Here is a 946,529-nt window from a genome sequence, read left to right on the forward strand (position 1 = left end):
AAGGGCAAAAACAAAGCGAAGCAACAATCAGCAACCCATTTTGATAGTTGAATCAACTCACACACACACACACTTACACACACGCTCACATATATATACATGCGCAAAGCAATCTCACACGCCCCAAATGGCACCCCAGTCGGGCTGTGGTATGTCTGTTTGTGTGTATGCAGATCTTGATAATTCCGAGGTTTTTTTTTTCAAAAATGGTGAAGGAAATTCTAACGATAACAATGCCAACGCTAATGTGTATGAGTGTGAGGCAATTACAACACACACATATACACGCGCGCGCGCTCAACGCTAATGAGCGCAAGTGAGCCAGCGTGCGAGAGAGCGAGAGCGCACTAAACTAAATTGTATTCAGTGGAAAAAAGCACGCGCAAAGCAATTTACGCTGATTATACATTTGTCATTTTTGTACAAAATATACAAAAGCGCACAGCACACACACATAACCACTAACACTGACACACGTTCATGCTGACACGTTGGACACACACTCGTGCGCTCGCTCACACTGCGGCGCCAACGACAACGACCCCCCAACCAGCGCCAACAACAATAGCAACACCAACTACAGTCAGACCCAACGAGTTTGAGTTCATAATTCGAAACGTATCAAAAAAAAAGAGCGCATGCTCCGCATGGCTTTTTGTACAGTTGAATAAGACACAAGAAGAAGAGGCGCGCCACTAATAAGAAAAAACTACATACGTACAGAAAAATACAACAACAAAAAAATACAAAAAGTCCAACCATAAAAAAATCCAATACACACAAACTGCCCAGCCAAAGATGAAGCCGGATCAGCGCGCACACACACACACACACACACACACACACGAATAAACGGGCCGCAATCAAAAACCAAATAAAAGGCATAATAGAGAAGAGAGAAACAGCAGGCAAAAACACTTAACAAGCGTAAAAATAATATGGCGGCAGCAGCAGCAACAAAAACGAAGCAAACGAACGAAACACCAAAATGTTTCGTGCCATCGTTCGTTTCAAGCAACGAGCCTCACATCACACAACATCAACGTTGCCTGTCATTGCCAGCAGTGGCCCAAAAGCAAAAACAACAGCAACGGGAGTCGAACACACAGGCATACATATATCGATGAACATTTGTGAACGTCGACTACAAGAACAGCCCAAAGCGGCGTACACAGATACAAACAGTTATACGGGGCAGCACACACAGTCAAACAACAAAATGAAAAATGGAATGCTAAAGCGTCGGCCAAGGCACACTGGTGCAAGACTGATATATTTGTGCGTTTGCAATTTATTAAGTATACGGTGGGGTTTTTGTTATGAATATGTATTTTTATAAACTATATAAATATCAATTTAAAGATACTGATAGAAAATTATTGAATTGTTTTTTGAAAAAAATTTAATTTGTTTTAATTAAATTTTAACTAACTAGAAACAAATGTTTTTATTTTTGGGAGTGCATGACAAATCATGTTGGTTCCCTCAAAGCAGACATATTAATTGTTGATATTTGTTACTTACTAATAATAAGTGTTTATAATTATATATAAAATGTTTATAATATGGTTAACATGTGGACAAAATATTTGTTAGTTTTTTTCTCTTTTTGTTTCTGTATATTACATCTAGATGTAGATTTGTGCATACGGCAAGAACTGCTCACCACTGTGCAAACGCTGCTTGAATATCAACAACAACACAAAACCATGGTAACTGCAACAAAAAAATCCGCAAGAGTGCTAAAACAACGGGTGCCATCAGTCACAATCATATCCAAGCAAAACGCGTAGCATTACAAATGAAAATGTCGAAACGACAAAAGCAGCAGAAACAACAACAACAAAGAAAAATGAAACGAAAAAAAAATGCAATTCAAATAATCATATTGCAACGCAGACCACTGTACGACCGAGCGAGCAAGCGAAAGCGAACGATTGCCTCTTTGCGCTATACCCGTGGAACCCCACCATCCCGATGCCATCAACGGTCCCGGCTGAGGCCGACAAGCAAAACTAATAATAAAATAAAGCCGCTGTCGTTTGCTAGTCAGCTCAGGTATGTATGTATGCATGTATGTATGAGTGTATGCGATGGTGGTGGTGGTGGCAAATGCGAAATCGAAAAAAGAAGATGAAGTATAGCAAGCAAGCCAGCAGTAGTAGCAACAACGGCAACGGCAACAGCAACAACAACCACGACGAAGCGACATTCAAGTATACAGACACAGAAAACTGGTCTTACGTTCAACGACGAGGGCGGCAGTGCCAAGGCAGCGGGCAGGGTGGTTGACAGCGCTCATACACACGCACACAAGTACTGACACACATATATAAATACATACACATGTATGGATGGATGAATGCGACACAACGGGCGCGAAAGCAAAAGCAAATACAATACACATGCCCGCCAGCTGTGTAGCCTCGTTTTTTTCTTTTTTTTTGTTCGCGTACATTTTTTCTTTCGTTCGCACACACCCCCAAAGCGCACACAACAAAACGCTACGAACAGCGAGTTGTCGGGCTATTGCTGTTGCACTCGCACTCGACGGTCACGGCATGTTACTGGCTATTGGCATTGCACTCGCACGCCCGCATTTGTTATAGAGAAATGTTATGATGTGCTTGTGTGCATATGTGTTTGTGTGTGTGAGGAAACTCGTTTTCCTCATTCAGCTGCCTGCCAACCCTCCTAAGCTAACACACACGCACACACACATTTACCAATACACATGCGCGCTGCTGCTTCATTTTGTTTCGGCAGAGTTGCCGCCGCCTGCGCGCGTTTCAGTCTGAATTTCAACTTGGGAGCGTACGGTTTGTGTTTTGTCGACCTCAAAAACGTTCGCTCGCTCGCGCCGATCTGCCCAAACACCAGTCGAGATACAAGATACAACGCGACGCGCTGCGCACACATATACACATACACGCATGTGTGAATAAAGACAAATCGAAAAATTAACAGCTGGATTTTTTAATATTTTTTTGTGTTAAAAGTTTGCAAGTTAAACAAACAACAAACAAATCCAACAACAAATACACAAGATACATGCTGCAAAGTGAAAAGTTATGCTGCTGCCGTCGCAGTCGCAGTCGCTGCCGACGCGCGCAGTGAATTTGTGTGCCGCCTAACAAAAATTATGTTGCTAGAGTTGTCGCCGCGTTTTATGTAAGCCGAAAGCAGACCCAAAGCAAAAACCCCGCCAATCTACCGCCCCCTAGCCCTCCACGCCCCTTAAGCGCCCACGCTAATCACGTGTACAGGTGCTTGGCCAATGCAGCATTAAAATACAGCTGAAAAATTGAAAAATTAAAGAAAACAAGAATGAATTAAAAGTGAAATAAAGCAGGCACTGCATTAATTGTGAGCCATCGTCGACGCAGCCGCTGCAGCGAGTGGAGTATGTACTAATTATTGCTCTCGTGCACGAAACGCTCATTTACACGCCTCAGTCGCAGTCGCAGTCTCAGACAGCGAACACACACAGACATACAATATATGTATATATATATACATAATCACACGTACACGCACACACACAACGACGCTGACACTGAGACTGACGCTCGGCGAGACATTTTTTTGTGTACATTTTTGTATGTTTTCATATTGTTGTTGTTTGCAACAAAGTTTTACGTTTACGTTTTTTGCCTGTTTATTGTATATAAATGTAAATGTATATGTTTATTGCCTGTCTCGTATACGTTTGTGTGTGTGTTCTTACCTCGTATTTGTTATATCTACCAAACTACCAGTAACAACAAAAAAAAGGAAAGAAAAAAGCAACAAAATAAAACAAAATAACAAAAACGCAGCAGCAGCAGCAATATGCTGCCAACAACAATAAAAACAATCAGCAGTCGCAACAGCAGCCGCAGAGCAGCCGCAGTCGCAGTCGTCGTCGCAGTAACAGCAAACAACAGAACATCGCTGCCGTCGTCGTCGTCGTCGCTGCTGCCGTCGCCGCCGCTGACGTCGCCGCATGCATACTATTAATTTATTATACAAATTGTTTTTATTTTGAATAATGGATCGTCGTGCATTGAAGTTTATGCAAAAAAGGTATTTTGTTTGTTTTTGTTTTTTGTTTGTTTTGTTTCGTTATCTTTTAGTTTTTAAAATACAACATTTCATTTGCAAACTGACCGAAGCCACTGTTAACAGCATACAACATATACATACGCGTGTGTATGTGTATTTGCATATGTGTGTCAATGCACTCGCGTTTATTATTACTAATGTTATTTCTCCTTTTTTCTGCCGCTGTCACACACGCACACTAACTTCTTGATCTCTCTCTCTCTCTCTCTCACTTTGCGCTTCTACTTCTATATTTGTTATTATTACATCGTAACCGCGTCTCAGGTTCGCTTCAAGTGTGACCCTCGCAGCGCAAGAAATATTCTTATGCTGTGCACACACTGGATTTGTTTTCCATTCGTTTTTCAGGCTACATTGTTTTTGTTCTGACTATTTCTCTTGAATTTAATTTTTCCGTTTTTCGTTTTTAATAGATGTTCATAATTGCAGCGTTGCCTTTGGCGCGCAGTTCAACTGAGCAGCGTTTTACAACACTGCTGCAGATGACAAATGTGTACAAATTCAATACAAATGCATGTGTGTGTTTATGTGTATATATGTATATATATCTGCGTGCCGTTTCTGTTTGACGTACCATCATAATCATACTTGTACTTGAAACGCTCTCCTTTAGTTGAAACAAGCAAAAATCCCAAAACGAGTTTTTTGTTGCCCCATCTGCTCAGCTCTTGCAGTGTTGATAAAACACTGCAGGCTCAGGCAAACACATACATATATACACTCGCAGCAAATTTCGCAATGTATACACACCGCGTATGTGTGTGTGCGTGTGCGTGTGTTTGTAAATTTGTTGGTGGTTGATTTTCTTTTACTTTTCGCAGCATTGAAAAGCAAAAGTTCTAAGCCAAAAGTAACATTTTTTTGCCGAAACCGAAACTGCAGTCGGCATTAAGCAGCGGGAGCACCGCACCAGAAGAAGACGAAGAAGAAGAACAAGAAACAGCCAACACTAGCAACACAACAACAGTCCGTGGAGCGCATTAGCTCTCTCTGTCGCGCGCGCGTGGGCTCCCATAGCCCGAAGTAAACAAAATTTGAGGCGCGTTGTAGTGTTGCCATCAGGCCAAAAAGTTTTCTCTACTAAATATAAACAATGTACTTTAATTTGTTGTATTTTAACATTGCTTCTCTATGAAATTTAATCGGCTATGAAAAAAATATTTGCATGCCTTTGAACTCATAGTTTTCAAATAAAAGTTTAATTTGGCTTTTTTTTTTTACATATTTGCTTATGATTTGATATACATATGTGTTTGTGCATTCAATTTGCTGTCTGTTGGCAACTCTACACTGACACCAACTTATGCTCATTCTCTCATGCATTTGGCACATTCGTGTGTGTTTTCAGCTACGCTCGTCATTTGACCAAGCAACCAGTGCCATCTCGCTCACACTTACTCATTTGCCATACAGCAGCAACAAGGGCGACATTACCGTGCACTCAATTGTATCTTTATATTCGCATTCGTATTTTAATGTGTGTGTGTGTTGCTGTTGGTAGCTGCGGCCTGGCATGCAGAAATGAAACCCGTTCGTATAATCAATATGTACTCATCTATTTTCGTCTTGTACCCGCCACCCCCTACCGCGTGTACAGGTTTAATGCCCCATCAACCACCAAACGTAATTTTGCACGCATGTTTCTCGCAAGAATTTTAATTTTATGTTCTATTTTGTTGCTGTTGTTGTTTTTGTCGCTCTCACCTGCATGCTAGCTGCGCGCGTTCTCCCTAGCTCTGTCTCTCTCTTACCCACTCACACATAAATTTTTTTTCTTACTTTTTGCTAGCTCATTTGAGCGCATGCTCGTTCTGTTTGCGTCGTCGGCATTGTTATCAATCTTCGTGCAACTCAATTTGGTTAGAAGCGAACATAAAATTGGTGATGGCTGTGCGGCATTATTATTACTGCTTTTGTTATTGTTGGGTTGTTAATGGCACTGACGCTCCCCACAGGCTGTCTCAGCAGCGACCTGGCAAAACCACTCAACGATTCAGGCTCTCACTCTCTCTTCCTCTCCCATACACAATCACTCACACACGCACACACATACACACACACACACACAGGCACGCACACACGAAATCAAGCATCAAACCAGTCTTGAGCTGCAAGTTTTTTCTTTTCTCTTCTGACAATGAGAAGGATGATTCTGCTGCTGCTGGTCTGCTGCGTCTGGCACAGCGTCTAGTCGTCAGTTTTTTTTTTCCTTTTTATGTATTCCGTTCCACCAGCTTTCGCTTACTCTTTGCCGTTTGCGGTGCGCTTCGGTGGGGGCGTGCGACCTTAGCATACCCAGCAGCAACCCTGACGCATGCATGAAACACCCCTGACCGATTTCATGGCTTGCCAAAACCGCCCACTGCTGCGGCCACCTTCAACTCCACCAGTTCGCCCCTGTCCCTCCCTCATTGCTTGTGCAGTCCTGTTGCCAGGGGTAACCCTAATGCTGTGCCGGCTCTAATAACCTCTGCACAGTTTCGCTTGTAGCTTTTTCTTTTATATGTTTTATATGCCTCACGGGCATTACGGGGGCGGCTGTGGGGTATTTGGTGAGACTGTGGCAGCGTCAGGAATTGGTCTTGCTGCTGTTAGCTTGTGAAATTTAAAACTAAACATTGCGGGTTTTTATGTCTCGTTTTGTTTTTTTTTTTTTTTTTTTTGTAGTGGCAACTGTCAGTTTTCGACAGTTTTTATTTTCGGGTCTCTGAACTGAAGTTTGGCAACGTCGGATAAAGTTAGTTAATAACTTTTTCTTTTAGCTGCCTTGATTTGTACACTCAGAAGTACTTCCAATTTTGATTATGTGCATATATAAATTATTTTTAAATTGTTTTTTAATTCTAACTGACTACCACATTGTCTATTTTAACCAAAATATCAATTTTGCGTATGCACCTGAAGAGAATTATCTTTTAGTTCTTGGGACTTCGCTTAACAACAGTTGAATTGCCCTTCCTTTACTTTAACTGGCTGCTAGGTTGCCAATCTTCACACTGACACAATTGCATTTATGTACTTTGTTTAATTTTTTCCAGTTGGTAACTTGCATATGTATTGAGCTGCATGAGTCCTAAACAACGGTAACTGCACAATGCAGCTCTCTCACTCTCGCTTTCTCTCTTTCCCTCACTCTCTCCCGGTAAGCTTGTTCAGCTGTACGCCACTCCCACGCAGCTCGTCTAACTGCATCTCTCGTTCGCCTGCAACTCCTTCTGAATGTTTATAGTTTACAATTGACGTCAATAGAGAAGCACATGCACACACATGCGAAAAAGGAAGATGTATATGGATGTGTATGAGTGCATTTACATGCATATGTGTATGTGTTGTCTGGGACTTTTTAGTGCAGCCTCCACATAATTTTTAAATGACCTCCTTCGTTAGCATTAGTTACTCGCGCGCGTGTGTATGTGTGTGTGCACATTGATATAAATGAGCCACATTTACGGTTATGTGGGTCAATGATAGCTGCTTTAACGACCCCAAAAAACTTCACATGCTGCATAATAAGGCACCAGATCGAAGTTGAGGTCTATCGAAGCGGGGTTCGTGTTGAAAGCTAGTCGCAAGAAAGGACGTTTATTGATTGAAATTTAATACCAGGCAGGTTGAAGTCAACATATGTTTATCGGAACTGTTTTCGATATTAAAAATAATTGAAAAAAAAATGAAAAACTTAAAAAAAAAACTTGTTAAAAATCATCTCAAGTTAAAATCTGTTTGCCCGAACCGTCGTTTTGCAATCTTTAAACTTTAATAAAATATTTACTTAAATTTTCGAACTATGATTTATGTGATTTAAATGTAGATCCGAAAAGCATTGAAATATAACAGCTGAAAGATTAAGAAACATGTAATTAAAGTTTAGTTTTTTTAAATTTGTTAAGTTTTTTTTTTTTTTTACGTTTATCAGTAAAATATATGACACTTCGTGCATATCATGCATATTATTATTGGTTAGTATTTTGTATTAAAAATAATTCATAAATTTAAAACTGTTTAAAAATATTCGTTTACAAAAGCTTAAAACGGTTTCTTTTTCTTCCATATGTAAACACTTGCACATGAGATTGTGAATGATCTTTGCATTTGACTCTCGCTGCAGGCTCAGCACAGAGCGAGCTTTTTCTTTTCTTTTACTGTGTGAGAGAGAGAGAGAGAGAGAGAGAGCATGCATCGCCCACGCTTTGAGCTTTTTTTTTTATATTTATTTTTTTGCACTTCTTTCTGGTCTTTTGCATGCAAATGGCGGGTGCTGCCAACCTGTTTGTGCATTTCGCAGTGCTTTTGCTCTGCTCTTTGGCATTGCTTTTGCTCGTTGCTTTGCGTGCTTTATTTATTTATTATTATTTTTTTTTTTCGTTTCGCTGTGCAAATGTTTGGCCAAAATGTTGCATGCCGCACGCCGTCGCAAATATTCCAAGTGTGTGTGTGTGTATGTGTGTGTATATGTGTGTGTTTGTGTGTGTGTGTTGTGCGCCTTTTGATTTGTTTTAACTAATTCATTTGCCCAATTTCTCTTTCCAATGCAGAGCGGACACTGAAAGCGATACAACAACAACAACAACAAACACATTAACAGCAACATCAACAGCAACAACATTAGCAGCAGCATCAGCAGCAGCAACAACAATTTTAACAACAGCAACAACGACAACAACAACAACTGCGCTTCCATTAAAAGACAACTCGAATATACGAGGCAGCAGCAGCAGCAGCGGCAGCGACAAGTTGCAAACAGCAACGCAGCAGCTACAACAGCAACACAAGCAGCAGCAGCAACAACAACAGCAGCAACAGCAGCAGCAGCAGCAACAGCAGCAACAACAACATATTGTCAGCGTTGAGCGGCCCTTGAAGTGCCTGGAGACGTTGGCCCAAAAGGCGGGCATTACCTTTGACGAGAAATACGATTTTGCCAGTCCGCCGCATCCGGGCATTGGCGCCCATACGCCCACGCACAACAACAACAACAACAACAACAATAATAATAATAATAATAACAATAATAACAACAATAATAACAATAATAACAACAACAACACGCAGTTGAACAACAACAATCACGTTAAAAACGTTACGCCCACATCAATTGCAACAAGCACTGCGCAGACGCCGCCCTCAGCGCGACGCACAGCAGCAGCAACAACAGCACCAACAACAGCAGCAGCAGCAGCAGCAACCACTCCCAACAGCTCAGCGCGTTCACGTAGCGTCTCACGTTCGCGCTCGCGGTCGAGCACGCCCACCTCACGCACAGCAGCAGCTACAGCAGCAGCCGTAGCAGCAGCAGCAGCAGCAGCAGCAGCAGTTGTTGGCGGCACGCTGGAGAAATCACAGAGCCCCGCCCAACAGGTGGCATCCGCTGCGGCGGTGCCACTGCAAATCTCACCGGAGCAACTGCAGCAATTCTATGCGAGCAATCCGTATGCGGCCATCCAGGTCAAGCAGGAGTTTCCCACACATAATGCTGGCAACAGCGGCGGCGGCGCTGGCGGCAACAACAGCAACACCAACGAGCTGAAGCATGCAACCGGCCTGCTGGACGCCAACCAAACGACACAGCTGCAACAGTTGCAGCTGCAACAGCTGACCGCCGGCGATGGCAGCGCAGCGGCTGCTGCTGCCGCCGTTGCCGCCGCCGCTGCAGCCGGCAGTCCAGCGGCAGCGCAACAGAATGCGCTCCAACAGCAGGCGGCAGTAGTCGCGGCCCAGCAGCAGCAACAGCAGCAGCAGCAGCAACATCAGCAACAACAGCAGCAACAGCAGGCCGCACAGCAGCAACACTCGACAGCAATTAGCACCATGTCGCCGATGCAACTGGCCGCTGCCACCGGCGGAGTGCCCGCCGACTGGGCCAATGGACGCACCGTGCAGCTGATGCAGCCATCGACCGGCTTCATATATCCACATCTGTCCATTGTCTCCGGAAATCTGCTGCCCGCCGCGCTGGGCCAGCAGCCCATACAGGTGATTGCCGCCGGCAAGCACTTCCAGGGCAGCGCGCCGCAAATGATAACGACGACCACGCAGAACACCAAGCAAATGATTGGCGGGCAGGCGGGCTTCGCCAGCGGCACCTATACGATACCCTCGAGCCAGTCGCCGCAGACGCTGCTCATATCGCCGGTAAATGTGATATCGCATTCGCCGCAGCAGCAGAGTCTTCTGCACTCGATGGCGGCGGCGGCGGCGCAGCAGCAGCAGCAACAACAGCAGCAACAACAACAACAACAGCAACAACAGCAGCAGCAGCAGCAACAGCAGCAACAGCAATTGACACAGCAGCAACAGCAACTGACGGCTGCAGCTGCGGCCCAACAAGCGCTGGCTGTCAGCGCCTCCAAGGTGGGCGTCGGCGTCGGCGATGGGCAGGCCAAGCTGCAGCAGAAGGTCGTCCAGAAGGTGACAACCACAACGAACACGGTGCAGGCGGCGAGCGGTGCTGCTGCTGGCGGCGGCGTTGTCGCCCAGGCTCAACAGCAGCAGCAACAGCAGACGACCACACAGCAGTGCGTCCAGGTCTCGCAGTCAACCCTGCCGAGCGTGACGGCCGCCCAGGCGGCCCAGTTGATTAGCCCGCTGCAGGGCACCGCCACCGGGCAGCCGCAGCAGATGCAGCTCGCTCCCTGGTTTTGGCAAAATTTCGGAGGCAGTCCGATCATCTTGCGTGGCCAGCCGGATCATACGTCCGGCATGTTCATCCAGCAGCCGACCCATCAGGCCCTGCAAACCCAACAGAATCGTGAGTAAATGCAGTTCAAAGGCCGAGCTCACGACACGAACTAGTTGCTAGCAGCTCACTGAACCAGTTCCAAGCTGTTTTCCACTTGAAGAAAACTAAAGCAAGAAAAAAAAACATATATTATATGATACGCAGGTCTGATCGGAAGGGAAGACGAACCTATGAAAAGTTTTATGAGTTTAGTCGTAGAATTGAGTGAGAAATAGACAGACAGCAGGGATGTTAGGTTGGTAGCAGGGTATCTCTCAGTCGGATACTCCCGACTAGAACCTTTGCTTTGCTTTGTTTGTTTTATGTTATACAGACAATATTGAATAACTTTAGAGGTTTATCTAGAAACCACTGCCGTGAACGACTCTGCATCATTCTGGTTCATTTAGTTCCAGGCGTGAACTAGTTACTTTATAAAAGTAATTCAAATAGCTAAGCAATTTTAAAAAGAAAGTTCTTAAGGTTGAGAGATTTATTCAGGTTGATTTAGTTCCAGCCGTGAACTAGTTACTTTATAAAGGTAATTTAAATAGCTAAGCAATTTTTAAAAGAATGTCCTTAAGGTTGAGAGATTCATTCTGGTTCAGTTAGTTCCAGGCGTGATCTAGTTACTTTATAAAGAAAGTTCTAATAGCGAAGCAAATTTTTAAGGTAAAGATTCATTATGGTTCATTTACTTCCAGGCGAGAACTAGTTACTTTATAAAGGAAATTCAAACAGCAAAGCAATTTTAAAAAGAATGTTCTTAAGGTTGAGAGATTCATTCTGGTTCATTAAGTGCCGGGCGTGAACTAGTTACTGTTAAATAGAAAGAAAGAGCTGCGACTTTTGAGTGTTGTTCAGCACTAGCAACAGTTCGTGTCGTGTCACGCGCCCATCTCTAGCAGCAACAAACTTATCGTTTGTTTTTTTTTTATTCGCCTGCATCCACAGAAATCATTCAGTGCAATGTGACGCAGACGCCGACCAAGGCGCGCGCTCAGCTGGACGCGCTGGCGCCGAAGCAACAGACGCAGCAACAGGCGAATGCACAGCAGCAGCAACAGCAGCAGCAGCAGCAGCAGCAACAGGCGCAGCAGCAGCAGGCGGTGGCGGTGGCAACCGCGCAGCTGCAGCAGCAGCAACAACAGCTGACGGCACAGCTGCAGCGCACCGGTGCTCCCATCTTGCCGCACAATGGGGCTCAGGTGCGGCCCGCCAGCTCCGTGTCCACACAGACGGCGCAGAACCAGAGCCTGCTTAAGGCGAAGATGCGCAACAAACAGCAGCCAGTGCGGCCGGCGCTGCCAACGCTCAAAATGGAGAATGGACAGGCGGGCGGTGGCAAGGCCACGGGCAATGCGGCAACGACGCTCAGTCAACATATCGCCGTGCAGCAGCAGCAGCAACAGCAACAGCAGCAACAGCAACAGCAGGCGGCGGCAGCAGCGGCTGCGGCAAATCTGCACCAGGTGGTCACCACGGCGGGCAACAAGTAGGTGGTGAAATTGTGCGTGTGGCTCCAGATACTTACAATTGCTTCTCTCCCTCTCTCTCTTTCTCTCTCGCGCTTGCAGAATGGTGGTCATGAGCACCTCGGGCACGCCGATAACGCTGCAGAATGGGCAAACGTTGCAGACGGGCGGCGTGGATAAGCAGCAGCAGCAGCAACAGCAACAGCAGCAGCAGCAACAGTTGCAGCTAATGAAGAGCCAACAATTGCTGCAACAGCAAATGCTGCAGCATCATTTATTGCAATTGCAACAGCAACAACAGCAGCAGCAGCAGCAGCAACAGCAACAGCCGCAGCAAGCGCAACAGCAGCAGACGCTGACAAATGCGACCGCTCAGCAAATATTGCAGGTAGCGCCGAATACGTTTATAGCCTCGCAGCAGCAGCAACAAGCGCAGCAGCAGCAGATGCATAATCAATTGCTGCAGCATCAGTTGCAGCAACAGCAGCAACAGGCACAGCAGCAACAGCAGCGCGAACAACAGAATATTATACAGCAAATTGTGGTGCAACAAACGGCCACGCAACAGCACCAGCAGCAGCAGCATCATCAGCAGCAGCAACAGCAGCAGCAACAGCAACAACAGCAGCAGCAGCAGCAGCAGCAACAACAACAGGCACAGCAGCAGCAGGCGCAACAGCAACAATTGCAGCTGAGCAGCGTGCCCTTCTCAGTTAGCTCGACAACAACGCCCGCTGGCATTGCCACCTCCAGCGCACTGCAGGCCGCATTGTCCGCCTCTGGTGCTGTCTTCCAGACAACCACCAAGACGAGCACCTCGCTGCCCAGCAGCAGCGTGGTGACCATCAGCAATCAAAGCGCCGGGCCGCTGGTCACGAGCAGCACTGTAGCCAGTCTGCAGCAGCAGGCGCAACAATTGCAGCAGCAGCAGCAACAGCAGCTTATAACGGCCAGCATAGCGGCTGCCACACAGCAGCAGCAACAGCAACAGCAGCAACAGCAGCAACAACAGCAGCAACAACAGCAGCAACAACAGCAGCAGGCGCAGCAACAGGCGCAGCAACAGGCGCAGCAGCAGGCGCAGCAGCAGCAGGCGCAGCAACAGGCACAGCAACAGCAGGCGCAGCAACAGGCACAGCAACAGGCGCAGCAGCAGGCACAGCAGCAGCACGCACAGCAGCAGCAGCAACAGGCGCAACAGCAATTGTCCAGCAGCACGTTAACTGCTGCGTCGCCCACACAGAATCCCATATTGGCCATGACGTCCATGATGAATGCGACGGTTGGCTTGCCGGCAACAACGCCGCCCGTGAGCAGCGCTGTGGTTAGCACGGCGCTTGTGACGCTCAGCAATAGCATAAGCTCGCTGCCAGCCACGCCTACCAAGGCAATTACCATGAGTACGGCCAGCAGCCAGGAGACGCCCAAACAGCAGCAGCATCAGCAGCAGCAGACGGCGACGGCGGCGACAACGACTACGACAACAGCATCTTTAGTGACAATTGAGTCGGCCGCTTTGCAGGATGCCAGCAAGGCCAACGCGGAGGCAAGCAGCTCCACGGCAGGCGCAGCAGAGACGCTGCACAACGGTGATGTGGGTGAGGCAACGCCCACAAAGCTGACAGCAACGGCAACACCAACAGTTGCAGCTGCTGCAGTCAAGCAAAGCAATGCTGTGTTGCCTAGCAGCAGCAGCGGCGGCAGCGGCGGCAAAGATGACAACAGCAATGTGAAGAACAGCAGCAGCAGCGTTAGCAGCACAGCGTCCACCAATGGCATTGCGAGCAGCGCGTTGCGTAACAGCAGCAGCAGCAGCAGTGCAACAACGACTACAACAACAACAACCACCAGCAGCAACAACAACAGCAGCAGCAACACCAGCAGCAGCAATGGCAAGGATCTGCCCAAGGCCATGATCAAGCCAAATGTGCTGACCCATGTCATCGATGGCTTCATTATACAGGAGGCCAACGAACCATTTCCGGTGACACGGCAACGCTATGCGGACAAGGATGCCAACGATGAGCCGCCCAGTAAGTGCACACAGCCAAATGAAGGCAAATCCAAAACTTATGCTAAATCATATTTTGCAGAGAAAAAAGCAGCCATGCAGGAGTCGGATCTCAAGGCGGGCGCAACAGCAAGCACGTCGACAACAACAACAACACCAACAGCGAGCTCTGCAACAGCAACTGCTGCTGGCATGGCTGGCGGGGCGCTGGTCAGCGTGGCCACACTGCCGGCGGATATGGTTGCCTGCGAGCAATGCGGCAAGCCGGAGCATCGCAGCAAGCTGAAGCGCAAGCGTTATTGTTCGCCGGGCTGTGCACGTCTGGCGAAGATGGGCGGCAGCAACAGCAGCAACGGCAGCGCCGTGGGCATGGTCGCCGCTGATGCATTAGCACTGGCGGACAAGCTGGACGAATCGCTGGCCGAGGAGAAAATGCAAACGGACGCCCTGAGCCCCGAGCCGGCCATGATTATAGCTGAGCTGCCGTCGGCCGTGCTGGCAGCGGCAACAGCCACGGCAACAATTGCAGCTGCAGTGACAGCAGTGCCAGCAGCCACGCCCACCAGTAGCAGCAACAGCAACAGCAGCAATGTCAGCGCCGCTGTCGTTGCTGTGGAGCGTCCCTCGATCTGCAGCTGGAGCGTGGATGAGGTCAGCGAGTTTATACGCAAGCTGCCCGGCTGTCAGGATTATGTGGATGATTTTGTGCAGCAGGAGATCGATGGACAGGCGCTGCTGCTGCTCAAGGAGAATCATTTGGTGAATGCGATGGGCATGAAGCTGGGACCGGCGCTCAAAATTGTCGCCAAAGTCGAGTCCATGAAGGAGGTGAATCTGGCCCCGGCGGCAGTTAACGATGGTGCCAAGGAAACGGCCAATGCCGCGCAATAGTGCATAACCAGAGCAAGGGATAGTTGCGTTAGCCGCCCCCGCCGCCGCCGCAGCAGCAGCAGCAGCAGCAGAAGCAGCAGCAGCTCCTCCTCTGGCAGCCGTAGCGCGCCTCTGTCGCCCGCCTATTCCATAACCCCGCCGCTGTACTCGCCCGTGCTGCGCAGCAAATAGGCGCCACAAAATGCTGGTCTAACCAGCTTCAAGTGGAGTGGCGTTCATTGTGAATGTGATTCACAGCAGCTAATGTTAACCGCCCGCTACACACCTAGGAGCACCGCATCCTGCCCCAACACTCACACACTCACACAAACACACACACCACCCAACCCCTTGCTAGCCATTCCCTAAACCCAACCCCAAGCTCGCAGCTGTAGTTGTAGTCTGTACGTAATTTTAATGTAGCTTAAAATTTGTAAGGCCAATTGTATGATAATGATTGAAAACTCCATCTAATGTTAGCAACCCCAAAGCCTACACCCGCTTAACTCTCGAAACCCCCTGCCCCTGACCCTGCCCCTGACCCTGCCCCTGACCCCTCTAGTGTTAGGTCTATATAAACCTTATATAGTATATTTGTAAGGCCTCCATCAATTGTACAATTTGAAGCATAAACTTTCTAAACGTTTACAGTGCTCTACATATACATATATTCACTCACATTTAAATATTAAACGAAACGGCCCTTCCCCGCCCTTCCAAGGAAAAAGGACAGCAAAATACTAATTAAATAATGCTACTATTAAATACTAAGGCAAATTTTAGTGTTTAAGTCTTAACTGAATTGAAAATAACGAAATACAATTAGTTTTTGCATATAGTATTTTTTTTTTGTCAATCATCAACAGCAATATGCAAATGCAATATGCAAATTTTAAAGAAGTGAAAAAGAACTAGTTAATATCTAAATATAACTATTATATACATACTTACATTTATATATATACATTAACTATGATTATATCCAAATTTTTTTTTTTGCTATGCGTAATTTTTATATATTACACATATAAAATACGAATTGGTTCTTGAGCCATGCTATTTTCCATCACGCTAGAGAGAGTTAAACCGGTTGAAATCTGTCGAACCAACTACTGAAACTATATATATATGCTATATATAACTGATTTATGTAGCTGATTACAACAACTACCACACACACACACACACACAATCTTTTTGCTAACGAAATGATTAATGAAACTAATTGATTATATATTATATAGTATAGCATATATACATATTTTTTTTTATAATGCTTAGTTTTAAGCGTCGAACATATATATATTATATATTTTTTTTTTCGGAATTGATTTTTTTTTTATCGCTATGGCTGAACAAAAACAAAACTTCACTGTATAGTGTTTAATAAATGTGAATATGGAAAGTTTTTGCTGTATCTTTTTTTCCCCTAGTTGGATGAAAATAAAAACAAATGGACATACTTTATAGCAGGCGCGAGAAGCGCAGAGAAAGGCGACCAGATAGACCGAAAGTCGGCAGTGTAATATATATAATGCATATATAGTACGAACAAGTGTAGACAAAACGGAGAAGCGATTTGCTCCGGGCAATGCTACGTGGTAGGTGCAAGAAACTGAGAGAGAAGCTGCTATTGGTACTATTTCATATCAGAGTGGACGTGAGAAGCGAAGAGAGAAGCACCAGACGTGAGAAGCAATGCTACAATTTTACGTGAGATGTAAGCCGAGAACTGTAAGCTAACAATATGAGAGACAATGAGAGAGAGAGAGAGAGGGAGAGAGAGAGAGAAGGAGAGAGAGAGAGAAGGAGAGAGAGAGAGAAGGAGAGAGAGAGAGGGAGAGAGAGAGAGAGGGAGAGAGAGAGAGGGAGAGAGAGGGAGAGAGAGAGAGAGAGGGAGAGAGAGAGAGAGGGAGAGAGAGAGAGAGGGAGAGAGAGAAAATGACCGAGCGAGTGGGAGAGTGGGAGAGAGCGAGAGAGTGACAGACAGTGAGAGTGGGAGAAGAAGAGTGACGTAGAGAGGAGAAGGTGGGTAGAATAGAGAAGTTACATATATTAGATGTAAAAGAGAAAGAGAGAGTGTAGTGGGAGCGAGAGATTGGAAGAGTGAGAGTAAGAGAGAGAGAGAGAGTGAGAGTGAGAGCGAAAGAGAGAGAGAGAGAGAGAGAGAGTTAGGTATAGTGAGAGGGATAGTGAGAGCGAGAGAGTGCGATAGTGAGCGCGAGAGAGAAAAGAGTGTGAGTGACAGAGAGAGAGAGGAGAAAGGTGGGTAAAATAGACAAGTTGAAAAAATGTCTTTATAGAGCAAAATGCAATGCTACAGGACAATACACTTACAAGGGCAGATAGCGAGAGAAAGTGAGAAAGAGAGAGAGAGAGAGAGAGTGCGAGAAATAAATTGTAGGCCACGCAGTGCAATCGAAGACACGGGTTTCTTCTTTGTTTCCGCTAAGAACCTCGCAGAACTTTGTAAAGGAGTTCCCTAAGGACAGGTATTCCTGTTAATATATATATGAATATAAGTATATGTTTATATTCCGGTTAATATATTATTAACAGCTGAAAAATAAGGATAATACACTTACAAATTTGGAACATTCAACACATTTGTAACGCCCTCTCATAGTTGATGAGCTTTTCCCGTTTTCTGCTTCTCGCACATGCGAATAGGGTTGCCACCATGCAAATGAAAGTCAGTGTTGTTTAAGCTATTGTGAAAATATTGTTTTATTTTTATGTTAAAATTCTCTGGTACTTTATATATTTTTGAAATATGCATACATGTTTTGAAATCCCCTTTGATACATAATGAGTTTATAATTATAATAAATTCAATGAGGGATTCTTTGAACTTTAATGACATTTTTAATAGATTTTTAAATGGTCTTTTTTGTCTTTTCTTTTTGTATTTATATCTTTTGTTTTGTTTTAAGGAAGTTCAAGAACTTTAAAGAGTTTATCAAGTGCGGCTGTTGAAACAAAATACATTATATCGTTCATTTTTGAAATGTACTAATTTCATACAGAATAAGTAATAGTAGGTAATGCCCATGGCATTATGCCCTAAGTGGGCTAACGGTTCATCCAGATATTCACGGTATTCTCTGGATCTACGGCTTATATAAAAACTTTTATCGAGGTTTCTAGTGGCAAAGCTTTTTTCGACTGGCTCTGGATTATATTGTTGACAATGTTTACCATTCAAATATATGTCATATGTCGGTCTCTTTACATTTTCAAGGGATCTATCTAAGAACTGAAACAGTTTAATACCGACACGCATCATTTTACAAATGAGCGTGACGTAACGTCCTCAAGGTAAATCATTTGAAAAATGTTTTTATTTATTTTTTATTAATAAGTTTTTAAAGCCAATTTTGCGTTTTCTTATTAAGAGTGTATAAATGGAAATTGGTATTTGTTTGGTATTTTATTTGTTGGTATTTAGTAGTATCTTTAAAGCGCTTTATCTTTGGATAGTATTTATTAGTTTTCTGGATTCTATTTAAATTTTTCGATTTATCATCTTAAAAATACCCATTATTTAGATTTATGAATTCCTATGAATTCTTTGTTTTTTTTTTTTTAAATTTTATTTTGTTTATATTTAATGCATAAATATACTATATATGTTTGCATATTGGTCAGATATTGTGGCATTCGAATTGTACATTCAGTTAAGATCATTGTTTATTGTTTCTGCTTCATTTCATACCCCTGCAGTAGATAGTTTGTTGGGGAGCCGAGGAACCGCGCATTATCTATTTCAAAGGTGTTTAAACACATTAAATACTAAAAAGAAGTTATAGCAGGAGAGAACCATTTCAAAAGACTTTAAATACATTAAATACTAGAAGGTTTTATCATATAAGAAACTAGAAAGCAATCATTTGAAACGATTTTAAAGACATTTAACACTAAACATAAACAACTAAGAAACTTGGAAGGAAACATTTTGAAAGACTTTAAAAATATGATATACAAAATATATGGCCGTATTTTAAAGAGGTTATATCATTTGAGGAACCATTTTAATAGGCTTTAAATACATTAAATACTTAATAGAAGGCTTTAATTGGAAGAAGTTGTATTATGTGGTAAACCAGGAAGAACCGTTTTTCAGATTTAAAATACTTTAAATACTAAATTGAAGGCTATAATTTAAAGGTGTTTTAAAATACTGTAAATACTATAATTACTAAATATGTGGGTATAATTTGAAGAAGTTTTATTAGAAAAGGAACCAGGAAGGAAGCATTAAAAAGGCTTTTAAGACATGAAATAAGTAGTAAAAAGAAGGCTATAATTTCAAATACTAAATACTAAATATATGACTTTAATTTAAAGAATTTACATCATATAAGCAACCAGACAGAAAGTATTTTCAAAGATTTTATACACAATATATGGCTATAATTTGAGAAAGTTATATTTCGGACTAAATCTTAAATAAGCAAGGGAAATAAACATTGGCTTTTTTTTGCAAATCTTCTTAAATCGGAATGCCTGGAAACCATTGAAATTTTAATATTGATTTTCCTCGGGAAATATCATCCATATATATATATATATATATATAGAGCTTGTTCTCTTCAGATCCATATACCCTATATGAACTGCAGGGGCATTTTATACGACATAGCCGTAAATGAGTTTTATCCTTCAGTTTTTAAAATACTTTTCTTGGTTATTCATATAATAGAGAATGCTTGTTTACGTTTGAGCCTCATTCTCGAGGCCTTTATCCCTTCTTTTTTGTTGTTGTTGTTGTTGTTGTCATTTTTATTATTACATATTGCAATTAATATTGATTTGTTGTGTTTTCATAACGTGTTTATTATTTACAGTTGTGTGAGGCAAACAAAAAATTGTCACAGCCGTACTCCTTATATATATATATATCGTATATTGCCGTTAGTTGTGGCGTTTACTGTAGCTATCGATAATTTCTTGAATCTTATCATTTTGTTAATAACACTTTTTGCTTTGTATTTGCTTAATTATGTGGTTTGTTTATTGGATGCTTGTTTAGTTAGACGTTTGCTTTGGCTGGTCCTGCAATATGCCTAGAAATCAAAGAAAGTTGACCTATTTATATCGAAAGAGACGCTTCAAATGCTTAAGTTCTACAATTCGGAGAGAAATGAAAACGAAACTCAACTCTAGGTAGAGGTTTTTCTTTTTTTTTTTTTTTCGTTTTAGAAATTTTATGCAGCTATTAAAATTGTGTTATTAAGGATTTAAGTTATAGTTTCTTGTTTATTAAAATACTTTTACTGAGTTTTATTAAAGATTTTGATTAGTTGTTAAAGTTTGTTATTGGCTGGCAAACGAAATAAAAACTTCTTTATTTTTGAGGTTAGTTTTTCGTTTTTAAGGTTAGGGTTTCTTAAAGATGTTATCTGTGTATACTATTTGAGAGTTCTTTTGATGCTTGCGAAGCCAGTTGATATGGCCTTTGATTTCGAATCAATAGAATGATGTGTGCGATTGTGTGTGTCTGTCTGCCTGTGTGTGTGTGTGTGTGTGTGTGTGTGTTTGGATCGTGTTTAACCTACAATAAAATTAGCACCAATGCAAAATATATACGATTTTGGGCATATATACTATAACTATATAAGTGTATGTGTGTGTGTGTGTGTGTGTGTGTGTGTGTCATATGATATGTGTAATTTACTACAGTTATTAAATTGCAATTACAAGATCTTAAGATCTAAATCAAGAATGAAAAAAAGAAAAGAAGAGCTTGGAAAAACAAATTGTCACTAGGTGTTTGAACTGGGGGCGAGATTTGTTGGGCTATATATGTATATATATATTATATATATATATATTAAAAAGTGCGTGTACATTGGCTGAATGCACATTTTAGTTCATACTATATCATTAATTATCTATTCTCGTACTTGATTCATTTAGCTAAACACTAATTAACAAGTTTTTGATCCGAATTATATAAAGCTAGGCAGCTATACGCGTATGTACAAATTGAGTATAAACTCGTATATATGTATATATATATATATATTTTTTTTTAATATCTGCTATATTCTATATAGACTTAGGAGCTAGTTAAAGACTGTCTTTACGTTCGCTTCATGAGTGTGATTTGGTTTGTTTTTTTTTTTTTTTTTTGGTTTTTTAAAGTATCTTTCTAGTATTTTTATGTGTGCCGACTCTACCAAATCTGAAGTCGGTTGGCTTGGACTGTATTAAATATATATGTTTTATATGCTTGCTTTATTGTACCTACATAAGACTAGGGACATACATATATAACTTGAGAACCTATGTTTTGTTCTGTATTACTCCAAATCATATAATTTATATAAATATATATATATGTATATACATATATCCATACATATATACATGCATCTTTTTTATTTGAAATCTTTTGAATGCACCTATATAAATCTTGTAAGTTGCAGTTATTACATTGTAATAAGTATCCATTTGGGGTTTAGCTTTTTTGGGTGCTGGGCTCCGTGGTATAGTTAACAAAAACCAACTTTCCCACTATCTACTTAAGATCTGGGTGGCGAGTTGGGGGGTAGGGGGGGGGGGGCTGACTTATTGCTAAACGCCGTTACTCAAGCGATTTCTGCTCAAGTTATAAATTGAGAAAACTGTTGCCCAGAAAGCTGAACATTATGGTGGACACGGCCAAGGGTGCGACCTGCACTTGGCAGGCGGTGCTATTCCCGGCCAGAATCTCGGCACGTTTACGCATACGTTCCTGAAAGTATAAGAATTATATTATCCATAATATCTATATGAACTGATGGGTGTATAATAGTATATCTAGTGTATCTAGTATCTATATTTACGATTTTTATGGCAGCTTAAGTATCTAGAGTATTCGAAGTACTAAAGTACTTATTGTATCTATTAATCTATCTATCTCTGTCATTTCTATTATATCCGTAGTATCGACTTTGTTTATAGCTTCCATAGTATCTAACGTTTTTATACTATTTATAGAATACATCTTTCCCATTATTGTCAATTGTCTATTGTATCTACAGCGTCTATTGTATCTATAGTATTTATTGTACCTGCTGTAATTATAGTTGCTATGTTATCCCTAGTTTTTATATCTATATTAACTGCTGCTCTAATACCTATAGTATCTGTCGCATCTATAGACAGTCCAATAAGATCGATTGTATTTTATTACCAAAATTTTTTTGAATAAAAATATTCGCTGATTCTTCTATCAGTGGTAGTATAGTTTATCGTTAATCCGTGGTATTTAAATCAATTTACCTAAGTATCTATAATACCAATTTTATTTCTATTTATTTCTATAGTATCTACAGTATCAATAATATCTTTTGTATCTATAAAATAAGTATTTGAAGTATTTACATGATAAATCCTATCTATTGTATCCATAACATAAGTATCTACAGTATCAAAATTATGGCTTGTATCTGTAAGATAAATATCTAAAGTATTTACGTTGTGAATATTATCTATTGTATGTATAAGATAAGTATCTAAAGTACCTGCTGTATGAATACTACCTATTGTATTTATAACAAGAGTAGCTACAGTTACAATATTATCTATTGTATCTATAACACAAGTATCTCAGGTTTCTTTATTATCTATTGTATCTAAAGCATCTTTGGCATCTATGCTACCTTTAAAATTCGTAGTATATGTATATAGTGTATTTATCTATATTACATATAGCGTTAAATACCATTTGACTTACCTGATAAAGCTTGTCCTCGCCAGGCGGATCCAGGCACTCGAATTCGCAGCAACGTTCGCCTACTCTGAAGTTTTTACAGAACTGAAAACGAAATTAAAGATAATATTTGGATCTGTTTAATTGAAGGCATTTTCGAATCACTCACGTAGGGCGGATCACAGTAAATGGCCTTGCACCACAGCGGCTCGGAATGATAGCAAACGCATAGACTACAAACACCAGGTCCGGGCACATAGAGCATGCCATGGTTCACCTTGTTACCCTGAAAGTCCACGCAGTCCTCCTCCAGCGCAACTGTTGAGGCAGACACACACACAGAGAGAGAAAGTGAGAGTGAGCGAGACCGAGAGAGTTATAAAGATAGAGAGAGAGAGAGAGAGAGAGAGAAGGAGAGAGAGAGAATGAGAGAGTGGTCTTTAATTCATATGTGAGATTGATATTGCATAGCCTTAAACGTAAGATGTTGAAAAAGTTTAACGCTAGCTTTGTGAATTCCAGTCCCTAGTGTGGAAAATGGGTGAAAAATGTATTGAATGATTTTAGTAATTCAATAATTTAATAATCAATCAACATGGTTAATGATTGCAAATGTTTCACACTTGTTTCGAGAATTCAGACAGAATGTGTGGAATATGGGTGAAATTCCTCTACCCTTGTAGAGGGTATTATAGCTTTGTCATGAAATGTGTAACGCATTGAAGGAGACCTCTCCGACCCCATAAACTATATATGTACATATATATTCTATATCAGCATAAACAGCCGAGCTGATATAGCAATGCTCATGTCTGTCCTTTCGTCTGTCCGTCTGTTTATTTGACCGTCTGTTTATCTGTCCGCCTGTTTCTATGCGAACTAGTCTCCCAGCTAAAAAGCTATCGTCTTGAAACTTTACATAGTTCCGTTTTTCGGTTGCAGTCAGTACATATGTCGGAACGGGCCGGATCGGACTACTATATCGTATAGCTGCCATAGGGACTATCGGCCGAAAAATATTCGGTGTTCCAAGATATTTGTATCAAACTTAGCATAACGAGCTTCACTATACTCACATATCTGCAAAAGGGGAATTGTGTACAAGGGCACGCCGAAGATAATCAGCTTCAGCTTCAGCTTCTCGTTTTTTTTTTGCTTTCAATTTGTTGAAACTGTTTTCAGTAGGCGTCGAAATACGCATCAATCAAAATATGAGGAAGCAGAAAGCATCGAAAATTCTATTTAGTTTGTTCAAGTGCCTAAAGCGGAGCACTTCCTTTTGAAATTAAATTAAGTAAAAAGTTGCGAATGAAAAATTGAAGTGAAATCAAATAACTAAATCACACTCTTTGGACTGGTAAAGTTAATGCAAATGAAATATGAAAGATAGTCAAATCTCTGCGTATATAAATGCCAGGCTACACTTCTTGAAGCTGTAAGTTAGATCTGCGGGGAATGATATCATAGACAAGATTTTTCTTTTGATTTGCTTATTTTCATTTTATTTTGCGTTGATAAAGAATTGTTTAATGCTAACTTGAGCCCAACACATATTTTAGTTAAAACAGATAAAAAAGATGAAGTATGTAATTTAAATATTTAGCATAAGAAACTAGACATATAAAAATTGTAAGCAGCACGTTCTGGCCGAGTGAAGCTTGTTTTTGAATATTTTAAATAATATTTTAAAATGAGAAATAACTCTAATATGAAATGACAAATTGGGTAAGCCCTTTCGACAACATTCAAGACTAACTACAATTTGGGATTAATTATAAAACAACAAATGCTATGCGCCGAAAGAAAATGAAGAGTTCTTTTCAAACCTAGAACTTATGTAAGTCTATTAATAAATAAATGGGACCTTTTTAATTGGAGCAGCTATTGCAGCTACATTGATGCAGATTTGTGGCGACGTGTCGTAGGGCAGCTTTTCGGTCAGCAGCTTTCAACATTGTGGTCAAAGGTCGTGAAGGTTGGGACAGGCGAGCAGCAGCCATGGCACAGCGTTGCCGCCGACCATTCTCCATCACTAAAAGCTGGGTAAGCGTGGGAAGGGAGCTGAGGTAGGGCACTGGCGGCGCCAGCTCCTGGCATCTGGCGATCGATGATCGCATCGTAGAACAGCAGCTGCAATCCCAGTGTGCGCACTCTGCAGATCCATCTGTGCACTGAGAGAAACGCATGCTTGCACCTCAAAATGCTGCAGTTGTTGCGACTTGTGCTCGGCCAGCCATGTGAGCGACCTTTTCACAGCTGCCCAGGGCATATTTTAATATATACATCTTCATACTTAAAGATTATTGTGGATAGACGCGCTCCGGGAGCTCGAACCTACAGCAGTTTGTCGCAAGTGAAAAGAAACCTTCGCGACATACTGAAGCCTCAGCTTCAAGATGCGACAGCGCTTTACACTATTTCGGCCAGTAAATGGCATCAGCAGGTATATACTGAACAAGCATATATATATATATACATATATATCTTAATCTGAACCACTTCATTTAGCAATCGAGCAATGCTGAAGCCCAGTAACTTGCACGGGGTGCAAGCGCCTTGGACGTTAAAGCTTGTTTATTTCCAAGTAGTTGCCCACAAGGTAAGTTTCTTTCAGCTAGATAAGTTAAGCTAGTTAGCTAAGTACAATATTCGGCGAGCCGAAGATAAAATACTCTAATGGCTTGAAAATACTTTTATGCGAAAGCTTCAAATAAATAATCCGATTTGATACGGCTTTGCAGCTTGATTAGAAAAATAATAGAGCTCCTAGTTCTCGAGTTTGGTCAAGATAACTTATAAAGAAAAGACAACCGATGCATTCTACAGGATATGAAAATAGTATAAAAAAGCAACTGATACTTCCTATAGAATATGAAAGTATTATAAGAAAAAACCAACGATAGTTCCTATAGGATAATAAAATATATAAAATAAATGTATTGATAAGATTTTGTCCGTATGTAGGAATAGGCAGACGAAAAAACTCGACTATTTATTTGTAAATGTTTGAAAATCAAAGTTTGGTAAAATATCTAAGAAAACAAACTTATCTTTCGACTGATTGATAAAGACGGATATGTAAGGGGTAACCGATTTTTCCTAGCTATACGTTTTCTATTAGAATTATGAAGCGCTTCCCACGGGCTTAATAAAATTGAGTAGATGGAAAAAGATGACTGAAGCCCTATTTGCAGCTTGATATAATCTATAAAAGACTGATCTAAAAATAATAATAATAATAGACCTATTATCTAAGAATAATTATATTTTCATATAATCTATAAAAGACTTTAATTTCGTGATCATATCTATATTAGACTTGTCTTAACATAATTTCCTGATATAATCTATAATAAACCTATCTTAAAATAATATCATTTCCTGATTATAATCTATAAAAAACATATCCAAAAATAATATCAATTTCTTACAGAGACTACAAACGACTGCAGACTGTGCTGCTGCTTCCACTTGCTGACCCAAATGTGAAAAGCGCTGTTGCATCTTGAAGGGCTAAGAAAAAATGTATAGATAGTTGAATCCATCCCCCCCGCCCCTACCTTCCACCCCATCAGGAGCAGAACTCGACAAGCAGCCAAAACCCAACCGTATTTAAAGTATGACGACAATTTGGGCATTTTGACCGCTTGCCTCGTCGAGCACATGTGGCAATGAGTGCAGCATTTTGAGGGCCAACCATACGATTCTCTCAATGTTCAGATGGTTCGGCAGATTGCGCACACTGGCGTCGCCGCTGCAGTTCGACGACGCTATGGCCGATCGATCGAGATGGAGGAGTCTGGAGGAGTCTGCTGGAGGGTAAATGCTTCAAATGGATGGATTCAATCTGCCATGTTGATCCGTGAAGAAATGCCATCCGAAATGCTGTGCCTCGACTGCTGCTCGTCTGTCCAGACCGACACGTCCTATGACTGGAATGTTGCAGGCTGCTTACCGAACAGCTGCTCCACGACGCTTTCTATAGGTCTACTACGTCATGCCCTGTTCTCCAGTGGAGGGGAAAAATGCGAGACAAAATGCTGTTCAGCCTGTTTAAATTGCGCTCCAATAAAATTCGATTAGGCGTAAAATATATTTGACTTTTTTTATCCCATATTCTCGCTTGACTTCTCTTCGCGCTTACGTTCTTACTCTTATACTCGCTCTTAAGTTTATCCCGAGATATTTAACGAAAAGCATCAAAAAAGTTTTGATTTTCGAACCGACCCCGATTTTAGGATTTTCATTTTGTTAATGCCAATCGATAGTACTGATTCTTACGAGTCCAAGCTGGTATAAAATTTCAAAATCGGACATTTGGCCGAGATATTCCGAAAAATCTTCAAAAAAGGTTGACTTTAGAAACGAATTGTTTTTTGGTCAACAACTTTTTTAACCCAACGATTTTTAATTTGTTTGAATACGAATTCAGAAATGTATAACATTTCAAAATCAGACGATATTTACCCGAGATTTTAAAAAAAATCATCAAAAAAGTTTTGATTTTCGAACCGACCCCGATTGTAGGAAAAAATGTGATGTAACCCCTTGATTTTTTGGCGATTAGGGTCAAAATTTAGATTTTCTTTTTGTGAATGCCAATCGATAGTACTGACCCTTACGAGTCCAAACTGGCATAAAATTTCAAAATCGGACATTATTTGGCCGAGATATTCCAAAAATACATCAAAAAGCGTTGACTTTACGAACGAATCGTTGTTTGGTCAACAACTTTTTTAAACCAACGATTTTTAATTTATTTGAATGCCAATTGTTGACTTTTACTCGCGCATATCTTTTGCAAGTTGATTATTACTCGCTATCCACTTATACTCGCACTTGAGCTTATTCACTTTGATCCTCAACTCGCTTCTTCTACTTGCGTTTGAATTTCACAACTTATTTTTCTTTTTATACCCTTAACCCATTAAAAATAGGTAAAAAGGGTATAATGTATTTCTGCAAATGTATGTAACAGGCAGAAGAAAGCATCTCCGATCCCATAAAGTATATATATTCTTGTTCAGCATCAACATCCGAGTCGATCTAGCCATGTCCGTCTGTCTGTCCATCCGTCCGTCTGTCCGTACGTCCGTCTGTCCGTATGTATGAACGCAAGGATCTCAGAACCTATAAGAGCTAGAGACTTTTAGCGCAGATCGAGTTTGTTTCCGATATTCGATAACTTGCCCCGTTTCCAAGTAATCGATAAAAATCGATATCGAAATCCTGTTTTTGGGCAATTTCGGGAAATAATATGAACTAGAGTCACCAAACTTGACATGTAGCTTCTAGAACAGTATATATGTACATATATATCAAGTATCTTTCATTTAATACCTATCGCCTGTCGGAAGAAGAGGGTTCAGGGTAACCCCTAGTCGGGAGCTCCCGACTATAAGCTCTTACTTGTTTTCTTTAAAACTTTGTATTGAATTAAAAGAAGCATAAAGCCCTCAACTTCTAGTCGTCTTTTACTACCCCGATCTGCTTGCCTATGATTATTGTACCAAAATAAATAATTCGATTTTCAAAACCTGGCGGTAAGTGCAGTTTCTTTAAATTTCTAAAATTATTTATCTCCCAATAAAGAGCGAATTCTTAACTAATGGTTAAATTTTTTGTATAGAAAGTGCAGACAAATATCAACAAACATTTGCAAGAACAATTTTTCCAGATCACAAACTGTGATGGAAATGAAAATTAGTCAAATTTTGGTCAACAATTTTTGTTTACAATTAAAAACAAAATATTTGTAAATATTTATGATTATTCAATTTGTATACACGATGCGCAATAGATCAAAATGAGGTTGGGCCGTGTTCGATCGCGTTTCGTGCAGGTTAGTTCAGTTCATCTCTGTGTTCTAGTGCTGCAGCAGCAGCAGACATGTTGCATGCTTGTCGCAGGTTCGTTGCAATGAGCTTTTTGCTAAAGAGCTTTTAGCATAGAACTTGGCGCATGTTTGAGACGCGATTGAAGCCATGAAGCTCGTGACGCTGGCATTACGAATGGGTCTCGACCCTACCCCACCAACCAGCACTGCTCGCCCCTCGCTGTTTGACCGCTGCCACTTACCACTTTTACCGTCAGGTGCATAGCTAAGTGAGTTTACAGTTACAGTAGCAGTCGCAGTCGCAGTCGCTGCACACTTGAAACGCGGTTCGAAGTTGTAAGCAACTTCCGGGCGACTGAACGGACTTTGGCAACCAGCGAAGCGTCAGGCGTCGACGGCAGCAGCGACGGCAGCAGCGACGGCGACCGCGACAGCGATGGCGGCAAAAGTGCCGCAAACTTTTTGCTATTCAACTTTTTGGCATGCTTTTTTTTTTTGTTTTTTTTTCTTTTTCTAGCTTTGCTTTCGCTCTCTTTCTGCTGGCCAGCGGGCTTTGGCAAACGGATAAAGGGTGATTGGGTGGGAGGGGGGGGGGGGGTGAGGTGGCGTCGACATTTGGTCGGCTGCTGCATTTCGCTGCAGTTGTTTGTGCGTTTGTTTTGTCTGTGCTTTTGTTTGGTTAGCCTGCCTATGTTTGAGTGCTACCTCTGCCGCTGCCGCTGCCGCTGCCGACGCTGCTGTCAACGTCTTGAGTGTGTGTTGGGTGGCCCTTATGAGATCGCTGAATAATTAAAGGCGAGCGCCCGACTTTTGCGCCAGCTGTCGGCCAAGCAATTTAGCTGCTCTGGGTCAAAGTTGGTCCAAAGTGTCGTATACGCCACGCGCCTTTACATTCAATTCCCCTCTCAGCCAGCCTCCCTCTCACAGCCTCCACCCTTTCTGCCACTGTCTGTCTTTCTCTGTTTGCATTTCATGAATGTCATTCGCTCGCTCTCTCTCTCTCTCTCTCTCTTGCTGCTGCTCTTGCTCTTGCTGCTTTCTTGTCGTGCTTCTATGGCGACATTCCATAATTATGCTTATTACTTTTTAATGTCCGTTGGCTTGCGTGAGCCGTCGCCTGGCTGCCTTTCACAGCCACCTGACCCGCTTGTCACCCCGCCTGTAACTTGCACCCGGACCCGGGACTTGGACTCGGACTCGGACTCGGACTTGCTATCTCAGGCGGTGGGCAATTGTTCAGGTGGGCAGATGCCGTTTATGTGCAACCATGCGGCTCACTTATAAATAGCTTTTGTTATGACATTTAGCTGGTGACCTCCTCGAGGCTTAAACACCAGCTGCAGCACCCCACAGCAGCCCCTTCGTGGAAGGGCGCAGCGTAAATCCTATTAAATGTAAAGTTCAGTGTTCTATTTTCATAGAAAATCAATTTCGCTGCTCATCTCATTTGACATGGACAATAAAAATGGATGATTACAAATTTGTAGTAAAATTTGTATCAATTTTTACCATTTTTTCTTAAGCTCTTCGAGGTTTTAAGACCCATAAATATTGTGCTCATTAAAAGGCGACTTTATGTTTGTTCAGCTTAAGAGCTAGAATCTTAAGAAATAGGGAAGTTTTGCTGTACTATATATAATATAGAAAATTTAAGTTTGAAGCTTAGGAGCATTTACTTAGAAACTAAATAAAAACTTTTCTCGAATAACTTATGTATATATATATATTATAGACAATTCAAGTTGGTTTAAAGCTTAAACAACTTTTATCGTTGAATAAGCTCAAGAAATTATAATATAACAACTATATACAAGGCCAATTAGTTAGGCACAGGAATTTGTTTTGCCATGCATGTCAATGCCATTTCAATAACAATATCACAATGATTGTTGGCTAAATTGAAATTGTAATTAAATACTTGCGTCACATGAATTGCGTTTATTCAAAGTCAATCAATCAATAATACAATGCTCATGTGATTGCAGTTTAACTCTGATATGCAAATTGAAGTTGCACTCAAATCAAATTATTTTGAAATACGTTTCGTTATTTATGCTAACTTGCATACAAATTGTGCACATTAATTACAAATTTCGAACCGATAAAAGGCTTAAAGTCAATTGATTATTTATACAAATGTTGGGAAGGGATGACTGCGGATTCTCGGCCCAAAAACTTGGCCTCAATGGGTTGTATATGAATTTCCACTTGTGTTCGGTTCAAATTTTTAATTCAATCACAATTTTAATTTCTACTAAGTTACTTCATAATAATCTTAAATTTTTATTTACTTGTATGCAAATATTTGAATTGATTTTAACTTTAGTTTGGTCCAAGTTGGTCTTTTTCATTTCGTGTTCGAATTAGTTTCAATATTAGTCAATTGTTGTTTCAATTTCAACTTCAGCCAGGTTGATGTTGTTTCAATTTCAACTCTCATATGATATCCTTGCTCTTTCGCCTTTTTGGTTTAATTTCAATTTTAGTTCAGCTGCTCGTTCAATATCAATTTCAATATGAATTGCTGTTTCGATTTGAACTTCAACTTCAATTCGCTTGCCGCTGTTTCAATGTCAGCTTCAATTTCAACAGTAATTTGCGCAATGGCCCATTAAACTGGTCGCCAGCAAACTTATGTATTCCGAAACAGTTCATAAATGATTAGAACTGTGGTAAGCACATACAACAATACAAAACAAAACACAGCACAGCACAACACAACAAAACACACACGCAATGGCAAAAAGTTGGGCGTTGGGCGGCATGGGTCAGGGGGCGTGTCAGGCAGTGTCACGGCGCCGACGTTGAGTGAGTGCAGCCATCAACTTTTCAACTTGTGCCTTTCGCCGAGGAGCACAGCGTGTGTGTGTGCGTTAGTGTACGTGTGTGTGTGTGTGTGTGTGTGTGTGTGTGTGCTGGTAATCATCGGTCGACACTAATGAGATTTTGTGGGTGTGCGGGAAAATGGCTTGGGCTAAGCAGAAGGAAACCTTCTTGTTGTAGTTGTTGCCGGTGGTGAATTGTTAACGGAAGCAAAGATTATAAAACCATTTTGAATACTATATGCAATGCAATTAGTGGAACGCGAAACGTGCCCCCTGCCACATGCAATGCAAATTTTGTACGCTTTACATCCTTGCTGTCAACGTGTCGTATGCGCGTTGAGGCATGCGAGTTGAGCTGTCGTCAGACTGGCCGCAACTACCAATAATATTGCGTGAGAAAAGTCAAGCCCAAATATGCCAAAGCGACAACAAGAGGCGTTCGCTACATCTACATTTGTTCTACATTATAAGCTTCTGTTTATGTGCCCGATAACGCTAGAACTCGTTACGGATACTCACTTGGATCACTTGATTTGATATGGCAACTCGCTGTTGCTGGATGGGGCTACTCACTATTTTTTCTCGTTGAGTCTACTCACTATGACAACTTGATGCCTCTCGCTAGGACGACTCGCTAGGACGACTCGCTAGGACGACTCGCTCTGGCTACTCGCTATGGATACTTGCTATTTCCGATTGCTATGGGTACTCGTTATTGCTATTCGCTATAGCTATGGCGATGGCCACTCGCTTTCTTCACGCTATAGCGACTCTCTATGGTTACTAGCTATGGCTACTCGTTATGGCTACTCGCTTCGCTCTCTTGCTAAGACTATTTGCTATGGCTACTCGCTGTTTTAGCTTCCCGTTATAGCTACTAGTTATGGCTACTCTCTCTCGGTCTCTCGCTAGAATGACTACTCGCTGTAGCTACTCGCTATGGTTATTCGCTATTGCTTCTTGCCATGGCTACTCGTTACGGCTACTCGCTATGACTTCTCGTTATGGCTACCTCCTTATGTCTCTTGATAGGACCACTCGCATTGGCTACTTACCTCGGCTTCTTGCTTGGACTCTTTGCAATACCTACTTGCCATGGCTACTCTTAGATGTATGTTTAACGAGAAGTTTTGTGAGTGTCCCGATGCGAACTCGCCAACTCAGTGATTAACAACGAACAAATAACTGTAAGCGGATCGCGTTCGTCAACAGCAAACACTTGCATTATGCATGCGTTTGTGCACAGGCTGTGAAAAGGTTCTGATTGCCCGTCCATCAACGCAATTATCGTTGTCAATTGCTATTTGGAATTGTTGTGAGGGTGTGTGTTGGTGTGTCTGTCGTTTGCCCCTTTGACAGTTTGGCTGTGTAATTTGCTGTTGCTGTAAGCCCAACTATCGATCCGAATTGACTCGACGCCCCATCGTCTCTTCGTCGTCCGCTCTCGAATGCTTGATGTGCGGCTATTGTTTCGCCTTCGGGGCCAGATGAGCAAAGCTATATGTAGGCTGTAGTTAAATGTTGGCCAAAATCCAACTAATTAGTAAGTCATAAGCGGGCGTAAGTGTCTAAATGGCTAAGCATAAGCCAGCGACAGCGGCGAGAACTTCTCGACCCTAGTGCCTTGACAACCTCGCCTCATGATTCTATCGCCGAATAACTCAATAACTGGACAATAAAACTTGGCATTGTGCAACTGGAGCTGTGACAGTGAAGAATTCTGAAGAGCTGCAAAAGAATTTGAGGCCGCCTCGTGCGAGCGACGACAACTCGTTGTGCCACACCACAAAAGAGTTTGCCAAAAAACTTTGCCATGTGCGTCAATAACAACAGGAGGCACAGAAAAGTTTTTGATATTTGCACGAGTCGAAAGCTATATACCCTTTTAATGTTCGCATTAGACTTGTGGGAACTTATCGAGTAACTGTTAAATTTACAAGCCATAATATTTTCAAGTTCTTGCATACGAGTTTTAAGAGTCAATTTAAGAGCTTTAAAGTTGTGACAGGAGCTTTAAACGCTTTAAAAGCTTTAATAAGCTGTTGTTAAAAAAAATTAATAAATATTTTATTTTTAACAATTAATTACCTTGCGAATTTAAAAAATAAACCAACTGCTCTGCTTTTTAGGGAGCTTTCAAATTTTTAATATGAATCAAGGAAGCTTTGTAAAAAACTTAAAGCTCTTAAGATTTTGAAATGTTTCTTAAGCTGTAGAGCTAAAGAAACAAATACTGTTTTGTCATTTAAGTTTGTTTAAGAATATGCGAAACGTTTTCGAATTGTAAAATAATTTGTCTATAGAGTGGAAAATGAATTAGTTTAAAATTGAACCAAATTGACTACTCAATGTTCTAAAACTTTTGCATTTGAATGAAACGATTAAGATATATCTAATAAAATGTGGAATATGTACTTGAAAAATCGGAAAAGGGAAGTGGAGAAATTGGTCTTTCTTATTGCCAAGTAAAACGAAAACTTAATTTCAGACAAGAATATCTGATTCTTGAAAGCTTTCTATGGAAGTGCACCGTTTGTTCCCTCAATACATGAACCCTAAAAGAAAGGGTATAAATAAGGTATTTTACTATTTCATTCCATTGGGTTTCTGTTCTCTAGAAGCTCTCATCTATGTGCATCCGATGCTCTAATAAAAAGTTTCTTATTGTTTCTTGTTTTTATACCGCCTGCAAAAAAACATGGTCGCAGTTTTGCCGCACAGCCAGCTTGCAACTTTAATGTCGTTCGCTGCTGTTGCACAAGTGTTTGGATTTAAGTGCAGCACCTTGTGCCACGCCTCCAGCTGACGCTGTCAGGTACTTTAGGGCGGCGACATGGCAACCAAACGGGCACCAAAAACAAAATAAAAAAAAAACCCAACGAGCCAACGAGTCGACTTTGCATGTGCAATGTCAAGGCTAAAGTCTATAGTGTTTTTTCCGGGCCCAAGCACATTTTCCCTTTGACCCCAACCGCTTCGCATTCTAATGCCATTTTCATATTTTTCGATCAATTGTTTTCGTCGTTGTTTATTATTCGGCCTGTGCCCCTTGGAAGCGAACTATCAAGGCTGAGTCCTTAATCGCAGCTGACAATCGGTGCGATAACGATAAAAGCCCCTTGGCAATATAAATAGTTGGCCATTGAATTTATCGGCTCTGCTAAGTAGCAGTTGCCTTCATTCAGTCTTTCGGCTTGAAGAGGCAATTTGTTGGCAAGCAAATATTTATAGCCTATTCTCTATTGAAGATGGCTGGACGGGCTATAAGAGCTTACTGCAAACGCAGCTAGCAGGCAGAGGAAAGCATGTTCGGCTTTTTTAGATATATATATATATATATTCTTGATCAGCACGACTAGCAAGAACTGTCGATCTGTATGAGCTTTTCGATCTGGGAAACTACAAAAGATACATTCTGCTTATACTTATGTATATAATGGGAGTAACATTAGTTATCGATATCTCGCTCCATTTCTAAAATATCGATCAAATGAAATTTGACGAACATATGTTATGCAACTTTAAATCATATATTCACTGAGGGTTACTGGGTATTTTGAAGTCGAGCAGACTCGCTTGCTTTTGGCTTTCTGCAATGAACCGATTAAAGCTCTTGCAATATATATCGATAACTACACTTAAGGGCAACGCATGCTGATCAGCAATGTGAGCATAATATATCGATTGCTTTACTATGGAGGGGTGGGGCGGTGGGTAATGGTACTGGTACTGGTACTGAGTGGGCGTGGCAGTGGCATGCCAATCAAGTGTCAAGCGGCTGGCGTGTTGATAATTACCTGTGTAACAGCAGAGGCAGCTAAGCAGACACAGGACGAACAGCAGCCACGATATGCCGCAGGCCGGCAGCGAGGCGTACAACGAGGCGCGGCTCATTCGCATTGTTGTTGTTGCTGCAGTTGTTCTTGTTCTTGTTGTTGCTGTTGTTGTTGTTGTTGTTGTGCAGCGTCGACGCCAGCTCGTGCTGCGCCCATTGATTGTTGTAATTGCTAGCGTTGCTGTCGTTGCTGCTGTTGCTGCTGTTGCTGATGTTGCTTTGATTGCTGCTGCTGCTGGCGGGTGCCACGTTTCTGCTCTTGGCCGCCCAGTGGAGCCCTTTGTCATTGTCAGGCGTTAATTTTGAACTTGGCGAGTGCTGCTGCTGCTGCTGCTGCTGGTGCCGCTACTGCAGCGCCTCCTTCTTAGCGGGCTGGGCTTTCAGCTGGTCCTACTCGTCCTTGCAGCTGTTGTTGTGTTTTGTTGTTGTTGTTATTGTTCCGTCACACTGTGCGAGTAGCTGCAGAAAGTTAAACATAGTTAAGTTGATTGGCATAGAGACAGGCTGCGCTCAGCCATCGTTTGGCCCTCAAATTGTTTACACTCAACGAAAAAATCAGGGCAAAAAGAAGAACATTTACAAAAAAGTGAAAAGCAAAATGATTCATATGCAGCCAGAGCCTCTCTTGTGTAAGCCAAACTATTTTTAGCTACTTTTCGATTTAAACATTCAGTTCAGCTTTTTCACAGAATTAACCGCAATTACTCTTTTCGCTGAGTGTAATAAGCGGCTCACAGTGACTGCACTAAGTATCTCAAAGATGCTTAAATGGAGTGCATGCCAAAGAAATATGTTTGCTCTAAATGGCAGACAACATGGCGTGTACGTAATATGCCGGCTGAATTGAAGCTTAGCATGTAAGTGAGTTTATTCATGAGCGTGAAGTATGCGTGATATATTCAAAGTACGTGGTTGTTAGTCAGTTATATCGTAAAAGATTCAAGCTATGCTCGCAGACAGCGGTCGCTGCTGGACATTTAACTGCCCAGCGGTGAGTGAGTGTATTCATGAGTCTGATTGAAATGTTTATTAGCTTTACTTGCTAGAACATTTCTGATTAAAACTAAAATCAAAAGTTACCAGACAATATTTTTGGTTTAATAGCTACACGTGAATCAATCGCTGCTAAAATATGAGTGTATTCATGAGTCCGCATGAAGCTTTCAATTTTTATGGACCATTATATGCTGAATAAGGATTATATATACTGTGTATATAACCAATTCATTCAAGGACACTCGCTCGTCAATTTTTGACTGTCAAAGGAGCGTGAATAATATTTGGCATCCTGAAATATTTATAGACTCTCGTTGTTAGTCAACTTTTTGATAAATAATAAGCTGCATATATAGAAATAATGCCCGAAGGACACTCGCTATTGAGTGAGTGTAAGTGAGTGCAGTTAAATTCGTCACTCAGCTAGTTGATGAATAAGAATCAGAGCATAATGAATGTATTATTAAATACGTATGCATTCATTCAAGCATTCGTTGGCACACTCGTTATTTCGCTTAAGTCAAAATCTCTCGTTATAAAGTAAACATTTTCTTTGGTAATAATTAAGCGTGCAAATTTCGAGAGATACAATTCAATTGAATTCGATTGTTTATTTACTCGCTGGAGTGGCACTCGCTACTTGTTTACTCGTTGCTTTCTGCATTTTGCCGCAGTGTGTCGACAGTTGACAGAAGAGTATTGCCGATTCTCACACTCATTTGGCTTTCGGTCTCGCTCTCGCCTTAGGCCTCTTGGACTGTGCTTGTGTGGTGTGTTTGTGTGTGTTACATGCATTTTGCAGCGCGTGCCAATGTGGCCCAAAGGCGAATCAGCTGTTCCGTGTGCTGCTGCTGCCAGCGCTTTTGGCAGCGGCGTCCGCGTCAGCATCGGCCTCGCATGTTTACAACATTTTTGCAGCGCCCCAAAGGGGTGCCTGTGCAAGGGGCGGCAAGTATTGTGGTTGGGGGATGGGGAATGGGGAATGGGGATGGGGATGGGTGCGAAATGCGGGTGCGGGTGCGGCTGTGGCTGCGGGCCAAGCATTTCGGCATTTCGCTTGTCCCATGCAGTCGGCAGTTGGGGCAGCTGCCAAGAAATTGTTTGCGCTGTCTTCTTTTTGGCTCTTGCGGCTGCTTTCTAGGCATGCGAGACACACACACACACACACACACACACAGACAGGCATACAGTTACACGTACATACACATAGAAAGCGCTTTTTGGTGTCTTTAATTTCAATCTTATAAATTATTCGCATAGCTCGACTGCGACGAGTTTCACAGCGCGCTTTATGGATTTTCTTTGGCTCTGGCCACACACACACACACACACACACACATACACACACACACACAGACACACACATACACGCACATACACTCGGCACGCGCATTGATTTTCTCTTATTTCCCATTTTTTATTTGTTGTTGTTGTTTTCTTGGCCTGTTTTAGGACATTTCAAGGCCTCTCTTCTACTTACATCTCACGTAAATGTTTTTCACTTTGACACCAAATTTCGCACGCGAGCACTAAAAATACTTTAAGCAACAGCAATAATAACAACATGAACTAAGAGCGACAGCAACAACAACAACAACAAGAATACAAAAACAAAAAAAAGAAACGCCGAAAAACATATATATATATATATACATATATATATAGATGTTTACACACACACAGACACACACAGACACGCACACATGAAAACAAAACAAAAAGCACACAACACAAATTTCGCTTCCACCTTCCACACACGCGCCCCACAACGCACGTTGCCGACAAAATGGCGAGTGGAACGGAATGAAGCGAATGGAGCGAGAATGTGAGCGCGGCCAACGCAGCAGCAACAATAGCAGCAACTGGCGTTAAATGACAACAACAACAATGACTGGCACAGCAACTGTTGTAAGCACAACAACAACAACAACAACAACAACCACAACAACAGCAACAACAAGCCTTGGCGCCTCACACTGCAGCGCGTCCTTTTTAACGACTTTTGTTGCTTTTGTTTGGGCGTATTGCTTTCGATTTTATTGTTGCTGCCGCTACAAATACTGCTACTGCTACTGCTACTGGTACTGCTGCTGCTACTGCTACTGCGAAATGTAAACTTAGCGTCCACAACGAACCGAGCTGAGTGCCGAGTCGAGCGTCGCCAGCAACTGCAGCGTCGCGTTTGTAAATGTCAACTGAAATGGCGTTTGCGGCTGCGATGCCAACGCCAACTTGTGCGTTGCGACTGTCAAACATGTTCGCCTGCGACATGTTGCAATGGCGCGTGAGCGAATGCATTTGCCATATAAAAAATGGTATCAATTTGAACATATTACTCATCGATCGCATATTTTGTTACCTTTTCATATTTTCTTTTAGATATTTGGGCACATATTTATTTGAAGTTAGTTATTTTTTAGCAACATAAGTATCAAATGTCGTGTCACGCACGCGGCTCGAACACACAAATTCTTCAAACCGGAAGTGCAACATGTTGCAAGAGCTTGACGAACAAAGCCTAGAAAACTATGGCTGATGGGTTGTGGAGCTGGCAAAGCTGCTGCCGCTTTCGGCTCTAAGAAATAGCTAAGAGCCTAGAAGGTTTCATAGAACGGCAATTGTAAGCTTCCAAATCATTTGAGCGATTTGAGTAAAAGTCTTTAAAGCTTTTAGCTTGTGCTACGACAAAAAGCTTTCGTTTGTCCTGGTTATGTTTCGTGTTGCTTAAGATGAAAACCTTTGAAAAGCTCTAAAATAGCATATGATAGATCGAAGGCAAGGACAATTATTAAGCTTACAAAAAAATGCGTTCTCTTACGTCTTAACAGGGGCTCGAACCGAAAACTTTACGCATGGAAATTGAAATTTAAATTTAAGTTTAAAGTAATCTTTGTTTTTTATTTTTAGTAAAAAGGATAAGAAAGTTAAATAAACTAATCTTAAAATTGATAGTTGCTGCTGTGCTTGAACTGGCGACTTCACATTTGTTAGTTCGACGCTCAGATAAATCAGTTAAAAATTGTTTTATAAATATTGTAGAATAGAATAATGATTCCAACAAGTTTTGTAAATTGAAGGGTCTGAATCCTTTTGGCCACGTTAAAACCTGTAAAGCAAATATACCTTTATAAAAAAGAACTATAGATATAGCCATAGCTTTTGGAATTAGTTTGGAAATTATTTTATTTCAATATATTTCATATTTATCAATAGTTCATATTTTCTGCTCTTCATGTTTTAAACTTTTACACAAAAATACGTGTATGTGTTTGTGTGTGTGTGTGTGTGTTAGTGTGTGTGTGTGTGTGTGTGTGTGTGAATGTGTTCTGTCTGTGTAAGTGAATGAGTGCTGCGAGTACTCGTTTGCAATTTGAATATGCCATAGAGTGTGACAGTTTGTACTCGTACTCGGACTCGTACTCGCTTGCACTTGCCCAAATATCTGTGTTGGACATAACTTGAATGTAAAATGCAATTTTTCATTTTGAATATTTTCATTTAAATGCATTTCAGAAAAGTTTCAGTATTATTTTAGTATGTTTCTTGTTGTTGTTGCTTTGTTTTTTGTTTGCTTTTGTTTTTCAATATTCATTTGTTTGGTTGTTAGTTTTTCACTCTGGTGTATTTTTTAGTTTTGCTGCTTGTTGGTAGGAGTTTTTGTTATTTGTATCAAGGATATCAAGTAAATATTTTGCATACTATGATCATTTTTGTGCTCTTCTTCTTTTTGCTGGTATATACCAGCGCTTGCGAATCGCTCTCAAAATGGTGGACACAACTTGTCCACCCCACAGTGTGTCTCGTTCGAATTCGTACATAGATACATACATATACATATATATTTATTTAATGGTTGCGCAAAGTACTTAAACATTTTTGTGAATGCATTTAACTTTATTCATTGTACACATAGATTTCATTTTTATCTTTGGTATTTGATCATCATAATAATATATACTTGTGTTCATTTTGAATGATTCTTTGGGTTCGATTTTGTAACAAGTCATACTTGTTGTGTGTGTGTGTGTGTGTGTGTTTGTGTGTGAGTTTCTTTCTTTTCGAAGGTTTCTTTTATGTTGCTTATCTCCGGCTTTCACTTCCTCTTATACTTCTTCTTCTTCGCCTTCTGCTTTTCTTTCTATCTTTGTGGGTGCTGTACTCATGCCGCTTGTAAATAGTTTCCAACTGCATTTATGTTCTTAGTATTTTTTTCTTTGCTTAGTAAATGTATTTTTTGTATTTTTCTTTATGGTAAATTGGGGGAAAAAAAAGATGTATGCATATACATATACATACATATACACATATATATATTTGTATTATTTTGGTATTTTTTGATATTTGATATTTTACACTTAATCTTTGCTGCTGCTAATATATTTGCCACTTATACAACACATTGTGCACAAAGAGTTTTAGTATTTTTCTTGTATATATGCTGAATTAAGTATTTATTTATATGTACGTATGTCTGTGTCTGTCTGTCTGTCTGTGTGTGTGTGTGTGTGTTTGTATATGTGTGTGTGTGTGTGTGTGTGTTGAATAGTCGTTTATATTTTATGTAGTAATAGTAGTTTTCCTACCAGTCGCGCTAGTTGCTGCCACTTTTGTATAAGTATTCCATATAATTGATTTCATATCATTTTCTTTTTCTTTTTTTTTTATATATTTTATATATATATATATATATACATATATATATATTTATATATATATATATATATATATATATTTTTTTTTTTTCAACAATTTCTTAAGTTTTGCTTAGCGAATCTCAATGTATTTTTTTGGTTTGCTTTCATAAATTTTGCTTAAAAATAACAACTATTTTTCTTTTAGTATATATATATTTATTTACTTTGCTCTTTTCTTTAATATATGGTTTATAGATTTGTTTCATTGACATCAATTTTTGAAAATACTAAGAGCATTTGAGTTCTTCTGACACTCTTTCGAAAACAACATTTAGCTTTTGAGTTTGGTTTCTGCCAAGTAGTTCGTTATCCATTGAAGGAAGCGGCTTGCAGTACTCCGATTTCAATATTTTTAGTTACAGTCCTACATAATGTTTAAGGACTCATAATATATTTAATTTGTTTTCATTTTGTTCGAACTTCTTAACTGGTTATGTGTTTGTGTGTGGGCCTTGAAAGTGAGAGAGATAGATAGAGAGAGAGAGAGAGAGAGAGAGAGAGAGAGAGAGAGAGAGAGAGAGGGAGAGAGAACAGCTAAGCTTCGGCCTGCCGAAGAATGCTTTGCTAACATGAGTACTTATGAGTAGTACTCACTTAAGTACTCATACTCATACTCTATTTAAAATTTGCATTAAAGTTTCGGTTCATCCTTTGTCCCCATTGTATAATAAAATGTAGTCTTCGTTTTTGTTTTTGAATTAAAGGCTTTTGGTTTTAAAGTTCAGGAGGGTCTCTAGTATTTAGTATATACATATATGTATGTATAAATATATGGTATAGTATGTATGTATGTATAGTATGTATATAGTACTTACTATATAGTCTATGCACTTAAACGTACTTCGCTAAGAGCTCTTAAGCCGTTGAGTGCAGTGTGTGTGAGAAAGATAGAGAGAGAGAGAGAGAGAGAGAGAGAGAGAGAGAGCGAGAGAGATAGCGGGAGATAAGTCAAAGGAAGGGCATTTTTAATTCGGCATATCGAATGTAAGTATTCGATTGTGTCTCAGGCAATAATTGTTACAATTCTCTAGCTGAATTTCTATGTCTCGATAACAATGAATAAGCTTGGAAAAAGCGCTCTGATGCACTACTGTGGTCCGTTATCGGTGGTTGTTGAGACGCCTTGAGGTTTTTCATTGAGAGGGGGGATTATATTTTGTCAATTTGCCCGATATTTGAACTGGTGTGTAGTATCTATAGGGAGAGCGGGGCCTGTTGGAGCTGTGTTTGTGGCATGGAAACCGTTTTGAAAGTTCTTTATGCTACCGCTTCTGTTGTAAGATACGTAGAAAAGTATAAAGTAGGTGCCTGGGCCTTCTGCTCGATACACGATAAACGATATATATACGATAACGATAAACGATATACGCTCGTTAGCATTGGGCTTCAGCTAGCTGTGCTGTAAATAGTCGACAGGTAGTTGTGGTTCAGATCGTGGTTTATCGTGTTCAACTTTCTCATAGGATTCTTTTTTTAATAATTTGTTTTGTTTTTTTTTTTTTTTCATTTCCTTCGTAGGTAACATTTAACTATTTTATTTATCGTATAAGTATCGGAAACAATTAATATATCTATGTATATATGATGCATGCTGCTATTTCGGTATATTTTCTGTGTGTTTGTGAGTGTGGTTTTCAGAGAATTTTTGTTTGGTCCAAATTGCTAATGCTTTAACATCTTGCTGCTTAACATTTCGTAACCGTCTATAAACAAACATTTGTTCAGACCGGAATCTTTAACGCAAGGCCTGAGCCCACGTATAATATTCAACTTTCTTTACTTCTCCTTTTCCACTGATATTTAAAACATTTTTGCACTTTGTTGGGTTTTGCCTGTTAAATAACAATCGTATTTTTTAGTTCTTTTGTTTTTTTTTTTTTTTGCTGAGGGGTAGCTTCTAAAGGGGAAGCGTGTTGTTCTTTAATTGACTGCCAAAATGTAGACTAATATTTAAATTGTACATCGAAAAGAATTTTTTTGTTTTGTTTTTCATAGTTTTTGTCGTCTAGACTAATTAAATTATGCTTAAAATTGTTTCAATTAGTTGGTTTGTTTTTGTTTTTCTCAATAAATTTTTATACATTTGTAAAACACCTAGAACTTTTGTTGTTTAGTTTACTTTTAAATACATAGTTTTAGCTTTAGCTTTAGTTTTGTTTTGTTTCATTCTTTTTTTTTAGTTGGTTTTGTTGGAAAGGTTTGTAAATTCAAGTATTAGTCTTTATGTTATTCATTAAACAAGGGAAGTTGTGGCATTTGCAATGGGCACGAACAAAATACACAAATACATACATAACTATATACACATGGCGAGAGTTTTCACACGCACACGCCTCACGTACGACCAAGCGCGTGCTGCAACGCATTGGCTGCCCGAGGGCTGCACCAATACATATGCAAGCTATGTGCTGTGTTAGTCGTTAGGCAACAGCTGCAAAATATTCCATGTGCTGGCTTTTGTAAGCGATTTGAATAGTTATATTTCTTTTAGATTTGACTTATTTAACTAAATACGCCTAAGAGTTAGGACATTATAGTATTTATAACTGTGTCTCTTTGCACGTAGTTTCAATCGTATGCACATACATCTGCACATATATACATATATATATATATATAAGTTATATGTGTGTGGGCGTAACTTTAGTTAGAATCCTAGTCTAACTACAAAAAAAATGGACATCGACATCAAATTTTTGTTTTCTTTGATTTTTTAGATGATGTTGTTGTGTAGTTATTTGACAGACATATTTGTGTTAGCCCAATTGAGTTTTGGTCTCAGTTTTTGTTTTTGTTTTCAGAGTTGTTTAAGCCAATTTTTAAATTTGTTTTTTTTATTTTTTTTTTTGGTTTTCGTCTTTCAACAACAACAAAAACAACAGCAACAACGACAACGATGACGACACTTAACTAACTTTAATAAAAAAAAAAGACTATTTCAATTACATTAAACATACACAAATACATACATATGGTTTATTTCTGATTATATATATTTGCATATTCTGTTAGACATTTAAAACTTTTAAATTTTTGCACAGATTTTCATACATTTTTCCAGCTCATTTCTTCAAACTGCTTTTTTCTTCTTTTGCTTTCGCATATATTTAATTTTGTAGTACTTTATTCATATTTGGTTTGTTTAATATTTAACTATTAAAAAGGAATAGTTTCAAGTTGAAAAAAAAAAAATATGTAGGATATTTCTATAGAATAGCAATTACACTTACGGTTATTTTTACTTTCTGTATGTATGTGTGTGTGTGTGTGTGTGGGCCAAGTACCAGCTTGGTTTTAAAAACATTCCCTTCATTTTTTTAAATATGTTTTTTATTTTTATTTTATCTTTCTACAATCCCCTGGCCGTTTGCCACTGCGTGACGCGGGCGCTAAAAAGTATGCAACGCTTTTTAATTGTCCTTTACATATGCACACATGCGTGTGTCTGGCTGTGTGTGTGTGTGTGTGTGTGTGTGTTGGATTGTGTGTGGTACATTTAACATAATTACATACAGCAATTTACATTGATATTTGGTTTTTTTTCATTGATTTTTATTTATGTTTTTTCTTTTTTGGACTTGAATGCAACAATTTTGTTTTTTTCACGTTTTTCATTTGCTTTTTCATCCTGTTCGGGATATGTTGTCATATTTTCTTTGTCAATTTCCGTTAGTTTTCCTTGCTTTCCATTGAAATGTTTATTTAGCTGCCCTTTTGAGTTGTTTCACTTGCTTTTCTTATGTCTGGGTTAGTAAGAGCTCGCGGCTTCATTGCCATCGTACCGGAAATGCACATCTCACAGCGCCAAAAGCTATGCGTGCGAGTGTGTGCGTGTGTGTGTGTCTGTGTGCAAGAGGCATCTTTTGCTTTACATTTGATTACTAGGAATGTAACTGTGTGTCGATATATGGAAAAGCAAGCCTTTGGCTTATGTTCTCGGAAGTCATGTCTATCAATCGCTTGAAAAGGTATTCTTTAATTTCAGAATTTAAAATATGAGGATGAAAATTTGCATGACACCGTCTCTTAGAATCACTTCAATCGCATACATGAGTGCTCGAAAGATTTTAACTTCATTTGTATAATTCTAGACACAAAATGTATTTCCCTATAATATTTTCGAAGAGCATGTGACCATGGAGGAACATATAAATGTGACTATGGAGGAACTGATAAGAGAGGAAAATTGTAAAAAAAAAGATCGAAAACTCATAGAAAATAAAAAGAAAAATATATAAATACTAATTCATAAAACATACACAAAGAACCTGTTTGTTGTCCAATTGGTTGTCCCAAAGTCTTTTGATATCCAAGATATCGACCCAAAATCAATATTTATCGATTTCAGAGTTAGATTTATGATTTGAAGTAAGCTGGATCGGAGCATGCAATACCTACATTCTAGATCGACCTGTCTGTATTTATATGTATATATATATACATACTTTTAATGTGTGAAGAGTCGAAGCTTAAATGAAGAAAACATTGTTAAGAGAACAACAACTCGAACTAAGACCCCGCCCCATTAGGCATTCAGCATAGAATAGCTGAACAAAGTTCTACGAATGCCATAATTAGTATCGATATCGATATACAATCGATATTTGCACGCAGCTCGGCAATCAGGGGATATCCGTAACTGATAATTGAGTCACAGCAAGAGGTCAACATTATTATATAATTGGCCCATGGGCTGCTGGCCATTGCCGTTGCGCTGGCAACCTGTGCGAGCGGCCAGCTGCTATTGGGTTTCCATTTCAAAATTTGCTGATAAACAAACATGTGGCAAATAAGCACTAGAGCCTGCGGCCAGGCACGAGCAGCAGTTGCGGCTATTCGATTGTCGAGCGATTCGCTGAAGTATAATTGCGTGCCACAAGCAGCAACAGCAACAGCAGCTGCAGCCAAATCGAATTTTGCCACACGATGACTTTCAATACCGTCGCAGCCAAAATCAGCAGCAATTGCTGGTGCTGCAAATGGAACTGCAGCGGCAACTGCAGTGGCAGTTCACTGGGGCGCGCGACACAGTGCACCACAATATACCCACATGGTGCGCCCGAAAAACCACGTACAGGCAAATGGAATTAGGCGGACACGGACGATGGTTGGCCAAATGGGTGGCATGCAACTTGTGGAATGGACGAGTCGACATATGTAGATATGCGAACGGACTTTGTTCGTTGCGCAGTTGCGTATGCAAATTGCAAACTGAAATTTTTTTGTTTTGTGCAATTGAACGCGAACGCAGCCAACTGGGCCGTGGCATGCAACCTGGCCAAAATGTGCAGCGGACAACGTGTGCAGCCAGGGGTGAGCATGGTCACGGCCATTTGTCGTAGAAGACTTTGTTAATCAGTTTGCCAAATGCCCAGCTGCAGCTGGACACACGCTTGTGGCATATTGCAGTCATGTGGCAACTGAATGAAAACCCTGAAAACAGGTAGAAAACAGTATTAGAGCTTCATATTCGTATTAGGTACACACAACAGGTATATATATATATATATGTATGTATGTATATATAAATACGAGAAAAGTAAGAAATAAAAATACGCAAGCGTTTAAATAAACATATTGTATATAATATTATATAATATTTAATAGGTATATATTTTTAAAACATAAGCATAATCAAATAATTAATTATAATTATTATATTGTCAAAATAAATTGAGTTTTGCGTGTGTGTGCGTGTATGTTTGTGATTTTTGTAATTGTTTTAAAATAGTTGACAGACCAAAAAATGATAAAAAAAAAAATATATTTAACTTGCATTAGAATTGTTAAAATTTAAAACATTGGGCGCGCATCGGATGTGATTGGAGTTTTGTGATTATTGACGTGTTATCGATAACAGCTTGGTTGATAAATGATAATTGCTTAACGAATATCGGTATATTGTTATCGATATCGATGGGCGTTAGATGGAAGGGCTGTTGATAAACAATTATTGATCGACCATTACTGGTGTACTATCGATACTTAAAGTGTTATCGATAATATATTATCGAGCAACTACAATCAATAAATTATGTATGTTTTTGCGATAGGCAGCTAGCAACCCTCTAACGATGAATGATTGTCGATAAATGATTATGTCGTGATGTCGTCAAAAGACGATAAATTGTTGTTGCTGGATTATCGATGGATGTCAAACGTTAATGTAATTATGCTGACGATAAGCAATAGATGATGCATGCTATTGGCCAACAATTACCGATAAACTAAACTCAATAAATTATTACTCATGTGGGTTGAGATGGGCGATTAGTGGCATGGTATCGATAAACGATTATTGATAGCAATGGCAATGTGTGTGATTCGTTTTCGTTTCTGTTTCCGTTTCCGTTTCCGTTTCAGCTAACTATATTTGGCGTTTCCTTCTTACACATTCTCCGGCTCGGGCAACTTCCGCTCACAGCAATGGCAGACGAGCGCATTGAGCCGATGGCCAATGGCCGACCACACGGTCATCGTCATCGATGATACCTCGCAACTGGAGCTGTCCTGGTGCAGTGCATCCGCCTCACTGCTGCCGTCCGCGTCATCGCTATCATTGGCAATCGCCTCCGCTTCGGCCGTGTGGAATGCCGCCTGATTGCAGAGCGAATTATTTGTATTTGAGTTTGTCGTATCGGAGCTCCCCTGTTGTCAAATCTTTGGCACCGCCTCCGACGAGGAGCCACTGGCCAAGCCCAGCTCACAGCTAATGCTAGGCGGCAAAAGTCTTGGCGGCTCGATGACTACGCTACCAGCATCACCAGCACCACCAGCACCACCACCACCAGCAGCATAAACAGCACCAGCTGCATACTCAATGCCGCCATCCTCAGCGCCGCCAATCTGTATGCGTACGCCGGACAGTTCGCCGATGATGCCGCTGCTGCTGTGGAGCGTGTTGTTGCTGTTGTTGCTGTTGTTGTGCTCGTCGTGACGCGACGATATGCGGCTGCTGCTGTCAGCGGATGAGTAGCGTGTTGCGGCATGACGGCTGCAGGGCACGTCCAAGCTGTAGGCCCGATGCCTGGTGAGGCCAACCGCCATGCCTGGAACGACAACCTGGACGCCTGGCGACGGCAGGCTATTCGAAATGGTGCAACAGGTGGCCGCCACTTGCACTTTGTCGGCGCTGTTGTTGTCGGTGCTGTTGCTGCTGCTGTCGTTGGCCGGCGCATTGTTGTTGCCGCGCACGGCGCAAGGGCTGCTGCGTGTGCTGCCAAAGCGCTTGTTGCCCTTGTCAAAGCTGAAGGTGAAGTAATCCGAGAACTGACGCAAACGCGACTTCCACGAGCTGCTGCTGTTGCTGCCCCCGGGCTGCTGCTGCTGTTGTTGCTGCTGCTGCTGCTGCTGCTGCTGTTGCTGCTGTTGCTGCTGCTCGTCGGCAACAGTTGCAGTTGCGGCGCTACCATTGCTGGGTAGCGTTTGGTTGAGCGTCGGCGATATGTTGCCATTAGTGGTAGCTGCAGCAACAGTAGCTGCTGTTGCAGCTGCTGTAGCTGGCAACTTATCCTTCTCCTTCTTCTTCTCCTGCTGCTGCTGCTGCTGCTGCTGCTGCTGCAGCTGCTGTGCAGTGGGCAGCAACGACTGCTGCAAGAGGGGCTGCTGCATCACTGGTGCAACTGGCGCCTGGTTGTTGCTAGTGTTCATGTTGAGGTCCTCGCTGGCACGTCCAGCGCCCCGCTGAGCCAGCTGCTGCTCCAGGCTGTTGCGATTGTGGCGCCCATAAAATACATTGCTGTCAGAGATGACCTGGGGCAGGCCATCGGACAGACGACGATTATTGGTGCTGTACTGGTCGAGGCTGACGGCGCGATTGCTGCCAAATTGACAGCGATTGCCATGATAGCCATGGATGTTGCCATAGGAGTTGCGCATGCGCTGGCCACCGCCGCTGCTGCACAGTTCGCCAATCATCGAGGGACGCTTCTCGCGCGAGGATTTGCGCGAGGTGGAGTGCGAGGATTTGCTGCGATTGCTGCAGCCCTCAGTGTCCACTTTGAATTTGGAGGTCTTCTCGGCCACCTGCATTAGGTGAAATGTTTGATTAGACTGAGGCTCGGCCTTTCGCCAGCTCGTTGGCCCACTTACATCCACCTCGGTGGCCGTTTCAGAGTCGCCACTTTCGCTGCCCTCGGGCAGATCGTGCAGCTCGGCGGCCATGCCGCCTGGCTCATCCACAGATGTGCGCGATGCGGACTTCTGTGAGGGTATGCTGCGGCGCGACTTGACGCTGATTCCGGACCCGGATCGTGGCATTTGGGGGGAGCTGCTACCGCCTCCACCTCCGCCTCCACCGCCAGCGGCGCCAGAACCAGCACCACCCACGCCAGAAGCTGGGCCTGTCCCCTGTTTGTCCATCAATAATTTATCGGCCGTGCTGTTGCCCGGCGTGCTGACCATGGCCGCATTCGAGTCCATGTTGCCGCTGTTGCTATCGGATGTGGCCGAGGCGTTGCTGTCTGCCACGGATTTGCGCGTCTTAGTCTGCGCATCGTTGAGTCGCCTGGGTGCGTATTTGGTGGCCACAGAATAAGGTTTAACTAGCTCTACTACTATGGAGATCTACCCCAGCTCCATTCCCAACTCACCTGTAATACTCCAGTGCAATGCGCACGGGTATGATAATCAGCTCTGTGAGCTCCGGCACCAGTTCGCCTAGCGCCTCAAAGAGCGGCAATAGGACGAGCCCAATGAAGCGCACCTGGGAGCCGGGCTTGCTCACCTTATCGGGATCCATGAACGGCGTCACCGGCAGACCCTCGGACTTTTCGGCGGCGCTCTGTGCAAAGAACTCTTGGAGCAAGCGATCCAGCCAGGGCTCAGCCACGTCCATGGGCCGTGCCTCGTTCGAGATGTCCGCCACCTTGATGAGTATCATGCACAGCTGCAAAAGATCAAGAATAAGACGTACCTAAAGCTTACGGGCCTCCTCTCCCGCTTACCAGATTGATGTGCGCACGATTGTTGTAGTCGAAGATGGGCGTTATCTCCATAAACTGCGTGAGGATCTCGTTGTGGCGCGCCATATCGGTGGCCAGGATGCAGCGGATGATGCCCTCCCGTATGGTGCTGTAGTTGAAGGCGAAATTTACATTTAAATTGAGATAACGTGCCAATCGAAATTGTTTCCCCATCAACTGGCAAAGACTAACTGGGTGGCGCTTTTACTGAACGCTTCCAAAAAAAAAATAATAAAGAAGAGCTTGCAATTTGACATTCTGAGTAATTTCTTTCTCTCTTCCGAGCTGCCCAGCATTCAGATTTGGTGTCTCTAGCTCTCATAAGCTTCACGATATGCTCTAAACACCTTGTCTCAAAATCAATATTTACTCTTCTGGGATTTTAATTTCAATTCCAATTTCCAATTTCATAAAATTGTGAACTTGAATTGAAATGCATTCAGTTTAAACTAAGAAGTTTTGAGATATGCTTATACCTTGTTTAAATATTAACATATATCGATATACAAAGCGTTGGGGAAGAGATTTTAGTTTTAGTTTTAGATTTAATTTTAGTTTAATTTAAATGCAAACATTATTATAGCGTAAACTAAGAAGCTACAAGATATCCATAAAACACCTTGCCACACAATCGATATTAATCGATACCTCCAAAAATTACCGACGCAGACAATTTAGTTCCAATTTTAAATGTTTATTTAAGTTCATAATATTCTGATTTTGTATTGAAATACAGATATGTTTTTAAAATCGATATCTATCGATAGACAAATGAAAAAACGGTTGGTGAACAGATTTAGGTTCAAACGTAAAGTTTTTTTGCCAATGTTCATTGAATCGTTAAGCTGTATTTAAATACAGTCCGACTACCAATTTGGCCTTAAAATTGATCACTTTAATTGAAGCTACCTAGAACCGTTTCACAGGCATTAAACACCGAACTCTGGCGAATTGCGGGGCTTATTGAAAGCAAACACAAGTTGTCTGAGTTGTCTGCAGCAGCGGCCAGCAAAGCTTTAAGCCTCCCCAAACGCACCACCAAGGTCGCATTCCAAGGGGATGGCGTCTGTTTTCGGAGCGCATTGCGTATATGTCACGTTTTGCATGTTGTTTACGGCTGTTGTTTCTTTTGAAAACGCTTGAAGCCGGCATTACAGTTTTATCATGAATAGTGCAACGCATTGAATGGTATATTTCTGAAACCATAAAAACATATATTCTTGATCGATAAACCCAACACCGCTCTCCGTCTCTCTACCGGCCAGATTCGACAACTATATCATACAGATGTTATAGGTTTGATTGGTTGAAAATTAAAATCTTGCATGAAAGTATAAAAGAGCAAAACCTTTTTACTAATGGATTACTATATCATATATGTATATATGGAAAGAATTGGTGGAAAAATTGGTTTTTGCATGGTAAACTTAACTGTTTTTTAAGATTTATTAACCAAACTCAGCAATTACGAGCAAAGGTATAAAAGCTATACGAAGGTTATCAGACTGCTATAATTTAAGGCTTCTCTGGGAAGAATCTGTCGCATATAAAGTTTCTTTCAAAGCCATATACCTAAGAGAGTATTTAATCTTCATCGAGCCGATTTGTTTATTGTTTATTTTTGATTTATTGGGTCACGTGCGATTTGAGACGCGCTGATTACAAGAAGAAAAAGCGTAACTATATTTTGACATTCAAAGCGATAATAAGAGAGCGCGAGGATAAGAGGATAGTTAAAGACTAAGCAGCATGCGGCGCGTAAATATTAAATTGCATTTCGTTTTATTTTCATTTCAAAGAAAATGAAAAATACGCAAAAGTCGCATCAGATACGAGCAGAAAATTGAATTTTGTCGTGTCAAGTGGCATTGACGCTGCACACAGACCCAGACGCAGACGCAGACCAAGCCAGATCCAACGTACTGGGGCACGCACGGTAGGGTGCTGTTAAGGAGGGGGATGGGGGGAGGGGGGGGGGGGTCACGAGTAAGGGCAGGGGGCGTGCCACTTTAGTTACTACATTGGAAATTCACCACCTGCCACGCTTCAACTGCAAATAGAGCGAAGCGAATTTTATGCACTCGACTTGACGCCAAGCTCGTCAAGCTGCAGATTTCACAATATCCAGCGAGCATGTCTTGTTTGTCATTATCCAGCGATTTTCTTGTGATTTTCCAGTAATAATTATAGTGGCTTTTAGAAAATGTTGTCACAACATCTCAGCCTCGATGCTGCTCTCAAGTGCAACTCGAAGCAGTCTCTTCAATTTTATTATTTTCCATTGACATCTTTGACATATTTCGATGTCGATTATACCCTTTGTTACAAATTGATGGAGCTGAGGTAATTTTCATTCTTTTTTTTTGTTAAATTAATTTTGTGCATTGCCGTTCCATTTATGGGACTAAATTGGACTATTGAGCGGTAGAATGACTTGCCATATTTGAGGGTAGCCATATTTTTGGTTCTCATCGGTGCAATTAGAAGCTTTACAGCTATTCCAATTCTCATGCAAAACTTAATTTATTATGCTGCGCTTTCGCAAAATGGATTACAGGGACAATGTATGAATAGCTGGTTTTATATAAGTTAAAACTGCATTGGATTTTCGTGGTTAAGTCGGTCAAGCAATGATTAGTCAGCCATTAATCAATATTCAATCAGGAAATCAGCCAGTAAACTGGTCAATCATTTTGTTAGTCGTTCCAACAATCATTAGTCAGTTCTTATCAATATTCAGCCAGTAATTCTGTCAGTAATTCAGTCAGTGAATCATCAGTCAGCTTGCAATCAGTATTCATCCAGTAAATAAGTCAGTCAGTCAATCAGCCAGGAAGCTGGTCAATCACTCTGTAAGTGTGCCAGTCAATCATCAGTCAGCTATCAATCAATATTCAGTCAGTTAGTCACTCAGTCAATCAGCCAGCAAACTGGTCAATCATTTTGTAAGTCGGTCAAACAATCATTAGTCAGCTATTTATCAATAGTCAGTAATTCAGTCAGTGAATCATCAGTCAGCATGCAATCAGTATTCATCCAGTAAATAAGTCAGTCAGTCAATCAGCCAGGAAGCTGGTCAATCACTTTGTAAGTCGGCCAGTCGATCATCAGTCAGCTATCAATCAATATTCAGTTAGTTAGTCACTCAGTCAATCAGTCAGCAAACTGATCAATCACTTTGTCATTCAGGAAGTCAATCATCAGTCAGCTATCAATCAATATTCAGTCAGTTAGTCACTCAGTCAATCAGCCAGGAAGCTGGTCAATCACTTTGTAAGTCGGCCAGTCAATCATCAGTCAGATATCAACCAATATTCAGTTAGTTAGTCACTCAGTCAATCAGTCAATCTGTCAGCAAACTGATCAATCACTTTGTCATTCAGTTAGTCAATCATCAGTCAGCTATCAATCAATATACAGTCAAATAGTCACCCAGTAAATTAGCCAGCAAACTGGTCAATCATTTTGTAAGTCGGTCAAACAATCATTAGTTAGCTATTTATCAAGAGTCAGTAATTCAGTCAGTGAATCATCAGTCAGCATGCAATCAGTATTCATCCAGTAAATAAGTCAGTCAGTCAATCAGCCAGGAAGCTGGTCAATCACTTTGTAAGTCGGCCAGTCGATCATCAGTCAGCTATCAATCAATATTCAGTTAGTTAGTCACTCAGTCAATCCGTCAGCAAACTGATCCATCACTTTGTCATTCAGTTTTTTAATTGTGCAGTCGATCAGCCTGTTAATCTTTTATCTTTAATTTGTGAATCCATTAGACATCTGTCAATCACTTAGTTAGCCCATCAATCGGTCAATCAATATCATCAATAAGTTAATCAGTCTTTTAGTTCAGCAGAAGAATATAGCCTGAAATTGCTGAGTTTACAAGCTTCACTTTTCTCACATAGCTGCAGAACAGTAAGGCGAATGCCTTATTGATTGATTTTGTCAAAACATCTACAAGTCTTGTGCCTGCTATCGCTGGGGGCAATCAGCGCTTCGGCGTTTCTAACCCAATCGCCAGACTTTGGCATTGCGTAAATCTCAATGTCAGAGCTTATCAGCGGCGCGACAGCTGCTTATCAGCTGCTGCTGGCGTCAGCTGCTGCTCAGCTCAGGCCAGCTTCGCTCAGCTTAGGTTTGGGCAGTCAATTTGTAAACACGGGAGAGAAAGCCACGTTCTTTATGTGTGGCAAACAAGTGAATCAGCTCCAACTGCTGGTGCAGCTGCAGCTGCTGCTGCTGCTGCTGCTATACCTGGGCAGCCCGTGCATTTCGGGTCATGTTGTTGGCTGCGCGACTGAGGCAGCGTCGGATGCGATGGACGTGAGCAAATCGCCGTGCGAGAATTTCCATGAGCACGCCTGCGGCAACTGGCACGCCCCGTATGGACTGCGTGCGCTGGGCGCACATGATATGCGGTCAAAGCTGCGCGCGCTGAACAAGCAGCTGCTTGTGCGGCATCTGGAGGCCAGCGGTGGGAATCAGGATCAGCTGTACTCATTCTATGGCAGCTGTATGAGCGGCCGGCAGTCGCTGCACGTCTATATGGATGCAGTGCAGCAGCTGGTGCCGGATTGGCCGCTGCTCAACAATGCGACGCGCTTCGATTGGTCACGTGGCGGCGCTGCAGTGCGTCGCTTTGGCGCCCAGGGCTTGTGGCGTCTGCTGGTGCAGCCCAATTGGCAGGCGGCGGAGCAGCTAATCTTCTATCTGCTGCCGCCCAGCTTCGAGCTGTTGGGCAGCAGCGAGCAGAGCGAGTTTCTCTACCAGCGCTATCTCAAGTATCTGCTGCTCGAGCTGAGACTGCGCGTCCGACGCGCTGCCACGCTGGCCGAGCAGCTGGTGAGCTTTGAGCGGCAGCTGCGCGAACTGACGCCGCCGCCGCTGGACGAAGCCCAGACGCTGGTGCTGCATGAGCCGCAAACGTTGCAGCAGCTGGCGGCCCAGCTGCCGCAGCTACAGCTGCTCGACTACTTCCGGCTGCTGCTGGGCGAACGCTATACGCCGCAGCTGCTGCTGGTGGCGGACACGGGCTACTTGCAACGCCTGCAGCGCGTGCTGCACGCCGCGGACCCGCTCGTCCTGTCCAGCTGGCTGCTGCTGCAGCTGCCGGCACACTTTGAGCTCCATCTGCACGAGGACACCACGCTGGCTGCGCAGCGCGAGCATTGCCTGCAGCAGTTGAATCAGTTGCTGCCACGTCAGCTGACGCAGCTGCAGCAGCGTCTGTTGCACGGCAGCGATGCGGCGGCGTCTGCCTTTCGCAGTCGCACGCAGCGCCAGCTGCAGCAGGTCTTCGAGTCGCTGAAGGCACAGTTCGAGCTTTTGCTGAACGCCACGCCCATTTTTGAACAGGACGCCGCCACACAAACTCTGGCGCTGCAAAAGCTGCGCGCAATGCGGCTGCTGCTACCGCCGCCGCCGTCGCCAGAGCAGTTGGAGCAGCGACAAGAAGGGAAGGCACAACGCGAGCTTCAATCGAACAACTACGATGCGAATCTGTTGCATTTGTCGCAGGCGGAGTCGGATGCGCAGTTTCAGCTGGCGCTGGGCTGCCTGCAGTTGCCCTGCGAGTCGTACGCAACATGGGCGGGCCACGCCCTCGGTCCACTGGATGTGAACGTGTACTATAGGCTGAAGCTAAATGCGATTGAGCTGCCGCTGGGGCTGCTGCGCCCGCCCCTCCTGCCCAGCAGCAGTAGCCGCAGCTGCGAGGTAAATGCTGGTCGAGATGATTCCGGGCAAACGCAGACGCAGCCGGATGCGGATGCGGATGCGAAATCGCAGGCCCGCCTGCTGGGCGGCCTGGGCTATATGCTCGGCCACGAGCTAATCCACGGCTTCGACTATGATGGCATCAATTATGATGCAGCCGGACGTGTGGCCGGCGGGCAGTGGCCAGCGCGTGCCATCATTCGCTTCGGCCTGCGTGCCGGCTGCTATTTGGGGTCGCGCTACAGCAATGCGACGTTGACCATCAATGAGAATATTGCGGACAGCGAGGGATTGCGCTTGGCCTACGAGGCGTATCGGCAGCAGCAGCCGGCCAATGCCTCGATGCGTCAGTTCTTTGTGGCCTTTGCGCAAAACTGGTGTGGACAGGCGGTGGCACCCTCTGCCGGTGCACAGCAGCATGCCTCGCACCGGGAGCGTGTCAACAATGTGCTGGGCAACTTCCCGGAATTCGCTGAGACCTTTGACTGCAAGGTGGGCAGCCTGATGCATCCGCCGGACAAGTGTCGCATTTGGTAACCAGCGACAGACCTGGGCAGGGGCGACAGGGACAGGGACAGGGACATGGGCAAAGCTGAGGTAACGTCAATGGGATGTGTTTCAAATCTGAGTAAAGCAATGAAATTGAAATTGAAATGAAAGCTCTTGAGTGTACTCGATTGGCGCGGCATCTCATTACAGCGCATTCACGACTTGTTGTGCCACAAAGTGCGGTAAACACACACACACACACACACACACGCACATAAACACGGATTACAGCAATGTGTGTGGAGCGTCCATTACCTGTCTTTTACTTTCAGAACTATGGTTACAGGTAGAGGTAAATCCCTCGGTAGGCACATAGTGCAGTGTTGAAAAGAATCGAAATATATAATTGGCATTTTCCAGTCCTAAGCAACACTGGAATATGCATGCATGACCTAATTCTTGAATCTCAAATGAAGAGGCACAACTAAATATCTAAATTCATAGAGCTGACAATGGGAAATGACATTTCACACTCTTTTCCAACACTGATAAGCGTAGCATCAAAAACTCAGGCTCAAGTAATTGTTCACCTAATGATGGTTTATATGGCAGCTATATAAGATAGTCATTCCCTCGGACGGATCGAACCAGTATATTATATAGCTGCCAGAGGAATAATTGGTCATGAAATCAGTTTTTGTATGCAAAGTTATTCTCTTATTCAATAAATCATAATTATGCGCTACACAACATTTCTCACATATGTATCTGCAGAGCCGGCAGGCATGTGATAAGAGTATTTAATGCTTGGCGTGCCTTGTTTCACCCATTCTGATGGCTTATGTCCTTTAAGCTGAGAAGTCTTGATAAGAGCAACAGCTTTCTCAGCCACAAGTCATTTGGTGTTGGAAATCCCGCAATTGTGTCATTGTTTACAAATGACATTTAAGTGCATTTGAATGACGCACAAGTCTGAAGACTGAGAAAAGCAACACGATTCGTCAAGCGTTTCTCAACTCCTGATATTTTATGGCAACATGGTAATAAGAGCAATAGCACCACAAGCACACACAGAGAGAGAGAGAGAGAGAGAGGGAGAGGGAGAGAAGTATATAACAGAATCCACATATATGACGTTGACTACATGCATGTTTATGCACGCTTAGACAAGTACAAGAAGGCAAAAAGTATCGTGTGGCATCGTGTGGCAACTTCTTGGCACTCTTGGCGGGGGCTGCTTCATGGCATTTACAAGCATATTGTGCATGTGCATTTCTGGCAAGTTTTGCCATCAAAAACTCCCAAAAGCATGCAGCAGTTTATGCACGCAAACTTGGCAGCAAAACATCGCGAAGGCGCCCAACGTGAGACTCTCCTGATGGCGCCCAACGTGCCAAAGTCGGAGTTGATGAGGGGCCACGCAGTGCGGTGTTTGTCTTCAGGGCATTCCAGCTACTCCAGCTTCTCTGCCCGGTCTTGTTGATGATGATGATGATGATTATGATCATAATGAGGAGGAGGAGGCGGAGGATGATGATGCTGATGGGCATAATGTTGGAAATAATGATGGCCCTCGCGTTACCTATTTTAGCTTTCACAACGCCGCCGCCTACGTGAGCGCGCAATTCAAAGTTAAAAACATTTTCCCCCAGCTAATCCACTTAATTAATGTTTGCGGAATTTTGCAATATAAATGCGTTGCAATGAGTACAGAAACTACGCTTTATATATCCACCGCAAGAATAACGCAAATTAATCACAAGCAAAGCAACTGGGACTGCTCTAATTGGGTGTGCCCGACCAAAAGATACTCCGCAGCCAGCGTCGTGCTGCCGTTACAAGCATTCCAACTTTCCTCTTAACACTAACAATCTGAAGCGATTGGGCTTCTGCTTCATCAAGCTGTCATTCTATACGAACAGTTTCGGTGCTAAAAGTCCGATTTCCTTCCAATTTTTAGGTTCTAAATAAGACCAAAGAAGCAAAAGTATATCTTTAATTTTTTTTGGAATCAATTCCTGGGGAATTATCCAAAAAGTGATATAATGTCTATGTCTTTGTCTATGTCAAGCAGTTGCGTATTCAATTTGGAGTGCCTAGCTCCTTACCCTCTGAGCTAAGCCTTAGACTAATAGACTAGACTAATAAAGACGATAGTTATTGATATTAATGAAATGGGTAAAAATATCGCAAAGTATAAACTTGTTCGGTGTTTGACACACGAGAATATATGTTCTTTAAGTTTCAAGCCTCTTGTTTTGTAGTTTCAGGCATCATATAGGCAAACAGAGGAATATGACTTAATCGATTCAACGCGTAGACCTTATCCAGAAATTACACAATTAATTTAGGAAAAGCCTCCTGCTGCCTGTTTTCTACACTTGCAATGTTCTCTATGAATAAAGGGTAAAGAAATAAAAGCAAATCCTTAGTTTGAAGGCGTGTAAGAAAATGCCTCAGTAGAGTTCTAATTTCACTTCATGGAACAAAAACAATGCATACTGAGTTGATATATTGGAAATTTGGATGAAATTTCCCAGAAAGCAAACTCTGTACGTTTGTGAAAATATTTCAAGGGAATTATTTGCTGGGGATTTGTATTTCCTAGAATTTACTGTCAACCATTGAATGCAATTTGCATTTCGAATGCGACAGGGAACTTATATGGGATTAATATTCAGTTCGAATGTGAGAATTAAGCCCTTATGCATAAAGCAATTAGTATTTATCGATAAGGAAACAACGCGTGGGACTAAATAGTGAGATATCTTTTTTGCGTGGGAGATGTGTATGCGTGTGTGTGCGTGTGTGTTTGTGTGGTTGAATTCTTGACTCAAAGTGAAATATTTGTAGGCATTCATATTTCAAAGAATTATATGTTCAATGCTATTCGCATTTCAAAGGCGACACAGACTGGCGAGCAATAAGTAATATGATTTACAATGGGTTTGAAGAAATTATTAGACAGAGGGAGAGAAAGAGAGAGAGAGAGAGTGGGAGAGAGAGAATCCTAGTCGCAAATCATGAATCGGAGCCTATGGCGAAAGGGCCTATCTCAATGGAAAAGCTTCAAAACTGTATCAATTGGTATCAGTCATACTCAAACAGTATCTGTGGCATTTGATTGTGTAAATTAAAAAAACGCGTTTTAATCAATTTGAGGAAGATCCCTTCTCCCTGAAACTAAAATATTTCTGATCTGTTTACACAATACGAGAAATGGTTGTTCCTTGATTTTATAAGTTTCTAATCTTCGAATCGATACTTATCGAAACAGGGCGTGGTATCGATCAATTGAGATAAACTTGATTTAAACAATCAACAGCAGAAGCTGTGTACCAAATTGCAAGTCTCTAGCCCTTATAGTCTCTGAGATCGAGAAACAGGCAGACAGACAGACGGATTTAGTTAGATTGCGTATATGTATATTTATATATATGTTTATTTCTCTTTACAGACCGCCTGCCGCCGCCTGTTACATGAATGCACTTGCACAAGATAACAATGCCAGCTTTTACTCATATTCAATAGGTTCAGGTTATGAAAGAGCTTCATATTATTTGCTTGAATTTTCTTCTATTTTCAAAACATTTTCGCAATTTATTTTTGTATCAAATGACATTTCTTGTCATGCGCTTAGCAATTGACAATCGAAAAATGTTTCAGTATATTGTTTGTAAAAGCAGTTTGACTTCAATTTGTGGGCGTTAGGGCTTTGTTTGTTGTTTGTGTTTTGATTCCCACGCGACTTGGGTCGTTACGAGTGCAAGAATAGCCGAAGAAGGGTCCTGCGTACAATTGCACAGTGCAATAAGCAAGGACAGCCGTCGAGAGTTGCCTGCACCAAATCGATACGCTCGCGGACCAGGCGGCAGACTTGCCCCACGCGGCTGCAGCTGTTGCCCCATGTTGGGTGTTAATTAGTGCCCCGGCAAACGGGGCCGACGTTTAATGCAACATCATTTTGTACGTGCCGCGCATAAAATAGAGTCAAGCAAAGTTGGCAATTAAATGGCTAGCAGCCCGAATCGACCCAGCCCGGCCCCAGCCCGGCCCCAGCCCTTACACTCACCTCACCCGACCGCTCCCGGCCGCATGGTGTGACCCAAATAGCAGGGCTTAAAGTGCTACCAATTTGCAGGTGTTACTCACTTGAATGTGTCCCGGCTAAAGTTCTTGAATATATTGCACTCGGGATGCTCCAGCAGGCGGAATGCAATCGAGCAATGATGATTCTCCAACGGCGAGATGTCATTATATCTGTAAAAACAAAACGAAAAACATATATATATATATATATACATATATATATATATATATATATATATTTATAGCAGATTCAGGACAAGGTCTTACCTGAGCGCCAGTTCGGTGCGTGCATTGATCTGATATATGTTGTTATACCCAGGATGATCGAGGTCATGGCAAATGCAGGACACGAGCAATATGAGGCATTCCAGATCGCCCAGACGGTTCAGTAAATTCGCTTGACGTGTAATCGCGTACATCTGCATTAAATAAAGAAAATACATACATTTATGAACTTATTATAAGGCTACAAAATTATACTTTTATTCACAATATTTGATTATTACCAGCAAGTTTTACTCGACCTTGCCCAGGCAAAGTTATGAAGAGCTTTGGTATTGAGTTTATAATAAAACGAATTTAAATGAAACATTCATTAAACAGACCTGGAGTTCCATTTACCGTCCAGGACGGCAAAATATAAATTTGACTTCAAAAAATCTTTACAAATACCTTTAAAATTGATCTTAAAGCCGATCATATAAAGCACACAATAAATTTTTACAATATTTTAAAAAATTGTAAAATTAAAAAAGGTAGCAAGAAGCTTTCTAGCTCTGAAGGTTTGCGCTGTATTAAGATCAATAAGCAGTCAGGCAGTTAATCAATCAGTCAATCAGTTGGGACTAACGGACAGTAAATTACTTAGTCAATCAGTCAGGATGAATAGTCAGGGCGAATAGTTAATCAGTCAATCAGTCAGGACTAGCAGTAATCAGTTAGTTAGTTAGTCAATCAATTTGTCGGCCAGTTAGTCGATTAGTGTATAAGTTATTGGCTAGTCAATCAGTCAGCCAATAAGTGAGTCAGTTAATCAGTCAGTTAATCGTTCGGGACGAGGAGACAGTCAATTAGTTAATTTATCGGTTCGTCAATCACTCAATCAGTCAGTCAATCGGTCAGTTAGTAGATAAGTTGATCAATCAATCAATCCTTAACTCAGTCAGTCCTTTAGTTAGTCAAACAGTCGGTAAGAACAATCAGTCAATTAGTTAGTCAATCAGCAAGTCAGTCAGTTAATCAGTCAGTCAGTCAATCAGTGGGTTAGTTATTCAGTCAGCAAATTAGCGAAGACTAGCAGCCATTCAATTAGTTTGTTTGTCAATCAGTCAGTCACGCAATCAGGATGAACAGTCAGTCAATTAGCTTGGGAATCAGTCAGTCTGTGAATCTATCAGTCAATCAAACTGGACGAACAGTAAATTAGGTATAGAATTATGGAAAACGAATATGTACGTACACAGCGAGTATTACATGGCTTTGCCCGTGGTTAGCTTTGTGCTCAAAATTTTAGATATTTTTTTTTTACCCATGGACAATCAAATTATAGGCGTACTATTATCAACCGGCATTTGTCATCCAAGAGGGAGGAGTTTTCCGAAAATCGTGAAACATGTCACAAATTAATTTTCACAAATATCGTTGAAAATGATTTTGAAGCCGAACGGATGGTAAAGCCGCCGTCTTCTCCATAGTTAAAGTCGCTTCCTCCAATATTGCTGCCGGCGCCTCCTCTACATGAAGTGAAGCCTAAGGCTGGGGCTTACTTCAATTCATGAGAATCGAGTAGTAGAGCATCAGTTAAGAATATGTTTTTTTCTTAAAATTGGGAGTGCAGCTGGAGCTCTAACTTCTTATGTAGGTCCTTGAAAATAAGTTTTAAATCGATCGGACGAAACTTAAAACTTCGCCCAAAAAATCTTCGACCGGCATTATCCACCGAGAACGCCTTAATTTTTCGAAAATTGTAAAACACGTCTCAACTGAATTTTCTTCACAATCCTTGCGAATGGGCTTACGCCCTAAACTTTGCCCAATTAAACGTTGGCCCGCATTTTGAATACAATAGCGGTGGATTTTTCGAAAAACGTATTATAGCAAAAGAATTGCTTGCAAGAGTTTTCCTCTAAATTTTCACAGTGGAACTTCTTTGAAAGTAAATTTAAGACCGATTGGACGAAACTTAGAGATTCCCTCAAAAAATCGTAGACCCTAGGGCGCATTTTCCATCGAAACTTAGATTTTCCGAAAAGTGCCTCCAATGATTTCTCTTATGGCTCTTTGCGAATGAGCTTACTCGGGAAGCATCGCCCATTCCATCTTTGAAGGGCAGATTTGGCGAAAAGTGTGAAACACGTCTCAAATGAATTTTCAGAAAAACAAAAAACTTTCAACGAACATTTTTTATGGAATTGCCAAAACCGCTGAAACACGTATTCATTAAATTGAAATTAGGTTTCAAGCAAATCGGACATAATTGAAAATTTCACCAAAAAAACGTTGATCCGAATTTTTTACCGAAGAAGCTTGAATTCTGCAAAAAGGGTGAGGTACGTCTCGAATGAATTTTCTTAAGATTCTTAGGAATGAGTTTAAGCCCATTACATTACCCAGCAAATCCTTGACCGCCATTTCCACCATGGAGGCATGAATTCACCTAAAACTGTGAGACACTCCTCAAATGAACTTAAGCAATGATCTTAAAAAATGAGTTTAAGGCCGATCGGATTGTAAACAAAAAAGTTTCATAAGTTTTTTACGATTTTTCCACACTTGCGGGTGGACTTCCCTAAACCGCATCTTAGCGTGAACCCTCTCACATAAACAAAATTTCCGCTTCCTAGCTCTTACGGTTTTGGGCTGTGCATTGAATACCAATCAGTAAGTTAGTCAGTCAGTCAGGCAGAACAAATAGCTTTATATATAGAGATACACCACGGGCATTGTCTATGAAATGGTAAGAGATATCTTATAGTCCTGTCCATGTCACGATTGTTTCTGCCTGCTGCTGCTTTCAACTGAAATTCCATGGCCATTAACTGCTTACACGTAGGTGGCCTTTGGCCAATCGCTAAACATGTCGCACTGTTAACTATTCTCTTTCCCCAAGCTCTCTCTGTCTCTCTCTCTCTCTCTCTTTTTCTCTCGTCCAAACTCTCTCGCTCTCCCTTAGATTGTCTCTCAATTTGGCTAATTAAATGAAGTGTCTGAGCTGCTTGTTGCCGCCTGTTGCTGTTGTTGGGTGCTTTACAGAATATATCTTAAATAATGGCTGAGAGACAGAGAGAGAGAGAAAGAGAGAGAGCACTTTTAATGTTGCAAACCATTAAGCCAAATCGCATTTGATGCTTAAACGTGGCCAACAGCAGTGGCAGCAGCTAGCAAAAATGATCTGCCCGATGCTGGGCATAGGGCGGTCGGTTTAAGCCAATGGCAAAGGCAAAGCTAAAGGTAAAGTTGAAGGCAACTTAATTTGTCTGCTGCAAACGGCTGCGAAACCTTTGCAATTACTAGCAGCTACTAAAGCAGGCCCCGCACCCACAGCCGGTTTACCCACAGCCAGCCCCGCACCGCACCGCACCCTGGCCAGCAAATGAAAATGACTTGGCCAAGTGGGGAGCGACAGAGGAACATAGAGATAGAGAGACAGGGAAAATGAGCAAAGTGGGGGAGAGACCCTTAAGGAATTTCAACAGCGTTCAATTTAAGCTTTTTGAAATACAAAAGCAGCGTAAAGTTTGCTTTGCGCTTTGCTGCGCTCCCAAAGTTGCACTGCGGGGCAATTGGGAAGTGGGCGTGGCCGGGGTTTGGGGTTGACGGGCGTGCGGGGGTGCGGGGGTGCGCGGGTGTTCGCGCTTGTTGGGGACAGGGGCTGGAGGGCTCGTTAAAGTTGCTGCACAAGTTTGGTCGTCATCTTTGTCGCCGCTGCGTTTACTCTGGCATTAAGCGGCGTTGTGTGAATGCATAAGCTTCTGGGGTTGGCCCGATCCAAAGCGGGCCAGAGGGGCTGAAGCAGAGATGGATTGGCAACGCGGAGGCGGCGGGTCGTTTAAGGGAGACGGCGGAGAGGGGGAGGGGGGGTGTTGGCTAGTGCTATAAATTTATGCAAATGCGAATGCTGTTTGCATTTCGAATTTCGCAAGTTTATCTAAATTCATTGTCAACAAACAGACGAAGCAACGACAATGTGCAAAGCGCCAACTCGCAGCTCGCAACTCGCAGCTCGCAGCTCGCAACAAACCCCATCATCGCCTACAGCCCCACAATGCCCGGCAACCCATTCACAACACTGGCAAAAGTTTTGCAGCGTCAACACCCCGAGGAAATCAACTTCAGCTTGCAACTGGCAACTGGCAACTGGCAAACTGCACTTTGTTAATGAAAAGCTGAGATGATGCGTCGCTTATTTGGTAACAAAAAATAAAAACCAAAAAAAAGGCTCACACACTTTTTATCAACGTGGCTGTGTGGTTCTGCGGGCGCGCCAACTGGGCCGCTGTCAGCTGAATGGTGCAGCCAGACATTTATTGGTATTACCCTGTAATCGTAAAATGCCTTAAAAGAGGGTATCTGCAGGTACTGCATGGTTTCTTTAAATTTGCCATTTTCCATGCTTTTTATTTGCCATTTTGACAAGAAGTTTCAGCAGCCGAACATAAACTTCTTCTACGTGGAGCATTTTATTCCACCCATATCCACCCATTTCCCACGCTTCTGTTTGTGAAATTTTCGCCGACAGCTTGCCATGATAACCAAGCATAATGCCAATCCGAACGTACAGATTTTTATGTAGACATAGCTGACGGTATAAATAGGTATACATATGGTATATATAAATATGTTTATATTCTGCATCCATTGAAAATGGGTAAGAGATGAACTTGGTTTGCATGTAAGTGTTTGTAAGACACATTGTGTGTCTGTTTGTGTGTACGAATGCATAGAAGGAAGCTAGAATGTTGGATATCTCCTAGTCTGTCCCCCCTTATATATCTATGATATCTTGATAGCTATATGTGTAAAAAAAACAGTTAAATTCTTAACATAAACTATTCTGCTTCTTAGCGCGGATGAAATATGCATTTAATGACTGACTACAGGGTATTTTTCCGGTTGCGCCTTTTGATTTGTTTTTGTTGTCGTTTTGTTTAAGTTTTTTTTGCATTATTGCATTGTTTTTTGTCGATGGCAGGAAGGCAAAAGCGAAAGCCGCTTAACGGCTGTTGTGTCCTGTCACACACACACACACACACACAGATAGAGAGAGAGGAAATTACATGGGCTATACATACATGAGTGCCTATGCAAATGGCAAATGGCCGCCCATTGAATTGCAAAATACGCACCATCGCATATGCAGACTAGTCTAGCGGCCATTTTGCAGCTTAGAGTGCCCGCACTGACATCTGCTGCGAGGGTTGCTCAACTAGTTCAGGCTAAGGACAGAGCCCTTCAATGGGCCAATGCTTGAATGGAGCTAGTGTTTCCCACTCATGATCTTGATCATCATAAATATCACAGTTTAATTGTGCTACGAACTGCACAAAGATCGGACTATAAACGCCGAAGGTAATCAAGCATGCATTTCATGCATATATTATACACAGTGTGGAGGGGAACAAGGAAGGCACAAGAATAGCACTTGGAGTTTCTTTTCCCCAATTTATCGCAGAGTTTTGTATGCTTTTCCATTATGATATTAAAACATTTTATGGTCTTTAGATTTTCGCTTGCATAAATGCTTCTTAAATTATTGATTGGTTCTGCCTATCGATAGCATCGGATGTTAAATGCATTCTATTGATGTTACAGCTGTGGCCCGTGTGGCAGCGTCTGATTGCATCTGTTGTTGCTGCTGTTGCAGTTGATTATAAAACGGCAGCAACAATGACAGCAGCAACAACAACCGCAACAACAACAACGACGAGAATCGCTGTAGTTGTTGCACGCATTGTGTTGCTTTATAAAGAGTTCAAGCCCACAAATGTGAATAGATTCGAGTGTGTTTTAGTTGTATTTACTTTAAACGATTCGCCAAAAGCCAGAAACTGCAAACTGCTTTCAACTTGTCTCTGCCTTGTGCTCTCAGAAAACAAACCACTTTGCGGGCGGCCCTTGCGGCATGCCACATGCCACATGTGAAACAATTGCTGTTGCCGCTCGTGCCCCATTCATGCTTTCATCTCCGTTTCTCCTTCAGCTTTTCCCTTTTCCGCTGTGCATACTATAAATTTGGACTCTTTATTTGGTTGCACTTCTATTTGTCACACGGCCACGCCCATCGGCGCCAACTTGGCTTTTGTTGTCAAGTTGAAATAATCTTTTAAAGTTTCGTTTCCTCTCCCGAAAGTCAAAAGCCATATGGCACAGCTACAGTGAAGCTGGTTCAATAGTGAAAAAATGCAAGTGCTTAAAGCTTAAGCTTAACTTCTTCCATTAAGGATTTTTCAAAAATCACCATGCGTTATGATTTAAAATACCGGATTACTCTAGAGCATTGCATTGACTGGGCGTTAGGCAACACTTTTACCAAGAAACGATATATCTGCATAGTGGTGTTGAGCCGCAGCTGTATCTCCACAACCGATAGTTATATAATAAAATATATAATACTAGCGGGTATAACCCGGCACGTATGCTAAAAATCAACGTTCTCAAAAAGCTTTGAAACTGTTGCGGGTGGAATTTCCCAAATCGCTGAGATACGTATTCATTAAGTTCTTATGTAGAGCTTTGAAAATAAGTTTGAAGCAAATCGGACACAACTTAAAACTTCTCACAAAAATCGTTGAGTCGCACTCCACCCGAAAAAGTTTGGATTCTGCGAAAAGTGTGAAACACGTCTCAAATGATTTTTCTTATAGATCTTTGGAAACGAATTTGAGCGCGAAACGTCACCCACCAAATTTTTGACGTCCATTTCCACCAAGGAGGAACGGATTTTTCGAAAAGTGTTAAACACCCCTCAAATGAATTTGAACAAAGATCTTTGAAAATAAGTTTGGGGCCGATCGGATGGTAAACAAAAAAGTTACATACAAACGTTTTTCGCGATGTTTCCACACTTGCGGGTGGAATTTCCCGAAACCCCGTCTTAACGTGCACCTACATCACATAAGCTAACTACAGTGAATTTCAGCTTCCTAGCTCTTACGGTTTGGGCTGTGCGTTGATCACCAATCAGTCAGTCAGTCAGGACAAACTGTTTTATATATAGAGACATGTAACATAAGTCCGATTTGATATTGCCTTTTAAGTATGCTAATGAATTCTTATCAATGATCGATTTTTTTTATCATGATAATCCAATGTTGTTAAGACTTTGCACATATATTAAAATCCTTCAGATGCATAGTTATTATGACACCCATTTTGCTATAATTACTTGTTGGGCACTGAACTCTTCTTCAAAATTCCCAAAAAAAGTTTCAATACTTGCATTAATTAGGCGTCTAACAACACTGTTTTCATTAGCAGTTATGCTGAATAAAATGTTGCTTATCAAAACTACTTTCAGCTTACGAACCGCATCATTATATGCTCACTTAATATACTTATTCATTAAACGTTTCCCAAAACTGTTGAGGCGTTTAATCAACGTTGACATATTATACAGTAAATAGGAATATGAGTAGGTTCAACTGAGCCAAATAATTAGAATAATTCGTTTGCAGCTTGTTTCCACATGCATTATTTGTTGTTCTTTTCGCTGTTGGCTCAAGTTCCTTTTTATTCCGATTTATCGATAAATTCGGGCAACGATTACTTTAGTAGCTGCCCCTCTGCAATGCTACTTAGCGTTGAAGTCTTGTGCGAGCTGAGCTCTTAATTTATTTTTCGGAGCACTGTGGCCTACAACTTAAGATGCCAACTAACAGCGCATTAATATTTCATCTAAATGTTGAGCAGACACGCCGCTGCCCCAAAACAACAACTATAACAACAACAAGAACATAAAATATATGTACTATATAGAGGCTGCATAAAAAAGCAAGTTTCATTTGCCAAAAATGTAGGTTAAAAACTCGGTTCGCAAAATGCTTCGTTGGCCCTTGAGCATCTAAGTGGGTCGCTGTCGTTGGGTTTTTTGGGAGGTTCTGAATTTTGGGTGGGTTTTTTTGTGTTGGTTTGTTCGTTTGTTGTGCGCCTGGACAGCAGCTGGCCGCTTGTTGGGCACAATTTGCATTCGCCAGCCGTTGAATTTCCTTTTGCATACCCTTGTGGTGCAGGGTATTATAAGCTGGTTGTGATATTAGCTACGTGTCTTAATAGCCATAAACTATGCAATTACACAATATGTTTAATATACTTAGCTCTTTTGACTGACTTGCTATAGATTATGCTTCTGTTAATGCATCAAGCCTTAACTTAGCAAATATTTTGTTTTACAGATAGGCTTATCAATTTTATGTATATTACGTTCTGTTATATACACTCAATACTGTACGTTCTATTATATATATTAAATACAGATCGTATTCCCGCATTTAATCTTTGCCTTAGCATTTAAAGTTTGCTCAAAAACAGCTTTTATGTATGTAAGACGTAATCAAACTCTGGCTTTAAAAGTTCCCTAAAGATGAAATTAAATGAAATTTCCTAAGCTGTTATATTTATAAGCTTTCATTCCAGTTATCGGACGAAAATTTTGTCATATTTTGAGCAAACTCATCAAGTTTATATATGTTTAAATATATTTTTTGTTTGTTTGGTAAAAGTGGAGTTTGGTATTGCTTGCTTTGCTGTTTTTCGTTGCTTGGCGGTTATAATTCTCAACAAGTTAAAGCCTCGAACTCGATAGTAAAATAAGTTGATGATGGAATCGAATTGAATGCAAAACGAATGACTATATCTTTTATGTATATGTGAAGGCATTATATTTTGAGAAAACTTCCGTCAAATAAGTTGATTGAAAAGTGACTAGTATAGATTATATTTAAATTATTATTCGAACAGGAATATGCGCATTAAAGACTTTTTTGGTAATTGATATTTGCTTTGCGGGTCGATAAAATGGTGCCTAAGTGACAAACAGAACAGAAGAAGGGTATTCAAATGTCAGCTACGCACGTTTAACTTTTTGTTTTCTGTTTTAAATTTTGTTCCTTTTTTTTTCTATTCTATTTTCTTGATCTTGGTCCAAATGCCTGACGAGTTTATTTTCTTTTTTTTTTGTTTTGTCTTTCGGTGAGTGGCCAGTCAGTTTGTCCGTCTGTCAGTGCCAATGTCTGTCTGCCCGTTGTTGTTGTTGTTGTTGTTGTTGTTGTTGCAGTTGTTGCTCATGTTCTTGTTGCTGTTTTATTGCAGTGAGCAGTGAGCGACATTTTGCGCGTCCATTTCTTTGCCTCTTCAGTTGTTGCTATTTTAAATTGTCGTGTATGTGAGTGCCTGTGTATGTGTTTGTTCTGCTAGCTATAAATAGGCATTTTCTTACACTCACACATACACACACCTAGACCTACATGTGTGCGACTTGCTGCTTTGTCTGTCTTGAGCGCCCTTTGGCGTTTCTGTTGCATACAACGTGGCGTCTATTGTTCAGCTGCACACACACACACACACGCACACATACACACATAAGGAAAGGGACTGAATATATTGATTGTATGCAGCCTGGTCATCTTTTATTCTTTAAGGCTATATGTACACATATAAATATATATAAATACATATACACACATCTATAAACTGTCCATATTTGGATTTACCCTAGCTACGCCGCATTGCAAGCGTCTCTTGAACAATTTCAATTGAATTCAATTCGAGGCCCAGCTGCAGTCTCGCTGTAGTCCTGAAAGGACCCCCAAAGGACACTACAGCTTGTTGCAGGTCTGTATTCATAAAGAGTTTGGCTCAATTGCACAATTTATGCTCAAATAAATTAACAATGAATTAAAGTACCTGTTCGAGAACGATTCAAGCATGTGTGACAGACAGGGAGAAGGTTTTTAGCAGCCTTCGAAAATTTGTTTCATGCTTCTCATATTAAAAAAACAAGAATAGCAATTTACATAGAAATAGATGACGACACTTGGTTTACTTGAAACAATTGAATTTGTAGGTATTTACGCTTCGGGATTCAAATAATTTGCTTGTTCTGAATAAGAATTTGATATTAAGGAATGAATGCACTTCATTTGGTTAGATAATTGTCTGTGCGTTTCTTGGCTTAAGTCCAAATGCTCTCAAATAAATGTCCGAGATGAGTGTGCATATGACATATGTATGCATAGATAGCAGAAATCTGAATTAGAACTAAATAAAATTAACCAACACTTGCGGAGCTGTCAGCGTCTAGCTAGGCAGATAGTTGAATGCATATCGTTTAAATAAATGGAAACTTGTCGTATAGTAATAACTGCTATGCTATTTCGCTGTGATTGCACTCGATTCAATGATATTTCATAATCGCTGTCGATAAAGTTGACAGTTTTCACTTACCATTTGGGCGACACAGAAACAATGCCGGAAATTGTGAAATGGCACCTCATTGTAGTGCTTGTAGACCTCATAGAGCCACTCGCGCAGCGTATCGACGGGTATGCTAAACTTCTCAACGAAGCCAAGCTCGAGGAACATGGTCTGCATTAGGTGGATGACATCGGCATCGCCCCATTCATACGAATCGAAGGCCGGCAGACGTAGGGCCGCCTTCACCTCATTCGAAAAGTTGGTATCACAAATTTGCAGGAAGCGACGCTTCACCTCCTGATGCTTTGGTAGACTGCTCTTGCGATGTGGCGGGCCCAATGGCCGATTGGAGAGACCTGAGGATGACAAAATGTTCGGAGCTCAAATTAGATAAGTATAGCATACAGCTACATTTCGGTGCAGCTACAGATACGGTTAACACAACAAAAAAATAAAAACATTCAAGAGGCGGAAATCAGTCAAGTGGGTGTGTTTGCTGCTGCTGTTGTTGCTGCTGCTGCTGTTGTTGTTGCCGGCAGAGGCAATAAATAAATCAGCAAATTGAAACAGGAAATACAGCTGGGAAGTCGGACTGGTGGTAGTCATGGCAATTTGGATTATTGCAAATGAAGAGCCATAAACAAGACGCAACGACAGACAAACTGAGCTACAACAGAAAGAGAGAGCGAGAGGGAGAGAGAGAAATATATACATATATATATATATATATATATAGAGAGAGAGAGAGAGAGAGAGAGAGAGACCAGCAAGTGAGCTGAAGCCAAAATGAAACCAAATCGAAGTCCAGTGAAAAGTGAAAATGAAACGGAACAGCAAACGCTAAAATGGCGGAAATACACTGGCCGTACCAGGAGGCGGTAGGCGGGGCAGCCGTCCAGTTACAGTTTTGTAGTTTGCCTCGTTTTTTGTGCCATGGGCGGGAAATTAAATTTTCAATCGGCAACACGCTTCACTGACCAGATGAAACAACAACAAAAACAAAACATCAACAGCAGCAGATTTCTCTGTGTGTGTGTGTGTGTGTGTGTGTATGGCACAGGTGCATTTCAGGTACGACAACTGAGCTGAGCTGTTGATCTGTGGCCAACGGCCCCGAAAAACCAGACTGAGTTCCCCAAATGCCCAGCGTTGCCCATAGAATATCGATGACAACTGCCAAAAATGGACATCGGAGCCGCAACACACGTTGCAACACTGGAGGCGCCACCCTGCAACCTTTGCGGTTGGTAACGCTATGCAGCTATGCAACACTGGCTCGCATTGTTAGTTAATTCACAAAAGTGCATATTCGTCGGAATTCGCTGTGCTTCGATTCGTTCCGTTTTGTTGGTCCTTTACCAATTGACTTTAAATTTTAGGGCAATGTTTTTTAAGCGTAGGCCCTTAATCTGCATTAACTGTGTTCATGAGCTGTTTATATTTTTGAGACACATAGCTTTAGTAAGCGCAAGGCTCTCAATGTGTAATATTTTCTTCAGATATTCAGTTGAGAAGTTCCCGTACTATTTTTAATATATTTAGTCTATTGGTTGGTTATTTTTTAGCCTTAGCTTGGCATATAAATTGTTCTTCGTCTTCAACATCAAGTTTAAACAAGCACAAGCGTCTGTAATTTTAGTTTAACCCTAATCTTACTTTCTATGTGTTCTCCTTGTTCACTTTATGAGCAACGAGGTTAAAGCAGGCTGTTAAGTCCCGCTTTTTGTAGGGGAGACTGAACACAAAGATATTCTTCTCCCCAGCTACTTGCCTTTGCCTAACAGTTATTTTTCACTTTTCTTATGAGTTACATGTCGAAATATATATATACGAAAAATATATATATTGTTTTCTTGATGAGTAACATCTAACCCAGCTATTTTCTATTTATTTTAATTTAATTACACGCCTAAATGTTCACTTAATGAGCAATAGCTCTGTTTGATGGCTATTCACTTATTTGACTCAATAAGTTTTCTGCATGCAATTGGAAAATTGGTAAATTTTGCATCTATTTGGCCTACATGTTCACTTTACGTGCAGTTAAGCCGTTAATTGGCCAGATAGCTGTTTGTTTTGCATATCAGCAGGTAATTAGTGGCTAGGCCCTCCGTTTTTATTAGCCTTATTTATAGGAGAGCAATTGCTTTTAGTTCTCCATGTTCACTTAATTGCTATCAATATTGATTTCAAATGTGTGCCTTCTTAATTTCCTTGAGCGTTTGCTCGCTTTGCAGCTTTGCAGCTTTGCAGTGTGTCAGTTGCATTTGGCGATTGATTTATTATGCACCGTCCTCCACGTTCACTTAGTTTTGGCTAGCAAGTTAAGCAAAAGCATGGCATTAAAACAGTTTTTGCCCTTCACATGAAATTCTCACAGATGTGTGAGCGAGTGTTTGTGTGTAATTTATTAACCTCCAGTGTCACTTGCACAGTTTGACAAGCACATTTTGGATATGGATGGTTCTATTGTTAATTTACTGCGTGACCCATTTTGGCCCGAGGCAGCTCGATCAAAATAGTTGCGCGGCTTGTGTAAATTGCAAAATTCCCTGCTCACACTTGCCCACGCTCCCTTTGCCTTTCACATTCACTTTCACCTTTGCCTTTGCCTTTGCCTTTGCCTTTGCTGCCCACCGCAGCCACTTGTTAACCTGCCACGCCCCATCCCCTAGAGCATGGGCAAATAGGCGCACACATAATCAAGAATGGAAATTTGATTAAAATTGCTGCTTTTGATGCACAAAGAAATTAAAATGCTGACAGCCAGCAAAAGCAGAAAGAGTTAAAAGAGTGTGTGTGGGCGCGTCTGTGCGTGTTTGTGTGTGCGCAAGTGTGCGCAAGTGTGCGTGAGTGTGTGCTACCCCACCAGAGGAATTTACCTGGGCTAGCCACGCCTTGTGGTCGACGCACACATGTGGAGCTGCTGCAAGCCAAACACTTTGCGGGCTGCGTTTATAATTAATTTACTGCCACTTACAATTTTTAATTAAGCACAGTTCTCAGCGCATTTCTATTTGGCGCGGAACCGCGCACCTATCAGCCAGTCACATACCCCCCTTCCCCCACATAGGCTGTATGCCCCCCCCCCCTCCCCCCTTAGTCCCTTCTCTAGACTACTTTGTGGAGTTGTGCCAACAATGTTGGGGGCCATTTGGCAGTTATGTTGCCGCTGTAACTTTTTAAATGTTCACGCATTCAAGCTACGAATGAAGTGGGTCAGGGGTTCGAACTCCGCCACCCGCATAAGTGTTGTAATATCTTCATAAAAAAACAGTGGCCAAATACAAATTACACTCTTGAATGAGAATAGTCACAGAAAGTTTTATAATAATAATCAAGGCTGCAAATCCAAAAAGAATGTTTATGAACCCAGTTTTTGGTTTGAGCCTTTATTGCCATATTTTGTAAATTTCAGCACATAACATATTTTGCTTATCCAACAAATCTTTTGTATGTACCTCTCATAATAAATAAAAATAAATAAATGGTTCAAAACCAGTTGGCGGCCTTTTTAATAGCAATGAAATAGCTGAATCCCGTATTGATTAATATTAACATTAACATTTAAAGTTTAACACGAATGTTAAAGGAGTTGCATAAGTAATAAATATTATTTTTAGCATAGGATATGGTTGTAATCGATCTACCCAGTGCGGTCTATACTCACAGGAATCCTCGCGGTTTAGTTGTCTGATTCTTCTCTTCTTCTGAGAATATCTATCCATCCCTTTAAATATATTTTTATGATGGAATTCAAGTGACAGGCCATTCCTTGAGTTAAAGATCAGCTATCTTCAGTTAAGTTTTAATGACTTATATATATATTCTATATGGACTATATGACAGCGACATGATCTAAGAAAATAGTCGAAGGCAAACTACTGCAGACAATGGAAACTATCTATATTATCATTGGCATTGCCAGACAAGTTTATGATATACTAATTTGATCCACCTGAATCAGAAATTTATTTGGAATATACCCAAAAGAATCATTTAAAGCTACTTCTATTAACATGAACTCAAAACTAAGAGGACTCCGATTAACTTTATCATCCTGATCGAAAATTGTGCAGTATGTAAGCATTTCGTGAGATAAGAACAATACTTCATAACGTGAACAAATGGACAAAGCGTCTATAATTCCCAACAGGTTTTTGCTGTAATTTGTAATTTGTAATAACTATGCAATAATAGGGATTTTAGGGTATTACAAAATTTGCATTGCACTTGAATATAAGAATGAAAAAAAATCAATATCGCAATTATTATGCGTGCCACCAGGCACATGACATACGCATGCTGAAAAAGTGAATGCCAGCGAATGCATTCATGAATATTACGAATACTTTATGCAGCGGCACAGCGATTCGTTGGCTACGTATGCTGCGCATATGTTTTTTTTTTCTCCCTTTCTGTCGCTCTTGCAACGCAGGTGAACTTGGGCCCATTCGCCCGTTTTTTGCTTCTGCTGCTTCTTTTTTTTTTTTTTTTGGTTGTGCGTTTCGCTCAGCCCTTTTCGCACCTTTTGCTCACCCTTTTTCCTACCTTTTTCTCACTTGGCTCGTCTCAATGTTAAATTGAATTAAACTTTTCTTCTTCTCCCTTATTTTTTTTGTTTTTGTTTGCGCGAACTTTTCCCCGACTCCACCCGCTGGCCGCACTTGCCGCGTGACAATTTGATCGATGAGTTTCGAATGCCCTCAACAGAACTTCACAACCGCCCCCCCCCCCCCCCTCTCACCCCTTCCTGAAACTCTGCTGCATTCCTCTTGCGGCAGCTGCAAAATATTAACTGTCAATTATGTTTCGTTAGGGTTGGCTCTGTGGTTGTGTGCGTGTGTGTGGTCTTGGGACTTCAAATTTACATACTGCATTCACATGTGTGGCATGCATTGATGCATCATTTGTGTTTGCAGCATGCGGTATGTGGCATGAAAAATTCCAATTGCCACCCAAAATGACAGCTGTCATAATGGCAGCAACAGGCACTTCCGCGGAACGGGCTGTGCGTGGGTGTGCGAGGGTGTGTGTGGGGTGTGGAAGGAGGGGGGCGTTGTGTAGTGGTCCTTTTACACCAAAATGTCTCAATTACTTGCACTCCTTCGCGTTAATGAGGCGCAACTCAAGACACAAACGATTATAAGCAATCAAGTTAATTGAGGCAGAACGGCGATTGGCCACAGCAACAAGATATGCCACATGAGAGACGCTTTGACATACACAAACACACACACACACACACACTGACAAACTTACATACACACTCGACAGTTTGTGGCCAAGACAGCGAAAACCCAAGCAATTGCCAATTATGCATTTGCTTATCATATAGTTTCCCTTTATTAATTCTTAATGGTGTAGTCTTTCCTAGTTCCCATTTCTGTGCAGTTTGTTTTAATCTTTCTTGTTCTTATACTTTATGCTTTCCACTGTCTTCCGCTGTCTCATTATGCTCTCTATTCTCTTTCTCTCTCTCTATACTCTTTTCTGCACTTTCATTCTTCCCATTCTTCATCTCTTTATGCATTGTATTCTCTTATTATTCTTCTGACTGTTGTATTTCGTATACACTCCTAGTTTTTTATACTCTCCTTTATCTTGAATCTAAACCTTTATTCTTCCTATACTTTTCTACAGCTTTCTTATATTTGGAACTTCTTCTTGCTCTTATACTTATACACAATACGCTTCTTTCCCCCACCTCTAATTACTCTTAAACTTTACACTTCCCATACCACCTTTATTTTTATGCTCCACCTTATTTTCATGTTCTGCATACACCACTTCATTTCTTGAACCCAGTTTCATTATTTTCCCCCACTTCTCATTATTTTCTCGTGTTTAACTGTTTAATCCCCATGTTTCTCTTATTTTATTTACATCTCCTCATCCTTTAACTTAATATGCTCCTTTGCTTTGCACTCATCTTTATACTAATGCTTTCTATACTCCCATCCTTTTTTCATTATGATTTTCTTGCCCATCTGCTCCTCATCCTTTTATTCGTTGTACTTCATTTCAGTCTCCTCCTTACCTTTTGATCGGTATGCCTCACATCATTCTTAACTCATCATAATTTGTTGTATTCGGTCTTATACTAATACGCTCTGTATTCCTTCTAATCCTTATTCGGACTATGCCCAGCTTCGTACTTACACCATCTTTTTTCTGATACCCTCACTAATTCCTTAACTCCTTCTGCAATCCCTACTCTCTATTCCCAACTGGCACATTAATCAGTTTCTGGCTTAGGGCACCGCAGCAGCCGCTGCCCATATTGGCCACGCCCACGTGCAGTATTTGGTCAAGTGACGCCCATATTTATAGCCATAATACGATTGTATCTGGCGGCGTCTTTTTCCATTTGATTAGTCGTGACTTGTTGGGGACATTTTGCTTGACCTTTGAGCAAATTCATTCGGCAACATTTCGAATAATATTCCAAACGCTTTTGTTGTTTTATTTGCAACACCTGAAATTATGAGGCATGGAAATATCTCCCATTCACATTCAGAATGAAAATCTCACAATCCGAATTAAATACTAAGAGCTCGTATTAATTCAAAGATTGACTAATTTGATTGATGGACTAAGCGGTATATTTGACATTTAGTTTGAATGACCTTTTCATTTGTCTTTGGACTAATTAGTACTTTTATTTAGTCCAGATTTACTTTTCTATCTTTGGTTATTTATTCGATCTACATTTATACGGTATATTGTAATTATAATTTTCTAAATGACAACAACATTGACCTGTGCAATGGGATTCCATTTGTAAGCATGCAACTTCGATTTTGATTCATGCAACATTATTTCGAATGATACGAACTGCATTCGTCTGCGGTACACAATGTAGCCATCATTCATTCAAGTTATTTGATTAAAACGATTTATGTAAATACGTGAAATCTGAGGAACTGGTCAGCGTCTCTGACATTCACATATTCGTTCTAGATGACAACTACATTTAACCGATAGTTAAATACAAGCAATCCAATTTAATTGTCTGTCATTCATTTCAGATGACACTCACTTGCAACATTCGTTTACCATTTTATGCAGCTGTCTTTCTTATAGAAGATTGACAGGGTATTCGAAGTCGTGCAGCCGAAGGATGTTTTTCTGCCAAAGATTTTTGTTCTGTTCGTTGTTGTTGTTGTTCGTGTTCTGTTTTGTTAAACATGCATATTAAATGTGTCTGTGTGAGTCCAAATAAGACACTCTCATACACACACACACACACACTGATAAAAGGGCAAAGACTGTAAAAAGACGACGAATAACATTGCGTTAAATAATTAATTACAATCAATTAATTAATTAGAGAGCGCAAAGGGGGGTCATTAGGGCAAGCAGGCGGCAACAGCCAGCAGCAACAGGCCAAAAACAACAACAGCGACAAAAAAAAAAAGACATTTGTACGACGACAACAACAACAACAAGAACAACAAGAACAACAATATCAACAACAACAACAACTGATATAAGCAACTTGTATACATAATGTGGTCGTAATCAACATCAGCGCATGTTTTGTTGGCCCTTTTTTTCGGCAGCTTCTCTGCTGCTTCGTTTATTTTTTGTGCTTTTTTATACCCTGTAATTGTTGAGCAACTGTGTGTGACAGGCAGATAAAGGCATTTCCGAGCGATGACCAGCTGCCATCTGTGTCTGCTTGTCCTTCTTCTTCTTCTGTTTGCATTATTTGTATAAATATCGATTTGGCGACCTAATCATAGTTCATGTTTATCATATTTAATATTCAAGAATGCATTTCCTAAACACAGTGTGGGGCAAAGTAAAGAAGAAGCACAGCCGCAGCATGAACTGTGAGTTTTGTTTTGTTAGCAACTGCAGCTAGGCGCTGAGTTTAGGGTATCTTCTAGTCGGGCACTGCCGACTACAGCACGCTGACTTGTTTTTTGTGATGCTCTTTCTTTGGCCATTGCTTCAAGTGTCACATACATACAAACTCACACACACACACACACACAGACGCAGGCGCACACTCATATTTTATTGCATATTGTTAGGCGTGAAATGATGTTTTATACACTCGCATAATTAATGGCCATTTTAGCCAACAGCAAGCCTTTGCTTCGCCCCCCTCGCCTAACCTTGGCTCCAGCCTCGTTTGCCATTTGCATTGATTTATGAAACTTTTGCCAGCCCCCTGACCCCCGCCTCAAGTTTTTCTATTGCTGTTTTGGCGTTTTGATGTGGTCAAAGGCAACCACATAGCTAATTGTTTAATTTATGGACTAGCATTGGGACTCTTTGACCGGCTGCCCACGTTCTGTTTGTAGTTAAGATTCTGGCCGGCACACTTGTTGCCAATTAGCCATTGGGCCCATGGGCCACTGGGCTCTCGGCATGCCCACCTAGCAGCACTTGACCGCTTTGTTGGCCCCATTTGGCCCCAAAACAATTAGCAGGAACAACCACAAAAGTCAATCTGCTGATTAAATGATAACATCTAAGATTTTTCGATATTTAACGTAGCGTATTCCCTTATGGCTAAAGTTTATTTGTTTTTCAATATATCTTGATCAAACTCGGCAATCACAAGCTTCACTATTCTCCTAATATATATTTGCATAATCGCATTAAATCGGACTACCATATCAGAGGAATAATTGGTCGAAGAAAAAATGCATGCCTATATCTACAAGAATATTTGCTCTTCGGCTTTCTTTCTGTTTGTTTTTAAATCAATTCAAAATTGACAAAAATTGTGCTCTTGAAAGCCTCGAAGCTTTAATGAAACCCAATTCAAGTTCAAAAAAAATGAATTTTATGTCTGTCTTGAGTTTTTGACATACTATCATTTCGAATCGACACATATTAAAATATGTGTGCATTTATTGCTCTCATGTTAATTGCTTGCAGAAAACAAATAAATGATACAAATAAATGTCAAAAAAAGGAAACAAGAATTAATATTGCAATCCGTGACAAGCAAACGTTTGAGCTTTGTTATGAACAACATATGATCCGCTTTGTATGTCATATGATTTTGGAGTATTTGTTATTCCATTGTCTATGCATAGAGACATTCAAAGTTTGTGTTGTCTGTTTCCGAATTTGTTGCTAATTCCATTGCCATTGCTCTGTGCTGGAATATTAATGCACTCGTGTTTGTGGGTAACAGCTTTTATTCTAATAAAATAATTCAAAAATTTATTTAAAGGCGCGCACAAAAGTAGGCAACACATGAGGGAAAAGCACAAACGTTGCGCATACGCCGCGTGTCACAAATTAATTATTGCACAGCACGTTATGCATTGTTGTTTGTTGTTTATTGTTTGCTGCTGTTATTGTTAATAGTTGTTATTGTTGCCGCTTGTTTTGCATTGAGTATTTTGGCCAGATGAAACTCATTTCAACAGCGGTTGCAGTCAGGGCTGAAGCTGTGGCTGGGGCCGAAAGTGGCAAGGGCAAACCACAGAAACGCTTGCGGTCAATGCAAATAAAGCAAAAGTAAAAACACTGCAGCCGCAGGTGAGCTGGGCAACGTACACGCACTAACACACATCTACACACACGCACACATACATACATCATGTTAGTGGCAGGCAGGCAGGTGAAAAATTTGCAAATTGATGGCCAAGAACCAGCATATAACAACAATAACAGCACTAACAGCAGGAAAGAGACAGAGAAAATGCGAAAGAGACGGCGCGACTGAGAGACAGAGAGAGAGAGAGAGATAGAGGGAGGGAGTAGCGAAAAGGAAAGAGGAAGCGGAAGAGGTAGTATGTGCAGGACCAGGCAGCTGAGGCAAATGAAAATGAATCAACGAGGCTCCAACACAGCGATGGCAGCGACCACACACACATGTGTGTGTGTGTGTGTGTGCGTGTGTGTGTGAGTATGTGGCTTGCGTGCGTGTGTAAACGTGTGTGTCTCTCTGCACTTAATTGAAACTTGTCTTTGGCATTTTGGGCGCCATAACACCAAGCACTCGCCGCCTGCACGTCTATCTTTGCGTCATTTCCGTCATTCGTTTGGTTTTTCTATTTGCCGTTTTCCACTTTCGATTGTGAATTGCGAGCATTTGCAAGCAATTTGTTTTTTCTGCAACTATGCAGACCTGGGCGCATGGTTTTCCTTTCGAGTACCTTAAAAGATCCTCTTCTATTTAAATTTGCTTATCAAATGCACAAAATTCGTTGCAGTTGTTGGTCAAACTTTCAATTCATCAAAATAGTATTGGTGCAATGCGTACTTTAATCTGAGTTCCAAAAAGTATGCACGATATAAGTACTTTTGATATATTATATAGCCTCGATTAAGGGTCGAGCTGAGCTAACCTTGTTCGTGTCTCTGTCTATTAATGGAATTTTGAAGATGTTAAATCGCTTAGAGTTAAATTGTTGTATCGTGACTCTCACATATCACGCTTACAGAGATAACTTGAAGCAAGAAGAATAACGATCCCTTCCGATCCATTTAGGAGTCAAAGTTCTTAAACCAGTCGCAACATTTGACAAACACTTAATATTCATCGACCATATTCGATAACGAACACACATCAAATAACATTAAGTAAAGTTACAGGGTATATCGCCTGGTCATGTATAGCTGCATGTTCTGTGGGTCTCTTGTTATTTTATCATTTTGCCTAATTTATTTTAAATGTGAGTAATTATTTACAAGTACCCAATATACAAACACACCAACACAAACATACATACACATACCTACACATACATACACAAGCACAGAAAAATTAGAACATCTGAGCACCTCGGTCAGGCTCATCATGAACTCTATTATAACAGATTAAATTTACAAGCTGCACAATGGGCCAAATTACATTTTAATGTGGCAAAAATTCAAAATTGAAGATGTTCACAAAATACAATGTCAAACTGTAAAGTTGTGCAACATAGGTATGTGGCTGTTAAGTTAACAGCTGTTAAGGACAGCTGTTACAGAAGAACAGCAGGTATTTATTATTTGAGATATTGAGCTGACAGTTTTGAGAAGAGACACAAAATAACGAATACTAAATACCCTTGTGAATGAGGAGCTAATTCCAAGACCGATAACTGGTGCAAAAAAAAGAAGACCAACAAAAGTATTCACTTATTTCACAGAATGTATCGATTTGTCCCATCGTGCGCTGGCAGCACGTCCACACACACGCACACAAATTTGATTGATACGCGCGTAATCACGTTCTTTACTCGCCGCTGCCTCGTAGCGTGTGTGTCTGCGTGTGTGTGTGTGTGTGTGTGTGTATGTGCCTTGTGTGTTGTGTGTGTCTGCCATACATTTTGCGAGATTAAACGCTTTGTATTGATTAAATGAGTTTAGAGAGTTTGCAGCTGGCCAACTCTCGTTCACCTTCCCAGTCTAACCGATGCGCACACACACTCAAGCACACACACACTCAAGCACACACACACTCAAGCACACACACACGCACACACACGCACACATATTGCTGGGTTGACATTATTCGGGCAGCTGCTCTTTCGTTCGCTTCCTCGCTTTTTCGTTTCCTCTTGTGTTCCCAACAAATTAAAAGCTTTGCATAAATAAATTTTCTATGAACGTCGCTTGAGCCGTCCTCTTGCCAAAACACAACACAGCACACACGCACACACATAATTGAGTTGTGCTGCAGAAATTGTGCAACTCAATTTCGCCAATCGGTAGATGATCTAAGCTGATGGCTTAAGTTGATAAATTCTATATAGACGAACTATAGAACTTTAACGAACTTTAGATTGTTTTTCCTTTGCTCACGTTTCTAAAATATTTTAACCAAATATACGCAAAAGCCCACTACGATTGTACAAGTAGTAAAATAAAGAAATTGAATTAGAATAAAAGAGTTTTGCTTTTCATAAAATATTTATACATTCATATTTATACAAATGGCAGCTGTAATTGAGATTCGTAGTTATTGAAGCAAAATATGATTGGAAAATTCATATCTTCAAATTAAAACTCTCTTGAGTTTTGATGCTGCGCTGTATTTGTTTGTTTTTGTTTCAGTTTAGGTGAATGAATTGATTGCCAGATCTTTGAATTAAAATAATAAATAAATACCTGATTTATGGCAGAAAAACATTTCAAACTATTTTTACTCTAACAGATTTCTTTAGTTTTCATCAATTTATAAATGAAGAAAAACCCGCTTTTGGACACATTTAAAGTATTTTCTGAATTTATTTTTAAAGTTTTTGCTGCTTTTCTGCTGCTGTTGTTGTTGTTGTTGTTGTTGCTGCTGCTGCTGCTGCTGTTGCGAAGGTAGTTTAAGCCCAATTTTCGACTTGGGTACGTGAAATGCAAACGCAACCAAATGGGATTAACAAGGCTCAGGTTCAGACACTGGCGAGCTCTGCAGAAGGGCTGTCGGCTGTCTGGCAGTGTCCCTTTTTTTTTTAGGGCCAGGGCCAAATTTAATGCCGCAATGAAAGTATTATGAAGAAAAGGGAGGGGCGGGTGCTGGGGTGCCGGGGTGGGCACACTTTAATTGCTCCCAATGTCAATAAATGATTTAAAAGTGGGCGGAATTTTGACAGCTGTCAAATGCGTCAGAGGGAATAAGATAAAGAGAGGGATCAAAGGGAGGGGGGGGGGGGTGGGCGAGCAGTGGGGCTGGGGAGCGGGTGGAAACAATTGACGGTATGTGAGTATGTGTGTGTGTTGGGTCGTAGGAAAAGATCGCAGTCTGGCAAAAAAAAAATTAAATTAACACCAAATAAATAACTCATCAAATATGCGAGATGTGTGTAGGGAGGGGAGGGGGCGTGGCTAGGCATTTATGTGTGTGTGTGTGTGTGTGTGTGTGTGTGTGTGCGTGTGCGTGTGTGTGTGTGTTGTCTGGCGTTGTCGTCTCTCATCAAAGTCAATTTCCTTGTTGATTTTTGCTTATTTGCGCATCTAAATGGATTTTTATCGCAATGTTTTGCAATGTCCTTCCGGCATCGGAAGGCATCGATACAGCAACAACTGTGAGGCCACAAATTGTGCCTGTCACACACACAAACACACACACACACACAGCGCATTTATTTCTCATGCTTTTTTTTTGGCGTGCACAAATTTGCAAATTTGCGGTAATTTGTGTGTTTATACGCTGCCTGCCCAGCCGAGGACGATGAAGCAGGACAAGCTACAAGCTTGGCGGGAGGGGGTTGAGGTGGACAACAAAAGGGCGTGGAACGTAGAACGCAGCACGCTGAGCCAGTGAACTGATTCTGATTGGCAAATCCTGCATCAGCAGTTAACTGAAAGCCAAACAGTTAATGAAAACAGGACTTAGGATGCCAGCACAAGGGCGCAGGCAGCACGCCAAGGGAATATAGCAGGGGTTTATTGGTAGAGGGGGGGGGGGGTGGGAGGGGCTGCTACAGGTTGTGTAAGGGGCTTAGCATTAAAATGCCAGCATAACAGGATATAACCAGCCACAGCTAGAGGATAACTGACAAGACAAAGCCCCGCGAGCTGCAATGCAATTAGAACCTGTTCAGCGATTCAGTCCAATGAATTTACGGTGTGCTCTGGCCACGCTCCAAATGCAGTCGACTGTGGGGTTTGGGGGGGGGGGGTGTGTATGCTCGACTATGTGATATCCTGGAAACGATTAAGTTGAGTTGCATTTAAGTTAGCTCAAGAAATATTAAAGCGAAACCGTAAACAACCAAAAGCGTGCGAAGCAAGCGAAGCAGCTCGACTAGATAGATACTCTGCAGTCGGGCTAAAGTTAAGTTAGGATAAGCACCATGGGCCTATGGAATATTAAATAAATATATAAATGAAGCCAAGTAAGGGTGCCGGGAGTGTCGACTAGCAGATACGCTGGTCCCAACGTTGCGCTAAATATTCAATCCTTCTTGTTCACACACACACACACACACATAAGGGCCCATACACACATGCCGCTTGCTGCGCACCTATTGCTGCAGCTGTGCTTCTTCTTCTTCTTCCCGTAGCCACACTCTATAGGAAATGCGTTCTCGACCAACTTCGGTGTTTATTGGCCGATAATTATGAAATTTTAAGGGTACAAATATGGCGTGCAAATGTATGTAGACCCCAAAGCCCAAGATTATACAGGGCATAATGAGTTGCCTATCATCTAAGGGGGATACTAGCCAGAATGTTAAATATTCTGTAAAGTACAGGGTATAGACACAATTTGCTGTCACTTTAGCATTTCCTTTTATGCCCTTGTATTCGACACAAATTCATAGATACAGGCTAGATGGTAATATTGTAAATATAAAGATGGTAAAGTCAAGATAATACAATTGAAATGTGTGTGTGTGTGTCAGTTTGTGTGTGTGTGTGTGTGTGTGTGCATGTTAATGTGTGAAATATTCTGAGAACTGGCAATTTGATGGGTTGAAATGATTTGCATATATTCACGAGTGAAAATTATTGGCAGCTTGTTGGTTTCAGCTATATGGAATGCGTGGGATGGGAGGGTTCTGCAGTTAAAGGGCAGAGGTACAGCTGAGAGAGAGAAAGCAGTTTTAAGGGAGCGCCACGACGCTGGAGGCGTGGCATGCACAGTGAATTAAAAAAGCGTCGCATATGGAAGGTTGTGTGTGTTTAGGTGTGTGTGTGTGTGTGTGTGCAGAAGGTGTGTATGTGTGTGTTTTGTATGCAAAGTGAATTGAAAGCAAATGCCACTAACAGAAGCTAAAAAGTAAAAACACAATACATACACACACACACACACACACACACTCACAGGAAAAAACAGCTGAAGGCGAAAATGCAAAATTTGATTTTCTTTTTTTTTGCTGAGTTTGCCGCAACAGGAATTGAATTTTTCGAGATTTCTCAACGATTTTTCCCTTAACTCTTCCGCTGCTCCTTGGTTCTCGTAGCATAAATAGTTACAATGGCGCACTCACGACCGCCCCGCCCCCAAATCACTTGGAAAATCCAACTATAAAACGAAAAGAAACACGTAAAATTAACAGTTTTCTTATACTATACACACACACACACACACAAATTTGTTTCTTTCTTCATTTTAGTTCGCTGGCAAAGAGCTCAGTTTAAGTTTCAGTTGGGCCATAAAGCCAAATAGGCTGGCCTGCTATACACATGACAGGCGGTTCGGTGGGCGGATTGCGGGGCGTGGCAGAAATAGGGACAACACGTTTGGGAATCGTCGGCTGTGCAAACGTGCCAAAAGTTTATATTTTTAGAACGCTCGCTCAAAAGTGAAACTCATGATAAATTTTTATGATATTAAAATTATGAATATGAAATTCGTAAAGAGGATATCTAGCTAGAAGAAGCAGAAGCAGATGGAGGCCTCAGTAAAAGTTGTATTATACAGATGATACGTTATCTAATAACAAATTGAAAACAAGAGAACACTTTAAAGATCAGACTCTCACTTTAAAGTTTCTTCTATAATCAAACACTGAAGGACTTTTGCCTTTAGATATTTGAAATAAACATAAATCTTAAAATAAATCAATTGAAAGTCAACAGAGCCAAACCTTAAACCTAAAACGAATTGCTCTTGTGATTTAAGATTACATAGAGAAAACGAAGAAAATGGCTAGAAAAGAAAATAAGTAAAAGAATTTTCCTAAATTGCTGCAATTTTTTTTTTGTTAGTCATACTTTCAATGCAAAAGAACGGCTCAGAATACTTTCGCTCGAATCATAGGGGAAAAAATTGGCTTTAATTGAGAGACCATCGAATGAATTATGAGCAAATTGATTAATCGCAGAGCCGAAACCAAAACGTGTCGTTTCGCGCCGGTCAAAGTTTGAAGCGTTTTTTGTGGGTCGTTTAAGCCGAAACGCGCAGCTCTTGTATCCCATGAAAAAAACATTACGAAAATTGCGTGAGCCACACGAGAGGCACATAACGTAAATATGTAGGTGTGCAGGTGTGCGTGTGTATGTGTGTGTGTGTGTGTGTGTGTGTGTGTGTCTCATTCGCAATTAATGCAAATGGCGCAATCGGAGCGTCCAACGCGCGTTGGCGTCGATCTTGAAAGCAGCGTTTGGGGAATTGACTATTGAACTTTTTGCCTTGATAATTTTGCCGGTAAACATCCCGACGGCGCCCAGACAAGGACAGGCCAGAGCATCCCGTTTCCACAGCTGGCAGGTGGTGCGGATGCGGATGCGGGCGCGGGTGCGGACGCGGACACGGGCTCTGCCACAGCAATCCAATTTGCTTAGCAGCATCCACTTTGGGGCCGACGCTTTGGGTCCTGGACGCGACATCTGCGCGCATTTGGGACACCGCCACGGCGAGAACTCTGCCCGGCGTATTTACTGAGTGCTTTTAATTAATATACTCAAATGATTTCATTGGCAGGCCAGAAGAAAAAACAAAAAGCAAAAACAAAAAACAAGAGAGCGCGGCGGGAGAGCTGCCGCAAAAGGTGTCAACTTCCTTTTTGGGGCACGGGGCCGAAAAATTTGGAAATTTGAAAGCGACAGCCGCAACCGCACACCATTTTGTACCCTGGACCGAGAATAGCTTCAAAATGTCATGTCATGGGATCTCCACATAATACCCGAGAACCTACAGCAGCCGCCCCTTAGTCACCCTCTTTGCACAAGGCTGTGGGCGTGTCGCCCACTGCTCTGCATAGTCCCAGTTGGGAATGTCATATTTTTGTCCACTTTGTGCTTAGCTTTGTTCTCATTTGCTCTTTACAGATTCATAATCCTTTTTGCTGTCAAACTCACACACACACACACACACACAGCAGGTGGGCAGAGCACACACAGGCAAGAACACCAACAAGAACAACAAGAGCAGCGGCAACAGCATGAGTTTTTAATTATTTACGTTTTTGCTAGGCAACTGAAAAACCAGAAGCAAGTTTCGCCAATACTTCCGATACCCTGTACAAAACAAAGCTGTCCGCTATGGGGTATGATGCATGTTATGTGCTTAACAGTCGAAGGCAGGCTTATCTTGAAGTTTGGCAAACGTGCAGCTAAAGTGGCAGACATAGATGTCTTTGGCAAGGTTTTTATACAAATTGCGCTGGCTGACAGGCCTAAGAGATTGACTGCACGGGGTAAGTGTAGAGGAGGCTTGACACGTCGCCAAGCGCGTCATGAATGCCCAAAATGTCCATTCCATTCTGCGGATAAAACACAGAATTGCTTTTTTTTCCTATTGCATTCACCATTCAAGGTGTATCCCCCTAATGAGATCAAATTGACAGCTTTATAAACACAGTGGTAGCGGTTGGGAATATCTGTTTACAGGGTATGCGCCGGGCTGTCAAATACCGTCCAGCGCATTTCTATGGCTTTAATAATGCCCTTTGTGCCTTACTTTGATTTTTTGTTTCCTATTCAAATTTTCATACAAAATTTTGATTTTAATTTTCCTTTTCATTTTGCATTTTTACTTTCATTATTTGTTTGAAACTTGTTTCTGCTGTACAATTCCATTCGCAAAGGACAATTTTTGCATGGACATGAAGTCAGAGTTGACTTTCTCTGCGGCATGCGGTAGTTGGCACGTGGCGCATGTATGACTGACAGCTAAAAATACAGTTGATTGAGCGCATCTAATGAATAGCAACCGCCCATGCTCTATGCTTTAAGCTCAATGCTCCATGCCCCATGCTCCATGCCACACGCACCGTGCCCCATCGTTCATGGTCCATGGCCCACGCTTCATGCTCAATGCCAATGCCAAGGGCAACGGCAACGGCAACGGCAACGGCAACGACAATTCAGACTGTAAAATTGCTTTTAAAACTTTTATATCAAAGTGAAAATATAAAGGTCATAAAAAAAGGCGGTAAAATAAATTAAAATATGACGCAGTTGCCAGTTGTCAAACAGCAGGCAGCTTTTGTCTAGCAACAGTCATATAAGGACTTCCAGGAACCCCAACCTAGAGTCCATAGAATAAGTGCAGCTAGCTAATTAGCCGCAATGCAAGCCGACAAATGAAACGTAATCCATGCTGCTGTCAACGTTAACAGCCACATTTAAGGAGCTGTCTAATTAAATTCCCATTTCTCAGGTGTTTATTGGCTGTGTTGTCTTTAAGCAGGCCTTTTCAGCCACCTGTTGAATACTTTACAGACAGTGAGCTCGAGCAGAGTTGCCACCATAAATTGCAGCCAATCAATTTGTAATTGACAGCTTAATATTAATTTAACAGTTTCACAAGTCGAAGTTATTGACAAGGAGTTGCCTTAAATGCCAAAAGTTTGGCTCGACGTTGACAAAAGGTTAACAAAAGAAGCAAACAACGGTTTTTCAATTAACTGGATTCTTGTCAGCATCCAAAATTAATCCGAAAAATTGAAAAGTTTTTAAGTTTACTCCAGCTTTTATGCCCTGAACCCATTGGCAATGAGTAAAAATGGGTATATATTGATTAAATGCAACAGGCAAAAGGATTTACCTCTCCGACCATATAAAATATATCTTAATGTGGGGGTCCATCAACTGCCAAGACGATCCATGTTAATTTGCCTGTCTGTCTGTGTAAGAGCTAGGCTCTTTTATGGCATGCACTGATCATGTTTGCTTCAAATCATCGATAACTTGTGCTACATGAATTCGATAAATCGATAAATATCGATGCTTAGATAGATACACAAAAGTTTGTTTTATCCGGAATATTCTTCCCGTTTCTTAATTTTATTCTTAGGTTTAGCCTCGAGCTATTGGCCTTGGTATTTATAGCCATATTTATACTCATAAAATGCCAGTAAGATCGGACAATAAGCACCCAAGTTAATCAATAACTTATTTCCTGTATTGCTTACAGGGTATTTCTCAGTATTCCATTGCAATTAATTTCTTTTATTTGTTCTTTTGGTATTCGATTGTTGCTTTTCAGTCTCGAACTTATTCTGTTTCACTTCATTATGAATGTGAACGTGACAATATGTCAAATATTTCATGTCACCCACACACGCACACATGCACCTAAACACACACACACACACACACACACGCACATACCCGCACACGCATACAGGAGCAGAAATCGTTAGTCAAATCGCGGCTCGTTCGTTTTTTTTTTTGCTTGCGGCTATATATGTTAGCATGTGTGTGCGTATGTGTGTGTGTGTGTGGGTTTGGAAGTTGCATTAAATTGGCATAAAATAAACAACACGTATAAATTACAGCGACAACAACAATGAGTGAAACAAAATGCGGCACGAAGAAAACGAGGCGAGCGGCACGCGTCATGAGAAATGTGGCAGGTGGACAGGAGTTGTCGGCAATGGGCGTAGTGCTGTCGATTGTAGATTGTGGGCGTGGGCACGGATACGGACATGCTACCACCCATACACACACACACACACACACACACGCAGACACACACAGACACGCGTACAGAAATTCAAGGCGCACTGACAAATATTCAAAATAATATTCAATGAAGCCTGACTGTCACAGCACGTGCCAGCAAAAACAAACAAACAAAACAAAACAAAACATATCCTAACATAGATACTCAATTTAGATATTAAAAACAAAAATATATATTAAAGATGCACAAACAACAGGAAATGAGCTAAAATAAGTACAACCTCTGACATTACACATATTCGACGACTCCGAGCGAGGCAACAGAATTGTAATTACGTACGTTAATAAATTCTCAGTTTGATCAACGCAATAATAAGCGATTGCTGAGTGCATGCCCTGTAACTAAAATAGTTTTAAAAGGCTCAACAACAAAAATAAAGTAAATTAATAAATTTATATGCATTGACATTTTAGACTTTTATATAGATATTCTGTAAAATTGCTAATGGTGAAGTAAGTTTTACAACTTTTTTTCTGGATTGCGCTGTTCTCATAGCTTTGCTACAGGGTATCTCTTGGTTGAGCCTAGGCTAGCTTTTTTGATAGTGCGCTCCATTAAAATCGATGTTTATCAGTGTCCCAATACGCATAGCTGATAAGTGTGGTCATTTGTATAAGCGATGCAAAGCTATCGATAAAAGTATCGTTGAGTATCGATAGTCCTTATTGGAGCGAAGCTCATTGTCTTTGGCTCTAAATCAATCTGCCACCCATTTTCCACCTGTTCCAATTGCAAAACGCGCGGCAAAAAAATGTTTTTGCAGCCCTTGGCTAGTAACAACTATCGAATATATCGAAATATACAAACATATCGCCACACAGGGCATTTTTTAGTCCGTCAGCTGACTGAATGAAGGTGCGCACTTTGAGATTTGAAGCAAAATAATTAGAATTGAAAGAAAATGCCTTTTGAGGCTGAGTTGTACGTCTAATGACAAATAATTTACAATATGGCAAATGTAATTCAATATGTGTTCGCCATTTGATTTTTAGAAAGGTAAAAACTAATTGGAGCCGCTGTTTGAGAATTAATTTCGAAATTAAGTATACGCACCGTGGCGCGTCTCACATGACACAGCGCGACACACGCACACACATACAAACACACAGTGGCCGCGGGGGCGGGCCAGAGGCCTGTTTAAATGTTATAGAAATGGCAAGCATTTCATGTGCTCTCAACTGTCGCTCTGTCTCTGTCCTTGCCACACCCACCCAAAACTGTCGCTTTGTGCTTGGGTATCTATGCTTGCATAAAAAATGTGGCAGGTCACACGCGTCCTTCTGGAGCGAACAAAGGACTGAAGCGTGCTCCGTTTGCATGGCAGGTGTAGACTTTCACTTGCCACGGGACACCTTTTCACATAAAACACACACCCCACACACACACACACACACACACACACACACACACCGGCACAAAGACACACACACACAAATGCACAGAGAGCGCCTTAATTGAGTGAAATGCCTGCCTCGAAAATTATAATAATTATTTTGATGAACATTTGTTCGTCGTCTTCCACTGAAAATGCGAAACAAAATCAAAATCCATGCCCGTCGTTTTGCAGCTCAGTTGACCGTAGATTTAATGAAGCATCCGTTAAATTAATAAAAATTATATAAAGTTGAAAGTAATACGTTCGAAAGAAAAATTATATATGTTGTTATATAAAGCTGAAAGTAATACGTTCGAAAGAAAAATTATATATGTTGTTATATAAAGTTGAAAGTAATACGTTCAAAAGAAAAATTATATTTGCTGTTATATAAAGCTGCGAGTTATACGTTCGAAAGAAAACGATAGGGAGAGCAGCTAGAATGACATTGAACATAACAGGAAAATAAACAAGGTCGTGGGCTGCAGTTGCATCGACATTGGCATTGGCATTGACTTTGACACTGTGCGCAGTGATGATATAACATTGCATGTGCGCGTTTAATAAGCAGGGAAAGTCACATTGCACGTAACTGCGAATGTAACACAAGAAGCAACAGGGGCAGCACAAGCAAAGTTAACTCTAGATGCAGCAGGAGAATAACAAGAGTTACACAAGTCCTTAAAGTGAAGAGATAACATGGGCCATCTAGCTTAAAGAGATAGCTGTCCCTGTAGCAGTGACAGTAGCAATAAATATTGCAGTGGAAGTAGCGTTGAGAGTGGCTGTGGGCTAACAGAAGAAGTAACAGCACAAAGCTAACAGATTAAAGTACATGTAAAGATTAAACAGTAGAGAGATAACAGTGGTCGGTACAGAGATCGTAACATTTGCAGTGAACGCCAAACCGAAAGAAATACTAAAGAGTATAAAGTGGAGCTTACTGTAACTATAATAAGGAAATGTGTGTCGTATCGCTTCCACTGTTAAGTTTCATTAACAGTCCGATGTTAAAAGATAACAGTTGTAATAACAGTAAATACCCAACTGGAAAGCGGTGAAATACCTGTTGCACTGGCAGTGAAGCTATGAGTAAAGACATTCCAATATAAGTAGTAAAATGAACTGACAGCAGTAAAAAATAATCAAATACATATAGTCGTAAAAGAAGCAACGGCAGCAGTGAAAAATCGCAAAAAATAACATCAGGTCAAAGAGTAACAGAGCTCCAGTTACTGTAACAGATGCAGTAACAGTGGCAGTCCCAGCATCAAAAGCTGTTATAGAAGCACGAGCAGTTACAGTATTAATGATACTACTTTTATCTTAAGCATTTACATTAACAGAATGCTTGGCAGATGTCAAATGAAGGCAATTTGACTGTAACAGCAACAGTAGCACTTACTGTAATATTAATATTAGTGCTATCATTGAGTATGTTAAAATTTCCTTAAAATAACAGCAGCAGTAACTGTAACCAACATGACTTAACTTAATTTTACCTTAACAAGAGAAACAATAACATAAACGTCAAATTAACGATAAAATTAGGTTAGCATTAACAGTAACAGTAACAGCAGCAGTGAAAGCCACGCGAAAGTATGAATATAAAAAAGTTGTAAGCTCCAATAATGCAAAAATGAAATGGAAATGAAAACCAGCAAAAGTTGAACGCAAAATATAATAATAATAATAATAATGGCAATAATAGGAATAATGATAATAACATCAGCAGTATAATAAACATTTCCGCGCACAACTTTGACATACATATACATATATATACATATATATACATTTTTTTTTTTTAGGTAAAATCGAATAAAAAACTCTGCCTTGCCAAATCGACGTAGAAAAGTTTGCAAAATAATTTACGTTAAATGCCCGCTTTACAACAGTCAAACAATGAAATAGGCAGGGTATTTGTAGCACACACACACACGCACACATGAGCACACACACACACACACACACAGGCAGTGAAGGTGTTGCGGCAACTTTTGCGTTTTGTTGCATTTGTCAGAACTTTTTGAAAAGTGCGCTCAAAAGTCGTACGAAAAGGTGTCAAAAGCGGTTAGCGAGTGGTTGTGTGCTATATGTATATGAGCACACACACACACACACACACACACACACACACACACACACACACACCCGCAAGTACACCACACACTGAGAGAGCTAAGCTCATAATTTACAGGCGTTGCTGCGGCTTGCTGCGGCGCTCTTAAGTATGCAACACTTTATTGCTCATTAAAATTGTTGCAAACATAAATGTATTTACGAGTATTGGCCACAACCCCATAACCTCCTTGCAGCCACAGAGCAACAACAACAACAACAACAACAACAGCAACAACAGCAACAACAACATCAACATCCGCTTCTAATGCTGCAGCTCGCGATTTATGGCCCGAAACGCAAGTCAATAACAAATTTATTAGTAGCCCAAAATTCGATTTGGAATTTCGCATCGCAAAAACCAAAACAAATCCGTTTTTTGGCTGGCGCCCAATATTGCAACGAGCTGGCAACGCTGATTGAGCACAATGACATTGACAAAACGAGAGAAAGGCGGCGCAAGTGGGTTGTGCAGGGAGGGGTGGGAGAGGGGAGGGTTGTTCTTCCGAGGCGTCAGTTGAAAAACACTTTGATTATGCTTGGCGCAACATCATGAAATTAACATATACATAATATATACACTATGCGTGTGTTGTGTGTGTGTGTGCGTGTGTGTGTGCGCGTGTCTGTGTTTCTGTGCCTGTTAAAGCTTTTGTTGCTGCTGTTGTTTGCCGGCGCACAAATTCAACATTTTTTATTGATTGTTTAACTTTATTAGAGGTGTGTGCGTGTGTGCGTGTATGTGTGTGTCTATTTGTGACTGTTAGCGACACTACTGAGCGAAAGCCAGCCTGGTGGAGGGTGGATTTATGTTGCTGGTGGTGAAAGCAAAACAAAGATGGGCATAAAAAATCAGCCTAAAAAAACTATAGCATACTTAAGAGCGCGGCCAAGTGAAGTGCCAAAATTAACAGTAACTAGCAGCTTTTATCGTTTTAATGAAGAAGAGTGAGAGACGGGGGATATGAGAAGGAGATGGAAGTCACCTTAACCTGAGTCCATATGAGTTCAGATATTGTTGAATGTTCAAATAAGTTCCATAGTTTGTGCTCAGAATATATTCTTATTCAACACTCTCTTTTCTCTATCGCTCTCTTTCCCTCTCTCTATCTTCCTTTCTAGGGAAAAACAGCAGTGTTTGAAGAAAGTCTGAAAACGATTTCGATACGAGAAAGACTCGTTGGCAATTAAAGAATTAATTTGCTTTGCACAACAATCACAATTTCTCATAAAAAAGCCGCTTTGTCAAATTCATGTTAAACTTAACAGCAAACCCAAATATTTTAACAGAATTGCCTTAATAATGATCTTTAATATGATCATCTTTTAAACTCTTTTGATATAAGAGTAAATCAACCATCAAGAGTCAACAGCTGAATCAGAAAGCAGACTCCTTTGCTTTAGGCTGTGAGCACAGAGAGCATTGCGCAGTCGGCTTGAATTGATTGAAACTGTTTTCTTATCAAAAGTGTTTGAAATGTGCTACCCCAACTTGAGGCTCTCAAGCTCTTAACGAGTGTTTTCTATATTTTGCTTAGCTTTATCTGCAGCTGGTTTGGCAGCAGCTCCACATTGATGATGATGTTGATGTCGAACGCGCCAACAACAACATCTTTATCACGTTTCGCCTGTCAGTTAGACCGTAAACAATTTACCCGTTTTCCAGCTAATGCGTTCAATATGGGAGCTGGCAATCGGTGTGTCTGAAAAGTCAATGAATCGTGCAAGCTGTTGCAGCGCGACACAATGCCGGTCCCCGATCCCCGGTCCTCGGTTCCCGCTCCTCGGTCCTTGGCGGTTGGCAATGCAGCAAGAACGGCAAAAAACTGGCAAAACGAATCCCCACTCAAGTCACTGGCAGCAATGCAACAATCTTGCAGCTGTTGCCAAAAACAAACTTTGCTTTTTATTTGACTGGTCTGGTCGTAACTTTGCTGCGGCAGGCAACAAAACTGGGCGCAAACAGCTTCCCGCCTGCCAAAAAAAAAAATATAAACAGAATGTGGGAAATGTCCTATAAAACGTCGTCAGTTCATGACTATGTTCTCTTACAAATTCGGGGCGTGGCAGCACATATTCAAAATATGCAACAATTTATTATTGTGTTTATAGCTAGGGGTGTCCATATATCAAATTTTGTTTAGTTAGCTTTTGGCATCCCTGACTTATTTCGGCCCTGTGCGCAAAATTTAAAGTTCCAGTTTGGCTTCTTAAAAATCTTACTTAAAAATACTCGTGTAAGTCCCCACTTCGTCCCTCTCCCACCCATTCTCTTTCCTTCTCTCTCATTCGCTGCCTGCTGGAAACTTATGCTGCATGTTTCGGCTGCCTAACATGCGAGTGCAACAGGCAATTAGCTACCCCGCCGCTCGACCATCAAACCCCTTCCTATGCCTTGCAGGTCTCACATCTGACATGGCTCTGTTGAGGCAGCAGCTGGCTGGCTGGCTGGCTGGCTGCTTGGCCCAGGAATTTTGTTGGCATTTTATTTTTTGGCCATAAGCAGCAAACTGTTAAGATACGGCGGCAAGTAAACGGGGGTTGGGTCTGCATGGTTCGGAGTACCCTATAGCAAGGACTCTACCCAAAAAAACTTCTTCTTGGTAACCTGCTGTGCTCCCTGAAGATAAGTCTAAGGCAGAACTTAATAGGATAGGTCTATTAAGACACTGTGGCTGGGATCCCAGAATCCTATAACAACTGCTTGATTGGATCTCAGCATGGACACTCAGTAGCTATAGTCTCGGCTGACAGTCCTGTCGCGACATAGAATCTGTATAACTGTCGCGACATAGAATCTGTATAACAAATTTAGTATCTGAGATCTGTTAGGAGGTTTGAAGGAGTTGGATAGCTGTTAGGATCAAATACCTAACACGTTCTTTAATGGGCCACACATCACTCATTTTCTCAGCCACATACATATGACGAACTCTTTTATAAGCAAGCATCTGCATGTATTAGTAACAGTCTATGATAGGCAATGGGCCTATTGACAGAGGTTACCAATTCTATCCAATAAAAGGGATTCTCTTTGTAAGCGCATTCTGCGAAATTTTATTTCATATTAAATTCACACAATTATGTATACCTAAATTTCTCTCTATAAAACATTAAAACTTTAAAACTTTGCAGAGAAAGCCTCTGTTATGCTGTACATTTTTAAGCGGTTAGACCATTAAAAATAGGTTAATCTCGATCTAAATCGATTATATGTGCAGATGCAGGGCATCTTTTAGGCGAACACATTCTTAAAGAGGCTCCGCACTGCTTTATTTTCTTTTTTATATTTAATACTTATTTGATTGCAGTAAGCACTCAATAAGTTCATCGAAAATTTTGCCCTGGCAATGTGTATTCTGGAGAACTGCACAGTAAGCCTTGGTAAAAGAATGCAAAATAAACAGAAACAGGAAGTGTAGACAGTTAAAAGCGCAAAGCTGCAACTTCTCGAGAACTTATTTAAATCTGTTATAATTTTAAAGAATTGAATTTTCTTTTCTTTTCTTTGACTTTTTTTATGTTTCGCTGTTTATTGTTATGTTATGCTACGCTTAACAGAAAATAAATGACATATTCATGTTATATCAAGGAGCTGTAGGCAAAGCCGTTCAAACTGTTTTAGGCATGTCCGAAAATAGAGAGCTGTTACAGAAAATAGAGAACTTGCATGCTAAGTTGAAGTGCTGTGATTCAGTGAGAAGCTTTTTCTAACATTTGTATTTTAAGTGTTATGTAAATCAGCTGTAAGTGAGAAACTGCTAGTTAAATGCTGACGAAGTGTTAAGCCGCTGTCAGTTGTTCTGTTACTTTCAGTTGTATGTTAAGTTTAAGTATTTTTTGCAATTAATGAAATTGTTCTTTTAAGTAAAAAACGCTGTATGAGCGCACAGTTAACAGTGCGCCTATGCCATTAACAGTAGAGGCTAACATCGCGTATGTGTAATACAAAAGCTGTTTGCAAGTGAGCCCATAGCTGGAGTTGTTCGCATAAGGCAAATTAAGACAGACTTTTGTTGAGTTTTTTACTTCCTGGTTTTCACTTCACACAACTGAGACTCATTCACATGATTAATTTGTGGCTGTTGAATCAACACTCACTTGCAACACTATGGATACTCATTTCTAATGAAGTAAATGGACACTCTAGGATTTAGTCTAGCTAGCTCAAGCTCCTGTTCTCTGCTCTCCTGCTTTCTCTCTCTCTCTCTCTCTCTCTCTCTCTCTCTCTCTCTCTCTCTTCCTCGCACTCTTTCACCCCTTCTCATGGTGCCTTGTCAGTCATTCAAGTCATTCGTTTTGATTTGACAAACACTTTATCACTTAATGTTGTTTTGTGGCAATTTATTTTTTATTTCTCCATTTCATTTGCCCCGTCTCTATCTCTCTCTCTCGCTCTCCCGCTCTCTCGCTCTCTCTTCTGCTTGCTGGCTATGTCCGTCTCTGTCGCTGTTGAGTCGAGTCTTGTTAAGTGAAACAATTGAAATGTTAACCGAACAATAAAGTATTTTATTATTATTAGATTTTTGGTTGCCGTTCACCATTTGGCCATTGCCTTTGTCGCAGCCAACGAGAGCCTGACCCTAGCCCCAAACCCCTGGCCCCGCCTCTGCCCCAGCCACAGCTCGGCGTCTTAAGTGCCTTACTCTCTGCCACTCGTGCCCTCTCTTTCATTCTCGACTGGCATTTGGTTAGCGTTTGGCATTTGGCGGTTTGCGACGCTCTTGAGTAGATTTCCGACATATTTCTTGCCTCTTAGTATTTGTCATTCGTATTTTGTGACCTGTTCTTTTCATTTTTGTTCCTTGCTCCTCTCCTCTTTGCATCCAGCTTTGTTGCTCTTTCATTGTTGGATTCCATCTTTTTTTTCTTTTTTTTTTTTGTTGAAATTCTTGCGGCTGCCATGTTGTAAGTATTGCCAAGCCATTTAGGCTTTTTGAATTTATGACCATTTTGCGTTTTGTGACTACCCTACCCCCCACCAACCATCCTCCCAATAATGCCCCACTGCCGCGGGGCGATTTCGGTTTTGCGACCTTTGGCACATACTCCGCACAATGCGACAGACAGGCAGACAGACAGACAGGCGTGTAGGCAGTACGTGTGGCACTGTGTTTTGATTTACGACCCAACGCTGCATGGCCCACAGTGCGATGTGTTTGACCCACTTTAAGTGAACAGCCCCCAATTTCGTGCCCAGCCCACTGTGCAGCTTGACTTAGTCTTTGGCTTATATTAAATTCGACACTGAAATTAACTTGACAACAGGTGCTATCGTAGAGGCTTAGTCAAGATTGATAAAGAAGAGGAGTGCTTGATGCGTCAGGCTCCACAAGAGCTTAGGGCAGTCTAGGCGAAAACAATTCGAGTTCTAGAATCAACTTAAGAAAAAACTATCTTTTAAAATGTATATAAACAAGGGTTGCCACCTATGCTGTGTGTTACACTGAGTGTGACCAGCTGCGATTTGACATTTGCATTCGAGCATTTTGACATTTTCCAGCACTTCGATGCTTACCTTGATTCGATAAATGCATCATGGCTGCAAAACTGAAATTTATTTTCAAAACATTGTCAATTGTCGCTTTATTACGTTACGTGAAACAATCAACGTCTTTAAGCCATAAAATTGCGTAGTTTTTTAATTTGAACAAACGAATTGGCTTTGAATTTCTACTTCTTAATACATTTACCACACATAAAATTTAGATCCCAAACCGAACTAAGATTTATAATGTCTTTGCCTTAACATATGAGAGCCCACATACCTAAAATGTGCTTTACCTAGACATACAAATTTTTGAGGTTGAATATGTACAGCAAAGTTTGGAAACAGTTGTCACCTGTTTCCCCCTCTCTCTCTCTCTCTCTCTCTCTCTCTCTTACTCTCTCTCTCTCTCTTACTCTCTCTCTCTCTTCTCTCTCTCTCTCTCTCCCTCTCTCTCTCTCTCTCCCTCTCTCTTAAGTTGTGATAAAACAGTATACTTCTATCTGATTCCATTTTAATTGCATGCAGTGTTGCCAAGCAACACTGAGCAAAATCGGCCAGTGTTGCGAAAATACTTAGTATGCAGACAAAAGGCAGCTAAATTTATGACTCTACGTTCTTCAATTAACGAGAGACCGCAAACTTTTGCTGCTGTTAGCCGTATCCACGAATGCATGGCGGCTTATGTGGCCCTGGGCGTCTGGTGGCCTTAATTGTTAGTTGCAAAAGCTGCTTTTGGCCTGTAAATGCATGCCAAGACGGGATTGTGTGGGTGGAAAACAGTTAAAAGCCGAGCCATAAAATTATGCAAGGCCAATAGAAGGGACGGAGCGGCAGCAAGTAGAAAATGAAGTAACGGTCTCAATGATTGCTCCGACAGCTTATGCCACACAAACACACACTCACACGCACACACACATATGCATAAGGGGTGTGTGTGAGAGAGAGAAGAGAGAGCTATTCGCTTGAGCGCGTAATCAACTTAAGAGATTAAGAATTACAATAAAAATCAAAGCGGTCAAACGACTAAGTGAGATTCTGGCGAACGGGCTAAAGAGAAAAGGCAGAAAGGGTGAAAAAAAGGAGGAAGATAGAAAGAGATACAGCTATGGAGATAGAGTGTGTAAATATTAGGTGTCACAAGCCACAGAAAATGGATGAAAAGGCAATCAACAGGCGCCAAAAAGCAGGCAACAAAATGCTCAGCTGCAAGGCAAATAAAAGGCGAATTAATTAAGGGTGAATTGAAGGCGCATTAAAGGCGAATTGAAAGACGAATTGAAGGCGAATCGAAGGCAAGCAACGGGGCAATTTAATTGAAATGTTTTAAATGCGACACAGTGGAAAAGTGACAGCACACATACACACACACACACACACACGCACATGTACACGTACACATGTGCCAGCGAAGTGCAAGGACAAAAATGGAAGCAAAATAAAAAAAAAGACCATGGCAAACGGCAAACGTCTCGCGTCGATACAAAGACAACTTTTAATGCCATTCAACAAAGTTGTTGTCGTCCTCTCCGTCCGTTGTCCTTCGACACACAGACACATGCACCCCGGACACATAAAAGGCGTAAAAAGGGCCAGCCACAAGAAGCAGAGCCAGACCAAAGTAGGCGAAGAGAGGGAGAGAGAGAGAGAGAAAGGGAGAGCGCATGAAATCAAGCGCCAGACACAGACACAGACCGTGTGCTGCATACAGTCAAGGCAAGAATATGGGGCACACTGTGCCTAGTCACAGCTAAAGATATGCAGACGCCAAATGTCGCGCAACTTTTTGATGAGCATCACAAGTTACATGCTCGGATTGCTGTCTCTGCTGCCTGTTGTTGTTGTTTTTGTTGATGTGTTATCCATAAGCCACTTCCTTGAGTCGAATCAAGATTTTAATTCGTTGTGTGATTTTGCCCAGCTTGTTGTATGTTAGACAGTAAGACAGACACGACATTTCCACAATAATCTACATATTCTAACAAGTCAGCTTTTTGCGGTTATCTCGAAGACAGAAGAGCTAGGAACGGTTTATCAAGAATATACCACTATATGTTAATTATAAACTTAAGAATATCATTAATATTGCAGTAACGCATTTTTGGAAAATTGCAGGGTATCTACTAGTCGCCCGCAAGCTGGAAAGCTTGTGATAATAGCCCTTCGTGTACAACCAAATATTGAACCGATTGTTGCTATAATATAGTAATTCGATCTACTTTGTATACTTGAATACGCCTTAGCTACGCTTTTGCTTGCAGAGGGCACTCGTAGGACTTCTGGGTAAACCAAAAGAATCAGATATAGCATTTCGCATTTGCATACACAGTGCAAGTTATGCATTCAGGGCTTAACATTTGATATTTGCCAAGAATGTTGTCAGCATTCAAAGCATGCCGCTAACAAATGACCGGTCAAGTTTGATGTGTAAATGCCTCAAATGAGCCGTAAGCGAAGGCAACAAGAGGCAAATGCGAATGCGAATGCGAATGCAAAAAAGTAAATGGAACTACAATGAAATGTAAAAATCATTTCAAATGGCGTTCACAATTGCTAAAGGGGTCGCCCATTCGCATTTGTTCGGTTCGCTGCATTCGCTGCCCTCGCCCATTCGAAACGATTTGCCTCAAGAGTTGAACTCCCATAAAAGTCCGTTTCCGAAATCGTAGCTGGAAACTAGAAGTTAGCGAGTTGAGTAGCAAACCTAATATGCCATATTTTCTCAACTTTGTACATCAAGATACGATTATATACTGTAACATTTTCGATCAAGCGATTTGTACATGCAGCACGATTAATTAACTGTAATTTATGATAGGCATTCAAAATGGTAATAAGCGTGTCGATATTGCTTTAAGTGTTCAATGTAACTTGCCAAAATTGATTAAATAATAAACGCTTGTAAAAGTTTGTTTGTGACCAAAAACTAGAGGGGAAAAATTATTGCATTTTTTACGGCGCCCGAGCAGGGACCCAAATTTATTCAACGAAACGATTTAAGTGCCAAATGAACGAAAAGTGTAATATGCATTTAAATGATTCCATTTACTTGACAAAGCCACCGAATAATGAGAGCGAGCAGGGACCGAGAACTGTACCGTGTATACTGTATACTGTATATGAGTGTACTCTATAATGTATGAATGTGCTTGGTGTGGACATGGAATAATCAGCGTTTGTAATCAAATCCGATTATGAGGGACTCGAAAACTATGATTTTACATTGGCGACCGAGCAGGGACTGAGAGTACAAACTGTCATTGTGAGTTGCATCGAATTTAGAGGGTGAAGGATTATCAAAGCAGCGAATTTACTGAATCAGCTTGGACCACTCACAAAAAAAAAATTATCGAGGACAACGCTAATTATTAGTTGGCGCCCGAGCAGGAACTGAGAGTACATGCTGTACTTTTAAGTTAAATTGAATTCGGGGGATTAAGGATTATCAAAGCAGCGAATTTACTGAATCAGCTTGGACGAAAGTACATTCTGTACTTAAAAGCAACATAATGGACGATTCGCATTTTAAATATAATTTAAGGGACCACGGATTATCGTAGCGGCAAAAAAAGTGAATCAGCTTGGATAAGTCATCAAAAGTTGAATAAATAAAAATATATCTGGGTACATCGCTCATTATTCACTGGCGCCCGAGCAGGGACCGAGAGTACATTGTGTACAAATTAACTATACAGTCAATGATTCGTGTTGGTATAATAAAATGTTAAGCTTATGAAAATAAAATTACTACTTACATAGCCAATTCATGCGCTCCGTGTACTCAACCTTGCGCTTGAGATCCTTGACAAGGGCGCGAAAATCATCATCATTGAAATGACACTGAATGATCGTATTGTTCAGCTGGAGAATGCTGTACTCATTGTTGCCATTGTTAGATGCCGCATCGGCAATGGCCTTCATAGCGTCAGTGCGGCCACCGTTAAGCGCATTCGAGTTGCTCTCAATGTCGGTGGCGCTGGCGCGCAGCTTGTTGCCGACGGTTGTCGTCAGGCTAACATCGCCGTCCACATTGCTGCAGGACTTGCTCAGAATGATGGTGGCGCGATTTGCAATCGAATTGGCGGCCAGCAGATGCTCGCCGGCGGCGCCGCAGCTTCCGCGATGAAAGGGCAGCTTGCCTCCTGTTGCCGCTGCCGCTGTGCAATTGTTGTTCTTCAGCGTGATGCGGTGCAGCTGATTGGAGAATGCGGCTGCGGCCTGCACCGCTGAGCAGTCGCTGGCGCGACGCCGACGCGGATTGTCGGCATCCCCCGAGGGCTGCAGATAGGCGCGTGCCTGGTGCTGACTAGGAACGCCGACGCCGACACCGACGCCGGTGCTGCTGCTACTGGTGGGCAGCACAACAGCAATATCGCCGGCAACAGTTGCTGCCGCGCTGGCAGCTGTTGTTGGTGCTGCATCGACCATGTTCGACATGGATGTGGACATGGTCAGGCTGTGGCCGTTGCTGAAGCTGCTGCTGCTGTTGCTGTTGCTGTTGTGGCCAATGCTGCTGCTGTTGTTGTTTTGGTTGTTGATGCTGTTACTGTTACTGTTACTGTTGTTGTTGTTGCTGCTGCTGCTGTTATTGTTGTTGTTGTTAAGGTTGTTTAGGTTGTCAGAGCAGGCGATTCGTCTGCGTATAACAGTTAGCTTGCTGCCACACTGATCCTGATCCTCGTACAACTGCACAAGCAGCTCCTCCAGCAGCGCTATGGGCGTGGCTGCCGTCAAGAGCGATGCAGATGTGCTGCTCGATCCGCTCGCGGATGCGCTTGCTGTTGCCGTTGCGGTAGCGGTTGCCGTTGCTGCACCACTAGCTGTGCTGCTTGCCGAGGACTTGCGTCGCACTGTTGCTGTTGCTGTTGTTGTTGTTGTGGTTGCTGTTGCTGTTGTTGTTGTTGTTGTTGTCGCGGTGGCAATGGCCAGCTCCTCGTCCTCCTCAGCAAAATCTGGTTCTAGCTCCGATTCGTATGCCTGCTGCAGCTGTAGCTGTAGCTGTAGCTGTAACTGCTCTGCCTCGTCCTGTTGCTCCGGCTCAAAGCAGCTGCTGCTGCAGCTCTGACTGCGACTCAAAATTGCCGCTGTTGCAGTTGCTGTTGCTGTTGCAGTTGCAGTTGCTGCTGTGGCTGCGCCAACGGCCGCCGTCGCCGCGGCCAGCACCAGCGCCCGTTCGCGCTCGCGTCCCGGATCGAATATCGAGTGCTTTAGCAATATCTCCTGCAGCTGGCGTCGCTGCCGCTGTGCACTGTATGGATTGACCAGGTGAAAGTCGCCGTAATACTTGGCCAGGCAGCGCACCCGGGATGCAATGTATCCAATTTGGCACAGCAGCCGCACATCGGCGTTTAGGGCAGCGGCGGCGCGTTGCGTTTGTTGCAGCTGCAACTGTTGCTGCCGTTGCTGTTGCTGCTGCTGTTGCTGCTGCTGCTGCTGTTGCTGTTGCTGCTTTTGTTGTCGTTGTGCGTCGCTGAACAGCGCGGCATGTCCGCAGCTGCTGCTGCTGCTGTTGCTTAGGTTCGAGGATGGCAGGCGGGAGCCGTGCGCGGTGGTACACTCAATATCTAAGTCGGCGTCGGTGTAGATGTCGTCGTCGTCGTCGTCGCTGTTGTTGCTGCTGGCTGCGCTCGTTGCTGTTGTTGCTGTTGCTGCTGTTGTTGCTGCTGTTATCAGTGTGGTGGTGGTTGTTGTTGTTGTTATTGCCTCGGCAGCGCCTACTTTGGCATCAGCTGTCGTTGTTATGGTTGTAGTTGTTATTATTGCCAGCGCCTCGAACGTGTCCTCGTCCCCAGTTGCTGCCGTCGCTGCTGCTGCTGCTGCTCCCGCTGCTGCTGTTGCTGTTGCTGCACTGCCACGTCGACTACTGCTGCTGCAGCTGCTGTCCTGGTACATTTATAGGCAAACTTTGCGGCCTTGTTGTTGTTGTTGTTGGTGTTGTACCGCTTGTTGTTTTTGGTTTTGTTTTGTAGCGTTTCACGCGCGTTACACTCGCGTTTTGCGCGCGTTTTCGTTGGCTGAGACGTATTATTTGCGTATTTATTTTTTTTTTTTTTAACTTTTGAATGAATTTTGAGTACCGTTGCTTACATTGTTTGTTTTATTTATTTTTTTCTTCTTTTGAATTTATTTATTTAGTTTTATTTTTATTGCTTTGGCGCCTTTTTATGCCCTTAGCTGCTGCTTGCTGCTTATGTTGCTGGCGTGTCCGCTGCTGAAAATTATGTAAATTGTTGCTGCTATCTACACCGAGTGTCCTGTGACTTCTGCTCGAATCAATTCAGTGGAAAAGTTGCCGCCACTTCGCGCGCTTCACATTTCCATTTGGCATGATTTCAACCACAGTATTCACACCCACACCCACGCACACTCGCTTTTCGCACCCTCCTCTCTCTCTCTCTCTCTCTCTCTCTCTCTCTGTCTCACTCTCTCTTACGCTCTTGCCCTCGCTCTTTCTCTTTTTAGCTAGATTTGTTTCCCAGCTGCTGCTGCCGTCGTCTGTGTTGTTGTTGCTGTTGCTGTCGCTGTTGTTGCTGTTGCTGTTGCTGCCGTGTTTTACATTTTATTGTATTTTAATTTGCATTGTTTTCAACTGCCGACTGACGACTATTTTTGTTTCTTCTCCCGGCTCCCGACTCTCGAGTCTCGACTCCCGCAGCTGCTGCAGATGACTGTTCTTCTCTTTGGCGTTAGCCAGCACTTGATTTCCGTTTCCGTTTTGAAATAATCACGAGCTCTTTGAGTTGCTACTGCTGCTAGTTGCTAGTTTTTTAGCTGCAATAAGAGCAAATGCATTCACAATGGATTAGAATAGTCTTAAATATTAATCAGCTACAGTTCTTTAATTCAATAATCATCCTTATAAATATGACCATAATTATTTTTAATTAACATGTGCATTGGATTGCATTAGTCTTTAGACAATTCCGAATAAACCACAAACTTCTTAGTTGGAATTCCCAGTCTCGGGAATTTTATGCAATTAAGTTTTCTTATGAAACTGAGACGTTCTTGGTGTTTCGACGAATTGACTTAAGATAAATGGTACTTTCAGAAATGGCATTTCACAGAAAATAAAATCTTGAGTGAGAAATATCCATTTTCTGGGAATTTTATTTGCATTTTATTTTGTCTTCAAGCATTTGAGTTACTCGTGTTTTCTATATTACATTCCCTATTTTCTATATACAATCACATTTTAACACCAATGGAAATAAAGGACTTACAGGAATTGCATTTTGCAAATTATATTAAACCGGGCTATGAACGACCTTTTAACTGAATATATCCTTCATATAATACTATTTTTATCATAATCAAATTGTAAGAGTTTCAGTTGTATTTTTACAGAATATTTTTACAAAATATGGAAAAAGTAGGAAAAACTAAAACTATATCGATGTCTCTTAAAGAATAAAAGGCTTGAAATCGATTTTGATTGACTTTTAGCACACGTCCAAATAGTCCACTTGCAAAAATGAAACATTTAATTTGCACAGTCCTCGTTTATTTGAAAAGACTTGGTCGTCATGGCTTGATCTCCAGATTAAGAGGATAAATACATGATCGCATTATCTTTTTATGCCTGTTACATATTGTTAAATGAAAACTTTGCAAGAATATCTGAAAGTATTGCAGGCAGCTTTTAACAATTGAAACCCTGCAGAAGTTATCCAGTAATGCAAAATGAATAAAACGGCAAAATGCAAATCGAGCTGTCAAGTCAATAAATTCGATGCTAGACAGTTATCACATTGATGGATTGACAGGCTGATCAAATTGCCTAATCCGTAAAATGAGCCAAGAAAATCAACGAATCAAACGAGGCAAATTCCGTTAGACAAAGCGAGTACATTATAAGAACGTATTTCACAACACTGTATTTCCTTTTCTTTTTGTTCTGTTCTGTTTTGTAGTAGTGCTGTACAACGTGTTATAGGTTGTGGTTGTGGTCTTCGCCAGAGCCTCAATTGAAACTTGAGCACACAAAGCGGCACACACAACTGCGCCGGGCAGCTACGTTTCCATATACGAGTATATTGGACTGGCTAGCGAAGACAAAGGCGCTGCTGGCCAAGGGCTCTGGACAAACAACGGCAATTGCACAAAGGCAACGCAGGCGGTGGCAACAACAGCAACAACAACAACAGCAACAACAATAAAAACAATAACAAGAACAACAACAACAATAAAAACAATAACAAGAACAACAACAACATCAAATGTCGAGGACATTCACAATGACAGCAAATGTCAAACAGTAACTTCCCCATGGCGCATGGATCCAGTCTGTTAAGTGCAACTTACAAGCACACATATACGCACACACACATGTGCATGGTCAGCAGGCAACTGCAGCATGGGTGAGGGGAGTGTTGGGTTCCAGCTGCTGTCCGTCGGACCGTCCACCCGACTGCCATCTTTGTTAGCAGCTCGTTTGTCGACAAGACAAAGCGATTTGGTGCAAGAATTTGCAGTTGGCACCAAAGCAAATACATGAGCGTTTAGTGTTGCATGCTAGGGTATGCACGACTGCCAGATGCCCTTTAGTTAGTAGGTGGGTCAAATTTTTATAAAATTTCTTTAAGAGGCATTGCCAGAGGCATTTAAGAAATATGCCTGACTCATAGATACCGCCTGTTATTGCAAGAGCTCAGAATGTGAAACATTTGAATATTTCTATTGCAGGCATTATATAATCATATTTAGCTAATGCTTTGGAGGCGTAAGCTCAACTGATAGATACCCTGTGGCTGGCATCAAAACAATCTAAAACCACATTTAAGGTTTTTGCTTTAAGCACTTCAAAGTCATTTTCTAGCTCAAACTAAATCCTATACATAAGCTCCTTCAACCGCTTGACTTCACTTAACCAATTGATTAAATAGAATGTGTTTTGAATGGAAAACCAGTTTATTGATTAAAGTTAATCTCCAATGCTTGCTTTGCCTTCAATATAACAGAATTCGAGCTATTTAATGAAGAAATGTGTCTGCTGGCATATTTAAGAGTCGACACCCTCGTTTGTGTGCTCTTGAATCAATTCATTTACTCATTCAATCAATCATTCATTAGAATCAGGCTCGTTATCACAATTCCTCAGGCACACTCAACTATCCGAGTGAAGAAATATTTGGATTGGCTTGAAATTCCGAACGCATTGCGAGCAGTCAACGTGGCATATTTTGCGGGAAACAGGGCTGATAAGTGGCAGAGGGGAGTGCCTGATTCCAATCCCTGTGCACATTGCGCTGACATCCCAACAATGTTGGGCACAACGCGCGGTAGGCGACTGGCCGAGAGCATAAAAAAAATGGGCCAATCAGCAGGTGAGTGGTGGGCTGTGTAGGGCAGGGCAGGGCAGCGGCAGGGCAGCGGTGGCCAGACAGATGAACAGACAGATAAATAGATAGATAGATGGATGGATGGCTCGATGGATGGATGAAAGGTTGGCAGGATACAAAGCAGGGAGCAGCCAGCAGGCAGCAGGGTGTCGCACATTTTGCCGTCATGTTTTCTTGTTGTTTATTTGCCGCTGGAAACTTGTTACATTTAATTATGGGCTATTTGTATAAAGCTCTTGAACAAATACGTTCCAAATAGCAACAGCACACACACACACAGACACAGAGAGAGACAAGCGACAAAAGTGTCAATATTGAGCCGCAGGTGGCGCTGCTGTGCTGCCCGCCGCTGTCATATGGCTGACAAAACGCAAATGCAAACAGAAACCGACGAGAACGCAAATGCGGCTTCGCATCCAAAAGCACGCTAGCAACGACGCCAGCCCAGTCCAGCCCCCTGCCAGCCAGCCACATGCCCCATGCCCCTGTCAAAAACCAACTTATGCCCAGCTCCAGCGACCCCTCCTGCCGGCCCCTCTGTCAGCCTCCCTTCACCTTGGCAGACCAGACAACCTCAACGAATGTGGCCAACTGTTGAATGGCAGCAATTTTGGGCGCTTGCCAAATTTTTGCTGCTGCTGTCTTTGTCGTACTTTGTATTTTATTTATTATGCCCTTGAATCCATTAAAAAACGGCATTATGGACTTGAGCAAACGTATGTAACAGGCAGGCAGAGCCATCTCCGACCCCACAAAGTAAAGTCGATTAAGTCGAATATTCCATGTCCGTTCGTCGACCTCAGACGCTCCTCGTGCTTTGCAGATCGAGTTTATATCCAAGGATCGTTTCCTTGCCCTCGATAAGAATCGATATCGAAATCCTCTCATCAAATTCAGCATGTGGCTGCTCGTACAGGCCTTGGAGAGAGAGTTAATGTGTTTTTGCAATTATTTTTTAATGATGCCGTTTATCCGTTTACTCAACAAATAAAGAAAAAAAATAAAGGAAAGGTATTTGCTTGGCTAAAGCCTGTAAATTTATGTACGCATCAATGTTTGTGTGCATGTATTATTGCCTCGGTTTGCATGCATTAATGAGCATAAAAGCACATATACATTTTCTAGTTAAATCAACTTAATGCGCATATCTGTGCAGCATCAGATGGCATAATTGATGGTTTTCTCGTCAAAACCATTGCAAACTCCATTAAAAATGGTTAGAAGGGGCTTCTGTAGGTTTCTTTGTCTTCGCTCCGGGTTGCTTGTGTTTTTGTTAGAAGAAGTTTCTAATGCAGCTCCTTGGGACCGACCGTTTAGACGATATCTAGTACCCAACGCCGAGCTGTCGTAATAAACATTTTAGCTTTCTTACACGCACACACGCAGCAGGCTGCGCAAGAGGCAGTGCTTCTTCCTCTTCTTCTTCTAGCTTTATAATATGGGAAATACGTTGCTCATTATCTTTGGGCTTGAAAATGGCGTTCAAATGTTGTGTAAGCCGAAAAGTTTTAGTCATTGCCACTAAAATTGAGTTTCTTGTAGTTTAAGGGGAAACGGGGAGAGGTATCCAAAACGTGCAATTTTGTAAATTTTGTACTACCAAAACTGATTATCTAGCTCTTATAATATTGAGAGTTTGTCATAAAAACCATGTCTCAAAATTGATATTTATCGATATTGAAATAAAACAGGGTATAAAAATGAATTTATATTTTACATTCCGATTTATAAGTCTTTTCCATTTGTAGTTTCCAAGGTCGCCGAGTTCATAAGGACAAACAGACAGTCAGACATGACAAGATAGACTCAGCTCGTCACCTGATATATGGGGCGAATATAGATATAAAATACTATGCCAAATACAGAAAGTGTATTATTTTCTTATTTTTTATTAAAATTATTATTATTTTTATTTTTGTAGTACATAGGTCAGCCTCATTTCATATTTTATACTTATTTCATACTCATTTCATACTTAAGTAATGCGTTCAAATTAACATAAGAAGTAAAAAAACGGAAGTCGCAGTTCCAATTAACAAATTTTGCCAGCTGCCTTTCAAGATAAGCCCAAAGCTTGTTCAAAATTAGCGATAATTTGTGACTGAGCAGCTCGAGGGCGTGGCGTTTAAAGTGACAGAATGCCGCACGCATTGATTGTTCAAAACTACACAGCATATGTTGAAAGCGTCAATTTCGCTTAAGGGTGACGGCTGGAGGGCGAGGGCGAGGGCGAGGGCGAGGGCGAGGGCGAGGGCGAGGGCGAGGGCGTGTCGGCCCTGGCAATGTGCAGGTGATTTAAATGCATCAATTGTGCAGCCTACTTTTAGGCAAAGCACCCGCATGAACTAAACGCCTATAAAAGCAACACTTTTGGCACTTTTAGACGAAAACGACTATGGTATACCCTTAACTAAATATTATCGAAGCGTTGATGTTGAGATCGAAAGCGCAGAGAAAATTTCGATGATGATATCCATTCAAGGAGAGGGAGAGAAAGGGAGAGAGAAACAGAGATAGAGAGAGAGAGAAAGAGAGAGAGAGAGAGAGAGAGAGAGAGAGAGAGAGAGAGTGAGGACAGAAGGTTGTGAGTAAGAAGGAAAAAAAGTCAGAGAAGAGATTGAGTAGGACGAAAGGAAAGAGAGAAAGTGAGATAATAAAAAGCCCAACAAATTGAATGTGGCTAAACGGTGTGAAAAGCGTTTAAAGCGTTACACAGTAAGCCATTTAATTAAATTGCCTGATTTAAGGGTATTCTTTTTTAAAAATTAGAACAGAAAAAAAACTTGAATTGCGGCTGCGGCAGCGACGTCGACACACATTTTGCGGTTGATATGAATATCGATTCGGCCCGTTTAACTGTGCCAGCCCATAGCTGAGAGTGTGTGTGTGTGTGTGTGTGTGTCTGTGTGTGTTTATGTGTTAGTATGTAAGCTAGAACTTTGTATAAATTTATGTGCACAACAATGTTTATGTTGTTGAATAAACGAGCAGTTTTGCATATGCGGCCAGAGAAACCGTGAAACCGGCTACTGTGCGAGTGTGTGTGTCTCTGTGTGTGAGTGCATGTGTGTGTGTGTGTGTGTGTGTGTGTGTGTGTGTGTGTGTGTGTGTGTGTGTGTGTGTGTGTGTGTGTAATGTGTGTAATGGCAGGATGCAACATGAAAATGGCGTGCGGTTGGCAACGTTTTATTTGCTAGCTGCGAATGTGTTTGTGTGTGCGTGTACGTGTGAGCTTGGGCTCTGACTGGCTACGCTAATACCCTACCAGGGCGACCTCATTAGACACATACATACATATATTTCGTTCTATCAGAGAGTACACATCTATATGCTAGTTGCCCGGACGTATAGAGCATATAGTAGTAGAAATTATTTATATTATCATTTTCGTAGCATCAGAATTATCTAATTCGTTTAGTATTCATACAATATAACTTATCATTAAATTTAAAATACGAAATAGCTTCATATGGTCAAGTATAACCTGTAAGGGTATTTAAGCCTCGGTAATTCGCACCTTGCCGTTACTTTCTAGTTTTCTTTTTCCATACTTTGCAGCTCGTGTGTGTCTGTGTGTGTCTGTGTGAGGGCTGCATTGTGCATTTGCTTAAAATAGAAATATGCCAGACACTCACGCAGAACACACCCTCACCCAAAGCCACACCCACACTCACAGAAACACACACACATGCACACTGCAAAAATATTGAATTCAAGAGCGGAAATCGCTTAAGCGCCACCCCGTCGCATCCTGGCCTCAGCTATTCTTAGTCCTGGCTAACCTGCAACTAATTAAATGCATTTTTCGGCACTTTTATGGCACTTGTTAACACACAGTGCTGTGCATATGTATGACAACAGTGCTTGAGCGTTGCAACAGAATGAAGAAAAACAACAACAACGACAACAACAACACATTTGGCTATTTCTATTCAAATGGTTGCAAAACGGTCCTGAATGGAATTTGAATGGCTCAAAGGAGAGAACTTTAATGCATGAGCTTTGCAATTGGCTCCCAAATTGGTTTTCATTTTGTCGAGGGCATCGTATATCTATAGGAATAAGTGTAATTCCTTTAAATAGCCTTGAAGTGCATACTCTACAATCCATTTGTGCTTCTGTCAGCCATGTGCACTCTCTCTACGTTATAACAATATAGTTCTGTTTTATCAGCTTTGTTCCAAGAAAACTAGTTGTTTCCATTCGAATAGTCCTTGATAATGAGCGAAATATGGGGCACAGTAAATTTCTTTCAAGTGTGCTGAGTTGCCATAGACATGTCCGTCTTTTAATCGGTCTACAGGAACAGGTCGAAGTCGGAAACTATAGATGCTAGAGACTTCAAGTCTGTATCAAATCATCGATAACTCGCCTTGATTGAATAGAAAAATATAAAACTTGTCAATTTCTCAAAATCGATTAATATCAAGATATAACCCAGTCATTTTTTTGATTGTGTGACACTCGGTGTATAAGTTCTCGTACAGTGTACAAATATATCGCAAACTCTCAGAAACTTCCGCACTCCACGGAGATTACACAATTTGTCTAAAAAGGTTGCCTTGATTTCTGACACGTACTTCACATCCTATTCGGTTCTTGTTACAGGATATCTTCCCATCGAGCACTTTTATGGATAATGGATAAATCCAATTGTTTTCTTTTACATGGAATAAATATACAAGTGTTGGAGAAGTGCCAAATCAAAACAACGTACATATTTCTTCATCTAGTGCTTTGTTGTGGCTGTACATAAATAATAGAATGTGAACAGTAACGTCAGGAGCTTTAAAACTAAAATCGAAAGCAAATAAAATTTAAGCTCGAACTTGTAAATTGCAACAACAAAATGGGTCGAAATTTACGCGCTTTTGGATGAGTGTTTGAAGTGTTTTTGATTTTTAACCATCTAAGCAACACTGAACACTAGTGTTGTCTGATGCTTTGACACTGCGCTAATGCGACATACGCACAATCACACACCCACATACACACACTCAATAGAGACATTGGCGTTCAATCAAACTAAACGCAAACAAGCCCAGAGACAGAGAAAAAAAAAAAAAAGACCGAGGAACAGAGAGGGAGTGAGGGCAAGACAGAGCGAGAAAAAGAGCGAAAGCGCGTGGTTAAAAGAAAAGCCAACGAGCCGTATAAAATAAACACAAACGAATGGACGAGGCAAGCAGGATGTGAGCGGGAAGTCGATTGGACGTAGGGGCAAGAGGCGCGGTACCGGATGCAGGACACGGAGATGTCAAACGGACGACGCCCGAGCGAAGTTACTTAAGCAACTGATTTTCAGATTTGCCAATCTGTGCGCGAGTGTGTGTGTGGGTTTTTAATTTCTATTTCATGTCCATAATGTGCTGCTGATGATGCTATTGCTGAAGTCAGTGTGTGTGTGTGTGTGTGTGTGTGGTGCGTGCGTGTGTGTGTCTTGGGGTATTCTTTGCCTTTTGCCTTTGTTTGCCAGTGTGTGTGGGTCACCTGTCTCAGCTGGCTGCAGATGTGGCAAGGGTGCGTAGCGGAGGGTGGCATCATTCATCATTCAAGCTAGTTGTAAGTAATGTTACCCACAGGATCCTTTGCCGTTTATTAAGGTGATAAATCAAAAGTCCTCGCTGGCACCTCCAAGCTCCTGCCATGCAGCTCTTAACCGCTTCTGCTTCTTCGCCAAGCAGCGACAGGAGCGACAGGAGCGACAGACAGCGAGCGCCAGTGTAAAGGAGCGAAAGAGCGTCGCCCCTTTTGCTTGCTTTGCATTTGTCAGACACACGTTTTCCATTTTCCATTTTCCATTTGCCATTTTCCATTTTCCACCTATGCAGCGCATTAGTTTTAGTTTCTAATGTGCCTGGCAAAGGGTATTCTAATTTTGCCCCCAAACTTGTAATGTACATAACATACATATATATTCACGAGCAGCAAGTGATTCAGAAATGTCCAACTGTCTTATTTCTGTTTTGAGTAAACTTGGCTGCAGCCAGTATAAATGTCGGATCGGAACGCTATGTCCTTAGAAAACTGTGCAAGTTTTTTGCATTATTTGAACGAGTTTTTATGCGTACACCGTTGTATGATCAAAAAATATATTGCAAGGGTATTTGATTTCCGGCAAGACGTACATAACTTCAGCTAGTGATATTTTTTCTCGCCTTTTTCACCACCTTTTTGTTTGTTTTGTTGCCCTCATGTGGCTTCAATATGGAAAATACAGCCAGGGAGGTGTGATTTGGGGCTCTCCACGCAATGTCAAGCTTGTGGCGCAATCCCTGACAATCTATAAATAAGTCGAGTAAACAAGCAACGCCTGTGGCTGCTCCACATGGATATTAAGCTTCGCCCACACACACACATACACACGTGTGTGTTTTCTATCCTGTTCCGATTCCCGGGTTACAATTCGCACTAAAGTCGTGAACATTGTTAATTAGCAACAGTGGTGGCTGCAGCCCAACACGCAATTAGCAGCAATAGTTCCGGCCTCTTCGGGCGTTATGATAACTGCTCGGTGTCCACTGTCCGCTAGATGGCGCTGTCTGTAAAATAGGTGCATGCAACTTTTTGCACTTCTTCCCCGTCTCTCACACTCTCTCACTTACTCCCTCTCTCTCTGTCCTTATCGTTTTCTCACCATCTCTTATCTCGCTTCTGTGCGTCAAGGGAAAGCGTGTAGAAACTTATGCAATTTTACGAACTATAAACTAGTGTTGGGAAATGTGTTTGATAATTGCGCTAAAGTTGCGGTAAACATTAATCAAGCTACAAACTTTATTTTTTTTCGCTGTAATGCGATCGAATTGGATAAGTTTCGAATGAAATATGTATTGCGCTCGGCAACATTTAATTGTATGCAGTTTTTTTACAGCAAACAAACATTGACATCTAATTGGACGCTTTTAAACACTGTTTTCGCCCATCTATGCGGTTCTCAAGTTTTGCTGTTAAGCTCTGGCCTCATTTTGGAGCATTTTCATTGTCGCTTTAACAAATGAAATGCATTTACAGTTAATCCAAGTAAATGGGCAACTAAACTTTCAATTAAATAAAACGAAAATTAATCAAAAAGACAAAGTGAGGGTCGTTGATGGATACAACGGTTACATAAGCTGAGCGAAAAGGTGGCTACGAAAGGGGCTGCACAAATAAACATAAGATACGAACACACACACACATACACAGAGAAATGGTATGTGGTCAACGTGTCAACGTGGCAAAACAAATGATGATAGCTGTGAGTCAAATGAAATGTCCGCAAGATAAACAACAGCAACAACAAAAATATAAAAAAAATATATATAGACAAGCGGCAAAAGAAAACGTATAAAAATAAAAATAACAGTTGACAATTTTGTTGTTTGTGTGCAAAGAAAAAATTGAGCTGCTGCCTGGAAATGAAGACAATATTTGCTAGCAGATAAGCACACACACGCACACACACACACACACATACACACCCACACGCATATGTATGCCAAGCACAAGTCTTGTCCCCATTCAAAAATAAGAAACTAACCTGAAGGTTAAACAACAAGGCACATATGTAATTCCAATATTTGTCTGCAGTAAGTCAAATATCTCAAATTTGATATGCTACTTAGTAAAATTAGCTCGCATATACTTTAACAAGTTTTTCAACACTTTTGTGTTATTAACTGGTAATTAATACACTTTTCTTGTCCCACTTCAATGAAAGTCAGAGAAGAAAAATTTGTAATTTTTTTTTGGCGCAAAGGAAAAAACTTTTTAGGTTGGACATTTACAGTACAGTGTTGCAAAACAACCAAAAGTTGCGTCAACAGCTCACTTCAATGGCCGGCAAATGGTCCTCCAGCAAGACTTTCAACTAAACAACCAGACAGAGCAGTCATATATTTAAATTTAAAAGCGAAAAGTATAATTATATTAAATACAGTTTAAGAGCAAGAGTAACTTAACATGAAATGGAGACTAGCTCCAAAGATTTGATTGATCAAAATAAATAAATAAATAAAAATGTAGGAAGGCTGCCTTTGAAGATAAATTTAGTGGATATATAGTTTGAAAGCTCTAATTGGACTATGATTGAGCATTACAATTGTTTAACTTGAGCAAGTTTAACAAGATGTAGATTTTGGGAACATAAAATATTAAGTATACGTAAGGTTAAATATGCTTTACTTTAATTCGCTTGTAACACTTTGTGCTCATTGAGTGGTAACTATAAAATTTGCACACAAACTAACGCAGTTAGAAGCTGCATATATTGCAATTTACTGGCCGTGTGCAGCCATGTCCGCTATTGGGCCACAGTGCCACCGCAGTGCGCTCCTGTAGACAGCAGCTGGCGTCCTGTCGCTCAGCTAGGTCAAAATGTATTTACCAAGGACGCAGGGTCGGACGTTGTGACCACCATGCAAACATTCGGCCTAATCAAAGTCACAAACAGTCACACGCACACACATACACACACGCATGCAAACACACACATACACAGACATACATACAGGAAGGCAAATGGGCAACTTCTTGGCCAAAAAGCAAGCCGAGTAAACAAAACGCAAACTATTTGTTTGACAGCCTCGCTTTGTGTATGTGAGTGTGTGTGTGTGTGTGTGTGTGTGTGTGTGGAGTCCAAGTGGAAGTGTGTGTTAGAATGTGTGTGCTTTCTGGCATTTCAGACCCATAATCAGCTTCCATTTGCAAGCCCATTCTCTGAGTGACTTTATGCCTGCTGCTCTGTCAGCCAATTTGACAGTTACCAGTTACAACATTGTTACAGTTGCACACGAAAATACACCCACACACATGCCCACGCACTCGCAAACGCACACGCACAGGCAGACAAACATGTAAATTTGCACAAATTGCGTATGTGGGAACGTACAACATGGATTATTGTTTGAATTCCTTTTAAATGCTGCCTGATTTCTTGTTGGCCCAATTGCAGCAACATACGGCAAAGTGTGTTGGGAAACATCATTTTTTGTGGTGTTTATGGCATTATACGCATAAATGCGTTGGCGTCGACGCCTTACAACACTTATTACAATGAATTAAGCGGAAGAAGATCTGGGACTGGGTTTTGTGAATACAACGTTGTGTCAAGACGCTTTACAACACTAAGGCAATTGAAATGTTGAAGACGCACATGTATTCAGCATGAATTTGAATCGAAACCCTTCTGTAAAGGCAACAAAAAGGCGAGTGTAACAGTACTGAACATCTGTTATTTGCTGCCGGTTTAAGAATTGGTAGAGTAGGATATGCAAATTTGAAACTATCTCCACATTCTAACATATGATAGTCATAACCATTAACAGCTTTTTTTTTGGTAATGAACTAAATGAGTTTTGTTACGTTGTCTAAATCTGAAAGTCTTGAAAACATAAGGAAACTGTGGGACTTGCAAGTAAACCATTTGGTTAAACATTGAAGTTAGTTTTGAGTAATATCGACACACTTTACAACACTTTTAGTGCTTGTAAATTGGCTGCATGCTTAAGAAGAAAGCTGATTCGACGACGTAACTGCACAGTTATATGTAGAGCAAGAGATCCATCAGAAACCTTTTAAGTAAAGATATGGCATGCATAAATAGCAGACACATGGATAATGCTTAAATCAAAACTTTGAGTTCAAGCATAAATCATGTTTTCTGGCCAATTTGTTCTGAGACAACACAGAATTCTGACCACACACAGAAACAGGACGGAAGTGCAAAAAACATTAAAAGGAAAACCAAACACATACACACACAGACGCAGACGCAGACACAGACAGTCCGTGCTGGGGCTGCTGTGTGAGACTGGGCGCTCAGGAGTGCGGATTTCATGTCCATGCAGTTGACAGTTAATGGTCTAATGAAATGTCGTTGAGTTATCGCAGCTGCTTACCTGCTTCATCCAAGTCACTCACAATGCCTCTCCGGGCCATACAATTAATGGCCGTACCAGAGAGTGTGTGTGTCTGTGTGTGTCTGTGTGTGTGTGTGTGTGTGTGTGTGTGTATGTGGCAGTTGCCGCACATGTCATGCATATTGCAGGAGCAGCGCCAGACGAACTGACAGCACCCAGTTGCAGTGCGAGCTAGCAGGGAGGCACAGACACAGATAGAGATACAAGACACAAATTTAGATACAAATACAGATACAGATACATATATATATATATCTATATATTTACATATATATATCCATTAGTGTGGCAGATAGTCATCCAATGTTGATATCACAATTGTGCGGGTCGCCAGTGTTAAAACAACTTTTGCTGGCGCGGAAATCACAGACAATCGACGACTGGCCCATCGGCTGGCGCAACACAGGAAGGGGTGGAATGAAGGAGAGAGGGGAGCGGGGAACGGACGGGGACCAGCAAGGTGGTTTAGAAAGCATTCAGTCAAGCGGAAACGCGTGGCGATTTAAATAACCTTTTTAGCTGCGTTGAGTGATGGATTATATTACAGGACTTAAGTTGAAAATTTACAAATCCAGCAGCAAAGTCAAAGCTTAAATCAAGTGCGAGTTAATGCGCTTTAAGTGGCGGACCAGCAATTAGTAGCACAGGATTACAGGCATAAATTTGATGAATAAAAATAAAACTCTTAACCGTTTTCCACAATTTCTGTTATAGTTACGCATACAAGGGCGTCAGAAGTGTGTTCTCAGAACACAACTCTTGAGTATGCGGCAAAGAGTTGGCTAATATCAAGTTGCAACTGAACGAAGCTTAGGATTTCAAGATTTTCGCAAATTAAGCTTGCATAATAGGATTAAATTAAATTGCTTAGATATTCAAATTGTGCACAAATTTTGTGTGTGCCCTGTTAAAAAGTCAACAATTACTAATAGCAGAGCTATAACATGATATGATAACTGAGTGCTAACTAAACAATTAACAGTCTAATAACTTAGTTAAATTGCTATGTGAAGCTTTTATAAGTGAAGTGCAATTCATAACATGTGTGTGCCATGTTAAGTAGAGCAACATTGATTAATAACAGATCGTAATCATAATGATAGCAGAGGTTAAATAAACAATTTACAGTCGAAAAGTTTTATCTCAAAGATAATGAGAAGCAATTGCTGCTCGATCGCAACTAAAAACATTTGCTACCATAAGCGAGATGATTTATAAAAATTCTAAGATAAATAAATTTATTTTATTTAATTTAATTACTTTCCAGTAACTTTTGTTGATTATCAAAAAGCTGTAAGCGATAAATGCTAAGAGCGGCAGACCAATATTTGTTCTGTTATTAACTGTCACTAAAATATTTATTTCATTTGCCATGTACACAGAGAGGCCCGCTAGGCTTGACATATTCAATTAAAAATTGCATTTCCTTGCCACATTTTAATGCAAATATTATATTCGTTATTTAGCAGGGCAAACAATAAATAAATGTATATAAAAAAATGTTTAAAAAATTGAAGAGGTGAAAAAACAAAAGGCAAAGGCAAAGGCAATGCAAATAAATCAGTTTGGCTGCCATTTGCAGACCGAAATATTTTAAATAAGAGAACGAAAATGGGAAACGCTTATCGTGTAAGACCCGTCAGATATATTTTCGATATATAAATACATAAAATAAAAGCCAATTAAATATTGCGCTGAGGCGACTTTGACAGCTCGACAAAGTTTGAGGCCAACAAATTTACATAACTGATTAAAAACTTTTGCTTTCATTGCCTCCATTTGCTATTTGAAGAGGACGAACCTGCCCAAATGCTAAGAACACCTACACAGCCGCACACACACCCACACACCCGTACATCCACCACACATACACGGAAGCCAAAGGTATAAAGAGAGAAAATGTCAATGTGGAAAGTGTGAAAACACAAATCTCAACTTTCAGTTTAACTAGTTTGGCCGGAATGGATTTTATTGGGGCTCAGAATTGAATTATTATTTTTAAATATTCGCATGGCATTTGTCTAGTATCGATTTCCAATCAGTGTCAACTAGTATATCCGTTAAAGTTTCTGACACTTGTGTGGGCAACAGTTCCTGGAATGGAATCAATAGAATTGAGTGCTGAAAAATGCCCTTGAACTTTGCATATCTATATAGGCATATCTATATAGACTAAGAAGACTGATTTACATGAGCAACAAAAACTATATCAATCCGTTTTGAGAGTAACCTTGCTACGTTTAAGTACGACGCACATAGAGGACCTAAAGAAAGAAGACAGATTACAGTTGCCGCGCAACGTTTAGGGACGGTGCACAAATAAGGAAGCTAGGCTGATTAACTTATATAATACCAACATTAACGGTTCGATTTGACAGCTACCGCGCAACGTTTAAGTACGACGCTCAAAAAAGAATCAAAGAAAGAAGCTAGATGAACGAGTCATAATAAACCGTTATTTTCTATTTTACATTTACCGAGATACGTTTAAGAACGGCGCACAAAGAAGAATTGAATTTGCCTATGCTAGATTTTTTCTAAACATCGCTAATACATCAGGCTAAAAATGTTTAAGAGTTACACCCCAAAGAGTACATTTTAAGCTAAAAAACATTATATATTAAAAAAATTTATTATTTATTTATTTTGGTTAAGTCAAGCTTAATTATTAATAAATTAAACTGACAGAAGTCCAGAGTTCAAGCGGAAGCAAGATGTCGACCGAGCGTGGCCGAGCATAGTTGACTAAACAGCGAGAAAATTCCATAATTACGAACATAAGAAGAATAAGCGAAATAATTTGCAGTAAATCAAGAAAAGAGCTTATTAAAAGTCAGCTATTCCAATTAAATTAAATAAAAGCGTTCATGAATCAATGAACGAATAAATTAATGAATATTCCGTTCAGCTGCTGTTGATTGTGAGAGGACGAATTCCGTTCGCATAGCTGAAAATGGAATGTTGACTGATTTTTCAGCAGCTATTTTACAGCTTGACATTACACTTTATGCTCTAAGCACACACACACACACACACACACACAGAGACACACAGAAGGACATTAACTCTATAATCAGCCCGGAAAGCAATATCCGAATTTAAAGCTGAATTAGTTAAGGAACGATGTTGCTTTCCCCATTTTTGGCCTGAGACACTTTCCATTGGCCTCGTTGTCATGCTTTCAATTCAGTTCCGAGCACAAGAACCCGCTAAGAAGATATTGTTAATAATGCTAAGAGCACTGCTAGTCGAAATATGCGCAGCTGAAGGACAGGTTCGTATCGGTTTCCGCTTTTTGGGGCTATCAAATGGCATTGTAGAGGGGACTAAATGAGAGCACGGCATAAATCAATCGCTGGTTAACTAATTTTGGAATAGATTGAACTCCACCTGCGTCAATGGGGCAGTGTGCTCGAATAGCAGATACCGTAGACAGTAGCTTTCTCAACTTGAATAGGGTATATCAGCAGCTAGTCATGTTTCAAATCAATCCACATCAATCAAAACTGTTTTCTCAAGGGAGCAGAATTTAGTCACGGGGCATGCAACCAATATACCCAACAGCCAACAGCTGCCTCGTACTGCTCCCCACGAGTGGCATTCATTGGCAGCATATGCAAGAGTCTCAGTTGCCAAGTTGTCGCCTCGAGGAGATGCCGGAACGTGCTCCAAGAATGCAGCTTCGCTCAGCTGAATCAATGGCTCAATCCCGTTTAGCGGCTGCAGCCGTTATAAGCCCAGACGAGAGGGAAAAGAGAAAGTACAAAAAAAAAAACAAAATGGGATGCGAAGCGGAAATAAGAAGAGAAACTGCAGCCATAAAAAAAAGGCAGTTGTATTGGTGTTGGAACAGTTGTAAGCTGATGACAGCGACAAAGAGGAACGCGGCAGGCAGGCAGGCAGGGGGGGGGGGGGGGGTGGAAGTGGGGGCGGACTGGATGAAGCGTGTAGCAAGTAGTGTTGAGACGATGCTTGAGGCAGTCGGATTGAGGCTGGGGCTTGGTTCCCGCACCCTGGTCCTTGGGGCTGGGACTGGGGGCGGGGCTCCCTCACCCGACGAGTAACGCAAAATGTAATTGAATTTCTGTTGACAGATTTTAACGCACAATATCCTGCAGCGACATTGTCACTGCAAAAGGGCAGCAACGAGCCGAGGAACAGCAAATAGGAAGACAAAAGAAAACGTAGAATAAAAATTCTAAGGCAGATAATCAGCGATAACAAAAAAATAAAAATAAAATTGTACAAAAAATTAAAAACAAAACATAATGATAAGAATAAACGATTAGCTGAGGCACGCCGAAGATCAAATGCCCTTGACGACAGATGGCGGAAAAAGGCTGTTGAACGAAAGCTATATTTCCGTTCAATTGTTCCTATATAATGTTGTAGCCCGATTTGTCATGGTTTTGCAGATATGGGAATAGCAAAGTGAAGCTCGTAATAGCTTAATTCGATCAAGATATACGAAAAGGGGGGTTAACATTGTTCGATGGATAATAGTTCCAATAAAGCTATATGATTTAGTAGCCCGAATGGCAGAATGCGTATATGTATATATATATATATATATCTGAATATATATATATATCTGTATGAAGCCGGTAAATTGTCTTTCTATGCGTTACATATTTCACAACAAAATTTGTATACCCTCTAGAAGTATATTAAAAGGAAACAAAAACAAAACAGCTTAAGAGCAGGGCAAAAGCAGCGTCTGTAGCCGCAAAAAACAATTTAGCTCAAGACTGGGACATGTTGTAGGCGTGGCAGCAGCTAGTTTTGCAATTCAATTAAAGCCCAAACACGCACACGAACACACACATACACACGAAAAAACACGCGCACACACACACACGCACAGTGGGCGCTGTTACCTCAGCCTTGGGTCAAATAAAGCGATTTTTCTTGTAACCTCAAATGGGCTGCTCTCGACTGCTGCTCTTATGATGTGCGTACAGCTCTTTATGATGCAGCAATAACTGACTGATTGACTGACTGACTGCCTGACTGACTGACTGATTGACGGATGTACACCCAACACACTCACACACACACACACACATACGCCAATTGTGCTGTGCGTTTAACGCACTTACACGAAAAACCAATTCGCCCAGCAGCTGCAAAAATAAATACCCCAAGCGAGCGTGCTCAACTAAAAGATACCCTGTAATTAAAACTTAAGTACCTTCGCACACGCGCTTCCAGCTGAGAATTTTATTTTCTTCGCGCCTTAAGCAATCTACTTGCCAGTTAAATTGTCACTGCTTTGATTTATCAAGAATTTACACGTATAGCCTATTAAATGGCTAGAAAACATGTGGGGAAATCTTGTGTACCTCAACTGAAAAGCAAACCCATTTAAGCTATCTGCATACCCTGCAAAAACTAGCTGAAATATTCATTCAAAATCTACTGTAAATTATAAATAATAATACAAAAGCTATTGTTAAAATATTGCTGCGACAATTGGACAAGTGGAATTCACTCCAAACTAAACTAAACTAAGCTAAATAAAACCCTAAGTTCTAACTAAATATATATCATCTTCATGTATACCTATGCATGTATGGCTAAGTGGGCGGGGCAAAGCGACGCCCGATAAATACATCACTTTCACGGCTTCAAATCAGTCAACGGCTTCTCGTCGAATCTGTTATCCTGCAGCCCAAAGTCCACCAGCTTCTGCAGCCGCTCATCCTTCAGCGATGGCAGCTCATCCTTCAGCGCTTTGGCCGGTGGCGGATTGGTGGTCGGGGCGGAGCAGTAGGGACAACGATTGCGAGCGCCATTGAGCGCGACATTCGAACCAGTTGGCGTCAGAGGGGGCGTTGCAGCTGCATCTTCAATTGCTGCGGCATCGGCATCGGCTTTTAATTGGCATAGCCAACGATAGGTGGCATAGCTGAACAGCATGATGGCCAGGAGGAGGCGACCGTTGCCCGACCACCGGCATAGGGTGCAATCGAGCAGCCAAACAGAGTTGTCCCAGAGGCGCAATAGTGCCACATGTTGCAGCAGCATCAAGGCCAGGGTCATCTTCAATGAATTGGGCCAAATGGCATGCCAGAAACTTAACGATTTCCCCTCCAGCGTACGCTGGCGACTCGAGGGCCGCATCAACAGCAATAGCACTGCACAGATATACAAGCCCGAGCTCAGATCCGGCTGATGTGTGTTCAACGGATGCCATATAAAGCCACCAAAGTGCAGCACCATAGCCAGACTCAGTGTGGCCATAAAATCAACTGTATCCACACGCAACAGCTGTAGGATCAATTTGATCAGCTCCATTCTGACGCGGCTCAAATGCGTTTGGTGTAGCCCACGAAAGTTCAGTATGTTAAGAAATATGAGCTACTACCAAAAATGATTAAAACGAAACAAATTTAAGATAAGTCTAATTGTTTTGAACTGTAAACTGGGATTTCGAGTATTTTAATGCTCTAAAAGCAACCTGAGATGCCAAGCTGTGTATGCTGAGAGTTTTGAGAGCCTATTCTGATCGCCAAAGTGTGTGTGCGGGTGTGTGTGAAGAGTTGTCTTCTTTTTGACTAGAACAGATTTTAATTGTTCGAAGCTCATCATCGATAGCCTCACAAAATCGATAATAATCGTTATCGATATGCTGCTTTTTGACATCTCGGCGCTTCTGTGAGCTAGAGACACAAAATTTAGCTACGGACTCTAGTGTAGTATGCACAAATATAATTGTAAGGTACACATTTGTAAAGTTTTTGCCTTGGGCATTGGTCTTCGCACACCATATTTGCGCGCTGCAAATTTTATTGGCATCGGACTCGAAACAACATAGTTATTCAAGAACGAATTTCCCAAAGCGTGGGGCCAAGTATAAGCAGATCCCAATTCAGGTTAGGCTTCAACTTGTTGAAAAATCTTTTGTGATTTCAGAGCAGCTTCAATCTCTTTTGCAATCAATATTACAGTACAAGTTCAGGATACCCCATTTCTCTTATGCAGGGCATCAGCCTAGGGCTGTGATGCTCTGTTGCCGATGGTCTATTGAATCTGTGGCTCAAAGGCAAAGGTCATCGAGGCAAACAAAAGTTATAAAATCAAGCTGCATTTGGCATATGATGGGCGAACGCGTGTGTGTGTGTGTGTGTTTGTGTGTGTGAGTGTGGGTGCAGCAATTTCCCTTTTAAGAGATGCGGAAATGCGACGTTGAAATCTATGGGGAAAAGGCAGCTAGGAGCGAGGAGAATGGCTAAGATGAAGATAAAGCCAGCAATAAGCGAGGGGCGATTGAACGCAGCGGGTCAACTCGATTCGAAATCAGTCTCCCGCTGTGCAGCCAGGCTACAAAATGGCGAATTTACTGCAACCACAAAAGAGTGGGTGGCTGGCTGGTTGGGTGGGTGGTAGTTGTTGGCAGAGAGTTAAGAGGTTTGCGGTGCGACCGACATGGCCCTAAATGAACCACCAAATGATGTGCAGCAAGTCGGCAGCGGCTTTTACACCACTCCAGCTGTGCGCTGCCGCTCAACGAGAAAAACCACACCAGAGATACATGGAACAACAAACAAAAAAAACAAAAAGACAAATAAATAGTTTTAGTCGGAAGTGCTTGACTAGTTTATACTCTGCACTCAGAAACGAGCTGTCGTTAAGAACGTTTATACGAAAAGAGGGATTTTGGGTATACTTTGTCCAGTTTATCTAGCTTTTAAAAGCTCCGAGATGCAGAATTTCGATTTCAATATCGATTATTATCGATTGGCAAGTTATCGATGTTGTGGGAAAAAAACTTTAACTTGTTGTGCAAAAACTTCCGTTTCTAGCATACATATGCGCAGACAGCCGGACAGGCAGTCGAACATGGCCAGATTGCCTCGACTGTTGATGGTGATCAAGAATATATATATATATATATAAGGGGTCGGAGGTTTCTCTACCTCTGTCTGTTACACAGATTTTGCACAAAGCCCGCTCTAACCATTTTTGATGGACTTTATATTTCTAAAATATTCAATAATTTCGTCATGTTTATAGATATTAAGCTATAATAAGCTTTCTATGACAATCCTGTGCATTGATTCGCAATAAAATAATTGCTGTTGAATTTCAATTGTTCAGAATTGAAAGGACCACGTTGTGTGCCATACCTATACATAATTTATTTCAAGACCAAGAGAAAATGAACACAAAAATTGTGTAAAAAAGTTGTTCAGAGTTAATTGGGCGAAGCTAATGTTAAAATAACAACAGGCCAAGCTTTTTGAGAGGTTTTTTTCATTTTTGTTTGTTTTGTGAACAACTTTTTGTTCTACTAGAGGTTTTTTCTGCTTCTTTATTTAGGGCACTTTTCAGATTTTGTTTTTGTTTTTTTTTTTTGGAAAACTCTAGCATAATATCTGAGCGAAATAAAAAATGAAACAATATATAGAGAAAGGGGCTAAGGAAAAAGTTGAGTACGAATTGTTGAACTCTGAATACACTTTTTTAGTATATTCAAAGCTATTTAAAGACAGTTGCAGGTTAAAGTTTGAGCTGGCAAATATGTTAAGTATTAATCAAATTATTGAATTCAAATTTATTTTCTGTGCCAGCTAATGCCATGATAAATTGATTCGATTTATGCACCAAGATGAAAATCTATTAAATGAAAGCTTTTATCTATGTGAGATACAATTTTTCAGTTTAATATAAAACTGCTCTCTGTTAGGGTATTCAACTACAAAAGACACCTCCGAGTTGTGGTTTCATATGAGAACCTGTGTGGTGCTCCGCCTGCCGTGTGGTGCTCTTCGCTTTTGTAGCTGTGTGTGTCTCCATTTCTTCATGCCCCATAGCGATGTGTCCCGCGTGTGTGTGTGTGTGTGTGTGTGTGAGGCACTTGAGAAAGGTCAGTTTTAGTGCCATGGGAAATTGTTATCCTTATTACACACTTAAGCGCTTTACTGTGTGGTTGTGTGTGTGTGTGTGTGTGTGTGTGTGTGTGTGTGTGTGTGTGTGTGTGTGTGTGTGTGTGTGTGTGTGTGTGTGTGTGTGTGTGTGTGTGTGTGTGTGTATGCGCGTATTTGCGTGTGTGAGGGTTGCGGTCAAAGAGTTCAAGAAACAAGGCAAATTATACAGCAGAGCATTTCATTTCATTTCATTTCAGCAGAAATTATCATTTTCACATACTCAAGCAAGAAGAAGAAGAAGAACTACACCAACAACAGCAACAATGCCCACTAGTGGGTCCTTAGTATTTAAGAGCAACTCTTATAAACGATTTGAATAAATGAAATCTCTAAAGCAATCTTACATAAACTTTGTTAGCTGAAGGCCAAAGCAAAGCTTTAAATGTTATTTGATTGCCCTGTTACACTTAAAGCGACAGACAAATATTATAAATAAGTTTGGCAAAGTTTACCACGGATTACAATTATTGGGTAATTATAGGACTACTATTTAAGAGTGGGAAATTATAAAGATATTATCGGACTACTTTTTAAAGGAGGGCAATCATTGAGTAATTATCAGAAACTATCAGACTACTATTTAATATCAGAGTTATGGGTTTATTATATATCTATATATCTGAGAGCTATTCAAAAGTAGGAAAATATTAAGTAATTATTGGTAACTATCGGATTGACATTTAATATTGGGAAATAATGGAGTAACTATCGAACAACTATTTGATAATGGAATAGACTACTTCTTACTAGTGGGAAATTATTGAGTAATCATCGGGAACTATGGAACTTCTATTTAATAGTGGAAAATTATTGAGCGATAATCGGGAACTATCGAACTACTATTTAATAATGGGGAATTATGAAGTTATTATCGGGAGAAATGGAAATATTTTTTAATAGTGGGAAACTATTGAGTAATTATCGGAAATCATCGGACTACTTTTTAATATCGGGATATTATTGAGTTACTATCGGACTACTATTAAATATTGTTAAATTATAGAGTACTTACCAAGAACTTTTATTTAATAGTGGAAAATTATTTAGTAATTATTGGGAATCATCGCACTACGGGAACTATCAAACAGTTATTCAATGGTGGGAAATTATTGAGAAATTATCGAGATAATAACAGACTTATTATTATTATTAATATTATGATCATGAATGTAACATTTATTATTATTAAGATCATTTAGTGTTCTTTTATGCGGTAATACGGCTAGTTTTAAATGTTGCCCACCTCTTATGGATACTTTAAACTCTCGACAGATGGGCTTTAAGTAAAATCCATATGGCATATGCAAATACAGTGCCATAATTGGCTGCTTTTTGTCGTTTCTTTGTGCGGTGCAGTCTTTAGTTTTTCACTTCTTTTCCCAACCTAAGCCATTATAAATATTTTTATTATTTATATTATTTTGCAGAAAACTCAAATGAGAGCTGCGCAAATTGCTTTTTGCCAAACGAACTGATGGAATAAAAAACTGCACTCAGATGCACACACACACAACACACACACTGGCAAAATTGGTATTAAAATATTGAATAAAAAAATGGCAACCGCAGTTTTATAAAATAAATGCGAGTTGCAATCGCAAATGCCATTTTTTGTACCATAATAATAATAGCTTTCTGTGCCTTTTTGTTCGCAGCCAGATTCATTTTCTCCACGTAATTGCCATTTAAATTCAAGGTAAGGGTGCTGTAGAGAAGAATGCTAGACTAGCAGCTACCCTATATGTGTGTGACAACTACCCAAAGTCAAATGTGGCTCACACCTTGTACTTAAATCTTTGTGGAACTTGCATTGGTATATGCATCTTATATATTTATTCGATTGATAACGCATCCATATACTATAAACATACAAATATATATATCTTTACTTCCACATATACTTAAGCATAAGCTTTGAAGTAAGCTCTAGACGGCACTGGATGGAAATCTCAGCTATTTAAATTTGGCGAATTATTAATATCTATTTACATCAGCTTAAGAGAAAGCATAACCATTTGCCATATAAAGCATAAAAAGACAAAAATACTTGAATAAAGAAAAGCGTTTTGCCTGCAAAACAAGAAAGTTACACTTTGAAGATAAATTTCCTGTAGCTATTCAGCATTATGTGGGAAAAACTGATAATCAGATGCTTTCCTTTCTAAATGGCTTTGCATTGGGAGCTCAAAAGGCGATGCGAAAGCAGCTTGTTTTTGTCTCTCTATGCTGGACTATCGCCAAATCATCTACCTAGCGATATGCACTCACAATGTTCACAGGGCATTCATAAATGGTGTGTCAACTGTGTGCAAAGTTCTTTCGTTGTGGAACTGCAAAACCAATTCGAAATAATATTTTGTGAATTTTATAATATCAAATATCATATAGCGAAATGTGCGAATGTTTTTTTGTTTATATCCTAGATAAACTGGGCCACTAGATAGCTCTTGGATATATATATATATATGTATATATGTATATATATAGAGGGTTATATATATCTGGCCGCAATCAAGAGCAGGCAGCGGCTTTCAAAAGCCACAAGACACTGAAAGAGGGCAAGCTAAAAAAAAGGGAAATAAAAATCCCTGAGAACGCTTCAACTTGGCCAAAAGACATACGAAAGAGTGTGTGTGTGTGTGTGTGTGTGTGTAGGTGTGTGTGTGTCTTGTACATATGTATTAAGGCTTTTGTATATGTCCGTTTGAATTAATATTACAATGTCCTTAAGGTTTATTTGGCTTGATATTCCTTTTTATCTTTATATGTATTTATATAAAATATATATAAATATATATATATATATATTTTGTTGGTCTGTCATTTCTTTGTTGCCCCCGCCGGCGCCGTGCCCTGCACCTATAAACGCCCTTGCTTTGCCCGTTGCTGTTGCTGATTTTGATTTTGATTCCGATTCGGGGTTTCGCTTTTGGCTGTTTGCTATTTATGCTGTACGCATTGTTGCTGTTTTTATTTTTTGCCATATTAAAAATTCATATAAAATGTAAAACGAAAATCCTCAAGACAATCATAAAAACTCACGCACACCAGTCAAAAAAAAAAAAAATAAAAGAAAAAAAGGATTTTTCTTTCCCCCTTGTATACACATGCATGTACGTGTATGTATCTATACATATATATATGTATATATATAAATATTTATACCCTGAACTTACAGAATATGGGTGAAAAGGGTATACTGGACTTGTGCTAATGCAGGTAACATCGCAGATGAAGGCATCTTCGATTATATATATAATGCTTCAACTGTTGATCAACATCAACAGACTAGGCTAATTATAAGATCTATAAACTTTTTATTTTGATCGCAGCTCGAGCTTGTTGTAAATCTTCGCTAACTTGTGCAGTTTTCTCGGCATCGATAAGATTAGATATCGAAATCCTCTGGATGGAACACCAAATTTGCTAAATAGACTCTAGTATAAATTCCAAATGAGGATGCCCTGTCATATTCATGCCCTCAAAACTTTCATACAGATCGGACAATAAACACCGACGTTAATCAAGAATGCATATCCCATGCATAGTGAAGAATCACAGACACGCACGCCCGACTAGTAAAAGTGAACTTGTTTTATATTTTATTTCTTTGCTTTTGCATACAGCTTTGCCATAATAGAGTTGAGGCGTAAAACGTTTGCAAATAAATATCAAATATGAATTTAGCTTGAAATCCACTCACAACTTTTGGTTCCTGGCTCTTGTTTCACTTGAATTCGATTTAAATTTTGTGCTACGCATTCATTTATTTATTTATTTATTCATTTATTTATACGACTTGTGCACAAATCAAAGCTCGTTACAAATGCTTGACTGCCTCCGATGCTCAAACATGTCAAAAACACATTACGCATTTCACGTATTTGTACTTCTTTAAAGTCTTCAATCTTGAAATTACCAAATGCCCCAGCAAAGAGTCAAACATTTTTTATTTGATTTCCACGCAAGTCTTATCACAGACAATAAAAATGCAAATAAATAGAGGCGAGATTATAAAAAAATATTTAAAAATTAGGATTATACTTATTTAATAAAGCTGCATATCTGAGAAATAAAAAGACATACATATATAGAGATAACTATATAAGTAAATATTAATGATATTTCATTTTTTCCTGGAACTTCTTTAAATATTTTGTATTGTAATTACAATTTTGAACACAAATTCATTTTTTAATTGCGCAAATAGAATTAAATGCAATATCGCCTTAATCTTGACCCACATACCAAATATCATTCGTATATATTGCATAGTCTTCCATTTCAAGCGAAATCTAGCTCCAATAAAAAAGATCTATATATTGTAAAATGCTGTATCATCTCTTGATTCTGACTTTATTCGAGCTGTTTTGATTCACTTTCAACTGTCTTTTCTCCGCTTGCTTTAGTTTGACTTGATTTAAGTGCTGGCCCAGTTAAGTAGGCTACGAATTTGAATGCGCGAGGTTGGTGAGAAGGGGGCAGTTGATTTCGAGGGTGGCGATGCTTAAAACAAGTGAAATCAATTAGCACCTGTGTGTTTTTGGCCAAAGCAGACTTCTGGCGTTTGCCTTGCTGTATTGTCAACGGCCACTCGAGCTCATAAAAATTCTAAAAACAATAAATGTCAATTTTGCAGCGCAACTAATTCGCCAAAATTGCCTGCTGTCGCCTGTTGTCGTCGTTGCTGTTGTTGCTGTTGTTGTTGTCGCTGCCTGTGGCAAGCATGAAACAACGCCGCAGGCGACAACAGCCACACACACACACACACACACACAGCCACACACACACACACACACACAGACAGGGCAAGTGAGACAGCAGGAATTAGAGAAAGGCAAGCGAAAAAGTAAAAACAAGTAAAAGAAAATGTAGCTACGAAATGCCGAAGACTAAATACCCTTGCAGACATATGGCTATATCTTGAAAGAGACACTTTCGACTGATCCTTCCAATAGAGCTATATGATTGTATATAGTAGTAGGGTGTGGATACGCGTTTGCCTATGTGTGTTAGGTTCAGATAAGCTACCTTCAAACAAGAAACGAACTCTTGGCTGATCGTTCCTATGGCAGCTATATACGTATAGCAGTCCGATCCGACATATATACTCTCGGCAATAGCAAGACGAAACTATGCAAAGTTTCTTCGGGATTTCTTCAAAACCTAGAGACTAGCTTACACAGACACAGACAGGCGCACAGATGAACTTGGCTACATCGACTCGACTGTCGATACTGATCCGGAATATATGTATAAACTTTATGTGCTCCTGTGCCGTAGCACATTTGATGACCAAATGAAAGGGCCCTCTGCTTGGGCATAACCATAAACAAGTAGCTGACAGTGCGACGACAACAATGATCCAACCTGGCAACCCTGCTTCTCCTTGGGCTGTTCTGCTGGCCAGCGGCAAGGACATGACTTAACGATATTTAATGTCAATTTGTAGGCGAACGATTTTAATTTGTAGCCCCCTAAAACTTGTTTATAAGATTTACATACCATTAATCCATAAAATTGTTTCCGTTCTACGCAACGTAACGCAACGAAACGAAACGTTTCGCAACCCTGTCCGCTTGAAGCAAACCGTTATTTGCATAACTGTACTGACACTTTGGTTCAAGTTCAAGTGTTGGACAGCTCCCGTTCCCATTGAGTAACCGAGTCGCAAATTACATTTGCACTTCTGGTGTGGGAAATGGCATTAGAATGTAATTTTCTAGCACCGAAAATCGAGTTTCAGTTTTGGGCTCTGGCATCGGCTCACCACACATGTTTGCCAGGTCCGGCTTTTGGGCCTCGTCAATTCAATTTGGCATTTCATCTGCACTGCTGCATGTGAAGCTTAGCCCAGTGCATTTCTAAATGACCCAACAATGAGTGGCAAGCTCTAGAGACCTTTGCAGCTTGCCAAGCTGTACGCATCCTCCATGTTCAGTTTATTTACAATTGGGTGCTCTGTTTGTTGTTGAAGCGCAACTCCATGGTTACTTTTTACTTAGCACACATTTTGTTGGTTAAAACAAGGTATTTTCTGTTCTCCTTGTTTACATCAAGATCCTTCCACACTTTCAATCCGTTTTCAAATTAGCTGAAATAATTATTTTTTGACGATTTTAGTTACTTGGGGAGAAAAACTTTCCAGTTTGAGGTGAACTTTATCAAGAAAGGCATGCTGCCCAACTCCAGGTCATCTCCATGGTAGCTCCATGTTCACTTTAAGTTATACCAACTTCTACCTACCGAACCACCTCCATGGTCACTTTTTGACAAGGTTACACATGTACTTTGTGGGTTACCTCCATTGTTACTTAGTTTCACATAGGCACATAGCGAAACATTTCCTCACTAAGTTTTCTTGTTCTTTAACTTTATGGACTCAGAAATTATTTGCGATATTTGTATAAGAGGTCTAATACATCTTCATGGTAACTTTATTGCTTAGTTTTTTTATATTTTATTATCGCTTGCATTTATTTCCATGTTCACTTTAGTTAAAACGATATGCTGACTCACCAAATATTCCTCCGCTTTGTAGAGCACCTCCATTGCCACTTGTTTACACATTGTAACATCGCCTCACTAGTTTTTTGTGTTTGTTCTTCAACTCTGAAGCTTTTCGAAGCTTTCTTGCTTTGTTTTAGTTTTCGAGCGCTTTCATAAGTTTTTCTCTTCACTTTCACATCTCCAGGGTCACTTTTTGACATGGTTCAACATGTTTGTTGGCTCGCAAAACATTCCTTTGCTTTGTAGAGCACCAAAGTGAAACATTTCTTCAATTATTATTCGTGCTTTCTTGTGCTTCAACTTCATGGACTCAGAAGCTATTCGAGATATTGGGATAACATCCATGTTTTGTAAATATTGTCATTAAAATATTCACATTTTGCTTTCTTTCCGCTTGGTCTACAGTGGCAAGAGCTCCATGATCACTTTATAAGCGCAGTCAACCGTGCATTCATTCTTATTTACCCCACAATTTCTGTGCAAGTGCCTTCTGCTTGGAGCTGCGACAAGACTTTTGCGGCATGTGGCACACATGTCCTTCATGAAATTTCCAGTTGGATATTTCACAGTTGGTTGAAACGCTTGTTAACTGTGCTTCTGCTCTTGCTTCGTTCTTGTGGTTTTTGTGTGTAATTAATTACGTTTGAAGCACAATTTGCAGTAAACGAGACCCGGCCTTGCTCGGTTAATGCATGCAGTTTATGCCGCTTCCAAATTGACGGTTAGATAATGGGCAACGGCCACGCAATCATGATCATAATAAAATTGGATGCACAAATTCCGACAATGGGTGGAAAATATGAAACGGCAGCAATAACGAAGAGTGCTCTGGTAGGGAGTGCCCGACTCAGAGATGCCCTTATTCTTTCTTTGCCCCAAACTATCCATGGGAATTGTGTTCTTTATTAACTACGGTGCTTATAGTTCGATCTTTGTGAAAGTTTAAGGGGGGGGGGGAGGTATTCAAAAAATGATAGGTTTCCTATCTGCTAGTGTAGACGGAAGCCTACATAACAAGTTTGGAGAATTAAGCTCTGATAATTTTCTAGTTCAGCTTAAGACAAATTTGTCTCAAAATCGATTTCTATCAATAAACGTAAGAAGAAGATAAGAAACAAGAGCTGATTAAATAAGTAAATAAATATTTCACATTTCAAATGCCAATCTTTTGGCACAATGACGGACATTTATTAATTTAGTTATAAGTTCTCGGCGAGGCTCCTGTTTGCCAGTTGTAGACAGTCTGGACATTTTACGCATTCCCAAAGGGTTCAGGGTATACAAAAAACAAACACACATACCATATAAGCACACACTTACAACAAGTGCAACAACAACAAGAACAAATTGCGAGAACAAGCTGTGACATAAATTAATTTATGTGCGGCAATTACAGCAATTATCAGAGCCAAGCAGAGACAGATGCACGGGCCAAAGGCATTTTATTTACTTGCCACAGAGAAACACACACACGCACACCCACACACACTAATCGATGAATTAAGCATAAATAAATCAATTAAAATAAAAAAAGAAATAAAATAAAAATTAATAAAATACATGTTTAAGGTAAGCAGTCGTAAGTGCGCGACCAGCAGATACCCTGTACAGAAATCAACATGTTGCTCTTCCCAGCACTGCGCGCTTTCGATTTCTGCCTTTTTCCCAGCTTCTGTCTTTATTTTGATACACTTTTGAGATCTTAACGATGGGTTATCTTCAAATATACACGATCGCCGATGGGAAAGGCAAAAAGTGTTGACTCTAGACTTTATACTCTAGACTTTATACGCTATGCTAAAAGAAACACGAATTGGCCATCGATATTTATCGATTTATGAGGAAATCTAAACAAAGAAATCATAGTCTAAACATGAAATAATGAAAACTAACAGTATTTATACAGACAGACGTGAGTACACAAGCATACTGTATACAATTAAATCAATTTATTTATTTATTTGGAATGCAATTGCGGCTCTTGCGCATGGACTTCCAGCATTAATAATTAAGCAACCGAGGAATTTTGGAATTTGTTGCATACATTTCGGTGATGCGGGGCGTTGGGGCAAGTTCGGCAATATTAAGTATACGCCACAGCCTGAGCAGCTGAAGCAACAATTGTAGCTCATGAATAAACCAAGGACAGTTAACAGAGAGAGAGGGAGAGAGAAAGAGAGAGAGAGAGACAAGTATCTGCTGCCGCCACATGAGGTTGCCACAACAATGAGAATGACAACAACAACAATCCCGCTCGGCCCCTCGCCAGGCCAATCAGACAGTCAGCGGTTGTCAATTAAACTTAATTATGTTGTCCAGCCAGAGAGGTTGCAAGATGCTGCTGCCCAGGCACAACACAGCACGATAGCAGCAACAACCATAACAACAACAACAACAACCACAACAACAGCATCGCATTAAAAATCATGCTCATGTGTGTGCTTGTGTGTGAGTGTGTGTGTGTGTCATAAATTGAAAGCTTGAACAAAAGTAATTGAGCATAAAAGCTGTAAAGCGAATTGTGAATACGACTTGCCTCTCACAAGGATAGACAATGAACTGTGTGTTAGACGACAGCGGGGATTGTGCAAAAAAAAGGGGGCGCAGGGGGAGGCGATGTGAAGGGCGAATAGGTCGTTGAGTAAGTAACTTAATTACATCACATGTGCCACAGGCCTGACTTTAAGGCCCATCAACATGCCTTTGACTCCATTGTCTCAATTTATAGATACGAACCATGACCTCGATAGTCTGATCTATTATTATCTATTATCAATCACATTTCCTTGGCCCTCTCTTGTATTTCCGTGCCTAGCTATGTTTTATTCAAAACGTTTGCCTTTTGCAACATTTAAGAAATTTTACTCAAGCTGTAACTCGCTTGCTCGCCGTATTTCTCTACATATTCGCTAAATTTCACTTAATCACAGAAGAAGCTCTTTTCGATATCAAATCCTTGCTCAGTATCTACAGCCAAATTGATCTAGCCATATCCCTCAGTCCGTCTATCCGTGTGTACGAACACGTCGATCTCAGATATTTTAAGAGCTAGAGACCTGAAAAGTAGGTCGTCCTATTATCCGAGCAGAACAAGTTTCTTTCAAATAATCGATAGGATGCCCATTCAACATGAAATCGATGCTAATCGATATCGAAATCCTGTTTTTTAAAGCATATCTCAGAGCAGTGAGGAGCTAGAGACAGCTAGACTCTCCTTTACTACGCATATCCAGAAATTTTCACTTTTTGGTTAGCTTCGCCCGTGCCTATAGTCATGGTAAAATCGATAAAAATCGATATCAAGATCCCATTTTTTGAGCAAATCTTAGGGCAGGGTATGGAATCTAGGGAAGAAACAAAGCCAGGCGTAATCCTTCAGTGCAGAAGGAAGTTATAAGTTTGTAACGGCAGCTAGGCGCTAAACTCAGGTTATCTCCTAGTCGGGCACTCCTGACCTGAGCATCTTTCATCTTTTCTTATCTAGAGAGCAATGTGAATGAATCTTATTTGGCGATATCGATCTTTAAATATATCGGAAACGATCAACTTATGAAAGCGAATTCCACTTTGTGTCAACTAGAAAGCGATTAAAAAACTGTTACGTTTCAGTTTCATATTATTCAGCCTCTATCTTTCTTTCCAAGGCGCGTCTATAAGTCTCTCCGTCTCTCGGCATATGTGTCGTGAAATGGATATGACAAATTGACTTTCCCCTCACCAAATGGGACACACATGAGGGCATTGGAATAAAATCAAGGGAATAGCACTCAAAAATGTTGAATGAAATTTATCAAATGACGGAAACCGAAAGGAATATAACATAACAATGAAGATGAGAAAGGAGAAGTGAATATATAGGGATATGCAAGAGAGTTGGGCAGTTGAGAGGGGTCACTGGCACCAGAGCACAGTTCAATGGACGCAGAATTTTTCTTTCATTTTACCTAGCTTTTCGTCTTATTTGGTTTTTCTTTTATGGGAGAAAGTATGAAATGACAGGGGAGGAGAGGGATTGACTCGTGCTTTATTGTGCGGAGCCCCACCGAAAAGCGTAAACTCTTGGGGTCCATAAGTTTTGGGACTGGAACTATTGCAGCCCTGTGGCCAGTGTTGTGCAAGCTGCTATATATTACCGTTAACGACATATACCAACTGCTAAATTGCAGTAAATGACTGAAAATGACGGCCGAAAACGAAAAGGAAAACGAAAAGAAGCAAAATAAAAGACGAAAAAAAGAAGAGAGAAAGAAAACGGCAACAAAAATTGTTGTCTACAAGTTTCGTGTAGATTTTCATTAGCAATGGCAACGGCCAGCAATGAAATGAAATCAAATAAGTGAAACGCTTCGCACAAACGTACCAGACCATGTAGCTGAGCGAGCTGGGTTGTGGTGAAGAGGGTGCAGCTTTTACCTGTTGCGAGGGACACAGCCAAAAAGCAATCGAAGTCGATTTGGCGCCGTGCTCAGCGGGCCAAATAAATTTATAACATTTAAGGCGCTCACGCGACGCTACGCGACGCGACGCGACTGTCAAGAAACTTGGCGGGCCTCACAGCCCCTACCTCAAAAAGGCCATCTAGAAACGGAGCCAAAGCAACCCCCTTGAAAGCCACAATACTAATCCTCACCTCAGTGCACCCCTCTAGCTGGCAATGGTTTGTGCGCGTTGCGGTGTGCGTGTTACAAAAATAAAAATGGTTACACACACACATACACACACACACACATACATACACGCACACCCCTATACAACTCTTTCTGAAACTGGGTGTGTATGTGCCATAGCTACTCATTATGACTACGTCGTTACGTACATTATTTTTCGTATTTTTAGTTACGACCAACTCGACCAGGTCCTTGAACTTCACACCGGTGCGACAAAGATGGCACTACCGAGCGGGAAGCGGAAAGGGAGAATCGGAGGGCGCGACTGTGACTGTTACTTTAACTGTGACTGTGACGTTGCGCCGCGTTTAGATGTTGTGCGTGTGTGAGTGTAAATGCCAAAAAAAAAAGTACAATTTTACCCTAGAGACGCTGAAAACTGACTTAACTCAATTTCAAGCAAACAATAAGTAATTGCTACAAAAAGTCGTAAAACCGGCTTCATCTCAAATTTAAATCGCCAAAGGAATATTAAGAATAGTATTTATTTATGTACTATACAATAAATGAGAAGACGTTTAAATGCAGCTGAAATGCGGCTCATATTCAGTGGGTTCTCACAGAAGAAGATGGCGCCCAACGTGGGCCAGTCCCAAAAAACAATTGCTACAAAAAGTCAGAAAACCGGCTTAATTGTAAATTTAAATCGCCAGAGGAATATATTGTAGGTATTTATTTACAAACAATAAAATATGCATATGTAGGAGGCATTCAAATTCAGTTCACATGAAGCTCATATGCTTTGACAACTGCATCTAAGCGCTCACACATGAAAATGGCGCCCAACGTGTGTCACCAACTTAATCCTGTCCTCATAGCTATAACATTGCTCAAAATATTATAAGCTTGTTTGCATTTAAATAGTTACAAATAAATACATTTCTATTGCAATTTAGTTGTCGACAAAACGTTGTCAACTCTGTTGGAACAAAAATTTTGTTGACCTAACATTAAGGCCACAATACGTACAATACGCTTAGCCAGAGGTGAGCAGAGGGTTGTGTATTCGCAGCCATTTAGCTCACCAAACTAACGAAGCCAACTTTGTTATTGTACATACACACACACACAATGTTGGACAATTAAGCGATAAAATATGCAACAAGCCAATTATGCGCACATTAAGTACTTCGTCTTGTGACTAGCAAGCAATACCGGCAAAAAAAAATAAAATACAGAAAAGGAGAAAACATCCGAAAAAATATCATTTACGTGAAGCTCGGCGCACAGGTAACCACGCCTACTATTTGCAAGTTGTCCGTACCACACGGAGGAGGAATGAAGGGGGGCACAGTTTGATTTCTTAAACAAAGTTTCCGACAAGCTATTTGGCTAGCGCAAAGGTCATGGCGCATACATTGTTGATGCCATTGCCGCGAATTTCAAGTTTTTGAGTGACTTTGCGAGGGCTTCGGTCAATAGGTCTTCAACTTGTGTCTCGTGTGGGGCAATGGACCATGGCGAGTCGTGACTTCAAGCGATCAAGCTGTCTGGGCTATTCCATGCACAGAGAAACTTGGAAAACCGGCTCATCCTGTTGCCGTAATCCTTATTTTCTATCAAACAAAAGTTAGGACTTTCCACTTTTGTATCTGACATTATGCTTAAGGTTGACCATACAACCGTGCCCCCATCCATATTACACTTTTGCGACAGGAATGTTTCAATGCACAAAAGTTGGGAATTGAGGTAAATTAAGCTAGCCAGTCAGTCAGTCAGTCAGTCAATCATATGGTTTTACTGTGGGCCACGGAGATTCATCGTTTCATCCACATAAAAATGGGGCGCCAAAATGGAGCTTAACACTCAGCAAAAAGCAAATATAATAAGCGAGAGCTAAAAAAAAATTATTATTATTATTATGATTATTATTGATAGCTTCGCTTTAGCTCTTGTACACGACGCTGCCAAGCACTAGGGTGTGTCTAGTCTGAAATCTTTGTCTAGAGGTTGGGGGAAAAGTGATACCCATTATTTGATGCCCAAGTTTGGAATGACCCTTAATTGATAGTGTTCAAGGTGTGTGCGACAGCTATACAAAAATATACACATACACGTGCACACACACACACGCAAGCACAAACACAAGCACATATAAATATAAATATATGTATGTATACATAGACATGCACATACATTCATATAGAAATATATATATATTGAAATATTTGTTGAGAGTGCGACAAGGGGAAATACAACGTTTCGGCTATTTCAATTCATTGGGCAATCACTCTCGACAGTTGTTGCAAGAAAATGTGGCAGCACATTGTTGCCATTCGTTGTTGTTGTTGTTGTTGTTGTTGGTTGCTGCGTGCCAGCAGCAGCTGGGGGCATGTTCAACGGAACGTGCGTCTGGGTCTCCAGACCCTGCAGTTCGCTGAGCGTCCGAGAGATGTGCTGCATGCAGATGCGCTCCGCATTGTTGCGCTGCTCGATTAGCTCAATGAAATAGAGCATGGCATGCTCCACCAGCGGATAGATGCCCAAACAGTTGGCCGCCAGAAGCAGTTGCAGCACCGAGTCCAGATCGGAGCCGAGGAAACGTTCATCCCATGTGCAATTATCGCTGCTGGCATTGGCCAGCGATGGCAGCGACTTTTGCAGCTGTTTGATATTATCGTGACGATGCTGTTGCATCCACAAAATCAAACGCAGCAGCGTCACCGAGCTAATCGTGTCCAGCTGTATCGGCTGACTGAAGCAAAACTCTGGCTCCTTTTGGCGCTCGCACATGAGCGGCGAGAAGCGATTGATCAGCTGGCTGGGCACATGGATCTGATTGCGATCGTCGCAGCACTGGAAGCGAAGCAGCTGTCCGCCACCGGCCAAATACTTGAGTGGATCACCCAGTTTGGACAACGAACGCGGCAGCCGCATCAGCGGCTCTGTTAGGCATTTGCGCTTGGAGGCATTGAAGCGTGGCCGCTCTTGGTCCACTGTCTCCTCACGCTTGCGCCGCACCGGACTGCGACTGGGACTGGGGCTGGGCGTTGGTGTGGCATCCGTGGATAGCCAATCCGGGTGGGCCAACTGAATGCGGCAACGTGAGGTTCTGGTGCTGCGCACCACAGGCGCAGCTGTGCCGGCGTTCACTTCTCCGGCTGCAGCTGCTGCGCCTGCACCAGCTGGCCCAACGAGCGTTCCCGTTCCTAGAGCTCCTGTTCCGAATCCCGCTGCTCCAGTTCCAATTGCTCCAGTTCGGATCGCTCCAAACGAAACTCCTTTAGTTACAAATCTTCCGACTGCTTTGGCTCCGATTCCAGCTGTACCCATTTCTGCAGATGAAAATCCTCCAACTTCCAATCCTGCTGATCTAACTCGTTCCACTCCTGCTCCTAGTCCGGCGCCTGCTAAACCAATTTTTTTTGTTCCGTTTCCACCGGCTCCCGCTGTTGATGCCGCTCCACCTGCTGCTTTTATTTCGGCTGACCCTACTTTCCCGACACCCAATCCCATGGCCCAAGCAGTAGTTCCGTCCTTTTGTGTTTTTGCTTCTGCATCCTTTTTCTTTCGTCCGTCCGCTGTGTGATGCTCAAACTCGACTTGTGTCCTTATCATTCTGGGTATCCTGGAGCCCATGCGCTTGACGCTATCGCTGGCCAGCTTGGGTTCCCGTGGCGGCGCCTCGGCCACACTCTCCTCATATCCCTTGAGCGGTATATGAATGGACGCGGCGGTAGCGGTGCCTGTACCCAACTGCATCCACGGACGCGGCAACTTCGACTGGGTGATTAAAGCTAACATTGTTGTCAAAACTCAAGAATTGTGTATGCAAATCGCCACTCGAAGCTTGCAATGTGTATTATTTTTGGTTGGTTTGTTTGTTTGTTTGTTTTGTTGTTTTTGTGCTTCTGTTTACAGCTTGAGAATATTTTTGTGTCTTTCTCTCAATCGCCCCTTCGGTGACACGCATACTCTCCAAATAAAGTCTAAGGCAGAGTCTACTACCATATTTTAAGTGAAACAGCAAAACGATCGATCTTAAAGACAAAAGCAAAAATAGAGAGAAGACATGCTCAACTGTACACTTGAAAAGTGAAAATATGAAAATATATCTGACAGCCGTATAAAAAACCATACGCTGCAAATTTTCTTTATTTCTCTCAACCCTTAAATCAAATTGATAGATCAATAGTCACCTTTCCATCCTTTCATAATTCCCTTCACTGCCGGGCAATAAGAACTGCAGAGCTGTGAGTTCCACACTGAGTAAGACACAGGAATAAGCTGAGGATAAAATTTGCAAGCGGCTTTAATAGTTTCAGAATGCGTTTGACTGCGGTTTAACCCCGCTTCCATTTGCTCAGTGATATTTGACTGGGTTTATTAAAGATTTTGCGGGGTGAAAAGGTCTTCGGCCTCAATGTAATGCAATTTCAAGGAATTAATCGAGTCAGCAGCAACAGGAGAAGCAGCGCAGGAGGCAAATTAAAAAGCAATTTAAATTCAATTTCTGAGTGCGCTTCATAGCGATTGCAGTCGGCGAATGGCAAATGGCAAACTGCTATATTGTAATTAGAGTGAAACTATAATAAATCTTTATAAGAGACAAGGACGATGCTGAGACTGTAACTGTAACTGTAACTGTAACTGTAAATGGGACTGGGACTGAGACTGAGACAGAGATTGTGGTCTGAGAGCTGAGAGCGCTGCCAGGACAACGCATAAATCTCAAAATCGAGCAATTTTTAAGGACAGCTGCGGATCCAACGACTGCCGCGACGGTGGTCGGGCCAGATAAACAAACCAAGAGGGTGACGAAGCAGCAGCCGGAGCAGCGTGAGGCAGCACACACAAAAGGCGCAGGAATTAGCTTAAAATTGCAAACTTAAACCAAATGGCAAAAGTGGAACGCAAAAAAAAAAAAAGCAGAATAGAACGTAAGCACATGCCGCTTTGTCAATACTCTACTGTAAGTGCTGGCATTAGGGGTTATCGTTTTAAACTTAGCTCTACCAAAATGATATGCTTCCTAATGTTAAACTTTTTTTTATGATTAAGTTTAATCTGTACGTTAAAATTCACATAAGCTTATGGCAAAGATTTGAACTTTACTTTAAGTAACAGTAATATAAGCCTACAATTTACAAGTAACTTTACAAGTAGCTTTACAATTTACGTTTTCACTTTAGGTGACCGTAACCTTAGCCTACAATATACAAATTACTTAACAAGTAGCTTTCCTATTGACCTTGTAAGTTACTTTACAAGGAACTTTATAATATATCAATTATTTAATTTTAAAATGTAACTTGGTTTTAACCGTATTAATTTACAAGTTACTTTACAAGTGGCTTTTCAAGCAACTTCACAATGCGCTGTGTAATTAACAAGGAGCTTTGCAGGTAACAGTTTCGTAACAGTTTTAAGAGACTCGCCGTGAAGTAGAGAACAAAGTGGCAAGCAAAACGCGCAGGGGCAATGAAGAAAATCGAAACAATTTCAAGAAGGACACTATGGAGGACGTTAGAAAGTAGCGAGCGGTGAAAGTGATTCGTATTTTATGCGATGTACATAAAAAAATGGAGAGAGCACAGGTAGTAGAAGAAGAAAACGCAAAAAAACGGAAACAAGTCAATTTGCATTGCGGCTTAAACGAGTGCAGAACGCAAAAGCAGAGCCAGGAACAGGAACAGAAACGGGCCAAAGGATACATGACAAGCTCTGCGTGTTGTATGTGTGTGCGAGAGTGTGTGTCTGCGCCTGAGTGTGCAGTGTGTGTTAGTGTCTGTGTGTGTGTGTATGTGTGTATTTGTAGGTATCTGAGTATGTGTGAGTGTCTGTGTATGTGTGTGGAAACTAAAGCCATCTAACAAAAGGGCAACAGCTAAAAAACAAACCGAAAATGCAAAAAGGAAAAAAAAGCTCTACAATACCTTCCTGTGTGTAAATGTGTATATGTGTATGCCAATAAGTGTGTGTGAATGCGCAGTAAAAAATAGCTGGAAAGGCCAGAAGCTAATCATAAATGATGCATTTGGTCCCTCAGCGCCCGTTCGCCGCTATAAAATCCATTTTATCAAGCTTAGCCCAACTAATCAATCAACTTAGACTGCAAGTTATCAGCTTATAACTAGCCCCAAATCAAAGAAGCTAAAATAAAAGAACAAAGCTTCACGAAACAGTGAAAACTAATTTTGTTCCTTCGTTTCAGGTTTAATGCATTGTTCAAACTTTTTCCTTTTGTTGTTGCCCAGCGTCTGATTTCAGTGTTGGTAAACGAACTTTCTCCCAGTTATATTGGTGTTTGATCTAAGGATCAGTGAAGTTAATTGCGTGCCTTCTCTTTGATTTAGTTTTTAATTATGTATAACAAAATAAAAAATTATCACAATAAAAACCTACTTTTCAACTAATCGTTCCAATGGCACCTATATAATATAGTGGTCCGATCCGTTCTAGTTTCGACATATGTACTGTCTGCAACAGAAATACGGACCTATGCAAAGTTTCAAGAGGATAGCTTTAAAACTGAGAAACTAGTTGGCATAGATACAGGCAGGCGGACAGATAAACAGACGGAAGGCCAGACGGACAATGCTATGTCAACTCGGCTGTTGATGGTGACCTGGAATTATGGGCTCACATTTCGTGATAAAATTTTAATACCCTCTACAGGGCTATAATAATGAGTCTTTGGTTTTTAGGATAATACATCAAATATGCGAGTCGTGTGCCCACGACTTGGTAGCCTGTTAACTTATTATATAGTTCAGTTCCGTTTTCAGTTGGGTTTATTGTGGGGCAACTGGTTTGGTTTGGATTCGAAATGGTTTACACCAAAAACATTTCTTTTACCTTCATTCAAAGTGTATTTCAATAGCCGAATTTTTGTATGGGCATTTTGCAGCACTGCAAATACAGAACACAGCAGTGGCTAAGGCTAAGCTAAAGGATACGTTCAAGTCGAGCACAGTGGACTTCGCAACGCATTGACACAGCTAGGTTGAGAAATTATAATAATTCCATCTCTGGTTGGCAAACAAGAGCTTTCTCCTTGGGGCTATGATTTGGTAATTAACAATCTAATCGAGTTCATGAAATATTTTGCGCATTATTTTGTTTATATTACGCAAATCGCAAACACAATAAGGACAATAAACAGAATGTTGGCTCATAAATAAGCAAATGTTTTGCGTTCATGCATTGTGCATCGCATTTTTGGCGACGCTGGCTATTAAAAAAGCATTAATTGAATCGTAATACACACACAAGCACACACGAGCACGCGCATCACCAACACACACACACGTACATGGTTCGCAAATGCAATTATAGACCGTCATTTGCATATATGGTATATAGCGCACGCACATGTATGTACCATAAATATGGCAAGGCAAAGTGCGTTTTAAATAGCTTTACCAAATGCTCTAGATATACACTCCTTCACGCAGATCATGTGAGCTGTGTGCAAGCTTTTGTAACATGCAACGAAAGGGATATGTCAAAATCAAAAACGGTTGCAATTCGCAAGTAGTTTAAGCAGAGTTCCCGCTCACATTTCTATTTAAAAGAATTGTCTTTTATTTCAATTATCCTTGTTTACATTTGTATGTTACTACATGTTATTCCTGTTAACCAATTAGAGCAGAGTTTGTACTTTTTAAGCAATTTCTAAGCATGACCATACTTTCCGCTTATAATTCGCATAAGGTTTACGCATTGATCACAACAGATAGTTGGACAAAGTTAGCAGTTAGCTATGATATATTTTGTTGCCTGCTAAACCTGCTAAAAAATAAGGGAATCTGAACGCCGTTCATTGGCATTGAGTGCATGTTTTTTGTGTGTATATTCGTATTGTATTGTCCATGTCAGCGCTAATTGAGCGATGACATGCATAGAATGCAGCTCTATGGAATATAAATCAAATCATCGGCTTCAAACGAAAATGCGAATTTGCAATTTGTACAACGCGCACAATTCAACCATATAAACAGATTGTACGCTTTAACTGTATTATTATATTATATACATATATATTTATTATTATTATAAAATCATCAGAACAAACTATAGTATACTAGCGCGGGTTCCAATAATAATGCGTGCCGTAATCCAATTGAAATTTTATAGCTGAAAGCTGCGAGCCGTGCGAAAATGCAGATTCGATTAGATTTGCAATTGGCTTCCGATTAAGTGCGCCAGCATTAAGTGAAATGGAATTCCATTTCGCATATAAAAATGAATACAAATGACAAGGCATTGTTTATATTCAAATTAGTTCCAGCTAATTTTCTGTCATTTCTGTTTGTCGAGATATAACTAATTTAAATTATGTATTAATAACTGTTTATCCTGTCGAACTTATTGGTTGAACACGGCATCTTTTTAGATGTAGATGGTCGTAAAGAGAAGGTTTTCAAGGGTTTCACCCGCAAATGTCAAAAATAGGTGAAATTCAATTTGTTTAATCTGTTCTCTACCAAGCGAAAGACTATGAAAAAAGAGTATATGTAGAATGTTTTGTAGCTTATATGAAACGTTTTTTGTTAATTATACGAAAGGACTGAAACTCATGTTCATTTGTTTCACACTGAATGAAAATTGAGACCGTATGTTTAAATTTCGTCTCGATTTCGTTTTAAAGTAGAAATATTTTATATAATTAGAGACGTGGAGCTCAAAGTAGTAGAGGAAATTTGAATTTCGAGAAATAGGCAGAAAAGTGATGTCTACTATTTAATGCACAAAACTTCGCCAAAGCTGGGTAATATTCGCTAGTAGCAAATTTTTGCTGAAAAAGTTCACAAATATTGCGCTGTTTTTTCACCTATTAGGTTTAGCTTAGCTTATTTCCTATATAAGCTCAGCCATTTAATAAAAGCCAAAGTGAATCAATCTCGTGCTTTTTGCTGACTATCTGACTACATAAGAGGTCGAGTTAGAAATTGTATGTGTAGGTAATCGAAGTGAATTTTGTTATACAATAACATATGTACAATATGTATATTAGGCGTTAATCTTCAAGTCCCATAAGATTCAAGCGATTGGCAAATAAACTAAACATTCTATCCTTATGCGCTTACCGAATAGTTTTATTTTAGTATTTGTGCTAAGATTTAAATGAAGTTTCTATTATTAACTATATACATCTCTTCATATGCCAAATTCCCTAAATTAAGCTGCAATAGATCCCGAATTAAACGCATTCACAGCACCAACTATTTATGTACGTATGTGGGCGCAATTGCTTTTTTAATTTTGGCCACAAATACTTAATGAATTTAGTTAATCAATTGGATTTGTGTATGCTGTTTTCATTAACTTGCAAGCTTAACCCACTTGGCAGGCCGACGACACACACCAACAAGCACACACACACACACAGGCACATTAAGCTCTCGTCGAAGGAAGCTACAATCCTTAATGGTAACCAATCCGTAGAGGAAATTTCATTAGCCCGAAGGCAAATGGCCGTGCGTAATAGCGTGAAAAGAAAAGAAAAAAACAAGAAAAAAACAAGAAAAAACAAAAAAAAAAAACGTAAAATGCTAACGTAAACAGACGTAAATAAATAATGAACATTGATTGTTTATTTGCACAAGATGAAGGACGGACACCGACTCACAATAAGGGACACAGACGGGAATAGGGACAGCAACAAGAATAGGAACAGGAACAGAAACAAGCTTACGATTCCGATGCGTGCACATAATAATCAACGAACACACACACACACACACACACACACACACAGAAGGTGCATATGTGCGCACAGAGAAAAAAATATTTGCTTATTATCCCATAAAATAAAAACATAAAGTTGGATTTATCAAAAAAACGTATTAAAAAGCAACTAAATTTTTATGACAACAGAAGTTTTACAGAAATGTATTAAACATATGTTATGCTGTACATCAACTGTAACTATGCTGAAAATGTTAAATCATGCTGTACAGCAAATGTTTCAACGATGCTGGAAATGTTAAATATTTTCACAAATGAAACGTGAAACGTCCACCCCATGCAGCAAATGTGTCAGCAAAACAAAAATTCACAAAAAGTGCACGAGTTTGCATAAGCAACAGCTCTTTTTAACAGCTGTTAGCTTAACAGCTCTCTAATATACTATCATTATTAAAGCACAGCAGTTGTATGCTTTGCGAATAAAGTGCGTCTTAATGCTTTTCATTAACTTCTTTTGTCTTTCTGCAACAAATTCTATGATTTTGTTCCACAGTAGAGGAAGAAAAAGGCGAGCGCCGTGTAGAAATGCCTTGACGAGGTTAATTGATGTTGTTGGTTGAGCCGCCGTTTCACTTGGCCAAAGTGCTTGGGCTGGCCAAGACAAACACGCACACACACACGTATGTATTCGTGTATTTTTATTTGTGGTTGTGTTTGTGTGTATATTTGGTCATGGACGATAATGTTTCAGTGTTAATTGGCGGGTCAGCGATGGTGCACGTCGCATAAACGAGCGAGTGAGCAGGCGGCATCTGTGCCAGTCGCGAGACAATATGTAGATTAAAGGCCAGACCAGACAAAGGGCTTGGGGCACAGCTGGTTGCCATAAGGAGGGCACGAATAATTCGTATATTGCAATTGAGTTGACGCTTCGTGCGAAGTAATACGATACACTTACTTAAAGCCATCAAGTGCTCAATTGAAACGTTTTGCTGCAATTGCTTTCATTTTATTCGGAGAGCACCAGACAAAATCTGGGCTTAAGAGTCGCAAATAAAAAAAAAACCTCTTGAGATGCTAAACTTAAAGCAGAGTTCACGTAGTAGTTTAATAGATAAATAGATCTATAAAACTGCTGGGAAAAATTGCGATTAAGTCAGCGCTTTTTGAGGCTCGAAAACATTTTGAATTGGAATAAGAACTTTCAAGTTCTATTCAAGCAATTATGATTTCGCAGTAGAAAAATAAAACTTGAACCCAAAGCACATTTAAAGCAGTTTCTGACGAGCCTCTGAAAATCCATTCTAAATTCATTATTTTAATTATTCGACAGTTTTTATTTCTTTTAGCGACTGTCTAAGATTTAATTATTGTCTTTCTTGCAAAATTTCTTGCAGTTTTTTTTTTAATTTTTTTTCTTTTGCTTCCTTCAATTACGCAATTTGCGTTCTCAGCACTTACCGTGGGCACTTAAATGTGGAATTTAGTTATTTATGGTTTAGTAATGTCATTTACCTGTAAATATAAGACGAGAGTTTCAGGTTAAATATAAGTAAAATGCATACAATGTAACTAAGATAGAGTAATGGAAATTTAAAACTTGTACAGATAAACTCTATAGAATATGCATTAATTATTTTGAAATCATCGAATTAATTATTTTGAACTTAAGCTACAGCAGCTTAAGCTTATTGTGTAGATTTTAGTGAAATTTAACTAAATTGTTATATATTTATGCATATTATTGTCCACTTGTCTATCTATTTGCAGGCGTATATCCTTATATGTAGAACTTCCGTGTGTACTTCCATATATATTTATATGTATACATATATTTTGAGAGCACCCGAGTGAGACTTCACATATACAAGGTATTCACATTAACATAAATGTGGAAAATAACAGTTAAGCAGTTAAGCGTCTCTCTGTGATTCTCAAATTAAACAATTGACAAAATAGGATTGGGCTGTTTCTTTGTCAACGCTAAAATTAGGTCATTATGCCCAAATCATATTTGTTCTATGAATCCAGTTTACTCACTGTCTTTCTCTCTCTCTCTCTCCCTCTCTTTCCCTGTCTGTATTTCTTTCTTTCTCGCTTTCTCTCTGTGCATTTGGCTTATGTGTTTCAATTTGACAACTACTTGAGGATTGCCATTGCCATGCGGCCAATGTGTTTAAATAATTGAGGCAGCTGCGTCCTTGCCAAAGGCTCTCAACTATGTGTGTGTGTGTGTGTGTGTGTGTAAACAGGTGTTTGAGTTTGTGTATTGCGTGTGCAGTTGGGCCTTCATTGAATGCGATTTTAATGCTCTCCTTGTGCAGCTGTGCATAAGAAATCATCCAAGAAAAATCCGCACTTACATTTTCATAGATTTTTCATACCCGCATTATAACATATGCCACGCGAGGCTGGCCGCTTGAGGGGTGTATAGGGATTGAGCTCATCATGTCTGTGCATCTGTTTATGCCTCTTATAAGTCGCCGTGTCTTGTCAGGCTTATAATACGCACATAATGGCGAGCCCTTCTTCTTTTTTATATAGGATTTACAGCAGCCACTGTGAAGACATCTTTTTCTCTCGTTCTTTTTCTCTGCCTTGAAATAGGCAATGGCACACAGCTAACGCTCATCTTTTACTCCCGATGTGCATTTGCACGGCTGTGTTTGGGTTTGGGTGTGTGTGTGTGTGTGTGTGTGTGGGTGGGTGTGTATGCCACGCCCATAGAGATCCCATTACGTGCGCTGCGAACGTTGACAGCTGGCAAATGAAAATGCGGTTTTAACATTTGCATTTGACGCGTTTTGCTGCGCTTATTTAGAAAATGGCGAAAAATGCAACATGGCTGCCATTCACAGCTGATGACGCCCACACACACACATACACAACCGCGTACTAGCACACACAGCTACACACATAGCATGTTGCTCATTTTGTGTGTAATTCAGCATTTGCTTTCCCAGCACTGTCTTTAGTTTTTATTTTCTTTATTTATTAACATACCCTCCACTATATTTTTGTATACCCTTACTTAAAGATATATACATTTGGTCACGAAATGTGTTACACTTTGTGGACGACAGCCAAAGTTTTGAGACGAGCGAACGCAATAATAAGAGAATTGAGAATCGAGTACTTGATTAAAATAGGAAATATATATATCAAGCATTGCATTTGCCTAAACTCAAATCACATTTTTGCGGTTTCTTTTAAAGCCTTAAGATCACAGTTTTTTCTTAAAATTTCTGCATTGTAGTGTTGCAACAACAACTATAATGCATGCATATAACACAACTATATGCTCTCATAACGACTTTGGACGTCTCACACTCCACACACAATGGAGGACGCCCACAGCATAAAATAAAATCAAATAAAATCAAAATAAATAACAAGTGCCACTGCAAATGAAAAATACCTTCACATTATTTTAAAGGAGTTAAACATAATAAAAATGAAATAAAAGCAAATAAATCACAAGAATATATCTATATCTGAATGAGAATAGAATATGAAAAATATAACCTAAGATAATTAAATTGCATTTATTTGAATGGTATTAAAAATAAATTGAATTTATTTGAATGTTATTCAATTTTTTAAATGTCACGTTGATCAGATTGCTGCAGAGAACATAGAAATACGGATCTAAATACACGATATATTTTGCGTGTTAGGAAATTAAATTAATTTGATATAATTAAAAAATATATGAAAAAATTTCTAAGCGATTTTAAGAAAAGAAAAGATAAAGTTCCATTGACATATAAAGCCCAAAGAGAAGCCGTTCACATAGAAATGGGGATAATATTTAAGAGTGAGAATATTTAAAATATATATGGTATACTTGAATATAAATATATCTCTAGATGTATTTAATAGCCAGAGAAAAACATTGCTGACCTAATAACACATATATATTCTTGATCAGGACACCGAACCGACTCAACTATCCATGCCAGTCGGTTTGCCTGCCTACCCATCTGCCAGAGTCTGTCGATCTCGGTCTGTCAGACTTTAAAAACATATTCTCGTTTACCATACGCAAAATGAGTTTCTCCTTATTTTTCAGTATTTGTTTCTATTTGAAGTCTTGGTCTTGGTCGAATATTATAGCCGCTGCATACACAAAGCTTGGTATGTAGGTTCTCGTTTAGCATAGACCGATTGTGAATATATTATTCTTAAGCTAGAACCCTGCGATTTGGTATATGCAGACTCTTGTATGGCATATCAAAGTTTCATAAACATCGGCTTATTTTTCCCTTAGCATAAGCCTAGCTCGGCGCTGAGTTCAGGATATCTCCCGGTCGGGCATACCCAACTAGAGCACTCTTTTATTTTTTCTTATGCCGCCTAATGCTAAAATGTTATTAGCATTAAGAGCACATTCTTGTACAGGCACACACACGCACCTATACATCTCTATGTATTTATATGTATATATTTATCAAGAATATAAGTGTATATACATATATTTATATATTCAATATTTAGTGGCCACTTAGCAAACGCCGCTAAGTACACAACGCCATTTGCCGCTGCGCTGCTGCGGCAATCTTCATTTTTAAAATAAAATATTAAAGAAAATACTATATATAGAAATCGTAAAATGCTATGCAGCTAGGGAAATGCGAGAGTAAGTGTCCCATTGGCGACTCTGCGTTTGGCTAATTATGTTTCTGGTTACCAGCATCGAGTGCCAACAGCAGCTCAAGCGGCAGAGAGAGAATAGCCATAAGAGCAGCTGGGAAGCCCATAAAAATAGAGCTCGCAAGAAAAAAAAGGAAATCGCAAAAAATTTAATATAATACTCTCGGGGTGCCAGAGGTAAGCTAGTCCACGCAGACACTCCGATATTTAACCTTATGCAAACAAATTTATTTTTCTTATGATTAAATCTTTGGCTGATTGTTATTATTGTAGCCATTATTTAAAGTGGTCGGATATAAGTTCCCAAGCTATTAGAAGCACAATTAAGTCCGTTGCTTTTAAGTATTATAATAGCTTTTACAAAGCTGCGCTGATCAGATTGCCGAAAGGAAGCCTTCCACATAGAAATATCGATACTAATAATTTCTAGACGAAAGGAACGGAAGTTATATTGAGAAATGAAGGCTAAAGAGAAGTCGTCCACATATAAATATTGATAATATTTTAAAAGTTGGATATTAAAATTTAAAAAATATATAAATATTAAAAAACAAGTATATTTTAAGACCTTGCAAAGGACGAAGTTCCATTGAGATTTAAATTAAATATATATATACATCTTAGGATGGCAAGTATAAAAAGAAATAAGTATAAGCCATCGCCGAGAAGCAATTTGAGCAAAAGATACGCTGATTAAAGTTGCTAGGCAAGAGTAACAGAAGATTAGCTGTAAATAAAAGAATTTAACACAAAAAAAACAAAAAAAAAGGGCAATAGCTAATGATTTTGTTCATGCTTCTTTGGGAATATTCAGTAAATAATGCAACACCAGACTAAATCGAGTGATTTTCTGATACAACCAAAAAAATATTGATGATAAGGAAAGAAAGCCTCAAAAAATCAGGAAATAAAGGAACAAAAATTGAGTTAAAAGAAAGAAGAGCACGTAACTCGATGAGCTCAAAGAGGAAACTGAACCAACGACTGCCTAAAGGCTTGCACTTTAGATTCTGCTTACAGCTATCTGTTAGCATAGCAGAGTTGCAATTACAGCGATAGGAACTAGAGTTGGTTAGCCAAAAAGTGTTAGTAAACGATAGTTTTTAAGTTATCGCTTGATAAAAGATTATATTATTATGCACGAAGTGATATGATAGTGAGATATATTTAAGAAATTCTTGGTATATAGCATGCCTTTAAGATACAAATCCCATCAAGAAATAATCCATATTGAAAAACGAATACTAGACCTACTTGCAATTAATTAAACACAGTTTGCTCCATTGATTATTAAGTGAAAAGAGTTTAGTTAAGTTGTGCTTAAAGTAACAGTTGACGTAAAACAGGGTCAACAAGGTTCTTACTACAGTACGACCTCGCTCAAAGCAACCTATTAAAATTTGGCCAATTGCGAAAACTGAGGTGTTTGCAAAAACCGAAGGAAAATTTCCCGTTGGCCACGAGACCTATTTCTAAAAAGAGACGCCTTTGCTAACCATTAAAATTAAAGTAAATCGAATAGTTTTGTGTTCAAAGCAAGGATTTCATTTTACTTTATTTATATTTTGAAAAATTGAGAAATTGTGGTCTGTACTTTTTTACAATTTATACTTTTCTGAACAGCTGTTTCTACAATGTTAAGAAATCGGGTGTTGCAATTATCGAGGAGTTGCGTGTAACGAGGGTTGCGTTGAGCGAGGTTGTACTGTATATTGCAATATGACAGTAGTCCGACATGGACCCACATATACCCACATGTTGATTAAAATGGTTTCTTTTTATTTCTTTATCTAGATATCTTTACCCAAAACCCTAATTACTAAGTCTAGAAGGTCTAGAAGGGTAGAAGGGTATTCAATCTTCGGCTCACCGAACATAGCCATTCTCTCCCGTTTTAAATTCAAATTAAGAAACACTCGTGTCTTTAAATAAATAAAAATTAAGGCTTAATTTAGGGGCGAATGCACAGACGCGTGCATGGAAATTCTTTTGGCCCCAGCATATGCCTGAAGTAGGCGCGAATTACACATAAAGTGTGATCCGGACAATGTCGGGTAACATTTAGTCATTTATATAAATGCATATGATTTATGTGTAGCATGTTTTAATGTTGCAAAGTGCCAGATTTTGGGCTCGATGCGGAACTCTTCGTTTTTGAGTACAGCAATGCAAAGAGAATTCGCGCAGCTTTGTTGTGCGGCCAAATTGTTGTTTTTTTTCTTCCTACAAACAATGGCGGCAGTTAATTGGCGCATAACTTGGCCCCACACACACACACACACACACTCACTCACACACACAAAAGGAAAACAAACTGAACGCCTAATCTACAATTGACACACATATGCGCAAACAATGAGGGAAACTCTTTGCACAGCCTTAGCCCCAAACACTGTCGACAAACCCCTCTGCCGCCATTGCAGCTCCGCCCGACCGAAGAGCCACCACCCCCCTCCTCGTGCCTTTCCTGTACATCTCGGCTCACAGAGGTGCACAAACAGTGCTCCAATCGACCCACCAAAGCGAACAGCTCGCGCTCTTTTCTCATTATTTATGTGCGACCTTGTTTTGCGCCATTTTTATTATTTTGCTAATTTCGAGCGCATTAAAAAAAAAAACAAAAAAACAACATCAACAATAAGACACACACATGCATAAATTTCCAGCACACACACACGCACATAACCTCAAATATAGCGGTAGTAAAAATAATTTCCACGCAGTTTCACAATGAATTTACGCTTAGCAAAATCGTGCTTATAATATTATCTCCAAAATTTGCAATAATCAATTTATCCTTCTTATTTTTTATTGAAATTTTAAGCCCTTCCTCTTTAACAACATTCATTTAAATTCATGCAAGAGAGCGAGATTGAGTTAAAGATTGAAGCCATCCCAAGCTGAAGTAATTAACAATCTAGAACTGTTTATTTTAATTGGAAGGAAACGTTAACACGTTTTTACAGGGTATATGAAAGTTAAGCAGTCTCAAGTGAACTTTAACACTGCAAATGTTAGCAGGTTTTCTTTTTTCATCTGATCTAAATTGTACGATGCATTTTCGCAAGCTACAAAAACATTCACAAGCAATTTACTGGGTAACACGCGGTCGAGCAGACTTCGTAAAAAAGTTTCTTAGCTCGTATTTATTTCTTGCGCTCTCTATAATAGTTGCTGTTACCAACTGAGGATGGATTTGTTGGTAATCTTTTTTTACAGGGTATGTGCAAGTCGAGCAGTGTCTAGTAACTTCTTAGTTCTTCTTCCTTATTTTCTTCTTATTATTATTTGTTGTATACGTCTAATCAATTGACATTGTATTTATATATGATGTTTTTGCATAGGGTATGTGGTAGTCGAGCAGCGTCTACCTCTGATTTTCTTAGCTCTTCTTTAGTCTCTTTTATTATTTTAGCTAAACGTCTTACCAATTGTGGTTCCATTTAATAGTAATCTTATTTTTGATAGGGTATGTATGTAGCCGAGCAGCATCTAGTAATGAGTTTCTTAGCTCTTCATCATTCTTTATAATTTTTTTCGTCTCACAGCTGTTAAGTGCTTTTAACCTATTTTCCTATTTTTGCGCAATTTATCAACAAATTAATGTAAGCACGGCTTACAATTTTTTTGCCTCCACTTGACATACACACACACACACACACACTCACTCACTCACTCACACACATACACACACACACACTCGTACACATGCGGTTTCTGATGAAATTTGCATGTTACTTGGAACCCTCTTTACAGTTCTTGTGTTTCATTTTCATGCTGTTGTTTTTTTTTTCTCTCGCTTTTTTTCCGTATTCGGTGCATATAATTAACTTGAAGCGGGTCTCTGTCTCCATGTGAAAGTCGGAAAATGCATGCAATTATGTCACAGCCTGTCACATACATGCGCGCACACACACACAAACAACCACTTACACACACATACATATATATAAATACAAATATATAAATATATAAATATATATATGTATATATGTATATACATTTATGGAAAAAGTTTTGGCCAAGTTTCTGATATCTAAAAGCTTTTCAAGCACAACCTTTCAATTTCACTGGCATGCATATAAATGCTGGCATTCAATTGTGCTTAAGAAAACATTAATATTAAGTGACACTGGAGGACAGGCAGCTGTTAGCATAGATTACGCATGAACAATACCAAGGAAAAATAATGCAATTAGCTTTCTAGAGAGCCTGGAGACGGGCTATTCGACATTGAGCCCGAATGGGAGAACGATTTTAATGCAAATAAAGTGAGCATGGAGGTTATCAAACAACGCACATCCATTGCAGGTAGTTGTGGATCATGCTAGCCAAGTCTCTTGCTTGGGCTTGAAAGTGAATATGGAGAAGAAGTCGCTGTTATCACCAAATAAAGTGAACATGGAGGTGCCAACTTGTTAGACATTGAATAATACCCCTGTCCGGGCTGCAAAAATATGTTCTAAATTGAACAGGAAGGTTTCTTTTAATAATAAACTAAACTGTTAATAAACTAAATGTTAAAATATAAATTGGGCAACTTTCCAGCACTGTCTCTTCCTCTCACTCTCCCTGTCTGCCTCTCTGTGTCTCATCACAGGTCTTTGTCTCTGCTTTATTTGTCTGTCATCATCTTTGCCGATTGCTTTGTCGTTATTATCAATGACATATAAATATTCACGCTTGACGGGCGATGTCTGACGACAGCGGCGCTTTGTTGCTTGCATTGAAACGATGAAAGTTGACGACAATGCTAGCGAACGCCCACAAATGAACAACGCCCCTTGTCGACTCGGTTCCGCGTCTGTGTTGGACAACTGTCAGCGACTGTTAACTGTTTTTCCCCCATATCTGCACACATATACTATATACAAATAGTAGACTCTGACTAACTGTGGCTGTTATTAAGCCTGCAGTTACATATTGTCCTAGATGTGGGCGGTACGATATGCTCAAGTATTGTAGACCGAAAGACGTAACGAAAACCGACACAAACTTTTGATTGGCAGCTGCCTTTGTTTCCACGCAGGTGAAGGGGAAATGCTTCGCAAAACTTTGGCAAGCCGCAACATAGACAGGTGCAAAAAGGCCACCCAAATGGCAACTACATGCCATACACACACACCCACACACACACACACACACCCACCCACACATCTTGAAGATTCCAAAATCGCCATCTCGCTTATCTACTGTGTGGTATTTGCCGACCGGGTGATAAAAGAGCGATATATGGCGATACACATAATGACCCGGGGCGGAGACGGTGGGGCTTGGCCAAGAATAAAAAGGGCGAAGGGAAAATTTCCATAATTTTACGACTGCTTGACAGGCGACACAGACAGCCGCACGGTCAGTAGTAAAGTGGAATTTTCAAGCATACTTGAAACCGCATCCCAACACCACAATATACCCAATCGCCCCCCAAAAAGAACCTGAACCCGAACCCGAACCCGAACCCGATGCCACTTCATGTGCCAGTTGACAGGCATTTGTATCCAGCACCATTTTAATATGTATGCATAAAAATTTATAGGTGCTAAAGTACGACATGCGGACATGTATATGCATATACTTACTTAAGATGCACAGCTCAGCCAGATGAACATCCCAGCCTGAACCCCAATCTAACACTCGATATGTATGTGTTTGTGTATGCTTTGCCATTTGCAGACATCTTCAGCCAGGGAATACACCTGTTCGCAGGGAAGAGAATGGGGCAAAAAAAAGAAGAAACTATCTGAGTAGTTGGAGTGCCTTAAAAATTTACGAGTCGAGTTAATGAGGGAGCAACGACACTTAGCTGATCCAAATTGTTGATTGAATCATAAACTTGTCTGTTTTCACCAAGTTCCCAACATCCATAATGTCACCGAATTTCATCAATAAGTGAAACTTGAACTATAAATTTCTTTGTATGTATACATATCAAGGGATACAATTCAAAACGTTTATCAAGATCTAGAAATGGACTTCGTATTTAAAGTATCGAAGGTATTGAAGTATATGCAAACTATAATTTTGCTTTTGCGTAACTGGTTTTCTATATCGATAACATCTCAAATATCGATAATGACACATCACTATATTTAGTTTCTATCGATGTAGCTGCAAGCGTGCTTTGCTCAGAGAAATGTTCCAGTAAAATTCAAGTCCCAAACCTAAAGGTAGTCGGCTCCTCAGTTTCCCCTGGGATCTCATCAAGTTAAGAACTCGTTTCTCCTAATTCAATGTTTGGATATTCCTAATTTTTTAAAACAAATAATTGCGATTTTTTTTCTGAGTTACAATCAGACCTGACTTTTTTTCTTTATAATAATAACTGGCCTACTGTTATTAAAAGGCAACAGTAGGTCTTTTTTATTACAAGGAAACGAGATGCAGATTCTTTGTTTTAAACTTGGTGAATAACAAAAATCTTTAGTTTCGAAATTACGACTTGAATATCCTATCAATCTGCGTTTCCATGCAAATAATCAAATACAACCAGTCGGCCGGATTGGACTGCGATATCAATTAGACCTTTTGGTCGAAAAACGAATATGACAAACTTGTTCTGTTATCATATTAACCTTATTTGGCACTACTTCACTATTTTTCTAACATATCTGCAAAATTATATCAAGTAATACTATTTTATATGCCTTTTCTGGATAATCGGTCGAAAATAAATTATGCTTTTCATGTTTGCAAGAATATTTAATCTCCAGACAGCCACTTCTTCTTGAGACTGGAAATGTTAAACGCAAGTCCTTCTAGTTCACCAGGAGATAGTTTTTGGGGGATAATTCACACTGTTTTCACGAAATCGATAAAGATCGATATCGACATTCTGTTTAATTTTGATATCACAGAGCTTCTAAGAGCTAGAGACGCCAAATTTGGGATCTATATGCATGGAGTATATCAAGTGTCAAGAATAATTCACTTCTCAGATACATGTGTCCGTCCCCAAAATTGGGGGAAAAAACCGTATTTTTAGATTATTTCAAACAACAGGCAGCCAAGATCATTACGAAAGCGTTTACCATAGTATGGGGCTAATGATAGAAAAAGAACAATCGTTAAATGTACAGATAGGCTCTTGTTAGTTTGTGTGCCTGTGTATATTTGTGTATTTATGTAACGAAGGAAGTTCGAATATTTGTAACTCTGAATAAAGGGTATCTTCTAGTCGCGCACCCACGACTAGAGTCCTCCTCTTTGTGTAATAAAAGCAACTTGTGCATTATGACTCGACGGGCCCTCAAATTGTTGTGATTCATTTGTGAAGCACAGTCGAGTGTGTGTCTGTGTGTGTGTGTGTGCTCTCAAGAAAAAAAAAGGAAAAATAAAGCATACTTCTAGGCTAGCCCATGGCTTTAAAAGCAACGTAAATATGCATTTTCAAACAAATGAAATTTTTATGCACGACTGTGTGTGTATTCGCAGGTGTAATTGTGTGCTGTCAATGTGTGTGCACAGAAAATCATAACTTGAAATGCGTTAAAATGCATATAAAAAATTTATAGCCTACACTTAGGCGCACATTAAATGACATGCCAGTCAAAGGCTTGCTCGAAGGAGTGCAGAATTGGCCGAGCCGTCGAGTCCCTTGCCCGTTGGTAGCTTATCGTGCTGGCTCGTCATCCTTTTGCGTCCTGCCTGATTGCTGTTGACAATGACGCGCGCGCGCTGTGTGACCCGTCGCGTTGACCCCAAAACGTATAATGATGAATTGTGTTTCTGTGCGCGCACATACGCACACACACACACACACACACGCAAGCAGAAAAACACAAACATAGCTCCCATATGATAAACAATTTTTGTGCTGCCTACTTTAAGGCGCAGCGCAATCAGAGAAACTCATATGCGTGAAATTGTTTCGAAGAACTTGATGCCAGCATCCCGCACTGCGCACACTTCGGTTGCCCTTTGTCCCGATATCAGTTGAAACATAATTATAGCATGCTCTGCTTAATTGTCGCATGCGAGCGCAAAGTTTTATTAAAGGGCTGATGCAAGTTGAATACCATCAATTATGTAAGTTTTTATTTACAAGGAAATTAAGCCAAAAAAGCGAATTACAAGCTGGTCTTAATATATATGTAGGTTTTTGCATAGATTATGTTTAAGGACGTGTACATTAAATAGGTTCGAGCACTTTGTGACGTTGCGTCCCACGTTGGGCGCCACAAAACCACATTAGCACGTACGGCTGCTTTCTGACGTCAAAACTTTGACCCGGTAGCAGTTAAAAATATTTACAACATGCGCTACTTATTTGTCGCCCAATGCCAGCAACGACTTGTATAATATGTACATTAAGAAAAAATCCCAACAAATCTTTGGCAAAAGAGACATGCAAAAAAGTGTAGAACTTTTTTTCATAATTAAAATGTCATTTTTTGTGCCAGCTGCCTTAAACCGTTTAAGTACTTTGCCCGAATTGGGATGAAAACAAAACTGTGGGCGCCTAATATGCTTTGAGGAAATTTCCATACACGTTCAAAGTGGGAATAGGGTATATTGGCTTTGCGCAATTATGTTAGCTGTGCGTCTGATGTATCAAATATATATTTCATAAATGCTCGTCACAATAATGTACACTACTAAAGGGATGCTCAAAGATCAATGCAAAATATAAATATATACATATATATGTATATATCATATATTAGCCAATAAATTTGCCTGATTAAAGCCTGATTTAAGCCGTTTTTATCGTTTAAACGACCTTAACGCAGTTGGTTGCAAACGACGGCAACATTTTCTAAGCGCAAGCTTAGAGAGCTTTTTAAATAATGCAACGTTTTTTATTGATAATAATAAGATTTACTATTAAATATATTATACTATATATATTTTTAAAGCTTGCGATAGAAGTGCTTGGATTTCGTAAAAATTATTTTGAATAGCGCACAGTTTTTCAACATCTGTGTGTCTAAAGCGTTTAGCTCCGACAATGGGGAATCCTTTGTGTTCATTTATCTGGCTTCATTATGCAACAAATTGAGACATTTTTTTTTGGGCTAAGCAAGCTGAATTTTTTTTCGATCAATTTATTGGAAGCGCAGGCAGCTGACATTAGGTAACTATAGAAACAATCGGCTTGTCTCTTATATGTAGAATGTATGCATGTATGTGTATGTGAACATATAAATATATCTCAAATATATGCACATGTTAGGGCAATTCGGCTAAGCACTTACATAGCCTCAGTGCCTAAGAGAAAGATAGGAACTTGAGCATTTGCCGCAACACTTGACTTGAATTTCTCGTGCTGTGTGTGTGTGTGCGTGTGTGTATGTGTGTGTTTTGCTTTTGTTAATTTCTGTTGTTTGCGCTAACCCCAACAATGGCAAAACAGGCACACACACACACACACAGAGCACTTGTGCCAGACAGACAAATGAACACAGTTTGAATGGAAGGATAAGATGGCTGAGATGTGCAGAAGACATTGCGACACACACACACTCACGCCAGCCACATAAAAAGCAAAAGGCAACACGAATAAAATTGATGTGTGTGAAAGCTGTGTGTGTGTGCGTGTGTGCGTGTTTGCGTGTGCGTGTGTGTGTGTAGATTACTCATACGCAGCTTAGCCGCCGCTCAGTTAGGCTTTTACTTAGACTTGCCTGAGTTACTGCTGATGCAGTTGTTGTTGCCGCCAGATGTTGTTGTTGTTGTAGCTGCTGTCTTTCGGCAGCTTTCTATTGTATTTTATCATAAATAATTAACATTTTGTTGCATTTGTTGTTGTAATCATCATAAGCATGCATCAATTGGCACTGCTCTTCCAAATATTACACATACGCACTGGACACCAAAAAACAATTTACAAAAAAAATTACTTATTATTAGATTTATTAAAACAGAAAGGTAAATGAACATATAAAACTGTAAACAAAACTTGGAAATGAACGCGAGAAGCGCTCATCGCATTCGATATGTTCTTTTTTTGTTTTTCTTTTTTTAATATATTTTAAATTTATTAATAATTTTTTTAAATATAAATTTTTGTTTTTTTTTTTTTAACACGCTGTGTTTTGTTTGCTTTACGCGACTCGCTAGTGTGTGTGTGTGTGTGTGTGTGTGTGTCTAAATGCTGTGGCACTTTGGTGCGTGTTTCGGTTACCGTGTTTGTGTGGAGTGTGTGTGTGGCTATTTTGTAATCCGCACAAATCCGCTGGTAAATTTGAACTGAATGAGTTCAAAAGCTAAAATGAGTTTGCATACCCAAACGCTTCAGTTCATTGGCGACGCGCTCGCAACTTGCGTTTGCCGAGCGACAAACGAAGGCAGCCGAACGCCAGAGCCGAACAATGCCGCCACATAAGACGAGGCAAGTTCAGACAGCGCAAGAGCGCAAGAGACCGCGAGAGAGGGACAGAGCGAGAGCGAGAGCGAGAGAGAGAGAGAGAAAAAGCTTTCGCTTTAGCCACAGTTGTCAAAAAGTTGCCCAATTACAAGGAATACCCGTTATCAAAAAATTAGCTGCATTCTATGATATATGGTGCACACAGCTGATCTACAGCGCGTATAACAGTTGCAACTGTGCGAAAGATCATCGGCTGCGAAAATTTGAAAACTTACACTAACATCTTAATTTTGCTAACACGATCTCTTCTGATATTTTTTTAATTTTTCTTTAATATAAACAAATGTTCTATTCAAATTCAAAAAAATTTCAAAATTTGCTTTCAATTTTTATACCAAATATTTCAGTTTGTATAACACTTTCTAACTTTTTTTGAGTTTATCAACAATATTTTCCAGACACAAATTCAAGTTCATAAATTGATTAGAAATGGCATGCAAGTATTTGTCTGCGTTTGCTCAATGCATTTTTTTTTTTTTGACATATCGAATACATATTTTTCTGACCTCGAATCATATTCAAATATTTGTAGACTAGAGTTTTTTAAGTATAGTTTTATTACTGCTCTAATATAATTGAAATTTATCTTTCTTTGACTTCAATACAAATTTAAAAACTTTAAGAAATTGCATTTGAATTTTGTTTTCTTATTTCTGTCTGATTTTAACACATGGAAATACTTGTCTAATATAACAAACACTTTTAAGTTCTGCTTAGTTCTGTTCTTAATTTAATATTTTTGAATTCTTATAGTTTAAAACTTGAACTTCCAAAAACTGAAAGTTATTTCTCAATTTTTAAGCATCGTTTAAATAGTTAAGAATTTTTTTAAATATTTTAATATACATACACAGACACCAATAAACACACACACACGGCCAGTCAATGGAATATGAAAATAAAACAAAATATATTTCACTTTTTAAAAAATACTTTTTTTCAGACTCTAAAGCACAGCTCAGCTACTGGAGTGAACTGTACGGAACTGAAGTGAAGCAACAACTGACTGCTCGAATGCTATGCAAAGCCGACAAATGCAGTTGAATGAAGCAGAGGAAAGAGCGCGAGCTTTTCGAGCTTTCAAGGCTAGAAAATGGGGGGGGGGGGGGGGAGAGAGAGAGGTAGAGGAGAAGAGGGAGAGCAAAAGCACATAATTCAACAAATGTTGAAGGCAAACTAAACGTTGGTAGCGTTATCCTGGCGCAGCTTTAACGCTCACAGCGGCTGCGCTGCGCAGCCAGAAAGAGAGACAATGTTAATCAGAAAGAGAAAGATAGAGTGTGAGCGGGAGGGCGAGAGCGAGAGGGAGCGAGCGGAAGCGAGAGATTCGAACGCAGGACGAGGTTGCTTATATTTCGCACGTCCTTTTGTTGTTGCTGCTGGCGCACACCTGTGATTTAGCGAGGACGTGCGACGAGGACGAGGACGAGGACGAGGCCGAGCCCGAGTCCACGTTGTCCTCGTGCCTGCCTGCCAGCTGATATTTACCTTATTCCCCACAGCCAGCTAAAGCGGACAAGAAAAAAATATTTTAAAAAAAGCGAACCCAAAACCAACAACAACAACAACAGCAACAACAAGAACAGCGAAAAAAGCAGGCGAAACACTAGACACAACAACAATAACCTGGGGGGAAAGGCGCTTTATTCACAAACGCACTTAGGAATGATAGCCCTGGTTTATGCTAATGTTTGCCATTGTCTAAAGTAGTCCGTCAGCCAGTCAGCCAGTCAGTCAGTCAGTCAGTCACTGACTGACTAGTGAGTTTGTCAATCAGCCAGTCAGTCTGTGTGTCAGGCAGTCGCTCTTTCTTTTTTTTGTTTGAGCCCAGTTGCTCGAAAGAAGTTATTTTTATTTCAAATAGCTCGTGAGTCCAATTTGAGGCTGTCATCGATACGTCTCGTAATTATTTGGAAATTTATAAGGTTAACTTAATTACCTAAAATTAGCTGTGCCTTTTTCATAAATCACAGAATTCAAACAATTGTCTTAATTCATTATAAGTTCCCTTAAAAACAAACAAAATGAACTTTAAAATGGAAAAAGTAAAAATTTTATAAAAAAATAAGTAAGGATATCTACGGAATGCCGAAAATTGAATACCCTTGTAGACATTTGCCTTACGATTTGGCAGATATGTGCGAATGGTTAAGCTCGTGAATGTTGAGTTAGACGCGACAAGAACCTACATTTCCACCGATCGTCACTTTGTCAGCTATATGATATAGCAAACCGATGTTGATAAGATATATGATATAGTGGTCCGATCCGGTCTGGATCCGACATATGTCGGTCTGCAACAGAAAGACGAACCAATGCAAAGTTTTAAGAGGATAGCTTTAAAACTGAGAAACTAGATGGCATAAAAAACAGGCAGACGGACATGGCTATATCAACTCGACTATTGATGCAGATATAGAATATATATACTTTATGGAATAGAATATAGATACTCATGAAATAATTATAATTAGAGTGAATTTTTTGTTGCCAATATTGGCTTGCTGTATTTTGCTCAGTAAATGCAGTTAAATTTTTAATTTATTCATTCTTTTTAAGCTGTCATATTTGACAGGCTTGCTCAGGCCATGTTTTTAGTTTCTTCAAATTTAAGACATGACTTTTTCACCCATTTCAGGCAGTTGGAAAATTAAATGTTCTCGTGCTACTTTAAGCCACACGACTTTGGTGACAATTTACAAACATTTGTATTGTGAAAATGAGTTTTAAGTCGTTCGTATGAAAAACAAAAATTTGTGGCTGCAATTTTCTAAATTGCGGACATACAATTTAGTTGAGCTTTAAGAATAAGCCGAAAGTCAATAGCTCTTGAACTTTAGCCCATTCACCGTTTGTTTTCCCGACTTTCCAGCTTAGAGCGGTGGATTTTACGAGTATTTTTCCAATATATTTCGGCTTAGACTCGACAACCGTCTTCAGGGCACAAAAACAAAAAACAATTAATATTAAAAAAAATCGAATTAAACAAAATTAAGCAATCAACGCTGTTTGACTGTTTGGTTAGAAAAAATCCTGATATTCAACAAGCGGATGCCAAATTAGCCGACTCTCATATCCAGCTAATATACCCTTTCCCGGCTTAAGCAATAGAGTTTATCATATTTTCAGCACGTCAAAAGCTGAGGGCTTGTTAATTGCAACAGAGTCAACCATGTGGAAAGATGCAATAGCAAGCCGGAGTAACCAGGGTAGAACGTTTAACGACAAATCAATGCGAACTGGGACAACATGCAAATCGAATTATTTGTGCGGCACATCAAATACTTGCGAGAAGATTATGTGTAGTACCTCCTCCTCCATTGATTAGGACGGGTCGAAATCGGTCTTGAGGCGCCGTCAGTGGCGGCATTTTTGCTTTGGTTCTTTGCATTTGACTTTAATAATCTTTGATGGTATCAGTTTCGGTCAGCCAACTTATTTATGGCCAGATAACAATCGGCAGCCAATCGACCAGCCATCGGACTGGACAGCTGACAACCGGACAACCGACAACTGACCGACAACTGACCGACAACTGACGGTTGACGGTTGACAGTTGACAGTTGATACTTAGCCCAGAGCAGTTTTTTTGGTATTTGCGGAAAAGCCCTTCAGGCTATATGCATGCTACTCATACTCTTTTAGAAGGTATTATAACTTCGTTACGAAACCAAAAAACTTTATAAGCAATCGACAACCGATTCGATATGCATGTCAGAGTTTCAGCTTTAAAGCTAACTCTGCTTAGGCTCGGAGCAAGATGGGGTCACTATATCATATAGTCGATTGTAGGTTTAATTCCTACATGAAGAACTTTGATGATTTACTAAATACATTGCCCCAATGCAACCTTGACGAGGTTCGCAGCTCCTATGTATGTGCTCCTAACGTATATGCAAACCGGAACAATCGTTTGGAATTTAGCTTACGTATAAAAGCAGTTTTTCGCCATATGTCTGCAAGGGTATTTAATTTTCAACCTGCCGAAAGTAGTTTTTAATTTCATTTTATACCTCTGTAGAGGGTATTTAAAGTTTGTCGTGCAATGTGCAACGCATAGAAGAAGACATCTTCGACCCCATAAAGTATATATATTATAAATCAGCATCGACAGCCGAGTTAATATGGCCATGTCCATGTCCGTCTGTCCATCCGTCCGTCTGTGTTCGCATAGAAAGAGCTAGTATCTCATTTTTAAAGCTTTCGTCTTCAAATTTTGCATAGTTCCGTTATACATACAGTACATATGTCGTATCCAGACCGGATCGGACAACTATATAGAAACGATCAATTGAAACGATCAGTTGAAAATTAGGTTCTTGAATGGTAAACTTTTTTGCTTATCAAGATATCTTGTGCTTCTCATGGATATACGAAATCTTATCAACATCGGACTACTATATCATATAGCTGAAAAAGTAACGATCGGTGGAAATGTAGGTTCTTGTATGGCGAACATTCTGTTATCCAAGATATTTTCATCAAACTCAGCATTTACGAGCTTCTCCATGCTCACATATCTGCAAAATCGTAAGGCAAATGTCTATAAGGGTATTCAATTTTCGGCATGCCGAAGAACCTTTTCGTTTTTTACAAATTTATAGATAGAGTTTATTTTTTAGATTGTGACTGAAAGCCAGCATTGGGAAAAGTAAGAACTGGGGCTAATTAATAGCCCTTCAGTTAACAATCGAAATTTAGATATTGCCAAAGAAATAATAATGTCAATCAGAATTCAATAATAATGCTTGGCTCAAAGATACCCCATAAAGTAAGGGTAGCAGAAAACAGCAAGTACTCTAGAAATAATTTAATTCGCGACATTTGATTTCAGTTGTGTATCGCTCTTCTATCGGCTTTGTATCTTCCACAGGTAAGTAATGAACAAAAATGCTTGACTAAGAGCTACCCGGTCAAATAAGTACTATACAATGCAATAAATACTCTACAAATAATTTGATTCGCAGCACTTGTTTGCTGCTGCGTATCGTTTTTCTATCGTCATTTTATCTTCTGGGGTATACGAAAACGTATCGCCGAGGGGATACAAAAGCGTTTCGCCTGGAAGACACATTTACGATAGTGCAGCTATGGGACTTTACTATATTAAGCCATTTGAATTTTCCTCCTGACTGCTTTATTTTTCTTGTTGTTGAAGAAATATTGTGTTATCGCCAAATATTCGCTTTGGAGGTTATAAGGCGATACTGATTGTGAAACGTACACACCATTAGCCAGAGTTAAAGTGTTTGAAGAGGAATTGAGCTGCATTAAACGTATTTATCTCGAGCTGTAAATATAATTTTATTATTTAATTTACTCCAAATATATTAAGGCTCGACTATAATTTAGACTTCTGCGACTGGCAATGTAGATAAAAGCACTTCAAAATGTTTGCTGAGCATAACAAATACAAATACATTTACAGTCTGTAATTTCAGGCCTTTGTGCTTGCTAAAAAATACTTGAAGAGTATTTAAAGTACACTTGATTTAATGTTTGTGCAAATTATTAAGGCTTTTCGAATTAACGAGAAGACAAGGATAAAATTGAATCGAGTGCGACAAAAGATATGAAATGCTTATGTGAAGTCCTTGACATGATGTCCTTTCACAGTTCTCAACTAATTTCGATATCTATTGTAAAGCCGTAAAGCAATTTAACGACGACCAAACGATTGCATTTGTTGTTGCTGCTGCTGTTGCTGCTGATGCTGCTGTGGATTTGCATGTGTCCATTGAAATTGTAGTTAAAAGTCTATTAAATTTTACGGCTTCGCAACGCTTGGGCCAATAATGAAGGCTCTCTGGGTCCTATTTCCTGGCCAGCGTCCTGTCGGTCCAGGCATTTCATTTGCAGACGCAACACAAAATAAACCTAATTACACTTTACTTTCACTTTCACTTTGCAAGCGCGACGAGCGGGCTGGGGCTTGAAGGCGGTTTGCGGTATGCCTGAAAAACTTCAAAAGCATCGGCCGAAGCAAACTTTTTTGTTCGAGATTCTGGCTGGTCGCAATATAATTTTACTTTATGTACAATATATATTTTGTGTACTGTTCTGTTCGGCCTGTTGCCAATTTGAGAGCCAATAAAAGCGTTTAAAGACCCGTTTCAAAGATGCCCCCAAATACGGTTCAGTTCGGTTCGGCTTTGGCTCGCCTCGGCTCATCAAGTCAAATGCGTGACAGATTTTAGTGGACAACTTTTGAAAGCACACCAGAAAAACAAAAAAAAAACGAACAACAAATTTATCAAATAAAAGTCACACACTAAGCAATACCCTGTTGCCAGTGCCAGGGCATGAAATACTCTGTTTTTTACATGAAAATTGTAATTGTTTCTTTTTTTGTAATTTTTAATTAAGTAACAAGAATATCCAAGCTAGAGCATATATTTGAACTGTGCTCTATTTATTATTGTACCAAATTTTCTAAATGTCCAAAGATAGAAATACAAAGAAACACAAATAATTATATTAGCTGAACTGTCTTTTTTTCTGTCGAAACATAAAAAACAAAAAGAAACCATATCCTGCGGAATAGTATTAATAAAAAAGCTAGCTTACTTATTTTAAGTTTTAAGAAATGTTTCCAACATTCTGAAACAGTTTTTTTGACTGCCATGTATTTTTCATGCTTCTTCCATTAATCACAGGGTATACGAAATGTTAGTCAGCCGAACAAACCGTTACAAAATGTTTACTCAAATGATTTAAAGACTTTGATTACGATTTCCTTTGCTCTGTTGCAAATAAGAAACGTTAAGCAATATTCGTTAAGTAAATACAGGGTATAAAAGTGCCCAAAATGCCGCATGTTTATCTTCCTGTCAGTACTAGAGCTCATCAGTGCTGTAAAAAGGTTTTCGCTATACACTCGCGCAACTCAATTATAGGGTATGAAAAAGTCGGAAATAAAACTCCATTTTGCAGCTGTAACAGCGTACTTAGGGACTTGAAATGCAAGTTACCTTGGCTGTGCCATAGCAAATAGTTATGTGAAAAGTCACTTCACACATTTCCAAAGCTTACAGGGTATATAAATGCCAGTGAGCAGCAAATTTTTCGGTTGCTTACAACATAATGAACACTTTTTATATGCAAATAATCATAATAAGTGCCTGTGTGTGTGCGCCAGTGTGTGCGCTCTGCGCGTCTCTGCGCGTCTCTGTGTGTGTGTGTGTGTGTGTGTGTGTGTTGTTAAAGTGTTGTAAAACGCTTTTGAAGCGCTTATTTGTATGTGATTATTTAAATAATAAATGGGCGCGGGGCCTGGGTCGACTCGATCATCAACGGCGCTCATAAGTAGGCAATAACTTTTGCTTTGTTGTGGCTTGCGAGATGCCATAGTGCCCCCCCCCCCCCCCCCTCCACACTCTCTCCGGTGGAAAGTCTCAGCAAGTAGCCCGTAATGAGCATGTCATTTAACGTAATTTCAGTTGATTGTTATGGCATTACAGCCAGCAAACAATATGTAGAATGTGGGCGTAAGGGCGTGGTGTCGAGGAAAAGCGGCAAGAGCCTGGACAATGCAATATACTTTCCAGCAAGGACGAGGCCTCAGTTGGAGTTTATCTTATCAAGAGCCAAGCAGAGCAGCTGCCAAAAAGCCAAATAGAGAAACTAACCTATCTGCCAGTGTGTGTGCGTGTGCATAAATAAGAGCTAGCTGCTGTTTTGTGGCTTTTGTTGATTTTTGTTGCTTTTGAATGGTTTACTTACTGTTAACACAGTTCCAGGGCCAGGGTTAACTAGACGCTCGCAAATAGCTCGAATTATGGTCAATGGCTTACCTGTAAAGACACGTGTTTGTTCGATTAGAAGTGAGGCATCAAATCAAAGCGATGAAAGTGCACAAAATGGGTAAATGCTGAGTACTTGCCATTGTTATTGCCCCAGACAAAAAACCCATCTCATTTATGACTCTTCAACTCGCTTATGTGTATTCATGCAGCGTACTTAGTCAATACCTACGTTTTATGCATATTTATTGGTGAGCTAAATTCATCTTTATTTGATTAATATGTGATTATCGCCAAACTATCTCCCAACTGTCCTCAGCCCGTCTTCCTACCTGTCTTCCTGCCTGACTTCCTGACTATCTGCCTGCCTGTCTTTTGCCATACTATAAACAGAAACATACAAATCGAAACAGACTGGCAGGATTTATATAACTGAAGATGCAAAATATTTCTTTTATAAATTTGATTAATTTTTTATTTTATTTATTTTTATTTATTTGAGCTGTGTATTAAATTATTGCCGCCAAATATGCGAACTATATTTTTTCCTATATTTGTTATCATTTTGAGTTTTATCGTTCTTAAAGGCACTCAAATTAAACTTATATGAAAAAATACAAATAGAACTTATTCTACAGTTAAGTCTCACATGATAAAATTATCAAAAAGGTTGGTTATACTTATAAGCCGATCTGAGAGATCGATCGGATAAGACCTACGCAATCTCCTCCGCAAGCGGACTCGTCTATATCTACGTCTGCCTAGAAGACTTAGCCAGTCGATTGTAAAGATTTTCAACAAGACCAAGTCTAGGAATATTTTGCAATTCAGAAGTACCTAAGACTAGGTCAAAGTATGTTGATTTAAACAAAACAAATCTATTTCGAAATTTGAAAATACCTAAGACCGAGCACAGTATAATGAACTCGGGGAAAACAAATCTAGGAATATTTTGAAATCTCTTTAAAGTAACCAAGCAAAAGTTGGAGAAACATATTAAAATTGATTATCAAATGCACTTCTAAAATGGAGTAAAGCAAAATAAGTAAGTAAATTAATGAATGTTGCCATTGTTTTTAGCTCGCAGCACTGACCCCATTTATATTTATTATTTAGTTATTTAAACCTAACTGCACCGTGTGCCACAGCCAAGTGAAATGAATTTTCAACAACACTTCGAAGAGCTCGTTGTAATTAATTTAATTTGAATGCGCTTGCCAGTACTTGCAGTTAATAATTAAATTCATTTAAATTACATGTTAAGCGCACTCACAAAAAGCAAATGATATAAAATTTCAAATGCTATTCGAACTGCGACAAGTCATAAACGACTCGGGGAATACTGCGTGAAATGTAATTAGAATGAAATCGAATGCTGCAGCAACCCTTAGCACTTGGAGTAGTGAATGCTTCTTTAAGGGAATCAATCGAAACATATTATTTAACACACTTGCAGCTACGTGTGACCAAACAAGATACTCTAAGTTGACTAATTGCAAGATGCTCAGACAGTCTTTATACATGGCCAAATAATCCAAAAAGTCAGACAGCATCTATATAGAAATTAGAGCACACACAGAGAGAGTGAGGGCGAGACAGAGAGAGAGAGAGAGAGAGAGAGAAGCAGGGACCATCCAGGGGGGATGACGGGCGGGCGAGCGCCCAAAAGTGAAGCCTGGCCAGGCTCGTATTAGGCCATCAATGGATACAAGCAATTTCGTTTAATTAAAACATGCCAATACATTTTGGCTAGCAGCAGCAACAATAACAACAACCATCAACTTCAGCAGGCCGAACACTGAATACCCTTGCAGGCATACTAGACGCAAGTCTGACTAACTTTCGCTCCTGTGCAGAAAGCAGAAGTGGAGCTTGTAAAAGCTGAGCTTAGACGTATATATTTCCTTATAATATTTATATTATATTTTAGAATATTTTCAAATTCATTCAAATAGCTGTTCATATAGAACTATATAGTAGAGGAGTTCCAATTAAGGAAGATGTTGTTTCTAAATAAGAAACATTGTTGATTATATTCTGAAAAGCAAGGAATCATATGTTGTTTACATAGAAACTAAGTTTCTGGACTATCCTTGATATAAAGTGGGACTTAGCCTAAAAGCAGTTGTTCTTATAGAAAAAAATATATATGTATATTCCTTTTCAGACAATCGTTTTTATGAAGCTATATTAAAGAGTGGGACGAAGTTCACAAGCTTTTCTTCTTATAAAAGAAAAAAACGAATTCTCTGGACAATCATTTAACCATAGCTATATTAAAGAGTGGGCCAAAGTTCACAAGCTTCTCTTCCTATAAAAATAAACTCATTTTTTGGACTATCGTTCATATGCAGCTATAACATAGAGTTGACAGATGCTCACGAGCTTCTGCTCCTATTAAAAACTAATTTTTTGGATGATCTTTTATCTCTATCTTGATTAAAAAGAGGGCCGATGTCAAAGAGCTTTAGTTCCTATCAAAATGGAAAACTAATTTTTTGGAAGATCGTTCATATATAGCTATTTTATAAAGTGAACCGATGCTCTCAAGCTTTTGTTCAAGGAGCAAAGTAAAACAAAAAAATGCAATTTCGCTTAAGAACATAACTTTACTTACAAGAACTTAAGCACCGATCTTTCCTATGGCAGCTATACCATATAGTATACCGATCTGTCCAAGTTCGACATATGTACAGGCCGCAATAGCTTTTGAGCTGAGACTTTAGTTTTATGCTTGTAACTGAGCAGGCATATATATCTATAGCTGCTGCGGTTGTCGGGCTCACCTTTCATGTGTTACACCTTTCGTGAGAAAGAGGATAATGCCAGCTGACCGAGACAATGAATGCTACAAGAACAACAGGAACAACAACGGCAACAAAGATCAAACACATTCGAAATGCTGGCCAAAAGGCGAGCGACAAAATGCACACTTAAATTTTATGGACGAGTTGCAGCAAATGGAGCATTGTGCCGCATGCCAAAAGCCGTTACCCAAATCGCTCCCAATGCCAAAGCGGCCCTGACGTTGGGGCTAAAGAACACGATGATGATGATGATGATACTGATGCTGATGCTGATGATGATGATAATGATAATGATGTTGATGTGGGCGCCCGTCAAGTGGGACAACCCGTCGTCCTGCCCACTTGATGCTCATTACAGTCAATTGAAGTTAATGCAGCTGCCAGCTGTTTTGGCCCGTTTGCCTTCGGCTGCCTTCTGCCTTCTGCCTTCTGTTTATCTATCTGGCCGTTTATTCGGCTCTGCGCTTTCCACTTTGTTTGCAGCGTGCCAAAAAGGTAAAAAACAAAGGAAAGCAACACAAAAATAAAAAACCAAAATGGAATGAACATTTTCGCGCAGCCTGTCATTATGGCAATTTAATCGAGCGGAAATAAAGTGCTTAAACATCATAAACAAGATTTAATGTGACAAAAAAGCAAATCACAGCGAGACAAACAGCAGGGGGGCGCTCTCTGGCTGCAGCGGGGGGGTGTCCGGGTGTCCGGGTGTGTGGTGGCGCTTTGACGGGACCAACATAAATGTCAAATGGCATTTGGCTAAAGATGACAGGCAAATCCTTTTTGTCTTTTACACTCAGCGCCCCCCAAAATGAAAATGAAAACAAAAAAAAAAAACAATAATCTGACAACTACGCATGTATGCGTGCTGCCCGAAGGGGGGGAAAAGCAGGGTAACTGCTTCGTACTGTCCAGTGGGCGTGGGCGTGGGCGTCAGAATGGTTATGGGCGTGTCATAATATATCGCGCTCTAAACACATCTTCAAGCGCTCCATTTGGATTATAAAACCGTTTACATGACAGCAGCAGTTGCAACAGGACCCAGCCTAATTTTGAGAGCGGCAATGTGTGTGTGTGTGTGTTTGTGTGTGTATGTATAGGATATGCTCTAGGATACGCCATCTACCGACCTAAGTGTTGTTCTTGTTGCTTTATACCCTGTAATCGAAATGGGCTAAAAGGGTATATCGAAGTGATGTAAATGTATGGAACGGTAAGAAAGGGTATATATGCATATATATTTGTTATATATAACGACCGAGCCGATATAACCATATTTGCCTATCTAACCATGTCGCCATCTCTCCGTCTGTCCATCCGGCATGTTTGCATATCATGCATAGAACGAATCTTTCTCGTCACAAATATCGATAAATATCGGTTCTTAAACCAAAGTCACAGCTGTTTAAAACACCATAGAAGAAGTTCGGTATATTTATTGAGCAAAAAATATCACATTTTGGTTACTTCCCCCAGCCTTAGATGCCATAAAATGTCCCTCATTTATCAAGCAATTAACACAGAAGTTATTCAAAGACAAATGTTTTCAGCGTGTGGGGTCAAGGAGAGAAATATCACAGCCGCTGTCCAAAGTGTGGAGCGCAGATTCCGACAACTCAGAAGTGTGGTTACAGGGCATCTCCCAGTCGGGATACTAGTCCCTCCGACTAGCCCACTCTTAGTTATTGTTTCCTTTTTATTTTTTTGCGAACGACACCTTTCGGCTTATCTAAATATTTGAGCTGGTGCTTCCAATGTCAATAAAACGAAACGAAACTGTAAGCCGAAAGAGAGGGCAGGAGCAGAAAGGGGAGGGGTGGACAGGGACAAAGGTATGAGTATGATACAAAAAGGGTGCTCAAAAATACAGCACTCTACGGCATAAAAGTGGGCAGAGTAACAAGTTCGAGTTAAATTCTTATTTATGCACAATTTTTTTTTTAATACGATAAGGGTCAAGTTGTATATGACCTAACCACTTGACTTAGATTTATGTTAAAATAAAAAAGAAATAAACAAAAAAAATGGATATAATCGAAAACTGTGCATATTGTGGAAGAATACTATGAATTAAATTTAATTTAATAATTAAATATTCGAAATTGATCCGAATAAATCGCTTTAATGAGCGGGTATTTGATTATTGAGTAAATAACTCTAAGACTGCACAGTGACTCTCAAACCATGACTGAAGCAGAAATTAATTTGTATGATTTGTGGGGGAGTGTCGAGGAATAAAAAGGCTTCAAGTGAAATAAAACCATATTTTAATCCATCAAAATGAAACAAATCAAGTAATTGATTTGACCCGGTTAAGATTTCTTTTCGGTTTATTTAACGACAATCCAAACGTGCATATTTCGCAATCAATCATTCAATCAATCAGGCAAACGACGGTCACTTGACGCGCTTCACACATCGATCATCGAGAAATTCCAAATATGTTGCGTTTATCACTGGAGGTGATAGCATATAATTTGGGGCAACAACAACAAATCAAGCACTTGAATAGCTATCAAGGTAATGCCCCATCAATAAGTGTCTTTGTCTGGCACCAGACACTTAATCAGAGTCCTTATCAAAAAACTAAAAACATATAATAACAAAAAAAAAAAGAAGCAAAGAATATAACTAACTTGACCAGAAACAAAGAAGCTCGACTAATTTTCAAGTTTATTATTGAAGAAACGCGCTTTTTGACTATTCACGACAAGTAGATGCTCTTTACCCATATCTCAAGTGTACACCAAATACATATGGACATATTTATTGCAAATTCAATTGTTACATTTTATTCAAAAACATCAGAGAGTGTTGCCACTTCGTCGAGTTGGCAACGCTGTCAAATGTGAAGAGTGTTGGTAAATAAAGTTGACAAGGAACGAGATTATAAAAACTTGGGACTGTTACAATAATTAGGAAATACATATAATATATATAATACATGCATGTATACCTGCATTTATTTCACAGATACAGCACACAGACACACACACAGATACTCCTTAATATTCCCTTAATATTCCTTCCTATTCTTCCCAACCAACAACGGATACAACACCAGCCAGCAAAAATATGTAAAAAAAAAAACTAACTTAACTAAAATCATTCAGTTGCCCACTAAACCTATCGATACGCCTTTTACCTCAGTTCAATTTGCTTACAGGGCAGCCAAATCGAGCAAATAAATACGCGAATAAATATAAATAAAATTGAGTCTGCGGTTCGCAGTGTCAAGCGTTTCAGTTGTCAAGCGATGACAGTCACATTAACAGCAGAAGCAACGCTGAGAAAGAGCTTATCAAAAATGCAATCAAATCGAAACTAAGGCACACTCGACTAACAACAGTAAAAAAGTGTGTGTTATCTTTGAGGGGAATTCGTTGAATCAATCAAATCAAAACAAATCAAATCGAACCGTAACGAAATAATAACATATTTAATCAAAATATATCAAGCAATTTGTAAACAATAATTAAAGTTGAGTTAGGCAACGAAAACGTATATCAATCAGGCAACCTTAAAATAAGAAGTAGCCAGTGTTGGTAAATGCAAATCGTAGACAAAAGTGCTGTGTAGTTGCTTTTATGTTTAACGACTGCCTTGCATTTATCCAAATTAATTTTGTGTTATAGCAGTGCTGTTAAGTGAACATTGCAGTCAACAGTGTTGTCAGTGGCTCAAACTTCGGTGGCAGTGTTGGAAAATGTTTTCATCAAGCGTAAATTACTTAGATTTTATATTTTTACACTTCCCGCTAATCAGCAATTGGTATTTGACTGGCATGTTTTTGAGCATAGTATTGGTAAACGCCAAGCGCTGCCAGTATTGTCAGAATTGTCAAGAGGCTCAAACTCCGATGCCAATGTTAGAAAATGTTTTCGTCAAGCTTAAATGACTTCGGTTTTATATTTTTTTACACTTTTCGCTAATCAACAATTGGGATTTGTCTGGCGTGTTTCTTAGCACAGTGTTGATAAACGTCAAATGCTGACAGTTGGTCATTCAAATGTGAACACTCTCTGCCAGCGTACTCTCAAGAAGCTTATCTATAAAACTTTAATTATTATTCTAGCTAATACGCAAGTATCAATAAAATTCAAATGATGGCAAGCAAAACAATATAAGCTAATAAATCAAATTGCATTCAAAGCAAATCAGTTTCAGATGCGACGTAATCGCATATAGCTCAATTAGTTGGCCAATTGCCTCCACGTTGATTTAACATAAATCGCTCTCTCAATATGCAAAAACGAATATGCAGTCACTCACCCAACCCCAAGCCATCCCCATCCCCATCCCCAACCCCATACTCATCCCTAACCCCAACACCAGCCCCAGCCTCGACCGCAACCGCCTTCAAACTCCAGCAGCTATAAGCTGTCCATTCTCAGCTATTTACAGTTGATTGATATCAGCAATGGTGGCAACATGGCGCAGAGAAGGGGGGGGGGGGGTGTGTGGATGCCATATGGGTTTTCAACTGCCGCAGACTAAAGCTGGCATTAGATGCCAATGTAAAGCACGAGGCAAAGTAGAATACGGAATACAGACATCTACATGACAACCATGTTGTCAGACACACGCACACAAGCAAGCAGTCACACACACACACACACACACACACACACACACACACACACACACACACACACACACACACACACCCACACCCACACCCACACACAGCCTAGACAATCTTTCAAGCATATGAAGTGGCTCGGTGTATGTGTTTTGATATTTGCATTTGCGCTGCTGACAGCGCCTAAGCGGCCATTTTATCATGTCTACTTAACAGCAAACACACGCACACACACGCACACACACACACCACCGCCTACACTCTGGTATGTATGATATGACAAATGATATGACACAACAAACAAAATATGAAAGCAACTCACCTAAGCAAACAATATCATACGCAGTTTCAGATTTATCGATAGAATGGGATTTGAAGGGATGCTCTTAATTACAATAATACATACTTGGAAACACCTTAAACGTACACTGTTATACACACACAGATCTAAGAGCTATTATTATGTAGTTAATATTATCATGTTTCTATTAGGGCCTTCGGCTAAGATAATGCGACAGGGGTACGGCAGTCTGGAGTTTGAGTCAGCATCATGGTACCAACTGGTCGAACAACTGTGTGTGGACAACTCATTTAGCGAGCGCTGCATTTAACTGTATATAACTGTTAGTCTTAATAAACTGACTGACTGATTGACTGATTGATGACCAATCCACAGCACAAACCGTAAGAGAAAGGAACTGCAAATCATACTGCAAATACTTTATTAGTGCATGTATATTGAGACACATATTCAATTTTAATTTTTTTCTTTAATAAATAATCCGCGTATAATCTCAAACTCTCTAACATTATGTAAAAAAGATATAATGTACTTGATTTGCGAAGAGGCATGCACAAAAACAGAATGTTGATATCGATATTTATCGATTAAATGGAAAAGGAACAATGTGTCGAAATATCTTTGCACACTCCAAATGAATATTGACAAAGATCTTTGTTAAGAAGATGATTTGATGAAAAAACACATAAATAACTTTGTCTCTTCAGAAAGCCGAAGAGTTAAAACCCTTGATATCGATATTTATCGATTAGGTGGAAAAGGAGGCATTCTTTAATTCATTAAAATACCTTAATAAATATTAAAAGAAAAGAGATATTTAATAAGTAGAAACACATACATAATAATTTGCCTTTTCAGAAAACCGAAGAGCTAACCCTTGAAGGTACATTGTTGAAAAACGATTGTTTTCGCCGTTTCGGAGGGTTGTTCCTGTTGATTTTTGGAGCATAGCAAGAAGCGTAGACATTGAGCTGGTTAAATATATATTTCGTAATCACATCATAATAGCCTTTGCGTGGTTACGAGTTAAATTAAGATCAGCCCTGCTTTTGATTACTCGTGAAGCAGGCCTGGCAAAATGCTTTTAGCAATGAGTTGTACAAATATTTTAGTTTGTGCGAGACTTCAAATTAAAGTAAAAATATAAAAATTTGAAAAAAATTGTAAAAAAAACCTACAAATAGTTCGGTTCAAGCTGTTTGCCGCCTTCCGCTAAAACCAACTCCTAACAAAGAAAATAACAAGAAAAGGAAAAAAGAAAAACGACCACCACATTCCATATGAAATAAGAAAAAGCATATAGGCAAAACCGGAAAAAAAAACAACACACAATTTTTGGATATAACCCTCTTCCCAAAGAAAAGAAACAAATTGCAAAAGAGCCAAATGTAAGCCAAAATAAGTTACTCAAGGGACATAGCTAGAACAGAGAGCGTGAGAGAGTGAAAGAGAGAGAGTGAGAGAGAAAAATAGTGAGCGAAAGACAAAAAGAGAGCGAGCAAGAGAGCGTGAAGATAATAAAGCATGGCATCCAAATATATATTGCCCTGTTTCCGTCTGAAGAACAATCGCACGAAAAAGGAAAAGGATAACGAATGCCTGGCCTATCGGAATGAACTGGTCGAGGCGCTCGATCGTACCAAAGGTAAGCTTGAGGCCAGCTGGAAGGCATTGGACAATATCGTCTCCAAGCCGGACTATCAACGTTTGAGCGGACAACTCTACGATGTGCTGTATACGGGCGGCCTGCTAACCAGCGATGGCAAACTGCCCACGCGCGGCGATCTGAAGCTCCGGACCAGCTACTGTGTGTTCAAGACACACGATGAGCTCAATGCGCTGCGTGTTTACGAGCAGCTTGTGAAGCGTTTGCGGCGTCGCCACAAGCATCTGGATGTGGCTTTCGAGTCGCATGCCCAGCGTCTGTTAACGCTGCTCGGCGGCTTTGAGATGGGCGCACGCCGGCGTCTGGCTCTCCTGATGGCATTGTATCTAATCGATGGGCAAATCAATCCGAGAACGCTGCTCGCATTGGGCCAGCAACAGGCGAGCATTGATGAGGGTCTGGCCCTGGAATTTATGCTGGTGGTGTGCAGCACATTGAAGCGCGAACGTGGCGCCAATTACATGCTGCAAATGCTCAAGAAATCTGGTCTCGATGGCAAAATTATAAGCTTCATGCCGCCAATGCTACGCAGCGATCTATATTTTCAGCAGGTCTATCAGGAGAGCGATTTGAATGAGGTAATAAAGCTGCACGAGACACGGGCCGGACAGGAATTGCGCACACGTTTGCAACAGCGGCTGCTCGACGATTTTCACGAAAAGCTGCCCCATGTGGAGGTGGTGCGAAATGTGCGTCAATTCCAGCGTGAGCATCACATGTCCGATTCGGAGGTGATCGGCATTGTCTGGCAGACGGTCAATAGTAATGCCAGTTGCGGCAGCTCGGCCAATTCCAGTCCGGAGCAGACCATACGCAAGCTGCAAATTTATGCACCGCTGTTGAATGCACTTTGCAGCACGGATAGCGCACAGATTGCTTTGCTGATGCGGCTCCAGGAATGGTGTTATGAGCACCATGCGCTCTTCAAATCCTTTGAACGTTTTGCGGTACATCTGTATCGGGCGGGCGTTATCAATGAGGATGCCATCGTACGCTGGTATGAGGTGGATCACATTGATAAGGGCAAGGTTGCATTTCTGGATCAGATGCGTCGCTTTGTCCACTGGCTGCACAGCGATAGCGATGCCAATGCCCGTGTCGATTATAATACCTATTTGACAAATCGCCGACAGACACAGCAGCGCAGCCAGACCATATATAGCGATGTCATCGGGCCGAGCCTAAATGCCAATATTAACTTTGCCAAATACTCATAGATTCACATTCAACACATATCTAACATATACTAACACATGCATATTCGCACTATTAGCCATTGGCCTTCACATTTTCAAATTTTTCGCCCATTCAATCGCACTTTTAGCCGCAATGTACTAGCGTATGGTTGCATCCAGAGATCCAATTGTAACACTAGCAACATCAATAAACAATAGAATCGACAACAACACCAATTGTTTTTTAATTATTTATGGTTGATAATCAGAAATTTACAAAATGGCACCACAAGGCACAGTCAAGTTCGATATCAGGTGGAAGCAGGCATCTCCCAAGCCATTAAATACATTTATGTATATGTATATATATATATTTGTATATTAGAAGCCGTGCCGCTCTAGCCATGTCCCTCCATCTTAGAGAACGTGCATCCTTCTAGTGCACAAAAAAACTGAGTTATCGATCATCGATAGCTCGTCCAGCTTCCAGAAAATCAATACCAATCGATATCGGAATTCTGTTCCTCAAGAGTTGCCAGATATCTTGGTGCATATCTCACATTTCCAGAATATTTAATTTCTTTGTACCTTCCTGCGTTTTCCTCTGTAATACACACATTTCAAAGGCAAAGCCTAAGGAATTGGTATTTACCCCTATTTGCATGCCATTTTTATGCCCTGTAAATTTCATAAAGATCGGACAACAAGAACCGAAGTCAATCAAAAAAACATTTCTCTTAGTGTGGAGAAAAAGAAGCAGAACACCTTGTGGGTTTTTTCGTATATTTCTTTCGTATATATGTAAATCTATATATCTTCTATTCAAGTTTCCCGACTAGAGCACTTTTATTATGTTTTGGGTTAGTTCTTAGTTTCTAAGCCCAGCACTAAATTTCATCTAAAAATAAGCTTCTGTTTTTAGCATAAGCATCCTATCTCATTAAAAACGGTACATTTTTCTTATGCCAAAAAGACAAAGAACGATTAACTCTATCTACCCCGTACCAACTTGATCAGGAGGATATGCTGAGCAGATTGTCCGACTGTTTATCTGTCCATTCGTCTGTTGAAAGTAAAAACTTGTCCATCTCGAAAACATATAGAAACTGGAGTCTGATAACTAAAAACATATTGTCGTATATCATAAGGTGATCGGAGTTATCCCTGCACATTCTATAGTATCGATAAATATCGATTTGCAAGGTTTTAGTATGGCCAGCTCGGATCATTTAATCTGCAATTTTTGTACACAGATTTGTATTAAATAATATATTAGCTTTAAAAGAATTCTTTCCATTACATATGTGTGCATAAAAGGCATGTTTTTGTCGCAGGGTATTTTCTCGTCGTGCACTTCAGAGAGTTGGGCACTCTTTCCTATTTAAGGCTGCCAGCAACCTTCTGACAGCGAATTTCTGAAGTCCTGTAATATTGTTAAGAGTAGGCTTAAAAGGGGTCTTTTTTATATTAGTTTCAGATTTTCTATTCTTCGGCTGCAGTTAATGCCGACCGACCTTTTGGCCTTGAATGAAAATCACAAGCATTCCTTTGATCAAACGCAACAAACAGCTGACAACACGCCGCCATCCACACTGCCAACAATCACCACAAAATGCTGCGGGATGAACTGCTGCAAATCCACCCGCCCGCCCCTTCACGTACGACCATGCAACAGCTTGCAACTCAAATGGCGATTTAATTGAGTTAGCGAGCGGAAATTATTGAATTTTACATGAGTGCATTCTCGATTCAATTAAAACGCGATATGCCACACAAAAATTTCAACTAAAAAGATAAAAAGAAAAAATGCACAGTATGCTCTAGTCGGAGAGTAACCGACTAGAAGATACCCAGCACATAGCGACAGGCCTCCGTTACAAATATTCTAGCTTCCTTCTTTGTATTCTATTTTTATTTACTTTTTAAAGTCGACAAAATCTTTTAACATCCCCGAGACGTTGGGGCTCTTTTATTTGCCCATCCGGCCAGCGATTCACAACGAATTTTGAGTTTGCAGCTACAAATGAAAATACTTGATATATATATATACTCTTCTAGAAGCTACATGTCAAGTTTGGTGACTCTAGCTCATATTATTTGCCGAAATTGCTCAAAAAACAGGATTTCGATATCGATTTGTATCGATGACAGACGGACATGGCTAGATCAACTCGGCTATTGATGCTGATCAAGAATATATATACTTTATGGGGTCGGAGATGCTTCCCTCTGCCTGTTACATACATTTGCACAAATACATTATACCCCTTTTACCCATTTTTAATGGGTTCAGGGTATAAAAAGGGAGATAAACGTTATTAAACAGATTGAAGAAATTTGTAATAGAATATAGAAAATATATGGGGGGTAAAGAGATAGTGAAGGGAAATTATAAGTACACACACATATACACACGTAGTTTACGCTACGGCTGTGCTTCTGCATTTTTGAATAACTTCGGTGCTTATAGTCCGATCATTATAAAATTTGAAAGGCATAAAGCGTAAGACTCTGCCTTTAAAAATGCGTGCTTTTTCAGTTTTGAGTAGAATGGCAGGAGCTATTCAACAAGGAAAGACATTCTTCATCTGTTTATACCATACGAAAGATGGAATCTTTACACCAACTTTGGTCTATCTAGCTCTTATCATTTTCGATATGTGCCACTCAAAACCATGTTTAAAGCTGATTTTTATCGAAATTATATATCGATCGACGTAGCTCGTCGCCCTGATCAAAAATATATATACCTTATGGGTTCGAGTATGTTACCTTACCACTGTTACACACATTTACCGATTATACGCTCTATTTACCCATTCTCAATGTGTTAAGGATTTAAAAATGCACTTAGTTGCAAATATGTGAAAAGACAGCAGCGTAAACAAGTTCATGCCACAGATTGTCGATCATTTGTGGTATGCTTGGTGCCACGCACGTGCCTAAGCCAGAGGGCTGTCGACAACAGAAAACTCTAGCCACATCCCGAGGCGCTGCCTGGAAAAAAAAAGTTGCTGGTTCATTGCCAGCCTTGGCAATGAAAAGTGTTCACGGAGGCATCCAGTTAAGCGACCAAACTTAAATCCAAGCAAATAACATTTTTGCGGTCGGGTGCAACCGACTACCCGATACTCGTCAAAGAAAAGCTTAAAGCTGGCTGACTGGTAACATTTTTAAATGTGTGTAAGATATATGTTTGGATCGATATTTATCAGCAGTTATCTTTCTTTCACGTCACAATAGCTACAAGAGATTTTACAAACTTGCCGCCAAGCACCTAGCAGGCGCAGTTTCAAGCTTTTCATTTAAATCTGAATTGCATTTAAATGGACAGAGGAAAGGGCAGCAAGACGGGCACAAAACGAATATACCCGATTCATGAACGAGTATAAATGCAACCAAGATAAGAGCGCACAGCTACACAGGCACGGATATATATGTATATATGTATCTTATATACCCTACCTTTCGCAAACAGATGTTAAATCCTATTAAAATCAGAAATAATTGAAAAGTAAAGATAAGCACATGCTTTCACATAAAAGCTGGACTGAAACCATACCCTATAAAGCTATTTAGCTTACCCCTGTAGACCTCAGGGGCTTAACTGACAGCACAATCAGGTTCTCTCTTTAACTTTCTATTATATTTTAATTTTTTCAGATATTTTACACCGTTTCACTGGCTCTGCGACCATTTTGCTTCATTTCTATGACAGCCTATTTGAAGTTGATTTTCTCTGATACTTACTCTCTCTTTTGTCTCCTCTCACCCACACACTTCTCTTGCCGCACATAATCATCATGTCTAAATTGTCCCATTCCCGTTTATCTAGCATACTCAAACGTCTCACTGGCATTTTGCTCTGCGACTCTCTCACAGCGCTCTTCAGCGCAATTAATTTGTTTGTCCAATTTTCTTGGTGTCGCATTCTTAAACGTCTCACTGGCTGCGCTGGCCTTTGCTCATTTTGTTATTAAGAAATGCTCACAAACATATAAACGCACGTTGGATTCCTTTTGCCTCGGCTGTGCGTCCTTCGCGGAGGACGCCCGGCAAATATTATAGGAAAAATGATTGCGCTCGTTGCTCAGAGCCATTCGCAACATAAGCTGCAATAACAACAGCAGCGACAACTTGGCCAAAAGGCAGCCAAGACAACAACCAGGACGACCTCCAATTAGAAATGGTTTGCTATTTGGCCGCCTGCATGTTCTTGTGTGTGTGTGTGTGTGTATGCCTGTGTGTGTGTGTATGTGCGCGTGTGTAGTTATGCTTGTGTGAAATTTAGCGCGCAATACTGCCACACACACACACACACACACGCATACCCACGCATACACACACAGGCACCGATTTATGCCCGACAGTCAGCAAGGAGCAGCAGCAACGGCAGCCAGCAACAGTTTCACCTTTACGCCATATTTATGTTTGACACCGCACACACACACACACACCCTGTCCTCTCTCTCTCCCTTTCTCTCTGTCTCTCTCTCCATCTCTCTCTCTCTCATTCGCACGCTTTCGACTGGCTCGCAACCTTTGCTGGCGGTGACGTTGCTTTTGACCTAGTAAAATGCAACAGCGTTAAAGTCAAAGTGCGATGTTTTTGCAGTTGTTGTTTGTGAGCTGTTGTTGTTGTTGCTGTTGTTGTAGCTGTTGTTGTTGCTGTAATTGTTGTTGCTGTGGCCGTAACAAATGCAATCGCTCGTGGCAGCAAAAGCAACACCATCAGCCGCACAGTGATTCCAATTTCTGTGCAACAGTATGAAACTAGAAGCTCTTTTCAGTTGCGACTGACCGACCTGCAAATACCCTGTAGCCAGTTATAGCATGTACAAAATAGCTTACTTTTTAAAAAGTTAATAATATTTTTGTGCAAAGGTTGGTAGCTGGCAACAGAAGGCTTTACCGATTACATAATGTATATACATATATAAGTATATATATTTTCTGGATCAATCGACTTAATGAAGACTGACTGTCTGTCCTTCTGTCCAATATGTATGAACGCGTCAGTCTATGAGAACTTTAGCGACAGAGACTTTATCGCAAATCGAAATCAATCGTTATCTACTATACAAACTACACAAAGTTTCGATATCTACAGCTCTTACAAATACTTGAGATACTTGATATACATATACTATTCAAGAAGCTACATGTCAAATTTTGTAGACTCTAGCTCTTGTAACTTACGAGATTTGTTGCAAAAACAGGATTCCGATATTGATTTTTATCTTGGATTACTTGGAAACGGGACAAGTTAGATCGACTCGGCTATTGATGCTGATCAAGAATATACATATATACTTGATGGGGTCGGAGCTGCTTCCCTCTGCCTGTTACATACATTTGCACAAATACATTATACCCTTTTTACCCATTTTTAATAGGTTCATAGGTATACATAATAACTGTTTTTTCTACATGACAAAGATAGAGCTATGAATATTAAGTCCCGAAAATATGTAGCTACCTTTGCAGCTTGATTGGGATGGCTTGTTATCGATAACAGAAATCGATAGGCAAATTAACTGGAAAGCCGCTAGCTTACGAAAAACTCATCAGCAAATCTCACACCCATTGGGCCCCATTAAGTTTTAAGCGTAGCAACGTCAAATTGTACCACTGTGCGACAGTGAAACGAAGCAATTTTGTGCAGCTTGCGAGCGTTTGATGGAGTCAATTCGCGTGTTTTGCCTGTCTGTGACAGCAAACGCAGCGCCCATCTGGGCAGCAACTGCACCACCTGCTCCACCTGGGCACTAACTAACTAGTTAAGCACCTGCAGCTGCCATTGTTGCTAGAAGCACATGCAAATTTTAAATATGTCTTACGTTTGAGTGTTTGACTGTTTGCCGGCCTATAAAGAAAATGCTACGAATGTGTCTAGGATATGTACATAAATATATGTATGAATATATACATATATGTATATGCATGTAAATGAAAAAAGCGAAAGCATTTGGACATGGAAATTAAAGTGCTGCTCCATACGTTTCGGGCTTTTATTTTGGTTGCAAGTGATTCAGTGCGGCTACTAAAAACAAGGCCAGGCGGTGCTTGGTAAATAATGTATGAATCCGTTGTCCAAACCCACTATATTTAGGGCTAGTTCATATATATATATATATATATATATATATATGTGTGTGTGTGTGTGTGTGCAATGAACTTTCACACTGCAGCGTATTGGGAACAAAATATTTATAAATATAAAACAAATGGCTTAAATGAGCCCAGTAAGAAATATTCATGTAGAAAACTCAAAAAAGATATGAAAGTGCAGAGTACCTTTCGGGCAGCCAAAACTTTAAAAGCCACGTAGATATATGTCAGATTTACGATATAAGATACACGATATTCGATATACTAAGCCGTAAAACGATATACGATAGGCTAAGCCCCAAAATCGATTTATGATATAACAAGTGCTGAGCCGCAAAATGATATACGATATACCATATACTAAGCCCCAAAACGATATTCGATAACCAATATGCTAAGCCCCAAAGCGATAGACGATATACGATATACGATATGTTAAGCCGCAAAATGAAGTACGATATATAATAAACGATATTCCAAGCCGCTAAAAGATATACGATACAAAATACGATATGCTTCGCCGCCAAAAACAATACACGATGTACCATATGCTAAGCCGAAAAAAAATAAAAAAAAACGATTTTCATACAAAAACGCATAATCAGCCGATTGTTCCTATAGGTGATTTATCATACACTACAGGACATTATATATTACCCGATTTGCCAGGACCAAGTTTTTTTTTTTTAAAGTTTATGCATTACTTTTCCACACTCTTGTTTTCAGATAGTCAGATAGTCAACCGGTCAGGAGCACACATAGTCAAAGCTTGTAATTGTTGAACTTAATTGGGACACCATACAAAAATAAATATTTGAAACAAAATCGTTATTGTTCTACAGCCGAATTTTGTTGTCAAAATTTATTTAACACACACGAGCGAGTCTGTTGCAAATATTGCCAAAATGTATTGTTAAAAGCCGCAACAGGACAAAGCTTTGATAACGTAAGTCAATTAACACGCATTGTCAATGCACGCATACAGGCAAAAACATGCGCACACCCACACACACATACGCATGCCCATGCATAAAGCTAGAGATACACAGATACAATAAAAGTCCTGTGGCAACAACTGCAATTAACTAAACCATGTATGACTTTCTCCCTCTCTCCCTCTCTCTCTCTCTCTCTTTTTATCTCACGCTTTTCATCTGTCTCTTTTTTTCTCACTCACTCTGTCCCGCTTTCTCTTGCTCGCTTAGCAATGTGTTTGATCTAAAGCTTTTTTGTTTGGCTAATTGTAGATAAAGCAATAGGACAGTGTACGAAAAAAAAAACTATTTGCGCCAGAGATCGGATAAGCCAAAATAAATGTGCTACAACGATTAGTTTTAAATAAATTCAAGACTGTATTTTGCAGCTGTAGTAGTCGCTCGCAAATCAGAATCTATATCCAAAGCTGATTCTAATTGATTGCATATATTACAAATTAAATACCTTTTATGCACACTAGAAAATAAACTACTCTCATGTAAGAACTTCGACGCGTAGTTTTGAATATGTTCAAGTATTTCAAGTATTTCTTTATCAACATGTTTTACTAAAGAATTTCTCTTAAAATTTAATTTTTCATGTTTCATTTCCAAACGTTTCGCCGTTTCAGTTCCAAATGTAGCAGGCAAAGCACAGTAAACCCTTTGCTTCCGCCTTAAATAGCCCATTTTCAAAAGTCACCCAACTTAGTTGTAAAATTTTCTGCTAGTATCAATCTGTTTACCAAACTGTTACGGAAAATATATATGTACATACTATGGGTTAAATAAATTCCACCCACAAGCGTGGAATATCAGTGAAACCCCGTTTCATGCTAATTTGTTATTTTGCTCTACATTATTGAAAGTTGTGTGGAAAAAAGTTATTTGAGCTTTGGAGTGTAACTTTTGAGCCCCAAAAAGCCGTATGGTGCCAGCTCGTAAAAAATGTACATATTATTTGCTTAATTTATTTACAGTGTAAAATTTGCACTTGGCAAAGTTTTAATTAAAATTTGAGGAGTTGCGCTTCATTTGATGAATTTCGAAAATTCAAGCGAAAACGATATCAATTGAAGCCAAATCAAAGCCAAAAGGGAAAGGCCAATTAAACTGGCCACAAAGGAATGCAGGCATAAAAGGATAACAGACAGGCAGCGGCAGCAGAAGAAGGCGGAGCCAAATGAAAGGGTTGTTGGGATGGGCCACAGGTGCGCAGGTGCACGGGTGCACAGGTGCAGGAACTGTGCATTAGGATATGGTAGACAAGTGCACTGTGCTCTGGCATTGTCTTATTGCTATTCAACTGAAATTTTGTGCTCTACTGATTCCGCTTATCGGGCAAAATGCATCGAATAAGTGGGCGAAGCCAGTCACCCACACACACACACACACACACACACACACACACACACACTTCACACATTTATCTAAACCAAAGTCAAAGCAAAGCGAGTCCGGCTTTTGGGCTTGTTTGGCTTTATATAGCTCTGGTCTCAACTAACATCAACCCTTCCTCCACAACCTCCACCCCCCCTCCCCCCTCCCCCTCACAACAGAAATGATGTCGACTTATTGCTTATAAGACAACAGCTAGCCACGCCCCTCGTCGCATACACTCCCACACACACACACAAACACAGTCACTTATTGTTAACTCTTTGGTTGTCTCAGACTGAGGCTGCCATTCACAATCAGCAGGAGGGAAAGACCGTAATTGAAATGCCATGCGGCAAGCGGCAATGTGGCATGCGGCTCTGGAATTGCAAATACGCCGTGCTGCCTCCAACTGCCCGCAACAAAGTATTTGTCAGTCGAAATGAACAGCAACAAATGCAACGCAAATGCAGGTAAAAAACTTTCGTGGAAAAACCAAAAAAAAAAAAAAAAACAAAGAGGGTCAACGCGAACAAGAGGGGCGGCAGAGGCGGGAACATATTAAATAATATTGTTCAAAAAGACAAACAGCCGATTGCCGTATTTAAAAATAAAAAATCACACAGAAAGATAAACAAGCTGAATGGATTGACAAGCGCGTAGAAGAGTGGAACATGCTATACCCTATAGCTGTTACATATGGGGAAGCTTGCCTATGAAGTTGAACTTTTTGACAATAATGTTCGAAATGTTTCATGCACAGTTTTCAGTTTCTTTTTCTTTCGTTCTGAGTTTCATTGCCAAATGTTTCATATTTCATTTTCAAAAATTTCTATCTGAACCAGGCTCACGAACTGAGCACTAAGACAGGGAGTTGGAACCGGGAACCGAACTGAACAAGAAAATATAGACTTGATGGGGTCGAAGATGCTTCCCACTGCCTGGTTTACACATTTGCACAAAAGCATTTTACTTTTTTACCCCATTTCCAAATGGTTCAGGGCATAAATATTGTATTGCTTGCTCAAATCTAACCATATTACAGGACATTTGATAAACGTCAACAAAATCAAAGCACAAAATGCAAAACGTGACTTTAACAGCAAACGTCGACTGAGCCATCAACTGTCTTAACTGAATAGCTGATTGACCAGCGAACCGACTGACTGACTGACTGACTGACTGACTGACTGACATTTGGTAAATTTGTAAATTCGTTTATCCCGGCGCGCGACAAGTGTCAACAAGACAAAGTTCTTTAAATATCAATAGACGCCAGGCCGGAACGACTGGGGGGTTGTTGGTGGGAGGTGAAAATACACGAGGTGAAATCTGAAGGTTATTATTGAATCAATGGGCGCATTCACATATACATATATATATATATATATATATTTATGACTCTTTGGCTGAGCTTTACTTGGCCCATTTGCATATTTGGTTAATTGAAATTGATTTTTGTGTCGAAAACAAAAGTCGAAGCGCTGCATGCAAACGAATGTTGGTCACACTGAGCAGCGGAACAGCGGAATGAAACAGAGCGAGAGCTGGCCGTGACAGCTGGTGGATTCAAACGGGCCAAAACGAAGAAAGTACAGTCACCTTGCGGTTGCACTTAAAAAAAAAATCAATTTCAATTTGAACTAACGAAAATTATTATGCAACTCGTGGACCGGCGGTACAGCGCGGGTAGCAGGGCGCAGGGGCGCGGGGCATAGCTCTGAAATTCGCGACTTGGCTGGAAACGGACTGAAAGAGACTGTAGACTGCCAGAATAACTTGCAAGTTAACCACAAAAGCCGACCGAGTTGTTCTTGCTACACTTCTTGTTCAGCTAGCAGAGGCACAGGGTTGGTTCAAGGGGGATGCGGGACGCGGGAATTGGGGGGCTAGGACAACCGCAGTAACCGCTCGCCAGGCGCACTCAGCGAACTGCGGCCTGACCTGCTTATACTAGAGAGCTAAGCGCAGTGGGTTGAAATCTAGAGTGCTCGCTAGGGGGAATGGAAGGGGTTAGGGGGACGGTTGGACGTTGCATGGGACAATGTGGCAAACAGTTTGTGTTTGACTATTTTGTGTGTTGCGTGCAACATGCACACACAGTGGGTGGCTAGTTGGTTGCTTGGGTGGTTGCTTGTGACGTCAATGAACACACGCACCACCAAGTTGACAACAATGCAACAGACAGACAGACACACAGAAACAGAGCGAGGGAGCACTGTGTGTGTGTGTGTGCGGTGCGGGGCGGTGCGGAAGCACAAACTGCAGTCCAACTTTAGTGCAATGCAATGACAAATGATTAATCACAAGAAGAAGAAAAAACGGCACAAAAAACAAATGCGAAAAAAAAAGTGGAAACAAAACGCGACCGGTGGGAAAATTGCAGAGCATGACAAATGTTTTGACCCAAACTCGGCTAACAGCACGCCCGAGGAACCTAAATATACATGAAAAATGCAAAAATAAACGAAATTAATTCGCAATATGCCAAAAATATATTAAAAGTATATAAATAAATTACTTGAAATATACAAAGTATAAAAACGAAGAGTTTGACTTCGATTTTTCTCGCGACGCTTTTCCTTTTCCTTCGACGCTTCGATGCGTTGCAATTCTCAACTACTTTAAGCTTCCAGTTGTTTGAGTTGATAGCAAAGTCTGCTTTGGATAGAACCAGAAGGTTCTTGAAATTGCTTTCAAGACACGACCTGCTCACACTTTGTCGAATTTTCGTTAGAAGCATATTTAAGTTATAATGCAAAAAATAAAAATATATTGACAATTAAATAACTTAAATAGCGTGGCACAAGCTCTCACAGTCCGAAAATAGAAAAATCTCGGACAAAAGATTTTCATAAAATTTACAAAATACTAACTTGAAATTCGTAAATTAGCAAAACCTTTTAGTTATCCCGTCGTTTCATTCACTTTAAAAACGTTTTCTCGCGTAACTATCATTGTTTTTAGCTAACTGTGAGCAGGAGCAAAGCTGTACAAACGGGCAAATATAAAATATCGCCATCGTGCTATTAAAAACTTTTGTAATATCTCTGAGCTTTTAATATTAATGTTTTATTTAACAACGCTCGCTCAGTGGTTGATGCAAAAACAAACAAGAAAGCGGCACGCCGCAAATTTAATATCTTTGCCTTGCGGTTTTGCAGATATGTGAAAATAGTGAAGCTAATAAATGCCGAGTTTGATGAAAATATCTTGAAAAACTGAATATCCTTTTTTGACCGATTCTTCCCATAGAGCTGTATAATATAGTAGTGCGATCTTGATAAGATTTCGATTCTTTATAAACAGCATATCTTGATAAACAAAAGACTTTTCCATATAAGAACATACTTTTTGAGCGACTACCTTGGCAGCTCGCTTTGCCTCGCTTGTAAACGGTTATACGCGGCTTTAGAGATCTGGTGCCAATCTGGAAGCAATCGAAAGAGAGTCAAATCTCTTCAAATCACGATTCTGCGTAGGACCTATATACTACGTGCGCAACAGCGTTCTTCACAGAGACCTGAAGATCCTCTGGGTCGAAGAACGAGTTCTAACCCAATTCTAACAAATTACAATCAACCTATGACAATGGAAAGTTGAATCAATAATCTGTAAGCGTATAAGGAAACTGTTCGTAATTAATTAAGTTCAGCTGATGCATATTGGCTTAGATACGTTTGTATCTATGAGTATAAACAAAAGACGATATGAACAGCACACAGTACCATTATCGCCATTCGCTGACATCTGGGAGGGGCTTTGCTCGACTAATGCGCCTTAATACACCCATTGATCAATGCGTTGTCGTGGCGCCTTACTATTTTTGAATACGACCCATGGAACCCCCCGTATTACGGGGCCCCGCTGACAGTGAGAGATGAGACGCGAGTTGAGCGCGGATAATGAATAATGAGAACATAAATAAATATTCATATACACACGTCGAAAAACAAAACAACATTTTAATTCAGTTTTCACAAAACAGGCCACGTTTTCAAGAGTTCCACAATTATGTTCCATGAAGAACCGCTCAATCACTCAGATTTTGAGGCCAAATTTAATACATTTTATCAGGCAAAAATAAATCAAAATAAATTGTAAAATTTAAATGAATAGTTAAAATTTTTATCGAAATCATTATTTTTAATATTATTTTTATTATTATGCTAAGTATTATAAACGTAAATCAGAGGTAAGTATTTGTATTTAATATTTTAATATCAATATTTATTTGGGCTATTAAAAAGTCTTCCAAAGGATCTAAGCTTCATTCCATATAAGTGCTAATGAGAAAAATATTGATCGTTTTTAAACAGCAATATATCTTCCATGACGTATCGGCAGACAAACGGGTCGAGCCAAAGAAGAATTATATATGATTTTTATTATAATTACATTCTATATGTCTAAAAAATCATGAACAACATCGAAGCTTCATTGCCATATAAAGGCTAAAGAGAATCCGTCCACATAGAAATATGATTATCAATTTATAAAATACATAACATTCATATTATATTAATCGTATTCATATTAATCAACATTCATGCAATAGTAATAAATCATTTGGATTTGCTGATGATCAAAGTAAAAACACAAGAACTAAAAATAATAATATAATAAACAATTACATTTTCGGCAATTATCTTAAAAAAGAACAAAGTTTCATAGCCAAATTATGGCTGAAGAGAAGCCGTCCACATAAAAAGATTCATATCAATTAATTAATAAACTAAACCATTTCCAGCACATTCAATTAAATATATATAAATCAAGCAAATAAAGATAAAATCTCTCTCAGTAATAGTGTATGTGCAATAAATAAAGAAAAAAACTGCAGCGCAATATTTGTTTTTTGTATAACAATCAAATAAATGAAAAAACATGCATTAGGCATCAGAAAAATGCAAACTTTATTTGCCAAGCTAGATAAACTCATAAAATAACAATATACTTAATATGAAAATTCTTTTAAAGGGCCAGAAAATCGCATAAAAATATTAAGACAAGTTTAATAAAAGGCCGAAGAGAAGCCGTCCACATAGAAATATTGATGCATAGCTTGAGAGATAACTTGGATTTAACATTGTGAAATATACGTAAAAGAAAATAATTAAAAAATAAATTAATAAACAAAAGAAAATCCAACTCGAGCAAAAATATTGCTCAGACAGATTAAACCACCCGCAAAAAAAACGCAGTAATTCCAGAAAAAGAGCAGTAAAGCTTAAAAACAAAAATTTAGTTAAGAGCAAGAAGAGTTCTTAACTCGTTGGGCTGCAGAAGGAAACTGAGCAATCAACTGTCTGAAGGTTTACAGTTTGTATTCTGTTAACAGAATTCTGTTAGCATTGCAGAGTTGCAATTGCAGTGATGGAAAAAAAACTAGAGCTGGTAATTAAGATGTGGAACTAAGCTAATGTTAACAGAAAACAGCCATACAGTATATTAATGATAAAAGAATATTTAAAGAAAGATGCTGGGAAAACATTTATTTACATTAATTTTAAAATAAATATTCAGCTTACCTTTAATGTTAAAAACACATTCAGTTCTCAGCTCATGTTGCATGCTGCAAATAAAAAAAAAATGTAAATAAATTGTAGCAGATTGTTGCGGATGCGAATGTAAAATTGAATAAAGGAATAGAGCTTAAATTAGTTAATTAATTATTGCTATTGAGTGCATAATAAAATTTCAACAGATCTATTATCGTGCCTTGATAGGGGCCAATGGCTCTCTAGCTGTAGCTGGCATTGTATCTATGTGCCTTTAAGTACATCTATGTGCGTTCCTGTACATATGTGTCGTAATACAAAATTTCAATGCTGGCCCGCACCAAAAGATAAACAACAAAAAATGGGAAAAAACTGAAAGAAAATAAATAAAAATATAAAGGAAAAAAAATATAAAGCCGGCGCCGTAATTAAAAACTGTTATCAATTTCAATGGCTAATTGTTGTAGCCAGAGCAAGTAACTACAACAGCGCACGTGCATTTGTATCTGTATCTGTAGCGGTATCTATGTGTGTATCTGTGTTGGGAACTGTTTGAAAAAGTTTTACGAGTTCAGCGACTGGTCAACTATATGTATGTATGGCGCTTCATAGATTAGAGAGCTGCCCGGCTATAAACTCAAATGCTAACGATATTTTGTTTTTTTTTTTTTTTACACATAACAGAGACGCATAATGCTCCACGCAAATTGTTCCTACAAGTACAGTGGTTACACTCTAAAATGAACAGCTGTCTAAACTTGAAAATATCAAAATATATCATGAAAAAAGATATCAATATAAGAATATACTACTGCAAATATATTCATGCTTCAGATTCATATTTAAATATCATGGTTTACGACCCACATTAAAAATGGTTTGGAAACAGGTTTCAAACAGCTTTGAAGAGGTTTAAGACGGTTTTTAAACATCTTCAAAACGGGTTTTAAAAATATCTCAATACGGATTTTAAACAGTTTACAAAACGGGCTAAAATATCAATTAAAATTTCTAGTTTTTAGCCAATAAAACATGCCCTACTACGAGATACCCTAAGCCCCGTTCTAGCTGCCTTCTATGCATAATAACACACACACACAGGCACGTTGTACGAGTGCTTCTTCTTCCCCCAGCCCTACATTATGGTGAAAATGGTTTCTTGATTAACTTCGGTGTTTATTGTCCAATCTTTATGAAATATCCAGGACATTAATACGAAAACGAAATGGATGTAAATACCAATCTCGCTTCAATGTTGCCTTTAGTTTTTATTCTATTCTATTAGTTTCTAATATGGGATATATATATTGATATATATGCGGAATGTGCTCTAAGATATTCCACGTCCCAAATTTGATGCCTTTAGCTACGAAATATGGTCCATAAACTGGATATAGATATTGATTTTACCAATTTCGCCAAAGCGAATCGAATCTTCTATGATGTGAAATAAACTTGATCTTTTCGTGCACGTTCAAAATTTCAAGACTCCAGCTTTTCAGTCTCTAAGATCGACGAGACAGACAGACATACCTAGATCGAGTTGGCTGTTGTTACTGATCAAGAATATATTTACTTTATAGGCTCAGAGAAGCCTCCTTCTGCCTGTTACATTTACACAAAGGGATATCATCTTTATACCTATTTTTAATGGGTTCAGGTTATAATAATGAAAGGCATATTTAAATAAATATGCGGAGCGATAAAGTTTTGACTGTTGCTCAATTAGATATATATATATATAAAACTAGCGGATATACCTCGGCTTTGCCCGTGATTTGGTTTGAAACCGATCGGATCACTGTTGTGGGCGAAATTTCCCGAAATTTATGATATCTGAGGGTACCATTTATATATGAATTTTCACGACGAATAGTGTTGCCAGACTAAGATGCCAAATTGATTTAAGGGCCAAACCATTAACAAAGAGCCAAACCTTTAGAAAATCGGTTTAGTTTTGACCGAATTATGGGGGTGGGAAATTTTGACCTATGTCCATAGGGGGTTTCTGAGGGTACCATTTTCATTTGAATTTTGACCAAGAATAATGCTGTCAGGTTTAGATGCTAAATTGATCTAGAGGCCAAACCATGAACAAAGAGCCAAGCCTTATGAAAATCGGTTGAGTTTTGGCCGAGTTATGGGTGTAGGAAATTTTGACCTATTTTGTAGGGTACGATTTTTACATGAATTTTGACCAAGAATAATGTTGCCAGATTTAGATGCCAAATTGATTAAGAGGCCAAAATCGGTTTAGTTTTGACCGAGTTATAGGGGTGGGAAATTTTGACCTATGTCCACATAGGGTTTCTGAGGGTACCATTTTCACATGAATTTGGACCAAGAATAATGTTGCCAGATTAAGATGCTAAATTGATCTAGAGGCCAAACCATGAACAAAGAGCCAAGCCTTATGAAAATCGGTTGAGTTTTGACCGAGTTATAGGGGTGGGAAATTTTGACCTATGTCTATATAGGATATTGTAGGGTACCATTTTCACATGAATTTTGACCAAGAAAATTGTTGCCAGATTTAGATGCCAAATTGATTTAAGGGCCAAACCATTAACAAAGAGCCAAACCTTTTGAAAATCGGTTTAGTTTTGACCGAGTTATGGGAGTAGGAAATTTTGACCTATTTCTATATAGGATATTGAAGGGTACCATTTTTACATGAATTTTGACCAAGAATGCCAAGAATTTTTCCAAATTTAGATGCCGATTTCAAACTTAGATGAAGCAAATCGGATAAAACTTAAAACTTCACCAAAATCTTAGAATCGCACTTTCCTCCGAAGAAAGCTTCGATTTTGCGAAGAATATGAAACACATCTCAAATGTTTTCATATATATCCTCGGAAATGAATTTCAGCGTAGTTTAAGGCCGATCGGATGGTATTTTTTTCCACATATGCGGGTGGAATTTCCCGAAACCCCGTCTTAACGAGCACCTTCATGGAGCACCTTCAGCTTCTTAATTATGCAAGAAGGCAGTTACAACTAGTCAGTAAGTACTATAGCTTAAGGCACGTGTGTGCGTGTGTGTGTGTGTATGTGTGTATGTGTGTATTTTTGTACATACAAGAGATTCAATTAAATTTTTGTTTAGTGTTGCAAACTGTTAAATTGTCTGCAAAATGTGTGGGGAGAGACGAGGCTTGAGAGAGAACTAAAATTATTGTCTCTGCTTCATTCAAAATACATAAGGTGCTACACCTACACAAACACACACACACACACACAAACACACACACACACACACGCTGTAACTGTTGGGCTTAGCCTCCACTTGAAGCTCTATCGGGCAAATTGAGCTGCAGATTTTCCAACGTCCATTTCCGGCCTGCAACGAGCTGCCATTTTGTGGTCCCAACGACGCACACAAATACACGCACGCACGCACTCACGCACGCACACACACACACACGCACACACTCACACTTACAGAGACACATGATTGCGTGCGCCCTGCAAACAAGATGAAAGCCCGGATTGAATCATTTTTCTGTATGTTTTGTTTTTGGTTTTTCCTTCAAAGATTAGACACGACCATCGCTCAATTTCAATCAACTAGCATCGGTTAGAGATTGATTTTGCGTTCATAAACTTGGCCTAATATAATTACGTAATACTTTAGAAAATATTTACAAGTTTTGGACTTTCTAATGCATTTTTGAGTGCGCTCAAAGCCTCCACCAACTTGAGCTGCTAACTTTTTAAATCAATTCATCTGGCAAATTAAGTTGCCTTCAACCAACTGACACTTGCGCTTATTAGGGAGAAAAACTTGCATATACCATATGCATAAATGTAGTTTTTATTTAATTATGAAACACATGCGCACATCTTTGTATATTCGAGCCGCAGAAGCTCAACAATATTACTTTAAAGTCTCTGCTTAAAGTCTTAAGGTCCATGTTAAATGGTCATGTGAGGCGATTTTTTTCTATTTATCAAACATGATTTGGCAACTATTTTTGCAAAAAGACTGACCTATGCGATGTTTCAAGGCGAATGTCTGAGAATGTCCGAGAGAAAAGATTGCATAGTAACACACGGATGGACAGACGGAGATTAGCTATGTGGCCAGATAAAACTTAAAACTTGCCTGTTGATTGCTAATCAAGAATTTTAATTGGGAACGAAGAAGGTTATCATCATTATTAATGGGATCGAAGCGGCAATCCCAGAGGCTATTAAGTACTAGTTATATCTGCGCAATTCGTGTTTATTTCGAATCATTCAAAACTCGCCGCGATTCTAAATCGATAAGTATTGCTATTCAGTTGAGGCCTTTGGAGCATATCTCAGAACTTATATGAGCTGAAAACCGCAAATCAGGTGTTTTGGCTCTCATCCACTCTAGGAATAGTTTTGAGGGTATTGACTTGGGCTTCAGCTTAACTATTGAACGACAAGCCCCTCAATTAAACTTCTTGGCAATTGCGAAAACCTTCGCAAGGTGTCACACTGTGAGACAAAAGGACATGACAATATCGATTTGGCTGTTGAAGCTAGTCAAGAATGTTTGCATTCCTTATGAGGTCGGTTATGTGTTATGAAATTCCAATATTAAAATTATTATTGGCCATTTTACACGTTGTTATTAAATGTAAATGCGTGTGGTTTTGCGTGCGGTCACATATTACATTAAATGGCAGAAAATGCGAAATTATCGCACGAGAATTTAATAAGAACCCACTGAAACATTAATCAGTATATTATATGAATTAAATACAGCCAATTAATGTCGTCCCATAACAACGTCAGTAACTATCTTTAGCGATTGCAGTAAATTATTTGTTGCACATCAGTTTCTATCGATGTATTTGCGAATTGTTTCAGCAAAATTCGTGTCCAAAGCTTACAGTCGATTCCTCAGTTCCTTCTGGGATCTAATCGAATTAAGATCTCCTTTCAATTTTTGGATATTCGGAATATCCTTAGACAAATAATTACTTTTGGTACTTTTTTGTTTTGGTGATTTTTTTTAAGTTGTTGATTTTAATGATTATTCGTTAAAGTTAAATCGAATATTACTAGTCCTACACGCATTTATAAAAGGGGACGTTTTCCTAATTCTAACTTCGCAGGGAACCGACAGTTGTTGGTTAACCCGCTGCGTATCCGTGCGAAGAATCTGACCAAGCAACCACCTGTCAGCCAGCCGACGTACGAATCCAGAATCTGCCGGACGTACTGGACATCGTGGGGTCTAGAGGAGTCAACCATGATCACTGCGCTGTGTTGGACCTGCTCTGGAATAACCCGAATATCGCAATGTACCAATCAAGGCTGGAACATTAAATATACTCCACAATCGCACTGGATTCTGGCGAGCACATTCAGAAAACGGTCGAGACCCTGGCACAAAGCATCCACGAGGCAAATCTCCCCGCAGAGTACAAACCGTCAATCCCAAGGAGTGACATGCACGTCCAGCCGGGTGACCGATATACTAAGGGCTAACTGGTGCTTACAAGTTTACCCGCAATCCATGTGAATATTCCCACTGCTAGAAACCCAGCGGCATTAGCCTTTGGAATCAACTGAAAGCCCCTAAGCCCTGCCGTAGGATCATGCAACGGGAGCTCAACAGGGGAAGGGATATTTTTGGGCACAGAATCACGTATAGGCATTGTCAATGCTGAAGTCTCCGTGTGGCGTACTGAGCCTTACTTTATATTCACTGATCTCCCAGCTCTAGAAAGTGATCTGTTTATTGAGACCCCATTTTACGAACGGGGCTCACCCAAACGTACATTCCGTCTCCGCTCAGCCAAGTAATCGAGAGCACAACCACAGCAACCATCCCGGGCTGCACTTGCCTGACATGCCCCCGACTCAAGTCTGGCAACAACTGGCATTATTGAAATGCAATTCAAATTAACTTGGGTATCAACAAATATTCCATATTCTTCCACATCAACAACTGGGTTGATTTGGCCACGACTGTCCGTGCTTTGGTATTGGTTTAATGGCACCCATAACAGTTCTGACCTTTTACACCACGGTCTTCACAGAAGAATCAAATTCAGATTTGTGATCCAGAATGACATTGAGGTTAATTACTCGATAACCGGAATTGTTGACACGTTCGAGAGGTAGGTTGTCAAGTGAAGAGATATTCTATAGAAATTTTATACCTTGCATTTAAAGCAGCTGAAACTTAAAAGCTGACAGCAACTGAAAGGCATCAAAATCAAAAATCATCCATATACGCTATCCACAACCTTACATCAAGATAAACCCGAGGGAAGGTCGTAGATAACAAGAGTAGAGGGTAGCGGGCTGACATGACTGCCTTGGGCAACCTATGAAGCCACCCGAGTGCAAAATATATTCCCGAAATTCATCTTTTGGGTTTTGTTCTTTTGATACTCTTACATCCAGCTTAGTAGATTAACTGCACAGCCGAGAATGCCTAACTGCAGGTGCAGTAACAAGAAGTTATTAACTAAATCGAAAGGCCAACTAAAATAGATCTGAATTTTATTCTGAAATATACCAATTACTAGGGAAGCTAAGTAGGTTAGGGTTAGGGTTATCACCTAGTTGCGCATACCCGACTAGAGCGCCCTTTCTGTTATTTGAGCAATTTCGGCAAAAAATATGAGCTAGAGTCACCAAACCTGACATGTAGCTTCTAGAATAGTATATATATATGAAGTATTTTTTATTTTATACCTATCGCCTGTCGGAAGAAGAGGGTTCAGGGTATCCCCTAGTCGGGTCGGTCCCGACTAGAAACTCTTACTTGTTTTAAAATGCATTTTTCTCTCGGGTTTCATCACCAAGACAGTATGAACGCCTTGGATTAAATCCAATCTCACCTTAATATACTGTCGTCAAGCAATCTCGTCGCCCACACTCTTGCATATGAATTGCTCTTGGAGTGATCCCTTTTCGATTTCAGTCCTAACAAAAGCTTCACCAAATCGACGTTCAAGTTTCTGTTAACCTCGAGAAGAGGTTGAGTTCTGTGTATGCCCTTACAATTGGATCGATTGGCATGTCGACGAGCGTAGGCGATTGCGAATAATGCCAAGGCAGCTACCAGCGCCAGGTTGTGCATTATAAGCGCCGCCCTGTAAGTGATTGACAGACAGATTGACAGTCCACTGAACCGACTGAAGTCCAGTTTAAATTTCAGTTTCGGTTTCGCTGCGACATTCTTTGGGCTCCGGCACGCGACTCTCAGAGTCAACACAAAGAAAAAATGGAAAAATAAAACTCAAATAAAAATTGTATCTCGTAAATTGCGAGTCATGTCGCGTCGCTTTGTTGGCTTTGACAATTTTTATTTTTTGCTTTTGGTCCGCAATAATAGGGCGCTAAGCGTTAAGGTGTTAGATGCCGGCCGCAAACAAATCGCAGTTGAATAGAAAACACAATTTCAGATCTGTTTCATGTTAAACAACTCAATTGGTTGCCAATTTATAAGCGCTAATTAGCCCGATATATTTACAAAATTGAGCATATACAATCTGCAGAAATAGATAAAGACGATTAAATGTGTAGAACGCTTGGAATTCGTAATAATTTCCCTTAGAAAAAAGAGTATTGGAATGTTAATGTTAAGTTAATTAAAGCAGGAAACGATACGTCGAATATTAAACAAGTAAGAGTTTCTCGTCGGGAGCTCCCGACTAGGGGATACCCTGAACCCTCTTCTTCCGACAGGCGATAGGTATAAAATTAAAAATACTTGATATATTTATACTATTCTAGAAGCTACATGTCAAGTTTGGTGACTCTAGCTCATATTATTTGCCGAAATTGCTCAAAACACAGGATTTCGATATCGATTTTTATCGATTACTTGGAAACGGGGCAAGCTATCGACTATCGCACAAACAAACTCGATCTGCGCGGGGACTAGGAGGATCTACAGCTAAAGTTTCAAGTCTCTAGCTCTTAAAGGTTCTGAGATCCTTGCGTTCATACATACGGACAGACGGACGGACGGACGGACGGACAGACGGACAGACGGACATGGCTAGATCGACTCGGCTATTGATGCTGATCAAGAATATATCTACTTTATGGGGTCGGAGATGCTTGCTTCTGCCTATTACATACATTTGCACAAATACATAATACCCCTTTTACCCATTTTCAATGGGTTCAGGGTATAATGAACTTGTAGACTATGGCAGGAAAATGTGTTATTTTCTACCAATTGCTCCTATTGAATCTATGTGATATAACAATCAGATGTGGCTAAGCGGAAAGTACTCTATTTTGACCGATTACTCAGTAGCTCATTAAATAATCAGATGTGACTTTGCGGATATGTTAGGAGAAGAGTCAAGCTCAAGATTACTTGAGTAGCAAAAAAGTTGTCCATACAAAAGTTTGGTTCTTTACCGATTACAGACCTTTACTATATAGTATATTTCGATGTTCATTATAAGACTGTATTTTTGACTGCGTTACACACAAAAAATTCTATATATTGGCGAGCTGAAAGAGCTCTGATAGAGGCTAGGCAAAATAGATAAAGGTTTTACCGAAAATAAGCGCGGCTCTAGTGTAGATATTTTCAGACAGAATCCGATCCGACTTATGACATGAAAATTGGTAAGATATGTGTGAATCCCATATTACCCCCGACAGGGCTATGATAAACCAAAGAGTTCGCTTAACCAGTTCATAAAGTACAGATCAAAGACCTTTAATGGATTAGTCAAAAATACTTGAGTAGGAACTCCCAGTTAAGTAATAACTTACCCAAACTTAACATTTTGATAACAGCAACAAAAGTTGTTGTCGTTGTTGTTGCTGCTGTTATCAGCTATGGTAGTTCATGTTAAACTTAACGAAATGGAACTGAAAGTAGGTATGGGGTCTGGGCATGGGAATTAAACGATATTTGCGGCAACATTTGTGGTAAAAGGCGTTCTAAATTTAGAGCCGCACAATTTTTTGACAGTTCATCGAAGCGTTACCCTGATAATTATTTGCGCACACACCCACACACCCACACACAAACACACTAGCAGACATATGTATGTACATGGGTTTTACCAGTTTTGCAGTTGGAGTTCGAGTTTGGACTTTTTGTAATTTATGTTGCTTCTGCTTTTTGAAGAGTTCCGATTCTTTGCCGCATGGCAAAGCTCTCCCTTTCGCCCCTTTTGCTGCAGGCTTGAGCAAGTGCAAGCAGCACGCACGCTCTCTCTCTCTCTCTCTCGCGCTCTCTCTGTATCTCTCTCTCTCTCTCGCGCTCTCTCTGTATCTCCATCTATCTCTCTCGCTCTCGCTCTTGCTCTTGCTTTTTCTCTCTCTCTCTCTCTCTCTCTCTCTCTCTCTCTCTCTCTCTCTCTCTCTCTCTCTCTCTCTCTCTTTCTCCCTCTCTCTATATCTCCCGCTTTCGTTCTCGCTCTCTTTTTCTCTCTCGCTCTCTCTGTATCTCTCTTTATCTCTCGCACTGTTGCTCTTTCTCTTTCTCTCTCTCACTCTCTCTCTCTCACATATTTTTCAACATATTCTGACCGAACTAAATATGCTTCTCAGCCTACTGAATCATTTAGCTCTATAGAAATAACTATTAACAATTATTACAACAATTAATCGATCACACAATCATATTTCGTATGTAAAACCTTGCTGTTTATTATGATTTCTTGACGAAACTGACAGCAACTACGAGCCTAGCCTTTTTCTTCACATAGCTGCAAAATCGTATCAAGTCGGTATACAATATCATTTGGCTCCGATAAGAAGAGTAGGTCAAAAATAAAAGCATTTCTAACTCATATATCTACAAGGGCATTTAGTCTTCGGCGTGCCGATCGTTCTTGTGTGATTGTCATTTGGGATTTTAATTGAAACTTTGCTAAATAGCTTTATAAAATGATTCAGTTACACATCTTTCTAATTGGACCAACTCTCCGCTACAATTTTACTTAATAATTAAATAATATATTTATAATAATTACAGCTCAAAAATTGACTCATAGCAACAACAGCTGATCAAAGGTGAGTCCAAAAAATAATGAAAATAATAAAAAAGTAAAGAAAATACGTCTCCCTCCCACGCGGGGTTTGCTCTGTCGCACATGAATAGCTATTACTACATATGGGCATTACAATTGCCGATCTCTCGTACTTTCCACTCATTTCAGCTGCTTCGTCTCTTTGGGCTCTTATCAACCGCTGGCGACAGTTTGAGCATTGTTATTGTTGTTTTTCTCATTACGTAGCATTGATAGGGCACATATGTAGCAAATGAGCCAGCGATCCGGCCGTAATCAAAAGTCAAAGTCACCAGGCACACACACACACACAGATACCCCCGCCGCACCACCCAGTCGACTGCACCCGCCAGCTGAATTCCCCGTGGATCGAGCAGGTTCCAGTTCCGAGTCTATGCAGCTCTGCGGTAACTGAACTTTCGTTAAATTGCTTTATAGGGTATTTATACACATACATAAATATAAATATATATGTATACATATATGTGTGTAGTATATGTATATCGATATGCAACGGGGTATGCTCGTACTTTCGTTAATTACGTAGCCCAAGCACTTGACCATATAATCGGCGTATAATGAAAATGCGTTGCTTGCATCTTATCATTTCTTTTGCGTTTTATTATTATTTTTCCCTTTTGTTTCTTTTCATTTTGTTGTTGTGATTTTTTTGTAAATTTGTTTTATTTTTTCTTTTTGTCGAGACACAAAAATAGCAACTCAAGAGAGAGAGAGAGAGAGAGAGAGATGCGAGAGAGAGGCTGCGCGAGAGAGAGAGAGAGAAGGGGGGCGGCGAGGCGAACCGGTTGTAAAAACTTGGCTGTGGGCAAGACAGGGAAAATATTGAGTAGCAGGCGACTCTGAACTATGCGGCAACAGGTCCACATTGTTGCGATCTTAACAACAACAACAACAAAAAGTGGTTTGCTCCAGTCCCCAACTTTGGTGGTGCCAGTTCTCTGCCCCGCTTAAGGTCGTCTGTAGAACGGAACCCAAAGACAAACTCGGGGAAAAAAAAACAGCAGAACAGCGTGCCAATACCAAATGATCATCATGGCGATCATGATGATCCAGCATGATCATCATCAACGGCTAACATTGATGACGCCGGCCAAAGAATGTGCCAGTCCAGCCTCTGCCCTCCCCACCTCAGCCCACCCCACCGTATTTGCCCCCCCCCCCCTCCCACCCCTACCCCCCAGCAAACACGCCTCCAACATTCTGAACACAGTCCCACACATCAGGCCAAACAAGTTTCGCTCAGCTTGCGCGATCTACGAGCCGCATCGTGTACTGTCAAGATCGTTCATAAACAGACCAAAGATCGGATCGCATGGCATGGCAAGGGGCAGCGGCTGGGTGGATGGTGGTGCAACAGCCAGCCTGGGCATTGCACATGCACCAACTGGCAACTGGCAATCGGCAACTGGCAACTGGCAATCGGCAACTGGCAACACTGGCTTACAGGTTGTTGTTTGCTTAGTACATGCTGTGCCAAAAGGTACTGAAGATCAGGTTTCGTTTAGGGATTATCATGAATATCATAAGCAAAGTTAACCAACTACTCACCGACTACTAACCAACTTATTCAGTCACAGGCAAACCATCTCTGAGGATCTACTTACTCTTTTTCGAGCTGTACAAAATGTAAACTAAACAGTTTTGATCGCATATATAGAACAAATTGAAGATCGGTGAAAAGTCGAGGCAAATGTTACTCTATTCTCAAACAATATCTAAGCACATATAAAATATAAGTTATACAGATTTGTGTCTTGATATTTTATACAAAACACGTTAGATCTTTTGATCGATTGATCAGTACCAAACCAAGGCCAACAGGATCCTCTTAAAGTAATAGACATTCCCACAGAATTCTTTTTGATTAGTTGATATAATCAGAGATAATTTTATTTAACTACAATTATACAGAATTGTGTCTAGATAATTAACATGTTTGAAGATCGGCAGAGATCGGTGATAGACAATCCCTAAGGCTGACCTCAGAGAGTTCCTTTTAAGTAGTTGATAAAACCTGAGATCGTTTATACTTATACAGAATCATGTGTAGATATTTTACTCAAAACCGATTTAAAGATCAAAGTCGAGATCAGTTCCAAATCAAAGCCAGAATCCTATTTAAGTAAAAGACAATCTCTAAATTCACAGATTTCTCTTCGATTAGTTCAAATAACATAAGATCATTTGGTTTGACTACACTTAACTAGTTCCAACCCCATATCATAGCCAATCGATCTTATCTGTTGCTCTGTTAATGCCAACTAATCTTATGATACCCTTACAAAATATTTCGATTCTCAATTCCAGATAATTTTCAAAGTTCAGTTGCCTTCTCAGATAAGAAAATAAGTAACATTTTATTTGGGCATTGAAACAAATAACTTTTAACAGTGTTCGACTTTGACAGCTTCATTAAACCCCATAATGAACTGATCGATCATATGAAAGTTGAATAATCTTCGTATATCTTATAAAAGCCACTAAAGATAAATTTATGTATAAAACAAAATTACATGAACGTCAGCCAAGCTAAATGCTAGTCGATCAACAATTGACCAGTTTTTTTTTCTTGTTTAATTGAAGATCACAGAATATGAGTTAAGCCCCTTCAGAATGTTTAGACCTTTAATTTAATGCCCCATCACGAATTTATTTTCTTTCGATTTATTCGAGCGTACATTTCTACTGTGAATCCTTCCTATGTGAGTGGACCAGCGTCCAAATCAAAATAGAATGTGAAATCCAAAAACCAAAAACCTAAAAATGCTCGACTATTCGCTTATGAAAGCACAAAGAACGCCCGCACAATGCGCTTCAATGCTTAAGTGTTTCATTGTTTAAACAATTTTTGTATTTAGCCAAACATTCGAGAAAAAAAATAATAAAATAAAACAATACAAAAAAATATGCCAGAAAACCAAATTTGAATATAACCAAAGCAACAACAAAACAAACCGAAATAAAAACTAAACAAGTAAGAGTGTGCAGGTCGGGAATGCACGAGTAGGCGATACCCTCTACATAACTTGCTTGCTGCGCAGCATCTGTGCTTCTTCTTCCTTCAGCCACATACCATGAAGCATGTGTTATTGGATAACTCCGCTGTTTCTTGCCCGATCCTTATCAAATTTTCAGGGCTTTGAGCTGGCATAGAAATTTATGTATGCACAAGAGCCAAAGGCTTGTACTCCAAAAATTATTATGATTATTCCAATATAATCGGAACGGAAATAGGTTTCTAAAAAGTCTTTCGCTTGTCTCTCATTGTCTCTGAGAGCGATGCGTTAATAGATACGGACAGAACGACGGATAGATAGACGGACATATCTAGATCGACTCGACATTTGATGCTAAGCAAGAATATATCCTCCATCTTGGATCGGAGATGTGTTACATACACTTGCACAGGCCAATATACCTCGTTTTGAACATTTTCAATGGGTTAAGGGTATAAACAGAACGAAAAAGAGTACACAAACAATTTATCGTTATTATTAGTATTACTAAGTAATATTTCCACAATTTTTGTTTGCTTTATGTTTGTTGTTGGCTTTATACCCTCGCTACGCATTGAGATTGTGTGAAAAGGGGTATCATGAAGTTGTGCATGTGCATGTAACAAAATAGGGTAGATATATACGTATATATATATATATATATATATATATGCAAACTGAGTTGTGGCAGCCTGTCAGTCCTGAAAGTTAGGAAGGTAGCTTTACGAGCAGAACAAGATTATTTTTATCGTTAGCTCCAGGCGCTTCCGGCTCCTGTTTTGGCACATGTCGCAGACTGTAAAAAGCAGACTCTCTCAGCCATAATATTTATGCCCCTCCTCCAAGTCCACCCAACATCCAACAACAGTATGTATTTGCTATAGAGTAGCAATTGTTGTAGCTGCGCACAGGGTATCTGCAAGTTGGGCAGTCTCGAGCAGAGCCATTCTTGATTTATTTTGTTGCCTTTTGGCAAATTTTGTGCGATGAAATGCAAACAACACATGAAATTTTTATTTACTTCTTCGATTCCCACTCCCCATTCCCCATGCCCCATGCCCCATTCCTATTCGTATGCCGATTCCCATGCACATTGCCGACATTGTTGGCTGATTCACAGATCCAGAATCTTGGAACAGTTTCGCATGTGCAGCGACTTGGTGAGACACTTATTCAAATTGACCTACGCTATGCAACATGAGTCAACTTCCCAATACCCTTATCGCTAGCACTTCGATATCACCAGCTCTTATATGAGTACCTACTATATAATTTATCATTCGATAAGAAACAGTATTGGGGCTCGCTTTGTATTCGACTTGATCAAACATATGTATGTATATACGAAAACGTATTTGACAAAAGATCCGTTTCTTGTGTCGGAACTTTCTATCACCCATCATAAACAATCATGCATATATTATTAGATAAGGAAATACATACATCTAAGATGCAGATATCAGAAACAATCCTCTATAAATTGAATACTTCATCTAGAATGACTTTTCTTTTTCTCCATTTATTTTCTCTCTCTTTCTCACTCTCTTTGTTAAGATCATATTCAGTTACAACAAATTTTTGTTCTAGGGATATTCTATACAACAAAAAACAACAAAACTTTAAGAATGTTGTGTGGCTTGTTATAAGGAAGTAAGAAAAACGTCTTTTTAGAGAATAAAAGATATGTGTAAGTTCTGTCCTAGGTTCAATCGCTAGTTAACTACTGTATCCAAAGAAAGAGAATAATAGATAGAGTATAATAGATCTGATCTCAAGTTAACTACTATAGCATATATTCCCAAGAAAGAGCATAAAGGATCTGTTCGAGATCTCATTTCTAGTTAACTACCATCTATATTCCAACCCACAGGAAGTTCTCCATGAATTTGTAGTTTAAACTCAAAATAAACTCAAGAATTGATTGACAGAATTTAAGATATATTTTAATAAAATTTGATTTGAATATTTTCTTGTTTTTATACCCATGCAGAGGGTATTATAATTCGGTCATAATATGTGTAACGCATAGGTGGAAACATCTCCGACCACATAAAGTATATATATTCTAGATCAGCCTTAAGAGACGAGTTGTCTTTCTGTCTTTCTATTTGTCCGTCTCTGTATCTATGCGAATTATTCTCTATATTATATAGCTCTATAGGAAGAATTGGTCAAAAAGTAGGTTATTGTATGGAAAAATATGCTGTTTCCGCAATATGTGTTTATCAAACTCAGCATTGGCAAGCTTCACTATTCTCGCATATCTGCAAAAGCGTGAGGCAACTGTCTAAAAGGGCATTAAATCTTCGGCATGCCGAAGATATATCTTTACTTTCTCGTATCGTTTTTTTTCAATTAAGTGCTTTAGTTGCTTGGATCTGACTCGACTTATAGTCGTATTTAAATCACATTTACTACAAAATTTTAATTTTACCCATAATAATAGGACTCTTCGGTCTAATTCCCAGTCTATATCATATTTCGTTTGATTTATTGCACTCGACTATATTGAGACCTGTTCAATTTTCTGTTCATGGAGCTGTTTATAATGCATTTTTCTTGGCTTCTCTACTGGTATAACTCTTTTTTTTTTTATTGCAAATAGTAGGACTTTTAAGCGTACGTCTTCCTCTTTCTGTTGATGGCTGGGCCAGTTATAATTGTTTTTAATATCCCCCGCGTACTGTCAGGTTAGCAATTTTGCCGCTGAAAACTTGGTCGTTGCTCGTTGTTGGCACTATAATTTATGATTGGAAAAACTATCCGGCATTTCCTTCGGTGCGTTCGTTGGCTTTTTGCATATTCATGAGGCCGGGCTAAATGCAGCGATAGATTCCGAGCTTGCTTATAAATGAAATACAGATACACACACACACACACACACACACACACACGCACACACGCAGAGGCACACAGAGCTGAATTGTTGCTGTTGTTTGTAATTTTAATAACACTCAACAAACGCCTTGGACTTGGCTTGAAAATTGTTGATAAATTATGTATTTAATAGATGTTGCTCCTCCTTCTCCTACTCCTCTTCTTCCCCCCCCCCCCTCCCTCCTTCTGCCTGGTTGTTGTTTGTTTCTTTGCTGTTCTCTGGCGCCAAAGACATAACTTCTAATTATTTTGTTTATCGAGTTCTCAATTTCAAATTTTCATTTCATTTTCAGACAAATCCTTTAAAACTGTCGCCGAAAAAAGTAAAGCTACAAAAGTTTACGGAAACGTACAAAAATAATCAAGAAAAATTATTATGAAGCATGGTTAATAACTGATGGAAAGCTTGAACAAAAAAAGAGTAAGACAAGTTCGGCACGCCGAAGATTTAATACCCTTGAACCCCTCTTTTTGCAGATCTGTAAGAATTGCGAAAACAAAATATTTTGCCATACAAAAACTCATTTTTCGACTGATTCTTCCTATAGAGCTATATAATATAGTAGTGCGATCTTGACGGGGTCAGGCTCATATATAAGCAGCGCAGATTATTTAGTAAATGCCGGGTTTGGGCAAGATATCTTGATAAACAAAATAGTTGTCCATACAAGAACCTACTTTTCGACTAATCCTTCCTTTTGCAGCAGATGTAGTTGTCCGATCCGACCGGTTCCGATATATATCCTGTGACGAACCCATGCTAAGTTTCAAGACGATAGCTTTAAAGCTGAGAGACTGGTCCGCATGCAAACAGACAGACGGACAAATGGACAGACGGATCGACAGAGAAAAGGACAACTCGTCTGTTAATGCTGATCTAGAATATATTAATACTTTATGGGGTCGGAGATGTGTCCTTCTATGCGTTACACATTTTCTGACAAAATTATAATACCCCCTGCAAGAATATTATTAATAGAAAATCAAGTGTGGGTTAGGAAGGAACAAACGTAATTGTCTATTTATGATGGGTTGGTAAAGAAGAGATGTTGATTTGAAAAGTGTTGGAGTGGAAGGTTTTATAATTTGATTAGCACTTGGCACACAAAACCTTATCCAGATCTTATATTAAGTAAGTTCCTTTAGAAGAACGGCTGGGATATGTGTCCTTTAATGAATCTACTGTTGGTTGCTCTGGCTATCAAATTCATTGACTTTCAGTACATGCCTGAGAATACATTCTCTCTATAAAACGGCAGGGTAGAAAAACACACTCCACCGAAGTAAATATACTCCAACTTCTTATTCCATTTGTGCGTATTCGTTTAATTTAGCTACGTTAAGCATAAAAGTGCACACACACCAAATTTGAAGACTCTAGCTCTCGGGGTCCTTGAGTTCCGTCAAGCTGGTTACAAAGGTGCGCCTGTTGAAACAAGCAGCATTAAAACCCAGCTAAAGAGTGTTAATATGCAAATTCATGGCACACACAAAGAATGATTTTGATTATATATCGCCACAAGTGAAAAGGTCGGGCGATGTCTTTAATTTTAATCATAATTCAAGGATTTGAATCAATTGCATGCACAATAAAAAAAAGAAAAAAAAACTGTTGATACGCGGTGCACAGCAATAGTTGAGCTGAGCCCTTAGCCAGTTAGGAGCGACGGATGGAGGGGGGGCTGGGTGTAGAGGGAGGGGAATTGCTATACCCTATCATTATCTAATAGCTGCGCAAAACGAATTCAACTACGAGTTGTTTAACTGTGCCTTTAACTACAGGCGAAGGCCTCCCGTCTCGACACTTTATCGCGCGTATCGTGCATAAACTCGTAAACTCGTCGATTCGTATATATAATTATATATAAACATATATACATATGTATACATAGTCAAGAGAGCGACAAGTGTGGTGTGTGTGTGTGTGTGTGTGCGTGTGCTTAAATCAAGTAAACGTGTCAATCACAAAACGTCTTAGATGTGTCAACAGCGCAGGCGACAGACGACAGAATCACATAAGAAACAATACAACGACAATAATATGTTAGCTTGTAATAATAATAATAATACGAATCAGCAACAACAATAACGTTAATTATTCAGATAAGCATCGTTTCGTGAGCTGCCACGAAGCGCAAATACCCTTACCAAATGGCCAAATAATTGCAAAAATTATAATAAAATATAAAGATAGAGAAAGAGAGAAAATAGAAGGGAAAGGGTGACAGAGAGTAAGAGAGAATGAGAGAGATAAAGAGAGAAAGAGAGAGAGCGAGAGAGTCAGAGATTGAGAGGATAGAGAGAGAGAGAGAGAGAGAGAGAGAGCGAGAATAAAAAAGTGAGAGAGAGCGAGATTGAGAGAGAGAGAGAGTAAGACAGAGAGAGAGAGAGAGAGAGAAGAGAGAGAGAGAGAGAGCGAGAGAGAGAGAGAGAAGAAGAGACAGAGAGAGTATGAAAGAAAGAGAAAGAAGGAAAGAGTAAAAATTAGAGAGTACGAAAGAGAAAGATGGAAAGAGTTAAAATGAATGAGTAAGAGCGAAATAGTGAAAGTGAGAGAGAGGGAAATAGAAAGAGAGTAAATGAGAGAGCGAGAAACATAGAGTCAGAAAGAAAGAGAGAGACAGAGAGAATTTGAGAGAAAGGGAGAGTAAGAGGGAGAATGAGGGACCCAGAAAGAGGGTGACAGAGAGACAAAAAGAAGGAGAGTAAAAAAATAAGGAGTGAGAGAGACCTCGATTATCCAAAACCAGAGAATCATCATGGCCAAAAAGTCTTGTGCGAATATATGTAATAGGCAGAAGAAGAGTTCTTCAACCCCGTAAATTATATATATTCTGTCTGTCTGTCCGTCTGCCCAAACTCGACGATCTCAGAAGCTGTAAGACCTAGAGACTTACATAAAATTGAGGGTAGGTCCTATGGTTCGATCGTTCGATCGGAGACTGTATGAAATCGGCAAGAACCGATATCTATATCTTGCTATTCCACTATATCTGGGGTCTAATTAGAGCTAGAGACACAAAGTCTAGTATGCAGGCTCCTATATTTTCCATAATACTTAGATACCGCTCCCCGCGCACAAAGACTTGACAAGTTAACAAGTCATATTTGGAATGAACCTGGAACCTGGGCTTTGGTATTCACAAACATTCAGGTGTATTTGTGACCAGTAATTTGCATAAGGATCGGACAACAGGTTCCGAAGTTATTTAGGAGCGGGTTTTCTATAGAGTGGTAAGGAAAGAAAGCGAAAGCTATGTTTAGTTATTTTGTAACAAGTTCGAAGCGGACAATCTTTAATTTTCTGACCTTGAGATTCGATGAAACCGAATGGGTAAAACACTTATTAAAAATGAAGTTTCAATACGATCGAACAAATATTTATTTTTGCTCCCCTTTTACAACATGGAAATGAGAGATGTCTCCAATAAATTGTCAGTTGTACAACCGAGCAACACACCAAGGAATTATCGAACTTATGTTAGGGTATATGTAGGGTATTTATTTATTCAGATACAAGTCAGACAGTCGGTGTATAGCATGAGTTTAGGCACTGGCTTTGCCATTTGGGCGCAAGCGAATCGTAATTGAAGAATTTAATCGTCATATTTGCCAAATGACAGCTGCTGAGTTGAGTTGCAGTTTTTGGGTAACAATTCGCTTGGGGGGCCAGCTGCTGTTGATAGAAACGAGTACAACTACTTAGCTGCTGAGTATACTCACAAATACTCACAAATACTCATAAATATTCGGGGCTTGGCACGTGGGTGGCCGGCAAATGCGGAAGCGGCACTCGAAATGCCGGGGAATATGACAGAAATTCATATGCTAGCTGCAAATACAGTATCTGATATCTTATAGTTTTATATATCTTGTATCTTCAAGTATATTTCGCAGCATATTCGCAACGCTTTAATGTTCATAATCATCCGCTGGCATCAAGTGGGTGTCTTTCAACATGAATGAATATATTTAAATGGCAGCGCAAAAGGCGCACCAAATCTCTGGCGAATCTCAGCATCAGCATATGTATCTGTATCTGTATCTGTATCGGTATCTGTATCTGTAGCTGTGGCTGTATTTGTATCTATGTTTCTGTGGCCGCAGCTGCAGCTGTGTACGAGCAATCGAATCAAGAGACAAACTGGGTAATTGGTTCATTATATTGTAGAAGCCAACGACATCCGCTCGTTAATGTAAATTACACAATAGTTTGAAAATCATATTTTTTTTTGGCTTCGGATGCCGCACAACGTTTCATTTCCACTATGTTTCTGCCTGTGTTCTATTTCCTTAGCATACCCCAAAACTGCCAACCAATATATTATCTTACGGCAAACATTTAACATGAGGCTGGTTAATCAAGCTGGTAGCATTTTTTTATATATGAAAACAAATTTAATTTTATGAATTAATTACATATTTAAAAATGAATAAGTTAACGAGAAGCTTTTTAGCATTAAGCCTACCTTACAGCTAACTTTTAACATGAGGATAAGTCGACGAGAAGCTTTTCAGCATAAAGCCTACCTTATAGCTAACTTTTAACATGAGGATAACTCAACGATAAGCTAGAAGAACCTGAAATTAATGTATTAAATGAATAAAGGGAAAACTCCCAATTCGAGCTTCCCTCTCAACATACATACACACACATATACACACACATACACACGCACACGCTGCGGCTGTGCTTCTTCACCTTGCGGCAAACGATGAGAAATTTGAATTTGAATAGAATCGGTATTTATAGTCCGATCTGTATGAAATTTCTAGCTTTATTCAATTATATTTTCAACTTTAAGAGAATGGGAAAAGGTACACAAAAGTGAAATATTTGTAATCTTTATATACTTTAACGAGAACCTGTGCACCAAATTGGGTATATCTAGCTCATTTAATGATAAACGTGTTCTGCCTAGGATAAACGAGAATATATATTTGAAATTTTAAGTCTCTAGATCAAGAATATATACACTCTACAGGGTCGGATATGCCTGCGTCTGCCTGTTACAAAGATTTGCACAAAACCAATATGCCCACTTCAATCATTTTCAATGGGTGCAGGGTATAATAATCGTAACGCCCTTACAATAAACAACATGTAAACAAATTTTATAGCAGTTATCTATCAAAGTGAATTGATTGTATAAAAATAAGACAACTTTGTTTATAGAAGTAAAAAAAAAAAGGCCTCGAACTGCGACTGAGACACAAAGTCTAAAAGTCCAACAAAAGACAAACAAAATAACTTTATAGTACGAAAGTTATGCTACGGGCATAGGCAAATGAATATCTAGTATTTCGTCTGATTAAATAAAAGCGACGTGTTTTAACTGTAAACAAAGAATTTCTGGATTCGAGATCTATGTGAATACGAAGTGTATGATATATAAGATAAATTCCAGACGACTTTGTCACTGAAACAAGTTCTTAACGTGCTCAAATAGATGAAAACACATTTATTTAATCTCTTTAAAAATGTGGAATAAATATAAATATAACTATTTCTCGAGTTGTAAACATGTTATATATATATAAATATTATATCTGAGCCTGAGATTTTCTTTAAAGAAACACGTTTTATTTCTTTTTGATAAAAGATTTAAGATAATAGATATATTATTTAAGTGATTATTATGGATGTATAGCATATATTATCGATTGAAACAATCGAACTACGTGAGTTTTCACTGTATTCTAAATTTAATAATAGCAATAAAAACAACAACAATAACAAAACACAAATATTTGCTTGTATGCAAAGAAATTCCAATTTCGAGGCGGCAAATTAAAAAAGAAAATTAAATAAGAGACAAATAAATGGATGAATTTTGTCGTGCGCTCTTAGGACTAAGCGCTAAAGAGTGGCAGAAAGAGCGACTATAAGAGAGAAAGGGAGAGAGAGTGAGAGTGAGAGGGAGAGAGAGAGAGAGAGCGTGAGCGCAGCTGATAATACGATGCAACAACAACAAATAGAATACAATGGGGAATTATCAGTGGACTGCGTGATATGATTATCAAAAGGTTTCTTCTCATTGTTGTTGTTATTGTTGTTGTTGCTGTCGCTGTCGCTGTCGCTGCCGCTGCCTCTGTCGCTGCCTCTGCCTCTGCCGCTGGCAACGGCATTTCTCAATACACATGCTACATATGTAAAACAGTTTAACAGCCCCACACACACACACACACACACGCATACGCACACACACACTGAAGGAACCTACATATATAATAAAGAAGAACAAATAAGCCCAAGTGCAAAAAAAAAAAAAAAAACATTATTGTAAATGTAGCTAAGAAAATGTCACGTTTTATAGAGTTAATTTTGGGTTGCGGACCAAGCGAGATGAATAGGAGAAAAACTATAAAAATTCAAAAGCAACAAGAGCAACACAGTGATCAACTAGCAAATACCCTGCAAACAGCTATAATCTAGCGGAAGGTGACCAACTAGCAAATACCCTGCAAACAGCAAGATGCAATTAAAAATTAAAAAATCTGGTGCTGCCTTTGAACCGGCGACCTGCCGCACGTTAGTTCAACGCTCAGACACCTAAGCAAAGCAGATTTATGACGTCACGACACGCCCACTTTTATGGCTGCGTTGTTGTCGAGCCTTGTCATAGAAAGTATGTATTTCTGAGCGTGAGATGCAAAAACCCATATATTCAGATGCAAAGTGGAATCGGCGATGCCTTCTACCGCCTGCGCTTTAAGAACAGGGTGCGGCAAAGAGGGAAAAAAAACTAGCAGAAAACAAACAACTATTTGATATTCAAATTTTGCAGACACGATTCTTAGCAGCTACTACAGTTAATAATATTAAATATATATACATATATATGCATGTGTGTGTGTGTGTGTGTGTTTGTATTGACACAGTTGTAATATAGCTAGCTAATAAATAATAAAAAACAAAACGACAAAAAAACTTAAGCATAACAGCATTAGTCAAGGCAATTTAGCTCACTTAAGACACAGCAGCTGCATGACATGCAAGCTGCATTTAAAGCTTGCAAATGCAACAAGTTGGCAGCACCCAAAAAAAAACAAAATAAATAATGAAAAGAAGGAAGAAGCAAAAACACTTTCATTGATAAACAGCAGCAGCATAAAAAGATCAACGGCTGCTGCTGCTGCTGCTGTTGGTTGCTATTGCACTTTGTCTTGCGGCTTTCGTTTTGCACTCTCTTCCTCTCTCGCGCGCGCACACACACACACACACACACACACACACACACACACACACACACACACACATACAATTGCATACTTACATTTGTTTGTCCAAAGTAGCAGCCAACAACAACAGCAGCAACTGGCATCAATCAGCCGCAATGCGTCGCCGTCGACAATTGAGACTAACCAACATTAAACTATAACTTCCTCACACGCACACACAGATATGTATGCATGCATACACGCACATACACACACGCACACACACTCTTTTTTTTTTTACATGACATGTGTTGTAAAATTTTGCACTAATTTAGTCGCTTTTGTTGAACCTGTTGCACGCACCAAAACACAAAAAACTAAAGAAACTTAAAAAAAATATATATAAAAAAAGACCGGGAAAATGAATAAATATTATAATTGTGCATATGCTAGAACAGTAGACACATTAGAACAAATGCAGGCGGCGGCTTTAAGTTGCGCGCGCGCGGTTTTAAGTCGTAGCAGCAGCAACAACAACAACAACAACAGTACACAGGCATATAAACAAACAACGTGACAGGCGGCAACAAATATTGAATTAAACAAAACAAAAAATAATAATAATAAATAAATAAAGAGCCAAGAATTTAAATTTTATAAAAATACACGTACACACACACGCATGTGCATGAAGCGTTGCCTCTTGTTGCTTTTGTTGTTAATATTATTATTATTATAGTTGTTGTTGCTGTCGGTTAACGACGACAGCGACGATCACACAAACGCACGAAGTGCACGACGAACGATCTGACACGCACGAAATGCAAAAACGCACTGAAAATGATATTTAAAAGAGAGTAGCGACACTTTATTATTTACGAACGCTCCACACAGTTGGGCATCTTTGCCAATTGCATAGCACGATTCCACGCGCGTCGGGCGGCCAACAGTTGCATATTTTTACCAATTAAATGAAACTGAACCGATTGTAATCAAACCGTAAAGCTGAAACAATTGTAGAAAACCAATTCAAATAAAAATCAGAATAACGCAAAATACTCAAACTGGCACTGTTTTGCTCAAAGTGAGCGGTTAACTGGCGCTGTTAGCCATAACATTGCGTTTTTATGCTGGAATGACACTCTTTAACTTTGAATGCCTTATCAAAGCATACCGCTAACTGCCATGCAGAACAAGCGTTAATGGTGGTGCGATATTTGCTAAATTGGTTTTGTTAAATAAATAGATGCGTTTGCAGTTATTTATGAACTGGCTACATTTATGTTCGCGCACAAGATTTGAAAATATAGTGCCTGTTGCGCTTATGTTATCAGCAGCGTAATAACAGTGTGCTTTGCTGTTGCTCACATTTTACATTAAATGTTGCTTTTAGCCGTTAACTTTGAAATAATTGTGTTCAAGCAAATTATTTTTTTTATTACTGCTCGTATTTTGCATTTTTCAACTACTAGCGAGCATATTATTATACATATTTTCTTTAAGGCTTGCAAAATATTCTATTTATAAATGTATCCAATCTAACCTAATGGGACTTGTGCTTGGGTGCATCGTCAAATATAAACTTATTATGGATCATGTGTATCATGCGATCATGCCAGGTGCTCGAGAAAGAAGCCAAAGGCGGAATAGTTGGTAAAATGTTGCTTTTAAGGCATACACTATTCGGCTTCAGTTCCGCAACATGATGCCGGCCAGGATTAATACACGTCACCTGGCTCAGCAGGTGCACATCAGGCAGCGCGTCCAGATCATCCTCCGCATCCTTGGCCTGTCGGATCAGCTGCTTGGTGGCGAGCACACAAACATTTTCGGCATCCTCCAACTCCTTGAACCTATTGCGCTTCTCCGTATGGTACGCCGCCTTTGTGTGCAACGACTCCACATAATTGAAGTAAATGGACTTCATTTTCTTAGCGTTCTCCTTGCTCTCATTCCAATTGACGCACACATGGCGCAAATACTTGTAGCGCTCCAGGCAGAGGGATGCCTCATGATCCGATTGCAGCTTAATCGATTCGATGGCATCGTACTGTTGGCGTGCATCGCGCAGGTCTCGCTGCAGTTTGCAGAAGGAGCACCCCAACACGGTCAACATATCCTTGGCCATGTTCGAGCAATCAAATAGTTCGGCAATTTGATACTCCAGCTTGTACACGTTGCGCTGCAGCTGCCTAACGATCGCATTGCTGGAATCCTTCAGTCCTGGCATTGTGCAATCGACGGGCAAACGTGGTGGACACGCGGGCACGCCCGTCTTCAGCTGCAGCTCTAAATTATCCAAATAGCCGTTCATCAGCTCCAACTCGGCGGCAATCTGTTTCACCTCCGGTTCGGTGGGCTCCAATAGGCTTTCGCTGTTGCTGGCGCTGGTGGCCCTGCCATTGCCGCTGCTGGTGGCCGCATTGGAGTTCCAGGGATGCACCTTCATTGTGTGGGTGTGTTGTTATTGAATCGTGATGGCTTACTACTGCCCCGAACTGGAAAAATTAGTCAGACAGCAAACACAGTCGATTACAATGGCAAGGCGCGCTTGTTTAAATTTCTCGCACCCAGAACACAGAGTTGCTTTGAGCATGTTATAACTCTGTAATCTGTAGTTCATTTCAAATCTCTGTTAATCTAAGCTTAACATATTATAAAACTGGATTTATTCTGTAAGACTTGCCACTGGGCTTCTTCCACTTCTCACAGCTATCAATAAGTAAAAGTGGGCCGCTTTTTCATAGTTTGTAAGTTTATCATTTATTTTCAATAATTCGCTCATTTTGTACTATTTTGTCAGCTCAAGAAACTATTTACAGTTCTTAAGCAGTTCTGTTAATTAAAGCTGTTAGGCTGAAATGTTTGCTTAATATTTATTATTAATATTGCTTAATGCTTAATAAACGGCGTATTGATGAATTGCAAGATTTGAGCTACCAGACAAATAAAAAAAAGAATAAAATAATATTTTGCAGGACAAGTTAACAATGTTTTCGATATTCAAACTTTCAATGCAGAGTGTGGCAATTAAAGTGATATAAATTTAATAAAAATAATAGTCTTTTCGAATGTAAAAAAGGATGAATGTGACAGAAAACATTTTTTAACAGAACCTTTCGAGTTAAATTCAGTTATGAAAAACACTCAAAAATAAAATGTGCTTTAGTGGGTTAACGGATTCAAAGAACCATTTACAACTGTTAAACGCATTTTGAATATTGAAACAAGTTTTAAATAAATTAAAACTGATGAAACATTATTTATTCCGCACCCTTTCTACTCTTAAGCAAATTGTTTACTAACATTAACATTTTAGTCAACTTTTTTAGTGGCGAACATAGAAATTAAGAGCACTTTGTTTTGTCAATAGGCACAACAGAAACACGAAAATATTAACAAGCTGCTAGCTAATTAGTCCTTGAACTTGCCCAAAACGATGTCCTTGTAGAAGGGCACACAGTTCATGCGCACATTGAGACGGGCGCACAGCAAAAAGATGCCCGACAACTTGCGATGGATGGAGTAGATCTCCTCGGGCGGCGGACAGAGACGATGCGCCACCATTGTGGGCACCAGGGCGGCCAGACGCTCGGTCGTATTCTGTTTGCCAAAATCAAAATCTCCATCATAGCGAAAGATCTCGCCGAGTATCATAACGGCATCGACATGCGCCTGCTCCATCTGCCTCGTCTCATAGCCCGTCAGGAAGCCCATTTCACGCGACATCTGCAGCACCCCATCCCGATTATTCTGCGCCGCACTGATGATAACCTGGCGATAGTTTCGTATGAACTCGTGCTTATAGAAGCGCGTCGACCCAAAGTCAATCAGCATCAGACGCCGACTGTTCACATCGTACAGGAAGTTCGACCAATTCGGATCCGTTTGCATGCACTCGATCTCGAAGAGCTCGCGCAGGCACAGCTTCAGCACAGAGGCGGCGATGTGTGAGCGATGTTCATAGCTGGAGGGGGTATTAAATATAGGTTATGTTGAAAATAAAAACAATCCTTGCAACTGTCATTCGGCGATTAATTATGCTATGATGACACGTGTCGTGGCGTGAAGTCGCCCCCTTTTCGGGTATTAATGTAAATGTCTGGAATCTAAACATAAACTGGATCTATAGCTAAACGGCAGTATTAGCTGAAAATCTAAGAAGTATGTCTGCTGTCCAAATGATTATGTTGATTTCAACTAAAAAGTGGATCAGCAAGATGGAGAGCTTAAACTGAATAAGGAGCTAGCATAGAAAATGGCCAGGACTCTAATCAGCTTAGTGTAAGCCTAACAAGTGTCATTCGGGGTATAATTATGCTCTGATGACACTAGGCCGTTGCCAGGCCAACGAAAGGTGGTTATCTTTGTCTAACCAATGTCATTGTCTAATAGATCTATCCAGTGAACCAGTGAAATGAATCACTGAATAGCGCTGTCCTTGTCTAACCAATGCCCATACAAGCTGTTAGCTTTGTTATCTTGCACTCACCTGAGCTCAAAGCACTTGTCCAGGGGCACACCTGGTACCAGTTCCGTGGTGAGGACACTGGAGGTGGTCAGTTCACGGACCACCTTGGGCACATAGTATTCTTTGTAGGGTGAAATCATTTGGCGAAACTTTTCGGTATAGTCGGCCTCGCGTGCATAGTCCACCTCCCACTGCAGCTCGCGCTTGGCGACGCGCACCACATTGTCGATGAAGAAGCCCTGGGGGAAGACATCCCACACCTTGAGCATGCCGACCAGATTATCAATATCGCTCTCGATGCTCTGGGCAACGCCCGGATATTGTATCTTAATGGCCACCTCCATGCCATCCAGCAGCGTGGCCCGATGCACCTGGCCGATGGATGCCGCCGCAAATGGTTTGTCATCGAAGCTGCGCAAACGCTTGCGCCAATCGGGACCCAGCTGTGTGTTCATCACGCGCTCCACCTGCCAGTCGGGCATATAGTCGGCCGCCTGGCGCACCCGCTCGAAGGCCTTCGCCAGCTGCGGCGAGACCACATTTGTGTCCTGTATGCTCAGTATCTGGCCAATCTTCAGCGCGGCGCCGCGCACCTTGCACAGCGTATCCACAATGCGTTCCGCATTCGCCGGGCTCAACAGTGCGTCGCGCATATTCGTCGAGCCGCCCAGCCCCAGCGCGCCCTTCGTCAGCTCATTGATGGTGCCCACGCCGAGGCCAGCGAAAAGGCCGCCAAATGTGGCCATGCGGCCCAGACGCGATGCCGGCACTCGCCGCTGTTTGGCCACTTTGCTCAGCTCCGGCAGCGTCGATTCGGGGGCTTTCGGAGCAGCTAGAAATGTGGAACATGTCAGATGTAAGGCATGAGTTGGGATTAGAGGCAGTTTATTTAGGATCAATTTCATTATGAGTGCTTTGTTCTTGATTTCAATTGAGATAGCTGAAAGCTGGTGGATATTGCTAGGGAACGACTGGAAACGGAACACTAATTGAGATTAAAAACTCTTGAATTGAATGTGCATTAACAATTTTAGACTAGTATGATGTTTTCATTTAGGGAACGACTGGAAACGGAACACCAATTGAAATAATTGCATTTGCAATAACAGTTTTAGGATATTATGTGTTCATAGAGTCCTTAAGGGAACGACTAGAAATGGAACTCAAATTGAAACAACACCTTTGAATTGAATGTGCACTAACTATTTTAGCATATTATGCCGTTTCTATGGAGAGACCTTAAGAGAACGACTGGAAACGGAACACCAATCGAAATTGAATATTCATTGACAGATGCCGTTTTCATTAAGACCTTAAGGGAACTACTGGAAATGGAACACATATAGAACACTTTTTCATTGATTTCGTATTGTAAAAGAAGGACTGGTAACGGAACACTTTTTTCCTCTTGGATATTGTAAGCGAACGACTGGAATAGGAACACGTTTGGAATTGAAAAAACCTTTTGAATTGCATATGCATTAAAGAATTTGTAGAGGAACAGCTGGAAACGAAATTCTTTGAAAATGATAAGCTGGCTACGTAATGGAACACGTTCGCAATAGAGAACTGACCGTTATCTGTTTCGGGCTGCTATGCTAGATTATATATATCCAGATTGAGCTATAATATTTCAAATAAATCTAGTTTTAAATCGAATTCACACTGGGAATGCGAAATTGAAACACAAAGAAAGAAACACGGAACAGAGCCGTATATGTGGATGTGAGCTTTTCATGCATACCAGTTTTTGCCGCCTTGGATGATGCCATGGTCGAGGTGCCGGCGACAAAGCGCATCAGATTGTCCACATATTCGGTGTCCTTGCTCAGGATGCCCTCATTGCCGCTGGGCACGGGCGGCGTCGCCTTAATCGTTGGCGGTGACGCCTTCGGATCGCTGGGCAGCTGTTTGCTGGGCGTGGTGGGCGTGCGCAGGCTGACGTTGCGATTCATGTTGCGCTTGGAGAGAATTTCCTCGAATTCCAGCAGCGTTATAGACGATATATCCAGATTGGCGGCATCGGCAACATCCGAATGGCTGCGACTTGAGCGCGACACGTGACCAGCAGCGCTGTCCGCAACAGCTGATGTGCTCGAGCTGGGCTGCCAGTTGATTGGCTGCAGGGCGTTCAGATCACAGGGAAAATTGGTTTGCAGCAAGTGGGACAAGCCCTGGGCCACCACGTAGCCGCGTTCGCCGGTCTCCTGGAGCAGGGCTTGCGCCTTTTTCAATTCCTCGCTGGGCTGTTCGCTGGCCGTACGCAGCGCGTCCACCGTCTGATTCACATTGGCCTCAAGCAGTTCGCGCACACTCGAATTGCTCCACAGATGCTTAGTCAGCGCCAGATGCTCGCGACCGCACGCCTCCGCAACGATTTGCAGGCCGCGCAGCACGCCGAGCACGTCTTGTGCTGTGCGTGCCATCACCACACGTTTGACCAGTTCACGATGAGTGGGTGTTGCGCTCAGTTGTCTCAGTTGTCACAGTTGTTGTTGTTATTGTTGTTCTTTGGCTGTTGCCGGCAAATAGAGGCACAGGCAGCTACAAGTTTTGGGACGCTACTGCATCGGTCCGTGCGTCTGGCTGTGTGTGTGTGTGTGTATGTAAGCGTGTGCGTGTGCGTCTGTGTCGCCTCGTTGGCACATACAATTTGGTTTTTTCGATGCTGACTAAAAAATATAAATGTTCAGTTACGTAAACAAAAATAAATAAACTTGCACTACTGTTGCGAAATTTAAAACAGCTGTTGGCCAAACAAGTTTATTTCGGTTCACTTGCATATGGCTCAGCGGCAGTGTTGGCAAACAGAACTCAAAAAAACTTAACAGTATGTTAACGCTAACAGAGTTATGTGCAGCTAGGCCTATGTTAAGTGAATTAAGTCGACGCATTTCATTTTCGTCTTAAATATATACATACATATATTAAATTCACATTTATTATAATTGTCAACTACAATGCAATGCCAAGCGTTTGTTTCAATTTAATTTAAATCTGAGAAAATATTAGTTCTTTATGTATGTATGTGTTTCTGTATGTTATGCACCAGGTATGTTAGGCAAAGGCGTCCTTAACAGCTAATTAATATACATACATATGTACTTTCACTGCAGCACATAGACTTCAGCTTAACAATTTTAAAAAATTAAAAGCAAAATCACTTTATAACCCATAAGATTTAATTTAAAGCAAACTTCAGAAGTCGTCGTTTCAAAAGAACAAGCAAAATGGCGAAATGCATTTGCGGCTTCAAACACAAAATGGCGCAAAACGAAAATTACTGAAAATGGCGCTGGCAATAACAGTCGCTCAATTGAACTGGTTCGTTCGGAAGCACACGCACATGCCAATGTTTACAATTCGAACATTTCGCATTTTAAATTGTAATGTGCGGCATTTTTTGTGGAATAAGCCGTAATAACGACGATGCCAGTTGTCATTTGCACAGCGCCCTGGAGACGCTGCTGCACAATCGTGGACCCGACGTAAAGGACAAGCTCATAGTTGACAATGTGCTGCTGGCGGGCAACGTTCTGTGGCAACAAGGAGCGGCGCCACAAAAGCAGCCCCTGGTCAAAGAGGATCTGGTGCTGCTCTTCAATGGGGATTTATACAATTTAAATGAAAAGAAGCCTGCAACTGAGGCAGACAGCGCCTGGCTGCTGCAGCAGCTAATCAAATGCAAGAGCAGCGACGATGCGCAGCTGTTGGCGCTGCTGCAGCAGCTCGAAGGACCCTACTGCCTGATCCTGTACAACAGGTATACAAATATCCTAGAAACCAGTTTAAATCATAATTGAAATAACCGATTCCCACAGACGTGACCAAGTTCTATACTTTTGCCGCGACGCACTGGGCAGAAATTCGCTGATCATTGAGCGACACACGCATTGCCTCAAGCTGATGAGCACCTCGTGCCACCTGGAGCAGCAGGCGCCGGCTGCGTCAATGGAGCTGCCGCCACTGGGCCTCTACAAGCTGCACGTGGCGAAGCTCGACAAGTGCACATTATATCCCTGGCAGCCGCTTAACAAGGACACAGAGCAGCAGCTGGCGACGCTGGGCGCTGCCATGCACTGGAGCACAATGCTGGAGCGGGCAATAGCGCCGACTTGGCTGCTCGACACGACGCAGGCGGTGCCCAGCTACGATCTATACGAGCTAGCCGCTGACACAGTGGAGCTGGAGCCGCTCTACAAGCGTTTGCTGGACTATGCGCCAGTGCAGCAGGCATTACGCAAATTGGATGAACTGCTGCAGCATTCGGTGGCGGCACGTGTGCTGCATACGGCGCCCATTTGTCGCAAATGTGCCACATCTGGCGGCTGTGCGCATGCCAAAATCTCCATACTGTTCTCGGGCGGCATAGACTGCAGCATTCTGGCGCTGCTCGCGGACAAATATGTGCCGCAAACGGAGCCCATCGAGCTCATCAATGTGGCCTTTGAGCGGCCGACAGCAACAGCAGCTGGGCCGGATCGGCAGCAAGCGAGCAAATGGGATGTGCCGGATCGCCAGACCGCACTACAATCGTTGGCGGAACTGCAGCGTCTGTGCCCGCAGCGCAACTGGCAGCTGCTGCAGGTGAATGTCAGCCGCCGGAAGCTGCAGCAACAGCTGAGCACCCACATACGCCAGCTGATCTATCCGCTGCAAACGGTGCTGGACGAGTGCCTGGGCTGTGCCTTCTGGTTTGCCGCCGCCGCGCCCCAATCAACGGCACGCGTCGCGCTGCTGGGCAGCGGCGCCGATGAGCTCTTTGGCGGCTATACGCGGCATCGCAACGCCTGGCGGCGTGCCGGCAGCGACGGGCACGCTCGTCAGCTGGCCGTGCGCCATGAGCTGGACATGGACTGGCAGCGCATACCAGCGCGCAATCTGGCGCGCGATGATCGCATCATTGCGGACAGCGGCAAGACGGCGCGCGCCCCCTTCATCGAGGAGCATCTGGCCAGATTTGTGCGCTCCCTGGCGCCGCAGCAGCGCTGCTGCTACGCTCTGCCCGAGGGTGTTGGCGACAAGCTGCTGCTGCGCCTGTACGGCTACAGTCTTGGGCTGCGCGAGGCGGTGCTGCTCAAGAAGCGGGCCATACAGTTCGGCTCCCGCATTGCCGACAAGAAGCAGCAGGCGGCACAGCAATCCGACTATCTGCGCTTCGAGTCCTTGCACCTCAATTGATGGCACAAGACTCTTAACTACTTTTTTTAATATTTATACTTAAGAATTAAATAACAGAGACAATTCAAATTCTTTAAGGCATGTCTCTATTGAAACAGACTGGATCGAAAATTTCGTTTTTTATGTAAATTTTATTATAATGCCATTACAAATCACAAACTGTGTCAACTATCTTATATGTCTAGCACTTAAATCCGTTTTAAAGCTGTTTTCAAGCAATATTCGTTGCACTATGATTGATAATTATGTATATATATAAAAATGTTAACTGCCCACCGAATTTAATTTGTATTTCATTTAAATGGGCTATTCAAACGCTAAGGGCACTCGGCATAAAGCTACTTGTAAACATTTGTCATGCATGTTATAATTGTCGTTCTGTTTATGTTAACTTGGACATTAGATACTGTTGCGCCGAAGGTAAGTTTTAATTACAGCTAACATTAAAGTTTACATGATTGAAAACTGTTACCCGAATGTTACGACAGCTAGCTGCGTATGTGGTGTGTTCAACTTGTGCAGGCTTCACTGTACATTGGCAAATTTGACACACGAGTTAAGCCGTTTAATATGTTTGCGGTTTCAAAATTTTAGCAGAAAATTGCCAACAGCTGCAAAATCGTGCAGTTAACTCGAAAATGGGTGTGCCGTGAAATGAATGCCAATGCAAAGCTAGACAATATGCATAAGTGCAGATAATTGCATGGATATACATATTTATATATGTATATATGTATATATATATGTATATAGATAAGTACTATATTGTGTGCTTAAATACACACTTGTATGTTAAGTACATAACGACCTGATTGTATAGAAACATATGTACAAATTTCTTTGAGATAAAAAAAATAGATGAAGATATTTACAATACAATTGCACTATTAGCGGATTCAACTAGTTTTAAGAGGCGGAAAAGTGTCGGCTATTTGCGATTAAGGCGACCGGCACGCTCCGTTGTGGGATCGGCTAACTCCCAGGCGGGCTTGAAGCAGGCAACGGCAGCAGCAGGATTCGCCGCGGAGCAGCTGTTGTGCTGCAAATGCGGATTAGGCAAGGTGTTGGACCTGTAGCCAATGGATGTGTAGCCCTGCGCATATAGTTGACAATAGGGCACCTTATGCATGTGAATATAATGCCAGATATCATGATAGCTCCACTCCAGCAAAGGATTCAAACGCATTATATCCGGCCAGTCGCTGTCCGTTTTCTGCAAATCATCAAAAATTACAGTCTGTACAAAACAGAGCGAGAGAGAGAGAGAGAGAAAGAGAAGGAGAGCGAGACAAACCTGCATGGGCTGAAGATGCTGACAGTAGGGATCCGTATTGCGACTACCGACAAAGACGGCCTTTATGCGCGGCATATCCTCCGTCATGTGGGTGAGCGCCACCTTCAGCGAGTCCTTATATTTAATTAGATTAACATCGTAGCGCCGCACACAGTGCACAACAAAATCATCAATTTCGGCAAACGAATCATCCGACTCAATATAGAGCATCGGTATTTCACGGCTGGCGATGCCATGCTCCCGGCAATAGCGCATCAGCAGATCCAGCAGCACGGTGCAATCCTTGCCGCCATTAAAGCAGAATATCAACTGTGTGACATCGTAGAGCCGCAGGGTCTGGTCAAAAAAGTCATAGGCAGTACGGACGCGCCTCTCAATCTGGGCTCGTGTCGCATCTGTGATGGACACGGGATAGTCATCATCGTTGGACATGCTCCTGCTGCTCCCGTTGCTGCTGCCGTTGCAATTGGTGGTGCTGTTGCCGCTGCTGTATATGTCAACAATATTGGACGACTTTTTGATCGTGGCCTGTTGTGTCTGTATGCAGCATTTATTCATTTTGATTATCTATTTAAATCCTCCTTCACGCTGGCGACCGACCGTGCGACTCTCCTGCTGGACGCCACCTACGTAAGTAGAACGTGCGCGCGAATATAACAATTGATTAACTACTACGACAACTTTCTCCAAAATGTGACTGTGACTGTGTGTGTGTGTGTGTGTGTGTGAGTGTGTGCACAGTGTTGCTTTTATATAATAATTATCAACATTAACAATAGCTTTGTAGATTCGCGTTATCTGCTCACCGAATTACATCACATGCACACTTCACACACACACGCACGCACACATAGGCAGCGGCGCTACCTACTTTTACTAAAGTGGGTTATGTGTCTGGCTGCAATTAGACCAGCACGTTATTAATATTCAAAAAACGTTAACATTGCTGCTTTTTTTTGGGCTTAATCTCTAGTAATAATTGGCGCACAGCGCTGCCCCTATGCTTTAAAACACAGCTGACGCGGGCAACTGGTGCGCGAACTGGTCAAATTGATGTCTGGCAACGCTCAATTGCTGGCAGTGCTGTAAAATGCGTTCGATTCATTTGAATTTGTTTTCAAAAGCGTTTTATTCGCATTGCATAACATACATACATATTTCTTGTTGTTTATTTTTTTCTTCTATTTTTTACATATAACAAATGTGTGTGTGTGTGTGTGTGTGTGTGTGAGATTGTGTGTTTAACTTTAACAAAAACAATGCAATAATTGCGTTGAACGCCTAAACAATACAAGTACATTTAGTTGCTATATCTAACAAATGGGCACTGTCGGTTGTTTTTGTTTGTTGTTTTTGTTTGTTGTTTGTTGTGTTGCGTTGCCTGCGTCTAAACATCCACATTGTCCAGGACATTGTCAATGAGTCCGACAACTTTCTGACGAAAGCGACGATTCTGCTTGCCGCTCATCTCCTTCAGATACGGATGCAGGCTGATCAGAAACGAATAATCCGCATCCGGCTGCGTAACGGCTGCAGGTGCTGCCGCTGCCGTTGCCGCCGCCGCCGCCGCTGCTGGTGCGGGTGCAGGTGTGCTTGCAGCTGGCGGCGTTGTTGCCGCGTGTCCAAGATGCGTCAACATGTTGCTATGCTGATGCTGAAGCAGATGGTTGTTGTTGTTGTTGTTGTTGTTGCTGCTGTTGTTGTTGTTGTTGTTGTGCAGATGCTGAAACTGCAACTGGTTGCAGTTGCTGCCTTTGAGCCACTCGGCCACCGTCCAGTCCATGTTGTTGCGCAGCGCCGCAGCCATTGTAACTGGCAGCGTGACCAGCGAATGCTGCGCAGCTGCAGCAACAATTTTGTCAGCACTTTGCTGCTGCTGCTGCTGCTGCTGCTGCTGCTCCACTTTGATGGCCTGGAGGCGCAGCGGTGTCTGCGCTAGGCTGGCGTCTGTCTCCGTGTGCTCGTGCTCGTGCTCGTGCTCCTGCTCCGGGTTATCCTCCTCCTCCTCCTCCTCCACCTCCTCCTGCTCGGAGACCTGCACATCGGCCGGCCGGCTGCCATTGCTGTCTTTGGTGTTGTCGTCGCCCTCGTTAACCTGGCTCTCCTGATGCTGCTGCTGCTGATGCTGCTGCTGCTGATGATGATGCTGTTGTTGCTGCTGCTGATGATGATGATGATGATGATGATGATGCTCCAGCAGCCGCATGTGTCCAATGCGCGTCATTGGCTGCGTGCTGAGCGCAGCGGCAGCCAGAAATGTTGCCGCCGTCGTTGAGGTGCTCGGCTTGCGCAGGACCATGCCCCCGGGATTGGGGCTCGTATTGGGATTGGGCGTGGCGTTCGTTTGGGCGGGCAACTGTTTGTGACAGGCGCGCGACTTTGTGTAGGGTATCAGAAACTGCAGATACTTGGACAAATAGTATTTGCGTTTACCCCGACCCGTCTGGGTGCGCGCCGCCTTCAGGGATCGCAAGAAGCTGCTGCGTATGGTGCGCCAACGTTCCCGCGAGTTACGCACTGCAATGGATGTAAATGGATGTATTTTAATTTGGCACTCGATGCAGTCATGAGTTAACTAATGCTGCTGAAGAAATTCAGCAAATAAGCAGCAGGAACTTGAGGAACCTGACGACTCCGGAATACCCTATATACTTAGTAAGGCAAAGGCTACAGCTGGATAAAAACTACTCAACAGGAGTTTTCTTTCTTCTGAGCACGTAAATCATCCTGGCTAGTTTCCATTTCTTCAGGCTCTTTACTTAACTCCCAAATTCTTCGTTTATTTCGAACATCATGAATCTATGGCAAATAGTTGAAGCCATACTAAAAACTCCCGCATATTTACAATAAATCAAAGTACATAATACCCTAGACTCTAGTGCATGTCTGCTATGCAATATCCCTTAGCCAATCTCTTGCCTATTCAATCCCTAATAATTCAGTCATTTTATATTCTGGTCTATAATATTACTAACGATAAAAGCTCTCTTAAATCAATGGAGAGTTTCGCAAACGTATAATATTCATATTTTTGTTAAATTCTCCCTAAAACTTACAACATTTCTAAGTAATATTCGGTTTAACCATTAAATAGATTGTCAAAAAGCATAAAACACGAAAACTTAAACAAAATAATTCGCCCTTCAACGTACGCCAAAACATAACCTTAAAATAGTCGAGTTCTTAATGAACATAACCTTAAAAGCCATCTTGGGCTACAGACAGCTTTTTTTGTGAAATATGGAACATAATTGAGACATGGATTGCCTGGCATTTGCTGAGAGACTGTAATTCCCATTAAAAATATAAGCATTGGAAAGCTTTAATCCAGGGGATATTACATGTGCAGTGCTGTAAAACACAGTAGGCCAGAGGTGTGCGGCAACAAGTGTTGGTTAAGCCTGCAGCTGATTACATGCAGGGTATTTTCACTGCGCTGCAGTTGCTGAACTTTTTTTTTTAATAACATGCCAAAAGCAGGCAGGCAGCAGCAACAACAACAACAACAACAACAAAAACAGCCGCAGCAACAGCGACTAATTGCATGCAAACGCCGCGCGCAGCTATTGCTGTGTGTGACACAGTGACACACCTACACACACACACACACACACACACACACACGCATGTTAAGCATTTAAGCGTCGAGTGCAAGCGAGTTGGCACGACTACAAATTGCGATTGCATTGAAATCACACGCACACACACACACACACACACATGCATACAGCAGCAGCAGCAGCAGCGAAAAGCTTGCATCATAGGCGCGCGCCAGTACACACACACACACACACACGCACACATTTGCACCACAAATGAGCACGCAATTGCAAATAAAAAAAAAAAATAAACGAAAATGGAAATGGAAATCTACAAGTGCAGCAGCAGCAGGCGAAATGAAAAGTTTTTCAGCCTGCAGCACGTACATATTTGCACACAGACACGCACACACATATGCAGATTTTAATGCATGTGTGTATTTTGCACCTGTATCCTTTATTTCATTGGCCACATGTTGCCAGGCCTTCTGCACCTCCTCCTTTTTGCTATAGCCCGGATGTGTATAGTTCCATAGGCATGCCTGATTTTCCACCAGCTGCACGAATTTCACATTGAATACGGGATCATCCTTGCGTGCCATGCTAACGCTTTACAACACTGACACACTGCCGCGGCACCGTTACAATTGCAGCAGGAGCTAGCGAAACACACATTACACGCCTATTTTTTGCTATCGCAAAAAACAAAAAAAACAGAAACAACAACAACAAAAACAATTTCTGATATTGCGCGCGCTCTCTCTGTCTTTTGCTCTTTCGCCCTCACTCGCGCAACGGCAGCTGCAGCGGCGCAAATTGCAGCGGGCAAATGCAACAAACGGTATAATAAAATTAAATAAAAAAATTAATAGTTTTGCTTGTGGTGGGTTTGTTTTTTATTAGTATTTTAATTTTTTTGTTTTTTGTTTTGTAAATGGGCAACAGCAACAACTTGTCGCAACGAAAGCGCCGAGAAAACTGAAACCGAAACTGAGCGTAAAAAGCTGACAAATAAAAGCTGCAACGTAAACAATGCCAAACGGTTGGCGGCAGCGGCGGCGGCTGCTGCTAGAATCAACATCAAATGCAGCAAAAAAAATATATGGGAAAAACGGCAACAGCAGCAAACTAAGCAGCTGCAGCGGCAATGATTAAAATAAGCTTGTGTTTGCATACATATGTGCATTTGTGTGAGTGTGTGCTAAAAGCTTTGGCTCTAACGATGACGTCGCTGGCGGCATTTGTTGCATACAAGCGCACACAGACACACACTCACACACACACACACACACGTGCAGGCGCGCGAAATGCAAGTTTTTGAAAGCACACACAAGCACACATGTAGGTATGCACAAAAAGGCGCCAATATCGAAATGGCGCTCTTTACAGCACTGAAAACGCGCGGTGGCAACGCTTCAACCGTTCGGCTAGTGTGCCGCCGCGAACTAGTTCATCACACTGTGGCTCACTCGGCGCATATGTAACAGAATTTTGTGTTTTTTTTGCTGGAAATCAATTTAACTGAAAACTATGGCAGCCAGCGCAAAAGTAATGCTCAACGGCCTGCTGCAGCACAGACTGACACAGGTGAGTGCGACTCTCAGGCAACAAGCAATCACCGCCTTACCACAAATCCCATTTGCAGCTGGTGCGCTCGCTGCACACACAACCCGCCAGTTTGTCCAGTTTCCGCTCGTCCCGCGAGTTGCAGCCGCTCGAACAGTATCCAGAGGTTGAGGTCCTGCACAATCCGCCCGAATGGAAGTTTGTGGAGCGCCTGCTGCCCCCAACCACAGTGCCACAGCCAATTGCCAAGCCGGCCTACCCCTCCGGCTGGCAGCCCCCAAAGTCCGACGGCCAGGCCAGCGGCTATTTCGTTGCCCGCACCAAGAACCACATGGTGCCCGTCTATCTGCATACACGCTTCCGCGGCCAGCGTCGCCTCACCGTGGTGCGGCGCGTCCAGGGCGACATCTGGGCCCTGGAGCGCGAACTGCGCACCATTGTGGAGCGCGCCCGCAATGGGAAACTGTGCGCCACGCGCGTCAACGAGCTGAGCGGCCAGATACACATCCACGGCGACTATGTGGACCTGCTGCGGGAGCATCTCAAGACGTTGGGATTTTAGTTTAAACCATTTGATTGCTTGCAAATTACTGTCAATAAACATAATTCATATAAAGTCGGCACTCTGGACTCGGTATGCCGGATATGGTATGTATATATATTCAGATTATATCCATTTGTCGTGGAGCTTTCAATTAGCCATCTTAGAAGTTTGTTAAAGATAGCCATTCCAGCAGAAGTCTAGCCACTTTTCATCTCTCTGTTTACTATATATTTATATATGACAAACTTCTTCGATCTTTATATGGAATTGACACAATATACTGACTCGATCTTTTTCTGGAAGAGTTTGTCTTTGATTCCCTTTTCTTTGATCCAATGTCGGGAATAGTTCATGTATTCTTAAACTTTTCTGTTGATCTTAAGTTGGAACCCCGTTTACCTTTCCCTTAAGCCAGATCCTTTGATATATTATTCAAATTTTGATCCACAAAACCAAGGATCCCAAGAAATCAAAGATGACGGGTTGGGATGGGGGGACATGGATTTTCTAGTTCAGGACGTCTCCAGTAAATAATGAATGCTAAACAGACAAATTGCATGCAATCGTTTTCACCAATTTTCCACCCTTGAGGGTGAAACTTTTAGCGGAAACTAACAGTAAATAATGCAAATTTTACGGTTTGGGCTATTGTTTAATAATTTGATTATTATAAATACGAGTATGATCAAACAGACCAGACATAGAGCTGTATATATATATATATATAAATAAATATTAATTGTAAATGGATCTAAACGAATCCAAAGCAAACCCGACGAAAACTAAACAAAGAGCTCTATTTACTGTGTTTATTCGGAAATGAGAGCTTCCACAAATTGGAATCTTCATTTAGCCTTGGAACTTAAATTCTTATTTGAAAACAATTTTAAAAACGAGTGGGAAAACCTCCATACAATGCACATATAATATATATAGTATATATATATATATATAGATGTATATATGTATATATCTAAAATACTTACTTAAAATTTATATAACATTTATATTTTCAGTTTGAACTGATCAAGAAACAAGAGTTCGCTTCGCTTTATAGTAATGAGAAAAAAATTGGCTTTATTTAGTGTACAGATCTGTGGCTTTATACGCTACACTTATATGTATATGTATATGTATATATCTATATATATGTCTAAATATATATATCATTATTGCATATAATAGATTATATGCTGCGGGAACTGAATGCGTGACTTTATTACACAGTATGGATAGAGACGCTGCAGGGATGGGCGGGGGATAGGATATTAGCGCTCTATACAGCTATATATACAAAGTTATGCGCGTATAGAAATACATATGCATGCATGCAGACATACATATATGCATATATGTTTGTGTAAATTTATACTACAATTTTGACTTAAGATTAGTTGTATGGGATTGTATTTGCTTGGGGCTTCTCTGGGGGATTGACATTCTGTTGTTGTTGTTTATATACTAGACAATAAGAGTGTAGAAGCATAATGGCTCGAAACAATAATCGAGCGTGTGATTATTACAATCATAATCAACATCAACATCAACATCATCATCATCATCATAATGGGGGCATCGAGTAACAGGAGTAACGCGGTTTGGGTCTGGGTATGAGAGCATTCGCTACCTTACGCTGCCATCAGGTAAGCTCCTTGTTGCGTGCACGTGCTCGAGCACGGGCACGGGCATGGGCATAGGCAGCGGCACGCCACCGTTATCCATTGGCGCCCGCCATGGCTGTGGGCGTTAGCGGCACGCCCACCAGGCCACTAACGCCGACCGGCGTTGTTGGGGCACCGCCCGCCGTTGCCGTCACGGCCGCCGTGGAGGAACGTTTCAGCGCCTTGCGTATAATCGTCCAGTCCTCCATAATATCCTCCTCGCGCAGCATATATACAACGTAGGGGCCGGTGACGGTGACGGCCTTTTTGCGTCCAGGTCCACGTACTTTGCTCTGCCGCTTGTCATTGCCCCAATCATCCCAGGAGATGTCCACATTGTGTCGGTCCTCTTCGAGACGTCGTATGCGCTCCATAAGATCCTCGCGCAAATTATCAGCTGCCATTTGTTTCTCGCTCTGGCAAGGCAAAAGTTGTTTGAAATGTTGCAGCCCAAAAGAAAAGCCTGAAGACTTACCTCAAAGTGCTGGGATGCTGCCTGCTCCTCGGACAGATATTTGTGTTCGATATTCTGCAGGCGGAACTTGCGCAGCACATCGGCGACCTCAATGCGCGTCCGATACACTTTGTCGAGCTCCTTTTGCGGCTGCACAAACTCCTCGGATCGGCCGGAACGCACATCTGACAGCTGCTGTTCAATGAGGCTGATGCGTTCGTAATAATATTGTTCGCGCAGTTGGCTAAATTGCCGCTCGAGGCTGGCTGTACAGATCGGTCAGTAATATGTGGTCATGAATTGGCGCCAATTTTGCTGCTTACCCAGATCCTCTATGTGTTCGGCGCGGCGCAGCTCAATTTCGCTGGCATCCATTTCGGAGGAATCATCGGAATCGCATTCGTTTGCCTCCTCCTCCTCCTCGTCGGAGGTGTCGTGTGCCTGGCTGGAGTTGGAGCGCTCCGACTCCGCACCAGAGACGTCGCCCTCCGCATCCGATTCGCCATTTTTAACTGGCATTTGGGTTGTACTTTGGGTGGGGAGCGGGGCTATTTGTTTATAGCGCTAACACGGTTGGCTTGTCGTTTGATAAGCAAGCACTTCACTCACTTGTCTGCCGCGCGATCTACACCTTTTAGGAAAATTATATTTCTTATTTTCACTAGTTTTCCTTCGATTTAGTAAACTATGTGGAAATTTACTGGCTGCGAATATTGTTTTGTACTGCAGCTGCAAAAAGTGTTGGCTGACGACGCAAGGCAAGCAGTGCTGCATAGCGCAGCACTATCGACTATAATTGAACTCTATCGATACATTTTTTAAAACTCACAACGACTTTTTGGCGTGCTTTTTAAGCGTTAATCATAGTTAAATGATAGCATTAAAAAAAATTGATGGGAAAATTAATCATAATACAAATGTGTTGTCTTGACCACACGTATTCAAGTGTTGCAGGAAAAATACCAAATCCGAATACCAAAAGTGTTGCATAAAAATACGATATGGTCACACGCACGCGCCAAGTAAACAGCTGACGTATGAGTGTGAAAAAAAAAGAACGAGAAAAACAAATAGGCACTGCGATAAATACGTGTAATTTTTGTAAAGAGCGTGAACAAATTATATTGTAGTGCCATCAGCGAGATATGGAAACGCCAACCGCCGATGATTTGCTACAGTTTCGCGACTATAGCGCAACTAATAGCGGCACACCAGCACAAATCAATGTTAACTCGCCAACGCATGCGACTGGCGGCGGCGGCAGCGGCGGCGGCAGCGGCGGCGGCGGCGGCGGCAACTTTAACGCACAGCGTCAACGTGGTGATCCGCTCTCCGATCTTATCTACGATATGAGCAACTCGGCCCAAACAATGGTCGGCGGTGGCGCTGGTCCAGCCGGAGCATCGGGCGCCTCAGCGGATGGAGCCGCAGGCGGTGCACGTCTCTCGTTTCTGACCATGGAGTACTATCAGCAGTTCTTCAACGTGGACACGTATATGGTGCTCGAGCGCATTGTGAACTCAATGGTACCGAAACGGGCCGCTGCCAACTATTTGCGCATGAACATCGGCGAGAATCCGGATCTGTATGGTCCATTTTGGATAACCATAACGCTGGTAAAGCACAGCCACAGTCACGCCCTTTATATGCACTCACATGCGCTTCGTTTTCAGATCTTCTCGATAGCGATTAGCGGCAATATTGCCAGCTATTTGCAGCAGGCGAACGATAGCTACCATTGGCACTACAATTTCCACCTGGTCTCGTATGCGGCCACCTGCATCTTTCTGTATGCCAACATATTGCCGGCCGTGCTCTGGGCGTTGTTCAAGTATAGCCTCAAGCCTGTGGATGAAGCGGATGCCGTCGAAACGGACAGCGTTAGTTAGAAACTCACAATTATTGCCTGCTCTCCTCTCTCTCATTGTTATTCTCTGTCTCGCTCTAGCAGGCCAGCTATACGCCCAGCCTGTTGTCGCTCATGTGCATCTATGGTTATAGCCTGGCCATTTATATACCCGTCTCCGTACTCTGGGTGATCAATGTGCGTGCCCCGGGCATTTGGCATATCAATTATGTGAGATTGTATTAAATATGTTCAATTTGCAGATTTCATTGCTACAGTGGCTGCTCGTTATAACGGCCGCTCTGCTTTCCGGCACGGTGCTAATCGCGGTGCTGACGCCCGCGCTGCGCAATTCGAAGTTTTCGCTATTCCTCATCATTGGCATACTTGGCGCCCATATTATACTGGCCGCCGGTTTTCTGCTCTACTTCTTTCACAGTCCACCGGAAGCGGCGTTGGCCGCAAAGCCAACGCCCGCACCGCTGCTGAAGGCCGCCTTACCCAAATTATCCACACAAGCGGTGGCCGGCGATCTGCCGCCGGGCAATATCACCGGATAGAGATCATTCCAAGCTAAGCAAATTTCGATATTTCTGTTGTACATTTAGTTCCAAATAATTATTCTTATTTTATTTTCCCTCTTTAAACAACAATTTTGTTGGTCGCTTAACCAGATGTCAACTGCTGCCGGCTGTTAATTCAAATAAATTCTTAAGAGCTAAGTCTAGAAATGGGTTCGCCTTTTTCTGGCTCTCCGAAGACTCGGACAAAGGCGTGCCAAATATCGGGTTGTTAAAATTTATTTCCCCCAACTGCGTCTTAGCGGGATTTATGTTTGTTTTGGGTTTACTTCAATTGGGGCTTATGCGTGGCTTTACGCTTCGTGTTTAACTGGTACAGTGAACGCTCGCGAACGAGCACGCGTCGGTTGACAAATAAAAATACTTATTCTTTATTTATATAAATGAAAAGCATTGTATATATGAACACAGTAAGAACTCTCTGGGACGCGCAGAGATTGTCAGTTGGTATTTGTCCGCTCAAGAGTTGTGTCCGCCTAATAGAGCCTTATATATAAGTAATTAAGTGTTTGCCAAAAAGAAATGTCCGCCTAATAGAAATGTCTGTTTTTTTTCTGCTATTTTAGGTAATTTTGGGGTCAAAAGTGTTTCAAACCGAAAAAACTAAAAATCGAAGAAAAATCGAATATAATAAAATAAGTAAAAACCTAGATATACTACATTCCGAAGTAAGTTGAGATCAATGGGCAAAAATTACCTAAAATCCGAAACTTCAGAAGAAATGTCTTTCGGATTTTTCTTAAATAAAATTCTTAGTTTTTTAAGCTTGCAATATCCATCATTATATGTTTCCAATATTATGCAATTGAATACACGAATTCCACACTCATTTCCTTTTGAAGAAAACTGGCTGCATTTTGGGTACAGTCTGTTATCCGATAACGGACACGTGTAAACCAGTCGCGACTTTTTGCTTTGCTTGTGTTTGTGTGTGCTTATATCTAATATAATATTAATAAAAACTTTGTATTCACAATCTGCCTGAATTGTGCATTGGCTGTCTTTCACTGTGGTCACCTTTAGCGTGCGTCTACTGTACACACAAGTGCTGTTCGCTTATGCCCAAATTCGAGTCTTTCAATTGAATTTCGCCCAAACTCCAAATGTGGCCCAAAAGTGCCTATTGTTGTTGCTGCTTGGAGCATCACTAATTTCCTAATGGCCGCACGTGCACACACACACACGCACACGCACATATACACACGCACACACACACGCACACACAGGCATTGGTATTCCACATGGAGAGCCTGCCCTGCGGTGGACTGATTTGTGGATTGGGTCCTTTGCTGCCAGGTTGAATTCTTCCAAACACACACACACGAACACGCACACACGCACACACACATACCCTTTTAAAAGGTATTTTGATTTTGTCATAAAATGTGTAACGTGTAAGTTTAACTACGCTCCTCATATATATACCAAATCCTATGAACATCGGACAACTATAACATATAGCTGTCATAGGAAAGATCGGTTCAAAATTAGGTTCTTGTATGGAAAACTTGTTTGTTTAGCAAGATATCTGGCCCAAACCCGGCATTTAAAATTTTAACTATGCTCCTCATATATATACCAAATCCTATGAACATCGGACAACTATATCATATAGCTGTCATAGGAAAGATCGGTTCAAAATTAGGTTCTTGTATGGAAAACTTGTTTGTTTAGCAAGATATCTTGCCCAAACTCGGCATTTATAATTTTACCTATGCTCCTCATATATAAACCAAATCCTATGAACATCGGACCACTATATCGTATCGCTGTCGTAGGAAAGATCGGTTCAAAATTAAGTTCTTGTATGGAAAACTTGTTTGTTTAGCAAGATATCTGGCCGAAACCCGGCATTTATAATTTTACCTATGCTCCTCATATATATACCAAATCCTATGAACATCGGACAACTATATCATATAGCTGTCATAGGAAAGATCGGTCGAAAAGTTGGTTCAAAATCTACGTCCAACCTATGCTTCGTATATATGAGCCACATCATATTTGGATCGCACTACTGTATTTTATAAAAAGAATCGGTCGAAAGCTGAAGTTTTGTATTTTCTTCAAACTCAGCATTTGCTAGCTTCACAATTCGAACATACTTATCTGCAAAAGCCAAATATCAGCAAGGGTATTTAGTGTTCGGCTTGCCGCAGAATACGCTTACACCCTCAAATGTATCCTCGATTCTGTGCATTTCTTGCTTTGGTGAATTTTATTCGCTTGGTTTATTTATTCCAGCAATGTGCAAATTATTTGCATGGCAGCAGCCTCCAAATAAACAGGGTGCTCCTTCTAAATAAATGAATGCAAATCAAACTTGAAGAGAAACTAGAAAAATGTATAGAGCCTCAAGCGAATGTGAAGAGATATTTGCATAGTTTGTCGCACTCAAATTATAAAATAAACTTCGCATCTATTTTTTACTATTAACTATTTGCAATGGTTTTTTTGTGATATTCGGCATAAATTTAAGATATGCCAAGGTATATAAACCGATTATCTTTAAGCCTTTTCCTTTCTCTTTATGCCTCACTGTAACGCTTTATATATCTATCTCATATCTCTCTCTCCCTATGTATATATTCTTGATCCATTGAACCCATTGAAAATGAGTAAAAGGGTATAATAAAATTTTTGATCATATATGCAACAGGCAGGAGGAAGCATAAAGTATATATATTCTTGATCAGCATCACAAGTCGAGTCAATCTAGTCATGTCCGTCTGTCCGTATGTTTTGTAAGCTTCCAGAATAGTATATATATATTTATATATATATATACTTCAAGTATCTTTAATTTGCTATCCCCTAGTCGGGAACTTTCTCAGATATCTTGACCAAACTTGGCATTAATGCAAATTTTTAATCATAACCTGAACGATTAGTTATTATTAAATGTTTAAGAACTATTTATTAACTTGAATAGCACCTTAATTGCACCCTCTGAAAATCCTAACAATGGCATTGGTCATCTTGGGCAGGCATTACTGTACTGTACTGTAACTGTGCCTGAGGCGTTGCTCTAGAAATGTCACCCTGTATTTTATATGGATACATCCTTTATACGTAAATGCGTGTTAACAAAAGTACAGGGCACACTCACTAAATGATACCAACTGCCGTTTGGCTAAATTTCTTTTTATTTATAATTTAGGATAATTTAGGGAAAACTGTTGAAAATTTGATATTATATTGGATAAAAGAAAGAAAATTATAAAAAAAAAAAATATATAAATATATATTTAAAAATATATATATATGTATAAAATATGTATTAAATAGATACTATATTTTTTACAGACTATGGAAGCTAATGATATCGTATATGGAATCAGGTATACTTATGTATATAGATTAGTTACGTTCAATATGTATATAAGGTACTGTACTTTGCAGGGTATCTGCCAGCCAAGCACTTTTGCCCACAACATACTCGTGGCACTTTGGTGTCACACACACACACACACACACACACATACACTCCAGCAAACACTTGGAAATATATTAAAGAGGAAATTTCTCAATTTCGAATGCAAATATTCCAGCCTCCAACGCATCGTTAGATTTGTCGTTTATTTTGCTTCTGTTACGTTAATACTCTGTAAAAAATGGTTAAGAACAGGTATAATAGATCTATGCGTGCAGGCTTCACCGTGTAGTGTAGGATGTTATATATTGGGAATGTTTTACGTTTTGAATACCTAGCTCGGTGCCTCAATTTTGGACGCTCTGCCCTGGGCGTGGGTATTTACACACCTTTTTATGGCATATTAAAGGCTTGAAAATTTCATCAAGATCAGACATGGAACAGCCAAGTTATTCAAGAACGCATTTCGAATATATGGGAAGATGACGTGCAAACGTGTGTACCGAAGGCAGCTGGTATGTTGTTAACATTAGCTCAGCGCTAGTCACAGGGTATCTGCTAGTCGGGCACTGCTTGGTCGCATTGTTTTTTTTCGTGCTGCCTAATCCTCGACAGCCCTGGCCCACCCTCGCGCTTTAGATGCTCGAAGGTGCGAGCGGGATAGCAACAATTGGCTTGCGTGCATTGGCGCCCCCGTTGCCTCCGTTGCCCCCGTTGCCGTTTGCACGCATACATTCATGCATGAAAATGCTGCTGACTTTGTATGTGGGCACAGAATGCGGCATGCCGCTGGCTTATGAGGCGTATACATCACGTCAGCAGCGGCGGCTGCAGTTGACAATTTGTTTGCCAGCCAAATTGGAAATGTGTAATTGAAACTGCAAATGCGGAATGCAATTCATTATTTTTCTCATGGCACGCAAATTGCAAAGCATAAACATATATGTATATATATAAATAAAATTCAAACTCGATTGAGGGAAAATTTTATTAAATTTATATCCAGCTGGGAAAATGGAAGTCAGGAAGTTAAGCATATACATAGAGAGCATATACATTTAGTATAGATATGAAAATGTCCTGAAAGTTTCAAGAAAGAATTAAGCACGGGTCGGCAGTGCTCGACCAGGAGATACCCTAAGCCCAGCTGCCAGTACATACACTCTAGCTTATTTCTATGCAAGCACAAGAGTACACACACACACACACACACACACATACACACTTTGGGAAATGTGTCCGTGATTAACTTCTACGTCTATTGCCCGATCTCACTCAAGCTCTTCAAAGCAAAGAGCTATGGTCAAAAAACAGTATCGAACTTTATCGATTATGCGAAAGTTATCGATTATTTGAAATAAACTCGATCTTTGCAAGTTTCTAGCAGTTGAATACTGTGTCATTTACAGCGGTAGAGGTAACTACTGGGAAAATCATTTTTTAGCGCTTGCGGTTTGGCCTGTGAGTCAGTCAGTCAATATCTATGGATATAAAGCTGATTGATTGAGTGACCGACTGTCGGACTGACTTATTATCTCTATATATATAAAACTGTTCTGACTGATTGACTGATATAAATTAGTTAGTCAGTATCACAATCATATCTAAAACTGATTGATTGCGAGATGGCTTGGGCTGTGCTTTAATCAGTCAGTCAGTCAGTCAGTCTGTCAGTCTGCCTCTCAATTAATTAATTTTATATACATAGATGATTGATTGAGAGACTGAAAGACTGATTAATTATATAGATATGCGTATATATATTTACATCATCAGTCAGTCTCTCAATCATATCGACTTACCAACTGACCGACTGACTGACTGATGTATGGCTTGGTCTGTGCATTGATCGGTCTGTTAGCCAGTTTGTCAATCAATATAAAACTGATTGATTGATTAGTTAATCATACATAAAACTCGTTGATTGATTTAGAGGCTGACTGGCTGACTGACTGACTGATGTTTCGTATGGATTGGCTTGTGCGTTAATCAGTCAGTCCCACGGTGTGTCTCAGTTTTTTATGCAAAGAAAGATATGCATATGTGTTTGATTGAGAGACTGACCGACGGACTGTTCAATTATTTAAATATATATATATTGATAAGTCAGTCAGTTTCTGAATCTTAAATAAAACGGATTGATTGGGAGACTGACTGACTGAGCGACTGAATGACTGATGTAACGTATGGCTTGCATTGTGCCTTAATCAGTCTGTCCGTCAGTCAGTTATTCAGTCAATCAGTATTAGCTTGATTGACTGATGAGTTAGTCAGTGTCTCAATCATGTATAAAGCTCACTGATTGATTTAAAGACTGACTTATTGTACCTTTATGCTATACAATTTAGGTGAATGCCTCCGGCTCGTATTCTTTCTCAACTGATTAGCGTAAGTTATGGCAAGGGGTACTGCACAAGCTTGTGCTTAAGGACTACCCCTAACGCCCGCGCACACCCCCTTCACGGTACTTGTCTGCTGGCGTTGCGGAAACGGAAGTCACTCGACGTTCGCTGAATTTTTTTTCTTTTTTGAAATTAGCTTATGTGCAGCGGCTCGTGAGACATGCTTTTTTTTGGGTATTTATTTTATTAAATTTACATAAATATATATATGTATGTATATTTTTTTTGCGTCAATTAGTGGGCGTGCGTGTTTGTGTGTGTGGCTCCCACTTTGAGCCGCCCTCGTAATGCATTTGAAGCGTTAAAATGCCACTTGAGCCAAGATATTTGCATATGGTTGCGGGCCTCCGGGCGGCCTCGCCGTGGGCAGCAGCTGCAACTGGCAGCCACAAAGGCAGCGGGCGGCTCTTTTACGAATGCAAAATGCGAAATGCACATCGCATTCTCCAATTCCCATTCGACCTGTTGAAGTAGCTCGTGGCCAACAAACCGTAAACTGTTTAGCATATTTTTTTTGCGTCCATCTTGTTACCAACTAATGCCATCGAAATTGTACGCATTTTGAGGTCCAAGTTGCTTATTTTTATTTAAAAATTACCAAGACAAAAGATGGCATAAACACGTGAGTTGTCTGTTTGGTAACCACCCGTTTCTATCAGCAGCAAATTTTGTTATGGAGTCAAGGATTGCAAACGGCTTGTCCAACTGTCATCGCCAGAACCAGTTGCGAATCACAAGCGTTAAGCAACGAACAAAGTACAGACTGCTGACATTTTTCTTGTGCTTTTTTTTTATTTTGGTTTGCTTGAACTCTACCTTTTGACTTGCTTTTACAATTTCCGATTGGACACCAATAACAATCGAACCATATTTCAATTTCATTAGACGATATTAAAGCCGAACCGAATGTTTACAAAGAACTTGGAAAGTGAATTTTAAATCGATCCAATGCCCAGCCAAAAATGTTGAATGCAATCATTTTCCGCCTATTTTTCTTACTTGTGCCTGAAATTTGCAAGTTCTTGGGGTTTGGTTTGTGCGTTGGTTAGCAATCACTTGATCAATCACTAATTCAATCAGTCAGTCATTCCTCCAGTCAGTCAGTCAGTCATTCATTCAGTCAATCACTCAGATGATCAGTCATACAATCAGTCTGTTAATCAATCAATCAATCATATAGTCGATCACTCAGTTAATCAGTCAGCCAATCAGTAAGTGTATCAGTCAGTCAATCAACTAGCCAGTCAATCTGTTAGTCAATTAGCTAGTCAATCACTCGGTCAATCAGTCGGTAAATCAGTCAGCCAATCAGTCTGTCAGTTAATCACTCAATCACTCAGTTAATCAATCAGTCAATCACTCAGTTAATCAATCAGTCAACCAGTAAGTGTATCAGTCAATTAGTCAGTCAATCAGTCAGTCAATCGAGGGAGGGGAGGCAACATATGTCTAAGAAACTAAATATTAGTTGTAAGGGAATTCAATTTAATTATCATCAAAAATTAATTGGGGCTTTGTCCAAAGATGCCAGAAACAATGTTTGCGGCACTTGCACTTCATTTGAACCTGGCGACGCCGGGTAATTGTGTCTTATAGTGTGCAATATAAAACAAGCACAGAACTGAAGAAGAAATGTTGATCAAATTGTCGTAGGGATTCGCATTTGTTCAGTCGAGCATAATGTAAATAAAATACATAACACGAATTGAGAGCCTGAAATTGGATGGTTGCCGGGGTTACCATATTCTTAGTAGGACATTTGCTTGGGGGCAATTGCTCTGATTCTTCGTATTCTGCTTCTTTCATTGCGTATTTTTATATTTTTAGCTTGTTAGCAGCTGTTCCACTTGTCAGCTGCAGTTGCTTGACGGGTGAGGGGTAGTAAAAGGGAGGGGGGGGGGGGATGGGCCACGTGCCCCGTGGCAACGTGATTTGAATGTGATTCATTTGGCTTTAATGCGGCCCGGCTGCAGTTAAAGTTTGTCCAGCCAGGTGAATGGAGCGGGTTTGTCAAGAGCTGGGGCATGCGTGTTGGGTGGGTGAGGGGAGGGGAGGGGAGGGGAGGCATTGCGTGCGGACGGCCGGCCGGTGCGTTTTGGGGCGTGTACCTCGCTGCCTGACATAATTTCAGATGCGGCAGCATCATCGTCGCCAGCTGTGTATCCAGCGTTCCGGATGTGTGCGCGTGCCGTGCACCAGCCCCCGCGTTGAGGTGCTCCAGTTTTCAGTTGGGCTTGCCGAAAGTCTACACGGGCTTCGGCTGCGCCTGGCCAAAGTCTACACGGTGTCGTGGCAGCGTCCCCTACGCAGCGAAAGCTTTTGCCGCCACGCTTCGAGCTTTGCGCAGCTGCATTGATTTTGTTGCAGGCACCACACCGTGCCCCACACCGTGCCCCACAGCCACCCGCATCTAGCGCATCTGATTATGTATGCGGCCCAGCTTGCGGCTTTGATAAGACGAGCGACCCCACTGACCCGACCAGGCCCCCCCACCCCCCCACCCATAGTGGGATTGGGTGGTTGGGTGGCGCCTTTTGTGGCGCACGAACCGCATATAATTCCATTATTTATTTTAATTAATTGAAATTGTTCAAAAGGCAACTCCATTTACTTCCGCACTGAAACGCCTCCGAACCACTAGCCCGCCTCCCCTCCCCTCTCAACTCCCCTGCTGCGCCTACCTCCTGTTGACCCGAATGTCAGCTGCGTTTACTAATTGCAATTGACGAACCACCCGCTACCCGCGTGCCCTCCCCTCCCCCCAACCCTCTTGGTTATTTTGTGCACTGTCAAGTCCTTTTGATGAAAATGTGGTATCTAGTCAATAATTAGAAACGGAAAAGTACTCAAGCGAAAAGCCAGAAAAATATGGAATTATGAAAAATTTTGAAGAGGTTTTAGACTGGGAAACCTTCAAAAGGATACCCAGAGTTGAAGTCTAAAGAAAAATGCTTGCAGATAAAGTTTCTTATGAAGGGGAAACGAGCAGGTCAAGAAATACAGTAAGTACTCCCTTTAAGGTAGAGCGGCTTACTAATTTAAGCTCTACTTGGCCTAGCCTAGCACTACTTCTGATAAGGACCTCCACATTCGCTATATCTTCAATATATACTCTAAATAGTTCTCTTCTTATACATGTTTACAAAACTTGAGAGAGTTAGGGAGAAAGGGGAAATAGTGAAAAGAGAGCACAGGTAAAAGGATTAAGGGATCAGAATGGAACACCAAATCATGCCATCTTTTTGTTTTCATTTTACTTTTATTGTAATTTTATTTGTATATTTTTATACCCTGAAATGGGTCTGTCCTAATAATAATTCTTACCCTTACACTATTACTTCCTCTAGTTCTATACCTCCTCCTATTATTTCCCATTCCTCTCTCCTTTTAGCTTTAAATTCTTTAAAATCTTCTTTCTCTCCTGGGCCTGACAATATTCCTAGTTGTCTACTCAAGGAGTGTAGTTCTTCCCTTGTTTATCCATTGCTAAAGCTTTTTAATCTATCCCTTGAATCTTCTGTCTTTCCATCTCTTTGGAACGAATCTTATATCATTCCTCTCCACAAGAAAGGTGGAAAGTCTGATATAGAAAATTACAGGGGCATTGCAAAACTGTCCGCTATTCCTAAATTATTTGAAAAAATAATCACTTCGAATTTGCAGCATTTCTGCAAATCAGTTGTTTCCCCTGTTCAACATGGATTCGTAAAGAATCGGTCAACTACGACCAATCTGCTTGAGTTTACTTCCTTGGTAAATGATGCTTTTCTTTCGAAAATGCAAACTGATGTCATTGACACTGACTTCAGTAAGGCGTTTGACTCCGTGCACCATGACATTTTACTTTTTAAACTTGACCGAAAAGGTTTCCCTCCGTCTCTTTTGTTTTGGATTAGTTCTTATTTAAAAGGTAGGACCCAAAGAGTAATGCTGAGGCTGACTACCTCTAAACAGGTTCACGTTACTTCTGGTGTTCCTCAAGGTAGTCCATCTTGGACCTTTACTCTTTACTCTTTTTATAAATGATCTCCCCTCTGTTATATCCCATGCCCGTGTACTCATGTATGCGGACGACGTGAAACTTATTCTATCATACACTAACCCCCAACATCATTCTCGTCTTCAAGACGATTTGAACGCTATGCAACTTTGGTGTTCGGCCAATCAATTGTATCTGAATTGTTCAAAGTGTATGTTTATGACATTTAATCGTACTACACCTTATCTTGTCAGTTATACAATGCAATCGACAATACTCCATTGCAACGTATACTAACAGTTGAGGATCTAGGCGTTCTTTTTGATTCTAAGCTCTGCTTCAATCTTCACATAGATAGCATCGTTAATGAGGCAAAATGTGTACTTGGATTCATTAAACGATGGTCTAAAGAGTTTAACGATCCTTTTATAACGAAACTTCTGTACTGTATCTCTCTTGTTCGTCCAATCCTTGAATACTGCTCTTGCATTTGGTCTTCGCAGTATAACAATAGCCAGGATCGTATTGAATCTGTTCAGAAGCAATTTCTGCTTTTTGCCTTACGAGGTTTTAATTGGGACCCTAATCTTCGGTTGCCATCCTATTCCAGCTGGCTGCTTCTTCTTAATCTTCCGTCGTTAACCAACCGTAGGACAATTCTCGGTGTTGTCTTTCTACATGAGTTGTTGAGTTGTTGGCGATATAGATTCTCCTTTTCTGCTTGGGGCCTCTTCAATTCTCTGTTCCGGCTAGAGCAACCTTATTCCTATCGACGTGCACAACAGACTACGCTATGCACAATCCTTTTCGCGTTCTATGTAAAAATTACAATAGTTTGCATCACGTTTTCTCTACCGAACTTTCTCTACCCCTAATAAAATCGTTGCTTTCAGGATACCTTCGGGAAGTCACTGACCATTCCCAGCTATGAGCAGGGGCATAGCTTGCCGGACAGGCTGTAAATTTTCCCCCGGTGACTTCCCATTACTTTCCCAATACTATCTCTTTATCCTATCTACTTAACACTCTGTATATCTAGCCGAGTCGTTCCGTCTCTCCGTCTATCTGTCCGTCCGTCTGTTCGCCTGTCCGTCCGCCCGTATGTATGAACGCAAGGAGAGATTTGAAATTTGGAATGTAGATCCTCCTAGTTCCCGCACAGTACGAGTTTGTTTCCGATAACTTGCCCCTTTTCCAAGTAATCGATACACATCGATATCGAAATCCTGTTTTTGAGCAAATCTCTTAGGTTGTTAGAGCTAGAGTCACCAAACTTGTCATGTAGCTCCTTGAATAGTATATATGTATATCAAGTATATTTGATATAGCCATGTCCCTCTGTCCCTCTGTCCGTCTGTCTGTTTCTATGCGAACTAGTCTCTTAGTTTTAAAGCTATCTTTATGAAACTTTGCAGAAGTCCCTCTATCTGTTGCACGCAGTTCATATGTCAAAACCAGCTGGATCGGACCACTATGTCATATAGCTGCCATAGGAACGATCGGTCGAAAAGTAGGTTCTTGTATGAAAATCATTTTTGTTTATAAAGATATCTTTACTTAACTTGGTATTTATTAGTTTTACTACGTTCCCCATATATATGCAAAATCCTATTAAGATCGGACCACTATATCATATAGCTGCCATAGGAACGATCGGTCGAAAAGTAGGTTCTTGTATGAAAAATATTTTTGTTTATAAAGTTATCTTTACTTAACTTGGTATTTATTAGTTTTACTACGTTCCCCATATATATGCAAAATCCTATTAAGATCGGACCACTATATCATACAGCTGCCATAGGAACGATCGGTCGAAAATTAAGTTGTTGTATGGAAAATTTTATTGTTTATAAAGATATACTTATACTTATAATTATAATTACAGTCATCTAGGCATCTTAGTGCTTACAGCTTCTTATTTAAAATTGTATACCCTTTGCATAATATTATAGATCTATATAAGACTATTACTAAATATATTGACTCAAACAAAACGTAGGAAAAGCTTACATAACATTGGTTTTTAAAGTAAACACGTAAATATAAACGTATTTTTAAATATGGCCTCACTATGTGATTCTCATGAATTCAAGTAAGGTTATTATTATAATAATAATTAAGATAATAATAACAAAAGCGATCTACGTTATTTGCATTTGATGCAAACACTTTCCCAGTATCTTCAGTGGGAAGGACACGTTTTCCCCGAGCCCCATTTCCCTTTCCACCACAATCTGAGCTTTAACGGTTCTTTGGGGTTACGTTAACGATCCCGTTATGCATTCAAATTGCACTGCTGCGTCTGCCATTTGCAGCTGTTGTATCATCTGGTAGACCATTAATTAGAGGTAACTACACTGCGCAACACAACAACTAAAGCCCTGGCCGTCGAACAGGCGTGTATTTTCAATTATTTTCAAGCGCTCATGTGGTCACACTGCAAATAAAAGGCGCCATATAAGAAGTGCGTGTGCGCTAGTGTGTGTGAGTGTGTGTGTGTGTGTGTGTGTGGGTGAGAGTATGCCAGCAATTACACAGATTATATGTGTGCTCCAATGATATGAGAGTGAGAGAAAGAGTGATAGAGTGTGAAGCTCTCATTTATATAGATTTTTTTATATTATATACATATATACTATATATACTACATGTATATGTATATGTTATGTATAAATTTTATATGCGCCTGCATTAAAGTTCGTTTGTGCCCGGCACATCGTAAATTATCCAAATGCATTTGCAGGCAAATGAAATCGAATTGTGCTTTGGAGACTTGGTCCAGCTGCAGTCGCAAGCGTTGCGTCGCAGCTTTGCCTTTTGTGTGTAGAGTTTGCAGCTGAAAGCTGAGCGGAGAGCTTGGAGCTTTACGGGGCCCTGCTATGGTGCTGCCCTGTAGGTGCTGCCTGCTGTTGCTGCCATTTGTAGTTGTTGTTTTCATTGTTGTAGTTCTTTTACCGTCTGTTTTTTTTTTCATTTTGTTTTTGTACTTTTTTTTTACTTTGCTGCTTCTGGTTTATGTTGAAGCACAACTCTCAACACAGGATACGTTGCGGCCGCTGCCGCAGCTGGCGTCGCCTTAGCTGCCGCTGCCGCTGCCGCAGTTTGGTGGGCGAGCTGGGCTCTCTCTCTTAATCAGTACGAGTCAAGCAGTCTTCGGCGTATCCAGCAAACGCGGTTCTTTTTTAAGCGCGTTTTGTATTATTCTACTCATATAATTTATCATTTGCGTCGCTGTATGATTTCTCCTTGTTTCGTAGTACACAAACAAACAAAATAAAAACAAAACAAAATAGAAGTATATTAAAAAAAAAAGAAAAACAAAAACAAACAACAACAAAGACCGCACGGACAAGCTAACTAACAAAACAAACCACAAAAACAAACATTAAGTGTGGTAGAACGAAGAAGAAGCAACAACTAAACGCCAAGTTCTAATTCGAGCTCAGGAGAGCGCTTTGCTGCGGCCGCCATTGTCGTCGCCGTCGTCGTCAACGTCTCTGTCGCAGTCGCAGTCGCCTCAGTACGTTCCACGCAGTTCCTAAGACCAGTAACTCACAGATCAGACATACAAGAATTGTAATAAACACATTTTTGAGAAGTCTCTTATTTTATTTTTTTTTTAACATGTGTGTGAGTCTGTATGCGTGTGTGTAAGTGTGCATTTTTTCTCTGCCCAAAACTAAGCTCACTTTCGACCTACTTATTATCACAGCTTTCCATACATCTATAATTCATGTATATACATATATGTATGTATGTTGGAGGTAACATTTACGTGTACCTAAAGTGGGTGTGTCTATTATTATTAACATAAAGCCAGAAGTGGAGCTTATATTAATGCAGCTTTTTTGTGGGTGAGAATAAGTTGTATCTAAAACTAATTTCACTTTCCCCTCAGCTTCCCATACATGTACCTGTAGTTGGGCGCATTAGAGAAACTATTTCGTTTTCAGAATCTATTCCAGCTGTCTAATGCAACTCACATACACACTTATAGGTTATGTTGAAGCTTCTAGAGATTATCTAACACTTATTTCTGCAGCGACAAAGATCAAGAAACAAATCCAGTTATTATTTTGAAAGGGAATTTGCACATAAGATATTATATTTATTCAGAAATTATGCTGGAAAACTTTTTTTAGTTATGTATATTTATTAATATAATAACTTATTTAATTAAAATATATATGCTCTTATATTATTTCAGATACTTGAGACTATTTAACCAAAAGTCTGCAGGCGGCAATCAAGAAAAAACAGAAAATAAAAGTAACAAAAAAATAAACAATTTTATGATCTTGAATCCATTTCAATTAAAATTAAATAAGTGAAAAGGAAAAAAAAGAAAAACTAAATAAAAATCCGCGTTTTGCATTAAAAAAAAAATATCTATAACATTTCCCAAGTTTACTTTGAGTTACAATTTTTTAATGTGAAAAAAAAGCAAAGGAAAAGCAATTTTACTCGTATTAAAAAGAAAACTAGAAGAATAAAAATATAAACATTGTGAAAATATTGAGAAATAAATGAACTAATAACTCGTTTTTTTTTTGGTACATTTTTTTAAGTGTGCATATGGCTAGGCAAAAACTTGTTGGCTATATAGAAGATCGTATAATTAACTAGAAATTATACATAAGTGTCGTGGGTTGTGTCTTTGTGCTCAACGTTTTGTGTCTAGAAGGCGAAAAGGAAGCGAAAAGGAAGCGAAAAGGAGGAGAATAGAAGGCGAAAAGGAGGAGAAAAGGAGGCGAAAAAAGGCGAAAAGTTGACTAAAAGAATTTGACTAAGGAGGCGAAAAGGAGGCGATTTTGTGACGATATACCACAAGGTTTTTTTACAGAATTTACAGGGCGTTAAGGGTGCGTACGCAGGTTCGGGATAAGTATATATATATATATATACATTCACACATAATAAAATATATACATATAACAAAGAATAAAGATAAACACCAAGAATAGTGAAGTAAGGCAAGTGTTTTTTTTTTTAATATATATAATACGAGTAAACTATATTTACATTTCGATACAAGACTTGAAATTCTTTAAGAAATTCATATTTATACACGAGATTAAAACACAATACAAATTATAACAAAACAAACAAATCAAACAAAACAAAAACCAACGGACTTCCAACGATTTCAAAATACGACGAAATATTTTTTAAAATCCAACTAAAATAGAAGGAAATTCCGGCTAACAACAACAACACCAAACAACAATAGCAGCAACAACAAATTGCCAAAAAAAAAAAAAAAACAGATAAATTTATTTAATTAAAAAGCGACAAACTAAGAAAACGGCGAGCTACAAGAATTTATACAGAAAACAGAGAGGTTGACATAACAGAAGCACATAAGAGAGCTATAAACTAAAAGAGAGCGAGAGTGAGAGATCGTCAAGCCACAAGCAGAGCACTGAAGAGAAAGAGACACAGCGAGCGAGAGAGAGAGAGAGAGAGATAAAGAGTGCGAGCGAGATCTGCTAAGTGATATTTTAAACCAAAAAATATCAGTTAAGGACAACAATTTATAAGGTAAGTAAGCCTTATATATATATATCATATCATATATTATAATATATCAGATTATCGCTATACATACAACTGTTTGTCTTGACTGACTGAACCGTTAGAAATTTTCCTTATGTGCTGAAGACGGGGCTTTCGGAAATTCCACCCGCAAATATTGAAAAATCGCGGAAAATGTTTGTATGAAACTTATTTATTCACCATCCGATCGGCCTAAAACTCATTCTCAAAGATCTTTGGTCGAATTCATTTGAAGTGTGTTTCACACCTTTCGGCAAATCCATTCTCCCTTGGTGGAACTGGGAGTCAACGATTTGGTGGGCGAATTGGTGATTTCGCATTCAACTTTATTTCCAAAGGTCTTTACGAAAACTTGTTTGAGATGTGCTTTACACTTTTTGCAGAATCCAACCATTCTCGGTGGGAATTCGATTCAACTTATTTTCAAATCCCTACATAATTAATGAATATTCCACCCGCAACTGTGGAAATTTGGCGGAAAATTTACAACTTTTTTGTTTATTATCGATTTCAAACTCATTTTAAAAGATTTTTTAGAGAATTTATTTGATATATTTTTCGGAAAAGTTCACTGCGCTTGAATGGAAAGTGCGGGTCAAAGGTTAAATGAACAAAAGTTTATTTTTCGACTTAAAGATTCTTACCGCAAGACTAACTTATTCGATGCACTTTAATCATATTTTTAAATAGAAGTTTGGATAGATTTCAGTTATCCACGGACGTGGAAATGTAATATCTAAAATTGTTAGCACCAAACTTACCACGGGCAAGGCCGGGCAATAGCCGCTAGTATCAAAGTATCATAATATTTTGTTTTGAAAATATGTTGCGAGCAAATGTTAGCTTAGGTCAAAATATCTTGAAAAAAAAAACACAAACGCTTTCCATACCAAATCCTTTCGACCGATTCTTCCTATAGAGCTTTATAATATGGGAACATGGTGGGACTAGTAAAGGCCAAAATGGTCAAAATAGACCAATTGGCCAATTGGCAGCTATATGACATAGTGTTCCAATGCGAATCTTTTATATATATAATCCCTGCAACAAAGAGAGGGATCTTTGCAAAGTTCCCTTGTTGTTGTTTTCAAGCAAATGCATCAAGTTTGAAAATGGACTGAGGTATTGATTGTAGATTAGGAATATATATACTTAATATAGAATAGATATAGATTATATATGTACTTTAGGCAGAACTATAGTATTCTTTATATACAAAGAGATCTCTTAAATTTAAGATAGATGTTCAAATACATATCTAAATTGAAAATCATTTGTTGTTGCATTTAATATATTTTTTTAATATATGTATATTTTATATATAATATGCAAACCTTTTTACCTTTAACTTCTATGTATTTTTATTCTTCATAGTCTTCTTCTTTTACTTCGTCTTTTTCTTCTTATTATTGTTCTTCTTTTAAGGCAGATATTTGATAAAAAATATATATTCATACATTTGCCTTTTAAGTATTCTAAGAAAAATAACTCTTTGATTCTGGGAGTGATAAAAGTGATTTGCACAAAAATTGTCCATTACTTAAGTTAAAAGATTTCTTTTTTTGGTAATTTGTGTAATTAATAACAGTTTCTGGGGGCCGACTTCATGGTGGGCTTCGAAAATTATAAATTAAAAAGGGTTTAAAAACGTAAAACCTATAGAAAATATTATTCTTTTTTGACAAATGGCTTTTGGCACTTAAAAAATGCCATATGCATTAAATCATATCACATTGCCTTATTTCGTATTTTCCTGTGGAATTCTATTCCAGTCATCGTGCTGCTCGTGTCACGATAGACAAACACGACACCTGCTCAGCTGTCACCACTGTCGCATGCATCGGCTAATACGCTGTGATTTCTTCCCAGTCCGGCATTACTAATAGCCGGAATAATGCGCTGACAGGCCAAAGGGTGCAATTGCATTTATGCCCCGCTCCTCCTCTGTCTCTGTCACTCACACATGCTCCGTCTCTTTCGCCATTTTCATGCCTGTCCCACTCGCACACTTCAGCTCGTTCAGAAAGCAATTTATGCATTAATTGTAATCGTTGATTGCATTGTTGTTCCAATGTGGATGTCGTTGTTCGTGATAGTGTTGTTGTTGGGGTTTGGGGCTGGGGTTGGCCTTGATGGGCGTGTCCATCTAACCCTAACCGCAAAACGTAGCCATACAAAATGCCAACAATATTGTGCAAGCCCCAGCAATTTGATCGATTTTTAAATTGATGCCATTCAATTGAGCATCATTTTGTCAAAAGCGAACCAACATGCATATCGGGCCCGAAATACGTGATGGATACATCAATAACTAAATTATATATGCAAATGGCATCAAACTGCAGAAGAGCTGGTAATTGTGCACTTAATAATCTTAAGCTGTGGGTGAATATCAATTGGCAATTACAATTGCAGCTCTAATGAGCTCCGGTTCAGTTTGTTTTGCTGGAAAAGTGTTTAATTTCCATATTATCCATGCTTGATGAAACAAGTTTTATCGTAATTTTAAATCAATTACGATTTGCACATAATGATTGTGCATGACTAAGCCATTTATTTTGCTGTCTATTGTCTAAAACTTGACAAACAATTTGGAAGTTTGTTCGCTTCGGGGCTTTATCAAATGTAAATCAATTCATTGTGGGATAGTGTTAGGGTTCTAATGGCTTTTAAACTTTGAGCAATGTATCTGCTGCTCACATTTTGAATCATAGTTTTAACATAAAGAGCTCGTGAACAGATTCAGTTTGGCTCAGTTCATTAAATGTTCCATTCTGTGCACAGTCTGTTGTTAACAGAGTAACGTTAATAGCGCAATGTTAAGAGTGTCTTGCAATGATATTGTTATGAAACTCACTCTGTTAACACGGCTCTGTTTAAGGTAAATGATTACTGTAAATCTGCTACTGTTAACATTACATTGTTCTGTTAACAGATTTCTGTTAATGTCACTCTGCCAACTTCACTCTGTAAGCATCACTTTAACATGCACGAATTACATATCTCAGTCGAACTACTTTCGAATTCGAGTTATTTATGAATTTATGAACTGCAGCCTCCATTAAAAGATACAATTTTACATAATGTTCTCCGCATTTTATTATTTTCATAATATTGAAGACTGTCAGTTAGTATTGTGAGCGCAGCAGAAAATTGTTTTTGGCCACAAAACGTTTTAAGGGCAACGCCTAAAAGCAGGCAACGAACAGCATACATATTTCAAAAGAGTGGAGGCAAAGGACAAACAGAGCTGCAGAGAAAAGGACAAAGGGTGGGATGGGCAAGTCAAACAGACAGCGAGGGCAAACAAAATCAATTATTTAAATGTAACTTGCTAAAGTTCAGAGTTCGATGCGATGCAACACTGGGGCCTGGCCATTTCGCCTCTTTGGTCAATTCAGCTGCCTAGGCACCCCTCAGCCGCCACCCCCCACCCCCCCACCACCATCCCACCGCCCACTCAGAACGCTTGTGCGCGCGATGGCATAAAATTAAAATGAAATGAAATGCGATTTGTGTGCGGGAGGAGCTTCTCCTTTTGCCGCCGCCTGGGCGGGAGAGGCAGCAAAAGCATATAACATATATAAATATATATAGATATATATAGATATGTACATGTATAATATGTGGTACATGAGCTGCCCCTATATGTGGCACGTTATGTACTTCCACCTTCAAATGGCTCGTTGCAGCATCCAAAAATTGCACGAACGAAACCCTGTGACAGTTGCAATACACACACACACACACACACACACACCCACACACAGACACACACACATACACACCGCCAGTGCATGGCGCCTGCTCTTTGTTACACGCTGTATATAAATGAGTGTGTGTGTGTGTATGTGTGTTTGTCTGGGTTAGTTGTATGTACACAGCAGATACCCAACTTAAGTGGCAGAAAGCTCTTGCAGTTGCCTTGCGTCACCCACCCCCGCGGGCATTGTGTAAACTGCCTATCATAGACAGCAGCAATCAACACCACCCAACCCACAACACAATGTCGACACACTACCCACTGTCCCATTACAATTCAGTTGGGCTTAAGATTGTCTCTTGGGCACTTGAAGCTGTTACCTCAAATTTGATAAGGGACAGCGCGTTGCCGAATCCAGATACATTTTTTTCTTCGGAATTCCACTCAGGAATGCTTTCTTTAATTAAAAGTATCTAAATATTGTCATGTAATGTTTATGTCAGGGCGAAGTCTTTTGGGTTCAGTTCATGATTCAAGCCAATGCCTTGGAGTTAGAGCCGGCGACTTGCCGCTCGCTAGTCCGACGCTAAATTTTATATTCTCTTTTATATATCTATATCTATATCTATATCTATATCTATATCTATATCTATATCTATATCTATATCTATATCTATATCTATATCTATATCTATATCTATATCTATATCTATATCTATATCTATATCTATATCTATATCTATATCTATATCTATATCTATATCTATATCTATATCTATATCTATATCTATATCTATATCTATATCTATATCTATATCTATATCTATATCTATATCTATATCTATATCTATATCTATATCTATATCTATATCTATATCTATATCTATATCTATATCTATATCTATATCTATATCTATATCTATATCTATATCTATATCTATATCTATATCTATATCTATATCTATATCTATATCTATATCTATATCTATATCTATATCTATATCTATATCTATATCTATATCTATATCTATATCTATATCTATATCTATATCTATATCTATATCTATATCTATATCTATATCTATATCTATATCTATATCTATATCTATATCTATATCTATATCTATATCTATATCTATATCTATATCTATATCTATATCTATATCTATATCTATATCTATATCTATATTTGCACATGAAGAGTTTGGTCCAATAATATAATAAGGACTGTAAGGTTTCTTGCCCTCTGCCACAAATGGTCTTATGTTATTATCTGGGTAAAGACATCCGATATAATAAAACATGATTTTATTTTTACTGAGTGGAAATCGTGAGATATGCAGCTGTGTACAGTTCTCTTTCAAGTACATGTGGCTGTGCGTTTGGCTTGGCGCTTTCCAGCAGCATTCATTCAGCAATTGTGAAAACTTGTGAAAATGCTTGAGCAGTATTTTCCATGCGGCGTAAATGAAGATTTCTTTGCCTGCACAGCCCGCCGAGCCGTGAGTGGTTTGGTGTTTGGTTAGTTGCTTGGTGGGTGGTGGTTGGGTGGTTGGGTGGTGGCTGCTGGGTGGTGGTTGCGCTGAAAATGTTATTATCAACTTTTTCTTCTGTTAACAAAACGCGCCAAGCAAACAAAATTAAGCTCGAGCATAAGAAATTGAATTTCAAAGAGTTATTTAATTTTTATTTTATATTCGTTTGTTTTTTCTTTCCATTGTGCGTCTTGGCTCCCATAAGAATGTTTTTCGCCTTCACCCACAAGCCACGCACACATAAGGGCTTATTTATTCTGCTTGCCTGCTTCTCTCTTATTTGTCTATTTCCTATTTCCTACTTCCCATTGCCGCCTGCCATTTGCCATTTGCCATTTGACCATCCAAGTTTTCAGCATGGCCCTTCCTCTTCCCTGTGCCTAGAATTGAGCTCTGCATTTGGGCTCCTTGTCGAAACAATGACATTGAGGTTTGATGAGCTTCTGTCGAGAGATTTTTGTGGCCAAATTAATTTCATTTCACTTGCATTTCGCCCAGAAAATGCCTCATTTAAGGCTGTCAATTTCAAGTAATTGTTGAGTATATTTTTTATAAGCTATTTTCTTTATTTCATATTAAATACTTTGTAAGCTATTTGCTAGAAGTGTTTGGGAATTCTAAGAGGAATGCAAAAGTAACGACAAAATGTTGCCCTGTGTACATATTCATCAAGCAGTCTATTCTTGCCACATTGTAGTTTTCGTTGAAGACATCATTCTTATCAAATAAATATAAATATTTATTATCAGCACGATATACATATAAGCTGATATATTAACATGTTAACTTACTGTTAAGTGTTCAGATTTAACATTATTACTTTGTTATTATCAAATAATCGTGACCGACTGTGTAATACTGTCTGATGCGTTGCAAACTACTCTTTCACTTTTACATCTATCTTTATCCAATTTGGCACAGATCTTTTTTATCTATTTTTCCAGCCAGATCATATCGGAACACTATATCATTTAGCACTCAAGCATTGATTTAAACCAAGCTTTTGTATAAAAATCTGTTTTGTTTTTCAATTCCATCTCCCAAATTACTTAACTTAAGTCTTATCGATCTCTAGACACTATATCATATAGCAATCGGTTGAAAATCGAGTTGTTGTCTGAAAGAATCGTTGTGTGTCTGAGCATAGGAAATATTTTGGCTAGCCAGTCAGATTATATATTTGTTGGGCCTCTAGATAATATAATTTCTTCTCATTTCAAATAATATGCAAAAAGTTGAAAGAACTTAAAGTTAAGTTAACACATGACTGTCTTCTATAACTTGAAGGCTAGCAGTAATCGCGCCTGAAGCACAAACTTATACAAATATATTGTAAATATATAAATAAAGCTTAATATGTGTGAATTAGCAAAAATATTTATTGTAAAAATCAAACGAATCCTTAATTAAGCGCTTTTCTTTGAATTCACAAGTTGAGCAATTATAGTTTTGTTTTGTGCTCTCACGCGAACATTTATAATTGATTTTAAGCACACACATTCGCACACCCACGCACACCCACGCACACACACACACCCACGCACACACTGAGATAAATAAGTGCATTGTTAGTTCATTGAAAGCACGTAATTGGAAATTTTATTCGTTTTGTGGCTTCAATTGAATTTCGTGCATTATTTGCGTTTAGACTTCGCAATACCCATATTACTCATATACCAGGGCATCCATCAAATGCACTCAAAGCAGGAGTACATCTCCAGCCATGCCCTAAACAAACCCGTCCAGCCCACTTCCGCCTGAGTTGCGCCACGAGCAAAACTTAATATTCAATGTGGTCTACGATTTCTTGGGGCAGGAGCTGCGCGACAGGCTTCTCGTGTTGCTCGATTGTGCTAAAAAAAATATTGGAAATTCGAAATTGGATATTGATATTGGATTTTGGGGTATTGCATTTCACATTCCGTTCTTTATTATTTTGGCAACATTTTTTTTTTGTTTTTCGGCAAATTGGGGTTTCCTTTTGAAGTTTTTTGGCCGGATACGAAAATCAATATGACGCATGCGCTTGCAAATGCTCCAAAGTTCCCCAATGCCCTTCCTGACGGTTGTGCGTGTGTGCGGCGAGTGTGTGTGGGTCCATGTTCCGGAGACACACAATTATAGTAGACTACGGATACGATAGTGATGCCTTCCTAGACTTCTTCCATGCACTCTCATCATTCCCATCAATACCATTTTGTGGAGTCTGCTCGCATTCTGGAGTTTTCTTGTAGCCTCCTGAGGGATCCATGTATTCAACTCCATTAAAACATATGTTCACATAACAGAGGCAATGATTACACTGTTATTGATCCTTAAATGACGCTGTTACGGTGATGCTTATGGCAAGAATGTTAAGATGATGCTGTTAAGGTGTTGCTCTGTATGCCATGCTATAACATAAGATAACATAAGATAACATAAGATAACATAAGATAACATAAGATAACATAAGATAACATAAGATAACATAAGATAACATAAGATAACATAAGATAACATAAGATAACATAAGATAACATAAGATAACATAAGATAACATAAGATAACATAAGATAATATAAGATAACATAAGATAATATAAGATAACATAAGATAACATAAGATAACATAAGATAACATAAGATAACATAAGATAACATAAGATAACATAACATAACATAACATAACATAACATAACATAACATAACATAACATAACATAACATAACATAACATAACATAACATAACATAACATAACATAACATAACATAACATAACATAACATAACATAACATAACATAACATAACATAACATAACATAACATAACATAACATAACATAACATAACATAACATAACATAACATAACATAACATAACATAACATAACATAACATAAATAGGATTTTAGTTTGAGCTAGAAAATGGCTGTGAAGTGCTTTAAGCGAAACCCTTAGAACATAACATAACATAACTTAACTTAACTTAACTTAACTTAACTTAACTTAACTTAACTGAACTTAACTTAACGGAACTTAACTTAACTTAAATTAACTTAACGTAACGTAACGTAATCTAAATAATAATAATCTAAGTCTCAAATAATGGCCCAATAGAGCTATCTTGTCTTTTTCTTATTATCTGTTTCTCCCTCTCTCTTAGGACTTCACACATGTAGATGAAAAGTGATTTTAATAAAAATTGACTTGGCTGTCTCTTATCGTTAGGCGTGTCGAATTAAGGTAATTGCAGACATCTATTAAGTCTATCCACAGCTGGACAGCTAAAAAACAAATTAAAAAGATAAAAGGTTGTTTGCATTTTAATTTTTGTTTTTGTCGCTGTCTTTTCTTGGCAACGTCTGCGTTTCTTATTTGCCAACATGAAAATTGCCTTTCAAGTCCAGTCAACATGGCTAATGTCCAAGATGAAAAAACAACAAAAACAGCAACGAAAAAAATTAAACTTTTTTAATTAATTGTTTAGCACTTCATCTGTTCGGAAGCTTGGCAACTTGCTCAGCCTTTGGCAAAAGTTTTGGAAAATGTGCAAAAGAGAAATTTAAATGAGCCCTACGAGCTGACTAAGTTCGATGCTCATCATATCCTTCAGCCTGATGTAGACGATGATGATCCTTGATGAAGGCATGCTCTTAAATACTAGGGTTGCAAAGTTTCCCCGATTGGCTAGCTGTTGTTTTTCACAATTTGTCTACCCTTCTAGACGAACGGGTACTGTTATTTCTTCTAGCAATGAGTACGGCATGATTGAATTATTCCAGGCTTAAAAAAGTAATATAAAAGCATTTAAAGTAACAATTATGAACATATTATATAATCACGTTACTTAACACTGATGTCGCTGACTTATCGATATGCAGCTGTTAACAGAATGTCGAAATGTTAATATTAGGGGCTAAATAATAATGTTAAGCGTCGATCATGCGTGAATAAAGCTCTTTTATAGGTATAACTTATGTTTCGGATTTTACCGAATCGGATGGCTATATCATTTAGCTAGCGTAGGGACTTTCGCAAAGTGACATCATGCTCGAAAAACTTGATTGGTTCCTAAATATGTTGATTGTATACATCAATTACATGGATTGTCGGCAATATTTAATTATCAGTGGACTTCTATAGCATATAGAAACAATCGAACGCACCTTAGATTGTTTAATAAAAGACGTTTCAATGTCTGCGAGGGTATTTAATTTTCTCAAAGCAACTTTTTGTTTTGATGTTTATGAATGTTTTTCTTTTCTAAGATATTCTTAGGAATTAGGTTTTTTTTGCAAGGAAACGTTTCCGTTTTTCAAGATATTCTGGGGAATTTATATTTTTCTAACATATCCGTATCGAATCGATCTATAAGAACGAAAGGTTGGAAACAAAGTTTCTTTTAAAATTTCTCTACTAAGCCACATGTGTAAAAGGGAATTTAAAGTGCGATGTGCTAAGCCCGTCTATTCATTCCATGTTTTTGTTTTATATTTCGATTTTTGTTTTTGTATTTTTTTTGACGCTATGTAAAAGTGCCCGCTCCCAAGTTTCGGACAAAATGTGAGTACATGCAGTTGCTAACTGCCAGTTACATGGCATACATCATTTTGAAGCGAAATTGCGAACTGGTCCTGCCCGCAGGCCTGCTTTACGCTACCCCGGCTCTAGCGTTCTATGCCGTACCCCCCGCTGTTGGTGCCTCTCGCCAGGGCCAGGGGCTGTTGTGGCTGCAGCCGGATGCTGTCCATTTTAATTATCGTGCGCTGGGCGCTCTGGAGTGGTGCTTGAATTTTGAATTTTGCAGCCATTGTTGTTTTTCTTGTTTGTCAGCTTATGCATATTTGATGTTTATATAGAGAGAAAAGCAAAAAAAAAAAAGTTTTTAAAAATAGAAGACGACAAAAAACCAGTAAACACGCGACTTCGATTGGGAGTGCTCTAATGGGGAGTGCCCAACTGGCACGAGCCCAGCATTTCAGCTTCCATCTAAACAAAAAATGCATTTAGCTTCGGTGTTTAGAGTCCGATCTGCTCAGGGCTTAATTATGGGAATCAAATATGTGTTTTTACCAAAGGATTACTACACTAGAAAATTAAGTTTTTTCAATTATGGGGGGAATGAGTGTGAGTTATCTTAAAATAAAAATATTCTTAGTCTGTTTATAGGATACGAGAACATGCATACGAAAATTTTCTTTATCTAGCTCTAATTATTTTCGAGTTATGCTCAAATCTCACGGCCCATATATGTCGATCTAATGGAAATCGACAGCTCCGAACAATAATCAATATCTTAGATTTCTACTCTGAGGCTTTTCTAGTTTCCGTGATCTCATAGACAGGCAGACGGACAGACAGACAGATGGAGAGATAGACGGGCAAGGGTAGATAAAGTCAGTTCGTCTACCTGAGCAACCATATAAACTTATATACATACACATACTCTTTGCGTATATATTCATTGGGGGACAGTTTTTACCCATTTTCAATGAGTTTAGAATAGAGCTGGGCGCGGGCCTTTAAATTCTTTAAGCACGAACGAATATGAAAATAACATTTTATTTAGCGCCTACTCATGTGAACTATCGACTAGGTTTATGTTATCTCTGTTAACATTGTAGATGTTCGCTGTAGCCTGTCTGTAAAGATCGTGTTCTGCGTATTGTTAAGACTCGCTGAGAACACGGACGTAGTAGAGTTTTGACATGCACGTCGTGTCACGCAGAAAAACACGACCCATGTCCATCTCTAGTCTGGGGCATAAAAAACATCGCAACTTGGCCTATGCCGATGGCTGCAGCTTTCGCCATGGATTTGCCTGTGGCCGGTGGCTGTTGCGACTGCTGCTGATGGACGCGGTGGTAGCGACGGTGGAGATGGTGGTGATGGTGGTGATGGTGGTGTTGGTGGTTGTGCTGTGGCTGCACTTGCCCGGCGACCAGTGGTTGCTGTCGCGCAGGTAATGAAAGTTACCAGTTTGGCAGTTTGGGTGCTGTTGGCTGCGCTTTGACTGTTCCAGCTCCTGCTCCTGCTCTTGCTCCTACTCCTGCTGGTGATGGTGTGGTGAGGTGGTGTGGTGGTGCGGTGGTGGGGTAGTGCAGCAACAGCCTATGTTGGTGGCTGTTTTAAAACTTGTTTTCATTGCGCCAAAGTGCACTTCAATTGCATTTAATTGAATAAAAGCAAATGTTAAAAAGCTACAAGTAAAATTAATCAAAATTATTTTCACTTTACTTTATTAATTCAAGTATTCCAATAGAAATGCATGGGAAATAAAAATAAAATATGTATGTTAAGCTTGAAGCCAACATATTTGGGATAACAGAGAGTTATGCGAACGAACATTTATAAATAGGTACAGTCCAGCAATATGCCACATAGTTGACAACTCTCAAACTTAAAAAGAGCTTGGAATCTTAATACGATAAATCAATGTACGTTTGATGTTGACATAAGCAGCTATAAGCAGTTACATTGCACTAGCTTACTTTCACTAACAGTGCTATGTTATGTAAACAGGATTTTAGCCATAGCATGCGCTGCTTTACAGCGACGCTTTATCACCTTTCGAGTAGGATCTATACTCTGAAAAGTACAAGTATTATCAGTTATTCGACATTCTGTTAACAGTTCTCTGTAAGGTCGTGCTGTTTACATTTATATGTGCGGCTCAAAAGTGATTATTAAACCATAGCTATAGCCACAACATGCGTTGTTAACATCGGCGCATCTTTACAATGTTATACAATTTTTAATGTTTTCCAACTGTTTATTAATACTCTGTTAATAATTAGCTTTTATGTTATACGACTTTCTGTTAACAGGTCTATGGTAAATTATTGTTTTTGCATTGGGATGCTACTCTGAAAAAAAAAATGGTTTTAACTGTTATTCGACATTCTGTTAACATGTCTTTGTTAGCTCGTGCTTAATATTTATATGTTAAGCTAAAAAGAGATTATCAGATAATAGCTATAGCAATAACATGCGCTGCTTAACAGCGACGCTTTATTACAATTAATTATGCTTTTTGATTAGGATTTATAATCGGAAATGGACACGTTTTATTTGTTATACGATTTTATGTTAACCGGTCCATGTAAAGTCGTGCAGTTAACATTTAAATGTAAGGCTCAAAAGAGATTATTAAACCATAATAAGCGATGCTTAATAGCGGCGCTCTCTTACAATTTTACAAAATGTTCCATAGTTTTGTATAAATGCTTTTAATAAGGATGCAATCTATACTTTATATGAAAACAATAAGTATTTACTGTTATACGACCTTATGTGAACAGTTCTATGTTATGACGTGCTCTTAACATTACTTACATAACATATGTTAGGCTTAAAAAGTGTTCTGAATTATGAATAGTATTCAAAGCTAGCCTTAGCTCTACAAACAATAAACACTGACCAAATTTATGTGTGTGAACTTGAGCAACTGCTTAAAGTGCCCTTTTTATCGGCTGGTAAAATATATAGCAGGCAAAGACCTTCTCAATGTAACCCACTTTTTAAGGCACACCAAGGCTGACCTTAAGGGGGCAACAACCCTTTGAAAAACTTATCTATTTATAGTGTACCATCTAAAAACAAACTATTTACAACTTTTACCAAACTTTGCAGCACAAAGCATATCAAAGTACACCTCAGCTAGTTAAAGCCAAAGCACCCTCTGAACCCCCCTCCCACCACTTCTGACACTGGAGAAAAAACCCCTCCAAAATTCTCAACACTTGAATGCTCGAATATTTGCTACCCTTCGGAACACTCAATAAATGTTAATGTGCAATTTGGAGTTATCCCTGCTGATGGCAGGTGCTCATATACATAGATATCTACTATCACTAATGCCGCTTTGTTGTGCCACGTAACACACACCCACACACACACACCCACACACACACACCCACACCCACACACCCACACACACGCCCACAGAGGCTATATATGTACATGTGTGTGCCTATTTCTGCTGCAATTTATGAAAAAAACAGAAAAAAATAGGAAAATTGCGAAATAAAAGCGCAAAAACATGAAATACCATTTTTCGAGCTAACAAAATAACAAAAGCCGGTTCCTTGTGTGTGTGTGCGTGGGTGTGTGTGTGTGTAGCTAACATACACCCACCCACCCACACACACACACAAACACACACAGGCACACCCTGCCGGCAGCCACGTCGACAACACATAAAATGCAATGAGGCAACATTTTTGCTTTGCTTGTTGTTGCTCTTGCTTCTACCTCTGCTTCTTCCTCTGCTTCTTCTTCTTTTTCGTTGTGCTTGTTGTTGCTGCTGCTCAACTGCTTCTTCTTCCTTGACTGCCTGTTGTTGTTGTTCCTTTTTCCTTTCTGCCGCAAATTCAATTTCCGCACATTGTGCGCAGCTCCCCAAAATGAAAAGCCAAGCAAAACTTTCAGCCCATCCACCACACACACACACACACACACACACACACACACAATACATACAACACTCAGATCCGCTTGCACTCACAGCCCTGCGCAGTGCAGCTGGCCCTCTCTCGCCTATGCTCTCTCACTCTTGTGCTCGCTCTGTCTCTCTCTGTCTTTCTCTCTTTCTCTCTCTCTTTCTTTTTTGCTCTCTCACTATTGCTTCCTGCTACTAGAAAAATTGTGTGCCGCTTGGATTGCGCAATCTATGAAAATCAAAACAACGCCCCACAAATACACACACACACACACACACACACTCGCACACTTGGAGAGCACGTGAATGAACAGCGAGCCTGGACGAGAGTGAGAGCGCGTGTGAGAGTCGGTAAAAGCAGCATCGGTGGGTTTTTTTGGGGGGGGGGGGGGGGCTTTCGCATAGACAAGTTGGCCACCGGCCGGCAGCCGGCAGCCGTTATGTTGAGTACCAAATATCCCCACCACCCCACCACCCACCATGCCACCATGCCACCACCCATCAGCAGCTTCATATGCATTTTGACTGGGCGGGTGGTGGGCGGTCGTGCTGCCCGGCTTTATGTTGTACATAGGATTGTGTCAGAGTTCAATATCCTGCAGGGACACAGTGCCTGCAGGTGACGCGCTGCGTATTTGGTCAGGTGGCTGATGTGTGGGTGTGGGTGTGGGTGTGGGTGTGTGTGTGTGTGTGTGTGTGTGTGTGTGTGTGCGGGTGTGTCTATACATAGTACTCGTTAGTACAAGCGCAGCGATCCGCAACAAAAGTGAGCGATTGGAAGAGCGGGAGAGCTTAAGCTGTTTGAGCTTTTAAGCACAGCTTAGACCCTCAATGTTTCGGCTGTAACAAGCTCAATTATAAGCCCCATTTGCCAGACACAAGGGTATCAAGCTTAAGCGCAAAACAAAGACTTAAAGCTTAAAGCTGGGCTGGTGCACGATTTTGGAATATGAAAGTGAGTTGATGCAAGGTTTAGAGCTTTGTTCTGGGCTTAAAGAAAAACCACACTAAAAGTTAAGACCTAAAACAGAATTATGTTTAAAAAAATATGTTGAAGAAAGCTTAAAGCTCTATAACCCTTTTTGAAGCAGCCGCTAAGTAAGGCTTTTCAAAAGCTTTAAACATTTCGACAGAAGGCTTAAAGTTAAAGTAACAGTTAACTTTGACTTAGGCTGCAAGGGCAAGACAAATATTGAAATGGTGCGCAAAGCTCTTAAAGCTTTACATGCTGTTACTTGAATTTGATGGGTGCATTTTGATGGGTGCATTATCGGTGTGAGCTTCCATTGCACGTTTGCGATCATTGAGTTTAATATAAAACTGATTTGTATGAGCTTTCTGCAGCACATTTGTGAAAAGCTCTCTTACCACTTTTCTATAATGTAAGCTTTTGACGCTACTGAAAGCTTTGAGATGAGCGTGAATTATAGTTACCCATCAAGTAAAATGGATAGATTAGATGGATAGATGTTAGACATCTGCCTCTATGACTAAAACATTTTCTTAAAAATTGGAATATATATCCATATTTATCTGCTTCAAATAATGTATTCTGATTCTAATCAAGGTGTCCGGCAAAACGAGAAGGTCTATATCCTCAAAATTGAAGATGTATGAAAGATATTCGAAAGCTCGATCCAAACATAATTTTTCCTACGTTCACAGGGGCCGCAAATCGATATCTCTGAATGCATTTTTGTAGGGTATTATGCAACCCTTTTAGGTATATATTTTCTATCAATCACCTGTATATTTCCTGTATTGTTCAAAATGTGTTCCACTTGTCAAAGTTCGATCGTTCCTTCTTCTTGAAAGTAGCTGTCGCTTTGTATTTCGAGCTTATTAGCCCTAGTTAAATGCAGTCTATAATTATTGTGGCTAGCGGGGAGACAAGCCAAGCGCGAGCTCACCTTTTTTAACGTCTCACTTATCAGTGGACAACCCTTAACTAAGCGTGTGTGTTGTATGTGAGTGTGAAGGAGTCAGGCGCCAGGCGAGGGTTGTTAATGCGGCCAGACAGCGTACTTCATCTGCCAGGCTTCACTGTATGTGGATACAGCTGAGTTGCCTGGGCAACTGGACGTGGTCCATGGCTGATTGGTTGGGTTCTGCATGTGACTGGCATTTCAATTGATATCAATTGAATGCTCTACCTGAAACAACTACGCAATTTCGAGTGCATTGAACTCAAATCTAACAATCTGAGCGAGAGAAATAATCGCAAAGGGTGGGCGAGCGAGAGCAAGAGCGAGAGGGAGAGAGACAACATTTGTAGCAAATTCGCGAAAAAATGGGGCGCAAACTAATTTGCTGTCAATGTAAACTGCTTGCAATTGCCAGGGGCGTCCAGAGAGAGGGGTTGCTTGGGTTCTGCAATTGATCAAAGTCGGAAAGATCTTTATCAAACAACTGCTAAGCTGTACAATTTACATGTTATCCTGGTAAAACGCCCTTAAAATGGCGCTAAGCTACGCCTCTGCTCATACATAAATGCTAATTATTAGGAATCAGTTTGGTCAGCACATTTTTGCTTAGCTTTCAAATATATCTCATGTTCTCCAACTCCAAAATTGTCTCAAATTTCAATTTGCCTACATCGCCTTCGTACAACGAAAATTGTATTTTTAAGATTTTGACTATATAAAATCTGTAAAAAAGTAATGATATAAACTCTACAGCCAACACTTCTGAGTCTGTTAACAGTTGGCCTAACCCCTCTTTGATCGACGCCTCTGCTTTAACAAAAATTATATAATCCAAGGCAACCTTTGCCAAACCATTGCCACAATTGTTTTCACGCACAATTTAGAGGCTACCCAAGCGAAACCCCCTCGAGCATAGCCTTAACTAGGCCCCTGCTTTGGCTGAAATTACATTACAATCAATAAGTCGATGTTCAACCAGAGATTTGACAGCTGCGATCCCCGATAGCCGGTGCTGCTCTCCCTGGTGGTGGATCGTTTCTTCGCAAGGCAGAGGTCGGTGGTGGAAATTGTTACATTTCCCTATTTGTCTCTCTTTCGAAATGCAAATGGATTTGTTCTGGTTCCGTTTGTAAGCCAACAAGAAACGAGTTAACCAGAGTTACAACCAGTTTTGCAACACTGGTTTTCTTCTTCTTTCAAGCGATCCCTTTCACCTCTTGTTGTTGTTGTTGCTGTCAAAACTTGAAAAAATGTAAAACATTCTGGCGTTTGGACACACACACATGTGCGCTGTAAAGTTGGGAAAATGAAGACATATGGCCATATTATTGTAATAGTGCCGGGAATCTAAAAAAAAAGAAAAAAGGGTTGTTGCCAGCCTCAAGGCAGTGGGAACAGTGCTTGAACCTGTTTTGTTTTTTGTTTTCTTTCATTCTTTTTTTGTTTAAATTGAAATGGGTCGTGTAATATGGAAAATTGTAGCTTGTTAATTGGTGTAAAAAAAATAGAGAAGGCATCATTTTAATTAAGGGTATTCCATTAGAGGGTTACTTAAATTAAAAGAAAAGATATTTATATGTACGTAAAAAGTAAGAACTCAATTTAGACATTTTATTGGGTTAAAAAAAAGATCATTTTTTGCATACTTCGAATTTTACAACATAATTTGATGTTTTTTATTTTTATTTTATATGGTTAAAATAGAATTCAATAAATTCTTAAAATTTTCTGTTTAGATATAATTAAGAATCTTTGATTTTATTTAAGCTAGGCTTGAATTATATAAGGATATCTTCGGCACGCCACGATTTAATAACTTTAAAACCAGACAAACCGACGGACATATTTATATCAACTCGTTTGTTGATGCTGATCTGGAATATATATATTTTATGGGGTCGGAGATGTCTTCTTCTCTGCGTCACACATTTTATGACATAATTATAATACCCTCTATAAGGGCATAAAAACGAATGAATTTTATTTTGTTATTTAAATTATACAATTTTTATTTATAAAGAATGTTTAATTCTATAAATTCTTTAGGTTTCCCCAAGAAATAATTTAGAATTCAGACTTCCACACCCGATCTTACAATTTATTTACTATATGTGAATATATAGCTGTGTGCTAAGGCTGGGAATAGATACCCTTTATTTTCGGTTGAGATGTTTTAAGGTGGAAAATGGGTGGCTTTACGTTCTTAAAACTTATTATGTAGCTTTTATATATTAATGAAAGAGAATTTTTTTTTCAATTTAATAAAATGTACCCAAACAAATATTCTTCTTGATAAAAGCAGCACATGAAGAGGGTATTACACATCTTAAGCACACTTGATTGTGTCTGAAATGCTTTAAACTAAAGTCATAAATGAATTTGAAGGAACGCTGCTCAACAAATAATATGACCCTTGGAAAGAATTCCCAAGTATTCGGTATCTTTTATCAATAGTCACCCTCTGTGAATGGTTATTCGGAACACGAGCCTTAAATGGCATGCAACAACTTGACACTGAAGACACAGAAGAAGCTGGGCCAGAAGGCCCCCCCCCCCCCCCAAAGCCAAATTAAACGAATTGGGTCAAAAGATAAACGGAATTATCTTGAAGAGCCTATGCGAATAATAAGAAACACTTTAAATTGCAAAGCAATGGGGAGCTGGGAGCAAAAAAGAAAATATATATGCATGCATACATATATGTATAAACACAGAAACAAGAAGGATGGGAAATGGAATGCTAAAGAAATGCAAACGGTTGCCACTCAAGAAGCAAGCCAACCACCCAAACCACCCAAAACACCTAACCACCAAAAGCAGCCGACTGATGTTTAGGTTGACTGCGTTCAACCCCCTTCCGCCCGCTCAGCTTTGCCCCCGCTGGCAACTCTTGCCCCAACCAACTTTTACTCATCTTCGGTGTTGTCAACCCAAAACGTTGAAATTTTATTATTTATCATAAGGAAGACGAGTGTGTGGGTGTGTGGGTGTGTGTGTGTGGGTGTGTGGGAGTGTGGGTGTGTGTGTGTGGGTGTGCGCGCGTTTGTGTGTGAGAGATTAATAGACTGCTGCTGCAAGGTGCTGCTCGCCGCTCTCCGTGCCGAGCAAAAAAAAACGTAGAAGGCACAGAAAACCGGCTGCCGGCAAAACATCCTCTCTCTCTCTCACTCACTCTCTCTCTCTCTCTCTCTCTATTGCGCTCGCTCTCTATCTCTGTCACTCTTGCGCTCGCTCACTTTTTCTTAGTAACTTTGTTTGTGTGTGCGTGCGTATCCTTATTGCGTGTTATGCCAGAGAACGTCAGATATTGGAGCAGGGGTAGTGTTAGTGACTCTGACATTTTTTTCTATTTTTTCTTTCCCATTGTCAAGCTATTATCCAGAAATCAGCTAAACGTACGTATCTATAGCTATATATAGATATAGATGTAAATATATGAAATAGAAATTTCTGAGAAATTTTTTTAAAAAACGTGTGAACATATTAGGCGTATTTCTTAAATAGTGTTGATTTTTTCGGATTCTTGATTAAAACAAGTTTTTATTGCAACCATACCAAGTATTTCAATCATTTCAATCAAATATATTCCATTAGGCCCTTATGCGGTTCCTAACAGAAAACATTTCGATACATCTTAAACATATGTTCGCCCATATAATGGGTTTTATCGGGTCAAAAAAATAGCTGAGGCCCCACGCTATCTAGTTTATTTTACTTATGCCCTTCCTCATATATTTCTATTATATATTTTCTTGTTCAGCATTAGCATCCATGTTTATGTTAACTATTCGCATACACATAAAGTAATATACTTTGGAGTACCACATCCAACCGGACCAGATTGGCATTTTTGTACCATATAGCTTTTAGTAATCGGTCGAGAATAGAGTTGTATGGAAAAGATTTTGATTTACGGCACTCTAATAAGAATTAGTTTTTGTCTAACTAAGATCTGAGTATATGTCTACTAAGAAATGCCTCTGCAACTATGCAAATGCCTCGGAAACTAAAGTTTCCTCAAAAGTTTGAGCAATAGTTAGCCTATGTAAGGTTAAAGTTTCTTGAACTTTTCTTGTCTCTTGCAGATCTCGCTATTCCAATTAATTTCAATATCTGTGCCTATATAAACGTAGGTCAATTTAATTAGTTAGACGCCTGGACTTGAGGTAATATGCGAAGAGCTGTTTACATTCATGTTGAAAGTGGCATTTCGAAAGCTTCTTCCACTTGATGAGCGCCAGATGGTACTTAATCTGCTTTGCATATCAAAGTATATAGCCTCCATCTACGATTTTCGTCTATATATACATATATATATATATTGTATGTATGTGTGTGTGTATACACTTGCATATCTTGCATGTCACAAAATCACCCAACCTCCCATTTCAAAGCCCCTCAGCCGCAACCACCCACTCTGCTGGGCACACACACACACACACACACACACACACATTCACACACACACTCTTGCTCTCCCTCTCTCAAAAAAAAAAAAGCAGCACGACACGGCGTGCGAGCGAGAGCGCACGCTTTTCTATGGCTAGTTCGCTTGCGCAAAAGGGTGTGTACCACAGCCGGCTGGCGCTAAGCGTTGTACAGGGCAGAGCGAGATGGCGCGAACTGGAATGCCTCGCTCGCCGGGTGGTTGCTTAAGCTCTGGCACTCTCTCTCTCTGTCGCTCTCTTTCTGTGTGTGTGTGTGTGTTTGCGTGTGTGTGTGTGGTGTGGGGCGTCGTTAAAGGATACGCAGGATACGAGTCGCGACCGGCGGCGCCTGCTTTCTGTTCAGTCGTACGTGTTCGTTCGTTGCTTTCGTTCGGTTTTGATTCCATTCGGTTGTGTTTCTCATTCGAGAACATTCATTTATAATTTTTTGACTCCTCTGCACCAGTTTTTGTGTTGTATTCAGTTACGAATTTGTTGTGTTCTCGGTTTTTTCCAACTAAAAAACAAACAAAACACAAACTAAAACTAAAACAAACAAATTATAATAATATTAATATTAAAAGAAACACAGACACAACAGCAACAACAGTAACAACAACAACTGCAACTGCAATAACTGTGCATGACTCTCTGTGCAATATACCAGATGATATATTATATATAATATATATAGATATATGTATATATATATTTATATATATGTACACTAACTATCGCAACTTTCGTTTCGTTACGTTTCGCTTTCAACACTCGTGTCGGGCCCCATAAATTGCAATATTTTAAATCCATTTAAAAGCCGAGCTAAATTGTTCAGCAGCAGCAACAACAATTACAACTACAACAACAGAAACAACAACAGCAACTAAAGCAGCAACAACAACAACGCATCGATTGTGTTCAACTGTCCTAGTCAAATTTGTTCACATTTTTTTCGCTTTTTGTTACACTGTGCAAAACCTAAGCCACATTTAAATTGTGTCTGCAGAGAAACCACCACAACAACAACAACCACGCAGCACACTACAGCTAAAGCCCCAACAACAATAACAACAACAAGAAGCGTGTGTGTGGGCGAGGTAGACACATACGCCAGAACGAGATAGCAGCTGCAGCCCAGGCGTCCAGCGTGAGAGTGTGCGAGCGAGCGAGCGAACGTCTTGCAATCAATAGAACCAAAAAGTTGTATTGTTACTGCTGCTGCTGCTTCTTCTTCTTAATTTTCGTGCTCACCCCACACGCCGGGACGTCAAAGTTTTTTTTTGCTACTTTTTTTTCTATGTGTCTGTGTCGACTGTATTGCAAAAATCTGTAAGTATATAACAGTTATAACAGTGTATGGTTCTTTTTTTTTTGGTTATGTTAATTTTTTTTCATGTGCTTTTTTTTTTAAGTGTGCAATATTTAGAAAAACAGTTAAAAAAAAAACAGTTTTGCCAGCAGAAAAACGCTATGATCTAAGATCTGTAATTCATCGGCAATCGTTCAATGGGTATTTCTATAATCAAAATATAAGGAGGATTTTCGTTATAGTAGTTTTGGATAATCTGCGATCGGATGCTACGGATGCTGTCGTTGATGAAGATACGACGAGAGTGGGAGAGTGAGAGAGTGAAGTAGAAAAGGGTTAACCGGAGAAAGTTAGGCAGAACTGAATTTATGTATATCTAAGGCATATCAAGGAATGCAGCTGTCTCTCTCACTCTCTCTCTCTCTCTCTCTCTCTCTGTCTCAGTCTCTCTCTCGCTCTGCTTCTCGTTGCTCTCTTTCCGCTCTTTTGGAACAATTCATAACTTCCGCTGTTTATTTTTATCTTCCGCGCTCTCTTTCTTTATTGCCCGATCTATCTGACTTTCCATCTCACTTTCTCTTCCTCTGTCTGCCTCTCTTTCTCTCTCTCGAAATCTTTCCTAATTCCTTTTCAGCTACTTAGCTGTGTTTTCCGTCTCTTTCTTCATTTGCTCAGCTGCCTCTCGCTCTCTTCCTTTCTCATAAGGCCTCTCTCAGCTAAGACGGAGGTTGTAAAAGTAGACGGTTTTTCAATTCTTCGTCTCTCTCTTTGGCTCTTTCTCTTCTCTGCTGTTGTTGAATCCTTCACTCACAGTGTCTTCTTCTCTTTCTCTCTCTTTCTATCTGTCTTTTACTTTAACTGCCTAGGCAATATCTGTCTCTTTCTGCTTTTCGCTCTGTTTGTTTCGGTCTTCTTCAATTTTATTCAGTTGCCGTTCTTCTATTGCACCCTTGGCCTCCCCAAGACATGCCGTGACCCACCTCAAGGCGCTGTGCGACACACATTTTAAATGAGGTCACAAATATCGGCGCAGAAGTGTCAATTACACATTTTTCCTTCTTTCTTTTTATATTTTCTGCTCATTCCATTCACACACACACACACACACACCCAAGCACGCACACACACGCGGCATCGTTGTCTTTGGCAGGGTCGCTGGCCGTTTGGGGTTGGCTGTTGAAGGAGTTGGTGGGCTGGCGGCTGCTCTGATGGTGTGTGGAAGGGTGGGTGGGGGAGGGGGAGGTGGAGGGGTTGAGTAGCTGGTGCCGAGATGCAGCCCGGTTTATACAGCGTCACGCCATGTTGCAGCACAATTAAACGCCCAGTGTGCGTGTGTGTGTGTGTGTGGGTATGTGTGGGTGTGTGTGGGTGTGTGTGGGTGTTCGTGTGGGTGTTTGTATTGGTGTGTGCTCTTTTCTCTTTGCTTCCTTTGACACCCCCCCACCATTCACACCCACCCACCTTTGGGCTTTTCATAGCTGCACTTTCTTTGTTTGGGCTTGTCTCCTTTTTTTTTTTGGCTTTGACTTTGACTTGCTTTGTTTTTGTTTTGCTTTGCCCTTTGCTTGGCGCTCGCCATTCAAGTGCTGTGAGTGTGTGTGTGTGTGTGTGTGTGTGCATGTGTTCCTCTTATTCAGCTTTATCTTGTTGTTGTGGCTCTTGTTGTTGTCCTGTTTGGGCCTTTTCAAGCTGCGCCTTTGAGTTCATTGAACGCAGCCGCAACAGCTGTTTCAGACGCTTGCCACATGCCACATGCAACAGAATAGCAACCACAATAGCTGCAACAACAACAGCAACAACAACAACCCATTGATCTGCTGCCTTTGCAGAGCAAAGCCGAAAACTAGTAAAGCGCGAAAAAGGAAAAATGAAAAACACCCAAAAACACTGGCCGCAACGCGGACGGGTTCATTGAACCCGGCGAAACGAGCCCAAAGCCAGCAAAATCCCATAACGAATTCTGAGCCCAACACAAACCAGCCGCCTGTGTCCTGTGCTCTATGTTCTATGTCCTATGTCCTATGTCCTATGTCCTATGTCCCCTGTCCCCTGTCCTCTGTGCCGTGTCCGGGTTACGCGACGTGCCGCTTCGTTTGTTTGTTTTTCGCGTCAGGTTTTTACCCTATTTTCCATGCGGTCCCTTTTCATATTCTAAGCCTCACACGCAACCACACACAAGGATCTACGTAGCTAGCTAAAAACGGGGGTCTTTTTCCTGCCTCTTGCCCTCGCGCGCTCTCTCTCTATCTCTTTCTCTCCCTCTGTCGTGCCGCTTGCTCTCTGTCTGTGTCTATACATTTCAACCCCTCAATATACTTCCAATTGGACCAAACCAGCCACGCGTTTTCCAATTGGACTCGTATGCAGTCCTCTTGGAGTCAGTTGCAAACTGAACGCGATTTGATTTTCGATTTTGTTTTGCTAAATTGCATATTGCATGCCAAATATATATTGGCCTGCAGCTTAAACGAATCCATGATACGCTACAAATACTCTAAAAAAAAATGCTGAAAAAGCAAATCTATTCAATTGGAAATTGCTATTATAAGTTTTCAACATTCAAGGGATTTTGAGATTTTTATTCCTCGCATCTCTCAAAAAGGCTTTGTAAAAGTTCGCTTTCGAGTTCACTTTGATCTATATTAGATAGAAATTATATGGACAAATCTGTGTTTTACTTTATAGCTTAAAGCTAGAAGATGTAATGTGTTTTTTAGAAAGTTATAAATAATATTAAAGGCAGTTATTTATAACTTTCTTAATTGTTTTAATCTTTAAACTGGGAACCCTTGTAAAATATCTTTAGATTTGTCAGTAATGAACAAATATATAAAGAGTTAATTGTTTGTTTCTAATAATAATAAAAATAATAATAATAATAATTAAAAGTTTTCGATAATAATAATAATAAAAATAATGATAATAATAATGATAATAATAATGATAATAATAATAATAATGATAATAATAATAAATATTAAAAATAATAGTAATAACTAATAATAATAATAAATAGTAAAAACATAAATAATAATAATTAAATGAATTGGAATCCATGAATGAAGAAACATATTTTGTTTGATATGCTTCACTTTTCACTCAGAAAGGTGCTATAACTTTTTCCACTATTTAAGTACTTTCAATTTGCCGCATTTCTCAAAACTAATAAGCTCTTCAGTGTGCAGGGTATTCGTATTAAAAAAACGTGCTGAGCCATGGCAAAAGCTGGCGCTAAAGTGCACGTGCACCGAATGCTTTGAGTACTTACACACTGTGGTGCGAGTCGCAACGAACCGCTGAGCCACTCGCATATTGCGCATTTCACACACAAAAACAAAAAAAAAAACAATTTAATTAAATTCCAAGCCATTAGGCAAAGTTTTTAGCTGACAAAGAAAAAAAGAGAAGAGATGAATGGAAAAAAATAGAAGAAAGAAACTTGATGATAAACAGATTTCGGGCTTTTGGCCCTGCCGGGGTGTGTGTGTGTGCTATAGGTACTGTATGTCAAATATCTGGATGAGCATTAGCCTAATGCTTGCCCTCTCTTTGGGGGTGACTTTTCTTTGCGTCGGGGCCTTGCCAAGCCGACTGCTTAACGCGCTTATCGACGGGGGTTCAGACTGAACTTCTCTTTTTATTTTGTTGCTTATATTTTGTGAAGCTCATTAACGTGAGATAATTTAGACTGATTTTTGTACAATCTATTTGCAGATTGAGTAAAAACACGAGCGAGCAATCGAAAAGAGGCTTATCATATATCAGAGACACGGTACAGCCCAGAACAGGAGGAAGAGTATAATCAATCGATGAGAAAGATTTTAAAACTGAAACCGAAGCAAAGCGAAAAACCAAACACCACCAAACAAAACCAACAACTATTAACATAACAATAACAAAAAGAAGAAGAAGAAGAAGAAGAAGGAGAACAACAACAACAACAAATATAACGAATAATCATATTTAAACGTATAACAACATTATAATAAATACATATACCATATTATATATGTATATATATTTCTTATAAACACAACTAAGTTCCAACAACAAAAACAACAAAACAAAACGGAAGAAGCGCAAATTAGTAAAAGTAAAAAAAAGAAAACAAAAAACCAAAAAATTTAAGGCTATCTTTTTGCATTTTTGCAATTTTATATATATATAAAAAAAAAAAAAATAAATAAATATAAATAAAAGCAAAAAAAAATTATCTCAAATACTCAAGAGGCGAACAGTTGAGCGAAGAAAAACGGATAAAGTAAAAAAAAAAAAGAAATACCAAAACCATTAGCAAAATTTACTCTTTTATCTAAAAATAACTAAAACAAAATAAGCAAAAAATAAAAGAAAAACAAAAATTACTTCAAACTTAAATTAAATTTTAAACTTTAAGCAAAGCCAAAGAACGGTTTAAGACAAAAACAAAAACAAATGAACTTAAGCTAAATAAAATACTATTTTTTTTGCGATCGTAGTTGATCTAAAAACCCAAAAACAAAAGGAAGAGAAGATAAGAACAAACAAACGACATAAACAAAACAACAACAATTCGAAGAAAGATAAACAAAAACCTTGCGACAAACAACTTCACGGGACTTGTGCAAAGCGCAGTCAAAGCTCTATATAAATAATACTAAAAAAAATACCAAGAAATAAGTACATATATTCTAAGCGCAACAAAACAAGCAGTGAGATTATATACTAAGCACAAGCAAGAAAGCAGGCAAGCAACCAACCAACAGCAAATACCGAGTATAGCCAAACGCAGAAATTGAGGAATATAACAGTAACAGTAACAGCAACAGCGACAGCAACATTAACAGCAACGCTAACAGCAGCATAAACAGCACCACGGACAGCAACATTAACAGCAACGCCATATCTACCAGCAAGATTGAGAGCCACAGCGAAAGCAACAGCGAAAGCAATAACATCAGCGACAGCAACATTAACACTAACAGCAACAACAACAGCAAAATAGACAGCAACAGGAACAGCAACAGCGACAGCAACAACATCAGCGACAGTAACATTAACAGCAGCAACATTAACAGCGACTGCAACATTAACAGCACCGGCGATACCAAAGATAAAGACAGAAAGGACGACAGCACCAGCGACAGCAAGAGCGACAGCAACATTAACAGTAACGGCAACAGCAACAGCGACGAAAACATGACCAACGCAATGGATATTGTGAAGAACGGGAGCGCAAATGGCTCCGTGGATGGCAGCAATGATGAGTCGCGTACCAATTTGATAGTCAACTATCTGCCACAAACCATGACGCAAGAGGAGATGCGATCGCTCTTCTCAAGCATTGGTGAGTTGGAGAGTTGCAAACTGGTGCGTGATAAAGTCTCAGGTAATTTGGGTAAATATTAACCAATATTCTAATAATTCAACTACACTAAATAGCATTAATTAGTTAATCATTTTACTGTAGAGCATGCATAACTTTCTTTATATATATATACATATATTATTATTACTTGTGCCCATTTGTGCCATGTTCATGGTAAATTTACAAGGCAGTTTACGCTGATTTACCTTCTACAATCACTTGCTGTTTGCCTTTGAGTTAAATATTAAAAAAAATGTAGTAGGTTATATGTTGAGAACCAATAATGTTTACCTAATGAACAAAATGGCGTCGCTCCTCATTATCAATTTCAAAGGGGTTCTTAAGTCGGAGCTTCTTGATAACGAATTTACAAGCTGCATCTTTGCAAAATATAGATCATCAAAAGATTGCAAAGGAAATTATGATCTCAAACCTTTTAAGCCTCTTTGAGCTGTGTGCTTTCGTTAGACTAACTCATACAACCATATACCATCAGATTTGACAAATGTGAATAAATTTCTAGGGTATTACGGATGTTACCTCTTGGGATTCTCTGATCCTCTATTCCATCAATGAGAATGTGTGAAATAATTGAGGCTTAAATTTGATTTGAATGGAACCAAATCCAAGGAGCTTCGTCCAGTCTATATCCTATGCAAGATGAGCCCAAGACCAGCCCTGAGCTGACCTTCGACTACTGACCGAAACTGTGTGTAAATCTCGGATACATACACCAGAATTATATTTCCTATTTCAATAATCTGACATTTTATATAGCAGTATTAGTTTTGTTAACACGTTAACGTAGGAGCTAGAGAGGCGCACATTGTGTAGAAAATTAGTAACAATTTACTATATTAACGGCTTACAGCTCATTTTCAAAGCGCTTTGCTTGAACTCTTTTGAGACGTGCTTGTAAGAAGTTCAATTTTCAGCCTTCAAACTGATATTTAAGCTCCCTCTGTTTCCATGTTTTTAAAAGTCTTATGTAAGCTATTAAGCAGGAATTGGATAAGAGAGTAATGTATACATTTTGAAGAAAATAACTTGGAACGGGCAAAGCCGGGCAATGCCCGTTAGTGCTTAGTCTAACTGATATCAAATATGAATAAACTTAACAGCTGTTAAGGGGTGAAAGGCTTTTAACACGGCTGTGGCTGAAAAGCGCGCTGTTACTAACATGAGAGTCTTATGTTAGACAGCTGTTAAGGGCAAAGTTGATTGAATGAGTGCAAAGAAGTGCTGTAACATCAGCAACAGCTAATTATTTTGCGTTAGTTAAACAATTTCAGTTATGAATTTGAGTGATTTTTAATATTTAGCATGCACAGCTTAACATAATCGTTAACATTATTTAAATAACATGTCGAACTTGGTAAATTCATTTTACAGTCTTGCCAGTCTCAAGCCGGGCAATGCCCGTTAGTGCTTAGTCTAACTGATATCAAATATGAATAAACTTAACAGCTGTTAAGGGGTGAGAAGCTTTTAACACGGCTGTGGCTGAAAAGCGCGCTGTTACTAACATGAGAGTCTTATGTTAGACAGCTGTTAAGGGCAAAGTTGATTGAATGAGTGCAAAGAAGTGCTGTAACATCAGCAACAGCTAATTATTTTGCGTTAGTTAAACAATTTCAGTTATGAATTTGGGTGATTTTTAATATTTAGCATGCACAGCTTAACATAATCGTTAACATTATTTAAATAACATGTCGAACTTGGTAAATTCATTTTACAGTCTTGCCAGCATCATTGACCGCACTCAATCCGGCTCTGCAGCAGGGTAAGTGTATTTATAGATATTATTTGCAGTTTTATATTAACCTCAATTTGTAGGTCAAAGCTTGGGCTATGGATTTGTTAACTATGTGCGCGCCGAGGATGCTGAGAAGGCTGTGAACACCCTGAACGGCTTACGTTTGCAGAATAAGGTTATTAAAGTATCATACGCCCGTCCAAGCTCAGAATCTATAAAGGGTGCTAATTTATATGTATCGGGTCTTCCGAAAAATCTATCACAACCAGACTTGGAGGGGATGTTTGCGTCGTTTGGCAAAATAATTACATCTCGTATACTCTGTGATAATATTTCTGGTAATTTTTGGCACGAACAACTATCGATAACGATGGCGATAACGATATTTAACCGCAGGTCTATCGAAGGGTGTCGGTTTTATACGCTTCGATCAACGCAACGAAGCCGAACGTGCCATTCAGGAGCTAAACGGTAAAACACCCAAGGGCTATGCCGAACCGATAACCGTTAAATTCGCCAACAATCCAAGCAATAGCGCCAAGGCCCAAATCGCCCCACCCCTAACCGCCTACTTGACGCCCCAGGCAGCAGCGGCCACCCGCCGCCTGGCCGGCGCCCTACCATCCGCCGGACGTATCAGGTGCGTAGCATCCATTAAAAACCTTATATCGGCCGTCGCAACATTTGTTTGATCGGGTCCATATACAAAATATAGATATATATAGATATAGATATATAATGAAAACACAGTCCGATGGGTTCGCTTGAATCTGTGCGGTCCGCGTCCGTGTGGGATCAAAAGAAAAGTCGCCCCGACAAAGTCGCTCGCTGCGTTTAAAAATTGGAAAAACGAATTAGAAACTAGAAATCTATTTGGTTAACATATACATATAATTTGAGCATACGTAACAAATATTTATATATATTATTATAATTTCATTTCAAATTATTATCGATTTAGCATAACTTTTACATGACTTTGTTTCTAATTTAACTACCTCTTATGTGGCATATTTCGGTTTTCTTTTTTCTTTGACAAAAAACAAATTTCTCATCATTTTTAGCATTGGAAAAAGTCCCATGTTAGCGATTAACAAGGGTTTGCAAAGGTGAATTTTTTCGACTTATTCATTTCACACACACAGACACACTGACACACACAAACTGACACACACAAACTGACACACACACATATATATTGATTGCTGTTTTACTTTCTTGATTTACTATAAAAAAGACAAGAAATACAATTTGTAATACTAAATGTTTAGCCTTAATGTTTGTGTGTAATTGTTCTACATAATACCCGAATACCCTATGATTTCAAGTACAACTCCTTAACGTAACTTTTGTTATATCCTTTTGAACAATTAGCTAGCATTCACATGACGGCTTCTTGTGTTTGTTGCCACGTTTCGATTCTTTCCGTTCTGTTACAGCGCATGCATCGATTCTCAATTCTTTTGATTTCCTCTAACATGAAACTACCCCCATATGATTTTAGAGTCTATTTAATCACTGTGTAACATATACGTTAACAACTAACATTCCTTCCGAAAGTCTGCTTATGTATACACATATATATATATATATGAATTTTTTATTTAATTATTTGTAACCAAACCAGCGACAATTACATCTTTGTGCTTTTAACCGAACAATCAATTGGGCTATGGAGCATTATGTGAAAAGAAAAATGCCATAAAAATGAAAATTTTTGCAGCACAGTGTAATAGTGGCCAGCAAAACTACTATGAAAGCATGTCACATGATATTATAAACCAGAAAAGTTTTTGCAAATGCGGCATGCCGATTTCTAAATACCCTTGCAGACTGAACAGCTCGAGGATGCAGTCGTCTTAGGTTATGGGCTAGTCAAGAGGGCAAAGCAGAGAGAGCTTTAAAAAACTTTATTTTATTTTAGTTAATTTTTGTTTGCATAGAAGTTAAATTATTAAGATCTTCTTCGAATAGTCTGATGTTTAATTAAATTAATATTTTTTTATAATTCTGTTACAAATGCAAGCTTTTAGGTCTGTTTGCCATATAAAATATATATCATCATAATAACAGTCTGATTTTTAAGTAACAAGCTCCAAAACTCAGCGGAACAAATTTTTGAAAATCATTTAATTAAAACTTAATCCAATTTTGAATAGCACTTAGTGCTACAATATTATGCTCCAATACTTAACATACAATATAAATGATAAAAAAGGTATCTAATTTAATTATGAAGGAATATAGATCAGATAGACACAGGTACAGATATTACCCATCCATCCTCAGCCTCAACAAACTGTAAGGGTATATATGAAAAAAAAAAAAAAAAATAAAGCAAAACCAAATTCAAAATCTTTTTTATACATACCCAGCATAGTGTTTTAAATTTTCCTAAGTGTTATACTCCAGGAGGGAATGACACGTTTTGTTGCGGATACATATATATATATATATATATATATATGTATGTATAGTTATATATATATGTATGTATTTTTATATATATGTACCATAAACAATGAATACAACCTCAAGTACTTTACTCCTATCGATAACTAATCAATTAACTTAATGCGTGTAACTAATCTATTTGAATTCTCTCTGCCCCCAACCACAAATCAAATGTAATTGAACTGAACAGATACTCACCGCTGGCTGGTGATCTATTGGCCAATTCGATATTGCCGGGCAATGCAATGACCGGATCCGGCTGGTGTATATTCGTTTACAATCTGGCGCCGGAGACTGAAGAGAATGTGCTGTGGCAGCTATTCGGACCGTTTGGCGCTGTGCAATCGGTCAAGGTAATACGCGATCTGCAGACCAGCAAATGCAAGGGATTCGGATTCGTTACCATGACCAACTACGATGAGGCTGTCGTGGCCATACAATCGCTGAACGGCTATACCCTGGGCAATCGGGTGCTGCAGGTTAGCTTTAAGACCAACAAAACCAAAACCACTTAAGGGCAATCTCTGCACAGCCAACCCGTCTATATTCGAGTTTTCTGTTCGTGTACAACCAAACTGAACGTATCTATTATTTTTGGATCGTAACATCCACTCACTCTATGCAGAAAAATTCGAGTAAAGCTCGTAACGATGAACGAGAATAATGTAGCAGAAAAAATATGATGAAGAAAAGTAACTATGGCATTTGACAGCGAGTTGTAGTCATAATTGAAATGCACACACACACTATAACACATATATGTATCTATGTGTGCGTGTGTGTGTGTGTGTGTATTTACCTATATTGATTTGTGTGCTAAACGAAATTTGTATGATTGATTGATTGATTGATGATGATTAATGAAATCTTAGCGAAAATTTAAATATCTATTATGTTTACTTTTGTGGAAATTACACGCAGCACTTACATAATTTATCCAATTTAAGTTTATTTAACAAACAAACAAAAAATACTACAAACATACTAAACAAAAAAAATACTTTTTAAAAAATAATACCTAAAACAAAGCTTAAAAGAGGCAACAAATACAAAAGCAAAAACAAAGAGACAAAATCTCTTTAGATTGACTAAGCGAAATTCATCAAATTAATGAAAACCAAAATACTTAAATTAACTGAAATTTTTTTTTTTTTTATATTAAACTAAATTGAATATTAAAATTACGTAACTAAATTATTTAATGTTTATTCATTTAATTAAGCAACTAAAAGAAAAGCATACCAAAAAAAGTATATATATATATATATATACATATATAAAAATATATATGTATATATATAAAAAGAAAAAGAAAACCAAATATATAATTAAAATACACGCATATAAAGAAAATGATAATTTTTAAAGAATTTATTCTGAATACCTAGGTACATATAGTATAACCAAGCCTATATGTGCTGCTTTAAATGCTATATTGTATTTGTATTTGTATTGTGTTCGTTTTGCAAAACTTAATTAAACTTAATTAATCAATTAATTACATTCACTTAAACTAATGTTATAATATGTACTTAAAAGCTTCTATTCAATTTGATTCAATTCGATTCGCATTGATTTGAACAATCTACCCCCGAAAAGCCGCGTTCAAGCCGATCGACTGCGATCGCGAAACGCAACAACAGCAACAAAATATACATACATCATACACCGTACATCGTACATCGTACATCGTACATCGTACATCGTACATCGTACATCGTACATCATGCATAAATCATACTTACTTATAACCATTCTTATTATTATATATATGTAATCGTTTTATTCTTATTTTTTTTCGTCGTCGTCTAACTTAAAATGAGAAAAACAAAACAAAAAAAAAACCAAAGTATATTCAATATTGTATGTGCAAACGCAACGTAAAGAAACCAAGAAAACTTATTATATTATATTACATTATATTATTATGCCTACTTATTATTCCATTTTTATAATTATATCTTACAAATAAAACCAAAAACCAAAACCAAAAAAAAAAAACACAAAACATCAACAAAACTAAAAACAACATGAAAAAAGTAAACAAAAATAATATTTATATATACACATATATACTTATTATAAAATAAATGTGTGACTTATTCAAAAACTATGCGAAAAGAACAACAACAAAAAATCCAAAAACCAAAACACAAAATTTGTTTTCATTTTTTGCCAACACAACACACAGAACAAAAGACAAAACCTTAACACACACAACTGAAAATTGGCAACGTTGCACATTGACTGATTGATTGGCAAATTGACTGATTGATCGATCAGATCAGGAAACAAAAGAAAGAAGCAGCTGTTGCTGGTGCAGTTATTTGGGTCTGCTGAAAATTGCCAACGGCGCATAGCTGTAAAATTTGGCAACGCTGCACTGGCAATGTTGCAGCGCATTTTTGTGTGTCATTTCATCGCTTGTCCATTTCTTACCTTTATCCATTTCGTTTTCACGCAATGTTGCTTTTCTTGAACACAACTCTGCAAATGCTACAAACGGGTAACTGAAATGTGGCAACATTGCCTTCGCAGCTCGAAATTTGCTCGGCCTGGTCACGTACACCCACAAGTTATAAAACAAAAAACAAACAATACAACAACAGCACTCGCATTTTAAAACAAAAATACAGAATATTGAAACTCGCGTTCGCTCAGCTCAGTTTCAATGGTCAAACAAAGTAAATAATGCATAAGTTTTTTAACACTGGTTTTCGAACTCTAAGAAAATGTATTCAAAACTAACTAACAAGATAGGTAACATACGTACGATAAAGTATACTAAATTTAAGATGTGAGCCTACTGCATAGATGCTCCCTCGTTCTTTTCCCCCGTACTCAGTAGTGCTTCAGAAAGCAATCAATGTGTGTGTCTCAGTAGAAATTAGCAATCTTAAAATGAGAATACTTAACAAAAAACACAAACACAATTTTTAAAATGAAGACTTTTTTTTCGAACTAGTGCTTGAAGTACGGCCACATCTACATGGCAATCGGGCACTCTGAAAAAAAAAAAGAAAAAGAAAAAAGAGTGAAAACTTAAGGTAGTTAAAGTAAAACTCATGCGAGGCGAGAGCAAAAAGTTGTGGGAGTTGCAGGCGCAAATTGAAAACACCAAGTACATATATATATATGTCTATAACAATGTAAAATTTTTTAAACAAAGATTTATAGTAAAATTTATTATTATATTGAATAACAAGTATATATACATGCATACATTATATATTATTATATATACATACATATATACATGTCAAACTAAGCAAATGCATAAAAGTAAAAACAATGTGAAATACATTCAAAAAATACCAAAGATTGCAGAAACACTTAACCCAATATCCCAAGCCACACAACCAAAAAGTTCGCCAAATGTGCCCGTCAAGGAGCGAGCTCTTTGGATCCAAAACTAAACCCAGCAGACTTATCAGATGGGTGCAGCACATAAATACTCAAAGCTCGCGATATACGGTATTCGATATTCAATAAAACAAAAAACAGAACAACTACTCACTTATGTGTACATGTATGTAGCAAGTGTGTGTGTACTCGTACATATAGAAATATCAAACATTAATTGTTTATTTCTTTATTGGTTCGTTTTTAAGTTCCGGCTCGTTCGTTCATGTGTTTGTCTTGCCAGTGGAATCTATATATAACATAGCCTAGAAAACGCAAAGAAAAATGGAAAAAAAAAACAATTATGGAAAATTTAAACATATACATACTCACTAATTGTGCATGTGTGTGTGTAAACAAGTCAATGAACTTAATGGATTTAATTACATTTAATAACAAAATAAAAAAAAAAAAGTAAATAAATACATAAATAAATATAATATCCATAACATTAGCCAGGTGCTGGTCCCGAGTTGGGGCCCACACACCACACGGCTTTGTGTCATTATTCAAGAAAGCAATATTAAGATGTGACTCGAGTTGGCTGCAGCCAATAGCCAAGCCAAGATAGTCCTTCAGCCTAGACGCTTCAGAATGCAGTTCAATATTATATTCGAAAAGTTTTTCAAAATACGTGATACCTCTTTTTTGTTTGGTTAAAGCACGGAATGACTTTTGCATCATTTAGAAAGTTACATTTGCACAATTTCAATCATTTTTGGTATAATATAATATTACCCGTATATTCGTTGATTGTAAATGCTTTGGAATGCATTTCTATATCCTTTAGATAGAGAGAGAAATTTTTCAATATTTTCTTAAAATCCAAAATACCTTGGAAACGAGTCTTAAATATTTCTTGAGAAAGATAATGAAAGAGTTTCAGTACAATATTTAAAGTTTTCAGTTTTTATTAAAGAACAAACTGAAAGAGAGATTTCACTAATTTCCCGATTTAAGAATCGCATTTTTTCTAAAATATGCAGTCCTTGGTAACATATAACTAATCCGTATTGCTTCAGAGTGCACATCTTTAAAATATTGCCAAACTTGCGGTGTTTCAGTATTTTCCTGGTATTATAACCATTTGCCAGATAAAATTATCGTTTTTTCTGAGAACCCTATGCCTAGACGTGCGCATCTGTATAAATTCAAGAGTCAGCAACTCGGTCACAGAACTCACAGTGTGCACACATAAGTGTATGCTTTACAATTACCTTAATATAGCTAAAGAATATTAGTACATTTTAAAGGCTGAGAAGAAGGAGGAGACAAAGAAGAAGAAGAAGTAGAAGAAGCAGACAAGGATGATGTTTAAGATAAAAGAAAGGCAGTCAAAATAGACACAAGCACTCACTAAACATACACTGGCAAAAACAGGAATAGGAAAAACAGAAATTAAAGTACAGTCAACAAAATACAACAAAATATTGAACCCAACTGAAAAACTTGTGAACGAATAACAATGAAAATCATAAACTAAGCATGAAATGCATTTAAAATAATTTCAACAAATATATACATATTTAAAAACAAATTATATAAATATACTCCATATATTTATATACATATATGTAATACATAAGTAGTTATATAGAAACGTATGCTTATCTATTTGGTCCTACAAGAAGCACAAAAGTGTGAGCTACGCTTGCGTAAAACCACAAAAACTTCCAACACTTAAACGTTATACAACACCAACACACACACACACACACACACACACACACACACACATATACAGACACGTTTCATGGATTTTAATAGCACGCAGCATCAGAGCTATGCGAAAACAAAAAGCAAATAAAACTACGATAGATCGCATTCCGTTGTGCAATTTGATGTTGATCAGCAAGCGATAACGATAACAGTCGATGTTGTTCGATAACTCAATTTAGTTAATAAGCACTTAGACAAATACAAAACGAGTGTGTGTGAAATCAGCCAAAAGCCGATGCTCAAGCAGAGGCGTAGAAACACGGTCTAGGTTTAAACAGCCCAATAGCTATGCGAGCCCTTAGCTGCATGCCATGAGAATCGCATAGGCAGGCGCACAGTGGTGCATCTAGCTCAATGCTCGACTTTAAATTTAAGCAGTGATTAATTATAACTTTTAATGTATGTTCTTAGAATTGACTAAACATATAGAAAGCAGAAAACAAAATGTTTAATAATTTGCAATAAATTTGATGATGAACCAAAAACAAAATCAACTTAAGATCGTAAAGAGACAAAGAAAAAAAAACATATACTTAGCCGCTTTGTCAACGGAACGCGCCCAAACCAAAGAGAAATAACTCCAAAAATCAGTTAAATAAGCAAAAATAAAACTATATATTAAGAAGATACATTATAATTATAAGAAATACACCCATTATAAGAAAAATACCCATACACACACACTGCCACACACAGACACAGTCACACACACCGACACACACACACACACTCCAATCGATTACTAAATATTTGATTATGTATGCTACTTATGATTGTCTATGGAGATATATGTATTACTTTGTATACCCCACAAAACTTGTACTTACATATTTATTGCATTGTATTCAACTTAGTTAATCACATCTTAACCAACTTACCAAACTTACCAAAACTTTCAAGATATTTATATTACATTATAGTTACATTATCTTATATTATATTGTATTGTGCTTGGCATTTAAAATTGTCTGATCTATACCTCTATATGTATTGGAGTGGTTCCACATTTGATTCTGCTTTTAAAGACAAAAACTTCAAGTATCCAAAACAAATGAAAAACAAAACCCCCATGCGAAAACAAATTAAACAGCTAATGTAAACCCATAGGATACCCAAAACTTTAAAAGAGATCTTAAGTATTCAAGTGCTATAATCAAGCCATACGTACTACATCTACAACTAGGCATATTTGTATATACTATATAGAGCTCTATGCTAGTGGGTTAACATGATGAATTTTTGGGGCAAGTGCAACATGATGAAGAACAAGAGAGGATTATGAAACATTTTTTGCATACCTAGATCAAATTGGATATACCAAATACAGATGAATCGCCACGTGGCGTAGATCAACAAGAATTAGATATAAGTACAAGATTTACACACATTTAGATGCATATATGATTATTATATAACTTATTACAAGAATTTAACTATACTCGTACATACTTATAATTGATATGGATGTATGTATGTATTATTAATTGTAATTATAATTATTATTGTATTTGTATTTTATTGTATTACCATGTATTAGTTTTGTTCCACACTCTTTTGCTCTTTCATAAATAAAAACCAACAAAATCAACAAAATATATGAAAATAAAACAGAAATTATACAAAAAGCCGGCAAGCAAGATGGTATAAAAATAACAAATAAGTCCGAAATCAAATATACAAATAAAAACGACGTGAAATAAAGTGAAAAAAAAAAGAAAAATATGCGCCAATTAGTTTCAGTTTTTCTTTTATTCAAATCAAATTTCAGTTTTTGCTTTTTTTTAAAATTTATTTAAATATTTATTGAATTTTTTTTTTTTACAGTATATATTATATATATGTATATATTATACATATGGTATATATTATATAGTGTATACAGACTTATAATATTTCAATTTTTGCATACTTTGAATAGAGTTCAGTTTAAAGCGAGAGCCTTGGTAATTACACACAATTGGGTGCCATATTTATGCGCTGTTAATAAACGATCGGACTATTAGCACCGATTCTTTTAAAGAATACATTTTCCACAGTCTGGAGCAACTGTAATCGCAGAAGCGGAGTGTGTGCGTGCGTGTTTTTCTGTATGTCAAGAAGGCAGCTCGACGTGGCGCCCAGGGTATCTCCTAGCCGTGCACTACCCTCTCTTACTCTTGCTCTCTCTCTCTCTCTCTCTCTATCTCACTCTCACTCTCACTCTCACTCTCACTCTCTCTCTCTCTCACTCTCTCTCTCTCTCTCTGTCGCTTTCTCTTATTCGTTCCATATGTATTGCGCAGTGCCTCTCTCTCTCTCTCTCTCTACTCTCTCTCTCTCTCTCTGTCTCTCTCTCTCTCTCTTTCTCGATCTTTCTATTAAAATTGCACCTTATCTCTATCTGGCTCTCTCTTTCGCTATCTCTCTCTCTCTATCTTCCTTTTTATCTCAATGTGTATCTCTTTGAATTTATCTCTCTCTCTCTGCACTTTTCAGTCTCTCCTTCTGTGCACCTACATGTTGCTCTTCCTCGCACTCTAATATTCCCCCCAATATCACACTGAGTTTCTCGCAGTGTACAGGCGGTGTTATTATTTTATTTTTATTTTTGCTGTGTAACCAAATTAAATCCATTTTAAATTAAATGTATTAACGATCTACGTACCTAACCCACTCATTTTGTCTATCAAAGAAAACTCTTTAGAATTGCAGATAACATCGTTTATTTCCAGTAAATACTTTTAAAATTTGTAGCTTGATTAGGTAAATATGTAAGTATTATAATATGTAAATACAGTAAACATGCTGTATCTGCATGTTCCAAACATTCACATTACAGAGAAAACAAATTTATATAGCATGCTTTTGGGAGCCTGATGCCCTTCAAAAGGAATCCGAAGGAAATACGTAATGGATTTTGGAACATGCCCGATAATACATCTTTATATATATATGTTTAAATAACACTCGATTATATGTAAATAAATATATATAGCTTTTATATAATGCATATATATTTTGTAAGCTTTGTTGGCACAAACATTTGTCATGTAGGTACATGGAGTACGTATGCGAATTTTCGTGTATATCTAAGTTTTGGAAAACCTAATAAAAAAAAAAGTGCTACAGCTAGGATAAAATTAGGATACAATGGGTATAGCTACATTTATATGGATAATAGACAAGACATTAAATACCAACAATCTGTGGTTGCCCTTCTAATGTTGATATGCCTACAATACCATCTGGAGTTAGGCATGCGCCGGTGCCCCTTGGATCTCGCTGGTTTAATTTGGTGGTACTTAGAAGCGCAGCTGGGCCATTTCCAGGGTCTGCACGTTGCAGTGCCTTTGCTTAGACGCCCAGCTCGCGACTGGGCGTGGTTGTCGCCAATTGTCCAGTATTACTCCCGGCCGGCGGCGGTGCGACAAAGCTGGGCATCCACTTGTTCAACAGAGTGCGTACGGCAAAGGTCACATCATGATTGGCGAAACAGAACAGAAATGAGACAACAAAGCCCTGCAGGCTGACCAGCACCACCGACAACAGCTGATAGAATCGATCCAGCTGGGTGCCAGCGTCGGGTCTATAGGGCAGCAGAAAGTGCTGCAGCCCGAAAAGTGGCACCAAAATAATTGTGGCACGCACCGCCTTGCGTATGGCCAGCGGGGCTGGCTGTGCCGATTGTGGATGCAACTTGCGCACAATCACCCGCAGCACATTGATAAGAAAGACTACATAGAAAGAGATGACAAGCATGTTGATAGTTACGTCGTTAAAGGTCGGCTCATACTTACTGAAACTGGCCAGCAGCGAGAGGGTTATGGGCACCGAGAAGATCCACAAGTAGAAACTGTCATTGATCCAGCAGCTGTGACAGGAGTTTCAACAATATCGAGTTTTTATATGAACTTATTTTGTTCTTTATATTCCTATACCCTGTATCAAAAATTATATGCGCACTGCGTACTTAATGTGAGCTTAAGTTCTGCTATTTGATAAATAGTATCCATTATATTAGAGCAAGTTTAAAGTTTTCTAGCTAAAGACTAATGACATCTACAATTTCGGATCAACTCATGAACTATTTGAAACCTATTGGCATTAGCCGGTTTTGTACGGGTAAAGTTTTCCTTTCTTTTAATTAAGAGCCTGCTTTTCCATCTAAATCTCACCCGTGAAAAGGTAAGTTTAAGCATTTGAATAAGTCAACATTAGAGTTAACAACCCTTTTCCATTTTAAGGCCAAACAGGCTTTAAATAATTGGTTGAAACACATCAAAATGTAATGCAAACATTTTCCGCTTATATTCCACATTTGAGTGTGGAATCTCGAAAATCACTAAACGCATTTCTTTAAGGTTTTACTTAGAGCTTAAAAAAAACTGGCCTAAAACGAATAAAAACCTTTAACACCCATTTTTACTTTTAGGAAAAGGCCCAAATATGCTTTAAATGATCGGATAAAAAATGCAGAATGTTCACTTTACGCTACTTTTCCAAATTGAAGTGTGGAATTTGGTGAATAGCAGGAACGCATATTCCTTAAGGTTTTATTTAGAGCTTCGGATAAAGCTTCAGCCGCTTTTTCAATCTATATATGCCTTTGTATGTCTGATCTGAATAAGCCCTCATCATTACTCACTGAGCATTGTCGTTGGCACTGAAATGTCTGGCAACGCCATAGGGTAGTACAAACAGGAGAGGTAGCAGCCAGCTGAGCAGCTTGAACCAGCGCATCACAATCGTGTCCTTGACAAAGACCTGCAAGACAAGTGAATTAGTTAATGAAAGCTTAAGTTGGCCAGCCGAACATTGAATACCCTACAATAGTGTGTTGCCTAAAGCTTAAGTGGTAAGTGAATTATGATTAATTGTGAATAACACTTTCAGGTAAGTCTGAGACAATTTCATAGAAATGTACTGAATGCGAAAGGAGCTTGTTCCCAGTTTTAATTAGGTTAAAGGTAGAATGAATCTCGTTATCAAAGCGAACAAACAAGTAATTATATTTGGTGAGAAACATAAAAGGTCCTCAAATACTAGTACCATGCAAAATGCGATTACGATAAAATGTGAATATTATATTCTGTTTCAAGCGAAACTCTTACGTTCGCAGGATCCAGTTTCGATGGAAACGTTAATGGATAGGAATTTAATGAATGCACCTTAAGTAATTGTTCGCAGTTCTAATTGGGTTTAATGAAAAACGAAAGACGAACAATATTTCATATAAGATCCGCTCGAGAGGGCACATACAAATTCCCGATGGTACTTGACATTTGCAATTTCAATTTGATGACGATGCGTAACAGTTGCAAATCATAAAAAAGAAAAGAAAAGGAAAATGTTTAAGAGATGCTTTCACATAAATTGCGGCGGCTGCGAATCTCATCAGGAATTCACAGCAGTTGCTCGTAAACTAAGCAAACTTGTGCAGCAATTACAGCGATTTGCATGTGAATGGACGGAAAATGGAAAAGCAAAAGAAAACGCAGGCAATATGATTTGGCAGGCCAGGGGCAGGGGCAGGGGCAGCTCCAACCAAGACATACCACAACCAGGACCAAGTGCAGATGCAAACCCTCGCAGAACATCCAAAAGTAGTTGACCAGCATAAAATAATGCACCACCAAGTGGAGTGCAATGCACCAGGGCTGTAAAACATGAAGAGAAAGCATAATTGTATAGGGAGAACGGGATGAGCAACAGCTGTGGGCACTTACCGGATTTTCGGCTATTTGCTCGGTATGCTCAACGACCAGACGATACCAGAGTATCCAGGCGATGCATGTGCAGGCCAGGGAGGCAAACAGATGCACATGTATCCTGATGCGGGTGCAGCGCAAGGATCTGTAGGATAGAGCATCAGCATCAGCATCATACGCTAGCCTGGCTAATTGCCCAGCTCGTACGTACTTAAAGCCGAGAAATATGACAATCGATATGAGCAGCGCCAGGAGCGACAGTGCATAGCCCTTCACATACAGCTCGTTCACAAATTGCCGGAACTGCCAAACAAATCAACTTTGACAACAGCTTTGATCTGGATGCACGGTGACTCACCTGAAAGTCCTCATAGTCCACACAGTTGGTATAGTTGGACCAGGTCTGATTGCTAACCGGATGTCGGAACCATGAACCACTCTCCAAGCAGCTATCCCGACATCATACATCATACAAGGGTAAATAATTATTATTATTATTCAAAATAAATTGTTTTATTTTCAGCTCTCATATATGGATTGTATCTGGAAAATTCTAATTTCTTATATATCTTAGTAGCTAGAGTAATCAACTTGAAAGGTTATAGGCTTTAATGAATCCGATTTTTATTGATTGTGAACTGGTTCCAATTGGCTTCCTAAGCAGTTCGCGCCGTATGTAGAGTAGAGTAAAGTAGCTCAAATAACTTATTTAATATCCTACTTCCCAAATTTTCATTTCACATTTTATGGTATATGTACATTCTATGTTTATCTGTTTATGTTTCATGTTCCATTTCGTATGTTCTATGTTCTATGTTCTATGTTCTATGTGCTATGTTCTATGTGCTATGTTCTATGTGCTATGTTCTATGTTCTATGTTCTATGTTCTATGTTCTATGTTCTATGTTCTATGTTCTATGTTCTATGTTCTATGTTCTATGTTCTATGTTCTATGTTCTATGTTCTATGTTCTATGTTCTATGTTCTATGTTCTATGTTCTATGTTCTATGTTCTATGTTCTATGTTCTATGTTCCATTTCGTATGTTCTATGTTCTATGTTTTATGTTTTATGTTTTATGTTTTATGTTTTATGTTCTATGTTCTATGTTCTATGTTTTATGTTTTATGTTCTATGTTCTATGTTCTATGTTCTATGTTCTATGTTCTATGTTCTATGTTCTATGTTCTATGTTCTATGTTCTATGTTCTATGTTCTATGTTCTATGTTCTATGTTCTATGTTCTATGTTCTATGTTCTATGTTCTATGTTCTATGTTCTATGTTCTATGTTCTATGTTCTATGTTCTATGTTCTATGTTCTATGTTCTATGTTCTATGTTCTATGTTCTATGTTCTATGTTCTATGTTCTATGTTCTATGTTCTATGTTCTATGTTCTATGTTCTATGTTCTATGTTCTATGTTCTATGTTCTATGTTCTATGTTCTATGTTCTATGTTCTATGTTCTATGTTCTATGTTCTATGTTCTATGTTCTATGTTCTATGTTCTATGTTCTATGTTCTATGTTCTATGTTCTATGTTTTATGTTCTATGTTCTATGTTCTATGTTCTATGTTTTATGTTCTATGTTCTATGTTCTATGTTCTATGTTAAATGTACCATATTCTATATTCTATGTTCTTGTCATGTTCTTCGTTTTTGCTCCTTGCTCTTCTCTTCCCTATTTCTATGTTCTATGAACTGCAACTTATAAATATATAGTATTTATAATGCATATATTCTATGACCCAAGTATTTTTAATTCAAACAATTTCTAAGGCATGAAATGGTCAGAAAGGAGCCCACTCAGGCTACGTTGCTTGAATTTTATATGTGACCATTTCCAACATATATATAAGTATATGTTATATGATGAGGAAACACAAAATACTTGGGCTTAAGAATGGAATATGAATTTAAATAGTGTGCGTGTTTATGATAAACACAATACGCTTTGAGGCTAGGCGCTCTTTAAATGTAGTTTGATTATAAGTTTAATTTTGCATTGAACTCACGTTTTGTGTGCCAAAAACTTGCTATTAAAACCCTCAACGAAGTCGGGACAGTATTGACTCAATACGGTGCCAGCTGGTGTTCGTGGCCAGCACAGATAGCCATCAAAATTCACGGGACAATAGAGGGTTTCCATTTCACTTGTATTATGTGAATGGTGATTTGTTGCCATTGTTGCCGATAGAACCGTGGCATATAGCTCGTTCTCGCTGGCCGCCTCCTCATCCACATCCTGCATATCAATGGTGCCCTCATTGAGCACCGCCTGCTCCAAGTAGCGCGGTATCGTTGTGTATGTCTCCGGCAGCAGCCCACCATCGCCAGGCTCTAATCAGTGGGTGGGTGGGGGTAAAGGGGAAACGGATGTTGGATGGGGTAATATATACAAGCATATATGTGTTCATAAAAGTGTCGATTTGTTGCCAAGCGCGAGTTGTAAATGGTATATTCTATAATTCAAGTGTGACTGTATTGAATGTATAGCCGCATTTCAGTGTGACCGTCTTTGTAGTGAGGCTCTCATTTAGTTAGATTTCATATTTATTTTTGCAGCGTAGTGAGCTCGTACTTCAGTGTGGCCGTATTTGAAACGTGATCGTAAGCTTGAGTAATTTCAGTGTGGCCGTATTTCATCAATTCTCATATAATGCTTTCAGTGATACCGTATTCCTATGACTCTTTGTTTTCTCAGTATGACTATACTTTGAGTATGTCCATTATGTAATGTAACCGTAATTTAATTGTCAATAAATGAAATATCAACTCATTTTCTCGTATGTAATCGTATTTGAGTCTGTCGCAACTTCAGTGTTATCGTAATTATTTTCTGTGTGACTGTACCTTATAATACTAAGCGCTGATGACCGAAACCTGAGCAGCTTTCAACTCAAATAGCGTATTGAACAAACCTGTTGCCAGTTGGCCTGTGGCCGTGTCATTCTGGTAGCGATAGACGCACTCGGCATACAAATGCTTGAGAAATGTGCGCAGGTTATCCTGCGGCTGTGGTGGCATAGCCCCCGATACTGTCATCTCAAAATAGGCAGCCGTTGCCATAATCAGTGCTGTAATGGAGACAAATAAACGGAGTCTTGGTTGGTTGGTTATTTTGTTGTGCATTCGTGTGTGCAAGGATGATTTACTTATGCCTCGAAAAACGGAGCACGAAAATCTTTATAAATATGCATATATTTATAGGTGTGTAAATAGAAGGTCGCTGGTTCATTCTGAAACCCAAAAATTCGGCTCTAAATGAAACAGTTTAGAATTTTTATATAGAATTAATTAATTTAATTTTGATCCAAATATGGTTAGATCCCATGATTGGGGAATTAGCTTATTTCTGCTTTGGGGTTGAGGCTCATTCAAAAAGTTTAACTTAAGGTTTGGTTTCTACTTAGTATAAACTAAATTCGAATTCCGGGCTCGAACTTATTCGGCTTAAAACTAATTTGCAGCCGTCAACAGCTCGGTGGTAATTTATATGTTAATGCCAAGTTCTTGGTAATAAGCCCTCAATATGCAATGTGTATATATACAGAACGTAATAAACAAAGAGCTGACATATCCTAGCACTGGCACAGGTAGCTTGTTTACTTGGCGCTGCAATGAAATGAAAATATGTCAACTCTTTTCAGGCGGGAGAAGCGACCCACACACACGCTCGGGCATTGTTGACTGCCATGGCTGTGATTGCAATATGTCGGAGTCCTGATGACCTGGCGACGCATGGCCACACACTCATCTGCATAAAGGACAATGCCTGGCCGTCGGGCTGCACGCCGGAACGCACTTCAATAAATCCGTTCATTGTCTAATTAATTAGCGTTCGTTTCAGCGCTAGCCGTCGGGGTATTCAGTTTGTAATTAAATTTCTCCTTTGCACTTCTACAACCCAGCATCGATCGATGCTGCAACACACACAAAAAACACACAGACACACACAGACACACACAGGCACACACGCACTCGGCACTTGCTTCAGTGAGCCCTGCAAGTTTCTTGCCTAACTTTGTTATATTTTTAATCAAAACTCATTCCACTTGATTGAGTTTTAACACTAACAATCTAACGAATACAATCACACGCTCCCACACACTCCCACACACACACACACACACACACGCTCTACAGTCTGCGGCAATTTGGTTAATGCATTGCTAAACCCAAAAACCCAAAACTAAAATTCTACAAGTCACGGCCAACATGACGTATGCTTCATTTATACTTTTGCCAGCTGCCAGGCAGTTGGAATAATATGGATATGTTGCGGCAACTAACTTTGGAATAACAACTATGATTGCGTTAAGGTGCTGTCAAGTGCACGACTAGCAAATACCCTGTACTCAACACAAGAAGTGCCAGAGCTGATGGAGAGACTTAGAGAGAGGAAGAGAGAGAGAGAGAGAGAGAGAGAGAGAGAGAGAGAGAGAGAGAGAGAGCGACTGAACGATTTGCTGATATAACTTCCCATTGTTGAGAAATATTTGATATGTATATAACGATTAATTTAGAAAGGACTTTATAGTTTATGCATTGAGAGTCTGGCCTCGCCTAGTTCTAAAGCTAGAATTAGAAGTAAAAAGTTGACCGAGATATCATGACCTCATATGTAACTTTATAACTTTATAACAATTTGAAAACCATAATTTAAATTATACAGTTTTAAAGTTACTTTGGCAATTGTTTTCAAAGTGTAAACAATCGCATTTTTTTGATTGTTTATTTATTTCCGGCCCTCATCATCTTTATCAAACATGCCACCTTCTGTCAATTACATATATGAGCATATATACCTTATCATCTAAGCCCTTTTGTGAGCACAGGGTATATAAAGTACGCACACATATTTTTGTGTTTGTCAAAGTTGAAGCTAGTTCTTTGGCGAGTGGAAAGGGCAGATGGTGTCTTTATGAAACATGTACTTCTTCAAAGTTATCATATTACCCCTTGTACTGATAAAACCTCCATGGTCACTTTATTTGCAAGTAAATATATTGCTTTAATGCTAATTCAAAGCAGAATATTCGCCAACTCATGGAGCAGGCGAACGAGCTACAATTCATATGTCTGTATAGCTTAGTTTTAGCTGCACATCTCCTTGTACAGAATTTGTATTTTAACGTGTTTAAACATTCCACACACAAGTTCGGGAAATGAGCGGAAAACTGTCACATGAAACTGTTTTGTTTTGCATCCATGGGAGATGGGCATTCCATGCATGAAAATGGGTTGCAATTTTTCTTGGTCGGAAAATGAGTGAAGAACTGCAAATATGTAAGGCGAAGCTCTGTTATTCAGTTAATATATATTTCAATATTTGCATGTTAGCATACGAAAGATTTGTCCCAGTTATTGACTGTTGTGTCCTCCATGTGCACATTAATCTAACAAAGTTCAAATATTAAGCAATTGTGCTTACCGGCAACTCGTGTACATTCGAATGCGAAGAGAACTAATTTAAAGGCCAGCAAACCTTTGGCGTCTTTAAATGCAGCCAATTGCAAGTAGCTCAAGCAATGTAATTGAATTATGAGACTTTGTTGCTTGTTTTATTGTTGCTGCTGTTATTGTTGTGGTTTTAGTTGCTGCTGTTGTTGGAGCTGTATGGCAATTAGCTGGCCCATCAGTTCAAATGCCAGTTTGCTGCTGTCAGGGAGCGGCAGCTGCTTACTCATCTGCTCCATGTTCCTGCACAATTAATGCGACAGCGACATCGCGTATACGCCACGTGCAACAGGCTGTTGCAACGCAGCCCGTCCACGTATTGTGGCCAGCTAATTGCGTCTGCTAATATAGAAATCTCGATGGATAATTGTATATTCGTGTAGCAGCCGGGAGCATAAGCCTTGAGGCCAGCCAGGCTAATTGCCTAGTGGACAGCTCGTCTTGGATGGAAGCGAACAGATCGGGAAAAGCGCATTTAGAAAATTTAATCAATTGCGAGTTGCGTGCATTCACATGAAAAGTGAACATGGAGAACGCTTTGAAAATTATAGAGCAATAGCATTCATAAAAAATAATTTGAGGCCGAAAAAGTGTATAATCGCAAGAATAAGGTCAAATTTAAGAAATTGTCGAATGATCTAACCAAGAAAAAGCGTGATAGCAAAGGAGAAAAGTGACCAAAGTAAAAATTTGTATTATTGTGAAATTTGAAGAGGAAAATAATTGCTAAAAGAACTATACAGGAAAATGGAAGTCGCATAGAAAGTAACATTCAAAGTGTTGAAAAACTAAAGGAAAATATAAATTGAAAGCTCAAATAATTGAGCCAAGATTCCGAGAAGTGTTTTAAGTTTTGATGTTGGCAAATAGTTACTCAGCTTGTGATTTGGAACTCAATTAAATGCAAAATTTGTTGAACAGGAAATGAATACATAAATACTGATAAATATGGATAATTAATGAGCGACATAATTAAAATCATGTAGCCAAATGGCTGCTGTTGGACTCGCACAAAAAATGTGACGCTGCATAAATTAAACTCCAATTGAAATTGATGTTTGCCAAAAATGGTAGAAAAACAAAATACGGCGAAGAAAAATGGCCGCTAGCTAGGAATACTTGGATAATATGAGGGACAATAAAGGAGCAATCGATACTATTGGCGGGGATTGAGCTGAAATAATTATATGTACATATGGCTGGATACTGAATACTCTGATGATGAATTGTTGCCGCTTGCTGTTTACTGCTCAACATGGACACAATTTGTGTAAGTGTGTGTGTGTGTGTGTGTGTGTGTGTGCGAGAGAGGGGCTGGCGGGGTGAGGCATGTCGCTGAGTCGGCTGAGTGTCGCCTAGTTAATGTTAATGTTTATGTGGTAAATGATGCTGGCGGCGCAAGTAGCTCTGCAACGGAAATCGAAACACAACACACAGTACCACACACACACACACACACATACACAGAAAGAGCCAGCAGAATTGGCAACACAATTTGGTCATGCAACAAATTTTGCTACTGTAAGTGTGTAAGTGTGTGTGTGTTTTTTTAAAGCAATTATAATAATAAATGAGTTTAGCTATTGCGAATTGCCTCCAGTCGATTGCTATGGGTGTGTGTATGTGTGTGTTTTTGTGTGTGTGTGTATGGGTCACTTAATGCAATTATGCTCTATGTGTGTATGTGTGTGTGTGTGTGCGCGCACATTTTCTGGCTCATTGCCTGACCAAACTGTTCTTTCACAGCGCACCATGGCACACAATCCTGAAAGCTTGTCTTTTATATGTAAGAAAATTCTGTTAACAATCGATTTGATCGCAATTTTATTTGCTTTCGTTTTGTTTTTTGCTTAAATAATTTGCAAACGGGCATCAAAGATGATTATCCATAATTGAATTCGTCATAAATTCTAAATATATTAATATATTTATTTATATATATATATAACTTTGACGGACTGTTAGCTGATCAAACGTTTTTTTGGGCAAAGGCCGATCAGCATGAATTTAGTTTTCAAGGCTCTACATAAAAGAGAGTTGCCCTTAAATCGTATACTTTTGATGTATAAAATGCCTCACATGCCAGGTTTCAATAGGCTAGTTTTGAAGGATATGAAGTTCAGATCTCCATAAACTGATTGAGCTCTGAAGTTACGAATAATGCCCACAAATATGGTTTTGCACCCTACGGTGCCGTGCAGAAAGTTTTCCACTTAGCCGCCTGATTAGCTGCTAGCATGGCAGTTTTTTATTTTATTTTTTTTGTTTTGTTGCTGTTCATTTATTTAGCTGGAATTTCGGCTATAATTTGCAGCTAATCAAAGTTGGTTAAGTGTTTTTCTTCTTGTTGTGCACAAAAAAAAACAAACTCAACCGCGTCGGAAAAAAATTTAATTTCTTACACAAATTTTGATAATCAATATAAATTTACCTAGTCTTATATTGAAATATTTTCGAATCATATTTGTTTTACTTTTCGCACATCAAAAAAAAAAAAAGAGAAAAAATGAAAACAAATTTAAATGTGCGTATGATTTAATATATATATGGGTACACAGCATGCATAATACATCTAGCGCGACTCGGTTTTCCCTTGCGGAAAAAGACTTACATGGCGTGAAAAATGTTTGCTTGTTGCCGTTTCTTTTGCTTGGTTTTTGTTTTGTTTAATTAACGCGCTGCGCCCGCTGTTCGCTTATTTATTTATACAAATTATTCGAAATTTATCTGGCGCCAAAAACACATCACAAGTCCCGCAACTGAATGCTCGCCGACGAAAGCGTCTGCTCACCCGCGCCTCAACTGGCCAAATGAGCCGGCCGAAGTGTGCCGCTGGCCACAGCGAAGCTGTCCATCACAACCAGCCCAACTCTCTCTCTCTCTCTCTCTCCCCTTCCAAACCTACCCAACCCACCCACTGAACAGTTCGCCCCAGTTGCGCCCACTGTAACTGTGCGAAAGCCTGGCAAACTGCTTTGCCGACACTTAAGCAAGCAGTGGGCTCTGCGCTGAGCAACAAGTTGCAGCAAAACTATGGCGTGTGTTCGCGTGTGTTCGCGTGTGATGTGTGTGTGTGTGTTATACCCTTTGCCCTTAAAGAGTGTAAGAGACGCATCATAAAATGTTGGAAATGAACTATGAACCATGTATTGCCAGAAGTATGGTACAGTGAATATACTCTGAAACGGTTTACAGGGTATTTTTGAGGTTAGCACGCTAATTGTGTTTGTGGCACTTGACAAAAGATGGAGCTGGCAGGCAGGCGGTCGGCCAGGACTCTGACTGATTTGCCAGCTGCAGAAGCGTCGTGTTCTGGGCTCATATGAATTGTTGGCTGCAAATGAATTTTAAACAGTTCTCTTCAGTTGGCTACAACAGACTTTCAGCCCCGCCCCCTTCAAGCAGCTCGTTGAAGCGCAACACGAAATGCGCACAGCTGTTGTGGCTTACATCTTGTTCAGAGTTTGATGACAATGGCAACAACAAATCATAAAGTGGACCAAGACAATCTCAAAACAGAGTGATGGGTAGAGGGAAAGGGAGAGGGGGGCAAGAGTGCACCTTGGCATCTGGTAATTGGATTAAGCTTCTTACCGACATAGCCTTGCTGAAAGCTTTCAGCACGACAGACAACTAACACTTACATCACAAAATCTGATTTTAATTTGCCTATTACTTATACGAAACAATTGAAGAGCAATTCTGTTGCAATGTTCAGCGTGTATGGAAATGATTGTTATCCAAGGACACTGTTGGAATTGGAGCTACCTAAGTGACGCACTCTTTAAGGCAACAGAGCCACACGGGTTCAGGTACGAATCCCTGCCTTGTTTATGGGTCGAGTAGTTGAAGCCTGAAGTTGGTAGGTTGATAGTTTCTAGCTGTATCCTGTACTGTTAGTCAGGGCTGCAAGTCGAACAAAATTTTCTTGCTGGTTCGATTCACGGTTCAAGCCAACTTCCTTGCTTAAGTTTCGCCTCATGCAGCTGTCTTTTCACCAAAATCCACAGCTGCCAAATATGGTTAGATAAATGATGGGTCTCTCAAACGTTTCTTATTTATATGTTTTGTGTTCAGGTTGCGATTGGGTTGTTTTTATCAACAGAGAAAACAACTTATAATTACTTTTTCAAATAAGTTCGGTTCAAGTCCGATTTGCAGCCTTGCTCTTAATAATATCATGTTTTCGACTATATTCCTGTACTGATTTAGAGATGAGATCTACAGACAACAAATCAATGTTGTATAGCAGCTGCTTGAGACTTCATTCTGAGCTTCAAGGCATGCAAATACTATTTCCAATTAATGCTTCTTGTAACTTTTCAACACTGTTCGAAAGGAACAATGTATTAGAATTGTGCTAGTCCAAAACTAAAAAATAAAAATAAAAATTGATATGCTCTATTGATTGTTAGTCTAAAATTTGAAAAAACAATAAAAATATTCAGAAAAGATAAAAACTTGCGGGGGCTAGAAAGAGTAATTTGTTTGTTTTTAATTTTTTATTTATTTGTTGTTATTTCTCACAATATTTTTCTTTATATTTTTGTTATGTCATAATTGGCATATAACTCGCAAAGAGCTGGTGAAACGCACGTAGGTGCCAGATAAAGCGGCATGCAGAAAGAATTATGGAAAGTAAGTTTGTTAGCCGGGCCAAAGCGGAGCGGCAGACAATGAGTCACGTGCGCCGATAGAACGATTATGTGAGTGCTCGGACAATGGCGAGCGCGCAGCGTCATCCGCTGGCCAGCCGCTGCAGCAGTGCCACCTGCGCTGCCTCATATAAGGCGGCGGTGCGGCCAACCAGACATCAGTGACAAACGTCAGCGACCCACAGCAACCACCCAACCACCCAATCACCCAACCAATCCAACCGATTTAAGATGTCAGCGCTCAGCCTCTGCCTGCTCGCCAGCCTGGCCTTTGTGGCCGTTGCCCAGTATTATGGCGAGTCCTACGACGACTATACCTTCGGCCAGTATGGCGTGCCGGTGGGCAGCGTGCAGCTGGATTACCTGTACAGTGACACGGGCTCGACCTATGGCAGCTCGCAGTACAACGCCGCATCGGGATCTGGCGCCAGATCGTATGCGTACGCCTCGGCCAGCGGACCCAATGGAGCCAGGGCCGTTGCCGAAGCGCCCGGCTCGTATATGAAGCCCGCCATGGGATCCTATCCGGCTTATCCGCCTGCCTATACAGCGGCGCCCACGACTGCTGCAACAGGTGCGACTGAAGCGCCCACTACAGCAGCGCCTACTACAGCTGCGCCTACTACTGCTGCGCCTACTACTGCTGCGCCAATTACTGCAGCGCCTACTACTGCAGCGCCTACGACAGTCGCGCCCACAACAGTCGCGCCCACAACAGTCGCCCCCACTACAGTCGCGCCCACAACAGTCGCCCCCACTACAGTCGCGCCCACAACAGTCGCGCCTACAACAGTCGCCCCCACTACAGTTGCGCCCACAACAGTCGCCCCCACTACAGTCGCGCCCACAACAGTTGCGCCTACAACAGTTGCACCAACAACAGTTGCGCCTACAACAGTAGCACCCGTAAGCAACAGCTCTCTCTTGCTCTCTCTCGCTTTCTCACACGCTCAGTTTTGCGCTTTCGTGTATTTTCTACTCATTCGTAAACGTTTTTCGCACTTTACTCTCTTGCAGATAAGTCCGCTTACGCTGGTTGTGACCGCTGCTGGTATCCAGATCTTGAGCGTTGCAATCGATCCGAGCTGTACCGTCGGCAATATCTACTCGATCACTTTGGGCCAGGCTGGCAGCTCCCTCTTGAATGTGTCGGGCTGTCTAACAATCTAATTGAAACGTTTCGGGTCTCGAAGTTTTTGTTTATGCATAGCTAAATACTAATCGTAAGCATGGCAAGTGCTATATGAAGTGTGTTCCATTAACCATACTAAAGCAATCATTAAAGGGCAATAAAGAACTCTATTTTATTAAATCATAATATTGTAATTGGGAAAACCACGCAGAACACCGATTTCGATGGATCGCTCCACTTGTGATAATTATGATATAAATAGTATGATAATTATCAAAGTACATTTTCCATACGAACAGGTGTTTGCCATTGTTTGACATGCTACGCAATTGTTTTTCTCTTTCGCATCGTTTTTTTCTCTCTCTTTTATTTCCATATTCAATTTTCTATGTTGGGTTCTATTTGCGTTTATTTTCCTAGGCATTGTTCGTGCTTATCTGCCAACAATAAATGGCATTAAAAAGCTTTACAAAAAAAAAAATAATAATAAAAAATTGACAATGGAGCAGCATTCAAAAAAGTTTGAGGCTTGGGTTTCCTTTTTCTCTCTCTCTCTCTCTCTCTCTCTCCATCCATGCCATAGCGGAAATTAGGGATACGCCATGGCTCTAGCTGCTGCCAAAGGCAACACTTTACACGCGCGCACACACACACCTACACCCACTCACACCTACACCCACACACCCAACAATTTACATTGAAATTGTTTTGACTGTGCCTTGTGCTGATTTTTGGCCTAATATCATTTCAGGTATCTTAAGATTAATTTATTTTTCTATTTGCGTCGGGCTCAAGTGCGACAAAAGAGTTTGGGTTTTGTTTTTATTATTTAACCAAGTGTCATTTACATTTAATTTCAATTTTAAGTCCTTGTAAAGGCTATTATAACTATGCCATGCAATGTGTAACGCATAGAAGGAGACATTTCCAACCCCATAAAAAATATATGTTATAGATCAGTATCAACAGGCGAGTTTATATAGCCACGTTTGTCCGTCCGTCCGTCCGTCTGTCTGTCACGTTCTATACGAATTAGTCGCTCAGTTTTAATGCTATCTTCTTGAAATATTAAATGGATCCGTCTTGCAGTAGCAGGTAGTACATAAGTCGGAACCGGAATCGGGCCACTATATCATATAGCTGGCAAAGAAACGATCGGTCGAACAGTAGGCTCACGCATGGAAAACCTTTTGTTTTTCAAGATATCTTGACTAAACTCCGCATTTGGCAGACTCACTGTACTCCGTACATATATGCAAAATCCTATCAAAATCGGGCCACCATATCATATAGCTGCCATATGGGAAAGATCGGTCGAAAGGTAGGTTTTGTATATGGCAAAATATTCTGTATTTCGCGATAGTTTCGTCAAACTTAGCATTTAGCTTTATTATTCTCAAGGTATTGTCTACAAGGGTATTAAATGTTCGACGTGCTGAAGATATTCCTACTTTTTCGTTTTGTCTATGTATGTCTATGTTTAACGTAAGCAGACGCCCCGTCATTGTCACTTCAATTGTATTCCGCTGTCCATACTGACCCACTTGATTGCCACTCGACAACCAATGTATCCAAGCTATGTTTTAATTAAATAATGATGTTTTTCGTCCTCCATTTTCACTTGAATTTTACGCATGCGTTCTCCATGTTCACTTTAATCTTGCATATCTGTTACTGTAGCTATTTGTGTACATTCTTTTTATAACTAGTATATAAACGCTTTCTTGGCTCAGCAGTTGGCTTCTCCATTGTCACTTTAGTTTTATTTGGCAATGTATGTCCTCCATGGTCACTTAACCTGTTCGCATGCTTAAAAAGAACCCTGTCTGTGTCATTTACAGCTCAACTCCTAGCCTGTATATTGCACAAGAACAACTCTTTTTACTTTCTCGCTCTCCATAGTCACTTTATTTCGTCCTCCACTGTCCAATTAGTCGTGTGCAACTTCTGTCTGTCAATCTTTGGTATCTAGCCCCACTTTCATTCATTTTAATTGTCTATTTTATTACAAATAATTCCTCTTCAATTTCGTTTATCTGCCTGTTAATATTCGCCGAGAACAAACTAACTATTTAGAGTTAGAATTTTGTTATTCACAATTGGCTTACGAACATAACACTGAAATGGAAAAGACAAATATAAATAACTCGAGCGTAGTTCATTTTTATTCAATGTCATTTGCATCACGTTCTTCTCTTGCTGCCTTTTTTTTTTGGCGTTTGCAACTCTTTTTAATTTGTTGAAAATATTTTTAATTGAATTTAATTCAGATTGGTTGCAAGTTGATTTGCCATCAAGCCGCCCGCCCCGCCAGAAGCTGCCATTATGTTTCATTCATTAAAAGTTTTGCGAAAATGGGAAAATTAAATGAGAAATAGGCGGAACAGGCAAGCCGATGCTTTAAATACCCTAACCTCTCTGTTGTATAAATGTAGGGGTATTTGTGTTTATGCATGTATGTGTGCAGGTGTGTATACATATATGTACATGAGTATGAATGTGTGTGTATGTATAATGCATATATAGATTTGTGTGACACAGACAGAGAAACATTAAGCTGCGCTGCAAGTTATTAACACGTATTTTTAAATACCTTTCTATGCGATTCTCATAAATGCAAGTCAGCCCTAGAGATTCTCATGCTAAAATGTTTTGGTGTCTATTAAAGAAAAGTTACTTTTGTGAGTGTGTGTACGTGTTTGTGCATTGTGCATGTATGAATGCATGTATTTGTACATATATAAATGTGTATATGTGTGTATGCATGCATGTATGTGTGTATGCATGCATGTATGTATGTAAGTATGCATGTATGTATGTATGTATATAAGTATGCATGTATGTATGTAAGTATGCATGTATGTATGTATGTGCGTATGTAGGTATGTATGTATGTATGTATATACGTATGTACGTATGTATGTATGCATGCATAAATGTATGTACGTATGTGTATGTATGTATGCGTGTATATATGTCTCTGTATACATGTATGTATGTATATGTGTGCATGTATTTATTGCAAACGCAGGCCAAGTTTAAAGCTGCAAGTTAAATCAAGTTTTTGTAATGCCCTCTTATGGGTTTACATACCTTGATTATAAGCATTAAATTAAAAACTTTTTGTGCCAATGGAATAAAGTTTGTCTCTACTCATAAACTAACTTCACTTTAATCTCTTACAGTTTCTTTCTACAGTATATATCTTCCTCTCCCTTTTTCTCGCATTATATGCCCGTCTCCCTTCACTTAATGCCAATGTGTGCGTGGATCTATGAATTTTTGGGGTAGTGCATATTTACATCATATGTACTATTCTATGTATCAAAGTATGAATAAGGATTTGTGTTGAGACAATTTGAGCCTGAGCAGACATAGTTCTATAAAAGCTGATACATCAATCACAATTATCGTTATGGCTGGAGTCCTTTTGATTTATATATGCAATCAAGTAAATCAATATAATGTTGAATAATCAGAGAGACATGTTTTATGTGTCTTTTTGTAAATTGATGCCTCTCATTAGCAAACAAAACGCATATGCCCTATTGTTAGAGTAAAAAGGCGTGTAAAAAGAATATGAAGAAAAAGCATGAAAAGTGTTTTTAGTTTTTCTCACACCTAGCCAGTCGCCGGCGGTAAACAACGAAAAATGAATATTGAAGCCAAAGCGGAAAACAAATCGTGAAACGTTGAAATTTAAAAGACAGCTGGGATTTTGGCCACCATCGATAACTGGCTATCAATTTGGCCAATTGTTCCGCCTACGCGGCTTACATTTTGCCCATTGTTGTTGCTGTTGTTATCGTTGTTGTTGTTGTTGTTGTTGCTGTTGTTGTTGTTGTTGTTGGCAAAGGCGGCATCTTAAGCCGGTTATCGACAAGCTAGCAAGTCACATAAATCAACATATTCTTGCTATACTCTATCCGCAGGGGTATTTATAATTTTGTTGCAGCCTTATGAATTTTCATTTAGTTTCCGATTGTATCCAAGACTGCATGGCGATACCAATTTTGAATTAAAGTAGTTGATACCCGATATAAATTCATTTATAAATGGGGCAGAAAGCATTGAAAAGGTATTTCCAATTTCGTATGTGAGAACAACATATATTGCTGATCTGATATGACAAAGCTAGGTATAGAAGTCTTTAGATGTTGCAGGATCCGATTCATATCTGATATCTTATAAATAATGTTCCACAACTAAGTTAAAATTGATCGAATACATTTTGTAGGTGCCATAAAACTATGGGAGCCATAGTTTCGAAAAAATTAGTTAAATGAAAACATGTATTCTGTTCTTATACTCTTCAGCCATTAATGCTTAGAGATGTGTAAAAAAAGTATGCTGATATCAACATCTATATATAAACATTCAACTTGAGCACGCTCAAGTACTTTCTACTTGTTGACAGTATTTAGAAGGCATTTAAATGAATTTATGTTCATTCTGTAAGGGTATTTAGACGACGACAGCATGCAGCTGGGTCTTGTATGAATTTTCATAAATTTGCTTAGCTGGGCAAATATTTTATTTAAATTTCATAGGGCATAAATCAAAGCGCAGGCCGACACGAGGCACGTTGCCCGGCTCAAAGAATTTGATTTTGATTTCATTCTTTTCACTTTCAATTGATATTTATGGCCGTGAAATTGGCTTATAGCATTGCGTATTCGCCCCGTTGTCGTTGTTGTTATTGTTGTTGTTTTTGTTTACAATTAATCCAAATCAGCGGAATGGTGGCGGATGGGCATAAAAATGTGTTTGTTATTTTTATTGGCTTTGATTACTTGAACTTGGCCCAAAGTGTTTGGCTCTTGACTCCATATGGGTTCGTCGGTGTGTGTGTGTGTGTGTGTGTGTGTGTGTGTGTGAGAGCGCTGATGCCGGAAATCAAATGAATCGATTAAACTGCCACAAATGTAGCACAATTTATGACAGCTACCTGCCACACCTAAGGGGCATTGCACATGTGGCAGTTGCCAACTGGCCGCAAGCCTCTTATAATTCGCCAGCCAGAAAATTGACTTCAATTTGCACAGGAAGCAAGTCATGAATTCCTAATCGGCTTTATGGCTCCAACAGGCAGCCATAAATTAGCTTAACACCCAGTTGATTTCTTATTGCAGCTAAAACCAATCGGAAGGGCAGAGGGAGAGCAACCGGGATAGAGAAATTACCCTTGAAAATCAATTAACAAGCAAAGGATATGTTAATTGTTCAACTTGCAAGCTTAAGAATAACATAAAGAAATGATTAATTAATGCAAAACTAATATAAAATGAAAGAAACTGCAATTTTTGTTAGAAAAATAAAATATGCTCGACCCGTAATAATATGTGAGATCCTACTCATATGCCAATAGCTAGAAAAGGTCACCAAAACCAGCATAAAATTGCATATATACATATATATATGTGTACAAATACATGCATGCATACATGCACAAACACGTACACACACTCACAAAAGTAAATTGTCTTTAATTGACACCAAAACATTTTTTATGTTAAACATATAATCGTAGCATGATCGTCTTGTAATATAACCATAACTCGCAGATTCTAAGAGCTAAATACCCAAAGCTTGTTAGGGGTAGTTTCTCGTATAGTATATCTTACTTTTGGTATAATTTGTCCAAGTTCTTTCTTTCGGATATACTCAGTCGCACCGACAGTCGCATATCGGCGGAGCTGCTGATTAAGAACAATATATAATTAACACACAAAATGAGAGTGGGCGTGGCACAGGGAAACATTTCAAGTGGAATATGATTTAAACTGAAGAATATGGGCCACGCTGACAGCTGCTGAGGTAAGAGTAGTCGAGCCGAGTAGTTGAGTCGCAAAAAAAAATAACAAATTAAATATACATGACAAATTACCAAATTTGTATACTTAATGTAGGTGCGTGTGCGAGTGTGTGTGTGAGTGTGTGTGTGTGGCAGCAATGGGAGGCAGTGTCGACGTCGGCGACGTTCACGGCAATGAAATTCAATCCAGTGTCCATTTCTTGCAACATGCCTGCTGCTGTTTGTGCAGGCATAAAAATTTAATAAGCAACCAAAAGAGGGCTATAATAAAACCGTGAGCCGTTGTTGCAGACGGCGCAGTGCGCTGAGCCACTGCTAAATTCATCAGCCCCCAAAACCAGCACGCCACAAATTATGCTATTAAAAAAAAAAAAGAAGAATAAGAAACAAGCCCCGGCACAGTTGAAGCGACAGCACTTGAGCCAAAATTGACATAGGAGACAGGTCTGACAAAACAGGTCGTGCGCTCCTTAGAACGTGCCTGGCCAGGGGCCAAACGGCCTTTGGCCTTATTAGTGACGCATTTCGGGGTCGACTCAAGGGCCCGATCTCGTTCAACACATATGGAAAATGCATTTCGAGTGATTTCCTGTGCGTTTATTATGTCTTGAAATGAACATGAGCTAACCTAACCTTACTCGAGCTAACCTAACCTAACATTATACAACTTAACCTAACTTTAATGTACTCGATTGGCTTTTGCAGAAAATACCTTTTCAATCCTTCTCAAGCAGTTAATGGCGTGTTATAGCCACAATTTCTGGCTTGACCAATATTCATACAGAACTATCATTTGCTTTGGCATCATGTATGCAAATGTTTGCACTGTTTGTGTGTGTGTGCGTGCGTGTGTGTGTGTGTGTGTGTGTGTGTGTGTGTGTGTGTGTGTGTGTGTGTGTGCGTGTGTGTAAGTGAAGAACGACTGTGGGAATTCTAATGAGCAGCACTGCCTCCACTATGGCGCGTGGCAAGTTCACAAAAACAAATAACAAGTGAACACAAGAAAACAGCTCGCTTTCGGTTGATGTACATTGGATACCCTGTAAGCTTGTCATTAATCCTGTTCATTATCTAAGGCATATGGATATAATGATATAAATATTAGTAATATATTAAATAATAAATATAAATAATAAATAATGTTTAATGATTAATGATATATCAAAGATGAATAAACATTGTTTATGATGTGTGATTAATGAGCAATTAGTAATGATTAATGATAAATAATAATAATTGATAAAAGATAAATAATAATTTATTCCAAAAATAATAATAATAATTATAATTATATATTGTCTGGTGATAATATATTCCAATATTGAAATTTATTAAAATTTCTATATCAACCCGAGAATTGCCTCCGTTGAGGGTTCATTCACATCAGGGCCCGTGCAGAATACCCAACGTAGGTGTATTTGAGGAGAAAAAAGGCATTTATCACGCGCAATGCAAAAGACTTCGAGAATCGCTTTTCTTCAATGCAACAAATAAACGCAATGCGAAAAGTGTCACAAAAAGCGCTCAATGAATGAATGAAGAGAAATGGCCAAAAACAAATGTGGACAAAGGGAGCAGAACAAAAGCCAATTGAATTTACCTGCAGCTGGGGTAGCGGCAGGAGCAGGAGTAGGTGCAGATAAAGGGGCAAAGGTACCACTAAATACAACTCAAAGTTATACAATTAACAAACGTCGCTGACGGCCATTGAATTTTGCCTACACGTGACTGCCTCCAGATGTTGTGCCACAGCGCTGCGGCATAATGTTGGCAGGCGGCGGCGGTGGGTGGCGTGTGGTGTGTGGTGGGGGCGTGCCTAAAGCGGCGGCTATGCAGCGGTTAGGCAGCTAATCGAATCAGTAGACCGCAGCAAAGTCGCACCAAAAAATAAACATGTTTGGCTATCAGGAGGGGTCAATGTGGCGTATACGCAACGGCCGATAGATTTTCAACGTTTATTTACATGCCTTGTGCAAATACGAAGCAGAGAGGGCGACAAAGAGAGAGGGGAGAGGGGAGAGAGGGAATATTATTTTTGATTTCAATTTTTATTTTTTATATTTTATTTGCTCAACACACACACACAGGCAGGAATATACGGGCGGAGCTATAAAAGGCGTTGCGTGAATAAATCATAAATGCATTGACATGAAATTTCAATCGTTTTGGGGCTTCGTCGCCAGCACTTGAGAGGATATTGCACTTAAATGTGGCCTGCAATCTATTCCACGTATCGTGTTACAAGCATACGTGAGGGGAAATGTTCTTTAATTCGGATCTGTTAGCTTGATGAGAATTCGCTTATTTAGTTTTTGGATTAGCGCGTGACCAATCAATGGCATCCGAAATTTAATAGGATTTAAATGAAGTCTATTTTTGGCAACAAATACTTCCGTATTAGCTACACAAATCCAATCCGGACACTTACCTGCTCGCAGGAGGGCCATGTGCGGCAAAGACGTTTGGCTGTTTCTGTTTAAAGAAAATCTGAATTTCTGCGCTATATCATTAAATATATTAACATATACAATGGCTCACTTGATTTTCAATTATATTTATAATACTATTTCTCTTTTTGTTGTTGTTCTCTGTTTGATTTTCACTTGAAATCGCGCCAAAAAAAAAAACAAAAAATAACTGTATGAAAAGAAAATTCCTGCTGCCGCAGCTGCGACGACCGCTCGCAACGGCTTCGAGTTGGTAAGTGAAGCCGCCGCAAAGCTGAGCGCCAACTCGAAGTGTTCCTCCTGGCTCCTACGGCTTATCCTACAAGTTAGCCAGCAAGCAGTGCTAACTGTTATACGAGGGCTGTTCTAATTGATGCGATAGCAATTAAGTTATACGCACAGTGGCACACAGTCCGAGAGACATGCTAAACATTTTTATTTAAAGGCTTGAGAATGAATCAATATTGAACCTGCTGTGAATTTATGATTGCTTTGAACAGATTAATATAAAAATTGACTCGCAATGACAGCTTTTCTACATGTATTACTTTTGATAGTCGGTATACTAAGTAGTAATGTGTGCCTACATGTTCTTAGTCAAGATCTTAAATGAGATGTATTTATGAAAATCTATGTGAGTGTTATACCATCTGTGTTTTTACTACCCATAATGTAATGCCTACAATATTGTGTATTTTTCTCAACTAAGGTACTTTTGCCTTAATAGCAATTACAGTAGGTCCACTGAAGAGACTCCTTAGCCCAGTCCAAAAGTGTTTCAGTTAATATTAACTCAAGGCCTGAACTCTTTTAATGTATGTATAACAATTATGAGCTCATAAACGACTTGCTCTACAATCAATCACTTTTTCACCCAACTCACGTTTTATTTATTTCAACTGACATCTTGAAAGGTCATTTCAGCGATAATACACAAGTGAACGCACCAGTGTGCGTTGCTTGCTTTTGTATATTGTAACATGATCTTGTTTGAACTTTTGACACACAAATTGTAGGGTAAAAAATTTGAAAAAATGGTAGCTGAACTTAATTGTTGTTTATTGATGTTAATTAAGCACAAAAAGTCTCAGATAACTATTTCAAGGTAATTAAGTGGACGGAACCCCGCAAAGAGAGTATGCACAGATTTTGAAAGGATGTTTTAGTTTTTACGCACCATAAGGCAAGAAGGGGACACATCCAGAAGGGAACGTAATCTGTCCAATGAATTCGCTTAAAAACTGTGGCATATAAATTTCCTTACGCTTTCTCCGTTGGTCGTGGTCGAAAAAGCATATTAAAAGTTGTTTGGAGGAACAAGTACATGAAAACACATTAAAGGCTTGCTGTGTCTAGGCTAAATAGGGTAGGAAATAATTCGGTTAGTACGGATAGATAGTCTGTTAGCGTATATATTATATTTACTAATACATACAGGGTATAAGAAGCTAGCAAAATGCATGATAAATATATTGAAAAATGTTTTAAGCAGCACTCGTTGAGGTTCGTAAAGATGTCAAGTGCTGTGCACTGCTTTCGAAACTGCTTGCTGCGCAGCCGAAACGAAAAGCAGGCACCCTCTCAAGCAGCGCATGTCATAAAGCAGTCGAAAGCAGTGCACGCCCACATAAATTGAATAAATGCATTGCATAAAAACTGCATAAAATTAATTAATTCAGAGTACTTAATTAACATAGTGAGTGGTACTAGGTACAAAGAACAAGGCGCTATCCAGAGCATATGCTAGGCTGCGTTCAATCAGCGGCGACGCTGGCGCCAACCTTTACAGCTCGAAGCGCAGGTCAGGCACGTAAGCGTCGAGATGATAAGACGCCGCTGTCGCTGCCGCCGTCTGCTGCGTCTGCTGCTGCAGCTGTAAGAGATTTGAGGCTGAGCAGCAGCAGTTGTGCGTCTCGCAGTTGGTAGGTATAAAAAAGCGAATGCAGGGCCAGTTAAGCATATCAGTGGCAACTACACCTTCGACATGTGGGCACAACTCAGTACAATTGCAATGACATTAGGCCTGCTCGGCCTAGTCGCGGCACAGCGCTACTTGGAGCAGTATCCAGAGCCGCAAGGACGTGGCAGAGTGGACCACACCGCCTGCGGTCGCCCAGTGTGCGCCACCAATGGCTATTGCTATCGCTCATTCCAGAACATTTGCTGCATGAACACCTTCAATTTGCAACTGCTCTTCGCTGGACAAAGGGGTAAGTAAGGGGTTATTCAACTAGCATGCTCTTCATCCTTGACCCTGCATCATTTCAGAATATGTGGAAGCTGACATGCAGCACTGTTTGCCAAAGCCAACTTGGTTCGACTACAACACACCCTACAGAGCTCGTCCGCTAGCCTCATCCTCCCTCTACGCCTATGCAGCCGCCTATGAGTCGCCCTCTTCATACGAGCTTGGTGCTGCACAGGCGACTGGCTCTCTGGCACCATACCGTTCAGAGCCATATAATCCCTATCGCTTCTACAAATCACAAGCACAGGACATCTATTCCCCGGCGAACGGGTATGGGGATAGAGCTGACTATGCTAGCACGTGGGATCGTTACAGTGGAATGCAGGAATACTTTACTCAGCAGCCTGCACCTACAACATTTACTACAACAGAGTCCACAACAATAGCACCCACATCCAGTTCAACAGCTGCAGTCACAGTAGAATCCACTACGCCAACGACAACAGTTGAAACAACAGCAACCACAGCAACCACAGCATTCTCTGCGGCAGTAAACACACAATCCCCAGTACCAACTACACCGACATTCACATTAGACTCAAACATGGCAGTTACAACAGAATCCACTTTACCATCCACAACGAATGCTATAGCAATTACGAGCACGACACCTTCAACGCAGTCCACACAGATCACAACTGAGAATTCGACAACAGTCTCAAGCACAACAGCAACCACACCATTTATTTCATCTTCAAGTTCAACAACTATAACACCATCCACACAAGAGCCTGCTTTAGTAGGGGTGTTGAGTACAGCAGTTAAGGAAGAATCAATACAACCATTGTCAACAAATTCCACTGGAGAGTTGAATTCTGCAGGTATAACACAGTCCACAACAAATCGTACCACAACAAATATACAATCTCCATCAAGAAACTTAATAGCACAGCCAAGCACAGATGCGCCTACAACACAATCCACACTACCATCCAGAACAGCACAAGAAACCACACGATCCACACAGCTGCCCACAACTGCCAACTCCACGACACAGCCCACCACTAAACCCACCACAATACTATCCACAATTTCATCTACTATAGCATCTAACACAACAACAGTATCAACAACACAAGCAATCATATCAACCGCAGCGAACTCTACATCCACAACAACGGAGTCCACTCCATCTGCAACAACGACTACCCCACCACAGCCAACTACGGCAGCATTTACAGCATCATCCACAACAGCATCAACAGCAGCTGCTGAAATAGAAGCAACACCTTTTACGACAGCCTCAACAATAAACTCTACAGCACAGTCGAGTGCTCCCATAGCCCCAATAGCAGCCGCAGCGTTGATAATAGGATCTACAATGGAATCCACCACAACATCTACAACGCAAGAGTCATCGTCTTTTTCAGCAACGAACTCCACTGCAGAGTCGAGCACGCCCACATCCACAGCAGCATCCACAACACCGTCCACAGCAGCATCCACAGCAGCATCCACAACAGCGTCCACAGCAGCATCCACAGCAGCATCCACAACAGCGTCCACAGCAGCATCCACAGCAGCATCCACACCAAATTTGACAACAGCATCACCATTAGCAATCACAACGGCACCCACATTAAATGCTTCTATTGTAACACCTCAATCCAGGCTTGCCTTTAGAGATAACTCAGGACAGTTGAGTACAGCAGCATCCACAACAGCATCCACAATAGCACCCACGACAGCATCCACAACAGCATCCACTCCAGCGTCTACAGTAGCAACAACACAATTGGCAGCAAACTCCACAGCAGAGCCGAGCAGAGCAAAAGCTCCCACAACAGAATCCACAACAGAATCCACAACAGCATCCACAGACGCCAGCAACGACATGAATGCCGTGAGTATTCTGAGAGTGTAATATTACAACAATTTGCACGCGTAATATAACCTTTAGCATTCTACACTCGACTATCTATTTTCAATTTTTTTCCCCCGAACAGAACACTCTGGTCTCTCTGGTCTTTAGAGTGCCCGACAGCAGAGTCTTCAGACTGGCACTGGCCTCGCAGATAACCCATCCAATAACTGGGCGTAAGACATGCGCCGATGCGACCAATTTGGAGCTGAAAGTTAAGGGCATATCGGAAACGCTCAAGTTTACTGGATGCCTCTTCAATAACTCAGCCCGCTCTGAATCGAATGACGGCACCACGACAAGCCCAACGCCAAATAGCAGCACACATAAATCGGTTAACTATAAGCCTTATGGTTACCTATATGGCTTTGCCTATGGCCACGGTTATGGATCCGCTTATGGACCCGGCCACGGATCCGGTTATGGACCCGGCTACGGATCCGGTTATGGACCCGGCTATGCCAGCGGCTCCGCTTCGGCGCCTAAGCCCCACAGCTGGACTCAATATTATCATCGGCCCTAATTTTACTGTACGACCTACCTCAATAGTTCTCTACTACTTATATTGTAAAATAATCAATAAGACTTTTTTTATTCGTATTCGTATACCTTGCATATCTATAGAGCTATTCGCCATAAAGGTAAATAAATTTTGATACCCAAGCGATTGCTGTGCGGCAACGTGACATTTAATACCAAAAGTATTCCAAAATGTTTAGCTTTCAGCTTTAGTAATACTCGTAGTATTTCAATAATTGATGACTCGCCCGCTTATTGCGTAGTTTCGTGGCTGAGGTGGGTCTTAAACGATTTGCCTTGCTCATCATAAAATCATTTTCCTATACATTGAGTAATACGCCAACGAAATGCTATTGTATACCTTCATATATATATATATTTTTTGCAAATTATTTCAAGCTTACTGGTGACCTTGACAATTGTCTATAATATCGTTATACGCTGCGTGCTAGTCCGATTAATCACTAACATTGCCATATTTTCATAGCTCGTAACGTTTTGAAAACAAGAATTTTAATTCACAAAATTTCCCATGGCGCAAAGTTTACGTATAACACGAATAACACAGATATGAGTGTAGCTCAAAAACTTTCATAAGCTGAAAAGAAAAATACTAAAAAACACAAAAAACTTAGTGCTAACCGTCTAGCTTTAACCTAGAAGCGTTGATATAATTAATTACCGAAATGGAGCTCTGGACACGTAGACATTGCAATGATATGAGGGCATATGCCACAAGCCCATTGGAGGTCGTCGTATAAAAAGCGCAGCCTGTGCGAGGTTAGACCATAGTCGAGCTTAGGATTCTACACAAAATGCTCGCGTTCCATTTGTTCCTCTTCAGTTTGTTTACGGTCGCCTGGACCTGGGGCTATGGCGAACCCAAATATTATGCCTCGACGTGCGACTATATCAATTGTCCGGCCGCCAAAGACGAAGTCTGTGCCAAGACCCAGGGCTCACACCAGCCTGCGACCTTTGATAACGCCTGCGAGGTTCAGCGCTATAGCTGCCTGACGGGTCAATGTATGTGAATGATCCCGGATCCGAGATCCGAGTAAACGGTTTCTATAATACTTAAAACTCCTCATTGACAGATTGGCACATACTCTACGAGGGACCTTGCGAGTGCCCAGTCAAATGCCCACTCACGTGTAATCCCATCTGTGCCGCGCTGGGGAGTACGCAGAAAACCTTCCAAAATTACTGTGAAATGTTGCAGTTCATTTGCCATACAGGAGAACGTAAGTACTGCATATAACTCTTTCCATATTTTTCTCTTTATCACTGACTTTCTTTACCTCATACTTTCTACCCTTTTATCGATTCTTTTAGCCTGGAAATACCTGCGCAATGGAGAGTGCCTAGAGGTAGAATCCCAATACTCGGCGTATTCAGGACCATTCATTTCTCGTGAATCGTATCCTGCGTATGGGCCCCATCTTTATGGACAACATGCGTATAGGCCACCCGCGTATGGACCTCAGGTTTATGGACCTGCTGCCTATCAAGCCCCAGCCTATGGTCCCCCAATGGCATATCCCAGACCCTACCAATCCCCACCACATCCGTATGCGGCATCGCAGCTGCAGCCATATCATCTATCAATCTCAAGGGACGCTTTGCCCACTGAGTCAACGGATGCATTTGGCACAATAACCAACACAGTTCCTAAAAGATCTACAAGTTCTCCTTATACTGAAGCACCCACGTCGACTGAATCATCGACAGCAGCTCCAACCGATTCAACAGTAGCGGCTAATGCGCCACAATTGGTTGCACAAAGCTTAATCAAAGATACAAAATCTGAATCAGATTCTCTTCCACAAGATCCATTGGCTACCGCTGAGAACACAACTGCTGTACCTTCAAAGTCCGTTTACGTAACAGAAGCTACCGTCAGTTCTACTTCGTATTCCAGTTCTGATTCGTACTCGGATTCGACTTCAGAATCTACTTCGGAAACGACAACTGTTTCAAATGATTCAAGAAGGGTTCAAAGTAAGGCGGTAGCAGCAAATCGGATACAAAACACTGCGGAAAACAACACAACTTCTGCGGAAATCTCTTCAAATGCTACATCGGCGACGACACCTGTAGCAGATAATCTAACATCTTCCTCGAGTGCCCCACCAAAAGATATATACAGCTCTTATACTACAACAGCCTCGTACTCAAGCCCTGTTATATCTGATACAGCATCAGCTAGGAAGGCTGTGGAGCTCAAAGTAGATAGTTATACGCCTACTGCGGCTGCTTCCTCATATACCACTCCAAATAATACAACTCAACTGCCATTGGAAACTACAATAGTTTCTGATTCCACAACAGAAGTTTCCGTCGGTTCGACCCCGGACTCGACCTCAACTGAAGCATCAACATTGAGCAATGCACCACAATTTAGAGCTCAAAGCTTAAGCAAAGCTGCAGCTGTAAATCAAACACAAACTACTCTAGTTGATAATACAACTACGACGGAAAGCCTATTAAACGATACATCAGAGACTACAGCCATAAGTCCTAATTCCACAACGGAAGCTCCTGTGAGTTCTGCCAGTGATTCCACTGCGGTTGAGTCATCGTACCCAAAAACAGTTCCATCATATGGAACAACTAAACAGTCCCAAGTTGAAAACTTGTACTTATCTACTTCAAATACTTTACCGAAATACGCATCGGAATCGACAGGCTATCCTCAGGAAACTTCCTCTGAACCTCCTGTGAGTTCGACCTCCGCCTCGACACCAGCTTCGACATCGCCAAGCAATCAGCCACAAGTGAGAGTTCAAAGCTTAAGTAGAGCTGCAGCTGTTAATCAGACTCAAACTACTCTAGTTAATAATACAACTACGCCGGCAAGCCTATTAAACGATACATCAGAGACTACAGCCAGTTCTGCCAGTGATTCCACTGCGGTTGAGTCATCGTACCCAACAACAGTTCCATTATATGGAACGAGTTCACAGGCCCAAGTTAAAAGCTTGTACAAGACTACCGTAAATCAGACTCGAGATGCCCCAGTTGATAATACATATTCTTCGGATACATATCCAAAAGAGACAACAGAAGTAACACCTAAGACTTATGGTTATGATTCCACAACAGAAGCTGCTTTGCTGTCGACTTCAAGTTCTTCTGCTGCGACAACTGATCCACCTAGTTTAACATTATCTAGAAAACTTGCAGCTAGAACCCAGACTCAAGATGCCACACTTAATAATGCAACGGAAATAACACCTTTGAATTCGAATGCCACAGCAGAAGCTTCCGTAAGTTCGACCTCTGCTTCCAATTTGTATCCGTTATCGTACTCCAGCTCGGAGTCGACGACAGTTTCATCCGATCCAACAACTGAAAGCACTGCTCCACTTCCACAATCACGAAGTCTGCAAAGAGCTGCAGCGGTTGATCAGTCTCAAGGGCCACCAGATAATTATACATCTTCCTCAAATACTTTACCGAAATATGCAGCGGAATCGACAGGCTATCCTCAGGAAACATCCTCTGAACCTCCTGTGAGTTCGACCTCCGCCTCGACACCAGCTTCGACATCGCCAAGCAATCAGCCACAAGTGAGAGTTCAAAGCTTAAGTAGAGCTGCAGCAGTAAATCAAACACAAACTACTCTAGTTAATAATACGACTACGACGGAAAGCCTATTAAACGATACATCAGAGACTACAGCCATAAGTCCTAATTCCACAACGGAAGCTCCTGTGAGTTCTGCCAGTGATTCCACTGCGGTTGAGTCATCGTACCCAAAAACAGTTCCATCATATGGAACAACTAAACAGTCCCAAGTTGAAAACTTGTACTTATCTACCTCTAATACTTTACCGAAATACGCATCGGAATCGACAGGCTATCCTCAGGAAACTTCCTCTGAACCTCCCGTGAGTTCGACCTCCGCCTCGACACCTGCTTCGACATCGCCAAGCAATCAGCCACAAGTGAGAGTTCAAAGCTTAAGTAGAGCTGCAGCTGTTAATCAGACTCAAACTACTCTAGTTAATAATACGACTACGACGGAAAGCCTATTAAACGATACATCAGAGACTACAGCCATAAGTCCTAATTCCACAACGGAAGCTCCTGTGAGTTCTGCCAGTGATTCCACTGCGGTTGAGTCATCGTACCCAAAAACAGTTCCATCATATGGAACAACTAAACAGTCCCAAGTTGAAAACTTGTACTTATCTACCTCAAATACTTTACCGAAATACGCATCGGAATCGACAGGCTATCCTCAGGAAACTTCCTCTGAACCTCCTGTGAGTTCGACCTCCGCCTCGACACCAGCTTCGACATCGCCAAGCAATCAGCCACAAGTGAGAGTTCAAAGCTTAAGTAGAGCTGCAGCTGTTAATCAGACTCAAATTGCTCCTGTTAACAATACGACTCTTTCGAATACCACACCTAAAGAGACAACGAAAGCAATTGAATCCACAACTGAAGCTCTTGTCAGTTCGAGCTCGGATTCCACAACGGAATCGAGCTCAGATTTAACTACAGTTCCAACATATTCATCATCAACAAGTGATGCGCCAGCCATAGATAATACTCAAGGTGCTTCAGATAAAAATACAACCTTAGTGGAGTTACCTAACAGAGAGAGTACGAATGGAACCCAGTTGATTGTGCAAGTGTCTGAAAAGGATGACGTTCAGACCGTTAAGATCAATAATCAAAATACCAATCCAAGTCCGACATACGTGTTCATATTCCTGTCCAAGTCCTCGGCACAAAAAGTGGATGTATTAAAGAACTGAAAATTATAAATAAGTATGCAAAACAATGCCAGACAAAAATAACTAATCCCAATTCCATTATAAGACTTAAACTGTTGCCAATTTAAAATTTTAATAAATATATATATATATGATTAAGTTAATTGTTTTCTATATGCACATAAAATGCTGTTTCAGCTTTTCTAGCTATAATTCGAATCCATTTATAACTTATGGCTGATGTTAAATTGGCTTGCAGCCACAAAAAAAAAACAGTGGATAGAACCAGCGCCCTGCATTAATGTTGTGCTTTGCTGAAAATATGGTTGGGTTTTACTGTGTTTTGCCAACTTCCTTGGCTTAAAGCTTGGTATATTGGAATTCAGAGTTTCTTCCTGGATTCCTTTCTTAACTAATCTTTAGATATTACCTAAACTGACATTTGTAGCGCCTTAATAGGATACAAATCCATACAACATCAAACCCAAAAATGTTTTCTTGCTCTTTTTATCATATCGAAGTCAGAATTGTCCGAGGAAGATTTATTTGTAAGCTGGCTTCAGGCATCGTTGTTAGTACGGATTTGTCTTGATATGCCTAATCTCTTTTTCTTTTGCACATGATATGATTTTTCGCTGAATTCCCATAATATATTCGTTAATAAGTGAACTTTGGATTGGTGTCAAAGCGAATTTTATTTAATTTTTAAGTACATTTGGTTTTGGATGCGGTTTCGGTATTTCAGGTTTTGGGCTGGTCGCAGCCTTCGCTTTGAAGCCCGTCGCATTGCGAGCCACATCGGGTATGCCCAATTTGAGCCCCTTAGTGGTGCTGGCGGTGCTGGCGGTGCGGCCAACGGGCCACCGGGCAGCGATGGAATCCGCGATGGTGGCCGTGGTGCTGGCGACCTCTGGAGCCTCGCTGATGCTGCCTGAACTAACTGTGGTTGTGGAGGTGGTGCCGTAGGGCACATAAAAGAATTTAAATTCTTCTCTAGGTGCGGTGCGCGTTTTGGCCGTCTCTGTAGTGCTCGGTCTGGCTGTGGTGCTCGTTGTGCTTTGTGGCTCAGGTGTGATTGTAGTGGTTCTTGTGCTGGTGGTGCTGGGCGGGGTATCGGTAATGGTGCCCACACCCGGCACATACAGCGACAGACTAGAGTCCCTGATGGCGTCATAGTTGAGGCCCACATCGGGTATATTGTAGACGCTATAAGCATGGACGGCACGCGAGACGGAAACGTGGGGATTGCCGAGGTTCATGTATCGATGGAACTGCATGGGCGCCGGCGTTGTGGTTGAGGTGGTGCTCTTAGTGGTTGTGCTGGTGGTTCTGCTACGCTTATTGGCCAGCCTCACGTAGATGTGCCTCCTGTTGGAGGGCGTGGCTGCTGTTGTTGCTGTTGTTGCTGTTGCTGCTGCTGTTGTGGTTGTTGTTGTGGTGCGTCGCCTGCCATGCTTGCGCTTGCCTTTGCCCTTGCTGGCTGGCCTGGACTTGAGCCTGGCATCTCGACAGGGTCCTTTCCTCAGGATGCGCATGGCTGGAATTGTGTTTAAATAAAATTAGCGGGCGTCATAATATTACTACAACAATTCGAGTGTACATACTTTGCTTGGTGAGGCAACCGCGTCGATGCGCCTCACACTCGTTGGCAAAGGTCACGCCCCGATCCTGCTTGGCTCCTGGCTCACCCACCGCACAGACGGGCGCGTATGTCTTATTGCAGATTATGTTGTCGCATTGGGGCAGACAGCGCTCCAGCTCGGTGGGCTCCAGCTCTGATTGAGGCATAGACTCTCATTAGCAGTGGCTCGCATGGAAGCGTGCTGCCAACTTACCCGTGCTGTATTGGAAGAGCAGCTTCATGTTGGCCGCCTCCAGCTTGCAGTTGTTCTCAAAGTAAAAGTAGCTGGTGCCATTTGTGGCACACACTGGCGGCCCGCCCGTTCCGCACTTTGGCTGATAGTCCACATACTGATACTGAAAGGGTTCCAGCTGATCGTGGCCCCGACTCTGCCCATGGGCATGCCTAAAGAACTTGTCATACTGCGCCTTCGCATATTGCTCATCGTTGTACTGCCAGGCGGCGTTGGCTGATCCCACAACTGCCAGGCTTATCAGCTGACTCCAGATCAGAAGCTGGTCCATCCTCACCGTCCATTTGAGATCTAGCCGTTGCATCGTCTCCAATTCTTAGCTGGTCACTGATCTCTGCCGCAGCCTCGGTGCGCTTTATACCGGCCCACTGGGCAAGCATCTGGACTTATCGCCGATTTGCGCACCCCCACGACGTGTCGATATGCGGTGTTCGCATCGATGCAATCGGTCGCTGGGCAAAAGCATTTTTGCCAAGATTGCCGGTGAGCGGGTTAACGAACGCAACACTTGGCCAAGATAATGCCGGCTCGTATCTACATTCATAGGACGGACAGACAGTCAACTGTGACAATATGTACTAAGTCCAAGCTACATTAAGCCTGAAAGGCGTATGAGAGCGAGCCAACAGCTGGCTGTGAGCATGCTGAAGATCGAAGTATATATAAGTATTGGCAGGTCTATTAATTCCTTGTACAAGCTACGTAACTCTTTACTTAAAAATTTCAATAAATTTATTTGGATGCACTTCCTGTTCGCACGATAAATCCATAGGAATGTATGTTCTTTATCTAGTTTGGTACATTTTGTGATAGACCTTGGTACAAAACCATTTAAAGCTTTTCTGATTGAAAGCTTAGCTTTTTAAAGTTTGCAAGTTTGGTGGCCATGCTAAGTGGGCTTTTTGGTAAGCTCGTCGAGCTTTTTAGTGGTGAAAAGCTTTCATCTTGTGCCATAAATTTATTTAAGAATGCCATAAATTTTCAAATTATAGAAAATATTATATAATTCATGCTAAATTTAGTTTAAATTTAAGAAGTTTTATTCGCTGCGAAGTTTAAGGTTCTTAATCCCTTCAGCAAAGTGTGGATGCAGTTCCTCGGGATTGGCTAAGAAATGCGAAATGTAGCACAAATTGTATGCTAATATAATAAAACAATGTCAGTTCATTTTCAATCGGCATTTATTTTTGTAGCACTTAGTTATGTCAATGTTTTCAATTCCGTTCGAGCGCAAACTGCGCGAATTTTCAGTACAGGGGAGGGGTGAGGGGGCGGGATTGGGGGTCACGCTAGCTGCGGCCCCTAGCAAAGGTGGATTTTGATTGTGGGGGAGGGGGGTTATAGGTTAGAGGGTTTCGTGGTACCGCTCGGAACTGTGGGTGAAAAAAAATGTATGCATGAATTGTGGGAAAATGTGATCTCTAATTACAATCAAAACTTACCGGAATTCCATATAAGCTTACATAATGAACTGTCGTGAAAAGTTCATCGATATGGCAATGTTGCTTCCTTCTTATAGTTTCATTATCAAACAGATCCACTCGATATTTCATATACGCATATACATGCAAATCACGTATATATATATAATGTCGTTCCTTAAATATAGTGTATAATTATATTCATATTTATTGCAGAATATCTACATATACAGCACGGTCATGTTCGACGCAAACTGCGCGCCCCCAAAGCGGCCTCAAGCTGGGGGCGTGGTACCGTCGTGCTAGATACAATATATATATAAGTATAATTATTAATCGGGCGATATTATGTACATTGGCAGAGGGGAAACTTACTACTACTCTTATCTGTGAGAGATAAGAAATGTATGGTAAAATGTAAATTTCCATTAGCATACAGAAACTATAAGTAAATCCATTCAATAAATCAGATTAGTTTTAATTGAGAGAGAGCCGTCAGTCGGCTACTCACAAATTATTTTTGTTATCTGCGGCAACTGTCTCCGCATACATCCTTACATCTAGTAACTCATCGATAATAAGCATCAGTATTAGTTGGTGGATCTGTTTTGATAAGATTCAAACAGGCAACCAGAACACGGCCAGCAATCAGTTGATCTATTTATTAGCAATAGGTGTGTGAAATAATTATTTTGTATATATTCATTTATCTTTATCGGTTCCAATTTCACACATAAAACTCATTATATTTGATTCCTATTTGAATGTGCTTCTTTTACTCCCATTTTTGTACGTATTTATTGTGTGTGTACTGAGTACTGTTCCTATTTCTATCGTTTTCATATTTATCTGCTTCGATATTTATATCGATTATTGTTCCTTATTTTTTATAGGTTTTCAAAACTCTCCTCTTCCCGTTTTCACACGTTTCGATTTTCCCTTTATGCCTTCTCGCTTATGTTCAAATTTTTCTAAGTTCATATGTCTAGTTGTAGCTACTTCCATGCATATTCCTAAACTCTGTTCTTTTATTTTATGCCCCCTATTTTTTCCATTCTATCGACCCATTTAGCTCAAGATGGTGTTTGGACTTACCTGGCGTGTTCCATCATTATAGTCAGTGAAGTATTGGATTATTGGTAAGTCTTGGTTGTTCCATTGTTGAGGCTAAGTCGTTCAATGGGATACGCTCCGCACAGCTTGAGGTATGTTGTTTTTATCGTGTGTGTGTGTTTTTTTTTAATCTACATCTAGGTGCAGATAAACACTTGCAGAACTTTTGTACGTCCAGTTTTAAAATTTTTCGTCCCTTTATGCACAATTAAACACAAATATCAATCAAGCAAACTCAATTTCTTTGAGTTACAATTTACAACATATTTCACGCTTTTCAATTTCGCTATTTGCCAAAAAAAACACAAATTTTGAAAACCTGAAAGGATTGCGAAAATAATATTATGTTAATTTTTACACTTTTCAATTTTTAGCCGAAAAAAGAGTTGTTTTCCAGATGAGCTCTGGGAGTAAACTGAAATATTTTCATAAGAGCGCCGGCTCCCTGGGGTAGAAAGTCGAAGGCAACGCCTACTAGATCTAACAAGAAAAGCAACCGAGTATAATGGATGTGAAATTTGAAGCAACGCACCTCTGATTATCTATACTCGCAATATCTAGTAAGATTTTGGACTTGATAAGAATAAGGCGTGAATAAGCCGCAAAGAACTGGAACTAAACTAATTTCCATAGCTAATTGCTCTTTGGGAAACTGAAATGTTTTCCCCTATATCGCGCAAGAACTTTTGGTCATACTCCGACGACAGTCGATTATCTCATGGCCAGCTAATAATTGAGTTCTAATCGCTCTCCGTAGAGCCGAGCCAAATTCGTCTGGCAATCCGCCCGAATATTGTCCTTCACTTGCCGCACATCGTAATCTCATGTGTGCCCGATGCAGAAAACTCCCCCAAGAAGTAAGAAATTGTGTTGGCGGCATCTCATCAGCTCATCAAGATGTTAACAACCCGCCCAAAAGAAAATAAATAAAAAAAAACCCATCGATCATCATTGCCAACCAACTCCCACCCCCCGCAAGCCCCCTGCCTAACCGCTCGTTTGCGCCCATATATTGTATGAATTATTTAAATATTGATTTATTAGTTGAAATTTTTCATCTAATTTAATAGGGTGAACGGCTCAGTGGCTGTGCTGAAGGAAAGCAAAGAGCATGGGGAGGGGGTGGGGGGGGGGGGATGCACGGGGCATGGTAAGGTAGATGCTTCAGTTTGCAATAAATTTATGAGGGTAGGGTAGGGGGAGAGCGGTGTGGGCAGTTGGCATATGCTGCCATATTCGACGTGTGTGGAAAGGCATAAATGGAAAATTGAAAATTAAATGTGGGCAAAGCTGCTGAGATGCCTTTGACAAGAGGCTGAAACATGGCCGCAGATTGTTGTAAGCTGTTGTTGCAAGTTTTGTTTCTGTTGTCTCTGGTATCGTTGTTGTTGTTGTTGTTGTTGTTGTTATTGTTGTTATAGTTTCTGTTCTTGTCTGGCTAAATGAAAACTCGTTTATTAATCTGCTAGTGCGTGTGTCGGTGTGTGTGCGTGTGTGTGCGTATGTGTGTGTGTGTGTGTGTGTGTGTGTGTGTGTGTGTGTGTGTGTGTGTGTGTGTGTGTCGATGTGTGTTATACTCTAGCAAAGCACAGCCGCCTTTTAGCACCAGCCAACGCACGCTTCAAACGCGCACCGCACACACACACACACACACACACACACACACACACACACACACACACACACACACTCACACACATATATACACACATAGACATGTGTGCGTATGCAAAGTTTATCCAGCGTCCGCCTCTGCACATTAATTTACTGACCTTTTTGTGCCTTTCGCATAGTTTTCCAACTGCGTCCCAAACACACGACCACCTAGATACACACACACACACACACGCCTGGACACACTCCAGCACACCGATTTACCACCGGCTACCTAGTGGACACTGCCAACAGACTTCACCACATGACCGCCACAGACTTGGGCAACGCACAGCTCGGCCGTGTCCGAGACCGTGTCCGTGTCCGTTTCTCCAGTTTGGGCTTAACAAAATGCGGTTAACAGTGGGCGGAAGCGAGAGCGACAACGTGAAGGGTATGAAATACTTGCCCAAGGCAGGCGTGAGTGCGCAGTGGACAGTAGGCAGTTGGCTGGGGGCAGGGGGCGTGTTTGGGTTGGGCCGGCAGCTTAGGGGTTGGGGTCTGTTATTGTCCATCGCAACACATTAAAACGTATGATGAATGTGTGACACTTTTGCATTTTGTTTGTTTATTTATTTTTTGTGCTTTCTATTTTAACTTTGCTGTCGTCCTGCATCATCAAACACACACACGCAAGGAGACAGACACAGCTACCCAATAAAGCAATAAAATCCCACTAAAAAAAAGCTCCATACATACTGATGCTCTTACATATACTCTTTAGCCAAAGCACATCGATCTCTTAACATATCTATATATATATATATATATATATATATATATGCATTATCTTCAAATTGAAACCAAACTTTGTCCCTGTCTTAAAGAACAAAGTATATAAAGCTAAAGAAAACTCCAGCTATTGATGACCATTCGGTGGGAAAACTTTTCCAATCTCAACTGAATTTAATTAATTGATTGTAATGAAAAACTCTTTGACTAGTGAGTAAATTGTTATTATTTTCAGCTGAACTATTCTGAAATAATGTTATTATTGGATTTCTTTTTTCTGCACTCAACATCCAATTGGACCTAAGTAGGGCTTGTAGGGCATAATGCAGTTTGTGTTTAATAAGCAATCGGTTTTAAATATCTATATATGTATATATATATATATATATATGTGCAGTTACTGAGAAAGAGCAATGTCACAACCATTTCCGTGGAAACGAATTAAACTACAACATTTCCATTGAAACCCATTTCAATTGCTGCTAACGAAGAGCAAACAAATTGCTGTGATTTTAAGCTGTCGCAAAGTTTTTGTTTAGTTTATAATTTGGCATTCTGGGAAGTGAACAAGAGAGACATTTTAAATAGAATGCACTTGCCGCTTTAATATAAAATGTACTACCCAAACAAGCAATACGTATTTTATAAAGGTGCATAATCTGTGCGCGTTTTTGCATAATATTATGGCAGACAAAACAATAACCGGCGTGAAAATGTGGCTGCCAGACAAAATGGGCACAAGTTCAATTTCGTAGCCGATGGCCAAGCTCTTCACAGAGTAGGAAACTTAAAAACTACAAAAACTCGAGCATAGGGATGACAAAAAAATTAAAATAATAGTAATAGTAATCTTAACAATAATATTTATAAGAAGAATAATGATATAAATAATATTAATAATAATAAAAATAACAAAAGTAATAATAATAATAATAATAATATTAATAATAATAATAATAATAATAATAATAATAATAATAATAATAATAATAATAATAATAATAATAATAATAATAATAATAATAATAATAATAATAATAATAATAATAATAATAATAATAATAATAATAATAATAATAATAATAATAATAATAATAATAATAATAATAATAATAATAATAATAATAATAATAATAATAATAATAATAATAATAATAATAATAATAATAATAATAATAATAATAATAATAATAATAATAATAGTAATATTAATATAATAATAATTATAATAATAATAATATAATTCTAATAATATTAATAAGATTCATAATATTAATAAAAATGTTAATAATCACTTTTGTATATTATAAAAATATTTAATATTAATATTAATTAATATATAGTATATAGTATATATAGTATAATTAATTACAATATTCTTATAGTTTAAATTAATATTTATTTTCTATTTTGAATAGGTTGCAAAAACAAGAAATAAAGCTCACTGCGCATCTTGGTCTATTACAATTCAAAATAAATTGTGCAACGATAAACAAATGGTTTATCGTAATGCTCTCTATAATACCGTTTATTCTACGCTATTCAAATAAACTTGTTTAATCTGTGGTTTATCTGCAACGAGTCTTAGGCACAATAAAATGTTACTTTTGATAGACGTTCTGTGCCATAAGAAATTTGAAGTGCATACACCTTATTCAGTATATATTACACACTAATTCATTTTTCCCAAATGAAATATTAACTGTAGTTTATTTTTAATTAGAAATCTCCTGCGGTGTGCTTTGAGTGTGGCACAAACAATGCGGCATGCCACATGGAGAAGCTTGTAAAACACTCACTTATTTCGTAAACTGAAAAGCTGAAAACAATATTTGCCAGCTTTAAGCACTCGGGCTCCACAGCTATGGTACGTGCCTTTTTGCGCAATAGTTTTATAAATTCTATTTATCGTTCCGCACATACACACACACACACACACACACAGAGACCCACGAGAGCCACATATGCAGATTACTCTGAAAGGTGGGTGCAAGGGGTGCGAGCGAGGTTGTGCTAAGGTCCAAATTGTTTTAAACTTTTCACAGCTCTGACAGTTGACGCTAACCCGTTGGGCTGTTGAGCCACAGTATTGCTACAGATGCAGCAGCCAGACTCAAGATAAAAGATAATAGATAAAAGATACTGTTATGTTTGAAGGACTTTATTGACTGACAGCTGCAAAGCAACTGCCGCAGCGTGCCTTGAGAATTACGAAAGGGCTAAGTAGGCTGGATCCTCTATTTGGGCAGTACTCAGTAGTGTTTCAGATTCAGTAAACCCCTCTCCTCCCATCAACCACCATTTGCAAGTATAGCTCTCGATCAAGGCTCGCAATTCGACATGGACAAGCAGTGCAAAATGGCGGAGCACGTTAAGCACGGTAAGCACGGTAAGCACGGCAAGCACGGCAAGCACGGCTGTGCATCAATGAGCACTGCTTGCAGCATAACCTCACTTTCAATCACAGTTCCAGAGTTGCCGCTGCTGTTTCGAATTGAGAACTTCTTCAATATGATCTACGCATACATTCTGGGCAATTCCAAAGACTGCTGGACAGCAATACCGGCGCCCGACGGCATCATGCGCTGGTGCAGCGCCAGGGGCATCCACCAGTGGTGGTGTCTATACCCAGCAGAGCGGCCAGATCCGAGGCCAGTTCCGTTTCAAGTTTTAGCATTGGAACGCGTGTCGCAGAGTATGCTTAATGGGCATTTTAATGTTGTAAATTCACAATTATAAATTCTTAATTCTAAATTCTCAATTCCTGACTAAGAAACGTTGCTGGAATTGATGCGTTCGTTAAGTCCCCCAATCCCCCCACCGGCAATCATGGCGTTAGTCATGACACTTGTAGCTGGTGTTGTTGTGATCGCCTTCCATCATCATGGAATCGTCTTCGTGATACTCATCGACTTGACATTCCTCGGCTACGTCCATTGTGTTGAGGTCGTCGCATTCGTCGGTAATCTCCATTATCTCGATTGTTGTCTCAGCCTGCCCTTGAGAGAGGGGATCCACTATGTCCAGATCGGCCGGCGGCATGGTAACAGTCGGCACATTCGAGTCCATGTCCTCATCGGCCTGCACCTGTTCCTCCAGCGACTGCATCAGCATCATCATGAGCAGCGGCTTGCTCTGCGACAATCTGAAGATCTTTGGGTCCGTGTCGGCAACCATTATTTCAAAGATTCTTTTTGGCGAATTCGCTTCTGAATAAAACACTTGTAAATATATATATATATATATTTATATATATATATATTTATATATAAAAATATATATATATATGAATATAGTGGATATATGTATATATAGTTATATATAACCGTTTCACACAACTCGTCGCGGTTTTTTACACACTCGTGCTCTTGAGAACCGAATATTTATATATATATTGTTGTTCAATAAATACTTCTACATATACACACACTAAAATTTGACAAAAACTGCCTTGAGCTTAGCTATAGCAAACGTCTTAACACCTTTTGACAGCTGATAAAAATGTAACTCGAATCTCATTTTGCTAACTGGACGCACATCCCAGGCTTCTTAAGGATATCCGGAAGAGCTCCGAGCTCCGGAAGAACATTCAGGATTGTATCATTTAGCTCAATGCTCACAATTATTTCTCTCTATCATTCCCACTACTCTTTTTTTGTCTTGAACCTATATTCTGTTTAAAACATTGGGTATATTTACTAAATTTGAATAAGCTAATTATATTTGTCATGAGTTGAATTTTCATATTAAAGATGCGGGCTAGATTGAGTCTCTACCCGAAATTGGCATCTACAATAGATGATTAGAAATGTGCAACAATAGGGGCCAAAGTTAATTATACTTTAAGTATATGTATACATCGTATATGTAGCTCCAATAGGTATGATCGATTGCAAATATAGCTAATTTGTATTATTATTTGATTATGTCGTTTTATAGCGACATAACATAGCTCCGCCGATAATCATGGCGAGATTGTTTCGTATTTTAGCGACATAACTCCTCCGCTTTACATGCTACATATCTCCACAGGTGTACGTTTACATATACACATGCATATGTATGTATGTATGTGTGTATGTGCATGTGACTACACTCTCAGTTAGTGTGCTTTCATTTGAACTGTATAGCTGCTGGTTCGGTGGCAAAGCATCGCGTAGTCGAGTTCTCTTAACCGCAGCCTTATCACTTATTTTGAGCTCCTTTGCAACTGTTGAATTTAACCGAAGTAAAAGAAGAATTTTTAAAATTTATTATATATTTTATTAATAAACCCATTTTTATATTTTCCCTAATTAATGTTTACAATAAAAACATTGCGTATTGTTTCTTCGACTTCCTATTTACAGCTCAGACACTTAGGTTTAGTATGTTATTTATGGTATAGTATTTCTAGAAAGTGACGACTTTCCGGACAAATTTGATTCATCATCTCAGTTAATCAAGTCCTGCTTTGAAAATCGATCATTTGGGGATGTATGTTTTGTATTTTTGCCTTGTCACACAGATCCATGGCGTCCATATGATCTTTTAAGAGCGATCCTGATAACAAAAAGGAATGTTTTAACATTTAATTTAAAATAAATTAAATTGTTAATCAACTTACACGTAGCTGCTTCGTCGGTGGCTGATTGCCAATACAACCATTTTGAAAAAGTAAAGCGAATTCACGACTCTTTTTCATCTTCAGCATCGATAATATATTGGACGAATCTCAAAAAATTACCTTTTGCTCCAATTTTGTTGCTTAAACATCGATATGCTTTTGGGTCCTTTCTACAAATAGAATTTTAACGATAATTGATTAAAAGTTAAAATTAAAATAAAACGAATAAAATTAAAGTAGAATACAAATTTGACACAGAAAATAACCTTTTACATACATAGAGAGAAACAATAATTCCAATAATTCCGGAGATATGACAAAAAAAGAAAACTATATTTTAGTCTCTAAATTCCCATAAAGTTAGGCAGCATAGACCTATTCTACGGTCTACTATTGCCTTAGTCTATTTAACCTAAAACCAAATTGGGCAAAATTACCAAAAATATTCGATAGTTTTTTGCTATGTGTAAGGTATATAGAGCACATCTGTCATATAAGTATGTGTTAGGGTCAAAAATCGTTGTTAACAGTTCTTTCTTGGTTTCTCATTACTTTTTATTTTACCAAGCTGGGCCTACGTATAATCAAGATTTATTCAGAGCCCCGGATCTGTAGCATTCTTAAGTAACATGCTATTTAGTCTGGTAATAATTTCAAATATAAAACAACAAGAAGGAAGCGTTGCAGTCGGCCAATAGACTCATTTTCCGCTTTGAACAGAGTATACAGAGACTTTAAATTTATTTACATATTATCTTAAATATATATATATGTATGTATGCATGTGTATCTCTCACACCCTTGTCTATGTATAATCAGAGCATTTCAATCTTTTAATCCCAAGTTCTGCTCCCACCGCTTTTGCCAGTTTTCTTTCAAGTAACCCCCTTCCCAAATGGTCTTAATTGCGGCCACTCTTGGGAGCTGTATTAGTCGTATGTATATGTAAATAGGATAATGAGTCGTTTGTCTTTTTGGACTTGTTTCAGGACTTTCCTATATGGTTTTGGTTTTTATATCAGTTGGTCCAAAGTTTCTAAAAGTTATCTATTTGCAAATGAGTACGGCTGTGCGTCCACAAATCATTTAGCCCTAAGTTATTGGCCTGCTACCACCCACATTCTCGTGCCCCTCTTTTATTCATTTGTCAAGCTAGCCAATCCCCCGCTGCCGCTGCGTTCATTGTGCTTTTAATACCAATTCTTATTTCACACGAAAACTTGGACTTGGACCTGGAACTTCTTTTTGTTTTAATACGAGAGGGTACTATAATTTTCTTATGAAAGGTGACACGCAAACCAGCATACCAGACATCGCCGACTTTGAAAAGCATATACATATATTCTTGTTCAGTATCAACAGTCAAGCAGACATACCCGAACTCCCATCGCACCACTATAGAAACGATAGAAAATGGAGCTCTTCAACTTTGTTGTTTTCCATTAAGATTCACATCAGAATACCATATCATATAACTCCATAGACAGAAATCGGTCAAAAGATGTGTTTTTATATAGAAAACTGTTGTGTATTTCGCTTGAGAAAAGGCTTACAAATATCACACTTTTCTTGAGCATTCTTTTAAAGGATGTTGGACATTCGGCCTGCTGTAGTTAGGTGTTATTTTTATTGTTTTGCAGTCTGCCTGGAGGAACTTTTGTTGTTGGCCTTGTTAGTTTTCTGTAGTGCATGTTGCGTCGTCTCCTGTCGTGTTGTTCCGATTGTGGTGAATGTTAATAATGGCCCAATGTTTGCCAAAGGATACCATTTCACTTACTCCGACTAGTGCTGCTGCTGTTGCTGCTGCTGCTGTGGCTGCTGTTATTTGTGGCATGTCCTTGTCTTTGCCCTTGTGCTGGGCCTATACATGGGCCTGGCTTACAATAATAGTGATTCCAGGCAGCAAGCTGTTTCTCCGAACTTAACACAAATCCCTTTGCCCGAGCTCTTGGAATTGGTGCAAAGTGCAATTAAAGATTGAACCTGTCGGTAAATAAAACTAAACAGCTTTTAGGCAGCTCACAGTTCACAGCTCGTAGCTCGTAGCTCGTAGCCCGCAGTAACTAACCTTGCCACAAATGAAGCAACACGTGTTGCAACAGTGTGGTTCATTTCTTTTTATGGATGACAAAGTGCTTTTAATTAGGCAGTCACAGTCTTAAGCTATAGAGTGGATAGTTATACAGGAATTCCACTTGCATCTTTGAGCTTCTCCTCTCTATCTCTCTCTCTATCTTCCCAATACGATATTCAAATCTTTCTAATACAATTATTGGCTAGATTTTCCACGGGAAGCAACTAAGGAATATCGGATTTCATATTTACGACTTAAAGACTACATTTCTCAACCGCATATCTAACCGCTGGAACTCAAAGTTTTACAAATGTTACAATAATTTGACTAGCAGGCCCTGTCGCCTTTTCTCGCACATCTTTGAATGCGCGCTTTTTGTATAACATGTTATATATATTTTTATTTGTGAAGAAAAGACAATTTAATTGAGTTCAACAAATTTCCAGATATTTCACCTGGAATTCAGGAGCTACGTTGAGAGTATGTTTTGTATTTCACACTTGCTTGTCAAACTAAATTAAAGAACATTTAAATTTTGCTTCCCTATTTACACGTGTCAACATACGTTTTTATACATAAGAAAAGAAAAATTGAAAGCTGAAAACCTAATCAGGATACAAAAATTTCAAATAAGAAACGTTAAAGGTATTTTTTTGCCCGTGGGACCAGCTATGCCCATTTTTACAATCTGGCGAATTGCAATGCAAAACCAGTTTCTATATCAAATATAGACCAAAACATAACTAGGAAAACTTTAAACTGATTTTGGCCATGGCTGCAGATATTTCTTATATCGATTTCGCTAAACTAACATACTTTCAGTTGAGATCTTAAAGTTAGAGTGCTTTAGCGACCTGCTGACCTTTTTGAGAGATCAACACTACGTATACGTGATATATATATGCATATACATATATATATATATATATATGTATATGTCATTTGGTTATATTCGGGGCACATGTCTGTCTGGCAGGTAGCGACAGCAGACATTATAATGTACATATGTGCATATAAATAATATAACAGTTATTAGAAGCCACACTCAAACACACACTTAAACATACATATACACACACATACACACACACACACAATTGCCAGCGACTTCCTGTTGGCAGATACTTTGCCAGCCATCTTGGCGCTGTTCTCATAACGGTAAACAAGTCAACAGTCCGCCGCGAGTGTGAGTGTGTGTGTATGTGTGTGTATTTGTGTATATGTGCGTGTATGTGTGTGTATGTGCGTGTATGTGTGTGTGGTGCTTACAACGCTCAGCTACGCCGCAAGGACGACAATAATAAGAGCGATGACAACAAGTAGCAGAGCGTCAGATGCATATGTTCGACTTAAAGATACTCTGTAGAATACCAAAACAAACGAATCACATCAGTTTGTTATATACGGGGTATTCGAGGGCATATATATGAAATCCATAGTTAGTACGACATCTGTCCTTATTAAAAAACACTAATCTCTAATCACTATGCAGAGCTACAGAGATATGAATAGTAATATACATAATCGATTTTTTTCAATCTAAATGTTATCCTTCCACTTTATCCGATGGATGTGAAGAAAGCGATAGAAAAGCGATATTAGGAATTAGCGATGTATCCGAAATGTATAATACATATACCCTATCTGTGTGGAATGTATGAGCGAATGCAATCCAAAGTCATTGCGCTTCGGAGTGACTGTGCTCTAAGGCTTACAAAGGTGAGGCTCGACTTGACTATTGCATTTGATAAGGATCTACTGAAGTGGAAAATAAACCACTCAACTTATATATTTATAGGGTATTGCGGGAACAACAATAATAATGGTGAAAGGAAAGCCGGAAGTAAGGCATATTTTCCGCTTAAATGCCACAATATGTTGACTTTAACCAGTGACAACGACAAAAGTAACAACAACAACAATAACAGCAACAACAGCAACAACAGCAACAACAGCAACAACAACAACAATAACAGCAACAACAACAACAACAGCAACAACAACAACGGCAACAACAACAACAACAGCAACAAGAATGGGCTCAGCAACGAGCTGAAGCAACAATTTATTTAAGTATTTTTATTTTATTTCTCTTGGTCCTCTTTATTGTTGGCTTTTATTGTTGTTATTGTTGTTGTTTATGATATAGTTGTTGTAGTTGTGTTTGTTGTTGCTGCCAATGTTGTTGTTGTCATAAAGCTCATGTCATTCGTTTGCACACCTATTCATGCAGTTGGCAAGGAGAGAAGCTCTTTGCCTCTGGCTTTAGATTTGCCGCACCAGCACAATGCGAACTTAAATAAATAAATATCACAGAAAGTAAGTGCGCTCACATTTACCTGCAATGTAATGCCCACGTTTCTTTCAATTTTCACAATTGTTGCAATAGTTTAAAACAACATTTTTACTGCCGCCTTAAATTTGAGCCAATAACTGTGCGAAATCAAGGAATCAAAACTGTTTAAATATTTGCATCTATTTAAACACCCTAATCTCCCTTAAAACTATTTTCGAATCATCTTTCAATTCAACGCCGAAGATTTAATACCCTTGCAGACATTTACGGCATTACTGTCCTTTTCGACACATGTGCTCAAAATTTGGATTTTCATTTTTTGAATTCGTACGGATCCCTACTATCAATTGGCATTCAAACATTATAAAAATCTGTGGATAAATAAAAGCTGTGGACCAAAAAACGATTCGTTTGTAAAGTCAACCTCTTTTGATGATTTTTTGAGATATTTCGGCCAAAGAATGTCCGATTTTGGAATTTTATACCATTTTGGACTCGTAAGGATCAGTACTATCGATTGGCATCAAACAAATGAAAATCTAAATTTTGGCCCAAATTGACCAAATGGCAAGGGGTTACATCACGTTTTTTCTCAAAAACGGGGTTGGTTCGAAAAACAATGAATATCTCGGGTAAATTTTGTCTGATTTTGAAATGTTTTACCTTTTTGAGTTCGTACGGATCCCTACTATCAATTGGCATTCAAACAAATTAATTTTGGGCAAATTTGACGAAAAAGACAGTGGTTACATCTTTTGAACATTTAAATATACCAAAAACAAAAGAGGGACGATAATATATGTATAGCATTAATAATTTTATCGACATATAATATTTACCTTTTTCATATTTGAATTTGACGATTTACTAACAATATTTTCAGTTAACCATTTGCTATTCTAATTTAAATCAAATCAAACTTATTAGGCATGTTTTTTCTGTGTTCAAAATTTGGTTGAGCGGCGGAAAATAAGAAAATTTTCTTTTGCGCCCGTGATCTGCTCATTCAACACATTTGTGTGTGTGTGTGTGTGTGTGTAGAGCTTGAAATTCAGAAATCCCAAAAACTTCAAATCTTGTCAAACTTGCATCGGACAGGCAAGCAATCAATACATAAATGCTTATATCCATTTATGAAATTGTGCAATGTTAAATGCACACATGCCAACGCTTAGGTAAATATTGCTCGACCATGTACACACATACATTGAAACGATCCCTAGACATAATGAGAGAGCATTGAGAGCACTGAGAGTAAGCCAAAGCAGTTTCCTGTAGTGGGAGCGAATAAAAAGACAGTGATGCCGTTCAAGCACACAAATCATATGAATTTCTTACTATCTTGCTCTCTGAGCAAGTGATCGGGTCTCGGACCCGAACAAAACCGAAGTCGACTTTGGACCAGAAATCAGAAATGTGCATGGTCCCATTCGTTTACTCCAACTGTACAGACTATATGTTGTATGGTTAGTGGTTATACTTTTCATGACAAAATTATAATACCCGCTACAAGTCTGATAAAAAGTGTCTTTAATTAAAATGAAAGCAAAGCCGAAGGCAGAAATTAGATGAGACTTTAAATTAATTTCCAGGATTAATAGACCACTTTAAAACTATTTCAAAGATAAGATCGACTCAGTGGCTGAACCAAAATATATGATGCCCATATGCACAGAGTCAAGGGCTGGCACTAATTGCTCCAATTGCCACTTAAATAGTCAGCTGATTTGATTATTAAGTGTCTGGCAATTGTCCATTTCGAGAAAATGTGACCGAGGCCTTTACCAACATTTTGGGACATTATTGTGGTCAATGCGCAGACACAGCTGGCCCGCCCTTGACAATAGATGCGTAGGTCTCAGACGACTACTGGCTGTTGTGGTTCCTGTGGTTTCTTGACCATGCTGAGCTGGTATTTGTCGCAGATTGCTTGGGCTGTCGATTAACGATCTAAGCTATTATTATTAGTATGTAGGCAACTGAGTGCTCAACGGATTAATAACAATAGCTGCGAGCAAGTTTAAAATAAAATGGGTTTGAGCTCAGAACTCCAATTGATTCTAACTATAGCTCGGGCCTTTAATGAAAACAATTTTTTTAAAATGCAGCCGAAGCCCATTCCAAGTCGATTTTATTAAAAAATTATACTACAAATGTTTAGTTCAGATAAAATCTGTTAGGCAAGTATTTTTTTGCAATTAATAAAGTTCTGGAGGTAGACTCAATTCCAAAGCCAGAACAACCAATAGCATTTGTCTCAGCATATTTCTTCAAGCTTTAAAATAATAATAGAGTAGACAAAAGAGAGGTGTGCCCGACTAGGAGATACCCAACTTTCAGCACATTCACATTCAGACTCTATTTCAGACATACACAAGAATCACTCATCAAAAATACGATCTTTAATAACTTCTGTGCATAAAGTCCGATTCATAACTGCACGGCTTTCGATTCTTATCAACTTCATGGAAACGGATCAAGTTATATATAATTTGATATAAACTTAAGTTGCGAGTGCTATAGACGGACCGCATATCTTATAGCTCTCTCTCTCTCTCTCTCTCTCTCTCTCTTTCTCTCTCTCTCTTTCTCTATTCAGCTCTCATAGCTTTTTTTTGAGCTCGACAGCTTCATACATACGAGAAGACGGATATGCCTAACTCGACTTGGCTGTTGATGCTGATCAAGAATCTATGAAAATGCATACATTATGGGCCCTGGGATTATTTGCTCTTGTTATCGATTAATTAACTCGTGTGCTTATTGAATATTTGTAAAAGATAACGAATGTATCATATTCATAGTTTTGTGCCAAAATAATTGGCATTTCGCTGAGGGTTGGATTTCTGTGTGCCTTGTACGCTAATTGGGTTTCAATAACGGCCTTAATTAATATTGAAATGCATTTTTATTAAAGTGTCAGCAGAGAATTTCGCATTGGCCAACCAAACAGTCAGGACCAATATAAAATAGACACGTCCAAATTAAAGTGCACCTCGGGCCGCCCAGAGTCCAGCTGTATGATGTAAATGAAAATCAAGGACCTGTAATGCAGCATAGACAGGTGTGAAGCGGTAGGGTGGGATTCGGGCTGTTGGGGTTGAAGGAGCAGCAGCAGCAGCCCGGCTAAAGGCAATAGGCATTTGGCATACCGCTGTTTCGATATTTACATAGAACACAGCATATACAAGGGGCGCACGCTTTGTTTGACTGTTTTAATACCCTAACTTATTACAGTGCGAGACTCTGAGCTCATTTGTAAAAGTATATTCATTATACGATTCGTATTACTCTACTATGCGAATCGGAAAATGCGTTTAGTGCCCGACTAAAAGATCCCCTGAACCCAGGGTCAAGCTGTTGTTACAACTGATCAGAGAACTCAATCGAAAAATCGATACTTATCGGCTTGGTAGAAACGGAGTGACCTTTCGATGTAGACGTCGAGGTTAAACATCGGATAATAAGGAATAGATATATCTATTTAACGGGGTCGGAAAACCTTCACCTTTTGCATTTTCGATGACAGGGTATAAAAATACCACAACTGGAATATGAGTGAAAAGCAATACCGGCAAAATGTAGTTTGTAGAACCGCGGAGCTTTGTGGCTTTAAAAGGACATCATCTCGCCATGTTCAAAGGCGAAGTAATGTCGCTTTAAAATGTCATAATCTCGCCAGAAGTAAAGCTACATAATTCCACAGGCAAAATGTACTGTGAACGTTTTTACATGATTTTTGTTTTTTTCAATTACAGGACGAACCACATATGCACATTGCTCGCAAAGTTGTTGGCGGTTGTTGATATTCGCTTCGTTGTGGGCAAATTCAATTTGCGCATCGATATTTAATTATTGGCCGCAAATTGTCACTGCATCTGCCCTGTCAAAGTGCAGCATTACGCATTGTCTTGTCAGTGAATGCTGCACTCGAGTCGTCATTTTTGTCAAAGCTATCGATACATTTTAAAAAAATCTAAATCTAGCTCGCAACAATTTGTGGACAAATAAAACTATAATGAGAGTGTAGCCAAAAAAAAAAGGGTTGTGCTTAGGGTTGAAAGCTAACACAAGGGATCTTTCTTGCTGATCAATTGATTGTTATCGCCGCTAAGGTGGCACTCTACCACCTGGTGAACTGTTTTTTGCCCTGCACGATCTATTGCCGCTTAGTGTCTCGGCTGTTTTGCGACAGCAAGCAGAAATACCTCGAGTGTAGCGTATTTTTTTATTTGTGCACGCACAATGCTACTCCACAGGACACTTTCTCTGAATTCTGACCAAGAAATACGAGTATATGCCGAATGGATTAATCAGATGCACTTGCAATCAGCGAGTCCATTCGAACTGTCTCCATTTAATTAACAAAAACACACGCACACACCCACTCACACACACACACAGGGTGTGCATGTGGGAATTTTGGAATCAGTCTCTTATTTACTGCTGCCATAGAAATGCTCGTCCATGTACAAGTCACAAAAGACCATCCCAAAAGGGAGGCGCACTTCAAAGTTGCATTTTAATTGACCTGCAGCCGAAAGTGCACAAACAGTCGTTGATTGTTGACAGAGAGACAATTGCAATGTTTGCATACCAGCCGTTGATATACCCTGGAAATTATATATATTTTAATTATGTTTACATAAATTGTCTAAGTGCAGGTAGTAGGAGCTCTAAATATGCGCAGAGTGATTAGTCAGGCCCGTGAGTCCAGAGCTTCAATTGTATGTGTTAGCCAACTGTATTGGATCGATCTGAAAGGAAGACAATTTAATTAAAATGAATATTTTATCTAATGCAGCTATACATGAGTATAGATCGAGTCATGAACTTTAACAAATGCATCCAAGAAAATGGCATGTGAGCAGAGGCTCGGCTTGCCGTATATAGGGAATAAATCCAATATACCCTTTCCCACATTATAAACAGGACATAACAATTTTATTGCAACGTGGACTCCCATCGCGCATATTTATAAACCCTTTTTTCTGACATTTTCAGCATTCGTTTGGCGAGTCCTGTGCAAATTAACCAGCCCATTGTCTTAACAATTTGCCTACCATGCTGTGCAGAATCTATAATTTCATAAAAATTCTGGTGCCCGGAGGAAGGCAGAAGTTTGGGAAAATGGCTTGCTGCCACGATGAGCCTTGACGCGAAATTTAAAAATGAAAAAAAATGGGTATTCAAACTTAATTATAATGCATATTCTTGTAATTATATTATTTTAGTTTTTTAAATATTAGCGTTATTATGGGAGCAGCTTTAATTAAACTGAAAATACGAATATTTTCAATACCACTTATTTTACAGCTAAGTCTAAGATAAACAAAAAATTAATAAAGATAGACTGGTTATATAAGCCGATCTGAGAGATCGATGATTTTTGATTTTTAACTCTCGAGGATGAAATTCACAACCCTTTTTCTGTTGTTCTGTTGGGATTTTTGGAATCCAAACTGAAAGGCAGGACTTTTACGTTTAATTCTTTCCAAGGACAACAGTCTCGTCAGCAGGAAACGTTCAAAGAGTTTGCCAACAGACTAATTGGTCCGTAAGAGTCTAAGGTTAAGGGAATCTTTTTAGCCTCATGGATGCTACATATCCTTGCCTTCTGCCATTGACCCGGAACACGCCCCAGTCTCAATACCGCATTGAAGATAAGCTTTAAGCGTTATGTTGTCTATCCCATCTTCGCCAGGAGCTTTTCTAGTCTTAGGCCCTTATATGTGATTGGCGACTTCTTCGGCTGTGACTGGAGCAACTGGGAGATACTTTTTATATGCATTGTTGAGAAGAAGACACACGCTCATTCAGACAATATACCCAAATATTATATCTAAAGGTTACGCGCTTGATTTTTGAATCAATTTAATGCGAGAAAAACCTTTAAATCCGTTTTAGGTTTGATCGCACCTTCAAATTATGGGCTTTAATGTTCATTACACAGCTCAATACACCAGCTTGTTGTACAACTGTTGTGCTACAGGGTATACAAGTTAAAACAAACACCTAATCATATTACAAACGAGCATTGATTTCGAAGGTAGCAGTTAGTGTAGATTTTTGGCAAGCTGGTGTTGTGCGACATTTGCATTTGCATTTAAATTAACTAGTATCCAATGTCAGCTGCAGCATATGCTGATTGTAGATAATTATGGGAAATGTGCTATTAATTAACGTCAGTAACTATAGGAATAAATTCGACACATGCCAAACATTACAAGCGCAATAAATTCATTGCAATTTGCTGTTTATGAAATTAATATATGTACAAAAGTAAATAATCAAATCAAACAGCAAATAGCAAATAAATCTAAATATAATATGCATAAAAATTATATTAATATGTATTGGCAGCTCAATTATTTTCAAGCAAATTGACAAAGCAGCCCGAATCAATAATTTTCAATATGGCTGCAAACAACGCCGCCACACCTCGCACCTGCCCACCGACAGTTTGCTGCAAGGGTAAATCAACCACATGGAATGTTCATGTTGCCAACCACAAAAGTTGCCTACGGCCATGCCCAGAAATCGACTAGACGTGCCTCACATAACCAACTACGAGAGTTAGTTTAAGCAAGATTGTAAACCGCAGTATTTCAAAACGTTTGATATTGGTCCCAGTCGATAGGCTGCACAATCTATGATATCGATAATCGGCAGCAACAGATAGTGAGACAAATAGAGAAGTAGCTTGGTTTACACATTCAACCTGACCCGAAAAAGGCAGAGGGGGGGGGGGGGGGAGGGGCGGTCTTGGCATTGGATGTCTGGCATTACAGAAGCAACTCTGAGCCCAGCCCGTGGACTCGGCAGAGCGCCCGCCAGCACAGTTCTTCAAGTCAAGGACTTATGAGAAAATGAGTACGTTTTCTTAGAATTGCAGGACAGTCGTTAAGCAGATGCTTATTTGTGCTTAGGTGTTTTTATCCGCACAGCTCCGACGGGTGTCAGGGTGGGGCAGCTGCAGCCTTTGATGGTGCACTGCCTCGTTATTTCTTGATTCCATGGACTTTGATAAGCTTACTGAAGAGCCCTCGCGTTTGATGCAGAGTGTGGCGTTTGTAATCTACGGCTTCGCATCATGGAACTTATGATTGAGCCCTTAGCCACGCAAAGAAAACGGAAAACCTGCTAACCGCATCACAGACCATGAAATGTTAAGTACACACAACTCTAGTCAAATGTCCAGAGACCTTGTCTGGCTGTATGTGCTTCTGTGTGTGTGTGTGCGTGTGTGTATGTGTGTGAGTCAATAAAGCAACTGTTTGACCAGAATTTGAGAGAACACCTGCCTAACCACAAGTCAATAAAGCAATGTTCAACAGCCCACTCTCTGCATGCAATCAAAATTAAATTTTAGATTCTAGCACTGAATAGTTGTCAAGAGCTTTTTGACTTTATCCAGCTTCTATATTCAGCTACTAAGGCAAGCCATAAATCGCAGTTAAATATCAACTTTATATACACACGTTTACCAACACTTACACTTATATTGTGCCTAAATTTTAACTAACGCTTAGGCTTTTTAAGGCAATATATTGAATTACTTCATTTAACTTCGATGACTATTTCGACAATAAAACATTTCATTTTGCGGGCACAAAAGTAATTAGATTGAATTTATAATATTTTTCAATACTAGCTTTGAAATGGCCCTGTTCGCCAGCTCACAAATGCTATTTCTTGGTTACATTGTTTTGCAATTGTAGTAGAATGTTTTTCAAAATATTGTTTTCTTTTACAACACTATTGTTTTGATAATGCGTTTGCAGGGAAACTTACCAAATAGGTTTTTCCCGTTTTAATGGTACTGAATATGGTGTACATATGAACATGTAAATATTTTTAAATATATATATTTGGTGTCAAAGATTATATTGTCCTCCAGTTGAAAAATAACTTTTATCAGTCTCCTTGTTTGACTTATAAAAGGTTTTTACTTAAAAGCAGATTTATTTTATGATATCATCGGAACAAAGTTAACATTGCTCGGGCACTCAGTTCTTTAGCAATACAATGCATAATTTTTGATGTATCACTGTCGTTTGTCTAAAATTCCAATTTTCCCAATTCAATAAAAGATTCAATAAAATTGAAAATTATAGCTGCAGCCAAACTTGGTCGGAACAGAGCACAAACCGAAAAGTCTTTGGGCGAACATCACGATAATGGCCGGAACTCGGGCGCGCATCAATATCTACGTACCAAGTGAGTGCCGCTTCCCGGAGCTGACTATCGTCGGCGGCAATAGGGATCCGGTGCAATGGATGCTGCCACGGCTAAGTGGCGACAAGTCGGAGCCGTCTGTCGTTGCCGAGGTGGCGGCTGCCACCAAGGAGGGGGACGCCGGTGTCAAGGGCAGCGGTCGCTCCCTCTATGTCTATGATAGCGAGGGACGTATGCTGGAGCATGTCCGTTACCAGGGCAACGATTATCGCGGCGCCCTGCGTGCCGCCATCAGTGCCACGCCCAACCATTGGAGGGATTGACCGCGTCCCGGCACACTAAACATCCGGATATACTGATATCAATATGTGAGCCATCGTGCACCACCGAAATTCCACAATCAAATTTGCAGTTTCAGTCAAGCAACCAAAATCCACCCACTCGAGGATTATCGCAGCGGGTGAATTTCATCAAAATTGATCGCTACAAAAACAATAACTAAAAACAATTACAAAAACAATAGCAACAACAAAAACAAATGAAAAACGACTTTTTTTATTTTGTAGCCACGGCTGCGACCTGTCTCATTCTACATATACACATATGATATATGTACGTAAATGTGATATATATATATATGTATATATATATATGTATATACTTCACGGGCTGTACGCACTCCATAATCATCTGTCACAAAGTATATTTCTGAATTTACAGCACTTTTTGACGTGCCCGATATATTTTATTGCTAGGTGCGTTCTATTAGACATGGCATGAGTTAGATATGTGCTGACTGATTGATTGAATGAATGATTGATGATCAGCTTTTATAACTGGCAAGCTGCAATTTGCTCAGCACTTTATGGAAAACTGTCGGGAAAATTGGCACCGAAAATCCTTTTCGTTTTGTTTTTTTTTTTTATTCGATTAGCTTTTAACCACATGCTGCTCGGGCTTCCATTTGTATTTTTTTACATTTAATTTATATTAAAATATAAACTGGAATAGAGGAATTTAGTAAAAAGGCGCTTTGCAGGCTTGGTAAATTGTTGAAATTTGCAAAAATAAGACGGGTAATTTCATATTCTATTTGCTAGCACACATTTTCGACTTTATCATATAAGTATATATATATATAATATATTTTAAAATATTCTATCAACATTCAGTATACCCTGTGCCAGATAAATGGTGTCTTAATACCTTTTGGCTTGCGTTGAGTACAACTATTTATTTACTGCGATATTTTTATGCTCGTCTACAAAGTGAAAAAATATTCTCGTTCTATGGCTGCAGACTGTGTGTATGAATAACATTTTTGAAATTTTAAATATTCACTCCTGCATATCTGTGCATATGTTGAGTGTGAAGACAACTTGAGGATGTCCAGTGGGGCGTGATTTGCCTGGCAGGCAGTTTTGAGCTGTGAACGGGTATTTGGCAGTTGGTTGAACTCGACTGCAACATGCTTGTAGAAACTGCTTCCGAAAAGTAGCCCAGAAGGTAAATTTAATAGAATTTTATAGCGATTTTCTAGCTGCAATGGCAAAGCCTATAAGCACGCAACAGTTGGCCAATTAGCTGTTAAAGTAGTTGAGTGTGGTGCGGGCGGCGGGGCAGCAGCGGGACAGCAACGGGGCAGCAACGGGCCAGCAAGCCGCAGCCCGGGCGCAAATTGACTGAACATGCTGAAAATTGGCTTAAATGGCGGATGCCGCAACCCAAACAGAGGCCGCGCAGATGTGCAGATGTGCAGATGTGCAGATGTGCCACATGCCGCGTCTCGTCCCCCTTTGTTGCCAGCCCATTTAAAGTTTAGAGTTGCGCCGCGATAATGGTGCATACATGAACCCATTCCCCGGTGCCAGCCACCTGTTTTGGCTGCCTGCGACAGTTGCCACGGTCATGGTCATGAACCTCATTGCCAATCCCCTCCGACTTAATGTAATTTATGACTTTTGGCGTTGCCAAACCGCTGCCCCTTGGCCCCTGGGCCCTTAGCGTCATGGCACCTGACCCGCCGCCGTTGCGGATGAGCTGTCCTGCGTGGCGGGCATTATGTTAAATTTTATGTGACTACCATGGCAACAGGTCAAGCAGAGTGCTTCGAATTCGCATTCGGACCCGGGGTCAGGCTTTGGCTGCACGCTATTGGATTTTGGCTTCTGGCTTCTGGACTCCGGGTTGGAGCTCTGGCATCTCGCAGCAACGCACGACCGCACTTGGAAGTCTTGCATATTATACAACTTCTTGTTATATCCTGTAGCCATTAGAGGCGTGTAAGCGGGTATATTGAATCCGTGCACATGCAGGCACAGATTCATCGCTAAGTCAAATATTTGTCAGTATTTATGGTCCGTACTATTATTTATATATTATTATATTCGGAATTTAAAAGCCCGAATATTCGATGACTCGTTCCACAAAATCGATAAGAATCGATATCGATAAGAGCTTGCGAGACCCCATTTGGTATGTGGGCTCTTGTATAGCTTAGCTTATTGAAAAATGCAAATGCAAAAAAATGCATTATGAAAGGCAGAGCGTAGCGCATATTTATGCACCGAAAACTTCATAGAGATGGGACTATAAGCACCGAAGTTAATTAAGAGCACATTCAGGGTATATTCTAGTCGGGCACCGCCGTCTAGAGCCCTCTTTCTTGTTCCCTTTTTTTTTTTTAGTTGCATTCGTACTCGATTTACACACACACACACACACATACACACCACCATACGGGCATGCACACCCACGGGTGTGCAATAGATACCAACACCTGACGCATTGATGAACCCGCGTCGCCATGGAGCGAGCTGTCCATCTGACGTCGTAATTGGTAGCGATGATCAACTTATGTAAGCACCACATAGATATGATTGGGATTCGGTAGCCAATGGAATCCGAGCACGCCAATTGAGCTTATGAAACGCTATCAAATTGAAATCAATTGTGAAATGTTGGCTCTGGTAAGCAGTTGGGGCTCTGTGGCTGGACACAATATTTATTGCAAAATGCTTTTATTTTGTTTTGGAGCTGCATTCAAGCAAATGTTCAACCACCATTCTGATTGGCCTTGGCAGAGAGTTAAATCTTTGTAAACAAAACACGTTTTAAAGTAGTTTTAAATATGGCGGTAAATGCAGTTTAACATTTCCTTGAGGACTTTTGCACGATTCTGCGAATGTGGCTTTGCCTCTAAGTTTTGTCGTAAAAACGTTTATCTTGATATACGATATCCTTTTATATTCGAGCTTAAATTATTCGCAAAAAATGTTAGTTTTGAAATATGTTGTCAAATAGTGCCACAATGAATATGCAATATATCAGTTAAAGAGCATGACAAGCTATCTTCGGCACGCTAAAGATTTAATACTCATGTAGACATTTGCCTTACGGCTTAGCAGATATGTGAGAATAGTGGAGCTCGTAAATGCTGAGTTTGTTACAAATATTTTGCCATACAAAAACTCTTTACCCTAGTTTTCGATCGATATTTTCTATGGCAGCTTTATGATTTAGTGGTTCGATTCGACAGATTCGACAGAAAGACGGATGTCTGCAAAGCTTATGGACGATGGCCTGCGAGATACTAGTTCGGATAGAAAGAGAGAGAGAGAGACAGACAGACGGACGGACAGATATATCTACTCGGCTGTTGATGCTGAACTAGAATATTTATACTTTATGCGGTCGGAGATGTCTCCTTTGATGCGTTCGAGAGAAAGTCAGTCTCTTGGCATGTCCTCTTCCCTCAGCCCTTTGTACAAAGGCGGTTTTTGCCGAAAACAATGTCATGTTAGAGTTGGATATTAATCTCTATTCTGTGAAGCAGGGCTTGTTTAGCTTTAAAGTGTGTTTCCATGCCAAAATACAGTCCAACAAAAAAATGTAACACTCACAAATGTTGATGTAAAAAACATTGATTTAGCGAGTAATCGATGCTTACCAAAAACGATTCTTATGTTTAGATCATATTTATCAATCGAAAAAAATTACCAAAAGGTAATAAAAATCATAATAAAATCATAAATTTTACTTTTAATATTATGAGAGTATTTCTATCGACTTCGCGTATTCCGATAAATTGAGGTATCCATTTTTTTAAAAAAGTTCACATGTGAATGGAAAGCTCAGAACCTAATGAACCCAATCTAACTGACTTTAGTCAAAAACAAGTAAGAGGCTCTAGTCGGAAGTTCACGACTAGGGGATACCCTGAACCCTCTTCTACCAACACCAAAAGCAGTTCCCTTCAATAAGATTCGAACACGTAACAGACCACTCTACTTACCACCGCCTCTACTCAACAGCCATGCTACCAACTGACTCTCGGTGAGAAAAAAACGATTTAAAATAGAAATATATACACATAGCTCAGAATACAATACAATCGCAGTTGCAATGCTGTTGATAGAATTCAATAAAGACGCGTATGAACGTGTCTGTACATGTATACAGAAATTCTTGCAATTTTCACTAGCTGCTGCAAACACGTGGCCAGCCCAAAAACTGTTCTTTAATAGCTTGTGTGTTTCTTAACTGATCTTGATGAAATTTTCAAGTATAGACCTTATTGTGCTATAGAATATTCGTATATTCTCAAAAAGACAATTGCATTAAAATTTTGGCTCAAATTAGTGGGTAGTTCAAATTGGTTGATTTATTTGATTTTTAGCTATGGTGTGTAGGCGGCCGCAATAGCTATAACATAAAAGATATTATATATGTTATATGTTATATGTTAAATCCTATAACTTACGTGATTTGCTCAATAAACAGTATTTTGGATATCGATTTTTATCGATTACTTGGAAATGGGACAAGTTTTGAAACCGCGGAAGAAAACTCGTACCCCGCGGGCACTAGGAGGACTTACGTTCCAAGTTTCAAGTCTCTAGCTATTATAAGCTCTGAGATTCTTGCGTTCATATATACGGACGGACGGACAGACAGACGGACGGAGAGACGGACAGACTGACGGACATGGCTAGATCAATTCGGCTGTTGATACTGATCAAGAATATATACACTATATGGTGTGGGAGATGCTTCCTTCTGCCTGTTACATACATTTATTCCATTTTTACTCAGTTTTAAGGGGTTCAGGGTACAAATTAGGAAAACAATTTAAGATTGGGACAAACAAAATTAAAGAAGAAGCAGCTAGGGCTGCTGGTCAGAATATTTAAATACCAAGCACTTGGTTAGGTTTAGAGAGTTCCGTTGCAATGGGGTTGCGGGCGCGGTGGCTGTAGCGGATTGAGGCGTGGCTGGAAATCCCTAGCGTGCCGCAGCGAGCACGGATTGTGCGCTGAGCATTTAATGCGCGACGCGCTTAAGCTGCCGTCCAGAAAATATCAAATTAATTAGTAGAGTTGAGCGAAATGTTGCCCCTCCGTTTGGCTGGGTGGGCTGGCTGAGAGGGGGTGTGGGGGAGGGAAGGGGTGTATTGCTACCCCCAAGCAGCAGCAGGCAGAGCAGCGCCGAGGCAGCGGCTGCTGAATGCGAGCGGCCAATGGGCTTCGAGCAGTTGCTGCCCCGTTGGGCGCCAGACGCTGGGCGCCTCGGCGTCTGGAGCATGCGCTGAATGTGAGCGAGCGGTGCATGGGGGCTGCCGTGCGAGCGAGATAGCTGCTCAACTGTTGCTGGCCTTGGCGTTGGCGGTGGCAGCGGCAGCGGCAGCTGGGCCTCGTGCCCAAGGTTAACCTGTTGAAAGTGCATATTGCGCATACGCCTCGTCGGCCACGACCAGTGTTCACATGTCCAACAGGTAAGCGACATGTGTGGGCGTTGCAGCCCCGCCCACACTTAAAGCATACGACGCACAATTGCATTTGACGGACAACTCGGAGGGGTTTTGATTTTGATACTCATTAACTATTGGAAAAACGAGGGTATATAGAGGCTGTTCAAGTGCATTTAACAGGCAAAATAAAGCATCTGCGCTCCCATACGAACTTGCTCAGCCCGAAAAGCCAAATATATCCGGCTATGAACACTTATAATACGTAAAAAAATAGTCAAAAACGGAATCGCAGCCCACTTTAAGACTGACGCAGCTAGCGACAGCAAACTTTTCTATGCATAAGCAGACAAACCCAGTACAAGAACATTTTACCATTCACCAAATCTTCCTTAATTTTTGATAAGCACTCACGACTAATTACTATGAAGAAGCCGTGAAATTTGTATAACGATCTGTTAAAGAAGCCAAACGTTATTCACGAATACATTTTGCATAGTGCGGTTCAGGGAGAGAGGAGAACCACAGCGCCTGCCTAAAGTGAGGAGTGAGGTCTACTGTCTGAGTACAGGGCATCTGGTAGTCAGGCACATGCGTTGGCTTAAAGGTTTTTATTATTGTTTTTGGGTTGTTTTCGTATTGCGTATACGCACGAGCGGCGCCGTTGCTGTTTGCTGATTGGATGCATCCATCGACAATAGCTGTCCGCTGTATATGAATTGCAGTCCATCTGTGCTTTGATTTACATAGCTGGCCACAAATATGCCATATATGGAAAGTTAATTCAAGCAAAAAAAAAAAAAAAAAACGATAGAATAAATTAAATTTACATTTTTGCATATTTGATTAATGCGAACTGCAATATATTTACGCTTTTGTTTGGGTTAGGGTTCTTCCTAGAGACCCCAGATCCTCCAAGGCTTACAGCTATGCATTTATTTGCATTTTCATGAGAGACTCATAGAGAGTTATGAAATTTAGTTTATCAAATCATTAAATAATCGTAATCCTATTTGAAACTAAGCTTAATAGGTAATGACAACGATTCGAGGGCAGAAAATTCAACTACACTGCCCATAAATAAACCTATTTGAGCTAGGAAAATCTTAGAGCTTGAGTTGTAAAGTTTGGTATGTGAACTTTTAGGAACTGAATAAACTTAAATAAACTGGCATTATATAAATATTATATTTCTACACTGCTAGCCCAACTATCTGCTGATACTCCTGGACAAAAATAAATATTATATTTGATCAGTTATGATAGACGCATGAGTAAGGTTTCTAAAATGATGTGCAAAGGGCTGCAATCCAAAAGAACATCTTTATATATATATAAATAAAATATCAAAAGAATTCAAATAAAATTTACGCATCATAGCCATTTAGCTCGACTTGGAGCTCTTAATTATTTTGTTGAGTTGGAAAAATTGAGGAATATTATGTCAAGATAATCCAAGATATTTCTTGGTCCTTAGGCTGTTAATGCCTTAGGCCTATGTAAACGCTTAGCCTCAGGCCAAATGGGAGCACATCTGTCTGACAGTGTGTGTGGCACAAGGCAAAGGAAATGGAAAAGCCGCCCACGCGTTGCCAGCATTTCCCCAGCCGCAGACAATTCAGCGAAACGCTGAGCAGTGGCTGCCCCTGCGCGGCGTCGCAGCATCGTCAGCAGCCACACAGACACACCCACACAGACACCCAGGCACACAGACACACAGACACACAGACGCACAGAGGCAGACATACACACTGCGAAACCCCAAATCCCAAGAGCATGGAATCACCTGGGCGCACTGGTTGCCTGTTGCTGAAACGTCGCTGCCGCAGTCGCTGGCGCTGCCGCTGCTGGCGTCGTTGTTGGTGTCCTTCAGCAGGCAGCTGCTATAAAAGGAGGCGCAGACAAACAGCAGCGATTAGTCAACTGTGGAACGTGGGGCTTGTGTTATATATTTTTACAACGCGCCGCAGCAGCAGCAGCGCTTGCCACAGTTGCCACTTGTTGACGAAGGCCCAAAACAAGGACGAGCAGCATTAGAGAGCGGCAGCGACTGAAAGAGAGAGAAGGAGGTAGAGACTTAGACCTAGTCAGAGAGAGAGAGAGTGAGAGAGAGAAAGAGAAGAGAACAGGACAGAGAACGAACGAATGCGATGCCAAAGCTGACGCCGACGCTGACGTTGACTTCGACAAGGCTGCCTCGTTAGTCGGGCAGCGTGCCACGCAACAGATGCTGTGCAACATCCAAGCCAAAAGGTTGTGTGCCACACGCCACAGCGGCGACAACAACGACATCGACGACGACGACGACGACAGCATCAACAAGCGACTAGCGACTAGCGACAATCGACGAAGGAGCGACGCCCCCGCCACCCGCAATCCGCCGCCCGCAGCCAGAGTCCACACAAACACACAAGTCCCAAAGTCCGTGTCCGCCACATGTGCAACGTGCAACAAGTTTTTTGGCGATTTCCTTCCTGTTTCCATATATTTTTTTTTGGTGAACTAAACAAAATTTAAAGAAAAAAAAAAACTAAAACATAAATTTTTTCTTGTACATTTTTTTGCTGTGGTGTCCGAAAGAAAAACAAAAAAAATAAGTGTCTATTAATTGGTTTTTGTTGTTGTTTGTTGTTGTTTGTAATAATTATTGGTGCCGCAACGCGGACCGCCAGTGCTACAGTAGTACCTAAATACAGTAATCCAAGGGTACAAAAACTTAAAACTTAATCCATAAAATAATAGTATTTAGAAAAGTATAGAACACTTAAGAACTTGTCGATCAGTAAACCAAACGAAACTTACCTGAAGCCAATCATAAGTAGACGAGAGCGAGAGAGAGAAAGAGAAGAGGGTACACATATACTAAATGTATCTCTAAACTTAAAGGTATATGAACATATAAGTATATATATATATAGATAAAGCTTACCCATAATATTGAAGAATTATTGTTATCAACAATTGCGTCAAATTGAGCCCAACTGTTGCATTTCTTGTTCGTGTTCAGCATTGTTGTATTAACTTTAAACAAAACCGAAACCAAAAACAGAAGATTTAAAACAAAAGCTTAAAGAAACCCCTAGACTATTATACTATATACTATATAAACTATATAAAAAGAAAGTCTGGTCAAGACCCAGCCAAATCCCAGCAGTACTTAAAAAGAACTTAAGATCAGATAAAACCAACAAAACAACAAAACAAGAAAACAACAACACAGCAGCCAAAACAAAAGCCAAACAAGTTAAACAACGCGTCGCGCAGCTGAAACAAAAATCAAAGAAAATCATAATTACAATTTAGGTAAAGCGAAGCAAATAATTCAACAGCAAGGACAACAAAAAACAGCCCAAAAATGTGAGTATTGACATTTGAATGATATATCATAAGATATTTGAAATATATAAATTTAGTATTGACTTTTAAACTTTTACATTATGTACCTAATTTGGTTTTAAATTAAAATAATTAACATACTATAAATTATATTTAACTGCAGAGCGTATTGTAATTTTACTATACATATTTATATATATTTTACATATTATATATTTGACGAGAACCTCCACATAAACTTTATATTTATATAGATAAAGATATATAGGGAATAGCTGATAAGATATGACAGCATTTCCATATAAACCAGACCCATCTGATCCATCTGACTTGAGCTCTCAGTGCAGCTATGTCAATGAAACTTGGTACAGTTGCCACCTAACAGTGTAGTACTCTATATAAACACAATTCGACCAGCTCTCTCTGCACTATATCGTATAGCTGTCAAAGCATCAATTGATAGAAGGGCCAAGAATATGAAATAGATGGGATATTTAGAATAATTAGAATATATCATCAACATTTACGTAGCTTAGTACCTGCGACTTGATCCCTCACATTTTATGCCTACAAATTTTGTTTAGTATTTCTGAAAAACTTGCAAAATCGGAACCCATAGAAGATTTATTTATTCTGTGGCATTTCTCGAATAATTCAAACAAGTACTGCCGTTGGCCTTGCATTGAAACAATGAATAAATTAAATGTATGATAAAATACGCAGCCTTGTGTAAACTTCGATTGAAGCCAATGGCAAATAGCTAGACAGAGAGAGCGAAAGAGAGGGAGAGAGGAAGAGAGAGAGAGAGAGCGAGAGATCTCTGTGGTGTGAAATTAATTTGATGCAATCAGAAAATGCAATTATTGTGGGCATTAATTAATGCAAATGCATTAAACAATGCACGGATGGCTTGTCTTTAATAATTATATAATACAAATATGTAATTACATATGTAAATAATTGCATATCGCTTACATTAGATGTATGCACGCACTAATTATGCATACATATGTACATGTATTTACAACAAATGATGTTAAACAAATTTTGTGCAGATCATTTGAATAAATTAACTGCTCGCTCGCAAATTAATGAGCCGTTCAACGATGCCAATTACAAGCACCGAAAATGAGTCTCAGGTAAACGAAATTGAGATTTTCTCCCCCCCCCTTAAACTCAATTCGCGATGGGGAAAAACAGCCTACGTCCCTCGCCTGGTATCCGGGACAATTACGTTTACTTTGCATGAATCCCATAATATGAGATTTTAAACGTGATTTACTTTGTGATTTGGAAATTACCGAAACCGTGGTGTAAAACGTGATATCATGAATATGAATATGATTCGTCTTTTGAATTTGAATAAAATTAAAGCATCTTCTACTTTAGAATATTTGCATTTGCCCAACAACTTTCTATGTTTTGCAAATGTGAAAAGCACAGACACGTTTTCTTAATACTCATGTTATGAAAATTTTACGAATTTGCTTATTCATTGGATTTACATCCAGCAGTTTCTTCCAACTTCTTAAGTACTCTCTACCCTTTCGTTCGATAGCTTAGCTCCATATAATAACAAATAATAATACTTCTTGCTTCATATGAAACCAGTTAAAGGCATTTAGAATTAGCGTCTTTTTTATTGTTTTTTGCTCAACTAACCCCTTTTTTCAAAAGGTCGAGAATATACCACAGAATATCAGATGCCAGCTTATTTAGGTCTAGGGCTTCAATTCGTATGTTAAGTAATTTTAGTAGGGGTCAAAATTGTACACCTCGTATCGCCCACAGGTAAGTACTGCTTAGATATAAGTAAAGCGAAAAAACAAACCATTTCATAATTGTTCATTTATTATTCAAAAATTCATTCCTTGAGTAAACTTTTGCCTCTTACATATTCTACAAATTCGTTTCTAATTCCCAAACAGTTCAGACTTAAGCCTGTCGATATTTCGAATTAAAACAGCTTTAAAGGGGCAAATGCCTCATATACATACATGCCAATTATATATTTTGCCTCAAGCTCTAAATTGGCGCCCAATTAAATATGCATCAGCAGGTGTTGACAGACTATTTTCAGTAACTGTTGACAGCCACAGAGAAGACCAAGCAAATCGCACGACTGTGTCAAATGATTAAATGACTTCAATGGCTGAGTGTGTGCTTTGTCTGCTGCTGTTACATGTGTATGTGTGTGCGTGTGTCTGTTGTACCCATTGTACTACATTTGTATTGTACTCGATTGTGGAAGCGATAGGACAGACGGACAGACGGACAGACAGCACGGGACAGCAGGACGGGACGACAATCATTTGTAAAATCAGTGAGATTAGTCGGCTCTGTCGCTCATCAATGGAGCGATTGCCGTGAATCCTCTTCTGCTCATTAGTAGCACATTTGCCCACTACGTGATTTAGCTGCAAATGTGCAGATACACAGATACTCAGATAAGCAAGCTACAAGATACATTGCCCTGAACAAGAGCCAGAGCCCAGGCGTTAGACGTGGAGTCGAGCATAATAATAACTGTTTCTTCCAGCTGAATTTTATGGCTCAACTAGAGTACATCACATGTCCGTTACTGTGTCAGTGTCAGTGTCAGTGTGTGTTTGTGTTTGTGTGTGTGGGGGTGTGTGTGTGTGTGTGTGTGTGTGTGTGTGTGTGTAAGTGACACGCAAGGGAATTTCTCGTACAGACCTGCTGGCACATTTGCATTTGGGGCGTGTTGCAATTGAAATTCTCATACTGTCTGAGTTGCCATTGCTGTTGCCAGTGCTGATATTGTATGGTTCGATTGCATGTAGCACTTATGGGGATAAGAAGTCTATTTGGAGCACGGCACACGGCGCACAGCGTTCCGCAACTGTGTCAGAGCCCCAACTACCCAACTCTTTGCCCTCTGGGATAATGATTGCAACAAGAAGAGCGCACTGAATGCAATAAATAATGTTACATTTTAAACATTTCTTTTCTTTGCAAATACCTTTCCAAAGTGTAGGCATCTTTTGGTCGGCTCAACATTTAAAGCTAAATATATCTCAGTTGGTAAACATATCCGATTGAGCCGTTATTCGTCGAGGGTAGCTATTTCGGCGTAGCCGACTAGGAGATACCTTAAGCACAAGTTGCCCGTACAATCAATTGAGCCGTCTGCGCTACATTCACACACAGTTTCGGTTGGAGCTGGGCGAGGTTCACAAAGAGTTCAAAGAACGAACAAGCGAGTCATATATGCCATATTTGCCATTTCCACTTGATACCTCCGAAAGTTGAATCTAAAATATTCATAAACTGTGCCTAACTTGAACGATTTCCAGGCAAATACCCTTTTCAATTTCGATTATCTTTATTTTATGACATCACAAATTTACTGGGCTAAAAGCTTCAAATTTGATGGCAAACATTTTTCATATTTACCACAAACTGAAATCTCTTTTGTATACTTTTGGTTACTTCCTAGCCAATATTAAATCGTTCACTGTGCATGTTTGCAATTTATGCTGACAAAATACGCCACACAAACACACACACACACACACACACACACACGCATACACCGATCAATGGCTGTCACATTTCCGGCTCACGGCAGAGCTTCCGATTTTTATCGTCGCTGTCTCTTTAGCTGGATGACAACTAGGGCTAAGGCTCTAAGTTGATTTACGCCATCCTCAACCTCCGTTACAATCAGTACAAAGAAACACATACCCACACAAACACACACATAAACACACAAACACACACACACACACACACACAGTCACCTGCGCACAGTCATGCTTATGCCTCAGTGAAAATGTTCACTCAATTACGCTTTAAGACTTAATTCACAAAATTGGACCAAATGTTGTTAACGGAAGTGGGCCACTGGGCGCCAGGCAACAGCAACAACAATAACTACCTTTGACCACACACACATACACATACACACACACACACACACAGATAGCTCTGTCTATTGTAGCGTTCACTTCATATTTTCCAATTTTTCATGACTTCCTGCCACGGAACTCCTGTTGTTTTGTTTTTATAGTGTTTTTTCCAAGTATTTTTTTTGTTTATCATCGACATTCAGAGAACTTGAACCTGCACCCATATGGTCTCTTATAAGGGTACAGTCTTTGGGAGTCCATTCGATTGTAGCTGGTCACAAAATGTGTACACCCCATAAAAGGTCAGGGCCGTTTTATAGAGTATCGCAATCCAATTAACATTATGGTTTATGCCCATATTGTGGTTTGCAGCCACAGCCATTTTTCGAGAATATTTTACAAATTAAATGCCACTTGATGGCTGCTTTTTGAATAACAACATATTGTTACGAATATATTAATTGTGTGCATTTGATGCACATAAATGTTCAGTTTTTGCTATTTAGCTATTTATCAAAATGTGCATATGCTCCATGTTAAGGTGACGCTGTTATTGCTAACATATTAGATATAGCTGCTGTAAGCGCAATGTACTCAAGCCAGCTGCTAATATTTTATCTGAAGATACACCAAATTTACATCTTAATAGAGTGGCTTATATTTGGACAGGCATAACACACACGCCACTCTGTTCACTCTGCTTCTGTGACTAATTCGTTGTCGGTCATTAGCTCAACCAGAGCTTTGCTGGCAATGACATCGACTTGATTGGGTTGTTAGGCTCTAAGTTGGACAACAGCCCATAAGCTGATTTAGCAGACAGATACGAAACGGGGCCAGGAGAACAAAAGCCACACGGCCAGCTCGATTGATATTGTTGCCAAAGCATGAAATGCATCACAATTTGTGGGTCAAAGATGGGAGTCCGGCTACAATCTACACTATACACAGTCAGGAGAAAATCTGTTTGGTCGAGTGTCTTATTTGAGGCCACACCAAAGCCATTCATAGAATACGCAATTAGAGTTATTAGCCAGGCAGGACGCTATCCAAGGGAAAGGGGATTCGCAACGCACGTATGCTCTATAAATTGGACTAATGCAAACAAGTTAGCTGAAGTCGGCTGAAAGCGGCGCGTTTTTGGCCTCGTTTACCGCTGGCTTCAAGTACGCAGTCAGCGAGACAAAATATTCATCAAAACAGGTGCCAATGAGCTGAAGGTATAAATAAATGAACGTTTAACACACACATATACACACACACTCACATACATAGACACATATACACGCACACATGGGGCTAAATGTGTGTCACCCTCGCTCTGGGATGGTACAGATATGCACTGGAGCGTTAAAATGCTATCGATTCGATGCTAAAAATAAGCAAAACGCCAAACAGGCACAAAACACACACAAACACACGCACACACACACACACACACACTCAAATACACACACACTCAAACACGCACATCTATATTTACGTGCGTGTGCGCGCCTTGAATGGGCCTAAGCCTGGCTTACGGCTGGTACAAAAATAATCCAGCGGCTAATTCAAGAAATGATTTAAGTTAGGGATATGAAACTTATCGCAATCGATAAACTCATGAGTCGATAACTGGCTTGATCGGTACTTTCAAACAAATACATCGATAGCTTAACATTTTTTAACATTTGCTGAGCGGGAAACTATATAGAAAAATAAAGCTTCAGCGTATCAGTTTTTTCGATGTTTGGCTCTTGTCAAAAACCTATCGACCGCCATGCTATCGATTCAAAGACAACTATCGCTGGGTTCAAATATGAACTGACACCATCGAAACTATCGATAGGTACATATGTATATCGATGGCAGACTTCTATTTGGGATTTTGCGACTTCGAGCATAAATATTCGCTTTTGTTTGTTTATTAAATAAAATATTATTTCAAAAGCCAATAGTCCAATCTTTGTCAATAATTAACATGCAAGAGCTGACGGAACGAGCTCATCCAGAAGTAGATTTCCAAAACTTTTTCTAGAACACATAATGACAGATGAACTTAAAAGGAAGCCCAAACTTGTGTCAGCTTTCACGAGAAATATGCAAAAATGAAGGAGACGAAAAATTGGAAATTGACGTCAAAGCGCGATAAAGTTAAACAAAAAATTGTCTACTGGGGTTCCGCTGATTTAGTGGGTAGAAACTCAGAGGGTAATTGGCAGGGGGTGTGGCGACATGCAGCAAAATAACCGAAAAATAACTGAAATGTTGAAAAGAATTTCATATTTACTTTAATAAGTCGCAAAAAAAAAAAAAAAATAATAAATGTAAAAGCGGCGCAAACAAAGCAAAAGGGAATTGCTGAAGCTCTTTTGAGTCAAATAGAGACGAGTATGCGAATATAAAAAATTATTTTACTCTTTCGAGCATGTTTCAAAGAATTCAGATGAACCGCAAACAAGTTTGAGGGTCCTCTGACAAGCAACAAACATGTTTGAGTTATTATGAATACTTCGTATTCCCAAAACTTGCTGCATAATCGCGCAAAAATACTTAAATTTAAATTTAAGCACAAGCAAATAGCCTTAGATTTAAATTCATAGAACTAAATTAGTCTTCTATTTGTTACACCACACGTTTATAATTTAATTCGTGATAAGGCTTCGAGCAAGTTTGAGTGCACTTTGATTGGCATCAAACATGTTCGATTTATAAATAAATTTCTATTTTTAATGAATATCTCTGTGCATGATTGCTGCGTGATTTGATCTGGTTTGGCGCCATCTGAATGCACCGGCTGCACACTTTGTGGATGCCACAAAATGAGTAAAGCAAAATGAATGCCACAAAATGCATAAACAGAGCGAACGGTAAATTTAACACGAGACGGGCCGCGTTGTCGTGTGGCAAAAGGGCTCAGGCATGCTGTTAACTTACATATATCCTCGCAGCCTGAGGCGCACACACACTCACGCAAGGACACACAATGCGTGTATGCAACACTTGCGGCTGTCGCCGGCTGCTCCATTCAGTCGGGTGCATTCAAATACACCCCATACAATTTCCAAGCTGAATGCATGTCAGCAATTGTATAGGTGTTGCCAGACCCCAGCATGCCCCTGGCCCACATTGTAAGCTTCTGTTTGCCACACACACACTTCCACACACCCACACACACCCACACACACCCATTCATCAGACCACATTCCCTACCCTTGCCGCATTATCTCGCATGGTGCAAGCGTCAAGGACAGCGCGTTTTATAATAGCCATAACTAAACTATGACTTTAACATACAGCTGCTGTCTGGCCCAGCTGCCGCCCTGCTTTTGCCTCCTTTGCTGCATCTTCTTTTTGCCGTTCTACATGGCGTATGAGCAATCACTTTGGCCAATTAAATAGTTGAGCCCACGCGGCTGCAGCTCCAATGATAGCCAAATGTCAAGCAAATGACAAGCTGCTTACCTAAATCCGAATACAAATACAAATGTAAAAACAAATACAAATACAAACACAAAACACAAAACACAAAACACAAACACAGACCCATACCCTAACCGCCCGCCCTGAGCCTCTTGGCAATGGTGTGCCACATATTTAATCCTGGCCGGCTTGTGGCAGCAAGCCACACGACACACACATGCACACACACGGCACACACTCAGACGCAGAGCATATTTTTGCTGACAAGCCAAGCGCATGACTTACCTGTGCGGCATGTTCGACTCGGCTATGCCCTTTAGTGGATGGAAGCTCAAGACTGCCCACACGTCTCATATGATTTGCCGCAGCGGATATGCCCCAACAGCAGATTCCCTGCAATTCTGAAACACCAGCTGCGCAGCCAGGAACATAAATATGCATGTGCAACATGCAAGTCTAGTGCCGTTCGCTCTCCTCTTTCACTCAGCAGCTTTCTGTCCCTCTCCCTCTCTCTCTCCCTCTCTATCTGTGTCCCTGTGTTTGCTAGCATTTAAAATAATTACAAAACATAAAAACAGCAATAAGAACAGCAACTATAACAAACATTAAAAACAACATCAGAAATGCCATACAGCAAAATATTTGCCAGCTCAAGTGCAAATATATGAAGTATATCAAAAAGGAATACTCTTGCTGCTGCAGTTGTTGCATCCGCTACTGTAGCTAATATACCTCATATAGTTTTATATAGTTGAGAGTGAAGCTATTTTTAACAAACAACAGAGTTGCAAATTTTCCGCCGCATTTCCATAGTTGCGGGTGAAAATGGTTTTGAAGCCGATCGGATGGTAAACAAGAAATTTTCTTAGAACAGTTTTCCGCCACTTTACCACAGTTACAGGCGGAATTTTCGAAATCGCTGAAACATGTATTCATGAAGTTCTAACGTAAAGCTATTTTGGCTAAGTTGATAGCCGATTGGATAAAATTTGAAGCTATCTCCCAAAAATATATCATCCACATTTTCCACCGAGGAGGCTTTGATCATGCGTTGCAAATGAATTTCCATAAAGATCCTTAAAAATGAATTTCATCCACCAAATCTTTGAGTTTCGAAAAGTATGAAACTCTCCTTTAATCGATTTACGTAAAAATCGTTTAAATTCAGTTTGAGGCACGGCCGTTTATCGCGCTTTTTCCACATTTTCGGGTGGAATTTCCCTTCTTAGCGTGCACCTCCGTCATATAAATTGAGAATCTTGATGCTGAACAAATGTTAGCCTCTGGCTCTAACGATTTTGGCTGGTCGTTGTCAGTCAGTCAGTTAGTCAGTAAAAAGTCAGGGCAAACAGTTTGATATAAAGAAATAGCATAGACATTGATTTTGTGTATACGAGTCTTAGTTAGTTTGTGACCCGAGTCGAAGGCGATGAGCTGGCTAGAAAATCGGTTCAGTTCGAGTTTCTTCCTTATTTTGTTGGCCCCTTATTTATGTTCATAAATAGTCGAGTGCATTAAAGAGCAAGCAGCGCAGGCACCAGATAGACAAACCCGATTGCCCGGACTGATGGACGGAAGGATGGATGGATGGGTTGTTCGTTTGCTGAGACAATGGCCGGTGGGGGAGCCAGATGACAGACAGAATGAAAGTGGCTCTGGCCAAGGATGATTTCAATCATAGATGCCACAATGCGAAATATGTTTTACAAAGCCTGGCGGGAGTTCAATAATAAAAGGCAAAAGCTAATATAAAATCTCAAACGCAATCGCAAAGTAAGTTTTAACAGACAGCAAAAACTAGCGCAAATACGGAAAATGCAATTGGATAAGCATGAAATTTATCACAATCGATAAGTCAAGGGGAAGGCTTGAAAGGAAACTAGATACACGAGCTTATGAGCTTCAACAAACATGAATAAAACCAAAAGCTAACTTAAAGGACAGCACGATTTTAAATTAGAGCAGCCCACGGACTGTTAACATATGTTTTACATACAAAAGCCTTACATTTAACAGTGCGCTGCTAACATAACAGTGCGCTGCTAACATAACAGAATGTGTTAACTTATAACGATCGTTAAAGGCAGGCACATTTATCTGTTTGTGAGCATAGCAAACACATATACTCGTTTGCTAAATGGCTTTTATTCTCTACTGAGAAGCCAGGGTGTTGAATAACTAAATACCCATAAAATGTTTGAAAGCAAGCACAGACAGAGTAATTAATGTAAGTAGTCTAATTAGCAGTAATTTAAAGCAATCAGCACAACATACTACGTGCATATCTGAAAAACACAGCTGACTATTGAAAGGACGAATCCCCATTCAACTTCCTGCTAGTCACATTTCATGTAATATGCTCAGATTCTAAGACCCCGCATTTATGTAGAATGTAAGCACACATATATTGAGATGCGAGGCAATCTGTGCAGGAACGGTTGGAAAGAGGAGATGGTTGGGAGGCCCGGGTACGTCTTTTCTATAGAAGGCAGCGAATGGACAAGAATCAGTCGTGGCAGCAGCTGCCATTCAGCAAAAAAAAAAAAGGGCGGAAATTGAGGTTATGTATATATTGCCACAAATTCATGGCATAAGCTGGGCATTTGGGGGTCAGTTGTGTCGAGGCATCTAGCTGGAGCAGCATCAGCTGCATATTTCTGCCAATCGGCCCAAAATTCCAATAGCAAAAGTTGAAAATATTTGATCGTTAAACAGAGGCCGCCACCGCCGCTGCCACAACCGCCGGACAATTTCTATCAGCTGGCTATCGAGATTGCAGGACCCGGAATTTAGTAAATATTTTGATATCGTGCCATCATTTTCCCATCTGATGTGCGCACATTTTCGTATATAGTCAAATATGTTGTCATACGCAGCAGCAATTGGGGCACGGACCTTGGCTTCTGATTTTTTTGTGATTTATGTTTTGATTGAAATTTGTTCCAAATAAATTGCATTTTATTAAAACTTTATAACACACAAAACAGTTCGGTTTTTTTCTTGTCTGTGGCTAAAGTAACATAATATTGCATAAAAACTGAGCAATTATTGAAGCTTTATTACATTTTTAATAAAAGGCCAGCGCGTAAAATAAATATAAATTTGATTAAAACCTTGTCATGTTACATGTCAAGTGAGGTGTTAATTTTTCACAAAAATTATATATATATATATATATATATATATATATATGTATATTTATGTGTAAACATTATACTTTTAATTTTTGATTGGTTTATCTACGGAATATATAATTTTTTAATATTTGACTATGTTTATGCTGCCACAGGCAGTTCTTTAACAGGTTTCTGTTATTGTCAACAGCTCTGTTAGTTGGCTGCTGCCACTGCTGTTGTTGTTGCTGTTGTTGTTGACATTGTTGCTGCTGGTGCTGTACCCCTGCCCACCAACCCCCCACTCACCCACACAACCACTTGTCATGCTTGACCAAAATTACTTTTGCCATTGCCTGGCAATTTATGCAAATAACAGAAACGGAAGCGGGCCAGCCAGCAACAACTACAACAACAGCAACAAGAGCTACAACAACAGCAACAAGAGCAACAACAACAGCAACAGTGCCAATAAAAACCAATTGTAGCAGAGTTCTTGGTGAGCGTGCATTGCTGTTTATTACAGACTCTGTTTGATTGCCAATATATGCGTGTGTGTGTGAGTGCTATTGACAGATGCTGGCGAAATTGATTAAAAATTGGCGGACGCAGAGCAGATAGCGGAATACTTCATTGCAATGCAGCAGCACTTGCATACTTTGCGACTGGTTCAGGCAAATTAACGGGCTCATTGCGATTACGTTGCTGACATGGTCAACAATGATAAAAAAAAAAGGAAATGAAGATTTTTGCTGTTAAGCAAGCCGAACGATATCACACAGTTGTGGGAAAATATTGCAGATATACAATGCGAAATTGTGTTTGGCACTTGTTTCGAACGCTACGTCATGTTAGCGGCCACAGCAGCGGCTAATTATGTTATCTAAGAATGTTATTAACATATGCAATTACAAGTAAAGGTCTACTTAATGTGAGTTCATGCGAGCGTAAGATAAATTTGTAAGTTAAATTCTCTTTTTGTGAAGCTTACACGAGCACGCCAATGCCAGCATTATAACATTGTTTGGTTTGCGAGTCACTCATCCGAAACGTGCTCTTTTACGCTCTATTAGACAGTGCTGGGTAATGCAGTGATGCCAAGAGCAACTGCAATTGCAACTGCCACTGGCAATAAAGCTCGACTCGTTGAGTCCACATTAATTCCTCTATTTATGTAAAGCACAGCAGCACCAATTGCGTATCACTTGCGTTATGTAAAGGGCAATCATGTTATTTACATGCATTTAACAGTTCGACATTTCGTTTGAGTTGTGCTAAGAGTTTATGTGATCGAGGTTTGCAGCATATTAAGCTTAACAGTAATTATATTTTAACAGCACGTTCTTCTACTTAAGCTGAACGCTTCCACCTGGCAAAGGATGCCAAGTCTAACAGAAAAGAGATTTTCACTTGGCAGCACTGCGTCCTCTGCTGTTAGCGGCTATTGGAGAGCAGTCGCGCCATGTTAATGTGATTATTTGTTTTTTTTTACTTAGTTATTTATATATTTATTATTTCCTTTGAAACACTCAACATTCTCCAGCGACAATCGTTGTCCTCGTTATTCAGGATGTAACTGGAATGCCTTTTGCGCCAAGCTCCTCTACACAGACCTTTTGACATTTGGCTACCTCGAGGCAATGCGAGGCAAAGCAGCAGTAACTGGACTAATTAAAGAGTCTAAAATGCAAATAGCAGACAGTTAGGCGGCGTGGGCGTGGGTCGTGGGGCGTGGGGGCGGCAGTGCTTGTTAAGTGGTTGTAACTTGCAGATGCGAAAAGTCGATCAAGAGCTGTCTCAACGAATCCCGTCTATTTCTCTCTTAATGCACTTTTTGTTTATTGATTGTTTTGCCGATTCTAGATGATAGCAAATCGCATTAGCATACAAAAAAGAAACGGAGCCAAAGCTCCGAAATGCGGACGGCTGTCAGCTCTTGTGGCTCATCTAGATCCAGAAACCGACCCGGACCCGTACCCGTACCCGGACCCGGACACGGACCAATCAGTACTTGTTGTTGTTGCTGTCATGTTTCACTTTATTTTGTTGCCTGGCCCATAAGGCCGTACAAATGATGCTGATGCACACACCCATGCAAAAATAAAACATACACACACACACACACCCTAACACATGCACCCTCACAGAGACACACACATACACACACACAAACACACTCTCAGATAGAGAGAGAATCACCTGTGGGTTGTCTTTTGAAAGGCAAATTTTAATGCCAACATTGACAGGTAACGCCATATGCCCTCAAGTGTTCGCGTGTGTGTGTGCGTGTGTGCGCAGGGCAACGAAGCGTATAAGCCAGCCGGGCATAAGCGAGGGGGGTTCGGTGGGGCGGCTCATCCGGGGTTGGGGCCGAATGCGTACCAATGTAGCCAGCCACTCAGCCATTGCACTGGCTACTGAGCCAATTTCGAGAGCACTCGCAGTTGCCCCGCAGTCCACACACACACACACACACACACACACACACATACATGAACACAACAAGAAGCCCCCCCCCCCCCCTACCCTCAACCCAAGCTCACTGCTTCGCTGCCAAAGTCTCCGGAGTCACTTTGCTCGCTGTGTGTGTATCTCGTTATTGGCAGATTAAGCAGCTGGTGTGTGTGTGCGTGCATGTGTGTGTGTGTGTGTGTGTGAGCATGTGTGTGCAACAGCAAAAGCACAAAAAAAAAAGAAAGAAACTGGAAACAAATCGAGAAATATTAGCGGCATATTCCTTTTGATTTTTTATTGCGCGATGTGTTTTTTCATTGGCACACACACACGGACACACACGCACACACACACACACTGGTGGCTTTATGAGTGTGTGTGTGTCAAGGTAACACCCTGCGCGTTTGAGTGTGAATCAGCGCTTTAAGCCTTCAACCGTTCACCCGTTTGAATCTAGCCCAAGGTGAAAACCAACAAATTTTGTTAAAAGCACCAAAAAAAATAAAGTGAACAAAAACGGTAAACAACAAACAAGTGTTGCAAAACGTCGATAAACAGAGTAGAAAAATGCCAAAGAGCAAAATTATAAATAAATATGTGGAAAACCAGGTAAATAGAAAAAAAAAGAGATAGAAAGAAAGGAGCAAGGCCTAAAAATGGGTTTTCATAATTAAACCTGGATTTTGTATAGAACCAACGAATCGGTTCAATTGCTGCTTAGCCAAGGGTCGAGTGCACAATTATACAAATAATTATTTAGTTGAAATTAATCAAAATACAACTAAAATAAGGCATTTATATTAACTTATATATGAATTATGCTTGGTTGGGGCTGGAGACGGATGTCTGTCTAGCGCAGCTCTTCAAAGCAAGGATTCTCGAGAAAACGAGTCGGTTTCCTTGGAATTGCGGCAGAGGCGTTAAGTAGGTGCTTGCACCAAGCTGCGACACGCGTCCAGCTGCGGCAATTGCAATCTTTGACCCACACGCGGGATGATGCAGCGCCCCGTCTTGACTCCACTCGTAAATCGTTTATGGTTCTTGTTCTTGCTGAAGTGCAGCAGTTCTAAGGCCCGCTTGGGACTCTAAAATTAAACAGCTTGGCCCAGAGGCTCGCTGCCTCTTAATGTTTAATAAAGTGGTCTTTCGTAGACAGATGGTATATTAAATTTTAATTTATACTATATATTGTTCTTTTCGATACCTCTTCTTTGTTGTTTCTATTATTAGAAATATTTTTATTATTATAATTACTTTTCATCTGTCATCCTATAAACACATAAATTCGAACTCGAAGTGCCTGAATGTCGGGTTCCTTTTATCCTAGAGTCTTGGTGTCAAACCGAACAAAGTTAAAGCCAGCCCTCATCAGAATGTTAGTTTAGATGGAAATGTTTGTCACTGATGATGGTCAGAAATTGGGGCGTAGTTTCTACCTGTCAGAGCACCAAAGAGGCGTGTTTTTGGGGCGTAAATATAACAGCATGCTAACAACATAGCCGAACAATAACAATTCCAAAACCATCTCCATGCAACTGAGATCTCTTTGGTCCCGATTTCAGGCAGATTTACTGTTGCATACTTTTTGGAGCACAGATTCGTGGCGTGCCTCGTTTATTATGAAAATGTTAAAATGCTAACAGAACAATTGAAAGTTAGCTGCGAATTTTTAGAGTGTTCAATTACATTTCATGTGCTGCACAAACAAAAGTGCCTGGAGTGGGCGGTGGAGCTCGCGGGGGGGCAGTTGGGCAGGGCGGGTTGCGGATGGTGGGCTGCGGGTGGTGGTACTTAACGCCTCTTGTTGATGGTGTTTGCTCGTGTGTTGCCAACTTTTCCAGCGCTGTTGTTGTTCATTGTTGTTGCTGTAGCGTAAAGTTGTTTGCATATATAATTTCTATGCATACGAAGCTGAGGCTGACACAAAGCGCAAAGACACTCGGCACACTCATGTGTGTGGAATTGGGATGGGGCCGGAGGAGGAGTCGGTGTAGGAGCAGGAGTAGGAGTCGGAAGACGGCAACACCCACGCATCAAAATTAATGATATTTTAATGTAAAAACAATTCCAGCCACTTAAGCCCCATTCATACCTATTGTGTCTGCATGTGCATGTGTGTGTGCGTGTGTGCGTGTGTGTGAGTGTGAGCATTTCAATTTATAAGCCAAAGCCCGTGACGTAGTCCGCATTGAGCATGGCCATGGAAATTGAGCCCCGGCAACGAAAGGCAGCCCCACCCACACAACAGCAAGTCAGAAAGTTTCAGTGGAGCGTACTCGACTTATTGATACCCTGCAGGCAGCAGGTGTTCTCTATCGCCAGGTCGATAATATGGCTATACTTTCAGGAAGAGTTGGCACATCATTTGTTAAGGTCTTTATGTAGAGTTTTCAAAATTAATTTGAAGCCGATCGGGCGAAACATTTTCCCCCCGAATCGGTGGAAACGTGTGAAAAAAACGAATTTACACCAAGGTCTCTGAAGATTAGTTTGGGGTTGATCGGAAGGTAGAAAACTAAGTTGAATGTAAACGTTATCCGCGATTTTCCACACAGGCGGCTGGAATTTTCCGAAGGGTAAGCTTTCTTCTATATTCTTGCTATTTGAGCTGTGCGTTGAACACCAATCAATCAATCCATCACTCAGTCTCTCAGTCTTTCAGTCAGAAAAAACGGTTAGCTATATACATAGATGCCCATTCTTCAGTAGAGCACACTTTTGCACAATTCCAAAAGGGTGCAGGGTATTCAAAGTCAAGAGGGAACTTTCCCATTTTTGGCAGCACAAGTTAATCCCTGAGTGCTGCATGCTGTATGCTGTGTGCTGTGTGCGCAGCTTTTAAATAATAGCAAACTACAGTGCTTCAAAAATCAAATTACATATCAACTTTTTTTGTATTTTTGATTTTTTAGTATATTCACTTTTTTTTGTTTTGTTGTTGGCCTTACGCAGAATGTGGCACAGTTTTTCGGACCGCAATTGTTTGTGCTCGTTATTATCATGCGGCTCGACTTTGTTCCGCTTTTGTTGTTTGCCTCTCAATCTGCGCGCTTTGTGATGTACAAAAGGGACAGCGGACTGGGCAGAGTCAGAGAAGCGAAAAAAAAAAATAAAATATTAAATGTAAGCTGGGAACGTAATATTGAAGTTGCCGCTTTGTGTTGCATTATCCGAATGCTGCCTGAAGAGGGCCGCGACCCTTTCGAATGGCGCAAAGCGCCATCCACAAAAAAATATAAAGTATTCTATTTTCATTTGATTCTGAATGACAAATTGCGACGGCCAGAACGCAGACCAGTTAGCCGGAATGGCACACAAGATAATTGGCAAAATTGTTCAACATTTGCCATACCTATATATGTATGTATATGCCCAGGAATTGACAAAACCGAAAGTGAAACGTGGCCTAAAACATCGACAACAGAGATAATTGCTGGAATGGCACGGAAATTGATTTGCTTGGTATTTATGATGGAAGGGTCGACAACTTCGAGACAGCTTCAACCCATGCATTTAGTATATGCTTACGAAGCAAACAATTAAAAGCAAGAGGCCTAATCGGAATACGAAAATTTCTAAATTTCAACCCCCGACACGTTGGGGACCAGCTGTGCCCCATTTCACAGCTAGTTTTGAGTCTACAGCTTAATAGAGAAGAGAGTATTAAAATAAAATCTTAATTGACTATCTTAGTTTTGAATATTTAATAATTAGAAACAAGGGGGAAAAGGCAAGGGAGGCATAGCGACATACAGATGGCGAAGCACTGTGAGTTTTATTTGACAGTCTACATAAGATTTAAAGTATTCACAAATGGCTCGGAGAGTGACTCACTTCGAAGAACCTAAGCCCATTTTATCATATCAATAAAAACATGTACATAGCTCTATGTCCCGACGGCCAAAAGCAGTTAGTTACAATATTTTAAAGTATTTTTCTAGCAATAAGTCAATTTGCCCACAATTCGAACTAACAATTGAATACCATGAGCCGAATCTTAAACCGGAACTTTGCCCTCAAGCGAAACACTAAATTTTATAATACTAAAATCAAGTCAAGCTCGAATCAAAACCTCAGTTGAAAGACATGAAGCCAAGAACTCGGCTCGGGCCATGAATCAAATTAAACAAAATTGGCAATTGACTTGCAGCTTTAATACCTCTAAATATAATCAAAATGTGTATAAATACTCATAAGCAAGCCAGTAAGGTTTTCCAAGCTTGATGCGAAGCAAATTCCAATTGATCAAAAATGTCTTCTGCTTCCAGTCAGAAGTGCATTCACAATTAACTCGGCACAAATGTTGCGAAACATAACTAACTTAAAATCGTTCAATTTGCTAAAAAGGCTTTCCAAATTTTCCTAGCGAGCTTTGCAACTGGTTCCAAGAAGGATTTATTGTTATATTATGTGGCAAATGTTTTGCTTTGGCGTTTAATGGACCTTTTGATCAATTTCCTGGAAGGGCGTCAGATATCAAAGCGTCAACTTGTATCCAGTTCGCCGACAATTTAATGAAATTGGAACTGAAACCAGTTCCTGGTGCTTAGTGCCGCAGGCGCAAAGAACTCAACAACTTGTCCATAAGTGTAATTAAATTTACGCATGCGACCTGTTGCTGTTTTTGTACTCGTTGTTCTCGTTGTTCTCGTTGTTGTTGTTGTTGTTGCCTGTTTTGATGGGGCGCCTCAAAGTATGCTTTGATTTTGAGGCTGGGACTAAATCAAAGCCCGGGCAAGACAAGACAAGACAAGCTGACGACTGACAGCTGCAGGGCGGGCAGTGGGCGTGTCAATAGGCATTAGTACAGCCAGCCGCTAAGCTCAGCATGTGTATGTGTGTGCATGTGTGTGTGTGTGTGTGTGTGTGAAGCTCTGTGATGTGCGCTTTACTCTCTAGAGACTTAGCGGTAATTCACTTTTACGCGACCAACTAAATTAATTGCACACATTTTGCCAATCATACGCAGTACACACATAAACACACACACACACGCACACACACACACGCACGCACACACCTTAGCCAGCTGTACGTGCGTGGCAGTGAAATTGTCAACTTGGGCTCTCGCCTCACTCACAATTGCCAACAAATTTGCCAACTTTAAGTACGTGCTGGTGCACCTTTGCCATGCCCTTGCCCTTGCCCTTGCCCTTGCCCTTGCTCTTGCCCATGCCCATGCCCATGCCCATGCCCATGCTCATGGCCAAAGCCACGCCGCCTCCCTTGCGCCCACACCTGAGAGCGCAGCAAGTGTAATTTATATATTGTGGTGTGCACAGTTACTTGCAGACGCCGCCATCTGGGCCGTCTCGGCTGGTCTCGGCTCCCACGCATGAGAAATCGACGGCAACATCTGAGATGCGCATAAATTACGCACAGAAGTCCAGCTCGGACCTCCCGCTTCCCCGCACTCTGAACCACGTACCTTGAAGGGCCAGCAAACCGGGCCCATTCAAGCGTCTAATAGCTATGATTCAATTAGAGGTCCAGCGGTCTCCTGCTCCAGCTGCTTTCTCACGTGTGCTAATCAATTGCAAATTGGACGCCCATGGAGTGCATTGAGCAGCTCTTGACCTTCCCCTGATGGGCGCCCATTATTGGGCGAGGGGCAGGCAGGGATAAGCGCTTGTAATTTACTTAAGTGCTTTGGCTTTAGCGGGCAAGCTGTTTTACATTTGCCTGATCGTTAATTATAATGTCTAAGAAAGCCAAAGACGAGCTGCAGCTAATTTTAAACTGTTCGCTTACCAAATATTCTCATCCCTGCTAGATAAAAGCTAGATAAAAGAGCAAAGCACTAGAAACATAATCTGTAGCTGTTTCGATAGAGGCTCAAATGCATCTTCAGCTGCACTTGAACTAATTCATATACCCTTTCGACCAAAATTAACTATCGTTAACATTTCACAACTATTCTGGTGCATAGTCATTAAATGCATGCCTGCATTCCAATCTTACTCAAGAGCCGAACTAAGTACTTACTAAGGAGCTTTATTTGGGTGCCTATATTTATCTGAAAAGCGGCTTAAATGAGAACGAGCCGGATCGATTTTCTCGACTAGATCATAATTTACCCTTCGTAAGCACATTTACCAAATATTCTCTGCCTCAGATATTTCCTATTTTCAGATAAACATTTTAATTGACGTTACGAAGAATTCCCCACCAATCTAGGTTAGATGATCTACCAACTCCTAGAGACTCACTTCTCACTTAAAGTAATAGAAAAAATTCAATTGTTCATGATATCCAGATACTGGAGTTTATTATAGTTACGTATAGGCATCTCTTTGCCGTTGGCGACGCTGGCGATCCTTCTCCTCCATATAGGGTATTATCGAGGCCTTTGTCGGAAGTATGACCACAACGGGCAGCATTTTTTTGCACTTGTCCAAAACAGGATTCAAACGCTTCGCCGTGGGATAGTCGAGCAGAATGATGCCGATATTGGGGCGTTTGTATAAGATGTGGAAGAAATCCTCAAGCTCGCCGATCGTGGTCCCTAAAAAAGTATTATATAAAAATGCATAAATTGATTAGAGATCACAAACGTATGGACAATACGAACCATGTTCAACCATTAGATAGTTTCGAAAGTTCTCACGATGATAGCCAATGCCAGCGAGCAGCAGACCCAGGGTTACCTCCTGCAATCAGAATATGTTATATGTTGTATGCTTTTCGATATTCAATATAATTGATTAAGTAAATGTTGTACAAATTTTATATCTGTTTGGCATATAAGAGGCCACATAACGAATTTGCTGGCACTTGCAGTTTGTTTGGCACGTTAAGTGTTATATGGAGGGGTATTTGGTATGCAGGTATGCAGGTATACAGGTAGACAGTTATAGCCGGTGCCGACTGTTAGCTGTACTTACTGTATCGGCTATGACACCGATGCGTATAACTGAATTATCCTCGGGCTCCTCTACCAGCAGCTCCTCCTCATCGGACTCCTCATCGCTCTCATCCTGCTGTGCGTGCTTTTTATGCTGAGCCTTTTCACTCATTGTATCTGGATATTAGATTTGTTTTTTGATTTTAACTGGTGCTCGAACTGAATGTGAATAACTTACTATCGGAGCACTTTGTTTAGTTTCGTTTGTCAGTTGAATGTTGCGTCAAAAGTGCTACAATTTTGCAGCTGAAACCCTGCCCTGACTCCGGCATTCTGTGGGGGCTAACTCGAGCCCCAGGCTGCTGTGTTTGCCCATGTTTATTTTTTATGACTTTTTAATGAGTTTCCAATAAATAGCAGTTGCCACACAGCCCCACAGCCCCACAGTCCCATAGCTCGTGCTATGCTCCGCCCTGACAACCACCCTGCAACACACACGCGCATAAAGCAGCCCGAAATTGCAGAGCTTAAGCTTTAAGCCGGCAGCTTGTGGCACGGCAACGGCTATAGATGGAACTCAAACTGAAGCGGGAGCTGGAGCTGGAGCTGGAGCTGGCGGGCTGCTTAGTCGGCCAGGGCGCTTTGTTGCTGGAGTGCCAAAATTAGTTTTTTCCTTTCACTTATTTTGCATTCATTTTAATTATTAAATTTGCGTTGGCTTTGGCGCTGCCTTGCCTCGAAAAATTGAGCCCAAAATGAAAATTCAATTATGACATGAGTTTACAGATTTTCTTGCCCGGAGACCTCTTTGCGAGCGTGTTGCCCAAAGGCATTGACGGCATTGACGGCATTGAGACGGCATCTTTGTGGCTACTTTTAGAAAATTGATTAACTGCGACTTAACGAAAATTCGTTTACTTTGCGTTTTTTGTTATCCAGTTGATTAAGTCACTTGCCCCATCCCCAACGCTTCCCCACCGCAAACTGGGCCAACCCCACCTTCGAATCGCAGACACTTGTAGCTCTTCCCCAGTTGGGCTCAATACCTCGAGCATACTGGAAAGCTTAACATGGTTCGAACTGTCTAGAAATAACATTGCACCGCTTTCCATAACAGCTGCGCGACTGTTAATCGGCTGTTAGCCAAAAAATGTGATAGCTTGTAACATTTTTGGACGGAAAATAGAAGAACGAGATCATTTGCAGCTACTTAATAAAGTACATAAGACTTGGAATAAGACTTTCTGAAATACTAACATGAAAAACTAACAGGCCTGCTCTAACATAACCTTTTTTAACATAGCATTTGTTGTTTAATATTAATACTTAAACAGAGCATACGATAATTTTAAATAGCCATTATCGAATGGGATTTCAGTTCCATAAGGTAACATACCATATAAAAATGGATTGCTATTCATATATCTTGAGCGTGTTGAAGTAAATGATGTTTTTCCCTTTATTATATCTACCTTCCTACCTACCTTCCAAGCTAAAATATACTTTTGTTGACGGCTGGTTTCTCAAAGGGCTTCCTTCACCTCTGACACAGCGCTTAAGTATTGCGTTAGATGAAAGGATGTAAGTATCAGTTGTCGCTTCAGAGAATTGGCAAACTCTTCAATCACAATCTATAAATAGCTCGGCGCCTGCTTATTTGCTTATTAGGTAACAAGCTCGAGACGTCTGATTAATCTAACCGCACTGAAGGCGTACAATCAGTTGGCCAAAACTTGGGGCTGAGAAAGAGGCTGAGACTGAGATTGAGACTCGGACTGAGACAGGCAACTGACAACTGGCAACAGGCAGTCAACGTTCAAATTGTTTTTGTTTTACTTTGTTTTTTTTTTTGTTTGTTGCTTTTTCTTTCTGCAACCCGCCAAGTGACACAAACAAGTTAGCCAGCACAGCCCACACACACACACACGCACACACACACACCCACACACACAAAGGGGAAGCCCAAAATGTGGCAGAAACAAGCAGAAAGCGTAGTCTCAATAATCCAAAATACGCTATGAATAAAGCCAGTTTACCTTTATCAAGTAGTAGCAATGGAATTTCTAACCAAATATCATAGCTTTCTTATAGTTATTTTGACTGTTTTTAGCTCACTGAATGTATTGAGAAAGTTTTATATTTGTTTAATTTATAAATTTAATTTAATTTTGCCAGCTGTAGCTGCTTTGGGCTTTGAGTTCCTTGCCATGAGGGTCATGCCATGTAAAATATGCTGACTGAGATTTTATAGAAAGTCAACTATATCACTTACACAATCGTATATGCTTAACATCAAAAGAGAAAATCAATTTTAAAGCCTCTTTTTACATTTATTTATGCGTTGTTTCTCGCAACATATCCAAATGTTATAAAATGTAATGTTTATTTTGCCGAAAATAAACGAAATACATAATATACAAAATACATTCAAAGTTCCTTGAGGTCACTGTGAGTGTAACTTGACTCCTTTTGACATTGTGAAAGCAGCTTTTGATTATCTTAAATTTTACAGTTCTTACAGGGAAACTACGTTGAAAGTCTTAATTATTTTCGTGTTTGCCTAATATGAATGTACCTGCAAAGCAATTCTGATAGCTTTGGCAGCCAAAGCCATTTCGTAGATCTTTTCGTGTCGCCTTAAATGTTGCTTTCAAGTCGAAAGGATTTGCGATACTTTCTCTGCTGCCCGCTTGCACATAAGTATTTGCATGGCCTTTTTTCTTTGCTGGTGGTTGAGAGGGCAGAGACAGAGACAGAGCCAGAAAAACAAAAAACCAAAAGACAAATTGACAGGCGCCATTTGGGCATTGACTTTGGCCCCCGGTGCCGGGGGCGTGGCACGCAAGCTGACAGCAGAGTTTTGGAAATGAAAGTTATCTGGATTTTCATTTGGATTTCGATTTCAATTTGTTGTGAGCAGCTCTCAAAGGCTAAACAATACATGAAAATGCCGAAAGACTGAACGACTTCTAAGGAGCTGGTCTAACTTAAAGGGTTGTTGTTGCCAAATCATGTTGCATGTTGTTGTTGTTGTTGTTGTTGTAACGAAAAACAGCCGCACACACGCACAAGCAGATAGACAGGCAGACAGATGGTAAAATTATTATGTTCAAAGTGAATATTACGTTAACCGTAACATGGGTCGTTGGGACGGACAGACAGACAGACGGACAGACAGACAGACAGAAAGTCTGGCTGAGGGCAGAAATTACACGTTTACAAGGGAAAACATGCGGCAAATTGTTGTTAAGTATGAAGTACGTGAGAGAATATTGAGAGAACTTTATGATTATATTCCAGTATATGGCTAATACGTTTGGGGGGCGGGATGCGTGGCAATTGTAGCCCTGGGAAACTGGCTCAAAAAACTATTTGATGTAGCATCAAAGAAATCTCTTATTAAACAAGAGAGCGTGACAGAGTGAGAGAGAGAGAGAGAGGGAGTGAGCTGAAATGGGTCGAAGGGGCATACCTTTTGCAGCCCAGACGTATCTTAACTTTTTATTTTTATTCAAATTTCTGCATGCGCTGGAAATGCTTTCCCCAGTTTGTCAGCTTTCCTTTCTAAGAATCAGAGTAGTTATATAACAAGAGTCGATCTTTTCTTATTTCTCAGTATCGAATCGGGAGTGAAAGTCGGCCAAATTGTATATATTCCGAAAAACTATTTAAATTCCAATTTAATAGAATAGACCTTGACTTCATGTTGCAGCATAGCCTCCACATTTCCCGAGCTAGCCTATGGGTTATTATTTAATTGCAACTGAACATTCGATGGCCTGCATGGAATTGAATTAACCCAACACAATCGAATCGTGAACTGGTCTCGCAAGTTAAATTGTCAACCTGCTTGTCTTAGCTACAGGGTATCGGACGGTCGAGCAAACTGCTTTTAGGCTTGCAGCGTAAATGAACACAACAATCACATAAGCGTGCATGTCAAAATGCAAACGGCTGGCAGAAGATTTTAATACATTTGCGCATTTTTGGAATTTCGATGCGCGCTTTTAGCCCCCCCACCCCCACCCCCTCCCTTGCCACCACGCCCCTGGCACCACCAGCTGTGAGCTGAGCATGAAAAGTGCTTGCAACGCGCGCTGCAGGCAGTCGACTGCAAGCAGCAAAGCCTTTAGGGCCAACCCACACACACACACACACACAGAGAGTGACAGATTTTGGATTGTCCTTGTTGTGCGGCATATGTGTACATGTGGGTGGTTGGGTGGTTTGGGTGGGTGGGTCAAATGTGGTGCGGCTTTAATAACAGCGTAAATTGCGTAAGCTACCAACAACCATTAATAACTTTTCTGCACCTGAACGCAACCAAAAACAGAAGCTGCCAACCAGCGGGAGGCCGTGGCCAGAAGAGAAGAAACGAGCAATTGGACACAGAGAGGGGGCGAAGTGGTTGAGCGGCGCACTGGGCGTATGCTCAATTTCAATGGGGAAACAAAAAACTGACGTGCGCGTGGGTGTGTCTTTGTGCCGTGTGTGCGTGTGCGTGTATGTGTGTGTGCGTGTGTGTGTGTGTGTGTGTGTGTGTGTGTGTGTGTGTGTGTGTGCGAATGTGTGTGTCAATTGTTTGCCTTTTGCTGTCTGCTGCTATTTCATTCAACGGATACAACAGAACCAACACAAAATATTTTCCAGTATATATTTTATAGGCTGCTCAAATACCCTGCACTAATGCGGCGGAGTCTAGTGAGTTTGAACTTTTACTGTAGACATGAAGCCAACAATTTAAGGCTTATAACAGCCTCTATCCCCTAATAAATGGAAGGAAATAGAGAGCAAAGCTGCTAGACTTATAAAGCTCTGAACCTCAAGGAACTCAGACACTCAAGCAATATCAATAATAATAATAATAATAATGCTTGAATGCTTAAATTGTATATGAAAAACAAAATAATTATATATTTGAGCTAGTCAAGTGATGTTATGCTAGCTTTTCGACGTAATCCTCACCCAATTGCACCTATGCCAAAGTTACCCCAGCTCCAGCTCAAGAGACTCAGAGGCTGTCGATGGTAGGCTGGCATATTTGGTATACCGACTTTCATCTGCCATGGAAAATAAAAAATTTGTTTGGAATTTTAAATAATCCAGAAAATCCCTTAATATTATAAAAATCTGTAATGTCTATATGTGACACGGGGCGTTGTTAAATTTGTTTTCGTGCCATGCTTAAAATATGCCAGCAAATGAAACTCGAGATGCTAGATAAGGGATGCCCTCTAGAGAGAGTGCAGGGTGCAGACTTGTTAAGAGCACTCTTATGTTTTGTGTGAGTGTGCCTGTGCGGTGTGTGTGTGTGTGTGTGTGTGTGAGTGCGTGTGATGGCTGCTGCCCATTTAATTATTGATTTCAACATTGAGGTGATTAATATTTTCGAAACGTACCCGAAACGAAACGAATCGAGTTAAATGGCCTCAAGCGGTTGTCGATTGTTTTTATGTGGCGTCATAATTGCATTTCCTTGTTACGGCCATTGTGCATGTGTGTGTGAGTGTGTGAGTGGGTGCGTGTAGCAACTAGTGCATTTTAGGCACTCCCACTGCAGGCCAAATGACAAGAGCAGCGCTTAACCACAGCTGAGTTGCCGCAGATTCGAATTGTTGAATGTCGAACACTGAAACGGCAGCGCCCTCTGGCGTTCGGATAGTGCAACTTGCTTTTTATGCTTTAAGTGCTAAGCAAGTATTTTAACATTTTCTTGCGCTTTTTTATTTAATTTGCAATCCAAAGTAGCACAAACTTTCAATTCAACTTTAGGTCTGAGATAAAGTTCTTTGCGCGTTGTGGTTTTTCCTTTAGTTTCTCCCTGTGTGTGTGTGTGTGTGTGTGTGTGTGTGTGTGTGTCTGTGTGTATTGGGGAAAGATTGTCGCAGCTGCGGCAACAGTTTTTTTAATTACAATTAGAATTGTAATTGTGTCATTTAATTGAAGCAACACCCGACTAACTGTTGCCTAATGGCAAATCCATCAAAGCGACAAACCCGAAAAAGTATGCTACAATTTTGCACCCCAAAGAGAAGACTTACTTGTATGTCCTGCCTAGGAGTGTGTGTGTGCGTGTGTGTGTATAAGTAGATGTGTTACACCAGCCGTAAATTACTTTAGCCAAATACCCCAACCTCAGCCCACATTTACATATGCGAATGTGTAGCAAAAAATAAGAGAAGAAATGTTTGTTTTTTGTTTTATTTATTTTTTTTTCTCCTTCCTTTTGGGGCATCAATCTTCCTCCATCATTGTCAGAGGCGGCCCCAATGACGATGACGATGGCGATGACACAGCAGCAGCTTAAGCACACACAGCATCAGCTGGAGCCCACCCACACACACACACACACACACACACACGCACACACGCACACACGCACTCACCCACACAGCCCGCCACACACATATAAAATAAATGAAATATCATTGATGCAATTTCATAATTTTGCTGGCCAACAGTAAAATGTAGAAACAATTTCGCTTATTCCTCAGCCGATTTTGTTCTTTTTTTCCTTTGCCAGTTATTTGTGGCGTATTTGCGACCTCAAATAATAAATTAATTTTTTATTTACATTACCATCAATATTAATTTAATGCTTTTTGTTTGCCCTCGTTTCCCTTCAGCTTTGGCGCCTGCGATGAAAGCTTTCCGATTGCTGTTGCCTGGGGGTGAAAAAAAAAGAAAGAAAACCAAAAACATTTAAATTTCATTATAAAGTTGAGCTACTTAATTATGAGATATATTTTTTGCACGCATTTTATTACATTTATTTTAATATATTCAACATTCAATTCGATTAATACGTAATTAACTAAGTAAAATAATAATAATGCCGCAAATTACTAGAAAATGAGAAAGCTGACTGTAGATTAAAGACCCTTTGCTGGCATTAAATTGAGTAAGAGAATTTGCTTTAAAAAGTCATTTGATTCTGTATTGATTTGTCTTTAAAGAGGATCAAATTAATTCATTTCACTCGATTGCTTCTGCTTTTCGATAGGGTAAATAAAGTGCAAAATAATTGCCAGTATCTAGCAGGGCAAACGAGACATTTGAATGCATTTCCAAGCACCAAATACTTGAAGCAAATAGAGCTGTACAGAACAGAAACAGAGTGAGGAGTGGGAGTGGGAGAGAGAGAAAGAATTATGCTCAGCTGTAGCTTCGGATGCATTCGTTTGCTCGCAAAGCTTTTTCGTGTGCTTTCCACTGACTCGTTTGAAGCGAGTCATTCGAATGATTCGCAAACACTTGCAATACCCATTTGAAGAAAATGTCAACTGAATGCAGAAATGAATTTGTTAGCAAATGCCAGCTGGCCAACGAAATGGTGGCGAGAACTGAGTTTACAACTCAAAATCAGTTTATATGGCACATGTTATTCCCGACAAATCAAATGCTGTCGTCACGCCAAACAAAAAAAATAAAATATATAAATGAAAAACAAGGGGAAAAACATAAAAAATAAAGAAGAAAGTTAAGCTTTCTCTTTATGTAGAAACTCATAATTTTAATGCAATAATTCACTTAGCTCGGCATAAACAAATTGGAAAACTTTTTCCAGCAGCTTTCACTTTACACTTTTTGCGTGCGTTTCGTGTTTGAGACAAGCTCTCCGTCACACCAAACCCACTCCCCTTTCATTCCAAACCATTTTTACTCGGGGCGACCGCAGTCAGACAAACAGACAGTCAGACAGACAGACTGGGCAGACTGGGCAGCCAGCCGGACGGACACACCCCATAGCCCGGAGCCCGGAGCCCAGCAGAGCGCACACATGAATTGTCGTAGCCCGTTTAAATATGCAATGAACTTACATATGGGCTGATATACTATGAGCCAAAGTCTGCCCCGAAAAGTTTTAGTTTCACTTTCTCTTACTTTCTCTGTCGTTTTGGCAACAGTTTTTCCAGCCAGTTTGAAGCGTATTTAGTTACAAGAAAGCCACAAGAAAAACCACTAAAAAACTAAAAACGAAAAAAAAAAAAAAAGAGAAACAAAATAAAAGCAAGAGAAACAAAAAACTGAACCACAAAATAAACGGACTATTTCATGTTTAAGTGCAGCATTCAAAATGATGAATTTCATGGGACTGGCTTGCGAAAAGTTTTGAGCTCAATCTAAAAACTTGAAACAAGTTTGTCAAAGTGCACGAGCACTTCGAGCTCTTTTGTCGTGTTCCCAAAAACATCTGAAGTGCGCAAAACTTTTTCAAATTAACCCAAAAGAGATTTACGATGCCAACTGAAAATTGTGTTAGATAAAAGCAGCTGTGCTTTGCACTACTTTCAAGAGGTCAAATGCAAATCGAAGCGAAATTGAAGAAGACTTCGTGAGGGACGGACATCTATAGAAAACAGCTGACAACAAGTTCAGGTTGATCAAATTATGATGAAAGAAAAATTGAATACATTTCCCAGTTTTAAATGCTTTAAATTATTTAGAAAAAAAAAAATAAATTTGTAGAAAGCATTTTAGAATACAACTTCAGAGGTTTGCAGTTATTCTTAAGCATACAAACCGAGGGCGAAATGCTGGCGAAAGCGTTTTTAAACACAACCCAAAAACATGAAAGCCAGACAAGCGACCATTTAAATGCAACACACAGTTGCCCAGTTAATTGAATTTAATGCTGCACAGACACACACACACACACACACACAGGCATCAGAGTAAACATACATAAGCACACACTCACACACCCGCACACACACACACACTGCAAGCAAAAATATATAAAAAAACATCGTCTTAGGCGCTTACCTGGCGCAGGCATTTTTGTGTATAATTTAAAATTTTGTTTGCGCTTGAGCTTAGGCCCGGCCCAGCAGCTGCCCCAAAAGGCAGGAAGAGCTGAAGACGAATCCCGGCCCGAGATCCACCCTCTCCCTGGCAGTAAGACAGGCAGGGAACCAGCTAAAATATTTCTATCAAATTTCAATTTGTTGAAATTTGTTTTTTACAATTTCGTAAAGGGGCGGCCAAAGAGACATAGCCAGTGACAGCCATATACAGGCAAACAGAGACAGATAAAGAGAGAGACACGTAGCGAGATGGAGAGAGAGAGAGGGGCAGCGAGGGAGGGTGGCTGGGCTTAGAAAACTGTGAGTCGAAAGCTGCCTGCCACATAATTAAGCTACGTTCCAAAAACTTGAGCGAAAGCCCACAAAAGCCAAGCAAGCGCACGGCGGCTGTAATTAGAAATCCCCCTTAAAAATGTGAAAGATACCAAAAACGAAATACGCAATTCGTAGAAAAGGAACCAAAAAAGTACAGGGTATGGAGTTGGAGTAAGGAGTATGGCATATATACAATATACAATATGGAATATGGAATATGAAGTAGGCTGTAGACAAATCTCCAAGATTTGCCCGGAGATGCTCGTCAAAAAGTAATGCAAAGCTTAAATAAAAATATAAAAATAATTTTTTATGAATAATTAATTACCTAGGGACTTGTGGGTGTGTGTGTGCGTAAGTGCGTGTGTGAGTGGGTGTGTTGCCTAGCTAGAATGGCATTTAAAAGTGCGCCAAGGGGTTGGCCAGGCTTCAAGCAGGGCCTGTTGTGGACCAAAGTTGTTTGGCTGTGGCCAAACATTTGCCAGCGCATGGACAAGTGCGGGTTATGCGATACTAATTAGCGGACGGTCGGACAGACATTCCGCACGAGATGGTGAGCCGTAGAATCCACGCAGATAGCATCTGACGTGCGGAAAAGTTATGGCGCGCTGCGGCAGCACTTAAGCCGCATTAAATGCGGATTTTGTTTACATTTTTACTCATTACTTTGACGCCAGCAGCGAGCCAGCAGCAACAACAACAACAACAATGACATTGCCACAAATCCAGCTAATTTGTTTGTGTTCACATTGCGTGCCCTACACCGCCACGCCTCTCCAGCTGGGTCTCCAGGTGTCTTCAATAATGGTCAGCGGCTATCTCTAGTTGCTCTGACAGTCGCCTTGTGAGAGTGCCACTCAGACGCACGTCCACACCGCTGCTCACACAAATAGACACACAACACACTAATTAAGCATAAATATTTTCGTCGAGCTTTGGCCACAAGCCACATTTTGGTTGGGCAAAAACCATGCTCCAAACTAGCTGAAATCGATAGTTTTACAAACTTACGAGTTCTCAGCATATTTGAAAGTAACCACAAAAGTTTCAGAGAACAAATTTCCACGCATATTCCGAACGTTCGATTCGATTGAAGAATGTTAAGCTAAAGCAATGTCTAAAGTGAACGTCTATTAAATGCAAATGGATTATTATTTCCAGAAGTTGCAACAAGTCTTTAAATGAAAATGAATGAAATGAAAATATAATTCCGACTGTTACCAGTCGACACACTTTTTCTATCTTATAAAGATTTATAAAGACATACATATGTTATTCTGTGCTGCATCTATTTAATTGGCCTGCATTGTGCTTGGACAGGCACTTACATTCAATTCTGCGACTACATATGCCAGGTCCACAGTCCAGTGTCCAGGAAAGTGAGGGTTGGCACGGGGGGCAGCATTGAATTTCCGCTTGTGTTAATACAATTTTCTGTTACTTTGCTTGCCTGTGCTTCGCTTCCTGTGACTGTTGATACCCTGTACTTGGCCAGCGTGCGGCATATGGGCGGCTTGTTAGCCTACAAAGTAAACGTGTATAATTCTTGCAACTTGTTTTTATTGGTCACCTGCTATAGGGTATCAACTAGTCATAGGTCGTGCTCGCTTTGCTTTTTAGCTGCCTGAATGCTGGTGAAGCTGCGACCTGGGACGTGGACAGCTGGAAGCCTGTCGTCGAAATATGTTTTGTCCACATGGTAACAAGGCACACACACACACACAGCCACACATACACTTAAACACACACACACACACACACACACGCAGTGGGGCACTAATTGCATCGTTAGCGAATTTCAAACTGGCCTCAAAGTCGTCCTGTTTATCCTTGTGTATCCTGTGCGCTTTCGGCTGCTTATGCGAAGCATTCATTTGCCACGCCCGCATGCACCTTCTTATTTATTCATGAGCTGTGAGAGCCACAGCCCACTTTTTATACCCTTGTAGAGGGTGCTATAATCATGTCGTGAGGTGTGCAACACACTAAAGGCGACATTCTCAACCTTATCGCGTATATATACTTATATTCTGGATTAGTGTCAACAGTCGAGTCGATATATGTTCGTCTGTCTCTTAGCCCTAAAGCATTGCATAGGCCCATCTTTCTGTTGCAGGCAGTACATATGTCGATCCGGCCGGATCGGACCACTATATCATATAGCTGCCATAGGAAATATAAATCAAAAAGTAGGGTATTGTTTGGCAAATTATTCTGTTTTCATCAAACTCAGCCTTTACAAGCTTTACTATTCTCACATATCAGGAAACCCGTAAGATAAATGCCCGCAAGTGTATTAAATCTTCGACGTGCCGAACATAGTTGTTCTTTCTTTTTATTGATTGCCGTTGCTCAAAGTTATGTTTGCTCTCGAGCCAGCTGCGTCTCACACACACACACACACACACACACACACACACACACACACATCGATTTCTTAAAGCCTTAAAGCCCAGTTGATTTTTTACACTCGTTGACAATCATTTTGCAATAGTAAAGTTCTCAAGTCCTTAATAAATGCTATTCACAGTATTTGAAGTTTCATAACTTTTGCTCTATGAATTGGAATTTTTGCCAAGTTTTAATTTTATGGAATTTAATTTTACTCCCATTTCCGGCTGAATGACACATTCATGTTTTTGAATCTGCTTTTCCATCAATATTATTATAATTTTTAGTCATTATTTAGTGGAAGGTTTATGAGTCCTGTCCTGGAACCTGATAGCTTCTGACAATGGTTGCTGCTGTCGTTTCTGTTGTTGCAGCTGTTGTTCTTACAGTTGTTATTGTTGTTGTTGTTTTTGTTGCTGTTGCTGTTGCTGTCGCTGTTGTTACTGTGTCCACATTAACCGCATTGCTTTGCGGCCCCGTTTGCCTCTCGTTTCGTCCTGTCGCGCCTGACAGCATCTAACTTTATTAGCTCGTTGCTGTCGGCGTTGAGTGCTGCCTCCGCCTACGTCCCACACTACTGCACACCCCTCTTCCGCTTCCGCTTGCCATGCCATGCCACATTCTCAATTTCTCCGTTGCCTTTGTCTCTATCTCTGTCTCTGCCTTAGCCTCAGCCAGTGGCTCGCTGTCTCTGTCTCTGTCTCTATCTCCAGCCAGGCAACAGGCGAAAAATGCGGCGTTAAATATGCCAAGCGCCATTGCGGCAAAATGTTCAATTTCCAAGTAGCGTCAAAAATGTTAGACCACAACGAAAACAGCACGAACAATGGGGCGTGGCTGGCGGACAGAGGCTGAATGAAAAGAGACAGGCAGCAGGAAGCAGGAGGCAGGCGGCAGGCGGCAGGCGGCAGGCAGACAGGACTCTTCATAGGCATAGTTTAGAGCAACTTGTCTTTAAACTCAACATTAAAGTAACCACCAAAGTGGCCCATACAAAATTGTGATGTTCAGCCCCAGAAATCCATAAGCAATGCGGCTGCTGCTGCGGTCGTGGCTGTGGCTGTCCACTGAATGTGTGTGTGCGTGTGTCATCTGCAGTGTGTGTCTATATGTATGAAGAAGCCTGCTCTGATTGACTGACTAACTGATTGACTGACTAACTGACTGACTGACTGACTGACTGACTGACCGAGATTTTTACAGCAGTTTCGCTTCGAGTTAAAAGTGTGCAGCCATTGAGTTGGGAAAGGGATTCTATGAAAACCATTCAACTTTAAATGACCATAGCTCGGTTAAGTAGACTCCGCAGATATGCCTTTCGAATACGCAACACTCTTCAAAATATATTGAAAACAAAGATATTTAAAAAAAAAAATGTTTAGCAAAAGTACTTAGTTAATATAAGTAGCATAGCTAGTGATATTGTTGAAATTAATTGAAAATTGTTCCATGCATCTGAGATATTCCAAAAAATCGAGCACCTTTTTTGATATTGGAATCGATTTTTGGTAAAAAATGTAATGTAATGCTTGCCGTTTTCTTTTTTTTAAATTTGGTTTAAGCTAAGAGCCAGATGTAGCAGAATAAACACACATAACAACAAAGATATACATACATACATCACTCATAACATACATACATCACTCCATATAACATTGACAGTCACATAACATTGACATTAACATAAACATTAACATTAGCATATGCTGTAACATTATTGAGCATGAGAGTTACATTGAGAGCTGAAAGAAGAAGAGAAGCGGAAGAGAGTAGAGAGTGCAGTTCTGTGTCGCGTGTCGAAAAATAAAAACTAAAACAACTCAACCCTACTTATATCAAGGAAAGTTGTAAGTTTCTTTAGAAATCGAATGAAACAATTCCAAAAATATGTGATAAGGCGAAAAGTTTTAAAGAATAAAAGGAAAGTTTGCAAGGAATCGATTATATTTGTTTTTCCTTTCCCTAAGTTTACTGTGCTTTTACTACTTAGCGTTTTCCTCGATCGACTTAAAGACAAGTTTACATTAATAATCTGCGTATATCCAACACTCTGGCTCTAGTTTATATAGAGCCCCAGTTCATATAGCTGAGCTTATGAATTGGCGCTCTTATTTATGCAGCATTGGCTTTATTCATTCCCACACTCTTAATAACTTTTGTATTTATATTTAAATATTTAATAATATTTCGATTATTTCGCCACATTAACGCCTCCGCCTCCGCCTCCGCCTCCGCCTCGGGCGCTCGATCCACAAGCTAACGAGCCCAGGAGGCGGGCAACAAGTGGCTGAAGTTAATAGCCTGAAAAGTGTCTTGCAAAAGACCAATTCTGGTGTCAATGGTGTCGCGGCCAAAGAAAGTCGTAACAAAAGGTGAATGGGCCAAATTAAAATTAAAATATATCTCCGCGTTTCCCAAAAGTTTTTCATTATGCTCTCTTGCAAGGGGTTGTAATGAGCGACAAGTTGCCAAGTCGCCAAGACGAATACACGAATACCCTCACGAAGTAAAATAAATTTAGTGAAAGGCTTACAAACGCCCTGCGCAAGCTAAAATGCCCGCTTGTAGGGCATGGAACAAATCAAACAAATTGTTTCAAGAAAAATCCGCTCATTAAACGTGCATTAATTGAAACAAAGTGATGCCCCGCCATACAAGAGGCCTTTTATTAAAGCCAAGAGACCAGGCCACGCCCTGCAGCTACCCCGGGCCCCACCCCACGAGTGCGGGGATTCGGCTGAGGCTGGGCCTGGGTCATTTGGTCTGGGTCTCGATTACATTCCATTCCGTCAAGCAAATAACAAAATATAAAATCAACATTGAGCGCTTGTAAAATGATAATTAAATGCCGACAAATTCCTCGGACTTGTCCGAAACGAATTGTACGAATTCCTGGCGAGCGCTGCACAAATAATTGTCCGTCATAAACATTGCAATCGCAATAACAAAATTACATAATTAAAGCAAAATTTATTGGCAAATAAAACAAGCAAAGCTTCTTATATTAAATGACAAACGAAAAAACGCACTCAACGAATTATTACTTAAAAACAAATCGAAATGGAATTGAATTCCTTTCAAAAAAATAAATTCAAATAATAAGAAAAACATATAATAAGCTTTTCATAAGTACAGCAACTGACATAAAGGTCATGAAAATTGTGTGGGTAAAGGTATTTTTTTAAATGAACAACTGAAAGCTGATAGAAACCAAGGACACAACAAAATTTGAGGGCAAAATGTTCTAGGAGGGGAAAGGCAAAACATTTCACAAGAGTTCCTAAATGCTCTCACAGGATTATAATAGTTGTTTTGTTTTAATCCCCTAATGCGTCTTCAAGTTTTTATGCAACTGATTTCTCAGCAATTCTGCTTATATTTTCTATGCAAATCGCCATCGATTATGGGATTATTAATTAGGTAACTAAAAAAACCAAGCATGCCCGGCTAATTAGCATAAAGTAGTTCCAGTAAGACCAACAAACAATTTTTTCTTACAGCTTTAAACATATTTCAATTCCACTCATGTTCTGCATATCCTTCCGATTGCTTATTAGCCGGCAAATATGTTGCAATTGTTAATTTATCGTCCTTAACAGCACATCCTTCTGTTTGGCAAATGAATATTATGCAGGCTAAAGCTAACTATCATAGTGTTTTTCTTAGAATTATCAAGACATCAGTCTATTGCCAACCGCATTGTTTTCTGATTGGCAGCAATAATTTTCTTCTAAGAATTCGATTAGTTCTGATTGGCAATTGGTAAGCTTATTAATGTGACAGCCCATTTAATAAATTGAATTAAATTTCCTTCAACGCCGAGGCCAAAGCATAGATATTTAATAACTTAATTGTTAGCTTTAATATTCAATGCATGCAGCAGCGATAAGAAGAAGAATACGCACAAGAAGAGGAGACGGCGTGCTGCAACATGCTGCAAATATAAAATCCAAAAGCAGATATTATTATAATGGATCATTTTGCTGTCGGAATCACGTTACAGGTGCCCGATAAACGATAAACTATATGCACATGCATAAATCAAAGCCGACCTCTATGCAGCCAGAATGCAGTCCGGCTAATAGGAGGACTGCAGACGGGGGCAATCCCTTGGTTCGACGGGCAGCATGTAAATCTTTAGTGAAGTTTACAACGCGCTACTGGACTGGACTTTAATTGTTGTTTATGTAAAATACCGAAAGGAGCTGCGTCTGGCAGCTGGTGAGAGGGGAAAAGGGAAAGGGAGAGGGAAGGGACGAAGGGCAGGACGCATGCATAATAATAATGCTAATGCAATAACAATAAACGGAAGCGGCAGCGCAAAGAACAACAGGCAAAAAGCAACAGGAAATGGCGCATGAAACGAATCAGTCGAAACGGAAGGAAATGCTTAAACGATATGAAAATCCTGCCGGCATATGCTGTAAATTTCCAGCTATTATTACTTGACGCCATTTCTGTTGCTATTGTCGTTTGAATACCCTAACAATATATTTGGGCCTATTAGCATTAGCTACTTGATGCTTGCAGTGCCATATTGCATAGCAGTAAATCAGGATAATCGAATTTTATTCAAGTGTTGCTTAACGCCCAAACGATAATTGGCTTTAAATGATATATACATATATTCTTTGTTTGTGTTTTTGATTTTTAGTGTTGTTTAACGCAAGAATATTGCTCGAGAAGTGCTTGAAATGAAATAACTCTTGTTTTTTAGTGTTGTTAAATGCCCAAAGGAAACAAGAATATTGCTCGTAAGAGTTTGAATTAGAATAATTCTTAGTTTTTGAATTTAACGTTGTTACAAGCCCTACCGGGAACAAGAATATTGCTTGATAAGTGTATTCAGGGATTGATTCGGGTGTTGGATAATGCACAATAAAACACAATGTATGATAGCTTTTAAGACTTAATCATGACTATAATACTATATAACTAACATAATGTGCAGGGAGCTTCAGTTCTTGAGCATAGAAAATATATAAGGAAAAACAGAAAGTGAGCTTCTAGTGTTGAGTAATTCTAATTAATAGAAAACTAAATATTCTAGAGCGTTGGGAAAAATGGAATAAAATAAAAATATTTATTCAAATTTGCTTTTAAGAGTAACCGAAATTCGTTGAATGCGACCTAACTACAAGCAGTTAAGCGAGTGGCTTCTGCTGTTGTTGTGTTTTTGTTATTGCAGCTGTACCGAGGTGAAGCTGTGGGGGTGAGTGAGGACATTGACAACGACAGGTTAATGCTTTTTTTCAGGCTCAGCCGCTGGCTGCTGCCACATTTCTGGCTGGCTCTGCCACCGCCGTTGTTGTTGTTGCTGTTGTTGTTGTTATTTCTTGGCAGTTTTTAATAACGGGCTGACAGGCAACTCGATGCGGCTGTTGCTGTTGCAGCATCAAATTTTATGGCCACACTTAAACAAACAATCGCACACACACACACACACACACCCAGACGCACACACACATTGAGTCAAGCGCTGGGCTTGTGTTTAATGTGCTCGACACGGCGGCAATTAATAAACAAGCTACTTGCAACGATGGGGCAGGTTTTTATGTGGCACATTCTGCCATAACGCTTTCACTTTTTATAGTTTACTCATAAACCAACTAGATAAATGAAAGCAGATGCGGAAAAGTGCGACAGCGAGAAAGAGGGCGAGAAAGAAAGAGCAAGTGTGCGCGCAAGCGAAAGCATTTGGCAAAACTTTTAAGGGGCGCGCACAAATGTATGCTATGAAATTGTTTCTGCGATGCTCTCATACCAGAATCGTAATTTATGTGTGGTAAAAAGTTGCTGCAAGTTGCGAAAGGACTTTACCAAAACTGAGACCATTTAATTGTCATCAACAAAATATATGAACATTTACGTGCAGCAATTCTGCAAACTTCTCAGAAACTAAGTCCAAAACAAAACATTTGCCAACGCTTCTGAAACTAAAATAATTCGCATTAAAATTTTAATTGCATAACATGCGCGCCTGCCACTCTCGAAGCCAGCATGTGTTGCCTGCAAATTGGACACGGCGGGCACAACATTAAAAATATATAATATTTTAATTTAAAGCATTTCAGCAGCAATTAGCTAGCTGGGTAGAGAATTCTTCAAACGAACTGTTCAGCCCCTTCTCGTTGCCTACCTTTGCAGAGGGTAGCATCCAGTTTGAAAACTATCGTCATTATACCTTTGCCAGAGTTCGTCTTGCAGTACATACGACCGGAACGGACTCTATCATATAGCTGCCATAGAAAAGATTGGCCGAACAATAATTTGTAATATGGAAGTGGTGTCTGGCTTTTGCGATACACAGCAATTAGTAGGGAATTAAAATGCAATTAATTAGAAAAACAAGTTTATTTCGAATAGCAAATTCGAATGCATCTAAAGTTTTCAGAAAATGTTTGCTGCTTATAATGAATTTACAATTTATAAAAGAGCAACAAGCAAAGCAAAAGCAAAGCACAAAACACGAAATTTTCCTTTTTACGGAGCCTAGGTCCAACCCTAATTCTGACTGGCTCGGAATATCAAACAAATAGATAGTTTCGATATCATATATTTTACTTTAACAAATTTCTCAGTTAAAGCTAAAATGTTTCCTGAGGTTACACAAAAAAAAAAAAAGGAATAAATGGATAATAGGATTTAATCGAATTAAACGGAGAGGCTTTGAGCGTGCTCCAAAAAGTAACTCAATACGCTTTATACTTTTGTTTATTTGCACGCAAGCTCAAACAGCTACAAATTGCTTAAACAGTTGCCGAAGTTCCATATTTGCCTGTTGCCAACTGTCGCCGATTCCATAAAATTTCGTTTTGAATATTAAACGACTTTTTATTAGAAGCCAAACACGCACACACGCACACACGCACACACACACGGAAGTGCTTTATTTGAAATGTTGTTGATGACCAGCAAAGTGCACGAGTCAGGCAAGGTTAGGAGGGGCAGGGGGTGGTGCAATTCAGAAGGGCAAAGGGGGGTATCTCTGATTCTGTTTGAAGTGGCATTCAAGTGCCCGTTGGCCCGTTAGCGGGCTTCAGCTTCATTCAAGTGGACGCCCCAAAAGCTGACAGCCAGAGTGGGACAGATAAATACAGAGAGATAAATTGAGACAGAGAGAGAGAGAGCGAGAGAGAGCGAGAGCGAGAGAGAGCGTGAGAGAGAAGTAAAGCTAAAGACAGAACACTGTCAAATGTCAGGCGAGCAAACAATGCTGGCTATGCGAATGCATTTTAATGGATGATGCCACCAACTTTTACTGCGCTAGCCCACCCGCTGCCCCTCCCCTCATGCCCACAAAGGTTGACTACTGTCAGCGATAGCCTGGGCAATGGGAGCACAGAACTTGGCTGGCAACAATTACAGTTTCGCGCAAAATGCACAACTTTCAGTTTTTGAAACGATATTCGCGGCGCCCCTCGGAACAAAAGCGCGTTAAAGAAAATGTTGCCAGCGGCGACAGCGACAGACAATGAGAAAATTCATATGGAAATGGAAGGACCCAGTACCAAGGACATGGAGCGTGGGCCGTGGGCCGTGGGCCGTGGGGTGTGGAGCGTGGGCCGTGGGCCGTGGAGCGTGGAGCGGACCAAAAGGACCAGAGCACGTTGCGATGTTGGACTCTGAGGCAGTAAAATGCTCTTTTTTGTTGGTATTTTACGAGCGCTTAAATTGCACGCATTGTAAATGCCAATGCACGTAAATACACACAAACGCACACACATACACATACACAGACAGACAGACAGACAGACAACAGTTAAAAGTGAAAACAAACGTAGCACAAAAAGAGGGGAATAAAAAGCAAAGAAAATAAATTCCATATTGCAAAATACTTGAATGCAGATTTTTGAAGAGCCTGCCCCACGCAGCTCGCAGAGAGGCCGCAAATCAGCGATTACTCAAGACTTTACGACCAAACGACATTTAATGCCGCATCCAAAGCGAACCCAAACAAACACAATATGAGCCCAAGGTCCCGCTTAAGGGCACTTTTCAATTTTCATATCAAGCAAACAGGGCGCAATTTGGGTGTCCTGTCAGACAGTTTAATACAAATAACTAAATTGATATTGTGACTAAGTTGGGCCTAGGCGAGTATTTATGTAATAGAAAGCAAATGAGGAATTTAATAAGAAATAGTCAAGCTAAATATATTTTTATATTTATTTCATGAGAAATACTTCAATATATATATAAAAGCCACGCTTTATCAAATGAATAAAGCTTGAGGGATATATGTAAGAGATGAAGCTTGTAATGCTGCAGCAGAATCTTAACTATACTATGCGACTTTATGAACATCTTGAGAGAGTTGAACTTTATTGCAAATTGGCTTGCTCTAGCCCTTACAGTCGCAAGGATCGGAGATCAGATAAACGCCAACGCGGTCGCGGTCGTCCTGGCTGAGCCTATCACAGGGAGGCGACCTTCCTACGAGTCGAATCATCTAAATAGCTCACAGTATCCTTCCCCTTCATTGTAAATATCCCATTACTGCAAATATCCCTCAATGTTAATATCATGTAAGCTACGTACTTGTAACAATACTCTCTTCACACTCATTCGCTTGGTAGAGATCAGAAGAAGAAGATTAGAAACATATTGAAAGCCTTCAAAGTCTCCCAGTTCCAAGAGGTGTTTCCTATCATATTTAACTCTAGCTCATCTCATCTAGAAGAAGCCACTTACAGAATCTACTCTCTGTAGCTTTTCTACTTTCAGACTTCAATGAGCTGCATATAGCTCTATATATAAGACTGTTTGCCCTGACTGACTGACTGACTGACTGAATTTTTTATTGTAATGTGGTGAAGGTTCACCTTAAGACGGGGCGGGGCTTTTGGTAATTCCAGTCGCAAGTATGGAAAAATCGCGCAAAACCTTTGTATGCAACTTTTTCCCCATTCGATACACTTTAAACATATTTCCAAATTAAAGTGCAGATCAAGATGGTACGGGTAGATTTCAATTTTCTACGGGCGTGTACTTGATGGCAACGCAATATCCAAAATTCGTATGACAAAATGTTCCTCGGGCAATAACCGCTAGTATATATATATGTATATATATATGTATCTATCAAATCTTAGAGAATATTATGTGCGTTTCCATGTCTTCAGTCTTAATAGTCGCTCACAAAAGCAGATAGATGTGGTGACGATTATTATTTCACATCGTCAGAGTGCATTTCATTTGTTAACCAATATTCGAAAGCCGCAAATTGCATGCAACTAGATTCAAGAGCAGCCACAAAGTAATTGAACCAAAATGTAGTCGAGATGTGTGTAGAGGCAAATGCGCACAGGAGACAAGATTCATTATGGTTATCTCAGAGCTACTTAGTTAAGCTGCTCACTTGCTAAAGGAGCTGTTAATGCTGTGCAACAACAGCAGGTCGGACCGCAAGCTGAACGACAACATCAACTGATTTTCCAGGTATTAAAAGCGGTTTTGGACATATGAACATGTCAACGCAAATGTGATGGCACGGACGCCAGCAAGGAGCTGCCCTGATGGACGGCAAAGGACACGCACTAGAGTTGAGCGACAGCTCGGACTCATATATTTTAATTATCATAATGATAATTACCTTTGCTCGGAGTGCGTCAGTCGGCTGCAAGGAGTCCTTCGAGCGCTTACCATTTGGTTCAGTTCCCAATTTTTCGTTGTTGCTGTTGCTGTTGTTGTTGATGGGCTTTGTGGGACCTGAGGGGGGGGCTAGCTAATTTGTGTGGCACATTGGGGCAGTCTATTTAATATTTGATCGCCTAACGACCGAGAGGGGAGCGGGCAGCGGGCAGCCCAAGTCATTTGCCTTTGATGTATCCTGCGCCTAATTGGATTGCAGCCTTATTAAGTATACGCAATGTTGCCGCAAGATTTTCAGCTTTATCTGCCAGTTGATTATTATTTATTTTGTATGGATGTCTACAGATACATATATATGTCTTTTTTTTTTTTTTTTTTTTTGAGCTCACTTTCACAGTTTGTCAGCTTGTCAGCTTGTCAGTTTGTCAGTTTGTCAGTGGGTCCGTTTATCAGTTTCAGCGTCTGTTGCCTATGCAAATGCTGTTTAAATAAGTTAGGGCAACGGCTCAGCAAAATAATTAAAATATGCTGGCAAAGGCAAACAACATTAGCAACAACAAACGAGGCAGCAAAAAACACGCAAAACAAATTGATAAATATGCAAATTTAATAGACTCCAGCGAGTATTTGCATAAATCTACACAGCGCAAAAATAAATAAATAAATTTGCAAACGCTGGTAAAGGCCCGAACAGCCACATGCCCCGCCATGCCCCGCCATGCCCCGCCACACGCACACTCCCCCAAGGCAGATAAAAAAACGAAATTGAACACAAAGTCATGGCTGTCAAAGACCAAAACAAAGAAAACAAAATGCGCTCGACCTGGCTTATGCCCTATATCATTATTTGGAGTTATTTAAGAAATGATTTTCAGCAAAAGCTGTATACAAATTCCAAGACTTTGTTCCTGAATATATGAAAAAAGAAAAAAATAGAAAAGATTCTCTAGGCAAAATTATTAAATAACTGCAGAATATTGTTAAACGCATTTTCCTTGAGATGCTTGTCTTCCAAATATTCTGCATATAATATAATATTTTTGAAAGCATTTAACTGGAGAAATTTGCCTTCAAGATAATCTCCTTGATATCTTATTATTTTTATATCATATATTCGGCATATAAAACCATAGTAATATATAGCTAAATTATTGAAAAAGTTCATCATATTTTTAAGCGCGTTTACTTCAAGAACTTTGCATTGAAAATAATCTGCTTCTAAGGTTATCCATTCCAAGAGTTACTGTATGGCCTTTACTATGAAATTATAAAATGATATTAATTGGAGAAATTTTGTCGCATGTACAAGCAAGCATATTTTGGCCAATTATTTATGACATTTATGATAAAATAAAGAAATCTTTTGAAATGACATATAATACTTAAAGCATGAATATGTTGAAGTAGATATTCTGTGTAGTTCGCATTTGGGAATGTGCTTCACTTTCAATATGCCTTGAATTCCACAAAGTATGAATAGTTCACTTATATTTATTTATCTTGTGAGAGTTTAAGTGTACTTGAATACCATCTTCTAATATACTATACAATCTACTTCCTATATGTTCGCAAACGCAAACTTTAAATTGTAGCAGACCAGAAGATTCTTTAAAAATAAATGAAAGAATATATTATTAATCCACATATTTATATTTTCGACTTGCTTAAGTTTTAGTGTGCAGATGAGGCCTTTCTTTAATCGACTTTATTTGAATGGGTTGCGTTAAGCGAGTGCTTACTGTAGCTGCACAGTTTACAGACTAACTTACAATATCCAACTGTGTTCATGGGCCGAACAACAATTTGGCCAAATTCCAGCAGAAAACACAAATTCTTGGCATGTTTCGTATATTTTAGTTGGTGATTTAAATTGATGTTAAGTGAAAGGCAATCGACTGTGGATGCATTTGGCGCACAAATCAGCTAAAAATACACACACACACACACATACGCATGCACATATTTGGCAGCTAGTAAAGCACTTTGTAGATATTGCGCATACGCCCCGTTAATCGTGCGCCCGCTTCACCACACACACAAGCACACACACACACACGCACACACCCCCGAATCATAGAACAACAAGATTTGTTTCTCTTCGGCTCAACTGCGCCGTTTATTTAACCACTCACAACCCCCGTCACCCCCTCTCCGGGCACACACACACACACCCGTGATCTATGCGTGTTTATTAACGTGCACATTATTTGTATACACGAGTGGCTTTTGCATATTAAAGACGCGTTCAGTGGGAGCCATAGAGCTTTCGAGTCATCCGATATCTTCTTGAGCAACGAAATTTGCGGCGCGTTTTTCATATCCATTCCAGTTGGTGGCCAGGGGCAACCGGGCGCCAGACGGGGCGCCGGATGTTGCAGCAACGTTGGCAACTTCAACGATTGTTTGGTGTTTAGTCAGTTGTGAAACGGCACAAGCCGCATTCAGCAGAATCTTTTGCCACAGTTGCTAATAAACCCATCAATGGTCATAGCGGTGGCAACGGGGGGCGAACGGCGGGCCAATGGGAAATGGAAATGGAAAACGGCATGTGGGGAAATGTAATAATGCTAGCTCGAGGCCCAATTGGGTCAGTTGTCCGTACAGCTGCAAAGCGTGTATTTGACGTGCTGCCCACGGGCCGACAAGAAAAAAAAAAAAGAAGAAGGAAACAAAGTCTGAAATGTGCAGGAAATGCCAACAGAACTTGCGCATACCCTGTCATTTGTCATTTGTCAGAGAGGGTAAGCACGAAGCCGAGAAAAACAACTTAGCCTAGGCCCTAGGCAAAACATATTTTCCACAAAATTATTAGTATTTGTTATTAAATACAAGTAAATGTAATGATATAATAAACAAGAAAAGATAATTTGAATTTCCATTGATTCAAATTGCCTTTAAGAGTAATTACAGGGTATACTTTAGCCACACACTACTCAAGCGTATATGTAGTACATGAGAAGCAGATGGTACTAAGAAACAGACATTTCTCTGGACTGCGAGTAGGCTTTTTGGGTTTTGCAATTCTTCACATTAAGCTCGAACTATGCGATGGCAAATGAAGTCTTGAGTTTCAATATGCAATTTTGGAAAAGTTTCCGAGTCTTTTTCAATAGCACTTGCGCACATATGATATGAAGCACATTTGCCTACCCGCAATCTGCGCCCTGAATCACCCCCAATGCAAGCCTTGATTTGGATGGGGGTAAACATGGGAAAACACTTAAATGCTCATTCGCACTTCAACGAGCAACGAGCAACGCGCTCGACAAGCTCTGGAAATGCCTGCACGCCGAGTGGCAAGCGCGTGGCATGCCCCAGCCCATTCTGGGATACCCTGTAAACATGTTTACGGTCTCAGATTTGAATTATAACGAGTTATTTAATTGAAAAAGAATTAAGGCTATATCTGAATATTTCATATTTCCCGATAGTTGCCGAGTTCCATTTGGACTGAACTATGGAGCATGAAAAACACAAATCAAAAATCAAAAATCAAATTAAGGGCCAAAAGAAACGCACGGGTTTAGTCTGAGGCTCGACTATTTGGATAATTTTCATATTGAAATTTGAAAATGGAATCAAAAATATCGTACACTTACGCAACTTGTTGATGCCCTACTTTTAGCTAGAGAAATTGTTGCTCCTTTTCTTTTTGTTTTTTTGTTTTGTTTTTGTAATTACAAGACATTTTTAGTGGAATGGCCTGTGGGTTGTGGTGGGGGGGGAAGGGTGGGGCAGCATAAACATAAATGAAACGAGAATTTGTTTAGTGGACACCTTTTGCTAGCCAAATGGCCCGCCATTGTTGCACTTGACGCACATTCTTGGCCATCAGCGACAGCGAGGCGACCGTGAGTACACCAAGGACAACAAACATGTTGCGCCTGCTCAAAAGCCAGTCGAAGATCGATCTTTTTTTGGCTGGCGCTGCGTGCATATGGTCTGGCTGCTTTGCCACCTCCAGTTGCCATTCCTCTTGATCCAGTTGCTCCTCCTCCTCCTCCTCCTCCTCCCCCTCCTCCAGTTGCTGCTGCTGCTGCCGCGGCTGATGGTGCTGCTGTTGCTGATGGTGTATCTGTTGCTGTTGGTTCATTTCGAGTTCCAGTTGCTGCTGCAGCAGCTGATTCTGCTGTATCTTCTTCCACTGGCGCCGCCGTATGCCCTGCATCTTTTGCGTATAGTTCATGCTGTAGATGAGCAGATAGCGCACCTGCAGCAGCTGGGGCAGCTCTGGGGACGCCTGGCGACGCAGCTGGCAGACGGCGACGCTGCGCAGCAGAGTGCCGCATATGGAATAGCCCCAGCCGGGACACCATTCGGCCATGCTGCATGCCTGCTCCAGATCGTCGTAAAACTCTAGCTCCGAGCTGCCGATATCATATGTGCCGGCGGCAATGAGCGCATAGAGCTCCTCCATGTCGCCGCAAAAGTAAACACAATTGGTCACGTCCAGTGGCTCGACCGGCTCCGCATCCTGATTGCGCTGCTGTACTCGAAATACCAGATGTGGCCGTGGCTCTGGCTTCTGCTCCAGCTGGCGCCACAGCAGCGGCTGATCGTTGCGCTGCAGCTGACGCAACTGCGGCGTGCCGCTCTGTATGAGCAGCCAGTGGAGCAGCTCGACCTGCTCCGGCGGCAGCACATTCTGCAGCAGACGGCGCTGAAAACTGGCCAGCTCCGACATGGTGCCGGCCACATAGCTCAGCGAATTGATGTTGAAGCCGGCGGGCGTGCAATACGCTGGCGGATACGGCACCAGCAGCTGCTCGTAGCGATAGCTCTGTATGGCCATGCCGAATAGCACCCATTTGGCATCGACGCCCAGCAGATCCTTGTCCAGCTCGGCGCGCAGCTCGTCTATGACTCGCAAGCGCCTCGATTCGTTCATCACATGGATCAGCATTGGGTCCATGTGGCTGCGGGGCACACAGACGCAGATGCGTCCACGTCGGCCGCAGCTGCAGTTCCTCCATTCATATTGCCGTCCACGTTCCATCTCCCACTCGCTCTCTCTCTCTCTCTCTCACTCTTTCTCTCTCTCTCTCTCTCTCTCTCTCTCTCTTCCTCTCTATCTCTGTCTCTATCTCGCTGTCGCCAACACTCTGTCAGCGACTTCGGGCAATTTAATTAATTTCTTTCAAATATTTAAATATATTTTCTATTTGCTTTTGATATGTTTCTTAGCCGCCTTCGGAAACTCTTTGAAAAGCGAAGCAAAATTTTGAAAATGTGTTTTTTGTGCGTTTTCCTATTTGTATTATTCAAAAGTAATATTGGAGTCGACTGTGCTCTATGAAAAGTACTGATTGGGTATCGGATACACGCTGCATATCACCGACAACTTGTCCCGGGACAATGCGTGAATATAATTTGGAAAAATTAATTAACATTGATATTATAATACAATAAATATAATAATATTCTCCCAAGTTATTCGGCTGTATTGGCTTAGTGTTGTCAATGTAAAAGCTGAAAATTTACTGAATCGCCTCCAAAGCTGTCGACCTGAAATCATCCCAAAAACTGATGCGAAATCAAAAGGCTACTTTGCCAGTGCAAAGTAAACATCAAACATCAAAATTCCTCTTCATTGTATCTATTATAACTATTGTTATTAGTATTTCTCATTTGAATGAATGCACGCCATGAAAACATTCGTGACTTCCATCTTGAGCAGCTTTGAAAAGTTAGGTGTGTTGTGCCCAGGACAAAGCACCTATGTCAACCCTTACGCTGGGCAGTTTTTAACAATTTATAAGCCATTTGGAGATCTTCGGCCATGTGAAAAAGCAGCTAATGTGCGACAATAGAAACAACATTGAATCAATTTAAGTCGATTTAAAGCTCTATTTAACTCGAAGAAAATAGGAAAACATGCCCAAATCGATTAGCCTAATAGAAAGAAGGGGCATTCCCGCCCAAGTTTCGATCAGATGGAATGCTCTTTTAATACTAAATGGACTCCTATTTATATATATATACATGTGCGTGTATATATATGTTGGCGAAGCCAATTCTTAGCTTTTTACAGTTAATTTTCTAGACGCTTGGGCGTTCTTCAATTACGAAAGTTTAGCCAACAAAACTTGGCCAAGTTAATAACATTTATCGCTCTTCATAAAACATGTGTGTGCGTGTGCGCGTGTGTGTGTGTGTGTGTGAGTGCCGCTCTGTGTTTGTCCTTTTGGGCCAGGCTAAAAGTTATTGCAACAAGTTTAACCTCTTTCTTGCGCACTGCCAAGTGTTTCGCCTGCCGTATCCGGTTTCCGCATGGGATCTATTGCTTGGCCACCGCCTCCCTCTTGCCCACCTTGTATAACTTGTAGCCAAACAAATTGTGCCGCACACACACATGCACAGATATAATAGTTGAGCAATTCCTTTTAAGTTCCTTTGCGCTTGCCGCCACTTGCCAAATTCTCGTGTGGATTCGCCCCGCTGGCAGCTCGTGGCCTTCTGCTGCCCTGTTGCATTCGGCTAATTGATGGCTGACGTTTAAGTTTTTCATATTCGTTATCGTTTATTTATTTGTATACCCTGAACCCATTGAATGATGGGTAAAATGGTTGATCAGCATCAACAGCCGAGTCTATCTGACCATGGTTATCTAGAGACTTGAGAGCTTAAGCTGAACTCCTTCTATTGCCCGCACAGTTTTAGCTCATGACAACTTTACTGATAACTATCGATAAAAGTCGCTATCGAAAACCTGCAAGACGGAGTGTAGCGGCAGCTCTGCGCAGGGTATTTCCTAGTCGGACAATTCGGATGGGGGGGGTTTCCGACATTACTCGACAATTTTCTTAAGCAAATTTCCGCTTTGGATTTCCTGTCAGCGTCCCGTCAACGTCCATTGGCAAATCCGTCGACCATTCCGTCGGCCCGGCATAAATTATGCCCGACAGCCATCAAGTGGGCGTTGGCACGCCCCCTTTGCCAGTCTTTTGTTTGATCAGTGGAGCAGGGCAAACAAAAAAAAAATGAGAAATAATATGCATAAACATACTGAAAGCTGTCAGTAGCTGAAATGGGATAGGAACTGGTCGTTGGATGTCGGTGCCGGCAGCTCAAGAGTCGAGGGGGGGGGGGGGGGGGGGTCAGGTGGGAGAACTGTGATTGGGAGAGGTGAGAGAGAGCTGAGAGCTGACCAAGCAAAAACCTTGACATGAAACATCAAAGTAGCATTTGCCAAGTCTGTCCCACAGCTTTGCCTTAAGCATATCAAATAAAGCCACGCCCCCGACCCTCGCCGAGCCACGCCTCCGCAGCTGGGTGGCCCACACAATATGGTTAACTGGCGGGGGAGGGGGTGGCGCAACCGAAACTAAAGCAAACACAACTTTGCCATATGCTTTGCAATTTCGATGGCAATCAATCGATTTTCGGTATCGAACTCACACTTCTCTACACATTTTCTTCTTCCTGTTACACGCATTTGCACAAAGCCATGATACTTTGTTTTTTACACCTTTCTCTATCAATGGGTGTGCTGGATATTGTCATAAGGGATCGGAGATAGAGAACGGAAAAGTGGGCGTTCCTTGCAAAGATTTGCTATTCAGAAAAACTTCTGACATGGAAGCACTATTAAAAGTCGTTGCTTGGAAATTGGTCGAAAAAACTGTGAAAAGGGGAACGAAATGATTTTTTTTTTTTTTTTGAGGATTACAAGAAGCGATAAACAAGAAAATTGCCGTGTCTCGGTGTCTCAACAATTGAAGAAAGTTCCTTGCAGTCATAATGCTCGACTTAACAGAGCTAATAGAAGCTCAGCTCCGGATAACTGCAACTCGATTGATAATAGGTATACAAGCTAGTATTCCGACTAACCAAGGACTTATTTATTCACATCGGAATCCGTTTCTTTCGTCGTTTAGTTTTTGAGCTTGAAGCCGAATATAAACTGATTCAACTTTAGTCTTTGCAACTTGAGACCTTCATTTGCTCGAACAAATAGTGCAAAACTTCTCTTCAAATGAACTCAAGGCCGATTGAAAAACAAGGAAGTCAATCAGTCAATCACTCAGTCAGTCAGTCAGTCAGTCCGTCAGTCCGTCAGTCCGTCAGTCCGTCAGTCAGTCAGTCCGTCAGTCCGTCAGTCAGTCAGTCAGTCCGTCAGTCGGTCAGTCAGTCAGTCAGTCCGTCAGTCAGTCAGTCAATCAGTTATACAGGGCGTGACAAGCTAAGCAAATAATCTTGTTGATCAATCAAATGGCCAGAAACTGGCTCGAGGCTCAACTTCAATCAAAGTGATGTACGCGAGCTAAGGTCGAGCAACGCGACCGAAGCGAAGCTGCCTAATTGAGCTGCCAGAAACGCAGACATTGACTGTCGGCTTGGCCCAGGTAACAGGCCGTGAGTGGGCGGGCAGCCATCTGAACTAATTTGATTGAGCAAACAATTGAAATTTATTTGATGTGGTGTTGATACGGCATAAACAATGTGATTGATGCTTCAGCCAGCAGGGAGCCTCGTTTCACACTCACATTCCCTTCGCCAGCGCCTTTCCTGTTTCCATGCCCGTTTCTATTCCCAACTCCATTCCCATCTGCATCCGCATCCACATCCGCATCCGCTTCGGTGCAGTCGCTATTTATGAAATCCTTCACCACCTCACGATAATCGCTCTCGGTGAAGGCAATCGACTTGACCAGACGCCCATCAGGTTCGCAGATGTACATCTTATAGAGGCGCTCCTCTTGGGGCTTGATTGGCTCCAACGACTGCAAGTCGCCATCGGGCAGACAGGCGATCACGGTCAAATCCTTCGTCAACGGATGTATGCGCTTCTCCAGCTGAAGGCTGTATATCACATGCTTCCGCTTTCGCTTCGGCTGCGACTGCGGCTTATGCGACGGCGATTGCGACATGACTTGAACAAGAACTAGATAAAAATTCAGATACAAATTTTAACAAAATATTACAAAACGAAAGAAAAAAAACACAAAAATTCAGAAAAAGAAAATATTCAAATTGAATTTCGATACGAACTGTTGCTGTGTGTGCATGTGTGTGTGTGTGTGTGTGTGTGTGTGTGTGTGTGGATTTCTGTGTATTTTGTTATGCGGCCCTGACAGAGGGAGACAGGGAGCCACTAGATTTGAGTTGAAGCACAACGCCTACGGAGTTCAGTTGTAAGCGAGATGCCAACTTTTTGGCAACTCTTCAAGTTGGCCCAAAGGGCTAAAAACATGGCCCGCATAATGATGAACCGGGCCAAGCCGCAAAACTGGCCAACAACAAAATCTCGGCGTGTGCATGTGCGCGTATCCAAGCGTCTTGCTTTCTACCTTACAGCCCCCTCCCCCCATTCATGTGTGTGTGTGTGTGTGTGTGTGTGTGTGAGTCTTGTTTACATTACTTTGCGCCATGCATGCGCCCCAGGCTGCTGGCAGCAGCAGCAGCAGCAGCTCACATTTCCACAACTACCCCCACAGACTCAGACTTTCGAAACTCAACTCTCGACACTCGACTCGATGCTCGACTCGGCTTTTATCATCATCTTTGGCATCTTTCGCCTGCGGCTGGCGCTGGCTGAAAAATATGAAAACATGAAAACTTTTGCCCACAACTTCACAGGCCAACCGAATAAGAATCAACAGCAATAACAACAAGAATGATACGCCTGCTCTATGAGTATGCCCGACCAGCATATACCCTGTGGCATGCCAATTTATATCGAGACATCGACTTTAGGCGCATTTATACACGCTTGTAGAAAAGTATTATTATGTTGGGGAAATCAAATCGGAATCAACAAATAAAAATATCTTTATATGATTACCAGCTTCACGAACCGAACTTTGGTGCGAGGCAATGACTTGAACTGTGAACCGAACCAAGGAAATCTTTGCTGCAGACATGAACATAATGAAGATACCTTATAGAATTGTAGCCCCATCTAGATAACAAGTCCTGTTTTAGCTCGCAGACAACTGGCAGGACAGGTCATCGCTGGCGTCGTGCATGACGTTCTTTACCATTTTGACATCTTCTCAGCCGGCTATCAAATCTTGTCTTCTTTTACTCGGGCAATCCACGTTTACAAATCATTGGCCAGTTCATGATGACCATGACCATCATCATCTGCAATGTTTCAGTTTTGGGGCCCGGTTCGAGCAAATCTCAGTTAAGGACTCACAACGGCAACCCATTCGCTGGGCATAAAATAAAGAATGAAAACTTAAGCATATGCAATCCAATGGCATTTTAAGCACAGATGAATTATATGCTCCGCCAGCAGCCACGCCCCACTTTCGGGCTTAGCCCCAGCCAACAGCTAACAGCTACCAGCTACCAGCTAAGAGGCAAGCAGCTGCTGTAGGTGCGGGCGGTGCGGGCGCACGAAGAGGACGTCGTGTGCCTTTGGCTCGTTTTGCCACCTGGTTTTATGGTTCATAAAGTTGTTTCCCAAGCAGCGGAAAGCGCCATCTGTCGGCTGGCTTGAATGATAAACTGATTTTACATTTATTTTGCTTATTTTTTTGTTTTTTTTTTTATATTTTATTTAATTTTTATTATTATTATTTTTATTATAATTATTATGAGTTGCTTGAGCAGCAATCGCGGTTGCTGTACTTGAGTGTGTATGTGTGTGTGTGTGTGCGTGTGTGTGTGTGCGTGTGACATATGGCACACACTTGAAAGTAATCATTATCATCATCATTATCATCATCTGTATCATTATCGTTGGCATCATCATGTTGTTTGCCGCTGACGAGTTGTTAATGATAAACAAAATGATGATAAAGTCGAGAACGTCTCGTCGCTTCTTGCTTCTTGATGAAAAACGCTTTGGGCCAAGAAAGTTGTTAACATAAAATGGCTGGCTGCACACACACACACACACGCACACACAAGCACACACGCACACACGTGGCTGCTATGTGCGCTTAGCAGCTTTGCTCTGATTTTCTCTTTTATATTTTTTCTTTCATTATTGAAATGTTTTGCATTGCCCGCTCCGTTTTGGCGGCTGCCTGGGGGTTCATCTCTGCGACCGCCGCTTGGCAACTGCTGGGAATTTATGGTCCCACACACACACACACACACACACACACACACATGCACGGCGTTCACCTTTTCCCGTTAATAGCGGCCATCTGTCATTGCAATCGTTATTCGGGCACATCAATTTCAGGCATCAACGCATTTTATGCCCATTTTATTTATAGTCACAACTTGCACAACTAAATCAAGCCCAGAACCTGGCCAAATAGCACGATTCCATCATATTTTCAATACAAACAGCAACCCAAAACACACATGAGAATTGCCTTAAAGAGCAGCTACTCAAGTTGTTTAAAAAGCTCTCAAATCTGTTCGAGATTAAAATTAATTCCAAATTTAAATTAGGCAGGTAAATCAAATGCAGCATGGAAAAAACAAGGACTTGGAGAAAGAGAAGGTAAACAAAAATTGCTTGGCATCATGCCGGCTCGAGCCCTTAACCATTATTTTTCTTTTAACTGTGAAACGAACTTGAACTCAAATAGCTTGTGTTCGTTCCCAATTGCGGGTAGCATTAAGGGCTAGAAATTATATGATAATACTTTTCGCACAACAGACAATTGCATTTGTAAATTGCCTCATCTTTAAAGCAGCAATGCAATGTGCTGCATCCGACCTGCCGGACCCGGAAGTAGAACAAAATTGAAGTGATAAAGGATTACGTTTTAGTCTAATTGGATTAGAAAAAATTGATTGGTCAATTTTACTCGTAATTACCATATGAATAAATATAACACCAAGCATATAAATTAATAAAGTTAGCATACACAGCAAATTATATAAATTTGTCCCAGTTGTGCCGAGCAAATTGTGTGTAACGCATATAAAATGAAAAGCGCGCAATTGTTAAGCTTTCAGCTGAAAACTAGCTCATTAAGTGCTGAATGCTTTGCGGCTTTGTGAATGTTTGGCATGAAAATCGAGCCACTTTAATTTTGTTAAGCAGTGTTATCATCTGTTGGCTGAGATAATTGCGTTGCCGATAATTGTCATTAGAGTCGCCATTTTTGGGGATCCACGTAGGAGTGGGTAGCTGGGAGACCCTTCCCTAGTCGGCCAGTGTAGCCCCACCCCCACAAAGCAAGAAGAAGAGGATGAAGAAGAAGAAGAAGAAGAAGAAGAAGAAAGAACAACACAACACAAAGGGAGACCCCAAAGAGCATGCTATCAATTTTATTTTTATTTATTTTATGCCCGCTCCGCAACTCTCGGCACATTTGTTTGCTTTTTTGGCGCTCAGCTTCAGCGCATTTTGTAGCTCGTAAAAGTTTTTGATATAAAATGTAAACAAGCGGCTGGCAAGGGCGGCAGAGCGAATCGAGTGGGTGTGGACGGGGGGAGCAGAAAGGGGAAAGGGGAAACTGGCAGAAACACACAACAGGAGACTTCAAATTATATGCAAGTAAAAAAAAAAGGAGTTAAACACGAGCCCGACAGGCTCTCAGCCACTTTTCGGCCGTTCGTTTTGGCCGGCCCGCCAGTTTGGCCGGAAACGGCTATGGCTACGGCTAAATTGTTCAAGCGCGGACATTTGACAGAGCTGCCCCGTTCGCGCACTTGCATGCATTAATTAAAAGCTCTGGGCCACAGACAGGCATCAGCTGCCTGAACGTGATGGCAAACATAGCCCCCAGCCAGGGCGTCGAAGGCGGCCAGCCAACCAGTTAAGCCTGAGCTTAAGCTGGAGCCGGAGCCGGAGCCGGAGCCGGAGCCGAAGCTGGAGACTGAACCGAGCTATGTTTAACGGTTGGCAACTTTGTAAACAAACAAAAGGCACACAGAAAAAGGCTAGTTTTTAGGGATACGACAAATAAATACTCTACTAAGCTAACAAGCACAATTATTCTCTTTCTGAAATTAACAAAGTAGAATGATATATACCTTCTAAATATTTTTTTTTACCAAATTGAGTTATCTAGCCTCTGACTCCGTGTAGTTTATACCAAGCCGAGCTATGACACATACATATATGGGATATATGTATGTCATGTAACCATATAAGAATATTAAAGAGCCTGGTTGCAGGCATACTCAAAATTATTATAATTTCTTCTGTTTAAGAGCCCATATCGTTCAAGATAATATGGGTACACATATGATACATATAATGTATATGGCTTGGCTTAAGTACCGTTAGCCATGCTTTTAAAACGCTTAAGTATGCTCTTTTAATTATTTATAGCACATCCCAAAACCTTGCTGTGCAATTATGAAACTTATTTTAATGGGTTTTGGCCGACACAGTATCTTAAAACTAAAACAATTTGTAGTTGCCTTTTGTATACAAGCGGCCATATATCAATTTTGCTGACAGCAGATCTTCGGGCTTCTGAGTTCCTTGGGTCTGGCACACGTCTCAGCCAAAATGCACGCTGCCTGTCATTCACCTTACCCAAACTATTTGCCAACGCGACATGGGCAACTAACCCTGCACAAGCAAAATAAAATAAAATAAAATAAAATAAAAGAGCAGGCGTTAGTGGGCTTGCCTAAGCAGTGGCTTCTGCCCTCTGTCCTCTGCCCCCCCCCCCCCCCCCTGCACATTTATCAGCTGAGCAGGCGGCCAATGTTGGCCCCAATGGGGCCCACCCAAAAACAATGGCAATGCACAGGCACAGGCACAGGCAGAGGCCCGTTCGGCCCGCTGCCCGCGCTGCGGCACCCTTCGCGGTGTGGGCCCTGCCAACTGTGCGTAACTATAATTAATTTCATTTTAGACTTGTTAGCAAATAAACGAGCAAACGATGCGGTCCATTGTTTGGCTACTGGCTCTTGCCATTGCAAAAGTGAAAGTCACCCGCAGGGCCAGGGACAGGGCCAGGGGCGGGGGCGGGGGCGGCGGCAGGAATGAAGAGTGGGCGTCTGGATGTTTGTGTGGCGTGCAGGCGTGGCACTATTTAGTTAGTCGCGCGCTGCAGGGCGTCCACGGCACTTGTCCGCCACTTGACTGCCAAGAGCGAGATGTAAACGCCACCCCTCCCCCCCCCCCCCTCAACATCCTTTTGGCATTCCGGCACGTTCCGACTGCTGGCAACTGTTGCACATAATTCGCATTGATTATTTGCTAATGACAAGCAATACGATTGCCATTTCTGATATGACTTTTAGTCTCTCGCTCTCTCGCTCGCTGTGGGGCTGTGAGATTTGAGATTTGAGCTGCTAGCAAAGTTGCTTGAGATCACCTGGGCAACAGTCGACCCGCTGCTTGACGCTGCTACGACTTGTTGTGCACTTGAATTATGCAGGCACACAGCGCGCACACACACACACTAACAGACGCACACACAGGCCCATAGCTGATGTTGCCAAGGTGGCTGCTGCGGCGCATGCCGAAGGAAATTAGATTTTAGCCCCAACAGCAACAACAACAGCGGCTCTCAGCACAAAACACCGACAACAATAGCGGCGAGCGGGTCGTTGGGAGGGGGGGTGAAAGTTGTTGATGTTGGCTCTTCTGTTGGGCATGTGGGGGCGTGTGGGTGGAGGCAGCTGAGCTAAAACGGCTTAAATGCTTTGGCATCGCCTTTTCGCTTGATTTGCATAATGGCTGTTGGGGCTTGCATAGCGCCGAGAAGTATGCTACACATTTGCACACACGCACACGCAGACACACACACACACACAAATTCGAAAGGGGGCTGCCCAGGAGCGGTATAAGCCATTAAAGCGCGCCCAAGTCGATGTGCAGCCGAACTATTTTGTAATGTACTCTATGAAGCACTTTTAAGTATGCCAGCCATTTGCCAATCGCCTAGATAGCTGTTGCCCAGGGCCAAATGCGTACAGTCAAACTCTCTCTCCGTGGGCGGATCACAGATTTGTATGCAGCTACAATACTTTACAACAAACGCAAGTGTGTGCGCTGTTAAGTATGCTACACTTTTGCACTGAGCACTGCCCGAGGGCGCATTAGAGACGCGCTAGCCGTGCCAAATCTCTATATATCCAAAACTGTTTGACCCCTCTGACTGACTGACTGATTGGTAGGTACATGCATGCATACATACATACATACATACATACATACATACATACATACATACATGCATACATGCATACATACATACATACATACATACATTCATACATACATACATACATACATACATAGATACATACATACATACATACATACATACATTCATACATACATACATACATACATACATACATACATACATACATACATACATACATACATACATACATACATACATACATACATATATATATATATACATACATACATACATACATACATACAAACATACATACATACATACATACATACATACATACATACATACATACATACATACATACATACATACATACATACATACATACATACATACATACATACATACATACATTCATATAATTTACATGCACACAAAAAAACAACCAAAAAAAATGCACTACATTACTATCTAAGCATGAAAAACTGCAGAGCCTACTTGAATTCTTGAGAATCGAAGAGTAGAGCACTCGGTAGAAATTCGTTTTATTAAAATTTGCAGCACAGAAGCAAATAAGCTTGTACTGCGTTTGGTATTAGAAAACAAACATGCATGCGTACATATATTCATAAATGCATACATACATGCATGCATGCATACACTAACACACACACACACACACACACACACACACACACACACACACACACACACACACACACACACACACACACACACACACACACACACACACATGTATAATACTTATATGCATTCGTATAAAATACCTGTATTATTATATACTTTGTTCCATATAAGCTCAGTATTCAAGGATTTGTATAGATCTATACTTTATTTACTGATAATGTGTGGTATATAGTCAATATATAATAATTAATATGATATGCATTTGCAATCTAGCAAACGGGCGTAGCCAGGGCGGATCGTAAATTTGGTAGGAGATGGAGAGAGAACATGCATAAGACACTGGTTACAAAAAATATATAATAACAATTATTTGACTTGACAAACACAATCAATCAATATTATCAGACCCAAAATGTGGGTCATTCGGCATTTCGTTATGGTTGACAAAATTACCAATTGGCGGCAAGAAAAATGTTTCCCAAACTTAAATGTCTAAAGCTCATCAATAAATCACAATTTAAGCACGTTATGCGGGGCCAACAAAATGTTATTATAATATTTTGCATTTATTAAATTTAAAGATTTGAAGTCCTTTCAAATGCCTTGAGCCGGCCCGTTAACAGGGTTTTAGGCGCCCCACCCACAGTGACTGCGCTTCGGCAGCTCCGTCCGTTCCGTCCGTTCTGTCCGTTCTGTCCGTTCCGTCGCTTTCATTTCGGTTGAGGCGTTTCGCATTGTCAGCGGAAATTATTTTGCTGTCAGCTGCCAGTCAGCATGTGAGGCCAGCAACTTGGCTGCATGTCCAATGGCCATTCATTCGCCTTCTGTCTTGTGCATTTCAAGCAGCTCAACCGCTCAGCACTGACCCAACAATGGGCGCCAGCCCCGCCCCGCCCCGCCCAGCCCCTCTTATGGAGCCCCTGCAGCATAATCAGCAGAAATCCAAATGGTTCCTGATGCGTGTGCCATCCGCTCCCTGGTCGTAGGTTCACTTTTCGCATATTAAAAACCCTGGACGCTGTGCATATCAAAACCGGAGCGCACTTTAATTATTTATTTATTCAAATGGTCGTGGGCTAAGCTGACAGCTGAAGGGGGCGCGGCGCGGCGCGGAACGGCGCGGGGAGGGTGCTTTGCGTTTTTCACAAGCTGCTTTTTGGGGTCCATTTAAAAATAAAAGCAAAGAACAGCTTATAAATCATGCAAGCCAAAATGAATATTTATTTAAAACTACTTTCAGTAAACTCATTTCCAATCTCAGATTATGGATACTTATAGGTCCGTCTTTTAGAGGGTCCAATGCTCTAAACGGTCCCACTTATTTGATCATTTATGCGGGGTAAAACTTCAATATAACATCCTTCAGCTCACAAGTTCAACTCAATAACAAGGATACAAAAAAAAAAGGGAGAGGCAGGTCGAATGGTATTTCACCAATTTTCCACAGTTGCGGGTGGAATTTTCCAAAACCCCATCACGAAAACATTTTCAAAATACATTTGGATATGTTTTTAGAAAAAGAAAAAAAAAACATTCTCTTCCTGGCATTTGGTATAAACTGATTAGCCTAGCATGATCTACGCTCTATGTGAAGACGAGTCGTGGTGTGACAAGAGTTTGTTGCCCTGAAAATACCTTAAACTTGGCTTTCAATGAAAGCACTATTTGCTAAATAGGCACTTTACAACACTTACAAATGCCCAGCAGCAGCTGCTGCACTTGCGTCTAGGTGAACAGTTCGACAAAACTGAAGCAATTTAGTTAAATGGCGGACACTTACCGTAACAGCGCCCCCCCCCCCTCTCTCTTCTCTCTCTCTCTCTCTCTCTCTCTCTCTCGCGTTCTCCGGCAATAATATGCAATTCGAAATAATGAAAAGCGAGCAAAAGGAAATAGTATAACTAGGGGAACCTAAACATTTTGTGCGTCTATCACCTGTCCGGCAACAAATGTGACGACGCCTAAGTAGCTTTTCATGTAGCAGGAGGCTGGTGGGAGGTGGGAGGTGGCAGGGGCGGGCGGCAGTGCAGCGGGCCGGGTAGGCGGACGGGCGGACGGGCGGACTGGCGGATGATGGCTGCCCAACAGCTATTTAGTTAATTTTTCGAGCGTCGTCTGGGCCATTGAAAAATTACTCGAAGCTCTCTAGCCAACATTTTTCTTTTGATGTAATTGCCCAGCAGTGCGGGGCGGGGGCTGGGGCAATTGGGGCGCTAATGAATGGTGGTCGGGCGAGGGGGCGAGGGGCATACTGTTGGCCAGTTGGGTGCGGCTATTCATTGATTAACTGCCAGGACTCAACACTGCTGCCCAGTTTAGACGCCTCTCGGGCTCCTTATTCATTTGACATTTTAATTTTGGGCTTTTTGAATTCTCTTCTGCTTCGTGGTATTTATTTTGTTGTTGTCTTGGGGTTCCGGCTGGCATTCAAAGTTGAAATACCTGAAAATGTTTGGTAATTTAGATCAAAGGCGGCAAGTACGTGCAGGCATTTACGCGCCATATACCCCTAGCTACCCCCGGCACGGCCCTGGCCAGGCACCCAGCACCCGGCACCCGGCATCCTTCACCACCTTGACAACCCAGCGCGGGGACAGAACTTTCTGTGACACACGAAAATACTTCTTAAGTCGGATTAAGTAATTTTCGTGTGCCACTTTCAATTTGTTGTTGCTGTATGTTGCTTTCAGCGTTTTCCTCCAATTTTATTATTTTTTATTTTATTTTTTTTTTTGAGAGACTACAAAATGCTGGCAAAGTTTTTGAGCCTTTCTGGTAGGCTTTGGTGGGGCTTTTCTTTCATGTGCCCACCACGGAGCGCAGCTGCAAAAATAATCAGGAAACAATGGAGCATAGGGAGGGTACTTAAGGCAATTACACGCAGACAAATATCGATAAGTTGGGCAACGGCATTAGACAAAGGAAAGGCCCAGGCCTATTATCGATAGTTGCTCTTATTTTAATTATAATTTTGTTCAAATAGCTCGAAAGAAAAGATGAATGAGAATCGAGAAGAGGAAACTCGAGTATCGATAGTTGGTTTGTTCACGTTTTTATTGTGCAATCAATGCATCCGATTGGTCGATTGGTCAGCGAAGACGGAAACAGTGTTGCAAAACGAGCTTATTAACTTATCGTTTACACAAAGCGGAAGAAAAAAAAATGCAATGCTCATTAAACGTGATCCAAGCGGCAAATGGGCCCATCTTCAACCATTTTCAGATCTACCTTGGATCCAACCAGATCCCGTATATTATTAATGCCATACTTGATCATTGTGGGCCGTTCGAGCGAGAGGCCCCAAGCAATAACATTCACATCCTTCGGCAGGCCCATGGGCAGCAGCAGCTCCGGTCGAAAGACGCCCGAGTTGCCCACCTCAATCCATTTGGCCAGGCCGGGATGATAGCAGAATATCTCCATGCTGGGCTCCGTGTACGGATTATATGCTGGCTTGAACTCCAACCGGGTAATGCCCAATTTGCAAAAGAATTCATGCAGAGTGCCAATTAGAACGCCCAGGGTGAGGCCAACGTCAGCGATAACGCCCTCAACCTGATGGAACTCGGCGAGGTGCGTTGCGTCCAGCGTTTCGTTGCGAAACACCTTGTCAATGCTAAAGTACTTGGCGGGCTTAAAGCCGCCGGCCTGGTTGGCCAGCTGGAACAGAACGCGTGCACTCACGGCCGTTGTGTGGGTGCGCAACAGATTCTTTTGAGCCTCGGCCAGTTGCCACTCATAGCCGTAGCCCAGCGAGCCGTAGCCACCCACCGAATGTACGGTCTGGACGCGCCGCACATAATCCTCGGGCAGTTCGCCGCACTGGGCCGGCTTTTGGATGAAGAACGTATCGTGGGCATCGCGTGCCGGATGCTGTTGCGGCTGGAAGAGTGCATCGAAATTCCAGAACGATGCCTCCACATAATTGTTGGTGGCCATCTCCGAGAAGCCCATCTCGAGAAAGATTTGACGAAACTCGGTGCGCACCTTGAGCAACGGATGCAGCTGTCCACGCATTGGCGATGCGCCCAGTGCATCGAAATTGTAGGCCTTAAACTCGAGCTGCTGCCACTGGCCGGTGGCCAGCATGTCCATGGTGAGGTCCGTTTCCAGCTTAGTCAGCGTGGTGGCAAACTCTGGTCCTTTGCTTAGCCGAAAGCTTTTAATGCTTAACTCCTGCAACAGCTTGCGCTTTTTGTAGTCAGCCAAATCCTGAGCCGACAGCTGGGCCTCGCCTCCTGCCAGCTGCAGCTGCAGCAGCTGTTCCTGCACATGGTCTACTATGTTGGCCACCTTGCGCCGGATTAGCGGCGGTTGCACGCTTTTGTCCAGCCACAGCCAGCCATGTGACATGGCCTTGCTGAAGCCCAGCTTGGCATTGCAGCCGCCCGAGGCCAGCAAGTCCGCCTGAGCTATGCCCCCCTTACCGGGCACCGCGGCATAGATAATGGCCTCGTGGCTGCCACGCAACGCCACAGACTGTCCCTCCTCGGTCAGCTGAAGGGATTTGTGCGTAAGTGCCTCCGCTTTGAGCAGCTCGCCATGCGCCTGAATGCTCTTCACTGCGCCCACAATTTTCTGATGCTCTATATCAAACTGTTTGGCCAAATGCAAAGTGTCAACCTCTTCGCAGCTCTTCAGATGCAGCAAAATGCGCTCCGTCAAATCGAACTCCATCTGGGAAGCCATTTTCACTTATGTATCACGCAAATCTCGAGAGCCTTGAAATTGCAAACCAAATGGCGTACACGAATTTACAGCTCAACCAGAAAGCAACGATTGCTGCTGTTTAGTCACTTTATTGATAACTGCTCGTTGCGATAGTTTCAGATTATGGATGAACTTTTAGAAATAGTCAGAAATGTCGGAAATGACGCGAAGTTAACTAACCTAATAGCAAATGGCCTAATTCCACTCTAAGCATTTCTAACATTTTTTTGGGAATGTCACATTTTCTTTTCTAACGTGTAAAATGTTGCCTGTACGTTTTCCCATAAGAAAACACATTTTTCACATATGCAAAAATATGTGACAGTTGCAAATGTGATTATTCGCCCCGAATAATTCGTGTTTTTTTGCTATGGATTAGCGAATTTCGTATCGATGTTATGAAAAATATGAAAGTATCATAACTTTAAATTATAATTTTATATTTTACTAATACCTCAGTTTTGAGCATTGGAGCCCCGACTACGAGAACATATTATTTGACTATTGGTAGGAATACTTTGCGGCGCTTAGGTAAATCGAATCAAACCGAGCAGCTGTTTAGTTAAAGAAACGGACAAAATGTGAAGTTTGTAAATGAAAAATTGGTCGAGCATAGTGGAATCAGGGAAATGATGTGATTGAACTAGAGCCAGAAAAGCGTATAGCAGGCTGTGTTAGGCATCTATAATCTAGCATTATGCATATTCTTGAACAAGCTAATAATCTATGTACATATATCTTTATCTTGCCCCACTGCCATAATTTCGATAAGCGTCGATGGAAAAGCACAAGTGCGATATTTATGACGATTATCGTTAATCGCTTTTGTGTGATTATCAAAGCGTGTTCTTGTCCATATTTTGCCAGAGCCTTTTTGTTTCATTTTGTTCATAACACTTAAGCTAAATACGCATGAAAAGCAAATCTCATGCTTGAGTTGGGCGCATTGAAGGAGCTGTGCCATCAAGCTGCCAGTTTATTAATAATAACGAAATGTAGACACGCAATGCCAACATATTTTTATGTACATACATATGTATGTACATGTATACACAATGTACATGTATAAACATATACATGTGTATATGTGCATGCGGATCGCAACAGACACTAGTTTAGTTAGCACAACAATGTTACGCATTTGAACAATTGTTTTTAGCTTTGTGGCAAACTTTGTTGTATATGAATTTCAATTTGCTTTATATGCGCTGAATCAAAATGTGAGACGAACTGCTGAAAGGCAGCTGCAACGGATGCCCAGCGGAAAATGTTGGGTTGGCGCCGCATTCTTCTCAGCTAAGTGAGCTGCGATTGAAGTCAACGTAGTTATAAGTTTGTCATGCAAAGAACCAAATTGGTTGACTGCAAAATACCCTGTACGGAGTCGAAGAACCGAAGAATAAGCCTCAGCTCAACAACAACAAATCTTTAGTTTTGTCTATCGATTTTTAAAGTTGAGAATTGAGCTGGCAATTAGCTTAGACAGGGGAACCAAGAAACATTTTAGAGTAAAGTACATCGCATCCATGTGATATGAGATATCGCTTGGGAGCTACAACTCTTTAACCTGTTCGTCAAATATGCACTCACTAAAGTATCGCGGCGGACTAACCAACAGCCATTGGGGAGAGGGTGTACATTTAAATATTTACAGGGTATTCACAAAGCTAAGGACGTACCTGGTCTCTGCCGCAGTCTTCACTTTGCAGTTAACTACTTTCGTCTTTTGCGCACATTTGCATAACTTCATCAACTTCCAACTCAGCAACTTTATGGATTCGGCGTGTGTGTGTGTGTGTGTGTGTGGCTGTGTGTGTGTGTGGGTGGCCGCAAATGCTGCGCTTGACTGGCAATGCAAATTGACAGCTGTCAATCAAACGGGTCTGGTCCGGGCAAACGGCTGCAATCGGCTGTATTATGCGAGGCAGCTGCCACTTGAGCCACGAAATGTGCGACAAGTAGATAACTATATATGGTATGTGTGTGTGGGGCAACAGATGCTGCCAGAATACATCCCAGCAACTGCAGCTGGCGTTGCACTTCAAATTGATTAAGCGGCCCACTGCCGGCGGCAAGGCAGGTGGCAATTGGATTGGCCAAGTTAAGCTGCCAACTTTTTGGCCCAACTTGCGGGCCAAAACTTTGCCAGCAGCAGCAGCTGCTTTAAATACCCTGTACCCATTACACGGCCAGAACGAGCTATGTTCAGCCATTTGTATGCGCTCAGCTGAAAGTAAATCAATTAAATGTGACACATAAGTTTTCTTCGAAATCAATTTGCAGCTGTGCTTTTTTTCTTTCCACTACTTCATAAGAGCTTAAGACAAGTAAAGTGTATTTCAGTTTTTGTAAGCCTGCCTTCGTTTTACCAAACATAAGAAGTTTACTCTTCTTGAAGGAAATCTCTGGCCCCTGAGAACTTTGTGACGATCCGACAAAAAGCCCAAAAGTTCACTCAGAATGACAAATCTAGGGTATGCCTCAACCACGAATCATCTCGATTTGAGCACTTTTACTTGTTTGAAAACTATTTTATTGAGTGACTAAAGGCCAGTCTGCCATGTCATAAATGTGTGTGTGTGTGTGCGTGTGCGTGTGTGTGTGTGTGTGAGCAGCTGTCAACTTTTCTAGCAACTCGCACACACTTGACAACTTCCGGTCGTGTTCATGTCTCTGCAGCTACAATACGCACACACACACACACACACACACACACACACACACTCACACACACACACTCTGTGTGGATTTCAGAGTCGACGTCTGCCAGTTATTAAGTTTGCGGCCACAAACTTGCCGTCCACTAAAGTTTATGCTTCATTCTGATTGGCTTTGTCAGGTCACCACCCAGCCACCCAATCGCCCAGCCAGCAGCAGCGGCAAAAGCTATGTGTCTTTTTTAGTGGCCAACTCATAAAACTTCATTAAATTTCAGTTTTTATCTTAGCTTTCAAATGCGTCTATCATATATGTACTTAGATGTTACACATTTTGGCCGCAGACTATTTATAAAGCTTTGCTATATACATATATATAAATATAATTATATATATATATATATTTTTGTATTTTTTCTGGCAAGCATTATGTACGCCTTATGGCACACGTTATTTAGTTTTTAAGCTGATTTAACTGTGTAGTTTTGGGATTTTTATTTTGGGGAAAATGTTGTGTGTGCTCCGCCCTGTTTCTTTTGCTTTGATAAGTATGCCCAGCATATTTTTGCGCATTTATAAGTGCCGCTCGGGGCGTTTGTTATTTTAACTCCTACCAACCACCCGCTCAAAAGCTGGCTTGTTTTCTTTTTCCACTTAGCCTTTTTTTTCCCCAAATGTTATTATATGCAAGTGCCCCAAGCTACCAAAGACAGCACCCAGCCCGCCCACAATTCGGCGCTGTTGAAAACTTTACTCTTTATTATTATTATTTTTCAATCTGTAATTTTGCATAAAAATTGTACTATGCAATTATTTGTGATGCCCAATAAGTGCGCTTGCATACGGTTTGAATAAACGAAACTAATATAAGCATGAACATGAATATTAATATGAATATGAATATGAATATGAATATGAATATGAATAGGTTGAGAAGCGTTCAATAAATACCTTTGTCTGGCCATCTATGGTTTCACTAATTCTCGCAAATTGAATGTTAAGCTGCTTGAATCAAATGAAATTTCACATTTCCATAAATCGAATAGCAGCAAAAAGCAATTTGATATGGGTTTGGCATTTCACTCAGAGCAACTGTTAAGTAAGCAGCCTGCAAAGCTTTCATATTACATTTTACATGCCCTTTTCAAGCACATTCACCTGGAATCGGCAGTAGGCAGGCTCGAAGGCTAAACTATGGGTCAGCGATCGATTCGGTAATGTGCTTTCGTATCTACGACCAAGAAAAACACTGTTAATGATTCTCATAAAGCTGTTAGAGTATTAGAAGTACTCCTTAGCATATTAAAACTCCTTCTTTTTTAAGAGCTAAACACACCAAATTTAGTATGTAGGATCTTCTTCATTTTGAATGCACCATGCTCTTTTCCCTACAAATAATAAAAGCTAAAACCTTGCGCCTTTAAGATTAACACACAACGATCGGACTGAATAGTCCGATCCTATTTAAGAATAGATTTTTTCTAGTGTGCAACAGAGAGAAGCTGCGTAATTGAATTATTTTAACTTTACGCACTGATTATAATACGCTCTGCAAAATTAAAGTAATTATTAAGAAATTGAATTAATACTTAGTCTTGAAACATCACAAACGAAGTAGCACAAATTGCATGTTTGATTTGTAGTCAGTTCAATTCGTTAAATAATATATATATATATAACATATAGCATTAGCTCTCTATATGTAATTATGTATGATTTAAGTTAATTTGTTTTAGAAATTTATATTTAAACTTAACTTAGTCCTGATATTTTTTATAAGTACGGATATATGCTTTTATGTAGCTTTGGTTTTACCCCAAATATTTGGATTCAAATTAAAAAAAAAAAAAAAAAATAAGAAATTCAAAATTGAATTTTACTTATGAAATCCCCTTAATGTGTTTTTAAACCAACAAATATTCTTTTCTTCAATTTTTTTCAGTGTATCTCTGTGTCTCTGTGTGTAGCAAAGTCCCCAATCCCCGCCCCACTTAATCAAAAAATAATCAGAAACGAAAAATAATCTCAACAAACAAGTTCTTGATGTATGCTATTTGCTTGAAACTTTTGGACACTTCGGCTAGCCGAGGCTTAAATACTCTTTCCACATATAACTTTAACATGGGGGATATTTAGTAGATATATGTACTTTCGACTTTTTATATGAATGCTTAAACCAAATGGCAGCTAGCTTTGAATACAATCCGCAGAAAAAAAAGAAAAATATCATTGTAATTGCCAGATAAAGACAACCTACAAAATTCCATATTGATAGGTTTCGGACTTGAAAACATCGACTTCTAAGTAGGGATGAATTAGTTAATGGGAAAATAGTATATATATTAAAAGAAAAAGAGAATTAATAATTTGCAGAGCTCAAATATTCTTAGTAAATCAGAATATGCCACGTTTATGCAAAGTATTGAGATTTCAAATATGTATATGTCAAAAGGGAATTTCAAACTTGTTTGATATTATCAACAAATTATACATTAAAGAAATATTAAAATGTCTAATGGAAACTTAAAGTGGGATTCCGAAAATATAAACAAAAAAATGTTTTCATAGATTTCACCTGCCTGAAAATACGTCAAGTAGACTTTAGGACTTATGTGGGCTGCATTAATGGACTGATAGATGGAAGATATTTGCAATAGCTGCAGTTAAAAAACTTGTTCAGAATAAGTGAAGCCTGGGGTAAATGCTTTGCGAAGGGAAAGAGTATATAAATTCCGATTGATTTCATTTTAATTTTCGAAACCAAACAGCAAAACTCTACCAAAAAGCAAAACCAATAAAAAAAAAAGAAATAACATTTGTTGGGTGCATTGGTGAAAGGTATGCAAAGGCGTTGTTAATTCAATGAAAAACTAAATCACGTGCAAATTGAGGCAACCGCACGCACGACCGAAGGAACACGCCAGCAACAGGACAGCAACATTAACAACAACAACAACAACAACAACAACAGCAGCAGCAGCAGCAGCAGCAACAACAACAACAGCAACAATAACCTGAGAGCCACATAGCAATATTTGTGGCAAATAGCTCGGTTTGCAATTGGATAACTAAAGGGATCTGCAGCGCTGCAGACACAGAACGCCATGCGCCATGTCAAAACTGCGGCATTACAGGTCCATGGATCAGACCAGCAGCGGCGTCGTCATACGCAAAAAGTTAGCTAATGAACAAGTCTTAAAATCACTTCTTAGCAACTGACCAAGCATATCTAAACACACAACAACAACAACAACAGCAACAGCAACAGCTCGAAAGGCAGCTAATGTGAATTTAGCTTCCATCGGAACGCACTCTAACTGCAGTCTTTTGCGTTGCTATAAACATTTTTCAACTCCACCACTCCACCACAGGCACACATAAGCTCACCATAGCACATCACCCACAGCAAAAGCCTCAAGTTCAGCATGTGACATTTGCAGCTTTTTGAAACACTTTGCATGTGCTTCTATCGCATAAGCTTTAAGCATGTTTTTATTTGAATTAAGTTCATTTCATTTTGCACTCGATTAAACAAAGCTCACAAGCGCTAGCGTAAGTCAGGCTCTTACAGCCAAAGCTCTAACAGTGAAAGCTTTCTTGAGCAGCCAGCATTCGTCTTGCCACAAAAGACACGAAGGGATAAAGTCATCAGCAGTTCCAATTTTTTACACATTTGCATGTTAACGATTAATTAAAATGGATGCCCGAGAGCTTTCTATACAATTTCTTTAATTGCCCATTGTTTCAAGTTGTAAAAAAAAAGTTTTTTTCATTGACAAAAAAGACACTACGTTGTCCTTCGTCTCAAAATTTGGGCACAACCCACAAACTATCTAACGGTAATAAAAGTTCAATGGAAGCTTTCACTTTACACACTTTCGAATATATGCACTTTTAGCTTTTACCAAGCTAAAAGCTCTCTCGCAAACCATTTACGACAACCAAAAGCTTATTTGAATCCTTGCTGGAATTTGCCCGAGCCCAATTCAATCCGCACTTCCTTCACATACGCTTAGCCTGCTGCTCCCTGCTGTATTTACATGGCTGTTTCTTTACGTATTATCCTTCTCGTTGCAGGACTATGACAGCCGTATGCTTTGTGTGCAACCTGCCGATTATGTCGCATCAGGTTGGTCTGGTGTGGCAGGGCGGCAATGGCTGGGACGACTTGATGCGCGAACAGGTTGGTCAAGTCCGTGACAAGTCCGAGCCTTGAACTCTCGCCTAATTGTCTATCTTTCTCTCTCGCGTCTCTCTCGCTCTGCAGCTCGAAGAATCCACGATACGCCAGCGTCTTGGAGGCCGTCGCGATTCGGCCGCACAGATCACAACGCCGCCGAGCTCATCGCCGCCTCCTGGCCTGCAACGACGCCGGCGCAGCTCGCTGGCTCAACTCACTGACATCTTGCGCGAATGGAGCGGCGGTGCCAGCAGGCAGCAGCATCAGCAACAACAGCAGCAGCAGCAGGCGGCACGGAACAAGGCGCATTTGAATCGACGCGAAACGCTCGCGGATCTGGCTCGCAGTCTGCCCTGGCGCACTTCCACCACAGATGCCAGCACTGGCGGCAACGTTGGATCCGGCTCCGGCGGTGGGGTCGGGAACACCACCTATGTGACGCCGCGCAAGCGACGCGAATCGAGCGCCGATTCTGGCATACGCAGCATACGCTCCCGCCGCGACTCCAGCACCACCGAGTTCGTCAAGCACTGGAACCGACGCGAGAGCACCACAGTTGAGGAGCAGTCCAGCAGCGTCGTTGTGCCCATTGTGGTCGAGTGCACGAAGAGTGTAAGTTGCATTTTATAATAGATTAAGCCCCCAGCGAGATAGAGATCCTTGCGGAAGAATATGCCTAACCAAACTCTATTCCAGTCTCAGCATTAGCTACTCTCTGAAAGTACAACTCCATTATTTGGAAGACCTTTATGAGCAGAAACTATGAAGATGGGCCAGATATAGTTGATAAGAAGGGGGCCTTCGTTATCTAGCATCCGCATTCGATTATAATCAAGGAGTATCAGCTTTTAGGTTACCTTATTGAAGGACTTTCCTTAGTCCTTAAATCCACTCCAATATCTGAGTATATATATTTTATATTCAGTTATTATTGGGATCTGTACAAATTTTGTAAGTAACTATGGAACCTCTAGAATGTTAGGGCAAGACCTTGTGCCAGGTTTTATATAGAATTATCAACTTAAATGCCTTCATGGTTTTCGTTCCTTTCTGTTTATAGATTTTGGTTTAGTATATGTAAGATCCTGTACCGATCTTTCTTTTAAAATATAGTCATTTGCTGGGTACATTTCACAGATAGAGTAAGAAAGTCATTTCCATTTAAAAAGAGTAAAAAGAGGATTTAAAATAAATCCATATATGTGTTATCCATCTTAAAGGAATCTTTGGAATTATTTTCTCCATTTAAGCATAGTTCAGGCAAGACCTCGCACCTTTGTTGTCAGGTTAGAATATAGAATCTTCAGAAAAGCAACTCAGAATTAGAATAAACCAAAGATAGAAGGATATAAGCGCTGGCTACCGCAATGGATTGAGGGTTAGTGCCTAAGAATCCTGCATAGAATAGAAAAGGGTATAGTTTCTAGAAGTTTTCCTTCCAACTCATCCAAGCTTCTATAGATACAGATATGGATATCTGACCAAGCTAGAAAAAGTGCTAGAGAGTTACCTTCTCCGAAGCCGGTCGATCCACACCTATTGAGTGACCCGCCCAGAGGAAAGAGTTTATCATTGTACCAGTCCAGCATCCACAACCAACTAACGTAACCTATGCACACCTCTCTCTCTCCCTCTCTCTCTCTCTGCCTCTGTTCTTCTTTTGTTTTATCTCGCTCGCTCTTGCGCACGTTGTCCTGTAACCAATCCATGCCGCAGGCCTCGCGACGCGGCTCCGGCGAGAGCTATTTGTCTAGCAGCCGACGCGACAGCAATGTTGCGAGCCGGGTGACAACGCCGCCTCCACCACCCAAATACCAGGTGACCAAGAAGCGTGACTCGTTGGCCGCACCGGAATTTCCCAATTTTCGGCAGGAGCAGCGTCCCTCGACCAGCTCCGCCGGCTCCTGCTCAGACTCTGTGCCATTGATCTCAACCAGCACTTATCACCATCAGCAGGTAGATTCCGCCTGTCAGGCATTGCCGCCGCCGACCATTATAACCAGCTCGGTAACGCCGCCGGCCACCAGTCCGACGGCGCCGAAGGGTCGACGGGACTCCACCACGCAATGCGGACGTGTCAATCGACGCGACTCTAAGGCGGGCATCAGTCCGGAGCGGGCGCCACGGCTGCAGCGACTGCAGCGGCAGGCAACCGCCTTCGATGAGAGCTGCCTGCCCGGCGGCAGTCGACGCGGCTCCCAGCCAGCGCTCAGTCCCGATCCACCCGAGGACTGTGAGCGTCGCGCTTCACGGCGCGATTCTCTCTCACCGGACAGCGCATCGCGCGGCGGTCGACGCGACTCCCGCACACATCTCTCGCCGGATCGCTCGCACGAGAGGGACGGAAGTCCCAGGCGGCATACGCTGCGACGGCAAAGCAGCTCGGCGGCCCGTTCACCGCGCTCACCGGACTCCAACAGCTGCTCCTCGTCGCGCGATCCCAGCCCGTGCTCGCGCCCGCAAACGACCACCGTCGAACAGAATCAACGGCCCGCCATACGGCGCCAGTCCACCACCGAGGAGATTCTTATAGCGCGCGGCTTCCGTCGCCAATCGACCACCGAGGAAATGATACGTTGTCGCAACTTTCGACGCCAGAGCTCCCAGAGCGACGATGTCTGTCGGTGGGTAACGCAACACATCCCACACATACTCCCAGATACCCTCGACTAACCAAACGTTTGTTTTCCATTCAGCTATCGCGGCAGACGCGACTCATCGGCCCAGATCATTGATGGCACCATCGGCACCATGACCGTGGAAACAACTAGCACATTTTTTGACTCCAGCACCCAGACAGGTGAGTGGCACATTATATTATATTATATTATATTTCTTTTACTTGTCGAGTATGGCAGAAAAACCTTTTGCCCAACGATAGACAAAAAAGGTCAAAGATCGCTTTAAGGGTTTAGTCGGGATTAGAAACCGATTCTAGGATATGCTTCTAATTCATTTCATAATCCATTGAGAGTTACTCTACCGAACATTTAAAAAAAACACTTGCTGATATTTCCTGACCTTAGCATGGCCTTCAGTTTTTAGACATCAACTTTTCACCCATTTTTCGATAATTATCTTAGGCTATATTTTACAATGATATATGGGACTGAGATTATAGTTCATTTAAACTAAGAATCAAAAGCTGGAGACATCGTTTTCCGGCCATTTTAGTCTAGTGGAGTGGAATTTACGCAACGCGTGAAACACGTCTCTGGCGAGTTTTCACAAAGACCTTTGAAAATGAGTGAGAAGCCAGTCAGCAACCATTTTCCGCCAATATTGCACACACTGGGGTGAAATTTCATTCCATAAGGCAACTGTGACAACCATTTTTTTATTGGGCCTGTGTCAACATTAGTTGGAAATACAAAAATAAGAAGAATAAAGACTCTCATAAATGCATTTAACTGTATTTAGAAGGCGTTCAGAAGCTGAAGCAGAAACAATATAAGGGGAGTCCTGCAAGGCGTGGGTAACAAAAATATTCCTAGATGATTCAGAAAAGCTTTGAGAATTAAAAAAAATATCTTAAATTAAGATTAGTAAAACTTTCGAATCTTTGAGTACTCGAAGCTTTACTGTCTTTTATAATCAGAGGAATGCCCCTATTAGTGCCTGAATAAGGTACGAAGAGTTGCCAGAGATGCATAACAAAAGTTTTGGATGGGCTATACCATCTGTTGAGGCTTATTGAAGGAAAAATATATTTTTCTAGAAAACTCGAAGACTGACAACATGTTACGCTTCGACGAGTCCCTAATAATCTTTTGTCAGAGAGCATGTAACGCTTAGAAGAACAAGAAGATTCGAAATATTGGCACATACCATGACGTATTATTAAAAACCAAATATCTGCACTCGGATGCAAGTCACAAAAAACGATTCCCCACAGCGCAGCACATCAAATTGTTGTGCTGTAGCCTTGCTTCTAGTGGTCCATTTGCATTCGAAATAAAATTTCTGAATGAGAACCGAGCATAAATCAGGCATCAATGCGGTTTGTGCAACGCTGCGTATGCGCAAGATTTTCATGCAATAAGCGCAGCGTGAGCCACAAAATTATTTTTCAATTCTGCTTTGGCTTTTTCATTGGACTTTTCAGACAATTGAAAATGCAGGCACAGAGTTTTTCATCTCCTCCCTGAATAATACGAACTGTTTTATGGGTGTTCAATTCCTTTGAATCTCTGTATGGGAAACTCAATTCAATTGCCTTTGACATGCCATTCAAGAGACTAGCTAGTGGATAAACCGAACGTCGGGTTGTCTATCTTGCTGCAGGCAGAAAATATATATGTATGTATCTGTGTCTAGAGTACACATGTGCCAATAGACTGCAAGGGTGAAAAATGAATACGAACAGCTCCACAGGTGTTCATTGCATTTGAATCTCTGTATGAAAAACTTCTTTGTTGAAAAATCCTTGCAAAAGAAAAAACACAACTTTGGACAAACAAAAGTATCTACAGTTGAGTTAGATCACCATAGAAACTATATTTGCAATGCTATCGAAGACAATTGATTTCTTGAAATAACTTAAAGTGAGAACTTTTCGCCCTAAGACATCCTACATGCGAAATTTGTTGTCTGTTGTCAAAAAAACAGGATGTCGATAGCGATTTTGTGGATGTGGATCAATTTATCAATGATTTGCACTACAAAATTGCAAGTCTCAAGCTTTTGTAGTCTCCGGGATTGACGCTCTCATATATGTATATGGACAGACGTTCGGACCGAGAGACGGACATGGCTAGCTTGACTCGGGAGCAGCTGCTGTTCAAGAGTATACTATATACTTTATGGGCCTGCCTGTGCCCGTTAGATACATATAAGAAAAGTATTACACCCTTCATTAGTTTCCAACTCGAAATAAGAACGAAAGCCGTTAAAACTGCGGGCCAACGCTTAAAATTGGTGGCGCAAAGTTTGAAATTCGAATAACTAACATAAAAGGGGGCTGCCAACTTATGCGCATATCCCTGAGGGCTTTGCCGTTAGCTTTACTCCATGGCATTTGTTGCTGTAGCCAGGAGACGCGTGGTAAAAGCTAGCGAAAGCTTTGAACAGCTGCTGCCGCTTGGCCCATCAGCTGTTAACTGGCGGCGCGCTGCCAACTTGGCCGAGAAACGGGATGCCAGCGCCAAGCTGAGGAGACGCTGGCAATGACAACGCACGCTTACCGTGCATCAGTTGGTGTTGAATACCTCAACGTGCCACAACAGCAGCAGCAGAGCAGAGCCCCAAGCGCCACGACGAGCACACCGCGCCCCAAAACATTCAGAGTCCGCGAGCTAAGAGGCGAGAGGAGAGACGCCACGCGGGTTCCCCAATATCGTGTCGAGTCAAGTCGAGTCAAGTCGAGTCGAGTCGAGTCGAGTCGAGTTGAGTCGAGTTGAGTCGAGTTGAGTCGAGAGTTGGCTAGTAGAGAGTTTCGCATCAGATATTAACGCGGCCTTTTTAGTATTGTTCGCATCGTAAACTGTAAATACAAATGAAAATTGGCCCACAGCGTTACGTTTTCCATTTTCCCGCTCCGCGTGCGTACTCGCCCCTGCCGGCCCGCTAGTTCAGTCTCTGCGCAAAGATTTATTGCTCGTTCCCGCTTTTTCTCTATTTACATTACTTTTTTTTTGTTCCTGTGCCGCACTTCACATATCCAAAATAAAATAAAATAAACAAATAAGCAAAAAGAAGTCGAAGTACAAAAAAAAAAAGAACACACAAGAAGCGCGCAAAAAGTTATTGTTATTTTGTTTTTGTTATTGTGCGCGTGACTTGGAGGCGCGTGTTGCATAGTTTTGGGCGCGTGCAGCAGCAACAACAACAAACGGCAGCGCGGTGGCCGAGTCCGTCGCCACCGACGCTGCGGCGCTGCGCTACGGTCGCCGACACCAGCAGCAGCAGCAGCACCACCAACATCAGCCGCAGCAGCAGTCGACCAGCAGCAGCGCCAGCAGCAGCAGCAACCGCAGCCGCAGCCGCAGCGGTCTGTATATAATATAATACAAATATATAGTGATATGTAAATAGATATTTCACCCAGATTCCAATCCCACATAGTCTGTTTATTTATCTAGTCGAGGCAACTGTTGCTTTTGCCCACAACCATATTTATCTATGTCTGATGCAAATCTCTGAATAATATATATTGACTTATATCTGAATAATTTAAAATAGCCTAAGATCAGTTAATTCTGATACTGTCTGATCATAAGCTCTGACTCCAGTAATGATTTCTCTATATGTATATAGGGTCTTACAGTAGATTTCTCCGTATTTTATAAACCCAAGAATGATTTTTAAAACAGTTTACAGATCCATATATTATATCATTTTATATGTTATATAATCATATATGTATATATATTTCTAGCTTTTCTTTCTATTACAAATATAATCTGAAAGCTTGGCAGCGATTCTTTAGATATTCCGAGTTTCGGATGAAATAGAAAAATCTATTAGTTCCTTTAGCTTTCTGTTTTAAATAATTCTTGAATAGTACATTTAAGAAAAATATAAATATATATTCTAAGACAGTAAACAGGCCTTGACAAATATTAAAGTAAATTTAAACAATTTTATAATACACTCTACAAGGGTTTAAAATGTATTCAATTGATTGAAAAAATAGTGTTCCGTAAAATTGGAATTTCTCCCGAATTTAATTAACCTCCATAGCCAAAATGACCCAATTTCAAAAACTATTGGGCCATATATATATAATTGAAGGTCGACATGTGTATAATAGCTACAAAACGAAGTAAGAGGCTCTAGTCGGGCTCTCGAGCTCTCGACTAGGGGATGCCATGAACCCTCTTCTACCAACAGCAAATGCAGCTCGCGCTACGAGCTCGTTTGCTTTAGCATTTAAAAAAAAATTAATTAAAAAAAAAAAAATATTTCCATTGATAGGGTTCGAGCTCTTAACATAGCACACTACTTGCAACGGCATCCACTCAACAGCCAAACCAACAACTAACGGCTACTGAAAAAAAAAACCAATTAAAATAGCAATACATACACACATGATAGAATTCAATAAAGACGCGCGTGATGTATGTAGAAATTCTTGTGGGCTGCCAATATTTATATAACCACACATTTTCTTTAATAACTTCTTCATATATATATGCTATTCCAAAAGCTACATGTCAAATTTGGTGATTCTAACTCTTATAACTTACGAGATTTGCCCAAAAAACAGGATTCCGATATCGATTTTCATCGATAACTTGGAAACGGGGCAAGTTATCGAATATCGAAAACTCAAAAAATCGTACTGCGCATGCACTAGGAGGATCTACATTCAAAATTTCAAGTCTATAGCTCTAATAGGTTCTGAGATCCTCACATACGGACAAACTGGCGGACAGACGAAAAAAGAGACTAACATGGCCAGATCGACTCGGCTATTGATGCTGATCAAGAATATATATACTTTATGGGGTCTGCCTGTTACATACATTTGCAAAAATACATTAAGGATTTATTATTTTTGAGCGAGAGCAAAAGCAAAAAAAAAAAAGACAGGATAGAGCTCAGACTTGGTCCGCAACGTCTAGATAAACACACTATTTATTTATTTTATTTATTTATTTATTTATTAGTGGTCGACAAAACGAGTGTCTTCCTAATTATTCAATACATTATATTTACAATTATGAAATTTAGATGATAAAAGCCTAGATAGAGAACACAAATTTCTAATAGCATCACCGACCGATGGAGGTGTTTTATTTGCCAGTTTAGGCCAGCTGTGCCCCTTTTCACAGCTAATTTTGTCAGTGACGCTATTAGAGCCTAATTCTAAGAAGAAGGGTGTAAGTAGGAAAAAGTGCTCTTAAGTAAAATTAAAAATAATCTTAATTTGCTATATTATTTAAGAATATATCATAAATAGGAGAAAAGAAAGTAAAAAGATTGTTAATAAAGTAAAGAACTGTATGCTAGATATACAGAGTGTTAAGTAGATAGGATAAAGAGATAGTATTGGGAAAGTAATGGGAAATCACCGACCCGGTGGGGGAAAATTTACAGCCTGTCCGGCAAGCTATGCCCCTGCTCATAGCTGGGAATGGTCAGTGACTTCCCGAAGGTATCCTGAAAGCAACGATTTTATTAGGGGTAGAGAAAGTTCGGTAGAGAAAACGTGATGCAAACTATTGTAATTTTTACATAGCACGCGAAAAGGATTGTGCATAGCGTAGTCTGTTGTGCACGTAGATAGGAATAAGGGGCGGTAATTTCTGGTTGGTCTAGCCGGAACAGAGAATTGAAGACGCCCTAGCAGAAAAGGAGAATCTATATCGCCAACAACCAACTTATGTAGAAAGACAACACCGAGAATTGTCCTACGGTTGGTTAACGACGGAAGGTTAAGAAGAAGCAGCCTGCTGGAATAGGATGGCAACCGAAGATTAGGGTCCCAATTTAAACCTCGTAAGGCAAAAAGCAGAAATTGCTTCTGAACAGATTCAATACGATCCTGGCTATTGTTATACTGCGGAGACCAGATGCAAGAGCAGTATTCAAGGATAGGACGAACAAGAGAGATACAGTACAGAAGTTTCGTTATATAAGGATCGTTAAACTCTTTAGACCATCGTTTAATGAATCCAAGTACACCTTTTGCCTCATTAACGATGGTATCTATGTGAAGATTGAAACAGAGTTTAGAATCAAAAAGAACGCCTAAAACATTAACTGTTAGTATACGTTGCAATGGAGTATTGTCGATTGTATAACTGACAAGATAAGGTGTAGTACGATTAAATGTCATAAACATACACTTTGAACAATTCAGATGCAATTGATTGGATTCAGATAAAATTGTTGATAGTAAAACGGGCAGCTATAAATTTAAAAAAATGAAATACGAATTTTAAGAATGTAGGTCCATCCAAGCTTTGAGTCGAAATCGGAGTTCAGGAATGCGTAAAAGCGTTTTGAAGAGCCTAACCTAAGGGCAGGGAGTTGATATGAACCGTGCAGCGAACCACAAACTTTCCTTTGGACTTTCAGCCCTGATTGAAAGTTTTTAACATAATCGGTTTTAGTTGGTTTTGGATGTGGCCAAACGAATGCACCCGAGTATTCAGACACACAGCTTTCCAACTAAGAACAAGCAATTGTGTCTCTAATTATGAGGCATAGATATTCTATTTCCATAAGCGCTTTCCCAGACACCTAATAAATGCCTTAGAGACGCATGCGTATGCCTTATATGTAGTTGTAATCTATGGGCGGTATCTACTGTAGCTATATAGATATCATATGGCTAGATAAATCGTTTATCTGGGCGAGTTCCGAATTTCTCGCTCTCGTGCCCCGAAAAGCAGGCAACACCATTGACACACATTTAACGCACTTTTACACTCCGCTTACATTCAACACGGTGCGTATGTGTGTGTGTGTGTGCTTTTGAAGTTCAAAGTACAGCAGTGTTACGTTCACATGTGTAGGTATTATATGTACACACACACACACACACGCACACGCACACGCACACGCTGGAGCGCATTACAAATGCCAAAGAGTTGGCAAAGTGCGCCTCAGTTTGTCAAAGTAACTTTAATGAATGAAAGTACCTACAGTGTGTGTGTGTGTGTGTGTGTGTGTGTGTGCTGACAGCGGACAAATGAATGAGCGTTCACTTAACTGGCAGCCCCAGCTGCATTGCTATCTCCCTTTCAAGCACTCTCCCTCTCTCCCTCTCGCTCGCACACGCTCTGTGTTATGAATGAAATGTGAGTCAAGTTTTGCGTTCAGCTTTTACATTGCAAGCACTGCGTACAACTTCCCCTTAACACCGGCCGCCCCTTAACCCCCGCCAGCCACGCACACGCACAGCTCGGCTTGCCACAATTTTACACAGTTTGCGGCTGGTGCAACAAGTTTTGTCTGCTGGCTGCTGGCATCTTGCTCGCAATTTCAATCGAAATTCGCCTTCACTGCACGCAGCCAATTGCCAATTGGCATTCAAATATTCACCACTCTCTTATTCAAATGCATTCAAACACAACACACACACACATTTAGACCATTCATTTTTTATGCTTGCCATTCAAAGTGAGCATATCCATTTGTATTTATTGTGCGACATTTATATTTATTGTGTAACTAAAAGTTTTCGAGGCCCAACTTCTGTGTCATTCTCCATTTAGCCAAGATCAGATTTTCTGTTGAGAGCATGTAGGAATTTTCTATATTTAGTTTGCTTTACTTTCATGTCCATCAGCCCACATAACTACTTTTCTGCTCTTCTGCCCTTTTTGTAAGCAAGATATACAAAATGGAATGTTTATTTTGATTAAGCTGATTTTCTTTATATAAATTATAACATTAACTTTGGGAGCTTAATACGACTCGTTTTGGTTTCTTGCGCTCGTTTAGTATATACATTTTATATATATTTGAATATTTGGTTGCCTCTCTCTCAAGAAAAACAACTTATTTTGAAAGATTTGCGCTTTCGCATGCAAAGCCTATGAAGATCGGACAATAGAGACCGAAGTTAATCAAGAAAGTATTTCCCAAGGTGTGGCAAAAAGAAGCCAAGCTGCAGCTAAAGCTTCTGTGTGAATGTGAGTCTCTGCATAAGCTAGAATGCTTGAAATGGCAGTTCAGGGTGTCTGCTAGTCGGTCCCTCCCGAGACCTGTGCACTCTCAGCTCCAATCAGATTATGATTTTTTTAAGTTCCATTTCAGATAGTTGTGAATTTTCGTCGGCTTGTTAAAGTAAATCCTCCAAAAGAGCCAAACTCCATATACCTTTGTCATCGAATTTAAAAATAAAAACAACAAATTGTAAAAAAAAAATATATATATATATATGTATATGTATATGGCTGACACGACCTGGAGGCCAACAGTTAATGAAGTGTATATTAAATATGTGGGTTTCGACTTGTTTTGTTTTCCGGATTTTTATTTTTTGTTTGTCCAAATGATCCGTGCGACCAAAACTTTTGTCATCCAATTAGTTGCACACAAAATGCTTTTTCGACATATTCGTGACATTTTGCGTCCAATTAGCAATCGATATATGTGCCTTACGCTGAGCTCGGCCGCCCAGCTTCATCGAATTTCAGTCCAATTTAGTATGCAGCAAATTGCAATTAAAAGCGAACCAAACGAATTGCACTTCCACATGTTTTTTAACCCGATAATTTCGTTTCGCCGCAATTGATTTACGTTTTTTTTTTTTTTCGCTTTTAATGAAGACCTAAAATTGGATTTATTTTTGGGATTCTTCTGCGGCCGCCTTCGGCGCTTCCAGCCAAACAAAACGGGCGAACGTCCGTGTTTGCTTATGAGGCAATAGCTTTATTGCACTTTACGAGCGTGACCACCATTAATTAATGGCCGCCAAAGGCAATTTCGAGAGCGCCAAAGAGGCCAAAAGTACAAAAAGAAATCATAATGTGCACAGCCAGAGACTGTTTAATACCCTGTATTCAGAAATGAAGTCGCAAAAATATGTTGCAGCTAAAACACATCATTTATCTCAGTCAATCCTATGCTACATATTGTGGAATTATTTCATATTATATAACTTTTCAATACTTTAAAAGACATTAATGAACCCAAGTCTTCCGTCTGTGCTTCTTATAATCTCTGAGATCGATGACGTCATATTGGCCTCACGTATTGTTATCTTCAGTTTCTAGTTGAGCTTTAAATCTTACTTAAATTAACTGCAGAGGAAACTGAATTAGAAAGGTATTTACTGAAAAGTACCAAAAGAAATTATAATGTAAAGTGCCAGAGACTGGTTAATACCCTGTAATCAGAAATGAAGACAATCAAGCCTCCAACATCTATGTATCTCAATCAAAAATCTCAATTCTTGCAGCTCTTTCTAAATCTAACTGATTAATCCGATGCTAAATATTCCTTAATACTCTTCTTGAATACTTCTCTTCAACTACCTGAATTCGTATAACAAGCCTTAAGACTCTGCTTCTTATAGTCCCTGAGATCGATCAGGTCATATTGGCCATACGTATCCAATTTGGGGACATTAAACGAACAAACGGAACCGAATAAATAATTGATAGGTGCTGGCCGAGGGCTTTGCGCTTTCTTGAGGTGAATAATAAGAAATGCATTCAACAGATATACGACGCATTTGCGTTCCCGTTGGCATTGGCACTGGCATTGCGTAGTTATCTGTTGCATTAAACTTGCAAATTGTTGCGCGAATTTGCTGCACGGAATCAGCGAAAATTGGTAAAGCTGCCAGCTTTAATGGCCAGCAGCGAGCAGCTGCAATTGGGCCCTTAGCCAAGTCCGTAGTTCCTCAGTTCTTGTTGCAAGCGCAGGTTGTGCCACAATGCAACGCCTGATCAAAGCCATCATACGCTCTTGCCACAGGTCAACCGCAAATCCGGCGCACTGCCTCGTGGGTAAGCGATGCCATACACACACCCGCACACACACACTCGCACACACACACCCGCACTCACACACATGCACAACATTATTGGATTCTTGTGAGATTTCCTATGAACTTTGTGCTGTCATGAGTTACGCGGCTTGCAGCATGCCACATATTCACACATTTGCATCACAAATTGAATGTGTTTCGCGTCGCAAACACATTCCACAGAATTGCAATTGCGATAGAAAACAAAAAGGTGATATCGAGTATAGGACGTGAAGTGGCGCAGCGCGTTCCTATCAGAAAGAACCTTATAAGAAAATCAACATATAAAATAATATACATACATAAAAAATAAAAAGCAAGTATGTACAGCACGCCGCATATTAAATACACGTTGGACTTCGAAGTGCATCTGTACAACAGCTTCAATTCAGACCGCGAGATGTGTGATATAGTAGATCCAAATTATAATAACAAAAGTAAAGCTCCGAAATGCTCAACTAGGTTGATTTATAGAGTAACTAAAAGTTTCTTTAGACCAAGTCGCAATTTTGGTCGAGTTATCTTAAGCAACAAAACAGACAGATGCTTCCTATTATGCTATATAATATAGTAATCTGATTTTCATAAGATTTTACTCATATTCTTTTTGATTAAACTAAATCATAAAATGGCAAAGTTTTGTGAATAATGCTTTAAGGCTGATAGATTAGCTTGCATGGCAACAGACACAAGGACATGGCTCAGATTTTGATACTGATCAATAATATAGAACTATAAGAACTACGTAAAACTATATCTGCGTTGCACACTTCATAGCAAAATTTTAATGAGCTCTACAAAGTTATATAGAAAGTTATCTAACAAACTCAGAGGTAGTTAAGCACCTTTGAATGCGCTGCTAGTGTTGGATAACGTTGAAATGCTAGTAAATGCTTCAGAAAATGTACTATAGTAAAGGGCAGTATTGTATAAATATTTAAGTAAGACAATTTTTTGAACATACAATATGCTTCTGACGTGCAAGCAAGAGCTTGAGGGAAGTACTATTAAGTTTAAGAATATAGGCATAATATCCCATAGGTGTGAATTGTATACTAATTGTATTGTAATCAGTTACATAATTTCAAACCTATCCCTATTTATAATTAACTTTAACACTGCCTTTTTCACCCACATTTGCTAAACAGGATGAATTCTTGTGAATCTCTATGGAAAGTAATTAGATATAAAGTAAAATAAATTTCCATACATACGTTTCCGCCTATTAGCCAGGCCTGAGGCGAAATGTTACCAAAGCCCCGTCTCAGTGTTCACTTTAGTCACAAAAGCTGTGAAACACATATCAGTTTTCTTGCTCTCACGGGTAATTTTCTTGCATATGTTAAGCGTAATCCTTGTTGAGCCCCAAAATGTATCTAAAAATAAAAAGTCGCCGCGTAAGAATAACAACTGTTGTAAGCTCAAGAATGGATTTAAATTTCTTGCCACAGTGGAAATATTTAAAATGAAAATTAGCTAAGCTTCTCGCTTGAGCTTTAATGTACTTAAACAGCCTGCTGCTCAATTTATGAAGTGTTTTTTTCTTTTTTTTGGTTTCCAGTTTTTAGCCGTGTTTTCTTAAGCTTGTTGGAAATAAATAATTTATGTAACATGTACTTACAGTACGGCACTTTTCAGTGAATAGCAAAGTAATTATTTTAATTGTCAAGCAAATTAAAGTTCTTAATTTGTTAGAAAAAAGGCGTCAGCTTAAAGAAACAACGCCTCAGGCTCTGCAAATACCTGTGAATTACTCGAATGCTCAACTTAATTAAGACCATGTTGCAAGCAATGTAAGCAGCAGTCGATTAACTTCCAGATAGATGTTATCTTTAGTATTGGGCTCATCGATCTCAGGAACTCTACTAAATGGCGGGGTGCAAAGTGAAATCAAAATGGATGATAAATTTGTGAATTTGTAGCGCTTGCTTTAGGCCAACCGCTATACAAAGCATATCTTGTGCTTTGCCCTTAAGGCATGAAGGCCACACCCCTTTTAATTTTTATACTTAATTGCAGTTTGAATACAAAGCGCTGACCGAAGCAGACCCAAACACAAAGTTCTGGGTCTGGCCGAGCGAACAGGGAACAGGGAAGAGGGAAAAGGGAAGAGGGTAGCCACATTGGGTCGCAAGGGTTTCCGAGTGCGACACGCGTTCGAGTTAATTTATGAGCGCCGCTGGCGCTGGCCATTTTTAGATGGGCCGAAAGAGTAAGTGGCAACAAATGAGCAACAATGTGGTCCATTGGGGACCCAAACTATATATGCGCACTATTTGATGAACGCCATTGTCCAGTGTTGGTTAACACACAAGCTCACTTATTGCCACCCTCCCGTCAAGGTCATCTCCTCTTGTCCCGTCTTTTCTCGGCTCGATATGCACGTTTCATTAGCCATTGATAGGTTTATGAATGAATTAATAACGTATCCAGCGCCTGGGACCTTAGTTTCATTTGGTTTTAATTGATGGATTAACCTTGATTGATTTATGAAGCTCGCCACGTTTACAAGTATGTGTATAATATGTTTAGGTTTTTTTTTTTCATTAATTTTGTTTTTTTTTTGTCATTTTTTTCCTGCATTTTTGTGTGTAGGTTAATTCAATTAAAGCTGTGCCGCGCAAACTTGATTGATTTGTCAATAAGTTCCGTTGACTAACTGATTGAACAGCGCCAGAGGGTTAGTTGAATTTGTTATGCAAGCTGTCACTTGGCTAAAATAGCTTGAGTTACTTTCGAAGTTTGTTCAACGGCTAAGATGAGCCTGAGCCATGCAAAGCAAATGATATCATAATTTCTTGTTTAGGCGAGATTTTCTATGGTCAAACTGGCAGTCGAACATTATTGACCCGAACATGATTGATTGCCTAACGATTAACGCTGACTGACTGATTGATGGACGCTACAGTTCTGAAATATACTTGCCTAAAGCAGCTTGAATTTCTTTGAGTTTGATTCAAACAAAATAAAGTCAAAACTTAACGAAAACTGTTGTAAACTGTTTTCCTAGCAGTATAATATTATTGACCCGGGAATGATTGATTGAAATGAGTTACAGCTCTTTGATTTTGAATAGTTTTCTGAGCTGGCGAATTTTAAGAGCAAAACATCTTGAGAAATGAAGAGCAACCTCTACTTACTGCCAGTTAATTGACTTCGAAATTCAAACTGATTGATTGATTGACTGACTGACTGACTGACTGATTGGCGCAGACTCTGAAATACCCTAACTAACTCAGACGTTGTTAACATTTTAATTAAAGAGTTAATTAAGGGACGAATTAACGAATGAACTGGCGCTCAATAATTTTAAGAATCGATTAATTAACAAGTTATCGATTGATTAGAGCCAAAGGCATTTAATGCAGTAAGCAGACCCTTACAGAGCCTATGTTCATGGGACTACACTCATCCATTAATTAATGAATTATATGCCCCTGCTATGGTTGGTAATAAAAAATATATATTTCGCAAAGAGTAGTTGCCAGTTGAAATACTCGTAGATCCGTAATTGATTGTTTTCTTAACGAGTTTCCGTTGACTAACTGATTGATTGGCTACTGCACAGAAACTCGAATGGCATTTTCTATTGAGTCGCACTCATAACGCAGCTCGTTTCAGGCAAATGCTGCAGGATTAACAGCAGCTGCTTCTATTGCTGCCACAGTCCTCAAAAATCTGCAACAGTTTTCGTGCCCATCATAAAACGCAAATTGTTATGGCAGCTATTCGGGCCAAACACTCAAGGCCTGGCCATAAACAGCAACGGCGCCACAGCCAGACCAGGCCAAGCCATCGATGCCATCAATCTAAAGGAACGAGTACAAGCTCGAGCTAACGAGTAACTCCCTCCACTCCACTCCACTCCAGTCCAGTCCAGTCCAGCACAGTCCACTCTTTATCCCCACATTTCTTTTCGATTCGCAGCTTTAGTCCCGTCCAGCAGCTATCAGCAGCACTTAGCACTGACTCGGTCAAACGGCGACTCACCTGAAATTGTGCCCCCCGCAACCACAAAGCCGCCCCCTCTCTCTCTCTCTCTCTCTCTCTCTCTCTCACACTCCTTGCAGGATGTATAATGCCATTAACAGCTGTCATTTCTTGAAATATTTGACAACCGGACAGCATTTGGGGGAAATGTCGCAAAAAGAATAACAAAAAGAAAAAACGCTTCAAACAAAAAAAAAAAAAAAAACAATATAAAGAAAGAACGAAGACTGAATACCCTTGCAAATTGAACCCAAGGCTTTCACAGATTTGTGTATAACCTGAGCTTGGTCAAGAAATGTTGAAAAACCAAAAGTTTTCCATACAAAAATGTAGTTCAACACCAATTGTTTCCATGCAAGCTAATTGATATAGTGTTCCGAGTCTCAAAATGTCTTGAGAGGATAACTCTAAAACTGAGAAGCCCGTTTGCATAGAAACAGACAAATGGACAGAAGCTATTCGACCCCGTCGCGGATGTCTCCCTCCATGCGTTACGCATTTCGAGACAAAGTTAAAGTACCCTTTGCAAGGGTATACAAGCATAAACTAAACGAGGCAAATGCAGGCGCCGTGGACATAGTAATAATAATAATATTGTTATTATTGTTATTATTGTTATTATTATTATTATTAATATTACTCATATTGAGACAGTATTTTAGTTTCGTGGCAATTGGGCCGCGTTTATTTGCCAAACGTTGCCCATTGTTATTATATTTATGTATTTGTGTGCGTGTGCCTGTGTGTGCGTGTGTGTGTGTGTGTGCTGTCTGACCCCAATTGCCCCTCAACCATTTTGTACACAGGATAACCTCCACGTGGCACATGATAAGAGCAGCTACAGACCTTTGTATAGAGAGATTAGTGTGGCGTGGGATAAAATTAATTAATTTATTGCTGAAAATCGCGACTTGAACAGAATTTTGTTTGGTTTTAGAAAAGATTCTGATTCCAAACACCTTTCGATATGTTGCATATTTGATAACAGTAAGAATTCGAACAAAAAATTACTTTGTTGTCCAGTTCCTAATTGCATGGAGTTAACTTGCATATACCCTGTACCCAGCTGCACAGTTTTGTACAAAAAATTGTTTCTTAAATAACTTCTGTGATAATTATACAATCTTAACAAAAGATTATCAGCATTATGATAGCAATCAACATGATGCATATGCCAAAAATCATAGCGCAGTTTTGTGGGGAGGACACTAGAAATGTTTTAGGAAGTAAATTGAGCTCGATCTGTGGGCCCAACTTCACTGACTGTATTAAAGAAATAAAACTACTCGCTGCTGTCTGTCACAAGCTTAGGCTCAACTTTGTCATACCCCCTCTCGGACATGCCAATGCGGTTACAGGGTATGAGCAGCAGGAGATAAGAACCACATTGAAGCGCTGCAAACGCTCACTAATTGAAGCAGCCTATCAGCTGGCGTGGCACCGGCTAACGAAACAGGTAACTGGCATTAGGGGGCGTATATGGGCGTGGCAGGGCGGAGCCAGCAAGGGGGTAAGGCGACGCTAAGACATAGCGTTTGGCTTAAGCTCAATTAACAGCATTTACAAATAGAATGGCCGAGCTGCTCGTACAGATTCATTAAAACACAAAAAACGCACACACGCACACACGCACACACACACACACACAAGAACAGCGTGGACACAGAGCCAAACCACACCCACACACACAGCTGGACACACACACCTACACACACACACAGCTGGACACACTCGTGGAAGGGAATGCAAACAAAACAAAAAAAGCAGCTCAAACAAAGCAACGCTCCAAGAGGGGGCGCTGTGTGTGTGTATGTGCGTGTGTGTGTGTGTGTGTGTGTGTGTATATTTTAGTAATTTGGATTAAACATGCAGAGTCCAGCAGCAAGACGCAGGGCAGCAGGCGACGACAATAGAAAATCACCTGACCCATTAGACGCCAATGCGTATAAAACTTAAATGACATGTGCTATGTGTGTGTGTGTGTGTGTGTGTGCGGGTGTGTGTGTGTTAGCCCTGTTGGTGTTGAAGTTTGAAGTTATTGCTTTCATTTTGGCTAGCCCGTTGTTAGTCGTGGGCAGAATTTCCAACGCTTTTTTTCTGCTTTTCTTGTTATGCCCTTTACAAGGGTATTATAAGTTTGTCGTGTAAAATGTGTAACGCATAGCAAAACGACATCGCGGATACCATAAAGTATATATATTCTCTCTCTCTCTCATTTTCACGAACGATTATTGTTGCCATAAATTATTAAAAGAATTGGGCTTTTGCATGGAAAACCTTTTTGTTCCCCAAGATATTTGAACCAAAGTCGACACCTAACACAGCTGTAATTTGTTTCTTAGATATGAAACAAATCGGACTAATATATTATATAGCTGTATATATATAGCATAGGCAGAATTAGTCGTGAAATTAGTTTTTGTCTGGAAAGCTTTGTTGTTTGGGCTTCACAATTCTTCGCACACATCTGCAAAGTCGTTAGCCTGTTGCCTGATGCAAGTGTATTTGATCTTCGGTGTGTCGACGATGACGGTTCTTTTTTTCTGTTGGTTTTTTTGTTGTGTTTACCAAACGTTAAGAATTTAATTAAGTTCCAAGTTGTGCGCCACACACATTCATATCAGTATTTACTACTGCTAGCCACACACACACACACACACACACACACACACATGTAGACGCACACACACACATACATATGTATTATGGCATTAACTATTGTTGATGCCAAATACATATATCCACATGAACGCCAAGTCTTTAACTAGCTGTGTTCCGGGACTTATCTAGTTAGTCATTTTGTTGCTCTAATTAAAAGTCAAGATATATCAAATATTAATATTCAAGGTAATGCTAGCAAGCTTAAACAGCTTATCGATCAATTTATCGATTTATTAGAAAAGACAAAAAATATAAAAAATAAATTTGCAAATGAAAGCAATCTTCTTTAAACAACTTGTCGCTTAATTGATCGATTTATTAGAAAAAACAAGATGTATAAAAAAATGAAAGTAATTCAATATATTAGCAAGAGTTATCGATAAATTTATCGAATTTAATATGCAATCTATTTGCAAACTTAAAAGGTTAATCGATAAGTGTATCCGTTTTTTAGAATAGATAAGATATATCAAAAATATATATGCAAGTAAAAGCAATCAGTTGTAAATAGCTTATCGATCAATTTATCGATTTATTAAAAGAGACAGTCTGCTTGCATACGTAAACAGTTTATCGGTAAATGCCTGATCAAAAAATTCTTTGGCTGATTTGTATCTGCATCAAGGTCACTTTAGTAGTATGTAAGTTGCTCTTGTTATAAATAGTCACTTATGAAGTGGCTCCAATTAAATATATATCAGAAATAAATATTAAAGTCAAGATAAAGCAATCGATTTGCAATCGTAAACCATTTATCGATTTATTGGAATGATAGATAAAAACCGGATACTCTTTTTGCCTAATTCTTTTTTTAGAAATGCGATTAATTGTTCAATTGACTGATTAATAAATGCACTAAATGACAGAGACAAGACCTTTCGGTCAGTTTAGCCGTTTACAACCTGCACTTCTGCATACCGTCAGCCAATTAGTTGGACAGTTTTTAGCTATTTTTTGTCAATTCCGCATCGAACGTTGATTGCATTAATAATTATAGGCCATGTTCACTTGATTGACGTTGGCTGATTGGCTTTGCCTGTTGGCCTCCTCTTGTTGCCAAAATGTCAGATTCTTTTTCCTTTGAGACATGGCATTGTCTTCTTCATTCTGCACCTTCTTCATGTTCATTATGTGGCACACATTAATTGTTTGAATGAATACTTCAAAGTCTCTGACTTAGCACCTCCATGCTCACTTGTCAAACACAAAAATATCATCCATTATTTTATGCCTTCATAATTGGTTCAACATTTTACACAGTTTACTTTAGGAGTCCTGTCTACTTGGCCTTAGCTTGTTCCTTTGCTAAGTCCCTGCTTGAATGCACGCAAACATTTCCTTGACTGGTTATCCATGCTTCTAAAAGTCAACGGACAGCTCTTAGCACTGTCTTTACAGCTAACCTCCTTGGTTACTCTAGTCACAGCCCAGTGTGTGCCTCTTGCCTCTTCATCAAGTCCTTGAGCTTTCATCATGGTCCACGTTGGAACACCTTGGTTACCTCAATAGTTTATGTCCCTAGCGAATGTCACCTCCATGGTCACATAATGAGGTTTTCTCATGTTCTTATCAACAATAAACTTAATATGCTGGATATGATACTATTAGTTATATATGTATGAATACAATTTGCTTGCACAACCACTTTAATTGTCACATGCATGTCTGTGTGTGTGTGTGTGTGTGTGTGTGTACACATATAACATAGTGTATTTTACTTTTGTTTGTAACCAAAGCTTACTGTGATCCTGTTTGAGTTCATGAGGCATTTCGTGACTTGTCCAACATGTTGATGTGCCACAAGCCGAGCGAGTTCAAGCCCCAATCCCCAACCTCTACGCACTGTGGAATCACTCCTCCTGCCCCCCCCCCCCTCTCTCCCTCACACTCTCTTCCTTTCTCTATCTCTCTCCTGCATAGCATATAATTCAGGCGGCAAAATCTGTGCCACAGAAAATGAGTTGAGCAACAAAAAAAAGTGAACAGAAAAGAAAAAAAAGAAAAAAAGATAACAAGTGGCAAACCAAGGACCGCAACATGTTGATGCTTTGCTAATTGGAGCAGCCGAAAGACTGAGAAACACCGGCCAGGATAACGAAGCAGGGAGAAGGGTTTTGGTTCCGCGGGGGGTTGCATGACGTAGCAGCAGCAGCAGCAGCAGCAGCAGATGAAAATAATTACAAAACAGTTTACTCAATAAAATTCCGAATGATTTAACTACAACAACGAAGCGACAAGGCGAGGACAAGTCTAAGGATGGCAGCTGGAGGAGTGGAGCAGGAGCGAGCAGCATGACCACAGCCAGACGGACGGACAGACAGACGGACGGACGGACAGACAGACGGACAGCTGGGACAGCGGACAGCGGACAGCGAGGCGGACAGCATCAAAGGCAAACTGAGCGAGGCGAAACTTCTGCTAGGATGCTTCGTAGCGGGCAGGACGGGCTTAGGTTTGGGCGGTCGCATGGCTGACATTGATTGAGCGAGGACGAGGGCGAAGTTGAGCACAAGGATGTGAGTGAATGAGCAAAGATTGTCAAGCATTCGATGCCGTAGACAGCGCTTGACTATGTACAGCCTCTCCCCACCCATTCCATTCTGCTGACTCGGCGCTCTCTTCCTCTCCCTCCCCCTCTCTACCTTTTGCTCTCTCTTTTTTACACAGCTGACTCACCTTTCTGAAATGCAAAGCTCCGAACTTGTAGACCCCACAGCAATTTAGGGGTACGTTGACCGACGATGACAGCGCTGCTAATACTGTGTGCACGCAAATCGACAATGACAGCTCACACACACACACACACACACAAACACAAACGCAAGCACACCCACACACACACACACACACATTTACAGAAACTCAACGAACTGGGCAACTTTTACAGCTGATTTATGAAATACTCCGTAAAATTGTGCTTGGCTTTCATAATTTCAATTACCTAAGATAATTATTCGTTTTATAGCTCATTTTTTGCTAGAATCTTTTGGGAATTCTAAACATATTTTTGCATATCGCATATATCTATATGAGTAAAAAGCGTACAGATTATAAACATAGTTATATTTTATATTATTCAGACTTTCTTTTTGCTAGAACCACTTGGGAATTCTAAATAAATTCATGTTTATTACGCTCCTCCATTGAACTTGCGAACTCCAAGACAATAGAGTCATGTATGCCGTCTACCTCAAAATTACGCCCAGACACAATATAGCTTTTAAAAAAAATAATTTACATACCCAAGTCGTTTTTGGCTGAATATCTCTTTAAAAGATACCCTATAAATAATGTTGGCCCCCTTTCAAATTGCCCCATACATTTGCTCTGCAGGGTATGCCAAAAAGGAAACTTTTTATAAAAGTTTTTCGCTTTTCGTTTTGGCACGCAAACATAAGATTTTCACACTCACACTCACACGCACAAGCACACGCACAGGTTTTGTATGTGTGTGCGTGTGTGCGTGCGGGCGAGTGTTTTATATTTAAGAAAGAAAAGAAAAAAGTTGCGCGTTTGAAACCATTTCAAAACTGAATTAACTTTTGTTGCACTTCGGTTTCTGTTTTTCTCCTTTTGTGGCCACCCTGAGCTCAATTTCACATATGCCCCCCCCGCCCCCTCATACCACTCTAAAGAAACTTTTATGGAAATAGCTGAGCTTAGCATCTGCTGCTGAGTAAGAGAAAAGGGCTAAGAATAGGAATACATATATGTATGTGTGTATATATGCATATATAAATATATTTGTATTCCAAGGCACCGTCTAGAGACCTTTCTCTGCCGCCGGGCAATTAGACCGCATCCCTGCAGATATTTGCCATAGATTGTTGCAATGGTCTTTTCGACTAGAAATTGCAAATTAAAACAAAAAACTTTTGTATTGGATTTGCATTAGATATTGGGCATTTGGGGCGTGCCTATACCCTTCAGTCGCAAAGTAAGCAGCTTTTTTTTTGTAGGGGCACGAAAGTGCGTAAGAGCCACACGTAGAGTATCTTTTCGCCGAGCACTCTCTAGCAAAATATGCCTACTTTTATAGAAGATAAAGAAGGCTTCTCCATAAAGGAGACCTTTGAAGATTCTGTGGTATTGGGATATAGGGAGATCTAACGAATATAGCGAAATCTTATTATGATATTATTAATTTCTTCATCTCATATTATCTATGTTCACTATATTATCGCTGCTGGCTGAAGATGCTGGAAGTAATATTATGATTAATCATATATTTAAACTTTTTAACTTTTGCGACAATTGGTCTGCAAAGTCCCAGCGACTCAGTTGGCAGGCTTTGCCTTGCTCACGCATGCTACGTGCAACAAGTGGCACGCGTGTTGCATGTTTATAAATCAAATGCGCTGGCTGTCTGTCTGACTGTCTGCTCAGGTTCGACTCTTTTGGTGTCCCTTTTGGCCGCCAAATGGCCCAAAGTAAATCACATCTGGAACCGCAAAAAGCTGCAATGTGGCAACAAGGCGACGGTTTGTTTGGTGACACAATGCCGCACACGTGGCAAGTTATGTGTGTGTTGCGCGGTGGCGACCAGAAGCTGGTCGTCTGGAGGCGGGGCGGGCCGGGGCGGGGCGGAACGGTTGGCGAGAGGCTGCTCTAAGAGCAGACGCTATACTTTTACGCACGTTCATTTCATTAAGAGGCGCATCAGGCAGCTGGCGCTTCTTTGCCGAGTGGGCGTGGCCAATGGAATTTATATTGCATACTTTTTGGCGGGGCACACAAGTGTGTGACTGTGTCTGCGAGTGTGTGTGTGCGTGTATGTATATATTGTATGTATGTATATGTATATATTGTATGATTTTGTACTCCTTCGCGCTCAATGCGCCTGCTTGTTCCTTACCCCTCCTCCTCCCCCTCGCTCTTAACACTCCGCCATCCCCCCTTTGTGTCCGTTTACAAATTAATTAAAAATGAAGTGAAGTGACCCAAATGCCGTCACAGACATCGACGGCGGCGCCAGAACAATGGCGCGTCTGCCTCGGCACCACGCTACACTCGCACGCCCCCATTGACCCAAAATATCAAATACGCACATGCCACGCCCACACGACATACTTGCCACGACGTGGCAGCAGGCGCCCAGTCGCAAGGCCTCATGACTGTCATATTTGTGAATTGGAGCCATGCGACTCGTTCGCGTGGAGCGGGCGGACAGCGGCTGGGGCTGCGACTGGAGCTGGGGCAGTATGCACTCGTATGCAGCTAGGGGCTGCCGCCAAGCTGCCCCAAGTTATGGCAAGGCCGGAGTAATTTGTATAATTATATGCCACAGTCTAATCAACAAATGCGTCAGCTCCACTCTCGGACGCAGCTCGAGCCCAAAGCCTTTTGTTGGCATAACGACCTGCGGGCCGGCTAATTACAACATAAACTGGAGTAAACGCTGACTGCGGCGTCTACTTCGACCGGCAGCCGAGTACCGACTGCACCCAGAGAAATGAATTGCCTAAAACAGTCATAAATAGAGCAAAATGTACGTTCAAGTCGAAATGGACTAGATTTTGGTAGCTTCATAGGAACAATTTGCTTAGTAAATGATTATTTAATTATAGTTCTCATTAAATACTTCTAATTCTTAATTAAGTAATGATTATAATTACTTTTCAGCGCAAGCAAGCGCAAAACTTTTAAGTGAAGACTGCCGATCGTCTAGAAGAAACTTTCTCTCAGTGTACTAATTACAATGCCATTATGCTGTCCGGGTGCTTTAAAACTGTGCTGGTAGACCGAATCAATAAGTCAGTCCCTGAGCCTTCCGTTGGCTCCAATTACTGTACACAAGAACTCAATTAAAGGTCGAGTTGTCTAAGTTTCGAACTGGAGCTCACATTGTTGTTTAGCTGCCCAGTCATGTGGGTACGAGTTCGAATCTTGAACGAATCCATTATTGGAATGTGTCGATAATTAGTAACTAAATCTCGAATCATTATTATTATCTCGAATTATCTCGGGTATAGTCCAAATTTTGGGCTTCAATCAGAGCTTGGATTTCTCGTGTGTGCACATATTTGAAAGGCATTCAAGGTATCGAGTTTCCAAGCAGCAGAGCCACAGCCTTGATTGTATTGTGTTTTCGACTGTATACAGGATAACTGTTAGTTGGGCCTTGTTAAGTCAAAGTCTCTACATTTTCAACTCTATTTGGCTGTCAGTTTGTAGCTCGACAGTTACAATATATAGCAGGTTGTATCTGGCACAACTGACAAGGTTTTGCCTTGCTCCTTCTTCAGCCAATCGTCCAATTGCAACTCCACTGAAATATCGAAACACATCGTGCAACAGTTTGAATTCAGGTGAAATAAAAGCTCAATTCCTAGAACTGTTGCAATAGATACCGACAGACAAACAATTAAGCACAGGAAAATGCGCAAACGATATATGTACATATATAAGCCAAACGGCATTTGGCCATTTTCCCATTAGGAGCCCCAGGTAAATTGGCAATTCGATAATGCCAATGGAATGTGTTTGGGTTTTGTTGTCGCTGCAACAACCTGTCAATTGATATTTTTTCCAGGAAGCGTGTGCATGGCAAGGAATTAAATCGTTCCCAGAAATTTTGAACAACAATCTCTGGAGCTGAGGGGCCTTGCGGGCAGCGGGCGGAACTATGTATTTGTGGTATCTGAAGAGCTGTCGACTTCGGTGGAAAATTCACTGAATGCTGAATACTTGGGAATCGCTTTAATTTCCGCAACTCAGCGCTAAAGTTCCACCAGTTTTGGCATTATTTACGCTCAATTAAGTTTTGAGCATTCATCGGCCACGCCCTCGCGCCCCCTGGCTGCAGCAGAAGCAGCAGCAGCAGCAGCAGCTTCTTATTTGCAATTTTTGCACTAAACAAATTGGTTTAGTGGCGGGGGGGGGGGGGGCGTACTTTGCTCCCAAAATGCAATTCATTGCAGTCACAGTCTGTTGGCATTGTCAGGCCACGTTGCCCCTCACCCAGCCCCTCGCGCAGCACCGCACTTCAACGCTTTAACTGACGCTGGCTGCCAGTCACGAGCCATTAAGCAGCCATTGTTTTGGCCTGGCCCAAATAAAAAAAAAAACAAATAAGAGTGATCTAGTCGATAGAGCCCGACTTGCGGATACCCTATACGCCGTTAAAAGCATTCAAATCCTCTTCTACACACACATATGCGTACACGTACACACACACGCATTGCTTCTTCTTACCTTGACCTTACCCTATATGAAATGCATTATTTGATAGCTTCGCTGCCTTCTGTCTTAGCTACGACGAAGCGCAAGGCTCTATCTTCTCGAATAAGTTCTATGCCATTTTGATAAGAATAAAATGTGAGATATTCATAGTCCACCATACCAAGTTTGGTGTGCCTGGCTCTTATAGTTCTCGAGTTATGCTTAAAAAACTATTTTATCGATACTTATCGATATTATGAAAATAGTAAAGATACCCAAGATAGAAATAATACGTTCGTTTCTGCGCATATTATATAAAATTTCACATGAAGATCGACGCGTTCACATTGAGAATAGACTTCATGACTGTTACAAGCAAGTGCACAAAACCCAAACATTCTGTCTTCGACATTTGGAACAGGTTGAGGGTGTACGAAAACAAAAGCGAAAACCGTTGAACACTCAGTTGAACAAAGGAATTGTCAATGGATAGCAGTTGGCAGAGGTCGCAGACTCGAACCAGCACCTTACAGTCGCGCGTGCGACTTTCACTGTTGCCCGCCTAATTTGGAGCTCAAAAAGTTGGCATTCGCTTATACACTAAAAGCGAGAAGTTTGGCATTCTTCTCGGTCATTAGTTGGTAATTTATCAAAGTCATGAATTTATATTTAAACGTCGTTCGCCCGCGCCGCTCGGCAACTGCAAATTGCAGCTGCAAAAGTTTTCAATTTCTTGCGGTAGCTGTCATAAAAGCCAATGGCGCAGTCGAAAAGTTCGCTTTATAGCAGAGAGAGAGAGAGAGAGGGGGGGGGAGAGGAGGGAGAGGGGGGTAGTTTTGAAAATTTTGTTGGTTTTCAATTAGCAAATTTGTTTCATGAATAAATAAACCTCTTGAGTTTCTAGCCAGAGGGCTGCCCGAATAGCTCAAGTACTTCTGATGCGATTATGTGTGCTTGTACCGAAGTGAGTATAATTTGCATTTATGAGTTTTCGCCCAGACATGCGAATTGTGTTTTATTATAAGTATTATATTCAAATTCTTTTGCAACAGCACATCTGCTTACCAAATTTCATGGCTCTGCGTATTACAGAACCTGAGTTCAATCAAATTGCCTTAATGATTTGTTGATTGACATTCGACAATATCATTATCAATATATATTTTAAATTAACGCATCTGCATGCCAAATCTCATAGCTCGAAGCCTTAAAGCTTCGAAGCATGCAAACTCTTCAAATTTTTGATGCGAAATGCTGCTTCCCTTTGCTGCACATAAAGTAACATATATTACCATATGCAACATGTGAGCGACAGCAAAATGAAACAAAGAATAGGGAAAGATTTTGTAGTTAGCCATAAAGTGCATACTGCAATTGCACTCTCAAAACCGCTTTGACCAGAGCAGCTTTGGCTTTTGTTATTGCATGGTGCATAGATAAAAGATAAGGGCCCTCATCCGATGTGCCCCAATCAAAAAGCCATCCAATGAAAGTCAGAAGCAATCACTGCAAGCCATGCACAAAGGATGGTAAAACACAAAAAAAAAAAGAAACAACAAAAATAATCCACAGATGCCATAAATGATTTGAACTTTGCTCTAGGCCCTGCTTGCTACTGGGTTCTGCTCTGGCCTGGTCTATATTCTGTTCTGTTTTGGATTTTGTAATTTGTGTCGCTCGTTTGGCTTGGCAAACACGCTCGAGCCACACAGGCCAAGCATTTCCCTGGCAACTGCCTTGCACTTGACAGTGCAATTTGCTGAACGCCTTCGCCCTTCGCTCTGGCACATTTTATGACATTCATTGCATAAGTTTATTTCTTCTGTTTTTGGGAAACAACTCATGAGTTAAGGCACCAATTGAACTTAAACATTCCCGAAGGCCATATTATTAAATTGCTTTAGCAAGCACTTTTATCTACAATCATATTTGAACAAGTTATCAACATTCAGAATGTTACAAGATAACGCATACGCACTGTGTGCCACGTACAAAGTTAACAGCTTTAATTGAAAAAAATCAAAATCGAAAAGAAAAAATATTACTAAATAAAATAGGAAATTTCATATGCTGCAGGCATGGGAAAACCCTTCATGTGAAAATCGTACCCTCAAATATCCTATATAGACATAGGTCAAAATTTCCCACCCCCATAACTCGATCAAATCTCATCCAATTTCCACGAAAATTGGCTCTTTGTTTATTGCCCGCCAGTTTATATATATACCTGTATATATATTAATAATAATTATTTATTTTGAGCTAATATTTAGCTTGAACTTTCAACCTAGCCAAGGATTTCCCAGGCACACCATTTAAATGGTAGCTACTCCACGCGAATGTTTTCACGAATAGATGCAATATGCACAGCTCCTAATGCGTTGCTGACCATTTGCCCGCCGGAGGCGTTTTGCGCAATCGTGACCATTTGAGCTAACTCTTTAGCCAGTGCCAGTGGCATTCGCCTGAGTATATTTGAATGCTTTGCTCATATGTGTTTCCAGTTGCCTGATTCATTTAATTATGATTTCCGGCGTCTAGCGTTAAGTGCGAAACACACACACACACACACATACAGAGGATGGTGTGTGTGCTCCTGTATTTGCTTATTAATATATATTGCTACTTGATTGCTATGACACTGATAACAACCTGACACGCCTACCGCCCCTTAAGCGAACCCTTACCCCGCACAGCGCTAGCCAAAAGCAAAACCCATCAAACAGCCATTCATCAACTCAACAGGCAAATTTTTGCGCTTTTCCTGGCGCCGCCTGGGCCTGGGCCTGTGTATGTGTGTGTGTGTGTGTATGCGTGTGTGCGTGTGTGTGTGTAGATTGGTCTGTGCGGCATCAATTTGCTTGTATTAGAAACTCATTTCCGCTTGTAATTGACTCGCTCGGCAAACTGTCGACGGCTGCTGGGCCAGTTCCCCTACTCCCCGCGCCCTAACCCATCCATCGGCATGGCCGTTATGCAAATTAATGAGCGTGTTGTAGCTGCCACATACCGCTCCCACCGCTCCCACATCGGTCTGACAACCCATCTGGCTGACTGGCTGGCTGGCTGTGGCTGGCTGGCTGGGACGACCACAATGTGCACTTTGCTGTGCTTTGCTGTGCTTTGTGTGAGCGGCAGCAGTTGGTTGAATTGATTTGCATTCTGTGGGCATTTAATTGAATGCATTATCCCAACTTCAATTACACTGTCGCACTAAAACTGGCAATACATAATGCATACACACAATATACCTGCATATATTGGTAACCCAGCCCATTCAATGGGCTGGAAACAAATGAATTGCGTTTTATGTGTCACACAATTTCATTAGACATTGCAAGGAAATTTCGCATTTCAGCAGAGGCTGTTAAGAGCAGCAACTGGGCAGATTGTTTGTACAGCTATTGCAAGAAATTTCCGCCCAAATTATCAGCTGACTCAAGGATTGCAAATGCTTTCGCAGCTTTAACTTGTTGCGAATTGCAAGCGTCAAGTTATGAAAGGTTAGTTATTTTCTTAGACAGAAATTGAGTTCGTGTACAAAAGTATTTTTGGGATGAGGTCTCAACACAAGCAAAATCGTATTAACTTCCAAAGGGAATACAAGATTTTGTACTTATAAAAAACTTAGATCAAACTAAGCAAAAAATATATAACGCACTTTCCTTAAAGTTTTCAAGATAATTTCATACTTAAACAAAGCTTATTAACGGGAGAAATATTAACAATTCTCGGACTGTTGCCACATTTAGTTTGCCTATAAAATGATCTAGAGGTCTCTTAAAGTTGAACAGCAAAGACTTGACTGTGTTCAAGTTCCTGCAGGCAGGAGTTGTACTTAAGTTACTTTTAACAGTAGAAATAGTTTTGATCCCACAAACCTATCTACATATAACTGCGAATATCCCAAACTAAGGCAACTGAAAATTTGTACAGCTATCTATAAAACATCTAGCAATTCATACAGAACCTAGCACCGACCTTTTTTAGTATATAACTTAAATGAAATTTAACTTTATTCAAATATTCTAATTTTGATTTTTTACATTTGCAGAGCCTTCACCGCTTTATGATAATAATCATTATCATGAGGAATGTCTGCGCTGCAATTCGTGTGGTTTGAATTTGACTGGTCCGAACCAGAAGCGTGCCAGAAGGTTCAAGGTATGTGAACACACACTCACACCCACACACACACGCACACAGAGAGAGAAACACACTCACACACACACAGAGCTCATTCAGAATGCATTTACTCATTTTGTGTGCAGGTCATTAAATAAACACTTTGCGCATGAAATGGAAACACGTTTTTGTCTTCGGTTTCTTTTTTCCCTTTTCTTTTTTTTTTTTTTTGGTAGCCACACACAAAATCACATACGCAGATTCACACACACACACACTTACACACACAATGTTATGAAAGTCAATTATGTTGATGTTGTTGCAATGCCCGAAAAAAAGGCGACTAAGCGCGAGTCGCTTAAAGCCGACTGCGCAATACTCTGTTCACAGTTTAATTATAATTAATGAATTATCGACTAACACGGTGCAACTTTTTGCTTATTCGCTTGGGGACTTTAAGACTGTGACGCAAAGGCAGTGACCTTCAAACTGTTGAAGAAAATATCGACATTTGCAATTGGCTTGGAAGAGATATAATGTAGCCCGGTCTAAAAAGGAGCACATCAGTTTGATAACTCTTTTATACTTGGTAACAAAAAAAAGGGAAAAATATATCTTAAGAAACAGAACATATTTCTATATAGAGCTATATGTTAGGGGATTTTGACAAGATTTTGCTTATACTTATGCAAACAGTAGAATAGAATTCTTGAATGCCAACTTTGGAGCAAATCAAAAAAGTTGAGCAAGCAAGAGTTTGTCAGCGCAGCTTAATGACATAATGGTCCGCTCTGGTATGTTTCGACTTTATGAACTACAGTCGTACATGGCTATAGCGACTCGACTGTTGATCAAGAATATATATACATTACGAGGTCGAAGATGTTTGTTAACTGTATCTTAGAAATTACAGAGGTTTCTGTTAGATGGATGCCGCTCTCCATTCTCACCTAGTCCTGTAGATTAGTTTACTCTTTCGTCTTTGACGGCGCTATATGCATATATTCTTTATACAGACAGGGCGACGGCTTGGTTAGACGGACCTGGACACAGCTACACTGAGATTGCATAAAACCAATTTGCGTTTTTTTTTTCTTCACTTTTTTGAACGTGCAACACGTTTGCCTTTGTGGCGGTTGCCCCTTGGCAGTTGCTTAGTTTAAAGTGTGGCGGCAACAAAGCAAAAAGAAAAAACATTAACATGGCATTAACTCTAACTCACAGTCTACCCCTCTCTATCTCTCTCTCTCTCTCTCACTCCCTCTCACTCTCTCTCGCTCCATCTCGCTGACCGTGCTTTTGTGTGTGCTTTCTCCCCAACAGAACCAAATACTGTGCGATCTGCATTTCGCCGACGTGGCCCTAATGGAGTGCTCCGATTTTATGCAACAGCTGCGGAGCTTCAAGCCACAATCTTTGGGCTGTGCGGTCGCCAGGCGCAAGAGCTCAACGACGTTAATATTTCCACTGCCGCCGCAAGCTTGTTCAGGTATGTAGTCACATTTCTTCTTCATTTTCAGCCACGCCACGCCACGCCACGCCACGCCCCCACCCCAGCCCCTCGCGCTAGCCGACGTTCTTTTAGCTCTCCCTCTCCTCGCGTTTGTAAATGCCAAATTGTGCCCAGCAGCTACGACAGCAGCAGGCAAAACCACTGCTCCGGAGTCGAAGCCAGAGCCGAGAGACGAGAGCCAAGAGCCAGGGCCAAATGTGGCCAACAAAGCAGGCATCACTTTGGCCCGCACCCTAATGCCGCCTAACCCAGCCTTACCGCGTCCCACCCACCCAGCCTTGCCCTTCACATATGCGCCACATACTCTTTTAACCCATACCCTGTACACATGTGCTCGGGCGTTGTGGTCTTTGTGTTGCTCTTGGTTACAGTTCACAAAGTTCATGTTATTGGACATGCGGTTAAAATGTGCTATTATACATTGGGCCATCTATGCTACTTGTCAAAAATGCGTGCAGGCCTGCCAACGCCAGATCAAAGTTCATGTTAACTTACAGGCACTTTAATTGCGTTTCACTCTCATAATTTCTCTTGTCAAAAATTGTTTACAAGCAAAGTAAAACGCGAGGTCAATTATAATTATAATTTTAATTAATTTTACTTTATTTGCGCAGCAAAGGTTTTCCGGTGCTGCCATATGCAGTTACAATATCCTGACAGGTGGCAGCACTGTTACACTTTCCTCTTGTTAACTTGTTAACAGTTAGATAAACTACATTTTGCAAGCCAACTCATCCAATACACACTAAAGCAAACGAAAACAAAATTGACGAGCAGTTAAAGCGGGTAAATTAAAACAAGCCCTCAATTAACTGTTAACAGAAAGTTAACAGTTTAAGCTAAATAATTTCATATAACTTAAAGTGCGTTACAATTGAGGCTCTGAAAAAAAAAATACAACCAATCTGCTACGTTTTTCAACACTGTTAGCTGACAAGCAAGTTTGACAATGTGCTATAGTGACTTTTAAGCCGACTGTTAAGTTTTGAAATCTATGTTAAGTATGTATATGTTAAAAAGTTAGAAATTCGCTTCGCGATGTTTTGATAGATGTATTCAACACTCTAACGTTGATTTACAATTAGTAAATTATAGCTTAGATTTAAGCTAAAAATCAATGTAACCGGCATTTACATAATTATGTTTTATTCAAATGTTAAGATAACAGCGAGCCAACATAAGAGCAAACTGTTAGTAAGAGAGCGCCATATCAATTTAAGATTTTAATCAGAAATGCGAGTGCAAACAATAGAATCAATCAGCTGCTTTTAAAGAAAAGGGAATTTAAAAGTCACCTTTTTAAAGCTGTAATAAAAAACCCATGCATATGTGTGTGTGTGTGCGTGTATGAAGCTGCCGGCGCCATCATTATAATTCAAATGAGATTTGCGCGCCTAGCAATATACGCACACAAATACACACTGGCCCACTCACACACACACACACACACACACGCATATTTGCACTGCTTGAGAAAGGGGCAGACATAGAAAAGCGCTTGCAAGTCCACAAGTTGAAGAATGTTTGGCATTTTGCACAATAAAGTTGTTCAAACATATTTCGTGTAGCACACAGACACACTCACACACACACATACCCATACAGACACACACGGGCACACACACACACACACACACAACAAGACTGAGCAGGCATTTACAGCGAGCGAGATGGAAATAGAAGCCGCCATTTTTCCGCTGACATAAACTTTCAATTCAGTTTTCATATTACTTTATTTCCTTTCATATTTGAGAAGAATAATAAAAAATGTGCGAGTGTGTGTTTGTGTGTGTGTGTGTGCGTGTGTGTGCGTGTGTGTGCGTGTGCGTGCAGCCTATTTAATTAAAAGGGTTAAAGGGCAAAAATCAACGTTATAGCTTAAGTTCGCGAATTGCGCGCATGTGACTCACAGATACCCTGTAATTGCTCGAAAATACGTGAATACCCTTATTGAATACCATTCAATAAATGTGTACACATTTTTCACAGGGTATGCGTGTTCGTATTTGCATCCGATATTTAATAGCCTTCATATATGGATGGACTGTCCGCCTGCCCGCCTGCCTGCCTGCCGGCTAGAGGTTTATTCACTGCAATTTTTTTTTCGTTTATTACGAAACTTTTGGTCTGTCCAAACGCAGCTGAGCCGGCTTTCAGTTCGTTTGCCATGCGTTTCAATTATACAATTCCATGCGAAATAAGCCTTTTCGCCTCTGAGCATTAATAGATGGGTTGTTTAAGCAAACAGAGATTCCAGCCGCACACAGGCATACAATTCAACGCTTTGGGGCTCAGATCAAGCGAATTGGGTAAGACGTCAATATCCATAATAATAATAATCCGATTAATTGCAACTGTGGCCTCTTTCAGCCTATGTGTGAATGGGCGGAGGTCGCTGGTCGCTGGGCGCCAACTTTAAAAGCCTTTAAGACTTTTTATGGCAGTATATGATTTTGTTGCATAAAAGCAGCTTTTTACGCCTGCTACCTTCATAAAGAATACCCGACAAAAGGGCCAGACATTATGAATACCAATATCTCTTGATATTGGAGCAGCTCCCAAGAGCGAAACTTGCCCGCTTTCATTATGTCTTCCTTAACAGCAGGTGACGTTTTTTAGATTGCAAATAGCAATCGCTATTCAAGCTTTAATGTGCTTTGAAAGCTTGTCTTATTAGCTGTCAGCTGCCATGTGCTTTGAAAGCTCTTCAAGTAACTTGTAGCCTCAGCAAGTATGCAAGTCCGCATTTAAGACAAGCTTTCAAGATTTTTTAAAGCTCATTAAACAATCCAAAGGACGTAACTGCTTTTAAAGTCTACAAAGTTGAGACAATAATACCTCTTATAAGTTATACACTTTATACTCCACCGGAAAAAAACTGAGAAGCTTTTGCAGTCAATCAGCCACCAAATAAATTTCTAGCGTTTCTCTATTTCTTGCTTTTGCTGCTTCTTTTTAAAATCTACTTCTTCGCTTGTCCGTTTCCATGATTGATCGTTATGTGTCCTTTTCAGCTGGTGTCATTGTGTGCTTTCACCCACTCTTTCTATATCTTTCTCTCTCGGCGTCCGTCTCTGTCGCTTGCATCTCTAATTCATTGCATTCCCATTTGAGCGTACAGCCCTCAACTTGCCACTGGGGCGTGGCATTAAGGGGCAGGGCGTTAAGTGCGCTCGTGTAAAGTGATTTGATGCGTGTCACATTCAAGTGCGAGTGCTATTCTGCTTAGAGAACTGCCTGACATATTTGTGTTCTGCACTTCAGTGCCAAAAGGGAGCAACTGACAACTGCAAATCACACGCTGGCCACACGCACGCACTCGACCAAATGCAGTACGCATGCATTGTCGACAAAAATGATAAAGCAAACTCTTGTTGCTTGCCACACGGCTAGCATAATACCCAAACCCCAACACCGACCCGCAGCCCCCAGCTTGCCCATCCGCACGCCCACGCAACAACAAAAAGTACGCAACACTCATAAAAACTGAGCAACAGCAACAACAATGTATCTGTGCAGTAAATGCTCTTTAACTGTGCTTTTATACCCTGTTATCCATTAAACAAACTACTAAGAACGCAAAAGTCGCGCGTGCCCGACTAGCAGATACCCTCGAGAGCACTGACAGCCAACTAACATTCCACCTTCGCAAACATTCTAGGTTCCTTCTACACATACACACACACACACACACTCAGTTTACCCTAGGGCTGTGCATCTTCTTTGCTCCAGGCTTTGGAAAACGAATTCTTGAACAACATCGGACCTTAAAGTCCGATCTTAATGAAGTTTTTAGCATACAAAAATTTTTAACTAGCAAAGACTGAGCATAAAACTTCAACAATTCGTGCTTTTTTCGCTTTGGGCGGGAACGGTTAAATATTCTGGGTGTGGATAAAAATAAAAGAAGCTTTTTATTATGTGAATCGATAGTTGGAAACATAAGGTGAAACTAGCTGCGATATTCAGATGCCGACCAATATTAGATTTAGCTATTTTTCGTGTTTTTAAGCTAGAGAACCGAGCTCGTCGGAACTATCGAACTATCGATTAAATTCAGAATTCTGTATGACAAATTATTTCGTTTTTCAGGAAGAATTTCATTAAGATGCCAAATTGTGCTCAAATCTTACCAATATCTTGCCACTATATAGCTTATCTGAACTTTTTGTTTTTAACTAAATCTTATTTATTATTCAGAAATTTAATACGCATTAGCTGTGTGTAGGCAGGGATATTAAAGAGCCTCTTTTATGCCCCTTTGTTTAACGAAATAATACCTTTTTTAGATAATTATACCCTGAACCCATTAAAAATGGATAAACAGGGTAAAATTTATTTGTGCAAATGTATGTAACAGGCAGAAGGAAGCATCTCCGACCCCATAAAGTATATATATTCTGGATCAGCATCAATAGCCGAGTCGATCTAGCCATGTCCGACTGTCCGTCCGTCCGTATGTATGAACGCAAGGATCTCAGAACCTATAAGAGCTAGAGACTTGAAATTTTAACTGTGGGTCCTCCTAGTCCCCGCGCAGATCGAGTTTGTTTCCGATATTCGATAACTTGCCCCGTTTCCAAGTAATCGATCAAAATCGATATCGAAATCCTGTTTATTGAGCCATTTCGGCAAATAATATGAGCTAGAGTCACCAAACTTGACATGTAGCTTCAAGAATAGTATATATACATATATCAAGTCCCTCTTCTTTTTTAGCTATCGCCTGTTGGAAGAAGAGGGTTCAGGGTATCCCCTACTCGGGAGCTCCCGACTAGAGCCTCTTACTTGTTTTTTATTTGAGAATACGTAGAGGCATTAAAAACGTAACTTGCAACCAGCTCAAGCATTTTGTGGCTTTGAAATTCTTTGCTTGATTACCCTTAAGTTTTAACTTAATATAATTATTTTCTGTCCAACCAGTTGAGTTATTAAATTGAATTTATTTAGTGTTTAAAAGAGAATTCAATTTGTAAACAGGGCACATCTCTTAGTGTAAATGGCTTAAGCCTTTGGGCCGAAAGTCGGCGTTAAAAGACAAATTTAGGCCATTCCGCATGGTCAGCGCAAAACAAGAAGGAGCCAAATGCCAGTGCACATAAAAATAGATGAAATTATGCAGCAAATAAATCATTTAGAATGCTGAGCCAAATAAATACGCATACGCCACGTAAACGGCGGGGCACACAGCACGTTTATGGCCCAATCGCGGGCCACAGTTATAAACACGTATTATAAGCCGCCTCAGCCCTCTGTCAAATAGATACGCACACACACACACACATGGATAGATAGATAGAGCGAAAGAGAGAGGGAGAGGCATGTGTGTACGTGACAATTAAATTTATGAAACTCTATACGAAAAACCCCCCAAAAAAAAAAGGCCAAGTCCAAGTCCAAGTTCAAAAGCCAGTTCAGAAGTCGTCCGGCCGGCGCGCCCTGTCTCGGTCTATACGCGATGGCAAATGGGCGCGTGACTGCTGCCAAGATACGCCTAACTTGGCCCATTAGCAGCCAGACGAGCCATATCTGGCAATGAGGTGCGGATCAAGTAGCACAGCCAACAGCCAACAGTCCACAGTCCGCATGGGAATTAGGCTGTCAAATGGAGCGCCAAATGGAACTAGAGCGTAGCCAAAGAATACAATCATGTGCAGAACCCATACCCAACAATGCAAACCCCAATATATATAATCCCATTTGACAATTAAATCGGCGACAAAATCAGCATGTCTATATATATAAAATATACTCAAGATTATTGAGGTCAGAAGAGCTTGGCAGATGTATCGAAAGTTCAGTTTCCAAATATATATATTACAATATTTAACAAGCTCAAATCAAGTAGGCGCACAGAAATTGATTGTGGAATTCAAATTGAAGGAGTGTCGAAATAATTATGGAATAAAAAATCAAATTCGGAATCTTAGAAGCATTAGAAATCAAAACTTTTGTCAAGCATTTGGAACTAGAGAATGTGCGCATTTGTTAAAAAAACTATCGAAAATTTTTAATGCCAAGACAAGTCGGGAAAAACAGAAGCACTTTGTTAGGATTCAGAGAAAATAATTATCAGGAATTTAAAAAGTGTATTGTTTGTTTGAATATACAATCTTGAGTACAAATCATGACTTAAAAGTCAGTCTCTGCCTGTCAGTCAAACAATATAATTATTATTATCAGATAATTATCTGAAGCTTATATAATGCAAGTTTCTATGATGCAAATCGTTTCTCAAGCAAACCACTTCGAATCTCCATCGTATAAAAAGACTTCAAGTCTGCTGCCTCGGCTGGTGGCCGGCCTCCCATGGTGCGAACGCGATGTCCGCCTAATAAAGGTCGGAGATCAGATCAACTTCTGCAGCAGCCGCTAAGCCAACAAGCTGCTGCGGTCGCCAGGGTCCTGGCTAAGCCCGTCACAAACAGACGCTTCCAACAGCCTTGCGACCTACTTGCTGGGCGAATCATTTGAATGCCTCACAGTATTATTTCATGTCCCCCCCTTCCCCTTCATTGTAAATAACCCATTGTTTCAAATGCTCCTAAATACTCCTACAAGCTACAAAACTGTAATCTAAGCCGTAGACAAAGTCTATAATGTTCTGTATGTGAAACGAAAAATACTTGCGAGGGAGACTCAGTCCTAAAAATAAGTTGTCCCCAACCCTTGGATTCATCCAAACACTTTTGGTAAATGCCAAATTTGGGTAGAGATCAAATTTAGCCCGCGATTTCTAAATGAAAATTTGCAATAAAAATTGAATTGTTTTAAAAACATGTTGAAAACAAAGGATAAGCCAAGATTTGAACCAAAACAAGTTCACAAAACGGAGTTGAAACAGAAAACTGGTTCGCTTAAGATAGCAAAAAAGTAATCTAAAAAAGCTTTCCAAATAGTTAACATACACGTATGTAGCTTTTTAAAAATCGGTCGTTTACGGAAGTTCGATGCAAAATTAGTTAATCTTAAATTCCGTTTACTGTGCTTTATTGCACGTATTATATTGGCCTGCCTTTGCCTCTTGCCTGCCATTTACATTTTAATATGCATTATTAGCTAAATAATTGCATGGGAACAATTTTGCGCAAACAAACTACCTTCAGGCGATGGCCTCACCCCCCCCCCTCCCCCCCCCCCCCCCCCCCTCCCCCCACCCTCTCCCATTAGCCACGACTACCCACGGCCTGCTTGCGCGCCTGTCACTTTGCCATTTAGCGATTGTTTTCATGCCGCGCCCCGCATTCCTTTTGCCATAATAAATTCAAAAGCAGACACAGCAACTCAGCACGGCAAAAAAAAAAAAACAAAAAACCAAAACAAAATCAAGAAAGTCTCGCCAAATTCGGCATGCCGAAATCAAAATACCCTTGCAGAGCCTTTTTTGTACAAATAATCTAGAAACTTTCGAACGATTCTTCTTATGTTGGGCATATCATATAGTCAATAGCTAGAAAATGATAATGGAAAAAAAAAAAAAATAATAAATTACAAGTGAAACAGATTTGATTGGACGAAGAAGAAGGGTATAAATACTATATGGCCCCTAAAAATAAATAAAATGTGTTCCCATTTTCAAGCGATTGTTGCCGAAGTTCGATTATCAATTACTTGAAATTAATTCGAAATATTTAAAAATACCAGAAAAAAGGCTGCTTTGCATATGGGCCTACATATTGGACCTCTGCCAAATTGATTTCAAAGAATTTTCTGGCTTAAAAAAGATTTCAATTAAAACCAATTCAGATTCAAGCAAGTTTGTCAATACCTCTTGTTCCTTTGACAGCTTTGATTACATCATCATTTACAGGGTATTTTAAGCAAAGACACGACAAAATTGAAATATAAATTATTTGGCTGTCGCGTCCATCCATTTGTCAGCTGTGCGTTCTATTTGTTAGCGCCGCTTCGTTTGCTACCTTCTGATCAGCGTGTCGCAACAACAACAACAGCAACAACAACAACAGCAGTGCCGCACCCCCCGCCGCCGCCCGCTCCCCTCGCCCACCACAACAGTTGCTACTCTCTGCGGCTATTTTAATATTTTAATATATCCTGGCACGCATCTCATCTCATTATTTGCGACACAAAATGCGGCTTTTTATGAAAAATGATTTTAATATTGCGCGCAGATTTTCCCACTTCGAGTTTTCATATTAATTTATGAAAGAGGCTTTGCCTGCTGCCAGCGATTAATTAATTGCCAGGCATTGTCTGCCTGCCGCTGGCCGGGCCAAGACCAAGATGGCCAAGATGGGGCCAGCTAAAACTTATGAAAACTTATGCATTGTGCTGCATGTTGATTGCATTTTCCGGGCGCCAGTAGTCAGCTGTTCAGCTTTTCCGAATTACAAATTTTAGCCGCTCTCTGCGCATGCAAAATCTATTCAATCTCTTTGACAGAATATTTTAATTAATTTTAGCTGGCGCACATGAATCCAAAAGCTCTGTGCATTTACATTAATCCATGAATTGATAATGCACTGTAAGAAAACCCTAAGTGCATAAATATAAATAACAAACATATTATATTCACATAACAATTGAGTGTTAATTTGGGTGTAAAAACATTTTTGCATGTTGAATTTATTTAGAATTAAAAAATTGTATTTGAATATTGATTCAATAAATGCATTTCTGTAATCCGACCCCATTTGCATGGAGCCTAAATCAATTATTTATGTTGAAATTGCAACTATTTTTAGCCTTTGATTTCTATGTTAGATGTTGGACGAGCATAAATTCAATATCAATGCCGTTTTGGTCCACGCTGCGTATGCGCAATACTGAGATTTCAATGCAAAAAATTGCAGCGCAAGCCAAATATATTTATTTATCATTCTGATTTTGAAATTTCAATTGAAGTTTGCAGAGAGTAAAAAGCTAAAGCATCTATGAGATAGCTAGCTAAATAATACGAGCTGATCCATGTTTAAATATCAAAGCCAAACTCTTCGTTAACTTTCCAACATTGTGAGCAAATACTTATAGATTACGAACTAAATGATATTTGCCACAGTTAAGGTTCGGCGTATAATTGAATCTTATAACAATCGTACTTGACCCGCTTATTTCATTTAGGGCAGTGGATTTAACGAAACGTGTGAAACACAAATGAGTTTTCAAAAAGTTCTTCAAAAATAAGTTTAAAGGCAATCGGATGATAAAGTAAAAAGTATCACACAGTCGTTTTACCCGATTTTTCCACAATTACAAGTGGAAATTGCCAGCACAAGCGTTTGCCCCGATTAATTCCACGCCTACGGGTGGAATTTCCCATCACAAAAAGTAATTACAGTGCAAACGTCAGCTTTCTGTCAGGACAAACAGTTTTATATGTAGAGATACATGTTGTAAGGCTATTATTCTGTAAAGCCCAGTTTCATGGAAACTCGGGTGACTTCTTCAGAGGGGCAACTAAAAACAAGTAAGAGGCTCTAATCGGGAATTCCCGACTAGGGAATACCCTGAGCCCGCTTTTACCAATCCCAGCAGCTCGCGCTAGATTAAATTAATAAATAAAAAGGCAAGTGCGACATGTTGGTTAAGCTGTTGCAACAGTTCAATTGCAAGGTTTTGACATATTAATTATTTTGATTTGAAAATTAAACAAGACAGGAAATTTAAAATGCTTTTAGTCTATTTTCGGTACAGGTGTTTATCTCTAACATGCCCCCGCCAGCCTCTTGCCCGGCTCGCTTATCTGGAAATGCGTGCGTGTGTGTTTTTGCAATTATTGCCGCTGCTGACATGACAGAAACAGTTGCCGGTTTTGTAGGTAGAATCTTGCCACGCCGCGGGGCAAGTGGCTCGTGTTCGATTATGAAGCACGTAGCACGGAGGCAAAAGGCGAAAGCAATTAAAATAAAATCAATAATAACAAATTTTACTTTAACGCTCTCGGACGTAAAGTGACAGAAATGTATGGTAGATAAGACAAGTCAAAGGCTTGTCTCGGCGTGCCTGCCTGACTACAAGATACCCTGTAAAAAGCCAACAATTGCCTTAATGTACAATTCCGAAATCGAATTCTTCGATAACTCTCGTATTTATTGGCCGAGCGTTAACAAATATTCAGAGATAGAATGCCAGAATGCCGTGAATGCGCATATATATGTTTTGTGGGAAATCGATATTTATCGAATTTGTTATCGAAAAATAAACGATAATCTTATATAATATACGATAACCTATACTTCTAGCTGAACTGTTTTATGACTCTTGATTGGGAACCGATATTTATCGAGAACATACATTTCAGGAAGTCAATCGATATTTTACGACTGCCTACCTTCAGAAGGCACCAGAAAATGCATATACTTATTAATAATTCGGCGATCTACCCGTTTTGGCTCACGCAACGTGTGCAGGGTATGACAAGGAAATTTAAACAAAGTTCGTTAAGTTTTATTTGTTGTCAACAATGGGCAGGCTAGGTGCTAGGGCAGCGACCAGCCCAGCTGTCGATGCACGGCAAGGGCATTGCTTATCAGCTGTTCCTTGAAACGCCAAATGTTGTCGTCGCGCACCGGCGGCGGCTCTTTGAGCGTCTGCTCGATATCTGGCTCCCGATAGTGCTGCATCTGGCCAATGGCGGTGGGCACATCGTGGGGGCCGCACGCCGCCCGCCAGCCGATCGGAAAATGATTGTGCACCATGGTCACATAGGCAGTGGCATGCAGACACTTAATGGCCGAAATCGCATCCAAATGCTGTGCAACGCGTTGCACATGGCGCAGCATATAGAAGCTAGCTGGCGGCGTCCCATCCTGCGGCAGCTCCCTGGAGAAGTAGACATTGCGAAAGCATAGGCTGCATTTGGCAAAACAGTTTTCATTGCTCTCGCTCTCGCTCCCGCTCTTGCTGTTGCTGTTCCTGCTGTTGTTGGCCTCGAACAGGTCGACCAGGGCCGTCCAGTTGTGCAGCTTGCCCAGCGGCATGATTACCTCATCCACATCGATGACAGCCAAATAGTCAAACTCGTACATATTCCGATAGAGGCAATCGTTGTACATGAGCACCTCGTTTAACCGCCTGCTCAACCCGTAATTGGCCGCCGGCTTTGGGTGGCCCTCGAGCAGCCTGAACGGAAGGAGCTGGAGCAGGCCATCCTGCTCCGCATAGTGCTTCAGTGTGCGCATTGTGTTTGGCAACAAAGTTTGGCCGCCCAAATCGTAGGCGATCACACGTTCGGCGCCCAGCAGACGCATCAGCTCCAGCCATTCGACAAAACGCTCCGACATGTCCTCGGTGGGAAATTGCAAATCCTTGACGCAGACACCGAATCGTGTCGAACGTCGACGCTGTGGCGCCACAAAGTGCACACGGAGCGCGTTGCCCGGCCGCGCACAACGATCCTCAAAGACCAGGGACACCAGCTGGGGCACACGATGGGCCCGGGCGGTGCGCACCAGCGGGCAGGTCATCATCACTGGATACACATGATCCGGTCCATAGCCCCAGCTGTCGTACCAGCCAATCACTTGCGGCTCCATATCCACCAGCTCCGGCCAGGCGCTATGCTCATACCACAGCTGGCAATAGGCACGCTCGAAGGGTCCCAGTAGGCTGCTAATCATGCCCAGCAGCACGACGCTCGGCGTCGTGTCCACGGCCAGCCGGCGATCGTAGTAGGCGCTCAACAGATAATAGCTGACATTTCCGCCCCTGCTGAACTGATAGTACTGATTCTCAGTGTGCAGATCCTCGAAGCGCGGATATGGCGCACAGTGCTCATTGAGCGACCAATTGCGAGCGGAATTCGCGCGCAGCAGCTGCTCCAATTCCAGTGGCTCGTTTGTTGGCTTCGTTGGCTTCGCTGCCTTCGGTCTGTGCTCCGGCGGCGGCGCTGAGAGATTCAGTGAACAATCGTTCTAGCCATTGCCCTCAATTTGCTTTCCAGCCACTTACCAGGTGGTGCTCCATACACAGCACCAGCGCCAATCAATTTCGCTGCGTGCCTGACTCGGCCGGTTGTTATCCTCTCGGTCCGATTCACCAGCGACAGCAGTTTGATGCCAAATGCGGCCAGCAGAAACCAGGCGACTAACTTAAACCATAGCGACAGCTTGAACACCTTCATTGCACAATTGCGGATCGCTTATGATAGGCCCCGGCCGCAAAAGCAACTGTAGCGGCGGACTCCAAACAATTAGCTGCAATTGTTAACAGAAGCTGCAACAAATATGCCGCTTACTTAGACAACAATATGAGAACTTAGAACTGACATCAAGAAAGTAAGAATGCTGTACGCGGCAGTGTACCACGAGCAGATACCCTGCACCTAGCTACCTTTACAGCTTCGTTCATGGAATGCAAAATAGCAAAATTTTCTTCATATATTGCTAAAGCTTTCTTCAGAGGACAAGCTAGTTTTTAAAGACATCGCAAGCCCTAATAAGAAACTTTATGTTCTCTTAAATAACCTTTTTTGGAACGGAAAGGAATAATGAATGAGCCCAACTAATTTAGAATTCGCTTAAATACCCTAGGCATTAGACATAACTCTTGATGACTTTTTCGATCTTTCCGGACATAGACGATATCAACTTCATTGAAATTTCTCGTTTAATATTGATAAGCTTCTCGCCAGATCGAGTCGCAAAGTCAATCGCCTAAAATCGAAATCCCCTGTTATCGATAAATATCGGTTTGGTGAAAATGATCAATCAGACTGACGATCGATCAGCCAGACGAACGAACAACTCTATTATGGGCATCATTGAGTCAAATTTTAATGGGTATTGCAATTACTTAGTGAGCAACATGAATTGAATTGTTTGACTAGTTCTGCCTCGATGTTTCATGACGGCAAGCTGTGTCTGTCGAATACATCAAATTTATAAATAGAACACAGATACTTGGCAACTAGTTTATCAAGATCTGTAATTTATTACAGTCAGATAATATTAAGAATAAAATATAGAATGAAACGAAATGCAAGTGGAGCAGCAGCCACACAACAAAACGAGTGGAAATGAAACAGCGCTTATACAATATACTATAATAAGCGCACAGGAACGAAATGAATACTTGCAGTCGATAGCCTTGAACACGTTATCTTAAATATGAAACGATGAAATATGAAACAGTATGAGCTTACAAGTTCATTCATACAAATTGTCTTGAAGTTATGAAAACGACCTTTAATATATTTGCCAAAAAAACAAATTGAATGCGAGGGCAGCCTTGAACCAACAAAGGACGCATTTAAATTAAAATGCGAAACGAATGGAAATGGAACAATTAGTGGCAGTTAGTCGAATAACAAAAGCAGTTCGCATTTCTAGCGTATCGAAACTAATTGCAATTCCCCGAAAATCGGCGTTAAAGCCGAACGCTTTACGGCCGTCCCCTTGCCACAAAAACCCGCCACTCTCCCTCAACTTTAATAGCTCCAGTTCTGGTGTCCACGCGTTTTCAAGGGCCCTAACAAGCTGCAAACAAGGCCCAAACACATGGCCGGCATTATTATGGATGGCAACGTACCGTTAACGCCGCCAATGGCCACAATGACAAAAGAAGCAACCGAATTCGCCCCCTCTCTTCCCACGTCGCGCAACATTCCCCTTTCCCAAAACATGCCCATTGACAAGTGTTTGGCTTGTGGGCGCGGGGGTGCGGGGGGTTGGTGGGACGCGTCACCTGCATTAAATTATTGATTCGATTTCGCGCGCGGCTCGTTTTCTATTGTGGTAAATATTTGAGGCTGAATGAATTGTGGCCGGAGCCATTGTCAATGTTGGCGCCGTTGCCTCGGCCAATTCTCCGCGCCCCTGTTCTTCATCACCAACCCCTGCCCCTGCCCCTGCCTCTGCCCGTGCCCGTGCCCGTGCCCGTCACTCAGTTAGCCAGTTAGTCAATTTTTCATATGCCCTTTGCCACGCCCAGCAAGGCAACAGTAACAACAAGACCAGCAGCAAGAAGAAACAGCATTGGAATCAAATTTATGTGCGGTGTGTCGTCTGTTTGTATGTGCGAGTGTGTGTGCGATTGGAAGAGTGTGGGCGTGTTTGTGTGTGAATGTGTGAGTGTGTGATTGTGTGTGTATTCGCCAGGCAGCAAACAAGACATAATCAATCACTTAACCCCGAAAAAAACCATGCGCACCAAACGTTCGTTTCAATTAAAGTTTCGCTTTCATTCACTTAGCCCGGCCAAAAGAGTAAAAGTGAAAATCCATCCCACTTGCCTAGCCCGGCCCTTCACTGAGCGAAATTTAAGTAATCAAATTGTACTAAGCCTTAGACTTAGACTTAGACTTTTTAGTTTCGTTAGACTTAGACAAGATATGGACTCAAAGTTAGACTTAGACTTAGACTTAGACTTATTATTCGACTTAGACTTATCGTTCGACATAGACTTAGACTTAGGCTTAGACTTAGACTTAGACTTAGACTTATCGTTAGACTTAGACTTAGATTTAGACATAGTCTTAAACTTAGACTTAGACTAAGACTTAGACTCAGATTTAGACTTATCGTTCGACTTAGACTTAGACTTAGACTTAGACTTACACTTAGACTTAGACTTAGACTTACACTTAGACTTATCATTCGACTTAGACTTATCGTTCGACTTAGACTTAGACTTAGACTTAGACATAGACTTAAACTTTGACTTAGAGTTTGACTTAGAATTAAACCTAGACTTAGATTTAAACATTGACCCTGACTTACACTTAGACACACGCAGATTTCTCTCACTGCGCACGTACGCAGTCTCTCGACTTGTGCGGCCTCTGTTATGTGCAAAGGGGGAATTTCATCAGAAGAATGGGAAGCTGGCAGGGAGATGGGTCTGCGTTTGGGCTTCTCTGCGACGGAAGCAACCAGTTTCCGGCTGCAGCGAACGTTCTAGCTCACTTTGCATACATTTAGGTGCTTCGACGTCCCTCCACTAAGGGGTGTGTGTGTGTATCGGTGTGGGTGTGGGTGTGAGTGTGAGTGGGGGGGTTGGCATTAGGTTTCAGCTAGAGAAATCATAAATCTGTTGCTTATTGTTGTCGCTGCTGCTGTAATTGAAGCAATGACGCATACAAAATTTGTTCAGGCGCTCAACAAGCCCAGCATTCCCCTCCTAGCAACAACATCCACATTTCCTGCCCACTTCCTCTCCCGCACACGCACACACACACACACACACACTTCTCTGCTATTGTTGTGCACATGAAAGTCAATTTAGTTGAAGGTAATTTGTTTTTATAAGTATAACAGCAAGTCCTTTCGAATCATTAAGAATTGAATGCACTGCAGAATTATTGATTAACCCTTGAATAAGTCTTGGCCGCAACAGCAGCCCATTTTCTTTGCTTCGCTTCTGCCAAACCAACCTCCCCCACACACACACACACACACACACACACTTTTACATGGCTCAAATCACATTTTGCCGCACACATTTAGCATAATTTAGCACTTCATTACGAGGCACCAGGCAAGTGGCACAAAGCAAAAGCCGCAAGAGCGCCCGCAACAGCTGCCAGCTGAAAGTTTTCTACCAACCCCCCCCCTCGTCCTTCTGGTCTCTGCCTCTCCTCCGTGTGGCAGTTGCGAGTTGATGGCAAGACTCATGCGATTTGTCGCGCATAAGCAAATTGACAAAATCTTAAGTCGCAAGCTGCAGGTACGAGGAATTATATATGTTCGCATTATGTATCCCAAGTGATTATGCCACGCTGCCAGCCCCCGCTCGCCCCAACACACCACCCTCCCTCGCTCCCTCATAATACCCTAAACCATACCCAGACATCGTGACAGGCGACAGGCAGCAAACAATTGAAACTGACAGAAACTTGTGTCATCTGCACTCAAATTTTAGCTATTTTGTGTCAATTTCTAAAACGAGTCTGACAAAACTTTCGCAAGTTGCAAACTACGCTGACATATTGTATTCTGTTGTGCGTACATATTATTTTAAATATGTCCTTAAACATGTTCCGCCAACGAGCTCTTCATAAATTCTGGCCAAAACGCTTTGGCAGTTGTTTAATAATTCATCGAGCCTTTCACAGTTCACATCACGACGAACCCCAAAGTTATAATGCCCAACTTTTGTTTAAAAGCTTTGTTGATGGAGCCCATTTCCATTATTTTGTTGTACTAGCTGGTATTTTCCGGACTTGCCCAGTCCCAGTTTTTTTGCTTTACATTTTCGATAGAAATTTTCCAATCCATTTTTAGTACTACCCGTACTATTTGGAACTTCACGTTTCAACTTATGTCACAATAATCTGATAAGCATCAAAAAATCTCTAGTGGAACTGGTTCAACAGTAGTTCAGCTTTCTGGGTCAGCAAGTATTCGAGCTTTAAAGCTCAATTTGAGAACTAGCAGTTAATATTGCCTAGTTGCGAACTTTATGAACCGGTTCAGCACTGGTTCAGTTCGGTTTGTCAGTAACTATTCAAGAACAAGTTAGAATTTAAAAAATGAATTGTTTATTATCTACAAATTTACTAACAACACAATAATCGATATGATATCGATATGAACTGGTTCAACATGAGTTCAGTTTTGTGAGTCAGCACAAATACGAGCTTTTATGTCCAATTCAAGAACTAGTTTTGTGTCTAGTATAGCAAATGCCAAATACCCCTTTCTACAAGTAGGTTAACTTCTTTAGTTCCGCACCAAAAGAACTGGTTTAATTCTGGTTCAGTTTTGTTTAAGAGTAACTATTCAAGCACTTTTTAAATATAATTATTTATGCTCTCCAAATGTATATTTATTATATTATGATGAATATTACAGTGATCAATATCAGCTATAGCCCACAAAATTGCCTTCAGCTTCAAATGAACTGGTTCAACACCGGTTCAGTTTTGTGTCCCAGCAACTACTTGAGCCATGAAGCTAAAACTTTAAATGTGGTTGACTATTGTTGCATAAATTTTGTTCTCAGTTGATGCCACGTGAAAAAGCGCTCCACTTAAAATAAATTCCAATCAAATTTGACTAGCGCTACGATGAAATGTGTGCCCCTTTAAAAAAAAAGCAACCAATCAAAATCGCACGCCCCAAAACTTGCACGGTTTGCATATCAAAGACACCGAGTGTCCTTAGATGAGTATGCCCGACTGGGGGATACCCTGAACTAGCCGCAAACATTCTTGTTACCTTCTACACATAAACCATTTAAACAATACCACAATGTTCTTCTTCTTCTCTTAGTCTCACAATATTTAAAGAAAATTCATTCTTGACTAACTTCGGTCCGATCTTATTGAAATTATCTGGCATAAAAAGAACAAAATATGGCATGAGGAGTACAAAAAGTCGAAAATTGTTAATCTATACACTATGCTACACTATACTACACTATCCTATACTAAACTATACTATACTATAATATAATATACCACACAAATTTAAGAACCTTACAAACCATGACTCTAAATAGATATAAATATATATGTATATTGAAAATAGGGTAAGATATCGAAATAATTTCTATAAATATTTTATTTTTATACTTTATGGGTTCGGAAATGCTTTCTTCTAAGTGTTACATGCATTTTTACAGCACCCATTTTCAATGGATTCGGGTTCATAAAAAATGAAAAACATTTGGCCCATCGCTTGGGAGCGACGCGTTCGGTCAGCACTTTGCGGCTAGCAAGTTTATTGGCCAATTTGCAAGTTGATTAGCCGCAGAGCGACGACAGTTTTGCCAATTTGTGGCCAGTGGCTGCTGTTGCAGCTCTTACGCTTTTGGGGCTGCGGTGGCCCGACAGTAACCCGCTGCTGCCTCTGGCGACATTCTCATTGCATTGTCGATGCCACTGCGTGCGGCATGAATGAATGCATGAATGAATGAATGAATGAATGCATGCATGAATGAATGCATGAGTTTGGAATGCGTCGACGCGGACGCGAACGCAACATAAAACGTCCCACACTTTGAAGGCAATAAACTTTAATTGCTGATTACGTATACGACGTGTTGTCGCTGCCCTCTGCGCTGTCGGCGTCGGCGTCGCAGTCGGCATCGGCATCGGCGTCGCTGCGGTGCATTTCATTGCAAATTGTGTTAACAAAACGCTCGCAACGCTGCCGCAACAAAGAAAAATATTTCAATAATCTTCTGCACTTGCTGTTGTTGTTGTTGTTGTTATTCTTTTGTTGTTGTTGTTGTTGTTGTTGCTGGCGCATAATTCGAAAATTGAAATTGCCGTCACGTACATAACGCCGGCAGCGACGTCGCTGTTGCGTCACTTGTCAACATGAATTTCCAATTTTCCGTTACCGCCGCACCGCTGTATGTTGCCATTTTTGGCCATACCCTAACCAAAAAAGGCCACCCAGCTGTATTCACGGGCTTTGACATATTCCGAACCGCAAGCCCAACAAACCAAAAACTTAATCACAAAAATAAATTGCTATGAAAATAAATCAAAATCATAATTCGCATCGGTACCGGAACCGGGAATTGATAGGATATATAAACATCTATGAAAGCTTGACATCATCATCAGTTCGACTGATGCAAAATTCTGATCTAGATATCGTCTATTTTCTGAACGCATTTAACATATTTATGTTCAATCTCTATTTACATATATTCCATACACTGTTAACGTCACATTAACATACGCAAATAATCCATTTATTTATACTGTTTAATATAATTTACGATAATATTCAATAGCTAGAGGAAGGACTCTCTGTCAAAGTTCACCAAAAAAAATAGCTCAGTCTCCAAACAGTCACTTCTTCTCTCACATTATGTTAACGTCACACTGTTAACGTGCCAATAACATAGCATGTTAAAGTGTGTCGCATTGTTAGTGTATTCAGTTGTCTACCCGATTGTCTTGCCATTCACCAAGTATTTCTCTTTCAAGATTTTGTTGTTTTTTAATAAGTACTTTGGCATCGTGGAGGCTGTTGGTTTTGTTTTTGCTGTTTCGTATTTAGACTTAACGCGCTTTAGGCTCACGTTCTCATCGCTTTGCCTTTTTTAATCTAATAGTAATGTGCCGTGGCAAGTTTGAAATAAGTTGTCTTTGAATTTTAGTGAGCTCCGAAAATGCACGTAGTGTCTAGCCGAAGTTGTTACCAACTTTGCCGTCGTGTTCTCAGTTTTGAAATCGCGTAAGATTTACAATTTGCTTGACAATTTGTCAACTGGTGTAGGTAAACATTAAAAATATATTCGGTTGGCATTTCTTATTGATTTTAATTGTATTTTGTTTTGCTGTCAGCAAATTTTAAGATATCATCTCAATTCCAAAAGTTCCCTTTTTGTCAAAATTAAAAAAAAAACTAAATCAACATTTCTTATTGCTTTTGATTTTGTTTGACTTGCTTTACGATATATTAATATATATATATTTATATGTATATTTATATATATATGAATTGAAATTCCATCAAAATCAATTCCAAACGTTCCAATTTTCTTCTTCGAACTTCGATTATCATTGCATCGAATCGATTAATATCGATTCCATGCTTTTTCTACACGTTCCCGCAACAGTTGGGAATTCTTTAAACATGTGATGAATAAGGCAAAAAATAAGAAAATAAATAAATCAAATAATAATAAAAAAGGCAAAAATTAAAAAAATTCTTGCAATTTATGAAAACGTGTTCGACGTCGAATCCATAAATATCGCTTTGAATATTTAATGACTGCAATCGTAATTGCTAATAATCGAAATGAATATTAAGAAATATTAATCGAAAAAATTGTACAAATTTTAATTGTTTTTTTTTTTTGTATGTGTTTTACTGATCTGAGCGCCATCCCTTTGCGCCCCTGCCGCTGATCATAATTGCCGTATAAATTTGTTTGTTATTTATATTTTCAACCACACACAGCTCAAACTTTGCCGCTTCATCTGTTAGCTTTGAAGTGCCCCTCGACAGCAGAGTGTGTGTGTGTGGGAGTGTGCGTGCAGGTGTGTGTTGAGCTGGTAGTCAGCATTATCATCATTTTGATTAAACGCAAACAGCGTTGGCAACAAAATTAGTTGACATTTATGCAAATGCATGTCGGACCGGACCGGACCGGACCGCCAGCAACCAGTTAAGAGTCCAGCGTGGCCCCCAATTGCTCGACTCAACCCACACCCGGGCCACCACCCGCCCTCCCCCACCAAGCACACTTTGGAGTGCCTTATCGCGCTCTGTGTAGCTGTTACCCCTTGTCCTGCTGCTTCTGACGTTGTGGAAGCGAGTTGCAGCCAAGTTTTAAATCCGCTTCAAATTTAAATTTTTGTTTCGCATCTTTTTTTTTGTTCTGCTGTTCATTTTATGCTTTTGTCGCGTTGTCTCTTATTTGATTTTTGGCGCTTTTATTATCTGGCATTATTTTCGTTCGTTTTTTTGCAGGTTCTCAAATTAATAATAAAGAAATTTCGTGCTTGCGCGTAGATGAGCAGCATTTTTTTTTTCTTTTCTCTTGCGGGTCTTTTCTGTGCTTTTCCTTTGCACAGATTTCTATCGCAAATTTTACTTTTAAGTTTTTAATCTTAATGATTAGGGCTGGCGCATGCAACTGACGGAGGGCACATGCCACACACACACACACTTACACACGTACACACTTGCACACTTACACACACACACACACACATGCAACACGTCACAAGCTGGAATGACGTCACGCCCGCTGTAAAATGTAATCATCAGAGCGTCTTTTATACCGCTTGGTGTTACTTCTTACAGTGAGTGCGACGGCCCAAGGTCCGACCGTAAATCATACATGTATATATATATATATGTGCCAGGCTACAGTGAAACCAATCAAAAATGGACAGCGGCATGTGAAAAAGTGCAAAGTAAAAAAAAAAGAGAAGAGAAAAAAAGTGTTTAATGGCAAGTGAAGTGAATTGAAATAAAATGCATAGATGGAAATGCTGTTAATGCGATCATCTAAATGCGTTCAACCACACTCACACTCACACACTCACACTCACACACTCACACACTCACACTCACACACTCACATGCTGATTCACTGACCCACTCACTCACACCCACTCGAAACACTCAGTTGCTGGCTGGCATCGAATCGCACGTGGAAAACTCGGTCACGTTGCTGCTGGAAATTGAAAAACGCTTTTCGTTCCGCTTTTTTACGTTCTCCTTTTGTATTCCGAGCCTTGCCTGTGTTGCCCTATTTCTAAAAGGTTATCACAACTTTGTCATCGACTTTTGAGGGTTTTCTCTTCCCCATTTGTTTTTTTTTTTCTTTCTTTCTTTCTTCCTTTTTTTTTTTTTGTTGATATTTTTTCAAGCGTTCGTTTTTACATCGCAATGCAAAACCATTTCCGATCCAAAACGTTTTCATTTTCAAGTGCGAAATGCCAGCGAAATTATTCGCTTTGAAGTACTTTGTATTCTATCAATTGTTATGCAGCGACAACAACAGAATTTCAGCTCTGGTTTCCCTTCTAATATAATCAAGTACTCAGCTAGTCCAAAGAGATTTGCGTTCCACTTGCAATTATCATGTTTAGGGCGTTTCGTTGTCGGAGAGATCTCAATTCCGTTTGTTCCTGTTCGATTAGGATCAAGTGGAATTGAGATCTCTTTGGGTAGTTCCTGTTCCACTTGCATACAAGTGGAATTGAGATCTCTTTGGGTAGTTCCAGCTCGACTATTTCGCTGCCAGGTGCAGGTGCTCTCACATCACCTGTTTTTATTCCCAATTCTGCTTTACTTCCATCTGTTTTGTTTTCTCCATCTTTTTTTTAGTCTTACAAGCAAATGTCCTAAGTAAATCTGAATACTGCGCACGATTACCAATTCCATGCGTTTCTAGCAGGCAACAAAATCTCAGTTCCACACGTTTCAGTGAGTTTTGTTAACATGTGTTTCTTGCTTTCCGTTACAAAATTTGTTGAAGAAAGCGACGAACTGAATTTGTCTCGAAAAGGTATTGCAAGTGCGACCAGTTCTGAGCACAAGTTTTGATTCGTGTTTTTCCAATGGATTTTCGGTGGTGTTTGATTTCTATGCGCTTTATCAATTGGATTGCCGTTCTGCTCGCCTATTGTTGTCTCACTCGACTACTCGCTTTTGCATGGTGGTTGGGTATACAACTTTGATAACAAGCACCAGCATTTGGCGACACATGCCAGAGCATCTGACGTTTTTTGGCGTGTGCCAGGGGTTGATAAGGGGAAAGCCTAGCAATGCGTTGCTAGTGTAAAGTAAAAAGGCACTTGCTACTTCAATCCAATATCCATTTGGGCTAAACCCCTCGCCAGGCAATTAGCAATCAACCATCAAATGCAAATAAAACCGGAATATAGAATGTACATTTCGGGGCACGCCCTGGCGCCCTCTTGACCATGCCGTGGGCACTTTGTATTTTCATGCTAATGTTTATAATGTTTATTTGCTGACCTTATTGTCGGCATTGACATCGTTAATGATGCCTCAAGTGTCCTCCATTTAGGCTGAACGAGCATCACGAGAACAAATAAACCAAAAGGCAGACATATATTCCGCCCGAGGGCCAGGAGCCAACATCAATGCGAACAAAAACTGAAAAAAAAAAAACCCGCTAAAAATCACGCCCCCTTCCCAACAACAAAGAACAAACGGCAACAACAAAAAAAAATAAGCGAAGCAAACGAAATGCGAAACGATGCGCAACAAATTCAAATAGAAAGCAAAGATAAAAAAGTCAAATGTGCTCCTTGACTTGTCGCCGGGCTTTGGGAACCCCCGCAAAATGACAATGACGAGGATTGTGGCACTTAATTCTCACGCAATGAACAAAGTTGATGGCCCCGTCGCGATAGAACCCAACTCCAGAAAGCTGAAACCAAAAAAAAAAAAATAAAATATAAAGTACAGGCAACAGCAAATCAAAAGCAAAATCAAACATGTCTAACAATTATTCAAGATTTATTTAATGGAGGCCATAAGGAATTCAATCATAAACAAAACACAACTAGCACTGTTGCATGCAGGAACACGCGGAATCGGAACGCAGTGTGCAAGCTAGCAAAACGAAAAAGATTTTCAATCAAATTTTCTTGAAACAGTTTTGAACTTGCGAAAACTGAAAAGCACTTAAAACAAGTTGAAACATTGCGTGCCATTTAAAGCTGCACAAAGTTGGCAGAGCGACCGTTTTGTTGTAAGCTCGGTCACTCTCAAACTGTAAACTCCAAGCTAATGACTTTCAAACTGTATAAAACCTTATGCACAAACACACCGATATCATATCGTAGCTGCTAACCAACCAAAAAGAAAACTATTCAAGCTAGTGCATTAAACTATTTACTATTTATCTATTTACTTTTTGGTAGACGACAATCTTGTCTAGAGTTCAAATTTAGCTCGAAAATTCTATTTGAAAATATAGATGACATGCAATATTTTCAATAGAACGGGCAGTTATTTATTATTCCTTTAGTCCCAAGTTGGTTTGAACCAACCATTTGAATTTTGACTAAGATTCGGCTATGCTTCATCTAATCCAGCTTTAAACTAGAATACCTTCGAGCCAGTCACCAGCCAGGAACAGAGTATGTATAGAAAATTAGCTTTGACTAGTTGACCTGTTTGCAAAGCATTTGCAGAAGGGCGTCTCAGTGTTGGGTTACGTCATAAAAGGTAACTACTGTATTATATTGGAGCTGGAGCGAAAGCTTAGTTGCACTTACAACATCGTGTTGCATGCATTCCGCAGTTCATTGTGTCATTTCCCCATTGAGAGAAGCACCTGTTTCAGCACTCTAAGGTCACATTGAATGCCAATGGGTGCATGGGGAAGGGCGTGCCATTGCAACGTGGCAACAACATGTGGCAGCTGCCGCCGTTGTTCTTGCAGTTGTTCATGTCATGTTAGGTGCGTGTTGTTGTCAGCTGCTTTGCATTGTTTTGCTGCTGGGGCTGCTCACAAAGGCAACATTGCGGCCATAAAACCGACAAAAAGGCGACCAACAACAGAAGCATCATTCCCACTGCCACAGCCACCGCTACGTGGCAGCCACGCCTACCACCACATGCACGCTCCCGTTGGGCAAGCGGAAATCCTTTGAATGGCGGCGCAAATAGCGAGTGCCCCAAAAGATTGCCACATAATGCTCACGCGTAGATTTGTGCCAATTTGTATATACCAAATAACATAAAACTGATTTTTAAAACAAATCTAAATCCAAATTTAACATGCAGCATGCTACAAAAAGCTGAGCATGTATATAGACGTATATACATATATGTATACATATATATATTATTTAAAATAAATGTTTTATCAACGAATATTTAATCCCAACTTAAATCAAAATAATAAAGTGCCACCCTATTGATAACAAGAGCAGAAAACATAACCAGCCCAAGGAGCATCCCGTCGACGAAAATCCGCGTGGCGATTGGTTGAATACTTTTACAGAGCTTTATAATTCATTCGGGTAGAACACATCCAGTTTTCTTCAATTTTCGAGAAACTAAAACTCCATATTAAGATCTAAACAAGTAAGAGGTCGGGAGCTCCCGACTAGGGGTTACCCTGAACCCTCTTCTTCCAACAGGCGATAGGTATAAAATGAAAAATACTTTATATATATTCACTATTCTAAAAGCAACACACCAAATTTGGTGACTAGCTCATATTATTTGCCGAAATTGCTCAATAGACAGGATTTCGATATCGATTTTTATCGATTACTTGGAAACGGGGCAAGTTATCGAATATCAGAAAGAAACTCGATCTACGCGGGGACTAGGAGGACCTACAGCTAAAATTTCAAGCCTCTAGCCTCTTTCAAGCCTCTAGCGTTCATACATACGGACAGACAGACAGACAGACAGACAGACAGACAGACAGACAGACAGACAGACAGACAGACAGACAGACAGACAGACAGACAGACAGACAGAGACAGACAGACAGAGACAGAGACAGAGACAGACAGACAGACAGACGAACATGGCCAGATCGACTCGGCTAATGATGCTGATCAAGAATATATATACTTTATACTGTTACATACATTTTCACAAATACATAATACCCTTTTTACCCATTTTTAATGGGCTTAGGGTATTAATAGTGTGAATTGCGAAATGTATCTTATAATAAAATAGTTTAAAAAAAACGCATGCCAAATTTATTTATAGGCCAACTCCTGACAGAAATCCATTTAAATCATGTTAGTTTTGACATTAAAGGTAATAGAGAAATTAATATAAAATCTAAATATGTATTAATTAAAATATGAAAAAAATGTGAATGTCAAATCGATCTAGAAGCCAAACCCCGACTAAAGTCTATTTAAAACAAATTCATGTTGACAGACTTATGACTGCCATGAAGAGGTATTCACTATAAATTCTAAAAATATATTTAAAGAAATGCAAATGGCAAATTAATCTAGAGGCTAAGCAACGACGAAAATGTGAATATACATTTATATAAATAACAAATAAGAGTTTGACATTGACGAGTCGCTGTTGGGTTTACGCCGAAAAGATGCAGCTCCAACTGAGAGCTGGAGGAGCAGGGGTGGGCCGAGTCACGTTTTCCCACTCACCTGTCACTTGCAAGTTGCCACAGCCCCACATGCCACATGCCACTTGCCGCAACTGCAATTCACGTATGTTAATAACAGTTGATGGAATGTGTGATTGATATACAGTTATCAGTGCGGCCCACGCGGCGTATACGTAACGCGCTTGCCACAGGCATCGCTCGAATTGAGGCACCCGCAGCGCTGCAGAAGCTGGCATTAACTTGGCTCAGTCGGACCTTCTGCTTGAGGCCCACAGTTCGCGATATAATGAAAGATTTTGGTTTTTCGATTTTTTTGAATCTTGTTATTTTTTATGTTTTTTTTTTTACATTTCCATTGCGTTTCATTTAACAATACATTGGAATCAATAAACGAAAAAGCTTGAAAAGAAATTCGTTCAACATTTCAACGTTATTCAACACTCACTGCAAAAATTGTGGGGCTTTTAGTTGAGGGTATTCCCACATCGGTAATTGTGGAGCATACTCACAAGTTGAAAAGCCTCCCTTGGCATAATATGCAATATGCCCCCAGATGATCAATTGGAATCAATCGTAATCAATCGTAGTCAATCATAGTCAATCATAGTCAATCATTAACCAGAACAAGTAAACATTTTGTACAGTGTATAAGTAACTTGCCAATCGTGTCGATGCCGTTCTATGAATTTTGCATTAAAACCCTAACGTCTTCAATGTGCTCGAACTCTGTAGTTGTCCTTCAGAGAAAAAGATGGCATTAAATGTCTACGACAATTGGCCCAACTTACCCAAGACATTATCGAAGTTGTGTTTGCTTTAAACCATTTTTTTTAATGTTTTTTTTTTTTGGTTTTTTTAAACAAATTTTCCCTTTGGTTTGTATGGTTTCTAAATTTTAGTTTTCGACCCGAACATCACAAGATCTAAAATGAAAATGAGCTCTGTTGAGTAGAGCCAGTCGTAGCCGACAATGAAACTATATTGAAGGCTTTAGCAATGGGATATTGATTGAAGTCTACATTTGTGTGCCGTAAGCAGCCAAAGAAAAGCTGCCTAGATCAAGGCGGACAGCGAAGTAAGAAGCAGGAAGTGAAACAAGGAGCAAACTAGGGCATAAAGCCCTAGACAGCTTCTCTAGAAGTTTAAACGGCAGCGAGAAACCAATTAAAAGTAAAGAAAGAAGTCAAGTCTGAAAATAAAAAAGTTAAGTGTTAAGCGAGAAGCGAAAAGCTAATATATAAATAAGCTGCAAGTCAAGGGAGTAGCGACAAAATGAATTGCATCAAAAAATTTGTAAATTAAGGTAAGATAAGGGTAAGATTAGGGTAATAGTCAAGACGAGAAAATTAGCAAGTCAAAAGAAGCAAAAAACGAAACATAAGCGAGAAGCGAATAAAAAACGCAAACGCTTAACAGCTGCTGAAGTGAGAAGCGAACTGCGAAGCCTAGAAATACACAAAAAGGCAATGAATAGTTATGAGAGCTTAAAGCTTAAAGACAAGAGATGAACGACAACTAAGCGAAAAGCTAAAACTGCCAAGAGAATAGAGAAGTGAAGCAAAAAGTGCAAGCTAATCAAAGCGAAGGCTACAACTGGAGCTCAGCTGTAAATGAAGCGAAAAGTGAAAGCTAAAATTGGAGCTCAGCTGTAAATGCAGCGAGAAGCGAATGCCAAAACTAGAGCTCAGATAAAAACACGCAGTTTGAAGCGAGAAGCGAATGCCCAAAAGAGTAGTAAGGGGAGAAACAGAGTGTATAAAAAGCCCACTATTCTTACCCTAACCATTACTTATCGCTCAGAATATGACTGCTTCTCGCTGTGCTGCACTCTGCGAATATGACTCTGTGGAATATGTGCCATTCTGTTGGGGCATTTAAAACTCGTGCCCTTTAACTCGTCGACTCGTCGGTCTCGGGTAAATTTAATTCCCAAATTCTGCATAAAAGTTTATTTAGCATTATATGCACGCACGCACATGCACGCACATGCACGCCCACACATTGAGGGGGGATGCTCGCACTTTAGAGATTCAATTTGCGGTTTTATCCCTTTTTGTAGGCAACCGCAAAACGCATTATGAACTGGCGCCAATGCAAATTGAGAGCGGCCCATCGATGTCGCGCCGTACATTAGAGTGTTCGATAACTTTTGTGGGTGATAACTTGCGGCCGCTTCCCCGGGGACATCGTCATCGTCATCGGAAATCGTTGAGCTGCCAACACGTGGCGCACATCACTTTTAGACACATGATTGATGGACGTCCCCATAAACCCAGTCCAGCTTCGACTTGGGTCCAACAGAGCATGGCATAATGGCCAATTGGTTTAATGCTCGACGTTTTAGGGCGTACCAGCCAGCCGGGAGCGGGTGGGGGGTGTAGAAGTGGGGGGCACAACCGTATTGCGGCGTAAAAGTGTCAACGCTGACAGACAGCCGAGCAAAAAATGTCAAATGCCAAATGAAATGCCGGCCCATAGATTTGTCTATTGCCCTGCATCGAGCTTAAGATATAAACGGAATGGCTATATATGATGAACCACACCCCCCCCCCCCCCTCAACCCACCAACCCTCTCGGGCCATGCCTAGTCTATTGGAAATGGATCATATCGAATTACTTTCAAAGCGAGAAATAAGTAAGGAATAAACTTTGGCATAGCTCTTGACATCTTCCTGTTGAAACTTCCCCAAGTTAATTTCCATCTCAGATTCCCTCCCCCCCCCCTCTCTCTCTCTCTCTCTCTATCTTCCTCTCTTGCTGTGTGTGTGCTCCTTCCGCTGAATGACAACTGCAGCTGCAATCCTTCAGTCAGCTTCAAATGGAAATCAAAAGAAGATTTATGTTTCTGACAGCAAACAGGGGGGCGGGGCATTGCATAATCATGAATGTTGCGTAAATCCAATTCACGTGAAATGCTAATAATGGCGCAGCATAAAAATACAAATACAAATGCGTGGCACAGCCCGTGTTCAGTTGGCGGGAGGGGGCCAGGTGAAGGGCCGGTATTTCCGTTGTGTAACCAATTTTGGTCAAATTTTTGGCGTAAGCCTGCACAGAGGAAAGTACCAGGCCTAGTCCATAAACACTCAGCACTGCTAACGCAGGCCATCAAATACCCTGTACAAACAATTATTCCGTTTGCATACCCTTTTTTTTTGGCAGTTCGGATACATGAAAAGAATTGTCTACTTATTTACTGCCAAAGGCTGTACTCAAGGGTATCTGATAGCCAATCAGTCTCTCAGGCACAACCGGCTTGTTTGCAAATAGTTTGCTAGTTACAAAATGGGCTTAAAATAAACCCTTCTAGTTTGGAAAATGTGTGCGCTTTCGAAGCGCGTTCGTGGCTTGGGGTAAGAGGAAGAAGCGCCTGGCACAACCGCAAAATAGGCAACAACAACAACAACATCAACAACAACAAGGGCAGCAGCCGCGTCAACAGTGGCCAAATTCATAGCCTACTTAGCGGCGCACGTTGCGGGCTTTTCAAATTTGAATTAGGCAACAGCAAGCCCTAAAACAGTTCGGCACGGGAAACATTTCCGTCTCCGGCAGCAGGTTCTGCGGCCACAACATGTTGTTATTTTATGGCTATCTCTGTGTGAGCGTGTATATATATATATATGTGTGTGTGTGTGTGTGTGGCTATAGAGGCCCTCGTCCAACGCTTGGGCAGCAGCTAAGCGCCTTGCTCTCAAAAGTATGCAACAGCAACGACAAATGCCACATGCCACATGCCACATGCTACATGCTACATGCTACTTGCCGCAAGCCATTTGCTTGATGCTGCGGTAAGCGCGAACCTTAATTAGATCATAGTTGCTGAACGCGCAACTTGCCTCACATGTCTTGCCACATTATGCACAGGCTGCCAACAGAGCTTGTCTATCAAATTCCTAGCTAACGCCATAGAACGCAGCCAAATTGGGCAGCCACATCAAATTTCCAGCTCAATCAGTGGCTGAATCTTTGCGCCATTTACGGCTCATGTGGCAGCTGCTCCTGCTCCAGCTCCAGCTCCTGCTGCTGCTGCTGCTGCTGCTGCTGTGTGGCATCAACAGCTCACCTTGCTGCCTTTGCGGTATTTGCATTTTAATTGAATTGCACCAAATTATTTTGTTTATACGTGCAGTTTGCAGCAATTTGGCTGCCATTTCAACTGGCAAAGCCAACAACTTGCCACAAAAACCGCACGTAACAAGAACTTTTTCAGGATTTCAGCTGTCAGAAGCTTAGTTATTTTATTTTAACTTACTTATATTGCCATAAGAAATACCCAAGCTAAGTGACATACATATATGTATGTTGTTGCTGCATACCATGAAATTTAATGCATGTAGGCTTTTTTACTGATGATCAAATTTGAAATACACTTATTTGTACACTTAAGATATCTTCTAGTCGAGCTCATGCGTGCTACAGGGTAGCTGCAAGCACAGCAGCTTCAACCAATCTTAATGAACATGCTAAGCATCCTCGACCCGTTGATCTTAGAGCTTAAATAAGCTTATCGTTAAAGTTTAAAACCTTTAGACATAGATAGTTTGAGAGTCTAGTTGAATGTATCCACATATCAATATAATTAACATATAGCTAAACAAACTCATTGATCTCAAAGATATTACCCGATAAAGCTCGTCAATTTGGGCTAACTTTTGGTAAACCAAAGTTAGTTGAATAATAATTGTAATATGTTCTATCCCAACCAACCAACAGTTTATATACTCAGTTACTAGAACTTACTATACTTATACTGTCCATAGTTAAATGATCTCTGCCTGAAATCAATAGAGTATTTAATTGTCAATATTTCCTAACAAACTTTACGAGTAGACTAATTGGATAGAGGATATGCAGCTGTTTGAGTACTTCAGAGAATTAAACAAGTTTCCAGTTGGTTAATATTTTACGCACAACAAAGCTGATTCAATACACAAAAATTGCAAATAAATCTCTAAAATGACTACAAAAGCAATCGAATAATTAATCCAAGCAATTCCTTGACCTACCTCTAAACAATACAACTGCAATAAAGTCATAGTTGCAGTCGCAGTTGCAGTTGCCGTTGCAGTTACACATATCGATTGCACTTAATGTGGCATTTCGAGTGGGCTTCACTCATCTGTTTGTGGCATGGCAGGGGGCAAAGGCGGGGGCGGCAGTGCAAATCAGGGCAACAACCAAAACAAAGGCAACTGCAATCATTGTTAGGACTATGCCAGCATTTGTGGGCTGCGCCTTAATCGGTTTTGCTCCCACTTGAAGTTGGCAATGATGGGTATTAGGTGAGTTGGCATTACCATGGTCGAGAGGCGGGCGCATTACACTGAGTTCTCAGCTTGTGTCAACAATTGAAAGATGTGAATGATAGGATGTGTCCAATTAGTGTTCATTTTGAACAATGCTCAACTCAAGTACAAAGTGCGTAATAATGTTGGCAATGGGAGAAGCACAAGCTAATACCTTGAACTATTCAAGTAGAGCCTAATTGAAGTAGCTGTCCTTCAAGATATAGAGATAGAGATATAGAGAGATAGAGAGATAGAGAGGTAGAGAGATATAGAAAAGAGAGATAGAGATAAATAAGCTGTCTTCCATTCTCACTTGAAAGAACAAGATATACTCAATAGTGGAATAAGAGATTTTCAAAAGGAAAACTAACGAATAGATTATGTAAATTCTCGCGAAACTTCTGATGGATTATAGTGGAATATAAGGGGATTGGGGAAAGGCTGAAATGGAAAACTGGGGTTAAGGAATAGTTTAGCATTTAAAATCGATACAACTCAAACAGATGTTCTCAACGTTCACTTATAAGACATCAAAATGTGTCTTATAGTGAGAATCGGGGACAAATCGCTCGCTTTAAATTTAGTTAATTTGCCGAATATCTCGGAACGGTAGATTATGCAAGGCAAAGTGAGTTCAATTGATTTATATTTCGGCCTTGTTCTTTTCGCTGCAGATGAATTTTGCGAGGAGTATCCGCATAATTTGATGCCCACACCTGGCTATTGGATAGAGTGTTCACGACAGAAAATATCGATGCCCACGCCGCATACGATTTGGGATGAAAGCGATTCGGAGCATGAGGATATACGTGCTGGGAGTGCCAGCGATGCGTATTTGGAGCGTGAGTGCAGTGACCTCTATGAGGACGATGAGGATTCGGAGGCAACGCCCAGTCCGCGCAAAAAAACAACCATTGAGGAGCAATGGGACCAGCAGGGCGCCTTTGAGCTAATCTCTGTGGAGCAGGAGACGTACGAGAAATACTTTTATGGCACTGAGCATTGGAATTATTTTACAAGTGACGAGGATCTGGGCCCCGTTATCCTCTCCATCAAACAGGAGACGCTCAATGGACGGGATCAGTTTCGTATACTCGTACGCGCTGGTTCCTATACGGTCCACGGACTGATACCGGCCTCCTGTGTGTTTGCCGATAGGTGAGATGCACACGAGGCTTAAGAGTAAATACATAAATACATTTTTCTTCATTCTCTATTAGATATAATCGCGAGGAGGTAGTTAGATCTTTAGGTAAAGAAGTTAATTTAAATCCACCATTAACCTTAGGACAACTGCCCGATACGCCCGAGGAATTATTAAAATTAGATCAGGTGCGTGCGAGCATCGAATCGAAATCGCAAGGATCTTAGCTTAGCTTATGTGGGAACTGATTGTGCAATTTTCATTTTTCTCAAGGTTTTTATAAAATCCGAATTAAAAGTCGGCGTCATATTCGTCAAGGAGGAACAATTTAGCGAAGAGCAAATTCTGGACAATAATGAAAATTCACCGCTCTTCGATGAGTTCCTCACGCTGCTCGGCGACCGCGTTCGCCTACGCGGCTTTGATAAATACAAAGGTGGCCTTGATACGGTGCATGACCTCACAGGTGTGTCTCGCTACTAGACCTATCTACATTAAATTGCCCACACATATATATTTTTAAATGTGTATACTATACTCTGCATTTTCCGCTCAGGTCTATTCTCCGTTTATACGCACTGGCGCAACATTGAGATCATGTTCCATGTGTCCACGCTGCTGCCCTATGAGAAACATGACCCACAGAAGCTTCAACGCAAACGCCACATCGGCAACGATATTGTCTGCGTGGTATTTCTCGAAGCGGACAACACCCGCTTCAGTCCCGCCTGCATCAAGAGCCATTTTCTGCACACCTTCATACTGGTAAGCCAACATTTGAGCCATCTGATGAGCTGACTTCAATGGATTTCAGTCAGTCAGGACATACAATTTTATATGTATATTCCATAAATATAAATAGTGTATCCTGGCTGACTGATTGACATGCGATCAACGGACAGCCAAACCTAGTGCCGAAGTTTCCTTTTGTTGCGTGAGTTAACAACGCGGGGTTGGGGGGAAATCGATGGTCGAAGTTTGCCAGAGAAACATCAGAAAGAACGCAGCGATAAAAGTGTGACGGGATGAGCCCGCGTGGCTTAAGGGTCTAAGCGTCGGACCAGCAAGCGAGAGGTCGCCGGCTCAAACGCTGATTGATTGACAAGCGATTAACGCGCAGTCCGAAATGTAACAGTTACGAATCTAGGGGAAATTCGATCGGAAAAACAATGCAGTGATATAATTGTGATCCCTCGTCAAGTTGAAGGAGCCACAACGTTGTCTTTAACGAGCGACCACTGTATCTCCCTATCTCTCTGTCTCTCTCTCTCTCTCTCTCTCTCTGCAATGGAAATACAGGTGCGTGTCTCGGCGCGTATTAAACACAAGCCCACACGCTACGAGGTATCTGTGGTCACACGCGACGAGGTTGGCGCCTACAAGCCCTACCTATGGGAGCAGTCGGTCTTCGAGAAGGGGCCAATGTTTCGGTAAGTGTTAGCCAGCGTCTAATCCAATTGTAAATGAAGATACGAAAGTGAATTCTGTTTAGCGAGTGGCTGCTAACGAAAATTGTGAATGGGGAACGCGCCTCGTATTCGGCGCCAAAATTTGCCAGAATGCAGGAGCGGACGCGCTCACAGATGCTCGAGGATCTGGTGATGAATCTATCGAATCATGCGGAAACTGGTCAAATACCGAAGCCATATAGACGCGGCTCCTGGCGGCCAATTGGTGAGGATGAATATTTCAAAATGTTGCATGCCAGAGTACTAGACAACAACAGATCACAACAACAACACCAACAACAACAACAACAACATGAACACTTCAACAACTGTTGCTATTGTAATTGCAACGAGCAGCAGCAACAGCAGCAGCAGCAGCAGCTGGCACTGGGCCTGCTTGTGGCACTGGGCACAACACACACACACACTAAACACAACAACAGCAACAACGCTGAGCAACGCCAACAGCAACAGCAACAACAACAGCAACAGCAACAACAACAAAAATCAGCAACAACAACAACAACAACAAGAACCCTTCGCTGCAATTTGTGCTGTGCCTCTGTGATGCACCTCTGTGTGAGGCATAGTATGTGTATACCCACACACACACACACACACACACACACACATACACGCACACCTACCCACAGTCAGTCAGTTAAATGTTTCACCTGTTAAATGGGCGGGGCTGTTTGTGGGCGTGGCAGCTGCTGCCGCCGCTTTGACAGCTATTTGCAGCATTTCACTTTGTTGACTCTCGACTCTGCATGATTAATCGTTTTGCCATGTTGTTGCTGCTGTTTGCCGTTGCCATTGTTGTTGCAGCACTTCCGCATGCCATGCCAAACACACACACTCGCACACTCGCACACACGCACACTCGCACACACACACACATGCGCGCTTACACTTCCGTTTCCGCCATTAACACATCCGCCTCTGTTTGCACGCGACGCGACTGCGCTGCACAGCCTCTGTGGCATGCTGTGACAAATCTTACAACACAATCTGTTTGCTGCCACAGCATTGCCTTGCCCCACCCCGACCGCGACCCCATCCCCCCGTCCACGTGCCCCTGCTCTGCCACAGTTTGGCCTGGTTTTAGCGCGTATCTTAAGTTGTCCGGCATGAAATGTTGTACATTTTATCTGCTGCGGTCAATCTTTTGCGTCTTAGCACAGCCGAGCACACACACACGCACACACACACACGCACACAGAAGTACACCCGCATCGCCTCCTGTCTGCCCATCCTATTGGGAGCTGTTGTTGTTGTTGTGATTTGTTTTAGATTTTCTGTTATTTATTTGTTGCATTAAAGAAGACAAATCTAATTTGATTTATTCATGCACAGCAGCACCACAATCCACACACACACACACACACACACCCCTTCAGTTGTGTAGGTGTTGGCCAATTGTCAGCCCCGGGCCAGGCGTCCAATATCTCTGCCGCCCCCATTGCGCCCAAAATGCGTATCGCATATTCGAACTATTTATGCATATTAAAATAATGCAAATTATTGATTGATAGCTTCTGTGGCCACACTGGGGATGCGGTGTGCTCCCTGCTGAGTAGTTGTTCCACACACTACCCACAACCGGGCCCCGCCCCCTTAACCAACCGCCTGAGCTGCAGCTTGAAGACAACTGAATTAGATGCTCCATAGGCAAATGTGGCAGCTGCTTTAATATATAATTCAAAGACAAAGACAAGAACAAAGTACGGCCATCTTCGGTATACCGAACCTTAAAAACCCTAGCAAAAAAAAATATGGCCTACGTTCATTTGTGAAGCTCTTAAATAACAGAAGATTTTGCCACATAAAAGCTCCTTCTATTGAGCTATATGATATAGGTTGATATAGATTTGTATCCGAACAGAGAGACAGATAGTCGGACATGATTATATCGATTTGACCTGAAGTATATATACTTTATAGGGTCAATTCATGTTTAAATCAAAATATGCTCTAACAATATGTCGAATCTTTCCCAAGTCCGCTAGATGAAACATGGTTCCAATCTGTTGACTGTTCCTGAAATCTGTTATCGATATCGTAAAATATTAAAGTATCTATGCAATTTTTGCAGTCCATTGCTATACAACTGAGAGACTAGCTTGTAGAGAAACAAATAGACAAGATTTTATCGACTCAAAAACCGTTTTCAGTTCAGATAAGTTGAATTAAATTCCTAAACTTCTGAATTCCTTGCGATAGGAAATCAGATGGCAAAAGAACAAATCAATTTTAGGAATGTAAACCTTAATTATAAAAAACAAAAAACAACCGTTCAACACACAGAGAACACAAATTGGCTAATAAAATACCATGTACATATTTCATATTTACATATCGTAACCAAAAAGCGAAACGCAGCTGTGTTGAAGTGCCGAGCCCTGACCCCTGACCCCTGACCCCTGACCCCTGACCCGCTCATAGACGCTGCCATTGATTACACTAGCAATTTTTATGTGTACTTGTATTTGTGTTGGTTTTTGTGTTTGTGTTTGTGTTTGATGGTAATAACCAACATTTACCTGCAACGTGTAATGAAAATTGAATAAGCAAGTGCACACTAATCAGCATTGCCCGACTTGAAGTTACCCAGTACCAAACGGCGAGCTGCCGTTACCAAACAATCCTATTTAATGCTGCACACACAAAAGCACACACACACACACATAGAGTAGCTCTCGATAGTGCTGCTTCTTCCCTCAGACCCAGTCTACTTTAATGTTTATAGTCCGATCCTTAACAATTTTCAGATTCTCAATATGAACATTTTATCGAGTCTAAATATTATTTTTCTCCAGATAATATAAGCTGCTAGACATGGTCAAAAGGCCTTACATCGATTTTTATCGATTTCGTGGGGTGGGTTATCGATTATTTGCAAGAAATTCGATCTGACATGACCTAATCGACTGAGCTTGTCATCCGATCGAAAATATATATATATACTTCTAGTTGCTTCCCGCTGTCCGTTACATACATTTGCACAAAAACAGTATACCCCTTGTTGGCCACTTCCGCTGGGTTCAGGGTATACATATATCAGGTGCAGGTGAGGTCGTTACTTCGACCATTGCATGCAAACCAAACAATTGAATCGAATCGAATCGAATCGAATCGAATTGAAATCGAATCCAATGGCAATGCTTTTGGGCCTCTGCAGAAGATGGAAGGTGCCTGTTGCCAAGTGCATTGTAGCACAATTTCCATTTGGCCGCTGCGACCTCGAGAACTCCCATTAGGCATATTTGTATGTGTATGTGCAAGTATTTCGTATCCGTAAGATACAAGCAAGCGGTGTATGATTGATGGCCCACATTGTAAGCACACTCTCACACACACACACACACACACACACACAGACTATACGCAACCTTGGGCTGTTCCCGAGTGTTGGGCAGCAGGTGAAGCTGGCTGCGGCTTAGCCAAATGCCGGCTGCAAAGGCCAAAGGGTTCAAATACCCTGTACTCGCATCATGATTAAAAAGTGGTATATCAACATATGGCATTATATTCTATGTTATAGGGCAGCAACATATTTGTTCCCTGGCTTCTTTTGCAAACTAAAATGTTGAACACGTTCCCTTTAAATCAACTTTGAGACATTTTGCTTACGTACATTATCTTATTATCTTATTTGATATAAATGTTCTAAGAGTTGTTTGCTCGAGCGCAGAAACTTATAAAGCATCGCGTGTACGCTTCCACAGGGCATCTCCTAGTCGATCATGCTTGCTACCTGGCCACACGCCCACGCACCACCAACCACAATATAGAACAACAAAAATGAGCGATGTAACAAGTTGAACAAGTGAGAATATTTCACAAATATCCAAGCCATCTTTAAAAGCTGTCTTTTGCTTGTTCCAAGCTGTTTCCGACACATTAACACTAGTTAACATCCCACAAAAGCTAAGCCGCAGAAATGTGAAGAAGAAATTTGTGTATTTCGCCAGCCTTAACCGTCAGAAATTCATTTCTGCATAATTAACCTTGCAATTTACGTGAAAGTAATAATAGGGCAACAATAAAGGAAGCTCGTTCGCAAGAACAACAAATTGGATTACATTTAAAAAAATATGAAATCATTTTTTGCGAATATTGAAGAAGCAGACATAATTGGTATATTTCAGTTTTATTGCTAGATAGTATCTATCGATAGTTTTCTCAGCTCATATATAAACTAAACTTAGACTCTTCTTTGATTGAACTGTCTCCAAGCTTTGAAATCAAGTTGGATTCCCACCTAATTATATTCAAGAACGAAATTTACTTGAATTTGAATGTACAAATGGTTTGTATTTCATGCCAAAGTCATTGCTCGATAGTATATCGATAAGACCCATGGTATATCGATAGTTTTGTAGCTCTCTTATAAACTCAACTTAGACTCTTCTTTTATTGAGCTGGTTTCGAGCTTCGATAAGGAAGTGTACTTGAAATTAATGTACAAATGGTTTGTATTTCATGCCAAAGTCATTGCTCGATAATATATCGATAAGACCCAGGGTATATCGATAGTTTTGTAGCTCTCATACTCAACTTAGACTCTTCTTTTATTGAGCTAGTTTCGAGCTTCGATTAGGAAGTGTACTTGAAATTAAATGTACAAATGGTATATATTTCATGTCAAAGACATTACTCCATAATATGTATATCGATAAGACCCAGGGTATATTGATAGTTTTGTAGCTCTCTTATAAGCTCAGCTTAGGCGTTTTTTTGTTGAAGCTGTGAAATCAAGTTTGATTCCTATCTAGTTAAGGTATATTAAAGAACGAAATGTACTTGAATTTGAATGTACAAATGGTTTGTATTTCATGTCAAAGACATTACTCCATAATATATCGATAAAACCCATGGTTTATCGATAGTTTTGTAGCTCTCTTATAAGCTCAGCTTAGACGCTTCTTTTGTTGAACTGGTTTTCAAGCTGTGAGATTAAGTTTGATTCCTTTCTAGTTTAGGTTGTACAAATTTGTACAAAAAATTGAATGTACAAATGGTATGTATTTCATGCCAAAGTCATATAAGAATATAGAACAGCATGTTTCTCTAAATATATATATCATAATTCATAATTCCTAACATAATATATCATCCCAAAACACATATATTTGTAATTAAATTCTTGACGTATTCCTTTCTTTTCATAGGCCACATGCGACCATCGTCACCGCTGCTGGATTCGGTGAGGGATCAGTTCGAGGATTACGACCAGCTGGCCAAAGACTTTACGCGTGTATTTCTTAACGACGAACCATCGTCCCTCACAAATGCCCATCTATTCGATGTGGTCTTTCTGGTGGGCCAGTCCAAGCAGAAGGCGCGTCTCATTGGGGTACGCGCCATTCTAGGTGTGCGCAGTCGCGTCTTTCAGGTAATGCTTTGGCGGCCCTCAACTGTCAACGGTCAGATTCAAAGATTTGAGTTTGTTTTTTTTTTTGGAATTTTGTTATATAGGAAATGCTTTATGGCATACAGACGGGCTTTGGATCACCGCAGATACCCGTTGCCGAGATCTTTGCCCGGCCAGCGCCGTCGCTGGTCTCGCCACAGAATCAAAAGCCGAAAAGTAACAACTATTTGACCGTACCGGATTCCGATTCCATACGACCCAAAAGTGTGCCCTCATCGCCGATGGTTAAGCGTGCGTTCTCGCGCCTTGGCACGATCACAGCCGGCTGGGGTCGATCCATACGGAATAAGAATACGAATCAATTGAATCCGGATGATAAAAAGAAGTGGATATCATCGACAGATTGTTCGAGTAAGAGTTTTCATTCAATGCAATGCAACAATATCGATGCGTGTTCTTTTTTCCTTCTCTCTTTTTCCTCTCTCTCGATCTCTCTCTCTCTCTCTCTCTATTTGTCTCTCTCTCTCTCTCTTTTGTCTTTCTCCGTTTTTTGGGCTCTTTCTTTTAAACGTACCTGATTCTCGTAATATACACTCACCCACTAACTACTAAATAACGCCTTGGCTCCGCTCCTACGTACTACGTAACTTCGCAACTGCCTGTTTTACCACTTGCTAATACTTGCTAACAACTTGGCTAACAACGAAAACAAATCGCAAATAACGCACGTCGCACGCCTTAACTAACTCACAAACAACCCAACTGCGTACTCCATATATGATATACGCATATACATATATAATATATACATATATTATAATGTGATGCGTAAATTGTTCATATGTAAATTGTGTAAACCGCATTCGGGATCATCGTTATGGTCCTTGTCCTTCATCGTGTTGTGTTGCATTCCTAATCTTTTCCACCGGCAACACTTATAACTTCTTACATTTTTTTTTTATCTTACTTATGCCAATTATTTTGCTTATATGCTTCCTTTTTATTGGCATTCTTTGCCATAAATACCTTGGACGTGTCCTGCTAACGGTATCAACCGCTTAATGCATACCCACCTCTCTGAACTCACCACCACCATAATTGGAATTCTAATCGGCTAACTATCATACACATATCGTATTTCCGTCAATGCTTCCCACTAAATATATCCTCAACAATTTTTCACTCAACAATTTTTCACTGCTATCCTAAACTTTGAATAATACTGCACAAATGGAATTCGAACGCACATGTTTCTCATATCTCTACTCACCACGAACATACGAAATATCACTCAACTCAACACATATCACATCATCATCCATATTTCACCATCCATATCTTCCAAGACCGTACTCAACTCACTCACTGCAACTGACTATATTCAACCTATACTCACCACTTTCATATTCACCACCGCAAAACATGCGAACTGCCCATCAATTTATAAAATAAAACGTATCGCATTTGCTTGATATTCTTAAAATTTGAACATACTAAACAATTTGCATAATTCACCACACTGCAACTATCACCCTCTCTCTCTCTCTCTCTCTCTCTCTCTCTCTCTCTCTTTTCTCTCTTCCTTCCCAATCTACCTCTTTCAAACCATATTTAAAATTGATTTAATAACAATACAAATTATACAAATACAAATTTCATTAAATTAATCAAACAAAAATTGAAATTCTTGTCATTTTTCATCACACGCGCTAACCCAACTGCCAACCCCCCACACCCGTCTCTCGCTCCCTCTTTCTCTCGCTTCACCATAATCAATTAACGCTATTTATTTGGAATTTGATTTCTTTGAAAACCGTGCGATATTCCCACCCGCAATACTGACCGCATTTATTTAATTTCGCAATTAAATTTAATTCATATTTAATTTGATGATTTTCATTTGCGTTTAATTTAATAATTTCGCGTCAACAAACCACCTTAAACCAAAAAAAAAAAAAAATATCACGACAACCGAATACCAAAATACCGAAAATCCAAAAAAAAAAAAAAAAAAACATACAAAACCGAAAAAAAATCAACTTCCAAACCTGGCAGACAGAGATAGTAAAGACAAGGATAAGGACAAGCCGGGCAACAATCAATTGGCCATGCCCCGGCTCTCCGTCTGCGCGGACGCCCAAAAGGTGGACCGGGCCAAGCTAGCCCAAACGGAATTCAACATTATCGAATTCGATCCGGATACGTTTCGTGTGCTCCTGGACTATCTGCACACGGGCACCTGTCCACTGACCTGTGTCTCGATACCAGGTAAGCAAATCAATGATAATGGAAAAAAGTTGAATAGGGAACACTTGGAATTGAAACATATGCAAGAACAGAGAACGTTTTAGTAGTATTGCCCTAACGTAATGGAAAAAGTTGAAAGGAGAACACTTGGAATTGAAACATATGCAAAAACTGAGAACGTTTTAGTAGTATTATTATCCTAACGTCATGGAAAGAAGTTGAAAAGGGAAAAAAGTTGAAAAGGGAACGCTTGGAATTGAAACATATGCGAGTACAGAGAATATTTTGGTGGTATTGCCCTCACGTAAGGTATGACTATCAAAATGTAATCCCGTTACCCGACGTTAGTGTCAGCTGGAACGTTTCGCATAGAAAGAGAGCACATTAGAAAAGAGTAGAAACAAGTGAAATTGAAAATATAGATAAAAGTAGGTAAAGGAACTAAGGGCCAATAAACAAATCTAGGCATAACAACAGGGAACAGTTGGAATCGGACCATAGAGACTAAGAACAAATTTGAGTGCAATATTGTAAAAAGGAATAAAACCATGCATGGAAAATGTATAAGAAGGATATGAGAAGCGTATCAGAACAAATTCAAGTACAATATAGCAAAAGTGAATATAGAGTTAATCGGGAATAAGAATGATATGAAAAACATGGGCACTAAGCGCTGTAACAACAGGGAACTGTTAGAATCAGTCCATAAGAACAAGTTCGAGTAGAATATATAAACAATGTATGGGAAGTAAGAAGAATATGAGAAAATACAGGTACTAACAGGGAAGTTTATGGGGAATAGGAAGAATATGAGACAACTTGCTCTGATAAAGAAGGAACAAGTGGAATTGATACGAATTAAAGAAGAAAGAGAAAAAAAAGAGGAACACATTTTTGTATCGACTGCACCCACTGAATATTATAAATAGAATGCAAGTGTAAGCAAGTGAAATAGAAAATAGATAATGGATTAAGGAAAGTGAAAGTAAATGTTTTTGACACAGATCCCCTTTCGAATTTTGAAACATTTCTGTGGCATTTTCGTAGGTCTGCTCTGCGCCGCGGAGCACTATGATCTGCCAGAGCTGTTGCAGGCGTGCTTCCATCACTGCAAGCAGTTCCTGCGCATCGAGGTCGTCTGCCCGATGCTGATCTCGCTGGAGAACTACTACTGGCGTTACACATCCGCCTCCGAGCTGGTCAACATGATACTGTCGTTCGTGGAGAGCAAGGCGCATGCGCTGTTCAAATGCCCCGAATTCCTTCATCTGTCCGAATCGATGGTGCAGATGATAATGTGCCGGGAGCTGCAAACGCCGGAGATACGTAAATTTGAGGCGATGCTCGCCTGGGCGCAGCACAAGGTTGCCAAGCTCAAGAATCATCCCAATAAGGACACACAATTCGAATTTGAGTGCATCATGGAGCGACTGACGCGCGATCTAAATCTGTGCCGCATCTCGCCCAGCGAACTGCTCACGGTTGTGTTGCCATCAAAGTCAATGAAGAACGAACGGATCATGGAGACGCTCATGGTGCAGGTGAATCTCGGCACCTATCGGATGCCCGAGCTGGATGCGTACCGTCAGCAGTTGCGACAGCAGGAGTCCGCCGAGGCCACCGTGCAAGTCCACCGGGGTGGATGAGACAGTAAGAATGTGAGTTTCGATTTGGATCAACAGCCGCTGGCGCTAGCCCCAACCACTGCCGCAACCAACGCAAAAATGGCGCGCACGCCCGACTTCGCCGCCGGACTGTTGACACCCAATGCCGCCGGCGGCACCATAACTAGCACCATTGCGAGCGGCATAACCCTCCAATTGGATGCGCGCGCCTATGCGATGGCCTCCGTTGCCGTTGCCCTCGAACATCAACAACAACAACAGCAGCAGCAGCAGCAGCAACAACAACAGCAGCAGCAGGCGGCGCGCGACGCCACCGATGACGAGGTGGAGCTGTACGCCAGCTTTGATATGGCGCCCAGCACCAGCCGCGTTGCCGCCCAAATGCAGGCGGCCAAGGAGGCAAGGCGGAAGCGTTGGGCCGCCGACGGCGCCAGCGGCAGCAGCGACGGCGGCTGTGCCAGTGGCAGCAGCGGCAGCGGTAGGCGTTATTAAATTGGAAAACAAAAAAAAAACAAAAAAAAAAAACAAAAACAAATCTAAATTCAAAACAAAATTGCACAGAGAACAGACAAACTTTGGCTAGCCGAAGTTGCAATACTCTTGCAGCTCTCATCAAATATATTTATACATACATATATATATATATCTTTCTATATAGTTGTAACTTTATGCTAAATACCGAATTCCAACCTTTTGTACATATTCCAAAGAGCAACAGCCTTTTCATGTTCCAAAGATATATGTTATTTCCAAACAATCCGCATGATATCGTGTTCCGTTTCCACAAATTCCACCTAATAAATAACCTGCAGCCAGCTTGTACAAGTTTCCAATGCATAACTAGCTAATATTGGATTCAAAAAGTTTTCTCTTCTCAAACCCAACAATAAATTATCTCATTGTTTGGCTAACTCAAATAATATGGTGTTCCATTTTCACGCATTCCGCTTAATAAATGCGCTGCCATCAGCTGCGCCATATTGAATATACTTCTTTAAAGATTACAAAATGTCCATAAAAGGAACATAATAAACACTTTTTGGTGTTCCATTCTCACCGTTCGTTAACAATTACAATACTGCAAGGGTATTTTGTGCGTATGGATGTGTGCGTGTGTGTGTGTGTGTGTGTGTGTGTGTGTGCGTGCTACTAACCCACCGCTCGTAAGCGCCCTGAGAAGCCGAACAAAGAGAACCATCCAAATCGAAGCTGACATTATTAACTCTTACATTCACCCCGCAAGACAAGAAAGCAAAAGAAAAAAAAAAAAAAAAAAACAACAACAACAAAATTAAATGAACAGCAAAGTAAATAAAGCAAAAAACATTTTCTACCAAGTATTACCTACAATTAAACAGAGATACATATACATAAAACCTATTGTAACTATGTATGTATAGTACGAGTATATGCCAGGGAGAGAGAGACAGGGAGAAGAGAGTTTTTTTTTTTTGGCATTTACATGTAATGTAAGCAAAGTAAACACACAACAGCCCCAAAGAAATACTGGCAAGACAAGAAACAAAAATACCGAAAAATACCGAAAAATACCGAAACATACCGAAACATACCGAAAGAAAAAAAAACCCAAATGAAAACCAAACAAAAAAAAAACGCTTACTGATGTAAAACAAAGACTTAAGAAAAATGATAAAAACAAATTTTTTTAAATCAATATTATTGAAAATGTAAGCTCTACCAAGTTTTTGGAAAAACCAAAGAAAATTACCCAAAAAAAAAACCTAGCATAACCTTGAAAAGAAAAACCTAAAGATATATATGTACATAGACATACATTTACACACTCGTATATGTATTTAAATGTTAAACAAACTCTCAAACTGATTGAATGGCTGCGTTTGTTTTTTTTTTTTTTTTTTAACAATAATAATATCAAAAAAAAAACCAACATAAACAAATACCAACAAGAATATATTGAAAACTGAGTTAGCTACAGATATATATATATATATATATACATTATACATTTACTGTACCTAACAAATACAATTGACTAACTAACTAACTTGCATTAAAATAGTTATCGTTGTACCTATGCAATAATAATACCGTACACAAGCAGAAAAAAAATACTAAATACTACATCTAAACAATGAAAATGTGTTAATGTTCCGCTAAATGATTCCATTGCCTGTCCTTAAGAGTTACTAGTTATCCAGCAGCTGAAATATCACACATAGATATATAGATATGTATATATATACCTATTGAAGAGTTCATGTTACTTGATTAGCAGTTAATTTGTCAACCTGTCAGACCAAAGATCAGATGTCGATTAGCTGGCAACGCAAGTTGAAGAGTTTTATAAATGATTTAAAACTAGGCGCCGCTTTTGTGTCTTGTTGCAACTGGTAGCGTAGCCGCCCACCAAGCTAACACAAGCATGTCAAGGTGGCTGGTAAATTTACCAGGAACATATAAATATACGCATTTGTGTGGTTAAACACAACTATCGCATTAATATTGACTAATCTGTCAGCTATTGACTGATGCCGCTCCTGCATATTTTAAATGTGCATAAGCTACACAGAATACCCATAAAATAGAATAAACCTTCAGTTGCAGGCATCTTGAGTGGAAAATGTCGTAACTACATAAATACTAAGTACAATATGCATATTTCTTTAATATATATACACCTACATAAATGTGCTATCTATATATACATATATACATTAACCGCATATTTGTCATACTACACAATAATAACTGACAGCTACAGAAAAATACAGATCTACAATATACTTATATATATATACATACATATATACATATATACATATATATGTTTGTGACAAATTGAAAACCAAAGAAAAACAGATGAAATAACGTAACGGCAGCATTTTCAAAAAGGGTTTCACTTAACGGTTCAAATGTGTATATCAAAATTAAATACATGCATACCTAACAAAATGTTTATATAGTATATGTATACATATGTACTTACTATATATATATATATATATATATATACATATACATATATACCAGCACAGCGCTGGGCATATGCTTAAAAACACTTATCCGTAAGAAACTTACCAAAAGAACATACCAATTAAAATACCAGTTAAAATACACACCGAAACAGACGTTGAAAATGCTTTAAATGTGCAAAATGTTGAATATAACCATAAAACATAATCCAATATCTAGTTTAATGTGCGTGTGAATTATTCCACCTCAGCCCAAATAATAGCTGAATTTGATGTAAACTACAAAAAGCAGATAACAGAAAACTATACTCACAACAAGTAAATTAACCAACACTGAAAATTGCAAAACATTTCAAACAAAAAACTTGAAACGAAACAGTTGAATTAACAGTAGATGAAAAAAAAAAAATACACAAAAAACAAAAGAAAAACTAAAATTTTGAAACAGTGTTTTTGCTGAAATAAATACAAACAACAGTAAATACAGACAAGAAAGAACACATGAAACAGAAATTGGAAATAGGAAAACGAAACATTAGGCAACACTTTTGCTAGGAAACATGGCAAATAGAACAACTCGCATAGAACATAGGAACGTGAACTTTTGCTAGACACGGAACATGCAGCAGACATTTTTTTTTTTTTTGTGCAATAAACAAGTTGAAATACTTGTTCGACGGAGCACTTGAAATGAAACAGTTTTAAACAAAGCGTAATTCGTATAGCATTTCTGAAGAAATTCATAAGACAGCAAAGGAACGTGTGAAATAGAACATAAGAAGCCACTTCAATTGGTATTAAACCGATGAAAATCCAAACAAAAGTTTGGAGAAATTTGTTGTTTCTTTTTTTTTTTTTTTGCGCTAACAGTCATCAAACTATTGAATCTGAAGGCAAAAAAAAAAAAAACCATATAAAAATAAACGAATAAAAATATACTAATACTAGCTAAGATACTTAAAAGAAAACCCTTCAAAGGTTAGGAGAAACGGCAACTGAATATATACACATTACAAAAAGTACATTGGCAAGCCACGCTGCTGACGAAAATATTTACATACAATACAGTAAAAAAAAAAAACAAAAGTAAAAATACAACAAAACAATATTTTGCATAATTGCAACAAGTGTTTCTAAGTGTTTGTGCCGTGCTGTGTTACAACCAAAAATCTAAAGATTTAACTCATAGTACATACTATATAAACTCTTGATATCTTTAAAGCAAAACATAAAACAAATCAAATAAAAATAAAGTAAAAGTAAAAGTAAAAAGAAAACAATGAAAAAGACAACTTCGGATTTGCCGAAGTTCGGCATGTTCTATCTGAGAAAACTAAATGAACATATAGTCCATATATATGTATATATATGAACATATATCCGATCAGAAACAGGGACAGAGCATGCAGTAGCCGAATTTTTTGATGGAGTTAAGCAAAGAAAATAATAAAAATACAAAACATAATTTAATCAAACTCAGTGTTAAATGCCGTGCGACTCCTTTTGAGCTCATCTAATTGTATACCATAACAAATCAAGATAAACCGAATAGATATCCCTTAAGCACACCGAATACTCTTATCAAACTAATTGAATATTGTAATTGACAGCTAAATAACATTGCATACATTCAAAACTCATACGACCTTACATTTGTACATCAACTTTATACTATATACAACATGATTACACTCCATATATGAATGTTATATACATGTATTGCGCCGACCTGAGGGGCCCAGGCTACAGGTTCGGTGCGTTTCGACACTAATTATTTATAAAATTAAGTTTACATATACATATTATGAATGTACAACAATATGCTATATATGCTAATGTATGTATGTATGTGTAATCAACCTATACAATAAGCCAGCATCTAAATTGATCTATCCAAACTATGTTCCGATATATGTATGTGTATGTGTTTGCTCGTATGCCACCAACTACTTATACGCAGAATTTACTTATATACATATACATATATACATTATATACATTATATATGTATTTGAATATATGTATGTGTGTATAAGCAGTCGTTCCTTTATGGACCCGAACTCCATTGCTTGATTCTGGAATCTCTCTTAAATATTTCGGCTACATTTTTCGGGTGTACATCATTTGTTTTGTCTGTTTACGGCCAAAAGTTATGCTATATATAATATGCTGGATATAAAACAATTGTACGACATTTATGGAACACATTGCGAAATATATATATATATACATTAAATAAAACTGACTTTAAAAAAAAAAAAAACAAGCCAATAATTGTGTTTTTTGTTGAATATTATTAACGTTCGGATAATAGATCGAATTGGAGAAACAATCGGATTTGGAACAGTATTAAAGGCGTCAAATGATTTGAAGGAAGTTTCAGGCAATAGACAGAAGTAGAGAAACAATTGGAATTGGAACAGCAGTAAAGACATGAATGAAATTTAAGGAGATATGCAATTGGCATTTGAATATTGTTCAATTTTGGCGGTATTTCAGGTAGACAGAACTAGAGAAACAATTGGAATTGGAACAGAAATGGAATTGGAATTAGAATATTGCTTAATTTGTTAAGTGTTGTGGGTAATGATTAGAATTAGTATGGATAGAATCTGAATTAATGAGGGGACAGTTGGAATTCAACCCGTCTTCAAAACAGTCTAAATACAATTTAGAGAAACAATTGGCATTGGAATTGTTGTTATATAGAACTATAGAAATTGGGACCATGTGAATTGAGACAAAAATGTATTGCATTAGTCTTTTGACTACTTTAATGCTAAGAGCTTAATAGGAAATATTAGTCTTTTGATATGGCTACTAAAACTAAAACAGTTGCTTAACTAATGGGTCAACAAAAACAATGATATTGAAATTAAATTGATTGATGATTAATATGAAATGTTTGGAATTGAATAGTGAATTATCAAGGTATTTATCTTACTGGTCTAAGCCAAATGAAGTCAACTGCATTTGTTTTCCTTTTTTTTTATTGAGGGTTTTAAGATCTATTTTCATTTTTATTGAATTTTTGAATTATGTACTTTAATTATTACATTTATTATTATAATTATTATTATTATTGGTATTCATAAGAGTTTACATTCAATTGTTTTTGTTGATTTACTTTGTTTAATGCTCGCAACGTACATCATTTATATAATTTTTACAATATTTATACATATATGTATATCTAAATACATATATATACATATATATATGCATATATATAGGCATATATATACATATATATATTTATATTTATATACATATACTGCACATACATGTGAATATAGTAAAACTAAAAGGTAGACACACAGACTGATGCGCATATATATGTATGCACACACATATACACATTCATATACATACATAAGTATATAGTCCAAAAAGCCTTAACTTTAACACATTAATCAGTCGAAATACATCATTTAATTTATTACTTTTATACTTGTTGCTTTATCTGATTTCAATAAATTAACGTACAAATAAATGGTGTTTTTTTCCTCTTCAGATTTTTTTCTTTCCGCTTCAATTTTAAATCATACAAAGGTATATATGGAAATTAAATTGGTTTTCTATTTCAAACAGCAAATGCAACATACCCTTTTTGCACACTATATATAGGTATATACATGCATATATATAAATATATAAACATATGTATATATATATATATATATATGATTTTCTTTATAATTTATATACAATTTTATAATTATGCATAGGCTTGAAAGTATTTGTTTTCGTTTTAGTTTTTGGGCTATAATTAAATAATTTATTCTTTAACTGTTATGCACGCGCAGGAACAAAACATTGAGGTCGCCAAGCTACACACACAAATACACACAAATACACACAAACAAACACACTAACACACACACACACACACATTCACACTTCAATATCCATTCATCATTTAGAGTTTTTACTTTTGTTTTTTGCTGCTCTTGTGTTTTATATATGGTAAGTATTTTGTAAGGAACTTGTTTTATATAGAATTCTATTATAACAAAGCAAATAATACATAATAATACAAATAAACGGAGCTATATATCAAGTATATAGTATATATGTGTTGTTTTTTATGGATATGAATGAAAAGGCATTCCGTGCCGATCAAGTTGTTATACATCTGTTTTGCATATAGTACATAGATATTTAACTATTTAGATTTGTTTAGATCAAATGTTTATAGAGCTACGTCAAAAGCTCAAATCAAATGTTGCTCGAGAAATTCAACTATTGCACTATTATTGTTGTCTCAGCATCTGAATACATGGGCCTAACCATATATACAACTATATAAATATGCGACTATATACGAGCATATGTAAACAAGAAAAAAGCTGTTTTATAGACATATATATAAAGATATATGTATATAGATATAGTTATATAGGGCACAGTGTTCAATTTTGGCTATTAGTTCAGTTATATGTATGCGCTATATATGCATATATATGCTGGATATATGGCTAGATATATTGCAGTTACAATTTTTAACTTGATTGTTGTTTTGTTTGTTGCCTAAAACAATTCCTATATACACACACACGCACGCTCAAGCACACACACGCACACACACACACAATTAAGAATTAAATTAATAAAAAAAAAAATTTGATTTTGTTATAAATTAAAACAGAAACATTTTGTGAACTAGCTGAATTAACATTAAAAGACAACGCAAAGCCTAGCTACGGACTAAAATTTAAATGTTATATATACGACTTTTGAACACTTTCGATTGCTGTTGTTGTTGGTTGTTGTTGTTGATTGTTGGTTGTTGGTTGTTGGTTGTTGGTTGTTGTTGTTGCTGTCGCTTTACAAGTCCAGCGTCGAGCGTCTGTGTGCTACGCCTGTTGGTGCTGCTGTGTTTGTGGCTGCTGCTGCTGTTGTTGTCGCCGTGCTGCAGCTGTCGCCAGCAGCTGCCGGCTCATCGGGCGCCACATCATCGTCGAATCCATACCAACATCACATGACCATTATTTGCAGTGCCACTCATTGATCTATGGTGCGATAGATGCGTCGCTGCGGCTCGGGCGTATAGTGGATGCGCGTGCGGAAATGTTGCGGCGAGCCGGGCACACTCTCCGAGCCGCGACGCGGCGGCGGCAATGGCGGCGATGCCGAGACATAGCTGTTTGAATGATGTTAGATGATTAGTTGAACGGCTGCAATAGTTGTCAAGTTGTGGCGGATGCGGCACACTTACCGTCGCTGCAGCAGCGGTGAGCCCGGCGGCTGGCCACTCAGCTCGAGCAGATTTTTGCGCAGCAGCAGCGGCGACTGGCCGCGATTGTAGCGCGGCGGCGGATCCGGACTGCGATGCCGCCTATCCAGGCCGGCCAGCAAATGAGGACTGGGCGGTGTACTATTGCTGCTGCTGCTGCCGCCGCCGCCGCCGCCGGCCACACCGCCGCTGCTGGCATAACGTCGCAAAAAGCCGCTCGTCGCGAGCACATGGCCAGCGGCAGAGGCTGCCGTAACGCCGGCTGCACCGCTGCCCGTCAGCGGCTCCGTGGTGGGTGAGGTGCTTTGGCTGGTATTGTGGCTGCTGCTGCTGCTCGCCGCGGACAGCGTCCGATAGTAATAGGATTTGCCTGTCGCATGGCCGCTGCTTCCATTGTTAATAATGCTGCGATAAGCCGGAGGCGGTGGTTGCGGCGCCAGCGCCGGCTCCAAGCCGCACAGCTGCTCATTCCCATTGACATTGGGCGCCGTTGCCGTTGGCGTTGGCATTGCCGTCGCTGTGGAATTCAATTGGGTTTTAACATAGGTCGCAAATTGTCGCTTCATGGCGCCGGCGATTGTATTGAACCAGCCTGATTGATCGATCGGTTGAGGGTTTGTTTGTTTGTTTGTTGATTGATGATTGATTGATGCAGTGCAATCGTGTATGTGGTGCGGGCGAGCGTGCATGAGTTGTGCGTGTGTGTGCGAGTATAAGCATGTGCGTATATATATGTGTGTGTGTGTGTGTGTGTAAACGAAGAGAAAGAACACAAACATAAAGAGCACAAGCGAGCGAAAGAATTAGTCGAGAGCCACAGAAAAAGCGCAAAATGCAACGAAAACAATAATAGAAATAAAAAACAAAGCGCAAGTAACAAAAATTTCCAGAAAAAGAAAAAAAGTTTGCCCGGTACCTAACTTTTTTTTTAATTTTAGATATTACTTTTCACCCATTTCCCGCCCGTGTGAACTTATACGAAAAAAAGCTTTAAAGACGATCGAAAGAGAGCGAAAAATTAAAGTTTAACAGCCATTTTACTGCTGCAGGGTGGACTTCATATCTGCTTGAAAGACATCTTTGAAAAAAAGAATATGCATTTTGTGTAAAAACGTTTTAAATGCATTATCCAAGAACATAACTTTGACGCCTACCGAATGGTAAACAAACAATTTTCATACAATCCGCCCTTTTTCCACAGTTTCAGGGGAAATTTCCTAATACGCCAGAAAACATAAAGCTTTCAAATAAGTTTAAAACCGATCGGCCGCAATTTAAAAATGTCGGACTTGAATTTTGCAAGTATATAAAACTGAAACAGAAAATTTAACTGTCCAATTATCACGCCTCATTTCCACCCAGAAGTGTGGTTTATGCGAAAAGTGTGAAACACGTCTGACATGAATTCCCAAGTACATGGAATTGAACCAAAAAATTAAACTACCCAATTTCCATACCCCTTTTCCACGCTAGCGGGTGAATTTTGGGAAAAGTGCGAAACAAATCTGACATAAATTTTTCGAATATCCAAATGTTTCAATACATAAAATTTACCCGTTAAAATTTCAACACAGTTTTCCACCCAGGCGAAAAGTGTGAAACTCGTCTGACATAAATTTCCATCTGCCCAATTTTAAGCCTATTTTCCACCCAAGCGGGTGGATTTTGCGAGAAGCGTAAAACACGTTTCCAATGAATTTTGAAAGATATCCTTGAGAATAACTTTGTAGCCGATGGGTAAAAGATTGCATTAAATGGTTTTTAGTTAATTTTTCACACTTGCGGGTGAAATTTCCCAAGATGATATTAGGTAAGTATATTAAGAATTTGAGCTGTACATCGATCAGTCAGTCAGTCGGGACAAGCCGTTATCTATGTATGTAGATATATACTTAAATATGAACAAAATTTTGTTAACATAAAAAAAGATAAATAAATCAGGCAGAATTTTGTCTGCCACTCACCCGCATCCGCATTGCTGGAGTACACATGCTTGTCCCTGGCATCTAGATTATTGCTGCTGCTGCTCGTCTGGCCAATTAGCTGGCGACGCGCATACAATTTGCTCAGCTTGCTGCCCACCTGAAGACCAGCAGCAACAGCTCCTCCACCAACTCCTCCAACGTCGCCGCTGCCGCTGACATAATCCGGCTGCAGTTGCTCTGGTGATCTACGGGGCAAGCTGCTGTAGAAAATGTTGTCGCTAGTTGTTGTTGTTGTTGCTGTTGCTGTAGCTGTTGTTGGCGTTGGCGTTGGTGTCAGCGGCAGCGGCTGATACTGCAACTGCGTCGCATTGCCGACGCCAAAGTGTCCAGCTGCTGTGGCACATGGCGACGCTGGCGCTGCGCCGATGGCTATTTGCGAGCACGTCGACTGCGTCGATGACTGACTAGATGTGGAGTGCGAGGAGGGTGGCGCCACATAGTTGCTGTGAAACGGATTCGTGCTGGTGCCAATTAAAGGCGCAGGACGCGACGGCGGAGGCGCCGGCGCTGGCGCTGGCGTCGTCTGCGGCGGCTGATGAAAGTGATAATGTTGCGGCAGCGGCTGATAATGATGTTGCAGCTGCAGCTGCTGCTGCTGATGTTGCTGCTGCTGCAGATGTTGCTGCTGCTGATGTTGCTGCTGCTGCTGCAGATGTTGCTGCTGATGATGTTGTTGCCGCTCGGCCGCCTCCTTTTCGCGTAGCTGATTCTGCTGATGATAGAAACGCTGCAGCACTGCAAAGAGCGAGAGGCAAACAGAGTAAGAGAAATAGAAAATTAGACAATGTTTGAATACAATTGACAATTGAGGTAGATAACAAAATAAAAATTATATAATATATGCGCTGAAGAGTTAGATAAATTGTTAAGGAACATATGAGGATGATTGATGAAGCGATAAAGTTTTAGTTGCGTCTGCAATGGACTGACATAAGGTGAACATGGAAGACATAGACATTATATATGTGTAATTAGACATGTTTAAAGAGGCAAACAAATGCTCAATAATGTTGAAATTAATGCATAAATAAGGCTTCGAAATGCCATGAATGGAGCAGGACAACAAAACATAAACATGGAGAACATGTAAGCTAGATTATTTGAATAGCTTTTTTAAGCATAGGCTAATTCAAAGAATAATATGTTCGTTAATAATGAACGCTACTTAAGGACAGCTAATTAAATTCTAACATAAAATGAACATGGAGGACATGTTAAGCAATTATTAACAATTAACAGCAAGTCTTTGCCATGACAGAAGGCTTCAGTATGAACAGACAGGCAATTATTACGTAATATACAAATGGACTTTATAGGCTTTGTAAATATAAAGTAAACATGAACATATCAATGAAGGTTGCCGGTTCAAACTCGAAATAACAGCTTAGTTTCTACTGTTCTGTTGTCAAAACTTGAAAAGAACGTTTAAAAAAATGCCCAACTTTAGGCCACGATTTCTATACGAAAATATATACGACAAGCAATATTTTCAACAGAAGGGGCCATTTGTAAATTCTTAATTAAATTAACATAATGCAAGCTAAATATAACCACAACCAGCCAGACACAAATTGTAACTTAAGACAGAAAGCTGATTCGAATCCTCTTTTATATACATATTTATAAGATAATGCCCAGCGCCCCTCACCTATGGGACTCTGATTGCCAGGCTGCAGGCGTTGTTGTTGTTGTTGTTGTTGCTGTTGCAGCTGTTGTTGTTGTTGTTGATTGTTGAGCTGCAGTGTTGTTGCCGTCGTTGCTGTCGGTATCGTTGGCTCTGTTATCAGGCTTTTGGGCTGCAGCGTGGGCGAGCCGAGGGCGCTGACATTATCAATTCTACTATCACAGGTGTCGTACGGCAACGATCTTTGCCCTGCTGGCAGACGCCATTTGGGCGTGATCATTAGCTCGGTCGGCGTTTTGGCTTTAGTATGCGGCAGTGTTGTTATTGTTGTTGCAGTTGTTGTTGCTATTGGTGTTGTTGCTGTTGCTGCAATTGGCGTTGTTGCTGTGACAATCGGTTGATGTCTCTTTTGACTGAACGGCGATGTGGTCAAATTGCGCAATATCGATTGACCTGCCAATGAAAATGGAAAAATTGGGCCATGTTAGTCGCTGCACAAGTGGCCCCGGTCCGGCATACCATACCAATGCTGCTGAATACAGACTCCTTTTTGGGACTCTCATCCGTGTACTTGTAGTGCGAGCCATTGCTCAGCTTGCGCTGCATGAACGGCGACTTGCGATATAGCTTGTTGATGTCGTTGCTGCTGCCACCGCCTGGCGGCGACATGGGGCTTGCGCTGCTGCTGCCGCTGCCACCGCTGCCGCCGCTGCTGAAGTTGTTCAATGTTGTTAATGTTGTCGTTGTTGTTGCTGCTGCTGCTGCTTGTTGCTGATGTTGTTGTTGTTGTTGAGGTAGTTGTGTGGCTGATTGCATGAAATACTGCGTACCCGTACCCGTACCCGTACCCGTATTCGGCGCCTGCTGGTAGCTTGGAATCTGTGTGGGTTTTATTGTCTTAAGCGTTTGCGTATTGCTTGGACTGCGCGCTGTCAATGCCGCCGCATTTCTTCCATACAATGTGGCAGCTTCCTTGGCGCGTGTTGCTGCTGCGGCTGCGGCTGCTGCAGCAGCTGCTGCTGCTGTTGTTGTCGTCGCTCTGTAATTATTTTATTAATTTATTAATTTTTGCAGCTAGTTATTAAGCCCGTTATGTGCAAAAAAAAAAAACACACACACACATAAAATGTACGCCAGCATGACAGCGTTAGAGTGAAACAGACACAAAGAGAGCGAGAGAGTAAGAGAGAGAGAGAGAGAGAGAGGGAAATAGAGTTGAGTGCTATGCGGCGCGAGCGAGTGAGAGCAGGAGGCGTGTATGTGTGTGTTTATATATATATATATATATGTGTGTGTGTGTGTGTGTATGTTTATATATGTGTGTGTATGCGTGTGTGTAAGGAGCGAGTGGGCAACTGTTTAGATGACTCGACGGGACCATGGAACATATATATGAGATAAATGAGTTCAATGAGCGAATTAGCGAAAGGAAAAATAAGAAAGCAGCATACCAAAGAGAGAGACACAGAGAGAGTGAGAAAGAGTGGGAAAGAGAGAGAGAGAGAGAGCGCTATATAGAGTGCACGCTGAATAAGTGCAATTAATATGATTTTATGCATTCGATAGTTATCGATAGGTAAGATAGCTTACGCCCTTTGTTATCGATTCTGAAATGTTTTGAAATTATATTTCGAATATCACAAGGTCTATAAGCCTCGTAAATGATGCCTGACTTCTTAATAAAATGTATATATGTATATACCTCAAATATCAAGTATGCGAGAGATTCGAAGCAAGATTACTATCGATAGTTATCGAAGGTTGCACACTGTATTAAGTTCACTTTTAATATTATTTACTCGATATTTTTGGTTCGTACAGTTAATAAATTGGTCCCATAACTCTATTTCTCATTTTCACCCTAATCAACATTATCAACTACTTTTCTTCCTCTTCCTCTCCCCCTCTTTTTATCGCACGCTTTTCAAAAACTCATTTTTATCCTAATCAACACTATCAACTACTTTTCTCTCTTCCCCCTCTCTTTCTCGATCACTTTTTAAAACCAATATGGTGATTGCCAGAACGTTTCACTTTTCACTATGTTCCCCACGCACAGCTTCAAGGGGTATTACAATTTTGTGAGCCGCCAGAGGGCGCTGCCGAAACCGAAACAAGGAAATCGTCGCCATTGTGGTGTGTTGAATTTGCCCCAGAATCAAAATCAAAACCCAATACACCAAAAAGTGCCCGAAAAAAGCAAGAGATGATAACGAATGGGATGAAACAAGCGAAAGACAAGATAAATGAAACACATCATATATACATATATATAAGGTTGGAATTTGTACATACATATAGACGGAAGCGGTATGTGCAATGTGGTGGCATTGAAACGAAACGAAACGAAATGGAATGAAACGGCAGCAAAAACAATTGCACTGAACGCCACAATTGCGAAGCATACAACAAACACTTAAATTATGAATAAATTAAATAAAAATATATGAAAAGAAACATGAAAATAAAAAATGCTAAAAATTTACCTCGTTTGATGTGTGAAGTCGTTTTTTGATTATTTATTTTTTTTTTTTTTTTTTTTTGGCAAATTAATTAAGAAATAATTAAGGAAATTAAAAATGTTAAGCCAGAAGCCGCAAGCCGCAAGCCGCAAGCCCCAAGCAACATGCAGCAGAATAACAACAAGAACAATTATTAAATACACACAAAGAACACAAAAAAAAAATGTTAATTCAAATTAGTAATTAAAACTTAAAGAACATTAATGAATCAATGCGCATTAACATAATCATAATAATAACAATAACAATAATAATAATAAGAAGAAAACTCGATCGTACTTACTGAATTTTACTTTTGATTTGGGAGGAGTTTTATTGTATTGATTTATCTTTTCATTTCTTTACTTATTTCTTGCATTTGTCTCGTTTATATAAGTGTATATATCATATCATGGTAGGGGTATATAAATTATTATTATATATTTATATATATGTATATGTGTATATATATATGTATATATATCGATATATATATATGTAGTTGATTGCTCGCATTATTCGTTATAATCAATTGGTTTTTTTTTTTTTGTTTTTACATAAGTTTTTATGTTTTGGTTTAAATCGGTTTTACAGTTTGTCTGGTTTTGTTTTGTTTTTTTGTTTTCTCTTTTGCATTTATTATAATAGTATATATTAGGAATTAAGTAACCTACAAAAAATGGTAATAAAAAAGATGAAAAAAGAAAATCAAAAAACACACAAATTAAATAGTCAATGAAACGCAAAACGAATTGGAATTATTCTTTTGGTTTTTTTCTTTTTTTTTTTTTTTTTTGATTTTTCATGTAATATAATTATGTTTTAGGGCTTTTGGGGGGCAGAGAGGGGTGTGTGTGGCATACTCATGAGACTTGGCACGCACTAGAGCTGGGAGACTTGCGGGGCTGCTAAATATATATATATATATATATATATATGTATCTAGTATGGTATATACAGAGTTATGCACTACCCGTTGGCACTGACAATGCATCGATTCAAGCATCGTATCATAAAATCAATTCCATTTTACTATATAGGGTATACCTGACACCAGTTAGGAACGAAATGGAATGAAACAACTCGCTGAATGCCTGCCAGTGCCTGAATAAGGTGCATTCGAAGTGCATTTCGAGCATGGTGTAAGTGTTACAAAAAATAGAAGGAAAGAAAAGGTAGTAAAGGCAAAAGTTAAGCAGCAAAAAGGTAGTAGAATTGTGCTCAAAATAGTTGTAAATTAAGTTGAAAACCAAAATTAATTCATTAAACAAATCATATAAACAGATAAGAAGAAGAAAAGTGTGTGAGCGTGGATAGATCAGAGATACATGCCAACGATTTAGCTATATTTAAGTTAAAGTTCTTTCTATGTATTTTATTTTTTTGGTTTTTTTATTTTTTTTTTTTTTATAATTTTTAAAGCTAGCAAACAGGAAATATTACAAACTTCAGCAAACACCCTACAATTAGGTACGGTTTTAGTTGTTGTTGTTGTTTTTTTTTTTTGGTTTTTTTTTGTAATTTTGTAAGATTTTTAAGGTTTTTTTTTCTTTTATTGCCTACCTGTTAAGAAATTTTGTTTGTTGTCAGAGTTAGCTAAAGAAATCAAAAGAAAACGCAACGTAACGGAATGAAACAAAAGCGGAAACGGAAACGGAAACAAATATAGAAACGAAGCGTTGTTGTGTACATGGCGCCCGCAAATGCAAACACACACACACACATATACACAGACATACACACACGCACACACGCATACACGCACACACGCACAGCCAACATCAGACAGGCAGGCAGTGGGGCACAGGGGTTCGCCATATATTATATTATCGTTTTGAAGTGGGTCGGGACAGCTTGGTAGTGGGGTCGGGTATTGGATGGTAATGCTTAATAGAGAACTGGCGGCTCACCTCGTCAACGTGGAGTCGCCATTGGCGCGCAGTCGCTTGCCCGCAGCACAGTCGATCACATTCAGAAACCAGTTGGGCACATCGATATTGGCCAGCTCGTAGCTCTTGATGAAGGGCTGGGCCAATAGCTCCGGATATTTGGGTCGATCCTGATGGTTCTTGGTGAGGCTGCAACAAAATCAAAACAGAGACACATATGTAATCCAATGCCAAGCATCTTTGGCAACATAATTGCTTGGGATTTACCACTTGATGACAAAATCACGAAACTGCTGACTGAAATTGTAGCCATCGCCGCTGGGCAAGCATGGCGGCTCCGAGTCCAGCACCTTGGTGAGCACCTCAAAGTCCGTATTGCAGCCCTCGTAAGGCGAACGTGCTGTGGCCAGCTCCACAAGCGTTATGCCCAGCGACCAGACATCGGCGCGTATATCGTACTTTGGTTTCTTCGGATCAATGCGCTCCGGCTGCCAACAGTAATAAAAGCATATAGACATTATTTGATTATCCTTCTTTTTTATGGCTTCGCACTTACCGCCATGTAGGCTGCACAGCCAGCGGAACGTGTATTCGCCTTGGAGTCCACCAGGCGGCCGCTAATCCCAAAATCGCATAGCTTTATATTGCCGCGCTCATCGATCAAAATGTTCGACGGCTTCACATCACGATGGATGACGCCGTGTTTGTCCTTCAGATAGGACAATGCATTGACCGTCTGCACAGCGGGAGAAAGGGGGCGAGTGGAGAGAAAGAAAGAAAGAGTGTTGGTAAACTAAGTAAAATGAGCTTTATGTGTCGCCTAAATGGACATTAAATCAGTTTTAAATAGATGCACAATTGCAAGTGAACTCCTGTTGTAAACCAGTGTTGAAAAACGTTCTTCTCACTCAATTTACTAACACTGACAATGCAGTTTTTAAGCTTTTGACATTTAGAATTGATTCATTGATTCAAATTTATGACAATTCTTTCTTTTGTTCTACACTAACAACATATTAATGGACAAAACAGTGTTATATTTCACCTCAATGCTATCATTAATTTTGTATGCTCTGCAAACATTTGTAATCTGACAGTTAAGCACCTAATCAACACTGTCCAGTTAAAAGTAACTTCACATATTAAATAAGTATTGCATAGTAACAAAACTAAAGTGAACTTTTCAATGTAATTTACCAACACTATCAATTTACTACATTGTTTCACTAACCAAACAACGTGTTGTTGGTATGTTGTTTGGTTAGTGATTGTATGTTGATAACTTTGTCAGAAGATGCATGGTCCCATAAGGTAACTAAAAGGCTTTCTTTTTTGTAATACAAAGTCAACGTGAGTCAAGTCCGAATTGAGAAACATTCAAAAATAGTGTTGCATAGTTATATGAAACAAGGAATTCGAAATTTTAAGCTCGTTACTCAGCACTGTGCATCAATTATTTAATGCTCCGGATTGTCAACACTGTTATCTACATAATATCTTATCTATCTAATATCTCTATCTATCTATCTAATATATCTACCTATCCATCGTATATTTTTATCTATCTATCTATATAATTTCGCTAGCTATCTATCTAATATCTCAATCTATCTATCTAATATCTCAACATATATACCTACTATATCTATATATCTGTCAAATCAAATATCACATATAATATCTCTATCTATTAATCTAATACCTCTATCTTTCTTTCTAATATCTCTGTATATCTATCTTATATATCTCTTTTCTGTCTATCTATCTAGCTACCTATTTATCAACCTATCTATCTATCTGCCTATCTTTCTATCTAATATCTGTATCTATCTATCTAATATATCTATAATATATCTCTATCTATCCATCTCTTTTCTGTCTATCTGTCTGTCTATCTATCTATCTATATATATATATCTATCTATCTATCTCGCTATCTGTTTATCTATCTATATATCTATCTATATATCTATATATCTATCTATCTGTCTATCTATCTATATATCTATCTACCTATCTATCTATCTACCCAATATCTCTATCTATCCAATATCTTTATCTATCCATTTCTTTTCTTTTCTGTCTGTCTGTGGCTGCTGGAATGGAGTGAAAAGCGGGTTAACTTACCGCCACCGTGACCTTGCCGAGTATGGGCTCCGGCACCGGCTTCTTGGACAATTTGAGGAGCTTATCAAAGCACATGGACATTAGCTCCATGCAGATCCATACATCCGGATCGCGGACAAAGCAACCCAAACACTGGACAATATATTTGCAGTCGTGCGATTTGAGCACCACATCCAGATCCATTAGAATGCGTTTATTCTCCTCGGCGTTGCCGGTGCGACGCATCTGTTTGACGGCAATGACTGTGTTGCTGGAAACGTGCAGCATTTTGACCACATTGCCGCTGGTCCCGTTGCCCAGATCCCCCAGATGCTGCAGATCGTGAATATCTGTCGGATACTGTCGCCCATTAATGTTCAGTTTGCCCGTTTGGCCCATGATCATCTTCAGCTTCTTGTCCGTTTCCGTTTCCGAGGGATGTGCTTGTGTTGTCAGTGGCAACATCATGTGGCGCGTTCGAGTCGAGCCAGAATCACCTAAACAGCAAGAGGTAGAGAGAGAGAGCCAGATAGGGAGAGGCGGTTAGAGTGAGATAGACAGGGCGAAATTCATATGAATGTGGGTTGATAAGGCTCAAGTTTCAGCAATGTGCGGATAAATAATAATAAATATTGCCACTCAACAATTTGTTTTCGCCTCTAATAACCGTTAGTCAAACAAAGCGCTCACGTGTGTGTGTGTGTGTGTGTGTCTGTGTGCGCATAGGAATACCATGCACACTGGCGCAAACTACATTTGCTTCGAGTGCATTCTCTAGTCAAGGTCAATGCTATCAATTTCCTGGATTTTCATCGTGGGAAATCGGAAGGGGCACTACTAAGGTCCATAAAAGTTTTGTTACTAGCGGAAGTAGTTTTTTATAGCCTGCACCCATTAAAAGTGTATAAAAGGAGTATAATGCTCTTCTTCAAATGCATGTAACAGGCAAATGGAGGCATCTGTGCCTTCATAATGTATATATCTTCTTGATCAAACGAATCGAGTAGACACCAAATTAAGTACGTATATACTTTTTTTATATTTAAATAAAATTTAAATAAAAAGCATAGTTTTTTTATCTTAATTAAAATATAAGATTTTAATAATTGAAAATAGATTTTTGCCACTTTTTTAGCGTAATACCAATAGCAATTTGAGAATTGCAAGAGAAATTGATTTTTATAAACCAAAGAAATATATATAAAGAAATACACAACTTAGCTAAAGTGCGTGTAATTTTCGACATACTAAAGCTAAATGTTACTTCTTGTCATTTATGTGAATTGTTTTAAAAAGTGCCTCAGTACTAAGCACAGGGTATTTCCTAGTTTATCAATTTATTTAATATTGTAAGCGAATGTAGAAATGTACTCTGATCAGAGGAGCTGCAACCGCTTTTGTGAATAGAGCAAATGAAGCCCAAAACAAATCGAGCTTGTCCCACTGTGCATTACATTGACCACGAACTGTGAGCAGCATTATGTGAGTTGTTATTGTTAATATTATGACTATTTTTATTGTTATTGTAAGCGGTAAATAAGTTATTAGTTTTCAGCCGATTCAAATGAAATATTACAACTAATAGCAACAGCAACAACAACTGCGAATCATAAAAATTATTTGTAAACAATGCGCGAATTGGCAAAACGCAAGACGAAGACAAATTTCGTCGCTATCGCCGCAAAACTCACGCGAGTCACGCTGTCTCCCTCGCCGTCGCCGTGGTCGATGTCTTGAGGAGTGCGTGTGTTTGTGTCTGTGTGCGGGTGAAGAAACGCGAAACCAAAAGCGAATAAAAAAACAAACAACAATTCGAACACAGGCGACGGCAACAGCGACAGCGAACCGACAGCGAAGCGACTGCGGTGGCGGCGGCGAAGTACGCATATCAAGACATTACTCCGGAAATGCCAAAAAAAAAAATGACAACAAACATGCCAAATGAAAGCGGCGACAACAACAACGGCGACACACAGACAGACTGAAATGTAAATGCACATATAGACACACACACATGCACAGATAGCAACGCACAAAATAGGCGAGCGTCTGTAGATCGAGTGGAGAGAAGAAAAGAGCTGCAAGTGCATTTGCCGTTAATTTGCAGTGAAGCTCACGTGTGCAGAGCATTCAAAGGTCCAATTGGACTCCAGTCAAGTGCTCCAACGCACAAAAGGCTAGCGGTAACACTCCATTTGGAGTTATTTGGAAAAAAGCTTTGGAAGCACTAACAAATGAGCTTTGACTTAATGCTTGATTTCCTAGAAGTCGCGATCCAATTGGAATTGGATCTTAAGAAATACGAGACTATTAGTAGAGCCTAATGGAAATACTTTTTTTTTCTAAATTGATTAAATGTCACTTATATGTACTATGTAAATAACACTTATATTAAATCTATTTCATATTCAAAACATTCCATATAAAAATTCCAATATCTGGAAGTACCATATTTTGTTTAGAAATTCGAATTACCATCCTATTTTTACCTTGTTGCATAAATTGCAATATGCAATTTAGATTTATCGATAACATTTGCTCATCCCACCCAAAAGGATTACAAAATACTCGAACGTAAATCCAATAGGAAACAATGCGAATAAGACAAAAAAACACACATACGTGCGCAAGAACAAAAAGCATGCAGCAGCAGGCAGCGGCAGCAACAGCAGCGGAAGCAGCGACAGCGACGCTAGCTAGTGTTTGTTTGCATGTATTGATGCTGCTGCGGCTGCAATTGGCGAAAACAAGTTTGTTGTTTTTGGTTTGTTTTGCTCGCAGCGTGCGCTTATCTATGCAATCGAAACGCAGAGATCGATAACGTGGGCCTTTTGTTAAGGGCATTACATGCAAATACATATGTATGTGTGAGTGCATGAGCACATGAGTAAACGAGCATTTATCGTATGTATCGAAACGCCAATTTGTTATCAACGCACACACATACACACACGCACACACAACTACAAATGGTGAACTGCCTTTGTATTTGATTTTTAACAGTATTTTACTTACGTATGGGCAAACTCGGCGTTGTGCGCGGACTCCTGGTGGGCGGGGCAAATCCACCGCCAGCAAAGATGCCTGACGACAGCGACGTTGGCGCCGGCAGCGCACCAACTGCGGCTGGTCTAGTGGGTGAGGTGGCGGTGTTGGCGGCAGCAGCGGCGGCAGCGACACTTGCATCTGCTGTTGCCGCTGCTGCTGCAGCAGCTGCTGCGGCGGCTCTAACGGCCGCTGCAGCATTTGGTGTTGCTGCTGCTGCTGCTGTTGTTGTTGATGTTGCTGCTGCCGTTATTGTTGTGGGCCAGACACGCGCGACGGCGTCGCGCGCATTCGATAAGGCGATTTGTTCATGTGATTCGTTTTGCGCCTGCAGCGCAACCTCCAGCGATTGCAGGCGGCTGCCAATTGTCTCAAATTCAATTGTGCTGGACATTGTTGCAGCTGTTATTGTGTTTGTTGTATTCTTCTTCCCTTATTGCTTCTGTTTCGTTCAGTTGTTTTTGTTTCAAATTCGATTTTCCTGGCGTTGTGTATTTATGGCTGCAGTTGGCGCTGCTGCCGCCACACACATACACACACTCTCACACACACACACTGACACACACACACAGTGTGCGTGTGTGTGTCTTTTACTATTTTTTATGCACTTGTATGCGTGCGCGTGAACTTTCCACTTGCAGAGGCCGCACAATACAAATTTAACAAAAAACAAAAAAAAAATAAATAAAAACAGAAACGACAAGCGACACAAACGCACGAACGAACAAACGCACGCACGCACTCAGCCACACAGCACAACAACAACAAATACAGCTCGCGATTCTTTTCCTTTTTTTTTTTTGATGCAGCACTCGTTATTTTTGTAGGCGTTCGCTTTGCACTCGAGCGTTACTTCGGCGTATACTTATAATTGTTGCTGGCTGGCGCGAACACTTGCACTTTTGCATTACACTTTAACTTTGCTGTATTTGCTGGCTAGTTCGCAAATGCACATCCTAAAAAACAATGTGAAATAGTCCACCACCAACAAGAAGATAGTGTGTACAGTGTGACCATCTGCCTCTATCGCGCAAATACACTGAGCCACCAACCAGCTGGCATCGATGAATTGTGAAAATATCGATATATCGGACGTTTTTGTGGTAAAATTGTTATGTTTTTGTGTGTTACTCTTTGCTCGTGTTTGCTTTGTACATTCAGCAAAATAAAAAGCATAATAATGCACGTTTTTTAATATCAAGCTGATTGGCAATCAATTGATATTTTGCCACAATCAGATCACGAATTTCTCTGCTCAAGGACAAACGTAAGCCAGTGTGACCATAGAAAATACCAGCATATTATGTGTGATTAAAAAACGAGCAGGAAACGGCTGAGTTGGCAACACTGCGATTATCCCACTGTATTGTTTTCAACGAGGACGAGTTGTGCGCGAGTGTTGGGTGAAAAAAGAAAAAATATATCAAAGAAAAGTAAAGCCCAAAAACCGCCAGAACCGTACAGAGCGCGGCATTTCGACAGCATTTTTTTTTCCGATTCGCACAATCGAATGCGCAGCAGGCATACATATCCACAACACGATTTGACCAAATGTGGTAAAAATAGCAAGAGCAGCAGCCGCCGCCGCCGTCGCCGCTTCATCGACGTCGCCGTCGTTGTTGTTTTTGTCGACGCCGACTCAAAAAAAAAAACCCACACAACAGCAGCAGCAATAAAAGTATCCAATAGCGGCCCCAACTAAAAGTGGAGCAAATAATTTCAGTTACCAGGCGAAACGTGCAGCGCAAAACGCGTGAAGAGTTAAAGAAGTGCAAGTGCAGGCCGCCAAAGACGCAGACGCACATACACCCGCCGACTTATACATATACATACACACAGACACACACACATACATACACGTATTAAAACTACAGAGCGCAGCGCCGCAATGTCACGACCACGTCCGCGCCTCACACCCATTGGCATTTCGCGTGAGCCGGAACCGGCATTGTAAGTGCATTGGGGTTATGACATTATGACACTTGTTCGTTTTGCTTCTGCCTCGGCCTGTGCGCGTGTGTGTGTGTGTATGAATGAGTGAGTGCACAGAACCTAGCTAAAGTGTGCGAAGAGTGCCAGAACAATCTGTTATAAAATTTTGGGCAAAAGCGTTTTGTTTTCGTGTGTGTTTGTGAATGTCTCTGCTTATAGATTGAACTGGTTCGATGAACGCCAAAGCCCACAGCTGTATTTGGCATGCCGAATATTGTATACCCTAACAAACCAATTGCACCAATAGCTAGCTAATCCCTAGCTAAATCATTAAACAGCAACAATTTTATTTATCACATTATTAATTGTTACCGTTAGGTTCAATTATTGGTCTAATTTTGTTGGGATTGACAGAAATAAAACTGTAAAAGAAAAGGTCTGTCGAAGGAAACTGTCCGAAATATATATGAATATAACGGGAATGTCATACATTTGCATACTCCACCTCGTTAATCTTAACAGAAAGAAAAATAACAGAACCACACTTACAACATACCCTTTGCCATGTTAATGCTGTTGTCTCGCTCCAACCAATGGCAAAAGCAAAACGAACAGCCAGCAAGTGTCATGCAACCATTAGGAACTGTTTTTAACATTCTGTTAATTGTGTTAACAGCGTGCCGCCGCGCAATCTGGACTCGCGGGCAACCATACAAATTGGAGATCAAACATTTGACATTGATGCCGATAGCCTGGAGAAGATCTGCGATTTGGGCCGCGGCGCCTATGGCATTGTTGAGAAGATGCGGCATCGCCAGACGGGCACAGTGCTCGCCGTCAAGCGCATCCCAATGACTGTTAACTTCCGGGAACAGCAGCGCCTGATTATGGATCTGGACATATCGATGCGATCCAGCGATTGCCCATATACGGTCCACTTCTATGGCGCCATGTACCGCGAGGGCGACGTCTGGATATGCATGGAGGTGATGAACACCAGTCTGGACAAATTCTATCCGAAAGTGTTTAAAAATCAGCTAACCATGGAGGAGACGGTGCTCGGCAAGGTGAACAATGGATGCAAAATTTATTACATTTATTCTATCTAATTGTTAACCGTTTGGCAGATTGCGATGAGCGTGGTCAGCGCGTTGCATTACCTGCACGCCCAGCTAAAGGTCATACATCGTGATGTAAAGCCATCAAATATACTGATCAATCGCAGCGGTCAGGTAAAAATATGCGATTTTGGCATCTCAGGTGAGCGCTGTTAACTGTACATAAACTCAATTTTAGCATTTGCTCTGAATATGGCGCACTTTTCGGAAGGAAACCCGAGATGATTCCATTCCATTCCATTTCGTTCCCTTCGATTTCGATTATATGACAAGAAATTAATAACCTGATGTATTCCAATCTATATCACTTCAAAATTTGTTTTAACTGTTTTGATTTGCGACGTTCCATTCCGTTTCGTTCCCTTAAAACCCTTTTAATTGTTGATTCGTAGGAATATATGAAAATGAAATAAGAATTGTAACATTCTTAGCAGAATTCCATTCTGCAGCATTTCCTTCAAACTGCGTTCCATTTACATGCATTTCAAGTGGAATTAATCCATTGTATTGTTCTCCTCCTGCAGGCTATCTAGTTGATTCCGTGGCCAAGACTATAGATGCCGGCTGCAAGCCCTATATGGCGCCGGAACGCATCGATCCGCAAGGTAATCCAGCCCAATATGATATACGCTCCGATGTCTGGTCGCTGGGCATTAGCATGATTGAAATGGCCACCGGCCAGTATCCCTACAATAAATGGCGGACGCCCTTCGAGCAGCTGCGTCAGGTGAGCACAGAGCGAGATACGTTTGGCATAGAAATAGACTTATGCGCTTCACTGCACCACAGGTGGTTGAGGACGATCCGCCAAGGCTGCCGGCGGGCTCATTCTCCGCCGAGTTCGAGGACTTTATAGCGACATGCTTGAAGAAGGAGTACACGGCGCGACCCAACTACGAGCAGCTGCTGCGGCACGGATTCATTGTGGAGCATTTACAGCGCAATACGGACATTTCGGAGTTTGTGGCCAGGATATTGGATCTGCCCGATGAGCAGCCATCGCAGTAGGAGCCAAATCGATTATCAACGTGTTGTGTACTCAAATGTGTACGGATTCAAAATGTAAATTGCCGCCGTCTTCTACATGCATTTCTGTATGTGTGTGTGTGTGCATGTGCATGTGTGTTTGTGTGTGTGTGCGTGCGTGTCTGTCTGTCTGTGTGTGTCTCTCTCTTTCTTCCACTGTGCATGTGTGTGTGTGTATGTATGTATGTGGAGCAAGAGAATTGCAAAAGAAACAAATTGTTAGGTTAAGTACGAAATCAAATCAATCATGCATACATACATACAATCTACTATATTATATATATATATATATTGCATATATGTATGTATATATATATATATATACTACGTGCCGTTTTACACATAAACTGCAAGGTAATTTCTCGCATTTGCAGCGCTCAAGTGATCGAAACGTGAAAATGAAATGAAAGAAAACAAAATGCGATTCACAATAGGCAAAAATCTATAAAAACAAAAACCAAACTGTGCCTCAGCCTTGGCAGCCCAGCTAGTTGCTGTCAAACTGTACTATGTTCAACTTCTAGAAAAAACCACAAAAATCTACTTAAAAGAATCAAGCTAAATGCCGTTTAACTGCAGCGTGCCACGTGCAACATGCCACCAAAAAACAAAAACAAAAACAAATAAAAAAAAAACTAATTAAAAACGCATCAGAAATCGCCAAGCAAATTATGTAAATTGTTAACAAATATACGTGAAATAGCTAATTAATGTTGTGTAATTATTTGTTGATTTATGTTTTTTTTTTTTTTTTCTAATAATTAACTTATACGCATATACCTTAATATAAACTCACTGTAAAATGAAGCAAAAAAAAAAAAAAATGAAAGAAAAAAAAACTAAAAATTTTTTATAGTTATAAGAATGTAATCTTTGATAAGCCCCAACTGAAAAGTGTGCATTGGGTCTAACTAGAATTCAATTCTAATCTAAATCGAAAAAAAATGCTTTATTAATATATACATAGGCATCCATATATATATGTATATATATATATATATATGCATATGCATCCATATATATATGCATATGCATCCATATGTCTGCCTATATACTTATACATACAACACAGATACATATGCATTATTAAGCACACCATATACGAAACGTATGTATGCATTGCAAACTTAACATTTTTCAATTATTCAAACAATGTAAGAATGCTTGAATGTATGTGTGTGCGTGTGCGTGGGTGTCAATTATTACTTGGAACATAGAATTGAGACACGGCTGTCAATTACATAGATATACATACATACATACGTTTACATACATAATTCATTTTAAGCAAAATAATTGAACAGAATAAATTGCAAGCATGTTAAACAAATGAATAGATAATCGTTTCCACTGTGGCTTGTAAAGTTCTTAAAAAACGTATTGAATAAAACCATAAAATAGCTGCCCGAAATTTGCTTTTTAATTATTCAACAAGTTTGCATTATGAAAGAATCAGGGCAGAGTGACAAATATTTAAAAGATATCTTAATATGTTACTCAATAGATTTCTATTGGGAAAATATTCAAATATAACGGCTACTTATATTCAGTCGGAAAGTATTCAAATTGAAATTGAAAGTATCGTGCACGCGATCGACAACAATCGATATATTGTTTAATATAAATACCGTTGAAATAAGTCGAAGTTTGAGTCCACTACGCTTAGTTTTAAACGAGCATTTCATTTCCGACAGCGGCACTTGAAATAATTGAGTACATAATTAAATACAAGCCATTAAAAGTTACCGATAACGCTCACGAGCTCAACAATCGATATATCGATACTCTGAACTGTTCTTTGTTTCTTTTCAACTGTTGAGCTGGGAGTATATGAGCAGGGCAATTGCAGAGAGTTTTATTGTTTTGCTTTATCGGCGGCCATAAATGTACTTGTGAAACCAAAGATAATCAGCTCAGTAACAGAGCAGAGTTGCAGCAGTTGGCATTGGCACAACTTGAAAGCAAAAAGAAAAACACCTGGGCAACAATTAAAGAAAATTACAAAAATAAAAATGAAGAGCGGAACGCGTAATTTGCTGTTGCTCTCATCGTCGCGCCTGCATGGACATGGCTTTTTGGAGCATGCACGCGCCCAGCTGGAAGATCTGTTTCAGGCGTAAGTCTTGCATTTATGTAGATGTATGTATATTATATATATGTATACAATTGCACGCGGTTCCTTTATGCACAGCAAGAACGTCAAAACGGTGCTGTTTGTGCCGTATGCCCAACGGGATCATGACAAGTACACGGCAACGGTGCGCGATGCACTGCAGCCCTGGGGCTATGCTGTCGAGGGTCTGCACACGAAACCGGATCTGGGGCGGGCGCTGCGCGAGGCACAGGCCATATTCGTGGGCGGCGGCAATACGTTTGTGCTGCTGAAGCAGCTGTACGATCTGCAGCTGGTGGAGCTGATACGCGAACTGGTGCTGCAGCAGGGCCTCACCTATGTGGGCAGCAGTGCCGGCACCAACGTGGCCACGCGCTCCATACACACCACCAACGATATGCCCGTGCTGCAGCCGCCCAGCTTTGAGGCCCTGGCACTGGTGCCATTCAACATCAATCCGCACTACCTGGAAACGGAGGCGAATAGCCAGCACAAGGGCGAGACGCGCGACGAACGCATCTCCGAGTTTGTCAGCTACCATGAGCGGCCCGTGCTCGGGCTGCGCGAGGGCACCAGCGTGCGCGTCCAAGGCGATCAGGCAACGCTCCTGGGCGAACGCAATGCGAAGCTCTTCAAGCCGTAAGTTCTGATCCCATCTGCATCTGCCTGACACACATTTATTGATCCATGTTCATTCCACAGAGATGGCACGGCCGTCGAGTATGCTCCTCAGTCTGATCTTAGTTTCCTGCTGCAACCCTGAGACCGATCTACATATACAAAATACATTTACTTCAAGGCATACAAGCATACGATATATTGTACAACAATTTAGCATTGCTCTATAAAACAACTATATATATATATTTATATATGTAATCGGCATGTTCGGGATAGATCTTATGTGTATTAAACCATGGGCTATATCATGGTAAAAACATGGACTAAACATCATTTAGTATGCAATACATATTGTTATCAACTATGTACAAACAATTACCTTGAGCATGGCACAATGTTTCCTATGGATATCCATTTGCTAGAATGGAATAAGATAAATCAAAGTTTGAACAGGGTAATAAATTGCCTAAGTATGACTCTTTCGACTTCTATGAAGACGGAAACGATGGCTTGTGCTTTTCCGGAAATATGCTAGAACGACTCCTTTGAAAGAACACGCCGTTAAAACTCGTAATATTGAGAGTAAGGTAAAATAAATTCAGCTTCACTGGACTTTACCTCACAGTAATTCTCTTAGATAACGATCTTTGCGATCTCCGTGTGATATGGTTAGTAATCGTGGACTTAAAAGCCCGCAAAATAGTTTTTACTGGACGCACGGATCCAGAGTTAGTCCAGATTTAGCTAGATTACAAGTCTCGAGAAGGCAAGTTAGAAGATTGTTTAATGATGAAGAAACGATTCGAAAATATATTCCTGCAAATATATACTATACGGCTCATGCTGTATGCACTGAGTTTCCCTTCACGTTGCGAATTAGACGATCGTATTTCAATATATATATCATACATTAGGAACGTTAGATCGTATTGATCAGTTTAATTAACATGATCAACAGCTGTCCAGTTCTATGGAATTGCCTCAAGTCTGATTTTATGCATATATATTTTGGTACAGTCTTTCTCTTGGCTCAAAATGAGTTGAATTTTGATCTTGAGGGGGGTTCGATGTAATTTCTTTCATTACAAATTTCCAGAGCGTTTATCGAACTTGATTAATATATAAAAAAATTTGTGTATTTTTATTTTATTTTTCACGCCCTAATTTGAATTTGAATAAAAGTTCTTGACGCAATAAATGATATGCCAAACGAAATGCAAAATGCGGTACAAAATGGCTTTCATATTGAAACAAATAACTGGCAGGCTACTTATTCGAACTCTAAATACTATATTTTTTGTTTTGTATAACAGTTGGCACTTGTATAACAGTGACACAATAGCATGCGCTTTCATATGGATTTCAGCAGGAATCGTAACGTATCCAGTATACTAGATCTTGGCATTTGTATAACAGTTGTTACATGTATAACAGTAATTGTTACTAAATTTTTAATAACAGCGTTTGTTTTTATATCAAGTAGAGCAGAACTCAACAGTATAACAGTTAGAAATTGTATAACATGCTATATCATCTTAAATTTTTAACAGAAATCGTTGCAAATAGTATAATCTCCACGCTGGCTAGTAATTTATATAACAGTTTTCAATTAATTTTTGCGATACTTGTCTGAAATTACTAAATTATTTTATATAATTGTAAATAATTGTATAACAGCGTTCGTGTTTTTGTTAACAATTGAACTCAATATAACAGTTAACAAGTAGACAATAGTATATTCATAGACATGCGTGCTTTTTGGAATAGTGTCATATTTATAACAGTTTACAATATTTGCCTAAATACTAGAAACTGCAAAATGTTTATAAATGTTGCACATGTTGTTGTTGTACGATTATAACAGTTGAGGTGAGGCAAGATTTTGGCCACATTCATTTTGGCAAAGTCGGCATATTTGCAGTTCAGATTGGAATTTACTTTAACAGCCACTTGTTAAACTTAGTGATATATAATATTACATATATATATATATATGTGTGTGTATATATACATACACAGTATAACACTTAGCTATGCACTAAATATAAAAGTATATATAGGAATTTGCGGCAAGTTATAATTACATGCTTATGTTTATAGATTAATAAATTATTTATATATGTATGTATGTATATATTGGCTAAATGAGAGCGGCAAATGACAAGCTATATTGGAACTGGAATATTGGCTAATTTCTTGGCTGTTGTTTGACTGTTATACAACTGTTATACAACACACTTGCTAGGCAGCTTACAGACTACTTTCGATATAGTTAATAATTTATATGTATAGTATATGCTTAAGCTTAAGCAAACTAGTTGGCAGCAACAAGTCCCCCTCCTGCTCCCCCTCTCATATACCCACCCACCCCGCCCAACCAAACCCAATAAAGCCCCCCCCTCCCCCATCCCCCGTTTGAGCACTAATTATATAACAATTCTTGTCTACCATTTTGAGCATTAAAAGTTTCACTTTAAAGCAAGGCATTTACAAACAATAAAAAAAGGAGAAAACCAACAAAAATTGTTTAAAACTAATCGCACACACACACCCACACACACACATCAATACACGCACACGCACACGCACACTCTTGGCAACATATATAGATATATATATGTATGTATGTTTAGCAAGGAACTGATGATATCTCTATAATGTATAACAGTATAACAGCTGCAGCTGCAGCTGCCTACTTTTGCAGAATACTTTTATCCTCGTAGCGTATGATTGCATCTCCGATTTGTTTGCGCGACGCCAAATGGATGCACTGCTGCCGGCCACACCCATCCGGGGGCAACGTCGGCGGCAGCGAACCGCCGCGCGCCAAATGACTCCGGACCGCCAGGCCGAAGCGCAGATGTGGCTCAACGGCGCGCAATATGTGCACCGTATGCTGTGCGGCAACAAACATGTCCAGGATGCTCTCGACGCCGGCGGGACGTTGCGGTGCCTGCAGCAGCAGCTGCTCAATGTCCAGATCGCTGCGCATTATGGGCAGACCCAGGGGATCCAACAGTTTGCGAGCTGCAAACAAAAACAGGCCAACGCCCAAATGAGTTAACGCCATAGATCGAACAGGGGGGGGGGGGGGGGGAGGGGGGTTGGATTTTTACCCTGTACATAGTCGCGACTGTAGAAGGCGATGACATCGTGATTCTGGCGATCAAAGTAGCCGCTGCTCTGGCTAATGTCGCAGGTGTCGCACTCCTTGCAGAAATGCGCCCAGCTGCAGGGATACAGCTGAAAGCCGATGGGCGCATAGACCTGAAAGCCCTGGATGGTGTTCATGCGCACACGATTGAGGAAATCCGTGCGAAAGAGCATGCCCGGCGGTGCCAGCAGCACCAGCGACTCGAGCCCCAGCTTGGGCAGCGCCAGATCCGCAACGGCCAGGCTGAGCAACTGCTGGCTACCGTACATGGAGGCGTGCAGCAGCCAATCGTCTGGCTTAATTGGTGCACTCAGCTGCTCCGGCAGCCGTATGGACACCCAGGCAATGCGTGAGCCATCCGTCTTGTATTTGGTGGATAAATCCAAGGCCAACTTCTTCAGAGTCTTGAAGGGATCATCGTCGCCCTTGCTGGGCGAGTCGAAGCGATAGAGAAATATCTGAAAATTTAAATATACTACATATGAGTACGAGAGCCAAGAGTGACCGACTAGCCGGCAATCGATTGCACTCACCAGCAGCAGGAAGGTATTGTCCTGGTTGGCCATGCAGACGCGCTCGTATTGTGCCACAAAATCGAGAGCATCGGTCACCTGATGCTCAAATGCCGGCACGAGGATCGCAATCCGTGTGCTCTCCGTGACATAGGGCGATGGGACCACCTCGATCCGACCCAGTGGCTTGACCACCTCAAAGCTTTTGAGCAGCAGACGCTTGGGTGGTGTGGCACCCTCGTACAGATTCAGATGCAGTTGATAGTCCATGCCGCGCGTCGCATCGAATTTGCGATAGGCGCTGTGCAGATCCTGGTAACGCAGCTTCGGGTACTTCTGGGCGGTATACTGCAGCGCTATATCCAGCACCTTGGCAAAGTCCAGTGCCTCGATGCGGCTGAGCGGCGCCACCGCACGATCCGCATTGGCGTTCGGCAGAAAACTGTGTGTTCCATTCAGCAGCTGCCAGGTGAGCATATCGTGGCGCGTCTCTGGCGCACTGGGCGGCGGCACGCCCAATGGCCAACGGATTTCGAGTATTTTGTTGGAGATGCTGCCGTTGGCAATCCGATACGATTTCTGTTCCAGCGCATAGCCGCGCTGCTGCACCAGCTCCAGATGGTGCTGTAATCGCAAAACAAGAAACGAACATTTAAATTTTTATCGTTTTAACAGTTCTTAACGGACACTGCACACGCTTAACAGTGCCATGTTATGCATCTTGACATGCAAATGTTATCGCGATTGTAATGTAAATCAATAAACAATAATTCATAATAATTAATTGAATTTGTCATTTTGTTTTCAGATTCAATTTTTGTTTTTATTAGCGAACTTTACGTTTGTTTATACTTATTCTATATATTAATTATACTGTTATCGTTATTCCGTTCCTATTCCGTCTCCAAGCACTTAACAGCTCAATGTTATTATACATTTATTTTAATGTAAGCAACATGGTTAAACATGGGATTTATCCAGTTTCTTTTCTTTCGTTAAGTTTTAGCTCTCTTTATGGAGTTTTCTGTTTCATTTTTACCACATACGTTTTGCCTCCTCCTTTCTTTCACCTTTGAATGCAAGCTATGTAGTTAACAGTGAACGGTTAACTGCTCTATGTTAATACCCGTTTATAAAAATGTAATAAACAAGTATCTGTATGGTTGTTTGACTGTAAAAGCTCCCATAACAGGACGCGGTGGCTTTGTACGGTTATGGGAACACATGTTGTATGCAAAACATTTTGAATAGCTAACGGAATTTATTACTGAATATATACATTAGAATTACATCGAGTACTTACCTTGGAATAGTAGGCGTGCAGGCGATAGAAATCCTCCGGCGTCTGCACGGGATAAACTGTTGTAGCATTGCGAAATGCCGGCTCCTTGGCCAGTATGCTGAGATCCTTATAGTGGCGCGATTTTGTATTCAAGGCATAGCTGTACTGGCGCATACCCTGAACAATTAAAAATAAAAAAAAATGAGTTAGAACGGCGCCGTCAAATATTCCATGAAATTAAAATCTAAAAAAAAAAGGGAGCTGACCCGGACCCAAACCAGAATCCATGATACAGTTATGAGCATGAGTTCTACAGATCACAAAACAATAAACTTCCTTTATCGGCGTGTCGCATTTACGATCACATTAAGCATTCCCGCAATTCCCGTTTCCCTTTCCATTCCCGTTCTCGTTTGGCATTTTCATTCCCATTGCCCGTTCGCCAGGGTGGGGGGCGCGGCGCATAATTAAATTAACAGTGCCATGCTAACAGTTGGTGACGGCAAGCGCTGGATGCGAGTTAGTTTAGAGGAGGCATCCGGCATGTCCCATTAGGGCGTCTCTGCCATTTGCAACAAACAGCAGCGCGTCATAAAACATAAAACATTTCTGGGTTTCTTTTCTCCTTTTTTGTTTTTCGCAGCAAATGCGACTAGTTAATTTGCCGGCGCACATTAATCAATTTAAATGGCAATATGTTTAAAAAGTGGCAGAAGAGGCAATTGCAGCAAGCGATCGTAACGGCACTTTTGAAGATGCTGCTAAACAGAAATAACAGTTAAATGAGAGCGCATTAGAGTATTGCATTCGACCTAAAGTACACCCTGTAAGCTGAAATCCACTTCGGGTAGGCTCTTTAAGCTCTTAGTTTTAAGAGCATAAAATACAGTTACTGTTTAAAATTGAAATAAAAACAGAAATCAACACGTCCACACATACACACACGCATAAATTACATACATACATATGCATGTATGTACATAAATCATTCCACGGTGCCTGCTAGCCGCATAAATAAACCCAAAATCCAAACAAACGAAATTCAAGTGAAAGACGTGCGTCAAGTTCTTGGCCCTGCGTTTCGTTTTATGCACACACACACACACATACATATATATACATTCATTCATGTATGTATGTATGTATGTATATGTGTAAAACCAAAAGGAAATAAAATTTCCTGCTAAATTGCGTGTGCAAAATGCGATTCCCTGCTGATATAAATAAACAGCAACTACTTTAATTAACGCAAATATGTAGATGCCACCCAGCGCAGTAAAGCTAATCAGAGCAGCGCCGCCAGCGCTTGTCAAACTGTTCGTCGAGTGCACTTCCAATTGGCTATGGATCGCAAGCGTCACCTCACATTATTGCCCAGTCTTAACCTTCCTGCTCACACACATACCCGTTTAAAAAATTCTTCAGACCGTTGCCGTTGCTTGGAAATTAAATAAACTGTCCATCAAGTGGTGCTGCTGCTGGTGGCATGTCCGCTGAATGCCTGCCACAAGCCGGCAAACAGCTCTGAAACGTTTAACAACACGAAGACTTTGAAGTTGCTTTACTTCTGTTTTTTTTTTGTTTTCGTTCTGTCTTTCTTTTTCTCATTTGAACTCTCCACTTTCCGCATCACATTTCGTTCTGCCGCTGCCGCTGCCAACGCTGATGCTCTTTTCAGGGTCACTTTTGTGTATCAATGAACTGATTTTTTTGTTTTTATGTTCTTTTCTGGCATTCTGCTTGTATATGGGTGTGTGTGTGTGTGTGTTTGCCTTGTTCTATCTCTCTCTCTCTCTCTCTGTGTGCGTCTTTTTAGTCAACGGCAAATTGTTTAAATAAATAAAACGGCGTGTAGGAAGCAGAAAAGATCACACGACAAGCAAACGGCAAATTAACTCGCACAAACACAAGCACACACACACATGCAAACACTACGTATGTATACACAGCAACGTGTGTTTGTGCGTATGCTCTATTTGCTGGTTGCTGCAGACAGCAGTGCTCCTAAAACTGCTAACAGCTGCTGCCAGACAGCAAGCGACAAATGTTAATTTGTTAAGTCTGTTAAGCTGCCTGCTAATTTCTGGTGTAAATGAACTTTACACTTGTTCCAATCCCTCACGTTCCGATGCTACATGCTAAACGGTAACTCGTAAGTATGAATCATGTATGTATGCCCAAAATGTAAGGGTTTTTCAACTGTTTCTCACCTGAAAACTCTCTTGACAGCCAGCCACACGACTCGCATACTTCACACAGCGCCCAATATTGACACTGTGATCATTCGTAATGCCAATGCGTACACAGCGATCCAAGTTGTTGCGCATCTTGCGGATGACGCTGCTGCTAAGCAGTATGCCCGCCTCCAGGGCACAATAGTTGCGATCACTGAGACCCGCAGCGCCAGAATCATTCAAAGATTCATCGCCAGCATTGCCAGCAGAGGGCGGCGCATCTGCATCGCCATTGCCATCGGTGGATGGATCGCCCAGGCCAACACGCGTGCCGCCCATATACAGGTCAAAGGTGATGCTCATGTGATAGAGCAGCGCTGTCAGCTTGCGCGCATCCACATAGACATTGTCCGGCACCAGCAGAAAGTAATCATAGTCGTCCAGATAGTTGTCCGCAATATATTTGATCACATAGAATGGTCGGCGGCTTTCGCGCGTGTCTGTGAAGCCAACAATGTTCTTCAGCTGGTAGTTGGTCTTCGCGCTGTCTGCGTTGATGAAGAACTTGATTTTGTTCACCAGATGGGCGGTGGTGCGATTGAAGGCGGTCGCATAGCTGTTGATGTTCTCCTGTGACGTCATCACACCAATAAAGATTTTCTCACGTATGCCCAACTCCGAGGAGTAATACCGCGGGCGGAGCACATTTTTTACCTGCCCAAAAGGAAAAGAGACAAAACAAACCTTTGGATTAGAAAATGTTTAAATATCCAACACTAATCGCTTTTGAATCGAACCGGTTCGAGCTGTGAATTTCAATTTTGAAAGCTGTTAGCCGAACCGAAAAGATTCCTCAAAAACCGCTTTTGAAACGAACCGGTTCGAGCTGCGAATTCCAGTTCTCAAAGCTTGAACCGAACTGAAAGAATCCTGCAAAAAACAGCAAAGCCCAATCCTAACTTCGAACCGGTTCGAGCTGGGAATTCCAATTTTTAAAGCTGTTAACCGAACCGAAAGAGTTCCTAAAAACCGCTTTTGCATCGAACCGGTTCGAAGCGGGAATTCGATCTTTTAAAGCTATGAACCGAACCGAGAGAAGTCTTCAAAAAAACAGCTATTTTTGAGCTTGAAACGGAACTGCACGAATTTCGTTCAAAAAATGTTCGAGAATATATTGAATATTATTGAAAAATATAGTTTTAAAGAATGTTTACAATTGAAAAATTTAGAAAATAAGAGTTCGACTCATGAACCATAAAGAAAACCGAGAAGATGAAAGGGATTTTAAAAAATCGGTTCAGTTTAAATAAATTATATTTAAAAATATAGTACACGTCCATTGTTAAGCATATCTTCATTGATAGAGTTATTTAGCGCAATGATCATTGTTTTAAGCGCTAAGCTAAAGGACAATATCATAAGTATTTTGTACCCATTAAAATGATCTAGTCAAGCTGCACGGACTACACATTCGGCCACTTGAGAACTCAGACCCATCAGAGACAATCACAAAATGCCGGGCAGCTCAAGTGGCCACTTAAAAAGTGGTTCTTGACGATCTGATGATTATGTTATTCATATGCGAGTAAACGAAGTACGAGTTTTTTCTTCGTCTTCTTTATTTACTTTACTGTGTTCCTCAAAAAATGTAAAAAAAAAAAAAAAAAAGAGGAGAGAGAAAAAATAATATGTAATAATAGTACTCCTATCTATTTGAATCTGGGTCTTTATTAGGCATGAGGTTCAACGTGCTCTATAAAGCGTTTACGATTATGAGCATGAGTTGAGCTCTTCTGAGAAAGAAATGCTTGAAATAAAAATACTTCGAACGTCGGGCAAAAATAGTTGAGCAATATGCGTAAGCAATAAGCAATATACATACATATAAATAAACTAGCGGGTATACGTATAATATAAATGCTCTCAAAGATCTTTGAAAATGAGTTTGGAACCGATCCGACGGTAAGCCAATTTACTACTGTTGCGGACGAAATTTCCCAAACCGCTGAAACACGTATTCACGAAGTTCTTATGCAGAGCTTTGAATAAAGGCTCGAAGCAAATCGACAAAACCTTAAAACAATTATAATCATGTTAGATTTAGATGTTAAATTGATTTAGAGACCAAGCCATTAACAAAGACCCAATCCTATAAAAATCGTAGGAGATTTGACCGAGTTATGGGAGTGGGAAATTTTGACCTATGTCTATATAGGATATTTGAGAGTACTATTTTTACATGAATTTGAACCAAAAATAATATTCCCAGATTAAGATGACAAATTTATTAAGAATCCAAGCCATAAGCAAAAAGCCAAACTTCGAGCAAATCGGAAGAGATTTGGCCGACTTATGGGGGTGGGAAATTTTGACCTATGTCTCTATAGAATATTTGAGAGTACTATTTTTACATGAATTTGAACCAAAAATAATATTCCCAGATTAAGATGACAAATTTATACAGAATCCAAGCCATAAGCAAAAAGCCAAACTTCGAGCAAATCGGAAGAGATTTGGCCGACTTATGGGGGTGGGAAATTTTGACCTATGTCTCTATATGATATTTGAGAGTACTATTTTTACATGAATTTGGACCAAAAATAATGTTGTCGGGAACTCCAGATATATTGCTTAACCCTATAATAAATGGTATTTATTATGCTCCCTTCATTTAAGTAGCCTTATCAAAATTAGAACTCTATATAACTCTGATTGGTCAATAATTCAATATATATATTTAACAACTTTTGATTTCATGGAATTTTAACTGAACCAATTACATGATCTTCATTAATCTCCTCACAAACTCTCAAACTGGCAACATTTTACGTACAATATCATATAGCTAAACCTGGAAATAATCAGTCGGCGTTATTAAATAAAGACAACGCCTTTGTAAGGCTAAGATCGGAATATAATATGGTTAGTACATATGCTATAAGTCTGAAGAGTATTTATGACATAATTCCCCAATAGAACGTGCTGCTTCCTTGGCTCGTAGTCAAGCTTAAGTTTGTTTTAGAGGCGACCGTCGGTAGTTGAATGAAATTTTATGGCCAATTACAAATACATTTTAATGCCACTTTTTATGGGACCATAAAGTGACGGCCTTCGCGCAAGTTCGCCGTTTTTATAACCTTTTAGAAGGGTATCATAATTTGGTAACGAAAAGTGAAACGACCCCATTGGGAATAGATATATCGATCCGATTCGATAGAAACACACAGACGGACCTGGCTATATCATGTCTTGAATAGGAACTATCGGTCATATATCATCATATAACAACTCTTTATCAGCCTTATCCTCACTTATAAGCAAAATCTTTGCAATATCGGACTACTATATTATATAGCACTAGAAAAGAGTTTTTACATAGGAAAACTTTTCAACTAGTATTTTTCGAATCGAACTTACATTTCATATGCGTCCCATGGGAACAGCTAAAAAGCGTATTTAAGCTTCGCCGAGCCGAAAATTGTTTTTGTTGCTTATGTAACCGATTTTCTGCTTCTTTTATATATTTGCGTTTTTAGACACTGACGTCAGATGCAACTGCCTGACCCTTGAACCTTGTGCCCAGCTAGCTCGGAGGGGTTTTTTTTTATTTTGTAGCCAAGCTATTGCGCCTGCATTGAGGGGGGCGTGGCTAGTGAACGGCTTTGGATTGCGGCTTTGGTGAGCAGCAATTAGCGCTAATAACAAGCACAAAGATTGCTTGTCTAGTTAGTTGCACTCACTAAGCAGCATGCACGACTGCCAAATGCCCTGTACAAAATTGATGGCATTATGTTGAAATATTCATGACGAAAGATCAGCTATAGAAATGAAGTGTGCCCGATTGGTAGATACCCTGTTGCCCAGCTGCGCAGGCATACATTACTCGAATATACATAGCTGTACATAGCCTTTCTCTGTACTTTTACCCAATACATATATACAATTCTCAGGGCTAAAAGATGGCAAAAATCGGAACGCAAAGCCACACATGCCAAACTTGAGGGCTCCAGCTCTTAGAATAACTGCGTCCCTAAGGCTGTATATCAAAAGTATTTTTGCTCTTATGTTAGCTTCTTCTTCTTCTTCTTAATAAAACCGAATGTGATATGGATTTATATATAGCTTAATCCGACTGAGACGCATAGATTTAAGACAAAAACCAACCTAAAGTTTGTCTCTTTCGACGCACAATATACAAAGGAAGCTATATATATAATTAATTTGAACCAATTTATAGTCTTAAGGGGCAAATAAAATAAAAATCAAAAAACAAATTTTCAGTTAATTGGAGCATAATTCGCCAGCTTTAGCTACTTTGGGCTCTTCGATCGTAGGACTTATATAGATATAGATATAAATGTAAGAAAAAATGCTTTCTGCTTTTCCATCTCTCGTAAGTTGTGGCAGCAAACAGATATGCTTGCTTTTGGTTTGCGCATACAGGGTATATTATGATCGGCTATTGCTCTGCTAATTTGTGATTAACAAATCATTTCAATTTTTTATACCCTTAACTCATTGAAAATGGGTAAAAAGGGTATTATGTATTTGTACAAATGTATGTAACAGGCAGAAGGAAGCATCTCCGACCCCATAAAGTATATATATTCTTGATCAGCATCAACAGCCGAGTCGATCTAGCCATGTCCGTCTGTCTGTCCGTCTCTCTGTCCGTCTGTCCGTATGTATGAACGCAAGGATCTCAGAACCTATAAGAGCTAGAGACTTGAAATTTTAGCTGTAGGTCCTCCTAGTGCCCGCGCAGATCGAGTTTGTTTCCGATATTCGATAACTTGCCCCGTTTCCAAGTAATCGATAAAGTTATCGAAATCCTGTTTTTGAGCAATTTTTGTAAATAATAAGAGCTAAAATCATCAAGCTTGACATGTAGCTTCTAGAATAGTATATATTATCAAGTATCTTTTATTTTATACGCCTGTTGGAAAAAGAGGGTTCAGGGTATCCCCATAGTCGGGAGTTTCGAACAGAACCTTTTTCCCCCTTTTTTTTTATATTTTTAATGAACGGTTTTTAATTGTCAGCTAAAGCTGACAGCGAGCTGTCATGGCCAATGCACCCATTGAAAGGCAAACAGCCCGCCGGACAGGGACAGTTCCCGCTTGATTCGCATGCAAAGCGAAGATGACCTTGTGCCGAAACTACGGCAACTTATGCCACAGCAATAGCTCCGGACTGTACGCAATTAATTGTGTAAATATCTAAACACAACACACAGCGGCACAACAGGTAAACATTTGCCTAGCTGCCACACACACACACACACGCACACACACACTAACAAGCCCCTGCCACTGAGCAGTCCCCCTCTCTGCAGCAGCATTCGAAAAATATTTAATCTATTTAGCTTTTTGTGGGGGTAAATTAAAATACTTTCCAAAATATGCACAATGTCTGTTTATTTGTGTGTGTGTGTGTGTTGGCGGGCAAATGATGCATGCAAATTCCACGAAATTAATAATTGAAAATCGAAAGCAAACATTGACCGTTCCGAATCTAATTTCGAATTTTCTAATGCACAACGTTGTCCAGGCAACATATTTGCTTTGGCTTTTAGCGATTTCATATGAATTAGCAGAATCGGCAGCAGGAAATTGTGAATCAACAAGAACTGAGGCGAAGGTGTGGAATTTGCCTCTAACTTTAGTTAGTCTAGTTTAGATTTAAGATCATATAAAGCATTAGAAGAGAATAAAGCAATATGTACAAGATAGTTTTACCTTCAGACTGACTCCGCTAGTGGCCAGTGTCATTTTAATTCACATTACACTTTCAGTTTGCTGCCACTGTTAGTCACATATCAAAAAAGAAAAATTTCATCCAACTGGGCAGGCCCTACATGAATTTTTGAGAATCGCAGAGAACGACAGCCGTTAATTTTAAATAGAAACAACATTTTTATTTTAACATTGCACTAGACTTTATACGAACTGTTAATCACATCAACAAGAAAAAAAAAATCACTAAGATTTCAGTCAATTGGGCAGGCCCTACTTGAATTTTTGAGAATCGCAGAGGAGAACGGCCGTTATTTTTAAATTAATAATTTCACATTAACGAACAAGTTAACGTCAGTCAGTTACAGCTGAGTATTTTTAACTCGATTTTCTGCTCTCCCTTTTTTTTGTTGCGCTTTTACTCTATCTCTCTCTTCTACTCACCCTTTCTCTTCTACTCATTCTCTCTCTTCTTCACTCTATCTCTCCCTCTTCTAGTCACTCTCTCCCTTCTCCATCCTTTTACTCTCTCCCTCTCTCTCTTCTACTAGCTCTCTCCCTCTCTCTCTCTTCTACTTACTCTCTCCCTCTCCTTTACTAACTCTCTCTCCCTCCAACGTTTAGGGAATCTGAATCTAGAATTCTCTTTAGCAGCTTCTTACTTTTGTTTGCTCCTCTTAGTCTTCCTCTTCTTAAGATTTTGGCTCTCTCTTACCGCCTAGCACTATCTCATTGTCTTTGTCTCTCTCTCTAGGCTGCCTTCTTTCTAACTCCTCTTTCTACATAATTTTGCCCCTCTTACTTTTTCTTCTTTACACTCACATTCGCATCCGCATTCTAACTGCCTCACTTTTTTTTGGGAGCACTTCCGAAAGGGCGCCTTTCTCTTTTAGTTTCTCCCCTGTTCAATTGCTTCTTACTTTCCCACACCTGTTTATTTTCTTGTACTTTCTTTCTCCCGTTCCTTACTGCTCCCTATCTTATTATCTCGATCTTTCTTTTTTCATTTGACTTTAAATACCTTTAATACTCTCCTCTACGAAAACTATCTAATACTCTCACTTTTTAAGCAATATTTCACTCTATTCCTCTCGACGTCTCTCTCTATCTTACTTCTAGTCACTCTCTTAGTTACAGCATGAGCTTGAAGCTGGCGTGTTTCATTACCACTGTTTCGAGCAGTGTCAGTCAACTGAATCTTGTGAGAACCTGTTGCGAATTATAAGCGAAATCATTGTAAAATCACAAAATTTAAAATATTCATGGACTCTCTAAGTGAACTTAGATGCGTAAGCTTGTTGGGGCACGTGGCTGGGCAAATTTCAATGCTTGTTTTACGGGTTTCTTTTTTTTTTTTTTTTTTAATACTTTTTACTATTGATAAGCGATAGACATGACAACAACCTTGTGACGTAACAGCAGCCAACGGAAGTAGGAAAAAAAAAGAATAGTTCGATGTGTGCTTGTACGATTATTTTTTGTATTATTTTTTTTTTTTAATTTTCCTCAAATTGATAGTTGCGAAACTAGCTAACATTAGCCATACAACGAGCAGGCGTTTATGCCAAGCGTTGAGCGTTATCAAAGAGCTGTCTTATCGGCCAGAAGGAGAGACTACAACAAAAATAAGTGAGCCGTGGGCAACGTCACGAATGACAACAAAATATTCCCATTTTCCATTCCACAAATTTAATTAAACATTGATATTGAATTATGTTTATTTGTGCCGTATTGGCGTCGACGCTGCGTCGCGTCGCATAGTTTTGCCCTCTACCTGGTTTACAATTTACACAATTGGATGCAGCCGGTCCAATTGGAGCCACAATTTGGCCGATGAGTCAGTCGAAAATGGGTTTAAGTTGACAAATTATATGGCTTCTGGCCAATGAGCAAGGGTCTGAGATACGGTTTCTGGTCGGCGTTGGGTATAATAAATAAATCTTAAGATAACTTTTGCCCACAATCATACGTTTTTATGTACATTTGTGTACATAATGTACCAATACATATATGTATGTATATCTATATATGGCCCATAAAAAGGCTGCTTCTTTGGGTGTTGTATGCGATTGCTATGAATGAATGAATATTGTTGCGCATAAACAACTACTCATAGGGAGTGCAATGCTTTTGGACTGAATCATGCAGATGCAATTTCAATATTTGATTTACTTGGCGCTTAACTAGCTCGTAATATGAACTGTTTGCAGTACATATAGGGCATATATATGTGAGTGTGAGCCATAGTTAAATGAATTTCATTGTCTCATTGGCTCATTCATACGTGCGAGTAATGTTCATAATATAATGACATGAGTAATTAATTAAAAGCTAATTAAATGATTCGAGCTATTCAAATGCATTCAAATAATATGCATTCTAGCAAATGATTCGATTGATTCAAAATAATTTAAATGATTCAAATAAATCGAGTGTATTGAATGGCAAATAATTACTTAATATTTGAATTAACATTTTACAAATGAGACAAATTAAAAGCTAATTAAATGATTCGAGTTAGTCGAATGCATTCAAATAAAATGCATTCTAGCAAATGATTCGATTGATTCAAAATAATTTAAATGATTCAAATAAATCGAGTGTATTGAATGGCAAATAATTACTCAATATTCGAATTAACATTTTACAAATGATACAAGTTATTCGAATGCATTCAAGGAAATGATTCAATGTGACTATTGTATGGCAAATGATTCAAGTTAATCGAATGCATTCATTTGAATGATTCGAGCAAATGAAAATTATTGAAATTGCTTAAATAAATCGAGTGTATTGTATGGCAAATAATCACTCAATAAGTACAAATAATTCAATTGAAATGTTACAAATGATTCCAGTTAATCGACACATAATGTGCAATTATATCCACTTTAATTGATTGCACTTTTGAAATTCTTTCCGTTTCTAGTTATAGTAATAATGGAACATTTATACTAATGAAGTAATTGTTTTCTCCACATTAAAGCTAACATATTTGTCTAAATGTTACGAGCTAATTGGGTTGATTCATTCATACCATTCGAAATTTATACCCGCATGCGAATTTATCAATTTGTACGAGTAAACGGGGACTCATTCAAAGTATTTGAAATGCTGTCTTTGCGTGTCCCCTGAGCAATAGAGAGATGTGAATATTTCACACTGATCACTATGATTAAATCGAATGATTCGAATGTATTCGAATTGCATATGCAAATACTAATTCTGAAAACCTTTGAAGGCTGCCAAAACGATAAGCTATACATGACCCATAAGCATTGGTGTTAACTAAATGAATTGGGTTATGCAACTGCATTCGAATGATTCAAGTAATTCGAATTCATTCAGAATTTTTATGAAATGGGCATGCTTTGGGTAAGCCGCCCTGGACGTTAGCTGACAGCTAGGTGCACAGCAAGTGCAATTACTTATAGCATATACTGTGTGCTTGCCACAAATAGATATTTATGTATGCATGTACGTGTTTATGGAATCACATATTGCATGTGTCTCAATCTCGGCTCGTTTTCAATCGAGCACAAGACCCAAGTGGACAATATGAATTGCATTGGATTTGACAAATCTTAATTGAAAGAAAGGCGCAGGCGGTGTCGGCTAGTTTGTTACAGATCGCTAGTTCTTATTGTTGTTATTGTTGTTATTGTTGGTTTAGCTGTAAATGCCAGATCGCCGGGTCGGTTGACTTCGTCTCGCGCTTATGACAATTAATTGAGCGCGTGTGTATATGTATGTAGATGCACAGACATATGCATGAAAAAGGCATATAAACATATGTATATGTATATACGAGCATGTGAGGCCTTAAGCCGGAAATGCGACGCGCCTTTCAATTAGGGCAGCAAAATAAAGCTGCTCAATAGATTTACACGCTTGGCCTTTGCATCTAGCTGAACTAAATCAAAAGTGTGTATTAGCCGTAGAGAAATTGATGATAATATATACATATATTGAAATATATCTTTTACATAAGCTTACAGCTGAACGGATCAAATTTGAGGATTCTAGATATTCTAGATATGCATCCAAAACTCTGGAGTTAAGAGTTTCGTTTGGGTACACTCTGTAAAGTGTAAAGCTGCATTTGAACGATTTTATGTTTCTGACAAACCAACTGATCATGTTTAAGAAACATTTGCTGCCCGTTTCGATTAATATTTGACGGTCTTAATATTCAAAGTATTCTCAGATCTTTTCGTGTTGCGTTCTTTAGCTGAAGATCACCTTTTCATACCCGAAACCCATTGAAAAATGGATTAAAAAAACAGTCAATGTTTGTAATAGGCAGAAGGAAGCAACTAATGACCCCATAAAGTATATATAGTCTGGTGCATGTCCGTCCGAAAAAGAGCTGGAGACGATATGGAAAGCGTGTTCTTTAAGGACTTTCATAGGTCCTAATAGCTAGAGTCGCCAAATTTGAATGGTATATACAGATCGAGTACCTTTCATTTTATAGCTACCCCCCCCCCCCCTCTCTCCTAGCTAAAGCTGCATTTGTTGTCGTTAACAGAAAGTTGAGGGTATTCCCTAGAGTCGAGCACTCCCGATCAGAGCTCTCTTGTTTTTATTGAGCTATTCCCCACTGCGATCAAGCAAATGAAAGCACCTAAAACAATTTAATGAGAGTTTTTTTTGGCCTTTTCTCAGCTGATCAACACTTGCCGTCAAAAGTGATCGCCTTCCGCAAAGAAGATCGCATCGCGTTTAGCTCTCCAATATCAAAATGGTTGAATTTCTAAAACTGTTAGCTGCTACATAGTTGCAAAAAATGCCTTACTCATGATCTGATTTGAGATAATTGAATATTGATTGAATCGATCAGCTGATCGATGATGCGCAGCCCAACATTTGACTTGGCTTTCTAGGTGCTTACACAGCTAATTGATAAGTGGCTTTATTTATAGACATATTGTGCTCCAGGAACGCCGATAAGTTGTATATTTGTGAGGAATTAAGCTGTCACAAAGCAAACACGAACAGTATGTAGAATGTGATCCAACGAAATTCGTACGGTTCAATGCTTCTTGGCCTGCTGGCCGTTGCCATGCATCGAGCCGGAGATCATGTACTTGTCAAACAGATAGTCGCCGACCTCGTTCTGGGCGCGTTCCAATTGCCTTATAAAATCGGCCAATACCTTTTGGCCGTCGACCTGCTCCTGCAGAAAGTTGGCCTCAATGAAATCACACAGATTGGGATCATTCTCTTTGCCGGCCAAGGCGTGCACATCCAACAGATGCTGATTAACATCCATTTCCATTTGCAGCGCCTGCTTCAGGGCCGACATCGCGTCCTCGAACTGTGGCACCGGCTCCGGTACAGCGCTCAAAATGATTGTGCCGCCGCGTTTATTCATATACTTCATGATCTTCTCGGCATGCTCACGCTCCTCGACGCTGGCCTGCAGAAAGAAGCCATGGATGCCCGGCGAGCTGACATCGGCGCGATCGAAATGATAGGCCTGTATATACATATATATATATATCTTAATTAGCTTTGTTTTACAAAAACCAACACTTGAAGCGAACAGACAATTCATCTAATGGCAACAAATTATGACAACATTTTACTTGAAAACTAAATGTCAGCTAAAAATCTTGACAATTTAAAACTTATTGGAAAACGAGTAGGTAAGAATAACTTCGACACACCGACGATTTAATACCCTTGTAAAAATTTCCCTTTTGTAGATATGTGAGAATATTAAGAAACTACTTTTTGACCGATCTTCCTATGGCAGCTTTATGATATAGTGGTCCGATGCTAATAAGATTTTGGATATACATATGTAGGAAGCTTAGTGAAACTTATAAAAGCCGAGTTTGGTCAAGATATATCTTATATATATATATCTATATATATATATATATATATATCTGCTATGATTATATATACCGAATATGTATACTTTATGGATTCGGACATTACAATACCCTCTACAAGGGTATAAAAACGGGCAACGTAGAAGCTGCCTGGAGACAGCTCTTAGTGTATATTTTTTTCAATATCTTTTATATATATTCCTACATCTATATTGATATCTTAACCTATATCTACATCTATAGCTTCACCGATATACCTAATCTTCATCTATATCTATGTTTATATCTTTACCCATATTCGTTTTGTTCGAATATCTTTATACATAAGATTACCTATATCCATACTTATACGCTATAGCTTGACCTCCACCTATGTGTATGCCCTTTCTTATACCTATATATATATTTAGCTAGCCTCGCCTATATCTACCTTTATAGCTTTACCTATGCCTATGCTTATATCTTTCTGTATGTGCATTCTATATACCTTTATCTGTATTTTTAGCTAAACCTCTATATCCTCTCCCATATTAACATCTATAGCACATGCCTATATCCCTTTATATATCTGAATTCATATCTTTTGCCCATGCACTGCCTTACCATTGCCAAATATTGATGGCAGGCCTTAAGTTCCAAGTTGATCTGATCGTTCAGTTTCTCTTCACAGCTTTTGGCAAAGTTTTGCCGCATTATCATGCACAGGCGACGCATCATCCAAGGATTACACTTCGCCATATTAAAGCCACAAAATGTTTGGGATAAACCAACGAGGAAGTGAGAAAAAGGATCAAAAATTCTCATGTATACCGAAATTTAACTAATTTATTTCAATTTTTTATATTATTTTATATTTTTTTAAATTTCAACTCAAAAGTGCCTACATAGGCAACTAGTTTGATCAAACAGTCAGTTTATATTAACAGCAGTGATACCCTATATATACCCTATATATTATTAAAGGATAGTATACACAGTTCAGGAGGGATCTAATTTTTAGTATATACATAAATGTATCATATATTAAAGCACTATAAATTTTATAGTTTATCCCTATAAGTATGACAAAAATTGATTAAGAATGCATTTTTCATGGCGTGTGGCTAAGAGAAGAATGCATGTGCGGCAGCTGGGTAGAGGGTATCTCCAACCGGCTACTCTTACACTTGTAAAGGGTATTATAGTTTTGTCATGAAATGTGTAAAGCATAGGAGACATCTCCATCTCTATAGAGTATATACATTCTGGATCAGCATCAACAGCCGAGTTGATATAGACATGTCTCTCAGTTTTAAAGCTATCGTCTTGAAACTTTGCACAAGTCCGTCTATCTTTTGCAGACAGTACATATTTTGAAACCAAACGGATCGGAGCACTATATCATATAGCTGGCATAGGAACAATTCGTGGAAAAGCAGGTTTTTGTGTGGAAAACATGTTTGCTTATGAAGATATCTTGACCTAACTCGGCATTTATTAGTTTTATTATGCTCCTTATACATATGTATATACCCAATCTAATTCACATCGAAGCACTATATAATATGGCTGCCATAGGTCTAATCGGTCGATATTTAAGGTCTTATATGGAAAACTCTTTCATTTATCAAGATATCTTGACCAAACCAGGCACTTAAGCTATGCTGCCTACATCTGAGCCAAATCTAATCAATATCGGTCGACTATATTTTATAGCCATATAGAAAGAATCGATCGAAGAGTGAGTTTTTCTATGGCAAAGTATTGGGTTTTCCAAGATAGTTTCATCAAAGATTTACTACATTCACATAACCGCAAAACAGTGAGGATATTAAATTTTCGGCGTGCCGAAAATATCCTTACTTTCTCGTTTTCAAATATATATTGACTTAACTCAACAACTACTAGTTAATTCATCAGGAAACTCTTTCCACATGAACCAACTCTATCATATTTTAAACCTTAAAATTGAGTTGCACGAAAGGCGAATAAAATCGGAATATTATATCGTGCATTTGCCAGATTTCGGCAAGTATTTATTAATATTTCGATTCCCAGCTAGAAAACCAAAACGATCTGTGTACTTTTCGTTAGTTTTTGTGAGATAATCCGTTGTTCATGAAAGATCTGTTTGCTGAAACATGCCGGGGGTCAAAGGTTCAAAGTGCGCAGTCAACTACAAATGTGATTTCACTTTTTTCTCTTTGACTTTTTTTTTAACGTTTCAGCGGAGCACTTAGTCAGTGTACACACACACACACACACACACACACATATATATATATATATATATATACATGTACCTGTTCATACCCTATGCTGTATGTTTGCTTAGGCAACAACAACAACCACGACAACAACAACAACAACATGGTGTTAAGTAAACTTGTGTTATTGTCATTTACTTGTATTAAGTGACTGGAAAACGACTTTTTTGCTCAAGTTTTTTTCTTCTGTTTCTTTTTTTTTTTTTGTTTTGGTTTTTTGTACGAACAAGTTTTAAATATTATCTTTCGCTCGTGTCGTCCACTAAGTAACTTACGCACATTAAACAAAAATAATAATAATAAACCCACACATACATACAAACACTGGCCCATTAAGTCGAAATAATAAACATTATTTTCGAGCACATGAAACGCAAATCATCGTTAAAGTCGAGAGCAAAAAAAAAAATTGTACAGATTAAAGATTGTCGAAACGCACTGTACAACTTTCGTGTTATACAACACTGTATAGGAAAATTGTAGCAACTATTAAAGTTGATTTTTTGTGGAGCATAAATCAAATAAGGCATGGGAATAAAAATAAATAGAGCCTGAGCAAAAAGAGAAAGAAAAATATTTAGTTGAGGGAAAGACAAAAGCGAAGCTAAACTCTGCTTTTAGCTTGAACTTTTGTGACTCTTGAAGTTTTCTTGAGTTTTGTTATAATCGAAGATTTTAGGTTAAATTTTATTCGCATATCTGAACTAATATATATACTAAGCCTGACTTATTTTGATATTCAACTGACTTTTTTATGAAATCTGACCGAATGCCAAGCTTGTTCGAATTCCATTTGTTCCTTTAACATGTACTTTTAACTTTTAACATGCACCAAAAATGTTTCAATTCCATTTCTTTAAGCTGTTAAAGTTTGTAAAGTGAAAAATATTGGATTGAGCTATAAAATAGAGTAAAATTTTACTGTTCATAATCTTTACTAATAATATATCTAATTAAGAGCATTTAACGAACGAATAAAACCATCTGCGGCAAATAAATTAATAGAATCGAAAGATATATATGGCATCTTAATTGTTTATCGTATTTATTAAAAGTGCCAGAAATCTTTGCAACTAATTGCGCATTATTGTTTCAGTCATAATTATCGATGATTGATTTTCCAAAAACAAAAAAACGTGCCAACATTTTTTGTTTTTATCAAGTTCATACATTTCTTTTTTTTACTTTTTTTCACATTGGTTGCTTAATTAAAACGCAAACGTTTGCATTGTTAACTAAATAAAAATAATAAAAAAAAAACGGCTCGCAAACAAAAAGTCAAAAATTGTATGGCCCGAAAGAAAATAATGAAGTATTCAAAATGTTAAGCAAACCGCAGATCAAATACCCTTATATAGTTCATATGTTTATGAAATGTTTACCTGATTTTAATACGAAATTGGCTTGGAATATTTTTTATATCATATTTGTTCCGATTCCGCGCATTCCCACTTAAAGGTCAACAAAAGGAAGTACGTAAAAGCAGAACCTCCAATTGGTGTATGTAAGAATATATGTATGTATGTATATGTATATACATACAAACATGATAGAGTAAAATACGTAACACGCCGTCTTGCCAATTCAGCTAATTTCTAGCCTAATGTTGGTTATTTTAAGAGCCAGAAATATGGAAATTGTAAACTAGTTTAGCTTTTCTTCTCAATAACAAGTAAAGGCAGCCCTGTTAATGCACTTGACAACACTGGTCACATGCTACATCAAATATTTAATGTACTGTCTATGAGAGCATAGCAATTTTTAATCGATTTTTGTTGGTTTTTCCATGTTGCTCGCGCCTTTAATTCAATAAATTTTGCAGCGTTCGATTTATGCCGGTAAAAGTACACATATATACAAATGTCTGTACAATTTTACACATGCTCATGCATATGTATGTATGTATGTATGTATGTATGTATGTAGTTATGGCATGATGCATGTATCAGCCATTGGTTATTTACTTGGTTCTGGTTTATAAGTGAAATGCGTTTATTTATTTAAATGTAATTTATTCGCGCGCCAGTGGAATTTTTGTCGATCGCATGTTCTTTTTTATTTTTTTTTAATGATCAATTTTTGCAAGCAATGCTGAAATTGGCGCTCACTGTAATTGCCAAAAAATTTAACTCTTATCGTGTAACATAAGGGAAAGAGATAGAGAGAGAGAGAGAGAGAGAGAGAGAGAGAGAGAGAGAGAGAAATGAATGCATTAACGCATTAACAGCGCATAATAATTAAACGGGTTTCAGTGGCTGTCAAACTGTTGCATGGCTCTTGCTGCCGCTGCCGCTTCTTCTGCTGCTGCTGCTGCTGCACGCCGGGTGTTAATTTTAAGAGAAATGGGTTTTTCCAAATTTAAACTGAGCGACTGCAAAGTGGTTGCTGGCTTTTTGAAGTTGTTGATCTTGTCTTTGCACAGAGAATGCCGCATAAAAACGTAGGCGGTGATAACGGCAATTGAAGCCGAAATAATGAAAAGTGACGTCTGCGCTGACGTTGTTGACGCACACACATACACATGCAACATACATATATATATATATATATATATATACATGCATGTGTTTTCTGCCTGAAATGAGGTGGTAGGCGAAGTACGAAAGCGAATGCGATAAGCAAGAAGGTCAATAAATTGCTTGATATAATGAGCCATGTGCACAATTACACACACACACACACAAACGCTATCGCGCATATGCGCTCGCATTTACATATTTATATACATACATACATAAGACACGTGTCGATTTTCCCAACAGGAACCCAAGCAACATTTCGGAAAGACGCACGTTGCAAAAGGCAGGACTAGCACATTTTTTTACATTTGAGCAATTTATTATTTATATATTATTTATCATATAAACAACAGCGTTTCGAACTCTTAGGTTTGTAATCGTACTCGGTCGACTTAAAAGTTAATAAATATTTTATAATTATTATTTTTAATAATAAATATATGGCTTTCATAAAAGCTTCTTTACTTTTAAACATTTGCATTATTTGATATTTGGTATATTACTCATATTTCTGTGGTAGCACGAAATTTGATTTGTTAACGAGGGCGCGTCGTGTTCGTGTCACGGAAGACACGCGCTCAACTCTATTTAGGACTCGAATTGGGTACTCTCTACGCTTGCCACGCTCTAATTGGCGCGTGGACCACGTGCAGAATAAAGACATAGAGAGAAAGAGAGCGCAAGGGCGAGCGCTTGAATGCGATTGAAATGGATGTTGGATTTGTTACGACTTACCGGCTTTTTGGCCGCCAGCGGCTTATTAATCAAATTCAAATGCGGCTCAAAGTCCTGGCCAAAACGTTCGATGAGCAAATTTTCGGCAACCTCCTGCGGGCATTCCTCCTGCTGCACCAGCTCCCAAATGTCCTGCGGTATATAGCAGCTGAGCACCAGGCCCAGCAGCAGCCCGATCACAAAATAATGATTGCGACTCAACGCGGACGGTCTACGCATCTTTCAGGCGTATGGCAAATTGAAATTACATACATACATACACGCATATGTACATATAGGATGCTGATGCTTAATGGCGCTTTTGTCATGTGTACATCTTGTTGTTGCTGTTCGTACGCACAATTGTTGCAGCTGCTGCTTCCTCTTTAGTTGACTGTTGTTTCGTTTCGTTTGATTTGGTTTTCTTTTTGTGTTCGTTTTTGTTTTTGGCGGAAGCGATAAGCAGGCAGAGAACTCAAACAAGTGCGCTGACTGTGCCGGCTAATTTTGGCACTAGGTGCGTGTTGTTGTTGTTGTTGTGCAGCACGCACTTGCGTTTCGTTGATGTCGTTGTTGTTGTGTTTGTATTGTAGCTGTTGTTTTGCATTTGGCGCATTTTTAAAACAAATTCACAGCTTTAAAGCAATCATTGCACTTACACCACACTGCACACATTTATTCGCATTGAGACGTTAATGCTACGAAATGCTTTAAAAAAAAAGAAGTTGAACAAGCGCAAACAAGCGCCGCCTGGCCGCCGCACACCGCGTAACGTAAAAAAATGGGAACTTTTTATCTTCATTTCATTTTGCACACTTAGCAGCGGCTGTTTCTGTTACCGCACTGTTACGATTACCTGCTAGCTGTCTGTTAGTAAAGTGATATGTTATAAGCTAGTATGCTGCACACAGATCATGCAAGCTAAGAAAAATTGTTCAAAATATGTGTAAGCAAAAATAATACAATTTAAAAATAAAAAAGGGTTTGAAAAAGCCGGTGGTGAATAAAATCTTTTTAGATTAACGTGCTAACATACAAATTGATAAAATCACATATATTACACACAGAAACTGTGCTGCAGCACAATACCAGACCAAACACTTCCTGTTAATGCGCGCGCAATGTGCAGCTCAGCGTACTCGCCAATGACTGACAGCCATCTGCTAAGAGTATGTTACTTTTAACAGAGCGCTCATTTCTGCGTTAACATTACTGTTGGCATCTTGCGCAACTGTTAATTAACTCATAATTGCGTTGCCGATATTGCGTTTGCGTTGTTGACATTGCCGGGTGGGTCGCACATTTGTCGAAAAGTTGATAAACACGCCGACATGGCTGTGGTTGTGCTGGACAATGGCGCGTACACAGCCAAAGTGGGACTCGCAACGCAGGATGAGCCCCAGGTAGTGCCCAATTGCATAATGAAGGCAAAAAGCGAGAGACGCCGGGCTTTTGTGGGCAACCAAATCGAAGAATGCCGCGATACCTCGGCGTTATTTTACATCCTGGCCTTTCAACGTGGTTATCTGCTGAACTGGGATACTCAAAAAACAGTGTGGGATTATATATTCAGCAAGGAGGGCATCGGCTGTACACTGGAGAATCGCAATGTTGTCATTACCGAACCGCAAATGAACTTCCAGAGCGTGCAGGAGGCAATGCTCGAGATGCTGTTCGAGGAGTATCGCGTGGCGGGCATGTACAAGGCGACGGCCGCCGATCTGGCTGCGTTCAACTATGTAGCGGACAGCGAGGAGCGCACCACAATGCAAACTCTCAACTGCATCATTATCGATGTCGGCTACAGCTTTACACATATTGTGCCGTTTGTGCTGGGCCGGCGTGTCCTGGAAGCCATCCGGCGCATTGATGTGGGCGGCAAAGCGTTAACGAACCATCTCAAGGAGCTCATCTCCTACCGCCATCTGAACGTCATGGACGAGAGCCATGTGGTGAATCAAATCAAGGAGGACGTTTGCTTTGTGGCCGAAGACTTCAAGGATGCGATGAGCGTGCATCATAGCGAGAAAAGGCGAAAGGAAATCGCTGTGGAGTATGTCCTGCCCGACTTTACGACAGTCAAGCGTGGCTATATACGTGTGCCGGGCCAGCCACGCGTTGATGAGGAACAACAGCAAATGGTGCCGCTGTGCAATGAACGTTTTACTGTGCCGGAGGTGCTCTTCAATCCATCGGACATCGGCATTCAGCAGGTGGGCATACCGGAGGCTGTTGCCGATGCCCTGCAAGCGTGTCCCTGGGAGGCGCATCGCGAACTATTGCTAAACATTCTCATTGTTGGTGGCAGTTCACAGTTTCCTGGTTTCCTGCCGCGCCTCAAGCGCGATCTGCGCGCCCTGGTGCCAGATGATTTGGAGGTATCGCTCATCTGTCCCGAGGACCCGGTGCGTTATGCCTGGTACGGCGGCCGCGAAGTGGCCACCAGTCCCAATTTTGATGAGTTCATCTATACGCGAGATGATTACGAAGAATTTGGCATACACGGCCTGCCGCAGCGCTAAGTGGAAACTATGCCCATTGATTAGGTTTATAAATTATATCTATAGCTCACTTTTTTTTGTGCCGTTGTGCGTGTGTGTGTGTATGTGTGTGTGTGTGTGCCGCCATTAAATAACCCATGAATGTCGCATATAGATCCTTAAATGCCACATTTAATGTATTACATGGAAACTGTGACTTGTTTTTACTATATTTGGTAGCTGGGACTGAATGCAAAGCGTTTTGGAACTGGACTTCTGTGCATTGGCATGCCTTCCAGCGAAGTCATCTCTTTAATCATGAAACGTTAGAGCTTAAGCATCGGAAGCTATCGCATCCCCAAGCCAGAAACTTCCCTCCTCCCGTTCGCACACCCTTGTCATCTTGTCCGTTCCACAGTTCTAAAGCCAACTTCAGATTAATGCCTCTTGTTTCAGGTAGTCCATATTCATGTTGAAAGTTGAGTTTATATACTGAGTTTCTCAAGGCATTTCACAAATAAGCATGTTTATAGTTAACAATCGTACCATTATACATTTGCATTAGATCGGACCAGTTTATTAAATACAGCTGCTGGAAATTTAAGTTTTTGTATGAAAAAATATTGTTTTTTCAAGCTAATTTTATCAATCTTACCCAAATCGAGCTGCCATATCCCACAACTATTGGTCGAAAAGTTTAAACATAATTATAATAGAGCATTCACAGCTTTGGCTATCCGATGAAATCAATTTTTGTTTTTTAATGGGCACTCTGCCCCGACGCGCAGATAGCAAAGATGTGAAATAACGAGTACAATTTGTTAGTAAACAATTTTCATTTTGTATTCTATTTGTTTTTAATTTGAACTACATACATGCTAATGTACATACGTATATGTTATTTGAAGGATAACCTAAGAACAGAGTCAATTGGGCTCATTTGCCGCGCGCTTACGATTAAAATGTAACTACAGAAAACAATCTTAAGCATATTTTCATAATATTCTTTTTTTTTCGGCTTTGTGGAGCACCTTATGTGGTAGAGTCTACAAACGTATCGAGACAATTGAGAAGATGCTTTCGCAACGAGCGTTCGCAAAATAACAATTGAATTTAAAAAGAAATATACATAACACAAGCTGTAATCTCTACATAAACTTAGATAATTTAGGTTTTTGCGAGGCGGGTCCGGTTCTGTAAAGAGAGCATGGCGCTGGCCTCCCTCCCCCCCACAAACGCTTTACATGCTGAACGATTCGCCGCAACCACAGGTGCCCTTAATGTTAGGATTGTTAAACACAAATTCGCTGGTCAATTTGGATTCCACAAAGTCCATTTCGGTGCCTGTAGTAAGAAAATTTAAAGAAAAAAGAAACAGTTTGTAAAACGTTTGATTATATGATAAGGCATTATATAATGCGGCATCTGCCATTACCTAGCAAAGATAGTTGCGCCTTCTTATCAATAAAGACCTTGACGCCATCCTGCACTACCTCCTCATCCAGTTTATCTGACCATGCAAAATATCAATAACATTTACAAACAATACTCAAATAGATATATTTGTATATATATACGGACCTTTGGTGCTGGCATAGTCCAGTGTATAGGAGAGTCCATTGCAGCCGCGCTGGCGCACACCGACCTTGAGACCGATCTGTGGAGACAAATTCAAGCATATAGATTTTGACGTTAATGCGCAACCAGTCGACCTACCACCTCTGGTTTACCCTGGAGCAGCGACTTGATGCGTTGCACCGCAGCGGGCGTCTAGAAGCAGATGAAAAAGAAGAGCACACCACAACCGTAAATAACAATTTTGATAAGCGAGCTGCGATGCTGCCCGTTTGGCTGTTACTTCATCAGACAAAAGTCTGTCATATGCGCGTATTTCATCACAAAGTTATGTGGGACTTACCAGCGTTAGTGCGGCCCGCGTTGCTATTAATTTTCGTCCCGTGACAGCGCGTACCGTTGCTGTTGCCACAACACGTGTTGCCATTTTTTTTTTTGTTCAAGATTTATATAATTTGTTTTGCTAACAATTTCAACAAATTCTGTGCTGTTCGAAAAGTGTTACTAAACACTAACAATCTGTTCGTGTGATAGGCGCTCCAGAGTTGACTAACAGCGTGCAAGTTATCGAGCGACACGATACACTGTTATCGTTTTGCTGGCCGTATTTCGTCACAAATTTTAAAATTACGCTTTTTATTGGAAAATATTAAATTGAAGACTTTTTTAAAGAGTAATTGGTCCTTACTCCAAATTCAATAGCACGATTAAAAAAACTATTTCGAACAAGCGATTTTAAATAAATTTACCACATATCTATACCATTAACATATATAATTTAAATAAATCTATCATTATATTCCCTGTAAATATATATCGTAAGTAGTAAACTTATATTATAATTAAAACAGGAATATAAATAATAGAAAAAACTTTATGGCACATTTGTAATGCCAATGAGAAAGTTGTTAAGAACGAAATCTTCTAATATCTCAGAGCACTGAAATCATCGATCAGTGTTTACTAGCGCACAATTTTATCGATATATTAAGCTTACTATTGTCCGTTTCATATTTATTGTTTATACAAACATAAGTAAAATGAGCGCCTTAAAATTAATGTACAAACTATATGGCAGTGCCGGCAGACGCACCATAGCTCCCGCCACACGCGCCCTTTACCATGCACACAATCATGGCCAGCGTCAATACCATTTGCTGGCCATATCAGCATTACCAAACAACAAATACACGTGCCTGCAGCGCGCAACCTTCAGCGACAAGCTCGAAACGGGAGCGGTAAGTAGGCGGTAGGTGCAACAAGTGAATACCATTTAAATCTACATATTATCTACAGCAGCAAGATGAAAGCAATCGGGTGGCCACCAACAGCATACCCTTGGCGGAGCTGCAGACCAAAATGCAGCTCATCTATACGTGCAAGGTGTGCCAAAGCAGGAACATGGAGACCATATCGAAGGTTGCCTACAACCGAGGCGTTGTTATTGTCACATGCAAAGGCTGTGCCAATCATCATCTAATTGCAGACAATTTAAATTGGTTCACGGATCTCAATGGCAAGCGGAACATTGAGGAAATATTGGCCGAAAAGGGGGAACAAGTTGTGAAAATTGTCAGTGATAAACATGAATATTTGCCAAGCAATTAAAACCCATGTTATTAGCTATAAACGTAGGCTACTTTATTGAGTAGCTCCCGCAGCCGACCAAGCTGCGGTAGCGCCTGAAGCTCGCCATAGAACTGATTGCGACACGGCGATTTGGGTGTGAGCAGCAAATGTGTCAAATAGAGTATCTCGTCCAGCGGCATCGCTGCAACGGGCGCGTCACCTGTGCACTGTATGTCATCGAAACGCAGATGCGGCAACTGTTGCTGCCAATAGCCATACAAATAGCTGCCCAATGCGCCAGCGAAGCGGGCATGCATTAACCAGCAGAACAGGCGCGAAACATTGGAGCTGCTGCCGTTGGCAACAAAGAGGTAAATGTTTTGCACAAAGCAGGCGCTGGCCGGGCATGCAGTGCCCTCCGTTAGCATATCACAGATCATTTGGCGCAGCACATAGCAGCGTGTGTACAAAATGCTTTCCTTGGGCTCCCGAAACAGCTGCAGCCACAGCTCGCAGCTGATGAGTCGCATGGCGCGTACGAGAGCAATTTTGATGTCCTCCACTGTGGCCAGGCGAAAGATGCGTCGCACCAATTGACGCATTTGCAGCACATTGACATTCGTTTCAACTGCTGCCGCTGCTGTTGCTGCGTCCAGCGTACTGTTGGCCTTTTTCTGGGCCATGGCTGACCAATCCAGATCCTTGATGATGCCCCAAGCGGGCTGCACTTCGGCATACGTCTTGTGCATGTGGTACAAAAGTGGCGCATGCGCATGTCCGTTGTGCGTGCCGTTTACAATGTTGATGCACAGCTCCTTGATGCACTGTTCCCGATCCGTTTCACACTTGTCGTAGTAGCGTCTTATGGCGGCATGCGCCTGGGGGCACTGCTGCAGCACAGCTTCCACAAGCTCATCGCCATGCCGTGCATGACATTCATACAGGTACAACGTGGCTTTGAACATGCACTCAATATCCGTGTGGGTCAGTTCAAGATACTTTGGCTGCCCCAATTGCATCTGATCTTGGCAATCCAGCAGCCAAGCGAGCAGTTTGGCGGAATGTGTCGCGGCTTGATCCAGCGTTAAGTCGCTGTCTACACTCAGCTCATTTCGTATGTACGCATCCATCGTTGGCTTACTTCCAGGTTCTTTGGTTCTCTAATTTAATAGTATTTACATGTTAATTCATTTTAGGAGCTGTACCCTATTTAATATTATATTTGATCAATGAATTTGAAAGAAGTGTTATCGATAATCAGGCTCTGTTAACGAGCAGCTCTGTTATCTGAATGAGTCTGCGCAGAGCTGCTCTATATAAGGCGGGCTGTTAGCCATGAACAGTTGGCCAGCACTGGCTTTTGAATTCGAACATTTTTCAACCCGACCGAAGTGTGCAAATGGTTTGTATGCTCTTTAGTTTTATTTTAATATATGTAAATATGTATCTCATCTTAGATGAGCAAACTTATTGACGATAATATATATATATATATATATATATATATATATATATATATAAATATAAATATATACATAAATATATATATATATATATATTATATATAAATATTTGTATATATATATCGTCAATGGGTTTATCCATCTGTCGCCCTCTCTTTCTCTTTTACTAAAGTTACATTTACTCATTTAAAAGATAAACATAAAATGCATAACATAGACTTATAGTTATATCAAATACCTATGCCTTCCTTCCTTCTTCCTTTCCTTTTTTTTTCGTGCATTTTATTGTATTTTTTTTTTTAATTTTTTAAATATATATATAAACAAGAATCAAAGCGTCATCTGCATATTTGCATTTGCTTTGTTTCGCACATATCCATGTGGGGATATGCTCGACTTAAGTAAATAAAAATATATTAGTTATTTTTTGTGTTATTATTACTTTTTCAAAAATAGGGTTGCAAAAAAAAATTATAAAATTAAGAAAACAGCTTTGAATACATTGATGTTGACTGATATACTTTTTTTTTTCCCCCATATGATAAATGATGTTATTCTTTGTGTGCTCTTTGCATGGTTGTTATTTCTTTTTTATCTTCTTGTTTTTACTGTTTATCTTCGGTTTTTCCCTTTCTCTTTTTGAAAATTTATGAAAATATATATATATGTAAATATATATATATACATATATATGCATGTATATATATATATAGATATATATGTATTGTATATAATATACGCGCGAAAATTAATAATTAATTCAACATGTTTTTTTTTTATATATACTATATAACTATATGTACTATATGTATATGTTGTCGCTGTTGTTGCTATCGCACATTTGCTGTGGCTGTTCTAATTATTTTTCTTCGCAGTTTTTGTTGTAGGAATTCTTGAAATTGTGTGTATTCGTGTGTGTGTGTGTGTGGTTTGTGTGTGTTGCTGTAGCTGTTGGTAATTGTTGTGTTGGGTGTGTTCGGACGGCACAGCTTAGGCAAAGCCAAAGCCCTCGGAGCACTCGTGTATGGCCTTGAGCAAACAGCTGCGCAACTTATCATACGACTTGTACATGGGCAGATCCAGTTGGTTAAAGCTGCAGGTAAAGTATGTGGGATTTAGTTAATACAAAATACAATTTTTCAAATTGAAGCTAAGCAATTACCAGGTATGTGCGCAAGGCAAACGATCCGTGGAACGATCATCGCGATGTATTTGGAACTTTTGTATGCCATTCATGCCCTCCAGGGAGCCGAAGCCCTGCAACGGTACCTTCGAGGTGCCAGTGACAAACTGTAGGAATTTCGCACGATCCGCCTGATCGAAGCTGCGCAACGCTCGCCAAAACCATTGAATCTGCAAAATGCATAAATATATCATATATCATATATATATATAACACACATAAAAATAGTAAATATATTAGTTAGTTATAGACACGCACCTGTGCCGATTTTGATGTGTACTTGTGGTACTCGGTGTTTGCCTTTAGATCTTCAATATCAATATCCGGCAAGCCGGATATGAGAAGCTCTAATTCCTGTTCGTTAAATATGGATATTAAATGCTTTGGAATTATATCATAGAAGCCTTCAAGGAATGCGTCCAATCTGCAAAAAAAACATTATGCAAAGTATTAGTTACAATTATATGTTTTCCTAATGTTTAAAATTTAATTGATTCCACTACTCACTGCTGACGTATGGAGCCGCTCATCTTTAGCTGGCAAACGAGTTGAACATATTCAAATTTATTCTCCTCGGTGACGGCAGTGTCGCGCCCATTTGGCTTGAGATCACGGATTTGTGTGACGCCAAACTCTTGCACCTCGGTGGAGAAGGTTAACTCATAGCCAAGCGTCGATATATCATTTTTCATAAGATAGTCCAGGCCCTTATAGAATTCATAATCCTGCGATTCCATATCAGTATGCTTCACCTGTTTGCCCAGGATGTGTTTATAAAATGAGCGTGTGAAATAGCACTCCAGCAGCTTATTATCATGCACGGCCTTGGCTATAATAGAGAGTGGAAACATGTTAGGAATTGTGGGCTCTACGATTTGGGACTCTTTGGCACTTACCAATGACTCGACCGACAAACTTGAAGTAGCTCAGATGATTGGGATTTGCATGACTCGATGGATTTATCATATAGGTGACGCGATCGCCCGGCGATACGCAGAACAAGGCATACATGGGATTAAAGATTTCTCGCGATATTATCACATACCATTCACGTAGCAGGCCGCCTGCATCCTGGCCTTCCTCATCTAAAAGCAATAATAACAAAAACAATTATTTTTCATAACTTTGGAAATCTTAGATTCAGCCGGACTCACCCTCAAATACAATGTAGAAGCGATTCTTCCATTCCTCGGGACCGAGACGATAGAGGACACGGAATGAATCCTCAAAAACGGTAATACGTCGCACACTAACAGTATGCTCCTCACGGCGTATACCCTCGTCGAGGCGCTCTAATTCGGTCTGGAAGTATTTGCGCTTCACATCAAAGTCCAGGATGCGTGTATGATCAACCAACACGGCGAATGGGCCATCGGATAGATGTGTGGCCGACTGACGTAGAATTTGATTGAGCACTGTGCGATGCTTCTCGGCGAATTGTAGAAACTTTTGACGATCCTGTTTAAGTTGGGCCTCGTGTGCGGTTAGCGCCACCTGCTGACCAGCAGCGCCTGTGGAACCATCCTGCAAGCGCGATTCATCTGCAAAAGTTTCTATAACAATTAAATTTCGATCTATGGTGAACATTTCTGTACGTACCATCAAAACTGGCTGAATTTTGGGCTTGGCTGCTGCTGCTGCTATTGGTATCATCCAGTTGTGGACTATGCTCGGATGCCACTGGATGGGGGACAACGCGCAAGCCAGAGCCAACAGTTGCACTGCCGGCGACACCACGTCCTGGCTTCTTCGGTGTCACCCGATGCGAGGCGTGTATGAGGAAGAAGGCCTCAACGGTCGGTTGCAGCACCAGTACAGCAAACTCATCCTTGGACTCCTCCAGGGCCACCAGGCACTCGCTCAACGTGTGCCACAGCACGTCCAGGCATAGTATTTGACTAAGCGTTGGCTTAGCAGCGCTCTTTGAGCCTCCGCTGCCGCTGCCGCCGCCAGCGCCGCCGCCGCTACTGCCAGCGCTACTGTTAGAACAACTATTGACATTTGAAGCGTCGTTGGTGTCCATGCTGCTGACACCGGAGGCAGATGCGCTGCCTCCAACAGTTGAGCCCGAATCGCCAATAATATCAATGATGTCCTCGTTGTTGTCATCATTTTGACTATTCTGCAGCTCGTACATTTCACGCACCTGCATGAAGATCTTAAGGGTGCGCAGGAAATAAGGCTGTGCCGATGAATTGGACATTAGCTTCTTCATCGAGGGCAACTGCAGTTCACAGGTGGGCTTGGCATTCTTTGGGGCCGATATGATGACCGATTCAGATGTGAAGCGATCCTGCATAGTGCCCTCATGGACGGTTAAATTGGATAGCAAAGCGGCGCCACCGCTGCTGCTGCTGCTACTACTGTTATTGTTGTTGTTGTTATTGTTGTTGTTGTTAATGATGTTATTGCTGCTGCTGGCGCTGGCGCTGGCGCTGCCGCTGCTGCTGGGCTTATTGTCCGGCTGTTGCGGCTTCGGCTGCAGCTGCTGTTGGCCGCCAAGTGTATTGTAGGCGCGAATCTCGTTCAGCAGCGTCTGTATAGCCTGACGCACTTCCTCGGCCAGGCCGAGTATGGCTGCCGTCAAGTACTGTATGAATATGGCATTCGATGCCTGCGAGCACTGTGTGAGATTCACAATCAGTTTGGTAACATTGTCCAGTCCCTCGGTGGTGCCGCACTGATGTGTTAGCACCTCGATAACCAGCTGCAATTGAGAGAAGTTCTTGGCATAGATTTTGCGACGAGGCTTATTCGATTGCGATGGTGTTGATGGTGGTGGCTTTGGCACTGTTCCGCCTACTGCACCCGAGTGCGATAGCTCATCATCCTCATCGTCTTCATCATCCTCCTCCTCGTCGTCATCGTCATCCTCATCGTCTTCATCATCTTCCTCCTCATCGTCGTCCGAGTCATGATGACGACCTGCAGCCAACAGCTGTTGTGGCCGCTCCGGAGCTGCTGTGCTGGCAGTTGCTGCTACCTCTGCACTCGCATCGTCACGCATCTCTTCATGGCATTGACTAAGAGGCGCCAGTGGCGGCAACTGACTATCCTGTTGCTGTTGCGTTGGCATTTGTTCATCCTGTTGTTGTGGTTGGGGTTGTGGTTGTTGTTGCTGTTGTGTTGGCATTTGCTCATCCTGCTGCGGCAACGGCTGCTGCTGCTGTGGTTGTTGTTGTGGTTGTTGTTGTGGTTGTTGTTGTGGTTGTTGTTGTGGTTGTTGTTGTGGTTGTTGTTGTGGTTGTTGTTGTGGTTGCTGCTGTTGTGGTTGCTGCTGTTGTTGTTGTTGTTGTTGTTGCTGCTGCTGCTGTTCCTCCTCTTTGGGCAAATCAACGCTAAGCGAGGCCAACAGCTTGACCAGCATATCAGTTAAATGCGGCGAACGGCAGATAACCTTGTACGGCAACATCTCGAGCAGCTGGCCAAACGGCGAATCGGTGAAGGATAAAAATTCGCTATTATTGGTCTGCCATTTCCAGGCCGGCTGTGAGGTTAATGGAAACTGTGACACATTGGCCAAACGCAACGGAGTCTGACGATCAATATTTAGCACCACGTCCCAGAAGTTGTGCGCATTTGTTTGATAGGCAACGGTGGTGCCATCAACAATGTTGTTGTTGTTGTTGTTGTTGTTACTGCTCGGCTTGACGGCGCTGGCAGCTGCCTTGGCAGCAGCCGCTTTCGATGTGGATGGCGCCTCATCCAGTGGCTGCGCCTTGGGCAGCTGTAGTTGCAACTGTTGATGCTGTTGCTGCTCATCCAAAATGCCGCGCAGGCGATTGGCCATTTGATAGCGATGATATCGTGATCGCAAATCTCCGCCTACACCACCACCACCTGCACCACTGCTTGCACCAGCAGCAGCAGCAGCAGCAGCAGCATTGCCAGCTGCCACAAGACTGGCCACGGCTGCCGGATCATCGAGACGTGCCGAGGCGCTCGCATTGGGCATGCCAAAGACGGCGCTGAGCATGCGAGCGCGCGCTTTTGGCTCACGATTGTAGGGCAAGAAACTGAATGGATAGTGCTTGGCCAGGACGAAGAGCAAATCAAGACAATTGCGCACTATCATTTGCGCTGCCTGCGGATTGATGCTGATGCTGCGTGCGCTGCCCTCGTACATCCGATTGATTAGGAATATATTGCTCTTATAGCCAAAGGCGGCATCGACGCGCAGCTTAAGCCATTCGGGTTTGCTGCCCGAATTGGCTGCACCAAAATTCGAATTATCCTCGTTTGTCTTCTGTATGATGCTAATCAGGGCTTTAATTATCCAGTCGCGTGTTGGCTCATGATGGCATAGATTGCGTATGACGCGATGCAAACGCACGCTGTTCACCTTCTGATCCTCAACAAAGAGGAACAGCAAAAGCGTGGCCAGCGAATCCGGATCCAGCAGTATATTCTCATCCTCCATCATGAGCAGAGCGAGCGGCTTTCCAGTGCTCGGCGCAATGTGATGATGATGCACAATTGTCGTGTGCTGATGATGTTGCGGCTGCGCATTGCCGCTGGCATCGTACCAAATGGCGCTATGCCAGCGCGCCTCATCCAAATTCTGCAGAGTTGACTGGAAGCGGGCTGTCAAACAAATCGAGGGATTTTCTATTAGAAAATGGTCAACAAAAAACAGCAAGTACACCAGTCGGGAGTGTCCGACTAGAAGATAACCCGTTACAATCTGCGCTCCAACTGAGCTTCTTTCCACACTATGGGATGTATTCTTGAATAGCTTCGCTACTCATCGTTCGATCCTTAATTTGAAGGGTCTAATTATAACGCCCCAAAATGTCTAATTATCAAAATGCTAGTCTTTTGCTTTATATAATTTCAGGGTCAACGGTTGAACATTAAAAATTTCCAATCTGTTTATACAGATACGAGAGCCTACATATCAAATATTGAAGAGCTTTAAAAGCATTATTCAAAATCAATATTTGTCGATGCCATTTATTTTCGACCTATCGTTCATATGGCTGCTATATGATAGTGTTCCGATCCGGCCGGTTTCGATATATGCCTGCAACAAAAAGACAGACCTAGGCAAAGTGTTAAGACGATAGCTTTAAAACTGAGAGACTAGTTCGGATAGAAACAGATAGACGGACGGAGTTGGGGACATGGCAATATCAACTCGGCTGTTGATGCTGATCTAGAGCATATGTACTTTATGGGATCGGAAATGTCTCCTGCACAAGGGTGTGGAGAGACTTACACAGCGCATTGCTGGGTGGATGGGCATCCATGCGGGCGCCGTTGCGCGATTCCCAGTCGCGACGCAGGAATTGCGCCTCGGCAGCCAGTTCCGGTGGCAGGCTGGCTATCTGTGACTCCTCCATGTCGGTTAGTATCTGTTTTGTATAAGCAATTGGATTAAAAATAGGGTCATAGCATGGTATTATTGGGGCACATGTACTCACAGCTTGACGCAAATTTTCGGGCAGATTCTGAAAGAATGCGGCGGTATCGACAGGATCATCGGGATTGGCGCTCTGCGCCGCCTGACGCTGCTGTTCGATGCGCTGCTGCATAAGCACCTCCGACTGTATGTTGGGCGGCAGTGCGGCCAGAAATTCGGGATTAACCTCGACCAGTGAATCGTGTGCAATTTGTATGGCATTCTGCTGGGCACGCTGGCGTATGCGCTGCATCCGCAAATGCTCCTGTATAACCTCCTCGCGCATCTCGCTGGGTAAGGCGGCCAGGAATGAGGGATCAACGCCCTCTGGCACCTCTAGGTCTCCCAATGCGGCACGCACCTCGGGACTCATGTCTGTGACAACGGCACTGGCTGTAGCGCTGGAGCCTCCTGTCGCGCCGCCAGCTGCAGCTGCTGGTGCTGCTTCACTAGCAGTAGCAGTAGCAGTAGCAGCAGCAGCAGAAGCAGAAGCAGACGCAGGAGGAGGAGCAGCAGCAGCAGCAGTATCTTCTAAGCTATTAGCCTCCACATCGTTGGCAGGCGCTTCGTCGGCGGCACCGAAATCTAGACCAGAACTAGAATCTGTTTCGGGTACCGGGTCATGGGGACGCACCTCTAAATCCAATTCGGGCGGCTCTATATCGGGCAAATCTGGCAATGGATCTGCCTCAACGGCAGCCACCACAGCTGCGGCCACAGCGGATAGAGTTGCGCGATTTAGCTGATGATAGGGTTCAGGTACAGTGCTCAATATATCCCGTGCCTCATCGTGCTGGTCATTGGCCATAAGCTGAGCGGCCAGCTCGGATATAGACACCGCTGGCGGGGCCGGTGCAAAGAGAGTGGTTGGATCTGTAACATCAGAAAAATCTGGCACCAGGTCCTGCTCGGATTCTGACTCCTCCGGCTGCTCCACTTCTTCTGGATCATTCGATGGCAGCTGTGACTGTTGTTGCTGCTGCTGCTCTTGCTGTTCTGGCGGCGGTGGCGGTGGAGGATCGGTAAAATTCAGCATGCCTGGCACCACATCCAGCGTTGGCGGCAACGGTAAATTCATATCAGCACTAGGCGGCATGCGAACTGGCGAATCGCGCCATTGCTCATCATTGGAGCCAGTATCACCGGAATTACTGCGTCCGGCCTGTATCGATACACGTTGCAGGCGGGCGGCGGGCATATCGCGATTGGGCACCGATTGTCGAGCATTCAACGGGCCAGCGCCGGCGGTCCGCGATGAGTTCGCGTTTGCATTGGCATTGTTGTTGCGGCGCGTCGAGTTCTGACGTGGCTCGTTCATCTGCAAAATAGAATATTAAATCAAAAGCCAATTATTAACCAATTTAGAACAGTAGTATATATAAGAGGGGTGGGGACAGAGGGACAGCCGGCACTTTAACTAGACTTTCTTGGCTACATCGACTTTTCATTCGGTTCGTCTTTGCATTCATAACATGCCAATTGCAACTGCACCGATTTAAATAACATTTTTGTCATGGCATTAAATCAATCTTTGAACTCACCCCAAACTCCAGGATTTCAGCTACTTCGGCGCGTGTACGAGTACGCGATGGTCGACCGCTGGACGGCAGATGTGGTACTGGTGGATGACGTGGTGGATGCGATGGCGGTATAGCACTGCCAGCCGCATTCGACGGACCCTGGGCACTGGGGAACAGTTGTGGCGGCGCTTGCTGTTGCGGCTGCGAATGTTGCGGAGGCCGTGGCGGCATATCGTTAATGCCCGACGCACCGGCACCGGAGGCACCAACCGACTCCTGCTCATTGGTCAAATCAATTTCAGCATAGATATTATAGAGCGCCTGATGGCGCGAGGCATTGCTGCGATGACGTGGACGTCGTGGCTCAACGCCGCCGCCGCCAGCTGGTAAAGTGGGCAAAAAGAAACACGTTTAATATTTAATCATTTTGCGAGCGTAGAGGGAGAGGGGTAGAGGCGTGTGCCCCACTTACCAGCAGCTGTATTGTTGCTGCTGCTGCTGCTGCTGCTGCTGTTGTTGCTGGTGTTGTTGCTGCTGTTGGTGGCCGCCAGTGTTGGCTGAATTGTGGTGCTGGCGGTTACAATGCTGCTACCGCCATATGGAGTCGTTGCTGTGGTCACCGTTGCCAGAGATGCGGCATTCACGAACTGCATCGATGGAATCAGTCGGGGTATCGAACTTCGGAAATTGTTGGTTGCCGCCGTTGTTGTTGTTGTTGCCGCGCCCGGCGGTGGCGGCGGCGGCGCTATCGCGCTGGAGCTACTGCTGCTGTTGCTGCTGCTGGTTGTGGTTGTCGAAGCTGAATTCGTTAGCCAACTGTTGACATTGTTCACGCCCGTTGTGACACTGGTACTTGCACTTGCACTTGCGCTTGCACTTGCACTGGCATTTAGATTTGGATTTGCAGCTGTCGCAGCTGCGGCTGGTTCAGCGGGTGCGGCGGCGGCAGTGGTGGCAGCACCAGCACCCGCACCCGCACCCGCACCAGCACTAGCTCCAGCTGCAGCTGCAGCTCCAGCACCAGAATTGGAGGCGGCAGCTATGGCAGCAGCAGTAGCTGCTGCTGACGCCTGACGATTGGCCTCCTCCTGTTTGCGCTGCTGATGAGCCAATTTCAGTTCTTTGATCAAATGCGGCAGCAGGAAATGTGCCGCATAGAGGCATGCATCGGTTTGACTTTCCATGTCTAGGGCTTTGGCTTCCTCCAGCCACCAATGGAGCGCTGGCAAACGCAACACAAGCATACAAAATAATCAGATGAGAGACGTTTATATTTACTAAAATCTAGTTATAATTCTCAAATGGTTAACGTTTCGCCTTGCAAATCAAGATTCGATAGCAAACTCTGCTGATAAAGAACCTGACAGACAGAGAGACAGGCAGGAAGACCGAAAGGCAGAAAGACAGGACAGAACCGGGAGATTCTTTAGCTTGTTATTCTTTGTGGTTATGACCAACATTGAGCCCGAGCCGGTCATCTTAAAACTTAGTTAATACTAAACAGGTCAAATACTAAACGAGACAAAACTGATTGAAAGCAGATCTAAAGCTAGTTTCAAATTTTTATATTTTTGTACAAGATTTTGAAAACAAACTATAAAAGGTTTAAAATTGGTTTAAAACTGTTGTAAGACAGGTTTAAAATGATTCAGAATACTATAAAACTGATTCATAAAAGGGTTTCTATGTGTTTCAGTTGCATATTCTTTGAATATCAAACAATATAATTTGTTCAAGCACTCCAGAACGGCGGAAAACTGTTATAAAACAGAATTATAAGTGATTCAGCTACATCTGGTATATACGAACGATTTTTAACACACGATGCGAAATCTATATAATTGAAATATGGTTTCAAGTTTAAAATTGGTTCAATGCGCGGAACAGTGGAGTTACTAATAAATCCCATGAATTGATATTTCAATTTAAATTATTGAAATATTTGTGCATATATGCGTACGCTGAAGTTAAAGCTAGCAACCAATTTGAGCTGAGTTTCAATTGGATTTTGCTATCAAACATTAATCGATGATGATCTTTGTACTCACCGTCCTGGGTGAACATCTCCATTTGTGTCTCCTCGGTTGGATTCTGATGGGTTGGCATGCACACACAGTACTGCTGATCCAGATAGAGGAGTCGTCGGCGCACACCATTGTTGCACAGCGAGGAATTGTTATTGGGATGACTGGCGGCTGTGGTGGAGGCGCCGCCAGCGCTGGCAGTGCCAGTATTGCCAGTGCCAATGGCAGCAGCTGGTGGCTGTTCATCGAGCAGATTGCTCATATTCTGATTATTGGTAGCTCCACCGCCGGCATTGCGTTCCATTTGAACCATGGCGGGCGGCAGAAATGCATTTACATTGACGTCAGCCGCATTGGCATCGGCGCCGCTTCTGCCAATGAAATTGAAGTCTGGTGCCATCCATGAATCGGATGAGGAACGCAATGCGGCTGCCACAGAATTGGCAGTCGAATTGTTGCGTCCACCGCCGGCGGCAGCTGCAGCTGACGAGGACGAGGCACCACCACCGCCACCACCACCACCACCGCCACCACCACCACCACCACCATTTACATCAATATCCAGGGGTAGGGCAATCGAGCTATTCATGCGCACCCGGAAATTGGACGGTGGTTGTGGCATCAAGTGTCCATGCCCGTGTCCATGACTACCATGACCACCGCTGTCACTGCCCAGACGCTCATACAAATAGGCATTGGCATCGCGGCCCGAGTCATCCATGCGATTGTCGTTGCCGGCACCGGTGCCACCGTTGGGCTCAATGGCGGCACTGCGACGTGGTCGATTATTGGAATTGGCCGCTGCCGAGCTGCTTGTGCTGTTGCCGGTACCATTCACTTGGGCGAGCACTTCGTCGATTAGAGCAGCATCATCAGCGTTGCGAGCACGTGTATCCTCATCATCCTCGTCGTCGTCATCGTCATCCTCATCTTCATCCTCATCATCATCCTCGGCATCGACATCGGCATCGTTTGATGCCGTTTCTGAGGACTCAGGCTCATAGATATGGTCAAATACTTCAATAAATTGACGCGGACGCTCTTCATCCACATCGGTCTCGCTATGCTCGTCCACATCCTCGTCGGCGGCCTCATCATCATCGTCATCGTCTTCCTCCTCAGCGTTGCGTTCATCATTCTCGGTAGATGCCTCCGAATCTGAATCACTTGTGCTCACATCACCCAACAACGAGGCGTTCATATCGCGTGCAATGCGTGGACCACGTCCATTGCCACCGCTGCCGCCGCCGCCGCCGCTGCCACCGCCGCCACCGCCACCGCCACCGCCAACAGTGCTGCCACCGTTGCCGTTACCGCCACCGGTATCCGATGATGTGGAGGCGCCATCGCTGCCGCCGCCGCCGCCACCGCTGCCACCGCCGTTGCCGCTCAAGCCGTTGTCATTGACGGCGCTGCCGGAAGCATTGCCAGCCGAATTGCTGCCGCCGCCGACACCGCCGCTGCCGTCAACGTCGACATCCGAGCTGTTGCGCAAACGTGGATCACCTATGTTGCCAACGGCCGAGCTGGCTGCTGAGCTGCCAATGACGACGCCAAGGGCTTGTCCCGTGCCACTGGCATTGCTGATATTCTGCTGAGCGGTGACAGGACCGATAGCACCATTGGAATTGCCATTGCCGGCACTGTTCTGGCCGCGCGAGGCCAGAAAGAGACCCTCGCATTGCAGGAAATCATCCCATAGCTGATCGAAATTTAGCACCGGACGCACAGCGCTGCCGGCTGCCGCAGCGGGTGGCGGCGGCTCAGCGGCCTCGGTGCCATTGCTGCGCTCATCGACCACATCGATGGCGGCTGCATTGTGATTACCAATTATGCCCGGTCCGCTGTTGCCAGCGGCCGAGCCAGACGCTGCCTGCGGTGCTGAATCCTCCGAGTCTACAGCCATCTCATCCGAATTGAAGATAAACTCAAATGCATGTCGACGATCCGATAGCACATTGCGTATAATATCCCGGAGTACATGCTCACCACCGCCCATAGCATTCGAGCGATCCACCGCGGCGCTGACCGCGGTGCGTGCAGCAAGACGGGGATAGAGGCGACGATTTATAATGGCGCTCACCGTATTGCCACCGCTCAGGCCATTGGCATTGCTGTTGCCATTGTTGGCCCCGTTGGCGGCCGAACTGGCGCCGCCAAAGAGTATGCGCTTCGAGCCGAGCGTTGTTGTGGCCACATTGAAGCGCAACAGTATCTCCATGGGACGCAATATGGCGCCGAGGGTGCTCAGTGTGTTGTGATTGGACAAATCCTTATATTGGGCCACCTTGGTCAGATAGGTCATGACACCCTGACGCAACAGCACACGGTACATGGTATTCCGATGCATATGTACCTTATCGTACAGCATGGGCGATTCAATTAGATTGGGGAACAGGCTCATTAGCACCTGAAGACGTGTATGCTTCTCCGCCGAGTCCGGTTGAGCGAGTGTACGTGACACGGCCGCATGCAGCTCCTCGGCCACCTGCTGCTGAACGCCCGTCTGCTGATAGCAATCGGATAGCGAACAGAGCAGCACACGCGCCATGGTGCTCACCTCGGGCACATGTTGACGCTGGGTTAGCGGCAGGAAACGATCCAACAGCACAGCCAAAAATGTTTGCGGCCCGCTGCCAATCAGCGGACTATCCGCTGGCGCATAAACATGCGAGAGAAGCACGCGCGGCACCAGCGATTGATACGCGCGCGTCGTGTCCGCCAATAGCTTAAGCAATGTGGCACGCGACAATGTCGGCTTGTTGTGGCTATGTGCACTGGTCGGTATATGCCAGGTACAGCAGCAGGGCTCGAACTTATCCGAACCGCCGGCTGCCGAAGAACCAGCACCAGTCGATGGTGTCGCTGAGCCACCAGTTTTCTTCAATGTATGCGATGTTTCCTGCAACAGAGATGGGCAAATCAAGAGGCATTAGACAACTGAAGTGGGGCTTTAAGATTAGAAATATGTGAAATGGTGAGCCTAGAGCATATACATAAACTGCATCCAAAGCAAATTTAACGATTAACGATTAACGAGGATAAGAACATGAAAAAAACGAAATGAAACTTTATAAGGTCAGCCAGAATTAATAAATAGATCTAGTCGAGGGGGACAAAGCTTGCAAAGTGACCATGGAGTTGAATGTTAAACCTACAATAATTTTTGAAATGGACTCACCTCATCATCGGGGTTACCAATAGAGCCTGCAGCGCCTGGCGGCTGATCTGGCAGCAGCAGCTCGGCTGCATTTTGCTGCTGTTGATCGGTAGCGGTGCCGCCATAATGGCAACAGGGCTGAACCAGTGCCAGGAGCAGCTCCTTTAGCACAGAAATGGATGATTGCACCATCGGATCATCGATGATGTCATCTTTGGTCGGTGGTGTCTCTTTCTGTGTGGCCGATGTTGCAGCACCAGCACCAGCGGCTGCGGCTGCGGCTGCTGCGTTCGGCTGTTGTCCAAATTTGGATTTGACCATGACGCGTCCATCATCAATCAAATTGCTGGTGCTGTTCGCATTGATCATATACTCGCCCTTGAGCATCTCCTTGGCAGCGGCCACAAAAATCTTTGGATCACGGGAAACCGCCGTCGAGACCTGGGTAAGTACATAGATGAGATCACGATGACCCACCGGCACAATGCCAGCGGCGCGCATGCCCAGCACACGTTCCATGGCCTCCTGCAGCACCGGTGGCGCCTCAAGCACATGACGCAATATTATAATGGCATAGGTGGGAAAGCCCATAAAGCTGCACGACTGCTGTAAATGGAGCAGCATGCGCACACCGCCACAGCGTATGAACACCTGGGCGTTCTCAAAGTTGCGCGTGAGTCGCGCACATAGCCGCAACAGGGATAACTTTGTCTCGTGATGCAGCAGCTGGGTGGGCTGCAACAGGGCCACAATGCTGCCAATAATGTAGCCACAATCGAATTTACTGAGACCCACATTCTCCTCGTTCAGCACAATTTTCTGGGTGCGTTTGGGTATTGCGGATGTGCCCGTCGTGTTGGTGCTGGTGGCATTGCTAGTGTTGTTGTTGTTGTTGTTGGTGCCAGTGTTGGATGCTGCAGCTGCGGCTGCCTTTGCTTTGGCTGCAGCGGCAGCGCTCTTCTGACGCGACTTGCTGCGCGTGGTCATGGCGGGCGGTGGTGAATAATTGCTACCCAGCTCATCATTGGCTGCAGTTGCGGCGCTGGTCGACTCCTCGCCCTGTGCCGTCGCCGCCGCCGACGACAATGACGACGACGACTCCTGCGTTGGCGGTGGTGGTGCTGTGGCGGGTTCATTGAAATTGATAAGCTGACGCAACGGCACCAGCTCATCGGATTGTATGGTACCGTTGCCATCGGGCGCTGTGCGCACCACACGATTCAATATATTATCAATTTTTTGTGGAGCTATCGGATTTTGCAATTGACTGATGGCCTCGCATATTTTCAACGCCGGATAAACGGGACGATGACTGCCAGAGGCATCGCTCACCTGGGTCATGCAATTGAAGCTAACCGTGCAACGCTGGCGTCCAATGTTGATGTGAAGCCAACGCTCGCCGGCAGCATAGGCGCTGCGTATTAGTTCATTGTTAGCCTCCGAATAGGCATTCCATTTGCCCGTGGAGGCATCATACCAACGCCACAGATCACTGCTAACCGCACGCATGTTGGCCTTGCGCTGCAATATATGACTGATGCTATCGATGGCATCAATGAGATCGACCAGATTTTGCACCCAACGCGGCACCGTTGCACGTGTCTGGTTATCCACAATTTGCGATTGCTCCAACATCCATTGGCTCATGCAGTCAAGCAATTTGACAAGCGAGACCATCGCATCCTGTGCAGTTATCGCCTCGACCAATGGACGATGCATATCACTGTAGTTCTCCTCCAGCAACAATGTGGATGTTTTTAATCGCACAAATAAACGTGTAGCCGTCATGCCTGTCAAGCATTCCTCCAAACGACCTGGCTTCGGCGCTGGCTTACTATTATTGCCATTGCCCGGCTGGTTGGGTACGGATTGGGCACCTGCAGCTCCGCTACTGGCTGCCGCTGATGCCGGCTCAAATAGCTGCAGCGTAAAGTCCACCCACTGTATAATGTTGCGCACAAAATTGGTGACAAACACCTGACGATTCAGCTGATTGAGGCGTCTGTAGAGGACCGCTATAAGATCGGCGGCGCTATTGACTGTATCCGGTATGGCCTCCATGAATTCAAAGGCACGCGACACGGCCTCATCGCAGAACCGATCAAATATGAATGGCGGCATCAATTTCAATTGCCTATAATCATAGCCGCTTGTTGCGGCCGGTTTGACAACCAGAGCGGGTGCGGCAGCGGCAGCGGCAGTGGCAGCGGCAGCAGCATCACCGGCAGCATCTGTGGCCAAACTGGATGTGGAAGCATTGGCGGCGGCACCACCGCTGCCCGGCAACTCCATATCAATGTCCATATCACCAGCAACAGCTGCATTCGATGCGGAACTGCCCTGTGATAGGCTTTGTGTTGAGCCAGTACCAGTGCCGGGCCCAGTCTGTCCCTGTCCGGAATGGGATAGAGCACTTGCCTCCGGATTGTTAAGCAGATAATCGGTGGCCTCCTCAAGTGAGGCATTACTGCGCAGCGCTTCGATAATGTGATAATGACGGAAGCCCATATCGGTCAGAGTCTTGATGTGATCCGCATTGAGGCCATCGTCGGTGCTGCGTATATAAAGATTCTCGAATTTGATCTCCTTCATACGCGTATGATAGCGATCGAGCAGCATCTGATGTGACTTGATGAGATGTTTGAGTATCAGCAGGATTGTCTCAAACATGCTGGCGCCATAATTTGGTATGGGTCGACGGCACCAGATGCGACGCAGCGCCTGCATGGCCAGCTGATGGATATGGATGAGATAGAAAATTGGCTCAAATGGCACACTATCCGGCATATAATTGAGACGTGGACTCATTGTGTATGGTGAGTCGAGCATGGCCCGTGGATTCACCATTTTCTCGAGCAACTGCAGCCAGGCATCCAAAAATTCGCCAGTACCCTCTGGACAATCTCGTTTATCATCTTCGTGCGATTGCATTAGATCATCCAGCGGTGCCCATTGATCAAATACAAATTTCTGCGAGACATTATCCAGTGACAGGGCCCAATAGAACATCTCGAAAAATGCCTTCAGGCCATTCTCAGCACAGAATTGTGAGATCATCAAATGGAAGGCGCTGCGCTTATCATCGAACAGCATAGGACCGGTAAACCCAACCGAACAGATGAGAAAGGTTAGTTTCAATTTGGGCACCGGTTTTGGTAAAATGCTCTCATGACTAAATCCATTCACCAGTATCGAGCTGAGTATGCGGGCAATTTCGCGCGCCTCGGGCGTAGGAACTTTATTAATGTTGCTAATGAGGTCATTGATGCGACGCTGGCGCGTCTGTGGTGAGCCAACCGATAGCTTGACCAGTGTGCCCAGCAATTCAGCTAGGGCGCGTCCCAGACGCGAACTTGCCGCCAATAGGGATTTGATATAGCGAAATTGCTCTTCGGGTGTATATTTGGTACGAAATTCAGCAGCGCGTTCCAATTTACGCGACAATTCGGCTTCAGTCATGGGATCCGCTGTGCCGGCGGCGGCAGACATTTGTGCAGCGATTTCATCCCAAATGAGATCCGGATGCTGTGTGGGCTCATCCGAGCATAAATTCAATAATATGGTGCTCTCCCACACCAGCGATATATACAGCTGGACAAGCTGTTGTAGCAGCTGTACGCCCGTCTCACGATTGGCGCCCCAACGTTTCAGCAGCACCGTTCGCATCTCGGTGGATGCATTGCGACACAGATGCACCAACATCACCACATAGCCATGCACAAAGCTCATGTTGTGCAAAATGGGCGTATATTCGGCATTGGCAAAACCATCCTCCAAACGCTGACAACAGACAAGCTCGGCGAGCAGAACACTGCCGCCGGGAAATGTGAAATGCTTGATGAGTGGCTTCAGTTGTGCCACAATATCGGCCAGCTGCTTGAGCGCCACATCCAGCACTTTGGTCTCCTGTGCCTGACTCAGTATGGCCTTGCAGACATTGGCCACAGCCTGCGATGTGGTTGATACGGGCGAATCTACCGGCAAATTGGGCAGCGATAGCAGCTGCAATATGGGCGTTAAGCCATCCTTTTGTACAAACTCACGGCAATGATCACCATTTGGACTGTTGCTGAAGATTGCCTCTATGAATTTCATCACATTAAGTATATAATCAATTAGGGGTATGGCCTCGCGTTCAGGCTGTTGCGGTTGTTGTGTTTGCTGCTGTTGCGTTTGCAACTGTTGTTGCTGTTGCGGCTGCTGCTGCTGCATTTGTTGTTGTTGTTGTTGCGGCTGCTGTGGGCGATTGACTGCAATAGGATGCTGTTGTTGCTGCTGCTGCTGTGCTGCACGCGACTGTTGCTGCTGTTGTTGTTGCTGCTGCTGTGATGCGGAGCTCATCTCATCGTCATCATCATCATCATCGCCGCTGCTATCGTTATTATCTGCAGCACTCTGCAGCACAGGTCCAGCTGCCACCATGACCATAGCCGATGGAGAGGGCGTTGATGGTGCCGCACTGTGTGTGGCATTTGCCGCGCTGCTCTCCTTATTGGCACGCCAGCATATAAAACTGGGATCAGAGCCAAGGCGCACCAATTCATTAAGCAGCCGCACAATTGCTTCGGTAGCATCGGAACGCAAATATGGATGATGCTTGATAAGATCATCCATGGCATTGCCCAAATTGGTAGCCGTATCACCCAATGGATCTGAGCTGCGGCGTCGGCGCATAGCCACCAGATAGTCCGGTGAGAGCAGAACCTTCAATACCTTATCAAATGGATCATACGACAAAAACTCAAAGAGTCCCCGCTCGTTAAGGCACAGCGCCGAAAAGACATTTGGCAAGGAGCCAAGCACCTCGCGTGTTGCGGGCACATCCTTTTGCAGCAGCGCCTTAAGCATCACACTGGTTATGCCCAAATCCTGTAGCGACGACAATAGCGATGGCTCATTGAATACATAAACGGTGACCACATCGGTGGCCAACAAAAACAATGATGGCCCATAATACTCGGCATTGGCGATAATGTGACGCAGCGATTGTGTCAAGCTGGTCTCCATAATGTTGCGCATATTACTAAAATGTGCATGATCCTGTATGCTCTTCTTTAAGAAGTTCAACATTGATTTTAGCAGCGCCGCCCGCTGGGTCACACATGATGGTTTCTTTGGCTGCAAACTGCTGGGCAGCTGTGAGGACAGCTCTGCTTTGCGCTCGGCGAGCGGACGCGCATAATAGCTATTGGCTGGATACTGTACGGGTCTGCCGCGTGCAGCCGCATCGCCGCCGCTGCTGCTGCTGGCTGCTGCGGCCAGGCTGCTCAGCGCATGTATGCCCGAACCGCGTGATCGAATGTCCATCCAACCGGCAGGTGTGCCAGCACCAGCACCTCGCGGCTGATCACCGCCGCTGTGCTCCATATAGACGCGATAGGCACGCTGAGCATGATCGCTGGCACTACCGCTGCCATCGCTGCTCGAATTATCGCGACGCGGCGATGCGCTGCCGCTGGCTACCGATGCATTCTCCGTGGCAGCATCTGTAATTTATTGAATGAGCTTAGCATGACAGTTAACTATAAATTTCAAGCACTTACCATCATCATCTGCCTGCTCCAGCGAGCTGTCCAATTTATCTGTGAGGCTGTGCTCGTCGCGCAGCGTTGACTCCTTCAGTGTGATGCCAATTTCGGCCAGGGCACGACAACAGCTCTTGATCTCCTTCTCGAGACGATCGATAAAGACATTGAGACCATTATTCTGATGGAAACGTGCGATGTCTATGTTGGTGATTAGATCAATAACGCGTACTGCGCGTGTCACAAATGTTATGTGCTCCAGATCAACGCCGGGCCAGCTTATGACGCGCAACAGTGACTGCATCATGCCGCTCTTGACAAGTGCCGAACCGCCCAGCTCATAACTGGCCAGATGGTAAAGCAGCGAGAATAGCGAGGTGGCCAATATCAATGGATAACGCTCCGTTAGGCCATGTGTGGTTAAATTATCGATGCAATCGCGCACCAGCAGCGGCAACGTACCGCCCTGTCGTTCAGCGCCCGTATAATGCACAATTTTCATCAAACGGGATCCAGCTCTGCTGCAGCAAACGGTCGAAAGGACAAGTGAGAAAGTAAGAGAAAAAAAAGAGTTTAGAAACATTACCAAACAATAAATCTAATAAAATAAACTAAAATCGAATGCAATTAAATTCCGAACTCTTAACTATTGCAACAAATCGGTTGTATATATCTATCGATCAATAGAATTTCAAAAACTGTATGTACGTCATTTTTGTTGGCCAATAATGTGATAGTTTTTCAAGCATCAATCGTTAGAAGTATATAATGCATTTAACCTACACTTCCCCTCTCTTACCTTGGCACACTGGGATTGCGATCAAAGTGTAGCATTGATGTGAGTGTGCGCAGCACTGCGGCACGTATTTCCACCAAATGCACATCCTCCTTGTCGATCAGTTCGCATAGCTCCTCGCCGAAGCCAGGATAGAGCACCTTGTCTGTATTATCCTGCAGCGCATTTGAATATATCAATATGGACACAGCCTGCAGACGTGCCTGTACAAATTGCAAACGCAACTTATAATTGTTGAAGCCAGAGATAAGGCGCACACGATGTGCAATACGCATCTGTAAGATTAGGAAATGTACACATCGAATAATCATTAACATTGTACTCAACAGCCGTTAGCATCGATACTAACCTTAATGGCCTCACTGGGCTTTGAGATCTGTCCGGCTATTGTTTTTATAACCTCGGGTGCTGCCGCTGTTTGGCAGAGATCCATCATGTCAGGTATTTCAAGCTGTGCGGCATGTCCATGCTCATCGACATAATCGATGCACAGCTGATAAAGGAACTCCAGCTTTGGCTCACCAATGCAGCAGTCCTTAAGCGATAGTCCGTAATTTGGATCGCCCCAACGCTGCAAGTGCAGAAAACAGAAGATCAACACTTCATCTCACATATTGATAAATTGATACACACCTCAGCGATATTGAAAAGTTTGACAATAAGCAGCTCCTTTTTCTCAAACGGCAAACGTGGAATGAAGTTGCTGCGTTTCGAGAACATGTAAAGCAGATTCAGCACGGCCAGCACAATGTCCATGTTCTGTGATGATAAAAGTTGCGTCAAGTGCTCAATTGAATTGTACAAATGGCGCGAGAACGAGTGCTCAATCAGCAGAGTTGTGAAATTGAGTACGTGCAACAGCAGAGTAACATCCTGTGAAAATAGAAAAACGATAATGTTATATGAACTTTGATCCATCTATATCTGTATACATCAATCTATTATTTGGACAAACATCTCTGTATATAAATTGATATCAATATTCATCGATATACAATTGTATATACAATTCTTTTGAGTATTTAAACAATTGTAAACCACTCACCGATTCAATAAATGTTGTGTCGCACTGCAGTACAAACTCATTGGCATTGACATGGCGGGCCGCCTCCTCGAGTATTTTGTCAAAGCGATCCAATATTTCAATCCAATGATATAATTCACATTTACCATAAATCCAAACGTGCACAGTGTCCAAAAATTCAAGCAGCTCGGCACGCGTGCGTCGTTTGGTTAATTCATCAATTAATTCGCGACATTCTGAAGTTAGCTCCGAAGAGCCTTTCTTCAGTTTAACGGTGTCCACCTTCATGGCTGACGCCTGCTGCTGCGTTAGCTGCCGACGCCGCCGTGCGTATGTGGTTGGTTCAATCAAGTTGGTGCGTTTTCTGTCTTCTCAATCTTATTAATTCGTATTATAATGCGTTCAAATTCAGTTTATCGTTTCGTTTTTTTCTTGCTTGTAATAGCTTTGCATCGAGTTGTTCAAATTTTATACGTCAAAGTCTTCAATAAACTGCAATGGAGAATTTTCATAGCGATTAAATTAAAACATGAGAAAAACAATTTATGCGGTTAATTTGTTAGCCGTAATAAAATGCAATTCACAATAATTCCCTACTGGCGCACGCACTGTGTGTAAACACTGAAATAAAATGCGATTTTGACAGGCTCACACACACCAGCAGCCGCCAGGCAAAATGAAATTAACGCGAAAACTAACTGCGCTCGTCGTCAGTTGTCAGTTGTCAGCTGTGGCCGACGCCGACGACGCGAAGAAGACGTCGACGTCGTCGCCGCCGATTGTCTCAAATTCGCTTGCGAGTTGCAACAATAGCACAAACAGCATGCAATTGGAGGTGAATTTCAACTAGCAACAATATGGCAAAAAATAAAACAAAATAAAATTATTAAAAACAGAATAAATTAAAATAGTAAATAGCGCGCGCGCGCACTATTTGTGCGAGAGTAACAACAATTAGGGTACTGCTTCCGCCTGCTTGCCTCAGCACCGAACTTAAAATAAACACACTTCGAAGCTGCTGCCTCTAATAATGAGAAATTTACAACATAAAAGAAAATGACTTGCCTAACCTGCCGATGCAGACGAAATGTTATCGATAATCGTCAGCTGTTCATTATTCAAACTGACATCAATCAAAGGGAACAAAAGTCTGGCCCCACTTGCTGTGTGTTTGTGTGTGTGCGTGTGACCAAATTTTTTTTTTATTTATTTTTTTTTTTTTTAAATTTGGAACTCCTAAAGGAAACACAATGAAGTTTGGTTACTGGTTGCCATTATTGGCGGCTTTCTAAGAAATAAACATACAGTTTTATATCCCTTTCTCAAACCGCAGCAGCTTAGTAAACTGCAGGAATGCCCCTATTATATGCTTTAGATAGGGTACAAACAAACAGACGCAAATAAGGAGCATATTAGGACAGGAGTTACTATATAAGCCACAACTTGTTTATAACTTCTATTAATTTCTTCCTATTGCGAAGCACACTTAAGAATAAACAACGAGTCTTAGGTGTCGTCGTCGTTGGTTGTCGTCGACGTCGCCGCGGTCGCGGCCGCTGCAGCTGCAACCACAACAGAATAATGAATTCGCCGAAAAAGACCAGCAACAAATGCATACATATGTGTTTGCCCGTGTGTTTGTTGCGTGTTTTTTGTGTCCGTGTATTGCACGAAAGCTATTTCATATAAAGAGATCTATGGGCAACAATATTTGGTTGTTGCATTTTAAGCAATGGCAACAAATGCCTTTTTGGTCGGACATATCAACACGCATACAACGATGTATGCATGTTTGCACATACATATGTACATACATACACATACATATATATAATGAGCGAGCACTTCACAGCATTTTGCAATAGCAGCAGCATAGCGTATTTTACCTGCTTAGTCTTCATTTTTAATACAGTTTAATGGTCCTTTGAGTATTTTTTCTCCCGAAACCAGCACACGCACACTCTCGCACACACGACGGCAAATTTTGTAGCACGAAGTGCAAAAAAAAGAAAAAGAAAAACCGAAAGTGCCGAAGAAATATCAAAATAATCGTGTAGTCGCAAAAAAAAATGTAACAAAAGAAAAAAGAGATTGCCACAGGCTACACAATGCAGCATGCATGTGTATGCGTAAATGCATTTATGTAAAAAATGTATGATCGATACTTACATTTACATTAAACCGCAGCATATTGCTGCTATTATTGTTATCTTATTTTCGATCTAAAAACGTTCTTATTTGGTTTGACAATTGTAATTTCAGTTTGTAAAATTCCCTCAGCACGCACTTACACACTTATACTTTAGAAACAACACTGTCGTCTTGGGCAGCTCGTGAACAAATCGGTTCGATTGTGTGAACTACTTCAATGCGAGCGAGCTTAGTTGGTTCACCAAGCGCAGGTGTTCTTTTGAATGAGTATAGTAAATGGCAAATTCTTTAAATTTTGTTGGCTTACCCTTAAAAATATTAACTTTTCTCCAAAAACAAAACAATTGCTAGTTGCTGGATTTATGCGCAATTTCTATTCTCGTTACATATCAGGATGGCATAGAGCTGACTGGTTAATTTGAGCCGGCACCTAAAGCTTATGTAAATATATATATATTATATATATATAGTTATTATAATTTGGGTTTGTGTAAAAATAAAACTAAATTGACATATAATTATTAGCCAAAACTTACAACATTTTTATATAATTATTTAAATGTGGCCCACTTGGTTCCGTTCTTCTGAGTTCGCTCCTTCACCAAACGGACTTGATATGCAACACTGATTTTAAGCGAACTGAGGGCTGCACAATATGGTAGAACTGCTTGAATACTTATCGATGTATGGACACGATATAATAACATAATCCTTTACTACGAGCGCAAATTTGAGTCAGCCGAAATTATTTGAGTTACAGTCAGCAAAATCAGGGCCTACTTTGAAACAATTTCGAACAATTAGCCATTTTGCATCAATCAATAAACATACCTATAAGTAGAATGGGAGTGTGTGATCTTGTGTGATCTTGAATCTCACGATTATTTCACAACAGACTCTCAAAGATCCAAATTCTGCTCTTTCTTTATGTTGCAGGTTTTATTACTTAATAATTTAAAAACTTAATTACAATATTTGGCTCATAGTAATAATGATAACATGTACAAACACTGTAAATTTTAAAATTCAATTATTTAAATGTTAAAATCTGTGCGAAAAACGTTCAAGGAAGTGCATTGAATTTTACTACTTAGTTCGAATATTTGGTTCATATTTATAAATATACATGCATATATAACAATAAATAAATATTATTTAATACAGTTAAGTGTGCGTCGAACAAATATATGACTTAATTTAAGTTTCTTGAAGCTTAATGCATTTAAAATGTACATTAATTAATCTAATTAAATAAATAAGTTTATTATGTACATCTTTATATATTCATGACTTAGAGTCCACGTTTTTTTTTTGTCCTGGCTAAAAGCTATGCAAGTGTGGACTGACTGCTTCGCTACTCTGTCCCGTCTCGGCCTCAAACAAGACCTGTTGGATGCGCAGCTTGGCAACGGAACGGGAATAGGGATCGGGTATTGTACGCAATTGTGAGGCAATGCTTTGACCAAAAACAAACAAATCATCATCGCTGCTGGCAACTTGTCCCGCTCCATTTGAGCCAGAAAAGCACATGCCATGATTTGTGGCTGAGCCCAATTCCAGCTGCTGCGACGGCGATGGTGAAGCAAACGGCGTGGACAGCCTCTGATGTGGCTGCTGAGATTGTGACTGATGGTTTTGCGCATAAGTCATGTATTTTAATTTACGTGGCGCCGTCTGCTGTTGCTGCTGATGGTGAGTTTGCTGCTGCTGTTGCTGCTGCTGCTGCTGTTGTTCTTGTTCCATAATGCACAGCGTAGAGTCATCGATGATGAGTTCGCTTTTATTGGGCGCACGTGTGGAGGAATCGCTGGGCATATCATCTGTTTGACTGCTCGCATTTGGCGGTTTGTTTGTGTTTGTGCCTGTGCTGACAGTCGTTTTGATCGGATGCTCATTCAACTCTGTGTTATATGCGTCATCTGGCTGTCCCACCGACGACTCCAACTCATCCCTATCCTCCTCCTGCTGCTGCTGTTGCCGCTGCTGCAACGCATCCTCAATTAGCTCCGCAGAAGCGTTGACCAGCATTCTTTGTGGTGCTTCCTTTTTGATGTCTACGCTTACATTGTCCACATCAGCATCCTTATTCTTGACCTATTAAATCAATATAGCACATATACATGCTTATGTATACATAAATATATTATGCCAATTGCATGGAGACTTACGCGTTTACAGTGGGAGAGCGAAACGGCGCGCAGAAACGAATCGGCGCGCCTGAACCAAAACAGCTTCGGTTCATAGCATCTGCCCAGCTCTTTTTCGCGCATTAAAATCCTTAATTCCTTTGTGTAAACGGTGCGTACGCTTTTAATTTTTAATTTAATATCGAGCACAGTTAATTGCGGTATTTTGAGCGTCCTGATGATCGCCTCGTACGCCTCCTCACGCGCCACACGATTCTTGTAGGTGTCCAGCAAGGAATTATAGAGGCATGGCTGGCGTCTGTACGCCTCCAGGAATTCTGCGATTGGTATTTTTGTTTCACTTAACTTGGCCATCGTTTGGTGTTTGTAATAACCAAAACAACAATAACGAAAACAAAAACAACAGCGAAATATATGTATGTGTTTTTGTTGTTTACACTGGATCCTAGTGATGGCATAATCAGCTGTGCGATTCGCTTGGTACGGTTTCTTTTCCGTTTCTAATTTTTTTTTTTTGCATGCAACAGTTATCGTTATCGTTAATCGACATTGTTAGTTTTGCAAGCCGGCAAGCAGCCGCTCGTAAAGATATTTGCCGCGTTTTATGCTTAAGCTTTATTTATAGTTATTTGAGAGTTAAAGCCAAACACAGCACAAACATAAAATGGATGGTATGTAGTTGATTTTTATAGCACAAATAACTAAAATGAACATGTCGCCTCAATTAGGTGGTGTGCTCGAGGACATGTGGACGCCGTACAAGCGTCTGTACGATATATGCCAGTTGGCCATAAGGAATCCCAATGAGGTCACGGCCGATTTTGAGCTGTGCCTCAAAAAGTACAAACAGAACTTTACAAATTTTCTGCGCAATCCGGTAAGTAGACACTCAAAATACTGACAAGCAACATAACCTAAACCGCTCTCACCTCAACCCCTTCTGCCATCGTCTGTGATTCACTGCGGCGCAGCCGAAGAGTGAGAAGAGCCGTTCACACTTGCGCAATGCGCTGCTGGAGGGTGTCATGCTGGCAGGGCAGTCGCGTAAAGTGGAACTCTCACAGGAAATTATTGACGAGGCCATCATCTTGTCCGATATGTTTGATTTGGATGAGATATTTGCCTTGGAGCTGCTCTGCACGGCACAGCGTCAACAGGTGCATCATCCGGGCTTACCGCGCGGTCTGGTCGCCGTATTGCTTTACTATGATGGACGCAAGGCGATCACTTGTACACTGCGCGACATGTTTCAGGCTGTGAGCGGCGTTTCCTGGAGCACCGAACTGCCCAGAGAGGTAAGCAGTATATCAACGTATATATATTTATATACATAATGTATCATAATTTATTGCAGATGACCGCCTTGATCAACAACTACTGCCAGAATCTGGTAGAAGATTCCAACATACTCGGGCGTCTGCTGGAACTGCTGGCTGAAATGGACATGGAGAGGGAGGTAAATATGATATGCTTTCCAATATTAGACTCTACATCAATGGCTAAACAACAAACACACTTACACAGATTAGTTTACTGACCAAAAATCGCGCCTTTGGCTCAAAGAAGCATCAGAATCAGGTTCTGGCCCTCTATGAGGACACACGCAAAGCCTTGGCCATGGCCCTATTCCATTGGTCCGCTCAGCGTGGCCTGCCCAAAAACATTGCCATACGTTTGCTGCAGCATTTGGCCAATACGAAGTCAACCGATGCCGCCGGCAACATGGACGACGTAACCCTAATCATGCTGATGGCATTGTTGTATGCCTACGATACATCCGTGCTGCTGATAACCGAATGCGATAGTCCGCATACGGCACGCCTGCCCATACTGAGTGATCCGGATTATGCCAAGTGTTTCTATGAGGCAATCTATGCGCAGAACAGCTGGCAGACGCAGCATCTGGATGCCATTATCAAGTATAGCTTTGGTTTGACATTGGCCAGTCTGCGACAGGCGCCAAGCGAGCTGCAGGCCAATGCTGGCGCTCTTATCAATCGGGATGAGCAGCTTATTGACGAGGCGCTGGCGGCAAATGTTTTTACCTTTTTCTATCGCCAGCTACTGGAGAAGAATGTGGTCTATACGTGAGTTCTGGAATGCAGTTAATTATTGGATTAACTATTGAAATTGTCAAAATTATAATACATTGCAGAACCGAATTCATTTATCGCCGCCTACACCTGCTCATCACGGATTTTATAGATTTTATGCATGCTAAGGTATCGGAGCTGCGCGGTCGTGCGGATGAGACAGCGCGCACGGTGATTAGTTTTCAGAATGAAGGGCTCGAACCGCCGCCAAATCTGGATGTCAACTTTGAGCTGCTGATGCTGTGCGTGGCCAAGTTGTATGGCGATAAGCGTGCCACCATTACGCTATGCAACGAATATTGGGGTCCAACGGATACAACAACAGCCAACGGTGTCGCCAACTATGTCCAAAATACCTCACGCGCCGTCTCACTGTTCAAGTTTATACGCTTGGCCAGCGAGCTGCTGCCGCAAACTCTGTTCAGATCGTACTTGAAGATGATTGCTGGCTTAACACGCACCGAATTTGCGGCACGTTGCGCCTTCAATCTGCTCAAGAATTCGCAGAACTTGTCGTCCACCTATGCCGTCAGCTGGGATCATTTCTTCAATGCGCTCAACAATTATTTCAAGTACGTGCTGTAGAATTAATATCCCTCTATTAATATTGAAGGCTAATATAAGTTCCAGCAGGAATCTACGACACCTTTGGGTATATATGTATATCCTATAAAAAGCTTTTTCGTTTTTGTAGATGTCTTTATGAAACTCAGTCTTATATCCAATCACGATATCAATTAACAATTCTTCTCGCCTATATCTGCATTATATAGAAATTGCATGTACGGAAATTTGATGCTAATATTTTGTTGTATCCCTTACAGCAACATGCGCACCGATTTCGACAGCATGGCCAATGCGGGAGATTCGATTTATCGGAGCACTGGCATTCCACGTAATATGACGCCACGTGAAACGGAACACATGGCTGCTGTGATGGGCATTATGCAGGCCGTCGCTGAGAATGATGAAATTTCGCGCATTATGCTCTGTGAGCAGGCCAATTGGCAGACGCCGCAGGTGCTGCTCGGCCTGGTGGCCTGTTCGACGCCGGTGATGCTTAAGGGCGAAATATTGTTTACGCTGGCCGCGCTCAGTCGGTCCAAGGAGACGGCGCGCACCATTTGGTTTCATTTGGAGGAATCGCAAATCATACCCACCGTTACGATGGTGTCCAGTGCCCATGCCGAGTTTAGTTTGGCCGAGGAAATTGATCAGAATGAAAGCCGCCTGGAGACGTACAAGCTGACCCGCGGCATTCTCCAGCTGTTGTATACGCTGATGACCACACACATGCCACGCAGCCTGGGCTGTGGTCCGCGCAAGCCCGGCTATGATCCGTATTTGAAATTTGTGGTCGAATCCATATTGCTGAAGTTCTACAATCGTGCGTATAAGGATCCCACCGAGAAATGGGCAGTGGGCGCCAAATGTCTGAAGCTATTGTATTTTCTGTTGGCCAGCTATCGGCCGAAGGCCTCAGATTTTCTGGAACAACGCGATGAGCATGCGTATCCGGGCTATCACATAATGCTCCAACTGCAGGTCAAATCGGATATGTTGCGTCTGGTGTTGCGTATCATTGAGGAGGCACGCGAACGTCTCGACGATTACAATCAATTCAATGGCAAGGAGTTGCTCGAGGAGTGCGCACTTTATGCCTTGCTGCTGCTTGAGGTGGCCCTGGCCAAACAGAATGCCTTCTTCGAGGCTCATGCAACGGCCAATTGTTCGATATTGTTGCTTGGCCTCAATCGCATGCTCCTCGATCTGAATCCGCGCAGCCGCAGTCCCGACTATGTGCTCAATATTGTTAAATTTGTTACCTTCAACAGTTGGCTGCCGCGTCATGCATTGGCCTCAATTAAGATCCTGAGCGCTGTCAGCATGCTGCCGGATGTGGTCAGCCAGATATTGAATATGTATGCCCATGGCAGCACTGAGAAGCTGGAGATACGTCAGAGATTTGTCGAATGCCTCGAAATGGATATGCGTCGCGGCTCGCCGCTAAATGACGATGAGCTGACGGATCAATTCCTTGGCATTGATCAATTTGGCTATGCGCTCGATGGTAATCTCAATGAGACCGATTTGCATGTGGATCTGGAGGCGCTCGACTATCGCAAGCCCCAGCGCATTGAGCTGCAGATCAAGGAGGCTATTGTTGAACTATTTGAAGTCAATCTTAGCCAGCCAATGCCAAATTTTATTTACTTTCTGCTTGGCATCGATGTAATACGCGACTTTCTGGGCAATGAGAAGCAACAACTTGGTCTCGACGTCAACTGTTCCTGCATCAATTCGCTGGTCCTGCTGCTCGAGCGTTATCTAGAGGTAGGTCTAGCTACTAGCCAAATGTTCACTATGTGTTCTGACAGTCCTCTACCCTACAGCAACAGCGTCATAGCGACGATTATTGCGAGCACACGGCCCACATAGTCGAACGGATTTATCATCTCTTCCATGGACTGTGCGCCCATCGTCGCACCTCGGAGGCGATATTACGCTACTTCCGGTTGACCTGCAATGACTTTCTGTTGCGCCACTTAACCGCAATGCCGTTCCGTCATTACGGCGAGGATAATATACTGCATGCGATGAGCCATCTGATGAACTGTGTATCAATTGAAATGAAATTGGCCGCCACATACGGCCAGACAACACGCTATGCCCTGCTGTCGGACATGCTGTTGGCCGTCAATTCGGAGACGCAACGCAATGGCCACAGTTTGCCGCTGGAGATGAGCAACAATATGCTGACACCGCCGTCAACCAACCATTTTGGTGATGTGCTGCCCGCCGGTCGTACAATGTTGCAGACAACATCGTTGGGACTCCATGTGAATCGTTTGCTTGACTGCCTAACGCTGGAGACGCAAACGCTGGTCCAGCCCAGTCTGGAGTTTTTCGATGAGCGCCTGTTGACCAATTTACTGGTCGATTGCGAGGCAAAGGGCAGCATGGGTGGCGCCGGCATGATAAATATACACAAGCTCCATGATATACTCCATGATGAGCTGCGTCATGTGCAGAGCACGATTGCCAGCGGTCAGCGGAAGTCGATTGTCAATGAGATAACCGTGCTGCTGCAATATGCCATCCAATTGAATGGGGTGCGCATGCAGAGATTTGCAACCTATAGCTATATGAGCGCCTGGTGTAATCTCGTCCAGGTGCTGTTCAGCATAATGCCCGATACTGTGCTGCCGGTTAGTGTGCGCAAACAGCATATTATCGACATCATCGAGAAGATCATGTTGAAGGTGGAGCCACAGCAGCCGTTGATTAAGATCTCCATACAGGTAACGGATACGATGCTCTTGCTGTCCGCCAATTTGAGGCATTGCTACTATCAACTGGAGGATCAGCGTTCCCTTGACGAGCATGGCAATGTGGTTTGTCTAAGTGATATGCCCAGCTCTGTGGAGAGCAGCAGCCAGAGGAATTCGCATCAGAGAAGGAGCAGCAGCAGCGGCAGCAACAACAACAACACAAACAATACCAACAATACTATTAATAATAATAACAATAACAACCATAACAACCATAACAGCAACAACAACAATAACATGAGCAGCAACAGCTGCAGCAGCAGCAATTTACGCTTCATACTAAAGCGTCTCATCGACTGGATCATGACCTGCGAGGTCAAGTCACAGAAGCTGAGCATCAATCTGTATGCCTCGCTGCTCAATTGCCTGCGCATTGTGAAGCGCGTTCGGAGCGAGGCGCAAGTGGAGTACGATGAAACGTAAGTTTAATTAATTATTGATGCCTTATGCCCAAATATAAGCCAGCTAATGCTTTGCCCAATTCTCAGATTTTTAGCCCGCACGGACGGCTATAAGGCCAAGAGCAGCCCAGACGGCGGGGAGATGTTTCAAAAGGAAATGGCCGCCGAGATAATTAGCAGCATGGGCGACAAATTGATTGACACCATTTGCCATGATGCCATCACTGGGCACGATGTCTGCAGCATGCTGGCGCTCTCCTGTCTGGACCTCATATCCGAGCTGCGCGCATTTGGCACGCTAAGCGACACGGTTGCCCAGCGTGGCTATTTGAAGCATATACTGAGCAGTCTGGCCAAATCGGATGAGCAGTTGCGCGAGGTGCTCAAACCAATGCCACATAATTTGAGGCCACTTTTCGTATACGAATCGTGCATGGCATTCCTAACGCAAATGGCGCAAACACACCAGGGCGCCACCCTGCTCCTTGCCGAGGGTGCACTCGGTGTGCTCTCCAATATGAGTATCTATGATATGCAGCCAGATATTAAGGCCAGCGAACTGGAGCGTAATGTTCCTGGCAATTTTATGCCAGCCATTGATGCGCGTTTTCGTTCGATATTGATGCCCGCATTGTCGCTATGCGATAGCATCATTGATTCCCTCGGCATTAGCAACAATAGCGCATCGTTGCAGGTGCTCAATTTTCTGTTCGCCCACATTGAAATGATCGAGGGCATGCTGCGTGCCGCATCCCCATTTATGCATTTGGGCTACTTAAAGCTGCTGGCCACGGTCACCAATCTGTTTGCTCGCACCACAACCTACGATGTGTCCACAATTGAGAAGTGCCTCAATATCCACCACGATGTCGAGATGAACAATCGTTTGAGCCGGCTGCAACAGCTGATGATTGTCGTATTTGGTCGTTTTACAATCAATGAGGCGACCATACGACGCATGCTGCACCAGGAGCGCACCCAGACCGATCTGCCGGATCTGTCCGAGGAGCAAAAGAGCCAGCATGTTAAATTCTTTTTAGACATAACCGCCAATCTATCATTGTTTTGCCGCCATGCCGTAACCAGCCATGTCCGGGACGGCATCACCTCCAAATATCTGATCACAACCATGATAAATGATGTGACACCGCTGTAAGATATATATCTACCATTCCGAAAATGTGTAATTTAATATACCATTTACATCCCATTGTAGTTCGGGCAAATCGGACTGCAAGAAACTGACTGCCGTCATGCAGATCATATTGAATCAGCTAAAAGGTTCCATTGCCTATTTTCTGTCACAAAAATCAATTGCCGACAATCTGGTGCAGCAGCGCGCCTCCCTGCCCAACATAACATTTGGACCCAGCGGTAAGCTATACAATAGATCCCATATAGTATATATGAGCTATTTCACGAACATGAGTATGAAGATGTTTATCAACAACCACTTACTCTTTATATAAAAAAAAAAGGAAGATTTCTAAATATTCTGCTTTCTGCAGGCAAGCAAAACTATTTGGAATTAAGCCAGCGCCACAATGAGAAACACAACGAACTGTTGCTGGCCGTTTTTATAGCTGAACAGAATTTATATCTGCTCTGGATACATTTGGATTTCTATTTCCGCAATGCGGTCATCTATTCCCAGGAGAATCGTACTTCCATTAACGAAACCTGTTTGGGTAAGTTCAAATTTGCTTGATCCACTGGCATAAACAAAATTATAATAACTATCACATTTCTGTCGTCTAATAGATCCCAACAACATGTCCGTACTGAACGCCTCTCAGGATGAGATAACGCAGCTGAAGCAAATGCTTATCTCGAGCTTTAATGAAACATTCTGCACCCAACTAATCACTGCCAGCGAAGAATATTCTTTGAAATGCAAAAACTTTAATACCGCGCTTTTGCGTCGTATCAAAGCACTCGTTCAGTTTGCCCCGCAAGTCTGCTGATGATGTATTCTATATGTTTTTTTTTTCACAGATTATCATTATAAAACCCATCCTCACCACGCGTCTTAATGTGTTGTCGTGTAATTTACATAATAATATACAAATTTTATAACAATACAAATTGCTTAAGCCTTTCAACTGTTCTTTAATATAGTTCAATAAAATGTAAAACAAAAATTCAAGTTTCACTTTGCATCTAATCGCCTATTTCTTTCGTTTCTGTGTATGTAATATACTTAACCTTTATTCTCGAAGATCCCTTTTACCTATTTGCTACCTTTTTATAAAATTCGTCCTGATTATCAATATATTTTTTAAATGAAAAGAAAAAATCTTAAGGTATTTCCTATTATTTTCTATTTCATGTTTGAAGTGCTATCTCTTTCTTTTCTATGTACACTTCGTACACACACTTGTTAACCGTTATTTTCGAAGCTCATATAAATAACAACACTCATTTTCAGTCATACTCGTCTTAATAAACTTTATATTTAATTAATAAATAAATAATAAACTATAAAACATGTTAATCGTTAAGTTTGTTAGAGCTGTGTAACGGTTAAATATTTAAAATTTGCACTGCATTTAATAGCACCAATCTTATATTACAAAATATTCAATCGTTCACTTAAAAAAGAGTTATGTGGATATAATTTCCATTGATTTAATAGATTCAACTGAGAATTCGGCAGCAACGCTGAACGCACTTTGTTATGTAAATTTGTTTTAAAACTTGCAGCAATCATTATACCGACATTGCAATTATGTCATTAGCGGTAATGACGTCACATTCGTGCAGTTCTTGATGATCTGAGATTGCCAGCTTGTCAGACTCGTGCAAGATGCCACCTAGTTATCAGTTATTGGCTTGTCCATGTGACAATTGAACAAAAAATTCGAAGTGGCGTATCCTTTTTGATTTACATATTAATTTCGGGCGTGTTACCAATTGCAAATTTAACAGTCTAATAGTAATACAAGTTAACGAATGTATGCTCTTTTTGAGTTTGTTGCATATTCTTTCTCATCGAAATGCTGGTTTGATCTGGCAGGGCTTTTGACGCTCAGTGTGGCAGGATATTCACCGATCGCTTTAAATATCGTCACGACATTTTACAGCACTATTTGTATTGCATATTTTTCTAGGACGTAGAAACAGCAGCGGGATCTTGTTTTAACAAAATTGTGTTTATCATAATTTAAAATGGACATAAATTTGACCAATATTACCACAACCAATCGGATGAATTTCACAATTGAAACGAAGGATTATGTTAAACGGTGTCTAACTTATGTGCGTCGATCCTACCGGCTGAGTGATGGCGAGTTCGTACGCTATCTGGAAAATGTAAGTCTTCCTGTGGCGGTCATAATCCTGAACCGGACAGAAAAAGTTGAGGCTGAAAATTCGAACATTTGCAGATAACAAAGCTCTTCCTGGCCAGGGAAACAGCTGCATGCAATTTGGTTGGACACAAATTGCTATTCGATAATATCGTCCGTGACGAACTCTTTACTTTTATTAATAATTATCTTGACAAGAAGGGAGTCTTTCTGAGGCCCACGGAAGAGTACTAAGCTATGGAGTTCCGTTATATTTTGTTATTTGTTACAGTCGTAGAATATAAATAAATGCATACAATTTCTTGGAAATAAATAGCTGCATACGAATGCGTAGTGTCTATATCTACGTTTAACGGATCTTTTGCTTTGTATACAAGATTTTGTCTGAATGCAAATGGCGCGCGCAGCTGGACGCAGCAATCAAATGAGTGGTCTATCGAATATTTATCGTGCAAAAATATCGTTAGCCATCGCGCATAACGATAATTTGTTGCATCCCTAGATGCTCTCTCTTTTAATATCCGGTTCACGCAATTGGTTAGTTTCGCGATTTTTTTTAGCAATTTTGCAAAAAATAATACCTTTTTCAAAGATTTAACAAAAAACGTTAACAGAAAACAAGTGCTACATACAATAGCCTTATAAAAAATTCAACTGCGAATTGTTGATGTGCCAAAATGAGGGAGATGTCGCAGAATTACTTTTTTGTTATTTTTTGTTTGTTTTGTTTTTGTGAAGCTCGTAATATTTTTGTTTGCCATGAACGCAACTAAACCATGATTGGAATTATGCCTTCCATTAACAGTTGCTGACAGAAAATGGCGCCCAGAAAAGCAAAAGTTCAAAAGGAGGAAGTTCAGGTGCAGCTGGGCCCACAGGTACGCGACGGCGAGATCGTCTTTGGAGTTGCCCACATATTCGCCAGCTTCAACGATACGTTTGTTCATGTCACCGACTTGTCTGGGCGTGAGACTATTGCCCGCGTCACCGGTGGCATGAAAGTGAAAGCCGATCGTGATGAGGCATCTCCCTATGCGGCTATGTTGGCTGCTCAGGTAAGTGGAGAGCGTTTGAACAATCAGATTATTCGCAGCATATTTGAAATCAAAGTCTATGCTTTTAGGATGTGGCTGAGAAGTGCAAGACCCTCGGCATCACTGCTTTGCACATTAAATTGCGTGCAACCGGTGGCAACAAGACTAAGACGCCCGGACCCGGTGCCCAATCGGCGCTGCGCGCCCTTGCTCGTTCATCAATGAAAATTGGTCGTATTGAGGATGTCACACCCATTCCTTCGGACTCTACACGCAGGAAGGGTGGTCGTCGCGGTCGCCGTCTGTAAAGCGCTCCACTGTACGGCACATTTTGTGCTGTTTTGGTTTGTTATGGATACCGCACTCGCTGTGTGCGTTGATGTATAAACGAAAAGAAAAATACAAAAGCGCTAACTCTAACATATAAATAAATACATCTTATAATGTAGTAATAAACGATTTAAGCATGACTTGTCATATTTCATTTGGATTGCAAAATTGAGAAAAATGCCTAATTGTTTGGGTACTTTTATTTATTGTTGCCAAATTCCGATAATTATAGTCGATATAAAAATCGCTAATGTTATCGTATGTATTTAATATATTATTATTGGTAAATTTGTGCCATTTGCTTTTATTTTGTGCACTACTTGAAGGCATTTCAGTTTTACTAAAATTTGCTTAAATAAAAAAACCGAAAACATAACAGCTGTTCGATACCTTAATGCCACACTGCTTATCGATTACAAACAACTTTGTTGCGCTCTTCTTCTTGTGCGTTCCAACGCATCGCTGTGACTGGCAGTTTTACAAGAACCACATAGCATTGCAGAGATAAAATTCACATATACAGAGACTGTGTAATTTCAACACACAAGAGCAAGCGAAATCCGACGAAATCAAGCACGTTTGTTGGCACAAAAGCGATAATACAAATACAAATGAAATATTAAGCACGAGCTAACGTCAACGAGCAAAAGTAACTGATATTGTAATTGGCAAGTTCATTGCACGAATAATATATTTGGTTATATACATATATTTGTGTGTGCGTGTGCGTCCGTGTGTGTGTTTGTGTAGTAAGCATGTGTGTGAATAAGAAATTTGCAAACTCGATAAAACATCGTGCAAATTGTTAAGTGGCAGTCCGACCTACGTTCAATATATATACATATACATATATATGCACAATGTGTTCGTGTTTCTCCTGCCAAAGCAGCGCATAAGCTCTCATAGGATGTTCATAGATAATAGTAGGTCGGGCAAGCAACGTCAAGAGACAGAAACCGAAAACAGAAGCTGAAGCAGAACCGGAGCGAGATGTGAGAAGCGGCTAAAAAAAAGCTAAGCAATAGTGAGTCAAGTGTTTTGGTGCTGTTAAATTTTCCGTGTGTGTTTGTTTTGTATTTTTTTTTCGTAATCCGAGTGTGCAGCCGTTGCACCAAAAATTTTCAAATTTCTTTTACATACATAGATATATATATATTTATATATATATAAACAAAAACCTTCGAAGCGCTAGGCAGCAGTGTTTTTTTTTGTTTTTTTTTCTTTTTGGCAATTTTCAAGCCAAACTCAAAAATCCCGCAGTGTAAAACGAGGCAGCAGCAGCAGCAGCAGCATAAGAAGAAGAACCAAAAAAGAAAACTTGTTTGAAACAAGCAAACGCAAGACGAGAGACAACGACGAACAAGACGCTAAAAGGCAATTTAAACTCTGAGCTGAGACGTGCAAAGCAAAGCAAAGCAGAAACAGAAGCAGCAGCAGCAGCGGCATTTGCAGTCGTCTGCCTTTTGAGCCAAAAGCGAGAATATCACATAGCGATAGCGATAGGCGATAGCAGCACGTCGGCCAACGACGTCAGCGATATCAATAACACATAACTATATAGCAGCATGGATGAAGATGACAACATATCCAATGCTGATATAAGTATCGATGATGATGATGACGATGGGCAGCAGCCGGACAACAGACGACGAGCGGGTAATCGCGATCGCATCGAATTGGATGAGCTCGAGGCATATCCGCAGCAGTTCCAGCTGGCAAATGTGGCCAGCACTAGCAGCAGCAGCAGTAGCAGCAGTACAAGCAGCGCTGCCAGCGGCGGAGACGCCCCGCGCACAGCTCGCAATGCTACCGTAGCAGCTGGCACAGCCGGCAATTCGCCATTTCATGATTGGGACACACAAAGTAGCGCCGCACGCGGCAGCAGCAGCAGCGGCGGCGGAGGCCAGGCGAATGAGGAGGAGCTCAACGATGCCGGGGCTGGGAATACGGGGGCCAAGCCAAGCTTCTTTTTCGGCACCTCATCGTTTATATTGCGCAGCCGCAAGGAGGTGGCCGCGCTAATTAATACGGAATGCTGCCGTGGCAGTCCAACGCCCGATTTGGATTCCATCATGGATACACTTTTTAATCCCGGCACGCCCATTGATAATCCGGACAATATTGAATGGATACGCTGGCTTATTGCTGGCGGTCGCACACCCAAGGAATTTGTCAAAATTGGTGAGTACCAAAACAAAGTGATACACCGTTAGGGATAAAAAGACATAGCGGGAAATAGAGGGAGATCGTCATAACAATGTTGTCAAATTTGTAATGGTTCAATTTATCGATAAGTCGCGAAGCGATATTTGTATCGTTAGCGCCAGGGCTAAGCAGCTGATCGCGCAAGTCGTTGCCCCTGAATTTCGCTGTGTGTGAGTGTGTATTGGTGTGCATACCTGTGCGCTTGCTGTGTGTGTGTGTATGTTGTGTGAAATGGTTGTAGGGCATGGTATATGGCACGCAAGTAAGAGCAAGGTGCAAGCAGCGTGACAGTGCAACGCCATGGTAACAAGAAACAACAAACATATAAAGACTTAAACTACATACAGACAGCGCCTAATCAAACTCTCACACACACACACACACACACAGAGAATCAGTCCCATTCGTTAAGTTAAGCCCATTTAGCACAAATTAAATCTGGCATATTATCTATTTACATTGGTGCGTTGTTGTGCCAGGCAGCGTGCGTCGCGAACATTGTCAGCCCCAAATGGCCGATGTCCCACTTGTAACACGCAGACACGCACATGGCTAGCTGTTGCACCTTGTGCCTGTCAGCTGTTGTTCGGTTCGCCTTGCGTAATGCTTCCGCAGCATCAGTCCAAATAAACGCAGCTGCGCTGTGCGCCTATGTATGGGTGTGTGTGTGTGTGTGTGAAAAAAATGCGACTGAGTGACCACCCTTGTCACAGGCGACGGAAAGAGAGCGCTGCTTTGCTCTCTTTTTACATTATTTTTGCTTTAATTTAACAAGAAGCTACACACATTTGATTGCATGTGTGTGTGTGTGTGTGTGTGTGTGTGTATGTATGTATCTGTATGTGCAAAAAAGAAATCATTTCAAACAATTGCAAAATTGCAAATGAAAACGCTACGTGCCAGTGCCATGGAAACACACACAAACACACGCACACACACAGAGAGACTCGCTAACATCTCGGTACACACATGCCCGGTGGTACACTGGGAAAAGTTTATTGACCGTCATTGTTGTTGATTTGACAATTGTTGACACGCCATGTTTCATGCACAGTGCAAGCAGCACACGATACACAGCGAAAGCTCCATAAACATCGCACACACAGAATTTACATTACAAATGCCGGCTTTGGCACCACGGTGCAATCTGCATGCATTTTGCTCGCTCGCTCTTGTTCTACTTTTAGTTTAGTTTATTTTATTTATTTATTTTCGTTTGGGCCTTGCAATTGCTTGTTGACCGTTATTGTTGTTGCTTGCACACATACATATACATATGCATCATGCGCATTGGATTTGCTCATTCAATTCGTTAAAAGAAACAGAAAATCGTCAAATGGCCGTTGAATCGAACGTTGTCAAAAAAAGAACAAAAAAAAAACAATTTTGTGCTTAGCATGACAACGGGTGAGGAGGACACGGTAGCAAGTGGGAGAGAAGCACACGCAGAGTTGCATGGCAACTTGTCGATCGCCATTGCCAGACCATTTTACAAAATTGTCAATCAACTTAACTGTTTCATTGCGTTAGCTGTTCTTGATATTGTTTTTGTTAGCGCATTTCTGGCGCTTTCTGCCCGCTTTTGATGGTTTTCCTTCCGCATTAGATTGACCTTTTTGCCGAGGCCCAGGCACACAAAAGTCAAAGACAAGTCACGCAACCAAGCAAAACATTAAATATGCCAGCAGAAATGAGTGCATCATATTTATTTTTGGAATTTAATCAAATCAATAAAACGACCGTATCAACAACAACGAACGCTTTCGCGTCTCTGGGTGGGGTACGCTGATCACGCCCAGCGAGCAATACAAATTGGTAATCGTGACCAGTGTTGCCAAATTTCGAAAAAGAAAAACCATTTCTAGGGAGAAAAGAAGAAGCTTAATTTTATTATTAACATAAAATTGATTTATAAAATAAATAATACCCTCTACAAGGGTATAAAAATGTTGACAACTTAAGGATATCAAGCTCAGTGCATGGATAAGAGTTAAGCAGCTCTTTAACTTAACTTAAGACGAAATATGATGAGGAAATAAGCTCGCTTCCAATAAATAATTAACTATCTTTAATTAATTATCTTTAAGGCTGCAAACTAGTTTTGAACCAAACCGGCTTGAGCCCTTTAAACATATTATTATTTCCCTCAGTTGCACTTGAAAGCCAAAACCAAATCCTATTTCGTGGTTCAAAAACATTTTCTTATTTGAATAATTGGGAATATTGTAAAATTAGTTCGTTTGGCAGTACTGTCAATATATATTCATTTGAAAATGTTCAAAATGAGTCACGCCAACAGGGAAAACTGCGTTCACCAGCCGAATCTCAACGCGTTGCATTGTTACAATCCGTGAATTTAACCGACGAACTTTTTTGTTTTTATTTTGTTGCCTTAATTAGCAAAAATATGGGAATATATGTATGTATACGTTTATTAAACGGCTGATTAATGAACATTTCTATACATATTTTCTAATTTTGAATATACCAATGCATAATATATAGATCTGTATCATAGAGTTAATTGCTCGGAGTTAGTTTTTACAGAAATTTGTGGCTAGGAAATCGGTAATTTGGGAAATTAAAATTCTCCAAAAATCATTGTTAACATTTGCATTGCATTAAACTTCTTGTACATTTCACTAAATGTCGATCATTCTGGTTTTAATAGAAATTCCAGCCCTATGAACCATTTAATTAAAAATCATTTAATTTAATTCTAGTTACGAAATAACATGCATTACTGACAATAAGAATACTATAGTTGACATTTTAAATAATTTTAAAAAGCTTCTCTCGCTCTTGTCGTTATATCTTGGGCTATTCCAATCGAAATCATATCGCAGCACTTTAACATATCGATATTTTAGCTAATAGCTTAATATCGATAACGTGCAATATGCTAATGCATCAGAGAAACCCAATACCCAACATAAAATTGCTAATAAACTTTTTATCATTCGATATCTTTTGCAGTTCGCAGCTATGATAACCATGCGAAATGCGGCTTGGTCTGGGTGCCACACGTGGTGGCGTATCGCTGTCGCACCTGCGGTATTTCGCCATGCATGTCCATATGTCGCGATTGCTTCAAGAAGGGCAATCACACCAACCATGACTTTAATATGTTCTTGTCACAGGCAGGCGGCGCCTGCGATTGCGGTGATACATCGGTTATGAAGGCGGAGGGCTTTTGCAGTGATCACGGCATTAATAATCGGGTCAATCGGGATCCAGTGCCCAACAATTTGTTGGCCGTTGCCGAGGCTATCATGCCCAAATTGCTTTTCCGCTTGCTGCAGCATTTTCGTGAGCACAGCGATGCCTCACTGCAGGCGCATGCCGTCACCTCATATTCGTGCGAGGCTTTCGCCAATATGCTAATCGATTTGAACAATATGGGCGAAATAATGCGCAAAGTGATGACGCGCACGCTAATCAATACCGATGTCTACTCATATTTTATGGAGACACCCTGCCAGGATACGCGCAATGGTCGCTTTCTCAAGGCCAATCGCGAGAAATATGAGGATGCGGTCAATCGTTTTCCCAATCCCGAGCCGCCCGATGAATATCGCGATTTGCCGGCGCTGGGCAAGAAGCTGGTGCATACCACACTGCTCGAGGAATTTATATTTTGGACATTCAAATTCGAGTTTCCGCAGACGCTGGTTTGTTTTCTGCTAAACATGTTGCCCGATCAGGATTACAAGGTAAGTGCACAGACAGAATGTCTGTCCCAGATGTTATTTGCAATTCTAATTCAAAATTTGTCTTGTAATTTTCAGGAGCATCTGACGCGCACATTTGTAATGCATTACAGCCGCATTCCATCGGTGCTAGAAATGTCCCGGGATCCGGACACGCTCAGCAACCGTGTCGTCCACATGAGCGTTCAGCTCTTCTCCAATGAGAGTTTGGCATTAAAAATGGTCAACGAACTGTCGCTGCTGCATGTGATGATTATCAGTTTAAAACTGATGATGTCCAAGATACTCATACAGAATACGCTGCATGGTAGGTGGACATCATTCATACCAATCCCCCACTTGTGAAGCACTCTAATGTTTGACCAATTCTTTTGCAGATCCCACAAAGAATTTTCACTTTGTGATCGACTGCACGCGTCAGGTGATGAAGGATCACTGCTATTGGCCACTTGTGTCGGACTTCAATAATGTGCTGTCGCATGAGTCGGTGGCGCTGGTCTTTCTACGGGATGATAATCTCATCGATATGTGGTTTCAGTTTCTGCAAATGCTGCAGGGCATGAATGTGAATGTGCGCGAAACAGCCTCGCATGTGGAATTCGAACCGAACAGCTATTATGCGGCATTCTCATGTGAGCTGGAGGCCAGCGCGTATCCCATGTGGTCGATTATATCCCATCTGCAGGATGGCACACATGCACATCTAGCCAAAAAGATCATCAACTACTGCGTGACGACGCTGCACGAGTGGCTCGACTCCATCTACTTTAGGGAGCCCAAATTGTCACTGGTACAATAATCTTTATTCACTACATTTCTTACCCACCAAATGCTAATTGTTATTTCTATTTGACAGGAGGAAATGATGCAGGCCTCATTTCATTTTCCGTTGCATCGCTACCTAGCCGCCTTCGTCTGTCAAGCGGTTACCAAAATGGGCATCAGCCTAAACGATGTGCTGCCCTCGCGTCCAGACATTTTGCCCCTGCTTATGATACATCCGCTGCGTGTGCAGGTGAGTTCGCAAACAATAATAATTATATCAAAGTCAACTGAATAGGATCCCTTATATATAAAGCTCTCATTGAGTTTTTGTGTGCGCAACTAAATTTGTTTTCCAAAATATCTGATTACGGTATTCAATAGGCTCCTAGCATGACTAAAGTCTTATCAACATCGGACTATAGCATATATGTATAGCTCTTATAGGAACAATCGGTCAAAAATTGAGTTGTATGTTATGTTAACAGAATGTTTGTTTTTAATGACATTTAAACAAATCGTTGATTTCAGTGCTCCTTAAGCAACATCTAGTCAGTATTGGACTACCATACCATTAAGCTGCCATGAAAAAATCCAGCGAAAGCTCAGCCTTTCTATAGAGCTATAGATATGGGTCACATAACCGTCAGTTAGGGTATCATAGGTGTCGGTATTCCTTAAGATAGCTGCTGCATTCTTGTCATAATCGTTTTTCATACGATATTTAATCGTAGATGTTTCGAAGACCATTTATGTTTATTTGATTTACAACTGATCGATCCGTGTATCAATTTTGTTTATGCATTGTCTAACTAAAGAAAAACACCATTGTTTCGGCTTAAAACGTTTTCTTTTATTAAATATACATATATGTTTATGTATATTTGTGTATTCCGATAGGTAACGCGTTTCGTTATGGCTAATTTTCCAATTAAAGTTTTTTTTATGAAATCTTTTTTCTGGAATTTTGTTCGTCACAAAAATGTGCTTGTTTTTGTATTTAATATCGATAAGAAGGAATTAGATGTACACCTACATATAGAAAGCTATTATATTATCTTGAGATGTCCATGTCCAAAACCAGGCCATCTAGTTAGTGCTCTTTGGCAGCTGGACGTGTGGCGTAAAATCGTAGGTAATGATTTTGGGCGCTAGAAAGCCTCCATAGCCGGGACGACCCTTATAATAGATGCCAATTCCGGCTAGCGGCACTGGCGGTTGAGAAACCACATCCTGTATATCCAGAAACGGTACAGTGCTCTGCGCTGCATCCTTGTCCATGCCCGAATTGACGAAGTCAATGTACTGGTTGTGCTTGGACAGCGGCAAAGAGGTGACCACCGTGCGTGTGGGCACATCCGCGTTGAGGAGGATCAGCTTTTGTCTGCGGAAGAGATATAAATATAGAGAAGTCTATAAAGGTTGTTGCGTTGTACGTATGTGTCTGTATGTGCTTCTCGTACCTGCGTTCACCGCTAACATCGGTGTTGTCATTCGATTGCCAAACGCTGTTCACCTCTGGTTGGATAAGTTCGCCCTTCTTGAAATCAAACTCACTGAGACGTGCTTCTAGATTCAGATGGGCGCCCAAGACTCGAAAACGCACGCCTGTGACCACAAAGGTATTGTCATCCGTTTTCATAATATCATCCAAATCGATGGAACGGCTTTCATAGCTTAACGTATGGTAGTCAATGCCTTTGGCCACATTTCTATCAAAGATTTTGTACTCATCGACGGGCTTCCATGTCAGGGTCGATTCATTGATGGCGCCACGTGGCAACAGCTGACCCTCCTGTATCTGAAGATGGAATATGCGATTCTTCTTCAAAAAACGCAAACCCGTGATTACTCTGTAAAAAAAGAAAAAAGAAAGGGCATCAAATATATCGTTTTACTTCAACTCTGACTTTTGTGCACTCACTTGTTCTGCTTGACATCCGAAACGGATTCGCGTAGATTAAAGAAACGATCAGATTTCAGGCCCTGCTCATCGCATAGACAGAAGCAGTAGCTGCAATGCCATAACAGATAGCGCCACCAGCTGTCCACTTTGGTGGTGCCACGAACACAGTTCTTGCGCTGCCCAAGCACACGTCCATTCTCGTACTCGATATACTCGTAGCGACGTGTGCTGCTCAATGGTGCCGGGCACACCCACATATCGGAGTCAACAAACTGACAACCGTACAGTTTACCCGTGCACTTCGGCTGGCGTGAACAATATAGATTCTTGAAACAGCCCTCGCTACGTGTAGACTGGTAAAATGAGCACGTCTCACGGCATGTCTCATCTGAATTCAGATCCACCTCGTTCTCAATGTAGCCCTGCAGTAGGCGTGTCACCTCATCGTAGGTAACTTGCGGTAAATGCTTGTCGGGATCACAGCGCCAGACAATGCGATCGGCACGTCGCATCACCTCCTTAAGTAATTTAAGTGTGCGCTCTGTACGCCTCTCATAGTCGCGTCGCATCAGTTCCGCTTCCTGTGAGTAATTGCCACGGCCATAGACGCGCAGCATCATCCAGGAGAACTCCATCATGGTGTAGCCTTTCAGTTCCGTTAGTGCAACGTCGGTGTATAATGAATACACAAATTGTTGTGCCGATTGTCTTGTGTTGCACATTTCGTCTGCGGATACCTGGAAATGCGAAACAAAAAAAAATATGTATAAATAATATAAATATTTGCAGGCAATTTCAAGAAACGGTTTTTAGTTACGTGCACTCGATAATTGTTGCAATCGATAGCACACCTGAGCTGCCATACATTCTAATAAAAACAAAAAATAGCTTTTGCTATCTCTTTCTTTTTCACTCTAACTCCTGTTGATATGCATGCAACGTTATCGATGGAACATCTCAATTACAGTTATGACCTGCCATACGTTCTAGTTAAAGAGCTTCGTAAATCTGAGCGCAGCAACTGTTTCGCACACTTTCCCTCTCTCTTATTTTTATTCTATGAAAATAAAAACATTAACGTTCCATTTCCGTTGTGTCGTTATATATCGAGTGGGGTGCAAACAAAAACAAACGAGAGTCTGATAAGCCAACACAAACATGCCAGGCAGAGAGAGAGAGAGGGGGGGAAAGGGAGCAAGCTTAAGTAATTGATGTTATGTTCCATTCTCACAATCTCACGCAAACCATTTGGCAAATGCAATTAAACGAACCACCATTGCCCTGTAGTAAAGCGTTTGCTTGACCATAATGTGCTCGATCTCCTGGAATATTTGCGACATTGAAAATGTTGTATCATTGCGTAACACCTCCTCAGCTAAATCCAATACGGCGCGTTCCTCCAGTTCATTACTTGTGGTTGGGCCCATTAGAGTGTTCTGATAAGAATTAGATTTTTATATTATATATATTTTGTTTCAGGCTTCTGTCGGTTCTCTGGTTAATTAGTACCTTATAGAAATCAAAAAGACGGTTCAGATTTGACAATTGAGTTTCCAGCATCATCCACTCGTAATGATGCATTACATCGTATTGTTTGCTATTAAATATGCGACCCATTTGCCGCTTATTGATAAAGCTGCGATGCAAATCGTATACCTTGCGCAGCTGTGTTTCTCTATTGTTTTGGCTATTGGCCGTTTTATGCAGATATTGCCATAGCGAACGCTCCAAGCTAAGATACTCGTTACGCAGGGCATCCACCTCGATGATGGGCGTGCGATGCACATAAGTTGACTGCGCAGCAGCGGCGACAGCAGCAATCAACAGCAGCGGCAACAACATTATCGCTGACATTGGGCTTTTGTTGTTGCTCTTGCGCGCCATGTTTTGCGCAGTAGATGTTCGGTACTTCGGGGAGTTCCAGGAATATTTTTGCTTGTTTATTTATTATTTTTTTTTAATGGCCAATTCACTAAAAACTTTTACCACTTGTACCGCGTGCCGTTTGAAGTTTGCCAAAACGAACAAGAATTCAGCGTTGCCAGCCTTTCTTAAACAAAGACTGCCTCACTCAGTTTTTAATGCATACATATGTACATATGTATGTACGTTTTTTTTTGTCCGCTTCCTCTCGTTCACACACGCGCAATGCAATTTGTTAAATGTAAATTTCAATTTAGTTTGGTTTGCCTGTTTCGAAATGTTTGCATTATTTAATTTTGCGATTTATTTTAATTTGTTATTGGACGCTTTTAGCTTTGTGACGCTGCTGTTGCTGGTTGTTCTGCTACTGTTTGCTGCTTTCGGCCGCTCTGCTGGCTTTTGTGAAATATGTGTTGTATATGTGTGCGACTGTGTTTGTGTGACTCGTACTCGTACACAAATCAGAATCAGAAAATACTCCCGTTCGCTGTGTTCTCTCCCCTGAGCCGCTTTCGAGCGTTTTTTTTTTCTTTTTATTTCTCGTATTGTATGGTTCTTGTGTCTCGTGCTCATTTTCGACGATGTCGTTTGCGCTCGTAGCAAATCGCTAACTCAGCTGTTTTTTTCTTTCTTGTTGTGTGGCCAGGCGTGGAGCAGCTTAAGCATACTAAAAGTGGCTGCTCTACCCACACGATTGCACTTTTCTACACACTTTTAAGTGTGAGTGAGCGCGGGCAATTTGAGCTTAGGTGAAGTATGTCCGTATTTGGCACACATAGTGTGAGACGCATACATAGCTGTGCACGATCAGCTGTATGCACCTGCTACCTTTGGCTTAATATCGATAAACATGACGTCACATACATATTTTTGTGTATCGAAATCAGCTGTATAAATTCAGTTAACCTGTCTCTGCGCGCTCTCGTACTCCCTCTCACTTTTTTTTTTTGGCTCGTTTACTCTCCCGAATACGCGTACTCTCTCGTGTGCGTGCTATGCCACCACCATGACATGCACTTAAAAAGGGGGAAAAACAAAGACATGCCCCAGCATTGTTGGGGGCAGCATATGCCTGCATTGCTCTATGGTTCAAACAACTCGTTTTGTTCTTGTTTGTTTTTTGACTGCTTGTGCGCAATGTTTACAATCAAGAAGACCTTTGACCTCCGTATGCGTATGTAAATAAACGTTTACATATGTATGTATATGTATATATGTACGTCTGTCTGGTGTGCATACAAGGCAGCGTTTGCAAATATAAAACGAGTGATTTTTTAGCAGCACCTTTAACATTGATTAAATAAAATTTTTAAAATCTGCTAATTCGCATGCGTGCGCTTGTATTTGCGTATGTGTGTACGTATGCGTATGCGTGTGTTCGTAAGTGTGGCTCATCTTTTGGCTCTGCTTTGTGTCCGCCGTCCGTCCCATTACATACCGTTGTCTCTGCTAGCGATGAGTAATACATATTGTATATCGATGCGACGCCGACGCAGTTTTAAACATGGACTTTCTTTTGGGGTTGCCCCATTGGCGAAAAAATAATAAGCACAAAGGCAAAAGGCAATAACGTTTAACTGTGAGACCGGAAAGTCGAGTTCAATTGAGAGCACTTCTGGGAACGTTTTAACGGCAACCACAACAACACTAACTAACTAACTAAACCAACTCAATGCGATGATTCATTCATTCATTCATTCATTCATATAGGAAGTCAAGTCGCATGCACAAGATTTTTTTGATTGGAATTTACATCGTTTAAGTTACCTCATAGTTGGACGCCAGTTGGGTTAGCAAATTGCTGGATGATGAGTTCAACTTCTCATCGTTGCCATTACCCAGAAGGGTTAAGTGCAGGCGATCCATTAGATGATGCACCGAATGGGCATTTGGCGATACTGTCCACTCGGCAAATGTGATCAGTGTGCTCATCTCTAGCTTATCCTTGTGTGCCTCATAGCTTTGCATTTGCTGATAACGTGACGAAATGCGATTCATCGTGTCTGAGATCTCGTTCATTTTGGTCATTAACGGTACATTGTGGCTAATGAATTTGTTGACGGACTCAATGGCCAGTGCCACATATTGTGCGTGCTGAAACAAATGCAAATTTGTATGTTAAGTATGTAGGCAAGGATACGTTATATATATACTTTTTGCCCACCTGTGCCTCCGTCTCATCAATTTGTTGGCTGACCTGCTTCAGCCGCTGTAGAACTTTGCGCTGTTTTTCGCGCATTAGCGGAAATTCAATGCTGGCCGCCAATGGCGATGATTGTACAATTTCCCAGGCCTTTAGCACACCGGTGGTCACCTCCTTGACAACATGTATGATATCCAGCACATCTTCAATGAGCGCCGCCGTTGGTGCTGGCTGACCACCAATCAGTAGCAGCAGCAATAACAACGGTAGCGACAGCGTTGCCCATTTTTTTTGTGACTGCAGCAGCTGCATTTTTACACTAGCGTGCGTTTTTGTTGTTTGCAAACCAACGAGAAACTCTGACACAAGAACAAGCAACGGCAACAAGCAACGGCAACAACAGACAGCGACTGCAAACGCAACGCAACCGCGCCAGTTGAAAATCAAAATGCGAATGGTGGCAGAGACGGCAGCGGCGTCGTCTAGCGGTTTGAGCGTGCTCGCTTGTATCTGTGGCTCGGTCCGATGGCTGCTCTCGCTGTTTATTAGGTTTTATTGTGTTACTTCTTTTGGCTGAAGACAGTTTCTCTTTGTTTTGTTGTTATTTTTACAGTATCATGCCGCGAGCGCAGGTCAAAGCATGAGTGCGAGTGAGCACACATCAACATACATGCGTTTGGGTCGTTGCGATGCTGCCACTCTGTTGAAAATGTACTTTCAAAAAACACACCCAACTGCGCGCGCTATTTCACATCGATAACTAAAAACAGGTGGTGGCAATCGCCAGAGTTCCTAGTGGCTGCTCGCGCCCATGTTTTAGTTTTTGAATTTTTTTTTTTTGGTTTTGTTAAAGCAGTTAAAGCATATGTGCGTATTAAATCGTGTATACATTTTGTATGTGAATATATACCTATGAGCTACTGCAGGGTTGCCACTGTGTTTAAAATTTGTTAATGAAAATTGTGTGTGCGGCGCAATTTATCGATAAATAATCGGCATTATCTTATTTAAATAGAAAAAATGTTTGCTAATTTATTATTTTTTCCATATATTTGTAGAGCTTTTTCTACGAAATTCTTGCCGGCAAATGGGTGCGCAATGGTCTGCAAATCAAGGGACAAGCCATGACCTACATACAGGCGAACTTTTGCAATTCCATGGCCGATATGGATCTATTCTTTCTGCAAATCTGCGCAACAAATTTGTCGCAATATTTCTTTCTGCAGAACACCATTGAGCTGTTCGATGTGGGCCAATGGCTGGAAACGGCGCCCCTGAAGCAACCACAGAAACCAGAGCAATCATCCATGCTGGAGGGTTTTCTCACATTCCTGGCCACCCTGGTGACGAGTCGCACCAATTTGGGCAACGACGAGGCGACCCAGTGCATCATTGAGATTAGCGCCCTGCTGGCCACCGAAAATAAGACGCACTCGCAACTGCTCGAATTGATGCCCGAACGTTCGGGCAATGTGCATACCAAGAATTTCGAGACGTTCCTTAAGAAGCTATCCGTGTACAAGGCGCCATCAAGCGGCTCAGAAAATCTCGAACAGGGCCTGTTCACGCCCATCGATGAGGTGTGGGAGGAATATTATGATCCATTGCATGTACTGCTACGTGCTGTCCATCGTCGGGACTTTCAATCGTCGCTAGATCGTTTCACCAACTATGTCAAGTCCAAGGATAAAATGCCAGCCAGTGGCAATCTATGGCCACCATTTCGCCTGCCCCTGCCGGTGGGCAGCTCGTTCACAGATCCCTGTCGCATACTGAACTCTCGACTCTTTCACTCCACAATACTTTCGATATTCTTTCGGGCGGTGCATACGCGCGATGTATCCGAGCATCTGCTAGCTTTGGCTGTATTCCTGCTCGAGATTGCCGTTGAGACGAGCAGTGATATGAATGCCGCTGCTGGGTCATCATCTGGCTCATTTCCAGGCGGTGTCTCAGCGTCGCCCGTTGCCATGGTTGAGTGCGAGCCGCAGCATAAATCCGGCTATTATTATGGCGGTAACAGGCGTGAGCCGCCCAAGCTCTTCCATTGCTATCCAACAGATAATCTCAGCTGTAATCTGAGGCATGTTGTGACCAAAGTGTCGCTCAAATCGCGGGATCCACAGGTGACCACATCCAGTTATCGCTCCAATTCCTTCTTCTCGGATCTGGACTTTGATGTCGATACAGAGGCGATGCGCATGATTGGCGACACCTACGGACTGGATGATCTCGACGAGACATCGGGTGCGATGAGCGTGGCGCGCACCCAACAGCAGCGAAGTAATGCCATCTCGCGTAGCATGAGAATGGAGGTGGCCTTGGTGCCAGATTTGTCGGTGGTTGCCGAAACGGGCGTTGTCCTCCTACAGCCGGATGGCAATGATGATGGCCATGATACGGCCATGGACATGAGTCCGGCAGCTCAAGATTTTCATCATTTCCCATTGCAACAGATAACGCTGCCCGAGAGCGGCATGGAAGTGGCCATAAGACGTGATCTCCTGCTCGCAGAGACGACAACAATTGATGATCGCGACCGGGATCATCGGGATCGCGATCGAGATAGGGAGCCGCGCACTGGCTCCACCAGCACAACCAATGAAATGTTCTCACCCACAACGCCCACGGGCAGCGGTATGCTGTTACCGTTTCAGCGGGTGCGTCTGCCGGTGGCGGTGCCCAGCAGCAGTATGGACGTGGTGCCATCGAATGCGCTAAGCGGCGGTGTTGTTGGACCCGGCGGTCGCATGAGCTACGATCCGAGCGGTGCCCGCAAACGCACCGTTGACATTGCCATCGGCGGTGCCGGCAACAAGGATGAGCTGCACATGGACGAGAGCATATTGTCGCTGCTGCTTAAGCTGCACTCACAGCTTAGCGGCAATCTGGACAGTTTCTCGCTCAGCGATGGGGGCAACACAATGGCCGCCGGCGCCGCCGCATCTCCCATGGATGTCGACTGCAATGAGGCAAGCACCTCGACGAGCACAGCGCTGGCCGAGCGTGGCCACAGCTATGCCTACAACTACAAGCATATACAAGTGTCCAGTTCGCGGATTGGCGACGGACCATTCTTTATTGGTAATCTGTTGCGCAAGATTGCCACCAGGGATGAGCAGTGCGCCCAGAGCATTGATGATATACGGGCACGTCTCTGGCCCAATCAGCGCGAGAAACAGGCGGAGGCACGCGCACGCGAAACCAAGGAGAAGGAGGAGCGACGCAAGAAGGCGCGCGAACGCCAACAGAAAATGATGCAGGATTTTGCCAATAAACAGAAACAGTTTATGCAATCGGCTGCCGCGGCGGCAAACAATCTGGACTTTGGATTGGAGGATGAAGACGAGGATTCCATGTATGAGGAGCAGCCGCGCGAAAAGGAATACGATTGCATCATTTGCAATTGTACAACGGCCAGCACCGAAACGAATCCCATTGGTCTTGTCGTCCTGGTCGAGTCCAGCGGCATTGTCGGCCATCGCCGGCGCATCGCCGAGCGTCTGCCACTCCCCCTAAATGATGCGGACAAGGAGCGTTTGGCGCACACAACGCGACTGGCCAGCGAATTTGCTCGGCGCACCGAATTGCTTGGCCTCAAGTTTGGTGACGAGTCCTGGTATCTATCCAATAACATGGCCTACGACAACGGCGTTCATGTGCAGTCGTGCGGCCATCATGTCCATCTCAGCTGCCTGGAGGCGTACCTCAAGACGCTCTACACAACCCAACGGCAGCCCGTGCAGGATCGTGGCGAATTCTATTGTCCTGTCTGTCGACAGTTATCCAATTCGGTGCTGCCCCTTAGTCCGCAGCTGGACAGGCCAATGCATCTGGTCCGTTCCGGTAACCAGCCGTTCGAACAGCTTGTCGCCGATCTCACGGATCTGATCAAGGAGAACGAAACGATACCGGTGAGTGCAAATGGGAGATGGGCCAGCTTTATAATATTCCAATTCCAGTTGTATTTTTATGTTTCTATAGCTAAATGTGTGTCTACATCCATGTATGCTTGTATGTAACATGCACATCTGCATGCATGCATGCATGTATGTAATATGCACATCTGCATGCATGCATGTATGTATGTAATATGCACATCTGCATGCATGCATGTATGTATTTAATAATCACATCTGCATGCATTCATGTATGTATGTAATAGGCACATCTGCATGCATGCATGTATGTTGTATGTTTATATGATCATAATGTATGTATGTATGTTTCCTTATACCAAAAACCAAGTGTATTTTACTTGATTGTATGTATGTCTAAGTGTGTGTGTGTGTATTCTATGCATGCACGTGTGCATATATGCATCGTTATATGTTTGTATGTAAATAGGTTCTTTTATACCGAACGGTTGATTGTATGTATGTGTATATATGTATATACATAGGTATTTATATATGTATATCTGTATGTTTATATGTACATATATGTCTGCATTAATGTATGCATGCATACCCTGTTAAACGATCTGCAGGACAAGTTTATATTACCATATATGTAGGTATGTATGTATGTATGTGTGTATGCATGTATGTACGTATGTTTATATTGATGCCTTTATGTTTTATTGTGATAAAGCGAAAACCAAGTTAAATTCCCTCTGCCTTGCAAATTTAAAATTAACGTACATATTACACAGCTCTCCTCCTCGATTCTCAAAAATTCAAATAAGCCACGCAGATTTTCGTGGTTTGACTAGTACGTTTTTTTTTTTTTTTTGTTTTTTTTATGTTGATTTTTTGTTAAATATTTTTTGTTCAATGTTATGTAAGCATGTATATGTGTAAGCATGTATGTATATGTGTTTAAATGTATGTATATATGTATGTGTATGTATATATGTACGTGTATGTATATATGTATGTGTATGTATGTATGTATGTATATGTGTATATATGTACATATGTATGTGTGTGTATGTGTATATGTATGTATGAATGTATGTATGTATGTATGTGTGCATGTATTTGTGTATATATATATGTGTGCGTGGGCGTGGGCGTCTAAGTATGCTGGTGCTTATGAGTGTATGCATGTTCTCGTGTAGCAACCGCTAACAATGTTAACTTAACTCGTATTTAATATTTTGGCATCGCCATCTAATTGATAATTGTATATTTTGTAGCAACCCACAAAACTCACAGAGGCCATGGGTCACGCCATGGAGGTGATGACAAACATAGCGCAGCGGAAAGTCAAATCGACGAAAATAACGTTCCGGAAGCTGTTCATATTTGTTACATCAATAGCCCGGACCAATCTGGAGGCAGAGATCATACAGCGCGGCGGCTCGCTGTGCTCATCGAATGCCACACGATACAAGCCGAAGCGGGACTGCATTGTCCCACTGTTGCATGTGCTGTCGGTGCACGTACGTGTCCTCGTCGAGTGGCCACTGTGGAGCAGTTGGGCTTCGCTGGCCGGGATGCCGGTCCGCGATACGGAACCATTGCCCACACATTGCCGCGAGGTGATACCTAGTCTGTTGGCGGATCCCATTGCGTTGCTGCTCAAATTTATATTGCTCGCGCCGCTGCATCTCGATCAGGGTAAGTGCAGCACAATATTGTAAAGCTAAAATTGCCAACAATTAAATAAAATACATTTTAATTGATATTGATATTTATAAGAACCTAAAGGTAAACCAACATCTACTTGTTCGTCTTGTGCATCTGCTAATTGTGTGTGCTTTCCTCCACAGACTATTTCACCTGTATGGTAAAGGTCATGTACAATCTGCTCTACTATCAGATTGTTGTGCAATTGTGCGTAACGCTCACCGATTTCGAGTGCGATCACATTTTGGCCAACTACAGCAGCAGCAGCACCAGCTGCACCAGCAAGTCCGATGCAGCCGCCAAAAGCTCCTCCTCCTCCGCATCCTCCTCCACACAAGCAACTGCAAGTACAACAGCGACCAGCAGCAGCGGCAGCAGCAGCAGCAGCAGCAGTGGCAGCGGCAGCGGCAGTGGCAGTGCCAGTGGAAGCGGCAGCAGCAATCGCCGCAGCAGCGCCGCACGTTTTGGCCCGCTGAAGAGCTGCGCGGAGCTGGGCAAGGCCATGGCTTTGGTTTTGAATCAAACGAATCGCCTGTCGCATCTGCGACGTGACAGCATACCCAGCACCAGCGCCAGCGCCAGCGCCAGTGCCAGCAGCAGCAGCAACAGCAGCAGCAGCACAACAACAGCAGCAGCAGCAGCAGCAGCTGGAGCAGGAGCAGGAGCAGAACCAGGAGCAGGCGCAGCAACAACAAAGGAAGCAACAGCAGCAACTGCTGGCGGCGGCAGCAGCAACAGCCCAACGGCAGAGGTTAATCTCAAGTCCATGGAACTGCAGCTGCAATCGCTTTGTTTACCATTTTTACGGATTGCGGCGCTGCTGCGTCAGCATTTGTATAGGCACGAGATGCCGGAAATATCAGCGCCTGGTTTGGAATTTGTGCGTCTGGTTTATTATTTGGAATTGGTCACAGATTCAATGGACTGGGACTGTTTTAATGCATCCAAGGGCCTGTGCTTTATACCCGGCACAGAGCAAACTTTGCCACAATTTTGGTGCAAACAGCTAATGGACGTTCATCCGCCATCGGATACGGTGCGCGAGTTGATACTCATGAATCAGCACTCGTTGTGGCAGCAGCCGCGTCTGCTGGAGTTGCCGCGCGAATACGAGCGTCTCTTTACGGTGAGTTCATGTAATATGGAAGCCTTCGCGTTAATCTACAGCTTCTTGAATGCTATTTAACACTATGTTATGCCTAGAAATGTAATTGCTCATGTTATCGCACTGTTGTTTGTTAATTGAGAGGCAAAGATATCTAAACAGTTAGTAAAAGTCCGCTAAAAAGACAACTCTTTCTTCTGTAACATTCTTGTAAAGTCTCTAATATTTTAAACATATGTAAAGCCCTCATTTTTGAATATTTGTTTATATGCGTAGGCATTAAAATGTTATTTATAGCCCGCTATTCTGTTAACATTTGTGAGTAAAAGCTTACCACAGAGCAACTTGAGCCAACTTTTTTGGCGGCATGATAAAACATAAGCTCGATTAGGTCACTCAATATTGTTTTCCTGTATTCTCTTTTAACAAATGCAAGTTGTTGCTAATATGTTGATAACATTGCGCTAACATAGCAGACAGCTGTTAACCGAAATATGTGTATGCTAGAGTATTAATCAAAATGTTTTCATTTATGTTAACAGTACTATCATGAGCGTCCATGCCTCAACTGCTACAAGGTGCCCAAAGAGAGCTCCATTTGTCTGCTGTGCGGCACAATCGTGTGCCTCAAGCAGAATTGCTGTGCCGAAAAGGAATGCTGTGAGGCAGTGCGGGTGAGTTGCAATTGCCATGAGCATAATTCAGTTAATATGTTAAACATTTTTGTTTCACACAGCACACATTATCCTGCGGCGGCGGCATTGGCATCTTTCTGGTTGTCACCTCGACCTACATAATTGTCATTAGGGGGCGACGCGCCTGCCTCTGGGGCTCACTATATCTGGATGATTTCGACGAGGAGGATCGGGATCTCAAGTACGTACACCGTACACCAACAACGATAATAATAATTGCTAATTGTTTTCATTTTTGTTTGGCAGACGCGGCAAGCCGCTTTATCTGAGTCAGGATCGCTTCAATTTGCTGGAGTCACAGTGGCTGTCACATAAATTTGCACACACAAAGCACACGTGGGTCTTCCATCGTGATCTCTTGTGAAACATGGAAGATCTATTGCGCAGCATACAGGAGCTGGTTGGCCAGATCTGAGGACATTTGCCCGAAACAAAACAAAATAATAAAATATTAAAAAAAGTAAAAACAAACAAACAAACCGATCCCCAAAAACCGAATCGAAACCAACTGCAAAACGAAACGATGCGAATTCTGCAATTGGGCCAAGTCAAAACTGCAAACCTGGTCTTACCAGCTCCTATAACAATACACGCCCACACACACACGCCCACCCACACACACACACACACACACACACACACACACACACCGAACTCTTTTGCCCGCTCTGTCTTTGAATGTTTCGCGCTAAACACAACAAATTTCAAGTTGCATGCCACATCCAGCTATGATTGACTATGATAATGAACATATATGTATATGTATACTATATACATACATATGCATGCGGTGATGAGCAGCAAGTGCAACTGATTGTAGCTATAACGAGTCATATTTAACATAAACATAACTATATAGTTATATATGCATATATATATATACATATATATATATATATATATATGTATAGATTAGGTCGAGCGAGAAACTGATATTAAGTCGCATTCATAAATATATATTCAATATACATATATATATATATATATAGATATTGTATGCCCCTATCTAAAAACGCAAAAACGCAAAAACGGAAAAACACAAAAAATACAATAACTACTATTATTATTATATATACTCTATAAACACACGAACTTTCTGAAATATTTAACCTGTACGACTTATAAATATTGTTGAAACAACTCGCGACGTCTTTTGCTCTAAACTCTCCTCCTACCTTCCCTTTCCCCTCACCTAGTTGCTCCCGATTTTGCAATCTATATCTATATATGATACCTTATAAGTCTTGATATTTGGTTAGGATTATTTAAGCTATACTACTCACACACACACACACACACACACACTCACACACTAGCACACACACACACACACAATCAGAACCCTTGGCCTCATGAGTTTGTGCATGTAAAAAACGAAAACGAAAAATGAATTCATATAGTTAAAGAAAATTATTATATATACACATAGTATATATATATATATACATATATATAAATATTTACCAAGCAAAATATGCAACATTTACAGTAATCAAGCAAAAACTAAAAGAAATTCCACACAAAATGTTAAAACGAAAAGCGTATTGTGAGAATTGCATAGAAAATTAGTAAAGAACGCGGACAAAGAAAGAGACGAGAGACATGAACGAGCGCTTAAAAAGAAAGAATAATAATAATAATAATAAAAAACAAATTAATTAAAATATATATGGCAAAAATACGCCAAGCAAATCAATTGTGAAAAAAAAAAAAATGTTTGTGAATTTGTTATTAGTTTTTAATAATTGCAAGCTAATATTGTTTAATGTACAACTGTATAAAACTATAACTAAAACTAAAAAAAAAAAAAAAAAGAGAACAACAAAAAAATCAACTCAAATTGTCTAATTCCGTGGCGTTAGTCAGCTAGAGCTAGAGAGATTTGGGCAGGTCACAAACAAATTTGGAAAGGATCGTTAGCATTAGGGGCACTCACTGCTCAAGCGGTTTTTTTTTCTGCAAATAATTTTTTTTCTTCTGATAAATTCTTGTTTGGAATCTCAGTACTAGAATTAAGCTAGCAGTTTGTCTGAATTGTCAATTCGTAATTAGTATCTATTTTGCTTTATTGATATGAGAAACGATTGAGAAAACCGAATATAATAATTGTATGTGTATATTTATGCTTTAATCAAAAATTGACAACTAAAAAACAAAAACAAACAAAAATTAAATGTTAAAAACAAGATTTATTTAATTATTTTTTTTTGAATTCTGATAGTATGTTAAAATTAATTAACAAAGTGATTTATATAACAGTTGTTTCATATGTATTTTCTGTACCTTTTGTCAATTTCAATTTTTCGCTCAGTTTCGTTTGTTGCTTCTGGCGCAATTTTATTGTAAATATTTATTAGATATCCAAATTTCAATTGTTGTAACAATCGTTAAGAGATTAATACATATATATATATATATATATGTGTATATATACATCATAAATATGCAATTTGTAAATGTTTGAAGAGGCATCGAAATTATTTATCAAAAGGCAATTGCATGCACTAATATTACGTATACGTAGATCTAGAAAAGCAAATAGAAAACTCCATTTTTTTTCGCTACATATTTCTTTTAATTTATTATATAAATATATAAATGTTTTTGATTTTCTCTACATAGGAAATAATACAAATAAATAACTATATATGTGTAATATATATATATATATGTGATTTATTTTTGGCAAGGTACGATCGCGCGACATGTATGTGCATAAAGGTGTATTTCGATATGTATCGATAGTTGTGCGATAGAGCGCGATTCTTGAAATTAATCGAACTTGAATTTCTGCGTTCGCTTTCTCATACTAATTACATTGCAAGCCGCATTCGGCGCACTTCTTGCCGCGCCTCTTGCGCTCTGCGGATCGTTCCTGGTTCGGATTCGTTGTGCTTGGCACCGGACTTGGATTCGGTTTACGGGCGCGCAGCATGCCCGTCGATGCCATTTGGGCGCGTATCTCGTCGCGGCGCAGCATCAGATCGAGCCATTGCACCTGGGCACGGCGTATGACATGCTGGTCAACATAGTTGGAGGCCAGCTTGATGCCGGCGTTTTCCAGTTTCTTGAGCATACCGACAATGTCCTCGGGCTGGCCGCTCAGTGTGAAGAACCACAGACCCATATTGCTACGGGCTTTCATTGGCTCTGCCGGTTTTTCCAATGCCTTGGCGCCGCCGGCCTCCTTGGCGCAGCCATCGAATGGCGTTGTATCGCGATCGTCCTCCCCGTCGTCCCCGTCGTTGTAGAAGGGCGTTGTCGAACGGTCGTCTTCGTTGTCGTCGGATGGCTCATTATGCTGTGTCAGCTCATCCTCGTCTAATTCTTCCAAGGACTCTTCTAAATATTCTTCCTCAAATTCAAACTCTTCCTCCCCGATGTCCTCAGTCTCCTCCTCCTCCTCCTCTTCCTCTTCGTCCTCCTCCTCCTCCTGTTCCTCCTCAAGTTCCTCGTCCAGATCGTCCTCCTCATCATCCTCCTGCTCGTCTGTCTGCCTTTCATCGTTTTGCCGCTTTTGCATTTGGCTGTCAGGAAAATTGAGCTTCTGCTCTAGCTCAAAGAGCTTGGGCAACGGCTTCAGCTCCTTGCGCGCCATCTTAAGCTCGTCGAGCACAGACAGCTGAGCCGGCGGCACCTGGATTGGTGTTGGTGAAGCTGGTGCCATGTTCACCATAAAGCTCTGCTGCGGAAAGATGAATACCGATGGCGTCACCTGCTCCTTCCACATGCCAATGAATACTGGTGGCATAATGGCCACATTGCGCTGCATCTGGGGCGGCGCATCCCTCAGCAGGCCTTCAAACAGACTCTCCGGCAAGGTGCCGGGCCCAAAGACACAGCCCGCCTCGAAGCCGGGCGGCAGGTAGCGATGCGGCAAAAATACCGGTGCACGTTTAATCGAGCCGGCCTCCATGGAGAAATACTCCTGGGGCAGCTGAAATTTGGTCGGACTCTCGCGCATAACGGCAAACGCCACATCAGACTCATGCGGATGCACCACATCGGAGAGGACGGTCATGCAGAGCTTGGTCTTGAAGTGCACCATCATCGGAACTGTGCTCAGATCGGGCACATATATGCGATATTGGGTCTGCTGATGGGCAAAGCGATCCACCTTGGCCAGCGAATCGGCATGCGCGATAATGTACCCAACACTGAGATCGGGATGCAGCTGGGCATTGTTGTTGTTGTAGTTGTTCTTTTTGTTGTTGTTGCTGTTGTTGCTGGGGGCACCGTTGTTGGGCACCGGCACCGGCACCGACACCGGCACCGACACCGACACCGGCACCGGCACCGGTATCTGGGACAACGGCATGCCGACGTAGGCGGCACAGGTGTACGGCAGACTCCTGTGCAGATTGTGCCGCTCGACGCGACGACGGCCCACAAAGAGCGGCGGTGTCGGGCCGCGATGATGCTGCTGCAGCAATCCGTTCGGATAGTATTTGTGGGCCAGGACACCCGGCGGAAAGACGCCGCCGGCCTCAAATTCGCCGGGCAGCAATTGCGGCGGCAAATACGTGATCTTATTAAGCGGCGAGTGCCGTGGAAACAGATTACGCGGCAAATCGAACACCCTGCAGTGCACATCCTGCAACTGAGCTGCAGCCTCCGGATCATGGCGATGCTCCAGCGGCGACAGCGTGCTCATCACAATCGCGTCCACGTCGATGTAGCCCCTGTTGAAGACGAGCTCCTTTAGATTTGGTAAATAGCGTGGCTTCCTATTGGTCACGAATTCCGGCATAGCATTGCGGCACTTTTTATTCTTCTTCTTCTTCTTCTTCTTGCCTAGACATAAGTAGCAAAAAAAAAAAAACACGTTCAAAGTGAGGTTAGAATTTGTACGAAAATGCTGTGCTATTTGTTTTTTCACTTGCCTGGAGCGGTCGCAATGCCCAATAGCACGGCGTTATTGCAGTCCGGCTCCTGCGCAGCAGAGGACACATTCATGTTTTTATTGAGCTGCAGAAATTTGTTCATTTTTTTTTTTCATATTACCAGTTGACAGCTAACAACAGAGATGTCCAACTATTGCCATCTGCCAAAACGGGAGAATTGTCCATGTCGAGTGCTGCCAGGCTAATCGATGATTTGGCCAAATTCAAAGCCTAACGTCAACTGGCCAACTATCGCATAGCGTTGCGTTGCGTTGCGTTGCGTTTGCTTTCAATTAGCAGCAAAATTCTGGTATTGGAACAAATCAAAAAGAGCTAAAGAGCAAACTTGTTGAAATACCAAACACTTTTTACGGCAGATAAATCAGCATTCAATTGGACGGCGAACAGATGGAGTTGAGCAACAGCATGGGCAGCACTGGTCGTGGCCGTGGCCGTGGCCATCAGCTGCGATCTGGCAGCACTGGCGCAGCAGCTAAAAATCTGCCAGCACTGGCCAAACGCCCAAACGAAAAATGCCGAGGCATTGCCCTACGGCCGACCCCCATTAACGTAAACGTCAACGTTAACGTGAACGTTAAATGCAGCAAAGCTGGTGCTGCGCAGTCGTCGCAACGGAAGCCGAACAAGCTGGCCAGCTTGAAGGCGGCGCCGCTGGAGCTGCTCGTGGTCGGACGGCAGCTGACGATGCGGCCCATGTTTAGCCGGATGCCGTTGCCGCCGAATCGGACGCCAAGGCCCGGCAAATCAAAAAGCATGTATCCCTTGGCCACCGGAGACGGGGCCAGGGCCAGAGCCGCAGCCGAAGTTGGACTCGTGGCCGGGGCCGGAGCCGGACTGGCATTGAGTGGAGCACACATCCTGCCGGCCCAGCAGGCGGCAGCTGTCCAGCTGCTGGAGGACTCGGAATTCGTTTACGTCTACGAGTCGTATCCATTGGAGGAGCTGTGGACAGCCGCACAGCTGGACATGCCGCAGGAGTCGCCGCCGTGCAAGGACAAACAGTTGCTGCCGCAGCTGCCGCAGCTGCCGGTGGCCCAGCAGGTGCTCGACGCCCGCTTCCTCGCCGAGCTCTGCGACGAGCTGCTCATGCTCGTGGAGTAATCGTTATAGTCCCTCACATTTCGTTGCCCGACCATCCCCCCACACCCTCCCGTTCGTTTCATTTGTATGTGTAAGCTCAACATTTCTACTTTGAATATATAAATCCACAATTCCGGCGGAAGGGTTTCAGTCTTTCAATCAATCAATTTCAATCGAGCAATATTTGTAATGTACAGATATATTTATCATATATTATATATATACTCAGATTAGCCAAGGCCAAGTTTTTTTTTTCTTTAATATATTTTGCACAGATATGTATTCCCTTCAAATCGATAAACGATAAACAAACAAGTTTTCACGTGCTTTTCACACTTGCGGGTGGAATTTTCCTGCCTCCAATTCCACTTACGTGACATTATAGAACAATGAAAAGCTCAGCTTTCCAGCTGCGACGGCTTGAGCCTAGAACATCAATTAGTCAATCAATCAATCAATCAAGTCGTTGAGCTCGGAGACTAACAAAATTAAACAATAGAGTTGGGCGCGTGACACGAACACGCACGACTCAGCACGATGCGTTGCGTGTGAAAGAAAAGTTTAATTTCAACACAAAAACATTATATGTAATAAAATGTACATAAATATTTCAAGTCCCAGTTATCATAAACACATTTGAACGGGGTTTTTTGACTAACTGACTGACTAACTGACTGACTGACTGACTGATTGACTGACTGACTGATTGGTTGACTGACAGATTAACTGACTGATTGATTAACTGACTGATTGATTAACTGGCTGATTGACTGACTGACTCTGACTAATGGATTAGGATGACTGACTGAATGAATGATAGACTGACAGATTGACTGATTGATTGACTGATTGACTGACTGATTGACTGTCTGACTGATTAACTGACTGATTGAATGACTGATTGGATTACTGACTGATTGATTAACTGGCTGATTGACTAACTCTGACTAATTGATTAAGATGACTGACTGAATGACTGATAGACTGATTGTCTGACTGACTGATTGGTTGACTGACAGATTAACTGACTGATTAACTGACTGATTGATTAACTGGCTGATTGACTGACTGACTCTGACTAATCGATTGGGATGACTGACTGAATGACTGATAGACTGACAGATTGACTGACTGATTGACTGTCTGACTGATTAACTGACTGACTGATTGATTAACTTACTGATTGATTGACTGATAGACTGATTGTCTGACTGACTCGCAAGAGCTAGGAAGTCGCGAATCTAAACTGAACTGAAAGGTTTCTTTTAAAAATTGCTAAGAAAACTAACAATATTACCAGTTAAAATTTAATGAAAAAATTTGAATCATTATTTTGCAGGGAACACAATACATTAGCTGAATATATGGGCGCTCCAGGTGGGAGCTAAAGGTAATAAAAAGGAAATAACAAAAATAAAAGACTTTATGGATTGTACTTTCAAATTGTTGACATTTATTTGCTTGCTCAGCTTAAAAAAAAAATCGACCATAAAAAAAAACGATCTCCTTGTTTCTCTTTTCTGTTGTTGTTGTTGTTGTTCTTCTTCTTCTTTTTTCATAATTAAAACTAAGGAGCTGTGTAGGTTGTGTGTGAGAATGGGAGAGGGGAGAGGCAGGGAGATGCCATATATATATATATAATTGTTTATATATATATATATACATAATTAGATATATATATCGTATATATGTATGCATATATATGCCACATACATCAACTAGGAGCATATATACGTATATATAAAATATCAATGTGTGTGTACATATCATTTGGATTCAGTAAAAATATATACATATATATATATATATATGTGTAGAGCTCTGTGTTATATAAAGCATATACATGCATGTACGCATATATATGCATATATACATCTATTTATATATATGTATATATATACATATACACATACATAGATACAAGCGTACATACATAGATGTGAGAGCAGCTGCTGCAATTCGGTGTCTTTTCTTGTGGGTAGGGATTTAAGTGTGTGTGCGTGCGTGTGCGTGTGTGTGTAGTGGGTGTGTGTGTGTGTGTGTGTGTGTGTGTGATTAGCTAAAGCTAAGCCTAAATATGATGTACACTTATTTAACTAAACGATAACGATTTCATTGTCATTATTTACTACATAATTAATGGAGATTTTGTTGGCCAGTTGAATGGTCCGTTTGCTCCACCCGCTCCAGCTCCAGCTCCAACTCCCGCTCAGGTTCCGGTTCCGGTTCCGGTTCCGGCTTCTGCTCCGACTCCGGCTATGAAAATATATATCGTATATATGTATATATATATATTTATCTCAGACGGATGCCCTTCCATTTATATCTAGTTTTTGGTATCCGTTTTTGTTATATTCCCCTGCTGCTGCTCCTGCTGATCCTGCTGCTCCTTCTGCTGCTCTTCTGACTTCGGCCCCGGCTTCGGCTCCTGCTGCAGCTGCTTGACGTCATCCTCCTCGCTGGAATGCAGCACTGTTTGTGTTGTTGCCTCGGCCATTGTGGCCGGATGCAATGTGACCATGCTGTCCCTGTGCTGCATCGAGGATCTTTCCGGCTGTTTCTGCTTGGACTTCTGTCGACGCTTGTGCTCCCTGTCCAGTTTGTCGTAGCTGGGATTCTTCTCCTTCGTCTTGTGGCTGGGGGGCAACACGGGCAACAGGTTCGCCTGGCTGGGGGTCGGAGACAGTGCCTGCTTCTTGTTTGGCGTCGGCGGCGTCGATTGCGTCGCCTTGTCCGCCTTGCGCTCCAGCTCCAGGTCGATCTCCACATCGGAGTCCATTTCAGTCTCTGAGAAGGATAGCGAGTTGCCCGCCCGAGGCACTTGTATGCGATGTCGATCCTGCGCACAGACAAAATACGATTCAGTACAAGCAAAAGTGCTCTAGTCGGGTGTGCCCGACTAGCCGGATACCCTGTGCATACCCTAAGCCCACAGCTCTCTCTGCTGGTAATTATCCATCAAATTTGTTTTCATTTCTACATAACTTTTCACTTTCTCATTCGATTCTTTTGATCTTGTCAGCTGCAAATCGATATTTATCGATTTCGGCAGCAAATCGATATTTATCGATTTCGGCTGCAAGTCGATATTTATCGAATCGTGAAAGATTAAAAGACTTATCGAAAGCACAAAATTGCATTCCCTTATGGACAGAGGAGCGAAAACATGCCCTGTGGCAGGGTATAAAAGGTATGCTCGCATTAATAGTCAATATGTACCATATTTAGAGTTGTTGGCTCGGAAATGTAGCCATCGAAATCCTCATCCTCGCTGAATATATCGGCCGTATTTAGGGCATATGTCTCCGGCAGCTTGCAGACGATCTGCGCCAGATCGATGAACGTGTATTCGTTGAGGGAGGCGTGGTTGCCGCGCTTCGGCGGCTCCTTGTTGAACCACTGATTGAAGCGGCCCAAACGGCCCGCCTTGGCCATGTTATCGAAGTAGTTCTTGCCAAAAACATAGCCCACGTCGCGTATCTCATCGAAGCTGCCAAAGGCGAGCGTCTTATATTTATCTATAGGTGGCCGTATATACTCGCAATAGTCCGAGTTTTTCACTTCCTGCGAAAAAAAAAAAAATTTATACTATTTATCAGGCAACTTTTGAGGGGACTTTAGTTTGTTTTTCTCGTCACGAATCAAGTTCTTTCTTCTAATTAAATAAAATGTTAAATAAATATATATAAATATACGTATACATAATTGATTCACATTTCGTGTCGTTTTTTAAAAATTCTGTAACACGCCCATCTCTAGTCTGAAATACTCACCTCAAGCTGACGAACACAGGACACGTAGGCGAGTCGAGATTGTATGTCCGGCAGATCGGGCACTTTGACGGGCGATGTGAAGGGATTCCATTTCTTATAAAGCAGCCACCAGCCGCTCAGATCGTCGCCATAGTTGGTCAGATCCGTGTCGTCCTGTGAGCCGACATCAATGGCAATTATGTGCGCGGCGCCCAGATTGTGCATAACATCAGCTATATTGTTGTTGTTGTTGTTGTTTGTTTTACATAAATGTTATATAAATGTTAGCAGAATGTTAAAATTTGTTGAGCTATCAAAACAGTATGTTGTCCAGCGGAAGCAGAGTGTTGGATTCAGCTACTGTTTCTGTTACTGTTAATGGTTACCTGGCACATTGTTCGTATAGCATCCGTCGAGCAGCAGGTGCCCGTCACGATAGTCACAGAAGGGGGGAAAGACGCCGGCAATGGACATGCTGGCGCGACAATAACGCCACAGATGACCTGATCAAATGGTAACACACATCATCACACACGCAAAATGGACAGTATGTATATATATGTGTGTGTGTGTGTGTGTGTGGATGTGGACAAGTTGAGAGTAGCACACATATACATGTGCATATTTGTGTATAGTTTGTATGTGGAGAGACAGAGAGAAAGAGAGAGAGAGAGAAGAGAAAAAGAATACACAATTTTATTGCCATCGTTGCTGTGTGTGTGTATCTGTGTGTATGGGTGTGCGCAAACGAATTAACGGTTTATGCATATTTACTCTTGTGCTAGACTACGTTGAAGATTCATGTCAAGTTCTATGTTTTAACAGCATTTAAAAGTACAACAAAAAAATCACATACAAATACAAAAAATACACAACTCAAAAAAATGCAACAGCAACTAAAAGTGTCTGCTATTAAATATGTATATGTACATATGTATGTATATACAAATGTTTCAATGTACAGATCATGTTTTTAAGAGAGCTAGTAAATTCAACTAATTCTTTGTACATACGTGTGTCGATGTATGTGTATGTTCATGTGCGTGTGCGTGTGCGTGAGAAACAAAGCCAAAATGGCCGCTTTAGAAATGCGATCCACACACAGGTCTCTAATCAATGGCAGCGCTGCCAACAGGGCGAAAATTTTGTTGTGTGCGCACTCTCTTGGCGGGGGAGGAGGGGGAAGGGGGCTATTGGGCGAACAAGTATTGCAATGCAATGCAATTAACCAATTAACAGTTACAGTTACACAGTCACTGAGAATATATCCAACACTCTGCGCTCTCTGTGCCACCAATAGCTCTAAATTGAAAATTGATATTTAAAGAATAGATTATCGGTTGTTTTTCAACATTGCTTATTTAATTTATAATTTTTTTTAGTTTTTTTTTTTTTTTGTTTTTTAGTTGCTAGTTGCTAGTTGCTATTTACCTGGCAAATTATTTACATAGCCGCCATCCAGCAGAAGATGTCCATCTTGTGGATCGCATAGCGGCGGCATATAGCCGCTGAGTGACATTGAGGAGCGCACATAACGCCACAGAGATCCTGCGACAGTTTATTTGGCAAGTGAGCGAGCATGTGTGTGTGTGTGTGTGTGTATGTATGTATGTATGTATGTATGTATGTATGTATGTGTGTGGGTGTGTGTAGAAAGAGAGAAAGAGAAAGAGCTTTGAATTTGAGCGTTTTGTGAGCGAGCGAAAGAGAATATTGTTGACCAATCACAGATCGTTCATTGATTAGGATTCATTTGTATTATTGTCAGCAGGTTAGTTTCTAGCTAAGACACAGACACGCACGCACAAATTGGACACGCAGCAGAATGGGGAATAGCAAGTGCAACACTTTTGACGAAAGACAATGCAACATGTATTTACGTTAAAAATAAATAAATAGAACAACAACCAAATACACGGTTAACCGGTTTAAAGATGTCGGCTGACCGCCCCGCCCACATCTCCGCCAAAGAATTTATTACAACAGCAACAAGAACAACAACAACAACAACAACGGCAACAACAACAACAACAACAACTGAGAAGGACTCAACTGTGTGCTGTGTGCTGCCAGTTGATGACGTCACATAAAGAGCAATAATGTGTGTCACTCTTGAATGAGAGTTGCGTGAATGTCTCTCTTAATTACATGTGTGTACAGGCATATACTCGTGCCTGTGTATGTACATATATGCGGGTGTGTGTGTGTGTGTGTGTGTGTGTTTGTGTTCTTGCTACGAGCTACATCAAAGTATCAAACAGCAAGCGAGAATAACAGTAACAATAAACAAACCAAAGAAGCATTTAACACTAACAAAAATAATGATAACAAAGCGTAAGAGAAACAAATGCAAGCTAAAGAGAATGCACAAATCTAAAGACAAGCAGCTAAATGAGTAAATGAGATGGCAACAGCAGCCGCAGCAGCAGCCGCAGCCGCAGCCGATGGACACTCACCGTTGGTGTGAATGCGATGGCAACTGGCGGTTATGTCGGTGGTGAGCGTAAAATACGGTATCCACAGATCCTCGATGCTCACATCCCCGAAGGTGTCGTGTATCGTCTTGTTGAACTCACGGCCGGAGAACATCGATGTTATGGGATACGTGAGGTCCAGCAGTTGAAGGAACCATTTTGTCATTTTCTGCAATCAAAAACAAAACGGGTTCAAAAAAAATGGACATTTTTTTCGTTAGCGATCTTTCCTCCAAAAGTTGTATTGTATTTCGTAATTCGATTCCAATTTCTATCTTGAAAAATAGGCTTTAAAAAAAGAACTTAATATCCACTGATCGCTCCTAAAGGAGCTACATAATATATCAGTCCGATTTGGGTAAGATTTCGAGAGACTTTATCGACTCGACTGCTTAGACTGTACAAGAATAGGAGAGACACATTCCTGGTGACCCAAATCCAACTGGATTGGGCAGCTCGACCAGGTCCCTTGAAGGGATCGGCCCGTGCTTGGCTCGTGTAAAATATCTACATAGATTGTTTCCAGCTGTGTATTTTGTGTGTTTAAATGGGTTTTCCATGAAAAGGATCAAAGAAAAAGCACTGGTTCTAACTGTGAGGCGAACATCTTTGCAATAGCCCTGATTTGATATGCATATACATATACTTAGTCAAATATTGAATGTGCTGTTAACATACTTTGGACCATTCGCGCGCCTTCTGCGTGACGGTGGTTATGTTGCGTTCGGAGCACCAGAGGGCGCCCATGAGGGCACCGATGCTGACGCCGCCCACCATGTCAATGGGTATGCCCGCCTCCTGGATGGCCTTCAGCATGCCAATGTGGGCAGCACCACGGGCACCGCCGCCGCCCAAGACAAGGCCAATCGAATTGCCAGTTAGCCAGCGGGCGAGACGCGAGAAATCGGAATGCATATTCGGCTCGGAGAGCAGCACGCGACTATAGAGATCGTTCTGGAGTTGGAAGAGGAAGAGAGCGGTTAATGGGGGGGTGTATATATGGAGGGTGGGTTATTATTATCCCATACTCACAATGCGATACTGGCTCTTGCGCGTAAAGATGCGCTTCACGCAGAGCACATGATGATGCTTGGTCACCCAGGGACGTGCATTTAGCCAGCTGAGCGTGTTCGCCGGCTTGGCGTTTGTGGTCTCCGGATAGAGCAGGACCAGCTCCTTCTGTGTGCGCATCGCCAGTTTGTCAATCTCCCGCTCGAACTTGCCAACCAAATGGGAGCGCTCGCCAAGGCCCACAATCAGCACCACGTCCGCCTGTCGCATACAGCGCTGTGTCCAGGGACTCAGCGAGCTATCGCACTGGTACAGCGTGATTATGTTGCGATCCTCCTGCTGGGCCAGCCACGAGGTCAGGCGGTACTCGTTGGCCGCCTCAAAGATGTTAATGCCCAGCTGCTTGCGCACCACCTCCGATGTCAGACGCAGCACAGGACCTGCACGACAAACAAAAAACAAAACAAGAAAATGGATTACAGTTCGATTTTGGAAGGCCACAAGCTGTTATGCTACAGAATATATGTTTTCAAATCGATATTTATCGATATTTTGCAAAACTCGATAACATATCAAAAAAAATATCGTTCTGTGATTGAGCACAGGTGAATATATGTGAGGCAAGCAGCGTACTCTAAGCATCGGCTGCGCTTCTTCTTTCCTTTCCTTTCCTTTCCTTTTCTTTCCCTAACCTATGTTTGCCATACGACACATTCTTGTCTAACTTCGGTGCTCATAGTCCGATCATTTTGAAATTTTGAGGGCTTAAATAAGGCACAAAAGAAAGTATCTGCTCTATCTTTGACAATGGGGTTATTTTGGGGCTATTGGCGAAAGGTTTCCAAAAATTGAAACATTCCTAAGCTGTGTATCTCCCATGGGAGAACCTGCATACCAAATTTGGTGTATCTAGCTCTTCTAGTCTTCGAGTTATGCTACAAAATGCATGTCTCGAGATCGATACTTATCGAAATTATGATAATTTGATAATATATCGGGAAAAATGATCGTTCTGCGATTGGGCATAGGTATATGTATATATGGGAGCCTACTCCTAAAAACTAAATCACAATCGATATAATCTATAATGAGGCAACTTACCAATGGCACAGAGTGAATGGTAGAGCTCGTAGGTGAAGGGCGTCAGGGGCACATCGTCTGTGATCGGCACGAGGGCAACCGTTGAATATTTGTGCGTTACGGGATTGGCCTCAACGGGCCCGCCGGCTGCATTGCTGCCGCGCGTCTGCATCGAACCCAGAAAACGATGACTGAGAAAACTGATCAGCCGTGTGACCACAATCGGATAGCGCAATTTGATCGCATTGAAGAGGCCCTCCGGCAGCTTGGCCAGCTCCGAGTCGCGCACAGCCATAACGGTTGTGGTCCGTGAGGTTTCCGTTATCATTTCGACAATGCCGACCAGATCGCCCTTGCCGTATTCACCGATAATTTCCTTTTTGCCGCCCGGATGCGTGATAACCGAACGCATGCGTCCGCTCAGCACAATATATGTGCTGTCGCTGCTCTCGTCCTGCCGATAGACGGCCCGTCCCGACTCCAGAAATATCCAGTCCAGCGCATAGTCGCATTGGCGCACCAGCGGCGACAGGCGACGCACCACCCCATTGCCCAGATCGAGCACGATGCGGGGACGCTGCCGCATTATCCTGCACGAAAAAGAGGGGAGGTAAGTTTTTGAAACAAATTATCTAAGATCGGTTTTGTTAAATCCACGATTTTAGGTGAATATGAATATGAATATTCGAGATTGCAAGATGAAATTTGAAATTGTTTGAAATAAATTATCTAATAATATTATGTAGGCAATTTTCGAAGATGTGATGAATCGGTTTTGTTAAATCCACGATTTTCGGTGAAAATGAAAATGAAAATGAAAATATTCGAGATTGCAAGATGAAAACTGAAATTTGTAATGCGATCGGCTTTAAATTATGTTTTTTTCAAAAGAGCCATGAAATATTTATGTGGCCTTGTTGAATCCACGCCAATTGGCGGAAAATAGTATGTGAAGAAATGAGTTTGAATTTTCACCAGTCTCGTGGATGCCATGTAATGCCAGATATTAACGATTAACGAGCGAAATTAACTAAAAAAAAAACGTTGCTGGTTTGAATGACTTTGATGAAACCACGCAAAGAGGCGGAAAATAGATGGATTTGGATGGTGAAGAACTCACTGATAGATGGCGGCGCGCCGTATGTAGGCCACGCGACTGTTGCTTCGCGCACGGATGGTATAGGCGCTCGCCTCGCCGGTGAGCATCGCCAGGCCGCCGACTATTTCGCCGGGATGCACGAAATGGATAAGCATATCGTGCTTGCTGTCCTGCTTGGTGGCACGCGTTGCATCCGCATTGCTCTGGTAGACGGCCAAGGTGCCGGTCATCACGAACCAGACGCAAACATCGTCCGAATTGCCCTCGGTGATGAGGGTGACATTCGGCTCCAGTTCGCGCACCTCAACAAACGGCTCAATGATCTGGGCATCATCTTCGCTAAGGCCCAGCTCACGGCGCAGACTCTCCACGGCGGACGACTGCACCAGACGCTGATCGATGGATGTGCCGGGCGCATTGTTGGCATTGCCGTTGGGCGATTCACCGCTCGGTCCGTACGTGGCCGAGCTGCGTCGCGTGCCCGCCTGGTGGACGGAGACGGCGCTCGACTGCTGCTGCTGCTGATGATGGTAGAGATCAATGTACGGCGCATCGCCGTGCACCTCGGCAAATTGCAGGGTATTCGCATTCGGATTGGGATCCGGATCGGAGAGCGTGTGCTCCTCGCGCGAAAAACGTGAATTCGGCGATGTTGGCGCTCGTGCCGCCGGACGGGATGCCTGCGACGCCTGGGCGAGCACCGCGCCCCCGACCGTATTTGGAACGACGCTGCTGCCCTTGGTCCGCATATGGTTCTGTACGAGCTCCGCATTGAGACCCAAATAGTTGCGCAGCGCCGTGAAGAGTACACGCTGCAGCCGTATCATGATCACCTGTATTACCCGTATCATCACATCCGGATTCTCCTCGAACACCTCCTCGAAGGCCTGTGGATTAGCAGCAACAACAATATGGGTAAGTTCATTTTTCGGTGAGTGTTTCAATAGCTTTCCTAAATACCCTATATCCCTTAAAATGGTGTCAAAATTATTTCCTCTTCCTTTTCTTTGTCTACTTATTTCCATCATTTCCCCACAATCGATAAATATCGAAATTCAGACCTGTTTTTTTTCCTTTTACTATAAGTAAATATTTACAGGGTATCTCCTACACTCTTACCTAATTGCTCTGTAACCCCCTTACACCCTGTATCCTTTGAAATAATTGTATTTCAGTAGGAATACAAGATTTTTGGTATATTAACATATACATGTATGCCAATCGAGTATAGGGTATCTATTAGTTGGTTACACTGTATTCTGGTCGTCAGTTGGCAACACTGGCCACACGACAGTTGACAACTCACCTGCATGGGCAGCCGTATGACGACAGACTTCTCCATGGCCTTGGCCGTGACCGTCTTGTAGTAGCTGGAATTGCCGGAGAGCACATCGATGAAGCTGAGCAGCGATGTCACAGATTCGCCCTTGCGGACCGTTTTCAGGGAAAGGGTGCTGCCGTCGGCATTGCAAATGTAGACATTGATCATGCCCGACTGGACAATGTAGACGCTGTCATCGGGATCGGTGATCTTGAATAGGTAATCACCGGCCATCAGCTGGAGGAGCTGTGTATGCTTGCAGAGCTTTAGAAAGATGGGCTTCTCGAAATGGCCAAAGATGCGTATGCTCTGGAGCATATAGAGTGCATCCGGCGGCACGCGATCGCTGCCCTCGATGGTCTCCTCCAGATATTCGGCCGGCGGCTCCACAGTCTTCATTTCCAGCGGCCTGTTCTCGCGCTGCAGCTGCAGGATGCGGCGTGCGAAACGCATCACCGCCCGCCGTTTATAGCCCTTGCCGCTGCTGTACATCTGCCCGCTGACGTTCTTCATTTTGCGCAGCATCCGGCGGCCATAGAAGAGCATCTTGTCCCGCTTGCGGAACCGCAGGCCCCGATGATCGCCGCCCGACGACGACGTGACGGCGCTCAGCGATCGGGCGATCTCATCGCGCAGGCGCAGCCGTGCCAGCCGCTTAAAGTACAGGAACCAGGCGATGAACAGCACGCCGATAACAAGCAGCGCGCCGTACCAGTACATCTGCGGGCGGATATCGATAACAATAACAATAACAATGAGTGAGGAAAATCAACAATATGATAAAAGTGTATTCGGCGTGCCGACGACTTAATGCTCTTGCAATCTTCATTTTACACGGACACATAGAACTTTATTTACAAGGTTTTCCATTTACTGCATATGTACATACATACATACATACATATGTCTCTTGCCTATGGGGCATAGTTTTTCTTTATTTAGACAAGTTTACAGAGATGCTCTCCTTTGTGCGTTACATATTGCCCATCTTCCTCTCGCTCTCTCTCTCTCTCTCTCTCTTTTCATGCAAATCATACAAAAATAAAAAGAACTGTAATGCTTATGCATATGAGCGAGCACACTTAAAAGTCTTACTCACTCTCACACGTGCGCTCTCGCTCTCTTGCTCTCTTGCTCTCTTGCGCTCTTGCGCTCCTACTAATTTGCGTCTCAATCAAAATACATTTTGCAATGTTAATGTTGACGCGTCGCTGCCAACACTTGTTGTTGTTATGCGCGCTGCCCCCTTCCGCGTTTGAATTCTCATTTGCTTTGTTTTTGACATTCGCTGTCGCTGCAGCGCGGCTGCAGTTGCTGTGTTTGTTGTTCTTGCATTTCGCTTATGGTTTATTTCTGTAACAGGTTTCAGCGAATGCGGCAAATATAAAATCAAAATAGTGACGGCAGCGCCACAACAAATTCAAATTGAAAACGCACACGCAATAAAGCACAACAAAAACAAACAACGATTGATATTGCCGATGTCTTATTTCCAGCTAATTGGAAGCGCTGCTGCGCCGTCGGTCGGCGTCACGATAACACAATTTTCCACATTACTTCGATTTCTAAGTATGACTAGGCACAAAAATAAATCCACTAAGCATGCATGTGCATGTGCGTCTGTGTCTGTGTGTATGTATGCTAGTATTCGCACGCACCTGCGATGATTTCTTAATTGTGCAATACCCTGCAACCGTTATAAAATGAGCAGAAAAAGGGTATATCCACTCAAATAAAAACAGACAGTATCTTCTCCGATTGCTGCACTTCGTCAAAATATCGATATTTAGCCAACGTTTTTAATAATCTCAGCTTAACCCCCCCCCCCCCCCTTCCCCCTTACAACACTTATTTTTGAAGAGTGTATATTTATGTATGAATGTATATGTGTATATAATGCACAACTGGATATAGGGTAACTGCCAGTCGGGCAACCTTCACTTGGTTTTTGTGTCTTGGATCAACGCTTGGCAACAAACAAGTCACAAGACGGCTCTCAATTGATTTGGCCCCAAGGGGTTAATTGAATTATGGCTAACTGATTTGGGTGTTTTGGGGGCGGGTGCGTCGCCGCCGCTGTCGCTGCCTCTGCCGCTGCCACTGCTGCACGTGCTGTGTTATTGTTCTATTTGGCCGATTTATTTGATTTACCCAACTAATTCCAATTGCCATTGCCAACTGCCATTGGCTGTCTAATCAGCGTAATCAGTTATGGCCTAAGCACTGCTGATGCGCTTTCGGGGTCAGGCTTTAAGCTATTATCACTATGCCCAACGATAAGACATACACACATACATACGTGCATACATAACATACATGGGCACATATCTATGAACACACAGCTAACCTCACCTTATTACATTTATAAGATTAAGACAGATATAAATGCGTTCAAAGTTTATAAAGGAAAAAAAAAAAAAGGAAATGATAACTTTTTCAAAATATTTCATATTTTTGTAGCCATTATTTTTTTTAGTAACTGTAACTGTATGTACATATTTATTTTCTCTGAGCATGTTTATGTAAGTTGGCAGCTTTTGTCTGCGAATCAAAACCCAGTGAGCGATCGTCTTATGTTGACGGAAGTGTGCGCAAATCGAAATGCCAAACACACTCACACACACACACACATATACATATACATATATTTTGTATATGCTTGCGCGTGTGGTAAAAGAGACGAAAATAAGACAATCCCAACAACAGCAATAGTAACAGCAGCAGTTGCTGCGGCTGCTGCTGCTGCTTCTCGACGATCGCAACAATCGGCACTTATCTCAGACACCAACCGTTGACATGTTATCCTGGCAGCAACTTAACAGTGCACTTTGTACAAATATGAGTCACGACGAGCCCCCGTCAAGACAAAGAAAAGACAAGCTGTGCACGTGTGTTTTCTGTGTGCGTGTGTGTGTCTATTGTACTTGTAGCTTAAAGCATAAATATTGGCACTTACCGTGGTCGCGATTTGTTTGGACACATATTGAAACCAGGCATCGGAGAATAATGTGTTGTAACAGCCGTTGGCGCTCGCACGGAGCAGTTCCAGGACATCCATTTGGTGTGCGTGTGTGTGTGCTGCACATACGTTTCAAGTACGTGTCCTTGGCTATGTTATTATTGTTATTGTTGCCGCTCTCCTCTGATGGTGGTGCTGCTGTTGTTGTTCACACGATGGCAGCGCCACGGCCTAAACGTGTTCTATGTAGAATTCTTGTTGTTGATATTTAAAATGCGGAAATGTTATGTTGTGGTGTTCTTGTTGTTGTTGTTTTTTGTTTTTGTTTGAGCACGCGCTGCCCAACACCCCCGCCAAATCACAGACGTGCGAAGGCAAGAGAGTGAGCGAGACAACAAGCGACGGCTGTTCAGAACTATATTGTTGTTGTTATTGCTGGGTAGCGACGTTCGCTGTTGTTGTTGTTGCTGCTTGGCTTTGTTTAATGCTGGGTATTTGGGTTTGAGTATTGGCTAGCTGCGGCTATATGCGACCAACAACCCCCCCCCAGTCAGTTAATTTGAGCGTTTCTTGTGCAATTTGTTGTTGTGTTTTCTTTACTTTTTTTTTATTATCTATTTTTTTCTTTGTCATTAATTTTGCGTTTATTGTAATGCACGCGCCATCTTCACAGCCTTTTTTAATTGATTTGTTGTGTGTTTCGGGCAGCCCCCACCACGTCCAACGTATCCGCAAAGCAAGAACAAACAAAAAAAAAAAAAAAAACAATATATAAAACAAAAAAAATTGTTGTCCAATAGGGCGAAATTTTGTTTGGCTGTCTTGCGGGCTGCTGGCGGCTAGTCGGAATCAATTTGTTTTGTTGAATGAAACTAGCCAAAACGTAGCATGTGAAATGCGGTCGCGTATTGGTCGTAACGTTGAAGCGTTAAAAACACGGCGTTTGCCCGCACCACACACAATTCCAAAAATGTTGCTCTTGAAAATACTTAAATTTAAATTAACTGAGCATTATTTCGTTTCGATTTTGTTTCGCGTTGTTCTGGTTCGGTTCTGTGACCAAGCTGTCAACTTGACTGCCTGCCTGCTGTGCATCAGCTGTTAGCCACTGTGAACGACAGTGCTGCCAACTGTTGTGACAATTTTGTTTGCCGTTGACAACTCTGTTATAATACAGATTCGAACCAATAACAGTTGCAGTTGACCAACTGTTTGGCCTTTTTTCTTTTCTTTCTTTCTTTCTTTCTTTCTAATCATTAATTGTTTTGTGTCTGTGTGTGTGTGTGTGTGTGTGTGTGTGTTTTTTGGGCGGCCCCGCGTGCCAAGCATAGTTTGCGGCTCATAATTGTCTTGTTTAAAATTGCAGAAAATCATAAGGCATGCAATGCACAAAAATAGTTTAGCTCAAAAAAAGCTGGCAAGAAAAAAAGAAATATGCAGCGATTAACAACTGTAAACTATTTACAGTCAAACACACACCATGTGTGCGTGTGTATGTGTGTGGGCCATTATAAATATTAATGGATTGTTTCTTTAAGGATTCGGTACGCTTGCTCTTGCATTTGCAGAGACGTGCACAACTGACGGTGAAATCGGCAGCTGGCTGGCAATTTTTTTTCTTTTTGCATCTTTTTTTTCTGTTTTTCTGCACACTCTCATGAAAGTTCGGTTAAGTGCAGTCCGAAAAAGTAACGTGCTAAATGTAATGAAAAGCAATAAGGCGAATGCCGAGTGCAGCCAAAAGATGCATGCGCGCATTTAAAAAATTAACAGAGCATGGCGCCAGTTGCCAGTTAGCCAGTTTGCCAAGCATGCAGCCAGTCGGTTGCAGTTGGGCAGCTGTTGCTGATGTTGTTGCTGTTGGTTTTGGGATAGCTGTAAATCAAATTGCGTGGCGACTGCTATCTAGCGGCAATTCGTCAAGTTCAAGTTATGCGCATTTCCTTTGCCCATTTACCGTTACATTTTAAAAATACAACAGTCCTAACAGCACTTTCGCCGAGTTGGCAAGACTTGGACTTGGCTAACTATGCGCTATGTTAACTAACTGTTGCTTTAAGCAAAGAATCAGCATGTTAAATTTAACAGTGGTTAGTGTTAAGAAATGTAATACGAACAGTATCGTGTGAGTTTAACGAATGTTATCATTCAATTAAATTTCTACATTTTAGTTTAATCTGCTACTCTTCAAGTGCACATTGCTTCGCTTTACGTTAAAGTGTCGATTTGCTAATTTCTTGCGGCTTCAGTTTATGTTAACGTTGCTCGCAATCGCGTTAACAGTCTGATTGAGTTAACAGCGCAATAACAGACTGTTACTTAGCGGTTGGATTTAAATTGTATATGGCTCTGCAACGGGTTTTCATTCCAATTCGAGAGCAGGTCGTGAGCGGTTGTGTTCTTTAAACGAATCTTGTGGTCCTATTGTGCGCGCATGCGTCTGTCAGCCAATTTGAAATCGTGAAAAATCCTTTTGCCATACCAAACACACACACACACACACACACGCACGCATACGAATGTGAATAGGCGCCAGCAAGCAAAAGCATAAAGCTGCCGTAAACAAATAATACCTGAGAAAAAGCAATCAACAAAAAAAAAAAAAACACATTTCGATAATTGTTGCCTGTGATTTGTTTACGTATACATATTTTTTTTCTGATTTTTTATTGTGAGTGAACTTGAACTGAGGCCAAAGTTACTTTGTTCGTCTACCTAACTAAATTCGAATTGGAAGTGAAGGGTGTAACAGACTTACACACACACACACGCACACACATACACACACACAGCAGACGCAAACGAGACGATACAAATACAGACACACACACACACGCACACGTACAGGCAAACTCACGCACACAGTGACAGGCGAAGGCGTAGTAGAAACACCGGCAAAAGCAGAGGAGCGCAAATAGAAAACGACGAAAAGCGACGGCGACTAAAACTAAAGCTAAAGCTAACGCTAACCAAAGCAGACCAAAACGCATCGGTGTAAAGAGCCAGACAGAGCGAGAGTAGAGGGAGATAGAGAGCAAACGCGCGCGGGCAAAGGATAATAAGCAAAACTGCCATTTAAAACGGTAATTAAAGCAGCAGCTCCAGTGACAACAGTAACAACAATAGCAACAACAACAACAAGCGAGGCTCAGTGAGCAACAAAGAAAGTAAGTGAATTCCTTTCAACGTGCCTTGCCCAAACATGGCTCCAAATGCAATCGGACCTGCTTCTTCTTTTCAACACACACACACACACACGCACACACTTATTTTTTCCTCTCTCACTTAACGTGCTCCAGTTCCAGGTGTAACCGCAGTTCCAAGCAAACATCTTCGCTTTGTGCATCCCCCCCCCCCCCCTCCCCCTTCAGTAGCCTGCACGCCACCTGCGCGCACCTCTTGCAAGTCATAAAATCTATGGCAGCCGACGTCACAGTCGCTCTGCCAGCTCTGTGACTTAAGCTCCATTTCATAGCTTTTTATTTTGCGCTTGCCTTGTTTTACGATTTTTCTCCTCATCTACGTCCTCCTCTGCTGCTGCTGCTGCTGCTGCTGTTAGTTGCGCTGCCGCCGCCGCTGCTACTTTTATGTTGGCATTGTTTTTGCTGCGCCTCGTTGTTGATTTTTCCAACCGGCTTTTGGCTAATTGCCTTGACATTGGCATTCACAGTGACAGCCTCTCTTTTGCGTGCGCTCTCTCACTCTCTCTCTCTCTCTCTCTTAGTTTGGCTGTGTGCGTTCTCTGGGGCCACGCACAATGTTGCCAGATGAATGATGATTACCTGTAAACTTCTTCTTTGGCTTGTTTGGTCTCAATCAAACTGATAAACCAACTGTCAAAAGCTAAAAGACATGGCACGCACCCCTTTGACTTCTTTAATGTACACACAAACTAACATACATATGTACATATGTATATAAAAACGTAACTGTTTCTGCCAATCAATTTGATGGCTGCTCTTGCTCTTGCTCTTATGCTTCTTGTTCTTGCCATTCGCACTTTATTAACTGTTTTAGCTGCGATCCAACTTTAAGTGATGAGCATTTGGCTTATTTTTTATACTGCCATTTTTTTTTTTTTTTTTTTTTTGAAAAAAAAAGTTGTATTTATCTGTAGCATTTTGCAGGATGCGCCACGTATATTTTTCCTTTGTTCCCTGAGGGGAAAAACGCACGAAAATTCCGGTGTGTATCTGTTGTTCCCATCTCAGCAGCAGCCTGACGCGCTGGGGCGTGTGCTTTATGCGACGACTGACTGACTATCGCATGCCAGGCAAAAAAACCCTCCCGCCCGCCGGCGCTGCTGCTGCTGCTGCTGCTGCTACTGCTGCTGCTGCTGCTGCTGCGTTTTCGTTTCAGCTTCATTTTGCACGCGCCACCCCCTTCCGCCGGTGCAACTTCGCTGCTGGCAAATCAATAATTCTCCATCAGGATTTGCATTAAGCCAGCGCAATTAGCAATTTGTATTCCAGCCAGCAAAACAGACAATAAATGCCGACTACCACACTCTCCCCTCCCCCCAGACGCCAGCCGTACCTGTCGCACCCCGCTCTGAGTCACGTTTTATGCTTCTTTTTTATATATGTATGTACATATATACATATATGTACATATGTATATATTTTTGTGGCCAATGGCAACGGCAGCGTCTGAGACTTGCGACCTGCCCAGTTGGCTATGGGTTGCATTGTCAACCATTTGCGTATCAACGGACTGGCAATCGAATGCTTCCGTTGTGCGCCGGAAATCAGGTATACACACACACACACACACTCACACACTCACTTACACTTCATTCCTACTTAACGCATTGCTGGAAGCCCCTTTGTCGCGAGTCGACAGTCTGCTCAAGACAATAATGTACAAGCCGTACAGTGAACTCTACATTTGTTGAAACACAAGCTTTGCACATTGAGCATATACAGTGGTCGCTCCACAGTGCGAACTACCAAAAATCACAATCCTTAATTGTTTAGAAGTCTTTCAGTTTTTTATATAAGATATTATATATTATTATTATTATATACAACAAATTTGTATTATTAGAGCTTTCAGATATTGAAATTTGTTCCCAAATGAAATTCATCTTTAAACCTAAAGCACATAAACAGTTGAAGCATTCTTGAATCCAGTATTTGTCCTGCTAAGTCAAATATTTTCATCAAATATTGGTTGTAGAGTAACATGAGTACAGTAAGCACATATATGTTTGCTGTGATATAGGTCTGCAAGGACTATTTTATTCTTATAATTTTTTTTACAATTTTTTTAAATATAATTATATCTTTTATTTATTTTTCATTTTTGAAAACTTTCTTTAATTTATTTTTTATTACTTTTATCTATGCAATTCATTTTATTTTCATTTTTATTATCTATGCTTTTATGTAAAAAAAAAAAAACAAAGGAGCATTGGAGTTTCTCTCACTTGACTTTTAATAGTTCACTCCAAGGAGCGTTCACTTTATGCGCTGTGTACATATGTTTTATTGCTGTTTACGCAGCGTACATGCATGTTCATGTGTATGTACACCCCCCCCCCCTTCCCCCTCCCCCTGTCATCCTCTCAGTTTGGCCATCAAGTGCAGCTGGCAACACAACAACAGCTGCCCTTGAAATAAGCAAAGGCAAAACCCAAACATAACGCACTTTACGCATACTTTCGTCTCACACCGCACAGTCGCACCCCCTGCAGGCAGCACACACACCCCCCCCCCCCCTCTCTCTACCGCATTCCTTGCAGATGCTTCGTTAAGGATGAGGGTGTGTGTGTGTGTCTGTGTGTGTGTGCGATTCATATGGAATGCGGTTCATTGCTTAATTGCATTTGCCTTTGATTTGAACGATGAGCAATATGTGAAATACGCATGACTTAGTCAGGGCATTTGGCATGTGCAGTTTCTAGTTCTGCGTTAAATAGTGAAATTTGCAGCGATGCACGTGTGTTTTTGGATGACACATGCCTTAAAGATGTAAAGATAAAGTTTTTTCTCGATCATATGTTATGCATTTGAAGGTACAGTGAGTTCTCCATAATCTGGCCAGTTTTTCATAGTTTATAATTAAAATTTCAACTGATATCGACGAATAACCTCTTAAACTGACCGAATTTGGCTGGAAAATATCTGAATTGTCAACACTGGCAAGATAACTTACCAAAATGGATCTGATTTCAACATTAATTTTTACGAATTACTAATATTCATAACTAATTTGCAAAACTTAAAAGTCTCCCTAAATAAATCCTTTTTGTAAGGGTGTTTAAGCTGCATTGCAAAGTTCTCAAATTAATCTTCTTTTTTTTTTTGGCTTGTTTTGCTTTTCGTTTCTTTTCTCTTGTCTTTTTTGCTTTGTTGTTATTGCTTGACAGTTTTTGCAGCAACGCTCGCGCTGTCTCACTCTCCCACACCCTTGCTCTCTCTCCATTTCTTTCTCTCTGTGGCTTTGTTCTGCTGCTGAGTCACGTCTGGCTGTTGTTGTTCTTGTGGCTGCTGTTTTTTTTTTTTTGACTCCTTTTTTTTTCTCGCCGTTTTCGCTTTCAACAGAGCGCCGCAATTGGCTTTAACTGCTTGTGATTCATTTGACGTTGATGCTTCCTGCACACATACAAGCCATACTGTATGTATCACGTATGTATGTATGTGTGTATGTATGTATGTATGTATATAGTTGTATATCAATAGTGAAGTCTTTATCAATGCAACACTTGCAGCATATCTGGCGCCTTTTCCTTTTATGCATATGCGATATTTTTGGAATGGGCGACGCGCTGTCGCGCCTCTTGCTTCGTTTTCCTTTGCTTACAATAACAATAATTCATATGCTTTGTACATGCTGCATGCTGCCGCTGAACTCTGGGGCAGTTCAATGCACTGCAATCGCGCAGCGTTGCCACCAGCATCAACATTTCCGTTGTGGCGTTGCCGATAAAAGCCAAAAACTCTTTTGGGATTTCTTTCCTTTTTTTTTTGTTTCTCTTTCTTTTTGTTGTTACGCCTCCTCTATCGGTCGTGCGCTTTGATTTATGCGCCCGCCTTTAAGTGGCCCGTGGCCTTTAAAGTCGTCGTGATCGTCAGTTGAAGGAGGTGTCGCTGTAAATACATTTTGCTCAATGTTGCCAGGCGCACACACACACACGTACGCACGCACACAGCTACAAGTCAGCGGCAGGCAAGTGCAAGTTCAAGTTGCGGCTGCAGTTTAATAGCAAAACTGCCAACTGGTTGAGCTGGTTGTTTTTGGCTTTGGTTATTTTCAATTTGCCGGGCGCATCGAAATATTGATACTTGTCTGTGGTCCCGGTCCTGCCAAGCCGTTGTAAATATCATGTTTTGATTTTCAAAGACACCTCCTCAACCCACCAGCCCCTCCCTCCCCACACCCCACTCCCCCTCTCCCCCTCTCCCCACCTCGCAGCCGATTCATTTGTGCACGCTCGCCATACAAAGAGCTGTCTGCTATGTAATTTGCGGTTGTGCAAAATATTTATGCTCATTGTTTATTATATGCATTTTTCTGCGCCTATTGAAAATGCGAACAAATTATTAATGTGCCTGCTGTGGCAGCCACCGCCTGTGGCACTCGCTTAGCTTTGACTTGCCCGCCTCTCTCCGTGGGCAGGCCTAGCTCTGCATGTCTGTGCATGTCTCTCTCTCTCTCTGTGTGTGTGTGTGTGTGTGTGTGCATGTAATTGCTGCATAAATCATTTGAGCTGATGGCCAAGAGCAGCGGTAATTTCAGCGCTGCACAATAACAGTTAACTGTTTGTTGCTACAGATATGTGTGGACACAGATACATTTCTATATATCATAGACAAGCCAAGAGTTATTTATGTGCGTTCAATCAGCCAAACGCCAAACGCAACCAAACCGAACCGAACCAATTCAATCCAATCCAAGCCAAAGCTAAAGCCGAGATGCTCGCTGCTGCAGCAGCAACAACAACAACAACAACAGCTATATCAGCAGCAGAGCGCAAAGAAAAAAGCAGCCCGAAACCGTTTGTCCGCCTGCCAATTGGTGGCTTTCATTGATTTCTCTATTCAAAATCATTTCATTTCATTTCATTTTGTTTTGGGTTATTGATTTTGATTTTTTGATTGTTCCGAACGCAGTTGAAAGCGCGTGCAGAAGCTCAAAACTGTAAATGCAGACTCGAAGCAACAGCTTCAACAGCAGCAATGTTAGCAGTTTAGCTTTTTTATGGCTATAGCTGACACCATTTGAAAGTTAGCTGGGAAATTGTTGGCGCAAGCTATTAGCTGGAAATCTAGCTACGTTCAAATGCGTTTAAAATTGAGTTTAATTAATTTGAATATATTATAAATTCTAATTTCGCTTTATTTGCCCATAAATTATATACATACATACATACATACATGTACATCAAAATGCACACTTGGTCTACATTTAAAAGTTTTTGTTAAATTAGATAAGATAAATACCATATTCATTATAATAGACCATTTAAACCCATTTCCCATTTCAACTGAATAGAAGTATATATGTATGTATAATTGAAAAAATTATATATATTAAATATTTGTAAATTTTCTAAAAATTGTGCAAAATAATTTTTAATATTTAATATATTAATACTTAAATTTGTTAACAAGTCAAAGCTTGCTTTGAGTCTTGTCTTAGCTCGAATATAGCAATTTAATACGTTTGGCAATGTTCAGACTTCCAAAATATGGCAACACTGAAAACGAACGGTTCATGCAGTTAATGCGGTTCATGCAGTTCATGCGGTTCATTCGGTTCGCTCGTTTTTGCTATCTCTCACGCACCTACATATATTGTTAAAGTTCAAAATGCAAAGTCAATTCATAATTAACATTACAAAAGCAACGCGAACGTTGTTCTAACGGTTTTTGGCACGTCTCTTTCACTCGCACTCACGCGCTTCAACCGTTTTGCCCGTTTGACATCGTTGACGTTTTCAAATTGAAACTTTTACTTTTTGTTTTTTTTAGCTCATCTTTCAACTCTCCCAAGACAATCAATTTGTTGATTCGTCGCGTAATAATTGATTACTGCACTTGTTTTAGGCGCTTTCTAAAAAAAATTAAAAGAAAAACCAAATCCAAAAAGTAGAAAACATGTTGGAAGAGTTGTAGCCTCGCATTTGTACATAATTGTACGTTTGTAATTATAAAACAATTGGAAAGGTGCTTGCGGCAAATGATTGCACCGTTTGCTGTTAATTGAGTCTGTATTATTATGTTTTTTTTTTTTTTTTTTTGTTGCTCAGTCGCTTTTTTAAGGCTTCATTTCGCCGCCACAAAAACCGCAAACTGTTTTTAAAATAACAAGCATAATCTACAACGACAACAACAACAACTACAACTACAAGTTGACTAACTATTAATCGCCCACGTGAGCAGCCGCAGAAGCAGATGTTGTGCTGGCATCGAAAATGTTTTGCATTTTACGAGTACTTTTCTAATTCGCGGGCATCGTTTTTGCATTCTCAACAGCCATAAAAGTCACGATAGACACTAAAGATTAATGAGTGAGAGCGGCACAGGGAGACAAAGACAGGGCGAGCGAAAGAGAGAGAGAGAGACGACAATCCGCACACTGGTGCCATGGCATCCATTAAATGCATACTCGATATTTATCTATGCGTGCCCTTGAGCATTTGCAGGGGTCGCCATGAAAAGTTTGTGGCCAACGGTAATAAAATCTCAAGTGGCGTGATTAAACCTGTGCACTGAGCGAAAAACACTAGTGCAATTTGCGGGAATTAGCATTTGGACGAAATCTAGAATATGTTGTTTTCTTTTTCTTCTTCTCAAGTTTTGCTGTTTGAATCTTTGAATTATTCCAAGATTGAATCAAAATGTGGCTATGGTAAGAAAAAAAATAACAAGCGTATCCTTTTGGGACCAGTGTGCAATGTGGCAACGTTCTATCCCCTTCCATAGCTTGTCGCACCTGCATATGCAATGCAAATGCAACGCTCGGTTGCGCGCGCGCGTGCGCCCCAAGCAGCAGCAGCAGCAGCAGCAGCAGCGGCAGCAGCCACTTGGCAGTTGGTGGCATGTCTTTAAAACGAAGACGTGGGCCACTAATATTTATGTCTGCCGGCCCGGCTGATGTCTGTATCTGTGCATCAGTATGTGTGTCTGCCTCTCTCTCTCTGTCTTTCTCTGTGTGTGTGTGTGTACGAGTATTTTTAGAACGTTGTTGCTGTCTGAAGCCGAGATTTGGAGCGATTCTTTTGTTGCTTCTGCTGCTTTTGTTGTTACAGTAAAAATATACCGTATGCTGCAACGTACATAAATAAATGTGCGCTGTTGCTGTTGATGCCACGAGTATTATAAGAAATTACGACACATGCTGACGCTGATTTAGTTTAAATTGTTTGCATGTATGCAGATTATTGCAGTGTCCGTTGTCCATTCTAATGGCACAGTGGCAACGCTGGCTGGCTGCCTGCCTAGTTGCTTGACTGCTTGACTGCTTGGTACCAGGTGTCCCCCTCTCTCCCTCTCTTTCTTGCTTTGCCTATCTCTTTATTGCATACATAATTGCGCAAAGCTCGCTAACAGCTGCATTGGCTCTGTGTGTGTGCTCGTATTTATCTGCATTTGTGTCTCACTCCGATGTGCGGTGGCTGATGAGCTCGCATTGTTTGAATGTAGTGTGCGTTTATCAGTTTACCGTTATCATTAACAAGCTACACACGCAGAGATGAGCAAGCGAGCGACGGGAGAGAGGGGTAAGGCCCCAAATAGCGCGACACACGCAAAATGTTGCCTGGTGAAAGGTGTGCGATGCGATAAAATTTCATCATATTTTACATTTTCGTAATTTGCTAAAAGCACACACAGCGACACACGCACACATGCACAGATACATGTGTGCATGCACATACAACACACATACATACAGATATACATGTATATATATGTATATATGTATGAACAATCAATTTGTGAGTGTGCGCCATTTCATTTAATTAGATTTCGTTTAATAATGCCACATGCACAAACACACAGACGACGCACACTCGGCAAATACAACAAGAGTCAATAGTGTAATTTAATTGATTTGCGAGCAGCGCAGCAGCAGCAGCAGCAATAATAAAGTAGAATCAGAAGAAGAAGCGGTAAACTGGCCCGATGCCACTCAATTTGATGGAGTTTGAGTGTATTGGTGTGGAGCCTGTACTGTGTGCGTGTGCGTGTGCGTGTGCGTGTAAATGAGTCGCGGACTGTTGCTGAGCTACTTAACCAGTCGTTGTTGCAGCTGTGAGCTTTTTATTGCTCTCGTTCGTGTTCTTGTTCTTGTTCTTGTTCTTAGCTATTGCTGCTAGTTATGACGGTGTTCCGCTTGGCCATTGTTGCCACACCATTTGCAGTAATTGGCGCTGCCAGCTCTTCTTTAGCTAACTAAATGCAACGGTGTTTAACTGTTTGCTGCTGCCTTTCTTTCTTTCTTTCTTTCTTGCTTGCATTCGTTCATTCCTTTTTTCATTCTTGGCTGCATACGTACATATATGCTTACATATACATATATGCATGTTTGTATAGGTGCGTGTGTGTGTGTGTGTGTGCATCTTTGCAGAGAACTGGGGGATTCGAACACAAATCGGCATGCATAATTAATTATGATTTAGTTGGCTTTTCACATGTGCATATGTATGTGTGTATGTATATGCATGTGTGTGCACATGCATATTTGTGTGTTGCAATTGCTTTTTAAAGAGCTGCAATTAATTTTCCAACGAATTTTATGAATTAAAGCGTCAAAAATCTGCAAAACGATTACAAAAACGACGCTAATCGAATTTCAGTTAACATGGAAAATGAAATACATATGTATTACGAGCAAAGGTGCGGGTTAAGGCGAAAACGGCTGCGCTGCTGTTAAAGCTGACTTTACAAGAAACAGGCGAGCATTGACTTTTTGCCAGAGCAAGACAGCACGATCGAATGAGACCAGCGCACAAGTTGCCAGCTTTAAAACGTTTGGCGATGCCAGATTAGCGCGCAAACCATTATGGTTGAGGGAGGCAGGTGGGGGAGGGTTGTGTCTGTCTGTCTGTCCGTTTGCTTAGTTTTCATTTTCATTTGCGTTTGCGTTTTATTTGATGTTAATCTGCCATCCGATTTGCCTTTGGCTAACATTTGCCTTTATTTTTCCTTTTTCCTTGCTTTTTTTTTTTTTTCTTTTTGCAAAGCCAACGCCCCGTACAAATGGCTTTGCATGAAATGAAAATCTCGCAAATGGTCAGCGCCATAAGCCAACGCCTAGAAATGCCAACAACGACAACGACAACAATGAGGCATATGAAGGAGCTGCCACTTTGGGCGCCGCCGCCGTCTCCTTTGCTCGACCGTCACGCAGCTCGTTTGTTTATGTATCTACGTGCCGCTGCCGCTGCCGCTGCCAGCCACAATCGTCAATCAGCTCGGGCTTGGCTCGTTTGCCTTTTTAAGACAACAATATGCAAAGCATTAAAGAAAAAAAAGGGAACAGCAAATTTCAGCTGCACACCTACCAAGTCGTTGCTGCTGTCCATCAACGGCTATTTTGAGTGCTGCTCCTGCAGCTGGCCGCCCCCACAAATGCGCTACATATTTCTGTATACCCTGTGCCCATTGGAGGGCAGCATATTGCTTGTTACAGTTACATATATTCTTGATCAGGACGACGAGCTGAGTCAATGTAGCTATATAATTCTGTCTTAACGCCGCGTTTTTTTCGTGCATCTTAGCCAAAGAAACTCATATGCTTTCGATAACTTTCACAAATTCTTCAAAATCGATAATTATCGATATTCAGCCGTTATTTTTAGCAAATATCTCTGATATCAGAAAAGCTTGCTATATAAATCTGTCTTAAAGCCGCATTCTTAAAGACTTTAGAAGTTCTTTTCGTGCATCTTAGCCAAAGAAACTCATATATTCTTTCGATAACTTTCACAATGTCTTCAAAATCGATAATAATCGATAATAAGTCTTGAATTTTAGCGCATATCTCTGAGATTAGAAGCGCTAACGATAAAAAATTGGATATATAGGATCGTACATAGCCTCCCATTGCACGCAGAGATCAAGAACCTTTTATATTTACGATAGGGTTTTTTAGTGTGGTGTCAAGACAGAGAAAAGGAAAGAAGAAGGAGCTGCTTTCCAATGTGTTTGTGTGTATATATGTATATGTGCATTAGCATATAGGCAGGTTACCGTTTCCATGGTATCTGCTAATCGTGCACTCCCAACTAAAAGCCTCTTGCTATCCTCCTTTATTTACATTTTTTTTATTGTTAGCCTGCTTTTCCTGTACGTTTTGTGGCTTTAAGCCGGTTGAGTCATACGGCCGGCTATGTGATTCGTTAACTCCGATTAGCTGGCTCGCGTCACGTTAATGAGCTGGCCAGATACTTCTGATCCCCACACAGGGACACAGACAGCGACAGAGACGGAGACAGACACGCCCACATGCATGCACAGACATGTCAAAGGCGAGGCAGCTTTTCAAATTTGCATGTTCAGTCTGTACAGTTTTTGATAACTAATCGCAGCGCATAGCCGATGCCGGGCATCGATAACGCTGCCAAGCCGCGTATCGATAGGCAATCAAAGCGCCGCTCTCGCAAACACTTTGCGACAAATGTCATCGCTAGCTATTTGACATTTGACAGCTGATTTGCCGTCTGTTGAATTCGAATTCGAATTCGAATTTTAGCCATTGCTGAATGCCAAGTGCTACAGATCTGGCGACATGTGTCGTCGTCCATGTAAAGTGCAGCAAACTAAAAAGAAAACCAAGTGCGTTCAGTTGAGTCTGCCCGACTAGCCAGTTACCCAGCAATATTTCTATATGCTATATCGCTTTCGAAAGCAACTCTTGGCGCTCGAAAAACTGATTCTGTATCTCTTCAAGGGCATGGAGAGTGGTTCCAGCTGTATTAAATGTGCGAAATATTAAATTTTTTGTTTTCGATATTTATCGATTTTGAAGATAATGCCAGTGAAAAGATTGAATTGCATTGACTGAAACTAGATGCTGCAAGTCTCTCGGACAGCCAATATGCCCGCTTTAACAGTTGTGCGCAATGTTTACAGGGTATGAAATAAAGAAACATTGCGTTATCTACGTTTCCTGTTCGACTTGGCGACATTGAAATGAATGGCAGACCAATACCAAATGGCCCCCTCGACACGGAGACGGACGCACGACGGAGTTGTCGTCGCCAGTTGCAAGTTGCAAGTTGCACGTTGACTGTTGCCTGTTGCAAGTTGCCTGTTTACAAGTTGCCTGTTCTGCATGCACTGCACACATGGCTGGCTGACTGTCTGGCTGACTGTCTGGCTGACTGTCTGACTATCACTAGCACATAAATTTAGCACGCAGGCAAATGCATAAATATATACATATATATATATATATATATGTATCTTTTGCTCAGCACACAAAGACGAGTCACACGCATGTGGATTTTTATGGCTGATTGTTTATAGCTTATAGTTTGAACGCACACACAATGTGTTTTATCAATCAAATGTCTACACAAAACAGTTGCTTATATTTATATTTAGTATATATAGATTATTTATATATATATATTCCACACAGGCAAGCAGCCAGCAAAACTCCGACTGGCGCAGCGCAAAGCCGACAGACAGAAGCCAACCACAAGCCGGGCTATATCTAGCAAGCGATTGATTTAGCGGCAAGCGCCAATTGTTAAGTTCGTACAGCCGCCAAAATTGCACCGATTAGCACCATGAACGGCCAGGGCTGTGAGCTGGGCCACAGCAATGGGGACATCATATCACAGAACCAACAGAAGGGCTGGTGGACCATCGGTCTGATCAATGGCCAGCACAAGTACATGACCGCCGAGACATTTGGCTTCAAGCTCAACGCCAACGGGGCCAGTCTCAAGAAGAAGCAGCTCTGGACGCTGGAGCCATCCAACACCGGTGAAAGTAAGTACACATTATCCCACATTATCTCCCTTTAAACTATACAGATAGCCAATATTTAAAAGCAATTGCTTAAATCTAGCGAACTCTATCGAAGCTTTGATATCAGTTCAGCTTCTTTCTATGGAGTTTGCTGAAATCCACGCTCAAGCGTGGAAAATAGGTGAAAGTTAGCAGTTTTCCTTATTCTAGGCTTCCTTATGTTGAGGAGTTTGCTGAAATCCACGCTCAAGCGTGGAAAATAGGTGAAAGGCAGCAGTTGTCCTTATTCTAGGCTTCCTTATGTTAAGGAGTTTTGTGAAATCCAAGCTCAAGCGTGGAAAATTGGTGAAAGGCAGCAGTTTTCCTTATTTTAGGCTTCCTTTAGCTTATCCCTTGCAATGAAGTTTTCTATTTACAAAATGTGTAGTGCATAACTTTCGAGTTAAAGAAAAATATATATCTACAATATATTACTGAGCAGTATCAACAGCCAAGTCAATATAACCCTGTCTGCCTGTCTCTTCCTATGCGCATTAGACGCTCCATTTTAAAAGCTATCTTAACAAATTTAATGTCTGTGTATACTTTATTCTAAAAGTAAAGCACATCTTATTATTTTATATACAATACGAGAACCAGCTTACCAAATTTGGTTTATCTAGCTCTCAGTTTTGAGCTTTATGCAAATGTGTAAACTATACGAGAATCTACAACCAAAATCTCAAATCGATATTTATCGATATTCAAATGGTTGGATATCGAAAAAGGGATAAGCTCGTTCTGTATGGTATACGAGAATATATATGTATATCAAATTTCTATAGCTAGTTCAGTTAACGAAATCGACGCGTTTACGCTGAAGGACATGGAAAATAGACTTTGTTCGACGTCCTCATCAAGAATATATGCTTAATAAAGGTGTGACATGCATCCCTCTGCCTGTTACATACATTTGCACAAAGCCATTATACTCTGTTTACCTACCATTCTTAAGGATAGCTTCAAAAACACGTTTTCGATATCGATGTTTATCGATTACTTGGAAACGTGGCAAGTTATCGATTATCGGAAACAAACTCTTACTGCGGTCTCTAGCTCCTATAGGTTCGGGCAGACGAACGGACGGACAGACAGACAGACGGACAGACAGACAGACGAACGGACGGACAGACAGAAAGACGGACGGACGGACATGGCTAGTTCGACTCGGCTTTTGATGCTGATCAAGAATATATATACATTATCGAATCGATGATACTTTCTTCCTGCAGTTACATACATTTGCTCAACAACATTATAGCCTTTGGGCCCATTGAAAGTGGGTCGCTCAAGCGAGCTTTCACTGTATGCATACACATATAGCTTGAGCTCTTATCGGACTCCGCTGATAAGCATGTTAAATGAACTAACGAAAATGGTGAAATGAGAATGGAAACTGAGATGATAATTACGAATGATATTGATATTGATAATGAGCACGATAATGCTAATGCTAATGATAATGACAATGATAATGACAATGATAATGCTAATGATAACAGCTGGCTTTGTTTGGCATTTAGCAGCTGCATTTGCATTCGGCTGACGCATTTAATTGCCGACTGTAAATCATTGGCCCAGTCGTAAACACAACAAACAACTGCGGCTTTGCTTTAGTTTTCTTATTTGTGCTATTTTCCTATGTGTAACTCGCATAAATCATTTGCCAATTTGCAGCTGCGTTGGCCAAAAGCTCAGCTTGGCCCGCATCTGCGTTCATTTGACTTCCAGGGTATCTGTCTGTCTGTCTCTGTGTGTGTCGCAAGAAAACAAAGCGTCTCACGAATTTGGCATCATTTATTAAGCCACACGGAGACGCCACAGGTTGCATGCTGCACGTCGCTTGCAACGGGCATTGCAATTGGCTTTGGCCCCGTCCCCGGCCCCGGCTCCGACTTTGGCTTTGACTTTGGCCATGCTGCCGGAGCTGGTCTGATCTGGTCTGGTCTGGGCTGGCAATTATAATTAAGGCAACTCGTTTGCCGCTGCGACTGCCATTGGCCACGTTGCAATTAATACAAAATATTTTGTTGAAATCCCCTGCCACCAACCGCCACCCTATCCCCCCCCCCCCCTATCCCACCTTGCGCTGGCATTCGTAACGGCCATTAAAATAGCTCAGCCAAATTGAAATCGATGTGGCCAAAGCGCACGATAATGTTTGGCTAAATTGCTTAATCGCAGCAAGAAGAAGATGAAGCAGTTGAAGAAGAAGCCGAAGCAATAAATAATGCCGCCTATCGATAACTAATTAAGCATTGTCTGCTGCGAGGTGCCATCGCTAATCGCTGCGCGGCCGACAGCTGACAGCAGACAGCTGATTGGCTGCTGCCGTTTGCCGTTATTCGTTCAGCTATTTGAAATGAGTACAGTTAGCGCAAGAGAAAGACACTGACTGTTGCCATCGCCTCGCAAGCGGGTATTTGCATTTGGTCAGGCAACATGTTTGAAATGAGTTTTGTTTCTTAACTCTTTCTCTATTCAATTGGGCAAGTATAGTTAGGCCTTCTTCTTTTCCATAACATTGTAGAAGAGGATATTATAATTAAATCATGAAATTTGTAAGGCAAAGAAGATTAGGACTCCAATTTCTTTAAGTGTATATACTCTTAATAAGCACAAATCGTAAAGCCGTCACCTGAAGAAACAGCGGATAATTAATTAATTAACATTGGACTACTTTATCGTAGGAACTATCGATCGATTAAGTATGAAAATTCGTTTTGTTTCTGGAGATACATACATATCTTGACCCAACTTGGGATTCGTAAGATTTATGACAAATGAGCTAAGTCTTAATTAACATTCGACTACAATATCAAATAGCTCTTTAGAAAAGATCAATCAAATATTAAGTAAAAAAACTCGTTTTTGTTTCTCAAGATATCTCTTGACCCAACTAGGGATTTATAAGATGGAACTTGAAATTTGTAAGATGAAGATGGACTTGGTATTTATAAGATTTGCCCTGATCCATGGACTACTATATCATATAGCATAGTTCTATCGAGAAAACTGATCGATAATTTAGTTGTGTTCTCTTTAGGAGATATCTTGACCAAAGACCTTCAGCCCCATCTGAAATTTAGACCAATAATCTATATGGTAAAGCTCTAGCTTTGTATTTAGTTGGGCAGGTGTATTTGATCGCATTTGATCCAGTTGCTAATTGAGTTATTTTCGGATTTGCGTACAGGTATTATCTATTTACGATCTCATCTGAACAAATATCTATCGGTCGATCAGTTTGGGAACGTGCTGTGCGAGAGCGAGGAGCGGGACGCGGGCAGCCGCTTCCAGATCAGCATCAGCGAGGACGGCAGCGGCCGTTGGGCGCTGAAGAACGAGTCGCGCGGCTACTTTTTGGGCGGCACGCCCGACAAACTGGTCTGCACGGCGAAAACGCCCGGCGCCAGCGAATTCTGGACGGTCCATTTGGCGGCACGGCCACAGGTCAATTTGCGTTCGATTGGCCGCAAACGGTTCGCCCATCTGTCCGAGTCGCAGGACGAGATACATGTGGATGCGAACATACCCTGGGGCGAGGATACGCTCTTCACTCTCGAATTCCGCGCCGAGGAGGGCGGCAGATATGCCCTGCACACGTGCAACAACAAGTGAGCCTCAACGAATAATCTGAAACCGATCATAATAATATCTATCTATCTATCTATCGCCCGCTTGTAGATATCTGAATGCCAATGGCAAGCTGCAGGTGGTGTGCAACGAGGATTGCCTGTTCAGTGCCGAATATCATGGCGGCCATTTGGCGCTGCGCGATCGCCAGGGTCAATATCTGTCGCCCATTGGCTCGAAGGCTGTGCTCAAGTCGCGCTCCTCGACGGTGACACGGGACGAGCTGTTCTCGCTGGAGGACTCATTGCCGCAGGCCTCGTTCATAGCTGGCCTCAATTTGCGCTATGTGAGCGTCAAGCAGGGCGTCGACGTGACCGCCAATCAGGATGAGGTCGGCGAGAATGAGACCTTCCAGCTGGAATACGACTGGTCTGCGCACCGCTGGGCATTGCGAACCACACAGGATCGCTACTGGTGCCTGTCCGCCGGCGGCGGCATTCAGGCCACCGGCAATCGTCGCTGTGCCGACGCACTCTTCGAACTGATCTGGCATGGTGATGGTTCGCTCTCGTTTCGCGCCAATAATGGCAAATTTTTGGCCACCAAGCGTTCCGGCCATCTGTTTGCCACCTCCGAGTCCATTGAGGAGATAACCAAGTTCTATTTCTATTTGATCAATCGGTAAGTGAACGCCCCATGCCCCATGCCCCATGCCCCATGCCCCATGCCCCATGCCCCTACCCCTCCACCCATCCTCCAGCTGTGCTTAACGTCCTACCATCTGTTTAGGCCCATTTTGGTGCTGAAGTGCGAACAGGGCTTTGTCGGCTATCGCACGCCCGGCAATCTCAAGCTGGAGTGCAACAAGGCCACCTACGAGACCATACTGGTTGAGCGCGCCCAAAAGGGCATGGTCCATCTGAAGGCGCACAGCGGTAAATATTGGCGCGTCGAGGGCGAGAGCATTTCGGTGGATGCCGATGCGCCAGCCGATGGCTTCTTCTTGGAGTTGCGCGAACCAACACGAATTTGCATAAGGTGAGCGAAAGCATTCGTTTGCGCCGTTTGATTATAAGAAAGTTACATTTTTAACGGTAAAACTGAAGAAAAACAGATTTGAAAATAACGGCAATAGTGGCTTTGCAGTCGGCCTGTTAATATTCAAAGCGCTCTGTTAGCAGCATGCTATTGCCAATTTGCATAACAGCCGTAGCATATAACATTGTCCGCCGCATAACAGTCGACTGTCTATGCGAGCCTTACAGTTGTTCAACTGTTAACGTTAACATTACTGTTATAAGTCAACGCCAGTTGCCAATTAGCATAGCAGCGTGCTGTTTGCTGCACAGCTGACTTAACAGGCCGCGACTGTTGAACTATTAACAGCTGTTAAATGTTAAATATTAAATTTTTAAATTATTTAATTTGGCCGAATATATCAATGCTCCTCCCTTTCGTCACAGATCGCAACAGGGCAAATATTTGGGCGCTACCAAAAATGGGGCCTTCAAATTGCTGGATGATGGCACCGATTCGGCCACACAATGGGAATTCTAAGTTGCAGCGCTTCCAAGGATGCGGCACGTGTTTGGCAATTGCAACAATAATTACAACAACAACAACAACAACAACAACAACAACAATAACAACTACAACCACACGTATCAATTTTTAGAGTTTTAGCAACGTGTCGACTATGTCCAAAAACATCAACAAAAACAAAAACGAAAACAAAATCAAAACAAAAACAAAAACAAAAACATTTTAGAACGCAACAAAACAAAAAAGTCGCACAAAAATGTATCCTACATGCAAATTAATGGCGAACATCGAGGATAAATGCATGTTCATGCAGATATATATATATATATATATATATACATACATATATAAAAAGATTATATATATCAACATACATATATACATATATATATATATAAAAGAGATTTTTTTAAAACAACCTATTTAGCTTTTTATACGTTTTTACAAGAACAACAAACAAATCTCTAGCGTAGACACAACAGTCGGAAGTGAAACAATTTGTCGCGAATCCTTCCGTTTTCCAATATCAGCAACAAAAGCAAAAGCAAACGCAAACGCAAATGCAAAAGCAAAAAACGAAAATATATATTAAATAATAATAAATTTATGATTATTAAATGGAAAAAAAAAAAAACAACAACAACAACATGCAAAAAACAAAAAAAATTATATATATATATATAAATATATATATATATATACATACACATCATATACATATATACACACATACGTACACGCATACGTACATATATTTATTCGATTTGTAATGCTTTTCAAAAGGGCCGCTTAACTTAAAAACAGCAACCTAAAAAATTTAATAAACAAAACAAAACAAACAAGAAAACAAAAAACAACAACAAAAAAATGTTGCTTCAAAACCAACACATATTCCTATAAATTTATTTATATATTTATACATATTGATATATGAACAATATCAACACACACACACACGCATACATACACACACACACATACACACAAACGCCCCCACACACACACACACACACACACACACACACACACACACACACACACACATTCACGCAATTTTATTATATGCAAAACTTAGTTTTAAGCGCAATAACAATAAACAATAATAAAAAAAAAATTAAAAGAAAAAAAAAACTAACAAAAAAAAAACCAAGAAACATGCAAAATTTTGATACGAAGCGCAATTGCAATATCCGATTTTTAAGCTATAACCATATATATATGCATATATATCACTTGTCATTTTTTGTTACATATTTATTCTTATTATTACATAATTTTATTACTTTTTTTTGCCGTCGCACATTTTAATCTCTATATAAATAATGTTTTTTTTTTTTTTTATTGAATCATTTCGCACACAAGAAAAATGAAACTACATTTTCTCAACTTAGTCGCTTAAACTAAATGGGGAAAAGTAAACCGAAACGGAAACGGAAATTATGTATGATAAATGATATAATATGAAATATATACATAACATACCTATATTATAATATATACACACGATCTAATTATTTGTTGTTCCGCCCAAGTGCCTTATTTTTTTTGTCGAATCCTTGGGTAAGTATTGCCATGTGAGGGGAATGCATTCGAGGTACTCCAAATATCCGAAAATATACATATATATATATGCGTTCGAGGTACTCCGAAAATCCGTATACATGTACCATATATATTTCAGGGGAATGTATTCGAAGTACTGCAAAAAATCGATATATTTTTATATTTTTTTTAGTGAGCGAAATGCATTCGGAGTACTCCAAAAACAAAAACTCAATATATAAATTTTTATGGGAAATTCTTTCGGAGTACTCCTAAAACCCAAAATCATATACATATTTATGTGAGGGGAATGCGTTCCAGATACTTAACTAAATATATATATATATTATATATCTATGGGAAATGCTTTCGGAGTACTCCTAAAACTCAGAATGCGTTCTATGTACTCCAAAAATATATTTTACATAGTCCTGAGTGATGAGAAAGATTGCGGAAAATATATATATTTTATATGCCTGACGCCAGGATTTGGATAACATCTTGGCTTGTCAAACATCTTCAACATCTCGAGCTAACAATTGAGTTTCTTTAATTACGTTTGCCTGTTCTACTGAAAATATTGCTAAACGTAAATATTTTCATATGGAAATTGCGGGCTAGATTTGATTTCTACACCCAAAATTGGCATCTACCGAATATGGTTTCGATGAAACCTTTATAAAACATATTATAAATCATATTTTATGAAAAATAATCATTATTTGAATAGAAATTGAAATTTGGATTTCGAACCGCAATCTTGATCATGAGAAGGAATATTCGGAATTCCGAATAAGGAACTAAGAGAAAGGACGCTGCGACTCAAGCCTTACATATATGTACATATATGGGAAGCTGCTCCTGCTGCTATATACTTATATATGTATGTATCTCCTAAATCAAAGACTGCTGCTGCTGCCCGTCCAATATCCTCGGGGATTCAGCTGATCAGCCAATGTTGCCCCCGAAAAATCAAATGCAATGTTTGTTCAGATTTTAAATGTATTTATATATGCATATACACACATATATATATATATATATATATATGCAAAGTATATATATATATATGTATATGTGGATGTATGTATATATGTTGTATGTATATTTGCATCATTCCATTACAATTACATTAAACTTACAATTTCTGTTTTTTTATTGCTTATATCATATTGTAATATGCCAAGTTTATATGTGAGTGAGTGTGTGTGTGTGTGTGTTTGTAAATATATATATATATATATATATATAGGTGTGTGTGTGTGTGTGTGGTGTGGTGTGTGAGTGGTGTAGCCATTCGCTTGCCAGCGCCAGTGTGCACACACCACACACACACACACACACACGCGCGCGACAGGACAAGTCCAATTTTAGCTACTTTTAAAAGCTTCAGATTCGTTAAAATTCGACAAAATTAATGTTTATATATTAAACGATTACACGTGCACACACATCCATGCACATACCTACACATGTATACATATGTGTACGTACATTGATTGATTTCATTGCATTTTGTTTTCTTTGTTATTGTATATTAATTCATTTATTAATTTCTTCCATTGCAGCGAATGCAAATCGTGTGCGCAGTGCATGCATATAATAATAAGAATAATTAATTGCCCCACGCACACACATTTGCATATCAATACTTACATGCAAATGCATGTATTTCTATAACCCCCCCCCCCCCCCTCTCACCAGACGAACATGCGTGCTGCACGCTTAAAAACGCCTTTTCATCAATCTACGCTTGGCCACAATTCGCATAATTAAAATACAAATACAACTACATACATACATTGCGGTGCCAAGACTTTTATCATTATCATCAAGGCTCTACATTTATGTAGATTTAATTTTCGCATTGGTTTTTTACAATCTATAGTCATTGATCAAACGGTTTTTAGCTCACTTAATTGCACGTACTATATTCGTATAAATCCTATTTATAAAGGGGTTTTCGCTTTAAACTTATTTGCATGATGCTTTTTGTTTTGTTTTTTTTTGTTTCTTTGTATTTTGTTTTAATTCATCATATAATGCTTTCTTGTTACATGCTCTTTGTTGCGTTGTTCTCGTTTTCTTTTAGCTTTTGATTTTGATCGTTTCCTTTTTCCTTTTCAACGTTTCTTGTCTTTAAATAGAACATAATTTGAAACCTGGCTATGCGTGAAAGTGCTTCCGGTCATTTTATATGTGATAAATAAAATTTTCAAAAAAAAAAATTCAACATTTTCTGTTACAATTTCTGTACAAAAGCAAAGTGGAACAAAATTTTGGATAATTCTCTTAAACAAAGTGAAAACACGCGGCCTTGTTAACTTAAAGATCAAAAAAAAAAAAAACAAAGCGTTTTTAAATATATATATATATATATATGTATGTATGTATATAGGGTATACATTCAATTTATGGATGTAGGGCATGATGTTGTGCACAATTACAACGTTTATATAAACTTGATTTTTTCTCTCTCTCTCTCTCTCTCTCTTCGTTCGTAATTTTTGTGTTCCTCTTTATCTGTTTTCGCTTCGCTGCTCTAATCGAATAAATTATGCTATGCTAAAAGTGGGCTACAAGGTTTCTCTTCACTTAGCACTTAATATGTATGTTTTTATAAATTTTATTATAAACTGTAGGTATAAACTTTTTGCTAAACGAAGATCAACTATAAGTATAAACATAAAATGTATTCTTTTCATACAGTAAATTTTACAAAAAAAAAAAAATAATAATAATAAAAATTATGATATAGTAATAAAAATAATAATAATTTTAATAATAACCTATCAAAATAATTGATTTTATAAGATATAGGTATATAACATACAAAAATTATGTTCTCCGGCGGCGCTTACACACGCACTTACACAAAAACACGAACACACACACACACTTATCATACATAAGCCTATGTACGGGCGTGTGTGTGCGTGGTTTATGTGTGTTTTCTTTATTTATTTACTTTTTTTTTTTGTGTGTATGTGTGTTGTGTTGTGTTGTGTTGAGTTGAGTTGAGTACAGTTCGCAAGCGCCCGCCACTACATTGCTGCTAAGTTAAACTTCAGCGTAGTGCGCAACACTTCAATTATTAAAAATATATAATATATAATACATATATGTATATATATATAATTACATATTGTGTGCAACCAAAACAAAAGCTACCAATAATTCACATCAAATATATATATATATATATATATATCGTTCTCTTTCATTCGCTCTGTGTTCCTCCTGATTGTTTGTGTGTATGTGTATATGCATAATAGTTTTGCATAAACCGTTAAAGAGGTTTGTCGATCCGAAGAAGATGTTACATGATGCATTATTGCGACGACGGGGTGGCGCCTTTTGGCTGCACTGATTGGTCGCCGTGTGTATGTGTGTGTCTGTGTATCTGGTTGAGTTTATTTGTGTTGGTACTGATGTCGTTGTGTGTTTGTGTGTGTGTGTGTGTTTGCTTGAGTTGGTCTTCGCTACCTTAACTGCTGCCTCCTCCTGTGTGTGTGTGTGTGTGTGTGTATATTTTCTTGGTTGTGTTAAAAACAATTGTTTAAAAACGATAATTCTCATCGGCCATGTGAATGGCCCAGAGAAATTTGGTTCTATGCGTTTTATTGAAGATCTTCTCAATCGGCACGCCGTACTTTTTACACCTGCACAACGAAGAGAGAGAGAGAGAGAGAGAGAGAGACATTAGCTTTTACTTGTATGAAAAAAAACAGTGATATATTAAGTTTACCAGGCAACCGTGATGCGTGGATCGAGATAATTTAGTTTGGATGTGCCCAGGGCAATGGTCTTATTCTCGTCTCTATCAGTCTCTTGTAGTTCTAATTTTTTCAGTTGATCCTTTAAACGTTCCAGTATTTTGCCCTTCTTATCAGCAATAACCCTTTCCTTCACAGAACCACGCTTGGCCGCCTTCTTAAGATCCTGTTTTAGATGATTTGAATTCAGATATTAAGAATCGACCCAAGTCGAAAGCTTCTTATCCGCCATATTCACTTACATGATATTCGGCCTCGCAGTCATCGATGGCATCGCGCTTGGCGCGTATCTTCTCCTTTAGATTCTCCATTGATTTCTGATGGCCCTTGGGCACCGAACGCTGATGGTTACAGAGAATGGCGACTGCACGATTGGCGCGATTATAGGCCAGCAGCTTCTCGGCGACCGATGCGTTGCTATCGGTAAGCAGATCCAATTGGTTTTGCAGCGTTTTCGATGCGTTATATGTGCGAAATACTTTAGCCGTGAGTCCTGCAAATTGGATGAGAATATAATGGGAGATGGAACAGAAGCTAATGTAGTGTTAGTGGCATACCATCCATCAACTCTTTGAGATGCTCATTTAGCACTTGGGTATTGAGGCGATCGAAGAGATCATCGCCATCCTTTTTGTTTTCCATAAATAGTTCCAGATTTTTGAAGACACGCTTCTCCACCTCGACCTCGTTGTAATAACGTATGGAATCCTTACCAGGGAAATCAAATACGACAACATTCTCTTTGCCATTGAGCTCCTTGTGCAGTTGCACATGCTCAACACGCAACGAACAGCAGCCGACGGTGTCAGCTTGATCCTCGTCCTTTTCATTGCCCGCTCTCAGTGCGAGCTTATCAATAAAGTAGAGAGCGACGGCACGCTGCCGCACACGCATCTCCTTGGATTTCCATTCGTCGCGGTATGTGGCGCGTATTTTGTCAATAAACTTATCTAGCCTGCGGGCTGTCTCGTATTTAATATGATCCTTTTCGCCCTTTAGCTTGGACGATGGATTCAGCATAATGTATTTCACCTGACCCTGTACATTTTCAGTCCAGGAAGCCAGCCAAGTGACGGTATTGTCGTGACGCACCTCCTTCCAGTGTTCACCAGGTGGTGGCTGTGGCACCTTTGATTGCTTACCACAATTAATGGACACATCGGCGGCCGCAATGCGACGCTTGATCATGCCCATTTTTGGATGCTCGCCGCGGCCGCGAAACAGGCCCGGCGGCTCTAACCGGAAGTTACCAATCTTCTCTTTGTGACCATCAATCATACAGAAACCGTACTCCTTGATTAACGCTTCGTTTTCATTCTTCTTGGCGAGCTTCTCCTCTTTGGTGGCTGCTTTGCGTTTTTCAGATTCAGCCAGGAAGAATTGATGCATTTCTTGGAAATTGCATTTGCGAAAATCTTTAATAATTTCCTTCTCCTTGGGTGTCATAGACTTGCGGAAATCCTTAAAGAAATTATTATTGAATACGTCCTTGGTGCAATAATCGTGATTTAACATCTTTGCATAGAATGTGGCCGCCTCCTCGGTCTCCTCGCTGAGATCCAGCGGCTTGCCATCATAATAGAAGCGTACATTGCGGGGCACGCGCTCATAGGGTGGCGCAAAAACGGGTCCTTTATGCTCAAGCGTTGTCCATTTGACGCCATCTTCGCGCTTCTCCTCTTCCCACCTTAAAAGAGCACAAGCACGTTTTGATTTAGTCTTCTTGTTGCAATTGTCGCTGTTGCTGTTGTTGTTGCTGCTGTTGATATTCTTTTTTACACTGGCAGCAACTGTTGCTCCTCGTTGCTGCTTGAATGTAACGTAAAGTTCACGTTTTGCAATGAGCAGCAGCGACAGCGACAGCACAGTTGCCATTTGCTGTGCCAACAACTGTGCTCACATAACGCAATCAAAAGTGAAAAAAGCAACGAGTATCAACATAACCTCAAAACTTGTTTTTTTTTTTTTTATTCCGTTTGCACAGCTGTTGCACGCGTGCCGTGGTGAATGGTCAAAAAGTTTACACACTCATCGCAGCCGTCTTGTCACTGCCAAATGTGACTTTCAAAATATATAGGTCAGTGACATTCAAACTGAGCACATACGCACACACACACACACGCACACGTCCACTAATCAGATATAAATGAAAACGCACACAAACACCCACGCACACACACTTGCATGTTAATAAAACCATTTTTTTGCATACATTTTGCTTAATAACACGATGCGTTAGCACTTTCTGTTCGTAGCAGTTCGTATTCTTTTCGAATGTAGTTAAAAACCGAAAATCAACATTCAATTTTTTAAACAATTTTGAAGGGTTTTACTTAAGTATACTAAAGAAATAGTGTTCCATTATATTGTACAACTTTTGATATAAAGTGAGGTGTTGTTAAAATTGCAATGCAATAAAAATAAAAAATTCCAATAAATTTGTACAAAAAAAAAGCATTGCCATTAAAAAATATTCAATGTTGGTTTTCGGTTTTAAATTAAAATTAAAATTTTTTAAGTTAACTAGTTATTTACCATCTCCACACCTCCTCCTCTTCATCCTTTTTGTCCTTGCGCGAACGCTTGGTAGGGGAAACAGGCTCCGCTTTGATCTCATTCTCCTGCAAGAGGCAACGTTTTAAAAATTTATTAAAAACCCTACTTCATGCATTGCTTGCTTTTTGTTTACCTTTTTAACCTTTTTCTTTTTGGGTTTGGCGCTGCCGTATTCGTCATCGAGCTCCTCCTTTGGGCGTTTCTTTTTGTTCTTCTTGTCCTTTGCTTCTTTTTTGATCTTTTTACGCGCAAGCAACGGAATGTCGTCATCGTCATCTTCAGCGCCGTCCATTTCATCGGAGCGTTCTTTTTTTCGCTTACGCATCGCCAACGGCGTATCCTCGTCATCATCGTTTTCATTTTCATTATCATTATCATTATCGTCGTCGTCATCATCATCGTTTAAGGCGCTATCATCCTCCGTATAGTTTGCCTCCTGTTTGGCCACAAACGATGGCTCATCGGCTCTAAACTGCGACATGGAGTAGTCACAGGAGCTGGCCTGCGACAAGTCAAAGTTATCCTCTTCCTTTTTAACATCCACAATGTGCTCCTCATAGCCATTTTTATAGCCATTGCATTCAGATTGCTGTTGGAGCTGCTGGAGATGTTGTTGTTGCAATTGGAGCTGCTGCTGTTGCTGGAGCTGCTGTTGTTGCTGTAGCTGCTGCTGTTCCTGTAGCTGCTGCTGTTGCTGCAGCTGCTGCTGTTGCTGGAGCTGCTGCTGTTGCTGGAGTTGCTGCTGTTGCTGGAGATGCTGCTGTTGCTGGAGATGCTGCAGCTGTTGCAACTGAAGTATGGGATCATCATGGTCATTCGTGTGTGGTTGTGAGACGGGCTCTGGCTTAACGAACACACCATCGTAGGAGGGATCTTTCGTGGATGAGCCATGTCTAGAACTTGAACTGGAATGTTTGCTTTTCGATGATGATGAAGACGATGATCCCTTGTGGCGTGAGCTCGACGACGACGAAGACTTGTGCTTATCTCGACTGGAAGAACTGCTGCTACTGCTGCGATCTTTGTCGCGACGCTCTCTGTCCTTAGACGATGAGCTGCTGCTGCCGCCGCTCTTATGATGATGATGGCTTGACGAAGACTTGTGCTTGCCGTCCTTATCGCGATGACTGGACGACGATGACGATGAGCTGCGATGTGAGTTACTGCTGTCGCGCTCCTTATCCCGATGCTTGTCCTTGCCACTCGATGAGCTGCTACTACTACTTTTATGCTTATCCTTATCGCTGCAAAAAGTGTTTAATTGTATGCATTAGCCCAGGGGCATACAAAGAGTATAATGTGATTTGGAACACCTACCGACTGCTGCTACTGCTGCTTTTATGTTCCCTTGATGAGCTAGAGCTCTTGTGCTCGCTGCGTTCCTTATCACGATGCTTATCCTTGCTGGATGATTTATGTTTACTGCTGCTGTTGCCTCCACTGTTGCTGCTGCTGCTATGATGATGATGATGATGGTGATGGTGTCCATTTGTGGTTACACCATTCGATTGCACTTCGCAGCTGCCGCCATTTTGCACGTGTACATTCTGCAACGCAAATCATAAGCGAACAACAAATAACAATAAAGATGGAAAAATGTGGGATTCAATTTGAAATACAGACTACTTGTATAGAATCCATCGCAGCTATTTACGAACAATTTCGCAGTCGTCAATACTTTGTTATATATGCATATATATGTAGTACACGTATGGAAATATTTAGAACTCTACAATTCTTCGACTTATATTTATGTATGTAATTTTTGTGTGATTGTATGTATGTGTGAATGTAATACTTGCTATAACTGAAAACGAAATGAAGCATTGACTACCTGTGCGATGGAAAGCATTGTGTGCATGTGCATGTGCATGTGTCTGTTTGTGTGTGACACATTTAAGTAGCAACTCTGCAAGTCAATTGTCAATGATTTACAAAACTCACAGCTCTTTATGTAGCTATGTGTATGTGTGTTAATATGTAAGTGGATGTAGACACACCACACCACACCACCACGTGGTGAAAAATCAACCCTAACAAATTCAAATGTATTATGTTTCCGTGCAAGAGAAAATATTTAAGTCAAGAAGAACACATGGCGGCGACAGTTAACAGGATACAAGGGGAAGGGAGAAGGGCACCCCTTGCAGCACTGTTGATTTTTCTGACGTTTGTGTTCATACTTACTGCCCACTGTGACTTTTAACGTGAGCGGTGTAACAGCAGCAGATCAAGGCTCTTTTTTTTTGTGTGTGCATATGTATGAGTGTGTACAAACGTACGTACACATGTGATTACTTTGGCACCCTGCGCAGTGTGACCAAATTTTTACAAACGTCAAAAATACGCAAAATACTATAACACAATTCACAAAATGTATTCGTTCGAATTTATTTTCAAAACCAAAGCGGCATCTACTTTAAATTAAATATTTTTCCTTCACTAATGTACTTTTCTAAAGTTGAACAGTATATATATATACATATCGCAATGTGACAAAGTCTATATTTATGCACAAAAAAGCCATCGTAGTCATGAAACAATTGTAAAAATAAAATATATAGCACACTTCAGAAAATTATTGATGCCCGCAAAATACCACACTAGTATTTAGAGCAGCGAAAATCGGTCACACTGTGCCAAATACACATTGTCGCTGTGTCGTTGCCGTCTCTCGACGATTTCCTACCGCCTGCCTTTGCCTGCTACTACTTGCATGCATTGTCGCCATTTTCGTAAATTACCAAAAGGCCTTTTACTCTTTATTGCAATGCGACTACGCATGATTTAGGCGCAGGTCGGACGACACTTGCATTGGTTGCAAGTACTTATGCATTTTTTACATGTGAAAATTATCAACACATTCGCACCGTTCGTTAATGCACTTGCTGAACAGATGAAAATTACATAAAAATAAATACGTCTCGAAATTACTTACATTTTCAGCAGCCACATCCCCACTCATTTTGCACAATTTCTCAGTTGGCAGTGCGGCGCTCACGGCTTTTTCCCAACTTCACTTTTTTTAAATAATTTTCTACACCTCTATATGTTGTAGTTAATATATATTAGTTTTTAAAAGCCGTTGCACACGACTGCAAGTGCTACTTGTGCCTTTGCATTTAGTGCGCGATGGTACAAAATGATATTTTTTTTTCCCAAGTCCCCAATATTACACTTAGAACAGTCTCTTTCTTTTACAGCGCGCAGCGGCCACGCGAACACGTTCGTACCGAATCTACTTCGAACTGTATGCTGTTTGGAGATGTGCACATTGCACGCCAATGGTTTTCGATAGTTTTCGGACACCAGCATCGATAAGTCGAGTACTAGCTTTATTTTAGTATTTTTTAATGGTAATTTTTGCAAACGTTTTGGGTGCACACTGTTGGCAATTCACAAATTAATACACATAACATACGTATTAAGAGTTTTTTTTTTAATCAGATAAAAAATAAGCTGCAAATCAAATGGCCAGTCGTGGTGCAACTAGTCTTATCACCGCCACGACTGGCATTATTCATACCACTGTAACGTCAACGGTAACGGCATTGCAAACAATCACCAATGTGCTCAACGTTAGCTCCGTGCACTCAAACAACGTGAACATCTCAAACAACACGCACATAGGACTCGGAGCTGCCGGAGGTGGAGGCGTCAGTGGAAACGATGGTCACGGGCCGGATGGCGATACAGCCAAACCAATGTATCCGCGTCTATTCAACAAAATTGTGCTAACGTTAGAAAACAGTCTCATACCTGAGGAGAAAATTGATGTGACGCCGTCCAGTCAGGACGGACTCGATCATGAAACGGAAAAGGATCTGCGCATACTTGGCTGTGAGCTAATACAAACGGCGGGCATACTGCTGCGATTGCCCCAAGTGGCCATGGCAACTGGCCAAGTGCTTTTCCAGCGCTTCTTTTACTCGAAGAGCTTCGTGCGCCACAATATGGAAACGGTCGCCATGAGCTGTGTGTGCCTCGCCTCCAAAATTGAGGAGGCACCACGTCGCATACGCGACGTCATCAACGTCTTCCATCATATCAAGCAAGTGCGCGCACAAAAGTAAGCAAATCAATTAAAACAGTAAGAGCTGCCTACGGCGGACAACTTCTTTAGATGGGCAATTTTTTGTAAACCTAAATTATTTTCTTACTTCTGCAAAGAGCTTTCACTGTAGAAGAAACTGTCATTCCACATATACAACATATACATATATTTGCATGTTTGTTTTTTTTCGCAGGGAAATAGCGCCCATGGTGCTGGATCAGTACTATACGAATATGAAGACTCAGGTTATCAAAGCGGAGCGTCGTGTGCTCAAGGAACTTGGCTTCTGTGTGCATGTGAAGCATCCGCATAAGCTGATTGTCATGTATCTGCAGGTGCTGCAGTATGAGAAGCACGAGAAACTGATGCAAATGTCTTGGAACTTTATGAACGATTCGCTGCGCACGGATGTCTTCATGCGCTATACGCCGGAGGCGATTGCCTGTGCGTGCATTTATTTGAGCGCACGAAAGCTCAATATACCGCTGCCGCATAATCCGCCGTGGTTTGGTATATTTCGGGTTCCAATGGCCAATATCACGGATATTTGTTATCGCGTGATGGAGCTTTATACGCGCGCCAAGCCGGTTGTGGAGAAGCTCGAAGCAGCCGTCGAGGAGCTGAAGAAGCGTTATATCGATGCACGCAACAAGACCAAGGAGGCAAATACGCCGCCTGCTGTCATCACGGTGGATCGCAATAATGGCTCTCACAATGCCTGGGGTGGATTTATACAGCGTGCCATGCCGCTGCCCACAGAGAAGTCGCCGAAGAAGGACTCCCGTTCACATTCACGCTCCCGGACACGCACGCAATCACGTTCGCCACGCTCACGTACGCGCAGTCATTCGCCAAGTCGCGAGCGATCGAAAAAATCGCATCGTGATCGGGATCGTGATCGAGATAGGGACCGTGACCGCGACCGAGAACGTGATCGGGAACGTGATCGTGACAGGAGTCGCTCGTCCAGATCTCGGTCGCGGTCAGCGCCCAAACACAAAAAGAAATCGCGTCACTATTCGCGCTCGCCCACGCGCTCCAGTTCGCCGCACAGCAAGCATCGGAAGAGGTAAGTGCCGCGCATCCGGAGGGATGGCTGCAGCAACTTGTGCATATTAACCTATTACCCCATTCCACAGGAAATCGTCGAGAGAGCGCTCCGATTACTATGTGAAAAAGGAACGCTCCAACAATACGGGCAACAACAACATTAGCGATAGCGACAAGTACCGCAACTCCAGTTCCAATGCGGGCAAATCGCACAATCGCTACTCACATCGTGGCAGTGGTGGGGGTGGTGGTGGCGGAGGAGGAGGAGGAGGCGGCGGCGGTGGTGGTGCTGGTGGTCATAACAGCCGAGGTGGGCACAAGCATCGCGAGAGCGATCGTACTAGAGATCGCAAACGTTGATGCAAAAACTCTATACTAATTGTACCGGAAAATGCTTTTTGATTTTTTTCTCCATTTTTTTTTTGTATTTATTTTGATTGCAACTCACATTTGCGCTTTTAGTTGTAAATTCAAACTATAATTTTGAACGTCATTGTAAAAATAAAGTAAAATTGATAAACAATAAGTAAATGTGCACAATATATTGCGTGTTTAAACAGAGGCAGGTTCTGTCTGATATAACTGCAGTCGAACTATACTGAAGTGCCTACGAAATATTAATTTATCACTGTATTAGAAATCCAAATGGATTTTCAGCTATTCAAATGGGGGACAAAAGCATTGAATGACTTAGTAGTTCACCCGTACAAATAGATCACAGTAATGCGTATTACAAAAAAGAGACATGTTTACAAAAAAAAATTAATTTAAAAATCAATTCGAATTCCTTTTGGTTGCCAAGTGCTGTTTGAATTTCAATTTCAACTCTAGTGCAGATTTATTAAAACTTTTTTACTTTTAGCTGGACAGTCAAAACGCATGCAATGAATATATATATATGAATATATAATGGGTGACATGTGTATTGTGCAATACAATCGACCGGCATGTATGCTTCCATTATGAGCAATTTTGACTCATATTTAATTAACCCTACACTACATATTGGTACTTAGGCAATAGATTATAGATTTTGGCGGCCACAGCAGCAGCAGCAGCAGCAGCACGCATATCCTGGGTAGAGCATGCTGTTAGATTAACGGCGCAGCTCTGACTGGGACCCGCTCTTAGTTCTTCAAATAAGAGACTATATCGACATAGGAGTTCAATCACATCTACACTTCCATAGTGAACGAGAGCAGCGAGATTTGTGGATGCTGCAGCGACACATCCCGGAACTCGGGCGTAAAGCTTAGTATGAAAAAGCTAAATATGGTCGCTATAATCCATTCGGAAATTGTGCTTATCACATGATAATACCAGCCGCCATCCGAGGGATACCTGCAAAGGGAATGAAGTGTTATTGTCCTGCCCAAGCCATGATTTCAACGGCTTACCACTTCCGTGGGTCTTGTCCGTCAAACAGTATATGCGACATGACACCAGTCACTGCCAGCATTATAAACAGAATAGTGCAACAGACGGACATACCCAGGCGTATGTGCGCAGTCTTTTTCGTGCCAGCCATGGGATATATCGAGTATGTGATTAACGCCTGCATCCAAAAGTATAAAGTGCCGCAGCCGAAGCAGCAGAACGCTCCAATAAAGTGGACAATGCGCACATTGGTTTCCTGAAAGTTGCCTACAAAGCTAATGCCCAGGCAGGACAACATGCCGAACCAAAAGGCTATACTATTGTGGCGGAGCACAGTGGTGCCCAGATCCGGATTATGTTCGTGTAGTTGCAATACATGACGATAACGCACATAAATTGTGAGTCCCACTGGAAATGAAAACAAGATCAGTACAACAACAGACTGTGTGAGGCACTCAGCACATGACTCATGCTTCCCCGACTCGAGATACGAGTTGTGTTTGGGAATGCAGCGATAGCGAACTCACAAAGAACACTGCCAATGTTAATTAGTTGACCGAAAATACAGCTCTCCGGTGAGTAAGTGGCTGCATCGCTAATGTACGGCACTGTGGGCACCACATGACCCTCCAGGACAGCCACAATATAACTGTGAATTGGCAAAAAGGGTATAGAACAATAACAAACGGTACTTTTTTGGAAATTGAGAGGAAAATAACCACTTACGTGCCCAGAAATGTCACTTGAAAGATGAGAAAGACAGCAACCGGCAATAGATAAACATACGACATTATGCCAGCAGCTATGCAGCGAGAGAAACAAATACGGATATTTTATTGCTGCGCAAAACAGATTTCGTGCGTTGGGGGTTTTTTTTTCATGTGAATGCAACGGCAACTGCAGCACTGCCAACTTGACTCATAAAAAGACTGGCCAATGGTAGCACACGAATCCAATCGGCAAATTGGTGCTGCCCATCACTAATTGTAAGCAAAGTGGCATTTGAAATTGAAATCTTGATAAATATAACTAACATATATAGAAAAAAACATTTGAGAATTTTGCTGAAATCGGTAGGTACTCGTGTTCGTGTGTTAGTGTTAGTACAAATTGTTTTAATTTATGTGTACCCTTGCAGGCAACTGGGCATGAGTTGTTTTGTGGAAATCGACGGCTCCTACTTGGAAGGTGGCGGACAGGCTCTGCGCAATGCTTTAACTCTGAGCGTAATACTAAATCGTCCGGTGCGTGTGGTAAAGATACGTGCCAATCGTCCAAAGCCGGGACTATCCCATCAGCACTTGCATGGCGTTAATTTGCTGCGCGACATTTCGAATGCCGAGGTCAACGGAAATACGTTGCACTCCACAGAACTGACGTTTACGCCGCGCACGATCGCCGGCACCATGTACAAGGTGGACACACGGACCGCCGCCAGCATAACACTTATATATCAGATGGTCATGCCGGTGCTGCTTTTTAGTGGCACATCGTCACGCATTGATGTCACTGGTGGCACAAACGTATCGTTTGCCCCGCAAGTGGAATATATGCAGCAAGTGCTGCAGCCTAATCTGAAGCGTTTTGGCGTTAGTTTTGATCTCAAGGTGCTGCATCATGGTTTCTATCCACGCGGCAATGGCCGTTGTATGCTTGACCTGGAGCCGCTGCGCTCACTGAATGCCGTGCAATTAAATGACTTCGGGCAGTTCCGATCAGTCAAAGGTGCCGCCTACTATGCCGGCCGGTTGCCAAAGTGCATTGCCTTTGATATGCAGCATTCGGCGGAGCGTGAAATACATCGCCTGTGGCCGGATCACGAGTGCAATATACAGGTGTTCAAGCACCCACCGGACAGGGCGCGCGATAACGGTGCCGGCATCATACTGACCGCGCTAACCAACACCGGCTGCGTAGTGGGTGCGGCCACTGTGGGCGAAAAGAACATCGATGGGCATTTGATTGGCTCGAATGCCTCATGTGAACTGGCCGGCTACATTAAGAACGAAATCTGTGTGGACACCCACATGCAGGATCAGCTAATCATCTATATGGCCCTGGCCAGCGGTTGCTCGCGCATCCGTGCCGGCGCACTGACCAAGCACACACGAACAGCCATTTATGTGGCTGAGCAAATGGCTGGCGTTAAGTTCATCATTGAGTACGGCAATTTTGGGCAAACGCTTATCAGCTGTGAGGGCATTGGACAACGGAATGCATATATGTAAGGGCGGACGGTATACTCACACACACACACTGACACACACACACTCACACTCCCACGCACACACAAATAGCGAGAGTGTACAATAATAAACGTCAAGTCTGTAACACACTTAAATTATTTATGTTAAAAAATATATATAAATATATATTTGTCAAATAAATATGTATAACTGCGCCTAGATGCGGCGGAATATAGCCAAGAAATGATCACCCTTATTGCGCACCACCTTGGCGCCCTCCTCACTGCTCTGGTATAGCTTGGGTGTAATAGGATCGGCATTCTGCAAAGATATAGATATACAGTTTAGATTTAGATCTATATGGATAGATAGTGAGTATAGTATTTTAAGTGAATTTTATATTTCAAGGGGAAGAAATCGCAAATGCACTGATTTGATTTCATGCATGTTTCTTATTGGAATGTTAATTTTTGTAAGTCGATTCGTTTCCGGTTCCCAATCAGATTCTATGTTCGGTTGCCAAAAGTTTAATACTCTTCATTCTTTACGTCTACAAATATTAACTTTTACTTGTTTCAAATATATATGTATACTACTTTGAACCTCAATTTTCACTCAATGGAGCTAAAATATATCGCATAGATCTTCGTAAATGTGGTTGAAGCGGTCTTATCTATATACTTACAGCTTCCTCGTCCCTGAGTCGTTCATACAATGGATGCTGTGTCATGTGTGAGACGATCCACTTGTGAAGATCCTCCACATCCGTCATCGTATAAACCAGCCCCTGCGGCAGAAGACGGATATTATTAAATTATTGTGAATTAACGTTTCCGATTAAGTTCTTACCCCGCTCCGCAGAACGTATGCGTATTCGGAGAGCAGTGCCTGGTTGATGATGCGCCACTTATGTTTGGCGCGCTTGAAATGCGGATCGGGATACAAAAAGAACATCTTCTCGAGTTGGCCCTTTTGGAAATAGTTTGGCAAATATTTCATCGCATTAGTGCGTATGCAGGCAATGTTCTGGTATGCGGTTGTTTCGGCATTTTTCATCCTTAGCGCCGCAATGCGATCGATTACATAGTCGGACACTTTGACTCGTATCTCCATGCCAATGGCCAACTTATCGGGATACATTTCACCCAGGGTGACTAGAAAGCCGCCGTAACCGCAGCCTATGTCAGCAAATTCGACTTGCTGCTCGTCGCCAATGTTAGGGTACAGTGAGCGCCAGTTCACATCCTCTGGGCGGGCGGGACTGTATTATAGTTAAACTTAGTAAAGCTAGTTTTATGAAGGCTCAAAAACTTACTAATCAAAACTGTGATCCGCTATGGGATTTGAGTGCGCCCGTTGGCGATAGAAGCGCTTCTGTGGTAGCCCAGTTACCGACGATGTTGCGGGCAGCGTCTCGCCATCCTGGCTGTTGGTCACCATTTAGATAATTAATTCTAAGCCTAATTAAATTTGTATCAACAATTGGTTTAACATGCAAAAGTGCATGCGGCACATGAGTTATTATCGATGCTATCAATAGTATCGATAGCTTGTAATCTGTTTTTGACAAACAAGTTGGCAGTCCCAAAATGCGAGCTGCCATTGTGACCTTATCGATTGTTTTGCAGCACTAGTTGCCATCCCTAGCGCATTGTGTATGCATTACGCATTTGCGAAATTCACCAGCAATACGTTTTAAGCCAATTTAAACCCAATTGCTGTAGCGGCGCCTGTGCTGAAACCCTTACCAATTGCAGCTGGCAAACCCGCCACACCTCAGCTAACGTGGCCATGTACGCCACCAATAATGGCAGCACAAATAAGGCGCCAAATAGGTAAGTCTCTCTCGCAGAGCTCGAATCGGTGTACAGTGTGTACAATTTTCTGTGTGTTTTGTGTTTGTGTTGTTTTATTTTTTTAGCAATGCCACATCGATGTTTGACAATACCATTACTGTAACGCCGATCAAAATGGAGCTAAGTGACGCTCTGGCCAAGTCAGGTTCCACAGCCACAACGCCGGCCCTGCGGCGTCCAAACGCCGTCATTGTCACGTCACAGCAGCTGACAGTACCCATGCAAACGGGCTTGTCCGTAACGAACAGCGGCGGCGGGAATGCGGCATATACGACGGGCATGAGCGTGACATCCACCACAGTGACAACGACGGCGCCAAAGGAGAAACCGACGAAAGCGGCGCGCGTTCAAGTGGTACGCAAGCCGCCGCCAACGATTGAAAACTTTTGGCCGAACATATTGAGCGAGGTGAATGGCATTGGTCAGGTGGATGCCAAGCATCAGGTGCTGCCGCTGGCGCGCATCAAGAAGATCATGAAACTGGACGAGAATGCCAAAATGATAGCGGGCGAAGCGCCGTTGCTGTTTGCCAAGGCCTGTGAGTATTTCATCCAAGAGCTAACAATGCGCGCCTGGGTGCACACCGAGGAGAGTCGTCGCCGTACACTGCAGCGGTCGGATATTGCGCAGGCGATTGCCAATTATGATCAATTTGATTTCCTAATCGATATAGTGCCGCGTGAGGAGATCAAACCCTCAACTACGCAGAAAACCAAAGAGCCAACCAGCTCGAATGTATCGGCGGCGGCTGCTTCCGCCGCAACTGCAACTGCTGTTACCAGCAATAATAATCCCAACGCTAGCTTTACAACCGGCAATGTTGTGAGTGGCGCCAATGTACCTGTGGCTACTGCTGCTGCCGCGTCTGGCCTCAAGCTGGACGCCACTGCGGCCGAAGTGCTCGGCTTCAGCACAGTCAATCCAGATCTGTTTGCGGCGGCAGCCGCCAGCAGCAATCAGCAGCTGCAGCAGCTGACAACGCAACAGCATCAGCCACAGCAAGTGCAGATCATACAGCAGGGCGCCGGTACACAGCAGCTGCAATACTTCATAGCGCTGCCTGGGCAGCAGCCCACGCAATTGGTGCAGCAGCTCCATCAACAGCAGCAACAACAACAGCAGCAGAACAGTCTCGGCCTAAATATTGTTGCACAGCAGCCGACGCAGCAGCTAATACTCACCGCCGGACCCAATGGTCAGTTGACAGCGACGCCGGCGCCCACAACAGCTGCTCAGCAGCAAACGGCGCTGCTCCAGAACCTGGCCCAACACCAACAACAGCAGCAGCAACAACAGCAGCATCAGCAAATACAACTGCTGCAGCAGGTGGTGACGCCAACGGGCGAGTTGACCAATGTGCCGGTGAGTGGGTTATGAGTTTGCAATTTTATGCTCGTTGCTAAATGTTTTATTTATAAAATCAACAGATTGCCATCAGTGCCAATCAGCTGCACTTGCTGCGTCTGCAGATGCAACAACAGCAACAGCAGCAGCAACAACAGCAGGTTGCTGCTGTGCAGGCAGCAGCGGCGGCGGCAGCGCAGCACAATCAACAGCAGCAGGTGATAATACCAACACAATTGCTAACAGCACAGCAGATACTGCAGCTGGGTGGCACGCCCACAAATGCAACAACTGTGACACAGCAGCAGCTGCAGCAGCATCAACAGCATCAACAGCAGCAACAGCATCAACAGCAGCAACAGCAGCAACAGCAGCAGCAGCAACAACAACAACAACAACAACAACAACAACAACAGCAGCAGCAGCAGCAACAACAACAACAGCAGCAACACCATCAACAGCAACAGCAGCATATACACATAAGCAGCAACAATCCAAACAACAGCTGTAACAACAACAATAACAACAGCAGCAGCAACAATAATAACAACAATGCAGCGTCTATATTCATAAATGCGACGGCGTCGAACGCCCAAGTAGCGACGCAAGCGCAAACACAGGGCATAACAACATTAACCACAGATCGTACGCTGAACAGCGGTTTTCGGTAAAACCCAATATAAAGCGAACATTAGCTTAAGTGAAAAGCAAAAGCCCAAAACAAAATACACCCAACATTGGACAGCACACGACACCAGCAACCACCTAATTGTTAAGGATAAGTTAAAATTTAAGCTAAGTTTAACATGTTTAGCATTGAATTCAAGTCCAAACATTTTGGGCCAATTAGCAATCATATCGAAGCATCAGGAGGCAATTGGTAATAGCATTTGGCGTTGGCATATTGATTGCGCCCGTGTCCTGCCATTCAGTTTCGTACTAATGTATACATGTGTATATTAGATGCAGCGGAGAGAGTTTAATTAGCTAGCTCCTAAGTACCAATTAATTTAGCAATTGTATAAATAGAAGATACATTTTTATTATGTAATGTATTTAGTGTTCAGCAGCAAGGTGAAACCCAATCCAGCCCAAGCAGGCGGCCTAGCAGGGAATCTCTTTATATAATTCGAATGTGTCCTGCCTAATGTACATATCATAACGAATTGAACTATATTGGTTTGCCCAACGACTCGCACACGAAAGCATCTAGCTACAATTTCAAGTTGCCAACTAAATTCTTAAGTTTCACACCCTTTCTATAGCTGTCTGTGTGTGTGTGTGTGTGTGTGTATGTATGTATATACCTAAAAAAAAAAAACAGTTCTAAACATTTAAATGGCATCGGCTCAATTAGCATTTCCTGGCTTTGCACCTGAGCTGCAGGTTTCACATTCTATTTTAACAATACGTAACAAGAGAAAATCCCCCCAAAAGAAAACATTTTATAAATATATATCTATATATTATATATATATATATATTGTACTTGTATAGTTAAATATTAGTATTTTGCAACATAACTCAATTCAATGTGGGTTATCTAGGCGTTAGCCAACCAAGCTCATCTCCCTGTCTTTAAACAAAAAGTACAGCTCTCTGATTTTCTCGATTAGAGGAATATTCGTCTTCTTTCTGTTTGTAATTAAGTTAAGCAATTCAAAGAAATACAAAAAAAAAAAACAAAAAAACAAAAAACAAAACAAACAAAAAATCAAAAAAATGTATAATCAAATGAATATTGCTCATTTCTTGTTGGCCAAAATCTTGTTAATGTCCTGCAGCTCGCGCGTGCTCCACGGCTCCAGCGGATCGGGCGGCGATTGCGGTTTCCGCCCATGTGCCGAACGTCTGCGCGACGCCTGCTGGCTGCGTTTGCTTTCCAGTTCCGCGTCGCTCTCCTCCGGCGAGACTCTGCAAAGTGTGGGCCACGAAATACCCAGGTATAACATGGTATATCAAATATTTACAAAGCTTTAGCTATGATCAACAAATTATATTCATTACAAGAAGAATGTTGCCAGCTTTAGATGCCAAAGTCATTGAATTGAAATGTGTGTATGTAATTATGTATGTATGTATGTGTGTGTGTGTGTGTGTGTGTGTGTATGTGTGTGCGTGTGTGTATGTATGTATGTGCGTATATATGTATGTATATATGCATGTAAATTGTCTTGTACACCAAATTTAAATAAGATAACGTATTTATTATAGCTGCCCTCCTCCTCGATTCTCAAAAATGTAAGTAAGGCTTGCAGACTTCACCTATGAATTAGTCGCAGGCGGCATCAACGCTGGAAGCTGAGGAGCAGGAGTAGCATGTCGGAGGAGGAGCACCAAGGGGGCGGATCAGGAGGCGTATGTTTGTAGGTATGTAGGTATGTAGGTATGTAGGTATGTAGGTATGTAGGTATGTAGGTATGTAGGTATGTAGGTATGTAGGTATGTAGGTATGTAGGTATGTAGGTATGTAGGTATGTAGGTATGTATGTATGTATGTATGTATGTATGTATGTATGTATGTATGTATGTATGTATGTATGTATGTATGTATGTATGTATGTATGTATGTATGTATGTATGTATGTATGTATGTATGTATGTATGTATGTATGTATGTATGTATGTATGTATGTATGTATGTATGTATGTATGTATGTATGTATGTAGGTATGTATGTATGTATGTATGTAGGTATGTATGTAGGTATGTAGGTAGGTATGCATGTATGTAGGTATGTATAAATGTGTGCGTATGTATGTGGGTATGTATATATGGATGTATGTGTGCGTATGTATGTGGGTATGTATATATGAATGTATGTGTGTATATATGTGTATGAATGGATATATATATATGTGTGTGTATGTATGTATTTTCACATGAATTTTGACCAAGAATAATGTTGCCAGGCCTTGCCCGTGGTACAATTAAAATAATTCTCTCAAATATCTTTGAAAATGAGTTTGTGGCCGATCGGATGTTAAACAAAAAACTAGCATACAAACGTTTTTTCGATTTTCCACACATACGGGTGGAATTCCCCGAAACCCCGGGCTGTCAGTCAATAAGTCAGTCAGTCAGTCAGTTAGTCAGGACAAACAGTTATATACATATACATATAAAGATAACTAAATTTCATTTTTTAAATTGAAATATTTAAAAGTATTTTTAAATAGAAAAACAGACAACCTATTCTTGTTAGCATAGGAATTTTAGTCTCAAGCCTGGAGCCGTAGTTCTAGAGAAACCCAATGTGTAATATATAGCCTACAACTTGAATCTTTTAATAAGTAATCAAATTGTTTTTCCCATGAAAAGTTTTCCATAGGAAAACAAAAAACCCCATTTCTCAGTGTTGGTAAGGTGTTTAAAATTTCGATTTTAACGGGAACTTTGGCAGGATTAAAAATCAAGGAATATGCATTAATTAATTGCCTAAGATTGCTTTACTTGCATATGATCCGCCGGAATCCCCGAATCCCCCAATCTCCCGGAATCCCCGAATGCGGAACTCACTTGTTTCTGCGTCGAATCCGGGCGCTTTTGGCGCGATGCGCTGCCTCATCCTGGGCTGGCTGGCATTTGCGTAGATGGAACTGCTTCATTGTGGCATGCACCTGGTCGGCTGTTGGCAAATCATCGCTATCGGCGCCGCCATTGCCATCCTCGGTCTCAACATCCGCTTCCTGTTCAATGGTCAGCACCTCCTCGGCGACCGTCTCTTCGAAATTGAAGCCCTGGAATGGCACGATTTGAGCAGCTTGTGCCTGGGATGCATAACCTACCGTCACCGTGTCCAGATCCGGCAATTGCTGGCCCCAGACCGATGACATATGGGGCTGTTGGGCATCGTAGTTGGGCGACCGTTTGATGTCCGCCTTGGAGAGTGCGTTGTGTGTGCGCTTGGCCAGCGATAGTTTGCCCAGGATGGGGCCACCGCTGTCGCTCTCCTCCGTCTCGACCTCGGCGAGCATGTTCATGAACTCCTCCAGCTTCTTGGGGTCCACGATTTCCTTGGGATCTTGAAACAAATTGGTCAGATTGCTGGCCATGGGCACTGGCAAAGCGGGTGTCGCTGCCTTTGCCGGCTGAGCTGAGCCAGCTCCAGCTCCAGCTGCAGGTGCAGGTGCAGGTGCAGGTGCTGGCGATATAGTTGCTCCAACTGCCGACACAGACATCTTTTTGGCCAGCTGCGGCTGCGTCTTAAGCGTCTGCTCGACAAGATCGAACGCCCTGTTCGCCAGCTGCTGCAGTCCGGCAAAGTAGTGCGGATCATGCGTGTCCGGTCGTTGATCGGACATCAGGATCAGCTCACGAAACGGATCCGGCATCGCTGCAGCCACAACGGTTGCTGTTGATGTTGTTGTTGTTGTTGAGCGCAGGGGCACACCATTGCTGGCGGCCGGATTGCTGGCAAAGGTGAGCATATCCATGGCATTGGTGAAGTCGGATTCGGTGTGCAGATTGTATGGGTCCTTGAGCTTCTGTTTGGTCACCTTGACGGGGCTCGATATGGAGGCGCGTCCCCACATCAGGCGACGCATCTCCTCCCCAGTCATGCCGCGCTTCTTAAGTGCCGTCAACGTGACCCGTCCCACCCGCTGCAGCCGGAACAAAACACAACACGTGAGATTGCATTAAATGCTGGACAGGATCTGGCCGGGACCATGAGCTCACCTTCCAGTTGGAGACGGCGCCCTTGCGCTGCTTGGCACGCGTCTTGCTCTTGCTCTTGATGACCATTACGCCGCGCACCTCGAAGCCCGTATCATCGGCGGGGCCCAGCGGTATGGAGTATGCCTCCAGATAGCCCTTGGCATCTGCCTGCGGCACGGCACGCTCCAATGTCACAACAATTTTGGCCCATTGCTTCATCCACTCCTTCTCCGACTGCTCGATGACGGTCACATAGGTATTACCCATCATGGCAATTAACATGTTCAGCAGCAAAATCGGCACGAATATCATGAATATGACAAATACGGTTTTCGATAGATTCGGATACGTCGTCTGGTTCAGATCGGGATACTGTTTCGAATATTAAGATTTGCTTTTTACTCAGAAGATGATAACGAAAGATGTCAAGAAATATCTCCCATTAGTTTAATATTTAGTTCTTTTTTGAGGTTAAGTTGGGTACAGTCCCGAAGAGTTGTTGATGTTTGAGGTTAGTTTAGGCAAAGTTTCAAAAAGTAAGGTTAGATTCGGATACGTCGTCTGGTTCAGATCGGGATACTGTTTCGAATATTAAGATGTCAAGAAATATCTCCAATTAGTGTCTTTAACATTTAGTTCTTTTTTGAGTTTAGGCTGGGTACAGTCCCGAAGAGTGGTTGATGTTTGAGGTTAGTTTAGGCAAAGTTTCAAAAAGTAAGGTTAGATTCGGATACGTCGTCTGGTTCAGATCGGGATACTGTTTCGAATATTAAGATTTGCTTTTTACTCAGAAGATGATAACGAAATATGTCAAGAAATATCTCCAATTAGTGTAACATTTAGTTCATTTTTGAGTTTAGGCTGGGTACAGTCCCGTTGTTTTTAAAAAGTAAGGTTATATTTTTAGGTATTTCAGGTCAGGTTAGTCCGAGTTCTCAATAGTTTTTTTTTGTTTTTGTCTGCCACTAAGACTAAGTCAAGTTCAAAAAGTTATGTTCTTATATTCTGCTTTGAGGTTAGTTGAGTTCAAGTTTGAGGTTAGGCCCGATGCCAAGTAATACTCACATTGTAGTCGCCGAGTGTGGTCTGGAAGAGGGCCATCCAGGTGCTGGTATAGGTATTAAACATGGTCGTCTGCACCTGCGGATGACCCTTGTAGAGGAAATAAAATGCCTGCGAGAAGCCGCACAGCACAATCGAGTAAATGATGCCAAAGGTGAACATGTCGCCGGTTATCATCGAATAGATCATGGTAACAAATGGACCAGTCAGACGTATGGCACTGCAAATGGGAGGAACATAAATGGACAGCGTTGGGTTTGGCTGATGGGGATTTCTACCCGGCAAAGAACATGAGCAGAAACCAGCTGCCGGGCACAGCGAAGATCAGGATGGCCTCCTCGGTGTCCGTATCGCCAATCAGACGGAATGGTATGCACGCCAGGATGAGTAGATTGGAGAACAGAAAGATTGCCTTGGCCGGCGCATGTGACTATCAAATCAATATACACAAACAATGGAAATATTTGAACATGTTCATGTGGGGGAGGGGGGACCTACCAGCTGCTTGAGGAATGCGGATAAGCCCTGGTTCTTGATCTCGTCACCCTGCTGAAAGATCACATAGCTCAGGACGCCCGCTATGGTCGCCAGCTCGGCGCAGTAGCGCGCCACAGTTTGCGCATTGTAATCCTCGCCCTGCCCATTCCCATTCCCATTCGCATCCAGTTCGGTGAGATGTGCCGCTGACGCGGACGCATCGCCATTGTCGCCATCTGCCGGTTCGTTGCCATCGTGTGCGGGTCGCAAATAAACGGATACGGAGAGGCACAGCAAGTGCGTGGACAATATGAGCAGACGCTTCAGGAACTGATTCTGTGCAAAGGTCTTCCATTTCTCCTCGAGCAGGCGCTGTATAATGCCGCCATCCAACATGTCCAGATGCTCCGGCTTGGTGCCGTTTAAAATTATGAACAGCGCCGAGTTCCAATCTGCAATCAAATGCATAAGAAGAATTTCCAAAAATGTGTTCTGTCTTGGAGCCCAGCCGGATCGGACGACTCTATCACATAGGAATATGATCGGGTAAGACTTAAGCTCAAAATATCTTGCCTTCCTATTCCTCGGACATATGTTCAAGATTTGAACAAATACGAGAATACGATATCATATAGCTCAACCGGAGGAATCGGAGTACTAAATAATGAGGCAGCTAGAGGAGTAATCTCTAGGCCACATGGTTGGGTACTCACTGGTGCGTCCGTCGGGCAGCAGCGTGTCCAGGGCGTTGAGCGGATAGCCGGAGCAGGTGATGTTGCTGTAGCGCCAGAACTCGCGGGCGGACAGCTCCAACATTTCGCGGAAGACCTCGGCACGGCCCAGCTTGCAGGCGAGGGTGAGCGGAGTGAGACCCGTCTGGTTGACAATGCCATTCTTGGCCGGCGTCTTCGGATGCCGCAGCGCATAGCCGAACATGTCCAGCTTGTCGCAAACGACCACCATGTGGAGTATCATGTTGCCAAAGGAGTCCTGGGCATCCGGATCGGCGCCGCAGTCGACGAGCAGATTGTAGACGCTCTCGTTGGCACAGCAGGCGGCCCAGGCCAGCGGATATTCGCCCATGTAGGCGAGGCCCTCGTAATCTGTGCTCTTGGCCGGATTCGAGCGCTGCTGATCGCGTGGCAAGAAGAAGCTGCCGATCGCGCGCTGATTGATATCGGCGCCCGCTTCGATCAGATCGGCGACCAGCTCGTTGTTGCTGTACGCAATGGACAGATGGAGTGCACTGGCGCCGAGATACTCCTCGCCCTCCATCACGTCCAGCGCCAGATTGGGATAGACGCGCAGCAGGACGCGCGCCAGCTTTGTGTGTATCTTCGAGTCACAGATGATCAACACATGGAGCAGACTCTCGCCGAGTGCGCCGCGGTATTGCATCTGCCAGCAGGCCTTGTGATCCTCCCACTTGCCAAGCGGATCGTGTATGGATAGCGAAGCCTCAATCGGTATGGTCACCTCGGTATGATCGCGATATTTCCAGCGCAGGAACTCGGCCCGATTGATCATCTGGCCCTTGCCATCGTTATACATGAACACGCCGAACTGCTCCCGGATCAGCTGCTCGACGGCAATCAGTCCGCCCGTATTGATAGCATCGATCAGATCGCCACCTGAAATGGGCCACATCCATGGGCTAGCTGCGATTCTGTCAAGGATTGGCTGCGTCATTGACCTTACCGCGCTTGTAGTCGGCCAGCTTGTAGAGCAGACATCTGCACGCCGTTGCCGAGGACTGCGAGATGACCGCGTCCAGTATGGCGCCTGGCTTCATTTCGGGCGCCTTCTTGCGCAGACATTTCTTCAGCAGAAACTTCATCCTGCCAGCAAGTCCACTGGCTTTGTCGTCCGTCCACGTACCTTCTGCCAGAACACAGTGCAAGTTTGTTTGTTCGATGGCGATTCCAATCAATCTCAGTGGCTCCGTTGTCCGGGTAACCCCAAAAGCCCCCGACAGCCCCCAACTCTGAATACGACTTGTGACAGAAGTCTAATAGGGAGTAGCCGACTAGCAAATACCCTCAGCTCTCCACAGGACACAATTTCTCTTCCCTCGCTTGATTTATCTTCGGTGCTTATAGTCCGATCTTTATGATATATTCAGGGCTTATAAGTGGTATGGTCTTTATATACCAAGGCGCTTCGTGGAATGGGGGTAGGTATCCAAAAAGTGAAATATTCCTAATCTGTATATACTATGCGAGAGCCTATATACCAAGTTTGGTCTCTCTAGCTCTTCTAATCTTCGAGTTGTGCCTAAAAATCCATGCCTCAAAATCGATATTTATCGGTATTATGAAAATTGGATAGCATATCGTACTCAATTATTTACTCGTTTCCAGTTATGATTATCCATAACCGATATTTTGAAACTTAGATAACATATCGAAAAAGATGATCAACTCGTATTAAGCTATGCTTAAATCGATATTTATCGATATTATGAATATTGAATAACATATCGTACTCTATTATTAACTCGCTTGGATAACATATCGAAAAAATGATCAGCCCGTAACAAATCGATATTTATCGATATTAATAACATATCGTACACAATTATTAACTCGTTTCTAGTTATGATTATCGATATCGATATCGATATTATGAAAATTAGATAACATATCGAGCCATGCCTCAAAATCGATATTTATCGATATTATGAAACAGATTGGATATATCGAATATAGATGCTTCCTTCTGCCTGTTACATACATACGTTTGCAGCAAACGATGATACCCTTTTAACAAGTTTTCTATTGTGTGCAGGTTATAAATCAGTCAATTTAGGCCATATACCCTGGATATTTAATGGCTGGTAAATAGTAAATACGGTCGATTATGTATTGCATTTTCTGTTTTTTATTTAATTATGTATATAAATATATTTGTTTTTGTTTTTGTTGTCACTTAGGGCTAGAGTATTGATATCGGATATACTGTAAAATAAATTGTATAATGTATGTGTGTATGCCTTGTTTCATTTTATTTATTTTGTTTTGTTTTGTTTCTTAGCTTTCTTCTCTTCGCTTTCCTTTTCACTCTGCTCATCATTTCTTTGCCTGCGGCTTGCCTTCTAAACGTACTTTTAAATTATTTGCAATGTAATTTGTGAAGAACGCGTTTACAAAATCTTTATTTTATTTATTTTTGCTTTTATTACATATACATTTATGTATACATATACATGCTTTGTATATATATATAAATATAAATAAGATTCAGAAAGAAATACATATATATATATATGCATGTATATTTGTAAATATGTTGTGTGTTCTATGTACCATATCTATCATATATATATATATATATATGCATTCTTTATCAGCAAATATCTTTGTAAAATACAAAATATATATATATCATAATATCGAGACCGAATATAATTATTTTTGTTGTATTGATAAACAAGACAAAAAAAACAACACCACAAATTACAAAATCAATTTGCCCCACTGTGCACAGTGGGCTGCATCAACAATATAAATGGCATTCAAAAAATGGTTCAAAAATTTGTATATATTTACCCTACCAACCAACTCAAGTCGAATGTTTAATTAATTGTAAATTTCAATCAAAAATTGTTCTCAATACTTTTCCGTTTTCGGGTTTCTTGTCAGATCTTGTCAGAATATGCTATAATTTGGGTAGGCTTTCTCTTTTGTGTATGTATATGTTATATGTGTGTGTATATATATATATATATATATATATATATAAGTACTAGATATGAACAGTATGAAAATATGTATGAAATGGAAAAGCCGCGAATGTTGAAAGTGTTGAATAGTTAATAAATCTGTTTCATGCATAATTCTTGTGACTAAATGCAACGTTAATTAATTTGAATATTGTTGTTGTTGTTGTTGTTGTTGCTGTGTTGTGACTTATGTTGTATATATATGCTATATGAATAGAGTATACATATATAGCTCTAGGCGTATAAGTTTGGGCTTGGTCATTAAATTGTTGTTAATCAGTCGCAAATTGTATTTCATTTCTGCTGTTGTTGGCATTGTTGCTGCTATTGTATACAAAATATATACTTTAATTATATGGTACTATATAGTAAGATGCCAATACAATCTATATGTATATATGTGTGTATATATATGTATATAAATATATGCATATAGTCTTAATGGAGCACTTATAGCTCGACTTTCTATTGTTTTTTTGCAAATACACAACAAATGTTCTTTAATGGCAACGATGCGCTTTATCGCAAGTCTTTTCGTTAAACACTTTTGGAATTGTTTTCAGTTTTGTTTCTTTTTTTCTCATTCTTTTATCAATACACTTTTCTTTTGTAAGATTTTGATTTGATTCTGGCGTTACATATTTGATTTGATTTATTTTAGTGTCATTTTACGCTTAGCTTTACGGTTTAGTTTTAGTTAAGTTATGTTAACAAAATACTCGCTTGATTGGCTTACGCATAAAACGTTTTAGTGTCCAGTACAGTCTATAAGTTCTGTTGTTGTTGTTGTTGTTGTAACTGTTGAATACGGTTTGGGTTATATTTCTATATATGTCAATGCGCACGATTTTTTTTTGTTATCGCAAAAGGGAAGCAACGAATTTTTAGTAGCGAATGCGAATGCGTTTTTCTAAAGACAAAGACTAGAAAAGTTTAAACCATAATCGAAAGCGTATGACAAAAAGCGAATTTTTACAAAAAAAAAAAAAAACAAGAAAATGTCTTTTATATATATGCTATAAAATACATAATGTAGAGAGTTTGCAAGTCTGTGTGTGTGTGTGTGTGTGTGTGTGTGTGTGTGATAGGCCCGGCTGAGCTGCTCCCCAAGGCGAGAGAGTTATATCGCGTCGCAATTAACTAACAAAAATATATGTTTATAGAGAGCACACATGATATAGACTGAGAGTTGAAAAAATACATTGTAAAGCTCTAAAAAATATACATGTACACGGCATTTGTGTACTATACATATAAATCAATCCTGTTACTAACTTTCGGTCCATCGTCTTCTTTATCAACATTATCAACAGCATATATGGCCACAAACTTATGCGAAAATCATATAATGTGTAAAAATTATATATATAAAATGTTTATGTAAAATACGCTTAACTAATTTGGACTAACTACTTAAACAAACACAAAAAAAGATATACTTTTATATATATGTATATATATATATTTATATATATATGCATGTATATATATATAAAGAAAACAAACACAAAGATAAATACGATACAAATACAAAAAACGAGCAAAATTAAACGAATCTGCCTTAACATTTGTAATTTGGCAATTATTGAGCAACTGCAGTTGGGTATATATATTCGGGTACAGGGTAACTGCGGGTATATTGGCACACAACCAGTTAGCAGTGCATACAATAAGTGTGTATCTATCTCTCTCTCTCTCTCTATCTATCCCCCTTACTCTCACTCTCTCTCTCTCTCTCTTTCTCTATTTGTCTCTCTCTAATTTCTAGCAGCACCGAGCAGTTAACACCGCGTTTGCTATTTACATGGCGTTGGCCCAAGTTTTAAAGGCAGCCTGCGTGCGCGCGGGGATTTCATGTTTGGCGTAAAAGGGGGAAAAGGAGCAAAGCTCACGAATATCCTAACCGTCGTCCTTGCCGGGTCGTGTGTTTGTCAGTGTTTGTCTGTATGTGTGTGTGTGTTATTGTATAATATTTATGCATCGATTATGCATATACGAGTTGAACTTATCTATGAGTGTATATTTAATAATATAGCTTATGTGTATGCGATGATGGTTGGCGCTACTCCTGCCATTCGTTCTCATCGACGCCCTCCATTTCATCCTGCTCCAACTTGGTTGTGTACTCCATGCGCGCGCTAACCGATTTTTGGATCTGCAAGCCAAACCGAAAAGTGAGTAAGAGACAGAGATTGGAAAACGTGAGACTCACCTCCTGCTGCTTGTTGCTTTCATATTCGGACTTGCTGCCAAAATTCGAGTGATCCGGCTTTTTAGCTAGCGCCGGAACTTGTTGTATGGAGGATACTAAAAATAATCAATTCAAAAAGAGAATGAGGCAACTGACAAAAAGAGAGAGAGAGAGAGAGAGAGCGAGAAAGAGAAGGCAGTTTCTTACGCGTGTCCATGCCCTCCGGCTTAAGGCTAACTTTGGCAGCGATCTTGTCGTTGCACGCAAACCAATCCTCAGCAGACAGCGTGGCGCTCCATGTAATGCGCGTGGGTGGGAACAAGTCATCCTGGAACAGTTCGCTCTGCAAATAAACAATGGAATATAGACATCGATTTCCAACTGTTTGTGTGCCTCAAAAGAAAGCTAGTTTCTAAGTTAGGTACCTTAATGCGCGGCACTGTAAAGCTGAGCGGTTCGATGGTTGTGTTTGTCAGCCTGTATGCCTTGGAGAACTCGACGCTGGCCACATCACAGTGGTTCTTGGTGAGAAAACTGAGGCCCTGATGCAGCGAGGAGCAGCGATGATGCGACAGCGGGCATATATATGGCTCCTCATCGGTTATCTCATAGCAATAGATGGTGGAATCGCCCTTGCCGGTGACAAACAGTGTGGAGCTATCCTCATCATAATATGGTATTAGTATCGATGGCGACACATCCAAGCTGGCCGTATTCAACGGCGCAGTCAATTTTTGTGCATTGTACACGCTAATCTGACGTTCCGAGACTCTGCAATGGTTCAATGTGTGTGTGTGTGTCAGTTAAATATATGTATATGTAGGATAGGGTATAATGTGAACGTACTTATCGAATCCGGTGCAGACAATGTAGTGACCCTCAAGCGCCCAGGTGATGCGTGCACCGCGCGTGCCCACGGGTCCGTTGCCCTCGCGTATGGGCGTCTCGGATTTGCGTGGATTGTAGACGCGTATTTTGCCATCTTTGCAAACGCTGGCGCCCAGCTTGCCACAGGGACTCCAGGCAAAATCGAATATCTGATCCGTGTGGCCGGTTAGTGCGCACTTTTCGGTCATGGTGCGCAAATCCCACAGCTTGATGGTCATATCATAGCTGGCTGTTAGCAGCACATCGGCGGCCAGCGGGTGAAAGCGTATAAAATAGATCTTGTCCAGATGTGCGGTCAATTCGCCTTGCGGCGTATTTGTTGGCTCACTCAGGCCACCCTCCTCGATGTGCCACAATTTGACAATGCCATCGTCGCACGCAACCGCCAGACGCTGTGCATCAAACGGATCCCATTGGAAGTCCATAATGTTGCTGCCATTCACCAGCGACGGTATGACGCCATCGGGCAGACGCCCGGGCCGGCTCAGCTCAAAGATGGCAATCTTACCGCCGGGCCCGGATAGCGGCACAGCGACACGCTCATGATTGGCATGAAAGCCATTACATTCGCCCGGTATCTGCCGGCTCAGATTGCGCAAATTCTCAATGTGTGTCGACTTATGGCCGGGCGTGCCCTTCAAGTGACGAAACTTGGACACCTTGCCAAAGACGGTCGATGTCCGCTTGGTGGACGCCGCACTGAACGCCGCCTCTGTGGCCGATTTCTTGAGACCAGCACCATTGCCGCGCTGTCGATGCTCCTCCATTAGCTTGCCCTCGGGCACCGAAATGCGTTTGCTGTCAATGCCGCTGGCGGGCATAACATTGCTGTTGCCGCCCAACTGCTGGCTGGGCTTCAGCGGCTCCACCTTGGAGCTCTCGCGGCGACTAAATGAAACAAACAGTTTGATTTAGCTAAGTGAATTTCTTAAAAAGAATAATTCATAAATTTTAAAAGGTTCCCAAAAGGAACTCGTTGCTTTTGTTGTTGCAGCGAGTGTTTACTCGTTAGTTCTGGATGCAGACTCGTTCGCTTGTGCTGGCGAGTAGAATAAAGCTTGCTCTATAAGAAAACCAACCATATGTTCGCGGAGAAAGCTGCCAGAAACTAGGTTCGCACCTATTTGAACCCCTTCTAAAACGCGCGAGTAGTCAATTGACATACTTTGAATGCAGCGAGTGTTTACTCGTTACTTCTGGATGCAGATTCGTTCGCTTGTGCTGGCGAGTAGAATAAAGCTTGCTCCATAAGAAAACGAACCATAAGTTCACGGAGAAAGCTGCCAGAAACTAGGGTCGCACCTATTTGAACCCCTTTTAAAACGCGCGAGTAGTCATTAGGCATACTTTGAATGCCGCGGGTGTTTACTCGTTAGTTCTGGATGCAGACTCGTTCGCTTGTGCTGGCGAGTAGAATAAAGCTTGCTCTATAAGAAAACCAACCATATGTTCGCGGAGAAAGCTGCCAGAAACTAGGTTCGCACCTATTTGAACCCCATTTTAAAACGCGCGAGTAGTCAATTGACATACTTTGAATGCAGCGAGTGTTTACTCGTTATAACTTGAATTCTAGACGGGGTACTCACAGTGGCACCGGCGATTGAGCCTTGTCGTCCACCTGGCTTTTGGAGCGACTCTCGTAGACGCGACGTCGTTCGGCGATGCTGCTGCGCACCGCTGAAAAGCGTCGCAGATCGGCATCGGTGCGATCCTCGCCCTCGGTTGAGTTCTCCGATGATTCCGAATTTTGTTCGAATATCTAAATAAAATTGTGGGCAAAGAGAAGTTTGGTTGTAAGCAATCTGAATGTTAAGTTAAATTCGAGCACCCTTTTGCAGACCTTATCGGATGATTCATCATCGTCAGCCGAAGACTAGAGTTGTTGTTGTAGTTGAAGTTGTTGTTGCAGTTCGGGTTTAAGTAGACAAGTAGTGAAAACACAGAAGTACACAGCAGGAGCAGGAGCAGGAGCAGAAACAGGAGTAGTTGAGGTGTTAGTTAGCAGTTAACATGTTTTGGTTACAAAAACAAAAGTATACGAAAAACGAGAGAAGAAACGAATTTTGGCACAGGCATGTAAGAGAGGGTTGTAAGAGAGTTGAAGATTAGTCAAGTGTGACAATAAACATATGTGGCTAGCCCCTAGGCATATAGATATTATTGGATCTCGCTCAATTACCTTGCGGCGCTCCGATGTCGTCAATGACTTTTGTACGCCATTTCCATTGCCATTGCCGGCCACATTTGGTTCGCGTTCATGGCTTTCTGTGATAAAGAGAAACAATTCAAATCGTTAGCCATACTCGTCACTCGCTACTCGCCACTCGCTACTCGCTACTCGCTACTCGTTTACTTACTTTCAATTTCAATTTCCACAATGAGATCGGGCTTGGCACCTGGGGCTGGCACTTCGCTGCAGTTCTCCTGTCCAACATTCGATATATTTTCATGGGAGCCGGGCGCAACGGGCACAGCAAACACTTTGTCAAAGGAGACGTCGCCAGTGTTGCTAGAGAAGGGCTTTGGGCCGAGGCGGGGCTGCAATTAAGAGAAGATTTCGTGTTATGTTTGTTAAAAAATAAAAAGAATTCAATTATATATATATATACAAATAACAAAAAAATATCTATTCAATTTATTAAAATAAAGTACATAAATAAAATCATGGTAAAGGCAAGTGCAATACAAAATGGCGAAACGTTGGAATTCAATTGAAATCGCAACCGTTTCTTATGAAGAAACAATAAAAATGAAACAAGCTTCGCCAAAACATTTCGCTAGATATAAAAAACAAAAGTGCAATACATAACTATTATAATGGAACGAATTAAATTCAAAAATTTCAGTGATTTTGAATCAAATCAATTGGGAAATAATGGAATATGCAAGTTTCAGAAACAATGCAAAACGAAACAAAAACACGAAAAACAAGGAAAATCACACAAAAAAATTTGTTGAGAAACGATTCAAATTATATGCGAAATGAGAATATTGAAACCAACAGGAATATAAATCACATGTCCCTACGTTTTTTGTCTTTGCAATATTTCCGTTGGAATGGTAAAAAAAAAAGGATTCTAAACACAAAATTTCACTAAAAATCAAGAATAACAATAAACAAAAAATCGAAAGTTTCAGAAACGATGAAAATAAAAAGCAATTTACGGCCTATACCTCGTCTCGTTGGAATTGAAAATGTGGAATAAATAAATAGTGGTAAAAAGGTGAAACAATTTCACTAGCTAAAGAAATATACAAATTTCACTACAAGAAAAAAAAATCAAAAAAAAAACGGAAAGTTTTGCTCTACATAAGCTTCACTGTGGCACCTTGTAAGCGGCCGCTGCAGTCGTGCGTGGCCGGGGACGTGGCGTGTTGCACTCGCCAGCTGAATCGTTGCCGCTGCCGGAACCGCAACCGGATTGCGGATTGCTGGCTTCGGGCAGCGAATTGTTGCGCGAGGTGCGCGGCATTGGCTTTGGCGGCGAATGGCTGCCGCTGGCCGAATTGGTGTCCAGTGCCGCCGAGGAGGAGGCCTCCTCGCTGCTGCCGGTCGAGTGCTCGGTGGGCGATTCCTTTTCATCCGCCTGCTGATCCTTTTCCGAGTCCGTCTTATATTTCGCCTCAAATTTGCGTATTAGCTCGTTCTGGCTCAGGCTGGACTCGTCCGCCTGCGTCTTGGGTTGGGCCACACGCTTCTCACTGCCGTGGTTCTCATTGCCGTTCTTCTCCTCCCCGTTGTTGCACTTGCGCAGCATCATGAAGTGCTCGTTGTCGTTCCGCTTGGTCGAGGTTGTGGCGGGCTTTTGATTTTGACTCTTGCCCTTTGCCTTCTGGTTCTCCAGGTTCTTGATGAAATCGCTCAGATTGCCGCGATGTATCTAAATATGTTGTTGGCAGATAAAAGTTGAGTGCTAACTGCTAGTCCTTAGGCTTTTCGTAAGTTTTTCAAAAGAAAAACTCACCCAATTTAACCAATAATTAGATTAAAACAAGTTGCGAATTACATTTGTAACAAAACTAACGCAAACCGAACCTGAAGCTGGTTCCTTTAGCGAGTTTCAATGAATCTTAAATTCATGAACTTCGTCTAATCTCAAGAAACTTTAAGGAAAACCCTTTACCAGCTTATTAAGTTGCTTTACCTAATCTTCTACCTAGTTCTGTTAACATTTCATACTTGGAACTCAACTGATTGATGCTATACTATATCCATATATATGTATATATAAAAACTTACGACAATGGGCTCATCGCCAAGTTCGCGCTTCGCTGGATCTAAATTCATTTTGGGCACAGCCTGATTGGTGCCATTGAGCCACTCGCTGGCCACTAGCTCTGTCCTGTAGCCCGTTGTTTCGGGATAGAGGTCAGCATGGAAGTCGCGATAGGTCTATAGCGATAAACGGATTAAAATTTACAATCGGTTCACATTGGATTCTATTTGATGCGCTCACCTTGCGCGGCACTTGGTACATGATGGGTATGACCATGTTGGAGGTCAGCTGCAGCACACGATTGACCTCCGCCTCCATCACTTTGAGGGCGCGCTTTGGCACAAGGCATGCGCCCTTGGTTTGCTCGCCCGTATGCCGCAGTCCCTCGATTAGATAGGGATCCTTGTCTGTTATCTCCAGATAGTTAATGGTCGTATCGCCCTTGCCGGCCAGGAAAAGCATATTCGTATCGGCATCGAACAGCGGCATCAGTATGCCCGTCGAGCAGTCCAGCTCCAGCGTCTTCTCGGGCACATTGAAATTGCGCATATCGCGTATGATCACCTGACGCAAACGGGCCGCATCGAAGCCGGTGGTCAGGATGCGCGACTGATTGCCCAGCCAGACGACGCGCGAATCTTTAATGCTCTGATGCGATTCGGCCAGCATTTGTATGGGTGAGCCGGCGGCGCGTGGATCGAAAATGCGCACGCATTTATCCTTACAGCTGGTGGCCAGCACGGTGCCATCTTCGCGCCAGCTGGCCGATTGTATCACCTCCGGATGTTCATTGTTTGCTGCCGGTTGCATGGTTGGAATATTAATGTAAGTCGATCGAAGCATTGGGTTTCGCATTACTCACAGAAGATTTCCTTTTGGGCAGCAATATCGAAGAGCGCCACACAGCCAGCCGCTGTCGAATACATCAAACCATCGGCTGTGGGATGGAAACCGACCGTCTCCACGCGCCGTTGCTTGTGTGAGAAGACGGCCTCCGGATCGGAGAGCGATTGCTCGAGTCCCTTTTCGGGTATGTGCCAGATTTTGACCTGCAACAATATGATAATGTCAATAAAGTGCAGTTAAAGCGGCCCTAATCTCTCCTAACATCGTATATCTTTGAATTAAGTTTCAGCTCAGTTATTCCTTAAGAGAGATTCTCCTGGCCTATTACCAGGTGCCATCTTCGACACCAGAAGTTGTGTGTGAGCAGGTCTACACATTTCCGTCCGTCCGTCCGTCCGTCTGTCTGTCTACTTCTGTCTTTAAGTTCTAGAGCCTTATCTTTATGAATCTCCAAAATGAACCATTTGATTGATCGTTGTTTCTTTTTAAAGATATCTTGATCAACGGGTTTCATTGTGCTGACATTTGAGCAAACTCTTATCAGAATATTATTTAGCCGAAAAGTGAGTAAATAAAAATGGAAATAAATTGGAATCTAAAAATACTGAGAAACTGAGCGCTCGGGAGCTTTATTATGCCCCCCCAAGCAAAGGCTTATCAACATCGAATTTCTATATATCATAAGATAAGGATTGAATAAAGAATAGCTGAAGACGTGGTTGTCCGCTCAAGGGAGCTTTTACTGTATATATATATCTATATCGATTAAAGGACTTACGAGGCAATCCTGCGATGCTGTGGCCAGCAGTCCATCGTGAAACGGCGAGAACTTCAAGTCTGTCACCGTGTCCGTGTGACCGTGCAGCAGCGGCATTGTCTTGCTCTTGCGGCCGCAATCGTCCAGCGGCAGAACGGCGACACTGGAGCCGCTGTGCTCCCAGTTGAAGGCCATAAAGGCCGCCGATGCGGCAATATTGTTGCCATAGGTTTGGTAGCTGCCCACGCAGATTTCGCGCACGCAAGCCTCCGCTTTGGGCACAATGGGCGCGGCATTTTTATACTTCGAAGCCTTAAAGCGCCAGGCCATGCTGTGTGTGTGTCTCTGTGTGTGTGTGTGTGTGTGTCTGTGTGTGTGACGGTGCGTGTATTGTGTAGTCCGATGCAAGGCAATTGCAATTGCTCACCTCGAATCGCAGCTACCGTTGCTGATGTCTCACTTTTCCAATCTGAGAAGACGAGTTCCACACAATTCGCTTGTTTATTTTATTTTTAATATATTTTCCTTTTGTTGTAAATTTATTTATTTACTTGTTGGCTTGTGGTTCGCGCGGCTAGAATTGCAAATATGAAATTCTATTATTATTATGATTATTGCTAAGTTTAGTTATCGCTTGCCCCGCGTTGCTGCAGCCGCTAAATGATTCACCCAACCAGTGTTGGCAATTGTGTGTGTTTTTTTTTTTCTCTCCTATCGACAATTTAGCGGTTAGCGGGAGTTTTGTTTTAAACGGCTATTTTTTTGTGTTCTTATTACAAATGTATAAGCAAAATATAAAAATGACATCTTTTTTCGCGCTGTATTCATTTCTATGCATTTTTAATGTGACTAAATCTCTCTTCATACTATAATCATCAACTCGTTTGAATATAATGCGAATCGGAACTACAGGGTTTTTAAATCAGATATGTTAAATATAGAAGAAACAAAACAAAATAAAGTTGTAATACGTAGCTTTTTATATGACATACTGCAAACATTTGATTATAATTAGCGAGGTAAGCTTAGATTGAACAGGCAGCTCTTTCCGCCAAAGAGAATATACGATTGCTTAAAGCTACAATTTACAATACACTTTATCATAAATTTATATTCTTTAATTTCTCATGAACAAAATAGATCTTTGCAAAAAATGATCACATATGAAACTATCACAATTTGTGAGTATTCACTGTATTTCAATCAAGCTTGGCTTTGGCCAACAAATCTGGAGTCTGGAGTAATTAAAAACCAAAAACAAATATGTGCATATTTTAAGCTCTCATGCGAAATATAATAGAACTGAGCTGTTTTTTTTTCGCTCTTTTCCTCTAACTTTCTTTAACGAAAAGAAACTAGCTTTTTTTTTTTTGCTTGTCAACACTGAACGCAACGCACAAACGCACACGCACACGCACACGCACACATATCAATTGATAAGCAGTTCTGTGATATGATGTTGCTGATGACTGCCTGTCACGCCCACACTTGAGCCGCATTACTCACAACATGCCAGACAAAAGCAACAAAAGCAACAACAACAGCAACACAAACAACAGCCTCAGCAACAAGCCATACACAGAAAGTTTAAGTGCGGCAAGAATAAAAATGGAAATGGACAACAACTTGGACTTGGACTCGTCTGTCTGCCTGCTCATGTTGTTGTTGTTGTTTTTGCTGCTGCTGCACTTGGCTACAATTATTGAGGACTTGCACACTCGAAGTGTGCATTGATATGTGTGTGTGTGTGTGTGTGTGCGTCTTGTTTGTCGCATGAAAAGAGAAAGCACAAAACAAACATCAACAATTGCGTTTGCGTCCGCGATGCGAGGAGAATGCCAAATGCCGATTTACGATTGACGATTGGCACAGAGATGCCGGATAAGCTCACACACACGCACACACACGCACACAAACGCATGCATATGCCTGCACATACATGTGTATGTGTGCTTGTGTGTGTTCTGCTTTGTTGCGCCCTTCGCCTTGTCCTTTTTCCGGTTTAGCTTTTCAGGCATAAGAATTGTGCTAATCGTTCGTCATGTTTGCCACTTGTAAGCGCCTTTATAAACAAGTGCCACGCCTCGTAAATCACATACACAACTGTATATGTGTGCGTGTGCGTAGGTACAATGGGTCATTTCTGCTTGTATACTCGTATATATACATATACATATATGTATGTATTTGTTATATGCTTGTGTTTGCGAATTAGTTCCGCTTGAAGTCTAATCACATCTCTACATGGAATATAATAAATGCCTTTTTGGCAATAATCATCAACAAATGATTCATGCGCGAATTAAAAACGAAATTTGACCAAGAATTTATCAGTATTGCTAAAATATTGATAATTATTCTAAATATATGTATGTATATACACGCACGCATATATGAGTCAAATATTGTGGAACATTTTTATTTCTACGGATTCCAGCTTATCGAGCAACTACTGTATGTGTTTAGTTCTACCTCTTCTACGTTCTATATACAGTAATATATCATCCAATTTCTGTACTTTACAGGCATATAGATGCCTTTGTTTTCTAATAGATCTAAAGATATCTAGTAAAAGATCATTTTCTCCGTTAAATCAAATACAAATTGGAATGCTACGATTTCATAGGTAACTATATATATGTACATCTTTCAGATAAGACTTAGTTCTCAAAATCAAAAAACAGATGAAAATAACAAAATTATTCAAAGAACTAAGGTTTAATATGGGTTTGGTTTGGATTTTTTTTACCCACAAATTATTAGGCAAAAAAAAAAAAAAAAAGAACGTAAGATAAGGGCAACATATTTTAAAATGGATTTAAACTCTTTTTCTTTAAACATTTTTGGTATTTCTTTTCTTTTTTCAATTCTAAGTTGAAGCACTGGAAATTTGTGGTTCTTTTATTGTCTTTTCTTTTAAAAAATGCTTATTTATGGTTCACTCTTCAACAGAGAATTTGGCCATTTCCGAGAGTTTCTCACTAACACACACACACGCGAACACACACAAACACACATACACAGTGCAAGCGCTGGAAACACGAAGTCCCAATCTGACCAAATGCCTTCCGAACAGTTGGTCAAGCAATTTATCCTAAATTCAATTGTTACTTTAAATTTGCTCTTTTTCTTCTTCGGTAAATTTTGTTTTTTATTTGCCGCAGCCAGCGGTTAATTTCAAGTGCAGCCAGCGGCTAGTAATGTACAACAACAACAACACAACAACAAGCTGGCACTGAACTGGAGCTAAATGTATTGGCAAACACACCAACAACAACAACAGCAACGAGAAACGAAGAAGAAGAGACACAGTTGCGCTCACTTGACGACGCGTGCGCAAATTCAACTGGTTCGTTAGAAAGCGGCAAAACAAATGACCATCATTGGCTGTTGACGTTGCCAGCCTGGCTGACTGCCTGCTGCGGCTGGCGGTGGTGGTGGTGCAGCCACCAGGTAATCGGGTCAAGTGATTTAGAAAAATATAGAAAAAGAAAACTGCGCGCAACTGGGCGGAAGTTGGGTGGCAGCGACGGCGACGGCGACGGCAACAGAACTGTTCGGACATTGGCAAAAAGGGAATTGAAAATGAAGCAGACCAGCAAAATGAAGAGGAAGCAGAAACAAGTGCACAAGTGCTGAGCACTGCAACCTGCAGGAGAGCAGCCAGCGGGAGACAAACGGCAGAAGCAGCATCCGTGCTGCAGCTGCGAGAGGACGCAGGCAAAGAAGAGCTAACGAGTGAGCGAGCCAGAGCGAAAGTGCGCGTGTGTTTGCGTCTGGGGGTCTCTCTTTATGGCGCACAGGGTGCTACAAACATGTGTGTGTGTGTGTGTGATTGAGTGAGCGGGTGTAAGCAACTTTGTTGGGGGTGGGTGGCAACACCGGCACCGGTACGCCGGCAACGCTTTGCTCTACTGTTTTACTGTTTTTTTTTTTGTCTTTCTTCTTCCAACACTACCCAAAACAAGCAGTTAGAGTGAGAGAGCTGAATTAAGAGCAGGAGGGTAGAGCACAAGTGGCCTCCTGGTGGTGGTTCCGTTACGTGTTTGTTGTTGCATATGCATTTATTGACATTTTTTCTTCTAGCGTTTGTCATGCACTTAATGCTTGTTACTTTCTGGTTTTGTTGTTTTTTTTTTTGCATTTGGTATGTAGCCAAATGCGTGCAATTAATTAGGCGTTGTTTATGCACAGCACAAAAAAAAAAGAAAACACAAAACGGATGTGAATGTAAAAGGAGCTGCTGCTGGATTTCAACTGGCTTGTTTGTTGTGTTCAGCCGGCACACACCCTTTTTAACACTGGCGCCGCTGGCAGCGACACAACTACAACTACAACAACAACAAGAACGACGAAGCTGAGCCGAAGCTGCGTTCTGGGCAAACAAAGGAGCAGTTTGCACCCGATTCATACTCACGCACACTCACTCACTCTCATACACACACCCAAACACGCACACCGAAAATGCAAAAATTGAAATGTTGCACACACACACACAGGGTGGACAATAATTGAACAATGCAATTGAAATCGCAACAACGAAATAAATCACCGCACACAAAACACTTTGCACTCACAATTATTTAGGCACGCCCCTTTGACCAATTTCACCGCAACTGCACAATTTCTTTTAATTTTTGTATAAAAAATGTTGCATCGGCTTTTTTCGGTGCTGTATTGCCCGCTGTTTAACACAGACATCGATGAGTCGATGTTATTTTTGTCAGACACATCGTTGTATCGATTTCTTGTCGATTACCGATTCGCAAGTGATGAGCACAAGCTTCAGGTCGTGACACGAGGGGTAATCGGGCGCGAAAAAATTTTTGGATTGAAACACTCTATATAATGCTATGCAATATTTCCTTTTTTTTCTAAATGCACCGTTTTATTTGTTTCCACATATCCCACGTCCAAATTTGATATTTTTATTGAATTGCGTCCAACTTTATATAGACATACGCAAACAGTTTCATCGGACCTATCGATATTTAGAATAGCGATGTGCTACAACATTCTTAGCCACTGCGTAATGCTGTGTACATACTATAACATTTTTTATTTTAAATTTCAAATAACTATGCCATAATTTTATGTTAATTGATTAATAAATTTTATTTACAAATTTTAAAAAATTTGACTAAATAGTGTGACCGCAGTGTGACTGATGGTGTTGCCACTACAGTGAATGAAGATGGGCGATAAGTGTGTGCAGCTCTTCCAGCTACAGGGCAGCATCGCAATAATGCGCTTAAGTGCGCTTAGCACTGTGTATCGATAGTAACATAACGATAGTGCCATCGATTGCTTTGCTGCCCTAACTGCTGCAGCAAACTGTATTATTTTTTTTTTGTTATTTATTAAATGAAGCTGAATTAAGTTGATTGCATCGCAATGTCAAAGTTAATGTCCAACAAGAAGGCGTACCAGCGGAATTGCGCATTGTGATAACGTGAACGTAACGTAAAACGCGAGCGATTTTGCTGCTCTTTGCGGGTGTGCGTGTGCGTGTGTGCTTCTGCCAAGTGTATGTGTTGTGATTCTGCGTATGTGTATGTGTGCGTGTGCGTATAATTTTGGTGTGCGGCTGCAGAAGGCAACGACACGGCGCGCCGCTGGCCAGCAGCAGCAGCACCAGAAGAAACAACAACAGCAAAATACAAATCAAAATCAATGCTGTCAACAGCCAAGGAAAGCAAAATGAGCCTTTTGCACAAGATGGGTAAGTAATAAAACAATACAATATTTAAAACAATTTAAAATGTATGTGCTGGACAAAATGGGTAAATTGCCGCATTCGAATTTTGTTGTTGCCTTGCCCAACACCTGCAGCAGCAGCATATACAGCTTAGCTGTATATGTATATACACACACACGCAGCAGCAGCAGCAACATAATATGTACATGTGTGTATGCTGCAGAGGCGCTGCTTAATCCTACCCAAAAATGATTCACAATAAGCGCGTACAACAACAGTTAGACAAAAGCCAAAATCCTGTTTCTTAATTGCTACTTGACTTTGCCCACCCACACATACACACACACACATGCACACATACGCACGCACGTACACATTGATGTCTTCGTTGGCCCAAAATGTGCACTCGGTTTATGCCGTTGGTTTATCAACAAGTCTATTTTTAGTGTATGCGCCTCGGAAAGTGTTAAAAGTGAAGTAGCCCAACAAATGTCTGTGTGCGTAAGTGCGTCCCTCTGTTTGTGTGTGTGTGTGTGTGTGTGTGCGCGCGTCCGTCTCTGTATGTGTTTGCGTACACACTGTACCAATCCTCAAAGCACCGCCCCGCACCGCGCTTTGCTTACCAACTGCCGCTTGTTGGCTTCTGCTGCCAACGCCGCCCACCTCTAGCAACTCCTTGGGCTGCATTTTATTTTAAACATCTCTACCCCACTCTCTCTCGTTTTCTCTTTTTCGAATCTATCCCGCGCTCTGTCTCGCATACGCTTGCTGTGATGTGCCTTGTGGCGCTCATTGAATTCGTTAAAAAGGATACCAAAGACTTGATTCGAAGAATCGTCTGCATTTGCAAATGGACTGGATAATAATGTACTATATTAAATTTCTTGTTATTCCCGGTAAAGGCTGAATGGCTGGCGTATGCGTATACACATACATACATTGTATGCATTGAATGTGTATATGTGCATGTGTGTGTGTGTGTTTGTGTGTGTATGCATGTGCATGGATATATTACATGAACTGAAGCTTGCAGCAGTGATGAGCTTTTTGTAAAACGGTTGCTTGGTTGGGCGGGTAGGCAACCTAACGGTAATTTGCTGACAGCGCCAAGCAAGTTTTGACCTGGGTCAATTGTAAGAAGCTTCAGTTATTAATTCGCATTAGAGTTGGGCCCGTACCGTTATTTGCTATCGTGACACGAAAAAAACACGTAAATTTAAGCTCAAAAGCGTTGTTAAGCATAAAATAATTTCTTATCATTTCGGGTAAAAGTGGGAACTGGGAACACAACGTAGAAGACTATATGTGTGTACGTTAATGTAGCTCTATGTGTGTGTGTCTGTGCGTGTCTGCCAAAAGGATATGTCCGACACGTGCTCATCTCTAATGCAAAATATTCAATCAGCCGGCAACACTGGTCGGTGTGAGTGAAGGTCACTCTCGGCTGCCGCCCAACGTTGCCAGATTATTTATCAAATACGAGTCGCTTAAGCAAACAAATTTACATGCTTTAATGTCAAATTAATCGTACAACGAAACGCTTATCAGTTGAGAGATAAATGAGCGATACGGCCAACAGGCCGAATAGCACAAATGGCCAAAACCGTTCAAGGTCACAAGGGATATTATAGTTATTACTGTATTGTATTATTGGCAGCAAGCCCAGCTTTGGGCCTGCTTTACACACCCTATTGCAATAGGTAAAAAAATACGAACTTTACCGTTGATCGGGTAACACACTTTGTTGTTAATCGGTTAACAATGTTATCAATGGATGGGCAACATTCTATATAGCGCCGCCAACGCCCGGCACCGACCCCCCACCCCACCCCACCCCACCCTTTCACCAACTTTAGCTGCAGTGCATGTTCCCTGGGTAAGTTAACTGTAAGTGGGAGCTTTTGTTATTTTGGGCTTTGGGCTTTGGGCGAGCTTTCGGCTTAGACCGTTTTGCGCGCTTTTTTTGTTGCCTGTGCAAAGTCTGAGACGTCGGCAGCCGCCGCAGCGGCTTGCAAAAAGTAAGTAGTTTATTTTAGATTTGATAAGAAGCCAGCTTATTACTGTGTGATAATGAGGAGACAACAACAACAAGTGTCAATGCTGCAGCCGACTGCGCAATACTCTCTTCTAAGTGTGATACCTCAAAGTGCCTGAAAAAAAAAGACAGAAAAAATTAAAAGTGTTTTTGTGTATTGCATGTATATCATGATTCCAAAACTTTTTCTTCTTAGTTCTTAGTTTTAGTGGGCTCGATCCTAGAATGTGGCCCATTTGTAATCTACCTGTCGAATTTGTTTGGCTATGTGTGTGTGTGTGTGTATAGATATAGATATAGATATAGATATAGATATATATAACCGACACTATCTGAAGCAGTTGAACAGCAATATGTACAGTGAAAACTATCAAGCTCAATTATATGAGAAAAGCCCAAAAAGCTGGCATTCACTTTATTATAAAAATTCATTTATAAATGAACTTTTCTATTTGGTAAGGCCACAAAAAAATCACAAACTGTCTGCTGTATTGAAATTGCATTCAATTGCATTCATTGTATAAAACTTATTCTTTTGAAAGTTCAATCTTACTAAAACTTGGGACCATTCGAAAATATTGTACAGTTTTTAATAAAAATAAAATAATGAAAAGCCTGCTTTAAGGCTCCGTCGGAGAAACCGGTCTTGCACATCTCTGAACCAGCTTTTGGTTCAAACCCTGCTTTGTTATGTATTCTCAAAACTTGAATGATTAAATTATTAAATTATATTAAATTTTCAATTGACATTTGCCCGTTCTGCTGAAAATATTGCAAGCTGTAGATATTTTCGTAAGGAAGTCGCAGGCTAAATTTGAGTTCTACCCAAAATGAACATCTGCCAAATATGGTAAGATTATGCTTTTGGGCAGAGCCTCAAAATATCAAAGGTCAAATGCCATGTCCAATCGAATACTTTACGTAACCAATATACCCTTTATCGTTTAGCGAATAGAGTATAAAAACAACAGGCACAACGACAGCTACTGCAGCAGAGACAACAAAGCGTCGCATCAGTTGCACAGACAGACATACACAGACACACACACACTCACACATTGATACACACACACACACACACACACTGATACTCACACACACACGCACGCCATAGGGCAATAGAGAGCAGTTCATTGAAAGTGCAAATGTTTTTGTTGCTGCTCAGCGGGCCGTGGGGCCGCCCATTGGCCACGCCGCCCTGCGCCACGCGATTAGATTGTAAAAAGCGACGGCGTCGAGCGCTCGCCGCTCAGCACGCTCGCGCTGGGGCTCAGTTAGTAAACAGACAGACAGTCGGACAGTCAGTCGAGTCAATTCAGTTAGTCTCACGCGAAATATTCACAACAACGCTGGCAAAAACAGAAGAAATCTAAATAAAATAATAATAATAGTAAAAATAAATAAAAATAAAACGCAGGCGCGCGCGCGCGCGCTCTCAACTCCGCCCCGCGGTGATATCATCCAGCAGTACGCCACACAGCCAGCCAAGAGGGGGGGGGGCGGCGATCCTCAATGTCACATCAATTGTAATGCCAACTAAATTGATGTAGTGTGATTTGCATTTTTTTCTTCAGTGTTTTTGTTGCTTGTTGTTGTTGCTATGTAGCAAAAAGGCAAAGTGAATATTGAATATACAAAATCGATTGAAAATCGTTGATGCGTTCGCTCCAATTCGCATGCATAGTGTTGCAAAGTGCGCCGAAAGCAAAAGAGTAAGAAAGGAAGAAAAAAAAAAAACGAATTTGGGCGCAAGCGCGATGCGCGTTCTAAGCACAGAGCTGCGCTTGCGCTTTCAAAAGCGCAAGCCGCGTCCCTTCAATCGAGCGGCCAGCGCAGACGATGCGTCGACAGCGGCAGCGGCAGCGGCTGAAGCAGCAGACGAGCGACGAACTAACGGAACTGCTAGCATGCGTACGTATTAAAAGGATTGCGAGTGCGTATGTGTGTGTGCGTGCATGCGTGTGGGTGGCGGCAATCGATAAGTTTTACTCGCTGTCAGATGCCAGCGTCGACAGCGGCAGAAGCAGCAGACTAGCGACGAACTAACGGAACTTTTAGCATGCGTACGTATTTAGGAGTGTGAGTCTTTTTCGGCAATCGAAAAGTTGTAATCGCCGTCATTTGAATGACTCTGACCTTGACGGCTGTAGATCGACAAGTATGTAATTTTTGCCTATTTCCAGAGGCAAGTGCTCTTAATTGTTTAATTATTAATTTAAAGCGTTACATTTATGCATGTACATGGCTATCGAATAGCGGGGGCGGGCTTGGGGCGGTCTGACGCTCGCTCAATTGATCAATTTGCTTTGCACTCACAGCTGAGTGAACAGCGCGACAAAGTTGTGATAGTGCTCAATCGGCTGGAAGTGGCACCGGATGCTGGCTCAATAAAAAAAATATATACATATATACAAATTGGCAAATTGTGTGGTTGTGTGTGTGTGTGTATATATCCGTTAGGGCGGCAATTAATGTCGGCATGAATCGTATTTGTTTATCGTTATCGATAATAAGCAGCAAAGAAAGTTTAATCTAATCTTATCGAATCGATTGATCAACATTTTTGGCATTTCACCGGCATTTCATGCATTCATGAATATATTGATTCAATATTGGTCAAGTTGTGGAATGCATGAAAAGGGTTTTGTTTAATTGTTGCTGATTGAAACGTTTTTATTTCACTGCTTTCACTGCACTTTCTAATGGAGGCTGTCAAGCGTAGGGTACAGAGAGAGAGAGAGAGAGGGAAAGAGTGAGAGAGAAAACCCTGTTGAAAAGAAAACCCATCAATATTTTGTAAAACTATTATTCTACAATACGAGTTGAACATTTGGACGTGCTCTAACATTCACAACATTCAAAACATTCCTTTCATTTTGGCAAATATTGATGATGGCAAAGTGCAAAAGCTGTTGACAGTTTTACTCTTTTTCAAGGCCAACAATGACAAACCATTTAAAGCAGCAACAATGCCAGTGACATGTGAAAAGGTTATGTGGCCACAAATGTGGCCAAACAATATTTTCAAAGCCCAAAGCTCATCAATTCTCTGCGTGTTCCATTGATTGTCTGACCCATAACCGACAGCTCGTACTGTCAATTATAATATAATAGAGTTTAACCGACAATCGTTTAACGTATCTTTGAAATATTGTTGAACTATTGTGATATATCATGTGAAAACCGCAAATATATCGAATTGTTGCAGCCCTAAAAGGCTTCTGCATATTTCTGGTTATGAACTGATTTCCTGCACAGTTGGCCCACAAACAATAGAGTTTCCTGGAAATCGCTTTACATACAAACATATATTATATATATACATATATATATAATATGTAATATATGTTGAATATGCTCATGCAAATGCCAGGAATACTTGACACCAGAGTTTGTGGCTTATTAACTCTGTTTGCCTGCATATTTCATTTGCAAAGCACAGCAAATGCTTTACATTTGTGTGGGCGTTACCAGGAATTTTCCTTTCACCGTTAAAGAAAAACCAATTTGTATACACAAATGAGTTTAATTGCACGCATTGACAGCTAATTTAACTTGTCAACAAGAGGAAAAGCGTCTGCAATATTGTTTTTGATTTGCCTTTAATCACGCTTGATGACATTTGCCCTTCAATATTGCTTGATTAACTCGCTTAAAAGCTTGTATGTTTTATTTTTGATGTAAATTGAATATATTCTATATATAAATATATACTATATGAGTGTAAGCTGTAACTAGCTCTTAAATTTGTCGAGTTATGCTTCAAAATCCAGGTACCTTATGTGATGGAGACGGGGTTTCGGGAAATTCCACCCGCATGAGTGGAAAAATCGCGAAAAACGTCTGGCCTCAAACTCATTTTAAAAGATCTTTGAGCGAATTTGTCCGTGAAGAGTCCATGTCTCAAAATCGATATTTATCGATAGCTTAAACAGTTTTGTTTTATTGATTTTGCTTGTATTGAAAACTCGCATTGAATTTAAAATATGGCAAAACATAGCAATTATCGGTAATAACATTCAATCCCCCAGCGTTCTAGCTAACGAGCGACCACTGTAACTCATTAACACAAGAAAAGTTGAAATAATTAGTACCTTACCAAGTTGCAATGTCCAATTAGTGCTTGTTTCTGGATTTTAAATAAGGTCAAACCATGTGCAGCAAACTACTTGGAACTCGATATTAATGCTGTCTAATTTGTTTTTAATGCAACAAGCCACAAGCCGCAAAAGCTTGCAAGGTCAACTAACAAATAACTAACAGTTTCCCGAGCATCATTAAACATTTACCTGGAAATATAACTTAATACGGTTCTATTCCTGTGCGATTGGGGCTTAAAATGCTTGTTATTTGCTCGAGGTGTTCCTTGAGCATAATTTAACGTGAATTTTCGTAATGATTAAATAACAAATAATAGACGTTTTCTGATAATCGCCTCAATTTACAAAGTTAATCAAACCTTTGGGGCTTGTGGAGAAGTGTTAAGGTTAGGTCAGGTAATTTCTATTGATTTCGGGGTATTCCTGAAGTTCAATTAAATGCCTGCCACATGCAACAAAATCAAGTTTTCCAGATAATCTGAACTCGATTAGAGTTAAATAAGAAAAGTGCGCAAAAATATGTTAAAGCTCATCGTGATCTCTTGAAAGTTCTAGACTAATGGAATTCTGGTTCGGATTCCGATTCGGGGTATTCCACAAGCAGTTAATAAAACTTATAGATAAACGTTTGACTTGTGACTTATTGGAACTTAAAGAAAAAGAAACCAAACCTTTGGGGCTTGTGGAGAAGTGTTAAGGTTAGGTCAGGTAATTTCTATTGAATCAGGGGCATTTCGGAAGTTCAATTAAATGCCTGCCATATGCAACAAAATTAAGTTTTCCAGATAATCTAAACTCGATTAGAGTTAAATAAGAAAAGTACGCAAAAATATGTTTAAGCTCATCGTGATCTCTTGAAAGTTCTAGACTAATGGAATTCTGGTTCGGATTCCGATTCGGGGTATTCCACAAGCAGTTAATAAAACTTATAGATAAACGTTTGACTTGTGACTTATTGGAACTTAAAGAAAAAGAAACCAAACCTTTGGGCTTGTGTAGAATATTTAAGGTTATGTCAGGTAATTTCTATTGAATTAGGGGTATTCCTGAAGTTCAATTAAATGCCTGCCACATGCAACAAAATCAAGTTTTCAAGATAATCTAAACTCGATTAGAGTTAAATAAGAAAAGTGAGCATTAATCTGTTTAAACTACACTCATGGAATTTGTATTCCGATTCGGATTCCGATTCGGGGTATTCCACAAGCAGTTAATAAAGCTAACTGATAAACGTTTGACTTGTGACTCAATGAACGACTTAAAGAAAAAGTAACTCAGTTATTCTTGGTAAATGCTGTTGATTATGGCATCGAGAACATAGCCCAGTGAAATCTGAATAGCTATGCCGAATCGTAGCAATATTTTTACTATAACTGGGTGTTCGGTCGGTCACGTATGGCACGGCGCTTTCCCTGGTCGTGTGTGTGTGTGTGTGTGTGTGTCTTGTCAACTTGATTGCGAGCTGCCTCTTGACTCGCACACACACATATATAGTTATATATATATGGATAGTTATTTATTTCTTTTGCTTTATGCATTTCACTCAGCACTTTTGCTTTCCGATGGATTTCATTTTCATGTCTAATAACTGGCCGGGCGTTTGTTTTCTTGGCTCGAGCTCTAAACGACCAGCCCAACTATGTCATAATTGTTGTTGCCCCTCCCCTCCTCCCTCCCTCTCGCTTTGCCTGAGCGCCTTTCATGTGCTCACATACTTGAGAGGTTTTTAGTTTATGTTTTTGTTCTTTTTTTATAGACATGCATATGTACATATATTTGGCTTGTCCATTGTCCGACTCTTGGCTTGGCTTTCTTCTGGCCCGTCGACTTGGCGTTTAGTTTTCTTTGTTGCACAAAGCAAAATTAAATACAACTTTCATTATTCTTTGCCTTTTTTCTCGCCATGGGCCATAGGCAGTAAATGGTTAGCATTAAACATTTTTGGCAAAAGTTGGCTGTGGCTTGAGTTGAGTCCAAGTGAACCAGTTAGTTAACCAGTTCCGGCTGAGTGTAATCGATAACTTTATTGCTGTATGAGTTATCGATTTATTTTCTCTTCATTTAACGACGCAAGTAGCTGATATAATTGTTAAACTAGAGTCTGGGCTCGAAATACAGGGTATAAATACATATATAAAAAGTCGGAATTTCAGTTTGAACCAACTCCCTGCCTTAAGGTTAGGTGCGTGAGTTCGGTTCTAGTCATTCCTCTGCCCGCACTTGAATAAAACAAGTTCATTTTCAATTGACATTTGCCCGTTCTGCTGAAAATATTGCAAGCCGTAGATATTTTCTAATGGAACATGCGGGCTAGATTTGAACTCTACCCAAAATTAATATCCGCCAAATATGGTTACATAAAATCCAAAGTTTATAACTATTTTTGAGAAATATTTATGGCTCGGTTCAGCTGTTTTCGGGGCAATACCGAGCTACGAACTAGTTCGATTTATAAGCAGGCTTTCGATGACACGAAATATGACTTCTTTTCTCGACCAACTTTCTAAATATGGTTTAAAAGCATAAAAGAAATGAACCAATTCGAGGGGGGGAATACAAAGCTGGCAAACTAACGGTTATCTAAAAATATTGAGCATATGCAAATAGGCTTCTGACCACTGTGCAGCTCCGATAAGACTCAAAGCCGCGCCGGGGCTGGGCGCGTGGGTGTTTGGTGTTTGGCTTTAGTTTGCTCGTGTTTAAATTGATGACGGTCGCAATCGTAATACATATACAACATAGATGTGCCAACGACGTCATAGCTGTTGTCTTGTTTGTTGTTGTTGTTGTTGTTGTTGTGGGTGACGTGCAACCCGTCAAGAGATACACACGCACACCCTCCAACACACACACACGCTCGCATACACTTAAACTCGGGCAGTCATTCAATTCTCTGTAGGCCTCTCTTAATACCCTGTTACCAATGAGCATGAGTGAAATGGGCATAATAGCCTTGTGCCAGGCAGTTGGAGACACTTACGATTCCCTTATTCCATACATATTCCTAGCTCAGAAGACGAACTGCATTGTTACAGCCAGAGCTAAGACTATAAATGCAGGTAATATCGGGCCATTGATAATTTCCTCCATTGTGCAATTATCGATATATAAATCGATGTTCAGCTATGTTGCTGTGCGAGGGGTTGCTTACGTCATGCTTAGATAAAGTTTATTTACAACTATCGATAACTTTGCCAGTGAAGTCGCTCAAAATCGATAACCAGCACAACTCTGAGATTTTGAGAATCTAGAGATACCCAATTAGTAATGTAGCTACTCGTAGAGTATATAAAGATTGCGAGTATTTCACCCATCCTTTCAAATATTGAGACTCTAAACCAAAGTCATAAATTGATATCTTCACAAATATTGTTCAAGACACACAAAAGCTATTGTAGGGCAGAAGGAGCTTGAGTACGAGTGTGTGCTATCTGTTTATAGGGCATCTGCTAGTCGATCAAGCAGGACTAGGCTTGTTACTAGGTTCGGTTTTTGTGTGTTTAAATGAGTGTGTGTGTGTGTGTGTGTGTGTGTCATATCTCCTATATAGCCTCTCATGCCTAGGCTCTGAATGTCGTTTCGTTTCGTTTTCGTTTGCGTACCGAGTTCTTTTCTTCTGCTTTTTCTTGCTATTGTTGTTGTTATTATTTCACTCGCATTTGTTGGTTTCGTGTTTGTTTTTGTTTCTGTTGTTCGCGCATTATTAATTATGAGGCGCTCTGCTCAAAAGTTATCTAACCGTTGCCCGGCAAACACAGCGCTACGATTCAAATAAGCTAAAAAACGGGCGAAAAACCCAAAAAAGCGCCTGAAAAATACCCAAAAAAAAAAAATAAAATTAACTCAAAAATTTCCCAAATAAAAGCAAGCGCGAAATGCATGTGAAAACAAAAAGTTCTTTTTTCCCGTTATCGTTGCGCAGTGAATGCCAAAGCGTAGAAGAAGAAAAAGCATAAGAATTGGAGACATAGTTGTTTTTGTTGTTTTTCTTCTTGTTCTTATTGCGGACTGTGACGAATCGAACTAAAGTGTTAGAAGAAGAGCTGAAACACTCATATTTAAAGTATGAATAAGTATTTGATAAATTCACGAAAAAAAATTGTTTGTTAAATGAATGCAATGTGCATTGCTATATAAATATATATGTATATATGTATGTATGTACATGCATATGGTCAGTGTGTGGGTGAGGGGGCGAGGTTGTGCTTGGCAATTGATTGAATTGAATGCCTGCATGATGACCGCACCTGCGATGACGTCATGCCGAATCTATATCTGCCTGTGTGTGTGTGTGTGTGTGTGTGGGTCAAATTTAGCCCTAAACAGCATGCTAAGCCCATGTGTTTGCGCATATGTATGTGCATGCGCGCGCGCGTGTGTGTGTGTGTGTGTGTGTGTGTGTGTGCGCGGCATGAGAACGTGTCATGATCAATGAACTGTGTCGACCCAAGTCAAAAGTTATTTCAGTTTTTCTCTCTTCTTTTTTTTTTTGCTCTTCATTTTATTTCGTTTTCTTTTTTGCTTATGACAAATTTAACGAATTGTTGTGTCGTGCTGCTTTTTTCTTGTTGTCTTTTTTATTATATTTTATTTGTTTTCTTTTTGTTGTTTTTGGCGTTGGCTCGTCAACAACAGAGATTATGTCATGTTTGATGTAGTAGTTGGATGTAGTTACGTTTTATGCCACGCAAATGGCGTGCAACGGGGCGTATACGTGTCGTTAGTCTCTGAAGTCTTGTGATAAAATGTGAAAGTGATTGTATAAGTTTTGTGCTCTCATTCTTAATTAGACAAAGTGCAACAAGTTGTTTGTTCTGCATTTACAAAGTGGAATTACATATGTATATCTATCTATGAGTTATTTGTGATAAATTTCATAGCATACCCTAAGGATTTCGTTGGGCTTAAAGAACGTTATAAATATTTGTATTTTAAATGTAGTGTCTTATAGGCCAGAAACTATACATATACTATATATAATAAAGTTAACCCACATTTCTTATGCTTGATCAGTTGTGCTTACAGAGCAGCATCTTTTTATTTATCTTACCTTATCTTTGCCTTATCTCAGTCAAGCTTATGCAGTAGAATATGCGACATACCCTAGTATTAAGCAGGATAACAAAGCACGTGCTCGAGTCGTACATGAATTTCTGCTTGCCTACAGGGTATCTGCCAGTCGAGCCGCCCTTTAAGCAGACATGTCTAGTAACTGGCTGTGTTTTATTTTATTTCTTAATTTTATTTTTTAGCTGCTTTTCGCATTGTTTGGGGCAGTGTTGATTATCGCTGATTGCTGATCGCGAATCGCCTTGTTGGCAGTTAGAAAGCATAACACGTAACCCACACACACACACACACACACACAGCAAATTCCGCAAATTCCACAGCTGGCCGCTTGGCTGATGATTTTTTTTAGTTTTGTTTTTGGCTGCTCGCCCTCTCCCTCTCCCTCTCCTCTCTCTTACTCTCTTGCCGTTTGTTTTGTTTTCATTTTGCATGCGGCAAACGTTGCCTCTCTCACGCTCTCACTCTCTCGCTCTCTCTATGCTGTGGCTCGCTCCCAAGTCGATTGCTCATCGTAAACTGGTTGAAGCTTAACTGTTCGGTCAGTCGGTCGACTTGGACTTGTTGTCCACTTCAGCTGGAGGCCATTTGCACAAATATTGGTCAACTTGAAGAGTCCGAGTTTTTGCATAGACAAACAACAGCAACGGCTGCAGCAAGATTGTTCGATGATCATCATCTCATCTTCATTATGATCGTCGGGTGTGCCCAATTGTGCCAAAACTAGAATCCGTAATCGCACCTGTTTAATGCCAACTCGACTGGTCGAACCCGCTTAAGCAGTCGCTTGTCGCTGATCCAATTTTCAAAGTCTCGAATTTATGCCAAACGGTTCAGGTTAACCCCCTCCCTCCTCCCTCTCCCTTCCTCCGCCACCTATACATATATATATATATATATATATATGTATATTTATATGAACGTTAGCTTAAACCCGATTCTTGATTTATGATCGCCACAAATTGAAATTGGGCGTTTATTATAGGGTAGTCGAGTGTCTTTTAAGCAGTGTTGCGAAATGTTCAAAGTTCTGAAAGAAGACCCAACTGTCTGGGAATGAAATTTATTGCAAATTCTTAACATAATATTATAGATCGTGGCACTTAGAGGGCATAACTATGCGAAACATCAAAGAACTCGGCGAACTGTCATTTGGCAGATGAATTATATACATATATATGTATGTATATAACATATACATATGTAGACAATATATAAGAGCTTTTTATGGGCGAATGTGGTTACGAGCTCTTGAGAAACACATGAGGTTATTCAACATTTAATTCAATAGTCCAACAATCTTTATAATGTGGGCTAGTCTATATAGTGATACGATCAGCATAAAGTATGCCAAGCATTATCAATATACTTACTTCTATAAGATCGGGGATATGGGCTATTATTATTTCTGTCCTGTCTTATATAGATACATATGTATATAGATATTTCTGAAATTGCGATTGTCTCTCATGAATGCTATGGATTAGATTGATCGACTTTAAAGCAGTTGCCATATTTTCACTTCTCTTCAATTTGAACCGAAATTTTTTGGGCGTAAGCTTGTTAACTGTTTTTTTTTTTGTTTTTTGTGTACTGTTTTTCTTCTTCTTTCCTTCACTCTATTGGCGGCGCCTTCAACTTCAGCTTCCATAAACACATTTCAAGGCAAGTCACGATCGCGCGCCACTTGAAAATTGTAGAGAAAAAAATCCCCAGCATTGCCGGGCCCCAGGGCCAAAGAAAGAAAAAATTAAATAAAATAAAATAGAATACGATTTAAACAAAGTGTGAAAAGGCGCTTGTCGAGTGTGCACGACTAGCAAATACCCTGTATTTGGAATATTATTTCAATCGGGACGGCAAACTGAAAAAAAGTCAGCGTTTCGGTTCACATTTCGAACCAGCGACTTGCTTTTAAGTTCGGCTCGTTAAGTTCCTAAACCTGAATTGGGTTCAAATCTATATTCTACAAATTGTTAAAAAAAAAAACAATTATGTCTACGGGTTGATTTCGTGAAGGTTTTTGAACAATTTTATGAGACGAAGTATTTGAAAAATATATAACAATATTGTTAAAAAAAATATAATTTTAAAAAAATAAAGAATTTTAGATAACTATAACCTTTGATTAGATACATACACATGTTTTTATATATTATGTATATTATATACAATAAAATTTAAAAACAAAAAAATTGAGTTTCAGATTTACGAAAATATTGAAATAATTTTAACTACATATTATTATTATTACAATATTATTTACAATTAAATTAAATTCTAGATCGGGAACATAAACTTATTTGAATATATGATTTATCCTTTTCCTGTTATCAACTGTACTTTAGCCCAATTTAGTTCATTTTGTTGTTTATAGGGTATGTCACGCAAACACACCCAATAGCTACAATAATGGGTGGGCTAAAGAAGGAGAGCGAAAGAGAGAAAGAGAGAGAGAGCAAGAGAGAGAGAGGGAGAGAGAGTTGACGCTCAAATGATAACAGAGAGCAAAAGCAAATGGACGCGAGAGCCGCAATGTTGTTTGTCTATCAGTGAATGTTGGGCGAGTATGAATGTTGTTGTTGTTACTGTGTTTGTTGGTGTTGTTGTTGTTGTTGTTGTTGCTGCTGCTGGACACGGCTTGTTGTTCATGGTTGTTGTTGTTGTTGTTGTTGCACGAGCAAGTCTCAAGTCTCAAGTCGAGTTGTTGGGAGCGAGTGCCATTTGATGCGCTGTTATATGTATGTTGCTCTTTACGACGCGCTGCTGTTGTTGTTGTTGCTTTTGTTGTTGTTGTTGTTGCTGCTGCTTAATGGCTGGTTAGCGGACCTGGCGACTGGCTGCTGGCTGCTGGCGATTGCCGTTTGCCGTTTGCGGATTTTCATAGTTCAGTGCGCTTTCCAGACGACAACGCTGACGACAGCAGCTGGCCGCGTCTTGTGTCTAAATATATATAATATTAGTATTTGTGATTTATTTTAATTGGCAAACAGCACAAGAAGCTATAACAAGCGGCGGCAATTGCTCTTAAAAGCTGCCAAAAGGAAAAAAAAAACCAAATATATAAAAAGTTACTTTAGAGCTCGTAAAGTGCTGCGAATTTAATGCAAGACTAAGATTACTTTATATATATGTATATATATAACATATGTGTGTTATGTGCACTAATTGTTGTTGTTGCTGCTGTTGCTGCTGTTGTTGCAGTTGTTGTTGTTATGCAATCGCAAAATGCCGCAATTTGATGAGTCTTTCCTGAGCGACTGCGCGCTCGCCGAACGCTGGCGTTTCTATTCGTATACGGTGAAGCAACCAGTGCAAGATGAGCCAAAGCCACATCAACCTCAGCAACAACAACAACAACAACAACAGCAGCGAGCACTGTGGTCCACGCGCGATAACAACAACAACAACAACAACAACGGCTGCGGCAGCAGCAGCAACAACAACAACAAAGCCACGCTGCATGACATCAAATTCCACAGACGGCGCAAATATAAAAAATTGCCACGTTTGGCTTTATCAGCAGCAGCAACAACAACAACAACAACACCATCTTTATGCACACCATTGACACCGCCAGCATCGTGTTTGCTGGTCAAGAATGTGTTGCTCTGTAAGTGAAAGCTACAACATAAACAGACACACACATGCATGTGTGTGTGTGTGTGTGTCTAGGTGTGCACATGCCCCAACCCACCGCCGCCCTCCATTAGCGTGTTTTGTGGGCTTTTCTTTTTGTCGGTCTGTTATTGGGCGTGGGCGTCTATGGATCGTTTACCGTTCGGCATTTGCTCGATTGCCGTGTGGTTGCCCATCGTTCATCATGCAAATCAGCAAAAGAGCGGCGCACATGTGCCATATGCTCTACACGATAGAGCATATTCGTTATCGATTGCATTTGGCATAACGAAGCGCTGAAAAAACGAACTGTGCTAAGTCACTCTTGAAGCAATGATATCGATTTGTGAATCGATGAGAATTTTTTCTATTGATTGCATCTGGCATAACGAAATGTTATTTGAAGCCAACGAAGCACGAATAATTGCTGAAAAAACGATCAGTGCTAAGTCATTCTTTAAGCAATGTCATCGATAGTGCTTATCGATTAGTGAATCAGTGACCATATTCGATATCGATTGCATTTGGTATAAAGCTAATAAAATGCGATCAGTTGCTGACGCACCTGTTAATAAACTGTTATCGATTGTGTTTATCGATTAATTAATTGATGCTCATATTGGTTATCGATTGCTCGTACAAATACAAGCAATTGCTGGAAAAGCGATCTCTTTGAAGTCACTCTTTTAGAAATGTTATCGATAGTATGTTTCGATTAGTTAATCGTTGAGCATATTGGCTATCGATTAAACAAACTCAGCTAATGCCACTCAATAGCAACTATTATCGATAGTTTCCATCGACTAGGGGCATGTATCGATACATTCAACTTCTTAACTGTTTAATAGAAACATCTTTAGCTCTTTAGTAGCTGATCTTCCTTAGTTAAACAACTTCTGCTGTTGTTGGTTTTGGAAGAGTCAGTAGTGCAGGTTATCGATAATAGTATCGAATGATCCTATGAATGTATTAAACAATGTAAATTTGTAAGCAAACAATTGATGTGTATCCCCTGTCGTTCAAACTTATCTGGCTTTATCGATTAATGAACATATCGATAGTATTCGAATTATATTTGTTAGACAACTTCAATGATATTATCCAATCCGAGCAATGTCAATTAGCTACAGATAAAAAATCGAATAGATGCTCGTAAGGCTTATTTAGTACGGAATGTGTTATCCGTGTTGTAAAACGATGATAATCTCACGTCGACAACCCAATGCCTATCGATATTTATCGATAGTGCTATGAATTATAACTGAAATATAAAAAATAGAATCTATTTGAGCAGACAAAAGCTTAACAGCAATTAATGTTCAAAGTTTCTTCGCCAATACATTTTTGTTTTCGGTAGTAAAAATTTGAACACATTTGCATAGAGTATCTCAAGTTTGGCCTTCAGCCAGCTAGTTCCACTCTTTCTCTGTCTCTTTCCGCATTTCTCATTTGATTTCTATCATTTTATTGGCGATTTAAAACAAGCATTGAATAAACAACACATCAAATGAGTGTGGATATATGTGAAATTTTTGGTGAATATGTTAAAAAGCGACACGTGAAGGTCTCTCAAATACGCAAATTCGATGTCTATATATCCCAAATTGTTCTATACACATGCTATATGTTTTTCGATATACTTATATATGTATATATATATCGGAGAAAATCAAAAACAAAAGTAGACAAAAATAAGAATATTCATTCAGTAATATTTTTTAAAGTCCCTGTGAGCTCTTAGCTTAATCAAACAATGAAGTAACTGTAAGGTAATATATATATATATATATATAGATTTATACAAATATACAACTATCGAGAAATCTTGAGTAATTGCTTACGTTCCTATAAAATCACTTGAAACCGCTTCGCACTTCGGAAACTTTGTAGTTATCGTTACTTAAACCCGTGCCGAAATGACTGTTCGATTACAACAACAAGTAAGCAAGCGGACGCACGACTATTAGATACTCTGTAAGCAGATCTAATAATAGACCATACTTATGTCATACAATAGAGTCTTTTTTGTCTATCTGCATATAGAAGAGAAAGGGGATGAAACTAAAGTAAAGCACATGCATATCGCCTATTTCAGTTCAAGACAAACAAATCTATTTTCCCAGGGAAATGCCTAACGATTTGCCAGGTGAATCGCTTGCGGTTGTGATTATTAGCATGGAAATATTTGTAATATTGTGTATTGCTTTTTCGACTTCCAGGCGACACGCTTAACTAACTTGTCTAAGCGGAGCTTGACGTTTTGATTTATATAGAAACATTTGCTACAATCATAAGTGAAACGTTTGGCTATTTTTCTCTAGCTTGCTTTATCTGCCAGGTGAATTGCTTTGCTATCTCCCAGAAGTGTCGCGCTCGTATCTTTCAAATATATTGAATTACTGAGCCATCTTTTCCGGTGATCGAATGCCAGCTAAATTGAATCTTAGTCATGTCCTCTTGTTCGTTCAAGTCGTTCAGGCTCCTGCTCTATTCCTTATAGGGTATACGAATGCAGAACGTGTTTTAGACCGAAAAGCGGTTCGTGAACCGTATTCCTTTTATTCGATAAGTGCTTAATACGCAATGCATAATCTCACTGAATCACGCTTGAGTTATGATTCATGAATGCGTGATAGGCCTCGTGTGTGTGAGTGTGTGAATATGAGTGTGTGTGTGTGTGTGTGTGTGTGTTGCCAATTGTTGAGCTGGAGCGCATGAAATAAATATCCAGTTGAATAATCCCATAGAGCAAATGCAGATCATTCGGTCTTGATTCTTGATTTAACATTAATTATTGAACGCCATGTTTTATCCTAAAATAGACGGCAGCATCAGTTCTCCATCCACGCCCAACAACTGCTCGGCGGGCGGCGTCGGTGGCTGCGGCAGCAGCAGCAGCAACAACAGCATCAACAGCAGCGGCGCCACCAACACCGTCAATTACGCGGGTCACACAACCAGCACCTCGTCAACGCCCCCGCCGCAGCATCCGCAGTACCAGCAGCATCCGCAGCAGCATCCGCAACAGCCGACGTCGGCGACGACCCCACAGCAGAGCGGGCGAACAGTTGGGGGTGTGCCGCCAGCGCCGCCAAGCAGCAGTACATCGTCGTCGGGCTCGTCGGGCCATAAGAACAGTCTGAAGGGGACAAAGTTGGCGCGACGTGCGCGCTCCTTTAAGGACGATCTTATTGAGAAGATCTCACTGATGCGCACCACAAACAATACGCTCGGCCGATCGCATTCGCCGCACAGTCCGCGCAGCAAGCACGGCTCCAAGCCGCCGCCCACCACCGAGGAGGTGCAGCGTTCCACGCAAACGCTGGAGACGCACGTCAAGGATATATCCAATGCACTCAAACATTTTCGCGATGTCATACACAAGAAGAAGCTGGAGGTGCTGCCCGGCAATGGCACCGTCATACTGGAGACCATTGCCAGCATGTATTCCGGTAAACTACAACTGACCCGAATCGATTCTATTAATATTCTCTAACTCTACCTTCTTATTCTTCTTCTTCTTCGCAGTCATTCAGTCGTATACGCTGAACGAGAACAGTGCCATCATGAGCTCCGCCACACAGCAGGTCTATCAATCGCTGGGCAAGCTCATCAAGCTCTGCGACGAGGTCATGCTGAGCGAGAAGAGCGGCGAGTGCGCCTCGCTCAGCAACGAGAATGTCCGTGAGGTCATCGATCTACTCGAGGATGCAGTGCGCGTAAGTGTGAACCCAGTGTCCAGTAGCCCGTTTCCTCAATGTCTCCTAAGCTTGACCAACACTGCAAGCCAGTGTGTGCACACATCTATATGGGTTGGCAATGCTGTCAACAAAAAATCACTTTAGGCCTGCTTTTGGCTTAAGTGTCACGGAAAATATATTTAACGAACGGTTCAAATCTTCCAAATTCCAGTTTAGTTGTTTATTCATTGACCAACACTGCGCGCCAGTGTGTGCACACATTTATATGTGTTGGCAATGCTGTCAACAAAAAATCACTTAAGGCCTGCTTTCTTAGGGCTTGACAATCACGTAAAAGACACGTAGGTGTCTTTTTAGAATCACGTAAAATATATTTAACGGGCAGTTGAAATCCTATTTCCAGTTTAACTAACTGCCAATTGACCAACACTGCGGGCCAGTGTGTACACTGACTGAAATATGTTCTTTTTATGTTTCAATTTAAATTGCTGTCGTCTGTGCAGACACTGAAAAATTAGGAGTTTCTTATTTGAAATACGAAAAATCGATTATATTGAAGGTATAGAACATTATGGAACCTGAAGAAAGAAGATTATTTACTTGCAAACTTTGAACTTATGTGCCATTCGTATCGATAAACAGTCCAATGGATTTTAGCAGTTCAGTATTAACTAGTTGTCGAGCGAATGTTGCCAAGTGCCACATTACCCTGAGGATAACACATTAGCCTGAGGTTACCACATTATCCTGAGGATACCACATTATCCTGACGATTAAACTTTAAGTAGACACTGAGAAAAACGGGCTTCGAGCAAACGAAATTGGCAAACACTAACAGCACATATTATTGCACTTGCAGAATCTGGTCACACTGGCGCAGGGCAAGCTTAAGGAGCAGGATCAGTGCACGTTTCGTTACAGCGGCGCCGGTTTGGGCGGCATTGGTGCCGCTGCGGACATAATGGGCGTGGTGACCACCGCAAGCGCAGCGGGAAGCATGACTGGGCTGCGTACGCCCGCCGATGCGGCAGCGGCCGCTGTGGTGCAGCGCACCTCGCTGCCGGATATTGCGCTAACGCCCAAGGAGCGCGACATACTCGAGCAGAGCAATGTGAATCCCATGCGCGGCTCGCACAGCACGGAGAGCATACTGCGCGATACGAGCCCGCCGCCAAAGCCGCCGTTGCCCAACCGGGCGAGCAATCCGCCGCCGTTACCACCAAAGCGCCGCAGTCAGCCGCAGTCGCAGCTGGCGAATGCCAATGTATCCACCAATACCAATACGAACCCCACCACCAGCCACTCGTCGCAGGCGAATAGCCCGTTGCCCTATGCACAATCGCATAACATCAGCCTAAACTCTGATCTGGATTGCAGTTCGAATTTCTCGCTGCTTAACTATGGCGTGGATCGGTTAGTTACTCGCTGAACATGTTTACTCGCTCATTTGAATACTTATTTACTCGCCCATATTACTAACTCGCTTCATTTTTCATTATTCATTTACTCGTTTGACTAATTGACTCGCTTTTGTGCCCATTTAACTATTCGTTTCAATAACTTACTCGCTTAATTTATTATTTCAGTCTCTCATCACTCTTTATATTACTTATTCTCTTGCTCGTTTATTAACAATACTCAATTCTCATCCATACTCATACTCATTCGTTACACTGTCTCGTTTATTTACTCGCTCGCATTACTCGCTCGTTCATAAACTCGCTCATTTAATCATTTATTTACTCGCTTACTTTTTTACTTCCGCTAAACTCACTCAATTTCTTTCTATTTTACTCGCTGCAAACACTCACCTTACTCGCCCAAGTCCATAACTCGCTCCTTTACTCGCCCATTTACATAAACATATACTCGTTGAAATCGCACACTTTGCTAATTTACTCGCTTGATTTACACACTCGTTGATTAATTTCCTTATCGACTCGTTCGTTTGCAGCCTTTCGGTGCGCTCGCGCTCACCAGACGAGAACAGCCAATGCTCGTTCGACTCGGCGCTGAATCATTCACGCGAGGAGGAGGAACAGCTGCAGAAGCCGCCGTCTAGAACGCTACACCATCAATTGGAGGACGATGTGGATAAGCTCATCAGCTACAGTGAGTTCCCGCAAGCAATAGCTCCCAACATCAGCTCCATCTATAACTCAATTTCTCAAACTCGCTTGCGACCAGCAGAGGCTCCGGCTGAGGCTGGCGCTGCGCTGTCACAGGAGGCAGCCGCGTCCAGCGCTCAGATGACGCCGCCTTTGCCGGGTATCAGCTCTGCATCTGGTCCTGGCTCTGGCTCTGGCTCCGGCCCTGGCGCAGCCGAGGCCAACACGGAGCTGCGTAAAGCAGCCGCAGCGCTAACCAGCAATCGTCATTCAAACGAATCGGGTATTCCAGGCAATTACTTATATATCTACTGCTTTAACTACTGTCTCCCATCTGTGTGCTTAGATTAGTTTTTGTTTTTGCTCTAAAATGATGTGCCCAAAAGCTTCACTTTGTCAATTTGATCTCGTTATTTTTTCTTTCTATAAATTAAAGTAGTTATTTGTTTCTCACTTTGTTACCATTTAAAACATTTAATGTCTGAGATCAGCAACGAGTTAAAGAAAATATCAATATTTTATTCCAGTTTTTAGCATAAAACTTCGCTTCAAATAGTAGATCATATTGAACAGCGGCAGCGGGTATAATTTTGTTGTGCAAATTTAGTATGTGACAAGCAGAAGGAAGCATCTGCGTCTCCATAAAGTATATGCACATAATCCTGATCAGGATGACAAGCTAAGTCGATCCATGTCCGTCTATCCATCTGTCTGTCCGTCTGTGTGAAACTGCAAAAGTTAGAGACTTAAAGTTTTCAATGTAGTATATTCTCGTATATCATAAGGGAAATATATCATTTTATCTTCGATTTCCATAATATCGATAATTATCGATTTTGAGGCACCGTTTTTTAAGCGTAACTCGATAAAAAGTTAGTGTATGAAATATAGAATATTTCACTTATGGTTACTTTGAAGCTAGCATGTGTGTAACGGCAGCTCGTCAGGGTATCTGCTAGTCGGGTGCTCCCGGCTAGAGCACTGTCACCTGCTTTGTTGTGTTTGAATTCGCTTTGATCTTTATGTTGTATTGCATCCATTCAAGTCGCCTGCTGCCACTCATTGCTGTGTTTTACACGATTTGTATAAATTATAATTTGTATTGTTGTTGTGTTTGTGTTCCCATTATTTGACAATTGATTAACTTGTTGTGCATTTTGTTGTTGTTATTTTAAACTGCAGGCTTTGTATCGATGATGTCATTTCGTACCTCCACGCAGAGCGTCTCGAAACGCTCCTCGGAGCACAGTGTGCAATCCTCGACAAAGTCATCGAGCAGCAATTCGGAGATCGCCTTTGGCATTAACGAGATGACCTGCGCATCCTCGACGACAACAACAACAACGGCGAGTCGGAGCAACAGCGGCAGCAACAACGATTATCAGCAGCTAAGCCAAACGCAGTCAACGCAACGTCACATCACCAGCAACAGCAGCAACATCAGCAGCAGCATCAGCAGCAACGGCAACGGCAACGGCAACGGCAACAGCAACAGCAACATTAGCTGCAGCAGCAGCAATACAACGGCAATGGCAACAACAATTGCCAGTGAACAGTTGCTGGCGCTGGGCAGCAATTGCCCATCGCCGGAGCTGGCGCCGGCGTTGCCACCCAAGACGCAGCCGCGAACAACATTGTCACTCTTTGATGCGGCCATGGATATGCTGGACGATCCCATTTTGTACGTGTAGGCCACTGATGGCAACGCCAGCAGAGCAAAGTGGGAACAGTTTGCCAACAGCTTGTTGTGTGGCGTTGCCAGCATGATTGCGCACAGAACAATAAGAGCACTTTGCAATTTAATACTTTATTTTCTATTGTATTTTAATTCTTTTCTATTTTGGTTTTTGCTTGTATTGCAGTGAAATGCCGGAGATGCGTCAATTGTCGCCACATCATCAGCATCATTCTTCGTCGACGCAGCTGCATCAGTGGCAATCCAAGCATCACAGTCTCATTGAGCCGCCGCGGAGCGCCCATTTGCCCAGCAGCTGCAGCAGCGCCTTTGACAGGCATTTGGAGAAGCCGCCGCCGCTGCCGAGGAAGAAGAAGAACAGTAAGCACAGATTGCCAAATGCGCACAAATATTTACATTTGGTTTCTATTATTATTTTTTTTTTTTTTATTTTCTCTCAATTTTCTTTTTTCTATCATTTTTTTTTTTTGTAAACTGGTGTATACATGTATGTACGTGTGTATGTGTATAACAATTTGCATGTATTTAATTTATTTGCGAAACTTGAACGCTAGGTGTCGCCACAGGCAATGCCAAGCGGTGAGTTTTCAACTGTTTTTTTTTTTTTGGTTAGCTTTACTTTAGGGTGTGTGTGTGTGTGTGCCAACTGTGATACGATAAACTGCCTAACGCACACACACACACACAAACACACAAACACACACCTGTGCCAACACAATTTCTTCAGTCATATATCATGACTTTCTGTTACACTTCTGTTTGGTTTTGCGTTTTCCGTTTTGTTTCGCTTTGTTGTTTCGCATCCATTCACAACAAGGACACGCAACACACAAAACAACCCACAAAAACAAAAAAAAAAATTAAAATTAAAATGAAAATGAAAATAAAGAGAAGCCTGTTGAGCAACAGATGCAAACACGCAGCCCTCCTCCTGCTCCTGCCCAGACGAACAACAGCATCAACAACTGGCAACAGGCAGCATTACAACAACAATCAGCCAGCTACATCAACAACAACAATCAGTCTATCAATCAATCAATCAATCAATCAATCTACCAACCTACCAACCAACATCAACAATCAGCAACAAATCCATCTATATATACATTTTAATATATATATATATACATATATATATATATATTTGTTTTTGTAGTTAGGCAGTTAAGAATTTGTAGCAAAACTTTTATTTATAGCACTCGTAATGTTGCCAATGGGCAATACAAAAAAAAACCTTGCCAAATTGTTGTACGCAAAACTCTAACCCATCTAAATTATCGTTCCAATCAACATCTAGTGTTTCAAAGTGTCGCATTCTCGGGTAAGTCTGGCTGCTCTCGAGCTGTTCGCCTTTCATTTTAGTTCGTTCTTTTCTTATTCGTCTTATATTTTCAATATATTTTTTGTTACGCTTCGACCAGCTTCGAATCTGTTGCATATCCTTTCCAATCATAAATATATATTTACATATTTGGTTTGGTTAGAATTGGGTTTAAGAGAAACGTGAAGTAAAGGAATCCGATTTTAAAGATTTTCCCGTTATTAAGGATAGTCCCCAAGAGTTTTCCACTTTTCCAACGTGTTTTAGTGCCTAGCTTTTATTTAATATAAATATTTCTTAAATCATTTTGCTCACATAAATGTATTTTTGTTTCTTTAACATTTTGGTAGTAGTTTTTATTAAAACTGGAAAGGGTATACAGTATTCGTTACGCATTGCAGCTTCTGCTCCCTGACGCCGTTTGCTGTTGTGTTGCGCCTTCGCCGTGGAACTAGTTCCATATTGGTTCTCGTTTGTCCTGGCTTTCACTTTTGTTATTGTTTATGTTGTTTGTTGTTACGCGCTTACCTGTTGCATACTCTTAGCGCAGCGAGCTTTGCCTAGAGATGGGCGCAAATCGATCAATTTGAAAGAGCCTCAAGTTAGAACTCTCAAAAGAGTTGAAGACGGTTCGATTCGTGAACCTGTTTTCTACGTCCATCTTATTATATTTAAATGTTGCATCTTTCTTGATTTTTGGTTTATTGTAAATTATTAAGCATGAGATTTGTTTTTTTTAAATGTTTAGGTTAAGTGAATTACGTTTTAGGATCGAATCGGGCGAATCATGGCTTCAAACCCGACCAAAAGTTTTTGCCTTGCTCGGTTCATAGTTCAACCCAATGGCGCGCCCTAAAGTTCAGTTCGCGAACCTGATTTCTTATATACATATGTACATATATAATGTAAGACTTGGGTTACCCCTTGAATAGCAATCGGAGTCAATATAAAGCATATTGCGCCCATCTCTAGCAGCATTTCAATACATTCAATACATGGCGCCAAATGGAGCGCAGATCCCCCCCAGTCACTGATTGGAACTGTTGTCAGCTTGCACGCTGTTCGCGCTGTGCTTGTTTTGTTTGAATTGTTGTGACAGGTGCATTAAAATTGTTCTTTTTTTTTTTTTGTTCTCTCGCCCCGCCCTGCACCAACGCACACCCACTTCCATACAAACAGTTCTGGCCTACATGGAGATCTGCTCGGCGAATTCGCACTCTGTGGAGCAGCATCGGCATACAATGCACGCGTACAACATCAGCCGCAACATGTCGCATAGCCAGACCATGAAGTAAGTGCTCGAGATTGCAGTTGCAGAGAAGTTGAACTAATTGTTGTTTATTTTCATCTTTGCCTGCAGCATAATGTCCGTTAGCAAGGATCTGTCGCCGGAGCAGGAGATGCCGCCAGCGCTGCCGCCCAAGAATTACAAGCAGCGCAAACCCTCAACGACCACGACGACCACGACGACGTCGACAGCAATTCCAGCAGCGATCATTACAACCCCACCGGCTAGTCCGAAGCCAATGCTTAGCGATGGTTCTCTAAGGGGCTGCCGCATGACGACCGTCTGTGAGGAGCTCAACGATCCGCCAACACACTCGGATGAGGCAACCGCAGCAGCTGCTGCTGCGGCCGTAATGGACAGCAATGAAAATGTCAACGCTGCCGGCGGCCACACCTACTATTGTCACTCACATCAGCTGCCCAGCGAGTCGGCGAAGGCTGGGGCAGGCGAGCAGCCAGCCACGCCCATAAGTACGCCCAAAATGCTGGACACCAGCGATGTGGAGCAAGGTGTGGCCGTGGATCAGCCCTTGCAGCCAGGCGAGCTAGAACTTGTAGAGGATGAGGAGCAGGATATCGATGGGGAGGAGGAAGAGGAGGAGGACGACGACGAGGGAGAGGTCGATAATCAATTGCCAAATATGCTGGAAGAGATCGACATAACGCCATACCTAATACTCAAAAAGAAGGAGGAGGATGGCCCAGAAGTGAAGGGCGGCTACATTGATGCGCTGATCGTGCACGCCAGTCGCGTCCAGAAGGTCGCCGATAATGGTAGGCATCATCGTCGCAATCGCAGTCGCAATCGCAACCACAATACACATTCAAGCAGCGTCCTTTCAATCCGTAAACGTCATCTAAACCAAAATCCATTTGTTGTTCATTTCGCCCATGCAGCATTCAGCGAGGCCTTCATTACAACCTTTCGCACCTTCATTCAGCCGATCGATGTGATCGAGAAGCTGACCCATCGTTACACATACTTCTTCTGCCAGGTGCACGATCAGAAGCAGAAGGCCGCCAAGGAGACCTTCTCGCTGCTGGTGCGGGTCGTCAATGATCTGACGTAAGTTTTGACTATAATAACTTTGAAGCCCAAAATATGATTGCATTTCAAAACGAGAACTCATCTGTTTGACAGCTCAACAGATCTGACAAGCCAGCTGCTTAGTTTGCTGGTTGAGTTTGTTTATCAGCTGGTCTGCTCCGGCCAGCTGTATTTGGCCAAGCTGCTGCGCAACAAGTTTGTGGAGAAGGTAACGCTATATAAGGATCAAAGGAGCTACGCCTATATCCCAGATCAATTGGGCAGCGGCAGCAATACAAATCAGCCCAGTCTGCTCGACTTGAAGTCATTGGAAATAGCCGAGCAGATGACGTTGCTGGATGCGGAGCTTTTTCAGAAAATCGAGATACCCGAAGTATTATTATTTGCCAAAGATCAGTGCGAGGAAAAATCACCCAATCTCAATAAATTCACCGAGCACTTTAACAAAATGTCCTATTGGGCGCGCTCCAAAATCTTGCGTCTACAGGACGCCAAAGAGCGTGAGAAGCATGTGAATAAATTTATTAAAATCATGAAGCATTTACGCAAAATGAACAATTACAATTCGTATCTGGCGCTGCTCTCAGCTCTCGATTCGGGCCCCATACGCAGGTATTTACCCTATGGATAATTCTAATTGATTATAACTATATTAACTTGCAAAATTTCCGTTTTACAGATTAGAATGGCAGAAGGGCATTGCGGAGGAGGTGCGCTCCTTTTGTGCGCTCATCGATTCGAGTTCCAGTTTTCGGGCCTATCGCCAGGCGCTTGCCGAAACCAATCCGCCCTGCATTCCCTACATGTAAGCCATCGAATTATGCCAATCCATCTATATATATATATATATATATGTATCATTCAATTGAATCTATTGTATACCCTGCAGCGGTCTGGTACTACAGGATCTGACCTTTGTGCATGTGGGCAACCAGGACTATGTGTCCAAGGGTGTTATTAACTTCTCAAAACGCTGGCAGCAATACAACATCATTGTCAATATGAAGCGTTTCAAGAAATGGTGAATTTCACAGTCATTTTATTTATAGATATATATATATCATATATATAATATGGCTATATTTGTATTCTAGCGCCTTTCCCTTTCGACGCAATGAGCGCATCATTGGCTTCTTTGACAACTTTAAGGATTTCATGGGCGAGGAGGAGATGTGGCAGATATCGGAGCGCATTAAGCCACGCGGTCGACGCCCAGTCAACTATTAGTCTTAATGCAGCAACAACACCAACTACATTTAAAAGTGCAATGTTTACATACACACACACACACACACACACACCTGCTGTGTGTGCGAGTGTGTGTGTGCGCGCGCGCCGTGGATGTGCATAACTCCCTTAGACATAACACACGCCGTCGTCAACTTATCGAACTGGGTCTGAGTACAATCGATCATTCACACTACTCTGTCTATATACGTATATAAGCTATATATATATATATATATACGACTTATATATGTATATATCTATATATAGCAATAGATGCAGTTGCATATGTGCATGCACATAAAATGTACCTAAAAAAAAACGGGAAAAAAATACAATATATATTACTAAAAAAAAAAAAATACGGAGTTAAATACGATATGTGTAGTTTGAAAATAAAACAACAACAAAATGTAAATGCAAATATTAAGCATGCATGGATATTGTAAGAATTATATATATATCCATATATATGTATACATATATACATGTGTATTCGTAACAACCTACCTAACGGCTAACATAGTTACCGTTACGATATCTGGCAGCGCACATAAAATTCCTAATTACCTATGTTAATTTCTTCAAATATTCTAACTGTGTATTAACAACGAATTTTCGAAACGTGCTCGTTTTGTTTTTTAGAAACTATGTTAACAATATTTACGTGTATGTAGAGCCAAAAAACAAAAAACAAAAAAAAAAAAAAAATTTAATACAAATTACGAGTTTTATGTGTTTTTAATAAGCGCTAATTCGTCGAACCCAACGTATACAATCACCTAGAGACACCAAATCGAAAGAAAAAAAAAAAACACGAACAAATTCATGAGCTGATGAAATCTATAAGTAATAATATTGTGCATACGGCTGGCTAATTGGCTCTCAAGTAGTTTTGACTAACTATTTATGACTATGAATTGTATAAACCCTAAAGAACTCCCTACAGAAACCGCTAATTTACCTCCACCTGCGCATGTGTTTAAAGGACTCGCCTTTACGTGTCTTGAATTAAAAACTAATTACAGCCTCAGCTGTATGCACAACTGGCTAAAAGATAAACTAAATTCTAAATTCATTTGGCATTCACCTACACACACACACACACACGCACACTCAATTAGAAATCGAAACAACTTGAAAAGTTACAAGAAAAACAACAAAAAAATGAAATTGAAATTGCTTTTTATGCGTATAGCCAACTAAATATTTAGATACACAGCGATCAAATTCCGTTAAAATGATTAACTTTCCAAAAGCGAAAATATGAAAATGAAAAAAAAAAAAGAACAATTGCAAATTATTAAACTCTTTACAAAGTGTACATTAGTTAAGCTAAGCGATGATTTATATATACATATATATATGATATGATATGATATACTATATGCATACATATATACACTTACACACACACACAATCAGATGTATGAACTGCGTTTTAAACACACACACACACACACACACACACACACACACACAGACACACGCTTTCACGTTCAAGTCTCATGCACACAGTGTTACCAGCTGGCAAAAACAATATTCAAAATAGCTAAATATAGCTGATATAGCGGATAGCGAAATTCAGCTAGAAGTGCGTTAAATTGGCAACACTGATCATACACAAAAAACAACAACAATAACAACAACAACAACAACTAGAGCACACTATTTTTACCTATACATATATATGTTAATGTATATGTATATAAATGTGTATATGTTTATATACGTATGTATATGTATACCTACAACTTGCAAGTATACAAATTTTGGATTCTTTTATGTATATTTAATCTGTGTATGTGCTAAATACAGCGCTTTATATGTACCATATACATATGTATGTGTACATGAACTTATACAAAGCGTTACACACACACACACACACACTAACTCACTGACTCACTCACACAGACGCACATAGAAACAAGACTGTCTTTAGTATATATGTAGTAATATTTCATGTATCTTAACAAAAGCTACATATACGCGTATTTGTATGTACTGCCTATAGAAATTGTTATAAACGAAACTAGCCAAGTTGCATGCACAATATACACACACCTACACACCTATATATACACACACACACACACACACACACACACGCGCGCATTAAAACGATCCACCATATACTACTATATACTACAGCTACATATGTACACGACAAAAACAAAACAAAAAGCGAACCTAAACAAAATTGAATTAAAATTAAAAGCTACCAAACTAACTACCTAGCTATGTGCATATATATACATATATATATGTTTATGTATGTATATGTATGTATGTGTACCGATGTCTGTACGGCATGTAATGCTATTTAAATGCGTTCATATGTATGTATGTGTATGGCCAGCATTGTGCATTCTAAATATATTATATATCTCTGATTTAGTCATTGCTTTATATGTGCCTATTATAACGATTTTTGATGTATATTTCATAGCATCAGTTACCAGTTTTTAATAATTCACATTTTTATTATGTATGTATTGTAAATGTAATTGTAATCTATTGTAAACCCAACAAAATGAAAGCTACCAACTTTAAAGATATTAAAACGAAATTAAACAAAAAAAATAAATATATATTATATACGTATAAAAATTTTTTAAAAAAAACACTGCATAAAACTTGATGAATAAGCTAAACTTAACTAAATCTCCATTTTTTTTTTGTTTTTGTTTATTTTTTTTTTCAATTGTCTATATTTACATGTATCGTATGTTTAACTTAACTGATTAGTTCATATATACATATATATATATATATATATATATATATATATATATTGTCACGTATGTGTACTTTCGTTTCCCCTCAAGTAGAGCAATTTTTAATTGTAAATGTATTTGTAACTAAATGTTATACATTTATTTGTAAGAAAAAAAAAATAGCTACAAAATAAATGTATTTTTCCTTTAAAAAGAAATTTGTTTAAAATCCTTAATCAACGACAAAAAATTAACAATTTGTTGCCAAAATGAAATATAATAGTAATATGGTTTATTGAAGCTCCCCAAATATGTTATCTATGGGAAATTAGAGAAATTATTCGTATTTTGATTATTTGAAAGTATTCTAATTTTTTAATTTTGCGGAAATCTTAACCGATTCAATGATCGGAAACGGTTAGGAAAAGCCTCACTAAAAGCGGCCTTCAAATTGGTCAAATTTCTTGCAAATCATATAAAAAAATCACTTCAAAAATTAAAAAAAACGAGAAAGAAGAAGAAGATTTAATACCCTTGCAGACCCAACCTTTTCAAAATGCTCATAGTGCTTTGCCCGTATCTAAGAAGCAAAAATAGTTAATGCCGAGTATGGTTAAGATATCTTGAAAAACAAAACAGGTTTCCATACAACAACTTAATTTTCGACCGATCGTTCCTTTGGCAGCTATATGATATAGTTGTCCAATCTTAATAGGATTTTGCATATATATGGGGAGCGTAGTAAAACTAATAAGTACCGAGTTTGGTCAAGATATCTTGAAAAACTTAAAAATTTTCCATATAAAAACTTAATTTTTGACCGATCGTTCCTATGGCAGCTATATGATATAGTTGTCCGATCTTAATAGGATTTTGCATATATTTGGGGAGCGTAGTAAAACTAATTAATACCAAGTTTAGTCAAGATAACTTTATAAACAAAAATGTTTTTTATTCAAGAACCTACTTTTCGACCGATCGTTCCTATGGCAGCTATATGATATAGTGGTCCGATCCAGCTGGTTTTGACATATGAACTGCGTGCAACAGAAAGAGGGAATTCTGCAAAGTTTCATAAAGATAGCTTTAAAACTGAGAGACTAGTTCGCATAGAAACAGACAGACGGACATGGCTATATCAACTCGGTTGTTGATACTGATCAAGAATATATATACTTTATGGGGTCGGAGATGTCTCCTTCTATGCGTTACACATTTCACGACAAAATTATAATACCCTCTGCAAGGGTATAAAAATAGACAATCAGTCAAGCACCTTGTTTAAGATACCTTTAATATGAAGTTATGAGTTAAACGGTTAAGTTACAGACTTTCAAGAAGACTTTCAAGTACCTAATTCTTGGCCGATAGTTCCTATGGCAGGCTATTGATAATGTGGTCCAATGTTACTAAAAAATATTTAAAAAAAAAAAAAAAAATCAGAATCAAGCGGTCCAGTCTACATCAAAAACACATTCTTCATTAAAATCAGTTTGCATTAATCGACGAGGTTTGAAAATCTAGAAAGAGAATTTTGAAATTTTACAAGTAAGTAAGTAAATAATACCATATATACCATATTATATCAAAAAATTAACCAACTTGTGTTGCCTACCAGTTAGGTTAAGGTAAGAAAATTATATTTTTTTCAAATATTTGCCGATTTGAACTGTGGCCATGTCATAATCCGATTCATGTTAAAATAAAAGCCGTTACTTTAACATTAAAGTTAAATTTAGTTCAAGTAAAACTCAAAATGTTCTGCTAACTAACAGAGTTTTAGTATATACAGGCGCATACAACTGCTTTATTGCATTTAGTATTTTGTCGTTTTTGGCCATTCGCTGGCACCGGCCACACTGATCAGCAATACATCAACAAAAAGTTAATACTCGTCAACGGTTTCGAACGGTACTACTCGTAGTCCTCTGCAAACGAATTTGCAAAACTAAAATTTTTTTTGTTGCTGTTACATTAATGGTTTAAGCCAATGTAAATAAATAGAAATTATTAAATATTATTTGTATGTTCGTGTGTGCGTGTGAAATTCATAAAATTTGTCTGTTTTTGATTTAAATGCTGGAAAGCTGTGTAAGCTTAGCGAAGCTAAAGTAAAACTAAAATTCGCCAAAAATACGCATTACAAATAATTATCTAAATAGAAAGAAAATTTTTGTGAATTGTGAGCGCCAAAAAAATATTTTATAGCGCCAAAAATGGCTGTATATTCAACAAGACGAACAACAACAAGAACAGCAAACAATTTGCAACACTGTTGCCCGCTCGCAACGGTTAAATATCAATCGATTTCAATCATTGCCCAACACGATCGTTCAATTAATGTTGCGCTTGTCCCCATCATTTACTTGATTGCCTGCCCAACGATTTTAACGAACGTTCATGATGATTACGATTATGACGATGATTATGATTATGATGCTGATGGTGATGTGCATGTTGCAGCTTCCCTGCAAATTGAATGCAATAAACAACAACAAAACTGAAAGTGCGACAAAGGCGAAGCCGGCTAACAACCGATTTGTCGATAAATTGCGTAATGCCTCGATTCGAACCCTTTTTCTTTACTTTTGTTTTTTTTTATTTTTATTTTTCGCTTGTGACCCTGAGCGGTAATTGAGGCGTGCGTGTGTGAGAGTAGGAGAGAGCATTAAAGCTTTCAAGCGCAGCTTCAATAATCAGCTGAGCTTGAACTAAGTGATCCTCACAGCATAAGTACATGCAAATACACTGAACAAAACTGGTGCAACTAGTGCAACAAATTGATGACGAAAATTCAACTCCAATTGTGAGCTTTTGATGCGTTAACAATTTTCAATGAAAGCTTTGCTTATAAATATTTAAAGTTTGTTTGCGGTTTTGGCTTTGACTTTATGTGCGGCGCAGTGTATTAAATTCGACTTAGCCTTTCGATGGTGTTGGCCTTTTTATGTGAGTGTGTGTGTTTGTGTCTTATGGATAGCCGCCAGTTGGCCGCCTGTACTTGTTGTATATACATACATATATGTATGTATATATACATACATGCATATGTATGTACATGTATTTATATGCATTTACTTGCTGCTGTTGTTGTTGTTGTTTGCTTTTTGGCGCGCTTGAAAAGCGTGAAAGTCATTGTCCAATGTAGGCACAAACAGACGCCTTCGAACTGTTGCTGCCTGCCCCCAGTGGCTACCACTGGCGACGCATGGAACCGGTGCCACTGCCACTGCCGCTGCCGCAGCCGCAGCCGCTGCCACTGCTGGCATCGCTGACACCTTGGCTTGTTGGTAGGCCAGCCAGGCAGCCGGCCGGCCGGCCGGGCCACTTGAATGCTTTCCGTGTGCCAGCAACGACGACAAACAAATGGAATGGTGTGCAAAACTCTCGATCGGGATCGTATACAACACACACACACACACGCACACATACAGCAGCGGTGTCTGCACACACAGGCGCAAAATCAGTTTCTGTGAAGTAGCTTCTGCTGCTGCGCGTCTGCTCGTCTGTCCGATTGAACAACATGTCGCCCCCCGCCCCTTTGCCCCTACCCTTTCGCACCCTCAGCAGCCAGTTCGTACAAGCACGTCCCGCACCGTCCCGCAGCGTCTGTCGTTTTGTCTTGGCCAGCCTGCTTGTCTCGCGCTGGCTACTTGACAGTGTGCACTGGGCGCAGGCTGCGACGCCGACGCTGACAGCGACGCTGGCAGCGGTACTTGAGCCCACTTGGAGACAGTCGTTGTTGTTGCTTTCTGTGTGTGTGTGTGTGCTTATGTGTGTGTGTGTGTGTGTGAGTCTTGGGCTCTATCTTCTTTGGGCAACAGTTGGGCACATGGACAAAGTAATTCAAAATGTACATTTGATCTACAACCCGATTTTACACATCCTTGAACCCAGATGCTGGTTCAAATCTTGGTTTGTCATATATTTACAGCATTTTAATGAAACATTTAAACTTTTAGTTAAAAATTGCCCGTTCTTATGAAAATATTGCAAGCCCTTGATATTTTCTAATAGAAATCGCAGGCTACTTTTGGTCCCGAAATTGGCGATTAGATAAATCCAATGGCTGGGACCCAAGTTATTTATGCTTTGAGGCTGTCGCCGCAAAAGTTTTTAACTTTAAAACAATTTTTGATTGGCTAAAGGTTCGGTTCGTAGTACGTATATTAATTGGAATTTCCCATTTCGAACCAGCTTGCAGCCTTGCTTTGAACCTAGAATCTGTTCAGTGATTTTTCTAAAAAGGCTTATTTCTTTTCCAGAAGATATAGTCTCCTGCAAGTTAGAATATTTTTCGCTTAAAGGTAATTCCAATAGGTCCCTTTTTGCCAAATTAAATTGAATTAAATTAAAGCATAAGTCATACTTATTATAGATATTTAAATAAGAGAGCAAATCATATATAATCATATATAATAAATATGTGGCCTTTCTTGTAAGCAGAAAACAAAAAGGAAAATGTATAAAGCAAAATATCAAATATCTGGAATTTAGATAAAATTGTTATTATTCATTATTCTGAAGGTCTGATTTTAAAGTTGGTAAAAATAAGTTTTTATAGAGTATTTTTTTTGCCAATTAAAGGTATTTCCACTGCGCTCTTAAATTCTTTGTTTGACGCATTAGAAAATGCCTTTTCTCATTGATGGATAATTCCAATACAATTTTGAAGCACTGTATGCACAAAATGTAGACTATATATATATATATATTGTATTATAGCTGAAAATCAATGTGACACGTTGCGTAAATCGTTTTGTTTATCTATTATCAACGTTATCTTCTACTTCTAGACATGCCTAAAATGCATGTATGGTGTATGCATATGGTGCACTTTATAGAGCATACTATAGTCGCATATGCCCGAACTGCAACGTTTGCTGCCCGTTCGCGACTATTTGCTGAAGGTGTTTTTGGTGTTCATGTCAAGTTGCTGTTGCTGTTGCTGTTGCTGTGTGTTCATTAAGCAAACACTGCTGCAAGTGTTGGTCAATCTTCTTCTTCTTGCTGTTGTTAGCATCGTTTTAATCGGTAGCCAGCGAATTGGGCCCGATTGCCTGTGCCTCGAGGCGCGTTATAGCCCGGCCAGCCTTTTGGCATTGTTCAGTTGCTTCGCATTCAGTTAACGTCTGTCGACTCCTTTTGGCAAGCCGAGTGTGCCCGTCTCTGTGTGTGTGTCTCTCTCTGTGTGTGTGTGTGTGTGTGTGTGTGCTTGTGTCTGTCTTCTTCTGCTGTTTGTTGTTGTCATTTATATTGTGTAAGATTGTTTATGATCGCCTCTTAACAAACTGCTCGACTTCGAGTGCCCGGGCTAGTCGCCCTTCTTTTCAAGAGACATGCACACAAATACATATATGTATATACATGTACATGTACATATATACATATGTATGTATTGGTATACTGCAATTTCCAGAGCTCTGTCCGCTCTTACTCTGGAGCGTAGCCAGGCCGAACTCGTCTTGGTATCCATGCTCTCAGCCTGGTCAGCTTCTAGTTCTCACTGTCTTTATTTTTTTTATTTTCACATTTCATTGTCGCCTATTTGTCGTTGTTGTTGTTGCTGTTGTTGTTGCTGCTTCTTTATTTTCTTGGTAATAAGGTGTGAGAAAGGCAATAATCGTAAAGAGCTAACAAATTGTTGCTGCTGCTGCTGCTGCTGCAGTTGTTGTTGTTGTTGTTGTTGTTGTTGCCGCTGTCTTCGGTTTCACGCTAAAATGTTAATCGGTCCGTTTCAGCCCGTTGTCGCTGTCAATGCAATTATGTATAGATCTGTATTTGTCTAGGCATATTCGGTTCATGTTCATGTCTTCATTCTGTTAACCGTCGATTCTCCAACACGTGAGAGCTGCTCGCGCATATTGTATGTATGTATGTATGTACATGCATATATATTATATGATCTGTTGTGATCTGATCTTATGGCATTTTCAAATAGATTAGAAATGTGTGAAGTTCGTTTCACATTTCATCAGGCTTATTACAATTAGTATAAGCTACACTGGCTAACAAAAGTTGTTAACGAATGTTGCACACCTTATAGAATAGAACTTGAATAGAATGTAGAATGAGGCCTGTTATTATAGATATAGATAGATATAAAACTTAGCAACATTTGGCTTAAAATTTCGATAAAAGTTTGAAATGCTAGCCAAAGTTTATAGATAAAAGTAATTCAATTACATTTAGGAACAACAAATATTTAACTGGAGTTTATAGTTTAGTCATAAATGAGAACTTTCAGAATTTAAACCTAAAAATCCATATATTCAAACTTGAATTTTTTTTAAATTATAAAACACTTGAATATGGATTTTTTGTTTAATCTCATCATGGAATTATTGTACTCAATAAGTTTTCTATTTTGTGCTAGAAAATGAGAATATTTTCCATGCATTGAAATCATTTAAAAAAAAAGCGAGCGACCATTTTCGATTGCATTCTTATGCATTTTTCAACACTTACAACAAAAAAGCCATGCAAATTGAGGCGCAGCCAACTTAATAAGCTGTTAGTAGAAATGTGCAACAGCTTGTTAAGTTGGCTGCGCATCAGCAATTAATCAATTAAAGCCAGATTCATTATGAAATTTCAGTCATATTTCGAATACTGAATAAATTTACTATATGTTTATGATATTGTGCATGTCTACAATATATGTATATTGAATTATAGCCATGTTATAATTGTAGTATGGTAAGTGTTATTATGCCCAGTGTACAAAATGATTGAGCTAAGCATGTGACTCGGCCATGCTTTGGGTTTGTGAGGTCTCGTTTTATGTTTGTGCACTTGTTGCCTACGACTTAATAATCGCTTCATGTGAAGCGCTTATCATTTGAACATTAATACAAATAGAATTCGAATGAAAATGTCAACACATATAATACGGGCTATTTTTATGACCAAAACAAGCCGCAATTGCGTTGTTTATTTCTTGTATTCAGTCTGTCTTCAAAATATGCGTAAATTTAAATCCCAGCACTTCCGTCACAAGCACTTGAAGTCCGTCTAGAAATTCCGACTAATTTGTTCTTAATAATTCAGACGAAGAACCAATTAGCTGTTCCAGCTAAATAATCAGCCCATTAACCTCTAGATTTTCAATTAAAGCGCAAATTAAGCCTAATTGAAGCTTAAGCAGATGATAAAAAAAAAAAAAAATGCGAAACTTCGCCGAAAACCTAACCTCAAAGTCACAATTTATTTTGCTGTACAGAAGCGCATTTAAAATCAATTAAACTTGCCTTTAATTAATATAAAACAAATCGTATTTAATTGATAACTGCCTTTTTTTGCATTTGCATTTGCACAAATTTCGCGGTCCCGTCGCAAACATAACCTCAATTGCGATCGCAATGCCATTCCGTGTGTAAAAGCCACATGTCATTATCTTCAAGTAATTCCTCATAATCGCCATGTTTGATCTTATTAAGACACCTCAACTTGTTTTCCTGGACTCGGAACGTCAACCGTCCGCCTTCGTTCGCCTCTCGTTACGCTCATTCATATATGCGAGTACGTGCTGTGCTCATGCCCAGACGAACGGCCAGCCAAGTGGACCATCCGTCTGGGCTGTCCGACTCTCTGTCTGTCTGGCCTGGCCCGGCTCGGCCCGGTCTATCTTGGCCCGGTCCGTTCACTTGCTCGCCTGCATATTTCTTTTGCTTCTCTGTTATGTTCAATTTGTGCGTCGTCTGTCGCTATGACTAGCCCCTTGTTGTCTTGGGTAACTCTTCACAGCACGCCAAGTGCTAACGATTTTGTACCTGCACTCGGTCTCCGGCTCTCAGGCCCACAGACTCTCAGACTCTTGTATCTTCCATTAATGATCGCGTCCGCATTGTGTTTTTTATATACCCATTGAAGATGTGTGCAAAGAAAGGGTATAATAGTTTTCTGCAAATGTATGTAACAGGCTGTAGGAAACGTCTTTGACTCCATATTATATAAGGTCTTGAGGTGTCATAAGATCATGGCGAGAAAGTGTCTTGATAGTAGAAGATACCTTTAGTTGATTATTATTATTATTATTATTATTATTTTTATTATTATTATTATTATTATTATTATTATTATTATTATTATTATTATTATTATTATTATTATTATTATTATTATTATTATTATTATTATTATTATTATTATTATTATTATTATTATTATTATTATTATTATTATTATTATTATTATTATTATTATTATTATTATTATTATTATTATTATTATTATTATTATTATTATTATTATTATTATTATTATTATTATTATTTTTATTATTATTATTATTGTTATAGTTATTATTATTATTATTATTATTATTATTATTATTATTATTATTATTATTATTATTATTGTTATTATTGAAATTATGGGAACTATTATTGTTAATATTATTATTAGTATTTTTATTATTATTATTACTATTTATCTTATTATTATTAGTATTTTTATTACTAATTCTATTATTATTTTTCGTATTATCTTACTACTATTATTATTATTATTATAATTCATGTGCAGCCATCTTCGATATATTATAACTCCCTCTGGAGCTCGGATCTGTAGCTTGCGCTGGCTCGAGAACTCCTTTATATATTTTTTATCTTTTCTCATATATATCTTCTGTCTATCTTTGATATAATTTATAGATTTATAGTTTTACAAATTTCTGAGCCAAGGCATAGCTGAGAAGGTGTTTGAGCTTTTGGGGTTCTAAATTCTTAGTCGGGCTAAAGTTAAGTATTTGGGTTACAACAAAAATAGAACTAGTTCAATACCAGATTTAAAAATGAATCAAATATTTGCTAAAACGGCTCAAAAGTTAATCAGGAATAAAGTTTTCGAACAAATTTGTTCAAACTGCGAGGAGTTTGAAAAGAAGAGTTTTTAAGAAAGTGAGCCTAGGTATACGAAAAAGTTTGACTGAATACAGAAAATTCAGAAATAAATACGACTAGCATGCATATATCTAAATGCATTAATAAACATTTATATAAATATATATATAAATGTATATATATGTTTTATATTATTGTAAGTAAACTGTTGATTTTGCTGTTCTAATTGGAGGGAGGGGCGGGGCAGAAACCACAAGACACAGCTGTCATATGTATAGCTATAAGTCTGATGTGTATTTAAACTATCTTTGTGGATAGCTCAATCGTACGATATTCGAATAAGTGTCCACATTGCAAAAATACACACACGGATATCAGGTTTAAATGCGCGCGTATTTGATGAATACTTAAGACAATATTTGCCAATGCGGCACTTAATGAAAAGGCATGAAAAGTAAGCAAATGGAAATGCAAACAATCAAATAACATTGATTGAATGCTGAATGATGAAGTTTTTATTTCTGCGGACGAGGAGGAGGAGGAGGAGGAGGAGGAGGTCTCTGGCAAACACAGACAGAACTGGGCTGGGCTTGCCTGGTGCTTGCCTATAAATTGATGATCTGCTGATCTGTTTGCTTATCATTTTGTTTGTAATTAGAAATATGCCACAGCAGGGATTTGGTTGCTTTGTCAAGTGGTTCTATGTGGTGCTAATTGTGCAGATCTTGTTCTGCATCGGCCAGCTCGAGTGTCGCCAGCATCACAATCGCAACAACAACAATAACAACAAAAACAACAACAACAACAACAATAGACGAGGCGACTCGGCCAGCTCGGAGGAGAACCACAGCAATGGCGATGATATCATCGATAACTTTGCGGACAACGACAGCAGCATTGCCCCTGGCCATGGACACCGGCGTGGTCCGCGCAAGAAACAGCAGGGCAACAACAATCACAATCGCCACAATCGCATGGAGGAGCAGGGCATCTCGCTCTGGATCAACGAACAGCAGCTCAAGATGCTAAGCGGTGAGTAACGCTGTGAGCCGGTGCAAAAGGCTGCTTTGAACCGGTTCGTTTGATTTTGTCTTCAGTGCAGCTAATACTCGTACCTGACTCGTTCTGGGTGAGTGTGTTCTTCTTAAAATTGAAAACTGTTCAACCTTGAACCGGTTTGCAGTTCAATACCTCGGTTTCAGAGGCTGACATTCAGAGTTACTGACTGGACTAACTAACCCTCAAAGTGTTATCGAAGTTTATATATAGACAGACAACAGACGGGGACTCTAGTTCAAACGGGTTCAGGCAAATTACAAAGTATGTTTCAGCTTTGAACCGGTTCAAAAGCTTGCCTGTTCAGCTCCAAAGCCGTTTACAGTCAAGACTTACAATTTCCGTAACAGCTTGAAAAAGCTGCGATGTTCATTTTCAAAGCGGTTCAACTCCGAACCGGTTCAAGATTGAACCAAACCGATTCGATGAAGGCACAAAATCAATACGCCAACCGGTTCGCAGCCCAATCATATACTTGCCCCTGTTAACGCCCCACCACTGACAATCCCCGCAGCGCTCTACTTTCCGCAGGGCTACTCGGATCGCATCTATGCCATACACAACGGCCGTGTGACTAACGAAATGCGCGACACGACATTCTATAGCTATCTGGTGATACCGTCCGAGGTGAACTATGTGAATTTCACATGGAAATCGGGTAGACGCAAGTATTCCTATGATTTTGATCGCCTGCAAACGATGGACGAGAGCATTTTGAAGGCGCCAACGCTCTCGATCAAAAAAAGCGGCCGGATACCGCAGGAGCAGAAAAGTAAGCGCAATCACGAGTCAATCAGTTATGGTAGCTGGCGCACCAATGTGGCCCATTTAATATCTATACAAGCTAGATTTTAGCATATTCCTGCCCTGCACCGGAAACAGCTCGGGCACCGCCTCATTCAATGTGGGCCTAAAGATACAGACTCGCAACAAGGAACCGCTATTGGGCACACCCATACGACTCAACTTCAAAAAGGAATGCGCACATAGAGGTGTGTATGATATAGACGCTTCCAACCCTACTTCACTAACAACTTTGCAAGGTAGTGTATATGAAAAGTCAATTAAATGCTTTATATCAAATTCCAACAAAAAAAATTACAGCAGAAACCGCTTAAGAGCCGGCCAAAATTAATCAACATTTACAATTTATATCTGGCTCAATATTTTTCAATTGAAACATTTTACATGCGTCTTAAGCGATTTCTGCTGTAAGCACATTTTTATCACTGTCGCTAATGTCTATGCCCACAATACTCTATCCGTACATCAATTGTTCGCTTTTACACACAAGCTTACGCCTACAACAACTGAGCACAGTCTCCACATTTCTTTCTCTCTCTCTCTCTCTCGCTCTCTCTCGCTCTGCTGGTTGGTGTGCCTCACTTAATCGTGTATTTACATCAGAATCACATGCAGGCTGTATAACGGTTTGCGATCTGATGTGCGGTGTGTGGGAGCCATCAGCTAAGCGCTTGGCTCTACTGCTCTCTCGTTCTCTCCATATCTATCTATGCTGCTCGCTCTGATGTGCACATATTTATGTACCTGCACAAGTATATTGATCATTATTTCAGCTCATATTTCGCAAAACTGTTGCCAAGCTTATTTACAACTCAATTTTCTGCACACACACACGCACATACACACAACACCTTCAAAAAAAAAACCCTTTAAAAAAAAAAGTGAAAAAAAAAACCAAACACAAAACCAAACCAATCGAACTAAACTAAAAAAACTTAAGCTCCCGATCCAGAATGCAGTTTAAAATGTGGCAAGAATGGGTATTGCAACGAGCATCATATCTGCAAGTGCAACGTCGGCTATACGGGCCAATATTGTGAGACGGCCTTCTGTTTTCCGCAGTGTCTGAACGGCGGCAATTGCACGGCGCCGTCGGTTTGCACCTGCCCCGAGGGCTATCAGGGTACACAGTGTGAGGGCGGTAAGTACCGTTACAGGTGTACAGATGTACAGATGTACAGATGTACAGACGTATATATGTATAATAGATATATGTATAAAAACATATCTTTATTGCTTAATGCTTCTATAACTGAACACACGCACGCACACACGTAACAATTTGATAGTGCCACAAATGGAGTTTAGATCTTTTTGGATATGGCAATGGCCGTTTTGCAGCCAAACTTGATGACCTCGGTCATGGCCTTGTAGAAGGGCGCTTGCTCGGCACCGCAATCTATGCCCGTGTCATGATGCTCCTGTTCCTCGTCACGAAATTTTGTTATTGTCTCGAGCAGTTCCTGGCACAGAAAATGAAAAACGAATGTCAATTATCTATAGCTAGCTAGCTATCGTTGATGGTGCATCCGACATACCTTGTCCGGATTGGGTGACTCCATAATTTGACGCAACTGATCGTTGTAGTGCTCCACAATGACCGTCTCAACGGCTACGGTGCATGCCATGGCCGCCTTTTCGCCCAACAGCGCAGTGCCCGCGCCCAGCGCAAAGGCAGCCACATTCCAAATGGGCGTCATTATTGTCGGTCGGACGCGATGCTGTTGTATCAACTGCTCGAATTGCTTGCGATGGCATTTCTCCTGCTCCCACATATGCTCAATGGTCTTGCCCATGGGACCGTTGCCCAATATGGCCATTTGGCCAGCATAAATACGATCGGCGCCCAGCTCGCCAGCATGATCCACGCGTATGATCTCATCGGTCATGGCATTGGCACGTGGACGCAGCGATGGTGGCGGTTGCTGCTGTTGCTGCTCCTGATTTTGGCTTCTGCTGCTGCTGCTTGTGGCAAGACAACGCACTGTGGGCACTGATCTGCGAATTTGTTGCATGCCCGACGCACACGCCTTTCTATACATGGTGTTGCGTGTTTTTAGTGTCCGGTTCCAAGCAGCTGCAAGGATATAGCAAATATATATAATAATGAATTTGTGTACCTGTTATTTTTTGTTTTTATTTTGTTGCGTTACGGGGCAGGTATTTGCAAGGAGAAGTGCCGGAATGGCGGCAAATGCATACAAAAGGACAAATGCCAATGCTCAAAGGGATATTACGGTCTGCACTGTGAATATTGTGAGTTTTGCCCTTTGAACTGGTTTGACCTATGCTAACTGCGCGATTATGTTTTGTTTATATAACAGCCAAGTGCGTGATACCCTGCAAGAACGGCGGCCGCTGCATTGGCAACAATTTGTGCCGCTGTCCGAACGGACTGCACGGCAATCATTGCGAAATTGGACGCAAACAGCGTTCCACCTGCAAATGCGGCAATGGCCGCTGCATGGGCAACAAGGAGTGTAAGTGCCCGGACGGTTACCAAGGTCGCCACTGTCGACGCCGTAAGTGGTCTTAGCGAGATGCGCATGCATGTGCTACTTTAGCAAACTTGACTTAACTTCGCCTCCCCTCCCTCCCCCCTCTATGTCTATGTGCAGGCATTCCAAATCGTGCGCATTGAGCGCTAATCGGGGCCCAAAGGACACGTAACTGAAATGTGACATGTAACATACACATGGAAATAAAGCAACAATTGGGCTCTACCATCAACAATTATACTATTTAAAATGAAATGGACAAAAATAAAATAATACTAATTGTGATACAAATTTTTTTGTAATTTAAAATTCTTATATAAAAAAAAATAAACAAAAACTAAAAACGAAATAAGGCGGTTAAGCGGCCTCAATTGATTTTTTAGTTACCCTAGATAACCTTTAGATTAAATTAACTAACGAATTCAATTGGCTGTGCGGCACGTACACAAGAAGCCAACACACAGGTTATTTGTGCTCTTCGCTGTCAACGTTCGGTGGCAATTGTGTGGTGAGTGTCCCCGCAACTGCAAATGCCGCCATTCATTGACAATAGGCACGTGCTTCTTTGCCGCAATGACTTACTTACGTAGCAGGTAAAAATTTTCAATATGAATTTTATGCAACAATCACCAGAATGTTTTTATTATTATTATGGCCGCCGGCTGACTGCCAGTGCTGTAAAATGTGAGCACAAGTGTTGCAGCTGCAAGTCAGCACCAGCTCAAACTGTCGAAATTGTCGATAAGTGTATCGAAATGTAAGTCATCCCTAAACATGAGCGTAGTTAACGTTAAAGAAGGGGTCCCGAATGGCATAAACAAATGCACACAAATGATCTGTCCAGTTTTTCCTCTTAAAAACTTCAAAACTATTTATATAAATATTTTTTCACTTTTTGTTATAATTAGTAATTATGAAATTGTAAGGAAACAAAATTAACCCCTTTGTTGTAGTTATGCCTACGCTCATGTCCGTTCGCGCAATTAAGCAAATGTCAGCTGACGCCTTGTTTTAGCAGCAACGATGTCCCCGAGGAATAACCACGATCCGACGTCCTCCGGCGAGTCGGGCAACACAAATGTTCAGGAGGCCGATCTACAAGGTAATATCGTATAATTCATGTGCACGTGTGCGTTTTTCCTAAATGGCGCCGTTTGCTATTTGCAGAGATGGAGGATGTCAACCAGAGTCTAGACGCTCTAAGCTGTGCCTTGGATGCTGTGGAGCAACGCACCGACGACATTTTGTCACAGCTACGCGAGCTTTTAAACTCCAATCGCGAAATTCGACGTCAGCTGGCTCAGAATAAAGACAATGTTTCCTCAGAGGCGGAAGGCGACGACGGGGATGATGACATGGTAGAAAAGCCGGATACTAAGGATGTACCCAGCGCAAATGTAAACTAAAATGCACAGTTTGCATGTTTTTTTTTTTTCTTTTTGCTATGAATAGCAATTCGTTTCTATACACATTTATTGTTTCTAAACAAAACATCATAATATAATTGTTAACCAAAATATCTTTAAAGTCTAGTGTTTGCGAGCTCTTTTGTTTTTCTTTGAGGCTTTCGCACTTGGTATATTGCCTGCAATGCTATTTATTTTTAAGTCCATCAAGCGTTTTGTTTCCAGTTTGAGTTGTGCATTTTCCGCACGTAATTTCTCGAGCTCCGCAAGCATAGACTTGGAATTGCGGGCCGCATCAGCATCGGGCATTTCCTCGTCATCATCATCATCATCTGAATCTTCCGCATCATCAGCTGAATTTTCTGCGTCATCAGCCTCCGTTTCGCTCACCACATCTTCGTAGTCGTCTGGAAGGGTCACAACCTTAAAATCAGCATTTCCATCGGTGCCATCATAGCTGTTATCAAAGTTTGGCTCTGGAAACTTTGGTGCTTTTGAATACTCTTCTGTGATGAGCAGCTCAATGCATTCATCATCATCATCCGGACTGATCATTCGCTTGAGATTGTCGGCAAAAGGTTTATGCGCCTTAGGACCTGGATGAAACATGGCGTTGCCGATGAGGCGGATATGCAGATTTGTAATAGCGCCGGGCTGAGATATGCTCTTTACCAGCTGTCGACTACCAACATCCCAGATGCACACTTGCTTATCCTCACCACCAGAAATCAACTGATTTCCATTCACTGCGAGAGCCAAGCATGTGATAGGTGTGCCGGCTGTGTGTCCAACAAAGGCTTGACTTTCCTCCTCTTCGAGATGGTATTCCTGTGAATTATAGACAAGCCCGTTAGTAAGAAACCAATTGTTAACAATTTTAAAGATTCGCTTGGTACCTTCATGCGTGGCACTTTTTCCATACTGAAAATAAGTATCTGACCCTCACTGGTGCCCACATAGACGCTGGTCTCCAACTTGTTTACAATGACGCTGTGCAGGGCAACTGGAAACACGACGCTCAATAGCATTGTGCCATCGCTCAAATCATACACCTTGCAGCAGCGATCCAATGAGACGGTGTACATGAAGGCGCGTATGCCACCAAGTCCAATATGGACATCGGTGACCGCCAGCCCGTGATCGTTGAAATTGTAAAAGGGTGCATTCTCTTCACTGTCGACACCACCCAGGGGGGCAACAGCACGTGTAAGATTCCAGACAAGCACAGCACCATCCTTGCCGGCAGTGGCAAAGTGCTCGCCGTTGTCCGTAAAACGTATACACGTTATGGGCTGGTAATGCTTGGACAGCGTATTGAGCAGGCGGCCGGAGTTGAGGTGCCAAACGTAGATGGTCTCCTGTATGCCAGCTATAAGGAAGGCACTGTCTGGAGTCAGTGCCAATGCGTTCACCTTTCCCGGCACAACGTATCGTACATTCGACATCGGTTCCTGGCTATTAATGGGCCACACATGCAGCAAGGGCTTCGTGCTGTTCGCCGCAATAACAAAGTGCTCCTCGAGCATTTGTAGGCTGTGAGACTGCATTGAGCCACCGCCTTTGTAACGCATCAGGTCGGTGCCAGTGCGCAGATCCTGTACGAAACAGGATGCACGCTCACTGTTTAATGTGCTGATAAACAAAGCCTCGGTAACGTTTTCCATTTTTAAATACACGTGCCGCCAATGCACGGAGTAAACAAATTGTTACAAGTGTCTCTCCAATTGATACTAAAAAACACCAAACTATAAACTCAAGATATGGGTGGGTCACACTTGTAGCCGGCGTTTAAATGACAGCCGATATTTTAAAATAGTCCCATCTCTAGCAACGATAACGTGTGTGCTGTTGAAAAATAAGAAAATAAAAAGCTTTAGATGCCTCGCCAGCTGATATCATCAGCAGCAGGCACATTATGAAGGGCTACTTTTGGCAATTGGTCGGCATAAGCTGTGCAATTAAAGTGCTGCTGCTGCCCGCTTAGTAAGTAACAACAAAATTATAGATTTACCGGCCGGCCGACCGGCCGGCATGTGGAGACATTGCCAACAATTCAATCAAACTGTAATTTTAGCTATTCCACTGATTTTGAGGTGCATCGCAATTGGCTGGCTATAACACACAGTTTGCCGCTGAATCGATGGTATTTGGACGCGACCAGCGAATGGACCCTGGACTATCCACCCTTCTTTGCCTATTTCGAATGGCTGCTCTCACAGGCGGCCAAATATGTTGATCCCAATATGCTTATCGTACAGAATTTGAATTATGCCTCAGTTAAGACGGTGCATTTCCAGCGCATTTCGGTGATTGTCATGGATCTGATATATATGCTGGGCGTACGCAGCTGCATGGCCGCCCTCGGCATTGTGCCATCCACCCAGAAACACATAGCCGGCTGCATGCTACTCTTCCTGAATGTGGGCCTCATATTCGTGGATCACATACACTTTCAGTACAATGGATTCCTGTTTGGCATACTGCTGCTGAGCATAAGCGCACTGCTCAGACAACGCTACCTCTGGAGCGCCTTTGCGTTCGCCGTCCTGCTGAATTTCAAGCATATATTCCTTTATATGGCGCCCGCCTTTGGCGTTTATCTATTGAAATTTTATTGCCTGGCTCAGGGCAATTTTGGACATAATATGCTTAAGCTGCTTGCTGTGGGTCTTGTACCATTCGTGCTGTCCTTTGGCCCCTTCTGGCAACAAATGCCGCAGTTGATGTCGCGCCTGTTTCCGTTTAAGCGCGGACTTACCCACGCCTACTGGGCGCCCAATATTTGGGCGCTCTATAATGCCGCCGATAAGGTGGCTGTGATTGCCTTGAAACGCACGACCGGACTTGAGGCCACCTCGACTACGTCCGGCCTGGTGCAGGAGGTGAAACACACAGTGTTGCCCACAATAACACCGTCCATTACCTTTGCACTCACATTCCTATTTATGCTGCCCATCCTGATTAAGCTCTACATGACGCGTAGCAGAGAGTAAGCACGCCTTGTACGCAATAACTACTTCATTAACTAATCCCATTTAATTGCCAGACAAGCCAAGCTGCTGTTTATGCGTGCTGTGGTACTTTGCTCCTGCTCCTCCTTCATGTTTGGCTGGCATGTCCATGAGAAGGCCATACTCATGTGCCTGATACCATTGTGGTGAGTGTGGAATACACAGTTTAGAATTTGCCGGAACTCTATAATTGAAAATCTCACACATGCAGCCTGCTTGCTTTGCTGGATCGTCGGGATGCCAGATTTGCATACATCTTGGCCGTCGCTGGGTACTACTCGCTGTTTCCCCTGCTCTTCGAGGTTGATCTGCTCGTGCCGCGCTACTCCCTGTACATGACCTACATGGCTATGATGTACGGCCAGCTTGAGCGCGTTTATAAGTGCAAACCAAACTTTCACCTACTCGAATGGATCTACTTTCTGGGCTTCATAACCATTCCCATCTATGAGCATATAGTCAGTCGTTTGTTGGGCCTGCATTTGCTATTCCCATTCATGCCGCTGCTGCTCACCTCTGTGTATTCCGGCTTGGGCGTGCTCTATTTCTATGTACGCTACTATATCTACGCCATGGACTTGAAGTGGCCGAGCTTTGGCAAGCGGCGCGTTACTCAAATCAAATCCTCTGCAACCAAAAGAAAACGCAAAACCAAATAAATATGTATGTATATTCTTGTTAAAACGTATTTGCTGTTTGTGAGTGTGTCTATGTGCGTGTGTGTGTGTGAGAAGGCGCCTGGCGCAACAGCCAAATCGGCGCCGACTGTCGACTGCCGCTGGACTAGCCAATACAATGGCTGTTAAGCGGAAACCTAGGTAGCACCACGGGCGGTGCTCGGCGTTAAATTGAAAAACTGTGCTCATTTTCGCCTACCTGTTGCTATGAGCAGATTATTTGTCGGACGCGTAGGTGCGGTGGGTCAGGTAACCAGTGGCGTGGGCAACGGTCATGAGTGGGTGACATTCCTGGAAAGCCCATGGAAAGCACCACATTCAATTGAATGAATTGAGTGGCAAAAAGCGACATGAATTCCGCTCTCAACTGAACAGTCTTCAATCGCGACTGCAGCGAACAGGTCGTCACGTCTACGCATCATGCAGCAGGAAATCAGGCAGCATCCATTCAAAATGTGAAGAGCAATTGGGCGGTATTTAAAGAAATTTGCATCACAATTAATCGTAAATTCAATTCAATTGCAGCAATCCAAACATTGAGTCGAGTGCCTGCTTTCGACGGGGCACTTGCATCGAGCTGTCAACAGGTGTATTGCGACGCGTGGAGGATCTACGCACCGAGGACTTCATTCAGTCGGCGCTGCGCAGTCAGCACTTTGACCTGAAGGAGGCGACGGTCGTTAAAATTGACAGAATATCAACGCATATCAACAATATAACCTTTAGCTATGATACGCAGCATTTGAAGGTGGGTGCATTTTGTGGTATTGAGTTGAGTTCATTAATGAAAGTTGATGTTTTAGGTTCACATGGAGGTGGCATCGGCTCATCCGCTGTTTGTTTACGGTCAGGGCTGGGCCTCCTGCAATCCGCAATTGTCGTTCGAGCTTTACGAATTAAAGTGCCAGCAGTTGCAGGTGGGCGACATTTGCCTATCGCTGGTGGCACACGAGCAACCACCGCCGGCCCCTGAGCTCCATCCGACGCCACTGGACGTACCTTATGCATTCGAGGCAAACTGCCAAGCTGCAGCGCTGCCCAGACATCCCTATCAAGTGTACGCAGAGATGGCGAACCTTGTGGCAGCCTATACTCAACATTTGATGGGCAAAATGAAATAACTAGAAGTGTAAACAGTTCTGTATTCATATATTAATTGTTTATTGACATATACATATGTATTAAATAATAAAGTCACAGCTATAAATATAATTAGTTAAGCAGTTAATATTATTCATCATATTAACCAGGAAAATAGGAAGAATCTCAATAAACAAATAAAATATAAATGTAGGACACATATTCTGATTTAATTTGCCAGTAGTTATAGTTTTGTAAACTTTTTATAATTACACTTATAATTGTGTTTATAAATATTTTCAAATAACCGCGAACTTTGCTTGCACGGTGCTGTTATCGATAGTCACCAAGAAAGACCATCGATATTTGAGTGTTGAGCATTATTTAAGATATATCGGCGATTTAAGTGTGGACACACTGCTTGTCAATGATTGACATCTCTATGAACTGAACGTGAAACCCGAAAACAACAAAAACAATTCGGTGGCGCAAATTTTATATATATGATCACCAGTCGTGGTGGTCTTTCAATGAAAAGCGCCGCTTTACCGCTGGATAATTGCAATAACGCCGACGAGGATGCATCGATGTTAACCGATGTATCTGGCCACAATAGCAACAAAAGCGACGGCAGCAACCACTATGGAAACAATAACAACAACAACATTAATATCAATGAAACAACGTTGTGGTCAAAAGCACACGATATGCAGGCGTCGTCAGCTAATGCTAACCCAGTGCTGCGTAATATAAACAATGATATGACGAAGGGCATTTCGCGTAAATCGCATCAATGCAAGAGTAAGTGTAACTGTGCCCAACTGTAATTTCTAACTAATCAATCGAATATTTCAGTGCAATTCACCAATGCCAATGATCGTGATGGCAAACTGGGCACGGATGACCTGCGTATGTCCAAAATCATGCGTCGCCTGCAAAACGAAACTAGCCCAGCGGCTGCTCTTGAACTCTGCGCCAAACTGGAAATGGCCGTGCGCACTCCGATCAACGTTGGCTACCTCACGCGCTCCTTTAATGTCATACTGGATGGGATGCTGTCGTTATTTAAGCAATGCCCGCCACCGGTGCTGGACGAGTGCAGTTCAATTCTTGGACTGATTGGGTATATTAATCGCATGTCATATCCCATCTACGAGGAGTTCATTGTGACGAACTATAGGACAAATAAACGCTTGCAAAAGTATTTAATTGTTGCGCTTCGCACGACGCTAAGGTGAGTGTCCTTGGAGTCCACGAATTGCCCGCAACCACGTCCACGTTTTGGCATTGTTTTTAGCTGCGACACAAAATGCGATCTGCACATTTTTTCGGAGAAGATAATGCTCATGCTTAAGGACTTTCTGGAGGGCGCGGAGAGCCCCGACAGTTTTATGAGCATTAGTGCGTGCATTGTTCAATTCTCTCACAATTATCGCGATGCCTTCGAGTGCCATTTCACGGATGTGGTGGACATAATTATTGGCTGGCAACTGGAGATTGGCCAGCCCAAGCAACTCAAGTCCCACTGTGCCTACGTGCTGGAGCAGCTAACGCCGTACTTTAGCAAGCAACTGGACTTTAGCTACGGCCTGTTAGCCCAATTTATTGAGGATATAACAGCACTGGACCCAACAGAGCGCCTTAGCGAGCGCATTGGCGCCTTTATTGGCGCCTTTAATTCGCTACTTAAGTGCCTTACCCGCATGCACATCACATGCGAGTCAATTGTTGGTCAGGCCCTAACACATCTCATCAAAATGATGCCCGACTTGCTGCAGCTGTCGGACAAAAACGATGATGCTTTGATCAACATAAATGAACTTTTCTGCATTTGCCTACTCAATGGATATAAGGAACCGGAAGCTGCCACCTTAAGTCAGCTACTTCATATGCAGTTCAAGCATATACATCATTTGCCGGAGCCTCAGCAGCTGAGTTGCCTGTATCTGTTGTTGTGCACAGTGCGCAAGCTGCGCACACGCTTGCCCGCCGCCCTGGTCCAACTGATCTTCCAGGCGGATGCTGCACAACGGCCATTTCTGGCGGACATCAGACTGCAGAACGAGACCACGGCGCACAAGCTGTTGTTGCGCACCTGCCAGGAGACGCTGCTGATTAAGAATGTGCCGCTGCTGCAGCAGGCCTACAAGCAGCTCGTGCAGGACGTGGACAACTGTGTGCTGCGCCTCGCACAGACGGCGGAACCACCGTCTGATTCTAGTGATGCCAACATTTTGCTCATCTTTCATTTGGCCGCCTTGGCGGCATTGGCCAAGCAAACATCCTCCATTATTGGCATGTATGCCTGCAAGCCATCCATACTGGAGCTATTGATATGCAATTGTCGCGCTCGCGAGCTCAACATGTGGTCGAAGCATGCGGCCACTCATCATGCCATACTCAGCCTGCTCGTGGTGCACTGCCAGGCGAATCACAATTTTCGGAACAATTCGAGACTGCTGCGCGATGGCGACAACGAGAATGCGCACTCCGCTAGTTCCACATCGCCGACGGCGCACAGTTTTGGTCACATACTCAAGTTTCTGGCTCACTGTATGGCGCAGGCGGCACAGCTGGCGCCATTAAATCTTAAACAGCTGCTCGCCTGGACAAAATCTTTGCTGGGCGAGTGCAGCACACGCTCCTCCATATTGTTGCAGCACGCGGACTTCATTGGGATTTGCGAGAACATTGCCAGCACGGCGGCAAAATATGCGCCGCTGGAGAGTGCCGTCTGCATACAAGCGGTGCTGGGCTATGGCATATCTAATCTGAGCCAGGAGCTGTTGCAATTGTATCGTGATACGGCCCTTCAGCAGCTGCAGTCGCTCGCTAGCAGCGCCCATGCGGCCTACGCCCAGATCTATGCCCAGTTGCCGCTGAGTCTGACTATTGAGCGACGCATCAGCGCTGGCATTGGCAGCAGTCACGTCTGCGTCTGGCAGCAGCGGCTGAGCCAGTGCAGCGCCCTGCGCGACATGGTCTTTCGGGATTTTGTGGAGCGTCTGCAGGCGCCGGAGCAGCAGCCGTTTGCCGACTGTCTGCGCGACCTGTTCATGCGCAGCTGCCAGGTGACGACGCTGGATGAGCGCCAAGAGAAATTGACGCAGTGCACGCGACGTTGCCAGCGCTTGGCCGCCGCCTGGCTGCAGTTTGAGGCGGCGCGTTACTGTGTGGACCAGAAGCTGCGCACCACGCTGGGCAAGCCGCAAGACACGTTTCTCGCCTTCGAGGCGATCGTGATGCGCTATGCACGCCTTCTCAGCGGCTGTGCCAAGGAGTGCGAACGTCAGACATTCGACGAGATGTCCCTGCAACAGCTGTCCACTACGCGCGCAAACTTGAGCATGCTGCTCGGCTTTTTGGACGCGCTCGAGAAGCTCATTTACAATGCGGCCGAGGGCAGCGCCTTTGCATTGCGCCCGCCCGAGAAGCCAGTCGCCGCCTTCTTTCGCCTTAACAATCCCACCTGCCAGTCCTGGTTCAATCGTATACGCATCGGTGTCGTCATCATTGCCATGCACAGCCAGCAGCCGGAGCTCGTTATACGATACGCTCAGGTGAGCTCTTCTTCTGGCACTACTTTGATATCGAAATATTTTTGAAAAGGCATCGCAATTGCACTGGGCAATTGTCTGCATGCTGTTATGAAAACCTCTCCAATGACCCAAATGTATTACACATTGAGGCTCCATTATCCAGTATCAATAGCCAGGTCGATCTAGTCTTCATTCTGTCTGTTTCTATTAAGACCAGTCTCTTAGTCTTAAGGTTGTCCTGATCGAAGCTCTATAAAAAGTTGCTGGTTCAAATTACCTTTCGAATCGGTTCCTGCCTTTTTAGGCTCGGTTCATGACCCTGGCTTACACATATCAGGATTTGGTTTAGTGTTTTATTGAAACAATGCAATTTATAATTTAAATTTGCTCATTCCAAAATTAATTTTGAAAGCCGTAGATATTTTTAAGTTGGAATTTGATATCCACCCAAAATTGGCATACTCTAAATTTAGATAAATGCAATGGTTGGGGCCTTAAGAATTTGTGCTTTGGGACTAAGTCTTCCATAAAAGTTTTTAATTTTAAATTGAACCAGTTTTGAAAAGGATTGGGTTAGGTTCGGCTTTGGGACCGACTGGTAATAGAACTATGCAATGGAAATGAGATTCGTGGCTCGAACCTGTTGGGCTCAAAAGCGATTTGCAGCCTGAGTTTGGTTTTTGAACAATTTGTTTGGGCATCAAGCAAAGACTAAACCAATTTAAACAAATTATAAACCAATTGTAAGCCCGACCCTAACTGATTTTGAAACATTTTTTAAACCTCTTTTGAACCAATTAAAGTTTAACTTTAACTTTGACTAACGCCCATTTCCACTTTCTCCCTGCACAGCAAATTCTGCTTACCCAAAAGTCACAGGACTGCACATACAGCCAGGCGATCGTCTACTTGGCCTGGGCTTTCATCAGCTGCAGGGAATCGGATTCGCTGCGTGGACTGTACGTGTGGGCGCGTTCGAAGAGCGATAAATGCTATAAGTGGCTGCAGCATGCAGCCGAACAGGCGGCCGGGCGCAAGGAGCTGGCACTGGCCGGCTACAGAAGTGTGCTGGATGAGGAGGAGCAGGAATCGGAACTGGAGCCGAATACGCGTCAGTTTGTGCTGGCGCAGCTTTTCGATTGCCTGCACAGCACTGGCCAGTGGACGCTGACTGTCGAGCTGAGGGCGCAGCTCAAGCGTGCCGGGGACAATGCCTCGCTCAATCCCTTCCTGCAGAAGAGCAACACGCAGCTGAGCCTGCTGGAACAGTTGCTGGCCAAAAATGAGTCCACATCGGATGAACTAAACGCTGCGCTTCACAACCTGAGCATCTGGCCAAGCGACAATGATGAGCATGCCAGCTTCTCGGCCGGCTATGTGCGCGAAAAACTGGAGAACATAGTACTGCAGCAGTCACTGGCCAGCGAGCACGAGCCATTCGAGCTGTCAAGCCCAGTGCAGCAGCTGTTGGACACCAACTGGCGCGAATGCCTGCTCAACTACAGCTGCGATCAGCAGCAATGGCAGCATCTGACGCTGCTCAAGCACATTGCCCAAAGGCAAAGCGGCCAGCAGGAGCAGCTAATCCTGTTGCCACTCGACAGCAGCGGAAACGAGCAGCTGCATCAGCATCAGCAGAACCAGCATCACAATATAACCAGCGGCTTGTTGTTGCGCTGCGTGGCCTGGACGCAGCTGTTGCGCGAACAATGCAGCGTCGATAGCTTGGGCACACTGTATTTGGACACGGGCATGGTGGCGCGCGAGGAGGGCAACCAATTAACCTGCCAGGCCATGCTCGAGCTGTTCTTTGGCCAGCCGCTAACGGACATCGCTGGGCGGCTGCTCAGTCAGTCGCTGGACACGAACAATGCCCAACTGCTGCGCGGCTACAGCGAGCTGACCAAGTGTCTGCATCTGCAGCAGCAACAACAGCAGCAGCAGTTGCTGCAGTGCAGCGAACTGAGTTCCATCAATGTCTGCGCGGCGCTCTGCCTGAATATACAGAAGCAACAGCAGCAGCAGCAGCAGCAGCAGCAGCTGGTATCCAAAATGGGCGCCGAGCTGCTGCTTACCCTATCCGATTGGATAACGGTGCGCAGCTGCAGCGGCCTGACCACCAACCTGTCGCCCAATATGCAACAGCTGCTGGAGCAGCTGCCGGAATGTCCGCTAACGCGCTGCACGGCCTCAATAACGAATTTGCCGCACGGCGAGCGGCTTGTGGCGCGCTTGATCAATGCCAGCTTGCAGCAGCGTCCAAACAACGAGGAGGCGCTCATTGCGTATGGCAATTGGTGCTATCGCTGGGGCAAAAAGATTGTCGATAACGGCACCGTGCTCAGCCAGGCGGATATCAGCGCCATTGGCGAGGCGCTCGGCGGTCAGCTACCACTGGATGGTGAGACGCTGCAAGAGCTGCTGCAGGCGCTGCGCATGGAGACCCAGCCGGGTAACAGTTGTGAACAGGATGAGCTGCAAACGGATGCACAGTGTGAGCTGCGGCTGCGACGTCTCGCCCTGCTGTCGGACAAGCCAGCCAGCGTGCTGGAGTCCATTGTGCGCATCTGGCGGCATGCCATGTCCAATACCTTTGACTATTATAAGGAGGCGGCACGCTCCTATTTCCATTACCTCAGTTTGAAGGCGGGCACCGGTCAGGATGTGCAGGTGCAGCCATCACAGCAACAGCAGCGTTTCCATGTGGATGATAGCAATATGGTAACCACAACTCTGCGCCTGCTGCGCCTCATAGTTAAGCATGCCAGCGGGCTGCAGGATGTGCTGGAGCAGGGCCTAAAGACGACCCCCATTGGTCCATGGAAGGTCATTATACCGCAGTTGTTCAGTCGGCTCAATCATCATGAGCCGTATGTGAGGAAGAGCGTTTGTGCGCTGCTCTGCCGTCTGGCGGAGAGTCGACCGCAGCTGGTCACCTTTCCCGCCGTTGTCGGCGCCAATCGTGAGCTGCAGGCCACGCCCATCAGCAATAGCTGTGGCAGCGGCAATACAGCCGGCAGCAGCTGCAGCTATGCCATTCTGCTGGCCGCTCTGACCAAACAATCGCCCGAGGTGGTGCAGCATGTCCAGCTGCTTGTGAAGGAGCTGCGACGCGTCTGCCTGCTCTGGGATGAGTATTGGATACACTCGCTGGCGCACATCTACAACAGCTATGTGGGCCGTGTCAATGGTTTGGCCAGCGACTTCAAGACGGACGATCATGAGGGTAAACAGAATCGCTTCAATAGCTGGCGGCCACAGTTGCTCAGCGATATGGAGGCGCTGGTTGCGTTTACGGCGCGCGAGGCTGAGACCAGCTACGAGCGCAGTTTTAAGCGGCGTTTTGATGCGGCTATTAAGAGCACACTGGACGCACTGCGTCATCGCCCCTATCCGGAGGCCTGGGATAAGCTAAAGCAGCTCTATCATGTGCTGCAGTCGAACATGCTGCGCGGCACGAGCAACACACTCAAAATGCAGACAATCAGTCCCGTGCTGTGCGATATTGGACGCATGCGGATATCGATGCCCGGCCTGGATGCCCAAGATGAACTGCAGCCGGTCCACATAGAGAGCGTGGAGAGTGCGGTGTGCATTCTGCCCACCAAGACGAAGCCCAAGAAGGTTGCCTTCTATGGCAGCAACGGTCAGAAGTATACGTTCCTCTTTAAGGGCCTGGAGGATCTGCATCTGGACGAGCGCATCATGCAGTTTCTGTCCATATCAAATGCCATTATGGCCAACAAAAGTGATACGCCCCACAGTTGCTATCGCGCCCATCATTACTCTGTCATACCGCTGGGTCCGCAGTCGGGTCTGATCAGCTGGGTGGATGGGGTGACGCCCCTTTTTGCATTGTACAAGAAATGGCAACAACGCCAGCCACAACCAGCGACGGCCGCCTCATCGCGCCGCCTAACCGATCTCTTCTACAACAAGCTATCCCCGCTGCTGGCCAAGCACAACATGCTCGTGAGCGATCCCCGTCGCCAGTGGCCGCTATCGGTGCTCCGTCAAGTGCTCAGCGAACTAACTCTGGAAACGCCCTCGGATCTGCTTGCTCGCGAACTTTGGTGTCATGCGGGCAGCGCCGCCGAATGGCGTCAATCTGTGCGTCGCTATACTAGCTCCATGGCCGTCATGTCTGTCATTGGCTACGTCATCGGTCTGGGCGATCGTCATCTGGACAATGTGCTCATCAATCTGAGCAGCGGCGATATCGTACACATCGACTACAACGTTTGCTTTGAGAAGGGTCGCACCCTACGCATACCGGAGCGGGTGCCCTTCCGCCTTACCCAGAATATGGTTCACGCCTTTGGCATAACGGGTATCGAGGTAAGTGAACATATTCCCACTATTATTACGAGATCTTGGTTCCTTAGTATTTCAGCATCTTATCAAAATACGTCTTAGGATCTAAGATCTTAGGATGTTGAGGTCTGAGAACTTATGATGTTGGATCTTATGGACGAGAGCTTAGGATCTGAGATCTTAGGATCTTAGATCTTAGGAACTTAGATCTTAGGATCTTCGATTTTCGGATCTTAGATCTACGAATTTTAGGTCTCAGGGTCTTAGATCTTAGGGTTTTGTTATTTTAGAATAATAAATCTGATCCTTAGGTCTTGGGATCTTAGTCTTAGGAGATCTTGGGATCATAGACCGTGGGATCTTAGATCTAGGATCTGGGAACCTTCGATCTAAGGATCGCTATATCGTAGATCTTTGAGTTATAAATCTTGGGATATAGGTTCTTAGCATCTGAGATCTCAGCCTATATATATATGGTCTATATTTCTGTAGCGTGGACGAATTTCAGTGCAAGAGACTCCACCTATAAGGATTTATATCTACTAGAACTATCCGCTTTCCCACGCACATAATGCTCCGAATGAATAATGCTCCCAACTTATATATTCCTAAGAATAGAACATCTGGAGTTGTCGTCGCTCGCATTGGGTTGCGAATGTTCAATTAGAATGAAAACCAATCAACTAATAGGCGTAATATTTTTTTATAGTTCTCATATTTCATTTTGCTTACACAAATTTACGTGTTCTGTAACGATCTCAGACTAGAGACGCCTCGCTTTGTGTTTCAAATTTCCATAACTCATTTTCAACTTATTTAGAAGTCTATAAGCTGTAGGCACAACATTTGTTACAATTCTCGCATTTCGCTCGTTTCATTTAATGGAATTTCTTGGCTTGAAGTTATATACATATGTTAAAAGCCGTCCCTTTTTCTCTTGTTTCTTTCCCAACTCCTCCCCTTGGAGTCAGCTCAAATGAAAAGAAAAACTGGAACTGGAGCTTGCCCCTCTATGCTGAATTTATCCCAGACCCAACTTTGTTCCAGTTTCAGGATTTGCTTCCGTTCATTCTACATTTGGTTTATTGATTTATTGCGCTCCCTGGCACTGAGTTGAGAGTTTTTTCTGTAGGCTCGTTAGCTTTTATCGCCGGATAGCTGTGGCTATCGATGCGCTGCTTAACGCTATCCGAGGGCAAATGCAGCTCCAGATCGGCGTCGACGCGACAGCAGCTGGCGGATTTGCAGCAGAGCGTTTTGGCAAAGGCCCTCCGAAAGCCGGCATTCTTCCATGAGTAGATAATGGGATTGAGTGCCGAGTTGGCCATGGCCAGCGAGAAGGCCGTCTTGTAGATCATCGAATTGCTGCGGCACACGCGGAACAGTTGGGCGATCGCCACACAGAAATATGGCAGCCAGCAGAGCGTAAAGCAGCCCATGATGAACACCACAATCTGTACGCTCTTCCAATCCGGATGCAGCATGCTGTGGCTGCTGTGCGTATTGTAGACCACCGACTGGCGCAGCCGCTTCGCCTGCTTGGACGCCTCGCGCATAATGCGCCAGTAGAAGACCAGCATGCATATCCAGATGATAGCGAATCCGGGCGTTATAATGCCAGCCACATACCACGGCAGCAGCACCTCGTCGAACTCGCAGCCCTGCGCCTCGGACCACTTGTTCCAAAAGATGGGTATCAGTGCCACCAGAGCGCCCACACACCAGTTGCACGTGATGATCAAGTAGGCCACGCGGCGTGTCATGTAGCTGGGAAATTGCATGAAATTGGGGTTTCGGTGTGGATTAGTCATGTGCTTAATTAGCAGGCGCATATTAATTAAGGTACTCGGATTCTAACTCAACAGCTGATACGGCAAAAAAATAGTGAAGAAATAAAACTTGAAAATACTTTTGGAAAAAAAGTATTAAGCAAAGCTAAGAGCTCTTGGAAGCCAGACAGGGCATTCACAAAAGAAATAAGAGAAGCTTTCAAAGGTTACAACAAATAATTTATATTCCCTACTCGTTTCTAGAATATAGAGCTGTGGGAAATTAGGAATAAGGAAGACATAAAACAACTGTGGAAGATAAGAAATTGAGTTAAATGACAGCTAAAAAAGTGCTCCGATCGGGAGTGCTTGACTAATTGATGCCCTGTACTCAACCTCGTTACACACATTCAAAGCCAAAAATCAAATACATTCCTCTCCAGATACAATTTCAGAAGCAATATTCTTGGTTAATTATTCTATATTTGGTATTTCTATTTCCTAAAAACTTCCAAATATGTTCCAGATCTTGGAACTTGTAGAAGCAATTTGAAAGGGAAATGAGGGGAGGGCTACAAAAAGTTAAATACTCTTGGTTAATTATTCCATATTCCATATTTTAATATGCCTTAGTAATATCGATATTTGTTATTCTTTTGGAAACTACGAAAAGTTAAAGTTTATATACACGTTCCATACACGCTCAAGAGCCAGAGCTTAGAATCGATATTTATCGATTTTGTGGAATTGGTTTAGTTATCGTAAGATAATCGTTTGCATACTGAGAAGAACAGACTAGTCAGATGTTTCCTTTAGCTAATTGACAAGGGTTAAGATTTATAAGCACAACTCAGTAGATAATGCCCCATTTGAACGGAAGAGGAGGAAGCGGAAGAGAACAAGGTACTCCTCTGCTACTTACCGTCTATAGTGCAGGGCGTACATGACGGCAATGTAGCGATCGACGGCGATCGAGATGAGCGTCAGTATGGAGACGCAGCAGGCGCAGATGAAGAGAAAGAAACGGAACAGGCAGAAGCCGCGCAGCCTGCCCAGATCCAAGCCGATGCCCATGTAGAATACCACATGATAGGGCAGTGCGACGCCCACAATGAAATCGGAGATGGCCAATGAGAGGATGAATATATTCGATATAACCGAGCGTAGATTCCGGCAAGTGCGCACCGCAACAATTGTGAGTGCATTGCCGACCAGTATAAAGACAAAGATGATCGCATTGATGATCAGCCAGAGCAACAGGCCAGCGCTGATGTGCTGCTGTTGCTGCTGCAGCTGCTGTTCCTGATCCAGCTGCTCCTCCTCCTGGAGCAGATCAGCAGTAGTTGTGGTATTAATGAAGCTATCCTCCAATTGGTGCGTTCCATTTATGCCATACAAACTTAGGCTGGCATTCTGGCTGGCATTTAGCCAATTGTGGAGCAGCTGTGCACTGCTCGCGTACTCCTTGCTGGCCATGACAACCGCACGACCCACGACCCACACGACGTTTCGGGAATCTCCCACACGCACAACACACATGCGCACACACACGCACACACACAGAGAGAGAAATCAACGTCGGCAATAGCAGCTGGCAAAATCACGTCCCCTACACGAAGCGCGACTACGAAACGCACTGAGCGCCAGTTTTTAGCAATCTGCCAGTGGGTCTAGGCCCGCACCACATGGGGCAAGGACTTTGCCGTTCAGCAACTGCAATTCGTGGGCGTCGTTTGTTTACGTTTCGGTTTGCTATTATCCACTGCGCCAACTGATAACACATGGTGACCAGATCCAGCGTGAGAAACGCAATCCGTTGATAAGCCCGAACACATTTTCAGCTACCCTACAGCCAAAATGTGGTATTCCCGAAGCCCAAAGAGCCCAACACCTGCCTAGCCATATTTTTTTTTTGTAGGGCATACTGCATGTTCGACTCGGTTGCCATATTGCCTGGTGCCTGGTGGGGTACATGATTATTAACTATCTAATGGCTGACACATTTCAATAGGTTTGCCATATCTACAGGTATTCGTATACGTATTTTTAGCACTTCAGAATTAACCCTAGGTGAGCCGTGGAGCTTACATCCATTAAGGTATCAAATGACATGATTCTATTTAGATAAGTTGCAATGCTTTGAGGCTCATTCATTTACACTTGTGCATAATTAGGTTGGTTTTTTTTTTTTTTTTTTTAAGCTCATGTTAAAGTTCATGTTAGTTGGCAGCCAGTTCGATTTTTGGGTTAATGACTCTCTAGCAAGTATCTTTGACTGGGATAAAATGGACATCATTGAAGCTCTAGCGTAAAACCTATTTTAGAAGGTTAAGTTATTTATCCTCATTATAATTCAAGTTGCCAAATGCTTTGGAGGAGGCAGCTAGTTTAACCTGCATTGCATTTACAAATACTATTTGTTGTCATTTTCTTCTCGAAGAAATATTTTAGTTGAGTTAGGCATCGTAATTCGTTTGATTAATCTAAAAAATATATTATCTGATTATCAAAGCCTTAAACCTCTTGGCAAACATTGCCCGGTGTTGCCATATGTTGCATATAATACTAGCTGGCAACGCCGCCATGTCAGCTAGCTGACAAACACTATCAGCTGGATTAACCAGCTTATAAATTGACAGACAAATCAGCTAACAGAAGAGAAATGCAAACAAAACATTTCAAGGCTAGCAGCTACCTGGCAAATATTTGCCAGCTGCTAAAACTAGCTTGCAAATAAACAAACAAATCAACCAACACAAACAAATAAAACCCAAACAGATTTCACAATGTGTTCAACAGTTAACCCATGTGCGGAAATATGGCCTTTTGGCGTCGCATGAGCTACATATATTTGCACCTCGTACTTTGTATGATACCCAATCATTTGTTCATCCCAACGTCGGGCCATAGAAACAGCCACAAATTACGCACAATTTCAAAGTTAAAATAAAACAAATGCTGCAATCAACAATTGTCAGCCGCGATTACAGGCGCCGTATAACTGTGCATATCTGCAATATATAAATATATATATATATATATATATATATAGATATCGCATATCATAAAATCAGCAGTTGTAACAACACTCGATATAAAAATGTTTTGGCTGTCGCTTTACGACAGCGACTATGTCAATGGGTGCAATTTGTATCTTTTAGATACGCGTAACGATAAACGCGATTTGTGTGACTTTATTTACGAGTCTATCTGCGAATCGGTATCAATTTACGATCCCTAGCATATTTTATAATCCACCTTGTTTTTTATACTTATGTATATATATATATATATTTTTTTTTTTAGGGCGCCTACCGCCTGGGCTGCGAGTACGTGCTCAAGGTGATGCGCAAGGAGCGCGAAACGCTGCTCACCCTGCTCGAGGCCTTCGTCTACGATCCGCTGGTCGATTGGACGGTCAACGATGATGCCGCTGCACTGCGTCGTGCCATCAACGCCAAGCCCGTTGTTGCTGCCTCTGGCGCAGCCGCAGCCGTAGCCGTAGCCTGTGCCGCCGGCTCCGATGAGGTGAAATTGCATAAGAAGGACAAGTCGAAGAACAAGTCGCACGACTGGGATGCCAAGCGGCGACACTTTGTGGGCAAGCTGAAACAGTGCCAAAAGTTTTGGGCCAAGTACAAGTGAGTAAACGTGTAAGGTCCGGGTCTCTTCACGGCCAATAAATACATTATCTATACTACACCATAAGAACTGGAAATATCGTCTAGTATTTGTAATTTACTTTCCGATAACTCAGTTAATCAGTGTATATACCCAGTGTCTTTATTATGTATATATTTTCGATAAAGGTGACGAGCCAAGTCGAGTCTGGAAGCGAAAGAGTTACATTTGAAATAATACATTCGCTCATATCCTACGTACAACTAGTTCATCTGTTTCCTTCGATATGTTCGTACATTTGCATTATATCGATAAATATCGATTTGAAGACAGGGTATTTGAAGCATCGAAGACTATCAGAGTTAATGAAACCAAATCTCGTGTTGATAGACAGATTCAAAATATCCTTTTAAACTTCTTGTGAGTTTTTGTAAATATGCCGATGCCAAATTTAAGAATCTGACTATAAACCCCAAAGTTGTTCAGGAATGGCAATATTTGTACCTAAAATCCAGACTAAGCCCGACCCGATCTTATTGTATGAGACACGTTGTCAGAGATATGCTTTAAAAAAGTGTCAAATGATCGATATTTATCGATTTTGGATAAATGTCAAGGTTTTAAAAGAAGAGAGATAAAAGAAAGGAAACAAATTAACAATTTTATTCTATAGTTGAGTCTTAAGTCCTAAGGGACTCACATCGATTCAGCTCATTATCCTTTAGGGAGTAGAAGATGCCTCCTTTGGCTTGTTCAAAACATTTGCTCGACTTCAGGATACCCTTATTATTCCGCCCAGAGTATAAAAAGGTTCTCTCACTAACTGCTGTTGTTTCCTTCCCCCACGTATATTCGACAGGCTGGAAATGCTGCCACAGCTAACGGACATGGTGCGAGAGATTGAGAAACTGCAGCAGATCCAAACGCAGCGTCAGTCCACGGAGCAGGAGCTGTCGAAGCTGAACCAGCGAAGCGCTCTAATAGCCGAAATCAATTCCCTGGGCACGGCCATCGAGAGTCACAGCTTCAATACGGCATCGCCGCGCTATGCCGCCAAGCTGTTTCACTCGGAGATGCTGGCTCGCCAGGCGAAAGTGCGTCAGGTGGACTATGAGCTGGTGCAGTGCCTGCTCGCCAGCTATGGCCAGTGCCTGGAGCAGCAGCATCTGGCCGAGTTCAATGTGCGGCTCATTCAGTTCAAGCTGGAGGGCAGCAGCTGGCATAATGAGTATCTGGCCCTGGTGGAGCTGGTGCAGTGCCATCTGCCGCCACAGACACTGGAGAGCTATGATAGCACACGCAGCCAGCTGGACGAGCTGTTCGGCCGGCTCAATGATCTGGGACTGCAGTGTGTGGAGCACATGCAGCAGTACGCGGCCATAATGGCCTTCTATCCGGAGCAACGGCAACGCGAGAACATCTATGTGCGCTTCCGCGATACCTATGCGGGCTATTTGCAGAACGGGGAGACAAGCAGCTGCACGGCGGCGACTCTGACCGACATCGATGCCGCCAACAAGCTGAGCGCTGCCCAAACCCTGGAGTCGGTCTGGATGGATCTCAACTGTCAGCTGCATCAGTTGACGCAGCACTTTGCCAACCAGCAGGCCCTGGCGCAATCGCAGACGCCCTCGCACTCTCTGCTCGCGGCGATTGGACAGAGCGGCTGGAGCCAGACGCTGCTCAATGCGGCGCTCAGCCGCACCCTGGACGAAGCGAACAGTGTGTTCAGTGGCTACGAGCAGTCGGCTCTGAATGCCCAGGATTCAAAATTGACGCAGCATCAATTGCAACACATTCAGCTGGTGCGCTCCATGTGCCAGAGCGTTGTGGAGTCCATGGATCAGGCCAATGATCCGCTCAGCCAGCTGCAGGAGGTGCTCGCCGCTCTCATTCAGCTGCAGCATAGTTTCGAGCACGATCTGCCTGCCAGCTTGTTCCGCCTGCTGCTGTTGTGCCCCAACTTGGATCAGTTGGACGCTCTGCTGCAGCTTAGCAGCGAGACATTGGGCAAACGTTATCTGCGAGCTATATCACTGCAGCAGCAGCAGCCGGAAGAGCAGCAGCAGCTGTCAAAGGAGCAGCAGCAGCAGCTGGCAATTCCCTCAGCTTTGGAGCAGCAGTTCATGCAGGCCCTGCAGCCCGCCTACGAGCAGTTCGAGCAGCTCACCGAGGCGTTGGAGCGCATGGCGCGCAACATTAAACTGATTATTGACGATGTCCAGGACGTGCAGACACAGCAGTACATGGTGAGTGACATAAGCTAATAGCTATAATACGCACGTTTGGACGTTAATCCAAGCATAGTTTAAAAAATTAAAGCTCATTAAAGCTTCTCAGAGGTTGCCAACAAAGCCAAGGCTAGAGAACAGTGCATTGCGTCTGATTAAAGCTCAATATTAACATTGATCCTTTTCTATCAGTAAGGTTGCATTGAAGAGGTTAGATATTAAGCTCATTTGCAGTATCTCATTTTAGATGAAAGCTCATTAAAGCTTTTGAGCGATCTGTAACTTTCGATTGAGCTCAATCAGCTAAAGAATATATATTTTAAGCTGCTGTGCAATTCTTTAAAGCTTAATATAACATTCAGAGAGACTAAATTGTTTAAAAATTAAAATCATTATGTGTTTAGAATTTCAAATGAAAGCACATGAACGCTTCGTACCAAAAACGGCTTGTCTTTTGCATGATGCGAAATGAGTTGGTTTGCACATACAATTAATCTCTTTAAAAAGTTAAGTATTGCAAGTTTTTTTGTAGCTTTTAAAGCACTTAAAAGCTTTAATGGTAAATGCCTAGCTTAGTGACTAAAAGCACTTGTCAATCAATCAAGCAATCAAGGGGATTAATTTAATTTAATTTACTTTAACTGAAGCTTGGGGATTAGCAAACTGATAGAGAGAGAGGGAGAGAGAGGTCAGTTAGATATATATGCATATAGGATGAGGGAAAGTGAGGTAGTATCTATGAAAGAGACAAAGACAAAGATAGAACGCAGGAGAATCTATCCAATCCTACAATTAGATATGAATAGACAGAGATACATGAAAAATATATATAAATATATATGTATATAAAAGAACCAATAATATAATGAAGATAAATAAGTGAGAGAGAAAGGTCAACTATAGTCAGATTGGATGAGCTTTGCAAAGATAAATATATATGAAATATAATAGAAGAAGAGTGTCAAGCAGATGTAATATACATTTCTGGAAATTTGTGCCGCGATACGAACAACATAAATAAGCTCTATCCCTATCGGATATTGATCTGACAGAGACTAAAGCCCTTGTCCTTAGCTAAAATAACAATTATATTAATACAATGTGTTCAAAATCTTTGCAGGAGCTTAACATACTTAAATACGCCGGCAATCAGTTGGGCAATAGCACCTTCTTTGAGCTCGTGCTGCAGACGCTGGCTGCCAGCAAGAGCTACGACATGCGACTGATGTGTGGCCCATTGCTGGGCTTTGTGCAGCGTCTACAATTGGAGTACATTGTTGGACTCGTGCCTATGCTTTCGTATGCCTACTATACCAGTTGCTGTGGCGCACGCGGCCAAGAGTTGGTTGCCGACAGCGAGTGTCCGGCGGATTTGCTGCAGCTGTGCGACGGCCTCTTTGCGGCACTTCAGTTGGAGGCGACCCTGCAGCAGCAGCAGTGCGAGATTGCGCTGTTCAATCAGCGCATCGAGACACAGACGCTGATCGCAACGGCACACTATTGGGCCTATGGCGATTTGCTGGACAGCGAGCAGCTGCCCTGCGGCCACATCATAAGCCGGCCGAAGCTGTGCGAGGCCATCAGCCAGAACTGGCAGACCCTGGCCGAGAGCTCGTTGGCCATGCAGCGATTGCAGCGTCGGCTGGCATCGCAGCTGGAGCAGCTGCAGAGCCAGCGCAGCAACTGGAATCGGAATCACATCGACAGCCTGCTGCGCAACGAGCAGCTGCAGCATCAGCTGACCAGCGATCAATTGGACGTGATTAATGAGCTAAGCAAATGCGCCAGTGCGCTGTGCAGCATGGAGCAGGTGGGCTTGGTTGTCGGACAGCAGCAAAAGCTGCTGCTGGACAACATGGAGCAGTGGCTGCAAGCCCATCATCAATGGCAGGTGAGCAATGCGCGCATTAGCGCCGTCGAGCAGGCCATTGTCCAGCTGCTGGATCCCGAGGGCGCCATCGATCAGTGCTGGGTGGAGAATGTGCAGGGTCTGCTCGAGGATTACACGTGCAAGGTGCAGCGCGAATTGTCAACGCTGGAGCTGGAACAGCAGAGCAGGCACAGATACATTTGCACGTTGCTCAAGGAAATGCAGGTAAATCGTATGGCAATTTCCATCCAAAGCCTGGCAAAACCACTGACAATGTTTATTTGTTTTTTGTTTATCTTGCCATGCAGCGTCACCAGGAGCAGATGCCACGGGTTTACACACGCAGCCTGTGTGCCGATGCCGATGATCAGGGCAAACTGGTGCCGCTTGATGTGCAGCTGCTTTGTGGCCATGTGCGCGATTCCCAACGCACACTCTTGAACTTCTTCCAGCGACTGCTAGATCTGCGAAAGGAGTTAAACAGCGAGCGACATGCTCTGCGCCACGACACGCTCTCCAATTGGCAACAGCAGCTGCAGCAAATCGAGCAACTGGCCAGCCACGATGTCGATCAATTCTTTAGAAGCATCGACGACTATCTACAACATGCCGCCGAAGGCGAATCACTGCCATACGAAACGTTTACGCATAACAAGGGTAATCGCCACAAATGCCAACATGTTCCAATCACAGTCTCAACTTACATCCCACTTCCAGGTGCAGCCAATCTGCACGAGCAGAAACGCAATGCATATGGCGTATCCGTTTGGAAGAAGATACGCATGAAACTGGAGGGACGCGATCCGGACAGCAATCAGCGCACCACCGTTGCCGAACAGGTGGACTATGTAATACGCGAAGCTACCAATCCGGACAATCTGGCCGTACTGTATGAGGGCTGGACGCCATGGGTCTAGCACAACGGACATGCCAACAGTGGCAAACGGGCATATAAATCGCATATAACGCATTATGATCGGGGCTGACGTCAGTGACTGGACTGGATTGGACTGGACGCTGCAAAGTGCAATGCCTGCTGTCAGAAATATATATTTATATATGTAAATATATATATGTATATATTGCATATGTATATATGTATGTATATACACGCTCAGGCTGGCGTTAATTGCCGCTTAGGGGCGCAACGATCGCGCCGCTCCCATCCACTTCCACACACAGAGCCTGCCCATACTCAAAGTATAGTTGATTTAACGAAAAAAAAAAAACAAACAAACAAAACAAATGAACAATTGAACATGAAAGACACAAAGACAATATCGTTTCGGTTGCTTTCAAAGCTCAATGCGATGCCCAAACGCCCACACCGCCGCCCACCCACAGTGCTGGGTGCTGAGCGGGTGGCGTCGAAGGATGCAGCGCCTGGTGGGGCTAGCAGTTCGGGACTCGCCCAAAATGTAAGCAACTCGACAGGCCTTGGAACAGTTCTCGCAGCCGCTGAAAATTTCAGATTTTAATTCATTTTAAGCACACACACACAAAAACCCACACGCATCCTTCTTTTTATTAAACTTTTAACCGCCCCTCGCAAATGAACGAGAGAAACGAAAAACCTCATATTATATATCATGTATTTAATTTTAAGCTTGGAAAATTTTTTAATTTAGGCTCTAATCGTTTTTACCTAACTATCCTATACCCATATTATTAAATACATTTCCCACACACGCGTACATTCATACATCAACAGGCGTGGCGCATCTTTTGGGAGATGTGCTCCAGTTGGATTTGTTAATTCATTTGTTTATTTACAGCCTACATTTTTTTTGTTTATTATTTTTTTGCGGTGATTAAATGCGATCTTCATTAACGAGTAATACACGATAAGTCTAATGTGTTTTAATTAGTTGGATTTTTGGGACTTCCCCGGCGATGGGTAACAAGTCATCGATATTATAATCGATACATTTAAAAGAACTTCCGCAGCAATTCTCTCGATTTGGCCAGAGGTTAGTTTCCAAATTTTTTTTAATCAAAATTTGACATTTTTTTTTTTTAAATGCCATATAATTGTAAAACAGAGGTAGTTTCGAAGCCAATTTATAAATGCACAATACCTTTTTTTAAACTTTCAGAAAAACGCATGTTTTGAGAACACAAATGGACACGTATCTTTTGGCAAATGGAATCAGATAGATCAGCGACAATCTAATTGGACTAATAGGAGCGGATCACATTGTTAGCAAATGCAAGGTATTTTTTCTAAATCGACCGCAGTACGCGTAAAATAATTTTTGAATGCGTTCCTCCCAGGTATGTATATCTTTTAAATGGTTTAGATATAATCTTCAAATTTCTACGAAAATAACAACTAAGGATAACTGAAATAGATCAGACGTTCCGAATAAATCCAAGTTAAAAGCAAAATAAAACAAAATAATTTTCAATGCTACCGGACTATCCAGGACCATTCAATTGCAATTACAATTCAATCAATTATTTAAGACAAAGTTCAAGATCGCTTAAAATTTCGATTAATAAAAAAAGTGCCATCAGCTTGAATAAATGTATTTATATATAATCACTCGTTTATTTCCTAAATTTTTTTTGTTTTTTATCTCAATTAGCTTTTTCCCATCGGTTGTCATTTTACTTGGTAATCATTCGTTTATCAATTACGATTATATTTTTGTTGTTCTTGTTTTCCGTTGGATAGGGTGTAAAAAGTTTTAAATGTTCCTAATAGGATCAAGACATACATGTCACCAGCTAATTCATTTTGTTTTTAGGTATTTGTTGCAAATCAACATTAACGTTATTGGGATTCTCGCTTACAGCTATTTTTGTTGTTATCTCTTTGTGTGTGTGTGTGTGTATGTATTTCAATGTATTTTACAAACAAGTACTATTATAAATGAAAATTCCAGCTATGTATATGTATAAATATTGTTTTCATTTGTAACTATTTTCTTTTGTTCTCATTTTGTTTGTGTTGGGAAAATCATTTTTCAGTTAACGTTAATGTTACCTTTACGGTTACGCTCAATGCGGAACGCTAACGCTATAGTTATACAATTATATCTTTATATATGTACAGTATTTTAATGTATACATATCTATTTATTCATATAAATGTATATACTATACATATATACGTATATATATAATTTACACAAGAACTTTACGAGCTGTCGTCATCCATTTCCGCCGCAACTGCGGCTAAGGAAAGTTGTTATTAAATTACAAAATAATATAAAAAAAAAAAAAACCCGAACACTAAATAATAGTTTCGTTTTATATTCTATATATATGCATATGTACGGCACAGCTTGTAGGCTACGTAACGTTTCGGCTTATGAATGCGGCTATTTTGTTTTTTGGATACCCTTTGTCTAGGACAGGAACTCCATTAGCCAGTTTTTAAACTTGAAATACAGTTAATTGCCTTAAGCATTCGTTTGACCAGAATTTTCACATGACAGATGGTTCAATATTTGAAATATTTTCTCATTTAACATTGTTTTTTAAAAATTTTTTTAGTCAAATTAACAATACAAACAAAATACAATTATAACAAAAAAAAACTGGGTGTGTATAAAAATAATATAAATAGCAATAACTAATTTATGACATGGATAAACACAAAGAATTTGTAAAAATTTGAAATAAAAAACAATTACATAAAGTGACATAGTATATCAATTTTTTAAAGTAAGGCTTTCATCCTTTTTTGTTTTTGGTTGCTTTGCTTTTGTTTACTAATTAAGCATAATTATTTATAGTGTGTGTTTGTTGTTTTTTTTTTTTTTTTTTAGTTTTTTAGTTGTTCTGTGTTTATCCTATTTTAGTTTGTTTTTTAAAATAATAAATACATACATACATATACATTACATTACAATTACATCATATCCATAGTACAAAATATAAAATTTAACATCACATTGGTTGACATTCTTTTGTTGGTTGGTTGGTTGCTTCGCTTTCATGCACTTACATCATCATTAACTTTATCTTTACATCATTCTTAACATCGTGTTGATTTTGCTTTCTTATTTATTTCTTTTTTTGTTTGTGGGTTGGTTGGTTTCGTTCACTTTTGTCCTTTGTCCTTTGTTTGTTGACGTTGCACTTGCTAGTTGTGATAGCATTGTAAATTAGTTTGTTTCAATTGATTTGTGTTTGTTTTTTGTGGATTTGCATAAACAGTCGGTCGGTAGGTCAAAACGATCGATCGCTCGATCCAAATTTTGCTTGTCGTAGCCTCTCCTCTCATTTCATTTTCCATTCCTTTTAACAATTGATGATCTTTACAATGTTGGCTTTTTGTTGCTAACCTGCAAATATGCAAAATTAGTGAGTACAATACACAATAGATTTTCTACAATATATATATATAAATATTAATGTCCATATAGTATACATACAAATGCTTGCTGAAAAGTCGTCTATCATCCAGTTTTGTTTATGGCACTCGCTCTACGCACTGCCCACTTAGACGTTAAACGACTTAACGAGCTCTGAAATACAAATACAATGCATTAAGAAGTATATGTATACATATATGCATGTCAAATGCCAACGCATGCATATGCAAGTACTTGGCGAGATACAAATTACATAGAGTTCCCAATATGACAAAGCCACATTTACATATCAATATGCACATTACATACACAAAAAGAATACATTAATATATTAATAATTTGTTGGGAAGTCATGCGACTGCTATATACAATTATTCATATCACTGGCGCATTTCAAGATGTGTTTGCCAAAACAAAAAGTAAAATAAAAAATAAAAAGAATTTTGCATTTATGAAAGCTACTAATCAGCAATATATATATATAAACACACACACACACACACACACACACACACACGCGCGCGCACACACACATGATATATGGGGCATTACCTAATGAGATTTTTACTAATCTCCTGGATGCTCGGGGCAGGAGCGATTCACCTCAAACCAACGATCAATGCAGCTGCAAAATATAATGGAAATGTCCAGTATATAGTATATATATAAGCATAGAAAATTTAACATTTAGCAGACTCACCCTTTGTGGTATATGCATAGACATGGCAATCGAGCAATTGTATCACCTGGACTCAAGTCTTCAAGGCATATGACGCACTCGCCCTTGGCGTCCAATAATGTATCCTCTAAAAAACATATACATTTAACATGTAATTTTGTCGTAAACATTTTGTGGCACTCTTGCACCGCATACCATTATATGAGAGTCGTGGTTTTGTTAGGCACATAACTAAATGGCATTCAATATCGTCTGGCAACACGAACTTATTGCACACGGGGCACTTGATGCCTGCGAAGAGAAAAGGTAAATATACATATATATATATATATATATATATATATATAGTATATATATGGTTTATTTATGGATCGTATTTACCATTGAAGGACCAAATGTGCGATGGCAGCGATGTCGCTGTGTAAACACGACCGATGCCATTCGCAGATGTTGCAGATGCAGCCATTGCGATGCTCTCAACGATATTGGCGCCGGTCATGGACATCTCCTGCACATAGAGATAGAATAGCTCAAAGTTAGAAGAGCGAGAGTCTCTTTGTGTGTGCGCGCGTGTGTGTGTGTGTGTGGAGGGGGCGCAACTTACGCGTATTGAGTCACCAAAAGCTCGTCGCTGTTGCATGTAGCTTTGTGCGGCAGCCGATGAGCCATTGTTGTTGCCGGCTGCCACTTGGAAACTATTGCTATTTGAATTAGATGACACAGAGACTGAGACGGCGGGATGTGTGTGCGGATACGTTGTGGATCCCTGCTGTGGTTGTTGTTGTTGCTGCTGCTGTTGTTGTTGCTGCTGTTGTTGTATATCTGGCACAGAGCTAAGGCTGCGTGCACGCTGGCGATCTATAGACGTGGAGTTCTGCTGATTGTGCTGATGGTGATAGACCTGTAGACCCGGCAGTGTGCGCAGCAAGTTGAAACCCTGACCGGCATCGCCGCCGCGGCCACCGACCGCTGAACTTTGCGGCGTTGTGTCGGTTGCGGTTGCACCCGTGGAGCTGCTGGAGAATGTTCTGGAGCGTGGGCTCTGCTGGCCGCTGGTCGCTGGTGTGCTTGCCTTTTGACCCATAGAGTTTGAGTTTGACTTTCTCGCACGGCCTCTGCCCCCCGCTGCCCCTACGCCCCGCGATCGCTGATCGTTTTGTTATTTAGGCTTGCACTTTTCCACTCGCGCTCTCTATTGCACTTTTCGCTTTCGCTCTCAATGGAGTCACTCTCGCTCCGTTGTTTTTGTTGCAGTTTTTTACTTTTCTAGCCGTCTTTGTTTGCTCCTTCGTACTTTGCGCGTGTCTGTAGGTGTTTGCATGCGTGTGTGTGTGTGTGTGCGTTCACATTTAAGGAAACAAAACAAATGACAGCAGCAGCAGACAACAATAGCAAACAAAGTTGATGTTGTGGATCAGGCTGGTGGGGGGGTGGTGGGTCAGCAGCGGTGGCGGCGACGGGCGGCGTTGATAAACGCGGTATATAGATAAGTGTTTGAGTGTTTATGTGCCTTGTGCCTTCGCCTGTGCAATGATGATGATAATGATGATGATGATGATAATGATGATGATTATATGTAGAGAGGAGTGTATGCGTGTGTGCGTCAGTGTGTGTGTGCGGTTGCCAAAAGTGCGGAGCGTAGGGAGGGCGTTAATCGTACGTCGGTCGTCGGTGTCAGTGTCGGTGTTGGTTCTTGGTGTTGGTGTCCGTTGTCGGTGCGTAGTTGACTATTGTTGTTGTTGTTTTTATACCGAAAGCCAAAATAGTCGTGAACTGTAACAATGCTTAATCCGCTTGATAACCACTCGCAATTTAAATTACTGTTTCCGTTTTCTCTATTTTATTTTTAACATCTCCGTTTTCGTTTTATGTGTACTCTTTGCTTTGCTTTTGACCACCACAATATATTGGCCGACCACCACAACTAATTATCGCAACGTTCGGTGTTGCACAATGCCAGCACACATGTCTAGCTGATAGCGATACACAACCGCACAATCGATTATAACTAAGGCCCACTAGAGTAAAAATCGTATCGATGGTGATGATCTCTTCATTTAGAACATATATATTTGTTTTTTGATCGAAGTAGATTAACAAAATTGTTAATTGTACGCAAATGAAAATTTATTTTAATTGTTGTCTCAGCCTTGAGAACCGTTGCCAATTTAAATGTAGTGCCAGACAAATTGAAATCGATAGTAAAATATCGAAATATTGGTACGATATTCATTGATGCTGCCAACCAGCTAAGAAATAAAAGTTTTTTTTAATTATGTGTTCGTGCTTGTAAAATCGCAGTTGTTGCCAAATAATTTACTAATTAATGTGCTGCGGCCACTAAGCGTATCACAGCAAGCGCATTGGAACACTAGCAGGCGGCATGAGTTGGTTCGAAAAAGCCAAAACTGTTCTAATTGAGGCGCTGGATATCCAAGATGATGACAACAAGGCAACCGATCACGTTGGCAGTGGCATCGCTGGCACTGCGGCGAGCAGCAGCAGCAGTGCAGCATCCACGCCCGGCGCCAAGGCAGTAACGCCAAGCACTTTGGATACTTCAGCAATAGATGGGGCCACGTTCTATGATAATCCGCATGCCAACGAGATGGTAACTATTCCGCCCAGAGCGAGCGATGCCTCAACGCCAGCCACGGCCAATCTGTTTGCGAAACGGCAGTCAGCCACGTCAGATTCCGTGGACTTGCTATCATCGCCATCGCCCACGTCGCCAAGTGGTGCCGGTTGTTTACGCAACTCCGAGTCATCATTGGAGCTTATAACAGCGCCGACAACGGCTAGTGAAATGGAAATGAATATGTCGCCCGACACAGAACCATCGCTGCCAGATAGTATAGTCATCATAGCCAGCAATGACACGTCTGACAATGCGGATGGCGATGACGATGAAGATGCTGATAATGGCGATGACGATGATGATGGGGACGATGGGCAACCGCTTAACTTGGATCACGATGATCACTCACTGCATTTGAATGGTGAGATTCACTCTTCATTCACTACCATTACTAATTTGTATTCTACTCTCTTTTATTTTAAATCAACGTATTGAATTTTAGAACAATTTCTCAAACATTTTTCAACTCGTTCTGATTATTCTTGTAGATTCTACCAAAACCATGAAGGCATTGGTATTTAGCGACACGCAGGCCACTGTTAATGTGGCTGGCGCTGGTGCTGATTCGGATTCCACGCAAAGTTTTGAAGACATCCAGCTTCAGATAAGCCACAAAAGCAAGTCGGCAGGCAGTCCGGCCAGCACCGAGGCATGCCAGCATGGCAGCAAAACGGAGCTGCCCGACCAGAGCTACTCGTCCACATCATCGGACATTGAGATCATTTCGAATCCGAACGGTGATTCCAGCACAAATAGCACCACAACGCGCACCAGTCCCCAAAAGTTCAAAGAGCTGTGCGGCGGGAGTGTTAAGGGCCATGCGCATAGCCTGCATGGCATTAAAAGCAAGGGACACCACCGAGAGCCATCGGAGATCTCGTTGCTGTCGGAGGACTCACAGTCTGAACTGGATAAGCTGGTGCATCGCATTAGCGAGCTGAATCAGGTTATTGAGGCGCGAGAGCAGCGTCTGCTGCAATCAGAGCGCCAAAATGCGGAGCTGCTTGAGCGCAATCAGCAGTTGTGCGCCCATGTGGAGGCGGCTAAAAACAGCGCCGATAGCAGCGAAGCCAATGAGGCAGTGCAGCGTCTGTCGGCGCTGGAGAAGAAGTTTCAGGCGAGCATACGCGAACGGGATGCGTTGCGCATACAAATCAAGAGCCTTAAGGACGAGCTACTCAATAAGATACCCAAGGATGAGCTGACCGAATGCAATGAAATGATCAGTGCACTTCAGTCCGAGGGCGAGAAACTGTCCAAGGAGATACTGCAACAGTCTAACATTATCAAGAAGCTGCGCGCCAAGGAGAAAACATCCGATACGCTGCTGAAGAAGAATGGTGAGCAAATTTCACAGCTATCCAGCGAATCGGAGCGCTTGAAAAAATCCCTGGCCGCCAAAGAGGAAATGGAACGCACTCAAATTGAGGCTGTTTGCCGCATGACCAATGAGAAGCGGCGCGTGGATGAGGAAAATGCCGAATGCCGAAGTCGCATCGAGGATTTGCAATCGAAGCTGGCGGCGCTGCAGGCGAGCTTCGATGGTGTGAAAGGTGATCTGCAGCAGCGCCAGCGGCACGAACAGAACCAAATGCAGGCCGAGAATCAGGAGTATGTGCAGCAGTTGACCGATATGCGCGAAAAGCTGCGTGTCACCGAGCACAACATGGTCAAGCGGGAGCAGCAGATGCGCGAGGAGAAACGCGATTTACTACGTCGTCTTGAAGCGGCCGAACTGCGTGCCGAGAGCAGTACGCAGGAGCTGAGCGTTTCGACGACGCCGCTCATACGGCAAATCGAGTCGCTGCAGAAGACGCTGAATCAGCGCACCGCCAGCTGGAACAAGGATGAGCAGCAGCTTCTGCAAAAACTGGAGGATGCACAGTCTCAGTTGCATTCGCTGCAGCAGCTCGAAACAGTGCAGCAAGAAAAACAGGAACTGTTGCGCACACGCTGCGATCTGCTCGAGGAGAAGTTAGCCAATGCGCTCATGCAGTCGGAGAGCGCTAAAATACAGCTTCGTCAGCAGGAGCTGGATGCCACAATCAAAGAAAATGACTACAAAAGGTGCGAGCACACAATTAACCTTATCCATAATGCCATAAGGCTAGCTTGAATCCGCTTTTGGTTTCCCTCTGTCTAGCCAGTTAAGCACGCTCCAGGCGCAACTGAAGCAGCGCCAGGACAAGCTGGAGCAATTGGCCGAACAGTGCCAGCAGCTGGAGGCGGAGCTGCGGAAACTGCACGCCTTCCAGCGTAGCAGCGAGCTCACCGTGGAGGCAGTCAAGGCCAGCAGCGAGCTGTCGGAGAACCGCTGCCAGAAGCCGCTGCACGTCTCGCCGCCGCTCAGCCTGGCCGATGAGAGCGGCTCCAATGAGGATACATTGGGCGGAATTATTGACTGGCAGGGCGTAAGCAAATCAATTTAGTTCACATAAATAAAAGTGTAAACTCAATTTTAAACCATGTTAATGCTAATGTTCGCCAACAGGATGAAATGGAATGTGCATCCAATAGTGGACGACAGCAGTCGGGCATGATTCAGGGTGTGCATTTGAGTTTTTTGGCCGGCAATACCACAACGCTCGAGCATCTGCAGGCGCTGCTCAAGCAGCGCGATGGCGAACTAACGCATCTGCAGTGGGAACTGTCGCGTCTGCAGGCGGAACGCGGCGTGCTGGACAATGAAATATCAAATTTGACCATGGAAATGGAGACGGTTAGAACAGTACCAGGTGCACAAATATTGTAGCTATCAATAAAATTCTCTGTTGCTTGCAGTTGAAGGAGAAAGTGCAATCATACGAGGCCATGGAGAAATGCTATGAGGATCTGCAGCATCGCTACGATGCGCTGTTGCAGATGTACGGCGAGAAGGTTGAGAGGACCGAGGAGCTGGAACTGGATCTGGTAGAGCTAAAGCAGGCGTATAAAATACAAATCGATGAGCTGCTCGCAGCGCCGCCACCAAATCTGCAGCGAACGCCCAAGCACACATGATTGCCGTCCCTGGCATGGCTGAGACGTACCTAACAGCCGGCAATCCAGTCGGATCGACTTCTCTCCCCCAACAAACTGCAATGTATTATGCTTTCCTTCGGGCATTATTTAACGAAGCAGTTTTTTCCATTCCTTTTGCTTATTTATGTATGTCACCTAACAAACAACAAGATATTCCTGCCCCACTACGCCACACAGCTACCCCATCCAAATAATTATATAATGGTCATATTAACATACAAGTAAATATATTTTGCGTGTTAAAATTTCTAGTTATATTATGAATATGGATCGATTGTGATAATTTTTATTTATATTTATGCATATATATATATATTAAAGAAATAATTCTTAGATAATTGTTTATACTGTACGTTTTTTTTCGGTACGCTATAGCCGCAAAGGAGATATTTAAAAAAAAATAAAGCCGCGATCTTTGGTGTGCCGAACATGAAATATTCTTGTAAAATAACGATCTATTTATATAAATATGTACTTGGCCTAGAGCAGACATATGAAATACTTGTCCTATACTTTAAAATACCAAACGAGCTGGGAGACAAGTCTTATATATATATATATATCAACTCTGCTGCTAATATTAATCGAGTATATATAAAAATATATGACAGCATTATAATAGTCTCAGTAAAGGTATAATAATGAGTGTTCTTATTGATACCAAAAAAAAAAAAAAAACAGTATAGGTAACATTTGATCTACTTATCATATCAACAGACATAAAACAAACCGCGTGTGGAAACTATCGTTAAACGATTCCAAATATAACTATAATACATTAAAACAGTTTCTTATTTGGCACCCACAGCTTAATAACCTTTCTTACCACCAACTTTCAGGAACCTCTTAGGATTGTATTGGCAGCTTTGGCTAGTGGAAAAACAGGCTTAGCAACATTTCTTGAACCGCCCGTCATATAGCCACAGTTGTTGTTCAGATCATCCGTGTTCAGGGAGAAGATCATTAGGCCGCCGACGTTCAAGGCCTTGACATAGTTTGCTTTGCATGCAATGCTCTTTGTGGTCTCATATGATATCCATTCCTGCACCGAATTCAGATAGGGGGAACAGGTTTCATTGTCGAATGTGTAGTTTGGCGACAGGTAACTTTTGGCGCACTCGCAGGTCTCCGAAAGCGTGGTGAAGCCCAATCGGCCACACTTGCCAAAGCCCGAGGCAGGCGCTCCTATGCCCGTGTTTAGTGGATTAACAAGCCTGTCAAGATTTGGGTTTGAATGAATACACTGAAGATTACACTAAGTACAATGTTACACTCACGTAAAGGAATGCCCGTAGGTGGGCAGGCCAATGACCAAACGCTTGGGCTCCAATCCATTTTGCAACCACCAGTGCACGGTGTAGTTGATGTTGAAGGTGCCCATAATGGAATGCTCCATGGGACGGGCAAAGAGCGGCGCATTTAGGCCGGTGAACGGCGTATCCTCGCGATAGAAATGAAAATCATAGGTCATCAGATTCACATAGTCCACGTACAGATTGATTTCACGTATGTTGTAGGCAAAGAATGCGATGCCTTCGGGCGCTGCCACGGCCATAGTGAGCAGATTGTTGGTGCATTGTTCGCGTCGCCATTCCAGTCGAATTTCGTGCAGTAACTGGGAGAAGTGCACACGTTCCTTGTTGTAGGCGCTTGGAAACTCCCAATCCAGATCGATGCCATCCAAGCTGGGATATTTGCGTAACACGGCTCTTAGCGAGCTCAGGAATTGTTTGCGGCGTTCATGATTCACGACCATGTCTGCAAACTGAGGCCCAGTGTCGGCTCCGCCAATCCAGAGCAGTAGATGCACCTGCGGATGGGCGGCACGAAACAGGCGAGTCTCATTCTGCAGCACTTGCTCCAGGCGCGGCGACAAATGCAGAGTCCTATTGAACAAGTTGGCAATGCCAATATTGATGTGCGTGCACAAATCCCCGGGGATATCCAACAGGCGCAATTTATCGATTCCGGAAGCCGAATAATAGCAAACAAGACGTTGTTTTTGTTGCCTGTGCCGTTGTTGTTGTTGCTCAACATTTTGATAAATCGTTGGAAAACAAAGAGGCAGCAGGCTAATGCATATAAATACGACAATTACAAACACCAGAATGTAACGGACTATTATCACACGCCTTTTTAGCTTTAGTGCCTCTGCATTGGCGTCTGCTTTATGCTGTAGATCACTTTGTAGCTCGATATAATTAACCATTTTTGCAATTTTTCCAAAATATGAAAACGACGTAGTGTTCTTTGGATTGGTTCGAAAGCCAGTGTAATCAAAACAAAAAAAGAAGAAAATCATCGATAGTATGCGAATTCCATCGATAGCGCGAGATTAGCGATAAGTGCATGTGGTTGCAACTCTGTTCGGATGTGCATATGCGTATTTGGGTAAAATAAATTTCTGTCGTTTGTGCTGCAATTTCTATGCTCGCGTGTTTTTTTTCGCAAATTTAAAAACGAAAAAATGCAAATGTTGCGCGTAAACAATAAATAGCTGCTGTTGCTGTACAATACATTAAAATACTATTGCCGTGTGTGAGTGTCAGCCTTAATGTTTGTATAATTTGCCCATTGTTTTCCTGTGTGTGTGTGTATGAGTGTGTGCCTGATGTGTTGCTGCTGTTCTTTTCGTTGTTGTTGTCGCCTCGCGTGCGGTGCAAAACAAAACACACCCAAATGACTGGCCAGCCAAATAGGCAACAAACGCAACGAACACCCTAATGCGCAGCGTAGGGTGGTGCAAACCGGCGAAAAGCAGAAACTGCTTGCCTTTTTTTTCTACTAGGTTTTATTATATATATTTATATGTATGTATATATATTTTTGGTGGATTCACGCCCATTTGCATATGCACAGCTGTGTGCACGAACCTATTTGTATCTGTGTGTCTCTGCTGAATGACTCACTAGATAAATGTTACTCTGCCCACATTATAAAAAAATTGCCGGTTCGACTTTGGCACCTTGCAGTTTGTGTGTTCTGTCCGTAGTGTGCGTGTATGTGTGTGTGTGTGTGTGCGCTTATCTGGCGCAGCTTATACACCTCCCCTCCCTCCGCCCATACCGGTTAGCCGGAGCCGAGCAACAGCCACAAGCAACAAGAACTTGGTCTCGCATTCTTTGGCTTGTTAAAAATGGTAACTAACCTGCTTTTTTTTTTGTTTTGTTATTGTTGCAGCAGGTTCAGCAACAGGGTTCAGCTATATGAGAACCATGACAAAAGACTACGATTATCTGTTAAAGGTGCTTCTGGTGGGGGACAGCGATGTGGGTAAACATGAAATACTCTCTAATCTTGAGGATCCCTCAACCGAGAGCCCCTTCTGCAGTGGCAATGGTAAGAGGCTTGCTTAATGTTATTATGCATCCATCATAACCCAACTCATATATAGATTGCACCTCTCACATATTGCAAACGGTAGCGTACAAAACGACAACAATATTGCTGGAGGGCAAGCGGGTTAAGCTACAGATTTGGGATACCTCCGGCCAGGGGCGTTTCTGCACCATAATACGTTCGTATTCGCGCGGTGCCCAGGGTATTATATTAGTGTATGATATAACAAACAAATGGAGCTTCGACGGCATCGATCGCTGGCTCAAAGAGGTCGAGGAGGTGAGTACCGCAATTGGAACGAATTTTAAGAAAATAAATGTTTAATGTATTTGTAGCATGCGCCCGGCATACCCAAAGTGCTTGTGGGCAATCGCTTGCATTTGGCCTACAAACGTCAGGTGGCCGCCAAACAGGCGGAGACCTACGCATCTCGCAATAATATGTCCTGCTTTGAGATATCGCCACTCTGCGATTTCAATATACGCGAATCTTTCTGCGAATTGGCGCGCATGGCGCTGCATCGCAATGGCATGGAGCACATTTGGCGCAGCAACAAGGGTAAGGATCCCCCCACGCCCAGTCAATAGTTAATCATCTCTATATATAAAACTGTTTTTCCTGACTGACTGACTGACTGAAAAATCGCGAAGAACGCGATTTCGGTAGAAATTAATGAAAACGTGTTTTAGCGATTTGGAAAATTCCACCCGCAACAGTGGTAAATTGGCGGAAATCGTTTGTATGAAAGTTGTTTGTTAACCATCCGATCAGTTTCAAAATCATTATCAAAGCTTTTTGAGAGCATTTACTTGTGCCACATGCCACGGCCAAGGCCTGGCTATACCCGCTAGTTTAATTCATATTTATATATATATACATTTACAGTGCTGTCGCTGCAGGAGCTCTGCTGTCGGACAATTGTGCGTCGCACAAGTGTTTATGCTATAGATTCGTTGCACCTGCCGCCCTCCGTTAAATCGACACTCAAGTCGTATGCCATGACGACGTCACAGTGCTACAATTCGTTAACGCAAAACTCAAAGAGCCGGAATCGATGCAAGACGCCAACCAGCCACAGTCGCAACAGTTGTGCGATCGCGTGATTGCTAGCTTGTAGGTGGTTTCTGGAACTGCCTACGCACCAGCTGCGCAATTGCGCGTAAATCTACAACCTACTTACTTCCTAAGCTTCAACATATGTACACACAAAAACACACACACTCACACAAACTCACACTATAACATGCGCGAGTATTTTCTTCGATACAAATATGTCATCAGCATTAATATTTATTATCGTTTGAGAGCGATGGTTATATTTTTACATCCTATACATACTACTTATTATAAAAATGCTATATATGTATGTAATTATTATATACATATACTATACGATATACATATATATATTTTTTTTATTTTTTATAATGATTACCATTATCACTAAATTTAATAACGCATAATTGTAATGTTGTTAATATTATTATTATATTTGTATAATCTAATACGCTGGATATAGTATACACTGATACAAGGTATTCCTTTTCTATTTTTTTTTTAATTTTCATTTTTGTTAACAATTAATATTCGTAGAAATTTATGTAATTAAAAGAAGGCGTTGGAACAAACAAATTGCTAAGATGATGATTATAATAATGATGATACTGATGATGATGATGATGATAAACATGAAAAACAACTAAAACTATAAACCATATGCGCTATCTTTGTCTTTGCTAGCAATCCATCTCATTCCATTTCAGTACAATACGCGAACAAAGTGAAAGTTCGGTGGATGTGATACAAATCTTATTACGGAATACTTTGTATTATTATATGACACATGTGCATCTGTTGCACATAATCGTATCTGTTTTACCATATTTATGGTGGTCTATGAAAGCACTTTTTTAAAATTGTTTGTGCCATATTATGTTAAACAAATTATTGAGTAGCCCTTTAAGAATTCCTTTTACTTTAGGTTTTTGATTTCCTATTGCAATTCTTTTCGGTTTTAGTTGTGAACTCGGGATTAGTGTTTCGCAATTTCTCGTTGAAAGTAATATTTTAGAGGGTTTGATTTTAAAAAATGATAAATTTCATATTAAGCATACAATGCTTAGACCAACTTGACACTTTATCGTAAGATCTACACGCTAAGTTTAGAAATTGAGTGCATAAAAGTGTCTGATTGCCATTGGAAAGTAACAAAGATCTTGTAAGTTAAAGCTTATGTTCTCAAACAGTATCTTCAACCGAGTCGATCTCACCAAAACAAACAATATTTGTGCTAAAATAATATAATAGATTCTCGTATGTCTTATGCCGTTAAGAATTGCTTCAGAGCTTGGTTTGAAAAACATATAAAGTGCAGTCACAATATTGAATATATCGTTAAAAATTTTTTAACTAAATTAAAAAATATAACTCAAAGATATAATATAGCTTTATAACTTAATAGCGCTGACTACAATAGCCTGTGGGTAACATAATGCACTAAGTAGGGATTTGAACCCGCATCCTTTTTAGCTGCCAGTTAGACAACTCATCTACCGATAACTGCCAAATTTGCCAAAATATTGATCATTTTGGGCACGAATAAATGAAAAAAACTTTTGTTGTACACTTTTTTTGTGGAAAATGTTTTTTATATATTCTTAAAATCGTACAAATATAATCTGTACCAATCTTAAAAAAGACTTAAACAGCTAGAGCCATCAAATTGGGTACATCTAGCTTATATTTTGGCACAAATTGCAGTTTATTAACCATAAATATTTGTTTGCTTTAAACTAAATACCAACCTTTAACCTTCCCAGCAACTACATCAGCTGCGAAAAAGAGTGTCATCTACAAAGTTTTTTAATTTTGGATTAGGTGTATCGCATGATTGATTTGCCTAATGAAAAGCCAATTAATTATTGCTATGCTATTGAAATGCATTAATTGGTTTTTCTTTTTATTATGCGGAATGCAAAAAAAAAATAAAAATAAAGACAGCGTGCGATTTCATTTTTAATGGCTATTTAAAATTCGCAGACTTTTACACAATCACAAGCGAAGACCATGTTGGTCAATCGACTAAGTTTGACATGATTTCCATTTGATACCAAAACCAGCTAAAAGCAACAATAAAAAATAAAACCAGATAAAATAAAATGAATGAAAAAACTTTGCTATGGGCGTTATAGATTTAACAAATCAGGGAGATCACAATGAAAGTAACATAATAACAGCTTCGAAATAAAAAGAAATAAACATAAAACAATAAACAGATGCAAACATTAACATAAATTTAATGTTGTTGTATTTTTCTGGGTTTTTTTTTTGGGGCTTTTTTTTGCTTATTTTTGTTGCTTTGCCATTTCCCCCTTTAAAGTTATTCAAATTAAATAAATACTAGTTTAAAAGTAGTTGAAAGCTTTTGTTTAACATTAAGTGCAGCTTTAAGGTTTTTTAGCAGCTTTCAAGAACAGCTCAGAAGCTTAAAAAAAGCACGAAAGTGCTTTCAACTGTAAGCTTAGCAGCAAAGCTTTTGTTTGAGCTTTAAGGCCATTTAAGAACAGCTGCGAAGCTTTAAGCATAAACTAAAGCGAAAGTACTTTCAACTGAAAGCTTAGCATAAGCTTAAAGCTTACGCAATGCAGCTTGAACTTCGAGCTGAGTAGTTTGTTAGGCCCATATATCTGATGATCTTTAATAGGGTCATAGAAAGTGATGGATTCGAAGTAAATGGCGTCGAGGTCAGGCAATGACATGACCTACCTTTGATAATCGCACCGGTTTGTCTATGCCTGATGCTTGGTGTTTTTTTCTCTTTTCTTTTGGAAATGCTGGTCAACGGGTTTTTTGTGTCTCATTTGAATTTTTTAACAATTTACTGCTCCACATCGACCCCTCCACGCCACTCAACTGTACCATAAAGTCCAATTGGGGGGCCCGCGCATCGATGACGAAAGCAAAACAGCAGCGCGGTCCGCGCTTCAGGCGAAAGCCGCAACAACGGCGCATTGGGCAAGGCCCCGGACGCATCAGCATAATCGTTTTGCCGGCGTATATAAGCGGGCAGCTGCTTGGAGCTGGTCATCAGTCGCCTCTTCGGTTTCCATTCTTCAGCTACGTGAAGTTCCACAGTTTTCGTCCCAAGCAAGAAACTTCCAGCAATGAAGGTAAGCAGCCGCGCCGCCCAACCGGGTTCAATTCTAATGCTCAAATTTCTTCTACAGATCTTTGTGTGTTTGTTCGCCGCACTTGTTGCCACCAGTTCCGCAGGCATCATTGGTGGTGGTGGCGGCGGCGGCGGTGGAGGTTACAGTTATGGCATCGGCAGCGGCGGCGGCGGCGGTGGTGGTCATGGTCATGGACACACTGAGGTGCGCACCGTCAAGGTCATTCACGAAGGCAGCTATGGCGGTGGTCATGGCGGCGGTTATGGCGGCGGTTATGGCGGTGGTCATGGTCATGGCGGACACGAGGTGAAGACCATCAAAGTTGTTCACCAGGAAGCACCGGCTTATCATGGTCATGGCGGTGGTGGCTCCAGCTATGGTGGCCATCATCAGGAGGTGAAAACCATTAAAGTCATCCACCAGGAAGCGCCAGCTGTTCATCACAGCTTTGGTGGTCACCAGGAGGTCAAGACTGTGAAGGTTATTCACCAGGATGGCGGCTATGCTTTGGGCGGCGGCGGTTACACCGGCGGATTCTCTCATGGTGGTGGACACGACATTGGCCACGCCCACCAAGAGATCAAGACCGTTAAAGTTATTCACGAGGAGGCACCAGTGGCTCATCATGGATTCTCGCACGGAGGCGGTCACAGCTTTGGCGGTCACCAGGAGTTCAAGACTGTGAAGGTCATTCACGAGGATGGCGGCTACGCTCTGGGCGGCGGCGGCGGTGGTTACGCTGGTGGCTTCTCGCACGGCGGCGGCGACATTGGCTACGGTGGCGGTCATGACCATCAAGAAGTGAAGACCGTCAAGGTTATTCATGAGGAGGCGCCAGCGGTTCATCAAGACTTCTCGCACGGAGGTGGTCACCAGGAGGTCAAGACTGTCAAGGTTATTCACGAGGATGGCGGTTATGCTTTGGGCGGCGGTGGCGGCTATGCCGGTGGCTACTCCCATGGCGGCGATCATGTCCATGAGGAGGTGAATACTGTCAAGGTCATTCACGAAGAAGTCGCCCCAGCGCCCGTTGTCTCCCACAACGAGTACCTGCCCCCAGTTGCACCAGCTCCCCAGCCCGGTTACCTGCCCCCCGTCGGTGGCTGGAAGTAATCCCCTCAACTGTGCCCAGTTGTTCTGTGATTTGAACTGTGTCATGACTGTGACCTCCTTTGTTAAATAGTTTTAGTAGCCCCTTCCCCCATTTTTTTTTTTGGATGATATCCATTAGTCCTTTAAGCGAGAAACATTTTTTTTCTGTTGAAAAATAAATACCTATTCAAAGATATAACAATATTAATTTCAATCTTTTCTATTTATATTGGAGCATTATTTAACAAAAATTTAGCTCAATGAAATCTCAATTCATCATTTTTCCATTCCCAAAATGATAACTCATTTATTTTAACATCCTTAGCTCTCTATATATTTGTTTTCCATCTGAAAACGCAAGTTCCATTTTAGACATCAGGACGTAAACAGTTGATTCCAGCTTTTGCTTCTGAATTCGATAGATTTGAAACTTATTTTCAATTATCTTTGTAAAATTTAGTTCAAAACGTCAAGTTCTATATACTTAGTACGGTTTGATTTAAGTTTTTCACGGGCGCGAACTAGATGAAAAAGTTATACTTATGTATATAAAATTGTAAGCATAATACTTGCCACTGTGTCTATATATGTGTATGTACATATGTATCTATGTATGTATGTATGTATATATGTATGTGTTCGTATGTGTGTGTATGTATGCATGTATGTATGTATGCACATATGTGTGTGTGTGTGTGTATGAATGTACGTATGTATGTATGTTTGAATACATGTATGTATGTATGCATGCATGTATGTATGTGGGTATATGTGTACATATATACCCATGTATTTATGTATGAATATATGCAAGTATGTGGTAATATCTGTATAAATGTATGAATGTGTGTATGTTTGTGTGCATGTATATATGTGTGTATGTATTGATGTGTGTATGTATTGATGTGTGTATGTATTGATGTGTGTACGTATGTACGAGGTATGTAGTATGTATAGTTTATGCATGTACATATGTATATACATAAATGGATTTATGTCTGTGAGTGCGTGTGTGTGTATGTAAGTATGTTTGTTTGTACGTGTTATGTATGCATGCGTATGTATGTATATGACTGTTAGCATGTATTAATTTATGCTTATATGAATGTATGTAGGTATATAAGAATTTAGGTATGGTTGAATGTATATATGCATGGCTGTATGCATGTATATACGTATGTATTATGTATGCATATGTATATATATGTAAATAAATGTATGCATATGTTTTGTATGTTTATATGCATGAACAAGTTTATAGCTAGCTGGGCTGCAATTTAAAAAAAATGTATTCTTAACTAATGCCCTACTACTCGATTCTCATAAATTCAAGTAAGCCACAATAAGTCATAGGCTTCACTCATAGACCTTAATCGGAGGAGGCGGCTTGAGCAAAGGAGGACGCGGCGGCTTCAACTACAGAGAAGGCGGCAGCTTGAGCATAGGAGGAGACTTCAACTTAAGCAAAGGAGGAAACTGCAGCTTGAGTAAAGCAGGAGCCGGCGGCTCTAATATTAGAGGATATGGCAGCTTTAACTATGAAGGAGGCGGCAGCTATAATTTTGGATGGGACAACAGCTTATGGATGGGAGGAAGCACCGGCTTAACATTAGATGAGGAGGCAGCTTGAGCAAAGGAGGAGCCGCGGCCTCAACTATGGGGCGTATTAGCAACACAACTATGTCGTATAATATTTAAAACAAATGTAGAAACTATTACAAACGTATGTATGTATGTTGGCTTGCATGTATTTGAATACATGCATGTATGTATGTATTTAAATATGTGCGTATGTTGAGCTTAACTGAAGATGAATTAAAAAATATTTATAAATATTGCTCTACTATGCGATTCTCACTATTTCAAGTAGGGTTTAGCTAGCAAGCTGCGCTTTAAAGCTAATCAACATTATCTCTGTTTTTTTCTTCTTTCAGTGATGTGTTTATTTAAAAGTTTGTCTCCCGCCTACTAATAGATGACGATGAATATAATCGAGCGTGTGAATTTACAGGTGAATTCGTAATTACAAATATATATTTATATAAATACGAATATATTTTACATATATGTTTAGTTCAAATATAGTTGTTGTTATCGTTTATACGACTTTATAAGTTAACTATATATTATTGTCTGTGTTTGTATTTCCGCTCGTCCGTCTTTCGAATATATGAATGAGTCAATTTCAGAGACTTTAATAGTCACAGACTGCAAATTTAGAACTTTGTTTGGCCTATCGGCTTTCGTATAGCATCACATATCCAGAATGAATAGATTTTTGGGGTACCTCCCCATTTTCACCTAAATTTGGTATTTACACACATTTGTATGTCACATTCATTCCTTGAACATTTTATTTGGATCGGACAATAAACACCGATCTTATGCATTGTCAGGCTAAGAGAAGAAGAAACACAGCTGCCTTGTTTGTTTTTATTGTTGCATCTAGAGGAAAGTTTGAATTCTTCCAACGGCAGCTAGAGCACTCTTACTTTTTTCTTTTGTTTTAATATAATAATAATTTTTGGCACCCCGCAGAGAGTTGGCCGTTCTCTCAGGTCGTGTTTTGAAACCTTACACATTTCATCACAGGCCATCAATTTTGGGATCGCATTAGAGTAAACTAATAAATGAGCCGCACTTAACTCACAGTTACTTATTAATCATCAGCTCATTGATATTCATGTTTGACTCAGGTTTCACGTTCATTACAAATTATTGTAATTCCCAATGGGTTTTAAACGCAGCAGCTGCATATTCCAAAAAAGTGCAACTGGTTTTTGTGCGCTGGGTCATCTATCGGCTTGGAGCTCATCAGGCAGCCCATTACCATGCGCCTAATGAGCTAAACGAGCTGATTAATAGGCCTATTCACGATTTCTTCTTCTTCAGTAAAATGTATTTGCTGTTTGTGTGTGCTTGCGTGTGTGCGTGTGTGCTGGTGCGTGTGGTTGACAATAAATGTACATATGTATGTAAAAATAGGCTAAAGATTGTTAATTAAAGATGTGGGCGCTCTTGGCTGCGCGTGCTTATTACTTGTAGATCCAATCTTGCCGAGCGCCAAACATGCGTCGCTGCTGCGTCATTGTTGCCGCCTGCTCCACGCTGTTGCCGCTCAGGTATTGGTGCAGCGGCAGCGGGCGCGGCGAGGATGATGTTATCGTTGGTGCGCCGGTTGTGGGCCGCCACTTCGATGGTCGCCAGGGCGTGTCGCTGTCCGGGTCGATGCTGTTGCTCGTGGTGTCGCTGTGCACGCGCAGATTGAGCAGCAGCTCGCCATCGTCATCGATCAGATTGTACATTTGGATGCCCGCATCCGCATCGCTGTGGCCGCGCATATGGGCGCGCTCCAGGCGCACCTGTTGCCTGTTGACCTTTGGCTTGGGTTTCCTTCGCGCCGGCCTCGCGTACCGCAGCGCCGACTGGCGGGGCAGCAGCCGCGAGGCACGCTCCTGTGCCTGCAGCTGACGCAATATGCCCAGCGGCAGCACCAGATCCGATTCAAACGGCAGAAAGCCGCTCGTCCGCACCTTGATTATGTTGCGCCGCACCGGCGCCAATGCGTACACCAATTGCCAGCCGCAGATCAACAGCAGCTGCAGTCGCAGCACAGCTGCCAGTGTTGGAAGGATCAGTTTCATGGCTAAGCTCCGATCGGGCACATGTTCACCAATTGCTCTCTTTTACAACACTTGTTAGCTCTTCAATTGCGCTGCTTTCAATTCCAATTTCAATTTGCACTTGAACACGCTCACATTAAAAAAATTATATGATACACAAAATTAATTATGGGAACTTCTTGTGGAGCTTATGGAGCTAACCAGCTCATTCTAGGCTGGTATTGCACCAACTGACTTTGGCCAAGCGACGCACTGCGCCACAGACCGCCAGAGAGCACAGCTCACACACTCATCACACACATACTCACACACACACACACACACATTCATACACTTACAAATGAATTAATTAGAGAAAATTCCCGACGCACGCTTTTTTGAAACGGTCAGCCGCACAGTGGTTCATTCTTTTGAAATACGATTTTCCAGCAAAACTTTCGTATTTGTATTTTATGTAAACCAATTGCTTATTAAAATTAAAATGTCAACTACTTACAGGTAAGCTCCAAATGCAACTGCCCATCGAAAGCTGTTTTAATTTAATTTTTCAGTGTTGGCAAATGTTGAATATACTGCATGCGAAATACACACACGCATACAGTGAATATATACCAACTTTTTTCAAATCCACGAATATATTGTTCACTTGACCAAAAAATTGTGCATCAAATGCCGGAATATGTGCCTATGTATATTGAACAGATCTGAAAATAAGAAAAAATCGGTGGTTCGATTCAGGGTTCAAACCAACTAGCTCCATTTTAGTTCCATTCGTGAGCTCCATCCTTGAATCCAAGTTTTGGTTAAGTCTCTGTTTGTAATAAAATTTCTAATTTTAAATGAAACAATTTCATATTTAATCTCTAATTGCCCGTTCTACTGAAAATATCGCAAGCCGTAGAAATTTTCATATGGAAGTTGTGGGCTAAATTTATTATCCACCCAAAATTTGTATTTACCCAATATGGCGAGATGCATTCAATGGTGAGATCTTGTTTGGAAAACTACTCTGTCTTTCAAGATATTTTGACCAAACTTAACCATTAATAGCTTCACTTTTCTCCGGCCGTAAGCCTTATGTCTATAGCAGCTTCTTTCAAATTAGTCAATTTTGAGAGATACAACCGAGCCTTTAAATGGATTAGTTGGATAAAGCAAAGTCGACTCCTGAAGCGAACCAATAAATGAATTTGTATATATCAAATTGTATAAACAAACCATCAAAAAATGTTGCAGCCCTGACTCTTATGCGCTTCTTCAAGAGCTTCAGTTTGAGCCCAACAATTCGTTCAGTCGTTGTCAAGCATTGAACCACGGTGCATTAAATGCTTTGAGCTTTGAAATGAAAATAAAAACATAACTGCTCTGTTGATGGTGGTTGTTGTTGTTGTTGTTGCGTAGTAGTTGTTGTTAGTTGTTGGTAACATTTTAATTCTTCTATCACTTTTATGACCAAAACACAAGTTTATTAAAGTGTCGCATGTGTGTGCGTGTGTGTGTGTTAGCTTTGGTTAATAAATGATTTATGCTACAGTTAACAAGAATAATTCTCTTAATGCTCGCCAGGCACTGCTTTTGTTTCTCCAGCGCCGGCCTCAGAGCTGGCTCACAACTGGTTGGGGTCATTATTGGGGTCATAAATGCGCTGCTACCGTCCACAAAGGGCTCCCGCTCCGGCTGCTTTGAACCTGTAGCTCACTGGGCCACTCTCGCTGAAATTGTTGGCTGTCAGTGTGTCACATGTTGGCCCATTTGGCCGCAGCTCATTTGCATGAAAATGCTGTAGTAGCTGTTCCAGATAACAATAGTTTATGCAAAACGCCAAACGGAAAAGCGTCCACCGATCACAATAGTTGGGCATTTTCCCCAGCTACGATTGCGTCGGTTTGCAACCGACAACGGTTGTGGTACAGTGAACTCCCTCCAACACAGGCCAACACTCTCGCTTGCCGGCGATGCTTATGGCCATTTCTATTTTCAATTCCAATTCCATTAACATTAACATTATCATTTCTAACGGCCTGCCCCACTATTAATTGGTAAATGATATGTATGTAAAACATATCAACACAATGCATTCAGTGTGCACACAAAGCCGGTTCGAATGAACTTTACGACTTTAACAACTTCTCAATATGCACTTCCGCCGGGTACTTCCATTTCGATATGAAGTTTGTCACCTCTTGTTCCAGCATTTTTTTTCACATTTCACATAAACTCGCCGTCAGTTTAAGATAGAGCTTGTATGTTCAAAAGTTATTTGTTACCCTTAAAACGAAAAATCGATGTTAACATATAAATATCAAAAATATCATCTACTCATACGAGTCTCCACACATGATCATTCTACTCTTACAAGTCCCCACACGCAATCATTAAGTACTTTGAGAACATTTGCAGTCCTCGGTAGATGAGCTGTTCAAGTGGCCGAGTCATTTAGCCAACTTAACGGGGATTCGGGTTCGAATCCCGGCTAGTGCATAGTTTTATTATTATCTTTATCTAAAGGCCACCATGGCAGCCCATTCTATATAAAAAAAGTTAGCTTGTGATGGGCTTAGAACAATATCCATCCTCCTCCTCCATATAAGTTTGAGCAAAAAGGTAAATATATTCTCTTAAGGGATATTTCTCGAATATTATTATCGACTACTTTGAGAGAAATTACTGCAGACAAAACATTATAAGAACAAATTTAAGTGTATATTCTCTCTTCCACTACTTCAGGTCACATTTGAGAGAAATATTACAACTGCATATTAGAAAATAGTTCCAAGAGTTAAAAGGGCCAAGGTAAAAGAGAAATTCCGATCTATGTCTGTCTATATAGGATATTTGAGGGTGCCATTTTGACATGAATTTTGACCAAGAATGATGTTGCCAGATTTAGATGCCAAATTGATCTGGAGGCCAAACCATGAACAGAAAGGCAAACCTTGTCTAAATCGCATGAGTTTTGCATTTTCTTCTAGAAATAATCACATATTTTTCGTTCATTTTTATTTTATCGTTATGCATATACAAACGAGTTCATACGTAGACTTTGGTATAGAGCTTGTATAACTATATTGAAAAAAAAAGTTTGATTATAATATTTATGTAATATGTAAACAGATATATATATATAAATATATATAGTAGATATAAATATATATAGATATATATATAGATATATATCGTGCAATATATATATATATATATATATATATATGCATATAGTATATACAGTTATGCTCTTATATGTATGTTTATTTATCACTAATTGACTATCAATATAAACGTATTCGTAACTTTGTAATTGCAATAGCCAAAAGCAACTCCAAATAGAAATATGTTTTTGTTTTAAATTAATTTCAAAAAATTCCATATACGATTTCTGCCCTGTCTATATATTGTTCGTTCCACTGAAATCACATTTGGCTCAGCTTTACTCAACTAGGAATATGCACATTGATACATTCACGTAAGCCTAGTTCAATTATAAAGTATTTATATGCATATCGAGAGATATTAATGCATAAATTTAAAAAAAAAAACTTTTTATACACTTAAACAAAAACATAATGATATAATCATATAATAGATATATATACATACATATACAAATACTGTTGCTCTAATAAGTAATTTGGGATATGGTTTTGGGGTTACGATTAAATATAATATATATATATATATATATATATATATAAATATATTATATATTGTAGAAATATGCTATGATATATGGTATATGCCCAGCACATTGCCCAAGGAGCACATCAATGTGCTCGAGATATACGTGTGTATCTAGTCCAAAGTGATGTGCGGATTTGTATAGGTGAAGCCATGGAACTGTTTCTGATCCATGGATGCGAGTATTTCCTTATCGATGGGCGTTAAGCGCACGCGTTCTCTGGTGAATACACGATCGAAATATTGCGTATCCAGTGGATGTTTCTGTGAAATGAAAGCAGAGTTGAATATGATCCACATACAAATCGGTCGGGGTAGGGGTATTTACCACTTGGGGCTTGAAGGGCGGCTCAATTTGCCGCTTCTCGAGCTGATTCCAGTCAATGGGCCTGAAGAATAAATGATCTGCTATATCACCAGCTGGACTATATTGAGAGCCAATGCGTTTCGTATAATCCTTTTCCAGCAGCTTAAGAAAGAGTTAGATCATAATATAATTATGTTTATCAAATTAAAGCCGCCCACTTACGCCCTTGAGGATGCCCGTTGCCTCGGCGGATATGTAGACGGGAAACCATGGAATCTCATTGCATATCGACCAGAAGAGCTCATCCTCATCGCAGCCGCTGAATGGAGATTGACCGATAAGCATTTCGTAGAGCAGCACACCAAAGGACCACCAATCGACATTCTGATTGTACTTTTCACCCTGTCAAGCGAAATGGAAAGGCATGTTATCGTTTTTTGTTTTGTTATCGTGCTATCGATATCGATTAATTACCTTGATGATTTCGGGCGCCATGTAATCGGGTGTGCCGCAAAAACTATCGGCCGTCTTATCCAAATATATTTGCAATTTGCACATGCCAAAATCGGCAATACGCACATGACCCTCATAGTCGAGCAGTACGTTATCCAATTTGAGATCCCTTTACAAATGTAAAAGGTCTTTATTCGTATTCGTTTATTTTAATAGTATTGGTGGAAGGCTCACCTATATATAATGCCCTTTTTGTGGAGAAACTTGAGCCCGGATATAATTTCAGCGCCATAGAAACGCGCACGCTCCTCCGAAAAACGTCCACTCTCCTGTATATGAAACATTAGATCTCCTCCATTTAAATATTCCATCACAAAGAACAAGTGGCTCTGCAAATAGAGTGGGAGAGAGAGAGAGAGAGAGAGACATGTGTAGAGATCTCGCGAAATATGGAGAGATTCGTGTGCTAGACAGTACAAAGATCTGTGAGAAACCTGAACCATAACTATTTTATAATAAAATTGTTTCTATTATATAAAAAATATTGGTTCCTAAGAAATTTGATGAACCAAAGTTCGAACTCGAGAATCTTAGCCTGAATTGGCAAGTATATTTTTATTTTTCTATAAAAAGTGGTCAACCATCATAAAACTTAGCAAAACGGATTTTCACAAGGAATATTTATAATATTCTACTGGCTTTGCTCTAGATTGATTTGCATAATTTCATATTTTTTCTTAATAATTCTGGCTTTGATTCCATCTGATCTCTAAATTTTCAACTCAAAAGTGTGCATTTTTTTTTGCTGAGTGTAGCTAAGGTGAGCATCAGCTCAGGCAATGGAGAGAGAAAAACAAATCGCGAGTCCCCCAAAATGAATGGGCGTGTATCCTCAAAGTCATAAATAATTAAAATACCTTCTAATCGGTGTCAATGCAAGCAAAGCAAACTTATTGTTTTCTTTTCTTTTTTTGGTTTTTTATACCCTGAACCCATTAAAAATGGGTAAAAAGGGTATAATGTATTTGTGCAAATGTATGTAACAGGCAGAAGGAAACATATCCGACCCCATAAAGTATATATATTCGTGATCAACATCAATAGCCGAGTCGATCTGTCCATCTGTCCGTATGTATGAACGCAAGGATCTCAGAACCTATAAAAGCTAGAGAAATTTTGAAATTTTAGCTGTAGGTCCTCCTAGTCCCCGCGCAGATCGAGTTTGTTTCCGATATTCGATAACTTGCCCCGTTTCCAAGTTATCGATAAAAATCTATATCGAAATCCTGTTTTTTGGGCAATTTCTGTAAATATTATAACTATCTTCTGTTGAAAGAAGAGAGTTCAGGGTATCCCCTAGTCGGGAGCTCCCGACTAGAACCTCTTACTTGTTTAGTTTTTAAGTTTTTTAGTTTTCTAGTTTTCAATATATTTGTTTGTTTTGTTGGTCAAAATGTTCAGAGAACATTGTCGAACGCTTTGCCGGACGTGCGTGCCAAATAACGTGGTTCTCGAGCGGTGGGGATCGGTCGAGCACTTGCCATGTCGTGTGCCCCAATCGATGGTCAGCATAGAGAAGCACACACGCACACACACAAGAGCGTGTTGATCTAATAATAGGTAGTTTTACCTTTAGGCTGTTTATTTTTATATCTCTTGGATGCATTGGCGGGTATTACCTACGCGAGTCTAGCATCTTATATTAAATAGATTAACAGCTAAGGGGCGGCTCACTTGGTCGGCCCACCTATCGACCTTGCTGGGCGACCTTGTCTTAGAAGAAACTCACCTCTGTTTGAAATGTGCAAAATAGATGGCATAGATATGGATGCTTGGTGCCCAGGGCCAATACTTTGCGCTCAATCAGCGTGGAGTCCACATCATCGTCCTCGAGCACCACATCCTTCTTGAGGCACTTAATGGCATAATAATATGTCGTATCACGTAGCTCAGCCAGCAGAACCTAAATACATATTGGGAAATTTTCCATAAAAAGTTGAGCAACAATTTGGATTCGATTCTCTTGAACTCACCTTGCCAAAGCTGCCTTTGCCGAGCACGGCCAGAAAATGAAAATCATCTACCGAATAATTCTTAAATCTAGGTATTACTGTGGCTGGCGCGGTGAAACGTCCGGATTTTTGGAATTGTGAATATGTATATGATGTTTCTGTACGATCCAATTAAGTATCCAAAGCAACGGATAGTGAGTGTAAAAGATACAGAGATAGTTCATTAGTTGACGAATATATTGAGAAAGTTATGATATCACAACAAACATAGAAATACGAGCTACATAGTAAGTAAGTATAAAGAGATAGTTGTGTCCAAAGTTGTGGGTGTGTGCAGTTCTCCTGTTGGCCACTTGAGCAGCGCTTGACTTATGGGATAATACTCTATATATTAGGATATATATATATATATATATTACTATTTATGCCGTACCATCGTGTTCATCGTTGGCCTCGATCTTATAGGCAGGATTGCAGCTGGGCGGTGTGCTGGGCGAGTCTCGTGCCTCACGTGCGCCTAATTTATGGAGTAGATCAAAGTTCACGCTTTATAAACATCCAAATTGGCCCGATTTGCACACGACTAACCAGCAAATGTGTGTGTGTGTGTTCGCGTGTGTGTGTGTGTGTTTCAACTAATAATAACTTTATGCTGTAATTGTATTTGAAAATTTTGAACTAACTATATTATGTAATGGCTGCCGACTTACTCCCTGCCTTTTGGTTTCATTTTACACATCCTTGAATTCCCTGGATCTACTGAGAATATGTCAAGTCATAGATATTTGTATATAAGAAATTGGTGTCTAAATTTGATATCTACTCAAAATTGACAATTACTTAAAATGGTAAGAAGGATTCTATTGCTGGGATCCAAGGCTTTAATGCCTTGGGGCTAGGCTTACAAAACTGAAAAGTTTTCTCTTTTAATCCAAAACATTTTTGAAAAATATGTGGTTAAGATTTTTTTTTTGGAAATTGGTTTGGATTAAGTTTCATTTCATAGTAAATAGGTAATTGATTTTCTTTGAGTTAAAAACAGATTTGCAGCCTTAAGTCTTTTAAGCTAGAATCCCTTATCGAAACTGGAATTTTCAATATATCATGCACATTTCTTGTTGCATTTCTTTAAGTAATATAGTAACTATATTAAGTGGATAATCATTCGTATTATCCTAAACACAATTTAAATGATTACAATCTTCAGAATTAATTAATTATACTCCAGTAAGTATTTGCTTATCGAATTTTCCAAGAAAAATCGTCACAAATTGAGAGAAAAAACGAATTAAAATTTTGAAAAAGCCTATCTTCATATGGACTATATCTATATATCAGAAAACTAACTAAATAATTAACTCTTTCTAGTTGTTTTCAAAAGCTTTATTATTGAAGCCCATGTAAACTTTGCAATTGCTTACAAGCTTACAAATAAATTCTAGAACTAATCTCCAAAGCCGGGTAGATCATTTGTTTAAACATAGTTTGAGCTGTTTATTTAGTTAAGTACTTGATATATTTTACGCTTTTATTTATTAATTTGGCAATCTTTCAACACTCTGTGCACACACATATAGGCACACACACGCACACACACACAGTCAATTGGCTGGCAAAGTCAATTATGAAATCGTAATGTCAGCCATATTTAGGCGCCATTATTTATGGATTTTCTTTTCTTTTGATATTTGTTTGCTTTTTATTTTGTTTTGATGGCGAAAACGAAACGCACGCGCCTCCATTTTGCTGGGGCTGGCGGCGATTCCGTTTCGTATCGTCGTTTTTATACCCTTGCAGAGGCTATTATGAGTTTGTCATGCAATATGTAACGCCAACCGACTTCATAAAGTATACAGTCGAGGCCCTTGTTTGATTCTAGTTTCCCTCTTTTTAAGGCTTAATGAACCGTTGACATAAAGGTAATACATAGCCAGAACCTCTCCCTCTCTCTCTCCTCCCTCTCTCTCTCTCTCTCTCCATTTATATATATATATATCTATATCATATAGCTGCCATAGGAATTATGGATCCAAAAACTGTTATTTTCTATCAAGTTGTCCTAATCAAACTCAGCTTATATACGGTAATTCTGACATCGGACTATATCAAATAGCTATATAGAACTGATCAAAAATGGGTTCACGAATGTTTAACTGTGCTGTTTAAGATTTTTGAGCGAGCTACACAATTCGCGAAACCATATGCCTGCAAGGGTATTTAATCTTCGGCCTGCCGAAGTAAGACGTTCCACATGGTTTTTTTTGCTTTTGTATTTATTTTTTAATATTTCAGAGATTCCTGTGCCGCTTTTACCTCGTTTTACGTGGTTGAGCGCCTCGACGATGAGTTTCTGATTGACGCCGCATAAATTGGCCGTGAGCCGTTCGCATTTCTTGTGACAATTCACGTCACATTCTTTTTTTTTTCGGTTTTTCGATTTTTGGCAGCGTGGGCAGCACAAATGTTGAGATTAATTAAAACAAATCGTTATTAATATGATTGTGAAATGCGACCATGTATATGCATATACATGTATAAAGGGGAGGGGTGGGGGGGGGAAGCGTTTATTGCTGCTGCGATTTATTGGTTGCACGTTTCAGGCCAAAGAGGGTGTATATATGGAAAAGCATTTCCCTCCAATTTTCGCACTTGGCATATATAGAAAGCTTTGCCAACAATTAAAAAACAGCAAATCGAAAATAACAACAAGTCGAGTATACAAATTGCTTACTCTATATAACACACACTACGCACACACACACACACACACACTCGCATTTGAATTCAAACGCACATCCGTTTTGGCCGTTTCCCAAAGGCTGTGTAGAAGGCGTTGCTGCCTGTGTGTGTGTGAGTGTGTGTGTGTGTTTATTGTTCGTTTAATGTTAATTTAATAAACAACAAATATTTGCAAATATTTGCATGCAATCACATGAATTTTCTTGCTACGAGTCAACGCGGCCAATCACAAGAAAACATTTTATGCAAATATCACGCATACGCCGCGTGTTCCTTGCACGAAAGCGAGTGCCACAAAATGTTAAACTCAAGACTTTGAGTTGGAGACTGTTTTTATAAATGAATTATCCTGCAGCTATGACAGGTACGGGCCATGGCTAAGTGTTCTCATACAAAATCTGGCAAATACTTGTGATTTATGTCACGTGTAGTTAAATCATATCTAAACTGGGAACTAACATAGCATTTATTTATATAGCAAAAGTTAGCTAGTTGTTAACCAATTGTTAAACAAAGCCAAATGATCTAAAACAGTTAAAAGTGCTTGATTGGGTAAAGTTTTTTATGATTTTCCCAAATAGTTTTTATATTTTCTGAAAACTATTTTGAAGAACACATTTGCTCAGTTGTACTAGCTAGTATGAGCTGGTACAAGCTGGTAATTTACGTACTTGCACGGTTCCCAGTCCAAAATCGAAATCAAACCCTATCCTCAACAATACGTCATTATTTAAAAATGAGTTTGAAATCCATTGAAATAAGCACCTCAAGCTGGAATCTGTGCTTTTTTTATATTTTCCCCGTGGTGTATAGCTTGAGGCCAAAAGCCTTGAGGGATGGATATTGCAGAGTTTGAAATACGTATTAAATGAATTTGACAAAGATATCTTAGAATAATTTAGAAGCTGGTGAACTAAATATAAGGTAATCTGAGTACAAATTTCAGCTTTCTAGTGATTCGATTTTGATATGATTTTGTAGTTAGAATAACATTCGACCAACAGTTCCACTGTGATCTATATTATATAGTGGTACGATCCGGTTGACTTTGATCTATACAAATGTTTACTTTAAGGAATCGTAACAATTTTGATGACAAGCCCTAAACAAAGCCAAACAAAGTTTGGATGTTTTTTGAATTGGAATTAAGACTCAAATCTAGAGGACCAAAGAGGAACAAATGGAAATCAAAATTTGTTCAGATACAGTATCAATAATCGGTTAATCGGAAAACATTCTATAATTCGACTAAAACAGACAGGAGAAGAACATATAAATTGACATATAGCCACTTCGCTCTAAGCTCTTGTTTCGCTCAAGATTATTTTCATACTTATTATTGATGAGTTCTGAATAGTAGCCTTCAAATAGCTGAACATTGAACCCCTTGAGATATTGACCCTTTTTGTAGCCACGTTGTCAGTCGAGACTAAAAGCTTGTTTTAATTCGTATTCTTTTCACACTTTCGATATCTATAGTATATATCCATCTGTATATATATATATTTTAGATACATGTGTGGATTTTATTTGCAAATATTTAGAAAGCCTTTTGTTTACATTTTTCGAATTTATGTATTTGAGGCAAAAAAGCAATTGAGATTTTATGAAACTTTTGCTTTCGGTAATTGTTGCATTAAATAACTGAAGAATCAGGGAATCTCTCTCTTTTGCCGTACATTTATCTCTATAAGAGCTCTGAACATATTTCAAATGTTTGTGTGCGAAACAAAAATGATTTGCAATGCATGAAATTTCAGTTTAAAGCAAAGAAAAACAGCAAAACATAAGATGAAAGACGACAAATCCCAAGAAAAAGACGTAAGACAAAGGCAAACACGAAGCTGACCCAAACAATTTTGTATACAATTTGCTAAAAGTAAAATGCCAAATCTTCTATCTCTCTCTTACCTCCGCGATCTGTTCTCGTATCTGCAGCTGCATTTAGTCGCTCTTCCACATCGTGCTAGCAAATTCTCAGCATTCGCTGTTTGCTTCTCAGCAACTGAGAATCAAATGCCCAAAATTGTTTTCAAATTATATAAGGAAATGCATAAAACATGCTCTGATATCGTTGTGCTTTATATCTGTGCAGATTGGCAAAGTGTTCTTTTTAGATATCTGACACTTTGACATCCAATTGATTTGTGAACAGAAATTATTATTAAAATTCTGACATTACTAGAGAGAGTCGGATAGATATAGAGTGTAGAGATCACGATCCCAGAATAGTTCAATAGATTGCTGTTCAAATTCAAGTCTAAAAAGGCCTTAATCCCTAGGAATCCGGGTTCGAACCTAAGTGTCATTCGATACATTTTCTTTTTCTCAGCTGACATGAACGTAATAAATCAAAATATTCAACAAAAAATTGAAATACAGATACATATGAATCTTACATATGTTGAATTGTTTTTACGCTTGTAATTAATAAATAAATAATATTTAAGGCCCATTATGAAACTACTTAATTCAGAGAAAGCGCAAGATATCTTAAAAAACAGATTTTTTTTTTACAAGAACTTAAGATTTGACAGATGCATGGCGCTTGCTTTATGCCTGACTGACTAGTTTGCATAGAAAGTGACAGAAAGAATTGGCTATTTAGACCCTGCTGTCAATAATGATCAAGAATGTAGATACTTTATAAGGTCGGTTAGTTTTAATTAAAGCTGGTTTCTAGCGCGTATTAACATTAACATGAACATGAACATGAAAATGAAAATGAACTTGAACATGGACATTAACATTAACATTAACATTAACATTAACATTAACATTAACATTAACATTAACATAACATTAACATTAACATTAACATTAACATTAACATTAACATTAACATTAATATTAACAATAACATTAACATTAACATTAACTTAACATTAACATTAACATTAACATTAACATTAACTTTAATATAAACATTAACATTAACATTACCATTAACAATAACATTAACATTAACATTTGCATTTACATTAACATTAACATTAACATTAACATTAACATTAACATTAACATTAACATTAACATTAACATTAACATTAACATTTACATTCACATTAAAAGTGTCACTTTAAAATTTACATGTTTAAAATTGCAGTAGTTAAGCAGATGTAATAATTCACTTTGCAAAGTTTTGCTACAATTTGAGAAAGAATAAAATACTAAGAATTCTAGGAAAGTGTGGTTAGATGCTTGCTAAATATACAGATATATATATATATGTATATAAGAAGAACTTGCTAGACAGGATTTTATTTCATGGAACTTTGCATGACTTCATTAGCGCAATGTTTTAATATTCTAAGAAGCGAAGCATTGAAAAGTTTGTTTTTGAATTTTCATTGTTTTCTTTTTTTTTTTAAGTATATAGTATAATGTGGCCATTAAAAAAGCATTTTTGTATAGGCAGATACACAGATTTATAGCATGTTTATTTGTTTTTCAACTAAATATTCCGCATGCCATGCGCTTGCTTTCTCGCGCGCGCTCTCTTTCTCTCTCTCTCTCTATGTCTCTCTTGTGGCTATTGAAAATGAAAGCTAATTCTAGGCACAGCAATTACTAAGAAGAAGCTGGGTGGGTTGAGCGTGGGGTTGGGTGTGGGAAGCAGGGATCAGCTGCTAAGTAAATGGCCGGAATGCTCGCGGGTTCAACAACAACAATAACAAACAGAAATTTATATTTTCGCGCGGCACGTGCGCCCACAACTCAAATGGCCAACGGAACCACCCGTCGGCGCTTGTCTGCGCCCCACTGTCCCTTCGTCCGTTTGTCCGTCCGTCCGTTTGTCCGTCCATATGTTCCATATGCGATGTGAATGCAGTCTGTCTGTCTATCTGTCTGGCTGTGTGGGTTGGATTTTTATTTGGCGCTTACCTAACATCTTTTTGGGACTGGATGGTGCGGTGCCGCCCTCGAAGCCGGAATCGTTGCTGCACGTGCTCATCCGTATTATCGATGGCGAGCTGGAAACGGATGCGCTGCCCGATGCCGATGCCGTTGCCGAGGTGCTGGCCGAGCTGTTGCTGTTGCTGTTGTTGGCCGTCGGCGCCAGTGTGTTGGCGGTATTTGTGCTGGCGGCATTTGTGCGTTTCTCGTGGGTTGTCGTTGTGGCCGCCGTCTCCTCGTCGAATTCGGAGGAGCTGCTGCCGCTGCTGTTGCTGCTGCTGCACGCATCGCTGTCATCCTCATCGCTCTCCTCATCCAGTGAGCCGGCGGTTGCCTCGCTGCTCTCCTCGCTGCTCTCATCATCCGTATTCTCATCGGAGTAGACAATCTTTTCGCGCTTCCAGAGCGGACGCGGTGTGGCCACCAGCGGATATCGTGGCGCCTCCTCTTTCACATAGCATTTGCTTGTTGTATCGATTTTGATTTTCTTTTGCGGATCGAAGCGTGCGGGTGTCGCTTCTTTAGCCTTTTGCTTCTTTTTCTCCTTGCGCTGCTTCTTCTTCATGCTGGCACTCAAATTTGCACAACCGTCCGCGCTGGAGTAATCGCCTGAACTGTCGTCGTCGTCGTCGTCGCTATTTTCCGCGGACGAGGGTATATAGTCCTCTAGCTCGGCGTCAACGTCTCGCAGACACTGTGCCAAATTCGATACTGTTGCAAACTTTGATAAATTATTGCCGACGCCTTCGCCGCAGCTGTTGTTGCTGCGCTCATTGTCGACAGCAGCAGCAGCAGCAGTAGCAGCAACAGCCGCGTCGACAGCAGCAACAGATCGTGGCTGAGTCTTCTGCTCGTCGCCAGTTTTTGCTATTGTTATTGCTGCCGCCGCTGCAGCAGAAGCTGCTGCTGCTGCTGTTGTAGGCGTTGTCGCCGTTGCTGTGGTTGCAATTGCTGCTGCTGCTGTTGCCACTGTTGCAGTTGCAGTCGTTGCCGGTGATGACGCATTTGTGGCCGCCGGCAACGTTTTGGCCGCTGCCGCTGCAATGGCCGCCTTAGTGGGGGCCAACGTTATAAATTGATCGGCATTGATTGGGGTCACATTGCTGTCTGGCAACGATCTTGTTGTTGTTGTTGTTGTTGTTGCTGCTGCTGCTGCTGCTGTGGGAGTCGCTGCGACTTTCTTTTTGGCTGCTGTTGCTGGCGTCGCAGTTTTGCCAGCACTTTTTGGCTTTGTCGTTTTCGGTGATTGCACCTTTGACTTTGGCTCAACGGTTTCCGTCAATTTCGATTTAGTTTCCGTTTTTTGTTTCACTATTGTTGTTGTTGCTGTTGCTATTGTTGCTGCTGCTGCTGCGTTGTCTGGTGGTTGCTGCTGCTGTCGCTCATTATTATGCGTTGTTTTATTTATTTTCGTTGCTGCCGCTACCGCAGCCACTGCTGTTGCTGCTGCTGCTGTTGCCTGTTGTTGTTCAGGTGACTTGGCTGCTTGCCCGGCATTTATTTTTGGCGCTGCTGTCGCTGTTGCTGCCGTTGTTTTTGCTATTGTTGTTGCTGCCGCCATTTCGATCAGTTTTGATTTGCCTGCTGCTGTTGTTGTTGTTATTGTTTGTGCCATTGCTGTTGATGCCGTTGCCGTTGCCGTTGCCATGACTACAGCGCCGTCTATGGCGTTGCCAGATTGTGTTGCTACTGCAGCAACTGTTGCTGCTGGCTTGACTGTACTTCCTTTTCCAACAGTTGTTGCCACCTTTTCTGCTGTTATTTCTGTGGATAATTTTAATGCTGCTGCAGTTGTTGCAGCTGTTAAAGCTGATGTTGCTGGCGTGGATTTTGGTGAACTTATTGCTGTCTCGGTTTTGGTTTCGATTGCTGCTGCCGCTGCTGATTTTGCAGTTGCGACTGTTGCTGCTGATGGTGAACTTATTGCAGCTGCAGTTGTTGTCGCTTCAGTTTTAGTTATTGTTGTTGCTGCTGCTGTTGTTGACTTTGGTGTTGCTACTGTGCTTGTTGTTGCTAGCTTGGGTGTTGCTGGGGTGGATTTGGGTGAACTTATTGCAGCTGCAGTTGTTGTCGCTTCAGTTTTAGTTATTGTTGTTGCTGCTGCTGTTGTTGACTTTGGTGTTGCTGCTGTGCTTGTTGTTGCTAGCTTCGGTGTTGCTGGTGTGGATTTGGGTGAACCTATTGCAGCTGCAGTTGTTGTCGCTTCAGTTTTAGTTATTGTTGTTGCTGCTGCTGTTGTTGACTTTGGTGTTGCTGCTGTGCTTGTTGTTGCTAGCTTGGGTGTTGCTGGGGTGGATTTGGGTGAATTTATTCCAGCTGCAGTTGTTGTTGCTTCAGTTTTAGTTATTGTTGCTGTTGTTTTTGCTGCTGATATTTGTGTAGTTGTTACTGCTGCTGTTGTTGTTGTTGTCTTTGCTGTTGCTGCGCTTGATGTTGCACCTTTAGCTGTTGTTGTTTTCTGCAGTGTTGCTGCCTCTGTGTTAATTGGTGTTAGTTCAATAACAATTTCTGACTTAAGCAAAGGTGTTGCTGATGTTGCTGCTGTTGTTGTTGCTGTTGCTGCAGCGTCCTTGGGCGACAGCTCAGCTGCTTCTGGGGTTACCTCCAGCTGACGCTCGCCCAGCGCCTTCTTGCGATTGCTCATGTAGAGCGTCTCCCGGGAGCCGATCTGTGACCAGAAATCCTCGCCGCTCTCCGACTTTTGCAGAGCCTTGCGTATGGGTTTGGGCGTGGCAACGCCCTCTGTCTTGACGGGCACGGCTATTGGCGTGGCCATGCTCTCTGTCTTGACGGGCAAAGCTGTGGGCGTGGCTGTCGCCTGACTCTGCTGAATGGACGCCTCATCGAAGGTAAAGATTTGGGCAGCGCTCACGTGCTGCTGCTGCTGCTCCTGTTGCTGCTCCTGTTGCTCCTTCGACTTGGGCGCTTTCTTCAGCGGCGATGTCTTAGCCTTGGGCGCTGCTTTCATGAAGCCCTCGGGCAGCGCTTGTTCCTCCTCTGGCGCCTTGGACGGCGGCAACTTTTTCTTGGGCAACTTGAAGATCTTGTGTATCTGATGATGCTCCTCCATTGTCTCCACATTGGCCGTAAACTTGGGCTTGGGACTGCTGGCGGGCGCCCCCGCCTCCTCCAGCTCTTGGACGCTGGGCATGTGCTGCTGGCCCACCACCGCGTTTTCCACATCGACAACGGCGGTGATTTTGTGGCGCAGCTTCTTGCTCTTCTTCTTGGTCTGCTTGACGGCACTCGAGGATTGCGCCTCGTCCGCTGTGGTGCTGTCATGGCTGCTGCGCCGCTCCAGGTGTATCAGCTGAAAGCTGCCGGAGCTCGACTTTTGCAGCTTGTTGAGCAGCTCCTGCTCCTGCTCCTGTATGATGGAGGCGCGGCGTCGCAGCTCGCCGGCATTCAAATCATCGTCGATCTTGTCCGAGGAGATGTCCTCGCAGATGTCATGAAATGTGGGGCACTGTACCAGACTCAAGCGGCGTATGGACTCGGTTATCTGGGCCGTCTTCTCCACCTTCTCCTGCTGCTGCTGCTCCTGCTCGCGCTCCACTTCCGACTCCTCATCGCTGCTTGCGGCAGGCGTCTGTTGCAACTGCAACTGCAACTGCAACTGCAACTGCATCTGCGCCTGTGCCGGCTGCTGCAGCTGCTGCTGTTGCTGTTGTTGCCGCGGCGCTGCTGCCTCTTGCTTCTCATCGCGTATGTAGAAACGTTCGCGCAGCAGCTCGCCGGGTGACTTTTTGTTGCTGGTTGTGGGAAATGCGGCCAGCTCGTCGGCCAACTTCTGGCGCCAGCTCAGGCTAGGCTCAGTTGCCGGCGGCAGATCCCGAAATTGATGCTCCTGCTCTTGTTCGATCTGTGCTGGCGTCTCCTCGACGCGCTCCTTGCTGCGTCTGCGTATGGTTGACAGACGCACCACAGCGCGATTCCGGCGTATGGTAGACCGTCTTGGTTGCATTACCTGTTGCTGCGGCTGCTCCTGTTGCTGCTGTTGTTCTCGTTGCTGCTGCTGCTGCTGCTCCTTTGGCTGTTGCTGCTGCTGCTCCTTTGATTGTTGTTGCTGCTGCTGCTGTTCTTTGGCCAGTTCAGACTCACGCTTGCGCTCCACGGACTCAGCTGTTCGTCTATATCTCGCCGAGCTGACATCTATATCCGCCGTATTAATGGCAATGGGTCGCGGGGGTATATAGCGACTGCTGCTACTGCTGCTGCTGCTGCTGTTGCTGCCATAGCTGGACACAGACGTGTACTTGGGCGACTGGATGCGCGTGAGCGGCATCAGGCTGCTGTGCCCGCTGTGCCGGCCCGTCAGTGCCGAGACCTCCTTAATGGTGGTCAGCTTGGGCTGATAGCGTGAGGATAGGCCCAAGATGCTGCTGCTGCTGCTGCCGCTGGGGCTGCTGATGCTGCTGATGCCGCTGCTGCTGGTGTAGCTGGGCGAGCGGGGCGAGGGCAGCAGCGGCACCATATAGCTGCCCGGATAGGCGCGATTATAGCTGGATGTATAGCTGCTGGGGCTGCTGCTGCTGCTGCTGCCGGAGCTATAATATGGTGAATACAGCTGGCTGCTCCCGCCGCTGTAATAATAGTTGCTCGAATCCGAATAGAGCGGCATTTTCTCTCGCTTTTGCACTCAACAAAAAATTCAACAAAAATCGAAACAACTTTTTTCACAATTGTTTCTATCTTCTTTTTTTTTTTGTTTTTATTGTTTATTTTGCGTTAGTTTTGTTTACATAAACTAAAGAAACAAGCATCTATATTTATATACCCCGTGCTGTCAGTTGGCTTATATTTGCTTTAAGTTCTCATTTTATGATTGCATTTTCTGTGCAAATTGCATACATAATTTTTGAATTCTTGAATTTTGTCACAAAAATCAAATATTTCAACGGCTTTGAATTTGTTCACAGCTTAACGCTTGCATGATTTTTGACTATACACAGATATATATCTATATATATATATATATATAAATATGTTTGTGTATATATGATGTCCACGTCTCAGTCTAATTATACAATATTTTTGTTTTTAGATTTCAAAATTTTTGTCATAATGTTGCCAAGAACTGAGCAACATTAATTATCTCGAAATGGGCTTTAATTGCCAATGATTGAAGGGCTAATTGTAAATTGAATTTGAATAGAAATTGAACAAGACGAACGGAACCACGATACTATATATACACATATATATATATATTTATTTATATATATATACATACATATATACATATAGTATTGAAATTGAATATATTTCAATTGAAATATTACTTAAGCTCAACTTCTTTCAGAGATAAGTTCATCATTACATAATTGAATGCAAATTTTGTGTTTCTATTGAAATTGAACTTTAGCTGAGCTTTAAGCTACGGCTGACTTGAAGGCAGCTGTAGCCTGGCTGAATTTTGGTCTGCTTCGCTTAAAATACTGAGCTTTAAGCTAGATCTTAAGATTAAAATTTTGAGATTGAGAGAACCTACTTTCAGCAAACAGAATTTTTCGAGCTCGAGCTTAAGACAATCCAAAGAGCTTCAAGTCAAGTACTTAACTGAAGTTTTTGAAACAATTTCGTTCTTTAGCTAAGTAAAGCTTAAGAACAGTTTTTTCCAGTCAATTTTTCTGGATAAAATTGGGCTTGAGGATCTCAACAATTCGTACGCATTACAATAAGAGTTACGAGCTTTAAGCTCTGACAAAAGGTAAGCCAAACTTAAAGTTTCTTCTCGAGTGTTCTGCAATTACTTTGAATTGGACGAAGCAGTTTTTCGTTGATATGATACGGGCAGACAAATATCTACATATATTAGCTCCGGCCCCACATGCGGCATATAGAAATAGACCATGTTTCGTTTAGTATATTAATTTGTATGACGTAAGCTCACGAGTTGTCGTCGTCAACGTTGTTGTAGTTGTCGTTGTCGTTGACGTTGCTAACCTGTCTGGCGAATTTCCACGGGCACGCATCAAGAATTTGATGGGCACCCTTTTTAAGCACTCTTTTTTTTTTTTTATATATTTGATATTATTTATTAATTTGAATTGTTGTTGTAACACTTTGTGGACGAGCGACGCGTTACTTTTTAAAAACTAAACCGAAACGTAAAATAAAAAAATGAAAAATCAAATCCCAAGTACAGACACTTTTCAGCGAGCCGAACGCATTAACGGAAACTACTGAAATGTGAAAAGACAGCGCAAAAATGTTCAAGCATTGGAGCTGTTCCTGATCTCGCACACACACACACACACACACACACACACACACACACACACACACACACACACACACACACACACACACACACACACACACACATACCAGCAGAGCAAGAGAGAACCCAAGATTCTGCAGAGACTGGCGGCTAACTTCGATATTATTGATGCTGCTGCTGCGGCTGTAGATGTTGCTGCTGCGCCTGTAGATGTTGCTGCCGTGGCTGTTGCTGTTGTCACTGTGTGCGTGTTGAGTTGGCCAAGCAACAGGCCCCAGATCAGCAGCAGCAGCAACATCAGGCAGGCAGGCAGGCAGGCGCGGCAGGCATTGCCTGGTCTTCGAAATTGCCGCTCTCAGTCAAAGTTCTATATATTCTTGCTGCCGATTTCGAAATATGCCAGATACACAGAGACACACACTCAAACACACACACACACACACACACACACACACACGCACGCACACACCTAGCACAGCTAACAAACACAGTCATAAATTAAATGTCCACACATGAGCGCGAGAAATGTTTTCGAATTTCGAAAAACATCAAAAATGAGTTTTGAAATCATTTGGCATATGCTTCCTCTTCTTCGGCATATTTCTTTGTTTTTGCATAGCGAAAGTAAAAGCTAACCAGCTGAAAGAGAGAGGGAGAGCGACAGGGAGAGAGAGAGAGACCGCGAGAAATATCAGATTGAGCGCATTATGAAAGGCAACTATTGAGAAAACGTAAGAGCAACGATCTCGCAATTTTGCGCTTGCTGTCAAATTGTTAATCGTTTCAAAAGTTTTCAGCACAATTTATGAACCCACGAATCCGAGTGAATTTCAACGAAATGTTTTCGATCAGCTGCAATCGCGCAACGTAACCAAATTATCTAATATATGATAAACCAACTCATAAAATGGTTCTCAGAAAGAATCCACTGAATATGCTTAAAAAATAGCACGAGCGAAGATTTGATTATCTAATACGATAATTACTGGAAATACTTGAAGAAAGCACAACAAAATTGAACTTGATTTGAGAAAAAAACATGATTTTTAGGCTGCAGAGCGGGATATATGTAAAGGACCACCGATGTGCTAATTATATCAACTCATTCACCCCTAAAAAATAAAAAAGAATATAATTGGTATTCTTATCTAAGAAAGAAAGAAGAAAAAGACATAGGCGATTAATTCTTACAGTGAACCCTAGAAAACATATTTCAGAAATTTTATATTCGAGGAATTATTTTTATTGGCAACAAGTTGAACCCATAATATTTGTATCTTTTGTTTGAACAAAGGTCGAATAAAGAAAACCTTAAACAATTCAAAATATGCCTGGCTCAAAGATCAAATAAAGAACACATGAAATAGTTCAAAATTCTCGGGAAACCTATTTGAAGTATTTAAAAAAAAAAAACCTGGCAAACGATTGTTAAATGTATTTATGCATATCAGCAATATAATTCCTATGCTTTTTACTAGCCATATCGATGTGATAGTATATAACAATTTTGTTTCGACTAAGGAAGAAAAGCTTGAAAATGAAGTGTTTAAATTTTACTACAAGACTTAACTTAACTATAAGAATAAAATATCCTTTAGAAGGAATACAACAATACCATGCATCATATACGTGCAGACTTCCAAATTTGATTGAATGCTATGCCAGATAAATATTGCAAACAAATTAAGATATGGAGTGTACTCATATTGACTAAGGAATACTTAAGTTTTTGTCATGAAATGCTTAAAGCATAGATGGAGATATCTTCGACCCCATAAGGTATATACATATATATTCTAGATCCGAGCTGACATAGTTCCGTCTTTCTGCTGCGATGCAAACTAGTCTCTCAGTTTTAAAGCTACATATGTCGGATCCGGATCGGACCACTATATCATATAGCTGTCATAGGAACGAAAAACCTTTTTATTTATTTAGTTATCTTATCCAAATTCGGCATCTATAAGTTTCACTATGCTCCCAACTTATTTGCAATATCTTATCAGATATTTCAACAAACTCAAGATATTCCGAAGACTTTCCTTACTTTCTTTTTAATCTTTAATTAATAAGTATATAAGCTTTGGTAAATGTTTAAGCCCCTTCTTGGCAGGACAAAACAGTCCTGTGTAGAATGAATACTGTGTATATAAATATATATAGATCATATGGTAAGCCTCTATTCTTTACACAAAAATTCAGCTGCTATTAAAAGAAGCTCACACCTGTTCTGCATATATCTGGCGTATGGTTGGCTATTTTTTGTTTGGTAGCCAGCCGCATTATTTTCGCAATTTTAACCAAAATTATATGAATTATAAATGTTTGTTTTTAGCAATAAAGCAAATGTTTTGACACTTAGCTGGCACGTGTAAACTTAACCTTAATGAAAGCTGTGCAGTTGCCCAAGAATTTAAATATTGAACGCTGTATAATATGCGCTAAAAATAAATAAATACCCCAAAACGAATCTTATTATAAAACCAATTATGCTGTTGTCAAACAACAATATTCTTGAATATTCGAAACGTTCGAAAGGGTTGGCTTCTATTTTTGCCAATTCAAAAGCGAATCAATGCAAAGCGCGATATACTATAGATACACCCGAAAATACAGGACCTGCTTATGTTATGGTAAATAATGCTCAATTTGGAAGCTGATTGATTCGTACACCTGCTCGAAGAAATGCTTTTTGCGCATCTTTCGGATATCGTTGTTTTTGGCCACCTCCGTTCCACCCCTCCTCAAGGGAAGGAAATAGCAAATGCCACACAAAACCCCAACAAATTTGTTTCTGTTTTCGTGTTTTTTTTGCCACACGACGCTGACAGCGACGCGACGCGACGCGACGCTTGACGGTGACGCTTTTCGGTTCCGCAAAATGCATTTATAGCCGGCAACACACACACACAGTGCGGCAAAAGGTGTGCCAGACGGGCGGTACGGAACTGCGCGGGGGGGTGGGGGGGGGGGGGCGTGTCGTTCAACTAGAAATAGAAATGCAACATGTACGAGTACGAGTACGAGTACGAGTAGCGCCTGCCTCGGCGAGTACTTAATCTTTGCGATTTATAGCCAGGCCGACTTTCCATTATTTTTAACGTTTTGCTTGTCGCGTTTCGTATATATGCACACACACACACACACAAACACACAGACTATATATGTATATATATATAATATATTTGCATGCATATTCTCTTGTATTTTTAGTATTTGCTGTAATTTTGTATACTTTGCCTGCATTCCTTTCGTGTCATGTTGTTGCGCTTGTAAGTCGCATCCGTCGGATACAAAACGACAACTTTTTAGTAAATAAACTAGAAAACTATCTTGTAGCTAGCCCAGCATATTATAAACAAAAGGGCAGTAAAAGATGCCTTCTCCTTAACTTTTGAAAATTTTGTAACTCGAATTTTTATGCGTCTTTAACTTTATTCTATTCTAGTATTATGCTAGAATATTATTACCCAGAATATTATAAACAACAGTTCAATCGGGGTGTGTTAAGGGATGCAGGATTGCAATGAAAACGATTCGCTCTTTAATTTGTTATACAACTCTCATTTAATCTTTTATTACATCTAGCCCGACAATACTTCAACCATTTCAATATTTGTATTCTCAACCATATTCAATTGGCTATTGCAGCTTAGACGGTATCTCCTAGTCGTGTATACCCACACACACACACACACATACATACATACGCATACTATTTTGCCACTTTCTGTTATGTTATTTTTGTATCTTGTTTGGCCCGCTGCTTGTTGGCAAACGCGCAATAAATTGATTTCTAATACCGTATGTCCCGCCTGTCCACATCAATATCAGCTATATAATGCGGATCGGGCTTAATTGGGATTTCAAATTACAAGCATTTCCGCCATGTTTAATCAGCGCTTCGTTAATGTTGTTTGTTTTGGCCAAGTTTCAGGGTGAAGGCCAATTCGATTCTATAAAAGTTTCAATTGAACTATAATTAAAACAAATCTAGCAACTATCTGATCATATAACTAGAGAGATTGTTACAGCGACTATGTTGCCACAATCTTCTATGTATATGTAAGTTCTGCCGCAGACAACACTTACAATTTCACAGATATAGACAGAATATTTGGTATACTTTCATTCAAATAAATCATCTAAGATTCGCATTCACATTTGACTGGATTATAAAAGATCACATTAGAGGGTAACTCCAGGACCATCAGCCTTGATTAGGGCCATCTATTAACGACAAAATAATTTTATGTTTTCTATATGCATGTTTGTAAATGCATCAATGTATATACGAACATATATTTTTAAAGACGTTGCGCTCATTTCGCTGCGACACAAAAATACAAAATGCAATAAATATAAATCTGAAACGGTGGCACGTTTTTTTTGCATTAATACCTGCACTTTTATTATTCATTTTGTGTAATTTTAATTGCTTCTGAACAACCGAACAGATTTTGGTCAGCTGGAAAAGCAGCCTTTACTCAGGCATGAAAGGGGAGCAGTAAATAAGGGAGAGAGAGCGGGAGGGAGAGTGAAATGCTGTATAAGTATAAGTATGAGTATGAGTATGAGTATGAGTATGAGTATGAGTACGAGTACGAGTATGAGTATGAGTATGAGTATGAGTATGAGTATGAGTATGAGTATGAGTATGAGTATGAGTATGAGTATGAGTATGAGTATGAGTATGAGTATGAGTATGAGTATGAGTATGAGTATGAGTATGAGTATGAGTATGAGTATGAGTATGAGTATGAGTATGAGTATGACGTTAAGTATTTATATTCATATTTATATATACATATATAATCTTAGGCATGTCATATCGGTTGGCGTTACGTGTGCCGTGTGTGCTGCACCGTAAAAACATGTCATTTGCATTCAGAGCGATTAAAATAAATGTGCTCGAAATTGTAACAACAGGAAGACATTTAACCAAAAGTATACAAAAAATCTGCAAGGCTGTCAGACCCCAAAACAAATGACGGCATTTAAAATACGTACGAATATATCAATACGAATGAGCCAATTATACGTATACATATGTGTATGCATATATACACATATATGTATATATTTTGCTCGCGGCTACGTCAAATGATAAGACATTTTCAAATGAATAGAAATAAATCTATAATGTATAAGGAGCTTCAATAACAATACAATATCCCAAAGTATTTGATCAGCTAAATCTGAAGTAATCTAAAAATTAAACCCTATTGTGTTCAGGTTTTGTAGTTAATTGTTCAATACACTTTTTATTTAATGATATTTTTATGTTTTTTCCTTTTTTCAGTGTCCCAAGTTCAGAAGATATATGCATAATATTTATAACTCAAAATTAAACTGGAACATTGAACTGAAATAACCTGGATGCATACTTTTAGCAGTCCAAAACGAGGTTTCTATTGGATAGTATTTGGGTAAGTTCTTTCCATCATTATTCCATCAATCAAAAAGTGTGTTTATACCAACGCCCATAGCTACTTATATCTTCAATTTTGTAAGGAACCACGAACGGCATTCAAGACGTGAAGAACTAGAGCCTAAAATCCGTAATGTGAGGTTTGTAGCTCTTGTAAGTTTCAGCATATGGTTAAAAACGATTAATTGAAAGTCGATGTTTATCGATTCATCCATTTATGTGCATGCACGCTGTAGCCCACTATTTCGCATAGGAATCATGTGCTTCAGCTAATCCCAGTTTTCGCAGTTGACCGTTACATTTTCTATAGCCACATTTCCCAGCCAAAAGCTTAGCAAGCTTTTGGGTTGTTGCCGCGACTAGTGTGAAAGCTTTTCGAGCAGCCTTGACGCTTGGCGCCACCTGGCGAAAGCACCAGGAACACATACCAATAAATCGCAGCGCAGTAAAAGCTCAAGGGGCAGGCAGTTGGGGGGGTGTGTTGAAAACATTTTTGGACTTACCCTCACACTTCAGACCCTGAATAAAGAAACCGCCCATCAGCGAGCCGCAATGATCACAAAACGTGGGCGACATAAAGGTGTGTGGCTTGAACCTGTGCGGCATGTCGATCTTGAAGCGTTCGCGCAGCAGCTGCAATAGAATAGTCGTTTAATTGGGGGTATTCCTTTTGAAAGGGACTCGGATGGGCTGGTGGGACCTACAATTGTGCTGGCGGAATTGAAGACGGACCCGGAGCACTTGCCAAGCAGCTTCTCATGGCACTTTTTGTGCACGACCGTCTGGCAAACTGTAAAATGGCAATCGATTAGTTATCAAGGAGCTGCCAGAGTTGCCACCCTACTCACTTATGCACTGATAACCCTGCTTGCCAAAGCCCCACAGAAACAAATTGCAAAACGCGCAAAATGTCGGCTGGCGAAAGAACTTGGCCACAAAGCGATGTCCATTTATGTCATGGGTTCTGCAATAATTGATAGACATCAAATTGGGATAAATATGGTAACCCTCCACTTGCGGCCGACTCACTTTTGATGTTTAATAGCGCCCCGGCGATTCGTAATGCTGCGCGGTCGCGTCCGTCTGTCCACATAGCCGCCGCTGACACCACCAACACCACTGCTGCCACCGCCACCGCCACCACTGTCCCTGTCCCTGTCTCTGTCTCTGTCCCTGTCTCTGGTGTATGCCTCCTCCTTGGAGTGCTGGCGCGGTAGCTCAAAGGAATGCTGCTTGCCATAGTGATAGTGATTGTTGTAGTGATCATCACAGTCCCGTTCCCGGTCACGGTCGCGATCACGCCGCGTGCCGCTGGCACTGGATCCGCTAATGCCGCTGCCGGCGCCGCTGCTGCTGGACGAGCTCTGTTTATAGCGCACCTGTGAAGATAAATGTAAATAATCAGGTGGATTATTGCTTTATAACATATTGAACAGGTTGCACTGAGGAAGAACCAAATGCTCACACTTCACTCGCAGCTCGATCAAACTTGTCTGTGTTTTCAGTTAGCAAAACCCAGTGTTGTAAAATAAATATGAATCAATCGATAACAATGTATTCCATCGTAAATATATAAATATATCTTCGAAACATTTACACGAGCTATTAAATGCATAATTGTTCTTATATAAATAACAAAATAAAAATTAAAAAAACATTAAAAATCAAGAGCGGCCCAGATTCTATTGGGACCAATACAATTGTTGTTTCTTAGCGAACACAAAGCAATTAGTTGGTTATAAAAATAACAAACAAAATTTTGATTTAATTTTCACTTTCAATAAGAATTGTGCATATGGGTAAAACGAATTAAATTTACAGTTTATAAATATTGTTTTGTTATAGACTTTTTCAAATATACAACATTGTTAAACTAACACAAATAGCGTAGCCTGATCTGGACTAGAGTATACCCTGTAATTATGCACTTGTTCGCCGGTTAATATTTAATTAAGCTGAAAGAGCTTGAGTTACTACAAATCAAATGGTTGTAGTAACTTTTTTCAATTGGAATAATTTCTAGTTCTCTCCTCTGATATGCATACATCAACGTATTCCAACACTAACAACCGCATTATGTGTTGCTCAACGCCTGAAGAGATTCAACTAGCTGGAGCCCTTAAATTTGGTATCTTGAATCTATAGCGGACCGGATATATGTATGTAATCGAAAAACCTAACATTGATCAATTTGGATAGTTTCCACCTTTTGTTTGTCTGATTTCGCTTACATCGTGGCTCAGTAGCCGTGAGGAGCTGCCGGAGCTGCGTGGACGCTGGCTGCTGCTGGAGCTGCTTGTCTTCTGCTTGCGCACTTGGGCGCGGGTGAACATCATCTTGGCGGCGCCCGCTTCCGCGTCGACGGCGCAACAAAATCTCTACGCGATTCGCTCGCCGTTATTGCGGCTGCCGTGCGCCTCGCAGCGGTAACTGGATGACCACGTATTGCCTCTTATTGCCGAACCTCAATTCCGTTCGATGCGATCCACTCTCCCATATGCTAGCTCCTAGATCCGAGGGGTGCTGCTGGCCAGCTGGGGCGGAAGGGGCGGCAGGGGTATCCGGCTGCTGCTTCTGTTTTGTGTTATATGTTTAACGATACGAAAGGCGAGCGCGAAGCGTATTTCTTATAAGTATTTATATTAAATAAGCTTTTCAGTTTTCTTGCTGATGTTTTTGTTGATTTTCATGTTGCTGCTGTGTTGGCATTTTTGTTCAGCTGCAAGCGACTTTAAAGCCCTGTTGATGGACATCTGAAAAAAGTATGAAAAACAACAAAGAACTTTAAATACTCTCACATATTATAAGCGCTCAGCCTCATTTATAGTACTTTTTTTGTTTTTTGTGACTTCACCCATTATTCATATAAATTATATGTATGAGTAATATGTGACCATGAAGAACCAACTATTAATATTCATGCTTATCAATCAGTTAATTTTAATTCACGCTGTGGTCAACAGTCAAATGCCTCGATTTAAGAGATTTTTAGAGTTATTTATGATTTCATAAAGGGGTTGGAATATAAAAGAGTAGTTTGATCATATATCCAAAATGGTAAGTTTATCCAAAAAATCCAAAACTAATCTCATTCTTGGCAAAAAGTTATATCTCCAAAATCTGACCTTATTTACCCTAGACATTCAAAAAACCTATCAAACAACTTGTATATCAACTTGTATAATTGATAGTGTTCGATCCTATATTAATATACATATCATAATTGACTTGTTGTTTGTAGCTGATCTGGCAGCACAAAATATATTTATATCCCAGTTAAGTTAGCTGCGCCTGAGTACAGCAAAATTGTTATGTCCAAGTTAAGTTGGCTGCGCCTGAATCGTTGATGATATGGACCTGAGTGCGTGTACACAGCATGGAAATATATGTAACTAACTAGAGCAAACTACATTTGTACCAGATGAAATGAAATAAATCATTTGGCCAAATAAGCCACGAGTCAGTCAATTTCCTGTGAGTATATAAAAACATCACGTAGCAGCAAGTGCTATTTCATGGTGCACATGGATCGTGCCAAGCACACGATCCACGCAGGAAGTAGTCAATCGTATAAGTGTGTACACACACATATAATTGTGTATTTATGTATATGTACTATGTACATGTATATACAATGTGTCTTTGGACATGGCCTTTAGACAAAACATTCAAATAGTAAGGGCACGTTGTCACGCATTAAGAACAAATTCCAGACGCACAGACAAAAACTGTGAAAATCAGAAAATTTATAGAAAAAGAGAGATAATTAATTGATAAACTGATGATAAGTGTGATTGATCTATGGCATCTACTGATAGATATATCCTATGTATGTATACATATATATATATATATTATGCTCGGTTACTCTTAACTGTTTGGGTGCCAGGGGAATGGGGTGGAGGAAGGGGGGGGGGGGTGGATCATTTTGGTTCCAAGCACAGACCATCAATAAACAATTGACTCATGTGCTTTTTGAGTACATGTATCAAATGCTGCTCATTGTTTATGTTCTCGTTTCTGATTAAATGCTGTGGGCTGTCCAATTTCTGTGGAAGCTCATTTGAGAAATTGCACCAAAAAAACAAAAACAAAAACAAAAACAAAAAAAACCAATTCGAGATGCGATATTTGACGGCATTTTATTTTGCTCGAATGCTCATCTGTATACAATATATTTTTACAATATGTATTTGCACGCTTTGGGCTTGAAGGGCACACACTCACACACCCCCACACACACTCACACACACCCACACACTGCCACACACTTGTTAATGTTGTGGCTGTATTTGTGTAGGGAATCCACCAGCGTGTTGCGGGCTCATGAGTCGTCAACATCGTTGCGTTTAAAAATATGATTTTATTATTATTATAATTATTATTTTATTTTTTTATTATGTGATTTTTGTAGGTGCCAACCAAAAATAAGTTTTCGATTCATTTGAAATTGTTGTTGTCTTTGTCAATGTTATTATAAATAGAATTAAGTGGCGATTTCTGTGAGATTGCGTGCCAATTGATTGCCGGATATGATTAAAAAATGAAAAGTGCCAAAACAAACTTTGATATGTTTTTTTTTTAACTTTCGTTACGTTGCGGTTCGGTATTCCCATAATGCCCAAAACTCGTCAGAGTGCCTGGACTAGGAGATACCCTCAATATCCTAGCACGCCCCGAATGCAGCGACTGTGCCTCTTTATCTTTGATTTACATCGGTGCTTACAGTCCGATCATTATCAAATTTGCTGGGCGCCAAAGCGCCAGATTTCAAAATGAGCTCTTCAAATTTGTTGTGAAGTTGGGAATTGTCTCAAAATTTAACTTTCTTGATATTATGAAATTGGCTGCAGTTCAGTTATCAAACGAATATTATTACCTCATTCTGTCTATGGTATACTAGAATATTTCGAGTCTCAAGCTTCTTTGTTGTTTTCGAGATGGAGAACATGGCTAGATCGACACAGCTATCATCCTGATCAAGAAGGTTGGATATGCTTCCTTCTGCCTGTTGCATGCATTTACAAGAAACCGAATATAATGGTTACCTATTTGGAGAGAGTTCTTTGTATCTATTGCTGCATAGCTCAGGCCTAACCTCTAGAAGAGGTTAATAGATGCAACAGCTCTTTGAAAAACTTTGGGGTCTGCTTCTATACGACTAATCAATCAAGTCTATGAGTAATTAATAAAAAAAAACATTTACCTTTTCAAAATCTTATACTGACAATGTATTCCAATGTATTCCGACGATTTATTGTAGTTAAATGTATATAGATAATATCTACAGGTCTTACAGGTCTATAAGATATAATGGACAGCTTGCCAAACTTGATTAAATCTTTTCAGCTCAAACAACAAGAGCTCCAAGCGCTTGGGATGAATACTTTTAGATTGGTTTATTTTATTAAAAGTTGAATATTATCATTTGCTTCTGTTGAAGGGTATATTAACCCCTCAACCCTCAATAAGTTCATCAAGTCTAACTGGAAAGATTCACGATTGAATAAATGCTGTAGATTACAAAAAGATATAAATGATAGTTGCTTTTAGCTTTGAAGTAATAATGACATATTTGCTATGGATCTCATTGATATATTATCGATTCGAAACTAGGCTATATATTTATATTGCTGATCTCCTCGACTATTTCTATCGAACTAGTTCCTTCTAGTTGCAAAAATATGAGGAATATTGAAGGAAATGTTCGTTAACCGAAAGTTAAGTGCTTGCTATATTATTTAAAATTGCATTACTTGTAAATATATGAGTTAGTTAACACTTGACAGAACAGATCTTTCGAATATTATGCAAAAAATAAATGCTTTGAGTATCTCGCAAAAGTGAATCAAAAATTTCTTATCAGCCGGAAGCTCCCGACTAGGGGATACCCTAAAAACTCTTCTTCCAACAGGCGATAGGTATAAAATGAAAGATACTTGATATATATATGCTATTCTAGAAGCTACATGTCAAGTTTGGTGATTTTAGCACTTATTATTTACCAAAATTGCTCAAAAAACAGGATTTCGATATCGATTTTTATCGATTACTTGGAAACAGGGGCAAGCTATTGAACATTGGAAACAAACTTGATCTACGCGGGTACTAGGAGGACCTTCAGCTAAAATTTCAAGTCTCTAGCTCTTATAGGTTTTGAGATCCTTGCGTTCATACATATGGACAGACGGACGGACGGACGGACGGACGGACAGACAGACGGACATGGCTATATCGACTCGGCTGTTGATGCTGATCAAGAATATATATACTTTATGGGGTCGGAGATGCTTCCTTCTGCCTGTTACATACATTTGCACAAATACATTATACCCCCTTTTTACCCATTTTCAATGGGTTCAGGGTATAAAAAAACAAGAAACTAATCATAAAAACTAGTCGGGCGATTTGATACAAATATAAAACCCAACGTTAACCAAAACTGAAACCAGATATACATATATCCCAGCGCCACTCTAGAGCATGTGTCAACTTCAGATACGAATCGATTCATTTGTGGTAAACAGCTCTCGATGCGATGTGGGCGATGGGGGCGATGGGGGCGGGCAATGGATGGGTGCTCGCATGGACGGGTGGGATTGGATTGAATTGGATTGGATTGCTTTGCTTTGGGTTGGCGTGGCGGCAACTTCGATGGCAACAGCGGCGGCTACTATAAACACATTCCGCATTGGTACAAAAAACGCACGCACACACACACACAAACATAGACACAACAATAAATATTTCGTAGTGAAATGCTTTTGTTTTAATGCCCCGCAAAACACAGCGCAAATTGACTGGATGATTGTGTGGCCGTTGTGGCGGCTCTGGCAGTCATTTAAATATGTATCTATATAGCTATACCTATAGCTATAGCTATAACTGCACAGATAAATATACATATATATGTGTGTGTGTGTGTGTGTGTGTGTGTGTGTGTGTGTGTGTGTGTGTGTGTGTGACGTCATCAGAGCCTCGCAATGTGCCCAGCAGCTTTTGGTTAGGCTTCGCTTTATAAAAGCGCTCGTACTTTCACTTGTTTTTGATTGTTATTTATTATTTTTTGCTTACTTTTTGCTTGCCTTGTGGAAAACCGGAGCACACAAAAAAAATGTATAAAAAAAATAAATATAAAAAAAAGGCACACAAACACGCGCAAAAAAAAACCCGCTTTTTTTCACTTAAATGTGCAACACGCATACGCAGCGTTGTACCGCGTTGGTCACTTTGTATTTGCAATCGGCGATTTGTGATTTGTCATTTGTTTGTTGTTTGGCTAGTTGAGACTTCTATTTGGCATTTGCCATTTTCCATTTTCCATTTCCCATCGAGTTTTAACCGTTCGGCCAAACAAACGTGAAACGAGCGCACGAACGAACGAACGAACGAACGAACAAATAAAGAATACAATTTGAATGAAATATGAATGCGAGCGAAAATTATATTATGGAAAATATCTCGGAAAGTGCAAGGCAAAAGGAAATCTTCCGCTCTGTTTGGCTGCTGCGTTGATCTCGGCACGGCACAGAACAAAAAAAAAGTCCGCCGTTCGACTACGGCGAGCGCACTGAATCCGTATCTGAATGTGATATATATATATATATATATATACACCCAGGCAGTGTGTGTGTGTGTGTGTGTGTGTCTATCTGCCAGTATTCTCGCTCTTTCTCTTTCTCTCTCTCTCTCTCTCTGCCGCTATCTTTAGCTCTTCTGTGAGTGCAAAACGCACAAAGAGCGCGTTTGTCGATCGTTAAATATGCATAATGTGTAGAGTTATGGGCAAAGTATTATGTGCTCTTTACATTAATCTGTTATTATATGCACGCCTATGCGAGTATATAGAAATTGAACTGAGCAAAGCATTCAAAAATCAATATCTTACATTACTCGATCGGACAGACAGGAGAGCGAAAGAGCGAGCGAGAGTCAGAGAGAGAGACAGGGAGAGAGAGAGAGGAAGATAGAGAAAGTATACACTTTCATCTAGTTTTTAAGGTCGTTCAGCTTCGTGTTTAGTTCAACATGCGATTTTTAATATTATAACATTCCTTTATTATATTTTATATATATCATAATAAATCTAATAAATTCTTTTGGCTATTTGGACGACTTATACGATACTTCCACACATACACAAATATATATATACAAATCTTTTGTAATCTTTCCCTTCTTTTTTTTGCCCTATTCCCCTAATAAAACAATTTGTGTTAAGGAACTTTAAATATTTTGTAAATTTATTAAGCACACACAAAAGAAACTTTACAAAAGTTTTAACAACCAAAATTAAGATAAAGTATCTACAGTATAGTAAAGGAACATATATTTTTCACATGAACACAATTTATATAACTAAGTATTAATATATAAGCGTCTGTAATTCATACAAAAACTTATCCAAATTCTTTTAACAAGTAGAGCATTTGAGAGTCGCATATAGTTGAAAGAAAGGCATTGTTGCTTTTATAGGCACGCGCCCTCGCATTTCTCTAAATATTTCATTGTGTATTTTTAAATTTTCAACAAGATAACGCGAGAGAAAATGCTCTGAGAGAGTGCGAAAAACACGGCGAGAGACAGAGAGAAACGGAATAAAAATAAAACAAATAAATTGAAAAACAAAAAAGAATAACGAAAAAAACAACAACAAACAAACGCCCTTTGCACAACAAATTTAAGAGCAGCTGTGTGTTTAGGATTAAGGGGAAAGCTCCGCCTACAGTCCGTTGACGAAGAGACTGTGTAATATGATGCCCTTCATGCTCTCGTAGCGCTGGCCACCCGCTGCCAGGTCGCTGCTATATAGCTCAAGGTTGTGGATCAGCTGGAGTATGTCCCGGTCCAGTTCGTCGAACAGCAGCTCACACTTGGCCGCGTCGCTGTAGATGTGAAACTGCTCGAAATGCTCCTCGATGTCGGCGAACCACTCGGCCGGCTGGGAGCGATTGAAGGCGGGCGGATGATTTATGGCCCTGCCAGCCTCCAGATCCTCCTCCCTGATTCGCACACAGCCCTGATGGCCCAAACGATTGCCCATGCCGCCGCACTACGAAGCCCAGTTCTACGAAATCCAATTTGTGCAAGCGCAGCTCCAACGAGCAACTGGCCACAGAATTCGAGTTGCAAGCTGATTGATGGCTGCTGCCGTTATCGATATCTTTTCGTGTATCGATAAGTCGGCATGCAAAGTAATCTATCGGAATGGCAACGAGTAAGCGCTGTGAGCTTTGTTATTATTTGCCTGGTTCCGGAACTTCAATTTATTGCGCACTGCGAACCGAATCGTTGGCAAATATATTTTTTATTTTCAGATATATGTATGATATATACATATATGTGATATATATACATATATTGTTTACGTACTGAAACGCAAATAAAAAACGGCACAAACAAAAAACCGAGCATCGATAAATACATTGATACAATTTCGATAAATTTTTGTTATCTGCACAGTTCATAATGTAAATCAGATCGAAGCTTAAAACCTTGACACATCTGTCATCGTGATTGTGATTGTGATTGTGCAATAGCTGTCCCGACTTTTCGTGCGCAGCTGCTTGATTCACAAACCCAAATATTGTTAAACTTACCTCTGGCGATTGTTTGTGTGAAACAAGTTAGACGAAAAACCAAAGCTGAGAGAAAAACTGAGTTTCCGGGAACCAATCGGAGTCGAACTGCAAACAGAACGTGCGACTGGCAACCGGCTAACAGGCGGCAATTGCAGAAGCTTGGCATAGTCAACCGTTTGGCTCAGAGACTGATAGACGCTAGTTCTAATTGTTGTTGTTTTTTTTTTGTTTGTTTATTTATTTATTTTTTTGTTTTTTTTTTTTTTTTTTGGCGATCTAAGAAGTGTTTTGTTTTGTTAGTGTTGTTGTTAGTTTGTTGTTTTTTTGTTTTTTTTTTTTTTTTTGTTCAAGTTTATGTTTCCAAACATGGCCGAAAGACGCTTGCGAAAGGAACTGAATGAACTGTATAAGCTGCAGCCGAGCAATTGTTGTGCCTGGCCCGTGACCGGGGATCTGATGCTATGGGAGGCGACCATTTTGGGCGTGAGGGACACGCCCTATTATCTGGGCGTATTCTCGCTGCGGCTGAAGTTCAACAGAAACTATCCGTTTATGGCGCCACGCGTGAACTTCCTGACCAAAATCTATCACTGCAATATCGACTTCGATGGTTACATCTGCTGGGATCTGTTGAGCACCAAGTGGACCGCCCTGATTAATGTGTCCACAATCCTGCATGCTGTCTGCGCCCTGATGCGCGAGCCCAATGCAGATGATCCGTGCGACGAGCTGATGGCCGCACTCTATCGCGACAATCGTCAGGAGTACAACAACAATGCGATTGACTGGACGCTCCGCTATGCCATTGCTCCAAGCGTGACGCTGCCTCCGCTGCAGCTGCAGTGCCAGCCGGTGATGATTGAGGAGCAGGATGATGATGACGAGGACAGGGACGGGGACGGGGACGGAGACGGGGATGGTGATGACGAGCAAGAAGACGATGACAATGACGAGGCAGCGGATGATGAAGACGAAGATAACGATGACGACGAGGAGGAGGAGGAGGAGGAGGAGGATGACGAGGAGGAGGACGAGGAAGTTGATTCAGATGATACAGAGCCAGAGCAAGCTGACGCTGCCGAGTCACAGCTGGAAACAGACGACGGGGAGCTGGAAACTAATGAAATAACAACAAACGCTTAATTATAAAATTCCCATGAATTTATTTATAATATATATAGTTTAAAAACCCAGCTCGCAGAGTGCGTCTTGTATCCTCTCTCTTAAATCCAGTTGAGCAGCACCTGGACTGCAAGGCAACCATGACAATATATCCAGCTCGTTGAACCACAATACGGGCTGCGATGTCGACGGCATTGCCAGAGCATCAAGTGGGGATTAGACTATGTTCTAAAATTAGAAATAAAATAAAATAATAAATATCTATCTATATCAAATAGGCTAACTGACTGACTGATGACGAGCTAACTACCTGAACTTTTCGCTGTAGCACTTTGTGAAATTATATTTCGATGATCCAAACAATTACAGAGTTGAGTCGCTCTTTCCGGCAAATCCACCTTTTGGGGTGGAAAATGGGGGACTATGCCTGTTTATTTTCGTTAGATTAATTTCCAAATTGTTTATGAAAAGTGAATATACGTGCCTGAAGTAATACATACATAACTTAGTAACTAGATCTATATTTATATTATATTTTATGATTGAAATAACATAATAATATGCTTTATATAAATACATGTATAAGTAATATATGCTACTATAAACCTATAATTCTTCATAATTTATTCAAATGCGATACAGATCGCTGTGCAACTGAGAAAAGCCTCTTATGATATGACAGCTCGTATTCCTATAAAAGACTCTCTGAATCCTGAGGCCCATATTTTTCTTTCTTACCTTGTGTTTCAAGCATTTTAGGTTTCCAGTGCAGAGCATTCTATATTGCGAATTGACCCAACTGATTTATTGACATCATTTCTCGGGCAAACGAATGCGATTTGAATGCCATAAATCTGTACAGGGAGACAATAATGATGAAGAATTCAGCTTTGCACCGGAATGCCGAATATGAAATACTCTCGATCAGCGTATGTTCTAGTATGACAGGCATACATATAGTTCTATATGTCGTTCTTAATATAAGTAGGGAACAGCTTTGATCCTAAATAAATGTTACAAAAATAAAAGCACGAACATGTAAATACGGGAAATAAGACAAAAACATTTTCAAATAGTTCTTTATTTGAGTCTTTGTTAAAAAGAAAAATACTAACATGAGAATTTCCTTTTCACGTTCAGAAACTTGGGCCATATTTGATTTGTTTTTCTCTAAGGAGATGAAAGTTTTATATTTAAAGAATAAAACATTTTCATGTTGCCAGAGAGCAAAGACTTTTAAATCTGCAACATAGTAGATTTAGCCAAAACATAAAAAATAAATAGAATATTTATAAAATTTGTTACCTTTAAAAAGATAGTTCAGTTTCCTATTAAGGTGTTAGCATTTAAAGAGCTCAGCTTATATCGATAGGCATTAGTTTATTTATTTATATTTTTCCCCTTAATGATACAAATTTTAGGCGTTACCCCTTTGATAACCAAATCAGAATACTCTCCGCAAGCGTATAAACATATTGCTGTGCTTATGTATCTTTTATTATAGATATGCATCTCGAAACTTAATCAAGCAAATAATTTTCACGTTTTCCCTTTCGCAGAAAACCCGCTCCCGTCCCTTCACACGCCAAATGTTGAAGGACGACTTGTATTCTTTTTTGTTTTGTTTCCAATTTGCATGCTGGAATCTGGTCAAGTCCTTTGTCAGTTAAAGAGTTTTTGCTTTAGCTCGATTTTCTGTACTCAATCTTAAAGATACATTTGTATCTTTGCCCTTTCACACAGATACACAGTCATACATAACAGATAGTCGCGTGCGTTGTGCTTATAAGTATAAGTTTCTATGTGTGTAAGTGGCCATTGCATGTGGCCATCATTTGGAGCTGGGTTTTCTGCTAACCCCCCGCCCCTCTCCGCCCGGCCTACCACCCCTGGGAACCAAATGGAACCCGGCCAGCTGTTGGCTTCGTGGATTGCATGCAGCTCGGTCTTAGATACGTAAAGCTGTTGTAGCACATTTAACTAATAAATGCACTTGCCACACACATTTGTAGATGATGCACTATTCCCCGTTCGCCCCTTACCCCTGTATTATCTAACCACAAAAGGCATAAGCTTTTGTAGCAATTCATATACTCTTTATGTCCCTGGCAGCTTGAAATATCTGCTTAAATATGGTAGCTCCTTTTTAACAAAGCAGTTGGCTTCACACATTTAGAAGACATAGATCAACTTTGTAGATGCAGGTTTCTTACCCAAAATGCTCTAACATAATTTATTAAAGACTAAAACACAATTTCTTTTAGCAAGAATAATAATAATTTGTGTTAAAAATGAATAATAAGACAACATATTTGTCATAATAGTAATTAATTATATATGTACATGTAAATAGTTCTATACCATTTCTCTCAATTCAAAATTCGTGGCTTATAATTATTGTTAAGCCATATAAACATTTCCATAGTCCATTTATATGAATTCATCCCAACTTAAGCTCTATAGACACCCTATTTTTCTTTTCATGATGTGACATTTTTTTATAAATTGACATCATTTCGTTCGAGCTGCTTTTAAATCTTGCCTATATCTTACTATCCCAACACATGCCCTTATATTATTTAATCTTGAGATCAAGCCGAGTATCTTCAATTGAATACAACACCTACAGGGTATAAAAATGTTGATTTCCATATTTGATTTATAAGGGTTTGGAAGAGCTGCTAGTTCTTCTCGTGCAAATCGTGAACTAGTTCTTTAAGCCACTAATTCAGTTATTATCTTAAGAACACAACAAATATTTGGAGCACTTAGGAGTCCAAAGATTAAGAAGAATGTAGAGGATATAACTTGTTGTTAATAATAAAATATTACTTGAATTGTATACCTAAAGCTATCTTATTTTCTTGTACGCAAATACTTTTATGCTATATTCTTCGATATATGAAATGACTTAATTGATAGCTATATATTATGTCTTTTATATATTTTTTAACTTTAGGATCGTTGATATTTCCTTAGCACATGAAAGTCGCGGTAATCTGTATCTAATTGTTGTATGTAGTATACATATATGTATGTACAGATCGGAGAGTGTGTTTATTTAGCTTGAAAACGAACGCAATAAAAATAATGTAAATACGTATGTAAATAGAAGAGGAGCATTGCACGAGCAAGAGAAAGCGAGTATTATAATACTGCTGGCACTGTCTGATACAATATATACCCATTATCGGGTGTCAGTTTCGATGTTTACCAAGACATCGACAAATTCCATTTGCCAGTGTGTTCATATATGGCAGCAATCGCTGGGCTTATAATATTGAGGGTCAAGAACGCGCTACACACACACACGCGCACACTGGACCTGGACGGAAGGAAACGGAATGAAATGGATGGGAGCGCAGGAGAGGGGAGTGGAGTGGGACTGTAGCAGCGGAGAGGCCAAGAGAGGGCAAGACACCAACTGAAAGGGCTATTCACGTCGTACAATCAATTGCTATTAGTTTTCATTACAGTCAAATTACCATAAAATCACATAGACCGTTAGTTGAGTTCGTGCCTTACGGGCTGTTCGCGTTGCCATTTGTCGCTGCCCTCTGCTGACTGCTGGGGTTGCCACCTGACCGCAAGACAGCACACTTTTTCGATATTCATAGAATAATTACACTTTATCAAGGCAGCGCAGTTCATGAATTAACACGCACCTGGAAAGGGGCCAGGCTCGAATCGAGTGGCCGCACTGCCGTTTCCTGTTTCCTGCTTCGATAGTTTCCTTTCGGCTGCTGCTGTCCCTGCTGTGGCTTGGAAATTAGTCAAGTTTGTTACGTTTATGTGAGAGAATTACCGTAATTAGAATATATTGAGCAATAAAAGTGATTTTTATTATTGGAACGCACAACGTGAGCTCGGACCGAGCATCGATGCGGATGATGACGGTGGTGACACAAAGGCCACAGGACTCTCCGGGGTGCCGGACACAGCACACACACAGCACACACACACACACACACTCAGCACACACACACATGCACACAGGTATGGCAATTGGAATAACTGTAATGGGGTCAGGACATTGCCGACATTCTGGCCTTTTGTGCCTTTGTAAGCTCATTTTATGCGGCTTCTTTTAGCCAGTTGCCATCAAATGGCTGCAGCGTTCACTTTTCTTATTGTTGCAGCCAAAAAGGCATTCAGAGCGAGTTAGCCAGCTGTTTAGGAACTTGAAGGACTGCCCATAGTAAGGCGACCCCTCACCCTTTCCCTTGTTCAGCTGCTTTAAATGAAAATATTGCAACAGCTTTTCTATGGATTATGATAAAGTTGATTAGTTGCCAGTTAAAAGGCTGGTCAATAGGGAGGGGAAGTCAATAGTTCAATGTAAGAACAAGAGAAAAGGATTAAATGGCAATTTTATCAAGACATTGAATACTTTTTCAATCACCAGCTCGAGTAAATCTTTGTGGTTTTTCAATTCACTATCATTGCCATTTTCTTTGTGAATAATATCAAACAATATACAAAATTGACAATTGCTCGCCTGTCAGTCCGACGCTCTTGATGTAATCTTTAATAGAAACTTTGTCCACATTTTTCCCCACAGGCGGATCAAACTTTCCATCTTGTGTTCACTTTCGAGTGAGAAAATCATGTTAGGGATGTCCGGAAGTTGATTTTTGTGCAATGCTCTTCGAAGTCTTATATCTGATATCTGAAGCGGCAATCAGCCCAAGCGAGTGGGTCGCCCAGATAGTTCGTCTGCCGAGGACCGCATGCAATTCAAATTAAAAATCAATTTGGTAACAGGTACTTGGCTAATGCAGTCTTTCATTTCAGCTGCGTTTCGCAATTACTGGGCCAACTGAGATGACAGTTAATGTTGTCGCTGTGTGGCAACATTGTCAGTGCCCCAAGAGGCACTCAACAGCTGCCTATACGCAAAATGTGTGGCACTTCATAAAGACTCTGCCGAAAATTAACTTTGACACACACTCCAACAGCCAACTGCTACATCTCTGTGTGTGCGTGTGTGTATGTGTGTGTGTCTGTGTGGGTGCCATAAAAACGCAGCTCATTGGCTCCTAAACATGCCGTTTATGAGCACACACTGGCAGTCAGAGATAGAAGGATAGAGAAGATGGTCTGTAGTAAAAGCAACATGGACTAAGTACTGCTCCATAGCTGTCATAGGGCTGACCATAACGTTGCAATGTATGTGTGTGTGTGTGTGTGTGTGCATGTGTGAGCGTGTGTGAGCGTGTGTTGGCTGCCAAGAAGCGAATGTCAATAGCCAACAGCAGCTGTCAAAACACAGACGCCCTATGTGCCCGCGCTGTTAATGTAATTTGACAATGAATCGTTGCGTCCAAAGTCCAACTGTACCAGTCGACTGTGAACCGACCGCACAGTGCTTCGAGCACATGGTGGCATTTGACGAAAATCTATCACCAATCAATCTTAAAGAAAGTCTTGCAAATATCTTTTAATCATTCTTTATATATGGTTACTGAAACTTTAATAGCAATAAAAAAAGCAATAAAACCTTTTCAAAACTCCGGTCAGAGTTTTGCAATCTTTTTTAACCAATAAGATAATAAAATAACCTTTAATATAGTTAGTCCATTTTATTATTATATATATTACATATTTTTAAATGCCTAATGATATATATTTTTAGGCATATTTTCAAACTTTTAATGGGCTTAGAAATACAAGAAATCAAACTTAAAATCTGAAGAATATTTGAAGTCAAATATATCGATAACAGCACACAATATCAACGATAGGAACTCTTGTCAAAGTTTTGCACAGTTTTGAAATTTTTAGCGCGTTTAGTGATGCAAGAAATCGAACTTTTTAATCGGAAGAATATTTGAACTCAAATATATCCATAACAGCAATCGTTATCAACGATCTGAACTCTGTTTGTGGTCCCCTACTTATTTCGTCCCAGTTTAATTTAACTAATTTTTTCTTAAGTCCTCTTGCACTAGACGAAGCACTGTGCACCTATTCGACGGCCAAGCAGCTTGTTCTGAGTTCAGAGTTCTCGACTCGTGGGTGGCCCTATGCAACTTAATCGATTGGCATTTTGGCGTTTTGGGCATTTTCTAGGTAATCGACTTTGATGGCCAGCAGAGACAGTACATGGAACTTAATGAGTTGCCGCACATCCTGCCCCTGCTGCCGCTACGCCTTGGGGAATGCACATAAATCGCCGATGGTCGTTTATGAAAACATTCGCCGGGGCCGTTAAGTTCGAATATGCGTTAAACTTGGCACTTTCGGTAGCCATTTTGTTTTATTTTCACTGTTCCCGCCGCCATGCAAAAAGCTTATAAAATGCGCATTGCGAAAACAAAAAGTATTTTAATAGAGCCGCGCTTTCATAATGCTGTCCTAACGTCCTTAATGTGTGTGCACTTAAATCTATAATATAAGAATGCATAAAATATTGCATAGTATAAATTATAATATGGTTTGGGAGGGTGGTCGGCGCTTTAAGGCTGGACCTGTTTTGCAAGGGACGCGCCTACTCGTGCACTTGGAGCTTTAAAATACATGCTGAGCTTGAGCTTGCAATAGAATATACATGAAGAAAAGCTTTAACTGTATTTGTGATCAATAAGTAGGCCGTAAAGCTTTTAAGCTAGACTAACTCACAAAGGTTGGATTACATATGTAGATCAAAGCTTGCGCAAACTTGGGCACCAATGGCAGCTTTTGGCTTTTGCGCAAGGATCAACAATGGCCCGCAGGCTTAAGTTTGTTAAGGCTTTGAGCTTTCACACTTACATGTGCAAGGTTTACTTATACTTATGTGCCTAGTAAGCGTTAAGTAATGTGCGCAACTGGATACATTATTGTTACTTAAGCTTTTGAGCTTTTGATGTTAAGTAGGACATGAGTATAAAATTTAATGCATACGTTTGATCTGGAAAAAGCTCTAGCTTGCTGTTAGCTAATAGTTGGTATTTAGCATAAGTTTGCATTTGAGCTATAAATCTGCATGCTCTGGCAAAAGCTCCTTATTCGGCGTAAGCTTGCAGGTGGAGCTTTTACACTCGCTGCCTGAATGCACCAGATAGATCTTTCGAGCTTTTGCACTTGCATATTTTTTAAAAAGCTCTCAGAATCAAATGCAATGCTTTCAGTTCAACCAGCGACCAAGGTCCAGCCCAATAGCAGCATAGGAATATTGCATTAAATTAATGCCATGTTAACGCAAAATTGCGTTTACAAATCCAATCTGCCGTTGCCGGCACCGATAAATGAAGTGCACGAATGGGCGTTTATGGCCACATGACCACATAAAATTACAAGCTTCACGGCTAGCTTTGCTACTGGAGTGCGTCGTGTGTGGCACAGGACTTGGACACTGTGTAATCGGAGCAACTGGCCATTTGGGCAGCATCTTTGGATGACCGACTAGAGCACCTGTGACGGCAGCTGGACTGTGTCTCCAGTAGCTGTTGCAGCTGCTGAAGGTATTCATTTGGGCAGTCCGGTTTCGATTTGTGGTCGGACAGCTCTTAAACTCCAAGAGGGGGCTGGGGGCTGGGGCTGTGAGCGCAGGGCGGACTGTCCAACAAAAACTTAACAAGCTGGTCAGGCGGCCAAATAGATAAACTGGCGCCACATGCTCCGCAATTTGACTCCATTGCACATCAGCTTAGGTGGCAAGGTGTTGGCCGAGGCACACACAGCTGCTGCACACACACAGCGCACAGCATGTGCATGCCACAGACAAGCGTTTCAGATTTACAAAACATTTTATACATTGAGGGCGAGGGTTCAAGTCACAGCTCAGATTCGGCAAGGGTTCGGGCGTTTGCGGGCGGTGGGCCATTTGTGGGCCATGCAACGTCTATGTTTGCGGTGGCCAGGGACGAATGTTGATGCCATTTCTACTGCTGCTGCTGTTGCTGCTGCTGTTGCAGCACGTCCATCAGTGGCCCATTGTCTGTGTCGCGCATACATAATGAAGTGAACCAGAACTGTAGCTAGCTACCCGCTGCCTCCACGCCTGTTGCATTTACCTGTACCAGTTCCTGTTCCGCCTCACCTGCCTAATGACGATGACGATGCGATGATGATGATGATGATGAGCATGACGATGATGATGATGAGGTTGTTGATGATGTTGATAATGAAGCTACTGTTGCTGCCATTTTGGGGTTGGTGGCGATTGGCTGACTGTTTGTTAGCGCGCATTGTGGTGGGTCCAGGTTCAGAGTACGGCAAGAGCGGGTTGTGCGGGTGGCATGGGGTGCGGGGTGCGGGTGCGGGTGTGGGATAGTACTCGCTCTGTGCATTGATAGAAGCGCAATTAGCACTTCGATTGTGTTCGGGTTGACGCGATTTGCATCAAATTAATGTCTTCATCAACGGGCAAACAGAGCGACAATTTGGATAAACGAACGAACGAACGAACGAATCATTTTTGACAAAGCTCAAAAACAATTCGCACGTCAAGTGGGGGGGTCGCTTTTGTTACATTTGACTGCCAGTTCCGAGAGTTGACAAATGAAGTCCTGTTTTATAATTGTACATCATATTTTCCAGCGAGATTAATTTATGAAGTGCTTTCTTGATGATTCGGGCCTGGAGTCGATTCATTCAGGGACCGGTTCAATAAATTATTCAAGTGTCAAGTGTGTGTCCTTTGCAAGGACATTCATATGAGCATCTATAGATTTATAGAGTATTATGAATGTGGGAAATAGAAAACTGTTTATCAAAGTGGGCCTCGACTATTCGAATGAGGTCTAACTTTTCCATAACTACAATAGCTCAGTACTCTAAGGAAACTCAGGACAATCAGTACAACTTTCCCAGTACACTCGAAAATCGTGGGATATTTTGTTTTTTGGTAAATATTATATATATATGTATATATATATTTTGTTCCATATTATGACTGAGTCGGCCTTTCGAGATGAGTGTAAATCGTTATAACTTCTCGCTGACCACATTCAATCCGGCTGGCGAGCTGAAGCAGGTGGAGTATGCCAATAATTGTGGATCGAAGGGTGCGCCAACTGTGGGGATCATAACGAAGAACGGACTCGTTTTGGCCACAGAGAAGAGGATCGACTCGAAACTTACGATCGGACGCACCGTCAAGAAGCTGGAGAAGATTGGCTCACATATGGCGATGGCCTATTCCGGCATGGCTCCAGATTTTCGCATCCTGTCAAAGATGGCGCAAAAGACGTGCGCCGCATACAGCCTGGTCCACTCGGGCATTGTGCCCGTCGACGGCATGGCGATGGCCGTCTCCAACACCATGCAGGAATTCACCCAATCCTGTGGGGTCCGTCCATTCGGGCTATCGGTCCTGCTTGGCGGTTGGGAGAGGGGGCATGCACGTCTCTATCGCTTGGATGCCGCCGGTTCGCTTCTGCCCTTTAGAGCCTGTGCCGTCGGCAAAGATGCAGAGCAACGCATGGAAATTCTGGAACGCCACTATAATCCGAAACTAACTATGGAATTCGCCATATATCTGGCCATTCAGACGATCAGAATGGGCGACGAGCAGTCGATGCCGGCCCAGCACTTCGAAATTGGCATAATCGATAAGACTGGCTTCAGGCGCCTGGACATCGCGACAATCGAGGCCTATTTAACGAAAATGAACTAAATTGCAGCAACACGACTGAAATCGAACGCAGCTCTTTTGGTGTGCAAGTTTATAATGTGATACGCTGGAATGAAACACATTTTCTTTTATCCCGTTTTCGGTTCTTACAAAACCTTTTCAATTCATGCAGTGACCATTAATCGTGGCTGAATAGACTTTTAGTTTTAACACTATTGGTAAGTGAAAGTTTAAAATTGATTAAGCTGTAGAAAGATTCAAGTCGACAAATGGTAAACGGATGGAACGATGGAATTTATGTACATAGACACAAATTTATTTCGGGCAAAACGAGGCGTGTAGCGATCAGTCTCGGGTTCTTTTGCCATGGCACGTTGGAATGAAACGTGTTTTATTTTCATTTTACATTTAAGAAATTGTTTGTTAGAGCTCTCCTGGGAGCCTTTAGTGCTCGCAAGCATTAAAAAAGATAAAACAATAAGTCTGAAGCATTCTTTCAAGCAAAAGCCGCATAATCCAAGCATCAATCAATCAATCGTTAATTCACAAGCTTCAGCTATAGTACAATTGTATGATATATAATTACTTTTACCTTGTTTTAAAAGCATTTGGATAATTTAAGCATTTTTTCAAGCAAACGCCAGAAACTTATTATCAATCGATCAATCAAACTCGCACGTCAACTTTAATAAATCAATTGATTATCAATCAATCGAATGCAAAACCTTTAATATGGTATGATGTAATGAACATATATTTATCTTGGCGAGAGTTTTGATAGCTCAAGCATTCATTCAAGCAAACAATTCAATCATCAATCGATCATCAATCAATCTGATAAACCATCTTCTATATGGTATATAGTTAAAAATATTTATATATATATTTCGTTAATTCAAGCATTCATGCAAGCAAAAAAACTAATTGTCAATCGATCAATCAATCTACATACAAAATGGAATGAAACATATTTTATTTGGTAAGCACTAAGAAACGGTGCGAATTCGAAACGCGATAAGCGACAAGGCTAGCAGAGTGTGAGAGATTTGTAGTCGCTTTTCTCGCTGAGCTTCTCCCGCTTCCGGTGATAAGCAACAATAAATTATCGCTACTCGCTTCGGTTAGCCGAGCTAAGCTAAGCTCTCTCGCTTCCAGTGCAACCCATAACTATAAGGGCGTGTTCTTATCTTTCACAGTGATCTGTTGCATCCGATTTGATGCATTGTTTTGGATTACACTTAAGAGTTGCCAGCAGCACGGCCAGAAACTAGCCAAGCGGAAGCTCCACAATGCAGCGCCATAACCAGAACCAACGAGGATGCCAGGCTGGCGATGTTTACAACGATGGGGGAAGACGACGATGATAATACTCTTACTCTGTGCCTTTCCGTTTGCCGATGTGTCAAGTGGCACTTGCGGGGCTGCTTGACCGGAGACCCGGCTTACTGGATGCCGGGGCTAGGCGTTGGCGTTGGCGTTGGCATTTACCTGGCGACCAGAGTTGTCGTGTTTTTGTCTCCCGGCATCCTTTATTTATATATTTTCTTGCCTGGGTTTTGGTTCCCCATTCTATTTTTTTTTTTATACTTTTATTTCATTTGCCTTCAATGCAATTATACTGGATAAATATCTTCTTCCGTTTTAGCTGTAATTACAAAAGTTTAATTGAGTTTTCTCGGCTCGTTGTGTTCGTTTCTTTTTCCTACTTCATTTTTTTTTATCCACCCCCCCCCCCCCCCCCGCGACCGTATGCTTCTTCTCTTTTTGTTTTGCACTTGTTTTTGTCCTGCTGCCGCCGCTGCTTTGTTGCTGTCGTCCTGTTCGGCGCTCGTCGACATCTCTGGCGCTGGCTGTCGTTGCGGCTGGCTAGAAGTTTATCCAGCATTCTCTCTGCTAAGTCGTCCTGGCGCGCTGGAGCTGGCGCTGAAGCTGGCGCTGAAGCTGGAGCTGGAGCTGGAGCTGGAGCTGTCGTCGTTGTCGCCGTGGCTGCCGTTGACGCTTTTTCCATCTGGATCTGTGGCCGCCTGTCTTCATCTCCAGCCTTACTCTTTTTCTCTTTTCCTTTTTTTTATTGTTGATGTTGCGAAAAAGAGTTGTTTTCAGCCTGCCAGGCCTGTCTATCTAGCGCCACGTGATTGTTTTTTGCCACAACAACAACAACAGCAGCAGAGTGACATTGAGAGGGGGAGAGAGCGACAGGGGGGAGGTTGGGGGGAATGGTCTGGCAGACAGTGGCAATGGCGGCGCGCCTGAGGCTGAGTGATTTCTTCTACTTTGGGACGTCCCAAGGACAGGCATAATAAAAAGTGATTAAAACAGAGCGCAATTGTATTTCAACTTGACTTTAAGGCGCTTGCCCTAACCTCACTTGCAGCAGTGCTGCCAATTTATTTTAAATAAATAGCGAAAGTGTTGAGTAACGGCGCAAAGCAAACGCCTCACGCACACACGCACACGCACAGACAGCAAGCATGACAGTTGCCGGCTGAAACATACGGATGAGCGGTACAGATTCTGGTTAATTTATTCATTGCAAATTTACATGCTCATGTTTGCAAATTTAAAAACTGCACACACACTCACATTTACACACTCGCATATTCACAGCAAAAGAGACGGCAAATGCATAGTTAGAAAGTGTGCGAATGGGAGGCAGCTAGAGAGTGAGAGTGCAGGGTGCAGGGTGCAGGGTGCAGGGGCCGTGCAAGCGAGTTTATTCAAAGCAGACTCTCCTAGTAATATGTAAATCGCATTGCCAGTGCCAAAGTGGAATTTGCTCAGAGTCAGCAGGCTTCCCAGTTGCAACTGCAACCGCAGGCCCTCAGCCCCACCCTAGCCCCATCTAGATTCGCATTCGCATCAGCGCCTCTGTATGGCGCAGCGTTCAGTTATTTTCCTATGGGAAAAATCCACTTGGCGCTACCCCAATATTTACATATCATAGTTGGCTCCACAAATGAGTTGGCGGGAGAGCGAAAGAGAGAGAGAGAGAGGGAGGGAGGGAGCCAGTGTTGTATATGAGTGAGGGCGGAGTGTTGAGTACGGCGGTAAAAGTACGTGCCAAGTGACTGCGACGTGTTGAGTTAAACAGTCAAGCCTATTGCTTGTACGAATGTGTTTCTAGGAGCAAGTCCAGGTTAAAAATGTGAATAAATGTACATAACCAACGTGACGTAGAGAACAAAGCACAACGCATCAGATTCGAATCAAAATAAGATACATTTTTGACAGTTAAAAGACTGGCAAGAGCCTAGCTCAACGATTGTATTGTATCTAATTTAAATGTTTATAAACTCAAAAACTGACTCAAAATCGAATTCTATATCTATCGATATACAAAGCAATCAATGTATCGATATGAGCAAATGACATTTTCTACAGGGCTGCAACATTGCCGTTGGTCTTAGGGCTGCGGAATTTAAATCAATTTCGATCGACAGCTGAGCTTAAAGCTTCAGCAATTGCAATTTGGTCTTCTATTGAGCACCAGGTCTTTGTGTATAATTTCTATATTAAGCAAAAGATTTAACGTAACAAGTCCGAGCTTGACAAGCTCGTTTCAGTATGTTCATAACTCGCATCGACCCTCTTCAATCTTACGTATTGCATAGGTTTAATAAAATGATAAAAAAAGCAGTTATATAAAAATATAATATAACAAATTAGATACGCTTGAGTAATCGAATATTTATGATGAAACATGAGCGGCAACCAAATAATATGTGTACATATACATATGTATACCTAAGCAACCCCATAAACCATAACTGCGCGCAATTCTGAAACAAAAAAACCTCTCGTTTGGGAGGAACAGGAGCACATCACACACTCGCACACACACACTCGCAGACACACACTCGCACACACAGTAGTAGAGGCAAGAGAATGGTGCTTGTCAAAACAAATCCGTAAGAGATTACATTAAAAGGCGCATTTGGACAGCTCAATCGCAAAATAGAATACACCTATTCGAACATACTTACATACTCGAATAACCGGGGATATAACATATGTATATGGAATGCACGCTGTGCATGCGGAAATATCCCCAATGGATTTACCAGACGCCAGTGTGCACCCAACTCAAACCTGGCCCTTAAGTCCCTGTATCCTTGTTTCTTTAGCAACGGTTGCGGCATCGCGGGTTTTCTCTCTTTTTTTTTTATGTGCATGTGTGCCTGCGTGTTTGTGTGTTTGTGTGCTGGCAATGATGGAAAGTTCTGTAATACGAACTGACAGTAGTTTTCATTACGAATTCATGCAATTTTTTACTTTTTTCCTTTCGATTTTCGAACAGACTGCAGCATGATCCACCATAAACAACAGCCGCACAACGTTTACCCAATTCCTAAATGAGTGTTGAGGCAATTGAAGTTGCTCGGTTAAGACCTTTTGAATAGAGTCCGTCAGCTTTGAGTCGCATTATGATAATGCGTAAATGTTTTTTGAGCTTGCTGAAAGTTGGCAATCACTTTAATACCATTTAAAAATTAATCCATCAACACGTACTCAACGATAGTTCAAAAGGAGCTCTACAGGTGGCAACGCTTTAATTTAACTTATCTGTTAATTTGTGCCTTACCAACACTGTGCGCTGTTAAAAGTCAAGGTGGCAACACTGCAAGTTAATTAACTGCCTGGCAAATTCGAACAGACACATCAACCAAGCTGTAACTATATATTGAAGTTGCTTCAGGTATAATATTATGAATTAGCATAGCTGCATATTCTATGCATGTTTATTTATTTGATTGCACACCAAACTCGAGAATACGTCGGTTATCGCTGCATAGATAAGTTCACCTTTGAGTAAATTTTGTCTGTGATTTGTTTGTGGCTGTGGAAATGTAAGCAAATGTTTGTAAGACGACAAAGCTGCTTACTAGATTTACGTTGCTCTTCTTCTTCTTGTTGTTGCGGATGGAGCATCTTGAGCAGACATTTCAAATGGCAATTTGGTGGCCGAAGGGTGCGGTAGGGGTAGGGGGGGGGGTGGACTGTGGCCTTTGTTATGCAAAGTGCAAGTGCTCTCTTCCTCCGTCTCTAACTCTCTCTCCCACTCAGTATTTCTCTGTTGAATCTGAATCTGATTCTGACCTTTGTCCATGACCACAGTGGCCACTCTATAAATTGTACAACTATTTTCAATAAAAGCACACAATAACCAGCATGCTCCAAGTTTTGAGGTATAGCCCATCTCTCTCTGGCCCTGCACCCATCGACGCTGCATCCAACTCTTTCTGGCGCGCGGCTTGGTTTATTTAACTATCGCTGCTGCCTTGACACGGCCAAGACGAGCTGTTGTCCGGCGTATAGTCGTATTGGGCGTTTGGGTTAAGGTATAGGGCCGGCGTTGCCACCCAGTCGCACAGGTGCTGCAGCGCTTCTTCCCAGCCTCTTGTTAGTCCACACTGGTTTTTGTCTTTGCTTGCGTTCTCGACTTTCGGCAACTTCTTGAAAGTACTTTACCCCCCATCCAACGAGCTGGCATGCACAAATACATAAACAGTGTGTGTGGGTGTGTGTGTGTGTGTTTTTTCTATTATTTTTTTGTCTTTTGGTAATTTAGCATATTTCTAAAGAATTTTGTTGTGGCTGCTGTTGTTGTTGTTGTCGTCTGCTGTGTTTCAAGTTTTGCTTCACCGTTTGCGGTGCGCAAATGCAAATTGCTTGGCTTGCATATCCTTTATGCCTTTTGTTTTTCCTATATTTTCTTCGTTTTATACCCTTGTGTAGAGGATATTCGAATTTTGTCGCGAATTATGTGAAGCAAAGAAACAAAGCTTATACATATGTATATGTATTGTTGATCTGTCTATTTCTATGCCAGCTTGTCTTTCAGTCTTGCATATCGGAACCAACCGGATCGGTCCACTATATTTTATATAGGTGCAATAGAAATTCTTTTGCAAGATAACTTGACCAAACTTATCATTTACAAGCTATGCACTATGCTCCCTATCAACATCGGTCCACCATATCATACAGCTTTTTAGAAAGAAATAATTGAATGGTTTTTCAAGGTATCTTGATTTTTCTCAGCAACTAGCACATATCTGGCAAACCTTATCAAATTGAACTAGTAAATCTTATAGAACTAATCGGTCGGAATGAGAACTTTTGCATAGCAGCACTTGTCAGCCACTTGCCTAGAAGGGTATTTATGTTTCGGCGTGCCGAAGTTAGCTTTTCATTTTATTTTCTTTTTGTTTTTGTTTTTCTGGCCACCCCTCTTGCAACCTGGCTGGGGCGCAGAGGCAACAGATGCTGATGTTACTGAAGTGCGCCCAGCCGCGTTGATAGTTTTATTATTTGTATGCATATATTTCTAAACTTAGGATTTCAAAGAACTGCTGCCAAGTAGAGTTGTCTCAAGTGTTTGGCTTAAACAGTGTATTAGCCAATAAGCAATGGCTGACACACTGAAACGAAGTCATTTTTTGAAACCCCTCCAAGTGAAATATTCAAATTTGCTTCCTTTGGGTCATTTGTGAAATGATCAATTTTATTTAACTTTCATTCAGTTGTCCCTAATTTTATTGCATTTTGAAATTAAATATGCAAGCGGCTCTGGAAATCTGAAAAGTATAGCTCTTAATGTATGGGTAGCTTAGTTATAGTTAAAAAATGCTCAACTTAAAAAAAAACAAAATTATGTTTAAATATACATTCAATGTCTTAAATGCTAAAACCCCCCAGGTTTTTTAACGAGCTCAAAGTTGTGAAGAGGAATCAATTTCCAGGGCATATATTAGATAAGTGTCGACTAGCTATAACGCATGCTGAGACCTGCTCAGAACAGGAGGCCATCAGACTCTTTATTCTATGCAAATGACAGCTGAGAAGCCAGTTGGATGCATTCTTGCCTATGATGTGACTGGACAAGTAGCTATAAATACAGTCTAATGATCCAAGTTGTCCTCTGGCTTACTTGCAATTCTCTTATGAATGCAGTTGCATAATCATCAGGTCAACGACAGGCTGTAGTTGACAACAAGTGTCTGTGCCGCTAATTGGCTGCCGTTTGCTAATAAGTATTGACAGTTGCAATGGCAACAGTGTCCCTGTGGGGCGATTGGCCATAAAACATTATTTATTTATTTTCATTAATCATTTAATCAACAGCCTGATAGTTTAACTTGCATTGCCGTGTCACACTGTGCACAGTGGTTGCCATATTTGGAAGTATCATTTTGTTTCTGTTTGGATCCTTGGAATGCAGACCGTCAAAATAAATCGTGCGAATGGAGCGTGAAGTGCTGGGTCTGTGGTCCTTGGTCCTTGGTCCAGGGTCCTGGGTTCCTGGTCCGGCTGCTGTTTATGTTGTCTCATGGTCGTGCGTCCAGATGTTTTGATTCAGTTTTAATTCATTTCAGTTGGCGGCGCCAGTGACTGTTATTGTTGCCATTGTTGCTGTCGTTTGTTCTTGTTGCTATTAAGAAAAACGCCTCCAAGTATAATCGACTAAACGAGCGAGCAAACGAGAATTGGTTGACGACCACCCTTCCCTCCTTCCTTCCCCAAACCGGCCAACACTCGACACAGTTGCCCTCGACATGCAGCCAGCCAGCCAGCCAGCCAGCCAACCAGCCGGCAATAAAAATATGATTGTATTTTCGCTTGAGTTGTTTTCATTTCTCGATGATGTCGAGGACCGTGCTGTGGCCCGGGGTAGGCGACCGCAGTTTTACCCCAATTCCTACTACAGTTTCCACTTCCTGCCGCCAGCGCCAACTCCATCATCTCCGCGCTCAGTCCTCCGTCCAATGCATGGTTAAATCAAGCAAGCGCTTGCCAGCGGTCGACCATTGAACCGCTCCAGTCCGCTCAAGGCAGCAGCTATACGTTTTGTTGTTTTTGCTTCTGCTGGCGGATAACAACTTGGGGCCTTTGTTTTGTTTGCCGCCCACACACACCAACACACACCAACACACACACATACTTGTATATCCATTTGAAATCAGTACGGCAACTCGCATATTCGCTACATTACATTCTTCGTTGCCATTAATCGTGGGGCTGCGGCTGCCCAGTTGGCCGGCAGGGCTGGCTGGCATCTTGAGGGCCTCAGTTGTCCGGGCTTGTGTCCATGGCCGTCCAATGTAGTCGGCGTGGCTCTGGTCCCTGGTCCCTGGTCCTTGTTCAACTCGACTCTCAAGTCTTTCATATTTACTCGAGTGATGTAATTTTTGAATAGCTTAAGGCTTTTGAAAATATTTAGCATGGCAAATCCTTTTTAAACGTTGATTTCGACTGCAGTCAGAGCCGAAGGATGCTATGGCCATGGCTATCGGTCCTCGCCACGTACCGCCCATTGTGCTGTCGAGTACTTTGCATATGCATATGCGTATTATTGTTATTAATAATAATAAATTAGATGCTCTGAATGAGCGCTGCCCACGCAGGCGAAGAGCTGGAAGTTTTTGCGTTTCATTTACCACGGAATGCCCTTCAAAGCGAGCTTGAATATCTTTACATATGTATCTGTATCTGTATCCGGCAATCGATTATAAAGTTTAGGCAAAAGAATTTTAAGGTTGCGGATGCTAACCCCAAAAATATGCCTCATTTTCCATTGAATCTTGTGAATTCCAGCTGCCTAGCTTCCCAATGAATTAATAGGCTTTTCAATTTTCTAATATTAAATGTAATCAACTAATATGCAAATGCATAATATATTTTAGATTATTGATTACTCTTATAATATCATTATTTTACTTTTAAGACTACTTTGTGTTGGCAGCTGACGTTAACCAGCACTGAGCACTGAAAGTGGTCAATACAAAACTTGTGCAAAGTAGAAACGGAAATAGAAATTGAGCACAAAATAATAATAATAAGTACAACAAAAACAACAGCAGCAACTGTTGCTGGTCTTCGCCAGCTCTCATGATGATCTTTGTTCTTATTGTGAACTGGTCGCTGCCAGTGTTGCTAAACTAGCTTATTTTACAAGGCTGGAAATTGCTAAAAGATGTTCAAAAATGCTAAACATAATATATGATCAATTTTTGAATAGTTTTTTTGAAAAACAGTCCATATAAAATATATAGTCCCTTTATTTCTTTTATTTTGAAATAGATTTTAGGTATTTGTTTGAGATACCAATACATTGATTAGGAAAAATGTATCATGTTTAGTCATAGTTGGTCATATTTAGTAGATTGATATAAATTACATTCTTTAATGAGTTTGTTAAGTGAAGCAAATGACAAAAATTTCAAATCAAAGACGGAACATCCGCTTTTAATCCTGTCTCAACGCTCTCTTTTTACTTTTAGTCAGGCTTAGAGCTATTATTATTTCATAACATTTTCTAGCTTAAGCTAAGTCTAGCCATAAAATGGCTAAAATCGCAGCACTGGTCCCAGCAGCAGCATCCAAAATAACAACAATAGTTACAACACACACACACACACACACACATACATACACACACACACATGCACACTGTCCAAAAAGTGCGCAAAAACGCAAAAGGCAAATAAAAATTTGTAATGAAATTTTGTGCGCTGACATTTCGAAAAATTGCTTTTTAACCTTTGTGCCTTGGCTGGAAGTTGAATCCAAAGCCGGGCAAACTGGAGCCGGAGCAGCTTCTACATGTCACTGACATGCTACACGTGTATCTCTTCGGCTTGGGCGCCGCCTCGCCCATGTTGAGGTCCAAGGATGCGAGTGTCTGTGTGTGTGTGTGTGTGTGTGTGTGTGCGGTTGGATGCCAAGCAAAGTTGTGCAGCATCGAAATCTGTAAGCTGAAAACTCTGTGACATGCTTTTAAGTTTTCGGCTGGCATGCACATGCAGATTATTATTAGGTTGTTGCCGCTGCAGCCCGTTGCCCCTGCCGCAGGTGAGTGCCCCTCCCCTCCCCTCCCCTCCGTGTCGCCAGCAAACTCAAAGAAAAAAAAAACTTTGCCCATGTCCAGCTGGCTGGGGAGGGGGTTGGGGCATTTGCCATTTGCCTTGCCATAAGTTTTGTTCTAACAAACCAATTACTCGCACCAATTTCCACAGGCTGCCTTCGACTTTCGCCTAGCCTTACATGATGGAAGAGTTCGACTTTGAGGCGGTGGCTGACTAGCTGAGCAGGGAAGCTGAGGCGGGCTGTAGCTGGTGGCATGCTACAACGAGACGGCAACGAAGCTGACGCTGATGCTGAAGGAAAATACAAATACGACTTTCAGTTACTTTTTCATTATTTTGCCAAGGAGTTTGTCCTTTTGCGTGTGCGACACATTCGGCAAAGACACTTGGCTCGCATGTCCCCGTATCTCAATACCCCACCCCCCATGCACCATCTCCCTCTCTGTGTGTGTGTGTGTGTATTGCAATGTTCAAAACATTGGCAGATGTCGCCGCACTAGCAAAAGTTACGAGAGCCCTGCTGCAACAGCAGGTACAGGGAGGGCCAGGAGCATGGACTGCCTAAGGGCTGGATGATGAGGAGGGGGGAGGGGGGGCAGGCAGGCAGCTGTAGCGGGCGCATCCGGATCTGGATGGCGTGTGTACACATGCTGAGACAAGGACAAGACTTGCCAGTCAACTCGCAGCCAAGCCAGCTGAGCAGAAATGTATAAGAAAAAAATAAGGACGAGTTGATATCGCTGGCACAACGAAGTTTAAATACCCTTTATGGCATGTGGCTATGTGACCAGAATTGGGAAGCTCTTCCTCTTCTTTCTATATGCTATAGTAGTCCGATCCTGATAAGATTTTGCTCATTAGTCGAATAGAAAAAAACTTCATTATTGACCGATCATGCTTATAGCAAGCATATGATATAGTGTTTCGATCCGGCCGGCTCCGACATACATATGTACTGCCTGCAATAGAATGACGGACCATATCACTTCGTTTGTTAATGCTGATCAGGTATGTATATCCCTTATGGCTTCGGAAAAGTCTCCCACTATGCGCTACATATTGCTTGATAAAATGAAGATATCCTCTACAAAGGCATAAAAAAGTTGCTACAAGTTTACTTTCTTTTCTTTCTACTTGCCTTTTATTTTTGTCTTTTTCAACTAATTTTTCTTGTTTTTTCCAGTTAGCCCCCATCCACACTTTACACTGTTCACCGCATGTGCCCAGCTGTGCAAAAGGTGAAGACGACGTATGGCAGAGCGGGATGAGGCGGAGCGGGGCGGACCGGGGCGGTGAAGGGCAAGGTGGACAGCATTAAAGCGGCTCTAAATAAAATTGTCTATGTGAAAGAAGTCGTCGGTTCGACAAATGTGGGCATAAATAATTCATTGGAATGGATCAACAATTGTTTGGCACTCCAAATGGGCACAAACTAGTCCAAAGTTGAATGGAATCAAAGCGGATGCCGAACTAAAGATATTCATTAAAAAAAACCGAATATATTAAATAAACTATGTCGCTCTGGGAAATGGATTGTGACGAAGTATCTTATGTAAGTACTCGAAATGAACTAACATTTTCGGCATTGGACATGCCAATACATCTCCTGTCCGATATGATCAGCTGATGAGGATAAGGATCTCATGGAGAATGAGAAATATTGACGTGTAAGCTATGATACTATTATGTGCTTAAAGTAAGGGTAACTTTGAGGAAAAAAAAAATGGTCATGGTTACCAGGAGTCCGTTAAAATAGAGTCCCATATTCAACTGATTCCTGAATACCATTTATTTTGTAGCATACCATTGGTAGTCAATTAAAATGGGAATACAAACAGGCTATATGAGATTGGGCCTATGAAGCAAGGCTTCATACCAGGAACCGCACCGAAATCCAGTTAGTTTCATGAAATCGATAAGTATCGATTACAAATTCAACCCTTTTACGCATATATTCGAGCTTTTAAGATCCGGAGACGCCAAATTTGGTATGTGGACTATCGAGTAGTATACATAGATCAAGAATTTTTCACTTTTTGGTAAAAGTAAACAAAAATATTTCATATGATTTAAAATTAATTGATAGAATTTTAATTTAGTTAAAGGTCAGCGCAGCATTAAACAGATATCCATTTTATATACAGCACAGCTCTCAGTGGAGTGAAGATTGTTAATCTTTGGGCTTAAATGTGCACAAGAACTTGACAACTTATCTTAGCACACCTGCAGCATAAACACGCGGCTCTTTTGTTATTGTGGTGTGGCATGTGCCACATGCAGCCGAGTCCAGAAGCTGTTTTCTGTTTTTTACGTTTTCCTCCCCCATTTTTGTTGTGAAGATTAAGTCGCATGTGGAACATGTCTTTGGTGTGCCGCTTCTGTGTGTGTGTGTGTGTGTGTGTGTGTGTGTGTGTGTGCGACGTAATCTTTGGGCTGCTTTGGCCGCTTAACTTTTTTCACTTGCACTTGCAACAGCCCCAGCTTGCAGCATATTATGAAGATGAAGATGAAGCGGCGGCAGCGGCAGCAGCGGCAGCAGCGGCAGCGGCTTCAGCTCGCGTGTGCTGTTGTAAAAAGTTTTTAATTTTTCTTTTGAAACATTTAACTAAAAGAGAGCAAGTCCTTGCTTCCCTCGCCAAAGTGTTGCCAGCAACAGCGGCGAGGTTAGGGAGGGGTGGTGGTAAAGAAATTATCCTTTTCTTGCTTGCAACATCTTCTTCTTCTTCTTCGCTTGCCTTACAACTTTTGCTTGGCAAAATATCATACGCATAAAACAACATACGCCGAGACGAAAAAAACCCCAACCCCAGCCACTGCAGGCTACGAGCCGCCCCCCCCCCCCCCCCCCTTCGCTCACCCGGGCAGGACATCATATGATCTGAATGCAGCCCTCTCGCTATTTAACTTGCTTTATTTTTCTTTTAATGAAACAGTTGTTGCTCGCGGCATTATTATGATTATTATGAGGCATGCAAAAGTTGCAGTTAAAGCGTCGTGTAAAATAATATTTAGATGCCAACTTTCAGGCTGCAGTTTGGTGGCTTAAACCCCCCTCCCCCAACTACCCTTCACACACATCCGCTCTCAGCCTGTTTTGGCTGGCAATTTTGCAGTTTAATTAAATTTTACCAGGGCCGAATATCTGCGCAAGAAGACCGCCAAATGCGAAATGCCAAAGCCAGTTGTGAGTCCGGATTCGTGTTGCTGGCAGTCGATAGTCTACTGCTGGCAGTTGGCAGTTGGCAGTTGGCACCAAATGCACCGCAGCAATGTTGCTTTTAGTTTTGGGAAAAGCCCTTAAATTAATTGAGTCTGGCCAGGCTCAGTCCTAAGCAGAGCTCAGCCAACAACCAGTTGCCAGTTGCCGGCTTTTGTGTCGCATCAGATTGACTGAAGAAGCCGCACAAGTTTCTCTCTTTTAGTTTGACGAAATTAACTTGAACCGTTGTTGCCGCCAACCCCCGCACTCCTCCCCCCGCCCCACTCAGCACGTCTAACCAGTGCTCAGATTTGGTGCGAGTGAAAAAGTATTTGCATTACTATGACTTCGAATGGGTTTGAAATTAGCTGCTTTTCTAATTGACATTACATTATTGTAATCGGCAGACCCGGCGGAAGTTGCCTTCCGCGGGAATATGACGGATTTCTTCTCATGGTTAAGAGTACAGTCAAAGGGCTTATTCGAGCAGTTAACCTAGCCACAGCTAGCTAGGGTGAAAGGCCATTTAAATACTCGCATGCAATTAAAGGCAATTTATATTCATGAATTAATTTAGAAAACTACGCACTACCAAATGGAGCTGAGACACTCGATAATATCGGCTTTATTGTTATCGTTAGCATATTTTTTAAAATTTGCATTCAGCATTTCCAACACTTACAACTGCTACAACTAAATGACTTCACTATATATAAACCTTTAGTCACATGCTCCTGTTTCCTGCAATTTGTTCAACATTTCCATAATATTCTCAATAATGCTTTCCGATGCCATGATTATTTCGATTCAAATTGTGCATTTTCGATTGTTATCGATAAGCTTATTCACATTTAACATTTACAGCACTGTCAAAGTCTGCAGCTGAACATCTTGTCACTATTTATTAGCTAAGACTTCATTTAATATTGTTTCCCATTTACATTTGACTTCACGATTTGCCTACTTTCTTTTGGCTTATTTCAAAGCACAACATTCCCTGCTTTTAATATTCCAAAAATTTACAAGCCACAGAATTTTAGCATTTGAAGGGTTTCCGTTGGGGTGCTGTTTGTACAGCTCCATAGACGCAATCAGCTTAAGCTACTCCTCAAAGCACATTGGATAAGCATCTTTGTCTGGTTTTTGTGACGGATGTCTGTCCAGACACACAGTTCCATTTGTTCTTTATACCATTCTGACCAGAATCGGCTGCCTTGCTTTATAGTCTGCCATTATCACTAGCCAAATCTTGTGCACCCGCATGGTGAGCACAAACATTCAAAGCCGCAAATTTGTTAGCCGAGTTGCCGCTGTCATCAACAGATGCGCATCCCGTTTAGGGTACACCACTGTACAGACTAGTTCCAGTGGGAACAATGCAAAAGTCTACCAATTCCAGCATACCCGACAAATGCTTCCTCCTATTGAGGGAGTGAGCCGTAACGGAGTTCCACAAAGAATTGCATTAAAATTACTGTTATTCAAGTTACGGCGTTGCCACGTAGTCGTAAACATCGGGCACCAGCCAGCTACAACTGTTGCCATAGTCGATAGTTGCATGTGGCCAACTATTGATAGCATATGTAACGGTTCGCACTTTGCCCAAGAGTAATCGACCCATATAGATTTAAAGTGGAGTATGTATATGTCTAAAACTAGATGCTCCCTTGTCTCACTTGTTCGTCAAAGTTAATTGAGCTGGCCCAGCCTATTAGATATTCCCTTGTACTTACTTACATACACTTCATAAAACATATTTATATATATATACGTATATGCATAGCGGACACGAGACCACATAGCGCTCGACTAGACTAGCCGGATGGACATCTTAATGGTAAGAACATCTAAAACAATTTTCCATTAATGACAACAATGTCAATTTCAGGCACTCGGGCTGTCCAATGATGTTTTTCTCCTCTCTTATTTTTTGTTCTTCATTATTTTGGTCGTGCGGCTGTAAATGGCAAACAAGCCAAGTGCCTGGGCTGCTGGACAGAGGCGGTGGTAAACGGAGGTAACGAGTAACGTAAGGGGAGAGGGCGGTCATGGTGGCGCCTGGGGTGTGGGGGGGGGTGGGTGATGGGTGGTGGTCAGTGCAGAAGCATCCTTTTATGATGACGTTACGAACGCCGCTCTCGGTTGACTGACATGAAACTGTAATGGAATTCAATAAAAGCTGAGAGTGCAGAAACTGTTTGACACGCAAACGACGAAACGGCTTTTGGGGTCCATCGCATCGGCTCATGTGCGTTTGTCAGGCTCATTTGTTAATTTAACGCAATATCGCCGACTGTTCAGGGCCATGACTGTCCATAGGTGGTATCACGCGGGACATTGGCTCCAGCATTCAACATGCTCAGATATTTATGCTCTGTGAAACATATGTGCAAATATATACACGTATACACTTAACAACTGTGCGGCATTTCGATTATATTATATTGTTTGCGCCCAAGTCAGTCAGTTATAGTTGCTGTACACGCAAGGCCGGGTAATATTCGTAAAATTTATAATACTTATAATACTTGTGCTGTAGTGCTGTCAAGAAACAGTGCTGTGCAACAAGCCATGTTTTTCGATACTATCGGCGCGCCATTTTGAGAAAGTGAGCTATCGATAAGTTTGGCCGATAAATTGGATTGTCAAGCGAGGCTGGTGCAGGACACGGCAATTAGAGTTTTCACATTGATTTAAGTGGAGAAGATTTAAATCATGCCGCATATTGTGTCGCCGATACGTTCTAATCTCATATTGCAAATCCTATTGGAGGGCAATCTCTACATTGCATTCACGTGGTGTGTCAGCTATGTGCTCTACATGCTCATCTATGTATGTAGGTGATTTCCCATAACCTCATCAAGTACTCATTGAAATTTCTTTTTTTGCAGGAGTGGCGTCAGCTGGGAGTGCCCGTGTTGCTGGTCTTTACATTGGCCGTGATCACCGAGAGCTTGCGTATCTATGTGGGCTACACCCTCAACCTGAGCCCGCATGGACCGCGTCCCAAATTGTTGCTCTTCTCAACACTGGCCTTGTGTCTGCCATTGCTGTGCGCATTCTGGTATCTGCGCAAGCTGCTGCTCGATCAAAGTCTCTGGCTGCAGCTCATCTTCAATCTTTGGGCGATCCTTATAGCGCTGGAGCTGGTCGTGGCTGTGGGCATACTGTGGAGCAAGAAGTCCCATGTGGAAACGCTGCCGAATTGGTCGACTATTGAGGCGAATCTTAAAGCGCGCCGTCGTCGTCTTCAGCGCCCGCCTGGCCAACTTTACAAGTTGTGAATCGACGCACAGAATATCCTCGGATAGCGGGATAGTAAAAATGTCTGTACTCAGTTTTCAGATTGCAGATTGCAGAGCATCTGGTAGTTGGTTGCTTTTTAATTAACACATTTTTGCAATATTGTCAGCGCCCGGCCAGGCCAGACCACGCCCCCCCAATGTGTGTGTGTGTACACCTTGAATGCCCAATCCCTTTTGGTGTTGCTTTTATTGCATTTACTTTGCGACAAGCGACGATCCAGCGGCCAATGACGCCGCTTGATGGCCGAACCGGATGTCGTTTTCAATAAAGGCGTCGCAGGCGTTAAGCTCTACGCCGGAACACTCATCCCACACACACGCCACACACACACACACACACACACACACACACACACACACACACGTGTGGCAGATGAGACTTGGCTGTGTGGATGCTAGTGTGGCACTTTAATTAATTTCTTTAAGTTCATTAACATTTGACTTGTTTAAGCAAGTGAAAATACGACGATACAGCGAATGGGCGGATCCTTGAATCCGTGGCATTTGATGGCATTGTCAGGAGAATATTGCTTTCGCTACCTTCTCTTGAAAAGCCAGCATCTCAGGTTTATTCAAGCACACAATGTAAACAAATTTGGCAAAACTGTGTGATTTATTCAAAGTATTGTTCTATCTTTAAATATGTATTGCGTGTTGTGCTGCTTCAAATTTTCTATTTGTAGGCTAACAGTAACATTTGTTGGGCTATAATCATAATATTGTATGGCAACGCTCTAGAACGTAAGCTGAAAAAAAAGCTTTCATCGAACACATGCGATAGAGATCCCATGCATATTCGATATGTTGTTATCGATACACATTAGATAGGTACAAGCACTAACCAAATAACATATAGACCGGACAAACCGTACTTTTGAGGGTGACATTCGATATTTCTGCGGCTGGTCCAAACTCGCCTTCGTTTTTGTTCGGGTTCGAGACATGCCCGCATGCTCTCAGAAGCAAGAGAGTAAGAATACATATGGCCTGTGTCGGGGAACGGCAACGCTGTCTTTTTACTCGCTCACTCTACAAGAAACTGCTGTGGCTTACTCTCATCCATATGATTTGTGCGATAGAACGGCATCGCTGTTTTTTATCTAGCTCCCACTACAGGAAACTGCTTTAGCTTACTCTCAATGCTCTTTCAATTTGTCTATGTACCGTTTAAATGTTTGTGTGTGTATTTGTCCGCACAAGCAAAAATGCCCAGAAATTCAATTTTTCTCAAAAGTCGGTGGCATATCTTCCCTTTTGACGGGACGAGTAATATGAAATAATGAAAGGGTTTGCCAAGTCGATGCGAAATTCTTTCTTTTTAGCTCGTTCTTTTTCGAAAGGGTACCTAAGCGTTGGCATGTGTGCATTTAAAAGTTTTTGGACTTGCTATTCACGCATACTAACATATTTTGTATATGAATAGAAGCATTTATGCGCATGTGTGCCTGTTGGTCCCTGCCTGCCTGTCCGATCCAAATTTGACAATATTTTTGGACTTCTGAATTTCGAGCTCTACACACACACACAGAGACACAAATGTGTGTGAATGGGCTGATCATGGGCGCAAAATTTAAAAATATCATTATTGGCACGCGTCTGACGCGCGCTCTTCTTTTTATGATTTAGGGCTTGAATTGATGAATGAATGTTGACCCCTCATTACCTGCAGCAGCCCGTTGGGCCGAAAGGGTCAACTTTTGGCAAACACCTGCACCTGCATATGTAGGTCAAGTGACTGATCACTTAACTAATTTTAGGAGCAATTATATATTGATAGTATTAATAATTTTATTGTCTTTAAATATTTAGCTTTTTCATATATGAATTTGATCTACAGGTAATGAGGGGTCAACATTCATTCATCAATTCAAGCCCTAAATCATAAAAAGAAGAGCGCGCGTCAGACGCGTGCCAATAATGATATTTTTAAATTTTGCGTCCATGATCAGCCCATTCACACACATTTGTGTCTCTGTGTGTGTGTGTAGAGCTCGAAATTCAGAAGTCCAAAAATATTGTCAAATTTGGATCGGACAGGCAGGCAGGGACCAACAGGCACACATGCGCATAAATGCTTCTATTCATATACAAAATATGTTAGTATGCGTGAATAGCAAGTCCAAAAACTTTTAAATGCACACATGCCAACGCTTAGGTACCCTTTCGAAAAAGAACGAGCTAAAAAGAAAGAATTTCGCATCGACTTGGCAAACCCTTTCATTATTTCATATTACTCGTCCCGTCAAAAGGGAAGATATGCCACCGACTTTTGAGAAAAATTGAATTTCTGGGCATTTTTGCTTGTGCGGACAAATACACACACAAACATTTAAACGGTACATAGACAAATTGAAAGAGCATTGAGAGTAAGCTAAAGCAGTTTCCTGTAGTGGGAGCGAGATAAAAAACAGCGATGCCGTTCTATCGCACAAATCATATGGATGAGAGTAAGCCACAGCAGTTTCTTGTAGAGTGAGCGAGTAAAAAGACAGCGTTGCCGTTCCCCGACACAGGCCATATGTATTCTTACTCTCTTGCTTCTGAGAGCATGCGGGCATGTCTCGAACCCGAACAAAAACGAAGGCGAGTTTGGACCAGCCGCAGAAATATCGAATGTCACCCTCAAAAGTACGGTTTGTCCGGTCTATATGTTATTTGGTTAGTGGTACAAGCGAGTTATCGGATTGTCAGCTTATTGACAATGCCGCCTGGGCGGCATTCGCTTCGTGAAAGTCAACACAAAATACAATTTGAGATTAAAGACAACTAGCTTACTGACATATTTATAACAAGAAAATTAATGCACACTGCAATGCGATTACCGAGTGTTCAAAGCACACTTCTCAACACTGTAAGCAACGGACTTTTGGCGCCTCTGTGCAATTTCTCGATAATTTATCGAAACGCGTTCGAGTTCTTCCTGTAGCTCTTGAACCGAATTCTTGTTGAGTTGAATCGATGAAGCTCCTGAAATGTATGTTAAAATCATGTGAGCACAGCAAGAAAACAACAGCAAATTCCCAATAACAATTTTTCCAATAACAAATTTCCAAATTGCACAACCGTTTAACTTAAAAACCCGGAAGCATGTCGAACCTGTCGAACGTGGCACCTCAAAAAGCCAAAGGCAGCACAACCGAAACGATGACCGTGGAGGAGCCGTCGGCTACGATGGCAGCCATATCTCTGCCAGCTGGCGATGAGGCGAACAAGGACGAGAATGCGCCCAGCACTAGTCAGGGGCAGCAGCGCGGTGCCTGCAGCAGCGCCACCCACACCACCAGCACCACCACCACCATCAGCACAAACAACAACAACAGCAGCGACAGCAACGACAACAACAGAATGGGCTCGGCAACGCCAATGACACAGCTGAACGGGCCGGTAATGCGGATAAAGCGGGAACTGAACGAAATCATTGAGAATCCGCCGCCGAACTGCAGCGCCGAGATGTACAAGGAGGATCTGTTCCATTGGAAAGCGATAATAATGGGGCCCAGCGGCACCCCCTATGAGGGCGGCATTTTTAAGCTAGACATACGCTTTCCGGGTGCGTATCCATTCCGACCGCCACAAATCCGTTTCATAACGCGCATCTATCACTGCAACGTTGACAGTCGTGGCGTCATTTGCCTCGATGTGCTGAACGAACGCTGGTCGCCAGTCATGAACATTGCCAAGGTGCTGCTATCCATTTGGGTGCTAATCGGCGAATGCAATCCCAACGATCCACTCGTCATGGGCATTGCCGATCAATACAAATGCAATCGTAAGGAGCATGACAAAGTTGCGCGCTACTGGACGAAACGCTTTGCAATGCCAAAGGCCAAGCCGAACTCCAAGCTCGAGCAGGAGCTACTGCTGCCCTACATACAGGAGCAAGAGCCGACGCCAGAGCAGGACCAAGTGCAGCAGCAGCAGCAGCAGCAGCAGAGCCAGGCGCCAGAGCAGGAACAGGAGCCAGCGCTCAGTACTGAGACGAGCAGCTCAATTGCCGTTAGCGTAAACCACAGTCGTAGCCAACTTTAGATAGATTCCCATAATAAACAGTCTCCACACAGACAGACACACACGCACCAAACACACACATACTTGAACAGCTTCCAGGGAATTGGTCGGAATGGGGGGGTGGGCGGCCTTGTCTTTGCTCGCGCTAAGTGTAGGGCGTGAACAATTTGTGTAAACGCGGCGAGCGGACAAAAAATATGGCTTGCATAATGTGCCAGGGCAGTGGCTGGTTATGCCCCTCACCCGTTCCCCAGTAACCGCAGAGCGCACCACACCGTCCAGTCAGCTGCTGACGCCGCCAGATAGCTAGCCAAGCCTTTCCGCGTTCATGTCCATGAATATTCATGAGCTGCCAAAAATGAAGCGTGCACAAGGCGAAGCTGGCAAAGGGTCGTCGGGATGTGTAGATGGAATGGGCAGAGCAGTGCGGGTAGCTTGAAAAATGAATTGGAACGCGAATAGGTTGAATCAGCGGTAGCTGGGAGGGGGAGCAGCACTGGGATTCGGGCAGCGGCTGAAGGTGTTGAAAGCAAGCTGAGATATACCCACATTCGCCTTCAACTGCAGAGTTGGCAACTCCTGGAGCAGAGCGGAGCCGGTTTTTGGCATGGGTTTCACTTAATTAGGGCAAAGATATTTACACTCTTAATACAATGGTATACTGCCATGTTTAATATCTGCTGTGCTGCAGGAATAAACTTTATTTTGAAGAAAAGCTTCCATGAAGTGAGAAAGGCTCAAAAGCTCATGCAGGCATATGTATGTGTATGCGTATGTGTATGCGTATGTGTATGCGTATGTGTATGCGTATGTGTATGTGTATGTGTATGTGTATGTGTATGTGTATGTGTATGTGTATGTGTATGTGTATGTGTATGTGTATGTGTATGTGTATGTGTATGTGTATGTGTATGTGTATGTGTATGTGTATGTGTATGTGTATGTGTATGTATATATGTATGTGTATGCGTGTATGTAAACATATGCGTCACTTACCTAATTAACTCACTTTCAAGTATTGCCCTCCTATGCGATTCTCATGAATTCAGGTAGGTCTTGCTAGTCTAGGCTTTGACAGTGAGTTAAGTGTTACATTAACAAGTGTTGGCGTTTATTAAACGCTAGATATATGTGTTTCTATGTATGTGTATGTGTATATATACATTCGTACGTACGTAGGCATGTATGTATGTGTATATAATATAATCGTGCGCGTGTATGTTAGTTTTTCTGTGAATATTTGTTTATATTTACATATATAAACAGCATTTATATCAATAATATTTATATATCAATGGATCAGTTTTGTTTTATGGTTCCCTTCAAGGCTAAGGCTTGGCTGTTCTTCATCTAAATGTTCTTGCATATCGGGCTTTAAAGTGAATTGTTGCTTTAAGTGAATAGATTTGAAATCGCAGATCTGAAAATGGCTTATTATGAAATACGAGTCGAGGCGGGGCGAGCGGATAGAGGATAATAGCACAATTGGTATCAGGACTGTGCCTGGACACGTTTGATGCGGGGAAGTGGAGGGCAACACGGGAATACAGCAGACCGGGGCAGAACATCTAAGGAAAGCGACACTCAATTTGCGAAATGCGATAAATTGAATGAAAAGTGTGAAAATGAAGAGGAGTCATCAGCAGCAGCAGGCAACAACAACAAGCGAAAAGTGGGCGGCGGGCGGGGAGGTCAATGCTGCAAGCTTAAGCAGAAGTGAAGCGAAACACAAAAAAATGTAAATGAAAATTCAGGGAAATTTAATAATAAAAACATCAGCATAAAGTAAAACGCATAAAATCCAATGAAATGTAAAAGGCAACCAACGGGCGCCCGCTGGACAGACGCCATCAAGGATGTCCTTGTGTCCTGGGCGATGCTGCTGCTGCTGCTGCTGCTTCTGCTGGTTCTGCCTCTGCTCCTTGCTGCTGTCGTGTGTGTACGAAATAGCGTCGGGTAATCACATTGCGTCGCTCTGGCTGTGTCCTGCCCAGGCAGGATATGCTCAATTGAACATGTTGATTGCTGACAGCGCAGACGCTGCCGCTGCCACGTTGGCCCTCCTCAAATGAGGAGTCAATTGAAAATCAACTTAGAGCTTGCTTTAATGGAATTAGTTGTACATAGTAGCAGCAACGCAACCAGCATCGGCACCAGCACCAGCACCAGTGCCAGCAGCAGTAACAGGAGCAGGAGCAGGAGCAGAGCAGCGGGCGTCATCATCAACATCAGTTCCAGATGCACATGCAGAGGATATCAAGCGACGCATTTTGGGTTTATGCTTCAGCAAATGCAGCCCTGCGTGCGTGCTAAAAGGTAAAACATCTATCTAAATACAGGTGTGCGCGTATATGTGTGTGCATAGAGCCATTCTTTATCTATTTACCTACCCGTATGCATACATAGATGCACATATGTGTGTCCTTTCGGTCAGCCAGTTGGGCGAACACCTAGAAAAACATTTGAATAGAGCTCGATTGATGTTGAGCAGTGTTGAAAAGCGTGTAAATGAAATTAGAAAGCAGCTACATGGCCACGCCCACACACACGCCCACACACTCAAACAACCCACCAGCCATCTATCCATTCATCTACATATCCGCCCCGCCTCACACATCCCTCCATTACACAACTCAGGCATGGAGCACAAAAAAAAGAATAAACAAAAAGGAATAAAAAAAAACAAAATTGGAAAATATTTTACTCGATGCATCGATAACTGACTACCCTATCCCCAAATTATCGAAAACCTGAGGTCGAATGTTAACTTTGAGAGCAAAGATTGTGCATTTATGAGAAATACATTTTCTTATTACATTTTCAAAATACTTAGTTTAAATAATGATGAAATTGCCTATATATCTGTATATTAAGGTATTTAAGAAAATTAACTGAAAAGCTGCTTTATCATGTCAGCCTTGGGAAAATATTTAAATCAAAAATATTCTATCATCTTTCCAATTCATCTTAAAACCAATTGGCGCCTTTTACGGAAAAACGGAAAGCATTTTGGCAAATTGAAAGAATCTTTTTTTAATTGCCAATTTAATCTAGATAAGAAAATAAAACTCATATGCGTTTTGATAATTGGCGGTCGTAAATCAAATTATTCTCCATCAAGGAGAGCGATGCATGTGAAGCGAGGTGCATGCTTCGACCAGGTCTTGTTATTAGTGAATGTTTCATTACAAACCCTTTGAATATATCCGAGTGCAACGTGAAGTGTTCGAATATTGCGAACAAGCGGCAACAGGAGCAGCAGCTGTGATTAAATGAGTGCGAGGGTGAAAACAGTTTAACCTCGATTCAATCAGACTTTGCTTCTTCCCAGAATCTAAAAGATGACGAAAAGGAACATTTAGTCGGAAGCTGAGGCACGGTTGAAATCTGAATCCCGCTTAAAGAATGTTGACAGACCCAAAAGGAAATAGGATCGAAGAGGACGAAATCTAATTTGTCATAGAGTTGGACACACCCAGTAGAAATGCTTCCCTGATTCTACCTCTTCCCCATTACGACAGCTTCTGCAGAACATAAAGTTATGCTTTCCAACACTGTCATTGTCATCTTTGTAGTCGATGTTGTCATCGTTTTGCTATGGGGCGACGGTTGGACGAACGCATGTGGTCCTTGTGTTTCGTGTAACTGCCTTTGTAGCTTAATTGAATTTAAGTATGCCTCACAATATGCAATGTTGCAAAATGCAGAGCACTAACACGCACACACACATTCAAGGCCCAAGTGCATTTCACTTTGTTGCCCGATTTGGTGGCATAGACGCAATTGCAGTAGCCGCCGCCTCAAACGCCGTCAATCAAACTAAGCCAACTAATAGAGCAGGGGCTGGGTTGGGGCTGTGGGGCTATTGCCATGTGCAGAGCTTGACAAACTTAGTTAGCCAAGTAAAATAGTTTTATTAATTGCCCGTGCAAGGAGTGCCAGTGTTGTATAATGCATATTTTTGAGTGCTGCAAAATGTATGCAACAATATATTCAGTGCTGCAACGAATTTGTCCCTAAACCTGGTTAGGTTTTCTTTCCATTCTCAATTAGAATATATTTCCTATGACGTGTTCAACTTGACTTAGTTAGTGAATATAAATTATGAATTTTTGAAAAACAAGGCACTTGATGTGACCCGGTCACAATTCTTATTGAAAGATGAGCAAAAACTAAACAGATGATTTTGTCTGCAGTGCTGCCAGCACAATGCAATGACCCGCAGTGTTGGGTAATGAATGAAGTAACAAATTGAACTGAGCTAGTAAACACTTGTTGATCAAAGTAGAGTTCATTTTAAAATAATGTTGGCTTATATATCAAAGCAGAAGGTGATTTGTGATTTAAGCTGGAATACGATCTGAAGTCGAGACGTGGAATGACGGCAGTCAGACAGACCCCGGCATTGGGTATTTGGCACTCTTGGCACTCCAGCTGGAAGTCTAAGCAGGGTGTATCCACCGAGTTTGGGTGCTTTGTTAAATGTCGCTTTAAAAACTTCCTGCCCAGTTACGGCACATAAACAAACGGCGGACAAACAAACAGCCCTACAGCTGTCCGCTGTCCATTTTGGCTGGCAAATAAAAAGCACTGAGCGAAAATCGATGTGCATAAAAGAGTAGCCAACAAGTGCACAAAAAAAAATTAAAAAAAAAAAAAAAACAAAATAGAAAACTTCCAACTATACGGCTAGCATATTAGGCCACGGTCTGGATCTGGTGGCTCGTGCATGGTGCATGGGTCTGAGCCCAGAAAATGTCACAGCGCCAAAAATGGTGACAAAAAAAAAAAAAAGAAAAAAATAGGGAAAGAGCAAAAAAAAACAAAAATTAAATGTCGGTGCCGGGCATGGGCAGCGCTGACCAAGGCAAACACTCGGCACTTGGCACTTTTTGATGTTGTTAGTGGCCATGTCGGAGTGGAGCTCCAGCTCTAGCTCCAGCTCCAGCTACGGCCATTCCTGCAGGTGTCGCGACGGCCGCGCAGACTTGCAAACTATGCACATGGCGGTAAATACTCTGCACGCCACGTGGCCATTGCCGGCTACTGCTACTGCTCCTGCTCCTGCTCCTGCTCCTGCTGCCAGCCGCTTAAATTTACTGCCCTCAGGCATTTCATTTGGCCGGCCAGTTGGAGAAGGAAGAGCTGATGCCGCTGCCGCTGCCGCTGCTGCTCTGGGCGCAAACATTTCCGAAATGTGACAAAAAAAAAAGAAGAAAATAAGAAAAAACCCAGTAGGAATATTGCAGTCGGCTGTAACTGACTGCGCGATGCTCGCTTACAGTCCAATAAACGCAGCTCTCAGTGCGTGCTCCTGGAATCTTATGTAATCTTCTTTTCAAATTCGATCACTCTAGCTGCCAAGCTATGGCAGATTTCGCGGTTTCAGGCAGCTTAGCTGCGCATACCCTAACAGTTTTTGGGTCAATCTTTGAGGGAAGTCATAACTGTACTTGGTGACTCTAGCCATAAAGCTAGGCCCGTCCCTAGTAGGTGTGGCTCGATATATTGCACACGGCATAAGGTCAAACGGAGGGGCAACAACACGGATATTCCACAAAACCAATATACTCGCTTTCATCATTTGGACGAGTATAAAAACTGGGCAGAAAAAGATGCGATACATGACATTTTTTTTGGCACTGGCATGGGTGAGCCTACAAACGGTATATCGGTAGCCAGTGTCTGATTGGAATGAATGTCTCTGGTACAACAAAAAAAAACAACAAGAACAAGAAAATAAATATAAAAAAAAAGAGCTCAAAAACTGGCGTCATGCGCTACTAAATGGCAACGAGCCCGTCGTGGAGCGCAGTACATATTCCTTAAACGCGAGATAACAAGCATTTAACAAAGTACGTACTATGGCAACGGGAGCAGAACGTAATACTCATAGAATGGAATACCGTTAAAAGAAACTATCGCTGCAAATGCGTTCAGGGGCGAGCGTGGCAACTTAATGGCAAAGTTACAAGGCAGTTGACATCAGCCTGCAAAACGCCGAGCGTGAGAACAGATCCGCAAAGAAAGCGGTATCATGTGTAAATTGAAAGAAAGTCTGATAAGCTTCGTTCTGATGACAATTGAAAATTGGAAAAGAACATTAGAACATTAGTCGGGGAGCTCCCGACTAGAACCTCTTACTTGTTAACATTTTGATTTTACAATTTAATTTTACATTTATTTCCCTTTCATTTACAAATAAAGTTGCCAGCTCCACATATTGTATATACATATAGCTAAAGCCTGCATCTACCCAATGTGATAAAATTATACAAATAATATATTATAAAAATCATTTACAATGCAATTTATCCTTTTAGTCAGGATCCTTCCCAATAGTATTTAATTTTAAACCTAACAGGTTTCAGATGTTTGAATAAGTTTCGTATTAAAGAAAGTTCCAGCTACGAACCGGTTCGCTCTAATTTGGCTGAGCACTTGCCAGAGCAAATGCTGCTTGGTCGCTTGATCATAATCCAATATTAATATGGAGCTAAGCGGGGCCTGAGCAAATAATAAATCAAATCAAGCAAGTTCTTCATTAAATTCTATTGCGACTCTCCCACTGCCAGGTGCTCCGCTCGCTGGCTGCCTCAAAGCTCTTCCACTTGTTGTTGTAATCGCGGATGCGCACATCATTTCACACGGAAATCAAAGACGCTTCCTTATTTTTCTTAAGTTTAAATTGCAGGAAATTACTTTGTGCCAGTGCCACGGCGGGAGCGAGTGCGAGTGGCTTCACTTGTCCATGCTACGTCTCGGTCCGATCTCTCCGGGCTCCACATTTTGCAGCATCGCGCCGGCCGTCCGTCCCTCTGCTTTTCCGTCGCAGCTTCAATGATTTTTATCGTTCGCACTGCAATTTCTTATATTAAACTCAAAGCAGGTAGCTCGGCCACAGCTCCCGCCCTCGGGAGCCATCCTCCTCGGCCTCCCTCATCCGATTACCGCACCCGCCCGCACTCTGTTCCAGCGTCTTGAACCGCGGATGTTGAGCAGCAAAATCCTAACTGCTACTTATCGAGTCGCGCGCCCCCGCCCCACTTTAGCTCTGGGTCTCTCTTGCTGAGCATTTTCATTTTCATTTTCATTTTGGCGTCGTTGCCACGGAAATTCATCAAAATCATATAAACTCGTTCGCCTCGAAAGGCAGCGCCTCCCCAAGCCACCTTGCCCCGCGCCCAGCCAGCTGCCTTTTGGCCCAGCTCCGACGCGGTTTATCATTCGCGGGTTACAGCCAAAACTTTTGACGGACCATCTGCATGTTTTCTTACACGGCAACCGCTGAATGTTGTTGCTGATATTGTTGTTGATTTTGTTGTGGCTTTTCTGCCAGTGGCACTCGAGCAATATTTGATTTTCTTCTTTGATGCCATTAGTTTTTTGCTTTCATTTGGCCCGCTGCTGCTGCTGCTGCTGCTGCTGTGGCTGCCACAAGAGGCAAGGCTCTTAGTTGGGGCCTTTTTCTTGTTGCTTAAATCGCATTCTGGTTCCGGGATGCCACACAACCTGCCACACCCCCCTACTTCAGCCTAGCCGGGAAATCGCGCACTTGTAGATAAACTTTTGTAAATGAAATTGCAGAATGTTATATTTTCCGCATTATTTTTATTTTATTTTTTACTATTTTTCCCACTACCTTGATTTCATACAGAAATATATTTATTAAAGTTTTTTTTTTTTTTTTTGTATTTTATATACGTACACATTTATTGAATCTATTTTATTTTTTTTTGAGTTTTCCATCTCTGCTGGGCTCCTCCACTTCTTGTCCACTTGGCCGCTGAAGGAGCAGATAATGCGTTTTGCGACTGTTGCATTTGCCGTGCCTTGCTGGGGCAGGTGCTTAGAAACCATTTCAAGCAATCAAAGCTCGGCTACAATGCCCCACGCCCCACGCGCCCTCATAGCTGGAAAACTACACGCCGAACTCTCTTCATAGCCAAAGCATTTGCAGCAGTTGAACACCTGGCATAACAGTTCCTAACAGTTCCGACGCCTTTTGTAACTTAAGTTGTGCGTGTGTGGGTGTGCATGTGTGTGTGTGTGTGTGTGTGAAGTAAATCAACAAAACTCAAAACACAAACAACAACATTAACAAATACACGCCTGGCAAATGAAAAATCCTACTACACACACTCACACTCACACACACCTGCACACGCACACCCACACCCACACTCACAAGTACGTAGCGCAATCTCAGTTGCATTTTAATTACTGAATCAAAAATCACAGAAGCGGAAATACTTATGAATTTCTTATGAGCCTGCAAAGAGAAGAAAGCGCCAACGACGTCGACAGCGTCTTTAACATCAACAAGAGGGCAAAACAACTAGTTGATTGAGACCAAAGCGCAGATACCCTACAATATGTTAAAAAACCTTCTAAAACGAGCAGCGACATTTTCCATTTGTGCTGTGCCCAAGCACGCTTTGAAGACCCCAAAACGATTACGAATGCTGCAAAGGAGGAATTGAAAAAAAATCAATCATTCATGTGAACGCAATCGTATGCGTGTGATATCGAGAGTGGAGGCAGCATAAGTTACAAATTAACAAAACCTTTACGAACTGAAGAATTGCAAAAATAGGAGAACTGATGAGAGAGAGTCTTGGATTGTAAAAACAAAGGGTAAGTCAAAGCAAGCAGCGTGTCAGGAAGACGTTTGCGAAGAGAGAGAGAGAGAGACAGATAAAGCGAGAGAGAGAGAGAGAGGAAGAGAGAGAGAGAGAGAGAGAGAGAGAGAGATGTGCGCATGGATTAAGAGCAAAGAACGTGTAAACAAGGTTTATATTATAATCTGAATATTGAAAGAGTGAAAGCAAAATAATACAAGATATAGTGGTCGTTCGCAAACTAGTCGACTTGGCTTAAAGATGATTTTAATATGCCACACTTTCAAAATTCTCGAAAAATTTAAAAATATAGAGAGAATATAATAAAACAAGGCAAATTGGCTAATATGTAACTTTAAGCTTTGTCCACCCAAAAACTTGGCCAGCTTCTACAGACAGTCTTATGAGAAGTAGACTTGCCGAGGAAAAGTTCTCTCCCTTTTGAGAACTGCGGGGCAAGCATCGAACAGTCCGTGTGTTGAGAAGTATTCCATTCCTTCTAAGAGTCATATCGCCTAACCAAAGCTAGACCTTCATGTCGAAACCATATTGAGCTTTCCAGCAAAGCATTTGGCAATTTGCTGAGATTCTATTAAATTGGTCGCCAACTTGTTGAGCATTTCGTAATGCCCCAACGCACACTACAAATGAGCAACAGCAAAGAGCCAGCAGCAGCTGCTGCTCAGTTGTAATGTGGCTTCAGTGGGCAGCTCGAGCAGTTTCCCAAAGCCTCAAACACAACAAGTTGTCGACAAGAAATTGCAGAGCAGAAATGTGCGGATATTCTGGAATTTCCTTTGATGGTTAAAATTGATTTAATACGAAAATATTGATAGGTTTTGTGACAACTATTCGATCGCACCGGGCTGGCAATAAAAACAACAACAACAATGTTTACAATCGAATACACACACACACACAGACGGCACCACAAGCAGCCAGACAAATTGGTTTAGCACAAGTGTGCATGCTCTTGTGTGTGTGAGTGAGTGTGCGTGTGCATGTGTGTAGGCGTTTGTGTGTGTCTAGCTGCATATGGAACGACTTGTCGCATTCAGCACACGAAATAAGTACCGTAAGATCTTTAATTCAAGTGCGGGCCTCCTTCTCTATACCGAATAGGGTACACCGAATACTGGATACTGTGTTCGGGTTCAAGCTTTTGGGCTAATATACCCTGTTACCCTACAATCGACAGTAGGTGTCATAAGCAAATGCCACAGGTATAGCTTTTTATTCCCACTTATATGATCTCTGTTCCATTGATCTCAGACTGAATAGATTCGAAGCATATAACATACAACATATACAATATAGTGCATATACATACATATATATTTAATGTATCTGTCAATACGATCAATTGGTTATCCATGATTTCACCCTCCTGAGTGGAAAATGAGTGAAAGCGGTTGTATGAAACTTTTTTGGTCTTCGAATACGTCTTTCGGCTTGTCTTTATCCTTAAAAGTCCACCGTCACGAGCGGAAAATGGGTGGAAAACCATGTGAAGCGAAGCTAGAAACATATTATAGGTTAATAGTTGTCGAAGTTCCTTTAGGGGATATCATCTTGGCGCGCACTTTTGCCAAGAAAACGTTTGTATTTTGGGCTCTGTGCCATGTTTTGGGTAAGATCCTTGCAGTGGTCCTGTGCGGCTGCTCCCTTTCGTTTTGCGGCTGCACTGCGGTTGCCCAACACTAAAAAATGATATACTACCTGACATTTCATCTGCTGTCTGCTGTCTCCTGTCTCCCGTCAGCCGCCCGCTACGAGATGCTTCACACTTTGTGGCCATTCGAGTGGAACTTATTTGGTTTAGTTGCCAGTTGTGCCCGCTTCTCCTGCTCCTCTCCCTCCTCCGCCTACCCCTCATGGCTGCTTCTCCTTGGTCTTAACCACTGCGACTCTTGGCAGTTTCTTTGTGGCTGCTGTCTAGCTCGATGAGGCGTGCATTGGCCAAAAAGATATGTGGCTGCTTGACAGAGTGCTGCACGTGGAAGTGTCGGCGCAGGTGGCGAAAGGGGTTGCTGCAAAAGAATGTTCCTTTTTTTTATAATGCAAACTGTTGTCAATTAGCGACCTGCTGCACATGCAACCAGAAAGCGTACAACCGCGCAGCCCAAACCAAAAATGTCGGGCGACCTTTTAATAGGCTTGCGCATAATCCTCTCATAAGCTGCGTATACAAATGTTAACCAGTTCCGCACACACACACACACATACAAAAGCAGACAGACGGTTTGGCAGTGTATAAGTGGATTTTCATTTGAGTACAATTATTTTGGGATTTTTTTTTTAATTTTTTAATTTTATGCATACCCTTGACTGAATAAATAGCAATTTGTTAAGAAATTTGTAACCTACTGACAGGAGCAGCCTTTCGAAATACTTAATCTCTTGAATATGTCTGAATATATCATATTTGTTGGCGGATTCCATATTTCGGTTTTGGACAAGAATCTATATAATTATTAGCACGCTCTCAGGTAAGTTTTATATAAAATAAATACCTAAAAATTAAAACTAAAAGAAACAAAACAACTAAAAGCACAATAAATCATTTTTCCTGGCTGTGTTGTGTTGTGCAGTGTAGTGCAGTGTTGGTTAACAATAACGAACTGTTTAACCTTTTTTCATAGATTGATGAAGGTTGAAATTGAATTAAAGTTAACTTTTTAACATTTAGTTAAATGCAAAGAACTATTTTTTTTTTTATCAAAAGCAAACAATTTATTTATATATTATTGCGCTAGGGTATTTTATGTTTAACATCACGAAAATTTTGATTTGTACACTATATTAAATATAATATATATAATATATATATATATAATATTCTTATAATGAGTACACCTTAAGTATGACATTAGTGGGACACCGAAGAAGGGTATTCAATATACGGCTATGCAAAATGAATTGTTCTGGTTTTTTGGTTATTTTTTAAATTTTTTTATGACTGGTCTCTGGTTTGAGGGTGGCCGGTGGCAAAGAAAATTCGGCTACTTTTTGACTGGTGGTAATTTGTCTGTTTCCCGTTGGAGTGCCGCTCCCTTTGCAGCCGTCCAAACAAGCCCCGCCCACGCCCCTGTAATGTGTACATATATTTGTGCTTAACAATTATTTATTTATGAGGTAAACATCATTCAGTTGCAGTGGCAGCAGCAGCAGCAGCAGCAGCGGCAGCAACAGTGAGGCAGAGGCAGCGGCAGCTTTATGAATACATAAATGCGCCGTCCATGCCACATGCCACATGCCACATGATAGCCGTTAGATTGGCTGGACGGTTGGCTGGCCAAATGACCGTTGCAAATTTGATTGCATTTACATATGCAGATGCAGATACATTTGCTGATGCACACAGATGCGCAGCAGCTTTCTGAGGAGAGGGGCGGGCGGGCGGGGCTGTCCGGCCTGGGCTTTGCGTTTGTAATTGCAACAAAGCCATCATGATTTTTGCTTACATTTCGGCTTAACATCGAAAATGAGTTGCATCCGAAATGTGGCTCAATTGTTGTTTAAGTACTCAACAAATAAACCCTTAACCCGACTCGCTCCAGTCGCACTCTCTTTATATATATATATATGTAGTGCACTTCATATCTGAATGATATTTGCTCGTTTACATTCAGCCAAAGTCATTAACTTAATTTAATTTAAATTAACCAACTAAACAAACGGGTTTACATTATGATTGTGCCTATTTATAATTTAGCCCCTAGACTAAATGTTTCCAATTATATTTGATGTGAAGAACTTAAATATCTTGTAATGGTAAACATTAAATTGCAGGCCTCGAACAGGTTCGAATCAGAACTGGTTCACAATTTTGCTGGCAACTAAACCGAATTTATTCCAAGTTCTCGGAAAGCTGTTCTAGTAATAAGGAGCGAATAAAGCTACCACTACAAAAACTGGACTGAACTCTTACGCCAGCTGCCAGCCAAATTATAAATGGAAGCTTATAATCTCCAAGGACTTAAGCCGGATAAGCCTTGATTTTGATGCTCTAGTGGAATGAAGTGCTCAGGTAAGCGGTTCTTTAGCTTCGTGGTAAAGCACTTTTAATACTTTTGAATTTATATTTCAGTACTCAGAAGCTACTCAACGTCAAAAAGAAGAAAAGCTGAAGTGCTCCAAAAATCAAGATAGCCATTCGAAAAGACTAAAAGCCAGTCAGTCGGCCATGGCTATATCTACTCAGCTGTGCACACTGATCAGGTATTTATATACATATATTGTAATTGTCTGCTCCAAAGCGTTATACATTTTGTGGCTAATTGTAATTCATTCCTTAAATCCTAATTCAGTTTAATAACATCCTTATTCGTATTTAAAACTTTTCCTTGCATTTAATGTCAGAACTTTAACAGCTAAGCTCACACTTCCGTTTGCAGCACTCTTTGAGAATTGGGCATTGCCTAACACTGACAAGAGGCTTCGAGAGCAAACACGTTCACAATGCATGAATGCAGAAATTCGGAGCACTTCTGTTGCTTCTCTCATTCGCACAAATCTCAATTAAAACATGTTTGAGAAATCAACTAAGTTGTGAAGGCAGGCTTTCGGAAATATTTGTAAACCACTTCAATTTCAATATTTAACTTAAGGTCTATTTAGGGCAGAACAATTTCTACGTCGAGTTTTTTTTTTTGTGGTAAAGTTTCCACTTCGAGAGCTATTAATTGAATATAGCAAAATGAATCAATGCAAGTGGATACATTTTCATTGATTACGATTCGCATCCAAACAAGATAAAGAAGAAGAAATATCATCCCAATAACTGTATTTATCCTTGGAGCAGGAGACGGCGCAAGCAGCCAGCAAAATAGGTGCTCAAATATTTATGCCAATTTTGGTTGGCTTTGTGCTGAGTCGGAGAAAATACAATGACTACAAAATGAAACTATTTGCGGCAACGCCACCGATATACAATAACCGAAGCGGCTCCACTGAATAAAACATGGGTGTAGCACGGTGAGGGGCTGCTAGGGTACGGGGGGGAGGGGGGGAGTGGGAATTGTGCAGCCCTAACGGGGGTAAAAATAAAACTGAGACGATGCCTTTTGTTACGTTTGTCACAAGAGATGAGCGCGTGAAGCGATGGAATGCGTGAGTTGTGAGATAATATAATAAATATTTCAATTTCAATTATCTATTTTAGTATTATTTTAGTATCTAGTATTTTCGCATGCATATCTATTTTTATGCAATCATTATACATCTTTACCGATTTTCTGAGAAAAGATTCTTTACAAACAGCTTCAAATGCATTTTCAAGGCTCTATCTGATATTTTATTTCAAATAGAGAAAATGGGTGAGAACGCTAAAAGTTTAAATTAAACGAAAAGCTTTGGACTTGCTCAAAATTGAATAATAACTACATACATATATAATAATAACTCCAATATCTAGACATTTTGTTAAGGGGTGTGTAAGAAATTTGAGTTTTTAAATAAATCGAATGCGACACGCGACCATCTCTATTCTCGATTGTTGCTTCTGCTCCTGCTGGCTCCTCGTTGCTGTCTCCTGGCGGTTGTTCAGCCCCGCTTGGATAATCATCTGGCCAGCCAACAATGAATTTCTGAATTTAGGCGATACCTTGTCGGTGCTGGCGCTTTATTAAATCTGTCCCGTTGGAATGTTATGGCGCAAGCCGATATGGATATGGATATGAATATGGACGTGGATATGTAAGTATATAGTGCGCAATTACACATAACACACTTTACTGCACTCTCAGTGTGTGTGTGTGTGTGTGTGTGTGCGTGCGTGCGTGCGTGTGTGTGTGGCACATCAAATATTTATAAACGTGCTCAGAAAGCCGTCGCAAGCAATCGCTTCATATTCAATATTCAGTTGTACCACGGCAAGTGCAGCAAATTGCCAATCGACATCATTCGATATTCGTGAGGACCGCACCCACCACCCTCGATCCACACACACCCCACCTACACCCACACCCACACCCACACCCAAAGCAACACGTCAATAAGACCAAGTCAACACGAGAACAGCTCTACGGAATACTTTTTTAAATTTCTGACCATATTTCTCAGTTTTTCAATAAAGAATTTATACTCAGAAGCAACAAAATTGGCGGCTTGCACATATACGTTTTGGTTTACTATTTAACAGACCAAATTTCTGCATTGTGTCTGAAGTACTTTAAAATCCATCACACTGAACCACTTATGAGCCAGTTTGGTACCGTTTTGAACTAGTTTCAAATTGATCAAAGCACTAAACTTCATTGCTTTTGCCGAATATGAGCAAGTGTGGCAACGCCCAACAAATAATAAAGTTGCATAACGGGGCGGATATAGACCTTGTTTAATGGATATTCAAAAATGTCAGTTGCAAGCCGTTTGTTGTTTGCCAACACTGTTCGAAGGCTGCTTGTCAAATATTTAAAAGGCAGATAAAGAGCTTGATTAACTTTAAAGTGTAGTTCAAGGCGAGCAGTTAAACTAGAGTGAGTGCTTGAATATACATAGTTTGACAACATGTCAAAGTGCTTGTTAAATTTGACAGGTACATGCGAAAATGGGGCCTATTTGCTTGTGTTGGGCTCGTTGTGTAAATTGCTATTGAGAGCCATGGAAAAAGATGCGTTGCCGCAGTTGTCGACCGACCAATAAAATGCAATGTTGATATAAAAACAAATTCACGCGGGTGCGACAAACCAAACGACAAGGACATTAAGCACACACGCACACATACACACACTCGCACACCTCCACATGTGCACAAGTGTGTGTGTGTGCTTGTGTGTGGAAAAGGGCAACTTTTGCAATGATTTCAACATTAGATTTTATTTGCACTTTCGTTGACATTTGCGCAGCCCAAAATACACGCAACACGCCCCGCGCGGACACCAGGACACATTATTGCAGGATTGTGTGTGTGTGTGTGTGTGTGTGTGTGTGTAGGGCGGGAGGTGGGTTTTTAAAGCGACTACAAAATCTCCAAAGCACACTTGACTTAAATGTGTAGAATATGCACAGGTAGACAAGGACTATTAGGAGGAGCAACTGACTGTGGCTGGGGCTGTGGATAAGGACGAGCTCGTTGCTTTGGTCGCCGGTTGCAGGCTGAGACTGAGACTGAGACTGAGGCTGAGGCTGTGGCTGGCTAAGACTTCGAGCCAGTGGAGCGCAAAGCGTCGAGAGCTGTTGCCATTACCACTGGGCTAACGGGCGGTTGGGGGTGTGTGCCAAGGGCAGCACAACCACATATGACACTTGTTAATCCAACAACAACAAATCGTGGCAGCCGGCGGGGCAGAAACGGGTGGAAATGTCGATGACGAGCAGAACATGAAGCCATGCTGCTTGGCATGAAGTAAAGGACATAAAGTCTACGCTAGTTGAAGACAGGATTTTGCCACGCAAGAGGCAAACGTGTTAGAGAGTGAGAGTGCGAGAGAGAGAGGGCTAAAGATAGATTGAGAGCGGGAGCTACACACGCATACCAATAAAAAGAAACGAAACGATAGCACATTTGGAATCCTCATTGCAACGAAAGTGATTTTAATAATAAATGAATTTTTTGTCCTCCTTTCTTTTCTTTTTTTTTTTTTTTTAGTACAACAACAAGTTCACCAAAAGCTGAGCCTTAGTGGGAACTGGGAGCTGGGAGCAGAGGCTACATGGTAACGCTTGTTGTGCCGTGCATAGTTTTTGGGGGCATCCACAAAGGACACTTCTTGGTGCTCAGCCCCGGCGCTTGTTCGTTTTAGTGCCCTTGAGTTTGGGGGCCAGCCAGAGCAAAAATTCCACTACTCTCAGAGCAGCATCAGCATCAGCAGGAACAAACACAAATAGGAAAACATAAAAAGAGCCCAATGTAACTCAAGTAGAACTTCTTAAAATGTCAGCAAATGGTTGCTATGAAAATATTGAAATCCCTTTTACATAGCCTAATTTGATGAGCGCACAACTTGTTGTTCTATATTTGGCATTTGTTTCATGTTTCTCCTCTGCCTGTTGTCAGTCTGTTAGCTCTTTATAAATTAACTTATAATCATGCAAATATTTCATAACCCAATCTTCAGATTGATCCAAAATATTTTCAGCATAACGCATGTTTTATTTCAAGTATGCTTATGCGTATTCGCAAATTCCTTTTGATTGAAGCTGAAAGTATGGCAAGTAGAATTTCTATAAATATATATCCCTTCTCCATATCCACTGCAAGACATCGGCTTAATGAAACTCCATCTGAATATGCCAAAGCTATTTTTGATGCATCGTTTTTTATTTGCACACTAATTATCTATAATAATTTAAAACTTCTTGTTGGCAGCCGGCGTATATTGTTATTTATTTGGCCACCCCAAGCCGGGCCACAATTTATCATGGTGCTGCTTATCAAATATCTCAGCTTGGCGCATATTTCAAAAACTAATTGACGCTACGCATCCAAACAGTTGGCAATTATTCTGCTCGAGAAAACTAATCTCAGAGTTTCGTAATGAATTTGCGGCATTCTCGTGTTGTACACCGCGATATGCTTAAAAATTAATAGCTTACCTCAAAGAGCGCAGCCAAAATTCATAATTATAATCTTGTACAAGTGCATGCTTTGGGTTGGACAGCAACCGGTTGACTGGGCGAAGGGCAGAGACAGGGGCTGCCAAGAGTATAGTATACGGCCATAGGCTCAGGTTTAGGGTTCGGTTCGGGGCTGGGCGATGGGGTCTTGGGCTCGCTGCTCGGGCTGCGGCCATAACTCATAAACATAAATTTAAATTAGAAAACAAGTGAAAGCGTAAAATGTCGTTAATTTTCACTACCAGATATGCGTAAAAGTAAGCTCGATCCGGAGAATAAGCAAATCTAATCTTACGAAGATTAATCATAGGATTAATCTTAACTCTAAAATCACATAAAAGCTTTTATTCGTTATAGGATCATCATAGGATTAATCATGCCGACAAGAAAAATATTAAAAAAACACACATAACAACATTTAATCAGAGCAACAATTCAAAAGCTCTAAAAGCACATGAAAGCTTTTGTGTGTGTTATCAAATCTAATCCAGAGAAAAATCAGACCTTGGTTCACGGCGCACAATATTTTTCCCACTCAATCACTGGAGCAATCCAAAAGCTTTAACAGCATTCCTTAAAGTTGCTAGCATGCGAAAAACAATGATTCGAAAGCTCAGAAGTTCAGCAAGTGCGATTTATTTAAAAAGATGGAAATTCGGAAGATAAAAGCTTTTGAACGAAAGCTTTTAGTAATGTGAAAAGTTCCTTTATGCTCGACTAGCTGGCTAGCATGTGAAACCAGCTGGGATTTTATTGCATTCAAGTTTAATTGACCGACTTAATCCAAGGAGGCGAAGGTTTTCAAACACACATTAATTGGTTGAGTCGGATTAATGAATTGTGTCAAAAAGTGTTGTCTTTTGTGGCACAGGTTAGTCTAATGTTCGAAGAGCAGATTCAAACACGAAGCACATAAATCTTCCTGTTAAGTTAATTGAATTTCTTTACATGTTATTTAGTCAGATGTGCGATCGTTTTTTGTAGTATTAAATCCATTCGATTTCCGTTAAGGCATTAAAAATCAAGTGAAAGGGCAACTCCTCCGCTTAACCAAAAGCTTTCCTATAGCGCTTGACACATTTCAAATAGCTAGTCTAATGAGTATACAGATTATTTCGATACTAACGCAACGGAGCTGCCATTGGCTGGACATAAGAGTGCGATTGAGCCTTTGATATGAACGAGTCAATAAATAAACGTTGCGATGAATAAATTCTGCAGCCACAATCGAAAATAAACAAGGGCACACAAGTTGGTGATACTCGCTCTGATGGCGGAACTAAACCTCAAATATCAATGCTAGCTGTGATAATAAAGGCCAACCGCAGAGCTAAGCGTCCGATAAAAGCTCATTCAGCACAATGAAATGGAACCAACATAAACAAAAATGCGACCACAATCGATGGACTCTCTCCTCTGCAGCCGGGCAGCTGCCATGGACTGCGGCCTTGCCTTTGATGTGGCTGCCCAACAACAACAAACAACCGGCTGGGATTCTCAAACTGGGCAACTTTACTTCTTCTTTGTTTTTTTGTTGTTGTTGTTGGGTGCAGCGGGTGGTGGGCAGGTCTCTTCTTATTATAAGCCACATTAATGCACAGACATGCGCCTGCAAAAAGGTTCAGAAACTCTAAAAAACTCCGAGAGCAAAAGTAAAAGACGAAACGGCATAGATGATGGGACCAAAAGAAGATCCAGCTGAAGTTCTGGCTGCGTTTCGTGTACGTTTATATATTCCGATGGGGAATGTGGGCAGGGAGGGGGGGGGGGAGAGAGGTAGACCACTTGGGCGGTCAACAGTTTTAATTAAAACAAAACAAGGCTAGATGAGCTAATAGTTGCATAACGACACTTAAATATGCTTACGAAAAGTTGCGCATACTCTTGTCAAACGAACCGTGTCAAAATTGTGCGCCAGGTGGCAACGCCAAGTCGGCAAGTTGGCTTGTTAAGTTGGCAGCGCAGCTCGACTATTTGTTCGATAAATCGAATCGATAATAGAATATTGATCAGGTTTTCAAGTAAAAATGCTTGACCGTTTGTACAAGACTTTTGCACGAACTAATAAATGAAAATATGAAAATATTTTAGAGGCAAGGAGCATAGGAGATGTTTGTCGAAGCGTGGCCATAGTATTAAAAAAACCTTTTTCATCATTTGGCAATGCGATTTGTAATCAAATGTAGAGAATGCTTCTTTTAAAAATAACACAGGATATTTCATGCTAAAGTAAGGACCTGGCCAGGTTAGGGTAAATAATAGGCAAGGCCGCAAGTTAGAGCGAGTGCGCCTAAAAATAAATAATGCACGGATGCGTGCGCAAAGGAGGAAAGAGAGCAGCACGAATGCTCATAAACGAAATGAAGTGCAGTCCGGAATGAAGATGCGGCGCTGGTCATAAAGTCCGCTAAGAAATGGAGACGTTTCCAGGACCTTTTGCGGGCCAACAAAATGTGCGGAAAATGTGACGGTCAACAAATTATCAAAAATACCAACAACAAAAAATGACTGAAAGGAAAGGGACAAAAGAAAAACAAATGCGGATGTTGGGCAAAAGTAAAACGCGAAACAAGTGCTAGAAAAAAAGAAATGAAATAAAGAAATGGGAGCCCTACGAATGAACAGCTGTGAACTTCAACGCCCGACGCGGAGGTCAGACGTTTAGCTAAAGAGCCAAAGCCAAAAGAAACAACAAACAAACAAACAGCAGAAGTAAAAGAAGCAGCAAGGCAACAACAATAACAACAACCACAACAACAACCACAACAATGCGCAACGGAAGCGTACACAAAAAACTGGCCTACAAAATGGCCAAAATGAAAAACGAGGCAACAACAAAAATACAAACAGGAGCGAAAGGCTATATGCTACAGACCGAAAATTAAATACCCTCGGCTTATCGAACCGATTGTTCCCATGCGAGCTATATAAATATATACATATATGATAAAGTAGGCCAATTTGGTAATTTGTAGCTGGCAATTGAGCTGAGTTTGGTTAAGATATACTTATTAAGAAACAGAAAAACTTATTCCTGGACCCATTCTTCGTGCTGGTGGATATATACTGCACAAGAAAAACTTGTTCACACAATACATAACTTTCGCCGATTAAGATATATAGTATCCCGATTCGGATACTCTGACATATTTACTTCCTGCAAAAGAAAGACATATCTATTCAAAATCTCATAAGAATTGCCTTAAGACTGAGAGACTAGCTTTTATATAAGCATATGGACATGGCTATATCGACTCGGCTGTTGTTGCTGATCAGGAATATATACACTTTTAAAACTCGCAGATGTCTTCTTCTATGCGTTACACATTTCGTGACAAAATTATAAAACCCTCTGGAAGAGCATAAATATGACCGAATGACCGGCAAACTGTTGTCATTGTCTCGTTTACCGCCGAAATTTATATTATTGAACGTCCTTCATGAAGCATCTCTGCCCTGGCCCCCGGTTAACCCACTTGCAAATTGACATTAGGAGGCTTTCAACTGAGCAGCTCGAACTACTCAATGACAGTAAGACCAGAGCTGACCAGCTGGTTTCGGGTAGATCCTAGCATTTAAATAATGCGGCTAAGTACTGGGGAGAATGTGTAATAATATACAACGTTTATGCCAGCCTAAGCAAAGCTGAACCGTTGAGGCGTAGCCAGATCGCTGCTCGATAAATAAAGCTTGCATAATGAAGGCATAAGCATGTGCTTGAGGTACACACAATACCATAAAGCGTTGCCGGATCATTGCTTGATTATTGCTTGAAAAATTAATTCTATTCACTATTCCAGATGCCACAGCTCAAGCGCTTGACAATAAAGATGCGTTTCCTACTTCTAGCGTTGCCAGATCGTTGATTGATGAAAGCTTTTAAAACGATAAAACGATAGAGTGATTAAATTCCCAGAGTGTTACCAGGTCGTTGCTTGAGAAATAACGGAGTTGTAAAAGGTGGAGCACAAGTAAGTTTAAGCTTAAGAAACCAATTGAATCCAAAGTATTGCCAAATCTGCGATAGATGATAACCATAAGACTAATTTGACTGCCAGAAAAGCGCACGAAGTACAACTGCATTAATACTGCTTATAGCGTTGCCAGATCGTTGATGATAGTCTTTGAAAACGTCAATTTTACAGTGATGAAACTCAAAAGTGTTACCAGGTCGCTGCTTGAGAAATAACAGAGCTTAAAGGATTAAGAACAAGTAAGTTAAGGCTTGAGTAACCAATTGACATTGAAGTACTGTCAGATCTCTGATTGATGATTGCCATAAGATTAATTTTATTCTCAATTCCAGAAGCTGCGTAAATCCTGCCCTAAGCGTTGCCAGATCGTTTTTTGGAGGCGTATTAACAAGCTCTTAAGAACCTTATAAGAGCTCACTAATTCCATCTTAATACGATCAATGGCCACTGATTGATGAACTCAATTGGCCAGTCAAAGGCCAAAGGTCAGACAATGCCAGCAAAAATTAAGTTGTTACTTTAGCTACGAGGGGCTCCTCAATTTCTTTTGGATTTTTTTCTTCCTATGCATATATACATACATATACCTACTTATACGAACGTTTTTACTAACATATTTTTTTTGCTCGCGCCCAAGGAACGGGCGAGCAATTGGGCCGTGACTGTGGGCTGAGGAAAGGATTGGCTTGGCCTGACTCGGGCTGAGGCTGAGGCTGGGGCTGGGGCTGGGGCTGGGTCTGTGCGGTCTGTCCCAGTCTTTTTGCCCTTGCCTATGAAACCTTTTGCCTTTCATTTTGGTCAACTTGCAGTTGGCGTCGTCGCTCTCATTCAGCCTCTACCACGCCCCGTCCCCCAACCTCGTCTATTTTTTGTGTGTGTATTTTTTGTTTCTTTCTTTTTGTTGCTCCTTTTTGTGGCTAAATACAAAGGCGGCTGGTTTTTGTGCCTGTTCCTTGTTATTGTCCACATTGTTGCTGCTGTTGTTGTTGTTGTTGTTGTTGCTCTAGTCCGCAAGTAGCAAAAGTCTGGGTCTGGTTACTCGGTCCGGGGTCTGGGGCTTTGGCCTGGGCTATGGGTCGGGGCTTTTTGTGTGCCGGCCCGGTTGTTAGTTGCATGAATATGAAGTGGTCTTATAATCCACACCAAACAACAAAATGACCCAAGTGCGAAATTAAAAGGCGAAAATGTGCTGAGCGGGGGAGTTGCCACAGCGTCTGTGACTTGCGAAGGGCTGCCGAGGGCTGTGTGTAAAGGGCGGGGAGGGGACTACGCGACGTGCTGACTGCAAATGGACGAAACGCTCGTTTTGTTGTTGCCATTCTCTAAAAGACGGACAACGAGTATATGACACAAAAAGCGGGCAGTTAGTCCTTAGACTGAACAGTGCAGCCTCCCTTCGCGTCCCCCCCTTCCCCTGCTACACCCATGTGGATAGCCCTCAAACACTTCCAACTTTGGTCAATTGAGATTGAAATTCAGCAAATGCCTTCAATCCCGGCCAATCAAAGGGCATCAACTGAAAATCCTTACCTGACCCATTAGCTCTATTCCAACTGATCGCACACTTATATCCACTTCCTAAAGCTCGTAAGCTGCCAACTGTTATGTTAGACAGTTAACAGTAGTACAGAACTTTGCTAAATGTTATTAATATGCGCTCTCAGAGCGCAGGCGCAGTGTGTTAGAGAGACAGAGAGCAACAGCGACTGTTAAAGTGCTCTCTTTGCTATACTTATAGCGGATTTTGAAACTTGACTAAATGTTATGTGCTACCCGAATTGAAAGTAATGTTGATATTGCTTAACTACTACTGAGTGGCTTTTAATTCTATTGGACCTGTTTCACTCATACAACTCTTCAGCTGATTTCTTTTGTCTTATAAATTGCAGCTCATGCGCAGCCAAGTATTCATAGTCTACTATAATCCACATTGTAAAACCCAAACTCTTATATTCGTAGCTGGTTTTGTTAACTGAAATTCGGAGTTTTCAAGATTGTAAATTAAATTTCTACTGGCAGCTACTTGCATACATAACTGCCCCGCTCGCTACTCGATTTGCCGAATGTTCAATGCTCTAAAAGATTTAAAGCAGCTTCTACAGTTACCGGCAGACTGTATTAATTAAGTTCTATGACATTTGCACAAATGTTGGAGCCTCAATTTTGATAGGAAGTTGCTCATACGGACTTCTGTAGCGGCTGATAAGTAAAAAATTCAAAATATTTTTCTTACTCAGAAACTAGTATATGTATTGCTTTTGAAACAGGGGATATATCTAAGCAATACATATGTAATAAAAATTTCCAAAGATTATAGCTAGAATTTATATATATTTTCTAGCGGGTATACCTCGGCCGTGCCCGTGGCACGTATCAAATAAATTCTCTCAAAGATCTTTGAAAATGATTTTGAAACCGATCAGACGGTCAACAAGAAAATTTCACACAAACGTTTTTCGCGATTTGTCCACACATGCGGGTGGAATTTCCCGAAGCCACGTCTTAACGTGCACCTTCATCACATAAGGTAACTACAGTGAACATTTCAACTTCCTAGCTCTTACGGTTTGGGCTGTGCGTTCATCACCAATCAGTCAGTCAGTCAGTCAGTCAGGACAAACAGTTTTATATATAGAGGTAATGAATACGTGTTTCAGCGATTTGGGAAATTCCACTCGCAACAGTGGTAAATTGGCGGAAAACGTTTATATGAAAGTTGTTTTTTTACCGTCCGATCAGTTTCAAAATCATTTTCAAAGCTTTTGTTTATATCGTATGCTTTATATATAATTCAATTTTCTTTTTTCAGAATATTATATTTTAATATTTTATTTATTAAACGGCCTGCAAGGTCGCTGTTGCGTTACGCGCAATTTGTGTGATTTTAATACACGAATGTCTTAAAAGAGGATTGCATAGAGACTGTAAAGAATTACAAATCATAATCTTACAGTCAGAGTTATAGAAAGTTATCTGTATTTTAAATTAAGTGCAGTTCTTAGCTAAGTCGATACATTTTGTGCTTTCATTTTAGAAAAAAATTAAAATCTCTGTATTAGTTTAATTTTATTCTCTTCTGATTGATTCAACTGAATGTAAGGTTTCAATATTGAAACAGCGTTTAGTTCCCTGTGGCTACTTTGCAACACTGTCGAACGCTTCACTGCTAACGCATTTTGAACGCATACTCAACCAACAGTTCAATAAGCTTTTCGTTGTCTGTACTGTAAATTAACATTCTGTTAAATAACAGCACATGGAAACTTCGCTGGACATTTTCGCAGTCCCGAAAAGATTTTGGGACAGCAAAAAACATTGCAATGAAAAAAGCTTTAAAAGATTCTCTCAAATCGCGCGGGATATTTCTTGAAGGGAATTTCCTTAAGTTTCGTTTGTGGGATATATTGGAAAGTAATGGGAACTTTTTGTACCCAACCAAATGTTTGTCGCCAGCTGCACCACGTTCGGTATTACGGCTTACGCAAATTGCGTATACGACAGCGTGCCACAGCGCTGGTAGCTGGGCTGGAGGAGACTGGGAGGGGTGGTGTCCGCTTCAGTTGCAGTTAAGGCCAACGGCTATCATGCACATTATAGACAAAAGAAAACGAGGACAACGAGTCTCCATTGTGTACAATAAATTTCCAATTATGATCGGTGGACTGTTTGCGGTTGCAACTGCAGAGCAGACCCCAATCGCAATACTGCCCCCGTTATCCCCTATATCCGTAGTAATTTATACGCTCAACAAATTGGATTAATTATGAAACCATGAAAATTGGGTTAATACCTTTTGGTTAAATAATTGCCAAGCATTTGCTGGCCATTGAACTCGAACTGATGCAGCTCCATGTGGGGCGGCCTCGCTTTTCGCACTTTTACGCAAACATCTCGTAATTCGGCCTGAGCTGCCCATTTGGCTGCATCCGGTGGCACGCGTGGCACGTGCTGTTGCAATTACAATGCGTTAATAAAAACAAATGAGTTTCACGCGGCGATCAGCTGCCATTTAATGCAATTATTTAAATACAATTTACAATTTGGCTCATTTAAATGAATGCGCCAGGTCAGCAGTAGCTGCCAAATAGCCCACAAAACCACCTGCCACCCATCCACCCCTTCCACCCACCCATCCACCCACCCGGCAGGCCACTTAACTAGTTAAAAGCTTGCCAGGCTCGCCATGATTCCAACTGGCCATCGTTTAACACGTGTCGCTCTGTGCTTAACTCGCGTTTACTTATGTTTTGATTTTCATAAGTGTAATTAATATTGCGCACGATAGCAGAAAACTGCGCCACAAGCACTTAATGGGGCGGTATTAAGGGCTGGCACATAAAATCGCAGCTTTTAGTATATCTCACAACTTAATCTCTGCCCACAGCTCGAGAGTTTTACAACAAATCCCTGAACGAACATAAATTAGATCTGTGTAGGTCTTATTAGAACTCACATGCCAAGTAAGCGAGCTCTGTCTCCTACAGAACAGACAGCTGACTAAGTATTTAACGCATATATAGCATACGTACTAGTCTATAGTAAGTTTACCTAAAAAATTGCACTATTAACTTACTTACTATAATGACAAATAGAAGCGGGAAAGGAAACTTTATTATCCCTTGCTTATAAATTTAAATAAAATTCCCTCTATACGTTATCAAAAAAGTACTACAGCGAATGCACAGTTAAAAATCCTTTACAACATGCGTAAAAAAGCTTTGCTGGCGCCATCTACTGTTAAGAAATGTTGTCGCCAGTTTTGACAGAATTTCGAATTGAGAGCTTGCGACTTAACAGTACAGGAGCTTGGAGCTTATGCAGGAGCTGTATTTCAATACAGCTTTTTAAGAGAACTCCTACCAATTACCTGAACATTTATATACAGAATTTCAGACAACCTTATGAGGTTGGTTTCTAAAATATATTTTATTTAAATAAAGTACGTTCGGAGAAAATCCGTGCCTAGCTCTGTAATGCCCTAACATGTTCTTTTATGCATGCATATATTGTTAATTTGTTATCACGCCAAAGTAGAGGAAAGAAGAGAAATGAGCAGAAGTTAAGTATTAAACTGCCAACTTAATTTGTTAAAATAATAATAGCAAGCCAGGCTCATGCTTACGCTAAACCTGTTACTTGAATTCATGAGAATCGCAGAGTAGAGCGCTGTTAAGCAACAAGCGCAGCGAAAACACACACACAGAGAGCTTTGTATAAAAAAATGTTAAGCTGAAGACAAAATAAAATCTTTTTCCTGAAATTTCTTACAATGAAATTTACACAGTTGGGATTTTCCTAAGCCACGTTTCAAGCCATCCAAGCTATTTTTGTGTATTTCACCAAATTTTAATAGCATTTGTAGCTTAATGCCATAAAAATCGTAGTATGCTATAAATATATCGTATGCAATATTATGCAAGCAGTCGCTCAAAATTTAAGGACATTTTATTATCATAGCAGCAAGAAACCTCAGACATTCTTGTTACATTCCTATCCCCTTGCAAAGGGTCGTATAACTTTGTCACGAAACGTTTAACGTCTAGGAGAAGATTTCTCTGACTCTGTTAAGTATATAGATTCTTGATTAGCATCAACAGCTGAATCGATCGAGCCATTTATCGGAGTAATAAAATAATTTACATAAAACTTCGAATAGGCTTCTTCTCTTTGTTGCAGGCAGCAAATATGTTGGAATATTCTGGGAATAGTAATCGACAATTAAGATCTGGTATGAAAAGGTTTTTTGTTTTTCAGCATATCTTCACCAATCTTGGCATTTACGAGCTCTACCAAGTTTCTTACACATAAGCAAAATCTAGAGAATAATTATTTGGTTGGCAATTCTTCTGTTTTATGACAAAGCTAAATCAACGCTGCAATTACGAGCTTCATAGTATGTGATATGTTATATGGTATATATATGATATCTGCAAAAGCGTATCAGATCGGACTTCTGTTTAATATAAAAAAGATTTTTGTCTGTAAGGGTATTTAATCTTCGGCCTGCCCAAGACATTCTTCCTTGTTTGCATTTGAAATCGTGGCATGCAAAATATTTAGTCAATAAAAATAGACAAATAATCAGAGCAGCAACAAGTAAATGGATTTTATGGCTCGCCCCTCACCGCCGACACCGACACCGACCCCAACCCCAACCCCAACCCCAACCCCAACCCCAACCCTAACTCCTTCGGACACATTCGCAATCCTTATTCATCCCAATTATTTGATTATTAGTTATTTATGAAGCAGTCGCCGTTGTTCGTGCAAGCTGCCCCACTGGCCACAAGTCACAAGTCATAAGTCCCAAGGCAGACACCACCTACACCCCCTGCTCCTGCAGCCCGCCCCCGCCTCCCCCGCCACCGCCTGCGCGGGTAGCTGCCCGTCTAATTGCACAGCATGACTCGCTTGTCATTGGACACTATTTTGGCTTTTGCCCATTGTGCAGCTAATCAACTGGCCAACTGACTGTAAATATCATATTGCTTGGCAACCTATTAGGGGCAAGGATAGTTGGGGGCGGGTGTGTTTGTGTGTGTGTTCGTGTGTGTGCGTGGGTGTGTGGGTGAGTGATAAGGGGGGGGGGGGGAAGCTGAAAGTCCAGTAGTTGGGGCACTTATTTAACGTTCAATAAATGTTTTTTGTATCGCTGAAGCAACGCAATGCATAATTTTCGATGATTGTGTTTTAATTAATGCAGCAAGCAGCAGAAACTACAAACAAAACAATCATTGTTGAGTTCGCTCGACTAGCAGATACCCTGTACACAGATTTCAACTCTGCTTAAACGAACTCTCAATCGAATATTGTGCTACAGAGGCTAGTTTTAAGTGCAACTCCTTTTCAATCCTATTGAATCAAAACTAGCATGGTTTAGATGATGCTTCGCCCAGCCTGGTTGGTTCCTCAAGCCGTATCGCGCACAACGGGGTCAAAGGCGGCTTATTTGATTAAGGCTGGATCGTCACGTCGGCTGTCGGAGGACTCTGGAGCGTCTCCTCTGTCGTAGTTGGAGAAGTTCGTTAAACGCTTTTCGCTTGAGCCTCCTGAGTTCACACTTCCCCACGAGATCTCTTGCCAGCCGGTTGCCTTGTACCGGCTGGAGAAGGCTCCGAGGTAATTGGCGCTTTTGCCAGGATGGAGGGCCTGCAGATGCAGATGAATAGGTTGACTTGGCTGTCGACATTATCACAAAGATATAATGTGCTTAAAAACTTGAATACTTCTTCTTCTTCTGCTTCTGCCTGTTACATATGTATGCAACACTTTGGTGTAGCCCATATCATTTACTATGTGTTTACGGGGTATTTAAAACGAACAAAAAATATCGAAAACCTATTTGCAAAAAATCAAGCGGGCTGGCAAGCTAACTAACGACTATTGTTTGGCCAATGGGCCATCATTTACATGCACTACCACGGCTACCCGCGCCCGCCCCTCTCCGTGCCGTACCGCTGCGAATTATCGACTGGCCATTTTGTATGACTGTCGATACGAAATTATATTCTGTGGGTGCGAGTGTGTGTATGTGCCTTAGAACAATGGCTTTAAATTAAAAGTGGAAATCAGCGGCAAAATATGCACAGCTGTCTCTCTCTATCTCGGCCAATCCGCGCAACAACTGTCGCCCTCGCTCTCTTCGGCTGGTATTCTGGCATTCTACAATAGCCTGCATTAAACATAATACGTGTAATTATTATCATTTTGTGTCAGTTTCTATATGGCCTATGTGCAGTTCAGTGGCGTCCGCTGCTGGGGTATTGCGTACAAATTGATTCCCCTTTAGTTTACTATCGAAATTTCATTTCAATTAAAATTAACTTTAAATGGTTATCTTCTCTATTAATTTTGGCTTTCAGTTTTTTCTAATGTCTACGCTTCTGTCTCTCGTTTCAATCTGAATTCCAAAATTTATTTTCTCCGCTTATAAAGAGTTTGCCCTCCAATATATCCCCCTCTGCCTTTTCTTGTGCTGTTTCTTCTCTTTCTGCTGAGTTACCTCTGTCTCGCTCTCTCCCGAATTCGGATTTAAATATATGTAGGTAAGCATAAATATAAATCTTGCCATATCTTTCATTCTCTTAAGCCCGACTTCTCTTGCTCCAAAAGCAATGGATTGTTTATATATTATGTTATACTATTAAATTTATATTATCAAATTAATATTCAATATTTAAATATATATTTGTTTAAGATAAGCTAAAACGATAAATATTGTTTTAATTTAAGTGTGGTTTTATTGTGATTTTCATTCGTTTCACTTCCACATGTCGCAGTTTTCTGTCTGTCTCCCTCTCTCTCTTCATGTCCTCTTTCCTTCTCTTACAGCTTTATATGTTTTACCTACTCTACCTATCGGCAGTTCACAGAGATTTCCACCCCCCTTTGGACTACGCTACTGTTTCTGGTTCTGTTGTCGAGTTCAGCAGGCCACACGAACATTGCCAATTTATCGTTGATTGTTAACTATTTATTAACGAATAACTTTATAAATAAGCTGTGCACACACACACACACACACACACACACACACCGGGTCAATCGTTCATTTCAGTTGCATTTGCAAAATGCAGTTTTGTCATAGTGCTATAGCAAACCCGATATTCCAATCACGGGGCAGCGAGCGGGCGGAAAGATGGACTCATTAGCGTCTGCAGTAGCTTTTGATTGATTTTAATTTGTTGTTCGATTAGTGGTGCTCATTCAATCCCAATTTGATTGCAATCAATCATAAATTGGGCAAATTTATCGCGCCTCTGGTCTGCAAATTTTGGCTGCTTATTTCGACACCTCTCACCTGCGTACGCATCGTTCATTTTTCTGACATTTTAAAAGTTAATTGAAAAGTGGTTTTCAATTAAATTTCATTTAATTCGAACACTGAGTGCGTTATCATCCAAGTTGATGCAGTTGATTCAGTTTGGTTGTGTTCGTTTAAAGTGAATCGGTTTAAGTTGTGCTTGAACCAGTTCAAGTTTCAGATATTCAAAAAAGTTAATCCCAATAACACGCTCTCATTTAATCTTAATTGTGAACCGTAACAAATGTATTTTGTGTTCAATTTGCAATTGGCAAAAAGTTTGTATAATATTTACTAACTCAAATTTAGGTGCTTTATAAATTTATATATTTAATACATTTGCTTCAGGGCATTTTTTGACCAAATCTCGTATTTAAAGCCATGCGCCTAAATGTATGCAATAAAACTTAATGTATGGTTCATGGATAGTTGCCAATAGCATTTGTCAAGCAGGTTGACCAAATCTCTCTGCTGAATACCAGGTAATACGCATTTAGAAATTTGTTATCTTTTCAACTGATTTCTATAATCGCATTTGGCTTTGTTAGCTTTGAAAATAAAGAGGGAGCGAGAGAGGGAGGCTGGTGTGTGTCAGGCTTATCTTGTTTCTTTTGATATAGGCACATATGTATGTATGTATGTATGTGTGTGCCTCAATGCAATCTATACACAAATTTTTAATTTGTCCTCGACTGTAAAAATATGCTTAGGCAGGCAGTCAGATGGCCGAAGGCCAGGTGGTAGCCAGGTAGCTCAGGTCCTGCGGCCGCCAACAAGTGCCAGCAAATGTGCCATGAAGAAACCATTTAGGATTAGTTTAATATGATACAAGCACACACATGCACACACTTACGTTGTCACACACAATGCGAGAGGGAAGCCACAGTGGATAAGGCAGCTGAAATAGGCAAACAGTACTTAAAAATGGCCAAGCAGCAACAAAATGTTGACTACTTAGACACGCTCACACACACGCACACACAATAATACAGACAAGGACAACACTGTTAGCAAGTAGCGCAGCGCAGAAGCAAAAAGAAAGCCAAAACAACAAAGGACAAGAAAACAAGCTAGAATGCTCGACTCAAAGATACCCTGAACCTCGAGCCGAGCTGCCGTTATGCATGCACGCAACAAAATACACAAACACATACATACTTGTGCTTCTTCTTCCCTTGGCCCCACACAACATATTGGAATTGCACTCTTGATTAACTTTTGGCGTTTTTTCCTATCCTTCCAAACAAAATAGTTGATTATACACTACGATAACCTACTCTAGCTCTTAATAGCTTCGAGATATGCTGAAAAAATCCTAATCTGTAGATCGATTAATATTGTTTTATCAAAACGTAATGAGCTATCGATCATTTGAATAAACTTGATTTGTGCGGGCAATAGATTGGCCTACGTATAAAATTTAAATTCGCTTCGTATATGGTACTACATGGCTATATCATCTTGTCTATTGATGCTGATCAAGGATATATATATCACTAAACTGATATACCCGTTTAGTCATTTATAACGTGTTCAGGGTATATGAACATCATAAGGAATGAAAAGAAAAGTTGAGCCGGCATAAGAACACGGACAAGCAAAATATTGGTTAGCTAAAGAAAGCACCATTCCGCCCTCAACAAGACAAAAAAAAAAAAAAAAAAATGAAAAAAAAATGACAAATTTGCAAATGTTAAGACGAAAAGAAAACATCAACATAAGTTATAGGCTTAGTTCGTAATCGTTTTTCGTAAAACGATGGCAGCCAGCGACAGCAGCAGCCGGAGCACAGGAGGCGGCCAAGGATGAGCCACAGGATGAGGCACAACAGCGGCGGCAGATGCCGTGCTAGATGTTTGCGGCTTAATCAGGCCCATTTATAGCGAATTGCAGCAGGGCGGCAACTGTACACGCTACAACAATCGATAAACCAACTACAGCTATCGATAATTATGCAATGATCAAGGGCAAAGTGTTGTCGATAATTACAGATATTTGGCGATTTAATCAAATTGTGTTTACCAACACTGGCTAAAAACCACCAACATTCCAATTAGTTTTCTAATCAATTGTAATTACTATCGATACTTTTTAATAATCGACGTGGTATCGATAGCAACAATTGAACTTTGGCTTACTTAGTTAATGCAATTACTCAATTTATCTGTCAACTATGCCTCAAATAGCTTATCAAGGCAGCAGCAGCAGCTGACCACTCAGCCACTGTAGCCTCTCCCCCGCCAACGCCGCCGCACCCCCCCCCCCCCCCTGCCATTGGCGTCCACAGGATTCCTCGTTGTTCAAATTAAAAATGCATAAAAGCAAAAAATGTGAAATTATTGTGATAAAATAAACACAGAAAAGCAGCCGCAGCGCAACACTAAACTACGTGAATAATACAAAGAGAAAGAGACAAAGACAGAGAGAGAGACACCGACCGTGAGAGAGAGAATAAGAGAGAGAGAGAGTGAGAGAGAGAGAGTGAGGCAGGAGGGGGTAATAAGAAAAAAGAACGTGACATTGGCCTGGCCACTGTGAGGAGTCGGTTCTCGGGGCTGATGATGTGGATAAAATAAACATGGGACATTGGTTTCGGTTTGGTGCGATGAAGAAGGGGGGGGGGGGGGGCATGGATGGGGTGGTGTATTCAACAAGGACAAGACAGACGAAAGCGTGTTTAAACATTAAAAGGACCATTAGATACGCCTTAAAGTATGCTTCAAGTAGATTATCTTCCATCAGTTTTGTTTGCTTACTTGGAATTGTTTCGCTTCATTTTTCTCGTTTGCAAACACACACATATACACCCACACACACACACACACACACACACACACACACATCTCTATTTGGCTATGGGTGTACTTTTGTGTGTGCGTGTCCTTTCTGCACGGCTCAAGTCGTTCGCCTTGGCTTTACTTTACTGTACTGTACTTTATATTGCCTCGCACAGTGAGGCGTCATTTGATGGTCCATGGGCCACAGAGCTAGCCGGGATGGGCCAGCGAGTCGGCGTTATTATAAATTGTGCGCGTGTCCTTGTAAAATAACATCAAGTGAACCTAGAGGCCAGCTCTCCCTGCCCTGCCCTGCCCAGCCCAGACCAGCCCAGCCCAGCCCTGCCTAGCCATTGCAAGATTTGTCCCTGTGCTGCTTCTTAAATTACCAAGAGTGCGCGTTTTGTGGCGCTTATTGCTTTGCCCCGCCCACTTGGCCGCATTTAAGTAAAGAGCAAGAGAGAAAGAGAGAGCGAGAGAGAGGTAGGGATTGCGACAAACTGTAAAGCCTTGACTCAATTTAAAGCTGCATTAGCTTAATTTAAGACGTAAAAACTATACTTATCCTCACTTTTACAAACCTAACCTAACTTATTGACAACTTTATAGCATATCATAAAAAACTGTATTCGCTTGATATCAGTTGACTTTCAGCCAACCACAACTATCTGATTAAAAAAAAAAACTTGAGTCCAATTATAGCAGCAATCGGTTAATTTCAATTTGCCTTAACCTGACATAACCCCACTCAATTCAACGTAGCCTAACTTAATCTAACCTCACTTATGGGCATCAGCTGCAATTGCTGCCAATTAGTCAAAATTATCAACTCAATTCCATTAAAACGTATCAGCACAATCGGCTGCAATTACATTAGCGCCTGGCTGTTTGTGGTACCCTGCGGCGTGTCCTGGCCGCCATTCAACCCGGAACGACGTCCACATGCGGCACGCTGGCCTATTGCTACTCTTTAGCTGCTGCCTCAGTCTGGCGCGGGGCCAACTCTTCAGCCTGCCGACTGTCGATCGGGACATGCAGGAGCTGGCACAGGCCACGTTGCACGTGGCCAGTCGCTACATTGCCACAAGGATCAATACGCTGGTCGTGAGGCGGCACTGCCTTCAGTGCGGCAATGCAACGGATCATCAGCAGCGGCAGCTTATCGACCAGCTGCTGCGGCAGCTGGCGATGCACATGACACTGCTCCTGTACAGGGGCGCCTCCGATGAGCAGCCCTGGGACTACACGCTCTTCGTGGTGAATGAGGCGACAGCTTTTGAGTGAGTAAATCAACTAGTTCCGGATTTTCCTCCTCCTTTTCTTCATCTCACTTTTCTATGTTCTGTAATCTTTCTGTTTATCTCTCAAACCTTTTTGTGCCCCTCTAACTCTTTTTGTGTCCTTGTCTCTCCCTCTCGCTCTCTCATTCTTTTTATCTTACTTCGTTCTATATCTTTTCTTTAAAGTTATATCTATTTCTCTCTTATTATTCTTCTCTCTATTTCTCTTTGTAACCTTTATTGTTTTGTATCTTCAACCCCCCTTCTTATAACCTAACCTAACCTCATTCTAATTCTCTCTCTCTCTCTCTCTCTCGCTCTCGCTCTTATTTAGGCAACTCTATCTGAACTATACGTACCTCCTGCACGAACGGGAGTTCTACTTTCTGGTGGTGCTCATGACTCGCCTGCCGGAGCCAGATCTGCAACGATCGGTGAGTAAGATCTGCTTTGTGGCTCTCGGGAAGCGCGTCATCAACGTGGTGGTCCTGGCGCAGCAATACGATGGCGGGATCGCCCTCTATGCCTATAGACTGTTCCGCGAGCACTGCGAGCCGGGAATACATGCCTATCAGAGCAATCGCTTCCTGGCCAATGGCGAGCTTCTGCATCCGCAACTGTTTCCCACACGCTTCACCAATCTGAGCCACTGTGCGCTCAATGTGACCGGGCATCAGTTGCCGCCACACTTCATGTACCGACCGGCAGATGGCGCCGCCTTGCCAGAGGAGGGTGCGCTGATCAATATGCAAGACCTGCGCGGCATTGATGGGGAGCTGCTGAGTCTGCTGGCGAGAGCGCTGCGTTTTAACATTAATCTCAAGATACCCATGGAGAAGAGCGAGATCTTTACCGCTGACAGTATGAACGGCTGCTTTGCACAGGTGAGTCCACAACACTTGCAGGTTCGATTTAAGAACTGTAACCGACTTTTGTGTGTGCTAGAGATTGAGTTTTGTGCCTGTTTGTAAAAGTACGAAAATCAATGGCACGAGAAATAGCTGCGTAAAATATGGGCCAATATCTGAATATTATCGAAACAAATAAAAGAAAAGACATTAATACGGATGTAGTTGTTAAATAATAATATTCCGAAAAATTCAATAAAGATATTCGTTGCAAAATTGAAGAAAACAAAATTGAAAAAAAAAGCCCAGCACGTTTTTTATAGTGTATTTTCGTGGCTTGACCAAAATGTGAATAAATCTCAGTTTATCGAATTAGTTGAGAACAAGTTCTATTAAGGGTAGCCACATATTAAAACTGAGTTTATGCGAAAGCATTATTTCCCATAGGATCCATGTTTTAAGGCAGATATGTTGGGGAATAGTGAAGCTTTAAAAACAGCAAGTTATAGTAGTCGTATTTTGATAAGAATGTAGGATTTAGGAGCATAGCAAACTTGAGATATCTCGAAAAACAACAAAGAATTTAACTCTTAACAATTTGATATAGTGGTCCGATACGACCTATAATAGAAATGGGACCAGAGACGTCTGCGCTGTATCCACACCATAAAGAGCGAATCACCTACTGATATATCATATAATATCCACATTTATAATATGGTCTTACTAAATAAGAGAATTTCTTTTGTGTTTTTTTCGCCCCCAGCTGGCATCGGGGCAGGCGGATTTGGCCATTGGCGGCTTCAGCGGCTCGGATAAGCGTCGCCTGCAGTTCTCCACCTCGGTGGTGTATCATCAGAGCTATTTTATCTTTGTGGTGCGCATGGAACAGTTTTTTGGGCCCTTTGGCCAAATGATGCGCCCCTTTGGCCGCTTCGTTTGGCTCTGCCTGTTGGGCACGCTGCTGGCGGCTCTGATCTGTACTCGGTGCATGCGGACGCGCTGGCGTCTAAAGCATCCGCTGGAGAATCTGTTGGCCACATCCGTTGGCAATGCGGTGCCCGTGCAGCGTTTGCCGGTAAGCGGCTTCCTGCGGCACCTGCTGGCCAGCTGGCTGCTGCTGACCCTGGTGCTCCGCTGCGCCTACCAGGCGAAGCTATTCGATGTGCTGCGCACGCACCAGCATCAGACGCTGCCCCACGGACTGGCCGGGCTGCTGCAGCAGAACTATACGCTAATCAGCACGGGCTATCATGACTTCTATCCCCGCGAGCTGACCCGCGTGATCGATGGCAACTTCTCGGAGCGCTATCAGCAGGTGCAGCAGGCGGCGACGGGGGAGCGCCTAGCGACCATCTCTCTGATCAACAATCTGGCCCACTGGAATCGCTTGCATCGGAAGAACAGCCATCTGACCCATGTGCGCGAGCCGATCTATTTGTATCAGCTGGTCATCTACTTTCCCAACAACTCCATCTTCAAGTTCTCCTTCGATCGCAAAATCGAGCAGCTGCTCAGCTCGGGCGTCCTCTCCCACATCGAACGCCGCTACCTGCCCGTCACCTTTGTCGACATGAGCAACAACATGGAGCGCGTGACGCGCATCACCAACGACATGCTGCGCGGCCTCTATCACTGCTACGGGGCTCTAATGACCCTCGCCGGATTACTCCTGCTCCTCGAGCATCTGGCGCTTCGTTGGCCTGCGCTGCGGCGCCTCTTCGACTGGCTGCAGTAAGGTCTGCGGCTCTCCCTTATCTAGTTTATTGATTTTGTTGGCAACTCTTGGCAAGCTCGGCCACTCAAGAGCTTTGAATGCTTTCAGCCTGGTTAATGGTCAACTGAAATGCTATCCTTGCTGCAACTGCTCCTTGTGCGTGCCTGTGTGTCTCTCTCTCTCTCTCTCTCGCTCTTTCCCTGAATTTGTTGCTCACATGCCCTTAACAATTGATTTAAGACTTGTAATGCATGACCAACAGCACTTCCAGTTCACGCGCCCCTCCAACGCCTCCCCATTCCCACCTAGCCTTATCCATTGGCATCTGTGTGTGTGTGTGTGTGTGTGTGAATGCGTGTGTGTGTGTGTGGAGCAGCGGCAACTGGCCAAGCGGCACGGAGCGCCACTTGAGTTAAGCTGCGCAAACGTTTGCATAATCACGTTCCATTTTAAATTGCTCTATTTGCCGCTCTCTTTCTCTGACCCCCCCCCCCCCCCCTTCCCACCCTCCCCGCCCCACACTCTTTCCCTCTCGTCATCTCTCAAATTGGAAAAACTGGACAATTTTTATTAGCTGTCGCCGCTGGACATTCGACCAACGCTCCTCAGGCATTCGTCCCACCTTTCGTCTCGCCCCTCGCCTGCCCCACACTCTGGCCAACTGTTTGTTGAGTGTGCTGGAACTATGGCAACATTAGATTGTGTTTTTGATTTCCTTCTATCTCTTTATACGCCCATACTACGCTCAAGTGGGCGTGGCATTGCTGCTCTAAATGCATGGAACTCGGTCGAAACCAGCCCGCATTTTTACCCTGCACTATTTTCAGTCACTTGTAGAGAATATTACCCCAAATATATATTTATATATATATATATTCATGATCTATCAACAGCCAAGTAGCTATAGCTACGTCCGTCTGTCCATCTTATATGCAAGCTATCCGCTGTCTTAAGCCTTTCTTGCTGCTGGCACGACATATTTATGTCGGAGGTAGCCGGATTCGACGACTATGTCATATTGCTCTGATAGGAAGAATCAGTCAATCATTGAGTTTTTGCACAAAACACATTCTTTATTATGAGCAAAATCCAATCGAAATCGGACTAATTCATCATATTGCTTATCCGAGGAATCGGTCGAAAAATTGGTTTTGGTAAGGAAATTTCAAGAACTCGTTATTATAAGTATTCATTCATAATAAAAAACTAGAACAGTTTCTTGATTTTTCCAAATTTAACAAGTTCTAAGCTGTCGATTAAAACGGTCAGCCTGATATTTCTTAATAAACAAGAAGAATGACGAATAAATATACTTTCCAGAAATTGTAGAAAAATAACAAGTTTAGCTTTAGCTCTAAAGGGGGGTTCACCGATTTCCCGGTTTGTAAATAGTTCACCAATGATCTAGTTCGCTAATCCCAACGAGTTCGCGAGTACTTTGGACTTTGGAACAAGTTCAGCAGCGATTACATTTTGGTTAACAAAAAATAATTAAAAAATACGTTAAAAATTTACTATTTATTTATGAAATTTGGAGTAAATTATCACAGAGTATTTTCGTACATACACCGATTGCAATCTACGTTTTATATTCAAACCCAAGAATATAAGGGAACCAGATCAACTCCTCAAGGCTCGTCTTAAGGCCTTCTTTGGGAGTTTCGTTCTTGTTAACGATTTGCTAGTTTCTGTACTCCGTTTTCCATTCAGCTAGTTCCGTTTTGGAACTAGTTCGCTATGGCCAATAATTGCACTTCTCATTGCGTACAATGGGATAACCGCTGAGGCCATCATCTGGCTGACATTTGACTGCCGGGACGCGCTTGCCTGTGCCGGGATTGGCCTGGTTGCGATGGTAGTTAAGGGTGAGCCTTTCCCAGTCATAGATCTGGTCCTTTTTAATGTACAGCTTGATACTCAGCTGGCGGAACATCTTGCGCAGCTTGTTATAGTCGGGCTTGGCATCGAAGCCCAGCTTGTGGCAGTAGTTGAGGTACATGGTGAACTCGCTGGGATATCCCTGGCAGAGGATCTCGTTGCTAATGGAACGCTTCATCTCGTAGATGCGCTCATATTTCTGATTCTTTGTGGTGGCCTTTATGCCCTGCCAGGGCAGGCTGCCGCGCAGAAAATAGATGAGCACATAGCCAACGGAGATGAGATCATCGCGACGCGACTGCTCCAAGCCCTCGTGCGAGGAGACGGACGCAAACCGTGCGGTGCCCGTCAGGCTGCTATTCTCGCGATAGGGTATATGGACATGGGTAATGGGATCCCAGTACTTCTTGGACAGCCCAAAGTCAATCAGATGCAGGCGTTTGCAGGTGAGGTCGCGACCAATCAGAAAGTTATCCGGCTTTATGTCCCGATGGACGAAGCCACGCCCGTGCACCTGCTCCAGGCGCAGCAGCATCTCGTCCGCCACCATCAGCACCGTCTTCATGGTAAAGGCCCGGCTGCAGAACTCAAACAAATAGTTCAGCGATGGCCCCAGCAGCTCCATGACCAGGGCACAGTAGTCGTCCTCTTCGCAGAAATAATGGATGTGCGGCAGGCCCAGAGCCGGACGTATTGCCTTGTAGACGCGATACTCATAGGCCAGCTGCGGATGCTGGATACCAGCCTTCTCCATTTTGATGGCCACACGCTCGCCAGTGTACAGAGATGTGGCCAAATAGATGTCCCCAAAGGAGCCGCTATCAAACTGGCCCATCAGCTTGTAGTCGCCCACAAAGGTCTCGCGCGCCTCGTTATCGCACAGCTTCTCCATTGCGGGCAATCGATTCCCTATGTGTGCCCGCCACTCGAATTAAAGTATAGCTTTAACAACAAATTTCAGTTTACAGATATGACTACAATTTTTGAAGCTAACGATCATATTGAGACTAAGCTTCCAAATTGAAGTTGACTTTAGCAGCAAATAACACTTAACTCTCAACGCTTAAAGCTTCTTTAAAAATATTCAGTTATTAAAATTTAACTTAAATTAAACTTAAAGCTCGACTAGCAGGCAGAAATTTCACAAGCTTCAAAAATCCAAGCTGCAAAGGGCTTAAAGTAATTGAAAAGTTTTAAAACACTTGCAAGTCTCCCCCTGGATTAAATGTATTGCGTTAGCTAAGTAACGCATTTCTGAGTTAAAGCTCCATCATGCGTGTAAAGCAGCTTTGCTTTATAAGAAAGCTTTGCAAGCTCATGAAAGTAGCAAGCTGCTTAAAGCTCGAGGCCTTTTTAAAGGCATATTAAAGCACATTATTGTCTGAAAGCTATTTTCACTTATTTTATTTTGTATTATACTAAAAAACGTAGCTGTTTGTAACTTAAAGCTTCATCCTTATTGTTTAATATGCTAAAATATTTAATTGAACCACCTTTTTTTTGTTTTTGAGCTTTTGGATGAACCTTTTGTAATAACAAACATTTTCGAACTGAACATTTACAATTCCAATTAATATTCGATTGTACTTATCAAAGTATGTCCTTTCCAATATGGTACCCCATTTAAAGTTGTTCTTGTTTTAAAATTACATTTAATTTATATTCTTTTCAAGGCAGATGAGCTAAGGAATCGGCTCGCAGTTGCCTGAAGTCTTAAAGCGCCCATTTGAGCACACACATATGATGACGGCGATGGTGGCGGATGGTCTGACATGGTCTCGGCTGCCAGTCTCCAGCTCCACACACGCACACATGGAGACTGCAGTGCGTGTGCGTATCGATTATCTGTGCCTTGCACGCTAGCAGACGGCGACAATCCGTACAAGGATGAGGCGTATGACAAGGAGCAGGGCAACAGCCACGATGTGGCTGCGACGGGCAACAGGGGCAGCAGTAGACGGAGACAACGGATCAACTAGCCAGTAATAATGTCTTTCGCTGACATTTGACATTTTGGCTATATTTCACTCACTTTGTGACAACTGGCAACTTGGCATTCAAATATAACCAGAGCGGAGCTCACAGTGCCGCCCCAGCCGGATCGCCCATGCCCCAGTTGCCATTCCCATACCCAAACCCATTCTCATTCCCATTGCCGATACCAATTCCATTCCCATGCCAGTGTTCCAGACGCAGTTCCAGTTGCCGGCGTAGTCATTCATTCATGCTCAGATGTTTAAGAACAATAAATTTGTGTGTGTGTGTGTGTGCGGGCGTGTGTGTTCCTGTGAGTGTGTATGTGTGTGTGTCGCAGACAGACTAAATGTTTGGCAGCGTCGTCTGCCGGCTGCAAAACCCAATGACAAGACAGGCACCGACATATTTGCGTCCAACAGGAGTCGCTGCCGGAGCCGCAGATAGAGCTAGAGCTGGAGCTGGAGCTGGAGTCGGAGCCGGAGACGGAGCCGGAGCATTGTGGTGGCCATTATCATCAGTGGCAGCAGTCGAGTGGCTCGGCATTTACATCATAACATGGCCAGCTGATGGATAGACAGATAACCAGCATTAGCATTAGCGGCACGATGATGACTCACCTCCAACTCCATGCAGTGCCCAGTTCCAGGCCCTGCTCCTGGCCTGTGCGTGTGGGCGTGCCACACGCTGATGCTTAAACATGCGGGTAAATTATCTTTTCATTTCCGTCAACGTCGTCGCTGTCGTCGTGGCAATTGCCACGTCCTCCTGCAACATCCGCAGCAGCGGCAACTTTGCGGAACTACAGTCGGTAGCGAACGACTAGCAGATACCCTTTATTGAACATTTTAAATTTATCGGCTTAGCAAAACAGATGGAGTGGCAAGCAAGAACAATCGATTTCGGACTGCAGATATCGTAAGCTCAATGATAACTATCGAATCGACTGTTGATCTGCAGGCTTCGCAGCTATTCTCTCGGTCATTTTCAAAGGTTGCAGGGTATAGTTAGTGGGCAGCACCGATTTAATTGCCGGGCATTAAGCATGTTAGCAATCGAACAGGTCGTCCCTTGAAACTGCCCCCCCCCCCCCCCCCCCCACCGGGACCAGTGACTGATCAAGTCCCATGTCGAGTTTCATTAATGGCCACATTTTGTCGCTGTGTGCGGCATTTTAAGGCAGCTTAAGTCAAATTTTCCTTGCGCTAATTGTTTCATCAAATTATGCACGCAAAAAGCACGCCTTGCTGTGTGTGCATGTGTGTGTACGAGTGTGCAGTTGTGTGTGTGTGCGTGCTTTCAAGTCGACGACCATTTTGGCATACACGATGCAGAAATTTATCGTAAGTTCATAATTATCGAGATGCATACATATATTATATTGATTGCTCGCTGAATGTTAATTGCCCCTTTGATCCCATTAATGAGCACTTAAATAACAGCGGTATTCCCTCTTTTAAGGTTATCACACAAAACTGACGATAATTATTGGTGAATATCTATATCTATTCTGTTCTATCGATTCGTGAGTTGTTCTTTAAAATTCCACATTTAAAAATATACTTCGGTATAAATATTTTTCCTATATACTTTTATTTTATTCATTTTTATTCACTCTTTTAAGAAATGTTGCGTTCATTTCTGGCACACAGGTATTTAAACTAAGTTTGCGTCGTGAAAACCTATTATATATTTCAAGTATATCTTACAAATTCAAATACATTCAAATGCATAATCGACTGTGATGTATATATAACTTTTCTTGCACTTGCAATGGCCATGCGATTAATATCGATACTCAAGGTGTTCTGCTATCGATCACACACACACAGAGCCAGCGTTGCCACTTGATGAGCATCTTTTTGGCATTTCGACCCCTCTTCAGCCTTCTCAGCACAACACCCATGCAAGCTGCATGCTTAATTTGCAGTGCGAATTCCCCAGCGCGTTGTGATAAACTACCGAATTTGAACGTGACAAAAGTTGTCGATGACAAAACAACAACAGGAATATGAACAGGTCTGCAGAGGGGAAAGGGTGGAATGGTAGAGGGGAGGGGGGGGGGGGGGGGTTTGGCATTGCTTGTTAGACGAGCCGAGCAGCCGCACAACAAACAGCAAAATAGAAATGACTTTAATAGCTCATCAATGATTCAAGCGGAAATCCGGGCTGTCCAAGTGCAGTCGGTTTATTGGATACCGGAAGGGCATTATGTTGCCGTTGCCGTTGCCGTTGTCTATTCGTCCCTGTCTGTTGCGCTGCTGCTGTGGTTGTTGTTGTATATTTGTTTGATTGGGCTGACTGACTGCAGCAGCTGTAGTTGTGTGTGTGTCTGTGTGTGTCTGTGTGTGTGTGTCTGTGTGTGTGTGTCTGCTTAGCTGAAATGATTTTCACGCTGCCCCCAAAAAGTATGCAACGAAATTTGCATATTGTTTTGTCGTACGTCTACGCCCTGCCACGTGCGTGTGTGTATGTAGCACAACATATGTACCCCAGCTATTGTTTGTGTGTGTTTTGTTTTTTTTTGGTAGTCAACTCACACCTCAATCCAGGTACACAGCCTGGAAATTGCCCCACAGCCCTTTGGGCCTGTCTGCCTCGACATCGGCATTGGCATCGGCTCGGCCTCGAACTCTGTGATCCCGCACCCCGTCCTCTGGCCAGTTCCATTCTCGGTTTTATCTGGCTGTGTTTGTTTGAACATATCTGCATCATTATTATCATCATTATAGATGGCACACGGCCAGTGGCTATGTGACAGTAGCCGCTTGGCTTTTGTATCTCATTTATTATGCAAATCTGAACGAGACTGCAACTCGAACTGGGACTCGGCGCACGGGACGGGAATTGGGAATGCTTATCGGTCTGGGGCTTGATTGTGCCATGTGGGCGCCGTGCCTTCAATATGGGCGGCAACTGGTCAACAAGTTCAACAGCTACAACAATTATGTTGTTGCACTCACACGCAACAGCAACAACAACAACAACAACAACAACAACTGGACTCAACCAGCCTCATACTCATCAGCAGCATTTGGCATCCTGTCGCCTTCGTCTATTACTCAGCAGCTGCCAGCAATTATAGTTGCTGGTTTATAGTATACCCTGGCGAGAGGTATTTAAACATCCCCATGAATAGTGTCTCATACTTGTCTAAATATAACGCATAGACAGACTCGTATTTTTTAAAGCTAGCTACTCCCTGTTGGTATAATGATGTGAATTGGTCATTTTTTGGCATTTTGCTGCAGTCAGTTTCTCTATACATATATCAAAACTAGTTGAATCGGTTTACTATATCTTAGATATAGATTTTAATTAAAAATCAATTAAATGTTACATTTATATTTCACAAGGGCATTTTATGCTTGGAACATCAAAATTAACACTTTTAATATATTTTATTTGTTTTAAATTATGTAAGTAATTAAAACACACAACGTGCTAATAAATAATGACGCTTATCAAGAGCGCGTTTTATAATTTATTGAAAATTCAAAATGTATTTGGTGTACTTCCAAAATGCATTTAAAATTGCAAACGAAGCCCTCTCGACTAGAATATACTCTGTAAACAGGCTTAGAACATAAGAAACTTCCAAAGGATTAGCAGTTCTCGTTAGATAAGTTAACCGAGTAATCCAATAAGATATGGCAACTGAAAATCGATTTCAATCTCTTTACTTCCATATACACACAAATACTTAAGTTGCAATATCTTCTCAATACAGGAGAGAATATAAATGGTAATATACTATAGATATATATATATATATTATAGTAATAGATTATGCCACACTCCAAATAATAGACAAATTATAATTCGAAAAAATAGATGGTAAAAGGGAGAAGCTGGCAGAGAGCGAAAAGAATTGACGCCTCGCAATAACAAAAAGTAAATAAAAATTTCAATTTTTCAGTGTTAATCAATTACGTGATTTAATTGAAAATGCCAAAGTCAATAACAAAAAATGTAAATATACAAATATAAAAAAAAAATATAAGCCCTTAAACAAATAATATATACAAATATATATGTATGTCTCTGTGTATAGAAATATTTATATATATATATATGTATATATAGTATGCATCAACATGTACATATTGCTTATCTATCAATTTCAAATGCCGAGAGTTATGTTTATTCAGGCCTTTTGCATATGGAATGAGAGTGACAATAAGAGGGAGACAGACAGAGAAAGAGAGAGAGAGAGAGAGAGAGAGATTGAGATAGACAATGGGAACTGTGCTCCGCATTTTTGTTTTAGTTCTTATTTTTTTGTTTTGTTTACCAATGAAATCGTTTTCAATTAACGTAAAGCCGAAAAATATTAAAATGCGATTGAAGCAGCGAAAACAAATTACTTATTGAGGGACTTCCAATGAAAGAACAAACAATGAAAATAACAAAGCGACAATCCAAAGAATTATAGAAAAAATATATGCTATATATATAAAAGTATGCAAATGGCAAAGGAAAAGGATAAGTAAATAGAAAAAGAGGATACTTCAGATATTCAACAAAAAGAGAAATATCAATTTGACTTAGAAAATTATATTTGATACGAAATGAAAATATTCAGACCACGAGCGAAATTTAGAGTAAATATTTTACAGAAGTTTGTCAATTTCCTTTTTAAACAAATAGAATTTATGCGAATTTTTTTTTAAATTCAAACCAAAAACAAATAAGAAATTTTCGGAATTATGTTTCCTTAAATATTTATTTTTATTTTTAAAACTGTTTTTCAATTGACAAGTTTTTTAAAATGGATTTATTAATTAAACATATATATCTCATGAAATGAATTTTCCATGAACACACTGTTCTGCCAATGAGAACCGCGCCTGGTACCAAAGTGTTCACGTTTGCGAATGACCACTGTAATGTGGGTTCAATGGAGAGTCTTCAAACGTGGTGTTCATTAGGCGAACGATTTACAAGCTGCAGCTGGAGATAATATCTAAAGTATGCCTCGCCGAAGCTCCATGGCAGGAATCTGCTCGCTGGGAAATGCAGCAGCGGGACACAAAATGGGGGAAAAACAAAATGGGGGAAAAAAACCAAAAAGGACATTTTGCAATGAGGCTGTGAATTGTTTCGACGATGCTGGCGATAGGGAAACAATAAGAACGCACATCCGAAGCCGGCCGAGGAATGCACAGCAATCCAGACGAGGCGTCATTGTAAAACTGACTGTCTATCTTTGTGTGTGTGTGTGTGTGTGTGTGTGTGTGCGGGTGTGCGGGTGTGCGAGCGGGTGTGTGTGTCAAAACAAATTTCATTTCACATTCAATTAAATTAATTTTAACACCATTTGCAGGCGGCAGGACAGCAGGCAGCACAAGAAGATGCCAATGCCAATGAGGCACAGCAGGACGCAGGACGCAGGACAACAGAGGAGTTGGAGTAGCAGCAGGGGCGGGAGCAGAAAGCCGAAGCCGAAGCCGAAGCCGAAGCTGCTGCTAAAGTTGTGAGAGTCCTGTTGGCTGTGGGCGCTGTCGCTGTTGCTGCCGCATGCCTTTGCCACGTTTTCCACATTTCTTCACTTTACCGTTAATGGTTTTATCTTTTCCTTATTGTTGCCGCTGAAACGCCAACCGCACCGCCCCGCGCCGCCCCGCCCCGTACCGTCCCGCAGCCCAACAGATCGATCGAGTCCGAGCTCAAGTCCGAGTCAAGCTGAGCCGCTGCCACGGCCGAGCGAGCGAATTCGAACAGCGAGTTAATATAATTACAGAAATAAAGTCTGGAATTTTAATTAAAACACAACTTCATTTACAGCCGCAGACGACAGGCGAACGACGCTGAACAAACAGTCAAGTGGGCGGGCTGGGTGGCCTGGGTGGTGGGTGGTGTGTGGGTGTGGTGCAAAGTTGCGGGGCGTGTGCGGCAGGTGTAGCCGCAATAGACAATGACAAACGAATGGCCGCAGTCCCAGTCCGAATGTCTGTCATTTGGACTAGAAAATTTCGATAATGAAATTCGAACAATTAAACCGGAAACAGACAGAGAAAGAAAGAGAGAGGAAGACTGGTGCCGACTAGCAAATGCTCTGTAATCTTTTATTTTGTGGAGCACATGCCGTTTGAATCAAAAAATGAAAATCTAAATTTTTAGCAAATTTGCACATAGACAGTTTTTATTGAATATCTCGGGAAAATATCGTCTGATTTTGAAATATTATAACTTTTTGAATTTGTACGGATCCCTTCTACCAATTGGCATTCAAACAAATTAAAAATCGATGGGTTTAAAAAAGTTGTTGACCAAAAAGCGATTCAATTGTAAGGTCAGCTATTTTTTATGATTTTTTGAAATATCTCGGCTAAATAATGTTCGAATAGGATTAGTACTATCAAAAATTGAAAATCTAAATTTTGAGCAAATTTTACGGAGAGACGGTCTCGGCCAAATACTTTCCGATTTCAGCATTTATTTCTAATGTTTGGGTTAGAAAGGTTAATCCGAGGTTAATCCAACTTCATTTAAATACTCTTTTCACAAACGGAAAAAGAAGTATATTGGTGTCCAACCTGCTGATAGAGTTTTAAGGGCATTTTAAAGGCAGCATCAAAGTTCAATTTCCGATCCCCAAAGGTGCGTTGACCACCTATCAATCAGTCAAACAGATCAATTAATATACATATTAGTTGGGGAGATGCAAAAGTATACTTCAAGGCGTCACACGGGCTGAATACTAGTTATGTCTGAAGCCCGACTGGCAGCTCTATTACCCCTACCCTTTATATTTACACAAATGATCTCAGCCAACCTTAAGAATTAAGTCAACTAAGTATATAAGCTTCATTTATTCTAAAAAGTAAGGCACACATTCATTACAAATGAGCTAGGCTATGTAATACCCATAAGTGAGAGGCTCTTAGTATTCCCCCATTATTGCTCTGGCTTCATTTTCATATTCTTCTCAACTGCGACTAGCACTGGTTTCTTGAGCTGCAGCAGTTTCGTCGGTCTTAGCCAAAGTCGGTTTGTTGAAGTATTTACGCTCGACGGCCGCCATCTTAATCTTAAGTAATTCACATTTCTGGGATATCTTATGCAGGCGCTTCCCAATGGGATCCCAGTTCTTGGTGCGCTCCGAATTATATACGTACTTCTCCAAATAAAGGCTTATCTCCGGATTGTTCTTCTTGCATATATCGCACATGCCAAACTGCCTGATCTGGGCACGCGGCGGTAAAGCGTGATAGCATTCCGTGCAGATGAGCACATTAAGATCCTTTATTGGGAGAACATGTAGAATATACTAATATGTGCATGCCTTTATGCGGTAGACTTACCGTCTTATCCATTTCGTACGACAACTTCTTTATATATTTTTGTCGATTCACAGTTTGACACGTGTCCGACAATGTTTTCAACACAAGAGAATTTAAATTCAACAGTGTCTTATCGATGTATTGACATCACGTGTCGATAAATTTGAAATCTCTAGGAATGCCTATTAGCACACACATCGATACCCGCTAAAATCAATACTGAGTTTGTTTATTCCGTCTGAAATTGTATTGGCAGCGTGAATACCCGTCCCATCTCTAACCACATTTTCTCAACTAATCTGTTGACAGTAAGTTTTATTTATTTTGAGTTGTAAGGCAATTATCTGTTACAAGTACAACTTCAAGGCTAAGTAGTTAGAAATACCGATTAGTTTAGCCTAATATTGATAGTTCCTTAGTATAAGACATTCAATGCCTGGACATGTTGGTCTCCTCAACTTTGACAACGGCTTTCCAAAAATTAACTTTCAGGAGTTGTCTTTTCTTTTTACAGTTCTCTTTGCGACAATAGGCTAACGATGTTCTCAACCGAAATCTTGTGTTATTTAAAGACAACACACTCTTCTTAACGAAAGCTCTCCAAACGCCTAACAGTTCACATCGATATGCGTTCAAAACAGTGTTGGGTAAGTGCGAAAAGATGGTTTAGTGTTTAATTGAAGTGCAAGCTTTGACAGTTTTATATTATTATGCCATATACCTATTCATGATGAGTGCAAAAGGGAAAAAATACCACTCTCAACTGATCGGACGAACTTTGAATACCTGATACTCCGTTAAACTTACTGTGCGTACAGGGTATTGGGAAAGCAAAGATTTAATTCAAGGTATAATAAATAAATAGTCCGTGTAGTGTCAAGGCTATATGTAGTCAGAAAAGATTTGAGCTCAGGATCGGGTCGCATTGTTTCGGCGCTTGTTGCGCAGTTTTTGCAGCGCACCAGCCATGCAACATGCAACATGCAACATGCAACAACGGCTGAAGCCAGCAGTGCCAAATTCCCGTTGCAGGCGCTGCTGCCGAGGTTGCCTAATCAAAAACAGAAGCTATAAAAGCCGCAGCTGTGACAAGCGTTGGTGGCTGATGGGCGGCGTTGGGTGGGCGGGGTCAGCTACAGCAGCTGACATACGCACATGCGAATTCGAATTCCAGTCTGTGTGTGTGTGCCATTTTTGGGCTGGGTTTGGCTCGGGCACACGTTGCGTATGCGCAACGCATTTTTGGGGCACATCGCACGTTAAAACAACTAATGGATAAAATTTCAGCTAAAATTTGCAAAATTTGCATTTTTTGACGTTGTTTTTATGCATTTGCCAGCCATGTATGTACGTACAAGGCCCGTCCCCCCGCTACGGCACCCCCTCTCTGACCGTCTGTTTGTGTTGCAAATATAATTTTTAATTTAAATGCAAATTTTGGAAATCATTTTCGAAGCATTATGTGCCCATATTGATACGCAAATTGCTGTCAGCACACGCATAGACATAGACATAGACATAGGCACACGCACGCACATACACACCCACACACACACACACACACACACACACACACACACACACAGACGCAGACACACGCACACATATGCAGATTTAATAACGCATACTCGTCAGTCAACCGCTGGAACAGGCCGCAACCAACAGTTTTAGAGCGTCGCCTGCCTCTGACGCTGAGGACGTCGACGTGCGCTGAGACCGCCGCAGCCACCGAAAAGCTGACAACATCAGCGAAGCCAAACACCGAAACCCACCATACACACACTAGCACACACACACACACACACACACACACACACTAAAACTGTTGTGCGTATTGATTTTTGAAGAATTTGTTAGTTGCGCGAGCGCTCAATGATGGGCCGCCTCGCAATGCCTCTGTTTTGAATGTTTATTGGCGGTGGCACTGTGCCGACAACAACAACAACAACAAAAACATCCACCGGTTACTAGCTAGAGCGCAACTGATAGATACCCTGTACTCAACTGTGCATTGCTGTTGGGCAGCAAATGCAGTAGCTGCTCGCTTTACTTTCTCATTTTGTGGCTGGTTTTAAACTAGATACTCTGTCCGGTTACAAGTTAACATAACGTCAATAAAGTGGCTGCCCGTCAATTGCAACGATTCAATTTTCGACATTTTACAACACTATTTTTATATATCTTTAAAACCGAATCGATACGTTTGAGGGAGGACTCGTGATATATGTATATAAATGTGAAGTTCTTCGCTCAAACCTATTTGTTTTGTGGCTTGCAGCCATGATACTTTTATTTTAATTTCTTAAAAGTTTCAGATTTTAAGAATAAGAGTGAACTAGGTTGTCTGACCAGGAGATGCCCTGTACCCTCAGGAGGAAGGGTGTGGAAGGGAAGGTATTCCTAAGAGATTATGCATAGCCAATTTGATTTCTTCACCTACTTTACAAGGAGTGTTTAAAACTGATCTTCATTTAACGAATCTGAGGGAGACATTGGAACACCTCTTTGCCTAATTTGAATGCCTACAGGGTATTGCCAGCAACTACAAAATTTCAAAATGCGCATCACTGGGGAAAAGTGTGTAACCAGGCGAAGGTGTCACTCTGTCAAAAGAGTCCCCGCCTACGCTAAGCCTATGCCTATGCCCTCATTTCCAGCCCTTGCCCTCATTTCCAGCCCTTGCCCTCACAACTGCTGCCCATCCACTCAACGGAGGCAGCGAAGTGCGAAATTCAAATGCAAAGTCCGCCTACACTGTGCCAAAAACCTGATCAACTTATCAACATCAATTCAATCAAAATTCAGAAATTCGATGAGCATTGAGCTGAAGAATGCGCTGAAGTTGAGAATGGATTGCCAACAGTTGTAAACGAATGAACTGCATTTGAAATGGGTTTTCCAAGGACGCCATATTTTCCCTGAAAAACTATTTGGGGGGGTTACTTATCGTACTGAACTCTGTGGTAACCAATGCAAGGTTGAATAGCTATTAATTGAATAATATTTTTAAATGTTCAGTGTGCAATAACGTCATTTTGTGTATCGCTATATCGATTACTAATGTACTAAATTCATCGATAATAGTTTTTAAAATTAAACAAGGCTTCTACAACTACAGCTTACATAATAATGTATAAAGAATTAAAATCATAAGACTACTAATATTATTAATAATAATAAAAATATTAATAATAACATTAATAATAATTATAAGAATATTAATATTGATATTACTATTTAAAATCATAATTATAATGATAATAATAATAACAAATGTTGTCTAAATGTGCGAAAACTAAATTTTAAATAATATATTAAATTAATTACTGTGCTTGGGCCGTGCGAAAAGATAACTTTGCATGAAAGTGAAAAAGTTTCTCATTAAATAAAATGCTGTAATTGACACATATGTACATTCAGTGCACATATAAAGTTGAGGTCAGTCCTGGAAATAGTGTTTTAAATGAATTTCAATAGTTGCTTACATTAAAAGTTAGCCTTTCATTGAGTTTTGAACTAGTTAGTTTCTTTGCCTGCATGTCCATGCATAACAAGTTTTTACTGTACACTGTTTGACAGGGCCCGCAATGCCACTCAGCGGACTCTGTTAAGTGCTGGCCCGCGGCAATTGGCAGCCCCCGTGTATCGTGGTGGCCGTCATTTAAAACCATTTCACAAGTCGTCAAATCCGATTATGAACTCATTTCACTATGAACTACTTTGATGTTTAATTTGCAATTTAATTTTAATGTGCCTAGATGGCAATCTACCCTCCCTGCAGCTCCCTACAGAGCCCAATCCCCACCTCCTGTTCCGCCTGTTTGTCGGCTCGCAGCCACCTGGGCGTATGAGCAATTCGAAAAAGGGTCCGTCGCCATGTTTTGCCGATGCTTCCTCTAGCGATAATTTTATTATTTTCGTTGTTGTTGTTGTTGTTGTTGCTGCTGTTGCTGATGTTGATGCTATTAGTTGGTTGCCAGCTGGCCATTAACGTCCATTTAGTCAGGCGCCACGCATTTCTAAGTTGGTAACATTTTCTAATTGCTGCTGCCAGTTATTTCAGCGTGGCAAATACCAGTCTACCGGGTGGCAGCCAGTGGGGTGGGCGACAGTCAGGGGTAGATAGTGGGTAGCCAGCGACTTGAACGTTCATTACAGCTGACAGGGGCTAGCAGCAAAGGGGTTGGGCTAGCTTTTGTTGCCATTGATTTCACCCACATTGCGTGCTGCTGGGCTGCTAGGCTGCTGGGCGTGGCAGCAATTAGTGCATCAGGCTGCAATACCTTTCGACCTCAGGTGGCAGCGTGCGCTCTACTCGAGCACTTATCACACACAAACGACAAACGCCTTTTGCCCCACACTTATGAATATTTTAAAATTCATTGCAGCAACAGCAGCAGCAACTGTTGTTGTTGTTGTTGTTGTTGTTTTTTTATTATTGAAATCTAGGCGGAAATTAAGTTTTCCCGCTCGACTGACACGGAGGCACGGACGGAGCAGCAGCAGCGGCAAAGGCAGCAGCAATCTAGACGCCTGGACACCTTTCGCCTGGCATTGGAGATCCTTTGCCTGTGCTACCTGAGACACCTTAATGGACATGAAAGACCGAAGTTCAGCTTGGATATATGTTGATGTATGCAGCTAGCAGCCGGCTGCCAGCACTAGTTAAGACCTTCTGCTGCCGCATGGCCGGCGACAAGGGGGCCTGCTTTTAGACTAAAAGCGACCAATGAAGGAGAAGGAATGATATGATAAGCATAAATCTATATTAACTAATTGGGAGAGCCAAAAAGGAAAGATATTTAATAGGTTATGTCAAAAGAATAAAACATTCAATTTTTTACCCTCCGAGTGGAGATACACTTTATAAAGTTAATTTAAATAAAGCCATAACTTCTTTTTGTCTTCTCAGTCCGCCAGAAAAGTCCGATGGTAAACTAAAGAAATTTTAAAACAATTGCGATACAACTAAAAGGGAAGGGTATGCCGAAGCACACATATGGATTTGAAGCGTTTTAATACCAAAACTGATATTTCGACCAATCTTATGCCAGATAAAAGAAACATGGTAAAACTCCCAAATGCACAATTTAGTCAGGGTATCTTGAATAACTAAAATATGTTTTACCCTTCTTCCCGCAGCTGTGCCCCTTGCACAGCGCCTCTGGCTGGTAGCTGGCGCATGTGACCCGCATGACCGGGACGATGTCAGTTCTAACCAACTCAAAGGAAGCTGTGTAAGAGCCAAAGAATGAGCCCCAGAGACGAGAGAGAAGCTTTCACCTGTTTCACCTTTTGGCTTTTGCACGAAGCCGGAGCAGGAGCAGTAGTTGGAGCAGGAGCAGGAGCAGGAGCGGGTGCGGCAGCGGGAGCAGGAGCTGACGCTGGGATTGGGCGCTTTGCATGCAAGTCGAAATGGTGACACGTTTGCCAGTAGGCGCCGGCAGGAGCTGCCGCTGCCCCAGTCCAAAACGGAGCTCGGTTCCAGGTCACGTGCTGAATGCCAGCTTCTCGGGCTGAGGCTAACAAGCTTTGGGAGCAAGCGAGCGTGAGGCGTTTTGCTGGCGGTCGTGCGGCCGGCTGCTTGGAGGCGGGCGTCCACCAGAGATGTTGCGTTAATGTTTCTTTTACGTGAATGGGGCGACGGTGCGTGGGGAGGGGGCACCCCGCCACCTGCCACCCGCCCCCTGCTGCCTGCCTGGTTGCCTCTAGCAACTCGTGGCCCCGCTTATTGTCTGCAGCTGCTCGCTCGCACTTGTTGGGCAATGTAAGTTAATAGCCATTGTTGTGCTGCTCCAGCTCCTCTGTTCCCTGTTCCCTGTCCCGCTGCTGCTGTTGCTGTTGCAAAAAAGGTAGAAACGGCAGCTTTATTGATAATTATTGTGCCATGCTTCTTACGTTTATTCATGTTGTTGTTGTTGCTGGCCCATGCATAAATTTAATTTGCTTAATTAATTAAGAAGAAGCGGGCGAAGAAGGGCGCCACTTTAAGTGCGCAGCGAAATGGGAGCTATTGCGGGTGCGGGGTAGGGTCTTGGTCTAAGTCTTGGATAGGGTCAGGAAGCCGTGCGCTAATTGAAAATAAAGACCAGTTTTTTAATTAAACTTTAAATTAATTTATTGAAGTGCACACCGACGCGCGCTTGAGCTTTGACCCGCAGCACGGTCACTCAACTTGAAGATCAAAGCGTGCTCAAAAACAAAACCAAAAAAAAAAAAACAGAAAAAAAATATAATATATAAAAAACCCAAATTGCAAATGGCGTCGCGGGCCTGAATTTTTGGAAACAAATATGAAGCACGCGCGCGCCGAGCCATCAATTTGGGCTGTTCAGCTGTGGGCGTGGCGACTGCACAAAACCAACAATGCGCTAATGCTCATTTAATGCGATTTGCCTTTCCTAATACACACACCCACACACACACACACACACACCCAGAGAGAGTGCATAGCTGAAATTTATTTATGCAAGTGTTACGCGATATTTGCACTATATTACATAACCGCATTGTTGCCACCGCCAATGAAGAGCGCATAAAAAGCCAACAACAAGCTAGAGAGTGGGGCGTGGAGAAAGAGAGGGGACAAGTGCTTTTGAGCCAGTGTTGCCAACTGCCGCTACAGAGCAGCAGCTGAATCTAACGTAAGAAATGTTAAAAATAGCTGAAATGATAGAAAATAGCTAAATCAGTTTAAAGTTTGATCTGTATCCGGCTGACAATAGCGAAATGTAGCTAGAAAATAGCTGAATTGGCAGCACTCGCATTTGACAGCACTGCACCAGCAAAGTAAACACGTTTTTATAGCGTTTGACTGCACTGGATTTGTGTGCGCTTGCATTGCGATGCAGACTGCACTGTGCGAAATGAATGCACAATAAATTGAATTTATTTAACATGTTTGCCTACAACGCCAAACTCTGGCAAATAGCATAAGCAAAGCAATTAGCGAACAGTGCTGTAAGCTATTGCACACATGCCTATCGATATTGTTGTGCTTAAACAATGCAACGATAGTATCGATGCTGATCTTCTATTGGCTGCAAATATACTTGCATCTGCGCTTCTCACTGTTTAACGTATGAAAATCAAATGTGTAAGCCTTCCAAAGGATAAGTTTGTCTCGATTGCGGGGCAGCTACTCTTTTGCCTTAAGACCTATCGCAAAATCTCACAAAAAAGTCAATATATCGATATATTCTATGCAGATCGGAAAAAGATGACGACAATTTCCGCAAATTCTATTTGTGCTTGTGTAGAAAATGTGTTTTAAAAAAGTTTAAATGTGTTCAAAAATTATTAATAATAAAATGTGCATAATGTATGCAATGCCCAGGACTGGCGGACACTCTATGAAGATCAGGAATTTTTGGTAAGCGTAGGTAGCGGCAGGTGTTTGCTTATAGTGTGGCTGATTTGATTTTTGATTACAGAGGTTCGGTCTGGCTGCTGCTCGCTTCGCCAAAACCCGGAGCTAAACTCGCCTATACTGACAGCTGACTGTACTCGATAAATACTCTCCCCGGATAACTTCTGAGGTACTGGGCTATATTTAAGACCAATCATAAACATTTTATGCAAAGATGCAAGTCAGCTCTGTTTAACGAGCCACGTGGAGGCTGTGCAGCTTGTTTTGGATGCAATTGGATGCAAGCACTCAAAAGTAGACTATATAGTACTCAAAGTTAATTTTATAGTCCGAGAAAAACACAAGCGTTTCATAGCCTGGCAGAAAGCATTATGATTTTCACTTTAATTTTCTTCATAGACCTGGCAAAATATATATGTATATTTTTGAGCCGTATCAACAGCTAAGACTATATAGCCAAATGTTCAAATGTTTTTATGCAACTATTCGCTCGGTCTTTGCATTGGTACGTTATTCTGTTGCTGGCAGCTCATGTGTCGTTAGCCGGATTATGTGTCGAATCACAATATCATTCAGTCATATATATGTATATATGATATATGTCCAAGAAACGATCTGTCAAAAGTTAAAGATATCTTAACGAAACGATTTCAATTTTGTTATGGTTAGAAGGCTGCTATGTCGTCCTTCCAGCTGAAATTGAATTGGAAGCTCTTTTACTCATGCCCATATATTATTTATTCAAAATTTATTAACATATCTGCGTAGTCTATTTCACATTCTATTCCTTTTCAATTCGCTCTGCTGCAGGCTTCCACTTCCTTTTTGAAGGCCTCACACTTTTCTATCAGAGTTTGCAGCAGTTGCAGAGCCTTCACGTGAACTTCGTATTGGCGCTCGTAGGCCGTCAGCTCAAGCTTAATTAGTTCGCATTCCTTGACTATATTGTCCAGACTCCTTTTAAAAAGTGGCCAGTTCCTGTTGTGCTGCGTTTGATATGCATACATCAGAAAATATTCGCATTCTCATAATGCGGCAGACTTACGTTGTTATCCATTTGAAACGACTTAGCTTTGGACCAATTAGCTTTTAAGGAAATTCTTTAGCTTATTTATCTGCTAAATCACAGCTTGTGACACGTGCTTAAAGATGCTTACAACACTGAAGAAACTTAGTGTTCTTTAAATACAACACTGTCCTGTCGATATTTCCTACAAAGAAAATGCAACAATAAAACTAAGAATAAGTTTGAAGGCGATTCGTTGCGATGGGTTCGACTATCTAATATCAGTGAAACATTTTGTCATTCTGGAAAATTAATCTAAACTTCATTATGCCGAAATTGAACTTTTGGTCTTGCAAGCCTTGACCCCCATTTCCCACACAAACGGATGGATTTTGCGTAAAATTTCACACAACTCTTCCCTGAGTTTTTAACTCTTACAACTCTTCCCTGAGTTTTTAAGTGAAATAGCTCTATGACTGTAAAATAAAAGTGTATTCCATCTTAATCTATATAGCCACCTATCATTTTTACCGACAACCAATCTGTGCAATCTAGAAATGTTAGCTTTATTGATTTCGAGCAGTAATTCACATATTTTCGTCTCCTCATTCTTTTAATCCTTGACTGGCTATGCTTTCTTGAGCTCAAAGGCATCCAGTTCCTCTTTGAAGACCTCGCACATCCGTGCTAACTAATCATACTACGCTTTCTTAAAAATGAGCCAAATGGCTCAATAAGTTGTGTGAATACATATTTTTGGCAACTGAATTGGTGAAAGTAATAAATAAATTGGAATCCAGTTCGGTCATTATCGACATTCTTGTAAAAAATTTATAAAATATTTCGTGCGTCAACTCTTGCGATACGAAAGAACAAATCTTTCATAATTGCCATAAACCGTAAAATGTCAGAGAACGGAGAGACAAAAAGTAGGAAAGGCCACTGACAAGGCATCCGTTTTGTGGTGCAATAGCATTACAATGGGTCATGCAAAAATTGACAGAAGCCTGATCTCATCATGGCAGCAGCAAACCGAGGAGACTCAGGAGCACAAAAAATAAAATACAAAGAGGGTAGGTGTTTTTCAGGGTGGTGGCTGCGGGGGTGCGGGGTGCGTGAGGGGTTGAGACTGGCAGCAATTGCTGCTAATGCTCTCGTTGCCAACATATGTTTTGGCCAAATGTTGTCATAAATTTTGAGGCACAGCGACGACAACAAGGACAAAGAGCATGTGGACAATTGGGGATGAGACCAAAACTGAGACTGAGACTGAGGCTGCAGCTAAGGCTGAGCCTTGGATTGCAGACAAAGAGCAAAGAAACAATATGCAGGGCCAAACAGCAGCAGGGCGAGAACAACAAAGGAAATGAGTGCGGTTGTCTGGCAGGACGACAACGACAACGGCAACGGCTACCAGCAAGGACCTGGAGCAGGACCAGGAGAAGACGGCAGGACAACGACCAAGTTGCTAGCTCGCTGCCTGCCTGCTGAAAGTTGGCAAACGATCTGGCAGAAATCAGGGCCGCTTTAGAGCAGCACTAACCAAAGCCGACTTGCCGCATACTGACAAGCAACTTGCTTGCCACAACACCCATCCCCCTTGGCTACCATGCAAAGCGATTAGAGTCCGGAGGCCGACGTGCAGCAGACGGGAGCAATCAGGCAAAGTGCCTGCTTCTGCTGCTGCTGCTGCTGCTGTTGCCGCTGCAGTTGTCCAGTGTGTTGGTCACGTTGCACCTGCCACACACACACACATACACAGTTGGAAAAAAAAAGGGAGAGACAGCCGAGTGGGAGTGGGACAGCCACACACACACACACACACATAGCATAGAGCTAAAATAATTGCATAATTTGCATATTATTTTCTGCTAAACATGCAAAAAGCGCCGCGCAACGTGTGCAACATGCATTCCAAATTTATGTGTGTGCGCGTGTGTGTGTGTGTGTGTGTACATTAAGTGCAAAGTGTAAATAACCAACTCAGCATAAATCGTGATTACAACATTTGTGTGTGCGGATATTTGCGGGCTTGGTTTTGTGGTTTTAATTTAATTAATATTTTTTTTTTTGATTTAGCCACGACCCTTTTTGCTGTGTATATGTGTGTGTCTGTTTTTTGCATACACCTCATGTACAACAACAAAAAGGACAAAAACAACAACAACAGCAACAACAACTACAGCGACAGCGACAAAGGCAATCAACACTCAAAGTGCTTCAAGTGCTGCTGTGGGTTGCGGCTTGGTCTTTGGGTTCGGTTTCCCTTGGGTCGCTCGAGAGCCACTTTTGTCAATTAGTCAAACAGTTTGAATGCAGCAGCTAATGAGGTGATAATTGAACAATGCATTTGCATATTTGCCCTGCATAAATGCGTTTGCCGCAAATTGACGCAAACAACAAAATATGAACAGATGCAAGCTGAAGCCATTAATTTAAAGGCAGTTCATCAATGCGCTTTCTATAGATATATACATGTATATTTGTCTCCACTGATTGACTGACTGACTGACTGACTGGCTGATTGATTGATTGGTGATCAACCCACTGTCTAGACTTTTAACTATAGTTGCCATAACTGATGCTGGACGGCTTTGAAAAATTGCATCACAAAGTTTGTGAATTGATAAGAGTTTTGAAAGCTTTCATTATTATCGACACATCCTGTCCATGTTCCGATAAGATTCTTTTGTATTTATGAAATGTTTCTCCAGTGCTGTGAATTGGCAAAAAAAAAAAGAAATAGAAAGCGATTGTTTGGAAAAGCTGACTACTCGAAAGCCGTACGAAATGGTTAAGAAAATGTGTCCATGGCATTCTAAGAATGCGAATAAATATTCCACATTTACTGAAGTACGTTTTTCACCTAAGTCTTTTTAAGTTGACTCTGGAGACTTTGGTTCAGAAATACGAACTAGTTAAGATTGAGCCGGCGGGCTACAAGATTCAACATGAGGTCACCGTGAAGGTTATGCAATTGCCGTATGCGAGGCTTTAAAAGACGACTGGATGAATCTGGTCAATGATGAACAGATTGTGAGGACCAAGATGGGAGCAATAAATGTCTTCTCATTAAAAATATGAAATGGTGCACTTTTTTGTGTCTACAATTTGATGTTAAAAACATGACCTGAGCAAAGCCCTCTATTAATTTGTAAAAGCTAATTTTCTAAGAATATTTTCACGTTATGTGACCAACCGAGCTAATAACTAAAGTTAAAGTTATTTATTAGCAGAAATGAATTATTATGAATATGAAATTCACTGCGGGTTCGCGCGCCCTCGAAAGTATGCTATGATTTTTTCCTTGCCGCGAAAAAAACAACTTGAAATTGTGTATTTATTAGGGCAGCGAGTGGAAGTCCAAGTTACATGAAAGGCACTTAATAAGCTGCAAAGTGGGCGTGGCGCACGATGGGCGTTGCCGGGGCACATGCATTTATTAAAGCCGCCCGCCTGAATGCCTAATGAGCGCGACTCGAGCCTAATGTGATTTGTACAGTTGTGCAAAAATTATTTATTGACTTTCATATGCAATTTGGCAGGCCAAAGAGTGTGTCCCGAGTATGTGTGTGTGTTTGTGTGTGTGTGTGGCCCGCTCAGTGCTCATGCATTAGACGCCCCTTAACAAAGTCGCTTGTCAAATGCAGAAAGCAAAACGAGGGCGAAACACAAATTAAAAGCTCCAACGGCAACAACAGCGACAACAACAACACTTAATGCCAAAAATATGGATAATGTCATTTTTTTCTATTGAACAAAATCGAAATCGAGTCACAGCAAGACAACCAACACGCCGCCCCTGAGTCCTGGCAACGAGCCTTCGCTTCCTGATGTGATTATGATAAAATATTCTCGAGCAGTTTTATGATTTATGACTTTGAATATGGCAAACAAAACGGCGGCCAACTTGTATTGACGGCAACAAACGGGCTGGTGGGGGCGTAAGGAGGGTAAAAAAAATAAAAAAAAACACTGTCTGCCATGGGCGGAGCACTCGATGGCATAACAGGGGGTGGATTGCGCGGGGTCGGCTGGCACAATAAGCACTCGAGTGCGTCGGCATAATTTATCCATGTTTGCCGCGTCGCGTATTGGCAAAGTTTTTTTTTATGGCCAACTGGACGTTGAACAACCACCTGACCAGGCCCGGTGGTGGGTGGCAGCAGGGGGGGGGGGGGGGGGGTGGGGTGCTGGTGCGACTCTGTCTGAGGCCAGCAACGGAGCACGTCTGGCCGCCACTTTTCGCGCATAATTTGGCCCATTGTCAGAGCTGAAGCTGCGTGGATGAACTTGAATTGCTATTGGCTGCCCCCTCGAGTCGACAGCAGGGTGCGGTCTACGGGGTGCGGGGTGCGGTGTTGGGGGGATGGGCGCATCTTTAATTCTCATCAGTTTGGACCCACAGTGCGGACTTGAGTAGACACTTGGCGGCGTCACGCCCAGAACTGAACAATTTCAAGCAAGGGTTTTCGTATTCCAGCCAAGTTCCTGGGATTGGGATTGGCATTGGGCCTGTGCTTGGGCTTGGGCTTGGGATTGGGGCTGGGTTTGGGTTTGGTCTGAGGTTAATTCGTTTCACCTGCAGGCGAAACGTATTTCAACTTGTTTAATATTTTATAATCCAGGGGCTGAGCTGCTGTAAGACAGCGCTTAGCCCACAAATTATAATTGATGATGCTCTCCGAATCTGCCTGAATTCACAATTCACAGCAAAGTCTGTCGAGTGCGTCAATTGAAGTGTATAAGTTAAATGGGCGTAAATGTTCTACTATAATACATGCATAGCTGGCAGATTGTACACTTTTCTCTTGGCTAATTGTTTGTCTACATTTGGACTCAATTTTGATCTTTCGAGCTGCCATAACTTTATCAAAACTCTGATGGTTGAATCTCATCGCCAGCTTTATTTGAAGCCAAAAATTTAAAAATTCTGAAAATCTATGTATTAATCTTTCTATTTCCGTCGTCATATTGGAAACTATTAGAGATATGGTATTTAAAATGTGTTTTACCTTAAACATTTATTTTTATTTATACTTCGTTTTTAAGCACAACTCGAGAAATATGAGAGTTAGATACACAACATTTATTACATAGCTTCTCAAATTTTTGTATTCTGAATAACCTCAAATTTTGGAAAAAAAATGAAGTTCTTGGGATAGAGCCTTGTGCCTTGGCACACTTTTGTATGCTATATTCAAGCCAAGAAAATTGAATACAGATCGGACTCTATATACCGAACCTATATAAGAATGTATTTCGCAGAGTCTGGGGCAAAGGCGCTGGGTTTAGGGTATCTTCTATATGGGGCTGGAGAACTCGTGTCTAAGTGTTATTTTTCTAGCATATGCCTCAACATAGGAGCACAATATCGTACAAGTCCCTTGGGAGCAATTGGCTAGGCATAGATAAATGTATGTCGCACACATGTGCTATATTGATGCATGCAAGGGTATCTGAAATTCGGCTTTTCAAGATCATATAGAAACCTCTTCTCATTTGAATTTCTATTTAAATTTTGTGAAAAATCAACTCTTTGGATATTACTAATAACTAAAGCACCAACTTCACACATTTGGCACACACTAATGCACACACCAACACACACGCACACACGCACACACACTTGTGGATGGGAGTCTAGACAGCGCGGCAGTCGGCTAGCTTTGGGACAAGCGTCAATGCAAATCTCTGTCGATGGTCAAGTGGGGTGGCTGAATAAGTTTTGGCGGGGCGGCGGTTGGGTTCTGTGTCTGCATTCATGCTGATATGGCTAGGCTGTGGGGAGCGCGCGGTGGGCGGGGCTTCAGGGGCAAAGGTTGCTGTTGAAGCCAGCGCACGTCTGAGGCAGCCGAGCAAAAGTCTTCAAATTGAGCAAGTGGCGAACTTTGGTGGTTTCGGCTGGTTGCTGTTGATGATAAAGCATCAGTTACCACAAAAGAACACACACACACACACATGAGTGTGGTTCGGGTACTAAATGCTGCTGGAATTTAGCTTATTTTGATGAATGCAATGGTCACGCACAGACGAACCCAATGCCCACCCAATACCCTCGCAGTACAAATGAGACATATGAAATGTAATGTAATGAATTTGATGATCTATTGTCACAGTGCGAGGGGGCGGCGGCCTGTGCTGAGGGTGGAGGGGCTGAAGTTAATGGTGCTGCCAGAGCGAGCTGGCTATAGGTCTAGAGGCCTGTTGCCCAGTCGAAAGGCTTTTTAAAGTCAACTCGTTGCCCACTTTGTATGCGTGCCAGCTACTAGGTGTGTCTGTGTGAGTGTGTGTGCGTGTATGTATTGTTGCTGGCTTCGCCTTACCCACCCCGCTAACTTAGCTCCCCTTGTGTGTGTGTGTGTGTGTGTGTATGTGCACATCTTTAGCATCTATCAGTCTGTAAAGCTTCCTTCCTGCCAGCCAGGCCCAAAACGAACGTGCGACTATGCGTGAGCCCCCTCCCACTCCTTTCGACTGTTCCCTCTTCAGTCATTCTGTGATATTTTGGAATGCGGCGACAGATATGCATATGTGAAGAGACACACACGCACACACATGCACAATGAATGTGTGTGTGTGCGCCTGTGTGTGTGTGTGTGTGCGCGCCTGAGTGTGTTTGTGTGCTCATTCATTCATTTCATTCGAAATGTCTCTATGCATCTCTGTCACACACTCTCCTCCACCCTCCTGCCAGCAAGAGGAGATGAGGTATGAGGGGCAGCGGGGCGGCATATTCAATTTAGCAACAGAGAAGAAGATGACAAAACGATTGCTTTCGACTGCTTGTCATATAGATGATGAATTGTTCCTGTTCCTGCTGCTGCCGGGCTGCAAGGCGACCAACCCGCCGTCCAGAACCGGCACACAGCACCGCTCTGACCCACCGAAACATCCGTATGGCCCCAGCCCACCCAGCAGCCAACAGGCTTTGTTTTTGGCCTGCTGTTGCCGTGGCTGTTGCATATTTATGCCTGCTGTGTGGCGAGCTTAAAGCGGAAATTCAATTTGGGGCAATTAAGTTGTTGGCCGTAGCATTTTTTTTAAGTAAAAATACGCCACCTAGTGTGTGCAGCGGGCAACTTTTTTTCTATCCAATTACCTCTGCGAATTTCAACTAGCCAGTAAAACGTTGACGAATGTGACACAAAGAGAAATGGAGAAACTCATATGGAAGAGGGAGGGAGAAAGAGAGACTGCGATCTTGTAATAAAAGTATCCTTGTCGGGAGTGCACAAATAATGTATACCCTACACCCAGAACCAGCTGTCGTTGAACCAATTCAATCAATTGAGACTGTTTTTACTATATCATATTAATTGCCATGCAAATACAATTTTCTCTCGGCAAAGTAGATAAATACACATTCGCAGCTTATCAATAGAATTGTCTTGCTAAGTATATATGTAACTATGATTGGATGATTTTTACAAACACAACTTTTTACACCACGAATATAAACTCGACTAATGATAAGATGTGGAGTATAAAGCATAGATGGTTCAGTAAGAACATTGGATATTTCTTTGTAATACTTGCATTTGTGTGCTCATCGCGCGAAAAATGTAGTGGACTAAAATACCAAATAAAATACTAAAGTAAGAAAAAATTCCAAAATACTTGGAGTCCAATTCATCGATTTAAATGCTTTGACTGTGAAGTAAATTCATTACTGCGGAAACACTCAAAGCTGGCAACTCACACCTTGCAAAAGTGGCCATGGAGCGAGAAAGGTGTAAATGTGTGTGTGTGTGTGTGTGTGTGTGCGTGTGTGCAAGGGAGGGATGGCAGATGTCGCAGCACCGGCAAATCAATTAGTTCGATGCATGCAAAAGCGCAAGCTGGCATTATTTGGCGCACTTCCGTTTCCGCAGCATTGCCAACAAACAAAACTAATTACAAGCATTTTCATTAACGCCTACAAGCGAGCGACTTTTGGCCCGGTCGCGGCACCCGGCCCCCACCTATCCACGGCCTTGAAGATGCCCATGGCTAACTCTGTGTAGGTGTGTGCACGTGTGTGTTTGTGTGCTGGTGTGTGTGTGTGTGTGTGGCAACTACTTAAAAGTCGATGCGCCAAGAAGGCAAAAGCAAGGCTAAAACACTTTTGCAGTTCGCTCGCTCTCAAGTGACAACGGGGCACGACCTGGGGTGGCTGCTCCCTTTACGCCCCCCCCCCATCCCTAAGCCACACGCCCGACAGCATGCAGCACGAGAAAGTTCCGTGACGCTGTTGCAAACTTTAGCGCCAATGCGGCGCGGCTTCAATCTGTGCCGTCAACAAATAGAAAAAAAAAGGAGGAAAATTTCCTTTTTTGATGCGCAACTAAAACCCAAAACAGGCCAGAGCCTGCTCGGGCGCCCGACCAGAGACTGGGCTCGAGTGGCGAGTGGCGAGTGGCGAGTGAATTGTCTAATTACAGCTGCCAGTTGCAAGGCAATTGTTGTTGTTGTTGTTGCTGTTGTTGTTGCTGTTGTTGTTGTTCCGAGTCTACCGTTGTCAGCGACAGGCGCAGGACGCCCTTTGTTGCCATCTACTGCGCCAAGTCGAAAACATCTTAAGCACATTTTTAATTAATTTAAATGCGTTAAGTTGCTTGTCACTTCATTTGGCGATGTCCTTAACATGCCCATATACACAAACCTACTTAGCAGCATTAGTCCTGCGGGGCGCACACACACAGACACACACACATACAGACACACACTGTGCAGCCGTTGAACGTCGCCAGGTTGCCGCCTAATGAAGATGACGCACAGGCTCAGCCGGAGGGTCTACTTTATTTTTGGCCTTTCTCGCTGTCAGCTGTCGATATATTGACAATCGTATTGTTTTAATCCAATTTGTCATTTCATTTACCAAGCTGAACACTTTCTCGCACAGCTTTTAGTCCGATTAAATATTAAAATTAGCTCTATTGTTTGCTTTCATTCTGAAGTGCCAAAACTTCCAAAGTTTTGGTTCTGCTGGCAGCCAATAATTGGGATTCGTTTGGTCTTCATTTGGCCATAACGACACAAATGGCAAAATAAATAATCTGAAAAAATGGAACCTTTCTCAAACATCGCTGCTATATAACAACTAAGCCTATCAGAAGAGCACGCGTATAATAAAGACATGCAGACCCATAAAAGTTATTGTTCTCAGATCACAAGTCTAAGCTTCTCACTCATTTTCCGTCATTGGGCGTGGAATTCGCAAAATTGAAACTTGCTTTGATATATTTTCCTGTTTGATATATTTATTCATATCATTTTCGATGAAAGTTAAACATTTATTAAAATTTCCTTGGACAACCTTCTTTTTTCTTAAAAAATTGTTTGCAAAAAAAGAAATTGAAGCTCAGCGAAAAGAAAGTTTTATATAATAGCTAACGTATATTTTCACCCTTGGGTGTGGAATTGAGCAAATCCGTATATAAGTTTTTAGTTAGATGAATAATTATGCCGGTTTCGCACTTCTTAAACAAATCGTTCCTAATGATTCAGTAATTTATATGCTCCTTATATGTTCAGTAGCTTGACATTTTTGTATTTAAAGAACCATCATATTAATGGATTTTGCATTAACCTGTCTTTTATCCAGCATTAAGTTAATTTAATTTATTAATCTGAAACTTTAGCCCCAATTTTTTTTTTTTTGGCATATCAATATATTGAATACCTATTTGCCATCGGCTGATTCAATGCCATGCTATACGTTTTAAACTTGGCTGTCAAGAGACTGGAAAGGGGTAAGGGAAGAGTTTAGGAGGGGAGAGGTAGCTGGTTTGGTACTGAGCACTCGTATCGAAATTGTCATTGAGGCTGGCTGGCCAAAAGTCTATTATGCCGACAACTGGCTACAAATTGTTCAACTTAATTAAAGAAACGCTGTTAAGCTTTGCCATTGAGCGCGATTGGGGCGGCAAACCACGCCCACATCAGTCACATATGCATGCTGGCAGCGGTAAACGGTGAATGAGGGTGGAGGGCTGATGAGGGAGAGAAGAGCATTGGACTCGAAATCGGGATCAGAGTCCGAATGCGAATCACATTCAACGCTAGTCGCTGTGTGGCATGCGATAGGGCAGCTCCAGAGATTGGCGACAAAGAGGCAACTAGCGAAGCTGGGCAAGGCAAAGAGCTTTTTGCATTATAACGCAATTCAATGGGACGACTCCAGTGACGACGCGGACGACGTGGACGACGTGGACGACGCGAACAAGGATAACGTTCCATACGCTGGCCACGTCTGTGGCTGCACTTCATCGCTTTGCCAAAAGGGGCAATTTCCGTGCTGAAAATGTTGGCGACAACAACAACAACAACAACAAAAACAAAACGTAACAAAACGTAACAAAACCAGTAAGAATGCGCCAGTGAATGCGATCGACTAGCAGTTACCCTGTTCTGAGCTATGTCGTTTTAAAGCGACATAGCTCCGCGTCGACCAGGGCGACCTAACCAGGGCGAGATTATGTCGTTTTAAAGCGACATAACTTAAGCTTTGGACTGTAAGCCTGGGTTTCTTTCACATCGCGAAACCCTGGTTAAAATATTTTCAGGGCTGCAAACGCAACCCAACTCGAACCAACAGCATGCCCCAAGCTTCGTAATAAATTTAGTCAGCGTGAAAAATGTCATATAAAATTGATGTAGATTGAAAGCTCATACTAAATTTTTGAACTCCGGCTTCTCTATTTTTTGGGATCAAAAAAGTGCATGTTGACAGAAGTTCTGCATATTGTATATACTTCAGCGACCCCTTGCTTGCTGCCGCTGATTACAGGGTGTAAAAAAAAAAAAAACAAAAACCAAATAGTAAGCGAAACAGAAATGAAATCGTATCTGCGCAAAAAGTGTGCACTGCTTTTAATTGAAAACGCAAATTGGTCATCAATTAATTTGACATATAGACGTAGCGGCCAAAAAGCTACGGCATCCGATTGCAACTATGATGTCGCTGCCTCCCCGCCACTCGCCCACCCCCCCCCCCCCCCCCCCCCCTCTCGCTATACGCCACCAGGCATTCGACAAGTCCCCCAATCAACAGTCTGCCTCCAGTCTGCACATTTTCAGCTGCATTCAATCCTGTAGGAAGTTAGAACCTGATAGAAAATCGAATCCTTTTCCCGGCTTTAAATTGGAATGCCTGGGACAGTGTTGAAAAACTGAGACTTTGAAATCGTCCAAAACTTTCCATTGGTTCCATGAAATCGATAAGAATCGATATCGTTTTTTCTAAGCTGGATCAAATGGGACCTAGAGATCCAAAATTTCGTATAGTATATCTAGATTAGAAATATTTCACTTTTAAGATTCAGGCAAAATTGTTAAAATCATTTCAAGAGATACAGCCTTGTGCTACGGTATCTGCACACATTTTTTTTTTATATTGATGCCTCTAAAATTTCATTAAGATCGTACAATAAGCACCGAAGAACAAGCTGGACTACTATTTATGGAATATTTATGATATTGTGCAGGATAACTTATTGAATCTTAGCCGGAAAATAGCTGTCAAATGCCGTCTGCTGATGGGTCGCTCACTGGAGGCGTGGCAAATGCTCCGTTAATAAATTCGGCGGAAAGGGAGGCTCCGAAACTTTCTGAAGAAATTTAATAACTAAAAATTTGCGAACGTTAAGGCCAGGATATGTATATCATATTATGTGCATAGCTAATCCAAAAGTCTTTCAACTTGGGCAAGTGAAAAAAGAAACCCGAATTTTTCTCGGCGTCTCTGGTGTTGCGACTGACAAGTGTCTTGGCCAGACAACCAACTATTCTTCCCTTCTTGCGCCCGCCAACAACAGCTCCGTACGCCCAATGGCCACGCCCACATCATGGCATAAATAAAAATTTTGTTTGGCAATATTCGCGTCGCGTATTTTGTTGCAAAAGTCTTGCATTAATCTAAATATTTGCATGCTTGCAACGGCTGCAAGGGCTATGAATGGCGTGAGGGTTAAGGGCGGTGAAGGAGGGGAGGGGGAGGGGTGGTTGAAGAGTTGGGTGGTTGGTTGGTTGGTTGGTCGTAAAAGTATCGCGACTGGGCTCTGCTCTGGATGCTCGGCTTGGACCAGCGTTTTGAGCTTTGCCTATTTATTTATTTTCATCGTCGACGCCAAATTGTCAACGACTTTTAAGCGGGCGGACGGGCGAAGGGGCGCAAGGTGGGGTGGTGGGGGGTTTGTGTGCGCTTTCTGTAATGGGGTAAGCGTTGGCTGCATTTTTGCATTCGGGAAAACTCGCATTTAAAATGCATTTCGCATGCAACGTCGACGCGGGGCATTTCCATTGCAAATGCAGCAGCGCCGCTAGACGAAAACCCAAAGACAAAGACCGAAAGCCAGAGCCAAAATAATAATAATAATAATAAAAATAATCATCATCATCATCAGGGGGCGGGGCTGGGGCTGGGGCTGGGGCTGGGGCAGTGGCAGGACAGTTGTGGCATGCAACAGCGCCGGAAATATAAAAACAAAAGCTTTATTTATTTTTATTTCGCCCTTTCGCCCATTCGTATTTCACTTTTGTTTATTATTACTTTTATTGCTCTCCTTGTTGTTGTTGCGTTTTAAGTAATCAAAATCGTTTAAACGAATTCGCGGCATTTGCATTCTGTGGCCAAGTTTAGGCAGCGCATTGACAATGCGGCGGCATTTGCAACTTGCTCTCAGATTTGCTCATTTGCGAAACGTTGTGGAACTGAAACAACAAATCATATTTTCTGCTCAGGCCCGTATAACGAGACTGTACTGTACTTTCTTATTTTTAGGGAATTCAACAAAATTATAATTTAGTAATTCATTTTACAGTTTACAGCTTTTCCTAAATATTTAATTACTCCGAGACTATTTCGTCGCGGGAACAATGGAAATGGAATAGCTGTCTGCTTCAGTGTGACCATAATTTGTTATGTGATTAAATATAAATTTGCTTCAGAACTTGGCTAAAACAAAACCGAGACCTTTACATAAGACACAAACGAAAATGGAACATTTATTGTTTTAATCTGTTTTTTTTTTTTGCTATCTAAAATCTTTTGACCATAAATAAGTTAATTAACTATGTCCACTTGATTTTAACTAAAAAACAATACGAGCAACGGCAATTTTTGCCTCGCCGCAGATTAAATACCCTACTAGAATTATAGCTTGTCGTTTTTTTATATATGTGGGTGCTATTAAAACGACAAAGAGCTATACGATAAGTAATCCTATAGTGATAGGATATTTACTGTTATATCTTGGTTCCGATTCCACTGTTTCTTGTTAAATCTTAAATTAATATGTGAAATTGTGACTGAAGACTGAAATCAAATTATTCTGAAAATCCATCACAGAAATGCATTTTGCGCTCTTTATCACTCTGCTGCTCTCTCTTTTACTCTCGTTTCGGGCTTCCTCTCTCTTTTTGGCAGCCATAAAACGTTTGCCATAAATGGGTTTGGGTTTGTGACTATGCTACAGCCTTAGGGCAAGGGTATTCCCCTTAACTGAAAGAGTTGGCACATTTGCCGTCTGCTCGGCATGCGATTAACGTAATGTTAATACATAAATTCTCATAACTGGAATCGAATAAATAATAAAAATAAATCATAATTTGCAATAATTGCTGCTGCAACATTTTTGATTTATTCTGAAAGCAGTAAGTTAAAATAAAAATAAAAAAACCCTTCAAGAAATATGACTTAGAAGTGTTTTTTTTCAATAAATATATTTGCGGGCGATTAATTAATATATTAGTTCGATATTGATTACATTTAGGCCAGATGTGGGCCTAAGAAACAAAATGAATTATTCATAGATACTGGTCAATAATAATATAGTAAATATATATCTTTGCATGCATTACATAGGCCGTGAGAAAGTCATCATGTACGCTGCATGGGCATACAAAATCTGTGCTAATGGAAAGATCTGCTCAATGAGTTAAAAATTTGCATACAGACTCGATTTATTTATGGAAGATGCTCATTTGACTGTTTTTGTTATTGGGGCCAAACTGCAGATGCACCATTATCAACTAATTTACATTTTCGACTATTGGCACTTGGCTAAAAGCGCTGATGAGATTAATTTCATTTCCAGCCACTCGCATTGCCCAGCTGCACAAGCATCGACAACAACTGCAACAGCAACTGCAACATGGGCAACATCGGCAACAATCAGCAGCAGCAACAAGAAACTATTTTGTGTTTTGTGGCAAATATTAAAACAGTATGCCACAATAAAATGCGTTTGAAGGTTTTAACTTTAGCTGAGGATTGCTGCAGCTGTTTGGCCAGCTGTAAAGCACGCAAGCAAACGAGTTCAGTGCGGGCTCGCTCGACTAACAGACACCAATTAATACCCGAAAGTAGCCTAGGTTCAGACTATGCGATGCATGTATTTAAAATCTACATTAAGACACTGTTGTTGATAAATTGTGCACGGCTTTCCGAAAACTAATCGATTTCGCTATAAACAATTCCACACGTCTCACCAATCCACGCCCCGAGGTGAAACATGTAAAAAAGTTCATTTATCATCCTTGTCGCAGCAAACTTATAATCAGTTCCCTAAGCAATGAAATCACTCAACTTATACGTACATATATAATCGAGTTCGGTTAATCCACCAACACGGTCGGAAAACGGGTGGAAAACGGCTGATTATGATCTTAAGAAATAATAAACCTGTCCCGCATAAAGTATTTGTTTGTGTGAAGCTCGCCTTAATTGATAAATGAGAAAGAATGTGGACTATCAAGTGGTTTTTAATGCCCATTCTCTAAAGTTGTCGAAAACAGGGAACACTGAAAGTGGACCTCGGCTTTGGTCGCTTGACGCGTAGCAATTCTCAGTGTTTATTTAAGCCATGAACAATATCGATAGAATAGTCTGGATGTTATGTATATTTTATTGTATTGGGTACATAATGTTTTCTCCGGTCTGTTACATATTTATGATACCCCACAGCGTCAATTATACGTGCGTAGGGTATCAGAAATGAGGATGAGTACCTAGGTATTACAAGTTGAGCTAGCCAAATTGGTTGGATTACACACAGCGAGCGAGATAGCAATAGTGCGTGTGACCGAGCATGAGATAGACAGTGGAGAAGGGAGAGTGAAGGAGGGGGAAGGATGTATAGATATGGAATGGCTGAAGCCGATAAACTCGAATTGCACTTGAAACTTAATTACAAACTCGCAAATGCAAAATGCAAATGCAAATACCTGACAAAGCCGAAGCTGAAGTCTCGAGGCTGGCAAAGCCATAGCCAAAGCGAGTGTTGCTGCTAATATGTCTGAACGCCTGGTTAAGTGCTGTGCGAGTGTGTGTGTGTGTGTGTGTGTGTGTGTGTGTGTGTGTGTGTGTGTGTGTGTGTGTGTGTGCACCACATTGCGTATGAGTAATATGCATGAATGCCAACTGCATGTGTCTCTAATGCTCTATAACTCGGGCACTTCTTGTCGTCATCTTGTTAAGTAAATTCTAAACATAGTTGCTAGGCAAACAGAATCCCTCACACAGAATCCCCGCAACACCCAATCCAGCCCTGTGGGTGTGTGTGTGTGTGTGTGTGTGTGTCCATTCACTTATGTAATTAAGTGTCTTGTTAAAACGGAAATGGAATTTGGTTTTGCCTATAATTTACATTAATTGACGATGCATTTATGCCAGCGAGCACTTTGGGAATCTGTGATACCAAGCCCTCTTACCCCCTCTCCCCCCCTCGGGCCCACTCACTCAACGCCCTTTTGCCACCCACTTGTTGGTATTTATTGTTTAATATTAATGTCTGTGCCGAGCACAAGCGTTGCCTTTGAAAAATGCATGACATGGACACATGAGAGCTTTGGCTAACTTGGCTTTAATCGCCCGGCATTAGGCCACATGCAACATGCAGCAGCTGCAGACAACAACTGGGAAAGAGTCAGTCGGTGAGTGAGTAACCCGGTTAGGCACTGACCCGATTGCCTGCTGCTACCAAAATGCCAATGGCCAGCGGGCATTATTAATGGCACTCCGAGTGCACTTAGTTGTGGCAACAGCTTTGATTTATTCATTGCCACACAACATTCAACATTCAACATTCAGCATTCGGCATTCGGCATTCATTCATTGTACATTCAACATTTATCCATTACAATTATTATTATTGTTATGCACACACTATTAATTGCGTTCTGTTTTCACATTTCCCCATTTCATTAGGTGATCTTGTAAAACGCAAATTTGCATAGCACACTGTAAATTAGGGATATTCTGCGTTTTTAATTAAGGTAAATCTGTCGAATTAATTATGTTTTAAGCGTTAAACATTCTTTCCGTTTATTTGCATACGTTTGCGGTTCTACGCTGTAGCGTTTCCCACAATTTGGATGCCATCTATTTAAAGTAGTTTTAACATGCTTCTCTTGCGTCTAAAACGAAGTCTAATAAGTCTTAATCAATTACATCAAGAAACTCCTTTATCCCATTCGTAGCTGTATTCTCGCATTCATTTATGAGGCAAGAAGCATATCAACCTTGTCCAACTCTTAGTTAAGCGCAAGACCCTGAGCAATAGACAAGTATTGAGAGTATTGCAATGTTATCCATAAATAAAAAATGTTTTTTAATTTATAAGTGAATACGTTCACAAGCCACACGTTGATAGCGAAATCCAATTTAATATCTACGAAGAGAAAATATATATTAAATATTATATAAAAATATTTCATTTTCCATTTAAAAACGCAGACGTTAAAAAGATATTAATTGCCTTGCATTTAAAAGGTTACAAGTTTCAGAGGAGCGAGATATGTTTTTGTAAAATATAATTAAACATTTTTGGCTAAGACACAGTGTTTTGGCCTATAAAATCCAAAACAAATAATTTTTATGAGTTGCTTTTGGCTTTGTTTTTGTTATTTTAACATAAGCCTATTCACAAATCCCACGTTGATGATAACGAAATCCAGACGTATGGCAAAATTTCATGAAGTAAATAAAAGATATGAAATAAATTCTAAAGTTTTATTAAAGAAACAAACATACAATACAAATTTTCAGTAGGTAAGGTATATTTTATAATTTAAAATAATATAAATAAGTAAAATAATAAATAGGTGTAAATTAAAAAAAATAATTTAAAAACTGCCCATTGGCTCAGAGAGATCATCTCTTGGCCTCAAAATTGTGATTTACAATTTGGGATTGTTTATATATAATAATATAAGACATTTGCATCGATCTGAATTATAATTCTTTTTGGGAGCTCTCCGCTGCTTCGGAACTCTTTTACTATTAAAGATATGGAATCTACCATGCTATTGAATATTATATATCGAATGTTTTACCAACCGAAAGTTATTCCTTATACTATATACATATATATCATACATATATAAATATAAGTCCCACAAGTCCCATGTTGATAACAATAACAATAGTTGTGCAAATCAATAAGGAAAAAAGTGCACGAATTAAATTAAAAAAGTGGTCAAAAAATTTAACTAAATTTGCAGAATATATTTCGTTCATAAAAGACCAGCAAACAGCGGACACATTAAAAGGTTATTGGATATTGTTAAAAAAAATAAAAAAGAAAAGCCTGTTGGCTATGCGACTCTGTTAAGAAAAGAAAAAAGGGTCGATTGCTCATTTAAAGTTCTCGCTTATGCTGACTTGTAAGGCTTCAATCAATTCGGAACCCAGATCCTTGAATACGTTTACGCCTATCTATGCTTTATGGCATCCAAAAAATCAACCCTTTCTGCACAACACGAAATTAACTTAGCAGCAATTGCACTCCGTTTGCATTTCTGTCCAACTTGAAGACTAGAACAATTAAAATGTATATGCAATAACATTTTTCATCTCGTGTTGATGACCGAAGCCTTAAAATAAGGTACAAATAAAAATTGATTAAAGAAAAAAAGATTTTTCAAAAGGAGGTATAAACGAAAATAAAATGAAATAATAAAAATTCGAACACAAAAATGTGATATTGACTGCTGGAGATCTGCAGGCAATATGAAGCACAATTTGGGAGCAAGCCCAACGCCTAGCCTCTTAAAGGGTTGCCACACTGTTGCAAACCAGTGTTGACAGTGTTGAGTGGACAGACTTAGTGTGCGCTGTGCGTTGTTCAACCCTGGAAACGTACTGATTAGCTCGCATTATGAACACGCTTTTGAGTCATAAAGTTGCGTCAGAAAAGTTGGCGTTGCCAGCAGGTCACGAACGAGTCTAAAGGCCGTAAGGGAGGAGATGTGGAGCACGGGTAACAGGTAATGGTAATTGAAACAAAAGTTGAAGCCAAGAAAGTGTAGCATACGTTGCGGCGCCTTAAAAACCCATTTCCAACTGTTGACACGTGCCGCGTCGTGTCGCGACCTGTTACCCCAAGCCCTCATCCTCACCCTCACCCCTCAGCCTAACCCTCACCATCACGCTAGCCCTCACTCCCCCCACAGGCCTCTGTCCACGGCTCTCGCTGTGAACGAAAATCACGCGGCCGCATGCGAAGTAAACAAACGTGAAATGAAAGTCATGCGTCGCATTTTAAAACGCGCCGCTGGATGTCTCCCAGGACGTGGTCCCTGTGGGCAACGACAACCTGCCTCACAGTCCGCCCAGCTCGCGCAGCCCGCGACGGCCCGTGCCAGCTCCACAATCCGCACGTTAAGAGATGCGCATAATTTAAAATACAAATTTGCCACCCGCCCAGAGGAGTCGCAGATGAGCATAGAGCTCAGGTCGGGCGTTGGCAGCGCAATGCATTTGTAAATATGCCTCATTATTGTGCAAGCTCCACACACATACACACACTTACACAGAGTCAGAGTCAGCTCCCCCCTCCCCCCCCCCCCGCCTGGTTCCCTGCCCGCTGTTCCCGCCCAACATTCGTCACGTCGCATGTTTTGGGTATCGTGCAGCGCCAACGGAAATGGCAACAAAGTACAAAACAATTTAATAAATGCCGGAATCACGTGAAGGTGTTAAGCAAAACATTTGCGGCAATGACCACAGTGAAACCGACACGAATCACTGTCAAATTGAAACACAAACAAACACACACACACACACACACACACACACACACACACACACACACACACACACACACACACGCACTCACGAATGTAAATTATCGCAACTACTAACTGAGAACTCAACTGTACCCCAAGGCATTTGCACAAATTATCCGCCCGCAGCCGAAAGAATCTTTTGTCGCTTGGCCCAGAAAACTGCAAAGATAAGTCTAATTTCATCTGGGTTTATATTCTAAGCTCTATGATCTATGCCAATATAATTTGTATCCAAATTTTCTTAGTCAATCTGTGGCACTCAGTTATTCTAACATCATTTATTTCGAAAAGTACAAAGGAGTTAGGTGAGCTGGCTAGTAATACAAGTGCAACTCTTTACTATTTATTGCTCCAAATAGGTACATATCTTTCTCATCCTCGACTTCATTGAGCTTACACACCTCCAGCTGCTTTTTCAAGGTCTCACACATGCTTATTTGAGCTTGCAACAGTTGCATAACCTTCACAGTAACTTCACATTGAATCTCGTTGGCCGCCAGCTCAATCTTAATTAGTTCGTATTCCTCTACTAAGTTATCTAGAGTTTCCTTGGATAGACACGGTAGAAATACGTACTTCAACATATGCTTGCAAATGAGCATTTTTATTCGCATTCTTAAAATGGCGTAGACTCACCCTCTTAACCATTCCGTACGGCTTTCGAGTACTGTTTGTGATAGCTTATGATGCGTGGTTGGCGAGTTCACAACACTGGCGAAATAATGTGTTATCGATATTTTGACAGCCCGTGTCCATGAACGGATGAAAGCTTTTGCAGTGTTAGGTAAGTGCGATAATCGGCACGTGCTGACAAGATTTCGATGACAGTGTTGCATTTAAAGAACACTTAGTTTCACCTGTGTTGAAAACTTCATTAGCCGACTGTCACGAACTGTGAATAGGCAAAAATAATTCAAAGAAGGTTTTTTTAAAAGAGCTAATTATTTGAAAGTTGTACGAAATGGAAAAGAAGGTAAGTCTACCGCATAAAGGCATGCACATATTAGTATATTCTACATGTTCTCCCAATAAAGGATCTTAATGTGCTCATCTGCACGGAATGCTATCACGCTTTACCGCCGCGTGCCCAGATCAGGCAGTTTGGCATGTGCGATATATGCAAGAAGAACAATCCGGAGATAAGCCTTTATTTGGAGAAGTACGTATATAATTCGGAGCGCACCAAGAACTGGGATCCCATTGGGAAGCGCCTGCATAAGATATCCCAGAAATGTGAATTACTTAAGATTAAGATGGCGGCCGTCGAGCGTAAATACTTCAACAAACCGACTTTGGCTAAGACCGACGAAACTGCTGCAGCTCAAGAAACCAGTGCTAGTCGCAGTTGAGAAGAATATGAAAATGAAGCCAGAGCAATAATGGGGGAATACTAAGAGCCTCTCACTTATGGGTATTACATAGCCTAGCTCATTTGTAATGAATGTGTGCCTTACTTTTTAGAATAAATGAAGCTTATATACTTAGTTGACTAAATTCTTAAGGTTGGTTGAGGACGTGATGGTTATGGTCAGAGGGGATTTCGTAATAATAAAAAACAAATACAGATGGGAAAGGACTTTTATAGCCTGTTTGACGTATTACAGCTGACATTTTCCACTGTCTAATCTTTTACACACATTCATGATTATCAGACTATTATTTTGGATTACACTGGTAGAGTGTTTACTTTCGGATTCTTTATAAAAATCAGCAGAGTCCATTTTCTGGTTTTCTTTTTGGCACCAGCCTAATTTATTATATTCTCCCATTCATTCGCTTTAATAACTGTCAATATGGCGACATTTGGAGTCGGCGTTGGCGCCGGCGTCGGCATCGGCATCGGCATCGCAGCTGCAGCTGTCGCTGTTAATAATGAACGAGCTGCAACGAGTTGGCGTATTAAATGCGGCGCTGACCTCAACAACAACAACAATGGAATACAGTAAAGCTGGCATCGGCAATTGCTGCTGATCTTGCGCCCGTTTCACGCCCAATCACAATCCCAATTCCAATCCCAATTCCAATCCCATTGCCATTCCCTGCCCTCCAGTTCATAGTGCCGCCCAGCATGTGCGCCCTTTGAGCATGGGACGCGTGACGAGGGACGCGGGACACTGGCAACAGGACATTCGATGCTTGCCCATTTCATTTGTTGTAGTTGTTTTCTTTGCATACCCTGGACACATCGAATTCGGCAGACAGGGTATTTTGAAATTGTTTGCAACAGGCATAATTGGCCGATCAGGTATTATTAACTAATTTTAACTCTATATTTAAGTGAAATTCGAAACTTTTGTCTCATTCGTTTTTGTTTTGCATTTGAATCAATTTCAAAGATCTGCAAGATGCCCTTCACCATTTTCGTAATCACACCGCCATTTGTGGAAAATCTGGTTCCAATTTGTTGGAGGGTGACAAACATTTTCGGGGAATAGCTTAATATTTTGATTCAATTGGCTTTAAGACCATTTTTAAAGCTCTAAGCACGGAAAACTATATTTAAAAAAACCTACACAACAATCATTCACGGAAATTAACTGAGAAGTAGATACACAAACGATTTTCAATGCTGTCTTCGTTTGTCCTAGAGGGCATCTTTTGGTCGATAACATTTGATTGTAATTTTAAAATGATTTTTATTTTTTTCTTATTTACTGCTGCATGCTTTTCCTTTGGCCAGTGATTCGGTTTCGGATTCGCATTCGGTTAGCGTCGCTGACATCAATTTGTAATTTCAATTAAAAATTTAAAGTGCAAAAAGCGCAAGAGTAGCATTTCATTCAATTCCATTGCTGCTGCCATTTAACATTCGACCAAAGCATTCACCTGACTAGCACACATGGCTGCGAGTGCCCATGTGTTCCAAATACCCGCTGTAGCCACTCGTCGCCCCCACTGGCTGGACCTACTAAGCGCCCGACTCGGTGTACTTACTTGTTGCCGCTACTGTTTGGTTCCAATTTGCTGCTTCTCTTCGTTGCCGTCACTCGCTGTACCTTCTCGCTGTAACTTCTCCACTCTATGCATTTACTTGCTGTACCAACTTGCTGTACCAAGTCGGTTCCTCCACTCGCTGTGCACTTTCGTTGCCCGCACTCGCTGTATTTGCTCGTTGTATCTATTCGTTGTAGCCAGTCGTTTCCCTTTCTCGTTTACCTACTCGTTCCAACTCGCTGTAATTATTTATTGTCGCCTCTCGCTGTACCTACTCGTTGCCCTCACTCGTTGCATCCACTCACTGTTCCTACTCGCTGTAACTACTCATTGCACCCATTCCCTGTACCTACTTTTTGCTTCTACTCGTGCCCACACGTTCTTTTTGTTCCTTTTAGCTTGTGAGCGGACATAATTTGATATAGCGTATGCTGCAAATGGCTGCTCCAGGCACTTAACTTGATTTCTTTCTTCAAATGGCTTTGTTCCACACGCACACAAAAATAGAAGAAGAAGAGGCAGAGCGAGAGAGAGAGAGAGAGGGAAAGAGAGAGAGCGAGACAAGAAAATCCGATAAAGCAGACTTCGCTTTAAAAAAAAAAGCAAATCTTTGCTTTAACATTTCTCACCTGCTTTCAATGCGGGGTCGGTCAGTTGAGCAGAGACACTGGAAATGTGCCTTAAAAACTCAAGAATAAAATCGAATTTAAAAGGAACTACGGCTTTATAGAAAAGCAACATTTGTTGTTAAGAAAAAGTGATAGTAAGTGTTGGATAATTTGTTCAAGAATTCGGTCTACACGGTAGTTCTTTTAATTAGTATGTGAAATATATTCGTTTTCAATAATATGCTCCCCAGACGAATGTAAAACCAAGCAAACGAAAAAAAAACAATCCCTCAAAAATGATCTCTGGACAGTTAGAAGAATAAAGAAAATTAAGAAGTTCAGACTTAAGATCTACAAATAATACTGTAAAATCGATAAATATCGCTAACTAAACTAAATTTTTGATCTTATAATATCTGATAATTACTTGAAATTGAAATTTCTGCATGTACTTTAACTTGAATAGTTTGGCAGTGCACAAGAATTGTTGACAAAATACCCATTGTGAGTGCTATTTGTACTTTTTTTTCACAAGCGACCGACCCACAAAAGGCTGTTGATTCGGGGTCGCATGATATGAGCTGCAATGGCATGGAATATCGTAACTGGGCTGTGCAAGTTGCCGGAGGGCGTTGGGAGGGTTGGGGAGGTGGGGGAATTCTTACCGAGGCTAGGTCTTGGGGAAAGATTTTGAGCCAAAGTCGACGGCTGTTGTCGAGGACTCTCGTTGCACGGCGCTGCGGAATTGCTGCTGCTGCTTCTGCTGCTGCTGTTTCCGCTTTGCCCGAGCCTCTCCATTAGACATGAAAGTGTCAACTTCCGCGTTCTTGTACACCCACGCACACACAGGGAGAGATACCACCCACACGCACACACACACACACACATACACACAGGCACTCACTTGCGTTGTCGCTGGTTAAAAGCATGTCAAATTTTTACACACACTCAAAAGTGAAGAAAGGAGCGAGAGATGTGAAGGGAGCGGGTGAGAGAGTGAGAAAGAGAGAGATGCCTGCATGATTGAATGATTGAGAAATTAATACACACACACACACCCAGACAGATACACACATGCAGATATCGACCACACACAGCGAGAAGTAGAGCAGGAGCATGTGAGTGGTGGAGGGACGAAGGGTGGGTGGAGGAGGGGCGGGGTGCTGATTCTGCGGGAAGGGGAGCAGGCCATCAGCGGCAGCGTGAAATTATTCCATTTCACTTTACAACTGAATGCAAATTACATGCTGTAATTTCCTGCAAGAAAGCGAGAAATGAAGCGAAATGAATGTGGCACACACACACACACACACACACACACACACACACACACACACACGCGCGCGCACATGCAGCAAATGTATTTGCGCCAAGCGGAAATAAAAATAAATTCGAAAAGTTAATATTAAATGTGCTACATTGGAAACATATTGTGTGTGCGATGCTGCGTGTGTGTGTGTGTGCGCGTGCGTGTGTTCGTGCTAGCCCCCTATACCCTCTCTACCATGCTACCCCTTGCTCGCTCACTTTCCTTTTGCCTCTCTCTCTCTCTCTTTCTCGCTGTCTGTTTGCCGCATCTCTCGCTTCGCTGGCGCTGATTTTCCACATGCCTAGCGGACAACAAGGCCTTTGCCCGTCGCACACCCCCACACACACACACACACACACACACACAGCCTATCAGCCCCTACATCTACCCCTAGCACATCAGCTCCCCTCCGGGCCATAGCCTCTCCCCGTGACCACACTTCGATCCGCTGGCCGTAAACAATTGCGCATTTTCAGCGCCGTTTGCTTACATTTTTTACTCCGTGCGCGCGCTTTATTTTGCTCGCTTATATTTTGCAATTTTTTTTGTTATTGTTTTTGTTTTTGTATTTTTATATTTTTTATTTCGCTGCGTGCATTTTTTACATTTTTATATGGCGCATTTTCATTGCATTTTTGTGTATTTCCTTTTTTTGTAATATTTTTTTTTTGGTTTTCTTTTTAATTTGCGCGCCATTTTTTGCGCGCTTGCAGTTAATTTTTTATTGTTATTTTCATTGTGCGGCAACTGCTGCAGTAGCTGCAGCGTGTGGAAGAGGGGCGGGGCTGGCTGAATCGGGTTCCGCCACTTGGTCAATGCCCGTTTTTTAGTCAACGCGTAAAATATGCTTAAATATTTTAAATTTAATCACACGCTTCGCTGGCCTCGGCAAATACGTCAATGCATATGCAAACAAATAATGCGCGCGGGCGGACAAATGCAAGACAACCTCCCCACCCACCACCCCCCACCCACCACCATACCCGAACCCCAGCAGCCCCCAAATGCAACTCCCAGAAACCCTGACCAAGACCGGCCAACTCCCACTAGCTGCATTCTCGGGGGGTGGCTTGCCAGGGGGGCTATTGACCATATATTAACGGCAATTAAAGCTGCACCAAATTGTTGTCAATAAATCAACAGACAACATAACCTTGATTTACTGCTAAAATTACATATTCTGTAATCAAAGTGTGACACAGTCCTAAATTCATTTTCAAATACCCCTATATCTGTCTGTATTGTTTCTCAAATCCGAACTGTTACGAAAATACTTGAATTGCTTTCGGTTTGTATACTTCAAGCGTGTCCTACTCCATGAAGTATACATATTCCTGAACATGATGACGAGCGGATTCCGTTTAGTCAAGCCCGTCTTCTGTCTTCTGTGTGCACGCGTCTTGCTCTGCAGACAGGTTTGAATTTTGATAAAAAAAAATATAAGAATATCACATACACCTATACCCATACGCAGAATGAACTTTACATTTTTTCTTAGTAATCTACTCACAATTTTATAGCAACAGGTTTTTTATGTGCATAACTAGAGCCAGATACATGAGCTGGGTGTAGGTTCGTAGATGGTGTAAACTGATTGGATATATTTCACCTTTTGGAAGCCTTCTTTACGATATGCCCGAAATTAATAAAGAATTCATTTTCCCCTTGATGGTGTGCGAAATTGAATCGAATATTAGGGGCTTGCATCAAAGTTTTTGACAAAAAACTAGCTCTAGAATGACGTCCATCTTTGTTATAATTTTTTGTTGGAATATCTCGGCCAAATAATGTCCGATATTTAAATTATATACCTTTTTCGACTCGTACGCATCATGGCTTTAGATTGGCATTACAAAATTCAAATTCTAAATTTTTTACCAAATTCAACAAAATAGCATCATGATTTGATGTTTTTTTTTAATATCTCGGGTAAATATTGTCTGATTTCGAAATGTTATACCTTTTTGAATTCGTAGGGATCCCAACTATCAATTGGCTTTTAAACAAATTAAAAATCGATGGGTTAAAAAAAGTTAGTGACTAAAAATCGATTCGTTTGTAAAGTCAACCTTTTTTCATGATTTTTTGGCATATCTCGGCCAAATAACGTCAGATTTTGTAATTTTATACCATTATATACTCGTAAGGTTCAGTACTATCGATTGGCATCAAACAAATAAAAATCTAAATTGTCACCCAAAATGATTAAAAAGCAAGGGGTTACATCACGTTTTTTCTCAAATTCGGGGCCGGTTCGAAAATCAAAGCTTTCCCGATGATTTTTATTGAATATCCCGGGTAAATATTGTCTGATTTCGAAAGTTTATACCTTTTTGAATTCGTAGGCATCCCTACTATCAATTGGCATTCAAACAAATTAAAAATCGATGGGTTAAAAAAAGTTATTGACTAAAAGTCGATTCGTTTGTAAAGTCAACCTTTTTTCATGACTTTTTGGCATATCTCGGCCAAATAACGTCAGACTTTGTAATTTTATACCATTATATACTCGTAAGGTTCAGTACTATCGATTGGCATCAAACAAATAAAAATCTAAATTTTCACCCAAAATTATTAAAAAGCAAGGGGTTACATCACGTTTTTTCTCAAATTCGGGGCCGGTTCGAAAATCAAAGCTTTCCCGATGATTTTTATTGAATATCCCGGGTAAATATTGTCTGATTTCGAAATGTTATACCTTTTTGAATTCGTAGGGATCCCTACTATCAATTGGCATTCAAACAAATTAAAAATCGATGGGTTAGAAAAAGTTATTGACTAAAAATCGATTCGTTTGTAAAGTCAACCTTTTTTCATGATTTTTTGGCTTATCTCGGCCAAATAACGTCAGATTTTGTAATTTTATACCATTATATACTCGTAAGGATCAGTAATATCGATTGGCATCAAACAAATAAAAATCTAAATTTTCACCCAAATTGACCAAAAAGCAAGGGGTTACATCACGTTTTTCTCAAATTCGGAGTCGGATCGATAATCAAAGCTTTTTCGATGATTTTTATTGAATATCTCGGGTAAATATTGTCTGAATTCGAAAGTTTATACCTTTTTGAATTCGTAGGCATCCCTACTATCAATTGGCATTCAAACTAATTAAAAATCGATGGGTTAGAAAAAGTTATTGACTAAAAATCGATTCGTTTGTAAAGTCAACCTTTTTTCATGATTTTTTGGCTTATCTCGGCCAAATAACGTCTGATTTTGTAATTTTATACCATTATATACTCGTAAGGATCAGTAATATCGATTGGCATCAAACAAATAAAAATCTAAATTTTCACCCAAATTGACCAAAAAGCCAGGGGTTACATCACGTTTTTTCTCAAATTCGGGGCCGGTTCGAAAATCAAAGCTTTTTCGATGATTTTTGTTGAATATCTCGGGTAAATATTGTCTGATTTCGAAAGTTTATACCTTTTTGAATTCGTAGGCATCCCTACTATCAATTGGCATTCAAACAAATTAAAAATCGATGGGTTAAAAAAAGTTATTGACTAAAAGTCGATTCGTTTGTAAAGTCAACCTTTTTTCATGACTTTTTGGCATATCTCGGCCAAATAACGTCAGACTTTGTAATTTTATACCATTATATACTCGTAAGGTTCAGTACTATCGATTGGCATCAAACAAATAAAAATCTAAATTTTCACCCAAATTGACCAAAAAGCCAGGGGTTACATCACGTTTTTTCTCAAATTCGGGGCCGGTTCGAAAATCAAAGCTTTTTCGATGATTTTTATTGAATATCTCGGGTAAATATTGTCTGATTTCAAAAGTTTATACCTTTTTGAATTCGTAGGGATCCCTACTATCAATTGGCATTCAAACTAATTAAAAATCGATGGGTTAGAAAAAGTTATTGACTAAAAATCGATTCGTTTGTAAAGTCAACCTTTTTTCATGATTTTTTGGCATATCTCGGCCAAATAACGTCAGATTTTGTAATTTTATACCATTATATACTCGTAAGGTTCAGTACTATCGATTGGCATCAAAAAAATAAAAATCTAAATTTTCACCCAAATTGACCAAAAAGCAAGGGGTTACATCACGTTTTTTCTCAAATTCGGGGCCGGTTCGAAAATCAAAGCTTTCCCGATGATTTTTATTGAATATCTCGGGTAAATATTGTCTGATTTCAAAAGTTTATACCTTTTTGAATTCGTAGGGATCCCTACTATTCATTGGTATTCAAACTAATTAAAAATCAATGGGTTAAAAAAAGTTATTGGCTAAAAATCGATTCGTTTGTAAAGTCAACCTTTTTTCATGACTTTTTGGCTTATCTCGGCCAAATAACGTCAGATTTTGTAATTTTATACCATTATATACTCGTAAGGATCAGTACTTTCGATTGGCATCAAACAAATAAAAATCTAAAGTTTCACCCAAGTTGACCAAAAAGCAAGGGGTTACATCACGTTTTTCTCAAATTCGGAGTCGGATCGAAAATCAAAGCTTTTTCGATGATTTTTATTGAATATCTCGCTTAAATATTGTCTGATTTCGAAAGTTTATACGTTTTTGAATTCGTAGGGATCCCTACTATCAATTGGCATTCAATCGATTGGCATCAGACAAATAAAAATCTAAATTTTCACCCAAATTGAGCAAAAAGCAAGGGGTTACATCACGTTTTTTCTCAAATTCGGGGCCGGTTCGAAAATCAAAGCTTTCCCGATGATTTTTATTGAATATCTCGGGTAAATATTGTCTGATTTCAAAAGTTTATACCTTTTTGAATTCGTAGGGATCCCTACTATCAATTGGCATTCAATCGATTGGCATCAAACAAATAAAAATCTAAATTTTCACCCAAATTGACCAAAAAGCAAGGGGTTACATCATGTTTTTCTCAAATTCGGAGTCGGTTCGAAAATCAAAGCTTTTTCGATGATTTTTATTGAATATCTCGGGTAAATATTGTCTGATTTCAAAAGTTTATACCTTTTTGAATTCGTAGGGATCCCTACTATCAATTGGCATTCAAACTAATTAAAAATCAATGGGTTAAAAAAAGTTATTGACTAAAAATCGGTTCGTTTGTAAAGTCAACCTTTTTTCATGATTTTTTGGCATATCTCGGCCAAATAAAGTCAGATTTTGTAATTTTACATCACGTTTTTCTCAAATTCGGAGTCGGATCGAAAATCAAAGCTTTTTCGATGATTTTTATTGAATATCTCGGGTAAATATTGTCTGATTTCGAAAGTTTATACCTTTTTGAATTCGTAGGGATCCCTACTATCAATTGGCATTCAAACTAATTAAAAATCAATGGGTTAAAAAAAGTTATTGACTAAAAATCGGTTCGTTTGTAAAGTCAACCTTTTTTCATGATTTTTTGGCATATCTCGGCCAAATAACGTCAGATTTTGTAATTTTATACCATTATATACTCGTAAGGTTCAGTACTATCGATTGGCATCAAAAAAATAAAAATCTAAATTTTCACCCAAATTGACCGAAAAGCAAGGGGTTACATCACGTTTTTTCTCAAATTCGGGGCCGGTTCGAAAATCAAAGCTTTTTCGATGATTTTTATTGAATATCTCGGGTAAATATTGTACCTTTTTGAATTCGTAGGGATCCCTACTATTCATTGGCATTCAAACAAATTAAAAATCGATGGGTTAGAAAAAGTTATTGACTAAAAATCGATTCGTTTGTAAAGTCAACCTTTTTTCATGACTTTTTGGCATATCTCGGCCAAATAACGTCAGATTTTGTAATTTTATACCATTATATACTCGTAAGGTTCAGTACTTTCGATTGGCATCAAACAAATAAAAATCTAAATTTTCACCCAAGTTGACCAAAAAGTACTATCGATTGGCATCAAACAAATAAAAATCTAAATTTTCACCCAAATTGACCAAAAAGCAAGGGGTTACATCATGTTTTTCTCAAATTCGGAGTCGGTTCGAAAATCAAAGCTTTTTCGATGATTTTTATTGAATATCTCGGGTAAATATTGTCTGATTTCAAAAGTTTATACCTTTTTGAATTCGTAGGGATCCCTACTATCAATTGGCATTCAAACTAATTAAAAATCAATGGGTTAAAAAAAGTTATTGACTAAAAATCGGTTCGTTTGTAAAGTCAACCTTTTTTCATGATTTTTTGGCATATCTCGGCCAAATAACGTCAGATTTTGTAATTTTATACCATTATATACTCGTAAGGTTCAGTACTATCGATTGGCATCAAAAAAATAAAAATCTAAATTTTCACCCAAATTGACCGAAAAGCAAGGGGTTACATCACGTTTTTTCTCAAATTCGGGGCCGGTTCGAAAATCAAAGCTTTTTCGATGATTTTTATTGAATATCTCGGGTAAATATTGTCTGATTTCGAAATGTTATACCTTTTTGAATTCGTAGGGATCCCTACTATTCATTGGCATTCAAAATAATTAAAAATCAATGGGTTAGAAAAAGTTATTGACTAAAAAGCGATTCGTTTGTAAAGTCAACCTTTTTTCATGACTTTTTGGCATATCTCGGCCAAATAACGTCAGATTTTGTAATTTTATACCATTATATACTCGTAAGGTTCAGTACTATCGATTGGCATCAAAAAAATAAAAATCTAAATTTTCACCCAAATTGACCGAAAAGCAAGGGGTTACATCACGTTTTTTCTCAAATTCGGGGCCGGTTCGAAAATCAAAGCTTTTTCGATGATTTTTATTGAATATCTCGGGTAAATATTGTCTGATTTCGAAATGTTATACCTTTTTGAATTCGTAGGGATCCCTACTATTCATTGGCATTCAAAATAATTAAAAATCAATGGGTTAGAAAAAGTTATTGACTAAAAAGCGATTCGTTTGTAAAGTCAACCTTTTTTCATGACTTTTTGGCATATCTCGGCCAAATAACGTCAGATTTTGTAATTTTATACCATTATATACTCGTAAGGTTCAGTACTATCGATTGGCATCAAACAAATAAAAATCTAAATTTTCACCCAAATTGACCAAAAAGCAAGGGGTTTTTCTCAAATTCGGAGTCGGATCGAAAATCAAAGCTTTTTCGATGATTTTTATTGAATATCTCGGGTAAATATTGTCTGATTTCGAAAGTTTATACCTTTTTGAATTCGTAGGGATCCCTACTATCAATTGGCATTCAAACTAATTAAAATTCAATGGGTTAAAAAAAGTTATTGACTAAAAATCGGTTCGTTTGTAAAGTCAACCTTTTTTCATGATTTTTTGGCATATCTCGGCCAAATAACGTCAGATTTTGTAATTTTACATCACGTTTTTCTCAAATTCGGAGTCGGATCGAAAATCAAAGCTTTTTCGATGATTTTTATTGAATATCTCGGGTAAATATTGTCTGATTTCGAAAGTTTATACCTTTTTGAATTCGTAGGGATCCCTACTATCAATTGGCATTCAAACTAATTAAAAATCAATGGGTTAAAAAAAGTTATTGACTAAAAATCGGTTCGTTTGTAAAGTCAACCTTTTTTCATGATTTTTTGGCATATCTCGGCCAAATAACGTCAGATTTTGTAATTTTATACCATTATATACTCGTAAGGTTCAGTACTATCGATTGGCATCAAAAAAATAAAAATCTAAATTTTCACCCAAAATGACCAAAAAGCAAGGGGTTACATCACGTTTTTTCTCAAATTCGGGGCCGGTTCGAAAATCAAAGCTTTTTCGATGATTTTTATTGAATATCTCGGGTAAATAATGTCTGATTTCGAAATGTTATACCTTTTTGAATTCGTAGGGATCCCTACTATTCATTGGCATTCAAACTAATTAAAAATCAATGGGTTAAAAAAAGTTATTGACTAAAAATCGATTCGTTTGTAAAGTCAACCTTTTTTCATGATTTTTTGGCATATCTCGGCCAAATAACGTCAGATTTTGTAATTTTATACCATTATATACTCGTAAGGTTCAGTACTATCGATTGGCATCAAACAAATAAAAATCTAAATTTTCACCCAAATTGACCAAAAAGCAAGGGGTTTTTCTCAAATTCAGAGTCGGATCGAAAATCAAAGCTTTTTCGATGATTTTTATTGAATATCTCGGGTAAATATTGTCTGATTTCGAAAGTTTATACCTTTTTGAATTCGTAGGGATCCCTACTATCAATTGGCATTCAAACTAATTAAAAATCAATGGGTTAAAAAAAGTTATTGACTAAAAATCGGTTCGTTTGTAAAGTCAACCTTTTTTCATGATTTTTTGGCATATCTCGGCCAAATAACGTCAGATTTTGTAATTTTATACCATTATATACTCGTAAGGTTCAGTACTATCGATTGGCATCAAAAAAATAAAAATCTAAATTTTCACCCAAAATGACCAAAAAGCAAGGGGTTACATCACGTTTTTTCTCAAATTCGGGGACGGTTCGAAAATCAAAGCTTTTTCGATGATTTTTATTGAATATCTCGGGTAAATATTGTCTGATTTCGAAATGTTATACCTTTTTGAATTCGTAGGGATCCCTACTATTCATTGGCATTCAAACAAATTAAAAATCGATGGGTTAGAAAAAGTTATTGACTAAAAATCGATTCGTTTGTAAAGTCAACCTTTTTTCATGATTTTTTGGCATATCTCGGCCAAATAACGTCAGATTTTGTAATTTTATACCATTATATACTCGTAAGGTTCAGTACTATCGATTGGCATCAAACAAATAAAAATCTAAATTTTCACCCAAATTGACCAAAAAGCAAGGGGTTTTTCTCAAATTCGGAGTCGGATCGAAAATCGAAGCTTTTTCGATGATTTTTATTGAATATCTCGGGTAAATATTGTCTGATTTCGAAAGTTTATACCTTTTTGAATTCGTAGGGATCCCTACTATCAATTGGCATTCAAACTAATTAAAAATCAATGGGTTAAAAAAAGTTATTGACTAAAAATCGGTTCGTTTGTAAAGTCAACCTTTTTTCATGATTTTTTGGCATATCTCGGCCAAATAACGTCAGATTTTGTAATTTTATACCATTATATACTCGTAAGGTTCAGTACTATCGATTGGCATCAAACAAATAAAAATCTAAATTTTCACCCAAATTGACCAAAAAGCAAGGGGCCCGTTTTTCTCAAATTCGGAGTCGGATCGAAAATCAAAGCTTTTTCGATGATTTTTATTGAATATCTCGGGTAAATATTGTCTGATTTCGAAATGTTATACCTTTTTGAATTCGTAGGGATCCCTACTATTCATTGGCATTCAAAATAATTAAAAATCAATGGGTTAGAAAAAGTTATTGACTAAAAAGCGATTCGTTTGTAAAGTCAACCTTTTTTCATGACTTTTTGGCATATCTCGGCCAAATAACGTCAGATTTTGTAATTTTATACCATTATATACTCGTAAGGTTCAGTACTATCGATTGGCATCAAACAAATAAAAATCTAAATTTTCACCCAAATTGACCAAAAAGCAAGGGGTTTTTCTCAAATTCGGAGTCGGATCGAAAATCAAAGCTTTTTCGATGATTTTTATTGAATATCTCGGGTAAATATTGTCTGATTTCGAAAGTTTATACCTTTTTGAATTCGTAGGGATCCCTACTATCAATTGGCATTCAAACTAATTAAAATTCAATGGGTTAAAAAAAGTTATTGACTAAAAATCGGTTCGTTTGTAAAGTCAACCTTTTTTCATGATTTTTTGGCATATCTCGGCCAAATAACGTCAGATTTTGTAATTTTATACCATTATATACTCGTAAGGTTCAGTACTATCGATTGGCATCAAAAAAATAAAAATCTAAATTTTCACCCAAAATGACCAAAAAGCAAGGGGTTACATCACGTTTTTTCTCAAATTCGGGGCCGGTTCGAAAATCAAAGCTTTTTCGATGATTTTTATTGAATATCTCGGGTAAATAATGTCTGATTTCGAAATGTTATACCTTTTTGAATTCGTAGGGATCCCTACTATTCATTGGCATTCAAACTAATTAAAAATCAATGGGTTAAAAAAAGTTATTGACTAAAAATCGATTCGTTTGTAAAGTCAACCTTTTTTCATGATTTTTTGGCATATCTCGGCCAAATAACGTCAGATTTTGTAATTTTATACCATTATATACTCGTAAGGTTCAGTACTATCGATTGGCATCAAACAAATAAAAATCTAAATTTTCACCCAAATTGACCAAAAAGCAAGGGGTTTTTCTCAAATTCGGAGTCGGATCGAAAATCAAAGCTTTTTCGATGATTTTTATTGAATATCTCGGGTAAATATTGTCTGATTTCGAAAGTTTATACCTTTTTGAATTCGTAGGGATCCCTACTATCAATTGGCATTCAAACTAATTAAAATTCAATGGGTTAAAAAAAGTTATTGACTAAAAATCGGTTCGTTTGTAAAGTCAACCTTTTTTCATGATTTTTTGGCATATCTCGGCCAAATAACGTCAGATTTTGTAATTTTACATCACGTTTTTCTCAAATTCGGAGTCGGATCGAAAATCAAAGCTTTTTCGATGATTTTTATTGAATATCTCGGGTAAATATTGTCTGATTTCGAAAGTTTATACCTTTTTGAATTCGTAGGGATCCCTACTATCAATTGGCATTCAAACTAATTAAAAATCAATGGGTTAAAAAAAGTTATTGACTAAAAATCGGTTCGTTTGTAAAGTCAACCTTTTTTCATGATTTTTTGGCATATCTCGGCCAAATAACGTCAGATTTTGTAATTTTATACCATTATATACTCGTAAGGTTCAGTACTATCGATTGGCATCAAACAAATAAAAATCTAAATTTTCACCCAAATTGACCAAAAAGCAAGGGGTTTTTCTCAAATTCAGAGTCGGATCGAAAATCAAAGCTTTTTCGATGATTTTTATTGAATATCTCGGGTAAATATTGTCTGATTTCGAAAGTTTATACCTTTTTGAATTCGTAGGGATCCCTACTATCAATTGGCATTCAAACTAATTAAAAATCAATGGGTTAAAAAAAGTTATTGACTAAAAATCGGTTCGTTTGTAAAGTCAACCTTTTTTCATGATTTTTTGGCATATCTCGGCCAAATAACGTCAGATTTTGTAATTTTATACCATTATATACTCGTAAGGTTCAGTACTATCGATTGGCATCAAAAAAACAAAAATCTAAATTTTCACCCAAAATGACCAAAAAGCAAGGGGTTACATCACGTTTTTTCTCAAATTCGGGGCCGGTTCGAAAATCAAAGCTTTTTCGATGATTTTTATTGAATATCTCGGGTAAATATTGTCTGATTTCAAAAGTTTATACCTTTTTGAATTCGTAGGGATCCCTACTATTCATTGGCATTCAAACAAATTAAAAATCGATGGGTTAGAAAAAGTTATTGACTAAAAATCGATTCGTTTGTAAAGTCAACCTTTTTTCATGATTTTTTGGCATATCTCGGCCAAATAACGTCAGATTTTGTAATTTTATACCATTATATACTCGTAAGGTTCAGTACTATCGATTGGCATCAAATAAATAAAAATCTAAATTTTCACCCAAATTGACCAAAAAGCAAGGGGTTACATCACGTTTTTTCTCAAATTCGGGGCCGGTTCGAAAATCAAAGCTTTTTCGATGATTTTTATTGAATATCTCGGGTAAATATTGTCTGATTTCGAAATGTTATACCTTTTTGAATTCGTAGGGATCCCTACTATTCATTGGCATTCAAACTAATTAAAAATCAATGGGTTAAAAAAAGTTATTGACTAACAATCGATTCGTTTGTAAAGTCAACCTTTTTTCATGACTTTTTGGCATATCTCGGCCAAATAACGTCAGATTTTGTAATTTTATACCATTATATACTCGTAAGGATCAGTACTAACGATTGGCATCAAACAAATAAAAATCTAAATTTTCACCCAAATCGAGCAAAAAGCAAGGGGTTACATCACGTTTTTTCTTAAATTCGGGGCCGGTTCGAAAATCAAAGCTTTTTCGATGATTTTTATTG

The 946,529-nt window shown here is 41.1% G+C and overlaps 74 protein-coding genes and 2 long non-coding RNA genes across 123 annotated transcripts; 39 read left to right on the plus strand and 37 right to left on the minus strand.

The window, feature by feature from the left end:
• Positions 1-3,519: 3,519 nt before the first annotated feature.
• Positions 3,520-15,720, plus strand: ph-p (polyhomeotic proximal). 3 transcript variants are annotated; one of them, XM_064699393.1, is made up of 5 exons: positions 3,520-4,065; positions 8,640-10,852; positions 11,777-12,317; positions 12,400-14,330; positions 14,391-15,720. In XM_064699393.1, exons 1-5 carry the CDS (start codon positions 4,031-4,033, stop codon positions 15,197-15,199), a joined length of 5,529 nt encoding a protein of 1,842 aa, XP_064555463.1. In that variant the 5' UTR covers positions 3,520-4,030; the 3' UTR covers positions 15,200-15,720. The 3 variants fall into 3 exon arrangements, with proteins under 3 accessions (XP_064555463.1, XP_064555462.1, XP_064555461.1); XM_064699392.1 differs by lacking the exon at positions 3,520-4,065 and adding an exon at positions 8,405-8,530; XM_064699391.1 differs by lacking the exon at positions 3,520-4,065 and adding an exon at positions 8,481-8,542.
• Positions 15,721-21,280: 5,560 nt separating this feature from the next.
• Positions 21,281-38,525, minus strand: LOC135440285 (uncharacterized). Its single transcript, XM_064699369.1, has 6 exons — positions 38,505-38,525; positions 37,850-37,907; positions 35,336-35,832; positions 23,047-23,195; positions 22,902-22,982; positions 21,281-21,917 (listed from the first exon to the last, which is right to left on the minus strand). Exons 3-6 carry the CDS (start codon positions 35,658-35,660, stop codon positions 21,792-21,794), a joined length of 681 nt encoding a protein of 226 aa, XP_064555439.1. The 5' UTR covers positions 35,661-35,832; positions 37,850-37,907; positions 38,505-38,525; the 3' UTR covers positions 21,281-21,791.
• An 8,286-nt stretch (positions 38,526-46,811) lies between these two features.
• On the minus strand, positions 46,812-218,642 carry Pde9 (phosphodiesterase 9). Its single transcript, XM_064699354.1, has 11 exons — positions 218,412-218,642; positions 195,291-195,334; positions 105,462-105,799; positions 102,784-105,239; positions 70,760-71,085; positions 60,587-60,738; positions 60,383-60,490; positions 50,009-50,135; positions 49,655-49,950; positions 49,155-49,569; positions 46,812-49,088 (listed from the first exon to the last, which is right to left on the minus strand). The coding sequence occupies exons 4-11, from the start codon at positions 104,918-104,920 to the stop codon at positions 47,718-47,720; spliced, it is 4,932 nt and encodes a 1,643-aa protein (XP_064555424.1). The 5' UTR covers positions 104,921-105,239; positions 105,462-105,799; positions 195,291-195,334; positions 218,412-218,642; the 3' UTR covers positions 46,812-47,717.
• Positions 54,056-56,400, plus strand: Nep6 (Neprilysin 6). Its single transcript, XM_064699362.1, has one exon. The coding sequence runs from the start codon at positions 54,071-54,073 to the stop codon at positions 56,276-56,278; it is 2,208 nt and encodes a 735-aa protein (XP_064555432.1). The 5' UTR covers positions 54,056-54,070; the 3' UTR covers positions 56,279-56,400.
• LOC135440257 (protein krasavietz-like) lies at positions 179,981-181,339 on the plus strand. Its single transcript, XM_064699325.1, has one exon. The coding sequence runs from the start codon at positions 179,981-179,983 to the stop codon at positions 181,337-181,339; it is 1,359 nt and encodes a 452-aa protein (XP_064555395.1).
• Positions 218,643-221,507: 2,865 nt separating the features above from the next.
• Positions 221,508-225,967, minus strand: Coq8 (ubiquinone biosynthesis protein COQ8, mitochondrial). Of its 2 annotated transcripts, XM_064699320.1 has the most exons (4): positions 225,864-225,967; positions 224,511-225,438; positions 222,788-223,598; positions 221,508-222,262 (listed from the first exon to the last, which is right to left on the minus strand). In XM_064699320.1, the coding sequence occupies exons 2-4, from the start codon at positions 225,190-225,192 to the stop codon at positions 221,710-221,712; spliced, it is 2,046 nt and encodes a 681-aa protein (XP_064555390.1). In that variant the 5' UTR covers positions 225,193-225,438; positions 225,864-225,967; the 3' UTR covers positions 221,508-221,709. The 2 variants fall into 2 exon arrangements, with proteins under 2 accessions (XP_064555390.1, XP_064555389.1); XM_064699319.1 differs by lacking the exon at positions 225,864-225,967 and having other exon boundaries at positions 224,511-225,529.
• Positions 225,968-226,070: 103 nt separating this feature from the next.
• On the plus strand, positions 226,071-228,227 carry LOC135440252 (asparagine synthetase domain-containing protein CG17486). The gene is made up of 2 exons (XM_064699321.1): positions 226,071-226,529; positions 226,588-228,227. Exons 1-2 carry the CDS (start codon positions 226,156-226,158, stop codon positions 227,945-227,947), a joined length of 1,734 nt encoding a protein of 577 aa, XP_064555391.1. The 5' UTR covers positions 226,071-226,155; the 3' UTR covers positions 227,948-228,227.
• On the minus strand, positions 228,059-230,256 carry Flad1 (Flavin adenine dinucleotide synthetase 1). Its single transcript, XM_064699323.1, has 3 exons — positions 230,113-230,256; positions 229,242-229,867; positions 228,059-229,160 (listed from the first exon to the last, which is right to left on the minus strand). Exons 2-3 carry the CDS (start codon positions 229,797-229,799, stop codon positions 228,876-228,878), a joined length of 843 nt encoding a protein of 280 aa, XP_064555393.1. The 5' UTR covers positions 229,800-229,867; positions 230,113-230,256; the 3' UTR covers positions 228,059-228,875.
• Positions 230,257-230,351: 95 nt separating this feature from the next.
• On the minus strand, positions 230,352-233,756 carry LOC135440253 (hybrid signal transduction histidine kinase L). Its single transcript, XM_064699322.1, has 2 exons — positions 233,229-233,756; positions 230,352-231,758 (listed from the first exon to the last, which is right to left on the minus strand). The coding sequence occupies exons 1-2, from the start codon at positions 233,380-233,382 to the stop codon at positions 230,629-230,631; spliced, it is 1,284 nt and encodes a 427-aa protein (XP_064555392.1). The 5' UTR covers positions 233,383-233,756; the 3' UTR covers positions 230,352-230,628.
• Positions 233,757-234,228: 472 nt separating this feature from the next.
• On the plus strand, positions 234,229-234,962 carry mRpL49 (mitochondrial ribosomal protein L49). The gene is made up of 2 exons (XM_064699352.1): positions 234,229-234,367; positions 234,426-234,962. The coding sequence occupies exons 1-2, from the start codon at positions 234,311-234,313 to the stop codon at positions 234,906-234,908; spliced, it is 540 nt and encodes a 179-aa protein (XP_064555422.1). The 5' UTR covers positions 234,229-234,310; the 3' UTR covers positions 234,909-234,962.
• A 1,024-nt stretch (positions 234,963-235,986) lies between these two features.
• Brms1 (breast cancer metastasis-suppressor 1-like protein) lies at positions 235,987-237,743 on the minus strand. The gene is made up of 3 exons (XM_064699351.1): positions 237,329-237,743; positions 237,027-237,271; positions 235,987-236,967 (listed from the first exon to the last, which is right to left on the minus strand). The coding sequence occupies exons 1-3, from the start codon at positions 237,522-237,524 to the stop codon at positions 236,605-236,607; spliced, it is 804 nt and encodes a 267-aa protein (XP_064555421.1). The 5' UTR covers positions 237,525-237,743; the 3' UTR covers positions 235,987-236,604.
• Positions 237,744-238,024: 281 nt separating this feature from the next.
• On the plus strand, positions 238,025-239,635 carry LOC135440268 (protein YIPF1). Of its 2 annotated transcripts, none has more exons than XM_064699349.1 (4): positions 238,025-238,621; positions 238,679-238,885; positions 238,954-239,049; positions 239,115-239,635. In XM_064699349.1, the coding sequence occupies exons 1-4, from the start codon at positions 238,151-238,153 to the stop codon at positions 239,409-239,411; spliced, it is 1,071 nt and encodes a 356-aa protein (XP_064555419.1). In that variant the 5' UTR covers positions 238,025-238,150; the 3' UTR covers positions 239,412-239,635. The 2 variants fall into 2 exon arrangements, with proteins under 2 accessions (XP_064555419.1, XP_064555420.1); XM_064699350.1 differs by having other exon boundaries at positions 238,027-238,621; positions 238,957-239,049.
• Positions 239,636-280,255: 40,620 nt separating this feature from the next.
• fne (found in neurons) lies at positions 280,256-286,768 on the plus strand. 4 transcript variants are annotated; one of them, XM_064699371.1, is made up of 6 exons: positions 280,256-281,428; positions 283,146-283,190; positions 283,244-283,501; positions 283,560-283,803; positions 284,228-284,272; positions 285,808-286,768. In XM_064699371.1, exons 1-6 carry the CDS (start codon positions 281,239-281,241, stop codon positions 286,130-286,132), a joined length of 1,107 nt encoding a protein of 368 aa, XP_064555441.1. In that variant the 5' UTR covers positions 280,256-281,238; the 3' UTR covers positions 286,133-286,768. The 4 variants fall into 4 exon arrangements, with proteins under 4 accessions (XP_064555441.1, XP_064555440.1, XP_064555443.1 ...); XM_064699370.1 differs by having other exon boundaries at positions 280,258-281,437; positions 285,808-286,767; XM_064699373.1 differs by lacking the exon at positions 284,228-284,272 and having other exon boundaries at positions 280,309-281,428; positions 285,808-286,408.
• Positions 286,769-293,457: 6,689 nt separating this feature from the next.
• hec (hector) lies at positions 293,458-316,013 on the minus strand. 2 transcript variants are annotated; one of them, XM_064699356.1, is made up of 10 exons: positions 315,920-316,013; positions 299,351-299,506; positions 298,445-298,769; positions 296,784-296,874; positions 296,637-296,728; positions 296,444-296,570; positions 296,273-296,374; positions 295,363-295,481; positions 294,515-294,588; positions 293,458-294,451 (listed from the first exon to the last, which is right to left on the minus strand). In XM_064699356.1, the coding sequence occupies exons 1-10, from the start codon at positions 315,936-315,938 to the stop codon at positions 294,072-294,074; spliced, it is 1,485 nt and encodes a 494-aa protein (XP_064555426.1). In that variant the 5' UTR covers positions 315,939-316,013; the 3' UTR covers positions 293,458-294,071. The 2 variants fall into 2 exon arrangements, with proteins under 2 accessions (XP_064555426.1, XP_064555427.1); XM_064699357.1 differs by lacking the exon at positions 315,920-316,013 and adding an exon at positions 304,501-304,680.
• On the plus strand, positions 306,736-307,836 carry LOC135440281 (mucin-7). Of its 2 annotated transcripts, XM_064699367.1 has the most exons (3): positions 306,736-307,178; positions 307,209-307,450; positions 307,562-307,836. In XM_064699367.1, the coding sequence occupies exons 1-3, from the start codon at positions 306,776-306,778 to the stop codon at positions 307,712-307,714; spliced, it is 798 nt and encodes a 265-aa protein (XP_064555437.1). In that variant the 5' UTR covers positions 306,736-306,775; the 3' UTR covers positions 307,715-307,836. The 2 variants fall into 2 exon arrangements, with proteins under 2 accessions (XP_064555437.1, XP_064555436.1); XM_064699366.1 differs by having other exon boundaries at positions 306,736-307,450.
• A 1,899-nt stretch (positions 316,014-317,912) lies between the features above and the next one.
• On the plus strand, positions 317,913-320,728 carry Mur11Da (Mucin related 11Da). 2 transcript variants are annotated; one of them, XM_064699361.1, is made up of 4 exons: positions 317,913-318,148; positions 318,207-319,007; positions 319,233-320,029; positions 320,133-320,728. In XM_064699361.1, exons 1-4 carry the CDS (start codon positions 317,923-317,925, stop codon positions 320,568-320,570), a joined length of 2,262 nt encoding a protein of 753 aa, XP_064555431.1. In that variant the 5' UTR covers positions 317,913-317,922; the 3' UTR covers positions 320,571-320,728. The 2 variants fall into 2 exon arrangements, with proteins under 2 accessions (XP_064555431.1, XP_064555430.1); XM_064699360.1 differs by having other exon boundaries at positions 318,207-320,029.
• A 634-nt stretch (positions 320,729-321,362) lies between these two features.
• LOC135440291 (mucin-2) lies at positions 321,363-325,444 on the plus strand. The gene is made up of 3 exons (XM_064699379.1): positions 321,363-321,592; positions 321,664-321,810; positions 321,902-325,444. The coding sequence occupies exons 1-3, from the start codon at positions 321,382-321,384 to the stop codon at positions 325,333-325,335; spliced, it is 3,792 nt and encodes a 1,263-aa protein (XP_064555449.1). The 5' UTR covers positions 321,363-321,381; the 3' UTR covers positions 325,336-325,444.
• Positions 325,445-325,969: 525 nt separating this feature from the next.
• Positions 325,970-330,119, minus strand: LOC135440288 (mucin-5AC). Its single transcript, XM_064699374.1, has 7 exons — positions 329,684-330,119; positions 329,100-329,245; positions 328,964-329,030; positions 328,610-328,890; positions 327,129-328,540; positions 326,898-327,068; positions 325,970-326,830 (listed from the first exon to the last, which is right to left on the minus strand). The coding sequence occupies exons 5-7, from the start codon at positions 327,469-327,471 to the stop codon at positions 325,992-325,994; spliced, it is 1,353 nt and encodes a 450-aa protein (XP_064555444.1). The 5' UTR covers positions 327,472-328,540; positions 328,610-328,890; positions 328,964-329,030; positions 329,100-329,245; positions 329,684-330,119; the 3' UTR covers positions 325,970-325,991.
• Positions 330,120-334,247: 4,128 nt separating this feature from the next.
• Positions 334,248-334,847, plus strand: LOC135440266 (uncharacterized). 2 transcript variants are annotated; one of them, XM_064699345.1, is made up of 2 exons: positions 334,248-334,475; positions 334,554-334,847. In XM_064699345.1, exons 1-2 carry the CDS (start codon positions 334,427-334,429, stop codon positions 334,823-334,825), a joined length of 321 nt encoding a protein of 106 aa, XP_064555415.1. In that variant the 5' UTR covers positions 334,248-334,426; the 3' UTR covers positions 334,826-334,847. The 2 variants fall into 2 exon arrangements, with proteins under 2 accessions (XP_064555415.1, XP_064555416.1); XM_064699346.1 differs by having other exon boundaries at positions 334,270-334,466.
• A 1,530-nt stretch (positions 334,848-336,377) lies between these two features.
• On the minus strand, positions 336,378-421,657 carry LOC135440232 (V-type proton ATPase subunit F). Of its 2 annotated transcripts, XR_010438271.1 has the most exons (6): positions 421,124-421,657; positions 384,590-384,675; positions 377,738-377,816; positions 377,446-377,671; positions 336,693-336,862; positions 336,378-336,628 (listed from the first exon to the last, which is right to left on the minus strand). XR_010438271.1 is itself a non-coding variant. In XM_064699289.1 (4 exons), exons 1-4 carry the CDS (start codon positions 378,180-378,182, stop codon positions 345,762-345,764), a joined length of 495 nt encoding a protein of 164 aa, XP_064555359.1. In that variant the 5' UTR covers positions 378,183-378,248; the 3' UTR covers positions 345,755-345,761. The 2 variants fall into 2 exon arrangements, 1 of the variants encoding a protein (XP_064555359.1); XM_064699289.1 differs by lacking the exons at positions 336,378-336,628; positions 336,693-336,862; positions 384,590-384,675; positions 421,124-421,657 and adding exons at positions 345,755-345,819; positions 378,051-378,248.
• On the plus strand, positions 349,085-349,786 carry LOC135440272 (uncharacterized). Its single transcript, XM_064699353.1, has one exon. The coding sequence runs from the start codon at positions 349,243-349,245 to the stop codon at positions 349,561-349,563; it is 321 nt and encodes a 106-aa protein (XP_064555423.1). The 5' UTR covers positions 349,085-349,242; the 3' UTR covers positions 349,564-349,786.
• rsh (radish) lies at positions 358,102-500,775 on the plus strand. Of its 3 annotated transcripts, none has more exons than XM_064699280.1 (17): positions 358,102-358,343; positions 426,179-426,284; positions 426,369-426,893; positions 427,998-428,905; positions 428,978-429,081; positions 456,578-456,687; positions 457,972-458,137; positions 489,588-490,071; positions 490,134-490,245; positions 490,331-490,523; positions 490,614-490,822; positions 491,357-491,487; positions 491,550-491,731; positions 496,680-496,903; positions 496,987-497,293; positions 498,938-499,150; positions 500,177-500,775. In XM_064699280.1, coding segments are annotated over exons 1-17 (4,575 nt in total). In that variant the 5' UTR covers positions 358,102-358,341. The 3 variants fall into 3 exon arrangements, with proteins under 3 accessions (XP_064555350.1, XP_064555348.1, XP_064555349.1); XM_064699278.1 differs by lacking the exon at positions 358,102-358,343 and adding an exon at positions 425,122-425,277; XM_064699279.1 differs by lacking the exon at positions 358,102-358,343 and adding an exon at positions 425,122-425,277 and having other exon boundaries at positions 496,987-497,287.
• On the minus strand, positions 407,502-408,016 carry LOC135440233 (uncharacterized). Its single transcript, XM_064699291.1, has one exon. The coding sequence runs from the start codon at positions 407,985-407,987 to the stop codon at positions 407,526-407,528; it is 462 nt and encodes a 153-aa protein (XP_064555361.1). The 5' UTR covers positions 407,988-408,016; the 3' UTR covers positions 407,502-407,525.
• LOC135440267 (phenylalanine--tRNA ligase alpha subunit-like) lies at positions 417,795-419,889 on the minus strand. Its single transcript, XM_064699348.1, has one exon. It carries the CDS (start codon positions 419,421-419,423, stop codon positions 417,909-417,911), a length of 1,515 nt encoding a protein of 504 aa, XP_064555418.1. The 5' UTR covers positions 419,424-419,889; the 3' UTR covers positions 417,795-417,908.
• On the minus strand, positions 465,562-522,768 carry hep (hemipterous). 3 transcript variants are annotated; one of them, XM_064699283.1, is made up of 10 exons: positions 522,065-522,768; positions 519,071-519,546; positions 517,500-517,679; positions 517,211-517,431; positions 516,965-517,132; positions 513,078-513,592; positions 512,578-513,006; positions 510,909-511,664; positions 508,927-509,461; positions 507,695-508,851 (listed from the first exon to the last, which is right to left on the minus strand). In XM_064699283.1, the coding sequence occupies exons 1-10, from the start codon at positions 522,486-522,488 to the stop codon at positions 508,713-508,715; spliced, it is 3,843 nt and encodes a 1,280-aa protein (XP_064555353.1). In that variant the 5' UTR covers positions 522,489-522,768; the 3' UTR covers positions 507,695-508,712. The 3 variants fall into 3 exon arrangements, with proteins under 3 accessions (XP_064555354.1, XP_064555353.1, XP_064555352.1); XM_064699282.1 differs by having other exon boundaries at positions 508,927-509,536; XM_064699284.1 differs by lacking the exons at positions 507,695-508,851; positions 508,927-509,461 and adding an exon at positions 465,562-465,611.
• LOC135440279 (uncharacterized) lies at positions 468,547-470,298 on the minus strand. Its single transcript, XM_064699363.1, has 2 exons — positions 470,072-470,298; positions 468,547-470,009 (listed from the first exon to the last, which is right to left on the minus strand). Exons 1-2 carry the CDS (start codon positions 470,241-470,243, stop codon positions 468,601-468,603), a joined length of 1,581 nt encoding a protein of 526 aa, XP_064555433.1. The 5' UTR covers positions 470,244-470,298; the 3' UTR covers positions 468,547-468,600.
• HUWE1 (HECT, UBA and WWE domain containing E3 ubiquitin protein ligase 1) lies at positions 476,257-583,111 on the minus strand. 3 transcript variants are annotated; one of them, XM_064699274.1, is made up of 20 exons: positions 582,973-583,111; positions 580,825-581,295; positions 580,413-580,652; positions 580,129-580,350; positions 579,783-580,054; positions 579,002-579,504; positions 573,480-578,944; positions 570,323-573,200; positions 568,747-569,496; positions 568,296-568,657; positions 566,777-568,072; positions 566,572-566,707; positions 562,953-565,937; positions 562,508-562,894; positions 562,250-562,438; positions 561,861-562,182; positions 561,612-561,777; positions 561,333-561,523; positions 561,135-561,263; positions 476,257-476,279 (listed from the first exon to the last, which is right to left on the minus strand). In XM_064699274.1, the coding sequence occupies exons 2-19, from the start codon at positions 581,089-581,091 to the stop codon at positions 561,161-561,163; spliced, it is 16,734 nt and encodes a 5,577-aa protein (XP_064555344.1). In that variant the 5' UTR covers positions 581,092-581,295; positions 582,973-583,111; the 3' UTR covers positions 476,257-476,279; positions 561,135-561,160. The 3 variants fall into 3 exon arrangements, with proteins under 3 accessions (XP_064555344.1, XP_064555345.1, XP_064555343.1); XM_064699275.1 differs by lacking the exon at positions 476,257-476,279 and having other exon boundaries at positions 560,424-561,263; positions 579,002-579,501; XM_064699273.1 differs by lacking the exon at positions 476,257-476,279 and having other exon boundaries at positions 560,424-561,263.
• Positions 500,854-501,272, plus strand: LOC135440235 (uncharacterized protein DDB_G0288467-like). Its single transcript, XM_064699293.1, has one exon. It carries the CDS (start codon positions 500,854-500,856, stop codon positions 501,244-501,246), a length of 393 nt encoding a protein of 130 aa, XP_064555363.1. The 3' UTR covers positions 501,247-501,272.
• lic (dual specificity mitogen-activated protein kinase kinase lic) lies at positions 523,472-526,877 on the plus strand. Of its 2 annotated transcripts, XR_010438270.1 has the most exons (6): positions 523,472-524,044; positions 524,703-525,093; positions 525,154-525,286; positions 525,669-525,871; positions 525,934-526,206; positions 526,545-526,877. XR_010438270.1 is itself a non-coding variant. In XM_064699288.1 (5 exons), the coding sequence occupies exons 1-5, from the start codon at positions 523,983-523,985 to the stop codon at positions 526,150-526,152; spliced, it is 1,008 nt and encodes a 335-aa protein (XP_064555358.1). In that variant the 5' UTR covers positions 523,472-523,982; the 3' UTR covers positions 526,153-526,877. The 2 variants fall into 2 exon arrangements, 1 of the variants encoding a protein (XP_064555358.1); XM_064699288.1 differs by having other exon boundaries at positions 525,934-526,877.
• LOC135440280 (probable alpha-aspartyl dipeptidase) lies at positions 527,987-529,149 on the plus strand. The gene is made up of 3 exons (XM_064699364.1): positions 527,987-528,286; positions 528,362-528,922; positions 528,986-529,149. Exons 1-3 carry the CDS (start codon positions 528,183-528,185, stop codon positions 529,044-529,046), a joined length of 726 nt encoding a protein of 241 aa, XP_064555434.1. The 5' UTR covers positions 527,987-528,182; the 3' UTR covers positions 529,047-529,149.
• Chpf (Chondroitin polymerizing factor) lies at positions 531,355-553,865 on the minus strand. The gene is made up of 6 exons (XM_064699458.1): positions 553,105-553,865; positions 536,063-536,740; positions 533,874-534,029; positions 532,592-533,194; positions 532,021-532,516; positions 531,355-531,931 (listed from the first exon to the last, which is right to left on the minus strand). Exons 1-6 carry the CDS (start codon positions 553,321-553,323, stop codon positions 531,597-531,599), a joined length of 2,487 nt encoding a protein of 828 aa, XP_064555528.1. The 5' UTR covers positions 553,324-553,865; the 3' UTR covers positions 531,355-531,596.
• Positions 546,641-548,468, minus strand: Fer3HCH (Ferritin 3 heavy chain homologue). The gene is made up of 2 exons (XM_064699461.1): positions 548,208-548,468; positions 546,641-547,243 (listed from the first exon to the last, which is right to left on the minus strand). Exons 1-2 carry the CDS (start codon positions 548,406-548,408, stop codon positions 546,797-546,799), a joined length of 648 nt encoding a protein of 215 aa, XP_064555531.1. The 5' UTR covers positions 548,409-548,468; the 3' UTR covers positions 546,641-546,796.
• Positions 554,323-555,774, plus strand: Arp6 (Actin-related protein 6). The gene has a single exon (XM_064699459.1). It carries the CDS (start codon positions 554,415-554,417, stop codon positions 555,603-555,605), a length of 1,191 nt encoding a protein of 396 aa, XP_064555529.1. The 5' UTR covers positions 554,323-554,414; the 3' UTR covers positions 555,606-555,774.
• MagR (Iron-sulfur cluster assembly 1 homolog MagR) lies at positions 556,381-557,661 on the minus strand. Of its 2 annotated transcripts, none has more exons than XM_064699467.1 (5): positions 557,482-557,661; positions 557,283-557,333; positions 557,145-557,220; positions 556,999-557,073; positions 556,381-556,907 (listed from the first exon to the last, which is right to left on the minus strand). In XM_064699467.1, the coding sequence occupies exons 1-5, from the start codon at positions 557,563-557,565 to the stop codon at positions 556,804-556,806; spliced, it is 390 nt and encodes a 129-aa protein (XP_064555537.1). In that variant the 5' UTR covers positions 557,566-557,661; the 3' UTR covers positions 556,381-556,803. The 2 variants fall into 2 exon arrangements, with proteins under 2 accessions (XP_064555537.1, XP_064555536.1); XM_064699466.1 differs by having other exon boundaries at positions 557,280-557,333; positions 557,482-557,655.
• Positions 558,115-558,768, plus strand: LOC135440350 (uncharacterized). 2 transcript variants are annotated; one of them, XM_064699464.1, is made up of 2 exons: positions 558,115-558,376; positions 558,435-558,768. In XM_064699464.1, exons 1-2 carry the CDS (start codon positions 558,179-558,181, stop codon positions 558,744-558,746), a joined length of 510 nt encoding a protein of 169 aa, XP_064555534.1. In that variant the 5' UTR covers positions 558,115-558,178; the 3' UTR covers positions 558,747-558,768. The 2 variants fall into 2 exon arrangements, with proteins under 2 accessions (XP_064555534.1, XP_064555535.1); XM_064699465.1 differs by having other exon boundaries at positions 558,438-558,768.
• Positions 558,755-559,973, minus strand: LOC135440348 (uncharacterized). The gene has a single exon (XM_064699460.1). The coding sequence runs from the start codon at positions 559,835-559,837 to the stop codon at positions 558,758-558,760; it is 1,080 nt and encodes a 359-aa protein (XP_064555530.1). The 5' UTR covers positions 559,838-559,973; the 3' UTR covers positions 558,755-558,757.
• A 955-nt stretch (positions 583,112-584,066) lies between the features above and the next one.
• Positions 584,067-585,566, minus strand: LOC135440230 (adenylate cyclase, terminal-differentiation specific). The gene is made up of 2 exons (XM_064699287.1): positions 585,123-585,566; positions 584,067-585,048 (listed from the first exon to the last, which is right to left on the minus strand). The coding sequence occupies exons 1-2, from the start codon at positions 585,453-585,455 to the stop codon at positions 584,275-584,277; spliced, it is 1,107 nt and encodes a 368-aa protein (XP_064555357.1). The 5' UTR covers positions 585,456-585,566; the 3' UTR covers positions 584,067-584,274.
• A 57-nt stretch (positions 585,567-585,623) lies between these two features.
• On the plus strand, positions 585,624-593,073 carry Nup205 (nuclear pore complex protein Nup205). Its single transcript, XM_064699277.1, has 12 exons — positions 585,624-585,772; positions 585,830-585,978; positions 586,073-586,396; positions 586,456-586,557; positions 586,626-587,188; positions 587,257-587,766; positions 588,019-589,528; positions 589,588-590,945; positions 591,015-592,079; positions 592,144-592,301; positions 592,436-592,615; positions 592,689-593,073. The coding sequence occupies exons 1-12, from the start codon at positions 585,766-585,768 to the stop codon at positions 592,889-592,891; spliced, it is 6,129 nt and encodes a 2,042-aa protein (XP_064555347.1). The 5' UTR covers positions 585,624-585,765; the 3' UTR covers positions 592,892-593,073.
• A 1,576-nt stretch (positions 593,074-594,649) lies between these two features.
• LOC135440234 (small ribosomal subunit protein uS11A) lies at positions 594,650-595,739 on the plus strand. Its single transcript, XM_064699292.1, has 3 exons — positions 594,650-594,772; positions 595,041-595,290; positions 595,359-595,739. The coding sequence occupies exons 2-3, from the start codon at positions 595,054-595,056 to the stop codon at positions 595,575-595,577; spliced, it is 456 nt and encodes a 151-aa protein (XP_064555362.1). The 5' UTR covers positions 594,650-594,772; positions 595,041-595,053; the 3' UTR covers positions 595,578-595,739.
• Positions 595,740-596,070: 331 nt separating this feature from the next.
• On the plus strand, positions 596,071-617,809 carry Ubr3 (Ubr3 ubiquitin ligase). The gene is made up of 12 exons (XM_064699276.1): positions 596,071-596,623; positions 596,860-597,780; positions 600,781-601,517; positions 601,593-601,821; positions 601,892-602,304; positions 602,371-602,529; positions 609,307-612,162; positions 613,389-613,812; positions 613,965-614,947; positions 615,469-615,600; positions 615,663-615,802; positions 615,868-617,809. The coding sequence occupies exons 2-12, from the start codon at positions 597,165-597,167 to the stop codon at positions 615,983-615,985; spliced, it is 6,807 nt and encodes a 2,268-aa protein (XP_064555346.1). The 5' UTR covers positions 596,071-596,623; positions 596,860-597,164; the 3' UTR covers positions 615,986-617,809.
• orion lies at positions 603,180-608,682 on the minus strand. Of its 2 annotated transcripts, none has more exons than XM_064699286.1 (5): positions 608,270-608,682; positions 607,873-608,199; positions 604,201-604,919; positions 603,740-604,129; positions 603,180-603,660 (listed from the first exon to the last, which is right to left on the minus strand). In XM_064699286.1, the coding sequence occupies exons 1-5, from the start codon at positions 608,558-608,560 to the stop codon at positions 603,366-603,368; spliced, it is 2,022 nt and encodes a 673-aa protein (XP_064555356.1). In that variant the 5' UTR covers positions 608,561-608,682; the 3' UTR covers positions 603,180-603,365. The 2 variants fall into 2 exon arrangements, with proteins under 2 accessions (XP_064555356.1, XP_064555355.1); XM_064699285.1 differs by lacking the exons at positions 607,873-608,199; positions 608,270-608,682 and adding exons at positions 605,454-605,618; positions 605,692-606,493.
• Positions 617,810-618,274: 465 nt separating the features above from the next.
• Positions 618,275-620,710, minus strand: LOC135440236 (DM7 family protein GM11958). The gene is made up of 2 exons (XM_064699294.1): positions 620,505-620,710; positions 618,275-620,415 (listed from the first exon to the last, which is right to left on the minus strand). The coding sequence occupies exons 1-2, from the start codon at positions 620,605-620,607 to the stop codon at positions 618,431-618,433; spliced, it is 2,088 nt and encodes a 695-aa protein (XP_064555364.1). The 5' UTR covers positions 620,608-620,710; the 3' UTR covers positions 618,275-618,430.
• A 2,858-nt stretch (positions 620,711-623,568) lies between these two features.
• sws (patatin like phospholipase domain containing sws) lies at positions 623,569-636,015 on the minus strand. Of its 3 annotated transcripts, XM_064699295.1 has the most exons (12): positions 635,299-636,015; positions 632,328-633,062; positions 631,043-631,908; positions 629,944-630,512; positions 628,864-629,282; positions 628,510-628,785; positions 627,814-628,000; positions 626,789-626,905; positions 625,744-625,860; positions 625,379-625,590; positions 624,825-625,169; positions 623,569-624,444 (listed from the first exon to the last, which is right to left on the minus strand). In XM_064699295.1, exons 1-12 carry the CDS (start codon positions 635,398-635,400, stop codon positions 623,932-623,934), a joined length of 4,458 nt encoding a protein of 1,485 aa, XP_064555365.1. In that variant the 5' UTR covers positions 635,401-636,015; the 3' UTR covers positions 623,569-623,931. The 3 variants fall into 3 exon arrangements, with proteins under 3 accessions (XP_064555365.1, XP_064555368.1, XP_064555367.1); XM_064699298.1 differs by lacking the exon at positions 626,789-626,905; XM_064699297.1 differs by lacking the exon at positions 625,744-625,860 and having other exon boundaries at positions 635,299-636,013.
• Positions 636,016-637,660: 1,645 nt separating this feature from the next.
• Positions 637,661-656,551, plus strand: singed (fascin domain-containing protein singed). 2 transcript variants are annotated; one of them, XR_010438272.1, is made up of 7 exons: positions 637,661-638,468; positions 649,894-650,249; positions 653,464-653,884; positions 653,955-654,524; positions 654,633-654,881; positions 655,307-655,457; positions 655,488-656,551. XR_010438272.1 is itself a non-coding variant. In XM_064699299.1 (6 exons), the coding sequence occupies exons 2-6, from the start codon at positions 650,045-650,047 to the stop codon at positions 655,398-655,400; spliced, it is 1,539 nt and encodes a 512-aa protein (XP_064555369.1). In that variant the 5' UTR covers positions 637,662-638,468; positions 649,894-650,044; the 3' UTR covers positions 655,401-656,551. The 2 variants fall into 2 exon arrangements, 1 of the variants encoding a protein (XP_064555369.1); XM_064699299.1 differs by having other exon boundaries at positions 637,662-638,468; positions 655,307-656,551.
• A 2,365-nt stretch (positions 656,552-658,916) lies between these two features.
• Top1 (topoisomerase 1) lies at positions 658,917-666,511 on the minus strand. Of its 2 annotated transcripts, none has more exons than XM_064699380.1 (8): positions 666,198-666,511; positions 664,577-664,806; positions 663,393-664,503; positions 663,239-663,324; positions 661,261-662,390; positions 660,946-661,196; positions 660,676-660,869; positions 658,917-660,589 (listed from the first exon to the last, which is right to left on the minus strand). In XM_064699380.1, exons 1-8 carry the CDS (start codon positions 666,222-666,224, stop codon positions 660,487-660,489), a joined length of 3,132 nt encoding a protein of 1,043 aa, XP_064555450.1. In that variant the 5' UTR covers positions 666,225-666,511; the 3' UTR covers positions 658,917-660,486. The 2 variants fall into 2 exon arrangements, with proteins under 2 accessions (XP_064555450.1, XP_064555451.1); XM_064699381.1 differs by lacking the exon at positions 666,198-666,511 and adding an exon at positions 664,883-665,022.
• Positions 666,512-666,667: 156 nt separating this feature from the next.
• On the plus strand, positions 666,668-669,160 carry LOC135440294 (cyclin-L1). The gene is made up of 3 exons (XM_064699383.1): positions 666,668-667,328; positions 667,507-668,382; positions 668,453-669,160. The coding sequence occupies exons 1-3, from the start codon at positions 666,730-666,732 to the stop codon at positions 668,721-668,723; spliced, it is 1,746 nt and encodes a 581-aa protein (XP_064555453.1). The 5' UTR covers positions 666,668-666,729; the 3' UTR covers positions 668,724-669,160.
• On the minus strand, positions 669,152-670,629 carry LOC135440298 (DNA damage-regulated autophagy modulator protein 1). Its single transcript, XM_064699387.1, has 4 exons — positions 670,467-670,629; positions 670,268-670,389; positions 669,761-670,148; positions 669,152-669,704 (listed from the first exon to the last, which is right to left on the minus strand). The coding sequence occupies exons 1-4, from the start codon at positions 670,529-670,531 to the stop codon at positions 669,539-669,541; spliced, it is 741 nt and encodes a 246-aa protein (XP_064555457.1). The 5' UTR covers positions 670,532-670,629; the 3' UTR covers positions 669,152-669,538.
• A 94-nt stretch (positions 670,630-670,723) lies between these two features.
• Rtca (RNA 3'-terminal phosphate cyclase) lies at positions 670,724-672,170 on the plus strand. Of its 2 annotated transcripts, none has more exons than XM_064699384.1 (2): positions 670,724-670,817; positions 670,879-672,170. In XM_064699384.1, the coding sequence occupies exon 2, from the start codon at positions 670,889-670,891 to the stop codon at positions 671,966-671,968; it is 1,080 nt and encodes a 359-aa protein (XP_064555454.1). In that variant the 5' UTR covers positions 670,724-670,817; positions 670,879-670,888; the 3' UTR covers positions 671,969-672,170. The 2 variants fall into 2 exon arrangements, with proteins under 2 accessions (XP_064555454.1, XP_064555455.1); XM_064699385.1 differs by having other exon boundaries at positions 670,793-670,813.
• LOC135440297 (tRNA (guanine-N(7)-)-methyltransferase) lies at positions 672,071-673,456 on the minus strand. The gene is made up of 4 exons (XM_064699386.1): positions 673,242-673,456; positions 672,776-673,187; positions 672,612-672,713; positions 672,071-672,247 (listed from the first exon to the last, which is right to left on the minus strand). Exons 1-4 carry the CDS (start codon positions 673,364-673,366, stop codon positions 672,143-672,145), a joined length of 744 nt encoding a protein of 247 aa, XP_064555456.1. The 5' UTR covers positions 673,367-673,456; the 3' UTR covers positions 672,071-672,142.
• Positions 673,457-673,552: 96 nt separating this feature from the next.
• On the plus strand, positions 673,553-676,428 carry Nf-YC (nuclear factor Y-box C). Its single transcript, XM_064699382.1, has 3 exons — positions 673,553-673,761; positions 673,848-675,144; positions 675,210-676,428. Exons 1-3 carry the CDS (start codon positions 673,718-673,720, stop codon positions 675,795-675,797), a joined length of 1,929 nt encoding a protein of 642 aa, XP_064555452.1. The 5' UTR covers positions 673,553-673,717; the 3' UTR covers positions 675,798-676,428.
• A 443-nt stretch (positions 676,429-676,871) lies between these two features.
• iav (transient receptor potential cation channel subfamily V iav) lies at positions 676,872-683,190 on the minus strand. The gene is made up of 9 exons (XM_064699326.1): positions 683,023-683,190; positions 682,038-682,955; positions 681,346-681,776; positions 681,126-681,277; positions 680,851-681,067; positions 679,807-680,157; positions 678,915-679,730; positions 678,646-678,866; positions 676,872-677,040 (listed from the first exon to the last, which is right to left on the minus strand). Exons 1-9 carry the CDS (start codon positions 683,159-683,161, stop codon positions 676,872-676,874), a joined length of 3,414 nt encoding a protein of 1,137 aa, XP_064555396.1. The 5' UTR covers positions 683,162-683,190.
• Positions 683,191-685,660: 2,470 nt separating this feature from the next.
• Positions 685,661-698,677, minus strand: pod1 (coronin pod1). Of its 3 annotated transcripts, XM_064699344.1 has the most exons (15): positions 698,522-698,677; positions 693,966-694,518; positions 693,204-693,390; positions 692,582-693,138; positions 692,365-692,517; positions 691,454-692,005; positions 690,482-690,662; positions 690,304-690,389; positions 689,965-689,997; positions 689,711-689,883; positions 688,083-689,012; positions 687,662-688,007; positions 687,444-687,579; positions 687,258-687,352; positions 685,661-687,200 (listed from the first exon to the last, which is right to left on the minus strand). In XM_064699344.1, the coding sequence occupies exons 2-15, from the start codon at positions 694,272-694,274 to the stop codon at positions 687,108-687,110; spliced, it is 3,831 nt and encodes a 1,276-aa protein (XP_064555414.1). In that variant the 5' UTR covers positions 694,275-694,518; positions 698,522-698,677; the 3' UTR covers positions 685,661-687,107. The 3 variants fall into 3 exon arrangements, with proteins under 3 accessions (XP_064555414.1, XP_064555411.1, XP_064555413.1); XM_064699341.1 differs by lacking the exon at positions 691,454-692,005 and having other exon boundaries at positions 698,522-698,675; XM_064699343.1 differs by lacking the exons at positions 689,965-689,997; positions 691,454-692,005 and having other exon boundaries at positions 698,522-698,675.
• Positions 698,678-699,302: 625 nt separating this feature from the next.
• Positions 699,303-727,730, plus strand: C3G (C3G guanyl-nucleotide exchange factor). 6 transcript variants are annotated; one of them, XM_064699336.1, is made up of 14 exons: positions 699,303-699,666; positions 717,285-717,914; positions 717,991-718,181; positions 719,023-719,576; positions 720,118-720,563; positions 721,454-721,952; positions 722,134-722,327; positions 724,468-724,579; positions 724,649-725,349; positions 725,473-725,641; positions 725,717-726,235; positions 726,303-726,428; positions 726,513-726,644; positions 726,718-727,730. In XM_064699336.1, the coding sequence occupies exons 1-14, from the start codon at positions 699,618-699,620 to the stop codon at positions 726,848-726,850; spliced, it is 4,455 nt and encodes a 1,484-aa protein (XP_064555406.1). In that variant the 5' UTR covers positions 699,303-699,617; the 3' UTR covers positions 726,851-727,730. The 6 variants fall into 6 exon arrangements, with proteins under 6 accessions (XP_064555406.1, XP_064555404.1, XP_064555402.1 ...); XM_064699334.1 differs by lacking the exon at positions 699,303-699,666 and adding an exon at positions 703,456-703,588; XM_064699332.1 differs by lacking the exon at positions 699,303-699,666 and having other exon boundaries at positions 720,118-720,275; positions 720,351-720,563.
• Positions 727,731-731,412: 3,682 nt separating this feature from the next.
• shf (shifted) lies at positions 731,413-743,123 on the plus strand. Of its 4 annotated transcripts, none has more exons than XM_064699307.1 (8): positions 731,413-731,562; positions 739,072-739,445; positions 739,984-740,241; positions 740,318-740,512; positions 741,214-741,414; positions 742,434-742,529; positions 742,598-742,795; positions 742,892-743,123. In XM_064699307.1, exons 2-8 carry the CDS (start codon positions 739,076-739,078, stop codon positions 742,912-742,914), a joined length of 1,341 nt encoding a protein of 446 aa, XP_064555377.1. In that variant the 5' UTR covers positions 731,413-731,562; positions 739,072-739,075; the 3' UTR covers positions 742,915-743,123. The 4 variants fall into 4 exon arrangements, with proteins under 4 accessions (XP_064555377.1, XP_064555378.1, XP_064555379.1 ...); XM_064699308.1 differs by having other exon boundaries at positions 741,226-741,414; XM_064699309.1 differs by having other exon boundaries at positions 740,318-740,461.
• Coq7 (ubiquinone biosynthesis protein COQ7, mitochondrial) lies at positions 741,474-743,347 on the minus strand. The gene is made up of 3 exons (XM_064699315.1): positions 743,217-743,347; positions 741,812-742,350; positions 741,474-741,736 (listed from the first exon to the last, which is right to left on the minus strand). The coding sequence occupies exons 2-3, from the start codon at positions 742,313-742,315 to the stop codon at positions 741,578-741,580; spliced, it is 663 nt and encodes a 220-aa protein (XP_064555385.1). The 5' UTR covers positions 742,316-742,350; positions 743,217-743,347; the 3' UTR covers positions 741,474-741,577.
• A 336-nt stretch (positions 743,348-743,683) lies between these two features.
• Positions 743,684-744,288, plus strand: LOC135440250 (UPF0184 protein CG14818). Its single transcript, XM_064699318.1, has 2 exons — positions 743,684-743,873; positions 743,939-744,288. Exons 1-2 carry the CDS (start codon positions 743,795-743,797, stop codon positions 744,175-744,177), a joined length of 318 nt encoding a protein of 105 aa, XP_064555388.1. The 5' UTR covers positions 743,684-743,794; the 3' UTR covers positions 744,178-744,288.
• On the minus strand, positions 744,227-745,910 carry LOC135440242 (WD repeat-containing protein 18). The gene is made up of 2 exons (XM_064699305.1): positions 745,074-745,910; positions 744,227-745,005 (listed from the first exon to the last, which is right to left on the minus strand). The coding sequence occupies exons 1-2, from the start codon at positions 745,839-745,841 to the stop codon at positions 744,301-744,303; spliced, it is 1,473 nt and encodes a 490-aa protein (XP_064555375.1). The 5' UTR covers positions 745,842-745,910; the 3' UTR covers positions 744,227-744,300.
• A 76-nt stretch (positions 745,911-745,986) lies between these two features.
• Positions 745,987-748,511, plus strand: xit (ALG6/ALG8 family glucosyltransferase xit). 2 transcript variants are annotated; one of them, XM_064699302.1, is made up of 5 exons: positions 745,987-746,160; positions 746,252-747,166; positions 747,224-747,334; positions 747,400-747,851; positions 748,391-748,511. In XM_064699302.1, exons 1-4 carry the CDS (start codon positions 746,093-746,095, stop codon positions 747,845-747,847), a joined length of 1,542 nt encoding a protein of 513 aa, XP_064555372.1. In that variant the 5' UTR covers positions 745,987-746,092; the 3' UTR covers positions 747,848-747,851; positions 748,391-748,511. The 2 variants fall into 2 exon arrangements, with proteins under 2 accessions (XP_064555372.1, XP_064555373.1); XM_064699303.1 differs by lacking the exon at positions 748,391-748,511 and having other exon boundaries at positions 747,400-747,876.
• Positions 748,019-749,077, plus strand: Atx-1 (Ataxin 1). Its single transcript, XM_064699316.1, has 3 exons — positions 748,019-748,320; positions 748,391-748,613; positions 748,669-749,077. Exons 1-3 carry the CDS (start codon positions 748,286-748,288, stop codon positions 748,984-748,986), a joined length of 576 nt encoding a protein of 191 aa, XP_064555386.1. The 5' UTR covers positions 748,019-748,285; the 3' UTR covers positions 748,987-749,077.
• Positions 749,078-749,373: 296 nt separating this feature from the next.
• Positions 749,374-768,137, plus strand: nonC (serine/threonine-protein kinase Smg1). The gene is made up of 9 exons (XM_064699300.1): positions 749,374-749,746; positions 749,801-750,179; positions 750,243-752,505; positions 753,337-756,822; positions 761,874-762,208; positions 763,048-764,437; positions 765,540-766,514; positions 766,598-766,946; positions 767,007-768,137. Exons 1-9 carry the CDS (start codon positions 749,449-749,451, stop codon positions 767,204-767,206), a joined length of 9,675 nt encoding a protein of 3,224 aa, XP_064555370.1. The 5' UTR covers positions 749,374-749,448; the 3' UTR covers positions 767,207-768,137.
• Positions 757,864-761,563, minus strand: mAChR-C (muscarinic Acetylcholine Receptor, C-type). Of its 2 annotated transcripts, none has more exons than XM_064699359.1 (2): positions 761,444-761,563; positions 757,864-758,565 (listed from the first exon to the last, which is right to left on the minus strand). In XM_064699359.1, exons 1-2 carry the CDS (start codon positions 761,473-761,475, stop codon positions 757,881-757,883), a joined length of 717 nt encoding a protein of 238 aa, XP_064555429.1. In that variant the 5' UTR covers positions 761,476-761,563; the 3' UTR covers positions 757,864-757,880. The 2 variants fall into 2 exon arrangements, with proteins under 2 accessions (XP_064555429.1, XP_064555428.1); XM_064699358.1 differs by lacking the exon at positions 761,444-761,563 and adding an exon at positions 759,490-760,118.
• Positions 768,138-768,816: 679 nt separating the features above from the next.
• Positions 768,817-773,225, minus strand: LOC135440245 (E3 ubiquitin-protein ligase znrf2). Of its 2 annotated transcripts, XR_010438273.1 has the most exons (7): positions 771,898-773,225; positions 771,675-771,801; positions 771,489-771,584; positions 771,315-771,420; positions 771,167-771,239; positions 770,675-770,767; positions 768,817-770,584 (listed from the first exon to the last, which is right to left on the minus strand). XR_010438273.1 is itself a non-coding variant. In XM_064699311.1 (6 exons), the coding sequence occupies exons 1-5, from the start codon at positions 772,375-772,377 to the stop codon at positions 771,182-771,184; spliced, it is 867 nt and encodes a 288-aa protein (XP_064555381.1). In that variant the 5' UTR covers positions 772,378-773,225; the 3' UTR covers positions 768,817-770,584; positions 771,167-771,181. The 2 variants fall into 2 exon arrangements, 1 of the variants encoding a protein (XP_064555381.1); XM_064699311.1 differs by lacking the exon at positions 770,675-770,767.
• Positions 773,226-773,536: 311 nt separating this feature from the next.
• Positions 773,537-777,290, plus strand: Tmf (TATA element modulatory factor). Its single transcript, XM_064699301.1, has 5 exons — positions 773,537-774,292; positions 774,420-775,998; positions 776,075-776,342; positions 776,423-776,650; positions 776,713-777,290. The coding sequence occupies exons 1-5, from the start codon at positions 773,677-773,679 to the stop codon at positions 776,929-776,931; spliced, it is 2,910 nt and encodes a 969-aa protein (XP_064555371.1). The 5' UTR covers positions 773,537-773,676; the 3' UTR covers positions 776,932-777,290.
• On the minus strand, positions 777,227-779,229 carry Cht11 (Chitinase 11). The gene is made up of 2 exons (XM_064699306.1): positions 778,230-779,229; positions 777,227-778,166 (listed from the first exon to the last, which is right to left on the minus strand). Exons 1-2 carry the CDS (start codon positions 779,159-779,161, stop codon positions 777,788-777,790), a joined length of 1,311 nt encoding a protein of 436 aa, XP_064555376.1. The 5' UTR covers positions 779,162-779,229; the 3' UTR covers positions 777,227-777,787.
• Positions 779,230-779,349: 120 nt separating this feature from the next.
• On the plus strand, positions 779,350-782,006 carry Rab40 (RAS oncogene family member Rab40). Of its 3 annotated transcripts, none has more exons than XM_064699312.1 (5): positions 779,350-779,490; positions 780,133-780,291; positions 780,347-780,570; positions 780,627-780,849; positions 781,177-782,006. In XM_064699312.1, the coding sequence occupies exons 2-5, from the start codon at positions 780,159-780,161 to the stop codon at positions 781,392-781,394; spliced, it is 798 nt and encodes a 265-aa protein (XP_064555382.1). In that variant the 5' UTR covers positions 779,350-779,490; positions 780,133-780,158; the 3' UTR covers positions 781,395-782,006. The 3 variants fall into 3 exon arrangements, with proteins under 3 accessions (XP_064555382.1, XP_064555384.1, XP_064555383.1); XM_064699314.1 differs by having other exon boundaries at positions 780,377-780,570; XM_064699313.1 differs by having other exon boundaries at positions 780,136-780,291.
• A 2,448-nt stretch (positions 782,007-784,454) lies between these two features.
• LOC135440259 (uncharacterized) lies at positions 784,455-785,654 on the plus strand. Its single transcript, XM_064699327.1, has 2 exons — positions 784,455-784,460; positions 784,518-785,654. Exons 1-2 carry the CDS (start codon positions 784,455-784,457, stop codon positions 785,571-785,573), a joined length of 1,062 nt encoding a protein of 353 aa, XP_064555397.1. The 3' UTR covers positions 785,574-785,654.
• A 2,769-nt stretch (positions 785,655-788,423) lies between these two features.
• Positions 788,424-789,507, minus strand: LOC135440289 (uncharacterized). The gene has a single exon (XM_064699375.1). It carries the CDS (start codon positions 789,194-789,196, stop codon positions 788,588-788,590), a length of 609 nt encoding a protein of 202 aa, XP_064555445.1. The 5' UTR covers positions 789,197-789,507; the 3' UTR covers positions 788,424-788,587.
• Positions 789,508-792,507: 3,000 nt separating this feature from the next.
• Positions 792,508-816,420, minus strand: Pkcdelta (Protein kinase C delta). 4 transcript variants are annotated; one of them, XM_064699340.1, is made up of 14 exons: positions 816,144-816,420; positions 814,942-815,291; positions 814,761-814,876; positions 814,617-814,702; positions 814,416-814,545; positions 797,936-798,037; positions 796,056-796,139; positions 795,644-795,780; positions 795,400-795,573; positions 793,845-793,999; positions 793,632-793,779; positions 793,380-793,559; positions 793,179-793,319; positions 792,508-793,114 (listed from the first exon to the last, which is right to left on the minus strand). In XM_064699340.1, the coding sequence occupies exons 1-14, from the start codon at positions 816,246-816,248 to the stop codon at positions 792,965-792,967; spliced, it is 2,058 nt and encodes a 685-aa protein (XP_064555410.1). In that variant the 5' UTR covers positions 816,249-816,420; the 3' UTR covers positions 792,508-792,964. The 4 variants fall into 4 exon arrangements, with proteins under 4 accessions (XP_064555410.1, XP_064555407.1, XP_064555409.1 ...); XM_064699337.1 differs by lacking the exons at positions 797,936-798,037; positions 814,416-814,545; positions 814,617-814,702; ... (1 more) ...; positions 814,942-815,291; positions 816,144-816,420 and adding an exon at positions 802,247-806,947; XM_064699339.1 differs by lacking the exons at positions 796,056-796,139; positions 797,936-798,037; positions 814,416-814,545; ... (2 more) ...; positions 814,942-815,291; positions 816,144-816,420 and adding an exon at positions 802,247-806,947 and having other exon boundaries at positions 795,644-795,690.
• A 7,439-nt stretch (positions 816,421-823,859) lies between these two features.
• On the plus strand, positions 823,860-824,636 carry LOC135440260 (ubiquitin-conjugating enzyme E2 D2-like). The gene has a single exon (XM_064699329.1). It carries the CDS (start codon positions 823,860-823,862, stop codon positions 824,634-824,636), a length of 777 nt encoding a protein of 258 aa, XP_064555399.1.
• An 8,733-nt stretch (positions 824,637-833,369) lies between these two features.
• On the plus strand, positions 833,370-834,341 carry LOC135440300 (proteasome subunit alpha type-2-like). Its single transcript, XM_064699390.1, has one exon. The coding sequence runs from the start codon at positions 833,512-833,514 to the stop codon at positions 834,214-834,216; it is 705 nt and encodes a 234-aa protein (XP_064555460.1). The 5' UTR covers positions 833,370-833,511; the 3' UTR covers positions 834,217-834,341.
• A 15,522-nt stretch (positions 834,342-849,863) lies between these two features.
• Positions 849,864-850,626, plus strand: LOC135440283 (uncharacterized). Its single transcript, XM_064699368.1, has 2 exons — positions 849,864-850,071; positions 850,131-850,626. The coding sequence occupies exons 1-2, from the start codon at positions 849,955-849,957 to the stop codon at positions 850,521-850,523; spliced, it is 510 nt and encodes a 169-aa protein (XP_064555438.1). The 5' UTR covers positions 849,864-849,954; the 3' UTR covers positions 850,524-850,626.
• Positions 850,627-853,495: 2,869 nt separating this feature from the next.
• On the plus strand, positions 853,496-854,625 carry LOC135440290 (ubiquitin-conjugating enzyme E2 E1). Of its 2 annotated transcripts, XM_064699378.1 has the most exons (2): positions 853,496-854,094; positions 854,162-854,338. In XM_064699378.1, the coding sequence occupies exons 1-2, from the start codon at positions 853,632-853,634 to the stop codon at positions 854,188-854,190; spliced, it is 492 nt and encodes a 163-aa protein (XP_064555448.1). In that variant the 5' UTR covers positions 853,496-853,631; the 3' UTR covers positions 854,191-854,338. The 2 variants fall into 2 exon arrangements, with proteins under 2 accessions (XP_064555448.1, XP_064555447.1); XM_064699377.1 differs by having other exon boundaries at positions 853,497-854,625.
• A 1,666-nt stretch (positions 854,626-856,291) lies between these two features.
• On the minus strand, positions 856,292-857,035 carry LOC135440284 (uncharacterized). The gene is made up of 2 exons (XR_010438276.1): positions 856,939-857,035; positions 856,292-856,861 (listed from the first exon to the last, which is right to left on the minus strand). It is a non-coding gene; the product is annotated as an uncharacterized LOC135440284 (long non-coding RNA).
• A 7,363-nt stretch (positions 857,036-864,398) lies between these two features.
• LOC135440282 (uncharacterized) lies at positions 864,399-865,620 on the minus strand. Of its 2 annotated transcripts, none has more exons than XR_010438274.1 (3): positions 865,496-865,620; positions 864,893-865,203; positions 864,399-864,691 (listed from the first exon to the last, which is right to left on the minus strand). It is a non-coding gene; the product is annotated as an uncharacterized LOC135440282 (long non-coding RNA). The 2 variants fall into 2 exon arrangements; XR_010438275.1 differs by lacking the exon at positions 865,496-865,620 and adding an exon at positions 865,400-865,489.
• A 22,608-nt stretch (positions 865,621-888,228) lies between these two features.
• Positions 888,229-891,320, plus strand: Ir11a (Ionotropic receptor 11a). Its single transcript, XM_064699330.1, has 3 exons — positions 888,229-888,566; positions 888,901-889,450; positions 890,181-891,320. The coding sequence occupies exons 1-3, from the start codon at positions 888,229-888,231 to the stop codon at positions 891,150-891,152; spliced, it is 1,860 nt and encodes a 619-aa protein (XP_064555400.1). The 3' UTR covers positions 891,153-891,320.
• A 1,310-nt stretch (positions 891,321-892,630) lies between these two features.
• On the minus strand, positions 892,631-894,022 carry LOC135440299 (casein kinase I). The gene has a single exon (XM_064699389.1). It carries the CDS (start codon positions 893,899-893,901, stop codon positions 892,867-892,869), a length of 1,035 nt encoding a protein of 344 aa, XP_064555459.1. The 5' UTR covers positions 893,902-894,022; the 3' UTR covers positions 892,631-892,866.
• Between the last annotated feature and the right edge of the window lie 52,507 nt (positions 894,023-946,529).

This window comes from Drosophila montana, unplaced genomic scaffold (assembly GCF_035044405.1).
Source record: "Drosophila montana isolate Dmon_TW-CO22-7 unplaced genomic scaffold, ASM3504440v1 contig_920_1, whole genome shotgun sequence".
Classification (NCBI taxonomy): domain Eukaryota; kingdom Metazoa; phylum Arthropoda; class Insecta; order Diptera; family Drosophilidae; genus Drosophila; species Drosophila montana.

Coding starts and splice junctions, on each gene's coding strand:
- ph-p (XM_064699391.1), top strand. CDS start 8,496: ATGTTGCATGCCGCACGCCGTCGCAAATATTCCAAGTGTGTGTGTGT. Junction 12,318..12,399: donor GTCACCACGGCGGGCAACAA/GTAGGTGGTGAA, acceptor TCGCGCTTGCAG/AATGGTGGTCATGAGCACCT. Junction 14,331..14,390: donor TGCCAACGATGAGCCGCCCA/GTAAGTGCACAC, acceptor CATATTTTGCAG/AGAAAAAAGCAGCCATGCAG.
- LOC135440285 (XM_064699369.1), bottom strand. CDS start 35,660: ATGACAAAGGGCTCCACTGGGCGGCCAAGAGCAGAAACGTGGCACCCG. Junction 22,983..23,046: donor TTTACTGTGATCCGCCCTAC/GTGAGTGATTCG, acceptor TTTCGTTTTCAG/TTCTGTAAAAACTTCAGAGT. Junction 21,918..22,901: donor GCGAGGACAAGCTTTATCAG/GTAAGTCAAATG, acceptor TTATACTTTCAG/GAACGTATGCGTAAACGTGC.
- Nep6 (XM_064699362.1), top strand. CDS start 54,071: ATGTCAGAGCTTATCAGCGGCGCGACAGCTGCTTATCAGCTGCTGCTG.
- Pde9 (XM_064699354.1), bottom strand. CDS start 104,920: ATGTACCAGGACAGCAGCTGCAGCAGCAGTAGTCGACGTGGCAGTGCA. Junction 49,570..49,654: donor ATTGCACTGGAGTATTACAG/GTGAGTTGGGAA, acceptor ATACGCACCCAG/GCGACTCAACGATGCGCAGA. Junction 49,089..49,154: donor AAACGGCCACCGAGGTGGAT/GTAAGTGGGCCA, acceptor CACCTAATGCAG/GTGGCCGAGAAGACCTCCAA.
- LOC135440257 (XM_064699325.1), top strand. CDS start 179,981: ATGGCATCCAAATATATATTGCCCTGTTTCCGTCTGAAGAACAATCGC.
- Coq8 (XM_064699320.1), bottom strand. CDS start 225,192: ATGGCACGCACAGCACAAGACGTGCTCGGCGTGCTGCGCGGCCTGCAA. Junction 223,599..224,510: donor ATCCAAGGCGGCAAAAACTG/GTATGCATGAAA, acceptor CCACATTTCTAG/CTGCTCCGAAAGCCCCCGAA. Junction 222,263..222,787: donor GACAAGTGCTTTGAGCTCAG/GTGAGTGCAAGA, acceptor TACCCCCTCCAG/CTATGAACATCGCTCACACA.
- LOC135440252 (XM_064699321.1), top strand. CDS start 226,156: ATGTGCGGCATTTTTTGTGGAATAAGCCGTAATAACGACGATGCCAGT. Junction 226,530..226,587: donor TGCCTGATCCTGTACAACAG/GTATACAAATAT, acceptor CGATTCCCACAG/ACGTGACCAAGTTCTATACT.
- Flad1 (XM_064699323.1), bottom strand. CDS start 229,799: ATGAATAAATGCTGCATACAGACACAACAGGCCACGATCAAAAAGTCG. Junction 229,161..229,241: donor AGCATCTTCAGCCCATGCAG/GTTTGTCTCGCT, acceptor GATGATTTGCAG/AAAACGGACAGCGACTGGCC.
- LOC135440253 (XM_064699322.1), bottom strand. CDS start 233,382: ATGGCACGCAAGGATGATCCCGTATTCAATGTGAAATTCGTGCAGCTG. Junction 231,759..233,228: donor CAATGAAATAAAGGATACAG/GTGCAAAATACA, acceptor CATCCATTGCAG/TGCGTAACTCGCGGGAACGT.
- mRpL49 (XM_064699352.1), top strand. CDS start 234,311: ATGGCAGCCAGCGCAAAAGTAATGCTCAACGGCCTGCTGCAGCACAGA. Junction 234,368..234,425: donor TGCAGCACAGACTGACACAG/GTGAGTGCGACT, acceptor TCCCATTTGCAG/CTGGTGCGCTCGCTGCACAC.
- Brms1 (XM_064699351.1), bottom strand. CDS start 237,524: ATGCCAGTTAAAAATGGCGAATCGGATGCGGAGGGCGACGTCTCTGGT. Junction 237,272..237,328: donor CGAACACATAGAGGATCTGG/GTAAGCAGCAAA, acceptor CGATCTGTACAG/CCAGCCTCGAGCGGCAATTT. Junction 236,968..237,026: donor CAGCATCCCAGCACTTTGAG/GTAAGTCTTCAG, acceptor TTGCCTTGCCAG/AGCGAGAAACAAATGGCAGC.
- LOC135440268 (XM_064699349.1), top strand. CDS start 238,151: ATGGAAACGCCAACCGCCGATGATTTGCTACAGTTTCGCGACTATAGC. Junction 238,622..238,678: donor TTTGGATAACCATAACGCTG/GTAAAGCACAGC, acceptor CTTCGTTTTCAG/ATCTTCTCGATAGCGATTAG. Junction 239,050..239,114: donor CCGTACTCTGGGTGATCAAT/GTGCGTGCCCCG, acceptor TTCAATTTGCAG/ATTTCATTGCTACAGTGGCT.
- fne (XM_064699370.1), top strand. CDS start 281,239: ATGACCAACGCAATGGATATTGTGAAGAACGGGAGCGCAAATGGCTCC. Junction 283,502..283,559: donor ACTCTGTGATAATATTTCTG/GTAATTTTTGGC, acceptor ATTTAACCGCAG/GTCTATCGAAGGGTGTCGGT. Junction 283,804..284,227: donor CCATCCGCCGGACGTATCAG/GTGCGTAGCATC, acceptor CATCATTTTTAG/CATTGGAAAAAGTCCCATGT.
- LOC135440281 (XM_064699366.1), top strand. CDS start 306,776: ATGTCAGCGCTCAGCCTCTGCCTGCTCGCCAGCCTGGCCTTTGTGGCC. Junction 307,451..307,561: donor CGCCTACAACAGTAGCACCC/GTAAGCAACAGC, acceptor ACTCTCTTGCAG/ATAAGTCCGCTTACGCTGGT.
- hec (XM_064699356.1), bottom strand. Junction 295,482..296,272: donor TGCACTTGGTCCTGGTTGTG/GTATGTCTTGGT, acceptor CTTGTCTTGCAG/GTCTTTGTCAAGGACACGAT. Junction 294,589..295,362: donor AGTGCCAACGACAATGCTCA/GTGAGTAATGAT, acceptor CTCCTGTCACAG/CTGCTGGATCAATGACAGTT.
- Mur11Da (XM_064699360.1), top strand. CDS start 317,923: ATGTGGGCACAACTCAGTACAATTGCAATGACATTAGGCCTGCTCGGC. Junction 318,149..318,206: donor GCTCTTCGCTGGACAAAGGG/GTAAGTAAGGGG, acceptor GCATCATTTCAG/AATATGTGGAAGCTGACATG. Junction 320,030..320,132: donor CCAGCAACGACATGAATGCC/GTGAGTATTCTG, acceptor TCCCCCGAACAG/AACACTCTGGTCTCTCTGGT.
- LOC135440291 (XM_064699379.1), top strand. CDS start 321,382: ATGCTCGCGTTCCATTTGTTCCTCTTCAGTTTGTTTACGGTCGCCTGG. Junction 321,593..321,663: donor TAGCTGCCTGACGGGTCAAT/GTATGTGAATGA, acceptor CCTCATTGACAG/ATTGGCACATACTCTACGAG. Junction 321,811..321,901: donor CATTTGCCATACAGGAGAAC/GTAAGTACTGCA, acceptor CGATTCTTTTAG/CCTGGAAATACCTGCGCAAT.
- LOC135440288 (XM_064699374.1), bottom strand. CDS start 327,471: ATGCAACGGCTAGATCTCAAATGGACGGTGAGGATGGACCAGCTTCTG. Junction 327,069..327,128: donor GCTCTTCCAATACAGCACGG/GTAAGTTGGCAG, acceptor TGCCTCAATCAG/AGCTGGAGCCCACCGAGCTG. Junction 326,831..326,897: donor CGGTTGCCTCACCAAGCAAA/GTATGTACACTC, acceptor ACACAATTCCAG/CCATGCGCATCCTGAGGAAA.
- LOC135440266 (XM_064699345.1), top strand. CDS start 334,427: ATGGACAAGCAGTGCAAAATGGCGGAGCACGTTAAGCACGGTAAGCAC. Junction 334,476..334,553: donor CGTTAAGCACGGTAAGCACG/GTAAGCACGGCA, acceptor TTTCAATCACAG/TTCCAGAGTTGCCGCTGCTG.
- LOC135440272 (XM_064699353.1), top strand. CDS start 349,243: ATGGCCGGAACTCGGGCGCGCATCAATATCTACGTACCAAGTGAGTGC.
- LOC135440232 (XM_064699289.1), bottom strand. CDS start 378,182: ATGAGTGAAAAGGCTCAGCATAAAAAGCACGCACAGCAGGATGAGAGC. Junction 377,817..378,050: donor TCGGTGTCATAGCCGATACA/GTAAGTACAGCT, acceptor TTCTGATTGCAG/GAGGTAACCCTGGGTCTGCT. Junction 377,672..377,737: donor CTATCTAATGGTTGAACATG/GTTCGTATTGTC, acceptor ATACTTTTTTAG/GGACCACGATCGGCGAGCTT.
- LOC135440233 (XM_064699291.1), bottom strand. CDS start 407,987: ATGTCGCAATCGCCGTCGCATAAGCCGCAGTCGCAGCCGAAGCGAAAG.
- LOC135440267 (XM_064699348.1), bottom strand. CDS start 419,423: ATGGCTTCCCAGATGGAGTTCGATTTGACGGAGCGCATTTTGCTGCAT.
- rsh (XM_064699278.1), top strand. CDS start 425,213: ATGTCAAAACTGCGGCATTACAGGTCCATGGATCAGACCAGCAGCGGC. Junction 426,894..427,997: donor TGGTCGAGTGCACGAAGAGT/GTAAGTTGCATT, acceptor TCCATGCCGCAG/GCCTCGCGACGCGGCTCCGG. Junction 496,904..496,986: donor TGCGCAGTCGCGTCTTTCAG/GTAATGCTTTGG, acceptor TTTGTTATATAG/GAAATGCTTTATGGCATACA.
- LOC135440279 (XM_064699363.1), bottom strand. CDS start 470,243: ATGAAGGTGTTCAAGCTGTCGCTATGGTTTAAGTTAGTCGCCTGGTTT. Junction 470,010..470,071: donor TGTGTATGGAGCACCACCTG/GTAAGTGGCTGG, acceptor TGAATCTCTCAG/CGCCGCCGCCGGAGCACAGA.
- LOC135440235 (XM_064699293.1), top strand. CDS start 500,854: ATGGCGCGCACGCCCGACTTCGCCGCCGGACTGTTGACACCCAATGCC.
- hep (XM_064699282.1), bottom strand. CDS start 522,488: ATGTCCAGCACAATTGAATTTGAGACAATTGGCAGCCGCCTGCAATCG. Junction 513,593..516,964: donor GGCGACTCCACGTTGACGAG/GTGAGCCGCCAG, acceptor AAATAATTACAG/AGCGACGACAACAACAGCAG. Junction 509,537..510,908: donor CTCCAGCAATGCGGATGCGG/GTGAGTGGCAGA, acceptor TCGATCAATCAG/GCTGGTTCAATACAATCGCC.
- lic (XM_064699288.1), top strand. CDS start 523,983: ATGTCACGACCACGTCCGCGCCTCACACCCATTGGCATTTCGCGTGAG. Junction 524,045..524,702: donor CGTGAGCCGGAACCGGCATT/GTAAGTGCATTG, acceptor TTGTGTTAACAG/CGTGCCGCCGCGCAATCTGG. Junction 525,287..525,668: donor ATGCGATTTTGGCATCTCAG/GTGAGCGCTGTT, acceptor CTCCTCCTGCAG/GCTATCTAGTTGATTCCGTG.
- LOC135440280 (XM_064699364.1), top strand. CDS start 528,183: ATGAAGAGCGGAACGCGTAATTTGCTGTTGCTCTCATCGTCGCGCCTG. Junction 528,287..528,361: donor CTGGAAGATCTGTTTCAGGC/GTAAGTCTTGCA, acceptor CTTTATGCACAG/CAAGAACGTCAAAACGGTGC. Junction 528,923..528,985: donor AATGCGAAGCTCTTCAAGCC/GTAAGTTCTGAT, acceptor TTCATTCCACAG/AGATGGCACGGCCGTCGAGT.
- Fer3HCH (XM_064699461.1), bottom strand. CDS start 548,408: ATGAGAATTTTTGATCCTTTTTCTCACTTCCTCGTTGGTTTATCCCAA. Junction 547,244..548,207: donor GCCATCAATATTTGGCAATG/GTAAGGCAGTGC, acceptor ATGTATATACAG/GCCTATCATTTCGATCGCGC.
- Chpf (XM_064699458.1), bottom strand. CDS start 553,323: ATGCGTAGACCGTCCGCGTTGAGTCGCAATCATTATTTTGTGATCGGG. Junction 532,517..532,591: donor ACAATACCTTCCTGCTGCTG/GTGAGTGCAATC, acceptor TTAAATTTTCAG/ATATTTCTCTATCGCTTCGA. Junction 531,932..532,020: donor CAGTCGCGACTATGTACAGG/GTAAAAATCCAA, acceptor TTTTGTTTGCAG/CTCGCAAACTGTTGGATCCC.
- Arp6 (XM_064699459.1), top strand. CDS start 554,415: ATGGCTGTGGTTGTGCTGGACAATGGCGCGTACACAGCCAAAGTGGGA.
- MagR (XM_064699466.1), bottom strand. CDS start 557,565: ATGGCAACACGTGTTGTGGCAACAGCAACGGTACGCGCTGTCACGGGA. Junction 557,334..557,481: donor CGCGGGCCGCACTAACGCTG/GTAAGTCCCACA, acceptor ATCTGCTTCTAG/ACGCCCGCTGCGGTGCAACG. Junction 556,908..556,998: donor GGCGCAACTATCTTTGCTAG/GTAATGGCAGAT, acceptor TTCTTACTACAG/GCACCGAAATGGACTTTGTG.
- LOC135440350 (XM_064699464.1), top strand. CDS start 558,179: ATGAGCGCCTTAAAATTAATGTACAAACTATATGGCAGTGCCGGCAGA. Junction 558,377..558,434: donor ACAAGCTCGAAACGGGAGCG/GTAAGTAGGCGG, acceptor TATTATCTACAG/CAGCAAGATGAAAGCAATCG.
- LOC135440348 (XM_064699460.1), bottom strand. CDS start 559,837: ATGGATGCGTACATACGAAATGAGCTGAGTGTAGACAGCGACTTAACG.
- HUWE1 (XM_064699274.1), bottom strand. CDS start 581,091: ATGAAGGTGGACACCGTTAAACTGAAGAAAGGCTCTTCGGAGCTAACT. Junction 580,653..580,824: donor ACACAACATTTATTGAATCG/GTGAGTGGTTTA, acceptor CTATTTTCACAG/GATGTTACTCTGCTGTTGCA. Junction 562,895..562,952: donor AAATTCAGCCAGTTTTGATG/GTACGTACAGAA, acceptor AAACTTTTGCAG/ATGAATCGCGCTTGCAGGAT.
- LOC135440230 (XM_064699287.1), bottom strand. CDS start 585,455: ATGGCCAAGTTAAGTGAAACAAAAATACCAATCGCAGAATTCCTGGAG. Junction 585,049..585,122: donor CGCTCTCCCACTGTAAACGC/GTAAGTCTCCAT, acceptor TTGATTTAATAG/GTCAAGAATAAGGATGCTGA.
- Nup205 (XM_064699277.1), top strand. Junction 587,189..587,256: donor GAGAAGAATGTGGTCTATAC/GTGAGTTCTGGA, acceptor AATACATTGCAG/AACCGAATTCATTTATCGCC. Junction 590,946..591,014: donor CAAGTGGAGTACGATGAAAC/GTAAGTTTAATT, acceptor CCCAATTCTCAG/ATTTTTAGCCCGCACGGACG.
- LOC135440234 (XM_064699292.1), top strand. CDS start 595,054: ATGGCGCCCAGAAAAGCAAAAGTTCAAAAGGAGGAAGTTCAGGTGCAG. Junction 595,291..595,358: donor CGGCTATGTTGGCTGCTCAG/GTAAGTGGAGAG, acceptor CTATGCTTTTAG/GATGTGGCTGAGAAGTGCAA.
- Ubr3 (XM_064699276.1), top strand. CDS start 597,165: ATGGATGAAGATGACAACATATCCAATGCTGATATAAGTATCGATGAT. Junction 597,781..600,780: donor CAAGGAATTTGTCAAAATTG/GTGAGTACCAAA, acceptor TATCTTTTGCAG/TTCGCAGCTATGATAACCAT. Junction 602,530..609,306: donor TACATCCGCTGCGTGTGCAG/GTGAGTTCGCAA, acceptor ATATATTTGTAG/AGCTTTTTCTACGAAATTCT.
- orion (XM_064699286.1), bottom strand. CDS start 608,560: ATGCAGCTGCTGCAGTCACAAAAAAAATGGGCAACGCTGTCGCTACCG. Junction 604,920..607,872: donor AACTGGCGTCCAACTATGAG/GTAACTTAAACG, acceptor TCGCATTTCCAG/GTATCCGCAGACGAAATGTG. Junction 604,130..604,200: donor TCGGATGTCAAGCAGAACAA/GTGAGTGCACAA, acceptor CTTTTTTTACAG/AGTAATCACGGGTTTGCGTT.
- LOC135440236 (XM_064699294.1), bottom strand. CDS start 620,607: ATGAACAAATTTCTGCAGCTCAATAAAAACATGAATGTGTCCTCTGCT. Junction 620,416..620,504: donor GGGCATTGCGACCGCTCCAG/GCAAGTGAAAAA, acceptor ACTTATGTCTAG/GCAAGAAGAAGAAGAAGAAG.
- sws (XM_064699295.1), bottom strand. CDS start 635,400: ATGGATGTCCTGGAACTGCTCCGTGCGAGCGCCAACGGCTGTTACAAC. Junction 633,063..635,298: donor CCAAACAAATCGCGACCACG/GTAAGTGCCAAT, acceptor ATCCGCCCGCAG/ATGTACTGGTACGGCGCGCT. Junction 631,909..632,327: donor TCATACGGCTGCCCATGCAG/GTGAGTTGTCAA, acceptor GCTAATCCACAG/GCCTTCGAGGAGGTGTTCGA.
- singed (XM_064699299.1), top strand. CDS start 650,045: ATGAACGGCCAGGGCTGTGAGCTGGGCCACAGCAATGGGGACATCATA. Junction 654,525..654,632: donor TATTTCTATTTGATCAATCG/GTAAGTGAACGC, acceptor CCATCTGTTTAG/GCCCATTTTGGTGCTGAAGT. Junction 654,882..655,306: donor CCAACACGAATTTGCATAAG/GTGAGCGAAAGC, acceptor CTTTCGTCACAG/ATCGCAACAGGGCAAATATT.
- Top1 (XM_064699380.1), bottom strand. CDS start 666,224: ATGAGTGGGGATGTGGCTGCTGAAAAT. Junction 663,325..663,392: donor AAAAGAAAAAGGTTAAAAAG/GTAAACAAAAAG, acceptor TGCCTCTTGCAG/GAGAATGAGATCAAAGCGGA. Junction 662,391..663,238: donor GAGGAGGAGGTGTGGAGATG/GTAAATAACTAG, acceptor TGCTCTTTTAAG/GTGGGAAGAGGAGAAGCGCG.
- LOC135440294 (XM_064699383.1), top strand. CDS start 666,730: ATGGCCAGTCGTGGTGCAACTAGTCTTATCACCGCCACGACTGGCATT. Junction 667,329..667,506: donor AAGCAAGTGCGCGCACAAAA/GTAAGCAAATCA, acceptor TTTTTTTCGCAG/GGAAATAGCGCCCATGGTGC. Junction 668,383..668,452: donor CACAGCAAGCATCGGAAGAG/GTAAGTGCCGCG, acceptor CCCATTCCACAG/GAAATCGTCGAGAGAGCGCT.
- LOC135440298 (XM_064699387.1), bottom strand. CDS start 670,531: ATGTCGTATGTTTATCTATTGCCGGTTGCTGTCTTTCTCATCTTTCAA. Junction 670,149..670,267: donor TAACATTGGCAGTGTTCTTT/GTGAGTTCGCTA, acceptor TTTCATTTCCAG/TGGGACTCACAATTTATGTG. Junction 669,705..669,760: donor GGACAAGACCCACGGAAGTG/GTAAGCCGTTGA, acceptor TTCCCTTTGCAG/GTATCCCTCGGATGGCGGCT.
- Rtca (XM_064699384.1), top strand. CDS start 670,889: ATGAGTTGTTTTGTGGAAATCGACGGCTCCTACTTGGAAGGTGGCGGA.
- LOC135440297 (XM_064699386.1), bottom strand. CDS start 673,366: ATGGTGACCAACAGCCAGGATGGCGAGACGCTGCCCGCAACATCGTCG. Junction 673,188..673,241: donor GCGGATCACAGTTTTGATTA/GTAAGTTTTTGA, acceptor ACTATAATACAG/TCCCGCCCGCCCAGAGGATG. Junction 672,248..672,611: donor GACTCAGGGACGAGGAAGCT/GTAAGTATATAG, acceptor ATATCTTTGCAG/AATGCCGATCCTATTACACC.
- Nf-YC (XM_064699382.1), top strand. CDS start 673,718: ATGTACGCCACCAATAATGGCAGCACAAATAAGGCGCCAAATAG. Junction 673,762..673,847: donor ACAAATAAGGCGCCAAATAG/GTAAGTCTCTCT, acceptor TTATTTTTTTAG/CAATGCCACATCGATGTTTG. Junction 675,145..675,209: donor GCGAGTTGACCAATGTGCCG/GTGAGTGGGTTA, acceptor TAAAATCAACAG/ATTGCCATCAGTGCCAATCA.
- iav (XM_064699326.1), bottom strand. CDS start 683,161: ATGAAGTTTCTGCTGAAGAAATGTCTGCGCAAGAAGGCGCCCGAAATG. Junction 681,278..681,345: donor CCGCATTCCTCAAGCAGCTG/GTAGGTCCCCCC, acceptor TTGATTTGATAG/TCACATGCGCCGGCCAAGGC. Junction 677,041..678,645: donor CGGATTCGACGCAGAAACAA/GTGAGTTCCGCA, acceptor CACACTTTGCAG/AGTCTCGCCGGAGGAGAGCG.
- pod1 (XM_064699344.1), bottom strand. CDS start 694,274: ATGGCCTGGCGCTTTAAGGCTTCGAAGTATAAAAATGCCGCGCCCATT. Junction 690,390..690,481: donor TGTGGAAATTGAAATTGAAA/GTAAGTAAACGA, acceptor TCTTTATCACAG/AAAGCCATGAACGCGAACCA. Junction 687,353..687,443: donor GCCGGAGGGCATGGACACGC/GTAAGAAACTGC, acceptor GATTATTTTTAG/TATCCTCCATACAACAAGTT.
- C3G (XM_064699336.1), top strand. CDS start 699,618: ATGCTGTCAACAGCCAAGGAAAGCAAAATGAGCCTTTTGCACAAGATG. Junction 717,915..717,990: donor CATTGCCAGCATGTATTCCG/GTAAACTACAAC, acceptor TCTTCTTCGCAG/TCATTCAGTCGTATACGCTG. Junction 722,328..724,467: donor GCCGAGGAAGAAGAAGAACA/GTAAGCACAGAT, acceptor CCATACAAACAG/TTCTGGCCTACATGGAGATC.
- shf (XM_064699307.1), top strand. CDS start 739,076: ATGCCACAGCAGGGATTTGGTTGCTTTGTCAAGTGGTTCTATGTGGTG. Junction 739,446..739,983: donor GCAGCTCAAGATGCTAAGCG/GTGAGTAACGCT, acceptor CAATCCCCGCAG/CGCTCTACTTTCCGCAGGGC. Junction 740,513..741,213: donor TTCACTAACAACTTTGCAAG/GTAGTGTATATG, acceptor AAAAAACTTAAG/CTCCCGATCCAGAATGCAGT.
- Coq7 (XM_064699315.1), bottom strand. CDS start 742,315: ATGTATAGAAAGGCGTGTGCGTCGGGCATGCAACAAATTCGCAGATCA. Junction 741,737..741,811: donor AGTCACCCAATCCGGACAAG/GTATGTCGGATG, acceptor TTTCTGTGCCAG/GAACTGCTCGAGACAATAAC.
- LOC135440250 (XM_064699318.1), top strand. CDS start 743,795: ATGTCCCCGAGGAATAACCACGATCCGACGTCCTCCGGCGAGTCGGGC. Junction 743,874..743,938: donor TCAGGAGGCCGATCTACAAG/GTAATATCGTAT, acceptor TGCTATTTGCAG/AGATGGAGGATGTCAACCAG.
- LOC135440242 (XM_064699305.1), bottom strand. CDS start 745,841: ATGGAAAACGTTACCGAGGCTTTGTTTATCAGCACATTAAACAGTGAG. Junction 745,006..745,073: donor AAAAAGTGCCACGCATGAAG/GTACCAAGCGAA, acceptor TATAATTCACAG/GAATACCATCTCGAAGAGGA.
- xit (XM_064699302.1), top strand. CDS start 746,093: ATGAAGGGCTACTTTTGGCAATTGGTCGGCATAAGCTGTGCAATTAAA. Junction 746,161..746,251: donor GTGCTGCTGCTGCCCGCTTA/GTAAGTAACAAC, acceptor CTGTAATTTTAG/CTATTCCACTGATTTTGAGG. Junction 747,335..747,399: donor ATGTGCCTGATACCATTGTG/GTGAGTGTGGAA, acceptor TCACACATGCAG/CCTGCTTGCTTTGCTGGATC.
- Atx-1 (XM_064699316.1), top strand. CDS start 748,286: ATGCAGCAGGAAATCAGGCAGCATCCATTCAAAAT. Junction 748,321..748,390: donor AGGCAGCATCCATTCAAAAT/GTGAAGAGCAAT, acceptor ATTCAATTGCAG/CAATCCAAACATTGAGTCGA. Junction 748,614..748,668: donor ATGATACGCAGCATTTGAAG/GTGGGTGCATTT, acceptor TTGATGTTTTAG/GTTCACATGGAGGTGGCATC.
- nonC (XM_064699300.1), top strand. CDS start 749,449: ATGATCACCAGTCGTGGTGGTCTTTCAATGAAAAGCGCCGCTTTACCG. Junction 766,515..766,597: donor CGTTGCTCAAGGAAATGCAG/GTAAATCGTATG, acceptor CTTGCCATGCAG/CGTCACCAGGAGCAGATGCC. Junction 766,947..767,006: donor AACGTTTACGCATAACAAGG/GTAATCGCCACA, acceptor TCCCACTTCCAG/GTGCAGCCAATCTGCACGAG.
- mAChR-C (XM_064699358.1), bottom strand. CDS start 760,106: ATGTGTGTTGTGCGTGTGGGAGATTCCCGAAACGTCGTGTGGGTCGTG. Junction 758,566..759,489: donor TACGCCCTGCACTATAGACG/GTAAGTAGCAGA, acceptor GCAATTTCCCAG/CTACATGACACGCCGCGTGG.
- LOC135440245 (XM_064699311.1), bottom strand. CDS start 772,377: ATGGGTCAAAAGGCAAGCACACCAGCGACCAGCGGCCAGCAGAGCCCA. Junction 771,421..771,488: donor ACCACGACTCTCATATAATG/GTATGCGGTGCA, acceptor TATGTTTTTTAG/AGGATACATTATTGGACGCC. Junction 771,240..771,314: donor CTATGCATATACCACAAAGG/GTGAGTCTGCTA, acceptor TATATTTTGCAG/CTGCATTGATCGTTGGTTTG.
- Tmf (XM_064699301.1), top strand. CDS start 773,677: ATGAGTTGGTTCGAAAAAGCCAAAACTGTTCTAATTGAGGCGCTGGAT. Junction 774,293..774,419: donor TCACTCACTGCATTTGAATG/GTGAGATTCACT, acceptor TTATTCTTGTAG/ATTCTACCAAAACCATGAAG. Junction 775,999..776,074: donor AAAGAAAATGACTACAAAAG/GTGCGAGCACAC, acceptor CCCTCTGTCTAG/CCAGTTAAGCACGCTCCAGG.
- Cht11 (XM_064699306.1), bottom strand. CDS start 779,161: ATGGTTAATTATATCGAGCTACAAAGTGATCTACAGCATAAAGCAGAC. Junction 778,167..778,229: donor ACCTACGGGCATTCCTTTAC/GTGAGTGTAACA, acceptor AAATCTTGACAG/GCTTGTTAATCCACTAAACA.
- Rab40 (XM_064699312.1), top strand. CDS start 780,159: ATGAGAACCATGACAAAAGACTACGATTATCTGTTAAAGGTGCTTCTG. Junction 780,292..780,346: donor CCCCTTCTGCAGTGGCAATG/GTAAGAGGCTTG, acceptor ACTCATATATAG/ATTGCACCTCTCACATATTG. Junction 780,850..781,176: donor CATTTGGCGCAGCAACAAGG/GTAAGGATCCCC, acceptor ATACATTTACAG/TGCTGTCGCTGCAGGAGCTC.
- LOC135440289 (XM_064699375.1), bottom strand. CDS start 789,196: ATGAAACTGATCCTTCCAACACTGGCAGCTGTGCTGCGACTGCAGCTG.
- Pkcdelta (XM_064699337.1), bottom strand. CDS start 806,879: ATGCCGCTCTATTCGGATTCGAGCAACTATTATTACAGCGGCGGGAGC. Junction 793,320..793,379: donor CAACGGGCATCCTCAAGGGC/GTAAGTGGGCGG, acceptor CTCTTTCTTAAG/CTGCTGGAAAAGGATTATAC. Junction 793,115..793,178: donor CGCCCTTCAAGCCCCAAGTG/GTAAATACCCCT, acceptor TTCATTTCACAG/AAACATCCACTGGATACGCA.
- LOC135440260 (XM_064699329.1), top strand. CDS start 823,860: ATGGCCGAAAGACGCTTGCGAAAGGAACTGAATGAACTGTATAAGCTG.
- LOC135440300 (XM_064699390.1), top strand. CDS start 833,512: ATGAGTGTAAATCGTTATAACTTCTCGCTGACCACATTCAATCCGGCT.
- LOC135440283 (XM_064699368.1), top strand. CDS start 849,955: ATGCCGCATATTGTGTCGCCGATACGTTCTAATCTCATATTGCAAATC. Junction 850,072..850,130: donor TGCTCTACATGCTCATCTAT/GTATGTAGGTGA, acceptor CTTTTTTTGCAG/GAGTGGCGTCAGCTGGGAGT.
- LOC135440290 (XM_064699377.1), top strand. CDS start 853,632: ATGTCGAACCTGTCGAACGTGGCACCTCAAAAAGCCAAAGGCAGCACA.
- Ir11a (XM_064699330.1), top strand. CDS start 888,229: ATGCGGCACGCTGGCCTATTGCTACTCTTTAGCTGCTGCCTCAGTCTG. Junction 888,567..888,900: donor AATGAGGCGACAGCTTTTGA/GTGAGTAAATCA, acceptor GCTCTTATTTAG/GCAACTCTATCTGAACTATA. Junction 889,451..890,180: donor TGAACGGCTGCTTTGCACAG/GTGAGTCCACAA, acceptor TTTCGCCCCCAG/CTGGCATCGGGGCAGGCGGA.
- LOC135440299 (XM_064699389.1), bottom strand. CDS start 893,901: ATGGAGAAGCTGTGCGATAACGAGGCGCGCGAGACCTTTGTGGGCGAC.